The sequence below is a fragment of the Pinus tabuliformis genome, chromosome X (assembly GCF_031772625.1).
Source record: "Pinus tabuliformis cultivar Carrire ecotype Pingquan chromosome X, CPIR1, whole genome shotgun sequence".
Classification (NCBI taxonomy): Eukaryota; Viridiplantae; Streptophyta; class Pinopsida; order Pinales; family Pinaceae; genus Pinus; species Pinus tabuliformis.
In genome coordinates, this window is record NC_142308.1 from 1,280,582,310 (window position 1) to 1,281,735,742 (window position 1,153,433).

The window sequence follows — 1,153,433 nt, forward strand, 5'->3', positions numbered from 1 at the left end:
ATGAGAAATATGTAGGTATATTGACAATTTCATCATACAAGAATTATAATGTAAAATTCATAAGAACAATTTCCTTTTGCATCCATTTGATAACCAACATCGAGCCTTCAAAAATTTGTAATTGGGTTACACCACACTCTCTTGCTAGTTTTAGAATTAGCTTTAAAGACATCATTTCGTTAAAATTATTGGTTTCTTCACCACTTCCAACTGTAAAAGAAAGATTGAGATATGAAGTGTTAAAATTTGGCAACTCAGGGAGAAATTCCCTCCATTGGGGATGCTTCCTCACCCTTTGGAGACCCTACTAGCACTTGGAAGAATTTAATTTGCACAAGGAAAAATATTATTTTTAATATGAAACCCACAACTACACAAAAGTACAAGTCTCCCTTGGCAAGGAAATTCGGCCTCCTCAACCTCATATAAATAGACCACATGTCACATCACTTGGAGGCATCTCATCACCCATCCATTCATCTTCTGTTGGTTCTACTTCTAAAAAATGTAGGTCCAAGATCACACACATGAAGAGGAGAGAGAAAGAATTTGTTGACTGCGTTGACTTTATGTTTTGTGCCTTTGACCAACATTGACTTTTGGGATTTTTGGCATGGTTTGACTTGGGATTTTGGATCTATTTTGGAGGTTGAATTCATGTGCAATGAGGATGAATTTTTTTGGGCACTTAGACCAAATTCGACTGCAGACTTGTGGCAATCTTTGACCATAGGGTTGACTCTGATGTTGATTGATTTTGAGGCAGAATTTTGGGACTGTTTTGACCGGGTTTGACTAAGGGAAAGAGGTTGAATTCTTTGTTGCCTTGACCAAAACTTTTGGAGCACTTTGGCCGTTGACTGTTGGCTGGTTAGGGCAGAATTGACTATTGTTCACTTTGACCAGAAATTTCAGATTTGGCTTTTGACCAGAGTTGACTTTTTGAGCTTATCTTTGATTGGATATTGGATGGTTGATTTGACTAGTCAAGGCTTTGACCTTTGACTCATTATTGATGTACTTGGACATTATATCTCTTTGATGAACATTTAATGACAATCTAATAGAAGAAGAATTTGGAAAGGGTTTTGCCCCTTGTGGGGTTTTTCCCTAGTCTTTGACCAAATTGTTGTGTCTCTATTGTTCTTGGTTGTCTTTTATTATGCATTTGGTTTACTATTCTATCTACAATTTCTTGTTGTTGCTAGAAGATTAAATTATATTGGAAATTGATTACTAATTGAAGAAGAATTGATATAAGTGATTATGTTAAGCATATAAAACTAGAAAATTAACATTGTATCAGAGCTAAGGTGAAGACAAGCCCAAGGAGACAAGAGCAGCCACCTTTGAAGGAATCTAATTTGAAGGAGCTTATTTGACTTGGTCAAGATGTCTACCCCATACTTCAAGATTGAAGAGAAGTTGAATGATTCATCTAACTATGTTATTTGGAGAACCAGGGTGGATGTGACTTTAGATGAAAATGATGTCTTGGAATATGTTGAAGGCAAGGTACCTGAACCTCTAGAGAATTTTTTGTTGCTAACAAGGCCAAGTACAAGAAAGGTGATATCAACGCTCAGAAGATTATTATTGATTCATTAAGAGATCATTTGATGATTTATATTTCAAAGTTAAAGAAGTCCAAGGAAATGTATGATAAGTTGGTTGGGATGTACGAAGTCAACAACTTGAGCCACATTGTTTCTTTGAAGAAACAATTCAAGGACAATAAAATGAATAAGGGGGAAATTGTGCAGTGATACTTCATGAGGATATCCCAACTCAAGGATCAATTATTATCTTTTAGAGAAGTTAATTATGATAGAGAGTTGATACTCATTTCCCTTGGAGCTCTTCCACCTATTTGGGCGACATTTGATGAGCTCATTGGCAAGTGCACTCAAGAAGAGACTAGGATGATTTATAAAGGAAGGATTCAAAAGCATGAAGAAGGAGAACCCTTTGCATTTACTACTCAAGCTAAGAAGAAGAAAGGAAGAGGAGGTCCATCTAATTCAAGAAAGTACGTTCCAACAATTGGCAGGGATTCTACTAGAAGAACGAAAAGGGACAAGGAATTGTTACATATTCAATGCTTCATTTTCCATAAGCGAGGCGTTATGCCCAAGATTTCCTAGAGAAGAATGATGCTCCTAGATCATACAACAACAATTGTGGCTACAACAACAACAGGTTCAGAGATAGAAGAAGAAGAAATGCTCATGTTGTCATGAGGAAAACCATTGTCCTCAAAAGAGATCAAGGAACTCAAGGTATGATTATAATGCAACTGCTGCTAAATCTAAATATTTTCTTATTTATGCTCTTTCTAGTTTGTCTCCTCCGGATTTTCTTAATAGTCAGTTCATAGATAGTGGGGCCTCTAGACACTTCATTGGTTATTGTGAAGTTCTCTCAAATTTGGATGAAAGGGAGACAAATTTGAAGATCATTATTGGGGATAATTCTACTTATCCTGTGGAGGGCTTTAGTTCTATTTCATTTCATTTGAACTATGGGGAAACTATACATCTACATGATGTTCTATATTTTTTGGGGTTGAAGAAGAATATGGTGTCTATATCTACCTTGGAGGACCAAAAAAATGAGGGTTTCCTTTATAAGAGGAAATGTCCTCACCCTGCCTATGGAATATTGCAAGAGAGATGCGTTCACTTTGGGATCAAGAATTGAAGGACTCTATAAGGTCAATGGAAGACTAATCTGAGCATTGGTTCATGATAGTAATCATCAATGTGAGTTGTGAAACTGAAGATTTTCTCACCTTGATTATGATGCCCTACCGAAGGTGAGAAGGATTGTTTCTGGTATGCCTGAGGTTCAAGCAAATCATGATGGGGTTTGTCCGGGATGTGCTAGTGGAAAGAAGACGAAGGGACCGTTCTCGTCTAGCAGGAGCAGGATTATTGGAATTCTACAACATATTCATTATGATCTATGTGGACCCATGTCGGTGACTACTCTTAGGGGATACTTGTGTGAAAAATCCTACACTCAAAGGAACCCCTACTGCAGCAAATCTAAATCTACTTCACCTACTTGATTTTTTAACATACATTAACCAAGTTATTCTTATGAATGCTAAAGCAAATTACTTCTGCAACCTACACTAATTAAATATTTGATCTCATGAAACAAAAAATAGAGCAAAGAACAAGATACATAGGACACACTTATTTTTGGACACAATAGTCCCCGAAAAACCCAATGTGGGAAAATCGATGCAGCAACTCTGAGGGTTTATTATTATGCAAGAGAAATATCTGAATACAAATCTAGGATGCTTATCTAGCAATCCTTTACAAAGAAAATATACTGGCGGAAAATCCGAGTGAGTTTTATCTCACTTCAACTGGCAAAATTCTGGTTGATCCGGCACAAGATTGGCTAACCCCGACTATTTCTACGTTGGCTCTACGTCAACCCTGCGTCACCTTCTTTTCCCTCTGCGTCAGCTCTCCCGGATGTTTTGGCAGCTCCCGGCATTTCCCCGCAGTTCTGGTAGTTCCTGAAAGTTCTGGTTGTTTTGGATTCTGTGTGACATGCAGCTTTTCTGCTCTGGGCTAACCCTTCTAGCTCTGTGTCAGGACTGCGTGGGCCCAGACTGGCCCAGCGTCAGCCTTTTTTCGGCTACTATTTTTCCTCTCTACAAGCTCTCTCCGCCTCTCTGTTTGTATTCTCTGGAAAGTCCTTCTCCCAAATTCTGTCTACCCCTCAGCTGCAAGATCTCCCCAATCGATTTTCCTCCTGAGAACTTCTCACCTCAGAAAATCGATTTCCTCAATCTCTCTGTGTGTGTTTCCAAATGAACCCCAAGCCTCCATTTTATACTTTTCCTGTTGAGTCTTCAACGACCGAGATTAAGTCTCTAATCAATGGCTAAGATTAAAACATGACTTGATCTGCCTTCTAGATCATTCTCACCCATATTTTGATTAATACCCATTAATATTTTAATTTCCCTAAGTTTAGACTTAGGAACCCCATTAAAAATATTAATTATTTTAATAAAATACAATTCGAGTGGAATTTCACCAAATGGTTTCTAGGTTCTTTAGAACTCATGTGCCTTAGCCTCTCCACCAATTTCAAGGCTAGATCACTTCCGATGCTACCAAAAACTAACACTCCCTCTTCACGAGGAAAGTGCTCTAGCAACAATGTCCACCTGCATGTTGCTCTGTCTCTGAAGCATCTCCTTTCTATATTGTTGTTGCCACCAACACTATGATGTTGTTGCTACTGTATTGTTGCCCATGACACTACCACTGATACTATTGCATATGTAATACAACTCCCTCTCAAACGCTGCATCTGCTATGCTGCTAGCACTACCACTTCTAACATTGCATTCGTACCGCAACTCAGTTTTTGAGAGAAGAAACTGAAAAGCATCCAAATTTTGAACTTAACTGTGTTCATCATAATACAATGAATGTTGGAATCTGGCTACTACTGACCCTCTGAATCTTCTGCACTGTTGTTGACTTCTGCACTGTGCCATCTGCACTACTGCCAACCTTGCTTTATGTTGATCAGTCTCTGGTCCCAAGCTACTTCATCTGTCCTCCAAACAATCCACTGCATCATCTGACACTAATTCCATCTCTCTACTATTGAATCTCGGGCTCCCGTAGAAAGGAATTGATCCAAGAGGTGGACTCCTCAAGGATCCTGCCCACAGGTAGTCCTCCCGACTACAACTCAATATCACCCCATCTCCCTCCTAGAGATGTGTGGGCACTTATGGCAAACTCATCCTCGTCAATATTTGCTGAAGCAGCCTTAGGATCATGTTTCTCATCCTTATCCTTTTTCTTCAAAGGACAGTGGGATGCATAGTGGCCCATCTCGCCACAACTGAAACATTTCATCTTCAAAATATCCTTCTTTCCTTTCGGCTTTTGTTGTCCCTTTGATGCTAGAGTTGTGTTCTCCTCCTCCTCCTTCGTCTTTGTTCCACTCGCACTGCTACCATTGAGGTTGACTTTCACTAAGTCCCTCCTTAACTCCTCTTGTTGAAGAACCACCCACATATCCTCCCATGAAGGTAGTTTTTCTCTGCCCAATATGCTTTGGACGAAAACTTGCCATTCATCTGAGACTCCATTCACGGCTATCCTCACCATCGTGGTTGGCTGAGGAGTGGAACCCACTGCAACAAGTTGGTCAAGTTGGGAAAATACCATGGTTATGTTAATACCAAGACTATATGCACCAAGGTAATATCACGTGCCAACCTACTCCACACACACATACTAATACCATGGTAATGCCAATAACAAGAATACCTATACCATGGTAATATTCCTGCAACATCATCATCAATCCAACACAAGGCAACGCAAGGAAACACAATACTACCATCAAGCTACATCATCAAAGATTGACATCAATGCCAACTCAACTAGATGCAACCATGCTACAAGGAAGGCATTCACACATCAACTAGGCTACATAGGGTTGACATCAATGCCAACATGAGCTAGCTTCCATCATGAACCAATGCCAACATCAACTAGTTGGAACCATGCACACCATAATGCCAACAATCTTCTTCCTTCATTTCTTATTTGGAATCCAAACTTCCTTCTTCCTGCAGTCTTCCTGAAACATGCTGCATATGCTTGAAAATCACCTTCATCGGATCTTTCAATATTTCCTTTTGACATGAGCCTTGATTCTTCTTGAGTACATGTTGTCCATAGTTTTTCAAACTTTTGGAATTCCTTTCTAGCACATATGCTTGATGCAAATGAGTTCCATGAACCTGGTAGACCATTGACTATTGTAGATACTAGTTCCTTTTCATAAATGATCTCATAAGTTACTTGTAATCGGTCTCTTAATTGAGAAACCATCATGAAATATGATATTATGGTATAATTTTTTGTCATCTTCACATTACAAATATAATTCTTCAAAATTATTGCTTGACCAATGTTGTTTATAGAGTATCATCCAACTAGGGCATCATACATATTCTTCAAGGAATCAAGATTTGTGACATAAGGAATCAAGTGATCTCTAATGGAGTCTGCAATGATACTTCTAGATGTAATATCATCTTTCTCAAATTTTAATTTTTCTTCATTTTTTTGGGTTCATTGACTTTTCCCGTCACATTACTAAAGAGTTCATTCTTTTCAAGAAGAAGATTAATCCTCGTTTTCCAAGCTCTAAAGTTTGTGGCTTCTTCCAATTTGTTTTTTGCCTTCATGTGGGAACCCACAGTCATAGACAAGTAAATAGATCTCAGATAAGGTCTTATTTAATGCTCTTCCTTTTACCAAAGCTTTCCAGGAGTGATCTCAATGCCCTTTCCTTCACCAAAGCTCTGATACCATGATGATTTTCCTAGTGCAATAGATACAAGCATAAATTTCTAAAATATTGATAATTGCTTCTAATGATATAGATATTCTTTTAATAAGTCCAATTTATCATTAAGCAATTACACTTCAAAAATTCAACGATACAACCATAAGCACATTAGAGATCACAATGCACAAAGATAACACAAGATTTACCCAGGGAAAACCTACTTAGTGGATAAACCCAACAAAATTTTCCTTAGAAAAATATTTAATTCAACAAAGAGATACATCTAATGTTGCTAGTCAATTATGAGGTCAAGCTAGCCAACAATGCTTGGGTCAAACCTGGTCAACAACCCTCATGTCAAGCCTCCAACCTGCTCAATAAATCAGCTTGATCTAATCTGCCCTAGGCCAAAATTCGACCTCCCAAAACATTCTAGAAACCTAGTAATTTGGCCTGCCGAGAATATGTCACCCAAAAAACTGCCCAGAAACACACATGTGAGCTAGAAGAGAGAGAGATAGTTGACGAAGATGAATCTATCCTTCTTGTCCTTCTTCTCCTTCACTTGGTTGCCTAGAAACTATCTTTCTTGTGTGTGATCGAATGGTGCCTTTTTGGAGGAGGTCAAATGCTTTTATATAGTGATATGCCTATCCATAATGGATGTGTCTCTTCACTGGGGAAACTTGACTTGAGGGAGGGCTGACTTGACTAGTTTGGAGCCAAAAATTCAAAATTCAAAATTCACTTTTTTCTCTTTTAAATCCAACATGAAGAACATGTCTTACAACAATTCTTTTAAGGGACAATCAAGGAAAATGACATGAAGAAAATGTCTAACAAATTCTTTATACATTATAAGGGCTAAAATATAAATTATGAAGATTGACCATACCTACAAAATTGAACACAACTTAACTGCTATAGGATAGTGGATTCAACCAATAATCTTAGCTACTACAGGAAGTTGGCTTGACCTCCATTCTAGCTAATTCGAACCTTATCCATCAACTGCTACATGAGAACTATGATGATGCAGAAATTTCACCCCCCAACAAATGATTTGATCCCCCTTTTAAAATTAATTGCAATGTTTAATTAACTCGACCTTCCACAAATCCAAATCGTCCCACTTCAGAATTTGATTCGCCACTAAGGGAATGCATCCCTCCTTACCAATTCGACTTTCTTCTAAACTGTATTCACCCTCATTCAAATGACTAGCTATACAAGGTATATGGTCTCCCGAAAAGTGCTACTCATATAACTTCTCTAAGACCACTTGAAGTAACTTGGTCCTTACAAATAAGAATTTCATGTAACAAGGGGCTCAACCCACACAAGTTATTCAACCTTGCTAATTTAATTCTCCTCTAAGAATATAGGCTACCCTTCTCAATTAATTCAACCTATTTAATGATGGATCAATCTGCCTCTAGAGATAAGAAAATTGACCTACACAAGGAGTAAACTTGTCCCCTTGCTTGACACCTTTTTAACTTCCAAAAATTGGATTTATAAGCTACAAACATGTGAGGAATTTGTATAACCCATCCTCTAGACTAGCTAGGGTGGTTGATTCTCATCATTGAACTAGTTTTGATTAGTTAGGGTGTATGATCTCAACACAAAAATTGATCTATGCCAAAATTCTCAATGAGCTCTCAAATTAGAATATAAGACAAATCACTAGTCCTCCCCATGAGTGAAATCCAATCTTTCTTTTAATGTCATGGGAAGTCAGAATGCCATGGGTGATTACCATGGGTTTCCTTAATAAAGTGACTTGATAAGTTTTTATTCCTTAATTAATCAAAAGTCACTTAATAATATCTTTTTAATTTAGTTACTCAACGTCACCTCAAAGATGGCATTAACTGATTAATTGATGCCCTTTTTTTTACTATAGCCTACGGGAATATGATAGGATAATGAGTCATTCTGCTATGATGATCACTTGGAAAAGGACATGAAAATCTTCCCTTCCTGAGATTGCTTGTCCTTAAGCAATTACAAAGTAGTGCGCTGCAAAATATGCTCTCCTTACCATGTGGCATCCACCTCCAACAAGTCTCTCCACTTGATAAGATATTCCCTTCTTACCCTACTCCTCAACCTTTTCTCTCTAGTTTCCTAGATCTTCTTAAGAATCAAGACTAGTAGTCCCTCTTCATCTAGTGATGGCAAGATATGACTTGTTGCCTCAATGCTCTTTTTAGGCAAGATACATGAAATACAGTATGGATTCAACTCCCTTATGGTAGTTTGAGCTCATAAGCCACCTATCTAATCCTTTGTATCACTTTATAGGGACCATAGAAATTAGGCTTCAATTTATCTGGCCTACTTTTTTTCCAGTGTGGTCTGTCTATATGGCTGCAATATCAGAAAAACCATGTCTCCTACTTCAAAGTTTCACTTAACCTTGTGTTTGTCTGCATACGTCTTCTGTTGATTCTAGGCCATATACAAATTCTCCTTAAGAGTCCTGAGAATGTCTTGACTCTCTTCTATCTAATATTTGGCCTTGACGGCTCTGTTGTCCCTTAAATCCAAGTCCACTAATGAAGGAGAATCATAGCCAGACAATGCTCATAACAGAGTCATAGTGATGGACATGTGGTAGATGGTGTTGTGGTAGTGGTATCCTAAGTGCAACCATTTGATCCAAGATCATTGTTTTGCAGTCACATAGTTGCGTAGATATTCCTTGAGCTATTTGTTTGCAATCTCTGTCAGACCACTAGTTTGAGGGTGATAGTTGGTGCTCAGAGTTAGTTTTGCGCCAACCAACATAAATAGGTCCTACCAAAGTACACTGAGAAACCTACAATCCCAATCATTGATAATGTTCTTAGATAACCCATGGAGCCTAAACACCTCTCAAAAAAATAATTCTACCATCTATACTGCCTTGATTTCTAAGGGAATGGCGAAAAAGAGCACAAGATTGATCTACCATTCAACAACCACAAAGATGCATTCTTTACCCTGTAACAACCCCAAGTTAAAAGCTCATGTAATGAAGTTAATAAAGTTAAAATAATACCAAGGTCATGGCACACTTATTCCAAGATGAATGTTGGGAAAAACATCCTAGTGGGTGTTCATTTGGTTTATTATGGCTGAAGGGAAATTGGGAAAGGCAATGATAAAGGCTTTGAAAAGGAAAAGAGGCATTAATTAAAATTTTATTTGTGAAAATAAAGGAAATTAGGAGAAAAGTAAGGTGAAAGGTCACATGTTGCATGCGAGGAGGAAATTGAAGAAAATAGAGGCTTCATTAATAAAAAGCCTTCTAAGGATCAATTCACAGCCTTTTGAAAATTTTGGGTTGGATTCTCTCTCTATTCTATACTATCTCATACTCTTGCACACTTAGAGCTTTCTTGGAGCACTCTACCATTGGAGAAAGGAAGGCAAAGGAAGGACAAGGAGGAAAAGGGAAGCAAAGACCAAGTAAGGAAGAGTTGGATCAAGTGAATACAATGAGATTACTTGCAAATATTGAGTTGCATGTATGATTTCCTTACTAGTTTTGGCATGCATGGTAGATGTATGTGTGTATTTTGTTCTTTTGCTATCATTGGTATGGGTTTTTCCAGGTGTGACAATGGTTTCGGTTTTGCTGTGCCATTTCTGGATAGCCATGGTGTGATGGGGTTCTTTTACTTGGTTGAGTTGGATTGTTGAATGGTTTCGAAACTAAGTGGGGTGGTCTTAGGAAAATTCCCAAAGGCCTAGGAATCCCTTGACTGATAAATGGAAGGATACACTATAAAACCTAAGGGTGGAGATAGGCAAATTCCTCGCAGTTTAGGTGGAGATATTCAGAGGTATCCATGTTTGCTTAGGGCCTAGTGATCCCTTGACTGGTATATGGCAATTGTGGTAAAGAATGTAGTGTATGTTTATTTGTTTGGGCTTAGGAATCCCTTGAATGGTAATGACAGGATACACGGTAAAGCATGGTTGTATAGATGAGGGTTTTAGGCCTAGGAATCTCTTGACTGGTAATGGAGGGATACATGGTAAAGCCTGATAATCCCTGGTTGGTTTTGTTGTGAGTCCCATATTCATGCTTGGAATATGGCACGAGGGTGATTAGTTGAAAGAAATATTTGGTTCACCCCAATCTATGGTCAAGTGGTACGTGGAAGTCCATGACTTGGTTGGATTTTCATATGTTAATACGAGTTCTTTTTCCCATGTATTTCATGAGTAAATGTACTTGCTATTATGTGGCTTTGATGGCTATTCTATCATTTTATTATTTAGGTTATATGTTGGTTATAAGCATGGTTTTATGACAAACTTTAGTTATGGCTCTCATCATGTTTTGGTTAGTAAATGTATGCTTAATTAATTTATGACCTAATAGATGATAATGCAACTATTTTGAGAGGGCATCAGGCCTTCTTAAAGAATCTCAGATAAGTATGAGGCCCCTATGTTTAGAGGTGTATTTATGACCTGTACATTACATGTTCATGATGCGTTTGACGAAATTCCTGTCATGGTTAGGATGGGTCAGGTTAGTTCCTTGTTCAATTTTTGCATTAGAGGCATTGTTTCCTTATTATTTATCATCTCTGATAGTTTCATTAAGTTATGGGCAGAGGCTTGGGTCCTAACCCTAAAAAAGTGGCTTAGATCTCGAGGTTGCTGGCACAAAACTAAATGAAAAAGGCTACAGTTTATGGGATGCAGGCTCATCAAAGGAATGGGGGGTCTCAGCCGCTGGTTTTCCTTGTCAAGGAGTGACTGAGAGCCCACGTTAGTGAACATATATGTTAACTCAGGGGTTGGGCGCCTGGGGCGGTTGATTAGCTCTTGGGGGTCCTGTAGCACTTAAGGGAGGTCTGTAAAGTTTTGTATCATTGGTTCCACTTCCTTAACTATACTTAGGGAGTTGAATCATATCATAGTAACCCTTCATCACATATTTACCCCAGTGGACCGGTAAGCTTTGGTAAGTGTGGGACGAGGGTGTTACAGATTGGTATAAGAGCATGCTTCAACCCTTGGACTGTATGGGTAGAATGTGTTGTCATGCATGCATGTAGGTTGTATATGTGCTTGTTATGTATGCATGGTGGTGGTCATTGTTACGGTTGTGCTGTCATGTAGAAGTTGATGATGTTGTTGTTGGGATGCATTTTTCATGAATGCATGTCTGTTGTATATGCATTTGTTATGCATGTCGATGTCTATATGTTGTTATCTATTGTTATGGGCATGGTTGTCATGCATGACGTCATGGTATGCAGTTGGTATTATCATGTAGGATGTTTATATTGTTATGATTATGATTATACATGTATTGTGCTAATCTGGTTGATCTTGTAGACGAGATATCCTCCCCTGAACTATACTAAGGTATATTGGTTATGTTTATATTTTGGTTTAGCTAACATGATATACTTGCAGGAAGAAGAAGATCAAATATGACTATCAAAATGGTGGATTATAGTTCACAAGATTCTATCTATATATCAGATGAGAAGCATGGTGATGAGTACTCCCCTCACATAGGAGACACTTTGAGAAGTTTGAAGGCAAAGATAAGAAGTATTAAAGCAAATAATGACAGAATCATTCAGTCACAAAAGAGACTTGCCAGGGCATAGGAGAAACAAGCAGAGGTCAATGTAGTTATTCTTCAAAGTTTTTCAGACTTGCAGAGACAGGGACCACTTAGTATCAGTCATGGATAGGAAGACATGACTAATGGAGCCTATGGTAGTATATCTCATGATGGGCATAGGTCGGACATGGATGATACCATCAAGGATGGAAAATTATTGGACACACCTAATAGGAGAGGTAGTGGACATGGGATTTATTCTTGTTCTAGTTCGGACAGGTACCATGGTCACCATCGCTATCATCCTTACAGGAGGAGTGATAAGGGATATTTTCTGGATGAGTTCAAGAAAGGTAAACTACCTACATTTGATGGAGAAATGAAGAAGTCACAGGATGCAAAAGCTTGGTTGCTTGGGATGAATAAGTTCTTCAGATTGCATGACTATTTAAAGAACATGAAATCCAGGATAACTACCTTTAGTCTTAAACGTAAAGAAGGCATTTGGTGGGAAGACATGAAGAATGTCAAAGGCATTCGGGAAGAGTAGTTGACTTCGAGGGAATTTGAAAGAATTTTCAAGAAGAAGTGTCTATCTGAGAGATACTATGATGATAGGGCGAAGGAGTTCTATGAGTTGAAGATGATTTCTACGACCAATGAGGAGTATACTAGCATATTCTTGGAGTTGTTGAGGTATGTGCCTTATATTAAGGAGGAGAAAGAAAATATTTAGAGATTCATCTGTGGGTTACTGGTAATGTTCAAAGACATGATTGAGTTTGATGACCCTAGATCGTTGCAGGATGCCATCACAAAGTTGAAACAATGTTATGAGAAATCAAAGAATAAGACAGAGTCTCAACAAGGTTGGAAAGGGAAAGACAAAGCTAAGGGAAGGTGGCCACCGAAGTGAACAAGACCTCAGGATGCAGGTGAGAAAGAGAATGTGGTTCCTTACAATAAGTTTAATGTAGTTGGAAATGGACATGGGTCACAACTTTGAGGGAAGCAGAATAAAGGTGAGGGTAAGGGACAATTGTAGCGTTGGATATGTGGCAAGGAGAATCTCAAGAAGGATTGTCTGTCATATTAGGGTGGCAGGCCTCATATATACAATGCATAGGAAGCAAAAACAGTTGGGGATGTTGGATAGAGCATTCCTCGGATCTATGCAGCATTAGACAACACGCAGGCGGATTACCAAACATTTATGATCGATATGGACGATAAGCTTTGTGATTAAGTTTCTTGAATTTTGATTGAACCTAGATATAATTATAGTTATGTGAACCCTGACCTGGTGGATAAGTGCGGTTTGAATAAAGAAGTGCATGTAGAGTCTAGGTTAGTGCATTTGGATACATGTACTAAGAAGAGATTTCATCACTGGGTAAGAGCTTGTGCATTTGAGTTGAGTGGTATGCCTACATCAGCGCATCTGAATGTACTTCCATTGGAATCATACAATATGCTTCTAGGTATGGATTCGTTGTATCTTCACAGGACCAAAGTAGATTGTTATGACAAGTCTATTGAGTGCTTGGATGATAATGGAGAACAAATAATCTTGTAGGGTAAGAAGAAGGCAACATCAGTTAGAATGGTTACACATTTGCAGGCCAAGTGTAGTCGCAAAAAAGGATGTGTATTGTTTGCAGTACATATTTCTAGTGACAAAGGTAACGAAGTTGAGGATGCAAATGTCTTGAAAAAGTATCCGCTTCTGCGTAGTTCCAAGAATCATTCCTAATAGAGATTTCATATTTTTAGCCTCACAAGGAAGTGGTGTTTTCTATTGAGTTGGTACCAGGGGAAGCACCAACATCAAAGACACCATATTGGATGAGCACTCCAGAGTTAGTAGAATTGAAGTTGCAGTTGAAGGAAATGCTTGACAAAGGATACATCAGGCCAAGTGTATCGCCGTGGGGTGCATCAATGTTGTTCGTGAAGAAGAAGGATGGTACTCTTATACTGTGCATTGATTGCATGTAGTTGAACAAGGTAACCATCAAGAACATGTATCCCTTTCCGAGGACCGATAATTTGTTTGACCAGTTGAAGGGAGCAGTGGTGTTCTCGAATATTGATTTGAGATCAGGATACCATCAGGTATGCATTAAAGAAGAGGACATCTACAAGACTTCTTTCTAGACCAGGTATGGGCATTAGGAGTTTGTTATAGTTCCTTTTGGTTTGACTAGTGATCTAACGACTTTCATGTGCTTGATGAATAGTGTGTTTGCGTCCTTATCTGGAAAAGTTTTTTATTGTATTCATTGATGATATATTGATATATTCTAAGAATGAGGAAGAGCATGTTGAACACTTAGAAACAATATTGATACTGCTAAGAGAGAATCAATTGTATGCCAAGATTAGTAAATGGATTTTCTTTCAGAAAAAAAGGTACTTATTTGGGACATGTGGTTTCCAAGGAAGGCATAACAGTGGATCTGGAAAAGATAAGAGCTATCATGGAATGGGAAACTCCTAGGAATCTGGATGAGGTTAGATCATTCATGGGGTTGGAAGGTTACTACAGGAGGTTCATCGGGAACTTCTCACGAATTTCCAATCCTATCACCTCATTGCAGAAGAAAAGAAAAAAATTGAATGGACAGAGGAATGTGTAGCAAGTTTTGAACAGTTGAAGCAATTGTTAACAAATTCTCTAGTTCTCAAGATTGCAGATCCGGATAAAGAGTTTGTGGTGTGTACACATGCTTGCAAGAGAGGACTTGGTGGAGTCCTGATGAAAGAGGGACATGTGGCATGCTATGAGTCAAGGAAACTGAATGAGCATGAGTAGAACTATGTAACGCATGATCTTGAGTTGGCAGCAATCATTAATGCATTGAAGATGTGGAGGCATTATCTTCTTGGTAGGAGGTCCATATTAATGAGTGATCACAGTGGGTTGAGATATTTATTTTACCAACCTAATATGAATGCTAAGAAAGCTAGATGGTTGGCCACGATCATCAAGTTTGACTTCGAGATAGTGTACATCAAGGGTAAGGAGAACAGGGTTGTAGATGCTCTTAGCAAAAGAGTAAATGTAACTCACATAACAACTATGAAATCATATGGGATATGTTTATGGATTGTCTATTACAGGCAGGAAAACAGGATGACAGGTATAGGGAGCTTAGGAACAAGTTATAGAAGCAGGGTACAAATGATCAGGACGTGGACTATCGTCTCACAACGGATGGTTTGGTCAGATTTAGTGACATGATCTATGTGTTAGATAACAGTGAGCTCAAGAAGCTTATATTGCGAGAATTTCATGTTAAGTCGTATTTAGGTCATCTTGGATATCATAAGACATTAACAGTGGTGAAGAAGTTCTACTATTGGCTGAATATGAAGAAGGAAGTGGCAAATTTTATGGCTAGATGTTTGGATTGTCAACAAGTAAAAGCAAAGTCTAAGCATCCAAATGGTCTACTACAACCAATTATGATTCCAAAGTGGAAATGGGAGGTTATTTCCATGGATTTCATTACAGGTTTGTCAAGGACATCTAGACGACATGATTCTATTATGGCTATGGTTGACGGGCAGACCAAGATAGCACACTTCATTTCAGTGAAGTCTAGTTATTCAACTAGTGACGTAGCACAGGTCTTCATCACACAGATAGTGAGGTTGCATGGTGTTCTGAAGAAAATTGCATGAGACAAAGATGCCAAGTTCACTTCCAGGTTTTGGAAGGAGTTATTTGTAGGATTGGGTACAAAGTTGGCCTTTAGCACAACTTATCATCCATAGATGGATGGACAGATAGAGAGGGTCAACAAAATTATGGAGGACTTGTTGAGAATGTACGTCATGCATCAACAACGGAAGTGGGAAGAGTATCTTCCACTGGTCAATTTTGTGTATACCAATGGGTATCAGGAGTCACTAACGATGAGTCCATTTGAGGCACTCTATGGGCAAAGTTGTAATACTCCCATCAGTTGGAGTGATATAATGAACATGGTATTGATTGGACCAAACATGTTGATAGATATGGAAGAAGAAATTCAGGTTATTAAGAAGAACCTAAAGGCAACACAAGATAGACAAAAGAGTTATGCAGATCAACACAGGGAATTTAAGGATTTTTAGGTTGGGGAACATGTGTACTTGCGCATCAAGCCTAAGAAGAGCTCCTTGAGGATTGGGTCATGTGCGAAGCTGGCACCTCGGCATTGCGGGCCTTTCGAGATCCTTGAAAGGATTGGATGAGTGGCCTATAGACTGCACTACCTCCGGTAGTGAAAGTCCATGATGTTTTCCATGTTTCATTTCTTAAAAGATATGTAAAGGATGTTGATCATGTTATTGATTGGTATGTATTGCAAGTGGAGCCAGAAGGAGAATTCTAGCTGGAACCTCAGTGCATATTGCAACAAAAGATGCTCATGCTATGGAATTGAGCAATTGAGCAAGTTAAAGTGTAGTGGACGCACTTTGGGCCTCATGAAACTAAATGGGAGATGGATTCTCAGATGCGAGCTATGTCTCCTTCATCTTTTTCCAATGAAGGCAAATGAGTTCTGGTACATGTACATATTTATGTATGGTTGTTATTGTAAATACCGTAACGAGATGTGTTATAAAGCTCCAATAAGTTGTATGGGTGTCATGTTGGTTTTGTTTTTAGCATGTTGATATTGTAATATTGCATCGAGCTAAGTTATAAAGCTCCATGGGCAGTATGTTTTTCTTTTCAACGGTCTTTCTAGTTGTAGGTGTCATAGAACACCGAGGACGGTGTTCCCCTAAGGGGGAGGGGTCTGTAACAACCCTAGGTTAAAATTTCATGTCATAAATTTAATAAAGTTAAAATAAGACCAAGGTCATGGGACAATTATTCCAAGCTGAACATTGGGCAAAACATCCTAGCGGGTGTTCATTTGGTTTATTATGGTTAAGGGGAAATTGGCAAAGGCAATGGAAAAGGCTTTGAAAAAGAAAAGAGATATTAATTAGCATTTTATTTATGAAAATAAAGGAAATTAGCAGAAAAAAAGGTGAAAGGTCACAGGTTGCATGTGAGGAGGAAATTGAAGGAAAATAATGGAAATTAAAGAAAATAGAGGCCTCATTAATAAAAAGGCTTATGAGGATCAGTTCACAACCTTTTGACAGTTTTGGATTGGAGCTCTCTCTCTATTCTGTACTCTCTCATACTCTTGCACACTTAGAGTATTCTCGGAGCACTCTAGCATTGGAGAAAGGAAGGAAAAGGAAGGAAAATGAAGCAAAGGGAAGCAAAGAGAAAGTAAGAAAGAGTTGGATCAAGTGGCTACAATGGGATTACTTGCAAGTATTGAGTTGCATGTATGATTTCCTTGTTATTTTTGGCATGCATGGTACATGCATGTGTGTATTTAGTTCTCTTTATGTCATTGGCATGGGTTTTTCCAAGTGTGACAGTGGTTTCAACCTTGCCTTTCCATTTTCAGATAGCCATGGTGTGATGGGGTTCTTTTATTTGGTTGAGCTAGATTTCCGGATGGTTTTGAAGCTGAGTGGGGTGGTCTTAGGAAAATTCCGAAAGGCCTATGAATCCCTTGATCGATAAATGGTGGGATACATGGTAAAGCCTGAGGGTGGAGACAGGAAAATTCCTTACGGTTTAGGTGGAGATATTTGGAGGCATCCATGCTTGTTTAGGGACTAGTGATCCCTTGAACGCTATATGGAGAGATTGTGGTAAAGCTGGTAGTGTATGTTTCTTTTCTTGGGCCTAGGAATCCCTTGACCGGTAATGGCGGGATACATGGTAAACCCTAGTTTTATAGATGAGAGTTTCAGGCCTAGGAATCCCTTGACTAGTAATGGCATGATACATGGTAAATCCTGAGAATCCCTCGTTGGTTTTGTTGTGAGTCCGACATTGATGCTTGGAATATGGCATGGGGGTGATTAACTGAAAGAAAGATTTGGTTCAGACTAATCTATGATCAGGTGGTATGTGGAAGTCCCTGACTTGGTTGGATTTGCATATGTTAATAAGAGCTCTTTTCCCCTTATATTTCATGAGTAAATGTAGTTGTTATTATGTGGCTTTGATGGCTATTCTATCATTGTTATTATTCTAGTTATATGTTGGTTATAAGCATGGTTTTATGACAAACTTTAGTTATGTCTCTCACCATGTTTGGGTTAGTAAATGAATGGTTAATGAATGTATGACATAATAGATGATAATGCTGCTATTATGAGAGGGGGTCAAATATTCTTGACAAATCAAAAATAAGTATGAGGCCCCTATGTTCATAGTTGTATTTATGACCTGTACATTACATGTCCATGATGTGTTTGACAAATTTCCTTTCATGGTTAGGATGGTTCAGGTTAGTTCCTTGTTCAAATGTTGCATTAGAGGCCTTGTTTCCTTATTATTTATGATCTCTGAGAGTTTCATTAAGTTTTGGGCAAAGGCCTTGGTCCTAGCCTTGAAAAAGTGGCTCAGATCTCGGGGTCACTGGCACAGAACTGAGTGTAAAAGGCTATAGTCATTGGGATGTAGGCTCATGAGAGTGACTCACGGTTTGAACTACTGCCTTTCCTTTTCAAGGGAGCGATTGAGAGCCCAAGTCATTAAAAAACTAAGTTAACTTAGGGGTCGGGCACTTGGGGTGGTTGGTTAGCTCTTGGGGGTCCTGTAGCACCTGAGGGAAGGTTGTAAAGTTTTCGTTCATCTATTCCACTTCCTTAAGTGTACTTAGGGAGTTGAATCATATCATAGTAAATCTTCATCACATATTTACCTCGATGGACCGGTAAGCTTGCATAAGCGTGGGAGGAGGGTGTTACATACCCTATACTCTCAGTAGTTTTGTAATAAAATTCATCGATATGCTATCCCAATTCTGCTTTGTAAATGTAGTGGTTGTAACAATCATGCAGGGTGGGTCTGATCTGACTTGTTTTGCTGGAAAGTCATGCAATCCCTCACATGTCTAAGTACGTCCTTCTTGAGGCGCTTCCAGGAGAACCTCTCCCTAATCTATCTATAAGTTTTTGGAATATTCTACCAACATAAGTGATTCCCAATCTGCAGATATCTACATAAGGAAGCAAGCCATTAGTTTCCTACAGAGAGCATCAACAACAATATTCTTCTTTCCCTTTACAAACTTAATGTTGAAATCATATGCTTGTATCTTACTCATCCATTTATATTATCTCTCATTCAAATCCTTCTGCTCTAGGAAGTACCTCAAACTATTGTGATCACTCTTGACTATAAATCTACCTCCCACCAAATATTTTCTAAATTTTTCCAAGGCATGCATGATGACAAGAATATCCTTGTCATATATGGAATATAACCTTTTAGGTTCCCTAAGTTTCCAAATTTCAAATGTGATTCGATGCCTATTTTGCATCAATATCACTCTAACCCCTTCCCTCGAGGCATCACATTCTAGTACAAATGGTTGAGAAAAATATTGAAGTGCCAATAATGGGAAAGTACTCATCACCTCATTGAGTTTGTTTAATGTTTGTTGAGCTTCCTCTAACCATTTGAAGGCTCCTTTATTCGTGAGGTCTGTCAAGGGTGCACTTAGCTATAAGAATCTGTTAACAAATTTCCTAGAATAGCTACATAGACCCATGAATCCTCTCAATTCTATAAGGTACCCAGGCATTGGCCAGTATATTATGACATGAATCTTCTCCTTATGGATTTGCACTCCTTGTGCACCGATCACATGCCCCATGTATAAGATCTATGTCATTCCAAATTCACATTTTTATTCTTTAACATACAAGAATTGATCATCCATGATCCCTAATATCTCCTCCTAATGCTTCACATGCTCCTCCCAAGTCTTGTTATATATAAGCAGATCATAAAATAAGATTAGCAAGAAGTTCCTCAATTGTTTTTTAAAGATATGATTCATGCAAGACTGAAAAAGTAGCAGGTGCATTAGTCAACTCCGATCACATGACCAAAAAATCATAGTGACCATAATGACATCTAAAGGTGGTCTTGTGCACATCCTCTTCCCTAACCCTGATCTAAGGTCAATCTTTGAGAAGTAAACTATGCCATGTTTCCCATCCAACAACTCATCGATCCTAAGAATGAGATACCTATTTTTTATGGTCTTCTTATTGAGGTCCATGTAGTCGATACATATCCTCATGGTCCCATCCTTCTTTTTAACCAAAATAAATAAGGAAGAGAACGGTCTAGAACTGGGGCTAATGTGCTCCATCTCCAACAATTCCTTGATTTCCTTTCTATTTCATCCTTAAAATTCTTGGGATGCATGTAAGGTGTGGTTATGACTGGCTTGTCTCCCTCCTACAACTCAATGGTGTGCTTGAAACCCATGTCAAGAGGTCTTCCTAACGAAATATTCTCAAATACCTTGCTATACTTGTTTAATAATGACTAGATGTCTATATAGAATTGTCTAGTATCCTTTGGAGCCTTTAGTGTGGTGACTAAACACATTATTTCCCATGATATGTTGCCATGCCTGAATATACTCTCCACATTTTTGTTAGAGACAAACCTGGGGTACCATTGTTCATCCCTCTCAACACTACCTTGTTTCCTTCCACTGTAGTGAATTCCATTGTTGGTATCTTGTAGTCACATGTGTGTTTACCAATAGTAACCAACCACTGAACTCCTAATACAAGATTGGCATATGATAGGTTAACCATATATAAATCACCAGTCGTCATTTTGTTACCTATTTTAAGTTGTAGTTGTGGAACCCTCTTTGTGCACACCATCTTATACCTGTCAACTACCTCAAAACCAAACCATTCAACATCTTCCATGGGTAGACCTTTTTTGGAAACCAATGTTGCATAAATGAAGTTGTGGGTTGCCCCACCATTGATTAGAATAATGACTTGCTGACCCTTTAACGCGCCTCTGATTATGAAAGTATTATATATAGGAACACATGATATCCTTGTTATGCCACCTTTAATCTCTTCACGTGGTTGATCCTTCTTTGGTCTGTCCTGTTCTTCATCATCTTCTTCATTACTATTAGAGTAAACCTCTATGTAGTGTATATTTCCTTTTTCCAAGCACCTATGACCTAATTCCCAAGGCTCCCTGCAGTTAAAGCATAAATTCTTCTTCCTCAACTCCCTCCTCCCTGCAGTTAAAGCATAACTTCTTTCTGAACTCCCTCCTCTCTTCATTAAATTTATCCTTTCCGGGCCATTCTTTTTGGTAATAATTCTTGTCTTTGTTCTTCTAAGGAATGATGGATTTGGAAGAACCCTTAGTTTTGAGTACTACATTTTCCATGTCTCGAGCCCTACTAATTTCATCAAGTAATGAACCTAGTTTGAAGGCTTTAACCCAGCCTTTTATGGGTTTGGAAAGTCCTTCAAAAAATAGTATGACCAATTTGTGCTGACACATTTAACACCATAACAACCAACCTCTAGAATTCTGGAAGATAGGTATTTATTGTCCCTGTTTGCTCGAGTTGAGTCAAATCTTTGAGATTTTCTTTACAATCCTTTTTGTCAAACCTATCAATCAAAATTTGAGTGAATTATATGTAGGAGGTGATATTAGCATGTCCTAGTGTGATTAACCCATGGCACCACCATTCGCGAGCTTCTCCCTTCAAGTGTAGTGTAGAAATTTTGTGGCATCTAATCCGGTCATGGGTTTGAGTGTAAAAACGTATCAAACTTTTGTAACCATGCTATGGAGGTGCATTTGGCTGACCCATCAAAAGCGGGAATTATAGCTTCCCAATCTTCTTTAGACGCTCATAATTTTGTGACCCTCTCTTCTAGTCCCTTGTTTTGTTCCAGAGTTTTATGGAGTAGAAATCTTGTAGGGGCATAACTACCTTAAACTCTTCTCCTAAAGATTGATATTCCCTTAAAGAATCCATGAAACTTTCTCCTTGTCCTCGCTGATTTTGATTTCCCATGGTGGGCTTATCCACAAATTTAGGTAGTAGCAGTCTTAAAGAAGACTTACCTGCTGATTGAGGGATTTCTTAGGTGTGATTATTAGTGTTGTTTCATTCAACATGGTTTCCATTATTATTCTCATGTCTATTTGGACCAACATCCTATTGGTTCCCTAATTTTTTTTTCCAAGGATTGTGACATGGATTGCACCATTTGCTTCTACCCCCATATCCATCAATTATTGTTGTGTTCTATCTAATGCCTTCAATACTTCCTCCATATCTTTAATTTCATTATGAACCCCCATGGTTTCTTCTTCTTATGAGTTTGAAGGGAGGGTGTTGTCTCTTCTTCTTTTCCTTTGATAGGTGACATGCCCCATACCCTTATGTTGATGATGTTGGATCTGCCAACATTCAGGGGGTCTCCCCAATATGAAGTCCCAATTAGACCTCACATCGTTTGGAGTAGGAGCCCCATCTGAAATACGACCTGGTTTCCGAAGCAGTGGGTTTTAATGATGTGCCTTGGCTGCAATAACACATAGAGTGGTGTATTTATGACTTTGGTGGAACAAGTGTGTGACTTTGTGGAGGGTCAAGTGCATTGCACGAAAGGTTTTAACACAATGAGGGAAAATGAGTGATCCCCTTAGAAGCCTGTAATAGTACGCAACTTGAAAGGAACACACGAGCATAAAATACATCACAAGTTAGCCTGCAAAATAGTTCACAAGTTAACTGTGATGGAAATATACAATACAACACATTCAACAAGATTCATACTAATGCAAACTGAATATTTCATAAGCGTTAGCGTAAGTGAAATAACATATATTGAAAACATAACAAGAATAGTCCTACTATATTCACAACATATGCATGAAACGTGTCAACTCTGAGCTTTTTATTAAAGTGAAAGTTCCAAGCATACATATACCATTGACAAACCACTAGCCCCAATAGTGGAACAAGAATTCCACACCTGATCCTCCGAAGAAAGATACTCCCTCTATGCTACTGAGAAGCCAAGGCTCTTAACGAACTCCCAAGCTCTTCATTCTAAGCCTAAGCCTAGCCAAAAGCTAGGCTCCCAAAAGCCGTTTACATGAGTTATGAGGATATATTTATAAAAAAAGGGGTGACTTTTCATCTCCCTTTGTGACTCTTGGAATTCCCTCATGACCCTTCAACTTCTTTACAAGATGACTCTTCAACTTCATTACAACACGACTCTTCACATTCCACAATTGACACTTGAATTTCACTTACAAATTAATTACAGAAGAATATTACAATACAATTGTACCAATATAGGACAAAATTAGGTAGAGCCAACTAGATAGCCTAATAAGACAAAACAAGTTAAGCTTGAGTTTGGGGAAAATCTAGCTCAACAACTTCCACTTGTTGTTTCTCGGTCACATAACGGTGCCAAGCCTTGTACTGCGTGATGACTTCCTGAAACTATGCGATGGTGTCAGTCTGGAAGAAAATTATAGCCTCTATGGCATCTGGGTACACTAATTTGGAACCGATATGAGTTTCCTTCTTGAGGAGGAGCAACATCGTGTTGATTTGGACAAGCCATTAATGAACTTGTGCATATTCTGCCTGTTCACTTCTTGATCTTCGCTGGTAGTGATCTTTCTAAACTGCTCCAAGTATTCTTCAATCTCTTTCCTAACCAAATTCTTGTGTTTGACCTTAGTGAGTGAGCCAACTGATGGGATCCTGTGTGATTTAACCATGAAATCCACGTTGTTATACAATCATGCACATGAGGCTTGAATGTTGGCAATGCATGAGGAAATTTGTTTGTTATTCTGGATAGGCATCTGAACCTTTGCTTTCTCAAACTTTGCCTCTTGCTTTATTTTATTTCCTAATTCGAGTGGTGCCCCTTTGGATTGCATTGACCATTCATGCATGACAGTAATAACTGCTTGCACAACCTTGAGAGTTTTGACATGATCTTTACAATTCTCTTGTAGGCCATGCAAGTGGAAAACTACCTTATGCACGGTGACAAGCTCCTCATAAATATTCCGCATGGTCTCTCCCAATTCCGATACTTTGACGAGTATGGATGACTTAAGTTCTTCCAGACAGACCTATGCAGGAATTGTGTTCTAGATTTCCGTGTGGAGATGTTCAACTTCTTACCTCGTAGCCTGTATATTGTTTTACATCTGCTTGTTCTCGACCATCAAATACTCGGTGTTTTAATTTTCTACTCTAGTGAAGGCCAAGTTAGTTGTGACAATGGAATTTGGATTCCTTCTAGTGTCTATCACAATCACCCTTTCTCTAATGAATGTAGGTGCGAGGTCGTCTGGAAAATGTTTCTTCCTCACTTATACAATATTCTTCTAAAGCTTGTCATAAGTCAGATTGTACGTGTCCATAACCGGACCATCTTCAAGAGGAACAATTTCATCTTCCTCGCGTGGAGCTTGCTCTACTGTTAAAGGAGGGGGACATTAAATGGTGACCTACTGAGTGTTCAACATCAGAACAACATCTTTGTTCTGCGGCTCCAATTCCACCTCCACGTCTTGGATCACAATCAACTCCCTAATCTCTTGAGAGAGCTCCTTGTCCTGCAACTGTCTTCTTTCCTCCTCTAGTTTTCATTTCTACTCTTGTTCTTCGGTTTGTCTTCATGTTGCTTCTTCTTCTTCTCCTCTTCGCCTTTCTTCTTCTTCTTACTTCTACTTTTCTTATTCCAACCTCCTATGCTCTTGTTCTTCCCTCTTATTTTTTTTTGCTTCCTGCATCCTCTGTTTCCTCTTCTTCTCTGCTGCTATGGCCGCTTTTAGAGTGAATAGATCTGATTTCATCTTGCGGCTTCGCTCTCCCCTTGGGCTATGTGCAACTTTCCTCTTACCCTTTTCGTGCACTGGGTTGTGCGTCTTTGCTGGTACTACCTGTGGAGTGTCTTCCTTCTGCGGAGTAACCTACTATGTTCCTACAAAGCTGACTGGATCATGGGACTTGGAGGCATTGTAACAATTCTTCATATCTTCCTCCTCAGGCCTGCGAAACGTCCTACTTGGCCACTAGAAATGAATTCTCGTACTGTGGTATTTACAAACTTTCCTTGGATTGTACAGATTGAATTCCAAAAGATCGAATGTGAATTTCTCTATCACCTTGCCTTCAATGTCTGCAACTTTCAGATTCTTGATTTTGTACAATTCGATTTGTATAAGAAGAGTGGGCCAAGACCCTTTCTTCTTCCTGTGCAAAACTACTGACAACCCTATGGAGAGATGGTAGGCAATTTCTTTCATGACCAACTTACCGATGGAATACCTCAGTAAAAGATGCAGAGACTTCTGTCTGCCAAACACTCTAAGGAAAGTGCCATCCGGTGAGGCAAACCAATCTGCTATCTCTAAGATTGCTTGCATTGCCCCATGTGACATGCAAGGTGGATCTTCCTCAAAGATAAACTTGTACAAAGAAATGAGGAAGTGATTAGTCAACTTTTCCATTACTCCTTTGTGGTTGCACTCCGAAAGAAACTTGTAGTAAATATGCATGGCAGGCTCTCTTAGTGTCCAGGTCCAATTCATGCCAGGGAATGAATATGCACATAGATTGCATCCAGTAAGTAGGCAGGCATGCAGAATCTAGCTTGCTTTCCCTGGGGAGGATTCCGAGCATTCTCTACATGGATCTTCAGCGGTTGAGCCAACAAATATGACCAATTGAATGGTTTTCCTTCATTCAAAACCTGGTTTAGCAAAAAATTCCAACCCTTCGGGGAAAGGTCTCAGTACTTTGCTGATCGTAGATTCTGCAACATATAATTATCAAGAACTGATATGTTGGGTGTGTGTTATATTCTTTCCATGATAGCCCCCCCTATTCGTTCTGTCGTGCACAACAGGGGGGGTTTCAAGGGGGTAGATAACCCCCCCTCCCCTGTTTTTTTGGAGCCTATGTTAGGTGGGTGGACCTACCTATGGTTTTGTGCATGGGTTTTACACATGGTTTTGGGCATGATGGTTTTTTTCCCATGGTATTTTGTCGATCCGATCAAGGGAACTATGATTATGTTCTAATCGAGGGTTATGTATTGGGGTTTATGAATGCTTCAACATGTATATATATGTATTGTAACATTGAAAGGAACATAATGAAAAATCAATTTGGTAGTCCCGATTTTGGGATCCAAGGGAAATATCTGTGTATTTGTTTTGTGTTTCTCGCCATTGTATATTTTTTATTTTTTAAGAATTCATTTGCAGGTAATTTTTGTATAGGGTTAAAACTTACATTTGGTATCAGTGTTGTTTCGACTTCAAGGGGACGCCTTTGCTGCTGAGGGGTTTTGCTTGGGCCTATGGTAGACCCTGTTCAGTGGGATATTTGTGGGATTGATTCTTGCGGTAAAAGAAGATGGCGAGCAGTGGAAATATAGAGATCGAGAAAATTAATGGTCAGAGTTTTGAGTTGTGGAAGCTCAAGATGGAGGACCTGATAGTGGATAAATATCAATGGATAACGGTAGGCCCAGGTACTAAACCAATGAAAATATCAGCTGAAGACTGGGCGAAGTTGGATCGGAAAGCAAAGAGAACAATACTTAATGATCAAAGTTTTGAGTTGTGGAAACTGAGGATGGAGGATCTGCTGCTGGATAAAGATCAATGGATCGCGGTAGAACCAGGTACTAAACCAATGACAATATCAGCTGAAGACTGGGCGAAGTTGGATCAGAAAGAAAAGAGCACAATATAGTTGTGTATCTCATATTCAATATTATTGAATGTATTAGGGGAAGCTACGACAAAGGATTTGTGGGACAAGTTAGGGAATTTGTACCAATCTAAGTCTCTGGTGAACAAATTGTTCCTATTGAAAAAGTTGTATAACCTGAGGATGAAGGATGGAGACTCGGTGACAAAACATCTGAACACCTGTAATATTGTGGTAAAATAGTTCTTATCTGTTGATATTAAAATTTAAGATGAAGATAAGTGCATCATTTTTTTGTGTTCTCTACCAGATTCATGGGATAGTCTGGTTGTTGCAATAGGTAGTAATACAACTACCTTGAAGTTTGATGAAATAGTCTCATCCTTGTTGTAGGAGGATATGAGACGAAAAAATATAGAGGGCCAAAAAGGATATGCCTTGCCTGTATGAGGATGGTCCCAGAAGAGAAATAAAAATAAGTCCTCGAGTGGGAGATCTAAATCTAGAGGAAGATCTAAATCTCTAAAAAAACCCGTAAAGGTATGTTGGAAATGCGGGAAGGAAGGGCACTACAAAAAGGACTCTGGATCTAAATCTCCTGAGAAAGGAAAGGGATATGATGATGCTCCTTCTGTAGAGGTAAAAACCACTTTATATGAAGGTGGGGATGTGTACTTGGCTTCTTCTTCAAGTACACATGTAGATCATGAGGCATGGTTGATTGACTCAGGTGCATCCTTTCACTTCACTACCCATAGGGAGTGGTGTTGCTAGTATGAGAAATATGATGGTGGTGATGTCTTATTAGGGGACGATAGGAAGGCTAGAATCGTCGAACACAAAAAATTCAAGCTGAAGTTGCAAGGTGGAAGGATTAGAACACTTCCGAGTGTTCTGCATATTCCTTCATTTACCAGAAATCTGACTTCTGTAATGAATATGGATGATGCAAGTGTAAAAACAATGTTCAAGAACTATACTTGCAAGATGGTTCAAGGAGGCCTGGTGTTGATGCGGGGAGTTTGGATTGGAACTCTCTACAAGCTTCTGGGTAGTACTTTTATTGATGGGTGCAATAGTTTTGTGGTTTCTGAAAGTGGACATATTGGAGAGAAGGGCCTTCAAATACTTCACATGTGGTAATGTTATGGTAGAAGGTATGTCTAATTTGTATCTGGATTTTGATTTCTGTGAACATTGTGTATATGGGAAACAAAATCAGGTGAGTTTCCCCTATGGTGCTAAGAGGGCGAAAGGGATATTAGAGCTTGTGCACAATGATGTGTTTGGACCTGTGTCAGTTCCATCACTGGGTAAGTCTGTGTACTATGTATCCTTTATAGATGACTTCTCAAGGAATACATTGATATATTTCCTCGGGAATAAATCTGAAGTCTTTGACAGGTTTAAAGAATTTAAGGCTCTGGTGTAAAACCAGATAGAGAAAAAGATAACAATGTCAAGGACAGGCAATGGTGGAGAGTTGTGCAAGAAGGAATTTGAAGAGTTCTATAATAAGTGTGTTATAACACGGTATAATACTACTCTATACACACCTCAACAAAACATAGTTGCATAAATAATGAACGAGACATTGATGGAAAAGGCAAGAAGCATGCTCAGTGGTGCCGGGTTAGGACAAGGATTCTGGGCAGAGGCAATGGAGACTACATGTTACCTAGTTAATAGATCACCTTCATCAGCGTTGGAGGATAAGACTCCACATGAGGTATGGATTGGTAAGAAACCCTCTCTTTCACATCTGGGGGTATTTAGCTATGATGCATATGTACATGTTCCAAAGGAGAAAATAATCAAGTTGGATAGTAAATTTGAAAGATGCATCTTTATTGGGTATAAGGATGGTTTAAAAGGTTATAAACTTTGGAACCCAGAAACAAGGAAGGTTGTGTACAACTGAGATTTGGTATTTAGAGAGATGAAAGATGTTATTAAACATGAAGTCCTACCAAAGGAACCTGAGGAGATAGAGTTTGAGCTAAAGGAGGAAGAATCAAACTCTACAACAAAACGAGAATCAGAAGATGAAGAAACACAAACTCCAGTTGTGAGAAGACCAGTTCGAGAAAGAAGAAAACCAGAAAGGTATAGTTCATTTGCTTTCTGTTCAAATTTTTCTTTATCTATTACTAATGATGATCCTAGAACTGTTAGGGAGGTAGTAGATTCAGAGGATGGAAAACTTTGGAAAGATGCCATGGTTGATGAAATGGCATCTTTGGACAAAAATAAGGCTTGGGATCTGGTGGAGTTGCCAGCGAAAACGAAACCCATTGGAAGCAAATGGGTGTTTAAGAAGAAGATGAAGGTGGAGAAATACAAAGCTTGGTTGGTAGCAAAAGGTTATTCCCAGGTGTCGGGAATTAATTTTGGTGATATTTTTTCTCCTGTTGCCAAGGTAGCTTCTATTAGATTACTTTTATCTGTTACTTCTGCTTTTGATTTTGAGCTACAACAAATGGATATGAAGACAACATTTCTTCACGGGGATCTGGAAGAAGAGATCTACATGAAGCAACCTGAAGGGTTTGCAATGAAGGGAAAGAAAGAACTGGAATGCAGGTTAAAAAAGTTTTTGTATGGGTTAAAACAATCACCAAGGATGTGGTATCAGAAATTTTATACATTTATACGGGGTCTTGGCTTCACCAGAAGCAAAGCAGATCACTATGTGTATTTTAAATTAATGTCTTGTATGTGGATGATATGTTGCTTATTGGAAATAACAAATAAATTATACAGGATTTGAAGACCCAATTTTCCTCCAAATTCGACATGAAGGATCTTGGTGCTGCAAACTATATGTTGGGCATTAAAATTAAACAAGATCGGGCAAAGAGGAAGATCTGGTTAAACCAGAGGAAGTATGTTGAGACAATACTGCAGAGGTTTAATATGCAGGATACTGAACTAATGAAGGTTCCTATTCCCATAGGTGTAAATTTATCTACTGAACAGTGTCCCAAGACACAAGAAGAGGAAGAGGACATGTCCTGTGTTCCATACACAAGTGCAGTCGATAGCATGATGAATGCAATAGTTTGGACTAGACCAGACATTGCACATGTAGTGGGAGTATTGAGCAGGTTTATGTCAAGACCAGGGAAGGAGCATTGGACAACAGTGAAGTGGGTTTTCAGGTATTTGTGTGGCACTAGTGATTATGGTCTGTGATACCAAGGAAGACCAGGATTGGACAGAGTTTTGGACATCTGTGGATTTTTTTATGCAGGCAGAGCTGGAGATTTAGATCAAAGAAGATATACAAGTGGGTATGTGTTTAACCTATTTGGAGGAGCAGTCAGTTTGATGAGCAAGAGAGAGTCTCTAGTGTCACTTTCAACTATAGAGGTAGAATACATGGCAACCACTCAAGCAAGCAAGGAAGCAATTTGTTTGCATAGATTGCATTCAAGTATGAGGTTAGTAAAACGAGCTATAATGATAGATTATGACAACCAAAGTGCAATTTTCTTGGCAAAGAACCTTGCTTATCATTCAAAGACAAAGCATATTGATGTTTAGTATCACTTTGTGAGGGATATGGTTGAAGACAAAAAGGTGTTGTTGGTAAAGGTGGACACTTTGAAGAATGCTGTAGATGCATTGACGACGTTTGTGAGCACTGAGAATTTTTCTTGGTGTAGAGAAACAATGGGCATTTTAGGGTTGGACCAATGATTAAGCTCACTTGTGACCCCTTGTGTGGAAAAGAAAACAACAAGTGGGAGAATGCTGGTTGTATTTTATACTCTTTCCATGACTAGTCACATGCGCGGGGGGGATAGGGGGCGAGAGCCCCACTTGTTCGTTGTGCCGAGCGCAACAGGAGGGTCACAAGGGGGGTGCAACCTCCTCTGTCAGGGGGTTTAAGGGGGACGGTAGCCCCCCTATACGAGGTCCAGGGCATCGACCTAGGAAAATTGTTTTGGACCCTATATTAGGTGGGTGAACCTACCTATGGTTTTGTGCATGATGGTTTTCTACCCTTGGTATTTTGTAGATCCAGTCAAGGGAACTACAGTTATGTTCTAATCCAGGGTTAATGGATTGGGGTTTATGAATGCTTAGATATGTATATATATGTATAGTAACATTGAAAGGAACATAATGAAAGATCAATTTGGTAGTCTTGGTTTTTGGATCCAAGGGAAATCTCTATGTATTTGTTTTGTGTTTCTTGCCATTGTATATTTTCTATTTTTTAAGAATTCGTTTGCATGTAATTTCTGTATAAGGTTAAAACCTATATGATAGGCCCTACTAAGAGATTTTGTCTTGTAGGTGTTGGTGGGTGTATGAAGGAACTTTGCTAGCTCTTTCACCCAACTTTTGACAATATCCTTTGTGCTCAAGTAGTTGGTGGTTGCATAGAAGTAAGAATCCATGAGTGATTACGACTTTGACAAATGATACATGAGATGTTAATCCGGGGCTAGGAAAGAGGCAAACCTTTGTCTGCTAGAATTCCTGAGAGTCATAATCTTTGCATCTGTATGAGACAATATCTCGCTGACAATGTCTACACATGGGAAGGTAGGGTGCCTACATGTAACCATGTGTAACCCTGACCTTCGGACATTGATATACACCTGCCGGTCTTCAAGGTCTGCTTTGAAGCTTCTTGCTAAGAATGCTTCATTCACTTTCTGCGATGTGATGTATGATTCTTTTTATATGAATAGTTGAGAATTTGAGAAAATTGGCAAGTTCACTAGAGTACTCTCAACTCCCTCCCCGGTGCTGCTTTCAGTAGTGTCCTTTGAAGCAGATCCCTTTGGTGCCATGATGTCAGTGTCTGATGAAGAGAGGTGCTCAAGAACTGCAATATTTGTAGGAGGAAAATGAACTCATGGAAAACACTAATTAATTTCAACAAAATTACTCACAAAGAAAGATCAAGGCAACAAGCACATGATTGAGGAAGAAAATTGCGCAATTCCTGTGCCAGGGAAAGGGACTGACTTCCTAAACTGCACATTGCACAGTCTCAACAGCCAAGGGAACAACTTGAGGCTTGAGACTGTGCAATGTGCAGTCCCAACCTAGGAAGGCTGAGGGAGAGATTGCGCATTGTGCAGTCCCAACCTGGGAAGGCTGAAGGAGAGACTGCGCATTGTGCAGTCTCAATGACGAAGGGTCGGGCTTGAGTCCTGTAACTGCACAATGCACATTTGGGCTAACCAGGTACTACACATTGCGCAGTCTCAGAGGCCAAGCATACATCTTGAGCCTTGGACATCTTGAGGCCAAGCATACATCTAGTCAATCACAACACATCCACTTAGATGCAAAATATGTAAGTTTTAATCTTTTCAACTAGTTTAGTTTTTCTGTAAGACAATTTTGTTTTCTCAAGGATTCTTTTATTTTGATTTGAATTGATATTAATGAATTTATTTAATGTATAATGGCTGTTCATGACTATGAAGCTACCATGTTATTCAACGGGAAAGTTGTAGCCAAAGGAGCAGAGAGTATGATGAGGAGCACCATAAATTGTACTTGTGAGTTAATTTGAATTTATTTAATTCTAAAGTCACGTTTATTCATAAAATTTTAATGGTTGCATAACACTGAAAGTTCAATAATCAAAACTAAATCATAATTTTATTTTTTATTATTATTTAATTGATCAAAATAATTAACCGCTCTAGTCTCATACTAAATGTTCAGATTATACAACCAATCTTTCTTAGGGGTCTCATAACTTACCCCAAAAAAATTCCACTCATAATTTAATTTATTTATTTCTAAAGTCATGTTTATTCATAAAATTTTAATAGTTGCTTAAGACTAAAAGCTGTAAAATCATAGTAAATGAGTTTTCATTGTTTATTTCTAAATCACATTTATCCATAAAAAAATAATGTTTGAGTAAGTATGCTTTAATAATGAGAATTAAATCATAATTTTAATTTGCTATTATTATTTAATTAATACAAATAATTAGTCTGTTATATAGAATTTTATTTTAATTAATAAAAATAACTAGTTCATGTAACATAAAATTAACTCCTCACAATTTAAGAAATTAAATACATAATTAAAAAAACTCTCTCTAATTAAAAAAAATAACTTATTTGATATTTTTAAAATAATATAAAATATTTTATACAGTAAAACCATAATTAAAAAAGTTACAAACAAAAAACAGAAATATTATACTACTAAAAATTTGTTTTTATACTTTTACCTAGGTGGAAAAACCTATCAACTCAGGTGTCAAAACCAACAGTGAGGACAGCCATCTCTGGCTGCTATCCGCGAATGTCGGTTTGACTCATCACAGTTAGATAGGAAAACCACGCCACCTGAAATAACCCGCTGGTGGTCCGTAAGGGAGCAGGCTCATCACTCCTGCGAGATGCCTCTGGGTCTTGGGCCATTAACCTGTTTCCTTACGTCCGAGGAAGACGAGCTCTTAGCCAAGCAGAAGCAGTTTTACGGCATACTCCAGGCCGAATTTGTTTTTATACTTACAATAAAAAGTAATAAACATTTATATGATACCAAAAATTTGTTTTTATAATCACAAAAAAAATAAACAGGGTAATATATGATATTTAAATAAATAATAAAAATGAAACTCAAACCCTATGTGAATTCATAGATATGAGTGCCCTTCAAATTTACCCTGCCTCCCGGTCAAAAGCAGATGCATGATGTCACTGACTCACAACTGAAAATTATAATTTATGCTCCCTGGTATCACCACATTAGGAAAAAGAAAAGAAAAAGAATTATGATTTGCAATGACAGGATGTTGGGAATACTGTCCTTCTACTCCGTCATTGGAGCGAACAGCATTTAAACAACGCCGTACCATATGATCACCGTAACTTCAAGTATGTGCCAAGTCGGCCGCCGCCAAACGAACCATATGCACTTTCACTGGAGTTGTGGAGTTGTGTCTAGCATAATATTTTGATGGTTTATTTAGGTTTAATTTTTTTAAAATTTGTAAAGAATTTATTAAAATCACAAGTTTGATAAATAATTCCTATAGAATCTAAGTGTTTTAAATTTTTTTGAGATGTTGAATTTATATACACAGCGGAAAAACCAATTTAAATAACACAAACCAAAATTTCACCTCAATTTAAAATCAAAAAATCTAAAAAATCACACTAAAAACAAATCAGATATATAATATGAAAATGTTTAAAAAAAATTAAATGTGTAACTCGGGTTAAGGTTGACACAGTAGCCGATGCATATCCTTCCGATATATAATATGTGGATGTTTAAAAAAGAATTCAATGTGTAACTCGGGTGAAGGTTGACACAGTAGCCGGTGCATATCCTTCTTAAATCACCATTTTCATGTATGTACTTCTCGCGTAAAGTTGACATAGTAACCGGCCCACGGATGCATATACTCCTTAAATTACCATTATGATGTGAGTACCTGAAAATTAATTCCATCCTCTTCCCAAAGGCATCGTCATTAGAAGAAAATGGAATGGCAAAGGAGTCGTCTGCTCTTGTGCAGTTGTAACTTCTTTCATTCCTGCATCTTCTTTTGTCTTCATTTTCCCTCTATTCATTCACCTTTACCATTGTTGTATTTGCAAATTGTCATCATGTCGGCAGCTCCGGATATACTTTCTACACTTCCAGATCCATTGCTTGCTATCATCCTTTCTAAAATTCCAGTTAGAGAGACTGTCAGATGCTCTGTTCTATCGAAGAGATGGAGATTTCTTTACGCTCAAAGTCCCCGACTCACGCTTTCTCCCTTTCTTCTTTTGGGCAGTGTCTACCCAGATCCATACTCTTTTGCAACGGTGGAGGAAATAATCTCCAACCTTCTGCTGTTGCATTCGTCAAATCTGGAGGCTTTTCATTTGTTCAACTACATTTCCGAATTTGGCCCCAACGAAATCAACGATTGCTATTTTACTCCTCAAAGCGTATGGCAATGGGTGCGTTATGCAGCATCTAAGAACGTTCAAAGTTTGTCAATCTGTGTTTCCTCTTTGATATTCCCGGTAGAGGAAATCGTACCACCTGCCTTTTTCCATTGTACTCGGCTCACTGCGCTCACACTCCATAATTACATTCTCACCTGTATTCCAACCCATTTCTCCGGATTCAACCATCTCATTACTTGCTCCTTCGTGGGAATGGAATTCACAGATGACTCTCTATCTTGCTTTCTCTCTCATACCCCATTTCTTGAGGATCTTAGCGTACTCCAGTGCGTTGGCCTAACGAAGCCTATCATCTCCGCTCCCAACCTTCAACATTTATGTATAGGTGGAGAGGAGGTGGAAGTGTTTACGATCAACTGTCCGAAGCTTAGAACTCTCAAGTGTGCTATTTTTACGGAGCAGTTCAGCGACCAATTGATTATGATACATGACCTGCGAGTAAATGGGCTGTTGTTTCATGAACTTTCATATTCGGTCTTTGGAATTGCAAATCTGGATGATGGTAATATGGAATTGCAGTTGAATTTGCGTGGGAAGCCATTTTCGGCGCACAGGTTTCTTGAGATAGTAGGGCGTTTGAAAACATTGAAGACTCTCTTCATCGCGAAGTGGCCGCCGTTTGAAAGCGATAATCAGTTGGTTGATCTCCTACACAAGCTGCTCGAGAGGCTTCCTGCACTTGAGCAACTAGAACTGTGCGCCATGTTTGACCTGGTAAGAAAAACAAAATGTACTATTTCACTTGCACTTTTAAGCTCGCTTCCCTGCTGCAATGTATCTTTCGATGATCATTTTATATTCACTTTATGTTGCCGGCTTGTTAGGTGAACACAAAGATAGACATCTTCCTCTTAAACAGAAAATCCGTCGGGATGAAAATTAATCATAATGATAATGTTGGGATAAATGTCAAACTATTTATTTGCGAAAATCTTGCTTTTGCAGTAATTAATAAAAATTTATTTTATAGTTTTGTCAGTATGAATAAGTCATTAATGTTTTAAATAGATAAATTTAAATATTTTTTTTTTCTTTTCGAGGAAAATCATTCTCTCTCAGCTTGAGAGTGAGAGCAAGGCACATGATTCAAATCAAATCTAGGTTGTGGTATTGTATAAGTGAAAGGTAATTAAATAATATTTAGATAGAAGTTAATTATCATAATCTTGCTTTGATAGAGAGTAATCAACAAATTATTATAAGTTTTCTGAGTGAATATTAATAACTGATTAATATTTTAAATAGATACATTTAAATATTTTTTTAAGGGAAATAATCTTATTTCTCAACTCAAAACTTAAGGGTGAGAAGACAGAGGAAATAGAACCTAGGTGGTGTATTGTATCAATAAATTATTATTAAATAGATATATTTATTTTTATTTTTTCAAAAGTTTTTTTTGTTGGTTTTTAGTTTGGGAGAGAGAGCTAGGCACAAGGAATCAAACCTAGGTGGCGAAATAACAACTAATCTTCCAACCACCCAAGATAACTACTATTGACAAATAATTACATTTAAAGATATTTATATAATTATTAATATAGATCTATTTAAAGATATTTATATAATTATTAATATAGATCTATTTTAAGGATGGATAGAAGTGCCTAGAGATCAAATTTCTTCATGTGCAAATTTCTTTTATAGTGCAAAATTTAAAAGAGATTAGCACTTATAGAGATTTGATACCTTGGGATGTTTGCAAGATAAACAAAAGTTGGATCTATGGTGATTATACACATACATACTTTAAAAATAGCCAAAATACAAAAAGATTACTTGAAATATTTTAACCATAAGAATTTATTATTTTCAATTGTTATATCTATATTTATTATATATATATATATATAATTGGAAAAAATAATTTTTTTCTCCAAAGGTGGCAAAACCTATCAAACTCAGGTGTCAAACCAACAGTGAGGACAGCCATCTCTGGCTGCTATCTGCGAATGTCGATTTGACTCATCACCGTTATCAAGGAAAACCACGCCACCTGTAATAACCCGCTGGTGGTCCGTAAGGGAGCAGGCTATCACTCCTGCCAGATGCCTCTGGGTCTTGGGCCGTTAACCTGTTTCCTTACGTCCGAGGAAGACGAGCTCTTAGCCAAGCAGAAGCAGTTTTACGGCATACTCCAGGCCGTGGAAAAAATAAATTTTATGACTCATATTTATTATTATTATTTTAAATCCTATATATTAATTTTATAATAAAAATTAAATAAAATGTGTTTTTCAAATTAAATAAAATGTGTTTTTCCTTTTTATTATTCTAATAGTAATTGCATTTTTTACTTTAATAATTTCTTCTATTTTTGTTTTAATGATTTCATCTATTTTGATATTAAAATATTTTATTAAGATTAATATTAAAATAAATTATTTATGTTTAATATTTGAATAAATAAATTAATATAAATACTTAAATAATTTATTTAATTATTATAGTGAAATATATATATATATATATATATATTAAGGGTGGGCATTTTTTTTATTTTAATAATTTTTTCTATTTTGATAGTAAAATGTTTTATTAGGATTAATATTAAAATAAATTATTTATGTTTGATATTTGAATAAATAAATTAATATAGATATTCAAATAATTGATTTAATTATCATATATATATATATATTAAGGGTGGTTCACGGATATTGAGTGATAGTGAAATATATATATATTTTAAGGGCAGTTCACTGATATTGAGTGATATATATATATATATTAAGGGCAGTTCACGGATATTGAGTGATAGTGAAATATATATATGGCATTTTTTTACTTCAATAATTTCATTTATTTTGATATTAAAATATTTTATTATGGTTAATATTAAAATAAATTATTTATGTTTGATATTTGAATAAATAAAATAATATAAATATTCAAATAATTTATTTAATTATCATATATATATATATAAAGGGTGGGCATTTTTTTACTTTAATAATTTCTTCTATTTTGATATTAAAATATTTTATTATGGCTAATAATAAAATAAATTATTTAGGTTTGATATTTGAATAAGTAATAATAATTTATATATATATATATATATATATAGTAAGGGTGGTTCACGGATATTGGGTGGCATTTGCTACATCCACGACTGGAAGGGATGGGAAGCACGACCTAACCTCAAGGGTGTCCAGGAGATTTGACCTCGTGACCTCCCAAGTGAGCTAACCTTTGGGATTATTTTAAAAATATTTTATTTATTTAGTCCATAGATATATAAAATATTTTCTATTGAGACAAATTAATTGATATGCATATTTAAATAATTTATTTAGTTAACATATATATTCAAATAATTTATTTAATAGTGACTTATTATAAAAAAAATAAGAATTATACATCTAAACACATTTAAAAATAAAAGTAAAAGTATAAATATAAAATTTCGTTTACTTGTCTTATTTTAAAGTTAATATAGGCATCAAAATATTTTATTTATGTAAAGAGTGATTGCTAAACATTTTTTTTACATTTACAAGACCCGAGCACATTGAGAGTGAGATTATTGATATTTTATAACATTTTTAATTAAAATTAACAAAATATGTGTATTTATTTTTACTATAGCAAATATTGTTTTTTTATTTAGAGCCTATTTTATTTTTATTTGAAAAATGATACTGGTTAATGCATCGATATAATCACATATTGCCCTTATATGACTGTAGAATGTGCCTCTCTGCCCAATGAAAGTTTTTAGTCCATTACAAGGATGGAAGTTTAAAGTTACTTTGGTTGATCTTACTAATCCCTAATATGTAAATTATAAAACCTCTAACAATATTTTGGTAAATATATTTATATTTCTAATTATATTATATTAGTCTATATAAAATATTGCCAATTTTTAATGTAAAATAATTTTGTGGCTAATTATTTTTAGGAAAAATACAAATTTGTCTTTTTTTTTAAACATGGAAAATTAGGCCACTTGCAAATATTAGGCCATACAATTTTCAATTTGCATGATTTTATGTTAGAAAACTAAAAACTAATAATTATTTCCTTTGGGAAATTACGATACAATATAAAATGTAATGAAAATAATTTTATTTTAATATAATTAATTATTTTAAAATATAAATTAAATTGTTAAAAATTAGATTTTTTTCTTCAATGGAATGTGTATGAGAATTTTATTAAAAAAGAGAATTGGGATCCAATCCAAAACCCTTACATAATTACGATACAATATAAAATGTAATGAAAATAATTTTATTTTAATATAATTAATTATTTTAAAATATAAATTAAATTGTTAAAAATTAGATTTTTTTCTTCAATGGAATGTGTATGAGAATTTTATTAAAAAAGAGAATTGGGATCCAATCCAAAACCCTTACATTTCTTCCATAGTATCAATATTCCTTGCTGGTTTGAGATTGACCACAAAAAACTCTTAAAATCAATATGCATTTACACTCCATTTTAAATATTTTAATTTAGACCGACTTTTAATTTTTCCTAATAAAATAAATTTTTTCCTTCCCACTTTAATCCAATCTCTCGTTTCTATTACATCCTATAAATTCTATAAATTCTATGATACATTAACCTTATTATTTTCCATATCCCATATCTTATTTACCATGGCTAAGCCTCACAATATCTTATTTACCGTGGCTAAGACTCACAATCATGTCAAGTACATATCACTCATAAATCCTGTAAAGTACGATACAAAGTTAACAATTAAGAAATCGCTAGGCCATACATAAATTTTCCTTCTAAGATTAAATCATGTCAAATATCTATCACTCATAGATTCCTTAATTTTTCACCAAAGTCAACAATTAAGAGATCGCCATACATACATTTTCCATATTAAGATTATTGACATTGATTTTGATATACATATGATACACGACGATATATTTAAAGTTAAAAAGATGCCTTCAAAAATGTGAGAGATAAAGGCTGAGTAAGTATGGATGATCCCATCAAAATGATTTAACAAGTAATTGGATGAAAATCTCTGCAAACCACACATTACGGAAAAACTAAACTAACAACTCAAGGATGATATATTTAATATAAATTATTAAAAATAGAGTAAGTATTGATGTGATTGAAATCTCATTATGAATATTTAATAATAAATTATAACAATTAAATTAATATTTACAGATGTAATTGAAAACCCATTATAGCTCACAAATGCATGTTTGAAAAAAGCTAACAACTTTATTTTAAAGACTGTTTTTAATTTTTAATTTTAAAGGAAAAGTAAAACTAAATATTAAGAAAAATACAAAGAAATATTGATGATAGTGTTTAAAAGATATATGATTAAATTTTTTATAATAATTATACTCTATTAAAAAATTAACGATCTTTAATGATATGAATTAAATAATTTATAATAATTATAATTTAAAAAAGTTAATTAAAGATAATTAATTTTAAAGATAGTTTTTTTAATGGAAAAATTATGTTTTAAAATGTGAAAATTAAAAATATATGAAATTAGCTAAGTTATAATATATATAATGTTTCAAATCAAGAGTTCAGATGACAAATTTTTTTAATTAGCCATGGCTTCCATTTTGCCAAATAATCATAGTTTTCTACTTTAATTGAGCTACATTTAAACTAGGGAGCAAGTATTCACTACTATGTAGTTTGTTTAATAGAGTTTTAGCTTTGGCTGATATTTGACATATTTTTATGGGGTAGCATTGGATCATATCGGAATTGATGGCCTCCTAAGTTGCATAATATAAATAAATTATTATAGATTTATTCAATTTTGAATTAATTTTTTTGAAGTGTAATTGAAAATTGAAAAAAGAAAAAGATTTATATTTTTAAGAATGTGATTCCTTTTAGTGTATGGTAGATTCAGAGTTAAGAGATCTAAATTGGTTTTGAACATAAGTATGGATGTAAAAAATTTAGATCATTGAATTATGGACATGTCCATTGAACTTTAGATCATCATCGATATGTGTATGGTTTAGATGAATTTGATCTTTTTATTTTTTATTTTTTAAGGAAAATTCTATGAAAGAATTCTTTAGTTACTTACCCATAATTCATGGATGATAAAGGGGGAAAATAGTCATATTTGATTACTAAACCTAACTTATAGTGTTCAAACTAGTCCACTTGTTCACATTGCCAACTTTGGGGGAGTGATAAGAGGTTTGTGTTACCACTTAAACTGATCCCAAGGTTGATTAAGGTGAAGAATAATAAAGCAACAAGTAAGAAGGTAATAGTATCTCTATAATAAATACTAGATCGATTATATAGTGATCAACCTTAATATGTTTTCTTTAGTTTCTTATTTTATTTTTTCTAATCCACACTTTAACTTGAGATATATTTTAATGAAGATCATACTCTAAATCTCTTGCTTTTCAATGTTGCATTTTATTACATCTTTTGGTTTTATTGCATTGTACATGTTAATGCATTATACATTTTTTAATATTCTATATACATTAATATTATCATTGGTTTAATGTGCAAATACTACTATAGGAATCATCTAAATAATGGACTTCAACTTATAATATGTATTTTGAAATTAGTTTTATTTTAGAGAGAAAAAATTAAAGAACCTCTAGGGATTTGATCACTTTTAGTGCATGATAGATTTGTAGTTAAGAGATATCTATGCTGATTTCAAACATGGGCTAGACTATCAAAATTTTAGATCATTCAATTATAGACATGTGCTTTGAAACTTTAGATAATCATCCGATATGTATATGTTTTAGATGAATTTGATCCTTTTTTTTTTGTTAGGAAAACCATATTAGAAAATCCTTTGAGCACTTCCCCATGATCCATGGATGGTAAATAGGGTAAATAGATGACCTCGATTACAATTCCTTGTTGGTATTGTGATGACAATGGAGAAATAATAACAAGAATGAGAATAACATACAACATGTGAAATTTACATAGTAAAACTCTGACAATTTATTAGAGAAACATTCATAGGGAAAGATAAGTTATTTTCTTAATCAAGATGGATTTTACAATCAGACTTACAACCCTCTTTAACTATTTGGATTCATATATATATGGAAGTAGACATGGTTACATTCATTATGAAAACTATCACTAGTTTTGTGGAGGAACACCATTAGAGTAACCATACAAATTTATTTAATTTAGTCTCTTCCATTTTCTTTTAACTAATTTTTGTCACATTCTAACAACTTCCACCTTAAATTTTTTCCCCAATACCTTGCCCAAGCCCATTCATCACCTCTTTTATAAGCTAAGAGAAAGCAAATACTACCACAACTTCTCAAACAACATTGATTTGTAAACATGTCTACATAGTTTTCTTGAGTGTGGACTTTTTAAAGATCCACCCCACCTCCATTAATTACATGTCTTACAAAATGATATTATATTAATATGCTTAGTATCACTGTGGTAAGATTTATTTGTAGCTAAATGAATAACTCTTTAACTATCAAAAAATATAATTAGATTATTTTCTGCTCTTCCAAGCTCACCCAAAAAAACCTTAAACCACATTTCCTTCTTGCAAGCATGTGAGACAATGATATATTTCATCACTATAATGGATAAAGCCACTATTTCTCTAGTAAGACCAAAGACAACTTGAATTAGACTTCATCTTGTTTAGATTACTTGCAAAATTTGAATCAATATAATCACACATAGAATCACTACTATTGTTAAAGGTGATGCAATAATCACTTGTGCTTCTAATATATCGAAGCACCCATTTCATTTCATTCCAATGTTTTATTCCTAAATATGCCATGTACCTATTGAAAACACCCATTACATGTGAAATATCTGGTTCGGTACATACAATTGCATAAATTAGACTCCCTATTGTATTAACATCAAGTACATGAGGCATATAATCCTTTTCTTCCTCACTACTTGGACATAAATCTAAAGAATTATTAAAATAAGAAACAAAAGGCATATTTGTAGCTTTCACATTAATCATCCCCAATTTTACAAGTATTTTCTCAACATGCTTCTATTGTGAAAATTTGAGCTTGCGCTCACCATTTTTTTGTCTCTATGTGTTTTAATACCCAAGATTTGTTTTGTTGCTCCTAGATCCTTCATATAATCAAAGTTCCGTGCCATCTGGGCCTTCAACTTCTAAAACTCATCCATGCTTTTATTTGTAACAAGTATTGTGAGCATATAACACCAAACTAATGAATATAACATTCAAACTTTTGAAGTAAACACAATGGTCATGCTCACTTATAGTATAAATATGGCTCAACATGAAGGAATCAAGCTTCTTGGACCATTTCCCGGGAGACTACTTAAGACCCTACAATAATTTCTTGACCTTGCAGATGAAACTTCTTTTGCAATGTTGAACTAAACCTTATGGATGTCCCACATAAATATCCTCATCCAAAGTTTGTTTTATTTAACATCTAATTGTTCTGATACCGAATTAAGCAAAGCAACTAGTGCTAACACGATATGAGTAGATACAAGCTTAACAATTGGGAAAGAAAAATCATAGATATCTGTACATTCAATTTGAGAGTAAACCTTTGTGGCCGATCTAGATTTATACCTCTTGATGTCATCATCAACACTTTTCTTTAATTTGTAGACCCATTTACATCCAACAAACTTTCTAGTTTAGAAAGTTCTACGAGGTCCTAAGTTTTTTTTTTCCTTGAGGCATCCATATTTTCTTTCATTGTTTCCTTCCATTTGATATTATTGATATCATATATGACTTCCTAATAACTAGAAGGTTCCCCATCATCAATAACCAAAGTATTATATTAAATAAAATTGATATACCTCTTAGGAATATTTCACTCCCTTGTAGATCTTCTCAGCATGTTGGTTATAAAATTTCTACATTTTCCTGAATATCTTTAGCATTCATGACTTTTTTATCATAAGAATCTTCTTTTTACTTCCTTGTGTCTTTAAATGATTGGGCATCTAATTGAATTTGTTAATGTTACATGTTCTTGTTTCAAATCAGTTTCTACCCTATTTAATCTAATAAGAAGAGGTTCATCAAATATTACATCTTTGTGAATAATTATTTTGGGGAAAGTAAGATCCCACATTATATATCCCTTATGGATATCGATATGGTGTCTAACTTAGAATCTTAATTCTTAAGAGTAAGAACTTAAGCTTCACAATATATATCTAAAATAAATTTAAATATGTTTAAATCTTAAATTTTTTAATAAAATATCAAGTATTGTTAAATATGTTATTTATTTTTTTAATTATTATTTTAAAAATTAACAACATTATTATTTTTTTATTATTATTTCAAAAATTAACAGTATTATTATTTCAAAAATTAATTATAGTTTGCTATTCGAAGGTCTAAATCAGTGATGGTCTGATTTATATTTGCAGCCATTTGTAGTGCTTTGCAATAAAATATAAAATATTTATGAACGACATGACCAGTTTTTGCTCGGCTTGCCATGTGATTGCAGAAGCTAGAAAGAGATCCGATGTTACCTTGTACCACCTCTCTACTCGATAATCTTCGCAACGTAAAGCTACGGATGATCGAATTTGATATGGGCGAAATAGCTGTAATTGGTAAGCTGCTTGAGAGCGCTTCTGCTCTTGAAATAATAGAAGTGGAACTGCCACCATATTTAACCAGCTACGAAAGGGCAACACGAGTAGTTACCTTCTTGAAAAGTCTATTATATCTGAGTAGAGCATCCACTATGATTTGATAGCTGTGAAGGACCGTTATAGCTGTCTATGATTTGATCGAAAGACACAAACTCCAAAATAAGCTTGCTGCTGTCTTTTAGTCTCTTTTCTGGTGAGCAATACATGTTGCTGTTTCCAAGTAATATACATTGCTGTTCAATGGCTGTCAAAACATTTTTAAGTTAGGTTGTTGTTCATATCATCTGTCAAAACATTTTTAAGTAAGTTATATTATTGTTTAGTTATATTTTATTGTTATTTTAAAATTAAAATTAAAAACTGTGTTTTAAATAGAAAAATAATGTAGGTTATAATAAATAAAAAAATGGATATGTCCGGCCTGGAGTATGCCGTAAAACTGCTTCTGCTTGGCTAAGAGCTCGTCTTCCTCGGACGTAAGGAAACAGGTTAACGGCCCAAGACCCAGAGGCATCTGGCAGGAGTGATGAGCCTGCTCCCTTACGGACCACCCAGAGGCATCTGGCAGGAGTGATGAGCCTGCTCCCTTACGGACCACCAGCGGGTTATTTCAGGTGGCGTGGTTTTCCTATCTAACTGTGATGAGTCAAACCGACATTCGCGGATAGCAGCCAGAGATGGCTGTCCTCACTGTTGGTTTTGACACCTGAGTTGATAGGTTTTTCCACCTAGCTGAAAAAAAAATAAAAATGGATATGTCATAAAGTAATTATTAGTAAAAAAAAATTATGTAAATCAGATACTTTTCAAAAATATTTCAACAAAAAATTTAAATAAATTATTTGAAGATCTACGTTAAAATATCAACTTTATATATATTTATATATACATTTTTTTTATAATTTTTATGGTTAAAATTTTTATTTGATCATATATATACTCTATTTAGCATTAAAAAAAGAAAAATAACACATTCTATTTTAAATTCTAAAAAAATTTATGCATGAATAAATTTAATTTCTAGACTCATATTAAAACTATACTTAAGATAAATCTATACATACTATTGATAGATAATTTCACTCTTCCTTTTTATTGTAATGTTTCATGCAATTACTTGGGTTTTGCTAAATAGACACATTGCTAGATTTAAGCACATGTCACGAAACACACGGGGAACATTGGATTATCTTGCCCAACAATCTCCCCCTACAACGCAAGCCAGGGGTGTTTCAAACTCGAAACCTTTGGCTCCGATACCACTTGTTGGAGAACATGATTGCCGTTACACCAAAACACGCAAGTATTAGTAAACAGAGACATTAAGCACATGCCACGAAACACAAAAAAATCGTTAAATTATCTTTCTACACCACCATTAAATTAATCAAAGAATACATTAAATTAATCAAAGAATACATATTGTTCTTGTCTGAGATTTTTATCCAACAATATCGCTTTCTTCGTTCGTTGTTTTTCGTCTCAAAATTTTCATTACTAATTATTTTGTAAATTAGAAACGTTTTAATGTTTCCCCAAACAATTGTTCCTTTTTGAATTTGCTTCTAGTAATATTATTGTAAAAGGCATAATGTCGTAGCAATCTAGAGTAAGATTAAATGAACAAACACGTAACATTTATGGCAGGTAAAGCCAAAATCTCACAGGTGTAACATTTTATTCGCAAATTAAAAATAAAATAAATGCAAATTTAAATTTACATTTATCGCGGCAAGCCAAAATTTTACAGCTATACCATTTTATTCACAAATTAAAAAATAAAAATAAAAATAAACGCAAATCTAAATTATTAAAAGAACAAAAAAATCTAGTGTCATTGAAAAGGAAAAAAAACTAAAATTCAGTAACGTTATTGTTTAAATAATTAATTAATAAATAAATTATTAATTAAATATAAAAATTTAAGAATTTCCAAATTATTTATAATAAGTATTTTTATTACTGTTTTTGGGGTCAACCAATGTGGCTTATTTTCAAGACAGAAATAAAGATGTAAGTAATTTTTTTTTTTAAACATAATTGTTTTTCTAGCAAAAACCTTCCATTTGAAATTATAACCCTAAACCGTAATTGAATTTATTGCAGATAATTAGTAGAAAATGTTGATATCAAATTCACTTAAATTCATTTTATTTTATTTTTTAATTTATTATTAATTAATATTTATTATAAAATAAATTATTAATCTTTAACAATAACGTTAGTTAGTTTGAGAATGTGTTATATTTATTATTTTAATAACAAAGGTAGATGTTTTTAATTATTTTTTTAGTTTTTATATATATAAAAAACTTAGTTTTTTTTTATGAGTATTATTTATATATTTAAAAATAATTATATTAATATATTATTATTATTAGTATTTTTTTAAATTTAAAATATTTTGTATATATTATTATTATTATTTTTTAAATTTAAAATATTTTGTGTATGGTATGTTGGATAAATGGTGATTGGGTGTCTTGTTAAGGGTACTCTTTAATGTGAAGTTATTAGTTCAATTCTTTGTCATGATAAAGATGAAGTCCCACCAAACTTAAAAAAAAAGAATCATATCAATTTTTTTTCCCTTTGGAAAAATCGTAATTTTCATTAGTAAAGGAAAATTACATGTTGTATATGCGAAGTGCATATATTGTTGTATGTGAGGTAGAGTGCCTGTCGAAAATAGAACTATCCATTTTAACAAAAATAGTGTAGTGCATCCATGTAGGGAGGCACTGTTCTACGAAGATTGTTTAGCAGAGAAAAACAAAATAACTCTACATAGAGAGTGTATGTCTGCTAAATATACATTTGATAATTTAAAAGAATAAAATATTTACATATGCAAGAAAATGAAAAAATAGGCTCCAGCTGAGCCATTTAGTTTGTAATGTCCATAAAAGGTTGATAGTAAAACTGGTAGTGAGTACCATCCCTCTGTTCTCGAATCAGCCATGTGCCGAAAGCCTTGACCGCGACTTCTTTGGATAATAGATGAATAGTTGTGTTTCGTTCCCTGTAAATATGACGACATGCAAATGAGTCAAAATGAGTAATGAGTCGGTGTGCCTCATCCAATATATGTCTCAGAGAATATGCAAAGTAGTTTGATGTTTTGTTTATCCAGTTACAAACAATTTTTGAGTCACCAAACAATTGTAGATTACTACAGTGTTTTTCCAAGGCAAATTGGATGAGGTATTTTGTTGTGATTAGTTCGGCGAAATTGTTTGAGCCTCTCCCCAGTCCCATTTGAATATGAAAATGATGGGATTCAAATAAGTACAGTATGGCACCTCCCCCACAGCCAACTTCCTGTGCTGAACCGTAAAAAAAAATCCCATGGTTGAGAGTAATTTATGGCTTCAGGGACAATGATTCTGGGCGGAGAGGTTTCCTCATCTTCAGGGATGATGTTGTAGTCTGTTAGGATACGAGCTGTGATGGAGGGCCAGTGGGGAGCAATATCCTGAAAAATGTATCTATTGCGAGCTATCCAAATTGCCCAACAAATGAGGAGGGGAAGATTTCTGGCCTTTGTCGGGGCTGCATTAGTCCACCATGTAGACCATGCATCCTTTATAGTCAAGCCCTGCCAACTGTTCTGGGAGGGAAAGGTCAATAGGATCGAGTTCCAGAGATCCTTTGCAGCCTGGCAAGCGAGGAAAAGGTGGTCTACATCTTCGGTGTTGTTCTTGCACAAGCAACACCAAAAGGGTCCGTGTTGTGCATGTTTGATGAGGTTGTCACTTGTGGGGATCTTATATTTGAGGATTGTCCACATGAGAAGTCGGGTCCTGGGGGGCGCTTTGAGCTTCCACATGTGCTTCCACCAGAGTTTGATAGCTTGTGGTCGATGAGCCTCGGCTAATACAAGATAGTCATCCTTAGGGGAGTATCTCCCTCTGATTTAGCAAGCGCCCAGGTTATCTCGTTCTCCGCTTCGACAATTCTAATATGAGATTCGGTTAAGGCCGCAGTGTATTCAACCCATTGTTGTTCCCAGTGCTGTGGTATGTGCAGGTTGCGGGCGGATTTCCAAGCTTGTAGAAATAAGGTGGTATGTTGAGAGTCCACAATATGACAGATATGTGTGATGCCTGCATTGCTTAGGTGGATTTTAAGCTCAATAGGCAGATTGTGAGCGTTCCCACAGCCAATCTAAGGATCTTCACCTATACGCACAGATGTGCCAGATTGAATTCTCCAGGTAAGACCCGCTCGGATAATGGTCAGTGAATTTAGCACTGCCTTCCAGATGATTGATATCCCTATGTTGTTCCATTGTGGTTGTCGTAGCCAGTGCATCAAATTTAGAGGGGCAATGTATTTTGAAAAGGCCACCATACTCCACAGGCTGTTCGTAGTGATTAATTGCCAACCAAGCTTTGCTGCTAGCAAATTGGATGAGGTATTTTCCTGTGATTAATTAATATTTATTATAAAATAAATGATTAATCTTTAACAATAACGTTAGTTAATTTGAGAATGTGTTATATTTATTATTTTAGTAACAAATGTAGATGTTTTTAATTATTTTTTAGTTTATATATATAGAGAGAACTTAGTTTTTATTATTATTATATATTTTGTATATTTATTTGAGTATTATTTATATATTTAAAAATAATTATATTAATATATTATTATTATTATTTTCTAAATTTAAAATATTTTGTATATATAATTATTATTATTTTTTAATTTTAAAATATTTTGTGCATGGTATGTTGGATAGATGGTGATTGGGTCAAGGGTAATCTTTAATGTGAAGTTATTAGTTCAATTCTTTGTCATGATAAAGATGTAGTCCCACCAAACATAAAAAAAAAAAGAATCATATCAAAATTTTTTTCCCCTTGGAAAAATCGTAATTTTCATTAGTAAAGGAAAATTACATGTTGTATATGTGAAGTGTATATGTTGTATGTGAGGCAGAGTGCCTGTCGAAAATAGAAATATCCATTTTAACAAAAATAGTGCAGTGCATCCATGTAGGGAGGCATTGTTCTACGGAGATTGTGCAGCGAAGAAAAACAAAATAACTCTACATAGAGAGTGTATGTCTGCTAAATATACATATGATAATTTAAAAGAATAAAATATTTACATATGCAAGAAAATGAAAAAACAGGCTCCAACGGAGCCATTTAGTTTGTAATGTCCATATAAGTTCGATGGTAAAACTGGTAGTGGGTACCATCCCTTTGTTCTCGAATCAGCCATGTGCCGAAAGGCCTGACCGCGACTTCTTTGGATAATAGATCAACAATTGTGTTTCGTTCCCTGTAAATATGACGACATGCAAATGAGTAAAAATGAGTAATGAGTCGGTGAGCCTCATCCAGTATATGTCTTAGAGAATATGCAGAGCAGTTTGATATTTTTCTTATCCAGTTACAAACAATTGTAGATTACTACAATGTTTTTCCAAGGCAAATTGGATGAGGTATTTTCTTGTGATTAGTTCGGCGAAATTGTTTGAGTCTCTCCCCAGTCCCATTTGAATATGAAAATGATGGGATTCAGATAAGTACAGTATGGCACCTCCCCCACAGCGAACTTCCTGTGCTGAACCGTCGAAAAAAGCCCATGGTTGAGAGTAATTTATGGCTTCGGGGACAATGATCCTATGCGGATAGGTTTCCTCATCTTCAGGGATGATGTTGTAGTCTGTCAGGATCTGAGCTGTGATGGAGGGCCAGTGGGGAGCAATATCCTGAAAAATGTATCTATTACGGGCTATCCAAATTGCCCAGCAAATGAGGACGGGAAGATTTCTGGCCTTTGTCAGAGTTGCATTAGTCCACCATGTAGACCATGCATCATTTATAGTCATGCCTTGCCAACTGTTCTGGGAGGGAAAGGTCAATAGAATCGAGCTTCAGAGATCCTTTGCAGCCTGGCAAGCAAGGAATAGCTGGTCTACATCTTCGGTGTTGTTCTTGCACAAGCAATGCCAAAAGGGTCTGTGATGTGCACGTTTGATTAAGTTGTCACCTGTGGGGATCTTATATTTGAGGATTGTCCACATGAGAAGTCGGGTCTTGGGGGGCGCTTTGAGCTTCCACATGTGCTTCCACCAGAGTTTGATAGCTTGTGGTCGATGAGCCTCGGCTAATACAAGATAGCCCTCCTTAGGGGAGTATCTCCCTGATTTTGCAAGCGCCCAGGTTATCTCGTCCTCCCCTTCGACAATTCTAATATGAGATTCGGTTAAGGCCGTAGTGTATTCAGCCCATTGTTGTTCCCAGTGCTGTGGTATGTGCAGGTTGTGGGCGGATTTCCAAGCTTGTTGAAATAAGGTGGTATGTTCAGAGTCCACAATATGACAGATATGTGTGATGCCTGCATTGCTGAGGTGGTTTTTAAGCTCAATAGGCAGCCTGTGAGCGTTCCCACAGCCAATCCAAGGATCTTCACCTATACGCACAGATGTGCCAGATTGAATTCTCCAGGTAAGACCCGCTCGGATAATGGTTAGTGAATTCAGCACTGCCTTCCAGATGACTGATATCCCTATGTTGTTCCAGTGTGGTTGTCACAGTGAGTCCATCAAATTTAGAGGGGCAATGTATTTTGACAAGGCCACCATACTCCACAGGCTGTTCGTAGTGATTAATTGCCAACCAAGCTTTGCTGCCAGCGAATTGGGTGAGGTATTTTCTTGTGATTAATTAATATTTATTATAAAATAAATTATTAATCTTTAACAATAATGTTAGTTAGTTTGTGAATGTGTTATATTTATTATTTTAATAACAAAGGTAGATGTTTTTAATTATTTTTTTAGTTTATATATATATAGAAAACTTAGTTTATTATTATTATATATTTTGTATATTTATTTGAGTATTTTTTTTATTTATTTATTTATTTATTTTTATTATTTATTTATTTATTTATTTTTTATTTTTATTTTTTTTATTTTAATTTTTTTTTTTTTGCGTAAAGACTATTTCTATTAAAAAAGAGAAAAAATATGTACAAAGAGGTCAAGACCTCAGAGGGGGGCTGAAGCCAGCCCTCAACCAGAGATTCTGATACATACAGATCCTTTTAACCGCCCTTCCAGGATTGAGAGACCTTGAAACATGATTTATAAGTCCCTGACAGACAAGAAAGTAAACCAGTTCTGTGTCTAACACTACAGTACTATCGCCGACTATGGCTTTGCTGATAAACATTCTGTCATAACCGCCATATACAAAATTAAAGCAAAAACAAGGCTTGCTGAGCCATGACTTGTTACTGTTCATAAGACTATATTGGCTCGCACCGATACAAAAACAAGAACTGAAGCAAGAACAGAGTTGACAATATCCAGAGACGCATAACATAAAAAGAAACAGAACAGAGGCGAGAATGCCATCAGTAGGCATTGAACCAAATTCATTAAACATGTTTAGGAGAGTCGAGAGCATCCTTATCCACCTGGCTAGGAGAGCCAATCCACGTGACGACCGCATTATCTGCATCTCCCGTGACACCACCATCTGGAGGAATCACCAAATTCAAAATGCTGCCTGGAGGATGTACCGGCTCACATGCAAGCACATTGCGCTGAGTAGAGTCTGCCGGAGGTTGAGGAGCTTCAGGCACATTGCCTTCTTCCTGCATGTTGTCACCGTTGAACACGACCCCAGCCACCTCCCCCTGAAGGACACTATCATCCTGAGACTGAGACGTGGTGGTGTGGGCTGAGCTGTTGGGCTTATCCTCCTCCTCAGCAAGGATTACAGTGATACTGGCTGACAGAACGGGCTTATTGAGCCTGCTATGGAATTTGAAGCGGGTTGTTTGAAAGGAGTTGTGCGGGAGAGGCCTGGCATGACCAGAAGGCGGAGAGGACGGGGAGGCAGAAGCGAGAGGGACAATGTTCTGGGGAGTAGATTGAGAGGCACAACCTTGATTGCCAGAGGTGCCTCCACGGCGAGAGACTCCACGACGACGAACCATTTCCAAATTAACAGAGAGACCAGGGAAGGGAAATTGGCAGAACCAAAGGGGAAAGGGCCGAGCACAGGCGGACCAGGCCAGACTTAGAAACCAGATGAGCTTCCAAGCAGCCTGAACGAAGCAGGGGTGCGGGAAGAATAGCGGGCGGAAGTAGAAAGAGCCGAGGAGGGCAATTGCATAAACCAGAGACCAGGCCATGGATAAATCGCCGCGCACAGTCTCTCGAGCCGAGCGCGCATTCAATACCAAATGCGTGACCATTATTCTGTACCCTGGCGAATTCATATCGAATGCTGTGGGATTGTGGGATCCGCGTCCGCGAGCCAAGTGCAGGGACAACTGCCGGCGAGGAGTAAATCCTCATAAATGTTCTGCAGTGACACCTGCATCCGGGTGTATATTTATTTGAGTATTATTTATATATTTAAAAATAATTATATTAATATATTATTATTATTATTATTATTTTCTAAATTTAAAATATTTTGTATATATAATTATATCAATATATTCTTATTCTTATTCTTATGTTTTAAATTTAAAAGATTTTGTGCATGGTATGTTGGATAGATGGTGATTGGGTGTCTTGTTAAGGGTACTTTTTAATGTGAAGTTATTAGTTCAATTCTTTGTCACGATAAAGATGTAGTCCCACCAAATATAAAAAAAAAGAATCATATCAAAAATTTTTTCCCCTTGGAAAAATCGTAATTTTCATTAGTAAAGGAAAATTACATGTTGTATATGCGAAGTGCATATGCTGTATGTGAGGCAGAGTGCTTGTCGAAAATAGAAGTATCCATTTTAACAAAAATAGTGCAGTGCATCCATGTAGGGAGACACTGTTATATGGAGATTGTTCAACAAACAAAAACAAAATAACTCTAGAAAGAGAGTGTATGTCTGCTAAATATACATCTGATAATTTAAAAGAATAAAATATTTACATATGCAAGAAAATGAAAAAACAGGCTCCAGTTGAGCCATTTAGTTTGTAATGTCCATAAAAGGTCGATGGTAAAACTGGTAGTGAGTACCATCCCTCTGTTCTCGAATCAGCCATGTGCCGAAAGGCTTGACCGTGACTTCTTTGGATAATAGATCAACAGCTGTGTTTCGTTCCCTGTAAATATGACGACATGCAAATGAGTCAAAATGAGTAATGAGTCAGTGCACCTCATCCAGTATATGTCTAAGAGAATATGCAAAGCAATTTGATATTTTGCTTACAATTTTTGAGTCACCAAACAATTGTAGATTAGTACAGTGTTTTTCCAAGGCAAATTGGATGAGGTGTTTTCCTGTGATTAGTTCGGAAAAATTGTTTGAGTCTCTCCCCAGTCCCATTTGAATATGAAAATGATGGGATTCAAATAAGTACAGTATGGTACCTCCCCCATAGCCAACTTCTTGTGCTGAACCGTCGAAAAGATCCCATGGTTGAGAGTAATTTATGGCTTCGGGGACAATGATCCTGGGCGGAGAGGTTTCCTCATCTTCAGGGATGATGTTGTAGTCTGTCAGGATATGAGCTGTGATGGAGGGCCAGAGGGGAGCAATATCCTGAAAAATGTATCTATTACAGGCTATCCAAATTTCCCAGCAAATGAGGAGGGGAAGATTTCTGGCCTTTGTCAGAGCTGCATTAGTCCACCATGTAGACCATGCATCATTTATAGTCATGCCCTGCCAATTGTTTTGGGAGGGAAAGGTCAATAGAATCGAGCTTCAAAGATCCTTTGCAGCCTGGCAAGCGAGGAAAAGCTAGTCTACATCTTCGATGTTGTTCTTGCACAAGCAACACCAAAAGGGTCCATGATGTGCACGTTTGATTAAGTTGTCACCTGTGGGGATCTTATATTTGAGGATTGTCCACATGAGAAGTCGAGTCCTGGGGGGCGCTTTGAGCTTCCACATGTGCTTCCACCAGAGTTTGATAGCTTGTGGTTTATGAGCCTCGGCTAATACAAGATAGCCCTCCTTAGGGGAGTATCTCCCTGATTTAACAAGCACCCATGTTATCTTGTCCTCCGCTTTGACAATTCTAATATGAGATTCGGTTAAGGCCACAGTGTATTCAACCCATTGTTGTTCTCAGTGCTGTGGTATGTGCAGGTTGCGGGTGGATTTCCAAGCTTGCTGAAATAAGGTGGTATGTTGAGAGTCCACAATATGACAGATATGTGTGATGCCTACATTGCTTAGGTGGATTTTAAGCTCAATAGGCAGCTTGTGAGCATTCTCACAGCGAATCGAAGGATCTTCACCTATACACACATATGTGCCATATTGAATTCTCCAGGTAAGACCCGATCGAATAATGGTCAGTGAATTTAGCACTGCCTTCCAGATGACTGATATCCTTATGTTGTTCCAGTGTGGTTGTCGTAGCCAGTCCATCAAATTTAGAGGGGCAATGTATTTTGAAAAGGCCACCATACTCCACAGGCTATTCGTAGTGATTAATTGCCAACCAAGCTTTGCTGCCAGCACTGAGGAGAAGTCCTCCAACTTCTTTATGCCCCACCCTCCCCATTTCTTTGGTAGGGTAAGTGCCTCCCATTTGACCCAGGCAAAGATTCTCCCTGACTGTTTACCCTTCCAAAGAAACCTGCAGCATAGATTTTGTATTCTAGAGAGGATACCTCTGGGTATCCATGCTAAAGACATCCAATATACCGGAGTGGCCTCAAGAACTACTTTTATAAGTACTAATCTGCCTGCCCTGGATAGGTACTTGTGGTACCAGATGTTGAGCCTCCTTTCCATTTTGGAGATAAGCCATGTCCAATCTGCTATCTTATATCCCTGGGGCTTTAGCCTGTATCCCAGATATCTAAGGCCATCCTCCATTCGCAGAAGGGTAAAAGGGAATCTATGGAGTGCAAATTGTATCTCATGGGGGGAGCATCCAGTAGCTGTAATGGTGGATTTGATGTAGTTAATAACCATGCCAGTGGCAGTTTGAAATAAAGAGAAAGTATTCTTCATTATAGTCAGGTCCCCTATGCCACCATTGAGGAATATCAACACATCATCCACAAATAATAAGTGAGTCAGGATGCATCTGTCAGTGATTCTGATTCCTTTGAGCCTTCCCCTATTATGTTCCTCTTTTATAAGTCTACTAAGCCCTTCCATGATGAGTAGAAATAGTAAAGGAGACAGAGGGCATCCCTACCTGAGGCCTCTTTCTGAATGAAAGAAAGGCGATGCTGCTCCATTTACAAGGACACTGAAAGATATATTTGTTATACAACACATGATCCATTTAATAAACTCATAAGGGAAACCTAGGTGAGTTAGGAGCATTCTGATGTACAACCAACTTACTCTATCAAATGCTTTGGAGAGATCTACCTTTAAGATCATACCTTTCATCTTCTTCGTCTATAGAGAGTGCAATACTTCTTGTGCTGTTCCGACCGCCTCATGGATCTGACGATCTTGCAAGAAAGCAAATTGCTCAGGAGAAATATGAGTGGATAGGATGGGGCAGAGACGATTGGCAATGATTTTGGCAATGATTTTATAAATGCAGTTGCACAGGGATATGGGGCAGAAATCATCAAAGGAGGTCAGGTTGTCAGATTTGGGAATGAGGGCTATGAAAGTGGTATTGAAAGCTTCATACATCTTGCCATTGAGCCGACAGTCTTCAACGACCTTAAGGAGATCTGCTCCAAGAGTCTCAAAAAAAGCCAAGTAGAACTCCACCGACCATCCATCTGGCCCTGGGATTTTGTCGCGCTTGAACCATTTTAATGTGGCCTCAAGTTCCCCTAGAGTGACTTCCCTATTCAGTTCCATGGCAGTCTCCTGATCCACAAATTGGGGAAATAGTTGTGCCACTCGAATGACTTCAGCAAGAGTGGCATTTGGAGGTGCCCTGTATATCTGCTTAAAATGGGATGTGGCCATGGTTGCTAGATGCAGAAAGGTGTTGACTATGTTCCCCTGCTCATTTGTGAGCTGCCATATGGAGTTAATGGCTTTTCGACCATTTGCAAATTTGTGATAAAATTTTGTATTATCGTCTCCCTCTAGCAACCAGATTTCCCTGCTTCGCAATCTCCAGGACTCTTCTTGATCCTTTAGGATTTTTCATCTCTTAGATAATAAGGATGTGAGATTTTCCTTTTGTTCATTTGAGGTGTAGACCCCCCCTTGATCATTTTTTAAAGCAGCAATCTCTGCTTCAGTATCCCTTAGGGTTTGTTCATCCTGCACTCTCTTTTTGTGTGCCCAGATTTTAGAGAGTCTCTTCAGCTCTTTTAGGTTATGTGCAAAGCCTTCTGCTATATGCCCTCCAACAGCAGGGGGGTGGGACTTCTAGAAATCATTAACCATGTGAGCATAAGATGCATCCTTTAGCCAATAAGAGTTGAATTTGAAAGGGACTTTAGGCTTATTGAATCCCCAAAACTATTTCAAGTTATATTAGCAAATGGTTTGAGATACCTCCCGATCCCACCCATTGTCAATAGTTATAACCCATGTTCAGTAGGCGCTCCTTGATAAGGAAGCGGTCAAGTCTTCTGGCGAGACTATCATCACCAACCCTGTTGTTCCTCCAGGTGGGCTGCAGTTTTGCTGATGGGATGTCCATAAGACTGTGGTTTTCCAGGATGTTCTCAAAGTATGCTGATAGGGGATCAATCTGGGCGTGATGTCCCCATGATTCAGAGAGGCCGATAGAGAAATTTAAATCCCCTCCAAGGATTAAGTAGTCCTTTTGCAAGATATCAGTACTCAGTAAATGGTCCCAGAAGTCTGCACGGTGATGGCACGGCCCGTACACATTTATCAGTCTAATCTCAATGCCCAGATCAGATGAGAATATGTCCACCCCAATATGCCCAATGCCTCCCCAACTGTTACAGAGCTTGATGGTTCGAGAGTTATAACCCAGGGAAATGCCTCCCGAGCATCCATTTACATCAAGAGCTAGAAAGGACTAGCCCGGGAGCATAGATTCAAGTAGGTGGGTGATGACTTCAGCTAAGCCCAAGGTTTCTTGTAGGAAAATGACATCGATTAATTCAGAGTTGAGCAGTCTGCGAAAAGCTAGTTTTTTATCAGGGCTAGCTAACCCTCAATAATTGAAAGAGAACAACTTCATGGAGGGGGAGCGTCCAGGGTGTTCAGAGCTTTAAGTACCCTATTGATGGTGTTTTGTTTCCCAAATGATATCTCCTCTCCGGCCTACACCTTAGCTTTGGAAAGGGAGGAAGGACATCCTCGGGGTGGCTTTGGGGGAATGGGAGGAGTATCCAGGCCAATACCAATAGCGTCAGGGGCCTGTGATCGCACCCGGGATCGAAGCGGGTATCTGGGGGATAGGGGCCCATGTTCAGAGGCAGAGGATATGGGAGGGGCTCCCTCCGGGAAGGATGGTGGAGTGAAAGAGAATGTGGGGGAGGGGGGGTGGAGGGGGCATGCCAGGGAAATGGGGGGCTAAGAGATGAAGGTCGAGACCTGATTAATTACAGTAGAAAAAGCTATGCTTTCAGAAGGAGAAAAGATATTAATAGAGCAGGGAATAGAAGTGTTCATACCCGAAGATAGCACAACCGCCCTTGCCCTGGTTAGAGGAGGAGAGGGAGGCCGATATGGTGCCTTGCCACGCTTCTTCGGAGCCTCCTTGACTGGTGCTTCCTTTGCTGCTTCAGGGTCGTTATGAGTCGTTGCGGCTTCAGGAGGGGGTTGATCCACATGTGCTTGAGAGTCTTTGGTAGGTATAGCCTTGTCGTTTTCCCCTGCTCTTGCTTTGTTGTTGAGGGGACAGTCCCTAAAGAGATGACCCACCTTATGGCACCTCCTACACCGAAAAGGCACCCCTTCGTAGTCAAGAATCTGCTGCCGAGAGAAATTCCTCCATTGGAGGGTAATGTGTTCCTGTAAACCCTCCCTGGTATCTAAGTGAACCAAAATCCTCGCGTATGCCATTATGCCAGTGGAGAGGTATGATTTGTCATGTTCTAGATATGTGCCCAAAGAGTTCCCAATGCACCGAAAGATGTCTTCAGACCAAAATTACAGGGGTAGTCCTGGTAGACGGACCCATAGAGGGCCAGCACCAAGTTGCTCCCTCTTTGGATTGAAAAGGGGGTTCCATCGACTTAGGAGGATGGGGGCCTGTTCAATGTGCCAAAACGATGACAAGACACAATTTGTATGCTCGGCTCTGGCGAACTGCAGTGCGAACCATCCCCTGACGAAAGTTTGGACGAAAGGTAGCTCGGCCAGGTGTTGTCCCCAAACTTCTGCCATCCATTGCTTCAGCCGGGCCACAGTGTAATTTCGTCCCCGAACCCTACCAACCAGGACTCTGTCCGCTGTGTCCATAGTGTCTCCCCACTGAATATCCTCTCCCAAGCGGATGATGATGTCTTGTGCCTTGGATTTTACACACCTTTGTTTTTTGCTTGGTTTGTGCCCTGCGTCGGTGGAGTCTTGCTGGGTTCCGCTCGAAGGAGGGTTAGGTTGAGGGTTTGCAGGGTTTAAACCCGGCCTAGAGGGGAAGGCACCTGAAATAGGAGGAATGTCAGTGAAACTGCCGGATAGGGGGGTCGATATAGTCACCGCAGGAGGATACCCTTGTGTTGTGGCCAAGGGTTCGCTAGAGGGAGAAATTGAAGGATTGTGAGAACCAGCAGATGGAGGGAAAGATGGGTAGCCTGAGGAGCAGGTAGCTAGGTTAGGGCCTATGGAACGGGCCGCAAAATGTAGGGTGGACGACGACGGGGGCGGGGTAGCAAAAGCTGGCCAGGAGGGGGTGGCCTCTGGGAGGGTAACGACCGAGCATGAGGGCCCCAAGATCGAGGGCAACGTCGCGATGGTGTCTGACAATTCACTGCAGAAAGGGAGCAGGCCTTCCGTGTTTGCATGGGGGGTTGTCCAGATGGAGGCACCCTCTAGTGGGTCTTCTGAATAGTCCACAAAGTCCATGTCCATAACTGCTCCGAAAGTCCCGCGCCAGCTGCCACCGTGAAAGTGTGAAGGCTCGTTGCTGTTGAGATCGAGTGCAGGTAAGGGAGGTCGGTGTGAGAACGACGAATTCACGGAGGGGGTAAAAACGAAACCGCAACGGGGAAACAACGGATGGAGAACGACGTCAGGCAGGTACGGTTTCAGTAAGGAACAGAACGGATCGGGTGCAGGAGGGTAACCGCATCAGGAGCTGCAGCAGTCGAACCCTAACCCTTGTCGGGCCTCCACAACAGGAAAATCGCCATCCTTCCATGAAAACCTAAACCATAAAAATTTTCATGTATATATATATATATCAAAATTCCAATGTTATATTTATTTTATTAAATTATTTAATTTGGAAACAATTTCAGGAGAAATCACATTGGTATATTTAGGCCGACGCATTTCGAACCAACTAGTGTGGTTCATCATCAGGACAAGATGAAAAATCAGATCGTAGCAGAAAGTTAAATAGGGAGTCAGGACCTCCAAACAGCTAAGGGAAAAAATGGCTAGATAACGGCTATATTTAACTGAATGGGAAAAAATAATTTATTTAGAATTACTAATCGATTTATTATTATTATTAATATTTATTTATATATTTAAACATTTATTTATTCTAATTTATTTTTATAATTGGATCATTATGGGATAATATCTAACTAACCTAACCCCTAAGATAGAAATAATTACTATTTATCCATTTCTAACTAACCTAATATTATAATATAATCTAACTAGCTTAACCATAAGAATAGAAATAATTATTAATTATTTATTTAATAATAATATTAGTATTTAAAAATAAAAATAAAATAAATAAATAAAAATAAAAATGTATGAAAATTGAGTTTAAATGAAATATGAATGAAATAATTAGTAATAGAAAGGACGAAAATAATTAAATTGGTTGTAATGTGAATAATCAAATATAAATATTAATTTTACTTGTTTATTATTATTATATTATTTTAGTTTCTATTTATTCAATATATATATATATATATATATATATATATATAACAAACAAACAAACTTTAAGGTGAATTAAGAAAAAAATATAAAAACCAAAGGGAGGAGAAGGATAAACGAAGGGAAGAAAGCTAAGAGGAAAGCGCTGGAATCCAACAACTACTAATTTTCCACCCGTCGTCCCTATTGAGATTATTAGGCCGCCTTTCAATTTCTATGGCTTCCCTGAATTTACGGTGATGAAAGTGAGGAATTTTCGCAATGACCTTCACCTCCTCAATGCAAATATGATGATTGGTCTTCTAGCTACCCGTGATATGAGGGTTTCTGATGACGACCATTTTTCTAAAGAGAAATCCCATCTCTTGGAGGTTTTTGTCAATAATGGCTACAGTAAGAAACAATCCAAGGGACAACCGATAGGATTGCTAGAATCCTCAGGAAACACAACGTTACCTCAACCTTTCGACCCCTTAACACCTTAAGAAGTTCCTTAAAACCAGCGAAATACCCTGTGGACCCTAAGGATTTGAAAGGAGTTTATGTCATCCCATGCTCATGTGGAACATCGTACATTGGTGAAACAGGTCGATCCATTAATCAGAGGATTAAGGAACATGCTGCCGATATCAAGCATGGTAGGACTTGTTCTTCGGCCTTAGCAGAGCATGCTGAGAAGAACAATCATCATATTTGCATTGAGGAGGCGAAGGTCATTGCGAAAATTCCTCACTTTCATCACCGTAAATTCAAGGAAGCCATAGAAATTGAAAAGCTGCCTAATAATCTTAATAGGGACGAGGGGTAGAAAATTAGTAGTTGTTGGATTCCAGCGCTTTCCTCTTAGCTTTCTTCCCTTCGTTTCTTCTTCTCCTCCCTTCAGTTTTTATATTTTTTTCTCAATTCGCCCCTAAGGTTTCCCTGTTTATATATATATATATATATAGTAAATAGAAACTAAAATAATATAATAATAATAAACAAGTAAAATTAATATTTATATTTGATTATTCACATTACAACCAATTTAATTATTTCCGTCCTTTCTATTACTAATTATTTCTTTTAAACTCAATTTTCATACATTTTTTTTAAATACTAATACTATTATTAAATAATTAAATAATAATTGTTTCTATTTTTATAGTTAAGTTAGTTAGATTATATTATAATATTAGGTTAGTTAGAAATGGATAAATAGTAATTATTTCTATCTTAGGGGTTAGGTTAGTTAGATATTATCCCATAATGATCCAATTATAAAAATAAATTAGAATAAATAAATGTTTAAATATATAAATAAATATTATTAATAATAATAAATTAATTAGTAATTCTAAATAAATTACTTTTTCCCATCCAGTCAAATATAGCCGTTATCTAGCCATTTTTCCCTTAGCTGTTTGGAGGTCCTGACTCCCTATTTAACTTTCTGCTATGATCTGATTTTTCATCTTGTCCTGATGATGAACCACACTGGTTGGTTCGAAATGCGTTGGCCTAAATCTACCAATGTGATTTCTCCTGAAATTGTTTCCAAATTAAATTATGGATCACAGAAGCTTGAATTCGATTATTAAATTATTATTTATTAATTATATTTTATATTATTAAATTATGTTATTGTATAAGTAATAATAAAAATGGTTTTATATTAAAAGGAACAAGTATATTATTACTTAGGGAAGAATAATTAGATTATTACTTGTGGTTTTGTCATATTTTTTCATGAAATTTTGTTTTTATAAATAATCAATGACTCATATTAAATATAACTTATAAAAAAAATTCATATAATAAAAATAAATGGAAATTAAAATTGTTTTCTTCCTTTTCTACTTTAATTTATTATTATTATTTAAATTAAGTTATTGCTATTAATATTTATTATAAAATAAATTATTAATCTTTAACAATTTTAGTAACAATGGTAAATGTTTATAGTTGTTGTATATATATAATTTTTTTTTTCAAAGAAAAATGCGTAATTTCCATTAAGTTTTTAAGAAAATTACAAGTTGTATGCCAACATTTGTGCAATGCTTTCACTACTATTAGGTGGTGGATCAGTTCTGTTGTTCAGTTATGTTGTTTGAGCAAAAATATTTACATATTCCTTCATTAAACTTGAAGGATCAAAAAATAAACCGTTACTATTTTTGCAAAGTTCTGTAGAAGTAAAAAACAAAAGTACAGTGAACATTAACTAGGATGATTGTATCGATCAGTCCTGTGGATGTATTGCCTCGTCGATGTAAGGCCTGTGGTAGATCTGGAAAAATTCTCCATCCCTGTATTCCTGGATTATCCACTGTCCTCTAGTCAGTTGCGCGACCTCTTTGGAAAGAAGATCAACGACTTCATTCCTTTCCCTGTAAATATGAGAGCAGAAAAAAGACTCAAACTGTGATTTTAATGCAATAGCTTCTTCCACCAGGTCTCTGAGTGTTGGGTCTCTATAATACTAGTGATTACCCCATTACTATTGTAGTTATACCCCTTATTTATATTGTTGTGCCTCCATTGCCCCCATATTGTTATTAATGTGCCCATAGAATCCCTCTATTGTTATTTTTGTGGCTTTATATTATTATTGTTAGGTCGGTTGGATTATATTGTGACTCCTTAGACTCCTATATATAGAAAGGAGGTTTTGTCATTTGAATCATCGAAGAATTGTTCATTTATGTAATGTAAAGGAGGTTTCCCCCTCGAAGAGGCTGAATTCTAAGGCGTTGATCTATCTTTTCTATCTTTTTTTGAGCTGGTTTCATAACATTTGGTATCAGAGCTTTGGATTCTAGGGTTTCGCTGCTCCAAACAGGTCATCGTGGCATTTTCGCTATAAATTTTTTCTGTGACGTTTCAGAAGTCGCAAAAAAAAACCCATTTGAGAAGAAATCGCGCTGAACCTTGGGTCCGAATTTCAGAGCTTTTCCGCGATATTTTCGGAGATATGATCTGAGGAAGTTGGTTTTTTTGCAGACTCCTGAATTACATTCAAAACAAGTGACCTGGGGAAAATCATCATAACTTTCTCTCTGAGGATCGGATTGAAATTTCGTAAGAAGGTACAGAAAGAGGACGGACTTTAGTTTCTTGTATGCGTTTTTCAGATCCATAGGTCGAAACAATGACTCGTGGCACGTCGTACAAGTTTGCTCTACTGAACTAGTCTATAAGCAAGTCACTGTGGGAGATTTCATATAACTGTTCCTTGAAGAAACCAATTTGGGTCAGACTTGTGGCATTGGAAAGAGGACTCAGAAGGCTACTACAGATCAAAATTTCAAACTGGATGATCCAAAATTACAGAGATACATCAGATTCAATATCAGGCTTCTACAAAGTGAAAAAAGGTGTGTAGTTTTTTTTTTAAATTTTTGCATAGGCTTGGTTTGAAGGAATTCAAAGGGCATAGTAAAGCATTATTATCGGTAACTGATGCCCTGAGGAAAGAAAATGCAAACACCTAGTAAGGAACCTGAAAGCTCTAGCATGACTCATGAAGAAGAGGAAGAAATGCTACATGATATATCAAAATTACAAGAACAAGTGCAACAAATGTCACGCTCACAAAAGCTAACAGAAGCTAAGATAAATGGCGTGGAATCTAAGATAAAGGGCATGGAAGCTAAGATGGATGATTTGAAGACAGATTTGAAGACAAACATGGCAGATTTGAAGACAGATTTGACAAATTTTCTACAAGAAATACTTACTAATGGTGAAAAGGTTGTAAAGGAAACTCATGATGTGAACAAAAGAAATGTTAATCATGATTCCATAGACTCTAATGTTGGATCAAAGACCCACCATATTCCAAAAATCGATATGAGGAAGTTTGATGGCAAGGATCCCGCCACATGGATATTACAGATGGAGCAATTCTTCGATCTCAATAATGTGCAAAACACACAAAAGGTACGTATGGCAACTTTATATTTGGAACCAAATCAGTTTGTATGGTATCAATGGCTTTGCTCTCGTAAACAATTTATCACTTGGGCAATTTTTACGGAAGAATTGATAGCACATTATGAGGATACAAAAAGCAACACTTTTTTTAGCCAATTGATAAGTCTCAAACAAAAGGGTTCAATAATGGAGCACATTGAGGAGTTCCAAAAATTGAACATAAGGGTAAAAGATATTCCAGAGGAGCATAGGATTGATGTGTTCATAGGGTCTTTAAAGGATAATATCCAACATGATGTTCGCCTTTGGGAACCTGATTCATTAGAGAAGGCATTCAGGTTAGCAAGAAAAATGGAAAGCAAAATTATGGCAACCAGGAAGCATACCACTCACAACTATAAAGACGGAAGTGTTGTTGCCCCTAGTCTTCCACAACCTATAAGGTTGACACCACAACAATTGGAAGAAAAAAGAGCAAAAGGGCTTTGTTACAGTTGTGATAGCAAATACACTAAAGGTCATAAGTGTGCTGAGAAGAAATTATTCTACATAGATTGTGAAGAGGAAGAAGAAAAGGAGCAAGAAAGGTCAAAAGAAGAGGATATACTCCAGAACAAAGCCTAGATGAAGAACAAATAAATCCGACCATATCTTGTAATGCATTGGCGGGAATTACCACTCCTCAAACCATCAAGATAGAAGGACAAATCAAGAAGAAAAAGGTAATAGTGTTGATTGATTCAGGAAGCACCCACAATTTTATTCATTGTAGGGTAGCAAAAGAATTGAATTGCTTCCTATATCCAGCACCAGAGTGTCAAGTGATGATTGCAAATGGAGGAACAATAAATTGCTCTGGAAAGTGCCATAATATCAAGCTATCCATGGGAGAATATGTATTGACTAGCCCAATGCTTTCCATTCCAATGGGAGGTGCTGATGTTGTACTAGGAGTCCAATGGCTACAATCCTTGGGTACAATAGCTTTTAATTTTCAAGAACTTTTCATCAAATTTTCTACGGAAGGAAAGGAAGTTGAATTAAGGGGTATTGCAGGGAAACCAGGAAAGATAATCAGCTCTAATGGTATGACAAAGCTTCTAAAAAAGGAGCAAAGAGGTGTAATTGCACAATTATGTTCGCTAGATGTTTCCACATTAGAATCATCTATTTCTCCAGATCTCCAAAAAGTCTTGGACAATCATTCCAAGGTATTTGAGACTCCCAAAGGTCTCCCACCTATGCGTGATCATGATCATGCTATTCATCTGATTCCAGGAAGTGTTCCTCCAAACATCAGGCCGTACAGATATCCCTATGTCCAAAAAAGTGAAATTGAACGTATGGTTGCAGAAATGCTAGAGGCTGGTATAATTCAACCGAGTCAAAGTTCTTTCTCTGCTCCAGTAGTATTGGTGCACAAGAAGGATGGATCATGGCGCATGTGTCCAGATTATAGGGAGCTCAACAAGCTCACTATTAAAGATAAGTTCCCCATTCCTGTCATTGATGAATTACTGGATGAATTGCATGGATCAATTTACTTCACCAAGTTGGATCTTCGTTCAGGATATCATCAAATCAGAATGAAGATTGAAGACATTCCGAAAATGGCATTTAGAACTCATGAGGGTCATTATGAATTTTTGGTCATGCCTTTTGGCCTTACCAATGCACCTTCAACATTTCAAGGTTTGATGAATTCAATTTTCAAACCATTCCTTAGAAAATTTGTGTTAGTATTTTTTGATGATATACTAATCTACAATAAGTCTTGGAAGGATCATGTTGAACATGTTGACAGGGTGCTACAACTATTGGAGGAGAAACAATTATATGCAAAAAGATCCAAATGTTTCTTTGGAGTCCAGGAGGTGGAATATTTGGGTCATATTGTATCTCATGAAGGAGTTAAGGTAGACCCTAGCAAAATTAAAGCCATTAAGGAATGGAAAATCCCCACATCCATAAAGCATCTGCGAGGATTTCTTGGGTTGACAGGGTATTATCGCAAGTTTGTTAAGAATTATGGGAGAATAGCAGCACCTCTAACAACATTATTGAAGAAAGATGCATTTTCATGGACTCTGGAAGCAACAAAGGCCTTTGAACATCTTAAAGAGGCAATGTGCCAAGCACCGGTCTTAGCTACACCGGACTTCACAAAAACCTTTATTGTGGAATGTGATGCTTCAGGAAATGGAATTGGTGCTGTTCTAATGCAAGATGAAAGACCCATTGCTTTTGAAAGTCGTCCAATCAAGGGAAAGTTTTTAAGAAAAGCTATTTATGAGAAGGAAATGTTGGCAATACTCCATGCACTTAAGAAATGGCGACCCTACCTAATGGGAAGACACTTCAAGGTAAAAACGGATCATGATAGCCTTAAATACTTTTTAGAACAAAGATTATCCTCTGAAGAGCAACAAAAGTGGGTCACAAAGATGTTGGGTTATGACTTTGAAATCATCTACAAAAAAGGGAAGCAAAATGTGGTGGCAGATGCACTCTCAAGAAAGGATGAGGATGTGGAAGCATTGTTGTGTGCTATTTCTATCATCCAACCAGATTGGATAAATGAAGCAAGGGAGGAATGGAAGAATGACGAAGAAGTGTGGGCACTTATTCGAAAGCTACAACAAGATTCCAGTACGTCTGATACATTTAGCTGGCAAAATGATTCGTTATGGTACAAAGATCGCTTATACCTCTGTAAGAATTCCCAGCTAAAACAAAAGATTCTTATGGAATTGCACACTTCTCCCTTAGGAGGGCACTCAGGATTTTTAAAAACTTACCACAGGGTTAAGAAGGAATTTTTTTGGGATGGCCTTAAATCAGATATTCAAAAGTTTGTGGCAGAATGTTTGGTTTGCCAACAAAATAAAGTTGAAACAATTAAGACACCGGGTCTATTACAACCTTTATCCATTCCAAGCCAACGTTGGGAGGAGGTTTCAATGGATTTTATCACAGGTTTACCCAAGTCTGAGGGAAAGAGTGTCATCATGGTGGTAGTTGACAGACTTACCAAGTATGCACACTTTTGTGCATTATCACATCCATTTAAAGCCAGTACAGTTTCTACTGCATTTATGGAAACAATTCAAAAGCTACATGGAAACCCAAAGATTATTGTAAGTGACAGAGATCCCATTTTCACTGGAAATTTTTGGACAGAATTATTTTCTTGTCTTGGTACTCAGTTAGCTCATAGCTCATCTTATCATCCTCAATCTGATGGGCAAACTGAGATAGTAAACAAATGTTTGGAAGGATATCTTCGTTGCTTTGTATCTGATAAACAGACACAATGGGTCAAATGGTTGCCTCTGGCTGAATGGTGGTATAACACTTCCTTCCATACAACAACAAAAATGACCCCATTTATGGCACTTTATGGGTATCAACCACCATCCATCACATCATATTTAAGAGAAAATTCTAAGGTTCAGGCAGTGGAACATCACATCGAACATCAACAACAAGTCCTCCAACTCTTAAAGGATAACCTCGTGTTGGCACAGAATAGAATGAAACAACAGGCATATCAACATCGCAGTGAAAGAAGTTTTGATGTAGGTGATTGGGTATTCCTACGGCTACAACCATATAAGCAAATGTTCCTCAAGCAAGCTAAGAAGGATAATAAGTGTTATGGTCCGTACAAGGTGTTGCAAAAGATTGGTACTATGGCATACAAATTGGAGCTTCCTGCAGCTTCTCGATTGCACCCAGTTTTCCATGTTTCATTCTTAAAGAAGGTTATAGGCGACAAGCTCTCAGTTCAAAAAATATTGCCAGAACTTGACGAGGAAGGAAAAATTATATTGGAACCGGAAGCAGTTATAGAAACAAGAACTCGACAGCTACGAAATCGATCAATTTCAGAGTACCTTATCAAGTGGAAGAACTTATCCGCTGAAGATTCCACATGGGAGGATGAGAATTTTATGCAGAAGTATCCAGAACTACTTAAGCGTTGAGGACAACACATTTTTTGAAGGCGAGGGGCATGTTGGGTCCCTATACTAGTGATTACCCCATTACTATTATTATACCCCTTATTTATATTGTTGTGCCCCCATTGCCCCCATATTGTTATTAATGTGCCCATAGTATCCCTCTATTGTTATTTTTGTGGCTTTATATTATTATTGTTAGGTCGGCTGGATTATATTGTGACTCCTTAGACTCCTATATATAGAAAGGAGGTTTTGTCATTTGAATCATTGAAGAATTGTTCATTTATGTAATGTAAAGGAGGTTGCCCCCTCGAAGAGGTTGAATTCTAAGGCATTGATCTATCTTTTCTATCTTTTCTTGAGCTGGTTTCATAACACTGAGTGTGTGCACGTGACAATTATAAGTCCCATTTAGCCAATTTATGATGAGCTGTGAGTCCCCAAAAATTTGTATATTGTGGCAGTGTTTTTCCTTGGCAAAGAGGAGTATATGTCTGAGACTGTTTAGTTCTACGAAGTAGTTGGTGCCTCTCCCTAGTCCCACTTTTATTTTATAGCTCATTGACTCGGACAGGTGAAGGACTGCTCCACCACCACATCCCTCCGGTTGGGTTGAACCATCAAAATATGCCCAAGGTTGGCCCTTGTCTATAGTTTCTGGGATTATTGTCCAAAGGGGATGTGGTGCTTGGTCTTCGGGGATGGAATTGTAGATGGCCTGGATGTTGTTGCATATTGCCGCTCCCAGAATGTCTTTGTCCTGGAAGATTTTATGGTTCCTGATAATCTAGATGCCCCAACAGATGATGGGAGGTAGATTTTTTTGCTTCTGGCTGTCAGTCTTGGACCACTAGTTTTCCCATGCCTCCCTTATATTATTGTCAATCCAGCGACAAGGAACATTTAGCCCTGTGGTAATTATATTCCAGATGTCCACCGAGACAGGGCAGTGGAGAAATAGGTGGTCGGTATCCTCCATCACCAGATTGCAGAGGCTGCATCTTGAAGGCCCATGTATGCTCTGTTTTGTCAGGTTGAGGTCTGTGGGGATTTTGTTTGAAAGGATAGACCAGAGGAGGAGTCACGCTTTGTGGGGGGCTTTCAACTTCCATATGGAACGCCACCACCAGCATAGTGGGCCGATTGCTCGAGCTTCCATGATGGCCGCAAACCCGGATTTGGGGGTGTAGTTGCCGTTGGGTGCCTTTGCCCAGATTAGCTTGTCTTCTCTTGTTGTAATCTTGATGTTTGCCTCTTCCAGGCCTCCCACGAAATGTGACCAGTCCATGCTCCATCTATCTCTGATGCCCAAATTTCCAAATGCCCGCCATTGTCTGTAAGGAATCTCGGCCCGCCCCTCCTCTTTGATATGGGCTAGGTGTGTGTATCCGGCCGCGCTGAGTTCCTGTCTCATTTCCTATGGTAGAATGTGGGCATTTCCACTACCTTCCCAGGCATCGGCCCCAATTCTGATTTGTGAGCCGTTTCCCACCTTCCAGGCCAGTCCTAGTTTGATGATATTGATAGAGTATATGACTGCCTTCCAGATATTTGAGACCCCCACTTGGTGGTGATTTGTGCTACGTAGCCAATCTGTGGTTGATTGTGGATAGATGTATTTGTTGTAGATCACTTCAGTCCAGAGACTATTTGTGGTGATGATTTGCCAGGCCAATTTTGCTCCCAAAGCCTTGGCAAAATCTTGGGGTTCCTTTAATCCCCAACCTCCCCACTTCTTTGGTTTTGCTATCCTCTCCCACTTGACCCAGGCGAAAGTTTTACTAGCTGTTTGTCCCCTCCAAAGGAATCTGCAATAGATCTGTTGGATTCTACGATGGATGCCTTTAGGGATCCAAGCCAGGGACATCCAGTATACCGGTATGGCCTCAAGGACTGATTTGATGAGAGTGAGTCTCCCTGCCCTGGTGAGCCACCTCTGTTGCCAGATGTTTATGCGGGTTTCAATCTTAGCTATCATCCATGCCCAATCTGCAATGCGGTACCCATTTGGCTTGAGTCTGAATCCCAGGTATTTTAGGCCGTCTTCCAGCTCCTGTCTCAGAAAGCCGAAATGTTGGGAGGCGAATCTTTGTTCATTCCCTAGGCAGGAGCTGAATATGATTGTTGATTTTATATAGTTCGGCTCCATTCCTGTAGCTTTACAAAAGAGAGTTAAGATTGCCTTGAAACTAGTGGTATCCTTGTAGGTTCCATTTAGAAAAATTAGAATATCATCAACAAAGAAAAGGTGAGGGATGGTGGTCCTGTCATTGATTTCCACTCCTCCCAGAGTGCCATTGTTCCTTGTTGATGTTATGAGTCTGCTGAGTCCTTCCATTATTAGAAGGAAGAGCATAGGGGAGAGAGGGAAGCCTTGTCTGAGGCCCCTTTCTGCATGGAAGAAATTTGAAGCTGCTCCATTGATCAGGACGCTGAAGGAAACTGACGTGAAGCAACACCCCATCCACTTGATGAATTGGTAGGGGAAACCAATGTGTGTGAGCATGAGCTGTAGATAGGTCCAGTTGACTCTGTCGAAGGCTTTGGACAAGTCAATTTTGAGGATGGCTGCTTTTTTTGAAGTGATTTTTATGGAATGGAGCATTTCTTGAGCAATTCCTATAGCCTCCTAGATGTGGCGGTGCTTGAGGAAAGCGAATTGTTCCTTAGAGATCATCCTAGAGAGAATGGGTTTAATACAGAGTGCGATTATCTTGGAGATGATCTTGTAGATACAGTTGCAAAGGGAGATAGGTCTGTAGTCATCAAAGGATTGTGGTTTGTCCACTTTGGGAATGAGGGCTATGAAGGTGGAGTTGAAGGCTTCAGACATTTTTCCTGAGGTTTGGCAGTCTTCGGCAGCTAGCAGGAGGTCCTGGCCGATGAGCTCAAGGAAGGTGATGTAGAATTCAATGGGCCAGCCGTCCGGCCCAGGACTCTTGTCTTTGCCCAGGCTTTTGAGGGTAGCCTCCAACTCATCCATGGTGATGGGCGAGTTCAGCATCTCCTTTTCTTCTTCTTCGACAAAAAGAGGGACCGCTTCGGCAACCCGGAGGATTTCTGCTATGTTTGCTACTCTTGGGTTCTTATAGATATTCGAGTAATGTCGAACCCCTAGATCTGCCAGCTGTGCGAAAGTATTGGCTTCTCTTCCATGTTGGTCCCTTAGAGCCCAGATGGTGTTGATGTTTTGCCTTCCTCTGGTGTATTGTTGGAAGAACTTTGTATTTTTGTCGCCAGCTTTTAACCAAGTTGCTCTGCTCTTTAGTCGCCATGTCTCTTCAGCTCATCTTAGGAGTTTTATTTTTTTCTTTTCTAGGTTAACGAGCTGTTCCCTTGTGTCGAGAGTAGAGTAGCTTGTCAGCCCCAGGGAATCGAGTTGGGCCAGTTCTGCCTCAATCTTGACCAGTTCCTCCTCTTCTTTTTGTTTTCTAGTCTTCACCCAGGCGATTGTTTTCTGTTTGAGACAAATTAGGTTTTTTGTGATGGCAGATCTGGGAGACAGCCCGTCCTCCCTGTTATAATGGGTCCAATTCCTTTTTACCAGATCCTGGAACCCTTCTTCCCCAATCCAAGCGGCATTGAATTTGAAGGGGGATCCTGGCTTTCTGGCTTCATCTTCAAGTTCTAGAAAAATTGGAGAGTGATCTGAGCTGCCCCCAGAGCTGACCCAATGCCTGATTCGGCCAAGACTGTTTAGGAGAGGAGTTCTGATAAGGAAACGATCTAAGCGACGGGCAAGGGCATGCTCCCCAATGCGACGATTCCTCCAGGTGGGCATTTTGCAGGCTAAGTCTATGCTTATGAGGTGATAGCCATCCAATAATTTTTCAAAGAAGCCAGTTAGGGCATCAGATTGTGCCCTGTGCCCCCAAGATTCTGCCAGCCCCAGGGAGAAATTTAGATCTCCCCCAATAATTATATTCTCTCTCTGCATGAATTCCGACTGTAGTAAGCTTTCCCAGAAGACCTCTCTGTGATGGCAAGGGCCGTAGATGTTGAAGATTCTCAGAGTGAGGTGGGGAGAGTTGGAGATGATGTCCGCTCCCAGAAAACCCTGCCTCCCCAAGCATTGATAATTTTGACCGAGGAGATGTTAAAACCCAGGGCTAGTCCTCCTGAGCGACCTCTCGCATCCAGGAAGAAGAACTCCCAGTTGGGAAGGAAAGATTTAAGTGTTTTAAGGACCAGTGGACCATCGCTAAGAGTTTCTTGTAGCATTAGGAAATCCAATTTTTCTTATAGACAAAGCCTCTTTAGAGCCAACTTTTTATTGGGGCTGGCTAATCCCCTACAGTTAAAGGAGAGGCATTTCATGGGTTCAAAGAGGCAGGGTTCCACTTTTCTCTAAGGACCTGATCTATGGGAGTTTGTATGCCAGAAGCCACCTCCAAGCTGGCTCTTTTAATGGCTTTGGAGATGTGGGATTGTCTGCCCCGTGGAGCTTTGGGGGGGAGGGGTGGGATTGGGTCTTCCTCCAATCCGAAGGCATGGAGGGGTGGAGGGATGGAGCGCAGGTTATAGCAGTGGGAGGATCCGGATATCGAATCCTTGAGGGGCTCGCTATGCGGGGTGTGATGGCTAGTGGTGCAGGGGGTGTTTGGGACTGGGGTAGGAGCGGGAGTCACAGGGCAGCATATTTGGCTCAACTTGGGGGGGGGGGACTATATTCAAATTTAACTGTAAAGAACTAGAAACAATATTGATACATTCAGTCGGAGAAATAGAGTTAGGGGGAGAGGAGGTACCCGTGAAGCCTGTGCCTTCTCTGGAGCGTGCCCTGGTGCTTGGTGCCTCGGGGTTCCAATTTGCCATTCCTGGGAGGCCTGGAGAAAACGGGGGCTGTCTTTCCGGTCCCTTAGACTGTCTAGATTGTAGATTAGTAAGCTCTGCCATTCCCAAGTCCGTCTGTGTGTTGGCCACTGCAAAACTTCTCGGGGGAGATGGTCTTTGTCCTGTAACTAGTGGGCAGGTCTTGTAGAGATGGCCAACTTCATGGCATCTCCTGCATCTAAATGGTATGCCCTCATAGTCCAATTCCTGCCAGTGGGTTGTGGCTCCCAGTTGGAATTGATAACTTTCCACCAAGCCATCTCTAGTGTCCAGGTAGACTAGGATTCGAGCCATCGCTAGGATGCCAGTGTCCATGTACGTTCTGTCATGGTCTAGATAAGTGCCGAGGTCATCCCCAATGATTTTGAATATGTCCTCGGACCAGAATTGCAGTGGGAGGCTTGGTAGGCGAACCCATATTGGCCCTGCTCCCATGCTCTCCTTCTCCGGGTCAAAGAGCGTAGACCATCGCTTGAGAAGCACTGGAGTCATCTCTATGTGCCAATATCGGGTTAATATCCAGTTCACATCTTCTGGCTCAGCGAAGATTAGGGCAAACCATCCTCTTGACATAGCCAACACCACCGGAAGTTGTGGCAGGACGTTCCCCCAGACCTCCATCGTCCATCGTTTCAGGCGACCTGGCGAGTAGTTTCTTCCTCGCACTCTCCCCACTAGGACCGTGCTCTCTGTTAGGGCTGCTTTGTCCATTCCAATACCTTCACCAAAAACTAGTTTTCTACCCCTTTCCCTTGTCTTGGATAGCTTGGATTGTTTGGCCTTCTTTGCCTTGAGAATCTGTTGCTCAGTCTGGCTGCTTCCTTTTCTCGTCGGGCTATTCTTTGGGTCTGAGTCCCTTGGCTCTTCCCTGTTAGGCTCGTTGTTTACCAAGCCCTCGAAATAGCCGGAGGGTTGTACCTTGTTCCTTGGGTCGAGCTGCGTGTAGACATCCTGTGGGTGCTCAGGCCTGTTGGGCTCATTGTTTGTTGTCCGGTGGGCTATGTTTAACTCTATGATACCGAAGTCCAGGTCTTCAGAGGTCCCAGTCGTGAAACCCTCGCTTCCTTGTAGATCCTCGGGGAGCTGTTGTTGTCTGCTCCAATCTAAGAAATCAGACGGGGATGGAATAGTGAGAAAAGGGGAGTTGGAGCCCTCTACGAGGTTGATGAAACCCTCAGTGACTGCCACTCTCGGTTGGGTAATTTCCAGCCCTTGTAAAGAAGTTTCCATGTCTTCCATCCCACAGGTGCCATAGTTTACCTGTTCGTCCGGTGCGTTGTCAGTAGCCGGTCTGACCCCTGCTTGTGTTAATGGACGGGAAGCCACGAAGATCTCGGATTCTGGGTAATTGTCCGAGGTGTAGTCAACGAGCTCCTCCTCGTAACCCTCTTCCATCCTCAACAGAATAGTTAACTGGTGGGGTTGGGTCAAGAAACCTCAGAGCAACTGGCTCGAGGAGCAAGTGGGGTTCAGGTTTGGAAATCGCGAAGCGTTCACACCTCCTATCCCTTAAACCGCGGCGGGTTAGCTTCCGGAGTCTTGTTCCCTTGAGGTTTGGGCACCCGAAACCACAACGCTATCTGCGATGGTGGAAGAAACCGGGGTTGTCCGGGGACTGTGCGTCGAGTTGTGGGGCAGGCCGACAGACTACAAGAATGTTAGCTGACACCTACTGTGCGACGTTGTGACTGTTCTAACCGGCGCACTGTTGGAGTGCTCCCTCGCCCTTATCAGAGAAACTATCGCGGAGTATTGGAAAACTGTGATGATACCAGACCTGGCTTCAAAACTCCTCCCCTTTGCTCCATTGCTTTGGCCAGAGTACTCACCCAATAATTATTTTCAAAGAAGAAACTTTTGAAGAATGTTTTAAAAAAAAGAAAAAAAAAGTAAATATTTCATTGTTTTATTTTTTTTAAAATTATATATATATATATATAATTCAATTATTATTTATTATAGATTTATAAATTCCAATGTTATATTTTTTTACTAAATTATTATTTATTATTTATATTTTAAATTTTTATTATTATTATTTAAATTAAGTTATTGTTATTAATATTTATTATAAAATAAATTATTAATATTTAACAATTTTAATAACAAAGGTAAATGTTTGTAGTTTATATATATATAGATATAAATTTTTAATTTTTTTGTATATAGCTTGTATATTTATTTGAATATTATCTCTATATTTAAAAGTAACTATATCAATGTTTTAATTTTTTTAAGTTATATATATCATCATAAGCTCAACTGGAACTCTAACATTGAGAAAAGGATTAATGGGTGGAAAGCTTATTTTGGTCTTGAAAATAATTGTAAAACATCAAACCTTGTAATGTGGGATAGAAAGAAGTTCCTCTTTGAAAATTTAGTCACTCCTGTTATCTTATAAGGATGTGAGATTTGGGGTTGCAACATCTCTAGAGAATCCTGGAGAAAGATTGAGCAAATCCATAAGCGTTTTATAACGTATAACCTCAAAGCAGTACACCCTATCCTATTCTCCTTATAGAAGTGGGTCTTTCCCCTATCGAGAGCCTAGCTATGACTAGGCTTCTGTTGTACAAGCACAGACTCAATAACATAGGAGACCATATACTTCCTAAGCTAGATTTAAATTCCAACCAAAACCACCTAAGGCTCAAACGAGGTTGGTATAAAGACACCAGGGCCTGGTTAAACCATTGGGAGATCGACGAGAATGTTGCATTACAAAGCATTAATAACATTAAAAATATTGTTACTTCTAAATCCAAAGAAAAAATGTGGTGTGAGAAAGATTTAGCAGCTAAAAGAAAATTAAGATATTATAAAGAGGTCATCAACCCCGCCCAAAAAGATCAAAAGTATCTCTCTGTTTTAACTAGCTCAAAGAAGAAAATTAATATAGCCAAGATTAGAACGAACTCTCATGAGGTCCATAGTGAAACGAGCTGTTGGGAAGTTCCTAAAACACCATGGATGGAAAGGATCTGCCATCTTTGTGAGAATATGAACATCTAGGATGAAAATCACTTCCTCTTAGAGTGCCCCGCGTACAACCACATTAGATCTCAGTTTCATAATCTTTGTTGCAATACTGACCTTCCTAGTTTTTTAAGATGTCAAAATTATAGTGAGCTCCAGAGGCTTCTCTCCAAGCTTTTTGAGCATAGGAATAAAATCTTAAATCAAACTAAATAATAATTTGTTTCTTTAGGTCTGATAAAACAAAGTTTGGTCTCAGTAGACGTTAACCATCATCATCATCATCATCATATTTATAAATTCCAATGTTATAATTTTTTACTAAATTATTATTTATTATTAAATTATATTTATTATTTGTATTTTATATTATTTACTTATGTTATTGTATTGATAATAACAAAAATGATTTTGTATTAAAAGGAATAAGTAGATTGTTTTGTAGTAAGAATTGTTAATATCTTTTTTACCCAAATTCATTTTTCATAAATAATAAATAACTCATATTAAATATAATCTATCAAAATTTTTCATATAATAAAGAAAATGGAAAGTTAAAATTGTTTTTTTTTCTTTTTTCTCTTTCTTTTCTATTATAATTTATTATTATTATTATTATTGTGTTTTTTGGTAGGTCAAATATTTCTATTAATTCTTGAAAAGATTACGTCGTGCGAGAACTTCTTCCAGATAACTAAGGCCTCGCCCCTATTGTATTTGTTGGCCATCAAGTACAAACAAAAGAACTTCGATATTAATAAGACAAAGCTATAAGACCACATGTCGATGACCCAAAAGGCCCAGAACTATGCAAAAACCAAAGTGTGCCCCACTCACCTCGTTACACATCAACATTAGTTGGATCCGAAACAACATTACCCCCCTCATCAAGGTGGTGGAAAGCCTCGTGAATGCGTGATTCCATATGTTCCATGCAACCCTTGAAGATGCACATTTGATCTTGGAGCCTCTTTGGGCTGCAATGAAGTGAGTCTTGACATTCAAGGATATGCCATTGATTATGCTGGATATCATTGAGAAAGCTGATAATTCTGTTCATGTCATTGTGGTGATCCCAAGCGTGTTGACTGATTGATGCCCAAAAAAGGTAAATTTTAGTTTCTATCGAGCCAAAAGGAGGGGGAAATTCCACTCGCCCAAGGGAATCACCGAGTAGTTGGTCCAACTCGCCTTTGTCAACTAGTGGCACCGCATGAAGACACCCTCCCTGTCCTCTCTAACCTCGACCAAGTCACGACCTGCCTCTTTGGTGTTGAAAGGGTTGGCCTCACACACAACTACATAGCCTCCAAACATGTGACCAAACTACAACACCATTGGCTATACTCCTGTCACCAACACACTAAATCTGTGATACTACCAAAAGCCTTCCAGTAAGCCCCGCTCCTCTCATACAGATAACAAAAAATACTAAATTCAACACTCGAATTAATGGAGGCTAGATTAGTTCAATGACCACTCCTCTGAGTATGCAACTCATAACCACCAGTTTGGCCTCAATTATGACTTCCACAAAAATTTAGCCTCCAACTTTTACACAAATGCACTGCTTAGGGGGTCTCCTGACTCGTCTATCGAAGCTCACAAACTTACAAACCTCCACTAGGCTTAAGGATCTATGAAGTCGTCAATGACTGAAACAAAAGAAGCAAAGAAAGAGCACCCGCTAGGGCCACCCATAGGGGGAAATAACCCATTTTCCAACTGTTTGGGCTGCCAATTGGGCCACACGAATTGAGAATTCTACACATTGATCACAATAGAAAGAAAAAAAGCATAATTACTTGAGACAAAGCTCCAACCCTTGCTACATCACCCTTTGCTCTATAATGCCCTAATCCCAAGTCAAACCTTGTGCCAAAATTACCAGAGCAATGCACTAGGCTCTCTGAGAGGGCCAAAAATAAAGAGTAAATCAAACCAGGCTCCCACATTACATTTTGGTTTGTGAAAATAGACCATGTGCCTACAAATTTTAATTCAATATCCACAGGTATTATAACGTCCACTATGTAGGTTTTAACCCCGTACAAAAGTTACCTGCATACGAATTCCAAAACACAGAAATAAACAATGCGAGAGCATAACACATAAAACACATATACATAGAGATTTTCCCCTGGATCCCAAAACCGGGACTACCAGCTTGATTTTTCATTATATTCCTTTCAATGTTTCAATACATATGTATACATGCCGAAGCATCCAATACCATGGACCGAAAACTATCGCGTCCAAAAAACATGTGCGAAATCATGCACAAAACCATAGGTGGGTCCGCCCAACCTAACATAGGTTCCAAAACCAAAATTTTCCGGGGCGCTGCCCTGGACCCCATAAAGTGGGGTTACGGGTATGCCTCAAACCCCATGTGACCCCCCCTCTAACCCCCTGGTTAACTACGTGGGCTAGTCGTGGAAAGAATATAACACAACCCAACATTCTCCCACTTGTTGTTTTCTTTCCACAGGGGGCCACAAGAGAGCTTAGTCATTTTTCCAGCCCTGAAACGCCCATTGTCTCTCTACACCAAGAGAACTTCTCAGAGCTCACAGATTTTGTCAATGCATCTGCAGTATTCTTCAAAGTGTCCACCTTTATGAGCAACACCTTTTTGTCTTCTATCATATCCCTCACAAAGTGATACTAAACATCAATGTGCTTTGTCTTTGAATGATATGCAGGGTTCTTTGCCAAGAAAATTGCACTTTGGCTGTCACAGTCAATCCGTATAGCTTCCTATACTAACCCCATACTTGAACAGAATCTCTGCAACCAAACTGCTTCCTTGCTTGCATGAGTGGCTGCCATGTATTATGCCTCTGTGGTTGATAGTGCCATTACAGATTGTTTCTTACTCATCCAACTGACTTCACCTCCAAATAGGTTAAACACATACCCACTTGTAGATCTTCTCTGATCTAGATCTCCAGCGCAGTATGCATCAACAAAGCCACGAATATCCAACACTCTGTACAATCTTGGTCTTCCTTGGTAGCACAAACCATAATCACTAGTGCTACGCAAATACCTGAAAATCCGCTTCACTGCTGTCCAATGCTCCTTCCCCGGTTTTGACATAAACCTGCTCAATACTCCCACTGCATGTGCAATGTCTAGTCTAGGACAGACCATTGCATACATCAGGCTACCGACTACACTTGCATATGGAACACGGGACACGTCCTCTTCCTCTTCTTGTGTCTTGGGACACTATTCAGTAGATAACCTCACACCTACAGGAATGGGAACCTTCACCGGTTTACTATCCTGCATATTAAACCTCTGCAGTATTGTCTCGACATACTTCCTCTGGTTTAACCAGAGCTTCCTCTTTTCCTGGTCTATTTTAATTTCCATGCCCAAAATATAGTTTGCAGCACCAAGATCTTTCATGTCGAATTTGGAGGACAATTGGGTCTTCAAATCCTGGATAATTTCTTTGTCATTTCCAACCAGCAACATATCATCCACATACAAGACTAGATAAATAACACGGTCACCAATTAATTTAAAATACACACAGTGATTTGATTTTCTTCTGGTGAAGCCAAGTCCCTGTATAAATGTATCAAATTTTTGATACCACATCCTTGGTGACTGTTTTAACCCATACAGAGACTTCTTTAACTTGCATACTAGTTCTTTCTTACCCTTCACCACAAAGCCTTCAGGTTGCTTCATATAGATCTCCTCTTCTAGATCCTTGTGAAGAAATGTTGTCTTCACATCCATCTGTTTTACCTCAAAATCAAAAGCAGCAGCAACAGATAAAAGTAATCTAATAGAAACTACCTTGGTAATAGGAGAAAAAATATCACCAAAATTAATTCCCGGCACTTGGGAATAACCTTTTGTTACCAATCAAGCTTTGTATTTCTCCACTTTTCCTTCTGCATTTGTCTTCTTCTTGAACACCCATTTGCTGCCAATGGGTTTCCTTCCAGCTGGCAACTCCACCAGATCCCAAGCCTCATTTTTGTGCAACAAAGCCATTTCATCAGCCATGGCCTTTTTCTAGAGTTTTCCATCCTTTGAATCTATTGCTTCCTTCACAGTTCTGGGATCATCATCCATAATAGATAAAGCAAAATTTGAACAGAAAGCAGATGGACTATACCTTTCTGGCTGCCTTCTTTCTCGAACTGATCTTCTCATAGCTGGAGTTTGTGGCTCTTCATCTTTTGATTCCTCCTTTGCTGTAGAGTCTGATTCTTCCTCCTTTAGCTCAAACTCTATCTTCTCAAGTTCCTTTGGTTGGACTTCATGTTTAATAATATCTTTCACCTCTCTGAACACCACATCTTGGCTGTACATAACCTTCCTTGTTACTGGGTTCCAAAGCTTATAACCCTTTAAACCATCCTTATACCCAATAAAGATGCACTTTTCAGATTTACTATTCAACTTTGTTCTTTTCTCCTTTGGAACATGTACATATGCATCACATCCAAATACCCTCAGATGTGAAAGAGAGGGTTTCTTACCAGTCCATACCTCTTGTGGAGTCTTATCCTCCAACGCTGATGAAAGTGACCTGTTGACCAGGTAACACGCCGTATCCACCGCCTCTGCCCAGGTAACTTCAGATTTCTTCTTAAGGAAATATATCCATGTATTCCTTGAGAAGTCATCTATAAATGATACATAGTACACAGACTTACCCAGTGATGGAACCTTCACAGGTCCAAACACATCACTATGCACAAGCTCTAATATCTGTTTCGCCCTCTTACCACTAGAGGAGAAACTCACCCGCTTCTACTTCCCATATACACAATTTCACAGAAATCAAAATCCAGAGAGCTATTACTCATACCTTCTACCATACCTTTACCATGAAGTATTCGAAGGCCTTTCTCTCCAATATGTCCAAGCCTTTGATGCCACAACATGGTCTTCTCTCCAGAGATCACTAGATTTTCTGCTCCACTTTCAGGAACCACAGAACTGTTGCACCCATCAATAACCGTGCTACCTTGTAGCTTGTACAGAGTTCCAATCCGAACTCCCCACATCAATACCAGTGCTCCCCGAACCATCTTGCAGGTATCCTTCTTGAACACTGTTTTTACACTTGCATCATTCAACTTGCTTACAGAAATTAGATTTCTGGCCAATGTAGGAATATGTAGAACACCCAGAAGTGTTCTAACTCTTCCACCTTGCAACTTAAACTTTACCTTTCTGTGACCAATGATTTTAGCCTTCCTGTCATCCCCCAAGAAGACATCACCACCATCATATTTCTCATATTCGCAGAACCACTCTCTATGGGGAGTGAAGTGAAAGAATGCACCTGAGTCAATCAACCATGCCTCATGATCTACATGTGTACTTGAAGAAGCCAAGTACACATCCCCACCTTCATCTGAGGTGGTTTTCACCTCTGCAGAAGGAGCCTTATCAGATCCCTTTCCGCATTTCCAGTACACCACCTTTATAGGTTTTCCTGGAGATTTAGATCTCCCTATAGATTGAGATCTCCCACTCGATGACTTATTTTTGTTTATGTTCTGGGATCGTCATCGTATATACAAGGCATCACCATTCTGGCTCCCCATATTTTTCCGTCTCATCTCCTCCGTTAGCAAGGCTGAGACTATTTCATTAAACTGCAAGGCAGTTGCATTGCTACCTATTGCAATAACCAGACTATCCCATGAATCTGGTAGAGAACAAAACAAACTGATGCACTTATCTTCATCTGAATTTTAATATCAACAGATGCTAACTGACTTACCACAATATTAAATGCATTCAGATGCTCTGTCACCGAGTCTCCATCTTTCATCCTCAGGTTATATAGCTTTTTCCGCAAGAACAGTTTATTCACCAGAGACTTAGATTGGTACAAAGTCCCTAACTTATCCCACAAAGCCTTCACTGTAGCTTCCCCTGATACACTCAACAATACTGAATCTGAGACACACAATCATATTGTGCTCTTTGCCTTCCGATCCAACTTCTTCCATTCTTCATCGGACACTCGTGTTGGTTTAGTACCTGGATCTACTGTGATCCACTGATCTTTATCCACCAACAGATCCTCCATTTTGAGTTTCCACAACTCAAAACTCTGGCCATTAAATTTCTCGATCTCTATCTTTCCACTGCTTGCCATCTTCTTTCACCACCAAAATCAATCTCACAGATCTCCCACTGAACAGGGTCTACCATAAGCCCGAGCGAAACTCCTCAGCAACAAAGGCGTCCCCTTGAAGCCAAAACAACTCTGATACCAAATGTAGGTTTTAACCCCATACAAAAATTACCTACGTACGAATTCTAAAACACATAAAATAAACACTGCAAGAGCATAACACATAAAACACATATACACAGAGATTTTCCCCTGGATCCCAAAATCGGAACTACCAGCTTGATTTTTCATTATATTCCTTTCAATGTTACAATACATATTTATACATGCCAAAGCATCCAATTCCATGGACCGAAAACCATCGCGTCCAATACCATGGACCGAAAACCATCGCGTCCAAAAAACATGTGCGAAAATCATGCACAAAACCATAGGTGGGTCTGCCCAACCTAACATAGGTTCCAAAACCAAAATTTTCTGGGGCGTTGCCCCAGAATCCATAAAGTGGGGTTACGGGTATGTCTCAAATGCCATGTGACCCCCCCTCTAACCCCCCGATTAACTACGTGGGCTAGTTGTGGAAAGAATATAACACAACCCAACACACTATCTGAAGAACATTTGTTTGCAACGCTGCTAACCCTGCTTTTCGAACACACTTCCTCATCCTAATTATAAGGACCTGCGGTCCGGGTCATCTTCACCATGCGAAGGATGGGCGAGGAGATCATGCGAAATGTGAAGTGAACGAGCCAAGGGTGGATTTATACGAAGTTGGGTGAGTTGAGAGGGCGGTCCCACAAGTTGGGCGGGCCGACCCTCCACTCGGGCGAAGGCAACATGTTGAATGAGTCGGCTTAGGCATTGGGTGTGGGTTGGCTGGGTGACATAACCTGCCACCCACCCGTATATATTGGTGGAGCGTTTGAGGAGACAAGCCATCATCATTCAGCCAACATGAGTTCAATTGAGGAGTTCTGCGGTGCATGGATGAGCTCGCATGACGGGCAGAACTAGGGTGAAAAACTTGTGCAGAAAAGTTGGGTGAGAAACTCGGGCGAAAAACTCGTGTAGGGAACTCGTGTATAAAACTTGGGCGAGGTCGTCGGGAAGAACTCGGGCGAGGTCGTTCAGGTAGAACTTGAGCGAGATCGTCGGGTAGGAAACTCGGGCGAGGTCGTTTGGGCGACCCGGGTGAAGTCGTTCGGGCGAGTCGGGGAGGTCGTCGGGCGACCTGGGTGAGGTCGTTCGGGCGAAGTCGTGTGGCGTCCTGTGTGAAGTCGTGTGGCGACTCAGGTGAAGTTGTTCGGGTGAAGGCGTTTTGGCAGACTAGGGTGAGTCGTGCGAAGGCGTGGGTGAACGTGCAGACGGGCGGCCGGGTGAGGGCGCACTGTGCATGTCGAAACGAAGGTTGGAATTGGAGTTCGTGAACGAAGAGTTGGGCAGGTAGGACTGCGTGTGGTCCATCGAACGGAGGTTGGGTAGGATAGCATGATTTGGACGTTTGCTGACCAAACGAAGAGTGAGTCGGGTGAAGACGTGCGATGAGGTGAACGAAGGGTTGGTGAGTTGTGCGGCGACTGTGTAGAGGTGCCGACGAGCTAGGAAACATAGTTTATCGAAGTTGGAAATTTGGCTAAGTGTAAATTTGGGGTTTCCCAAGATTTAACTTGTACTTATGAAAGAAGATTATATATATTGATTCGGGCAGACTCATATTGCAGGGAGTTGCCCCTCCCTTTATACTGTTGTGCATTTCTATTGTATAATGCTGTTTATGTGAATGTTATGGGCTTTCACTGTATAAAGGACAAAGATAATAGTTAGTAACGAAAAATAAACTAAGTATGGAATGTTAGGCGTAGTCTACAATCGTAAGTATTGGTGAAAAGAAAACGGTTGGTAGTGCTACACCTCGCTATAGTGCGGTTGGAAGAGTACCGCCAGTGTAGGGGCGTGACAGGTGGTATCAGAGCTGATGATCAGGAAGCTGATCGGGTTGACGATGAAGTGCTGATCCCACTGCACTATCGTGACAGGTGGTATCAGAGCTGGTGAACTGAATCAAGGAGCTGATTCTATGAAGACCAAAGACTTGGAAGGAAGTTCAAGTTTTGCAGGTGACAGGTGGAATATCAGGGTAATTCAGGTGAATGGTGAAACATGTTTAGTAGAGGTGAAGCTTAGTGCTTGGACCAAGCTGAACGACAAGGCATGGCAGATTTGGAAGAATGCGAAGGGAAGATCTTTCTTACCTTATACAGGTTGAAGCGGATGAAAGAAGAGAACCCCCAGATTCGAAAGGAACTTGAAGTCTTAGAAAAGAATGTTGAAGACGAACTTCTTCAGCTTGGTTGGAAAATGGAGCAGAATGAAGTTGCAGATTGTGCTGACAAGGAAGAGGAAGCCGTGATGTTTGAGGATGTTGCAGATGTGACAACGATGGAGGATGAACTTGAGATTGATCAAGTTGGACCAGGATCGTGCAGTTTGCAGACATGGATGGATGAGGATACTCACATGGAGGAGCCTCATGATGATGATGTAAGTACTATTGATACTTGTGTTTCATTTGAGCTTTTGGGAGATGAACCGTATGCAGGGAAGGGCAAAATTAGTTTGCCGATGTAGGGGAGCATCTTACCATGGATGTCTACGATGAGACCTTGTATGGAGAGGCAAGGATTGTTGATTGTTGCAGGACTTGTTGGGGTTGTTTGTGACCTTATGATAGAAGGTACAAAAGCCCATGACAAGGGAGGAACATGATGATCATTGCGGAGGAATGGGTCATGCTTTAGCCACATGGAGAATTGGCTAAGTGCCCGGCATGACTCATGGACAGATTGGAGGAGGGAACACACTTGGGTATGATGATACTTGGGCGGACTTCTCATGGCCGAGACCAAGAGGAAGTCTTGGTGAGACCTTTAGTGGGGGAGCTATGATGGAAGGGACTCATGATGATGATGATATGGTTGGGTGACTGAGTTCACTAAACCGACGATTGCAGACTTGGATGAGGATGAACGATTGTTGTGATGGGTCTACTTGGTTGGACTACATGGGCAACTTAGTCATGGGCATCAGGTTGGAGACATGGAGCATGGCAGTCTTATGCAGGGACATTATGTAGGAGCACTTGTAGAGGTGTCACTTATGGGCATCCAATGAGGAGTGCCAAGCAGGAATGTTGTGCAGGTGGATTTGCTGGTGTGACATGGGGATGTTTTACTTATGAGCCGATGGAGATGTTGTGCACTCTTATACAACAAGGACATGAACTTGGATGGAGTTGTGAGCAGACTATGGAGCATTCCTACTACATGGAGAGCTGAGGCATCTTGCAGAGACCTTTGGGCCAAGAATTGTATGCTTGCTAAGATGTTGGTTGGAGATGACTCATGGAGCTCATGATGACATGAGGTTGTGACTTTTGGGGACTTCATATATAGTGGCTTGATGAGGAGGATCGATATGAGACACTTTGGAGTGATGGAGTTACAACGATGATGATGCCTTGGTGGCAACACTTGGGCATGGGTTGAGCCGAGACTTAACCAACTTTGACACATGGGAGCTGATTGATCTATGATCATGGGTAGCACATGGGAGATGAGACAGGTGTATACTTGTTTCTATGGCAGACTTAAGGGATGGCACATACATATATGATGGAGGTTGCTTCATGGACCTGGATGTGGCACATCGAGAGTCGGGGGGATGATGAGATGATCTCTTCACTTTGAGGAGATGGATGTTTTTCAGATGGATGATGATGTTGGGATAGATGTGGCTGATTTCATGCAGCACATTGACACCAAACATCATGGACAACATGTTGCAGATGAGATGAGGAATACTTATGGACCTGAGCATGGCTTATACCTGTATGGAGATGGATTCTTGATCGAGTTGAGGATGTGACAGGATGTTCAGAGAAATGACTGATGGTGGCATGAGGATGTGCATTCTCATGGTTTGGGCGTGACAGTTGGATTAGCTACCCAACTAGTTCGAGTCATGAGGGGATCCAGTGTACAAAGATGTGTTAGCATTATGTTGGAGTATCATGGCAATAGTTCACACGATGATGATACATGATGAGGTCGACATGATATGTTGCAGTGGGCATGTAGCTTGAGATGGAGGGGCCAGCCTTCCACGATGAGAGCAGCATGTGGAGATTGTGACAGGGTGGTTGATGATCATGGATTGAGATGATTTTCCGATGTATGACATACCGATGGAGTATATACCTTGGTATGGATATCTTGGTGACAGATGGTTGCCGGGATGAGATATTGTCGAGGATGACAATGACTTCAGGTGGGGGAGGATGTAAGGACCTGCAGTCCGGGTCACCTTCACCGTGCGAAGGACGGGCAAGGAGCTCGTGCGAAATGCGAAGTGAACGAGCCAAGGGCGAGTTTATACGATGTTGGGTGAGTTGAGAGGGCGGTCCCATGAGTTGGGCGGGCTGACCCTCCACTTAGGCGAAGGCAACATGTTGAATGAGTCGGCTTGGGTGTTGGGCATGGGTTGGCTGGGTGACATAACCCTCCACCCACCCATATATATGGTGGACCGTTTGAGGAGACGAGCCATCATCATTCAGCGAACACGAGTTCGATTGAGGAGTTCTGCGGTGCATGGATGAGCCCGCACGACGGGCAGAACTCGGGTGAAAAACTCGTGCAGAAAAGTCAGGTGAGAAACTCGGGCGAAAAACTCGTGCAGGAAACTTGGGTGAGGTTGTCGGGCAGAACTCGGGCGAGGTCGTTCAGGTAGAACTCGGGCGAGGTCGTCAGGCAGGAAACTTGGGTGAGGTCGTTCAGGCGAGCTGGGTGAGGTCGTCGAGTGACCCGGGTGAAGTCGTTCGGGCAAGCCAGGTGAGGTCGTTTGGGCGACCCAGGTGAGGTCGGTCGGGCGAACCAGGTGAAGTCGTGTGGCGCCTCGGGTGAAGTCGTGTGGCGACTCAGGTGAAGTTGTTTGGGTGAAGGCATTCGGGTGGAATAGGGTGAGTCGTGCGAAGGTGCGAGTGAACGTGCGGACGGGCGACCGGGTGAGGGCACGCCGAAACGGAGGTTGGAACCGGAGGTCATGAACGAAGAGTTGGGCAGGCAGGACTGCGTGTGGTCCACCGAACGAAGGTCAGGTAGGATAGCACGATTTGGATGTTTGCTGACCAAACGAAGAGCGAGTCAGGTGAAGACGTGTGACGAGGTGAACGAAGGGTTGGTGAGTCGTGCGGCGACCGTGCAGAGGTGCCGACGAGCTGGGCAACTGAGTTTGCCAAAGTTGGAAATTTAGCTAAGTGTAAATTTGGGGTTTCCCAAGATTTAACTTGTACTTATAAAAGAAGATTATATATATTGATTCGGGCAGACTCATATTGCAGGGAGTTGCCCCTCCCTTTATATTGTTGTGCATTTCTATTGTATAATGCTGTTTATGTGAATGTTATGGGCTTTCACTGTATTCATAAATTCCAATGTTATATTTATTTTACTAAATTATTATTTATTAGCTATATTTATATTATTAACTTATATTATTGCATTGATAATAATAAGAATGATTTTGTATTGAAGGGAACACCTAGATTGTTATCCATGGTTTTGTAACAAGAAGATTAAAGAAATGGTCAATAACATTTATTTAGTTAACTAACTCAAGTAATAATATTTTTTTGAGTTAATTAATAAAAATGAGTGAAATAATTAATAGACAAAATCATTTTATTAATTATTTTTAAGTGAAACAGTGAAATGGGTTAGAAATATTATTAAATAATGATTTAATAAACTATTCCCAAAAGAATGTTGCAAATATTAAGGAATAATAAATAACAAATAATTTGTTTAATTATTCTAATGGAAAAAGGGAATGTTAGTGGAAACAATTTAATTATTTTCACATTAATGGGTAAAAATATGAAAATATCATAAAGTTAAATGAATTTATGGGTCATTTTCATGTGGGGAAATTATTTAAATGGAAATAACTTAGGAAAAGTGGCTCCCTAAATTATTTCCTATGGTAAAAGTGGGTTTTAATGTGTAAAACTCATACTACATGGTGTATTTCAATCAACCTAGTAAAAATTGGCTACATTGTCACTTTTTAAGTGATAACAATGAAGGAATTGAGTATTGAAATAACTCTTTTGAATATTTATAGCCCGTACACTCAAAGAGTTTACTTTTGGTATGGGCTCGTGACTGGTAGTATCCTCTCGAGCCCAAATCTTATTATTGGTGACTAACTTCATTTTACTAACTCTCTTAGGGAGGTGGGGTGAAAATATTTATTTGGACAACCTATGCAACTATTTTTATACTTTCATTGAAAAAAATCATTTGGTGAACCCAAAGCCTATTAAACTTGTTCTGACATGATGAAATTTCTAAGTGAACGGAGATGTTGTCATAAAAAAATTAGATTAGTTTTTTATTTCAAATGAGCTTATTAGCTTTCCTTTCACCATTCTATCCTAGGCTTCTTATAAGGGATTCTTTGACTACCTTCCCATTCTTCTCCAAATGGTTATGGATTGTGATAAACCACGCTTTCCTATTGCGATATAGTTAATTTTGGTTTATGGAGAAATATTTCAAAACTTTTCTCCCAAATACTTAGTTACATCTGGATTCTTCTTCCTCATACTATGTATGGTCCAACTTGCAGATAATATTTCTAGGCTAAAGGAAATTATCCAATGGAGTTCAAAAGTAATATGCAAGCCTAACTAAATAATGTGGAACTTTAGATTGAATCTATTCTTGAATCCTTATCAAATGGTGTCTTCATTAAACATTCCCTCTCAAGGCTTCAATCCCTAGATTGACTAGACACTCAATCCTAGAAAAAGAGGAAGTGGAATGACATCTTGAAGCTCGCACCATATGGATTAAAGAGGGCAATAATAACACCAAATTATTCCACCACTTTGTCTCTAAGAGGAGGAACATGAACACTATTTATGATATCAAAAGTGCTAATGGGTCATCGACTTTATCCAACAAAGACAAGGCTATAGAAGGCGTGAAACACTTTCAATCCTTGTTTAACGATCCTTAAAGATGATTGATTAAGAAAATCCTAGGACTCCCTTTCTTCCATACTATTTTCATTAATGATCAAAACCAATCACTTGAGGAAGAGGAATTCAAAGATGAAGTTAAATCAACTATCTTCTCCACGCAGAAAGGTAAGAGACTAGGGCCTGAGAGACTTTCGGTTGAATATTACATGGTTTTCTATAAATTTCTAAATATGATATTTTAAAATTGGTTCAAGAATCTTAAAGATCTGACAAGGTTTTAGGGGCCTTGAATTCCACCTTTCTCACTCTCATACCAAAAAAGAAAGACAATATTTATTTTGATGAATTCTAGTCAATATCCTATTGCAACATGATCTACAAGATCATTTCCAAGATAATATCTGAATGCATTGAGCCTATCTTTAGTGATTTAATCTTCGAGGAATAACATGGGCTTATTCATGGATAAAAAATTCATGATGTTGTTTCCTTGGTGCAGGAAGCCATCTATTCTATCAAATCTATCAATAGTTAAACAATGGATCTCAAGTTAGATTTATCAAAACCTTTCAACTAGGTTAAATAAACCTTTGTTGGTAGGTACTAATCAAGCTAGGAGTGGGATTTCACATTTTCAATTGGATTATGGGTTTCCTCTAATCAAAATCCTTTGCAATCGTAATAAATGGTGTCTGATTCAGGAAATCCTTAGAGTCCTTCCTTTCTTTCATAGTATTTTCATTGAGGGTCAAAACCAATCACTTAAGGAAGAAGTATTCGAATATGAAGTTAAATAAACTATCTTCTCCATGCAAAAAGGTAAGAGACTAGGTCCAGATAGAATTTCAGTTGAATACTACATGGTTTTCTATGAATTTCTTAAATATGATATTCTAAAAGTGATTCTATAATCTCAAAGGCATGACAAGGTTTTAGGGACATTCAATGCCACATTTCTCACTTTCATACCAAAAAAGGAAGAAAATATTTCTTTTGATGACTTCTAGTTAATATCCTATTGCAATGTGATCTACAAGATCATTTCCAAGATAATGTCCCAATGAATTAAGCCTATCTTTAGTGATTTCATCTCTAAGGAATATGATGGGTTTCTTCATGGAAAAAAAATTCATGATGTTGTTTCCTTGACACAATAAGCCATCTATTCTATCAAATTTCTCAATAGTTCAATAATGTCTCTTAAGTTAGATTTATCAAAACCTTTCGATTGGGTTAATTGGAACTTTCTTGGTTGGTACTAATAAAGTTTGGAGTGGGGTTTCACATTTTCAATTGGATTATGGGTTTCCTCTCGTCAAAATCCTTTGCAATCCTAATAAATGGTGCTCCATTGTCCTTATTTAAAGCCTCTTGGGGTCTCTTCCATGGATTCCCCCTTTCTCCCCCTTTTTCCCTCTCATATGATGTCTTAAGAGGAGTTGAGATTTTATTTCCCTTTCCCCAAAGTCTACTGATGATGGTTTCAAATATCTATGCTTATTTTTAAAACCTAGTAATTGTCATTTTGGGGATTGGATATGGCCTTACAAAAATATATAATCTAGGATTTCATGTTGGGTAAATAGATTACTCTCAAGGGGAAGTTATCTGGCTCTTCTCAATGTTGTCATTAAAATTATCCTGATACACTAGTTATTGATTGATCATATTCCCAAAGGCATTATGACCAAAACCTGTAAGTTCAATTTTAACTTCCTCTAGATTGAAGGTTGCAATTAAGGTGGAATGCCTTTAGTTAAATGAGATAGGATTGCACTCCCAAATAAATTTTTAAGTTGGGTCATCAAAAAAAAATTTCATTTTGCTAAAGCTCCAATAGCTTGTAGCCTCTGGCGCCTTGCTGAAAACATCTCTCTATGGGGAAGAATTTTGAAGAAAAAATATCTTCCAAATATGTCTTTTAAAGAATGGTTCAAACAACCTGGAAATATACAAAGGGATCAATAGTCTAGAAAGCCTTAATTCTTGATTCCCCTTTAATTGGATCCTGGATAGATTAACACATTAGTAATAGTCACAAGGTTCGTCTTGGTGTGGATCCTTGGGTAAGGATGGTAATGATTTCAAACTCTAAGATGTTATTATAGCTCATCGCCAATAAGCAAGGATCTTATATCTATCTAATATTAAGTAACAATCACCCCAATTATGGGGATGCGGGGGATGTAAATCTACATCATTTTTGGGGGTTTTCTGGTCCTAAAGCTTTAGAATGGGAGTCCTTTAGTGGCCTCTTCACATAAAATTACACTAGGCTTTGAGATGAAGTTGAATATGATCTTTCTTGTTTGAAAAAAAAGCCCAAATAATGACAACTTCACAAATCTAGTCTATTTAACATATGTAGAATCCCTTTTCTCAAGATAGATGAAATAGTAGTGGAGCATAATGTGGAAGCTTTATGCCCCTTTTAAATTATAAATTACATTTTCATTAAAATTGGAAAAAAAACTCCTAACTTGGGACAATGGATTGAAGAGGGGCTACAATTGGCCCAAATAATTGTCCTTTATGCAAGATTTCGAATGAAAGTGTCACTCATCTCCATCTCTTATTCCTATTTACTGCAAGTTGCAGTTAACGGGGTGTTTGAACTTGGTATCTAAATCAATTGGTCATAGTCGTGTTTATCAAGATGCTTAAAGGAATAGATAAAGGAATGTGTTGTTGAACAATTTTATGGATTTCCTTGTCTATTTGCTTACATGTTAGGTCTCTATAATACTAGTTTATCCCCCATATTGTTATTGTTGTTCTCCATAGAAGTCCACTATTGTTATTATTGTTCCCTTACATTATTATTGTTATGTTGACCCTAATTGTATTTTGACCCTTTAGACTCCTATATATATACCAAGGAAGTTTTTTCATTTGGATCATCCAAGAATTGTTGATTTATTTGATGAAAAGGGAGGTTTCCCCCTCAAAGTGGCTTATTATCTAGTCATTGATCTATGTTTTCCTTTGTTTCTGTGTTATTTTTTGTTGTTGTGAAGCCTCAGACTGTGAAATTGATACCATGTGAAGTAGAAATCTTGATGAACATCTGGTTACAATTTCAATCTTTGATTCACTATATTTTCAGAGATATTGTCCAAGTTAGGGTTTCTGCATGCTCTAGAATTCAATCTCAACCCATAACACTTGGTATTTTATACAAAAGCATATAGAACTACTCAAGCGTTGAGGAGAAAGCATTTTTTAAGGAGAGAGGCATGTTAGGTCCCTATAATACTATTTTAACCCCCATATTGTTATTGTTGTGCCTCATAGAAGCCCACTATATCATTGTGCCATTATATTATTATTATCATGTAGGTCCTAATTATATTTTGACCCTTTAGACTCCTATATATACCAAGGAGTTTTTTTCATTTGAATAATCAAAAAATTGTTCATTTATGTGATGTAAAGGGAGGTTTCCCCCTCGAAGTGGTTTATTAACTAGTCGTTGATCTATCTTTTCTTATGTTTCTGTATTATTTCTAATCTAGATATATAACATTGCATGACATGGTAGGCTCGAAACCATAGTTATTTAAGATATAAAGACATTAAAATCAACATCATGATAGGACCGATTACAAAAATCCACATGGAATTCAAGACTTATCTCAAGCGAAAGAACAGTAGAAGGCTAGTTCCATTGATTATTTATTAGGGAACTCCATAACTTCGATGGAGAAATTAAATTCACCTCCCTTTATATAGAGACTGGGTTGACCTATACATAAATGACACTCACTATTTTCATGTTATATATGCACCTAGTAATGGCACCACCAATTGTGCTAAATTTATCACCCTGTGAACTCATTTCTTGGTTCCTTTCCTCAAAACTATCACAAAATTGTAGGAATTAGGAGACTCCAACTTAGTATTTGACTTGACCAATAAGAAAATTGAGGTGGAAAACATTTTCATTCAGTCTATGTTCTTAGATATTTAGTTCCTATAATTGTTGTCTTTCAACCACATTATTAGAGAGCTTAACACTGAAGTAGATGAACTTTCAAAAGAGACAATGGAGCTTCCCATTAGCTAATTTGGGATCATTGAATTTTTGGATGGAGTTGAACATGAATCTATGGAATTCCATATTTAGAGATCCAAGATCATGGGGTGCCTAGGATGGTACCTCTACAATAGGGAGATTAATGAGCTTGGGTGATCTAAGGTCGAAGATATTGCAATGTAAGGCATGAGTTCTTATGGAGCTTAATGCGACGATTAGATTATCTACTTGATTAGTCGACTGACATGAGGGGATCCAACATATCGTTATATGCATAGGTGATTTCTAGAGATGCAGTTAGAGACTTCGTCTAGAAAATCTATACATCATGATGTTAATACCCAGTGGGAGATTACTGGAGGGTTATGGCTGGACTATTGCTAGGATGGAAATAATTTTGAGTGGGAGAGAATGTTAGACCCTAGATTTGGACATGCCTTTAACCAAGGTGCATGCCATGGGTGACATCCCTATAACATTATTTGTAATGAAGATACCACAAAAAATGAGACGAAATTGGAGGTTGGGCAATGTTGGGAAATCAAAAGGTAAACAATTAGGGTGACTTCTCTTTACTTGATAATTGCTTTTGAAGTTATGTCGGCTTCTTATTACTTTTATTATATTCTTTTCATCAAACAATTACCAAAACCATAAACCATGAAGATCACAAAAAGATAATGAACACAAGATGTAGGCTCCAAAGTCATGGCAAAACCCCTCCAAGGGGAAAACCTAGGAAAATATTCTCTTCTTATAGAATCATATCAAATGATAAATCCAATACCCAAAATCCAAGACCAATACCTCCCACAAGACCCAAGTCAGTGCTCCTTCCAAGCTCCTCCAACAAGTCAAAGTCAATTCAAGTCAAAGCCTTCCAAATTTGATCAAATCTGAAATATTCGATCCCTGCTACAAAATTTAGGGCATAAATTTCGATTCTTATTCCTTAGTAATTTTCTCTCTCAATCCCTTGACTTCTTGCTCTTCTTCACTTGTATTATACTCTTCTTGGCATAAAAATCGAAACATATTGCTTGAGATTCTCAAAATGAGGAGGAGTTGAACTATATTTATACACATCTAGGAGGTCGAATGGGTCCCTTCCAGGGCTGACTTGTCTAGGTAGGTCCGACTTAGTCTTGCGTGGACAAAAATGATATTTTAGACTCAAATACAATTCTTTTTACGCTTCTTTTAAAAAGTACAAATAAGAATTGACTCAAGCACAATAATTTAACTCATGACAAATATTATTTCGACTCAGAAACCTTAGAAGCAGGAAGAACATGCTTGACCTAGTTGAAAAATTAACTTGAGCATGAAATCCATGCCTCTAAAATAATTTTTTTTTTTTTTTTTGGCTCTTTACATGAAATATACAATAACATAAGTACAATAGAAATTATGAAGATCGAACCTAGTTACATTTTCCAACACTCCCTCCTAATTAGCGAGGTATTCATAATTATACAACTAGTAGAAGGATACTCTCAAATTGAAATATTCTCATAGGAAGATTCAAATTGATAAGCCATTATTAAGCATCAATATCATGACCAACATTGTAAAATTGCAACATAACAAGTCCTTGACTTTATTAGCTCTAAATATCCACAAGAGTAGAGCACAATGCTAGGAGGCATACATATGGAAACCAACACCACATCCTCTTAGGGAACATACCTCATCTAGATGTTCACCAAGTATGTCCTTCTAGGACTATTCTTATCTTGGATTCCCAATCCTCAAATAATATCAGTCCTCTTCGACTACTCTTATCTTGGATACCTTGTCAGATCCTCAAAGAGTATTGGTCCATGAGATTACTTCCTATCTTGGATTCCCAATACTCAAGGAGTACCTGTCGCAAATTCTTATTCAATCCTCCATTCCCTGTCTTAGTTCCTTCACTAGATGTATGACTATTAGTCCTAGCATAGTGCATGACACATGGAAAATACGGTATCCCACATTACTCCATCTCAATTAGGGATGTAATCCTCATTCCCTCTCAAACAAGGAGTAGATCTTAGCTCCCTATCAACTAGGGAGATACAACCATACGATTCATATTTATCTCATTCATTAGCTACATGTTCTTATGTGGATATCATAGTAGTATCTTCAAAGGCTCTCACTCTCACATCATTACATCTTACCTGATATTTGACCTTCTTGGATGTTATGGAGCCAAACTCTCTTGTAATATATCTTTTTGACAGGGTCCTCGTCATCAACCTTTAACATCGTTTTCCATCAACTATCATTAGTATCCTTGTCATCAACAACATATTTTCCAACCAATCAATGTAGAGCTAATCATAGCTCCCTTTTTTCATCTTGGAATGTGAATATCATCAGATCCAACATGACCAACATGTTATCTCATGACTTTCTACCTTTTCTTCTTTTAGGGTTTGCACATTTTCACCATATGTACTTCTAAGTCCTTTACCAATGTTGTCTAGTCAATCCATGTGCTCTTGAATTGAGTTTAAACTATACAGTTGTAGATATATTATCTCAACAACTATCTTTCCAGTCTGTACTTCTGCAACATGTTCTTTTAGGTAGCCAAATCATATCTCAATAAAATCATCAATATCAAAGTTACCAAGTCATGACAACCTCTTGCCAAGATGTCATGTTTTGCTACTTGCTCTCTCCAAGGTCAACATCCCTTTGCATGGTATATATTCATACTAGAATCCTTCTTCATTCTATTTTCCTTTCAAACATCAATAAATGTGTTAAGGAATGAACCAATCAACACGATTTAATATTGTATCCATCAGGTCTTTACAACCCCCTCTCAATTTGCCATTACCAACTTCCTCATTTTATTTGGGAGACCATATAAGATGTTGATCAATATCACCAAGTTTTGTACCCATATGTCATGCTACTATATATTGAATAATCATATGAAAGAGTCCTCTACCTTCCATATAGCCATCCCTTCATCTTTATTTTTAATGATCTGCTTCTTTCCTTGAAGAAGAAACTCCTTTCTCAAGATGAGAAATGGTTCCAATATACCTTCATGCTGCAACTCGACTACATGCATGCAAGCTTCTTCGATGCTTTCTTTCATAGTCTTCTAGTAGAAATATATTTTTTCCATGTTATAATGAATCTTGAGTAACCTTCTCATAATGATGGTTCTATTTCTATAGGAGATCCTCATGATTCTTTTATGCTAGAAGACTATTTCTATAACAACATGATGCCAAATAGTTGCTACATGTACTATGAAGTGCTAGATGGTCCAAATTGTTTTATCCTTGCACTTCTAGATGACTGCTCCCAATGAGATGCAACTGACGGTGTAGAATTTGATCCTTCCAATATTTCTATCCATAATGCCATACTTTGAAAAATCCAAGATTCTTCATTGAATGTAACTACATATGCTACTATAACTGCCAATTTCAAATAAAAGAGAAAACATAATGTAAATAAACATGGTAGTTGATTTCTTCAATAATAGAGATCCTTAGGATATTTATTCTTTGGCTTCTTCTTAGATTCTTCATTTTCTTCAACTATGTGAGCTTCACTCCTTTCCTTTCTCTTATTGTCTTTTGTTTTGAGGATCTTTAGGACAATATCTTTTAAAATTTCCATATTCCTTACATCCAAAGCATTGTACTTTGGACATATCTTGTCTTCCTTGTGGTTGATTGTTGTTATTTTGATGAGGTTCAAACTTTCCAAAATTCCCTTTCTTCTTCTTCAATCTAGCAGAAAAATATTGAGATATTTCATTGTTGGATTTGGTATCGTCCTTTGCCTTCAATCTTGTCTCTTCTAGAATACACAAAGACCATAGCTCATCAAAGTTTGGAGTATCTTTTCTTAAATAGATGCTTGTCGCAAAACTACTCCATTCTGAAGGTAATGCATTGAGTATACATGTTGTTGATTCAGAATCGAAAACCACTTCTCCAAGCCCTTGTACTTAATCCTTCAACTATGAGACCTTTATGAGATATGAGGTCAACTCTTCATCGTTTGATAACCTTGTCTTGTAACGTTGATTCGTCAAAGATATTTTCTGACATGTCGTACTAAGAAAATATAGTTTCACCAACTTGTCATAAATTGCTTTGGATGTGCCCAAATCTGTAACAAAGGGGATGAGATGATCCTTGATGGATTCAATAAGAATCATTTGAGTCCTAAATTATCCTTTAGTTTACTTGGCCCATTCTTGAGCTTAATCATCCTCTAGTTTTATAACTTTGCGTAGAACACAGTACATGACTTCATTTTCGATGAGCACCAAATATATTCTCTTCTTCCAGCTTAGATGTTTGTTGATCCACTGAGCTTATTTCCTTCCTTACAAAATGAATTCATTTTATTTGAATATTGAGACATAGAGAATAATATAATACTTATCACAATATTGACTTGTTTGATGATAATATCTTCTTGATGCTTCCAAATATTTTGATGATCCCAATATTTCTTCAAAGATGTCCTTGAATGATGACTCCTGGCATGGATGACACAATGGTGTATTCAAGCTGCTTCAAAGATGAATGATGATGCCTTCTAGGATTCTTGATACTTCTTTAAAGATGTCTTCCAATAAAAAAGCTTCCAGGAGAGATTGATGTCCTACTTCAAGATGATGATGTGTAATCAAGAGATTGTCAATGATGGAAAGAGAGAGATGATAGTTTAATGTAGTATCCTTCATTCATGATTAATGATGAACTCATTAGAGGAAATTTTAGCTTAAAAGTGGCCTCCTAAGGAAAAATAATAAAATAATAGGAAAATAATAAACTAAGAGTTATGAATTTTGGAGGGAAAAGAAGAAAACTATTTTTTTCTTTAAATGCATTTTTGGCTTGTCTCCTTATAAGTTTACTCAAATTTCAAGTGTAGAAACTCATTAGATGCGGAATTAAATTTTGCATCCAATCAGTACCCATTATGCATACTTTTGAGAAGACACATATTAATAAAGAATTGAAGATAAATTAAAAAAGCTTGTTGAACATGTTTTTTAATATACAATTTTTATCAATGTGGGTCTTCTCAAAAGTATGCATAATGAGTACTTATTGGATGAAAAATTTATTTTCACATCCAATGAGTGTATACACTTGAAGTTTTAGTAAATCTATTAGGAGATAAGCAAAAGATACATTTAAAAAAATAGTTTTTTTTTTTTTTTTTTTTCCAAAATATTTACATGTACCTTTTTTTAAATTCAAAGTATTTTGATTGGTTTACATATTATGTACATGAAAACTTCATGGGAATTTTTATGTTGATATTTCCTCTAATGTTGACTCTTATTCCTTGTGCCCTTCTTAGTGTCCTTTCTTATAACATCTGCAAATAATATCCTCCAAAGTATTTCTGATGATTATCTTACACTTATGCCAACACTGAGTGATCTTCAGGCTACCTTCTTTTCACTTTAGCTCTCATACCATGTTGAGAAATGAAAAAGGAAACAATTAGGTTGATTTATTTTGACTTGATAATTTCTTGCGAAGTTATGTTGGCTTCTTATTACTTTTATTATGTTTTGTTCATCAAGCAATTAACAAAACCATAAACCATGAAGATCACAAAAATACAATGAACACAAGATGTAGGCTCCAAGCCAGGGAAAAACCCCTCCAAGGGGAAAACCTAGTAGAATCTTCTCTTATTATAGAATCAAAGCAAATGAGAAATCCAAGATCCAAAATTCAAGACCAAGTTATCCCTCCTTCCAAGCTCCTCCAACAAGTCAAAGTCAAATCAAGTCAAAACCTTCTAAATCTAGTCAATTTTGAAAATTTTGGCCCATGCAACAGAGATTTGGACCTTTAGTAGGTCTGCAACTTTTGCCTCTGCAATTACTCTACAAATTTGTACATGTGAGAGATTTAGGGCATAAAGTTCGATTCTTCTTCCTTCTTGATTTTCACTCTCTCTCCCCTGACTTCTTTCTCTTCTTCACTTGTATTTCGCTCTTCTTGGCACAAAAATTGAAACTTGATTGAGATGCTCGAATGAGGATGAGTTGCATTGTATTTATACACATCTAAGAGGTTGAATGGGTCCCTTCTAGGGTCGACTTGTCTAGGCAAGGCCAACTTGGTCTTGTGGGGACAAAATTGATATTTTAGACTAAAAAAAAATAAAAATTCCACTTCTTTTCAAAAGTCCAAATAAAACTTGACTCAAGTACAATAATTTGACTCAGAAAACCCAGAAGCATGAAGAACATGCTTAACCTAGATGAAAAATTAACTTGAGCATGAAAACCATGCTTGTAAACCAATATTTTTTCATTTTTATTTATTTATTTAATTTATTTTTTTTACATGAAATATAAAATTACATAAGTACAATAGCAATTATGAAGACCAAACCTAGTTACACTTTTTAACAAGCGAGAGCACACCAACATGGTTGTCGAAAAACTAAAGTTGGGGTTTCTTGCATATGGGATTGGTGGAATGAGCACCACAAGGGTGCATCATGACCAAGATATACGACCCCTAGACAAGTTGACCAAGTGTCATTTAACCAAGTTCTTGTGTCAGCTTGAGGTACCATGGGTTTGAGCGACAAGCAAGCGAGTATGGTGGGATGAGCAATGGGAAAGCATGTGAGTGATGGCTGAGTGATGGATGGGTGAGAGAAGGATGGATGGGATGGTGGGAGGTCAGATCCACCTGATATTACATGGTGAAGCAACAATCTAACCCCAAATTGGAATGGTAGGGCCGAGGAGGAGAATCACACCATAAACCAAAGTTGTATTTTATGAATGATGGATCTGACCTTACCATAAGAAAAGGGTTGTGAGGAGGAGTTGTATGATGTAATGTAAGTGACATATACATTAGGGGAATTTTGAGGTTGAAAATGGGCCTCCTAAGGAAATTACAAAATAATAGTTGAAATAATAAAATAAGATTAGATTACATCATCAAATTTTAGAGGGAAAAAAGTAAATATTGTTTTTTAAACTCACATTTTCAACTTATCTCCCTATGGATTTACTCAAATTTTGAGCAGGAACACTCATTGGATGAAGAATTTGATTCCTCATCCAAGGAGTACCCATATTGGATACTTTCGGTGGAATCCACTACACGAAAAATGAGAAATACATGAAAAATGTGATTGCAATAACGTTTTTTCATGTATTTCTTATTATTCATGTAGCAGGGTCCATCGAAAGTATGAAACATGGGTACTCCTTGGATGAAGAATTAAATTTGCATTCAATAAGTAATCCAACTTGAAATTTGAGTAAAACCTTAAGGAGATAAGTTGAAAATATAAGTCAAACAAGTAGTTTTATTATTTTATTATTTTTTAATCTTTTTACTTTTTTACGCCAAAAATGGTGAATCATCCCCCATGGTTGACATCGTCATCTTGAATCCTATTGGTTCTTATAAATTTTATTTTGGTTGTACATTTTTCTTAGGAGACCCATTTTAGACCTCAAAAGTTCTCTAATGATTATAAGCACACAAAGGGAATAAATGAGACACAAGTTAAAGGACACATCACATAAAAGGAAGTTGAAAGGCATAACGGAGAAATGAGTCGAGGTCATAAGACATAGAGCAATGTGTGAGGACTAGGGCAAAATACGAGAGAAGGAAAAGTAGCTCGATGGGGCTGCGGTCATGTAGACCCCAAGTGAAGGAGAAGACCAAACCGAAACATTCCAATTTTGGTGAAGGGTGACTTGTGTGGGGTGGAATTGAGTGAACAAGTTCCTTTTTAGGTTGCTTCTGGTTTTTGGCATTATACTTTGTGAGACCAAGCCATTGTCTCTAGTGTTGATGTAAATTTGTGATCTCTTATAAAAGAAGATAGTTGGATGGTCGTTTCATATAAATTTGTGCATGTGTGATTGTATTGATAATGATGTGATATATTTACATATTGCTCATGAATGCTTGATGATGGAAGTTAACTGAAGTAGAGTGACAATAAGAATTAGTTGCACTATATTGAAGGGTTATAATATTATGCTAAGTAATCAATAATATAGAGATTAAATAAGTAAGCTTATTTTGAGGCATAGTCTAGGTGGAGTAACTCTATACTACATTAGGTAGTTGCGAAACACATTGGTGTCACACGCTAGAGGGGTTGCAGCGCACCCATCAAAGTGCCATTAACTGTGGGAGCCCCTATGGTTGTGAAAATGTGTTAGCTTTGGATATTACATGGGTTGTTGGGGCATGTGCAAGGGAAGGTGGATGTGTTAGGGGTGATTCCCTTCATTACCCCAATTCATTACTTTTTTTTCTTCTTCTTCTTCCTTTTTTAATATTTTTTAAAGTAAAGCTAAAAAAAATTAATATAATATTTTTAAGCTTTTTTAATATATATGAAATTTTATTTGTTTTGTTTTTTTAACAATATATATATTTTAATTATTTTTTGGGTTTTTTTTTTGTAAGTCAAAGAGTTTCTATTAATAAAAAAGCATATATAAAGATGACAAAATGCATGTGGTCTCACCCTGACCAGGTTTGTTGACTAATGCGGTAAACATACAACATATACAAAGCAAAATGCCCAGCTAAGAGGTCCATAGCCTTAGAGGCCTAACATACTAGAAAACTAGAAGAACAAGAAAGACACTAGTGATCATAATAAGTCGTCTGAGGTAATTGAAGCAGGATTATTTGGCCCTGTACCTAGAGGAGGAGGAGGGTGATACAAGAAATTGACATGATGCTCAAAGTGAGCAAGCCAAGCTTCCAACTTTTCAACTTTCTCTGTCAGTAGATTTTTCCCACGTCAGACAACCACAACTCTTTCGTGAACATGGAACTGGAAGTATTGGAGTTGTTCAAGTTTTTCCATGACAACCTCATGCTCTTCATTCAGGCTCTATCGAGATCTTCTAACCGATAAATGATAGATTGAACCAACTCCTGAATCTTGTGGAATTCCCAGAACTCATGGAAGGAGCATGACCTGCTGACCTTGCATGACCTTGAGTGTTGCGTCGACCACGAAAGGCCATAGCACAACCACGACCCTGCCCTCTTCCACCTCCTCTAGCTCCACGACCACTCTAAATTAACATATTCTTGCTTCTACTTGCCATGGAGATGGTCGGAGACTTGCGCGCCCCATGATATCAACAACCCCCATGCCCAACACCATGCATTGTAGCCGTGCCCCGCCTGGAGTTTCAACCTCCTACATTTGATGCACCACCCAAACTACCTACAGGAGTAGATGAGCCTTCCACCTTTTCCCGGGCTAGGACACAGAAGGAGCGAGGACCAAGCTTCATGATGAAGTCCAGAAGGAAGCCGAGTCCCTGAAGGCAATATCCAAACTAGACCAAAGGCCACCAGAATGAACCAAGAAGAACACAGACAAGAATCGAGAGCCCCATTGAACAACCACCTTCCACCATAGGCCAAACAGACCCTGCCGCAGACTGAGAGGGGGAGAGAATCCAACTCAGCAAATTTCTCCCACAGGAAATTCACCACAATACAAGAACCAAGCGAGACCAGAACAATAAGTCACAATAATAATAATAATAATTCTTTTCTTTATTCTTTTGACAAGTACATTACATAATGACTCAATTACATTATTGAAGACCGAACATAGTAACATTTTCCAACACCCCCTCTTAACTAGGGAGTGATTCATAATGTACATATACAATGGAAGATCTCAAACTATATGAACCATGAATAACTTTAGGCACCGCAATGCCATGGACTAGATTCCTGACTAGGGCAATCTATCCAAACAGTCACTCAGCAGTTTAGGCACCGCAATGCCATGGACTAGATTCCTGACCAAGGCAATCTATCTAGGTAGGACTAAGATGGAATCAATATTTCATCCCCTCCAGGTACCATCAAGTTTAATTGCTAACCATCAACCCAAAAATCCATGTGCGTATCCAAAACAGAGCTCAGTAATCAACATCACCTTTCCAACTTCGAGACTCGGACATCAACACAAAGTGTCAGCCAAATGTCTTCCCAGACAATGCTTTACTCACAAAGCCTCAACACCCCTTGATTTAGAAAATCAATAATGACCAATCTCTCACAATCAAACTAATTGGTAACCAACATGCTATAAAAATCCTTTGAGAGATTAACCTGTACAATCACAACCCCAATCAATAATATACTTTCACATGTACATAATCAAATACAAACCTCTGGGGTCTTACAGACAACAGATGTTGCTTCTCAACTTTCCATAGTAGGACTATCAAATGAATATTTGACATAATATTCCTAAATCATATGTTTTCCTTCCTACTTTTCTTGCAACAACATATCCTCTGAAATTCATTCTTCAATCAATACCAAGCTATGCCCTCCCTCTCAATTAGGAAGAATTTCTTCATCCAGACTCCCTCTTAAACTTAGGGAGATCTCTTCTATTCATCTTTCCTCCAGGAGATACACTTCTTCTTTTCGACATTGGAGAATATTTCGTGGATTCCAACCATTTCATCAGATTTATCATAAACCCCATCGTGCTTATCACATCAATGAACATATTTACCAAGTTGAATATTGTGTACTTGCACAACTTCAATAGAAAGTACAACCAAAACTATAGAAGCATGATTTTAGCCATATTAGAATCACAAAAGCATTTCATATATATATCAGATACCCATGCTTAATTATAAACAAGAGACATATACTCTTCAACATCTTGCTAGGGGCTTTGTCATACACCCTAGACTACTTCAACTTTCATTCCATCTAGAGTTTCAATGTTACTTCCAAAGGTATGACATACCTTCCTTCAACATATAAAAATCCCTAGAAACAATTTCACAAAAATATAGATCTACAAAGCATCTAACAACCTTTCAAAATACATATGTTAGAATTCTCACTAGGGATTCATACAAATTTTAGACTTCTTATTAATCAAATTCAATCATAGCTTAGTCATTAACCTGACCAGCTTCCACTAGGGTTAGTTCCAAACCCCTATATTTTTTCAATCAACCATCAATTAGTCACTGAAATGACCAACTACTACTAGGGTTAGTTGAAAACCCTATATTTATGAGAAATCATTAATCTTAACCAATAGTTCAAATTTCAACAAATCTCTCACACATCTCAAGTTATCATATAGTTAACATTCATCAACTATTTCTACTTCAACTCCAAAACCATAGAATTCACAAATACAAATCTCAAATCATCATATTCAAGATATTTTACTTTGACTAAGGTTTAATTCCAAAACCTTAGAATTCCATTTTCACAATCTCAACAATCATTACATACATAAATCTCAGATTGTTACATTTCACACTAGACAATGTCACTACTAGGATTTAACTGTTAAATCCTATATTTTCATATCTCATCATCCTAGAAACTCAGATAAGGACTTCCATTAAACCCTAAAGCTTATGACCATTAATAACCAGGTCAACACACATATTTAGGAATTCATAATCATTCATATATGTCCAACAACGTTAATACATCTGACCTAGACCAAGCTAGGGTTTACAACTGAAAGGACGTATCTGTACATGCCTAAATTTCATCATCATGTAAATATATTTCATTTCATGTGTTAGTCAAACCCAAATTCACAAATATTAATAAGAGTTAGACACACAATCATCTTGGTTACACTTAAGGTTTGATCAGACAAACATACACATACCAAAGGAAACGTTACTAAGAGAATATAAGGGTATTTTTTTACACATTTCACCAAACCCTAATGAGCTAGGGTTCCAATGTAGAACACACATTCCACCAAGACCCAATGAGATAGGGTTCCAATACGGAAACATATATTCCACCAAACCTTAATTTGCTAAGGTTTGAATGAAGAAACATAACCAACCCTATATTACCAAAACTTCAAGAGTTTCATGATTTTAGACCTTATCACTCAACCCTAACAAGTTAAGATTTCCTGATCATACCAAAATCCCAAACATGAAATCATCATTAAAACTTCAACTAGCATTTCACAATATCCCTAAGCAGTTTAAGGTTTCAAACATTCATACTAGAAAACCCTTCGGTTAGGGTTTTTCAAAATCTGTTTAGGGTTCTACAAAATCAGATAAGAGTGGGGTCGGTAGATTTATCAAGAGATGAATCACCCAAACAATAATCACTAAGATTCAATATAACTAGTCATAACAAAGTTAGTAATAGATCATCAAATGAGTAATCCTTTAAATCAATGTATTCATAGCATACCTTTGCTTCTTGACTAACCCTGTCTTGAGAGATCCTCCTTCTTTCAGATGTTTTCCTAATTAAGACAACAAAGGGAGAAAAGGTGATTAGTATTTAATATAATCAAAACTAAATGAGTGCATGAACCCAAAACTGAAAAGACGTGAGATACTTATCTTTGAAAGTTGTTGGGAGCTCCATCCATAGCTTGAGGGAAACCTACAAACTTAAAGCAATACAAAATTTATTTTCCAAAGATATGTTAAAAACCTATAAATTCTAAAACATATAAAAAAAGTTATGTAAAGAAAATGACTTAATATTTTAAGTCCCTAATGTTAGATTCTTCAGGCTTGACTTTCTTTGAGTCTCCTTCTTCAGCAAAGTTGGCTTGATCTCTTCCTCTCTTCTTATTCCTTGGATTCTCGGGATAGTCAATCTTGTAGTGACCTTTCTTATAACATTGATAGCACTCTATCTTAGACATGTCAACTTCCTTCCTTGAACCCTTCGATCTCTTTCATTTATGATGAGAAACATAAGCATTTGATACTCCTTAAGAATTCACAACCATTGAGATCCTTAATTCTTCTTGACTATAGGTGGTCCATAATTATTCAAAGGTTGGAGCTACCTTCCAACTGTTGAGACCTGCAGCAAATGCACCCCAAGAGGGTGGAAATTCTAATAGAGAAGCGATCACTAGTTCTTTGTTCGAAACAATCTCATCAATGGCCAAGAGATCATCCTCGTGTCTAACTATCTTCACAAAGAAGGTTTCCACATTATCTTACTTAGTCATGTTGGTAGTCCTCAGCTCATTCTTTGAACTTGCTACTTGACCAATGTTCTTAATAGTGAATAGCTTCGACAAGGCTTCATACATCTCCTGAGCATGGTCGATGTTAGTTATGAATGGGACAAGATTGTATTTTATCGCTTCTATCATTAGAGTCATAGCCACCAATTCTAAATCCCTGAACTTCGCTTTGTCGACACCACTAGCTTCTTTTGTAGGCTTCTTTACATTTCCTTTTACCAAATTCAACACCTTGTTCTCCTAGTGGATTAGATCAATCCTCTTTTTCCAGGATCTGAAGTTGGATGCTCCTTCAAGTTTGTTCTCACCCTTGATTGAGTTAGACATCTTCTTTGAATATAATAAACTCTTTCCTTGAGATAGTTGTTGATTTCTAGTAGCATCAAATGTGCTCTAAGTCTCAAATTTTGCAGGGAGGCTTAGGAACATGTATTCCAAAGAACCCATAAATCATTTTGGGAAATTCCACCCAAAAATGATTTTATTAAAATAATTAATATTTTTTAATGGGACCCTAAGTCTAAACTTAGAAAATAAAATATATTAATGGGTATTAATCTAATTGTGGGTGTAAATTCTAGAAGAAGATGAGGATCAAGCTAAATGATATTATCAACTGATTAACTTTTAATCTGGGCCGTTGAATGTCAATGAGAATATTATTTAAGGGAGCTTGAGGGTCATTTGGAAAACACACCGAGAGATCAAGAGATCAACTTTCTGAAGTGAGTTCTTTGGAGGAAATTCTTATCAAGTAGATTTATTGCAGTTGAGGGGAAAAGATTACATTCGGAGAGAGAGATATTTTCTCAGCTGGAGAATCATTAGAAGACAGAGGCAGAGAGTGATCCAATAGCCCAAGCGCAGAGGCTAAGCAGGGCCATGAAGGGCCACACAGAGGCAGTGTAGAAGGTGAGAGAGAGTCCGACCTTTTGTTGGGGAGAGTCAGTTTCAGAAGTCAGGAGTCGGGGTGTGAGACTAGGAGGATGAGAGTAGAGACTCCGGGAAGAAAATCATTCAGAAGACTAGGTGACGCAGTGCCTAGGGAGGTTGACGTAGGGACTATGTGAGGACTGCGCAAAGGCAACATAGGGCCTGTCAGAGGCACTTCATTCAGTATCTCGATTATCCGGGATTTTCTCAATGATTATGTGAGGTAATCTCACAAATATTTCTGCAAGTATTTATCTCTCTGTAACCGAATAACCCAAGAGATATTCAAAGATGTATTCAAAATTTGCTACTGCTTAATAACAATAAACACTCAATACTGCTACACCGATTTTCCCGCATTGGGTTTTTCCAGAGACATTTGTCCAAAAATAACGGTGTCTATTGTGTTGTATTTTATTTCTTTCTCAATATCTTGTTTCCACATAATATTTAATTAAGTGAAGGCTATAGTGAATGTATTACGATATTTGCCATAGGAAACTGCAAGTAATTTGTTTAAAGGAATTTAACAAATAGGAATAATATCATCAGTCGCTGCAGTAAGGGTTCCTGTTGTGGAATTTTCACATGGTATCATAGCTGCAGGTGAAGCAAGAAGAGAAAAGCTAGTAGATCCAGCGTTGATCAGTAGAGGGAGTTCAAAAAAGCTGCAGGAAGTAGTAGTTTGAAACCCCTAGTGGGTTGATGCAGTTCTAAGCCGGGAGGGTAGATTTTCGAGGCAATCTCTCTTCGAGTGAGTCGATAGATAGAAGGACTCCCAGTTCAATTTTTTTTCGGGGTAGAGGGAGCAACGCTGAAGCCTTAGTGTGAGGGGAGATGGTGGGATGTATATTTTTCTGTAGGCAGTTTGTTGGGTAGAAGATCGTAAGAAGAAAGAGGAGAAGCACGATTGAGGGAATTTCTTCCTTAGATAATTCCTAGCCAAGGAATTCGAATTCTCTAGAGTCGAGTAGTAGCAAGGGGCAACAATTTTACTAGCTTCAGCAGGGAGTACGTAGGCTAGCCCAGCACAGTGTAGAAGAGAGAGGATACTTTCGACATTTGTGGAAGAAATGGAAACCAATGACTTGAGGGACCAGGACAGGTTGAACGAAGCATCCAACTACGTCATCTGAAAGGCTAGAATGTCATTCCTTCTAGATGAGCATGCCCTCAAGACATATGTCGACAATGTGGTGACTGAACGAGCAGATCCAGATCAGTTGAATAAGTACAATCCTGAGATGGCGAAGGCCAACATGATGATCCTGGATGGAGTCAAGGATCATGTGGTGTGTCACATTGCTAGCAGAGGGACTACTAAGGAGATGTGGGATTGCTTGGCCATGTTATATCAAGGATCTTCCAAGTAGTGGAAGATGTACTTACAACAGAAGCTGAGATCTTCTTAGACGCAGAAGGGAGAGCGTGTGGATCCATCCCTCATGAAGTTGAAGGAAACCCGTGATGAGTTGTCTGCTGTGGGGAATACACCTAAGGATTCAGAGTTGGTTAGACTGGACCTAAATTTTGTCTCGATGAGTGGAAAGTCTTTGTCTAGGGTATCCTAGGCAGAGCAGCATTGCCGAATTGGGATGCGATGTGGGTAGCTCTAAAACAAGAGGGGTTGAGAAGAGACTTGGACAAGGTCAAACTTGACGGAAGCAGCAACAACAGTGGGTCAAATCTCAAGGAGGAGGAGGATAATGCAGCCCTTGCATCGAAGGGACAATAGGAGCAGTAGATACGTAAGACATATTGAATATTAAGTTTTTCAAGCGTGGTGAGATGGGTCACTATGCTACTCAGTGTCCTCTAAAGAAGAAGGATAAAGACGAGACACACGATCCGAAGGCTGCGCCCATGAAGATCGAAGAGGAGGAGTTTTCCATGACAGTCGAGATAGATCCAAGAGGGAGGTGGGCTGATTTGGAGTTGTAGTTCAAAAGAGCTACAGATGGGCAGGATCCTTGAGGATGCCACCTCTTGGATCAATACCTTGCTACGAGAACCCAGTTTTGTAGTAGCAAGATGGACTAGTGTCGGATGGTGTCGAGGAGCATTGGGGAGACAATTGCAGTGGTTAGGAGCGCCAGAGACTGAACATCATAGAGTAGAGTTGGTAGCATTACAGATGGCACAGAGTAGAGGTCAGAAGCACATATTCATAGGGTCGATGCAGAGACTAGAAGTAGTCAAGCTCCAACATTCATGTGGTATCATGTTGAACACAATTAGTTCACTATTTTGGGATTTTTTCGTTGTTGATAGAGTAGCAGAAACAGTTTGTAGTGCAGTGATAGTTGGCAGTGGCAGTGTCAGCGACAAAAAAGATGTAGAATTTTAGAGAGAATTGTAGTATGGATGTAGTGTTAACAGTGGTAGGATTAGCAGTAGTACATATCCAACATTTGCATGGTGGTTGGTGGATAACATGTCATACATCAACATCGTAGGAGGAGATGCTACAAAACAGGGTGATGCTCTAGCAGGGTGCATTGCTAGAGCACATTCCTCGCTAAGAGGGAGTGTTGATATCTGGTAGCATTGGATGTGATCTAAGTCTCAAATTTTACAAGGGGGCTTAGGCACATGTATTCCAAAGAACCCAGAAAGCGTTTTGGGAAATTCCACCCATAAACGATTTTGTTAAAATAATTAATATTTTTTAATGGGACCCTAAGTCTAAACTTAGGAAATTGAAAATATTAATGGGTATTAATCTAATTGTGGGTTAAATTCTAGAAGAAGACGAGGATCAAGCTAAAATTATCTTAGCCATTGATTAGCTTTTATTCTAGGCCATTGAAATTCAACGAGAAGATTATTTAAGGGAGCTTGAGGGTCATTTGGAAAAAACACTGAGGGATCAAGAGATCGAATTTCTAAAGTGAGAAGTTCTCAGGAGGAAATTCTGATCGAGTAGATTTCTTACAGTTGAGGGGCAGAGATAGCATCCAAAGATAGCTGGAGAATCATCAGCAGAGAGAGGTAGAGAGTGATCCGGTACCCCAAACGCAGAGGCTAACACAGGGCCATGCAGAGGCAACGTAGAGGGTGAGAGAGAGTCCAATATTTTTCTAGGAAGAGTCAATTTCAAAAGTCGGGAGCTGGGGTGTGAGACCGCGAGACACATTGCCTAGAGCGGTTGACGTAGGGACTGCGTGAGGAATACACAGAGGCAATTTAGGGCTTGCCAAAGGCACTTCATTGAGTATCTGTATCAGGGAGGATTTTCTCAGTGATTGTGTGAGGTCATCTCACAAATCGTTCTGCCAATATTTCTTTCTCTGTAACTGAATAACCCGAAAGGTATTCAAAGATATATTCACAATTTTCTATTGCTTAATAATAATAAACCCTCGTAACTGTTGCACCGATTTTCGCATTGGGTTTTTTCCGGGAACATTTGTCCAAAAATAACAATGTCTATTGTGTTGTATTTTCTTTCTTGCTCAGTATGTTGTTTTTGCATAATATTTAATTAAGTGAAGGCTGTAGTGAATGTATTACGATTTTTTCCATAGGAAACCAAAAGTAATTTGTTTAAAGGAATTTAACAAATAGGAGTAATATCATCAATTGCTGTAGTAGGGATTCCTGTTGTGGAATTTTCACAATAGTGCCTATGAATGGATCTGCCTTTTTTTCTTCTTTCTTCACCCAAGCTCTGAAACCATGTTGGAAATCAGAAAGGCATAAAATATTTTCTTGATCTTGATAAATATTAGTTGTGATGTTTCTTATTATTAAGATTAGTTATATCTTCTTTCTTTAGTTTATGAAGCAATTACTAAAAGTAGCAGCACATAAAACAATGGACACAAGATGTAGACACATGCTAGGGAAAACCCCCTTCAAGGGGAAATCCCAGTCAAAGTAATTCTTCCTTTCAATAGTATTATTTGAGACTCTTCACCCTAGACCAAGACCAGACCTTCCCTTCACACGAAGTCAACCTACAGAAGTTCGACCTCTTCCCAGCAACTTCGAATATGCAACAACTTACGACAAATGGCAGCTTCTGTCAATAGTCTAACTTGGAAGACTTTGATATGCCAATCTAGAGCATGAAACAATGAGAGACCACCACCAAAATTTCGATTTTCCTTGTATCCTTAGACTCCCCCAAACTTGCATTCACTTCGGCTTCCCGACAACAGACTTTCCCAACAATAAGAGAACTTTGCACTTCTGCCCAACAACAATATTTTCACACTTTTTCCCAGTAGAGAGAATTCGAACTTGATAAGAAGTGATGATCCAAATGAATTCAATGACCTTCCTTTTATAGGCTTCTTGTGGGGTCGAATAGGGTCTTAGGCCGACATGGTGTGGAGGTTCCTTAATTCATATTTGACTCAATACTAAACCTTTTTACATGATTCAAAAGCCCAAGAAGGGTCTATTTAAATGTACAATAATTCTATAGACTCAGAATAAATCCTAGAAGTCCTCAATGGGGACTTTGACCTAAAACATGGTGACCCAAGCATGAAACCCATGCTTTAATAAGTCACAATAATAATAATATTTTTTTTCTTTATTCTTTTGAAAAGTACATTACATAAAAACTTGAGTACATTATTGAAGATCGAACATAGTTACATTTTTTAACATTTTCTACAAAACTTGGGAATGAAACTTTTTCTAGAATGCAGTGATTGAAAAGTAATGGATTGTGACAAATCTTAAATGTGAAAGCCTTCAATGATTACTAATGTGTGTGTATATAATCATAACTAATCATAGTATCCAATATAAATATGAGACTAAGCATAGAATAAATATTTTTGGATTTTTTGTTTTATTTTCAAGCGCTCAACCTGTCATGAACCAAATACAAATAATAAAAAATGGAACAAAAAATGCAGCATTTGAAACATCTAACTAATTTAAAGAACTGGATTGAAGAAAACATTAATCTACTTGTAAAGTGTAAGAAATGGAATCAAAATTATGAAAATAACAACTATATTATTTCTCACAACTGCATAGGGGGCCCACTTGATGTGCGTGAGAAGCTAGGAAGTCAGATCACAAGACTTAGAATTATTACGCGGTTATAATTATGCCATGAAACAAAGTATTTGCATTACTGTAAAAAGAAAGTCTTTTTCTCCAGAGAATAATAACAATAATTCAAAATTAACACAGATTGTATTTTGCTTCTAGATTGAAGCATTTTATAATGTCTTCTTGGATTAACAACTTAAGAAATTAATTCCAAGAGATAAGTTTTAAATTCGACATCTATGTTTTGAAAGCACATTAGGAAATTTGCTCTCATGATTTGTTATTGAAGGAGAAAATCATGAAAGGGATCTTATTGACACTTCATCAGTTAAGATTCTAGATTCCATATCTCACTCGCTTGATATCTCCCATGCCTGCTTGATGATAAAGTCGATTCCTTGACATTCTACATGAAAGGAATGTTCCATAGCCACATTTGAATTTTAGTTTGACCAATAATATTCACATATTCTGTGAGCTTCCAATTGCGCCTAATAGATGGATGTCCATGTGGCTGACACCTGACAATTGTTCATGTGTCCTGTTTGTTGTCTAACACGTGCGAACCTATAACACCTATGATTTTGCTGTAGAAATGCCTGTTAGCTGCAGAATGTGCATCTTACAGTAGGTATAGCATAATTTAAATCAATTTCACAAAGAAAACATAGACTATGACCTGAGAGTGGATGATTACCTTTTTATTATAGTTTTGCACGACTTGGATGACCTATAATTCATAGATGAAGTGAAAAAGTGAATAAAATAGATGAAAAGGAAAAGGGTTTGTCAAAAGGAGGACAACTCAGAGGTTCAACAAATACCATGATTTAAAAAGTTGGAATTTTTAGGTTTTTAGTAATCATGATATTCGGTTTTCAATGGCATGTTTGAAAAATGTTAGAATTTTAAGTGTTTTCATAGTCATGGTTGAAAAATGTTTGAATTTTAACTCTAGAAAAAGGGTGCTAGCGACAACACAACTTTTTTATTAGGGGCGTTTTTACATGTATTTTATGCAAAAATATGGAATTTTGAAGGCGAGAGCTCTCATTTTTAAGGTCATTGTTCTCTTTAAGGTGTTAACTTTGTTATTAACTTGTTGAAGGTGAAATAAGGTTCTTAATAGTTTATTTTGAAAGTGTATTGCTAATAATTAAGCTTTAAATTTTGTCAAAAAAATTTAGGAACTTAAAAATTCCTAACATAGTGGGGTATAAAATGAAATGGATCTTGATAATGAAGGAAATTTGATAGATAAAAAGGACATGGTTTGGGATTATGCATAGTCTTGAAAATTTGAGTAGTCAAGTATGATAAGTTTAAACTAAAGTCTCAGGTGCTCAAATAAATGAAATAGATAGATAATTGACTGAGGATACAACTATTTGCGTCACTCGATTGAGCATAATAAAAATGGATGAACATATTGGTGGTAAATATGTGGGATCTTGAATGAATGCTAATAGAGTGCATTGGTAGAATACCTAGTATGCTCTAGTAATTGTTGTCATTTAACTTTGATGAACTATGGTGAATAAGTAGTTAGAAGATGAAGAGCTAAGTAAAGTGTGCTGGTTATTCAATTAGCTCACAGGTTTAAAGAAGTGATTGATCTTAGTGTTTTCATAAATGATGCATAAGTTAACCTCTATGGAATGAACAAGAGGTCAACAAATAACTAATAAAAAGTAGCACACACATGTCACATCAATAGTAACTATCAAATCAAGTCATTGAATTTAGGCAATCAATAACGAATGAAATGTGGAAGCCAAATCAATTTTTAACTAACAAGTAATGAAGAGGACCAATTGTAATTGTCTTATTGTCCCACAAGAAGGTGATCTATGATAGTTTGAGAGTTGGTATAAGTTATACAACAAGGATGTTGTACATATGTTGTAGTTATTGGTTGATTTCAATAGTAAATAGAACTTGAGACATTTTCAATTAAAAAAACATCGCTTTGGTTAGTTTAAGCAATCCATGGATAGGCCAATAAAAGAAGATATAAATAAGGTTAGAGGTTAAACCATCAAACAATGAAGTTTGATTAAAAGATCATAATTGAATAGGATTTTGGTTGTGTAAATAATTATTCTTAAAGATTATGAACATCAACTTATGTGTTAGAAGCTATAATAGGTAGGAAAATTTCTCAAACAATTGAATTAAAGAATTTATCTGTAAGATTATAACCTACATTTAATTTGTATATATGACCATGTAAATGTGAATATCTAAAGTCAATGTAAGTTTGCATTAGTAAATAAATAAAATATACATATTGATATTGTTTCTTTTTATTCCACATATTAGTGATTCAAAGTTGATTAAGTGATATAATGACATATCTACGAAGATTTATAAAACCAATGCTTTTAGCTACTTATAGCCACATTTACAATATAATTTATAATTGAAGTTTTCCCATTTGAAATAATGGTATTGCATTCATGAGTATCTTAAGAAATGTTTTTCCTAATACACATCCATCATTTAATTAATTAGTCTTCTAGCCCTTTCTTTCTCAACTTTCCTCTTTCTATTTTTCTTTATGATGACTTTAGAGAGATTGAGAGCCAAAGATTGAAGAAGAGAATTGATTTCAAAAGCATTAAGAAGAACTATGTTGAGATAAAGAACATGTTGATCAAGGTTGTGGAAGATTTCATGAAGCCTTAATGGATTTAGTACATCCACTAATTATAAATGGATGATTAATGCCACTATGAATTGATATGAATATTTAGTTTCTAAAAAAAGTTAACGTATCTAAAATTACAAAGGGCATTAGGCCTATCTATATTTGTATTTTCAATAATGCATCATGGGAAAACATTATTAACTTGCACTCATTTTATATTGTTGAGATATCATGCATAAAATTATTTAAACCTATAAAAACCAATAAACCACATTTTATAGATAAAACAACCATTAAATACAAAATTAGGTGGAAACCATGAAATGTTAAAATATAACAAAAGCATCATCAAAAAAAAATCCATGGGTGAATAGAACTGAAAGTATGAAGTTATTTAATCTTGTTGAAAACTTTTGTCTAATTATTGAGTAAGCTATTATCTAAGGGCATTGTACCACTATGCATAAATTTTTGATACTAGAGGTATGTGGTAAATCTTCCATATGTTGGAAAACTTCTAACTCTTAACACCCAGGTTTATTAAACAATGGATTAAATCTATTTTTAAATTCAACTAATTTCATTATTTTTGGAAACATTGTTAAAATTCAATTTATAAAAATGTAGATTACATGATATTATTAATTTGACAAATACATTTGTCAATAAGCAAGTAATAATTTATTCAAGGAGAAATATATTTTTAATAATTTAAAATATTTATATACTCAATATTTTTTTTGAAATATAGATTATATATTATTTTAAAATTTGACTATTTTATTATTTATAATTTGAATATAAAATTATTTTTAAATTAATAATCTAAAATGATATACAAAATCAATTTACCATATAATAATAATAATCTAATTTATGGCACACCTAAGTTAGACATTGTTCGTGGTATAAGGAAATGACTACTAAAGTCTATGAAAACATATATACTCTATAACCTATGGACCTTACCTATAATATTTCAAGAGAAAATATATACTCTTAACTTTTTCCCGGGGAAAATAGAGTTCGTAATTTCTATTAAAAAAGTGATAATAGAGATTACATGCTGTTGATGCCAAGGCATATGCAGAAGTGTGGTATAACCACTTACAATAACCAATACTTCAGAGAAGTATGCAGATAAAGCCCTCGGTCAGGGCATCCAGAAACAGGGTATGTAAACCCCAACAGGAGTGTACGCCAACCCAACAAGCTATTAGCTAATAATAACAGTAAATAAACGATGACTCAAAAACCCTCCAAACAGGGCAACAAGAAAAATGGATCAGTAAACCTCAAACAGGAGGATACCACAACCCATCACTATCTAAAAACAGAAAAATAACAAAGGCTCCTGTAGATAGAGCAGAAAGTTCGAATGACTGCCAAGTCAAAGAGGAGAGGCACGAAATGGAAAAGGGCAGCCAGATAGCCCCACCCCCCACCCCCTCAACTCTCCTGCTGAGAGAAGCCAGAGGAAGATACCGCCCATGTCCAAAGAAGCCCTGAGACATGGCTGACCAGTACAAGTCATTGAAGAGACGGCACGAATCGGTGTAGACAGATCCACACCACAATCCCTCAACGCATCCAATAACTGTCCAGGTAGCCAGCGAAAATCCAAAAATAGTACCCCATGGCTCAGCAAGAGAACCCATCAGGGCCCAGCAGGAGCCATGGAGAATCGGTTCCGGGGGCAGAGGCGGCTAGGGCAGCCACCTCGCCCCCATAAAGCCAAGCAAGCCCCCGCTCCCGCTCCAAGAAGAAACACGGTTAGGAAAGCCCTCAAAATAGAGGTCCGAAGAGAGTCGAGAACCCCGAAGACCCGAAGGGGATGAAAGCAGCTCCGCCGCCGCCCAAAAGCAGAGCACTAATAACCGGAGTTCTGTTTTATAATATGCAAAAACAGAAACTCAGAGGATGCGCCGATAGCCGCCGAGGTTGTCTCACTCCGCCGCCGCCCAAGTGCCGAGCTCCAGGCAAAACCGTGACCGAAGATGCGCTGTCCCCTGGATAAGCGGTGACCAAAGATTGAAACCCTGTCACAAGATACAGGACCCGCAGAAGCTACAGGTACCCCACCAGGTGCAGAGCCCGTCGGAGCACCAAGCAGAGTCGGGGCGGCCTGATGCCCAAGGAAACCTTGCCGCCGCAGGCGCTTTCAGCAACCAGAGCCGAAAGGCGAAGACCTCAAAATGTTTTTGGTCGGATGGGGAATCGAAACCTATACTCTTAACTATTAACCAACAAAACCAATTTATCAAAAGATCACTTATCACTAAATAAATACATTTCCATATTATTTTATAAGAGTAAACATATCATCTCTTAAGTATATAAAGATATCTAAAAGCTATAACTTATAAAAACTATTGAATATATTACATATTGGAATGGTTTATATCTTTTTATTATATTTTATATTTTTATATAAGAATAAATATTAAGAGTTAAAATTTTAAATGTTAAAAAATATATTTTTATAGTTTACTTTTTTATTTTTATTTTTATTATTTATATTAGAAGGGAAATTAGTAATCAGAACCATACAATCATAGTTATCACCTAGGAACACATTGCATTCTTGCCAATAAAACTCTTTTTGGCGTAGTTTAATAGCCCGCAAACCATATCGAATAAGATAAGTCAGAGTTACCCTTGATGAGCTCACCCACGGGGTTTAAACTAGTGACCTTTAGAAATGAGTGCCTTAGCAGAACACTCAATCACCAACAAGCCTCGCCTCGTGGGATTTTTTAAGTATAAATTTAAATTTAAGATTATCATTTTAATAAAAAATAATTTAATATTTATTTTGCTTTAATAATTGTTTAATTTCTAAAATTATTTATTTTAATATATTTTATTATTTTTAGGGGTGGCAGGAGCGGGAGGGGCATCTTCCCCCCCGATGAGCAAATAGAAACACAATATGATTGGGATTTGGGTGATGCATCTAACAATCAAGCTGAATATCTTGCACTATGACATGGTTTAGAATTAGCTATAGTAAGGAAAATATCCAAGATCTCAGTGTTCAAAGATTCAATGATTGTAATTCAACAGGTGTGGAAAGAAAATGGGTCACAAAACTATGCTCTTTCCCCTACATTGCAAACCTGAATAGTTTTACAAATTCAACACTTTGAACAAATAGAATTTTTTCATGTGTATAGACAATGAAATGCAATAGCTGATTCATTAGCAAACAAAGGAAAAATTCCAGAATAGGGATCCTTAGAATTGGATCAGGTTGATAATAAATACACCTTTACCCTGTCATCAATGATCAAGTTTTATGACCAAAATAATGCACATAAAGGCTCTTATACCTGAATAAATGATCAAGCATGCCAAGATGAAGACATTCATTCAATTGAGACCCCAATTGAAAATACTTTGGTACTTAATCTGATGCTAGTAAGAATGGAATGTCGACCTCTATTAATTCTTCACACTTGAATACAAACAAAGGCATACCCTTATCCATATTATTGTAACATCCAGCGAAAGGAACAAGTCACATGCGTCCATAGGTGGGCATAAGTTTCAATAATTGAAAGAGGCAACATGTATACAATGATGAGGGAGCTTCTACTATGTCAATTCGTTCTTGTTCAGTCTAGAGTTAATTATATTCTCCCTCCGCATCATCTGACTGTCATTTTGGGGAAGAAACTATGATTCAGACATGGATTTGGAAACCTTACAATTTAATGCTCCAAGGTGGTGCAACAAAAGTAATGGAAAATATATGTGGATTAACGTTGTTCACTTTTGAGCTCGATCTACATTTCTGATGAGTGTTTATAGTCGTGAGAATTGGAGGATAGCCAATACAAAAGACCAAATCATGGAGCATAACCTATCTCTTATGGTAGATCCAGAGACATCAACATGTGGAAGCAAGAAAGAAAAAATGAATTTTCTCTTGGAAAGATTGTTGGAGTCACTAGAAGGGTTGCTGAATACCATGAAATAAAGTAGTGTTGTAGAGGCAAAGGAGAAGAGGACACACCATCCATTAAGGGACACCAAGTATGAATTGTTGTAGAGAAAATTGGAAAATTTCCACCAAGGTCAGAATGGAACTAGCAGCCATGGACATCCAAATTACATAGGTTGAGGAATCCTTTAGCAACGAAGTAAAGTTTTCCTTGGAAGAGGTTGAGGCTAGCGAAGGACTCGTGAAGAAAAATGATAAATTGTTGAGGGGAAAAGAATGGTAGAACAAGGCTGAAGATACTATGCTACAAGGAGAAGCTGTCGAAGCAGGATCATCAACTGACATATAAATTACCATGCTCTGAAAACTTTTGATGTTATGTAGGTACAATTTGTCATTAGGAGTATATTGTAAGGAATATAACAGACACTTATTTATAATAGTTAGTAAAAATTGTCATAAGCATAGATTAGAAATATTTTGGACTTATGAATGTGGTTTAATTGTGGAACATGAAGAAGTATGTACCGGTTTGTGGCTTGGGAACCGGATTTTTATTATAATACCAATATCCTATAGGTTGTTTTGATATATATATATAGTTTTAGTTTACTATATTGATTTAATTTAATTTATTTATGTGTTAATTTATTGATAACAAGAAAATAAATATGGTTAAAATAAGAAAAAATTCTCGTGAACTCCATGGGAAGGTGGACTTTGGTCATTTCCCAAAACACGATCTATGGGGAAGGTGGACGTTGGCCAATTCCCAAAACACCATAGGATGAAAGATTGGTCACCTTTGTGACACTAAGAATGTTAAACATGAAAAGTAATTTTTCATAAACTATCCAACTTATATTCATAAAATATTTAAATATCAAAATATTTATCATACTACCAATCTTTTTTACCTCTTAACTAAACAAAACTATAGTGATCTTGGAACCCTTCTCTTAATGCATTTCCAGTATAAAAATAAAAAAAGAATTATGAGTAATCTCTTAGATTATTAAGGTTAGATAAATCATTTGGGTATTAATGGAAGTTAATAATCAATATTATAACCATAATGATAATTAGTTTATTTTTATTTATATAAAAATATGTTAAATATAATTAACATATTTTTAAAAATTATATATATATATATATATATATATATATATATATATATATATATATATATATATATATATATATATATATATATTAAAAAATATATATATTAATATTTGATCTAATAAACAAATAATAAAAATAAAAGGAAGATAAATATAAGATTAAATTTTAATATAAACAATAAATAATATATTCTTTAAAGTGGTCGTATATATGCAAAATTTAGTCATCATTTGTAATCACAAATTTATCATCTGCAGTAGTGATTTATCTTTTTTTGGTACTTCCATTTCACTATATAAATGATTGATTTAGTAATTTCTATTCATTTAATTTAATTTCATTCATAATTGTTATAAATGACTAATTTATTCATATATTCATTTTGTTCGTGTTCACCATTAATCAATATAAACTACTAATTTAGTAGTTTTAGATTGATTTTATGTGTTCATTATTAATCAAAATAGATTAATTTGTACGATTTTGCGACTAAATAAAAAAAAAATGTCATTATACAATGTGCATGTTCATCTAATATGATAAAGAAAAGTTACATATGTTAATTACAAGAGTAAGTGCAAATAAAAATAATTTCAACCACATAAATTTTATTATATAAAATGTCAAGTATTACAATATGAGTTTCCAACTTAATATTGGTTAGACTACAATTTACACATGAAATATTGTTTCATCATTTCAAAACATTATCACTGTGTTGCTAATGCTTTGCAAACGAATTCACCAACTCTCAAGACTTGACCATCAATTTCTATGTATGTGTCTTATGCAAGATATTTATGCTAAGGGTGTCACTAGACCGGTTCTCTTCTCTTTCTCATTTTGCATTTGTCGCTCTAGTGTTATTATTCTCCTATTTCTTCAATTCATGCTTCTTACGATCAATATTTAGTTCCTTTCCTAAAAATGAAAGAAGATACAATGCAGAGCGTAAGACATGAAAGACGATGAATACTTGAATATAAACTAAAGTAGACTATGAAAGATTTATATGACATATACCTCAACATCAGCATTGTCAATGTAATTTCCCCCATAAGAGCAAGAAACTTGAACCAATTTTCTTTAGTTGGGGATAGTGCCCATTATGTGGCCATATGACATGTATAAACAAAGCAAATAAAACATCACCATAGAAAAGAACACCTTAGTAACTCAATTATATTCAACCTTAAGAGAAAGCTTAGGCATAGTCATGCCAACTAAGTTACATGTTAAAAATCTTAGGTTGTAGATAACGTGTTAAAAAAAATCTGAGGTGTGATGTTTAACCCTTGTCGCTTTATTCACAACAACATTTCATTATCTAATGCATGAATTTGGTCAAGTATATAGACAACCTATGCTCAAATAACAACATGAAAGGTTTTTTTTTTAATAATCATGAAAATACGTTAACACAACAACTAAAAGGATTTCAATTAATATCGTGTAATACTAAACTCATCTTTAAGCTTTGGATGTTTTTTAAATGGACATGATACCTAGTATTTTCAATTCCATAGTTAACAGACAGAACAAAATCAAAAGAAACATTCAAAATACAATCAAACAATAAAGAGAGGGTATGATGGAATTAACATTGCAATTATAAGAAATATGTTTACATGTCCACCAGTGCCTTGTCTAGCATTCCTAAAACATTTTCTTGCCCAAAATAACCATGAGGTGAAAGAATCACAACATTAAAAACCATAGGAATCCCTACTAGAAACATTTCTAAAGTTGATGGCCTTGGTGCCTGAAGGATCTTCAATTAAAAATGAATCATATCCAAGACATGCCCTGCATTGTCTCCCCATCCCTTTTCTAATCCCATTTCCTGTAACCTGCCCACACCAGAGTCAAGTAACAACCAAATGAAGACATTGACATTTTTTATATCTTTTATATGTATAAAATTTGAATCTGATTTGTTTCAGGAAAATACTAATTCATATTTAAACCCTTCCTGTCATGAGAAGGTATCAATCAAGTAGGACATCAGAAAAAATTGACCTTAATGAGGTCCTCAAACAATTCCTACAATATTAATATTTTCTTGTTGTGATATTTTGGGTAGAAAATATAACATATCTACAAAAGAAAAATCCATATATTACTTGTGTTCAAACTCTGTATGTGGTGTATTCATAGGCAACTTTTTAAGATGTTCTTCTGTCTTTACCAAAGCAAACTATAGCTTGGTTAAACTCGACAACCTTTCATTCAACACCCATTTCTGCAAGATAAATGTCACACATTATTCTTTTCCATTTCTCAACATGCTACAAATGATAAATTGAAAGTCACATAAAACTAAGAGAAAATCGTTTTTTTCTAACCAAAACAAACAAACAAATGGTGCCTCTAATTGAACTTCACACCTCAGAAATTACTCTACCATGTGCATGGGCTAAATCTGAGATTCTTTGAACCATATTTAGGTAATACTTAATGGGATATTCGTATGTTTACCATGATGTCAATTTAGTGTTAAAATAAATATATAGATCTAGGTTATTATTAGTGAAATTCAAGTATAATTCAAAAAACATAATGTCATTGCAAGGTTGTGGAGAGAGAAACATCTTCATAATTAGGCTTCTCTATTTTAGTTTGATTTGAATTGAGTTTGTTTTTTAATATATAATTTTCTCCAAAGAAGTGAAATAGAAATATGAGATTCAAAACAACCCAGAAAATCCCAAACCTTCCTTTCCTGGTTACCCATACATATTTCCTAACCTTGCTAAAATATTGTGCTTTAAATTATTCAAAGAGTAGAACAAATTTGCTACAAAAAAAAAATTGTGGTCATCATGATATTAATTATAAGCTCCACAAATAAAGTTGTCAATTGGATTTATCTCTAGTGGTTATGAAGAATGATTGTTATCCTTCCCACCTAGTTTCAATTCCCATAAGTGATGTGTTGAGCTCATAACAAGCATATTTGTGTAATGACATTGTGTTGAGAAATCTAGGGCATCAATAATTAGGTGATTTCTCTTTCTTTAATAACTTCTTGTGAGTTCTTTTTACAAATTTATATTAGGGTCTTCTTTAATTAAGTTATTAATGTTATTCTTCATCAAAAAGCTACCAATGCATGAACATAAATAGATAAGAGACACAGAATGTAGGCTATGAGCCAGGGCCAAAACCTCTCACTCTTTGAGAGAAAAACCCGCACAAATCCTTCTTATCGAGATTCCAATTGACGAATACCAAGACCAAGAAACTTTACCTATTTTCCTCTCCAAGACCAAGACACTAGTTTGCTTGATTGTCAACCTTCTGGTCTTTTTCCTCTTCTCGATTCCTCTTCCGCTTTGACCTTCTTAGAACTGAGATCATCTCCCATTTGAGCATAGCGAACTATAGACACACTTGAGATGACACCAAAACACATCACTGTAATGTCACCAAAATATCATCACTATAGCAGATCCAAAACACTGTGATATATCACTGAACAATAGCTCCTTCATAGCTCTGAATTGTAGCTAATATAAAGCACTGAACTTTAATATATACTTGTTTGAACTATGTAGCACTGGGACCTTCTTTCAGAGATCCAAAATTTTGTTTCTTTGATTAGCCTAGAAAATATTCTCGCTTCCCCTTTATCTAAGTTCTTTCTATACCTTAACATCTGAACTTGTCTCTTATCTCTTCACTGTCTCTGTGATCTGAATTCCCTTGAATTCTCATTGAACTGTAGCCTTCACTGAACTGCGTGGCACCGAAACTTCCTCCTAAAATGGTCATCCAAATTTTAGAAGTGATATGAACTTCTTCACTGTAATTGTCACCCAAAATATTAGAGATATATGCGAACTTCATTATGGAAATGTGAAGACCCTGCCCATGTATATATAGTAGTTTGTCTTATATAAATAAGTTGACATGTTCATCCGAATATGTGTGTCTTCATTTATGTGAGCTAACATGAATCCTTCTTTTTTTCTTGAGGATGACTTGAAGAAGGATACCGTGTGCTTGTCTTGGAGTGCTACTAGACCATTCTATTGACTCATATACATTAGTAACATTCCCAAGAAGGGTTGTTCATACATCACATTGACTCTATATGACTTTTATGACAAATCATAAAGGTTATTAAAGGGAAACATCTAAAAATAAAATCTCTTGCTCATGAAACCCATGAAGCAAGGCAATAATAATTTTATTTTCTTCTTTACATCATTTACAAAAATCACAAGTACATGTCATTATGAAGACCAAACCTAGTTACACTTTTCAACACATTGAACCTTGTTGTTGATGGACATTCAACAAGGTAAGTCTTTTGGTCTCCATTCTTTCTAATTCAATCCAAAAACAATTGGCCAGTTGCCACATAAGTGATGTCATAGTTGCAATTTGTGAATTGTTTCCTAGCATATGGCTTGTTTCATCCTAGAATTCATTTGCCTTACTAAAACATTCGACTTATTTATTTCCCGTATTCAATAAAAAACATATGTGGGATTGACAGAGTCAGTTCAACTAAATCACCCATTTTATGCTTATGACAAGGATCACTAAAGATTTTGTGATTCATTTTTGGTCTCAACTCCTCCTGTATTGGAAAACCATTAGATGTAAAAAGTGAATTGCCATAAGTTATTTTGTCTAGAAAATCCTTCACAATCGAATTTGGAGGTAGTTCTTGCACAATAATCTATTTAACAACAATAAGAAATCCTTTATTCATGAAATTGATATGATGGTAGAAATTTCAAACAACATACATAAAAAATTATGTAAAATATTAGCAAATGAATTTTAAAACAAGTAGATTGCAAAACAACTACATCATAATACGGTGTTTTTAGGAATACCATACTCACTTTATCATATTACATAATTAGAAGGAGACTATCATCCACATGGTGGGCTACATAATTCATCCATATGTGGGCAACCATATTTATGGGAAGGGAAAGGGAAAGGTGGTCTCATGTTTGCATCCTGGGGAGATAACCGTAGTTTAGTGTCCATAATCTCAATGTTCCACATTAGCATCCATCATGCCCACTCGACCATATGAACAATGAAGGAAGAGTGTGTTTCTTAACCCTCCTTGTACCTCCAATGTGCAACAATTCCAAACCCAACTTCTTGATGCATTTCTTTAGTCTATATTTGTATTTATAGTGGAAGACCATCATCCCCAAAAACAACAGCATGCAAAAACTGATACCTAAAGAATTTGGACCACAACAAGTGTTAGGTGAGTAACCCAAATAATCCCTTTGGTTTGTGCCTAACCTAATATACAAATGATGTAAATTCAATAGAGCGGAATGATGTATATCCCAAGCCAAGGAAATCATAAAATATATATGCTTTGCATATGAAAATGTAGTGCTAAATTAAAATTCTTATATTTGGGGAGTGGTAGAAATGCAAAATATTTTCAAAGGGGATATTGATGAATGATGTAAGTACGAGCATTTGTTATCCAACATATCCAATTGAATTTAAAAAAAAAATAACAATATCTTATCAAGAAATAGTGCAAATTATGACACCGCCACCATGCAAAACATGTCGATATGCCACCATGAAAAAATTTCTGATATGATTGGTGATATGCCATTTAAGTTGTACATTATCCTATAATACCTCAAAAATGTCATCCACAAATTTGCAACAATCGATTTGAATTCCCTCTTTCACGAGAGATTTCAACATATGATTTGATACTTCAGAATGTATGATGACCATCAAGAAGGTGTTTGTTAAAAGAACCTTCCTCTCATATACTACAACTATATGATCTCCCTTTTCATAATTTATCGACCTCCTCGAAGCTCAGGCCTTTCATCTCAGGAACAAAATCAAGGAAAAAGAGGAATGCAACCCCATCAATAGAAACAAATACTATAAATGTTTTGGATGTTCCCAACACATCAATCAAAGATAGGAATCTCTCTGAAACAATCAGATTAAATATCCAACAAATTGTTGCAGCAATGCCTCCACACATACTTCTATATTTTGAAGGATAAATTTCAGAATTGATTTTCCATGGAACTGGTCCCATGCCAGGTGAGAAGAAAGCTATATATAAAACCAAGCCATGAACAACAAGCCAACCATAGCTAATTGGACCCACATCATTGTACCAAGAGAGAAAATGATGGGAATAGTATTGCTTGGATGTTGGCCTTTTTATTAATGAGGTCTGAGGGCATTAGTTCTGCTAGAGCCCCCAATACGACACCCAACCTTATCCTTTTTTCGACATGACATATGGGTTGGGAAAACCCAAGTGAAAATGGGACCTTGGTAGGGAAGACCTCATACTCCATTGAACTCAATAGTGAACCAAGGCCCTGTTGGCTATATAAACATGCTAAAATAATGAGTTTTAAATGCTATATGATCTTTAAATCCCTAGCACTTGCAACAGTACCCTTACTACGAAGGCTTGAAATTCGAAATAGTTTAGGGATATGGCAAGGGTTTCATGCCATAAGGACATAATATTTTGATCATAGGACTAATTATTATCTTTATCGTGCTACCAAAACAATATATTTCAATAGAGGTAGTATTGCGGAAGCTCGACACTGAAATTTTTGAACAACAAAAACAATATGTTTACACTCGGGAAGTTAATTCTAGTAATATTTCTACTATCTATAATTTGTTTAAGGGACATCATTGGGATATGCTCGAGGAATTGTCATCTGAAATGATTCCATCTGTTGTAATTCAAGTATTGCTTGGAATCTAGGATATGCTAGATTGGCATTGCAATTCTTCAGCTTGTTAGAAAAACAACATATTCAACAAATTATACAAGTTCACTTAAATCTGATTCATATATTGATAAGGCAAAGATGTCCAGTGATGCACAGGCTGTAATGGATCGTTATGTTATTGCTTGCAAGGATAAAATCTCAATTTCGGGCATTTTTAGGGCATTAATTTCTACATATTCAGGCTATTAGGCACCTATAGTCCTTAACAAGATGAACAAGACTTGTGCACAACCTCAAATGATTCTAGAAGACGTTGACATATTACAAGACTTTGAAAGTGACGTTGATTGTTGCAATATGGTTTTTTAAGATTTAGATCATATGGAACAACTTGAATTAGTGACGGAAATATTTAAAGAATTGCAAGAAAGGGCATTTTGTCCTACTAATACTTGGAATTATGTTATTGAAACTTTTTATGGGTAAGCTACCAGAAGCCCCCAAAATTATATAAGCCATCCATCAAATAGGCTGTGCTCCTAACTTTTGTACCTATCATTTACTTATTGATGGATATTGCAAGGAAAGTAGAGTGTCAGAGGCTCTTGACCTTGTGAATGATCTCATTTCACAAGGAGGCTTTGTGCCTCAAATTAAAACTTAGAATGCACTTATCAAAGGTCTCTGCAGGATAGGTAATTTGAAGGATGTCAACTGCCTCCTGCAACAAATTCATCAAAGGAGATTAAAACTAAGTTTTGAAATTTATACATTTTTAATTGAAACTCATTTACAAAAGGGAAGCATTAGACATATTACAGAGCTACACAATCAGATGCTAGAACATGGTCTTCTTCTTAACATGGATAGTTGTAGTTCATTCATTAGCATACTTTTTCAGCTTGGAATGGTAGAGGAAGTGAATAATCTTATCTTTCAAATGTTAGACTAGGGATTGGTTCCTAGATCAACGATTTTTTCTGTAGTTGTGGAGATCAACTGTCTCAAGGGCAATGTTGAACAGCTAAACAAAATCCATGGTGACATTATTAGAAAATGTATGGTATTGAATGTCGCAACTTGTACTACACTGATTGAAGGGTTGTATAAAGTAGGACAACTAGAAGAAGCAAATGAATGGTTTAATGAAATGCAGGAAAGGGGTTTGACTCCCAAAAATAGTAGTTATGTCAAGCTTATACACAACCATTTCTAGAGTGGGAATGCAAGGACGGCATTGAAGTTGTTGGAGAAAGTGATTCACAAAGGTTTTCTTCCTCCTGCCATATTTGTCTACGAAAAGGTTGTTGGTGGGATTTGGGAGGATGGAGAGATTTAGGAAGCTCATAATCTTGTTATTCAAATACTAAAGAAAGGTCTTGTACTCTAAAAAAATTATTTATGCCACACTAATTCATAGGCACTTGCAAGAAGGAAATATTTAGGAGGCTTCAGTTCTAATGGACAAAATGCTCTCAAAATGAATTGTTTCAGAATCAGTCATATGCATATTGTTCATTACTTGACTTTGCATGCAAAGAGAAACATATGCAGTTGATAAACTTTTTCACTGCATGATCGATAATGGGTTGCAGCTCACTGTTTCATACTATAACCTATTAATTGATGGTTATTGCAAGGAAGATAGAATACAAGAGGCTTTAAAAGTGTAGGAGAATATGGTCAAAAAGGGCATGGATTCTAACATTGATGCTTTCAAGATACTCATTAGTGGGTTATGTGTAAAAGGAGAGTTGGAGGCAGCTAAACGACTCTTGGATAATATGTTGGATAGGGGGTTGACTCCAGTTGTTTCTATTTACAATGATCTTATCCATGGCTATTGTAGGAGTGGAAAATTAGAAGTGACATTTAGAATTAGGGATAACATGTCAGTTAAAAGCATAGAACCTGATGTGGACACTTACAATGCACTTATCTGCGGAATTTTACACTTCTGACAAAAACAGTTAATGGGAGAGGAGGGAACTCAAATCAGCTACCAGTGATAAGTTACTGATGGCACATACAAGTTAAGATATCTCCTTGACGACTCCAACTTCTAGATGTTGAGTTCTATGTTTGCAATGATGCCATTAAATATGTTCTGGCAAAGTATTTTCATGTTTTCCAGACAAAGGACATTATGAAAAAATAATATATCTCTGGATAACATTCATGAAATATGACAGTATATTTTATTCAGAAATCATGAGAAAATTATATTTTGTTAAAAAATGTATGGAAATGGCTACCTAAACGTGACCTCAATCACAAGTGTGTCTCATGAGTGGGATATTCATTAAGTGTTGTAGTATTTCAAGCAAAAATTTCAACATTTACTAGTTTTCCACTAAAATCTTTCCTAAAAAACAACAAGGATATGCCTTACTTTCGACATAGTCTATCTAATAGACAAAATAGACTTCTTGCCTACCCTTTTTTTTCCGCCTCTGAAAATTTGACACCCTCAAAAACATTTACATCCTGACCCTTCTGCCATATTTGTTCCGTCTTCATCTTCATTTACAACCCATATTCAACGTCCTTACATTAATGTTGTGATGTGACATATTGCCAAGTAATCTCCTGGAATTCAAATGGGAAGTAGAGGCTTTCCCCTCTTACTCCCCTGTTTCTTTCATTTCCTCCCCTGTCTACAGCTTGGATCGTCTTTGCTCTGTGCCTTCTTCATATCCAATGGTTTCATGGTTTCGCAGATGAAAAGGTGTAGCAACATTGCTCCAAAATAATTTATTTCTTCCAATATGTACCAGGACATGTTGATATGTATCAGGATAAAGCGGGACCTGTTCACTTTAGGCAGTTTTTTAGTTGTGTGTGCTGAACATGCAGCTCTATAGCAAGGTAAGGAGGTCCATGCCCACTTTATTCCTAGATTTGGATCAGGTGTTATCATGGGGAGTGCCCTTATTGAAATGTATGAAAAATGTGGGGATGTAGAGGATTCAATAAAGGTTTTTGAGAAAATGCTTGAAAGAAATGTGGTTTCATGAAATGAAACAATTTTTGGAAGTGCTCAACATGGCTGAGGTATAGGGGTTCTCAAATTGTTTGGGTAGATGATGCAAGTAGGAATATGTCACCTTTATAGGTGTGCTCTGTGCTTGCGGGCATGCTGGTCTAGTGGACAAAGGTTGTAAATATTTCAATTTTATAAGTGCAAAGTATGGTGTCATTACTGGAGTAGAGAAATTTGGTTTCATGGTCCACCTTCTTGGCCATGTTGGGTGATTGGATGAGGTGGAAGACTTTATCAACAAAATTCCAGTTGAAATTGATCCTCTTATGTGGGGAGCATTGTTAGGTGGGTGAAGAATTCATGGAAATATGTATATAGGTAGATGTGTAGAAGATGGACTTCTGGCATTGCAACTATAGAACCACGGAACATATGTCCTCATATGAAATCCATTTTTTTCTAGTGGCATGTGGATTTTGAGGTTGGATTTATTTTGTAGGACTCTCAAACAATATTTAACTTTAGATGCCACACCCAATAGATGCACTGCTCTATTCCAAACACAAAACTACATGAAGCAAACAAACTATTATATAATTATTTGAAAAGAGGGCTTGGCCTTTGATAAGTTCCCTTATCTCCATAAAACCATGGAGATAATATACCCTTCCATGGCTATTTGTGGACATTAACTAGAAAATATTACCTTATCTGATATTATTTGTCTATACTTAGTAGGCTTTATTAGCACTGAGTTACATTTACTAAAGCTTGTGTGAGAAGAGTTATCTTTGATAAGTCATTTTATTTTGGCTAGATCCATGAAAAGCGAAATATCTGTTTGCATATTCAATCTCCAATTATGATATGATTTTGTAGTCCATGTTATTATTCAATGCTAATATTGTGAACTCAAATGAGTTAGCTCTCCAAATTCCTCATTTTCTTTGTGGGCTCATATTAATCTAGATACAAAATAGTCTTGATGACTCAAATTTGGCACAATTAGAATTATCAGGTAAACTAGTCTTTCAACACTAATGTATGGGCATTACAAAGGTGTCAATTATAACGTAAATTGTTATGATGGATAAAGAAATCATGCATCCTATCAGATATGGGCAGCATGTAAGATCATATAATGTGATGCCTCTGCATATGACAAAGTAATGTAATTAGGTTCCACAAAAGTCACTCATTAATGGCTAGATAAGCAGTACAATTTCTTTCAGTTATAGGAAAATCTTAAACAAGAAAGCTGATATGTGGTGACTCGTAGTCTCAACTTTTTTTCTTTTCTTGTTAAACATAAAGAGGAAGCTCAGAAGTATAGAAAGTGATGTCAAATAAACCAAACTTCAGACCTACTTAGCTCCAAGGAGGTATATTTTATGCACATGGAGGCACCCAAAAACATACACCTACATTTATGATAGTGTGAGGATAATACTTTGTTCATTTTGGCTTAGTTTGAATTTTTATTGTCAGCCAGACATGGTACGATTGTTGGGAAGACTTAGGGACCTCACATACGGTTCAGTAGGTAATGGAATAAATAGTTTGTCAAAAATTTTTATTCCTAGATGAAGTAAATATTGGATGCATAGAATGTAATATGTACATGCCCTTCAATCAAGGGTTGGCCTAAAACTTGTAGAGTCTTTAGGTCATTGGACCAAGGATTTGGCGTTAGATTTATGGAATGAGAATACAACGAAGTTGACTCAAAAATTTATCATATAAAACAACATCATTTCGTTGAGTGTTCTTGGCATTAACAATCATTACATGAATAATAATTATAGTAAAAGAAATATTTTTATATCAGCACATGTAGCGTTAGGTTTTTGGAGTGAAAATACAACAACAACATCGTTTGGTTGACTGTACTTGGCATCAACAATCATTACATGAAACAAAATTATATTAAAATAAATACTTTCATAATAGCACCTTATACCTAGCAAGGTGACACCTTGTAAGTATGCAGGAAGTGTAATTGGAGGCCACAGAGACTGTTTACAAACTGATGTTTGCATAAAGAGGAAACCAATCATGAGTACATTAATTAATTTATTGCCATCTTGTTTTCTTTGTGTGAAGCAGAAACTCACATATATGTCTAGAATTCAACATTGAGAGCATACCAACCAAAACTTCCGCTCGGAACCTCCCAAGGAGAAGGTTATGGTAACTCCATTTTTTCTGCTACTCAATGAATTGAGGTTGCCTAGTTAAGATAGTTGAAGATAAGATGGCTTGCAGGTCAATATGCCTCATTCTAACCTCTAGGCATGCTTAAATCAGGTTTTTAACCCAATAAGTACCAGGATAAGTAATGGTCCCTTAACAAAATTATACCATACTTCCTATGGGCTTAGAATTTGAGGCTCTCATAAATCCTCACATGTCCTTTTTTCATGGTTGCATTATGCAGTGTTTCTTCTCTACCATACATCTCTCTCTCACACAAATATATCATTATGTTTGGATAAATTACACACTTTGAATAATACATCATGTGGCTCTCCTTTCTCTACAAGTGTTCTGCATAGTTGCCAGTGAAAGTTTGATATGGCAATGATGCCAAGCTACAAAGTTAGCATCTAGGAGGTCAAATCCCTAACTAAGAATTGAGATAAAAATAAGGACCCTGAGTCACCAAGAAGAGTTGCACACTAATGAAGTTTTCCTTGAAGAAGCACAAAATGTAAGTCTAGTACCAACCACCAACATGACCTAACAAAACTGCACTGGTAGATACTAAGTACTTTTGAGTTACAAGCATTTATGAAGTGATTTAAGCATTTAATTCACATTTCTTTTCTTTATGGCTGCATTTTCCAGTGGAACTGGTCTACCTTACATATCTCTCTCACAAAGATATCGTTTTGTATTGATAATTAAACATTGAATACTATATCAAATGTCCCTCCTCTCATTACAAGTGTTATGAATATGTTCATATGAAACTTTAATATGGTATTGATTCTAAGCTATATATCAAATGTCCCTCCTCTCATTACAAGTGTTATGAATATGTTCATGTGATACTTTAATATGGTATTGATTCTAAGCTACAAAATCATCATCTATCACATAACAATAGAGGAAGTATATAAATGTTGAAAAGTAAGTGCCAGGGACTAGAAGCTTTGGTGACAGGTAAAATAATTATATCAAATCAAATCAAGAAACAATAATATTATGGAAAATTTTATAATAGGTTCGTGACTAAGATCAAGGATCACCAAACTCTGCACTGCATGTTGAAGGGAGATATGCACCTCTCATAAAAATATTGAGCATTTCAGGACAACCTGACTTCCCATTCCACTAATAAAGGAATATGGTTTATCTTTTAATAGAAAATTTTTTGCACTAGACTTTTAGACTTTCTTCCACTGAGGCTCCTCCCCACATACCAAAATTCCAACAATTACCATAATAGAATCGTATTTGTTTAATGAGTATTCAAATGCAAATCCAAGCACTTGATCTTTGCATATTAGGTGAACCCAGTCCCACACTAGGAATCTTCCCAAATGAATCTAAAGCAACAGTAAGCAGTTTCCCTCTAGCTCTCAAAAGTATGCCACTGACATATCTGGTCGAAAAAACTTCAAAGTCATGGCATTGTCTTGTAGCTCTAAGGCCTCCAACATTGATGCCAATAATAATTTTAGAAACTCACTTTGAAGCATGCAAGAAATCATATCAAAGTAGATCCCAAAAGATTCCTAACTGTTTTTTGAGTCCTTAAAACACAGTGAGGCCAGCCCTACAACTTTACTGAACCCAATCCCACCATAGCAGAATTCCTATGGAAACTAAATACTTCAATTCTTGTTATAAATTAAGATAATTATTTGAAATAGTTATTTCATTTCTTTGATAAACCCTTCACTGAATCCTCAACAAAAATTTCCACAGAAACTTCAATACCATATCTTGAAGGTCCTATATAACCCCTAATTTCCATTGATTTGATGCAACGGTCCCTAGAGTCTTCCTTATGAGAGGTAAATTTGTGTCTCCTATAGATGCTTTTAGAAAATAAAATTAGAAATCAATTACCAGCTAAGATTCAACCTGTAATATGTTTCTTTGATACTCAAATATATATTCAATGTTGACTACCAACTACAAACCCCCCTTTGAAATCTCATTTGCATATATAGTAAGTTCCCCTATCAATGTGAAGGAATGATATGTTAGAGAAACTATGTTCCATGAGCTTAACTTGTTCTAGAATTGACTACAGTTTCAGGTTCTTGTCCTATAGCTTCCTTTTATACATTTTTGTATCATCTCAGAATCCTCATATATCTCAATCTTAGGGATCCCTTTGTCTGCTGCCAATTTTAGTAGGAACTTCAATGCAGGCAGATCAACATAATTGTTTTTTCCCATGACTAGACCTGCTTTAAAGACCAAAAGATGTTTATCAATGATATACAAACAAATTCTAACATGACAAACAAAGACTTTTCCTTGACTCACTTAATCAAAGAAGCCCAAGGACATTGACAAAACTAGGGAAAAGGTTTTGCCATTTGCACCACTTCTGCAATAGTCACCATTTGCTATTCTTCATAAATATGTGTGAAATGATCAGTGCCCTAAGTGTTTCCATGGAAGAAAATAATCATGCCATCTACCTTTGTAATTTTCCAAATAGTGTTAATGTTCTTGGAATGATTCATAAATTGGTGGAACATACTAATGTTGTTATGTTGTTGATCTAGGTAGATTTCTTGGCTCTCAGGTCTCCAATCCTTAATCTCAGTCATGAAGCTATCCTTTACTAAGGAGGTCTCAAAGGCTATTCTTCCACTAGCTTGAGGTCAAGAATCTTGGCAATAGGCATCCTAGTTAGACTATAAAAATAAATGGTTTGAAGATAAATATATCAAAACATAGTTCTCTTGATCTGATTGCACTTAGAGCCATTTGGCCAGAAATGAAATCTAGCATCTTCTAGGAGGAGTTTCCTCCATTCCATGGTCAACAACAAATCAAATACCTCTATGATGGAATTAAATATAATCAAATACCTCTATGATGGAATTAAATATATCACAAAGCCACAAGTTTGTCTCCACGGAATGGGCCATCCTCACCATGAAGATTCTCAAATCCATTCCCATCTTTTGTATTTTCAATAGACACCATCATTAAAAGATGGAAGAATAAAACATATACCCAACATGTGTCTTGATAGAAACATGCAACAAAATGAAGGAAAAGGAATGAGAAGAGTATGAAAATAGAGCATTCAACACAAAGGGAAAAAAATACAAGTAAGAGTAGACATAGACCTTGCCTCTCATATATTCAACAATAATGATTATGGTATCCTTTAAACTCCCCTTCAAGCTCTCCATAAACCATAGCCATGAGTTGCAGGGCTATTAAGACCCTCCCTTAGGCCTCTCATGAAAAAACCCTACAAATGTGAAATTTTGTAAAAGAAATTTCACTAAGCACAAGAATTATTCATGAGCATTTTTTTAATGGTGAGAGCACTCTCAGTCACCCAAGGAAACCTCTAGGCTCACTTAGGGAGTGCTTTAAGTTCCTCATGTTCATTCCAAAAGCACTAGAGAAGTGCACTTCTGAGAGTACCTCCCATGGAGGCATGGAACACTCCTTCATACCCTAAAGAGTGCTCCCAAACAGGTTTGTCACAAGAGTGTGCTATCAAAGGTTCTTCCAAGACTCTTGCACTCAAAACACTCAAAGAGGTCAAGAATCAACAATTGTGGGAACAATTCATTTAAGAAAAAATACAAAATTTAAACTAAGCAAATAGCATGAGGTAGCAACAAAAGAGAGTTACTCACTATCGTGATTCAAATGTATACATGCAAAATGAAGGAAGACCATAACATATTATAAGGTCAATGCATCTCAATTATTCTACCTTGGGCCCAGATAATCAAAATCAATAAAAAAATCTATATGAATAAGGTCAATGTATCTCAATTATTCTACCTTGGGCCCAGATAATCAAAATTAAGAAAAAATCTATATGACTAGAACCAAATGGTCACAAGGCTATTAAGACACATGCACAACAACCACCAATAGTAATCAATCTCAATGAATTGAAAAAGAACCTCAATTTATTGACTATGAACTCTATGCTAACTTCAGAATCCCTTACTTTCAAATCTACAAATCATGCAAAGCCACGAGGCCTTCAAACTTTGCAAGATTTTTAAAGAAATCTTTTACAAAAAAGACTTGGGAGCGAAGCATTCCCAGAGACATTATATACACATATATTTACATTTTATATATTATAATGCATATATTTTCAATTAAAATGGGCTTGTACAATAGGACCTAAATCATTGGTAAAGCAAGGCTAGTGATATTCCCCCACCCCACCTACTCTAATTACCAAAAAAAATAAAATAACATGTTAGCCCCTTATAATCCACCATGGTTGTGCAAATGGAATGAATATTATGATAAATAGAGTTTCTAGCATTTATTCCAAGTTGCCAATACCTTCAAAAAAAATGCATAGAATTCTAAATTAGTTGTGGATAATGTAGACTTTAATGCTAATAATAGGCAATACGATATTCTTAAGAGCTTAGAAATGTCATTCATAGTAGATTAGAATATCAAGGATTTAGTATAAGTCTCAAGAATGTATAACCAATGGTAAACTATTTAGAATTTACAAATTCAAAAGAAATAACATGAAGTAGAATTGGAAATGAAATTTAACCAAATAACATCAGCCATCTAGCAATTACAACAGTTATGAACCATATTGGAAGGTGTAGAATATGAAATGTAATAGGCCATCATCACCAAAGAGTTATAGCATGTATAGAATAATGTTTACAAGATAGGCCATGTGCCTAATTTATAAAATAGATACTAGAAACTAAAAAACTAAATAGAGTTGAAGTCTATGACAAGTAATGAAATAAAAAATAAAAATAAAAACATAAACAATTCTACTATCTATTCTTGATTTTTCTTGCCATGAGAAATTCTCAAAACCCTAATAACCAATGAATGAAATGAGTCGATGACAATTGGAATAAGCAAAGAAGATGGATTGGAGTTTTTATAAGCTCTAAACCATCCTCCATAGTGTTTGGGGCCTACTAGGGCCTTCACATAGTCCACAATATTTTTAGAAAAAGGAAAATAATTAGTCATCTTTCAACCATATGGGGAGTGTTCCCATGAGTGCTAGGAACATTCTTGGGAGCACTTGGATGTGTAGCTGCCCAAGTCAATCACACACTCCTACAACACCATATGTATCACAAGAATGAGAGGGGCAAATGAACTCCTATGTAATATAGGTTTCTACTAAGCCCTCCACATTTTCCACTGACAATTTGTTTTTGAAAGCTCCAATGAATCTAAGCCTCAAAAGCCGACTTTCACGCTTTCTCCAAAGGGATTAAAGAACAACACATGATAAATATCCAATAATACTCCCATGAATAGATTATTGTATTACATCTGAATTGCTAGGGTTGGAATCTGGAATGATGTCCTAGAGGTTTTGAAGATGAACAAAAAAGCTAGATTTTAGCATTTAGATATCTAAGTGGACAAAAAAACAAAATCACTGTAAGTAGCAAATGTTTTCCTTACAACTATTTTGGACGGGGGAAATAGTGAACAATTTGATTGGACAAAAAGAAATCATTTTGAGCTTTATATGTTTTTCAATCGACAAAAAGAAAGAATTCTGAGATTTATATGTTTTTCAAAATTCAAAACCATGTTCTTATTGTTTACTGCCTTGATTATTATTTCCATGACACAAATTCCATTAAACAAGAAGTTTTCCATGTGATTTATCCTTTTTTTTTTTGTTGCAAATCCACTTGTTGAAGTTGCTTATGCATTGATGCATGTTGTAGTCACTAGGACATCTGAGTAGGAAGAGCCAAATCTACATGTTTTTCTTTTGCAATGTGGCCTTTTGGAAAGAAGATACTAACATGGATTCCACAAATTTTATGGTACTATGAATGTTGAAAAGTATCAAAGGAATGGATTCCTTGATCTGTGCCTTGATTCAAGGAATCGATTTGGAGATCTTCTTATTCATGTATGAATTCCAATGATCAGGACAAATTCAAGAAGCAGTTTGACTAGTGCAAGTTTGTGGAGGATGAGTTATATGTACTCTAGTGTGCGTTAAATTGGGAACTGAGTCATCAAGTGGAGTGATCCTCCTAAATTTGAGGAGGGTCTAGTTAAAGTATGTTGAATTTTTTTAACTAGAAAAGTTCCAGTTCAATTCCTAATTTATAAAACTCACTAAAAATAGCCTAATCGAAAAGCTTATAAGAAGATCAAAGGCACAAACTTAATTAATAAATTCTTGAGAGAACGAGTTTGTGAGAAAGAGAGCTTGTGGAGGAATGAGCCAAGTGTTCCTCATATGAATTATTGAGGAAGGCAATTTTCTCTTTGGAGTGCACAGAGAAATAGGGGAAATCCCTATTTAATAGGAGCTCAACTAGTGCTAGGAAATATGAGATTATTTCCTAAGGTTTTGTATTGGAAAATTAGAGCCTTTAGTGTGTATAGGAGGAGGAAGTAGGTTAGTTATCAGGCATAGGTTTCAGGCATGGCAAGAAAATTCTTGTATTTTTAGATTGGAACCAACTTGTATGCGTATCAGATATGTTGCTCAATTTTCCTTAATAAAAATTTGAAGCAAGTGAGGGTTTTCCCTGTTGGGTTCCCTAGAAAAATTGTGTGTTTTATTGTGTGAATTTTGTGAAATTATTTATGTTCTATTCCATTTCTATTTGGTAGAGAAATCTTGTGTCTGTGTGAAAAGAAAATTTGTTTTCAAATTGTTCATAACATCATATCAGAATTTCGTTGAAAATCTACATGGTATCAGAGCTGTGAACAAGAATTGATCAGCATAAGAGTCTTCAAGTTTGCAAGATGACAACTCACACAGGATTGGGATTGAGAGAGAAGGATAGATTGGATGGCTCCTCAAAAATTGGTGTTTGGAAGGTCTGCATATAGTTCATGTTGGATGAGTTTGGGTTGAAGGAATTCACTGAGAAAGGTGTTGGAGAACCTTTAGATCTAGATGAGTTGAGGCTCTTCCAAAAGTAGATGGCCAAGGCCAAGAGAATGATACTGGATGGACTTCGGGATCATGTCATCCCTCATGTTGCAGTAAAAAATATAGCTAAGGAAATGTGGGATGCCTTAGTCTAGCTCTACCAAAATTCTTTTGAGAATCTAAAGATGGTCCTCAAAGATAATATGAGGACAATCAAGATGAGTGTCACTTCCAATCTCACTAGAGTTCAGGAAGTATGTGATGAGATAGAATCTATTGAAGAGAAGGCTATAGACACAAAGCTAATGCGTGTGGCTTTGAATGGGTTTACCAAATATTGGCATACTTTTTTTCGGAGCATCATTGGACGAGATACATTGTAAAATTGGGAATACCTATGGAGTGACTTCATACAGGAGGAGCTAAGGCTCAGTCTAGTTGAAACTTCTAGTAATAATGACAAGGGTTCAAAGGTCAAGAAGGATGAGTATAATCTTGTTCTTGCAGGTAAAGTCAAAGGCAAGAAAGGCAAAGAGAAGAGAGAAAATATTCAAAAGGGTGACAAGAAGAAGACAGATCCGAGTAAGATCAAATGCTTCCATTGCCATAATTTTGGACAATATGCTTCCAAGTGTCCTAATTGGAAGAAGAATGGGTCAAATAAGGAGCATGTAGTTGCATCAGCTAAGGTAGATGAGTTTGCCTCTCAATTTGAGAAGGAATTATCAATGATAACTTGCATGGAAAGCCCAATAGGGAGCAATATGTGGTATATTGATTTAGGAGCCTCTTTCCATAGCATTGGAAATCAATAGTATTTTAGCCAACTAGATGAGAAGGATATGAAAGTAAATATAAATCTTGGAGATAATGGAAAGTATGTTACTAAGGGAATTGGTACTATCATCTTTGAAAGGGAGTTAGGTAGTACTCTTCATCTCAAAGTTGTTCTCTATATTCCATGGTTGAAGAAGAACTTGGTTTCCGTAGCTATCCTTCCAGATAAAGGATCTGATGTCACCTTCAACAAAGGTAAGTCTTACCTCCAGCACTTAGCTTATGGATGTAAGAAACAAATAGGTGTAAGGGTGAAAAATATCTACAGTTTTCATGTAGAGACTGGTGCAACCTTGAGCAGCAAGGCCGAATGTGCAGATGTAGGTGAATTTTGGCACAGGTGCATGGGACATTTGCATGATGGGGCGCTGAAGATTTTTCAACAAATTGCCACAAGATTACCAACAAGAGGCTTTGACAAGAGTGGAGTGTGCAGGGGCTGTGCATGCGATTCACACTTTGCAAGTATGCCAACTCTTCCTTCCATGGTCAAGACAATAGGGCCAAACGTATTTTGGAGCTGGTGCATTCAAATGTGTGTGGGCCCATCTCTTCTCCATCACTGATGAGACACATGTATTATGTTACTTTAATTGATGTTTTTTCTTGGAAAACTTGGATATATTTTGTGAAAAGGAAATATGAGATCTTAGACAAGTTCATGGAGTTTAAGGCTTTGGTAGAGGAGAAAACGAGGAAGAAATCCAAGGTAGTGAGAAGTGACAAAGGTGGAGAAAATATCTCCAATTCCTTCAGTGATTTTTGTGCCAAGGAAGGAATTAGGAGATAGTTGATAGCATCTCATAACCCTCAATAGAATGAGGTGGTTGAGAGGAAGAACAACAGTATTTTTGGAACAACTAGAGCTATGTTGCATGATTGAGATCTGCCTAGCTTCTTGTGGGCAGAAGCATGCAACACTGCAGTGTTTCTACAGAACATGAGTCCACACAGGGTGCTTGGACGAGCTACACAGAGGAGGTCTTCACAGGCAAGAAGCCTGATGTTTCACACTTTCGAATCTTTGGCATAAAGGTCTACTGTCATGTGTCCAAAGATAACAGGAAGAAGTTGGATGCCACAACAAAGAAGGGTACCTTTGTGGGGTATAGGGATACATCTAAGTCATATAGGGTGTATCTTCTAGGATCTAGGACAATAGTTCTCAAGAGAGATGTGAGATTTTAGGAGGATCAAGCTCTGAGAGTTTCCTTAAAGCATGAGCATATTGTAGTACCTAAGGAGGAGCTACTCACTCTCAAATAGGAGGCACAAAAAACACCTTAAATTTAGCCACAACCACATTCTAGTGGAAAGAGGGTAGCGCAGTAGGATGAGGAGGAAAAACCAGGCTGAGAACAAATTGATCAGATAAATCTAGCCACCACAGGGATTAAGAAGGCCAATTGGGTTGAGGGGCTGATCCAAGAGGCTCAAGAACATGTTGAGGCTCATAGCACCATGTTTAGGCAGAGTAAACAACCACATAGGTACACAAGTTATATGGAACTGATGAAAAATTTGGTGGACACTGAGCCTTCTTCTTATGAGGAGGAAACTTCTCAACAGGTTTGACAGGATGCCATGGTGGAGGAGTATTCCTATATCATGAAGAATGATGTCTGGGAGGTTGTTCCATGACCTGAGGGGAAAATCGTAGTTGGATCTAGATGGGTGTACAAGTTGAAGCATGGAGTAGATGGGAGTGTGGAGAAGTTCAATGCCAAGTTTGTGGCCAAAGGCTTCTCACAGATTAAGGGCATAGACTGTGAGGAGACCTTTGCCCCAGTAGCATAGTATTCATCCATCAGGACTATTCTATAACTTGTAGCATAGATGGCATGGAAGATCCACTAGATGGATGTGAAGACAACATTCCTCAATGGAGTTGTTGAGGAGGAGATCTATATAGAGAAACCAAAGGGGTTTGAATAGTTCAACAGAGACACACATGTGTGCAGGTTGAAGAGAGCTATTTATGGGCTCAAGTAAGCTCCAAGAGCACGGTACACTAAAATTGACAACTACCTTTGAGGATTGGGCTTCACTAATAATGAGGTAGATGCCAACCTATACTACATCATGGTTGGGGTCTTCTGTGCATTCTAGTTCTCCATGTCAACGATATTATAGAGACTGGAGATGAGAGCTTGATCCATGATTACAAGGAGGACCATGAAGGATATGGGGTTTGTACACTATTTCCTTGGCTTGGAGGTTTGGCAGGGTGATGGTGAGATATTTGTGCAACAGGACAAGTACACAACAAAGATTCTCTAGAAATTTCATATGCAACATTACAGGCCCATGCCTACACCTCTAGTCAAAAACTGGATGAAGGTGAGTGCTACTACAACAGAGTGAGTGGGTCTTAGAGTATACAGGAAACTTAGTGGATTCTTGATGTACTTGTTCAACACATGACTTGATATTTGTTTTGCAGTCAACTAGCTAAGTCAATTCATGGTTGAATCGACTAGAGTGCATTGGGTTGTTGAAAATCATGTGTTGAGATATCTCAGAGGCACAACAGACTCTAGATTATGGTACAAACAGGTTGATTGAGTGAGGCTTGAGGGCTTCACTGATGTAGATTGGGCAGGGAGCTCCACAAACAAAAAGAGTACTTTAGGTTGCATATTCAGCATTGAGTCAGCTGCAGTTTCTTGGTACAACAGGAAGCAGAGATCAATTGCACTCAGTTCAATAGAGGTCGAGCACATGGATGCTAGTCAGACAGCTTGCGAGGCTATTTGGATGAGGAAGTTACTTGTGGGACTTTTTAGACAGAGGATGGAGCCTACCATGATATATTGTGATAATCAGAGTTGCATTAAACTCTCTAAGAATCCAATGTTTCATGATCGCCCAAAGCATATCAATATCCCGTATCACAATCTTAGAGATTGTGTGCAGAAGGGGATAGTCAAGCTACAATACATTCCAATATTTGAGTAGACGACAAACATATTAACCAAGGAATTGGCAAGAGGTAGTTTTGTTCAAAAAAAAGATTAGTTGGGAGTCGTACAAAATCCCTTCCTCGCTAAGAGGGAGTGTTGAAAAGTAGCATAGGAATGGATTCCTTAATCTATGCCTTAATTCAAGGAATCAATTTGGAGATCTTCTTAGACATATATGAATTCCAGTGATGAGTACGAGTTCAAGAAGCAATTTGACTAGTGCGAGTTTGTGGAGGATGAGTTATCTATCCTCTAGTTTGAGTTAAATTGGGAATTGAGTGAATACGTGGAGTTAGCCTCCTAAATTTTAGGAGGATCCAGTTAACTAAGAGTGTTGACTTTTGTTAAATATAAAAGCTCTAGTTCAACTTCTAATTTATAAAATTCACTAACAATATCCTAATCGAAAAGGTTATAAGGATATCAAAGGCACACAATTAATAAATCAATTCTTGAGCACGAGTTTGTGAGAAAGAGAGCTTGTGGAGGAAAGAGCCAAGTGTTCCTTGCGTGAATTATTGAGGAAGGAAATTTTATGTTTGGAGTGTGCATAGAAATACAAAAAAACCCTATTTAATAGGAGCTTAGCCAACGATAGGAAATAAGAGATTATTTCCTAATGTTTTGTGTTGGAAAATCAAAGCCTCTATTGCATATAGGGGAAGGAAGCAAGTTAGTAATTAAGAAGAAGTTTCAAGCCCAGGACAAGCAGTAAAATTCTTGTATTTTCTTATTAGAACCAACTTATATGCGTATCAGATTTGTTGCTCAATTTTCCTTAATAAAATTATGAAGCAAGAGAGGGTTTCCCTGTTGGGTTCCCTAGAAAAATTGTGTTTTATTGTGTAAATTTTGTGAAATTATTTTTGTTCTACTCTATTGCTATTTGGTAGAGAAATTTTGTGTCTATGTGAAAAGAAAATTGTTTTTAGACTGTTCATAATAGCATATCAAAATTTCGTGGAAAATCTACAATGAATGGCACATTAAAGAAATAAATATGATAATCTTCCAAGAAAATGAATTCAATGTGATATATTGGTTAAAGAGGGTATATGTTTATCCCTTAAACAAAGTCATTCATTTGGGCAGTTCTAAAACGTATCAATACTTTACAAAAAATTTCGTTGTCTGAAATAACCCAGACTGTGAATGTTGTCAGGATGTCATGCCAAAGACTCAAGAGTGCCTATTTGATGAAAGGGCACCAAGTTCAAAATCCTATGAGTCATGTTCTAGGTTTCTTTGGAGCATACAATTGTAGAAGTGTGATCCTATGAGTTAGTAGATGCCCATGCCATGTCATAAGCATTGATTGATATGATAATAGGTAGGTATTCATTAAAAAGGCTTGGTGCATTAACAATAAATTTTTGAAAATTTGACATTGGTGACACTTCATAGGTCTAATGGTGCCATCCCAAAAATTGTGTCAATGGAATGTATAAGGACTGACATGGTTTTTTTTTTCAAAATGAGCTCATGTGATTTTCACATTTCTATATTAATTCCATGGTTACTGTAGATATATTTTGGTTATCCTAGTAATATTAAAATGCTTTCGATTTCAAAATACAAAATAAAAAACCTACTACTACAAAGAATCTTGAACAAACAAGTAACACAAAAAAATAAGTACATAAAAGAAAAAAACCACAAATAGTGTTAGATGTGAGAAAAAAACCTCTACTGCATCTAGCAAATTCCCTTCATCTTTGTACAAAACTCCACAGTACGTGAGGGCACAAACATTCTGGGGATCAAGTGAAAGAGCTTCTACAAAGCATTCAAATGCATTTGGAATGAGACCTTGTATAGGGACACAAATTCCATTTCTAATGTGAGACACGACATTGATAGGCCCTGTTTCCAGAACACATTCATAGAGAAAAAGTGCACCTGCAAAAGTATTCCTCGATTACAGTATATTAACATATGAAAATGCATGCTTCCCTTGAAATATTCTTAGCAACGAGGATGAAGGGGAGGAGAAACGAAGAAGAGAATAAGTAGAAGTAGGGATGTTACTAGAAGTGTTTCTCATTGAATGATGGTTCATTGAATAATGACTCACTGCTCCATTGATTTTCGAAGGTAATGGCCTCTGTGAGTGCTCATTGTTGCCTAGAATATCCCCCACTCTCTTCCAACATTCACTATCTGAGACTGAGTAGACTTAGTGAATTGAGGTTTTGTCCCTACCATAGCTGGACCCATTCCACCATTCAATGCCCCCATTTTTCCATACTGCTCCACTTCACAATCCTACTTTACCAAAATGAGAAAACAAGCGCATGGTTACAAACTTATTTCAAAAATTCAATCATATAGTAACCCCATTGAAATCCATTACCAACGATGGATTAAATCCTCCAGGAACCTCACGCAAAATTTATTAGAACAAACTACATTCAAAATAAAGTCCCTAATCGAAATCTAACAAATGCATTTAGCATTTGGGATTCAACATTTGGGATGATTACCTTACGGCCAAGCAGGACAAAGTCTGAATGGCTACCATTTCAACCATGGAACAACAATAGTCAAAATAGACTTTGAAATCATGAAATGTTAAACTCCCACCATATTAATAAATGCGTAGAGGGAAATATAAAAGCAACAAGCAAAGTCGAGATCACTTTAAAAAAATGAAGAGGGAAACAAAGAGGGCTCTCTTAACATTGGATGACTTATAAATAATCTTTCTTTTCTTTATTCACTTTTCTAGTCTTTTGCCTTGAAGAGGGTGGCCTAAGTTGTTAGAAGGAAGAGATCATGCACATTATATTTCTTTTAAATAGTCTTTCTATTTTTTATTCATTCTTTTTAGTCTTTTTCCTTTTTTCTATATTTTTTTATATGTTTTTTATTGACTTTTATAATTCTTTTTATTTTCTATGTTGCTAGGAAAATTTAAGCAAATAGTCAAAAAATTATCCCTAAACTAAAATGATTAAAAAACAAAAGACTAATAGATGTTGATATAGAGGCATGGAAATAAATTCTTAGACAATTACAAGAGGAGGAAAAGATCACAAGTGAGAGTGTAACATGGGGAAGGAACCTTAAGATACTAGCATGCATGGTGGAAGATTTATATCCCTTGCACGTTGTAAATTGTTAATTTCATATAAGTAGATGGAATTATTTGATTAATTTAATTTAATTTTATTATTTTCTTTTATATTAATAAATGCTAACTGCGAAAACGGACCACTTCCCTACGTTCAAGTCTTTATTATGCATTAATACACATCTCTTCTCATTTTATGTATACTTATATATTCAATTGTTAAAAACTAAATTAGGGTGAAAATGTGGTGGTGGTGATAGTCGTTAAGAAGAATCGTGTGTTTGTATCTCTCTCTCTCTCTCTCTCTCTCTCTCTCTCTCTCTCTCTCTCTCTATATATATATATATATATATATCACTTTTTCTATTTACGACAAGGATATTGACCATGTTAATATGTTTTGAGGTTAATCATTTTATTAAAATGATGGGCAACTTCTATGTTGGTTTAGTAGTGTTTTTCTTTGTTTTTTAAGATTCGAACATATGACCTTTTAAAGTCAATATTAGTCCATAGAACATTGAAGCTCAACTACAAAGTTAGCCTATAAAAAAAAAGTGTTTAAGGAAGTATAATCTTTCAGCCAATCTATAACAACCTTTGAATCCCCTATCACTTGTAAGTTTAGATTGTTGAAGTGACACAATTAAAATGACTAACATAAATGACTAAATCATATTATTGTAGTTCTTGTTAGGTAATCATATTTTGTTCGTAGACTAAATTAGTCATTCATATTAGTCATTTTTAGTTGTATTACTTATTAACTAGTCATATATTTTTAACCCTGGACTATATTAGTCGTTTATGTAGTTATTTTTAGTTGGGTCACTAAGTATTTGATAATTTTTGGTAGTATTTCACTTTGAAAAGTTGCATTGACTAACGTTTTTAGTCACCTAGTCACTAATTTCTCATTTTTAACTAGTGATTTGAGATATGAAATCTAGAAACCCTAGCATGGTCAATGTGAAGATGTTCAATCACTTGTGTTAGAATTGATGAAGCCCTAGATGGGATAGTCTCTAATAGTCCAATTTGTTGATAAAGTTGGTCGAAATAGTGAAGGTAATATTTTCATATGGACAATAGACAGTGGTGGCTCTTGAAAGCTAGTTCAAGAGAGAGATGACCACTTCTCATTCAAGATAATTACTTTTCGATTTATGATGTTCCTTTATGTTTTTACTTTTGACTTATGGATTTAATTTAATTTTTTATTATTATTACTTATACTCCCTGCATGTATACTTGAATATTTGGATGATTCTAACCTCCTTATGAGTTTTCATAAGTGGATACTTCTTGAGCACCATGGATAGTTCAGGAAGAGAAGAACTAGCATTGGAAAAAAGGGACCTAATGAAAAGGTTACAAAGTGCTACAACTGCCGATATAAAATAAGAAGGTGTACAGGTATCTAAACACTACAAGGTATGTATGGTGGTATGTTTCAGCTGCAATATTGATGGCAAGGTAAGCCCTAAGGTATGATGAGAATGTCTCTTTCACAAATGGCTCATGCATATGAAAGTGATTTGGATTCATGGTTCTTATGATGAAATGGTGTACTTGGTATTGAACAAGTATCTTACTTGATGATCTTTGATATATTGGTATACTTGATGTTTGGCTAACATCTATCATTTTTGATATCTTGATGCCATAAAGAAGATTAACAACTTGATTATAGTATAGAGTAACTTGATACTATTGATAATGTTTGTGAAAAACATGGTGGCCATGATGATAGAAGTGTAATAATGAGATTGATATTCCAGATCTTTTGTTGACCATGGTTATGTTTGATAGTAATTATAGCACAAGGAAAAATTGAATGACTTGATTTGATGGATTGAGTTATGTGGAAAAGAAGTAATGGTGTGATCATGATTCTTTAAGTATACTCCTATTCGCTGTTTGACAGTAACCCTTGATGAAATATTGATGTCATGATGTTATGATGATATGACCATGAGAATATGTGATATAGTTGTTTGGTAAATTAATTGTCTTTCATTAAATGTCAACCAGGATTCGTGTACTTTTGAAATGTATGTTCACTATATATGTTAGGGTTCCTTCTATAAATTAAGTGATCTAAGAATGAAACTAATTCCAAATACGAATGAATGATTTTTATACAATTTGGAGAGAATCAATGCACATGTTCTTTCAATCTAGAGTTCTATCTAAGATGATATTTTGAAAATAAAATATCTTATCTATTTTGCAGAAATCCACACTTAATTATAACTGTAAAAAAGAAATGCTTGAAGACTGATCATAAAATAAAATGATTTAACTCTGCTACTACGGAATTGAAATTATTCTTCCTAGTTGCTGAAAATAAATCTTTAAGCTATTTTACAACTACTGGAAGTAAATAACAATGAAATATAAATTGCAAAAGATAAAGTTGATTCAAAAGAGAACGACAATGAAATCTAAAATGTGAAACTTTAACTCAAGCCTGGTTGCTAATGTGTGCATCAACCTCTAAAGTGTACTTTGTTTATCATATCAAAAGTTAAAAGTGAACATGGAAATGACTAAGAGCAATTGAAATTGAATGCTAAAACAATCTAAACAATGATATAAAAAATGCATAGCATACGTGAACTCTTTTTGGTATTTTTGGTTTATGAGTACCTTTTAAAAATGATTGAAACGAAGTTACTGTGAAGAAAATTAAAGCTACAAATAAAACCTAAAAAACTTAATGTAAAACTAAAACAAAACCTCACAACTCACAGTGGGCCTCCCAAAGTGCAGGGTAAATTTAACAATCAATGATTCTTCACGCATGCATTTAGAGAGTAATAGGAACTCGTATTAAGAGAAAAAAGTATCAATTTGTCCACAAAAGGCTTATAAACTTAATAAAAATAATCTCCACTACTACTGTGTTCTTTGTCTCCTTACTATTACTTATACAAATGATAAAAACAACTCGAAAGAGTTTTAAGCCGATAATTTGTAAGCAAATCTGACACCTATGAGATTGATATCTAAGAGTCCAATCTCTTTATGAATTTCTATTGAAAAATCAAGTCATAGGATATTTCATGTTTTAACAGCTAAGTGCCTCGCTCCCTTGACTATCTTCTTCCCCCGTTTAACTCTAACACGCAGTTTCCAAGTTTGACTCAACCTTTGACTTCAAGATCTCTGATTTCGCTTGGCTTGCCAAGCAATGTCAGTAGGTGGTTATCCATCTGGGAACCAAATGTCATATTTTGACAATCTTATTTCTTCTTTTCAGATGTTTCAACCTATCTAACAATGGATTCTGCTGCGGAAACGGATAGCAGTTGCAGAATATACAAAATTCGATAATTGCAAAATACTTTTGTCATAATTTCACTAATAATGGGAATTTAAATATGGATGATTAATACCTTGTAGGTATTGATCTTGACCTTAATATGTTGAGGCTTTTGTATAAAAATAACAAAATTGTGAAATGTGATGGGAAAAGGGATGGTAAAAAAGAGACATTGCTAGCCTTCAACATTCCCCCACACCAAAGGGTTTGTATGTCCTCATGCACCAAAATTTCAAAAACTGGTTCTTTCTTCCTTCTTTAGTGAATGATCGTTGAGGCCTGTGCAAGTACATCCAAGCTAGTATTCTCTTTCTTCTATTTAATGGAAAACATGGTCCTTGGTTTCTTCATCCAAATTTTACTTTGTAATCCTTTAACCCCGTTTTTAAGAAGCTTATTTTCAACTTTAATTTTCTTATTCTTTTTGCACCAATGACAAAGGTGTAGAAGTATGTTGTCATTATGAGTTCTGAGTATCTCATTTTGAACCTTAGCTACTTCCCTTTCCTGAATTACATGTTTATTCAGGATTTCCAATTCATAAATATATTGCTTCAGATTCTCTTCAATGTTGTATCCTTGTTTTGTTCTTGGTTTGGTTGCTGAGGTCTCACATATTTCAAACTAAGATGACTTTTATTTTTGTTGTGTATTTTTCTCTAGAGATTCTATGTAATCGTAGATGTCTTGTTGAATTGGATCGATTTCTGGGGCCAACCTTGTTGGAATGCCTACTGGACTACCTGTTGGAAAGACTGTATGAGGAGGTGTGTGAAATCCTTCATCTTCAAGATTTATCATTTCCGTTGATTGAGTGTTTGACAATTTTGAAATTATTTTACTCCTTAAAATTATTCCTGAGCTTCCAATGTTCTAATTTTCTACTCTTTTGTCCTATGTTTTCTTCTTTTGTTCAGGTACTGGCTAACTCGGGCTAGCTTTCTTCCTTCTAAGGTCTTTCTTATCACGTTTATGTTTATAATTTTCAAGTGTATTGACACAGTGGAGTATTTTCTTCAAATGGGTCCTCATTTCAGTCATATTTGGCTCTTGGATTTCTTCTTCGACTCTCTCCTTTTTAGGGTTAGGGTTTCTTCTACTTCGTTTAACCCTACGGTTTGGTTCTTTTTCTGGAGCTTCTATAAAATGATTTCTTACTAAGAAATCTTTCCAATTATCCCCTTTTGCTTGTAAATGTGCTTCTATCAAATTTTTAACAAGTCCATGATGGTACAAAGAGTTATCTATGGACCTAGATTCTCTTTGGATATTAAATGTCATTTTCTTTAAACTCTGAAGTAGAAAGTAAGGTAGATTGATTTCAAACCCATCAACAAAGTGAATCATAAGACTAGCATGATAGAAAAATATTATTCCAAATATCCCTTCACATGTTATAACATTTTGAATTATGAGCAAGAGATTTCACCATTTTCATTTTAATGTTGTCACTGGAATGCCTTTCTTGAAAATAGAAAAGCCCATACCTAGTTCCCTTAAGAAGTGAACCCACTCATTTTCTTTAATTCTTCTATTTTTTAACCAACTCTGTCCATTCCTTGGTAAAAATTTTGCTTCAGCTACAATTTATTTATTTATTATTTTTTTTTTTTTTTCTGAGTAAAGACTATTCTATTAAGTAAAAGAAAAGAGAAAAATATTTACAAAGAGGTGGCAATCTCTGAGGGGGCTAAAGCCAGCCCTCTGTCTGAAAAATTCCGGCCCTCGGCGCTTGACTGTTTGTTTACATAAATAAAACCGAGAGCCCAAGACTCAATATCCCTATACCTCACCACCAAAAAGCACAAACAAGAGGAAGATAGAGCATTACAATGACAAAAGGCTGACGAGGACATCAGCGGCAACACAAAACCGCGTAACAAAAACCACCATTTTATCGGACCGCCGTCGACCAACAAGCGGTTTCCATAAGGACAAGCCCGATAAAGCCTCCTGTTGACGCGTGGCTTTCGCCTGACGTCATCAAGTCTGACTTTTCGGGGCGTAAAGTTCCGCCAAAAAAGGCCTTCCGAAATCCTCCTCCGCCGTCCGATCTTCTCCATCAATCCTCGCCGTTGATTGATTCTGCCCGAGGTGGTAACTCTGCATCATCGCTGTTGGCCTTGCCCGGAGAACTGACCCACTCAATCATTACATTGTCTTCAACGTTCGTAATACTGCGCCCAGGAGGCATCACCGGATACAGAACAGTGCTGGAGAACTGCGCCGGTACACAGAAAATGACCTCCTCGTGTGAGGAAGTTTGCTGAAGACCTTCATCCTCTTCATGACCTTCATCTTGCTGCATCTCTGGAAGATTGGGGGTGACCTCTACCCTGCCTCCTTGAGTGTCCTTGGAATTCTGGGAGAGATTTCGATCAATTGAATGTTCGGCAGAGCCAGGAAGGTCATCTTCTTCCTCTGAGAAGATGACCGTGATAGTGGCAGAGATAGTAGGCTTGTGAAGCTTGCTCTTGAAAGTGTAGCGGGAGGTGTGGAGAGAACTGGAGTGGGATGGACCAGAGTGGTCGGAAGGTGGAGAAGCAGGTGAGGCTGAGACAAGCCGGGAGCTGCGTCGAGGAGCAGGACCTCCCCTTCCTCTAACCCTCCCCCGTGTGCCTGAATTTCTTCCCCTTCGGGAACCACCGCGAGGTCGAGCCATACTAGCAAGAAGAGGTAAGCAGATGAGGCCGACCTGTTGCAGGTTTCGGTGGAGCGCTGATGGCCTCCAAATGCTTGGCTCTGTACCTAACTCCTGTGAACCAATACGACCTGGGATATCTCTGCTAGAATGAGTCAGAGAGAGTGCCGGGCTCTGGGCAATTGATATAGATCTAGATTTTATCATCCTGAAGTACTTACCGCCCTTGCTATTTACCCAATTCCTCATTAATGGGACTTGATGCTCTGACAAAAGTCGCCTACTTGCTTTACGATGGCGTCCCACGTCGGCGTCGCTCGTACTGATCTCCTCCCTCAGCGTAGCTTGATAGCGTGCCGGTATTAATAAACCATAAATGCCCACCTTATGCCACTTGCGCCAGCCTATCACCTCGCCCGCTACCATCTGCTCATGTGGTGACATTAACTTCTCATGTTGACACCCGCATTCGGGTGTGGTTCTTGTCCTGACTGCATATCTCTTGTTAATATGGAATGGAAGGTAGAAAGTTGGTTCTCCGAGGCTATGTCTTGTAGTGATCCTGCAAAGAATTCTTTCCCACTGTCCACGCCAATATTGGCAAGAAAATCTGCAAGTTTGTTCCCTTCTCTTCGGATATGCTTGAATGAGATAGCTTGGTTGTTGTTGAGCCATTGTTGAAGACGCTCCAATCTAGTGGCCATTCTCCAGCTACTGCTGACCTTCTGTACCGAGGATCCCTGTTGAATTTTTAATGCCATATTGATAAGAATTTGGGAGTCCCCTTCAACTATCAGAGGGAAGAGCTTTTGCTCCTGTGCTAGAGTTAGTCCTCTCCATAGGCCTTCCAATTCCGCTACGTTATTGGTATTCCAACCTATTGAACCAAAGAATGATATGAGGGGCTTACCCTGGTAATCTCTGATGACTCCGCGATATCCTGTTTGACCAGGATTTCCTTTCGACGCTCCATCAAAATTAAGTTGAAACACATTGATTGGTGGCGGGGACCAGCTCGCGGAGTTCCCTTGATGATTAGGTGTATTTCCATTGGCAGAAGTTGGATCTTGTAATATTATCTGCCAATTGTCCCATATCGCTTGTTCCTGCGGATGCGATGGGATGTCCTCCTTAGACCAGCCTTTAATAAATAAGGTTTCTCTGATGTTATGGTGTATCCCATTCCATATCTGCTCCAATGTCATTGATTGATTTTTGAAAATCCTTCTGTTTCTCTCCTTCCAAATGTTCCACATCAGTAGTCCCAGTATGATTTGCCAAAGAGTGTTTAGAACCTTGCTTTGATATGGCTCTTGAGTCCAGTTGCGGAGGGTACCAGTGATATCCCCCATCACTCTTCCATCCCTCTGACATCGGAATATTACCTTTTCCCACAATTTCCTTCCGAGCTGACAGTTTTGCATGAGGTGTAAAGCTGATTCTTCTTCCTGATTACAGTTGAGACATATAGATGGCCCATAGAAATTTCTTTTCCTGAGGTTGTCCCATGTTAGAACTCTGTTGTGTGAAAGAAGCCACAGAAAGGTTGAAACCTTCGGCCAAATAGGAGGATTCCAAATTCTGTCCCATATTTTGTCTTTGACTACTCTGTCTTTAATGATGATTTTGTAAGCTTCCTTGGTTGTGAAGATCCCCTTTTCCTCATATCCCCATCTAAGAGTATCCATACCTGCTAGCTTTAGAATTTTTCGTTTTTGAAGCTCTGAGGATAGAGAAAGTTGAATCTGCTCCGAGCTATAAGGTAAGATATGACAAGCTTCTTTCCATTCTCTATATTCTTGGGTGGTTTGTGATTTCCAAAAGTAGCTTACCTTGTCAAGCTGGTTGATTTCTCGTTCTTCAATTCCCTGTATGCTGTCTTTGAGATTTGGAAGCTGCTGCCATGAGTCTTCCCAAAACTGTGCTGAAAGGCCATCTTTCACTTCCCAGAAGCTGTGTTTTTGAATTAAGTCTCGATGTTGGATTGCTGAATTCCAGATGATCGAGCCTTTACTAACTTCCGACATTCTAATTCTCTCCTCTAAGGGCAAGTTTCTAGCATATTTCGTTGTCCATAAGACTACCCAGGGGGTATTTGAGTTTGAGAGCCACCTCCACCAGATTTTTGCCCCCATAGTTTTGTTGCTTTGTTCAGGATCTCTTAGCCCAATCCCTCCTGCTTTTTTAGGTAAGCAAGCCTTCTCCCACTTGACTAACGCCCACTTTCTATTTGGCCCCGAGCTTCCCCATAGGAAGTTACGCTGCAGCTGCTTGATGGCTTTGAGAACCCATTTCGGTGCTGCCAGGATAGAGAAAAGGTAGAGAGGCATAGATTGCAGAACCGCTTTAATTAGCACTGTCCTACTGGCTAGATTTAAAGCTCTGTGTGTCCAGAGGAATAGTCTGGCCTCCAATTTTTCTAAAAGGCTGGTCCAAGAAGAATGCTTGAGAGCTGAACCAATTAGAGGAGCTCCTAAGTATTTAGAAGGAAGGGACGCTATGGTGAAACCGAGAATGCGTGCTATAGCTCGTTGGGTAGAGGGAGGAGTGTTAAAAAAGAAAATCTGAGATTTGACATTATTAATGAGGGCTCCTAAGGCGTTCGAAAAATTATCAAGAATGGCTTTAAAAGAGTGCGCTTCTTGCACAGAGGGGTGACTGAATAGCATATTATCGTCAACAAATTGTTGGTGCGAGACAGCGGGGGCTTGGTGGAGGGCTAGACCTTTTAGATTGCGGGAGAGAATGGCCGATTTTATGCTGCGTCCTAGGCCTTCTGCTAAGATGACAAACAAAAAGGGCGATAAAGGGTCCCCTTGTCTAATGCCCCTAGAGGGACGAAAGGTGGGGGACGGAAGGCCATTGATGAGAATGGAAAAGAATGAGGAAGATAGAAGATTGCTGATCCATCTGATCCAGGGGGGGGCGAAGCCAAAAGCTTTGAGGATTTTTTGCAAATAATCCCAGCAGATGCTGTCAAAAGCTTTAGATAAGTCAATTTTTAGAAGCATACCTGGTTGTTTTGATTGCTTGAGGGAATGTATTATTTCATGGGTTAAAATAATCCCATCCGTGATCTGTCTTCCTTCTACGTAACCAGATTGTTCTGGAGATATAATGAGCGGAAGCATGGGCTTCAGTCTCAATGCTATGACCTTGGAGACAATCTTGTATATGATGTTTCATAAAGCGATAGGTCTGTACTTATATGGAGTATTGGATTCCTCTGCTTTAGGAATTAAGGCGATGAAAGTTGCGTTCAGGGCTGGATACATCCATCTGAGCGTACGCGATTCTTCCACCACCTACCAGACTTCCCATTTGATTAGTTCCCAGAAGTGCTGAAAAAAATTAGAAGTAAACCCATCTGGTCCTGGCGCTTTCCCTGCTTTGAGTTGATTCACCGCTGTTTCGACCTCTTGAAGACTAACAGGTTTGAGAAGGAGAGTGTTGTGATCTTCAGTGATTAATCTTGGTATCTGCCCGATGATGGTGTCAATGGCATCTGTTCTATCTATATTGGGTTCTTGATTCATCTTCTTGAAATAGTTGATAAACTCCTGTTCTATTCCTTCATGGGTTTCAATTTTGGTTCCCTGTTCATTGTAGACATAGGAGATTTGGTTGACCATTCTTCTTTGGACGGTGGTTTTGTGAAAGAATTTCGTATTCTTTTCACCTTCCTTCAACCATCTGACTCTCGATTTCTGCTTCCAGAGAGTTTCCTCCTGGAGGTCTCGTTCGAGGATTTTATTCTCTATAACCTGCTCCTTCTGGACTAATTCTTCAGAACGTCCTTCAGAGATCATTTTTTGCTGAATATCTTTCATTTCTTGGGTGAGGAGTTCCTTTGATTTGAATATGTTGCCAAAAATGGATTTGTTCCAGCGCTTTATTTGCTCTTTGAGGTGCTTCAACTTCCTGTGGAATATAGACATTTTTGTCCCATCCGTTGGATTGAAATTTTGCCAAGTTGATCTGATAAATTCATGGAATTCCGGATGTGTCAACCAGAAAGCCTCAAACCGAAATGGCCGTCGTGTGCTACTACCCGGTCGGTTCCAGTGTAGGGCTATGGGCCAATGGTCCGAACCTGAGTAAGGGAGGATGGAGGCTGTAAATTCTCCCCCTATATGCACTGCATTGTCGGAAATCAGAAATCGATCTAGGCGCGAGGCTACTTGCATAGGTGCTGCTCTTTTGTTATTCCAAGTGTGGAGGCCGTTGTTTGTAGGAATATCTATTAACCAGTTATTTTGAATGAAATCTTTTAATATTGAGCCGTCCCTGTTTGTTCTGCATCTCCCTCCCTTCTTTTCCTCTATAGAAGCGATCATGTTAAAATCTCCGCCTGAGACCCATAGCGGATAAGTCCTTTCTGCATTAAGCTGCATTAAGGCTTCCAGGATTTCTATCTTGTGCTGGCTTTCTTGAGGGAAGTACACATTTGTTATGTGGCCATGGATATTAGTCCCCAAAATATGAAAAATAGCCTGTATGAAGTTTTTTTTAGCATGTATGTTACTTAATTGGATCATTCTTGCATCCCAGAGCACTGCAAGTCCTCCTGAGGCTCCCTGAGCATCTACAGCTGTGACTAGCCCCCCCGGCCAGGCTTTTGCTGCAACTTTTTCCAAGACTGCCAAGTTACATTTTGTCTCCTACAAAAAAAGGATTGCTGGTTTTTCTTCCATAAGCATATTTTTTAAAAGTCTTCCTTTCTTTGGGCCATTGAGCCCTCTTATATTCCAAGAAATCATCTTCATTGGGAAGGTTTGGGGTTGTTTTTGTAGTACTTTGTTAGCTTGGCATATCTGCCTGATTCAACCAAGACTTCACCGATCCTGATGGTTCTTTCTAAAGCCGTTTTTCTTCCTCGCTTTTTGTTGTCTTTGGTGATGAATTTCCCATCCCATTGACTGCCGATTTGAACCCCTAAGGAGTATTTCTTTTGGGCTTTGTTAAGAACTTCCACTAGGTTATCCACCTGTCTATCAGGTATTTTGTCGAAATTCCCTGTTTTGCATGCTTGTTCTAGACCCAGAATATCGAGCTCGCCAATATCTATTGATTCCGTGTCCTCATCCATGATCTGAGGTTCTTGATGACTTCCTTCTCCCTCCTTCTCTTTTCCTGTAACTGGGTCCGTATTATCTATCTCCATTTCCGGGAGGTTCCAGGTTTTTGACGCGGTCTTGGTAGTATTGCCATCTTGTTCCGCCTTCTTTTCCCCCGTTTGAGATTGGGTTCCTTCAGTTTTGTCCTGGGTAGATATTTTTCCTTTGGAGGTCAAGAGATCCGGATCCTGCACCTCTTCATTTGCCAAGACTTCAAAGCTGTTGCTTGTGGAGGGCTTTGATGGGTCCTTTTGAGCTGCCTTTGTCTGGACTGCAGGTTTTTTATGTCCTCTTCTTCGATTTGTCACCTTTGTAAAACCGTCCAATGGCTGGTTTTCCTGGTCAACTTGCGCTGGAGGATTGCTGTTTAACGGGCAATCTCTATAAAGGTGGCCTAGATCATGACATTTTCTACACCTAAAGGGTACATGCTCATAATCAATTAACTGGATCCATTCCGTATCTTCATGATCGAGACTTACCGTATCAGGCAGGGGTTGCTTCAGATCCATGTAGACGCAGATCCGTGCGTAAGAGGTGTATCTCTGCGTTTTTGTGTCTTCCGCTACCTTCACAAAATCTCCCAATACCTTGCCAATAGCTTTGAGCGAGTCTTCTTCCCAGTACTCCCATGGCAATCCATACAGCCTGATCCATACCGGTGCCCAGCTTAGATCTTCCTTATCTGGATTGAATCGTGCGACCCATTCTCTGAGAAATAGCCCAACAGAGTTGAAGAAGTACGACCCTCCCTCAAATACTCTGTTTCTGTCTTCCAAGCAGTTAAAGACTGCGGTAAAGAACCCCTTCGGCCCAAGATGCAAGGATATGTGTCCTTTTGGGTGCCATTTAACAGTGATCCAGGCTCTCAAGGCTTTCTCATTTGGCCAAAAACCTATAAATTTACCTATGAGGGCATGATCTCTCATATATTGAATTCTGGCGTTGATTCAATGACTGGGTAGCTCCACTTTTGGCCTTATCGTGGCTACTGGCTTACATGTAGATGAGCTTACTTTTGGCTTGTCCGGCTGTGCCTGTTCTGTCTGCTTCTGCTGACTATTGTCGTTATTCCTTTCAGTACGCCCCTGTTCCTTTTCTGGACCTTCACTATGCCCTGGCTGCATGTCGTTTACTGGAGGAGGCATCCCTCCTTCCCCCTGGCGGGGGTTCATCATTGCCGTCTGCCCAAAGGCTGCAGCCTGTGAGCTGCTGTGCTGCCGCTATCAGATCTGGTGGCTTTCGTCCAAATGTCCTGCCGTTGCAGGTCTTCGCAGAAACCCTAGCGTCGAATCGCCGCACCAGAACTAGTTAGGAACTAGTTGTTCTCGAAAGCGTAATCATTTTTAATGTCCATTGTTGATATGTATTACAGAATTGCTTCAGCTACAATTGACTCTATAAGGATGAGTTTAATATATCCTATTTCGGCTTCCACTCCATCAAATGCTCGGACAAAGGATTTAGTAATCTTTGTTTCATGTCCATCGAATTTTTCGAAGTACTGGACCCAACACACATGCTATAGTTGCTCCTTAACCCTTGGATAAGCCTGGAGGAATTTCACACCATTTGGTTCATAGCGTACAAGTGTACCCATAGTGTGTAGAAATTTTAGGTCTAAAATGATCTTTTCGACTGAGAAATGGAAGAGAATGAGGAGAATGAAATGATTTGGAACGAGTACAATGAATATAGAGCGGGTTTGAAATGATGAAAGGGTAAGATACTGATGGAGGAATTCATGTTGCGTCCAACTTGTACTTGAACAACTTCCCATATCTGATTTCAAAGGACTGGTGTTATGTGTGTGATCTTATTAATAAGATCTTTATGTGACAAGAAATGAAATGATGAGGGGTTATGGTCATAATAGTTAACACGTCTATAAGGTCCTCAATCTTTTGATATTTCATCCATGATTTAAAATCTAAGTTCTTAAATGAAAATATAACTCAACTAATCTTGCATACCTTAATGTTTCTTTTGATATCCTTCTTGATGTTGAATTTGATTTTGATTGCAGAACTATGAATTGGCTGCAAAATGATAAGAATTTTACCTCTGCTCTTTATTCACAGACTTCCATTATTGATTAGAAGAAGGCTTCCTTATTTTTTTTGCTGCTGATGATGATGACCCATAAAAATACTGATCATGAATTTAGTTTTGGCCCCTGAAAGGAAAGAGAAGGAAAAAATAAATAGGGACTAGAAAGAGGGGTTTTGAAAATCTAAACTGCTAAGAAATCTTGGTTTTCAGTTAAGATTTTCTACATAAATATGCCAACATAGTTGTTTTTCATATTTATACTTTATTGTCCACAGGGTCTTGGATTGATGGTGGTCGGGTTCTATGTTAAGGCGCTCCTTGATGTGAAGTCAGCGGTTCAATTCCCCAGCCCGATCGGGGTGATATATTGGACATGATGAAGATGTAGTTCTACCAAGCTTACAAAAAAAAAATATATTTATACTACTTTTATTATTATTATTATATATATATATTAAAAAATTACAATGAAGTTGGAGGGAGAGGAGAAGAATCCTCTTCCTTAACCAACTTGAATTTAGAATTCTCTTGCAAATATTTGACAAATTTTTCCCTTGTTAGTGGTTTATGATACAATCTTAATCTATGACCATTAACAAGGAAAGTAATTTGTTCATCATCAATAGTTTTGATTTTCACTGCTCCATTATAAAAAAAGTGTCAATCTCATAAGGACTGAGCCAATGAGTTTGAAATTTTCCTGGAAAATATTTAAACTTGGAATCAAAGAGAAGAACCCAATCACCTTGCTTGAAATTTTTAACTTTGATAAGCTTGTCACGCCACTTAAATCTTTGTTGCTGAACTATGTTGGTTCTTTGGATATCATCTTGTTAGATCTCATCTAGCTCATTTAATTGAGCTAACCTTTGTTTCTGAGCTTCTGAGAGATCAAGACCCAATCAAATTATTATTCTCAAGGTGTCTACTTGGAATTCAATTGGAAGAAACACTTTCTTCCCATAGACAAGCTCATAAGGAGTATGCCCAGTTGTGTTTCTCCATGTGGTTTGATATGCCCATAATGCTTCTGGAAGCTTTTATGCCCAATACTTTCTATGAAAATAGACAATTTTGGTAAGAATTGTTTCAAGAACTTTGTTTGTATATTCCACTTGCCCATAGGCTTGTGGATGATATGGAGTAGACTTCCGATATTTTATTTTTTATTTCTCCATGATCTTTTGCACCAACTTTGATGTGAATTGAGTACCTTGATCTGTTACAATTTCTCTTGGAACACCAAAACGAGTGAAGATATCCTCAAAAAGAAATGTAACTACAACATTTTCAGTTGCAAATAAAAGAGGTTTATCTTCTACCCATTTTGTAACATAATCCGTGCAAACAAGTATATACCTTTTCTGTTTAGATGGAGGATTTATTGGTCCAACAAAATCTAGAGTCCATTTTTCAAAGGGTTCTACAAGTACCCGTGGTTGTAGAGGCATCTCATCTGATGGAATGATTTTTCCCATTCTTTGACGACTATCACACGCTTTAACATATTCTTTGCCATCCTTAAAAATGGATGGCCAATAATATCCCAAAAGAAGGATTTTGTAAGCAATTATTTTATCGGAAAAATGTCCTCCACATGGTTCATCATGACAAACTTTTAAGATTTTAGGTACTTTAGATTCTTGAACACATCTTCGCATAATCAAATCAGGTCCAATTTTCTACAATTCTCCTTCTATCCAGGAATAAGGTGCACTGGTTTTGATCACTTTTTGTTTTTCTCTCGCTGATTTTTGTGGAGGTAACTTTCTTGTAGCCAAATAATTAGCAATATCTGCAAACCAAGGTGTCTTAGTAGATATTGAAAAAATATATTCATCAGGAAAGTTATCTTTTACAAGAACATCCTCATTATTATTCTTCAATGTAGAAAGAAAATCAACAACTATATTTTCTTTTCCTAGTCTATCAAGAATAGTAATGTTGAATTCTTGTAGTAATAACAACCATATCGTAATTATACCATTAGAAATTGGTTTATTCATTAGATATATAATGGAAGAATGATATGTATGAATAAAAGTTTCATAACCAGTAATATAATGATGAAATTTATTAATGGCATGAACAACAACTAAAAACTCCTTTTCTGTTACAGTATAATTTAACTCTGCAGGAGTAAAATTTTTACTTGTATAGTAAATGGCATAAGGAGTTAAATGTTTTTGTCCAAAGACAACCCCTAGAGCTATATCTGAAGCATAGTATAGATATGGAAAGGAAGAGCCCAATTAGGTCCTCTTAAAATTGGTGCTTCAATAATCTTTTGTTTCAATGTCGCAAATGCTTTCTAATAGTCAGACTTCCAAGAAAATTCTCAATATTTTGTATGGAGTTTGAAAAGTGGAGAGGCTATTTTCGTGAACTTTTCTATGGATCTCCTATAATATCCACTAAATCATAGAAAACTTTATTATAACCTATAATAAAGGAATTTTAATGAAAATATTCTTAAGTTCATCTAGCATATCATAATCCAGTAAAACAATTTTCCTTTCTATTCCTTTATTAATTTTAAGCCTTTCAGGAAAAGCTAGATCTTGTAAAGAAACAGAAGCTTGTTCTACTAGAGGAATTGTAGGAGCTTTCTTTATTTGTTAATCCTTTGATAATATAAGAACATATTCCTTTAGGGGAATATTTTCTTGATCACGATTTACATCTTTCTCAGAAACTTTATTCCCTTTAGATTTTTGGATGACAGTCGTTGGTGACTTCTTTGGTAAAACCCTACTAGATCTAAGTTGAACACCATTTAGACCTAATGGGGTAATCATACAAGCTTGAACATTTTGTCCTTCGACTTTATAAATAGATTGTCGATTTTTATTGTTTGGATTCAGAAGTGGTTGGGCAGGTAGTTGATTGGGTTTTTGAGGAAATGGTAATGAAAGTTGTTGGTTTTGATTTTGAAATTGAGGAAGTTGAGTTCGTTAATGAGGATAATATTGTGGAGGAAAAGAAGGATATGGCTACTGGAACTGAGGATATTGAGGATATTTTCCATAGGGATTTTTCCAAACTTGAGCCCAAGATGGATTTTGAGATTGTGGGGGCCAAGGTTGCCATGGCATGGGTGTAATCCAATTGTTCTGTGGTTGTGCATATGATTGAGTATTGAAACCTTGAGTCATATTTGTTTATTGATATTTCCATGGTATTTTAGCAATAAAACAAAGAGATTCAACTTGGGTTACCCCAACTTCATCTTGAAAAATAAATTTAAGGCTAGGTATTGAAGGACATTCCTTTGTATTATGATTTTCAACACATATGACATAAATTTCTATACTATCAAGGGGACATTCTCTTTGGGCATGTTTCTTTCTACACTTGGGACAGAAAATAGATAATGCAACATTCTCAACTTTTTGCTTGTTTTGTATCTTAAGGGTATCTAGTTGTTCACTAAGACTCCCTAAGATATTTGTTTTGAAATTATCAAGAAAATTGCCTATTTCAGCTCTACTTACCATTCTAGTTGTAGATTTATTAGTTCTGGACATAACATGATCTCTTGGATTTTTTCCTGTCCTAGCCTTACCCCTAGAGATATGTTTACATAAATCACAGATTTCTCCAAATGAAAGTTGTGACACATATCCCTTGCCCATTAAATTCAGAAGATCAATCCATTCATCTTTAATGGCTTTTAACAAAAAAGCTTTTAGTGTTTCATTATCCAAATTATACATTTTAACTCTTTTGATGTTATAAGAAAATATTTCAACTAAATCTTCAAGGCTTTCATCATCTTTTTGCATCATATTAAAGACTTCATCTTTGAGGTTAAGGGGCATACAATAATCCTTGTATTTTTCTAAGAACACATTTTTAATGTCATCCCATGTTTTAATTGCATGTGTTCCTAATCCCATAAACCATTTAAGTGATCCATCTTTAAGAGTTACCAGAAACAATTTCAACTTTTGAGGATCAAGTAAATAATCATAAGTTCTACATAGAACTTCAAACTCACGGGGGCTTCATTAGGGAAGCAATAAATACCATGTGGGTTCATATTGGGGGATATATAGGGGGTAAAGGGCTTTTGTATTGGCAGGTATAAAAATGGTGCTGAAATTTAATGAAAAAATATAAAGGGGTATTAAAAATGTTAGTAAAAAAATAGACACCTGCAATATCTATTATCTAGTGGAAAGTGGAGTTTTTTAAATTGGGAACATGTATTGAGTTTGTATTGGTAGGGGGTTAAATAATGTGATTTTTAGGGGTATTTTCCAATATGTAGTCAAATTAAGGGTATTGTTTAATATTCCACGAACACACGTGATAGGTCAGAGGTTCATTGAGTGAAGCCCCTATATTCAAACTCAAAAAGAAATGTTTCGGGATCCTCATGTCTTAAACCATGGAAATTAGAGAGAATGGAGGGTGACATGTTCTTCATCGTAGCAGTGGTATCTTCATCAAAGATGGGAAATCCATAAGAATTTGGTTCTCCCCTACCACCTCTACCACCACCTCGACCTCCACCCCCTCCTCTATTCCCTCCTCTACCTCTTCAGGCTTCAACCCTAAATTCACCACCATATACATTATGCACTTCTCCTTCTCCTTCCCTTGCCATTGTAGATTCTTCAGAGCTAATATAAGGTTCTATGATAGCATTATTAATCTCTTCTTCTGGTTCCTCTACTAATGGTATGTTAAAATAAGGTTCGTCTTGTTTTTCACTAGGCACCTCCAATTCTTGTCCTAGAAGTGGTTCTCATGTTGAAAATAGGAAAATTACTGCTTCTTTTGGGGATGTGGGTTCGTCAACTACAATTTTTGTAGAAGAAGTTGGTGAATCTCTAGATTGGATTTATGATCTATGCACCTCAGGAATTATATGTCTACCCGTCAATGATGAGATGTGAGTGTGATTGGATGGTGTGGCACTGCGAGGTGTAGTTGGAGTGAGTGGTGATTTTGGAATTTAACTTCTACCTCTACTTATGAATCTACCCCTAGAATCCCTTTCTCTATGCATAAATGTTTTTTATCATTTTCCATTTTGTAAAATTAAAACTTCCTAAAATGAAATGCAAGAATGAAATCTTATATACACTTCGTTGGAGACAACGTGAGAATGTATGGTAAATTAGTTGTCTTTAATTTACTTCATTAAATGTCAACCAGGATTTGTGTACTTGTGAAATGTATGTGCACTATATATGCTAGGGTTCCTTCTATAAATTAAGTGATCTAAGAATGAAACTAATTGCAAAGATGAATGAATGTTTTTTATACAATTTGGAGAGAATAAACACACATGTTCTTTCAATCTAGAGTCCTATATAAGTTGAGATTTTGAAAATAAAAGATCTTATCTATTTTTGATAAATCCACACTTAATTCTAACTGTGAAAAATAAATGCTTGAAAACTGATCATAAAATAAAATGATTTAACTCTGTTGCTAAGGAATTGAACTCATTCTGTGCTAGTTGCTGAAAATAAATCTTTAAGCTATTTTACAAATACTCGAAGTAAATAATAATGAAATATAAATTGCAAAAGATAAAGTTTCTTCAAAAGAGAATGAAAATGAAATCTAAAATGTGAAACTTTAACTAAAGACTGGTTACAAATGTGCACATCAACCTCTAAAGTGTACTCTGTTTATCATATCAAAAGTTAAAAGTGAACGAGGAAATAACTAAGAGCAATTGCAATTGAATGCTAAAATAATCTAAACAATGATATAAAAAATGCATAGCATAAGTGAACTCTTTTTGGTATTTTTTGGTTTATGAGTACCTTTTAAAAATGACTAAAACGAAATTACTGTGATGAAAATCAAAGCTAAAAATAAAATCTAAAAATGTTAATGTAAAAATAAAACAAAACCTCACAACTCACAGGGGGCCCTCTCGGAGTGCTGGCTACAATCAATGATTCTTCATGCATGCATTTAGAGAGTAACAAGAACTTGTATTAAGAGAACATAGTATCAATTTGTCCACAAAAGTATTATAAACTTAATAACAATAATCACCACTACTACTGTGTTCTTTGTCTTCTTACTATTATTTATACAAGTGATAAAAACAACTTGTAAGAGTTTTAAGATGATAATCTGTAAGAAAATTTGACACATATGAGATCGATATCTAAGATTCCAATCTCTTTATGACTTTCTATTGAAAAAGAAAGTCATAGGAGATTTCGTGTTTTAACAGCTAAGTGCCTCGCTCGCTTGATTATCTTCTTCCTATGCTTAATTGCAACATGCAGTTTCCAAGTTTGACTCAGCCTTTGACTTCAATATCTCTGATTTCGCTTAGCTTACCAAGCAATGTCAGTAGGTGGTTATCCATCTGGGAGCCAAATTTCATATTTTGATAGTATTATTTCTTCTTTAGGAATGTTGCAACCTATATAACAATGGGTTCTTCTATGGAAATGGGTATCAATTGCAGAATATACAAAATTCGATAATTGCAAGATACTTTTGTCATAATTTCACTAAAAACAAATAATCTAAATATGGATGATTAATACCTTGTAGGTATTGATCTTGATCTTAATATGTGATGGAAAAAGGATGGTCAAAAAGAGACATTTCTAGACTTAATAATAGTCTGACTTTCGGATATAAGAGATTTGCTAATGCATGACAATATTATAGACAAGTTGGTGACTTGAATGAAGATGATTGAAGTGGATTCCCATTCATAGGGAGAATCTCTCCATAAAATCCTTACTCCTATTATCATTTGCATTATATGTATATTCTTTATTGTTGAAATAAGATTTATGGACATGAATAGACAAAAATATGATATTGTTGGTATGCTGCAAAGTTCTGATATGAGAAGAGAGAGTTTTCCCATACTCTAAGCTTCATTCACACAGAAGAAATATTACAAGTGTGACTGTAGCCTCTCAACCACACAAAAGTAAGGTCAAGGGTGCAACTATAGCCTCTCAACCGCACAAAAGTAAGGTCAAGGGTGCGACTTTAGCCTCTCAAATGCATAGAAGAAGGCCTATGGGTGCAGTTATGTCTATAGGACACAAATATGAAGCTTTGTGCATGAAATCAAATTTTAGACCTAAAGGATGATAGCCCTACAGACATGAAGCTGAAAATAGAAAGTTCTATGAGTAGGGATGTTTGAAGTTTTACTATAATATGAATATGTTAACTGAACTTGTGTTTGCAGGTGATCGGGATATGCATATTAATATGTCATTAAGATTTAACCATTGTGGCTTGTGTATGATAGTATTTGATAACAATTGTAAGGGTTTGACTAGATTTGGTTGATTAATATAGATGAGTAGTGTTTGAAGTTTTGACATGATGCTTGATAGTGATTTAGAACTCTGACTTGATGATTGAGATATGTTTTGGGCTATAGATTTCACAGTGATAGAAAATTTGGATTTTGACTTGATGACTAATGATTTGATTTGACGATTGATTATTTTCCTTAATAAAAATGTTTTATATTAGTATTTTGTGTTTCCATCATTATCTTTGACACATTGGTTGAAGTATAAAAAGTTTTGATTCAATATGAAGCAATCTCACAATAAATGGATGGAACATGCATGACTTATTCTTGGTGTATGCAGTTGCATCTAGTGACTTATATTATGATCATGAGTGTGACTTGATGATGTTTGATTTGATATTACTTGGGAATGACAACTTGTTGGCATAGGTGAAGCCATAACTTGATATTTGTATGAAGAGCTCCACCTGTCACCTAGTCTAAAGAATTTGATACTATGATCTTGATGATTTTTCTATTAGTTATGATCTGGCATCTAAAATTTGATCAGCTTACGTAGTTGATTTGATTGCACAATATTGATTTGTGTAAGGTTAAACATATTGCTTTGGTCAAGTGTGATGATCGCAGAAGGCATTGTATGAAGAAAGATCCTTGATCATGATATGTCTGTATTGACAGTTATTTGGAGAAGCCAAGATGATGTGTTGATTCAAACCTCTACATCAAAAGTGGTCCAAGGTACAACTTTGATTCTGGTTTTACATACTGATTGTCTACTCTTGACATGTAATGAGCTTCTGATGATCAATGTAAGAGGGAATTGGCTTCTGAAGCTCTAAATAATGAATCATGGCATGATGAATCAATTTCTGAAGTTGGAAAAATAAAATATATTGAAGAATTGTTGGAAAGTGGAAATGAAAATCCTTGGACACTCCGATTGAATTTCAAGAAGTTGTGAAGAGATATTGTTTAACTCAACATGGAAACCGATAGTTGATTGAAGCATTAATGTTCTGTTTGAACACCCATCTGTATACATATATGTTGTGCATAGAACCTGAGTCGATTCATGATTTAGCCACTTCATACACATTAAGTTTCCACTGAGCACCCTTCAAGATGTTTGCATGGGTCGATCAATTTTTGATCTGAGATATTCATTCTATGATATGTGACTGCATGGATGTATTGATGATATTTGGGATTATTATTGATGAGCACATCTGGGTACTACCTTATTATGAGATTTTCCATGATATGAGAGGTATGTATCTTTAAGCACAACTGAGGCTAAGTACGAGGTTTCTAGCATGGCTAGAAATGAGGTAGGATGAAGAAGATTTTTGGAGAGATGTTTGAGAAAATTCTGAATATAACAAAGATACATTACGATGACAGAGTGGGATCTGATTAAAAGAGAATCCCATATATAGCTGGGATTGAGTTACCATCATATATTGATACAATGTTGTTGTACGAGACAAGATTAGGCTTGTGGTTGGCACCTCCTTGAGAGGGAGGATGAATAAGTTATCATTTTTGTGATATATATATATATATAGATATATATATATATATATATATATATATATATATATATATATATATATATATATATATATATATATGTTCTAATATGATATTTGATTTGATGTCCTGTATGAATGGGAGACAATTTCTATTAAATTCATGATGATTACCATATATGAGAATGATGATATGTTGCTGATCTATAGAGAGAATCGTTGATCGAGGACACTGAGCCAACTCTTCCACCCTATTTGAAATCCTAGGGTGTGGAATTGATATAGAGGACTCACGGGGTTGAGGGATCTCTGGACAATAGGGTATCACCCCTATCTGTTACCCGTAAGGTTGGAGTAGTAGCTCCCCTATCTTTTTCTTTGCAGAGTATAACCCAGTTGGAATCATAAGTTGGGCTTGTTGGGATTGTCCCTCCCTGTCTAGCCAATGGGTTAAGGAGGTTCAGGGGCATGTGATACTTATCTTTGGTAAGTTACGTATCTAGTCGAAGCTCATATTATGATGCAAGTTTTCTACCACATGACACTTGAGGGTCATTGATGGGAAGATCGGTAGGAAATAGAATGGGCTGAGTAGTAGCTCCCCTATATCACGTATTGCTTGATATGGGGTCATAGCTTTTTAGCTCCCCCCCTGAGATTCCAGGTTGAGACTAAGCTCCCCGACATAGAGATGTGTTATCCAATGTTGTTCCGGATTGAGCTAATCTCTTTCAGGTTCATGCGGGTCATAGATACAACTCCCCGCTGACGTTCTAGGGTGGTAGCATTGGGCTCCCCACTAGCAACAGTTTTGGGTGCTAGCAATGGCTCCCTGATGAATAGAGGGTGGTAGCTTAGGCTCCCCTCTGATGGCAAATTCTTCTTCTTTTAGATTCGAAAATATTCAACATATGAGCAGGGACAACCAAGAGATAAGCAAGAATAAACAAGACATGAATCAATATGAACAACGATGAGACGAGATGATGAGATACTTGAGATTGGATATAATCTTATGACAAGATACACATGGCATGATGTAGGTGGAATTATCCCTAGTTGAGAGGGAGTGTTAAAATATTCAAATGTGGTCAAATTCCACTTTGGACAACTCATTTGATGGAGATAATGATTGCATTGAATTCCTATTTTCTAGAGGACCAAAATCAGCCTAAATATCACTCAAATCGGATAACGGAAAGTGTACTTATGAAGAAAATCCTACATGTGGATATTTGATAAGGAAGGCTATAAATATAAGTGACCTCTACCTCATTTGAACATCATCATGAAACATTATTCTATTATATTTCTTGGTTTTCGCTTGCATAGGTTTGAGGCATGTCTATGGAGGAATGGGTTCACTTGAAGATGAAATTGCAGGATCTGGAGCTCGCATCTATGTTTTAGGGTTTTGGACATCATGCTTCAAAATCAGAGTTGAGTATAAGCATTTTTGGGTTCATTTCTGTTGGGTGTGGAGCCTGATTATCTTCTGTATTCAAAGGTATCTCCGCATTGGACCCCAGTTCGTAATGGGGCGGCAACACCGACCATAAAATATTCGTTGCAGGGGGGTCCAGGAGGGGGCAACTGCGACCTTTGGGAGCTCCCCCCTAGCAGGGGGATCGGGGGAAACGCCCCCGAAGCTAAGAATAGATGTAAAATTGCCTTGTAAAATGTTGTAATTTCGTAGTCAATCTGGGTTGTTCATTAGGCAAAGATCTGACGGTAGAAGTTATGTTTAATTTAGGGTTTTTTTCCATAGAAGAAAACCCCTCATTATATATGAGGGAATTGTATTGCATCTATGTAGATCTGTATTCTGAGTGAGGAAGAGAGAGGAGATTGAGAGCAAAGAGGGAATTACAGCGGAGTTGTTGTAGGTTGTATTTCTTCAGTTTGTTGGATAATATAAAAGGAAGGACTGACTGTTTCTCCGTGGACGTAGCCCAAATTGGGTGAACCACGTATATATGTGTCTCTCTTGTTTTATGCATTTTCTGTGTTTATATTTCTGCAATATTTTATTTGTTCCATTGCTCTGTAATATATAATTTTCTAACAATTTCATGAATCTTGTGTAGTTGTTTTAGATGGATAGTTATATGGATGAAGATATGGATCATTGTACTCTCTTTTTCTAAATCATTTGATGAAAATTTAATAAGAATAAGAATATTAAAGGGTTTTCCCCATAGTGGGTTTTCTCCTAGTCTCTAACCAATCCTGGTGTCTCTATGTGTGAATGATTTTATTCTATTATGTTCCACTGCATCGATGATGATGATATTGTTCTTTCTATATAGTTGCATATGCTTCTAAATAATGATGTAAATCTAAATAATGTTATGGTGTTATGGGGTGAATGTAATCTGCTAATGAAGAAATTGAATTATTAAAGCAAAGAAAAATATAGTTGTAGAGTCTCCAAAATGTATTCAAAATATCATCCATTTTCACATTTATCGCCACCATTTCACTACATGTCGCAACTCCATAGCCATAAAATCTTTCATTAGCCTCCATTTCATAATTATATGGGTTACCTTTGTGTTTTCCAAAAGATAATGACTTCTAGTATTATAAGTGAATTAAATGGTTAAAACTCAGAAAAATGACATATACTTGCTAATACTTAAAAGTGGCTTGAGTTTCATGACACATGTAGGTCATTTGGAAGCTTCCAAGGCACCCTTATGTGGCCTCCAATGCTCAAATTCGAATTTTGTTGAAGATATGGAAGAAGATTTCGATAAAGGTCAAAGAGGATATGTGTCTCATCATTACCTATTTGAGTTGTAACTCTATGAGATTTTCTAGGGATCCAGGGAGAGAATAATGGACCTCCATTAATGAAGTAGCTTCTTATATTTTTGTATAAATAGGAGAGCCTTCTCCTTTCAAAGGCATGTGTAAAGCTGGGGAAATGCTCATGTTTTGAATATAGAATTTGGATTTGGCACCATGCTCATGAGTGATATTCACCTTGATTGGTTATGCTTGCATTTGGAGCCTCTCAACTTGCCATCTCTCATACTTTGGGATTGGCCTCCTACAATGTGTGAGATTTATTGTTTTTCATAGATTAAGATTTATTGTTTTCATAGATTAAGATTTATTTCTTTCATATCTTTTCCTGTGTGAGAGGTCAAGAGTGATTGTTTTTATTTGCTTTCTACCTAGAAGTTAAGAGCAATTGTTTTTATTTTCTTTTATATCTTTTCCTATGTGAGAGGTTAAGAGTGATTGTTTTTATTTGCTTTCTACCTAAAAGTTAAGAGCAATTGTTTTTATTTTATTTCATAAATTTTCCTATGTGAGAGGTAAAGAGTGATTGTTTTTATTTGCTTTCTACCTAAAAGTTAAGAGCAATTGTTTTTATTTTATTTCATAAATTTTCCTATGTGAGAGGTTAAGAGTGATTGTTTTTATTTGCTTTCTACCCAACGGTTAAGAGCGATTGTTTTTATTTGATTTCTACCTAGAAGTTAAGAGCAATTGTTTTTATTTGTTTTCGTATCTTTTCCTGTGTGAGAGGTTAGGAATGATTGTTTTTGCTTTCATTTATGAAAGAGGTGTGCTTTTCAATTCCTACAAGATTTAAAGATTAAGATTTCAATTCCGCCAGTTGTACTATAATTGTACTATAATTTCTTTTGAGTTGATTGTTGGATTAGAATAGGTGAATTTGGTTTGTCATTATCTGGTTTCGTAGTTAGATTGATCTAATTTGAAAGTTAATTTCTAGCATATATAGTGCATGCATGCTTCACAAGTTTTACGAAACCCCCGGGTTGATAATTAAATGATAGGTAATTAATTTGCGTCAACATTTTGGCGTCATTGCCGGGGAAGTGTGCATAGGAACTAGCTTTCAGTCTAGAGTTCATATTCTCCAGTTTTTTCCTAGATGCATGATTAAAGCATGTAGATGCATAAATCATTTAGTTGCATATAAGTTTTATAAAAAAGTATAATAAAAAATCGATATTAACCATTTATGGATGAAAGGATCTAGAATGCAGATTAAACATTCTTTGGAGCACAAAGACTACATTGAGGAATTGTGTCGAAACGCGATTGCACCACGACATTCATCCGTTCTTTAAGAGATCTTTGCAGCGAATCTAAAGGTCAAAATGATTTTTCATGTCCTCATGCAAAATCAGGTACATTTCGCAAATTTGGATATGAACATTTCAGAGATTCTATTCTGTAAATGGCTCCACTGGAAACATTTATATACTTAAAAATAATATATATATATATTTCAAGTAGATAAGTTAGGAAATAAAATCAAGCTTGATTGCATATTTTTTTTTTTAATTCTTGGTTGCATTTTTCTAAGTTGTTAGACTTTAAAATCTTTTAGAATTTTATTTATTTTCTTGCATTTTTTTCATTAACGTCACAAATATTTTCAATAAAAAATTCATGTTTTGATTTTAAATAACTAAAAAAAAAAATCATGTTAGATTTTCATTAAAAAAGGAAAAAAAAATCATTTTTATTTTTATTTTTTATTTTTTATTTTTTCTTATTTTCAAAAAAAAAATTCATGTTTTTGAATAAGGAAAATGAAAATTATGAAATCAATTCTCTTCTCTCTTTTCATTTCCAAAAGAATTGACAATTTAAGTTCTCATGCGACCTGTAAAGAAAAAAAAAATTATATTAGCTTAAAAATCAAAATCCAAAATTCATCATTAAAAAAAAAGAATAAAAAGAAATAAAATTAGATCTTGCTTTAAATTGTTGCATATCTATTCCATTTTGAGGAGCTGCAGAAACGACTCATTTCTGCAGCCGAACCTGATTTAATTCCAGCGCATCCATCACGATCTTGGATCTTTCCCAAAGTGAACTCCTCGCTTTAAGGATCTCTTCTTCCCATGGCTTTAGAATAAAAAAAAATGGATCTCTTGTCAAAGAAGCGATGAAAGAGAGACATGCCTGCAAAGAATATCCACTCTACCATAATCAAGAATTGGAAAATTAATAATGCAAGTATCAGATAAGGGTTTCTTCTTAGTTTTGAATAATGAAGGGATCTGATGGATGTGTTGCAACTGAATCTAATTAATCCTCAAAATAATGTAGGCACGCTCCATTCACAACATGTTTAGTGTTAGCAAGCAAAGAAAATCTACTTTTTCATGTCTCTGGTTGCTACCATTGTGTCATTCACTTCCGAGAGATTCATTAATATCTTCAATACAATTCCTTTCAACCATTGGCCTCAAATTCTTGAAGGACCACTTTGCTGTGCCAAATCATTTACAAGCTATTGTGGTCGATAATACTTGAGCAGGCTATTACTTGAGTCAATATTGACAACATCATGATGATCAAATTCATTGCCAGGAATGGTACCTTCACTGGAATAGGCCATTCATGTAAGCCAATAGCCTCCATGTTCCACTAAGAATTCTCCCTTGTTTTAAGATCTTCATTCAACTCAGCAACCCATTTTCCTAACATTGTAACCTGTCTCTCATCTAGCTCTGTCAAAAACTATGAAAATCATGCTTCACTCGCATCTGTTGAAGCTTGAACTTTGGACAGTTTCAACCTAACATCTTCCAACTCCTCAATGTACTGCTTCCCAGTAGAGGAAACCGAGCTTTGTGCTTCAGAGCAGCTTGAGATTGGCAGGAGAAGCAACAACCATTATTTAATTTCAAGACCCAGTAGTTACCTGAGCATTTTCCAGAAATACATAGCAGCTTAAAAACATAAGTTTTAAAACATGATTTCTGGCCAAATGAAAACGAATTTCAAAAAAATAAAACGTGGGTTTTTCTCAGAACGGGGTCAGTTATAAATTGACGAATGATTTTCTCAAATTCATAACCAATGGAGAGATATTTGGGGTTCTCTAGAGCCTTACTTGGAAAATTGCGTGAGAAAAAATGGTTTGCAATTAATACACAGACAACAATTGCGGCGGACCTGATCTGTTTTTCCTAATCTACAGGAGGTAGATCCACCATGGAGATACTCATATGTTGTTGGATCAACTCTTGATACACATCACGGTTTTGTGGTCAAGTATAGTGAGGATCGAGATTGTCGAGAATGGATCAACCCTAAGGTCCTCCGCCTTAAGAACATATGCCTAATATTCCTGCAACTGTTCTAGCTTCTCAAATGAGGGATCTTAATATCAGTACTCAAGATCCTTCTAAGGTACCTTATATCCCTCCAACAGAGGCTCCTGCTACAACTGAAGCCAACTGTTCTACATCTATGGCTTCTACGAAGAAGTCCGTTGAGGGATTTAGTAGTGTCCAGATTCCTTCGAGCTCGGTTTCATTTGGATCCATTAAGTTAGAAAGCAAGTTGGAGAGTGGACAGAGATCTAAGACCACTCTTGTTCCTATTAATCGACCAGAAGGTGGAGGCAAGAGAGCCATTGGCCCTATCAAACTTTATGCCAATCACTTCCGCGTTAGTTTTAATTCGAGAGTGAAAATTTTCCACTATGATTTTGATAAAACGGTTTTCATGGCGATTTGGTTTTCTTTTTATTACGTTGTTGTGTTATATTTTGTTACATTGTATTCTTTTAAGAATGTTATATGATATTTATGTTATATGTTACATTTTTTTTAATGTGTTTTAATGTTTAGTGTATAATGTTATGTTTTTTTTAGTATATATTTTAATGTTATGTCTTTTTGTTATGTATGTTATGTTTTAATATGTTATGTTTTAGATTGTACATTTCTGTTATAGGATTTTTTTTTTGTTAAATTTATTTGTATATATATATATATATTTTAGTTTGTACATGTTCTTTTTTCTTATGTTTTACTTTTATGTACATTTATTTTATATTTTAAGTTTTGTAAATATTTCATTACTTTTTTTTTAGATTGTATATTTTATTGTTTTTCAAGAAAATTGCCATGAGAAAAATTGTCTAAAATTTTTGATGCGAAATTTGGAGCAAATTGAGAAAAAAAATTATTGTGATGGTCCACTCAAACACACCTGTCAAAGCAAGCCAAAAAAAAAAATGCATAGCTGTGTGTACTTAGCTGTATGTTCAAGATTTTAGCTACAGTAATTGCACAATTCTGCAGCTATGTATTTAACTCAATGATCTATTTGTCAACAATGCATTCTAATCAGAAAATCATGATCAAAATTTATTGGTTTTGTCTAATGATGATATTTTCAAGGATGATGCATTTATCTGCAAGATCGATTGATGAATTTTGATTGAGGAAATTGTTTTCTTTTAGAAATTGGATTTATTATCACAATTGTGAAATTGGACTAACTATTTGAAATAAAAACATGTCATGAACCTGTCAATTATGCAAATTTTTGCGTATGTACCTAGAGAAATTGATCACTTCTCTTTGAACAAACTTATGTTTGTTGCAATGTTAGTGCCATGTTTGTTTTCAGGTTCCAAGACAATCGAAGAATTGAAGGAAGCTAATTATGCATGATTGGTTTTCTACGACCAATTTCAAGAGATATGAACCAATTGAATCCATATTCATAAATGCCATCATTTTTCCTCTCCAATCTCACAATTTATCGAAGCATTTTTGCTAAGCATCGTCATCACCATTTTCCTTGCAAAGAGTCGCATGTTTCCTCCACATTTTCCATTTACTTTTTTTTTTTTTTTTGCTTAAGCAAGAGTCGTGCCTTCTTTTTCATTAAATCAAACATAATTTACAATACTTACATAATTCCATCAATAGTAAGGTGTTCTAAAGTCTCTAAGCTCTCTAACCCCTAAGAGTTCCCACCACTCACATTCGGGTACCGAATAAAATAAGTTCCGGGCCAAAACCCTGTGCCGACCCGCTCTCTAACTGCTATAGGAACCCTGCCTCCCAAAATTCTTGAATAAACCTATGCTGGAGAAAACAAACGCTTCAAAATGAAGCATAAAGTCAACCCTCCGACCCCACCGAACCCTCGCACATTCCTGAGCGTTGATCTGACGAGAAATAATCAGACGGTGGAGCAGAATATCGCACGCTCGAAATTGATTGAAGTTTAATGTGCGATGAGGGTGGTTTCCCGACCCTTCCCTCATCCACGTGTCGAGCGATGAAAGGTATCGCTGCCCAAAAAACAAAACCACCTTCGGCTTGAAAGCGGTGCGATCGCACCAAAATCGCCCGAGAGGTGGTTTAGCAGCCCTGCCATGAGAGGAATAGGAAATGATGCCGCAAGAATGTTTAATGTTCTCAACCCATCTCCTGACAGTGAAAACCCAACACTCACCTTCAGGGCTTTTTGGCGAACTGATGATCAAAGCTGCAGAGTCCTCCTCTGTTGTGCTATCTTCCGTTGATCTGTCTGACCAGCCATGTGAATCCTCCAAAAAACTGCTCATTGCGTCTTGGCTTCCTTAGTTCTGTTCTGATACACTCTTTTGCCCTCTTCCGCTTGGGTGTGGAAAAGAGATTTTAGCTGGCTTTGCGGCATTTCTCGCCATCTCATCGAATTTCTGCTGTCTTTACAGGTGACCCCTTGGTTGGCTAGGATCTGCCAATTTGTTGGCCTTTCCACGCAGATGGTTGAATCTAAGAGTACGAAGTCCCTGAAGATGGATTTGAATTTTTTGGAGCACCCTTATTAACCGCCAATGTTTTGTTACTTTTTCTGGTCCTGTGCCATGACTAAGTTTCTTGGCTACGTTGATGACTAACTTTGAATCAGCTTCTATCATCACCTTGTGGCAGTTGTCCTGTTTCAAAAAGTCTAAGCATTGCTCCAAAGCCATTAGCTCCGCCATGTTGTTGGTAGCTTTACCTAAATGACAGTGGAAGAGGGAGATGATGTTTCCTGTTTCATCCCTTAGAGCTCCTCCAAAACCAGCCATTCCAGGGTTATTTTTTGAAGCTCCATCAATGTTAAACTTTAAAAGGCCTTCCGGGGTGGGGGGGGGGGTGTCCAGAAATCCTCACTTAGTTCCCTTAAGATTATTTTCCTATTTAAACCTTGAGGAGTAAGCCCCTGCATGTCTAACTGTCTGAGTATTCTCAGCTCTATTTCTGAGGGAGGATTTTTGGGGAGATCCCTAACTGTTGTGCCCACTGTCTCTTTTAGCTGTTTCAAGATCTGCTCCAACAGGTGGAGAGAAGAGTTATTTTCTTCTTTTACAGTTCTTTTATTTCATTCTTTCCAAACATTCCATATTATGAAACTTGGCAGGAGAGCCCAGGCAGAGTTAAGAACCTCATGGTCCGAAAAATTATCCCTCTAATTGTTTATGGTGTTTGTGATACTATCTCTGTCTCTATCAGATTGATTGAAGATGGAGGCAAAAAAATACCATATCCTTGAGGTGAAAATGCAGCTATTGAGAAGATGTTCCATTGTCTCCTCTTGTGCTTCATAGAGTTGGCAACGGGAGGGTCCTAGCATACCCCTCTTTCTAATATTGTCCCAGGTTAAGATTTTCCTATGGTGAACTAGCCACATAAAGAGATTGATTTTCATCCAGCCTTTGTTCCTCCATAGCTTCTGCCAAGATCTGATCGGAGCTTGTGGTTCCAGCCCTAGGAGAATGCCTTTTGCTTCCTTAATATTAAAGTTTCCCTCCTTGTTGTTACCCCATCTTAGTTGATCCTGCCCTTCAGTGGCTAAAATCATCCTTTGACCAACATCTTTTTTAGGGTCTCTGCTTTGCCGTTGAGGGTTCTATCCTCTTTGCCATCTATTATTTTCCATGTTCTCCATTTTTCGGTATTGCGAGCTTGTTGGCAAAAGTCCTTTACCTTTACTAGTCCTTGGTTATTTGTCTCTTGCTTGAGTCCTGCAAAATCCTCTATCAAAAGTTTTGGTTCTTGCTGCCATTTGTCCTCCCAGAAAAGTGTGTGATCTCCATTTCTTATTTCCCAGAAGTTGTTATTTTGCACCACTCCTTTGTTCTCCCAGGCTTTGTTCCATATAGGGGAGCCCTTCCTGTTTCCTGTCATTCTTATTAGCTCAGAGGAGTGCTAGGAGCTTGCATATTTTTACTTCCAGATGCTTGCCCATTAAGCCTCAGGATCCTTGACCCATCGCCACCAGAGTTTGGCTCACAGAGCCTTACTGAGAATCTCTGGATCATCTAGTCCTAGGCCTCCTTGGTTCTTAGGGTTGCAGATCTTTTCCCAAGAAACTAAAGCCCATTTTTTCCTAGTTTCCTCCTTGCCCCAAAGAAAATCTCTTTGGATATTTCTAAATTGCTGTAGGACTCCTTTTGGGGCAGGAAGAGCTGAAAGCATAAAGACTGGGATAGCTTGGAGCACTACCTTTGCAAGAACTAGTCTACTAGCCAGATTTAAAGACTTGATTATCCACTTTTTGACTTTGTCTTGCATATTGCTGATTAATGGCTCCCAAATGCTCTTATGCAAAGGTTTAACTGTTAGAGGAACTCCAAAATATTTCGAGGGGAGGGAATCTCTTTGAAAGCCTAGAATCCTGGAAACATTTCTCTGGATGGCAATGTGAGTGTTAAAGAAAAAAATTTGATTTGGAAAGATTGACCGCCATACTTGATGCCATTGCAAAGTCGCTTATAATTTTTTTGTAAGCAAGCGCTTCCTTGACTGTGGGAATTCCCTGTAGCATTGTGTCATCTACAAATTGTTGGTGGGTCAGAGCCTGCCCATTCTCCGATAGTTGGAGTCCTTGAATTTTTCCTGTTTCTTTAGCATGCTTAATGGACCACCCCAGCCCTTCCATCATTAGGATGAAGAGAAAAGGCGAGAGCGGATCACCTTGCCTAAGTCCTCTAGAAGGAAGAAAAATATCTGAGGGAGAGCCATTAACTAAAATTGAGAAGCTGGTAGAAGTCACTAGGGCCATCACCCATCTGATCCAATTGTGATCAAAACCAAATGCAGAAATCACTTTCCTGATATATGTCCAGCTTACTTTATCATAAGCTTTGGCTATGTCCAATTGCATTATCATCCCCGCTTTTTTTTGCTAGTCAATGAGTGAACCACCTCGTGAGCTTGAATGATGTTATCAAGAATTTGTTTGCCTTCCACATACCTAGATTGTTCACCCAAAATAATCGTAGGCAGCAAGGGTTTGAGTCTTTTGGCCACTACCTTGGAAATAATCTTGTAAACAACATTGCATAAGGCGATGGGTCTATACTTCTCTGGTGTTTGGGCATTATCCTGTTTTGGAATAAGGGCGATGAAGGAGGTGTTGAGAGCTTTCAAAATAGTTCTGTTCAACCTAGAATCTTCCACTACCCTTACAATATCCTTTTTGACAGTGTGTACAACAAAATTTGAAAAAATCCACATTGAATCCATCCGGACCAGGGGCTTTTCCATTTTGCATTTCCTTGAGTACCTCGCTTACCTCCTTTTCAGTAACAGGTTTGTTGAGATTATCGTTGTCCTCTCTGGTTACCAACTTAGGGATGTGATTGGTGAAGTCTTTGATGAAAGGCTCCCTTACTAAAATGTCTTCCTGGGCTATACCACTGAAGTGTTTAACTAACATTGCTTCAATTTCCTCATGGGATTGCTGGATCTGCCCATCCTCATTCTTGATCGAAGAGATCCTGTTGTGAGCCCGATTAGAAATGGTAGATCTATGGAAAAATTTTGTGTTGCGTTCTCCTTTAGCCATTGCACTGTTGATTTTTGTTTCCAGAAAATTTCCTCTTGTTTACACAACTTTTCCCATTCTAGATGGTATTTTTCTACCTATTCATTTTTGTTCTTATCAAATCCTTCCTTGATCAGAGTTTGGTTGAGCTCCAGAATTTTGTTTTCCATCGATTTCTTACCTGCAAAAATATTTCTGAAATTATCCTTGTTCCAAACTTTTAGCTTCATCTTGATGTGCTTTAATCTTTTGTGTAGCAAGAACATTGACGATCCCTGAATCTGCAGATCTTCCACCCACTAGTTTTCAATGTTGCTGATAAAATCTGGATGTGATAACCATATGTTTTCAAATCTGAAAGGTCTATTTCTTGGGGTGCCTATGCTCTTGAACTCCATTAGCACCGGCTAGTGATCTAAGCCACTAAAAGGGAGAATTATTGCAATTATTTCCTTGTCTAAAAGCATGAGATCCTCCGAGATCATGAATCTATCTAACTTAGAGGCTACCTCGGAATTCCCTCCTCTTTTATTATTCCAAGTGCAGAGGCCATTGTTTGTCTCAATATCAACTAGCTTCATGTCTTCTGAAAATTTTTGAAAGGCTGCGGCATCCTTGTTTAGAGCTCTTGTACCCCCTTTTTTCTCTGAGAGAGATCTTATCGTGTTGAAGTCTCCTCCTATGACCCAAGGTAACCCTGCATACCTGACCCAGAGATCTACCAAGGAATCTAAAAACCTAATTTTGTCATCCAACCTTTGAGGGCCATATACATTCGTGACTAGATAGGTGTTCCTGTCACCTACAGGCTGTATGATCACTGATAAATAGTTCCTTGATGCCTCCGCATTGATTATTCCAATCTTTAGGGGATTCCAGAGCGTGAGGATACCTCCTGCTGATTTTTCAGCTTTAACTTCTAGAAACTCAAATCTGCTGAGCCATTTACTATGGAGCTTTAATTTTTGTATAGAACATTTTGTTTCTTGGACAAAAATTATGTCCAGAGCTGCTTGTTTCATTCTATTATTCAACATTCTTTGTTTTCTCCTACTGCCTAGACGTCTAATATTCCAAGTTGTGAACTTCATAATTAAAGATCGGTAAAAGAGTAACTGGTTAGATCTTTCATCTTACCCGAGTCTACCACGAGCTTTCCACATTCCATCAGTAGCTCGTTCTGCTTTTTTCTGCCTCTTTTTCTTCCGGGATTTTTGGGTGCTAGCCCCAGAGTTGCTTTTACTGCTTTCCCTCCTTCGTTACTCTGTCTTTCAATGTTATTTACTTCCTTCAGACCCTTTGCCTGCGTTTTCCATAGGAATAGCTGCTGTATTCTATTGATCTTTTCTTGTGGTAGTGATTCTACCCCTCCCATAGTTCCCTGATTCAGGAATCCTTCTAGATTTAGGTTTTCTTTGTCAAGAATCTCATGTAACTCATTGTCCTCTGTTTCCATCTCACTCTGGTTCATTTCTTGATCCATTTCTAGTTTTGAATAACTCATCATGTTCCTTTTCTGCTTTTCATATTCCCGTGTCAGATCCTTATCTTCTTCCTCCTCCGTCTTCTCATAACCCTCCTTCATTACTTGATCTTCTACTGCTGTTTCTTCATCCACTTCGAGAACTTGGTATTGATTATGATTGTCCTTTTGTCCTTCCGCTTGATGTTGCTTTGGCCCTTTCTTGCCACTTTTTCCTTTATGGACAACTCTATCAAAGCTGTCTATATCTTTCATTGTGTTGTTTTTGTTTTTGTTTTCTACTTTACTGAGAGGGTAGTCTCTCAGAAGGTGTCCATGTTCATGGCATCTATGACATCTGAATGGTATGTGTTCATAGTCTACTGTCTGCACCCATTCCTCATAAAAAACCTCCAAGATGACTTCATCCGGAAGAGCTCCAGATAGATCCATCTCCACATAGATCCTAGCAAAGGAAGTATATTTTCCCCTTTTTGTGGCTTCAGACGCTTTGATAAACCTCCCTAACTTATTGGCTATGGAAACTAGGGATTCTAGTTGCCGATAATCCAGATGTAGAGAATAGAGTCTTACCCAAACCGGGATTGAGGTAAAAGTTTCCCTCTCCGGAACGAAGTTCATCTTCCATGGCCTCATGTAGAGCCCTACCGTAGCATAGAAGTAGGGCCCACCTTCAAACACCCTGTCTTTGTCCTCGATGTTGGTGAACACCACAGGGAAGAAACCTTTGGATCCCAAATGAAGATCAATTCTCCCTTTGGGCTTCCAGTGGTATTGGATCCAAGATTGTAATGCTTTTTTAGTGGGCCATAACCCCATAAATTTTCATATGATAGCGTACGTCTGCATGTGCTCCCTATATGCCTACAGCTCTGGATTATTTAAAACTACTCTAGGCATGATTTCAGCCTTGGGCTTACATGGTCCCTTCTAATTTTTGTCTATTGTTCCCTGTTTTTTGTCAGTTTTCTCCTTGTCTTTTGTGCCCTCATTCTCCTCCAATTTGGAGCCTTCTGCTTCCTCTTCCCTGTTTCTCCTTCCTTCCTCCGCTTTCCCTCTGCCTCTATCCGTGGTATTTTGCTCTTGTTGGCTACCGCTTCCTTGTAGGAGGGAGTGAAGCTCCCTCCTCTGCTCCCCTCCATGGTTAAACCTTCCACCACAACCTGTAACCCTTCCGCGCCTCAACTTTTTGCTCCCGCGTCTCCTCCCTAAAATATAATGTTGATATCAATAAGTCTGTCTCATCTCCACATTTTCCATTTACATTTTCCATTCACATTTTTCTTAATTTCCATTCATAGAGACATTCAACTCACTTACATGTTGATTTGTCCTTTTTCTTTCCGTTCGCTTGTTTACCCTCTTTTCATTTTCCTTTCCATTAAATAAACCTTGATCCACTGCAAAATTTTCCATCCATAGTCCTTCCAAAATCATTATTCCATACTCGTGTTAGATGATGGGGGATTCATAATGCCTCCCTTCTAACAAGTCTTGGCCTATCGACATCATCACATTATCTAGATTGAGGGCTAGAGTCTTTATTGGTACCTTGAGGCTTGTATGCATCAATGACAAGTTCTCTTGCCGACAATCATGGGAATACATCAATGTCCCTTCAGCATTGGATCTTGCAAGTGGCTCGACATCAACTCATCTATTCGCACTTCGCAAGATGTACTTAGGTACCTTGGCACTCATTGACATTAATGGCGAGTTTGCCTCGCATTAGTTAACGAAATTAATCAATGGCCGGTAATCCAACGACTTATCTTCATGCTCGACAACAACACATTTATTCGCATGATTAGAATTGTACCATCGGGTTTTGTAGCAGGTGAACACTGTATCATTTCAACATTTTGCAGCAAATACAACAGATTTAGCAACATCAATAAAGGCTCCACTTTCACCACCTCATCCACCATTTATGAAACCAAGAAGCAGATGAAATTATACATCCTATTCCATGATCCAGCAGCAGCTACAACTTCTCTACGTATGCATAGTTTGTCCACTTCCTACATAATTAAAGGTATGTTCTTTTCTAGCTTTTAATCATAGAATTCCTTGAATACTAAAATTATAATTTTTGGAAAATACTTCACCATATTTCCTTTCTCATTTGAAAAAAAACTGTAAACACCTTTAGTTGGGGTGGGGGTGGGAGTGGGGGGTGGAGGGACATCCATTTATGATTACTCTTCATAGTCACTTCATTTCATTTCACTTAATTTCATCCTAACATACTTTTCCTAATCACTATGATTGCATTATGTTTCAAAAGTTATGTGATTTGCAAATAATGCCTAAATGATGAGCATATTATATGGTTGATTTAAAGATGCATTCTTAAATATGTTCAGTAAATATTGTTGCAACAAAAAGAAACAAGGTATTGATACACAAGAACCAATACCAATTAAGATTTGGTTGTCACATAAGAACCAACCAAACATGTTGCAATTCAATGTATGACAAGGAATACTTTGAAAAATAAATGAAATTGTCAAATGCAAAGTTTAAGGACAATTGATATAAGCCAAGCTCATTCAAAAGAAAATCATGATTAAGAAATGTAGTAGATTGCATGAGGACATGCAATAACGTCAGTTGGGGGGTATGTAGAGTCTCCAAAATGTATTCAAAATATCATCCACTTTCACCTTTATTGCCACCATTTCACTCACATGTCGTAACTCCATAGCCATATAATCTTTCATTAGCCTCCATTTTCATATTTATATGGGTTACCTTTGTGTTTTCCAAAATATAATGATTTCTAGTATTATAAGTGAATTAAATGGTTAAAACTTAGAAAAATGACATATACTTGCTAATACTTAAAAGTATCTTGAGTTTCATGACATGTGTAGGTCATTTGGAAGCTTCCAAGGCACCCTTATGTGGCCTCCAATGCTCAAATTCGAATTTCCTTGAAGATATGGTAGAAGATTTGGATAAAGTTCAAAGAGGATATGTGTCTCATCATTACCTATTTGAGTTGTAACTCTATGAGATTTTCTAGGGATCTAGGGAGAGAATAATGGACCTCCATTAATGAGGTATCTTCTTATGTTTTTGTATAAATAAGAGAGCCTTCTCCTTTCAAAGGCATGTGTAAAGTTGGGGAAATTGTCATGTTTTGAATATAGAATGTGGATTTGGAACCATGCTCATGAGTGATGTTCACCATGATTTGGTTATGCTTGCATTTGGAGCCTCTCAACTTGCCATCTCTCATGCTTTTGGATTGGCCACCTACAATGTGTGAGATTTATTGTTTTTCATAGATTAAGATTTATTGTTTTCATAGATTAAGATTTATTTCTTTCATATCTTTTCCTGTGTGAGAGGTTAAGAGTGATTGTTTTTATTTGTTTTCTACCTAGAAGTTAAGAGAAATTGTTTTTATTTTCTTTCATATCTTTTCTTGTGTGAGAGGTTAAGAGTTATTGTTTTTATTTGCTTTCTAACTAGAAGTTAAGAGCAATTGTTTTTATTTTCTTTCATAGCTTTTCCTGCGTGAGAGGTTAAGAGTGTTTATTTTTATTTGCTTTCTATCTAGAGATTAAGAGCGATTGTTTTTATTTGCTTTCTACCTAGAAGTTAAGAGAATTTGTTTTTATTTGCTTTCATATCTTTTCCTATGTGAGAGGTTAAGAATGATTGTTTTTGCTTTCATTTATGAAAGAGTGGTGTGATTTTCAATTCCTGCAAGATTTAAAGATTAAGATTTCAATTCCACGTGCTGTACTATAATTGTACTATAATTTCTTTTGAGTTGATTGTTGAATTAGAATAGGTGAATTTGGTTTGTCATTATTTGGTTTCGTGGTTAGATTGATGTAAATTGAAAGTTAATTTTTATCATATATAGTGCATGCACACTTCACAAGTTTTACGAAACCCCCGGGTTGACAATTAAACGATAGGTAATTAATTTGCCTCAACAATAGCCCTAAGGAAAATTAACACTATCCACTCTTTCCCGATTCTCTCCTTCGCACAAAACTCGTGAAGGATTTATTTGTGTACTCGCTTCCATTATCCATATGGAGCACCTTGATATATTTACCTCTCACATCCTCCACAAGAACCTTGAAATATCAAAAGTGACTGAATACTTCATCCTTTGTCTCCGAGAAATAAATCTAGGTTTTCCTGGGAAAGCCAACGATGAAGGTCACGAAATATTCATAACCCCTGAGAGATCTGGTAGACAATGAGACACAAATATCTGAGTGTATTAACTGAAACACACCACTAGCTCTATTGTCACTCCTTGGGAATGTTTCCTTTGCATATTTTCCAAGTACACATCCTATTCACACATCATCATATTCCATGCTTAATTTCGGAACCCCTATCATGGTCTCCCTGAGAAAATTCAGTGCTCCATGATGTAAGTGTCTCATCCTTCTATGCCATAGCTCTCCCAAGACTTTACCACTACTATTGCTACTTCTGATAAGTGCCTTTGGAGAATCAAAATGAAACTTGTACAACTTGGTGCTTCGAACCCTAATTTGTTTGACATTCTTCCAACTCTAGTGTTTGATGTACACCTTCTACCCGATGAAGTAGACATTGTACCCCTTATCCTGTAGTGCAAAAATTAAAATAAGGTTCATGCCTAGACCTGGCACATACAACACATCTGTAACACTATTTCTCTTGCTTGAATCCATCTGAATGTTGATGGTACCTCTCTCAACTGGAGTACAATGAAGATATGGATAATTGTCCTCTCCTTTGTTGAATCATTCAATGACAATCTAATGAGAAGAAGAATTTGAAATGGTTTTCCCCATAGTGGGTTTTTCCTTGGTCTGCGACCAATCCTAGTGTCTCTATGTGTGAATGATTTTCTTCTATTATGTTCCATTACATCGAGGATGATGATATTTTTCTTTCTATATAGTTGCATATGCTTCTGAATAATGATGTAAATCTAAATAATGTTATGATGTTATCAAAGAAAAGAACAATATAGCCCTAAGGAAAATTAACATTATCCACTCTCTCCTAATTCTCTCCTTCACACAAAACTCGTGAAGGATTTATTTGTGTACTCATATCCATTATCCATATGGAGCACCTTGCTATTTTTACCTATCACATCCTCCACAATGGCCTTGAAATATTTGAAGTGACTGAAGACTTCATCCTTTGTCTTCGAGAAATAAATCTAGGTTTTCCTGGAAAGTTCAATGATGAAGGTCACGAAATATTCATAACCCCTGAGAGATATGGTAGACAACAAGACACAGGTATTCGAGTGTATTAAATGAAACACACCACTAGCTCTACGGTCACTCCTTAGGAATGATGCCTTTGCAAATTGTCCAAGTATGCATCCTCTCCACACATCATCATGTTCCATGCTTAATTTTGGAACTCCAATCATGGTCTCCCTAAGAAAATTCAGTGCTCTATGATGTAAGTGTCCCATCCTTCTATGCCATATCCCTCCCAAGTCTCTGCCACTACTACTGTTGTTTCTAATAAGTGCCTTTGGAGAATCAAAATGCAACTTGTACAACTTGTTGCTTCTAACCCTAATATGTTTGACCTTCTTCCAACTCTAGTGTTTGATGTACACCTTCTACCCCACAAAGTAGACATTGTAACCCTTATCCTGTAGTGAAAAAACCAAAATAATGTTCATGCCTACACTTGGCACATGCAACACATTTGTAACATTATTTCTCTTGCTTGACTCCCTTTGAATTTTGACGGGACCTCTCTCAACCGGAGTACAATTTGTCTTGTTTCCATCTATATCTGGAATTCCATCTCCCATTCTTTGTAACTAGAGAAATAGTCTCTAACCCACGTTATATGTATTGAATCTCCATTGTCAGTATACCAGACTCTTATGGACATGGAGCTAGAGAGACAAACTATGAGAGTGAATTCATCTTCCAACCTAGAAGAGAAATCCTAAAAGTCAACTAAAGTTGTTGTATGCTTCCCCTTATTTTCCTTATTTCAGTTAGGATGTTGGCTGACATAGTCTCCATGTTGACCGCAACCAAAACACTTGACCTTGCTAAGGTATTTCTTCTTCTTATCTCCTTTTGATCCTTGTCCCTTATTGGAGCCCTTCTTTGCCTTCCCTTTTCTTTCTAGGGCTACATTTTCTTACTCCTTCTCCACCTTCAGTGCTTTACCACTGCTACTGGTGCCATTGACCAAGTCGATCCTAAGCTCCTCCTAAGTGAAATATCTCCATAGGCAATCCCAACCTAGAATTTTATCTCACCCATTGATCACTTGGATGAACATGCTCCATTCCTTGGAAAACCCATTCTCTGTTATACACACTAGCTCGTCGTCACTTGACTTGTCTCATAATGTAGTCAATTCATCTTTGGTGAGTCAAACTTTGGTGATATAGGATACCATTCCCTCACCCTTATGCATAATGATGGTTCTCAAATTCTCTTGGAGAATCAACTTCCTATTCTATGTAGGATTCTGGTATAGATTTATAATTGCGTTCCACATCTTCATCATTATGTCTAGCTCTCCGATATGCAAAACAATATGATCCTTAACTCCATCAAGGATAATCCTCTTTGCTTTGACATTATCCTTTTTGTAAGTGGCCAACTGTTGTGGATATGTTGGTACAATAATAACATTCTTCACATACTCCTTCAATCCATACTCATCCAATAGGAATGACATTCTGGCCTTCCACATGCCAAAGTTGGAGGCTCCATCCAACCTGTCCTGATCTCTCAAACCTGCTGCAACCATATCTAGAAATCTGGAAATATAGTGAAACCCAAATAAATCTGGAGAAAAAAAATGGGTTATAAACCCTTGAATTTCTCTTACTATGCTCTGTGTTGATTTAATCGTGCAAACCCTCTATGCTTAGATATGCGTTGATACCATGTGAAATTTACTTAATTGCAACAAATTGGAATTTAATATTCTATCTATTGGAGATTAGTTGTACTCATAAATTTAATTATGACAAATAACAATTAATTCACTAAACTGCAATCTTCACAAATAAATACAGGAACTAAGAAATAATGTACACACACAAATAATTGATACTGGTATTTTTGGACAAATTGTCCCTAGAAAAACCCAGTGTGGGGAAAACAACTAGTTATGCAGATGAGGGTTTATATTATTAATAATTATTCAGAAAATTTGAGAAATAAAATTAGCTTGCCTCTCACTGGAAAAGCTATGGCATATAATATCTCCACCAAGAAAAATCATTTCAGAAACCCAAGTTTCCTTCTGTAGAATTAACTTGACCTCCTCATGGCATTTCACACTCCCTGCCTACTACATGCATTTTTTGAACTAGAAATGCATAGGGACTTAACTCGAACTCGCATTGCCTTTGGAAATAAGCTCTGACAATGATCTATACTTCCTGTAAATCTTCTGAGCAACTCACACCTCCTCCAACACCTGTGTCTGGCAACTTGAAATCAATATACTACCTAGCTCCATGCACTGGCTAATTCACATTACTTTGTACGACCCCACTGCAACATAATTCAGCCTCCCTTCCTCTCCTAGAATGCTAGAATCATTGTGGAGAATTTCTCCATAAATTTTCTTCTCAATCTCTCTGCTAAAAACCTGCTATTGGTGTCTCCCTTCGTGCCCTTGCTATCACTGCATTTCGTTATCTTTGAGTGATCTCCAAATCCCCATTAGCTTGCTCTTATAATATCTCATTAAGCAAGATATGATCATGATATAATTTCAATCAGTGGCTAAGATCATCTTGACCCCATCAAATGACTTCTCCATAAGTTTGTAGAGCAAAATCTATTTTCCTCAATAATTTGATTTAATTAACCAATTTTCCTAAGTTAGACTTAGGAAAATATTTAATAATTGGCTAATTAATCTAATTAAGGCATTTCTTGTGAAACCTTTTCTTGGTATTGGAGAAAATGTGTTCCTTAGCCTCATAGACGCCATACATATTAGAACACTTGTCCGCTACTATTAGAAACTAACACTCCCACATTAGGGGATGAGTTGGAGGAAGCATCATCATGAGATAAGGTAATTTGATCATCATTTATTATGGTTGATTGGATAGAGGGGAGGATAAACCCCTATTCCTAAATTCTTAGACATAATATATTAATAACCTTCCATTCACCTTCTTCCCCATGGTCAAGTAACTTAGGGTCTTTTAAAGGGAAAATCTAGCTACAATAACTTGCCTTGCTACCATTTTGATATCTTGTCAAGGAAATGTCTCACATGTTCAAATCTGTATTCCTTGAAGCAAATTAATACATGTTTGTTTTGAGTTATTTTACTTGTTTTTGTGAAGATTGTGAATCTTTCCCTTTATGTGGTCACTTATAACTTTCAAATCACATTCTAGGATGGTTTTCTTGATTTTGTCATTTCCAAAATCAATACTTTAAAGTTTGATTAATTGTTGTCTTTAGGTCAAGAAACCAAAAATGACAATTAAAAATGGACCATTTGAACTCTAAATAGGCAAAGGATGCTCACTTATAATTCTTCAAAAATTGTTGAAATAAATTATTTTGAAATTGTTTATTAATTTTAGAAAAAAAATCTATAAACAATTATATTTAATCATAATATTTACATCCATACAAGAATTAATTAGATCTTAAACAAATTATTTAAATTTTTTTAACACATCAACAAAAACTTAATTAGATTTTAAACAAATTATTTAAAAACATTTTTTTTTTTGCTAAGTAAATTTAATCTATTATATACAAAAAAGAGAGTAATTACATCCTTGGATAACAGAGAGCCATCAAGCCTGTGGATTAGGCCGTTTGTTCATGACAGATTCAGAAACAGAGAGATTGAACCTTACTTCCCGCGCAGGGGCGACAGAGTGATACACATAACCGACACTAGACATTCCCTGTGAAGGGTATACAGACACAAGTAACATCGCCACATCAGACACTAGATAGTAGAAAACAGTACAGAAAACATGAAGAAATATTTACAGACAGAACCATATATAACCAGAAAAAAGGTGAGAGCTGGAGCCTGGATTACTCATCGGGCTCCTCCTCTACGATCCTACACCAACCCATTTCCGGTTCTTGCATGTCTGGCTGCACATGGGCCTCCATCATGGAGCTGATGGCGTTGGCTGGCTGGGGCTGCTCCTTTTGCATTTCTGAGGTGGGCTTTGGAGAGCTGGGATTATGGACCTCCTCAGAATGAGGAATTGGAGTGCTGGATTCTCCCTCGTGTTGAGCTTCCTCGATGAAGAGAACAGAGACATGAGTCGTTATTCGAGGGCGCGTTAGAGAGCAGTTGAACGAGAAAGTGGCTGAACCAAATGAAGACGAATTGGCCGAGTCTGGAGAATTTGGGTCCAGGAAGTTGCTAGGGGTCAGAATGCGCTCTATTCCCCGATGATGAGAAGGAATCCCCAAGGAACCTGAATCAGCAGGGGGCCGTGAGGGGGTTCCTCTTCCAGAGCCTCTGCGACTCAGCATACGCTGGCGTGGTCTCGGCATCACGCAATGACGAACACAAACAGCAGCAAGAAAGTTTCCAAAAGCCGAGCTGCCTTGACCAGTAGTGACACAGGGGCTGTTGCTTGACTCTGTGAGAGAGTTACACCGCCAGAGCGTAGCCTCAGGCTCAAATCGAAACCAGCCTCCGACGTCAGACCTTCCCTAGACCCATTCTTTCTCACAGCTCCGAATCTTGTCGAATTGAATGAAACACAGATGCAGATTACTGGCATTGAGGTCACTTAAAACGCGGGTGCCCTTCCCTCAATCCTCACCCGCCATTACTATGGAAATTAAGTTCGCTGCAGACCGATATTCTCCTGAGCAGGCGCGAATGGACAGTGTTGTAATTCCAATGCCGAACATCCGAGCTCCCGTATTGTTAATCAACCTTGCATTTATGGCCGCCCACCTGAAGTTCTGTCCGGCGCGCATGCTGGACATGTGCCAGCCATGCTCCGCCCTCCTCCATCCCATCGTGGGTATTGCGCTACAGGTCACCCGCATTCGGGGTTTTAAAAACATTTTAACACAACATAACAAAATTAATTATATTTTAAACAAATTATTTAAAAAAAATTATCACAACTTAAAGAAAATGTGCGAAGTCTACTTAAATTAAATTAAAATAAGAAGCTTTGGCCACCAAGTGAGAAACTTGGCTCTGCATATTGATAAACCATTACATAATAAATTTACTAGTTATACATTGTGGGCAACTTGGATGGGAACACTATGCACCATGTTGACATGCATAAGTCTATGGAAAAAATATTGTCGTCACCATTCAAGTTCAAGAATACACACATTTGTTAATCATGATCCTGAGAGCATGAAATTTATAGATTCTAATAGGTACTGGAAATATCACAAGGTAACTAATGAAAAATGGAAGAAATATTATCATAAAATTCATCTCTAATTTATATTATAACAAAAATACTGAAGCAAGACATGTATTTAGAAAGTACCACAGTAATCAGAATTAGCACACAAAAACACTATCAAAAGATGCTACAGTCATTTAAAGTTGGATTACATTAAAAACAAAAATTTTGATTCTGTAATATCTTTGATTTACTATTATGTTTTTGGGAACGGTTATTGCTCAAACTAGTAGGGGATCTAAAGGGGATTCCTAAAGGGTCACATGCTAAGCCAAGGACAACAAATGGAGACTTAGCCCACTATCACCTCAATTAAGGCTCCCTACTATTTACGAAATTTCACCGATCGGAGGAGACCTTGTATATATGGAGTAACAAATGAAGGATAAATCAACAAATGGATATAAAGTGATCCAAACAATCCCTTTCCAGAAGAGGGTCAAGAATGGAGCTTGATTTCTTTCTAAGCAAGGTACATTGTCTTCTAGGAGAAGGATGTGGGGAGTTGAGGGTTAGGTTTAGGTAATATGACTTGTGAAAGAGTTTCCCAACCCATAAAATCCTTATTGAAATTGGTATCCCAGATGGTTCTTGAAGAATTGTCTTTTCAAAGGAGTGGGACCACTTGGGACTAAGTGGACCTAGCCCAGGCAAAGAGGCAAGAATTTAGCAACCAATGATGTTCTTAACCCAGAAAAGGAAGAGGAAAGGATCAAATCAAGAATTTTTACTTAAAGGTGTCAAATTGATCATATGAGGCACTAGCCTTGGGGATACCATGGAAAAGTTTGATCTTGGAGATAGGGCTTTGGTTATCTCAAAACGCCACCATTGGAATGGCTTCAAAATCGGAGGAGGCCTTGAGGAAACACCAACGCAATAGAGGCTAGGAGATCAAATTTTTTGGAGGGCTACTTTATCGGTAAAATGATGCCCTAGGTGACCCAACTTGGCTAGACCTAGAAGAAGGTGAAAAAGAGTTGATTTTTTGAGTGACCACCTCTTAATGGTAGATCAAGGCCTTAGTCTTGGGAGAATGGAGTGTAGGATAAATATAAATGAGGACCTTGTTTCTTAGTCAATGAGGCCTTAAGACTACCTCGCTTGCCTTCTAGGGAAAAGGGAAGCAACCTTACCACTTTATACTTCGACTTGTAAAAGGTGATGTCTTATCAAGATGAATTCATTGATAGAATTATCCCTAGGAAATTTCATTCAAAATTATATGTCCCATACATTTAGAGATTCTATGTAAAGATAAAATTCCACAATTTAAGTAGTAAATGCATGCAACAATTAGCCCTAAAAATAGCGAAATTCTCAATCCAATGAGTATGAAAAAGTAAAATAAGAATAACATTAAAAGAATCCACTTACATGTAATAGAACATATCCAACCATCCAAAATTTGACAATAGATAAACTCCAAGATAAGATAAACCAAATCCAAACATCAAAATTCATCCATAAATCTCCAATTCATCCTCCAAGAAAAAGTGTGAGATTCTCAAGAGAGAGAAGAGATCCAATAAAAAGAGATGATGAGAAAATGAACTCTCACTTGTATTTATACACTAATGAGGAGTTTGAATTAGTCTCCTTGGCCTACATAAGCCCCAAAAATAAAATAATGTCCTAATAACCTAACTTTTGGTGATAAGCCCACCAAACTAGCTCACAAATGAAATAATAAGCCTCTTAAGAGGTCATATGTTAAATAATACATGTCCTAGGGCCCTCCAATAGGCCTGATGAGATCCATTGGTTTCATAATGAAGAATAGGATCCTCAAAAGTGATGGACAAGGGGTTGGCCCCTTGTTCTCCAGACAATAAACCTATGGTGCTCCGAGTGGGTGTGGGGGCACAATAATAACCTCATGGGTCTCCAAATGAGTCGAAGATGCCTGTAGATCATCTATAAGGGCTCTGATGATGGTGTAGGTGATGCAACATCATCCTACAAGTATTGGGTCAACTGCCAAGCGTATGGTATATTTGTGGGGCTAGCTGGGCAAAGGTGAACTAGGTGCATCTTCCTCGTCCAATAAATGAATATAGAGAAATATCTTAACATCCTCGGGGATCCATGGAGTGTTTTCTACTATTGTGGGGGCCCATGGCTCTCAACACACACCCTACATGTGCCAATGTAGCCCTATGAAGGGTTAGGACCTTGTATAGGGAGACCAAACCCAAGATGGAGACCATCTGCAATCCAGCATAAGATCCAATGCGTCCCCTAGCCTTCCAGTACAACAAGTCATTAGGAAAATCACATAAATGAGCCTACCAACCATGGACCACAGGTGTGGACTTCATAATGGCCTACACTTCAATAATGGGCTTTGAGATGTGCCAATGTCTCCCAAACTTCAAATGGGGTTAACCTAGTATCCTATTAGGTGGTTTCTACTTCTAAAGGGGATATATGTTCAAGGTACATCCTTTAAAAGGTGGTGGTATGTGATAGAGAGGTGAATGAAGTAGGGGATGAGAAGGGGAAACCTTAGGCCACATGCTGGGGTGCAAGGGTAGCTAATAAAAGGGAAGCCCACACTTGGGTTTGTATTGTATATAAGGGAGCAATCATGGTACATGAGGTGCCCCAACCTTGATTTTTCCACCCTTCTTTATATGCCTTTTTCCTTTTTATGTTTTTTCTTTAATTATTTTCTCGGTGCTCAAGGGGTAAGAACATGATGTGTGAGATATATCAGTCGATACCCGCCTTAAGGTGTTAAAAATATGTAACTACGGTCAAATTCCACTTTGGACTACTATTTGGTGGAAATGATGATGACATTGAATTCTTCTTTTATAGAGGACCAAAATCGACCTAAAGATCACCTCGTTCAGACATTGAGCACAAATTCATTTTTTATTTTGTGCGCCTTCTTATAGTTATTGGACCAGGTTAGCTTTACTCTCATGCACACTTGGACAAGTCGGCCTCAACATCAAATGGACATTTTTTAACACCCCTAAAAACCTATAAATACAAGTTCCCTAGAATCTCATTTGGACATCACAAAATCAAACATCTTCTTCCCTTCTATCTGATTTGGTTCGACACATTGGTGAAGGAAAAGTTCGTACGGAGGTCCGAAGTCTCAGATTTGAAGCTTGCACAAAATCAGGGTTTCTGTTCCAGACGCTGACAAAGAATTGGGAAATTTCATCCCTGGAGGCACACATGCTATGGTTAAGACAACATCCAAGAAGCTACAGACACACGCATGCTAACCTGAAGGGAGTGTCTAGGGGTTTCACTACAATTGATCATCATCGGAAGTTTTCTGAAGCTATCTGAAGTCTAAATCAATTTTACTCTGATACATTTTTCCACTATAAACTAGTTTCTGAAGTTGTTGGGTTGTATTGTTGATCATATTGTATTGGGCTCATTGTACTCTCTACTGAACATTTTATGAGAATCTAATAGAAGAATAATTTCAAAGGGTTTCCCCCCTAGTGGGGATTTTCCTTGGTCTTTGACCAAATCTGGTGTCTCTAGTTGACGTGTTGATTGTTTTCTTTGTCATTGTATATATTGTTTTATCTTCAATTAGTGTTGATGAATGGAAAGACTAATTGTAATTGGAAATATTGCTAATTGAATATTGGAATTGGGCTAAAGTAATTGATATATCATAGAACAATCTGAAAAATTAACATGGTATAAGAGCTAAGGTGAAGGACAAGCCCAAAAGGAGACAAGCCTTGAAGCACTCATATTTGGAAACTTGAAAGAACCAATCTAGTCAAAGTCAAGATGACTTCCTATTTCAAGAGTGATGAGAAGCTCGGTAACTCATCTAATTTTGTTGTATGGAAAGTTAGGTTGGAGATCATAGTTGATAACAATGATGTTTTGGACTACATTCAAGGAAAGGTACCGGAGCCTCCGGAGAATGCATTCGATGTTGTCAAGAATTATGTTATGCAATGACTTGAATGACTTGAAATTAGCCTCTTCGAGGGGGCAACCTCCTTTACATTACATAAATGAACAATTATTGGATGATACAAATGAAAAGACCTCCTTTCTATATATATGAGTCTAAGGGGTCCTAAATATAATTAGAGCCTACATAACAATAATATTGTAATGGCACAACAATACAATAAGGGGGTTGCACTAATAACAATAAGGGCTACACTAGTAGTATAGGGACCTAACATGCCCCTCTCCTTCAAAAAAGAGTTGTCCTCAACGCCTGAGTAGTTTTGTATTATTCTTTATAAAATTCTCATCCTTCCATGTGGAATCTTCAACGAGTAAGTTATTCCACTTCATGATATACTCTCAAATTGATCGATTTCGTTGCTTTCAGTTTCTTTTTTCCGTGACTGCTTTAGGTTCCAATATGATTTTTCCTTCCTTGTTAAATTCCGGTAATATTTTTTGAACTGGGAACTTGTCACCTATAACCTTCTTTAAACATATAACATGGAAAACTTTGTGCACTCAGGAAGATGCAAGAAGCTCCAATTTGTATGCCATAGTACCAATCTTTTGCAACACCTTATAAGGACCATAGTACTTTGGTGATAATTTATTATCCTTCTTAGCTTGCTTGAGGGACATTTGTTTGTATGGTTGTAGCTGTAAAATACCCAGTCACCTACATCAAAACTTCTTTTGTTGCATTGTTGATATGTCTATTGTTTCATTCGATTATGTGCCAAAGTGAGGCTATCATTTAAGAATTGGAGAACATGTTGTTGATGCTCGATGTGATCTTCAGATGCTTGAACCTTAGAATTTTCTCTTAAATATGATGTGATGGATGGTGGATGATATCCATAAAGTGCCATAAATGGGGTCTTTTTTGCTACAGTATGGAAGGAAGTGTTATACCACCATTCAACCAGAGGTAACCACTTGACCCATTGTGTTTTCTTATCAGATACAAAGCAATCAAGATATCCTTCCAAATATTTTTTCATTATCTCAGTTTATCCATCAGATTGAAGATGATAAGATGAGCTATGAGTTAATTGAGTACCCAGACAAGAAAATAATTTTGTCCAAAAAATTCTAGTGAAAATGGTCTCTCTATCACTTACAATAATCTTTGGGTTCCATGTAGCTTTTGAATTGTTTCCATAAATGCAGTAGCAATGGTACTAGATTTAAATGGATGAGATAATGCACAAAAATGTGCATACTTAGTAAGTCTATCAACTACCACCATGATGACACTCTTTCCTTCGGACTTGGGTAAACTTGTGATAAAATTCATTGAGACCTCCTCCCAACGTTCACTTGGAATGACTAAAGGTTGAGACCTGGGGTCTTAATTGTTTCAACTTTATTTTTTTGGCAAACCAAACATTTTGCCACAAACTTTTGAACATCAGATTTAAGGCCTTCCCAAAAAAAATCCTTCTTGAAGTGCCCTCCTAAGGGAGAGGTGTGCAATTCCAAAAGAATATTTTGTTTGATTTGGGAATTCTTACAAAGATATAAGTTCTCTTTGTACCATAATGAATCATTTTTCCAACTAAATGTATAAGATATACTTTGATCTTGCTGCAAATTTTGAATGAGTTTCCACACTTCTTCATCATTTTTCCATTCATTCCTTTCTTCGTTTATCCAATCTGGTTGGATAATAGAAATGACACAAAGAAATGTTTCCACATCCTTTCTTGAGAGTGCATCTGCAACAACATTTTTCTTCTCTTTTTTGTAGATGATTTCAAAGTCATAACCCAACATCTTTGTGACCCATTTTTTCTGCTCTTCTGAAGATAATCTTTGTTCCAAAAAGTATTTAAGACTATTATGATCTATTTTTACCTTGAAGTGGCTTACCATTGGGTAAGGTCTCCATTGCTTTAGTGCATGTATTATTTCCAACATTTTCTTATCATAAATAGGTTTGTGTAAATACTTTCCTTTGATTGGACAACTTTCAAAAGCAATGGGTCTTCCTTCTTGCATTAAAACAACACCAATTCCATTTCCTAAGGCATCGAATTCCACAATAAATGTTTTTGTGAAGTCTAAGTAGCTAAGACTGGTGCTTGGCACATTGCCTCTTTAAGATGTTAAAAGGCCTTAGTTGCTTTTGGATTCCAAGAAAATGCATCTTTCTTCAATAATGATGTTAGAGGTGCCACTATTCTCCCATAATTCTTAATAAACTTGTGATAATACCCTGTCAACCCGAGAAATCCTCGAAGATGCTTTATGGTTGTGGGGATTTTCCATTCCTTAATGACTTTAATTTTGTTAGGGTCTACCTTAACACCCTCATGAGATACAATATGACCCAAATATTCCACCTCTTGTACTCCAAAGAAACATTTGGAGGTTTTTTCATATAATTGTTTCTCCTCCAACGATTTGAATACCCTGTCAATATGTTGAACATGATCCTTCCAAGACTTGTTGTAGATTAGTATATCATCAAAGAATACTAACACAAATTTTCTAAGGAGGAGTTTGAAAATGGAATTCATCAAAACTTGAATGTTGAAGGTGCATTAGTAAGGCCAAAAGGCATGACAAAAAATTCATAATGACCCTCATGAGTCCTGAATGCTATTTTTTTAATGTCTTCATTCTTCATTTTAATTTGATGATATTCGGAACGAACATCCAACTTGGTGAAGTAAATTTCTCCATGCAATTCATCCAGCAATTCATCAATAACAAGAATGATAAATTTATCTTTAATAGTGAGCTTGTTGATCTCCCTATAATATGGACACATGCACCATGATCCATCCTTCTTCTTCACCAATACTACTGGAGCAAAGAAAGAACTTTGACTAGGTTGAAATATACTAGCCTCTAGCATTTCTGCAACCATACATTCAATTTCACTCTTTTGGGCATACAAATATCTGTAAGGCCTAATTTTTGGGGGAACACTTCTTGGAATCAAATGAATATCATGATCATGATCACGAATAGGTGGGACACCTTTGGGAGTCTCAAATACCTTGGAATGATTGTCCTAGACTTTTTGGAGATATGGAGAAATAGATGATTTCAATGTTTGAACATCTAGTGAGAAAAATTGTGCAATTACGCCTCGTTTTTCTTTATTTAGAATATTTTTCATGCCATTAGGCCTGATGATATTTCCTGGTTTCCCTACGATACCCCTTAATTCAACTTCCTTTCCTTTCGAAAAAAAATTCAAGAAAAGTTCTTGAAAATTAAAAGCTATCGTCCCCAAAGATTTTAACCATTGGAATCTTAGTACAACATCATCACCACCCATTGGAATGGAAAGCATTAGACTATTCAATACATATTCCACCATGGATAGCTTGATATTATGACACTTTCGAGAGCAATTTATAGTTCTTCCATTTGCAACCATTACTTGACACTCTCGTGTTGGATATATGAAACAATTCAATTCCTTGGCTATCTTACTATGAATAAAATTATGGGTACTCCCTGAATCACTCAATACTATTACCTTTTTATTCTTGATATGTTCTTCTATCTTGAGAGTTTCAGGAGAGGTAATTCCTACCAATGCATTACAAGATATGGTTGATTCATTTCTTCTTTCTTTGAGGTTGGTTCCTGGTGTATATCCTCTTCTTTTGATGTTTCTTGATCCTTTTCTTCCTCCTCTTCACAATCTATGTAAAATAATTTCTTCTCAGCACACTTATGACCTTTAGTGTATTTGCTATCACAACTGTAACAAAGTACTTTTTCCCTTTTCCCTCCAACTATTGTGGTGTCAACCTTGTAGGTTATGGAAGGCTATGAGCAGCAACACTTCTATCTTTATAGTTGTGAGTGGTAGACTTCCGTATTGCCATAATTTTGCTTTCCACTTTTTTGGCCACCCTGAATGCCTTCTCCAATGAATCAGGTTCACAAAGGTGAACCTCATGTTGGATGTTATCCTTTAAAGACCCTATGAAGACATCAATTCTATGCTCCTCTGGAATATCATTTACCCTAATATTCAATTTTTGGAAGTCCTCAATGTGCTTTGCCATTGAACCCTTTTGTTTGAGATTTATCAATTGGCTAAATAAGGTGTTTCTCTTTGTATCCTCATAATTTTCTATCATTTTCTTTGTAAAAATTGACCAAGTGACAAGTGTTTTACGAGAAAAAAAACCATTGATACCATACAAACTGATTCGATTCTAAATGTAAAAATGCAATGCATACCTTTTGTGTGTGTTGCACATTATGGAGATCAAAATATTGCTCCATCTGTAATATCCATGTTACTGGATCCTTGCCATCAAACTTCCTCATATTGATCTTTGGAATATGGTGGGTCTTCAATCCCAAGTTAGAGTCTATTAAATCATGATTAACATTCCTTTTTTTCTCAGCATGAGTTTCATCTAATCCCTTTTCGCCATTAGGAAGAATTTCTTGTAGCAAATTTGTCAAGCCTTCTTTCAACCTTCCATGTCTGATTTTAAAACATTCTTCAAATCTTCCATGTCTACTTTTAAACCATTATTCAAACCATCCATCCTAGCTTCCATTTCATTTTTGGTTACTCTTTGTGAGAGCGAAATTTGTTGCACGTGGTCGCGTAATTTTAATATATCATGTTGCATTTCTTCCTCTTCTTCTTGCGTCATAGTAGAAATTTCACGTTTCTTACTAGGTGTTTCCATTTTATTTCTTTCGGCCATCAATTAATAATATTTATGCTTCATTATTCCCTTTAAATCACTTCAAAATAATTTTTCAAACAAAACTTATGCAATTTAAAAAAAAAAATACACACTTATTTCTTGCTTTGTAGGAGCTTGATATTGAATTTAATTTATCTCTGTAATCTCAGATCTACAAGGTCTAAAATTTCGTCTTATGGTAGCCCTATGAGTCCTCTTTCCAACCCCACAAGTCGGATCGATATTGGATTCTTCAAGAAAGAGTTATGTCCAATCTCCCACGATGACTTGATTATAGACCAATTCAGTAGAGCAAACTTGTACGGTGTGCCACGTGTGATGGTTTCGACTTTAGGACCTTAAAACGATACCCAAACAATTAAAGCTTGTCTTGTTTCTATCACCTTTTACAAAATTCAAATCTGATACTCAGAGAGAAAGTTATGATAATTTTACCAAGGTCACATGTTTGAGATTGAATTGTGGAGCCTGCAAAAACCCTAACTTCCTCTGATCATATCTCCGAAAATACAGTGGGCCAAGATCTTAATTAGTACTTGAGATTCACCAAGATTTTGGCTCCACGTGGCTTTAATTTCAGCTTCTGAAGCCGAGTATAAAAAAATTTATAGTGAAAATTCCATGATGACTTGTTTGAAGTAGCAAAACCCTAGAATCCAAAGCTCTGATACTAAATGTTATGCAATCAACTCACAAAATAGAAGAAGAAATAGATCAATGACTTCAATATTAGCCTCTTTGAGGGGGAAACCTCCTTTACATTAAATAAATGAACAATTCTTGGATGATACACATGACAAGACCTCCTTTCTATATATAGGAGTCTAAGGGGTCACAATTATAATGAGAGCCTACATAACAATAATATTGTAAGGGCACAAAAATAACAATAGTGGGATTCTATGGGGCACAATAATAACAATATGGGGAATACATGGGCACAATGATAGAATAAGGGGGTTGCACTAATAACAATAAGGGATACACTAGCAGTATAGGGACCTAACAAGGAAAGGTACCTGAGCCTCCGGAAAATGAATTCGTTGTTGTCAAGAACAAGCACAAGAAAAGCGAGTTGAAAGAAAAATGAATTATAGCTAATGGATTTCAAGATAATATACTTGCATATGTTGGGAACTTGAGAAGGTCTAAAGACATGTATGATAAGGTAGCTGGCATGTATGAGGTCAACAATTTGAATGAAATCCTCACCTTGAAAGATCAACTCAAAGACACCAAGATGAAAAAAGGAGAGTCCATACAATCCTACATAATGAGGATCTCTCATATTAGAGATCAATTGCTAAGAGTTGGAGAAGTTGTGCCTGACATGGAACTAGTGGTCGTGACTCTAAGAGGTCTCCCTCCTATTTGGGAAACATTCATCACTACTATAAGCAACACAAATGTCCTCCTTTCATTTGATGAAATTGTTGGAAAGCTCACTCAAGAAGAGTCAATGATGATAGGAAGAGGAAGGATTCAAAAGCACGAAGAAGGAGAACCCGCTGCATACAACGCTCATGACAAGAAGAATAAGAAAGGGAAATGAGGTCCATCAAATTCAAGAAATTCTCCTCCTAGAAATTTTGGTGGAAGAAAGGAATATGTGAACATTGAATGCTACAATTGTCATAAGAAAGGGAATTATGCTCGAGATTTCCTCGAGAAGAACAATGGACCACATTATAATACTAGAAGAAAACACAATAGGTTCAATGATCAAAGAAAGAGAGATGATTGAAGGAATGACTAGAATGGAAGAAATGACAGAAGAAGAAAAGATGCTCCGAGTGACCATGAAGAAGATCGTCATCCACAAAAGAAGTCAAAATTATCCATGTATGAAAATAATGTTGCGAATAAATCTGAATATATTCTTATTTTTGCTCTTACTAGTTCATCTCCTCCTAATTTGTGGGATAATTGGTTGGTTGATAGTGGGGCCACTCATCACTTCTCTAGTTAAAAGGAAGTTCTCTCTAATTTCGTAGAGAGGGAGTCAAATTTGAAAATCATTCTTGGAGACAACTCCACTCATCCCGTTAAAGGTTTTGGATCATCAAATTTAATTTGAATTCTATGGAATCTATTGTAGTACATGATGTAATGTATGTGGCTGGGTTAAAGAAGGATTTGGTATCAATATCTTCTTTGGAATACAAAGGAATGACTGTTTCTTTCATTAAAGGAAAGGTTCTTACTTGGCCTGTTGGATCACTTATGAGAGATGCATTCACTTTGGGAATAAGATATGAACGACTCTACATGGTCACTATAAGACCACTACTAGCATTGGTTCATAATACAAATCATCTAAGTGAATTATGGCACCGAAGGTTGGCTCATCTTCATTATGATGCTCTTCTGAAATTGGAGAACTTGGTCTCAGGGATTCCAAAGGTTCAAGCTCAACGTGATGGAGTATGTTCAAGATGCACTAGTGGAAAAATTACAAGAGGACCATTCCCCTCTAGTGAAAGCAAGACCACTCACATCCTCCATCTCATTCATTCTGATATATGTGGATCGATGCCCATGCACTCTATTAGTGGATATCTCTATTACATCACATTCATATATGACATTTCAAGGAAGACATGGATATACTATTTGAAGCATAAGGATATATCCTTTGAAACATTTAAGGAGTTCAAAGCATTGGTTGAAAATAAAACAGGGAAGAAGATAAAAATATTCATGTACGATAATGGTGGAGAATACATGTCAAATGAATTCATTGACTTTTGAAAAAAGGAAGGTGTCAAGAAGGAAGCAATTGTGCCATATACTCTCGAACAAAATGATCTAGCTGAAAGGAAGCATAGCTTTATAGTAGAATCCACTCGAGCAATTCTACTTGATCAAAAGTTGCCTAAATTTCTTTGGGTCGAAGATTCACATGCTTTCCTATATGTTCAAAACTGGGTGCCTCATTAAGCTTTGAAAACAAAACTCCTGAAGAAGTATTTACAAGTGTGAAGCCCAACATTAGTCATCTCCACATATTTGGATGTCCCACATATTTCCATGTGCCGAAGGGGAAAAGGAACAAATTGGAAGCTACAGAAAGAAAAGGTATGTTTGCTGGGTATTGTGAAAATTCTAAAGAATTTAGAATATATATTCTTGGTCAAATGAAGGTTGAAATTAGCAGGGGTGTTACATTCGATGAAGATGCCACTCTTTGAAAAGAAAGATACCTTCCTCTGCCTCCTCCTCCAGAGAATAATGGTGCTATGGATATCTTGGATGGCCCATCCATGCCTGAATCTGAGACTAATATTGCTGATGATCCGTGGAGCCCATGGATCCCTTAGATTCTCTTCCTAGTAATCCTCCTACTAGGAAGAGACCACTTTGGCTCCGTGGCACTCTTCAGGATGTTGATAGTCATGTTCCCGTTTGAGGATAGTTTAGAGAAGTGAAGAAGCCATGGGATATGTTGCAGCCATGAGAACTATGATTCAAGCCGAACCTTCCACATTCGAGGAAGCCGTAAAAGAACAAGTTTGGAAATATTCTATGGCCAAGGAATATGAATCTATTATGAAGAATGATGTATGGGATGTTTTGCCAAGACTAAAGGGAAAATATGTGGTAACTTTGAAGTGGATATTCAAGATCAAGCATGGAATTGATGGAAGCATTGAAAAAAACAAGGCAAGGTTTGTGGCTTGAGGATTCTCCCAGAAAGAGGGAGAACATTATGATGATATATTTGCAATTTTGGCTCGATATACAACCATTCATTCAATAGTTTCACTTGCCACAAGTCAAGGATGGACCCTTCATCAGATGGACGTAAAGACTGCATTCCTCCATGGCATGCTATAAGAAGAACTATACGTTGAGAAACCACTGAGATTTGAAGTAGAAGGTCGAAAGACACACATTTGTAGATTGAAGAAGGTAGTATATGGTTTGAAGCAAGCCCCAAGAGCATGGTACGCCTGCATAGACAGTTATTTGGTGAAGCTCAAATTCACAAGAAGCAATGTTGATCCCAACCTCTACTCCAAGGTAATCCAAGGTATGTCGTTGATTTTGGTTTTATATGTTGATGATCTATTCTTGATAGGTAGTGAGCCCCTGATGATCGAGTGTAAGAGGGAGCTATCCTCTAAATTTGAGATGAAAGACCTTAGGCACATGCACTACTTTCTAGGCCTTGAGGTGTGTCAAAGGCCTGGTGAGATTTTCCTTTCACAAGGAAAATATGTTGTGAAGTTGTTAGAAATATTTGGAATGATAGAATGCAAGTCCCTATCCACACCGATGGAAATGAACTTCAAGAAGTTATGTGGAGAAGTTGTAGGACTTGATTTGGTGAATCCATCTGAATATAGATAGTTGGTTGGGGCTTTGATGTTCCTTGTCAACACTTGTCCAAACATATGCTATGAAGTGAACACGTTGATTCAATTCATGAACGAGCCTCTCCATGCACATTGGACCGGTTCCAAACAAATTTTGAGATATTTGCAGGGAACGATTACACTTGGTCTGAGATACTCTACCAGTGATGTTTGACTTCATGGATACATTGATGCCGACTGGGCGGAAAATTTTATCGACAGGAAGAGTATGTCAGGACGTTGTTTTACTCTTAGACCTGCCATGATATCTTAGTTGATCGGGAATCATAAGTCTATAGCATTGAGTACCGCCAAGGCAGAGTATATTGCCGCTAGCATGGATATTTGTGAAGCGGTTTGGTTGAGGAAGCTATTTGGAGAACTATTTGAGCAGGTCCTAAAAACTACAGTTATATATTGTGAAAATGAGTGGGATCTGTCTGGAAGAGAATCTTGTGTTTCATGACAAGTCTAAGAACACAGAGATCTGATATCACTTCATCTGTGATATGGTACCGAGAGGAGTCGTTCAACTCCATCACATATCGACAGATGAACATATTGCACATATTCTCACCAAGGCTTTGTCGAAAGGGAGGTTCTTGGTCTTCAGAGAGAAGCTTGGACTAATGGATGTGACCAATCCTGATAAGTGGCACCAATGATCGAGGAAACTGAGCCATACTCTTCCCCCCAGTCTGAGCTCATAGAGTGAGTAATTGAGATAGAGGGCTCTTGGGGTTGAGGGAACTCTGGACAATAGGGTTTCACCCTTATCTGTTACCCATAGGGTTGTAGTAGTAGCTCACCTTATCTTGGTCTTTGCAGAGGATACACCAGTTGGCATCATACCCACAAGTTGGGCTTGTTGGGATTATCCCTCCCCATCTGGCCAATGAATGAGGAACCTTGGGGGCATGAGATCCTTACCTTTGGTAACTCAGGTATCTCACCCAACCTAGGATTATGATGCAAGTGTTCTACCACATTACTCATAAGGGTCACTTTTGGGAAGATCAATGGGAAATATGATGGGTTGAGTAGTAGCTCCCCTACATCACCTATTGCTCGATATGGGTTGAGTTGTAGCTCCCCCATGATATTCCGGGTAGTATCCCGATGACATATTTTTGGGTAGTAGCCTGATGAAATATTTCCGGATTGTAGCCCGATGACATATTGCTGGGTATTAGCTCGATGACCTATTTCCGGATAGTAGCCTGATGACATATCTCCAGGTAGTAGCTCGCTTACAAATATCTGGGTTGTAGCCCGTTGATAGAGGGTGGTAGCTTTTTCTCCTCATGGTTCTTCTTCTTTAGATTTAGAATGTTTCAACAGATAGACTTGAGAATATTTGTACACATGATGACAGGATGACGCATTGATCGATGGAAAGGTTTTACCAGTGGAATTCTTCCAAGTTGAGAGGGAGTGTTAAAAATAAGCTATTGCGGTAAAATTCCACTTTGGACTACTCATTTGATGGAGATGATGATGGCATTGAATTCCTATTTTCAAGAGGAATAAAATTGACCTAAAGATCACCTCGTTCGGACAAGGATAAGTTGATTTTTGATTTTATACACCCACTTATGGATATTGGATCTGGTCGGCTTCACTCTCATGCAAACTTGGATAGGTCGGCCTCAACATCAATGGACATGGTTGAACACCCCTAGAAGCCTATAAATAGAAGTGCCCTAGAAACACATTTGAAGATCACAACATGAAGCATCTTATTCTCTTCTATTTGATTTGGTTCGGCACATTGGTGAAGGAAAAGGTTGTATGAAGGTCCAAAGTCTCAGATCCGAAGCTCACTCAAAATTAGGGTTTCTATTCTAAACGCTGACACAAAATTGGGAAATTTTGTCCCTGGACACATGCATTTTATGGTCAAGACAATGTCCAAGAGCTACAGACGAGCACACGCTAGCCTAAAGGGAGTGGCTAAGGGTTTGACTATAGTTGACCATCATATGAAGTTTTTTGAAGTTGTCTGAAGTTTGAATCAAGTTGTCTTTCATATATTTTGCCACTGTAAACTGGTTTATGAAGTTTTTGGGTTGTATTTATGATCATATTGTATTGGGCTCATTGTACTCTCTACTAAACATTTTATGACAATCTAATAGAAGAAGAATTTCAAAGGGTTTCCCCCCTAGTGGGGTTTTTCCCTAGTCTTTAACCAAATCTGGTGTCTCTTGTTGATGTGCTGATTGTCTTCTTTGTCATTGTATATATTGTTATATCTTCAATTATTGTTGATGAATGGAAAGAGTAATTGTAATTGGAAATATTTCTAATTGAAGTTTGGAATTAGGATAAAGTAATTGATACAACATAGAACAATCTGAAAAATTAACACAAGGTACGACGATTCATTGCCCATCAGGGGTTGGGACAATCATGGGTTCCTAAATGATAAAGGAGGCTCATCTGGGGCCTGTAGGAACTAAGGTGATGGCCATGATTATGGGGTAGAGCTCATGGATTGGATTTTTCCCATGTACTAAATGTGTTTGTCCCAACCATATTTTTCATTTTGTGGTACATTTTCCTGATGAATGTGGCCAATTATGCTTTTTCTTTTCTTTTTAGTTGCATTAACCTCTGGGGCATCATTCTAGGCCTCACCCAAGGTGTGAGCAAAGGGAAGGGGAAAAATAGCCCCATGTGGACCCAGGTGGGAGAAATGATGATTGGGGTAATAATGAGTGGAAATAGGGTAATATATGTAAATGAGGGAGCAGGAACACAATCAAAATTAGGGTCTCCCATGAAATACCATCCCTAAAGCCAAATGGTCATTCAAAGAGACCCCATTATACTAGAATCCAAGGTTAATATCCAAAAGGGGTATAGGGGACAAGAGCACAGACTTGACCCATTCTTTCTACCGAATCCCCCCATTAATCCATTCCCAAAAGTGTCTGTAATAAGCAAACCAAAGTACTCAATTACCAAATGACAAGGCATACCTTTAGGTGTGGGAGGCCCATCTTCAAACATATGATCATTGCAAATGGGTGAGGGACCACATGAATGGCTTAGGTGGCAGAGAAATGACACAATGAGCTAGTTGGTGGCTGCAAGGAGTTGTTGGGTGCCAGCTGAGGACCATCTTGGAGAAAAAAAATTATCCTAGGGATATCATCCACAAAATGGTGGGTAACATTTGGCTCCAACTTGGACATGATCTCTCGAAGAAGTGGACGAAGCTACTCGAATGAGAGGTCATGAGAATGTGAAAATTCCTACACTAAAGGAACCCCTACTGTAGCAAATATGAATCTACTTCACCTACTTGATTTTTAATATACATTAGCCAAGTTATTCTTCTGAATACTGAAGAAAATTGCTTCTGCAGCCTACACTAATTAAATATTTGATCTCATGAAATAGAAAACAGAGCAAAGAACAAGATACATAGGACACACTCATTTTTTGACACAATAGTCCCCAGAAAAAACCAATGCAGGAAAACTAGTGTAGCAGTTTTGAGGGTTTATTGTTATGAAGGAGAAATATCTGAACACAAATCTAGGATGCTCATATAGAAATCCTTTACAAAGAAAATATTGGTGTAAAATCTGAGTGAGTTTTACCTCACGTCACCTGGCAGAATTTTGGTTGATCTGGCACAAGACTGGCTAACCCCGACTATTTATGCATTGGCTCTGTGTTAGCCATGCCTCACCTTCTCTTCCCTTTGCGTCAACTCTCTTGGCTGTTTCAATAGTTCTGGCAGTTCTAGATTCTGCGTGATAGATAGATTTTATCTGTCAGCTCTCCTCGCTGCTGCACTGACTCTATGTCAGCTTTCCTGGTTGTTCTAGCAGTTCCGACAGTTCTTGGCAGTTTCGATTATTTCGACAGTTCTATATTCTGCGTGACAGACAAATTTTCTGCGTCAACTCTCCCAGCTACTGCAATGCCTCTCTGTAAGCTCTCTCCTCCTCTTTGTTTTTTATTTTCCTGAAATTCCTTCTCCCAGATTCTCTCTGCTCCTCAGTGGCAAGATCCCCCCAATCGATTTTCCTCCTGAGAACTTCTCACCTCAGAAAATTGATTTCCTCAATCTCTTTGTGTGTATTTCCAAATGAACCCCAAGCCTCCATTTTATACTTTTCCTATTGAGTCTTCAATGGCCGAGATTAAGTCTCTAATCAATGGCTAAGATTAAAAGATGACTTAATCCGCCTTCTAGATTATTCTCACCCATATTTTGATTAAAACCCATTAATATTTTAATTTCCCTATGTTTAGACTTAGGAACCCCATTAAAAATATTAATTATTTTAATAAAATACAATCTGGGTGGAATTTCACCAAACGGTTTCTGGGTTCTTTAGAACTCATGTGCCTTAGCCTCTCCACCAATTTTCAAGGATAGATCACTTCTGATGCTACCAAAAAATAACACTCCCTCTTAGCGAGGAAAGTGCTCTAGCAACAATGTCCACGTGCATGGTGCTATGTTTTTGAAGCACCTCCTTTCTGCACTACTACTGCCACCAACACTGTGCTATTGATGCTAGTGTACTGTTTCCCATGACACTACCACTACTGCATCTATACTACAACCCCCTCTCAAACGATTCATATGTACTACAACTCCCTCTCAAACGCTGCAACTGTTATGCTGCTAGTAATGCCACTGCTAACAGTGCATCCGTACTACAACTCCGTTGCTGAGAGAAGCAACTGAAAAACATCCAAAATTAGTTGAACTTAATTGTGTTCAACATAATACAATGAATGTTGGAATCTGACTGCTGTTGATTCTGACCCTTTGAATCTCCTATGCCACTATTGACTCCTGCACTGTGCCAACTGCACTGCTGCCAACCTTGCTCTGCGCTAATCAGTCTCTGGTCCCCAGCTATTGCATCTATCCTCCAAACACTCCACTGCATCATCTAACACTAAGTCCATCTCATTATTATTGAATCTTGGGCTACTGTAGTAGGGAATTGATCTAAGAGGTGGACTCCTCAAGGATCCTACCCATATGTAGTCCTCCCGACTACAACTCAATATTGCCCCATTTCCCTCCTGGAGATGTGTGGGCACTCATGGTAAAATCATCCTCACCAATCTTTGCTGAAATAACCTTAGGATCATGTTTCTCATCCTTATCCTTTCTCTTCAAAGGACATTGGGATGCATAGTGGCCCATCTCGCCATAATTGAAACATTTCACCTTCGAAATGTCCTTCTTTCGTTTCGGCTTCAGATTTCCCTTCGATGCTAGAGTTGCGTTATTGTCCTCCTCCTTCGTTTTTGTGCCACTCCCACTGCTGCCATTGAGGTTGACCTTCACTAGGTCCCTCCTTAACTCATCTTGTTGAAGAGTCACCCACATCTCCTCCCACAAAGGTATTTTTTCTCTGCCTAATATGCTTTGGACGAAAACTTGCCATTCATCCGAGACTCCATTCAGGGCTCTCCTCACCATTGCGATTGGCTGAGGAGTGGACCCCACGGAAACAAGTTGGTCTCTAATGTCCTTAAGACATTGAAGATAGAGGTTCACCCCTTCATACAGTGACGACAAGGCTTCCCACATCTCCCGGGTTGTATCCTTTCCCTGCAAGTGTGAGACCACATGATTTCAAACTCCATTGGGAATGAGCCTCTTCGCCTTCCCCTGCTCGGCTTTGTACTTCTTCTTTTGATCGTTGTCAGTAGGAACAATTACAACACTATTGATGTAGGCCTCGAGATCATATTACTCTAGAACAACTAAGATTATGGTCTTCCATATGACATAGTTGGAGGCTTCGTCCAACCTGTCCTGATCTCTGAGCCCATGCGATGCCATCTCACCCAACTGTCGAACTAACTCCTCCAGTCACTGCTTAGCATTGCTCAGTTGCTTAGCAAGTGAGAAATTCTAACTTCCTGGTGGAAAGTTCTCTTAGGACACAATTCTCCTTCTACGCGTCTTTGTTCTTTTCCAGCAGATTTATGCCCCAGCAGAAACTGTGCCCTTCAAGCACTGCGTTGAGGCTCTGCATCACTCCCTCTACCTTTGCAAACTCACAAACTGGAAATTGTATCTCTCTGTCGTCTCACTCAGAGAGATATTTCCTTGGATCTACTTCCTGACAAGGAAAACTCAATCCCTTCAAGGGGATTCAAATTGCTGCCAAGTGCGGCTTTCGGCCTCACTGCTCAGCACTGGATCTGCTCTTCCTGTTTCAAAATAAATGCTATGATACAATGTGAAAATTCCTACATTGAAGGAACCCCTACTTCAGCAAATCTGAATCTACTTCACCTACTTGATTCTTAATATACATTAACCAAGTTATTCTTCTGAATACTGAAGCAAATTACTTCTGCAACCTACACTAGTTAAATATTTGATCTCATGAAACAGAAAATAGAGAAAAGAAAAAGATACATAGGAAACATTTATGTTTGGACACAATAGTCCCCGGAAAAACCCAATGCGGGAAAACCAGTGTAACAGTTCTGAGGGTTTATTATTATGTAGGAGAAATATCTAAATACAAATCTAGGATGCCCATCTAGCAATCCTTTACAGATAAAATATTGGCTGAAAATATGAGTGAGTTTTACCTCACTTCACTCGACAGAATTCCGACTAATTCGGCACATGACTTGCTAACCCCGTCTATTTTTGCGTTGGCTCTACGTCTTCCTTGTGTCACCTTCTTTGCCCTTTGCATCAACTCTCCCTGCTGTTCTGGCAGTTCCCAATAGTTGACGTAGTTCCCGACAGTTCTTGAAGTTCTGATAGTTCCGAAAATTCTGGATTCTGCGTGACAGCTAGTTTTTCTGCGTCAGCTCTCCTGGCTACTGCGCTTCCTCTGCGTCAATTCTCCCGGTTGTTCCAAGAGTTCCCAACAGTTTTGGTTGTTCCGGAAGTTTCGGATTTTGCGTGAAAGGCAACTTTTCTACATAGCTCTCCTTACTACTGTGTTGCCTCTTTGCAAGCTCTCTCCGCGTCTTTGTTCTATATTTTCTAGCAAGTCCTTCTCTAGGATTTTCTCTGCCCCTCAGCTACAAGATCTCCCCAATCGATTTTCCTCCTGAGAACTTCTCACCTTAGAAAATCGATTTCCTCAATCTCTCTGTGTGTATTTCCAAATGAAACCCAAGCCTCCATTTTATACTTTTCTTATTCAGTCTTTGATGACTGAGATTAAGTCTCTAATCAATGGCTAAGATTAAAACATGACTTGATATGCCTTCTAGATCATTCTCACCCATATTTTGATTAATACCCATTAATATTTTAATTTCTCTAAGTTTAGAATTAGGAACCCCATTAAAAATATTAATTATTTTAATAAAATGCAATCCGTGTGGAATTTCACCAAACGGTTTATGGGTTCTTTAAAACCCATGTGCCTTAGCCTCTCCACCAATTTTCAAGGCTAGAGCACTTCTGATACTACCAAAAACTAGCAAAGAACTCCAACAATCCCTTGATTACCGTAGACCTGTTACCTGCACATATAATAGATGAAGAAAATGTGGCAGCATGCTTTCGCAGTGTCTCATGATCTCACATGCTTAGTGTTAGGCCATAAAACCAACAGAACAATAAAATATGCAAATTTTAATTTAAATGAAATTACTCTACCACGAGGAATATCATATGATGTTAGTTCTAATGCGAAAATCAAAATGAAATGCATCATACCCTAACATGCATATAGTAAGAGCAATACTAAGTGTAATCATAAAGCTAGTGCAACTAACATATCATCATGTCACTGTACATATGATTGCCAGTATGATTACTCATGAAAAAAAACCCAAAGCGGATGTAGATCACACAATCACATGGAGGGTGAAGTGGGTGAGAGGTGGGAAAATATTATCTCCATTTGATGTAAAAGGAAACCCTAAGAGAAGTAGAATAGGTCGATCTAGAAGTGCAAGACTTTCCCTCTAAGTACACAATGATGGAACGAAGGATCACTCCCAAGAACTCCCTATCACAATAATTGCTTATAATATTATGCTTTGTAGAGGCCACAAGGTCATGATGAGAGGGGAATGAAGGGTGAGGGACAGAAGGAGCGCAACAAATAGGTCACCCATGGTGATGGCCACATTGGAGAGGGAGGCTATGGAGTGGTTATAATCATGAGGGTGTGTCTAAGGAGACAAAGAATAGTCAATGAGGGGATCTTCCTTGAAATTATACCCAAAAAGGGGGAAGGGCTCATGCTCGCTTGAGATCACATGAAAAGGGGTGAGGGAATCACTAGAAGAATACTCAAAGTGATAAATGAGAGGAAAAGGCAAAGGGTATGGAGAAGTGTCATATTCAACGAGTTTTTCTTCCCCAAAATAAGGCTCAAGTGATTTGAATATAGAATCATAGGTAGCAGCTTAACGATTTCCTCCTTATTAGTATCAAAGATTGGGTTTTCCCTAAAAGGAAAATCGATTACTTTTGACCACCCCTCTTCATGCAAGGGAAAACAATAATTCTCCTTCCCAAGGGTATCAATGGATATGTCATCATAAATCATGCCCGAGAGATAGGGAAAGCCAATATCAGTCTCTTCCTTGTCGGTATCCTAAATGGGAGCACAATCAAGTTGAGGACCAATGATTTCCCACTTATCCTTCTCAATGTGGAAGTAATCTCCATTGTTATCTTCCAATGGGCCAATGGGATCAGATTCCTCAAGGTTTTCAAAAGAAGTGTCATCAGAAGTAATATCGTTGAGAAAGGTTTCAACTTCACTTTCCATAAACTCATCCTTCCCAACACCTGTGTTTCCAAAGTCATCTTGTTCATCATGTCGACCTAATGAGGACTCATCTTCTTGCTCATCACCGAGATGCTCAAGGTTATCTTCATCTTGGTTGTTTAACCAGAAAGATCTCTCTTCTTCCCTATTCTCTTAAAGAACAATGGATAAGGTATTTGTTACATGATTTTGGTAATATGCTTTCAGGAGGAGAGAATTAGTAGGGTTCTCTTTATATTCAGATTCCATCTTATGAAGCTTTAGCTCTTCTTAATGTAAACATAAGAATACTTCATTAGAATTACATTCACTTACTAACCCCTTGAACGTCCTACTGTATTCATCCATTCTCTCTTGCATGATTTGGAGGCTCATAGGATCCAACTCTTTGTCATCCTAGAGGAGGTATTCCCTTTCTCATTTTTATTGGTTAGCCAGAATATTTACATCACAGGTTATGTGAGAAAGGTCAAGGAGACAACTAGGATCAATTTCATAAGCACACCTTACTATGTTGAGTTGTGCTTCTTGCGACCTATAAAACCTGAGCATGAATTCCATATCCATACCTACCAATATATTTTGATAAGATTTTGCATATTTCACTACTTTCTTTTGCAATTCCTGAAACTCTTGGTTATTGAGTTTTGTAAATATAGTGTTATCACTTGAAATTTCACCTCAGGCTGAGAAAGGTAAACCTCAAGGCAACATAAAACCATTTAGCCTCGTAGCTAGCCCTACGGGGCAGGAGAAGGCTCTCTCCGGTCTATCTCTGTAAAATCTTCAATGGATGAGATGACCAACAAGGTAACACTGATATTAGGCTAGTAAACTGATCAAAGAGTTTGATTTGGGGTTTTTTTTGGGTTTTTGGTGGCAAATTGAGGAGAGGGCAATTTCGGGTGCGGGGATTGGACACAGTTTCTGCAGGGGGTTCCTTGGGGCGAGGTAGGAGACAGTGTTGATGCCTTTAACTGAGGTGGATGGTCAGGAATGAAAGATGAAGAGCTAAAGAGAGCAAACAATAACTTTGAATTCTCTTCAGACAGAAGAAAACATTGAAATTAAACAAACTTAAAAGCAGAGCATGGCAGGCATGAATTCTTACTTTATCACTTCATTTGTTTAATGTGCAGAAGTAAAAGAAAGGAAATGAATCACATAACAAGCTTACAAGTACATTGAGAAACACACCATCAACACATGAGTCCACAAGAATCCCAAAGAGGACTGCAAAACCCTGGTCTTCCTTAGCCAAAAATTGCAGAGATACAGTGAATAATACAATGATAGCTTCTCCCTCAAGAGTCCAACCATGAAAATGAGCAAAAAAGTACATAATATAGATGATCTAACCTCTTTCCCTGCCTCCATGGGTCGAGCTCACTATCCTAGGAGTTGTTTCAACCACTTCTAAACTAAGCACTACAAACTAGGCAGTCAAAACAACTTGCCTCTATAAACTTGGAAACCAATTCATTCATTTAATATTTACCCTTTTCATGAATGAATGTTCTAGAAGTGTTACATAAGAGTAAAAGTGTCTAAAAAGTACAATAATTACATCCAAGAGAATCACATTTCATCCCAAAAAGTCAAACTGAGTCAAATCTGCGTTTTCTGGGCTGTACAGTGCATTTCTGGACAAAACTGCCTGACAGGTCGCGCGCCCCTGCCTGACGGGTCGCGCGCCTTTGGGACCACTTTTGGGGCACTTCCAGGTGTCCAAATTGAGCAAGAGTAGGCTTGTTGGAAAGGTCTATGAGTCTACTTTCCAACCCAACTAGAATTTCTGAATTTGGTGGTCATTTGCCCCTCCAAAATTGCAATCTCCCAAGACTACTTTCTGTGTCTCAAAAATGTGGCAGAAAGTCATTTTTTGCTTGTTTTTTGACTTTCTGGAGGCCTAAAACTTCGTAAAATCTCTTGTCCATGGATGAGCATATGTAACTTCTCATGAAAAATCTAGAAATGCTGAGTTTTTGCAAAATGGAGTTGCCAGGATGAAGGGTCGCGTGGGGGGTGAGACCCGTTAATGGAGAAAACCTGTGTTTGGCATAAAAAATTCACAAATGACAAAATTTTCTCCAAATTTCTTGAAATTTGGGCTGGGAGTCCCCAATCAAGTACCATGCTCTGTAAAAGAGGCTTTGGCCAAAATTTGGAGTGGATCGGGCGTTTTCCTTCGTTTTTGTGCTTTGGCCAACCGTCCTTGGAGCACCTTCGTTCTCGCCGGTATTTTTGACATTTCTTTAAAACCATGACACCTGTGCAAAACGTGAAGGAGGTTTTTCTTCCTTGGAATGTTATGGATAAAAACCTCTCTCATTTTTCCAAAATTCATCTTTTATTGCTCTGGAACATCATTTGAGTGCGACTTGTCCCGATGTGTGAAACAAGGAATTTTGTTGAAATGGAGCGAAATGAAGGGAATAGGGGGCTTCTAAATTCTTGGGGAAATTTTTGGAAGTAGGGAGGGATGTTAGGAAGTAGGGGAAAGTGGAATCTCAGAGATTGAGTGAGGGGAAGGGGTCCAAAAGGGCAAAACACAGGCCCAACCTAGAAAATTGTCAGGTTGTAGCTAGAAACTAGGGTTTGTGCAAAAATGAGGAATTTGGCGGATCTAAGGGATGGGAAGTGTTTGATAAGGTACTTTAAGGATAGGGGAAGGTGTATGAACATCAGGAAACAAGTTTTGCCGGTGATTTGATCATCCAAGAGAAATTGCCTTCAAAACCCTAGGAGAGGGAAATGACCTTGCCTAGGCACAACTGAAGCATGAATAAGGTGTAACATGACCCAATGGAACCTAATATGATGATAGCAACCCTCTGAATGATGATAGGCTCAACTGAATGATGACATGGACTGACATTTGGACAACTTTGAAAAGTGTGAAAGCAAACCCTAGACCTAATGCCTAGTGACCAAATTTTGCTTGAAGACTCACTGAAATGACAAAATTTGACCTTGACACTTCAAAATCACTTTGTAAGAGCATATTTGATCACTGGAGGAAGGCTGGAAAGACTGACACTAACATATAGGACCAAGAGAAATATCCATTTTCTATGATTTTACATATTAGGATTATAATAGAACCGCCAGGGTGAATTAAAGTGCCTTGATAAATGCCTGCTTCACCCTATAAGCATTAATTTTGAAGCTCAATGAAGAACTAGGGCTTTGTTCTTCCAATGGAGTCACCAATAATGATATGTCAATATGTCATATAGGTAACTAAAAAAACATTTTGTGTCTCTGACAATGGTGCCAAAATGTTACCGTTCAAACTAGCAGGGGACCTAAAGGGGATTCCTAAAGGGTCACATGCTAAGCCAAGGGAAACAAATGGATACTTAGCCCACTGTCACCTCAGCTAAGGCTCCCTACTATTTATGAACTTTAACTGATGGTAGGAGACCCGATATATATGGAGTCACAAATGAAGGCTAAATCAACAAATGAATATAAAGTGATCCAAAGAACCCTTTCCATAAGAGGGTCAAGAATGGAGCTTGCTTGTTTTCTAAGCAAGGTACAATGTCTTCTAGGAGAAGGGTGTGGGGATTTGAGGGTTAGGTTTAGGGAATATGACTTGTGAAAGAGTTTTCCAATCCCTAAAATACTTATTGAAATTTGTATCCCCGATGGTTCTTGAAGAATTGTCTTTTCAAAGGAGTGGGGCCACACGGGACCAAGTGGACCCAGCCCAGGCTAAGAGGCAATAATTTAGCAACCAATCATGTTGTTAACCCAGAGTGGGAAGGGGAAAGGATCAAATCAAGAATTTTTACTTAAAGGTGTCAAATTGATCCTATGAGGCACTAGCCTCCAGATACTAGGGAAAAGTTTGATCTTGGAGCTAGGGCTTGGGTTATCTCACGAAGTCCACCATCAAAATAGATACAAAATTGGAGGAGGTCTTGAGGACATACCAGCGCAGGAGAGGCTAGGAGATTGAACGTTTTGGAGGGCTAATTTGTTGGGAAAATGATGCCCTAGGTGACCCAACTTGGCTAGACCTAGAAGAAGGTGAAAAAGAGTTGATTTTTTGAGTGACCACCTCTTGGTAGATAAGTTCCCTAGTCTTGGGAGAATAGAGTCTAGGATAAATATGAATGAGGACCTTATTTCTTATTTAAGGAGGCCTTAAGACTACCTCACTTGCCTTCTAGGGCAAAGGGAAGCAACCTTACAAATTTATACTTCGACTTGCAAAATGAGATGGCTTATCAAGATGAATTCATTAACAGAATTATCGCTAGGAAATTTCTTTCAAAATTACATAGCCCATACATTGAGAGATACTATATAGAGACAAAATTCCATAATTTAAGCAGTAAATGCATGTAATAATTAGCCCTAAAAATAGTGAAATTCCCAATCCAATATATATGAAAAAATAAAATAATAATATCATTAAAAGCATGTACTTACATGTAATAGAACATATCCAACCATCCACATTTTGACAATAGAGAAGCTCCAAGATAAGATAAACTAAATCCAAACATCAAAATTCATCCATAAAGCTCCAATTCATCCTCCAAGAAAAAGCGTGAAATTCTCAAGAGAGAAGAGTTCCAATCCAAAGTGATTATGAGAAAATGGACTCACCTCACTTGTATTTATACACTAATGAGGAGTTCGAATTAGTCTCCTAGGTCTACATAAGCCCCAAAAATAAAATAATGTGCTAATAACTTAACTTTTGGTGACATGCCCACCAAACTAGCTTACAAATGAAATAATAAGCCTCTTAAGAGGGCATATGATAAATAATACATGTTGTAGGGCCCTCCAAAAGGCCTAATGAGGTCCATAGGTTCCATAATGAAGAATATGACCCTCAAAAGTGATGGACAAGGGTTTGGCCCCTTGTTCTCCAAACAATAAACCTGTGGTGCTCCCGGTGGGCGTGGGGGCACAATAATAACCTCATGAGTCTCCAAATGAGTCGAAGATGCATGTAGATCACTTATAAGGGCTTTGATAATGTTGTAGGTGATGCCACATCATCCTACAAGTCCTAGGTCAGCTGCCAAGCATATGGCACATTTATGGGGCCAGCCGGGCAAAGGTGAACCAAGTGCATCTTCCTTGTCCAATAAGTGAATCTCGAGAAATCTCTTAACATCCTTGGGGATCCATGGAGTGATTTCTACTTCTGTGGGGGCCCATGGCTCTCAACACATGCCCTACATGTCCGAATGTATCCCTTTGGAGGATTGGGACCCCGTATAGGGAGCCCAAACCCAAGATGGAGACCATTTGCAATCTTGCATAAGATCCAATGTGTCCCCTGACTTTCCTGTACGACAATTCATTAGGGAAATTGAGTAAATGAGCTTACCAAACATGGACCATAGATGGGGACTTCATAATGGCCTGCCCTTTCATAATGGGCCTTGAGATGTACCAATGTCTCCCAAACTTCAAATGGGGTTAACCAAGTACCCTATTAGGTGGTTTATACTTCTAAAGGGGATAATATGTTCAAGGTACATCATTTAAAAGGTGGTGGTATGTGATAAAGAGGTGAATGAAGTGGGGTATGAAAAGTGGAAACTTTGAGCCACAAGTTGGGGTGCAAGGTAGCTAATAAAAGGGAAGCCCACACATGGGTTTATAATGTATAGGAGGGAAAAATCATGGTACATGAGGTGCCCTAACCTTGATTTTCTACCCTTTTTTATATGCCTTTTTCCTTTTTATGATATTTTTTAATTAACTGCTCGGGGCTCAAGGGGTAGAGCATCATGTGTGAGATATAACAGTGGATACGCCCTTTAAGGTAGGGTGTTTCATTGCCCACTAGGGGTTGGGATAATCATGGGTTCTTAAATGATAAAGGAGGCTCATCTAGGGCTTGTAGGAACCAAGGTGATGGTCATGATGATGGGGTAGAGATCATGTTTTGGCTTTTTCCCATGTACTAAATGTGTGTCTTGACCATATTTTTCATTTTGTGGTACATTTTCCTGTTGAATGTGCCCAATTATGGTGTGGGAAAGGGGAAGGGGAAAACTAGGCTTATGTGGACCCAGTGGAGGAATATGGACTCAGGTGGGAGAAATTATGAATGGGGTAATAATGAGTAGACAGGGGGTAATATATGCGAATGAGGGAGTGGGACCACGCAACCAAAATTAGGGTTTCCCATGAAATACCATCCCTAAAGCCAAATGGCCAGTAAAAGAGATCCCACAGGACTAGAATCCAAAGTTAATATCTAAAAGGGGTCTAGGGGACAAGAGCACAGACCTAACCCATTCTTTATGTTGAATCCCCCCATTAATCCATGCCCATATGTGTTATGAGTAAACTACAATACTCAATTACCAAATGACAAGACATGCCTTTAGGTTCGGGAGGCCCACCTTCAAACATATGATCATGGCATATGGATGAAGGACCACATGGCTGGGTCAGGTGGTGAAAAAATGAAATAATGAGCTAGTTGGTGTGTGCAAGGGGTTGTTGGTTGCCAGTTGATGACCATCTTGGAGGAAAAAAATTCTCCTAGGGATATCACCCACAAAATGGTGGGTAACAGGAACTAAAGTAAAATTTAGTATTATATTTTTGTGAATTAGAGTAAAAAATAATAAAAATGATATTAATGCTGAAAATACAGGGATTAAATCCCAAAAAGTGGAAAGCAATTATAAAAAAAATTATCCTAAATCTTTTTCCTCAGCACAAAACACCGCGAATGATACATTGAACTTTAAACTATGGATGTTGCACAACTTTGTCAATGGAGCTGATATTTATAGTTTTATGGATTATTAATTAAACCCCAATTTAATTTCCAAACATTGCCAATCATATAGATGTCACTTGGATTGAATCCCTAAAATTGCATGACAATTATAAAAAGTTTAGCCTAATCCTTTGTCTCGCTATGAAACACAACAAATGATACATTGAACTTTACACTATGGATGTTGCAAAGTGCATCACAATTATAAAAATTATAGCCTAAATCCTTTGCCTCTCACCATGAAGCACAACTAATGATACATTGAACTTTACACCATGGATGTTGCACAACATTGACAATGTAGATGATATTTATAATTTTATGGATTATTAATTAAAACCCAATTTAATTTCCAAAAAATGCCAATCATAAAGATGTCACTTGTCCATAGAAATCATTGTAACTCATGACTCAATATCAAAAAACAAATCCATGTATTTCTAAACATATATTGATAAGAGTAAATATGCTAGTATAAATTTATCTTGACTCTGAGGTTTAGTGGGGTGAAAATCTCTCAAAATGTAAATTTATTTTTTTACTACAAAACTTCAAAAAATGTTTGTACCTGGACATATTTGATTCTTCTCATTTCTTGATAGATCAAAAGTTAATATGGATCTACATTGGTTTTGAGCAACACACTAATAAAATAGTTTAATTATAAGTTGATGGAATAATGAATCATTTGTTAAATATTAAATGTTAAAGTTGTTATTTTGTGTGCGAGAGATTTATGGAGAGATTGATGGAATAATTTATGGAATGATTGTTGAGAGATTATAGGAAATTGTTGAGATATTTATGGAAATGGCATATTTCGGAAGACCCTCATGTATAAATACATGATTTTGATAATGAAATATGTTGAGAGTTAGTGTGTTATTGTTAAATTATTTTTTCTCTCTAATTTCTTTTTCACTGTGTTTTCTTTATTTGGTATCAGAGCCATTGCCCAAAGCCAATAAACTGAAATTGGTTTTTAACTGAATTTGGTGAGAAGTTTGCTGCTTGCGTTGGAGCAAAGGTTGTGTCCAAGTATTGGAGTTTACACTAGTTCAAATGGTTTTGAGTGAAGAACCTGCGTGCATGCCTATTTGAAGGAGCAAGAATATGCTTGTGCCTGGTATGAGATATTTGTTTATTAAGGAGCCTGTGTGCTTATTAAATATTTATGACTGTGTTACGAAGGAGAACGCAACGAGAGAGCCAATGTATAACCTAGATCCATAAGCCATGGAGTGTTTATATGTGTAAGGAGTGAACATGTGGAGTGAGCAACCATTGTGGGGTAAGGAGTCAAACATATTTGCGGATTTGTGAGGAGTTGTTGGGGAGACTTGCGTACAAAACCTGTGGAGTCTTATTTCATTCACGTAGTGGAGTGAACATGTTTCAAAGTGTGGAATTTGGAATCAACATAAGTTAATGATTAAAAATATTTTAAAGAATTTATCAGATGCAAATGTTTTTTTGTATAAGAGAAAAAATGATATTTTTTTTAATATTGTACGAGGGAGGCTTAGTGTGAAAATTCGCTTGAAATGCAGTAATTGGAAATTATTTTTTGAATTGATAAAATTATTGTTCTATTTATTTTGTTACTAATAAAATAATGAATAATTCACACTGCAATTTCTTCACAAATAAAACGTTGTAGAAAATAAACTGGAAACTAAGAAATAATATGCACACACAAAATAAAATTAGACACGGTTATTTTTCGACAATTGTCCCCAAAAAAAACCTAATGCGAGAAAAATGGTGCAACAGATGAGGGTTTTATTATTATGCAATAGTGAAATTATGAGTACAACCTATGGTTTCCCAAACTAGCAATCCAATCTGAGAGAAATACATACAAAATCAATTAAGGGAAATTTACTCTCCTCCATAGCTAATCTCGGCTTAGTATGACAACTTGAACCTAGTTATCCAAGCCATCTGCACAAGATTTTGCGTTGCCTCTAGGAACCCTGTAATTCGCATTGCCCAGATCTTTTGTTTCTCAAGTCGTTTTGCTTGCTGTTGACTCAAGAAGTGTCTCTCCTTCCCTACGGGAAATCTTCTCGACCTCTGGAATTTGAAACGACCTCCTCCCAAGCAAAATCGAACTGCTCTGCTGAAGCTACTGCATAGTCCTTGTGCAACTTCTTGGATAAATAACTTGACCTCCTCTCACCGATTCACCAAAATTGGAAATCTTCCTTCGGCTCCATTGTCTCTGCATCCCCTCTCTGGCTCAAACTTATCTCTACTGAATCACTACAGCTGGGAAGCTCGATCTCTGCCAAGGAACTCAACCTCTAGTGTGTTTTTTTCTCCAACCCCATCGACCTCCTCTTATAATCTCCATTTGGATCTCCGATAACCACGATTAAATCTTTATCGAAGGTTGAGATCATCTCTAAGTCGATCCATGTGATTGTCTAGAGAATTCTCACCTTTCTCAATTAATTCTCATTAATTAATCGATTTCCCTAAGTTAGACTCAAGCATTTTTTAATTATTGATTGGTTAATTTAATTGAGCTCACTCTAGGTGGAATTTTCATAAACGATACTTGGGTTCTAGAGATCTCATGTGTTTTGGCCTCTCCACAAAGTTTGAGACTAGAACACTATCCAATGCTACAAAAACTAACACTCCCTCTTAGCGAGGAAGGTGTTACCTCCCATAACATCCTCCATACACGCTGTTGATGACTGCTATTTGTGACTAATTCCAATGCCCACCAACTACTATGCAACGCTGATTTTTTGGCACTCTCTAGATGAACCACTCTGCAACTGCACTTCTACTAATATTGCACCGTACAACTTGTACTACTGCCAACTCTTCCATTGCACTGCAACCGATCTCATGTTGTTAATACTGCTAGAACCACTACAACTAAAATCCAAAAAATGATGGGAGGAATGGTGATGGAGCTAGGGTTTCTGAACTAGTTTTCGCTGCGGTTTACTGGACTGGCCGACCTCTCTCTTCGCCTGCCCCTGTAACTATCTCCCTAACCTCCGCTGCCGCCGACTGACCGCCTTCCTACCACTTTCCCTGATGTTACCCTCCCCGGGTTGTTACTTACCCTCAGCAGTTTCCGGTGGCGCATTACACTGGACGGTTTTTTCCCTTCACCGTTTCATCTCTTCTCCGACCACCCTTCTGTTTCCGCAGGCAGCTGTCAGCAAAAGGCTATGACAGTTATGGAGGATAACCTAGACTATTCCGCTGACCCGTCGGAAGGAGAGCCCATTTGGACGGAAGCCAGGACCACCCTCGAAGGTTTCTTCTCATTTGATAACGAGCTCACCGAGGAAATTGGTGCACTCCCTCCCATTTCCAGCCCTCGGTTTAAGTCTGTCTCGCTGCCCGAAGACACCCCTGTCGACCCGGAGCTCGTCTCACAGCCATTTCCCCCTCGTACCTTGGTTTTTGCTGGGCTTCAGGCTGCCCCTGTTAGCATACCTCCTGGTGCGGCCACAACTTCGCTCCCCTCCTCATCTGGTTCTGTCAAACCCTTGCCTGATCCTCCTTTGACCCTGGCCTCTTTGATTTCCGCCTGTTCCTCCTTTGACCCCGGCCTCTCTGACTTCCGCCTGTTCCTCTTTTCTTACCCCGGCGGCCCCCATACAAGGCAATTTCATAGGCATTGGTACCTTTCCGGGGTTTTTTGCATCCACTCCGACTGACCCTGCTAGGGTACCATCTTCTCTGGCACAACAGACTTCAGTATTACCGGCTGCGGGGACCACCGGGCTTAGTCAAGGGGCTAAGAGGAAGCGGAGCTTCAAGCTCAAGCAGTGTGAAGTCTTCTTGAACTTCTCAGAGGACACCCCATTACTGGATTCAATGGAGTCGTCGGAGCGTGTTCTGGTGGGTCGAGTCCGAGGTAGACAATATAGCGTGGAGCGCCTACAAAAATGGACCATGGAGGTCTGGGGACAACATCTCAGCGACCCCCCCAGAGTACAGACTTTTGTAAAAGGCTGGTTTGCGATGTGTTTCAATTGCTTGGCACACACCAACTGGGTCCTATCGACAGTCTGGCATATCGATCAAGCCCCTGTCTTGCTTAGGTGGTGGACTCCGTTATTCGACCCAGAGCAAGAAAGAGTGGATGCTGGACCTATTTGGGTTCGTCTCCCGGTCTCCCTTTCCATTTCTGGATGGAGGACATCTTCAGGAGGATTGGGAACGCTCTTGGAGACTACCTCACATATGATGCCTCTTTCGTGACTACGGGGCGCATGGCATTTGCTCGGATCCTGGTGCATATGGACCTTTCGGACGGTGTTCTGGAGCACATTAATATTCAATGGAGGAATATTACCAGACGGCAGATCCTGGATTACGAGGGCATCCCTTTCCGGTGCCAGAGGTGCCACAAAGTCGGGCATGTTTTCAAAGATTGCCCTCTCAATGGCACCAGGAAAATACAGGAGCAGAATACAAACAACAAAGAGGGTTCCGACCAAGTGGAACAGCCACAATTCTCGAAGGAATTTCCTCGGCAATCCGCCTCGCCTGTCAGAAGGATTGGATCTCACTCGGCCCCTCTGGCATCGACTGCACCTCATGCAAAGCCCTCTCAAAAGAAGCGGGGAGCACCTCCTCTTAGACCTCCTCCTCCGTCTTCTGATCCTGCCCGGTCTGCCTCTGGAGACTCCTTCGACTCGGGTATGAGCACCCCTCTTTCATCTCCTTCACATTGTTGTACTTTTGTTAGTAGTTTTTTTACTTCGGGAATCTCAATTAATTTGGGTCATGGGTCGGTTACACCCGCTCCCCCTGCTCAGGTCTCTTGTGATTTCTCTCCCTCCCTACCCATCATCGCCCCCACCCTCCCCTCATTGCTAACCCCTTCCCCTTGTCCTCCCCCCTACTGCTATCATCTCTGTTCCGACGGGGTATCAGACCCGCTCTAAGGCCAAGAAACTTGTTGCGGATTTCATTGGCCTGGACCTTATCTCTCCCTCCCCTTCGCAGAAGCTCCACTGTGGTCGTCCCTCTTCCATTTCTAGAGCACAATCTCAAGCGGGCGATGAGATTGCTGCTGGTAAACAGTCCACTATCCCTGGGGTCCTTAGAGCTAGAGACACCCCCTCAGATCCCCCTCCATGAAATTACTCTCCTTCAACTGTCGTGGGCTTGCTAGGCCTGAGAAAAAACTAGCACTTCGTCGGTTAGTACAATCCGACCATCTAGATATCATTTTCCTCCAAGAGACTCTTGGCCCCGTATTTGACATTTCTAGACTCCTGGAGAACATGCTCCCGGGGTGGAAGTTCACTGGTCTTGATGCTATGCGGAGATCAGGAGGTATTGCCTTCGGTTATAATACCAGGTCAATAAAACTGATCAATTGTTGGGGTGGAGCCGGACATATTGGTGCTGATATCCTTTCAGCAGACCTTGGTATGATGTTTAGAATATATAATATCTATGGGCCATGTCACAACAGGCCGGATTTTTGGGAAAACCTCCTTGGGTCAGAATCCTTCTCTGCTGACCACCTGATTTTGGGTGGTGACCTCAATTTTTCTATCGGTCACTCGGAGTCCTGGGGCCACCGTGCACAGAGAGATATACTCTTGGATTATTTTTCTTCCACACTGGACACTCACCAGCTGATTGACATTCCCTTGGCCAGAATTCAAGCTACCTGGCGGAACAATAGGACTGGGGAGGACAACCTTGCTCGCAGATTGGATCGCTTCCTTGTTAAAGAAAAACTACTAGACTTGGGACTTGGTCTTAGACAATGGGTCGGATCTGGAGGGATCTTAGATCATCTCCCCATCTATATGGAAATCGATGGTGGAAGAGCCAAGCCCAATGGACCTTTTAAGTTCTGTTCAGCTTGGCTAAAAGAAGCTTCCTATATTAGCATGGTCTCTGACTACTGGAAAGCCAATCCTCCGAGCGCTGAGGGCAACTATACTAAGGGATTCCTGCACAACCTCTCAAGCCTGAAGAGACTGTCCAAGCAATGGGCACACCAAAAGAGGACACAGGATGACCTATCTCTGAGACAGATCGAAAATGATCTGTCGCTTTTCGAAAATGAACAGGGAGGCCTTTACACCTCTGCTGATCATAAGGACAAGATATCTTCCCTATATACCGCTAGAGATAACATACTCAAAGCCCGTGAGGAAGTCTGGCGGCTCAGGAGCAGGGCGATTTGGCTACAAGAAGGGGATGCAAACACAAAATTCTATCATAAGTTTGCAAATGGCAGAAAGGCTATCAATACTATTTGGCAACTCCCGAACGAAGATGGATCTACGGCTACCACTTTTCCTCAGTTGGCCTCTCTTGCATCTTCTCACTTCAAAAGAACTTTCAAGGCCCCTCGAGAAGTAAATCTAGCAGAAATTATCAGGGTGGCCCAGAATTTTCCTCGGTTCGTACAACAAGAGGAGCTTATCAAGGAAATTACCCTGGAAGAACTGGAGGCTACATTGAAGTGGTTCAAGAAGGACAAAAGTCCTGGGCCGGATGGCTGGACCATAGAGTTCTACTTGGCCTTTTTTGATGTCCTGGGTACAGATCTATTACATGTTGTTGAAGAATCCAGAACCACTAGTAGGATGGAGCCATCCATCACTTCGACCTTTATTGCCCTCATTCCTAAGGCCGATAATCCCTCCTCATTTGATGAGTATCGCCCTATCTCTCTCTGTAACTGCCTTTACAAGATAGTAGCCAAAATTATTGCCAATCGAATGCGACCCGTTCTCTCTAAGCACATCTCCTCTGAGCAATTTGCCTTCCTTCAAGATAGACAAATTCACGAAGCTGTTGGAACTACCCAGGAAGTTTTACACTCGCTCCACACCAAGAAAAGGAAAGGCATGATCCTTAAAGTGGACCTTGCCAAAGCTTTTGACCGAGTAAATTGGCTTTATATCAGGATGCTTCTAACTCATCTGGGGTTCCCCTATAATTTCATTAAGTGGATCATGAGCTGTATCTCTAACATATCTTATAGTGTACTGGTCAATGGCAGTGCTTCCCCATTTTTCATCTCGGAACGGGGTCTTAGACAAGGCTGCCCTCTATCACCCCTTCTCTTCCTCCTTGTCATGGAAGGTCTCAGCCGGAATATAATGGTGGAATACAGAAATGGCAAACTACAAGGTATCAAGATCACAGACGACTGTCGGCTCACACATCTTTTCTTTGTGGATGATATACTGATCTTTCTAAATGGTAGTATTGGGGACCTGACCTGTATTGGCAACTGGTATGGAACTAAATGAGCACAAATCCACTCTGACCGCGACTGCCTGCACACAGCATGAGATACACTTTGCTCTCCAACGTTTCAGATTCACACTGCTGAGTCTTGCTGAAGGCCTTAAATATCTGGGATATAAGTTAAAGCCACTGGGGTACAGAATTGCTGATTGGGTTTGGCTCATTGCCAAATTGGAAAAAAGGCTCAATATTTGGTATCTCAAATACCTCTCATGTGCTGGTCGCCTCACCCTCATTAAGAGCGTATTGGAAGCCACTCCAGTGTACTGGATGTCCCTGGCCTGGATCCCCCGTGGTATCCTCTCCAGAATTCAATCTATTTGCTGCAGATTCCTTTGGAGGGGCTGCCAAACTGGCCGGACTTTTGCCTGGGTAAATTGGGAAGCTTTGATTTTGCCCAAAAAATGGGGCGGCTGGGGACTCAAAAAACTCGAGGACTTCTCTATTGCCCTAGCTGCAAAACTTGGTTGGCACCTGCTCACAGGTAATAGCCTCTGGGCCAAGGTGACTATATCTAAATATATCGCCCCACTACAGACTCTGGACTGGATCAGGAATCCTACCAGGCATCCTACAGGCATTTCGACTATTTGGAAGGCTGTTATCAAGGCCCTGGGTCCCATCAGGACAGGACTCACTTGGCGTATTCATTCAGGTCACAATGTTCGGGTTGGTATCGACCCGTGGATTGGTTGTGGGAACATGCATAGCCTACCGGCAAACCTTATCCAGCTGCTCCATGATCAGAATATCACTCACATAGCTCATATAGCTGATAGGGAAAACTCCTCATTCCTACACCAGGCCTGGAGATCGGCACAACAGCTCAACATTCCCCCACATTGGCACAATCTGTGGGTGGAGTACACTCAAACCCTTTTTGAAGCCCATATCCGCATAACTGAAGAAGAAGATGAGATTGTTTGGGCCTGCTCGAAATCTGGTAGATACTCTCCAAAAGCAGGATACCTGGTGCTTGCTGAGTCGAGGAAGCCACAAAATCTGGAAGGCTGGTGGCAACATCTCTGGAAACTGAAGGCCCCCCCACGATCCAGACTACTTATGTGGTGCATCCTTCAGAATAAAATACCAACTGGGGACAATCTTATTAAGAGGGCGCAATATGGTCCCCACTGGTGTCACTTATGTAAAAGAGACAATGAATCTGTCATTCACCTCTTCCTAGAATGCTTAGAAGCTCGCCGTCTATGGGATCTTGTTATACCGTCTGTTGCCCCTACCAGCTCCTGGACTGCTGCATCTGTCACCGAAGCGTGGTACTCTTGGTTTTCCTCTTCTACCTCTCTCAAACAGTGCAACCTCCCGCTCCTGACCTGCTGGGCTATATGGATCGCCCGCAACGCCCTCATTTTCCAGAACCTCTCACCTCGATGGTCTATTATTGCAGCTAGAGTTCTAGCTGATTACGCTCTCATCCCCGACGACCCTCCTCCTCAGAGACCCCGTGTCATTACCCCCGAACTTATAGATGACAGAAAGCCATGGGCATATTTTGATGGGGCTGCCCAGGATATGGGATGTGGGGGGGGGGGTATTTTGCACATCACAACACAACACTCATTTAGTCTACTGATAGGACTCAGGAGGGGCACCAATAACTTTGCTGAGCTATCAGCAGCAAAATATCTCATACAATTTGCATTGGAGAAAAATTGCAGAGACCTTCAACTATTTGGAGACTCCAAAATAGTTTGTGACTGGTTAAATAGGAATACAAGATGCTCTACATACACTCTAAGTCACATTCTGGAGGAGGCCTTGAGACTGATTACATATTTTGACTCTTTTACTTGTAATCATATTTACAAGGAGCGGAACACAGCAGCTGATGGCCTTTCCAAAGAAGCTGCGCTCAGGGAGCCGGGCACTATGATGATTCGGGAACAGCTCAATGATGGCCATTATCAGTATTATCACAGGCCATTTATGGACCTACAAGCATAACTTATAGGATTTTTGAATTTTGTTTATTTATGTATATATAAAACTGGACTGCTATGGCATTACAATATTTGCTTTTTCTTGTTTATCTCTGGTTGTTACCTCCCTGCGCGGATCAAGGTAATCAACATATCAGAACTCAGATCACTTGTTGATGATTCTTGACATGTATGTTCAGCATATGCATATGCATCTACAAAATGTAATTTCTCTATATAATTGAAATTACGATTTTTCCTAGGGTAAAAAAAAACTAAAATCCAATATTTGAATCAATTGTATCTATAGAATTCATCTGTCTCCTGAGTCTCTGACTGCTACTAGCCTCTGGACTATCCACTGGGAAATTTGTGTTGTTGAATCTGCATTGTGCCTCCTATATTACTATCAACACTACTCTACGCCCCTCAGCATTTGACTGCAACTGTCACTCTGGAACTGACTGCACCAACTGACACTGATCCTCCTACTACTGAATACTATGGGCCCTTGTAGCAAAGGTATGGTCCTGTTGGAACAATCTGGAACTGATATCGTTGTTTCATCTGCACTAGACCTTGCCCAGATCTCTGCAAATCAGGCACTAGAGCTCTACATCACCCCATCTCTCTCCTGGAGGTATATTTGTACACATGTGAAATCTTCCTCTAGCCTAGATGAAATACTATCGATCTTTACAGATGTTGTTGCCTAATCTTATTTCTCCTTGTTGTCCTTCTTCCTCTAAGGACAATAGGTACTGTAGTGGCCAAACTTGCCACAACTAAAGCACTTGATCTTGGACAAATCCTTCTTCTTCTTCTTCTCTCCCTGCGAGCCTTGTCCCTAATTGGGGCCTTTGCTTTCCCTTTCGATGCAAGGGCCACATTTTCTTCCTCCTTCATACCTTTTGATCCTTTTCTTCTACTACTATTGATGGAGCTATTTACTGGAGCTCACCTCATCTCCTCTTTTGTGACATCTTCCCACATATGGTCCCATCCAGGAAACTAATATTGTCCCAAAATTCCCTAGATGGAGGTCTCCCACTCCTTGGTGACATTGTTGAGAGCCAAACACACAAGTTTTGTAAGTGTAGGCCACTCTCCTACGATTGCAAGCTCATACCTGATATCCTAAATTCTAGTGAGAAATGAGTTGATGCCTTCACCCTTCTGCATTAGAACATTCCTCAACTTTTCCTTCAGGAACATCTTCCACTGCACGAAAGGATTTTGATATAGTGTGGCAATAACATCCCACATTTCTTTGGCCATATTCTTGGCCGCAATGTGTGAGACTATATGATCTCGAACTCCATAGAGAATCAACCTCTTCGCCTTAGCCATCTCCTTATTATAATTCAATAGCTGATCTGGATCTGTAGGTATGACAACAACATTTTCCATGTACTGATTTAGACCATACTTGTCTAGTAGGAATGTCATCGTGGTCTTCCAGATACAATAGTTCGATGCACCCTCTAATCTGTCTTGATGTCGGAGTCCTACTGAATCCATCACTACAAAAACTCGACCTGGGATGTAAACCTCCCTCTTTCGCCTGCTCGATTGCTAGCACTGCTAGTCACACTCCCTCCTAGAAGCGCAAATATGGCTGCTAATTTTTCCATTGGCAAATGGAAAAAAATGGGGTTTCTTCCAATGACTTCAATCAAGAAACCCTCTAATAAAATCTCTCAGTGTGTTCACTTTCTCTTTCGCCCAGAACTAATATGCTACTGCAATTACTGCTACAAATTATTTGTGCCCAGATCAAGAATCTACTCTGCGAAAAATATCAATCCGCTCACCTCTTCTTGTTGGAATCACTTCATGGACAAATCAACCCTTCTACACTCTACGAATGGAAATTCGACCCCCTGTCCAACAAATCTTACTACTTGTCTAGGCCCTACACAGACCCTAGAGAAATCGTGTTGTTGCTACCTCTGAACAACAAATGTTTCCCTCCTTGTCTATGAGTTACTGATCCGATCAAAATTTCTTTGATACCATGTGAAAATTCACTTGAAATCCAAAAACTACAAATTATTATTCTAAATGAAAAAATTATTATTTAGTTTATTTTGTTTCTATAAAAATAATGAATAATTCTCACTACAATTTCTTCACCAATAAAAGGTTGCAGAAAATAAACTGGAAACTCAGAAATAATATGCACACACATAATAAAATTTGACACAGTTATTTTTGGACAATTGTCCCCAAAAAAACTTAGTGTGGGGAAAATGGTGTAGAAGAAGAGGGTTTTATTATTATGCAACAATGAAATTCTGAGTACAATCTATGGATGCCGAAACTGGAAATCCAATCAGAGAGAAATACTAACAAAATCAACTGAGGGAAATATACCCTCCTCCATAACCAATCTTGGCTCAGTTTGACAACTTGAACCCAGCTATCCAAGCACCCTACGCAGGGATTTGTGATTCTTCTATGCAACTTGTAACTCACACTGCTCGGATATTTTGCTGCTCAAGTTGTTCTGCATGTTGCTGACTGAACAAGTGTCTCTCCTTCCCCCTGGGAAATCTTCCCGACCTATGGAATTTGAAACGACCTCCTCTTCATCCAAATCGAACCGCTTTACTGAAGCTACTACGTAGTCCTTGTGAAACTTTCCGGAGAAATAAATCAGTGTCCTCTCACTGACTCACTGGAACTGGTAATCTTCCTTTAGTGTTACTATCTCTACCCCTCACTATCTCAACGTCCCCTCTCTGGCTCGAACTTCTCTCTACTGAATCACTGCAGTTGGGAAACTTGATCTCTTCCAAGGAACTCGACCTCAAGTGTGTCTTCTTCTCCAACCCTATCAACCTCCTTTTATAATCCCCAGTTGGATCACCTACAACCACAATTAAATCTTCATTGATGGTTGAGATCATATCTAAGTCGATCCATGTGAGAATATCCATGTGAGTTTCTAGAGAATTCTCACATTTCTCAATTAATTCCCATTAATTAATCGATTTCCATAAGTTAGACTTAGGCATTTTTTAATTATCAATCAATTAATTTAATTGAGCTGACTCTAAGTGGAGTTTCCTGAAATGATTTTTGATTTATGGAGATCTCATGTGTTTTAGCCTCTCCACAAACATTGAGAGTAGAACACCATCTGATTCTACAAAAACTAACATTTAGTGCCCATGAATAAGAGCACATACATTAAATATTTTCTCACCAATTATGGAAGACGTATATTTGTCTCTTATTAAGTATGTATGGAGAGAGGATTAGTGTTTTGTCCTTATAAGAGAGAATTAGTGTTTGAGATAAAATAAGAATTTGAGTTTGTATATGAGACAAAGTTTAAAAGAGATTATTATCTCTTTTTTTGTGAAATAGTTTTGGGCACAAATATTTTTGTAAACGGTATGTCCCTTTTTGAATTGCGTTGAGACGCATTATTCTACTCAAACATTAATAAAAAGGATATTTTGTGGTGGTGGTTGAATCCCAGTTTTTGGGACATTGGTTCTTGTCCCGGGTCAGAGTGGGACACATTGTGTTCTTTTGTGCACTTTATCTCTCTCTCTCTCTCTCTGTCACTCCTCATGGCGACAAGAACTATTGTGTTGCCTCAACTTGTTGGCACAAACAACGTTTATTGGAGCAAACGTATGCAACTTATATTCATCTCTTATGATTTATGGGAACTTGTAACTAATGGATATACTATTCCTTCTCCTAATGAATTCAAAACATTAAGCGATGATGATAAGAAATCTCTTAGATAACTTATTAAGAAAGATAATGAATCACTTTCACTTATCATTAGAGGAAATTTCAACCTATAAGTGCCCATGAAATTTTCATGTAATTTCCATGTCATAATATGTAAACCAATCAAAATCATTTAAATTTAAAAAGAGGTACATGTAAATATTTTGCAAGGAAAAGAAGAAAAACTACTTTTTTTTTTAATTGTATTTTTGACTTTTCCCCTTATAGGTTTACTCAAATTTCAAGTGTAGACACTCGTTGGATGCAAAATTAAATTCTACATGCAACGAGTACCCATTATGAATACTTTTGAGAAGACCCACATTGAAAAAAATGAAGATATATTAGAAAAACATGTTGACACACTTTTTTAATGTATCTTCGAATTTTATCAATGTGGGTCTTCTCAAAAATATGCATAATGGGTATTTGTTGGATGCGAAATTTAATTCTGTGTCAGTGAATGTATACGCTTGAAATTTGAGTAAACCTATAAGGAGATAAACCAAAAGTACAATTAACAAAAATGGTTTTGTTCTTTTCCCTCCAAATTTCTAATTCTTATTTTATTATTTTAATTATTATTTTATTATTTTTCCTTAGGAGGCCACTTTTAGGCTAAAATTTCCTCTAATAAGGGAGTGTTGTTGAAGAATCTATATTTCCAAAAATCAGTGGTGCAATATCATCTAAGGAAGCAAGAGATATCTTAAAGAGCACATATGAAGGTGTGGCTATAGCTAATTTACAAACATCAATGAGGAATTTTGAAAATGCCCATATGCTAAGTAATGAATCTATTCATCGTTACATCACAAAATGCAATATCTTGATAATCAGATGAGGCATTAGGTGAAGATGTTCTAGAAATAAGGTTCATTGAGAAGATTTTAAGAAGTGTTTTGCCTATATTTCAAATGGTCACCACCAGTGTTATGGTCTCCAAAGATTTAAATAGCATGAAAATTGATGAATTAAGTGGATTATTGTTAACTGTTGAAGAAAATCAACCATCTAAGCAAGTGGAACATGCCTTTTTTGCAAAGCATAGAGGAAGAGAAAGGAGCAAGGGTCAATATCATAATAAGAATCAAAATTGAAATCAAAAAATTTCACAAGGAAATGCATCTTGTTTGATAGGCAGAGGAAGGAATCCCAATCAGTTCAGAGGAAGAGGCAGGGATGGATCTCGCGGAAGAGGACAAGGAAGACATGGAGGCATAAATGTTAGGATATTCCGACACATAGGAAATAGTTAAGTACAACTTGGTCTAGTATAGAGTTAGGTAAAGTGTGTTTCTTTACTGTTGTACATTTCGTAACTTACAATCCGACGGTCACGATATGTAGTGATCCGACGGTTCATTCTCTCCTCGGTATTACCGACACTTGATCCGTGGCTTGACACCCGATTGGTCCATGAATTCTATTTAAAGCGCATGGAGGGTCATTTGTAGGGTAATCCGTGCATGAGAGAAACATATGTAAATTTGCATTCTTTTATTAATAAATTGCCTGAAGTGGCCGCGTTGGCTCAGGCCGTGGACTGTTTCCCTCTTTGAGGGTTTTAACCACGTCAAAATACTGGTGTATTGATCTGCGATCTGGTTGTGAGCGGTGTCCTTTTGGTGTTATGTCTGAGGAACTTACCCTGTAAATTCCTACATGGTATCAGAGCTATTTGAGGGCCGCGTCCGTTGGTGATCCAAATCTGAAGCCGGTAAAACTGCATCCGACTGCCGTTTCCTAGATCTGCTGTTTCTGACTGCTTTTAGGCCGAGAGGACTGCTCTGTTGTGTTGGGAGCATCTGTTCCAGTGACGAACCCCTTTCGTTTCACGCGAAAAGGTTTCCGGTAGCCCTAGCTGCGTCATTTTTAAGATCTGGAGGTATACAGTGTTTATTTGCAGTTTACTGTTATTTTCTCTCTATTTATTTCAGTTTCGGTTTATTTAGCTTTTTTTATTACCGGATCTATACCTTTCATTTATGCGTATGCTCTTTGCCCTGCGACTCTGTGCGATCTGGGCAAATCAGAAACAGAAAGGAAGGATTTTTCTCATGCGTATGCTCTTTTCCCTGCGCCTTAGGGTGATCTCGGAAAATCAGAAACATTAAGGAAAATATTTAGTTTCCGGCCAAAGCTAACTTTGAGCCGCAAGGTTCATTTTTGAAAATATTTAGTTTTTCGGCTAAAGCTAACTTCGAGCCATAAGGTTCGTTTTCTTTGCATGTCCGTGTTGGGTTTTGTGTTTTTTGTTTTGTAGGGAAAAAGAGCTTTCTCAAAGCAAGCACGCAACCCAAAGCACCCCCCCCTCTCTCTCTCTCTCAAATATTTTGTATAGATCAATTGGTTCAAAGCTATTTTAAGAGAGTAGAGGTCTTGGGTTCAAGTCTCCATTTTGTGGGGGCGGACTATTTCATTTCCGCACATTCCCGCACTTCGTCGGCAACTTCAACAACTTTTTTTCAAAAAGCCATAACTTCTTCATCCGGAAGCCGTTTTCAGAGCCGTTTTTTTAAACCAACCTAATTTTTCGAGATCTATCCATTGGAACACTTATTTTCAGCATCTTTAGCTTTAGTTTCCATTGAAATGGAAAGTCAATACCAAGTTACCCTTGACAACACCAACTACTTCCAATGGTTGGCTTACATTGAGGATTTACTTAGAAGTAAAGGTCTCTACAGAATAGCCTCAGGCCAAGAAAAGAAACCGAAGGATGAAGATAAGGCTGCTAAATGGGAAAATAGGCAAGATCAAGCACGTGGATTGATAGGGATGTCTATTTCTCCAGATCTTAGATTCCATATTGCAGAAATTGATACTCCTGATGAAGCAATGAAACAAATCAATAAAGTTTTTGGGATTAAAAATGAAATTAGAGCCCATCAACTTGAAAATGAGTTGCTTACATTGGACCCTAATAATTTTTCTTGCATTGAAGATTTCTTGTCCAAGTTCAAGACCCTTAGATATCTTTTGGAAGGTGTTAAAGTTAAGAAAGAAGATAGTAACCTTATCTATTCCATTCTTACAAAGTTGGGACCAGCCTACTCTGTGTTTGTTTCCACCTTCCATTCTACAAGAGAAGCCTTCATTTCTCAAGGAACAGACTACAAGCCCCCTTCCTTTGACTCTTTTTGTGATTCTTTAATAAGAGAACAAGAAAAACTCTTACACCTTGGTCTTCTTAATCTTGGAAACTCTTTCAAGAAAGCGTTAGCCGCCCAGCAGCAACCAAATTCAAAGAATCCTAAGAAGTCATATCCTAAAAAGAATGGTCCTAAACCAAACAAGGGTCCTAAGCAATTTCAGCCCCAAAATGAAAAATCATTTCAACAAAATGATAAGACAAATAAAAACAAAGGGAAGAAGACTGATAGACATTGCAATTTTTGTAATCGAGATGGCCACTTAGAATCAAAATGCTTTAAGAAGATGGAAGCCTTGGAAGCAACAATGAAGAAGCATAACATCCATTTGGGGCAATCTTCAACTTCAACTTCATCTTCAGGAATGGCACTTTCTGCATGTGGTTGTCAAGCATCTCGGTCTGGCTATGCATTAAATGTATCTTCTTCTTCTCATTCTCATGAGTGGCTCATTGATTCTAGAGCTTCTTATCACATGGCCAAAAACAAAGCCATGTTTTCTTCTTTAAATGATTGTAACACCAAAAATATATATGTTGGTGATGATAGATCTCTTAGTGTTGTAGGGACTGGAACTGTTCATCTAGACAATGGTCAGTTTAATGATGTATTATGTGTTCCAACCTTATCCTGCAACCTTCTATCTGTATATCAGATAACTCATTCAGGTGAAGGTAAAATCGTTGAATTTTCACCTCATGATGTTGTAATCAAGGACTTAAGAGATCCTAAACAGATTTTGGCTACTGGCATTGCTGATGATTCTACAAGGTTGTATAAGTTTCACAACTTTGGGTCATCAAATCTTCCCTCAGTATTTGTTGCTCATAACGATGAAGTGAGCAAACTTTGGCATGAGCGATTTGGTCACTTAAACTATCGCTCCCTTCAGCATCTATGTAAAGAAAATATGGTGACAGGTCTTCCTATGGTATCTTGCAGAGATGGTGTTTGTTCCGGATGTGTACTCGGAAAACATCATCGGAACAGTTTTGAAAAACGTGCCTCTTGGCACGCCTCAGCCCCTTTACAGCTTGTGCATAGTGATTTATGTGGTCCACTTCCAGTTGTGTCATTCTCTGGCTGCAAGTATTTCTTAACTTTCATTGATGATTTCTCCAGACGCACTTGGGTATACTTCTTAAAACTCAAGAGTGAAGTATTTAACACTTTTTTGGCCTTCAAGGCCTTTGTTGAAAAACAATCTGGACATCAAATTCTTAAGTTAAGATCTGATAATGGCGGAGAATATGTTAAAAACACATTCATCAACTATTGCACTGAGAATGGAATTCAAATGCAACATACTGTTCCATATACTCCACAACAAAATGGTGTAGCTGAAAGGAAGAATCGCACCTTAAAGGAAATGGCTAATTGTATGCTACAATCTAAAGGACTTGGTCTTAGTTTTTGGGCAGAAGCAATTAACTATGAAAATTACATAATAAATCGCACTCCTACTAAGGCTTTAAAGAATATCACTCCAGAAGAAGCATGGAGCTCAATCAAACCAGATGTAAGTCACTTTCGTGTTTTTGGAAGTGAAGCGTGGGCCCATATTCCAGATGAAAAGCATAAAGCTTTAGAACCTAAGAGTGAAAAATGTACTTTTGTTGGATATTCTGAAGATGTCAAAGGCTATAGACTTATTCCATTTAAGTCCAAAAATGTTATCATTAGAAGACATGTAAAATTTGATGAAAATATATCGGCCTGCTAGCCTAGTCCGGCGGTTGTGCCACCTCTCCCTATCTCTTCTACTTTTGAAAACATTTCTTCTTCAGATGATGAAAGTCAGGATGACAATCCTCCCCCACCATCTCAGGATCTTCCTTCAGCTCCTCAGCTTCCAAAATGGGTTCGTGCCACTCGAGATGCAACAGGTGATCTTGCCGGTGATCCTACAGATCAACGACGTACACGTTCTCAGTTCGAGAGAGCCTCTTCTTTACTGGCTCAAGCTCCAGTAAATTATGATCCTGACACCTTTGCAGAAGCTTCAGGCCATCCAGATTGGGAAGCAGCTATGAATGAAGAATATCATTCATTGTTCGCAAATGATACATGGGATCTTGTTCCTCTACCAAAGGGACGAAAACTTGTTAGATGCAAATGGGTTTACAGAACCAAGTATGGACCAGATGGGAAAGTTGATAAACATAAAGCTCGTCTTGTTGCTAAGGGTTTTTCACAGGTTGAAGGCATTGACTACACTGAAACCTTCTCCCCTGTTGCCAAAATGAACTCTATCCGCCTTGTTCTTTCCCTTGCTGCCTCTTTCAAATGGGAAGTCCATCAGATGGATATTAAATCTGCCTTCTTGCATGGGGACTTACATGAAGAAATCTATATGGAACAACCAATTGGCTTCATACAAACAGACTCCAGCCTTGTATGTCGACTTAAGAAATCCCTTTATGGTCTAAAGCAAGCTCCTCGAGCTTGGTATGCCAAAATGGATAGCTTTCTTTTAGAATCTGGCTTTTCTAGGTGTCATTCTGACAATACTGTCTACACCAAGAAAGTGGGAAACTCCCTTATCATCCTTCTTCTTTATGTTGATGATCTTGTCCTTACTAGTAGTGATCCCAACCTTATAAACCATGTGAAGTCTAGCCTTAAAAGGAAATTTGAAATGACAGACTTAGGACACTTACACTATTTTCTCGATCTTCAAGTCTTGCAATCCAAGGAGGGTATTTCCCTTTCCCAGTCCAAGTATGCTTGTGATATTCTACGTCATTTTCACATGGAAGACTGTAAGCCAGCCCCTTCTCCCTTTCAGTTTGGAGTCAAACTTTCAGTCACTTGCACTTCTCCTGAAGTTGATGCTACCTTATACCGTCAACTTGTAGGAAAACTTTTGTATCTAACCCATACTCGTCCTGACCTTTCCTTTGCTGTTGGCCTTGTTGCTCGGTTCATGCAAAACCCCCGTGAAAGTCATTGGAAAGCAGCTAAAAGAATACTTCGTTATGTTCGAGGTACAATTCAGTTTGGGATTCATTACAGTGCCGAAGCATCTCCTCTATTGGTTGGTTTCACTGATTCCGATTGGGCTGGTGACCCTGATGATCGGAAGTCTACTGCCGGTTATGTGTTCACGCTTGGTTCAGGACCTATTACATGGGCTTGCAAGAAACAAGGTGCCATTTCTCTTTCATTAGCAGAAGCAGAGTATCGTGGTGCCATAGAAGCTAGTAAGGAAGCCTTGTGGCTTCGTCAGATCCTATCAGAGTTTGGCTTTGAGCAGCAGCATCCGACTACACTTTGGTGTGATAATCAAAGTGCCATTCAGCTATGCAAAGATCCAGTTCAACATCAGCGCAGCAAACACATTGAACTGCACATGCACTTCATCAGAAAGCTCATTCATGACCATGTTCTTGAAGTGCAATATTGTTCAACAGATGATCAAGTTGCAGACATCTTCACAAAGGCTCTCACAGAGGCGAAGTTCACTAAACTTCGATTTATGGTTGGAGTTCAGGAAGTTTTCACTAAGGGGGCATAGGCTCTAGTGCCTCCTTCCTTCTCCTATTGTGTCACATTTGTAAATCCTTCAATCCTATCCCAAGTTGTTCTTAAGGGGGGATGTTAGGATATTCCGACACATAGGAAATAGTTAAGTACAACTTGGTCTAGTATAGAGTTAGGTATAGTGTGTTTCTTTACCGTTGTACATTTTGTAACTTACAATCCGACGGTCACGATATGTAGTGATCCGACGGTTCATTCTCTCCTCGGTATTACCGACACTTGATCCGTGGCTTGACACCCGATTGGTCCATGAATTCTATTTAAAGCGCATGGAGGGTCATTTGTAGGGTAATCCGTGCATGAGAGAAACATATGTAAATTTTCATTCTTTTATTAATAAATTGCCTGAAGTGGCCGCGTTGGCTCAGGCCGTGGACTGTTTCCCTCTTTGAGGGTTTTAACCACGTCAAAATACTGGTGTATTGATCTGCGATCTGGTTGTAAGCGGTGTCCTTTTGGTGTTCTGTCTGAGGAACTTACCCTGTAAATTCCTACAATAAATGGAGGAAGAAGTCGAGGACTACAATGTTATTATTGCCAAAAGTTTGGCCATCTTGAAAGAGATTATTATGCAAAAATGCGAGATACGAAGCATAAGGGTGCCAATACAGTTGTTGTAGAAACTAGAAATGAAAAGCTATGCATCTCAAGTTTGAAGGTACATAGTGAAGGAAGTGAGGCATGGTATATAGATTTGGAATGTTCAACTCATATGACATCTCAAGAGGAGTTGTTTACCAAAATTAATGATAATTATTCTAGTAAAGTCATATTTGGTGATGATAGTGTTTGGGAAGTGAAAGGGAGAGGCATAGTTGCAATACCATCATTGCATGGCAAGAAGAAGTTAATTGAAGACACTTTGTTGACACCAACATTGAAGAAGAACCTACTTTCTATAGGACACATGTTGGAACAACACTTCAAGTTAGTGTTTGACAATAAAGAATGCTCAATCATGGATAAGTTGAATCAAAATGCAATTGTAGCAAGAGGTGAAATGACTAAAGGAAAAATTTTCAAGCTCTTTGATTCAAGTAATTCACAGAGTTTGAATACAATAGAGCAAGGAAATAGTAAGCTTTGGCATTATAAGATGGGATATCTGAATTTTTAGAGTTTGGTGCTGCTAAGAAATCAGAACATGGTGAAAGGTCTTCTTTATATCAAGTTGGATGATAGAGTATGTGAAGGGTGTATTTTTGGGAAACGACACATGAAAAGTTTCTCAAATAAAACATGGAAGGCTAAGAACATATAGCGTTGGTGCATTCATATTTGTGTGGGCCAATGGACACTGTTTCTTTTGGAAAGACACACTATTTTCTCACTTTCATTAATGATTATTCTAGGAAGACATGGGTGTATTTTTTGCAAGAGAAGTTTGATGCATTCTCTAAATTTCTTGAGTTTAAAGATTTAGTTGTAAAACAAAGTAGTTTGAAAATTCTCACCCTAAGAACAGATAATGGGGGAGAATACAAGTCAAATGAGTTTTTGAGTTATTGCAGGAAGAATGGAATAAAGTGAGAGCTTACCATTTTATACTCTCCTCAACAAAATGGTGTTGCAGAAATGAAAAAGAGGACCATAGTTGAAATGGATAGAAGCATGTTAAAAACTAAGTCTCTTGGAAATGATTTTTGGGTTGAAGCAATACACACAACAATATATACTCTTAACTGATGTCCTACAAAGGTAGTGTTGAATTGATTCTAGAAGAAACATGGTCAGGGTACAAACCAAGTATTGCACATATGAAAGTTTTTGGTTGTATTGCATCTGCACATGTTCCTAAGGAAAAGAAGAAGAATTTGGATGATAAAAGTGTGAAGTGTATATTTATTGGATACAGTACTGAAACAAGAAGTAGGGAATCTATCAGCCATAACATGTAGAATTTGAATTGAGGAAAGATGCATTGAATGTTGGTGTTGAATGAAATTCCAAGTTAGTAAAGATAGATGAAGTTAAGAAGCAATATAAGTGGCTTGAAAGGGATAATTATGAAAGAAGTATGTTGGATAGAAATTTTGAAAGAATGATTACTAGATCCCAAAGTTATTTAATATATTATGTACTTATGGTACATGTAATAAAAATGGATGAGCCATGGAATTACGCACAAGCATCAAGAAAGAAAGAATGGAATGAAGCTATAAAAACAGAATTAAATGCTTTGGTGATGATTGATACATGGGACTTACTCAGTTTACCAAAGGGAAAAGATGTAATTGGGACTAAATGGGTTTATAAAACCAAGTATAAATCAGATGGCATAATTGATAAGTACAAGGCTCGTTTAGTTGCAAATGGATATGCACAAAAATAAGGCATTGATTACACTGAGACATTTTCTCCAATGGCAAAGTTGGATACAATCAGGATGGTTCTTTCATTAGTTGCACAGTACAAATGTCCAATTTTTCAAATGGATGTTAAATCATTTTTTTTGAATGGTTATGTGGATGAAGAAATTTATGTGGAGCAACCTGAGAGTTTTGAATTGTCAGGAAAATAAGATTATGTTTATAAGTTTAAGAAAGCATTATATGGTCTTAAGCAAGTGCCAAGGGCATGTTATTCAAGAATTGATAAGTATTTTCAGGACCACGCCTTAGCTAAAAGTTTATTTGAGCTCAATCTCTATATATTTCAGTCAGGACAAGACATTTTGATAGTTATCTTATATGTTGATGATTTGATCTACACATGGAACAATGATGAACTATTTCAAAAATTTAAGTCACATATGATTGTTGAGTTTGAGATGATAGATCTTGGTGAGTTGCATTATTTCTTGGGTATTGAAGTTTGACAGAAGGAAGATGGTATTTCATATCACAAGCAAAGTATACTCAGAACATTTTGAAGAGGTTTAGAATGTTGGGGTGCAAGCCAGTGACAACTCCTTTGGAAGCTGGGTTGAAGTTATACAGACATGATGACTCCAATTCAATTGATGTTACTTTGTATTGCTAATTGATTGGAAGTTTGATCTACTTAACTACAACTTGACCATATATATTTTTTGTAGTCAGTATGGTATCGAGATCTATGGCAGAACCCGAGGAATTGCATTGAAATGTTGCTAAGAGGATTTTAATATATTTGTGTGGAACAATTGGATATGGTTTGGTATACATATCTATAGAAGATTTCAGGTTGATTGGTTATACATATTCATATTGGGTTGGATGCATGGATGACAGGAAATCAACTTCAGGGTATTCATTTAGCATGGTTACAACAACAATTGCTTAAAGTATTAACAAGAAACCATAATACAGCAGAAGCAGAGTATAAAGTGGCAGCGACAACAACATGTGAAGCAGTTTGGTTGAGAAGAATTCTAGAGGATCTACATGAGAAGCAAGAGCAACCCACTCAATTGATATGTGATAATCAAAGTGCTATTCAGATGACCAAGAATCCAATTTTTCATAAGAAGACCAAGCATATTGATATTTAGTATCATTTTGTTCAGGCTTTGGTTCAACAAGGAGTGATTGAGATGGAGTACTACATAACAGATGGACAGGTAGTTGATATATTCTCTAAAGCATTATCTAAGGAAAAGTTTTGAAAACTCATAGATGATATTTAATATTTCTAAATAATCATTATGAGGGAGAAATGATGGAATAATGAGTCATTTATTAAATATTAAAAGTTAAAGTTGTTATTTAGTGTGAGAGAGATTTATGGAGAGATTGGTGGAGTGATTTATGGAATGATTGTTGAGAGATTATAAGAAATGGCTGAGAGATTTGTGGAGATGGCATATTCCCGAAGGCCTCTATTCATGTTTTGATAATGAAATATGTTGAGAGCTAGTGTGTTATTGTTGAACCATGTTTCCTCTATAATTTATGTTTTACCGTGTTTTCTTCATAAGTTTTTATTTTCACTTGTTCTATATAATATATACATAGTTTGCATTGAAATATTTTATTTATAATTTTCATTCTCCACACGAAAATGTTAATACACACCCTCTTATATTTGGAAGTAGAAAGCACATATCCACAAGATATCATATTTCACTCTCTCTCCATTTTTATTAATAATATTTTTTAAAATGTTACATGTGAACTTTATATTACATATCGAAAGAATTGCAACATTAATTTTCATTAATAACCTTTTTTTGTTATTAATATTTTTATCAAATCCATGTTAAGAATAGGATGAATTATATCTCTTTCATAATGGAAAATGAAGATATATAGGAAATGAATATATATGTGTGTGTGTGTGTGTGATGGACATTTAAGTATTTTATTTATGATCAACATTAATTTTTTTGTCATTATTATTTTTTTATTTAGTAATGTAATTATTATTTCATTATTTTTAAATGTAAATTTACAAAACGTTGTAAAACGACTCTATGCACAATTACAAATATATATAGAGCAAAATGTACAATACAAATGGACTATCCAAATCATATATTAATAACCATATAATTCTTGATTTGCAAGTAGAGAAAAATTTAAATACTCTTTCAACGTAAATCTTTCATTAGCGCCCTTTGCATTGAAGCTAAAGGCCATCCATGAGCTCACCGTTACTAAGACCACACTCTTCTATGATTGGTCATAGTGTTTTTTCAAAATAGTTGTCGTATTGTCACCTTCCCATACATAGAGACAATTTCTATTCACCTCATATCAGTGGTTGTCATCATCTTTGGAATTGCCAATTAAAAAAAAAAAAATCACACTTACTTTCATTAATTAAAAGAAGTTACATTTCCCCAGTTCTTGTCCATTTCTACATTATCTATGAGATACTCCAAGTATGGAATCATCCATTATGTGTGCTATCACCATACAAAACTTTCATCCCTATCTAACATAGAAATGATGCATACTTGCTTTGTGAAATATACATTGCTTGTTCTTCTATTTGTTCCTATATAATATGTTTCCACATATTGTTGTTTTTCAACTTATACAAAATGGTACAAAAAGCATGAGGGGAGCTATATGATTCTACAAATTATTGAGCATCTGCATATACAAAAAGATACAAAATGCATAAGGATAGCTGACCAATCAAATCACTATACTTTGATGTATCCAAAATGAAGGAGGGAACCATGTTCCATAGCAAACTATTTGATCGAGTCTGGAATGCAGTTGCATCCCTCTTTTGTAGGACATTAGCTAAAAGATTTTTCTCTCTAAAAATATGGGAGAAGGAGGGTCTCTTAAAAGAAACGATCAACATTCTAATCCTCTTCATCTAGTTTGTCAACACTGGACACTCCAATGATGATTTCAAATTAACCCAATCAATGATCAATTTTGAATCTCTAAAGATGTCAATCTCCTTAATAGCTAGCCAATTAGCACAAAATAATACTCCTCATAGTGCTAATAACTCAAATTTGTTGTTAGTCCCCATTCATTGAACCAACAAAACTAAAAGAGCCCTCCATACTTCAAAGCAATGTCTGCCCCACTGCCACAAATATTGAAGGATGAAGCCCCATCAAAGAAACCAACTTGATATTTTACCCACACATCCTTCATCTAATATCAATGATAAGAAAGCTTTTCCTTTGCAGGGCCAATCTCCCGGAAATATGAAGCAACCTTTAGACAAGTACCCTTCAAATTTGGCATCTCATGTTCAAATACCCAAGTATTCCTGGATCGCCAGATACCCCATATTACATAGAATAGTAAAGCGCGATAATCATAAAAATCCATAAGAGAGACGCAGTCCCCTATGTTGGATCAACCCCAATTGGCATTAATATTTAAGAGTTGTAGGACCACTATCCAAACAGAGACTGCATATGGACATCTGAGGAAGAGGTAAGTAAGATCCTCAAAGTTATTATAGCATAAAAAACATTAACCAAGTCCACAAAATCCTTTTTCTAGCAAAGTATCCCAAGTTAAAATCTTATTAAGGGCCGCCAACTAGACAAATCACTTCAATTTTAATGGGATATCCCATATCTAGGATTTATGAAACCGAGAGGTAATAGGGACCTGACTTCTCCACTGTGAAATGAAGGTGTAAACGTCTTTGACCTATAGCTAACCATTTTTGTAACAATCCTTCTATGTCAACACATCCTCCTTTGTTGACAGATAAATGTCTATTAGACGTAGCTGCAAAGTGTATTCCTCCCATTCTATTGTTAGTGTTCCTAACAGGTTGATATCCCTGGCATCCAGCCAAGACGGTGAAACCAAATTAGGACCAAGTTCCACACATATGTGATTTAGAGAATGTAATCCAAAATGTGCAAATGATTAAGTAGTGAAATAGACAGAGTATGTGTGTCATTCAAACAAAGACTGCATAGGGACATATGAGGAAGAGATGAGTCAGATCTTCAGATTTATTATAGGATAAACAACATCACCCAGGTCCCCAAAATCCTTTTTTCTAATAAAATATCCCAAGTTAAAATCTTATTAGGGGCCGCCAACTAGTCAAATCATTCCAATTTTAATGGAATATCCCATTTCTAGGATTTATGAAACCGAGAGGTGATAGGACCCTGACTTCTCCACTCTGAAATGAAGGTTTAAACATATTTGACCTGTGGCTAACCATTTTTGTAACAGTCCTTCCATGTCAATACATCCTCCTTTATCGACAGATAAATACCTATTAGACATAACTGCAAAGTATATTCCTTCCATTATGTTGTTAGTGTTCTTGATAGGTCGATATCCCTGGCATCCAACCAAGATGATGACACTGAATTAGGACCAAGTTCCACACATATGTGATTTCGAGAATGTAATCCAAAATGTGAAAATGATTAAGTAGTGAAATAGACAGAGTATGTGTGTCATTCAAATAGAGACTGCATAGGGACATGTGAGGAAGAGGTGAGTCATATCTTCAGAGTTATTATAGCATAAACAACATCACCCAAGTCCACAAAATCCATTTTCTAGCAAAATATCACAAGTTAAAATCTTGTTAGGGGTCACCAACTAGACAAAACACTTCAATTTTAATGGGATATCCCATTTCTAGGATTTATGAAACCGAGAGGTGATAGGGCCCTAACTTCTCCATTGTGAAATGAAGGTGTAAACATCTTTGACCTGCAGATAACCATTTTTGTAACAGTCGTGCCATGTCAACACATCCTCCTTTGTCAACAAATAAATGCCTATTAGATGTAACTGCAAAGTATATTCCTCCCATTTTGTTGCTAGTGTTCTTGATAGGCCGATATCCCTAGCAACCAACCAAGATGGTGAAATCGAATTATGACCAAGTTCCACACATATGTGATTTAGAGAATGCAATCCAGAATGTGCAAATGATTAAGTAGTGGAACAGACAGAGTATGTGTGTCATTCAATCCTTTAATTGAATTTAGCCCAATCTCCACTCTCAACCCTATTTCAACTTCCCATCTCAAATTACCTAGCAACCAATTTTTTACCCTCATCATACTTCTCCAAGTAAGAGACACCACCTTTTTTTCCCGTATCCCGCCACCAATCGATCTTAACATCCAATTTTTCTTGAGGTATTTCTACCATTTACCAGAGCCAATTTGTTTAGAGAATACAATCTTCAAACAAAACCCTAACCTATACTAAATCCGAAGGAAAACACTTGGAAAATTGTGATCCAAGGTGAATTACAGTGCTTTTAGTAAGTGAAAATTGCTTGCAAACTAGAAAAGCAAATTTCCATTACCATAGTCAAGTTGTCTAGAGAATACAATCTTCAAACAAAACCCTAAACTATACTAAATCCTAAGGACAACACTTGGAAAATTGTGATCCAAGGTGAATTGTAGTGCTTTTAGTAAGTGAAAATTGCTCACAAACTAGAAAATCTAACTTAGAGACAAATTCTTGAGCTGTGATTCCTAGTTCCCACGATGCCTTATGATGGGTGTGTTGTGGTGTGGATTTAAGGCATATGGGTCACTTCCATTTAGCATGGGATTATACATGGGATTGCACCCACTCAATGAAAAATAAAATGAAGAAACTAGAAGCCCGTGCCCAATTACCATTGACAATATACACAGTATCAGTGAGTCCACAACATACGACATGTCTATGAGGCAGTTATATAAATGGAATTTCATTTTGGAGAACGACATGAAGATTATAAACTCATAAACTTAACGTTCAATGTAATTTTAAAAATGTAATTTTTTATTGTATTAAAAAACAAACATTTTTATTCATAAGAAAGTGAAATATTGTTCTAAAACAAATTAATATTTTTATTTGCCATGATTGTAATTAACAATGAAACAACCTTAAAGTAACCTTAGACAATGCAACAACCTTTGAGGGGTGATTTACTAAGGGAAGCCATGTTAGGCTCTTGGCATTATTCATTCCCCAATAACTCAGCGTCATTTCTTAGCCTTATCCTTTCCAATAAACTTTCTTTCACAAATAAATTGATTCTATTTAGATAATAAAACATTTTAGAGATTGATCGAGTGATCAGACACTAGAGACAATTCATAACTACAAGAGAACCAATACTTAATACATCTATAAAAATTTAATGAAAACTTTAAAAATAATTGTTTGGAGCTGAATCAATTAAAATTTGCAATAAACACATCTAATTTAAAAAAATATAATTTCCAAAAAAAATTATAATTTCCCATAAAAAACTTCATTTGAAGATTGCAAACTTTTAGACTAATAAGATGGAGAGAAAAAAAACCGAGAGAACAAGGTTTAATAGCTTTAGCATAATAGAATTCAAACATTAAACCTTAAAAATGAAAAATGAACAACACAAGCCGCAGAAAAATTATGAGTGAACTTCTGGAAAGGCGAAGCACCCATTAAGGAAACATATGGTCAAATCATAGGTACTATTTGCTACAAACAATGACTTCAGTAATCTATAATTTTGATCCAAGTTAATTCGGTTGCTCGTACACTTTTCTCAGCATATGATAATGTAAATGAAAAAGCAAAACATAAGAAAATATATACTGCGATTCTTGATAATGATTTTCAATTAATTTGATTCTTGAGAAATCTAACACAATACATTTTATTTTTTGAAATCCAGATTCTCCCCTCCTCAAAATCACTGTTTTTCACTTTTATTTAAAACAAAATAAATGAAAATGAAAATGAAAATTTTAAAATATCTTATATATTTTATTTTATAAAAGAAAGATAACGAAATTAAGGAATTACCTAAACAGTTAAAATTGACTGAAATCTGAACAAAAAAATTTCAAAAAAGAATGCATAGACATGTTTGAACCATGTTTTTGATGGTGAAAATAGATTAAAATTTTTCAAAAATATTGCATAGACATATTTGAATTATGTTTTTGATGGTGTATATAGATTTAGCACCATCAAAAACCTATAAAACACCCAAAATTTTGAAGTTTGAAAGCTATAACTTAGATTTACAAAAATCCCTACCAAATTTTATCCAATCTTACCAAAATTTCTGAAATTATGTGAAAGTGTGTTTAGAATAAAGCTATTTTATATCTGCCATTTAATTACAACTAAACCTCGTCAGTTTTGCAATATATGTATCTTAGCGTTTTAATACAAACCATGCATATAAAAAAACAATATTCAACTGAGGTAGTGGTTTTTGTGGGTCGATGTCTTTGTCATGCATACGTCATAAACCATAAATGGTTTTGGCAAAACCATACACAACTTCCGACGGGTCCTTTGGCAATTTCTGCAAATGATGGGGCACTGTCGGAATAAATCCTCACCGTAGATCTTATGCTAAGCTTTTTCACCAGTCAGCTTTCCGACAGGTGCCCCTCTGTTTAAACTCCAATTCTTTTGAGCCATCGGAATTGCGTTGATCTGAACAAGAATGCTATCCACCGTTGATTATTATGGCACCTTGACTTCAGAGGAATGCCCATAAAAATGTATGGAATTCTCCAGCATCAACTGTGTCGTATGACGTCCCTCGTGATAAGCTGTCAAGCGTCTGGATTCATCTGAAATTACAGCGGATTTGCGTTCACTTCCCATCATAATCTTGTCTTTTGCATACTCATGGTCAGCCATGCTGACAACCGACCATTGCTGCTTTAAGAGCGGAAACATTCACTAAATTTGCAAGATCAGCACTTGAAAATCCTGGAGTTCCTCTCCCAATAATCATCAAATCTACATCATCTGCCTTTAAGACCTTTGACATGTGACATTCTAGGATCTGCCTGCGACCTTCAACGTCAAGGTTGGGTACTACAACATGACGATCAAAGCGACCAGGTCTAACGACGTAGGGAAATTAGTAGCAGCAATAATTATGGTTGGAAGTTTGACAATAAATTATGTAAATTTGGGTAAAAATGTAACTAGTTAGTTTTATATCGAAATAGCAGTTATGTAACGGAGGAGGCTTGTATAAAACTAGTGAATGCCCGAGAAATATAATCGTGGAGAATTATTGTTGAATTAATAAAGATTCCAATCCTTTGCCGCGTGGATGTTTCCTTGACACCTTGTCAAAGTTTTACCACGTAAATCCTGTGTGTTTATTTGTGTGTTTGGTTTCACTTTTCCAGTTAGTTATGAATCTTTCTTGGTCAATGTATAACTGAATGTTTATTTTCTTTATTCATTTCCCCTATTCGAACTACAAATGGTATCAAAGCGAGTGAGTTGAGTTTGGAGTCCAGGAGTGCTGTCCAGAGGTCTCTCCAACACCGAAGCCGTCATGGAGCGCTGAAACACAAATGTTGATGACTGCTACATATTAAAAAAAGGGACAGAGCCATTGCTGTGTGAAAGGGAGGAAGTCGAGAAAGCTCTCAGCGTAAAGGCTGTGTGTTTGTATTCTCAGAGTGAAGTCTGCGTGTCTCTGCGTGAAAGTGAGCAGATCTCTGCGTGCTGTTCGGAGTCCCCTCTGCGTGTTGGTTGGGTGAGAAGCGTGGAACAGTTGCAGAAGCGTGGAGCAGTTGCAGCCGCCAAACCCTCTGCATGCTGTTGTCCAAAGGCTTCCGTGTGCCAAACCCTCTACGTGCTGTTGTCCCGAGGCTTGCGTGGAGTAGTTACAGCCGCCAAACCCTCTGTGTAAGGACCTGCGGTTCTTACTACCACCGAGCGACGAGTTACGACTAGCACGCGCGAGGAAACATAAGGTTGAAGTGCATAGATGGGATGAGCGACCACGTTTATACGATGGTTAAGCGTGGGCGCCCGTGAAGTGAAGCCGACAGTTGAAGTAATGCTTGAGGGTGTTGGTCGACGGGCCGACCAGCCACAAGCATAGACAAAACGCGTTGGTTGAGGAATTGAACAGGTCGGCCAAGGAGGATAACACGACCGCTTGTGAAGTGTATAAACTATACGCTTGGTGGATTCATTTGGCATCAATCAATCACTCGCTCATCGCTCAAACGTGTAGAAGAAGTGCGCAGAATGAAGAGTAGCCGCAACAAGTAAAAGGAGGTCGCATAACATTAATGCGCCCAACCTTGGGCGAGGCTACACGAAGAAACGCATTGTCTTGTTTTGGATGAAGGGCACGGGCAGGGTCGCTCACCGGTTGGAGTGAGGTGTGCATGGGTGTGTGGCACCCGGTTTGTGCAACGACTTGGCATGGGTTCCTGGGTAGCTCGGGTGAGCGCCCGCCCGTCGTGCAAGTGTGCACGGTGACTTGGTGGAGTGTTGAGATTGTGAATGGAGGTGTGTCTCGGGCAGAGGCGCCCATGTGTGGCAACTTGGAGGCACGCCTAAGTTGGGTAAACAACACGATCGTGCGACAAGGTGAACGAAGGGTTGGTGAGTCGTGCGGCGACCGTGCGGAGGCGCCGACGAGCTGGGCAACCGAGTTTGCTGAAGATTGTAAATTTGGCTAAGTATGAAACTTGGGGTTTCCAAGTATACTTGTAAAGCTTGTAACTTGTAAAAGATTGTATAATATATTGATTCGGGCAGACTCATATTGTAGAGAGTTGCCCCTCCCTTTATATTGTTGTGCATTTCTATTGTATAATGTTGTTTATGTGAATGTTATGGGCTTTCACTTGTATAAAGGAACACATTAATAATATTTGGTTGCGAAAAACAAACTAAGTAGGATAAGTGGAATGTTAGGCGTAGTCTACAATCGTAAGTATTGGTGAAAAGAAAACGATTGGTAGTGCCGCACCTCGCTATAAGCGGTTGAAAGACTACCGCAGGGGTAGGGGCGTGACAGTTGGTATTAGAGCTGGTGAACAGAATCAAGGAGCTGATTCTACGAAGACCGAAGACTTGAGAAGGTGTTCAAGCTTTGCAGGTGGCAGGTGGAATATCAGGGTGATTTAGGTGAATGGTGAAACATGATTAGCAGAGGAGAAGCTTTGTGCTTAGGCCAAGCTGAACGACAAGGCATGGCAAGTTTGGAAGAATGCGAAGGGAAGCTCTTGCTTACCTTATACAGGTTGAAGTGGATGAAAGAGGAGAATCCCCAGATTCAAAAGGAGCTTGAAGTCTTGGGAAAGAATGTTGAAAACGAACTTCTTCAACTTGGTTGGACAATGGAGCAAGATGAAGTTGCAGATTGTGCTGACAAGGAAGAGGAAGCCGTGATGACCAAGGTTGTTGCAGACGTGATAACAATGGAGGATGAACTTGAGATTGATCAAGTTGGACCGAGATCGTGCCGTTTGCAGACATGGATGGATGAAGATACTCACATGGAGGAACCTCATGATAATGAAGTAAGTATAGTTGATACTTGTGTTTCATTTGAGCATTTGGTGGATGGACCATATGCAGGGAAGGGCAAGATCAGTTTGCCGATACTAGGGAGGATCTTACCATGGATGTCTATGATGAAACCTTGTATGGAGAAGCAAGGATTGTTCACTGTTGCAGGACTTGTTGGGGTTGTTTGTGACCTTATGATAGAAGGTACAAAGGCTCGTGACAAGGGAGGAACATGATGATCGTTGCGGAGGAATGGGTCATGCTTTAGCCATATGGAAGATTGGCTAAGTGCCCGGCATGACTCGTGGACAAATTGGAGAGCACACACTTGAGGTATGATGATACTTGGGTGGACTTCTCATGGCCGAGACCAAGAGCAAGTCTTGGTGGAACCTTCAGTGGGGGAGCTATGATGGAGAGACTCATGTGATGATGATATGGTTGGGTGACTAAGTTCACTAGACCGAAGATTGCAGACTTGGATGAGGATGATTGATTGTTGTGAGGGTCTACTTGGTTGGACTACATGGGCAACTTAGTCATGGACATCAGGTTGGAGACATGGAGCATGGCAGTCTTATGCAGGGACATTGTGCAGGAGCACTTGTAGAGGTGACACTTATGGACATCCAATGAGGAGTGCTAAGGCAGGGACGCTGTGCAGGTAGATTTGCTGGTGTGACATGGAGATGTTTTACTTATGAGCCGATGGAGAGGTTGTGTACTCTTGTACAACAAGGCCATAGACTTAGATGAAGTTGTGAGCATACTATGGAGCATTCCTACTACATGGAGAGCTGAGGCATCTTGTAGAGACCTTTGGGTCGAGACTTGTATGCTTGCTGGATGTTGGTTGGAGATGACTCATGGAGCTCATGATGACATGAGATTGTTGTGACTTTTGGGGACTTCATATATGGTGGACTTGGAGGATCTGATGCATTGAGGAGCTGAGGTCAGAGACTTTGATGCAAAATGGGATGCATACTTTCAAGTACATGTATGGGAATGGCTTGAAAGAGTGACTTGATGTGGAAGATCGATATGAGACACTTTGGAGTGATGGAGTTACAACGATGATGATGCCTTGGTGACAACACTTGGGCATGGGTTGAGCCGAGACTCAACCACCTTTTGGCACATGGGAGTTGATTGATCTATGATCCTGGGTAGCATATGGATAGATGAGACAGGGGTATACTTGTTTCTATGGCAGACTTGAGGGATGGCACATTGCTAATATGATGAAGGTTGCTTCATGGACCTGGATGTGGCACATTGAGAGTCGGAGTTTGATGAGATGGTCTCTTCATATTGAGGAGGCACACATATGGATGATGATGTTGGGGTAGATGTGGCTGATTTCAGGCAGCACATTGGTACCAGACATCACGGACAGCATGTTCCAGATGAGATGAGGACTACTTCATGGACCTGAGCATGGCTTACTTATATGAAGATGGATTCTTGATCGAGTTGAGGATGTGATGGGATGTTTTGAGAAACAATTGATGGTGGCATGAGGATGTGCATTCTCATGGTTTGAGCGTGACAGTTGGATTAGCTACCCAACTAGTTCAAACATGGGGGAGCTCAATGTGTAGAGATGTGTTAGCATTGTGTTGGAGTATCATGGCAGCAGTTCACACGAGGACGACACATGATGAGGTCGACACGGGAGGTTGCATGAAGCATGTAGCTTGAGATGGAAGGGCCAGCCTTCCACGATGGAGAGTAGCATGTGGAGATTGCGACGAGATGGTCGATGGTCATGGATTGAGATGATTTCCGATGTATGACATACCGATGGGGCGTATACCTTGGTATGGTGATCTTGGTGACAGATGGTTGCTGAGACGAGACATGGTGGAGACAATGGTTCTACATATGATGCAGAGATGTTTGCAGTATGTGGAGGGCTTGACATCATGGGTGAGACAGTTACTGTTGATCTTGGTGGATGGCTACCAGGATGGTATGTTGTCGAGGACGACGACTTCAGGTGGAGGAGGATGTAAGGACCTGCGGTTCTTACTACCACCGAGCGACGAGTTACGACCAGCACGCGCGAGGAAACATAAGGTTGAAGTGCGTAGATGGGATGAGCGACCACGTTTATATGATGGTTAAGCGTGGGCGCCCGTGAAGTGAAGCCGACGGTTGAAGTAATGCTTGAGGGCGTTGGTCGACGGGCCGACCAACCACAAGCATAGACAAAACGTGTTGGTTGAGGAATTGAACAGGTCGGCCAAGGAGGATAACACGACCGCTTGTGAAGTGTATAAACTATACGCTTGGTGGATTCATTTGGCATCAATCAATCACTCGCTCATCGCTCAAACGTGTAGAAGAAGTGCGCAGAATGAAGAGTAGCCACAGCAAGTAAAAGGAGGTCGCATAACGGTGATGCGCCTAACCTTGGGTGAGGCTACACGAAGGAACGCGCTGTCTTGTTTTGGGTGAAGGGCACGGGCAGGGTCGCTCGCCGGTTGGAGTGAGGCGTGCACGGGTGTGTGGCACCCAGTTTGTGCGACGACTTGGCATGGGTTCTTGGGTGGCTCGGGTGAGCGCCCGCCCATCGTGCAAGTGTGCACGGTGACTTGATGGAGTGTTGAGATTGTGAACGGAGATGTGTCTTGGGCAGAGGCGCCCATGTGTGGCGACTTGGAGGCGCGCCTAAGTTGGGTAAACAACACGATCGTGCGACAAGGTGAACGAAGGGTTGGTGAGTCGTATGGCGACTGTGCGGAGGCGCCGACGAGCTGGGCAACCGAGTTTGCCGAAGATTGTAAATTTGGCTAAGTATAAAACTTGGGGTTTCCAAGTATACTTGTAAAGCTTGTAACTTGTAAAAGATTATATAATATATTGATTCGGGCAAACTCATATTGTAGGGAGTTGCCCCTCCCTTTATACTGTTGTGCATTTCTATTGTATAATGCTATTTATGTGAATGTTATGGGCTTTCATTTGTATAAAGGAACACATTAATAATACTTGGTTGCGAAACACAAACTAAGTAGGATAAGTGGAATGTTAGGTGTAGTCTACAATCGTAAGTATTGGTGAAAAGAAAACGATTGGTAGTGCTGCACCTCGCTATAAGCGGTTGAAAGACTACCACAGGGGTAGGGGCGTGACACTCTGTGTGCTGTTGTCCAGAAGCTTGGAAGCTGCTCACTGCCCCCGTCAAGTAGAACCGGAGTGCCCTCGTGTTGGTTGGTCGAGGAAGAAGGAGGAGTGTGGAATGACATAGGCGTTTGCTGCCTGAACCTCAGTTCTATGCTACCAGAGCCGTTTTCTCTTTGCGTGGCAGTCTCTCTGCTCTCTGCGTTGACCAGAGCGAGGAAACCAGAACGTGCTGGACCTGTGTGTGAAGGTAGCCCTGCGTGGCTGTAAAGAAGCGCATTCTCAGCATACTGGCCACCTTCGTGTGAAGGAGCATATGAAGGCTGCCCCTGTGTGAAGAGCAACAATGCTTTGGTGGAGGAGCCTACTTGCTGCTAGAGGCCTGGCTTGTGGATCCGGGTAATTTTTTCTTAAATTTTTGAGAGATTTTTTTTCTAGATGTTTTCCAGAAATTTGTAAAGGGTGGATTTATTTAAATTGAAGGAAAAAACAAAGGGTTTGAAATGAAAGAAAGGGTTTGCAAATAAAAAAAATTTGGTGGAGGGTTATTTTTGGGGTAATTATTTTCTTTACACAAAAGTTTTTTTTTGAAGAAAAATATAAACCCTAGTTGAAAGACTGAATATCGAAACCCTAGGAGGAAAGAAATGGCCAAGATGTCGAATGCAAAATTCGAGATGGAGAAATTCACCGGCAAAAGAAATTTTTCTCTTTGGAAACTGAAGGTTAGGAATCTGCTTGTGCAACAAGGGTTGCACAAGGCATTGGATGGGGCAACTAAGAAACCTGCAACCATGACTGATTCACACTGAGAGGACTTGGATGCCCGAGCTCTCAGTACCATCAAGTTATGCTTGGCGGATGAGGTTCTCTTCAATATTGTTGAAGAGAGTACAACTTCACGATTGTGGGAAAAACTGGAAAAACTCTATATGACAAATCATTAACCAATAGAATTTATTTGAAAAGGTAGTTGTACAGTCTTCGAATGAAAGAAGGTTAAAAAATTGCAGAACATTTGAATGTTTTAAATACACTTATATGCCAATTAACAGATATGGAAGTTAAAATTCAGGAAGAAGATAAAGCCATAACCTTGTTGTGTTCTCTGCCCGAATCATGGGATCACTTCGTAACTTCAATCAGCTTGAGCACTGCTGATTCTTTGAAGTTTGAATCAGTTGTGGGAGCTCTCATGTTTGAAGAATTACGAAGGAAATCCAGTACTGAAACAGTTACATCAGAAGCCATGGTGGCTAGAGGACGCTCAAAGGAAAGAGGAGAAAAACCAAGGGGGTCTTCTAGATCTAAATCAAAGGGAAAGAAGTGTAAGGTAAAATGTTGGCACTACAATAAAATTGGACACTTGAAGAAAGACTATTGGAAACGAAAAGAATCCAATAACCCGAAGAAGGAAGCGAATAAGGTCGATTTAGGTATGATAGACGAAGTTTTATCTGCTGAAGAATTATGTATGATAGATGAAACTTCACCTGAATGTAATGTGTCTCAGGGTTTAGAAAGTTGGTTGTTAGACTCTGATGCTTCTCATCACATGTGTCCACATAGAAATTGGTTTACTTCATGTGAAAATGTAAATGGTAGTTCTGTGTTTATGGGTAATAATGTGTCATGTCAGACTGTTGGGATGGGGAATATTAGAATTAAGATGTACGATAACACAGTTAGAACATTAACTAGTGTTAGACATGTACCTGATTTGAAGAAAATTTTGATTTCTTTGGGAGTGTTGGATTCGGATGGTTATAAGTTTGTAGGTCAGAATGGCGTGCTGAAAGTCTTTAAAGGCGCCATAGTGGTTATGAAAGCAGAAAAGTTCGGAAATCTTTACAGATTAAAAGGAAGTACTCAGGTCAGTGAAGCAGCGGTTGCGTCAGAAAAGGAAGAAGCAAGGACTCGTCTATGGCATCAGCGATTGAGTCACATGAGTGAAAAAAGTCTTTAAATACTGATGAAACGTAAATCTCTTCCCGATCTGAAATCCTTGAAGTTAGATTTCTGTAAACATTGTGTGTATGGAAAACAGTGTAAACAGAGACTTAAAGTTGGAAATCATAATAGTAAAGATATTTTAGACTATATTCATTCTGATTTGTGGGGACCATCCCTTATTGTGTCATATGGAGGTGCTCTATATTTTTCAACGTTTATTGATGATTTCTCCCGTAAAGTTTGGGTCTTTATGCTAAAAAGAAAGCTGATGTATTCAATGTCTTTAAACAATTTAAAGCAATGGTAGATAAAAGAATAGGCAAATCTATTAAATGTTTAAGAACTAACAATGGTGGTGAGTTCACTTCAATTGAATTTGAACAATACTGTAAGGATGAGAGAATTATTAGACACAAAACTGTTGTTTATACTCCTCAGCAAAATGGTGTTGTTAAGCGTATGAATCAGACTCTTATGGAAAGAGCCAGAAGCATGATCAACAATGCTAACTTGCAAAAAGAGTTGTGGGCAGAAGCAGTATCTACTGCTTGTTATTTAGTTAACAGATCACCTTTAGTAGCAATTAATTGTAAAATTCCTGAAGAAGTTTGGACAAGTCAGTCTTGTGATTATTCACATTTGAGGATATTTGGTTGTGATGCTTATTCTCTTATTCCTAAAAATTAGCATTCAAAATTAGATCCAAAATCGAAATGTTATGTCTTTGTTGGGTATGACTATGTAGTGAAAAGATATAGGTTGTGGGATCCTACATTGTGGAAGATAGTTATTAGTAGAGATGTAACATTTGATGAATTTTCTCTTTTAAAATCAAATGTTAAAAGAATTGAACAAGAACAGGTATCGCCAAATCAACGAGTTCAGTTGGAAAATGGCGATGGAAAAAGAAATGGATTCCTTAGCCAAGAACAATACTTGAGATCTTGTAGAGCTTCCTAAAGGGAGAAGTGTTGTTGGATGCAAGTGGGTCTTCAAACTAAAACGGAAAGTTGATGGAAGTATCAAAAGGTATAAGGCGAGACTGATAGCAAAAGGGTATTCTCGGGTTGAAGGTATAGACTTTCATGAGATTTTTTCTCCAGTTGTAAAACTTGTTTTTATTCGTACTGTGTTGGCACTAACTGCGTTACTTAATCTTGAGTTAGAACAGTTAGATGTTAAAACAACTTTTCTACATGGTGATTTGAATGAAGAGATATATATGGAATAGCCAGAAGGTTTTGTACAAGGTCGCAGCAGAAGATTAGTTTGCAAGCTCAGGGAATCATTGTATGGTTTGAGGCAGTCTCCCAGACAATGGTACAAGAAGTTTGATTCCTTCATGGTGAGCCAAAACTTTATAAGAAGTGAGTATGATCATTGTGTATACTTCAAAATTTTCAATGGCATATTCATTATCTTAGCTTTGTATGTTGACGATATGCATATTGCAAGAAAAAGCGTGAAAGAGATCAACAGGTTAAAGGCTCAGCTCTCTAGGACGTTTGATATGAAGGATCTTGGAGCAGCAAAACATATCTTGGGCATGGAGATACATAGAGACAGGAAAAATGGTAAGCTTTGGTTATCACAGCAGAAGTATGTGGAAAAAGTACTTGAAAAGTTTTCTATGAACAATGTGAAACTTGTTAATGTTCCATTAGCTTCCCATTTTAAGCTTTCTTCGGTTTTGAGTCCTAGAACTGATGAAGAAAAGTAGTATATGTCTCATGTACCATATGCACATGTTGTAGGCAACTTAATGTATGCGATGGTATCTACAAGACCTGACACTTCACATGCAGTTGGAGTTGTCAGTAGGTTCATGGCAAATCCAGGTAAAGAACATTAGAAAGCAGTGAAATGGGTGCTTCGATATCTAAGAGGCACAAGTGACCATTGTGTCGTCTTTAATGGTAATGAAGGATCAGTCTGCGGATATGTAGATGCTGACTATGCATGTGATTTGGACAAAAGAAGATCTACTACAGGTTATGTCTTTACTCTTGCAGGTGGAACAATTAGTTGGATGTCAAAGCTTCAAGAAACAGTTGCATTGTCCACTACCGAAGTTGAATATATAGCTGCTTCAGATGCCAGTAAAGAAGCAATCTGGTTAAAGGGTCTGCTCGATGAGATTGAAAGGACGCAGGAGAAAGTGAATGTACTTTGTGACAGTCAAAGTGCTATTCACTGGCTACAAATCTTGCTTATCACAACAGAACCAAGCACATTGATGTAAGGTATCATTTTCTGAGACATGTGATCAATGGTGGAAAAGTAGCTCTTCAAAAGGTCCATACGCGAGAGAATTGTGTAGACATATACACAAAACCAGTTACAGTAGAGAAGCTGTGATGGTGCTTAGGTTCTGTGGGCTTGCAGAAAAGATGATGAATGGGCATGGGCAAGAGATTAGGGAAATTGTTGTCAAGGGGGAGATTGTTGGAAGTTTGACAACGAATTAAGTAAATTTGGGTAAAAATGTAACAAGTTAGTTTTATATCGAAATAGCAGTTATGTAACGGAGGAGGCTTGTATAAAACTAGTGAATGCTCGAGAAATGTAATCGTGGAGAATCATTGTTGAATTAATAGAGATTCCAATCCCTTGCCCCGTGGATGTTTCCTTGACACCCTGTCAATGTATAACTGAATGTTTATTTTCTTTATTCATTTCCCCTATTCGAACTACAACTGTTATTCCTTCATTTTGCTTAAAACCATCCAGCCCCACCAATAGTTGATTTAGAGTCATTTTCATATATTGTTGATCTTTAGGATTGCAGCTTCCACCAATTTAGTCAATAAATATGATACAAGGTGACCGCTTCTTTGCAGCTGCAAAATGATCCCGTACCCTTCGTGCTCCAACACCCACAAAGATTTCTTTAAATTCACTTCCACTGCAAGAAAAGAAAGGAACTCCAGCTTCACCGGCAATGGCCCTAGCCAACATAGTTTTCCTTGTTCCAGGTTGCCCAACAAGCAAAACTCCTTTTGGCGAGTTGCCACCAAGCCTCGTAAATCGCTCTGGATATAGTAAATAATGAACAATTTCCTCTAATTCTGCCTTGGCCCTTCACATCGCTAAATTTAGTGTTTGACTCCATGCTTGGCTGCACCTCTTCATTTAGACCAAGATCTTTACTAATTCCCCGATCCTCAATAAGGGCTCCAACTCCGGAAATCAAAACGAATGCAAGCGCAATTGTTCGAAATGCACACCATAGTTCTTCTTTGAAATGGCCACCTTAAGCTGCTACCATGTGGAGTGGAGCATTTGCTCACCCCAAAATACCATCCTCGTTGCAGTGCCAACATTGCCCAAGGGCGATACGGCACCAATGCCTTTCTGTTCTGTTGTCTCCTTCGGCAGTAACAAAATCATGCGACAACAATGTAGCAAACAAGCTGCATATGTGCTTTGGCTTTTTTGTTTTTGTTTTGCTGCATTGGGAATAGTCCCACGTTGTTAAACCAGGCACACTTTTTGCTATTTTATATACATCACTGTTTGTAACTTAAACCACCGCGTTGTGCAAACACATTAAATGTCGATTTGGCGCTTGGCTTGGCAAAGAATACCCAGTTTTTCTTTTACATTCTGACGTTGGCTGTCGATTAGTGGACGCTCGGCGCTTGGCTTGTGAGTTGGCAAAGTTGACTTGTGGAGTTTAGGGCTAAGACCCATTTTTTCTGAAAAATAACTCACCTTTTTCTTTTACATTCTAACGTTGTAACAAATAACTCTGACATTTCTCTTTTACATTCTGACGTTGTAACACAGTCCACTTCTGCGGCAAGAATTTGTATTTGTTTGTCTGCAAACTGTCAAGAGCTTATTTATGCTAATTGTCAGATATTGATTTCACACCCAGCCGATAATACCTTTTTGCGATGCATTTGGACTCGTCCAGCATTACTGCTAATATTATTTCACATTACGACCTTTTCTTCAAGTGACTTTAACATAATTAACACAGAATCAATAGCAGATTCGACAATGTACAATGCCATAGGTCTGATGGATGATGTCAATAATTTAAGAGCATTCCAAAGTCAGCTACAGTACACCCTTAAAACTGCTAATGCATAAAAGCTTCAGTAAGATGTCTTCCAGCTTTTGACAAGATCAGAGAGAGGGTGGATAAGGTGTTCCCAACAGCGCGTCCAATTATTCTCATACAATCATTGACTCATCTTTTTGCTTATGCGATGAATCGACCTTCTTTATAAATTCATCAGTCACTTTCTGCAAATCGCCTGATAAGTTTTATACATCGTCTTCGGAAAGCTTTCTTCATCCTTTCTTTAGCATCTTCTTCAATCAATTGTTTTTTGGCTTCTATTTCTTCAATGATAGCGCATCTACAAATATCTGCTTTCACATACCTTTATTTGTGGGAAAATGTGACACTACGAGATTTTCTAAAAAAATTATCCCCGGATGTCAAGGATTTTATGACACGAGGGACCTTCCTTCAAAAATATTTGCTTGCAAATAATGAATTCTCCTGAACATTTTGTCTCATATGCTCTTCCAAAGGAAGTTGAGTTGAAAATAACTAGCATTTGCACCAGACGTTGCAAAGAAAATGCCGTAAGGCAATGGATAACATATAACACTATGTAAAGCCATCAATAACATATGACACTAATTAACGCTTCTTTGACCCACCACCTCCGAGCTCGCACCCGCTGCGCTGGCAACCAACACCTGTGCAATTTCAAACGAGCCCTCGCGCCAAACATTCATTTGCTCCATTTGCACAACCAGAACAGGTCCTCTCGAGCATTCGTTTCTCCCGCTCACGGTGCTTGCTCATTTGCTCCATTCGCACAACCGGAACAGGTCCTCTCGAGCATTCGTTTCTCCCGCTCACGGTGCTTGCTCACCTCGCAGGTCCGCAACATTGAAAATTGGAGATATTCCAATGTCGGGGGGTAATTCAATTTCATATGCATTTGCAGAAAACTTCCTAAAGACTCTGCATGGTCCAAATTTCTTAGATTTTAACTTGTTATACTCCCTTTTTGGAAATCTTTACTTCCTTAGGTGTGCTAAAACCAAATCTCCAACCTCAAAATTAACTTCTCCCTTCTTCAAATCTGCTCTGCTCTTGTACTTTATGTTGCTATCAAGTAACTGTTGTTTTACCTCTTCATGCATTGCTTGAATCTCTGAAGCAAAATTTTCTCCTTTAGCACTTCTCATTTCAGCTTTTCCCAAGTCTCTTAATTCAGACACTCCTCTTGGGTGCATTCCATAAACTATATGGAATGGACTCTAACCTGTACTCCTGTTAGGAGAATCATTATAAACATATTTAGCCTGTGCCAAAATTTGATCCCACTGTTTTGGATGTTCACCTGCAAGACTGACTCCTCAGAAGATTACCCAAGCTTCTGTTTACAACTTCAGTCTGTCCATCAGTTTAAGGATGACAAGTTGAACTGAAACTCAGTTTAGCATCAAGTTTTTTCCACAAGGTCCTCCAGAAATGACCAACAAATCTGGTATCTCTGTTTGAAACAATGCTCTTAGGTAACCCATGCAACCTTACAATCTCCTTAAAAAATAGATTAGCAATGTCAGTAGCATCACTAGTTCTATAACATGGAATAAAATGTGCCATTTTAGAAAATATGTCAACCACAACATAAATTGAATCATTTCTTCTTTGAGTTTTTGGTAAACCCAAAACAAAATCCATACTTACTATATCCCAAGGTCTATCTGGAATAGGTAATGGAACATACAAACCTGTGTTTTGGCTCCTTCCCTTTGCGTACATACAAACTTTACATTTTTTTACATACTTCTCCACTCCATATCTCATCTTCGGCCAGAAATAAAACCGATTCAACTGTTCATAAGTCTTGTCTGCACCAAAATGTCCTCCAAGTCCACCACTATGTTTCTCATTGATTAAATTTTCTCTCATAGAGCAATTTGATATGCACAATTGATTTCTTTTAAACAACAATCCTTCTTGCAAGAAAAAATCCAGCCACTTACTTCTGTCTAACAAAACAGGATTTTTACAAGCTTCAAATGCCTCTTTAAAATCTAAATCTTTCTCATATAATTCTTTAAGAAAATCAAAACCCAACACTTGAATTTGACTTTCTTGAACTAAAATGCTTTTTCTACTTAAGGCATCTGCTACCTTGTTTGATTGGCCATTTATATGTTTTAATACAAAATTAAAACTTTGAAGATATTCTACCCATTTTGCATGTTTCTAACTAAGCTTTGGTTGTTGCATAATGTACTGCAATGCATGATTGTCTGAATAAAGTATAAACTCCTTAGACATCAAGTAATGTCTCCACTTTTTCAATGACTATACAACTGCATAAAATTCCTTATCATAAGAAGAATATTTCTTCTTCGATTCATTCAGTTTTTCACTGAAATAAGCTACAGGTCTGTCCTCCTAACTTAAAACAGCGCCAATAGCTTCTCCACTAGCATCACATTTCACTTGAAAAGGTTTATTAAAATCAGGCAAAATTAAAATAGGTTTTTCAATGATCTTTCTTTTCAACAACTGGAAGTTCTTTTTTGCGTCAACAGTCCATTTAAATGGATGTTTATCCTTCTTTATAGTGTCAATAATAGAAGCATTGATCTTACTAAAATTCCTTATGAATTTTCTATAAAAACTAGCAAGACCATGAAAACTTCTTACCTCAAAAACACTTTTCGATGAAGGCCACTCTATGATTGCCTTTATCTTCTCTGGATCCATCTTTAATCCATCAGCAAAAACAACAAAGTCCAAATATACCAACTCTTCCTTCATGAATGAACATTTCTTTAAATTTAGTAGTATCTTTTCTTGTTGCAGTTTCTTTAAGACATAATTCAGATGTCTCATATGTTCCTCTTTAGATTTGTTGTAAACTAATATATCATCTAGATATACTATTACAAATTTACAAGTAAATTCTTTCAGTACTTCATTCATAAGCCTCATAAAAGTACTAGGCGCATTTGATAACCCAAAAGGCATTACCATCCATTCATACAGTCCTTCATTTGTTCTAAAAGCACTTTTCCATTCATCTCCTTCTCCAATCCTTATTTGATGATACCCACTTTTTAAATCCAGCTTTGTAAAATATCTTGCTCCACTTAAACAATCCATCAAATCTTCAATTCTAGGTAAAGGAAATCTGTACCTAATTGTTATTTTGTTGATTTCTCTTGAATCAATGCACATTCTCCAGCCTCCATCTTTCTTTGGACTCAACACTATTGGCACTGCACAAGGACTCAAACTTTCTCTAAGCAGTCCTTTATCTAACAATTCCTGAACCTATTTTCTCATTTTGTCATTTTTTGTGGGAGTCATCATGTAAGCTGCTTTATTTGGCAGATTCGCCCCTGGAATCAAATCTATATGATGACTGATTTTTCTAATGGGTGGTAACTCATTAGGCAAATCATCTACAATGATATCACAATAATTTTCCAGCATCTCTTGAATTTCAATTGGCAAATCAGAAATTTTAGTAAAGTAGTTATTACCTTGGGTTTGCAAATCAATACAAAATTTACCTCATTCTCTTCAATCTACTACAAGTATTCTTTTTCCACTCAGCAATAGAATTTTTGGATCATATTTTCTTGAAGCATCCTCTTCTTCCATAGGCAGCAATGTATGATTAACACCACCTTTACCAAATTTGTATGTGTTCTTTTTCCCATCATGCATAGCTCCTATGTCATACTGCCAACGTCTTCCTAGCAATATGTGACACACATCCATAAGCATCACATCACACATAATTTTGTCTTTGTAGCTGCCCAACTACAACTCCACTTCACACTGTTCATTCACTAACAACTGATGTCCTTTTTGAAGCCATGACACCTTGTAAGGTGTTGGATGTTTCTTTGTCTTTAATTTCAACTTTTCCACCACTTCTGTAGAGACCAAATTATCGATGCTGCCACTATCAATTACCATTTGGCAGCATTTTCCTTGAACCTTGCACACAGTCCTAAACAAAGTCTTTCTCTGTGCTGGTTCAACAACTTCCTTTGTTGGCTTTAACAAAACTTTGTTAACTACCAAAGATTCCCCTTTCTCTAGTACATTTTCTTCTTCTAGCACCTTTGTTGCTTCCTCTTCAATCTGAGCAACAATTACATTTCTCTTATTTGTCCCTGCGTTTTCTGGGCACTCATAGGCTCTGTGTCCCAACTTGTTACATTTGTAACATATGATTTGTCTTCCTCTGCTTCTACCTCCTCTTCCTCTGGAAAAACTCCTTACGCCACTTGCATCACCTTCTGTGGTTGTATGTTGATTCGAGCTACTGCTAGCTCCATCTCTAGGTGTTGTAAATCTTCCTCTACCACCTTGACTTCCTCTTCCTCGGAAAGTACTTCTACTTTTGGCAAATTGCTTCCTCATGAGTTTTTCTTTAGCCTTAAATACCATCTGATAAGTCTCTTCTACTATTTTAGGAGACAACACACTTATCTCATCTTGGATCTCCATTCTGAGACCATTTATATATCTTGCAACCTTCTCGTCTGTATCTTGAATTTGTCCAGCTCTTATGCTCACTTTGTAAAATTCCTCTGTGTATTCTTTCACTGTCAGAGACGTCTGCCTAAGATTCTGCATCTGTCTAAATAATCACTGTTGACAATCACTTGGCAAAAACTTACCTCTTAACTTTGCCACCATCCTGTTCCAATTTTTAATTGGTTGCTTACCAAGTCTCCTTCTTTCTGCCTGCACTCCATCCCACCAAAGTGTTGCATGTCCTTTCAATTTTGTGACAGCAAATTTCACTCTCTTTCCTTCTTCCATTTCTTCATAATCAAAGAATTTATCCATGTCATTAATCCAGTCTATCAACTCCTCAGGGTTTAAACCTCTTGTATAAACTGAAACCTCAAGTCTGGGTTTAAATGTGGATCCCAACACTGATTTAAAGAATCTCATTTCAGGAGTAACTTCTGCAGCTTCAACTTCAAGCTCACTGACATCTCCAGCACCTGCATCTCTTTGATTTCCCATTTCCACTACTTCTAATCTAGCTTGCATCTGTTGCATAGCTTCCAACACTTCAACATTTGCAACTGGTCTTCCTCTTCTTTGACCACCACCACGTCTTCTTCCAACTCTAAAAGCCATGTTGGATTTCTTTTTCTGATCTTTGAGATCCTGTTCAGTGTCAATAAGCTGCTCTGATACCACTAATGGTGGGCTGGTTGCAGGTGTTAAGGATAATCGTTCAAAACGAGAAACTATTCCTTCAAGTTTGGGTGGAACTTCTTCTCGGTTTTCCTTTGGAGTATCAGTCATCAACCTCCAAATTTAGCTCTTCTACTAAAATAGCAGACTTATTTAATTTACCCTGTATATGGCAAAACTTCAAATTTTCCATGGAACCAAAAGGAATTAAAACCCCAGTTCATAACCTTATCGCATCCGAAATTTAAATTAACTCACGTGCATCTTCCGACGCGATCACCGTCAGATCTGACCCCTTTAAGCAAATGATCACGATTAACTGAACTATTAACTCAGTTTTATAAATTATTGTGTCCGATTTTGGAAATAACATATGCGCTTGTTGGCACACGATGACCATTAGATCTTTTGGATCTGTTCGATTGAACGATTTTGATTTTCTTTTGGGTTTCTCGCGAATTTGTCAGGTTTCCTCGTTCCGCCAGACTTAGCACTTCCGCCAAGTTTATTTCTCATTTGTCAGATTCAAGATATTGCTAACTAACTCTGTGATTTCGAAATACATCCAAGTTATTTCAATGCACAATGAGTGAAGATTTAGATGCGACGACACAAGATTATACAAAATCTAATTCTCAAGGGCTCAAACTAGAAATCAACAAAACTCAAAAATATTTATAAGGAAATTAAAACCTTCGGGATTCGACCATTCATGCACAGTGTTCACGGAGATACAGAAAGATTCCAAATTTTATATTCCAATCCTCAGCCAAAATCCCATTCTACTAATTCAAAACTTACATAAATACCTGTAAATACAACAACTAGATCCTAAATCAATGGATTGAATTTGCCTAATCCTAGATAATATCTAATCTGCATGATATTCTCTTCAAGAATCTCAACTAAGCCTAAATACTTGAATTAATTACTAGATAATTCAAATCGTTGAATTCTAGCTCAAATCCTATCTAGAAAGCTTTGTAAAGTGACAGCTAAAGGATCCCACTCCTTTGCTTGTAAACTTTTTTTGTATTTTTAGAATAAAATTCGAAGTCTTTTGTCTTCAAGCCTCATGCTCCAGCATCAGAATACAACCTTCCTCAATGGTGTGGTTGAGGAAGAGATTTACATTGAGCAGCGGAAGGGCTTTTAGGTGCATGGGAGGGATTCCCATGTGTGCAAATTGAAGAGAGCACTTTATGGATTCAAGCAAACTCCCAAGGCATGGTATGCCAAGATTGACAACTGCTTGCAAGGCATGGACTTCACCAAGAGTGGGAGACCCAAACTTGTATTGCATTCAGGTCAAGTGTGAGCCTCTCATTTTGGTGCTATATCTAGATGACTATCTCTCACAGGTTGCGAAAAGCTCATAGTAGAATTCAAGAGGGACCTAGCAGCAAAGTTTGAGATGAAATGTTTGGAGTTGATGGACTGCTTTTTGGGTTTAGAGTTGTGGCAAAGTGATGGAGAACTCTTCCTCAGACAAGGGAAATATACAGTTGAAATTATGAAGCAATTTAGGATACAGGACTGCAGACCCATGTCTACACCACTAGTGACCAACTGGAAGAAGATTGATGCTTTCAGATCAGAGACAATGGACCCTACATTATATAGATAACTACTTTGTTTTGCAGTTAATACACTTAATCAATCATGGTAGAGCCAAAGCGAGTTCACTAGGTGGCTGCAAAACATGTGTTGAGATACCTTCAAGACACAATTGAATATGAGCTGAAATATACTCAGATGGAGTGAAGTTAGAGGGGTACACCAATGCTGATTGGGCAAGCAGTACAGCTGATAGGAATAGCACTTATGGGTGTTGTTTCAGCTTGGATTAAGAGCAGTTACTTGATTCAGCAGAAAGCAAACCTCAGTTGCGTTGAGTTCTACTAAAGCCAAATACATGGTTGCCAGTTTGGCAGCTTGTGAGGCAATCTGGCTTCAGAAGCTTCTCATGGGGCTATTTGACCAAGAAATGGAGCCAACTATGATTTACTATGACAATCGGGGCTGTATCAAGCTCAAGTCGAAACACATTCAGATCAGGCACCACTTCATTCAAGACTGGGTTCAGAAGGGGACAATAAAGCTACATTATGTACCAACAAATGAGCAGTTAGCAGACATTCTAACCAAGGCTTTGATGAAGGGAATATTTGTATTCTTCAGAGATATAAGCTAGGGGTGGTGCAAAACACCTTCCTCACTAAGAGAGAGTGTTGAAAATGTAACTTGGAAGGTGATTTTGCATTGGTCAAGTGCCATGACATGCAGTGAATCACCAAAATTCTCTCACAGCAAAATTAATTAAATATTTCCTAAGTTTGGACCTTAGGCATAGAATCAATAATTTAATTTTTTTATTTTATTGGCTACATATTTTTATAAAGTTAAGAGGTCAACGAAAGATTATATCGTGACAGTTGATCTCAAGTATGGAGGTGCAATCTCAATTCTCCTTCACTTTGGAGATTAGGTCAGAAAATTATAAAAGAGGGAAACAGGTTGTTGGAGAGTTTAGTTCAATTTGGCACAAGAGTTGAGCATTCAGCAGAGACAGGAAGTCAAAGCTACAGCAAAGTGTGATCTGCACAAAGGCAAATTTCAGAGGCAATGAGTAGGCTTGGGGAGGCCAAACTATCCAGGCTGTACAGATCGATTTAGAGAAGCAGAAACAGAAGGATTTGGCAGGGCTAATTTGGGCAAATCGATTGGGTTGAAGGGGGCCAAGTTACTAGGCCAATTCAACCGGGCCATACAAACCAATTTCCAGTGAGTTGTACAGATTTAATTGGCTGGGCCATACAGGCCAATTTCCAGTGAGTTGTACAGATTTAATTGGCTGGGCCATACAGGCCAATTTCCAGTAGGCCATACTGCTAATTTACTGGGTCAAAGGGCTGAAACTTTCTGGGTAGATTGCCAATGTAAATTCCTCAAATAATATTTGTTGTAATCAATTTTCTGAAACAAAATCCCAAGTTTGCTGGTTTCCCCACATTGGGATTTCCAGAGTAAAAATGTGTCAAGAATTTTCTTTATATGCCTGGTTTGCTGATAATATATTTCTGCTGTGCATACTGAATTAGGAACCCAGTGCATCTTTTGTCATGAATTTCAGATCTGAAGAAGTCATTTTATTTCTGTTCTGAGAAAATTTATTGGACATTAAATGTGAACTGGGTTCTAGAAAACTAACACATCTAAATCATATTTGGAATCTGCTGACCCTTTGAATTGAATGTTATGGATGAATTTCTGAGAGTCAAACTCTTTCTAGTGCATGTCAATTATACATCTATAGTAACATGAAAAAGGCCATTGAAGCCAAACATTTGAAACTGGACACATGCACTTTACTCTGATGAAAAACAGATAGTTGCTGAGCAGGTTGCTGATATAGACACAAACATATCTTTGAAACCTGTTCTAAACAACTTCGGCTGCACTTCTTGATGTCTGGACTCTGGACACACCACACCCTTTTGCAAATTTCAAATCACATTTCAACAGGTTGTCCAAGAGCAACCCCGGTAGGGAAGGCATTACAGGAGTTATTACAAATCACCAAGGTGAACCCATCTTCATAATGGAGACTCCATAAATAATGTGGCTATAACTTCAGCCATCAACACTTTACACTCACAGTGACTATCCTTCGACTTGTTCTTCAAGTGGTTTCCCAAATCATTACAAAATCTGTTCAGCGTAGTCTTTAGCCCTTTTACAACCAGCCCAAGCAATTAAGCTGGAAATTGGAACCTGTGTTGAAAGAAAATTCATGATCTGATGGAATTCTTCAGTCACGTACATGTAATGGATACAAACCTCTAATGCATGCGATGGTGTTACAGATCAACTTGCCAACTGGGATGCTAGGTCTCCAAGAACTGAAAGATCCATCCAAGGGTATTGAGACTCGAGAGAATGAAATTCCAGACAATGTCAATAGTGGTCTTTTTTGTTTGTTCATTCCAGCCTGTCCACCTGATTCACCTCACACAAATCTGAATCATGATCTTACCAGCTCCCTGGATTAATGCCAACACTTTCCATTTTGTTGGCAGTTCTCACATATAGCCAAGCTGCTGTTAACAGTTCTTATGTAATGACATGTTGCTCTATCTTGTGTATTTGCCTCTGTTTAGGAGAGTGGACTCTAAAGTTGTTACAACGCGATATTTTCTGGCATTCATGTAATACGCAGATAGTTGTGTATTGTTTGCAGGGCTTCAGATTTAATGATCTCTGCTTTTTTGTGATCTGCTTGTAATCATGTGTTGTTCTATCCATAAACAAAAATTTTCGTTCATTGCTCCTCAAAGTAAATTGCCAAAAGTTTTGCGTAATCACTTTAAATTATGAATGTAACATCAAAAGACATTGACAAATTTCTCTAAATTTCAGCATCTAACACATGCAGAGTTTTTTCATTTACATTTAATCATATAAATATCCGAATTAAATGGCAATATAATTCAATTTTAGCAAGGCCTTAACATTCAGCTTATAAATAAAATACGTCTTTAAACTTCAAATTTTGATCAGAAAACATGGGCAAAACGCTGAAAAGATTAACATTCTGTGTCTAAATAAATAAACGGAAAAGCTTCTTCAGCTTTGACAATCTGATCAGAAAGCATAGGCAATATTCTGAAAATTTTAGCATTCTGCTTATAAACAAAATAGGCATGGCCAATTTTCTTTAAATTTCGAAGTTTAATCAGAAAGCACGAGCAATGGGAAGTTCAACATTCTGCCTACAAATAAAATAGTAGACAAGTTCATTAAATTTCAAAATCTAATCAGAAAACATAGGCAATATTCTGAGAAATTTGACAATCTGCTCATAAATAAAAAAGACAGAGACAATTTCCTTTAAATGTCGAAATAATCGGAAAGTATAGGCAATATTCTGTGAATTCTAATAATCGGAAAGTATAGGCAACATTATGTGAATTCTAATATTCTGATTATAAATGAGATATTCACGGACAATTGTGATTAAATTTCAAAATTTAATCAGAAGAAAGGAACAGTATACATCATAAATAAATTATCGACAATTTTCATTGAAGTTCGAAATTTAATCAGAAAGCACTGGCAATATTCTGTGAATTCTCGGGGGTGGCAAGAGGGGGAGAGGCCCTTGTGAACCCGATGAATCAATAAGCCAAACTGCTAATTTACTGGGTCAAAGGGCTGAAACTTTCTGGGTAGATTGCCAATGTAAATTCCTCAAATAATATTTGTTGTAATCAATTTTCTGAAACAAAATCCCAAGTTTGCTGGTTTCCCCACATTGGGATTTCCAGAGTAAAAATGTGTCAAGAATTTTCTTTATATGCCTGGTTTGCTGATTATATATTTCTGCTGTGCATACTGAATTAGGAACCCAGTGCATCTTTTGTCATGAATTTCAGATCTGAAGAAGTCATTTTATTTCTGTTCTGAGAAAATTTATTGGACATTAAATGTGAACTGGGTTCTAGAAAACTAACACATCTAAATCATATTTGGAATCTGCTGACCCTTTGAATTGAATGTTATGGATGAATTTCTGAGAGTCAAACTCTTTCTAGTGCATGTCAATTATACATCTATAGTAACATGAAAAAGGCCATTGAAGCCAAATATTTGAAGCTGGACACATGCACTTTACTCTGATGAAAAACAGATAGTTGCTGAGTAGGTTGCTGATATAGACACAAACATATCTTTGAAACCTGTTCTAAACAACTTCGGCTGCACTTCTTGATGTCTGGACTCTGGACACACCACACCCTTTTGCAAATTTCAAATCACATTTCAACAGGTTGTCCAAGAGCAACCCCGGTAGGGAAGGCATTACAGGAGTTATTACAAATCACCAAGGTGAACCCATCTTCATAATGGAGACTCCATAAATAATGTGGCTATAACTTCAGCCATCAACACTTTACACTCACAGTGACTATCCTTCAACTTGTTCTTCAAGTGGTTTCCCAAATCATTACAAAATCTGTTCAGCGTAGTCTTTAGCCCTTTTACAACCAGCCCAAGCAATTAAACTGGAAATTGGAACCTGTGTTGAAAGAAAATTCATGATCTGATGGAATTCTTCAGTCACGTACATGTAATGGATGCAAACCTCTAATGCATGCAATGGTGTTACAGATCAACTTGCCAACTGGGATGCTAGGTCTCCAAGAACTGAAAGATCCATCCAAGGGTATTGAGACTCGAGAGAATGAAATTCCAGACAATGTCAATAGTGGTCTTTTTTATTTGTTCATTCCAGCCTGTCCACCTGATTCACCTCACACAAATCTGAATCATGATCTTACCAGCTCCCTGGATTAATGCCAACACTTTCCATTTTGTTGGCAGTTCTCACATATAGCCAAGCTGCTGTTAACAGTTCTTATGTAATGACATGTTGCTCTATCTTGTGTATTTGCCTCTGTTTAGGAGAGTGGACTCTAAAGTTGTTACAACGCGATATTTTCTGGCATTCATGTAATACGCAGATAGTTGTGTATTGTTTGCAGGGCTTCAGATTTAATGACCTCTGCTTTTTCGTGATCTGCTTGTAATCATGTGTTGTTCTATCCATAAATAAAAATTATCGTTCATTGCTCCTCAAAGTAAATCGACAAAAGTTTTGCGTAATCACTTTAAATTATGAATGTAACATCAAAAGACATTGACAAATTTCTTTAAATTTCAGCATCTAACACGTGCAGAGTTTTTTCATTTACATTTAATCATATAAATATCCGAATTAAATGGCAATATAATTCAATTTTAGCAAGGCCTTAACATTCAGCTTATAAATAAAATACGTCTTTAAACTTCAAATTTTGATCAGAAAACATGGGCAAAATGCTGAAAAGATGAACATTCTACTTATAAATACAGTAGGTAATATCCTGAGAAGTTCAACATTCTGTGTCTAAATAAATAAACGGAAAAGCTTCTTCAGCTTTGACAATCTGATCAGAAAGCATAGGCAATATTCTGAAAATTTTAGCATTCTGCTTATAAACAAAATAGGCATGGCCAATTTTCTTTAAATTTCGAAGTTTAATCAGAAAGCACGAGCAATGGGAAGTTCAACATTCTGCCTACAAATAAAATAGTAGACAAGTTCATTAAATTTCAAAATCTAATAAGAAAACATAGGCAATATTCTGAGAAATTTGACAATCTGCTCATAAATAAAAAAGACAGAGACAATTTCCTTTAAATGTCGAAATAATCGGAAAGTATAGGCAATATTCTGTGAATTCTAATAATCGGAAAGTATAGGCAACATTCTGTGAATTCTAATATTCTGATTATAAATGAGATATTCACGGACAATTGTGATTAAATTTCAAAATTTAATCAGAAGAAAGGAACAGTATACGTCATAAATAGATTATCGACAATTTTCATTGAAGTTCGAAATTTAATCAGAAAGCACTGGCAATATTCTGTGAATTCTCGGGGGTGGCAAGAGGGGGGAGAGGCCCTTGTGAACCCGATGAATCAATAAGCCAAACTGCTAATTTACTGGGTCAAAGGGCTGAAACTTTCTGGGTAGATTGCCAATGTAAATTCCTCAAATAATATTTGTTGTAATCAATTTTCTGAAACAAAATCCCAAGTTTGCTGGTTTCCCCACATTGGGATTTCCAGAGTAAAAATGTGTCAAGAATTTTCTTTATATGCCTGGTTTGCTGATTATATATTTCTGCTGTGCATACTGAATTAGGAACCCAGTGCATCTTTTGTCATGAATTTCAGATCTGAAGAAGTCATTTTATTTCTGTTCTGAGAAAATTTATTGGACATTAAATGTGAACTGGGTTCTAGAAAACTAAAACATCTAAATCATATTTGGAATCTGCTGACCCTTTGAATTGAATGTTATGGATGAATTTCTGAGAGTCAAACTCTTTCTAGCGCATGTCAATTATACATCTATAGTAACATGAAAAAGGCCATTGAAGCCAAACATTTGAAGCTGGACACATGCACTTTACTCTGATGAAAAACAGATAGTTGCTGAGCAGGTTGCTGATATAGACACAAACATATCTTTGAAACCTGTTCTAAACAACTTCGGCTGCACTTCTTGATGTCTGGACTCTGGACACACCACACCCTTTTGCAAATTTCAAATCACATTTCAACAGGTTGTCCAAGAGCAACCCCGGTAGGGAAGGTATTACAGGAGTTATTACAAATCACCAAGGTGAACCCATCTTCATAATGGAGACTCCATAAATAATGTGACTATAACTTCAGCCATCAACACTTTACACTCACAGTGACTATCCTTCAACTTGTTCTTCAAGTGGTTTCCCAAATCATTACAAAATCTGTTCAGCGTAGTCTTTAGCCCTTTTACAACCAGCCCAAGCAATTAAACTGGAAATTGGAACCTGTGTTGAAAGAAAATTCATGATCTGATGGAATTCTTCAGTCACGTACATGTAATGGATACAAACCTCTAATGCATGCAATGGTGTTACAGATCAACTTGCCAACTGGGATGCTAGGTCTCCAAGAACTGAAAGATCCATCCAAGGGTATTGAGACTCAAGAGAATGAAATTCCAGACAATGTCAATAGTGGTCTTTTTTGTTTGTTCATTCCAGCCTGTCCACCTGATTCACCTCACACAAATCTGAATCATGATCTTACCAGCTCCCTGGATTAATGCCAACACTTTCCATTTTGTTGGCAGTTCTCACATATAGCCAAGCTGCTGTTAACAGTTCTTATGTAATGACATGTTGCTCTATCTTGTGTATTTGCCTCTGTTTAGGAGAGTGGACTCTAAAGTTGTTACAACGCGATATTTTCTGGCATTCATGTAATACGCAGATAGTTGTGTATTGTTTGCAGGGCTTCAGATTTAATGATCTCTGCTTTTTTGTGATCTACTTGTAATCATGTGTTGTTCTATCCATAAACAAAAATTTTCGTTCCTTGCTCCTCAAAGTAAATTGCTAAAAGTTTTGTGTAATCACTTTAAATTATGAATGTAACATCAAAAGACATTGACAAATTTTTCTAAATTTCAGCGTCTAACACGTGCAGAGTTTTTTCATTTACATTTAATCATATAAATATCCGAATTAAATGGCAATATAATTCAATTTTAGCAAGGCCTTAACATTCATCTTATAAATAAAATACGTCTTTAAACTTCAAATTTTGATCAGAAAACATGGGCAAAACGCTGAAAAGATCAACATTCTACTTATAAATACAGTAGGTAATATCCTGAGAAGTTCAACATTCTGTGTCTAAATAAATAAACGGAAAAGCTTCTTCAGCTTTGACAATCTGATCAGAAAGCATAGGCAATATTCTGAAAATTTTAGCATTCTGCTTATAAACAAAATAGGCATGGCCAATTTTCTTTAAATTTCGAAGTTTAATCAGAAAGCACGAGCAATGGGAAGTTCAACATTCTGCCTACAAATAAAATAGTAGACAAGTTCATTAAATTTCAAAATCTAATCAGAAAACATAGGCAATATTCTGAGAAATTTGACAATCTGCTCATAAATAAAAAAGACAGAGACAATTTCCTTTAAATGTCGAAATAATCGGAAAGTATAGGCAATATTCTGTGAATTCTAATAATCGGAAGGTATAGGCAACATTCTGTGAATTCTAATATTCTGATTATAAATGAGATATTCACGAACAATTGTGATTAAATTTCAAAATTTAATCAGAAGAAAGGAACAGTATACATCATAAATAAATTATCGACAATTTTCATTGAAGTTCGAAATTTAATCAAAAAGCACTGGCAATATTCTGTGAATTCTCGGGGGTGGCAAGAGGGGGAGAGGCCCTTGTGAACCCGATGAATCAATAAGCCAAAGCTATGCTTGGGGATTAGGGCTGTCAACTAATAATCAGGCTGAATTATATGCTCTCTGGATGGGTTTGTCAATTGCTAAGGAGACCCATATAAGAAATCTTCTAGTGCTGGGAGACTCAGAATTAATGATAAAAAACTTTGAAACCTATATAAAAAAGCTTCCAGTGCTGAGAGACTCGGAATTAATAATCAAAAAGCTTCGAGACCTATTAGACAACAAGTTTGATCCAAAAGCCTGACTCTGGCTTAGGATTAAGGTTCTGATAAAAAAAAATTGAATTAATTGGGCCTCATCACATTATTAGGCACTTAAACAGCCAGGCTGATGCCAAAGCCAACGAAGGGGCACGCATTAATGATCAAAAAGCTTCGGGACCAATTAGACAACAAGTTTGATCCAAAAGTTTGACTCTGGCTTAGGATTAAGGGTCTGATAAAAAAAATTGAATTAATTAGGCCTCATCACATTCTTAGGCACTTAAACAGCCAGGCTGATGCCAAAGCCAACGAAGGGGCACGAATGCGCAAGGGGCAGATTAACAGAGGGACAAATTACACCTTTTTAGTATCACCGTGAGAACGTCGGTGAGAAGATGGGTGGATAGTTATTCGGCTACTCCATATGCAATGAAGAGCTTGGACGCAAGAATGTCCACATTGGAGCTGAATTTTCAAGACGTGAAAAATGAGGTGGCTGAGCTGAAGATGAAATTGGGGGATCTGTTGGCGGATAGGAAGGCAAGGGGCGGCCCTCCGACTCTACTAAATCTACTAGAGGAGAGCAAAAGCAATGCAACAAAGAGACAGAACCGGTCGACTGGAAGAAACTCAGCTGTGGACCGTGGTTTGGAGGAGAATGAGAACCAATTGGAGTACTTTCGTCCCCTGACTGATTGACAGATGATATGTTTTTTTATATGCATACTTAGTATTTTCCATAGGGTATATAGTTGTAGTGTGGGATTTCTGGGAAGTTTTGTTATGTCGTTTTATGGTCTGAATGATTTTGTAAACAGGTTTGGTTTGAATCTGGGGAATGTTAAAACTACCACGGCTGAACTCTCTGTATGTAGCTGGGCAGAGCCAGCGTTTTGATAATAATTAATATAAATATATCCGTTACTGTGAAAAAAAAATCTATGAATTCTGACATCAAACTTGTACATGAAAAATCCAAGGACACCTTTATTTAAATTTCAAAATATAATCATCAAGCAAGGGCAATATTCTCAGAATTTCGACATCCCGCCCATAAATGGTATAGGCCTGGACAATCTCCTTTAAATTTCGAAATTTAATCACTAAGTATGAGCAGTGTCAATTAAACTTAAGCAATCATTTCCATTGGACATGAACATGAAGATTTGAACACTCAACATTTGATCAAGAACACGCACTATGAGCAGTGTCAATTAAACTTGAGCAATCATTTCCATTGGACATGAACATGAAGATTTGAACTCTCAACATTTGATCAAGAACACACACTGTAAGGAAACCAGACGCAATTCCGGTATTTTGACAAAAGGAACTTCTGATTTTAAACAAATGTCACCTGAGGGGCCGAAGTCTAACGGTGACGGTAACACTCTCCTTAGCTTTGATGTAATCCGTCCTGTCGGTCGCGAGAACCTCCGGATATCCATACTGTGGCCTGGGCTGAGCAAACGGGCTAGGCGACAAGTTTCGTCCAATGCGGGGAGTGGCAGGCAAGCTTCGTCCCGTAGACCTGGACGCGGAGCTGAAGCCGAAGCTAGAGGCATGCGAAGACGAATTTGAGGAAGCTGGCGACGTCGGAGACTTGGGAACCAATGGCGACGTCTTCCTGTACTTTGCACTGGACTTGGACGCCATTAAGGAAAGATTGAAAATGCTCGAAAATACTCTATTGGGAGCAGAGGAACCCTGAATGCAAGTTCAGAATCTGCAAACTCGGAAGAGATTGGGTATAAAAGGATGTGCATTCGGTTGCTTTGCTTAGAAGAAGGTCCCACGCCACCTGCATCGTGCAGAGGGGCGTAGATTGGGCCCGATCAATCCATCTCTGCTTTCTCCTTTTCCTTCGCACGCTCGCCTGCTCGGAAAGAAAACAATCAGTGATGAACGATCGAAAGAGAAATTTTAACCGTAGCCGTGACCTGATCACGACTGCCCGCCTCTCTCTCTGCCCTCGCCTCGCCCGCTCGCTCACTCAGCTCGCTGACTCCCGGATCACTTACAGCGGCCTTGCTCTTCATTACAATTTACGATCTCGGTCGCATGCGATCCAAGGTCACATGGAAACTAGCGGGAAGAAGCGCGGGGAAAACGTTGTACCCAGGGAGGGGAACGGGTTTCTTGAGGCCTATTTCATCCAATTCAAATCACAGTGACCACTCCATTCCGCCCGTGTCTCTTCCCCTTGCCATTGATCTAACGCTTGAAATTTGTGTAATCGTCTAACATTTAATCGTATGGTGCACAAAATGACACGTAAGCAAGGAGGAGAGTTGATTTCAGAGGGAAACGCCTTACGGCGTAATTAATATTATTTTGTATTAATGGAGAAATGGTTACATAGTTGTAACCAATTTTACCAGACTCAGAATCAGCAATAAATCGGCGAGGCAAAAGAGCAAAGAGTTTTAATCGGATCGGAAAAAAATCGGTAAAAATCGTTGAATTCATTAAATAAAAATATACACATATATTGAATTAAAAGAACCATTTTTTATTAATATTGGGTAAAGGCATGTCCAAACAATGCATAATATCAATAGATGTCCAAAATATCATGAATAAATAAGTATCTCATATATGTTATGATTCCAAACATGATCCAAAGCACTGAGTCTTGAGTCCTTAGAAGCATATGCTTCTAAAAGTTTACAAAAAAATTAAAAACTGCATACTAATCAGAAAAAAATCAGCAACTAAGAGTCTAAGACTCTTAAGAGTGAGAACTAGAAGCGATTCCTTCCACTTCTTCGCTTGCTTGACTCTCAAAGTTCTCCAAGTCATGAAGGCTTAAAAGAGGAGGCTCATCTAATTGAACCCAGTCTGCCGCATTTGTAGCTTGCAAATCTCTCTCTTCAAGGTCGATTGGTGAATGATCCATACCTGTCATTATCATGAGACATTGAAATGTGAATTAAAATTTCACTTTGAAGTTTGAACTTTAAAGTACGAACTAGATTATGAAACCTTCAAATTCAAGCTCTCAAATCTCACCTTGTATTTGTTTGTTGCGAAGTCGTAGATTGTAATGGACAAATACAAGGTCATTCAAGCGTTTTTGTGTCACTCGGTTGCGCTTTTTAGAACGTATTTTCTCATACATGCTGCAGTTGCTTTCACAACCTGAAGCACTACATGCTTGGTTTAAGATTCGAATGGCAAATCTCTTCAAATCTGGCGTATCACTACCAAAGTTTTGCCACCAAAGACCTAGCAAGTGATAAGGGTTTGTGAGTAGAAGACTAGAAGTACTAAATTAGTAAATAGTAAAAACTTAAAAAGAAAAGAAAATTTAATAAAACATTTAACATACAAAATAAAGTTTAAACAAATTTAATGAATTGATGAAGCCTTCAAGTTGGGTACCTAGCAACATCTTAGACCTTTGTCTTATAGCACTGGTACAGACAAACAATTTAGATGGTGCCCTATAATCTTGTAGTTGGGAAAAGACATGACTTTGTTGTTCTGGATCAGGGAAGCACCTTTCCATGCATGTCATAAGTCCTCTGCCAACCTCCCCATCCTCATTAAATTTGCTCTTATCATAAAAATATTGTGGGTTTAAGAAGTACCCAGCAGCATGTAAGGGGGAATGCAATTGCCTATCTCAACGTGCATCTATAATGTCCCAAAGAGGCATATACTTTGTCTCATCATCCCCATATCTTCTTTTGATGGCCTCCTTTGCGAGATCCATCGCCTCATAAATGTAACCCATAGCGAGTTTGTCATCATCAACCATCCTGAAAGTTCAAGCATTCAAATTTAAAGAAATATGAAACATTGTAAATAAAAAGAAGCTTGAAATGAAATTTAAAAAATGAAAAAGTTAAAAGACTTGAAGTACCTGAGAACTCTAACAAGGGACTCCGTCACAACGATAATCTCTTCGACATCTTTCCAGAAGCCATCATTAAACACAAGTGCAACAATTTCGATGCCTTCAGGGGTCTTGGAATGTTTAGATCCCATCCACTCAGGTCCCAAGAACATCCTCTTCAGATTTATCTTTTGCTCACTGCAGGTCGAACAATTTCTTTATCTTCAGTGTATATTCTCATAGTGTTTAGGACAATAGTGTGGTTGTATAGCTATTTGGTTATGGATTTTGCCTTCTCCACAACCTCATGTATCCAATGAAGCTTACCAATGTCCTCAAGCATTAAATCTATGCAATGGGCAGCACAAGAGGTCCAAAAAATAGTGGGGTGCCTCATCTCAAAAAGTCTACCAGCAGCCATATAATTAGCTGCATTATCAGTGACAATTTGTACAACATGTTCTTCTCCCACTTCTTGAACGACTTCCTCCATCATTTCATAGATAAGTTGGGCAGTTTTAACCTTGTCTGAAGCATCCACTGATTTGAGAAACATTATGCCTGCGGGACAAGATACAAGGAAATTTATTGAATTTCTATTCCTCTGATCTGTCCATCCATCACTCATGATGGTGCACCCTGTTTCTACCCATGATGAACGAAACTCAGCTAGCACAAGCATGACATCTTCAACACTCTCTAACAACATATCTGTCCTGAGGCTCTCTGATGTAGGGGCTTTGAACCCTGGACCTACAACAACAATTGCATCAACCATAGCTTGCCAATAAGGACTTCTGGCACAGTGGAAAGGTATGTCAGAATAGTACCAAAAGTTAGCAATGGCCTTCCTTGCCTGACTATAGATATTTTTTTTCCAACTAGTGCCATCCAAGATAGGTTGGGAACCGGGTTTTGTGCGGGGAGCAAAAAAGGTGTTTATGTTTCCACCTCCAGTGTTGAAGGAAGGAGTTGAAGGACTCGCATGGCTTTGAGTTTGACTTGGCCTTGGAGGCATGTGTGGAAAACTTGGGAATGGCATTGAGGATTCAACAGATTGAGGTGACATGGGGCTAGTGGCAGAAAAAGTATCAACTCCAACAGTTCCTATTTCAGTATTTTGCTTTGCTTTCTTGGCATTATGCTGCTCTAACATCTCAAGGGCCAAGGCTGCTTGGTATTTGACATTATCGTCAACGTCGCCGCAAATACCTATATCATGGCCAGGTATTTGTGCAAGGTGGAACTTGAATCTATAAATGCCCCCACTACATTCCTTTTTGCAAAATTTACAAAGGAGCTTGGATTTTTCGGGAATCTTGTCACAAAAAGCCCAAGCAAAGTCCAACTCTCTCGGCATTGTTGTTGCTTTGAACTTGTGTTTGATTTGTGACTTCTGTTAAGATTTGGAGTCGTGGCTTCTATTTAATTTGTGGCTCCTGTGAAAGACAACAAAAAATCAAATTTAAAAATGATCCAAAAATTTAAAATATGTTAGAAATTTAAAAAATTAAATGAAGACAGATGTCAGTAAAGTTGTAAACATATAGAAATGTTGCCTTTCAATAAAAGTAGAACCCTGTGCTTGGAATCTGGATTATTTCTCTCTCTCTAGTGTACTTGTGCTGGGGTTTATTTTTCTCTGTAGGGCTGCACCTCTTTTGGCTGCCCTACTGTTGTTTAACAGTTAACTCTTTCTTCGGTCATGGATGAGAGCATTAGAATTTAGTAGTTCAAATATAAGGCAGATTCAAGAAGACATGGTCAACAAAAGGACCAGACCATGATTTATGTGAAGATGAAGGGACTTCTGCTGAACATACTGAGTTCCAACTTCCAACTGTCAACCTGAACAGAGAGTGTTTACCTAGGAAAGTAGGGCACCTCCAATCCAGAGAAGGAATTTTGATAATATTAAGTTCTCAGCTCTGAGATCCAATTTCTGTTGTTTTGATAGTTTTTTATTAAGGAGGATGGGAAGGTTGTTGAGGAGTGCAAGCTCAGGGTGGTTTATGCTCCTCCACCCCAACCTCCTTCTCCAGTTCCTGAAGGATCAGAAGAGGGCCTATCTCCAAGGGCATCTGACAGTGGAAAACAGAATACTGGCTTGTTTGAAGCGGTGAGTGTTATGTTTATACAATCTTGTTTCTAGTTAGTCACGCTTCTATCAGTATGTACAGATGTGGGTGTTTGCTTAGTTGTCTAAACATTGTGGTTTCTCCTTATAAGAAATAACATGCTGTTCAATATGGTCAAGATTGACTTTATCGTAAAGGTGGCCTTCTTATGTAACATACGCTCATTTTTTTACATTCACATATCAACAGGCGCCCAAAGAACTTGGTGAATTGACGACAAAACTTACTGAGGTCAGCAAAACCCTGCTTTTTATTATCAGTAGTGCAATTAATATATGGTGAATGTTTGGTTATTTTATAATAACTGGTACAATGATGAAAAGACATCGTGGCAAAAAAGGTCAGAGATTTGGTGCATGATTGGAATGTGATTTTTTTTCACAAATTGGATAGCTTTGCTTATTCATACAATGTCAAGAGTATTGCTTGGACCAAACTTTTTCGACATAGGAACGTCTTCCACATAAGCAGACCATATGGTCATGTATCCAGGTGTAAGGTGCATTCACTTGTTGGACAAGAACAGTTAGATATGATGCCAATTTATCGAGTTGTGGCTTGATAATCCAGTGCCTTACTTTAGGATATGCGCAAGTCATTTCGAATTCGATGGTAGTGGGATGAGGGTGCTAATGCAATTGCAGTGTGATGATAAATTCAATGCACCCGTCTAATGGTAGCTGGCCAGCAATCGTCTTGGAACCAAGGTAAATTTTCTTTCGGATGCAGCTTTATAATATATATGTTAAAAGTTAAAAGTTAAAACTTAATATGTCAAGTCACTGTCAATACCGAATACGTAACCGTTCAAACTTCACGCAGGTTACCTCAGTCCTCAAGGCTGAAAGCGGCTCACGCAGGTACTTAGCAATCCGGCTCTGCGGAATACGTAACCATTCAAACTTCACGCAGGTTACCTTGGTCCTCAAGGCTGAAGGCGGCTCACGCAGGTACTCAGCAATCCGGCTCTGCGGCGTCGAATGCAGCTCTGCGGACTCAGCGCCAATCGATAGTGAGAAAGTCAGAAACAATGAAACAACGCTATCATGTAACTGAGATAGTTATAAACGCCTTACCGCCATAATCCGAAACCCAAAACCTGATAAAAAAACTGGCGGGACTCACCAAAAAAACGTAAAATCAGCTAAATCGCCAGACTCGCGATTAATCGCCAAAGTCGGCGATTCCTGTTTCACTCGTTGTAACGTATCTCCTTAGTTTAGGATTTGTTCCTAGAGTTTAGGAGTGTGGTTGCAACTTCCTGATTTCCAGAGTTGTATTTAATGATGTAATCTTTTCATTGATGGTAATAGAGTGTACGAGAGTGATCTCTCTGTTTTGTGAGTGTAGTCTCCAGGTGCAGGCCACACCTGTGAGCTACATCTCCTCCTTTTCAATTCTGTTCAAATTTTATCTTGGTATCAGAGCTCAGATTGGGTGAGCTTGATCTTTTATCACCTTTGTGGCTGAAGTGCCTTTGTAGCTAGCTTGCCTGTGTGGTAGAATTGCCTGTGTGGCTTGAAGTGCCTCTGTGGCCGCGTGTACACAAGAGCTCTGTGCTCAATTGAGCAGGTGGACTGCAGAACACCTGGCTCGGACTCGGAATTTTTTTCCTTGAGTAGAAGGGGGTTGGCGCGGGTTTCTGGCTCGGGAGCGCGCCAGAATTCTAGATTAGCGCGTCTGTTCGGTTATTAAGTGCGCCACCGCACCAGAATACTGGATTGGCGCAGAATTTAAGGGGGAAATCGCGCCAGACATTTTAACTCGCATCGATTTTATCTTGGCGCGGGATTTTCGCTCGGGAGAGCGCCAACTCACCTTCAAGGGGATCTGCGGGAAGCCTCATCTTCGTTTGGTGATTTGCGAGGGGTGCAAATCGGCGAAGTTGCAGATCTATCTGGGAGAGGCAGATCAGATCAATTTTGATCAGATCAATTCTTTGGCTGTATTGAAAACGCTGAATTTGCTCATCGGAGCGGGATTGCCAGACACTGTAGATCGGTGGCAGAGGTGACAGATCGATCTGACAGGTATCATTTTTTGTTGTTTGGTAGATTCATTTTATAGATCTGATCAGAATGAGTAATACGATGGAATCTTACCTTCACGAGTCTGGTAAACTTGATGGATCTAACTTCACGAATTGGAAGTTTAAGATCCAGACCTTGCTTGAGGGTGCAAATGCTTGGTCCATAGTTACAGGCGATGAGTAGAAGCCGAACGCAGGGCCACAGGAGCAAGATTGGGAAAAACGAGAGAACAAGGCCAAAGTCTTGTTGAAGATGTCCGTGAAGGACAATGTTATCCCCCACATCAGAGACTGTAGAACGTTCGCGGAGATCTGGACAACCATCAAAAGCCTGTATCAGACCCAGAACACCAGTCGAATTATGGCGCTTAAAATCAAGCTATTTTCAATGAGGATGGACGAAAGGGAGTCTGCTACTGCATTTTTTGCACGAATTAAAGATGTGAAAGACAGATTGGGGGCCATCGGAGAGACAGTGTCTGACTCTGATCTCGTCTCAATCACACTGAGCGGAATGCGTGATGAATTTCAAATGTTTGTTACTGGATTGGCGGCAAGGGAGAAAGCGCTCACATTTGAATATCTGACAGGGATCTTGCTGCAAGAGGAGGAGCGGCGGCAGAACCTGAACCCCCAGAATGATGATCTTGCGCTGATGGTGAAACGACGATCATTCAGAGGAAAGCAGTCACAGCAGCAATCAAAGCAGAAAGGAGGAACATCACATAAGAATTCACATTCACATAAAGGTATGCTTGCAAATCACTCTGAAAAGAAATGTTATTATTGTGGAAAGAAGGGTCATATACAGAGTGAATGTTATAAGAAGCAGGCTGATGATGCAAAGAGGAAGCAGGCAAATGCAAAGCACAGAGGATACTTTGTTGAAGAAGATAAAGACTTCAGTCATGAATTTCGACTATTCATAGTCGACTATGCCCTTTCAGCATCTAATGAGGACGATATTTGGTATGTCGATTCTGGAGCATCCTCTCACATGACAGGTAAAAAGGAATTTTTTGATAGTCTTGAAGAAAGTATAAATGGATCAAAAATATACCTAGGAGATGATAGTGGATATGCGATTAAAAGTTATGGGGTGATTTCAGTCAAGTTACCAAATGGAAAAATTAGTCACCTTAAAAATGTTTTATATGTACCCGGAATTAAGAAAAATCTGATATCTGTATCCATGATGGCTGATCAAGATATGCAAGTCGAGTTCTTCAAGACTCATTGTGTGATAAAGGATTGCAGGAATGAAATAGTTGCAACAGGCATGCGAGTTGGAAGCCTATACAGACTGGATGCAAAAAGTATACCAAAGCAAGCCATGGTTGCAGGAGGATCGACAGCCGAACAACTCTAGCATCAGAGGTTCGGTCACTTGAATTTGTAGGACCTCATGTTATTGCAGAAGAAAGGTATGGTTGAGGGGCTCCCTATCTTTCGTAATATTCAGTTAAATTGTGATGGTTGTGCCTTAGGAAAAATGCATAGAGAACAATTTCCTGTGCATGATAGGAGGAAGGAAACAGATATTTTAGAACTAGTGCACACTGATGTATGTGGACCTATGCAGACAAGGTCGCTAGGAGGAGCATATTATTTTCTGTTATTTACTGATGACTACACTAGATATTCATGGGTTTATTTTTTGAATAAGAAAAGTCAGACTTTCCAGTGCTTTATAGAATTTAAAACCTTGGTGGAAAAACAGTTTGGTAAGAGTATAAAAATTCTCCGATTTGATCAAGGGGGAGAATACAAGCTAAGGGAATTCATGAAATTCTGCAAATCTCACGGGATTGTTCAACAGTATACAGTGCCACACACACCACAGCAGAATGGAGTTGCAGAGCGCAAAAACAGAACCTTGGTGGAGTGCGCAAGGAGCATGTTACAAGGTAAGGGTCTGTCTAATAGTTTTTGGGCAGAGGCTATTAACACTGCTGTATATTTGAAGAACAGAAGTCCTACCAGGTATCTTGGCTTCAAAACCCTTTTGAAGCTCTATATGGATTTAAACCAGCAGTAAACCATCTAAGAGTATTTGGGTCAAAAGCATTTGCCCATATACCCAAAGCTGATAGGAAGAAATTAGACCCTAAAGCAATTAGATGCATCTTTGTTGGTTATGGCACAGAATTTAAAGCATATAAATTATTCAATCCCGAGTCTCGTAATACATTTGCAAGCAGGGATGTAGTGTTTCATGAATAGGTACAGGAAGGGAAAGATGACGGTGGTGGTGATTGGCACATTCCATTGTTGTTGGAGGAAAGTAGCGAGGATGAAAGAGAGCAGGAGCAGAAAGAAGAGCAAAAAGAAGAACAACAAGAAGGTGATAATGCAAGCCCAGTTATAGCAGAAGAAAACAAATTTGAGGTAAGTCCCCTACCAAGGAGATCAGGTAGGAAGACTCAAAAGCCATTAAAATTGAGAGACTATGCTTTGATGTCAAAGGTTTTGAACATTGTAGAGCCCACTAATTACAAAGAAGCTAGTCAATTTAAGGAGTGGAGGGCTGCAATGAATGAAGAGATGGAATCAATTCTTAGAAATGATACTTGGGATTTAGTTGAGCTGCCTAAGAATAAAACACCCATAGGATGTAAATGGTTGTTTAAACCAAAAATGAATGTAGACGGAAGTATAGAGAAATTAAAAGCTAGGCTGGTTGCAAAAGGATATTCACAGCAAGAAGGTATAGATTTTGATGATACTTTTGCACCTGTAGCAAAGTTAAATACAATCAGAATGCTTATTGCTTTAGCTACTAAATGTAATTGGGAATTACACTAGCTTGATGTTAAATCTGCATTTTTAAATGGTGATTTAAAAGAGGAAATTTACTTAGTACAGCCAGAAGGATTTGTAATGCAGGGGCAGGAACATCTTGTTTGCAGATTGAAAAAGGCTTTATATGGTTTAAAGCAAGCACCCAGGTCTTGGTACGAAAAGGTTGATTCTTTCTTTTTAGAGCATGGCTTTAATAGAAGTTTAAATGACCTGAATTTGTATACCAAGTACAATAATCAGGGGCAGATTATTTTGATTTCTTTGTATGTGGATGACATGACTATAACAGGAGATGCAGATGATTTAATCAGAGGAATCAAAAGGCTTATGGCACAAGTTTTTGAGATGAAAGATCTCGGAAGCCTTCATTACTGTCTGGGATTAGAAGTATGCAGAGATACTCGGCAAACTTTTCTTACCCAAGGGAAGTATGCCAGAAACCTGTTGGAAAAGTTTGGTATGGATCAGTGTAGAACAGCAGCGACACCTTTGCAGCAGAATCTGAAGTTGAGCAATGACAATGGCATTAAAGAGGTTGATGCTACAATGTACAGACAGCTGGTTGGCAGCTTGATATATCTTACAACAACCAGAACTGACTTCGAATACTCTGTTAGTGTGTTGAGCCAATTCATGTCGAAACCGCTTGAAAGTCACTAGGTAGCAGCAAAAAGCGTGTTGAGGTATCTTTGTGGTACTGTTAATTATGGTATTTTATACACTGACGCATCTGATGTTACTCTAGCAGGTTTTTCAGACTCAGACTGGGCAGGTAACTTGGATGATCGGAGGTCCATCACAGGTTACGCATTCAACATAGGATCTGGGGTCATAGCATGGAGCAGTAAGAAGCAAAGTACTGTAGCCTTGTCATCGTGTGAAGCTGAGTATCAAGCATTGTGTGCAGCGACGTGTGAAGCGATCTGGTTGAGAAGGCTTCTTAATGATGCAGGAAAAGAACAGAAGAATTCTACTTCCATCAAAAGCGACAACCAGAGCACCATTAAATTGGCACACAATCCAGTGTTCCATAAAAACACCAAACATATAGACACTCAGCTCCATTTTATCAGAGAGAAAGTACAGTCAAAAGAAATTGTTATTGAATATTGTAAAACTTGTGACAATATGGCTGATATTTTTACAAAGCCTCTTGCACGAGTGAAATTTGAATTGTTTAGAGGGATGTTAGGAGTTCAGGAGAACCCTTTCTCCATTAAGGGGGGGAGTCGAAAATAATTAATATTATTTTGTATTAATGGAGAAATGGTTACATAGTTGTGACGTATCTCCTTAGTTTAGGATTTGTTCCTAGAGTTTAGGAGTGTGGTTGCAACTCCCTGATTTCTAGAGTTGTATTTAATGATGTAATCTTTTCATTGATGGTAATAGAGTGTACGAGAGTGATCTCTCTGTTTTGTGAGTGTAGTCTCCAGGTGCAGGCCACCTGTGAGCTACATCTCCTTCTTTTCAATTCTGTTCACATTTTATCTAGCTTCAATGCATCTCCTTACTGATGCAATCGTGGAGCAACTTAGGCACACAAAAACGTGGTTGCCATTCTAACCCTTTATACCTAGGATGAGAATTTTGAAGGTTAATCTTAATACACTGACTTCCTACAACGGTGTAAACACATCCACCTCTTGGCAATTCTGAAATTGATGCGACTAGCTTTGTGGCAACAGCAAAGCTACCTAAAGTTGCATATCCCAAAATTGTTCTGGCAGGTACAGTGGTTTTATAAAGCCAATGTGATCCAGCTGTTACAAAACGCAGGGCTTCATCTTCAGAAAAGAAAATGTCAAATCCCTTCCTTGCTGCGTATTAAGGGGCCCTAGCTATTGAGTCAACGTATATAACTTGTGTATCTCTTGTAGTTAATAAACTCACTATTATAAAATACATCATTAGGTTCTAATTCCATAAATTTCACAGAAGTGTCCCTCAAAGTATGAGTTCATGAAAGTAACCATCCAGAGCAACAAAATTCTCTGAACTACTTCTTCTAGTTTGAAAGTCTTGTTTAAATAGATCCCTGACATAAGAGCACGCATGGCAAGAAAGAGAAACCCTCAGTAATGAAGATGACCACACTGCCACTCTAGATGCACCAGAATTTCACAAGGACAAAGAAAATAAATTTTAGTTTGATATATCTATCACACTAGTTCCACTTTGTCACAATGCCCTTCAATTTCAATCCTCGCTGGAGCAGGTCTGAGAAATTCTTTGGCACTTAACGTATGCAAAATTGAGCTACAACACTACCCAAGAAAGAAGGTATAACCTAAGGAATTGATTTCTGGCGTAGGTCATTGTAAAGACTGAACAAGCTTTTTCAGAAAGGGAACCCACAATGCATAAGGATAAGGACATGCAATATCCAAATTCATAGCGGACGTAGGGACTAGGTTTGTTGGTGGCTTTCCCCCAAGAACTTAGGCTCATGAACTTCTTGAGCCAACAATATCGAATTTACCAATTTCCAGTTGTGTCAATTTATCGAATGGCCAACCTATATCGAATTGTACCGTCGAACTATCAATTTTTCATATTTTTTGCCCCGATTCGGGCGAATTCAATAACTACAATCATGTTCCTACCCTTCAGATTGCAATGGAATCATTTTCAGAAATGCTAATCAAACTTGAAATATATTGGGAACTAACCATACAAGAGCTTGTGACTGCATTAATGTAATGTAAAAAGTATTTGTATCTTACACCTTAATAAGTGGAGTTATATGTGAGGAGCAGACGGTTATAAGGTGTTTTGTTAAGGCATTTAACGATGAAAAGGTTACTGATTCCAAAATTCATGAGCAAAAGTCCAGCCATGATAAAAACCTAGTTACCAGAAACGGGACGATGTCCGCCGTTTTTGGCAGAAACCTTCGGAGAAACCCAACCATGCTAGAAACGCCGTCTGCAACGGCCGTTTTCGTTTCCACTGGCAAGAAACAGTTTCCCGCGAAACGAAACAGTTTCTTCTCGCCGTTTCCGGATAGACTTGCAGTTAAATTTATTTTTTCGGACTCGGGTTAAATGTAATTTTTTCAAACCGTCGGTTAAATCGAGTTTAATTAGCAATTGATTGTTAGTTTTCTGGATACAGAGGGTTGAGTCCAGTTTAATTCGCAGTTGACTGTTAGTCTGCTGCAGTGGACTGTTAGTTTTCTTTAATTCGCAGTTGACTGTTAGTCTGCTGCAGTGGACTGTTAGTTTTCTGGAAATTAAACATAAGCACTCCAGGGTATTGTGAGCGAGTAGCTGAAGAAAGAACTTGAGAGAACGCAGGGTATTGTGAGAGCGCTGCCAAAGAAAAACACCAGTTGTCAAGGATTTAAGCAGAAGATGAGAGCAAACCCATCACTACTCAGATGCAAGCAAGGCACAGATCAGAGCCAAGCAGCTTCATGCCCCCATCGAGTTATCTTCAACAACATTGTCAGTTCTATTGTCAAAAGGTACTGCCTACGAACTTCAATCTCTGGTTTTTTTTAATGAATGCTCATTCCAGGCCACATAATTCTCTCAAGATTTGGGTAGGTGAGGTTCGCTGGGATCAACTGTTCATATCGTAATGCGCTATACCTGTGTTCAGTCCTGTAATATCCTCTTTTAGCCTAATTTAATGAAACCTCTGTTCTATGATAGCATCCATATCAATGCATGTATATGTATTCCGTTAAAATGATTCTGACTGCTGTGAGATTTTCTGTAACTCATACCACTTCAGTGATATTTTAATCGTAAAAGCAACAGACAGATCATGCAAAAAAAAATGATTTTCCATGTGCATCCTTACGGGGGAGTAAGGGAGTCCATGGCCTGCTATTGCTGCTCGAGCAGATTCACAATGGTAGTGAAATTAAGAGATGATTTCCTCGTAATACACAATGAGTCTCTGACTTAAATAGAAATGCTTGCATACAAAAAGGAAGGAGCTTGGCAATATCCGGGAAACAGGAAACAAACGAAAGAAAACTCCAAGAGCATTAGGTATGGAGTTGATGGGAAATTGTCAACGAATCTGACTTTACATAGGAAAATGGAGAAGCTATCCGGGAAACAGAAAACAAATAGAAAGAAAATCGTAGAAATCTAAGTCGGAACAGGATTGCAAGTGAACTTCTCCATACCTGATATAAATTTGACGGGGAATTTTGACTATGAAGTAAATTTTCTATGATAGTTTTTTTTTAAGATTGGGATTTGTGTGATGTTCCATATTTATTTTTACTTGTATTTTTGTTATTGTTGTTTGGAAGTGTCACTGAATATGTCTTTTCACAATTTTTGGGAAAAATATTACTATATTTACAGTAAATAAAATATAAAACAAAATAATGGATTGCATTGTGATCCGTTAATCGTAAGGCAGTGAAAATTAACCAAAATTATCAAACCTTACTATGGCGGATTCATTCTTTGTAACTCAGTGAGAAGTTAATGAAAAAACTGTAGATTGCATCCATTAAGTCGAAGACCAAAATCGTGAAAGCTTACTCTAAGCATAGTAAGTTAGTAAAGATCAATAGTCACAATTACCAAATAATTTATTTATAAGATTGTGGGCTATTTTTGACCATTTTGCCCCAACACTTTTTTGGCTATCCTTAAAATTCCACTAGGATAGAGATTTTTTCCAATTATGTTTTTTTTAATGGTATTTTATAATTGAAGAATTTTCACAAATGTTGTGAAGATTTAGGAATTTTGTAAATAGATTTCTAATTTGGAAAACTTAAAATAAATATAATTAAATAAAGTGATGAGAATTATTATTAGGAATTTTACTTTGAAATTATATAATATCCATTATTTTAATATAATACCCAACTCGTATTTGAGTAAAAAGGAAAAATCAATAGGAGAACTCAATGTTACCAATCAACATACCTAATTATTGCTAGTGCGTAGCCCCACACACACATATATTTAGAGAGAGAGAGAGTGAGTGTTATGGAACAAGTAGTTATAAGTTATTAAAATATCACTGAAGCCATGTATCATGGGATTTTGTAAAATGAATGAGATTAGGAGCTAGTCCTTTTCTCTGGAGCTAGTCCCTCCGATGCTCGAAGTAAGGTGATTTAGATGTTTGAAAATTTGAAAAAAGATAAATAATTTTATTTTGTTTAAGTTTTCCAAAATTTTCTTTGATTTTCTCTTCAAATTTTTAGTTAATTATATTTTTCTAATTAGGTGTCAATTTTTTTTATTTTATTTTCTGTAACTAATTTTCAAATATAAATTGTGCAGATTAAAATTGGTTGCAGAGGAGAATCATTTATTTTTTATTCCACTCATTTCTCATTGCAATGGAAGAAAGTTCATCAATGTCACAAAGTAGACCGCCCCTTTCCCAACAGAAATCTTCCATAGAGGCATCCAAAAAAATCCGAAGCAAAGAATATCAAGAAGCAAAAAAAGCCTTTGAGGCAAGGTTATGGGCAGCTGTGAAATGCATTCAATCTTATAGCGGAGGATCAAGTGGATCATCTGGTTCAAAGGTTTGGGTGTGCCCTTATTGTAAAAAACAAAAATCGGGGAATGTAGGAGTTCGATGGCATTTACTTGGAATGGGGAAAAAAGAACAATCAGCTTTATGTGACAGTGTACCTAAAACAGAAAAAGCTTCTCTAATTAAGCAATTTAATGAACTTGAAAAGATTAGACATATTGTTGAAGGTTTAGTTCAAGCTAACAACAATCCTAGTGGATTGACAATTGGTGGTCCACACTCTTGTTCTCAACATCAAGTTTCTGTTTCTCACCTTCAAAACTTATGGGATGTAAAAGGGAGGGGAAATCTCGATGCATCCATTGGACGATTTTTTTTTCGCAAATGGCATATCTTTTAATGTTTGTAGGTCTCCTTATTGGAAAGAAATGGTAAAGGATCTAGTTAACAATGCTCCTAAAGGTTACAGGCCTCCTAGTTGTGAAAAGATGAGGACAATCGTGTTATCTGAAGAGAGGGCTTGGGTTGAAGCTAGACTTCAAGACATTAAAGATAGTTGGAAGGAATTTGAGGTCTCCATTGTCTCAGATGGTTGGACAGATGTTAACCATCGTCCCCTTATCAATATTTTGGTTTCTAGCCCAAAAGGAGTTTTGTTTTTAAAATCCTATGATACTACAAGAAAGACAAAAGATGGTCCATATCTAGCAGGTCTCCTCAAAGAGGCAATAGAGGAGGTTGGTAGAGAAAAAGTGGTCCAAATTGTTACAGATAGTGCCTCAAACAATATCCTTGCTGGTGGGTTGATTGAGGATGAATATCCAACAATTTTTTGGATTCCTTGCTCTGTGCATTGCTTGAATTTGCTCCTGAAAGATATTAATAACATTGCATGGGTTGATAAAACTATAACTGAAGCAAAGATGCTACAACACTTTATTATTAATCATGCAGCATCCATAGAAATTTATAGGAAATATGCAAAACTTCAGCTTCTTCGATGTGTCGAGACTAGATTTGCATCTGCTTTCATTATGATTCAACGCCTTATTAAAATGCATCAATCTTTGAGAGAGATTGTGGTATCAATGGATTGACAAAGGTGGAAGGGTTCTCATACTGAGGATGGCCTAAAAGTTGAGGACATTATTATTGGTCTTTCTTCAGAAATTTTTTGGAGGAGAGTGGAGGATATTGTCACCCTTATTACACCTATTGTTTCCACCCTTCGCATATTTGATAGTGATCAACCATGCTTAGGGGATGTCTTTGAGAGCATGGATCAAATGAGAGAGAAGATTCATGACATAATGGAAGATGAAAATTCTAGGATTGACAAAGACATCAGAAATGAAGTGTGGGAACTTAGTCTGACAAGGTGGAAAATGCTTCATAGCCCTCTTCATTCAATTGCATTTTTACTCAATCCTAAATGGTTTCATAAGAAACCATCGTTAGATGTAGAGGTTATGCAAAACTGGAACACTTTTATAAGTAGGTGTTACGATCGTCAAGATCGCACTGCTTTACGGTTTGAGTTAGGAAAGTATTTGAGATCAGAAGACCACTTTGCAAATAAAGATTGTGCATACAACAGACAACTTGGACCCATCGACTTCTGGATACAATATGGTACAGGGACCCCCTTGCTTCATCGTTTGGCTATCCGTTTGCTTTCACAGATAATCTTAATAACAAATACCTTTAATGTATTGATTTATTGTTTAAACAATTAATTCTAAAGCTCATTTTGGATTATTTATCTTATAAGATTTATTGATTGACTATGACTAACATAATTTTAATTTTATTTTACAGGTGACTAGTTCCTCTGCATGTGAAAGAAATTGGAGTGAATATGCTTTCATCCATTCAACGAAGAGGAATCGCCTAGGCACAAAAATGGCACAAGATTTGGTGTTTGTACACTCAAATCTGCGTTTGTTATCTCGACAACAACTAGAATACACAACTAGATCCACGAGAATGTGGGATTATGGTGGTTCACAAGATGACGAAAATGATGAGCTTTCACTTGAGGTGCTACAAGACAATGCTGAAGACATGCTTGATGATACCATGAAGTCTATTGACCAAAATAATTCTTTTGGAATTGGCTCAAGCTCAACAACTATTCCAGAAAATGAGCTTCAAAATTTAGATTATTAGGTTTACTTGCACTTTGATATGAATTGTTGGAAGTGACTTTAGAGATACATATATATTCAAAAGAACAAATTTAATTATTTATATTTCAAATCTCTTATTCTTATCAATGTTTGCTATTTTCTTGGAATTAATGATGGCTAAATTTTTGGATCTACAAAATTATCACTTCCTTCTTAAAACTAAATTAGTATTTACAATTGTTTTTTTACAATTTCATGAGCAGAAACATTGCAGGTTTATAATTAATGCTTTGTTTATATTGTTCACCTTTAATATGGTGTTTTTCTCTCTCCTCGTTTCTTATATGCGAAACCTCCAAACTTCGTTTCTCGTACCATTCTCGTTTCCCATTTCTCGTTTCTGATAACATAGAATAAAAACACAGATATTATATATATATATATAAATATATATATGGAAACACCCATATTGCATGCACTCTTACGGGGCTGACCATCCTTTTTTGAGTTACACTGATCGAACATTTTTGCTGCAGTTTCTAACAATATAAAACACATTATCACTTCTGCTGTACACAAAACATGGATTTCCAGCCAAAGGAAAATTTAATCCGCCCGTTGAATACAAAGATCAGGAGCAGATCAGGAGCTTTGTCTTTGAGAATATCAAGTACAGTCGACATGTAATCACGACAAAGTAAACACATTTTATACAAGAGAATGAATCTGCTAGAAAAGGCCATCAAAATGAAACACAATGTGCATCCTTTCATATTGAAAGTATACTCAAGCCACTATCAATAGAGCAAAAGTAGAAACCCTGCCTAAATCCATTGACAAGCCTATCCACATGCTTTCCAATTCTAAGATGCCATTCAAAAAGTAACGCAACTCAATAAAAACATATAATTTAAGCATGTAATCAATTGGAATTTTTTTATCATATCATATGGTATCCTTTTTCCTTGGGAAATTTGTATATAACAATCTCTGTGCAGTCTTCTATGGTATTTTTCTACCCAGAATGCCCTTATTAGAATACTCGATATGAGTTTTCAATTGACTACCATGAAGGCTCGATTGTGGTGAAATACCAAAATAACCACTCATATACCAATATTTCAGAAACGACTTGCAATTTTCACAGTATTTTAGTATCTCAAACTCGTCCAATTACTTTTTCAATTCAACAGTGTTGAAGGAAAGAATCTGACATGATTACTCATTATGAAACTAAAGAAAAAACAGTCAGAATCAAGATGGTATGAACTTAGATTGGGGGAGGGAAAATTATAAAAAATTACTTTCTTCCAAAGTTAAAATTTGTCATTAGCTATAAAGTTTGGATTACACTTGAGTTGGTGAAGCTCTCATCATCATGTTCTCATACTGAGGTAATAATCTCCAACCGACAGATACAAATGCTCACGGAGTTTAATATCAAGAGGTGGTTGATCTTCAATGCAGGCTATCTTTACCTGCGAAATTCCAGCACAATATCATTATCTCAATATCGTAAAACATAGATGATGTCAGCATATCGACTTGAACTATGTTATCTACCCAGAAAAATATTTGATTAGTTGGCACTGGACTTGGTCCAAGAACCATTTTATTACGTACCAGGCATTCACATCCTTCAGACTTTGAAGAAACCCCAAAGGGTTGGTTCTCAATACTGAAGAATTTCACATGTAATACATTATACTACTTAATCCATTCTAGATTAGGATAATGAGAGGAAGAAAGTACGCCCTTCTCTAAATTTGCATACTTCCATAGAGACAAAGGAAAATACACTCTTCTCTGAATTTGCATTATTTTGCAGAAACAAAGTAATTCCTCATCTTAATTTAAGTTTCCTTTTAAGATGTTGATTATAGGGAACTCAAATCGTCACATTTTAGTTCGGTGAGTCAAAATTCCATGTTGATCGTTTTAAAAAAATAAATCGATAGATTTGGATTATTTTGAAATTGGTTGAAACCTTCTTATGTACAAAGTTCCATTACAGAAGTGGAATTCTGACTTAACTTCTCACTTACTTCCAAGCCAGCCATATTTAAAGCTAAATATAATTGAAGAAACAAGATGGTTGAGTGCCCCCCATCCCATTCTTCTTCTTAATAGTAGAAATGACATTGTCAAATGTTCTGAAGAATTCTAGAAGCTAAGATTGCAAAGGTTTCTCTGAATCAATTTCTGTAACTGCTGTTGTAAAATTTTATAATATCGAAGGCATACTTAGAGATGTAACTGCCAATAAAAAAGCTCCTAGCTTGTTAAAATGCCTCTTCCATAAATGCTAAAAAGATCATAAATTTTGTAAATTTTAACTTTGAGATAAAATAGCTGAATTGTCCGACGTGAAGCAAGATATTATGATGAAATAAAGATATTGTTTACTGAGGTGTCTCACAAAAGCATTTTGGAACGTACTGTTTCCTCTCGTATAACATGAAAAAAAGAAAAAATGAAAAAAGTCGCTCAGCGCTTCCATAAAATTTTCATAAAACTTTATTGTGCCTACCTTGTATACGTAGGGACTTTGCAATATATATCTACATACGTGTATGTGCGTAATTTCATTATTTAGTAAAGTCGCAATGCATATCCGATGCCAACAGTAACGAGAGATTCATGGGTATTAGAGAATTTATCAATTACCTATAATAAAGCGATGCTTATGAGTTATCATAAGCAACTATTATAAACAGAAAATACAGCAATGAAATATAGCTAAAATTATTTAGGGGCCATCAAATCAGTGTTGTTAAAATCGTGATATTATCGTTTTATCATGATAATTTCTCGCTGCCGATATTATCACAAGTAATATCGGAAATTATCGCCAGTTTTTTTTATACACGATGGCGATTTTTTGAAAAAATCATCGCGATTTTTTCTGTTTTTATTGTGGGCAATCAGGCAGCGAGGTTTTATAAGAGATGCTAAATGTTCGAAATACAATTTAAAAAAAAAAAAACAAATAATTTTTTAGTGGGGCAGCTTAATGATCAAGTCTAGGCCCTAGTATTGATATGCTATTCATGGTAATGTTTAGTAAAAGTGACATTCTCCTTAATCTTCATTTTCATCCTTTTACTTAAATTTTCAACATTACCATGAAATGACTCAGGATGTTTGAGAGTGGTTCCGGCCTCATTGGATTTCATATGGAGGAAGTAGAATTTTAGATTTCATGGCCTCATTGGATTTCATATGGAGGAAGTAGAATTTTAGATTTCATTCAAAATCCAACAGACTTATCAGTTTTTCAAGATTTCAGGATTAGGAGATTGTAATGTTTCCAGGGGACACCACTTGCCCGGGCTACCCCTGCCACCAGTGGAGGACGTGGTCTACCTCCTATAGCTCCTACTTCTAGTTCTTCAGCTTCTAGAGCATCGCAGACTCCACTGCCAACTCCACCAGCACCAGCATCTACATCTAGAGGGAAAGGGAAAGCTATGGCATTTTCTGGCAAGAGGGGCAAAGGAAATCAATAGGATTAGACTTTAGTTATTTTCTTCATTTTATTGTATATGACATTATGACATGATGAGATACATTATTATATTTTTCGTTGATATTTTGAGGCTGAGTTGGGACTCAGGAGTTAGGACTTACTATTCAGGACATGATTCAATGTTATGTGTGATTTTAGCACTAGAAATGATATTAAACATCTTATATATTAGTTTTTTTATAATATTTATGTGACAATGTATTTATTTTATGTTGTAGATGGTTTACATATTAAAAAAATAAAAAAAAAAAGAATATTTTTGTACCAAATTATTATTTCCCGATAATTCTGAATTTTTTCCTCGCGCCGATATTATCCCGATAACAATTAATGCAACATTCACCACATTATTATACAAGATTGACTCAAGTTTCCATTGTGTTCTCGTACTTTTAAGTATGATGTATTTTCGTGGCAAATCCATTCTGGACCCATCACAGTTGTAACAACGATCCGGTAAATTTCTTTCTAAAGATATTTGAGGCCAGAGACAACAAAATTTATAAGCCAAGGTTAACGAAGTTCAAAATTAGTTGCCCATAATTATCTTGCGTGCAAATAAATTTTACAAGAACATTCCTCCGGTTAATTTGAGTGTTATGAGTTAAAATTGCGTGCCTAAAGTGTACAAGAAGTGAATTTGGAAAAATCAGCAGGAAGAGAAAAACCCTAAATTCAGTATAAAATGGAAAAGGAATCTGGAAATGCTTATAACTTTTTTTTTTTTTTTTTTAACAGAAAAATGTATTTTTGTTATTTATAAAAATCAAGGATACAATGTCCATTCCTTTTACAGCAGATTTTGGAAACTACATCTTGATTCTAGCTAATATCCAAGGATACTAAAGAAAAATAAAGAGAGGCAGAGTATCAAAACAGAAAAACAGAGTAATGGGATACCACTTGATTATCCCTATTTCTGAAATCTCGGCAAACCCATTCCCTAACAAAATTTCCTGTTTTGAAGTGATCAGCCGAACCATTGGATTCTCTGAAAATGTGATAAATTTGGGCTTCATCAAATTCTTCTTGAAAAGCTCAAATTTTACACTACCAAGCTTCAAGAGGTAGACAATGAAACTGGAATCTTTTATTTGCCCATTCCATGGTTGTTTTGAATCACCATAAACTTTCATCCTCTTTATATTTTTCAATAAGGCGAAAAGAAGTAGCCCCCAAAGATTAATCAGCTCTGCCTTTTGGTTAGTTCCATTCCTTAAATCCAACTTTAAACCAAAAATGTGAGAATATGATAGGTGAAGAACCATCCCTGTTCCACAATGACCCTTTGCTTACATGCTTTGTCAAAAAAACCAAAAGGAGTATTTTCTTCAAAATGAAGTTCTTGGATCTGATCCTTTCTCTTTATTAAGACAATTTGCTCCAAGAAAGCACTACTAATTCTATGAGCTGCCAAAGAAAAGTCAGTACAATCATCTTGGAATAAAATTTTATTTCTCAACAATCAAATTCCCCACAAAACAAAAAATGAAGGAATTTAAAACTAGAATTGGAGAAGATTTTAATCCAAAACCATAAGCTTTCTTCCACTGAAATCCCCTTCCAAACTCCCCAACAATTTAAATCATTTTTCACTTGTCGCCAAATGCATTGTGCGATAGGACAATGTATAAACAAATGGGGAATAGATTCTTCCTCTTTCATATAAAGCATATGAATGCTAGGCCCTTTCCAACCTTTCTCTCTGATAACATCCCATGTCAAATATTTGTTTGATAGAACTACCCAGGAAAAAAGCCTTACTTTAAATTGCCTTTGACTTTTCGATATATAATTGTTCCACCAAAGAGCTCTTTGCTGATTAAAATTCATTAAAACTTAGTATGCCAATTTAGCTCTAAGATCTTCTGACAGTAAGTTATATGACAATATCAATCTATCAGTCTCATACTCCCTCAATAAAATGTTAAAGTATTTGATAAAATAGATGAAATTCTCCCATTTTTCATCAAGACGTAAATTCTTCATTAAAACTTAGTATACCAATTTAGTAGTGTTCCACGGGGACGCGCCCCCCAGGGTCGGGTGCGCGCACCCCTCGCACCCCACGCACCCGGGACGGGGAGTCTCTTGGGGGTGCGTTTCCCCACGCACCCTTTTTGGGGAGTCTTGGGGAGACGCAAGGGGGTGCGTTTCCCCAGTGTGGGAGTCTAGACTCCCCAAGACTCCCCAAAAAGGGTGCTTCTGGGCGTCCCCCTTCAGTGTGGGAGTCTAGATTCTCCAAAAAGGGTGCGCCTGGGCATCCCCCGTAAATTTGTCTAATAAGACTTAAAAATTAAAAATCAAAAATTCAAAAATCAAAACCATTAATTTTTTTTTTTAAACTAAATAACTAAAACTTAAAAGTCTAAGCTGAGGGACGGTGAACTGAGTCATTGCCGTTGAGAGACACTGAGCCGAGACAGCGTGCTGCGTCCCCTTGCAGGCTTGCTGTTGGCAGTTGCTCCAGCCGCTGTTGTTTAAAATTTTGACCACGACTTTCAAGTTTCAGCCGCAGCCCAGCATCCTCGGACCTCCTGAGTCCTTTGCCGTCAACCCTCTGTCCCTGACGCTGTGCGGCTCCACCTCCAGGTAGACATTAAAGCTTGAAATCTGAACTGTTTTAATGTTGTAGTTTAAAAAAAAAATGTTGTAACAGTGAACATACAGCCTGCGGCCCTGCTGTAATTTTTAAAATTTTTAAATTTGATATCATTTGTTTAAACTATAATTATAATGTTTTAAATTTTAATAATTTTTAAATATAAATTTTAATGAAAACTTCAAAATGCTTCCAAAGAGAGTCACTTGAATTTAATTTTTATTTTTTGCTTATTTTTTGTTTTTAAATTTTAATAATTTAAATTTAATTCTACTATATTTGCATTGTAAATTTTAATTTACATAATGAATTTTTTTTTTTTTTTTTAAACTCTTTGTGCAGGGCAGAAAAACAAAAAAAATTTGCAAAATAAATTAAAACAGTGACACAACAAGCTGCAACCCTGCAAGTGTAAAATCGTTGATTACAACATGAGCATTATTTGAATATTTTATTATTGATTTTTATTTTTGTTTTTCGAATCTCATGGTATGTATGAGTAATAATTAATTCAATAATGAGACTTGTCACTTGAGAATGTCATATGAATGATGTATGTATCAAAATGAATGATGAGGATGGATCAATGATTCAAATTTCAATTGTCTACTTAATATTTTTATGCTTTCATTATTTAACAATGAACAATGAATATGAATTTGAATTATATATATATATATATATACCTCGACGACTCCCCGCACCCCCGAAATTTCCCTAAAATTTGAGGGTACTCCCACACGTCCCCCTGTGCGTCTCCCCGCACCCGCGTCTCCCCGCACCGGAGTCTTGGTGGAACATTGCAACTTAGCTGTAAGATCTTCTGACAGTAAGTTATATGACAATATCAATCTATCAGTCTCATACTCCCTCGATAAAATGCTAAAGTATTTGATAAAATAGATGAAATTCTCCCATTTTCATCCAGACCTAAAAGAATAGCATCAATCATTCTCATCATAAACAAGCATCGACAAGAGTAAACAATCCTTTTTGGTGAAGTGCTACCAATAATCCTTTAGAAAGTCAGAACTGAACTTCAATGCCCAACCAAGAATCCATGCCAAAGTAACACAGGCGTCCCAAACCAACCCGCCACGCAATCCAATTGTTTAACTTACTCAGAGCTTGAACCGAATTTGACTAAATACTTGAAGCGCCGTTGACACATTTATGCTCTATCCTGAGCCAATCCACCACAGAAATCTGTTCTATATATTTTGAGAATATGATTGCATTCCACAAACCAGGAAAGAAAATAACTTGCCAGCAGCTTTTTGCTGCCAGAGCATCACCAAAGATAGTTAGATCCCGAAAACCCCATCCTCCAAAACTCTTGGGAGTTGAGTTGAAAATGCGTATAACTGCAAAGCTGTAGATATCTTTCACAGTTTCCAGTGCTACAAAGAATATGAAAACCATGGCTCCTATGAGGAAGTTACGGCCAGAATACTTTGAAGTGAGCAAAAGTGAGTTGATTACCAATTTTTCAAACCCCAAACAATAATGTATGATGTGTTGGACATTTCTTAATGAAATCTTGACTCCAACATATACGTAAATGGACAATATCCGTACTTCTCAGTGATATCGGCTTCACGAACAAATTCCAGGCCGTTTGGGTGAAGTAACCGCCAAAAGATGAAAGGTTACTGTTGGGGTGTCCTAAGTTCTATCGCAAATTGGACGATTAGCCGGAAAATATTCTATTGCACATTGGACGATGAGCCGGAAAATATGGACGATCTAGATAACCTTAGAGAGGATGTCACGAAAAATGAGATATAGATATTAAAACATAAAAGCAGTTGTCTATAATGAGATTTTTTGGAAGCCTTTCCGGTGGGTTTTTCTGGTCAAAATCCGGCAGCAATTTATTGGAATCGCAAGTTTGATAGCTAGTTTCTGCACAATCAAGGCGTACTAAGGGTTTTTCAGGGTTTTTTCTGGTCAAAATCCGGCAGCAATTTATTGGAATCGCAAGTTTGATAGCTAGTTTCTGCACAATCAAGGCGTACTAAGGGTTTTTCAGGGTGCTGAATCCAAATATGCAGTTAAAAAACCATTTTAACTGCAACAAATCAAGATTTAACCTCAATTTCTTCCGCCGGATTCCGTCACCAGAATCTCCAAAAAGTCGCATTATAGACAACTCCAAACATAAAATGGGTAGCTAGGTAACAGGCATTAGTGTATTCCGTGAAAAGCTGACTATCTGAAAATGTGCGCACACGGTCTGCTATCTCATATATGACAGCCTACTTTTGAAGAACCACTTGAGATTTTACCTCCTTTCCACGACGGGAGAACTTCTGCCTTTCACTTTAGTGTTTATAGTTTGTTGGTATCAATTTTCAATGAATTTTATGAAAATTGGAGATATCAATACCATGTAAAATGTTTGGTGAGTAAAAAGTTCTAAGCTAATGGGCGAATGGGTGATGCACTTTAATAGTGATATCACTATATGGAGTGAATCTTTTGTGCCACAAAGAACAGAGTTGTAATTGGTATCTGTCCATGTCATTTTAAAAATTATTATTATTAAAATGATATTGAAATTTGATATTTATTTTTACTATTTAAATAAAAGTTTATAATATTTTTTTTACAAAATGGAATAATTAAAATTTGAAATGAAATGTTATATTAATATTATTTAATTCAATTATGTTAATAATTAATATGATATTAACATTTTTTTAAGTTGTTTGTGATCTTTCATGCTTGAATTGTGACTTGAGGTATTGTGATCTAGGGGCATCTAAGTCGTCAAAGTTACCCAGGGATCACACCCATCCCCCAGCGTAGGCCACACCAGTGCTTAGCTAACTAAATTTTTTAGTATGTCTCCTCCCCCTAGCACAAGACACAATCACCACCATGAAATTTGATCCTGAGTTGCCTTGCCCATCTTCAACCGTGCCAATGAGACTTAACAACATGACATTAACATTATTAATTTTAACTATTTTATTTAAATTCATAAAAAATTATAAACTATAAATTTTCTAAATAAAATATTAATAATCATTTTTAAAATAAAACATATTTTCAATATATTAAAATCAACTTTATTTAATATTAAAAATTCAACATAACTTTATAACACATGATGATGAATCCTTAAATGAAATAAAATAAATAAAACATATTTTCAACATGATGATGAATCCTTAGTTCAAGTCAGCCCTATATAGCCGAAGGGATCACAATGTTGCATCTCTTCGCCGGAAGCCAGGGAGAATGGCTGTCTGTATAATAGAGATTTGCATATCGGCGACGTCGAGGTATAGATTAACGATGGTCGTCAACCATTCGAACGAAAATAGCAGAGTCGCAGGGTCACGTGGGACCAGGGAAGATTAGGCACATTAAGTCGTCGCACACCAAAAAATCAAACAGAAGAACAAAACGATGACGGATCCTACTTTTTGAATAAATTTCTTGTTCATTTAAGTGTGAGCCGAGCAGTGTTAGTGAATGCAGCGTGTAGTGAACAGTGAGCAGTGTGAGAGTAGGGAGGTTTTATGCAGCAGAAGTATCTAGCAGCGAGCAAGGAGCAATGATACCCTGGACAACAGGGAGCAATGCGAAGTAATCTTTGCATTTTATAAAACTATATGTTTCTCGAAATAGGTTGGACGACAAATGCATTCAAACATGACAAAGGGACAAGAAATTTCAGAATATGTGGAAACAAATGATTTAGAACAAGTGAAAATTGCCTCATCTGCCAAAGCGGAGAAGTGGTTTTGGGTCAACGCCAAACTATATCAGGGCATTTTAAAATGAACAATAGACCGTCTAAAATGGGAGAAAACAAAGAAGAAACAGTCTAAAAAGAAAAGTACTTGAGCCCTTCGCAAAAAGCACTCAAACAAGTCTCCTCTACAAGCACATCGCAACAAGAAATCCAGAGGAAAAGTCATTGATGATTCTGTCTTATATAGTTCCACATCCACACCTCTCACTTGGTCATCTGATCTTTATGTGAAAGAATTGTTAAATGCAAAACAAAAGTTGGAGGTTTTAGAAGCTAAAGCGCAGGAAAGAGATCATAAAATTCATATAATAACAGCGGAGAACAAGGCTTTAGCAGAAAGCAATAAAGTTTTAAAAGAACAAGTGGCATTGCTATAGGAAGCTCCCCTGATAGGGATCACAGAATGACAATGCATGAAGGCGGATGTGCAAAACATAAAGAAATCTGTAGTGGAAAGTATAGAGGTGGTGAATGTGAAATCGTCCCAAGATAAAGGGAAAATGATTGCCCAAATAAACAATCATAAAGAGAACACAAAAGAAAAACGAAAGGAGATTCCACCAAAGTTTCCAAAACTTGGGCTCAAGTTATTAGCAATTCTGCTAATAAGGAAGGAGAAACAAATATTCAGGTTAACAACATACATGATAGTGAAGGCAAGGGAAAACAAAATAGGGCAGAAACATAATTATTAAAGGGTTGAAAGACTATGAGAAAAATGAATGTACTCTTAACCTTGCAAGAGACTTCTTGAAAGACAAGTTGCTATGGCAAGGACAAATATGCGAAGCATGGAGGGTGGGTAAGTTTAACGGGGAGAGAGCCAAGCCCATAAAAGTCATTATGCCTAGCTTGCGTGATAAATATATCATTCTAAGCAAGAAACATCTCTTGAGGGGTTCTTGTTTTTTTCCTAGAAGAAGATTTAACTATAAAACAATAGGAGGAAAAAAAGGAGGAAATTTTAAAGGTTAGGGCAGCAAGAGATGAAGGCAAGAGAGCATGGATTTATAAAGGCAAGGTTGTGATAACGCGATTTGGACCTCCTTCCAAAACAGAGCAGCAAGATGGTAATAAAGAAATGGCAACAAACTCTTCAACAAGAAATCAAAAAGCAAGGTCAGTATGGGAAAGCAAGGACAAAGACTCAAATATGAGTTTTGCATGTCAAAATAAATAACAATAAAGTCATACCCAAGTTTCCTTAAAATTAGTTTGTTTGAATTGTAGAGGTTACCTATGGAGACGAGGACTTGGGTTAGGGCCTATTGCGGAAGATAGAGACATAATTTGCCTCATAGAAACACATGAGCATGAAGGGTGCAAGACACCTCTGTTTGAAGGACACTGGAAGATGACAGTGTGGAACAAGGCAGCAGGGAATGACAAAGGGCACGGGGGTATCATGGTTTTAGTAAGGGAGAAAGAAAGTCGTCTCATTTAGTGAGAAAAAGAAGATTCAAATAAGCAATTCATTTCATTTAAAATATCAGAAAATGGAAACCACATCAGAATTGCAGCATGCTATTTTGCGTTGCAGGTTTTAAAAATCTACGAAGGTAGAGGAATTGACCACAAAGATCCATTTGCAGCCTTAAAAGCGGATATTGCAACATATTCGCAGCTAGGTGAAGTCTTTATAGTGGGTGATTTCAATGCTAGGATTGCAAGTGAGGAAGCTAGCATTCTTTGTTGTAAAGATGATTGCGACCCTATTTGGCTTGCAGAAGAAAGTAATCATCAGTGGAAAAGAATTTCAGAGGACAAGGGCTACAATCTCTTTGGTGAACAATTGCTTAGTCTATGTGGAGCCTTTGATTTAGTCATTTGTAATGGCTTGACAAGATGGGCAAAGTTTGGTAATTTCACTTGCAATACTTACAATGGAGCAAGTGTGGTACACTATGTAATTTGCTTGCATGGTTTGTGTGAGAAAATGGAAGAAGTTTTGATTGGAGCTCAGCTGTGGGACTTGAAATCAGATCACAAGCCAATTTATTTATGTTTCTCTTGGATTGGAAAGAACCAATTAGAGTAAAAAATTCAGCATGTCCAACAAAATCTCCCACATGGCAGAATTCTTTTGACCCCAGTAAATTGTAATACCTTCAAAATGACACTAGAGAGGCTATTCGAGAAGGAGAAAATTACAATTCACAGCGTTCATAGCCATGAATTAACACATTTAATTCAATGCGCATTTGCAAAGTGTAAAAGAGAAATAATTAAGAAGTCTGAAACAAATTGCTTTCCAGTTAATGCTTGGTTTGACGAGGAATGCAAAAAGGCAAGGAGAATGTGGAAAGAGTTAAACAAGGATAACATAAAGCTCAAAGCTTACAAGTAGTTATTAAGAAAGAAAAAAGCTGATTTCATGGTTTCAAGGAGGGAAGAACTAATCTTCCTTGGGAAAAATAATCCCAAATTATTTTGGAAGGAGTTCCAATCGAAAAAGATACAAATTGGAAATAATATTATAGCTTCTAAGTGGTTTGACTATGCAAGACAACTCTATGAGCAGGTTCCCAAGGTTGACCCTCCCCCCTTGGTCAACACTGATATTGAACTCTTCACGGTACAAGAGGTAGAGATGAGTACCAAGAAACTGGGTGTTGGAAAAGAAAAAAACATAGCTAAGCTCCAAGTAGAATATCTAAAGTGGGGCTCAAAGATTCTTACACTTCACATTACAAAAATCTTCAACAACATCATACAACAAGGGCTCCCCATAGATTGGATAACTAGTCTGGAAATACCTCTTTTCAAGAGCAGTGACGTCAATAATCCTCGCAATTATAGGACCATCATGATAAACTCTTTGTTTGCAAAGCTATTTGGAAGCATGCTAGAAAACAAAATTAGCAAGTGGGCAGAAGAAAGAGATAATCGTGCTAAAGGGAAAATAGATTTTAGACCTAAACATTCCACAGTTGATCATTGTATAACTTTAAGGCACATCATTGAAAAAGTTTGGGAGAAAAAGGAAGAAGCCTTTTGTTGCTTTGTTGATTTCAGAAAAGTGTTTGAATCAGTTCCTAGGGATAAGCTTTGGCACAAAATGGAGGAACTTGGGGTTCCTAAACATTTGAGAGCAGCTGTGCATAGGCTGTATGAAGAGGTGAAAGTCATAATTAGAAATTTAGTAGTCATTTTTGAAAGTTTTAGAAGCGATATCGGGGTCGAGCAAGGTTGCCCATTGTCTCCTACCCTTTTTGGTTTATATATCGACAAGCTTGAGGAGTGGTTAAATTCACAAGGGGGTGATGGTATCTATTTGGGCAAGTTTGTTATAAGGCTTCTTTTGTATGCAGATGACCTTATTCTGATTGCTAAATCGGCTCTTGGTTTGCAAAAACACTTACTATTCCTTGAGCATTTTTGTAGAACTGTGGGGATGTAAGTCAATATTAACAAAACGAAATTAGTGGTTTTCTCTAAGAAAAGAAAACATAACCATCATAAGTTCTACTTTGAAGGCAACAGTCTGGAAGAAGTTGCGGATTACAAATACCTCGGAATTGACTTCAACAAAAATCTACGATGGAATGGTTGTAGAAAGAAAAGAACTTTGGGGGATTGGAAAGCATTTTATGCTTTTCAAAATAGGTGTAGAGAGGCAGAGTTATGGGACTGGAAAACCACTCAAACTCTTTTTGGGCTTCCAGTGATTCCGGTGATTCTCTATCGCTGTGAACTATGGGCCAGCAGTACATCCAACATGCAGTGGAGACAAATTGAGAAAATTCAGAAGCGTTTGATTACAAACAAGTTTAAGATTAAAAAGTGCAGTTCCTTATGATATCTTGTTAAGTGAAACATGCACTGCTCCTATTGAAGCAATTGCTATGGTGCGAATCATAAGGTATTTAAAAAAAATTGAGCAAATGGAAGATGGTAGATAGCCTAAGGTTGTCTTTAATGATAGATTGTGAAAGAGCAAAAAAACTTGGATGCAGCAAAATAACAAATGGTTTAGTAAATGGGGTATTTGCATGAACGTGTGTCCCATAAACAACAAAGAGATAAAAACTTTTGTTATGGAAAAGTTCCACAAACGTACTTGAGATAAGGAGCCAGGAGAAAAAAAAAATTACTATATTGAAGTGTTTAATCCCACTCATAGTCATCAACCAAAAGCATACATAAAGACCAATATCTCTTGGAGAGCCAAAATTCTTATTGCTCAGTTAAGGACTAATTCTCATCAACTCCGTTGTGAAACAACGCTCTAGAAAAGGCCAAAGGAACTGTGGGAGGAAAGAGTATGCATTTTTTGTTCTCCCAAAAAATTGGAAACAGAAAACATTTCGTTTTAATATGTGGGGCCTTCAAAGACAACATGGAATGTTATATAGATATGCTGGAGCTAACTCTTGGGATAATCTATTTAGCGAAGGGTTTGTCGAGAAGCTGAGAGCATTCATTTCGAAGCTTCAAAGAAAAATGATTGAATACATGAAACAGATGAAAAAGCAATCTATCCCATAGGCTATTTTTAACCTCGTGGATGTTAAAATAATTTCTTTCTTTTTTCTTCTTTCTTAATCAAAATATTATTTATATTTATAATTTAAATCTAAATAAAATAATATATATATATATATATATAAATTTTGTTTTTAAAATGTTTATTTGAATCCATTCTTCACATAAAAAGTAATCTAAAAGAACATAAATATTAGTATATTTAATCTAAACATAAATATTAGTATATTTATATTTTGTTTTGGGTTGTATATATTAAGAAATTTAGATCTGAATAATTAGTTGAAAATAATGAATTGAGATAGACCATTTCAATTTTAATAAACAAATTTGAATTAATAAATAAAAATTATAAATAAAGATATCGAAAATAAGATGTTTTTTGGTTTTTTTTAACCAATGTAAAATTAAATTATTAGAAAATAATTATTTAAAAGATGTGAAAATTAAATCGGATGTTTATTTTATAATTATTTATTAAAATGTATTAAAGTTTTTCTATATTTTATTTACATTTTATTTTTATGAAATTTTAAATCTTTAACATCAATTTAGATTCATTTTAATCTCAAATATATCGAGTGTTGAGAGGGATCAAATCTCTTGAGGTGCAAATGCCTTTTTCCAGTGCAAAATTTGAAGAAAGGTTTGCACCTCAGGAGATTTGATTCGTCTCAGAGCTTAATAGATCTAGGGTTAAGATGGATCTAGGTTGGTTTCAGTTGTGCATAGTCACACAAAATTTGTTGAACATCTAATTATTCTAATCATTTTAAATATCTTAAATATGTCTATGATTAATTTGGTCATTTTAATTTAGAATTTAATTAGTTACCTCGTTTTTTTGAGATGATAGAGACTGTAAATAACTTGAATGATGGAATAAAAATTTTGAATGCAAAATGCCTATGTAACAATGTTTAATGATAGAAAATGTGAATAACAAGAATATATTCAATTACATATAGTCTTCATTATAATCATTCTCAAACTATTTTCTTCTACTGGTCTTATTGTCACACCTACTATTTTCATCTTTTCATATTGATCATATGAGAAGGGTGGTTGAAATCATAGACCATTCAAATCTTTAACTCGAGATATTGTAGTAAACGTCATGCCTTGTCTCTCTTGCTCTCTAATATTAATATTAGCTCTCTCCAATGTTAAACCCCAAGTAAGTTTACATGATAGTTGTTTTCTATTACCTTGTTTGAATTCAATGTGACTAACAATGTTGAATGATGAAAATGAAAATGAGAATAATAATAATGTAGTCAATTACAAATAGTCTACCATTTCAAGAAGTGAACATTTTATTTAAGATGAAAATTCAAATATTTATTTATGTTTGAATTATTGTAACATAGAAATCAATGCAAGTCGTCAATATTTTTTTGTACATACATTGAAATCAATGAACATTATTAATCTAGTTACTTTGAAATTAATATACATCATACATCTAGTTACATCAAATTAGAAATCAACATCTACAATGAATGCAACTAGTGCAAGCAATCAAATAGGATTAGAAATCAACATATACACTGAAATCAATGCATCTAGTGCAAGCAATCAAATATGGTTAGAAATCAACAATTACATTGAATCAATGCATCTAGTGTGATCAATCAAATATGATTAAAAATCAACATCTACACTAAAATCAATACATCTATTTCAGTGAAAAACTAAAATATTCATGACTTTCTAAATCCAACTTGTTTTACCTTTTGTAAAAGCCTTACTTCCTCTTCATCTATGGTTAATAATGTTCAATGTTATATAATATTATATAATATCTATATTTGTCTTTGTGCGTCTTTTTCTTCTTCCCTCTTTCTCTCCCATCCCTCTCCTTCTCTCTCCCCCCTCCATCCTTCTCATATATATATATCTCTCTCTCTGCCCACACCATCTATATTTATATCTCCCTCCATATCTCCTTTGTCTCTCTATTTCGCCCCACCAAACACACACACACACACACACACTCTCCATATATATCTATCTCTCCCTCCCTCCATATCTCATTTGTCTCTCTATCTCACCCCACCAAACACACACACACACACTCTCCATATATATCTATCTCTCCCTCCCTCCATCTCTCTGTATCTCTCTTCTTCCCACTTTTCCCCTTCATCTATATATTTATCTCCCTTTACCTCTCCTTCTTTGTCTCTCTATCTCACCCCCAAAATATACACATTCTCTCCCCTTCTCCATGTCTTCCCTCCCGCTCTCCTCTCTTTCTCTCTTTCTTCTTCCATTCCTGTCTCCTTTTCTCTCTCAAGTGCTCTCCCTCCCGCCGTGCCCCCGCCCCCCCAATCACCCTCTATCTCTGCCCTCCAAATCTGTCACTATCTCCCTCCCAATCTCCTTAACTCCACCCTCCATCTCTGTCTCCCTTTCTCTCCACCTTTGTCTCTCTATGTATTTGTTCTTCCCCCTCTCTTCCCATCTAACTCCATCTCTCCTTCTCTCTCTCAATTCCTCTTTCTTTTCCTTCCTTTCTCTCCCACCCCCCTGTCTTTTTCCCCTATTACTCTATCTCTATCACTATCTCCCTCGCTCTCTCGTCTCTCTCCCCCTGTCTCTATGTCTCCTTCTCTTTGTCTTCCCTCCTCTCCTCCCTCCCTCACTCTCTCTCCATCTCTTTCTTATCACTCCCTCTCTATCTACCTTTATCTCTCTATGTCTTTGTTCTTCCCTCTCTCTCTCTCTCCCCTCCAACTCCATCTATCTCTATGTCCCTCTCTCCTTTTCTTTTTGTGCCCTCTAGTTCTATCACTATCTCACTCCCCCCCCCCCTCTCCATCCATATCATCGAGAATTGTCACTTTGTGTAATCAATGATATATGCAAGATCTAATATATTGTACATTTTAATTTTTAATTGTGAAATGAATTATGGTTTTTGGGCATGTGGTATTGATAAGCCATAGTATTTTCCCATGGTATTGTAACAAAACTTATTTACAAGTTAAAACTTGTTAATTTTTGTAGCATCAATTGTGTTCTAGCTTTGAAGTTTTGTGGAGAGACTAGAATGCATGAGATCTCCAGAACCCAAAAATCATTTCTCGAAATTCTGCCAAGAAATGACTTAATTAGATTATTAGTCAATTTTTAAATATGCAATATTCCTAATGAAAATATACAATGTTAAACAAAGCAAACATAGCAGAAACACATACAAAAATTTACAACACATTTAACAACCAAAAATCTCCATGAACTGCATTGATCTAATCCATTTTATAATAAATAAAAGGGGTACAATGTGGTGTTGGAAAGAGTGCACCTAGGCTTGCTCAAGGCAAGCTAGCTAAACCCAAATGAACAATAAGAAATCCCTCTCAAATCTGTTGTTGCTCTCTCCTGGCTCTGCGCTGAAACTACCCAAAAAATATGCCGCTGGCTGCAAAGCACTGTTGTTAGGGTCTCCTCGGATGCTCAGAAAATTCCTAGAAATTAACCTCGAGCTCTCCACCAATATACCACAAAAACCCATGAAGGAATTGGCCAAATGTTGACCTTGGAATTTTGGCCCAATTTTCCCCTAGCTCCTCTCGCTGCTGGCTAAGCTAGGGCCCCTGTTTGGCCCCTCAAATCTGCCTAGAAAATTTTGCCAAATTAATCTTGGTCTCTCCTCAATAAACCCAAAAAAACCCAGAAAGGGTTTGTCCTAGTTTTGACGTTCCAAAATTGAACCCCAAATGCTTGGCCCTCCTGCACAAGCATAAGATGTAACCTGTAGCAAATATTGCGTTTGCTGCTTCGAAAAAATGTTGGAAAAGCCTCCACAACACTTTCCTGGACTCCACCTTAAGTTTCAGCCCCTAACTCCCTTCACTCCTCAACCTCCAAGTGTGCCTCCTCCAAGAACTACGCAGTCCCTATACTGTTGCTACCAATCCTCTCCACAAACTCGCACTCCCTGCTCTTGGTACAAACTGGTATAAGTGGGACTCTCTCCCTGGGTTGCCACTAGAAGTCCACTGAAATAAGGGTTGAGATCTCCGTTAGAAGACACTCGTGCTCTAAACAACATTGCAAACTTGGCTTCAGCTAAAGCGTGTTACGTTGTTCTGAATAGATGAATGAATGACCAAAATGAGTGTCTTTTTCTCTATTTATCAAAGAGTCTCCAAGATGCCCATGTGGGCCCAACGCGACATTCCCCGCCAACTTCGCTCCAATGAGAGTATCTTCCACATGTGGGTCATAATTCTATATGGGGTGGCCCGCAAGCTCCACTAGAGCCACAATATTTTATTTCCTTCCTAATATTTGGGCCCCCACTTAATCCCAAAATTCATGTGAGACTTTTGAACCCACATCTCCTAAGTGCAAATAAGAAATAAGACAAAATTGCGCAAGATTGATATTTCTCTTAGCAATATTGCTAAGTGGGAATATCACATTCCTCCCCGCCAAAACGTTGCTTGTCCTCAAGCAACAGTCGAACAATGCTCTCTCTAGTTGCTTCTCCCCATTGTCACTACAAAAATGTGCCAACGTCTGTAATATTCCTAATTAGCCATGGCTAATTGGAATATTCGATTTTGCTCAATTTTTGCCTTCTATAATTATTCATAAATACAAAAGTGAGGAAGGGGGACATAACTCACTTATAGAATAAAAGTCACTTCCTGGTAGCACAACGTAGTGACTTAAAGGGGAGCCAAGGGGGCCAAAGGGGGATGCAAAGATGGAGCCCATGCAAACACATTGAGGGACTACGCAGAAGGGAAGAGACACATGGCAAGAAGGGAATTACGTTGGAGAATGTGAGCCTTGGGATTGAGAGAGACAAAGGCTATAAAAGAGAGAAGCCCCCTCATTTTGATCATTCAGTTATGAACATTTGTGATAGTCATTTCGACTTACAGCACGCTGGTTGTTTAGCTAGTCTGCAGCACTGTTTAGTGCATTGAGTGTCTCCGTTCAGAGATCTCACCCTTAGCCCCGGGGGACTTCGAGTGCCTGCTGGGCAAGGTATTTCCATTAGCATTTTAGCAGTAGTTCCATCAGCAGTTTCATCTGCGTTTTGGAGGACTGCGCAACACTGAGAGGGGGGCGCAGTTCTTTCTTGCAGGAGTCTGGGTTGAGGGTTTGCAGTAGGATTTGTGCTGAGAGATTGAGCAGGGGCTCAACCCTTGCATATTGGTGAGTTTTGGAAAAGGTTCCACGCAGATTTCTGGAGGGTTTCATTCAGTGGCAGCGCAGAGCATTGAGGGACTGCGCAGAACCCCAAGGGGGTGATTTTCGGAGGTTGGCTATTTTAGAAAAGCTTTCTAGGTTTTTCTGGGTTTCTTGAGTAGAGTCCAATTCTAGAGTTTCAGCCTTTTCTGAGGAGGGGAACAGCCCCAAATCTTCATTTGATTTCTAGCAGCAGCAGTAGCACAACAGTTCTCCAGCAGCTTGGACGTAGTTCAGAGAGGGGCCATTCCTTTGCTATTCTAAGTGTATTTCTTCACTTTCCTCGTGCAAGTCGAGGTGCCATCTTTCTGATCACCTCCTGTACTCATTCTATTACTCAGTATAATAAAATGGCTTAGCATTTCTCTCTGCATTTCTTGAGTATCTGCTTATGGTTATATTGTTATATGTTGCACCATTGTTATTCTATATCTTTGAGCTTCTCGGCTATTATACCGCTTGTGTGTTTTCTCCTATACTCTTAGACAGAGTCTGGAAAGGGCCAGGTAGCCTCCGGATCTCGTCCTCTTTTCAGAGGTGACATATTTGGTAAATTCCCTCCCAATCCATCTCTGGTTGGAGTTTGCTTGTGTTTGAGGATTATTCCTGATAAGGGATATTACAAGGTCCTAGATGCACCATTGATTCGTCCTTGACATGAAAGAATCCCTTAGTACCAGGATCCCAAGCCATCCTGTCCCACCTGAAGCTCCCCTCTCTCCACTCACTATCCTAACCGGTATAAGTATCAGAATCTCCTTGTATAACATCAATGGATAGGGGATCATGATAACGTGACTCTATGCCCAACTCCTCATGAAGTTGTTGTTGATTTCTGGTAGCATCAGATGTGATCTAAGTGTCAAATTTTGTAGGGAGGCTTGGGCACATGTATTCCAAAAAACCCAAAAAGCATTTTGAGAAATTCCACCCGAAAACAGTTTTATTAAAATAATTAATTATTTCTAATGGGCCCCTAAGTCTAAACTTAGGAAATTAAAATAATTAATGAGTATTAATCTAACTATGGGTGTAACTTCTAGAAAAAGACGAGGATCAAGCATAAATGATCTTAGCCATTGATTAGCTTCTAATCTGGGTCGGTGAATGTCAACGAGGAGATTATTTAAGGAGGCTTGAGGGTCATTTGAAAGACACACAGAGAGTTGATCAGTGAGATCGAATTGTTGAAGCTAGAGGCAACGCAATGATTTGTAGTGATCACACAGAGAGGGGCAGAGGGAGTTTTCACTGGAGGATCTTCTTCGGAGCCAAGAATACTCAGCAGAGAGGTAGAGAGACACACAGAGGAGGCAGCACAAAGGCCAGAGAGGATGACGCAGAGACAGGAAGCATTCACACAAGCCCCAAGCAGAGTAGCGTAGAAACCTTAATGCAAAAGTATGAATTTCTTGAGGAGGCTGACGATTCTGAGTTGGGAGGGCTGGAATCAACTCCAGAAGGCAAATTGATTCCCAGCAGAGGTGACACATTGCCTTAGAGTCTAACACAGACCCACGCAGGGGCAACGCAGAATTAGTCGAGGAACTCATTGGTTCAGCTGCCGGATCAGTGGGGACTTGTAGTGTAGAGTGAGGTAATCTCACTAATTTCTTCTATTGAGTGATATTCTGTGTACTGTATTGTCAACAAGGCATCTAGAGATTGTATTCAGAAATAACTTTAGCTTAATAATAAAAACCCTCAGATCTATTGCATTGGTTTTCGCGCACTGGTTTTTTCCGGGGACATTTATCCAAAAACAACTGTGTCATTCGTGTTGTATCTTTCTCTATTGTTCAGTTTCTTGTTTCAACATATTATTTAATTGGTGTAGGCTGCAGTGTATGTATTTCGATGTTTGTCGTAGGAAACTACAAATAACTTGTTTATGTAAATCTAACAAGTAGAAGAAATATCATCAGTTTTGCAGTAGGAATTCTCAGGTTTAAGGAATTTTCACAATCGTCCTACCACATAGGCCATCCCATGCACTCTAGGAGTATATTCTCGAAGATACCACCCAATCCCCGAAGAGACGTCTCGCTCACATGAGCTTCTCCTGATATCATCCTGCTGGCCCACCTGCCATGCTAATGAAGTCCCCCATGCCATCAGCGAGTCACCAAAGCCCAATGGAAGATCTGAATGATCTTCCCCTGTAGAAATCAGCTCATCCCCAAGGGTAGTTGTACTGCCAAGTCCTATGATGCCCGGATCCCACGCTAGTCTAAAAAGGGTGCCACTATGTTGTTGTTGCGCAACTCTGATCATGACAGTTTGCCCCTCATGCTCAAGTTGTATCCACCTCTCTTGGGACTTGATGGAAAAACATCTATGGAGTCCCAATGCATCTAGACCAAGCACCTCCATGATGTCACCTCCTACCCATCCAACACTCACCCTGATCCATAGCGATAACAAGGAAAACCAACCTTGCCATACGATTAAGGCCTCAACGCTCCCCCACATGTCAAACCAAGGGTGAGCTAGGTCATCCCTCATCCTAATCCCACTCACCACGAAGCAAAGTGTCCAATAAACCAACCAAATCACTGAATTCCACAACCAAAATGACTGTGGCATAGTCCTAACAGCTGATAGAACCAACTAGTACCACGTCTTAGGTCACTGCATGTAATCAATATATGAACTCCATACATCACGAAAAATTTTGGTGTGTGCCAGACAACCCTGCGCTGGCCATACCACACAGTGGGATCTGTCGTCTTGCCTCCTAAAAGTGCTCCCAAATACTGCCTGGAGTCTAAACATACGCCTGTAAGCAAGGTCCACCAACTGTTGTAGATGCTTCAGAGACACCTCGGAATGTCTCACCAAAAGGGGATCATGTATCACCTTGAGTGTGGGCTCAAGGGTGGTGCAAGTGCTACCTCTACAGGAGATTAGACTACGCCCAAGCCTGCATCCACCAACTTGCGTCCTAACCATATGCCACAACTAGAAACCCTCTCTCGCAATGCAGTGTGTCTTGTCCGACTGTCTCAGATGAACCTCATGGGTCATGTTGCTTGTGATGAAAGCATCAAGAGATGATATCCAAGTCCCCTGTGTCAATGTCAAAAGTTGGAGAGTGATCAATGGAAGTTCACGGTCGGCCCTGTGATCAACTTGCTCTCCAAATATGAGTGTGCCAAAATCAATGGTGTGCCTGATGCCCTCATCAGGATATCTCTCTGGCGGCAACACTCTGACAACCTGTTGTGCATCATCTTGCTCGACTGCACACAAGTACGTACCCCTACACTCCTTTGCACAACATTAAACTCTGTGGCACAACTCCATGCACCCTTGGATACCAACGCTCAATCCCATGCCCCCATGTACAATAAGGAAACCCATATGTGCCCATGCAACCACCACGCTGCTAGTACACCTGCCAGAAAGTCATATACACCTCCTCATCTGCCTTGGTAATCCTGAGAGGCCTAACTCCACACCTACTAGAGGGGATATCTCTGTTGTGCTGATCCTCGACGACTCTTGTTCCCAATACCCCAGTGGGAGAACATCGTATCCATACCATGCCTGGTTTGGTGGCCTACCCATGCTACCTCATCCCACTAGCTCCCGCCAGAGAATGCTAATCATCTTGCGTTGTCATGCGCAACCAACATGCCAATACAATCCATGGAGCCTGCTCACAAACCACCTGTTTGATAACGCCAATTGGAATTCCCCTAGGGAATGTATGTGCTAGTCACTGGGTCGACTACCTCATCAATGCCATAGCCATCCCACATGTCTGATATCAGATAGGGAGCTCCACCTGGATCCTAATGCCAACCTAGGTCTCCAATGCCCTCAGTGTCTAAGAGCTCCCATTGAGCTTTACTCCATACTATAACCATCTCCATGAGTCCAGTCTAGTCCACCGGGTACTAGTTCAGAATCTCTCGCCATCCAACCCCAAGAGAGGGATCGAATGCATGAACTCCTGAAGATAGAACAACCTCGACATGCGATGTTGCACCTTGTGCAACTCTGGCCATCTCATCCCGCTATCCAAGTCAACACATGAGATTTGACTGGGTAGTTATGTCTCCCTCTCTCCAATGGGAAAAGGTAACCTAATAGTGTTGCTAACCTGGTCATCCCCTCTGGTATGTCTATACAACTCCGTCTCTCTCAATCCACTGCGTAGGGGTGGGCTAATAATGTTGTAGATCCTGTCAGTGCGCCTCTGAAGTGAAATGTATTAGAATCTTAATGTGTGGTCTCTAAGATGCCCCTCATCAATGGCTAGCCCAAAGGATGGTTGCACATCCTCCTCCATCATGGGCTTGACATGAGCCTCCAACTACTCCTCCATAGACAACCCAACATGCGAGACATGCTCATCAATCAGACGTAGGTGGTTGTCGTTCTGAAGCTTTGTCATAGATCGGGATACCTCATCAATGGATGTGTGCTCAACCACCTCCTCCAATTTGTCTACTGGGGCTACCAAAGTAAACTCCAACAAGGGTGATTCCTACGTCACACTAGGTGTATCCTCGTACTCCTCTTACGTGCCATTAGCCTCATGCTCAACTGATTGGAACATACCTAGATGAACTCCCTCCTCCATGGGTATGTTCTTTCTCATCTCGTCACTACCTTCGCCTCCCATCTTCGTCTTTGCAGTATTACTACTAATGTTTTGTTCAACAATCATGCTCCTCTTATTTTCTTCATCTGCGGGTCGACAACTACTGTTTCTTCTTGTTTCCCTTGCTAACAACCACTCTTCGAGAAGCCCCGCCAGTCTCTCGATGCTCCTAGTAACATTTTCAAATTTCTCCTGCTGAGACATTTTTGGGCATAAGTTCAATCTGGAGAATAATGTGGGACTAGTGTTTTAGCCTCTAGAATTCTAGTCCACAATAGCACTTGAGCATTTGTGTGATTTAGACCCATAGTTGGCCAAAATCATGCTCTGATACCACTGTAATATTCCTAATGGAAATATACAATGTTAAACAAAGCAAACATAGCAGAAACACATACAAAAATTTACAGCACATTTAACAACCAGAAATCTCCATGAACTACGTTGATCTGAGCCATTTTATTAATAAATAAGAGGGTACAATGTGGTGTTGGAAAGAGTGCACTTGGGCTTTCTCAAGGCAAGCTAGCTAAGCCCAAATGAACAATAAGAAATCCCTCTCAAATCTGTTGCTGCTCTCTCCTAGCTCTGTGTTGAAACTACCCAAAAAATATGTTGCTGGCTACAAAGAACTGTTGTTAGGGCCTCCTCGGATGCTCAAAAATTTCTGAGAAATTAACCCTGGGCTCTCCACCAATAACTAACAAAAACCCATGAAGGAATTTGTTGCTGCTCTCCCCTGCCTCTGTGTTGAAACTACCCAAAAAATACGCTGCTGGCTACAAAGAACTGTTGTTAGGGCCTCCTCGGATGCTTAGAAATTTTTGGGAAATTAACCCCGGGCTCTCCACCAATAACTAACAAAAACCCATGAAAGAATTGGCCAAATGTTGACCTTGGAATTTCGGTCCAATTTTCCCCTAGCTCCTCTAGTTGCTCGCTGAGTTGGGGCCCCTGTTTGACCCCTCAAATTTGCTCAGAGAATTTTTCCAAATTAATCTTGGCCTCTCCTCAATAAGCGTAAAAAAACCTAGAAAGGGTTTGTCCTCGTTTTGATGCTCCAAAATTGAACCCTAAATGCTTGGCCCTCCTCCACAAGCAGAAGATGTAAATTGTAGCAAATGATGCGTTTGCTGCTCCGCCAAAATGCTAGAAAAGCATCCACAACACTTTCCATCCCCTAACTCCCTTCATTCCTCAACCTCCAAGCATGCATCCTCCAATAACTGCGTAGTCCCTATACTGTTGCTGCCAATCCTCTCCACAAACTCGCACTCCCTGCTCTTGGTACAAACCGGTATAGGTAGGACTCCCTCCTTGGGATGAAACTCGAAGTCCACCGAAACAAAAGTTGAAATCTCCACTTAGAGACACTCGTGTGCTAAACAACACTACAGATTTGGTTTCAACTCAAGCGTGCTATGTCAAAGACAATTTCTGAATAAATGAATGAATGACCAAAATGAGTGCCTCTTGCTCTATTTATCAAAGAGCCTCCAAGATGCCCATGTGAGCCCAACTTGACTTTCCCCACCAACTTCGCTCTAATAAGAGTGTCTTCCACATGTGGATTGTAATTCTCCATGGGGTGGTCCCCACGCTCCATTAGAGCCGCAATATTTTCCTTCCTTCCTAATGTTTGGGCTCCCACCTAATTACAAAATTCATGTGGGACCTCTAAATCCACATCTCGTAAGTGCAAACATGAAATAATACAAACTTGGGCAAGATTGATATTTCCCTTAGCAATATTGTTAAGTGTGAATATCACAAAATATTTCCTAAGTCTAAACTTAGGGAATATGACTAATTAATCAAAATTAATTAAGTCAAGGTGTGAATGTTCTAGAAATTCACACGAATTGACTTCAAGTTAATCCTAGCCATTGATTAAGATCTAATCTTGGTTGTTGATGTCTCAACAGAGGATTACAAGAAAAAGTCGATGGGGCTTGGATAAATCACTTGAGCAATTCAAGTTCATGAGCAAATCAATTTCCAGAGTAGCAATAGTTAGTTTCCAGAGAGAGAGCTAGTGATATCAAAGCAGTGAGAGAGGGGCATAGACAATGAAGTTAGAGGAAGGATTCTGTTTCCGGTGAGTGCATTTGCAGAGAGGAAGAGGAGCCACAGTGAAGTTGATGCATAGCTGTGTGGTAGCCTCTAGAGGCAAAGTCGATTTGTTGAGGAAGATTGGTGTTTTAAGTCCCAGAGTGTCGAAGAAGAGTCTTTCCGGTCAGCAGAAGGAAAAACGACTTCATCAGAATCCAGTAGAACACAAGACGTTCAACAAGTTACAAAGAGCAGTGGAGAGGTTGATGCAATGCCTTAGAAGGTTGAAATTCTGAAGTGAAGTGGTGCCGGGAAATTGCCTGTGGAGTGAGGAAATACCTCACTAGATTTTTCTTGCCAGTGTTTCTCTATAGGATTCCCAGTTTCGGCATCTAGTTGTACTCAGATTATTTCACTGCTGAATAATAATAAAACCCTCAGCTGATGCATTGGTTTTCCCAAGTTGGGTTTTTTCGGGGACATTGGTAAAAAAATAACTGTCATTTTATGTGTGTGTGCTAGTATTTCTTCCGCATGTTGATTTCCAGTAGCATTGTATGTGCTTTAAGCCTCAAAATTTGGAGGGAGGATTAGACACATGCATTCTCCAATCTTTAGAAATAATTTAGGGAAATTCCACCCAGAGATAGTTTTATTAAAATAATTATTTTTAATGGGTGCCTAAGTCTAAACTTAGGAAATTAAAATAATTAAAGGGTATTAATCTAACTGTGAGTGAAACTTCTAGAATAAGACGGAGATCGAGTCCAAATGATCTGAGCCATTGATTAGAATCTAACCTGGGCCATTGGTTCTCAACTAGAGGATTATAAGAAGGACATCGATGGGCACATGGAGAACACATCGAGCAGAGATCAGAAGATCGAATTTCTGAATCACAACAGTTGTCGGGAGAGAAACTCAAAGTGATATTTTGTAGTGAGGGGCAGGTTTAGTTCTGATTAGAGATTTCTCCTGATCCAGGAATACTCAACAGAGAAGGCAAAGAGAGATCCAGGAGAGGCAGCGTTATGGCTAAGCTGGCTAGTGTAGGCTGACGCAGAGGCAGTGTTGTGGCTAAGCTGGCCAGCATAGGCTGACGTAGAGGCAATGCGGAGCCTTGAGGATGTCCGAAAATTTGCTAGAGGAATCAATATCAAAAGACGGAAGGGGAAGGGAAATAGCAGTAGGAGAAAGGAGAAGGAAATAAGAATAAGAGAAAGGAAATAAGAATAAGACTTTCTCCTACTGCTATTTCCCTTCCCCTCCCTTATACCCTCCCCTGCCCTTTGGGGGTGTGAGACTGGGAGGTGAAATTCGAAGTTCTTAGGTAGAAAATCGATCAGCAGAAGGGGTGACACTGTCCCTAGAGGCTGTGACGCTGGGCTGACGTAGTGACTGCACAGAAGCAACAAGGGTTAGTCCATTCAATGGCTAGATCAGCCAGGATCTCCAGTGATAGTGTGAGGTAATCTCACTTATCTCTCTGTCAGTGATATTATCTGTATTGGGTAGCCAGTAGGGCATTGAGAGGTTGTATTCAAAATTAGTACTGCATAATAATAAAACCCTCAGCTGCTGCACCGATTTTCCTGCATTGGGTTTTTACGAGGACATTTGTCCAAAAATAACTGTGTAAATGTGTTGTGTATTTCTTTCTTGTTCAGTTTCTTGTTTTCGAATTTTATTTAAATGGTGAAGGCTGTAGTATATTAGTTTCGATGTTTATTGAAGGAAACAATAAATAATTTTGTTGAGTAATTAAAAAATAGAAGAAATTTAATCAGTTGCTACAGTAGAAATTTGGGCTTCCAAATTTTCACATCGTATCAGAGGTGCAGGTGAAACAAGCAAACAGAGCCGGAAGAGCCCAACGCTAAAGGAAAAAGTGAAGTCGAAGTGTTGCATAGGCAACAAATCAAATCCCTAGAGGGATTGCGCAACCCAGGCCAGAAGGGCAAGATTTTCGTGGAAAATTTCTCTGAGTGAGTTGACAGAGAGGTAGGATTTCCAGATCGAAATCTATCAGCGGCAAAGGGAGCAACGCAACAGTAGCTTCAGTGAAGAGGCGATTTTCTAGTGTGACACAGTTTGCGCAAGCAGTTGCTGGGAAGAAAGGCGTCAAAAGGAAGAATAGGGACACCTGAGGGAATTTCTTCCTCAGAGAATTCCTAGCCAGGGAATTCGAATTCTCATTTGCTGAGCAGCAACAAGGGGCAGCAGATCTACTGACTCCAATAGGGAGTGTGTAGGCTAGCCCAGCAACAACGTAGAAGAGAGAGGAGGTCATTCGATTTTTTTGATTGGCAGAGATGGAAACCAGTGGATTTCCAGATAAGGATCAGTTGGATGGTGCATCCAACTATGTGATCTGGAAGGTGAGGATGTCATGCCTTCTAGATGAACATTTTCTCAAGATCTACATTGACAATGTGGTAGCTGAGCCTGCGAATCCAGATTGGCTCAAAAAGTACAAGGGAGAATGGCGAAGGCCAAGCGGATGATCCTTGATGGAGTGAAGGATCATGTAGTTTGTCACATCTCAAGCAAAGGGACAACCAAGGAGATGTAGGATGCCTTGTTCATGGTATATCAGGGATCTTCCAAGCAGCAGAAGATGTACTTGGAGCAGAAGATGAGATCCACGCAGATGAAGAAGGGGGAACGCATTGATCCGTTCCTTGCAAAGCTTCAAGAGACCCAAGACGAGTTGGAAGTTGTGTGGTCAACACCTCAACCTACCGAGATGGTGCGGCTGGATCTAAATTCAGTTTCAGAAGAGTGGCAAGTATTTGTCCAGAGCATCTTGGGCTGGGAGAAATTGCCATACTGGGAAGGAATGTGGGCCGCACTTCAACAGGAAGAGATGAGAAGAGACTTAGTCAAGTGCAAGCTTGACAGTAGCAGCAGCAGCAGTGGGTCGAAGCCCAAGGAGGAGGATGAGAATGCAACCCCCACATCTAAGGGGCAGCAGGAGCAATGAAAGAAAACTCAAAGATATTTTGAAGATCAAGTGCTTCCGGTGTGGTGAACTTGGTCATTACGCTACATAATGTCCTCTCAAGAAGAAGGATAAGGATGAGGAGCATGATGAGAAAGCTGCATTTGCACAGATCGAGGAGGGGGATTTTGCCATGATCACCCAGAGGTGGGGTGATATATAACTGTAGTTCGAAAGAACTGCAGTTGGGAAGGATCCTTGAGGAGTCCACCTCTCGGATCAATACCTTGCTACGGGAGCCCATATCAAAAGTAGCAGGATGGACCAGGATCAATTGATGTAGAGGAGTGTCAAAGTGACAGATGCAGTGGCTAGGAGTGCCAGAGATTGAGTAGCGCAGAGTTGGCAACAATGCAGAGGCTTTAGAGGGTCATCCCAGAGACTAGCAGCTGTCAGAACTACAACAACATATGCATCATACTGAACACCAGTTCAGTAATTTGGGATGCTTTTTCGTTGCTCATGTAGTAGCAGCAATAGTTGGAGAATGTTGCAGTGCAGATGCACTGTTGGCAGTGACAGGGCCAACAATAACACGAATTCAAAATTTGAGAGGGAGTTGCAGTACGAATGCAGTGTTGGCAGTGGCAGTGTTAGCAGCAGTACAGATGCAGCATTTGCGCAGTAGCTGGTGGGAAACGATGTCAGACATCAACAACACAGAGGGAGATGTTACAAAGAAGGGTGATGCTTCAGTAGGTTGCATTATTAGAGAACATTCCTCGCTAAGAGGGAGTGCTGATTTGTGGTAGCATCAGATGTGCTCTAAGCCTCAAAATTTACAGGGAGGCATGGACACATGCATTTTCCAATACCCAGAAATCATTTTTGGGAAATTCCACATAGAAACAACTTTATTAAAATACTTAATTATTTTCAATGGGTGCCTAAGTCTAAACTTAGGAAATTAAAATAATTAAAGGGTAATAATCTAACTGTGGGTGAAAATTCTAGAAGAAGACAGAGATCGAGTCCAAATGATCTGAACCATTGATTAGAATCTAATCTGGGCCATTGGTTCTCAACTAGAGGATTATAAGAAGGACATCGATGGGCACATGGAGAACACATTGAGTGGAGACTAGAAGATAGAATTTCTGAAGCACAACAGTTGCTGGGAGAGAAATTCAAAGTGATCTTTTGCAGTGAGGGGTAGGGATAGTTCCTATTGGAGATTTCTCCTAAGCAAGGAATACACAACGGAGAAGGCAGAAAGAGTTCTGGGAGAGGCAGTGCTTGACTAAGCTGGCCAGCGTAGGCTGATGCAAAGGTATCGAAAATCCTTGAGGAGGTCTGAAAATTTGCTAGAGGAATTGATATCAGAAGCCAAAAGTCGGGGTGTGAGACTGGGAGGTGAAATTCGAAGTTCCTAGGTAGAAAATTGATCAGCAGAAAGGGTGACGTTGTCCCTAGAGGCTATGATGTTGGGTTGACGTAGTGAATGCACAGAGGCAACTAGGGGCAGTCCATTTAGTTGTTGGATGGGTGAGGATCTCCATTGATAGTGTGAGGTAATCTCACTTATCTCTTTTTCAGTGATATTCTCTGTATTGGATAGCTAGTAGGGCATCTAGAGATTGTATTCAAAATTACTAGTGCATAATAATAAAACCCTCACCTGCTACACCAGTTTTCCCGCATTGGGTTTTTCTAGGGACATGAGTCCAAAAATAACTGTGTAGATGTGTTGTGTATTTCTTTCTTGTTCAGTTTCTTGTTTCCGCATTTTATTTAAATGCAAAGGTTGTTGTGTATTAGTTTTGGTGTTTATTGTAAGAAACCGTAAATAATTTTGTTTAGTAATTAACAAATAGAAGAAACATAATAAGCTGTTGCAGTAAAAATTTGGGCTTCCAAATTTTCACACCGCAGTGTATCTGTGTAGGTTGCAGTGTGATTGATTCAGTAATTGTTGTAGCATATAGTAAATAAATTGTTGAAAATTAATTTAACAATTAGGAGAATTATTTCCACTTGCTGCAATAGGATTCAGGTTTCCAAATTTTCACATGGTATCAAAGCGCAGATGATTAGCCGAAGAGCTCAGTAGCAAAGGAAGAGGGGGTTTCATTGTTCATTGAGGGGCAACAGATCGAAACCCCAGAGGCAGCATAGTCACCTTGGCCAAGAAGTTGAAGTCCTTGAGGAGAATCGACTTTACTAAGAGAGGGACAGAAAAAATTGATCTCTCTAGATCGAGGGGTTCCAGAGGCAAAGGGAGCACCCAATATTTTTTCGCAGAGAAGATCTCTACCTGGACGCAATATTTTTGCAGAAGTTTGCTAGAGAAGAACTAGCATCGGGTGGAAGAAGAGCACACACTGTGAAAATTCGGAAACCTTGAATCCTATTTCAGCGACTGATAATGTTTCTTCTATTTGTTAAATTAATTAACCAAATTATTTGTAGTTTCCTATGGAAAATATCGAAACATATACATTGCAGCCTTCACAAAATAAATACTGTGGAAAAAATAAAAACATTGGAAGAATAGATGCACACACACAATAAAACATCGTTATTTTTGGACAAATGTCCCCAGAAAAACCCAACTTGGGAAAACCGGTGTAGTAGCTGAGGGTTTGATTATCATGCAATAGTAATCTGAGTACAAATCATTGGATGCCCAAACTGGCTATCCGATACAGAGAATAAATTGCCAAAGAGGTAGTGAGAAAATATAGCACACTGTCACTAGAGATCCGACACTGATCCGGGCTCTGGATGAGTTGCCCTATGCTATCTCTGTGCAGTCTCTGTGTGGGCTCACACAGTCACTACGTCACAACTCAAGGGACTGTGTCACCCTCTCCTTCTGATCTTCTGCCCACTGGAAACTCGACTCCCTGGCCTTCCGGACTCACACCTTGATTTTCAGCACTGGATGTTGACTGCTCCCTAGCAAAATTGTGGATTCCCCCTAAAGCACTGCGTTGCGTTTGCGTGGCACTGCGTTGCCTCACTAGACCTCTCGATGCCTTCTCTACCTTGCATTCACTGGGTCTAGAAAAATCCCCTCCGGTCTACTATCCCTGCTCCTCACTACAAGAAGATCACTCGATCTCTCTCCGGCAACTCAACGTTGCTACTCTTGAGAATTCGATCTCTAGATCTAACTATCGTGGTGTGTTCTCCAAGTGCCCATCAAGCCCCTTCTTATAATCTCTCGTTGGAGCACCAATGGCCAAGATTAAAACATAATCAAAGACTAAGATTAACTGGGAGTTGATCCTCGTCTTTATTTAGAATATTCACACCAGATTTAATTAATACCCTTTAATTAATCACATTTCCTAAGTTTAGACTTAGGAATAAATTAAAAATTAATTATTTTAATTAAACCATCTTTAGGTGGATTTTTACCAAACGATTTTTGGGTCTTGGAGAATGCATGTGTCTTAGCCTCTCTGCGGAATCTTGAGGCTAGATCACATCCGATGCTACAAAAATCAACACTCCCTCTTAGCGAGGAATGTGCTCTGGTGCTGCAACCCACTAAAGCATCACTCTGTCTCTGCAACATCTCCTGCTGTGCCGCTGATGTCTGGCTCTGTTGCCAATCAACTACTGTGCAACTCTGATTGCTACATCCGTGTTGCTATTGGCCCTGCTAAATTTCTGCCAACACTGCATCTGCACTGCAACCTTCTCCAACTGCTGTTGCTACAATTGCAACAACTGCAATGGAAAAGCATCCAAAACACTGAACCAACTGTGGCCAGTATGATGCATTTGTCACTTGAGTCCCGACTACTGCTAGACTTTGTGATGTCATTGAAGCCTCTACATTGCTTCTGACTATGCTTTGTGCCAACTACATTGCTGCCAACTCTGCTCTGCATTGCTCAGTCTTTGAACGCTACTAGCTACTGCATTTGTCACTCTGGAACCTGACTACACCAATTGCCACTGATCTATCCTGCTATTGCATGTCTTGGGCTCACGTAGCAAGGTAGTGATTTATGAGGCGGACCTCCTCAAGAATCCTGCCCATCATGTAGCTGTCTAGGGCTATAACTCCAAATCACCCCACCTTTACCATGGAGGTAACTCAGTGATCATGGAAAACTCTTCCTCCAGTCTGGAGGACAGCCTGCCGATCTCTGCGAATGCAACCTGCTGATCCTGCTTATCCTCCTTGTCCTTCTTTCTAAGAGGACATTTAGTGCTATAGTGACCAAGCTCATCACACTTGATGCTCTTGATCTTGGAAATGTCCTTCCCCCTGCATTGCTCCCGCCGCCCCTTAGATGCGAGGGCCACGTCTTCCTCCTCCTTTACTTGCTTCGTCCCACTATTGCTGCTACCACCACTGATGGTGCTCTTCACCAAATCTCGCCTCATCTCCTCCTGTTGCAGATCAGCCCACATACGTTCCCAATCTGGTAGTTTTTCTCTGCCCAAGATACTCTGGATGAAAACTTGCCATTCTTCGAAAACTTGTTCAGAGCTAATCGTATAAATTCTGTAGGTTAGGGCGTTGACCCTACTGAAGCCAACTGGTCTCGGACATCCTGAAGCCTAATAAGGAAGGGGTTTATATGCTCCCCTTTCTGCAACTTAGTGCATCTCAACTTCTCCTCAAGATACATCTTCTGTTGCTCAAAAGATCCTTCGTACAACGTAGATATTACTTCCCACATCTGTTGGGTAGTATCTTTGCCAGCTATGTGAGATATCACGTGATCTCGAACCTCATCGAGAATCAGCCTCTTAGCTTTCGCCATCTCCTTGTATTTCTTAAGCGGATCTGCATTTGCAGGTACAACTACCACACTATCAATGTAAGTCTTGAGATCATGTTCATCTAGAAGGCAGGAAATTGAAGCCTTCCAAATCACATAGTTGGAGGCTCCGTCCAACCGATCTTGATCTCTCAACCCTGTTGATGCCATCTTTTTGAAAATGTCTAACTCCTCCTCTTCTCCTCTGCACGACTACTACCCAGATATTTGCACTCCCTTCTAGAGTGAGAAATCCTGCACAAAACCACTATTGCTCAGCTAGGAAAATTCGAACTTCTTGGCTAGAAGTACCCCGAGGAAAGAATTCCCTCAGTGTATGCTCTTCCTTTCACCTGACACTATTTGCACTAGCAAACTGCTGCAAAATCCGTGTCCCATCTGAAGATCTGTTTTGCAAGGAAACGGCTGCTACTCCTCTGCCTTTGGTACTCTTCGATCTAGAAAATTTTATTCTCTGTCGACTCACTCAGAGAAGTAAAATTTCCACGAAAAAATTGACCCTTCTAGCCAAGTAAATACGCTGCCCCTGATGGTTTTGAATTGTTATCTACGCAAAAATTCAACCGTCCTTCTCCCTTTCTGCTCTGAGCTCTTCGGTTTACGAACTGTGCTCTGATACCATGTGAAAATTCGAAAACCCCGAATCCTACTACAACAACTGATAATGTTTCTTCTATTTGTTAAATTAATCAACCAAATTATTTGTAGTTTCCTATAGAAAATATCAAAACATATACACTTTAGCCTTCACAAAATAAATACTGCGGAAGAAATAAAAACACTGGAAGAATAGATGCACACACACAATAAAACACCATTATTTTTAGACAAACGTCCCCGAAAAAAATCAACTTGGGAAAACCACTGCAGCAGCTAAGGGTTTGATTATTATGCAGTAGTAATATGAGTAAAAATCATTGGATTCCCAAACTTTCTATCTGATACAGAGAATAAACTGGCAAAGAGGTAGTGAGAAAATATCTCACACTGTCACTAGAGATCCAACATTGATTCGGGCTCTGGATGAGCTACCATACACTATCTCTGTGTAGTCTTTGCGTTGGCTCACACAGTCACAACTCAAGGGACTGCGTGACACTCTCCTTTTGATCTGCTGCCCACTATAAACTCAACTCCCTGGCCTTCCAGACTCACACCTCAACTTCTGAAACTGGATCTCGACTGCTCCCCAGCAAAATTGCAGACTCCCTCTGAAAGACAGCGCTACCTCACTGGACCTCTCGATGCCTTCTCTGCCTTACACTCACCGGGACTAGAAAAGTCCCCTTCGATCTACTATCCTTGCCCCTCGCTACAAGAAGATCACTTGATCTCTCTCCGGCAACTCAGCGCTGCTACACTTGAGAATTCATTATCTAGATCTCACTATCTTGGTGTGTTCTCCAAGTGCCCATTAAGCTCCTTCTTATAATCTCTTGTTGGAGCACTAACGACCAAGATTAAAACATAATCAAAGGCTAAGATTAACTGGGAGTTGATCCTCGTCTTTATCTAGAAGATTCCCACCAAGTTTAATTAATACCCTTTAATTAATCACCTTTCCTAGGTTTAGACTTAGGAATACATTAAAAATGATTAATTATTTTAATTAAACCATCTCTAGGTGGAATTTTCCCAAACAATTTCTGGGTCCTGGAGAATGCATGTGTCTTAGCATCTTTGCAAAATCTCAATGCTAGAGCACATTTGATGCTACAAAAATCAACACACACTGAGGGAAAATTTTCCTCATGGAACTTCTACTATCAAGAAGTTCGATTTCCCTTGTAGATCAACAATTGTTGTGTGCAGAGTTTCTGTTAAGTTTAGGTATGTTCTATGCTTGGAGCAATTTATTTCAATTTTCACAGTTAGCTCAATATCTTTTCCAGATTAGCAAACAGATCAGCATAATAGTAAATTGTAGATAGAACATAAACATAAATCGTAGAAGACAAGCCAAGACAAGAGGACACAAGATGTGGCACTAGCCAGGGACAAACCCCAATGTGGGAAAACCCTTGATCAATTCTTCTTATATATTTCTTCAATAGTTCAACAGAGAGAGAGATAGTACATATACAACAGAAGTCAACACTTTGACTTGACAAGATAAGAGCATAGATCTTCTCTAAGAAGATGTCTCATGAGGTAACTGATATGGACTCAGGTGATTCCATCACCTTGCTATACCTATCATAGTGCTGCACCATCATACCATGTCCATCATCACTGAGCTGCACCAGGCTTCACCACAGTTGAGTTGTACCTCATCATGCTGTACCCAAAAGGTTGCTCTTCACCATCATGTTGCACATATCATACTGCTACACCACTTCATCATGCTATACTTCCATGTGTTGCATCTTCAAATTGTACCTTACGGTGTCCATCATGTTACATCTCCTTGTGGTGCATCTTGATACAATTGTGCTGCACACCCTTGACTTCACTTAGCAGTCCTAGCTATGGTGCTATGGCTTGCGGCCTAGCACATAGCATCCCTCGTAGCAAACGTATCCTAGATGTACAATCATCATTAAAGATGCAACATTTAATCTATAGAAATGTCAACACTTGAACTACTGCACTGCTGCAATTCTAGGACTGGTTAGGGTACTAACCACAGTCCCTAACAGCCCATCAAAACTGGCCTAGAATTGCTCTTAATGACTGTTGTTGTCCTCCACAGAGATGCTACCCTCCATGCTGCCCCTTGAGGTAGTTTCAAGCCCAACGCTTTTACCTATCTCCCTAACACAGCTGCGGCATCCAAATGCCTAACTAACAGCACATGCCAGCACCCAAACACATTCATTCTTCACGCTGTCATAGGGTCCCTTCTGCTATGGCTAGGGCTCTTCTCTTGCTGCGGCTAGGTCTTCTAGATCTGTGGCTAGGGCTCCTTTAAGGCCTCCTCAAGTCTGCGGATGAGGGTTGCCTTGCTGCGTATAGATTAGGGGAGTGTATAGGTGCAGGTATGGGCAGCGTATAGGAGCCTCGTTAAGCTGTGTATAGGAGCTTCTTTACTACGGCCAGGGCATCCCTTTTGCTGTGTCTAAGGGTTGTCTCAAACCCTTCCAAAACAGCGTATAGATTAGGGCATGACTGCATTTAGCTAGGGCATGATATGACCTGCGGCTAGGGCATGATAGGACTACGTTAGGGTCAGCTGTTAGGTTTCCTTCACCATGCTAGATCTCCCTTCTTGGACTATGGCTAGGCTTCATTATAATAGCGGCTGGGGCATCCTTCTTTTGCTGCGAATAGGGTCTCCTAGACCTGCATTTAGGGTTTCATCCTCTTAGATCTCTCTTCCACTAAAACCCAAAACAAGTGGAGAGAAATCAAGAGTGAAGTGTATGTCCAAATGACTATCAAGCCACCTCTTTTTATACTAAAACGTTGAGCACACATGGGGGTTATGTGGTCGCTGGCCGACCTTGACGAATTGTCCCATAACACAAATAAATTCATATCTCCATGAATACTTATCGGAATCAGATGATCTTTAGATCAATCCTACACCTCTCGATGAGAGGAAGCCAAAACAAATATCAGCTACCATAAATAAGATGACCCACATGGAGTTTTTCCCTAGTTTCCAATTTTAACAATTTCTCACTCTAAAAGGGAGTGCGAATAGTTGAGTGGCAGCTAAGCAGAAGGGAAGAGAAGATTTTCGACATTGTTTGAGATGGTCACTGCTGGACTTCGAGATCAAGATAGGTTGGATGGTGCTTCCAACTATGTCATCTGAAAGGCAAGGATGTCCTTCCTTCTAGATGAATATGGCTTGAAGCCTTTCATAGATGCAATGGTAGCTATCCCCACGAATGCAGATCAATTGAAGGAGTACAAAAAGGAGATGGCACAGGCGAAGAGGTTGATCCTTAATGTTGTTCGAGATCACATTGTTTCACACATATCTAGCAAAGGGACTGCTAGAGAAATGTGGGATACACTCTCCACGTTGTACCAGGGCACTTCCGAGCAACGAAAGATGCACTTAGAGCAGAAGCTGAGATGCACCACGTTGCAGAAAGGGGAACGCATAGACCCCTTCCTCACAAGGATTCAGGAGATCTGGGACCAGCTTGTAGCTGTTCGGGCAATGCCTCAACCCACAAAACTAGTGCAATTGACACTCAACAATGTCTCAGAGGAGTGACAGGTATTTGTCCAAAGTATCTTGAGCAGAGACACCTTGCCAAGGTGGGACAGGATGTGGGCCAATTTGTAGGAGGAGGAGTTGAGACGAGACCTAATGAAGAGCTCCATCAGTGGCAACAGCAACAATAGCGGATTGAAGCAGGTGAAGGAGGGGGAGAATGTGGCCCTCGCATTGAATGGTCCCAGTCAGGGACAGGGGGAGTAGCAAAAGAAGAAGGACCTGTCACACGTCAATTGTTTCAGATGTGGTGAGCTTGGTCATTACAACACCCAATGTCGTCTTAGGAAGAAGAACAAAGAGGAGAAGCAGGACTAGCAGGTAGCATCAACAGAGATCGATAGGTTGTCCTCTAGGTTGGAGGAAGACTTCACGATGTTTGCTAATATACCCACGGGAGTCAAGTGGGGTGACTTTGTTTTGTAGCCCCAGAGTGCTACAGATGGGAAAGATTATTTAGAAGGTCCACCTCTTGGATCAGAGCCTTGCTACGGGGGCCCACAATTTTCAGGGGCAGGATGGGTCAGTCGCAGTAAATGCAGTCAGATGCCAGAGTGACAGATGGAGAGTCTAGTAGCAGACAGATGCTGGAGAACGCAGTGCAAAGTTAGCAGCAGTGCAGGTGGCACAGTGCAAAGTCAGCGACAACGTAGATTCCTCAGTGACAGTGCAAATACTAGTAGCAATCAGAGACTCGAGAGACAGATGCATCATACTGATTAGAGTTGATTCAGTATTTAGGATGCTTTTTAGTTGTGGATGTTGCAGTTGCAGCAACAACAGATGGAGAGGGAGTTGCAGTGTAGATGCAGTGTTGACAACAGTTCAGCAGGGTCAGCGGCAGCACAGATGCAACACATCAAAGTTTCACAGTAGTTAGTGGGCAGCGGGAACCAAACATTAGTAGTGTGACAGGAGATGATGTAGAGATAGGGTGTCACTATAGGAGACAACAACTCTAGAACACGTTCCTCGCTAAGAGGGAGTGTTAGTTTTTGTAGCATCGGATGTGTTCTAGCCTTGCAATTTTGTGGAGAGGCTAGAATGCATGAGATCTCCAAAACCCAGAAATCGTTTCTGGAAATTCCACCTAGAAATGACTGAAATAGGTTATTAGTCAGTTTTTAAATATTTGCTAAGTCTAAACTTAGGAAATATCACTAATTAATCATAACTAATCAAGTCAATGTGTGAATGCTCTAGAAATTCACACAGATCGACTTCAAGTTAATCCTAGCCATCGATTAAGATCCAATCATGGTCATTGAAGTCTCAACAGAGGATTATAAGAAGTCGATGGGGCTTGGAGAAATCACTTGAGTATTTTGATTTCACGAGTAGATCGATTTCTAGAGTAGCAGCAGTCAATTGTCGGAGATAGAGCTAGTGAGATCGAAGTAGTGAGAGAGGGACAACGATAGTGAAGTCGGAGGAAGGATTCCAGTTCCGATGAGTGCATTTGCAGAGAGGCAAAGGAGCCATAGTGAGGCTGACGCAGAGCTACGCAGTAGCCTCTAAAGGCAAAGTCAATTTGTTGAGGAAGATTAACGTTTTCAGTTCCAAAGGCCGGGAAGCAGTCCCAGAGTGCCAAAGAAGTGTCTTTCTAGTCAGTAGAAGGAAAAACGACTTCATTAGAATCCAGTAGAAGGCAAGACGTCCAACCAACTATGCAGAGCAACACAAAGGCCGACGCAATGACTCAGAAAGCCGAAATTCTGAAGTGAAGTGGTGTTGGGAAATTGCCTATGGAGTGAGGAAATTCCTCACTAGATTTTTCTTGCCAGTTTTTCTCTTAGGATTTCCAGTTTCAGCATCCAGTTGTACTCAGATTATTTCACTGCTGCATAATAATAAAAACTCCGCTGCTGCACCAGTTTTCCCAAGTTGCGTTTTTCGGGGACATTGGTCTAAAAATGACTGTCATTTTATATGTGTATGCTGGTATTTCTTCCAGCGTTTATTTCTTCCACAATGTATTTGTGTAGGTTGTAGTGTGATTGATTCAGTGTTTGTTGTAGCATACAGTAGATAAATTGTTAAAAATTAATTTAACAATTAGGAGAATTATTTCCAGTTGCTGCAATAGGATTCGGGTTTCCGAATTTTCACAAAAATATCCATGGTAAAGTGGGGGTGAATATCTATGGCTAAGAATCTTGTTGTATTGTATGTATTAAGTTTTATGTGCTTATTAATTAAATTTAAATATCGTTATGGAATCATTATTAGTTCCTGCGAAGGTAGAAACCAATAATGTTTAACTTTGAAAAATAATTATTTATTTTTCAATATTATTAAAAAACCCAATTTTCAAACATTTTATTGGATGATAATTTGAAGCTCTTATTGCAACTTTTGCACAATACAATGGCATGTGGATAACTTACATATTTTATGTCATAATTTAATGATATGCTTGCAATATTCATGCATGATTTTTAGATATTTGCGTAGTGATTTTTTATTCCTAAGCTTCGCAGGAAAGCCATCCAAAAATAAAATCTTTGAAAATAGTTTATACTCATGTAAATAACATATTTACCATGAATTACTTCCTACCATAATTTAAGCAAATCTTTGCATAAAAAATGGATAGGAATAAGATGTAAATAAATACACTTACCAGGAGTTACTTCCCACCATTTTTTATGTTTTCCTCAACACTTATGTAGGAGTAGAACTGTAAATGTGTAGACATGCTACTGGTTAATACCTACCAAAATTTATGCGAACAATTTACTTATCCACTTTGCATCTCAATTATAGGATGATTTGAGACCACTATTAATTCAACATTGACCAATGTAAGTTATAATTTATGCACTTTTTCCCAAAACATAATTTCTAACTTGAGTTGAACGGACTAAGCTATGTTGCAAAACAAAATTACAATATAACAAATTGAATTTTATTATTCTTATTACTTTTAGCTTTTTATTATTAATTGAGCAAAAAATTAAATGTTTATACTCATTCACTAACACTACAACATGTCCCCTATACTGGGTTCTATATTAATTTTTGACCTTTCATTATTTTTTAATTCAATTGACGTATAAATGTTAAATGTGAAATGTTTATGTTTACAAACATTTACGCCTACACATATTTCTCCTATACTGGGTTGCAAGCAATCCTCTCGGCACAACAAATCATTTCCATATAGTGAATAGAATTATGTATTCATCACCATCTTTTAACCACCATTATTATTATTATTATAAAAATCATTTCAATGGAATTAATAAAATGGTATGTTCTATATTTAATGTGATCGCAAATCCTTTTATGTACTAAGTTATTCATAAAAGTTAAAATGTATTTATTTAACACGAGACAATTTCGAAAGATCACTACTTTTGAAGGATATCTTCAATCTATTTTATGATTTTTCTTGTCTTTTATTTGTTGAATTATTATATTTTTTTGTAAGCTAGGCAAGACTACATCTTCATCATGTCCAATATATCACCCCGGATCGGGGCAGGAAATTGAATTGATGACTTCACATCAAGGAGTTCCTTAACAGAGCACTCGATCACTGTCTATCCAAAACCCAATGGACTTGTTGAATTGTTATATTGTTAAAATGTTAATACAACATTTATTTAACTAGAAAGAGAGCCATGAGATCATAGTAAGAATTGCATGAAGAGCATATTGAAGAAAAAATAGTCAAAAAACAAAGACATTTCTAAACCTGTCAAAAGGGAAAAGAGAGTTGCTCTTCATAGCTCACAACCTTATGATAGAAAAGCACACCTCCCGTATATTTCTGATGTGATCGACAAAATTGCAGGTATTAAGAAAGAACATTGGTGCCATATTCAAGTAATAGAATCCGTTAGATAGAAAATGAAATCAATAAAAGACAATATTGATCAACACCAATTGAAAGGAGTTTACAATATTGATTGTTCATGTGGGAAGTGCTACATCAGGGAAACTGGATGATCCTTCCCAGTATGGATGAACGAACATGGATTAGACATTAGGAATGAGTGAATATGCACCTCAACATTTGTAGAACACTCTAGTATTTGTAAACATCATATTTGTTTGGAGGACGTTAAGATCATCAAGAAAGAAAATGATTACATAAAGAGAAGATTTAAAGAGATTTGGAAATAATGAGATATCCTAATAATCTCAATAGAGATGAAAGACTAGAAGTTAGCAGAAACTAGATTCCTTTGGTTTCTCATTATATATCTCATGGTGACCATACTTAATAGTTCCCCCTCTCCTTGTTTTCTTTTTGTTCTCCTTCTTTGTCCCCTGATCATCTCCTTCACCTTGTCTCTTGTCCCTATGATTGCTTCTTTCTTTTTATTAGAACTCTATATTAATAACTTAGTATTAACATTTATTGCAATATCTATTAATTATTTATTAGTAGTTATTATTACTGTAGGTATTAATATTTATTATAAGGTTTTTATTTCAATATTGTTATAATATTTAATCTATGTTTTTGTTTGTATCTAATATAAGTTTTAACATCCTTTCAATATTATCAATGAAAGTCATTACTTGGAACATTAGGGATCTAATAACTGGTAAATCCAGTGTTACTTGGGAGCGGGAGCGAAAGGGGGGAGCAAGAGCGAAAACGGGAGTGGGAGCGAATCCCGGAGCATTTTTTATATACTATATATATTTTTTATATTTTGATACATATATGTCAACAAAAACATGTAGAATAATGAATTAGATATAAAAAACATAAAAAAACATAGATTGAACCATATAACAACAATCATCTAGAAGTTATAATCTTCATCAACCACGTCTACAAGTTAGTAACATAGTAACATACAACATATTGAGTCTCATGATTCATCAATCTTAAAGTTTCAAGCTTTCAAAATTCAATATATAACATTTATCATCATTGATCACCAAAGTTGTACTCGTATGCTAAGTGTAACTATTACAACAAATAATATCTAACATGAAATGAAATGTTATAAAATGAAATGAAATGAAACAACTTTCAACTTTCATGAAACATCATATTCATAATTCATTACTAATGAGTTATAATTGCCAACTTCAAACTTAAATTGTCATATATTGTTTAAAAAAATATCATAATAAATATGAAAGAGTCAATAGTTATAAAAGCTACTAGAAATTAGAAAAGAGAAGTAAATCTATTATCTATTTCTTATGCTTGGGCCTCTTGCCACCACGAGAAATGTCTAATTTTTAGTCTTGTTGGAAAATTAGGATCTTTGTCATTAATATCACCCTCTAAACATTAATATCTAGAGGTATCTTTGTCATTACCTCTGTATCTATATAGGGATCTTTGTCATTAATATCACCCTTTAATGCATAAGATAGAAAAAGCATAGCATCTCAAGTCAAGATGTTGTTTGAGTGATGCGTACATTTTTAGGAGGGTCATGATAGAGGAGTTCGACAACCAATGTCACTAACATCAAGGTACATATAGGGATTGACGCTCTTGATTAAATATGAGTTCCATACCCTAATACATGACAAAATTCAATGGAAACATTGTAATCCCCCAATCATGAAATCCTGAAAAACTGATAAGTCTGCTGGATTTTGAATGAAATCTAAAATTCTACTTTCTCCATATGAAATGCAATGAGGCCGAAACCACTCTCAAACATCCTGAGTCATTTCATGGTAATGTTAAAAATTTAAGTAAAAGGATGAAAATGAAAGTGACATTTCATTTTCATCCTTTTACTTTAAGAATTTAACATTACCATGAATTGCATATCAATACTAGGGCCTTGACTTGATCATTAAGCTACCCCACTCAAAAATTATTTGTTTTTTTCAAAAAAATTGTATTTCGAAAATTACTACAAAAAAAAAAAATTGCAAAAAAGGCAAAACGCTCCCGAAAAGGGAGCGGGATCGGGGGGGGCACTCCCCCGCAACACTGGGTAAATCCAAACATAGACTCTTGAAAAACAAAATCTATCAAGAACGTTTTCATATCATAATGATCCAAGAAACAAAATGCTCGTCTAACTCCATAACTTTCTCAAGATCATATGGAGAAATTGTGACTCTTTCCCAAGATGCCTAAGGAGCATCAGAAGGTATAACAATTGCCTTGAACCCTTCGTTAGTTACCTTTTGGGACTCCTTTTTCCTTCCCAGAGCCCTGATTGCCAGCTCTGAACTTATTGGATTCACCAACACAAGCTTTATATCCAATGTGTATGGTCCTAGAACTTCCATGGAAAAAAAATCTTCCTTCAAAACCTCTAGAAAGCCTCTAAAATCATAGAGGAAAATTTTTGGATTATAGGGGAGACTTCAATATGATTAAGAATCTCAAAGAAAAAAAGGGAGGAATCCAGAGACTTGATGAAGAAAGTTCCTTATTTATAGAGTTCATCAACTCCAAACTTGTCGACCTAAGCACTAACAATGGCTTGCACACTTTGAACAATAAGAGAGGAGGCTCTTCACAAATAGCTTCTAGAATTGACAGATTTCACATTGTTGAATAACTATTCATCTCGGGCATAAATTTTGAAGCCTCTATCTTGCCTTGTCGTGGTTTGGCCTCTGCAGATAAATCGATCTCCCTCTGTGTATAGATAATGATTTGAAAGAACATATGTAGATGGAGTTGTCTATAATGCGACTTTTTGGAGATTCCGGTGACGGAATCCGGCGGAAGAAATTGAGGTTAAATCTTGATTTGTTGCAGTTAAAATGGTTTTTTAACTGCATATTTGGATTCAGCACCCTCGAAAACCCCTGGGACGCTTTCATTGTGCAGAAACTAGCTATCAAACTTGCGATTCCAATAAATTCCTGCCGGATTTCGACCGGAAAAACCCGCCGGAAAGACTTTCAAAAAGTCGCGTTATAGACTATTTCTATGTAGATAGGCATTAAAGTGGACCAAAAAATAATAAGAGGATCAGCAATAAAAATTCTACTTTTCGTTGCCCATAGTATATTATAATATTTTATCAAATTCCACACAATAAACTTCAAACAATTCTGTGCAGCTCCATCTTTTGCAAGAGAAACAAGACAGCAATTCGTCAAACATGACGTCGGTTTTATTAAAATTCAAAATTAGTTTGATTAGCTTAGTCCTCATTCTCTGAATTTCGAAAATGTTCAGTTTACGACTAAATGTATTAATTAGCATTGAGGTTGACTGAACCAAAAATTATATACATTTTACTGTGTGTGTATACAGTAATGCGCAAAGCTTTGAAATACAGTCTATCGTTTGGTCTACTTTGGCAAAAGCTAAGTCTACTACAAGATTTATAAATTAGTATTGAGGTTGACTAAATCAAAAGTTATATAAATTTTGCCATGTATACACACACAGAGCAATAAGTATAGCTCAGAAATACAATCTACACATTGCCCTATTTTGTCCAACTGTTTTGCAGAGTGAGTAAACAATTTTATAAATATTTTGCAAAAGTAAACTTGGAAAATTTTGTGAAAGTGTCCAAATCTGTTTCTTGCAACCATAAATCCAAATGGTAAAATAAATTAATATCCATACCTTGCCGTTGGCAGATAGAAACTGTAGCTTCAGGTTTGAATGATCCCTAGAAAGCAGATACACCTTTAAAGCGTCGACGTGTTTATCGTCACCTGTGTTTAATCACAGCAGCAAGCCAGAAAAAAGTGAATTGATTCCTTAATATTATTTCTTTTTTTGTAAATAGTCAATAAGCAGTCCAGTGTCAGTTTTTCATACGATATTACAGGGTTACGTAACATGCCTGAACACAACACGCTAAGTGCATTGTTGATGAACGCTAAAGTTGGCCTTGATAGTTTTAATGTAAATGACATGCCAGCCACACCAATAAAATTTTCTGATGCTAGGATTACCTGCAGAAAGAATCACAATATCTATTGACTACTAGATTGGAAAATAAACCATGCGACAAATTAATCAGCTAAGAAAAGATTAGATCTCTACAAGATGAACATAACCATGGATAAACTACATTCCCAATGTTTGTTAGATAGAAGACAAGGGCAAGAAGACACAATGTGAAGCAGGAAGGTAATATTATAAAAGAGATTAGGGCTAGTCAATGGATCAAAAGAATAAAAGGTCTATTCATTTTCAAATTAACTTGATTAGGACTGTTACCCACAAAAAGTGGGTAAACCATATGAGAACATTTTTCTCCTCATTAGACAGCCAGCTAGCCAGCAGCCCTATGATGATCTTCAGATAGCTTTGTGTCAAGGCCCTCTCCCATCTAGCATTCTTCTTGAAGGACGGTGGGTCATCTTTCAATAGGTACTTTAACCATGTTAGTAATCATGTGCTTTCATTTAATGTTACAGGCATATCAATATGAATCATGGGGCAAACTGGATGATTGATTGCTCTTGATTGTACCCTTGTTCCCACACCTCACCTTGGAGGTTAGCCTTTGACTAAAGTCTAGTAGGACCTCCTCTAAGGCCATATGGTTTAGGTAGGGCATTGATTGATATAGCGTGTCCATGGTAATCCATACTTACCACTTTCCATCCTTCCTTGTCATTCATCTCCATTCTTTGGGTTCATTGTCATTGGTCACTGAGATTGAGAGCCTATATCCACATCCTTGAGTTAGGGCTTAGAAACTTGGCCTCAATGTTTGATGTAGTTGAAAAAATTATAAAAGCCACAATAGAAAGAAAATGTAAAATAGAAAAGATGTCTAGGACTTGTTTGGCACATGGCAAAAAGCCTAGCATGAGCTCTACCCCCTATTTAGCCATCACCTAGTGATGATTTCTAGTAGCATTAGATGTGCTCTAGCCTCAAGATTTTGCAAGGAGGCTAGGACACATGCATTTCACAATACTAAAAAATCGTTTTGGGAAATTCACCCTGGAAGAGGTTTAATTAAAATTATTAATTATTTTTAATGGATTCCTAAGTCTAAACTTGGGAAATTAAAATAATTAAAGTGTATTAATTAAACTTGGTGTGAATCTTCTAAAAAAAGATGAGGATCAAGTCAAGATGATTTGAGCCGTTGATTAAAATCTAACCCGGGCCGTTGATTGATCAATGAGAAAATTATAAGAAAAAGCTTGATGGGCATTTGGAATACACATCAAGTGAGATCAAGAGATCGATTTCTCAAGAGAGCAGCGCAATAGTTGCAGGAGATGTCATCAAGGAGATTTTTTGCAGTGAGGGGTAGGGATAGTTTTCTGGTTGGAGAGCTTCCTAATCCAGGAATACATTTCAGCGATGTTGCAGTAATCGTTATCGGGATATTATCAGCGAGGGAAAAAAATCGGGAAAAAATCTTAACATACAAAAATATTCTTTTTTTTTTCAATTGTTTTAATATCTAAAGCATCTACAACATAAAATAAATACATTGACACATAAATATGATAAAAGAACTAATATATAAGATGTTTAATATAATTTCTAGTGCTACATCACACATAATAGTGAATCATGTCCTGAATAGTAAGTCCTGACTCATGACTCTCAACTCAGCGTCAAAATATCAACAAAAAATATAATAATGTATCTCATGAGTCATATCATGAGTCATAATGTCATATACAATTAAATGAACCAAATAACTAAAGTCTAATACTATTGATTTCCTCTGCCCTTCTTGCAAGAAAATGCAATAGCTTTCCCCTTCCCTCTAGATGTAGATGCCAGTGGAGTTGGCAGTGGACTCTGCTGTGCTCTAGAAGCTGAAGAATTAGGAGCTATAAGAGGTAGATCACGTCCTCTACTGGTGGCAGGGGTAACTTGGGTAGGTGGTGTCACCTCCTCCTCCTGTTGTTCTACCTCCTCCTCCTTCTCCCCCTCCACTACCTCCTGCTCTAACCATTCATCGGTAGACTCCATGAGAGGCCTCTTGGCCTCAACCCTCCATGCAGTAGTGGTGTCAATCCCATCCAATGAGATGGCCTCCATATCAGGTATTCTCTCAAGTTGCCTCACCCACAATCAAAGATTGTAGTAGACGTAGACCATGTCATTAAGTCGCTAGAGCCTGGGACTCCAACCTGTACAAAGATCATGAAATAATAATTATAAAAAAAATAAATATTGTTTAATGAATTCAAAAAATTATTTGGAAATTTGCAATATTTTAAGTGTTAACTTGTTGCGTTTCTTATTGTGTATTTTTTCAAATACACTCCAGTTGCGCTCGCATCTTGAGGAGCTACATGTTTGGCTGAAGATTCGAATGGCAAGCTTTTGCAGAAGGGGTACCTTGGCACCATACATTTTCCACCATGCATCTACAACAAAATTACAAATAAAATTTTAAATAAACATAAGAAAAAAATGAAATTTGAAAGTTGAAGCAAAGTATCAAGTTATGAACTTGAAGAGTATGAAATTTGAAACAAACTAAAAAATACCTGGCATTTTAGTCATCCTATTAGTCATAGCAATGCCAAAGCCAAATGTGCCACCTGCCATCCTGTATGTCTCAATTTTTTTGGAGATTTCTGTACGTTCTGCTGGAGATCGCACCATCCTCTGAACACAGGTTAAGAATCCATCCATGATCTCAGCATCAAATACGAACCCACATGGGTAAGAAAATGCGGGGTTTAGGTAGATCCCTGCAGCATGAATGGGACGATGGAGTGTGTTGTTCCATCGTTCATCAATCACTTCCTATAGGAGGAGTTGTCTCTGAAACCCTTCATCTCCCTTATCATCATAGTAGGCCCAAAGGGATTCTTTTGCCCTGTCCATGGCCTCATACAAATAGTCCATTGCGAGCTTCTCACCATCAACTAATCGAAGAACCTTTACCAAAGGTTCAGTAACAGTACACACCTCTTACACTCCCACCCAAAATTCTTCCTGGTATGAAACTAGTCTGCATATGGCCTTTCCCTCTGGTTTGCGGCTCATTGTCAAAGCACGTCACTCCTCTAAAAGAAACATTCTCTTCACATCCCACATAGAATTCAAGAGGGATTGAAGAGATATGAAACAGGTGGCAAACCGTGTAATGGCGGGGCGCACCAACTCTTTGTTGTTGGTGAATTTTCTCATCAAGCTAAGCACAAATGTATGATTATATATAAATTTTGTAATGCTTTTTGATGACTCAACAATATCTTTGACAAAAGAATTTTTCCCTATGTCCTCCAACATCAAATCAATACAATGTGCAGCACAATGTGTCCAAAATAAAGTAGGATGCCTGTCCATAAGCATCCTGCCAGCAGCAACATAATTTGCAGCATTGTCCGTTATGACTTGAACAACATGTTTTGCACCCACCTCCAAAATAAACACATCTAGCAAATCACATAAAGTTTTTGCATTTTTGATATGTGAAGATGCATCAACAGATTTCATAAACATTGTCCCCTTGGGAAAACTAACCGAGAAGTTTATAAGGGTTCTCCCCTTTTGGTCGGTCCAACCATCTGACATCACAGTGCATCCTGTTTGTGCCCATGATGCCCTAAACTCTTCCAATCTTTTGGTGCAATAAACCTTTTGATTTTGAAGAATCCGGCTTATAAAGTCATCATAAGAAGGGATTTTGTACCCTGGGCCAATAGTTGCAATAGCATCAACCGCAAGCTGAAAAAATGGATTATTCTTTGCAACGCTGAAAGGAATATCACTCCAAAGGAAAAAATTGGCCAACAACTTGTCAAATTGTTCTTTCTCAGTTTTTTAAGCATTGAAGTGATAGATGGTTGTGAACCAGGCGTGGTTCTAGGAACAAAAAATGATGAGGCAGCTACTAGGTTGGTTGTAGATATTGATGCTGAAGTAGAACCAGTGCCACTTCCTTGTTCACCTGAGCCTAACACAGTCTTTGTTAGTTGCTTCTTCATTTCTGCTTTGGCCTCTCTATTGTGCTCTAAATTTTCCAATTATCTCATGGCTTTTCGGATGATTTCCGGATTTGTATTTTTGCAAGGATTTGTGCAAGGTGATACTTCAATCTATAAACCCCCTTGACATATGCTACCCACACAACTTGCAAGATAAGTTTGTTCTATCAAACCCTCCATCAGGTTCACCAAATTTCCACAGAGGGTCCAATTTCCTTGGCATGTTTGTAACTTGGTTGAACTCTTGACTCTTGAGTTTTAAATTTGTAAGATGAAGTTTGAAGTTTGAAGTTGAATGGTAAACCTATGGCAAAATAAGGATTACAGGTTACAAAAAAAAATTACATACATGAGTAATATGACAAAACACATGCAATTTTTGACAATTTATGTTTTTAACAAACAAAAACCCCATTAAATCAATTCAAAAATATTTGATAACCAATTGAAACATTTGATAAACAATGGGTTATCCAGATTCCAAACCCAACCAAAAACATAAAAAAAAAACCAAAACAAAGTTACAAAACACAAAATTTTGGTGCCCATACCGGTTTGCTGGAGAAAATTCCTCTCCTCCTAGCTCTCAATTTGTTTTTCTTCTCCAATCAACTCTGAAATGACCAAGCTTTTCCTCCTAAGTCACTCCAAAACCACGTCGCTATCGCTGTCTGTCCAAATGATTAACAAAAAATCATTTTTTGGTCTTATAATAACGCTATCCGCCGGCCCAACGATTACTACCAATCGAATCGCAATTTTTTGGAGGTTATCATGAGTTTTTGAAAAAATCGCGGAAAAAAAACTGGTTTAAAAATCGTGCAATTTTATCATTGAAATGTGGAAATCGCGATTTTTGCATCACTGCATTTTAGAGGAGGCAGAGAGAGATCCAAAAAAGGAACGTAGAGCCACGGTGGGCAACGTAAAGCCACGTTGAGGCATCACAGAGGCCTTGAAGAGATTCACAAATTTGCTGAGGAGCAGGTCAAATCCAGTGCTAGGAACCAGGGTGTGAGACCAGAGGGCAAGAGGATAGAGTATCTAGCCAACAGATCGATCAGCCAGAAGGAGTGATGCAGTCCCTATCAATTGTGATGCAGAGTAGCACAATGACTGCGTAGAGGCAATTTGGGGCTAGCCATTCAGTGGTTGGATCAGTGTCGGATCTCCAGTGATAGTGTGAGGTATTTCTCACTAATTCTTTGCCAGTCAGATTCTTTGTATCAGATAGCCAGTAAGGCATCCAAATATTGTATTCAGAAACTATTGCATAATAATTAAAATCCTCAGCCACTACACCGGTTTTCCCACATTTGGTTTTTCTGGGGACATTATCCAAAAACAACAGGGTCAGTTATGTGTGCATTATTTCCTTCTTGCTCAGTACTTGTTTCCACAGTATTTTATGTTGTGAAGGCCGTAGTAGATTTTATTTCGATGTTTATTGTGTAACACTGTAAATAACTTGATTAAGGAATTAACAAGTATGAGAAATCTTATCAGTTCCTACAGTAGGGAATTGGGTAACCGATTTTTCAAATGGTATCAGAGCAAGGTTAAGCAGGAGAGCAGAGTCGAAAGAGCCCAACACTGATATGAATAGGGAGATTGAAGAGTTGCGTAGACAACAAATCGAATCCCCAGAAGGATTGTGCAGTCCAGTGCCAGGAGGGCAAGATTCTCAAGGAAAAATCTCTCTCCGAGTGAGTCGACAGAGAAAGATTTTCCAGATTGAGATTTGTCAGCGGTAGAGGGAACAATGCAGCAGCAACTTCAGTGAAGAGCAATCTTCAGGTGGGATGCAATTTTTCTGCAATAGTCACTGGGGCAGAAAAGCGTCAGGAAAAGAAGAAGGCACATTGAGGGAATTTCTTTCTCAGAGGAATTCCAACCAAGAAGCTTGAATTTTCCAAGCAGAGCAGCAGTGGTTGTGTGCAGGATTTCTCACTCCAAAAGGGAGTGCAAATAGCTGGGCAGCAGCTGCGCAGAGGAGAAGAGAGAGCAGTTCGACTTTTTCAGGAGAAATGGCATCAACAAGATTGAGAGATCAAGATCGGTTCAAAGCCTCCAACTATATGATCTGAAATGCTAGGATCTCCTGCCTTCTAGATGAGCATGATCTCAAGATGTATATCAATAGTGTGATAGTTGTGCCTACCGATGCAGATCCACTCAAGAAGTACAAGGTTGATATGGCAAATACTAAGAGGATCATTCTCGATGGAGTTTGAGATCATGTAGTATCCCGTATAGCCAGCAAGGGCACTACCCGACAGATGTGGGAAGCCTTAGCCACGCTATATGAAGTCTCTTCAGAGCAGCGGAAGATGTACCTGGAGGAGAAGTTGAGATGCACAGGGATGCGGAAAGGGGAGTGAATAGACCCCCTCCTTAAGAGGGTTTAGGAAGTCCGACATCAACTGGCTTTAGTAAGGTCAGGGCCCCAACCTACAGAGTTTGTTCGATTAGTGTTGAATAGCGTTTCTGAAGATTGGCAAGTGTTTGTCCAAAGACTCTTGGGCAGAGAACACTTGCCAAATTGGGAATGTGTATGGGCTGATTTGTAGCAAGAGGAGATGAGGCGTGATTTGGTGAAGGCCATAATCAATGGCAGTAGCAGCAGTGGGATGAAGGCTGTGAAGGAAGAGGAAGACGTGGCCCTTGCCTCAAAGGGGCGATAGGAGCAACGCGAGAGGAAGAAGGGCATTTCGAAGATCAAGTGCTTCAAGTGTGGCAAGATGGGCCACTAGAACACTTAGTTTCCTCTTAGAAAGAGGGACAAGGAGAAGAAGAAGGATCAACAAGCTGCACCAGCTGATATTGACAGGCTTTCCTCTAGGCTGGAGGAAGAGTTTGCCATGATTTCCGAGATGCGTCTAGGGGTGAGGTGGGGTGATCTAGAGTTGTAGCTACAAAGAGCTACAGGATGGGCAAGATCCTTGAGGAGTCCACCTCTTGGATCAATACCTTGCTACGGAGCCCATAGTTAGCAGTAGCAGGATGGACCAGTGTCAGGTGGTGTAGTCAAGTGTCAGAGTGACAAATACAGTGGCTAGTAGTGGTAAGATACTGAGCAACATAGACCTAGTGTTGGCAACAGTGCAGTTGGCACAGAGCAGAGTCAGCAACAGCGCAAAAGCTTCAGTGACAGCGCAAAATCTAGCAACAATAAGAACTCGGATGACAGATGCATCATACTAAACATAGTTAGTTCAATATTTTGGATGTTTTTCCGTTGCAGATGTTGCAGTGGCAGCAACAACAGAGTTGCAGTGCAGATGCAGTAGTTGACAATGGTTCAACAGAGTCAGCAGCAGCACGGATGCAGTACAAATCAGAGTTGTGTAGTAGTTGGTGGGCAGTAGAGCCAAACATCAGCAGTGCAACATGAGGTGTTGCAGAATCAAAGTGATGCTTCAGTGGGCTACAGAACTAGAGCACTTTCCTTGTTAAGAGGGAGTGTTCATTTCTGGTAGAATCAAATGTGCACTAGCCTCAAGATTTTGTAAGGAGGCTAAGACACATGCATTTCACAATAACCATAAATCGTTTTGGGAAATTCCACCTGGAAGAGGTTTAATTAAAATCATTAATTATTTTTAATGGATGTTTAAGTCTAAACTTAGGAAATTAAAATAATTAAAGTGTATTAATTAAACTGTTAATTTTTGGTAGCATCGAATGTGATCTAGCCATGAAAATTGGTGGAGAGGCTAAAGCATATGAGATCTCCAAGACCCATAAATGGTTTGGGGAAATTCCACCTGATTAGAGAGATATTAAAATAATTAATATTTTTAATGGGGTTCCTAAGTCTAAATTTAGGAAAATTAAAATATTAATGGGTATTAATATAAAATTAGGTGAGAATGTTCTAAATGACATGGATCAAGCCAAATCTAATCTTAGTCATTGATTAGAGACTTAATCTTGGTTGTTGAAGACTCAACAGGAAAAGTATAAGAGGAGGCTTGAGGGTTAGTTGGAGATACACCAAGATTGATCAATCAGTTTGATTTTCTGGAGCAGGGTTTGCTGAGAAAATTCGAACAAGTGATATGTTGCAGCGAGGGGCAGAGAGGCAGAGATAGTGCCTAAGGGTCAGCGTAGTGACTGAAGAGGCTAACGCAGAGGCTGCCAGAGCTACGCAGAGGCAACAAGAGCCATGCAGAGGCAGCTAGAGACAGCGCAGAGGCTGAGGGGCCTGCATGGGTGACGCAGAAGGCTAGAGAGCTGATGCAGAGAGGCAGAAGGTTGACACAGAGGGTTCAGGAGCTACGTTGAGGCTAGCAGGGCTGACGTAGAGCCAAGTGGAAGTGCCGGAAGGATTTTCGTGGGGCAGACTAGAGCTGAGAGGCTGAATATCTGTCTTCGAGAAGAGGTATTACTGTCATGTAACAATATTTGGTGGGTGAGCCAGTTCGGCACCCTAGTTGTACTCAAGAAATCTGCATAATAATAAAACCCTCAGAACTACTGCACCGGTTTTTCCGAGGACGATTGTCCAAAAATAACAGTGTCCCTTGTGTGTTTGTCTAGCATTTCAGTTGTTGATTTGTATATGAGTTAAGGCTACATTTGTGTTTATTTTCAGTATTTATATGTATAAATAACTTGTTAATGGAATAAACAAGTAGGTGAAATAAACCAGATAATGCAGTAGGGATTTCTAATGTGCCAGACTTATGAATTTCAACATGGTATCAGAGCATTGCAGATCATAGGAGGAATGAAGGCATCAATGATATCGGATTTGCAGTAGTAGCAGCTGTCCCGAGAGACAGAGCTGCTCCTAAGCAAAAGGCAACAGAGAAGGAGTGACGCAGAGGAGTTACGACAACTCCCTCTGCATCCCCTTCTCCTCATGCTACATCATGCTATTGCATAATGCTATTGCATTGCAACCCAGTTACTGAGAAGTAAGTAACTGATCCACCCAACTCTGACATCCCTGTCAAGCTGGAGACACTCTCGATGTTGAAGCTCCCTCTGTCGCTAACAAGTGCTCCCTCTACTGACCTTTGTGTTACTGCAACAACTCCCTGCATCTCACATCGTTGCACACTTCTATTTGCCATGTTGCACTGGTGCAACACTCCCGTGCCTCTTGCACTGTTGCAGCCTGCTAGCCTCGCATTGTCTGAGGACTCCTGCACTGTAGCACTCTCTACCGCTCCATATGCATTCGTCTCTACTGACATCCGCCAGTCCTGCTACCTCTTCGGGGCTCCCGTAGCAAGGTATAATCCAAGAGGTTGGGTACCTCGAGGATCCTGCCCCTCATGGCCTATAGTCTATTTGACTACAGCTCGATGTCTCCCCACTTCTTCTCAAGTGGCACATGAGCACTCATGGCACAATCATCATCCTCCTCGACTTCTTTCTTTGCCCTCGCTGGTGCTGCCTTGGTCTCAGAAGCCTCTCCCTTGCTCTTCTTCCTCAGACACTAGTTCACAAAATGACCCAGTTCCCCACAATGGAAGCATTTGACCTTGGAGAGGTCCTTCTTCTTTCGCTTCTCCTGCTTTCCCGCAGATGCTAGAGCCATATCCTCTTCTTCCTCCTTCCTAATTCTGACCCCTTTACCGCTACTCCCCGCCTTGGTCAGTCGTATGATCTCTTCTTGATGAAGAGCCACCCACAATTCTTCCCAATCTGGAAGCTTCGACCTGCCCAGTATGCTCTAGACAAATACTTCCTAATCCTCGGAAACTGCGTTCAATGCGGTCCTCACCAAAATCTCATCTGGTGTGGCCCCTGTGGAAGTCAGCTGGTCCCGGATCTCCTTCAATCGATCAAGGAAGATATCTATCTGCTCTCCCTTCTGCATCTGGTATGACCGCAGATGATTTCAAGTAACATCTTCCTCTGCATGGAAGTATGCTGGTACAATTTCTTTAGGGCCTCCCACATCTCATTTGTCATATCCTTTTTGGCAATATGCGGTACCACATGATCCTTGATCCCATCAAGGATGATGCACTTTGCCTTGGCCATTACCTCCTCGTACTTCTCATTTTCAGCTAGGTCAATTGGGATCGCTATCGTTTTCAAGGCGAAGTCCTTGATGCGATATCTATCTAGAATGGACAAGATCCCGACCTTCCAGACGACAAAGTTGGACGCTTCGTCCAGCTTGTCCTGATCTCTCAGCCCATTCACGATCATCTCGCTGCTCTTTTGTCGACTCCTTCGAGTCTCTCTATTTCCCTCCCGGAAGTCCTCTGTTCGACTCTTGCTAAGTCTCTCAACTTCCTATCTGGAAGTTCTCGGTTTGACTCCCTCTGAGTCTCGATTTCCCTTTTGGAAGCCCCTTTGCCAATGTTGAGTTGCCCCACTTCGATCCTCTGTGCAACTGCACCACTGATCCGGATTCCTTGGCTAGAAATCTGCCTCGATAGGAACTCCTTCTACCTTGGTTTTGTCTCGTTAGGTACTGTTCTGCAACAACAACAACAACACCCCACCAGCTTCCTATGCCCCAACAACTGAAGGACTGAGCCTCTAGGCTCTACGCAATCCCAACACCAACAAAATCTGCACCTTCTGGCCATAGCGTTATACTTCCTGACTGAGAAAGATGACCAGGCATTGCGTAGGTCAAATCTGCTCCTCTTTGCATCTGTGTTGATCCTCCTCTTGGCTCGAGCTGATGACGCAGGTCCTCTGCATCACCCCTTCCTTATTGCTTTCTGCTAGGAACAACTTCTGTCACTCTGGATAGCTATCTCTACTGCTACTGCTTTGCTAGCTGATGCCTTCAGTTATCCTATGCTCTGCAACCACGCTTTGATACCATGTTGGAATTTCTAAGTTTGACTCGTTAGAAATTCTCCCTGTACTGTTTGGTTTATTTCTTCCTACTTGTTTAATTACTTCAGAAGTTATTTACCATGTAAATACTGAAAATAAATACAAGTACAATATCAACATCTACAGATCATCAATTGAAAGAAAACAAGAACCAAGTGACACCGTTATTTTTGGACTAATGTCCCCGGAAAAACCCAATGCGGGAAAATCGGTGCAGCGATTCAAAGGGTTTTATTACTATGCAGTTTTCAAAATACAACTAGGGTGCTAGAAATGGCTCACCCAACAAAGAATGCCCTTGACAGTAGTACCTCTCCTCGGAGATAGATATTATGGCTGAATAATCACCGGATGAACAATCCCACAACAACAATTGCAGCTCCCACTGCTCTGCGTCACTCTAATAGGGACTGTGTCACCCTACCTGGCTCACCAACGCCTAGTTTGTCCCACGAAATCCTCCTAGCGCTGCCTCTTAGCCCTGCGTCAGCTCTGCTAGCCTCTGCATCAGCTTCTATTGCTTCTATGCCAGTCCCTAGACCCTCTGTGTCTCACACACTGGCCTCTCCTGGTTGCCTCTGCATAGCACCCAGCTTCCTCTGCGTCAACCTCTCCTAGCTCTGCGTTGTCTCTCTGGTACCAACTCTGCCTCTCTGCTATGTATTCGCTGCCCCTCACTGCTAATCACTGATTCTATCTCTCTTAGCAAACCCCACTCTAGAGAATAGAATCACTGATTACTATGGTGTGTCCTCCAATTGACCCTCAAGCCTCCTCTTATACTTTTTTCGTTGGTCCATCAACGACCGAGATTAAATCTCTAATCAACGGCTAAGATTAGATTTGGCTTGATCCATGACTTTTGGAACCTTCTAACCCAGTTTTATACTAATACCCATTAATATATTAAGAACTCCATTAAAAATATTAATTATTTTAATATCTCCCAAACCAGGTACAATTTGTCCAAACCATTTATGGGTCTTGGAGATCTCATGTGCTTTAGCCTCTCCACCAATTTTCATGGCTAGAGCACATATGATGCTGCCCCAAATCAACAGATAGTTTTGCGTTTGGAGAGTTTCCTGATCCAGGGATACATTTCAAAGGAGGTAGAGAGAGATCTAGAAGAGGCAGCCTAGAGCCACGCTGGGTAGCGTAAAGCCACATTGAGGCAGCGCAGAGGCCTTGAGGAGATTTGCAAATTTGTTGAGGAGCAGATCAGATCTAGTGCCAAGAACCGAGCTGTAAGACCGGAGTACCAAAGGATAGAGCATCCAACTAGCAGATTGATCAGCCAGAGGGAGTGACGCAGTCCCTATCAGTTGTGACACAGAGCAGCGCAGTGACTACGTAGAGGCAACTTGGGGCTATCCATTCAGTGGGTGGATCAATGTCGAATCTCCAGTGATAGTGTGACGTATTTCTCACTAATTCTCTACCAGTCGAATTCTCTATATCGGATAGCCACTAAGGCATCCAAAGATTGTATTCAAAAACTACTGCATAATAATTAAAACCCTCAGTTGTTGCACCGGTTTTCCCACATTGGGTTTTTCCGGGGACATTGTCCAAAAACAACGGTGCTAATTGTGTGACAGCTAATTCCTTCTTGCTCAGTAGTTGTTTCCACAGTGTTTTATGTTGTGAAGGCTGCAATAGATTTTATTTCAATGTTTACTCTGTAACACTGTAAATAACTTGATTCAAAAATTAACTAGGAGAAATCTAATCAGTTGCTGCAGTAGGGAATCGGGTAACTGATTTTTCACATGGTATCAGAGCACGATTAAGAAGGAGAGCAGAGCTAAAAGATCCCAATGCTGAGCTGAAGAGGGAGATCGAAGAGCTGCGTAGACAACAGATCGAATCCCCAGAATGATTGTGCAGTCCAGTGCTAGGAGGACAAGATTCTCAACGAAAAATCTCTCTCTGAGCGAGTCGATAGAGAGAGATTTTCCAGATCGAGATTTGTCAGTGACAGAGGGAGCAAAGAAGAAGCAACTTTAGCAAAGAGCAGTGTTCAGGTGGGACGCAATTTTTCTATAACAGTTGCTAGGGCAGAAAGGTGTTAGAAAAAGAAGAAGGCACACTAAGGGAATTTCTTCCTCAGAGGACTTCCAGCCAATAAGTCTGAATTTTCCAAGCAGAGCAGCAGTAGTTGTGTGCAGGATTTCTCACTCCAGAAGGGAGTGAATAACTGGGCAACAACTGCGCAAAGAAGAGGGAGAAGTTTGACTTTTTCAGGAGAAATGGCACCAACATGATTGAGAGATGAAGATCGGTTGGACGGAGCCTCCAACTATGTGATCTGGAAGGCTAGGATCTCCTGCCTTCTAGATGAGCATGATCTCAAGATGTATGTCAATAGTGTGGTAGTTGTGCCCGCCGATGCAGATCCACTCAAGAAGTACAACGCTGATGTGGAAAAGACTAGGAGGATCATTCTAGATGGAGTTCGAGATCATGTAGTATTCCAAATAGCCGGCAAGGACATTGCCCGACAAATGTGGGAAGCTTTAGCCACACTATATGAAGGCTCTTCTGAGCAGTGGAAGATGTACTTGGAGGAGAAGTTGAGGTGCATAAAGATGCAGAAAGGGGAGCAAATAGACCCATTTCTTAAGAGGCTTCAGGAAGTCCGAGATCAACTGGCTTCAATAGGGTCAGGGCCCCGACCTACAGAGTTTGTTTGATTAGTGCTGTAGCGTTTCTAAAGATTGGCAAGTGTTTGTCTAGAGCATGTTGGGCAAAGAACACCTGCCAGATGGGGAACATGTATGGGCTGATCTGCAGCAAGAGGAGATGAGGCGTGATCTGGTGAAGGCCACAATCAGTGGCAGTAGCAGCAGTGGGACAAAGGCTGTGAAGGAAGAGGAAGACATGGCCCTTGCATCAAAGGGGCAACAGGAGCAAAGCAGGAGGAAGAATGACTTTCAAAGATCAAGTGCTTCAGGTCTGGCGAGATGGGCCACTACAACACTCAGTGTCCTCTCAGAAAGAGGGGCAAGGAGGAGAACCAGGATCAACAAGTTGCGTTCGCTAATATTGACAAGCTTTCCTCTAGGCTGGAGGAAGAGTTTTCCATGATTTCTGAGATGCTTCAAGGGGTGCGGTGGGTTGATCTAGAGTTGTAGCTACAGAGAGCTAAAGGATGGATAGGATCCTTGAGGAGTCCACCTCTTGGATCAAGACCTTGCTACAGGACCCATAATCAGTGGTAGCAGGATGGACCAGTGTCAGGTGGTGCAGTCAAGTGCCAGAGTGACAGATGCATAGGCTAGTAGCGGTCAGATACTAAGCAGCGCGGAGCTAGTGTTGGCAATAGTGCAGTTGGCATAGAGTAGAGTCAACAACAGTGCATAAGCTTTAGTGATAGTGCAAAGTCTAGCGACAGCCAGAACTCGGATGACAAATGCATCATACTGAACACAATTAGTTCAGAATTTTGGATGTTTTTTCGTTGCAGTGGTAGCAACAACAAAGTTGCAATGCAGATGCAGTAGTGGACATCAGTTCAACAAAGTTAGCTATAGAACGGATGTAGCGAAAATTAGAGTTGCGCATTAGTTGGTCGGCAGTAGAGCCAGACATCAGCAATGCAGCAGGAGATGTTGCAAAATCAGAGTGATGCTTCAGTGGGTTGCAACACTAGAGCACTTTCCTCGCTAAGAGGGAGTGTTGATTTTTGGGTAGCATCGGATGTGCTCTAGCCTTGAGATTTTGCAGGGAGGCTAGGACATGCATTTCACAATACCCAGCAATCATTTTAGGAAATTCCACCTGGAAGATGTTTAATTAAAATTATCAATTATTTTTAATGGATGCCTAAGTCTAAACTTGGGAAATTAAAATAATTAAAGTGTATTAATGAAGCTGTGTGTGAATCTTCTAGAAAAAGAGGAGGTTAAACTCAAGATGATTTAAGCCATTGATTAGAAACGAAGTACAATGCTTTTTTAAAAGAGATTTAAATTTAGAAGTCCCTGCCTTATGTACAAGCTATGTGCCAAAACCCCTGCAAAACCACCTTGTAAGATAAGACTACGAAGGCTCAAAGAACAAATGAGAGATCCTTTAAGAATGTATCAAGAGTGGGTTGGTTTCTCCAAAGACTTCCACTCACACTTGATTCTGTGATCCCAACAAGATGTTCCTTCTACAAAACTTCAATCAAGAATTAGTTCCATATATATTTAACAATAAACAATGATAAGAAACTTTAGAGATTTATTTAAAACCAACTAAAGCATTCTATACCTAGAGCATACTTCTAAATCAAATGTCAATGCAAGATAGCTCTACATTAACAAATCTACAAGAGCATATGGAAACAAATTAGATCAAAGCACGAGTAAAAGGAATTATACCAATGATCAACAATTCATCACACTCCCAAAGGAGGAACACCTCATGAATGAAACCCCAAAGTATTTATTGATATTTCTCAAAGTGTACAAGGCAACAACGCTTCCGCAAGCACAATAGCTGGTAATGATATTATACAAATGAGAGCTCAAGGCTCTATTACATAGAACTATGGGAGCCAATCCCAATGTAGAAGTGATTAAACAAGTGGCATGAGGTGACAATCCCAAAGAAAAATTTGAATTTGTTGAATGGAGCTCCAATGCCAAGTGTAAAATTCGAATTCTGGCAAGTGGACATCATTTTTTTCTTCCCTTATGTGCCAAATTCGAATTTTATGATGGAATGACAAGTGTATATGGGCGATAACCTATGTGGGGACAATTTCCCACAAAAAAGTCCACCAAATATTCTCCCAAATCCTCTCAAATTTGAATTAACTTTACAAATTCGAATTTCCAAGTAAGCAACTTTCTCATTTAATGCCAGAAATTCAATTTTATTTGAGCACATGTCCTTTCCTTGATTTTAGGAGTCCACATCACCTTGGGACTTCACTTTAACTCCCCCATAACTTTCCACCTCATTTCTACAACATTTAGCATGTGTGGATATTTATTTTTCACCATTTATTTAATTTATGGCTTAATTAATTGTCAAATTTCCCACTAAACTTAGGAAAAGTGGGCTTTGAGGCTTTAAAACACATTTTTAACCCCTCAAAGTGTGTCATAGTAGAAATTTGAGGGTGAGAGGTGCAAATTTCATTACTCATACACCATACAACTTCTCTACACATCACTTATTACATTACAAGAACAATTTTTATTGTAATTTCCGCAGTACGTAAAATCTAAAAATTAAAAAAATGACTACCTAGACCTAGCCAAATTCCACTAAATTTTTTGTGTGATATAGTATGGTAATATACATCGACTCTAGATACTAAGATGTGTTAGGGGCTCAACCTTCAAACTGTCACTCTGACTTTGGGTTAAAATGTGAGTGAAAAACCAAGAAAATTATCCGCTTGAAAAAAAGAAGGGATAACTAACCAAATAAAAAAAACACTCCAAGGTGTACTCGTTTGTTGATCGAGTACCAACATCCTAGGCCTGTTACAGACTCAAAACTAATCATTACTAGTATCACTTATTACAATTACCTGCAGGGTGTAGAATCTGGGTACAAGAAAGATGATGAGAAAATAGAAATAGAGTTTAAAAACTTTGTTGATAGATGATATCTGATGGTACAAGTGTCCATTGGTACATCCTTGGGCATGGAGTCTTCATATAATCATCAGGTGCCACTCTAGTGGTCAACATTTGGCTCCATATGGGGATGCATGCTAGATATGAAGTGATAGTGTGCAAGAACCTGAAATCTGCATCCATCGACAAAAGACATATATTAGCTGTATCCATTCTAAATATCATCAAATGAAATAAAGTACAAAAATGAAGAAATGAATGACAATTTATTCACGAAATAAAATTAATTAAACAAAAATGACAAGGGATAAGGTTACAAATATGATACAAAAAGATGTCCCATAGCATTCGATGTCCTCAATGAAGTTCATGCTGAGAACCTGCTTACTTTCGGGCAGATCCATGGGTGGTTTTTCTGATGTGCCTTATCCAATTTTGAATATTTTAGGACTTTGATCTGTCCCAATGCTGTGTTGTACATGGTCATTAGATTTACCAGTCCTTTTTGCTTTTTTTTTTTCTTCTTAATCAATTGTGATGTTGATATTGTTGTGATCAAAGTAGACCTTTCTGCCCGATCTTGAAGATGCTCTGATGGAAAATTCAAAGTGTCCAAGACTTCTTTGACTTGCCTTTGTCCATTCTGCGTCTGCTCTGACATGGGTGATGGATCAATCTCATAAGTATAAATCAGATTCCCCTTAGTTTCCTTGCTATTTAAGTCTCCATCAATTAGCCATTTTTCAATGGAGTAAATGACCTCCTCATAATGAGATGAAGATTGCTTCAGTGGATCATGGGGCTTATGATTTGTTTCTTTGTTCTTTTCCCATTCATCATTTAACATAAGCTGGAATTTTTGTACCTGTAACCTTTGCATTTCCTCCAGCCTATTCTAAAAATTGATCTAATTAGCCTTTATAGCACTTATTTCCTTGGCATGATTTGTTTCCATGGTGTTGATTAATTGCACTTGTTTTTCTTCCATGGCGAGCAACCTATTTTGAATAGAGGTCTTCTGATTAGAATGATTTATTTCCATGGCCTTTATTGCTTGTGCATGATTTTCCTCCATGGTCTTAATGAGTTGAGCTTGGTTGAGATGCATATCCTTAATCATTCGAGTCAACCCCTTGATGAGATCTTTATCATTCTCATTTGCTTTCACTTTGATCTTTCTTTCATTTCCATATTTTTCTTCAAAGGCATCAATTATTGATTCTAGAGAGTCGAAACTGTTAGTAGGTAAGTTTATAAACCAATCCATAACATCGCCATCTAATGAAAAGATGAAAAGTCTCATTTTAAAATCCTCATGGTTAATATCATGGCACCATTTGCTCACACAAAGGTGGTAATTCCTAAGGTGAGTTTCAGTACTGATGGCATTGTTACCTAGAAAACTAGGCAACTCTTCAATAGCCTCAATGGCTTCATCTAGAATGAAATTCGGATAGCCTGAAATGCTAGTAAAATCACAAGGGGCGAACAAATCATTCATGATGTCATGCTCGCTTGACCCTGAAAGAGCAAATGGATACCAAAGAGGCTTCTGTCCAAGATTAGCAAGAAATCTACAAGAAGTAAGCTTCAAGCAAAAATCCTTGCAGAAAATGAAATAAGTGGAGTCGCCACTTGAACAGGAATCTGACTCTAAAATCCAACATGCAAAAACCAAAAGTTAGTCGTAAGTCCCAGGTACAAGAAAACTTGTCCCTGACAACAGCACCAAAAATCTTGACCCTACCACCCAAAGTAAAGTGTAAGCTTGTAGCTTCAAGCAACAATGAGATAGAGAATGCAAAGCTCAAATGAAATTGTAACAAACTTTAACATAATGAAATGTGATAATGAGGTTGTGTTAATTCCCAATTAAATCATGCATGTAAGTGAATGAAGTATGAAAGCTTAAACCATGCAAATGTCAATCCACCCAAGAGAAGACTCCCTTTAAATGGGGAGACAGGATACCATGGGAGAAATCCCAAGCTCCCACAAACAAATTAGATCTTTTATTAATATTACAATGAGAAGAGGGCCCTTCAAAGTCCTCAACTAAACTTCAAGGAGAGTTCCATAATAATTGCTTGAAACTTGCACACTAGACCTCCTTTCTTGAGAAAGTAGTGACAAGAACTCACAAAACTTATGCAAGGGAAATAAGGTGTGAGTTTCTTCCAAATGCCCACGGCTTAGAGAGGAAAATGGGCAACTCTCTAGTGAACTCGACTTGGCCGAAATAAGCCTCAAAAAGGCTCATGACATCCTTGGAAATTGAGCCCCCAACATTTGCCAAAGGTCTTGCAAACACTTGCTAGATGTTGCAGGGGGTTGCTCTTCAAAATCTGCCACACAAGAGTTAGCAAACAATCCAAACAATGACTGCAAAATAAGTTAAGTATTAATGGCAAAATCAACAAGATAAAATGTATATGTACAATTATAATTTACAAAAGGCTAAGCTAAAGAGTGAGAGTAAACTCTCACTCTTTTCTTAGCCATATCCAAGCTCTTAGATAGCAAATGAAAGAAACGAAGTACAATGTTTTTTTAAAAGAGATTTAAATTTAGAAGTGCCTGCCTTGTGTACAAGCTATGTGCCAAAACCCTTGCAAAACCACTTTGTAAGATAAGACTAGGAAGGCTCAAAGAACAAATGAAAGATCCTTTAAGAATGTATCAAGAGTGGGTTGGTCTCTCCAAAGACTTCCCCTCATGCTTGATTTTGTGATCCCAACAAGATGTTCCCTCTACAAAACTTCAATCAAGAATTAGTTCACAATAAACAATGATAAGAAACTCTAGAGATTTATTTAAAACCAACTAGAGCATTCTATACCTAGAGCACACTTCTAAATCAAATGTCAATGCAAGATAGCTCTACATTAACAAATCTACAAGAGCATATGGAAACAAATTAGATCAAAGCATGAATAAAAGGAATTATACCAATGATCAACAATTCATCACACTCTTAAAGGAGGAACACCTCATAAATGAAACCTCAAAGTATTTATTGATATTTCTGAAAGTGTACAAGGCTGCAGCGCTTCCGCAAGCATAGTAGCTGGCAACAATATTATACAAATGAGACCTCAAGGCTCTATTATATAAAACTTTGGGAGCCAATCCCAATGTAGAAGTGATTAAACAAGTGGCATGAGGTGACAATCTCAAAGAAAAATTCGAATTTGTTGAATGAAGCTCCAATGCCAAGTGTAAGAATCGAATTCTGGCAAGTGGACATCATTTTTTTGCTTCCCTTTTGTGCCAAATTCAAATTTTATGATGGAATGACAAGTGTATATGTGTGGTAACCCATGTGGAGACAATTTCCCACAAAAATCTCCACCAAATATTCTTCGAAATCCTCTCAAATTTGCATTAACTTTACAAATTTGAATTTCCAAGTAAGCAACTTTCTCATTTAATGCCAGAAATTCAATTTTATTTGAGCACATGTCCTTTCCTTGATTTTAGGAGTCCACATCACCTTGGGACTTCACTTTAACTCCCCCATAATTTTCCACCTCATTTCCACAACATTTAGCATGTGTGGATATTTATTTTTGGCCATTTATTTAATTTCTGGCTTAATTAATTGTCAGATTTCCCACTAAACATAGGAAAAGTGGGTTTTGAGGGTTTAAAACGCATTTTAAACCCCTCAAAGTGTGTCATAGTAGAAATTTGCGGGTGAGAGGTGCAAATTTCATTACTCATACACCATACAACTTCTCTACATATCACTTATTACATTATAAATACAATTTTTATTGTAATTTCCGCAGTACGGAAAATCTAAAAATTTAAAAAATGACTACCTAGACCTAGTCAAATTCCACTAAATTTTTTGTGTGATATAGTATGGTAATATACATCGACTCTAGACACTAAGATGTGTTAGGGGCTCAACCTTCAAACCTTCACCTCGACTTTGGGTTAAAATGTGAGTGAAAAACTGAGAAAATTATCTGCTTGAGAAAGAAATGGATAATTAACCAAATAAAAAGAACACTCCAAGGTGTACTCATTTGTTGATCGAGTCCCAACATCCTAAGCTTATTACAGATTCAAAATTTATCACTACTAGTATCACTTATTACAATTTTCTACAGGGTGTGGAATCTAGGTAGAAGAAAGATGATAAGAAAATAGAAGTAGAGTTTAAAAACTTTGTTGACTGATGATATCTAATAGTACAAGTGTCCATTGGTACATCCTTGGGCATGGAGTCTTCATATAATCATTAGGTGCCACTCCAGTGGCCAACATTTGGCTCCATATGGGGATGTATCCTAGATACGAAGTGATAGTGTGCAAGAACCTGGAATCTGCATCCATCGACAAAAGACATATATTAGCAGTATCCATTCTAAATATCATCAAATGAAATCAGGTACAAAAATGAAGAAATGAAAATTTATTTTAAGAGCATCAATGACAATTTATTCACGAAATAAAACTAATTAAACAAAAATGACAAGGGATAAGGTTAGAAATATGATACAAAAAGATGTCCCATAGCATCTGATGTGCTCAATGAAGTTCATGCTGAGAACCTGCTTACTTTCGGGCAAATCCATGGGTGGTTTTTCTGATGTGCCCTATCTAATTCTGAATATTTTAGGACTTTGATCTGTCTCAACACTGTGTTGTACCAATGTTTTTAAAACCGGAACCGGTGACCGGACCGGTCCACCTAATGAACCGGTTTACCGACCGGAACCGGTCTAACTGGGACTGGTTTGGTCTAAACGAACCGGTTTTAGAAAAATACATTAAATAATTATTTTTTAATGAAAAAAACTATTTTTAAGATTTAAAAGCATGATTCCAAGCCAATAGAGACAAAATATGCAAAGATTGCTCATTTATATACCATGTAAAGGTGAATATATCAAAATGGCACCGAGTGCAATACATATCATCGACAAAATACATAAAGCAATGAGGCTCTAAATGGCCTCTAGAGTGCAAAAACAAAGCCTACAAACTATGGGGCCAGTGGCCTACTACAAGACTTCAGTCTAGACTTTACATATATGATAATAGTAATACTATAATAGTGATCAACATTATCACTTGAAGTTGAAACTTCTCATGAGTCTCAGTCATCATGATCAAACTCAGTTGGTTGAGTCTCGACTCCCAAACTTTGCAGTCACAAACTTCTCTATTGGTTCAGTGACTTGAGTCTCAAACTTCTGAAGGTATTCTGCCCTAATATGCCCTATTATTTCATTTGGTGCTCCACATGGCTTTACATGGCCTCCTATCCCAGCCAAGTGTTGCTTGAACCTGTTAATACCCCCTCCTTGAATGGATTTTTGGCAATATTTGCAGATCATTTTTCCATCAATCATATCACAATGAGCCCATGCAGTATCTCTGGCTTTTGGAGGCATGATGACTCCCTGGATGGTAGATCATAGAAGTGAGAAGTTTATAACACATAAAAAAGAATTAATTCACGGACAACAGTCAAATAAGGAATTTTCAAGTGCAAATCCTTACCTGGAAATGCAAACTAGCTTCCTTAGCCTCCTCTTGAAGATGGCAACTCCACTGAGAGCTACACACTATCTCCAGAATAGCTCCAACTCCAACTCCAAGATGACTACTTCAGCAAATGCCAAAAACTCAACACTCTCCAAGCTCACAAACACTCACAAACACTCCAAAACAGTTGTGTGAGACAAATGAGAGTGAGAGGGGCCTCTTAAAGGCTTGGAGAGGGTGTTTTTGGAGGGAAAACACCCTTAGTTTCCCCCCGAAACCCCTAAAACACAGTGCGCATACACTTTTTGCATTACACGGTGGGCATGCCTCTAACCGGCCGGTTTAGGACAGAACCGGCCGGTTAGCACCGGTTTAGGGCAAATTTTAGTGAAATGGGCGATTGAACCGGGTTTTTTTGCCGGTTTAGACCGGCGCCCTTGCTAATTGGCCGGTTAGACCGGTAACCGGTTTTCAAAAACGGTTTTGAAAACAGTGTGTTGTACATGGTCATTAGATTTACCAAATCCTTTCTGCTTTTTCCTTTTCTTCTTAATCGATTGTGATGTTGATATTGTTGTGATCAAAGTAGACCTTTCTGCCCGATCTTGATGATGCTCTGATGGAAAATTCAAAGTATCCAAAACTTCTTTGACCTGCCTTTGTCCATTCTGCTTCTACTCTGACATGGGTGATGGATCAATCTCATAAGTATAAACCTGATTCCCCTCAGTTTCCTTGCTATCCAAGTCTCCATCAATTAGCCATTTTTCAATGGAGTAAATGACCTCCTCATAATGAGATGAAGATTGCTTCAGTGGATTGGGAGGCTTATGATTTGTTTCTTTGTTCTTTTCCCATTCATCATTTGACCTAAGTTGGAATTTTTGTACTTGTAGCCTTTCCATTTTCTCCAGCCTATTCTGAAAAGTGATTTGATTAGCCTTATAACACTTATTTCCTTGCCATGATTTGTTTCAATGGTGTTGATTAATTGCACTTGTTTTTCTTCCATGGCGAGCAACCTATTTTGAATAGAGGTCTTCTGATTAGAATGATTTACTTCCATGGCCTTTATTGCTCATGCATGATTTTCCTCCATGGTCTTAATGAGTTTGAGCTTGGTTGAGATGCATATCCTTAATCATTCGAGTCAACCCCTTGATGAGATCCTTATCATTCTCATTTGCTTTCACTTTGATCTTTCTTTCATTTCCATGTTTTTTTTCAAAGGCATCATTTATTGATTCTAGATTCGAAACTGTTAGCAGGTAAGTCTATGAACCAATCCATAGCATCGCCATTTAATGAAAAGATGAAAAGCCTCATTTTAACATCCTCATGGTTAATATCATGGCACCATTTGGTCACACAAAGGTGGAAATTCCTAAGGTGAGTTTCAGTATGATGGCATTGTTACCTTGAAAACTAGGCAACTCTTCAATAGCCTCAATGGCTTCATCTAGAATGAAATTCGGATACCCTGAAATGTTAGTAAAATCACAAGGGGCAAACAAATCATTCATGATGTCATGCTTGCTTGACCCTGAAAGAGCAAATGGATACCAGAGAGAGGCTCCTATCCAAGATTAGCAAGAAATCTACAAGAAGTAAGGTTCAAGAAAAAATCCTTGCAGAAAATGAAATAAGTGGAGTTGCCACTTGAACAGGAATTTGACTCTAATATCCAACATGCAAAAACCAAAAGTTAGTCGTATTTCTCAGGTACAAGAAAACTTGTCCACGGCAACGACGCCAAAAATGTTGACCCTGCCGCCTACACCTACCTACAAGTTAGAGAGAAAAGCCTTCAACCCTACAAGGTGTGGTTAGTGGTAGGGAACTCAGAGAAGGGGCTATCACACTAATCCCGACTCTCTCCATTTGAGATATCTCCTAGGTTAACTAAGCGGGGTGGTCCCTAATGAAAAGTTAAGTTAAAAGTTGTGAGTTTCCAGGAGAGTGTTATAGTGAAAATGGATTACTTTTAAGGATTTATGAGCAAATATGAAGTGAGCAACTTGAAATAACAATGTCAATCATTAATATGATTAAAAACCATAAAACCAGTGCCTTATAAGAAATTTTCTCAACAATTTAAAGATATATTTGCTCAAAGTAAAATGCAATGCTCTCAAAAGAAAAAGAAAAGTAGCCCTGAAATGTAAATAAGAATTGTTAGCACAAGATATGTAAGATACAAAATGCTTTTGAGATAATCAACTTTATAAATCAAAACATGTGAAACATATATTGCCAAAACCCAAAAATTATTAATTAACTTGGAAATGTAAAAGAAACGACATGCTAAACCAAGACATCAATATGCAATTAGACTTGAAGCATGAAAAGAAAGCACTTGTTTTACATGATTACAATACTTGCTTTGGAATAGACTTTGCATATGTAAAATCAAACCATCAAGAGACAAGTAAAGTAAATGTAATGGATAGTGCTCTTGCTTAATTTTATTAATTATCTTTACAACAAGATTACAATTTAACTCTTCAATGCGAGACCTCACCCTCGCCCAAAGCTATGGATTTCACAGTTAGGAGTCAATAAAGGAGTATAAGATTCTTAAGATGTCTACTTCAACCAACTTATGTTGGAGGTAAAATTTTAATGAGGCTTGGGGCCTTCTTACACTAGATGAAATGCAAATTGTATTAATTCCCCAAATTAAAATAATGCTACATGCAAATGCTTCAAAGAGATTGATTTGCAATGCTTGAAAATTAATTAGTGTTCAACATAAGTTGTCATTATAACTTCAATTGGAGGAATAAAATTAGCTTACAAGTGTTGCATGTGTTTCATAAATGAATTAAAATGATACAAGTAAAATTTGTTTCAAATAGACAACGACAATAAATTGCTCCAATATTCAAGATAACAATGTAGCATAAAATTGAAGCATGTATTCAAGTGCTCATGAAACAATTTACCAAGGTAAATGGAAACGAATCAAAGTTTGTTAAGAATATAAAATGCTTGCATGTAAAGGATGAATTGGCTAAAGTAAAGTGTAAGCTTGTAGCTTCAAGCAACAATGAGATAGAGAATGTAAAGCTCAAATGAAATCGTAACAAACTTTAACTTAATGAAATGTGATAATGAGGTTGTGTTAATTCCCAATTAAAACATGCAAGTGAATGAAGTATGAAAACTTAAACCATGCAAATGTCAATCCACCCAAGAGAAGACTCCCTCTAAATTGGGAGATAGGATACCATGGGAGAAATCCCAAGCTCCCACAAACAATTAGATATTTTATTAATATTACAATGAGAAGAGGGCCCTTCAAAGTCCTCAACTAAACTTCAAGGAGAGTTCCATAATAATTGCTTGAAACTTGCACACTAGACATCCTTTCTTGAGAAAGTAGTGACAAGATCTCACAAAACTTATGCAAGTGATACAAGGTGTGAGTTTCCTCCAAATGCCCATGGCTTAGAGAGGAAAATGGGCAGCCCTATAGTGAACTCGACTTGGCCAAAATAAGCCTCAAAAGGGCTCATGACATCCTTGGAAATCAAACCCCCAACATTTGTCAAAGGTCCTGCAAACACTTGCTAGATGTTGCGGGAAGTTTCTCTTCAAAATCCGCCACACAAGAGTTAGCAAACAATCCAAACAATTATTCCAAAATAAGTTAAGTATTAGTGAAAAAATCAACAAGATAAAATGTATATGTACAATTATAATTTACAAAACGCTAAGCTAAAGAGTGAGAGTGAACTCTCGCTCTTTTCTTAGCCATCTTCAAGCTCTTAGATAGCAAATGAAAGAAACGAAGTACACTGTTTTTGTAAAAGAGATTTAAATTTAGAAGTGTTCGGCTTGTGTACAAGCTATGTGCCAAAACCCCTGCAAAACCACTTTGTAAGATAAGACTACAGAGGTTCAAAGAACAAATGAGAACTCCTTTAAGAGTGTATCAAGAGTGGGTTGGTCTTTCTGAAGACTTCCCCTCACGCTTGATTCTGTGATCCCAACAAGATGTTCCCTCTACAAAACTTCAATCAAGAATTAGTTTCATATAGATTTAACAATAAACAATGATAAGAAACTCTAGAGATTAATTTAAAACCAGCTAGAGCATACTTCTAAATCAAATGTCAATGCAAGATCAAATCTTGAGTAAAAATAATTATACCAATGATCAACAATTCATCACACTCCCAAAGGAGGAACACTTCATGAATGAAACTCCAAAGTCTTTATTGATATTTTTGAAAGTATACAAGGCAACAATGCTTTAGCAAGTACAATAACTGGTAACAATATTATACAAATGAGAGCTCAAGGCTCTATTATATAGAACTGTGGGAGTCAATTCCAATGTAGAAGTGATTAAACAAGTGGCATGAGGTGACAATCCCAAAGAAAAATTCAAATTTGTTGAATGTAGCTCCAATTCCAAGTGTAAAAGTCGAATTCTGGCAAGTGGACATCATTTTTTTCTTCCCTTCTGTGCCAAATTCAAATTTTATGATGGAATGACAAGTGTATATGGGTGGTAACTCATGTGGGGACAATTTTGCACAAAAAACTCCACCAACTATTCTCCTAAATCCTCTCAAATGTGCATTAACATCACAAATTCGAATTTCCAAGTAAGCAACTTTCTCATTTAATGCTAGAAATTCAATTTTATTTTAGCACATGTCCTTTCCTTGATTTTAGGAGTCCACATCACCTTGGGACTTCACTTTAACTCCCCCATAGTTTTCCACCTCATTTCCACAACATTTAGCACGTGTGGATATTTATTTTTCACCATTTATTTAATTTTTGGCTTAATTAATTGTCAGATTTCCCACTAAACTTAGGAAAAGTGGGTTTTGAGGGTTTAAAACGCATTCTTAACCCCTCAAAGAGTGTCATCTTAGAAAGTTGAGGGTGAGAAGTGCAAATTTCATTACTCATACCCCATAGAACTTTTCTAAACATCACTTATTACATTACAAATACAATTTTTATTGTAATTTCCGCAGTACGAAAAATCTAAAAATTTAAAAAATGACTACCTAGACCTAGCCAAATTCCACTAAATTTTTTGTGTCATATAGTATGGTAATATACATCGACTCTAGACACTAAGATGTGTTAGGGGCTCAACCTTCAAACCGTCACCTCGACTTTGGTGTAAAATGTGAGTGAAAAAACCCAGAAAAGTATCCGCTCGAGAAAAAAAGGGGTAATTAACCAAATAAAAAAAACACTTCAAGGCGTACTCATTTGCTGATCGAGTCCCAACATCCTAGGCCTGTTACAGACTCAAAACTCATCATTACTAGTATCACTTATTACAATTCTCTGTAGGGTGTGGAATCTGGGTACAAAAAAGATGTTGAGAAAATAGAAGTAGAGTTTAAAAACTCTATTGACTGATAATATCTGATGGTACAAGTGTCCATTGGTAAATCCTTGGGCATGGAGTTTTCATATAATCATCAGCTACCACTCCAGTGGTCAACAAGCGAAAGAGGGAGGAGAACCTGTTTGACACTCATTTGAGCAGAGATGGCAGTTAATGATATGAGGGATTAGGTGTTGATTTTTTATAGCATCAGATGTTCTCTAGCCATGAAAATTGGTGGAGAGGCTAAGGCACATAAAATCTTCAAGACCCATAAATGGTTTGGGGAAATTCAACCTGGTTGGAGAAATATTAAATAAGTAATATTTTTAATGGGGTTCCTAAGTCTAAACTTATGGAAATTAAAATATTAATGGGTATTAATATAAAACTGGGTGAGGGTTGCTTCGAGGAACAATGGCAGCGGAGAAGGTTTCTGTAGTCATCTTTCACGCAACTTTCCAGTCCAGCATTCGGGGCAACCTCAGCAAGCACAGTTCGGGATCCTTTTGCCTTCACAACAGATCTGCATTCGCCATTGTGGTCTCGGCCGGACAGTTACCTGTGCGCTTTTGCCATGAACCAGTGTATGAGATCTCAGCATTCGCATGGCCTTTGTTTGGATCTGGGGCGATCACTCGCTCTCCGAAACGCAGTCGTATCTTCAGATCGGACAAAGATCTGACAGATTCGGTCACCCAGAAGACAGAAAGGCCCACGCTCTAGCCAGATCTAGAGATCTGTATACATCTTGGCTCTGTCCTATTCCGAACCGCAGTCTCAAATCGCAGAGAAGGATTTGCATGGAAAATATGGACAGTGCTACCTGGAGCCTGGAAATCCCAAATTATTTTGCCGCCCCTACCAGATGAAGTTCAAACAATTACAGAGAATCGGGGTTCGCATCGCTGTCAGCGAAGGACTCGCAACCCATTTCACGGATCTGCTACCTCCGCCCCTGGGAGAACGATGCAAGGAGCCGGGACGTTCACTTCAAGCATAAGAAGGTATAAAATCCCCAGATCCGCCGCTGATCAATCAGATCGGGCTCTCATCAAACAGATCGGCCAAGATCTTGCAGGTCCGATCCCCCGGATGGGAAATAGCCACGACAGATCTGCTCTAGGAAGCACAAGAAGCCCTGGCATGGGGTCAAGGCCCTTCTCTGACTCCTTTCAGATCCAAATTTCTCAGCCTACAGGTAGAACCATCATGCAATGGGTCAGTCCTTCAGATCTGGTGCAGGAACTCAAACTGAATCTAGAACGCAGGATGGGGATCCCATCAAGCCTTCAGCGACTTCTCTTTCAAGGTAAACAACTTGAAGACCCTCTTCCCCTCTCTTCTTACAGCATTTCCAGGAACAACTCTGTGGTGGTCACTGGTAACCCTTCGTTTAAGAGGAGGTGCTGCGGGACAGTCATCCTCTACTCGGCCCTTCTCATACAAAGACGCAGTTCACTCTGAGAACCCCAAACCCCCGGAAGCCCTTAAATCTAAGGCCTTCTTGGTTGACAAGATTGAAGAAGTTCCCTCTGCTGAACTCATCCATGAAGATCTGGCAACCCAACTTCAAGAATTTGCAGAAAGAGCCATCATTTGCAAATTTAATGGACTGTGGCCACGATCTCAGGATCTCTATGCATGGATCCATGCAAACTGGACACATCATTGTAAGATCTTTTTTTGTTCAAAAGGTTACTTCATTGTTCTATTTGATAACAGTAAGCATTATGAAAAGGCCTTAGCAGAGGGCCCTTGGTTCATGGGAACTGCAGGGCTCTTCTTGACTCCTTGGTTCCCAGATTTTGATCCAGCCACTGCAGTCATTACCAAGACACCTGTATGGATCAGGCTTCCAAACTTACCTGCCCACCTATGGAGTACTCGTGTCTTTAGAGCTATAGGCGACACCTTGGGCAGCTTCATTAGGGGAGATTTATGGCGGGAATCCAAAGGTCTCTACTCATATGCAAGAGAATGTGTGGAGTTAGACCTGAGCAAAGGGCTTCCAGAACAAATCAATCTCAAGATAAACGACTTTGTCTGGACCCAAACACTGGATTACGAGAATACTGCTTTTCGGTGCCGCCATTGCCACCAATCTGGGCATTTGCAGAATACATGCCCATCTCGCCCGGCAAAAAAGAATAAGGCCAACGTCTCCAAGCCCAAGTCCAAACGATGGGCTCCTTGCTCTCCTCCTCCAGTCGTGGATTCTGATTCCTCCAGCTCTGAAGATGAAGATAGCGATGAAGAATTGAATTAGGCCCCTCATTTCGTGGTCCCTTCCACCAATGGTCTGGTGCCTTCCTCTGACTCAGCCACTGCTCAGAAACGCGTCCATTTGTCCTCCTCCTCTGATTCAGAAAAGGAGGGCTCCCCTGTGGAGGACCCCAATCTTCAAGTTGTTATCGCTCATCCACCCCAAAATGGTTGGGTTGAAGTCAAAAAAAGGAAAGGGAAAAAGCTTCGTGTTGAGGCCTCTACCCTTTCAGGGTAGGAATCAATGCTTCTTTAGGCTCCCAGCGACTTGTTGTAGCTCCTTGTTTGTTTAACTCCTTCTCCGGAACCGAGGTTGATAGTCCTATCATTTCCGGTTGCCGGTTTCCTGTCTCTCTTGAATGTATCCTCTTGTACAATATTTTTGCTTAATAGAATTAGTCTAAATTCAGAAAAAAAAAATATAAAACTGGGTGAGAATGTTCTAAATGACATGGATCAAGCCAAATATAATCTTAGCCGTTGATTAGGGACTTAATCTCGGTCGTTGAAGACTCAACAAGTAAAGTATAAGAGGAGGTTTGAGGGTCAATTGGAGATATGCCATATTGATCAGTCAGTTCGATTTTTCGGAGCAGGGTTTTGCTGAAAGAATCAAACTAGTGATCTGTTGCGGCGAGGGGAAGTTCAGCTCGAGGCTGAGAATACATAGTAGAGAAGCAAAGATAGTGTTAGAGAGACAGTGCAGAGCTTAGAGAAGCTGACGCAGAGGCAGTTGGGTGCTACGCAAAGGCAGCTCAGAGCTACGCAGAGGCTGAAAAGGCTAGCGTGGGTGACACAGAGGGTCTGAGAGTTGATGCAGAGGCTAGCAGAGTTGATGCAAGGCCAAGAGGCAATGCTAAAAGAATTTTCGTGGAGCAGACTGAGTGCTGGTGATCCGGAAGGGTGACGCAGTCCCTGCAGAGTGACGCAGAGTAGTCGAAGCTACAATTGTTGTTGTGGATGGTTCATCTGGTGACTGATCAGCCGGAATATGTCTCTGAGGAGAGGTACTACTACTGAGGGAATTCTCTGTTGGGTGAGCCATTTCTAGCACCCTAGTTTGTATTAAAAAATTGCATAATAATAAAATCCTCATATCTGCTGCACCGATTTTCCCGCATTGGGTTTTTACGGGGATGATTGTCCAAAAATAACGGTCTCCCTTTTGTGTTTGTCTTAGTTATTTTAGTTGTTGATCTGTATATGAGTTAAGGTTGCATTTGTGTTATTTCAATATTTATATTTATAAATAATTTGTTAATGGAATAAACATGTAGGAGAAATTAAACCAGATAATGCAGTAAGGATTTCTAACATGTCAGACTTAGAAATTTCAATATGGTATCAGGGCATTGCAGATCACAGGAAAACTGAAGGCACTAGCAGTAATCTGGAGAATTTGTAGAAGTAGCAGCTGTCCTGAGAGATAACGATGTTCTAAAGCAGAAGCAACATAGAAGGAGTGACGCAGAGGGCCTTCTTATCATTTCAAGCCAGGAGGAGGATCAGCGCAGAGGCATAAAGGGGTAGATCAGACCTACGCAGTGCCCGATCATCTTTCTCAGCCAGGAAGGATCGACACTGTGGTTAGGAGGAGCAGATTTTGCCATTGCTGGGATTGCGTAAAGCTTGAAAGGCTCAATTTCTTCAGTTGTTGGGGCTTGGAAAGTTGTGGGCAGATTGTGATTGAGAAGCTGGTGGGGTGTTGTTTCTATTGGTGTAGAACAGTACCTAAGGGGACAAAACCAACGTAGAGGGAGTCTACCTTGATGGATTTCTAGCCAAGAAATCCAGATCTGAGTTGCAGCTGCAGGAAGGATTGGAGAGGAGCAGTTCGACAATTGGCGGGAGGATTTCTAGTAGGGAAATCAGGACTTAGAGGGAGATTTCCAGGAGGGAATTCAAAACTCAGAGGGAGTCCAGAAGAGGAGTTGAAATGGTAGTGAATGAACTATGGGATCATGATAGGTTGGATGGGGCTTCCAACTTTGTTATTTGGAAGGCCAGGATCCTGTCAGTCCTAGATTGACATCGCATCAAGGACTTTGGCTTGAGAACCGTGGCTATCCGGGTTGACCCAGCGGAAAATGAGAAGTATGAGGATACAATGGCGAGGGCGAAGTGCATGATCCTTGATGAGGTCAAAGACCATGTTGTACCACATATTGCTGAGAAGAACACAACAAAGGAAATGTGGGATACTTTGATGACTTTATATCAGGGCACTTCCGTGCAGCGGAAGATGCTATTGGAGAATCAGCTGCAGTCGTATGAGATGCAGAAGGGAGAGCAGATAGATCCGTTCCTCCTCAGATTGCAGAAGATTCGTGACCAACTTATTTCCATAGGGTCTACATTGGATCCAGAGTTCATGGTGAAGACTACCTTGAATGCAGTCTCCGAGGAGTGCGAGACATTTGTACAAGGCATTTTGGGTAGAGTTACTCTTCTAGGATGGGAGGAGATGTGCGCAACTCTTCGCCAAGAAGAGATCAAGAAGTTGACCAAAGCGGGGAGTAGTGGCAAGGGAAGTCGAATCAAGGAAGAGGAGGAGGATGCGACTCTAACATTTGCGGGACAACAAGGGAAGAGGAAGAAGAAGGACATCTCCAAGGTGAAGTGCTTCCATTGTGGGGAGTTGGGACATTATGCATCCTAGTGTCCATGGAAGAAAAACAAGGGAGAGGCTTCTGACTCCAAGACAGCTCCAGCTAAGGCAAAGAAAGAAGTCGAGAGTAATGGCGACTATGCCATGAGTGCTCATGCACCTCTAGAGAAGAGGTGGGGAGACATCAAGTTGTAGTCAGGAGGACTACAAATTAGGGGTAGGATCCTTGAGGTGCCCAAACTCTTGGATCATATCTGGTTACAAGAGCCCTTAACAATAGTAGCAGAATGATAGATGTTGAGTCGAGCAAAGTGTAGTGGAGCAGCAAGGCAGTGCTTGGGTGCAAAAATCTGAGTCAGCGCAATGAAGGGTGCAACAGTGCGAGAAACAAAGAGATGTATGCAACAACGCAGTGGCAGTAGAGGGAGCACAGGATAGCAGCAAAGGCATCTTCAATTTCACGTGGCTTCTAGACTGACTGGGATGTCAATATTTGGGAGAAGTCAGTTACGTGCTTCTTGATAACTGAGTTGCAGTGCAGCAGTTAGTAGTTACAGTGCTAGGGGCAGCATGGGCAACATGTTGAGAGGGAGTTGTAGTATAGATGTAGCAGTGGCAGTAGTAGTGTCATGGGCAGCGGTACAGGAAGCAGTAGTGCGGATGATGTGAGGTAGCAGGCCAAGCATCAACACAGGTACCGATGCGGAGAATCAGTGTGATGTTTCCATGGTAAAGCATTACTAGAGCACATTCCTCACTAAGAGGGAGTGTTGATTTGTGGTAGCATCGGATGTGCTGTAGCCATGAAAATTGGTGGAGAGGCTAAGGCACATAAGATCTTCAAGACCCAGAAATTGGAGAAATTCCACCCAGTTGGAGAGATATTAAAATAATTAATATTTTTAATGAGGTTTCTAAGTTTAAACTTAGGAAAATTAAAATATTAATGGGTATTAATATAAAATTGTGTGAAAATGTTCTAAATGACATGGATCAAGCCAAATATAATCTTCGTCATTGATTAGGGACTTAATCTCGGTGGTTGAAGACTCAACAGAAAAAGTATAAGAGGAGGCTTGAGGGTTAGTTGGAGATGCACCATATTGATCAGTCAGTTTGATTTTCTGGAGCATGCTTTTGCTGGGAGAATCAAACCAGTGATCTATTGAAGCGAGGGGCAGTTCGGCACGAGGCCGAGAATACATAGCAGAGAGGCAAAGATAATGCCAGAGAGACAGCACAGAGCCTAGAGAGGCTGACGTAGAGGCAGTTGGGTGCTACGTAGAGGCAGTTGGGAGCTATGGAGAGGCTGAAGAGGCAAGCGTGGGTGACCCAGAGGGTCTGAGAGCTGACGCAGAGGCTTTTGTAGATGTGTAGACAATCATCCACGGAAAAACCCAACCTGGGAAAATGGGTGCAACAGATCTGAGGGTTTTATTATTAAGCAGCTTTCTTGAGTACAACGAGGGTGCCAAACTGGCCGCCCAACAGAGATTTCTATACGGTACTAATACCTCTTCTCGGAAGCATACATTCAGCTTCTCAACACTAGTTTGCCCCATGAAAATCCTTCGAGCGCTTCTCCAAGGCTTTGCGTCAGCCTTGCTAGCCTCAACATAGCTCTCGAACCCCCTGCGTCAGCCCTCTACCTCTTTGCATCAGTTCTCTGACCTTTTGTGCCACCCACGCAGGCCCCTCAGCCTTTGCGAAGTCTCTGGCGGACTTTGTGTGGTTCTTGTTGGCTTTATGTAGCCTCCTCAATCACTGTACTGGCTCTCTGGCACTATCTTTGCCTCTCTGCTATGTACTCACTGCCCCTCACTGCAACTCAGATCACTTGTTCGATTTCTCTTAGCAAACCCTGCTCCAAAAAATCGAACTGACTGATCAATCTTGGTGTATCTCCAACTGACCCTCAAGCCTCTTCTTATACTTTACTGTTGAGTCTTCAACGACTGAGATTAAGTCTCTAATCAACGCCTAAGATTAGATTTGGCTTGATCCATGTCATTTAGAACCTTCTCACCCAGTTTTATATTAATACCCATTAATATTTTAATTTTCCTAAGTTTAGACTTAGGAACTCCATTAAAAATATTAATTATTTTAATATCTCTCTATCTGGGCATAATTTCCCCAAACTATTTTTGGATCTTGGAGATCTCATGTGCTTTAGCCTCTCCACCAATTTTCATGGCTAGAGCACAGTCGTTGCTACCAAAAATAAACACTCCCTCTTAGCGAGGAATGTGCTCTAGTAATGCTCCACCACTGAACATGACACTGATCCTTTTGCATCGGTACCTGTGCTGATGTTGGGCGTGCTGCCCTACATCCACTGCAATGTTGCATCCTGTACTGCTTCCCATGGCTTTGCCACTGCCACTGCTACATCTGTATTGCAACTTCCTCTTAACATGTTGCATCATGCTGCCCATAACACTACCACTACTAACTGCTGCATTGCAACTCAGTTACCGAGAAGTAAGTAACTGATCTAGCCAACTACTGACATCCTTGTTAGTCTGGAAGCCTCCCAATGGTGAAGCTACCTCTGTTGCTTTCCAGTGCTCCCTCTGTTGCCTCTACGCTGTTGTAAGCACCTCTGTGCCTCTCGCATTATTGCAACCATCTTTCTGCCTCTCTACACTTCTGCAACCGCCTATATGCCTCTTACACTGCTGTGGTCAGAGCTTGGGCTCCCATAGCCGTATGTGATCCAAGAGTTTGGGCACCTCAAGGATCTTACCCTTTACTTCACTGTAGCTCCAACTACAGTTCTATATCGCCCCACTTCTTTTCTAGAGGTGTATGAGCACTCATGGCACAATCATCATTGTCCTCTTTATCAGCTTGCATTGGAGCAGCCTTTGAGTCAAAATTCTCTTCTTTGCCCTTCTTCATTTGAGGGCACTGCGTGGCGAAATGACCCATTTCTCCACATCTTAATTATCTGACTTTGGATATCTCCTTCTTTTGTTTCTGTTGCCCTTGCTATCCCATTGATAAGAGAACTGCATCCTCCTCTTCCTCCTTGATTTTGATCGCTTTACTGCTGCTACCCACCTTGGTCCATCGGTTGATCTCTTCCTATCGAAGAGCTACCCACATCTCCCAACTGGGAAGAGAAGCCTTGCCCAAGATGCTTTGGACAAAGGTTTCCCAGTCTTTAGTGACTGCATTTAGTGCAGTCTTGACCATAAATTCAACATCTGGTGTAGCCCCTATGGAAGTTAGCTAATCATAGATCCTTTGCAACCTGAGAAGGAAGGGATCGATTTCTTCTCCCTTCTGCATCTGAAACTGTCTTAGCTGACTCTCAAGCAACATCTTCCATTGAACGGAAGTTCCCTCCTACAATGTGGTCAAGGCCTCCCACATTTCCCTTGCTATGTCTTTCTCAGCAATATGTGGGATCACATGATCCTTGACCCTATCCAAGATCACGCACTTTGCTTTTGCCTGAGCGTCCTCATACTTTTTGAGAGGATCAACATCAACCGGAACAACAACCGTCTTCAAGGCATAATCCTTGATGCGATGTTTATCTGAAATAGCCAGATCCTGGCCTTCCAGATGACGAAGTTGGATGCTCCATCCAACCTATCTTGATCCCTCAGTCCGTTAACGGCCATCTCTGCTCAAATGAATGTCGAACTGGTTCTCTTCTCCCTCTTTCGTTGTTGCCCCAACAAAACTCGGATCTGGATTTCTTTGGCGCTAGAAATCCTCTAAGGAACAAGCTCCCTCTGAATTTCGATTTCCTTCACGAAAATCCTTCTGCCAACCACTGTCGAACCACCCCTCTCTGATCTTTCTTTGTTGCTGCTCAGCACTGGATCTAAATTTCTTGGCAAGAAATCTTCTAAGGAACTAATTCCCTCTACTTTGCTTCTAACCCACTAGGTATTGTTTTGCACCAACAGAATCAGCACCTGACCAACAACTCCAAATAAAATCTGCGCTGCACCCCTAGCCATAGCGACTGGAAAACCGAGACTCAACAGTATCTGTGCTTGCCAAGTAACCACTGCGTTGCCCTATGCAGCAACATCGTCACCCAATCAGGCTGACGCAGGTTCTGCATGAGCCTCACTTGGTGACTGCGTCACCCCTCCTCTGCTCTTTTGGCCTAAAACTGTGCTATCTCTGGGGACAACTGTCTTCATGCACAAATTTTTCCTCTGTCCTTTCATTGATGGCTTCAGTACTCCTTGATCTACAATCGCTCTGATACGATGTGAAAATTTCTGAATCTAACAAATCAGAAATCCTACTGTGGTAAATTGATTTGCATTACCTACTTGAGTTCTTCATTTTAACAAGTTATTTTCATAATTATTCAGAAAATATTAATGCAAATACACTACAGATCACGTACTGAAAAAATAAATGATACAACCACACCACACAAAGGACACACTTATTTTTGGACTACACGTCCCCGAAAAAACCCAGTGTGGGAAAACCAGTGCACCAGATATGAGGGTTTTATTATTATGCAGATTTCTGAATACAATTAGGGTGCCAACTCCGACTCACCCAACAGAGAATAAACTTGGCAAAAGTACCTCTATTTGGAGATAGATAGTTTGGACGGAGTCACCTACTCTAGGAGCTGTGTCACCCTCTCGGTGAGTCTTCCCAACTCAGAAATCGATCTGCTGAATTGATGCCTAATTTGCCTCATAGAAACCCTAGCACTGCCTCTGTGTGACTGCGTCATCCCTCCAGCTTTTGCGTCACCCTCCTGGAGTTTCATTGTCTCTCCCTAGTGCTGCACTACCTCTCTGTTATGTATTCTCAGCCTTGGACGAAAGTCTCGCCACTGAATTGCCCCTCCCTGCACTAGAAGCTTACTCTGAAATTCTCAGCAAACCACGCCCCAGAATTGCGATCTAGCTCAAGTGCTGCTCTCCTTGTGTGTGTTTTCCAATTGACCCCAAGCCTTCCTTTATACTTTTCCTATTGAGAAATCAATGGTCGTGATCTAATCTCTAATCAATGGCTAAGATTAAATTAGACTTGATCCTTGTCACTTAGAAGCTTCTGACCCATATTTACATTAATTCACTTTAATTATTTTAATTAGGCACCATTAAAAATAATTAATTATTTGAATATCATGCACTCCATGTGGAATTTCTCCAAACGATTTCTGGGTCTTGGATATCTCATGTGTTCTAGCCCCTCCACAAAATTTCAGAGCTAGAGCACATCCGATGCTACCCAAAAATCAACAACTAACTCCTTGTGGAAGCCCCAAAATGGACTCCCCAATTATGATACTGGAAGTTCACCAAAACTGGTGTGGATTTGGCTTGAAATCCCTTGTGCTCAACAAAACTCCAACCCTTGTGCTGAACAACTTCAAGAGAGGTAAAATTCTGAAGTGTGATAGTCAAAGATAGCTGGAAATGCCTCCCTTTTTGCCTTATATACCCCTAGCCCATGCGTACCCCCTTGGTGGCACCCACTTTCCACTAATTCACATTCTCTCCCTCAAGGGGTGCACATTGCCTCCTTTTCATGAGTGTGGGACCCATTCACCCACTTTTCTTAATTCCAAAATGTCAAAATTGCCTCCAATGCCAGAAATTACAAAATTTGTTGCAATTAGCAACTTTATGGGATAGGGGATATTATAGTGATTGATGAATCCACTAAAGCATTATCCTCTTCTTGGTCCCCGCATTCTGCTTCTAGGTCCGATGTAACTTTAGATGCTCTTTTGTTCCTTTTGTTTAGCTGGATACTGTTGATTTGGGGTAGCATCGGATGTGCTCTAGCCACGAAAATTGGTGGAGAGGCTAAGGCACATGAGATCTCGAATACCCAGAAAGAGTTTGGGTAGATTCCAAATAGTTTGTGAGATATTAAAATAATTAATATTTTTAATGGAGTCCTTAAGTCTAAACTTGGGGAAAATAAATATTAATGTGTATTAATATAAAACTGTGTTAAAATGGTCCAAAGTCATGGATCAAGCCAGATCTAATCTTAGCCGTTGATAAGTGACTTAATCTCGGCCATTGATTTGTCAACGAGAAAAGTATAAGAGGAGACTTGAGGGTCACTTGGAGAACACAGTGAGGGAGACCAGTCAATTCAATTTCTAGAGCGGCTGCACAGAGGCAGAAAAGACAGACGCAGGGCCAGAGGGAGCCACGCAGAGGCAATAGAGACTACGCAGAGCCAGCAGGGCCTGCGTCATCCACGCAAAGGCTGCAGGAGGGACGCAGAAGGCCAGAGAGGCTGTGCAGAGTCTCAACAGACTGATGCAGAGGGTTTTAGTTCAAGCATAGGTCAGTAGGGTTGACGCTGGGTTCAGAGGAAATGCTGGAAAATTTGTCTATCTGTGGGTAAGCCAGTTTGGCACCTTGTTGTACTAGAAAATTGCTGAATAATAAAATCCTCCCTTGCTACACCGGTTTTCCCACATTGGGTTTTTCCGGGGACATTAGTCCAAAATAACTGTGTCAACGTGTTGATTCTTGTGCATATGTTTGTTTCTGTATTACGGTGTGATATCTGCAGCAGTATTTATTTTAATGTTTATTGAAGTAATTTCATGAATAACTTATGGTGAAGTAAGCAGGATAAGTAAATAAGTTGCTACAGTGATAGAATTTTCACATGGTATCAGAGCAAGTAATCAGAAACAAAAGGGGAAAAGCAGTTATGGGTCAAGACCATGATGCAGAGGCATCCACCTCAGGGGACTCACGCAGATTTTCAGAAGATTGCATAAGGGAAAGAGATTTCGATTTCTCTATGTTGGCTTCCAGGCTGAAAGAAGTGGCGCGCATGACTAGTGCTGCATCATCAGAAGTATGGTATATAGATAGTGGAGCCTCGTGGCATATGACGGGAATCAGGGAGTGTTTCTCAGAATATTGAGAAGAGAAGATGAAATTTCATATCACCATGGGGAACAAGGCAAAGTGTACTCCAGTAGGGAAGGGTACCATAGTTTTTCAAACAGAATTAGGAGAGCGGTTCCGTGCCACAAATGTGCTGCATGTACTAAGATTGGGAATGAACTTACTTTCCGCGTCACAACTACAAGGCAAGGGCTATGACATCTACTTCATCAAGGAAAAGGTATACGTCAAACACCCAAGTTAAAAAAAGAAAGTGCAGTTCGGGATCAAAAGTAATCGGTTGTATAGATTACAACTAGAATCATCAGTGGCACTAATAGGCAGTCATGGGGACAAGGACTTGAATGAACTATGGCACAGAAGGATGGGTCACTTGCACCATGGAGCTCTGAGAATTCTTAGGAGCACTATAACAGGAGTTTTGGATTTGAGTACGGAAGGAGATGATGTATGCAGGGGTTGCACTCTAGGAAAGTATGCCAAGGCGGCATTTCCTAGGAGCAAACACAGGGCCAAGAATGTAATAGGATTGATACACTGAGATATCTACGGACCTATGTCCATCAAAGCTCTCAGTGGTGCCGAGTATTTCCTTACCTTCATTGATGACCACTCGAGGAAAACTTGGATTTATTTTCTGAAAACCAAGGATGAGCTTTTCTGTCGATTCAAGGAGTTCAAGGCTCTGGTGGAGAATTTGACTGGGAAGAAAATAAAAGTTTTGTGCTCAAATAATGGTGGAGAGTATGTCGATAAGGACTTCACTGATTATTGGGCTAAGGAGGGCATCAAAAGAGAGTGGACAACTCCCTACAATCTGGAGCAGAATGGGGTGGCTGAAAGGAAAAACAAGACTATTGTAGAAGCAGCTAGGGCCATGCTGTATGATGAGGATATGTCAAAATTTCTGCGAAGCATGCAACATAGTTGTCTATGTTCAAAACAGGACTCCTCATCGGGCATTGGGCAAGATTACTCTAGAGAAAGTCTTCACTGGGAAGACGCCTGAAGTAGATCATTTCAGGATATTTGGGAGTTTAGCATATTGCCGCATACCTGAAGAAAAGAGGAAGAAGCTGGATCAGACTGCAGAAAAGGGATATCTAGTGGGATATAGCGAGAATGCTAAGGCATACATAATCTATCTTCTAGGGAGCAGGAAGGTAGTAGTACGACGAGATGTAAAGTTCATGGAGGACAGAGCTTTCAAAAGATCTCGCAAAATGCCTTCCAAGGAGCGGTCGAAAGAGGATGCATTGGTCATGCCTCTTCAACCAACAGAAGTGAAGAATTCTTCCTCAGGTCAGGAAGATTCTTAGGATGAGGAGGAGGAGCGAACAAAAGCACCTGCAGGCAGAGGAAGAACTAGCAGGGAACTTCATCAGATTCTGCATGATGCAGAGAACTTCATCCGTGAACCAAGGAACAGTAAGAGGGAGCGAAAGCATCCAGACAGATATCAGATGTTAGTAGCTCAAGATGGAGAGCCTGCCAGTTTCAAAGAGGCAGCTCAGCATCAGGTCTGGACAGATGCAATGGTAGAGGAGTATAACTCCATAATGGTGAACGATGTCTGGGAGGTGGTGTCAAGGCCTTAAGACAAATTTGTGGTAGGTTCAAGATGGATCTACAAGATCAAATATGCTGCGTACGACAGTGTTGAGAAATACAAGGCTAGGTTTGTGGCTAAGGGGTATGCTCAAAAGGAAGGGATTGACTATGAGAAAATCTTCGCCCCGGTAGCCAGGTATACATCTATTAGGACTGTGATATCTCTTGTAGCCCAGATGGGATGGGAAATCCATCAGATGGATGTCAAGACGGCATTTCTGAATGAGGTAATAGAAGAAGAGGTATACATTGAACAACTAGAGGGCTTTGAAACTCATGAGAAGAAGTCACATGCATGCAGATTGAAGAAAGCCTTGTATGGGCTGAACCAGGCACCGAGAGCGTGGTATGGTCGAATAGATGGCTACTTGCAGAAGATGGGGTTTGTCAAGAGTGACATGAATCCGAATCTCTACTATCTGGTCGTAGAGAACGAGCCACTTATCTTAGTATTATATGTGGATGATCTCTTTCTGACAAGATCATCCAAACTCATCGAGGACTGCAAGAAGAATCTAGCCATAGAGTTCGATATGAAGGATCTGGGACGAATGCACTACTTCCTAGGGTTGGAAGTTTGGCAGCAGAAAGGAGAAATCTTCCTTGGGTAAGGAAGGTATGCTACAGAAATCCTAAAAAGGTTTGGGATGGGAGACTATAGACCTATGGCTATGCCAATGATCACCAACTGGAAGAAGATTGATGCATCAGAAGACAAGGATGTAGATCCCGCCCTATACCAGTAGCTCATAGGGTCCCTGATGTATCTGGTCAATACCAAGCCAGATATTTGCTACGCTGTCAACACCCTCAGTGAGTTCATGATGGAACCAAAGAGGGCACACTGGGCAGCAGCCAAACACGTTCTCAGGTATTTACAGGGAATAGTTGATTATAGGCTCCTATACACCAAGGGGAAGGATATCAGGTTGAGTGGATTTACTGATGCAGATCAGGTAGGAAGTTCAGTGTATCGGAAAAGTACCTCTGGGTACTGTTTCAACATTGGATCAGGAATGACCTCCTGGTGCAGTACGAAACAGAAGTCCTTGGCCCTGAGCTCATCTGAGGTTGAATATATGGCAACAAGCACAGCTTCATGTGAGGCCATATGGCTTAGAAAACTGTTGGTGAACCTATTCAAAAGAAATATGGAGGTGACCAGGATCATATGTGATAATTAGAGTTGCATTAAACTCTCTGAGAATCCAGTGTTTCATGATAGGTCGAAGCATATTGATATCTGGTCTCACTTTATCAGCGACTGTGTCCAACAAGGATCTGTATAGTTGAGCTACACTCCTATAGGAGAACAGGTGGCAGATATCCTCACCAAGGCCCTTGGAATGTCAAAATTTGACTACTTCAGGGAAAAGATGGAGATGGTAAAGAACCCCTTTCAGAAGTAGAAATGAGTGTTAGCAGCACGAACGAAGAGGGAGTTGCAGTGCAGATGCAGTGTTGGGAGAAAGGACCAGCAGCAGCACAGATGCAGAGCAAGTTGCAGTGCGGATGCAGTGTTGGGAGAAAGGACCAAAAACAACATGGATGCAGAGGGAGTTGTCGTACAGATGCAGCAGTGGTAGTAGCAGAGTCATGGGCAGCAGTACAGGATGCAGCAGTGCAGAGGATGTTGGGTAGGGAAGCTTTGCATCAGCATAGGGATCGATGCCGGGTGATCAGAGTGATACTAAGTGAGGAGTATTACTAGAGCACAGTCCTCACTAAGAGGGAGTGTTGATTTGGGGTAGCATCAAATGTGCTCTAGCCACAAAAATTGGTGGGGAGGCTAAGGCACATGAGATCTCCAATACCCAGAAAGAGTTTGGGCAGATTCTAAACAGTTTGGGAGATATTAAAATATATAATATTTTTAATGGAGTCCCTAAGTCTAAACTTAGGGAAAATAAAATATTAATGTGTATTAATATAAAATTGTGTTAGAATGGTCCAAAAGTCATGAATCAAGCCAAATCTAATCTTAGCCGTTGATTAGGGACTTAATCTTGGCTGTTGATTTGTCAACGAGAAAAGTATACGAGGAGGCTTGAGGGTCACTTGGAGAACACACTGAGGGAGACCAGTCAATTCAATTTCTGGAGCAGGGTTAGCTGAGAAATTGAACCAGTGGTCTGGAGAGTAGTCAAGGGGCAGCAAGTATGGAACAGAGAGATAGGAGATTAGCACAGAGGAAAAAAAGGCAGACGCAGGGCCAGAGGGAGCCACACAGAGGCAGTAGAGACTGTGCAGAGCTAGCAGGGTCTGCATCATCCAAGCAGAGGCTGCAAGAGTGACGTAGAAGGCTAGAGAGGCTGCGCAGAGTCTCAACAGGTTGACGCAGAGGGTTTCATGTTGCGCATAGGTCAGTAGGGCTAACGCTGGGTTCAAAAGAAGTGCTGGAAAATTTGTCTATCTGTGGGTAAGCTAGTTTGGCACCCTGTTGTACTAGAAAATTGCTGAATAATAAAATCCTCCCTCGCTGCACCGGTTTTCCCACATTGGGTTTTTCCGGGGACATTAGTCCAAAATAACTGTGTCCATGTGTTGATTCTTGTGCATATGTTTGTTGCTGTATTACAGTGTGATATCTGCAGCATTGTTTATTTTAATGTTTATTGAAGTAATTTCATGAATAACTTATGGTGAAGTAAGTAGGAAAAGTAAATCAGTTGCTGCAATGATAGAATTTTCACATATACATGTAGCTGTTTTGTTTTCTTATCAAACATATTATATTTGACATTGACATTGCATGCATACTGATTCAAATTTGTTGTTTAGCACTTCAAGTATTATATTTTTTGTAGATTACCAATAGGAGTTGCTTTTGCATTCCCATTATGTACTTGCACTAAATTGTACTTCTGAGTCCTATTGGCCCACTATAGTGGTCACTAATTGAGCATTAATAAAATCAGCTTATCTTACTGGATTCAGTTCTTTTTATTTCCAAGTCCCTTGCTATAGGCTAGCTCACTTGACATCATCGGCTTCCAGCCTTGGACTTATTCACTTAGCCTTCTACATGATCCAGTTATATACATGTTTAAGAGGCTGTTCTATAATTCTATTATTGTATCATTCTTTACTTCATTTTATCGCAGATTTAGCTTTGGCATTTTCTAGGAGTTGCATTTCCACTCCGACATTGTACTCATACTGGTTGTATCCTTCTGTCCTATTGACCAATTTATGATCATTCGTTGGACATTAATAAAATTATTGTATCTTATCTTATGGGCAATTCCATGTCAAGCAAAATGAAGGTTTTCTTGAGAAAGTCTAGATGGACATGTTGAATAAGTTTACTCACCACATAAGTTGGACAGAGACTAGAAGGAAGTAATGGCGAGCCAATAACATCCTCTATATAAGAACCCTGCAAAACAATGTGTCAAAAATAGTCAACCCTGATAAACCAACCACACATATAACTCTCATTGATATCTCACATACCTGTGACTCAATAACTCGTTCCAAGACAAGTCTGTCTCCTTCACATGGCTCAAAGAAGACTTCAACGCTGTCCATTGGTTCTAATCCAGCTTTCTTACGGAGCTTCTGAACTCGATTGATAATCTGTCAAAAAGAAGGAAAGTAATGAAGCAGACATTTCATGTTAGCCAGATTCTAGTGATTAGTCATATATTGACTGTAATAAACAACCATCTTATAGGCTACAGCTTTAAAAGGCTTGGTGGTGGGCATTTCCAAAACAAAGATTTCCACCTAAAATTAATTGTTTTTAGGACTATCTCTTACATGTATGGCATTAAATACCAAAGATTGATTCTTCAAGAAAAGCAGAAACTGACGGATATGGATATCTAGTTTGTGATCGTTACTGTCTAATTTAGAAGGTTCGTTAAACCTGATTCTAACTGATTTTCAATTATCTGATAGACTATAACATTTAAAAAGCTCTAAACATAGCATATTCATAAATTTCACAACGCTGAGCCCTACAGGAAAACAGAAGTGGATTGAAGTAGAAAACTTGAATATATATATATATAAAAAGTAGAATTTTCCATTGTTTGATTTTAACAACAGCTAATACAACCCTGTTTGAAAGTAAATAATGTCACGTACAGCAAGCATTTCACCTCACCCGAACAAAGAAATAACAAGCATAATAAACCCCTCTCTCTCTATATATATATTTCAAGTAGAATTTTCCATTGTTTGCTTTGGACAACAGCGAATACAACCCTGTTTGAAAGTAAATGATGTCACATACAGCAAACATTTCACCTCACACTAACAAAGAAATAACAAGCCCAATAACCATCCACTCGAAATTTAACTGCTAAGATTAACATTCACTCCATAAACTGGTGATCTACCATACAGGCATTCCGCATGAAAATTAACGCTACTTTTTCTAGAGGAAATTTTCAAACGATTTAAATAGTTGTGTCTTAAAATACATTGGTGAAATGACAAAGTGCCACTAAATTGCAAGGTTTTAAGTGTGAGAGTAGTAACACATAGTAAAAGAAAAAACATTTTTACATGAAAAGTGAAAAACATGAAGAGATATGTAAGTTCGCACATAGTCTCAGACATAAATAACGAAATAAAATCCGAGAAAACTGACTGGCCAATTGTGGAAAAAATAATAAAATAATGTTGTTTTAGGAGTTCCAAAGATTCTAGCTAACGCAAAAGTATGTTAAATGTAATTATTATGTCAGTGAGAATATATGCTAACCAACAACACAAATGGATGATATATTGAAATACGAAACACCTATAGAATACACGTAAAACAAATAAACTAATCTCTAACACTTGGAAGTCAGTGCAAAAGGTCAAAGATCATTCAAGGCATCTTCTTAAGCTATGTTTCTGACTGAAAATTCTACAAAACTCTAAATCCATTAGGCCTACGCAAATACACAGAAGAGATATTGCATGCAATTCAACATAGGTTGCTTTCAAAATTTGAAGGTTTAAAGCCTCTGTGTTATGGCTTAAGTTGAATTATTCGGTGTAAACGTTAAGGATGAAGGAGACATGGCGTAGATCAAATCACATTTAGAAAACAGTAGTTTTACCAGATAAACCTGTATTTGGTTTTAATTTCCTAGTCTAGCTAGGACCAAGCCTTAACCATGAAAATGAAAATATGTGGAACAGCATGAATCACAACTTTTAAGATAACATACAACTCTCTGTGAATATATTCCAAAGAGAAAACCATTCTGTAAAAAATCATAACAGTAAACAAGCATTACCTCACGAGCAACTCCTGCTTCAAACAGAGTTTCATCAGGACGCAAATCCAAGACTACAAGAACATCACCTGTATGAATAGAGAAGTATATCAACACCTGATGTAGTGACAAAACAATTAGATGAAACCAAAATGCAATTTTCAGTTGCAATTACCATCACCAGCTGCATCCACATCTTCTTTCTCTAGATCTTTAGGCAAATTCAACTGGCGAATGATCTGAAAGTTGAGGAAATCAGTCATCACACATTGAAAGCAAAACAAACTGGCATTCAGCATCAATGCAAATGCCTTCGACAAGAAGGTTGGATATGATAGGTATCACAACATGCATTTATGTGAAACGACAAGAGACCTATGAATTATGCATCAGATAAGATAAAATAAGTCTTTTCCCCTTTAAGGTAAAGTCCAATCTTTCAACAAATGACGACAAATGTGCCAGTGGACTAAGATAGAACATCCAGTGTTGGTATAAAGTGGGAGTGTGAAATTATCTCCTAGATCAATGCTAAAATCAGAAAGATATTAAGAACTAAGAACAATCTGGACACTAGATGCCAAATGTCTAGCTAAGACACAGTATAAGACAAGTAACAAAAGAGAGAGAGGATATCAAGGCTGGTTAGAGATGGCAATCAAGGGCGAGTGAGGGGACTGAAATGCAAGCTCAGTGCCAGAGTCATCATGCAATGTGAAATACCAATGTGTATCCTTTAGGGGTTGACCAGGATTTTTCTTTGAGATGGTACAAGATAAGGTGCAGGTAAAATAGAAATGATAGAAAATGAAAATCTCAGTAGTAACAAAGCAGACAGAGGATGTCATGTAGGAATTTACAAGGTAAGTTCCTCAGACAGAACACCAAAGGACGCCATTCACAAACAGATCACAGATCAATACACCAGTATTGTTGATGTGGTTAAAACCCTCAAAGAGGGAAACAGTTCACAGCCTGAGCCAACGCGGCCACTTCAGGCAATTTATTAATAAAAGAATGAAAATTTACATAAGCTTCTCTCATGAACGGTTACCCTACAAATGACCCTCCATGCTCTTTAAATAGAAATCATGGACCAATTGGGTGTTACGCCAGATCAAGTGTCGGTAATACCGAGGAGAGAGTGAACCATCAGACCACTACATATCGTGACCGTCAGATTGTAAGTTACAAAAGTACATAGTAAAGAAACACACTTTATCTAACTCTACACTAGGCCAAGTTATACTTAACTATTTCCTATGTGTTGGAATATCCTAACATCCCCCATGAAGAACAACTTGGGATAGGATTGAAGGATGTACAAATATGAGAAAATAAGAGAAGGAAGGAGGCATTAGAGCCTATCCCCCCTTAGTGACAACTTCTTGAACACCAACCATAAATTGTGAGAGCCTTTGTAAAGATGTCTGCAACTTGATCATCTGTTGAACAATATTGCACTTCAAGAACATGGTCATGAATGAGCTTTCTAATGAAGTGCATATGGAGTTCAACGTGTTTGCTGCGTTGATGTTGGACTAGATCTTTGCATAGTTGAATGGCACTTTGATTATCACACCAAAGTGTAGTCGAATGCTGCTGCTAAAAGCCAAACTCTGATAGGATCTGATGAAGCCACAAGGCTTCCTCACTAGCTTCTACGACACCACGATACTCTGCTTCTGCTAAAGAAAGAGAAATGGCACTTTGTTTCTTGCAAGCCCATGTAATAGCTCCTGAACCAAGAGTGAACACATAACCTACAGTAGACTTCTGATCATCAGGGTCACCAGCCCAATCGGAATCAATGAAACCAACCAATAGAGGAGATGCTTCGGCACTGTAATGAATCCCAAACTGAACTGTACCTAAAACATAATGAAGTATTCTTTTAGCTGCTTTCCAATGACTTTCATGTGGGTTTTGCATAAACCCAGCAATAAGGCCAACAGTGAAGGAAAGGTCAGGATGAGTATGGGTCAGTTACAAAAGTTTTCCTACAAGTTGACAGTATAAGGTAGCATCAACTTCAGGTGAAGTACAAGTGACTGAAAGTATGGCTCCAGACTGAAAGGGAGAAGGGGCTGGCTTACAGTCTTCCACAGTGTTACTTGGGAGCGGGAGCGGGAGCGGGGAGCGGGAGCGGAAGCGGGAGCGGGAGCGACCATTTTCAGAAGCTCCCGGTTTGGGAGCGAATCCCGGAGCGATTTTTTAAAAATATATATATTTTTTATATTTTTTAATTTTTGATACATATATGTCAACAAAAACATGTAGAATGATGAAATAGACATAAAAAACATAAAAAAACATAAATTGATCATTGAACCATATCACATCAATCATCTAGAAATTATAATCGTCATCAACCTTAGTAAAATAATAAATTAAAATAACATTCAATTCAATAACATTTATCATCATTGATCACCAAAGTAACAAGTTGTACTTGTAAGCCAAGTTTAACCATTACAAGAAGTAATATCGAAGATATTTCTAAGTCCTAACTTCTAACTGTTAACATGATATGAAATGTTAAAAATTTATAAAATGAAACATGAATAATGAGATGAAATGAAACAACTTTAGTCTTTCACAAAGCATCATATTCATAATTCACAATCATTACCAATGAGTTATAATTGCCAAGGCCCAACTTCAAACTTCAAATTTTCATTGTCACAGTGATATAATGTTTACAAAAAATATCATAATGTCATAATGATATGAAAGAGTCAAGAGTCAAGAGTCAAGGACTCAAAACTCAACACTGAACAGTTATGAAAACTAAAGTGACAAGTCTAATAGAAACTAAAAAAGACAAGTAAACTGTAAATCTACAAGTGGCCCTTGCCACGAGAGTCTCCAGGAGTATAAGTAGGTCTTGGCGGTCTTCTAGGAGTCTCCCTCCCAGACCGACGACCAGAACTCGAGCCTCCACGCGAGGGTGTCGATGGAGGTGGCGACAGCAATGGAACAAGACTCGGGCCCCGAGAACTGCTACTGGATGGTGGAGGTGGCATGGCTGCTGCAGCTGCTTCAGCTTCATCCCGTACAAGCTCATCTTCTAGTTCTTCCATATGTACAATGCCATCCTCTAAATTGTCGTCCTCAGGGTGACTGTCCCAAATTTTATATGTGGGATCTTCATTGGCCCGATCACAGTAATGGCTCAACAACCTCAAATTGTAGTGCACATAAACCAAGCTTTCTGCTCGGTTTTCGTTGAGCCTGTTTCTTTTCACATTATGTATATAACTGTAGGTGCTCCAACACCTCTCTGCAGAAGAAGAATTTACAACCTGTGCAAGAACTTTCAATGCCAATTTTCGCAAAAGTCCGTCGCCGCCATATGTTTCCCACCATGTGAGAGAATCAAATTTATCTTTGTCGTCCATTGCATGGAAGTTACCATACAAACCACTGCCAGTGAAGTATCTGCCTATTTCAAGGCGCACAGCTGCACATTCCTCCCTGTCAGGCACCAACTTTTCTAATGCATCCAGATATCCTTTAGTTACCTCTCGATCTAAATGGGGTTTGGTCCTAACACCACCCCCTGCTGCAGGTTTGCCCAACCAAGAATCTGAGTAGTATTTTGGCGTAAGGATATACGCCAAGCAATGTAGTGGAAGGTTAAGCTTTTTCCACCGTTCACACACACAATCGTGAATCAGATTGTACAAGTCGGGATCTCTGTTATTAACAATGTCTTTTATTTCCCCCAACATGGTATCCATTTGCTCATACACCTCGCCAATCACCGGTTTGTCTGTATCTGCAAACCGAATCATGTTATAAATTGGCTTGGTGAAATCCAATACCTGTCTCACAGCTGTCCAAAACTGCCCATCAAGAGCGGCCTCCTCCACCGTATCAAAACCTGCAATGTCAGCTACATTTGTAGCCCTTTCCTTTAACACCTGCCAATTTGGACTTAATACCATGCTAGCTAAACCCTCTCTTACCTTCAAAAGGCGCCTGAAGGTGAGGTAATAGCTACCAAATCTAGTCCTCGCAATCTTCAGCAACTCCAATCTCGAGTGACTGCGGAAAAGGCCATGGGTATTGCTATGATTTGTAATAAATTTTATCATTTTTTTTCCTCTCTTGTACAAATCCCCAATCCATTGGTATTGTTCATTTTTGTTTTTGACAATATCATGCAACAGAAGGTTCAATGTGTGAACCAAACATCCAGACCAAAATATGTTCGGGTATCTATCCTCAATAATTGCTCCCGCTGCCTTACAATTAGGAGCATTATCAGTGATGACTTGGATGACATTGTATGGGCCAATACGCTCAATTGTTTCAAGCAATGCTTCTGCAATGTTGATAGCGGTCTTGAACTTGTCTGAGTAATCATGTGCAGCTAGAAAAATGGGACCACTTCGGGACACAGCAAGAACACTTATCAATGGCTTGCCTTTTACATTTGTCCATCCATCAGATACAATGGACACCCCATTGTCAGTCCAAGAACTTGTCATTTTATTCAAAGAATGTGATATTTTTGCTTTTTCATGATCAAGGCCAACTGTTCTTGCCTTGTCATACCCAGGGCTCTTGTATCCTTTAGGGGCATCATTTATGGCAGAAACCATTTCGTGCCAATAAGGTGAGCGTAGAACATTGAATGGTATCCCATTTGCATAGAGGAACCTGTAAATTTTTGAATCCACATCATTCCTACACCCCTCATCAAGGAAATCTGATATGCTTCTACGGCGTAAAGATGATGACCCTGAGCCTCCATGTCCATATCCACTGCCTTGGGAGGATGCTGAAGGAGTTCTTTGTGAGCTTGGTTCAAAGAAACCCCTTGATCTTTTTGTTTTGTATTGGGCGTCCTCCTCTTCCTTTATGTATTTGGCTCTATCAACTGTTGACACCCCGTTGCAAGTTCTGATTCCTATTTGTTTCTCTCCATCCCATGCCCTTTTCCCGCAAAGGTGTCTTCTCAAACGGGTGTATGAGCCTGTGAAATCAGTGTTGCAATGGGGGCAATGAAATTTAGTGGTTCCACCCCCTCTCCCTGTTTCAGGCCTCTGAACATATTTCCACAATGGAGTTTGGTCTTGTTTAGTTTTTTCACCCTCATGTTCACCCTCCACATCGTCCTCACTGGGGTTTTCATCTATTTGACTTCCTCCGGCTTCTTCATCCACCTCTTCAGGGTCAGGCCCCCTCCGTTTCCTACTCTCCACCACCATAATAACCAGAAAGGGGACCAGGAAGAGGAAAATGCCAATAAAAATGCTCAGGTCCATCGTGTTTGATGTTTGTAGGGTTTGAGTCTTGAATCTGCAAATTAATTTAGTTTATTGGGATTAATTCATTTAATTTATTAATTTAATTTAAATTAATGATCTTTAAACTCAAACAGGTAAATGAAACTAACCAAATTAACTACCTAACCAGCTAAACTAACTAAATGATTAAGTTACATACCTCTGCAAGCTTGCTCCTCGCTCCTTGGCACTTGCTCCTCGCTCCTCAGCTCTGGCTCCTTGCTCCTCAGCTCTTGCTCCAGCTCTCAATCTCTTGCTCAAGCTCTCAATCACTTGCTCAACAAAGTTGTAATGACAAGTTTTTGGCCCATTGGGCTTATAAAACAAAAAAAATTAGCTAAATTTTTTTAATTTTTCGGGTCCGGCGGAATTTTTTTCCGCCGAACCGCTCCCGGCCGGTTAAAAATCGCTCCCGGAGCGTTTTTTAATGCCCGGGAGCGATTAGGGAGCAATCGGGGAGCGATCGCTCCCGGGCATTAAAAAACGCTCCGGGAGCTCGGGAGCGATCGCTCCCTGAAACGCTCCCTATCAGAGCAGGGAGCATAAATTTTTTTAAGGGAGCGCGCTCCCGAAAATCGCTCCCGTCCGGGAGCGATTTTGGGAGCGCGCTCCCGACCCGCTCCCGCCCGGAGCGCGCTTCGGGAGCGGGTTCGAAGGGGGGGGGGGCGCTCCCCCGCAACACTGGTCTTCCATGTGAAAATGGCGTAGAAGATCACAGGCATACTTGGACTGGGAAAGGGAAATACCTTCCTTGGATTGCAAGACTTGAAGACTAAGAAAATAATGCAAGTGTCCTAAGTTTGTCATTTCAAACTTATTTTTAAGGCTGGACTTCACATGGTTTATAAGGTTGGGATCACTACCAGTATGGATAAGATCATCAACATAAAGAACAAGAATGATAAGGTACTTGCCCACTTTCTTGGTGTAGACAGTATTGTCAGAATGACACTTAGAAAAGCCAGTTTCTAAAAGAAAACTATCCATTTTGGCATACCAAGCTCGAGGGGCTTGCTTGAGACCATAAAGGGATTTCTTAAGCCGACATACAAGGCTGGAGTCTATTTGTATAAATCCAGTAGGTTGTTCCATATAGATTTCTTCGTGCAAGTCCCTATGTAAGAAGGCAGATTTAACATCCATCTGATGGACTTCCCATTTGAAAGAGGTAACAAGGGAAAGAACAAGGTGGATGGAGTTCATTTTGGTAACAGGGGAGAAGGTTTCGGTATAGTCAATGCCTTCTACTTGTGAAAAACCCTTAGCAACAAGACAAGCTTTATGTTTATCAACTTTTCCATCTAGTCCATACTTGGTTCTGTAAACCCATTTGCATCTAACAAGTTTTCGTCCCTTTGGTAGAGGAACAAGATCCCATGTATCACTTTCCAATAATGAACGATATTCTTCATTCATAGCTACGTCCCAATTTGGATGGCCTAAAGCTTCTGTAAAGTTGTCAGGATCATAATTAGCTGAAGCTTGAGCCAGTAAAGAAGAGGCTCTATCGAACCGAGAACGTGTACGTCGCTAATCTGTAGGATCACCGACAAGAGCACTTGCTGCATCCCAAGTAGCACGGACCCATTTTGGAAGCTGAGGCGCCGAAAGAGGATCCTGAGAAGGTGGGGGAGGATTGTCATCCTCGCTGTCATCATCTGAAGAAGAAATATTTTCAGAAGTAGAAGGGATAGAGAGAGGTGGCACATCCACCAAGCTAGGCTCGCAGGCGAATATATTTTCAGAAAACTTTACATCTCTTCTAATGATAACATTTTTGGACTTAGTGGAATAAGTCTGTATCCTTTGACATCTTAAGAATATCCAACAAAAATACATTTTTCAGTCTTCCGTTCTAAAGCTTTATGTTTCTCATCTAGAATATGGGCCCATGCTTCACTTCCAAAAACACGAAATTGACTTACATCTGGTTTAATTGAACTCCATGCTTCTTCTGGAGTGATATTCTTTAAAACCTTTGTAGGGGTGCGATTTATTATGTAATTTGCACAGTAAATTGTTTGCCCAAAAATTAAGACTCAGTCCTTTGGATTGAAGCATACAATTAGCCATTTCCTTTAAGGTGCAATTCTTCCTTTCAGCTACACCATTTTGTTGTGGAGTATAAGGAACAGTTTGTTGCATTTGAATTCCATTCTCAGTGCAAAAGTTGATGAATTTGTTGTTAACATATTCTGTTAAAATTGGCAACTAGGGCAAAACTTCATGTGGGTCATCTTATTTATGGCTAATAATATTTTTATTAGATTCCTCTCGTCGAGAGGTGTAAGATTGATATAAAGATCATCCGATTTCGATAAGTATTTATGGAGATATGAATTTATTTTGATTATGGATCTATTATCAAGCCGACCTACAACTCATGTAGGGTCAGAAGCCCAACAGTCGCATCTATTCAAACATCATCAGTTGTGTATAAATACAAGAGGACTTTTCCTTATTTGCACTCACTCAACTCATCACATCTCTCTCTCTCTACTGCGCAGAAAATAGTCTCTTCTCTACTGCGCAGAAAAGGGTCTCTCCCTCACACGTGAAGCCGGAAGCTGCTAAAATTGAAGCTGCAACTGCAGAAGTAAAGTTTGACCTGTGTGGACTAGAATATCTCCTCATCTGAACTGCGCTGTAGGTTCATCTGAACCTCCTCTGAAAGCCGTAACTTTTGGTGGTGGAATCAAGTCAATCCGACAGACGGTTTGCAAGATATCGACTGCCCTAGTTTGAAGGAAGCTGCTGAAACTGAAGCTGCAACTGCAGAAGTGAAGTTTGACCTGCGTGGACTAGAAGTTCTCCTCATCTAAACTGTGTTGTAGGTTCATTTGAACCTCCTCTGGAAGCTGCAACTTTTGGTGGTGGAATCAAGCCGCTCTGACAGTCGGTTTGTGAGAAATCCTCTACCCTAGTTTGATGATGACGCCGCTAATGCTGATGCTGCTGATCTAGGGTTTTCTACTACTGACATAAATCAGATTTATTGTATTGTTTCTCTTTGTTGAATTATTGAAGATAAAAGAAGATTTGATCAAAGGGTTTCCCCACACATTGTGGGGTTTGTCTCTGGCTAGCCGCCACATCTTGTGTCTTTTGTCTTGGCTTGTTTTCTATCAATCGTTTAATGTTCTATCTGCACTTTACTTTATGAACATGTGATTGCTAATCTGTGGAATATAATTAGAAAAAGAAGTAAACTGTTATAAGCATAGAACATACCATATCTTAACATATTCTCCACCATTATCAGATCTTAGATTAAGAATTTGATGTCAGATTATTTTTCAACAAAGGCCTTAAAGGCCAAGAACATGTTAAATACTTCACTCTTGAGTTTTAAGAAGTATACCCAAGTGCGTCTGGAGAAATCATCAATGAAAGTTAAGAAAAACTTGTAGCCAGAAAATGAAACAACTGGAAGTGGACCACATAAATCACTATGCACAAGCTGTAAAGGGGCTGAGGCGTGCACTTCGTACAAGTTCGCTCTACTGAAAAAGTGTATAATCAGGTCATCTTGAGAGATTGGACATAATGCTTTCTTGGAGAATCCAATTTCGATATGACTAGTGGCGTTTGAAAGAGAACTGAGAGGGCTACCACAGTTTGTAATTTCAAACCTTGGAGATCCGAAATTTCAGAGATACATCAGATACAATATCGAGCTCCTACAAAGTGAAAAAATGTGTGTAGTTTTTTTAAAATTTTGCATAAGTTTGGATTGAAAAATTAGTTTGAAGGAATTCAAAGGGCATAGTGAAGCATAATTATCCTTAATTGATGCTCCAAAAAAATAAAATGGAAACATGTTGAATTTCCTAAGTCTATCCGTTAGAAAATTAATCTGTATTTTGCTGGTTTATTTCTTCTACTTGTTTAAAATCGAACAAGTTATTTAATACATTAAATACCGAAATAAACAAAATACAATCACAACATCTACAGATCATTAATTGAAGGAAAACAAGCACACTAGTGACACCGTTATTTTTGGACAAATGTCCCCAGAAAAACCCATTGCTGGAAAACGATGCAGTTATTCAAAAGGTTATATTATTATGTAGTCTGTCTGAGTACAACTGGGTGCCTAACCAGCTCACTTGACAGAGAAAAATACACGGCAGAAATACCTCTATATCCGGAAATAGGTATTCAGAAAACTTGTCCCACGAAATCCTCTCCAGCACAACTGAAGCTTCGCGCTGGCCCTTATGGCCTCTGCGTCAGCCTCTTGCTGACCTGTGTCAGCCCCAAGACCCTTTGCATCAGCCCTTTGGGGCACTGCGCAGGCTTTGGGAGCCTCTGCTTCACTCCCTCTGCCCTCTGCATGGATGACACAGTCTCTCTGGGCTCTGCGTAGCCTGGACTGACTGCTGCTCTCGCTCTCTCTGCTTCTGTGTTGGTCTCCCAATATTGTTGCTGCCTCTCTACCTCATACTCACTGCCCCTCGCTGCTGATCACTGATTCAACTTTTCTTAGCAACCCCGCTCTAAAAAAATGAATGATTGATCACTCTGGTGTGTTCTCCAGCTGACCCTCAAGCCTCTTCTTATACTTTTCTCGTTGGGCCATCAACGGTCGAGATTAAATCTCTAATCAATGGCTAAGATTAGATTTGGCTTGATCCATGACTTGTGGACCCTTCTAACCCAATTTTATATTAATACCTATTAATATTTTATTTTTTCTATGCTTAGACTTAGGAACTCCATTAAAAATATTAATTATTTTAATATCTCCCAAACCGGGTACAATCTGTCCAAACCATTTCTGGGTCTTGGAGATCTCACGTGCTTTAGCCTCTCCACCAATTTTCATGGCTGGAGCACATCCGATGCTATCCCAAATCAACACTCTCTCTTAGCAAGGACTGTGCTCTAGTCATACTCCCCACTGAGTATTACCCTGATTATCTGGCACCAGTCCTTGTGTTGATGCTAGGCCTCCCTGGCCAACATCCTCTGCACTGCTGCCCATGCCCCTGCCACTGCGACTGTTACATCTGTACGACAGCTCCCTCTACATTCGTGCTGTTGCTGGTCCATCCTCCCAGCACTGCATCCCCTCTCATCATGCTACTACACTGCAACTCAGTTACTGAGAAGTAAGTAACTAATCCACCCATCTATGACATCCCTGTCAGGCTAGAAACACTCCCGATGCTGAAACTCTCTCTGCCGCTAACAAGTGCTCCCTCTACTGACCTATGTGCAGCTGCAACAACTCCCTGCATCTCGCACCGTTGCAAACCTCTTTGTGCCATCCTGCATGTTGCAACACTCTCGTGCCTGTCGCACTGTTGCAACCTGCTAGCCTCGCATTGTCTGGGGACTCTTGCACTGTAGCACTCTTTATCGCTTTATCTGCATCCGTCTCTACCTACATCTGCCAGTCTTGCTACTCCTCTTCGAGGCTCCCATAGCAAGGTATAATCCAAGAGGTTGGGTATCTCAATGATCTTGCCCCTCATCGACTGTAGTCCTCCTGACTAGAGCTCGATGTCTCCCCATTTCTTCCTAAGTGGAACATGAGCACTCATGGCACAATCGTCATCCTCCTCGCCTTCTTTCTCCGCCCTCGTTGGTGCGGCCTTGGACTCAGAAGCCTCTCCCTTGTTCTTCTTCCTCGGACACTAGTTCGCAAAATGACCCAGTTCCCCACAATGGTAGAACTTGACCTTGGAGAGGTCCTTCTTCTTCCTCTTCTCCTGCTTTCTCGCATATGCTAGAGCCGCATCCTCTTCTTCCTCCTCCTTGATCCTGACCCCTTTGCCCCTACTCCCCGCCTTGGTCAGCCATCTGATCTCTTATTGATGAAGAGCCGCCCACAGTTCTTCCCAATCTGGAAGCTTCGTCCTGCCCAGTATGCTCTGGACAAATACCTCCCAATCCTCGGAGACTACATTAAGTGCGGTCCTCACCATCAATTCCTCATCCGGCGTGGCCCCTATGGAAGTTAGCTGGTCATGGATCTCCTTCAACCGACCGAGGAAGACATCTATCTGCTCACCCTTTTGCATCTGGTATGCCCTTAGCTGATTCTCTAGGAGCATCTTCCTCTACACGGAAGTATGCTAGTACAATGTCTTCAAAGTGTCCCACATTTCCTTTGCATTTCCTTCTTGACAATATGTGGTACCACATGATCCTTGACCCCGTCAAGGATGATGCACTTTTCCTTAGCCATTGCCTCCTCGTACTTATCATTTGCTACTGGGTCAATTGGGATAGCCATCGTTCTCAAGGCAAAGCCCTTGATGTGATGTCTATCTAGAATGGACAAGATCCTGGCCTTCCAGACCACAAAGTTGGACGCTCTGTCCAGCTTGTCTTGATCTCTCATCCCATTCACAACCATCTCGTTGCTCTTATGTCGACTCCTTCGAGTCTTTCTACTTCCCTCCTAGAAGTCCTCCGTTCAACTCCTGCTAAGTCTCTCTACTTCCCATCTGGAAGTTCTCGGTTCGACTCCTGCTGAGTTTCTCTACTTCCCATCTAGAAGTTCTCCTCTGGACTCCCTCTGAGTCCCAATTTCCCTTCTGGAAATCCTTCTGCCAACGTCAAGTTTCCCCACTCCGATCGTTTGTGCAACTGCAACACTGATCCAGATTCCTTGGCTAGAAATCCACCTCGGCAACAACTACCTCCAACTTGGTCTTTCCCTGTTAGGTACTGTTCTGACCACAGTACCCCACTACCTTCGCTCTGCAAATTACTCACAGCCTCCTATGCCCCAGCAACTAAAGGATTGAGTCACTTCGCTCTACGCAATCCCAACATCGACAAATCAACTCCCTCAGCCAACTGCGTCAGCCCTCCTCGCCTCTGTGTGGCTCTGCGTGAGCTTGATTCTGCGTCCCTTAGCCTCTACGCTGGCATCTCTATGGCCCAGACTAATGACGCAGTTCCTCTGCATCACTCCTTCTTTTGTCGCTTTCTGCAAGGATTAGCTCTGTCACTCTGGACAACTGAATTTGTTGCAAATGCTCTGCTTAGTTGATGCCTTCAGTTTTCCTGTGATCTGCAACCATGCTGTGATACCATGTTGAATTTTTTAAGTCTATCCGTTAGAAAATTAATATGTATTCTGCTGGTTTATTTCTTCTACTAGTTTAAAATCGAACAAGTTATTTAATACATTAAATACCGAAATAAACACAATACAGTCACAACATCTACAAATCATCAACTAAAGGAAAACAAGCACACAAGTGACACCGTTATTTTTGGACCAATGTCCCCGGAAAAACCCAATGCGGGAAAATTGGTGCAACTATTCAGAGGGTTATATTATTATGCAGTCTATCTGGGTACAACTGGGTGCCTAACCGACTCATTCGACAGAATAAAATACACTGCAGCAATACCTCTATATCCAGAAACAGGTATTCAAAAAACCTATCCCACAAAACCCTCTCAAACACAATTGAAGCTCAACGCTGGCCCTTCTAGCCTCTATGTCTACCTCCTGCTAACCTACGTCAGCCCCAGGGTCCTCCTCGTCAACCCTACGAGGCACTGCGTAGCCTCTGTGTCACTCCCTCTACCCTCTGCGTGGATGACGCAGTCTCTCTGAGCTCTGCGCTGCCTCTGTTGGGCTCTATGTAGGCTGGACTGACTGCTGTTCTCGCTCTCTCTGCTTCTGTGCTGGTCTCCCAGTATTGTCCTTGCCTCTCTGCCTCGTACTCACTGCCCCTCGCTGCTGATCACTGATTCAACTTTTCTTAGCAACCCTGCTCTAGCAAAATGAATGACTGATCACTCTGGTGTGTTCTCCAACTGACCCTCAAGTCTCTTCTTATACTTTTCTCGTTGGTCCGTCAACGACCGAGATTAAATTTCTAATCAATGGCTAAGATTATATTTGGCTTGATCCATGACTTTTGGACCCTTCTAACCCAGTTTTATATTAATACTCATTAATATTTTATTTTTCCTAAGTTTAGACTTAGGAACTCCATTAAAAATATTAATTATTTTAATATCTCCCAAGTCAGATACAATCTGTTCAAACCATTTATGGATCTTGGAGATCTCATGTGCTTTAGCCTCTCCACCAATTTTCATGGATAGAGCACATCTGATGCTACCCCAAATCAACAAAACACCTAGTAAGCAACTTGAAATCTCTAGCATGACTCACGAAGAACAGGAAGAAATGCAACATGATGTATCAAAATTAAGAGACCAAGGGCAACAAAATTCACTCTCACAAAAAGTAACGAAAGCTAAGACGGATAGTTTAAAGAAAAGCGTAGAAGCTAAGATGAATGACGTGGAAGCTAAGATGGATGGTTTAAAGAAAGGCGTGGAAACTAAAATGGATGGTTTAGAAGAAAAACTTAAAGGCAACATGGAAGAATTGAAGACAGATTTGACAAAGTTTCTACAAGAAATGCTTACTAATGGCGAAAGGGTAGTAAAGGAAACTTATGATGAGAACAAAATAAATGTTAATCATGATTTCATAGACTCTAATGTTGGATAGAAGACCCATTATGTTCCAAAGATCGATATGAGGAAGTTTGATGGCACGGATCCCGTAACATGGATACTACAAATGGAACAATATTTCGATGTCCAGAATGTGCAAAACACACAAAAGGTACGCATTGCAACTTTATATTTGGAACCAAATCAGCTTGTATGGTATCGATGGCTTTGCTCTTGTAAACAAATTATCACTTGAGCAATTTTTATGGATGAAATGATAGCACATCATGAAGATACAAAAAGCAACACATTTTTTAGCCAATTGATAAATCTCAAACAAAAGGGTTCAATGATGGAGCACATTAAGGACTTCCAAAAATTGAATATAAGGGTAAAAGATATTCCAGAGGAGCATAGGATTGATGTGTTCATAGGGACTTTAAAGGATAACATCCAACATGAGGTTCACCTTTGGGAACCTAATTCATTGGAGAAGGCATTCAGGTTAGCAAGAAAAATTATGGCAACAAGGAAGCATACCACTCACAATTATAGAGATGGAAGTGTTGTTGCTCCTAGCCTTCTACAACCTACAAGGTTGACACCACAAAAATTGGAAGAAAAAAGAGCAACAGGGCTTTATTACAGTTGTGATAGAAAATACACTAAAAGTCATAAGTGTGCTGAGAAGAAATTATTTTACATAGATTGTGAAGAGGAGGAAGAAAATGAATAGGAAACATCAAAAGAAGAGGATATACACCAGGAACAAACCCTAGAGAAAGAAGAAATGAACTTGACCATATCTTGTAATGCATTGATTAGAATTACCACTTCTCAAACTATCAAGATAGAAGGACATATCAAGAAGAAAAAGATAATAATGTTGATTGATTTGGGCAGTACCCATAATTTTATTCATTGTAAGATAGCTAAGGAATTGAATTGCTTCCTATATCTAGCACTAGAGTGTCAAGTGATGGTTGCAAGTGGAGGAACCATAAATTGCTCTGGAAAGTGCCATAATATCAAGCTATCCATGGGAGAATATGTATTGAATAGCCCAATGCTTTCCATTCCAATGGGTGGTTATGATGTTGTATTAGGAGTCCAATGGCTACAATCCTTGGGTACAATAGCTTTTAATTTTCAGGAACTTTTCATGAAATTTTCTTCAGAAGGAAAGGAAGTTGAATTAAGGGGTATCGCAGGGAAACTGGGAAAGATAATCAACTCTAATGGAATGAAAAAACTTCTAAAGAAACAACAACAAGGCATAATTGCACAATTATGTTCGCTAGAGGTTCCCACATGGAAATCATCTATTTCTCCATATCTCCAAAAAGTCTTGGACAATCATTCCAAGGTATTTGAGACTCCCAAAGGCCTCCCACCTATTCGTGATCATGATCATGTTATTCATTTGATTCTAGGAAATGTTCCTCCAAACATCAAGCCTTACAGATATCCCTATGCCCAAAAGAGTGAAATTGAATGTATGGTTGTAGAAATACTAGAGGCTGGTATAATTCAACCTAGTCAAAGTTCTTTCTCTGCTCCAGTAGTATTGGTTCACAAGAAGGATGGATCATGGCACGTGTCCGGATTACAGGGAGCTCAACAAGCTCACTATTAAAGATAAATTTCCCATTCCCGTCATTCATGAATTATTGGATGAATTGCATGGATCAATTTACTTCACCAAGTTGGATTTTCGTTTAGGATATCATCAAATCAAAATGAAGATTGAAGACATTTCGAAAACAACACTTAGAACTCATGAGGGTCATTATGAATTTCTGGTCATGCCTTTGTTGAAGTTTCTAAGTCTACCAGTTAGAAACCCTTCATGCACTTTATCTGACTTATTCCTATCTACTTGTTCCATTACTTAACAAGTTATTTACAATGTAAATACTGAAGATAAATGCTAGTGCATGTTCAACATATTACAGATCAACAACTCAAGGAAAAAGAAGCAATCACACCAAACGACACCGTTATTTTTGGACAATGTCCCCGGAAAAACCTAATGTGGGAAAACCGGTGCAGCTATCTGAGGGTTTTCTTATTAAGCAATATCATAGTACAATATGGGTGCCAAATCCAGCCTACCCAACAGAGAGTTTCCTTGGCAGTAATACCTCTCAGTTTGAGACAAATGCGAATAAACCTTTCGATAGCTCTTCAGCTCCAATCTGCCCCAGAAACCTCAGCGTTTGCCTTTTTGGACTGCATTAGCCTCTCTCTACCTAGCGCTAGCCCTGCGTCACCCTAAAAGGGTTTGTGTCAGCCTCAGGAGGCCCTGTGTCAGCCTTCTGGCCCTTTGCGTCAGCAACGCTGGCCTCTCTGAAGCACTGCGCAGCTCCCAGTAGCCTCTGCGTGGCCCTACGTGAGCCCTGGCTGCGCTACTGCATCACTCTCCATGGCTACTGCGCTATTCTCCCGGCACTATCTCTGCCTCTATGTCTCTTTGTACTCAATGCCCCTCAGCTGCAACTTCGATCACTGATTCTATCTCTCTTAGCAAACCCCGCTCTAGAGAATAGAATCACTGATCACTTTGGTGTACTCTCCAAGTGACCCTCAAGCCCCCTCTTATACTTTTCTCGTTGACATATCAACGGCCGAGATTAAGTCCCTAATCAATGGCTAAGATTAGATCTGACTTGATCCATGTCTTTTGGACCATTCTAACACAATTTTATATTTATCCACATTAATATTTTAATTTCCCTAAGTTTAGACTTAGGTACTCCATTAAAAATATTAATTATTTTAATATCTCCTGAAATGTTTAGAATCTGCCCAAACCATTTCTGGGTATTAGAGATCTCATGTGCCCCAACCTCTCCACCAAATTTCGTGGCTAGAGCACATCCACTGCTACCACAAATCAACAGCCTTTTGGCCTTACCAATGAACCTTCTACATTTCAAGGTTTGATGAATTCCATTTTCAAACCCTTAAAAAATTTGTGTTAGTATTTTTTTATGATATAGTAATCTACAACAAGTCTTGGAAGGATCATGTTCAACATGTTGATAGGGTGCTCAAACTATTGGAGGAGAAACAATTATATGAAAAAAGCTCCAAATGTTTCTTTGGAGTACAAGAGGTGGAATATTTGGGTCATATTGTATCTCATGAAGGTGTAAATGTTTCTTTGGAGTACAAGAGGTGGAATATTTGGGTCATATTGTATCTCATGAAGGTGTTAAGGTAGATGCTAGCAAAATTAAAACCATTAAGGAATGGAAAACCCCCACATCCATAAAGCATCTGTGAGGATTTCTTGGGTTGACAGGGTATTATTGCAAGTTTGATAAAAATTATGGGAGAATAGCAACACCTCTAACAACATTATTGAAGAAAGATGCATTTTCATGGACTCCAGAAGCAACGAAGGCCTTTGAATATCTTAAAGAGGCAATGTGCCAAGCACTGGTCTTAGCTATGCCGGACTTCACAAAAACCTTTCTTGTGGAATGTGATGCCTCAGGAAATGGAATTGTTTTAATGCAATAAGAAAAACCCATTGCTTTCGAAAGTCGTCGAATCAAAGGAAAGTATTTACACAAAGCTATTTATGAGAAGGAAATGTTGGCAATACTACATGCACTTAAGAAATAGCGACCCTACCTAATGGGAAGACACTTCAAGGTAAAAACGGATCTTGATAGTCTTAAATACTTTTTAGAACAAAGATTATTTTCAGAAGAGAAACAAAAATGGATCACAAAGAGGTTGGGTTGTGACTTTGAAATCATCTACTAAGAAGGGAAGCAAAATGTTGTGGCAGATGCATTCTCACGAAAGGATGAGGATGTGGAAACATTTCTTTGCACCATTTCTATTATCCAACTAGATTAGATAAACGAAGCAAGGGATGAATGGAAGAATGACGAAGAAGTGTGGGCACTTATTCAAAAGTTACAACAAGATATCAGTACATCTGATACATTTAGCTGGAAAAGTGATTCATTCTGGTACAAAGATCGCTTATACCTATGTAAGAATTCCCAACTCAAACAAAAGATTCTTATGGAATTGCACACCTCTCCCTTATTAGGGCACTCAATATTTCTAAAAACTTACCACAGGGTTAAGAAGAAATTTTTTTGGGATGGCCTTAAATCAGATATTCAAAAGTTTGTGGCAGAATTTTTGGTTTGCCAACAAATAAAGTTGAAAAAATCAAGACCCTAGATCTATTACAACCTTTATCCATTCCAAGCCAACGCTGGGAAGAGGTTTCAATGGATTTTATCATGAGTTTACCCAAATCCGAAGGAAAGAATGTTATCATGGTGGTAGTTGACGGACTTACCAAGTATGCACACTTTTGTGCATTATCTCATCCATTTAAAGTGAGTTCAGTTTCTACTGCATTTATGGAAACAATTCAAAAGCTACATGCAAACCCAAAGATTATTGTAAGTGACAGAGATCCCATTTTCACTAGAAATTTTTGGACAATATTATTTTCTTGTCTTGGTACTCAGTTAGCTCATAGCTCATCTTATCATCCTCAATCTGATGGGAAAACTGAGATAGTAAACAAATGTTTGGAAGGATATCTTCGTTGCTTTGTATCTGATAAACAAACACAATGGGTCAAATGGTTGCCTCTGGTTGAATGGTGGTATAACACTTCCTTCCACACTGCAACAAAAATGACCCCATTTATGGCACTTTATGGATATCATTCACCATCCATCACATCATATTTAAGAGAAAATTCCACGGTTCAAGCAGTGGAAGATCACATCGAGCGTCAACAACAAGTTCTCCAACTCTTAAAGGATAACCTCACTTTAGCACAGAATAGAATGAAACAATAGGAAGATCAACATCGCAGTGAAAGAAGTTTTGATGTACGTGAATGGCTAAGTCACATGACACGAGGACACGAGACACGGAGGACACGTAAATACGAGTATTCAATATGAAACGTAGCAACCTGGAAACAGGACACAGGGGACACGTTTTATATATATTTAATAAATATAAATATATATATATATACACCGAAATATAGTTTTTTATCCATATTAAATTGCAGGTTGCAGCTTATCTAATCAAATTAAAATATAATTACTTCTCAAAGTTCATAGTTCACTTTAAAAAAATAAATAGAATCAAAATTTACTATTTAGAAATTAGAATGTGATATGCTTGGTCTTGATTCTTGAATATTCAATGTTCATTGTTCATGTACAACTTACAAGCACATAAGAAAATAACTAAAGTCTAATCCTATTGATTTCCTCTACCCCTCTTGCGAGAAAATGCCACAGCTTTCCCTTTCCCTCTAGATGTAGATGCTGGTGCTGGTGGAGTTCGCAGTCGAGTTTGCTATGCTTTAGAAGCTAAAGAACTAGAAGTAGGAGCTATAGGAGGTAGACCACGTCCTCTACTGGTGGCAGGGGTAGCCCGAGCAGGTGGTGTCACCTGGAAACATTACAATCTCCCAACCCTGAAATCCTGAAAAATTGATAAGTCTGTTGCATTTTGAATGAAATCTAAAATTCTACTTTCTCCATATGAAATCCAATGAGGCCGGAACCACTCTCAAACATCCTGAATCATTTCATGGTAATGTTAAAAATTTAAGTAAAAGGATGAAAATGAAGATTAAGGAGAATGTCATTTTTACTTTAAGAATTTAACATTACCATGAATAACATATCAATACTAGGGCCTAGACTTGATCATTAAGCTGCCCCACTCAAAAATTATTTGTTTCTTTCAAAAAAAATTGCAGCTTATGTAGGCAACGTTTTCTATCAATGGAATACGCGTTTTCTAGATGGAGGACACGACGAAAACTGGCGAATACGTTTTACATTTTACAAGACACGATGAAAAACGTTTTTGACACATTTTAGGGTCGTTTTCGTGTCCGATACGTAAAATACGGGACATGGGACCTTGGAGGACGTGTCCTGTGACTTAGGTGAATGGGTATTCCTACAACTACAACCATATAAACAAATGTCCCTCAACCAAGCTAAGAAGGATAATAAATTATCACCAAAGTATTATGGTCTGTACAAGGTGTTGCAAAATATAGGTACTATTACATACAATTTGGAGCTTCCTGCAGCTTCCCGAGTGCACCCAGTTTTCCATGTTTCATGCTTAAAGAAGGTTATAGGTGACAAGCTCCCAGTTTAAACAATATTGCCAGAACTTGATGAGGAAGGAAAAATCATATTGGAACCTGAAGCAGTCACATAAACAAGAACTTGACAGCTATGAAATCGATCAATTTCAGAGTATCTCATCAAGTGGAAGAACTTACCCGCTGAAGATTCCACATGGGAGGATGATAATTTTATACAGAAGCATCCAAAACTACTCAAGTGTTGAGGACAACACTTTTTTGAAGGAAAGGGGCATGTTAGGTCCCTATAATACTAGTGATTCCCCCATTACTATAGTCATTGTAGCCGTTATTGTTATTGTTGTGCCATTATTGTCCCCATATTGTTATTATTGTGCTCCATAGAAACCCACTATTGTTATTTTTGTGCCCTTATATTATTATTGTTATGTTGGCTTTGATTATATTGTAACGCCTTAGACTCCTATATATAGAAAGGAGGTTTTGTCATTTGTATCATTCAAGAATTGTTCATTTGTGTAATGTAAAGGGGGTTTCCCCCTCGAAGAGGCTGATTCCTAAGTTGTTGATCTATCTTTTCTATCTTTTTGTGAGCTAGTTTCATAACACCTAAAGAGGAAGTCCTAACTACCCCTTCAAGCATTTACTCTCTTTAATCCTAGTTAATGGAGTTTCATGGATTAAATATGATCATTATCCACTAGGAACATTCTTTTGACATTATCAATTAGTAACAAATGCAAAATTTCTCAAGATTACAATTCTAGAACAACATTCAATAACTAGGGCACAAATTTCATCAAGAGACAATATTCCATACATTAGACATTAGCGAAAATCAGAAATACACCATTAAAGAGCACTTACAAGATAATGTGAAGTATATCCATCCATTAGCAAGACAAAAGAGGATCCAAGAAAGATAGCGAAAAAGATCCAAACATCAAAATTCATCCATAAGCATCCAAAATCCTCTCCAAATTGTAGGTCCGAAATCTCTAATGAGGTATGTGAAAATCCCAAGTGTGATGGTTTGAGATGAGACTAGGTCTCATCAATTTATACAAGGTCTATAAAGTCATATAACAAATCATAAAGCCCCTCTAGCATGTCTAATGCGCTAAGTAACCCACCCATGGTTATGTTGTAGCTGCTACAACCACCCTCTTAAATTTTTCCTATGCTTCGATTTTGGAACCTACCTTTGTCTATAAGAACTGGCCTTTTCACTATTGTCAAGTGTTCCTCGTAATTGTTTAGTGTTGCAATGACTTATCCTCTCATGTAAGGCTTGTGATGTCTTAACTATGTTGTCATGATGACGACTTAGCCTTGTCGACAACACTTGCCCAACTTCTGAAGACAAGCAAACTCCCCCCAAACAAAAGCTAAGTCCTATCTTGTCACTGGGAATTGCGCAATCCTCAGTCACTGGAGACTGCACAACTCCTTGGGCAATTGAACTATGCAATCTTATGAGACAGGCAGTCATCAAGCCAACAAATTATTCAATCTCTTACTGTGAATCAAAACTATGCAATCCCCTATCACTGGCAATTGTGCAGTCTCTTCTGCCAATAGACTATGCAACCCTCTGGATCAACCAAGTGCGCATCCCTAGAAAATAGGGAGTGCACATTCCTTTCTGACAGTATGGCACAAATTTCCATTTCAGATTTGAAGATAAGTGTCGGTTACTCCTTGATTTTAGGCATGCGCATCAGAAACCCTAACCTTAATCTCATGAGAGAAAATCTATATAATAGAGGTTTGTAGAGCTCATTTTCACATTCGATATTGGAGCTCTAGCCATTCTCATGAGTTCAAGGAGTTTTGGATTTGATTTGCGACACTTTTCCGAGTAAGTTTCTCAAATGTCACTTTTTGCTTCTTTTTCTGTCGCATTTGTGTTTGCAATTGTCGTTGTGTCTGATTCTTCTTGTAGTAAGTGGAATTTCGGTTATTATTAGCTTGTACAAATGTCGTTTTAGTCTTTTGAGTTCCTTTTAAAAGTGTCGCATCCCTTTCTAGTCTTTTCACCTACCAGCAGTTATTGCTCTTGAGGCTATTTATGCATGCATGTTCTTCCCTTTGCATTATCTTATCTGGTCGATGCTGGTGATTGATATAGCTGATTCCAGGACCAATCTACACGCACCCCTTCTTGAGTCCTAGATCTAGTGTTTGCCTCTCTCGGGCTCAACTGCGCAATCCTTAGGTCTTGCTGGCTTCTCTCATTGCTCATTGTGCAATCAAAAGTAGCAAGACCCCTCCCTTGCCAGCTGCAATTGTGCATTGCGTAGTCACTAGCCTTTCCAGCTACACATTACGCAATCCTAGCCAGCAGAGGCCCTACCTAGCCACTGAAACTGCGCATTGTGCAATCCCTGTCTCTTTGTTAGCTGAGACTGCACATTGTGCAGTTCCAGTCCACAAGCTAGTCTCCGGCCAACTTGAACTACGCAATCTCCCTCCACAACTACATAGTGCACAATTTCAGAGCCTAATTTGCCTCCTTGCAGCCCAACATTGTGTAATCTTTTCCCTTAGTCATTATTTTGTTGCTTTAGAGTTGATTGTTGAACTGATCATTTTAAGCTAACTTGTCACACCATGAGTGCATCTCTTGCAATAGGTATTGTAGATCCTGAACACATTACACTCTCATCATCAGGTAGCACCATAACTCCTAAAAAATCAACATCAAAGGAGGCCACAGAGAGCAATATTGAGGAAGTAATTGGCAGTTCCTTAATATCAGTGCCTGTTCTGTCAGATACACAATGTTACATTGAGAAGGATTCCTCTGTCGCTTGGCATACCATCAAGGATGCATTCACTGCAACAGAGTACAAAGAAGATCTGAAGGATAGGCTAGTTTACATCAACATTCAATGATCAAGGTTCTACAGGGTCTCTTGTAGATTCCTGTTAGTTTCTGTAGCATCGGCGCTGTTCTAGTCTCGAAACTTTTTGGAGAGGCTAAAACATAGGGGTCTTCCATAACCCAGAAATTGTTTCTGAAAATTCCACCTAGAAGCATCTCAATTAGATTATTAGCCTATTTTTAATTATTTCCTAAGTCTAAACTTAGGAAAAGGGGTTAATTAATTAGAATTAATTGAGATAAGGTGTGAATCATCTAGAAACTCGCACGGATCGATAGGGAATTAATTTGGGCCCTTGATTAAGTTTTAATCTTGACCGTTAGAGGTCCAACAAAAGATTATAAGAATAAGTCAATGGGTAGATGGAGAACACACTTGTGAGAACCACGGAGAGTTCAATTTTCCAGAGAGCCAGCAGTGCTAGAAGAATTCAAGCTTCAGTAGTGAACCAGAGATAGAGGGGCAAGGATAGTGAGTCCGAAGGAAAGATTTTCCAGATCCAGAGACTCAACTACAAGAGGCTGAGTTCCTTAGAGAGGTTGTGTAGTGGTGGAGCGGAAGTTTTAGAGGTTGAGTTCGATTTAGCCAGACAGAGGGTTGATTCAGTTGCTGGAGGCTAGGAAGATTTCCAGAAAGGGCCAATGAGTCATTCTCAGAGCCTGGATTGGGAAGACGGCTTGATGAGTTGCAGTTCCAAGAAGAGCATTCTAGAGCCTGCGCAGACTTGACGCAGGGATTTCGTGGAGCCCATTTAGAGCCAGTTTCAGAGCTGGATTATTGTCGAGTGAGACAAATTTGTCTCACTGATTTTTTGTGGCCAATTTTCCTATAGTGGATTGCCAATTTCGGCATCTAGATTGTACTCAAAATTTCTCACTACTACATAATAAATAAAACCCTCAGCTGCTGCACTGGTTTTCCCAAGTTGGGTTTTTCTAGGGGCTTTAGTCCAAAAATAATTGTGCCAATTTTTTTGTGTGTGTGCTAAGTATATTTCTCATTTTCCAATTTATCTTCCGCATAATTTAATTTGGTGAAAATTGCACTAGAATATCATTCGTTGTTTGTGTGGGCAAATAAATTGTTAAATTAATTAACAATTATAAGAATAATTTCCAGTTACTGCAATAGAGTTAAAATTTTCACAATTCCAAATCTTACCATGCGCAGATGTTATTACATGGATTTTGCAGGGCCTGGATACCAATTAAACAGTGCTAAGTCGGCAACAACTTTCCTCCTACCGACCACATGACATTGTAATATTCTAAGTAGCGAAGTGCAGTAAAATATCAAAACATGAACTAGCTACAACAAACAAGTAAGCATGCAATCTGAAATCTCCACAAGAACAACAAATTTAGAACACTATTGAGCAAAAACAATAGAGCTGAGCCATTTTATTGAATATCCAGTGATAATCTGAGTATAAGATGTAGTGGAATGAGTGCACCTAGGATTGCTAAGAAAACATGCAAAACCCGAGTGAGAATGAAGGAAAATCCATGCTGAAAATAGGCCCACTAGTTGTATGCTCTGCCCAGAAATTTACTACTATAGCTGTTGGAGGCAAACTGATATTTTAGGCCTCAAACCTGCTCCAAAAATTCTGAAAATTAATAAAATGATCTCCAACCCCGGACCGACCCAGAAAGCTTTTGGGCTAATTCCAACCTCCTAGAATTACCCAAAATTATGTGAAATCACCCATTGCCCAGCTTTGCATCCAACCAAAAAATATACAACTGCTCCACCAAAAACCCTCCACCAAAATAACAATGAAACTTTTGAGAAAATCATGCTGAAATAATAGTGTGAGATTTCAGCGATTTCCCGACACATGGCCGCTAACAACTGCCTCAGCGAAATAACCTAGTAAAACCCCTACAGAGGCCCTAGAGTGAAAATTTCGGCCCTCACAAATGGAATCATTTCCAACTCCGAAAATCCTCAAGGGAATTCATCCTCCTCCCAGCGAAATTCCTGCAAATTCTTGAGGTAAATATTCCCAACAATTTCCACCTCCAAGCAACTCTATTTTTGTTACTACGTCTTCCTAGAAAAAATCATACCACCTGTTGCATAGATGAAACGATTCACAAAATTCAGGAAAATAAATCTCCAATCAGCGTCAAATTTCTCTCCTAGGGTGACACTCTTGGTTCACAGAAAGAGAGTTGGGATTTTCTGCTTGGAAATCCTTGTGCTAAGCAACATTGGTTGACTTGGCTCAATAGCTCAAGCAAACCCTCCAAGATCAAAAATGAAATGCCAAAATATAATGATCAAAATGAAGCTCTAGCCTTCCTTTTACAATTGTTGCTCAACCTTTCTTGTGGGCTCCACGAATTCGACCACCTTATTTTTCCCTCTTCATGTGGTTTGATTTTCTTCTAGGGGGTTCGATTTCCCCTTTGGTGGCCCGGACAACTTATTTCCTCCTTAATTTTCTTCTTTTCCTAAGTTGCAACCTTATCCTTTTCTTCAAAAAGTTATTTAATATCTCCACAACTTATTTCTCCTAAATTTTATTTATCTAATAATATATTAATCGCTAAAATTGCAAAATTGGAAATTTCCTTGACAATTTTTGTAATTGGGGACATGGTAGTCATCCCCCCTGAAAGGTTGCTTGTCTTCAAGAAACTGTAGTGTTGGATGTTGTAGATTTTGGGTAGCATCGAATATGCTTTAGCCACAAAAATTGGTGGAGAGGCTAAAGCACATGAGATTTCCAATACCCAGAAATGGTTTGGGCAGATTCTAAACAATTTGGGAGATATTAAAATAATTAATATTTTTAATGGAGTCCCTAAGTATAAACTTAGGGAAAATAAAATATTGATGTGAATTAATATAAAACTGTGTTAGAAGAATCCAAAAGTCATGGATCAAGCCAGAGTTAATCTTAGCTGTTGATTAGGGACTTAATCTCGGTCATTGAATTGTCAACGAGAAAAGTATAAGAGGAGGCTTGAGGGTCACTTGGAGAACACATCAAGTTGATCAAGATTTCGATTTTTAGGGACAAGGTGTGCTGAGGAAGTCAAAAGAGTGATCAAAGTTGCAACTGAGGGGCAGTGAATACAAAAGCAGAGAGGCAGAGATAGTACCAGGAGGATCAACATAGAATCCAAGAGAGAGGGATGCAGAGCCAACCAGAGGTTCACGCAGAGGTAGTCAGGGCTCACGCAGAGGCAACCAGGAGTTGCGCAGTGCCTCAGATAGCTAGTGTGGGTGACGCAGAGGCTCTAAGGGCTGATGAAGTGCCTCCAGAGGCTAACGCAGGGCAAGCTAGGGTGACGCTGGGGAGGCACTGGGCCAGAAAGGGCTGACACAGTCCCTAGAGGCTGACACTAGGGTTTTCGTGGGGCAAATTGGAGCTGGGAGCTGTCGGAGTGTTTATCCGAGGTTTCAGCCGGAACATCTATCTCCGACTAAGAGGTACTATTGCCGAGATTATTCTCTATTGGGTGAGCTGGTTTTGGCACCCAGTTTGTATTCTGAATCTGCTTAATAATTAAAACCCTCAGGTAGTTGCACCAGTTTTCCCGCATTGGGCTTTTCGGGGACATTGGTCTAGAAACAACGATGTCACTTGTGTGCTTGTTTTGTTTCCTTCAATTGATGATCTGTAATGTGTTGAGCATGTACATGTATTTATTTTCAGTATTTACATGGTAAATAACTTGTTAATTAATCAAAACAAGTAGGAAAAAATAAATCAGAAAAGTACATGAAGGGTTTCTAACAGTTAGACTTAGAAATTCCAACATGGTATCGGAGCATGGTTGCAGATCATAGGAGAACTGAGGACATCAGCCGAGCAGAGCAACAACAGCACAAAACAACTGTACCGAGTGGCAAAAGTTGTTCCTAGCAGAGAAGCAACAAGGAAGAGGTGATGCAGTGCCTGCGTCATCAAGTTTGAGCTGGAAAGAGGATCAGTGCAGTGGTAGAGTGGAGCAGACTTGACCTATGCAGTGCCCAGTTATCTTTGTCGGTCAAAAAGGATTGACGCCCGTGGCCAGGAGGTGCGATTTTGCTAGTGTTGGGATTACGCAGAGCCTAGAAGCTCTAACCTTCAGTTTGCTGGGGCTTAAGAGGTTGTGGGTAAATTGCAGAGTGAAGTTGGTGGGGTAATGTAGTCAGAACAATACCTAGCAGGGCAAGACCAAGGAGGAAGGAGTTGCTACAAAGGATTTCTAGCCAAGAAATCCAGATTAGTGGTGCAGCTGCACTAATGATCGGAGTGGGGGCATTTTGACATTGGCAGAAGGATTTCTAGGAGGGAAATTGAGGCTCAGAGGGAGTCACACCAAGAATTTCTAGGAGGGAAGTAAAGGAGTAGTGAGATGGTAGTGAACGGGGTAAGAGACTAGGATAGATTGGACGGAGCCTCAAACTTCATAGTCTGGAAGGCTAGAATCTTATATGTTCTAGACAGGAACCATCTCAAGCAATTCGCCTTGAGGACAATAGTAGTCCCAGTTGACCAGGCTGATAACAATACGTACGAGGATGCAATAGCGAGGGCCAAGAGCATCATCCTTGACAGGGTCAAGGACCATGTAGTACCACATATTGCCGAGAAGAATACGTCACATGAAATGCGGGAGGCCCTAACAAAGTCGTATCAGCATACTTCTGTGCAGAGGAAGATGCTACTAGAAAATCAGTTGCGGTCATACCAGATGTAGAAAGGAGAACAGATCGACACCTTCTTCAATCGATTAAAGCAGATAAGGGATCAGCTGACTTCCATAGGGGCCACACCGGATCAAGAATTGATGGTGAGAACAGCCCTGAACGCAGTCTCTGAAGACTGGGAGGTGTTTGTCTAGAGCATACTGGGTAGGGCGACCCTTCCAGATTGGGAGGAAATGTGGGCGACTCTTCGCCAAGAAGAGATCAGAAGGCTGACTAAGGGAGGAAGCAGCAGCAACGGGGTCAGAATCAAGAAGGAGGAGGTGGTGGATGTTGCCTTAGCATCTGAGAGAAAGCAGGAGAAACGGAAGAAGAAGGACCTCTCCAAGGTCAAATGCTTCCACTGTGGGGAACTAGGTCATTATGCAACCCAGTGTCCAAGGAAGAAGAGCAAGGGAGAGGCTTCCAAGACCAAGGCTACGCCAGCAAGGGCGGAGAAGGAAGTGGAGACAGATGATGACTGTGCCATGAGTGCTCACATGCCACTTGAGCGGAAGTGGGGAGACATCGAGCTGTAGTCAGACGGACTACAGGCGATGAGGGGTAGGATCCTTGAGGTACCCAACCTCTTGGATTATACCTGGCTATAGGAGCCCCGAAGAGGAGTAGCAGTGCTGGTGGATGTCCATAGAGACGGATGCGGATGGAGTGACAAAGGGAGATACAGTGCAGAATTCCCAAGACAACGTCAGGCAGTAGTGCGAGATGCATGGAGTTGTTGCAGCAACGCAAAGGTCAGAGAAGGGGCACTTGTCAGTGACAGAGGGAGTTTCAGCATCATGGGTGTCTCTGGCCTGACAGAGATGTCAGAGTTGGGAGACTAGTTACTTACTTCTCAGTCACTGAGTTGCAGTGCAATAGTTAGCAGTGGCAGTGCTATGGGCAACATGATGAGAGGGGCTGTCATATAGATGCAACAATGGCAGTGGCAGGGCCATGGGTAGCAGTACATGATGCAGAAGTGCAGAGGATGTTGGGCAGCAAGCCTAGCATCAGCATAGGGACCGATGCCGGATGATCAGGGTGATGCTCAGTGAGGGGTATTACTAGAGCACAGTCCTCGCTAAGAGGAAGTTTTGATTTGGGGTAGCATCGAATGTGCTCTAGCCATGAAAATTGGTCAAGGGACTAAAGCACATGAGATCTCCAATACCCAGAAATGGTTTGGGAAGATTCTAAACAGTTTGGGAGATATTAAAATAATTAATATTTTTAATAGGGAAAATAAAATATTAATGTGAATTAATATAAAACTATGTTAGAAGGGTCCAAAAGTCATGGATCAAGCCAGAGTTAATCTTAGCCATTGATTAGGGACTTAATCTTGGCCGTTTAATTGTCAACGAGAAATGTATAAGAGGAGGCTTAAGGATCACTTGGAGAACACACGGAGTTGATCAAGATTTCGATTTTCTGGGGCAGGGTGTGCTGAGGAAGTTGAAAGAGTTATCAGAGTTGTCGCTGAGGGGCAGTGAATACAGAAGCAGAAAGGCAAAGATAGTACCAGGAGGATCAGTGTAGAAGCCAAGAGAGGGACGCAAAGCTAGCTAGAGGTTCACGCAGAGCCAGCCAGGGCTCACGCAGAGGTAGCCAGGAGCTGTGCAATGCCTCAGAGAGCTAGCGTGGGTGACGCAGAGGCTCTAAGGGCTGATGCAGTGCCTCCAGAGGCTGACGCAGGGCAAGCTAGGGTGATGATGGGTCAGAAAGGGCTAACACAGTCGCTAGAGGTTAATGTTGGGGTTTTTGTGGGGCAGATTGGAGCTGGGAGTGTCGGAGTGTTTATCCAGGGTTTCAGCCGGAACATCTGTCTCCGACTAAGAGGTACTACTGCCGAGATTTTGCTCTGTTGGGTGAGCCGATTTTGGCACCCAGATTGTATTCTGAAACTGCTTAATAATTAAAACCCTCAGATAGCTGGACCGGTTTTCCCACATTGGGTTTTTCCAGGGACACTGGTCCAAAAACAACAGTGTCACTTGTGTCTTGTTTTGTTTCCTTCAGTTGATGATCTATAATGTGTTGAGCATGTACTTGTATTTATTTTAAGTATTTACATGGTAAATAACTTGTTAATTAATCAGAACAAGTAGGCGGAAATAAATCAGAAAAGTACATGAATGGTTTCTAACAGTTAGACTTAGAGATTCCAACAGATGTTGCAAAATCTACTCTCCCTCCTAGGTGGCATCCTCTTCAGGCAAATCCTTTGACCTGACAAGGAATTCTCTAATAGTCCTGCTCAACTTTCGCTCCCTCTCCTGTAAAATAGCCTTTGTGTTAAAATTGGCAACTAGGGCCAAACTCCATGTGGTTCATATTATTAATGGCAATTGATATTTTTATTGGATCCCTATCATCGAGAGGTGTAGGATTGATCTAAAGATAATCCGATTCCGATAAGTATTTATGAAGTTATGAATTTATTTATGTTATAAAATAAATTGTCAAGTCGGCCAGCAACTTGAGTAGGCTTAGAAGCCCAATAGTCATGTCTACTCATCATCTACATTTTAGTATAAATAGAAGAGGATTTGAAGTCATTTGTCACACACTTACTCTTCAAGTGATCTCCTCCTCTCCACGTCTTTGGGTTTTTGGTGAAGGAGAGAGACATTAAGAGAATGCTGGGCTAAGTAGCTGATGCCTTAGCCGCAGGTAATCCTAGACGCAGTAACGCCCTAGCCGCAGTAAGCAACAGTGTTATGAAGAAATATAAACGCAGTCAATGGGTCAATAAGACGTAGTGAGTCAACAAGACTTGTTCATGCATTCCTCTCTGCCATTCTATACATATATACGCTATACAGGTATGGCCATTCTACGTGAAGTCTGGAACAGGTATGGCCATTCTACGGTTTAGAACAGGTATGGCCATTCTACGTGAAGTCTGGAACAAGTATGGCCATTCTACGGTTTAGAACAAGTATGGCCATTCTACGTGATACATATATACGCTATTTATGGCAATTATAATCGTGACAGTCGCAGTCAAGGAAAGGGTAGCAGCAGTTGAGGAATAACGAAGCCGTAGGAAATGAAGTAGCTGCAGTCAAGTGAAAATGACGAAGGCGCTGGAAATGAAGAAGCTGTAGTCATGTATATGAAGTCGCAGTCAAGACATAGACAACCACAGTCAAGGAAGGGGTAGCCGCAGTAATAAGGAAGAGCTGCAGGGAATTGTAGGTGGCACAGTAAGGTAATGAGGCCACTGGAATGAACTGTTGTAGCCGCAATCAATCAATATAAATCTCGGTGGTATCCCTATAACAGTTTAGATGCAATGAACAACATAACTCAGATTGCACAATGAAAATTACGTTGGGTATCATCTCAATCTCACAGATGTATATGTTAATCTCTCGACATAACCATAATAATGAAGCAGGTTTCAGTATTGATCAAGAGATTCTAAGCATACCCGTAAAAGGAGACATACAATGGCAATAGTCATCACAGTATTCAGATCTAGTATTCTTGATATGAATAAGTATCTCAGAGGTGCAGCAAGGATAATAATCCCAACAACATTATGATGAACGAGATCATGGACATAAAGGGCAGCATGATGATGAATAAGATCATGGACATGGGCAGCATGATGATAATCATGATTAGTGTAGCATGGTGCAGTATGCAGTGGTGCAACAAGTGGACCAGATGGAACATGATGATAGGTGAAGGAGTCACCTTGGAGAATTAGTTGAAGCAACATGTCTTCAACTGATCTCATATAGATATAGAAAGTCAAAGTGTTGACTTCTGTTGTAAATGTACTATCTCTCTCTCTCTTTCTCTTCTGAACTTTGAAGAACATAAAAGAAGAATTGATCAAGGGTTTCCCCACATTGGGGTTTGTCCCTGGCTAGCACCACATCTTGTGTCCTCTTGTCTTGGCTTGTCTTCTGCGATTTATATTTATGTTCTATTTGCAGTTTACTTTAATGCCAATGTGATTGCTAACTGTGAAAATTTAAATAAAATTGCTCTAGCATAGAACATACCTAAAATTAACATGGAATCAGAGCTAAGGTGAAGACAATGCCTAAGTAAGAGTGAAAGAGCAATCACCAAAGATAGTTGGGACAAGACAAAAGGATCAATGGGTTCGTCATAATTCACCCAGGGTGAAGTCGAAGTAGAGAATATTATCAGAATGGCGCAGCGGAAGGTTCTGATGGCCTACCTAAAGATCACTTCATTGGGAAGTTTGGATCTAAGGGTGGAAGGAAAGACAGATGCCTTGGTTACAATAAGTTCGGCCATTATGCGAAGGAGTGTCTGAATGGCAGAGACACTTCTCTTGATGAAGATAAACAATCATTCCAGGGTTAAGGGAATGACAGGTAATACAGTTCATCAAGGAGAAATGGTCGACTCTTCCAAGAAAGCAAGGAACCCCAGGCACTTCATCGGATAGTTAATCGTGGGATTATACTTGGAGCTGATACCACCTATCCCGAAAAGGGTGCAGGGAATGTTACCCCTCAATTGAATGAGGGTAACTCGATTCATTTACAGAATCTCTTTTATGTACCTGATTGCAAGAAGAACCTGATGTCCATGTCAGCAATGGAAGTCAAAGGTTAGAGGGTGGCACTCATTGATGGAAAGGTACGTGTTTGAAAATAGACTCTTCAAAGATGTTTTTGAGATCAGGGTTGTATCAAGTTGCAGGAAGTCCACTGGGAACCATGTCCATTGACACAACACTGGAGGTCTGTGAGTCAGATGGTGACAGGGATTCCTGAATTCAAAAAGAGCATGAAGGTACATGTCTGAGATGTACCAAAGGAAAATCTTATAAGGGGACCGTTCCCCTTATGCCACAGGTTTAGAACAACTCGAGGAGTTTGAGACTCATGATCGCGAATCTCATGTATGCAGGTGGTAGAAAGCCCTCTATGGCTTGAAGCAAATCACCCCGAGCATAGTATGAGAGGATCAACAGCTGTCTAATGAAGTTGACGTTCACTAGGAGTGAAATCGATCCAAACCATTACTCGAAAGTTGTGGATGATAGACCTCTCATACAAGCACCTATGTTTGACAGGTGCAGACCCTCTCATTTGTAGGAGACAGAGAGAGTTGGATTCCGAATGTGGAAAGATAAACTGCAAGCCTATGACTACCTCGAGGATCTTAACTTTCAAGAAGTTATATGGTAGTGATGTCGGACCAGATTTGGGAAATGCCTCTAAGTTTCATAAACTCATTCGCGTTGATGTTCTTGGAGAACCTCCGTCCAAACATATGTGTTGCAGTTAGCATGGTGAGCTCATATTTGGTTGATCTTTACTGGATTGGTGCCTAGAATCTTCTGAGATATCTTCAGGGCACAATCTCTCATGGATTGAGATACATTGCCTGGAATATTTCAAATGCTGAGTGGGCAGGAAATGTGAAGGATCACTAGAGCACTTCTCAGTGCTGGTTCTCCTTGGGATCTGCTTCGATATCTTGGATGAGCAAGAAGCAGAAGTCGGTGGCTATGAGCACTGCCAAGGCAGAGTATATTGCTGCTAGCATGGCTACCTGAGAGGCAGTCTGGTTACGAAAGATCTTCAGTGAGCTGTTTGGATACCACTATGTAGCAGGATGATTAGCTCTCTTGTGAGGTTTGGATGATGTGTTCTCCATGATGACTATGTAGCAGGATGATTAGTTCTCCTGTGAGGTCTGGATGATGTGTTCTCCATGACGACTATGTAGCAAGATGATTAGTTCTCCTGTGAGGTCTGGATGATATGTTCTCCATGACTATTATATAGCAGGATGATTAGCTCTCCTGTGAGGCCTAGATGATGTGTTCTCCATGGCGATTGTGTAGCAGGATGATAAGTTCTCCTGTGAGGACAGGATTGATTAGTTCTCCTGTCGAGGCATCCTACCCATGCAGTCTGGGACTAATGGGAAGTACCTCTCATCTGATCAATAAGCAGGGAAATGAGGATAGGGACCATAGTATTACCAATGGACGCATCGCTGTATCTACCGTACTCCCTATGCTAAGATGACCTTCATTGACCTAGGATCAATGATACTGGTCTGGGACCAGTTGTAGGATTTGTACCTACTATGATGCTGATTTCGAGTCAGTTGAGACTGGTCTGGGACCAGTGGTACATACTCTGACACTGACTTCGGGTCAATGTAGGATTGGTCTGGAACCAGTGAGAGTGGTACATACTATGACGCCGACTTCGGGTCAGTTGAGACTGGTCTGGGACAAGTGGTACACACTCTAAGACTTATGATACTGGTCTAGGACCAGTGGTAGGAGTTTTATCCCCTATGACGCTGACTTTGGGTCGGTTGAGACTGGTCTAGGACCAGCGGTACGCACTCTGAGACTGACTTCGGGTCAGTGGAGAATGGTATGACACATTCTCGATCAATTCTTCTTCTTCATGGTTCAACAAAGTAGAGCCAGCAGAGTTGAGCAGAGATGAGCAAAGCAAAGCCAGTAGAGCTGAGCAAAGCAGAGCAGAGCTAGCAGAGTTGAGTAGAGAAGAGTAGAGCCAGCAGAGCTGAGCAGAGTAGAGCAGAGCCAGCAGAGCTGAGCAGAGCCAACAGAGTTGACCAGGGCTGAGCAGAGCAGAGCTGAGTAGAGTCAGTAGAGCTGAGCAGAGCAGTGCAGGGCACTGATGGCAGAGATAGTACAGTCGGACATATGGATCAGCGGATGGAGTTCCCCCTAGTTGAAAGAGAGTGTTAAAATTGGAAACTAGGGCCAAACTCCATGTGGTTCATCTTATTTATGGTAGCTGATATTTTTATTGAATCCCTCTCATCAAGAGGTGTAGGATTGATCTAAAGATCATCCGATTCCGATAAGTATTTATGAAGTTATGAATTTATTTATGTTATAAAATAAATTGTCAAGTCGGCCAACAACTTGAGTAGGCTCAGAAGCCCAATAGTCATGTCTACTCATCATCTACGTTTTAGTATAAATAGAAGAGGATTTGAAGTCATTTGTCACACACTTACTCTTCAAGTGATCTCCTCCTCTCCACGTCTTTGGGTTTTTGGTGAAAGAGAGAGACACTAAGAGTATGCTGGGCTAAGTAGCTGATGCCCTAGCCGCAGGTAATACCCTAGACGCAGTAATGCCCTAGCTGCAGTAAGCAACAGGCTTATGAAGAAATATAAACGCAGTCAATGGGTCAATAAGACGCAGTGAGTCAACAAGACCTGTTCACGCATTCCTCTTTGCCATTCTATACATATATACACTATATATATACTTTATACAGGTATGGCCATTCTATGTGAAGTCTGGAACACGTATGGCCATTCTACGTGAAGATTGGATAAATATATACGCTATATATATACACTATACAAGTATGGCCATTCTACGGTTTGGAACAGGTATGGCCATTCTACGTGATACATATATACGCTATTTATGGCAATTATAACCGTGACAGCCGTAGTCAAGGAAAGGGTAGCCGCAGTTGAGGAATAACGAAGCCGCAGGAAATGAAGTAGCCGCAGTCAAGTGAAAATGATGAAGCCACTGGAAATGAAGAAGCCGCAGTCATGTATATGAAGTCGCAGTCAAGACATAGACAACCACAGTCAAGGAAAGGGTAGCCGCAGTAATAAGGAAGAGCTGCAGGGAGCTGTAGGTGGCCGCAGTAAGGTAATGAGGCCGCTGGAACGAACTGCTGTAGCCGCAATCAATCAATATAAATCTCGGTGGTATCCCTGTGACAGTTTAGATGCAATGAACAACATAACTCAGATTGCACAATGAAAATTACATTGGGTATCATCTCAGTCTCACAGATGTATATGTTACTGTCTCGACATAACCATAATGATGAAGCAGGTTTCAGTATTGATCAAGAGCTTCTCAGCATACCTGTAAAAGGAGACATACAGTGGCAATAGTCATCACAGTATTCAGATCTAGTATTCTTGATATGAACAAGTATCTCAGAGGTGCAGCAAGGATGATAATCCCAACAACATGATGATGAATGAGATCATGGACATAAAGGGCAGCATGATGATGAATAAGATCATGGACATGGGCAACATGATGATAATCATGATTAGTGCAGCATGGTGCAGTATGCAGTGGTGCAGCAAGTGGACCAGATGCAACACGATGATAGGTGAAGGAGTCACCTTGGAGAATCAGTTGAAGCAACATGTCTTCAACTGATCTCATATAGATATAGAAAGTCAAAGTGTTGACTTCTGTTGTAAATGTACTATCTCTCTCTCTCTCTCTCTTTCTTTGCTGAACTTTGAAGAACATAAAAGAAGAATTGATCAAGGGTTTCCCCACATTGGGGTTTGTCCCTGGCTAGCACCACATCTTGTGTCCTCTTGTCTTGGCTTGTCTTCTGCGATTTATATTTATGTTCTATTTGCAGTTTACTTTAATGCCAATGTGATTGCTAACTGTGAAAATTTAAATAAAATTGCTTTAGCATAGAACATACCTAAAATTAACACTCTGTTGTCAAAATCAAGTGCCCCTTATCATCCAATGGTGGTAACTCAGTGGAAGTCGTCACTTGCTGTCCCAAAGCCTTTTTTAGGCAAGAGACATGAAACACATTATGCACCCTGCTTCCTGGTGGAAGCTCCAACTCGTCGGATCACCTTGAATGGCCCATAGAAGTGAGGCTGGAGCTTTTCAACCCCCTTCTGCTTTAGTGTGGACTTCTTGTATGGCTGCAATCTCAGGAAAACCAAATCTCCCACCTCAAAATGTCGCTCTACTATGCCCCTATTTGCATATAACTTCTGCTAGTTTTGTGCCATTTGCAAGTTATCCTTGAGTGCTCTAAGGATATCTTGGCTCTCAAGTCTCCTGTATCCAATCTTTGGCCCTCGGAGCCCTGCTATCTCCAAAAATCATATCAACAAAAGTCAGTGCATCATAACCATATAAAGCACGAAAGGGTGTCATACCTATGGACATATGATATGTGGTGTTGTAGCAATACTCCCCAAGGTGCAACCACTTCACCCATGCTCTCTATTGCCCAATCACATAGTTGCGCAGATATCCCTCCAACCACTTATTCACTATCTCCATTTGCCCATCTATCTGAGGGTTGTAGCTAGTGCTGGAAGTCAGCTTCATGCCCACAAGGCAAAATAACTCTTGCCAAAATCCTCCCATAAATCTGGTATCCCGGTCACTGACAATCATCTTAGAAAACTCATATAGTCTAAACACCTCCTAGAAAAACAACTCAGCCACTTGTGAGGCGAGTATAGAGCTAGAATGGCAAAAAAGTGTGCAAACTTTGTCAGCATGTCAACAACCACATTGTTGATTTGGGGTAGCATCGGATGTGCTCTAGCCACGAAAATTGGTGGAGGCTAAAGCACATAAGATCTCCAATACCCATAAATGGTTTGGGCAGATTCTAAACAGTTTGGGAGATATTAAAATAATTAATATTTTTAATGAAGTCCCTAAGTCTAAACTTAGGGAAAATAAAATATTAATGTGAATTAATATAAAATTGTGTTAGAAGGGTCCAAAAGTAATGGATCAAGCCAGAGTTAATCTTAACCGTTGATTAGGGACTTAATTTCGACCTTTGAATTGTCAACGAGAAAAGTATAAGAGGAGGCTTGAGGGTCACTTGGAGAACACGTCGAGTTGATCAAGAATTCAATTTTTTGGGGCAGGGCTTGCTAAGGAAATCGAAGGAGTGATAAGAGTTGCAGCTGAGGGACAGTGAATACAGAAGCAGAGAGGCAGAGAGCGTACCGAGAGCATCAACACAGAAGCCGGGAGAGAGGGACACAGAGCCAACTAGAGGCCATGCAGAGCTAGTTAGGGCCCACGCAAAGGCAACCAGGAGATGCGCAGTGCCAGAGAGAGCAAGCGTGGGTGATGCAAAGGCTCTAGAGGCTGATGCAGTGCCTGCAGATGCTGATGCAGGGCAAGTTGGGGTGACGCTGGGCCAGAGAGGCTAACGCAGTCCCTAGAGGTAGACGATAGAGATTTCATGGGGCAGATTGGAACTGAGAGCTGTGGGATTGTTCATCCAGGGTTTAGCTGAAATATCTGTCTCCGACTAAGAGGTACTACTGCTGAGATCATTCTTTGTTGAGTGAGCCGGTTTGGCATCTAGATTGTATTTTGAAACTACTTGATGATAAAACCCTTAGATAGCTGCACCGGTTTTTCCGCATTTGGGTTTTTCCGGGGACATTAGTCCAAAAATAACGATGTCACTTGTGCTCTTGTTTTTCCTTCAGTTGATGATCTGTAATATGTTGAGCATGTACTTGTATTTATTTTCAGTGTTTACATGGTAAATAACTTGTTAATTAAACAAAACAAGTAGGCAGAAATAAATCAGAAAGTACATGAAGGATTTCTAACAGTTAGAAATTCCAACATGGTATCAGATGCAAGTTGCAGATCACAGAAGAACTGACGGCATCAGCCGAGCAGAGCAGCAGTAGCAGAAACAACTGTCACGAGTGACAAAAGCTGTTCCTAGCGGAGAAGTAGCAAGGAAGGGGTGACACAGTGCATGCGTCATCAAGTTTGAGCCGGGAGGAGGATCAACGTAGTGCTAGAAGGGAGCAAACCTGAGTTACACAGTGCACAGTCATCTTTCTCAGTCAGGAAGGATTGACGCTCATGGCTAGGAGGTGCGATTTTGCTGGTGCCGGGATTGTGTAAAGCCTAGAAGCTCTAACCTTCAGTTTGCTGAGGCATAGGAGGCTGTGGGTAAGTTGCAGAGTGAAGCTGGTGGGGTACTGTGGTCAGAAAAATACCTAACAAGGCAAGACCAAGGAGAAGGGAGTTGCTGCCGAGGATTTCTAGCCAAGAAATCTGGATTAGTAGTGTAGCTGCACTAACAATCGGAGTGGGAGCATCTCGACATTGGCAGAGGGGTTTCCAGGAGGGAAATTGAGGCTCAGAGGGAGTCACACCGAGAACATCCAGGAGGGAAGTACAGGAGCAGCAAAATGGCAATGAACGTGGTAAGGGACCAAGACAGACTGGACGGAGCCTCAAACTTTATAGTTTGGAAGGCCAGAGTCTTGTCCATTCTAGACAAGAATCGTCTCAAGGACTTCGCCTTGAAAACAATAGTGATCCCAGTTGACCCGGTTGAGAACGATAAGTACGAGGAAGCAATGGCGAGGGACAAAACCATCATTCTTGACGGGGTCAAGGATCATGTAGTACCGCATATTGTCGAAAAGGAAATGACAAATGCAATGTGGGAGGCCCTGACGAAATTGTATCAGCATACTTCCGTGCAGAGGAAGATGCTACTAGAAAATCAGTTGCGGTCATACCAAATGCAGAAGGGAGAACAGATCGACACCTTCCTCAGTCAATTGAAGGAGATCCGGGATCAGCTGACTTCCACAGGGGCCACGCCGGTTCAAGAATTGATGGTGAGAACAACCCTGAACGCAATCTTAGAAGATTGGGAGGTGTTTGTCCAGAGCATACTGGGCAGGTTGACCCTTCCAGATTGGGAGGAACTGTAGGGGGCTCTTCGCCAAGAAGAGATCAGAGGGTTGACCAAGGCGGGTCGCAGCGGCAAGGGGGTCAGAATCAAGAAGGAGGAAGAGGAGGATGCTGCCCTAGCATCTGAGGAAAAGCAAGAGAAACAGAAGGAGAAGGACCTCTCCAAGGTCAAATGCTTCCACTATGGGGAATTGGGTCACTATGCGAGCCAATGTCCGAGGAAGAAGAGCAAGGGAGAGGCTTCCAAGACCAAGGCTGTGCCAGCAAGGGCGGAGAAGGAAGTGGAGGCAGATGATCACTGTGCCATGAGTGCTCACACGCCACTTGAGAGGAAGTGGGGAGACATCGAGCTGTAGTCAGATGGACTGCAGGCGATGAGGGGCAAGATCCTCGAGGTACCCAGCCTCTTGGATTATACCTTGCTACGGGAGCCCCGAAGAGGAGTTACAGAGCAGGATTCCCAAGATAGCCTAAGGCAGTAGTGCGAGATGCATGGAGTTGTTGCAGCAGCGCAGAGGTCAGAGAAGGGGCACTTGTCAGCGACAGAGGGAGTTTCAGCATTGAGGGTGTCTCTAGCCTGACAAAGATGTCAAAGTTGGGAGATCAATTACTTACTTCTCAGTAACTGAGTTGCAGTGCAACAATTAGCAGTGGCAGTGCTATGGGCAGCACGATGCAACATGATGAGAGGGGCTGTCGTAGGGATGCAACAGTGGCAGTGGCAGGGCCATGGGTAGCAATACATGATGCAGCAGTACAGAGGATGTTGGGCAATAGGCCTATCACCAACACCAGGACCGATGCTGGATGATCAGGGTTTAGCTCAGTGAAGAATATTACTAGAGCACAGTCCTCGTTGAGAGGGAGTGTTGATTTGGGGTAGCATCGAATATGCTCTAGCCACGAAAATTGGTGGAGAGGCTAAAGCACATGATATCTCCAATAGCCAGAAATGGTTTGGGCAGATTCTAAATAGTTTGGGAAATATTAAAATAATTAATATTTTTAATGGAGTCCCTAATCTAAACTTAGGGAAAATAAAATATTAATGTGAGTTAATATAAAACTGTGTTAGAAGGGTCCAAAATTCATGGATCAAGCCACAGTTAATCTTAGTCGTTGATTAGGGACTTAATCTCGGCTGTTGAATTGTCAATGAGAAAAGTATAAGAGGAGGCTTCAGGGTCACTTGGAGAACACACCGAGTTGATTAAGAATTCGATTTTCTGGGGCAGGCTTGCTGAGGAAATCGAAGGAACGATAAGAGTTGTGGTTGAGGGGCAGTGAATACAGAAGCAGAGAGGCAAAGAGGGTACTGGGAGCATCAACGCAGAAGCCGGAAGAGAGGGACGCAGAGCCAGCTAGAGGCCACGCAGAGCCAGTCAGGGCCCACACAGAGCATCCAGGAGCTGCGCATTGCTAAAGAGAGCTAGCGTTTGTGACGCTGAGGCTCTAGAGGCTGACACAATGCCTCCAGAGGCTGACGCAGGGCGAGTTGGGGTGACAGTGGGTCAGAGAGGCAGACGCAGTCCCTAGAGGTAGACGTTGGAGATTTCATGGGGCAGATTGGAGCTGAGAGCTGTGGGATTGTTCATCCGGGGTTTTAGAAGGAATATCTATCTTCGACTGAGAGGTACTACCGCTGAGATCATTCCCTGTTGGGTGAGCCAGTTTGGCACCCAGATTGTATTCTGAAACTGCTTAATAATAAAACCCTTAGATAGCTGCACTGGTTTTCCCGCATTGGGTTTTTCCGGGGACATTAGTCCAAAAATAACACTGTCCCTTGTGCTCTTGTTTTTCCTTTAGTTGATGATCTGTAATATGTTGAGCATGTACTTGTATTTATTTTCAGTATTTACATGGTAAATAACTTGTTAATTAAACAGAACAAGTAGGGAAAAATAAATCAGAAAGTACATGAAGAATTTCTAACAGTTGGACTTAGAAATTCCAACATACATAGATGCAATCTCTCCCATGTACTACCGGCAACCCTGTGATATGTTAGTTTTTGGTAGCATCGAATGTGCTCTAGCCATGAAAATTGGTGGAGAGGCTGAGGCACATGAGTTCTAAAGAACCTAGAAATCATTTGGTGAAATTCCACTCAGATGGTATTTCATTAAAATAATTAATATTTTTAATGGCGTTCCTAAGTCTAAACTTAGGAAAATTAAATTACTAATGGGTATTAATCAAAATATGGGTGAGAATGTTCTAGAAAGCGGATCAAATCAAGTTTTAATCTTACCCGTTGATTAGAGACTTAATCTTAGTTGCTGAAGTCTCAACGAGAAAAATATACGGAGGCTTTGGGTTCATTTAGAAACACACACGGAGAGAACAATTGACTTGGAGTTCGATTTCTGGGGCTAGGAAGTTGAGAATTCAAATTGAGTGATCATTTTGTAGCAGAGCGGCAGGGATAGTTTGGGAATACTTTACAAAGAGGCAGAGAGACACTAGTGGAGGCAGCGCAACAGCTAGAGGGACTGACATTGGGCCAATCTGGGCCCATGCAAGCCTGACGCAGAGCCAGAAGGGCTAGCGCAGACGCAGACGCTGCCCTCACGCAAAGCCGGAACTGTCGGGTAGCTGTTGGAACAACCAAGAAAGGTTGACGCAGAATTTCCAGAGGCAAAAGAGACATCGCAGAGTTGACGCAGAGCTTGTAAGGCTGACGTAGGGCCAGCGTAGAGATAGTCGAGGTTAGCCAATTTTGCTGCTGGATCAACCAAAATCTGCCAGGTGAAGTGAGGTAAAACTCACTCAGTTTTCTGCGATTATATTTTCCCTGTCACTAGATTGTTGGGAGGGCATCTAGCATTGTATTCAAAATTATTGCTTAATAATAGAAAACCCTCAATTGCTACACCGGTTTTCCCGCATTGGGTTATTCCGGAGACTATTTTGTCCAAAAATAACGTCCTATGTATCTTGTTGTTTGCTCAATTTTTTGTTTCATGTAATCAAATTTAAAGTAGTGTAGATTGTAGAAATAATTTACTTAAGTATTCAGAAGATAACTTGATAATGTATATTAAAATCAAGTAGGAGAAGTAAATTCAGTTTTGCTGTAGTAGGGTTCCTTGAGAGTAGGAATTTTCACATGGTATCAAATGATTGATTTTGAAACAGGAAGAGCAGATCTAGCGTTGAGTAGAGAGGCCAATAACTGCATTTGGTTGAAATTCGAATCCCCTTGAAGGGATTGCGCAGTCCTTGCCCCAGAAGCAGAGATTTCAAGGAAATCTCTCTCTGAGAGATTCGACAGAGAGGTACAATTTCGAGTTCGTGAGTTTGCAGAAGCAGAGGAAGTGATGTAGAGCCTTAGCGTAGTGCTTGAAGGACGCAATTTTTGCCGGGGCAGAAATTCGTCAAAAAAGAGTGAAGACACATAGAAGGGGAATTTTCTCCTTAGAGGACTTTTCTCGCCAAAAGTTTGAATTTTTCACTTGCCAGGCAGCAGACCAGTGTTGAGCAATGACTAGAGGAGTCAATTCGACAGTTTGGGTGAAATGGCATCACATGGGCTCAGAGATTAGGACAGGTTGGAAGGAGCTTCCAACTATATCATATGGAAGACCAAAATTTTAGTTGTTCTAGAGGAGTACGATCTCGGAGCTTATGTCAAGAGCGTTGTGGTTGTTCCCGCAAACGATGATCAGAAGAAGACGTACAATGCCGAGCAGGGGAAGGCAAAGAGGTTCATTCTCAATGGAGTTCGAGATCATCTGGTCTCACACTTGCAGGGCAAAGACACAGCCCTGGAGATGTGGGAAGCTTTGTCTTCACTGTATGAAGGCTCTTTCGAACAATGGAAGATGTACTTAGAACAAAAGTTGCAGCGGAAATTGATGCAGAACGGAGAATGGGTTAACTCCTATTTTCAACGTCTTCAGGACACCAAAGACCAGCTTGTTGTAGTGGGGTCTACTCAGTCTACCACGATGGTAAGGACGACCCTGAATGGAGTCTCGGATGAATGGAAAGTCTTTGTCCAAAGTATATTGGGCAGAGAAAGACTACCTTCATGGGAGGAGATGTGGGCAGCCCTTCAACAGGAGGAATTAAGGAGGGGTATGGTTAAGGTCAACCTCAATGGCAGAAGTGGGAGTGGCATGAAGACCAAGGAGGAGGAGGAGAACGCGACTCTGGCATTGAAGGGACAACATAAGCAAAAGCGAAAGAAGGACATTTCGAAGGTGAAATGTTTCAGATGTGGCGAGATGGGTCACTTTGCATCTCGGTGTCCTTTGAAGCAAAAGGATAAGGATGAGAAACATGATCCTAAGGTTGCTCCAAGAAAAATTGATGAAGATGAGTTTGCCATGAGTGCCCATGCATCTCCAGCAGGGAAATGGGGTGATATAGAATTGTAGTCAGGAGGACTACATGTGGGCAAGATCCTTGAAGAACCCACCTCTTGGATCAATTCCTTGCTACGGGAGCCTGAGATTCAGCAGTAGCGAGATGGACTTAGTACCAGATGATTCAGTGGGTTGTTTGGAGACACAAATGCAGTAGCCTAACACCAAAGACTGATCAACGCAGAGCAAGGTTGGTAACAGTGCAGATGGCACAATGTAGAAGTCAGCAGCAACGCAAAAGATTTAGAGGGTCCGAGACTAGTAGCAGTGAGATTCCTACCTTCACATGGTATTATGTTGAACACAGTTAATTCAGAAGTTTTGGATGCTTTTACATTGTTGAGCAACAACAAATGGAGTATGACGCAGTGCAGAGCTAGCAGTGGCAGTGTTAGCAGCAGATGCAGAGGGAGTTGTAGTATAGATGCAGCAGTGGCAGTGGCAGTGTCATGGGTAGCAATATAGTAGCAACAACAACACAGTGTTGGTGGTAGCAACAGTGCGGAAACGAGATGCTTCAGAGATAGAGCAGCGTGCGGGTGGACATTGTTGCTAGAGCACTTTCCTCGCTAAGAGGGAGTGTTATTTTTTGGTAGCATCGGATGTGCTCTAGCTATGAAAATTGGTGGAGAGGTTAACATACATGAGTTCTAAAGAACCCAGAAATTTTTTGGTGAAATTCCACCTGGATTGTATTTTATTAAAATAATTAATATTTTTAATGGGGTTCCTAAGTCTAAACTTAGGAAAATTAAAGTATTAATGGGTATTAATCAAAATATGGGTGAGAATGTTCTAGAGAGCAGATCAAGTCAAGTTTTAATCTTAGCCGTTGATTAGATACTTAATCTCAGTCATTGAAGTCTCAACGAGAAAAGTATAAGAAGGAGGCTTGGGGTTCATTTGGAAACACACATAGAGAGAACAAATTGATCTCGAGTTTGATTTCTAGAGCTAGGAAGCTGAGAATTCGAACTGAGTGATCATTCTGCAGCAGAGCGGCAGGGATAGTTCGGGAATACTGGACAAAGAGGCGGAGACACACTAGTGGAGGCAGCGCAGCAGCTAGAAGGATTGACGCGAGGCCAATCTGGGTCCACGCAGGCATGATGTAGAGCCAAAAGGGCCAGCGCAGACGCAGAAGTTGCCCTCATGCAGAGAGCTGGAACTGTCGAGGCATTGCCGGAATAGCTGGGAGAGGTTGACGTCGAAGTTCCAGAGGTAGAAGAGACAATGCAGAAGATGACGCAGGGCCTGTAAGGGTGACGCAAGGCCAGTGCAGAGATAGCTGGGGTTAGCCAGTTCTGTTGTCGGATCAGCTGGAATCTACTGGGTGAAGTGAGGTAAAACTCACTCCGTTTTCTGCCATTATATTTTCTCTATCACTGGATTGCCAGGAGGGCATCCAACATTGTATTCAGAATTACTAATTAATAATAAAAAACCCTCAGAGCTACTACACCAGTTTTCTCACATTGGGTTTTTCCGGGGACTATTTTGTCCAAAAATAATTGTCCTATGTATCTTGTTCTTTGCTCAATTTTTTGTTTCATGTAATAAAATTTAAAGTAGTGTAGGTTGTAGAAGTAATTTACTTCAGCATTCAGAAGATAACTTGATAACGTATATTAAAATCAAGTAGGTGAAGTAAATTCAGTTTTGCTGCAATAGGGGTTCCTTGAGGGTAGGAATTTTCACATGAAGAGGTTGTAATAATCCAGTCGGATGTGTGTGTTCCCCCTTGTTCCTTTGGCATGTATCACACTCCCTAACATGCTTCAGAACATCCTCCTTAAGACCTTGCCAAGTGAAGTGCTCCCTAATGGCCCTGTAAGTCTTGTAGAATCCCCGATGCCCTGCCAAAGGTAAGTCATGAGTTGCATGTAGGATCTTCTCCCTCAAATGGTAACCTGAAACCAAATAAATTTAGCCTTTGTAGTAGATAACATCATCCATCACCCTGTACCTACCATCCCCATGAGTACCATCCAACACCTTACATGCCTGTTGATCCTTGGATTACTCCACCAAAAGTTGTGCCTTCCAATCTTGTGTGATATCCATCTCAATATTATATGCTTCGATCTTACTAGTCCATTTCTGTTGTCTCTCCTGCAGGTTTTGTTGCTCCAAGAAAAATTGAAGACTGTTGTGATCAGTCTTAACCTTGAACCTGTTCCCCACTAAGTATTGCCGAAACGTAGCCAATGCATGCATGACTGCTAGCATCTCTTTATCATATATGGGATACAACTGCGAAAATTCGAGAATCCCACCCAAATCTACTACTGCAGCAACTGATTAAACTTCTATTTGTTAACTACTGAAACAAATTCTTTACTGCTTCCTACAACAAATATCGAAGCTAAAACAATTATAACCTTCACTTAATTAATTAATTTTCCCAAAACAAGAACAGAACAATAGAGAAAGATACACACAAGTGACACAATATTTTTTGGACAAATGTCCCCGGAAAAATCCAATGCCAGAAAACCAGTGCAGCAAATCTGAGGGTTTTTTTTATTGTGCATAAGTATTCTAAATACAATCTCTGGATGCCCTCCCAACAATCTAGTTAAAGAGAAAATCACTTGGCAAGAAAGACTAGTGAGATTACCTCACTCAACATTGCTGATCCTGACTGATCCAGCGATTGAACTGCGAGTTCCCCGGCTACTTTTGCGCTGCCCCTGTGTCAACCGCTAAGTCACTACGTCAGCTCAACTGAGAATCAATCTACCTTCAGGAGCCTTTTCCAGCCCTCCTGGCTCAAAATCGTTAGCTCCTTCAACGAATTTGGACCTCTGTGATTGAAGTTTTTGTGTTGCTCAGTGTGGGGCCTGTGTGAGCCCTTCCTAGCTCTGCGTCACCCTCTCTTCCCTCTGCACTGCCTCCTTTGTGTGTCTTTCTGCCTCTCTACTGAGTATTCTTGGTTCCGGAGAAGATTCTCCAGCCAAAACTCTCTTTGCCCCTCTCTGCAATAGTTCATTATCGAAATTCTCTTGGCAGTTTCTCTACTTCAGGAAATCGAACTTCTAAACTCTATGTGTCTTTCCAAGTGACCCTCAAGCCTCAAATAATATCCTTGTTGATATTCAAGAGCCCAGATTAGAAGCTAATCAATGACTAAGATCATTTATGCTTGATCCTGGTCTTCTTCTAGAAGTTACACCCACAATTTATATTACTACCCTTTAATTATTTTATTTTCCTAAGTTTAGACTTAGGGTCCCTTTAAAAATAATCAATTATTTTAATACAACTGTTTTTGGGTGGAATTTCCCAAAACGCTTTCTAGGTTCTTTGGAATACATGTGCCCAAGCCTCCCCACAAAATTGAGAATTAGAGCACATCCGATGCTACTAGAAATCAACACTCCCTCTTAGCGATGAATGTGCTCTAGCAATGCAACCTGCTGAAGCATCACTATGTTCTGTAACGTCTCCCTCTACGATACTAATGTTAGACATGTTGTCCACCAACCACTACGCAAATGCTACATCTATACTGTTGCTGACCGTGCCACTATCAACACTGCATCCGTACTGCAACTCCCTCTGAATTTTTGCATCTGTGTTCCTGTTGCTATTGCATCAGCGACGGAAAAACATCCCAAATTACTAAACTAACTGTGTTCAGTATGATACCATGTGAATGTTGGAGCCTGACTACATCTAGTCTCTGCATTGACCCTTTGAATCTTCTACATTGTTGTTGACCTCTGCTCTATGCCATCTGCACTGCTGCCAACTCTGCTCTGCATTTTTCAGTGTCTAGTGCTCCTAGCCATTGTAACTGTCTCTCTGACACTCCTCGGCACCATCTGACACTAGTCCACCCCGCTACATCTGATCTAGGCTCCCGTAGCAAGGAATTGATCCAAGAGGCAGGTTCCGCAAGGATCTTGCCCATCTGTAGCTCCTTCGAACTACAACTTCAAATCAGCCCACCTCCCTCCTGAAAGTATCTCGGTTGTCATGGTGAACTCCTCTTCGATCTTCGCAGGTGCAACCTTTGGATCATGCTTCTTATCTTTGTCCTTCTTCCTAAGAGGACACTGTGTTGCGTAGTGACCCATCTCACCACACCTGAAGTACTTTATCTTTGAGATGTCCTTCTTACGTCTCCGCTGCTCCTGTTGCCCCTTCGATGCAAGGGCTGCATTATCCTCCTCCTCCTTGGGCTTCGGCCCATTGTTGCTACTTCCATCAAGCTTACACTTGACTAGATCTCTCCTCAGCGCCTCTTGCTTAAGAGCTACCCACATCTCATCCCAATTCGACAAACTCACCCTGCCCAGGATACTCTGGACAAAGACTTGCCACTCATCTGAGACAGAATTGAGGGCCAGTCTAACCAACTCTGAGTCTTGAGGTGTAGACCCCATAGTAGACAACTCATCGCGAGTCTCCTGAAGCTTCGTGAGGAATGGATCCACACGCTCCCCCTTCTGCATCTAAGTAGACCTCAGTTTCTGCTCAAGGTACATCTTCCGTTGCTCGGAAGATCCTTGATCCAGAGTAGAAAACGCATCCTACATCTCCTTAGCAGTCCCTCTGCTAGCGATGTGACAGAAAACATGCTCTTTCACTTCGTCAAGGATCATTCTTTTTGCTTTCGCCATCTCGACCTAGTATTTCTTCAATGGATCTGCATCTACAGGCACAACCACCACGTTGTTGACACATAGTTGGATGCTCCGTCCAACCTATCCTGATCTCTCAAGCCACTGGTCGCCATTTCTACCACAAGAGTTGTTGAATGACCTCCTCTCTTCTTAGCGCAACACTAGACTAGCCTATGCACTCCCTGCTAGAGCTGGTAGATGTTGTTTTTTGGTAGCATCGAAAGTTCTCTAGCCTTGAAAATTGGTGGAGAGGCTAAGGCAAATGAGTTCTAAAGAACCTACAAACTGTTTGTTGAAATTCCACCCGGATTGTATTTTATTAAAATAATTAATATTTTTAATTGAGTTTCTAAATCTAAACTTAGGGAAATTAAAATATTAATGGATATTAATCAAAATATGGGTGAGAATGATCTAGAAGGCAGATCAAGTCATGTTTTAATCTTAGACGTTGATTAGAGACTTAATCTCGGTCATTGAAGACTCAACAAGGAAACTATAAAATGTAGGCTTGGGGTTCATTTGGAAATACACACAGAGAGATGGAGGAAATCGATTTTCTGAGGTGAGAAGCTCTTAGGAGGAAAATCAATTGGGGAGATCTTGCAGCTGAGGGGCATAGAGAATCCGAGAGAACTTTCCGGAAAATATAGAACAGAGAGGCGAAGAGAGCTTGCAGAGAGGCAGCGCAGTAGCCAGGAGAGCTGACGCAAAAATGTTGTCTGTCATGCAGAATCCATAACTGTCGGAACAAACGAAACTGTCGGGAACTTTTGGAACTGCTGAAACAACCAAGAGAGCTGACGTAGAGGCAATGCAGTAGCCGGGAGATCTGATGTAGAAAAGTTTCCTTTCACGTAGAATCCAGAACTGTCAAAACAACCAAAACTGTCGGCAACTGCTGGAACTGCCAGAACAACCGAGAGAGCTGACACAAAGGGCAGAGAAGGTGACACAGGGCTGACGCAGAAATAACCGGGGTTAGCCAGTCTTTTGTCGGATCAACCAGAATTCTGCCGGGTGAAGTGAGGTAAAACTCACTCAAATTTTCCGCCAGTATTTTCTCTGTAAAGAATTGCTAGATGAGTATCTTAGATTTGTATTCAGGTATTTCTCCTGCATAATAATAAACCCTCAGAATTGTTGCACCGGTTTTCCCCCATTGGGTTTTTCTGGGGACTATTGTGTCCAAAAATAAGTATGTCCTATGTATCTTGTTCTTTGCTTTGTTTTCTGTTTCATGAGATCAAAAATTTAATTAGTGTAGGTTGCGAAAGCAATTTGCTTTAGTATTCAGAAGAATAACTTAATGAATGTTATTTAAAAATCAAGTAGGTGAAGTAGATTCAGATTTGCTGCAGTAGGGTTTCCTTCAGAATATAGGAATTTTCACATGGTATCAGAGGGTTGATTTTGAAACAGGAAGAGCAGATCAAGTGCTAAGCAGTGAGGTGAAAGCTGCACTTGGCAGCGATTCGAATCCCCTTGAAGGGATTGTGCAGTCCTTCCTAGGAAGTAGAGATTCTGAAGAAATATCTCTCTGAGAGATTCGACAGAGGTACAATTTTCAAATTGTGAGCTTGCAGAGGCAGAGGAAGTGACGCAAAGCCTCAATGCAGTGCTTGAAGGATGCATTTTCTAACAGGCAGAAATCCGTCGGAAAAGAGCGAAGACACATAGAAGGGAAATTTTCTCCTCAAAGGACTTCCAACCAAGGAGTATGAATCTTCACTTGCTGAACAACAGCGGAGAGGGGCAGATCTACAAGCTCCAGCAGGGAGTGCGTAGGCCGATCTAGTGTTGTGCAGAGGAGAGAGGAGGTCATTCAACATTTGACAGAGATGGCAGCCACATTTCCAGGAGGGAGGTGGGAAGATTTAGAGTTGTAGTTCGAAAGAGCTACAGATGGGCAGGATCCTTGAGGAGTCCGCCTCTTGGATCAATTCCTTGCTACAGGAGCCCGAGATTTAGTAGTAGTGAGATGGACTTAGTGTCAAATGACACACTGGATTATTTGGAGGACAGATGCAGTAGCCAGAGACCATATACTAATCAGCACAAAGCAAGGTTGGCAACAGTGCAGATGGCACAGTGCAGAAGTCAATAGCAACGCAGAAGATTCAGAGGGTCAGAGACTAGTAGCAGTCGGATTCCAACACTCATAGTATCATGTTGGACATAGTTCAGTTAAGTTAATGTTGGATGTTTTTCAGTTGCTTCTCTCAGCGGCTGAGTTGTAGTACAGATGCAGTGTTAGCAGTGGTAGTGCTAGCAACAGAGCAGATGTAGCGTTTGAGAGGGAGTTGTAGTACAGATGCAGCAGTGGTTGTGGCAATGTCATGAGAAGCAGTGCAGTAGCAACAACAACATAGTGTTGGTGGCAGCAACAATGCAGAAAGGAGGTGCTTCAGAAACAAAGCAACATGCAGATGGACATTGTTGCTAGAGCACTTTCCTCGCTAAGAGGGAGTGTTAGTTTTTGGTAGCATCAGAAGTTCTCTAGCCTTGAAAATTGGTGGAGAGGCTAAAGCAAATGAGTTCTAAAGAACCTAGAAACCGTTTGGTGAAATTCCACCCGGATTGTATTTTATTAAAATAATTAATATTTTTAATGGAGTTCCTAAGTCTAAACTTAGGGAAATTAAAATATTAATGGGTATTAATCAAAATATGGGTGAGAATAATTTAGAAGGCGGATCAAGTCATGTTTTAATCTTAGTCGTTGATTGGAGACTTAATCTCGGTCATTGAAGACTCAAGAGGAAAAGTATAAAATGGAGGCTTGGGGTTCATTTGGAAATACACACGAAGAGATTGAGGAAATCGATTTTTTGAGGTGAGAAGTTCTCAAGAGGAAAATCAATTGGGGAGATCTTGCAATTAACGGGTAGAGAGAATCTGGGAGGAGAACTTTCTGGAAAATACAAAACAGAGAGGCGGAGAGAGCTTGCAGAAAAGCAGCGCAGTAGCCCGGAGAGCTGACACAAAAAGTTACCTATCACGCAGAATCCAAAACTGCCAGAATTGCCGAAACTGCCGGGAACAACCGAAACTGTCGGGAACTGTTGAAACTGTCAGGAACTACTGGAATAGCTGGGAGAGCTAACGCAAAGGCAACGTAGTAGCACAAAGAGCTGACGTAGAAAAGTTGCCTGTCACACAGAATCCAAAACTGTCGGAACAGCCGAAACTGCCACGAACTACCGGAACTGTTGAGAACTATCGGAACAACTGGGAGAGCTTAGGCAGAGAGCAGAGAAAGTGACACTGGGGTTAGCCAATCTTGTGTCGGATCAATAGGAATTCTGCCAAGTGAAGTGAGGTAAAACTCACTTAGATTTTCCGCCAGTATTTTCTCTGTAAAGGATTGCTAGATGAGCATCCTAGATTTGTATTCAGATATTTCTCCTGCATAATAATAAACCCTCAAAAATACTACACCGGTTTTCCTGCATTGGGTTTTTCCGAGGACTATTGTGTACAAAAATAAGTCTTATGTATCTTGTTCTTTTCTCTATTTTCTGTTTCATGAGATCAAATATTTAATTAGTGTAGACTGTAGAAGTAATTTGCTTAAGAAATCAAGTAGGTGAAGTAGATTCAAATTCGCTGCAGTAGGGGTTCCTTCAGAGTATAGGAATTTTCACAGTAGATCTGCCCCTCCGATGCTACTCAACAAATGAGAATTCACACTTCTTGGTTGGAAGTCCTCTAAGGAAGAAATTCCCTCAACTGTGCTTCTTCCTTCTCTTTTGACGTCTTTCTACCAGCGAAACGGTCTGCACAAAAGATTATGTCCCACTAGCTTCTCCTCACGCTGAGGGTTCAGCGCTGCTCCCTCTCAGGGCTAGGTTCTCTGGCACTGTTCTTCTTGCTTCACCTAAACTGCTCTGATACCATGTGAAAATTCGAGAATCCCACCTGAATCTACTACTGCAACAACTGATTAAACTTCTCCTATTTGTTAATTATTGAAACAAATTCTTTACTGCTTCCTACAGCGAATATCGAAGCTAATACAATTGCAAACTTCACTTAATTAATTAATTTGCCCAAAACAAGAACAAAACAATGGAGAAATATACACACAAGTGACAGTATTTTTTGGACAAATGTCCCCGGAAAAACCCAATGCGGGAAAACCAGTGCAGCAAATTTGAGGTTTTTTATTATTATGCAGAAGTATTTTGAATACAATCTCTGGATGCCCTCCCGACAATCCAGTTATAGAGAAAATCACTTGGCAAGAAAGATTGGTGAGATTACCTCACTCAACACTGTTGATCTTGGCTCATCCAGTAGCTGAACTGCGAGTTCCCTGGCTACTTCTGCGTTGCCCCTACATGGGCTCTGCGTCAGCTTCTAAGTCGCTGCGTCAACTCAACTGAGAATCAATTTACCTTCAGGAGCCTTTTCTAGCCCTCCCGGCTCAGAAACGTCATCTCCTTTAGTGAATTTGGACCTCTGCGCTAGAAGTTATTGCGCTGCTCTGTGTGGAGCCTGCATGAGCCCTTCCTGGTTCTGCGTCACCATTTCTGCCTTTTGACTTGCCTCCTCTGTGTGTCTTTCTGGCTCTCTGCTGAGTATTCTTGGCTTCGGAGAAGATCCTCTAGCCATAATTCTCTTTGCCCCTCTCTGCAACAGCTCACTATCAAAATTCTCTCAGCAGTTGCTCTACTTCAGAAAATCGAACTTCTGAACTCTATGTGTGTCTTTCCAAGTGACCCTCAAGCCTCCTTAAATAATCTCCTCATTGACATTCAACGGCCCAGATTAGAAGCTAATCAATGGCTAATATCATTTCTTCTTGATCCTCATCTTCTTCTAGAAGTTACACCCACAATTTATATTACTACCCTTTAATTATTTTCTTTTCCTAAGTTTAGACTTAGGGTCCCTTTAAAAATAATTAATTATTTTAATACAATTGTTTTTGGGTGGAATTTCCCAAAATGCTTTCTGGGTTCTTTGGAATACATGTGCCCAAGCCTCCCTGCAAAATTTGAGACTTAGAGCACATCTGATGCTACTAGAAATCAACAACAACCTCTCATATGGCTGAAGTTTCCGACTTTCAAATGCTATGGGGTGACCTCCCTATGACAAAATTGCTCCAATGGCCTCCCCTAATGCATCGCACTCCAAAACAAATGGGAGTGAAAAAGCTGGAAGGGCCAAAACAGGACAACTACTAGCTGTCGCACAAAGTGTCCAGGCAGCGCGACAACGCTCAGAGTAAGGGCTATCACTCTTGATCCTTACTCACTCCGTTTAGACTCTCTCTTAGGCAAGTCAAGGGGGGTAGTCCCTAAGGTAAATGGATGAGAAAGCCTGTGGATCACGGGCTCTAGGAGATTTTAATGATGGACAACTTGATGAATCTAAACGATTAATTCAGATTGATAGATAAAACGCCAATGTAAACAAGAGACAACCACAAGATAGAAACAATTATAGACCAGTGCCTTCGATATTTGAATTAACCATCAATAAAACAAGCTATCTAGATCAATTTTCAATATGTGATAAAAAAGTGTCAATAACATTGCGGCATGCAAAGAATTCCAGATCTAAAATGATTATCGTTAATGAACAAGAACTAATCAATCTTTTCCAAAAGCCAATATGATTTATCGTACTAGACTATAGAAGAATCATGAGAATTGCATTTAATAACATTAAGGAACTTTAAATTTAAATTTTAACTATTCCTTACGCAATAATGTTTAATGGTAACTGAAAAATCTTTTAATGCGACAGAAAAATGAAAAGGGGCTCAAAATAAAAAATTTAATGGGCCATAGGCCACATTTAAATTTTCTTAACGTTAAAGCACAAATCCTTTTTATTTTATTTCAAAATCCTTAGTCACCAAAGTTTTAAAATTTTTATGATATTTTAAATGTTTAGGATTTTAAATATTTTAGATTTTTTTAGACTTTTGAAATTTTATATTTTTTAGATTTAAAATTTTTAATGTTCAGGATTTTTATAAATTTTTTGATTTTTTAATTTTTAGGATTTTTTTTTTTTTTTTTAATGAAAATAAATAAAAATCGGAATCGAAATAAAAAATTAAAAGGAAGAATCAAATCACTAATAAAGAAAAATGTTAAAAAAAAACAAAGGTCTAAACAAAAAATCTAATGGTGGAATGAAATGAAATTAAAATAAAAAAAGGTCAAAAAATCAAAAATAAAAATCAGAACAAAAATTGAATTAAATTCTTTATTTTTTTTTATCTAACTAATCAAACCTAAACTAAATAGAAATAAGAACATACATAAAAAGAAAATGAAATCGAATTTATCAAACCCTAATGCATTCATAAAATACAAATGGATGAAAGAAAAGTCGAAAGGCTTGAATCCTTTGCTTTGCTTGCCGTCGACAGAAGGTAGGAACGACATCATTGAATGAGGTTTGCTATGTGCGTGTAGGCCTTTGATGGTTGAAGAGCAACGACGTATAGACAGTGTGAGGGGCTTGAAGCTACTAGCAGGTTTGAATACCATGGGTGTTACACAAAAATATCATCACCATGATTATTTGCAGTTAGTATGGGTCTATAATCACTTGTACTGTCCTCCTAAGCAAGTCTCAGACCTCAGCTCTTCAAGTCAAGCTTTGAAAATGGGAGAAAGACATTAAAAATCAATGAAACTCTGGTTCCGCACTTTCTCTCACTGTCACCTGCGGTCCCGCACCTTCTGTTTACAAAAACTGCGGACTTGCCCGCTCTGTCCCTAAAGGTGTGGGTGCGGACCCCTGTGAAAGTCAAAAAGGCGCAAGTTTATTCTAAAAAACTCACTTTGGGTTAATTCTAGATGATTCTAGAAGGAATTTTGACGTGGATTTGCCGCTCTTAGGTGGTTCATGCATCCCAAAAGAGAAGGAGCTAATCCTTTGATGAGAGGAGCTATCCCTTTGAAGGAGGGCTTTATCCCTTTGAAGGAGGACCTAGTAACCTCCCTCCATTGCACTATAAATTCGGGCATTGGGCTGGTTGCTAAGGAGGTTAGAAGCTGAACATTTTTTAGGGTAAATGCTGGTGAAATTAAGACTTCCTAGTTGAGCTTAAGAGGAGAGATCACATACCTTTTTGGCTTCATTGGGAAGTGAGTGAAACTTGTCAAAGTAGAGGAGACTTCTTGCTGGACCCTGGGAGAAGTTTGTATAGCGTCAAGGCACAGGTTGTAAAGTTCTTCTTCTTTTGAATTAATACAATCAAACTCATTTTTCTCAACAAGTATTGTTAAATTATGGTATGTTCTATGCTTATAACAGTTTACTTCTTTTTCTTATTATATTCCACCGATTAGCAATCACATGTACATAAAGTAAAGTGCAGATAGAACATTAAACGATCGACAGAAAACAAGCCAAGACAAGAGACACAAGATGTGGCGGCTAGCCAGGGACAAACCCCACAATGTGTGGGGAAACCCTTTGATCAAATCTTCTTTTATCTTCAATAATTCAGCAGAGAGAAATAGTACAATAAATCTGATTCATATCAACAGTAGCAAACCCTAGATCAGTAGCATCAGCATTAGCGGCTTCATTATCAAATTAGGGCAGACCATATCTCACATACCGACAGTCGGATTGACTTCATTCCACCACCAAAAGTTTCGGCTTCCAAAGGAGGTTCAGATGAACCTACAGCGCAGTTCAGATGAGGAGATCTTCTAGGCCACGCAAGTCAATCTTTACTTCTGCAGTTGCAGCTTCAGTTTCAGCAGTTTCCGGCTTCAAACTAGGGCAATCGATATCTTGCAAACCGTTCGTCGGATTGACTTCATTCCACCACCAAAAGTTTCGGCTTCCAGAGGAGGTTCAGATGAACCTACAACGCAGTTCAGACGAGGAGATCTTCTAGGCCACGCAAGTCAATCTTTACTTCTGCAGCTTCAAATTCAACAACTTCCGGCTTTACATGTGCGAGAGAGAGAGACCCATTTCAGCGCAGTAGAGAAGAGACTCATATCTGCGCAGTAGAGAGAGAGAGATGTGATGAGTTGAGTGAGTCCAAATGAGGAAAAGTCCTCTTATATTTATACACAACGTTGGTGGGTGAATAGGTGCGACTGTTGGGCTTCTGAGCCTACATGAGTTGTAGGTCGGCTTGACAATAATTCCATAATCAAAATAAATTCATATCTCCATGAATACTTATCGGAATTGGATGATCTTTATATCAATCCTACACCTCTCGACGAGAGGAATCTAATAAAAATATTATTAGCCATGAATAAGATGACCCACATGAAGTTTTGCCCTGGTTGCCAATTTTAACACTCCCTCTCAACCATGGAAAACTTCATCTACAATCTGTCTATCGGTCGTTACTATTCATTCATCAAATGCACTACCTTGTACAGCCTGACCCTTGCCCTGCTCTGCTCTATTTTGCCTGTTCTGCTTTGTCTTGTTCTACCCTGCACTGATCTGTACTGTTTTGTTCTGTTCTGCTCTGCTCTTGCATTGTTCTGTTCTACTCTGCTTTTGTCCGAATTATGAAGAAGAAGAAATGATCGAGGATGTATCATACTGACTCAAAGTCAGTCTCAGAGTATGTACCACTGGTCCCAGACCAGTCTCAACCAACCCAAAGTCAGCGTCATAGTGAGTACAACTCCAATGGTCCCAGACCAATATCATCCTCCACTGACTCAAAGTCAGTCTCAGAGTATGTACCACTGATCCCAGACCAGTCTCAACCGACCCAAAGTCAGCGTCATAGTATGGTACAACTCCTACCACTGGTCCCAAACCAGTATCATTGATCCCAGATCAATGGAGGTCATCCTAGCGTAGAGAGTACGGTAGTTACAATGATGCGTCCATCGGTACTACTATGGTCCCTAACTTCATTTCCCTGCTCATTGATCAGATGAGAGGTACTTCCCATGAGTCCCAGACTGCATGGGTAGGATGCCTCGACAGGAGAACTAATCAATCCTGTCCTCACAGGAGAACACATCAATCCTGCTACAATCGCCATGGAGAACACATCAATCCAGGCCTCACAGGAGAACACATCAATCCTACTACAATTGCCATGGAGAACACATCAATCCAGGCCTCACAGGGGAACACATCAATCCTGCTACAATCGTCGTGGAGAACACATCAATCCTGCTACAATCGCCGTGGAGAACACATCAATCCAGGCCTCACAGGAGAACTAATCATCCTGCTACACAGGAGAGCGAATCATCCTGTTCCACAAGAGAGCGAATCATCTTGTCCCACAAGAGAGCGAATCATCTTGTTCCAGTGTGCACCACCAGGGGAGGGTGAGTCACCCTGTGGTCATATGTTGCTCCAGTAGGAACCGCAAGCCCTCAGAGCTCCCAAAGCTCAATGTATGCAACATGCAGGACCCTTGTACAAGGGTTTCTTGCCGACTCCAAGTCGTTTGGGAAAATCACAGATTAGATCTTTTCTCGGGGCTTTGACAAGGTGTGTCAACCTGTACATCATCTTAATGTGATGGAGCTTCCTTGCTCATTGACTTACCATATCCCATATGATGTCTATCTGCTGGAGCAATTGACGAATACGGGATTCCTCAATAATCGAATCCCACCTCTGGTTGTTACAGAGAATCACAGTGGTATCCAATGTAAATCCAAACAGCTCACTAAAGAGCTTTCGCAACCAGACTGCCTCACACGAGGTTATGCTAGCAACAATATATCTTGCTTCGGCGGTGCTCAAAGCCACCGACTTCTGCTTCCTGCTCATCCAGGATATCGAAGCAGATCCCAAGGTGAAACAGTACCCGAAAGTGCTCTTACGGTCCACTACACTGCTTGCCCAATCAACATCAATATATCCAAGTAGTCTCACATCTCCGGCAGTGTATCTTAATCCATGAGAGATTGTGTCCTGAAGACATCTTAGAAGATTCCTGGCATCAATCCAGTGAGGCTCAACCAAATATGAGCTCACAATGCTAACTGCAAAACATATGTTCGGACAGAGGTTCACCAAGAACATCAATGCGAATGAGTTTTTGAAACTCAGAGGCATTTCCCAAGTCTGGTTCGACATCACTACCATATAACTTCTAAAAGTTAAGATCCTCGAGGTAGTCACAGGCTTGCAGTCCATCATACCGAATCTTTCCAATATATTTACCACATATTTTCCTTGAGATAGGAAAATTTCCCTTGGCTTCTGCCACACTTCAAGTCCTTGGTCCTTCATTTCAAATTCAGAAGCCATCTCCCTCTTACATTTGTGAATGAGAGGGTTTTCACCTGTTAGAAAGAGGTCATCCACATACAACACCAGTATGAGAGGCTTGTCATCTTCAACCTTAAAGTAAAGGTTAGGATCAGCTTCACTTCTAGTGAATCCCAGCTTCATCAAGTAGCTATCGATCCTCTCATACCATGCTCAGGGTGCTTGCTTCAGCCCATAGAGAGCCTTCTTCAACCTGCATACATGAGATTTTTAATCATAAATCTCAAATCCTTCAGGTTGCTCCACATAGACCTCTTCTTTGATAGAACCATGCAAGAACGCGGTCTTAACATCCATCTGATGTAGGTTCCATCCTTGTGAAGCCACGAGGGCTATGATCAAGCGGATGGTCGTATATCTGGCAACAGGTGCAAATATCATAGTCTATACCTCCCTTTTGGGATAAACCACGAGAAACAAAATGAACCTTATACTTTTCCATACTTCCATTTGCTGCATGCTTTATCTTGTAAAGCCATTTTGAAGTAACAATTGTCTTGTCCAGGGTCTGGGAACTACTTCCCAGACATCATTCTCCATAATAGACTCATATTCTATGGTCATAACATCCTTCCATAGTTAATGCTCGATGACATCTGAGAATGATGAAGGTTCATTTTGTATGATCGCGCTCATGATGGACAGGTATCCCTGATACCTGTTAAGTTTCTTACTTTCACGAAAGGTTCCTCGGGGTGCAGCATGTCCTTCAGCATCATCAAGTAACCCCTTAAGCCATGAAGGCCTCTTCCTAGAAGAGGAAGGCTCATATGGAGGAGGATCAATCGGATCCATGGGTTCTTCTACATCAGGCATTGATTCATCATCCTTTTCTTTCGGTTCCCTGGTGTCGGCTTCTTGAGAGCTCCTCAAAGTCGGAAGATTGATCACCTTGCTGAGAGCCATATCTTCGTCAAAGGTGACATCATGACTAATCACGACTTCCCTTTGACTGGTGGTGAACATTTCTTCAGGAGTTTAGGAACCCAATGCTTGATGAGGGCATCGATTTTGTACATATACGGCGGTGATTGTAGTTTCAGCCCATAGAAACTTTAGAAGTCTTTGATCATGTAGCATGGCCCGGACAGCTTCCATAATTGTGCGGTTCTTCCTTTCTGCCACACCATTTTGTTCAGGAGTATATGGTGTAGTAGTCTCCCTCTTGATGCCAGCCTCTTTACAAAAATCATGGAACTCATTAGATTCATATTCAGTCCCATTGTCAGTTCTTAAGATCTTGATCTTCTTTTCGGTTTGATTCTCGATTAGGGCTTTGAAGTGTCGGAACCAAGGGAACACTTCATCCTTCTTTTTCAAGAAGTATATCTAGGTCTTTCGAGAATGGTCATCTGTAAAAGTGAGATAATATGAGTATCCTCCCAAGGAGTTCACAGGCATCATCCCTGATATGTCTGAGTGAACTAGTTGTAATATATCGGAGGTCTTGCTTTGACTTGAGGGGAATGGTCCCCTTTTGAGCTTTCCTTTGGCACATCCCGGACATACACCTTCTTTCTCTACTTGGAATTCGGGCATCCCTGTTACCATCTGTCTTACATCGGGTAGAGCTTTGTAATAAAGGTGGGCAAACCTCCGATGCCAAAGTTCGGACTAAAGAGTTGTGTCACAAGACATGAAACCTAGCGGACTTCCATCGACCTGATATAATGAATCAACACTAAACCCAAGAGTAAAGGCATCTTTAACATTATTTTTCCATATACATACCTTGCCATTGCTGAAGGTTACCTTGTAGCCTCTGTCTTCCATTGCCAAGATGGACACTAGGTTCCTTTTGAGGTCAGGTGCATTTAATACATCCTAGAATTTCTAGCCTTCTTGAATGCTTGTCCTCTTCCTTGATTCCCAGCTCTCCTCTTACCTTTGCTGTTGAATTTTCCATTCCTTCGATTACCATGAGAGGGATTTTGATCATCGTCACGGTGAGAGTCCTTTCTATCAGGGCATTCCCTTGCATAGTGACCTGCTTTATTGCAAATGAAACATCGTCCTTTTCTTCCACCCTTAAATCCAGCCTTTCTTTTCGATTTAGACCCAGAATTATTTCTTTTCTTAGCATGAGAAGAAAAAGCAGCAGGAGGACCTTTAGGCAAGGGCATTTCCTGCTCTTCTACCCTTGTTTGTTCTTGAATGCATCTAGCCATTAATTCCTCGAAACTAGGAATTACATTATTGTTCAGAAGAGTAGTCCTGAACACATACCATTCAAATGGTAATCCTCCAAGAGTTGTGAGTGCCATTTCTCTGTCAGTAATGGTTTCACCAATAGATAGGAGATCGTTCTTGATCTCGGTGATTCTTAAGAAGTATGCTTGCATACTTTCATCTTTACCCTTCTTGATTTCCCTCAACTTATTTCTAAGAAACAAAACTTGATTTGCATCATTAACTTCAAATAAACTCACCAGTCTGTCGTACATTTCCTTGGAGGTGTCTAGATCAGAGATGTAGGCCACCAAGTTCTTGTCGATAGAGTCCCGGATGATCTTCTTTGTTTTGACTTCTCCATTTTTCCATTTGTTCCAGGCAGCAGCAGATGCATTTCATGAAGGCTCAACAATATTGCCTCTTACATGGTCCAGCACTCCTTGATTTTCAAGGGTTAGATCGATAGACATCTTCCATCCGTGATAGTCAGCTTTCTCATGGAGCTTGTCTTCGGCAGGAAAGAGTGTTGACGACCCCATAGTTATTTTAGGATAGCCTTGCCAATCTTCTCTTCAATGATTGCTCTTGCTCTTGCTCGGGCTTTGTCTTCACCTCAGCTCTGATACCATGTTAAATTATGGTATGTTCTATGCTTATAACAGTTTACTTCTTTTTCTTATTATATTCCACCGATTAGCAATCACATGTACATAAAGTAAAGTGCAGATAGAACATTAAACGATCGACAGAAAACAAGCCAAGACAAGAGACACAAGATGTGGCGGCTAGCCAGGGACAAACCCCACAATGTGTGGGGAAACCCTTTGATCAAATCTTCTTTTATCTTCAATAATTCAGCAGAGAGAAATAGTACAATAAATCTGATTCATATCAACAGTAGCAAACCCTAGATCAGTAGCATCAGCATTAGCGGCTTCATTATCAAATTAGGGCAGACCATATCTCACATACCGACAGTCGGATTGACTTCATTCCACCACCAAAAGTTTCGGCTTCCAAAGGAGGTTCAGATGAACCTACAGCGCAGTTCAGATGAGGAGATCTTCTAGGCCACGCAAGTCAATCTTTACTTCTGCAATTGCAGCTTCAGTTTCAGCAGTTTCCGGCTTCAAACTAGGGCAATCGATATCTTGCAAACCGTTCGTCGGATTGACTTCATTCCACCACCAAAAGTTTCGGCTTCCAGAGGAGGTTCAGATGAACCTACAACGCAGTTCAGACGAGGAGATCTTCTAGGCCACGCAAGTCAATCTTTACTTCTGCAGCTTCAAATTCAACAACTTCCGGCTTTACATGTGCGAGAGAGAGAGACCCATTTCAGCGCAGTAGAGAAGAGACTCATATCTGCGCAGTAGAGAGAGAGAGATGTGATGAGTTGAGTGAGTCCAAATGAGGAAAAGTCCTCTTATATTTATACACAACGTTGGTGGGTGAATAGGTGCGACTGTTGGGCTTCTGAGCCTACATGAGTTGTAGGTCGGCTTGACAATAATTCCATAATCAAAATAAATTCATATCTCCATGAATACTTATCGGAATTGGATGATCTTTATATCAATCCTACACCTCTCGACGAGAGGAATCTAATAAAAATATTATTAGCCATGAATAAGATGACCCACATGAAGTTTTGCCCCGGTTGCCAATTTTAACAAGTATCTCATGTTATTTGTTTCATGGACTCCTTGACTTTCATGTTAAATATGTTTTATGATATTGGCTTTTCAGGTGCTATTTAATTTGTTTGCTTGTTTGTGTTTGCAGATTCGCGACAAAGGAGCTCATTTGGATCGAAGGAGCGAGGGCATCCACAAATTTGCGTTGGACCTAAGGTAGGCCCTAAAAAACACTTGTTTGCCTTTGTCTATTTAGAGAAAGATAGTGTCTGGTTGGTTTGCTTGTCATTAGGTCTTCTTTAGATTCTAGGAAGGTCTATCTTGTCCGCAAGATTGACTTATTCCGTGTGACAAAATGGCGACTCCACTAGGGACTTGATTTTTTCCTTGTTTTTGCTTTGACCTGAGAAACTGTGTTTTTGTTTCTGTTTTTGGCTTGTTGTGTGTAAAATTGGGTAGAGTTTGTAGATCCAGGGTTATTTTTAGTTTTTCATAGCTTTGGGAGAGGACCGCACCCTAACCTTTTGACACAGTGCGTACCTATCCGCACCTTTGCTTTTAGCACAGAGCAGGACCGCACCTGTGTTAACTATGGGCCTGCGGACCCTGTCAAAATTTTGAAAAACCTAAGATTTCCTCTGTTAATCAGCTTAGTTTTTGTTTAGAAATTGTTATCCACTGCCCAGACCTGCATATAACTTGTCAGAAGCTTTCCTTAAGTTGATTTCATTAGTGTTAGGGTTTTAGGTGAAATTCCTAGGAGTTTTGCTTGTTGGGCTTATTTTTCATTTTGGTTGTGTAGTGGCTCTGAGCTTAGAAGCTGTAGGGACCTCAGATCACCTTGGTGTCTACCAGCCTTCTTATGAGTCTGACCATTTATGAAATCTCCCTTTGTTGAGGAATCCGCTTTGAGTTTTCTCTTTACAAAACTTCGAAAAGCTTGTGTTTAAAAGTTTGGATTTTCATTTTCAAAAGGAAAACAAAATTGGTTATTCTTGACTGATTTGTGATTCTGCATAAATTGGTCCTTAGCTTACATCTAGCTAAGTAAAACATCCTTAAAAAAGACATCTTGTAGGCTTTGACTTCAAATAGGTTTTATAGTTTATAAATCTCAAAGTTAGTCATTTCCATAGTTTTGAGTGTTTTATAAAAGATAAAAAAAATCTCTTTTGGAAAAAAGTTTGTTTTTGTAGTGGTGGAGTGCTTTGAAATGGAAAAGGGAAATTTTTGTGAAATAACTAGTTGTCTCGTTTTGAGTGCATTGGAAAGGACAAAAGCTCTTCTTTTAATTTGTTTGATTAAGAAAGATTTGTGTTTACAAAAGTATTTGCATTCTCAAACTCTCTCTTAGTTTAGAAGTTCATCGAAGAGAAAAGATTGTTTAAATCATCTTAGGTGCATTTTTAGTGATTTTGAGTCGAGTCTTCATACCACGAGTTTCATCTCCGCACCTTTTAACTTAAACAAAAACCAATAAAAAATAACGCTTAAAGTAAAATTCATCTAGTAACATTTTTATTTCTAGGGCTTTGATACACCAACTTAGCTTAGGCTAGTGTCTTGGAGTAGGAGAGTAATTAACTCTCCAAGACAGTAAAAACAAACAAATAGTTGTATCTTGCGGTAGGGAAGAAATCCAATTGTTTCATTTATGCTCTGGGAAAGCTCCTCTTAAAGGAGAAGCACGAGATCGTGTCCGAACTAGTGTGGAAATCAATCCTTCCTCACTGGGAACGACGCCAGATATTCACGTATTAAAAACGGTGAACCTCGGATTAACCATTGTCGAGGAGCCTGGGGTCACTTGTTGGTAAACCTTGGATTATGTCAAGGAGCCTTCAAGGGGATTGAGCTTGCTACTCTGCCCTTGCGTGCGTATCGGATCGTACACTGTTCCCCCAGGTATATTTGTTTTAGTTGGTAACCTTAGTGGCCATATTCTTTAGGATTCTTCCTGAGGTGACAGTGGTGGGAAGATCCCACTGTACCTGGAGCAGACGTCGGCTAGACTCACTTGGATTTTCTGGGGGGTTCTCTTCACTCGAGACGGTTAAGTGGAGGAACTTGTGCCAATCTATTCATTAAGCAGGTTGCCGGGGTAACTGTTTCAACTGCCATTTCTGTATTGAACTCTGCGACGTTGGATTTCATCACCAATTAGTGTTTTCAGTACGGAAAGTTACTGTTTGTGTGTTTGATCTCCTAGATTCTTTAGGCGTGTGATTCAAATTTGTTTGGTTCTTTAGAGGCTTTAGGTGGTTTTCATTGAGATTTTACTTTGTTTGCGTGTGAAGTAGTTAAAAGTTTTTAACCGTGGCTGAATTACCGAGGAAGTCCCGTAGACTTCGGGGCCAACCTCCTGAGTTTTCACCGAGCCAGCTTGAAGGCTTGAAAGTCCTCGTAACTCCTAGAGACAGTAGAGTTGGGTCACCTGAAGAAGGAGAATCTTCTTTGATAGTACATCCTGATTTTCAAGCGTTAGTAGCAGATTATAATCCACAGTGAGTGTTTGTTTCCGAAGTTACTGGTAGCTTTTCATCTACTAGTGATATAGGTGAGGAACCTGAAATATCCGAGCCTGAAAGTGAATTTGCTGCTACTCCGACATCGGGGTTTGCTTCTCCAGCTTCTAGTGGTCCTGGTTCACCTAGGGTAGAAAGAGTAATCACCCAAGATCTTCCTTCTGGACTTATTGCTATTGAAGAACTTGCTACTCCGGAAAAAGAAGTAGGCATCTCTATCCCTGAAAATCAACCTGTTATTGAGCTAAGGGAGCGTGAATCAATTTTTTACAGTCCACCTAGGAGCAGTACTTGGTATCTTTCTTTGACTAATTTCTTAGAAAACCCAGGGTTAAGTTTTTCACCACCAAGCGTTCCTTATCACCCAACACCTAGAGGTTATTATCCTCTGTTAAATATGTCAAGGCAGTCGTCCATGTTTACTCAATCGCCCGAATCCTTATTGTACGGCGGTCCTTCTGTTCCCTCTGGGTATCAGTCACTTTCTGGTACTTTTTCGGGAGCATCTCCTCAACCCATTGAGCAAGGGTTATTAACTGGAAGCAATGGTACAAAGCCGTTGAGTGTAGAAGACATTCTTATGATGTCAGGTTCTATTCCCAATCCTCAACCTCAAGGTGGCTAGTTACTGCCTGGGGGGCAGCCTCAATTATCGCCTGGGGGGCAACCTCAAAGTACCCAATTTGCATCTGGGGGGCAACCTCAAGGACAGTACATACCTACGGGACAGTACGTTCCTCAAGGTCAACCCCAGACTCACTATGTACCCCAAGGTCAACCCCAGTATCAATTTATACCTCAAGGTCAACCCCAGTATCAGTACGTGCCTCAAGGGTATCAACCCCAAAGTCAGTACTCGAACCAAGGTTTCCAACCACCCTCCGGTCAAACGTATGTGCAAGGAACAGTAAATGTACCTTTAAATTATCAATCCTACCCTCAACTCGATTATGGTCTTCAATATTCTCAACCTGTTATGGGTCAGTACCCCGGAATGACTATAGTGTGGGATCCATCGCAAACTCAACAGGTGTTGTAGCCAAATGTACAGTTGTCATCTCAAACTGGACAACCCTTAGTTTCTGGTACACCCCAACAACCAGTCCAATCTAACATTCAAACTTCTGTACCTCCGTAGTTTCTCAGCCTGGGCCTAGTACGCCTCGTACTCCGCCTCAAACGACTGCTACAACTGCCGCAACATCTGTTCAATCTACCCCACCTACTTCCGGAGTATCGACACCTTCGGTTTCTACTGTTCCTGTATCTACTCCTCAGACATCTTTACCACCGTCTGGATCTACGATTCAAACTTCGGTTCAGATGCCTGTAGGACAACCTGGTTCAAGTACGGTTGTCACAAGTCAACCACAATTTACTTATCAACCGTACCAGGGACAGTACCAATTCGGTCCTGCTGTGCAGCAACCAGTCTATCAGTATCAACCGTACCCTGGGTACACTTATCAACAACCTCAGCAACCCCAGTACGGTCCGGTTAATCCTGGTTTTCCGGGAGGATACAATATCCCAAATGCAATTCCTATTCCTAGTTATCCTGGATATCCTCCTCCTGGGGCTAGTCTCATGACCCAGAGTTTTAGGGACCCTAATCGTCAGTTACCGTTTATCGCAACTTTGGACTTACCTGACTTGTCGCGCCTAACGAACGATCCCATTAATTATCTTCCGTTTTGGCCGCCAATGCCGAATAAGTTGCCTAGTGACATTCCTAAGTTCGAAGGTAAATCAGGAGAGGACCCGTCAAACCATGTGATGACTTAGCACCTCTGGTGTGCGTCTAACTCCATTTCAGATGATTCAATCCGTCTTAGACTTTTCCAGCGCACTCTAATTGGTCTCGCGGCCAAGTGGTACATTGAGTTACCGGAGGCACTTTTTATAATTTTAGTCAGTTAGCTACCTCGTTTTTAACTCATTTTCAGTTGCCAGTCCGATATGACAATGGCACGGAATTGTTAACTTCGTTAAAACAATCGACATCCACTTACATTTCAGATCATATTCATGAGTGGAGACATTGACGGCGTTTAGTGAAGGTTTTTATTCCGGATCAGATCTTGGCCGAGTGGTTTGTAAAATCTTTGTTGCCAAAGATCACTGAAGATGTAGCTAAAGCCAGAGTTGTTACTGAGGAGCAAGTAATTGCTCAAGCACAGTACCTTGACTTGGTCTATACTCAGTCAGGTACGTCACACGAGAAAATCCCCGATCTTCCCAAGCAAAATCAAATCGTTGCAGCTCCTTCGGGATCTCATGCTGCCAATGGTATGATTGGTACGGTTAACACTAAAAGTAAGAAGAAGTCTTCCAAGAATTCTTCTCCTATCATAACCTTGCCTGATTCCCCAATAGGAGATTCTTCTACAGAGATTTCCGCCGATATTAACGTTGTAGAGTCATCTACAGCCAAATCAAAATCCGGCGGGAAGAAGAAAGGAAAGAAGAAGAATAAAACGGACAAAAATTCAAAGGAGAAACCTGAAAAATTGGAATCCAATGATGAAAAGCGCAAACCTCGTTATCCTTGTCTCATTTGTGACGATGAACATTTTACAAGAGACTGCCCTCATCGTGCAGAGGTTGCGAAGATTGTCAAAGGTTCCCAAACTCCTGCTGTTTTGAAGGATCCTTTTCCAGCTCAAGACAGTAAGATGATAGGTTCATCCTCGAGTACCAATGAAGAACCCATACTAATGATGTCCCATGTTCGGATTGCGACTCGATCGCAAGATTATGGTAGTAAAAGTCCTGTTGATGGTAAAGAAGCAGAATCTTCTCATTCTAATCCATCAACCTCAACTCCCGGTTCCGATTCACTACAGATCGAGAAACCTAATCCAGACTTGGTAATCAAACCGCCCGCCAAGGGTATACTTCGAAAGTCAGCTTTCAATCCACATGCGAGAGCGGCTCAGAACTATAACATTGTTGAGGATTTAGCTGTTTCACCCTCAGCAATGTCAGCTTTGGAAGTGCTGCAATCATGTCCAGTACAATGTAAATTACTTTTGTCGGCTATAGGAGCTGTTGATGTTCAGGACTCGAACCTAATAATTTTCGATCTAGAAAATAGTACACCGCGTTTGCCTCATCAAATGGCTTTCCATATCCCAGTGATAGTAAAAAACAGGCCTATTCATCGAACTGCGATTGATGAGGGAGCCTCAACGTGTATTATGTCGATACAGTGTTGGAGATCGCTTGGTTCTCCTTCGCTAAATCAATCTCCGACGATTCTAAAGGCTTTTGATGGCCGTGGGTTTCATCCTTTTGGCATTCTACAAGATTTGCCTATAGGGGTTGAAGGCAAAACCGTTAATCTAGATGTGGAGGTGGTTGATGCCCCTCTAGATTACAACCTTCTCTTGGGTCGAAGTTGGTCTTACTCTATGACAGCGGTCGTTTCATCGGTCTTTCGGGTTATAAAGTTTCCTCATAATGGAAAGATCGTAACAATAGACCAGCTGGCTTAATTTTCATCCGACCCAGCCTCTTTTGAAAGCATTCAGCATGTCGGTAAAACGACTATCCCGTATAAGGATGTTGGAGTAGGATTAGTTAAAGATGCCGGTTTACTGGGAACTTTTCCTTTTCCTTCAATCAACGCATCGTCTTCATTTGCAACTATTCATATGATTACGTCAGACACCATTGTTTATGATGATCCTTGGATCATTCCTTCTGAATCTGAGATAGACTCATTTGGTGATGTCATGCCTTTGAGTCCATATGAAATTGCGTATGAGGCCGTGCAATCGTTTACCGACCCATCTTCAACCGAAATTGACTTCATGAATGTGGTCCGTGAGGAATCACTTTTCACATCAAGCTCGGATTTAATCACGTTTTCTGAACTTGTTCACTCTGATGAGCAAATTCGTGAAATCCTGTGTAAATGATTTACCATGGGAAGATCTCCATCACAGATCTTCGTTTTTACCCGAAAATGATTGTTTTGAAAATGATTTTTCATCAATTTTTACGACTGAATATGTCAAGGAACCTCAGAATCCAATGAAACATCCCGATTCAGAGATAAATTTGGGAAACATCTCTTGAACTATTCCTATTGACATTTCGGTTAAGCCTGGAATTGTTGAGAACATTCATATAGGTGCTGTTAGCGCTTGAAATTTCACCTCAGGCTGAGAAAGGTAAACTCCAAGGCAACATCAAACCACTTAGCCTCGTAGCTAGCCCTACGGGGCAGGAGAGGGCTCTCTCCGGTATATCTCGGTAGGGATCTTCAACGGGCGAGATAACCAATGAGGAAACACTGATTTTAGGCTAGTAAACTGATAAAAGGTTTGATTTGGGATTTTTAGGATTTTGGTGGAAAGTTGGAGAAAGGCAATTTTGGGTGCGGGGATTGGACACAGTTTTTGCAGGGGGTTCTTTGGGGCAAGGTAGGAGACTGTACTGATGCCTTTGAATTAAGTGAATGGATAGGAATGACCGGTGAGGAACTAAAGAGAGCAAGAAACCTTCAAGGGTTCTCTTTAGACAGATGAAAACATAAATATTAAGCAAACTTAAAAGCAGAGCATGGCAATCATGAATTCTACTTTAACACTTCATTTGCCTAATTTGCAGAAGGAAAAGTAAGAAGATGAATCACATAACAAACTTACAAGTACAAAGAGAAACACACCATCAATACATGTAACCACAGGAATCCCAAAAATGACTGCAAAACCCTGGTCTTTATTCCTTTGCCAAAATTGCAGAGATACAATGAGTAATACAATAGAGCTTTCTCCCTCAAGAGTCCAACCATCAAAATGACCAAGAAAGTACATAATATAGGCAATCTAACATCTTTCCTTGCCTCTAGGGGTCGAGCTCACTATCCTAGGAGCTGTTTCAACCAATTCTAAACTGAGCACTAAAAACTAGGCAGTCAAAACAACTTGCCTCTATAAACTAGGAAACCAATTCATTCATTAAATTTTTGCCTATCACATGAATGAATCTTCTAGAAGAGATAAATAAGTGTCAAAATATCATAAAGTTACATCATTTACAACAAGGAGGATCAAAATTCACTCAAAAAAGTCAAATCCAGTCAAAACTGCGTTTTGCTGAGCTGTAGGTGGATTTCTGTGAAAAACTGCCCAACAGGTCGCGCCCTAATCCTGAACAGGTCGCGCTACTTTGGAGCTGCTTTTGAGGCACTTCCAGGTGTCCAAATGAGGCAAAAGTGGGCTTGTTGGAAAGGTCTGGATGTCTACTTTCCAACCCAAGTGGAATTTCTGAATTTGGTGGCCATTTGCCCCTCCAAAATTGCAATCTCCCAAGACTGCTTCCTGTGTGTCAAAAAGGTGGCAGAAAGTCATTTTTTGCTTGTTTTTTGACCTTCTGGAGGCTCAAAACTTGATGAAATCTCTTGGTAATTGCTGAGCAGGTGTATCTTTGCATGACAAATCCAAAAATGTTGAGTTTTCCCGAAATGGAGTTGCCCATCGAATAGGTCGCGCGCGGCGCGCGACCTGTTGGGGAGGAAAACCTGTTTTTTGCCCAAAAATTCACAAGTGACCAAAAATGCTCAATTTTTTTTGAAATTTGTGCTGAAGTTAAGTCATTTAGTATCATGCTCCTTCAAGGAAGCCTCAGCCAAGATGTGGAGGGGATCGGGCCTTTTCCGTCGTTTTAGTGCCTTGGCCAACCGCCCTTGGATCACCTTCATTTTTGCCTTGCATACGTGCATTCGGGCCCAATAGTGGTTTTTCATGTTCCGGAGCAGGTCCTTATCTTTGTTGGCCTTGGCCAGCAGCCTCTCCAAATGAGCATTGACCCGGAGAAGCATAGCCTCTCGCTCAACGGGTACCAAGTCACCGGGTCTCTTGCGCGCCAAGTTGCGGTCTTCATGGATCCTCCGCAACTCATCAAGAGTGTGCTCCTCTTCAAGTTGCTTGTTGCGCTGCTCCAAGTAGGTGATTGTCCAATTTGCCATTTCCAATCTTTGCTGTAATGAATCATTTTCAGCTCTTAGGTGCTGAATGATCTCCTTTGACTCTAGGCTAGGAGAACTGATATCAAGGTCAACAACCTCTATGCCTGGAACACCTGATGGCCCCTCATCAATCTTGGGCTGCTTGCCTCTCTCTGGTACCTGTGCTGCTGTCGGAGACGAGGCCCCTTCCACCTGGTGTGGAGATAACACTCGTGGTGCTGATGAAGAAGGCGAGACCCCTTCCACCTGGTGTGGAGATAATACTCGCCTAGCTGATGCAAATAAGGCCCTGTGGCCTCTCTGATATGTGACCAATGGAGGGGAGCTGACATGTCTGGTCTCAGGAATATCATGCTGCTGTGAAGGTCCTCCCTCCTCATGAACAACCTCAGGGGGTGATGATGCTGATGCTGTGAAAAAATCTCGAGAGATAAAATCCTCCCATGGGATACCCTGCTGAGCCAACTGATGTATGACCACAAGCTGGATCAAACCATAATGATAGATGCTCCTGTGTTGCTGTGCTGGGCTCCTTCTCTGCACCAAGGGCACCATCTTCTCAATATTCCGGCACATGAAAAATGGTATGTTCATCATCCGTACCCGTGTGAAATGCATCAACAAGCGAATATGGTACGAATACAAATATGCAAACCTGCCCTCACAGGTGAAATAGCACATGACGAGCCTCATCAAGGGAGCATACTCATCCCTCAAAAATCTGAAGGGAAACATACCAGTTATGTACCTCATGTAGGCAGGTTTAATGTGGGGCTCATACTGAAATCTGTCCAACAGTTTGCGCTTGTTCCACTCTTCTCCCACATTGGGTATCCCTGTTGCTTGAGCAATAATTTCAGATGACAATATAAAATCCACCCCTGCAAGATTTACATGCCCATCATGCAGATGCAAAACAAACAAGCGGGCCAATTCCCTATGGTGCTGAATTTGAGAAATCCTCTCGTAAAATTCATAACATGAGAGGTAGCGGAAACATGTGACTGCAAGTGGACAAGCTTGCAAATAGGTCAAAGAGGTGGGCTCCTCTCTCAAATGGTGACCACTCTTACCACCCCTGTGAGGCCTCCTTTGTATCTCAACTTCTGGTGTTGACTCACGGTCATCACTTTGCTCATAGTCGGTTTCGGTTTCTAACATGGTTTCAAGAGCAAAATGGCTGAAATGTACTGCTGCTTCTGCTCAAATGACCTACTGTTTTACCCTGTTTGAAATGCTGCTTCAAGGGGACAAATAACACAAGGGAGATGTCAGGGAAGGGAGACTTCTAAGGGGAATTAGGGAAAATACATGGAAAGGGAATTAAGGGAAGGAATCATGACATATACAACATCATACCATTATCATTTGCAAGGATTTTATGGGAAGTAGGGTTTAAGGTTATATTATTGGATTTTAGGGATATGCGTAGGGTGTTGGGCTTTTGATATTTTTTTGGTAGGGAGAATAGGTAAAAATGATAAGGGAGATGGTTGGGATGTGGGGAAAAAATGGGAGTGAAAGGGATGACCTTGAGAGCAGCAAAACAAAACCCTATCTCTACTTGCATTTTGACATTTTTAAGGCAAATATACATGAACCTCTCATTTCAACTTGATGGCATTAAAACACATTTCCCATGCTCATTTTTCTTTATCAAGCAAAATACTTTGATGATCAGAGGCCTACCTGCAATCTTGAAAAATTTTGGGGTCGTTTGGCAGTTTACAGGCGATTTTTTGTGGATGAATTCCCAACAGGTCGCGCGCAGGTCTTGACAGGTCGCGCGCACCCAATAGGTCGCGCCAGTGTAGTTTCTCAACTGGTAAGACCCCCTTGACAAGTCGCGTGCGGACTCTGTCTGCAATTTCACCCAATTTCTCTCCAAATCGCTTTTCACTATTGCTTTGAGGCAAATGATGATCAAATGGAGGGAGAGAGGGGCTTTATAGGCTTGATTTAAATTAATTTCCCCTCAAACCCTCTTTCTAATGTTTTTAACTTGACACTTTTTCAAAATTTAAATGCTGCTGACTTTATGGTTTCCTTTTGTCCTGAAATTGGTTGAACTGATGCTTTTTCTTGAAAATTTTTGTAGGGATAGCTTCTGAGGAATCTTGGCAAAGGGGACCAGGGCTGCATGCTGACTTTCAAAGAATTTTGAATTTTTACAACTTTTTACAAAAATGAGAAAATTACCTTGTCTTTAAAAATAGGGTTTTTAAATCCAAGGTAAAAATTAGCTGTACAAGATGAAATCTTTTGAAGAAAAACTTTGATAATCATCCCTCTGGCCTGTTGGGCATTTATTGACTTTTAAAGACATGACTTCAAAGACAAATTGGACCTAAACCCTAGACCTAGGACTTTTGACCTCAAGACAAGACAAGAAACCTTGAAAGAGTTTATTGACTGAAACAACTTGATCCAGCAGTGCCAAGAGGGGAATAAAGACACCAGCTCCTCCATCAGGGTTATGGCATGCCTAATGGAATGCAATGAGATGACACTGATGAGACACCTACTTATGCAAATGCAAAGAGCTTTGATCACTGATGGAGGGCTACTAGACCGACTCTAACAGGTGCCTCGTGTACAGATGACGAAATTCAAATATATAAGGCCCTATTTCAAGAATTTCGCGACGTGTTTGCCTGATCCTATGAGGAAATGCCAGGAATTGATCCCGCGATTGTTGTTCATGAGATCAAGACTTACCCGGACGCTAAACCCGTCCGACAACGTTTGCGTCAGATTCACCCAAGAAAAGCTGCTGCAATTAAAGCAGAAGTTGAAAAATTACTCAAAGCAGGTTTCATTTATCCGATCCCGTTAACGGATTGGGTATCGAATATTGTTCCGGTTAACAAAAAGCAGGGAACAATAAGAATATGTATCGATTATAGGGATATTAATCGAGCCTGTCCAAAGAACAATTACCCAACTCCCTATATCGATCAAATCGTTGATGATTGTGCCGGCAGCGAAATATTCTCCTTCATGGATGGTTTTTCCGGATACAATCAAATCAATATTCTACCTGCCGATCAACCAAAAACGGCTTTCATTTGTCCATGGGGGACATTTGCTTATTGCAAGTTACCTTTTGAGCTCAAGAATGCCGGAGCAACTTTTCAAATGGCCATGTCTTATGCGTTTCATGACATCAAGCACATTGTGCAACCGTATCTCGATGACTTGCCTGCTCATTCATTACATCGAGCTGATCACCTCGTCCATTTACGAGCAATCTTTATGAGGTGTAGGCATTATCGGATTCGGTTGAACCCACACAAATGTGTCTTCTGTATAGAAACAGGTCGATTGCTGGGGTTTGTAGTTTCGAAAGCCGGCATTCGCATCGATCCCTCGAAGGTCGAAGCTATCGTCAAATTGCCTCCTCCTTCGAGTCTTCGCCAACTCCAAAGTTTGCAAGGGAAAGCAAATTTTTTATGACGATTCATTCCTAACTACGTCGAGGTTACAAAGGGTTTTACCCGGTTGTTGAAACAGAATACTCCATTCTATTGGGACGAGATAGCTCAGAAATCTTTTGATGCACTCAAACACGCGTTGACCCATGCACCGTTATTGCATCCTCCCAACTACAACCAGGATTACTTCTTGTATCTCGCCGCCTCTCATTCCACGATTAGAATGGTCTTAGTTCAAGAAGATGAATTCGGAACTGAGCATGTGATATATTACCTTAGTCGAACTTTAAATCCAACTGAGCTAAAATACTCACATGTGGAGAAATTGGCATTGGCAGCCGTTCAAGCTGTCCAACGTTTTCGTCACTACATTTTACTACGTAAAACTACAGTAATTTCGGATTGCAACCCTATGATCTACATTTTGACCAAGCAATTGCTAGGGGGCAAGTACTCTAAATGGATTGTTATCCTGCAGGAGTTCAACTTGGAATTTGAGAAATCTAAGTCTAAGAAATCTTTAGTCTTTGCGGAGTTAATGTGTGATTTCCCGCGTACTGATACGGAAACTGTGGCGAAGGAGCCCATTGCGGACGAATCCTTGTTTCTAATAAGTACTTTAGATCCGTGGTATGGGGATATCATCGTTTATCTCCAGACCCAAACCTTTCGGCCAGAAATTTCAAGGTCAGAACGTCGGAAAATACGATTCCAGTCCCAACAATATAGGATTATTGGAGATACTCTTTATCGCCGTGGGGCGAACTCTATTTTTCGACGTTGCTTAACTCACGAAGAAGCTGAAAGGGTTCTAAATGACTGTCACTCTGGAGCATGTGGCGGTCATATGTCTGGGTATGCCATAGCCCAAAAGATATTGCGCGCTAACTAGTTCTGGCTGTCTTTATTTAAAGATTGTATTATGGCGGTCCGAAAATGCCACAACTGCCAAATTTTTGATCGAAAGATGCGCGCTCCACCTGCTCCTCTCCACCCTATAATTGCCGTTGGTCCTTTTGCCAAATGGGGTATCGATTTTATATCATCCTTGTGGTAGATTATTTTACCAAGTGGGCCGAGGCGATGCCTACATTTGAGGCAGACGGCAAGACAGCTGCAATTTTCGTATTCAATCATATAATTGCTAGGTTTGGTGTCCAACAAGCAATAATCACTGATCATGGACATCATTTTCGAAACGTTATGATGACCGAATTTACAGGCCAACTTGGTTTGCGTCATGATAGTTCAACCCCTTATTATCCACAAGCTAATGGTCTGGTTGAATCCATCAACAAAGTTTTAGTCATCATGATCCGACGAATCATTGGGATTCATCGGTCGAATTGGCATAACATGCTATTTTCAGCGCTTTGGGCGTACCAAACTTCAGTAAAAACATCAACAGGGTTCACTCCTTTCCAACTAATCTATGGTTTGGAAGCTGTGTTACCCATTGAATGTGAAATCCCGTCACTACAAATGGCCATCGAGTTACTTCCAGCCACTTCCAAAGAGGAAAAACGTTTGTTATACTTGACTCAATTAGATGAGAATCGACGTGACGCTGCATTGGCGATCGAAACTCACGCAAAACGCATGAAAGCTCAGTATGATCGAAATGTGACCCCTCGAAATTTTTCGGAAGGAGATCTAGTCTTAGTTTACGATCAAACTAATGATAAATTAGGCGCTGGAAAATTCGTTCCTATGTGGCATGGTCCCTATGATGTCAAGCGAAAGCTAGCAAAAGGGGCCTATGAATTGGTAGACTTTGATGGGGACTCTTTGGGTAAACCCAGAAATGGTCTTTACTTGAAGAGGTATTACGCTTAAAGAATGGGTATGGGGATTTTTAGTTAGGATAGTTTTTCTTTCTAGCTGGTGTGTTTTAGTTTAAACAGTGTGCTTAGCTTAGAGAGTGTTTTTTCGTCATTATTCCTGCTTATCTTGGTTTTACTCTTGATATTGCGGATGTCAATGCCTCTCCAAACATACATTGATTTCGCTGATGGTGCTTGTCGTAATACACGGAACATTTCTTCCACAGCTTGGGTTATCTATTCGCCCTCTGACGAGTTAGTATCTATGCATGGGGTAAGCCTCGGTCAAACAACGAACAACATTGCCGAGTATAGTGCAGTGATTGAGTTATTATCTGAATCTATTTCATTTGGAATTCGGAGTTTGATAGTGAGATTAGATTCTGAACTCGTTGTATTACAACTTAATAGAGTGTATGCCATTAGAAATCCAATGTTATTAAGATTATTTTTGAGAGTGTGTCTCTTGGAATGTGAATTTGATTATATTGAATATCAGCATATTCCAAGATCTTTAAATACATTAGCAGATGCAATTGCTTCTCGAATGTTAAATAGACATTTGCAATAATCTTACATGTAAATTTAAAGCCATTCCATAACATGATTTACAAGGTAAGCCAGTAATAGTGATATATATATATAGGAGTGTGTCAAAAAATACATCGTCCTCGATCATAGGTTGAAAAACACCTTATGATCGGCAAAAATGATAAGTACAAAAAACAAAAATGTCATATGTGCCCACAATAGGCGATCATCCTATCACTGGTGATGATCTCGATAAGAAACCATTGCACGGGCCACCTTACAAAGGAACCTCCTAAAAGGTCCTGGGACCCCAATCACATAGCGCTGAAGTCGACGAGGAATGTCATCTATAGTGGTCTCCGGAATATCTCCTGTCAAGCGCTCCAGATGACCCTCCAACTCGGCCAAAACCTCTGTTGATTCGTCCTATGGGGTTGGCGCGGCTGCAACTGGTTGTTTCCTCTCATAAGGCCGGAGAGCGGCTGGTCGCTGTGGACGCACATCTGCATTTGAAACTTTTGCTATCAGTTTTGAGACGATGAAAAATAATAAAAAAATTAAAAATAAGGAAAATGTTGAAAATGATTTTACCTGAGTCATCCCACTGCTCTCCTGGTGGAAGAGCCATGTCTGGGTCACCATGAAAATCTACCCCAGCGTAAGAGAAGTCCTGAATAGAAAAGACCTGGTTTTTCAACCATTGGAAATACTCAGGTTTGAATCGAGCAACCTCTGTCCTCTCGTCCGGGTGACGGGCCATAACTGCGACCCATCGCATCAGTTTGGGCTCTCGAGGAAGCCCAGCTCCAACAGTAAGGTGCTGCGGGATCAACATGGGAACCCTCTCCAGGCCAAAACTCACAACCAAAGCCCCATAACCAAAGGTCTTTAGTTGTCCGTTTTTGGCCCTAGTCAGTTGGCCTTTCAGATTGGCCAACACAGCATCGCACCAGTTGAAGATGGTGCCTCGAAAGCAATCAACTGCCATACGCATCTGGGATCCGGTGGCAATATGTAATGCAGCAGCCCCGCAAAGTCTGGTGACAGTAAACGCAATCACCATGAGTTCAGGACAGGATATGGTCTTTATGTCTATCCCTTTGTCTCTAGCCTGGCTGTTGCAGAACTCTAGCCGGAGGTTATCAACGAACTGGCCACCTGGCCTAGCCCCAAACAGAGTCAAGTCTTCGCCTCTCTTAGGCAAACCAGTCAAGAAATATATGTCCGCGGGCTCGATTTCGAGCTGGTGGCCACCAATGAAGAAGCACTGGTCCTGTATGCTCCATCTGTCAACCATCCACTGTAAGAAATCCACCTGAGCCCTCATGCCAGGAATGGCCCAAAATTTGTACAAGTCGCACGCCCTCAAAGCATCAAGTGAAGGTTGATGGTTCCATGCGACAGCATCCACGTCCTCATGCTCTCGTTCACGCCAATCTAGCATGATGTACTCTCTGCAACAAGTATAAAGATAAATTAAAATGCTAGAAATTATTTTGTTTGGTCCAATTTTGAGAATTTTTGGGTTAAAAACCCTTGCGGCGGGGACCGCACCCTCCGGGTTAGACACAGTGCGTGGGACCGCACTTTGTCCACATGGAAGGTGCGGACCCCTGACTTTTTTCCAATGGAGAAAAAGTCGGGGTCCGCAGGCCAGCAGTGGTACACCTGCGGGCCCCCGCGCACGGGTTTTAAGCCTAAAAACCCTCCAAAAAATGAAATGAATAATTAAAACAAAAATTGAAACGATTAAAAATGAAGAGTAGGATCATGCGGATTACCTGGAGAAGACGGCATTTGATTCCGACGGTTGGATTTTCCGCAATCTTCACGGGAAGTTTTCTGAACAAAAGCACTATTTTCTCACCCAAAACTTAAACGGTAAAAATGAATTGACAAAGGCCCTTTTTATAAGTTTTTTGAGTAAATAAATTGCAAATTTGTTTATGTTTCACTTTGAAAAGGTATTTTTGCGACTTTTTTATCCATTTCAAACAGGTATGAGTAATGTTTGCGTTTTGTTCAGGATAACGGATTATTCAGGCGAAATCTATCATTTTCGACAAAAAACATTTAGAGTCACCTTTAAGCTCTTTTCTGACTCCTAAAACATGAAAAGATCGTCGAGTTTTTCTTTTAAACTCGTTAAAACGGAATTAAAAGACGGTCCACTTACAGCTCTCTTCTGACCGTAAAAACATGAAAAGATTGTCGGATTTTTGTCGTTTCAAATTCGATATTGGTTATAAAACGACGTGTCGTTGATCGCTTTTTTACTTTTTCGGATCAAGGGCACTAATGACGAAAAGTACTCCTTGGTCGTAAAAGATCAAGCGGTTCTCTCAAGTATTATTTTATACTTTTTCGGGCTTGGGAGACACAAATTTACGAAAAAGGTCAACCCTAGAGTTTTCTTAAGTTTTTTCAGACTCTCTAAAATTGAAAAACGCCGAGTTTCTCCTATACTGGACTCGTTAAAATTTTACAGTAAAGGACCTATTCAATTACAAACGGGAACGAACCACTCCTTAGGGTTCGAATTTAAACTAAGTTGGACTCATCCGAAGGATGAGCTTATAATCAAGCAAATGTTATCCTCCTCAAGCTTGTCAAAAATAAAGAGGTACTTGCTAGAAATGGTGGGGGAAAAGAGAGAAAAATGAGCCTATTTGTCATACTTTGTAACCACTCTTGAACACGACACTTTTATTCACCTGGGTTGGGAAATCCTTTGCCTAACAGTTGATCAAACCACATTGAAAGTCTTCAGCCGGTTTCTGGGTATTAACTTTGGGTCAATTGTCACCAAGCCATCTGTCGTGTCGTTATGTGTTCAAGAGGTCACTGCCAATAAGCCATTCATCTGCAAAATATCTGTCATCCATCTTGACCATCCCTGAGTCAGTCCTTGCAACTAAATCTCTTCAACTTGATCTATGATTTCGTGTTGTGGGCTTGCTTGCGATGGATCGCTTTCTATCGACTTCAACTCATTATCTAGAAAGATGATCTAGAAATCGTCAGTACCTTAAGATCTGCATGCCTCAATGGCAGGTTTCTCGCCTTTGACGACAGGTTGCATCATTGACCTTCGATCAAAGGATTCTGTGACATGTTCGACATCAACACATTTATTCGCATCTCATGGATTGTACTGGGTACTTTGAGAGCCATTGACATCACTGATGGTTTCTCTCGCACTTGTTAACAATTTACATCATTGACTGGTAATCAAGTGGTTTCTACCATGTTCGACATCAACACATTCATTCGCATGGATAGAATCGTATTGTTTCGGAAAGTAGAAATGAAGACCCTGGATCTAGTTTCCACAATCCAGGCTGCGAGGAATTTGTATTCATTATATAATGGACTATTCATAAACAGATGGTTGCGTCTATACTGTGTCCACATGAGTCTATACTTGTGATGTTTTACAAGATCATTCCTGTATCAGAGCAGTAGTTAGTTTTCTAAGTTAGTTTTGATCTGAGTATGGAAATGCCTACCTCAGCGATGATATGATCTCATATATATATCTTGCATTAAATGTTTTTACAGGTTCCAACCGGGCTCTCCACAAGATGATCCTCGAAATGATAAAGTACTTCACTCTTCCTAAATGATAAATGAAATCCTCATCTACTACAGACTTCGCACTTTAGGGGGCAATCTGTTACACAAAAATATCGTCACCATGATTATTTGCAGTTAGTATGGGTCTATCATCACTTGTACTGTCCTCCTAAGCAAGTCTCAGACCTCAGCTCTCCAAGTCAAGCTTTGAAAATGGGAGAAAGACATTAAAAATCAATGAAACTCTGGTTCCGCACTTTCTCTCACTGTCACCTGCGGTCCCGCACCTTTTGTTTACAAAAACTGCGGACCTGCCCACTCTATCCCTAAAGGTGTGGGTGCAGACCCCTGTGAAAGTCAAAAAGGCGCAAGTTTATTCTAAAAAACTCACTATGGGTTAATTCTAGATGATTCTAGAAGGAATTTTGACGTGGATTTGCCGCTCTTAGGTGGTTCATGCATCCCAAAAGAGAAGGAGCTAATCCCTTGATGAGAGGAGCTATCCCTTTGAAGGAGGGCTTTATCCCTTTGAAGGAGGACCTAGTAACCTCCCTCCATTGCACTATAAATTCAGGCATTGGACTGGTTACTAAGGAGGTTAGAAACTGAACATTTTTTAGGGTAAATGCTGGTGAAATTAAGACTTCCTAGTTGAGCTTAAGAGGAGAGATCACATACCTTTTTGGCTTCATTGGGGAGTGAGTGAAACTTTTCAAAGTAGAGGAGAATTCTTGTTGGACCCTGGGAGGAGCTTGTACAACGTCAAGGCATAGGTTGTAAAGTTCTTCTTCTTTTGAATTAATACAATCAAACTCATTTTTCTCAACAAGTATCTCATGTTATTTGTTTCATGGACTCCTTGACTTTCATGTTAAATATGTTTTATGATTTTGGCTTTTCAGGTGCTATTTAATTTGTTTGCAGATTCGCGGCAAAGGAGCTCATTTGGATCAAAGGAGCGAGGGCATCCACAAATTTGCGTTGGACCTAAGGTAGGCCCTAAAAAACGCTTGTTTGCCTTTGTTTATAAAAGCATATTTAGAGAAAGATAGTGTCTGGTTGGTTTGCTTGTCATTAGGTCTTCTTTAGATTCTAGGAAGGTCTATCTTGTCCGCAAGATCGACTTATTCCGTGTGACAACGGGAAGAGAAGGAAGGGAGAACGCAGGTAGTACGTAGGGCAGAGAGGAGGGCAGTAGCCCAATGGAGCTGTGGGTTCGAGGAATCATAGAGAAGGAGGGTTCGAAGACAACAAAGAATGGGGTTGTGTGAGAGTTGGCAATGCATGAAGGAGATGCGTGGAAATGGAGCAGCTAGGTTGCGTAGGGAGAAAAAAGGGTTGCATAGATATGGCAATAGCCTTAGAGCTGCGCAGATTCTGGACGGTGGCAGCAAGGTTTAGGCAGCGATGAGAGAATAGAGCTGCAGCGCTGAGGAGATGAGAGAAAAAGAACAGCGAAAATGGAGGACAGCAAGGGTGAAAGTCTGAGGGTGGAGAGGATGGCCAGCATTTGAAAGAACAGTGGAAGAAAAGGCAAGGGATCAATGGTAATGAAGAGCTTGAGAGCAGCGTGAGGGTTAAAGAAAGGGAAATGGTGGGAGCTGAGGGATGGACACAGGGTAAAGCAGTAAATAAAAATCACGTGAGGGGAATGAGGAGCTACGGGGTTAGAAGGCTAGAGCAGCAATGAAACAACCACAGAGGGGAGCGCAAGGGAAAGATGGATTGCCCATAGAAAAATTCAAACTTTTCCTGCAATAAAAATAAAACCCCAAGCAACAGCCAGGTAGCCAAAAACTGGAGAAGTAATTACAAATTGAAAAGTTATACTTATGCTTAAAATTTATCAATGAAACTCTTATAGAAAATTCTCCAGATTTAATTAAAATATTTAATCCACTTCTTTCAGATTTGACCCTGAAACCTTCGTTAAATTTCCAGATCTAAAACTATATTTAAACCCTTGCCAAAAAAATGATGCTGATGAACCTCCAGAGATCCAGACCTTACCCTCCAAGGCCTAGATCTGAACTCTGCACAACATTCAGCTTCAGATCTGCAGCTGCAATACAATAGAAAACAACCAAACGATGTACACAATGACTGCAAAAAACACTGAAAACCAAAGTCAGAAAACCAAAATTAATTACAAATCTATGTACAAAAATGGCAGATCTATCAGATCTAGGGAGTGTGAGTCCAACTCCGCTCCCAGATCTGATGATCTGTAGCTCTCAACAACCAGATCTAACGATATAACACAGATTTTTTTTTTTTTTTTTTAAATTTTAGAGGAGGTACTAAGCTTGAAACCCTTCCTGCATCACCCAATAAAAATTTCTTGTGATAAGCCTGGGATCAAATTCAAACTGCGCTCTTCAGAAAACATGGATCAGGAGTTGGTTGGTTCAGCCGAGAACTTCCCCAAATGCCCGATGATCTAATAATCAAGGATTTTCCTGCAAAACTCAATTCAGTTGTCGATCATAGAGCGAGAGAACGATAATAAAATTCAGATCTAATAGAGATACCTGTTATTATATTCAAAACTTAAATTACCATTCAAACCCCAACGATTGAGCAAGATACCTGTACTCAAATTGCTCTTCAGAAAGCTATATCAATGGCCAAAAAGAAATATATGCATGAAAATAATACATCTTATAGCATTTCCATGAAGAGTAACACCAGCAGAAGTTAAACCCAAAGTCTTTCTTTATTGCTCATAAAAAAAAGATTACAAGAGAGAGCTTTTCGCTTAGTACAAGATCAAAAGATTGGATCCATTTGACTGACAAAATGACCTCCTATTTAAAGATAAATCTTCCAATGGCTTGTTCGAGTGATCCTTGTCAAAATGATCTTGACCGTCGATGAGGATCAAAATTTCTTTTAATCTCATCCGTCGAATTTTTAAATATTGAGGAAATTTTGAAATTTTCAATTAAATGCATTTTAATAAATTAAAAATTAAAAATTTTGCATTTATTTCCTCAAAACTTTGACTTTGAATTAACTCCAGGGACCTAAGACATAAAATTTAGCAAAACAATCAATTAATCTTAGTCCCTGGACCAGTTAAGATTTAACTTTTTAAAGGATCCACAAATTTTACCTCAGGAAAATTTAAATTTACCTAGAACCTAGGACCTATGAGGGGATAAGTTATTTTTCTATCCCTCAAGACATTTTACATCATGATTTTTTTACATTTTTTACATCTCAAGGGGGAAAACCCATTTGAACAAGACCCTCACAGACTACCCAGTTTGTGACACAAATATAATCTAGCAGATCAAGCAATTTGTAATAAAATAACCTAACAAAATAGTTAGAATTATTCCCAAATCACTTTTACATAGACTCAATCTAGCACACTAGGACTCCCCTAACATTCTGGTGACAAAATCCATTCCGGCTTTAGGGTAAAGGTGAAGGAAAACTCTGCCATCATTAATCGGTAAGACAAAAACCTTTCAGAATGTAGATCGTCATCAAAAAATTAGGTTTACGTAGACAATTACATACATGACATGGATCTGCTAAAATTATTTACAATTATACACATGCAGACTGGGTTTACATTATAAGATGATCCTCAGGCTGACGCTGATAGTTGGATGGCAGGAACATGTCGATTAGGCGCTATCCCTTTTGCAAAATGGGGGTGTACTGCTATGGGTCGTTGACACGTAGTGGTCAACACTACTCATCACCCTCTTAAGGTGCTCAAAAGCCTCTTGTGCCCCATTAGTCCACTTGAAAGCTCATTTTTTCGTCAAATCCATGAGGAGTGCTGCTAGCTGGGAAACTCCCTTCATGAATCTCCTGTAATATGTACAAATTCCCACGAATCCCCTCAACTCTGTCACATTCCTGGGCGTAGGCCAATCCAAGATGGCCCTAATCTTCTCCTGGTGCACCCGTTCTCCATCCTCCCCAATCACATGCCCAAGCTATAACATCTTTGTCAATCTAAACTCAAACCTGGACAATTTGGCATACATTTGTTGCTCCTCTAGTATGCACAGGACCTCCTCCAAGTGTTGGAGGTGCTCTTCCCAAGTCCTGCTATATATTAAGATGTCATCAAAGAATACCAAGACATACTGTCACAACTACTTGTAGGACACATGGGTCATGCAATACTAAAACATGGCTGGTGCATTGTTTAGCCCGAAGGGCATTACCAAGAACTCAAAGTGTCCGCAGTGGAAATGGAAGACGGTCTTGGGAATGTCCTGTTCTCTTAGTAGGAATTGGTAGTACCCCGAACTCATATCTATCTTAGACAAGTACTTGGCTCCTCTAAGATTGTCCATCAACTCATCAATGCGTGTAATGAGATACCTATTTTTCAAAGTCTTCTTGTTGAGGGCCTTGTAGCTTATGCACATGCGAAGTGTCCCATCCTTCTTCTTCACCAACACTACAAAAGAAGTGAAAGGACTCAAGCTAGGCCTGATATGCCCCAACCTCAACGACTCCTATATACCTCTCTCAATCTCATCTTGATATGCCTTGAGATATCTATAGGGAGTGGTGATGACTGTGTACCACATCCTCTAGCTCAATGGTGTTCTTGAACCCTCTGTCAAGTGGCCTGCTTGGTGGAATCTCTCCAAATATTGCCTGATGTCTCTACAAGAGAGCCAGTATGTCTAGATGTGTCTATTTCTTCGCCCCCCTTCTCTCTGAAATCCTCAACTCTACAACCCACTCTATGTCACCACACCTCCATCTTGTGTGCTAATATTGTCTGAGGTGGGTATGAATGCATGCCTCTCAGACTAATGAACTCCATCTCCAACTTCTTCAAGTCTGTAGTAGCACACCCCAAAGAATACAACCACTACACTCCCAACACTACATTGGTGTCCGGAACCTCCACCATGAAGAAGTGATCTGTCATTGAGTAGTTCCCCATGGTCAACATCATGTTGGGAACATACCTCATACACTGCATAGTCCTATCACCAGGCACCAAAACTGAAAATCCCTCAAAAGCCTTTGTCTGTATGCCTCTCCTCTCCACCAGTTGTGCATCAATAAAATTGTGGGTTGCCCCACTGTCCACCAATACTGACACTCGCTGTCCTTGTACGGTGCCCCGAATCTGTAGTGTCAAATACTTCAGAACTCCCCGAAGTGAAGCAATAACTCCTCCAGTAGGCAAGAAAGCTCCTCCACTAGGTGGGGGCAGTGGGCCACCTCCTCCCAAGCTCTGAGGTCCACCCTCACCTATCTCTATCTCCTGATCTGCATCCTCCTCCTCTGGCTCACTATCTGAAAATACCTCTATATAGGGGGCCTTGCCCTTGGTACACCGATGTTCTGTGCCCATGGCTCCTAACGAGTAAAGCATAATTTCATCCTTCAGAGATCCCTCCTGGTCTCATCATCCAACTACCCTCTCACAGTCTACTCCTTCTGAGGAGGTCTGGTGTCTTTTCACCTCTGAGAGAAAGAAGGTCTAGTAGGTGTTGGAGCCCTTGTCTTTGGGACAATGTCTAGCATTACTCATGCTCTGCTAATGGCATCCTACAATGATGCTAGTCTATAAGCTCGCACCCAACCTCACAGTGGCTCGACCAAGCCCTCAATAAACAGCATGATCAATCTCGCCTTCGAAATATTTAATGCCATCACCACTAGTATTGAAACTCTGCTATGTGAGCCTTTGCATTGCCTGTCTGTTGTGAAAAGTTCTGAATCTACACATCAGACATTCTACTGCAATCACTGGTTTATCATCTCCTACTTGTTCTTTACATTCAACAAGCTATTTAATTATTTAAACAATGATGAAAACACTATTGCAGAATACACATACATACAGATCATGAACCGAAATAAAATGAGACAATCACACAAGGGACACTGTTATTTTTGGAAAACCAATGCAACATAAATAGGGTTTGTATTATTAAGTAGATTTCTGAATACAAATAGGGTGCCAATTCTGGCTCACCCAACAGAGAATAAACCTGGTAGAAGTACCTCTATCTAGAGACAGATATTTTGGTGAATCCAACAACTGGATGATCAAACCCCACAGATGACAATGTTGTCCCCAGTGCTGGGTAGTGATGGCTGCTCCAAGCTCTGTGCTAGAACTGCATGACCTCCTCTTGGAGCTGCATCACCCTCCCAGTGAGCCTTCCTTGCTCAGAAATCGATATCCTGAGTTGCTGCTCTCTCTGCCTCATAGAAACCCTAGCACTACCTCTAAATGATTGCGTCAGCCCCTTTGGCTTCTGTGTCACCCTCTCTGGAGCTGCGTTGTCTCTCTTGGTGCTGCTCTGCCTCTCTGCTTTGTATTCTCGGCCTTGGACTGAAGTCCCTCTGCCTCTCTGCCCCTCTCACTGGAACTTAGATCACTAGCTCGACTTTCTCAGCAAACCTCGCCCCGGAAAAATCAAACTCTTTGATATATCTCCAACTGACCCTCAAGCCTCCTCTTATACTTTTCCTATTGATGAATCAACGACCGAGATTAAGTCCCTAATTGACGGCTAAGATTAAAACAGACTTGATCCTCATCACTTAGAAGTTTCTCACCCATATTCTTATTAATGCCCGTTAATATTTTTAATTTCCTAAGTTTAGATTTAGGACCTATTAAAAAAATTAATTATTTTAATAACTCCTCATCCAGGTGGAATTTCTCCAAATGATTGTTGGGTTCTGGATATCTCATGTGTTCTAGCCCTTGCACAAAATTTCGGAGCTAGAGCACATCCGATGCTACCCAAAATCAACACAACAAAAGTACTACAGTGATCCACTGCATCGGTCCTTTGTGCTTGTTGATCCTTGGCCTGATGCCCTTCATCCACTGCACTATTGCTTCCTGTAATGTTGCCCATGACTCAGCCACTGCCACTGCTACATCTGTACTACAACTCCCTCTCAAAATGCTGCCTCATGTTGCCCATAACACTGCCATTGCTAACTGTTGCATTGTAACTCAGTTGCTGAGAAGTAAGCAACTGAAACTTCACCCAAAAACTGACATGCTGGTCAGTATGGATGCCTTGTGATGCGGAAGCTACCTCCGCTGCTAATCTATGCTGACCCTCTGCTGCTACTGCAAACTGCTTTGTGCCTCTTGCACTATTACAACATCCACTGCGCTGCCTCAAACTTTGGCACTCTAGCTCTGCAACTGTCGTTCCATCACACCTCGCTCCAACTGACACCCGTCATTTTGCTACTGTCATTAAGGGCTCCCGTAGTTGTATGTGATCCAAGAGTTTGCGCACCTCAAGGAACCTGCCCCTTCATGTAGTCCTCTCGACTACAACTCCATGTTGCCCCACCTCTTCTTCGAAGGCGCATGAGCACTCATGGCACAATCGTCATCGTCTCTTTCCTTGTCAGCTTTCGCTGCAGCAGCCTTTGAGACAAAAGCCTCCCCCTTGCCCTTCTTTCAGGGGCACTAAGTGGCATAATGTCCCAGTTCCCCACATATGAAGCATCTAACCTTGGTTATGTCCTTCTTTCTCTTCTGTTGCCCTTGTTGTCCCAATGATGCGAGAGCTGCATCCTCCTCCTCCTTCACCTAGGCTCCCTTGCCCCTACTCCCTGTCTTGGTCAACCTCCTAAGCTCTTCTTGTCGAAAAGCTGCCCACATCTCCTCCCAACTGGGGAGAGTCGCTTTGCACAAGATACTTTGGACAAAAGTCTCCCAATCCTCAGTGACTACATTTAAAGCAGTCCTGAACATCAACTTCAGATCTGGTGTAAACCTCACGGAAGTCAACTAGCCGCGAATCCCTTGCAACCAGAGAAGGAAGGGACCAATCTCCTCTCCCTTCTACATCTGATACTGTCTCAGCTGATTTTCTAATAGTATCTTCCGTTGGACGGAAGAGCCCTGGTACAAGTTGGTCAGCGACTCCCACATCTCCCTTGTTGTTTCCTTCTCAACAATGTGTGGAACTACATGATCTTTGACCCCGTCTAGGATCATGCACTTGGCCTTCGATTAGGCCTCCTCGTACTTCATTAACGGATCAACATCAACCGAAACAACAACTACTTTCAAGGCATAGTCCTTGATGCAATGTTTGTCTAGGATTGCCAGGATCTTGGCCTTCCAGATGACAAAATTGGATGCTCCATCCAATTTGTCCTAATCCTTCAACCCATTTACTGCCATCTCTGCTAAAAAAAGGGACTGGTTCTCTTCTCCCTCTTCTGCTGTCAATGTAGCAAGACTTGGATCTAGATTTCTTTGGTGCAAGAAACCATCTAAGGAACAAGATTCTCTAGACTCCTTCTGAGTCCTGATTTCCCTCACGGAAATCCTCTAGCCAAATGTCAAATCAGTCCTCTCCAATCCTCCTTTGTTGTTGCAACCCAGATCTAGATTTCTTTGGCTAGAAATATCTCAAGGCAGTGATTCCCTCTACCTCGGCTCTATCTCCACAGACATTGTTCTGCACCAAAAGAAACAGCGCCCCACCAACTCCTCAGATCGAATCTGCTCTACTCCTCTAGCCCCAACAACTGGCTAATTCGAACCTCTCAAGCTCTGCGCTGGCCCATAGAGCTGATGCAGTCACTACGTGGGCTCCTCTCTGGCTCTACATCTCCCTCTACACGCTCGAAATACTAACGCAAGCACTACATGAGCCTCGGCGCCACTTCTCTGGCTCTGCGTCACTCCTAAAGTTGCTCCTCTGCTTCTAAAACAACGTTGTCACTCGGGAAAGCTGCTTCTCTGCAGCAAATTCTCTAGATCTCGCGGTTGGTGTCTTCAGTCTCCTATGATCTGCAATGCTTTGATACCATGTGAAAATTTATGAATCTACACATCAAAAATCCTATTGCAATCACTGGTTTATCATCTCCTAATTGTTATTTACATTCAACGAATTATTTAATTATTTAAACAACAATGAAAACACTATTGTAGACTACACATACATATAGATCGTGAACTGAAATAAAATGAGACAATCACGCAAGGGACACTGTTATTTTTGGACAATTGTCCCCGGAAAAACCCAATTCGGGAAAATTGGTGCAGCATATAGAGGGTTTGTATTATTAAGCAGATTTCTGAATACAACTAGGGTGTGAATTCTAGCTCACCCAAAAGATAATAAACCTGGCAGAAGTACCTCTATCCGGAGACATAGTTTGGAAAATCCAGCAACTGGATGATCAAACCCACAAATGACAATGTTGTCCCCAGTGCTGGGTAGCAATGGCTGCTCCAAGCTCTGCACTGGAACTGCGTCACCTCCTCTAGGAGCTGCGTCACCCTCCCAGTAAGCCTTCCTTGATCAGAAATCGTTATGTTGAACTGTTGCTCTCTCTGCCTCACAGAAACCCCAGCACTGCCTCTAAATGACTGCGTCAGCTCCTCTGGCTTCTATGTCACCCTCTTTGGAGCTATGTTATCTCTCTTGGTGCTGCTTTGCCTCTTTGCTTTGTATTCTCGGCCTTGGACTAAATTCCGTCTACCGAACTGCCCCTCTCACTACAACTCAGATCACTAGCTCGACTTTCTCAGCAAACCTCGCCCCAAAAAATCAGACTCTTTGATCTCTCAAATGTATCTCCAACTGACCCTCAAGCTTCCTCTTATATTTTTCCTGTTGATGAATCAACAGCCGAGATTAAGTCCCTAATTGACAACTAAGATTAAAACAGACTTGATCCTCGCCACTTAGAAGTTTCTCGCCCATATTCTTATTAATACCCATTAATATTTTTATTTTCCTAAGCTTAGACTTAGGAACCCATTAAAAATATTAATTATTTTAATAACTCCTCATCCGGGTGGAATTTCTCCAAATGATTTTTGGGTTCTGGAGGCCTCATGTGTTCTAGCATCTACACAAAATTTTGGAGCTAGAGCACATCCGGTGCTACCCAAAATCAACATATGTTTCATGGTTATCCAGCTCCTTGAAGTGCGACTCCAGATCCTTCCTATCAAATCTCTCCATCAGCCTACGAGTGAACTCACTATAGGATGTGATGGACGCATGTCCAAGTGTAACTAATCCATGAATACCAACACTCCTGAGCATCACCCTCCAATTGCAATGTAGAAAATCTAATGGCATTTGTCTCCCGCATGGGGTTCAGATTAAGGTAAGTATCTATTTTCTAAACCCATGACCTCGTAGAACTCCAAGCTAACCCACCAAAGCTAAGCAATGTCACCTTTCTTGCCAACTTCTAATTATCCCAGTTTTGATTTTGTTGTTCTCCTCTGGTGGAAGTCCCTACTTCAGGTTGATATTTCTCCTTTAGATGGAAATAGTTTGCAAGAGTAAGTATCCTCCTGACTCTAGGATCCAATGCTTCATACTCATCGATGCCATCTATGAATGATCTGGTAAACTAGGTGAATGCATCTGTTCTCTATCTTGCTCCAGTTCCTTTGTACATCGAGGCATAGTAGGCCTAGGGGTTTTACCATACATGTGGTTTTCCCGTGGAGGTACATGGCTCCTTTCTCCTATTCTTGAACCTCCTCCTCCTTCATTGTTTCCTCCTCTACCACCTTGAGGTACTCCTTGCATATTCTTCATTTATAGTGCCATCATCTGCCTCATCATCTCCATCATTTGTTGGTTCGACCTTGCCAACTCCTCCAGTAGTGGGTCACGTCCACCCTACCTAGGTTGCTCATCACCATTGGCCCCGATGTAGTCTCTAGCGTTCTCGAACTTTGTATCAAAAAACTGCTCAGGCTCGTCTTCTATATCATGACCTCTTCCTCTGCCTCTGCCTCTAGGACGATAAACGACTCCACCAAACAATCTTGTCATGAAATGTTCTCGAGCCCACATTTGGCCAAGAGCATGCTCTGATACCATGGTAATATTCTAACTAGAGAAATACAGTGAAATATCAAAACATGAACTCGCTACAACAAACAAATAAGCATGCAATCTAAAATCTCCACAAGAACATTTAGAACACTGCTGAGTAGAAACAATAGAGCTGAGCCATTTTATTGAATATCCAATGAGAATGTGAGTACATGATGTAGTGGAATGAGTGCACTTGGGCTTGCTAAGCAAGCACGCAAAACCCAGGTGAGAATGAAGGAAACTCCATGTTGAAAATAGGCTCACTGGTTGTACGCTCTGCCCAAAAATTCACAGTTGTTGGTGCTGAAGGAAAACTGATATTTGAGGCCTCCAAAAATTCTGAAAAATTAGGACAATGGTCTCCAACCCCAGACCAAAAAAACCCATAAAGCTTTTGGGCTAATTGCAACCTCCTAGAATTACACAAAATTATGTGAAATCACCCATTGCCCAGCTCTACATCCCACCAGAAAATCTATAGTTGCTCCACCCAAAATCCTCCACCAAAATAACTAGAGTGGGATTTCAGCGATTTCTCGACACAAGGATGCTAACAATTGCTTCAACAAAACAACCCAATAAAACCTCTGCGCGGGCCCTAGAGAGAATCTCGGCCCTCACAAATGCAATCGCTTCTAGCTCCGAAACTCTTCAAGGGAATTCGTCCTCCTCAAAGAAAATTTCTTGCAAATTCTTGAGGCAAATATTCAATTTTGTTGGAGAGAAGCTGGATTTCAGTTCCAGAGGCCAGGAAAGTGCTTCAAAAGGTCGAAGAGACAGTTTTTCAGCCAGTGGCAGACGAGGACTACAAGAGTAGCTAATTCAAGCAAAGCATGGAAGGGACTACGCAAGGGTGACGCAAGCCTGCGCAGAGGCTGTTTGGACAACTGACTTAGAGCTGCAGTTAGAGCTCAGATTTGCCTGTGGGCCTCACTAGACTTTTGCCAGTATTTTCTTTGCAGGTTTACTAGTTTTCGACATCCAAGTTGTACTCAGAATTTCTCATTGTTGCATAATAATATAAAACCCTTGGCAATTGCACCAGTTTTCCCAAGTTGGGTTTTCCCAGGGACATTTGTCAAAAAATAACTGTGTTAATTTTTATGTGTGTGTGCTAGCATTTCTCAGTTTCTAGCGCTATTTTCTTCCGCGGTTTATTTGTGAAGGTTGCAGTATGAATTATTTGGTATTTGTCATTGCAGATAAATTGTTAAATTAATTAACAATTAGAAAAATAATTTCTAGCAGTTGCAATATGATTTCAGAGTTGAAATTTTCACATGGTATCAAAGCAGTGCGATTGATCAGCTGGGAAGCTCAAAAGTGGAAGAAAGAATATTTCGCTGTTTAGAGGGAGAAGCAAACTAGAATTTTCTAGTGTTGCGGAGTGCCTAGCCAGACAGTATGAAATGATGGGCAAGGGTCTGATTTTCCAGTTGTAGTTGCAGGAAAATTCGATTTATCCAGAAAAGCAATTCCAACAAGCAGAGAGAGCAACAACAACTTAGTATTTTCGCTGAGCAGATTCCTTGGTTGGAAGTAAAGGGTTTTGCAACAGTTTGCAGTAGCAAAATCAACGTCAGGTGGAAAAGGAAAGCACACAAGGCAAATATCTCTCATAGGGTTTCTAGCCAAGAAATCTGATTTTCCAGTTGAAGGTGGTAGTAGTAGCTAGCAGGATTGCACATTCCAAAAGGGAGTGTAAGAAGTAGAGCAAGAACTGAGCAGAGGAAGAGGGATTTTCTAGACCAGATTTGAGATGGCCACAGCTGGCTTAGGGATCAAGATAGGCTAGAGAGAGCTTCCAATTATGTCATCTGGAAGGCCAAAATGTCATTCATTCTAGACAAATATGGCCTGAAAGCCTATGTGGACAATGTTGTAGCAGTACCCCAGGATGCTGACCAGTTGGAATACTGAAGAGAAATGGCGAAAGCGAAGTGGATGATATTGGACGGAGTCTGAGATCATATAGTCTGACATGTAGCTGGCCAAGGGACGACCAAGGAAATGTAGGATGTTCTCTCCACGTTATGTTAGAGCTCTTCTGAGTAGCGGAAGATGCTTCTCTAAGAAAAGTTGAGAAGCATAAGGATGCAGAAGGGCGAGAACATAGATGGCTTCCTCACTAGGATGGCAACGGTTGGGGAAGTGCCCCAACGCATAGAGCTTGTACGACCGACACTAAACAGTGTGTCGAAGGATTGGCAGGTGTTTGTCCAAAGTATCTTGGGCAGAAACACATTGCCAAGATAGGACAAGATGTGGGATGATCTACAACATGAGGAGTTGAGCGTGCTCTATTGAAGAGTACCATCAGCGGAAGCAACAGTAAGGGCGTGAAGAATGAGAAGGAAGAAGAAAATGTGGCCCTAATATCCAATGGTCCTAGTCAAGGACAGGGGGAGAAGAAGAAAAAGAAGGACCTGTCAAAGGTCAAGCGCTTCAGATGTGGTGAGTTCGGTCACAATACGCAGTGTCCTCTCAGGAAGAACAAGCAGAAGAAGCAGGACAAGGCGCCAGCGTCAGCCGAGATAAACAAATTGTCCTCCAGGTTGGAAGAAGACTTCGCTATGATGGCAGCCATACCTCCAGGAGTGAGGTGGAACAACATGGAGTTGTAGTCCATAACTGTAAAGATTGGGCAGGATCCTTACGGTGTCCTCTTCATGGATCATCACCTTTCTATAGGGGCCAACAGTATTCAGTAGCAGGATGGATTAGTGTCAGTGATGCAGTCAGATTTTGGAGTGATAGTTGCAGACTAGTAACAGTCAGGTGCTGAGGAGTGCAGTGTAGTGTTGGCAGTAGTGTAGAGTGGCACAGTGCAGAGTCAACAACAACGCAAATTCTTCAATGGACAATGCAATAGCTAGTAGTAGTCAGAGACTCGGGAGACAAATGCATCATACTGAACACAGTTGATTCAGTATTTAGGATACTTCTCAGTTGCAGTTGCAACAATAACAGTTGAGACTCGAGAGGGAGTTGTAGTGCAGATGCAGAGTTGGTAGCAGTATGGCAGTGTTAGCAGCAGCACAGATGCAACATTAGAGTTGCACAGTGGTTGGTGGGCAGTAGCTAAACATCAACAACGTGACAGAGGGTGGTACGGAGACAGGGCGTTGTGGCATCATGTGCAACACTAGAGAGAACACCTTCATCGCTAAGAGTGAGTGTTATTTTCTATAGCATCGAAGGTGTTCTAGTCTCGAAACTTTGTGGAGAGGATAAAACACAGGAGTTCTCCATAACCCAGAAATCGTTTCTGGAAATTCCACCTAGAAGTGTCTCAATTAGATTATTATCCTATTTTTAATTATTTCGTAAGTCTAAACTTAGGAAAAGGGGTTAATTAATCATAATTAATTGAGATAAGTTGTAAATCATCTAGAAACTCACAAGGATCAACTTTGATATGATCTTGGTCCTTGATTAAGTTTTAATATTAGACGTTGGAGGTCCAACAGAACATTATAAGAAGTCGATGGGTAGATGGAGATGATACAACAGTAGTGCGTATTCCTTGGCAGATCGAGCTAGCAGCAGCAAATTTCGAGCCAGAAAGGGATGCAGGTGTCAAAGGGGTAGGGACAGTGAGTCGGAGGAAGTTTTCCAGATCTGGTGAAGTGCATTGCGGAGAGGCAGAAAGAGCCACAGTGATGTTGATGCAGGGGCTGCGCAGAAGCCTCTAGAGGCAATTTGATTTTTGCTAGAGATAAGCTAGATTTCAATTCTTGAGGCTAGGAAAGTGTTCCAGAAGGTCGGGGAGACAGTTTCTCAGCTAATGGCAGACAGGATGGCTACAAGAGCAACTGATTTAGGGACAGCATGGAAAGGACTATGTAAGGGTGACGCGGGCCTGTGTAGAGGCAGTTTGGACGACTCACCTGGAGCTACAGTTAGAGCTGGAATTTGCCTGTGGGGTGAGGAAAATTCCTCACTAGATTTTTGCTAGTATTTTCTTTGCAGGATTACCAGTTTTCGGCATCCAGATTGTACTCAGAGTTTCTTACTACTGCATAATAATATAAAACCCTCAGTTGTTGCACCAGTTTTCCCAAGTTGGGTTTTTTCAAGGACATTTGTCCAAAAATAACTATGGTAATATTTATTTGTGTGTGCTAGCATTTCTGAGTTTCCAATGCTATTTTCTTCCACAATTTATTTGTGAAGGTTGTAGTGTGAATTATTTGGTATTTTCCATAGCAGATAAATTGTTAAATTAATTAACAATTAGAAAAATAATTTCCAGTTGCTACAATAGGATTTTAGAGTTGAAATTTTCACATTGGATTCCTTGCTTAGGACCCATAAGATCCCTTCAATTGGGCCATTTGCAGAGACAAAGGGTAGAAACATTGTCAGGAAGGAGATTGAGGAATACTTGAGCAGTCTGAAGTAGGTCACTACCAAAGAAGATTTGGAGGTCAATATACAGAACATGCAAAAGTATATAGTTGGGCCTGCTAAAGTTAATATGAAATTGTTCTTATTACAGAATGAGGTGCAAAATGGTTCCAAAACCATTTAACCAGGTGCTATGGAGGCTAGAGTCAAATATCAGCCAAACCTTCCTGCAAAGTTTGAAGCCACAATTACATAATATAAATCTTGGTATCAATATGTAACTACAAAATTACAAGTTGAATTTGTTGAGCTAGAGTTTCCTCAAACTCAAGCTTAATGTATTTAGTTTGTCTTATTAGGCTCTAGCCATTTTTATCTTATATGGGGTTTTGTCATATTGTATTTGAAAATTAAGTGTAAATGTAAGGGGAAGTTCAAGAGTTAAAAGTGGAATGTGAAAAGTCATTAGTTAGAGTTAAGACAAAGGAAGTCCAAGAGTCATGAGGGAAACTCAAAGGTCACAAAGGGAGATGAAGGGTCATCTCATTTGTTATAAATAAACCCTCATAACTCAAACAAAGGGCTTGGAACCAAATATTTGGAGCCTTGGCTTCTCTAGTCTAGCATAGGAAGAGTATCATTCTTTGGAGAAGCAAGTGATGGCTTCATGTTCCACTATTGGGGCTAGTGTCATATCAATGTAATTGTATGCTCGGAACTTTCACTTAATAATAAGAAGCTCTGAGAGTCGGCATGCTTTCATGTATACGCCGTGAATGTTGTAAGACTACTCTTTATATGTTCGCGATGAATGTTGTTTCATTTACGCTAAGGTTAATGAACTAATTCTTTTTCCTTGTATCTTCTTGAATGTGGGTTGTTTATGTTATTATGATAGTTGTTATCTTGTAAACTATTTTACCGGTTAACTAACGATTCTTTACATTGCTCGTGTGTCTCTTCTAAGATAGTACTATTACTTTCTTCCAAGGTTCTCACCCTTTTCTCTTTTGATGTGAAAGAACATTTAATACATTGCATTTGATATCTCACAAAGTTCATACACTTGGTATCACCAAATTTATGCATATATCATCTTATGTGTTCATTGCAGCCAAGGCACATCTTTGAGACCACAGATTTGGCAACTGACCATATTCTTGTTGGGTTTCCTATTCCAAACGGTGTGGGTGTAAGTGGGACTTCACATCGAGGAGACCCCTTTCCCTGTTCTCAGCTTCATGCACCATCAATAGGTTTTGGCGCTAGAAGGAGGCCCAGATGACAAGCTAAGTCTATGAAGCCTGGTTTCAATTTTTCATCTTGAATGACTTCTTCCCATATCATAACCCCGACATGTTTTTCTAAAGTTGCAAATCTGAATTCCCACGCGGATAATTCATGCCTTGTCAAATCTGAAATTTGATGGCGAGGGTGAAACAACCATTTTTTAGCACACCCTTTGCTTTCTTGAATTTTAAAAATCCTATGAAATTAATTGTGAGGATGTCGCTTGTAGGTTGTTTGTTCTCGTATTCGAGGGTCACGTTAAACAATGGTGTTATACATCGTCGAATGCTTCTATCCACTCTTTCCAACAACTTGTCATCGAACTTCACCAAGCCTTTGACAGGTATGATTACCAAATTACAAGAAGAATAAGGTATGATTACCAAAGTGTTTACCAGAAGATTATTCTTCTCAAAATGAAATATGATGAATCCGTTGAAGATTTTCATGATCGCTTCCTTCACTTTTGCTATAAGTTTTCAAAGGAAGACATAGATGGAATTTTATGAAAGAGAAATTTCAATATCTTGTTCAGCTCTCTTTGAATCCGCCTGAACCCAAATCCTTTTCAAGTCTCCCTGCTATCCTTGGTCTTGGAGCCCTCAAAGTTTCAAAGCAAGACCTTGAATTTTCATGTGACTTTTCGTCTTCTTTCAGTTCTTCACCAAATAAAGCAACTCCATACACCTAGGTTAACACTGGAGAACTTGAAGGCCAGTTTGTCGATCCAATCCCATGTTCTCCTTCCTCTCATATCTAAGATTTGAACTCAAGTTTCAACCTTGAACCTGATTTGATAAATGATATTGCTTCTTCCCGATATACCTCTTACTTTTCGTTAGTCATTCCCTTTGATCCTCTTTATCATGATTCACCAGGTCAACCCGTTATATCAGTCTCTATTGAATCTCATGAAGGTCAAGTTCAATATCATGTTAATGCAGATCAAGAGATTCAAGATATCCTCCACGATGATTATGTGTGGGCTTTCGATTATGAACAAGAACCTGCTATAAAAGATAATTTCTCACTTGACCTACCTAATTTTTCTTCATCATTTACCCCCTCTCCTGACATATTTTATGAATCCGTCACACCTGTCACCTCAATGGATGATTCAGATCTTAATGATAGTGATTTTGATTGCAGTCAAGAGTGGTGGAATATTGATTTTAGATCAAAAGAAGATACAAAAGAACCTACTGTCCATAATCTATCTCATTCCATATTTGGTGAATGTGAAGAGGCTGAGAATGCAACTCCATGTTTTCAACTAATCCCCTCTTTAGATTCATCAGATCATGAAGACCCCTTTCACTTGAATGAAAAATCAAATCCTGCTCATGGCTTTCTTAATGTATGCATTGACTCATCGAATGATGACTATATGTCTTCAATTGTCGATTTCTCCAAGCCACCAGTTTTTTGATGATTTACCTTCAAACACTTTGGAGCTATGTCAAGAAGTCAAGACACTTTAACCTATGCTGATGGTTATGTCAGGATCTTGCAATTTTGATTAGAGTTCCAAACATGATTAGACTGATACTCTCTCACGGGAAAACCTTCATGAATTTATTACAAATGTTGAAAATGAATCTACCTTTCGGTTATAAGATACTTCACCCGGTTATCATGACCCCATTGTTGAATGGTTGGAGGAATCCTACTTGGCAAGCTTGATGCCTAGGAATAAGCTTTTATCTTTCTTGATGTTTTCTAACATTGAAAATTGGAATGGATGTTTTGATATAAAGGTTGTCACAATGTGTATCATAACACAGTAACAAAATGTTTAGTACATGCCTTCTTGTCATACTTTTCTGCTAGTGTTTCGTTTCTTCAAATTTTGGAGCATGTCACAATCTATCTTTCTTTCCTCTTGCTTTACTTGATGATCTTTCTTGTTGCTTATTCCGTCGTTAGTATAGGTCAGGAATTACCTCATTGGTTGCATTGGAAATTCCATTTCAGGTAAGCCTGGCCTGTGTTTTGTTAGTTTAGGAGTAGGTTTCGTGTAGTGTAGTTAGTTTTATTTAGATTTTTGTTTCTTTGTTTTGTCTTTCATCTTAAGCTTTTATTTTAAGTTTCTTTGCAATAATCCTTGTATGAAAGTGGCACTTTGGTTCTAAATAAGCATGGCAAAGTTTGAAAGGACATTGTACGACTACCAATGCTTGGTTAACTATCTATTATTTTTCTTTGCATGGGCCTTGTATCTTTTGGTCTGTGATGTTAGGATGGAAAATACACTCTTTCTCACAAAAAACCTTAGTGGAACTATGATGCTCGAATCTATGAATAGGATCTTCTTCTGAATCAACTTTTATGTTTAACTGGTTTAGCTTGTCAACTCGGTCAAGTAGAGAAGGTAGAGAAGGAAGCTTAAGCAAGCAAACTTTAATTCAAAGGTATATACTCCCATCTCTAAAGGAACAACTTCTCTTGCTCTCAAAAAGTCAGGATCCCTCTTCCACCGTGGTAAATAAATAAGTGCTTAAGCACATACAAATAAAGGGTGAAAAAAGAGAAAGACTTCCTGCAAAGAGAGGTGAAGCAAGTAACTTCGTTGGGGCACTGAACAGGTCTGCTAGCAGCGAAGCAATGCTTGTGCTCCTATAGTGACTCCGCTGGGGTATTGAACAGGGTTGCTGGAAGCAGAGAAACACCAAAGATGACAAAAACTAAGACTGACATCATTCACTCGCATATTCTTATGGTTGTCCTCTCCTAATCAAAACAACCGAGGTTTGACTTGCTTTTGTAAGTGTGTCGCCGATGAAGGGAATGAAAGAAACTATGTCTTTAAATCGAGCTAAGTAAAGAAACTATGGTGATCAATGGGATGGAACAATACTTCCTGAAAAGCTAGACTTATTTTATAAAGTTAGACCCATACAAAGAACTAGAGTTCTACCAATGTGTCACCAAGTGTTTTCGCTGCTACAACCCCCCTCCAAAATTTTGCCTACACTTAGATTTTGGAGCCTACTTTTGTCTATAAGAACTGGTCTTTTCACTGTCGTCAAGTGTTCCTCTTAATTGTTTGGTGTCACAATGACTTATCCTCTCATGTAAGGCTTGTGATGTCTTAACTATGTTGTCGTGATGACTTCTCAACCTTGTCGACAACAGTTTCCCAACTTCTGGGTGTAAGGCCCATGACACACTTGACATGTACAAGGCATGGTTGGTTGCAAAAAAGTCTTCTCAATGAGAGGGCATTGATTATGAGGATATTTTATATTAAATTTATAGCCTTTTGTCCCTTTTTTATGTGATGACTTAGTTAATGAGCCATTAGGTTCATTACATATATGCAACTCACTCGTTCTATTCACAATCATATAATCAGGTCTAATTGCCTACAAAATGGAAATTGGCTGTAAATTAACTGCATTACTTTCTACAGGACCAGCAAACAACAGAACAAGAAATGTTTTAATATTCCAAAGAAGACTTAAATAACAGCCACAAATCCTGGCTGAGAGAAGTACAAAAGAAACCATGATTAATTTGATCATCCACTCTTGGGTGACGTCTTAACTTACAAACCTTGCACACTGGACAAGGTGTTTGAATAAAATAAACAAATATTTCCCCTATTTATCGCTAAGAAAATAAGTTCTTTTAGCAAAAACCAAATTGATAAATGTAGCCTGAAAGCATAGATAAGTTATTTCCCTAGCTGAAAAATGTTTCAATTTTTTTTATATAAGGTTTAAAAACCTGGTACTCTATTTGGGGAGTATGTCACTATTGTTCATTTATAACTGGCTGTACCTTTATGTCACTAAGTTTCAAACTATGTCCCGCAAGTGTTACTTCTCCAGACTTCTCAAATGCTAGAATTTTAGCATGTCCCATAGACTTCACTTCCTTGGCAACAATGCCCATTTCCTTGCCTAATCGCTTACCCAACACACTGCAATGGCAAAGTACATGAGAGTGAGACTCTTTTCTCAAAAAAATTCCATAGTGGAAATTCTTTTTCAATTAACAAGGAAAAACACAAAAGAAAAAGCTACACCATACCTAAAATCCGGTTCTGCCCGCAGAGATGCATATTTCAGAGGATCATTGCAGGGAACTACTGATCTCACATTTAGCTCCTCCTTCACATACTAAGAGGTCAAAATAAGGAGAATAAGATCCCATAATGCTTGTATTTGATTACAGTAGAAGAAAATACAACTTTTGCATAAGTGCCACTCTAAAAAAGAAACAGATCATCCGTGATCTACTGCCCTCATCAAATGATCTTGTACTATACTGAGCATCAAAGAGCTGCAATTTCCCAATATTATATCTAATTACAGATATTGTTAAATATAACAGACAACAGCACCCAGCATAAACTATAGATTTATCAGTACAGAAACGTTACACGCACTGCCTTCACAGCATAATCATATTAGTATATCTTATACCTGACCTCTTATCTAATTAAAAGTTAAGTGACCTCTTATCTAGCTAATTTTCCTCATATTCTTCTATGTTTAGAATATTATACATATAATTCCTATCTACATTTTGTTTTCTACCTGTTCAGCGTCTCTAACCATCAAAAGTACCGCTGACAGAAGAGAGGCAAATAGATTTTTAAATTTTAACTGAACCATCAATGGTGGCTTGCTGGTTTGGTAAAGACACATAGCTTATGTAGTACCCACCAGGACTTAGGTCTTACCAAATGGCATGCTAGTTTGTGTTCATGCTTGTTTGTTTGTGTTCATGCTTGTGGATGTGCACCAGCGTATCAACAGCAGTTGGGACTGGAAGCAACTCTTGGGTGACATTGGCATTATACATGCCCACCGCTTGCAGTTCCTTAGACAAAGACAACCAAACTGAATGAAGCTAATGGTTTGACTGCAGTGCCAAATCTGGGTAAATTAACCTCGTCATAATAAGAAGGTAGTCCAATAAAAAATCGACTAAATGGTACAGAACATTTTCCCCCATAATTGAGCACTAGTCATTCATTTCTCGCATGCAGCTACGAGCACAGGTTAAAACTTCTGACCATACTAGCATAATTACACAACATTAAAACAAATGTTCCACCAAGTTTCGGGAAGTGAGGATGTGAGAGTGGGGAAACGTGACAGAGGGACATGTTGAGATGGCCCCCAAATTTTAGGAAGCATCGTGGGGTATGTGTTGAAATTTCTAAGTCTATCCATTAGAAATTTTATCTATATTCTTCTGGTTTATTTCTCCTACTTGTTAATTACAAAAAAGTTATTAAAACATATAAACATTGAGATAAACACAATACAGTCTCAACCATCTATAGATCAACAGCTGAAAGAAATAAAAACACACAAGTGATGCTGTTATTTTTGGACAACTCGTCCCCAGAAAAACCCAATGTGGGAAAACCGGTGCAGCAATTCTGAGGGTTTATTTTATTATGCAGTCTATCCTCGAGTACAACTGGGTGTCAAACTAGCTCACCCGATAGAGAAAAATAACCGGCAGTAATACCTCTCTATTCGGAAGTAGATATCCAGAAACTCTGCCCCACAAAACCCTCTCCAGCACAACTAAAGCACTGCATTAGCCCTACTAGCCTCTGTGTCAACCTCAAAACCCTCTGCGTCAACGCTCTGAGGAATCGCACAACCTCTACGACCTTCTGTGTCACTCCTGCTGCCCTCTGGGTGGATGACGCAAGCCCTCTAGCCTCTGCGCTGTCCCAACTAGCCTCTGCATAGCTTGCTCTGGATTCTGCATCTGCCTCTACGCTAGTCTCTCGGCACTATCTCTACCTCTCTATCCAATACTCACTGCCCCTCGTTGCCAACTGATCACTGTTTCAACTTTACTTAGCAAACCCTGCTCTTGTAAATCGAATGACTGATCACTCTGGTGTATTCTCCAACTGACCCTCAAGCCTCCTCTTATATTTTTCTTGTTGGTCCTTCAACAACCGAGATTACATCTCTAATCAACGGCTAAGATTAGATTTGGCTTGATCCATGTCATTTGGAACCTTCTAACCCATTTTTATATTAATACCCATTAATATTTTATTTTTTCCTAAGTTTAGACTTAGGAACTCCATTAAAAATATTAATTATTTTATATCTCCTAACCGGGTAGAATCTACCCAAACCATTTCTGGGTCTTGGAGATCTCATATGCTTTAGCCTCTCCACCAATTTTCATGGCTAGAGCACATCCGATGCTACCCCAAATCAATAGTATGTGGGAGTCCCTGGCTTTGGGAAACTTGCATATAAAATCATAAATTAAAAATTAAAAAAATTAACAAATTGAAAATATGAAAACATAAATCATAAATGATACATATAAAGACTAATTGTATTTCATCAATCACCATAAATTATAGATAACACGATTGATCAATCATCAGTGTACTTCAAATTTCTTATTGAACTTATAAATTATAACCATCAAAATATGTTAATCAGTGATATGTGAATATCAAATAAGTTATAACAAACTGAGATAAAATGATTCACATTCTAAATAGTACTTAGTAAACACTAAAATAGAAAATAGTAAAGAGACAAAGACTAGATCATCAATATCTAGATTATAAAGAGTCATAGTCTATCATGATCCATGACAAAAACTTAAAGTACATGAAAAAAATTCAAGATCAAATAATCATCAAGGAGTCAATGGTTGGTCCTCTTCATCCATTTACTATATGAAGTCATCAACATCTATGGGATGGTTACTATCTAAATCAAAGTCATTCTCATGAATGATCAATGGCACACCAACCAAACATTCATGCGCTTCATCCAGTCGTTTGTACTCATCTATTTGTGCAGCCTCTTCAAGATCCACATCCCATCATGGCGTTGGTTCTCTCTAAATTTGAAGTGTCTTCCTATTGATTTGTGTAGCTTGGGAAGTACTCCACAACCTTGGGTATTGGGTTTGTCTGAGTTTGCACCACGAAAGGATTTTGTGGGTGAGGTACCCAAGCGATGGGGTTTTGCACCCAAGGTGTGGGCGTGAAACCAAATCAACAATATATTTGTTTATTCATTGTTGCAAGTGAAGCTCCCTTAAAGGACCATGGAGGACCTAAGGCAACAATGAGGCGGCGAAATCAAATGTAAGGAACCTTTGTCTAATGATAGTTGGGGTTATTGTTGAAAACGTTACGTCAGCTAGGCTTAAAAGGACACCCCTTGAGCGCTAGAAGTTGCCCTCATAGCTATAAGAAGGCAAGAGTTGTGGCTTATTTGAACACATCCAAGTAGCATCTCTCTCTCAATCGATCTGCTCAATAACAGTGTGAGTACTTGAAGAGGATGTAGAACTCCAGGAGGCCAAAATCTAAGCAAGTGTGGTCAGTCACAATGTTGTTGATTGGCTGAGTTTTGCCTAGGTTGGAGAAGGATATCTCTGTGATTTTCAACCTCATGTATGTTATTTTTTGTAGCATCGGATGTGTTCTAGCCATGAAATTTGATGGAGAGGCTAGAATACATGAAATCTCCAAAACCCAGAAATCGTTTTAGGAAATTCCGCGTATAAGTGTAGATTATTAACTGATTTTTAAATATTTCCTAAGTCTAAACTTAGGGAATATTGTTAATTAACCAGTATTAATTGAGATAAGGTGAGAATCATCTAGAGATGATCCTAGCCATTTATTAACATTTAATCTTGGCTGTTGGTGTTCGAACGGTGGATTATACGAGGAAATCGATGCAGTGATGGAGAATACACTAGTGCAGATACTCAGTTTCCCAAGCAGTTCGATTTTCTCAGTAGCAGTAGCTCAATAGAGAAGATAGAGCCAGAGGGTGAGTAGCAGGTGGAAGAGGAGGGCAGCAGTATTCTGGGAGGAAGGTTTCTAGTCTCCGAAAGAGGCGAACGAAGGCAGGCCGAAGTTTTCAAGGGCCAGTGTAAGCTCTGCGCAGAGGGTGATGCAGGAGGCTCAGTGCAGAGGCCGGAAAGGTAATTTTTGAGGCAGAAAATAGTTGTGGGGTGAGAAAAAATTGCTCACTAGATTTTGTCTATATTTTGCTCAGATTAGATCGCCAGTTGGGCATCTAAATAATTATAATTAGAATTGTTGTTGAAGAATAATAATAAAACCCTCATCTGTTGCACCGATTTTTCCGCATTGGGTTTGGGGACAATTGTCCAAAAATAACTATGTCAAAATTCTTGTGTGCTAGAATTTCTCAATTTCCAGTATCCTTATTTTTTGATGTATTTTTTACGCTGAAAATTGCAATTGTGATTTTATTCATTGTTTGTCGTTGCAAATAACCTGCATAATTAAATTTTCAGTTACAAGAATAATTTCTAATAGCTGCAATAAATAAAATTTCACATGGTATCAAAGCACAATTGATCAGCCAGTGAGCTCAGAAGCGAAAAGAAGGAATTTCGCTACTTAGTGTGGGCAGCAGGTCGAAATTCCCAAGGAGCAGGAAAATCTTTTTGCCAAGAGGCCGATTTGCTTGAGGAAGATCGATTTTTCTAAGGGGTAGAAAAATTCGATCCTTCCAAAGCAAGTGATTCCAAAGGCAGAGGGAGCAACTCAGATTTTCTCATTGAGCAGATCTCTCGCTGGACGCAGAAGGTTTTTGCAGTAGTTCGCTAGAGAAGAGCCAACGTTGGGGTGGAAAAGAGGAATAGCACACTATAAATTCTTCAACATATCCATGGACATAAGTCACATTCAGGAGACTTCAGATTTGTCTTCTAGATTGGAGGATGAATTTGCTTGCTTATCAGGATCAACTTCACAAGGTGTCTGGTATATAGACAGTGGGGCATAAACTCACATGATAGGGGTTAGAGAATATTTCTCTAGCTACAAGGAGGAGTACATAGACTTCCAGATTACTATGGGAAACAGAATAAAATGTACTCCAGTAGGGAGAGGTACCATAGATTTTGAGAGGGAGTTAGGAGCAAGCACTAGCGCTACAAATATATTGCATGTGCCGCAATTAGGTATGAACCTGATTTCAATATCCCAGTTATAGGATAAGGGGTATGATATTCACTTCGTAGGGAAGAAAGTGTATGTTAAACACCCGATCTGGAAAAAAGTAACGCATATTGGAGTTCGAAGTAACAGATTGTACCGATTACAGATTGATTCTCCAATGGCACTAATAGGCAGTGATAGTAGTAGTGGGAAGGAGTTGAATGAGTTTTGGCATAGGAGAATGGGACATCTTCACCATGGAGCACTCAGGATGCTCTGATAAACAATGACAGGTGTTCTAGAACTTAGCACAAAACACGATGATGTGTGCAGAGGATGCGTACTTGGGAAGTATGCTAAGGCAACATTTCCGATAAGTGACAACAGAGTTGATGGCATGTTAGGACTTACACATTCAGATATTTGCGACCCGACGTCCACTAGAGCTCTCAACGGTGCCAAATATTTTGTCACCTTTATTGATGACCATTCAAGGAAAACCTAGATCTATTTCTTGAAGACTAAAGATGAGGTCTTCAGTCATTTCAAAGATTTTAAAGCTCTCGTGGAGAATGCGACAGGGAAGAAGATCAATGTGCTTCGCTCAGATAATGGTGGATATATTAATAAAGAATTCCCAGATTTTTGTGCGAAGGAAGACATCAAGGGAGAATGGACAAATCCATATAATCCACAATAGAATGGTGTCATGGAGTGAAAAAACAAAACTATTGCTGGAGCTGCAAAGGCTATGTTATATGACCAGGATCTACCCATATTTCTATGGGCAGAGGCATGTAACACGACAGTATATATCCAAAACAGGACTCCTCATAGAGCATTGGGGAAGAAAATGCCAGAAGGAGTCTTCACAGGGAAGAAACCAGAAGTTAGCCACTTCAGAATTTTTCGCAGCATTGCTTATTGCCACGTGCCAGATGATAAATGTACCAAACTGGATCAGACTGCAAAGAGGGGGTTCTTCGTTGGGTACAGCGAAACCTTAAAGGCATACAAAATCTACACTTTTAGCAATAGGAAGATTGTAGTAAGGTGAGACATAAAGTTCATGGAGGACCGAGCTTTCAGGAGATCTCGTGAGATGTCTGCAGGTGATCAGAATGTGAGGTCCTCATTTACATAATATATATATATATATATATATATATCTTAACAATTATATCAGCATTCTTGATTTACCTTGAGTTTATCATGAATCAGACATAGAATTTGAAAATTAAGTGCAAAGGAATACCTGGAAATTAGCTTGAAAACAATTCCAATTTGCTCCTGCTCCCATTACCAAAAGACCAAAACCACCCAGCCAAGTTGAGCACAGCCTTGGTACTCAGCTCCAAAATACTTCCCAATTGGGGTATTTTAGTCCCCTGTGCCCAAAAGCTTCAAGAATAATGGAATCCCAGCTCTAATTCAGATCTCTAACTCTCATTCCCATCCTCCTCTTCCAGCAAAAATCCTCCCCCTCTGCCTCTGTGTGCTTGGAATAAGTAACCGCCTTCTTCCACTGCCCTCCTTAGATTTGATTTGGAAGACTAATTTTTATGTGTAGAGTGAGGTGAGGTGAGTATATAAATTTTAAGGTCTTTGTCATGTTTTAACTTTAATGATTTATTTTATTATTATTATTTTTATAAAGTTATATAAAATTTTAGAAAATTTTATCTTTTATAAATTTTTAATTATAATAACAAATTTAATAGTTAACAAATGTTTATGATATTAATAATAAAAAAACTTGACTTATATAAATATATGTTTATATACACATATATTAATCAATATTTAACTTTTAACTTTAAACTCTATAATGATCAATATTTATCTTAGAATGATTAGAATTATAAATTTTATTTAACACCTTATAAGTACAAAGTGTTTCATACGTATCTTTTGAATGTCAAATTTTAGGTAATATCTCTCTTCTTGATAATTTAGGTGTTTTAGTCCCTTTTCATTCATTTAACCTTTTTCCCAATTATTTAATAAGTATACTAGTGCAAGGCATGCGATGTGTGCATATGTAGCTATCACATATATTGTATGCATGCTAATACTCTTTTGCTTATAGATTGAAATGGGTCCTCACACAGAATCAATCAGTAGAAGCTCCTTTGGTCTAGAAGCAAGGGCAGCGAGTGGGACAAGCAGGAAGACAATCACAAGGATCGAGTACTATGACCAGTACCAATATTTCCTAAAGTGTAGGAAATCCAGGGAGTTCTCAACAGATAAAGAAACCAAGGTAGGATGAGGAGGAGATGACTGAACCTCCCATGACTAGTGGTTGAGTTAGCAGAGAGGTTCGTCAAACATTGAGAGATGCAGAGGAGTTTATTGAATCTCCTAGGACGAACAAAAGACAACGTAGATAGCCTGATAGGTACCAAGGATTGGTAGCTCAGGTTGCAGAACCTTCCAACTTTCAAGAGGCAGCGCAACATCAGGTATGGGTAGATGCCATGGTAGAAAAGTATAGTTCTATCATGATTAATGACGTTTGGGAGGTAGTGCCAAGTTCGGAAGACGGATCAGTTGTAGGTTCTAGATGGATCTACAAGATCAAATATGTTGCAGACGACAATGTGGAGAAATACAAGGCTAGGTTCGTGGCAAAGGGTTATGCACAGAAAGAAGGGATAGATTATGAGGAGACCTTCGCCCCAGTTGCTAGATACACTTCTATCCAGTCAGTTATATCCCTAGCAGCTTAGATGGGATGGCAGATTCACAAGATGGACGTCAAAACAACCTTCTTAAACAAGGTGATAGAGGAATAAGTGTACATAGAACAACCAAAGGGCTTTAAGACACATGAGAGGCACACTCATGTGTGCAAATTGAACAAAGCTCTATACAGACTCAAGCAAACTCCCAGGGCATGGTATGGTAGGATTGACAACTGTTTGCAGCAGATGGAATTAGTTAAGAGTGACACAGATCCCAACCTTTACTATTTGATGATAGAGGTTGAGCCTCTTGTTGACCCTACCGCCTACACCTACCTACAAGTCAGTGAGAAAAGGCTTCAACCCCACAAAGTGTGGTTGGTAGCAGGGAACTAAGAGAAGGGGTTGTCGCACTAAATTCCCTCTCTCTTCGCTTAAGCTATCTCCTCGGTTAGCTGTGGGGGGTGGTCCGTAATATGGAAAACTAAGATAAAAGAAATTTGACGCTCTAGGAGAGATGTTAAAGTGAAAGTGGATTACTTTTAAAAATTATGAGAAAAATATGATATGAGAAATTAAAATCATTAACATACTAAAACCATAAAACCAGTACCTTAAAATAAATTGCTCAACAAGAATGAAAGATATATTTGCTCAAAACAAAAGTAGAATGCTTCAAAAAATGAAAGCAAAGTAATCCTAAAATGGAGACAAAGATGTTAGCACGATAATCGATACAAGATATAAAATGTTTTTAAAATATAATCAATGCCTAAATCAAAGCATATAGAGATATCTTGCAAAAGGAAAATCAATTAGTGTTCTACTTGAAAAAGGAAAATGAAACATGTGAAAAATCCTAATCCTGAAGGAACCCCTACTGCAACAAATATGAATCTACTTCACCTACTTGATTTTAAATTACATCCATCAAGTTATTCTTCTGAATACTTAAGCAAATTACTTCTACAAACTACACTAATTAAATATTTGAGCTCATGAAATAGAAAATAGAGCAAAGAACAAGATACATAGAACACACTTATTTTTTGACACAATAGTCCCCGGAAAAACCCAATGCAGGAAAACTGGTGCAGCAGTTCTAAGGGTTTATTATTATGTAAGAGAAATATCTGAATACAAAACTAGGATGCTCATCTAGCAATCCTTTACAGAGAAAATACTGGCGGAAAGTCTGAGTGAGTTTTACCTCACTTCACCTGGCAGAATTCTAGCTAATCCGACACAAGACTGGCTAACCTCGACTATTTTTGTGTTGGCTCTGCGTCAGCCTTGCATCACCTTCTCTGCCCTCTGCATCAGTTCTCTCGGCTATTCCGGTAGTTCCTGACAGTTTCGGTAGTTCCTAGCAGTTATGACAATTCCCGGCAGTTTTGGTTGTTCCGGCAATTTCGGTTGTTCCGGTAGTTCTGGATTCTGGGTGACAGGCAACTTTTCTGCGTCAGCTCTCGTGGCTACTACGTTGCCTTTGCGTCAGCTCTCCCGGCTGTTCCAGCAATTCCCAGTAGTTTCGTCCATTCCCGACAGTTCCAATAGTTCCTGGTAGTTTCTGTTATTCTAGTAGTTCTGGATTCTGCAGGACAGGCAGCTTTTCTGTGTCATCTCTCCCGGCTACTGAGCTGCCTCTGCGTCAGCTATCCCGGCTGTTCTGGCAGTTCTCGATAGTTCCGGCTATTCTAGGCAGTTCCGGTAGTTCCCACAGTTTCAGCTATTCTGGCAATTTTGGATTTTGCGTGACAAATATCTTTTCTGCATCAACTCTCCCTGGCTACTGCGCTGCCTCTATGTCAACTCTCTCCGTCTCTATGTCAGTATTCTCCGGAAAGTCCTCCCGGATTCTCACTGCCCCTTTGTTGTAAAATGACCACTTAGTTCAAATTTCTCAGCTTCCTAGCCCCAAAAATCGAACTCTAGATCAATTCTCTCTCTCTCTGTGTATATTCAAATGGACCCCAAGCCTCCATTTTATACTTTTCTTGTTGAGTCTTCAACGGCCGAGATAAGTCTCTAATCAACGACTAAGATTAAAACATGACATGATCCGCCTTCTATATCATTTCCATCCATATTTTGATTAATATCCAATAATATTTTAATTTCCCTAAGTTTAGACTTAGGAACCCCATTAAAAATATTAACTATTTTAATAAAATACAATCCGTGTGGAATTTCACCAAACGCTTTCTGGGTTCTTTAGAACTCACGTACCTTAGCCTCTCCACCAATTTTCAAAACTAGAGCACTTTCGATGCTACCAAAAACTAACACTTTCTCTTAGCAAGGAAAATGCTCTAGCAACAATGTCCACCTGCATGTTGCTTTGTTTCTGAAGCACCTCCTTTCTGCACTGCTGCTGCCACCAACACTGTGCTACTGCTGCCCATGACACTGTCACTGCCACTGCCGCATTTGTACTACACCTCCCTCACAAACGTTGCATCTGCTATGCTACTAGCACTGCCACTGCTAACACTGCATCCGTACTGCAACTCAATTGCTGAGAGAAGCAACTAAAAAACATCCAAAATTAGCCGAACTTAACTGTGTTCAACATAATACAATGAATGTTGGAATCTGACTACTTTTGATTCTGACCCTCTGAATCTTTTGCGTTGTTGTTGACTCCTGCACTGTTGCCAACCTTGCTCTACGCTGATCAATCTCTATTTCCTAGCTACTGCATATGTCCTCCAAACACTACATTACATCATCTGACACTAAGTCCATCTCGCTACCACTGAATCTTGGGTTCCTGTAGCAAGGAATTGATCCAAGAGGTGGACTCCTCAAGGATCCTGCCCACATGCAATCCTCCCGACTACAACTCAATATTGCACCATCTCCCTCCTGGAGATGCGTGGGCACTCATGGCAAACTCATCCTCATCAATCTTTGTTGAAACAACCTTAGGATCATGTTTCTCATCCTTATCCTTTTTCTTCAAAGGAAATTGGAATGCATAGTGGCCCATCTCGCCACAACTGAAACATTTCACCTTCCAAATGTCCTCCTTTATCTTCGGCTTCTGTTGTCCTTTCGATGCCAGAGCTGTGTTTTCCTCCTCTTCCTTCGTCTTTGTGCCACCCCCACTGTTGCCACTGAGGTTGACCTTCACTAGGTCCCTCCTTAACTCCTCCTGTTGAAGATCCACCCACATCTCCTCCCATGAAGGTAGCTTTCCTCTACCCAATATGCTTTGGATGAAAACTTGTCATTCATCCAAAACTTCATTCAGGGCTATCCTCACCATTGCGGCTCGCTGAGGAGTGGACCCCACTGCAGCAAGCTAGTCTCTAGTGTCCCGAAGACGTTGAAGATAGAGGTTCACCCCTTCTCCTTTCTGCATCAAAGTCCTCTGCAACTTCTACTCCAAATACATCTTCCGCTGTTCGGAAGAGCCTTCATACAGAGAAGACAAGGCTTCCCACATCTCTTGGGTTGTATCCTTGCCCTACAAGTGTGAGATCACATGATCTCGAACTCCATCGAGAATGAGCCTCTTTGCCTTCCCCTGCTCGGCCTTGTACTTCTTCTTTTGACTATTGTTAGCGGGAACAGCTACAGTACTCTTGACGTAGGCCTCGAGATCATATTCTTCCAGAACAGCTAAGATTTTGGTCTTCCATATGACATAGTTGGAAGCACCTTCCAACCTGTCCTGATCTCTAAACCCATGCAATGCCATCTCACCCAACTGTCAAACTAACTCCTCTAGTCACTACTTAGCACTGCTCATCTTCTTAGCAAGTGAGGAATTCAAACTTTTTGACAGAAAGTTCTATGAGGAGAAAATTCCCCTTCTACGTGTCTTCATTCTTTACAGCGGATTTCTGCCTCCGCAAAAAATGCACCCTTCAAGCACTGCACTGAGGCTCTGTGTCACTCTCTCTGCCTCTACAAACTCATGAACTGGAAATCGTACCTCTGCCGTCTCACTCAGAGAGAGATTTCCTCAGATCTGATTCCCAGCAAGGATTGCGCAATCCCTTCAAGGGGATTCGAGTTGCTGCCAAATGCAGCTTTCGGCCTCACTGCTCAACACTAGATCTGCTCTTCCTGTTTCAAAATCAATCCTTTGATACCATGTGAAAATTCCTAATCCTGAAGGAACCCCTACTGCAGCAAATCTGAATCTACTTCACCTACTTGATTTTAAATTACATTCATCAAGTTATTCTTCTAAATACTGAAGCAAATTACTTCTGCAGCTTACACTAATTAAATATTTGATCTCATGAAATAGAAAACAAGATACATAGGACACACTTATTTTTGGATGCAATAGTCCTCGGAAAACCCAATGCAGGAAAACCAGTGCAGCAGTTTTGAGGGTTTATTATTATGCAGGAGAAATATCTGAATACAAATCTAGGATGCTCATATAGCAATCCTTTACAGAGAAAATACAGGGGGAAAATCTGAGTGAGTTTTACCTCACTTCACTCGGCAGAATTTCAGTTGATCTGGCACAAGACTGGCTAACCCCGACAATTTCTGTGTTGGCTCTATGTCTGCCCTACATCACTTTCTCTGCCCTCTGCGTCAGTTCTCCTAGCTATTCCGAAAGTTCTAGTGATTCCCAACAATTTTAACTATTCTAGCAGTTTTGGATTCTGCGTGACAGGCAACTTTTCTACATTAGCTCTCCTGGCTACTGCGTTGCCTCTGCGTCAACTCTCCCGGCTACTGCGCTACCTCTGCGTCAGGTCTCCCGGCTATTCTTGCAATTCCCTACAATTCCGGTTGTTCCCAGCAATTTCGACTGTTCCCGTGTTCTGGATTCTGCATGACAGGCAACTTTTCTGCGTCAGCTCTCCCAGCTACTACGTTGCCTCTGTGTCAGCTCTCTCGACTATTCTGGCAGTTTCGGTTGTTCCGGGCAGTTCCCAGCTGTTCCGGGCAGTTCCGGTAGTTCCCGACAGTTTCAGTTGTTTCGATAGTTTTGGATTCTGCGTGACAGATAGTTTTTCTATGTCAACTCTCCCACTACTGCGCTGCCTCTACGTCATCTCTTTCCGCCTCTCTGTCAGTATTCTTCAGAAAGTCCTCCTGGATTCTCACTACCCCTCTGCTACAAAATGATCACTTAGTTCGAATTTCTAAAAATGCATGTGTTGTAGTAGATTTCCCAATACAAGTATTCAAGAAATGGAAATGACAAACATAAATCAATCTCAAATGTATGTTAAAATGAGAATGGATGTGAGTGTTATGTTAAGAAATTAATCATGCACGAATGAGCTTAGCAATTAGATTAACAAAGAAAATTGGCATAACTAAACTAAGAGATTAGTCCACCCACAAGCAATGATCCTCCCTCTAAATGGGGAGAAATCCCAAGCTCCTTCACAAGAAAAAATAATATTTTTATCAGATATTGGTTACAAAGAGAGAAGAGAAAAGCCTTTTGAGAAGACTTCCCAAGGAAACCAAAGGAGTCTTTCACAACATGCCACTTCCAAGGGCTATATCTCTTCAAGTAACAACTATAGGAGAGTATTTGACAAAATCTAAAAGTACAATAAACAAATTTGCAGCAATCAAATCAGCCAAAAAGAGAGTTGTATTCAACACTAAGGAGAGAGGCTAAGCCTGCTCGAGTCCACAGCCTACTGAAAGAAGGATGTTGCCCTCAAAGTAGAACTCGGCCTTTCAATAAATGATGCCTAAAATGATCACAAGCTCCTTGAAGTTTCGTCTCAAATCTGCTCAAAAGGGGCTGCAAAACAGATCCAAAATGAGTGGAAAGATGACATGAAAAAGTCAAAATGATAATCTACAATTAGTGTACAAGAACTAGATCAAGACATGCAAGTAGACCTCCATATTTGTCTAGTTAACACCATGCTCTAGGTAGAAAATAAAATCCTTGAAACCACAAGATATTGCTCAAGAAAAATATTGAATTTAAATTTATGTGATCTTAGTAGGCTAGAGAAAGGAAACTCCCTCTTTCAAAATCGTTTGATGAAATCCTTGAGGCAAACCAATTGGGTCCTTCTATTCTTGAGATTGGGAGTTAGTTCATCTATTGGAGAGTTTACCCCACGCCCAAGTAAATCCTTCAACCAAATCTAAAGATCTCTACACACTTGGAAAAAGATGTCAACAATCATAAAGGGATTAGATTATACAATGGAGGAGAAGACTAGAAATTTCACCAAAAATCTTCTAGTGCTCCTCTTCCTAAAGTATTTCTCTAACCCAAAACCATACTGTTGAAGTTTCTAAGTTTACATAGTTAGAAACCCTCCATGCACTTTATCTAATTTATTCCTACCTACTTGTTATTTTCCTTAACAAGTTATTTACAATGTAAATACTAAAAATAAACACTAGTGCATGCTCAACATATTACAAATCAGCGACTAAAAGAAACAGAAACAAACACACCATATGATGCCATTATTTTTGGACTAATGTTCCCGTAAAAACCCAATGTGGGAAAATTGGTGCAGCGATCTAAGGGTTTTCTTATTAAGCAATATCAGAGTACAATCTGGGTGCCGAAACTGGCCTACCCAACAGAGAATTTCCTTGGCAATAATACCTGTCAGTTTCTGACAAATCTCCTGGCCAAAACCTCGGATAATCCTTCCAGCAACTACTCAGCACCAATCTTGTGCAACCGCACCACTAATCCGGGTTCCTCGGCTAGAAACCCTCGATAGCAACTCCTCTGGGCTTGCTCTGTCAGGAACTGTTCTCACTACAGTGCCTCACCAGCTCCACTCTGCAATGTTCCCACAGCCTTCTAAACCCCAGCAACCTGAAGGTGAGAGCTCCTAGGCTCTGTGCAATCCCGGCACCACCAACCCGGCCTCCTCAGCTAACTTCGTCAACCTTCCCAACTACTGCGTGGCTCTGCATGAGGCTCCCTTTGCCTCCTTAGCTTCTGCGCTGCCTCTTCTCGGCTCACCCTTGATGACACAGGCACTGCGTCACCCTTCCCTTGTTGCTTCTCTGCTAGAAACAACTTTTGTCAACTCAGGATAGTTGTTTTCTGCTGCTATTGCTCCACTCCGCCGATGCCCTTAGTCCTCCTATGATCTGCAATCTCCCTTTGATACCATGTTGAAGTTTCTAAGTTTACTTAGTTAGAAACCCTCCATGCACTTTATCTGATTTATTCCTACCTACTTGTTATTTTCTTTAACAAGTTATTTACAATGTGAATACTGAAAATAAACACTAGTACATGCTCAACATATTACAGATCAACAACTAAATGAAACAAAAACAAACACACCATATGACACCATTATTTTTGGACTAATGTCCCCGGAAAAACCCAATGTGGGAAAACCAGTGCAGCTATCTGAGGGTTTTCTTATTAAGCAATATCAGAGTACAATCTGGGTGCTGAAACTAACCTACACAACAGAGAATTTCCTTGGCAGTAATACCTCTCAGTTTTTGACAAATCTCCTGGCTGAAACCCCGGATAATCCTTCCGGCAGCTACTCAGCACCAATCTACCCAAGAAACCCCAACGTCAACCTCTCTCTAGACTGCATCAGCCCCTCTCTACCTCACGCTGGCCCTGTGTCACCTCGAATGGGTCTGCGCCAGCCCTAGGAGGCCCTGTGTCAGCCCTCTGGCCCTCTGCGTTAGCAACGCTGGCCTCTCTGAGGCTCTTCACAGCTCCTGGTTGCCTCTGTGTGGCCCTACGTGAGCCCTGGCTGGCTCTGTGTCACTCTCCTTGGCTACTGCACTGCTCTCTCGGCATTATTTCTGTCTCTCTGTCTCTCTATACTCAAATGCCCCTCAGTTGCATCCAGTGTTACACGGGGTCGCGTCCCCCACCTGGGGGTCGAGTTTCCTAGCTCCCTCGCACTCCGGGGACTTGGGGACGAGAGGGGGACGTTTCCCCACACTCCCAAAAAACAAGGTACGCGAGGAAACTTGAAAGAGGTCGTTTCCTTCATTTTTGGGGTCGCTTCCTCCAATTGGGGTTGTTTCCTAGGCGAAAGGGGTCTTAAGGGGTCTCGAGGGGTCGTTTCCTTGGAAAATATTTGCAATTTTTTTATGAAACAAAAAAATTGTAATTTTTAATATTTATTGACTGACTGGGAAGGGTTTACGTTATGTGCATTTCACATTTCATTTTCTGTTTTCTCCTTCGTTGAACTGAACACTACTGCCATCACCAAGCAACCTTTTGTCTGCTCCTTCGTTGAACGGAACACTGCCGTTGATGTATCAGACTTGACTTTTATATTATTCAGTATTCAATGTTCATGGTTGGAAGTGGAACATCAATATGGTTTAAAGTTTAAAGTTTAAAACTTTAAACATTTATAATTTTAGAATTTATTTTGATTGTGCATTGCTAGTCCCAATCACTAATTCTATCTCTCTTAGCAAACCCCGCTCTAGAGAATAGAATGACTGATCACTCTGGTGTATCCTCCAAGTGACCCTCAAGCCTCCTCTTATACTTTTCCTGTTGACATATCAACGGCCGAGATTAAGTCCCTAATCAACGGCTAAGATTAGATCTGACTTGATCCACGTCTTTTGGACCATTTTAACACAGATTCATATTAATACACATTAAAATTTTATTTTCCCTAAGTTTAGACTTAGGGACTCCATTAAAAATATTAATTATTTTAATATCTCCTTATTTGTTTAGAATCTGCCCAAACCCTTTCTGGGTATTGGAGATTTTTTGTGCCCCAGCCTCTCCACCAAATTTCATGGCTATAGCACATACAATGCTACCCCAAATCAACACGTACAAGATAGTTTGCATATGTTAATCCAAACAAGTGGCAAAATGATAACTAGCATAATCCAACATACATGTAGAATGTAAAACACAACAATTGAAATAACATCACCTCAAGAAATGGAAGGAGAACACCAACACAATAGTACCCCAAAGTCTTTTTATTATATGAAAATGAATACAAAATCCAATAGTCTTCGTAAGCCCAATAGCTCATTCTAAAGATACAATATGAGAGCCAAAGACTCATTTAAATAGAACTATGGGAGCCAATCCCAATGAAAGATGAAATGACAAGTGTAGCAATGGAGATAATCCCAATGATAAACTGAGTTTCCAAGTGGCCACATGACTGAGATCCCAATGAAGATGAGAAATGGCAAGTGGCATGTTGATGATGATCCAAAGGAAATTCGAATTTTCTTAGTAGTTGTGATATTTGACCAAGTGTCCAATGAATCTCTGATTGTAGTAGTGAAAATCTCCTCTCTAGCTAAGCATAGATCCCTATGGAACAACTATGTAACAAGTGTGAAGAAACTAAAGTAAATTGGAGACAAATCATCCACCAAATCTGGAAATAACAACCACTCAAATTTGTGAACAAATTGTTGTGCATGTTCCTTCTTATTGGCTATATGTATCTCTTTAACTACTGGTGGGTATGATAGTTGTCAACTGTTGTGTGTAACTCCCAAATAGATCTGCGTATTTGGCTTTATTATTGGCTGCTAGTGGGACATAAGTGGAAGCTGCCAAACATGTGTTGCGTACATATGATTGTGTTTGGGTGAGTGGGGACAAGCCTCCAGTAATTTTTCCATTAGATCTTTCAAAATAGACTTCATTTCACTTGCTGATTTGTACCTATGACAGATGTGTTGAAATTGGACCTGCGTGGAGCTTGTTTGTTGTTGTGCGTATATCTTTGGGACTGGCTGGCAGCATATGGACTATTTGCATGGAGTCACGTGTATCCAAGTGGCCAACCAAATCTTCAACAAACAAATCATTTAACCCTCAGCAAACTCGTGCTCATTTCTACTGGCAGCGTAACTCCCTGTGACATATGCATTGAACTTTAAGTGGGCCAGCATGGACCTTTGAATTTAGCATGTGCCTTTTGTCTCTTTGAGTTATACGTAAATCATATATAGTGAGGTGGGGTCCCTTCCCACTCACTTAGTTTACCTTTGCACTTTTAATTCCAAACTTGATTTAAATTAAATCAAAAGTGAACTTTAATAATTCGATGTGCCTTATGAACTTCAATGTGGAACTTTGTTAACTGCATTTAACTACCCTTTGACTTTGATTTGAAACTTTGACTTGAGTTGTGGCTTGCTTGGTGGGCCCCACATGATTTCCATGTCACCTTTGATCTTCACTGGAACTTCTATGTCACTTGGTTGACTTTCTTTGACTTTGGAAAAATTTAGAAATTTTTCAATTATTGAATTTTTTTCATTTTTTCTCATTTTTTGCCACTATCACTAGGAAAATCGGCATTTGAGGGACTATAAGACATTTTTTGACCCACAAAGTGGGTACTAGGATAATGTTGGGCCTTTAAAGATGAATTTTGAGTATTCACATGCCCCAGACATTGACTAAGGCCACTTATTTACATCATTACATAAAAAATAATTAAAAAATCTCGTTTTGTAAGAAATTTTTAATTATTAAAAAATCATACGTAGACCTAGCCAAATTCCACGAAATTTTTTGTATGATCTACTATGGTAATATACATAGAATCTAGACACTAAGATGTGTTAGGGGCTCAACCTTCAAACCGCCACCCCGACTTTGGGGTAAAAAGTGAGTAAAAAACCCTAGAAAATTATCTGCCTCTGAAAAAGGGATAATTAACTAGATAAAAAACACTCCAAGGTGTACTCGTTTGTTGATTGAGTCCCAACATCCTAGGCCTATTACAGACTCAAAAACTCATCATTGCTAATATCACTTATTACAATTCCCCGCAGGGTGTGGAATCTAGGGACAAGAAAGATGATGAGAAGATAGAAATAGAGTTAAAAAACTATGTTGACTAATGACACCTGATGGTACAAGTGTCCTTTGGATTATCCTTGGGCATGGAGTCTTTCATTCAATCATCAGGTGCCACTCCAGTGTTGATTTGTGGTAGCATTGGATGTGCTTTGGCTATGAAAATTGGTGGAGAGACTAAAGCACATGAGATCTCTAAGACCCAAAAATCGTTTGGGGAAATTCCACCTGGTTAGAGAGATATTAAAATAATTAATATTTTTAATCGAGTTCCTAAGTCTAAACTTAGGAAAAATAGAAAAATTAATGGGTATTAATATAAAACTAGGTGAGAATGTTCTAAAATACATGAATCAAGCCAAATCTAATCTTAGTTGTTGAATAGAGACTTAATCTCAGTCGTTGAAGACTCGGTAGGAAAAGTATAAGAGGAGGCTTGAGGGTCAATTAGAGATACACCAAGATTGATCAATCAGTTTGATTTTCTAGAGCGGGGTTTGCTAAGAGAATCCAACAAGTGATCTGAGTTGCAGCAAGGGGCAGTGAGTACATAGTGGAGAGGAAGAGATAGTGCTAGAGGGTCAACACAGTGACTGAGGAGGCAATGCAAAGGTAACAGGAGCCACGCAGAGGCAGCTAGATACTGTGCAGATGCTGAGGGGCTTGCGTCGATGACGCAGAAAGCCAGAGAGATGACGTAGACAGGAAGAAGGCTGACACAAGGGTTCCAGAGCTACGTAGAGGCTAGCAAGGATGACGTAGAGCATTGGAGAAGCACCGAAAGGATTTTCATGGGGCAGACTAGTGCTAAGAAGCTGAATATCTGCTTTCGAGAAGAGGTATTACTGCCATATAAAAATCTCTGTTGGGTAAGCCGGTTTGGCACCCTAGATGTACTCAAGGAATCCGCATAATAATAAAACCCTCAGAACTGCTGCACTAGTTTTCTCGCATTAGGTTTTTCCAAGGATGATTGTCCAAAAATAACGGTGTCCCTTGTATGTTTTGTCTATTATTTCAGTTGATTTGTATATGAGTTGAAGTTGCATTTGTGTTTATTTTCAGTATTTATACGTATAAATAACTTGTTAAGGAATAAACAAGTAGGTGAAATAAACCAGATAATGCAGTAGGAATGTCTGACGTGTCAGACTTAGAAATTTCAACATGGTATCAGAGCGTTGCAAATCACATGAGGACTGAAGGCACCAACATAATTAATAGTATTTGCAGCATTAGCAGCTATCTTGAGAGACAGAGTTGCTCCTAAGCAAAAAGCAGCAGAGAAGGAGTGACACAGACAATCTGCATCATCATTTCGAGCCGAAGAGAGGGCCAACGCAGAGGCAAAGAGAGGCAAAAGAGCCTCACAAAGAGCCACATCATCCTACTCAGTTAGGTAGGCTTGACACAATTGGCCAAAGGAGTGATTCAGCCTTTGCCGGGATTGCACAAAGCTGGAAGGCTCAATTTCTTTAGTTGCTAGAGCATAGGGAGCTGTGGGCAAATTGTGGATTAGGACGCTGGTGGGGCGTTGTTGCTATCGAAGCAGAACAGTACCTAACAGGACAAAACCAAGGTAGAGGGAGTCGCTGCCTTGATAGATTTTAGCCAAGAAATCCATATATGAGTTGCAGTTGCAAAGAGGATCGGAGAGGAGCAGATCGACAATTGGCGGGAAGATTTCTAGCAAGGAAATCGAGACTCAGAGGGAGTCTAGGAGAGAAATTCCAGGAGGGAAGTCGAGACTTAGAGGGAGTCCAAAAGAGGAGCGGAGATGGAAATGAACGGACTGAGAGATCAGGGCAGGTTGGATGGGGCCTCCAACTTTGTCATCTGGAAGGCCAGGATCTTGCCTATTCTGGATAGACATCGCATAAGGGGCTTCCCCTTGAGAACCATGGCCATCCAAGTAGACCCAGTTGATAATGAGAAGTATGAAGATGCAATGGCGAAGGCAAAGTGCATAATCGTTGATGGGGTCAAGGATCATTTCGTACCACATATTGCCAAGAAGAACACGGTAAAAAAGATGTGGAATACTTTGACAACATTGTATCAGGGCACTTCCGTGCAAAGGAAGATGCTATTGGAGAATTAGTTGCGGTCGTATCAGATGCAAAAGGGGGAGAAGATAGATCTATACCTCCTCAGATTGTAGGAGATTCGGGACCAACTTACTTCCATAGGGGCCATGCCAGATCAGGAGTTCATGGTGAGGCTCGCCCTAAATGCAGTCTCCAAGGAGTGGGAGACATTTGTCCAAGGCATTTTGGGCAAAGCTATTCTTCCAAGATGGGAAGAGATGTGGGCAGCGCTTCACTAAGAAGAGATCAGACGGCTGACCAAAGCGGGAAGTAGCAGCAAAGGAGGTTGAATCAAGAAAGAGGAGGAGGAGGATGCGACTCTGGCATCTGCGAGACAACAGGGGAAGAGGAAGAAGAAGGACATCTCCAAAGTGAAGTGCTTCCATTGTGGGGAGCTCGGTCATTACGCAACCCAGTGTCCCAAGAAGAAGAATAAGGGAGAGAATTATGACTCTAAGGCAGCTCCGACTAAGGTGGAGAAAGAAGTCGAAACGGATGACGACTGTGCCATGAGTGCTCATGCACCTCTAGAGAAGAGGTGCAGAGTCATCGAGCTGTAGTCAAGAGGACTATAGAAGATGAGGGGCAGGATCCTTGAGGTACCCAAACTCTTGGATCATATCTGACTACGGGAGCCCCGAGTGACAGTAGCAGGATGCCGGTAGAAGCAAGATGCGAAGAAGCGACAAGGCAGTGCTAGAGCATAGGGGTCTATAGCAGCGTAGAGGGAATTGCAGCAGTGTTTGCAGCAATGCAAGATGCACAGAGGTGGTTGCAGCAATGCGAGAGGCACAAAGGTGTTTGTAGCAACGCAGAGGCAGCAGAGGGAGCACAGGATAGTAAAAGAGGTAGCTTTAGCATCAGAAGGCTTCCGGGCTGACAAGGATGTTAGTCTTTGGGTAGATCAGTTACTTAATTCTCGGTAACTGAGTTGCAATGCAGCATTTAGCAGTGGTAGTGCTATGGACAACATGATGTAGCATTTGAGAGAGAGTTGCAGTGCAGATGCAGTGTTGGGAGGAAGGACTAGCAGCAACACAGATGCAGAGGGAGCTGCAATACAGATGTAGCAGTGGCAATGGCAGAGCCATGGGCAACAGTATAGGAAGCAGCAGTGCAATGGATGTAGGGCAGCACGCCCAGCATCAGCGCAGGTACTGGTGCTCGAGGATCAATGTGATGTTCAGTGGTGGAGCATTACTAGAGCACATTCCTCGCTAAGAGGGAGTGTTGATTGGTTGTAGCATCAGATGTGCTCTATCCATGAAAATTAGTGGAGAGGCTAAAACACATGAGATCTCCAAGACCCAGAAATGGTTTGGGGAAATTCCACTCAGTTAGAGAGATATTAAATTAATTAATATTTTTAATGGAGTTCCTAAGTCTAAACTTAGGAAAATTAGAAAAATTAATGGGTATTAATATAAAACTGGGTAAAAATGTTCTAAATGACATGGATCAAGCCAAATCTAATCTTAGCCGTTGATTAGAGACTTAATCTCGGTCGTTGAAGACTCAACAGGAAAAGTATAAGAGGAGGCTTGAGGGTCAGTTGGAGATACACCAAGATTTATCAATCAATTCAATTTTCTGGAGCGAGGCTTGCTAAGAGAATCGAACAAGTGATCTGATTTGAAGCGAGGGGCAGTGAGTACATAGTAGAAAGGCAGAGATAGTGCTAGAGGGTCAGTGCAGTGATTGAGGAGGCTATGCAGAGGTAGCAGGAGCCACACAGAGGCAGCTAGAGACTACGCAGAGACAACTAGAGACTGCGTAGAGGCTGAGGGGCCTACGTGGCTAACGCAGAAGGCCAAAGAGCTGACGCAGAGAGGAAAAAGGCTGACGCAGGGGGTTCCAGAGCTATGCAGAGGCTAGCAAGGCTGATGCAGAGCTTTGGAGAAGCGCCAGAAGGATTGTCATGGGGCAGACTAGTGTTGAGAAGTTGAATATCTACTTCTGAGAAGAGGTATTATTGTCGTGTAAAAATCTTTATTGGGTGAGCTAGTTTGGCACCCTAGTTGTACTCAAGAAATCTGCATAATAATAAAACCCTCAGAACTGCTGCACCGGTTTTCCCGCATTGGGTTTTTCGAGGACGATTGTCCAAAAATAATGGTGTCCCTTGTGTGTTTTGTCTATTATTTCAGTTGATGATCTGTATATGAGTTGAGGCTGCATTTGTGTTTATTTTCAGTATTTATACATATAAATAACTTGTTAAGGAATAAACAAGTAGGTGAAATAAACCAGATAATGCAATAGGAGTTTCTAACACGTCATACTTAGAAATTTCAACATTCAGTGGTCAACACCACTCATTCTAGTTTTGCATGTGGATGTTCTCCTTTTGACAGGATCATTGGGGCTCCTAGAGGACTACAAGAGGAACCTGGCACAAAATTTGACATGAAGGATTTGGGGTTGATGCACTATTTCCTAAGATTGGAAGTATGGCAGAAGGAAGGGGAGATCTTTGTTGGGCAAGGAAGATACGCTACAAATATTTTGAAGAGATTCAGAATGCAGGATTGCAGACCCATGTCTACGCCCATGACCAACAACTGGAAGAAGATAGATGCATCAGATGACAAGGATGTCGACCCCACCTTGTATAGACAACTTATTGGATCTTTCATGTATCTAGTCAATACAAGGCCAAATATTTGCTTCGCGGTCAACACCCTCAATCAGTTCATGGTAGAACCGAAGAGGTACATTGGGCAGCAGCAAGAGACATTTTGAGGTATGTGTGTGGCATAGTTGAGTATGGGTTAAAACTTAAGATATACCTGAGGAGATGATGCCATATTATGTGGATTTACAGATGCAGATTGGGCAAGTAGTTTAGTGGACAGAAAAGGTTACCTTTGGGTACTGCTTTAGTGTTGGATTAGGAATGGTTTCTTGGTGTAGCAGGAAGCAGAAGTCAGTAGCATTGAGCTCTGCAAAAGCAGAGTATATGGTAGATTCCAGAGGCAGAGGGAGCAACCCAATATTTTCGCAGAGCAGATCTCTAGTTGGACGCAATAGTTTTGCAACAGTTTGCTAGAGCAGAGCTACCGTCGGGTGGAAGGAAGAAGAGCACACACTGAGGGAAAATTTTCCTCAGGGAACTTCTAGTCTCAAAAAGTTCGATTTTCCTTGGATATCAGCGGTCATTGTGACCAAAGTTTCTCACTCCAGAAGGGAGTGCGAATAGCTGAGCAGCGACTGCGCAGAAGGGAAGAACAAATTTTCGACATTTATTGAGATGGCCACTACAGGACTTCATGATCAGGATAGGTTGGATGGTGCATCCAACTATGTCATCTGGAAGGCAAGGATGTCCTTCCTTCTAGATGAATATGGCCAGAAGTCATATATTGATGCAGTGGTAACAATGCCCCAGGACACAGACTAGTTGAAGGAGTACAAAAAGGAGATGGCGCAAGCAAAGAGATTGATCCTAAATGGTGTCCGAGATCATGTTGTATCACATATAGTGGCCAAGGGAATGGCCAAAGAGATGTGGGATACACTTTCCATATTGTACCAGGGAACTTCTGAGTGGCAGAAGATGTACTTAGAGGAGAAGTTGAGGCCCATTCAGATGCTGAATGGGTAAGGCATAGATTCCTTCCTCACCAGAATTTAGGAGGTCCAAGACCAGTTGCCAATTGTTGGGGCAGTGCCTCAATCCACAGAGCTAGTGCAATTGGCACTAAACAGTGTCTCTGAGGAGTGGCAGATATTCGTCCAAAGTATTTTAGGCAGAGATACCTTGCCAAGGTGGGACAAGACATGGGCCGATTTGCAGCATGAGGAGTTGAGATGAGCTCTTTTAAAGAGCTCCATCAGTGGCAGCAGCAGCGGACAAAAATAGGTGAAGGAGGAGGGGAATGTGGCCCTTGCATCGAAGGGTCCCAATCAAGGACAGGGGGAGCAGTGGAAGAAGAAGGACCTGTCAAAGGTCAAGTGCTTCAGGTGTGGCGAGTTTGGCCACTACAGTACTTAGTGTCTTCTTAGGAAGAAGGACAAAGAGGAGAAGCAGGACCAGGTGGCAATTCATGCCGAGATTGATAGGTTGTCCTCCAAGCTGGAGGAAGACTTCACTATGTTTGTTAATATACCTCCAAGAGTGAGGTGCAGTGACTTGGTTTTGTATCCCCAGATGCTACAGATTAGCAGGATCCTTGAGGAGTCCACCTCATGGATCAATACCTTGCTACAGGGGCCCACAGTATTCAGTAGCACGATGGATCAGTGGCAGTAAATGCAGTCAGAGGCCGAGTGACAGTCGCATAATAGTAGCAGTCAGATGCTACGGAGCGCAGTGCAAATGGCACAATGTAGAGTCAACAACAATGCAGATTCTTCAGAGACAGTAAATATACTAGCAGCAATCAGAGATTCGGATGATAGATGCATTATACTGATCACAGCTAATTCAGTATTTAGGATGTTTCTCAATTGCAGTTGTTGCAACAAAAGATGAGAGGGAGTTGCAGTGCAAATGCAGTGTTGGCAGCAGTTCAGCAAGGTTAGCAGCAACATAAATATAGCACATATCAGAGTTGTGCAGTGGTTGGTGGGCATCATGGCCAGAAATTAGCAGCGTGACAAGAGATGGTGCAAAGACAGGGTGTTAGCACAGGAAGCGCAGTAGAGTGCTAGAACACATTCCTCACTAAGAGGGAGTGTTAGTTTTTGTAGCATCAGATGTGTTCTAGCCACGAAATATTGTGGAGAGGCTAAAATACAGGAGATCTCCAAAACCCAGAAATTGTTTCTGGAAATTCCACCTTGAAATGACTTAATTAGACTATTAGCCAGTTTTTAAATATTTCCTAAGTCTAAACTTAGGGAATATGGTTAATTAATCAAAATTAATTAAGTCAAGGTGTCAATGTTCTAGAAACTCATACGGATCAACTTCAAGTTAATCTTAGCCATCGATTAAGATTTAATCTTGGTCGTTGGAGTCCCAACAGAGAATTATAAGAAGAAGCCAATGGGCACTTCGAGAAGACATTTGAGAAGTTTGATTTCATGAGCAATACGATTTCCAGAGTAGCAGCAATCAGTTGCCAAGGAGAGAGCCAGTGAGATCGAAGCAGTGAGAGAGGGGCAAGGGCAGTGAAGTTGGAGGAAGGATTCCAATTCCAGTGAGTGTATTTGCAGAAAGTCAAGTGAGCCACAGTGAGGTTGACACAGAGCAACGCAGTAGCCTCTAGAGGTAGTTTCGATTCTGCTGGGGAAAGACGCGTTTCAGTGCCAAAAGCTAGACAAAGGTTCTGGAGGCCAAGAGAGACATTTTCCCAAACAACAGCAAACCAGACGGCTTGAGGAGAGGCTGATTTGAACTGGGTGCAAAGGGAATTGCGTTAGGGTGACGCGGTAGCTACACAAAGCCAATTTGGACGACTCACTTGGAGCTGAAGTCAAAGCCCTGATTTTCTCGTGAAGTGAGGAAATTTCCTCACTACATTTTTCTTGCCTGTATTTATCTGTAGGATTGCTAGTTTCGGCATCCAATTGTACTCAGATTATTTCACTGCTACATAATAATAAAACCCTCAGCTGCTGCACTAGTTTTCCCAAGTTGGGCTTTCTTGGGGACATTTGTGTAAGTGCTGAACTAATTTAAGGAACCATTTCTGCAACTATAAAGATTAATATTGTCAAGAGATTTTATAGAGCTATCTATCCTGAACAGGGTGTGAAACCTTAAAAAAATTTATGTTCTAAATTTATAAAAAATTTCATATAACTAATTGATTGATTCGCTGAGAAGTACTTACTTGGTCTGCTGCGGATGAAGATGTTTCAGAATTTCTCCAGTTCGCTCCCGTTTACCAAAATACCAAAACCACCTAGCCAAACTGAGCATAACCTCGCTACTCAGTCCAATAAGCTTGTCAGTTGAAGCAAATTGTTCCCCCATGCCCAGAAACCTCAGAATAACCAGCTCTCCTTTTGTTGGTAACTCAAGTTTATAAAGTTCCGCCCTTCTTCAGTATCCCCTTCGTTCTTTCTCCTTCTTCCCCGATGTTCTTCCAAAACTGTTCTCTCTGGTTTATAAATTGTTTCTTGGCAGTGGCCGCCCTTCCACCAGCAACCCACCGCTTCATCTCCTCGTGACACCCTTCCATGTCACGTCATATATATTTCTTTTAAACAGTATATTGATTTTTTTGATTTAATATCCTTTGTTTGATTTTAATATAAAGGTTTAGACTTATATTAAAATACTTTATCATTAATTTATTTTATTATTTTATTAATTGATTATTATAATTTATTAATATAATTTGTTTAATGTTTATTTTATAGATATGTCATTACATACACCCGCCCTTCAGAAAACTTCATCCCGAAGTTAGAGTTTTTATCTTATATGAATATTTATGATAGCGATTAGTACATTCTTCTTAAGATTGTGTATTGAGGTTAAATTCTTACTTAATGTGCAGGCACTATAAAATTTTCATTAGGTTCCCCAGCTATTACAACATCATCCTATCCTTCATAATCTCTTCCGCTCCCGTCCTATCCGTCCTCTACTGGAGTATGTCATGGCGTCAGTTATACTGGCCTAACCATTTATAAACTCCAAGGATGATAGCGTCAGCTATATTGACCTGATCCCTAGTAGGCATCTGGTAGTCATCATCATACGTCTAGGGGAGCGTGACTTGCACAGTCCTCCCATGATTCCAGGGTTCGGAGGATACACAATGGGCAACACCTCCACCCCTCCCAGTAGAATCAGGGTTAATACCCTATCATGGAATCTCTTTGAGCCTTAATTGTTCTGAGGTTTCTGTCATCACGCGGTCATTTGGTAACAAATATTATCTACAATCATAAACACTTGTCCATGCATTTATAAAATGTGCATTAACATATTCAAAATAATAGCTTATGTATAATCCACACATGTCAATTGCAGTATATAACATACTTTGCCTTATTCTATTCATGTCATTAACTTTCATATTAAAATGTAATCATTCTTTAATTTCTATCTCATCAATAATATTGATATACATAAATGAAACAAAATTATAATATCTTAATTCTCATCAGAAGCAAAATTACTCAAATATTATACTTTACTTTGATAACTATAATTTAGTAAGATCAATAACATATTCCGTCTTGGTATCCATGTACTAGTAGAATTAAACAGATATTATGTCATAAAAATTCACGTTTATATATAATCATTTCAAAATGGTTCTGAGTCTCTGATTTAAAGTAAAGCAAATATATATAAAACATGGTTTAAAGTTCTTCAAAATTGACACAAGTTGGGGTATTTTTGACATATGATTTCTGTATCTTCCCAAGTAGCTGATCCAGGACTATACTTGTCCCACTGGACCTTAACTTGGTCTACCAGACGATTCCTGAGCTGTCGAACTCTACGTTCCAGTATACGTAATGGTTTGACCGATATGGTTCCTTCGTCCAATACCTGTAGTTCCTTCCATTGAAGGTTATGAGATTGGTCAACTATGTAATGCCTTAATACAGATACATGAAATACATTATGAACTTTATGCAAGTGAGGTGGCAGTGCAGAACGATAGGCAACAGGTCCAACTCCTTCCATGACTTTAAATGGTCCAATAATTCGGGGTGATAATTTTGTCCCTTTTCCGAATCAAATAGTACTTTTATTCGGTTTGATGCGGATGAAAACCTGATCCCCTACTTCATACTTCCTATCAGTTTTGTGGGCATCAGCATAACTCTTTTGTCTATCATGTGCTTCCTTTAACCGTTGCCTAATTTGTTTTACTTTCTCTTCCATTTCTTAGATTAATTCTGGTCCTATTATCACTCGATCTTCTAACATGTCCCAACTTAACGATGTTCTGCAAGGTTTGCCGTATAATGCTTCAAATGGAGACATTCCGATTGAACTGTGGTAACTGTTATTGTATGCAAATTCGACTAAGGATAAGTATTTTTCCTAGTGTGATTGCTGATCCATAACATACATCCTCAACATATCTTCAAGTATTTGATTTACCCTTTCTGTTTGCCCATCAGTTTCAAGATGATAAGTTGTGCTTAAATTTAATTGAGTTCCTAAGGCTGACTACATACAAGTCCAGAATCTTGAAGTAAATCGTGAATCTCTATCTGATATAATCTTCTTAGGTACTCCATGAAATCTGATAATTTCATTTATGAATACTCGAGCTACGTCAGCAACTTCGTAAGTATCTCTTACGGGAATGAAATGGGCGCTTTTCGTTAATTTATCCACTACTACCAGAATGGCATTGTGTCTTTGAGAAGTCAGAGGTAGTCCAATGATGAAATCCATAGAAATAATCTCCCATTTGGTCATAGGAATGTCGTGAGGTTGTAAGAAGCCCGTTGGATGACAATGATCTATTTTTACTTGTTGACATTCTAAATATCTTGCAACAAATTGAACGATATTATGTTTCATGCCCGACAAGAAGAAGAGTTTCTTAGTATCCGTATACATCTTCTTTACTCCAGGATGTGCACAATATATTGCTCTGTGGGCTTCCTTAAGGATGGTGTCTCGAAGATTCCTATTATCAAGAATATACATCCTTCCAAGCCCCGAAGCGCGTCCCGTACGGAAGCGCCTAGGAAGCTTGGCCGGAAGCGCGCTTCTGAAATTCGGAAGCGCCACTTCCGAATTTTTTTCCGCTTCCTGGAAATTCGAAAGCATGGTACGGAAGCGCCGAAGTGCGCTTCGTACAGCGTTTCGGGAGTCGGAAGCGTAGCGCTTCGGAGGAGGAAGCGTACGCTTCCGGAAAAGCGTTTAGAAAATCGTTTTTTTTTTCAATTTTTTTTTTAATTTTAGGTGAGTTTGCTTGTTGGGGGTGGGTCCACCTTGGGTTAGGGTGACAAATGAAGGCAAAAAAAAATATAAATATAGCAGATGCTCCCTCATGGTAATGTTAAATTCTTAAAGTAAAAGTGACATTCTCCTTTATTTTTCATTTTCATCCTTTTACTTAAATTTTTAACATTACCATGAAATGACTCAGGATGTTTGAGAGTGGTTCCAGCCTCATTGGACTTCATATGGAGAAAATAGAATTTCATATCCTATTCAAAATGCAGCAGACTTAACAGTTTTTCAGGAATTCAGGATCAATGGGATTGTGGCATTTCATTAGATTATATCAAGTATGAAGGTACGCGATTAGCATTTAATCAAGAGCACCAAGCCCTATATGTACCCTAGTGTTGGTGGTGTTAATTGTTGAACTCCTTTGTCACGCAACATGCCCTTAGCAAAAAATTACCTTTCAATCAAGTCAAAATCATCGATCAAGCATGTTAAGCTTTTTCTACCATATTTTAAGTCTTGAATTAGGTAGTTTGATCAAAATTGGGCAATGTTGACTAATATCCCTAGACAATCGAGGTAGAGGCAAAGGCTAGACAAGAGGAGAAGAATCTAGATTCTAAATGGTTGATGCATCTAGATGGTTGATGCATCTAAATGGTTGATGCTCAAATAATTAATCATTAATGTACAATGGATGTTATATCTATCTTGATTTATGCAAAAATATGCATGTTTTCATGTCTTTTACAATTAATTTCGTATTTGGGATGTTTGTTTTGAGTATAAATGCAAAAAAATATAAATATATATATAGCAAACGCTTCTGCAGATGCTTCGCTTCCTAGATTTTTGGAAAATGACGGTTCCGCGTCCCTGCTTCCAAAAAACACTTCCGCTTTGCCCCCGCTTCGTGCAACATTGCTTCAAACTTAGATTTTTTCGGCTTTATACTATCAAGACTAGATCTTACCTTTAAATACCAGCTATCTTTTATGAGATGTTCTAGTACTCGTTGCCTTAAGTCTATTTTGATAGGTATGAGAGAGAATATCCAGGGTCTTCTGCTTAAAGCATCTGCCACTACATTTTCTTTTCCTTTAATATATGATATTCCAAAGTCATATTCACTTAGGAATTCACTCCATCATCTTTGTCTGGCATTTAAGTCTCTTTGAGTGAACAGATATTGTAGACTTTGATGGTCACTTCTAAGTGTAAAACTTCGTCCCACTAAATAGTGTCTCCAAATCTTTAAAGCTAGTACTACAGCAGCTAACTCTAAATCGTGAGTAGCGTAGAGTTCTTCATGAGGCTTTAACTTTCTTGAAACATACGCTATTACTCCTCTATCTTGCATTAATACTGAACCTAACCCATGTTTGGATGCATCAGTACATACCATAAATTCTTTGTCCATATCAGGGACTCTTAAGATTGGTGCACTGGTCAGTAGTCTTTTGAGTTCAGAAAATGCTTTGTTACATTCCTCAATCCATTCATACTTAATACCTTTACGCTAAAGGGTTGTAATCGGCTTTGCAATTTTGGAGAACCCTTCCACAAATCTTCAGTAATAACCAGCTAAACCCATAAAGCTCCGTACTTCATGTGCGTTTTTCGGTATTGGCCATTCCATGATTTCTTTTACCTTCTCAGGGTCTACTAAGATCCTTTCACCTAATATGATATGACCTATGTAATGAATCTTTTCCTGAAAGAACAAACACTTGGATAATTTTCCATATAACTGATGTTTTCTGAGGCAGGATAACACTATCCGTAAATGATCTTCATGCTCTTTCTCATTCTTGGAATAGATGAGTATGTCATCTAAAAAGACTTGTACAAATTGATCAAGATATTTGCGGAAAACACTGTCCATAAGATTCATGAACACTGCTGGTGTATTTTTTAATCCAAATGGTATCACAGTAAATTCATAATGTCCAAAATGTGTCCGGAATGCAGTCTTAGAAATATCACTTTTAAAAATCCTTAGCTGATGATAGCCTGATTGAAGATCAATTTTTGAAAGGACAGCAGCTCCTTTCATTTGATCGAAAAGATCATCAATTTGAGGCATAGCACATCGATTCTTTATTGTAGTTCGATTTAAGTCTCGATAATCTATGCATAATCTTAAGGATCCATCTTTCTTCTTGACAAAAATTACAGGAGCACCCCAAGGTGATATACTGGGTCGAATATGTCCTATATCCAATAGTTCCTTCGATTGAATTTGTAATTCTTGAAGTTCTGGAGCTGTCATTCTATAAGGTGTTTTAGAGATTGGTTGAGTATCAGGTTTCAATTCTATGGTGAGGTCTAGCTCTCGTTCGGGAGGTAATCCTGGTAGTTCCTTTGGAAATACATCTGGAAATTCGCTAACACCAGATATTGTTCTAAGGATGGTCCTTTTCCTTTACTTATTTCTTGAATTATATATGTCTGACAACCTTTTCTTAAGCAACACTTCATTTTCATTGCTGATATGTAGCGTAAAGATACTTTTCTCTTGATTCCTTGAATTTGGATCGCTTTTCCTTCATCAATTATACCTAGAATTCTTTTCCCATAACAGTCTACCCAAGCTTGATGAGCTTCTAGCCAATCCATACCTATGACAAGATCATAAGTTCCTAAGGCTGTGACATAAACTTTCAATTTAGTCGAACAGACTCCTAGGTCAATTTTGCATTGATCCACACTTAAGTCTATGGATTGGAGTTTTCCTGAGGCCATTTCTACCAGTCTGAAATCATTTTGTCTGCGAGCTGCCAACCCACATTTGTTTAATGCATATGACGAAATGAAACTATCTGTGGCACTAGTATCAAATAAGATTTTGAGTTTTATACCATTAATAGTACCTAAAGATTCCACTACAATGGATTGATGTGCTGCTTGGTCGTTGTTGACTAAAGCATGAATCCTATGATTGCCTTGATTATTTGATATTGGTTCCTTTCCAGTCCTATGCAATATACTTGATGAAGCTTCTGGACAATCACGTTGAAAATGCGGTCCTCCACATCCCCAACAATTACCTTGTGTTGGTCCTCTTGAATCAGGACATGAATTTCTAGATAAAGAACTTCGTCCTCTCATGTTTCTTCCTCTTGAATTCCTTCCTCTATTAGCAGTTCCACGAGATTTCCATGGACTTGTGTTTGATGATTCAGCAGCTATAGTATTAACTGCCATGGGAGCTCTTGTTCCCACATTTCTTGGGATAAATCTATTACCATAAGGTGGTCTTGAGCTACCTCCCCTGAAGAAATTTCAGGGAGTCTTTCCTGAAAACCCTGATTGTAAAGGTTCTGCTGGCCCGGTATCCTTTTTGATTCCTAGATGTTCTTTTGCATAACGGCCACATTCTACCGCTCCAGCTACTGATGATGGTTTTCACATCCTCACCAAGGCCTTGATGCGAGGATTTAACCCAAATATGAAGCGTTCAGCCTAACGTTCATTAGAATCTAAGTAATGAATTTATTTTACAAGCTAAACCTTATCTCATATTCCTCCACTGTTTTATTACCTTGAACCTAGATAACCGGATTCGTCCTATAGGCCCCATGAATCCCGAATCCAGCATGTCCGACGCGATTCTGCCCTGACTCGTGCCCAAAAACCATGACATGTCGTGTCCTTTCCTGACTCGTCGAATCCGAGGTTGTATCACAATTTTGGCAGCATGTCCTATTTTCCAGGACTCGTCAGGCGGCAAAAGTGACCTGCACGGGTATGAAAAGGTCACATTTGGTGATTACAGCCACACATATTTTCATTTGGCAAGCGTTTTGGCAGCTTAATGATCAAGTCTAGGCCCTAGTATTGATATGCTATTCATGGCAATGTTAAATTCTTAAAGTGACATCTAAGTTGCACGAAACGGGGAAACAGGTACGAGTTTCCGAAACAGGAAGCGATACGAAACGCGACCTCCCCAAATTTTGGAAATGGGAAAACACGAATATATATATATATATATATATTGAAAATATATATATATATATATATGTGCAATCATAAAGCATAAATGATACATTATAATTTATTACACTTAAACATTAAGATTTAATTTACATCACATTTACTCATGAATGATCACATAATGAAAATAAAAATATCGGAATATCCAAAAGCAACCTTTATTATATATCCAAATCTCAAAATCAGCCTTTATTTATATTAATATATGAGGTTGCAAGTACAATAAAGACTATAAGGCTGCAAGAGAGAGATCCAAATCAAGATTTTCTGCACCCACATCCCATTCTTTAGAATGACCACTGTTGTATTGGGAGTCTCCTCCTACATAGTCGAACGACCTTAGTGCTCTTGATTAAATACACGTTTCATACCCTAGTACCCTACATGATCTTGATTATTGGGAGTTTCCCCTGCATAGAGGGCTTGGTTCTCTTGATTAAATACAAGTTCCATACCCTAGTACATGATAAAATCCAATGGAAACATTGCAATCCCTCCAATCCTGAAATCCTGAAAAACAAATAACTCTGTTGGATTTTGAGTGAGATCTAAAATTCCACTTTCTCCATATGAAATCCAATGAGAGTGAAACCACTTTCAAACATCCTGAGTCATTTCATGGTAATGTTAAAAATTTAAGTAAAAGGATGAAAATGAAAAATAAAGGAGAATATCACTTTTACTTTAAGAATTTAACATTACCATGAACTGCATATCAACACTAGGGAAAAATTCACTTTTATAACTTTAGACACTCATCTAGAAGCGACAAGAAGTCACTAACATACCCTAAAAGTAAACTAAAAAACAAATTAAAAAAAACACAAGTTAATGAGGAAATGTGGGTCGTACGGCCCTGAAATGCGTTTCCAGCCGTACTAGCCACGTTTCCGTTTCGGGAAACGTGGCAGTACGGCCGGAAACGCGTTTCACGGCCGTACCAAACGCGTTTCCACGTTTCGTACCCGTTTTCGTCTGGAAACGGACCTCTATACCACGTTTCCTGCAACATAGAGTGACATTCTCCTTAATCTTCATTTTCATCCTTTTACTTAAATTTTTAACATTACCATGAAATGACTTAGGATGTTTGAGAGTGGTTCCGGCCTCATTGGATTTCATATGGAGAAAGTAGAATTTTAGATTTCATTCAAAATCCAACAGACTTATCAGTTTTTCAGGATTTTAGGATTGGGGAATTGCAATGTTTCCATTGAATTTTGTCATGTATTAGGGTATGGAACTCGTATTTAATCAAGAGCACCAATCCCTCAATGTACCTTGATGTTAGTGACATTGGTTGTCAAACTCTTGTATCATGACCCTCCTAAAAATGTATGCATCACTCAAACAAAATCTTGACTTGACATGTTATGCTTGTTTTATCTTATGTTAATGCTTAAAGGGTGATATTAATGACAAAGATCCCTATACAGATACAGAGGTAATGACAAAAATACCTCTGGATATTAATGCTTAGAGGGTGATATTAATGACAAAGATCCTGATTTTCCAACAAGACTAAAAAATTAGACATTTCTCGTGGTGGCAAGAGGGCCAAGCATAAGAAATAGATAATAGATTGACATGTATTTGAATTTTGTATGTACTATGCATGCTAATAGCTATAGATGAAGATCTATATTTGAAATCAATAAATTTGTATCATTAATTAAAATTTGTGTAAGAAATATCTAATTTTTAATATATATATATATATATATTAATAAAATAATATATAACGAATCCTACGTGTCTTATTCCGGGGGGTCAATGTGTCTGAATCCGACACCACGAATCTTGAATCCTACGTCTCCCGAATCCCCGTGTCAGGTGACTTAGCCTTGAACTAATGTATGGAAGGCTCTAGCTACTTGTTCTTGAAAATATGGAGGTAAATACTTCGCACGAAATCTTTCCTCGAATAATTCCCAAGGAACATTGTCCGTTGTGAGGTGTAGTTGTTTTTCCAGATTTCCCCACCAAATCAAAGCACTCTCCTTTAATTGAAATACGACAATTTTTGTTTTTGCAAAAGAAGAATATTCTCTTAACTTAAAACATCCGTTCATTCCTTCTAACCATGCCTCGGTACGTTCTCCTGCTCAACCTCCTGAAAATTCTGGGAGTTTAATTTTCTAAAGCTCCCTAGAAATATCTTCCTTTGATCTTTTATACTCAAAATTCTTTGGTTCTGCTAAATTTGTTGCTAAGGGTTGAAGTTCTTCTTTGGTCTTAGCCATGGTTGACCCTTTTAATGTTTCCAATAATGCTTCCAATGAGTTCATTATCACATTCAACTCCGGTGCTGGAGCGATCGGTATTGATGATGGTCTCGCTGGAGACGATGATGATGGTCTCGCTGGAGACGATGATCACGACGGTGGTGGCATTAATGACAGTGATGCTGCCCGATCATGTCGTCGTCGCTCATATGTCCTTACCATTGTAATGCTTCCTGTATACATAATAAAATTTGTAAAAATTTTGAGGTATACATTTGGATTTAACATATAGTTTTTGCAACTTCACATTTAAAAACGGGTATAGTTTTTTTTTGCTATTTTTATCTGCTAGGCAGATCTTACTAGTACCGAGGTCAAGGAGGGTGGTTTCACGACCTCCTTGTCCTAATGCAGGGAATCCTATCCTAATGCGTAATAATACTTATTTTTTCTAAGCTTCATTAGTAACATTCATTCTCTTAGTAAACATTCTCCACTAACTCGCATATCATTACCAAAGCTGATGATAAAATATTTTAATATACATGTATTTTTAAAATAAATTTTTTTTTTCTCTTATCTTCTTATTGCTTTATTTTTCTTATATCTTATTTCATCTATTTTTTTATATATATTTTCTATTATCTTGACTTTCTCACATTCTCTATTTAATTTTCTTATTTTATTATCTCTTTTTTTTTATTATATATATTTTCTATTTATCTTACCCTCTTTACCTTCCTTTTCCTATATCCATTCCTCTATTTATATTCTATATACTATACTACTTCCTATATTACTCCTCTCTATTTTATCATCTACATTTATCTCTCTTCTCTCTTTTACTCTTATATATATATATATATTAAATAAATCATCTTAAAATAATTATATAGTATTTAAAACATTAAATTTTTAATTCATTTAGTCCCCACCGTAACTATGATGCATTATATATAAAATTAAGTATTCAAAAATTTATGAGCTCATATATAAAATTAAGACTTGGCGGTGACATGGCTCACGGGCTCGAAACCCTCGCCTACCGATTTCGGCAATATATATAAAATTTAATTTGATACAACATAGTAGTGGGGAGGTCAGTTGATCGAAACCCCGACCAACGCTCTGGTCCGAATGGCACAATGGAAATTCCGTATGCGGTGACGGTGAATGAGCGGGTTGTCTGCGCTGAGGTCTTATGATCAAATCTCGTTCAGTTCGTTGGCCCGTAGCAAAGTTTTATATGTTTGGGAGGTCGATGGGTCGAATTCCCCACCCTACGCTCCAGCATTACATGGTTAAATAAACTGCCTACGTCCCTGTATTTTATATGCTATATATATATATATATATATATATATATATATCTATATATATATATATATATATCTATATATATATATATATATAAAATATGGCCCATATTAAAAACAGTTAATAATTTAATAAATTATATTATGGTAATGATTATGACGAATCACCCAGCGAATATATATATGATCCATTTATAACATATAGTTTTAACCACGTTTTATACCATTGGACCCCGCGGCTCACATTCGATGGGTACTGAAGGTTTTAACTATATGCCATGGGTTCTAACTATGTGCCGCCGTCGGTCTATGGTTCAAACATTACACTGGTGTTGACATATATCGCATATCATATAGTTTAATACATAGTTACGAGATAATTTAAACATTAATTCATAGCTTGACACCTAAAAATAAAATTATTTCCTTGGCGCGTCTTCACAGTAACACGCCTGCATACTCCACGGAGGTAATTGGCGTGAGGACAGCTATTGACGTCTGGTCCTGAAGAAGCTAACGCACAACGCTGTTATATAAGAAATTTTTTTTTTAGCACTGTCGTTCATCCTTTTTGCTTCCAGAACAAAGCAGATGAAGCGGGCATGGTTTTGTAACCATGATACGGTGAGGGACTTAATTTTCGAAGAATTTGGAAGTTTGTTCAAAGTTTACTCGAATGAAAATGAAGATGCCATTAGAAGCATGGTCTTCTCAAAACTGAAGCCTCTGTGCGTTAGATTATCCCATTTGCGCGATCCAAGCCACAGTAGGCCTCAGCTGCTGTGTTTATTGACTGTATAAGTTCGAGAGGCTCCAAGGTTAGCTCTAGGAATATGTAGTTTCCATTATTTAGGCTGCAATATATATATCATTCGTTCAACTTGACAGCAGCTCTAAATAAAATTTTATAATGCATTTAAACATGTCTATTTTTTTTTTTTGATGCGAATTGGATTTTCTCTTAAGATTTTTACAGCTTCTGAACAAGATGAAACCTTTGTTTGCAGATCAATCCAAAGACATGGATTGTATAAATAACTCAAGAAGAGATGGTGCACTAAAGTTGTTTTACTGTATCTAGAGTAACTACTGCAGCGATGTACATCAACAACAATAGATCAGATGTCAATGATAATAAGGAAATAATCCTTTGGGGCTTTGCTGTCACCTTGAGGCTTCTAGAGAATTTCGTCATGGGTAGTCGAGTATTTAAGGAAAGTACCGCTTAGCCCCAAGCCATGCTTGGGTAAAGCATGCACATATAAACTAATCACCTTTCTTCTTTTCGGATACAGAGTTCCCTTTCCAGGATAAGAGCTCTTTTCTAAGCCATTAGAAAAGAGAAGTATTTAATAACGAAGGGGTTTTAGTTGCATTTCTTCAGTCAGAAGATGCATCTGCGATAGTGGAGCACTTGCTATAACTACTTCTTCAAGCAGAGTTTATTATGCTTCCATTTGCTATCACTACTTCTTCAGACAGAATTCATTATGCTTGTAATGAAAGGCTTTTCTATAATATACAGTCACAGACTTTCAACTTTTGACTCGTTATTCTTTGTTTTAAGCAAGGTTATTTTAACAAACTTAAGAGATCCAAGAGTTTGAACCTACTCTGATACCAGATGTAAGGGCTGAACTAATTTAAGGAACCATTTCTGCAACTATAAAGATTCACTGAACTTTAAATATTGTAAAGAGATTTTATAGAGCTATCTATCCTGAACAGAGTATGAAACCTTAAAAAAAAAAATTGTTCTAAATTTATACAAAAATTTCATATAACTAATTGATTGATTCACTGAGAAGTACTTACTTGGTCTGCTGCAGATGTCTACTGCAGATGAAGATGTTTCAGAATTTCTCCAGTTCGCTCTTGTTTACCAAAAGACCAAAACCGCCCAACCAAACTGAGCAGAACCTCGCTACTCAGTCCAGTAAGCTTGTTAGTTGAAGCAGACTGTTCCCCCATGCCCAGAAACCTTAGAATAACCGGCTCTCCTTTTTGTCGGTAACTCAAGTTTATAAAATTCTGCCCTTCTTCAGTATCCCCTTCATTCTTTCTCCTTTTTCCCGATGTTTTTCCCAAATAGTTCTCTTTGGTTTATAAATTGTTTCTTGGCAGTGGCCGCCCTTCCACCAACAACCCACCACTTCATCTCCTCGTGACACCCTTCCATGTCACGTCATATATATTTCTTTTAAAAGGTATATTGATTTTTTTGATTTAATATCCTTTGTTTGATTTTAATATAAAGGTTTGGACTTATATTAAAATACTTTATCATTAATTTATTTTTATTATTTTATTAATTGATTAATATAATTTCTTTAATGTTTATTTTATAGATAGGTCGTTACAATTTGTCCAAAAATAATTGTGTTATTTTATGTGTGCACTAGCATTTCTTCCAGCGTTTATTCTTCCACAGTTTTATTTGTGTAGGTTGCAGTGTGATTTATTCAGTATTTGTTGTAGAAAACAGTAAATAAATTGTTAAATTAAATTAACAGTTAGGAGAATAATTTACAGTTGCTGCAATAGGATTCCCTTTTCGGAATTTTCATTGTTTTTCCAAGTCATGGCAAAACTTCACTGACGCTATGAGTGTTAGAGAAAAGCTTCCAATTACGAGTGGTTGTGGGGTGACTACGTTCAAGAGGAGATCGGAGGCAGGCCAAAGTTTGGTCTCACATGAAGATGGAGGAGGAGGAGAACTTTGCCCTAGCTGGCAAAGGGGGCGAGGCCAAAGGAAAGAAAGGCACAAGAGGGGCCAAGGCTAGCACTAGAGGAGAGAAGAAGAAGAAGAAGGATCTGAGCCAGATAAAGTGCTTCTCATGCCACTAGTTCGGGGACTACACCACCAAGTGACCAAATAGGAAGAAGGGATCCAGCAAGGACCAAGTAGTAGCATTAGTAGAGGTGGATGAGTTCTCTTCTCACTTTGAGAAGGAGTTCTCACTTATAGCTGCAATGGCAAGCTCAACGGCTAGCAGTGTGTGGTATATTAAAAGTGGAGCTTCTTGTCCTATGACCAAGGATAAGGGGTATTTCAGCGAGTTGATTGAGGACATGCAGTTTCACGTAGAGCTAGGAGATGACGGCAGGTACCTAGCCAACGATGTGGGTATTGTCAAGTTTGAGAGGGAGTAATGGAATCCACTCTACTTTAGAGATGTCCTCTATGTCCCAAGATTGAAGAAAAATATTGTTTCAGTCTCAGCCCTAGAAGACAAGGGTTATGAGGTTATCTTCAGTGGAGGAAAGGCCTTCATAAAGCCTTCCAACTCCGAAGCAACCAAGAAGATTGGATTTAGGGTGAAGAACCTCTATAGGCTTCAATTTGAGATAGTTGCGGCCTTGAGCAACAGTGGAGGCAATAGCAGGGTCGTGAACTTGGGGAGCTTTGGCATAAGCATATGGGACATGTAAAAATTCGGAAACCCTGAATCTTAATTGTGAACTGATTTAGTTTCTTCTATTTGTTAAATAAATTAAACAAATTATTTACTGCATCCTACAGTAAATATCAAAACTAATACACTACAACCTTCACATATACAATACTGTGGAAGAAAAAAATAATGCGGGGAGAATAAATGCACACACACACAAATAACACTGTTTATTTTTGGACCAATGTCCACAGAAAAACCTAACTTGGGAAAACTGGTGCAGTAGCTAAGGGTTTTATTATTATGCAGTAGTAAATCTAAGTACAAAACTATCGATGTTCAAATCTAGCAATCCACATAGAGAAATGACCGACAGAAGATCTAGTGAGAAAAATCTCACTTTGATCAATGATCCAACACTGACCTTGGCTCAAAATGAGCTGCTCTCTATTGCCTCTGCACAGTCCTTGCGTCAAACTATGTAGTTCTGCGTCACACAACTCAGACTAGCATCTCTCTTGCTAGCTAATTAGTTGCTATCTGGGAAATGGACTCTTCTGGCCTTCGGGCTCCCACTCTGACTTCTAGCACTGAATCACTACTTCTTCCCAGCAAAATACAACTTCCCCTCTGAAGAATTGCGCTGCTTCTCTACTCTGCATTTCCTCTCTATGGAACTCTTTGTCTCTCTGCTATGCACTCACCAGACTGGAAAATCTTCCTCCCCACCTTACTATCCCTACCCCTCTCTCATCGCTTCGATCTTACTGAATCACCTCTAGCAACATAGATACTACTCTGAAGATTGCTTTCCTAGCAAAATCGAATTCCTTGGTGTCTTAAGTGTGTTCTCCAACCCCCATCCAGTTTCTGCTTATAATCTCTCGCTGAGACATCAACAGCCAAGATTAAAACATAATTGATGGCTAAGATTAACTAGAACTCAATCCATGTCGTCTTCTAGAAGATTCTCACCATGACTTAATTAATACCCTTTAATTAATTAGTTTTCCTAAGTTTAGACTTAGGCACCATTAAAAAAAGATTAATTATTTTAATTAAGTCATCTCTAGGTGGAATTTCCATAAACGATTTATGGGTTTTGGAGAATACATGTATTCTAGCCTCTCCACCAAATTTCGTGGCTAGAACACAACCGATGCTACAAAAACTAACACTCCCTCTTAGCGAGGAATGTGTTCTAGTGATGCAACCCACTGAAGCAACACCCTGTCTCTGCACCACCTCCTATCACACTGTTGATGTCTAGCTGCTGCTACCCATCAACTACTGCGCAACTCTAATAAACACTGCATCCATGCTGCTGCTGGCCTTGCTGAACCGTTGCCAAGACTACATCTGCACTGCAACTCCCTCTCCATCTGTTGCTGCTACAACTGCAACTAAAAAGCACCCAAAATATTAAATCAACTATGAACAGTATGATGCATTTGTCACCTGAGTCCTGACTACTGCTAGACTTTGCGCTATCACTTAAGCCTTTGCGCTGTTGCTGACTCTACACTGCTACCAACTGCACTACTGCCAGCTCTGTACAGCGCTGCCCAATATTTGACCCGCTACTAGCTACTACATCTGTCACTCTGGCACCTGAATGCACCAATTGTCGATGATCCATCCTGCTACTACATGTTTTGGGCTCCCATAACAAGGTATTGATTCATGAGGTGTACCTCCTCAAGAATCCTGCCCATCTTGTAGCTCTCTGGGGCTACAAAACCAAGTCACCCCACCTCCCTCCTAGAGATATCTCGGTGATCATGGCAAATTCTTCCTCCAATCTGGAGGACATTCTATTGATCTCTATAGATGCAGCCTATTGATCCTGCTTCTCCTCTTTGTCCTTCTTTATGACAGGACATTAAGTGTTGTAGTGGCCAAGCTCACCACATCTGAAGCATTTCACCTTGGAAATGTCCTTCTTCCTCCTGTGTTGCTCCTACTGCCCCTTTGATGCTAGGGCCACATTCTCCTCTTCCTTTACTTGCTTCGTCCCACTGCTGCTGCTGTTGCCAGTGATGGTGGTCTTCACCAAATCTCGCCTCATCTCCTCCTGTTGCAGATCAGCCCACATACATCCCAGTCTCGCAACTTTTCTCTGCCCAGAATGCTCTAGACAAAGACCTTCCATTCTTCAGAAATGTTGTTGAGAGCAAATTGCACTAATTCTGTAGGATGCGCTCCCCTTTCTGCATCCTTGTGCATCTCAGCTTCTCCTCAAGGTACATCCTTCGTTGCTCGAAAGATCCCTCGTATAACATAGCAAGAACCTCCCACATCTGTCGAGTAGTATCTTTGCCAACTATGTGAGACACCATGTGATCTCAAACCCCATCGAGAATCAACCTCTTTGTTGTCGCCATCTCCTTCTTGTAAGCCTTCAATGGATCTACATCTACGGCTACAGCTACCACACTATCGATGCAAGATTTGAAATCATACTCATTTAGAAGACAGGAAATTCTTGCCTTCTAGATCACATAGTTGGAGACTCCCTCCAATCAATCCTGATCTCTCATCCCTGTTAATGCCATCTCTGCAAAAAATGTCAAATTCCTCCTCTTCTACTTTGCGCAGCTGCTTCCTAGTTTTTCGCACTCCCTGCTGGAGTCGGCAAATTTGCTCACAACTACCGCTGCTCTGCTAGGAAAATTTGAACTTCTGGACTAGAAATCCCTTGAGAAAAGAATTCCCTCAATGTGTGCTCTTCCTTCCTCCTGACGCTATTTTGCACTAGCAAACTGCTCCAAAATCACTGCATCCCAACTGAAGATCTACTCTGCAAGGAAAATTTTGTCTCCCTCTGCCTCTAGTAAGCTTCGATCTGGGAAATCTAATTTCTCTATTAACTCTCTCAGAGGAATAAATTTTCCTCAAAAACTGCCTTCCTGGCCCAGGGATTGCACTGCCTCTTAGGGGTTTTGAATTGTTGCCTCTAGAGAGATTCGAAAATCCTCTTCCCTTTTCCTACTAAGCTCTCCAGCTTCTATCTGTCCTTTGATACCATGTGAAAAATTGAAAACCCCGAATCCTACCAAAGCAACTAATTAAGTTTCTTCTATTTGTTAAATAGATTGAACAAATTATTTACTGCATCCTATGGTAAATATCAAAATTAATATACTGCAGCCTTCACAAATAAAATACTGTGGAAGAAAAAAATAATGTTGGAAGAATAAATCCACACACATACAAACAACATTGTTTGTTTTTGGACCAATGTCCCCAGAAAAAACCCAACTTGGGAACACTGGTGCCACAGCTGAGGGTTTTATTATTATGCAGTAGTAAATCTGAGTACAAAACTATGGTTGCTCAAATCTAGCAATCCATACAAAGAAATGACTGACAAAAGATCTAGTGAGAAAAATCTCACTTCCACGAGTGATCTGACACTGACCTTGGCTCAAAATGAGCTTATCTCTACTGCCTCTGCATAGTGTCTGCTTCATCCTACGTAGTTTTGCGTCACACAACTCGGACCAGCGTCTCTCTCGCTAACAAATCAGTTGTTGTCTGGGAAATGGGCACTCTTTGCCTCCGAGCTCCCACTCTGGCTTCTGGCACTGAATCACTGCTTCTCCCCAGCAAAATATGACTTCCCCTCTGAAGCACTGTGCTGCCTCTCTGCTTTGCGCTGCCTCTTTGTTGAACTCTTTGTCTCTTTGCTATGCACTCACCAGACTGGAAAATCTTCCTCCAGCCCTTACTATCCCTACCCCTCTCTCACTGCTTCGATCTTCCTGAATCACATCTGGCAACACAACTGCTACTTTGAAGATCAACTTCCCAACAAATCGAATTCCATGGTGTCTCAAGTGTGTTCGCCAATCCCCATCGAATTTCTTCTTATAATCTCTCGTTGAGACATCAACGACCAATATTAAAACATAATTGATGGCTAAGATTAAATAGAACTCAACCCATGTCTTTTTCTAGAAGATTCTCACCATGACTTAATTTAATACCTTTTAATTAATCAATTTTCTTAAGTTTAGACTTAGATACCATTAAAAAAATATTAATTATTTTAATTAAGTCATCTCTAGGTGGAATTTCCAGAAACGTTTTCTAAGTTTTGGAGAATACATGTATTCTAGCCTCTCCACCAAATTTCGTTGCTAGAGCACAATCGATGTTAGAAAAACTAACAAGTCACTTACACCATGGAGCGCTAAAAATTCTAAGGGAGATAGCCACAAGACTTCCACAGTGTACTGTTGACCAACATGATGTGTGCAAAGGTTGCACACTTGGCAAGTATTCCAAGACATCCTATTAGTTTATGTAGCATCGAATGTGTTCTAGCCACGAAATTTAGTGGAGAGGCTAAAATACATGAGATCGCTAAAACCCATAAATAATTTATGGAAATTCCACCTGCAAATGACTTAATTAGATTATTAACCAATTTTTTAATGTTTCCTAAGTCTAAACTTTGGAAAATTGGTTAATTAATCAGAATTAATTAAGTCAATGTGATAATTCTCTAGAAACTCACATAGATCGATCTAGAAATGATCTAAGCCATTGATTAAAATTTAATCTTAGTCATTGGAGTCCCAACATGAGATATAAGGGATCAATGTGGTGATGGAGAATACACCAGTCACTTGTAGAATTCGATTTTCCAGAGTAGCAATAGCCAATTGCCGGAGATTTCGAGCTTTAGTGAGGAAGCAAAGATAGTGAGCGGTAGGGGCAATGAGGCTCAAGGAAGATTTCTAGATCCAATGAGTGCATTTGCAAAGAGGCAGAAGATCCACAGTGACGCTAACATAAGGACTGCGCAATAGCCTCTAAAGGCAGTTTGATTTGCAGATTTGGGTAGTCGTTTTAGTGTTCTGATGGCAAAAGAATTTTTGCAGAGGCTGGGAGAAGTGTTTCCAGAGTCAATGGAAAACAGAAGAAGCAACTCAAATTGAGATCCTGGACATACGAATTAGAGCCTGCGCAGAGCCCACGCAGAGGGTGATGCAAGGCAATTCATAGAGGGTTTTAGAGGCTAGTATTCAATGCTAGATTTGCCTGTAGAGTGAGGAAAATTCTTCACTAGATTTTTGCCAGTATTTTCCTCTGTAGGATTGTCAGGTTTAGCATCCAGATTATTGTACTCAAATTTCACTGCTACTTAATAATATAAAACCCTCGGCTGTTGCACTGGTTTTCCCAAGTTGGGTTTTTCCGAGGAAGACCTCAAATAACGATGTCATTTTAATGTGTGCGTGCTAGGTTTTCTCAGATTCCAACGTTATTATTTCCGTAGTATTTTATTTGTTTAAGTTGCAGTGTGATTTGTTCAATATTTGTCGTAGAAAATAAATTGTTAAAAGTAATTAACAATTAAAAGAATAATTTCCAGTTGCTGCAATAGGATTTCAGTTTTGGAATTTTCACACATCCTTCCCCAGCAGAGACAATAAGGCCAAGACCATCTTGGAGCTAGTTCATTTTGATGTTTGTGGCCCATTTTCCTCTCCATCCCTCATGGGATATGTTACCTCTCAAACAAGCAGGGGAGCTAAACCGGATCACTAAAGGGCAAATGCTAGACCAAGAGCAACAAATGGAGACTCAACCCATTGTCACCTCAGCTAAAGCTCCCTACTATTTACAAACTTTCACCGATGGGAGGAGACCCAGTATATATAGAGTCACAAATGAAGGATAAATCAACAAGTGGATATAGAGTGACCCAAATAATCTCTTTCGAAAAGAGGTTGAAGAATAGGGCTTGCTTACTTTCTAAGCAAGGTACAATGTCTTCTAGGAGAAGGATAGGAGGATTTGAGGGTTAGGTTTTAGGGAATATGACTTGTGAAAGAGATTCCCAATCCCTAAAATCCTAATTGAAATTGGTATCCCAGATGGTTCTTGAAGAATTGCTTTTTCAAAGGAATGGGACCACATGGGACCAAGTGGACCTAGCTTGGGTTAGGAGGGAAGAGTTTAGCAACCAATTATGTTCTTAACCTAGACAAGGAGGAGGAAAGGATCAAAGAAAGAATATTCACTTAGACGTGTTGAATTGATCTTGTGAGGAACTAGCCTTGGGGATACTAGGGCAAAGTTTGATTTCAAAGCTAGGGCTTGGCTTTTATCACAACTCCATTGTCAGAATGGCTTCAAAATTGGAGGCCTTGAGGAAGCACCAACGCAGGAGAGGCTAGTAGATCGAACTTTTTGGAGGGCTATTTTTTTCGGGAAAATGATGTTCTAGGTGACCCAACCTAGCTAGGCCTAGGAAAAGGTGAAAAATAATTGATTTTAGGTGACCACCTCTTAGTAGATCAGTGCCTTAGCCTTGGTAGAATAGAGTCTATGATAAATATGAATTAGGACCTTTGGTTCTTAGTCAAGGAGGCCTCAAGACAACTTTGCTAGCCTTCTAGGTCAAGGAGAAGCAATCTTGCAGCTTTTATACTTCAATGTGCAAAAGGTGATGGCTTATCAAGATGAATTCGTAGATAGAATTACCCCTAGGATATTTCATTCAAATTACATGGCCTGTACATTGAGAGATGCTATATAGAGACAAAATTCCACAATTTAAGCAGTAAATGCATGCAGCAATTAACCCTAAAAATAGCGAAAATCCCAATCCAATGTATCTGAAAAAGTAAATCAAGAATAACATTAAAATAATGTACTTACATGTAATAGAACATATCTAACGATCCACAATTTGACAATAGAGAAGCTCCAAGATAAGATAAACCAAATCCACACATCAAAATTCATCCATAAAGCTCCAATTCATCCTCCAAGAAAAAGTGCGAAATTCTCAAGAGAGAGAAAAGATCCAATCCAAAGTGATGATGAGAAAATGAACTCATCTCACTTGTATTTATACACTAATGAGGAGTTTGAATTAGTCTCCTTGGCCTACATAAGCCCCAAAAATATTTTGGTGACAAGCCCACCAAACTAGCTCACAAATGAAAGAATATGCCTCTTAAGAGGTCAAATGATGAATAATGCACGTCGTAGGGCCCTCTAAAAGGCCTGATGAGGTCCATGGGTGCCATAATGAAGAGTAGGACCCTCAAAAGCGATGGAAAAGGGGTTGGCCCCTTGTTCTCCAAACAATAAATCTGTGGTGCTCCCAATGGGTGTGGGGACACAATAATAACCTCATTGGTCTCCAAATGAATCGAAGATGCTTGTAGATCGTTTGCAACAGCTTTGATGATGGTCTAGGGGATGCCACATCATCCTACAAGTCCTGGGTCAGCTGCCAAGTGGATATAGAGTGACCCAAATAATTCCTTTCTAGAAGAGGTTGAAGAATAGGGCTTGCTTGCTTTCTAAGCAACGTACAATGTCTTCTAGGAGAAGGATAGGAGGATTTGAGGGTTAGGTTTTAGGGAATATGCCTTGTGAAAAAGCTTCCCAATCCCTAAAATCCTTCTTGAAATTGGTATCCTAGATGGTTCTTGAAGAATTGTCTTTTCAAAGGAATGGGACCACACGAGACAAAGTGGAACTGGCCTGGGTTAGGAGGTAAGAGTTTACCAACCAATGATGTTCTTAACCCACACAACGAGGGGGAAAGGATCAAAAAACAAATTGCTTAAAGGTGTTGAATTGATCCTATGAGGCACTAGCCTTGGGGATACTAGGGAAAAGTTTGATCTCGGAGCTAGGGCTTGGCTTTTCTCACCCATTATTTATGTTTAATGGGTGCCTAAGCCTAAACTTATGGAATTAAAATAATTGAAGGGTAGTAATCAAACTATGGGTGAAACTTCTAGAAGAAGACGAGGATAAAGCCAAAATGATTTGAGCCATTAATTAGCATCTAATCTGGGTCATTGATTCTCAACTGAAAGATTATAAGAGGAGGCTTGATGGGCATTTGGAAATCACATCGAGTGAGAGATCAAGAGATCGAATTTCTTAGAGAGGGCAACGCAACAATTGCTAGAGAATCGATTGAAGAGATTTCTTGCAGTGAGGGGCAAGGATAGTTCCGGTTGGAGAATTTCCTAATTCGAGAATACTTCGCAGAGGATGCAAAGAGAGATCTGGAAGAGGCAGCACAGAGGCTACGCTGGGTAGCATAGGCTGACCTAGAAGCAGCGCAGAACATGAGAGGAGATCCGTATTTTTCTGGAGAGGTCGAGTTTTGAAGCCGAAAGTCGGGGTGTGAGACCGGGAGGACAAAAGTCGAAGTTCCAGAAGCAAAACAATCAACAGAAGGAGTGACACAATCCCCGGAAGCTGTGATGTAGGGCCTACACAGTGATTGCGCAGAGGCAGCAAGGGACTAGCCATTCTGTGGTTGGATCAGTCAGGATCACCAGTGATAGTGTGAGGTATATCTCACTCATCTCCCTGTCAGTCATATTCTCTGTATTGGATAGCCAACAAGGCATCCAAAGATTGTATTCAACAATTACTGCATAATAATACAAACCCTCAACTGTTGCACTGGTTTTCCTGCATTGGGTTTTTCCGGGCACATTTGTACAAAAATAACGGTGTAATGTGTTGTGTATTTCTGTCTTGCTAAGTTTCTTGTTTCCGCATATAATTTTAATTGGTGAAGGTTGTAGTGTATTAGTTTCGGTATTTGCTGTAGGAAGCAGTGAGTAATTTGTTCAGTAATTAACAAATAGAAGGAACTTAATCAGTTGTTGCAATAGTGATTCAGGGTTTCTTGAATTTTCACACATTTGGCTAGTTCTATGCCCATAAATTCTTTGCTCAAATCTCCCTAGGTGAAGTGCACTAAAAATAGATAAAATAAAATAATTTTGAATGCAAAGCACCATAAATTAAAACAAAGCATCTAGTAATACTCAACTCGAGCCGACTAGATAATGGCAGAGCCCATCGAACAATAATCTTAATAGTTTCCTTGTAATTGCCAAAAAAGAATTCTATTGCACAATTAGATGCAAAAAGAACCAAGGAAATATAAATCTAATACCCGGTCCTTCATTTACTAAGATCAATTCTGTAATTTCCATTAAAGAAGCTACATCGGTTAAGCAAGATTGAGTGAGATGGGTTTTCCATCTATTAGTTAATGAGAACATTTCTGACAGACCTATTGAGTCAAATATATATATATATATATATATATATATATATATATGTTCAAGTGCATAGAATCTGGGGATTTGGAAAGTAGTGTCAACAAAGAATGACACACCTACTAAGTCAAACTTTTAATTAATTGTGTGTATAAAATTTGGGGTTTTGGAAAATAGTGGCAAGCGAGTGATATGTACATGAATATGGACCTAGTCATGAAAAAGGGAGCCACCTTTTGCTAGTGATTTTGTCTAAAACTCAGGGATGATGAAGAGCAAACACAAATCGACTAATTCAAATAAAAGAAAGGAACTAGTCCCTTTGACCAAGTCAAAGGAAGCAAGGCAATTGGCATGACTGGAGCCTCTATATGATAAAAATTTGAAAGAGAGAGAAGAGAGAGCAATTGCACACAACACAAATCACCCTTTGATGTCTTTATTGATCACAAGAGTTATAAGTATATAGGACATAAATCACTGACTTCGACACATCTAGATCACAACTACAACTCATACATAGGAAGCAACAACTTCTAAATTGACTCCTCCTAACTCATAATGACAACTATACATGACATGGAAGCACTACTTCCAACACCCTCCCTTAATGCTTACATGGAAAACATTGAAAACACATATTACAACAAAAAATAAATCTGTCATATTTTTCTCATATGGTCATCACTAGCACTCATATCCACTTTGAAATCTCACGGTTTCCGCTCTTTTCTTCACCACACTTTTGAGCTTCACACTTGATCCATTTTAGTCACAACTGCTTCAGACCATCGTTGACGTGCTTTGCAGAATTAATGCTTCTCAACCTCCCGGAGCGCAACGGGTCAGCATCGATACTGAACCATCCTATGGAACTGCGACCATCTGTTGAATATATGGTCTTCCGCTATATTCAACAGTTATCTAGGATAGCATTTTGGGTGCAGAATGTCTTCAACACACAATTCCACAACTTAACCTTGTATAAAATAGCCTGTACAAATGCTCCTAGAGCACGACAAGTCACACTAGCTTGACCTTATTAAGAACTACCTATGACTAATGCTCCCGGAGCACGACAGGTCACATTAGTCTATTTAAGAATTGGGTTGTTCTTTGTGATTCTACATCATTTTATTTTCGTACAATATAATAATATACTACAACTCAAACCATTGAACACATGAACCAAGAAAAAACATTTTAACTCTTCCTTTTAGAAGAGCTGCCCTTTATAATTGAAGAATTCATTATAGTTCTTGCAAGGAAAGATGACAAATAGGCACTCCCAATTAAAATATTCCAAGTTAAATCTCTTTCCTTAACTCCCACAATGAAGGCAACGAATGACGAGAGCTTAGAATATGTCTCAAAATTGGGATTCTGGAAAGCATGGGCCAGCCGCTGATGGAGTAGGTGACGTCGTTGAACCAGAGCAGGGCGACTCAAGCTGCCTAAAGAGAACCGATAAGACAGGTAAAGGAACAAAAAATTTACAAATTCAAACCGCAGACAAGTAGCTGGATTTGTGTGCACAAAGTAGCAGCGTGAATGGAATTTTCAGCCTCTTTCACATAATGTTGAATGTACACAACCACCATCACCGTCCATACAACGACGACACATAGAAATTTGAAAGAGAGCAAAGAGAGATTATACACACAACAAATCATCCACACTGCAATTTCCAGAATTGCCCCAATGACAGCTACTATTACATACAAAAATAAAACAAAATTTCTTAACAATAAACAGTCCACACAATACAATCCCCTAACCTAATCTATTTATAAAGCAATAAAATTAAGCCTCTCTCACATCTTCCTGGCCCTCCCTTAAGGGAGTCAAGGCAGTACTTTCTTTGATACCATGATAGAAATTTGAAAGAGAGAGCAAGGAGCTATTGCACACAACACAAATCACCTTTCGATGTCTTTATTGATCACAAGGGTTACAAATATATAGGGCATAAATTACTGACTTCGACACATCTAGATCACAACTACAACTCATACATAGGAAACAACAACTCCTAGATTGACTCCTCCTAACTCATAATCACAACTATACATGACATGGAAGCATTACTTCAAACACTATCATCTATAGAAATTAGAAAGAAAAAGGCAAATGGAGTGAATCTTGTCAGCATACATGTCATTGGTGAAAGGATGCCTATAGAAGTTGTAAAGCAACCAAGCTGGTATTGGCCACTACATGGATGATGTATAATTAATCTTCCAGAGAGACAGAAGATTGAAAGTTAAATATCTTGCCCTCTCTCTAAACTTAGGTAAGCGTAGGTAGCAGTTACATGTTGAATATCTGACCCTATCAATCAAGCATGTAACTGTAAATTTCTCTATTGACAGTAAAAAATAATTCACTTAGGAAAAATAGCATGGAGCAAAAGGAGTATTCACGTCTAGTTTACACTGCACCAATGGCACGATTTGCAAACAGCAAACATTTCGAATTGGGAGAAAGAACCACATAGGCTGTTCCAATCACCATATCCAGCAAATCAACACATCACACCCGCAAAACTGAAGTCCACCTGGACTGATATTATGATTAGTATATTGTTCATATTATAAAGCACTTTACTGTATATACTATATATCATAATACTCTCAAGGTAGTGATTAAAATAAGATACAACGGATAAATTAATAAAGACACGTGTTTTGAGGTAAAGTTTGTTGCGATCAAAATCAATCTCAAGGGTCATACAACAACTATTTCTCTTTTCATATTATGGAATATGCAATCATCTATTTTCTCTTATATTCTATATGGTATCAGAGCCAGGTTCACTGGAAAGCATAGGCAACCCATGGGAAAACTGATACAATTAAAAGGAGGGCACAATCGTGGTTGGTGGCTAGAGAGGGAAGACGTCAGCATGTCGGGGCTCAGAACAGAAATTAGTAGCTGCATGACAGCCAGCACAATATCAACACGCAGTACCAGGAGTCAGAAGAAGGGTGGCTTTGTGGACGTCCACGACCCTAAAAGGGTTGTATATATGTATAGAAAAGAGAGAATAAACAAATTTATAATTCTTGTATTATTTGAAATGCCACGTCTTTCTAAAATTTTAGAACCATGATCCATGATTATGTTTACTTTCAGAATATATATTTTTGGCACTTTGAAAAGGACATCACATAGACTTAAGCGATTCGTCGTAAATGAAATTCAAATATTTTTTTAACAAATTTAAAGAAAGTTTCCTTGTACATTCATCATAGAATATATTCAAAATTCAAATCCCAATATACCCAATGACAGAAACTGTCAAAAAGCACAAATCACACTTCCATAACTCCAGAGTGGAATAGGTTTCCATCCATCCAGAAGCAGATATCGATATTACTAAGCAAACTCAGGGAAATCTGTAAAAGTTATTTTGGCCATATCACTAACCTCTAGTAATTTCCCAGTTATATCCTCAAGGAAGTCAGCGTCTGGATGAACTATAAACATCTCCCTGCCAAGACAGATACAGGTATTGAGGAAAAATGAAAAAGCAAACTGACGTTTCTTTCACTGGAAATTACCTTAAAGGTGTTTTTAGAGGCTTATTGCGCCGCTCCCGGATATTTCGAGCCAAATCAATAAGCGTCATCATCCTTGTGACACTTAGTTCAATGCGCTGCTCTATCTGTACAAACAATAAAGAAATCAAACAATTGCCACCGAAAATATCGACAAGTGAAATCTCTGTGGGAGCAAATTAGCTTCAACGAATGTGTGACTACTGAATTTATAGAATTATTCACATAAGTTTTAACAAAGAAGCTCCACCTTTCCTCCAACTTCTGGAAAACTGCAGTAATGGATACTTTCCTCTGCTCCAGCATCAAGAACGTTACGCAAATTTTGATATAAAACTTCTGCAAAGAATGGAGTAAACGGAGACATTGCTTTGCAGGTAATCAAAAGGACCTGCATGGCATTCATTGATGTCAAATATTAATTTTCTCAATTCAAATATTTCCGACCACTGTAGATCCTTCAATCAAAGCCGAATCTTTATATTTATGCGTTTTATAGTCTTTATCCAATAATGGGCAATAATATATAAATTAAAAATGTTGGAAGGCCATTGGACATAGGTCATTACTCCTTCAAAATCCCCTTCTTAAAGTCATCAACAAATAGGCACTACGTCTGCCACACGTCCCTACCAATGGAAACAATAAGCATAGTTTTACATTGGTTGTTTTAACAAATACCCCTTGATTTATGATTAGAAAGATAGTAACATCCATGACATCGATGTTAATCATTTAATGTCGCTATTCCACAAAGCTATGGTAATGGCATTCAAATTATAAGGTGTTAGTTTTTGTAGCATTGGATGTGTTCTAGCCTTTAAATTTTGTGGAAAGGCTAGAATGCGTGAAATCTCCAAAATCCAAAAATCAATTCCACCTAAAAATGGCTTAATTAGATTATTAGTCAATTTTTAAATATTTCTTAAGTCTAAACTTAGAGAATATGACTAATTAATCAGAATTAATTAAGTCAAAGTGTGAATGTTCTAGAAACTCACACAGATTGACTTCAAGTTAATCCTAGCCATTGATTAAGATATAATCGTGCTTGTTGGAGTCTCAACAAAAGATTATAAGAAGTCTATGGGGTTTGGAAAAATAACTTTAGTAGTTCGATTTCATGAGCAGATCGATTTCCAGAGTAGCACCAGTCAGCAGCCGGAGAGAGAGCCAGTGAGATCGAAGTAGTGAGAGAGGGGCAGGGACAGTGAATTTGGAGGAAGGATTCCAGTTCCGGTGACTGCATTTGCAGAGAGGCATAGGAGCCACATTGAGGCTGACACAGAGCAGCACAGTAGCCTGTAGAGGCAATTTCGTATCTACTAGGGCTAGCCAAGTTTCAGTGCTAGAAGTTGGAAAAAGGTTCTGGAGGCCAAAGAGAAATATTTTCCCAGACAACAAATGATCAAACGACTTGAGGAGATGTTGGTTCGAGTTGAGTGCAAAAGTGACTGCGCTAGGGTGATGCAGTCGCTGCATAGAGCCAGTTTGGACGACTCAATTTGAGCTAAGGTCAGAGCTTGAAGTTTCCTGTGGAGTGAAGAAATTCCTCACTAGATTTTTCTTGCCAGTTTTCTCTGTAGGATTGTTAGTTTCGGCATCCAATTGTACTCAGATTAATTCACTACTACATAATAATAAAACCCACAACTGCTGCTCCAGTTTTCCCAAGTTGGGTTTTTTAGGGGACTTTAATAAAAAAATAACTATGTAAATTTATGTGTGTGCTAGCATTTCTTCCAGCGTTTATTCTTCCGCGGTTTTATTTGTGTAGGTTGTAGTGTGAGTTATTCAGTATTTGCTATAGGAAACAGTGAATAAATTGTTAATTAAAAATAACAATTATGTGAATAATTTCCAGTTGCTGCAATAGGATTCAGGTTTCCGAATTTTCACATGGTATCAGAGCATAGATGATCAGCCGAAGAGCTCAGTAGCAAAGGAAGAGGGAGATCCGTTGTTCAGTGAGGGCAGCAGATCGAATCCCCAGAGGAAGTGCAATCACCTTGGCTAATAGGTCGAATTTCTTGAGGAGAAACGACTTTTCTGAGAAAGGGACATTCCACTATTTTCGCATAGCAGATTTCTAGTTGGACGCAGTGGTTTTGCTGCAGTTTCCTAGCGCAGAGCCAATGTCGAGTGGAAGGAAGAAGAGCATACATAGAGGGAAATTTTTCCTCAGGGAACTTCTAGTCTCAAGAAGTTCGATTTTTCCTTGTAGATCAGCGGTCCTTGTGTTTTATCACTCCAAAAGGGAGTGCGAATAACAAAGCAGCAACCGAGCAGAAGGAAAGAGAGAGTTTTCAGCATATCTTTGAAGTTTATTTTCTCTAGTTTTGATTTTTCAAATTTTGCAGCTCTGCAGGGATGATCATACGAGATTGCCAGATGAGGTCGTGCGACTTAGCTAGAACGCAGATCTGGGCAACAGATCAACTTCCAGTTGCCAGAGGCAGATGCCGGAGGAAGTGCGAGTTGCAAAGAGAGGAAAGGTCCCAGTAAGGGACAAGGCTCAAAAGGAGATAGTCGGGCACTAGATCTAGGTGGAGGAGGAGTATGAAACTCCAGTGTGCCAGATGGGCAGGGTCCAACACAGTCGCAACAAGGAGATCAGTCTGATCAATTCCATATTGTTGCAGCAAGACCATCACCTTTGCTATAGGATCCCAAAGTATGATAGTAGCAGATTCAGTATTAGCAGGCGATGCCAATCATTTAGATGACAGTGGCAGATCTAGTTGCAGTCAATACCTGATATACAGTAGCAGAGCTAGATGCAGTGACATAGGTAGTGTGAATTTCCCAGTTGCAGTATACAGGTGCAGTTCCAGCCAGAATATTCCTAGTGCAGAGCTACGCAGTCCAATTTCTAGTACAGGAGGACAGTGCGTGTTGCCAGGAGGGAGTAGAGAGATTTCCCCTGGGGTGATCGAGACTCAGAAGGAGTCCAGGTTCAGAGGGAGCATCCCTACAGAATCTAGTGCTTTAGAATTTCAAAGATCAGACTCATTATTGTAGTAGTTGCAGCAACAACAATATGAGTAGATCAGCATCCCAAAACTATAGAGATTGGGCAAGACCCTTGAGGAGTCCACCTCATGGATCAATACCTTGCTACGGGGGCCCACAGTGTTTTTGTAGCAAGATGGATCAGTGACAATTGACGCAGTCAGATGCCAAAGCGATAGTTGCAGAGTTTAGTTGCAGTGAGATGCTGAGGAGCGCAGTGTAGAATTGGCAGCAGTGCAGAGTCAGCAGCAACGCAGATTCCTCAGTGACAACGCAAATTCCTCAGTGACAACGTAGCTACTAGTGGCAATCAGAAACTCGGGTGACAGATGCATCATACTGATCATAGTTGATTCAGTATTTAGGATGCTTTTCAGTTGCAGCAACAACAGATGGAGAGGGAGCTGCAGTGTAGATGTAGTGTTGGCAGCGATTCAGCAGAGTCAGCAACAACACAAATGCAACACATATCAGAGTTGCGCAGTGGTTGGTAGGCAGTAGCTGCCAGACATTACCAATTTGACGGAGATGATGCAGAGACAGCGTGTTGCTACAGGGGGCAACAACTCTAGAACACATTCCTCGCTAAAAGGGAGTGTTAGTTTCTGTAGCATCGGATGTGTTCTAGATTTGAAATTTTGTGGAGAGGCTAGAGTGCATAAGATCTCCAAAATATAGAAATCGTTTATGGAAATTCCGTCTAGAAATGGCTTAATTAGATTATTAGTCAGTTTTTAAATATTTATCAAGTCTAAACTTAGGGAATATGACTAATTAATCATAATTAATTAAGTCAAGGTGTGAATGTTCTAGAAACTCACACAGATTAGAATTCAAGTTAATCTTAACCATTGATTAGGATATAATCTTGGTCGTTGAAGTCTCAACAGAGGATTATAAGAAGAAGTCGATGGGGCTTGGAGAAATAACTTGAGCATTTCGATTTCATGAGTAGATCAATTTCCAGAGTAGCGGCAGTCAGTTGCTACAAAGAGAGCCAGTGAGATCGAAGCAGTGAGAGAGGGGCAGGGACACTGAATCCAGAGTAAGGATTCCAGTTCCAGTGAGTGGATTTGTAGAGAGGCAGAGGAGCCACAGTGAGGCTGACGCAGAGCAGCGCAGTAGCCTCTAGAGGCAATTTCATATCTGTTGGGGAAAGCCGAGTTTCAGTGCCAGAAATTAGACAAAGGTTTCGGAGGCTGAGAGAGACATTTTCCCAGATAACAGCTAATCAGATGACTTCAGGAGAAGTTGGTTCAAGCTGAGTGCAGAAGTGACTGCGCTAGGGTGACGCAGTAGCTATGCAGAGCCAGTTTGGAGGGCTCAATTTGAGCTGAGGTCAGAGCCTGGATTTTCCAATGGAGTGAGCAAATTCCTCACTAGATTTTTCTTGCTAGTTTTCTCTGTAAGATTGCCAGTTTCAGCATCCAGTTGTACTCATATTATTTCACTGTTGCTTAATAATAAAACCCTTAGCTACTGCACCAATTTTCCCAAGTTGGGTTTTTCTGGGGAATTTAGTCCAAAATTAACTATGTAAATGTATGTGTGTGCTAGCATTTCTTTCAGTGTTTATTCTTCCGTAGTTTTATTTGTGTAGATTGCAGTGTGAGTTATTCAATGTTTACTATAGGAAACAACAAATAAATTGTTAATTAAAAATAACGATTAGGTGAATAATTTCCAGTTGCTACAATAGGATTTGGGTTTCCGAATTTTCACATAATGGATACAACCAAAAGGTTCTAACTATTGCAATCCTAATGGTACATAGTACATACCTTGGCACACAAAATAAATAAAAAAATTCATATTGGACCTATTACCGCTCAAACTATTAGGTTTGGGAAGGTTCAACTAAGTATGCCAAGTGGTTAGCACTATTAAGAATACGCCGCAGTGTATTCCTTTCACTTTAGGCTAACTCCTATGAAACACCAAGGGTGGTATCCCTACAAATGCACTAAACTAAAGTATAAGTAGACCAGTGCCAAAATAAAAGTATATGGAAGAAGTAGGAGTTAAAGCAATAACAAAATTTAATCTGACTAAAGATATAACAATAGAACAAAATTGTAGACTAGTGAAAAAATACTCAATAGATCAAGGAGATAAGCTTGAAATTGCCACAAATTGGGTATAGAAACTTCTTACCACAATTGGAAATAAATTCGAGATGTTATACCTATTCTACCTGGTTGTAAGAAGAAGATAAACTTGATGTTTAAATGTGTAACCTCTGTAATTTTGAAGATTGTACTAGGACAACAAGAAAAACGCCACTTCAGTGAGCCTAAACTAGCTCTTGGGGGACCTTAATGAAGAAATTTCAACCTCCACTCTGGTTATCAGTGTTCCTTATCACTCCATGCATTTACTTTTAAATCCAAACATGATAAAAATTATAAAATCTAGAACTGACAATAATTTTCTGGAAACACAAATTTAGAGATTTCACAGCTGCTGAAATTGCAGAAATAAAACACAGTAAGATTATGACAGCCACACAGAAAATAACACAGTGATTTTTGGTCAATGTGACCCTGGAAAAACCCCCTACAACTCTTGGGGAAAACCAGTTTGAGAGCTCTTCTTTATTTCTGAAAATGCTTTTACAGAGAAACTGAAATACACAGTAAAAATTTCAGCAACCACAAATTACAACTTATCTCATTTTTTGTGCTTGTACTCCACCTCGAAAATTGTGCCAATCAGCGAACAGCCAAAACAAAATTTTTTCCAACAATAAAACAATGTTAAATGTTGTACAACCTACCTCGAAAAATGTGTCTAAAATTTGTTGTACGGAATGTACGAATTTCAACAGTATGACTGCCTCGAAATTCGTGCCCAAATTTGCCTCGAAATTCATGTCCTTTCTGCTATCCCTCTTTCTCGATTTCTGTGCTGCCCCTTTTCCTTGATTTCTATGCCTTTCTCCTACTATACAGTTTTTCCTTGGATGCATGCCAATAAATGTTGTTGCCCAGATTTGTTGAAAATGTCTTTTTGCTATTCTCCTTCACTTCCTCATTGCTAAGAAATTTTCTCCTTGCTCTCTCTTCTCTTTCTCTCAAATGCTCATGAAAGAATGAGTTGATCTTTTCCTCTTCTCTTCTCCTTTTATTCTCTAAATGACCTTTTGGGTTACTCTAAGATCTAATGGCCGAGATTCATTTAGATCAAGGGATGAGAATAAATGTGCATTTAATTCTCACTTTCTATTTTTTAACTCAACTACTTAAATAAAGTCCCACTTAGACTTTTATTTCCATAGTCACTTTTTCACTTTCTAATTCTTCATTGACTTTAATAAAGTCACTTTTAAATTAGAATGTAAATTTACCACTTATAAAGTCACTTTTAAATTAGCATGTACCTTTACCACTTATAAAGTCACTTTAGGAGAAAAGTGAAATTTTTAATATTGTTGTAGTTCACTGGTTATTATTCACCTATTTGAAATAGATTATTTGGCTTCTGCAATTTATATACAAAAAATATTGAATAAAACATGACTACAACTTCACGGAAATTAAATCGCAGGAACTGAGAAATATTACACACAAAATAATAGGCATCAATATTTTGGACAAACGTCCCTAGAAAAACCCTAGTGTGGGGAAAACCAGTTCCGCAGATGAGTATTTTTATCAGTGTTGCACTAATCGCGATAAAATCGTAAAAAATCGCGATTTTTTAACTTTGCGATTTAATAGGCCAATTAAAACGAAATTTATTTTTTCACCGATTTTTATGGTAAAAATCGTGCCCCTTGCAGACAGCGCGATTTATAACTAAAAAACACGATTTTGTTTTCTCATTTGGACAGCAGACAGGTGCGCAACAAGCGTTTGGAGTCTTGGAGTGAGCTCTTGGTCATTTGGGAGCTGAATCCGCTAACTAGAGAAGAAAAACGAAGTGTGAGCTAAGAAGGAGACAAATTTTCTCCATAAAACCGGTATGGGCACCAACATTTTGTGTTTTGTAACTTTGTTTTGATTTTTTTCTATATTTTTGGTTGGGTTTGGAATCTGGATAACCCATTGTTTATCAAAAGAATTCAATGGGTTATCAAATATTTTTGAATTGATTTGAATCTTGATAGGGTTTTTGACATTTGTCCAATGTCATTTGATTTTTCATTTTGTTTGTTAAAACTTAAAATTTCTTAAATTGTATGTAATTTTTTTTAGTTTTTGTACAATGTAAATTGTAAGTTTGTAACTTGTAAATTGTAATCCTTATTTTGCCATAGGTTCACCGAATCACCATTCAAGTTTTCAACTTCAAGTTCAAAGTTCAAAGTTCAAAGTCAAACATGCCAAGGAAATTGGACCCTCTGTGGGAATTTGGTGACCCTGATGGAGGGATTGATAGAATGAACTTGTCTTGCAAGTTGTGTGGGCACCATATGTCCGGGGGGGTGTACAGATTGAAGTATCACCTTGCACAAATCCCTGGATTTGATGTAGGGCCTTGCACAAATACAAATCCTGAAATCATCCGAAAAGCCATGAGATCATTGGAAAATTTAGACCACAATAGAGAGGCCAAAGCAGAAATGAAGAAGCAACTAACAAAGTCAGCTGAATAAGGAAGTGGCACTGGTTCTACTGCAGCATCAACCAACCCGATCGCTGCCTCATCATTTTTTGTTCCTCGAACCACACCTGGTTCACAACCATCTATCACTTCAATGCTTAAAAAAACTGAGAAAGAACAAGTTGACAAGTTGTTGGCCAAATTTCTCCTTTGGAGTGATATTCCTTTCAGCATTGTAAGGAATAATCCATTTTTCCAGCTTGTTGTTGATGCTATTGCAACTGTTGGCCCTGGGTACAAAATCCTTTCTTATCATGACATTAGAGGCCGGATTCTTCAAAATGAAAAGCTTGACTGCACCAAAAGATTGGAGGAGTTTAGGGAATCATGGGCACAAACAGGATGCACTGTGATGTCAGATAGTTGGACTGACCAAAAGGAGATAACCCTTACAAACATCTTGGTTAGTTGTCCCAAGGGGACTATGTTTATCAAATCTATTGATGCATCTGCACATATCAAAGATGCAAAAACTTTATGTGATTTGCTGGATGTGTTTATTTTGGAGGTGGGTGCAGAACATGTTGTCCAAGTCATAACGGACAATGCTACAAATTATGTTGCTGCTGGCACAATGCTTATGGAGAGGCATCCTACTTTATTTTGGACACCTTGTGCTGCACATTGTATTGATTTGATGTTGGAGCACATAGGGAAAATTTCCTTTGTCAAAGATATTGTTGAGTCATCAAAAAGCATTACAAAATTTATATATAATCATACATTTGTGCTTAGCTTGATGAGAAAATTCACCAACAACGAAGAGTTGGTGCGCCCAATGTTGCACGAAGCGCCCCCCCCCCGCTCCGAAGCTCCGAAGCGCGCCCCGTACGGAAGCGCAGTACGAAGCGCCTTTCGAAGCGCGATTCGTAAAAAAAATTGCGCTTCCTGGAATTTCCGAAGCGCCGCTCTGAAGCGCACTTCGTACGGCACTTCGGGCCGCCGAAGCGTGGCGCTTCGGAGCAGGAAGCGTGCGCTTCACGCACGCTTCCGTACGCTTCGGCGGAAAGGGGCGCGCCCAAGGGAGAAAAACATTTTTATTTTTTATTTTTTTTTAAAGTTAAGTTAACTCAACCTTAAGGGGGTGGGTTAGGGTGAGGTTAAGGTGAGGAATGAAAAGAATAAAGCCCCCATTCATTCCTCATTTTCTCACTTTGAGTTTATGAGAGTTGGAGAAGAGAAGAGAGGAGAGGAGAAGAGAAGAGAGAAAAGGAGAGGAGAAGAGAGGAGAGCTTGGAGGAGTGAAGAAGGAGGAGCTAGGAGAAGGAGGAGGAGCTTGGAGCAAGAGCTTGGAGGATTTCATCTACAAGAGCTAAAGAGGTAAGTTCAAACCCCAAACTCCCTTGTTTTTTTGAAAAAAAATTTGTATTTTTCTCCTCCCTCTCCTACTCTTTTCCATTGTTTCTACTTGCTCCTTTATTTACAGGTTGCCGTTGTCCACCACCTATATCCATATTCCAAGATGGTGTTCTTTTGGCTTCTATGTATCATTCCACTCTTGGTTTTAATGATGGCAAGGGTGAGGAATAGAAGGGAAGAAACAGAAGAGGACATTGGTGATGGTCCTAATAGTAGTGACCCAATGTATGATGAGGAGGAAGGGTTTGAAGAGGAAGGGGATGAACTTGAAGGGGACACTGAAACACAAGATGGGAAAGCTACATCAACACCCTTGTGGAACTATGTGACCAAACTTGATGGGGGAAAGGGTGGTGGATCTTACAAATTTGTGTGCCCTCATGGTTGTCATGGAGGAAAACCATATTGTGGTTCATATACCCGTCTGAGGAGGCATCTTTGTGGGGTGCTAGACAGTGATGAAAAAAAGGGTTCTGTGGGGGTACAAATTTGCCCAAACATTTCAACTGAAGAAAGATGCTCTATGTTTTATGTTTTATAATATGCTTAAATGTTTTATGTTCTATAATATGCTTAAAAATTTGATGTATGTTTGTAATAGCTAGAATATAGGTGATTGTTGTACATACTAGTAACTACAATGGAATCATGGATGCCATATCTATCTTGATTTATGCAAAAATATGCATGTTTTCATGTCTTCTACAATTAATTTGGTATTTGGGATGTTTGTTTTTAGTATAAATGCAAAAAAATATAAAAATATATATATATATATATATAGCAGACGCTTCCGCGGACGCTTTGCTTCCTAGATTTTTGGAAAATGACGCTTCCGCGCTTCGCTTCGCTTCGCTTCGTTCCCGCTTCGTGCAACATTGGGTGCGCCCCACCATTACACGGTTTGCCACCAGTTTCATATCTCTTCAATCCCTCTTGAATTCTATGTGGGATGTGAAGAGAATGTTTCTTTCAGAGGAGTGGCATGCTTTGACAATGAGCTGCAAACCAAAGGGAGAGGCCATATGCAGACTAGTTTCATACCAAGAAGACTTTTGGGCGGGAGTGCAGGAGGTTTGCACCATTACTGAACCTTTGGTAAAGGTTCTTCGATTAGTTGATGTTGAGAAGCCAGTAATGGGCTAATTGTATGAGGCCATGGAGAAGGAGGAGCAGGAGGAGGCAGAGCAACAGGAGGAGGAGGTGACACCACCTGCCCGGGCTACCCCTGCCACCAGTAAAAGATGTGGTCTACCTCCTATAGCTCCTAGTTCTTCAGCTTCTAGAGCACAACAGAGTCACTGCAAACTCCACCAGCATCTACATCTAGAGGGAAAGGGAAAGCTATGGCATTTTCTCACAAGAGGGGCAGAGGAAATCAATAGTATTAGACTTTAGTTATTTGGTTCATTTCATTATATATGACATTATGACTCATGAGATACATTATTATATTTTTTGTTGATATTTTGAGGCTGAGTTGGGACTCAGGAGTCAGGACTTACTATTCAGGACATGATTCACTGTTATGTGTGATGTAGCACTAGAAATGAAATTAAACATCTTATATATTAGTTCTTTTATCATATTTATGTGTCAATGTATTTATTTTATGTTGTAGATGGTTTAGATATTAAAAAAATTGAAAAAAAATGAATATTTTTGTATGTTACAATTTTTTCCCGATTATTACCGATTTTTTCTTGATTTTTACGATTTTTTCCAATCTTTTCCCCATGCCGAATTAATCCCGATAACAATTAGTGCAACATTCATTTTTATTATTCTTTAGCAATTTTGTAATTGAAAATGTTATATATGTTTGTCGTAAATTAGCAAACCTCTAGAAAATTATTTTCTTCACTTCCACTAGTCAATTTGACTTCCTAGAAGCAACTTGACGCAACTGATTCAATTCGGCCATCCTATGGCTCACTGAATTGATCCACATGTGTGGCCCTGGCTAACTCGACCTTCTAGCAAACTTGCACTGCCTGGGAAATTAACATAGCCTCCTCTGAAAATTTGACTTCTACTAGAAAACTTGACTTCTCTTGTGCAAATTGTTCACTCTTGCAAATTCCTTCTTGCTATGGAAACTCAACCTCTCTGAGTCAATTCGCACTGTTGGCAAACTTGATCTCTCTGCAAATAAAATCGATCTTTCTCTGTCACTGAGAAAGTGGAAATCGCTGTGAAGAATTTTCTCCGGAAACTTTGTCTTTAATCACAACTGAACCGATCTGCTGGTGTTGTCACACTATCATTGCGCCCTTTGTTCTCACTGAAAAATTTTTGTTTGGAATGTGATATCCAAATGCCCATCAACCTCCTAATATATTCTCTTGTTGACAAATCAACGACCACAATCTAAATCCAATTGATGGCTAAGATCATCTTGACTTCTAAAAATGACTTTTCTAGAAGGCGTTAGAAGAAAATCGATTTGCCTAAGTTAATCCTGATTAATTAAGCCATTTCCCTAAGTTAGACTTAAAAAATTAATAAAAAGTATAATTAATTCTAATTAAGGCATTTTTTTCCTTGGAAATTTTCTGGGTATTGGAGATAATTAATTCATTGTGTTCCTTAGCCTCATAGATACTATCTGAGATAAACACCTTTCTGAGCTACACAAACTAACAATCATCTCCTTCCAATCAGCAACTAGCTGCCACTTTGTAGCCGATGTGATGTGTCATTTTATCTTTGCCACCTACATCAGCCATATGTCTCCTCGCCCATTTGTCAATAGTACATGTTAGAAGGTGCGAAATTTGATCCAAAAGGTATGTTAGTCATTGTGCAATCAAGTGCTTATGCTTATTTTTCATTTGGGCATCTAGCATGGATTATTAAGTGACTTGGAAAAAGGAAGGGTTTTGACTATGGTTTTGTTCCCTCACCTTAAATGGAGGCTTAATCTTCAATCTTAGTCCAATGGGACCTCCCCTAATAGCCCATGGCTTAAGAAAGAGAAGTACTTGGGAAAGCCCAATTAAGATAGAGCAGTCCCATTTTCCCCATTCCATACTTATCATTTCCCTCCATACATTACGAGCCTTATACTCTACCTCCCATCTCCAAGTCCACATGACCATGGTTCCACTAGGTTCTAGCACACCCCTTCCCCTTGTCCACATATCTAGGTTGGATCCGGAAACTTTGCCCCACAAGGTTGATGCAACTAAAATAAAAGTAAAAAGCATATCATAGCCACAAGAAAAAAGAAAGAGAAAAATTATAAAATGTAAAAGATAGTTGGGGCATTAAAATTAGCACATGTGCAAAAGCCAAGCATGAACTCTACCCCTTATCATCATCGCCATCACCTGGTTCGTTGGGCCAATGCTTGCCCCTACCACATCATAAAGGAACCCTTGCATATCCCAACCCCTAGTAGATGATGAATTTCTTCACCTTTAAGGGGGAGATCCACTGCTACACATCATTCATAGCATGCTCTCATTTCCTATCACTTTGAGTATTAATACAAAGAAAAATCAAGAAAAGGTAGAAGGCAATAAGTGGGGTGGAAAAACAAAAGCCATATTAACTCATGCATCCATGATTGCTCCCTTCTCACATTTGTATGCCCAAAATGTGGATTTCCTCATCATTGCTACCCATGAGGCCATGTGAGAGCCTTCTCACAGAGTTGCAGTTACTAGAAGTGCACAGTCAAAACAGAGGATATCCCTTATGCTAGGAGGCCAAATATCTTGCTGTGTGGGATAGGGTGCTAAGGGTGTTGTGAGGAGGTTCCTCAAGCCCTTAAGGAATGATTTGGATGCCTAATAGGATAACAAAGGGAGGCAACAAGCTGGACAAGGAAACACGGTGGTGAGAGCAAGTTTTAGGGCTATTGGTGTGCCCTAACCATAGCTCTAGTAGCACAGATTCCAAGGGAAAGAGGACAACAACAGTGTGTTGGAGTTTGTTCTCTTGTTGATGGTTTATTGCTAGTGGATGTAGAGATCTAGGTTGGACAGTTTGATTGTAGTTGGATTGAACTCTCATGGACTGTTGGAGGGCAGCATGAGAGTGGATCAAGTTGGCCCTAATTGCAGTGACCTAAGAAGGATTTTAGGCCTTCTAAAAGTGGTCGAGTTGGAGAAACCTCAAGAACAATTTGTAGAGGATTGTAAAGGCTTGCTTTAAGCCCTATGGAACAAGTCTCTTGAAGGACTAAGGGTTTGTTAGAAGTGGCAGAAGAAGAGCTCAAAGGTCTTATTAGCCAGGAGCAGTTTGTAGCCCTAGACTTGATTTGTGGAGAAGAACATCTACAAAAAAGTTGGGCAGTCCTCCATGCCCTAGGTTCATTGCTGGAGAAGGATATTCAACAGTGATAGTGGGAATCCCTCCAACCCTAAGTGTGGTTTCATTGGGCAACACAAGAAGGCACTAGTGGGAAGAAAGTCCCAAAAGCGCTGAGGAGAAGTAGTGGGTAGTTGAGAATTGTTCACAAACGGAATTGTGAACAACTCGACAAGAGTCTTGATGTGTTGAAGGACGGATGGCCAGCTAGAGAGCAGGTAAAGTTGAGTTTAATGACCTAATGCAGTTGGTTCATTGATAGAGGAAAATTAGAGTTGTTGTAGATCAGGAGTCGAAGGACCAGGCAAATGTGTTCAGGGTACGACCGAGAGGAGCTGAGAGAGTACGCTACATTAGCCAGATTGTCAGTGTATCTTGTTTAGGGTAAACTGGTTGTCGAAGTGACCGACACCAAACCCTAGTTGTTTATCTTTGTATCAGTGGATGTATGAGGGCCATTTCTCTGATACGAGAGCCTAGACTGTTGTCTTATCAGTTTTTTGATATAATGAAGTTGGGTTGTAAAAATTTGTCTATATAGGTTCACATGTTGATTTACTGCATTTTATATTCCACTATGCAAAGTAGTTTGTTGTGATACTTGGATTGGTAGCATCAGCGATTATAAGATTCTAACCTAGACTCCAGTATCATGGAAAAACAACATGGCATCAGAACTACTTTTAAGGGCCAATGAATAAGAGTGTGCACAGCGAAGCAACTTATAGGAAGTTGGGATTGTCTAGATCATGGAGCAAAGGGTTCAGCTAAAGACATGGAGATGCGGTCTTGACTGGCTTGGAAGTGAGATTGGCTGGGACTTTTGGTGGATTGGTGGTGACCCTGGTGACCAACAGTTTGATGTGGGGCAGGTTGTTGATCGTGGACTTCCTATGACTTGCCATGGATCGTTGGGATAACTCGAGGATTGCTTCATGTGATGGACTGTAGATTGCCAGGCTAGTTCCTTCATTGGATCGTGATGTTGTGTATTCAAGATTGGAAGGATGTGCACAAATTGTATTTGATCCAGAAGGATGAGTGCTTGTAATATGCCTATTGCTAGTTTCCGATGAGCAAAAATGAAACTTCCCCAACTTGTTCCAATGGAGGCCATAAATTCAATATCCTAGAAGTGCCATGGAGATTAGAGAGCCTAACCCACATTGGTGCAGAAGTTAGCAATCCAATTTGATGAAAGGAGACAATCGTTTCATATATAAGCCTGCATGTCCCATAAAGCAAGGCCCATGATAGCAGATGTTGTCACCACCTTTAGCAGAGTTAAATTCCCCTATCAAGAATCAATGAGCACATGAACATATAAAATCTTTGTCATGGAGAAGGGGATCAACCCACAAGCTTGTAAGAATATTGCCCGATCCATGGCTTCTTGGCCAAGGGAGACGATCACAAACAATTCTGCCGTTTCAAAGATGAAGTGCCCTGAGGAGTGGGAGACTCCTGCAACACAAGAGGGAGAAAACACTTCTATGAATGATTTTTCCAAGCCATGTGAGGGTTCTGCCTAGACACAGGAACTTCATTCCCTAATAGGGGGGAAAAAACAGGTAGACACAAGGGCCTTCAAACCAACATCCATGCTCATCTTATAGCTAGCAGGGTCACAGCCAAAGGAAGAGAGGGGTACTGTGCACACAAAAGAATGGTTTGTGCGGATCCACAACAAATGATAAACAAGAAGAGGGTAAACATCCCAGAGTTGAGGAAGAGTGAAGACACCATGGTGGCTAGGGGAAGGCCTCAAACGTGTAGGTAGAGCTCCTTGATTCCATATATTTTAGAGTTGTTAATACTATTAGGAAATAAGACGATAAAGTTTCGCAGATGATTATATTCTATTTTATGAAAACTACTTACAACCAAAGAAGCACACGTTAACAAAGCATGCTTTACAGGTCAAGGTAGTTGTCATGGAATTCCATGGTTGTGGTGTGTACAGCTGCAACCATATTTCAAATGGTTTAACAAAGGCCTACAATATAGATTAAATGACTTAGCTAGCTTTTAGCATTCCAGCTCCCCGAAGTATATTATTAAAGAACAAAGTACAATGACAGATTTCTTAAAACTGGACCCGCTAAACTGTTTATAAATTGACAATGAAATTCAGTTATCGATAAATATAGCATAGAAATACATGTTCAAGTATATCATTTACGTAATGTAACTGGCAAAAGAACACAGGATTGATAATTTTATTCTCACATGGTAAAGAGTTGAAAGAGCCATTCTACAATCTTCTTCTCCTGTTCGTCCTTTTAGTCTTTTCCGATTAAATCGTACATATATATTAGTAAGATTGTCGATGAACTTTAGAAGAAAAGGTACCACCTGTGAAGAGATGAAAATGGATTACTAAATACCATAACACACTTCAAAGTTAAAGATCAACTGCCAGAACTTAAACTAGTAACTCCATTTAAATTGTTTCAAATATGTGACAGTACTAAGAGGACACACTCTTTCAGAAGTATATCCACAAATTCGAGAGAAAAATCTTACCGTGGACAGACGATATGCATCCATTTCTTTTCGCACAAATTGGACAAGACTCTCACAAGCAGAACTAATCCACTGATCAAGTACATTTGTTGATCTCTGCAATTCATTGAACGCAATAGGTCTAAAAGGACTCAGGCCTTCCACCTCAAGCCTTTGTGCATTCTGAACCATGAATCTATATGCATTGTACCATGGAAGAAAAACATCTTTGACCTGGATATGGGATATCATAAAAGTATAGTCATCTCTTCTAAACAAACAGTAAGGCACATAGCATAGTGCTATGAACCTGAAAGATTGGGCTTGTTGAAAGATAAAAATTGCAAAGCATTATCTCGAAAAAACATTGACAGAACATAAGACCTTAAAGGGCAAGAAAGCACATTATATGTTAGTATGATATAAGTTTACAAAATCATTACCACAGCATAAAGTCCTTCCTTTTTAAAACGCAAGGGTTCTGCCCGTACAACCGGTGAGTTAATAAGATATAACCGGAGTGCATCCTGCAAATTAAACAAAAATCCAGACAACAAAAGGTAAATTCCCAGAGTCGTTACATTTGACTAGAGGGAATTGATGACCACCAAGATGAAATAAGCAACAAGCGTAATTTCCAGGCATCATGATTCATTATCTGACTTCAACCTGTGATCCTAACTTAAATGCCTATTACATAAATGCAAACACTTTGTATGAAACAATAACTAATGTAACTCATGTTTGTTGAACCACCATCATTGCATGAGTATGTTGATCAGGTAAGTGTGTTGAGCATGATATATAGGAGGCATTTGGGGGGTTGCTATCTATGGAGAATGTTGGTCACCATCTCTGGAACCACTAACTACAATGTGTATCATGGAAGAATATTCTCCTCAAGTTACCCCTAGGTGAGAGGGGGTAGCAGGGAGGAATAGAAGAAGGGCAATGGTTCAAGCTGAGATTTCTCTTTATTCTTTCATGTATTATTAGACCTTCCCAAGAATTACCAATATTTTGCTTCTAGAATTATCTATGTAGAATGGCAGATTTATCCCAGAAGAAGAGATTAAGGTTGAATTTCTTAAACTCTTCCTAACACTTAATGTAACCTTGAATTATTAAAGGATCTTGGTATTGTTGTTTCTTTTATTTGAAGAGGTTATTACTGCCTTCTTTATTTATTTTTTGTGCAATGTTATTCACCACTATTTCATGGTTGTGACCATGCAACTTGCTAAAAGGCTCTCACCTTCTTCAAACCCTATTGTTCTAAATCTCATCTAACTCCATAGCCCTATTGGATAAGCACTAGTCTTGGTAAATTCTACCATCATCATATTCTAAAAGCACCTTTTCTAAAGTTATTCCACTTGTGTCGAAAAAGAACCAGCCTAAGGAGAGAGGGAGTATTGCTAAAGTGACATTGGGAAATCTTCCCAAGTGCAGCTGGTGTTGAACTCTGTTAAAGGACTTTGTATAACATTTGAATTGCAGGTTTGGGAGGTAAAAATCCTCTTTATGGGTTTCTCCAAGGACATTTGTCCAAAAATATTGGTGTCCAATTTTTGTGCGTGTGCATAATTTTCTCAGTTCCTTTGGTTAATTATTTTCCTGGGAAGTTGCAATAGTGTTTTATTCAGTATTTGTTGCAAGTATTTTGCAGAAGACATAATCTAATTAGATAGGAGAATAATGACCAGTAATTGCAATAGAATTAAAATTTCACATTGTATCAAAGCAAATCTAAGGGCAGAAGAAGGATATACGCAAAACACAAGAAGAGAATGTCGAGGGTTTTAACCCAGTTCGAATTCTTCAATTATTTCTCCAGTTTATTTGTGTTCACTACATTTCCAAATTTTCCAGAGATGACTGCAGCAGGTTTGGGAGATCAAGACAGGTTGGATGGAGCCTCTAATTTTGGCATGTGGAAAGCTAGAATGTCATTCCTTTTGGATGATTATGGATTGAAGGAGTATGTGGAGAATGTTGTTTCCATACCAACAAATCCACAACAACTAGCAACCTAGAGGAAAGAAAATGCCAAAACAAAGAGGATTATACTTGATGGATTCAAGGACCATATTCTCTCGCATATCACAAAGATAAACACAACGAAGAAGATGTGGGACTATCAGTTTCTACAGCATCGGATGTGTTCTAGCCACGAAATTTGGTCGAGAGGTTAGAATGCAAGAAATCTCCAAAACCCAAAAATTGTTTCTAGAAATTCCACCTAGAGATGACTTAATTAGGTTATTAACCATTTTTTTCATGTTTCCTAAGTCTAAACTTAGAAAAACTAGTTAATTAATCAGAATTAATTAAGTCAAGGTGAGAATTCTATAGAAACTCACATGGATCGATCCATAAATTATCTGAGTCATCGATTACGATTTAATCTTGGTCATTGGAGTCCCAACTGGAAGATATAAGAAGGGATTGATGTGGTGATGGAGAGTACACTAGTGCAGATACTTTGTTGCCCAGCAGCAGAGACTCAACAGACAAGATAGAGCCAGAGGGTGAGTAGCAGGTGCTAGAGGAGATCAACAACATTTCAGGAGGAAGTATTCCACTTCCGGGAGAGGAAATTAGAGGAACACTGAAATTCCCAAAGGTTATGCACAAGCACTGTGCAGAAGGATCTGCGTGTGGCTAGGTAGGCAATTTCGAGGGCAGAAATTAGTTGTGGGGTGAGAAAAAATTCTCACAATAATTTTACCAGTGTTTTTCCTCAAGTTAGATTGCCAGTAGAGCATCTAAAATATTGTACTCAGAATTGCCGCTAAAGAATAATAATAAAACCCTCATCTATTGCATTGGCTTTCCCAAGTTGGGTTTTTCCCGAGACAATTGTCCAAAAACAACAGTGTTAAATTTTTGTGTGTGCTAGAATTTCTCAGTTTCCAGTATTTTATTTTTCCGCAGTATTTTTATGGTGAAAACTACAGTAGAGAATTATTCGTTGTTTGTTAGTGCAAATAAATTGTGAAATTAAATTAACAATTAGGAGAATAATTTCCAGTTACTGCAATAGATGAAAATTTGACTTGGTATCAAAGCGTGTGTGAAAAACTAAGAAGCCCGGAAGTGGAGGAAAGAATTTCGCTACTCAGAGGGAGTAACAAGCCGAAATTCTTAGAGGCAGCGCAGTGCTCAGACAAGTAGGCCAAATTGCTGGGGTAGGAATTTGATTTTTAGTTGTAGGGTTGCAAAAAAGTCGAGTTGCCCGGATTAATGATTCCAGCAATCAAAGGGAGTAGTAGCAGCTCAAATTTTCGCTAAGCAGATCCCTTGCTTGGATGCAGAGGGTTTTTGCAGTAGTTTGGAGTTGCAGAATCAACGTCGAGTGAAAAGAGGAATATCACATAGTGAATTCTTCAGTATGACCATGGACATAATTGACATCAAGGAGGCTTAAGATTTATCTTCCAGGTTGGAGGACGAATTTGCTTGCTTGTCAATTATAGCTTCACAGGGTGTCTCGTATATAGACAATAGAGTATCAACTCATATGTTAGAGGTTAGAAAATATTTCTCTAGCTACAAGGAGGAGAAGATTGTTGATATCTGGTAGCATTGAATGTGCTCTAAGTCTCAAATTTTGTAAGGAGACTTGGGCACATGTATTCCAAATAACCCAGAAAGCATTTTGGGAAATTCCACCCAGAAATAGTTTTATTAAAATAATCAATTATTTTTAAAGGGACCCTAAGTCTAAACTTAGGAAAATAAAATAATTAAAGGGTATTAATATAAATTGTGGATGTAACTTCTAGAAGAAGACGAGGATCAAGCATAAATGATCTTATCCATAGATTAGCTTCTAATATAGGTCGTTGAATGTCAACGAGGAGATTATTTAAGGAAGCTTGAGGGTCACTTGGAAATACACACAAAGAGTTCAAAGAATCGATTTTCTGAAGCAAAGCAGAGGAGCTGCCAGGAGAATTTCGATAGTGAGTTGTTGCAGTGAGGGGCAAGGATAGTTGGGTTGGAGTATCTTCTCAAGGACCCAGGATATGCAGTAGAGAGAGGCAGAGAGACACCATAAGGGTTGACGTTGGGCCAGAAAGGTCCACGCAAAGCTTGACGTTGAGCCAGAAGGGTCCACACAGAGCTTGACGTTGCGCCAGAAGGGCTCATGCAAAGACAAAGCAGTCATCCAGAGCAGAAATCCGAGTTTTGCAGAGGAGATGATATTTCTGAGCTAGAAACTGCTCGAGAAGGCAAGGCATTTCCCAGTTGAGGTGACGTAGATCCTTTTTACGCTGACGCAGGGCCAGCGCAGAGATAGCCGGGGACAGTTGGTTCAACTGCCGGAACCACCAAGAATTGCCGGGTAGAGTGAGGTAATCTCACTAAGTTTTTCTGCCAGTTTATTTTCTCTGTAACTAGATTGCTAGAAGGGCATCCAAAGTTGTATTCAAAAACTACTGCTTAATAATATAAAACCTTCAAAGTTGTTGCACCAGTTTTCCCGCATTGGGTTTTTTCGGGGACATTTGTCCAAAAAATATTGTCACTTGTGTGGATTTTTTTCTCTATTGTTCTTCTCTTGTTTTGGGCAAATTAATTAATTAAGTGAAGGTTGCAGTCGTATTAGCTTCGATATTTGTTGTAGAAAGCAATAGATAATTTGTTTCAGTAATTAACAAATAGGAGAAGTTTAATTACTTGCTGCAGTAGTTGATTCGGGTGGGATTCCTGAATTTTCACATGGTATCAAAGCTAGTGTAGGTGAAGCAAGAAGAACAGTGCCAGAGAACCCAACGCTGAGAAAAAGAGGGAGATCGAAAAAGATGCAAGAGGCAGCAGTTTGAAACCCCAAAGGGTTTGCAGAGTCCTAGCCAGAGGGCTGAATTTAGAGGCAGTCTCTCTCTGAGTGAATCGATAGAGAGAAGGGCTACCAGATCAAGATCTGGCTGTGGCAGAAAGTGCAACGTTGAAGCCTCAGTGTGAGGAGAAGCTGGTGGGATCCAGTCTTTTCTGCATGTCGTTTTGTTGTGCAGAAAGATGTCAGAAGAGAAGAGAAGCACAGTGAGGGAACTTTTCCTCAGTAAGACTTCCCGCCAAGAAGTCTATTTTCTCATTGGCTGAGCAGTAGCAATGAGAAGCAGAAAGGATATTTTTGACATTTGTGGCAGAGATGGCAACAAGTGGATTGAGGGATCAGGATATATTGGACGGAGCATCCAACTATGTCATCTGGAAGGCAAGAATGTCATTCCTTCTAGATGAGCATGCCCTCAAGACATATGTCGACAGTGTGGTGGCTATGCTTGCGGATGTAGATCCATTGAAAAGTACAAAGCAGAAATGGCGAAGGAAAAGCAAATGATCCTTGATGGAGTGAAGGATCATGTTGTCTGTCACATTGCTAGTAGAGGGACTGCTAAGGAGATGTGGGATTCATTGTCTACGTTGTATCTGGGATCTGCCGAGCAGCAAAAGATGTACTTGGAGAAGAAGTTAAGATCTGCTCAGATGCAGAAGGGGGAGCATGTGGATCATTCCTCACGAAGCTTCAGGAGACCCGTGATGAGTTATCTGAGGTGGGGTCTACACCTCAAGACTCGGTTGGTTGGACTGGACCTAAATTTTGTCTCAGATGAGTGGCAAGTCTTTGTACAAAGTATCCTGGCAAGGCGACTTTACCGAATTGGGATGAGATGTGGGCAGTTCTCAAACAAGAGGAGCTGAGGAGAGACTTGGTCAAGTGCAAGCTTGACGAAAGCAGCAATAGTGGGTCGAAGCCCAAGGAGGAGGAGGATAATGTAGCCCCTGCATCGATAGGGCAGCAAGAGCAGCGGAGACATAAGAAGGGCGTCTCGAAGATAAAGTGCTTCAGGTGTGGTGAGAGGGTCACTATGCAACTCAGTGTCCTCTCAGGAAGAAGGACAAAGATGAGAAGCACGATCCCAAGGTTGCACCCGCAAAGATCGTGGAAAACGAGTTCACCATGACAACCATAATACCTCCAGGAGGGAGGTGGGCTGATTCGGATTTGTAGTTCGAAAGATCTACAAATGGGCAAGATACTTGGGGAGCCCACCTCTAGGATCATCTCCTTGCTACGGGAGCCCAAATTAGAAGTAGCAGGACGGACTAGTGTCGAATGGTGTCGAGGAGTGTTGGAGAGACAGTTGCAGTAGCTAGGAGCGTTAGAGACTGAACAACGCATAGCAGACTTGGCAGTAATGAAGATGGCACAAAACAGAGGTCAACAGCAGCGCAGTAGATTCAGAGGGTCGGCATAGAGACTAGCAGCAGTCAGGCTCCAACACTCACATGGTATCATACTGAACACAATTAGTTCAGTAATTTGGGATGTTTTTCTGTTGCTAATGGAGTAGCAGCAACAGTTTGCAATGCAGTGGCAGTGGCAGTGCCAGCAGCAGCACGGATGCAGAATTTCAAAGGGAGTTGCACTACGGATGCAATGTTGACAATGGCAGGGTTAGTAATAGTACAGATGCAGCGTTTTCCCAGTAGTTGGTGGACAACATGTCATACATCAACAGCGCAGAGGAAGATGTTACAGAACAGAGTGATGCTTCAACAGGTTGCGTTGCTAGAGCACATTCCTCACTAAGAGGGAGTGTTGATTTTTGGTGGCATCGGACGTGCTCTATGTCTCAAATTTTGTAGAGAGGCTTGGGCACATGTATTCCAAAGAACCTAGAAAGTTTTTTCGGAAATTCTACCCAGAAATAGTTTTATTAAAATAATTAATTATTTTTAAAGGGCCCTAAGTCTAAACTTAGGAGAATAAAATAATTAAAGAGTGTAATATAAACTGTAGTTGTAACTTATAGAAGAAGACGAGGATCAAGCAGAAATGATCTTAGCCATTGATTAGCTTCTAATCTCGGTCATTGAACGTCAACAAGGAGATTATTTAAGGAAGCTTGAAGATCACTTGAAAAGACACATAGAGTTCAGAGAATCGATTTTCTGAAGCAGAGTAGAGGAGCTGCCCGGAGAATTTCGATAGTGAGCTATTGCAGTAAGGGGCAAGGATAGTTGGGTTGGAGTATCTTCTCTAGGACCCAGGATACGTAGAAGAGAGAGGCAGAGAGACACCAGAAAGGTTGACACTAGGCCAAAGGGCCCACGCAGAGCTTGACGCTAAGGCAGAAGGGCTCACGCAAAGATAACGCAGTCATCTAGAGAAGAAGTCTGATTTTTGTAGAGGAGTTAACATTTCTAAGCCGAGAGGGCTGGAAACTGCCATAGAAGGCAAGACGTTTCCCAGTTGAGCTGACACAAAGCCTTTTTAGGTTTGCGCAGGGCTAACACAAAGATAGCCGGGGATAGTTGGTTCAGCTGCCAGAACAGTTGAGAATTTCCGGGTAGAGTGAGGTAATCTCACTAAGTTTTTCTACAAGTTATTTTATCTGTAAATGGATTGTCGGAAGGACATCCAGAGTTGTATTAAGAAACTACTACTTAATAATATAAAACCCTCATAGCTGCTACACTGGTTTTCCTGCATTGGGTTCTTCCGGGGACATTTGTCAAAAAAATACTCTGTCACTTGTGTGGATTTTTTTCTCTATTGTTCTGTTCTTGTTTTAGGCAAATTAATTAATTAAATGAATGTTGCAGTTGTATTAGCTTCGATATTTGTTGTAGGAAGCAATAGATAATTTGTTTCAATAATTAAAAAAAAGGAGAAGTTTAATCAATTGTTGTAGTAGTTGATTCGGGTGGGATTCTCGAATTTTCACACAGATGGACTTCCATATTACAATGGAAAATAGAATGAAGTGACCTCCTGTGTGAAAATTCAAGAATCCCACCCGAATCTACTACTGCAACAATTGATTAAACTTCTTCTATTTGTTAATTTCTGAACAACATTATCTACTGCTTCCTACAACAAATATCGAAGCTAATACAACTGCAGCCTTCACTTTAATTAATTAATTTGCCCAAAACAGGAACATAACAATACAGAAAAATCCACACAAGTGAGTATTTTTTGGACAAATGTCCCTTGAAAAACCCAATTCAGAAAAACTGATGCAGTAACTCTGAGGGTTTTATATTATTAAGCAGTAGTTTCTGAATACAACTCTGGATGCCCTTCCAGCAATCCAATTATAGAGAAAATAAACTGACAAAAACACTTAGTGAGATTACCTCACTCTACCCGGCAAGTCTCGGTTGTTCGAGCAGTTGAACCAACTGTCCCTGGCTATCTCTGTGCTGACCCTGCATAAGCCCTGCATCAGCCTCAAAAGGCTTTGCGTCAACTCAACTAGGAAACGTCTTGCCTTCTAGAGCAGTTTCCAACCCTCCAAACTTAGAAATGTCAGCTCCTTTGCAAAACTTGGACTTCTGCTCTGGATGACTGCATTGTCTCTACCTAAGCCCTTCTAGCTGAATGTCAAGCTCTGTGTGGGCCCTTTTGGCCCAGCGTCAACCATTCTGGTGTCTCTCTACCTCCCTCTGCTGCGTATCCTAGGTCCTAGAGAAGATACTCCAACCCAACTATCCCTAGCCCTCACTGCAACAACTCACTATCAAAATTCTCCCGGCAGGTCCTCTGCTCTGCTTCAGAAAATCGAACTTTGAACTCTCTGTTTGTCTTTCCAAGTGACCCTGAAGCATCCTTAAATAATATCTTCGTTGACATTCAACGACCCAGATTAGAAGCTAATCAATGGCTAAGATCATTTATGCCTGATCCTCGTCTTCTTCTAGAATTTACACCCACAGTTTATATTAATAACCTTTAATTATTTTATTTTCCTAAGTTTAGACTTAGAGTCCCTTTAAAAATAAATAATTATTTTAATAAAATTGTTTCTGGGTGGAATTTCCCAAAATGCTTTTTGGGTTCTTTGGAATACATGTGCCCAAGCCTCCCTGCAAAAAATTTGAGAATTAGAGCACATCCGATGCTACTAAAAATTGACATCCCGTAGGGAGAGGTACCATCGATTTTTAGAGGGAGTCAGGAGCAAGCACCCGTGCTACAGATGTATTTCATGTTCCAAGATTGGGTATGAACCTAATTTCAGTATCCCAACTACAGGAGAAGGGATATGATATCCACTTCATAAGGAAGAAAGTGTTTGTCAAACACTCAATCTGGAAGAGGGTAAGACAAATTGGAGTTAGAAGCAATAGATTATACAAATTGCATCTCGACTCTCCAACAGCTCTAATTGGCAGTGATAGTAGCAATGGAAAGAAACTGAATGAGTTATGGCATAGGAGAGTGGGACATCCATACCATGGAGCACTCAAGATGTTCATAGAAATAGTAACAAGGGTTCTAGAACTTGGCGCGGAACACGATGATGTGTGCAGAGGATGCATACTCGAGAAGTATGCTAAGGCAACATTCCCAAGAAGTAACAGCAAAGCAGATGGCGTTTTAGGACTTATACATTCAGATATTTGTGGCCCAATGTCCACTAGAGCTCTCAGTGATGTCGAATACTTCGTCAACTTTATTGATGACCATTCCAAAAAAACCTGGATCTACTTCTTGAAGACCAAAGATGAGGTCTTCGATCGTTTCAAAGAGTTTAATGCTCTTGTGGAGAATGTGGCAAGGAAGAAGATCAAGGTACTTCGCTCAAATAATGGTGGAGAATATATTGATAAAGACTACACATATTTTTGCGTGGAGGAAAGCATCAAAAGAGAATGGATAACTCCATATAATCCACAGCAGAATGGGTAGCAAAGCACAAAACAAAACCATAGTTGGGGTTGCAATAGCTATGTTATATGATGAGCATTTGCCCAGGTTTCTATGGGAAAAAGAATGTAACATGACAGTGTATATTTAGAACAGGACACCTCATAGAGCATTGGGGAAGAGAACGCTAGAAGGGGTCTTCATAGGGAAGAAGCTAGGAGTGTGTCACTTTAAGATCTTTGGCAGCATAGCTTATTGCCACGTGCCAAATGAGAAGTCCACCAAATTGGATCAGACTACAGAGAAGGGGTTTCTCGTTGTGTATAGCGAGACTTCCAAGGCATATAGGATCTACATTCCTAGCAATAGGAAGATTGTAGGAAGACGAGATGTAAAGTTCATGGAAGATCGATCTTTCAAGAAATCTCATGAGATGCCTAAAAGTAATCGGATTCAGCTAGCTAAAGCTCCATTGATCCAGTAACAAGGACAACAATAGGGGCAACCAATGGGACCACAAGTGGGATAGTCACAAGGATCTAACACAATAACCAGTACTAGCAGTTCTTCAGGAGAAGGAAATCCAGTGAGATCTCAGGAAACGGAGTAGCAGGGGCAAGATGAGGAGGAGCTGGTAGAACCTCCCACTACTAGTGGTCGAGCCAACAGAGAGGTTCATCAAACATTGAGAGATGCAAAGGATTTTGTTGGAGCTCCTAGGACGAGAAAAAGAGAGCGCAAACAACCTGACAGATATCAAGCATTGGTATCTCAGGTTGCAGAACCTTATGACTTTCAGGAAGCTGCACAACATCAAGTATGGGTAGATGCCATGGTAGAAGAAGACAACTCTATCATGACAAATGATGTTTGGGAGGTGGTGTCGAGACCTGAGGACAGGTCAATTGTAGGTTCTTGATGGATCTACAAGATCAAGTATGCTACAGATGGTAGTGTGGAGAAGTACAAGGCTAAGTTTGTGGAAAAGGGCTATGCATAGAAAGAAGGGATAGATTATGAGGAGACCTTTGCTCCAGTTGCTAGATACACCTCTATTCAATCAGTTATATCCCTAGCAGCTCAGATGGGATGGGAGATTCACCAGATGGACGTCAAGACAACATTCTTGAATGGGGTGATAGAGGAAGAGGTGTACATTGAACAACCAAAGGGCTTCGAAACTCATGAGAGGCGCACTTACATGTGCAGATTGAAGAAAGATTTATACGGACTCAAGCAGGCTCCCAAGGCATGGTATGGTCGGATCGACAACTACTTGCAACAGATGGGATTCGTCAAGAGTGACACAGATCCCAACCTTTACTATTTGATGGTAGAGGGTGAGCCACTCATCCTAGTATTGTATGTGGATGATCTCTTCTTGACAAGATCATCAAGGCTCATAGAGGACTAGAGGTACCTGGCAGCAAAGTTTGATATGAAGGATTTGGGGTTGATGCACTATTTCCTAGGATTGGAAGTGTGGCAAAAGGACAAGGAGATCTTCCTTGGGCAAGGAAGATACACTACAGACATTCTAAAGAGATTCAAAATGTAAGATTGTAGGCCCTTGTCTACGCCCATGATCACTAACTGGAAGAAGATAGATGCATTAGTTGACAAGGATGTCAACCCCACCTTGTATAGACAGCGTATCAGTTCTCCCATGTATCTGGTCAACACTAGGCCAAATATTTTCTTCCCAGTCAATACCCTTAGCCAGTTTATGGTAGAGCCTAAGAGGGTACATTGGGTAGCAGCAAGGCATATTTTGAGGTATGTGTGTGGTACAGTCAAGTATGGGTTGAGATATACCCGAGGGGATGATGTCAAACTATGTGGATTCACAGATACAGAATGGGCAAGCAGTTCAAGGGACAGGGAAAGTACCTCTGGATACTACTTCAACATTGGATCAGGGATGGTTTCTTAGTGCAGCAGGAAGTAGAAGTCAGTAGCACTGAGCTCTGTAGAAGCAGAGTATATGGCAACAAGCACAGCCACGTGCGAAGCTATATGGCTTCAGAAGCTACTAGTAAGCTTGTTCAGGCAGAGGATGGAAGCAACTAGTGTCTATTGTGATAATCAAAGTTGCATTAAGCTCTTTGAGAATCCGGTGTTTCATGACAAATCGAAACACATAGATATTCGGTGTCATTTCATCAAAGATTGTGTACATCTTGGAGCGGTCCAGCTACAGTATGTTCCCATAGAAGAGCAGGTTGCAAATATACTCACAAAAGCTCTAGGGAGACCTAAGTTCGTCTATTTCAGAGACCAGATGGGTATGGTGGAGAACCTGTTTCAGTCATAAGGACAGATTATTTCAGATGTTTCATAGTTGCAGTAGTTGTAGTTGCAGCAACAACAGATGAGAGGGAGTTGCAGTGCAGAAGAAAAGTTGGCAACAGTATGGCAGTGTCAGCAGCAACACAAATGCAACATCAGAGTTGCAGGTAGTTGGTGGGCAGCAACAGCGTGACAGGAGTTGATACAGAGATAGGGTATTGTGACAGGATGTGCAACACTAGAGAGAACACAGCCCTTGCTAAGTGGGAGTGTTAGTTTTTGTAGCATCGGATGTGTTCTAGCCACAAAATTTGGTGGAGAGGCTAGGATGCATGAGATCTGCAAAACCCAGAAATCATTTCTGGTAATTCCACCTAGAGATGACTTAATTAGATTATTAACCAAATTTTTAATGTTTCCTATGTCTAAACTTAGGAAAACTGGTTAATTAATCAAAATTAATTAATCAAGGTGAGAATTTTCTACAAACTCACACGAATCGATCTAGAAATGATATGATCCATCGATTAAGATTTAATCTTGGTCGTTGGAGTCCCAACAGGAAGGTATAAGAAGGGATCGATGTGGTGATGGAGAATACACCAGTGCAGATACTCAATTGCCCAGGCAGCTAGTATCAGAGACTTAGCAGAGAAGATAGAGCCAGAGGGTGAGTAGCAGATGCTATAGGAGGTCAACAACATTTTAGGAGGAAGTCTTCACTTCCGGGGGAGGTAGTGAGAGGAAGACCAAAATACCTAGAGGTTCTGCGCAAGCATTGCACAGAGGTTGACGCAGAAGTATTAAAAAAAATTAACAATTAGGAGAATGACTTCCAGTTGCTACAATAGGATTCCAGATTGGAAATTTCACATGGTCTCAGAGTGCAGTTCATCAACCAAAGAGTTTAGAGGTGAAAAGAAGGAATTTCGTTGCTCAATGTGGGCAACAGGCCGAAATTCCCAACGGCAGTGCAGTCTCTTGCCAAGAGGTTGAGTTGCTTGAGGAGGGATGATTTTTCTGAGTGGGGCAAAAAAATTCGATCTTCCCAGATCGAGTGATTCCAGAGGCAAAGGGAGCAGCTCAAATTTTTCGTTGAGTAGATCTCTAGTTGGACGCAGTGGTGTTTGTTGTAATTTGCTACATCAGAGCTAGCGTCGGGTGGAAGGAAGAAGAGAACACACAGAGAAAATTTTCCTCAGGGAACTTCTAGTTTCAAGAAGTTTGATTTTTCTTTGCAGATCAGTAGTTGTTGTGAGCAGATCTTCTCACTCCAAAAGGGAGTGCAAATAGTAGAGCAACAACTAAGCACAAAAAAGAGGAATTTTTCGACAGTTCATTGAGATGACCACTGTTGGGCTTTGTGATCAAGACAGGTTGGATGGAGCTTCCAACTACTTCACCTGTGTTGATTTGGGGTAGCATGGGATGTGCTCTAGCCATGAAAACTGGCAGAGAGGCTAAAGCACATGAGATCTCCAAGACCCAGACATGGTTTGGGCAGATTTTAACCAGTTTGGGAGATATTAAAATAATTAATATTTTTAATAGAGTTCCTAAGTCTAAACTTAGGAAAAATAAAATATTAATGGGTATTAATATAAAACTTGGTTAGAAGGGTCCAAAAGTCATGGATCAAGCCAAATTTAATCTTAGCCATTGACTAGAGATTTAATCTCGGTCGTTGATGGACCAACGAGAAAAGTATAAGAGGAGGCTTGAGGGTGAGTTGGAGAACACACCGAGAGAGATCAAGAACTCGATTTTCTGGGGCAGGGTTTGCTAAGGAAATTGAGTGAGTGATCAGAGTTGCAGCTGAGGGGCAGTGAATACATAACAGAGAGGCAGAGTTAGTACCAGAAGGATCAGCGCAAAAGCCAAGTGAAGTTGACGCAGAGCCAACTAGAGGCCACGCAGAGCCAGCTAGAGGCAGCCAGGAGCTGCGCAGAGCTAGAGAGGGCCAGCGTGTGAGACACAGAGGCTCCAGAAGCTGACGTAGAGCCCAGAGAGGCTGACACTAGGCCAAAGACACTGACGTTGGGCCAGAGAGGCTGACGCAGGGCCTAGAGGCAACACCGGGAGATTTTTCGTGGGACAGACTGGAGCTGGAGAGCTAGATAAGGTGATGCAGTCCCTATCAGAGTGATGCAGAGTAGCAGAAGCTGCATTGTTGCTGTGGGATCATTCATCTGGTGATTTAGCCAGAATATTTGTCTTCGACTGAGAGGTACTATTGCTGAGGGCATTCTCTGTTGGGTGAGCCATTTCTAGCACCTAGGTTGTATTATAAAACTGCATAATAATAAAAACCCTCTGAATAGCTGCACCGATTTTCCCGCATGGGGTTTTTCCGAGGACATTAGTCCAAAAACAACGGTTTCACTTATGTTTTTGTTTACTTTCAGTTGATGATCTGTATATGTTGGTACTGTACTTGTATTTATTTTCACTATTTACATGGTAAATAACTTGTTAAGTAATTGAACAAGTAGGAAGAAATAAATCAGATAGTACAGGAAGAATTTCTAACGGGTTAAACTTAGAACTTTCAACATGGTATCAGAGCATGGTTGCAGATCACAGGATAACTGAAGGCATCAGCAGAGCAGAGCAGTAGAAGTAGAAAACAGCTGTCTCGAGTGACAGAAGTTGTTCCTAGCAGAAAGTAGCAAGGAAGGGCTGATGTGGAGTGCTTGCGTCATCAGTTCGAGCGAGGAGGAGTAACAGCGCAGTGGCAGAGAGGAGCAGACCTGACCTATGCAGTGCCGATTCATCTTTCTCAGCTAGGAAGGATTGACGTTGTGGCTAGAAGGTGCAGATTTTGCCGGTGTCGGGATTGCGCAGAGCCTAGAGGCACAGTTCTTCAAGTTGCTAATGTATAGAGGGCTGCGAATAATTTGCGAAGCGAAGCTGGTGGGATACTGTGGTCAGAATAGTACCAAACAAGGCAAGACCAAGGAGGAGGGATATCCAGAAAGAAAATCGAGACTTAGAGGGAGTCGAACCAAGGACTTCCAGGAGGGAAGTAAAGAGACTCAGAGGAGTCGGAAGAAGAGCAACAAGATGGCAGTGAATGGGCTGAGAGATCAGGATAGACTAGACAAAGCTTCCAACTTTGTAGTCTAGAAGGCCAGGATCTTGTCCATTCTAGACAGGTATCGCATCAAGCACTTCGCCTTGAAAACGATAGCGATCCCAGTTGACCCAACTGAAAATGAGAAGTACGAGGAGGCAATGGCCAGGGAAAAGTGCATCATCCTTGATGGGGTCAAGGATCATGTGGTGCCACATATTACCGAGAAGGAGACGACAAATGAGATGTGGCAGGCCTTGAAGAAATTGTATCAACATAATTCCGTGCAGAGGAAGATGTTACTTGAAAATTAGTTGTGGTCATACCAGATGCAGAAGGGAGAGCAGATAGATGTCTTCCTCAGTGGATTGAAGGAGATCCGTGATTAGCTAACTTCCATAAGGGCCACGCTGGATCAGGAACTGATGGTGAGGACCGTATTGAACACAGTCTCAGAGGATTGGGAGGTATTTGTCCAAAGCATACTGGGCAGGACGAGCCTTCCAGATTGGGAGGAACTGTGGGCAGCTCTTCGTCAAGAAGAGATCAGAAGGGTGACCAAGGCAGAGAGTAGCAGAAAAGGGGTCAAAATCAAGAAGGAGGAAGAAGAAGATGCAGCTCTCGCATCTGCGGAAAACCAGGAGAAGAGAAAGAAGAAGGACTTCCCCAAGGTCAAATGCTTCCATTGTGGGGAACTGGGTCACTATGCGAACCAGTGTCCTAGGAAGAAGAGCAAGGGAGAGGCTTCTGAGACCAAGGCAGCACCAGTGAGGGTGGAGAAAGAAGTGGGGACAGATGACGATTGTGCCATGAGTTCTCATGCGCCACCTGAGAGGAAGTGGGGAGACATCGAGCTGTAGTCAGACAGACTAAAGACGATGAGCGGCAAGAATCCTTGAGGTACCCAACCTCTTGGATTATACCTTGCTACGGGAGCCCTAAAGAGAAGTAGCAGCACTGGCAGATGTCGGGAAAGACGGATGCAGATGGAGTGACAGAGGGTGCTATAGTGCAGGAGTCTCGGGATAGCATGAGGCAATAGTGCGAGATGCATGGAGTTGTTGTAGCAGCGCAGAGGTCAGTAAAGGGAGCACTTGTCAGCGATAGAGGGAGCTTCAACATCAGGAGAGTCTCCAACCTAATAGGGATGTTAGAGTTGGGTGGATTAGTTACTTCCTTCTCAGTAACTGGGTTGCAGTGCAGCAGTTAGCAATGGCAATGCTATGGGCAGCACGATGCAGCATTAGGAGAAGGGGATGTAGTGCAGATGCAGCAGTGGCAGTGGCAGGGCCATGGGCAGCAACACAAATGCAAAGGGAGTTGCAGTACAGATACAACAGTGGCAGTGGTAGAGTCATGGGCAGCAGTACATGATGCAGCAGTGCAGAGGATGTTGGGCGGGGAGGCTTAGCATCAGCACAGGGACCGATGCTGGATGATCAGGGTGATACTCAGTGAGGAGTATTACTAGAGCATAGTCCTCGCTAAGAGGGAGTGTTGATTTGGGGTAGCATCGGATGTGCTCTAGCCATGAAAATTGGCAAAGAGGCTAAAGCACATGAGATCTCCAAGACCCAGAAATGGTTTGGGCAGATTCTAACCGATTTGGGAGATATTAAAATAATTAATATTTTTAATGGAGTTCCTAAGTCTAAACTTAGGAAAAATAAAATATTAATGGGTATTAATATAAAACTGGGTTAGAAGGGTCCAAAAGTCATGGATCAAGCCAAATCTAATCTTAGCCGTTGATTAGAGATTTTATCTCGGACATTGATGAACCAACAAGAAAATTTTAAGAGGAGGCTTGAGGGTCAGTTGGAGAACACACTGAGAGAGATCAAGAACTTGATTTTCTGGGGCAGGGTTTGCTGAGGAAATTGAGTGAGTGATCATAGTTGCAGTTGAGAGGTAGTGAAAACATAGCAAAGAGGCAAAGTTAGTACCAGGAGGATCAGCGCAGACGCTGGGTGAGGTTGACGCAGAGCCAGCTAGAGCCATGCAGAGCCAGCCAGAGGCCACGCAGAGGCAACCAGGAGTTGCGCAAAGCGAGAGAGGACCAGTCTGTGAAATGCAGAGGCTGATGCAGAGCCCAGAGAGGCTGATGCTGGGCCAAAGAGACTGATGTTGGGCCAAAGAGGCTGACGCAAGGCCTAGAGGCAATGCTAGGAGATTTTTCGTGGGACAGACCGGCGCTGGAGAGCTGGATAGGGTGACGCAGTCCCTATCAGAGTGACGCGGAGAAGCAGAAGCTGCATTGTTGTTGTGGGATCATTCATCCGGTGATTGAGCCGGAATATCTGTCTCCGACTAAGAGGTACTATTGCCGAGGGCATTCTTTGTTGGGTGAGCCATTTTTGGCACCCAGGTTGTATTCTGAAACTGCATAATAATAAAAACCCTCTGAATAGTTGCACCGGTTTTCCCACATTGGGTTTTTCTGGGGACATTATTCCAAAAACAATGGTGTCACTTATGTGCTTGTTTACTTTCAGTTGATGATCTATATATGTTGATAATGTACTTGTATTTATTTTCAGTATTTACATAGTAAATAACTTGTTAAGTAATTGAACAAGTAGGAAGAAATAAATCAGATAGTACAAGAAGAATTTCTAACGGGTTAAACTTAGAAATTCCAACAAGAAAGAATTTCTAACGGGTTAAACTTAGAAAATTCCAACAATCTGGAAGGCAAGGATGCCCTTTCTTCTAGAAGAATTTGGCCTGAAAACATATATTGATGCAGTGGTAGCAATTCCCACAGATGCAAATCGGCTGAAAGAGTATAGAAAGGAGATGGCACGGGCGAAACAATTGATCCTAGATGGAGTTTGGGATCATGTTGTTTCACATATAGCTAGCAAAGACACTGCCAAGTAGATGTGGGATACTCTCGCCACGTTGTATCAAGGTACTTTCGAGTAGCGGAAGATGTACCTCGAGGAGAAGTTGAGGCTCATCCAGATGCAGAAGGGGGAAGGCATAGACCCCTTCCTCACCAGGATTCAGGAGGTCCAGGACCAGTTGCCAGCTGTTGGGGCAACGCCTCAACCCACATCGCTTTTGAGATTGTTACTCGATAATGTGTCTGTGGATTGGTAGGTCTTTGTCCAAAGCATATTGGGAAGAGACAAGTTACCAGATTGGGACAAGATGTGGGGCGACTTGCAATAGGAGGAATTGAAGTGAGCTCTTCTAAAGAGCTCCATCAGTGGTAGCAACAACAAATCAAAGCTCCCCCTGGCCATAGCGTCAATCCTTCCTGGCTGAGAAAGATGACTGGGCATTGTGTAGGTCTGATCTGCCCCTCTCTGCCTCTACGCTGACCCTCCTCCTGACTCGAAATGATGATGCAGGCTTTGCGTCACTTCCTCTCTTCCTGCTTTTGCTCTGGAACAACGTTCTCTCTCGGGGCAGCTGCTTCTACTGCAAATTCTTCAGATTTCTCTTGCTGGTGTCTTCAGTTCTCCCGTGATTTGCAACACTCTGATACCATGTTGAAATTTCTAAGTTTGACACATCAAAAATCCCTAGTGCATTATCTGGTTTATTATCTCCTACTTTTTCTTTCCATTAACAAGTTATTTATGAATATAAATACCGAAATAAACACAAATGCAGCCTTAACACATATACAGATCAGAAATTGAAATAACCGAGACAATCACACAAGGGACACCATTATTTTTGGACAATCGTCCTCGGAAAAACCCAATTTGGGAAAACCAGTGTAGCAGATATGAGGGTTTTATTATTATGCAGTTTGCTGAATACAAGTAGGGTGCCCCTCTGATATATATTCTCGGCCTTCTGTTGAACTGCCCCTCGTTGCAACAGATCACTAACTCGATTTCTCAACAAACCCTGCCCCAAAAAATCGAATTCTTGATCAATTTAGTGTATCTCCAACTGACCCTCAAGCCTCCTCTTATACTTTTTCTGTGGACGATTCAACAGCCGAGATTAAGTCCTAATCAACGGCTAAGCTTATATTTGGCTTGACCCTCGTCATCTAGAACTTTCTCACCCATTTTATATTAATACACATTAATATTTTAATTTTCCTAAGATTAGACTTAGGAACCCATTAAAAATATTAATTATTTTAATATCTCTCCATCCGGGAGGAATTTCCCTAAACGATTTCTAGGTCTTGAAGATCTCATGTGCCTTAGCCTCTCAACAAATTTTCATGGCTATAGCACACCTGATGCTACCAATAGTAAATGCTCGGTAACTAAGTTGCAGTGCAGCAGTTAGCAGTGGCAGTGCTATGGGCAGCATGATGCAGCATGTTGAGAGGGAGTTGCAGGACAGATGTAGCAGTGGCAGTGGCAGTGTCACGGGAAGTAGTTTAGGAAGAAACATTGCAGTAGATGTGGGGCAACAGGCCAAGCATTAGCACAGAGGACCGATGCGGAGGATCAATATGATGCTTCTATGGTGAAGCATTGCTAGAGCACATTCCTCGCTAAGAGGGAGTGTTGATTTTGGGTAGCATCGGATGTTCTCTAGCCATGAAATTTGGTGGAGAGGCTAAGGCACATGAGATCTCCAAGACCCAGAAATCATTTGGAGAAATTCCACCCGGATGAAGAGTTATTAAAATAATTAATATTTTTAATGAGTTCCTAAGTCTAAACTTAGGAAAATAAAAATATTAATGTGTATTAATAAAATATGGGTGAGAAAGTTCTAAGTGACGAGGATCAAGCCAATTCTAATCTTAGTCGTTGATTAGGGAATTAATCTCGGTCGTTGAAGACTCAACAGGAAAAATATAAGAGGAAGCTTGAGGGTCAGTGGGAGACACACCAAGAGAGATCAAGAATTCGATTTTCTAGGTTGAGGTTTGCTGAGGAAATTGAGTTAGTGATCAGTTGCAACGAGGGGCAGTTCAGCAAGGGATTTTCATCCAAGGCTTAAGAATACATAGCAGAGAGGCAGTGAAGTGTCGGGAGAGACAACGCAAGCCCAAGAAAGGCTGACGCAGAGGGCGAAGGAGGCAACTCAGAGGATACAGAGGGTTGTAGAGGCTGATGCAAAAGTCGTAGAGGCTGATGCAAAAGTCGTAGAGGGCCTCAAAGGCAGCGCTAGGAGATTCTGTGGAGCAGATTGAGAGCAGATCAATGGATTCTAAGTCGGGATAGGGTGACGCAGCTCTTGAGCTGTGTGTGGAGCAGCTTTCGTTGTCCAGCATAGGGAACCATCAGAGTCGTTGTGGAATTTGATCATCCGATCACTGATTTGCCAGAATATCTGTCTCCGAATAGAGGTACTACTGCCAAGGATATTCTCTGTTGGGTGAGCCATTTTTGACACCCTAGTTGTATTCACGAAATCTGCTTAATAATACAAACCCTCTATATGTTGCACCGGTTTTCCCGAATTGGGTATTTCCGGGGATGATTGTCCAAAAATAATGGTGTCCTTTGTGTTATTGTTTCTGTTTGCTTCAGTGCATGATCTGTATATCAGTGAACGTTGCATTTGTGTTTACTTCGATATTTATGCAATTAACTAACTTGTTAATGTAAAGAACAAGTAGGAGATAGTAAACCAGAAATTGCAGTAGGGGTTTCTGATGTGTTAGATTCAGGAATTTTCACATGATATCAGAGGCCACTGAAAACATTAGCCAAGAAAATCTGAGAATTTGCAGCAAAGAAGCAGTTGTCCCAAGAGATAGCGTTGTTCCAGAGCTAGAGACGCAGAAGGAGGAGAGACGTAGTGCAAAAGAAGATGACGCAGAGGCTCACGCAATGCCTGCATCAATACTCTGAGCCAAGTGAAGGTGACGCAGTAGCTTGGAGGAGCCCACGCAGTAATTTCGTCAGCTATCCAGGCCAACGCAAAGGCAGAGGGGGGCCAGATTAGACCTACACAGCACTAAGTCATCTTTCTCAGCCAGGAAGGATTGACGAATGGCCAGGAGGAGTTGATCCAGCTCTCATTGTGATTGCGCAGAGCCTAAAGGGCTCAGATTCTTCAGTTGCCGGGGATAAGGAAGCTTAGCAGATTTTGATTTGTGGAGCTGTTGGGACGCTATTTCTATGAGTGCAGAACAGTGTCTAAGGAGACTGAACCAAGGTAGAGGGAAGCACTACCTTGACAGATTTCTAGCCAAGAAATCTGGATCCAGGTTGCAGCGACAAAGGAGGATTGGAGAGGATTGATCTAACAGTTGGCCAAAGGATTTCAGAGAAGGAAATCAAGACTCAGACAGAGTCTAGAGAAGAGGAGCAGAGATGGCAATAAACGGATTGAGGGATCGGGATAGATTGGACAGGGCTTCCAATTTTTTCATCTGGAAGGCCATGATCCTGGCAATCCTGGATAAACATCGCATCAAGGACTATGCCTTGAAAACCGTAGTTTTCCTAGTTGACCCTAATTAAAATGAGAAGTATGAGGAGGCTGAGGCAAAGACGAAATGCATGATTCCAGACGGGGTCAAGGATCATGTCATACCACATATTGCTGAAAAGAACACAGGAAGGGAGATGTGGCAGAGGCTGACCACCTTATACCAGGGCTTTTCTGTGCAACGGAAGATGTTATTAGAGAATTCGCTGAGGTCATATCAAATGCAGAAAGGAGAGGAGATAGATCCGTTCCTTTTCAGGTTGTAAGGAATTCGTGACCAACTTACTTCTGTGGGGTCTACACTAGATCCACAGTTTATGGTCAAGACTGCTTTAAATGCAGTCTCCGATGATTGGGAGACGTTTGTCCCAATCATTTTGGGCAGAGTGACTCTCCCCAGTTGGGAGGAGATGTGGGCAGCTCTTCGACAGGAAGAGATCAGGAGGTTGACTAAGGCAGGGAGTAGTGGTAAGGGAGTTCGAATAAAGAAAAAGGAGGATGCAACTCTAGCATCTGTGAGATAGCAAGGGGTTCAAAAGAGGAAGAAGAAAGACATCTCCAAGGTCAAGTGCTTCAATTGTGGGGAGCTGGGACATTATGCCTCTTAGCGCCCCAGGAAGAAAGGCAAGGGATAAGCTTCCGACTCAAAAGCTGCTCCAGCAAAGGCGGAGAAGGATGTCGAGATTGATGACGATTGTACCATGAGTGCTCATGTGCCTCTAGAGAAGAGGTGGGGAGACTTGGAGCTGTAGTCGAGAGGACTACAGAAGCGGGGCAGGATTCTTGAGGTGCCCAAACTCTTGGATCACATACGGCTACGGGAGCCCTTAAAGACAATAGAGTACCATGGTGACAGGTTTCAAGTGGAGCAAGGTGTGATGGAGCAGAAAGGTAGTGCTAGAGTGCAAAAGTCTGTAGTAGCGCAGTGGAGGTTACAGCAGTGCGAGAGGTACAAAAGAGGTTACAGCAGTGCAATGGCAGCAGAGGGAGCACAGGATAGCAGCAAAGGTAGCTTCAACATCACGAGGCTTCCAGATTGACCAGGATGTCACTGTTTGGGTGAAGTCAGTTGCTTACTTCTCAATAACTGAGTTGCAGTGCAACTATTAGCAGTGGCAATGTTATGGGCAATATGATGCAATATGTTGAGAGGGAGTTGCAGTACAGATGTAGCAATGGTAGTGGCAGTGTCATGGGCAGCAGTACAGGAAGCAGCAATGCAGTGGGTGTGGGGCAACAGTCCAAGCATCAGCACAAAGGACCGATGCGGAGGATCAGTGTGATGCTTCTATGGTGAAGCATTTCTAGAGCACATTCCTCGCTAAGAGGGAGTGTTGATTTTGGGTAGTGTTGACCACTAGAGTGGCACCTAATGATTACATTAAGACCCCATGCCTAAGGATGATCCAGAGGACACTTGTACCATCAGATATCGTCACTCAACAGAGTTTTTTAACTCTACTTCTATCTTCTCATCATCTTTCTTGTACCCAAATTCCAACCCTACGGGGAATTGTAATAAGTGATACTAGTAATGATGAGCTTTGAATTTGTAACAAGCCTAGGATGTTGGGACTCGATCAGCAAACGAGTACACCTTGGAGTGTTATTTTTATCTAGTTAATTATCCCTTTTTTTTCAGAGACGGATAATTTTCTCGGTTTTTTCACTCACTTTTTACCCCAAAGCCGGGGTGATGGTTTGAAGGTTGAACTTCTAACACATATTAGGGTCTAAAGTCGATGTATATTACCATATTAGATCACACAAAAAAATTCGTGGAGTTTGGTTAAGTCTAAGTAGTCATTTTTTAATTTTTTAGATTTCCCGCAAGTCAAAAATTGCAATTAAAATTGTATTTAAATTGTAATAAGTGTAGTCTAGAGAAGTTGTATGGGGTATGAGTAATAAAAATCACACCTATTACCCTCAACTTTCTACTATGACACACTTTGAGGGGTTAATAATGTGTTTTGGACCCTCAAAACCCACTTTTCCTAAGTTTAGTGGGAAATCTGGTAATTAATTAAGCTGGAAATTAAACAAATGGAGAAAAATAAATATCCACACATGCTAAATGTTGTGGAAATGAGGTGGAAAATTATGGGGGAGTTAAAGTGAAGTCCCACGGTGATGTGGACTCCTAAAATCAAGGAAAGGACATGTGCTCAAATAAAATTGAATTTCTGACATTAAATGAAAACGCTGATTGGAAATTCGAATTTGTAAAGTTAATGCACATTTGGGAGGATTTGGGAAAATATTTGGTGGAGATTTTTGTGGGAAATTGTCCCCACATGGGTTACCACCCATATACACTTGTCATTCCACCATAAAATTCGAATTTGGCACATAAGGGAAGAAGAAAATGATGTCCACTTACTAGAATTTGATTTTTACATTTGGCATTGGAGCTCCATTCAACAAATTCAAATTTCTCTTTGGGATTGTCACCTCATGCCACTTGTTTAATCACTTCTACATTGGAATTGGCTGCAATGCCATTTGTCATTGTCATTCTTCATTGGGATTTGCTCATAGACTCATGGGCTCTTACACTGATAATATTTTTACTAGCTATTGTGCTTGCGGAAGCGCTACTGCCTTGTACACTTTCAAAAATATAAATAAATACTTTGGGGTTTCATTCATGGGTATTCCTCCTTTTCGAGTGTAATGAATTGTTGAGCATTGGTATAATTCCTTTTACTCATGCTTTGATCTAATTTGCTTCCATATGCTCTTGTAGATTTATTAATGTAGAGCTATCTTGCATTAACATTTGATTTAGAAGTATGTTCTAGGTATAGAATGCTCCAGTAGGTTTTAAATAAATCTCTAGAGTTTCTTATCATTGTTTATTGCTAAATCTATATGGAACTAATTCTTGATTAAAATTTGCAGAGGGAACATCTTGTTGGGATTACAGAATCAAGCATGAGGGGAAGTCTTTGGAGAGACCAACCCACTCTTGATACATTCTTAAAGGAGCTCTCATTTGTTCTTTGAACCTTCATAGTCTTATCTTACAAAGTGGTTTTGCAGGGATTTCGACACATAGCTTGTACACAAGCCGAGAACTTCTAAATTTAAATCTCTTTTAAAAAAACATTGTACTTCATTTCTTTCATTTGCTATCTAAGAGCTTGAAGATGGCTAAGCAAAAACGAGGGTTTACTCTCAATCTTTATCTTAGCCTTTTGTACATTATAATTGTACATATACATTTTATCTTGTTGATTTTTCCATTAATACTTAGCTTATTTTGCAGCCATAGTTTGGATTGTTTGCTAACTCTTGTGTGGCAGATTTTGAAGAGCAACTTCCCGCAACATCTAACAAGTGTTTACAGCACCTTTGGCAAGTGTTGGGGGTTCAATTTCCAAGGATGTCGTGAGCCCTTTTGAAGCTTATTTTGGCCAAGTCGAGTTCAATAGAGGGCTTTCCATTTTCCTCTTTAAGCCGTGGGCATTTGGAGGAAACTCACACCTTGTTTCCCTTGCATAAGTTTTGTGAGATCTTGTCACTACTTTCTCAAGAAAGGAGGTCTAGTGTCCAAGTTTCAAGCAATTATTGTGAGGACTCTCCTTGAAGTATAGTTGAGAACTTTGAAGGGCCCTCTTCTCATTGTAATATTAATAAAAGATCTTTCTTGTGGAAGCTTGGGATTTCTCCCATGGTATCCTATTTGGAGCTACAAGCTTACACTTTACTTTGGGCAATTCATCCTTTACATGCAAGCATTTTATATTCTTAACAAACTTTGATTCATTTCCATTTACCTTGGTAAATTGTTTCATGAGCACTTGAATACATGCTTCAATTTTATGCTACATTGTTATCTTGAACATTGGAGCAATTTAATGTCATTGTCTATTTGAAACAAATTTTACTTTCAAGCAAATTACTTGTATCATTTTAATTCATTGATGAAACACATGCAACACTTGCAAGCTAATATTATTCCTCCAATTGAAGTTATAATTGCAACTTATGTTGAACACTATTTCATTTTCAAGCATTGCAAATCAATCCCTTTGAAGCATTTGCATATATCATTATTTTAATTTGGGGAATTAACACAGTTTGCAATTCATCTAGACATTTTAGTGTACGAAGGCCCCAAGTCTCATTAAAATTTTACTTCCAACATAAGTTGGTTTAAATAGACATCTTAGGGATCCTCTACTCCTCTATTGACTCCTCACTGTGAAATCCATATCATTAGGCGAGGGTGAGGTCTAAGGATTGAAGAGTCAAATTGTAATCTTGTTGTAGAGCTAATTAATAAAATTAACCAAGAGCACTTTCCACTACATTTACTTTACTTGTCTCTTGATGGTTTGAGTTTTCATATGCAAAGTCTATTCCAAAAGCAAGTATTGTAATCATTTCAAACAAGTGTTTTCTTTTCATGTTTCAAGTCTAATTGCATATTGATGTCTTGGTTTAGCACTTCCTTTCTTTTACATTTTCAAGTTAATTACTAATTTTTGGGTTTTGGCAAGATATGTTTCACATGCTTTGATTTATAAAGTTGATTATCTCAAAAGCATTTTGTATCTTACATATCGTGTGCTAACAATTCTTATTTACATTTCAAGGTTACTTTGGTTTCTCTTTTGAGAGCATTGCATTTTACTTTGAGCAAATATATCTTTCAATTGTTGAGCAAATTCCTTATAAGGCATTGATTTTATGGTTTTTAATCATATTAATGATTGTCATTGTTATTTCAAGTTGCTCACTTCATATTTGCCCATAAATCCTTAAAAGTAATCCATTTTCACTATAACACTCTCCTAGAAACTCACATCTTTCAACTTAACTTTTCATTAGGGACCATCCCCTTAGCTAACTTAGGAGATAGCTCAAACGGAGAGAGTCAGGATTAGTGTGACAGCTCCTTCTCTAAGTTCTCTACCACCAACCACACCTTGTGGGATTGAAGCCTTTTCTCACTGACTTGTAGGTAGGTGTAGGCGGCAAGGTCAAATCTTTGGCGTCGTTGCCAAGGACAAGCTTTCTTGCACCTAGTAAATTGACTAACCTTTTGGTTTTAGCATTTTTAAACTTTAGATTTAGATTCTTGCTCAAGTAGCGACTCCACTCAATCCAAATTTTGCAAGAGTCTCTACTAGGAGAACTTCAAGTGGTCTAGTTAGCCCCTCTCATGATCCTGAAAGGGTTTTTAGAGAGAGGTTGAATAGACTTTCTCGTAGTAGATCTCTTGCTAGTCCTAGGCAAGAGGCTATTTATGATATTCATTTGCTTTTTCAAGAACAAGTAGAGACTAACATCATGAATGATCTTTTTGCTCCTTGTGACTTCACTAACATAAATGACTATTCTCACAATATCCCTAACAAGGCTATTGAAAAGTTGCCTTCCTTTCAAAGTAACAATGGCATTAGTGCTACATGGCTAATGTTTGTATCTTTAAATGGTGTAATACTGCTAATTATGAGGATGTGAAGATGAGACTTTTTGTTTTATCTTTAGAAGAGGATGCTCTTGATTGGCTCACTAAGCAACCTACTAACTCATATAACTCTTTACAAGCCATTCTAACTTCGTTTTTAGATAAGTTTGGAGAGAAGAAGGAAAATAGGCATTTGATCAACGTCATTAGCAACATGAAGAAAAATGAGAATGAAACCATGGAGGAGTTTAACAAGAGATTCAATGAATTAATAAAAAGAATGTATGCTACTGTTAAACCTCTTGATGAATTTCTTTTATGCTCATATCTATATGCTTTTGGGGTTGACACTGCCTATGATTTGAGGAGGAAGGAGCCTACGAATCTGAGTGTAGCTCAATCTAAAGCCTTGAAAATAGAAAGGGCTAGAAAGCAATTAGGAAAATCTGAAATTCTTGGTTTCAATAGAGGGCCATCGAAACTGAATGATTCCAAAGGCAAGGCCAAAGAAGAGACTACACATGAACCTATTAAGGAGTTAACCCAACTCATCAAGAGTATGGAGGCAAATCACACCAATCAAATGAATGCTATCCAAAATCGATTAGTGGCCATTGAAAGAAATCAAGGTGGGAGATTCCCAAATAGAGGAAATAATGGATGGCAAAAGAGAGGACCTCCCAATGACCATAGGCCACCTAATCCACTTGATTCTACAAACTTAGTTGATGATTCCATGCCTTATTCTAGACCTTGCAATGACATACATGATGAACTCACTTGTCCTTATGCAAGAAGGATCCTAGAAGGACATATGATGGGAACAAGTGAAAAAATCAATGTAGTTGGAAAAGAGCATCATTTGTCCTTGGAAAATTGGATGGGAGTTATGGAGAGTAGTCAGAAGGTAAATAAAAAGTCTCCACCCTCCTATAGTATAAATAATTTTAAAGATTTGGATAAGATCACTGAATTATATGGAGAGAAGCCTTCATCAACTCAGATTTTAGAGATAGCCAAGGAAAGGAAAGGGGAAAGAATAAAGAAAGAAATCATAGTAAAACTTTCAATCCACCCACATCGAAGTTGAATATTGACTTGGGAGGATGGATTAATAATGTTAAGATTTTAGTTCTTGTCACTGAAATCATGAAGATTCCCTCCCAAAGATATAAATTGTTGAAAGCCATTGATGCTCCCAATGGAAAAGAAATGTCTAATTTTTCTAAGGATAGGTATGAGGATGCCCCTATCACTCTGCAAAGTAGTGATATGTGTAGAGATAACAGAGACCACCAACCTTTTTTCATAACTATGTTAGTCAATGGAATGCTTTTACACAATTGTATGTTTGACTCTGGGGCATCATCTTGTGTCATGACTATGAAAGTCATGAATCAGTTAAATTTGAGGATTTCTAGACCCTACCACAACATTTGTGCAATGGATTCAAAGATCATTGAAGTGTGTGGTTTGATAAAAGATCTTCAAGTCCACTTAGTCGTACATCCTGACATTATGATCACCATAGATATTGTGGTGATTGATGTGCCTGATGCTTGGGGGATGTTATTGTCTAGAAAGTGGGGAGGTGATATTGGGGGTAGTTTACAAATGGATTTAAGTTATGCTACCATCCCTAATAGTGAGGGCATCATGGTTAGATTGGATAGGGAATTGGAGAGAGTTTCATATAGAAAATTCCAAGGAGCCTCATATTGAAATTGTGTATGAATCTGATAACTTGGGAAACTATGCTATCCTGGCTAATTCTTTTCCTCCTTTGGCGAAGGAGGTTGATTGTAAGAAAGATGGAGTTTGGCACATGAATTTTGATGGTGCCCATTCTAGGTATGGTAAGGGTGTTGGAATTGTCCTTACCTCCCCTCTTGGTCACATATTCAAGTTTTTCCTATAGATTGGAATTCGATGCAACCAACAATGTAGCAGAGTATGAGGCTCTATTGTTGGGTCTTGAGTTGGCAAAAGACTTGAGGATAAAGTTGCTTAGCATCAAGGAGGATTCTGATCTAGTCATTCTTCAAACTAAGAATCAATTTGCATGCAAGAATGATAGATTAAAGAAGTATCGAAATGTTGTTTGGGATAATATGGAATATTTTGATGCATTAGACCTTCAAGCAATTCCTAGGGAAGGAAATAAACAAGCTAATGAGCTGACTGTTGCTGCATCTACATTACAGCTTGGAGAGAACTTGGTGGATGATAAAATTAAGATGGAAATTATCTTTAGGCCATCAGTTCCTGATAATCTAGAGCATTGGCAAATCTTTAATGATGAAAGCCAGGTGGTTCGTTTTTTAAATAACATGGAGGAATTTTCTGAATTTAAGGCTGGCTACAAAGAGGAAGGATGTGATTATGAGGAGTGTAATGTGGTGACAAATCCCACTCCTAGGGAACGTGTAGCCTTGGAGCAAGTGTTTGACAGACATGATGCATCAAAGAGAAAAGATGATAAGAAAATTGGCCTAGGGGAATTCATTGAAGTGAATATTGGTACCCCTCATGACCCAAAGGTTATTAAAATAGGCAAGGGTGCCGATGAGCAAGAAAGGAAGAATTTGATAAATTTACTTCATGAATATAGAGATGTTTTGGATTTTTCATATGATGAGTTGAAAGGTTATAGGGAAGATGTTATGGAACATACTATCCCTCTTAAGGATGAAAATGCCAAACCCTTTTGGCAGAAACTTAGGCAAATCAATCCTAAGTTAGCCCCCTTGGTACAAAAGGAATTGCCAAAGATGCTTCAGGCTGGTATTATTGCTCACACTACGCATTCCACATGGTGTTCAAACTTGGTTATTGTGAGGAAGAAGAATGGATCAATCAGGCTATGTGTAGACTTTCAAAATCTTAATTTAGCCTGTAAAAAAGATAATTACCCTTTACCTAATATGGAAACATTATTGCAAAGGGTAACAGGATCTGGAATGATGTCTTTGTTAGATGGATTTTCAAGATACAACCAAGTCTTGGTGAAGAAGGAGGATAGACATAAGACAACATTCACCACACCATGGGGTACTTTTGAATATTTGAGGATGCCTTTTGGATTAACGAATGCTGGAGCAAATTTTCAAAGGGCTATGGACTATACCTTTAAGGGTTTAATTGGGAAATTTATTGAGATCTATCAAGATGATTTAACTGTTCTTTCTAAAAATGGAATTCCCATATAAGCCACCGAAGGCAAATTTTTGATAGGTGTAGAGAGTATGGAATATCCTTAAATCCTGCTAAATCTATTATTGGAGTGACAGAAAGGAAGTTCCTTGGTCACATTATTTCAAAGGATGGGATCAAGATTGACCCTAAAAGAGTTGAGACTATTCAAAAGATTCCTTTTCCTCATAATATTAAAACCCTTCAATCCTTCTTAGGAAAGATTAATTTTCTTAGAAGGTTCATTCCAAATTATGCTGAGATTGTCAAACCCATCCAAACCCTCTTAAAGAAAGATGTTAAGTTTGCTTGGGAGAATGAGGGTAGAAACGTTTTCGGGAAATAAAGGATTCTATTGTCAAAGCACCTGTTCTAATAATCCCTGATTATTCAAAGGAGTTTTTGATTTTCTCTTTTGCATCCGAAGATACTATTGTTGGGGTGTTGCTTCAAAAGAATAATGAAGGGCATGAGCGGCCTATTGCTTTTATGAGTAGGTCCCTCCAAGGGTCTGAGTTGAAGTATAGCACCATGGAGAAGCAAGCTTATGCTTTAGTCAAGCTTCTTAAACAATTCAAAGTTTATGTGGAGTATTCTAGGATAATTGCATTTGTTCCCCACTCTACTGTAAAGGACATTTTAGTCCAAGCTAATTGCTTAGGAACTCGAGCTAGGTGGGTCTCGAAGATTCAAGGGTACGATTTGGATATTAGACCTACCAAGCTTGTGAAAGGCCAGGGATTGGCCAAAATCTTGACTGGAGGAAATGAGTAAGTGATAGGAATGATTTGGAATTAACTTCATCAGAACTTCAAAAATTGGGTCAACTTGAATGGTATAAAGACATTATTTACTATTTGCAAAATTTGTCATGTCCTAACCATTTAGTTGGCCATATGAGAAAAGCATTAAGGCTTAGAGCAACTAAATATTGCATTATGAAGGATGTTCTGGGTTGGAGAAATCCGGAGGGGGTAATACTTAGGTGTGTTGATAAAGTTGAAGCAAAAAAGCTTCTATCTGAGTTTCATTCAAGATTTTGTGGAGGGCATTATGCTGCTAAAGACTATTACCCACAAAATCTTGAGGACTGGTTATTTTTGGCCTTCTATTTTTGCTGATGTGCACAAGCATGTTATAGGTTGCCAAGCTTGTCAACTATTCACTGGGAAGCAGAAGTTAGCCTCTTCAGCCTGTGGTCGTGGAGGCTCCCTTTCAACATTGGGGCTAGATTTTATAGGGAAATTTAATGAAAATTCGAGTAATGGCCACTCTTGGATTATAACTGCCACTGATTATTTTACTAAATGGGTAAAGGCCATCCCTACAAAACATGCCACCATAAAAGTAGTGATAGATTTTCTTGAAGATAAGATTATCACACGTTTTAGTGTCCCTACCAAAATAACCACCGACAATGCCAAGACTTTTAGCTCTGCTGAATTCTCATCATTTTTCTTTAAGTATGGCATTGTTTTATCCCATTCATCAAACTACTATCCTCAGGGTAATGGCTTAGCAGAGTCTAGTAATAAGAATTTGATACCCATAATCATGAAGATAGTAGGGGATAACAAATGGGCATGGGATATTAAAATTAAATATGCTTTGTGGGTTGATAGGATTACAAAGAAGAGTTCTACTAGGAAGAGTCCCTTTGAGTTAGTTTATGGCTTGGTTGTTACCCTTCCTGTGCATTTGAGGTTACTGGCTTACCAATTGCTACAAAGTTTTACATCTGATAAAGATGTTGTGCAATGTAGGATTGACCAAATTGTAGAATTGGATGAAACCAGAAAAAGAGCCTTTGAGCATTGTTGCAAAAATCAATCTAAGGTAAGAAGAAATTTTGACAAATCATATAGGAATAGAATGTTTTCTAACAATGATATGGTTTTGCTATGGGATCGCAGGAATGAAAAGCCAGGAAATCACGGTAAGTTTCACAGTTTGTGGCTTGGACCATACATTATCAGGGAAGCAGCCGGACAGAATTCTTACCATTTGAGCACTTTGGATGGATACTCGAGTTACCTATGAACGGCCAACTGCTCAAATTGTTCTATAAAGAAAATATCTAATGCCATGGGGCATCCTTTTGTATCATATTTCTAACCCTATCTCGTGTCATTTTTGCTTAGTTAGTTTTATTTCATGAATAAATTGTCATTTATGCTCTTAGAATAAACTTCCATTTCTTCATTTCTGTACTTTATTTCATTTGATGATACTTTGAATGGATACTGTTGATATATGTCTTTTGTCGGTTGATGCAGATTCCAGGTTCTCGCACACTATCACTTTGTATCTAGCATGCGTCCCCATATGGAGCCAAACGTTGACCACTGGAGTGGCACCTGATGATTACATGAAGACCCCATGCCCAAGGATGATCCAGAGGACACTTGTACCATCAAATATCATCACTCAATAGAGTTTTTAACTCTACTTCTATCTTTTCATCATCTTTCTTGTACCTAGATTTCACACCCTACGGGGAATTGTAATAAGTGATACTAGTAATGATGAGTTTTGAATCTGTAATAGGCCTAGGATGTTGGGACTCGATCAACAAACGAGTACACCTTGGAGTGTTTTTTTTATCTAGTTAATTATCCCTTCTTTTTCAAAGGCGGATAATTTTCTAGGTTTTTTCATTCACTTTTTACCCCAAAGCCGGGGTGACGGTTTGAAAGTTGAGCCCCTAATACATATTAGTGTCTAAAGTCGATGTATATTACCATATTAGATCACACAAAAAATTCGTGGAATTTGGTTAGGTCTAGGTAGTCATTTTTTAATTTTTTAGATTTCCCGCAAGTCAAAAATTGCAAATAAAATTGTATTTAAATTGTAATAAGTGTATTCTAGAGAAGTTGTATGGGGTATGAGTAATCAAAATTACACTTCTCACACAAAACTTTCCACTATGACACACTTTGAGGGGTTAATAATGTGTTTTGGACCCTCAAAACCCACTTTTCCTAAATTTAGTGGGAAATCTGTTAATTAATTAAGCCAGAAATTAAATAAATGGAGAAAAATAAATATCCACACATGCTAAATGTTGTGGAAATGAGGTGGAAAATTATGGGAGAGTTAAAGTGAAGTCCCAAGGTGATATGGACTCCTAAAATCAAGGAAAGGACATGTGCTCAAATAAAATTGAATTTCTGGCATTAAATGAAAAAACTGCTTGGAAAATCGAATTTGTGAAGTTAATACACATTTGGGAGGATTTGGGAAAATATTTGGTGGAGATTATTGTGGGAAATTGTTCCCACATGGGTTACCACCCATATACACTTGTCGTTTCACCATAAAATTCGAATTTGGCACATAAGGGAAGAAGAAAATGATGTCCACTTACTAGAATTTGATTTTGACATTTGGCATTGGAGCTCCATTCAACAAATTCGAATTTCTCTTTGGGATTGTCACCTCATGCCACTTGTTTAATCACTTCTACATTGGGATTAGCTCCAATGCCATTTGTCATTGTCATTCTTCATTGGGATTAGTTCCCAACTCTCTATATAATAGAGTCATGGGCTCTCACATTGATAATATTGTTACTAGCTATTGTGCTTATGGAAGCACTACTGCCTTGTACACTTTCAGAAATATCAATAAAGACTTTGGGGTTTCATTCATGGGTGTTCTTCCTTTTCGATTGTGATGAATTGTTAAGCATTGGTATAATTCCTTTTACTCTTGCTTTGATCTAATTTGCTTCCATATGCTCTTGTAGATTTCTTAATGTAGAGTTGTCTTGGATTGACATTTGATTTAGAAGTATGTTCTAGGTATAGAATGCTCTAGTTGGTTTTAAATAAATCTCTAGAGTTTCTTATCATTGTTTATTGCTAAATCTATATGGAACTAATTCTTGATTGAAATTTGTAGAGGGAACATCTTGTTGGGATTACAGAATCAAGCGTGAGGGGAAATCTTTGGAGAGACTAACCCACTCTTGATACATTCTTAAAGGAGCTCTCATTTGTTCTTTGAACCTTCATAGTCTTATCTTACAAAGTGGTTTTGCAGGGATTTCTATATGTAGCTTGTACACAAGCTGAGAACTTCTAAATTTAAATCTCTTTTAAAAAAAATTGTACTTCATTTCTTTCATTTGCTATCAAAGAGCTTGAAGATAGCTAAGCAAAAACGAGGGTTTACTCTCACTCTTTAGCTTAGCCTTTTGTAAATTATAAATGTACATATACATTTTATCTTGCTGATTTTTCCATTAATACTTAACTTATTTTGCAGCCATTGTTTGGATTGTTTGCTAACTCTTGTGTCGCAGATTTTGAAGAGCAACTTCCCACAACATCTAACAAGTGTTTGCAGCACCTTTGGCAAGTGTTGGGGGTTCGATTTTCAAGGATGTCGTGAGCCCTTTTGAGGCTTATTTTGGCCAAGTTGAGTTCAATAGAGGGTTGTCCATTTTCCTCTTTAAGCCATGGGCATTTGGAGGAAACTCACACCTTGTTTCCCTTGCATAAGTTTTGTGAGATCTTGTCACTACTTTCTCAAGAAAGGAGGTCTAGTTTCCAAGTTTCAAGAAATTATTTTGAGGACTCTCCTTGAAGTATAGTTGAGAACTTTGAAGGGTCCTCTTCTCATTGGAATATTAATAAAAGATCTAACTTGCTTGTGGGAGTTTGGGATTTCTCCCATGGTATCCTATCTCCCCATTTAGAGGGAGTCTTTTCTTAGGTGGATTGACATTTGCATGGTTTAAGCTTTCATACTTCATTCACTTGCATGCTTTAATTGGGAATTAACACAACCTCACTATCACATTTCATTAAGTTAAAGTTTGTTACAATTTCATTTTAGCTTTGCATTTTCTTTCTCATTGTTGCTTGGAGCTACAAGCTTACACTTTACTTTGGGCAATTCATCCTTTACATGCAAGCATTTTATATTCTTAATAAACTTTGATTCGTTTCCATTTACCTTGGTAAATTGTTTCATGAGCACTTGAATACATGCTTCAATTTTATGCTACATTGTTATCTTGAATATTGGAGCAATTTATTGTCATTGTCTACTTGAAACAAATTTTACTTTCAAGCAAATTACTTGTATCATTTTAATTCATTGATGAAACACATGCAACACTTGCAAGCTAATTTTATTCCTCCAATTGAAGTTATAGTTGCAACTTATGTTGAATACTATTTCATTTTCAAGCATTGCAAATCAATCTCTTTGAAGCATTTGCATATATCATTATTTTACTTTGGGGAATTAACATAATTTGCATTTCATCTAGGCATTTTAGTGTAGGAAGGCCCCAAGTCTCATTAAAATTTTACCTCCAACATAAATTGGTTTAAGTAGACATCTTAGAGATCCTCTATTCCTCTATTGACTCCTCACTGTGAGATCCATATCATTGGGCGAGGGTGAGGTCTGAGGATTGAAGAGTCAAATTGTAATCTTGTTGTAGAGCTATTAATAAAATTAACCAAGAGCACTTTCCATTACATTTACTTTACTTGTCTCTTAATGGTTTGAGTTTTCATATGCAAAGTCTATTCCAAAAGCAAGTATTGTAATCATTTCAAACAAGTGTTTTCTTTTCATGTTTCAAGTCTAGTTGCATATTGATGTCTTGGTTTAGCACTTCCTTTCTTTTACATTTCCAAGTTAATTACTAATTTTTGGGTTTTGACAAGATATGTTTCACATGTTTTGATTTATAAAGCTGATTATCTCAAAAGCATTTTGTATCTTACATATCTTGTGCTAACAATTCTTATTTACATTTCAAGGTTACTTTGGTTTCTCTTTTGAGAGCATTGCATTTTACTTTGAGCAAATATATCTTTAAATTGTTGAGTAAATTCCTTATAAGGCACTAGTTTTATGGTTTTTAATCATATTAATGATTGGCATTGTTATTTCAAGTTGCTCACTTCATATTTGCCTATAAATCTTTAAAAGTAATCCATTTTCACTATAACACTCTCCTAGAAACTCACATCTTTCAACTTAACTTTTCATTAAGGACCACCTCCCTTAGCTAACCTAGGAGATAGCTCAAACGAAGAGTCGGGATTAGTGCGACAGCCCCTTCTCTAAGTTCCCTACCACCAACCACACCTTGTGGGGTTGAAGGCTTTTCTTACTGACTTGTAGGTAGGTGTAGGCGGCAAGGTCAACAGGTAGCATCAGATGTGCTCTAGCCATGAAATTTCGTGGAGAGGCTAAGGCACATGAGATCTCCAAGACCAAGAAATCATTTGGATGAATTCCACATGGATGAAGAGTTATTAAAATAATAATATTTTTAATGAGTTCCTAAGTCTAAACTTAGGAAAATAAAAATATTAATGTGTATTAATAAAATATGGGTGAGAAAGTTCTAAGTGACAAGGATCAAGCCAGTTCTAATCTTAGTCATTGATTAGGGATTTAATCTCGGCCATTGAAGACTCAACAAGAAAATTATAAGAGGAGGATTGAGGGTCAGTTGGAGACACACCAAGAGAGATCAAGAATTCGATTTTTTGGGGAGAGGTTTGATGATGAAATCGAGTCAGTGATCAATTGCAGTGAGGGGCAGTTTAGCAAGGGATTTTCATCCAAGGCTAAAGAATACATAACAGAGAGGCAATGAAATGTCGGGAAAGACAGTACAGGCCCAAGAAGGGCTGACACAGAGGCCGAAGGAGGCAGCGCAAAGGATGCAAGGGACTTAGAGGCTAACGCAGAAGTTGTAGATGGCTTCAGAGGCAGCGCTAAGAGATTATGTGGGGGAGAGTGAGAGAAGATCAGCAGATTCTGAGCCGGGATAGGGTGACGCAGCTCCTGGAGGAGTGACAGTTCCTGAGCAGTGTGTGGAGCAACTTTCGTTGTCTAGCATAGGGAACAGTCGGAGTCTCTGTGGTGTTTTATCATCCGGTTGTTGATTTGCCGGAATATATGTCTCCGGATAGAGGTACTACTGCGAAGGATATTCTCTATTGGGTGAGCCATTTCTGACACCCTAGTTATATTCACAAAATCTGCTTAATAATACAAACCCTCTATATGCTGCATCGGTTTTCCCGAATTGGGATTTTTCTAAAACGATTGTCCAAAAATAACGATGTCCCTTGTGTTATTGTTTCTATTTACTTCAGCGCATGATCTGTATATCGATGAAGGCTACATTTTTGTTTACTTCAATATTTATGCAAATAAATAACTTGTTAATGTAAAGAACAAGTAGGAGATAGTAAACCAGAAATTGCAATAGGGGTTTATGATGTGTTAGATTCAGGAATTTTCATAGAAAGGAAATTCGCTTCAGTATTTTGCCTAGATTCCCTTGTGGATTGCCAATTTCAGGATCGAGATTGTACTCAGATTTTCACTGTTGCATAATATTAAAACCCTCATCTGTTGCACTGGTTTTCCCAAGTTGGATTTTTCCAAGTACCTTTCTCCAAAAATAACTGTTATTTTTATGTGTGTGTGTTAGCATTTCTTCCAGTGTTTATTCTTCCAAAGTTTTATTTGTGTAGGTTGAGTGTGATTTATTCAGTAATTTTCGTAGCAAACAACGAATAAATTGTTAAATAAAATTAACAGTTAGGAGAATAATTTCCAATTGCTGCAATAGGATTCTAGTTTGAAATTTTCACATGTGAGACGGTGACAGGTGTTTTGGAGCATAGCACAGAGCACAACGATGTTTGCGGAGGATCTTTTTTGGAGAAGTTTATGAAAGCAGCTTTTCCAAGGAGTGACAGTAGATGGCAAGGGATACATGACCTTGTGCATTCAAATATTTGTGCGTCCATGTCGATGAAATCCCTCAGGGGATATGAGTACTTTGCTACTTTTATCGACAATCTCTCCAAGAAGACCTGGATCTATTTCTTGAAGACCAAGGATGACGTATTTAGTCACTTTCCGAAGTATAAGGCTCTAGTGGAGAATGGGACAGGCAGAAATATCCAGACTCTTGGTCAAACAACGGAGGTGAATACACTAGCAAGGAATTCCAGGAGTTTTGTACCAGGGCAAGAATTAGAAGAGAATGGATGGTTCCTTACAACGCACAAGATGTTGAAGTTTCTAAGTCTACTAGTTAGAAACCCTCCATGCACTTTACTGATTTATTCTTAACTACTTATTCCGTTACTTAACAAGTTATTTACAATGTAAATACTAAAAATAAACACTAGTGCATGCTCAACATACTACAGAACAACAACTGAAGGAAACAAAAACAATCACACCAAATGACACCGTTATTTTTGGACCAATGTCCCCAGAAAAACCGATGCATCTATCTGAGGGTTTTCTTATTAAGCAATTTCAGAGTACAATTTGGGTGCCAAATCCGACTTACCCAACAGAGAATTTCCTTAGCAGTAGTACCCCTCAGTCTGAGACAAATGTCCCGACTGAAACCCCAGATAAACCCTCCGGCAGCTCCTCAGCTCCAATCTGCCCCAGAAACCCCAGCGTCTGCCTTTCTAGCCTACATCAGACTCTCTCTACCCAGCGCTGGCCCTGTGTCACCCTGAATGGGTTTGTGTCAGCAACGTTGGCCTCTCTGAAGCACTGCGCAGTGCCTGGTTGCCTCTGCGTGGCCTTGTGTGAACCCTGGCTACTACTGCGTCACTCTCTCTGGCTTCTGCACTGCTCTCTCGTCACTATCTCTGCCTCTCTGTCTCTCTGTACTCAATGCCCCTCAATTGCAACTCCGATCACTGATTCTATCTCTCTTAGCAAACCCCGCTCTAGAGAATAGAATGATTGATCATCTGGTGTGTTCTCCAAGTGACCCTCAAGCCTCCTCTTATACTTTTCTCGTTGACATATCAACGGCCGAGATTAAGTCCCTAATCAATGGCTAACATTAGGTTTGGTTTGATCCATGTCTTTTGGACCATTCTAACACAATTTTATATTAATCCACATTAATATTTTAATTTCCCTAAGTTTAGACATAGGGCCTCCATGAAAAATATTAATTATTTTAATATCTCCCTAACTGTTTAGAATCTGCCCAAACCCTTTCTGGGTATTGAAGATCTCATGTGCCTTAGCTTCTCCACAAAATTTCGTGGCTGGAGCACATCCGATGCCACCCCAAATCAACACTCCCTCTTAGCGAGGATTATGCTCTAGCAATACTCCTCACTGAGTATTACTCTGATCATCTGGCATCTGTCCCTAATGCTAGGCCTGCTACCCATCATCGGTACTGCTACATCCCGTACTACCACCCATAGCTCTGCCACTGCCACTGCTACATCTGTACGACAGCTCCCTCTGCATCCGTGTTGCTGCCCATGGCCCTGCCACTACCACTATTGCATCTGCATTGCATTCCCTCTCATCATGCTGCATCGTGCTTCCCATAGCACCACCACTGCTAACCGCTGCACTGCAACTCAGTTACTGAGAAGTAAGTAACTGATCTCCCAACTCTGACATCTCTGTCAGACTAGAGACACTCCCGATGCTGAAGCTCCCTCTATCACTGACAAGTGCTCCCTCTCTGACCTCTGCACTGCTACAGCAACTCACTGCATCTCGCACCATTGCACACCTCTCTGTGTCATCCTGCACTGGTGCAACACTCTCGTGCCTCTCGCACCGTTGCAACCTGCCCTGTCGTGGGAATCCTGCACTATAGCTCCCTTTGTTGCTCCAGCCTCATCTGTCTCTACTGACATCTGCCAGTACTACTACTCCTCATCGGGGCTCCCGTAGCAAGGTGTAATCCAAGAGGCTGGGTACCTTGAGGATCCTACCCCTCATCGCCTGTAGTCCTTGTGACTACAGCTCGATGTCTCCCCACTTTCACTCAAGTGGCGTGTGAACACTCATGGGACAGTCATCGTTTGTCTCCACTTCCTTCTCTATCCTTGCTAGCACTGCCTTAGTCTCATAAGACTCTCCCTTACTCTTCTTCCTTGGACACCAGGTTGCATAATGACCCAGCTCCCCATAGTGGAAGCACTTGATCTTGGAGAGATCCTTCTTCTTCCGCTTTTCTTGCTTTCCCTCAGATGCTAGGGCAATATCTTCCTCCTCCTGCTTGACTCTAATCCCCTTGCCGCTGCTTCCCATCTTTGACTGTTGTCCGATCTCTTCTTGGCGAAAAGTCACCCACATCTCATCCCAAGGTGGAAGTGTCCCTCTACCCAGTATACTCTGGACAAATACCTGCCAGTCTTCTGAGACAGCATTCAGAGTTGTCCTCGCCATCAATTCCTGATCCGGCATGGCTTCTATAGCAGTCAACTGATCTCGGATCTCATTCAGTGGTTTGAGGAAGGTGTCAATCGATTCTCCCTTCTTCATCTGGTATGAACCCAGTTGATTCTCTAGTAACATCATTCTCTGCACAGAAGTATGCTGGTACAATTTCCTTAGGGCCTCCCACATCTCACTTGTCGTTTCCTTCTCGACAATGTGTGGTACTACATGGTCCTTCACCCTGTCAAAGACGCTGATCTTGGCCCTCGCCATCGCCTCCTCATACTTGTCGTTCTCAGCTGGGTCGACTGGGATAGCTATCGTCTTCAAGGTGAAGTGCTTGACACGATTTTTGTCAAGTACGGATAAGATTATGGCCTTCCAGACTGCGAAATTTGACGCTCCGTCCAACCTGTCCTAGTCTCTTACTCTATGTAGTGCCATGATGCTCTTCTACTTCCCTCCTGGAAGTTCTCGATGAGACTCCCTCTGAGTCTCGATTTCCCTCCTGGAAATCCTCTTGCCGATGTCGAGATGCCCCCTACTCTAATCATCTGTGCAACCACACCACTGATCCGAATTTCTCGCCTAGAAACCCTCGGTAACAACTCCCTCCTCTTGGCCTTGCCCTGTCAGGTACTATTCTAACTACAGTACCTCACCAGCTCCACTATGCAACTTTCCCGCAGCCTCCTAACCCCAACAACCTGAAGGTGAGAGCTCCTACGCTCTGCGCAATCCCAGCACCAGCAACCCAGCCTCCTCAGCCAACTGAGCCAACCCTCCTAGCTTCTGCGTGGCTTTGCGTGAGTCTTCGTTTTCCTCCCTTAGCCTCAGCACTGCCTCTTCCTGGCTCACCCTTGATGACGCAGGCACTACAGCACCCTTCCCTTGTTGCCGCTCTGCTAGAAACAGCTTCCATCACTCGGGACAACTGTTTTCTGTTGCTATTGCTCCGCTCAGTCGATGTTCTCAGTTCTTCTATGCTCTGCAACCACACTCCAATACCATGTTGAAGTTTCTAAGTCTACCGGTTAGAAACCCTCCATGCACTTTACTGATTTATTCCTACCTACTTGTTCCATTACTTAACAAGTTATTTACAATGTAAATACTAAAAATAAACACTAGTGCATGCTCAACATATTACAGATCAACAACTGAAGGAAACAGAAGCAATCACACCAAATGACACCGTTATTTTTGGCCCAATGTCCCAAGAAAAACCCAATGTAGGAAAATCGGTGCAGCTATCTGAGGGTTTTCTTATTAAGAAATTTCAGAGTACAATTTGGGTGCCAAATCTGGCTTACCCAATAGAGAATTTCCTTGGCAATAGTACCTCTCAGTCTGAGACAAATGTCCCAGTTGAAACCCCAGATAAACCCTCCAGCAGCTCCTCAGCTACAATCTGCCCCAAAAACCCCAGCGTCTACCCTGCGTCACCCTGAATGGGTCTGCATCAACCTCAGGAGGCCCTGCATCAGCTTTCTAGCCCTCTGCATTAGCAACGCTGGCCTCTCTAAAGCACTGTGCAACTCCTGGCTGCCTCTGTGTGGCCCTGCGTGAGCCCTGGCTGCTACTGTGTCACTCTCTTTGGCTCCTATGCTGCTCTCCCGGCACTATCTCTGCCTCTCTGTCTCTCTGTACTCAATGCCCTTCAGCTACAACTCCGACCACTGATTGTATCTCTCTTAGCAAACCCCACTCTAGATAATAGAATGACCGATCATCTGGTGTGTTCTCCAAGTGACCCTCAAGCCTCCTCTTATACTTTTCTCGTTGACATATCAATGGCCGAGATTAAGTCCCTAATCAACTGCTAAGATTAGATCTGGCATGATCCATGTCTTTTGGACCATTCTAACACATTTTTATATTAATCCACATTAATATTTTAATTTCCCTAAGTTTAGACTTAGGGACTCCATTAAAAATATTAATTATTTTAATATCTCCCTAATTGTTTAGAATCTGCCCAAATCCTTTCTGGGTATTGGAGATCTCATGTGCCTTAGCCTCTCCACCAAATTTCGTGGCTAGAGCACATCCGATGCTACCCCAAATCAACACAACCAAATGGGGTTGTTGAGAGGAAGAAACACTCTATTTCAAAGAAAGCTAGAGTGATGTTGTATGACAAAGATCTCCCACGGTATCTATAAGAAGAGGCATGCAATATGACAGTTTATATTCAAAACCGAGTCCCACATAGAGCACTTGGAAATATGACACCCGAGGAGGCATTCACAAGAAAGAAGCCAGAAGTCAATCACTTCAGAACATTTGACTGCCTAACATACTATCACATTCCAACAGAGACATGTTTGATGCTAGATCATAATGCAAAGCGAGGTAACTTCGTTGGTTACAACAAAACCTCGAAGGCATACGTGATCTTCATCCCAGGAGCCAGGAGGATTATAGTCATGCGGGATGTCAAATTCATGGAGGATCAGGTGTACAAAAGGTCTAGATAGTTTCTAGCAACTAAAGATCAAAGTGAGCAACCCATAGAAGCTCCTAAATTTGAGCAACAAAATTAGGGGCAGCAACAGAGCACGAGTATAGTGACTAGTATGAGCATGAGTTCAAGGGCGAGTGTTGTTGAGGCTTTGCACAACATGGAGCAGCAGATGCAGCAGATTAGGGAGAGGCATCAAGAGGATATGGAAGTGGATATTCCAAGCTCCACTATTGGCAGGAGGAACCAAGAGGTTCGGCAAACACTCAGAGATGCTCAAGAGTTTGTGGGGACTCCTAGGATAGGTAGGAGAGAACAGAGACAACCAGAGAGCTACACTAGTTACATGGCGTTGATCATTCAGTTGGTAGATAGCGATCCTTCCAGCTATCAAGAAGTCGCACAACAATAGGTGTGGTGGGATGCAATGGTATAGGAATATTCCATAACCATGCAAAATGATGTATGGGAGGTTATGCTGAGACTAACAGATAGGGCAGTGGTTGGATCATGTTGGATTTATAAGATCAAGCACGGTGCTAATGGCAACATCGAGAAATACAAAGCTATGTTCGTGGCCAAGGGGTTCTCTCGGGAGGAGGGAATATATTATGAGGAGGCATTCACCCTTGTGGCCATGTACACTTCTATACGAGCCGTGATCTCATTAGCAACACAAATGGGATGGAATATCCATCAGATGGATGTCAAGACGATGTTCTTGAATGGTGAACCAGAGGAGGAGGTGTATATTGAACAACTAAAGGGCTTTGTAGCACACAACAGAGAGACTCACGTGTGCAGGTTAAAGAGAGCCTTGTACGAGCTCAAGCAATCTCCTAGGGCATGGCATGAGCACATCGATAGATACTTGCAGGGCATAGGCTTTGTCAGGAGTGAGGCAGATTCAAACCTCTACTACTTGGTGGTTGGGGGAGATGTTCTCATTCTTGTCCTATATGTGGATGACTTGTTCTTGATAGGTTCACTGGGGCTCATCAAGGAGTGCAAGAGAGACCTTGTAGCAAAGTCCAAGATGAAGCACTGGGGGTCATGCACTATTTTCTAGGAAAGGAGGTATGGCAAACCGATGGCAAGATTGTCCTTGGTCAAGGGAAATGTTGCATCAAGATCCTAAGGAGATTCAGGATGGAGGATTGCAAAGCCATGTCTACTCCCATGTTCACCAATTGGGGGAAGACAGATGCATCCAAAGAGAAGGATGTGGACCCCACCTTGTACAGGTAGTTGATAGGCTCTCTCATATATCTGGCCAACACCAGGCTAGACATATCCTATGCAGTAAAATCTTTCAATCAGTTCATGGTGGATCCAAAGAGAATGCATTGGACAACAACAAAACATGTGTGTAGGTATTTGCGTGGCACAGTCGAGTATGGGATCAAATATGCTCGAAGTGATGGTGTCAAGTTGGTGGGCTATACCAATGTTGCACGAAGCAGGGACAAAGCGGGGATGCGGAAGCGTTATTTTCCAAAAATCTAGGAACCGAAGCGTTTGCTATATATATATATATATATTTGCATTTATACTCAAAACAAACATCCCAAATACCAAATTAGTTGTAGAAGACATGAAAACATGCATATTTTTGCATAAATCAAGATAGATATAACATCCATTGTACATTAATGATTAATTATTCGAGCATCAACCATTTAGATGCATCAACCATCTAGAATCTAGATTCTTCTCTCTTGTCTAGCCTTTGCCTCTACCTCGATTGTCTAGGGATATTAGTCAACATTGCCCAATTTTGATCAAACTACCTAATTCAAGACTTAAAATATGGTAGAAAAAGCTTAACATGCTTGATTGATGACTTTGACTTGATTGAAAGGTAATTTTTTGCTAAGGGCGTGCTGCATGACAAAGGAGTTCAACAATTAACACCACCAACACTAGGGTACATATAGGGCTTCATGCTCTTAATTAAATGCTAATCGCATACCTTCATACTTGATATAATCTAATGAAATGCCACAATCCCATTGATCCTGAATTCCTGAAAACTATTAAGTCTGCTGAATTTTGAATAGGATATGAAATTCTATTTTCTCCATAGGAAGTCCAATGAGGCTGGAACCACTCTCAAACATCCTGAGTCATTTCATGGTAATGTTAAAAATTTAAGTAAAAGGATGAAAATGAAAAATAAAGGAGAATGTCACTTTTACTTTAAGAATTTAACATTACCATGAGGGAGCATCTACTATATTTATATTTTTTTAATATTTTTTTTGCCTTCATTCCTCACCCTAACCCAAGGTGGACCCACCCCCAACAAGCAAACTCACCTAAAATTAAAAAAAAAAATTGAAAAAAAAAACGATTTTCTAAACAGCGCAGCGCTTTTCCGGAAGCGTACGCTTCGCCCTTTGAAGCGCCACGCTTCGTACTCTGAAGCGCCGTATGAACTTCGGAGGAAAGCTTCTGAAATTTCCAGGAAGCGTCCAAAACAGGCGGAAGCGCGCTTCCGGGGACGCTTCCTGGACGCATCTGCACGGGACGCGCTTCGGGCCTTGGAACTGCAGGGGGACGCTTCCTGCAACATTGGGCTATACTAATGTAGACTAGGCAAGGAACATAGTGGATCGAAAAGCACTTTAGGGTGTTGCTTCAACAAGGGATCATGAGTTGTTTCTTGGAACAATAGGAAGCAGAAGTCCATGGCACTGGATTTTGCAGAGGCAAAGTACGTAGTAGCAAGCATGGCTACGTGCGAAGTCATATGGCTTCGTAAGCTACTACTATCCTTGTTTGGTTAGAGGATAGAGACGACGGTGATACACTGCGACAATCAGAGTTGCATCAGGCTGTCAGAGAATCTATTGTTTCACAACAGGTCCAACCATATAGATATCAAATACCACTTCATCAGGGATTGTGTGCAGTGCAAGATTGTCCAGCTACAATATATACCTATAGATGAGCAAGTAGCAGATATAATGACGAAGGCTTTGGTGAAGACTAGATTCATCTTCTTCAGAGACAAGTTGGGTGTTATGCAGAACACCTGCCTTGCTAAGAGAGAGTGTTAGTTTGTGCAGCCCGGACAGGTGTTCTAGTCTCAGATTGTGTCAATGAGGATAGGGAACACATTTTCTCTAATACCCAGAAAAGGTTTCGCAAGAAAAGGCCTTGATTATATTTAATTAAGAAATTAATTAATTTTCCTAAGTCTAACTTAGGGAAATAAACTTAATTAATCAGTATTAATTGGGGTAAATCGATTTTCCTCTAGAGACATCCAGAAAAGTCACTTGATGTGTCCAAGATGATCTTAGCCATCTATTGTGATTAGATCATGGTCGTTGATTCGTCAACGAGAGATTATAAGAGGAAATCGATGAGTCATTTGGAGAACATATTGAGACACATAATTGCAGTGATAGCAAGGGCACAGACGTGGCGCGGGGGCATCAACATCAAGGGTTTCAACAAAGATTATCGGAGAGCTTCTTCACAACGATTTCCAGGGAGATTTGGAGATCAATTGTCTGAAAAGAGAGGCCAATTTTCCAATGGTGCGATTTTCTCCAATAGGGGGTGCAAATAACCCTAGTAGGAAGTGTGAATTGCTCAGAGGGAGAAATTCCAGAGCAAGGAAATTCACAAGAGAGATCAATTTGCCTTGTTGACCACTACGTGTCAACTACCCATGGAGTACACCCCCTTTTTCGCAAAAGGGATAGCGTTTGATCGATATGTCCGTGCCATTCGACTATCATCATCAACCCGATCATATTATGTTGTAAACCGAGTCTGCATGTGTAAATTGTAAATAAACTTAGTAAATCTATGTCATGTATGTATTTGCCTAGGTAAACCAAATCTTCTAGTGATGATCTATGTTCCAGAAGGTTTTTTGTCTCACCGACCCATGGTCGGCAGAGTTTTCCTTCAACCTAGCCCCAAAGCCGAAACGGATTTTGTCATTAGAATCTTAGGGGAATCCTAGTGTGCTTCGAGTTTATGTAAAAGTAATTTGGAAATAATCCTAACTATTTGGTTAGGTTATTACAAATTGCTTGATCTGCTAGATTATATTTGTGTTGCAGAACTGGGTGGTCTATGAGGGTCTATGTCAAATGGGTTTTCCCCCTTGAGATGTAAAATTGTAAAAGTCATGATGTAAAGTGTCTTGAGGGTTAGAAAATGTTTATCCCCTCATAAGTCCTAGGTCCTAAGTGGTTTTTTTCCAAAGGCTAAGTTCGAGAGTTCAGTAAAAATAAAATAAAAATAATATAATAATAAATAAAAAATAACAATAAAAAATTAAAAAATATGAAATTAAAAAATAAAATAAAATAAAATTTAAAAATAAATTAAAAACTGAGAAATAAAATAAAATAATAATAAGTCAAAGGTTTGAGGAAATAAATGCAAAATTTTAATTTTTTAATATATTAAAATGCATTTAAAATTTCGACAGATGAGATTAAAAGAGATTTTGATCTTCATCAACGATCGAGATCACTTTGACATGGATCACTCGAACTAACCGTTGGGAAGTTTTCCTTTAAATAGGGTGTCAAGGGTCATTTGAGATCATTCGATCTTAGAGTCGTATAATGATCATATATTGTAGATCTCCTCAGTATAATCATGAAGATGTCAAAATGTGTTTATTTTTCCTTTCTGTAGAGGATGATGCTTTGAATTCGTTTAATAATTGTCCTGAAGATTCTTTCACTTCTTTACAAGACATTATCAATGCTTTTAAAGATAGATATGGTTATCCAGATAGCTCGCCTTGTGCCCCTAAAATTGTGCAGCAGAATGAAAGTAATCTTATGAAAGGTCCAGCTGTCGATGAAAGATTTCAAGACAATTCTTCATATCAGAATGTGCCATCCAACTCTACCATTGCAGATCAAATCCATGATAGTGGAAAAGCAGAGACAAATTGTAAAATCAGTGTCGACAATGAAAAGGAAAATCATAACCAAATTATAGAAGAACTAATGTGGCTGGTAAAAAATATGGAGATCAATCAAACTAATTATGCTAATGATATGAGAAATCTATGCACCCACCTGGAAAAACGTGATAAGGAGATGGAAAACATGAAAATTAAACACTCTGATCACGTAACCGACATGCAAGGTCAGCATGCTAAGGAAATTGAGACCATGAAAGCTAATCATGATAGGGAAATTAATTATATACAAAACAAGTTATTAACTATGGATGAAGAAATGACTATTATGACATTCGATCATAATAATCAGTTGGCTACCATGCAAGAAAATCATAAGAAAGAGATAAACTTTATGCAACATAGCTGGATGACCATAAAGGCAAAGGACGACAAAGTAATAAAAGATATGGAAGCCAGTCAAATACGTCTTCAGAATAAGTTACCAGTGTTCCACGGGGACTCGCCCCCCCCCTACGGGTCTAGTTTCCTCGCTCCCCTGCGCTCCGGGGACTTGGGGACGAGTAGGGGACGTTTCCCCATGCTCCCAAAATGGAGAAAACTCGAGGGGACGTGCCAGGGAAACGTTTCCCTTCTCTGAGGGGACGTTTCCCCACGCTCCCAAAAAAATGGCCTTGCTTATAGTTTATGATTTAATAGACCTAAAGTGGTACAAAGCTACTCATGTTCTGTATGGGGATTACGTCTTGTGTTGTCTTTTGGTTTCAACAAGCGTTATTTTAGAGGGTCAGTATCATGGAAATTTGCTGGACCATATAGCACGTACATGAATTTTCCATTTTAAAACTTCTCCTTTTTTTCTCAAGTGATGGCTGGATTACAGTGGGGAGATAACTGGAGTGACAGACAAAGAATATGAGACATTCAGTTGGTGTTTTTAATTTGCATGACATTTGACATACAAACTATGGAAGCAGCACCTATGTCATGTGGGAAATAATTGGGTGGACTATAGACTAACATGCGTTTACTGCAAGCATGACAAAATACTATGGGCAACAAGAAATCTCAGGAACTGTCGTTATATATGAATTTATACAGTTACAAAATTTACACAGAGCACAGTGGCTCAGCTTGAATTCTCAGGTCTGAAAATTATTTTCACCCCTAAAATGCACTGCTAGTTTGAAGTTTGAACTGCATGGCATTGCTCTAATAAGGTAGACAAATTATCCATGCCATCGTTGGTCACCCAAGTTGGTTCGCAGATGGTCATCCTGCAGTCAATGTCATTTGATAGTAAACTGTCAGAAACTCTTTCATGTGATCTTCTCATCTCTCCTGGAACTAAAACTCTTCTTTCAGCATATGGTGTACTATCTATATTATATATAATATAACAAACTTTCTAGCTGTTGGATCCAATACAGCTGGACAACCCATTGTAGTTGCCCCTTCTACTGCCAATGTAGTGTTCCTGATCTGTTCATTTACCTTTTCACAGAATTCAGTGGCTACCTTATCAAGCTGAAGCTCTCCCTCTGTCTGACCAAAATCTAAATTAGAATTTGACCAAGCTGAATTAGAATTTTAAATTTATTATTTTATATGATATTATAAATTTGGATAATGTCAAATGATATTCATATCAATGATCATGCTTTGCAACTTTTCAATTCAAACCAAATTGTCATAGTGGACTCAATTAATAAATTATATTTTATATTTATAAATTTTTAAGACCCTGACACTCCCCCACGTTTCCTAAAAAATGGTAGGGAGCTTTTGCATAGGCCGCTTCCGCGCCCCCTCGCTCCCTCGCCCCCTCGTCCCGGAACCTTGGTGGAACATTGTAAGTTACTGACCATGGAAGAAGACCATGCCAAGAAAATCACTGCTATGAAGGTTGAACACTCTAGTCAGATGAATGCCATTAAAATATAGGTTCAGAAATTTCAACAGCGGTCAGAGGATGAAAGAAACCAAGGAACGTCAATAGATCAAAAGCCTCCTTATCTGTTGCAGCAAGCTCCATCTTATTATGAGGTCCTTTGTTCCATTGAAAAGTGGATAAATGAAGGTGACCTGGATAAAAGGGAAATTAATAATCAGGTTGATGCTCACATAGCTAATCCACGAGTCTTAGAAGATCAAGTTATAACTCATGACACCTGTGAGATTGATCCATCATCCTTGACAGAGCAGATGCAGAATGAAGAAAGACATGTCATGCATATCTTACATACTTCATCTCAGAGATTTGAAGCGGAAAGTTCCACGTCATCAGTTATACAACCTGCCACAAAAAAAACGCAAGAGAAAGAGAACGAGAAGAAGATTTGATGTATCAGATGGCCGCGAGCAACTTGATTTTCGAATAGGAAAAAGTCCTGCCGTATGTAGAATTGGACATGGCACATCCGAGAAGTAGCCGACAGATTTGCCTGAAAGCAGGCAATGCTCAGTATACACTATATTGAACACATCTGATGCCATGGGGCATCCTCTGTATTTCTAACCCTACTCCTTGTTTTTTCAGCATTTTCATTTCTATTTTAGGATTAGATTTACTTTTCATGTTACTAGATAGTTAATAAATTAAGAGCTTATATCTTTCCTGTGCTTAATGTTATATGATGATTTTTGGATGGACGCTACCTATGTTTTATTGTGTGTTGCGTGGATGCAGATTCTAGATTCTCACATTCCTATAGTGCAGCAACGTGTCCCCAAGTAGAGCCAGATGTTGACCACTACGTGTCAACTACCCATAGCAGTACATCCCCTTTTTCACAAAAGCTTGATCGATATGTCCATGCCATTCGACTATCATCATCAGCCCAATCGTGTTATGTTGTAAACCCAGTCTGCATGTGTACATTGTAAATAATCTTAGCAGATCTGTGCCATGTATGTATTTGCCTAAGTAAACCTAATATTCTAGTGATGATCTACGTTCCGGAAGGTTTTTTGTCTCACCGACCCATGGTCGGCAGAGTTTTCCTTCAGCCTAACCCCAAAGTCGGAATGGATTTTGTCATTAGAATCTTAGAGGAATCCTAGTGTGCTTCGAGTCTATGTAAAAGTAATTTGGAAATAATCCTAACTATTTGGTTAGGTTATTACAAATTGCTTGATCTGCTAGATTATATTTGTGTTGCAGAACTGGGTGGTCTATGAGGGTCTATGTCAAATGGGTTTTCCCCCTTGAGATATAAAATTGTAAAAGTCATGATGTAAAGTGTCTTGAGGGTTAGAAAATGTTTTATCCCCTCATAAGTCCTAGGTCCTAGGTGTTTTTTCCAAAGGCTAAGTTCGAGGGTCCAGTAAAAATGAAATAAAAATAAAAACTAAAAAATAATATAATAATAAATAATAAATAATAATAAAAAATATAAAAATATAAAATTAAAAAATAATAAAAGAATAAAATAAAATAAAATTTAAAAATAAATTAAAAAATAAATAAATAAATTAGAAATAAGATAAAATAATAATAAGTCAATGTTTTGAGGAAATAAATGCAAGATTTTAATTTTTTAATATATTAAAATGCATTTAAAATTTCAACGGATGAGATTAAAAAAAAAATGATCCTCATCGACAGTCGAGATCACTTTGACATGGATCACTCAAACTAGCCGTTGGGAAGTTTTCCTTTAAATAGGGTGTCAGGGGTCATTTGAAATCATTCGATCTTAGAGTCGTGTGCTAAAGAAAGCTCTCTTGTAGTCATTTTTTATGTGCAATAAAACAAGACTTTGGGGTTGAAATCTTGCTGGTGTTACTCTTCCAGAAATGCTGTAAGATGTTTTATTTCTGTGCATGATTTTTAATTTCAGCCATTGATGATAGCTTTATGAAGAGTGATTTAAACACAGGTATCTTGTTTAGTCGCTAGGGTTTGAATGGTAGTTAAATTTCTGAATATGATGGCAGGTATCTCCATTAGATCTGGATTTTAGTATCATTTTCTCCCTCTTTGTTAATGGTTGAATTAAGCTGTGCAGGAAATCTTTTTTTTTAGATTACCTGGCGTTTGGGGAAGTTCTTAGCTGAACTAGCCAACTCCCGAATTGCATTTTCTGAAGAGCCCAGCTGGTTTTAATTCTGGGCTTATCATTAGAATTTCTGTTACGGATGCATGAAGAGTTTTCTAAAGCACCTCATCTTAAATTCAAAATCTTAAAAAATATTTCTGTGGCATACTGACAAATCTGGCTATCTAGAGCCTTTAAACTGTGAATATTGTAATTATTTAGCTGGTTTTAGGGTTTTTTTTAGTTTTGTTTCTTGCGCATTTTATTCCTCGGTGCTTGTTTTTTGTCATTGCAGGTTGCAGATCTGAAGGTGAGGTTCAATCTCGAAGCCAGATCTAGGCCCTGGAGGGTAAGATCTGGCCTCAAAACTAGCTTTTGCAGGTGCATCGTTTTGCAGTCCAGGGTTTCAGATCTTGTCCAAATCTGGAGAAATTTTTTGGGGTTTACTAATAAATCCTGAAGCAGAATATAACATTTTAATCTGGAAATTTCAGGGTTTTATTTGGCAGCGATTTTCCATTTTGTTTACTGTCCAGCAGAATTATTTTCAAAATTCATTAAGGGTTTTGCTGCTGTGTGTTTCATTTCTCACCCTTGCTGCTCGAAATTGTCTATCTCTCTACTACACGCTGCTACAAATACCTCTGTCTGTTGCCCATTGCTGCCTTCCTACACCCTTCCTTATGCAGCTCTACGCTGGCCATCATTTCTACCCATGCTAGCAAAGATATCCATCACCTATCCTGCGTCCCCTCATCCTTGCTTTCATCTAGCTCCCTGCTAGCCACACTTCACACCTGCAAACACCAGATCAAAGCGGCATTTTGCCCCACGCATTTTTTCTTCACAGCTCTCATCCTCACCACCATCGTTGCTACTCCCTTCCACGCCGCTGTATCCACGCTATCCATTGAGCTGCTTCATTCCCATGTTTCTGTCGGCTTTCATTCCATTTCGCTGTCCAGCTGCCCTCGTTGTCTATTCGCATCCCTCTTCTCCTCGCGATTTCTCTTCAACACTGTCTGCAGCTCCATTCAGCAGATCCATAGTTCCTCTTTTTGCTGCCATAGATTTGTACCCATCTGCTGTCCATCTCACCTATATGCCAGCTCCACACAAGTTGCCCTCCACAGACCTCCATTTTCTCTTCCGCCGTCAGTGTATACCTGCATTCACACAACCAAAGCATTCGAATTTTTTTTTTTATTTTTACTTTCTATGCTATGCAGCTAGGGTTTTTGGCATGTTCAATTTCAATTTGTTTTATTTTGTTTAGATTTTCATTTGGTTATTATGTTTATAGCTAAGGTTTTTTTTTTTTTTTTTAATGCAGTGTGTTTTAATATATAAAAACTAAAAAAATCAAAAATCAAAATCAATTTTTATTATTGTACATTTGATACTACCAGGTCTTAGTTTAGGAATTAGATTTTGATTTTATTTTAGTTTATTTTCTATTTTATCTAGTTAGGTTTCATAAAAAAAAAAAAAAAAATTCAAATTTTTGTTTTCTTTTAGATTTAGATTATTTTGATTTTAATAAAATTAAATAAAAAAATCTAAAAATCAAAAATCAAAAAAATAATATAAAATCAGTTTTGATTTCTTTTTAACTTTTAGTTTTAGTTTAGTTTTGATTTTATATTAATTCAAAAAAAACAAATAAAAGAAAAAAGTAATAACAATAAAAAAATATAAAAAATCCCAAAAGCATAAAAAATTAATCCTTAGGCTTTTATTTAGAATTTTGTTTTATAGTTTAGATTTTTACATTCATTTAAATTTAAATTTTATTTTAGACTTTAATTTTGTTTTATTTTAATCTTAGAATTTTATAAAAATATTAAAATTAATTTTTTTTGAAAAGATTAACTAAAAATTGAAAATTCATTTTGGTGTCTTTTGTGGTATTTATGTTCCACTTCTCTATAGTTAAATGCGCTTAAATATTTATTTAAAGATTAGCTATTGAAAAGTGTTGAACTATTTTGTGAGCTGGTTAGCATTTAAAATTTCATGGTTTCTTGAAGGTATTTATGTTCCACTTCTCTATAGTTAAATGCGCTTAAATATTTATTTAAAGATTAGCTATTGAAAAGTGTTGAACTATTTTGTGAGCTGGTTAGCATTTAAAATTTCATGGTTTCTTGAAGTTATTTGATCTTTTGAAATTTATTTGCTAGAACATTGTGCATCTATTGAATATTTTGTATCTGGTGAAATTAATCATTGCTTGGATTATATAATGCTCGTGACATGTTTGATATTTTGTAAATATTTTCAAGCAATCATTAAATTACTTCATAAGCAACAACAACTAATTAATTACTTGGTTTTCATTAACTCCATAAGGCACTGGTCTTAAGCATTTAAAGATCTAATCAAATTCTAAAATCGATCAAGTGTTGGTTTTCCCCTGCTATGTCTCCCAAGCCAACTGATTCTCAGTTGGTCTTCATTTATCCCATAGGGTCTACCCCCCTTAGCCCGCTTCAGGGAGACGGCTTAAATGGAGGGATTGGGGATCAGGGTGACAGCCCTCGGTCTGAGCATTGTCACGCTACCTGGACAATCTGTGCGACAACATGCCTGTAGAAGTCAAGATTTTCTAGTGGAAGCCAAGTTAATTTTCCTAGCTAGTACGAGTTGCCAAGAGCGTCAAGTTTATCTGCCAGGCTGCACGCATGACCGAGCGCAAGCTTCAGAGGGAGGTCGACTTTGTTCTAGTGAGACAAATAGCTTCCAAGAGGTCAGAGAGACTTGCAGAAGTGATCCAAATAATTTTTCATAGGTTTTCCATTTTACGACAACCACTTGTAAAATTTTTGCTGAAGAATTTAATAATTAAAACCCTCATCTCTACAGAATTGGTTTTCCCTTCGGAGTATTTCCAGGGACATTTGTCCAAAAATATTGGTGTCCATATTTTGTGTGTGTGCATAATTTTCTCAGTTCCTGTGGTTAATTATTTTTTGCGAAGTTGCAGTAGTATTTTATTCAGTATTTGCTACAAGTATTTTGTAGAAGACAAGTAATCTAATTGGATAGGAGAGTAATAACCAGTAACTACAACAGGATTAAAATTTCACACAATGGAATTCCACACAACATGGCAATGGATAATAAATGATATCTGATATAACTAAAGGAAAACAAGCTTTCACAAATGCACAACACGAAGATTACCTAGCAAGTTGGTTCCCTAATTTGTGCCCATCTGTAACTACAGATTTAGATGCAAGCATGCAACATGGAAATGGAGGTGTTGGATCTACATGCACTAATGGATTATTGGATGAATACATCATGTACCATGAATAAAGTGTGTTTTGAAGGGCAATCACCTACTGTCTACAATTTCAAGCAGTCATCGACCTTAGCATAGGGCAAGTCTAGAAGTAAGAGAGCATCAAGAAAAGTGAGGGTGTTGGCCCCTTATCAATGCCCTGAAGGTCTCTCAGTTTGACAAGTTTTTGAGTATCCCTCTAGCCATCTTTGAGCCAGAGTGCCTTGAGGGGTCTATGGAGGGAAATAATGGATGGGAACCCATTGAGGCTGATCCTAACCCCACATCTAATGGATGGGGGCCTCTTCTTGAAGACAAAGACCCCCTCCCACAACAGGTTTGGTTTCAACATCTTATTGATCTACTTATTTTCTCTAGCATGTTGACCTATTTACTTTTGTTTAATTTGTTTTGCCTCAGGCACTATGGACTATGATAAGTCTGTATTTTGGTGACCTCTGTAAAAAAATTTGAGAGGCTAGAGGGCCCTTATGGCCTTAACTCATAATGGTTGTTTTCACCACCTTTTTCTGTATAAAATGCATGTACTTTCATTCTATATATTAATAGAATTTTGAATCAATTTATTAAAGAAAAAGTATACTGGCTTTTTCTCAGATGGGCCTAAATTTAAAATTGGTTTCAAAACATGATAGTCAATCATTAGTTGTAGATCCTTTATTTCATACAAAGTTTTTCCCTAACTTGGTTGTTTTATTATAGTTGGCTCAGAGATTTGTAATTGATTGGCCGGCCCGATATTAATGTAGCTATGGATTTTGATATTTATCCCAAATGCAATGATTATATGTCCTCTAATAGTCCCTGTAAATCTTATAGTTTAGTTACAACACCTTTTCTAAAATAGCTGTAAAAAAATATTATTATTTTGTCATTATTAGACCACAATTTTGCTATCATTGATGGTTTTCCAAATGGCTTGGTTATATGTGCTCCTTTGTTTTATGTGACGTTAAACTTGGGCTTAGTTGTTTGATCACACTTGGCACAAGGATTTGTAATTGATTGGCCAATTCAATATTAATGTAATTGTGACTTTTATATAGGTCAATTGCAATGATTATATGTTCTTCTTCAGTACTCCCTTTAAATCTTGATTTAGCTGAAACTCATTTTCTAAACAGAGTCGTAACAAAATATTATTCTTTTGTCATCGTTGGAACCCATTTTTGCTAGCATAGATATTTTTCTTAATGGCTTTAAAGTAATGCTATATATATCAAAAATTTGAATACAATAACATGCAAGCTTTAATATTAGATAGATGTGTGTGCTTCTATGTGTGAGCGAGAGAGAGATCTTTTCTTAATTTATTTTTATGCTGAGGTTCTAAATCAATACTTAAAATGTTTGTATTTAAGATTCTAGTGGTTCTAAACTTCTATTTATATACTTGGATAAACAATATATCTAGGATTTTCTTGAAATATAAATGTACTTAAATTTAAAAATGGGAAAACAAATATTATCCAAAAATTGTCAAAACACAAATAAGAGTGGGCTCAAAAAAGCCTAAAAGGTTAGCTTAAATAGTTGTTGCCAATGTTTTAAGCAAATGCCTAGTGCCATACAGTAGGATCCCAGTTTGAATACCCTGCATGAGGCACACTAGTCTATGTCGATGGGTTTGCTAGTGGTGCCATCCATGAATGTAGTGAAAGCATCCCCGGGGTTTCCCTACAAGACTTTGCTCGAGGAAAAAAGAGGGGGCTTGATGCATGTTAAATCATAATTGCATTTTTTGCATGTACCAATGATATAATATTTATCAATTCCGTGGTAGAAACCATATCAAATAGAAATCCAACACAATGAAGATCAAACAATTCATAACTCACTGCTCCATAAGTGTCAATAACTTCCATTGGTTGGGGAAAGTTCTTTAGTCTTTTGCTCAGTTTCTTGCCATCCTCGGCCAAAACAAGGCCATTGCAAATCAGATGCTTGAACGCTGGTTTACCAAACAGAGCAGTTGATAGCACCATAAGACTATAGAACCTGCCACAACATCAAAGATTAATTAAGAAAAAGATAGATGAGACACAGAAAAGGAACTAAAGGTGAGATCACGACGCATGCAGCAAAACCTTATTCAAATTAATCTATAAAGAAGACAAAAAATGAAATTAATAAAAAAGTTAACATAAAATTGTTCACTTCCAAATGCCAGAAAAAATAGTCTCAAGTTCAATTTCTTCATCAAAATGGTTGATTAAACTACTAATAGAAGTAAGTTAAGAAGCTAATAAAAATCAGGGCATTCATTTTCTCTTCAATAGAAGCTTCACCGAGAATATTTCACCCTTGGAAAAATTGAGTGGTTGAAATTTAATTCTCAATCTATAGTTACAAAGGTTCACGAGTACAACTTTGGAAGACTGTATAAGATGACATTTTTAGATGGGGAGTTGGTCAGATGCAAATGTAACATCAAAGTTTTAAAAATGGTATTTTCTAATTGTTACATCTTGAACTTTCACTTATATGTGTAAAATTCCTGAACACAAAGCAAAAACCCAAGGGCAACTTAGAGGGGCTATTGACTGTCACCACAATAACTCCCTTTGTCATTTTAGGTTGCCTCTTATCCAACACAAGCGGATATCCCTAAGTAAGATTGTTAAGGCTATAACAAGGGGGCTCAAGGTGATCTAAATAGATAGCGTAGAAAAGTATTGATCTTTATATTAGTTTTTGTAGCATCGGATGGTGTTCTAGTCTCAAAACTTTTTAGAGAGCCTAAAACACATGAGTTCTTCAAAACTCAGAAATCGTTTCTGGAAACTCCACCTAGAGATGGCTCAATTAAATTAATTGACCATAATTAAAAATTTCCAAAGTCTAATTTAGGAAAAGTGGTTAATTAATAGGAATTAATTGAGAAATGTGAGAATTCTCTAGAAACTCACATGGATCGACTTGGAGATGATCTCAACCATCGATTAAGTTTTAATCGTAGCCATTGGAATTCCAACTGGAGATTATAAGAAGAGGTCGATGGGTAGATGGAGACACACCAATGCAGATACTCAGTTGCCTAGGCAGTTTGAATTCTTAAGTGCAGGAGTGATCAATAGTGGCGATCGAGCTAGGAGGCAAATAGCAAGTGGCAGGAGAGGTCACCAGTGATCTGTGTGAAAATTTGGCTACCCCTAAATCCTATTGCAACAACTGATGTTCTTTCTTCTATTTGTTAATTTAATTAAACAAATTATTTGTTTTGTGCTATGGCAAATATCGAAACAAATACACTGCAACCTTCACAAAACAAATACTACAGAAGAAATAAAAACACTGGAAGAAATAGATGCACACACACAATATGACACCATTATTTTTGGACTAAGTCCCCGGAAAAACCCAACTCGGGAAAACCGGTGCAACAGCTGAGGGTTTTAATATTATGCAGTAGTGAAAATTTGAGTACAATCTATGGATGCTTAATCTAGCAATCCAAACAGAGAAATAACTGGCAATAATAACTAGTGAGAAAAATTTCTCACTCCACAGGCAATCCCACACTGACCTCAGCTCGAATTGAGCTGCTCCTTGCTCCCTCTGCGCAGTCACTGCATCAACCTACACAGTTACTGCATCCCACAAGCTTGGAACTGTGTCTCCTCTCACTGTCTCACTAGTTGTTGTTTGGGAAACTAATGCTCTTTGCCTCTGGACCCTCTGCCCAGCTACTGGCTCAGAGTATTGACTTCTCCATAGAAAAACGAAAATCTCCTCAAGAGGGATTTGCATTGCCTCTCTGCGACAATCACTGCTTTTCTGCAATGTACTCACCGGAACTAGAAAAGCTTCCTCTCACCTCACTATCTCTGCCCCTCTCCCACTACTTCGACCTCATTGAATCACTTTCGACAATGCACAACTGCTACTCAAGAAATCGATTTGTGAAAATTCCTGAATCTAGCAATCTCAGGAATCCTACTGCAACCAATTGAATCTACTTCACCTAGATTGTAAATTACATTACAAGCTTATTTTAGATTTCTTCTTGAAACATTGAAGTAAATTACTGAAGCAGCCTACACCAAATTAAATATGATTCTGAAACATAGAAACTGAGCAAGGAAAATAGAAACACATAGGACATAGTTATTTTTGGACAATAGTCCCCGGAAAAACCCAATGCGGGAAAACCGGTGTAGCAGCTCTGAGGGTTTTATTATTATGTAGGAGAAAATATGAGTACAATTCTAGGATGCTCAACTAGCAATCCAATACAGAGAGAATACTGAACAAAAGACTGGTGAAATGATCTCACCCTGTCACTAGGAGAATCAATGACTGATCCTGCTAAACTAGAGGCTCTGTGTCACCCTCTGCGTGGTCTCTGCACAGCACTGCATCACTCACGACAGTTTCTGCGTCACCCCTCCAGGGTATTAAGATGCCCCTCTTCCAGATTCTTTACTGGGTGAGAAAATCGAACTTCTGCCTCCCAGACTCACACCCCGACTTCCGACAACTGAAGCTCAACTTCCCTTAGCAGGAAACTCGACTCCACCTCAAGGACTGCGCTGGCTCTGCGTCAGCACTGCGTGGGCCAATGTCAACCTTGCTCTAGACATCTTTCTATTCTCCCTCTCCCTTGTACTCTTTGGAAATTCCTTGTTCCGGATTCTCACTGCCCCTCTGCTGCAAGAAATTTCTTCAATCAATTTTTCCTCCTGAAAACTTCTCACTTCAGAAAATTGATTTCCTTGATCTCTTTGTGTGTTTTCCAAATGACCCTCAAGCCTCTTCTTATATCTTCCTGTTGGACAACCGATGACCTAGATTAAATCATAATCAAAGGCTCAGATCGTTTTGGCTTGATCGATGTCTTTTTCTAGAAGTTTCACCCCTAATTAGATTAATACCCATTAATATTTTAATGTTCCTAAGTTTAGACTTAGGAACCCCATTAAAAATATCAATTATTTTAATAAAATCACTTCTGGGTGGAATTTACCAAAACATTTTATGGGTTCTTTGGAATACATGTGCTTAAGCATCCCTGCAAAATTTGAAGCCTAAATCACATTTGAAGCTACCCCAAATCAACACGATTTCCCAGCAAAATCGAACCCTGCAAGTGTGTTCTCCAAGCCCCATCGACTTTCTTCTTATAACCCTTTGTTGAGACTTCAATGGCCAAGATTAAATCTTAATCTATGGCTCGATTTAACTAGAAGTCGAACTGTGTGAGTTTCTAGAAGATTCACACCATAACTTAATTAATTCTGATTAATTAGTCATATTCCCTAAGTTTAGACTTAAGAAATATTAAAAAACTAACTAATAATCTAAGCCATTTCTAGACAGAATTTCCAGAAACGATTTTTGGGTTTTGTAGATCTCATGTATTCTAGCCTCTCCACACAATTTCAAGACTAGAACACATTGGATGATACAAAAACAAATAATGCGAACGAAGCTTTCCAATTCCGAAGAGTCACAAAGAGGAGGTCAATATTTTCTCCAGGAAGTAGCGCAAGGACTACGCAGTTGCCTCAGCAAAGCAATTCAATTTAGTTGAATGGGAGAACGTTTCAGTTCCAAAGGTTAGGAAGGTTTTCCAAAGGGTCAGAGAAGCATTTTCCCAGTCAGCAGCAAGCAGGGTGGATAGATTAGCAGTGATTCCAAGCCAAGCGTGTGAGGGTTTGCGCTAGGGTGACGCAGGTCTTGCACAAAGAAGGTGGACGACTTGCTTTTCAAAGGAAGTTAGGTGCCGGGAAAGTTCGGAGAGAGGGTAAAATCCCTTAGTATCTTTTTTCCACTATTTCTCTTGGGTAGAATCGCCAGTTTGGAGACATTTTATTGTAGTCAGAATTTCTGTTGCATAATAATAATATAAACTCTCAACTGCTACAACTAGTTTTCCCACATTGGGTTTTTTCGGGGACTTTTGTCCAAAAACAACAATGTCATTTTTATGTGTGCTAACCTATGTTGCACGGGTTCCCGCACCCGAGGGTGGGGTTCTCGAACCCATCCCGGGTTCCCGCACCCAAGTACCGGATTCGGGTAAAGGTTCTTCCCAGAAGAACCGGGTTCTTAAAGAAAAAAATTTGGGTTCTTTTCCTTTAATGGGTTCTTGGGTTCTTCGGGTTCTTCGGGTTGGCTTCTTTGGGTTCTTTTAAAGGCTTGCCGGAATGAATGTCACAATTTCTTTCCGTTTCAGACTGTCTGCAACATGAGCCACAACTGTCAGTCCACTTTTATACACTCAATTTGCCTCCTACAGCTGCGGCATAGTCCCTCCTCCTTGTTGTTGTCAAACGCTAAGCTGTAGGGCTTGATTCATGCCACTGTTTACACAAAACAGCTCACTGTTCACTAAGGAACAGACCTCGGCCTCCCCATGCAAACTCCTGTACCCAATCAAAGCCCTAAACAAAGATGACAATGCCACAAACTTACCTCTACTCAGCCCAGACTTGTTAAATTTTTAATTTTTTATACTATATACTATAATATGAGAAGTATACGTTTCAGTTCTTTTAACCTGAAATAGTTGCAATTAGATTAATAAAGCGCAGAAAATCTTCACCATTTTTTGCATTAATGAATGGCATTACACAAATGCATTCATACACTGAATATAGCTCTATGCTATTCTTTACAATATAAACTGTTCAGTGAGAATGTATTTCAACTCAATCATCTACACAACATTCAAGCCAGTTCATTATCTACCCTCTAACAATGGTGTTGCTTGCCCTTGCAATGTAATTTCACCATGGATCAACAAAATCCAATTAAATGGTTCAGAATTTGTTCAGGAAAAAGTAAAACAGTGCATAGTATATATATTTAATTTTTGAAAAATTGAATCATTACATTAACATATAAATTATGTGGTTTTTTTTAGGCTTGTGGCTACATTAAAGTATAAATTATGGCTGCTGGCCGCATATATTTCACTGCTGTCCCACCAAACACACAAGGCAGCCCAATAAAATAAAGTTTAAAATGTTGAATCTTTGAGAACTCGGAATACTTTAGGATTTTTGAGCGTACTCCTGAGTTTGTAGGAAACTCGGCTAGTGTATCTCAGTCAGCTGTGTGTGACAAAATGTCCCATATCATGATTCATGTTAATATGTAAACAATGAACAGGTTTTTGGTGATAAATTTTGAAATTTCAATGTCAATGTTGAATGTTCAATGATGTGCATGTGCATGTTTGAATGTTCAATGATGTGCATGTTTAAATGATTATCATTAAAGTTTTCTTGTTTAAAGTTGAAAAAATATACAAATTCAAATTTCATATATATTAATAATTATAAATTTATAATTTATAAAATTTAATTATTAAAATTTAATATTATTATATTACCCGACGAACCCACGCACCCTGTTTCCAAAAATGTCGTCCCCGTCTCCATTCCCGTCCCCGTCCCTGAACCCGAACCCACGTTTCCTGGCAACATAGGTGCTAACATTTCTCAGTTTCCAATGCTTTTATTTATGGTTGTTTTTATTTGTGAAGATTGCAGTGTGATTAATTTGTTGTTGTTGTAGCAATAAACTGCATAATTAATTTACAGTTAGAAGAATTAATTACAGTTGCTACAACTGAAATTTCGTAGAAATTTTCACACTTGTAGCATACAAAAAAATGGGATGATGGAGAACAAAGGACTAGTGCCTATCCAATGTTGGGGAAAATGGAGTCAAAGGTCAAACTAAAGAGATTAAGTTTATGATGGTTAAGACAAATAAGCCATGACACAATAAGCCTTAACTTATTATTTGAATGATGTAGAAATAAACTTGGAAGGGACCTTAATGATGTAGAAATAAACTTGGAGGGGACCTTAAAGGTGCCATGCTCAAACAACACTATGAAAGGTACATCCTACACATTAACTCTTAGAAGATGATAGATATAGGAAAACACATTCAGAAAAAAAATAAATAAATAAATAAATAAAAATAAATAAATAAATAAATAAAATTAAAAAATTAAAAAAATAAAAATAAATAAATAAATAAATATATAAATAAAATTAAATAAAATTAAAATAAAAATAAAAAAAAACCATCAAAGGATATTAAAAGAGAAAGAACCCTCACATTAAACCCTTCCAACCTTTGTCATGAAAGCAATAAATGTTGGTAAGATCTTATACATTTTTTAATTGTAATAGTCTAATTATTTTGCCTCATGCAATAGGGGGGGCATAAATGTCCTTAGAAAAGTGTGTCATCGCTTAGGATTAATTGTACTACTTGTGATCTAATTGAGTAGCATATACATATCCTAACCATATATAAATATTTTCCACCTATTCTCTTTAACTACCATCTTGTCCAACAAAATATATAATCCTCTCTCATGTTAAACTTATAAAAACTCATCTAGTAGGGTCTAAGTGAAGAAATTAAAGGAAAATATAAGCCAAAGTCAAAATAACGCCAAAAAAGGCTAGAGGTGAAGAGCATCTAATGCTAAAAGTTGAGAAAAATAATGAAATCGCCTCATTAAAAACGCCTAGCCACAAGGTCCTATGCTAAAAATGCATATTTAAGGAACAAGAACAAGAAAAATAATTAAAAAAAATGCAAAAGGGGTAATAACATGGTGCTAAGGTAGTAAATTTAAGAAAATCTCCCTTAAAGTCTTACAAGGACAAGAATGAGTATTACTAGCTCGAGAAGGCTAGTTGGACCAGCGAAAGACCTTATGTATCATTAAAAATGAATTTGGTTGAAACATAAGATTTCCATCAGTAATTCATTAAATTTACCAATATCCAACCAATGAATTTGGTTGAAACATAAGATTTCCATCAATAATTCATTAAATTTACCAATATCCAACCAAAGTACCTAAGAAATAACCTTTTTTCCTATGTAACTGACACATGTAATGAGGGTGAATGTGTCCTACTCTAGGAAACTTAGGAAATTTATAAATTAACCTATGTTAATTTGTTGTTAGAGGATATTACTTGGTGCTTTCTACCTAATGAGTTGTTCAAAACTTGATGCAACCTTATATGTGAGCGTCCCCACATTGAGATCCATGCCCCATGCCTTGAAATTTGTGTATCAGCATTGGGATCCATGTACCTTGATCAACCTACATTGGGATCCATGCCACTTTTCTTAGGATCTATGTCAATACAAAGGGATACATGTTAGCACAGTGGACGATGACAAGGATGCCACATCATCACTTCGTACATTGGTGAGCATAAGGAGCTTACATGAGCCACTTGAATAGAAATTCTCACATGTGCGGGTGGTTTGGGGTGGTTATTGGATAATTTTAACATGTATTATGTGTTGAAGAATGTAGCTAGTGTCGTTCTTCATAATTGTATTTGTCAAAAGAAAGAAAACGGAATTTTTATTGTAAAAGAAATTGACTTATTAAAGCAAGGGTTTCATGCTTGGGTCAATGGTCAATAGATCAAATCACCCATTGTGTGCTAATCTATTAGCCTAAGGCAAGCCGAGTATCTTGGTAAAGAAAGCAAAGGTCTAAAACAAGTCCACAAGGCTTGAAAATTGTTATCAAGATCCTAATTAAATGCTACCACAATGATCCAAATTGTTCAATCTTTGTGTGGAATTAAAAGCCAACATAAGAAAAGCATCAAAAACCTAATTGTTAGCAACTTAAGTCACCTTAAAAGAGAAGCCAAGACTTCCCCATAAACCTGGTCATGAGTATGGATTAGGTATAAATTGAAGCCACAATTACTTTCAAAAGGGGTCAAAACCTGAGCTAATAATAAACTGAAGATCGAACCAATTGTTTATTGACCTATCACCTATATATAGGTTCGATACTTAAAGAAAATTCATAGTCCTATATAGTAGTAGAGAAGCTGAGATGTTTGAGGCTAATGTTGGAAGATTTGTAAACATATACACATATATATTGCAAGCTTAACAATCACGTTTGAAGACAATCTTGTGATCCCTATTTTGAATGTGTGTGTGTATATATATATATCTAAAGTCTGAACAATGGAGTTAGAATTCGATTTTGACAGTCTCCTCATCTACAAAATTGGAGCAAAAGGCATCCAACATCTAAGGGACCAGCATGAAGAAATCAAGTATTGTTATTGTTCCTTTTCTAACAAATGTGTATGCAGTTTGCAAGAAATAGCAACAAATCCAATGGAACACCACTCTCTTAGCAAACCCAGCTCTAGAGAATAGAATGATTGATCACTTTGGTGTGTTCTCCAACTGACCCTCAAGCCTCCTCTTATACTTTTCTCGTTGGTCCATCAACGGCCGAGATCAAATCTCTAATCAACAACTAAAATTAGATTTGGCTTGATCCATGACTTTTGGAACATTCTAACCCAGTTTTATATTAATACCCATTAATATCTTATTTTTCCTAAGTTTAGACTTAGAAACTCCATTAAAAATATTAATTATTTTAATATCTCCCAAACCGGTTAGAGTCTGCCCAAACCATTTCTGGGCCTTGGAGATCTCATGTGCTTTAGCCTCTCCACCAATTTTCATGGCTAGAGCACATCCGATGCTACCCAAATCAACACTCCCTCTTAGCGAGGACTGTGCTCTAGTAATACTCCACAGTGAGCATCACCCTGATTATCCAACATCGATCCCTGTGCTGATGCTAGGCCTCCCTGCCCAACATCCTTTACACTGCTACATCCTGTACTGCTGCCCAGGGCCCTGCCACTCCCACTGCTACATCTGTATGGCAACTCCCTCTGCATCCGTGTTGTTGCTGGTCCATCCTCCCAGCACTGCATCCCCTCTAATCATGCTACATCGTGCTGCACTGCAACTCAATTACTGAGAAGTAACTGATCCACCCAACTCTGACATCCCTGTCAGGCTAGAGACACTCCCAATGTTGAAGCTCTCTCTGCCACTAACAAGTGCTCCCTCTCCTGACCTCTGCATTGCTGCAACAACTCCCTGCATCTCGCACCATTGCACACCTCTCTGTGCCATCATGCACTGGTGCAACACTCCCATGCCTCTTGTCTTGTTGTAGCTTGCTAGCCTCTCGCTGTCCGGGGACTCCTACACTATAGCACTGTTTGTCGCTTCATCCGCATCCGTCTCTACCAACATCCGCCAGTCTTGCTACTCCTCTTCGGGGCTCCTGTAGCAAGGTATAATCCAAGAGGTTGGGTACCTCAAGGATCTTGCCCCTCATCGCTTGTAGTCCGTCTAGACTCTGCCTGCAGCTTGATGTCTCTCCACTTCTTCTCAAGTGGTACATGGGCACTCATGGCACAATCACCATCCTCCTCGACTTCTTTCTCCGCCCTTGCTACCGCTACCTTGGTCTCAAAAGCCTCTCCCTTACTCTTCTTCCTAGGACACTGGTTCACAAAATGACCTAGTTCCCCACAATGGAAGCATTTGACCTTAAAGAGGTCCTTCTTCTTCCTCTTTTTGTGCTTCCTCGCAGATACTAGAGCCGCATCCTCGTCTTCCTCCTTCTTGATTCTAACCCCTTTGCCGCTATTCCCTGCCTTGGTTACCCGTCTGATCTCTTCTTGACGAAGAGCCACCCACAATTCCTCCCAATCCGGAAGGCTCGTCCTACCCAGTATACTCTGGACAAATACCTCCCAATCCTCTAAGTCTGTGTTCAATGCGGTCCTCACCATCAATTCCTGATCCAGCGTGGCCCCTATGGAAGTTAGTTGGTCACAGATCTCCTTCAATCGACCGAGGAAGACATCTATTTGCTCTCCCTTCTGCATCTAGTATGACCGCAGCTGATTTTCAAGTAACATCTTCCTCTGCACAGAAGTATGTTGGTACAATTTCTTCAGGGCCTCCCACATCTCATTTGTCATATCCTTTTCGGCAATATGTGGCACCACATGATCCTTGACCCCATCAAGGATGATGCACTTCGCCCTAACCATTTCCTCCTCGTACTTCTCATTTTAAGTTGGGTCAACTGCGATCACTATTGTTTTCAAGGCGAAGTCTTTGATGCGATATCTGTTTAGAATGGCCAAGATCCTGGCCTTCCAGACCACGAAGTTGGATGCTCTGTCCAACCTATCCTGATCTCTCAGTCCATTCACAGCCATTATGTTGCTCTTCTTTCAACTCCTCCGAGTCTCTATACTTCCCTCCTGGAAGTTCTCTGTTTGACTCCTGCTGAGTCTCTCAACTTCCGTCTGGAAGTTCTCGTTTCGACTCCCTCTGAGTCTTGATTTCCCTTTTGGAAATCCCTCCTCCTTGGTCTTGCCATTTTAGTTACTAATCTGACCACAGTACCCCACCAACTTCGCTCCGCAAATTACTCGTAGCCTCCTATACCCCAGCAACTGAAGGATTGAACCACTTGGCTCTGCGCAATCCCGACATCGAAAAATTAGCTCCCCTACACAACTACGTCAGCCCTCCTGGCCTCTGTGTGGCTCTGTGTGAGCCTGATTCTGCCACCCTTAGTCTCTGCGCTGCCTTTCTCTGGCCCAGAATGATGACGCAGTCTCTCTGCGTCACTCCTTCCTTTGTTGCCTTTTGCAGGAATCAACTCTGTCACTCGGGACAGCTAAATCTGTTGCTATTGCTCTGCTAGCCGATGCCTTCAGTTATCCTATGATCTATAGCCATGCTCTAATACCATGTTGGGATTTCTAAGTTTAACCCGTTAGATTTCCTTCCTGTACTATCTGGTTTATTTCTTCCTACTTGTTTAATTACTTAACAAGTTATTTACCATGTAAATACTGAAAATAAACACAAGTATAGTATCAACATCTACAGATCCTCAACTGAAAGAAAACAAACACACAAGTGAAACCGTTATTTTTGGACCAATGTCCCCAGAAAAACCCAATGTGGGAAAATCTGTGCAGTTATTCAGAGGGTTTTATTATTATGCAGTTTTCATAATACAACTAGCGTGCCAGAAATGGCTCACCCACCAGAGAATGCCCTTGGCAGTAGTACCTCTCCTCGATAATCACCGAATGAACGATCCGACAGCAACAATTGCAGCTTCCACTGCTCTGTGTCACTCTGATAGGGACTGCGTCACCCTACCTGGCTCACCAACACCCAATCTGTCCCACAAAATCCTCCCAGTGTTGCCTCTTGGCACTACGTCAGCTCTGCTAGCCTCTGCGCAGCTTTTGGAGCTTCTGCGTCAGCCCATAGACCCTCTGCGTCACACACGCTTGCCTCTCCTGGCTCTGTGTAGCTCCTAGCTGCCTTTACGTAGCACCCAGCTGCCTCTGCATCAACCTCTCCTAGCTCTGCGTTGTCTCTCTGGTACCAACTCTGCCTCTTTGCTATGTATTCACTGCCCCTCGTTGTTGATCACTGATTCTATTTCTCTTAGCAAACCCCGCTCTAGAGAATAGAATGATTGAGCACTCTGGTGTGTTCTCCAACTGACCCTCAAGCCTCCTCTTATACTTTTCTCGTTGGTCCATCAACAGTCGAGATTAAATCTCTAATCAACGGCTAAGATTAGATTTGGCTTGATCCATGACTTTTGGAACATTCAAACCCAATTTTATATTAATATCCATTAATATTTTATTTTTTCTAAGTTTAGTCTTAGGAACTCCATTAACAATATTAATTATTTTAATATCTCGCAAATCGATTAGAATCTGCCCAAACCATTTCTGGGTCTTGGAGATCTCATGTGCTTTAGCCTCTCCACCAATTTTCATGGCTAGAGCACATTCGATGCTACCCCAAATCAACAATAGGATACTTGGTTAAGTCCATTTGGAGTTTGGGAGACATTAGCACATCCCGAAGCCCATTATGGAATGGCAAGCCATTATGAAGTCTCCACCTGTGGTCCATACTTGGTAAGCTCATTTACTTGATTTCTATAATGACTTGCACTAGAAGGCTAGAAGACGCATTGGATCTTATGCAATATTGCAAATGGTCTCCATCTTGGGTTTGGTCTCCCTATACAGGGTCCTAACCCTCCAGAGGGCCACATTGGCACATGTATGGTGTGTGTAGAGAGCCATAGGCCTCCACAGTAGTAGAAAATACTCCATGGATCCCTGAAGATGTTCAGAGATTGCTCTAGATTCACCTATTGGACGAGGAAGATGCATCTGGTTCATCTCTGCCAAGCCCGCCCCACAGATGTACAATGCACTTGGCAGCTGACCCAAGACTTGTAGGATGATGTGGCATCACCTACACCATCATCAGAGCCCTTACAGATGATCTACAGGCATCTTCGACTCATTTGGAGACCCATGAGGTTATTATTGTGCCCCCACACCCACTGGGAGCACCACTGGTTTATTGTTTGGAGAACAAGAGGTCACCCCCTTGTCCATCACTTTTGAGGGTCCTATTCTTCATTATGGCACTTACGGACCTCATTAGGCCTCTTGGAGGGCCCTATGACATGTATTATTTATCATCTGACCTCTTAAGAGGCTTATTATTTCATTTGTGAGTTAGTTTGGTGGGCTTGTCACCAAAAGTTAGGTTATTAGCACATTATTTTATTTTTGGGGCTTATGTAGGCCTAGGAGACTAATTCAAACTCCTCATTAGTGTATAAATACAAGTGAGATGAGTTCATTTTCTCATCATCACTTTGGATTGGATCTCTTCTCTCTCTTGAGAATTTCGCACTTTTTCTTGGAGGATGAATTGGAGTTTTATGGATAAATTTTGATGTTTGGATTTGGTTTATATTATCTTGTAGCTTCTCTATGGTCAAATTGTAGATGGTTGGATATGTTCTATTACATGTAAGTACATGCTTTTAATACTCATTAAAACTCCAGAAGTAAGAACCAGCTGAGCCATTTTATTAATCCAATGGAGCAAGTACAATAGTATGGAGAAATTCACCTGGGCTTGCTTCAATGGAAAGCGTGATAGAACCCAAGTGATAAGAAAATGATCTCAATGATGATAATGGCTGCTCCTCTAATGCTCTACGCTGCCTAGAAAACTACACTGCTACCTGGAAAGGAACTATTAGAAACCCCACCTCCACTGCTCAGAAAATGCTACAAAATTAACCCCAAGCTCCTTGACCAAAACCCAGAAAGGGTTTGGTCAGAATTCCAACCTCCCAAAATCGACCTCCAAGAGGCCCTATGCCCTCCAAGACTGTTGAAGCACACTGCCTGCAAAGATACCAACAAAATGCTCCTCCAAGGCTCTGGAAAAGTAGCAATCTCCTCCACAAGTGCTTCCCTTAACTCTCCCAACAAAGATCAGCCTCAATAGCTGAGACTCCACCTCCCACATGTGCACAATATGCTTCCTTTGCGCTGGCCCAGGAAGTGCGAAAGTCACACTAAATAGGAGCTCTCTCCTCCAACTTCAAAACTCACCAAAGTGGCAACGAAACACCTTTGCCTCCTTTCCGGAATTTCTCCCGGCCAAAACTCCTCTGGAAGATGTCACAATCACAACTCGGCCTCCCTTCATTATGTCCTGCAGAAATACGCACCACCTGGAGATGATGGATGCAACTGCTGGAAATCACAATGAAAACATCCTCTGAAATAATGTAGATGAACCTCTCTAGGGTGGCACTCGAAGTCCCTCGAAGAAAGGGTGAGCTCTTCACTTGAAGAACTCTTGCTAAACAACAAATGACTCAGCTAAGCAACTCAAGCAACTAAAGAGAAATTCGATATGCCAAAAGATGATGAAATGAAGAGAGTTGCCTTCCTTTTATTGATTTCGTGGAGCACGTTTCCCTCCATTTTCTTCCATCTTGGGCTCCTCACTTAACCATTGACTTCTCCTCTCATGCAATTCGAACTAGGGAATGAGTATTCTCTTAGTGTGGGTGGCCCCCACGTGTAACTTAACCACACCAAAATAACTTCTACGAAGGTCTAAGCCTCCTAATAAAATCGAATGGGCCCCATCACCTCCAAAATTGGCCCCAAAATGTAGTGATTAATTCTATTCCAAATTAATTTAGGAAGGGACATTACATCGAACCCCTTAGGAAGGATATATATTGACGTGATGATCATTTAATTTGATCATCACTTGGATTTGGATCATTGTTTCTTCTGGGATTTTCGCTTAGCCTTTTGATGGACGAATTGGTTTTTTAATGCATTTCGATGTTTGGAAGAGCTTAATTCTTGTCTTGGAGCTTCGATTTTCTTGCACTTTGATGATTGGAATAATTTCGCTATACTTGTGAGTACTCTTTTTCATGTTTTATCTTGTACTTTGTCTCATGTAATGGTCTATGAAATATTTTCATTCATGAAGTTGGTGTAGTTGCCCTAATGCTAATGTGAAGTTGCTAATCTTGTCTTTGTGAGGGATTTTTCATATGATTATTGTGAAGTATGGTGAATTATTGTCCTAGGGGTACATGATTGTTCATGATTTTCCTTGATAAGTCATCAATTGCAGCATAAAGAAGTATAAATTTCCCTAAGTGACCTAGTTGTTGCTAAGGCCATACGAAGTTGTTAGGGAACTCCTTGGTTGGGAATAAGCATCTCTAAACATTGATTTCTTTAGACTCCATTCTCCCAATAGGCTAGGCGCTGGTCTAGTCCTATGTGATCATCAAAATAATACTATTTTTCACCTCTTCTTCTTTTCTAAGGTCCAACCCAAGTTGTTGGGGAACTCCTTGGTTGGGAAAAAGCATCTCTAAACATTGATTTCTTTAGACTCGATTCTCCCTTCATAGCACTGACTTCCTTGGCATTGTTAGGCCCCTATACTACTAGTGTAACCCCTTATTGTTATTAGTACAACCCACTTATTATATCGATGTACCCATGTAGTGCACATATTGTAACTATTGTGCCCCATAGAAGCCCACTACTATTATTATTATGCCCTTACATTATTATTGTTATGTCGGTTCTGATTATGTTATGAACCCTTAGACTCCTATATATAGAAAGGAGGTCTTTTCATTTGTATCATCCAAGAATTTCTCATTTATGTAATGTAAAGGAGGTTGCCCCCTCGAAGAGGCTGAATTCTAAGGCGTGGATCTCTCTTTTCTATCTTTTTGTGAGCTGGTTTCATAACAATTGGGATCAAAGCTTTGGATTCTAGGGTTTCGCTACTCCAAACAGGTCATCGTGGCATTTTCACTATAACCTTTTTTTTGCGAGGTTTCATAAGCTAAAAAAAAAACCCATTTGAGAATACATCGGACTAAATCTCGGGTCCGAATTTTAGAGCTTTTTGCGCTATACTTCCAGAGATATGATCTGAGGAATTTGGTATTTTTGCAGACTCCTGAATTACATTCCAAACAGATGACCTTAAAAAAATCGTCATAACTTTTTCTCTGAGCATTGGATTGAAATTTCGTAAGAAGTTATAGAAAGAGGACGGATTGTAGTTTCTTATATATCTTTTTCATATCCATAGGTTGAAACAGTGACTCGTGGCACGTCGTACAAGTTCGCTCTACTGAACTAGTCTATAATTAGGTCACTGTGGGAGATTTCGCATAACTCTTCCTTGGAGAATCCAATTTGGATCAGACTGGTGGCATTGGAAAGAGGACGCAGTGGGCTACTACAGGTCACAATTTTAGAACTTAAAGAGCTGAAAGTATAGAGTTACAGTCGTTTCAGGATTGAGCTCCTAAAATCAAGAAAAATCAAGATGAAGAAGTTTGATGGCAAGGATCCGGTAAATTGGATACTTCAGATGGAGCAATCTTTTGATCTACATGGTGTACCACTGTTACAAAAGGTATGTATTGCATCTTCATATTTAGAACCAGATCAATTTTTATGGTATGAAGGGCTTTGTTCTCGTAAACAACTTGATACGTGGACAATTTTCACGGAGGAAATGATAGCACAAAGAGAAATACCTTCTTTAGAGCAACACCACAACAATTGGAAAGAGTAAAAGGGCTTTGTGACATAGTGGAAAGCAAAATTATGGAAACCAGGAAGCATACCCCTCACAACTATAAAGATGGAAGTGTTGTTTCTCCCAGCCTTCTACAACCTGCAAGGGTTACACCACAACAATTGGAAGAAAAAAGAGAAAAAAGGCTTTGTTACAATTGTGATAGCAAATGCACTAAAGGTCATAAGTGTTCTGAGAAGAAATTATTTTACATAGAATATGAAGAGGAGGAAGAAAAGGATCAAGAAACATCAAAAGAAGAAGATATACGTGAGGACCCCACCCTCGAGAAAGAAGAAATGAATCAGACCACATCTCGTAAAGCATTGGCAAGAATTACCACTCCTCAAACTCTCAAGATAGAAGGACATATCAAGAAGAAAAAGGTGCAAGAAGTGAAAGATCACATCGAGAAAGAAGAAATGAATCCAACCATATCTTGTAATTCATTAGTCGAAATTACCACTCCTCAAACTATCAAGATAGAAGGACATATCAAGAAGAAAAATGTTCAAGAAGTGAAAGATCACATCGAGCATCAAAAAATGAATCTGACCATACCTTGTAAAGGATTGGAAGAAATTACCACTCCTCAAACTCTAGAGATAGAAGGACATATCAAGAAGAAAAAGGTTCAAGCAGAGAAAGATCACATCGAGCATCAACAAAAAGTTCTCCAACTTTTAAAGGATAACGCCACTTCGGTGCAAAATCAAACGAAACAACAGGTAGATCAACATCGTAGTGAAAAATGTTTTGATGTAGGTGATTGGGTATTTTTACTGCTACATCTCAAGCAAGCTATTAATGAGAAGGAAATGTTGGCAATACTATATGCAATTAAAAAATGGCGACCTTACCGAATGGGAAGACTCTTCAAGGATGAGGATGTGGAAGCATTGTTTTGTGGTATTTCTATTATTCAACCAGATTGGATAAATGAAGCAAGGGATGAATGGAAGAAGGACGAAGAAGTATGGCCACTTATTCAAAAGTTGCAAAAGATCGCAATTCAAATAATATTGCCTGAAATTAAAGAGGAAGGAAAAATCATATTGGAACCTGGAGCAGTCACAGAAACAAGAACCTGACAGCTACGAAATCGATCAATTTTAGAGTATCTCATCAAGTGGAAGAACTTACCCGCAGAAGATTCCACATGGGAGGACAAGAATTTTATACAGAAGCATCAAGAACTACTCAAGCGTTGAGGACAACACTTTTTGAAGGAGAGGGGCATGTTAGGCCCCTATACTACTAGTGTAACCCCTTATTGTTATTAGTACAACCCACTTATTATATCGATGTACCCATGTAGTGCACATATTGTAACTATTGTGCCCCATAGAAGCCCACTATTGTTATTATTGTGCCCTTACATTATTATCGTTATGTCGATTCTGATTATGTTATGACCCCTTAGACTCCTATATATAGATAGGAGGTCTTTTCATTTGTATCATCAGAGAATTTCTCATTTATGTAATGTAAAGGAGGTTGCCCCCTTGAAGAGGCTGAATTCTAAGGTGGATCTCTCTTTTCTATCTTTTTGTGAGCTAGTTTCATAACAGGCATGGTTTTCCTCCATGGTCAATAACTTATTCTGAAGACATATCTGACCAGCTTCCATATCTTTTATTACTTTTTCATTATCTACTTTTATGGTCATCAAGAAATTTTGCATAGAGCTCATTTCTTTGTCATCATTAGCTTTCATGGTTTCCATTTCCTTAGCATGTTTTTCTCTCATGACAAGTAAATAGTTTTGCATGGAAGTCCTTTCTTTGTCATGACCTTCTTCCATGACCTCCATCATTGTGTTATGATTTACTTGAATAGTACTCATTTCTTTCTCATGATGACTCTGCATGTCGGTCCTCATAGCCTTCATATTCTGAGCACACTTTTCTACTACGATGGCTACGTGATCAGAGTGTTTAATTTTCATGATTTCCATCTCCTCATCACGTTTTTCCAGTTGAGTGTACAAAGTTCTCATATCCTTGGCGTAATCAACTATCAATTTTTCTTGATTAAGCTCCATATTTTTTACGAACTGCGTTTCACTGAACTACATGTCTTTAACCAACTGCTTTAGTTCTTCTATAAGATGCTTATCATTTTCCCTTTCATTGTCAACACTGATTTGACAACTTGTTCCTGTTTTTCCACTATCATGGATTCATCTTGCAATCGTACAAGTGGATGGCACATTTTGATATGGAGAATTGTCTTGAAATATTTCATTGACAGTTGGATCCTTTACAAGATTATTTTCATCATGTTGCATAGTACTAAGGGCACAAGGCGAGCCACCTTGATCTCCATATCTATCTTTAAAAGCATTGATGATGTCTTGTAAAGAAGCGAAATAATCTTCAGGACAATTATGAAACCAATTCAAAGCGTTACCCTCTAAAGAAAAGGCAAATAGACGCATCTTGACATCTTCATGTTTATATTGGGAAGAACGACAATATCTGATTATTATATGAGTAACCCTAGATAGATGCTTTCTAGCAGCAGCTGAATCACCACCCGAGAACAAAGGTAATTTATGAATGGCCTCTTCCGGCATATCATGGAGAAAGTTAGTAAAATGACACGGTGCAAAAAAGTCATCCATGACGACTTTATTAAAGGGATAAGGAGGGACCAAATGGATGCTAGAGAGAGACCCCTACTCAAGAAAATCAAGAGATCCACAAGAAGCGAGTTTCTAGTAGAAATTCTTTTAAGAAATGAAAGAAGTGGAGTCGCCACTTGAACATGAATCTAGGTCTAGGATCCAAAAGGCAAAAACAGCTGGATATAAGGGAGGGCTTCTTGCTTGAGAAATAATGGATGAATAAGTGGAGTCGCCACCCAAACAAGAAACGAACCAAAATGTCCAGGTGCTAAAAGTGCGGATGAAACGATTAATAAGATGACAAAAGATAAGGCGATGAAAAGATCAAATGATGCCAGGAAATGTTGTGTTGATGGGATACGAAAAGATGAAAGATGAGATGATTAGAAAAATGTCGTAAGGACCAAGGACAGAAAAACTCTATCCCCGGCAATGTCGCTAAAAAATGTTGTCACACAAAGTGCCTAGGCACCGCAACAATGCTCAAAGTAAGGGCTGTCACTCTAATCCTTACTCACTCCATTTAGACTCTCCTAGACAAATCATGGGGGGTAGTCCCTAAGGTAAATGGATGGGGATAGCCTGTGAAACACGGGCTCTAGGAGATTTTAAGGATGAACAACTTGATGAATTTAAAGCAAGTCTCGGTCAATTAAGATAGGTAAATGAATGAGGATAGCCTGTGAAACATGGGCTCTAGGAGATTTTAAGGATGAACAACTTGATGAATTTAAAGCAAGTCTCGGTCAATTAAGATAGATAGATTAAAATAAGACACAATCACAAGATATAAATGACTACAGATCAATGCCTTTAATATTTCAATTAATCATAGACTAAATAAAACAAGTTATCCAAAGAAAACTTATAAATGTGGCAAAGCGATGATCATGAACAATTAAATGTAAAATGCTCAAAATTTTAGCATGCAAGATGATCTAGCAAAATTAATATTTCTCCAGCAGTCAGTATGATTTTAAAAAAAATTATCGCACCTTGACCAGAGAAAAATCACAAAAAATTAAGATTTTGCACTTAATCACCAAAGACACCAAGGAACTTTAAATTAGCATTTCAATTATTCCTTAGGCAACTATTTTAATGTGAAAAGTGAGGAAGCAAAACAAATCAAAGGGTCAATAAAATAAAGTTTTAATGGGCCATAGGCCACATTAAACTTATTATATGTGAAAGCACAAATACACCTTTAATTAATTTCATTTTCAAATTTTAGATTTTTTAGTTTTTAGTTTTTAAAATTTTAGAATTTTTAGAAATTTTTAAAGTTTTTTCAATGAAAATAAAATAAAAATCACAAGTTTAAAAATAAATAAATAAAAAAAAATCACAAGTTCTTAAAAAAAAAAAAAAAAAAAACAACGAAAGGTGAAAAAAAAATTGAAATAAAAAAAAATAATAAAAAATAAAAGTCAAAAACAAAGATCAAATTTTTAAAAGAAAATGAATCTAAACTAAGCTTAAAAACAAAAAGGAAATCGTATTATAATAAAAAGGGAACCAACTAAACCCTAGCCGTGAACACCAAAAAAAACGAAGACAAAACAAAAGTCAAAAAAGGAAATCGCAATGTTTTATTTTTTGAAATGTTTGAGCTTATGCAGGTTGGACAGGGGGCAGAAAGAGCTCGATAGCAGCGAGAGGAGGTCGGAGTGTTTGTTGCAGGTCGGCGAAGATGGAAGGGGCCACGAATAGCAGCAGATGAGGGCAACGTTTGAGATATGACGTAGCAGAAGTGTGAAGGAGCTTGCAGGTTTAGACATATGGATCAGTTGCAGGGACGGCAGAGCGAATGAGGACTTATGCAGATGGAGAGGACGGCGAGCTCAAGCCTGTTTGGAACTGTGGGATGGGTGGAAAAGCAAGGGTATTCAAAGAGGCAGCATAATTATGGAGGGTTTTCGAAGGGTTGCAAGCAGAACGCGCGGAGGGAGGAAGGGACGCGGGTTGAGGAAAGGCATTTGCAAGTAGAGCAATAGATAGGGCCACGTGAAGGAAGGGAGCACGAATCAATGCAGAGAGAGATATGGCTGCGAGAAGGCTAAGGCAGCGAAGGCAGAATCGAGGGTTGCAAGCAGAAAAGGGACGAGGCAGTAGCACGAAGGGAGAACAAACAAACCAGGCCGCGAATTTGAGGGTTAAGAAGGGTTGCGGACAAGTAGATGGTAGCAAGGAGGAGCTGCATTTGGAGCTACAAATGGGTTTCCGTGTAATGGAGGTAGGAACAGTAGACGTCAGGCAGCAAACAAATCCAAAAATTTTTGTTGGAAAACCCCAAGCAGTGGAGACACTGTAGCCCAAACTCAAGATTAGCCTAGAAAAACAAATTTCACACCAATGTATGTTAATGCTTTATATTTATCAATGAAAACCCTGTAAAATTATTTCCAGATTAAAAAAAATTAAAACCCTTCGATTGCAAAAATAATGCTCCTGCAAAAAATGATTTTGAGGCTAGATCTTACCCTCCAGAGCCTAGATTTGGCTTTGAATCAAAATCCACCTTCAGATCTGCAACCTATACCTGTAAACAAAAACACCCAGAATCGAGATATTCGAAAAATAAATAAAACCCAAGAAACTCAAGTCAGAAAACCCAAAACATTTTACAGATCTATGCACAGAAATGGCAGATCTATCAGATTTGGGAAGTGTGAGTCCCACTCCACTCCCAGATCTAATAATCTAAGGCTCTCAACAACCAGATTTATCAATTTCGTTCATAAAAATTAAATTTTTTAAATTTTAAAGGAGGTGCTTAGCTTCATGACAGGTCAAATCATATTGAGATCAAGTATCACTTCATTAGAGACTATGTCCAAAAGGGAGTTGTCAAACTTGAGTACATTTCCACAAATGAGCAGGTAGCGAACATTTTCACTGAAGCCCTACTACAAGGCAAGCATGTCTACTTCAGAAACAAGATGGGAGTGGTGAGGAACACTTTCCTCAGTAAGAGGGAGTGTTAAAACATGGGTACCAGAGGACAAGTGGTTCCCTAAGGCTTTGATCTTTGGCCTAGGGAAAAGTGTCCAAATTTATTTTTTACTTTTCTCCTAAAGTGACTTTATAAGTGGTGAAGTCAATTTAATTTAAAAGTGACTTTATAAGTGGTAAAGTTACATTCTAATTTAAAAGTGACTTTATAAGTGGTAAACTTACATTCTAATTTGAAGGCGACTTTATTAAAGTGAATGAAGAATAGAAAGTGAAAAAGTCACTATGGAAATAAAAGGCTAAGTGGGTCTTTATTTAAGTGGGTGAGTTAAAAAATAGAAAGTGAGAATTAAATGCACATTTATTGTCATCCCCAGATCTAAATGAATCTTAGCCATTAGATCTTAGGGTAACCCAAAAGGTCATTTAGAAAATAAAAGGAAAAAAGAAGAGGAAAAGATCAATTCATTCTTTCATGAGCATTTGAGAGAAAGAGAAGAGAGAGTAAGGAGAAAATTTATGACTAGTGAGGAAGTAAAGGAGAGCAGCAAGAAGACATTTCAGCAAATTTGGGCAACAACATTTACTGGCACACATCCCAAGGCAAAACCGTACAGCAGGAGAAATGCACACATATCGAGGAAGAGGGATAGCACTGAAATCAAGGAAGAGGGAGAGCAGCAAGGGCATGAATTTCTAGGAATATTTGGGCACAAATTTCAAAGCATTCGTACTGCTGAAATCCATACAGTCCATACAACAAGTTCTGGGCACATTTTTCGAGGCTGGCCATACAACATTTAATGTTGTTTTATTGCTGGAAAAAATTAATTTTGGCATTTGCTGATGGGCACGATTTTCGAGGTGGAGTTCAAGCACGAAAATCGAGATAAGTTGTAATTTGTGGTTGCTGGAATTTTTACTATTTATTTCAGTTTCTTTGTAAAAGCATTTTCAGAAATAAAGAAAAGCTCTCAAACTGGTTTTCCCCAAGAGTTGTAGGGTTTTTCCAGGGTCACATTGACCAAAATCATTGCGTTATTTTCTGTGTGGCTGTCATAATTTTGCTGTGTTTTATTTCTACATTTTCAGCAGTTGTGAAATCTCTAAATTTGTGTTTTCAGAAAATTATTGTCATTTCCAGATTTTAGAATTCTTATCATGTTTGGATTTAAAACTAAATGCATGGAGTGATAAGGAAAACTGATAACCGGAGTGGGGGTTGAAATTTCTTCAAGTTATGCAGAGAAATTCCAGCGAGCTAAAATTTAGATCTAGGCTAGATATGCAAATACCCACGTAGCCAAAATTTTAAATATTTTTTATTTTGCAATTTAGGAGTATTTTGACCAATTAGATGTATTTTTAGGGCACTTATATCACTGTTATGAATCAGAATTTACAGTTGTAATAAAATAGTGAGAAAATAGGGTTTAGAGAGCAAACCCTAAGCCCAAGGCCTTGAAAATCACTTTGCCCAAACTTGTCAAAATTTTGCAATGAAGTTGCCACCCGTGAATCAAATTTTTTTGAGCCAAATTTCTGCAAAACCCACCAAGTATTCAGTCCTGAAAACTTCAAAAAATGGCTAAGGGTCAAGTTAGGGCTAAGAGAGGGCTAGAGGCTCAAGAAAAGCTAGCGGCTAGGGAGAAGAAGCTGGAGAGGACTGAAAGGGGGTCAAAAAATGCCCAGGAAGGGAGAGCGAAGAGCAAAGGAAGCCCAAAAGGGCTTGAAGCTAGGGGACAGGGAAAATTAGGGCCTTAAAAGGCCACATCTAGCCTTTGAGGCAACTGTCTTGGGCTTAGAAGGGGGTCCGAGTGGCCTAGGGCCCATGACTAGGCCTTAGAAGGCCTAAAACCCCTAACACTAGGGATAAGGAGGGAGGCCGAGACCTCTAGGGCTTACAAGTTTACAACCTCACCTAAAAAGGGCAAAAATGATGACGCAAAGGGCTTTAAGTCTGACATAGGGGGGATAGAGGCCAACGCTAGCCTTGGAGAGGCTGAATTTGGGCTTGAGAGGGCTGAAACTCAAAACCCCAGCTTCAAAAAAAATTATTTGCTTCAGATCTGAATTTTTTCTGCAAATTCTTCAATGGTTGGCCCTGCAAAAAATTGTAGAGGCTAGATCTTACCCTCAAGGGCCTAGATCTAGCTCTATTCCAGTTTTCTCCACTTGATCTCACCTGCACAAATAGATTTACAAATACCCAAAACCCCAAATATATACAAAATCTCAAAACCCCAAAATCCCAATTAGCAAAAATAATTTACAAATTATTTACAAAATTTACAAATATACAAGGGTTTTAAAATAAATTTTGAGAAATAATTTTTTTTTATGGAGATTTTCTTTGATAAATGGCTAATAATACTTTGGAAAATTAATGCACACTATAGCCTTAGCGAAGTTAAATCAACCACATAAATATTTGGAGTCCAAACAAAGTCAGTTCATGCCCACAGTTTGTGAACTTGGAGACCAAGGATTGGGGAACCTGCAAACACTATATATATTTCTCAAGAAAAATTGTCAGAGATATAGCGAATCAAATCATCTCAGACAAACCCAAAATCTATCAATAGAATTACTTTATCCCCATCTAATGAAAAACAAATTTTAACATTAATCAACACAATATAGGAAATCTCATACCGACACATACCACAAATCAAGGAACATTGAACACCTTGAACTGCACCCAAAAGTCTTTATTATGATTCAAATAAACATTCCCAACAGGACAATAGTGTTTTTTTCCTCAGGAAAAATCATAATTTTATTAATGAAATCAAAATTACATGTTGTAGATGCTTACAAAGCATTCCAACAAGCCAGTCAAGACTGGTGATCACATAGCCAATAAATAAAATACTTTAACATGAAGAGAAACAGGTTACCCTTTTCTCCATTTCTTCTTTTCTACTTTCTACCATTCTCCTTGAGATGGAGTGGTTGCTACAAGTGCTAGTTGATTCTCAACATCTTTTCTTGGATTTTCCTTATCTGAGTCTGAGCTTTCAGATGCATGATGATGTTTGTTACCCCCTAGCTCCTTTACTTCTGGAATCCTCTCCGTCTGCACTGATGGTTCTAGGAGTTCTAATACTTCATGATTTGATTCCTCCTTTCCTGTACTTTCATGTGGATGTTGGACTTCTTCATTGGTAAAGGGTTCCATTTCTTCTTCATCCTCTTCATCATCGGGCAAATGCTGAGGAAATTGCCATCCTTTGGGTTTCTTTCCCAATTTCTTCTTCCTTCGTGGCTCTTTCTTGGCGTCGAGGCATGTAGAATGAGGATGACATGTTTGTCGACATATTTGGCATCTAAATGCCATGTTTTCAAAATCAATAAACTATGTCCAGCACTAGTTGGTGTGATTCAACAAGATGCGATCTAGCAATCCTTTGTAGAGATCCACTTCCACACAAATTCTAGCAAAAGTGTAGATCCTTTCTTCGACTCTTTGTGTATCTATCTTGATGTATCACCCTAAGAGGTTCCCAATGCCTTCCAGTACTTTATGAAGCCAGAAGTGTAGTGTGAAAATTCCTAATCCTCAAGGAACCCCTGCTGCAACAAATCTGAATCTACTTCACCTACTTGATTTTTAAATTACAATCATCAAGTTATTCTTCTGAATACTGAAGCAAATTACTTTTGCAGCCTACACTAATTAAATATTTGATCTCATGAAATATAAAACTGAGCAAGGAACATGATACATAAGACACACTTATTTTTGGACACAATAGTCCCCAAAAAACACAATGTGGGAAACCCGATACAACAGTTCTAAGGGTTTATTATTATGCAGGAGAAATATCTGAATACAAATCTAGGATGCTCATCTAGCCATCCTTTACAGAAAAGAATACTAGCGGAAAATCTGAGTGAGTTTTACCTCACTTCTCCTAGCAAAATTCCAGTTGATCCGACACAAGACTGCCTAACCCTGGTTATTTCTACGTTGGCCTTCTGTAGGCCCTACATCAGCCTTTCAGGCTCTACGTTAGCCCTGCGTCAGCTTTTCTTCCCTCTACATCAGATCTTCCAGCAGTTTTGGCAATTCTGGATTCTGCATGACAGGCAACTTTTCTACTTTGCAAAGGCCCTTCTAGGTCTGCATGAGCCCAGACTGGCCCAGCGTCAGTCTTTCCCAGCTATTGCACTGCCTCTCTGCAAGCTCTCTCCGACTCTCTATCAGTATTCTTCGGAAAGTCCTCCCGAATTCTCTCTGCCCCTCTACTGCTGAATGATCACTTAGTTCGAATTTCTCAGCTTCCTAGCCCGAAAAATCGAACTCTAGATCAATTCTCTCTCTCTCTCTCTCTCTCTCTCTCTCTCTCTCTAAATGAACCCCAAGCCTCCATTTTATACTTTTCTTGTTGAGTCTTCAACAGCCGAGATTAAGTTTCTAATCAACGGCTAAGATTAAAACATGACTTGATCTTCCTTCTAGATAATTCTCACCCATATTTTGATTAATACCCATTAAAATTTTAATTTCCCTAAGTTTAGACTTAGGAAGTCCATTAAAAATATTAATTATTTTAATAAAATACAATCAGGGTGGAATTTCACCAAACGGTTTCTGGATTCTTTAGAACTCATGTTCCTTGGCCTCTCCACAAATTTTCAAGGATAGAGCACTTCCGATGCTACCAAAAACTAACACTCGCTCTTAGCGAGGAAAGTGCTCTAGCAACAATGTCCACCTGTATGCTGCTCTGTTTCTGAAGCATCTCTTTTCTGCACTGCTACTGCCACCAACACTGTGCTACTGGTACTACGGTATTGTTGGCCATGACACTGCCACTGCCACTGTTGCATCTGTACTACAACTCCCTCTCAAACGTTGCATCTGCTATGCTGCTAGCACTGCCACTGCTAACATTGCATCTGTACTGCAACTCTATTGCTAAGAGAAGCAACTGAAAAAAATCCAAATTTAGCTGAACTTAACTGTGTTCAACATAATACAATGAATGTTGGAATTTGACTATTGTTGATTCTGACCCTCTGAATCTTCTGCATTGATGTTGATTCTTGCACTGTGCTAACTGCACTATTGGCAACCTTGCTCTGCGTTGATCAGTCTCTGGTCCCCAGCTACTGCATTTGTCATCCAAACACTCCACTGCATCATCTGACACTAAGTCCATTTCGCTACTGCTTAATCATGGGCTCCTGTAGCAAGGAATTGATCCAAGAGGTGGACTCCTCAAGGATCCTGCCCACATGTAGTCCTCCCAACTACAACTCAATATTGCCCCATCTCCCTCCTAGAGATGCGTGGGCACTCATGACAAACTCATCCTCATCAATCTTTGCTAAAGCAGCCTTAGGATCATCTTTCTCATCCTTATCCTTTTTCTTCAAAGGACATTGGGATAAATAGTGGCCCATCTCGCCACAACTGAAACATTTCACCTTTGAAATGTCCTTCTTTCACTTCGGCTTCTATTGTCCCTTCGATGCTAGAGCTGTGTTCTCCTCCTCCTCCTTCATCTTTGTGCCACTCCCACTGCTGCCATTGAGGTTTACCTTTACTAGGTCCCTCCTTAACTCCTCATGTTGAAGAGTTGCCCACATCTCCTCCCATGAAAGTAGTTTTTCTCTGCCCAATATGCTTTGGACGAAAACTTGCCATTCATCTGAGACTCCATTCAAGGCTATCCTCACCATCGCAGTTGGCTAAGGAGTGGACCCCACTGCAGGAAGCTGGTCTCTAGTGTCTTGAAGACATTGAAGATAGAGTTTCACGCCTTCTCCTTTCTGCATCAAAGTCCGCTGCAGCTTCTACTCTAAATACATCTTCCGCTGTTTGGAAGAGCCTTCATACAGAGAAAACAAGGCTTCCCACATCTCTCGGGTTGTATCCTTGCCCTGCAAGTGTGAGACCACATGATCTCGAACTCCATTGAGAATGAGCCTCTTTGCCTTCCCCTGCTCGGCCTTGTACTTCTTCTTTTGATCGTTGTCAGCAGGAACAACTACAACACTTTTGACGTAGGCCTCGAGATCATATTCCTCCAGAACAGCTAAGATTTTGGTCTTCCATATGACATAGTTGGAGGCATTGTCCAACCTGTCCTGATCTCGGAGCCCATGAGATGCCATCTCACCCAACTGTCAAACTGACTGCTCTAGTCACTGCTTAACACTTTTAAGCAAGTGAGGAATTCGAACTTTCTGACGGAAAGTTCTCTAAGGGAAAAGTCCCCTTCTATGTGTCTTTGTTATTTTCCAGTGGATTTCTGCCACGGCAGAAACTGAGCCCTTCAAGCACTACGCTGAGGCTCTACGTCACTGTAAGCTCACGATTTGGAAATCATACCTCTCTGTTGACTCTGTCAAAGAGAGATTTCCTCGGAATCTCTACTTCCCAGCAAGGACTACGCAATCCCTTCAAGGGGATTCAAATTGCTGCCGAGTGCAGCTTTTGGCCTCTCTACTCAACGCTGGATCTGTCCTTCCTGTTTCAAAAGCAATGCTCTGATAACATGTGAAAATTCTTAATCCTCAAGGAACCCCTACATTAACAAATCTGAATCTACTTCACCTACTTGATTTTTAAATTACATTCATCAAGTTATTCTCCTGAATACTGAAGCAAATTACTTCTGCAACCTACACTAATTAAATATTTGATCTCATGAAACAGAAAACTAAGCAAAGAACAAGATACATAGGACACACTTATTTTTGGACACAATAGTCCCCAGAAAAACCCAATGTGGGAAAACAGGTGCAGCAGTTTAGAGGGTTTATTATTATGCAGGAGAAATATCTGAATACAAATCTAGGATGCTCGTCTAGCAATCCTTTACTAAGAAAAATACTCACAGAAAATATGAGTGATTTTTACCTCACTTCACCCAGTAGAATTCCGGCCAATCTGGCACAAGACTGGCTAACCCCGTTATTTCTATGTAGGCCTTGTGTCAGCCTTTCAGGTTCTACGTCAGCTCTCCCAGCTATTCCGGCAATTCTCGGCAGTTCTGGATTTTGCGTGACAGGCAGCTTTTCTGCTCTACGCAGGCCCTTCTGGCTCTGGCTTAGGACTGCGTGGGCCCAAAATGGCCCAACATCAACCTTTCCCAGCTACTGCACTGCCTCTCTGCAAGCTCTCTCCACCTCTCTATTACTATTCTCTGGAAAGTCCTTCTCCCAGATTCTCTCTGCCCCTCTACTGCTAAATGATCACTTAGTTTGAATTTCTCAGCTTCCTAGCCCCAGAAATCGAATTCCAGATCAATTTTCTCTGTGTGTGTGTGTTTCCAAATGAACCCCAAACCTTTATTTTATACTTTTCTTGTTGAGTCTTCAACGATCGACATTAAGTCTCTAATCAACGACAAAGATTAAAACATGACTTGATATGACTTTTGTTGGAATTTCTAAGTTTAACTCGATAGAAATTCTTCCGGTAATATCTGATTTATTTCTTCCTACTTGTTCAATTACTTAACAAGTTATTTACCAAGTAAATACTGAAAATAAATACAAGTACAGTATCAACATCTACAGATCATCAACTGAAAGTAAACAAGCACACAAGTGACACCATTATTTTTGGACCATTGTCCCCGGAAAAACCCAATGCGGGAAAACTGGTGCTTCTATTCAGAGGGTTTTATTATTATTCAGTTTTCATAATACAACCAAGGTGCCAGAAATGGCTCACCCAACAGAGAATTCCCTCGGCAGTAGTACCTCTCACTCGAAGACAAATATTCCAACTGATAAATCACTGGATGAACGATCCCACAGCCACAATTGCAGCTTCTGCTGCTCTGCGTCACTCTAATAGGGACTGTGTCACCTTATCTAGCTCACTAGCTCCCAGTCTGTCCCACGAAATCCTCCCAGCGCTATCTCTACGCCCTGCGTCAGCTCTGCTAGCCTCTACGTCAGCTTCCAGAGCCTTTGCGTCAGCCCCTCTACCCTCTGCGTCTCACACGCTGGCCTCTTTGGCTCTACGCAGCTCTTGCGTGCCTCTGCATAGCCTCCAACTGCCTCTGCATCAACCTCTCTAGGCTATGCGCTACCTCTCTGGTACCAACTCTGCCTCTCTGCAATGTATTCACTTCCCCTCAGCTACAACTCAGATCACTTGTTCGATTTTCTCAGCAAACCTCACCCCAGAAAAATCGAACTGACTGATCAATTTGGTGTGTCCTCCAACTGACCCTCAAGCCTCCTCTTATACTTTTCTCGTTGGTCCATCAATGACCGAGATTAAATCTCTAATCAACGGCTAAGTTTAGATTTGGCTTGATCCATGACTTTTGGACCCTTCTAACCCAGTTTTATATTAATACCCATTAATATTTTATTTTTCCTAAGTTTAGACTTAGGAACTCCATTAAAAATATTAATTATTTTAATATCTCCTAAACCGGGTATAATCGGTCCAAATTATTTTTGGTTCTTGGAGATCTCATGTGCCTTAGCCTCTCCACCAATTTTCATGGTTAGAGCACATCTGATGCTACCCCAAATCAACACTCCCTCTTAGCGAGGACTGTGCTCTAGTAATACTGCTCATTGAGTATCACCCTGATCATCATCCAACATTGGTCCCTGTGCTGATGCTAGGCCTCCCTGCCCAACATTCTCTGCACTACTGCATCATGTACTGTTGCCCATGGCCCTGCCACTTCTAACTGCTGCACTGCAACCTAAGTCACCTGACACGGGGATTCGGGACACGTAGGATTCGAGATTCGTGGTGTCGGATTCGGACACGCTAACCCCCCGAAACAAGACACGTTATATATTATTTTATTAAAAAAAAATATATATATATATATTAAAAATTAGATATTATCATATTTCTTACACAAATTTTAATTAATGATACAAATTTATTGATTTCAAACATAGATCTTCATCTATAGCTATTAGCATGCATAGTACATACAAAATTCAAATAAATGTCAGTGGTACTAGTCACATAAATGATAAATCTATTAAAAATTTAAATCATGATTCATAATTCATAACTGAAAGACAACTTACAACTACAAGATAGTAAGATAAACACACTGACAATTGTAGTTTTCTCATTAAGTCATCATATCAAAATGTGTTATATAGGTAGTGTTGGTGCAATGCCAATGGCAAATAGAAATAGAAAATATAAAACAACTACAAGTATACAAGCCTCAAGGCATCAATCAGCATCAGAATCAGCATCACTGTCCCCATCATCATGGTCCCCACTGCTCTCCTCTGCATCCTCCTCCTCCCCGGTATCCATAGTCACCTCTGCATCTGCTGGTATGGAGGTTGACCCCTCTAAGCCATCAAATCTAACAGGCTCTAGCACTGGATCATTGAGATCCATGTTGGCCAATGCCAACTCAACAATGGTGTCCAGACCCACATCATCAGGAACAGTGTTACTTGGGAGCGGGAGCGAAAGTGAGGAGCGGGAGCGAAAACGGGAGCCGGAGTGACATATTCAGAAGCTCTTGGTTTGGTGCTCTTGATTAAATACGAGTTCCATACCCTAATACATGACAAAATTCAATGGAAACATTGCAATCCCCCAATCCTAAAATCCTGAAAAACTGATAACTCTGCTGGATTTTGAATGAAATCTAAAATTCTACTTTCTCCATATGAAATCCAATGAGGCCGGAACCACTCTCAAACATCCTGAGTCATTTCATGGTAATGTTAAAAATTTAAGTAAAAGGATGAAAATGAAGATTAAGGAGAATGTCACTTTTACTTTAAGAATTTAACATTACCATGAATAGCATATCAATACTAGGGCCTAGACTTGATCATGAAGCTGCCAAATGCTCTACTCTTTGCTGCAACAGCACAAATCACTTGCCAACAGCACAAATCACTTGCCAAATGAAAATATTAATGAGCAAACATGCCCTTTTCTTTCCCGCACTAAGCTTAGCGAGTCCTGGAAACAGGACACGTGTCCCAAAATCGCGACACGCTTTTGAAAATCGTGACACGACCTCGGATTCGACGTGTCGGAAACGGACACGACGTGTCATATGATTTGGACACGAATCCGGACCGAATCGTGTCGGATTCGCTGGATTCGGGATTCGTAGGGGGTTTAGGACGAATCCGGTGACTTAGACTGCAACCCAGTTACTGAGAAGGAAGTAATGTTGAAGCTCCCTCTGCCACTAACAAGTGCTCCCTCTACTGACCTCTACGCTACTGCAACAACTCCATGCATCTCCCACCGTTGCACACCTCTTTGTGCCATCCTGCACTAGTGGAATACTCCCATTCTCTGTGCACTGTTACATCTTGCTAGCCTCTGCGTTGTCCCGAGACTCCTGCACTATAGCACTCTCTATTGCTCCATCTGCATCCGTCTCTACCGACATCTTCTAGTCCTGCTACTCCTCTTTGGGGCTCCCGTAGCAAGGTATAATCCAAGAGGTTGGGTACCTTGAGGATCCTACCCCTCATCGCCTGTAGTCCATCTAACTACAGCGCGATGTCTTCCCACTTCCTCTCAAGTGGCACATGAGCACTCATGGCGCAATCGCCATCCTCCTCGACTTCTTTCTCCGCCTTTGCTAGTGTTTTCTTGGTCTCGAAAGCCTCTCCCTTGCTCTTTTTCCTAGGGCACTGATTCGCAAAATGACCCAGCTCCCCACAATGGAAGCATTTGACCTTGGAGAGGTCCTTCTTTTTCCTCTTTTCCTGCTTTTCTACAGATGCTAGTGCTGCATCCTCTTCTTCCTCCTTCTTGATTCTAACCCCTTTGCCGCTACTCCCCGCCTTGGTCAGTCGTCTGATCTCTTCTTGATGAAGAGCCGCCCAAAGTTCCTCCCAATCCGGAAGGCTCGTTCTGCCCAGTATGCTCTCGACAAATACCTCCCGATCCTCTGAGACTGTGTTCAATGTGATCCTTACCAACATCTCCTCATCTGATGTGGCCCCTATGGAAGTCAGCTGGTCACGGATCTCCTTCAATCGACCGAGGAAGACATCTATCTGCTCTCCCTTCTACATCTGGTATGACCGCGCTGATTTTCAAGTAACATCTTCCTTTGCACGGAAGTATGTTGGTACAATTTCTTCAGGGCCTCCCACATCTCATTTGTCGTATTCTTCTTGGCAACATGTGCCACATGATTCTTGACCCCATCAAGGATGATGCACTTCGCCTTGGCCATTGCCTCCTCGTACTTCTCATTTTCAGCTTGGTCAATTGGGATCACTATAATTTTCAAGGCAAAGTCCTTGATGCGATACTTGTCCAGAATGGACAAGATCCTGGCCTTCCAGACCACGAAGTTGGACGCTCCGTCCAGTCTATCCTAATCTCTCAGCCCATTCACTGCCATCTCACTGCTCTGTTGCCGACTCCTCCGAGTCTCTCTACTTCCCTCCTGGAAGTCCTCTATTCGACCCCTGCTGAGTCTCTCAACTTCCCATTTGGAAGTTCTCGGTTCGACTCCCTCTAAGTCTCGATTTCCCTTTTGGAAATCCTTCTGCCAAAGTCGAGTTCCTCCACTCTGATCGTCTGTGCAACTACACTACTAATCCAGATTCCTTGGCCAGAAATCCACCTCAACAACAACTCCCTCCTCCTTGGTCTTGCCCTGTTAGTTATTGTTCTGACCACAGTACCCCACCAACTTCGCTCCGCAACTTACCCACAGCCTCCTATGCCTCAACAATCTGAAGGACTGAGCCTCTAGGCTCTGCGAAAGCCCGGCACCGGCAAAATCCGCACCTCCCGGCCACAACGTCTATCTTTCGTGACTGAGAAAGACGACCAGGAACTGCGTAGGTCAGGTCTGCTCCTCTCTGCCTCTGTGCTGATCTTCCTCCTGTCTTGAACTGATGACGTAGGCTCTCTGCGTCACCCCTTCCTTGCTGCTTTCTACTAGGAACAACTTTTGTCACTCGCGACAGTTGTTTCTACTGCTGCTGCTCTACTCGGCTGATGCCTTCGTTATCTTGTGATCTGCAACCGGGCTCTGATACCATGTTGGAATTTCTAAGTTTAACTCGTTAGAAATTCTTCCAGTACTATTGATTTATTTCTTCCTACTTGTTCAATTACTTAACAAGTTATTTACCATGTAAACACTGAAAATAAATACAAGTACAGTATCAACATCTACAGATCATCAACTGAAAGTAAACAAGCACACAAATGACATTGTTATTTTTGGACCAATGTCCCCGGAAAAACCCAATGCGGGAAACCCGGTGGAGCTATTTAGAGGATTTTATTATTATGCAGTTTTCAGAATACAACCAGGGTGCCAGAAATGGCTCACCCAACAGAGAATTCCCTCGGCAGTAGTACCTCTCACTCGGAGACAGATATTTCGGCTGATAAATCACTAGATGAACGATTCCACAGCCACAATTGCATCTTCTGCTACTCTGCATCACTCTGATAGGGACTACATCACCCTATCTAGCTCACCAGCTCCCAGTCTATCCCACGAAATCCTCCCAGCACTGCCTCTAGGCCCTACGTCAACTCTGCTAGCCTCTACGTCAGCTTCTAGAGCCGCTGCCTCTAGGCCCTGCGTCAACTCTGCTAGCCTCTACGTTAGCTTCTAGAGCCTCTGCATTAGCCCCTGGACCCTCTGCGTCTCACACACTAGCCTCTCTGGCTCTGCGCAGCTCCTGGTTGCCTCTGCATAGCCTCTAGTTGCATCTGCGTCAACCTCTCTGGGTTCTGCACTGACTCTCTAGTACCAACTCTGCCTCTCTGCAACGTATTCACTTCCCCTCAACTGTAACTCAGATCACTTGTTCGATTTTCTCAGCAAACCTCGCCCCAGAAAAATCGAACTGACTGATCAATTTGGTGTGTCCTCCAACTGACCCTCAAACCTCCTCTTATACTTTTCTCGTTGGTCCATCAACAGCTGAGATTAAATCTCTAATCGACAACTAAGATTAGATTTGGCTTGATCCATGACTTTTGGACCCTTCTAACCTAGTTTTATATTAATATCCATTAATATTTGATTTTTCCTAAGTTTAGACTTAGGAACTCCATTAAAAACATTAATTATTTTCATATCTCCCAAACCGGGTATAATTTGTCCAAACCATTTCTGGGTCTTGGAGATCTCATATGCCTTAGCCTCTCCACCAATTTTCATGGCTAGAGCACATCCGATGCTACCTCAAATAAACACCTTTTAGATCATTCTCACCCATATTTTGATTAATACCCATTAATATTTTAATTTCCCTAAGTTTAGACTTAGAACTCCATTAAAAATACTAATTATTTTAATAAAATACAATCTGGGTGGAATTTCACCAAATGGTTTCTGGGTTCTTTAGAACTCATGTGCCTTAGCCTCTTCACAAATTTTCAAGGTTAGAGCACTTCCGATGCTACCAAAAACTAACAGGTAGGGGAATATTACGCAACCGGACACATACCGACATTCTTGAGACTACCATTGTATTTGCATCAAATTGTGCGAACCAAGGGGTAACAAAAAGTCCCATAGATCCTCAGAACCAAGGGCCTTCTCGCAAAATATATTCTCGTTCTTCGAATGATGCAAACTTTACTATGAAAAAACCTTTGGAGCAAAGGTGGATCTCACAGTTTATTGTCCAAGTTGTGAAGATCCAGTGAAAGAGATCCATCGGCTTTGGCCAGAAACTGTTAAATCTGCATATAACGGCTTGGGCTTCATATATTGAGCGCAGATCGTTTGTTTCTGTTAGATCTACAGTCAATGTTGGAACTTGATTCAGCTACTCCACAATATAGGGGCTAGGAATGTTGTGTGTCTGAACAGGATTTGCGGGGGCAACCAATTTTCCTTTAAGGATGTCTTTGAATGAAGGGCCTCCATTGTTCTGTCCTTGATTTAATTTTGTTCCCTTTGGAAGACTGGATCCAGACACATCCCCTGCTCCCTTTGATTTGCTCGATCCAGCAGATCCTCCCCGCAATCTCAGATTCAAAATGATGGTAGATGACCGAGAGGCATATTCTTGTATGCTCTGATCGTCCTGCATTGTTTTGCCTCTACAGATCATATTTTGTAGGCACGTCAGGAAACCTAGGTTATGAAGGATATTTTGCTTCAACTTTGATACCCATTCAGAAGCTAGGACCCATATGAGATGTGATTTTCCATCTGGGGATTTAATAAAAACTTGAAAGGGTGTCTTTGATTTTGGATCTGGTCTCCTTCGTGGACAGATTTGTATGTCAAGAACCGGATTTATGTTGTAAGGTTGTTCTGGGAGGCATAGCGGAGGATGCGACATCATAAGAAGGAGGCGAGCCTTATTTACCCTCCGATCTATTGAAACAAAGAACCGATCCATTAGAAAATTGATCAAGTGGCTCAGTTCCGACCGCAATCCGCAATATCGACTGTACAGGGTCCTATGTGGGAGGATATACACCCAATTCGATGATTTTAGCCATGGTTCTTTTGTTGGGTCCTCTCCAGAGGAATAAACCTTGATGGTAGTCGCGAGCCGACTCCCTGAACTGAGCAATGCTTCTCCTGCAATGAAGGGCGGACGGGGTAACTTCTTCAAATCAAGATAGGCTGCAGATCTAGGAGGATCCCGACCCTGCACAGTACGATGATGCCCTTAACCTCAGTTTGATCCATCCGGCGAGAGAGGAATCAAAGCCTCTGCGGCACCGCACATTGAAACCCTGGTCGTCGCTTCCATCTCTTTCCCTCCCAAGGCTAGAGAAAGTATGTATGACATTGATTCCAAAAATTTCTTTCAACGGGACAATAGTGTTACATCAATGCTTCTACAGCAATTTCTTAGCCAAACATCAGATGCCTTTTGACATACAAATGACTCCCTATATATAGATAAATCCTTGTCAAAATAATCTTGGCCGTTGATAAATCCTTGATGATATTTTAATCTTAACCATTGAAAATATTTATTTTGAGGAATTTTCGAATTTCTCATTAAATCCATTTTTTATTAGAACTCAAAATTAATTATTTTGAGCTAATTTCCTCAAAAATTTGATTTTGACTTAACCACCAAGGTCCAAGGGTCCAATTTTTTTTGAAATTTCCAATATTCCCTTGGTGGGGGACCTCCAAAAATTAATTATTTTGATACCCACGAATTTTTCCACTTGGAGAATTTAATTTCTCTAGACTTTTAATTTTGACTCTAATTAATTAAATTTCTGGCTTAAGATTTTAATTTAATTTTGCTAGAAAATTTAATTAATTGACACTTGAGGAGATTAAATATATTTTTCCACCCTCTAATATTTTACCCATGGTGTCTAAGTATGAGAGACCATGCACTAAAATATTTTTTACATAATATTTTTACAAATTCAACCCTCAAAGAGGGAATATGTTCGGCTTAGACCCTCAAATTACATACCCAATTCTGCGAGACCATACGATCTAGTAAGCTAAGAGATTTGTAATAAAATAATTTAGCCAATTAGCTTAAACTATTCCCAAATCACTTTTACATAAGACTCGACTAGAACACTAAGACTCACCTAAGACTTTGATGACAAATTTCACTCTAGCTTTGGGGTGAGGTTGGAGGGAAAAGCTCTACCAACCATCTGTTTTTAGAAACACAAATGAGTCAGTGAGACAAAAAAACCTCCTAGGACGAAATTATCGCCAAAATAATAGGCCTACCTGGTTGTTACATACATTCATGGTCTTACTAGCATCATTTACATTAAAAATTTGCAGAATGGGTTTACAATGGCATAGTGTTGATGGTTGATGATCTCGATCCTTTGAAGAAAAATATAGTCAATCTGCTTCCTCGGAACTTCGATAAAATGAGTGCAACAAAGTCATTTTCCACTTAGTGACTTTTGCCACCATTCTCCAATAAAATATTATTTGTCGTCTTTCTCCAAAATAGTATTTGCCACTTTTTAATTAATATTACCAAAATTGGACAAACTCCTTTAACAATTTTTGCACTCACAAAATTGGGAATATTACACAAATCAATATTTAATAAAGAATGATTCATACAAATTACAATGATGTGCGATAAGTAGTCATGTGCATCTTTTATTTCCTAGCTTTTTAGCAACTAGGAATGTTATAGGACCATGGGTTGTATTTTCTAGTCCAGTTCTTTAGTTCCATTGACGTAGTTCTTGGTCATTTATTGGAAATTAATAAAATTTTCTTATATTATGTTATGTGTTATCTAAGAGATATGACTATACTAATAAGCACAACCCTATAAAATCATTAACTATTAATATTATTTAGGTACTTTATGTTCATTATAATCTATACATATCAAACTGAATTCTCAATCAATACGTTCCCCTGAATATCATTAAAATACTAATAGGCACATTCCTATACTAAAACAACCAATCTTAATATAATTAATGTGATTGATGTTCATTAAAAACTTTGAATACGTTCCACTGAATATCATTAAAATACTAATAGGCACATCCCTATACTAAAACAACCAATCTTAATATAATTAATGTGATTTCTGTTATTAAAAACTTTAAAGTCTACATAGTAAACTGAACTCTCAATGGACACTTTCTCCTGAACATCATTAGAATATTAGCCATTCACAAATATCATTGAAACACTAACCATCCACGAGTTTGATCAAGGCCTTCTGCAATAAAATCCCCTGGGAAATTTTTCTCAAAGAGTTCTCTATTCTCAAATGGATAGTGAATGTAAGCATAAGGCATTGACCCACTCTCGAACCAGCAATCGAATACCTGCATATACATATCTGCCCCTTGTCACAATTCCACTCCATATATTCAAAGTAGAAAAAGAAGTTCTATAATGCCAAAACTCAGCATTTTACCCTGGTGTAGAATCTGCTGACATTAAACGAGAATGTAAGAAGAAAACATAAGACATACACCAGTGTAGAAAAGAAGCAAAATTATGAATATTTTATAATATTTTCAAGCAAAGAACAAAGGCCTGGAAGACATCCTAGTTGAAACTGATTCAAAAGCACAATATTACTAGCGTACTTCCATTAAACTTCCCCTAATCAATAATCTCATCTGAATTAGCCCTTACATGTTTATCATCAAAATGAATGCACACTGATAGAATATATCTATTTCTACATTGCACACATGCACTAGATGAAATAGGGCCACGTTTAGAGAAGATACGTAATAAAAGTCACTTATATTTTATTTAAAATTTTCGGGACTTACATCATCAACACGCCTAAGAACTCCATAGTTAGGACCTCTTCTAGATGGAATTGTGATGTGATCAATTTTTTCCCGATGCAAATCAGTCACCTGCAATAATGAACAGATACAGGAATTGTAAGTAGATTATCCACTATGACAAGCACTGATGTGATCCCAGCTTAATATAAAATAGAATTCAACTGATGAGAACAGCCTTTCCTCAGAAAGAAAACATTGATTTCAAGTCAAAAAATATCATGTTCTCCAAACTAAACATCAATTGAAAATTGACAGAAACAGAAGTTAAAGCTGCAATGACTGTCAATGATCCCTGGTGGGAGTTGGGACCTGCCTGCTTCACTATTTTTATGTAAAGTTGATCTTTACTCTCATTCCTGGTGAGTATAAAACTAAAAAAGCTTGTGCAATACAATATATGCGTTGCACCATTACACAGTTGCAATTATAAAAGTAGTTATCTCACCTATACTCTTGGTCATCTCGATTCTGGAGGCATATATAAGGAAATAAAGCAAGCTTAATAGCTTCATCTTCTCCATATTATTTTCAACAAAGGAATTCTGACTAAAATAGGCAACATATATTTTATTCAAGTAGCATCTGACCCATTGAAAAGAACCCATGGTAGAATACAAATAGTGGTATAGACACAAATAAGAATACAAAGAACATGGTGTTTAGACTAGTGTAACATGGAAGCAGTTACCATTGTCACCTAAGAAACAAAGTCCCTCTCTTTAGTGAAGAACATATCATACACAATGGACGCTTCCCTAGTAGCTTCTAGGGTTCCTAAGGCAAGAAAGGATAGAGTTTAAGGACACCTATCTAACTATTCAAAATACCACCAAAAAAGATATAATATTCGAGGTAAGGATAGGGTGGTTAATTATTGGAATTTCCAGTTTTCAATAAATGAGGAACTAGGTCAATTTCGAAGGCTTAGCAAGTTAATATTTATCAAAGGAAGACCCCCAAACATTACAAAAGAAGAAAATGTTATTTTCTGTTGTAAAACTTGCATAAAAGATGATGTATTACAGCAATAGTTCAAGTGATGGCAGCAGCAATAAAATCAACCCTTAAACAAATGATTAATAAATGAAGCTAGGGCTGAAATAGTAAGTTAAACAAGGGCTTAGTTCACTAGCTAAAGCCAAAAATTCAAATGAATATAACATCCCTAGGAAACAAGACATATAGCCCCATAAGGGCTATAAAATAAATAAGCAATGTAAAATATGAGGATAGGATCAATTCTAAGCCAATCATATGAACAGTTACTCTAGACATATAGTTTAAATATGGATGAAACTATGTGTAGCTGTAATAAACCATAATTCAACCCTAAAACAATAAAACAAAAGTTAAATTTTGGATCTTATGATTGACTATTGGAATATGAATAGTGCCTACTTATTATTGGGGGCATATGGAGTCAACTAAGGTCTCCCTTGGGAGAAAGTAAATGAATCTACAGTGATCCACCTAGCTTTACACTAATAACCCCAGAAGATCCACCTAGCATCTTCCAAAATCCAAGAAATTCAAGGGAAGAATCTCCACTAGCAATCTTCCTAGGGTTTTTATGAAGGGCTTTATCCAAAAAGAAACAAAGACAATGCATCCTCTCCACTAAAGAAGTACAGATACACTCAATAATCACACAAATAAATCAAACAAGATGTAGAAAAATACTTAATAAATTATTTGCATTCATAAACCCTAGCCCTAAAAAATCAAGTTGAAAGATCATCCATAATACTATCTCCACAAGAAGTCACTCTAGTCATCCTTCCATAGCGTTTTAGATAAAACAAAAGAAAAGTGGACAAGTAATTAAATATCTCTAGAAGTAACAATGATTTACTAGTGAGAAGTGTTGGAGAATGTAACTAGTTTTGGTCTTCATAATTTGTACTATTATGTATTTTACGTAAAAAAAAGCAAAAGAAAAGAAAAAGAAAAATCATTATTATTTTTCTAGACAAACTTGTTCTTCATGCTTCTAGGTTTTTGAGTCCAAAGAGTCAAAGTACTATTTGGACCTATTGTAAAGAAAAAGGAAAAAGAATTTTTAAATATGTAATTTCAGGTCAGAAACCCCTCTAGGTGCCAAGTTAGCCTACATATTAAGTCAGCCTTGCCCCAATGGACATGTCTATTCACACCCCCCTCTGGACAGTATAAATAGAAGGAAAATGGAGCTCATTTGGACACATACACTTGATGGATTGTGGTCTGAAATATCGCAAAAAGGACAGAGAAGATGTGGAGGACCAAAGTATAAAAGAAAAGATTCCTTCTTGAGCTATGATTTGTGGCAAATGTGCCTTGATACATCTCTTGTTGTTGGTCTCTTGTTAATGGATCTGCTGGAAAGAAGGAAGGCTTGACTTGGCATCTAGAGGTGGAAGTTTTTTGTGGTTATGGGTCTTGGATATCTCATTTGATCTGATTATATTAGAAGAGAATTTTCAGGATTTTCCCCTTGGAGGGGTTTTGCCTTGGCTTAGAGCCTATATCTTGTGTTTTTTGTTTCTGTGATCTTCATGTAATGGTAATTGTTTGATGAAAGAATCAAAATAAAGATTAATGAAGAACCAAATTATATTCAGAAGCGATTACTATGAAAAGGAAAGTCTAAATTAAATTATAGGCCTCACAATTTTCCAACATGGTATCAGAGAAAAGGTGGCTTGAAAATGGAAGCCTGGAGATCACACACGAATGGTGTTTAAATCAAATGAGAATGACTCTATGGAAATCCTAGAATATCTGATTCGGTGGACTCTACATCTCAGAAGCTCATGTAAAGAGACTCGTTGTGGCTCAATTACATCAAATTGAGTGACTCGCATCCCTGTGGTGGAGAGTGTCTGGCTCGTTGAGGATGGCCCGCACTAGTTAAGCACGACTCTGATTCTTTTTTCAGAATGATTCGAAGTTGTGTAAATGATGGTATGCTTGTTTGACTTGAATACATTATTGATGGACCTATGGCTTATACCTTTATTTAATATGGCCCATAAGTGACTCGCTCTACATTATGGATCTTGCTTTACATTGTAGTGGTATTGTTGTACAAAAATTTGCACTTCGAGCTCGCTTTTTCTGTGAACTCATATGTGATCTAAAGTTCGATCATATTGTAACTCGAAGACTATACATAGAAGGACCCTTCAGTATATTGAAGCCGACCTACATGCTAGAAAATTAAAAAGGAAGAAAGATTTCCTTATGTTGATAATTACTTAAGTTATTCTTGTGTTCTTATTATCTTCTTTATGTTCTTCTTTTATCTTTGTATCACCAAGCAATTATCAAAAAAAAACATGAAGATCAACGACACCATATGTAGGCACTTATCCAGGGCTAAAACCCCTTTCTAGGGGAAAACCTAGTCAAACTCTTCCACTAATCAAATTGAGATAGACCAAGACCTTAGACCAGACCAAGTGACCTTCCTCCTCAACCAAGTCAACCTTCCAATATGATTCAAAAACATTCAGTAGTGTCTTCTTGTCTAGTAGCTACAACCCAGCAATAATCCATAACTTTGACCCCCAAAAACTCTAGAATTTCAGCCCAACAACAATCAGAATTTTGACCCCCAACTACTCCAGAACCACAGCCTAGCAACAATCCAGTGACTTTGCACATGTGAGACAAGGAGAGAGAAAATTTGACTTCTTTTTGCTTGACAAAGCCTTCCTTCTTCTTCTCAAACTCTCTTTTTCTCATCACTATTTTCGCTACTACTTATATGCATCTACAATAAGGCTAGAGGACACATAACAGTGGCATGAAAAGTAATTAGCAGTCATCTTATCTCTTTGCATCCCTTGCATCTTTGGTAACTGTCATGTTGTTGATTGGGTTGCTTCTCTTACTACTGTGATCATTGGTCTTTAGAATTCCTTGTTGCCTCATATCATTCTTGCATTGCATTTTCTAGCTCTTGCATTCATCTATTGAACTTTTGCATCCATAAGTAGTTCTTAGCATTCTCATCTAATTGACAAGATATATATAATGCTCTAAATAATTGGTATACTTGGACTAATTTGGTATTCCTCACACAAGATAGGCTTGCTTCTCTCATAAGTTTGCTCTTGCTCTTCTAATGTTATTAGCATCTATTAAAGAGTAATATTTTTGAGTAATTCTAATTGCTATTAGCGAATGTTATGCTCTCTTCCTTGAAAAGAATTAGTACATTGTGCTAACATTATTGCGACATTGGTTCCAAAGAAATATTTTTTGTCATTGCTTCCTAAGGAAATTGGCTATTGGATAAGTTGATAAATTGATTTTAATTATCTTATTGAAATAAGTGTTTTTTGAGAATAAGTGCACTAACGTATTGTTTTGCAAGTGAGCATCATATCTAAGAATCATAATATTGCAACATTGAAATTAATTCTCTCAAAGCGCTTGATTGATCACCATATTGTTGTTATGATAAGAGTAATCTTGAAGTCATCTAAGTAATCTCAAGAATTTCTAATTGTGTTGATATCTTTTTGGAGGATCGGAATTGTCTAATTGGCACATTAACATAGTTAAGAGGGAACTAGACTTGTGCGCTTTTACATTTATCAAGTAATTGTCCATTGTGAAATTGTTAACCTTGAATTGCTTTACACTCTTTACTTGTCATTGGATAATCTAATTCATAATCAAAGAGTTCATCGAGCACTGTTTTTGGTGAATACTGTCTTTGCAATCGTTAAGTACTTTCCTTTATTGCTCTAAATCGAATATTGTCTCAAAGTACTTGAAACATTTCAATGATCTCACCTAAAGCTAATCGCTCATTTTGCACTTGCATTTTAGGACTAATAGTGCATTAATTAACTTACCTCCAAGCATAAGCTTGGTTGAAAGAAAATAGGACCACCTTTCTCACCCAGCTTGCGAAGTTTAGACCCTCACTTGTGGTTAACACGGTGACCTTGCAGTCGTCAAATCCATAGTATCTATAGCGCGAGAGGCATTCGAGTAGTTAGAATTCTAGGCGAGGTATCGTTAATATAGCCATTGCTATATTCCCCCAGGTTTCTTTCCACGACCTACACTTGAGACTAACTTCAAAACAATTGAAAGAAAGGACTCACCTAGATAGGCATCTAATCTAAAATTAATCAAGAGTTTGCAATTCACTTAGTTCTAGTTATCGCATCTCATATAGGATAGTGTGCATCCTAAGAAGCAAATGTTCATCCGGTAACTTGGTAACTAATTTATATTGTGCAAGTGATTTGACTCCATAAGGCACTAGTCTCTCAATAATCTAATTAAATCGTGCTAATAATTAAGCTTGCCATTCATCATTAGCCAAGTTCCTAGGCCATTCAGTGGTGTCTCCCGAACTTGTTGATTCCTGACAAGTCTTTCATCGTCACATTTCATAGAGATTACCCCCCATAGTCTGTTGTAGGGAGATAGCTAAAACAGAGAGGGCAGTGATCAAAGTGATGACCCCTACCCTGAGTCATTGTCACATTTACTTGTACAATTCGGGCGACAACAGGACCCAATGGAAAAATGTGGACCATGATGGGAAAGGTGTGAAAGGGAGTTATAATGAACAAAGGAGAGTGAGATATATGGTGTATAGAAGCAAGACCACACAACCAAAATGAGGATTTCCCATGTAGTGCCACTCCTTATTCTAGTAGCCAATATAGGAGATCCCACGGGACTAGGATACAAGATTAACCACAAAGTTGGGACAAGGAAACAAGAATACAGTGCAAGCACATTCTTTCCACCGAATCCCCCCACTAAGCCATGTCCAAATGTGCCCAAGAAAAGCAAGCATAAACACCCAATCACATAATGAAAAGTTATACCTTCGGGGTTGGAAAACCCACATTCAAACATGCGATCATAACAGATGGGCGAGGGCACACAATGGTTGGCTTAAGTAGCGGAGAATGGTGGCACATCAAGCTATCTGGTGGCTGCAAGGGACTGCTGGCTGCCGGCTGAAGACAAATCTAGGAGAAAATTTTCTCCTATTGAGGTCACCCACTGGTGGTGGGTAACACACCTCATTGGAAAAAATTTGAAGTGGCATTTTAATGCCCCCATAGTATTGCTTTACTATAATTCTCAGCAATGTTAAGTTCTTCTTGTGACATACATACTGTAGCCCTTGTAGTCTTAATCCTTCCTTGTGCTTGCCCTCTTGGATCAATCCCTTGGCTCCCTTTTGCCCTTCTTGGATTGGCAGTAGCCTCTTGATCTATCCATTGTTCTTTAGTTCTTTATACTACAAAAAATATTGTGTCACTAGAGCTATCCCTTCATGTCACCTTTGACCTTCATTGTCAAAGCTCTAGAAATCCTAACCACAAGAGATAATAACCCCCTTCAGTTGGAGAAAAGCCAACAAAAGCGAGAGAATTGATTGGTTAGATGACAACGGTGACCATCTTATTAGTTCCCCCTGGGGTTGCACCTTGTGGGTTAGGACTTTTACCATTAAGTGAAAATTGAAGAGGTAATACAGTCTAAACGATATTAATAGGACTTCTTAAAACTGACCAAACTTAATACAAAATAAATTTTAATGATCAGACTGGTTTTGTATATAAAGGAAACACTGATTTCAAGTCATAAAAGATCATGTTCTCCAAACTGCATATCATTTGACAGGCCTGGGATCTCAAAGCGGGCATGACTGAATAGTTACTAATCCACTGGGACGTGCCTGCTTGACCTCTTATGTGAAGCTAGTTGATGTTTACTCTGATTCCCAGTGAGTATAAAACTAAATAGGTTGTGCAATGTTGCATATACATTGCATTATTATGCAGTTGCAATTACGGTAGTTTTAACTTTTCATCATCTGTGCTCTTGGTCATCTGGAGTCGTCTATAACTAAATATAGCAAGCTTAATAGCCTAATTTTCTCCGGAATTTTTTTCAAATTAGGAATTCTGACTCAAATAATCAGCATATTTGTGAATCAAGTAGCATTTAAACCATTGAAAACAACCCATCAAAATAAAGAAAACAGTGTGGATGTAAACAGGAATACAAAAGACAATTACTTGTACATTTCAAAATTAGAATATTTGAATGCGCTCAGTATAAAGGATATTAATGGAATGTCTTCAAAAAGAGTCAAAACAAAGAGTCAATCAACCTTGATGCCTGAAAGCTCCTCTAGTTTCTCAATTGACCCCACCACCACTTTTTCCTCTCCATCATCACTAATCCAGATAGGAAGAGGTGTTCCCCAAAATCTAGTTCTACTTATTGCCCAATCCCTAGCATTCTCCAGCCAATTGTGAAAGCGTTTTTCCTGCAACAAAAGTAAAGATTCATAAGATATTGAATCCAATTAAATTCAAAATGTCTGTAGAGCTAAATCAGGTAACTCATCCCATCCTACAAGGGGCCTGGCCAGATAAAATTCCATTTTTTCATTAAATCCCTAAGAAGAGTAAGTCAGAAAACTGTGATATGTACGGAGTAGGGATGATTTCAATCCATATTACAAAACAATTTGATCAGAATCAGGTCTTCAGTGCAAAACTATAATAGTAGTAAATAAATAATATGAGATGAGAGCACAAGTATCCACCATTAAATGACCAGACCACAACAAACCCAGGTATTGAATTAAAAAGTAAATATAGAAATATCAAGATCGACTGCTTAGACGAATGAACATGCAGTTCAGCGTTAGTCTTTCCTAACTTCAGGTTTAGCTTCTAATGCAATGCTCCCATAATATCAAATTATAATAAATAAATAAGATAATAAATAATAAAAAGGAGATTAATAAATAATAAAGTTCAGTTCATAATAAGTAAATAAACTATTTACTTATTATGAACTTCACTTTATTATTTATTATTTTTTTATTAATCTTACTTTTATTATTTATTATTTTATTTATTTAGTTATTATTATTATTTTGATGATATGGGGGCATTACATCTAATATCAGAAATAGTCAACTCGACATAACAAATTGCCCATCTCTTCATAGCTATTAAATCTGGTTTAAGTAATTTCTAACTTCCAAATGCTTAGCGGAATAAATTGCAAAGAGAGGATTAAAAGTTGTGCTAGAATGTAACAGAAATCTCAATGTGAATCAAGAAGCATCCCTTCACTGCGAAACTCCAACTATCGATAGGGGTCTCATTCTATCCACTGGTATGGATGTTCAAAATCCAAAAAAGTCCGTATTGTTTTAGGTTCTATATGCTTTCCTATATTCCTTGGTTTCTATATTTCCTTTACAAAACTTCAACCCTAACTATACTGGCAGTAATAGCATATTGAAAGAATGGAAACACATCCCTGGGAGAAAAGCAATAAATTTTTAGCAGCACTTAGGTTAAAAAGCAAGTAGATTAGGAACACATATAAGGAAGTTCTCTTACATCTATCTAAATCACTTGTTATATGAATCATAGTACACGATGTTGATCAAACTACAACCACAGTATTTGGGAAGTGTCTCAACAAAGTTCAAATGAAATTCTATGATTTTACGTGGATAATCTTGAGATTAACAAGAAATATAGGGAAAATTAAATGGAACCAACACAAGCCCAAATTCTGCACCAAAGACAAGAATAAACCAGCACTAGGGAAGCATAGTACAAGAAGAGAAATCAGCCAAAATCAGCCAAGTGTGACCCTAGAGAGAGAGTGAACCCAAGAACATGTGCACTAGAGACATTACTAAACCCAAGAACAAGTGTGCTAGAGGGCAAATAAACCAAGAACAAGAGAGTGCAACACTTGATATATGTCCCTTGTGCAATTGTGCCTTTAGGAAAATCACTTTATTAAAAATGAAAAAGAATCACATGATGATCAATTACAAATGAGATTTTTGTATATATATACAACTCAAGAGGTTGCGCATGTTGATTTTTAGTAGTTGAGAAAAGTATTCCCCAGCTACATAAGTTAAAATCAAAAGAAAGAGAAATTTAATTTAATTTAATTTTAAATTAAATTAAATTAAATTAAAAGAAGGAAAATTAAAGTTAATTTTACATTTAATTTACAAAGAGACATGTCTTTTTGGGGCAACCTAATATCACTATGAAAAGACACTCAATATAATCATAACACACACATCACTCACATATTCTTCTCTCTCTCTCAGGTAGAAGCAGATCAAAGGAAGAGGCCAAAGCTTTTCTAAGTTGAAGTTTCTGTGTGTAATTAATTAATGATGTTCATATATCATTGGAAGTAATTACCAAATGCAGAAATTTGTGCCTGTCTATTTAGCGCTAGAAAAGCAACATGGTATCAGAGCTTTGGTGGAGAAAGGCCTCAATGGAGTGTTAAATTTTTGGGGTTGTTACAATCTTTACATACAACATATTTACTTTTTACTCCTACCAATGAACATAAATTATGGTGGGCAGTAATTTTTGGTAAATACGTCTAATTACTGAAAAATAAAGAATGTAAAGAATTCCATGAATTATGGTGGGCAGTAATTCCTGGTAAATATGTCTAATTATCGAAAAATAAAGTATGTATCTGTTAATAGTAATTCTTGTTCAGAGATTTGTCTTCCGGATCTATCACATAAATCATTTAGATTGCTGACGTGTTTCGAACCAGCTAATGTGGTTCATCCTTGGGACGATTAGATGAAGAGAATCTGATCCAATAGGGGGGGTGGGGGGGGAGGAGAGAGAATTCCTACAAGCTCAAATATTAGGTCAAAGGTCAGAGAAAATAGTCGCTAGGAAATAAGTAATTTTTGTTTGAACACTCTTGAAGACGATATTTGTCAAATATGGAATAATGCATAATTGAAAGTCTATGATTAAAGCATATGTCCTTTGAAGTCAGTGTGCTCAAATAAGAATGGTGAAGGCACTTTTTCATAAACCTTAAGTGGTGTTGTCACCTAAGATGTACACCTAAGTGTGGGAAAAGTTTTCAACCCCACAAGGTATAGTCTTTAAGGTGCAATGCTCAGAGAAGGGGTTGTCACCTATTCCCAACTCTCTCCATTTAAGCTCTCTCCTAGGTAAGCTATTGGGGGGTAGTCCCTAAAGATGATTAGAAAAGGAAAACTTGTTGAAACAAGTTCTAGGAGACTAAGGGCAAGGAAACTGCCTCTCAAAGTAACTTGATTATAGATTAACTAGCAAGTATGATTACTATCAAGCAATGTAGATATCAAAAGATAGATTTCAATTAGATCAATATGACATCAACAAGGTAAATATGATAGACCAGTGCCTTATGACAATGCTCAAATACTTGCAAAACAAGAAATGATACTTCAAGTTACACATTCGAAAATGTTGCAAGATGAGTGTTAGTACAAGAGAGCAAAATATTATATGCAATTAGAAATATGAGTAATAAGACTTGAGAAACAACTTGCAAGGAAAGAAAGCTTGTACTTCAAGTAAAGATGATATGATATTCATTGGCAATAAGCACGAAATTGACAAGTACAAGAATATAAGGAAAAACTTGCAAGGGAATAATTGGCCCGCAATTCCAATTACAAATAACCAATTGGAAGATGATGATAGATGAAAGAATGCAAGACTAATCTATGTGAGATGCAAGGTCTTAGTTAATTTTAATTATGTGCCTAGACTATGGGAGAATGCCTCCTCCTCAACTATCAAAACTTGTCTTAGAACAAGGTTGTTTGAAGAAGTGTTGGGGAAGGAAGTTATGGCCTCATTAATGATACCTACCCAGGACTTCTAGTAACTCAAGTGCCTCCATTCCTACAAGAGACTAGGCCATAAGAGAACTGCAACGTCGCTTGTTTTAACCGTTGTTTAAGGGTCAAGATTCTCAAATTAAACACTGGAGAAAGTTGCCTTAAAATTTCCATTTAACCAAGCTTATGCTTGGAGGTAAATTTTAAGGATGAAAGTCTAGATCTAGAATGCAAATGAAATGCAAATGTTAGTGCAAATGCATCAATGAGATGAAAGATACACCAATCCACTTATGATAAGCTTATGATAAATACTTAGAGCACAAAATCACAATGAGATCAGCTTGCACAAATGATTCAATGAAGCAAGTAAAGAGCTACTCAATGAAACAAAATGAGTTAGAGAAATAACACAAGTGATTTAAATAGAAGTTGCTCTTTATGTGTGAGTGAATTATTGATTAGATTTAGATTATCACTTCACTTATAAGGTGTCTTAAGAATGTTTAGGAGCAAATTATGGATTACAAAGCACAAGTAGTTACTTCAAAGATGGCAATGAGATTGCTAAAGAATCTAATTACTAGATATAATACTTAAATTTAAAACACAAGTGAGGCAAGATAAGAATTTCTCAAGTGTATATTAGACCACAATGAAGAATAGGACCCTCAAGAGCAGTGGAGAAGGGGTTGGCCCCTTGTAATAACCTGTGGTGCTCCAAATGACATGTGGGGGCACACAAGTGTTCTCACGGGTCTCCAAACAAATCGAAGATGCATGTAGATCACCTGCAAGGGCTAGGATGATGGTGTAGGTGGTGCCACATCATTGTGCAAGTCCTGGATCATATGCCAAGTGTATGGTGCTGATCTGGGGCCAGTGGGGCATGATGGATCAGGTGCATCCTCCTCGTCCAATAAGTGAACCACGAGCAATCTCTAAATGGTTGTGGGGATCCATGGAGTGCAATTTGTTGCTGTGGAAGCCCATGGCTCTCAACGCTCACCCTCCATGTGCTAACGTAACTCTCTAAAGGATTAGGACCCCGTATAAGGAGACCAAACCCAAGATGGAAACCACCTGCAATCTTGCATAAGATCCAATGCGTCCCCTAGCCTTTCAATACAACAAGTCATTAGAGAAATCGAGTAAATGAGCTTACCTAATCATGGATCATAGGTGGGGGCTTCATAATGGCATGCCCTTCCATAATGGGCTTCGGGATGTGCCAATGTCTCCTAAACTCCAAGTGGGGTTAACCAATAATCCTATTAGGTGGTTTCTACTTCTAAAAGGGATAATATAGTCAAGGTACATCCTTCAAAAGGTTGTGGCATGTGACAAATAGGTGAATGGAGTAGGGCATGAGAAGGGGCAGCCCTGGGTCACATACTGGGGTACAAGGGTAGCTAATAAGAGGGAAGCCCACACTTGGGTTTATAATGTGTAGGAGGGAGCAATCATGGTACATGAGGTGCTCCGACATTGATTTTTTCACCCTTCTTTATATCCCTTTTGCCTTTTTATGATTTTCTTTGATTAACAACTCGAGGCTCAAAGGGAGAAGACCATGATGTATATGATATAGCAGTGAATATCCCCCTTTAAGGTGGGGCAGTTCATTTCCCACTGAGGTTTGGGACAATCATGGGTTCCTATATGATGAGGGAGGCTCATAGGACCTGCAGGAACTAGGGTGATGGCCATGATAATTGGGGTAGAGCTCATGTATTGGCTTTTGCCCACATGCTAAATGCGTTTGTCCCATCCATCTTTTGCATTTTGTGATACATTTTCCTGTTGAATGTGGCCATATATACTTTTATCTTTATTTTTATCTGCATCAACCTCTAGGCTTCATTCCGGGACATGACCCAAGGTGTGGGCAAGGGGAAGGGGCATGATAACCCTATGTGGACCCAGTGGAGGAATGTGAACCCAGGTGGGAGAAATGATGAATGGAGTAAAAATGAATGGAAAGAGGGTAATATAAGCAGATAAGGGAGCGGGACCACGCAACTTCCCATGAAAATACCATCCCTAGAGCCAAATGGTCAGTAAAAGAGATCCCTTGGGACTAGAATTCAAGGTTAATACCTAAAATGGGTCTTGGGACAAGAGCACAGACCTAGCCCATTCTTTCCGCCGAATCCCTCCATTAATCCATGCCCAAAAGTGTCCATGATAAGCAAACTACAATACTTAATTTCCAAATGACAAGGCATACCTTTAGGTTTGGAAGGTCCACCTTCAAACATACGATCATGGCAAATGGGCAAGGGACCACATGACTAGCTCAGGTGGCGGAGAAATGGCACAATGAGCTAGTTGGTGGCTGCAAGGGGTTGCTCCCTGCCGATTGAGGACCATCTTGGAGAAAACATTTCTCCTAGGGGTATTAACCACAAAATGGTGGGTAGCAGAGCCAAGATAAAATCTGTGATTTAGAGGATCTACACCCAATCAAGGAGCCTCCTAGACAACTTCGCATGGCAACGAGGGCATAAGAGCAGCTGCTAGAAGAGCTTGTACTTCAACTTGCAATAATTTCATGACTTATCGAAATGTGTTCAATAGAAACAATCTCTAGGAACATTCACCCCTTTACACATGATACATAAGATGATGCAATGCTATAAAGACTAAATTTCCACAACTTCGCATAAGAAAAGTAGTAAATTTCAGATCTAGTATAGCCAAAATCCTAGCAACATCAATGTGACAAAATAAATAACAAGAATAAACATCAAAAAGAGTACTTACATGTGCAAAAGATTATATCCAATCATCATATCATGTCAATAATGAAGCTCCAATTCAAGAGGGAGATATCCAAACATCACAATTCATCCATTACAACCAAAATTGTCCTCCGAAACGTGTAGCGAAAATCTCACAAGAAATAGAAATCCAATCCAAGTGATGATGATCAACATCAAAGTGAATCATCTTATTTCTATTTATACACTCTAATGAATTCGATTTCGCTAAATTGGCCTAATTGAGCCCATAAAATAAAATAATGTGCATAATAACAATATTTTTGGTGACAAGCCCACCAAATATCTCAATAATGTAAAGCTAAGCCTCTCGAGAGAGTCGAATGATCAACACAGTGAGCTGTTGGGCCTTCGAGGAGGCCTAATGAAGTCCCCAAGGGGTGCCATGATATAGAAATGGACTCCAAACATAGTGGACAAGGGGTTGGCCCCTTGTTTTCCAAACAAGAACCTGTGGTGCTCCCAGTGAAACAGGAATCGTCGTTTAATCGGCAAAATCGCGAGTTTAAATCGGCTCGACGGCTAAACGATCCGATCCAAAACGTTCCGAGTCAACTCGCTATGTTGTTGATGAAACGATATTGCTCTAACTTTGGATGAAACGATATTGCCGGTTCTGCGTTTTTTTGGCGAGTCCCGCCAGTTCTATTTTTTTTCGGGTTTCGGATTATTGCGGGTAAATCGTATTTCGGGTTTTATCCGAGCAGCGTAGTTACAGGAGTCAGAACAGTAAAGAAGATATTGATCGCCAAAAAAAAATGTAAGCAATTTTTTTTATTTATAGAGATCTGTAAATGCCGTGGCAGCCGATGGGTAGAAGGCATTTCGACCATATAATATACACAACAAACCAACGGGTAAACGAGAGGGAAAGAGATGGTCGGCTGGAAAGTATTCTGATCAATAGATATTGTAGTCCGACCTTCCGAAATTTGAACTCAGAGTTTATAGTCCGAGCTTTAGGCAAAGTCTGTTTCTTGAAATTGAATGATAATGTTTTGTTTTGGTTTTTTTTTTTGGGATGGGGGCGGGTTAATTTTAATTAATATTAAATATTAATTATCAAAAATATATAATTTAAGTTTATAACCAATATAAATATTTCTAAAATTTAAAAACTATATATATAAATAATAATTTAATTAAAGTTATTGTTAGATTAAATATTAAATTAGTATATGAGATTTTTTGAGATAAAAACTCACTTCACAACAATTTGATTATCAAAAATTTACAGATTTATTCTAATTTTAATACTGTAAACTGAAAATATTATTAAAAATCACAAACTGGTATAAAGTTTAGTGTTGTTTTTTTTTCTCTGGAAAATATTATAAAATCACAAACTAATATAAAATTCAGTGTATTTTCTTATGAAACAAAAAAATTAAAGAATCATGAAGCACACCCACAACTCGGAAGCTATTCAATCTCTGGAAGATAATTAAAATTCTTCTAATGCAACCTAGGATTTCCATCACGATATGACGAATCAGGCGCCTAAAGGCTTAGATATAGAAAAATGTTACGGAAAAGTCATTTAAAAATAGTTAAAACCTAAGAAAAAGTTGCATTGTAAATAACATTTGCTTGGTGAGGGCAGCCTAGGCCCCTCACACCGAACAAACTTTTGGAATACGAAAAACATAAGCGTAAAAGTAGTTTTACCAATTTTCTAGAGCCAGCCTTCATGACTTGGAGAACTTTGAGAGTCAAGCAAGCGAAGGAGCGGGAGGAATCGCTTCTAGTTCTCACTCTTAAGAGTCTTAGACTCTTAGTTGCTGATTTTTTTCTGATTAGTATGCAGTTTTTAACTTTTTTGTAAACTTTTAGAAGCATATGCTTCTAAGGACTCAAGACTCAGTGCTTTGGATCATGTGTGGACTCATAACATATATGAGATACTTATTTATTCATGATATTTTGGACATCTATTGATATTATGCATTGTTTGGACATACCTTTACCCAATATTAATGAAAAATGGTTTTTTTAATTCAATATATGTGTATATTTTTATTTAATGAATTTGCCGATTTTTTCCCGATTTTTTCCCGATCCGATTAAAACTTTCGCTCTTTTGCCTCGCCGATTTATTGCCGATTCCGTGTCTGGTAACATTGGGTGCTCCCAAGTGGGTATGGGGGCACAAGGACATGCTCATGGGTCTCCAACTGTATCAAAAAAGTTTGTAGACAAAATGTGAGGGCTAGAATGATGACATAAGCCCTCCCACTGCAACGGGAGATATTCTCTGGACCCTAGAACATATGCCAAGTGTATGGTGCAACTGTGGAGCCAATTGGGCATGGTGGACGAGGTGCATCATCCTCATCCAAAAGGTGGAACACGAGCATTCAATGAACATTGTTGGGGATCCATGAAGTAAAATCTGCTATGGTGGAGGCCCATGGCTCTCAACACTCACCCTACAAGTGGCCATGTGGACCTCTAGAGGGAAAAGACCCCATATAGGGAGACCAAGCCCCAAATGAAAACCCACCTGCAATTTTGCATAAGATCCAATGCATCTCCTTGCCCTCCAAAACAACAAATCATTATTATAATCAAGTAAAAGAGCTTACAAATCATGGGATCAATGGGGCACTTCATGGTGGCATGCGCTTCCGTAGTGGGCTTTGGCATGTACAAGTGTCTCCAAGCTCAATAGGGGGTTAACCAAGCACCCTAGTAGGTGGTTTCAACCTCTAAAGGGGGGGACATGTCCATGTACATCACTCAAGTGGTAGGTGGCAAGTGATATAATAATGGAATGGAGTGGGGATCAGGGGAATCATTCAGACCACATGTCAAAGTGTAAGGGTAGCTATAATAAGGGAAGCCCACACCTGGGTATGAGTGTAGGAGGGAGAAAATCACCGTACAAGAGTTACCCCAACCTTTGTTTTCCCAACCTTCTTCATATGCCTTTTGCCTTTGATTGATTTTTCTTCATAACTGCTCGGGGCTCCAGGGGATGGACAGCATGAAGTGTAATATGTAGCAGTGGATACCCCCTTGATGTGAGGCAGTTCATCGCCCACCAAGGGTTGGGCAATCATGGGTTCCTTAATGATGGAGGAGAATCATCTAGGGCCCATAGGAACCAGGGTGATGACCATGGATAAGGGGTAGAGCTCATGTTTGGCTTTTGCCCACGTGCTAGATTTGTGTGTCCCGGCCATTTTTTGAATTTTGTGTTACATTTCTTGTTGAGAGTGCCCAAATTATGCTTTTTACTTTCTTTTCAGCTACATCAACCTTTGGGGCATTGTTCCAAGCCCGATCCAAGGTGTGGACAAGTGAAGGGGTATGTTAACCCTATGTGGACCCAGTGGACACATGTGAACCCAGATGGGAAGAAAGATGAATAGAGCTAAAATGAGTGGAAGGGGAGTAATGTAGGTGGCATCGGGAAGCGGTACCATGCAACCAAAATCGATATTTCCCATGCAGTGTCATCCCTAAAGCTAATGGCCAGTAAAGGAGATCCCACAGGACTAGGATACAAGCGTAACCACGAAATCGGGCAATGCATACAAGAATACAGACCTAACCCACAGTTTCCTCCAATGCCCCCCACCAATCCATGCCCAAAAGTACCCATGAAAAGAAAAAATACTCAACTATACGAATAAAAAGTCATACCTTTGGGGTTGGGAGGCCCACCTTCAAACATACATTCATAACAGATGGGCGAGGGACCACATGGATGGCATAGGTGGAATCCCTTGTTCATGACCTTTTCAATCTTCAACCTTTCGTAAGTGAAGATGAAGATTCTGCATCTCAAAAAACTCACGGAACCCAGTGGTTGATCCATCGTCATTCTTAATCCTTCAGGAGTCTCATGTGTCAGAAGCTAAATCTGATCAAATCAGTGGCTTTGATGACTATCACCCAATCAATAATGTCTTCATTGTTATTGTTGATGATAGTTGTCCATGTTCACTTGTTGACCTCACTAAGCCACCGAGATTTGATGATCAACCTTTTGAGGGTTCAAGGACTCGTCAGAAAGTTGAGGCACTTCAGCTTTTGCGGATAGTTATGTCGAGTTCTCACGATCGTGACGAGATCCTTGAACTACGTCAAATTAGGGTTTCTAAAATTAGGGTTTCCTTGCATGATTCCCATCTAAGCACCATCTTGCTCAATGAAGGCTCATTTTTTAAAGATTCTGAGATGCATCTCTCCTTGTACTCTAATTTATTTGTTGAAGAAAGTACAACAACCATTATTTCAAAGATTTTCATCAAGTACAAGATGGTGTTGTCTTGCATTCCATTGTATGCGAGCAAGGAAACCACATTACTTAGTTCTTTCATGAAATTCATCCCATTGATTCATCTCCATGTGATCTTTTGGAAAACCAGTCGATCCATACTAGGACATCTAAAACCAAAAATATATTCACTGATGATTTTCCTGTCAAGTTAATGATGCCCATATGCATTCAACTGTTGATCTTATGAAACCACCATTATTCGATGATCCACCATTTGGGGATTCAGAAGTTTGTTAGGATGACGAGGCATTTCGGCTCTCGCTGATGGTTATTCTTACGTTGCACTAGGATGTACATGAATTTCCAAAAGATCAACTCTCCATTTTAATAGCGTAAAGTAACAGGATATTTTCGAGCACCCTATTGCTATGTAGTGTGATACTTGAGCTTGAGAGAACCACTCATTCAAAGGGAAATCCATTTTAAGATGCAGATCAAGGCCAAGGCAGAGGACAAAGAAGAGAACCACCCATACTGGCAAGAATAATAATTACTTAAGCTATTTCCCCAAGTTAGACTTCAGAAAATTTAATTAACTGTTTAATTAAATCTAATCAGGGCCTTTTCTCGCGAAACCAATTATGGGTATTGGAGAATATGTGTTCCCTAGCCTCATAGACACCATAGAGACTAGAACACCTGTCCGAGCTACACAAACTAACATTTTATGAGTTAAAATATGAGTGTATTTTATTCAGTAATTATAGAAAATAATTTACTGGGTTATAAAAATTGCTTGAAATACAAATCAGATCTGGTATTTAAAACTTAACATGAATGTCTCGCTGGTTTGACATATGTTAAGGGTGAATGTGCTAAGTGACTTAACATTATAATTGAAGAACACAAGGGTGGATTTACAACTGCCATAAGCATTTTCAGATCTGTTACGTCCATGATAAAATTGCCCTAGAGGGCTCAAACTTATTGGAACACATAGGTATCTTACCTCTTGAAATGGCTGGTGGATTGGATTTCTTTATGATTGGAATATAGTTTGTTGTTGCTTCTGTTCTATTTATATTTCATAATGGCCCTAAGGCTGAAAATTCACAGCATTGAGATCCAGGAAACCTATAGTTAAGAGGTGAGATTTTTGTTTTGCATTAATTTCCCTAGATTCTTAAATTTCTACAAATGAACACTAGAAAGATCATAAGACGACATGGATAAGAGAGCCTAAGGAGTCAAGGAAGACATCCTAATATTAAGAGAATATAACATTTCAAGACCTTCTAAACATATTCTCAATGTCAAGAATACAACCTTAACATAATTGGGAACCCATGTTGTTTGTTTGTTATTCTCCAATAGCTGGTCTTTTATCTTCTCGACAGCAACAAACCTGCAAAAGAGCAAAAATTAGAAAACTCAAGCAGGACACGAACTTTAATAAATTCACCACGAAACTAAGCAAATGTCAAGACATTTCCATCATTAACCTTGTATAAACACCAAACCTACCTTTGAATAAGCTATCTAAATGAACACTACGTTGCAGCAAAATATAATGTACATAAATATCTTGGAGGCGTAAGTGTGTCAAAAAATAGTGTTGAAACCTCTATATGTGGATTTTACCAAAACCATGGAAAAATCCCTTCAAGTTTGATCGGTTGTTGAATGGGCATCAAGAATCTGGAACAAAAAATCTCTAATGGGATGAATTGAAAGTTAAAGCATGGTGATGGGGTGCAATTAAGCAATATGTTGCATTTTTTTCACCCACATGGCAATTGTCTTTGCAAAGCTCATTCAGGCAAACAATGACAATAGAGACAAAAATTTAAAGATAGACAAAGAAATTTCTAGATTATGGAAAATTTTCCCTGTAATCAATGAATGAATTGAATTGATTTACATGAGCAAATGAAGCTCAATAAGTAATACAGAGATATTTACAGAAATAGAAACATCAAGTTTCTATTAGGAAATAGAAACAACCAGTTTCTTCTAAGAAACTACTAAAATGATAAAAATAGAAACAGCCAATAAGAATGAGCATTAAACACTAAATAACATTATTCTAATACCCTCCCTTAATGCTCAATCTATTTACAACACTGATAGACCCTCTGAATTTTACAAACTTATCAGGACCAAGGGGCTTAGTGAAGATGTCGGCGAGCTGTTCCGTTGTGGGAACATATCGCAACTGAATGGATCCTTCTTCAACAAGCTGGCGAGAGTAGTGACAATGGGTTTCTACATGCTTTGTTCGTTCATGAAAGACTGGATTCTTGGCAAGTTTGAGCACTCCCTGATTATCACAGAACAAGGGAGTAGGACCTGTCTAGAAAACATGCATATCCGCAAGCATACGTCGAAGCCAAACTGCCTCACAAGATGCCTTAACTGCTCCCTGATACTCTGCTTCTGTTGAGGAGAGAGCCATTGCCTGTTGCTTCTTACTAGTCCAAGTGACAACACTGGATCCTAGACTAAACACATACCCAGCTGTAGATTTATGATCATCAACCGAACCACCCTAGTCAGAATCTGTGTAACCACCGAATATAGGATCGGAACTTCGAGTGTACAGAAGTCCATAATCAGGAGTGCCACGCACATAAGGCAGCACATGTTTCGTTGTTATCCAATGATCAGCGTTAGGAGCTGACATGAAGTGGGAAATGTAGCTCACTACAAAACTGATGTCAGGTCTAGTGGCAGTAAGGTAGATGAGACTGCCTACTAATTGCCTGAATAAAGTTTCATCCACAAGGGGTGAGGAAGACTGAGCTGAAAGTTTGAGCCCTGGTTCCATAGAAGCCGTGGCGGTTTGCAATCCTGCATTCTGAACCTGTCCACAAGATTTTTGGCATACTTGGACTGAGAGAGGAAGATGTTGTTCTCAGTTTGCTAGACTTCAACCCCCAGACAGTAATGAAGAAGTCCCAAATCTGTCATATCAAAGGTGCTGCACAAATCTTGTTTGATCCCATGGATCAAATGTGCTGAACTTCCAGTAATGATAAGGTCATCCACATAGACAACCACAAACAAAATATCATCACCAATATGCTTGATATACAAGTTTGCATCAGATGGGCTCCGCTGAAAGTCATGATCTGTTAGATACTGATCAATTTTCATGTACCAAGCTCGATGAGCTTGTTTCAATCCATAGAGTGCTTTAACTAATCTACACACTTTCTGTTCTTGACTGGCAACCTTGAATCCTGGAGGCTGTGTCATGTAGACTTCTTCCTGTAAGTCACCATTTAGGAAAGCACTCTTTACATCCATCTGATGAACTTTCCAATTGAACTGAGCTGCGAGGGCAAGGACAAGCCGTATGGTACTCATCTTGGCTGTAGGAGCAAAGGTCTCCTCATAGTCGATGCCTTCCTTCTATGAGAACCCTCGAGCAACAAGACGAGCTTTATATTTGTCTAGGGTTCCATCAGCTTTGTATTTCACTTTATACACCCATTTGCAGCTAATGGGCTTTTTCCCTGCAGGAAGATCAGAATGGGTCCACGTGTGATTCTTCTGAAGACTCTGAAATTCAACTTCCATAGCCTGTTCCCACTCAGATGTACCCTTAGCCTCTGAATAGGTTTGAGGCTAAAAAACACTGTGCAGGTTAGCAATAAGAGCAAAATTTACTGTAGACTATTGTTTGCTCTTATGTCTAGAAGTTCTACCTTCAAGGAGCTCATTATCCCGTAGATCACCAATGGTTTTAGCCCACCATTTAGGCTGGAGAGTAGAGGAACCAATATCAGAAGGAGGTGGAGAAGGGCTCAGGAACAATAGGAGCAGCAAGAGGAGGGTTATTTTCTGGAGGAACATGACATTTCTGCTGGATGCTCAGGAGAAAACAACATCATTCATCTTCGTTTATCAGCAGGGGTATAATAATGTAGTGGCAGATTTTCAGAGACAGTACAATCTCAAAAACCGGAATGTCCCTATGAAGACTCTGCCACAAAAGGTAGCAGTTGAACAACAAGATGAACCTAGAAAAAAGATATTGAAGAAACCAGAGAAGCCTAAGAAGGAGAATCCAAGAAAAGCAGAAGAAGCAAAAAAGGAGAGCAAGGATTCAAAAAAAACACAACCAACATTTAATCTGGAACCTGAAATCAGTAAGTTGAAAGTATCCATTCCTTTTGCTGAACTTTTGAGAAATGAACAGTATATGAAAATAATTTTTACTATGGTTAAAAGTTCAAGAACTAATCAAGTCAACATAAATTCACAAGATTCTTTAAACCTAGATGATGATGCTCCTGAATTTGTTTTTGGTCCACATGTCACTAGTTTAAACGATGATGTTCCCCCATTTTATGTAAGTCTGAATATACATGATATGATCCTTCACAACGCCATGTTAGACTCTAGAGCTTCACATAACCTTATGCCTAAGTCAGTCATGGACCATCTAGATCTCCAAATTACCAGACCCTACAAAGATTTGTTCTCATTTGATTCCAGAAAAGTAAAATGTTTAGGGCTGATAAAGGATTTAGTTGTCACCTTAGCTCAGCTTCCTGCTAAGAGTGTATTGATGGATATAGTGGTAGCAGACATTCCTGCTAGATTTGGCATGTTATTATCTCGATCTTGGGCAGCAAGATTGGAAAGAACTTTACAAATGGGCATGTCTTATGCTTCAATCCCATTATTTGGTGAATTGAAAAGATTATACCGAGAGGTCCAAATGGCCTATATGGTGAGCAGTAGAACACAGCCGGATAATCATCCCATCTATGCAGTAGATACGGAATTGGGGTCACAAATTTTCTTTAATGATTGTTGTTTTGAGGGAGAAATATCAGCGAAAGATGAGACTAATGTTCAGCAAAAACAGGTTCAGAAATTTTGAGATGAGGTCTGGAAATTGTACTTTGATGGCTCCACTTGTGAGAAGGGTTATGGAGCAGGAATATGGATTGTTCCAACAAATTGTACAAGCCAATTACATTCATTTAAATTGTATTTTCACTGTACAAATAACATGGCAGAATACAAAGCTCTCATTATTAGGCTAAATCTGTTAAGAGAGCAAACGGAAAAAAAAATTCGCATTTTTGGAGATTCGGAGTTGATTGTGAACCAAGTCAAAGGTACTTATCAAACCAAGCATCCGAGGATGAGAGCCTATAGAAATGAGGTATGGGATTTATTTTCTAACTTCTTTTTTGAACATGAAATCTCGCTGGTACCAAGAGAGGAGAATGGAATTGCAGACTCTTTAGCAACAACTACTAGTGCATTTAGGATTCCAATTTATCCCAATGAAAAGTATGAGATCAATGTTAGACACAGGCTTTCTATTCCAGATAATACTAGGCACTGGCACGTGTTTGAAGACGATCAGAAAATTAAAATATTTCTTGAAAGAACAAATGAATTTCTCAGCACTCCAATAGACAAGCATGAAGATGAAACTACAGATAAAAATTCTGAATCAACATCTTTTTGAACACTGTGGCTAGATAGGAAATTATTCAATTAAGTAACAATCTAATCCCTAGAGGCTTGGTTCCTTTAGAAAGGTTGTTTGATTCTAATGATGTGGCAGTTAAGCCAAGAATCCTGCCAAGCGATGGTGAGATGGAAGATTACAATTTGGGAACTGACAATGACCCAAAGATAGTCAAAGTTTCTAATACTTTGAAAAAGGAGCAGAAACCAAAATATGCAGAATTGTTGAAAGCATTTGCTGATATATTCGCTTGGAGATATGAAGATTTGAATATTTATGACCAGACCATCATCCAACATACTATACCACTTAAGGAAGATGAGAAACCTTTTAAACGAAAGTTAAGAAGGATCAATCCGAAGCTACTGACACTGATTAAGAAGGAAGTAAAAAGACGGTTAGCTGCAAAAATCATCATTCCTCTCAGATTTTCAAATTGGGTAGCAAACTTGGTGCCAATGAGAAAGAAGAGCAGAGAAATTCGCATGTGTGTCGATTTCAGAAATTTAAATAAAGTCTCACTAAAAGATAATTATCCTTTACCGAAAATGGATCACTTTCTACAGAAGGTGGTGGGTTCAAATACGATTTCTATGTTGGATGGGTTTTCAGGGTATAATCAGATCTTGGTTGACCCAAAAGATTAGGAAAAGATTGCTTTCACCACGCCATAGGGTACATTCATGTATTCCAAGATGCCATTCAAACTCATGAATGTTAGAGCTACCTTCCAGCATGGATATAAATTTCGCCGACGAAGGAGATAAGTTCATGGTAATTTATCTAGATTACATTATTGTTTTCCCAAAATCTGCATTTGCCCATTTGAAACATTTCACGACAGTTTTTAATAAGTGCAAGAAATTCAAAGTTACTCTAAATCTGAAAAAAATCCCATTTCGCCATGAAGGAATGCAAGTTGTTGGGACACATAGTGTCAAAGGAGGGCATCCAGATAGACCCCAACAAGGTGACAACAATCCAAAACGGTGTTGAAAATATCGAGCTAAAAACGCATTTTCCTCAAGTGGTTTATATCTCTGCGTCATAATGACCCTGAATTATGTATTTTATGCCTATATAATGCACATTGTTGGCGACATTTCCAAGTGAGATGCTCTCGCCATTGACATTGTTTTCTCTAATCCAAAAGATTGAGCAGCCAAGAAACAGGAAGGAGGTGCAATCTTTCTTAGGTAAAGTAATATTTTTTGTGGTGTTTTATTCCAAATTTTGCATAAATTTTAAAAGTAATGTTGAATATGCTTAAGAAAGGGAGCTAGATTAAGTGGACTGAGCAAGCAAAGAATTCTTTTAATGATATCAAAAGAGCTTTAGGCCAAGCACCTCTACTCATTAGTCCAGATTTTTCAAAGGATTTCATGATTTTCTCTTCCGCCTCCGAGCACACTATCTCTAGTGTGTTACTTCAAAAGAATGAGGTCGGTCAAGAACAGTCCATTTCCTTTTTCAGCAAGGCATTGAGGGATGTTGAACTGAAGCACAACATTATAGGACAAACAGGCATATGCGTTAAGCAAAGCACTTAAAGATTTTAGAGTTTTTATTCTGCATTCTCATGTGATTGCATATGTGTCAGATGCTGCAATAAAGAGTATTTTAGTACAACCAAACAGTGATGGCAGAAGAGGGACATGGATTGCTAAGATGTTAGAGTTTGACTTGGAAATCAAGCCTACCAAGTTAATTAAAGGACAGGGTTTGGCCAGACTAATGACTGAAACAAATCTTGATACTTTTGGTATAAATTTAATTTTTGAATTATCAGATCTGCCAGGTGAAGAATCAGTGGTTAAAGCAGAAGATTGTTTCAAAGAATGTCCATGGTATGCTGATGTTGTTTACATTCTGCAAAATTTACAAGTACCACCAGGAATAGATAAGACTCAAGCTAGATTTTTGAGACTGAAATCTGTTAAGTATTGTCTTTTAAATGGTTATTTATATTGGAAAGACCCTCAGGGTATCTTATTGAACTGCCTATTAGAATATGAAGCCAAGAAAATGAGTAAAGACTTTCATGAAGGAGCCTATGGAGGACATCATTACTAGAAGGCCACAACAGATAAAATCTTGAGAGTTGGATTTTACTGGCCTACTTTATTTTCTGATATTAGAAAAGAAGTAGCAGCCTATCATAAATGTCAGTTGTTTGAGGGTAAGTCAAAATTAATGTCTTTGCCTTTGAAACCTATCTCTGTGGAGGCACCTTTTCAGCAATGGGGCCTTGACTTCATAGGTGAAATTCATCTAGCATCATCAGCACAACACAAATGGATCTTAACAGGGACAGATTACTTCACAAAATGGATTGAGGCACTTCCAAGCAGGCAAGCTACTGATCTCGTGGTTATTCAATTCTTAGAAAATATTCTTTCTAGGTTTGGTTGTCCAAAGAGAATTATTACTGATAATGCACAGTGTTTCAAATCTAAGAGACTAGTAAAATTCTGTGAAGACTACCATATCAAGCTTAGCCATTCCACAACCTATTACCCTCAAGGTAATGGACTGGCAGAGTCCTCAAATAAAAGTTTGATCAGAATTATTAAAAAACTGTTAGAAGACAACAAGAAGGCTTAGCATACAAAACTCAAGTTTGCCTTATGGGCAGATAGAGTTAGTACTAAGAGGTCAATCAACACTACTCCTTTCCAATTAGTATATGGTGTCGACGCAATGTTTCCTGTTTCAATTGGAATTCCTGTTATGAAATATTTACAAGAATTAGGAGAAGAACCAAATCATTTGCAAAGGAGGATAAATCAGTTAATTGAAGTACAAGAAACTAGAGAGAGTGTGTATGAAAAATCTCAGAAAGTACAAGATCAAATCAAGAAAGTTTTTGACAAGAAAATTAAGGAGGATGACTTTAAATGCCAAGAATTAGTTTTAAAATGGGATGCTCGTATTGAGGATAAGGGTAAGCATGGGAAGTTTGACAACATTTGGAAATGACCATACAGAATAGCAGCTTTCCGGGGTAAGAATAGTTTCATTCTAGAAAATCTACAAGGAGAAGTGTTGTCAGGAGGTCTAGTGGACGATTCCTAAAACATTACATTTCCTAAAGATGAAGGATAATTTTCAGAGTTCATTGTACATATCATATATTTTATTTGAAAAAGCTTGCAGGTGTGGATGAGCATTTTGAGGAACTTGAAGCCCAAAGAGAAGGCCCTGAGGTTCTGATAGTGTTTATCAAAAGAATAAGTTGTTTTACAACCAGTTATATTTTTCAAAAAAATTCAATCTGTAAAAAGAACATCTTTTAAGAGATGAAGGTTTTTAGTTTTGAGTCAGCAAAGTTTTTGTTTTGAACAAGTCTTTTGTAATAAATAGGAAACTGGTCTATGTTGATTTTTGGTAGCATCGGATGTGCTATAGCCATGAAAATTGATGGAGAGGCTAAGGCACATGAGATCTCCAAGACCCAAAAATCGTTTGGAGAAATTCCACCAGATGAAGAGATATTAAAATAATTAATATTTTTAATGGGGTTCCTAAGTCTAGACTCTAAACTTAGGAAAATTAAAATATTAATGTGTATTAATATAAAATAGGTGATAAAGTTCTACGAGACGTGGATCAAGCCAGATCTAATCTTATTCGTTGATTAGGGAATTAATCTCGGTCATTGAATCGTTAACAGGAAAAGTATAAGAGGAGGCTTGAGGGTTAGTTGGAGACACACCAAGAGAGATCAAGAATTCGATTTTCTGGGGCTGGGTTTGCTGGGGAAATCGAATTAGAGATCAGTTGCAGCGAGGGGCAGTTTAGCAAGGGATTTCAATCCAAGGCTGAAGAATACATATCAAAGAGGGAGCAAAGTGTCGGAAGAGGCAGTACAAAGCCTAGGAGGTCTGACGCAGAGGCTAAGGAGGTCAACGCAGAAGACGCAAAAGCCATAGAGGCAGATGCAGAGGACGTAGAGGCTGACGTAGAAAGCCGCAAAGGCTTACGCAGATAGTGCAGAGGGTTGTAGAGGCTGACGTTGAGCAAAAGAAGCTGCACTGAGGAGGTTCCATGGGGCAGACTGAGAAAAAATCAGTCGGGAGAGGGTGATGCAGTTCCAGAGAGGGTGACGCAGTTCTAGAGGCGTGATTGGAGCAGATTTCACTGTCCAGCACAAGGAACAATCATAGTCACTGTGGGGTTGATCATCCGGTTACTGATTTGTCGGAGTATCGGTCTCCGGAGAGAGGTACCACTGCCAATGATATTCTCTAAAGGGTGAGCCATTTCTGGCACCCTAGTTGTATTCATAAATTTGCTTAATAATAAAAACCTCATATATGTTGCACCAGTTTTCCCGAATTGGGTTTCTCTGGGGACGATTGTCAAAAAATAACAGTGTCCCTTGTATTGTCTCAGTTTATTTCAGTGTTTGATCTGTTTATTTGTGAAGGCTACAATTGTGTTTACTTCGATGTTTATGTTATTAAATAACTTGTTAATGTAAAGAACATGTAGGAGATAGTAAACCAGATATTGCAGTAGGGTTTTCTGATGTGTTAGATTCAGAAATCTTCACATGGTATCAGAGCGATTGCAGATCAAAGAGGACTGAAGACACCAGCTGAAGAAATCTGAAAATTTGTAGCAGAGAAGCAACTATCCCGAGAGACAGTGTTGTTCCAGAGCTGAAGAGGCAAGAGGAGGAGTGACGCAGTGCAAAGAGGTTAACGCAGAGCTTACGTCAGCATTTGAGCCAGGAGAAAGGCCAGCGCAAAAGCAAAGAGGGGCAAAACAGGCTCACGAAAAGCCACTTCATTCTTCTCAGCCAGGAAGGAGCGACGCAGTTGACCGAGAGGAGCATATTCAGCCCAAGCCGTGATTGCGCAGAGCCTGAAGGGCTCAGATTCTTTAGTTGTCGGGGCTAAGGGAGCTGTGTAGATTGTGATTTGAGGAGCTGGTGGGACGTTGTTTCTGTCTGTGCAAAACAGTGTCTAAGGGGACTAAACCAAGGTAGAGGGAAGCACTACCTCGACAGATTTCTAGCCAAGAAATCTAGATCTGAGTTGCAGGGGCAAAGGAGGATTGGAGAGGAGTGATTCGACAGTTGGCCGGAGGATTTCCAAGAGGGAAGTCGAGACTCAGAGGGAGTCTAGAAGAGGAGCGGAGAGGGCAATAAACAGATTAAGGGACCAGGACAGGTTGGACGGGGCTTCCAATTTTGTCATCTAGAAGGCTAGGATCCTGGCAATCCTGGATAAACAACGCATCAAGAACTATGCCTTGAAAACCATAGTTGTCCCAGTTGACCCTGATGTAAATGAGAAGTATGAGGAGGCCATGGCGAAGGCGAAATGGATGATCCTAGACAGGGTCAAGGATCATGTAATACCACATATTGCTAAGAAGTCAACAACAAGGGAGATGTGGGAGACCCTGACCATCTTATACCAAGGCTCTTCCGTGCAGCAGAAGATGTTATTGGAAAATCAGCTAAGGTCATATCAGATGCAGAAATGAGAGGAGATAGATCCGTTCCTTCTCAGGTTGCAAGAAATTCGTGACCAGCTTACTTCCGTGGGGTCTACACCAGATCCAGAGTTTATGGTTAGGACTGCTCTGAATGCAGTGTTCGAGGGCTGGGAGACGTTTGTCCAAAGCATTTTGGGCAGAGCAGCTCTCCCCAGTTGGGAGGAGACGTGGGCAGCTCTTCGACAGGACAGGAGGTTGACTAAGGCGGGGAGTAGCAGTAAGGGAGTTCGAATCAAGAAAGAGGAGGAGGAGGATGCAGCTCTGGCATCTGCGGGACAGCAGGGGGTTCAGAAGAGGAAGATGAAAGACATCTCCAAGGTCAAGTGCTTCAACTATGGGGAGATGGGACATTATGCGCCTCAGTGCCCAAGAAGAAAGGCAATGGAGAAGCTTCTGACTCAAAGGAAGCTACAGCAAAGTCAGAGAAGGATGTCGAGACTGATGACGATTGTGCCATGAGCTCTCATGCGCCTCTAGAGAAGAGGTGGGGAGACATCGAGTTGTAGTCAACAGGACTACATGCTGGGGCAGGATCCTTGAGGTGCCCAAACTCTTGGACACATCCAGATACCGGAGCCTTTAATGACAGTAGCATGATGACAGGTGTGAGGTGGAGCAAGGTGTGGTGGAGCATAAAGGCAGTGCTAGAGTGCAAAATTTTGTAGCAGCGCAGTAGAGGTTGCAGCAGTGCGAGAGGCACAGAAGAGGTTGCAGCAGCACAGTGGCAGTAGAGGGAGCACAGGGTAGTAACAGAGGTGGCTTCAACATCACGAGGATTCCAGACTGACCAAGATGTCAGTGTTTGGGTGAAGTCATTTACTTACTTCTCGGTAACTGAATTGTAGTGCAATAGTTAGCAGTGGCAGTGCTATGGGCAGCATGTTGAGAGGGAGCTGCAGTACATATGTGGCAGTGGCAGTGGCAATGTCATGGGAAGCAATATAGGAAGCAGCAGTGCAGGGGATGTGAGGTAGCAGGCCAAGCATCAACACAGGTACCGATGTGGAGGATCAGTGTGATGTTTCTATGGTGAAGCATTACTAGAGCACATTCCTCGCTAAGAGGGAGTATTGAATTTTGGTAGCATCGGATGTGCTCTAGCCATGAAAATTAGTGGAGAGGCTAAGGCACATGAGATCCCTAAGACCCAGAAATCGTTTGGAGAAATTCCACTCGGATGAAGAGATATTAAAATAATTAATATTTTTAAGGGGCTTCCTAAGTCTAAACTTAGGAAAGTTAAAATATTAATGTGTATTAATATAAAACGAGTGAGAAAGTTCTAAGAGACGAGGATCAAGCCAAATCTAATCTTAGCCGTTGATTAGGGACTTAATATTGTCCGTTGAATCGTCAACAGGAAAAGTATAAGAGGAGGCTTGAGGGTCAGTTAGAGACACACCAAGAGAGATCAAGAATTCGATTTTCTGGGGCTAAGTTTGCTGAGGAAATCGAGTTAGAGATGAGTTGCAGTGAGGGGCAGTTTAGCAAGGGATTTTGATCCAAGGCTGAAGAATACATACCAGAGAGGCAGCAAAGTTTCAGAAGAGGCAACGGAGAGCCTAAGAGGGTTGATGAAGAGGCTAAGGAGGTCAGCGCAAAGGACGCAAAAGTCGTAGAGGCAGACACAAAGGCAGATGTAGAAAGCCGCAGACGTTGACGCATACAACACAGAGGGCTATAGAGGCTAACGCTGAGCTAGAGAGGCTTCGTTGAGGAAGTTTGTGGGGAAGATTGAGAGCAGATCAGCCAGGAGAGGGTGACGTAATTCCAGAGATGGTGACGCAGTTCCAGAGGAGTGCTTGGAGCAGCTTTCGTTGTCCAGCACAAGGAACAGTCAGAGTCACTGTGGGGTTGATCATCTGGTTGCTGATTTGCCGAAATATCTGTCTCCGGAGAGAGGTATTACTGCCAAGGATATTCTCTGAAGGGTGAGCCATTTATGGCACCCTAGTTGTATTCAAAAATCTGCTTAATAATAAAACCCTCATATATGTTGCACCAGTTTTCCCGAATTGGGTTTTTCCGGGGACGATTGTCCAAAAATAACGGTGGCCCTTTTGTTCTCTCAGTTTATTTCAATTTTTGATCTGTATATTTGTGAAGGTTGCAATTATGTTTACATCGATGTTTATGTTATTAAATAACTTGTTAATGTAAAGAGCAAGGAGGAGATAGTAAACCAAATATTGTAGTAGGGGTTTTTGATGTGTTAGATTAAGAAATTTTAACAGTCTATGGGGTTCTTGCTACCATCATTGATCGACAGCATCCCCATGGAGCCAGCTATTATCACATAATTTTTTTTTTTAATTTCAGAAAATGCCTATAGTTTCAGTGTCAGCATTTTAGTTGTAATAAACAGGGAAATCACTAATAGCAGGGCTATCAACACTTTAAGTGTTCCGGTTATATTTTCTGAAGGAATTCACTGACAATAAGCTTATCAGCATTTTTGATAAAGTTGGCAGGTCGACTGTTAGTGCCAAAAAAAAAAATCAAATTTAAAATATGAAATTACGATGACCACGTCAGCGTCAATGATGAGCTCTGCAAAGCATGCCACGAGTAAGTGTGAGGTTAAATCATAAATATTTCGCTGCCATCGGTGTATGGTTCGTTGAATAATCATGGGTTAAAATGTGTTTCCTCCAAATCGTAATCATTTTTCCAAATCGGAATGATTTCCCTTATCCGTCATTAAACTCATTGCATTTTGTAAATTCATCTTTTCATTTGTAAGTTTCGTTACTGTGTTGTTTATTTGTTAATGATTGGCAAGATATCGTCCGATTTCTCCCACAAGGATCTAGGATCAAATCTCAAGGCTTTCAATTTCTAGCTAAAGACTACGATGGGGAAAGGTGGCAAAGCTAACCGGGTTGAGCCCAAAGCACCAGATTTGTTGGACATATATCCCGATATCCAACAGCAATTTCAGCAAGCTGGTTGGAGTGAGTTTTTCCACCACTGCACCAACTACCACGATGTCGTGGCTTGTTCATTCGCTCAAAATTTCAATGGGAACCAGGTGGAAGTCGGTGGGATCTCCTTCCTAGTTACAGAGCAACTAATCTCAGAGGCCACAACCTTGCCAACAGATGGAGAACGAATTTTTAGAAGCCATGTGTTGGCAGGGGTCGATGTGCCCTTCTTTATGAAGGAAGAATTCAAGAATCACAATTGGAGAATCGGGGTTCAGAGGGACTGGCTACAAGACAAATGGCACGGCCTGCTTCGCATCTCTCAGCAATATTTCACATGCGAAGGAAGATTCAATCGGGTAAACCTCTATCATTTCCATTTTCTTGCACATTTGGCTGGTCAGGTTAGAATGAATGCCTGTTTCTATTTACTGGAGAGTCTCAAGCATATGGTAGCTCGTTTCAGAGTCAAAATCAACCCTTATCCCTGTGAAAATTCCTAATCCTCAAGGAACCCCTACTGTAGCAAATCTGAATCGACTTCACCTACTTGATTTTAATTTCATTCATCAAGTTATTCTTCTGAATACTGAAGTAAACTACTTCTGCAACCTACACTATTTTAAATTTGATTACATGAAACAGAAAACTGAGCAAAGAACAAGATACATACGACACAGTTATTTTTGGACAAAATAGTCCCCGGAAAAACCCAATGCGGGAAAACTGTTGCAGCAGCTCTAAGGGTTTATTATTATGCAGGAGAAAATTTTGAATACAAATCTAGGATGCTCAACTAGCAATCCTTTATAGAGAAAATACTAGACAAAAGATGGGTGAAATAATCTCACCCTGTCACTGGAGAATCAGTGATTGATCCTCAGCTCTAGGAGGCTCTGCGTCACCTTCTGATAGCCTCTGCGTCAAGTTGCGTCACCCCTTCTGGCTATTGCGCCGCCTCTCTGCTCTGGATCTTCTGTTGGCTGAGAATTTGACTTTCTTGCCTCCAGTCTCACACCCTGGCTTCTGACACCTGAACTTTGAATTCCCTTTGCAGAAACTCAACTTCCCCTCACTGACTACACTGCGTTTGTGTTAGCACTGCGTAGGCCAGCGTCAACCCTCCTCTGGATGTCTCTGTCCTTTCTCTGCCTTGTATTCTCCGGAAAGTCCTTCTCCTGGAATCTCACTTCCCCTTTGCTGTAAGATCTCCCCAATCAATTTTGCTCCTGAGAACTTCTCACCTCAGAAAATCAATTTCCTCAATCCCTTTGTGTGTCTCTAACTGAACCAGACTCCTTATACTTTTCCTGTTGAGACTTCAACGGCCGAGATTAAGTCTCTAAACAACGAATACGATTAAAACATGACTTGATCCTCCTTATAAATCATTCTCACCCATATTTTGATTAATACCCATTAATACCTTAATTTCCCTAAGTTTAGGCTTAGGAACTGCATTAAAAATATTATTTTAATCAAATACAATCTGTGTGGAAAATCAAAAAACAGTTTATGGGTTCTTTAGAACTCATGTGCCTTAGCCTCTCCATCGATTTTCAAGGCTAGAGCACTTTTGATGTTACCAAAAACTAACACTCCCTCTTAGCAAGGAAAGTGATCTAGCAACAATGTCCACCTGCATGTTGCTCTGTCTCTAAAGCACCTCCTTTCTGCACTGTTGTTGCCACCAACACTATGTTGTTGTTGCTAATGTACTGCTACCCATGACACTGCCATTGCCACTGATGCATCTATACTACAGCTCCCTCTCAAATGTTGCATCTACTATGCTACTAGCACTACCACTGCTAACACTACATTCATACTGCAACTCAATTGCTGAGAGAAGCAACTAAAAAACATCCAAAATTAACTGAACTTAACTATGTTCAGCATAATACCATGAATGTTGGAATCTGACTGCTACTAGTCTCTGACCCTCTGAATCTTTTGCGCTGTTGCTGACTTCTGCATTGTGCCATCTGCACTACTACCAACCTTGCTCTGCGCTAATCAGTCTCTGGTCTTCGGCTATTGCATCTGTCCTTCAAACAATCCACTGCATCATCTGACACTAAGTCCATCTTGCTACTGCTGAATCTTGGGCTCTTGTAGCAAGGAATTGATCCAAGAGGTGGACCTCTCAAGGATCCTGCCCACATGTAGTCCCCCTGACTACAGCTCAATATCGCCCCATCTCCCTTCTAGAGATGTGTGGGCACTCATGGAAAACTCATCTTCGTCAATCTTTGCTGGAGCAACCTTAGGATCATGTTTTTCATCTTTATCATTTTTTTCAAAGCACACTGGGATGCAAAGTGGCCCATCTCACCACATCTGAAACATTTCACCTTCGAAATGTCCTCCTTTCGCTTCTACTTCTGCTATCACTTTGATGCTAGAGCTGCGTTCTCCTCCTCCTCCTTCATCTTCATGCCACTCCCACTGCTACGAATGAGGTTGACCTTAACTAGGTCCCTCCTTAATTCTTCCTGTTGAAGAGCTGCCCACATGTCCTCCCATGAAGCCAGTCTTTCCCTACCCAATATGCTTTGGATGAAGACTTTCCATTCATCCGAGACTCCATTCAGGGCTATCCTCGCCATCGCGGTTGACTAAGGAGTGGACCCCACTGCAGCAAGTTGGTCTCTGGTATCCTGAAGACGTTGAAGATAGGAGTTAACCCCTTCTCCCTTCTGCATCAAAGTCCCCTGCAACTTCTGTTCTAGGTACACCTTCCATTGTTCGGAAAAGCCTTCATACAGTCAAGACAAGGCTTCCCACATCTCTCGGGATGTATCCTTGCCCTGCAAGTGTGAGACCACATGATCTCGAACTCCATCGAGAATGAGCCTCTTCGCCTTTCTCTGCTCGGCCTTGTACTTCTTCCATTGATCATTGTCAGCAGGAACAACTACGACACGTTTAACATAGGCTTCGAGATCATATTCTTCCAGGACAATGAAGATTATGGTCTTCCATATGACATAGTTGGAAGCTCCTTCCAACCTGTCCTGATCTCTGAGCCCATGCGATGCCATCTCACCCAATTGTCGAACTAACTCCTCTAGTCAATGCTCAGCAAGTGAGAAATCCAATCTTTTTGGCAAAAAGTTGTCTGAGGAGAAAATTCCCCTTCTATGTGTCTTCACTCTTTTCTGACAGATTTCTGCCCCAGCAAAAACTACGCCCTTCAAGCACTGTGCTGAGGCTTTGCGTCACTCTCTCTGCCTCTGCAAGTTCACGATTTGTAAATCATACCTCTTTGTCGACTCTCTCAGGGAGATATTTCCTCGGAATCTCTGCTTCCCAGCAAGGACTACGCAATCCCTTCAAGGGGATTCGAATTGCTACCAAGTGCAGCTTTTGGCCTCTCTGCTCAGCGTTGGATTTGCTCTTCCAGTTTCAAAATCAATGCTATGATACCATGTGAAAATTCCTAATCCTCAAGGAACCCCTATTGCAGCAAATCTGAATCTACTTCACCTACTTGATTTTAATTTCATTCATCAAGTTCTTGTTCTGAGTACTGAAGTAAACTACTTCTGCAACCTACACTATTTTAAATTTGATTACATGAAATAGAAAACTAAGCAAAGAATAAGATACATAGGATACAGTTATTTTTGGACAAAATAGTCCCCGGAAAAACCCATTGCGGGAAAACTGGTGCAGCAGCTCTGAGGGTTTATTATTATGCAGTGGAAAATTCTGAATACAAATCTAGGATGCTCAACTAGCAATCCTTTACAGAGAAAATATTGGACAAAAGACTGGTGAAATAATCTCACCCTGTCACTGGAGAATCAGTGACTGATCCTCAACTCTGGGAGGCTCTGCGTCACCTTCTGATGACCTCTGCATCAAATTGCGTCACCCTGGGCAGCTTCTATGTCACCCCTTCTGGGTATTACGCTGCCTCTCTGCGCTGGATCTTCTACTGGCTGAGAATTTGAATTTATTGCCTCCAGTCTCACACCCTGGCTTCGGGCACCTAAACTTTGAATTCCCTCTGCAGAAACTCGACTTCCCCTCACTAACTGCATTGCCTCTGCATCAGCACTGCGTAGGCCAGCATTAGCCCCCCTTTGGACATCTTCTGTCCTTTCTCTGCCTTGTATTCTCCAGAAAGTCCTTCTCCTGGAATCTCACTGCCCTTATGTTGCAAGATCTCCCCAATCGATTTTCCTGAACTTATCACCTTAGAAAATCGATTTCCTCAATCTCTCTATGTGTCTCTAACTGAACCCCAAGCCTCCTTATACTTTTCCTATTGAGACTTCAATGACCGAGATTAAGTCTCTAATCAACAGCTAAGATTAAAACATGACTTGATCCGCCTTCTAGATCATTCTCACCCATATTTTGATTAATACCCATTAATATTTTATTTTCCCTAAGTTTAGACTTAGGAACCCCATTAAAAATATTAATTAGTTTAATAAAATACAATCCGGACGGCATTTCACCAAACGGTTTCTAGGTTCTTTAGAACTCATGTGCCTTAGCCTCTCCACCAATTTTCAAGGCTAGAGCACTTCCGATGCTGCCAAAAACTAACACTCCCCATTTTATCCACCATAAAGCCCTCATTAAATTGCTGATTGAAAACCAGTTGGCCAAGGCAGGGAGAACCTGGAGCCACTCCCTATTTTGGGGAGGTTTTCAACCTCAACCCCCTAAAAATCAAAGAGGAAGGCCAATGACTGCTAAAAGGGGGAAAAGGACTAAAGAAATAGCCCCAATTGAGCCAACTCCTAGCCAAAAAAACACAGATGTCCCTTCTATATCCTCTAGCCCTAAAATCCCCAAAGTCTACCAAAGAAAGAGTGTTAGGCTTAGTAAACTAGACCCTGCATCTCCTATAAACTTACCTTCTGCTATCAGTTCTCCCCAGGTCCTGAGTTCACCTGTTGCAGCCTCCCCTGCAGACACAACTACACTAGAAATTATTAAAGGCAAGGAGGTCAAAGTTGAGACCCAAGATGAGGAAACATTGTTTGAAACTTTCAAAGGAGGCAAAAGACCCCATACAAGGCCAACAAATAAATTAAGGTATAAAATTAAGCTGAGAAGCAACCCAAATTTAGCCAAGGAGGTAATTGATGTAGATAATGTGCCATTGAAGGACCTTATCATCAATAGAAAGAAGACTGCAGGCTCTAAGAAGAGCAGGGACAAAGAAATTATAAGAAAAGGTCCTATGGAGACAAGACAAAGCAAGAAACAAAGGTTGGAGAAGGTGGATGTGCTTCTTAAAGTAGCCAGCACCCTTGGCTAGGAGGCTTGGGGTCATTTTGAAATTTTTGGTTATGAACTTAAGAAACAATGTTTTTGCTTTTATCACTGACAATATGCTTAACAACATTTTTATATACAATAGAGCAGGAAGGAGTTGACATTCCCACTATCAGCGATTTTGAAAGAAGCAGGGAGCACTGACATCTCCATTGTCAGCGAAATTTTGACAAGTGATAATGTTGAGATTCCCACCGTCAGCAAATTTTAAACACAGGCAGAAAAGGGAACGCTCACAGTTAGTCTGTCAGCGAAAGCTTAAATTTAGAAAGACAGAAAAGCTGACAACGACAATATCAGCGAATTTCACCAGGAGGTCTGATGGATAAGAATGATAACAGAAAAATAGTTTTGGTGAAGATTGAACCTATTTGCAGAGGGACCTATTTGCCAACAAGGATTTGGTTCTATCAGTCAGGGACCTATTTCTATTTTCGAGGAAGATATTCTAAAGATACTTTTCTTTGCCTATATGATAACATATATTCCAGCAGATATTTTATTTTTAGAAAAACTTTATGTAATTAAAAATATTTTCCACATGCATGAACTTAGAATATTTTGATATTTTTGGATTATTGTAATTAAGATTGAAACTATAATCATGTGATAGTTGATGTAATGTCTATAAAGACAATTTCTTAAGAAGGGAAAAAGATTGCCTTTTATTGTAAAAACATTAGCATTCTGGTGTATTTGAGCAGATATTAAATATATTATTGTTTGATGAGCATTTGCAGAAAACCCATGTCTTGTTGTCTGTTATTTCTCTGTTATGAAAAATCTTCTTCATGTCTGGAAAGTGTTAGTATCTGAGATTGGAATTCATTAATGCTCCTTTCTCGTATTTCTCAATCATTAGTACTTGTTGTTCCTATCAGCTATATTGATGTTTTTTTTTCAGTCTTCATCTAAATTTCTCAAATTGTCAAAGGAGTTATTGCTATCCTACTTTTTGTTTCCCTCTCATTAGATATGTAGCATCATTTGATAAAACTGAACTCCATTCCCAATGGTGTGTTTTATATACAGCCCAACCAAATTTTCATCCTACAAACTAAATTTGGCCACAAAACTCAATTGCAAAACCTACTACTACAGTGACCTAGAGTAGTTGAGTTTTGGGAGAGATCCCTTTGAAGGTTGAAGGGCCAGCTTTCAACCTAAAAGAGGTTTGAGGTTACCTTGGAGGTGTTCCCGCAGCCAAGTTTCCACCAAGTGATAACACCTTGACCCCCTTCTTCTCCCTGATTAGGTCAAGGACATCATTGGTTGCTCAACCCCATTCCCTTTACCTAACCTTGGGTCCACTTGGTCCCGTGTGGTCCCTCAACTTATAGAAGCCAATTTCACAAAGACCACTTGGAAGCCAAGTTTCCAAAAGGATTTTAGGAGCTAAGAATCTTCTTGACAAGTGATATACTCAAACCCTAGCTCTTAGAATTCCCCTAATCCCTTCCTAGAGAGCCTTTCATCTTGTTTTCAAAGCAAGCAAGCCATATATCTGAACCTCTCTTGTGAATAGGCTTTTAGGATCACCTCTCATCCTATCATTGATCCATTCAATTTTGTGATCCTTATTATAACAGGTCTCCTCCCATCGGTGAAATTTTGTAAAGAGTAGGGAGCCATAGCCGAGGTGACAGTGGGCCATTGCACCATTGTTGCCCTTGACCTAGTGGTAGCCCTTCAAGGATTCCCTTTTAGGACCCCTGCTAGTTGGAGCAGTAACATGCCTGACCTGCTACAGAGGTGGCACGTACTCCACCCTTGAGCTCACACTTAGGGAGATGCATGGCATGTTTCGAACACGACATTCCAGGGTGTCCCAGAAGTGGGTGGAGAACCTTTCTCACAAGCAGATGTTTAGACTCTAAACAATATAAAGGTGCACCCTCAGGAGACACGATAGAAAAACTCACGGGGTGGTATGGCAGCCGCAAGGAAGTTTTGCATGCATCCGATTGGTTCATGACATGTGGAGTCTATGTATTGAATGAATGCAAAGACTAGAGACAAGGCACAGATGGATTCCAGCAGCAATCAGGATTCAGCCACAACAGATCTAGCTATGGGATCCGGGGATTCAGTTGGTTGATAGGGCGCGCCATTCTGTGATGAGAAGAAGCATGGAAGAGGGTGATCTAGTTCACCTTGGGTTTGATACATGGGGGATCACTGAGACCTCCATTGTATGGTGAGACAAATTTATCTTGTTGTTGCTCAAGACCGAGATTAACAGTGGATGGGTAGACATTGACATCATGGAGATGCCTGGGAAGGATGAGCTTGGCATTCACAGATTTTTCGTGACCATGTACCAGGAGAGGATACAATCCACACACGATGAGCAGTCTATAATAGTCAAAGTGGCACAGTTTCAGAATGGTGGTCCCCTTCTGAGACTGGCATGGGATCCGAGCATCACAAGATTTGGGGGTTCAACTACCCTCAGGGGTGATATGGTTTCTAGAGGGGGAGATCATTCAGATCTTCCATTGGGGTCTAGTGATTCATAGATGACATGGGGAACCTCACCAGTATGGCAGGATATTCCGCAGAAGGAGATCAAGGTGGTATGGGACCCGAGAGACATAGGATTTGTTCATGTGATGGTGGCGTGGCAGCAAGGAGTGGTTCGGTGTCACATTTGGGACCTCGACATTAGTTCAGCTAGCATACGGATCAGAAGGATAGGGTGATATTGCTTGAGGACAAGCAATTTTTGGTGGGGAGGACCGTGATGTTCCCAGTTTTTGTGCATGCAAAAATCACTTAGGAGTTTTGCAAAATATTGGAAATATTAAAAAGGGGAAATATTATTTTGTGAAAGAAAGGAGAAATTATTATTTTAATGGGATGGCAGAAAAATAATATTTTATTAAAGGAAGGCAACATATTATTTTAATGGAAAATGGCGACAAACTAATATTTTATTGGATGATGGAGGAAAATTATTATTTATTGAGAATGGTGGAGAAATAATATTTTATTGAAAAAGGAAGCAAATTACGATTTTATTTAAAATGGCAGCAAAAAGTCTCCTAGTGGAAAATGGGCTCCACCAATAAAATAATAGAGAATCTAGAAGCTAGAAGGAAACTCAATGGAGAATTATAAATAGAGGATTGGACTCAATCGGATGGCATTCTATTCTATCATTTCTAATTGACATTGTGAAAAAGCTCAAGTGAGTTTCAAGAGTTTCAAGTGAAACTCACGCTAATTTCGGTGGACTTCGAGTGCCACCCTAGTTAGCTATTTGAGAAGATCACTTCAGATCTTCCATTGTGCTTAATGTTGAGAATCTTACAATCTAATTATTGTTGTTTGCAGGCAGCTCCAGCAGTGTGAATTTGATTTGATTGCAGAGAAACATAGTCCCCTAGATGTCGAGTGTGATTATTTTCTAGGAGGGCCGAATACAAGACCTTGGACACCAAAATTTGGAGCTTGTTTCTTGTACCAAATTCCAAATTTTCAAGGCCGAATATCATCTCCAAAACAGGGACAAGTTGCAGAGGTCTAGGGGCCAAGTATGCTATCTTGAAGCCAAGGAAGATGCATATAGAGAGGCCACACATTTATTCTCTTCTTAGAACTAGAGGCCGAATTCGCTAGCCTTCCCAGAGATCATTTGTTTCAGTTTGAAACCAGAATACTTCTTCACATGAGATGAGGGTTTTAAGTGCCATTCCTTCACAATTTCTCCAAGAGTCCATCCACAAGAGATCAAGCTATACACAAGAGGAAATGCCAAATTAATTGATGCACCAGCTTCGAATTTATGAGGCCTAATTGTTGTGAGACTGATATTTATTCCAGATCTGATATCTCATTCTAGAATTGATATTTCAGTGGGTTGCATGCATCACTATTGTTAGTCAATTCCTCTGCAAATCAGATTGCAATCTTTCCTAGAACAACGAGGCCGAATTAAACATATATTAGGCAGAGATCGAACCACAAGGAGGCCATTACAAATCTGTTAAAATTGAACAGCACCAAAGTCATATGTCGGCAGAGGTCGAATTGTTTGTGTTGGTGTTGTTAGTTTTTGTTGCATCAGATGTGTTCTAACCTTGAAATTTTGTGGAGAGGCTAGAATACATGAGATCTCCAAAACCAAGAAATCGTTTCTAGAAATTCCGCCCATAAATGACTTAATTAGATTATTACCCGGTTTTTAAATATTTCCTAAGTCTAGAACTTAGTGAATATGGTTAATTAATCAATATTAATTAAGTCAATGTGAGAATCATCTAGAAACTTACGCGAATTGATCCAGAGATAATCCTAGCCATCGATTATGTTTTAATCTTGGCCATTGGTGGACCAACAAAGGATTATAAGAAGAGATCGATGTGGTGATGGAGAATACACTTGACCAGTTCGATTTCTTGGCAGATCAATTTCCAGAGTAGCAGCAGTCAATTGTCGAAGTGAGCTAGAGACCGAAATAGTGTATGAGGGGCAGAGATAGTGAGGCTGGAGGAAGTATTCCAGATCCAGTGAGTGCATTTGCAAAAAGGAAGAAGAGCATCAGAGAAGCTAACACAAGGGTTGCGCAATATCTTCTAAAGGCAAGTTCGATTTGCTGAGAGGTAAAGGCGTCTTCAGTTCCAGAGGCCGGGAAAGAGTCCCAGAGTGTCAGATGTGAAAATTCCACACTCAGAATCTTATTACAACAACTAGAAATTATTCTCCTAATTGTTAACTTAATTTAACAATTTATTACTGTTTGCTACAACAAATACTGAATAAATCACAATGCAACCTACACAAATAAAATTGCGGAAAATTAAACGCTGGAAGAAATGCTAGCACACACACATAAAATAACACAGTTATTTTTGGACAAATGTCCCTGGAAAAACCCAACTTTGGAAAACCGGTGCAACAATGAGCGTTTTATTTTATTATGCAATAGTGAAATCTAAGTACATATATGGATGCCCAACTAGCAATCCAAACAACAAGAAAATATAGGCAAAATACTAAAGGGAATTACCCTTCTCCCACAAGCATCTCTGACTCGGCTTTCCCTACCAAAACTCGGCCCCCTGGAGCTCTGCGTCAGTCTCTGCGCTGCTCTACGTAGCTGGCTAGATAGCTTGCCTCAGACTGGGCTTTGATGAAGTCATTTTGCCTTAGGATGCTGAGGAAATCGTCTTTCCGGCCCTCTGGGACTTCTTCCCAACCTTTGAAACTAAGAACAATTTTTCCTTCCTCCAAATCGAACTACCTGGTTGACGCTACTGCGTTGTCCCTCAGCATTGCCTCTCAGGGATAATTCAGCCCTCTTGTTGCTGCCTCTCTAGGTCTGGAAAAACTTTCCTATGGATCATTGTCGTTGCCCCTCAGAATGCTTCGATCTCACTAGCCCTCTCTCCGAAAACTGACTATTGCTACTCTAGAAATTGATCTACTCATGAAAATCGAACTTCTCAAGTGTCTTCTCCATCACCACATCGACCTCTTATAATCCTTTGTTGGAGCACCAACGGCCAAGATTAAAACATAATCAATGACTAGGGTCATCTTGGAGTCTAACCGTGTGAGTTTCTAGATGATTCACGCTTGGACTTAATTAATACTGATTAATTAACCATATTCTCTAAGTTTAGACTTAGGAAATATTTATAAACTGGTTAATAATCTAATTAAGTCATTTCTAGGCGGAATTTCCAGAAATGATTTCTGGTTTTGTAGATACCATGTATTCTAGCCTCTCCACAAAATTTCAAGGCTAGAACCCATCTGATGCTACAAAAATTAACACCGGAGAAGCATTTTTCCAGCCAACAAAGAGCAGAACGACTTCATCAGAGACCAGTCAGAGGCTTGACATCAAGCAGACTATGCAAAGCAACGAATAAGCTAACACAGAGGGTCAAAGGGACGAGTTTCTGAAGGCAAGTTGTGTCAGGATTTGCTTGTGGGGTGAGGAAGTTCCTCACTAGATTTTTGCTACTATTTTTCTCTATAGGATTGCTAGATTTCGACATCCAATTGTACTCATAATTTCTCACTACTGCATAATAATAAAACCCTCAGCTCCTGCACCGGTTTTCCCACATTGGATTTTTCCAGGGACATTTGTTCAAAAATAATTGTCTCATATTTTATGTGTGTGTATGCTAACATTTCTCAGTTTTCAACGCTATTTATTTTCCGTAGTTTTATTTGTGAAGGTTGCAGTGTGTTTATTTCAAAGTTCTCGTAGCGATAAACTAAATAATTAATTTATCAGTTACGAGAAATAATACCAATTGTTGCAATAGGATTCCATATTGGAATTTTCACACAGTATCAAGGCACAATTGATCAGTTAAAGAGCTCGAAAATGAAGGAAAGGAATTCCGCTGCTTAACAAAGGCAACAGGCCGAAATTCCCAAGACCAACATAGTTTTTTGCCACGAGGCCGAGTTGCTTTAGGAGGTTCAATTTTTCTAAGAGGGGCAGAAAAATTCGATCCTTCCAAATCGAGTGATTCCAAAGGCAGAGGGAGAAGCTCCTTCATTTCGTTGGGCAGATCTCTATCTAGACGCAGGGGTTTTGCAGTAGTACGCTGAAGCAGAACCAACGTCGGGGTGAAAGAGAGAAGAACACACATAGAGGGAAAAGTTTCCTCAAGGAACTTCTAGTCTAAAGAAGTTTGATTTTCCTTGCAGATCGACAGTAGTTATGAACAAAATTTCTCACTCCAGAAAGGAGTGTGAGTAACAGAGCAGCAGCCGAGCAAAAGGAAAGAGAAAGTTTTCGACAATTCGTTGAGATGGCCACTGTTGGGCTTCGTGACGAGGACAGGTTGGATGGAGCTTCCAACTACGTCATCTGGAAGGCAAGGATATCCCTCCTTCTAGATGAATATGGCCTGAAAGCCTACACTAATGTTGTAGTGGCAGTTCCACAGGATGCAGATTAGCAGAAAGAATACAAGAAAGAGATGGCGCAGGCGAAGCGGTTGATCTTGGATGGAGTCCAGGATCATATATTCTCACACATTGTTGGCAAAGATACTGCCAAACAGATGCGGGGTGCTACCTCCACGTTATACCAGGGAACTTCCAAGCAACGAAAGATGTTTCTTGAGGAGAAGCTGCTCTTCTTGTCAACTCCTCTGAGTCTCTCTACTGCCCTCTGGAAGTTCTCTCTTTGACTCCCACTGAGTCCCTCTACTTCCCGCCTGGAAGTTCTCTGCTAGACTCCCTTTGAGTCTCGATTTCCCTCCTGGAAATCCTCCTGCCAATCATCAAGTCGCACCTCTCTGATCTCCCATGCAACTGCAATACTGATCCGGATTCCTTGGCTAGAAATCCACCTCGATAGCGACTCCCTCTACCTTGGTTTTGTCTCAACAGCAACAACACCCCACCAGCTTCACTCATTGCAATCTTCCCACATCTTCCTAAGCCCCAGCAACCTAAGTATTGAGCCTCTAGGCTCTGCACAATCCCGACACAGGCTTAAATGCTCCACTAGCCAACTATGTCAACCCTCCCGGTCTCTGTGTGGCTCTTCGTGAGCCTTTTTAGCCCTCCTCAGCCTCTGCGCTAACCTCTCTCTGGCCCCAAACTGATGATGCAGTCCCTTTGCATCAACCCTTCTCTGCTGCTTTCTGCAAGGAATAGCTCCTGTCACTTGGGACATCTGTTTCTGCAGCAAATTCTCTGATTCAGCTGATGCCTTCAGCTCTCCTATGATCTGCAATGCTCTGATACCATGTTGAAATTTCTAAGTCTAACCATTAGAAATTTTATTTGTATGCTTCTGGTTTATTTCTCCTACTTGTTAATTACAAACAAGTTATTTAAGCATATAAACATCGAAATAAACACAATAAAGTCTCAACCATCTACAGATCAACAACTAAAAGAAATAGCAAACACACAAGTGACACCATTATTTTTGGACAACTCGTCCCCGGAAAAACCCAACTTGGGAAAATTGGTGCAGCAATTCTAAGGGTTATTTATTATGCAATATATCTTTGAGTACAATTGGGTGCCAAACTGGCTCACCCGACAGAGAAAAATAATTGGTAGTAATACCTCTCTATTCGGAAGAAAATATTCAGAAAATTTGCCCCACGAAACCCTCTCCAGCACAACTGAAGCACTGCGTCAGCCCTCCTGGCCTCTGCGTCAGCCTCTAAACCCTCCGCATCATCCCTTTGAGGCACTGCGCAACTTCTACAGCCTTTTGCGTCACTCCTGCTGCCCTCTGCGTGGATGACACAGGCCCTCTGGCCTCTGCACTGTCTCAACTAGCCTTTGTGTGGCCTGCTCTGGCTTCTGTGTCTGCCTCTCTGCCTCTGCGTTGGTCTCTCGGCACTATCTCTGCCTCTTTGTCCAGTACTCACTGCCCCTTGCTGCAAACTAATCACTGATTCGACTTTTCTTAGCAAACCCCACTCTAGAAAATCAAATGACTAATCACTCTAGTGTGTTCTCCAACTGACCCTCAAGCCTCCTCTTATACTTTTCATGTTGGTCCTTCAACGAGCGAGATTAAATCTCTAACCAACAACTAAGATTAGATTTGGCTTGATCCATGTCTTTTAGAACCTTCTAACCTAGTTTTATATTAATACCCATTAATATTTTATTCTTCCTCAGTTTAGACTTAAGAACTCCATTAAAAATATTAATTATTTTAATATCTCTTAAATTAGGTAGAATCTACCCAAACCATTTCTGGGTCTTGGAGATCTCATGTGCTTTAGCCTCTCCCAATGTTGCACGAAGCGGGAGCGAAGCGGAAGCGCGGAGCGCGGAAGCGTCATTTTCCAAAAATCTAGGAAGCGAAGCGTCCGCAAAAGCGTCTGCTATATATATATATATTTTTTTATATTTTTTTGCATTTATACTCAAAACAAACATCCCAAATACCAAATTAATTGTAGAAGACATGAAAACATGCATATTTTTGCATAAATCAAGATAGATATGGCATCCATGATTCCATTGTAGTTACTAGTATGTACAACAATCATCTATATTCTAGCTATTACAAACATACATCAAATTTTTAAGCATATTATAAAACATAAAACATTTAAGCATATTATAAAACATAAACCATAGAGCATATTATGATTTATCTAGCAAGTGAGCAACTGTCAACATTTGTCATGTCCAAAATTTATTTATTTATTAGCAAGTAGTTTTAATTTTAGATTTTTTTGTTGACATGTTATAGAGCTAATTTTGCTCTAAATCTAATAAAGATTTGTTGGAATTATAAATTTTAGTTCTATAATTTGCAAATTTCAAATGTGTAGAAGTTATTTAGAAGGTTAAATTTATTTATGAATTTAAAAACACAAAAAAAAAAAAAAATTAAACTTAAAACATTTACAAAAATTATTTAACTAGAATTCTAAAGTTTTAGAAATAGAAATTTTTCAAAATATTGAATCTATTTAAATATTAATAGGTCATATTGTATTTATAATTCAATAGAATGGGGTGTCTAAAAGTGGAGAAAAAACCTTCTTGAGTTTTTTAATAAATCCTATTGTATTTATAATTCAATAGAATAAGGCATCCAAGAATTGAGAAAAAACCTTCTTGAATTTCTCAAAACTTTATTAAGTTTCTTAATAGATTCTATTATATTTATAATTCAATAAAATGAGGTGTCCAATAGTTGAGAAAAAACCTTGTTGAGTTTCTCAAACCTTTATTATGTTTCTCAATAATTTATAAACTTATTATGTTTCTCAATAATTTATACACTGATGATCATGGATCGATCAAAATACAAGAATAAAAAAAATTAAAATTAAAAAGATAAAGAAAAAAGTAAAGAAAAACGCCTAACTTCTAAAATAGTAGTAAAAATAATTTTGACGATACACTTCATGTTAATACGATGTTTGCAGTACATTTAACCGCGCCCACCCTATTTAACCTCGACAAATCGCAGTCCCCAAATTAGATTCATAAAATATTTGCGATGCTTTTTTCACAGGCTTTTAGGTTTATGAACGTTACAGCGCAAATTTGAGAGAAAGCCATGAAAGTTTTGACCAGATATTTGTCCTTATCGTCGTTGAAATCTGTGAGCTTTGGTCTCGGATCTGGTAGAGACAGACAGGGAGTTACAAATATCAAGCAACCATGAAGGCATGATGTCTTTAAAAAATAACAAAAAGGTCGATCCTGAAAAGATATATAACCAGTAATAAAATAGATTTCAGGTGAACAAAACAAGTTTGCTTCATTTCATTTCGATTCCATTCCAGACAAATAAAATGTGTACATTTACAGGAATTTTGAGCCTCGGGTTGCGTGCGCTTCCGGGCCCGAAGCGTGGCACTTTCGGATGCCCGAAGCGCCCTCCGAATTGCGGATCCGGGGCAACGCAACCCAATTTCCAGGAATCGTTTCAAAATTTAGGAATCGCGCTTCAGAAAAACCGGAATCGCGCTTCGCCTGGAGGTTCCGGAACGCTTCCGTACGGGACGCGATTCCGGCTTAGGATCCGGGGGGGGGGGGGGGGCGATTCCTGCAACTATGGCCTCTCCACCAATTTTGATGGCTAGATCACATCCGACGCTACCCCAAATCAACACTAGGAATATAGATCATGTATGCCTTGGATGTTTAGTTGTATCCAACGAAATATCCTTTCTCTATAGTCCGATCCAACTTGGTGCATTTGTCATCCGACACATGACAATAAGCTATACTGTCAAAGTTTCTGAAGTGTCCAACCTCTGGCTTCTTTCCTGTAAAAGCCTCCTCGAGGGTTATCTTCCCCAGCACCTTGTGAGGAACTCTGTTATGAATATACACTACTATATTACATGCCTCTGCCCTAAGAAATCTAAGCATGTCCTAGTCATATAGCATCGCCGTTGCTGCTCCAACTATCGATCTGTTATTTCGCTCTGTGACCATGTTCTATTGTGGGTTAGAACACCTTCAAACGAAATCCCATGAAGACCTTACCTATGTACTCGCCTCCATTATTTGTACAAAGAACCTTTATCTTTCTTCCTAACATGTTCTCCACAAGAGCCATAAACTCTTGGAACCGACTAAATACTTCGTCCTTTGTCTTCCAGAAATAGATCCAGGTTTTCTTGGAGAAGTTATAAATGAAGGTTATGAAATAACCATAACCCCTCGGCAATCTCGTACAAAACAAGCCACATCTATCAGATTGTATCAGCTCAAACACACCCTTGGCTCTACTATCACTCCTTGGGAATGTTGTTTTCACGATTTTCCCAAGCACACCCCTGTTGACCACTATAATTGCACTTAAATTTATTTTTTTTGAAGACTCCATTGCAGAAAGCATGTCGAAGAGCATTTCAGAACATCCAAAACTCCAAAAGTTAACAAGGCTTTTCAACCCCTTCTCTCTTCTCTCTCTTCATTTTGTTCTCAGATTCTATAGCCCCATGGGGATATTGTAAACATGATACTAGCATGATGAATAAAGCTATATAACAAGCCTAGGTAGCTTGGGACTTTACTATAACGAGTTTTTTTCACTTAACTAATTATTTGTGTTTTTCAACATTGAATAACTAGTTGAGTTTTTTCTCCCAGATATATCCCCAAAGCTGCAGTGCAATTTGATGGTAGAGAGTTATGTGAGTCCTAGTGTCTAGAGTCAATGTATATAACCATGTTAGATCATTTGTAAATTTTCGTGGAAATTGATTAGGCCTAGGGGCATTTTTTAATTATTAAAAATTTCCCACAAGACAAGTTTTTTAATAAAATTTTAATGTAAATTGTAATAAGTGATGTCTAGAGAAGTTGTAGGGGGTATGAGTAATCAAAATTAGACCTCTACACCTCAACTTTCTTCTAAGACACACTTTGGGGGTCATAAAATGTGTTTTCACCCCTCAAAACCCACTTTTCCTAAGGGTGGGGAAACTATGGCAATAAAATAGCCCAAAAAATTTAAAAAAATGGAGAAAATGATAAATTATTCCACTTGACAAGTGAGGTGGAAATGACTTGGAAATTAATCTCAAGTCAATGTCAAGACAAAAAGAAAGTGGAGAAGTGAGTTGGAAACTGTTAGCGCTTGAAATTTCACCTCAGGCTGAGAAAGGCAAACTCCAAGGCAACATCAAACCACTTAGCCTCGTAGCTAGCCCTACGGGGCAGGAGAGGGCTCTCTCCGGTATATCTCGGCAAAGATCTTCAAAGGGCGGAGATAACCAATAAAGAACACTGATTTTAGGCTAGTAAACTGATAAAAGGTTTGACTTGAGATTTTTAGGATTTTGGTGGAAAATCGGGAAAAGGCAATTTTGGGTGCAGAGATTGGACACAGTTTTCGCAGGGGGGCTCTTTGGGGCAAGATAGGAGACTGTATTGATGCCTTTGAAAGAGTTGGATGGATGAGAATGACTGGTGAGGAGCTAAGGAGAGCAAGCAATCACCTTGAATTCCCTTTAAACAAATGAAAACATTGATATTAAGCAAACTTAAAAGCAGAGCATGGCAATTATGAATTCTACTTTAACACTTCATTTGCCTAATTTGCAGAAGGAAAAGTAAGAAGATGATTCACATAACAAACTTACAAGTACAAAGAGAAACACACCATCAATACATGTAACCACAGGAATCCCAAAAAAGACTGCAAAACCCTGGTCTTTCTTCCTTTGCCAAAATTGCAGAGATGCAATGAGTAATACAATAGAAGCTTTCTCCCTCAAGAGTCCAACCATGAAAATGACCAAGAAAGTACATAATATAGGCAATCTAACATCTTTCCTTGCCTCTAGGAGTCGAGCTCACTATTCTAGGAGCTGTTTCAACCAATTCCAAACTGAGCACTAGAATCTAGGCAGTCAAAACAACTTGCCTCTATAAGCTAGGAAACCAATTCATTCATTAAATTTTTGCCTATTTCATGAATGAATCTTCTAGAAGAGATAAATAAGTGTCAAAGTATCATAAAATTACATCATTTACATCAAGGAGGATCAAAACCCACTCCAAAAAGTCAAACCTAATCAAAACTGCGTTTTGTTGAGCTGTAGGTGCATTTCTGTGAAAATAGCCTGATGCGTAGCGCCCTGAATCTCAACGCGTAGCGTGCCTTTGGGCCTGCTTTTGAGGCACTTCCCGGAATCCAAATGAGGCAAAAGTGGGCTTGTTGGAAAGGTCTGGATGTCTACTTTCCAACCCAAGTGGAATTTCTGAATTTGGTGACCATTTGCCCCTCCAAAATTGCAATCTCCCAAGACTTCTTCCTGTGTGTCAAAAGAGTGGCAGAAAGTCATTTTTTACATGTTTTTTGACCTTTTGGAGGCTCAAAACTTGGTGAAATTTCTTGGCAATTGCTGAGCAAATGTGTTTTTGCATGACAAATCCAAAAATGCTGAGTTTTCATGAAAAGGAGTTGCCCATCTTCAGGGTAGCGCGCGGCGCGCTACGCGTTGGGGAAGAAAACCTGTTTTTTGCCCAAAAAATTCACAAATGACCAAAAATGCTCAAAATTTTTTGAAATTTGTGCAGAAGGTAAGTCATTTAGCACCATGCTCCTTCAAGGAAGCCTCAGCCAAGATGTGGAGGGGATCGGGCCTTTTTCTTCGTTTTAGTGCCTTGGCCAACCGTCCTTTGAAGCTGATGCAAATAAGGCCCTGTGGCCTCTCTGATATGTGACCAATGGAGGGGAGCTGACATGTCTGGGCTCAGGGATGTCATACTGCTGTGAAGGTCCTCCCTCCTCATGAACAACCTCAGGGGGTGGTGGCGCTGTGAAGAAATCTCGAGAGATGAAATCCTCCCATGGAATACCCTGCTGGGCCAACTGATGCATGACCACAATCTTGATCAAAGCATAATGGTAGATGCTCATGTGTTGCTGTGCTGGGCCCTTTCTCTGCACCAAGGGCACCATCCTCTCAATATTCCGGCACATGAAGAAAGGAATGTTCATCATTCGTACCCGTGTGAAATGCATCAACAAGCGGATATGATACGAATACAAACGTGAAAATCTGCCCTCACAGGTGAAATAGCGAATGATGAGCCTCATCAAGGGCGCATACTCATCCCTCAAGAATCTGAAAGGAAACACACCAGTTAGGTGCCTCACATATACAGGTTTAATGTAGGGCTCATACTGGAATCTGTCCAACAGCTGGCGCTTGTTCCACTCTTCTCCAACATTGGGTATCCCTGTTGCTTGAGCAACAATCTCAGGTGACAATGTAAAATCCACCCATGCAAGATTCACAAGCCCGTTGTGCAAATGCAAAACAAACAAGCGGACCAATTCCCTATGGTGCTGAATTTGGGAAATTCTCTCGCAATATCCATAGCATGATTGATGACGGAAACATGTGACTGCAAGTGGACAAGCTTGCAAATAGGCCAAAGAGGTGGGCTCCTCTCTCACATGCTGACCACCCTTACCACCCCTGTGAGGCCTCCTTGGCACCTCAACCTCCGATGTTGACTCACGGTCATCACTTTGCTCATAGTCTGTTTCAGTTTCTGACATGGTTTCAAGAGCAAAATGGCTGAAATGTACTGCTGCTTCTGCACAAATGACCTGCTGTTTTGACTGTTTAAATGCTGCTCCAAGGGGACAAAAAACACAAGGGAGATGTTAGGGAGGGGGACTTTTGAGGGGATTTAGGGAAAATATATAAAAAAGGGAATTTAGGGAAGGAATTATGACACATACATCATCACATAATCATAATTTGTAGGGGTTTGATAGGAGGTAGGATTTAGGGAAATTTTATTGAATTTTAGGGATAGGGGTAGGGTTTTGGGGCTTTTGATATTTTTGTTAGGGAAATTGTGTGAAAGTGACAAGGGAAGTGATAATGGGAATGTGGGGAAATGAGGGAGTGAAAAAGATGACCTTGGGCAGCGAACTCAAAACCCTAGCTTTACTTGCAATTTGAAATTTTTAAACATAATATATATGAATTTCATGCTTCACACTTGATGGCATTTGACACATTTTCCATGCTCATTTTTCTTTAGCAAGCAAAAAACATTGATGATTTGAGGCCTACCTGTAAAACTTAAGAGATTTGAGGTCGTTTTGAAGCTTGTTGGCAATTTGCTGTAGGTGAAACCCAACGCGTAGCGCGCGGGCCCTGACGCGTAGCGCGCGCCCAACGCGTAGCGCCCGACCAATTCTTCCACTGCAGAGTGTGCCCTGACGCGTAGCGCGCGGGCTCTGATGCGTAGCGCGCAGGCTCTGTTTCTCAATTCGCCCAGTTTCACACTAAATCGCCTTTCACACTTGCTCTTGGAGTCTTGGAGGCAAATGAATGACAAAATGAAGAGAGAGGGGCTTTTATAAGCTTGATTTAAATTTATTTCCCCTCAAACTCACTTTATAATGTTTACAAAATGACACTTTTTGAAACTAATTGTTGTTGACTTGTGGTTTCCTTTTTGACATGAAATTGGTTGAAATGATGCTTTTTCTTGCAAATTTTTGCAGGGATAGCTTCTGAAGAGTCTTGGCAAAGGAGACCAAGGTTGCATGCCAACTTCTGGAGAGTTTGAATTTTTTACACATTTTACAAAAAATGAGAAAATGACCTTGCTTTCAAAAACAGGGTTTTTGAACTCAAGGTAAAAATTAGCTGTACAATATGAAATCATTTGAAGTGATGCTTTGCTGGACATCCCTCTGGCCTGTTGGGCATTTATTGACCTCAAAAGACATGACCTCAAAAGACAAAATTGGACTAAACCCTAGACCTAGGACCTTGATTTCAAGACAAGACCAATGACCCTGTAAGGAATTTATTGACTGAAACAAACTTGATCCAGTAATGCCAGGAGGGGAATAAATGACACAAGCCCCTCCATCAGGGTTATGGCATGCCTAATGGAATGCAATAAGATGACACTGATGAGACACCTACTTATGCAAATGCAAAGAGCTTTGATCGCTGATGGAGGGCTACTAGACCGACTCTAACAGAAACCACATCATCAAGGTAATAAACGCACGTGGGAAAATCAAAGTTTGTGGGCCAGATTGGGAAGCTCGAATCTCTTAGAGAAGATCAAGGCATAAGTGAAGATATTATGAAATATTTAGTTGAGAAAACTATGGAGATATGTCTCCATTATATTTCACCAAACTTTACACTTGTACACGGCACATAAGGGCAGCCCGTATGCACTTCACTTCAGATATACGCTCCAGCTTCCACGCAGTTCAAAGATAGCCACACACACAACCTAGATGCAGCAATTTGGAGAGGTGTCAATCCCTTAGGTTGTTGGTTGAGAAATTTGTGAGAGAGGGTTCCCATCTCGTCCACTATACTCCACACATGGCACAACTTTGAGGCAGCTCAAATTTTGCACATGGAAGGAAAGGGAATATATTGTCCAACACGACAGAGTTTGATCTACACTTGGTTGAGAGCTCTCTACATAGAAATTCGACTTGGCCGCTTGAGATTTCCTCCTTCTCCACTTTTCAGTGGGGTCATTGGTATCTTCTCCCATTTTTCTATTTAAATGAGCCTTGGGCTCCTCATTGTATCATTCCTAGACGAGCTATTGCGCTAGCGAACCTCTGGCGAAATTTGTACTCACTATTTTCATATGATTAATAAATCAAATACTTTGAAGTTTACTTTTGATGTGATGTTGTTCTTCTTCCTTTGAGGTAATATTGTTCCATTTATGTGTTGGAAACACTGAGAAGGGGGGGAGGTGAATCAGTATTACTTAGTGTTAAGCTATGGTATGTTCTATGCTTATAACAGTTTACTTCTTTTCCTTAGTATATTCCACAGATTAGCAATCACATGTACATAAAGTAAAGTGCAGATAGAACATTAAACGATCGACAGAAAACAAGCCAAGACAAGAGACACAAGATGTGGCGACTAGCCAGGGACAAACCCCACAATGTGTGGGGAAACCCTTTGATCAAATCTTCTTTTATCTTCAATAATTCAGCAGAGAGAAATAGTACAATAAATCTGATCCATATCAACAGTAGCAAACCCTAGATCAGCGGCATCAGCAGTAGCGACTTCATCACCAAACTAGGGTAGACGATATCTCACAAACCAATCGTCGAATCGGCTTGATTCCACCACCAAAAGTTGCGGCTTCCAGAGGAGGTTCAGATGAACCTACAGCGCAATTCAGATGAGAAGATCTTCTAGTCCACACAGGTCAAACTTTACTTCTGCAGTTGCAGTTTCAGTTTCGGCAGCTTCCAGCTTCAAACTAGGGTAGTCAATATCTTGCAAACCATCCGTCAGATTGACTTGATTCCACCACCAAAAGTTGCGACTTCTAGAGGAGGTTCAGATGAACCTACAGCGCAGTTCAGATGAGGAGATCTTCTAGTCCACGCAGGTCAATCTTTACTTCTGCAGTTGCAGCTTCAGTTTCAGCAACTTCCGATTCACATGTGTGAGGGAGAGACCCTTTTCTGCGCAGTAGAGAAGAGACTCTTTTCTGCGCAGTAGAGAGAGAGATGTGATGAGATGAGCGAGTCCAAATGAGGAAAAGTCCTCCTGTATTTATACACAACGTTGGTGTTTGAATAGATTCGACTGTTGGGCTTCTGAGCCTACATGAGTTGTAGGTCGGCTTGATAATAATTCCATAATCAAAATAAATTCATATCTCCATGAATACTTATCGGAATCGGATGATCTGTATATCAATCCTACACCTCTCGGCAAGAGGAATCTAATAAAAATATTATCAGCCATGAATAAGATGACCCACATGAAGTTTTTCCCTAGTTGCCAATTTTAACACTCCCTTTCAACTAGGGAGAACTTCATCTATAATCTGTCTATCGGTCATTACTATTCATCCATCAAATGCACTGCCCTGTACAGCCTCACCCTTGCCCTGCTCTACTTTATTCTGCCTGTTCTGCTTTGTCTTGTTCTGCCCTGTACTAATCTGTACGACTCTACTCTGTTACGCGCTGCTCTGCTTTGTTCTGTTCTGCTTTGCTTTTGTCCGAATTATGAAGAAGAAATGATCGAGTATGTATCATACTGACTCAAAGTCAATCTCAGAGTATGTACCACTGATCCCAGACCAGTCTCAACCAACCCGAAGTCAGCGTCATAGTGAGTACAACTCCACTGGTCCCAGACCAGTATCATCCTCCACTGACTCAAAGTCAGTCTCAGAGTGCGTAACACTAGTCCCAGACCAGTGTAAACCGACCCGAAGTCAGCTTCATAGTAAGTACCACTCCTACCACTGGTCCCAAACCAGTATCGCAGTCTCAGAGAGTGTACCACTGGTCCTAGACCAGTCTCAACCAACCCAAAGTCAGCGTCATAGTATGTACCACTCTCAGTGGTCCCAGACCAGTACTGCACTGACACGAAGTCAGTCTCAGAGTATGTACCACTGGTCCCAGACCAGTCTCAACCGACCTGAAGTCAGTGTCATAGTATGATACAACTCCTACCAGTGGTCCCAAACCAGTCTCAACCGACCTGAAGTCAGTGTCATAGTATGGTACAACTCTTACCACTGGTCCCAGACCAGTATCATTGATCCCAAATCAATGGAGGTCATCCTAGCGTAGGGAGTACGGTAGATACAACGATGCGTCTATCGGTACTATTATGGTCCCTAACTTCATTTCCCTACTCATTGATCAGATGAGAGGTACTTCCCATGAGTCCCAAACTACATGGGTAGGATGCCTCGACAAGAGAACTAATCAATCCTGTCCTCACAGTAGAACACATCAATCCTGCTACAATCGCCATAGAGAACACATCAATCCAGGCCGCCATGGAGAACACATCAATCCAGGCCTCACAAGAGAACACATCAATCCTGCTACAATTACCATGGATAACACATCAATCCAGGCCTCACAGGAGAACACATCAATCTAGGCCTCACAAGAAAACTAATCATCCTGCTACACAGGAGAGCGAATCATCCTGTTGCGCAAGAGAGCGAATCATCTTGTCCCACAAGAGATCAAATCATCTTGTTGCAGTGCGCGCCACCAGGGGAGGGTGAGTCACCCTGTGGTCGTATGTTGCTCCAGTAAGAACCGCAAGCCCTCAAAGCTCCCAAAGCTCAGTGTATGCAACATGCAAGACCCTTGTACAAGGGTTTCTTGACGACTCCAAGTCGTTTGGGAAAATCACAGATTAGATCTTTCTTCGGGGCTTTGACAATGTGTATCGACCTGTACATCATCTTAATGCGATGGAGCCTCCTTGCTCATCGACTTGCCATATCCCAGATGATGTCTATCTACTGGAGCAATTGACAAACACGGGATTCCTCAATAATCGAATCCCACCTCTGGTTGTTACAGAGAATCACAGTGGTATCCAATGTAAATCCAAACAGCTCACTAAAGAGCTTTCGCAACCAGACTGCCTCACAGGAGGCCATGCTAGCAGCAATATATTCTGCTTTGGCAGTGCTCAAAGCCACCGACTTCTGCTTCCTGCTCATCCAGGATATCGAAGCAGATCCCAAGGTGAAACAGCACCCGAAAGTGCTCTTACGGTCCACCACACTGCCTGCCCAATCAGCATCAGTATATCCAAGTAGTCTCACATCTCCGGCAGTGTATCTTAACCCATTAGTAATTGTGCCACGAAGATATCTCAGAAAATTCTTGGCATCAATCCAGTGAGGCTCAACCAAATATGAGCTCACAATGTTAACTGCAAAACATATGTTCGGACGGAGGTTCACCAAGAACATCAATGCGAATGAGTTTATGAAACTCAGAGACATTTCCCAAACCTGGTCCAACATCACTACCATATAACTTCTAAAAGTTAAGATCCTCTAGGTAGTCACAGGCTTGCAGTCCATCATACCGAATCTTTTCAATACCTTTACCACATATTTTCCTTGAGATAGGAAAATTTCCCTTGGCTTCTGCCACACTTCAAGTCCTTGGTCCTTCGTTTCAAATTCAAAAGCCAACTCCCTCTTACATTTGTGAATGAGAGGGTATGCACCTGTTAGAAAGAGGTAATCCACATACAACACCAGTATGAGAGGCTTGTCATCTTCAACCTTAAAGTAAAGGCTAGGACCAGCTTCACTCCTAGTGAATCCCAACTTCATCAAGTAGCTATCAATCCTCTCATACCATGCTCGGGGTGCTTGCTTCAGCCCATAAAGAGCCTTCTTCAACCTACATACATGAGATTTTCAATCATAAATCTCAAATCCTTCGGGTTGCTCCACATAGACCTCTTCTTTGATCGAACCGTGCAAGAACGCAGTCTTGACATCCATCTGATGTAGGTTCCATCCTTGTGAAGCCACAAGGGCTATGATCAAGCGGATGGTCATATATCTGGCAACAGGTGCAAATATCACATCATAGTCTATACCTTCCTTCTGGGAGAAACCACGAGCAACAAAATGAGCCTTATACTATTCCGTACTTCCATCTGCTACAACTTTATCTTGTAAATCCAGTTTGAAGTAACAATTGTCTTGTCCTAGGGTCTGGGAACTACTTCCCAGACATCATTCTCCATAATGGTCATAGCATCCTTCCATACTTGATGCTTGACGACATCTGAGAATGATGAAGGCTCATTTTGTATGATTGTGCTCATACTGGTCAGGTATCCCTGATACCTGTTGGGTTTCTTACTTTCACGGAAGGTTCCTCAGGGTGCAGCATTTCCTTCAGCATCATCAAGTAGCCCCCTAAGCCATGAAGGCCTCTTCCTGGAAGAGGAAGGCTCAAGTGGATAAATAGGATCCATCAGTTCTTCCACATCAGGCATTGTTACATCATCTACCCATAGAGACAACTTCCACAATCGTACAGTGCCACACCATTCTGCTCTAGAGTATGTGGTGTAGTAGTCTCCCTCTTAATGCCAGCCTCAGATATGCCTGAGTGAACCAACTGTAATATATCGAAGGTTTTGCTTAGGCTTGGGGGGAATGATCCCCTTTTGAGCTTTCCTTCGGCACATCCTAGACATACACCTTCTTTCTCTACTCGGAATTCGGGGATCCCTGTCACCATTTGTCTTACACCAAGTACAGCTTTATAATGAAGGGGGGAAACCTCCGATGCCAAAGTTCGGACTGAAGAGATGTGTCATAAGACATGACACCTAGCGGACTTCCATCGACCTGATATAATGAATCAACACGAAACCCAAGAGTAAAGGCATCGTTAACATTATTTTTCCATATGCGTACCTTGCCATCGCTAAAGGTTACCTTGTAGCCTTTGTCTTCCATTGTCGAGATGGACACCAGGTTCCTTTTGAGGTCATGTGCATTTAATACATCCTGGAATTTCTAGCCTTCTTGAATGGTTGTCCTCTTCCTTGATTCCCAGCTCTCCTCTTACCTTTGCTATTGAATTTGTCATTCCTTTGATTGCCATCAGAGGGATTTTGATCATTGTCCCGGTGTGAGTCTTTTCTATCAAGGCACTCCCTTGCATAGTGACCTGCTTTATTGCAGATGTAACATCATCCTTTTCTTCCATCCTTAGGTCCAGCCTTTCCTTTTGATTTAGTCCCGGAATTATTTATTTTCTTAGCATGAGAAGAAAAGGCAGCAAGAGGACCTTTAGGCATGGGCATTTCTTGCTCTTCTACCCGTGTTTCTTCTTGAATGCATCTAGCCATTAATTCCGCGAAACCATAAATTACATTATTGTTCAGAAGAGTAGTCCTAAACACGTACCATTCGGATGGTAATCCTCCAAGAGTTGTGAGTGCCATTTCTCTGTCAGTAATAGTCTCCCCAATAGATAGGAGATCGTTCTTGATCTCGGTGATTCTTAAGAAGTATGCTTGCATACTCTCATCTTTACCCTTCTTGATTTCCCTCAGCTTATTTCTAAGAAACAAAACTTGATTTGCATCATTAACTTTAAATAAACTCACCAGTCTATCGTAGATTTCCTTGGAGGTGTCTAGTTCAGAGATGTAGGCCACCAAGCGCTTGTCGATAGAGTCCCGGATGATCTTCTTCGCTTTAATTTCTTCGTTCTTCCATTTGTTCCTGGCAGCAAGAGGTGCATTTGATGGAGGCTCAACAATATTGCCTCTCACATGATCCAACACTTTTGATCCTCAAGGGTTAAATCGATAGACATCTTCCATCCGTGATAGTCAGCTTTCTCACGGAGCTTGTCTTCGGTAGGAAAGAGTGTTGAGGACCCCATCGTTCTTTTAGGATAGCCTTGCCAATCTTCTCTTCGGTGATTGCTCTTGCTCTTGCTCGGGCTTTGTCTTCACCTCAGCTCCGATTCCATGTTAAGTTATGGTATGTTATATGCTTATAACAGTTTACTTCTTTTCCTTATTATATTCCACAAATTAGCAATCACATGTACATAAAGTAAAGTGCAGATAGAACATTAAACGATCGACAGAAAACAAGCCAAGACAAGAGACACAAGATGTGGCGGCTAGCCAGGGACAAACCCCACAATGTGTGGGGAAACCCTTTGATCAAATCTTCTTTTATCTTCAATAATTCAGCTGAGAGAAATAGTACAATAAATCTGATTCATATCAACAGTAGCCAACCCTAGATCAGCGGCATCAACATTAGCGGCTTCATCATCAAACTAGGGCAGACGATATCTCACAAACCGACCGTCGGATCGGCTTGATTCCACCACCAAAAGTTGCGGCTTCCAGAGGAGGTTCAGATGAACCTACAGCGCAATTCAGATGAGAAGATCTTCTAGTCCACGCAGGTCAAACTTTACTTCTGCAGTTGCAGTTTCAGTTTCGGCAGCTTCTGGCTTCAAACTAGGGCAGTAGATATCTTGCAAACCATCCGTCGGATTGACTTGATTCCACCACCAAAAGTTGTGGCTTCTAGAGGAGGTTCAGATGAACCTACAACGCAGTTCAGATGAGGAGATCCTCTAGTCCACGTAGGTCAATCTTTACTTCTGCAGTTGCAACTTTAGTTTCAGCAGCTTCCGGCTTCACATGTGTGAGGCAGAGACCCTTTTCTGCGCAATAGAGAAGAGACTCTTTTTTGCGCAGTAGAGAGAGAGATGTGATGAGATGAGTGAGTCCAAATGAGGAAAAGTCTTCCTGTATTTATACACAACGTTGGTGTTTGAATAGATGCGACTGTCGGGCTTCTGAGCCTACATGAGTTGTAGGTCAGCTTGATAATAATTCCATAATCAAAATAAATTCATATCTCCATGAATACTTATCGGAATCGGATGATCTTTATATCAATCCTACACCTTTCGACGAGAGGAATCTAATAAAAACATTATCAGCCATGAATAAGATGACCCACATGAATTTTTTCCCTAGTTGCCAATTTTAACACTTAGCAATTAGCACTTTTTAATCTTTTTCAAAGCATTAGTTAAACTTCAATTATTATTATTGTTCTTCTTCAAATAATCATAAACAATAATCCATAGTAGACAACACCATACAACAATGCAGAAAGATAAAATAGTAGACACAGATTTTTAAGTGGAAAACCCACTCCGAGTCAAAAACCACCTAACGCTTATTTAGTAATTGTCTTCTCCCTATTAAAATAAAATTGATTATATCAAGATTTCAGCTACAGCTGATGGAGGCATCAACCCCTTAATTCACAGGCTACAACCTATAGGATGCTACTACACCCTAATAACCTATTGCAACCAGAAGGATGACCCAACGCCTTGTGAGTCAGTCCACAACTTGACGAGTACCCCAACACCCTGTTTACTAGTGTTGTCGGAAGGATGCTTCGTCGCCCTGTTAGTTTATCAGCCACAACTAAATGGGCGCCACAATGCCCTGTGCAAGCCACAACTTTCCCTAGCACCACCCTGCGACTCTGAAGTGTTCTCAAGCCACAACCTGAAGGTGACTCCAATCACCTAGAAGAGTTGGTAGATCACATTTCACAATTTTCACACTGGATCCCCTATACTCTGAATCAATGTAGAATAGTTGTAAGAAATATGTAGAATAAATGTTGAATCCTAGTAACCGTTGATCATTGTTCCCACAAACTGATCACTGCACAATGCTACACATCAAGCTATCATTGTTCAACTGCACATCACTGTCACTACACACTGTATATCATTGTCACTACAAATCACTGCACAATTGTTGGCTATCACTGCATGTCACTGCTCATGAATGAATAGTCATCAATGCACAACCATTGTCATCATCGTATCAGGCTGCACTCAATGCTACAACCATTTGGTACTGCTATCAAATAATGGCACAAACCAAGGTGCCTCAGGTCATCCCTATGACTTGCCTAAAATGCTCTAATACTTGGCTCAAGTAGGGCTACCAGCATATGTGTACACACCGCTGCTCAAATAGTCAATGCCTTGGAGCCATCATCACCCACTTCAATCACTGTCCAAGAAGTTTGTCACAAACCCACTGTAACATTGTTACATAAATGTTGTCACATCACATCAATTAGGCAAGCTACAACCATTTGGTACTGCTATCAAATAATGGCACAAACCAAGGTGCCTCAGGTCATCCCTATGACTTGCCTGCAATTATCTAATACTTGGCTCAAGTAGGGCTACCAGCATATGTGTACACACTGCTGCTCAAATAGTCAATGCCTTGGAGCCATCACCCACTTCAATCACTGTCCAAGAATTCTGTCACAAACCCACTATAACATTGTTACATAAATGTTGTTGCATCACATCAATTAGGCATGCTACAACATGCTTGTCAAGACAGGAATCTTGGTCATCACAAGTACATTCCCAAAAGACATAAGTCACTGTTTCACTGTTGTCAAGGTCAAGATATCATATCAATGGCTAAGTGTCAACTTCTTGTCCTAAATGTCAGGTCAAAGTCAATACATCATGTCAATGTCAATATATATCATTCTATGACATTTTATATCATTGTCAAGTCATATGTCAACTCACTGTCATAAACCATTTGGTGGATTCAATTCAAGAGACCAAAGGAAAGCTAAAGTTAAGATACTAAGGTTAATATTCTTTTTTCATGTGCATAGGATCACTATAATGCTATAGGTGTCATTGTCACATGTTAAGCCAATATGTTCTGTCATAGTCAATGTCCTTGTCTTCTATTGCAGTCTGAGGAAACTCTTGCTACACACATAAGGTTAGTGTATCATTAGTTCTCTATATCAATCCCAAATCATATTGTAATGCATTGTTGTCAAGTCAAATAATCTCATCAACGTACTGTACATGTATCAAGGTTACTACTATGCCAAAGTCAAGACATTAAAAGGTCTATGTCGAGTATATTGTCATTTTAAACAATAGGTTAGGGCTTGTATTTTCAATTCCACTAAAATCTGAAGTCAACGATTGGCTTAGTGCATATATTTCTTGAAAATACTCACTGATACACAATGAGATTACAGTGAGAATTGTTGTCATATATTGACAACCATAGGTAATCACTGTTTCAAATTAAGGTCATACTATGTCACAATTGCATCACATAAAAGCTAACAGTCAATCATGTTATTGTCTTTGTCAATGAAGAATGTCACACAAAGGCCCAGAAAGCTGACACAAGGCCTCCTGGGGCTGACACAGGCCAATAAAGGCTGACGCAGGGCCAGCGTGAGACAAAGAGGGGCTAACGCAATCTAGATTGGGCAGACACTGTGGTTGCAGAGCAGTTTTGTGCTAAGGAGCTGTGGGAAGGATTTTCTAGGGTTTCAGCCAAGAGACTTCTCTCAAACTCTGAGATATAGCTGCTAAGGAAATTCTACGTTGGGTAGGCTAGTTTCGGCACCCAGATTGTACTCTGATATTGCTTCATAAGAAAACCCTCAGATAGCTGCACCGGTTTTCCCTCATTTGGTTTTTCCGGGGACATTGGTCCAAAAATAATGGTGTCATGTGGTGTGTTTGTTCTTGTTTCTTTTAGTTGCTGATCTGTAATATGTTGAGCATGCACTGGTCTTTATTTTCAATATTTACTTTGTAAATAACTTGTTAAAGAAAAATAACAAGTAGGTAGGAATAAATCAGAAAAAGTGCATGAAGGGTTTCTAAACTAAGTAAACTTAGAAACTTCAACATGGTATCAAAGCATGATTGCAGATCACATGAGGACTAAAAGACATCAGCTGAGCGGAGCAATAGCAGCAGAAAACAGTGATCCCGAGGTGACAAAAGTTATTTCTAACAGTTCAAAATCCAAGAAGTGTGACGCAGAGCCAACCAGAGCCACGCAGAAGAAGCCGGGAGCTATGCAGAGCCTCAGAGAGGCCAGCGTTGCTGATGCAGAGAGCCACAGGGTTGATGCAGGGCATCCCAGGGCTGATGCAGACCCATCTGGGGTGACGCAACGCCAACATAAGGCAAAGGGGGGCTGACGCAGTTCACAGAGAGGCAATTGCTGGAGTCTAGAAGGCTGCAAAAATATTGCAGAGTGGAGCTAGTGAGGTACTGTAGTCAGAACAGTACCTGATAGAACAAGGCCAAAGGAGTTGTTACCGAGGGTTTCTAGCCGAGGAACCTGGATCAGCAGTGCAGTTGCACAAGATGATCAAAGTAGGGGGCATCTCAACAAGCGGTAGAAGGATTTCCAAGAGGGAAATCAGGACTTGGAGGGAGTCCAGAAGAGAACTTCCAAATAGGAAGTAGAGACTCAAAGGAGTCGAACAGAGAACTTCCAGGAGGGAAGTAGAGGAGCGTCATGGCACTACACGGGGTAAGAAAACAGGATAGACTAGACGAAGCATCGAACTTCGTAGTCTGGAAGGCCAGAATCTTATCAGTGCTTGACAGGAATCGTGTCAAGAACTTTGCCTTGAAGGTTATAGCTATCCCAGTCGACCCCAATGATAACGACAAGTACGAAGAGGCGATGGCGAGGGCCAAGTGCATTATCCTTGACGGGGTCAAGGATCATGTGGTACCACATATAGCCGAGAAGGAAACGACAGTTGAGATGTGGGAGGCTCTCAAGAACCTGTACCAGCATACTTCTGTGCAGAGAAGAATGCTGCTCGAGAACCAAATGAGGTCATATCAGATGAAGAAGGGTCAATCGATTAACACCTTCCTCGGAGGACTGAATGAGATCCGAGACCAGTTGATTGCTATAGGAGCGACACCGAATCAGGAGCTTATGGTGAGGACAGCCCTAAATGCTGTCTCAGAAGATTGGGAAGTGTTTGTCCAGAGTATCCTGGGCAGAGGGACTCTCCCACCTTGGGACGAGATGTGGGCAGCTCTTCGCCAGGAAGAGATTAGATGGTAGTCGAAGACAGGTAGCAACAACAAAGGGATCAAGGTCAAGCAGGAGGAGGAGGATGTGGCCCTAACATCTGAGGGAAAGCAGGAGAAGCAGAAGAAGAAAGATCTCTCCAAGATCAAGTGCTTCCACTGTGGGGAGATGGGTCATTATGCAACCCAGTGCCCAAGGAAGAAGAGTAAGGGAGAGTCTTCCGAGACTAAGGCAGCACCAGCATGGGCAGAGAAGGAAGTTTTGACAGACGATGACTGTGCCATGAGTGCACACGCACCACTTGAGAAGAAGTGGGGAGACATCGAGCTGTAGTTAGACGGACTACAGGCGATGAGGGGCAGGATCCTCGAGGTACCCAGCCTCTTGGATTAGACCTTGCTACGGGAGCCCCATCGAGGAGTAGCAGGACTGGCTGAGCGGGTAAAGACGGATGCAAATGGAGCGGCAGAGGGAGGTACAGTGCAGGAGTCCCGAGACAAGCAGAGCTAGCAGGCTGCAACAGTGCGAGAGGCACAAAAGTGTTGCACCAGTGTAGGAAGGCACAAAGAGGTGTGGAACGGTGCGAGATGCATGGAGTTGTTGCAGCAACGCAGAGGTCAGAGAGGGAGCACTTGTCCGCGACAGAGGGAGTTTTAGCATCAATGGGTCTCTCTAGCCCTACAGGGAGATCAGTTACTTACTTCTCAGAAACTGAGTTGCAGTGCAGCAGTGGGCAACACGATGCAACATGATGAGAAGAGGTGCAGTGCGGATGCAGTGCTGGGAGAAAGGACCAGCAACAGCACAGATTCAGAAGGAGCTGTCGTACAAATGCAGCAGTGGTAGTGGCAGAACCATGGGAAAAATTACAGGATACAGCACTGCAGAGGATGTTGGGCAGGAAGGCCTAGCATCAGCACAGATACCAATGCCGGATGATCAGAGTAATACTCAGTGAGGAGTATTACTAAAGCACACTCCTCGCTAAAAGGGAGTGTTGATTTGGGGTAGCATCGGATGTGCTCTAGCCACGAAATTTGGTGGAGAGGTTGGGGCACATGAGATCTCCAATACCCAGAAAGGGTTTGGGCAGATTCTAAACAGATCAGGAGATATTAAAATAATTAATATTTTTAATGGAGTCCCTAAGTCTAAACTAGGGAAAATAAAATATTAATGTGTATTAATATGAACCTGTGTTACAGTGGTCAAAAAGACATGGATCAAGCTAGATCTAATCTTAGCCATTGATTAGGGACTTAATCTCGGCCGTTGAGATGTCAACAGGAAAAATATAAGAGGAGGCTTGACAGTCACTTCGAGAGTACACCAAAGTGATTAGTCATTCTATTCTCTATAGCGGGGTTTGCTAAGAGGGATAGAATCAGTGATCGAGAGAGCAGTTGAGGGGCATTGAGTACAGAGAAACAGAGAAGTTAGAGATTATGCCGGGAGAGCAGCGCAACAACCAAGGAGAGTGATGCAGAGCTAGCAAGGGCTCACACAGGGCCATGCAAAGGCAGCCAAGTGTTGCGTAGAGCACCAGAGAGGCCAGCGTGTCTGACACAGAGGCCCAGAAAGCTGACACAAGGCCTCCTGGGGTTGACGCAGGCCAAGAAAGGCTGACGCAGGGCCAGCGTGAGACAGAGAGGGGTTGACGCAGTCCAGATTGGGCAGACGCTGGGGTTGCAAAGCAGTTTTGTGCTGAGGAGCTGCCGGAAGGATTTTCCAGGGTTTCAGCCAAGAGATTTCTCTCAAACTGTGAGGTATAGCTGCTAAGGAAATTCTCTGTTGGGTAGGCCAGTTTCAACACCCATATTGTACTCTAATATTGCTTAATAAGAAAACCCTCAGATAGCTGCACCGGTTTTCCCTCATTGGGTTTTTCCGGGGACAGTGGTCCAAAAATAATGGTGTCATGTGGTGTGTTTGTTCTTGTTTCTTTTAATTGTTGATCTGTAATATGTTGAGCATGCACTGGTGTTTATTTTTAGTATTTACTTTGTAAAACACTTGTTAAAGAAAAATAACAAATAGGTAGGAATAAATCAGAAAAAGTGCATGAAGGATTTCTAAACTAAGTAAACTTAGAAACTTCAACTCTATATAGAAAGAATGTTTTGTAATTTGAATTATCCAAGAATTGTTCATTTGTGTAATGTAAAGGAGGTTGCCCCCTCGAAGAGGCTAAGTTTGAAGTTGTTAATCTATCTCTTCTTTTATTTTGTGCGCTGGTTGCATAACACTAAGGTTAATACTCTTTGTTCATGTGCATAGGATCAATGTAATGTTGTAGGTGTCACTGAGGTTAATACTCTTTGTTCATGTGCATAGGATCAATGTAATGTTGCAGGTGTCACTGTAACATGTTAAGCCAAGATGTTTTGTCATAGTCAAAGTCATTGTCTACTATTGTAGTCTAAGGAAACTCTTGCTACACACATAAGGTTAGGGTATCATTAGTTCTAGATATCAATCCCAAATCATATTGTAATGCATTGTTGTCAAGTCAAAGAATCTCATCAACGTAGTGTACATGTATCAAGGTTACTACTATGCTAAAGTCAAGAAAAAATAAGGTCTATGTCAAGTATAATGTCATTTTAAACAGTAGGTCAGGTCTTGTATTTTCAATTCCACTAAAATTTGAAGTCAATGATTCGCTTAGAGCATATATTTCTTGAAAATACTCACTAATACACAATAAGATTACAATGAGAATAGTTGTAATATATTGACAACAATAGGTGATCATTGTTTCAAGCTAAGGTCATACTATGTCACTGTTGCATCAAATAAAAGCTAACAATCAATCATGTTATTGTCCTTGTCAGTGAAGAATGTAACACAAAGTTACAGGTTATATGTATTTTGTACTGCTACTTGTACCCAAGACAAATTCTTCTTGGAATCAAAAGTTTAGGCCAGAAATGTTTTACCTTCCCAACTATTTATGATGCAGAGAATTAGGACTGATTGTTCTAAATTATTTATTCAGAGAGACGTCCCTTCAAGCTTCGGATAAGATGTATCCTAATGCACAGGTTTGCAACCTTGGGAGAGTGCCCTAATGAAAACGCTGAGAGTCACAAGAAAAAGTTCTATAATTTGGTAATCAAGACAAACCTATACCCAATAAAACACAATTAAAAAACTTTGTTTTATGCTCGGAATACTTACTGGATAGAGGACTGAGGTCCTGTATTGGCTTAAGGTTAGGATGATGTCAATGAAAAAGATCAAACCTTAGAGAGGAGGCTTGCAGCCTAGCATTAATCCTGCAAGCCAAACAAATCCCAAGTTCTGTGAAAATTCCTGAATCTAACACATCAGAAACCCCTACTGCAATTACTGGTTTACAATCTCCTACTTGCTCTTTGCATTTACAAGTTATTTAATTGCATAAACATCGAAGTAAACACTATTGCATCCTTCACAAATATACAGATCATGCACTGAAATAAACTGAGACAATAACACAAGGGACACCATTATTTTTGGACAATTGTCCCCGAAAAAACCCAATTCGGGAAAACCGGTGTAGCATATAGAGGGTTTTATTATTAAGCAAATTTTGTGAATACAACTAGGGTGCCAGAAATGGCTCACCCAACAGAGAATATCCTCGGCAGTAGTACCTCTATCCGGAGACAGATATTCTAGCAAATCAGCAAATGGATGATCAAACCCCACAATGACTCCGGCTGTTCCCTACGCTAGATAGCAAAAGTTGCTCCAAGCACTGCTGTGGAACTGCGTCACTCCTCCAAGAGCTACGTCACCCTCTCTCGGCTCAGAATCTGTTGATCTACTCCTAGTCTAGCCCACAGAATCTCCCCAGTACTGCCTTTGATGCCTAGCATCAGCCTCTACGGCTTTTGCGTCACCTACGTCAACCTTCTGTGTCCTCTGCGTCAACTCTTCGACCTCTACGTCAACCCTTATAGAGCATGTGTTGTCTCTCCCGGCACTGCGTTGCCTCTCTGCTATGTATTCTTTAGCCTCAGATAAAAATTCATTGCTGAACTGCCCCTCACTGCAACTCTGATCACTAACTCGATTTCCTCAGCAAACCTCGCCCCAGAAAATCGAATTCTTTCATCACTTGGTGTATCTTCAACTGACCCTCAAGCCTCCTCTTATACTTTCCCTGTTGACGAATCAACAGCCAAGATTAAGTCCCTAAGCAATGGCTAAGATTAGAACTAGCTTTATCCTCGTCACTTAGAACTTTCTCACCCATATTTTATTAATACCCATTAATATTTTTATTTTCCTACGTTAGACATAGGAACCCTTAAAAAATATTAATTATTTTAATAACACCTCATCCGGGTGGAATTTCTCCAAACGATTTCTGGGTCTTGGATATCTCATGTATTCTAGCCCCTCCACAAAATTTTGGAGCTAGAGCACATCTGATGCTACCCAAAATCAACACTCCCTCTTAGCGAGGAATGTGCTCTAGCAATGCTTCACCATAAAAGCATCACACTGATTCTCCGCATCAGTCCTCTGTGTTGATGTTTGGTATGCTGCCCCACATCCACTGCACTATTGCTTCCTGTACTGTTGCCCATGACACTGCCACTGCCACTGCTACATCTGTACTGCAGCTCCCTCTCAAAATGTTACATCATGCTACCCATAGCACTGCCACTACTAACTGTTGCACTGTAACTCAGTTACCGAGAAGTAAGTAACTGACTTCACCCAAACACTGACATCCTGGTCAGTCTGGAAGCCTCGTGATGTTGAAGCTACCTCTGTTGCTATCCTGTGCTCCCTCTACTGCCACTATGCTGCTGCAACCTCTTTTGTGCCTCTCGCATTGCTGCAACCTCCACTACGCTGCTACAGACTTCTGCACTCTAGCACTGCCTTGCCATTCCATCCCACCTTCCTCCATCCGACACCCGTCATAATTCTACTGTCGTTAAGGGCTCCCATAGCTATATGTGATCCAAGAGTTTGGGCACCTCAAGGATCCTGCCCACCTTTTGTGGTCCTCTCGACTACAGCTCCAAGTCTTCCCACCTCTTCTCTAGAGGCGCATGAGCACTCATGGCACAATCGTCATCAGTCTCGACTCTCGACATCCTTCTCCGCCTTTGCTGGAGCAGCCTTTGAGGTAGAAGCTTCTCCCTTGCCTTTCTTCCTGGGGCACTGAGAGGCATAATGTCCCAACTCGCCACAGTTGAAGCACTTGACCTTGAAGATGTCTTTCTTCTTCCTTTTCTGTAGCCCCTGCTATACCGCTGATACGAGAGCTACATCCTTCTCCTCCTTCTTCTTGATTCGAACTCCCTTAATGCTACTCCTTGCGTTGGTCAATCTCCTGAGCTCTTCCTGTCAAAGAGCTGCCCACATCTCCTCCCAACTGGGGAGAGTTGCTCTGCCCAAAATGCTTTGGACAAATGTCTCCCACTCCTCGGATACTGCATTCAGGGCAGTCTTGACTAAGAACTCTAGATCTGGAGTAGACCCCACAAAAGTAAGCTGGTCGCGAATCCCCTGCAATCTGAGAAGGAAGGGATCTATCTCCTCTCCTTTCTACATCTGATATGACCTTAGCTGATTCTCCAATAACATCTTTCGTTGCACGGAAGATCCTTGGTATAAGGTGGTCAGGGTGTCCCACATCTCCTTTGTTGTTTTCTTCTCAATAATATGTGGTATGACATGATCCTTGACCCCGTCTAAGATCATGCATTTCGCCTTTGCCTGGGCCTCCTCATACTTCTCAGCTGCATTAGCGTCAACTGGGATAGCTACTACTTTCAAGGCATAGTCCTTGATGCAATGTTTATCCAGGATTGTCAGGATCCTAGCCTTCCAGATGACAAAATTGGAATCACCATCCAATCTGTCCTAATCCCTCAATCCGTTCACTTCCATCTCTGCTCCTCTTCTCTAGACTCCCTCTAAGTCCTGATTTCCCTCTCGGAAATCCTCCGACCAACTGTCGAATCACTCCTCTCCAATCCTCCTTTGCCACTGCAACCCGAATCTAGATTTCTTGGCTAGAAATTTGTCGAGATAGTGCTTCCCTCTACCTTGGTTCAGTCTCCTTAGATATTGTTCTGCACCGACAGAAACAGCATCCCACCAGCTCTTCAAAAAAAGATCTGCACAGCTCCCTTAGCCCTGGCAACTCGAAGAATCTGAGCCCTTCAAGATCTGTGCAATCTCTGCGTGGGCTGAATCTGCTCCTCTCGACCAACTGCGCTGGCCCTTCTCCTAGCTCAGAGTAATGACGCAGGCACTACGTGAGCCTCTACGTCACACTCTCTGCAATGCGTCACTCCTCTTGCCTCTTCAGCTCTGGAACAGTACTATCTCTCAGGAGAGCTACTTCTCTACTGCAAATTATTAGATTTCTCAATTGGTGTCTTCAGTCGCCTATGATCTACAATCGCTTGATACCATGTGAAAATTCCTGAATCTAACACATCAGAAACCCCTACTGCAATTACTGGTTTACAATCTCCTACTTGTTCTTTGCATTAACAAGTTATTTAATTGCATAAACATTGAAGTAAACACTATTGCAGCCTTCACAAATATACAGATCATGCACTGAAATAAACTGAGACAATAACACAAGGGAAACAGTTATTTTTGAACAATTGTCCCCAGAAAAAACCAATTCAAGAAAACCCGTGCAGCATATAGAGGGTTTGTATTATTAAGCAGATTTCATGAATACAACTAGGGTGCCAGAAATGGCTCACCCAACAGAGAATATCCTTGGCAGTAGTACCTCTATCCGGAGACAAATATTCTGGAAAATCAGCAAACGGATGATCAAACCCCACAGTGACTCCAGTTGTTCCCTATGCTGGACAGCGAAAGCTACTCCAAGCACTGCTCTGGAACTGTGTCACTCCTCCAGGAGCTGCATCACCCTCTCCCGGCTCAAAATCTGCTGATCTGCTCCCAGTCTGCCCCACAGAATCTCCCCAACATTGCCTCTAAGGCCCAGCGTCAACCTCTACGGCTTCAGCGTCACTTGCGTCAGCATTCTACGTCAGCTCTTCGACCTCTGTGTCAGCCCTTGTAGGGCATGCGCTGTCTCTCCCAGCACTGCGCTGCCTCTCTGCTATGTATTCTTCAGCCTCGGATAAAAATCCCTTGCTGAACTGCCCCTCGCTACAACTCTGATCACTAACTCGATTTCCTCAGCAAACCTTGCCCCAGGAAATCAAATTCTTTGATCACTTGGTGTATCTTCAACTAACCCTCAAGCCTCCTCTTATACTTTTCTTGTTGATGAATCAACGACCAAGATTAAGTCCCTAATCAACGACTAAGATTAGAACTAGCTTGATCCTCGTCAAGCATATAGAGGGTTTGTATTATTAAGAAGATTTCATGAATACAACTAGGGTGCCAGAAATGGCTCACCCAACAGAGAATATCCTCGGCAGTAGTACCTCTATCCAGAGACAGATATTCCGGCAAATCAACAAACGGATGATCAAACCCCACAGTGACTCTGGTTGTTCCCTATGCTGGACAGCGAAAGCTGCTCCAAGCATTGCTCTGGAATTGCGTCACCCTCTCCCAGCTCAAAATCTGTTGATCTGCTCCCAGTCTGCCCCACAAAATCTCCCCAGCGCTGCCTCTAAGGCCCAGCGTCAACCTCTACGGCTTCTACGTCACCTACATCAGCCTTCTGCGTCCTCTGCGTCAGCTCTTCGGCCTCTGCGTCAACCCTTTTAGGGCCTGCGTTGTCTCTCCCGGCACTGCGCTGCCTCTCTGCTATGTATTCTTCAACCTCGGATAAAAATCCCTCGCTGAACTGCCCCTCATTGCAACTCTAATCACTAACTCGATTTCCTCATCAAACCTTTCCCTAGAAAATCGAATTCTTTGATCACTTGGTGTATCTTCAACTGACCCTCAAGCCACCTCTTATACTTTTCCTATTGACGAATCAACGGCCGAGATTAAGTCCCTAATCAATGGCTAAGATTAGAACTAACTTGATCCTCGTCACTTAGAAATTTCTCACCCATATTAATTATTAAAAATATTAATTATTACACCAACGTTTCGAATCCCAAATGGGATCCATCATCAGGGTAAGAGAAAGATCGCATTTGGGATTCGAAACGTTGGTGTAAAAATTCTATTACTGTGGATTCTCCGGACAAAAATTCAAAAAGCTCAAACCACAGATCTCTGAAATCCAATATTAATTATTTTAATAACTCCTCATCTGGATGGAATTTCTCCAAACGATTTCTGGGTCTTGGAGATCTCATGTATTCTAGCCCCTCCACAAAATTTTGGAGCTAAAGCACATCCGATGCGACCCAAAATCAACAAGTTCCAATCAAGAAATAACAAAATAAACCAAATACCATCCCACTGTAATTCCTTTGTTGTCTTCCTCAAACATCTGAAAATTTCAAAGTGTAATCATAAGAATAATTCATGTGAAATTGGATACGTTGAGGTAAGGTAAGGTCACCCTTTATAGACCAATGTTAAGGGCTTCCTAGAAGCTAACCATTTGAGGAATAGAGGGGCTCCATGAGAGCTAAAATATAAAATTCTAACTAATTTGCATCTTGTGAACTAAGGAAAAGAGTCGTTGCCCTTATTGTGAGTAGATTGGGCATTAGGATTTAGTGAGTATAGGAATTGTTTCTATAGATTAGGAAGGACTCCCTAATGTAAACTAATGAAATTTCTAAGTCTAACCGTTAGAAATTTTCCTACACTATCTAGTTTATTTCACCTACTTCTTTAATTACTAAACAAGTTATTTAACCATATAAAGACTGAAATAAACACAATGTAGTCTCAACCATCTATAGATCAAGAGCTAAAAGAAATAGATAAACACACATGGGACACCATTATTTTTGGACAATCGTCCCCAGAAAAACCCAACTTGGGAAAACCGATGCAGCAGTTCTGAGGGTTTTATTATAAAGCAAACTTTTCTTGAGTATACTGGGTGCCAAACTGGCTCACCCAACAGAGAAAATAATCGGGTACTAATACCTCTTTTCAGAAGCAGATATTCTGAAAGTCTTCTCCACGAAACTCTCTCCAACACCTCTCTGAAGCACAACGTCAACCCTCTTGGCCTTTGCGTCAACCTGAAAACCTCAACGTTAGCTCTATGAGGCTCTGTGTAGCCTCTGTTACCCTCTGTGTCACTTTTGCAGCCTTTGCGTCACTCACGCAGATGCTCTGGGCCTCTGCGAAGTCACTGCTAGCCTCTGTGTGGTTCCTGCTAGCTCTGCAACTGCCTCTCTGCTTTTGCGTTGGTCTTTTGGCACTATCTATGCCTCTCTGCCTTGCAATCACTGCCCCTCGTTGCAACTCTGACCACTGGTTCGATTTCTCTTAGCAAACCCTGCTCTAGAAAATCGAACTGAGTGATCTCTTGGGGTGTATCTCCCACTGACCCTCAAGCCTCCTCTTATACTTTTTCTGTTGAGTCTTCAACGGTCGTGATTACATCTCTAATCAACGGTTAATATTAGATTTGGCTTGATCCATGTCATTTAGAACCAACTAACCCAGTTTTATATTAATACCCATTAATATTTTTATTTTCCTAAGTTTAGACTTAGGAACCCATTAAAAATATTAATTATTTTAATATCTCCTTCACCAGGTAGAATTTCCCCAAACCATTTATGGGTCTTGGAGATCTCATGTGTTTTAGCCTCTACACCAATTTTCATGACTAGATCACATCCAATGCTACCCCAAATCAACACTCCCTCTTAGTGAGGAATGTGCTCTAATAACACTCCACCACTGAGCATCACCCTGATCATCCGGCATCAGTACATGTGTTAATGTTTGGCCTTGCTGCCCAACATCCTCTACATTGTTGCATCATGTACTGCTGCTGATGGCTCTACCACTTCCACTGCTACATCTGTACGGTAGCTCCCTCTGCATTTGTGCTGCTGCTAGTCCTTCCTCCCAACAGTGCATTTGCACTGCAGCCCTCTCTCCTCATGCTGCATTGTGCTGCCCATAGCACTACCGTTGCTACTGTTGCACTGCAACTCAGTTACTGAGACGATGGTAACTGATCTACCCAAATACTGACATCCTTGTCAGGCTAGAGACCCTCCTGATGTTGAAGCTCCCTCTATCGCTATCCTGTGCTCTCTCTACTGCCTCTGCGCTGTCACAACAACTATGTGCCTCTCGCACTGCTGCAAGCACCTCTATGCCTTCCTGTACTGCTGCAATCCCCTCTATGCCTCTCGCACTGCTACAACCCCACAGTGCTGCTACAAATCCCTGCACTCTAGCACTCTTTGCCGCTTCTACCGACATCTGCCATCCTGCTACTGTCACTTCGGGGTTCTCATAGCTGGATATGATCCAAAAGTTTGGGTACCTCAAGGATCTTGCCCCTCATCTCCTGTAATCCTCTTGACTACAGCTCGATGTCACCCCACCTCTTCTCTAGAGGTACATGAGCACTCATGACACAATCGTCATCATTCGCTACCTCCTTTTCTGCCTTTGCTGGTGCTGCCTTAGAGTCAAATGCCTCCCTTATTCTTCTTCCTAGGACATTGGGTTGCATAATGGCCCAGCTCCCCACAATTGAAGCACTGAATCTTGGAGAGGTCCCTTTTCTTCCTGTTCCCTTGCTATCCTAGAGATGCTAGAGCCGCATCCTCTTCCTCCTCTTTCTTGACCCGGGCTCCTTTGCCACTACTTCCCGCCTTGGTCAGTCGTCTGATCTCTTCTTGGTGAAGAATTGCCCACAGTTCTTCCCAATCTAGAAGATTTTCTCTGCCCAACATGCTTTGGACGAATGTCTCCCACTCCTCAGAGACTACGTTCAAGGCGATCCTCACCATTAACTCTTGATCCGGCGTGGCCCCTATGGAAGTCAGTTGGTCCCGAATCTCCTGCAACCTACTGAGGAAGTGATTTATCTGCTCCCCCTTCTGCATTTGATACGACCACAATTGATTCTCAGTAGCATCTTCCTCTGCATGGAAGTGCCCTGATACAATGTTGTCAAGGTGTCCCACATCTCCTTTGTCATATTCTTCTCAGCAATATGTTGAACCACATGATCCTTGACCCCATCAAGGATTATGCACTTTCCCTTGGCCACCACATCCTCATACTTTTCGTTATCAACTGCGTCGACTGGGATAGCCACAGTTCTCAAGGCGAAGGCCTTGATGCGATGCAGTGTTGCGGGGGAGCGCCCCCCCCCCCTTCGAACCCGCTCCCGAAGCGCGCTCCGGGCGGGAGCGGGTCGGGAGCGCGCTCCCAAAATCGCTCCCGGACGGGAGCGATTTTCGGGAGCGCGCTCCCGTAAAAAAATTTACGCTCCCTAGTCTGTTAGGGAGCGACTCAGGGAGCGATCACTCCCGCGCTCCCGGAGCGATTTTTAATGCCCGGGAGCGATCGGGGAGCGATCACTTCCTGATCGCTCCCGGGCATTAAAAAACGCTCCGGGAGCGAATCGAACTGGGCCGGGAGCAGTTCGGCGGAAAAAAAAATCCGCCGGACACGAAAAAAAAAAAAAAAAAAAAAAAAAATTAGAAATTTTTTTTTGTTTTATAAGGCCATTGGGCCAAAAAACATTCATTATAACTTCATTGAGCAAGTTTGGAGCTGGAGCAAGAGCATTGGAGCGAAGAGCAAGTGCTGAGGAGCGAGGAGCAACTGCCGAGGAGCGAGGAGCAAGCCTGCAGAGGTAAATAACTTAGTAATCTAGTTAGTTTAGCTGGTTAGGTAGTTAATTTAGTTGATTTAATTTAGTTGTTTGAGTTTAACTGTTTAAAAATCATGTATTTAAATTAAATTAATTAATCCCAATAAATTAAATTAATTTGCAGATTCAAGACTCAAAACCCTACAAACATCAAACACCATGGACCTGGCGATATTTATTGGCATTTTCCTCTTCCTGGTCCCTTTTATGGTTATTATGGTGGTGGAGAGTAGGAAACGGAGGGGGCCCCAAACTGAAGAGGGGGATGAAGAAGCCGGAGAAAGTCAAATGGGTGAAAACCCCAGTGAGGAGGATGTGGAGGAGGGTGAACATGACCCTCAAAAAACTAAACAAGACCAAACTCCATTTTGGAAATATGTTCACAGGGCTGAAACAGGGAGAGGGGGTGGAACCACTAAATTTCATTGCCCCCATTGCAACACTGATTACACAGGTTCATACACCCGTGCTAGAAGACACCTCTGCGGGAAAAGGCCATGGGATGGAGAGAAACAAATAGGAATCAAAACTTGTGCAGCGGTGTCAACAGCAGATAGAGCCAAATACATAAAGGAAGAGGAGGACGCCCAATACAGAACAAAAAGATCAAGGGGTTTCTTTGAACCAAGCTCACAATCACAAAGAACTCCTTCAGCATCCTCCCAAGGCAGTGGATATGGACATGGAGGCACAGGGTTATCATCTTTAAGGCATAGAACCATATCAGATTTCCTTGATGAGGGGTGTAGGAATGATGTGGATTCAAAAGTTTACAGGTTCCTCTATGCATGTGGGATACCATTCAATGTTCTACGCTCACCTTATTGGCACGAAATGGTTTCTGCCATAAATGATGCCCCTAAAGGATACAAGAGCCCTGGGTATGACAAGGCAAGAACTGTTGGCCTTGATCATGAAAAAGCAAAAATATCACATTCTTTGAATAAAATGACAAGTTCTTGGACTGACAATGGGGTGTCCATTGTATCTGATGGATGGACAAATGTAAAAGACAAGCCATTGATAAGTGTTCTTGCTGTGTCTGTTAGTGGTCCCATCTTTTTAGCTGCACATGATTACTCAGACAAGTTCAAGACCGCTATCAACATTGCAGAAGCATTACTTGAAACAATTGAGCGTATTGGCCCATACAATGTCATCCAAGTCATCACTGATAATGCTCCTAATTGTAAGGCAGCGGGAGCAATTATTGAGGATAAATACCCGAACATATTTTGTTCTGGATGTTTGGTTCACACATTGAACCTTCTGTTGCATGATATTGTCAAAAACAAAAATGAACAATACCAATGGATTGGTGATTTGTACAAGAAAGGAAAACAAATGATAAAATTTATTACAAATCATAGCAATACCCATGGCCTTTTCCGCAGTCACTCGAGATTGGAGTTGCTGAAGATTGCGAGGACTAGATTTGGTAGTTATTACCTCACCTTCAGGCGCCTTTTGAAGGTAAGAGAGGCATTAGCTAGCATGGTATCAAGTCCACATTGGCAGGTGTTAAAGGAAAGGGCTACAAATGTAGCTGACATTGCAGGTTTTGAAACGGTGGAGGAGGCCGCTCTTGATGGGCAGTTTTGGACAACTGTGAGGCAGGTATTGGATTTCACCAAGCCAATTTATCACATGATTCGGTTTGCAGATACAGACAAACCAGTGATTGGCGAGGTGTATGAGCAAATGGATACCATGTTGGGGGAAATAAAAGACATTGTTCATAATAGAGATCCCAACTTGTACAAACTAATTCATGATTGTGTGTGAACGGTGGAATAGGCTTAACCTTCCACTACATTGCTTGGCGTATATCCTTACGCCAAAATACTACTCTACATCTTGGTTGGGCCAACCTGCAGCAGGGGGTGGGGTTAGGACCAAACCCCATTTAGATCAAGAGGTAACTAAAGGATATCTGGAAGCATTAGAAAAGTTGGTGCCTGACAAGGAGGAATGTGCCGCTGTGCGCCTTGAAATAGGCAGATACTTCAGTGGCACTGGTTTGTATGGTAACTTCCATGCAATGGACGACAAAGATAAATTTGATTCTCTCACATGGTGGGAAACATATGGCGGCCACGGACTTTTGCCAAAATTGGCAAAAAAAGTTCTTTCACAAGTTGTAAATTCTTCTTCTGCAGAGAGGTGTTGGAGCACCTACAGTTATATACATAATGTGAAAAGAAACAGACTCAACGAAAACCGAGCAGAAAGCTTGGTTTATGTGCACTACAACTTGAGGTTGTTGAGTCATTACTGTGATCGAGCTAATGAGGATCCCACATATAAAATTTGGGACAATCACCCAGAGGACGACAATTTGGAGGATGGCATTGTACATATTGAAGAACTAGAAGAGGAACTTGTAAGGGATGAAAATGAAGCAGCTGCAGCAGCCATGCCACCTCCACCTCCACCATCCAGTAGCAGTGCTCGAGGCCCGAGTCTTGTTCCATTGCTGTCGCCACCTCCATCGACACCCTCGCGTGGAGGTTCTAGTTCTGGTCGTCGGTCTGTGCGGGAGACTCCTAGAAGACCACCACGACCTGCTTATACTTCGGAGACTCTCGTGGCAAGGGCCACATGTAGATTTACAGTTTACTTGTCTTTTTTAGTTTCTATTAGACTTTAGTTTTCATAACTATTGAGTTTTGAGTCCTTGACTCTTGACTCTTGACTCTTTCATATCATTATGATATTTTTTGTAAACATTATATCACTGTGACAATGAAAATTTGAAGTTTGAAGTTGGGCCTTGGCAATTATAACTCATTGGTAATGATTGTGAATTATGAATATGATGCTTTGTGAAAGACTAAAGTTGTTTCATTTCATCTCATTATTCATGTTTCATTTTATAAATTTTTAACATTTCATATCATGTTAACAGTTAGAAGTTAGGACTTAGAAATATCTTCGATATTACTTCTTGTAATGGTTAAACTTGGCTTACAAGTACAACTTTGGTGATCAATGATGATAAATGTTATTGAATTTTCAATTCTGAAAGCTTGAAGTTGAAACTTTAATATTGAATTTGATGAATCATGATTTATAAGACTCAATATGTTGCAGTTGTAATATGTATTTTACTAACTTCTGGACATGGTTGATGACGATTATAATTTCTAGATGATTGATGTGATATGGTTCAATGATCAATTTATGATTTTTTTATGTTTTTTATGTCTATTTCATCATTCTACATGTTTTTGTTGACATATATGTATCAAAAATTAAAAAATATAAAAAATATATATATTTTTAAAAAATCGCTCCCGGATTCACTCCCAAACCGGGAGCTTCTGAAAATGGTCGCTCCCGCTCCCGCTCCCGCTCCCAAGTAACATTGATGCGATGTCTATCTAGAACAGACAAGATCCTGGCCTTCGAGATGACAAAGTTGGACGCCCCATCCAGCCTATCTTGATCCCTTAGTCCGTTCATGGCCATCTCTGCTTTTCTTTTTGACTCCTCTAAGTCTCTACTTCCCTCCTGGAAATTCTTTCTTCGAATCCCTCTGAGTCTCTACTTCCCTCCTAGAAGTTCTCTGCTAGACTCCCTCTGAGTCTCGATTTCCCTCCTGGAAATCCTCCTGCCAACAGTCGAATCGCACCTCTCCGATCTCCTGTGCTCCTGTAATACTAATCTAGATTTCTTGGCTAGAAATCCGCCTAGGTAGTGACTCCCTCTACCTTGGTTCTGTCCCGTTAGGTATTGTTCTACCTCGATAGCAACAACACCCCACCAGCTTCACTTTCTGCAATCTGCCCACAACTTCCTATGCCCCAACAACTGAAGAAACTGAACCTCTTGGCTCTGCGCAATCCCAGCAAGGCTAATTTGCTCCCCTGGCCAACTGCGCCATTCCTCCCAGGCTGAGTAGGATGGCATGGCTCCTCGTGAGCCTCTTTTGCCTTCCTCTACCTCTGCATTGGCCTCTTTCTGGCTCGAACTGATGACGCAGGCCCTCTGCGTCACCACTTCTCTACTACCTTTTGCTTAGGAACAACTTTTGTCACTCGGGCAGTGGTTTCTGTTGCAAATTCTTCGACTCAGCTGGTGCCTTCAACTCTCCTGTGATCTACAATGCTCTGATACTATGTTGAAATTTCTAAGTCTAACCCATTAGAAATTTTCCAGCACTATCTGGTTTATTTCACCTACTTGATTAATTACTGAACAAATTATTTAACCATATAAGGACTAAAATAAACGCAATGCAGTCTCAACCATCTAGAAATCAACAGTTGAAAGAAATAGACAAACACACAAGGGACACCGTTATTTTTGGACAATCGTACCTAGAAAAACCCAACTTGGGAAAACTAGTGCAGCAGTTCTGAGGGTTTTATTATTAAGCAGCTTTTCTTGAGTACGTTGGGTGCCAAACTGGCTCACCCGACAGAGAAAATAATCTGGCAGTAATACCTCTCTTTGAAAGCAGATATTTTGAAAGTCTACTCCATAAAACTCTATCCAACACCTCTTTGAAGCACTGCGTCAACCTTCCTAGCCTCTGCGTCAACCTGAAACTCTCAATGTCAGCTCTCTAAGGCTCTACGCAGCCTCTCTAACCCTCTGCGTTACTTCTGCAGCCTTTGCGTCACTCACGCATGCCTTCTGGGCCTTTGCACAGTCATTGCTAGCCTCTACATGGCTCCTGCTGACTTTGTGCCTGCCTCTTTGCTTCTGTGCTAGTCTTTCGGCACTATCTCTGCCTCTCTGCCTTGCACTCACTACCCCTCGCTGCAACTCTAATCACTAATTTGATTTCTCTTAGCAAACCCTGCTCTAGAAAATTGAACTGACTGATCTCTCTAGTGTATCTCCAACTGACCCTCAAGCCTCCTCTTATACTTTTTCTGTTGAGTCTTCAATGGCCGAGCTTACATCTCTAATCAACGACTCAGATTGGATTTGGCTTGATCCATGTCATTTAGAACCTTCTAACCCAGTTTTATATTAATACCCATTAACATTTTTATTTTCCTAAGTTTAGACTTAGGAACCCATTAAAAGTATTAATTATTTTAATATCTCCTTCACCGGGTAGAATTTCCCCAAACCATTTCTGGGTCTTGGAGATCTCATGTGCTTTAGCCTCTCCACCAATTTTCATGGCTAGAGCACATCCAATGCTACCCCAAATCAACATAAATGTTGGAGGCGAATTTAGGATTTTAAAACATTATTAATTATTAACTTCTTTTTAAATGGAATTTTCAATTACCATCTTGAACTTTAAGTGAAACCCACTTAGCCTTTAAAATGAGGAATTACTCCTTACCTAAGTCCATGGGTGTGAAATATGTGTGATACCTTTTCATAGAGCGATTCCCACACAAACTAGGACAGTTAACCGCAATTGCTTAATTTTAGACGCCCACTATCAATTAGAATGTGCCAAGTTACCACCCCTTGGGATTATAGCCTAGAAAGTGGGGTATTTGACCTCAAACACATTTATCTCTCAAACCAGGAGGAACTATGTGGCGTACCACATATCAACAGAAACATATTTTCGAGGAGAATCTAATGACATATATATCCGACCTAAACTCAATGATTTGATCTACCAAAAATCCTTGACAAAGTTGGCGTACATCCTCAGTCCAAGGAACCAAAACCCTAGGAATTATGTTTTCAACCATCCAACAATATAACTGCCATCTTGATGTAATCCGACAATTACTAAGAATTATTCATTAACCATTTGACATCAATGGCTATTGTTTTTGTTCAAAGTCAAACCCAGTCAACTCATTAGGTTGACATCAATGACAACACCATCCAACATTATGTTCTTCATGTTCTACATTTCTTAAATTCGAAATTGTTAGCTCATTTTCCATATTTGTGGATTAATTTGTGTAAGCTATCTTGCATTGATTATTGCTCTAGACAGATGCTCTAGATTGAAGAGCACTAGAATGTTCTCGGTTGAACATCTAGCCTCTTCTCTCATTGCTCAATCTAGTCCCTTGTAACGCTAATATTTCCTTCAAGTGTGTAGAAGTTATTTTGTGTGTTGGAAAGAAGCTTGAGCATGGGGCAAGTTCTCAGTTGAATGAACTCACTCTCAAGGCGAAGGTTGTAAGAACTCACATCAAGCAAGCTTGCTCTCAAAGTCTCATCAAGCAAAGTTGAAAGGGGGTTTCTCACCCTAGCTCTCTAACATATTTTATCCTCAAATCAAATTCTATTTACAACCTATGTGCTATCATTGATTGTATCTAGCTTTGAGGGCTTGTTGAAGGACTTAGTCCTTCTTGCTTGCGCAAGGGACGAATGTGAGTTCCCCTCTTGTCCCTTGTCAGTTGCACTCTAGTTGTATATTCTCTTATTGTGACTTATATTCATCTCTTGATCTAATTCTCTTATGCCTTCTGTTTGCGCAGTCCTAATGGAGACTTGAAGACGTGGTTTGAGGCATCATTTGAAGGGACTTGTAGGCAACGGATTGAAGGACTAAAGAGCTAAGCATTTGACTCTTTTTCACCTACCAAAGCTTGTGCTCAAAACTACACTCTTAGCCTCTTCCATTGTGCAAGGATTCCTTTAGAAGTTTGAGAAGTTGAGCCATCAAGTTTGATCTCCTTGAGGAATGCTAGTTGCCTATTTGAGGCACGCTTGAGTTGTAATTTTGCAATAAAATTGTAGTTTTTTTCATTCTTTGTATTTTGAATTTGATTTTGAGGAAGAGTAGTTTGCTCTCTTGAGCTTGTTGTAAACTCTCTTCAAGCATCAAACTCCCTCATTTCTCTATAAGAGGGCTTCTTGTCTAAATAATAAAAGTAGATCTTTCGTTTTCAGGGAGCTTGGGGATTTCCCCTTGGCATTCCAATCTCCTCATTTAGTAGGAGGTAGCATTGGTGTTGAAATTTATATGTCTAACACGTTAGAAATCCCTACTGCATTATCTGGTTTAATTTCTCCTACTTGTTCATTCCATTAACAAGTTATTTATAAATATAAATACTAAAATAAACACAAATGCAACCTTAACTCATATACAGATCAACAACTGAAATAACTAAGACAAACACACGAGGGAAACCGTTATTATTGGACAATTGTCCCCGGAAAAACCCAATGTGGGAAAACCGGTGCAGCAGATATGAGGGTTTTATTATTATGTAATTTTTGAATACAACTAGGGTGCTAGAATTGGCTCACCCAACAAAGAATGCCCTCGGCGGTAGTACCTCTCCTCCGAGACAGATATTCTGGTTGATCAATCATCGGATGAACAATCCCACAACAACTACGGTAGCTCCTTAATTAGATAGCAAAAGTTGCTCAAAGCTTCTCTACTGCTCTGCATCACCCTTCCCAACTCACCAGCACTCAGTCTACCCCACAAAAATCACCCAGCGTTGTATTTGAACCCCTGCGTCAGCTCTGATAGCCTCTACGCAACTACTGAAGCCTCTGCATCAGTGCCTTGGCTCTCTGCGTCAGTCCTCAGACTCTCTGCGTCACCCACGCTGGCCTCCTCAGCTTTTGTGTATCTCCCAGCTGCCTCTGCCTTAGCCACTCTAGGCTCTGTGCTATCTCACTGGTACTATTTCCAGCTCTCTACTATGTATTCTCAGCCTCGTGTAGAACTGCCCCTCGCTGCAACAAATCAATAGCTCGATTCTCACAGCAAAACTTCGCTTCAAAAAATCAAACTGACTGATCAATTTGGTGTGTCCCCAACTGACCATCTAGCCTCCTCTTATACTTTTCCTGTTGAGTCTTCAACGGCCGAGATTAAGTCCCTAATCAACGGCTAATATTAGATTTGGATAGATCCATGTCATTTAGAACATTCTCACCCAGTTTTATATTAATACCCATTAATATTTTAATTTTCCTAAGTTTGGACTTAGGAACCCCATTAAAAATATTAATTATTTTAATATCTCTCCAACCGAGTGGAATTTCCCCAAATCATTTATGAGTCTTTGAGATCTTATCTACCTTAGACTCTCCACCAATTTTCATGGATAGAGCACATCCGATGCTACCACAAATCAACACTCCCTCTTAGCGAGGAATGTACTCTAATAATGTTTCACCATGGAAACATCATACTGATCCTCGGCACCAGTACCTGTGCTGATGCTTGGCCTGCTGCCTCACATCATCTGCACTGTTTCTCCATGTACCGCTGCCCATGGCATTGCCACTGTCACTGCCACATCTCTACTGCAGCTCCCTCTCAATATACTGCCCATGGCATTGCCACTGTCACTGCCACATCTGTACTGCAGCTCCCTCTCAATATACTGCCCATGCTGCCTCTAGCACTGCCATTGCTAACTGTTGCATTGTAACTCAGTTACCGAGAAGTAGGTAATTGACTTCTCCCAAATGCTGACATCCCAGTCAGTCTGGAAGCCTCGTGAAACTGAAGCTGCCTCTGTTGTTGTTGCGCTCCTACATACACCTCTATGCCTCTCGCACTGCTGCAACCTCCACTGCGTTGCCTCAGATTTCTACTCCCAAGCACTACCTTGCTTCTCCACTACACTTTGCTCCACCCGACATCTGTCATTCTACCACTGTCGTTAAGGGCTCCCGTAGCCGGATATGATCCAAGAGTTTGGGCACCTCAAGGATCTTGTCCCTAGTTTGTAGTCCTCCTAACTACAACTCGATGTCTCCCCACCTCTTCTCTAGAGGTGCATGAGAACTCATGGCACAGTCGTCTTCATTCTCGACCTCTTTTCTGCCTTAACGGGAGATGCCTTAGACTCGGATGCCTCTCCCTTACTTTTATTCCTGGGACACTGAGATGCATAATGTCCCAGCTCCCCACAATGGAAGCACTTCACCTTGGAGATATCCTTCTTCTTCCTCTTCCCTTGTTGTCCCGTAGATGCTAGAGCTGCATCCTCCTCCTCTTTCTTGATTAGACTTCCCTTGCAACTACTCCCCGCCTTGGTCATCCTCCTGATCTCTTCTTGGCGAAGAGATGCCCGCATCTCCTCCCATCCTGGAAGAGTAGCCCTACCCAAAATACTTTGGACAAATGTCTTCCACTCCTCGGAGACTGCATTTAGGGTGGTCCTCACCATGACCTCCGAATCCGGTGTAAACCCCACGAAAGTAGGTCACAAATCTCCTCCAATCTGAGGGCGAATGGATCTATCTGCTCTCCCTTCTGCATATGATACGACTGCAGCTGATTCTCTAATAGCATCTTCCGTTGCACTGAAGTGCCCTGATACAAAGTTGTCAAAGTATCCCACATCTCCTTTGTTGTGTTCTTTTCAGCAATATGTGGTATGACATGATTTTTTACCCCGTCTAGGATCATGCACTTTGCCCTCGCCATTGCATCCTCATACTTCTCATTCTCAACTTGGTCGATTGGGATAGCCACAGCTCTCAAGGCAAATTCCTTGATGCGATGTCGATCCAGGACTGCCAGAATCCTGCCCTTCCAGATGACAAAGTTGGAAGCCCCGTCCAACCTGTCGTGATCCCTCAGTCCATTCACTGCCATTTCAACTCCTCTTCTAGATTCCCTCTAAAATTCGACTTCCCTCTTGAAAATCTCCAAGTCCGGATTTCCCTCCTGGAAATCCTCCTACCAAATGTCGAACCGCTCCTCTCCAATCCTCCTTGCAACTGCAACTCGGATCTCAATTTCTTGGCTAGAAATCCATCAAGGTAGCGACTCCCTCTACCTTGGTTTTGTCCCCTTAGGTATTGTTCCGCACCGACAGAAACAACACCCCACCAGCTTCTTAATCACAATCTACCCACAACTCCCAAAGCCTAGCAACTGAAGAAACCGAGCCTTTCAGGCTCTACACAATCTCGGCAATGGTAGAATCTGCTCCTCCTGGCCACAGCGTCGATCCTTCTTGGTTGAGAAAGATAACCGGGCACTACGTAGGTCTAATATGGCCCTCTCTAGCTCTGCGTTGACTCTCCCTCTAGCTCGAAATGATGACGCAAGCCCTCTGTGTCACTTCTTCTCTGCTGCTTTTGCTCTGGAACAACGTTGTCTCTCAAGACCACTGCTATTGCTGCAAATTCAACAGATTACTGCTGGTACCTTCAATTCTCCTGTGATCTACAACTCTCTGATACCATGTTGAAATTTCTAAGACTGACACGTTAGAAATCCCTACTGCATTATCTAGTTTAATTTTTCCTACTTGTTCATTCCATTAACAAGATATTTATAAATATAAATATTGAAATAAACACAAATGCAACCTTAACTCATATACAGATCAACAACTGAAATAATTGAGATAAACACACAAGCGACACCGTTATTTTTGGACAATCATCCCCGGAAAAACCCAATGCAGGAAAACCGGTGCAACAAATATGAGGGTTTATTGTTATGCAGTTTCTGAATACAACTAGGGTACCAGAAATGGCTCACCCAACAGAGAATGCCCTCGGCAGTAGTACCTCCCCTCGGAGATAGATATTCCGGCTGATCAATCCCCAGATGAACGATCCCACAGCAACTATGACAGCTCCTTAGTTAGACAGCGAAGGCTGCTCCAAGCTTCTATACTGCTCTACGTCACCCTTCCCAGCTCACCAGCACTCAATCTGCCACACGAGAATCACCCAGCGCTGCCTCTTGGCCCTACGTCAGCTCTATTAGCCTCTCCGCAGCTATTGAAGCCTCTACGTCAGCCCCTTGGCTCTCTGCGTCAGCCCCTTGGCTCTCTGCGTCAGCCCTTAGACCCTCTGCGTCAGCCCTTAGACCCTCTTCAGCCTTTGCGTAGCTCCCAGCTGCCTCTGTGATAGCCTCTCCAGGCTCTGTGCTATCTCACTGGCACTATCTCTGCCTCGAATTGCACTTCGCTACAACAGATCACTAGCTCGATTCTCTCAGCAAAACCCCGCTCCAAAAAATCGAACTGACTGATCAATTTGGTGTGTCTCCAACTGACCCTCAAGCCTCCTCTTATACTTTTCCTGTTGAGTCTTCAACGGCTGAGATTAAGTCCCTAATCAATGGCTAAGATTATATTTGGCTTGATCCATGTCATTTAGAACATTCTCACCCAGTTTTATATTAATACCCATTAATATTTTAATTTTCTTAAGTTTAGACTTAGGAACCCCATTAAAAATATTAATTATTTTAATATCTCTCCAACTGGGTGGAATTTCCCCAAACCATTTATGGGTCTTGGAGATCTTATGTGCCTTAGCCTCTCCACCAATTTTCATGGCTAGAGCACATCTAATGCTACCACAAATCAACACTCCCTCTTAGCGAGGAATGTGCTCTAGTAATGTTTCATCATGGAAATATCACACTAATCCTCCACACTAGTACCTGTGTTGATGCTTGGCCTGCTGCCTCACATCGTCTGCACTGCTGCTCCCTATACTGTTGCCCTTGACACTGCCATTGTCACTACCACATCTGTACTGCAACTCCCTCTCAATATACTGCCCATGCTACCACTAGCACTGCCACTGCTAATTGCAACTCAGTTACCGAGAAGTAGGTAACTGACTTCTCCCAAATGCTGACATTCCAGTCACTCTGGAAGCCTCATTAAACTGAAGCTACCTTTGCTGCTATCCTGTGCTCCCTCTGTTGCCACTGCGCTCCTGCATGCACCTCTATGCCTCTCGCACTGCTGCAACCTCCACTACGCTGTCTGAGATTTCTACACCCAAGCACTACCTTGCTGCTCCAATACACTTTTCTCCACCCGACATCTGTCATTCTGCTACTGTCGTTAAGGACTCCCATAGCCAGATATGATCCAAGAGTTTGGGCACCTCAAGGATCTTGTCCCTAGTTTGTAGTCCTCTTGACTACAACTCGATGTCTCCCCACCTCTTCTCTAGAGATGCATGAGCACTCATGTCATAGTCGTCATCAGTCTCGACTTCTTTCTCCGCCTTAGCGGGAGAAGCCTTGGAGTCGGAAGCCTCTCCCTTGTTTTTCTTCCTGGGACATTGGGATGTATAATGTCCTAGCTCCCCACAATGGAAGCACTTCACCTTAGAGATTTCCTTCTTCTTCCTCTTCCCTTATTGTCCCGCAAATGCTAGAGCCGCATCCTCCTCCTATTTCTTGATTCGACTTCCCTTGCCACTACTCCCCACCTTGGTCAACCTCCTGATCTCTTCTTGGCGAAGAGTTGCCAGCATCTCCTCCCATCCTGGAAGAGTAGCCTTGCCCAAAATACTTTGGACAAATGTCTCCCACTCCTCGGAGACTGCATTTAGGGCGGTCCTCACCATGAATTCTGGATCCAGTGTAGACCTCACGGAAGTAAGTTGGTCACTAATCTCCTGCAATCCAAGGAGGAACGGATCTATCTGCTCTCCCTTTTGCATCTGATACGACCGTAGTTGATTCTCCAATAGCATCTTCCGTTGCACGGAAGTGCCCTAATACAAGGTCGTCAAAGTATCCCGCATCTACTTTGTTGTGTTCTTTTCAGCGATATGTGGTATGACATGATATTTGACACCGTCTAGGATCATGCACTTCGCGCTCGCCATTGCATCCTCATACTTCTTATTCTCAGCTGGGTCGACTAGGATAGCCACAACTCTTGTAAGGCGATTTAATTGTATGCTAAATCCCTGTCATTTAAGCTGTCAACCTGGGGGTTTCGTAATCTTAGAAGCAAACCACAATATATGAGACCTCAAATCATATTGTTGTAGGAAGTTTGTTTAGAATGGAAATGCATATTACAGATCTAAACTATTTTGAAAGGAAAAGATTCAGATCTATTTTATGAAAGCATATAAATGATTGGTCAATGAGATTAGTCTATTTTAGAAGACGGAGAAGAGGCTCTTGTTCAACGGTCCTGGTTGTCCTTCCACATTCCTTCTATAATAACATCTCCAGACATCTAAGAAAGCATGATGAAATGTAACTATAAAAGCATATAAATTTAGTCTAGGAAAGCATATAAGAAAGTGAATCTTGATTCCGTCCAGTCCTAGTTCACGGAGAAGAGGCTCTTTTTTAAGAGCCTTGGTTGTCATTCCACATCCAAACTAGTTACTGAAACGAAATCAATCTTCACACAAAAAAACATGGCCATAACATGAATTCATACTAAAATTATCTACAAGTATTTACAACAAAGAAATAAGATGAACATCCAGAATTAAAACTAGTATATTCACAACTATGAACATTACTCTACAACAAAGTGTACTTAGCTTGGTATGGGGATCCTTCCATTCCTCAATGAGCACACATGAACAACTATCACACCTTAAGAATCAAACAACACTCATAACTCATAATTTTGGAGAAAATGATATTATTCATGCTGAATGAACAATCATAAATCTGATGCTAATGAATAACTGATAACTGTTGGCTTCCTTTGAAGGATGCTCCTCTTATTTATACATGAATTAAGGATATCTACTCAATAAATGTAGATCCCTTAAATATCTACTAGATACATACTTGTCTCAGCTTATCCCTAAGTACTAGATACAAGTCCTATGACACATCAAGATATCCATGATATTTCTCCTTGGAATATGGTCCACCTCTTGAGTTGAAATTCGAATTTGTGCTTGGGAGGACAAGCAAGACCCTTCTAGAACCTCCAAATAAGCCTACACATGTCACAAAACTCATAACACGTGTATGTATATATGAAACCATGTTAATTACCTAGTTTTTAATTAAAAATTCACTTAAAATACATAAAATAAATCACTTTGGAAAATAATGATATTAACCCATATAATCATGAAAATGGTTGCTTGATGTAGGGTTATGGGGCTATAAAGTTATGGAATGAGGGTAAAGTGATGGAAAAGTAGGTGATAATGAATGATCTTTTGGAGGCCCAACACACTCCCCAATTGAAGTTGTTGCATGTCCTCATGCAACCATTCCATTGATTCTTGAAATGCTTTACTTCTGTATAAGCTTTGGCTTGTATTGATTCTCTTCAAACTTTGTTTGATCATAACATTGATAACTTATTCTCTTTTTCCAAAGTGTATTATGAGCAACATATATTTTTTATGATTGGTTCTTGTGTGACAACCAAAAGAATTTTTTTTAATTTATTTTTTTTATTGAGTATTGGTTCTTGTGTAACAATACTTCTATTTTTGTTGCATCAAAATACATGAGAATATTGAGAATTTTTTTTCAAGTCTTATAGTATCTATCAATCTTTTAACGTGCTCATGAATTGATGATTTCAAAACACATAATCTTTTCAGAATCAAACTGCAATAATAGTTTATTGGGAAGAATATGCTAGGTAGAATGAAATAAAAATGTGTTATGGTTTATGAAATGTAAATGTGAATGGATGTCCCTTCCCCCAACTAAAGGTGTTTTTGGTTTTGACAATATGAATATGATGAGGGACTTTTCCAAAATAATAATTTTAGCATTTAAGGAATTGCATGATTAAAAATTAGAAAACAACATACCTTCACTTACCTTCAATGTAGATGAGTTGTGTATACTGAAGAATGTGGCTACTGATGATGTTGGATCATGGAGTATGTAAACAAAGGAATTTGATCTACTTCTTTGTTCTCTTTGTGCTGATGACAAGATTGGGATCTTTATTGCTATTGTTACAAATTGATTTCTGTTGTAAACTGCTGAAATGATGTAGTCTTCAATCGTTACAAAACCTGATGGTACAATTCTAGTCATGCGAATAAATGTGTTGATGTCGAACATGAAAAGAAATCACTGGATTACCAACCATTGATGAATTTCGTTAACCAATGCGAGGCAAACTCACCATTAATGTCAATGAGTGACAAGGTACTTAAGTACATCTTGCGAAGTGCGAATAGATGAGCTGATGTCAAGCCACTTGAAAGATCCAACAATCAAGAGACATTGATATATTCCCATAATTGTCAGTGAGAGAAATTGTCCCTAAGGGATAGAAGCCTGAAGGTACTTGAAAGAGAACTCTAGCCTTGAACCTAGATAATGTGCTGATGTCGATAAATCAAGACTTGTTAGAAGGGAGGCCTTAATGAATCCTCCATCATCTAACATGAGCATACAACAATAATTTTGAAGGACTAAGGTTAATGTTTTTTGCAATCGATCAAGGTTTATTTGAAAGAAATGAAAAGGAAATGGAATGAATCAGCTTTGTAGGGGAGTTGAATGGTTTTATTGTTGGGTTACAGGTTAGTGAAAGCAAGGCAAGAAAATGTTTGTGAAGGAAAATGAGATGAAGATTTTATTGAATAAGTAGGAATGCAATGGTAGAACTGGTATCCGAGAGGTTTTCAATTATGTGATGGATATAATGACATTCTCCCCCTTTGCTTACCCAAAAGCATGTCCTCATGCTTGAAGTCTGATTTTTGTCCTCGTTTCATAGTTATTTATGAAATGTGGTCTTTGAAAGACACTGTTTGCTTGTAGTCATTTGTTTATCATCCTGGAACCTGCAAAAACTTAGTACTTTTTCTGCAATGAAATGTAAATTTATCATAAAAGAGAGGTGATCAATCTCTCTATTTATGACATCTACACAAAAAAACTAAGAATTGGTACTAATAAAACAAATTCATGAAAGAAAATCAAATGAATTTTTACCTGTCTTGAAAATATTGCCTTTGATTACCTGCCATGTCTTGTCATCAATTTCTTCGTTGTTTTACTGTTTCAAATTCTGATGGAAGCTTTCTCATTGTGTATATCTTGTCGAGATCTTTTCAATGGCGTTTGAATCGTCGAAATCTGATGTCGGATGAGAAAGTTATGTTTATTTGAAGTTTTTGTGAAACTGTGAAAATAGTCATGTGTGTTTGACAAGAGAACATGGTGTTGATGATGATATTGCATGCTGATCACGAAGTTGTGATTAGTATGTAATTGCTTTTCAGCTACAGAATTGCGCATTTCCTGTAGCTAAAAATCCTTTGTAGTTCTATAAACTCAACGCCTATATCTTTATAGTTCTTCTCAAGATCCTTACGTGCTTCAGAAAACTTACCTTCTTCCATTCCATCACACATATATGAATGAAGAAATACTTTGATCGAATCTGGGGAATATTTCTGAAACATTGGTAGAATTGGAAATCATGAGCAGTGTTAGTAACAATGCAAGAGTTTTTATGTATGTCATAGATAGTCCATTTCGTCTAGTTGATGGATGACTTATTCTTTCCAGAGAAGAATTCGTGTTTTATGATTGATTTTTTTTTCCTGCTTCGACGGGTGTATTTAAGTGGATCATCACAACAAATTTTTTCAATTTGCTTCAATCACACAATGAATTCTACATCAAAAAAAAAATTCAAAAACTTTTTCGACAATTTTCCATGGCAATTTTCTTAAAAACAATAAAACTAATAAAATATTTACAAAATTAAAAAAATAAAATATACAAAACAAAACATTAAACACATTAATCACAAAACATAACATTAAAATATATATAAAAAAAACATAACATTATACATAAAACATTAAAACACTTTTAAAAAAAATAAAAATAAAAATCTAACTAAAGATATATTAATCACAAAACCTAACATTAAAATATATATGAAAAAATATAACATTATACATAAAACATTAAAACACATTTAAAAAAAATAAAAATAAAAATCTAACGAAACATATAAATAACAAAAAGAAATTTTATATAAAAATCAAACACTCGATTATAAAACATAACAACAACAACAAAAAAAACCAAATATTATAAAAACATTAAAAAAAACAACATTAAAACAACTTGACATCAAAATATAAATACATAAAAAACAACTTAACATCAAAACAATACATACGCGATGCAATATCAAAAACAAATCTTGCCACCTTTAAAAATGAAAAGTAATATCAAAAACGAATCTTGCCACGTTTAAAAATCAAAAGTCAAAACTTGTGAAATAAACAAAATGTGTGAAATGTTATCAAAAACAAATCTTGCCACGTTTAAAAATCAAAAGTAATATCAAAAATGAATCTTGCCACGTTTAAAAATCAAAAGTCAAAACTTGTGAAATAAACAAAATGTGTGAAATGTTGAAGCATGTGAAAAAGTGTGGTTTGTGCGGCTTTGAAGAATGATGGAGGAAGCGTTGCCGGAGTTCAATTCCTTTCGCGGTATAGCTTGGAGGTATGAAGGTGTTTGTGCGTCCATGGAATGAATTCACAGTTGGGCTTAATTTTTCGTCCAAACACAAGAAACCCACATGCCAACGTAGTCGCTAGAAACGCCTTCACAACTGGAGGGCTAGCCACTTTGTATTCATGATGATTCCACATGCACTGGATTCCTCCTGGATTTCTTCCGTAGTATCCAAACAACCGTCGATTTAAACCATCGCATTAGAGTTCAATGGTTTGTCAAATATCGCAGTCAGGATTGCAGGTTAATGAAGCCTGAACAGCGAAGGATTAGATTTGAAATTTCTATGGGATTTCGCAGGATTTCGACTTACGAAGTCAACCATTTAATCAATACACCACAGGCATCAAACCTTTAGCTGTCCACCGATGCTTTTTATTTCATCTTGAATTGTTCCACCGCCTGAAACACATATCCGTTCTCCGAATTAAATGTCAATTTACCAGATTGAGATATGATGAGCACAGAGTTAGACGGAATATGGTTAAATTTTTTATTTGCAGGTTTTATATGAGATCGAAGCCCGGATGATAAAATTCTTATTTTATTTGCAGGTTGGAACAATGCCGAGGCATTTGATTGAGCATTGAACTCGTCATCTTTTCCAAAAAAAATGATTTTGTACACTCACCATTTTATAAATGATCAAATCAGTTTTTAGAGCTTAATAAAATGTGCATAGTAGTTTTATTTGCAAAATTAGCAAGGTCGAAGCCTGAGATGTGAATAGATCCAGATTCAAGACTGCGCCTCGCTAGCGTTTGGCCATTGCTGCATAAACCATTAGCGTCGTTAGATTTTTCTGTTCAACAAATTGAATCCCTCGTTTTTCTTTGGTATATACGAAGGGTTTTTGTTTTACTTATTAAAGTTTTGTGAAATGATTGGTCAATTATTTGTTTTGTTGGTTTTTTATTTATTTATTATTATTTGTATTTTATTTGTGTTTTAATTTTTTATGTTGTATTTTGTTGTTTCCTTTATTTTGTTTTGTGTGTTTTTTTAATTGTATTTTCTTTTTAATTTTTATGTTTCATTTTTAATTGTTATTTATTTATTTTTATTTTTTATGTTTTTGTTTGAATTGTTTTATTTTTAATTTGGAATTATATGTGCTTTTTGTGTTTTTCATTAAAATAATAAAAATATTAGTAATTTGAAGAGTTAAGGGATTTATTTTTTATTTTTTATTTTTATAGAAAATCTACTTTAGAAATTTGAGAGAAAATTAACTAAAAGTTGGAGACCAAAATTTAAACAAATTTTTACAATAAGTAGTAAATTTAGGTCTCTAGATCTATGAATTTTTATTACGAAATTTCAAAGCTAACTTATCCAAATTTTCTTTTCTGATCTTCCAGGTCGCATAAGGCACAAGGAGACAGCATACTCAAGTTTACTTCTCCTACTTGTTAATTACGAACAAGTTATTTAAACATATAAATATCGAAATAAACACAATACAGCATCAACCATCTACAGATCAATCGCTGAAAGAAATAGCAAACACACAAGTGACACTGTTATTTATTTTTAGACAACTCGTCCCTAAAAAAACCCAACTTGGGAAAACGGTGCAGCAATTCTAAGAGTTATTTTATTATGCAGTCTATTTGAGCACAACTGGGTACCAAACTGGCTCACCTAACAGAGAAAATAATCCAACAATAACACCTGTCTATTTGAAAGCAGATATTCAGAAAATCTACCACACGAAACCCTCTCCAACACCACTAAAGCACTGCGTCAGCCCTCCTGGCCTCTGCGTCAGCCTCAAAACCCCTTGTGTCAGCTCTCTGAGGCTCTGCGCAGCCTCTCTGGCTCTCTGCGTCACTCCTGCAGCCTCTATGTAGATGACGCGGGCCCTCCTGACCTCTGCGTGGCTCCCTCTGGCTTCTACATCTGCCTCTGTGCTGGTCTTCTGGCACTATTTCTGTCTCATACTCACTGACCCTCGCTGCAAACTGATCACTGATTTGATTTCTCTTAGCAAACCCTACTCTAGAAAATCGAATGACTGATCACTCTGGTGTGTTCTCCAACTGACCATCAAGCCTCCTCTTATATTTTTCTTGTTGGTCCTTCAACAGCCAAAATTAAATATCTAATCAATGGCTAAGATTAGATATCGCTTGATCCATGTCTTTTGGAACTTTCTAACCTAGTTTTATATCAATACCCATTAATATTTTATTTTTCCTAAGTTTAGACTTAGGAACTCCATTAAAAATATTACTTATTTTAATATCTCCTTAACCAGGTAGAATCTGCGCAAACCATTTCTGGGTCTTGGATATCTCATGTGCTTTAGCCTCTCCACCAATTTTCATGGCTAAATCACATCCGATGCTACCCCAAATCAACACTCCCTCTTAGCGAGGACTGTGCTCTAGTAATACTCCATACTGAGCATCACCCTGATTATACGGCACCAATACTTGTGTTGATTGTAGGCCTCCATGCCCAACATCCTCTTCATTGCCGCATCCTGTACAGCTGCCCATGGCCCTACCACTGCCACTGCTGCATCCGTAAGGTAGCTCCCTCTACATCCATGCTGCTGCTGGTCCTTTCTCCCAACACTGCATCTGCACTGCAACCCCTTCTCATCATGCTGCATCGTGTTACTGCTTACTGCTACTGCACTGCAACTCAGTTACTGATTTTATTTATTTATCTTATTTTATTTTATTTTTATTTTTATTTTTATTTTTATTTTTATTTATTTATTATTATTATTTTATTTTTTTTATTTTTTATTTTTAGTGTTAATTTTCTCATTTCTTTTTAACTTATAGGTCCTTTGGTACTAACTTTCTTTTAATTTTATAAATGTTCCCCCCTTTACAATTATATATATATATATATATATATATATATATATATATATATATTATTATAAGGTCCTTTACATAACTAATTTTCCAATCAACTTATACTTTTTAAATATTTTTCTAACTAACCTAGCATCCTTTTGATATTATTTTATTTTATTCTGATATTATAATGCCCTTTATATAACTAATTAACTTATAATAATTATTTTAAGTAAAATTATTTTATATTTATTCAATTTATTCATATATTATAAGGTCCTTTATTTAACTAGATTTCCTTTAAATACTAATTAACTTATAAAATTTTTATAATTTTTAACTAAATACCCATTAGAATTTTATATATTTATATATTGATCCCAGAGATTACTTATTAAATTAATAAAATAATTTTGACCCCCGTCCTAGAGTCAAACTAGCTGTTGGTCAAGTTAGCCGTTGGAGGCTCTGCTCAGACTATTTAACTTGCTAGGCTGGATCTGTTTCTTCAACTTGTCCTGACGATGAACCACACTAGTTGGTTCGAAACGCGTCGACAAATGATATTCCATGTGATTTTCGCCGAAAAATCTCTCACATACTAACATCCCTGTCAAGCTAGAAACACTCTCGATGTTGAAGCTTTCTCTGTCGCTATCAAGTGCTCCCTCTACTACCTCTGCGCTGTTGCAACAACTCCCTACCTCTCGCACTACTGCAAACCTCTTTGTGCCATCCTGCACTATTGCAACCTCCTCTGTGCCATCCTGCACTATTGCAACCTCCTTTGTGCCTTTCGCACTGCTGCAGTCTGCTAGCTCTACGTTCCCCGAGACTACTGCACTATAGCACTCTCTACCGCTTCATCTGCATCTGTTCCTATCGACATCCGTTAGTTCTGCTACTCTCACTTCGGGGCTCCTGTAGCAAAGTATAATCCAAGAGTTTAAGTACCTCAAGGATCCTGCCCCTCATCGCCTATAGTCCTCCTAACTGCAGCTCGATGTCTCCCCACCTCTTCTCTAGAGGTACATGACCACTCATGGCACAATCGTCATCCTTATCTACCTCCTTTTCCGCCTTCGCTAGCGCTGCCTTGGAGTTAGACGCCTCTCACTTAGTCTTCTTCCTCGGACACTGGTTCGCATAATGCCCCAGTTCCCCACAGTTGAAGCACATAATCTTGGAAAGGTACTTTTTCTTCCACTTCTCCTGCTTCCCCGCAGATACCAGAGCTGCATCCTCTTCTTCTTCCTTCTTGATCCGAACTCTTTTGTTGCTACTTCCCATCTTGGACAGCCATCTGATCTCTTCTTGGCGAAGAGCCACCCACAATTCTTCCCAATCTGGAAGATTCGCCCTGCCCAGAATGCTCTGGACGAATGTCTCCCACACCTCGGAGACTGCGTTTAGAGCAGTCCTCACCATCAACTCTTGATCTGGGATGGCCCCTATGGAAGCCATTTTGTCTCAGATCTCCTTCAATCTACCGAGGAAGTGATCTATATGCTCCCCCTTCTGCATTTAGTATGACCGCAGCTGATTCTCAAGTAACATCTTCCTCTGCACAGAAGTATGTTGGTACAACATCTTCAAGGTGTCCCACATTTCCTTTGTCATCTCCTCGGCAATATGTTGGACCACATGATCCTTGACCCCATCAAGGATGATGCATTTCGCCTTGGCCATTGCCTCCTCGTACTTTTCATTATCAACAAGGCCAACTGGGATAGCCATTGTTCTCAAGGCGAAAGCCTTGATGCGATGTCTATCTAGAATGGACAGGATCCTGGCCTTCCAAACCACAAAGTTGGACGCCCCGTTCAGCCTGTCTTGATCCCTCAATCCATTCATGGCCATCTCTTTGCTCTAGCCTTCGACTCCTCCGAGTCTCTACTTCCCTCTGGAAGTTCTCTCTTCAACTCCCTCTGAGTCTCTACATTCTGTCTAGAAGTTCTCTGCTAGACTCCCTCTGAGTCTCGATTTCCCTCCTGGAAATCTGTTTGCCAATCGTCAAGTCACACCTCTCCGATCTCCTATGCATCTGCAACACTGATTTGGATTTCTTGGCTAGAATTCCGCCTAGGTAGCAACTCTCTCTGCTTGGTTTTTCCCCATTAGGTACTGTTCTATGTCAGCAGCAACAACACCCCACCAGCTTCACTCCTTGCACGTTGCCCACAGCTTCCTAAGCCCCAACAACCAAAGGACTGGGCCTCTAAGCTCTGCGCAATCGTAACACTGGTTGAAATGCTCCTCAAGCCAACTGCGTCAACCCTCCTGGTCTCTGCGTGGCTCTTCATGAGCCCTTTTCTGCCCTCCTCAGCCTCTGCACTGGCCTCTCTCTGGCCTGAACTGATGACGCAGTCCCTCTGCATCAACCCTTCTCCGTTGCTTTCTGCTAGGAACAACTTTTGTCACTCGGGACAGTTGTTTCTGCTGCAAATGCTCTGCTTCAGCTAGTGCCTTCAACTCTCCTGTGATCTGCAACCACCCTCTGATACCATGTTGAAATTTCTAAGTATTACCCATTAGAAATTTTATCTGTATTCTCTGGTTTATTTCTCCTACTTGTTAATTACGAACAAGTTATTTAAACATATAAATATCGAAATAAACACAATACAGTCTCAACCATCTATAGATCAACAACTGAAAGAAATAGCAAACACACAAGTGACACCGTTATTTTTAGACAATTCGTCCCCGGAAAAACCCAACTTGGGAAAACCAATGCAGCAACTATGAGGGTTATTTTATTATGTAGTCTCTTTAAGTACAACAAGGTGCCAAACTGGCTCACCCAACAGAGAAAATAATCTGGCAATAATATCTCTCTATTCGGAAGCAAATATTCAAAAAAATTGCCCCACGAAACCCTCTCCAACACAACTAAAGCACTACGTCAGCCCTCCTAGCCTCTGCGTCAACCTCAAAACCCCCTACGTCAGCCACAAAACCCCTTGCGTCAGCTCTCTAAGGCTCTGCACAGCCTCTCTAGCTCTCTGCATCACTCTTGCAGCCTCTACGTAGATGACGCAGGCCCTCCTAACCTTTGCGTTGTCTTTGCTAGTCTCTGTGTGGCTCCCTCTGGCTTCTGCGTTTGCCTCTCTGCCTCTCCGCTGGTCTTCTAGCACTATCTCTGCCTCTCTGTCTCGTACTCACTGCCCCTCACTGCAAACTGATCACTGATTTGATTTCTCTTAGCAAACCCCGCTCTAGAAAATCGAATGACTGATCACTCTAGTGTGTTCTCCAATTGACCCTCAAGCCTCCTCTTATACTTTTCTTGTTGGTCTTTCAATAGTGGAAATTACATCTCTAAACAACGGCTAAGATTAAATTTGGCTTGATCCATGTCTTTTGGAACTTTCTAACCCAGTTTTATATCAATACCCATTAATATTTTATTTTTCCTAAGTTTAGACTTAGGAACTCCATTAAAAATATTAATTATTTTAATATCTCCTTAATCGGGTAGAATCTGCCCAAGCCATTTATGGGTCTTGGAGAACTCATGTGCTTTAGCCATTGTTGCGAACATCGCGATTTAATCCTGAATAAACTTAGGAACTCCATTAAAAATATTAATTATTTTAATATCTCCTTAATCGGGTAGAATCTGCCCAAACCATTTATGGGTCTTGGAGAACTCATGTGCTTTAGCCATTGTTGCGAACATCGCGATTTAATCCCGATGTTTTCAAAAAATCGCGACTTTTTCGACTTGCCAATAAAATCGGACGATTTTTAAGGCGTTTTTTTTTTTTTTTTTTTTTCGAAAAAATTATGAAAATATCGCGATTTTTTCCAAAAAATCACGATTCGACGGGAAAACATCGTGCGGCTCCACAACAACGCGTTTTAAAAGCGAATTCTTGGTTTTTATTTGTCATTTTTTTGCAGACAGCAGAGTTGTTTGAGAGCTGAGGAGGAAAGGAAGGCAACTAATAGGGCATATGAGGAAAAAAACGAAAGATTTTAGCATCCGAAGCAAGAGAAATTCGTGTTTGGACCAAATTTCTTCGGTAAACCGTGGTTTCTAGGTATGGGCACCAAATTTGGCCATTTTTTTGTTTTTTTCTTGTTTTTGCTTGGATTTCTATAACCCATTGATTATCAATAAATTTTTAGTGGATTTGATCGTATTTTTTTTCATTTTTGTTGCATAGAGTAGAGAGGGTTCATTTTGGTCAAAAATGCAAAAACTTGATTGTTAGATTTATTAGTTTAATTTCTTGTGCTCTATTTTTTTGCATCATTTTTGTTTGGGTTTGAATGTGCATTTTTTCAATTCTTGTTGGATTGAGTTGAGGTTTTTTTTGTCAAAAATTCAATGTGTTGTGTCATGTATGTAATTTTATTTTTTTTATATTTTTAACTTGTAATTCTTCTTGTGCCATAGGTTCAAGTTTCAACTTCAAACTTCATCTTACATTAAAACTCAAGAATTCAACCAAGTTACAAACATGTCAAGGAAATTGGACCCTCTGTGGGAATTTGGTGAATCAGATGGAGGGTTTGATAGATCAAACTTGTCTTGCAAGTTGTGTGGGCATCATATAACAGAGGGGTTTATAGATTGAAGTATCACCTTGCAAAAATCCCTATACATGAGGTAGGTCCTTACAAAAATACAACTCCAGAAATCATCCAAAGGGCCCTCAGATGATTGGAAAAATTAGAGCAAGCCAAACTGTCCAAGTCAGATCTAAGTAACTAGCAGGGAGAGTGTTAGGAGGTGAATATGAAAGTGGCACTGGTTCTACTTCAGCATCAATATCTACAACCAACCCTGTAGCTACCTCATCATATTTTGTTCCTAGAATCACGACTAGTTCACAACCATTTATCTCTTCAATGCTTAAAAAAAAAGAGAAAGAAGAAGCTGACAAGTTGTTGGGCAAGTTTCTCTTTTGGAGTGATATTCCTTTCAGCGTTGCAAGGAATAATCCATTTTTCCAGCTTCTTGTTAATGCTATTGCAATTGTTGGCCTAGGGTACAATGTCCCTTCTTATGATGACTTTAGAAGCCGCATTCTTCAAGATGAAAAGGTTGACTGCACCAAAAGATCGGAGGAGTTTAGGGCATCATGGCACACACAGGATGCAATGTGATGTCAGATGGTTGGACCAATCAAAAGGGGAGAAGCCTTATAAAAGTCTTGGTTAATTGTCCCAAGGGGACAATGTTTATGAAATCTGTTGATGCATCTGCACATATCAAAGATGCAAAATTATTATATGATTTGTTGGATGTGTTTATTTTAGAGGTGGGTGCAAAACATGTTGTCCAAGTCATAACGGAGAATGCTACAAATTATGTTGTTGTTGGCAAGATACCTATGGAGAGGCATCCTACTTTATTTTGGACACCTTGTGCTACATATTACATTGATTTGATGTTGGAAGACATAGGAAAAATTTATTTTGTCAAAGATATTGTTGACTCATCAAAAAACATTACAAAATTTATATATAATCATGCATTTGTGCTTCATTTGATGAGAAAATTCATCAACAACAAGGAGTTGGTGTGCCTCGCCATTACATGGTTTGCCACCAGTGTCATATCTCTTCAATCCCTTTTGAATTCTATGTGGGATGTGAAGAGAATGTTTCTTTCAGATGAGTGGCGTGCTTTGACATTTAGCCGCAAACCAGAGGGAGAGGCCATATGCAGATTAGTTTCATACCAGGAAAACTTCTGGGCGGGAGTGCAGGAGGTGTGCAGCATTATTGAACCTCTGTTAAAGGTTCTTCAATTAGTTGATAGTGACAAGCCCACAATGGGCTACTTGTATGAGGCCCATGGACAAGGCTAAAGAATCCATTCGGGCCTACTATGATGATAAGGGAGATGAGGGGTTTCAGAAACAACTCCTCCTATGGGAAGTGATTAATGAATTATGGAACAACACACTCCATTGCCCCATTCATGCTGCAGAGATCTACCTGAACCCCGCATTTTCTTACTCCTGTGGGTTCTTATTTGATGTTGAGATCATGGATGGATTCTTCACCTGTGTTCAGAGGATGGTGCCATCTCCAGCAGAACGTGCAGAAAACATGGATATATACAGGATGGTAGGTGGCACATTTAAATTTGAGATGGTTGTGGTTGATAGGAAGACTAAAATGCCAGGTATTTTTTAGTTTGTTTCAAATTTCATTGTCTCTTCAAGTTCATAACTTCATACTTTGCTTCAACTTTCAAATTTCATTTTTTTCTTGTATTTATCTTATTTCTAATTTTGTTGTAGATGCATGGTGGAGAAGCTATGGTGCCAAAGTACCCCATCTGCGAAAACTTGCCATTCGAGTCCTCAGCCAAACATGTAGCTCCTCAGGATGCGAGCGCAACTGGAATGTATTTGAAAAAATACACAACAAGAAGTGCAAGAAGTTAAACTTAAAACTCAAAATATTCCAAATTTCCAATTAATTTTTTGAATTCATTAAATAATATTTTTTTTATAATTATTATTTTATGATCTTTATACAGGTTGGAGTCCCAGTGACTTAATGACATGGCCTACGTCTACTATAATCTTCGATTGTGGGTGAAGCAACTTGAGAGGACACCTGATATGGAGGCCATCTCATTGGATGGGATTGACACCATTGCTGCATGGAGGGTTGAGGTCGAGAGGCCTCTCATGGAGTCTGTCAATGATTGGTTAGAGCAAGAGGTAGTGGAAAGCGTAGAGGGGGCCGAGGAGGAAGAGGAGGAGCAACAGGAGGAGGAGGTGACACCACCTACCCAGGCTACCCCTGCCACCAGTAGAGGAAGTGGTCTACCTCCTGTAGCTCCTAGTTCTTCAGCTTTTAGAACACAACAAAGTCCACTACCAACTCCACCGGCATCTACATCTAGAGGGAAAGGGAAAGCTATTGCATTTTCTTACAAGAGGGGAAGAGGAAATCAGTAGTATTAGTTATTTGGTTCATTTAATTGTATATGACATTACAACTCATGATATGAGATACATTATTATATTTTTTGTTGATATTTTGAGGCTGAGTTGGGACTCAGGAGTCAGGACTTACTATTCAGGACATGATTCGTTGTTATGTGTGATGTAGCACTAGAAATGATATTACACATCATATATATTAGTTATTTTATCATATTTATGTGTCAATGTATTTATTTTATGTTGTAAATGTTGTAGATATTAAAAAAATTGAAAAAAAATGAATATTTTTGTATTTTCCAAATTTTTCCCGATTTGTACCAATTTTTTCCTAATTTTTATGATTTTTTCTCTCACCGATTTAATTCTAATCGCGATGTTCGCAACACTGTTAGCCTCTCCACCAATTTTCATGGCTAGAGCACATTCGATGCTACCTAAAATCAACAAATCGTTTCCTCCTTTTTTTTAAATTTAGATTCAGAAAATAAATGAGAAGAATTGATCCCACCTCTGAAATTATCACTCTTTAATCTTCGTTTGTGTTCCTTGTTCATAATCATTTGTTTTATTGCAATTTTCCTACTAAGGGTTTGTAAATGGGTGGCTCTTACTGCACCACAAAATTGTGAATTTATCATAAAAATCACAAAAACTTGTTTTTATTTGTTAGTTTTATTCTACTAAAGAAATGAAACATTCTCTTAAGTATAAGAAAATTTCCAATGCATCCATTTGCGTAACAAGATCATGAGTAAACTCATATCCAAGTTTGAAAAATAAATCCTAGTGAATTCTTGGACATGATCATGAAGATTTGATGTTAAAAATTGTAGCCTAATGACTAATTGAGACCAAATTTGAATGTGATCTTTAGGTTTTTTATCTTCTTCAACTGTCATAGCACAAAGCTCTTCAGATCTTGTTGTTGTAACTGGATTTTTATTATGTTTTTGTTTTTATTTTTTATTTTTTAGTGAATGGGGGTTTTTGATTTGTGGATGTTTTATTTTATTTCTATGTTTTCCATATGTAAATGCAAATAAACTTAAATGAAAAATGCCTAAATGCAGTTAATGAAAATGACCCTAAATGAAAATGTTTCCTAAACAATCCTCTTAACTAGCTTACATCTAAGTTTGTTTCCCCAGCAACAACGCCAAAATGTAGGGCGATTTAATTGTATGCTAAATCCCAGTCATTTAATTTGTCAACCCGGGGGTTTCGTAAACTTAGAAGCAAACCGAAATATATGGGACCTCAGATGAAACTATTGTAGGAAATTTGTTTATAACAGAAATGCAAATTACAAATCTAAACTATTTTGAAAATAAAAGATTCAGATCTATTTTATGAAAGCATATAAATGATTGGTCAATGAGATTAGTCTATTTTAGAAGACGGAGAAGAGGCTCTTGTTCAACAGTCCTGGTTGTCCTTCCGCATTCCTTCTACAATAACATTGCCAAACATCTAAGAAAGCATGATGAAATGTAACTATGAAAGCATATAAATTTAAGCTAGGAAAGCATATAAGAAAGTGAATTTTGATTCCATCCAATGCTAGTTCACAAAGAAGAGGCTCTTTTCTAAGAGTCCTAGTTGTCCTTCCACATCCAAACTAATTACTGAAAGGAGATCAATCTTCACACAACAAAACATCGCCATAACATAAATTCATACTAAAATTATCTACAAATATTTACAACAAAAAAATAAGATGAACATCCAGAATTAAAACTAGTATATTCACAACTATGAACATTACCCTACAACAAAGTGTACTTAGCTTGGTATGGGGATCCTTCAATTCCTCAATGAGCACACATGAACAACTATCACACCTTAAGAATCAAACAACACTCATAATTTTGGGGAAAATGATATTATTCACACTGAACGAACAATCATAAATTTGATGCTAATGAATAACTGATAATTGTTGGCTTCCTTCGAAGGATGTTCCTCTTATTTATACATGAATTAATGATATCTACTCAATAAATGTAGATCCCTTAAATATCTACTAAATCCATACTTGTCTCAACTTATCCCTAAATACTAGATACAAATCCTATGTCACATCAAGATATCCATGATCTTTCTCCTTGGAATATGGTCCACCTCTTGAGTTGAAATTCGAATTTGTGCTTGGGAGGACAAGTAAGACCCTTCTAGAACCTCCAAATAACCCTACACGTCACAAAACTCATAACACATTTATGTATATATGAAACCATGTTAATTTCCTAGTTTTTAATCCAAAATTCACTTAAAATACATAAAATAAATCACTTTGGAAAATAATGATATTAACCCATATAATCATGAAAATGGTTGCTTGATGTAGGGTTACAGGGCTATAAAGTTATGGAATGAGGGTAAAGTGATGGAAATGTAGGTGATAATGAATGATCTTTGGAGGCCCAATAGCCCTCAAGGCAAAGTCCTTGATGCGATGTCGATCCAGGACTGCCAGAATCCTGGACTTCCAGATGACAAAGTTGGAAGCCCCGTCCAACCTGTCATGATCCCTCAATCCATTCACTGCCATTTCAGCTCCTCTTTTGGACTCCCTCTGAGATTCGACTTCCCTCCTGGAAATCTCCCTCTAAGTCCTGATTTCCCTCCTGAAAATCCTCCTGCCAAATGTCGAACCACTCCTCTCTAATCCTCCTTGCAACTGCAACTCGTATCTGGATTTCTTGGCTAGAAATCCGTCAAGGTAGCAACTCCCTCTACCTTGGTTTTGTCCCCTTAGGTACTTTTCTGCACTGACAGAAACGGCACCCCACCAACTTCTTAATCATAATTGCCCACAGCTCCCCAAGCCCGGCAACTAAAGAAACTGAGCCTTTCAGGCTCTGCACAATCCCGGCAATGGCAGAATATGCTCCTCCTGGCCACATCGTCGATCCTTCTTGGCCGAGAAAGATGACTGGGCACTGCGTAGGTCTGATCTGCCTCTGCGCTGACTCTCCTTCTGGCTCGAAATGATGACGCAAGCCCTCCGCGTCACTTCTTCTTTGTTGCTTCTGCTCCAAAACAACGTTGTCTCTCGGGACAACTGCTACTGCTACAAATTCTCTAGATTACTGCTAGTGCCTTCAGTTCTCCTGTGATCTACAACTCTCTGATACCATGTTGAAATATCTAAGCCTGACACGTTAGAAATTCCTACTGCATTATCTGGTTTAATTTCTCCTACTTGCTCATTTGCTTAACAAGTTATTTATAAATATAAATACTGAAATAAACACAAATGCAGCGTTAACTCATATACAGATCAACAACTGAATTAACTGAGACAAACACAAAAGGGACACCGTTATTTTTGGACAATCGGCCCCGGAAAAACCCAACACAGGAACACCGATGCAGCAGATATGAGGGTTTTATTATTATGCAGTTTCTGAATACAACTAGGATGCCAGAAATGGCTCACCCAACAAAGAATGCCCTCGGCAGTAGTACCTCTCTTCGAAGACAAAGATTCCAGTTGATCAAATACCAAATGAACGATCCCACAACTACAATAGCTCCTTAGCTGGACAGTGAAAGCTGCTCCAAGCTTCTCTACTACTCTGCGTCACTCTGCAAGGACTGCATCACCCTTCCTAGTTCACTAGCACTCAGTCTGCGCCACGAAAATCACTCAGTGCTGCCTCTTGGCCCTGTGTCAGCTCTGTTAGCCTCTGCGCAGCTACTGAAGCCTCTGCGTCAGCCCCTTGGCTCTCTGCATCAGCCCTCAGACCCTTTGCATCACCCACGTTGGCTTCTTCAGCCTCTGCGTAGCTCCTAGCTACCTCTGTGTTAGCCTCTCCAGGATCTCCACTGTCTCACTGGCACTATCTATGCCTCTCTGCTATGTATTCTCGGCCTCATGCCGAACTACCCCTCGCTGCAACAGATCACTAGCTCGATTCTCTCAGCAAAACCCCGCTCCAAAACATCGAACTCACTGATCAATTTGGCGTGTCTCCAACTGACCCTGAAGCTTCCTCTTATACTTTTCCTTTTGAGTCTTCAACAACCGAAATTAAGTCCCTAATCAACGGCTAAGATTATATTTGGCTTGATCCATGTCATTTAAAACATTCTCACCCAGTTTTATATTAATACCCATTAATATTTTAATTTTCCTAAGTTTGGACTTAGGAACCCCATTAAAAATATTAATTATTTTAATATCTATCCAACCGGGTGGAATTTCCCCAAACCATTTCTGGGTCTTGGAAATCTTATGTGTCTTAGTCTCTCCACCAATTTTCATGGCTAGAGAACATCTAATGCTACTACAAATCAACAATTGGTGACTGGTTTCTTGCTCTGCACTTTCAAGTTCTCTTTTCACTCTTGCAAGTAGCCTAGATCCATTTAATTTCACTCATTTACATGCTTAAGTTCCTCACTAATTTGCACTTTTATTAGGCTAATTTAGCACTTGCAAATTGCACTTTACATTACTCATCTACTCGTTGCAAATCTGATTTATTTTCCACTGATCTAGTTCATTTAAGTGTTGTTAACAGTGATATTTGATTTGCTCATTTCATAGCTCTCATTTGTAGTTCTTTCTATTGAAATGCAAAGTCATTTTACATGCTAATGTGGTTTCCATTTTGATATAATTTTATGATTTTGTCATTTAGTTTCATAAGTATTTTTCATCATTAATTCATTTCATCTTCATGCAAGTATAGTGTAATCATTTGTGGATTGGTATCTTTATGAAGTTATTTTGAGCCATCTTGAAATACTATTTTGCTTGCAATCAACTTTGATCATTTACATCTCACTTACACTTGAAATTTTGCAATCCTTCTAAAATTACCTCCAAGACATAAGTCTTGGTTGAATAGACTTTAGGAAATCTTCTTCAATTTTACCAGATCTAAGCTTGGAGAAAAGGTTAAAATGCATGACCACACAGTTCAGGTGCTGCCATTGTTCTACATTGGAACAATGGCATGCGGGTTGACTTGAAGGACTAGGTGGGTACTCATTAATGAAGCTAAGCTTCTCCACTTAAGGCCTCTTGCGACAACCTCTATTCTTACAAAGGTGAAGGACTTGAGAAGGAGTAACACCTTAGGTAGGATTAAATAAAATTTACCAAGAACACTTACTTCACCCACTCACTTCTACAACTTTGGGCTACCTTGCATGCAATCGTGATCATTTCTTTTGAGCTCTTTCTCAAATACATACAAATTGAATTGTGAGCACTTACATTTATTTCAATTGCAAGTACTTCATTTACATTCTTGTATCTTGTTAATTCATGCTCATGTGCTTATCTTGAATTTCCATTGGATGCTATATCATTTACATCATATGTGAGCATATTCATTTCCAAGTACAAGCCTTATTTTACTTGCAAGTTCCATTTTCATTTAAATTGCTCATCTTTTCAAAGTTGCATCTAATATCTTGTAATTGTAGTCTTTATTTGATTTACTAACACTTGTCTTGCAGCTTCTCATTTCATGGTAATTGTGTATCTTGAAAATATTTCCATTATTGCAAGTATTGTCATTTACCTTTGAGTGTATTTGAAATTATTTCTTGCAAGATTATATTGGCACTAGTCTACCTAAATCAATTTTCCTTTCAGGATATATTGTTGAACCATTTTGATCTATTTACACGTTGATGTCAGTTATATGCTCATGATTTATTTATACTTGCTAGTTTAATTCCCCGCTTCAAGTTACATTTCAAGTCTTTGAATAGTTGATGCTTTTCGTTAACTAGTAATCTCTTAGAACTTGGATTTCAGAGATCTGTGGCTTGAATCTTTTGAATCATTGACCGGAGAATCCACAGTTTTAACATTTTTGCACCAACGTTTCAAATCCCAAATGGGATCCATCATCAGGATATGAGAATGATGATAACAGAAGAGCAACAAAGAAGAAATAAATAGAGAAGAGGATAAATTTTTAGATCAACATACTGTCGGCTGCAATAATCCTTAATTAATTTGATCTTATTTGATCTTATATAATTTTATTAATTTGTTTTAATAAATTATTATTATTTTATTATTTTAATTTTTGGAAAAGTTCATAAAATAATACCAAGCCTAAAGATTAAATATGGACTAAACCAAGACTAGAGAAATTAATATATTAATAATATATAAATGTATTAATATAATAATAATAATGTATTAATATAATAATTAATATATTAATATAATATAATACTACTAATATATTAATACAATATAATATATTAATATAATAATTAACATATTAATATAATACAATATAATACAATATATTAATTAATATATTAATACAATATAATAATTAATATATTAATATAATATAATAATACTAATATATTAATACAATATATTAATATAATATAATAATACTAATATATTAATATATAATATAATAATTAATATATTAATACAATATGATATAATACAGTATATTAATTAATGTAGTATTAATGTATTATTAATATAATATATTAATATCATAATTAATATATTAATTAATTGTTAAATAGAAATTATTTTAAGGAAATAGATGCTAACTAATAGACTTTAAGGGCTATAACTAAAACACAAAAAGGTTGATGAAACTAAAAACACTAAAACACTAAATACTAGGTAAAAATATTAATTCTTATATAATTATAATCAAAATATTAATCAAATTATATTAACTATTATAAATAATTAATATTTATAAATAATTAATATAATGATTAATATATTAATTAATGGCAATATAGGAATTAATATATCCTAGAATTTAATGGAAATTTTATACCTATATCTGAATAAAAACATAGACTAATGACACGAGAAGGGAGAGGGGGATAACTTACCTGCTGAGGCTTTTACCTGGGGATGTGCTTACGCTTTTTATTTCCCTGATCAAGGGAAGCCAGCTCCCGCTAATTTCCACACCATTATCCCTGTTCAGATTATTAGGATGTTTGATGATTTCAAGCGCTTCTCTGATCTTTCGTCTCTGATGTTGCTCTTCCCTTGCGATAATTGATGCGCTTTCCAAACAGATATGGTGCTTAGTCTTTAAGGAGTGCTCTGCCAGGGCTGAAGTACGAGATCTTCCGTTCTTAATATCGGCGCCATGTTCCTTGAGTCTTGTCTGGAGGGAGCGACCTGTTTCACCAATGTAGCTTTTCCCACAGGAACACTCTATTTTATATACTCCTTTAAGCTGATGATTGTCGATATCATCTTTAACAGACTTCAAACTTTGTCTGATAGTACCTGGGGCTGAGAAATGGGTGATAATGTTTTTCTTCTTTAGGATCTTAGCGATTTTGTCTGTAATTCCATGGATATATGGTAGAAAAACAATACCACAATTAGGCTGGTCCTGAGCCTTAGGCTCATGAGACAACATCTTTCTTTCAGCTTTCTCAATGGCCTTTTTAATTTCCTGCTCCTTGTAGCCTATACTTTTAAAAGTTAAAATTAGATGCTTCTTCTCTTCGTCCAGGTGCTCTGAGTCGGAAATTCGAAGGGCTCTGATGGCCAGCGTGTTTAGAACACCAAACTTCTGTGCTGGGTGATGGTGGGAATCAGCATGGAGGTAACTTTCTGTGTGGGTTGATTTCCTGAAAACCTTATGTCCCAAAGAGCCATCCTCTTTTCTGATGATTAGGACGTCTAAAAAAGGAATGCTCTTGTTTTCTTCAAGTTCCATCGTAAACTTTATATCTGGAGAGATTGAATTCAAGTGAGTGAAAAACTTTTCGAGCTCTGCTTTACCATGAGTCCACTTTATATTGGTGTCATCGACAAATCGCTTCCACCAGGCTGGTTTCAAAGGATATGAATTCAGGGCCTTCTTTTCAAAGTATTCCATGTATAGGTTGGCCACGATTGGCGAAAGGGGGGACCCCATTGCCACACCGGAACTTATTGAGTCTAACAAGCCTTCCTTAATATCCTCCTTAGGGTCCACCCCACTTGGCTTTAGCTAGGATAGAACCTAGACAAAGAGAATTGGGATTAGTTGATGTTGGAATTTCTAAGTCTAACTCTTAGAAATCCTTCCTGCACTTTCTGATTTATTTCTTCCTACTTGTTATGTTAATTAACAAGTTATTTACCATGTAAATACTGAAAATAAATACAAGTACAGTCTCAACACATACAGATCATCAACTTAAGGAAAAACAAGCACACAAGTGACACTGTTATTTTTGGACTAATGTCCCCGGAAAAACCCAATGCGGAAAAATCGGTGCAGCTATCTGAGGGTTTTATTATTAAGCAGTTTCAGAATACAATATGGGTGCCAAAAATAGCTCACCCAACAGAGAATGCCCTCGGCAGTAGTACCTCTTAGTCGGAGACAGATATCAGCCCAATCTGCCCCACGAAATCTCCAACGTCAACCTCTAGGGTCTGCGTCAGCCTCTGTGGCCCAGCGTCTGCATAGCGTTAGCGTCTCTGGCCCAACGTCAACCTCTCTGGTGTTGGGCCATGCAATAGGTATAAATTTACCCTTGATTACACTATCTTTTTCCTCCTTTTTATGCATTTGTGCCATGACGTAATAAGGTTTTGATAAGATTTCAATAGAAAATGAATGAAACTGCTTTTGATGCGATTTGACTAACAAAACTAACTTTTGTTGTTTATTATGTAGAAATTGGCGAAGGGAACAGCTGTTGTTCAAAATATTGAACAACAAAGGCTAAACAGAGGAAACAGCGTGCGTCTTGTGCGGTCAAATCGAGAAGCAAATCAGGAGGATCAGCGCAAGATAGAAAGATTGTCTGATAATAGCATTTAGTTGTGAATTCCTCAAGATCTCCTGATCCTGAGGAATCGCATTTATCTCTTTTCCTCTTTGACTATAAGAAGGGAAAGACGAATAGAATAGAGAAGAGAGAACTTTTTGCCTTTTTACTTCAGTTGTAATTTTAATATACAAAGCGTTATTCTGAAAGACCTTGTGCTGTAATGACATTTGGATTCGATGAATAATATATAATTTGTGTTGTTGTTCATTCGCGATATCCTAGAGTAGTTAAGCAGTATTCGTTGGCGGCTTGGGCCCGGTCACTGGTGGATTTCACTGTTGTTCCCTATTTTATAGTTTACCTTTCTGCAGTTTAATTACTCTATTTTATAGTTTTATGATTGATTCACTTTCACTAGTGTGGAGTTTGTGTGTTCATTGCATTGGTTCTTATTTCTGTTGATTGTTTCATTTATTTAATATCGTGGATTGAGTTGATTAAGAATCATTTCTTGTTAATTGAATGCTAGAGTTTTATTGATTATATCAGATGTATTCCTTTTATGTAGAAGCCTAGATTCAGCTGAAAGAGCTCTGTTATCACTACGGTGCACTCAGTTGATGTAATTGCAGTTAGAACTTTCGGTTAAGATTGGATTGTGATCTCGCTTAAGATTGAGTTTTGATGTTTGAATAAGTTAATTTCCTTGAAGTTACAAATTGGTAGTTTATGGTTTGATCCGTTTACTCTTGTATTGAAATCAATAAGTTATTTTAAAGCAGTACTCTCTGTAGATTCAACGATTTCCATCACTTGCACATATTGTGTACACTCTTGAAACAAAAAGACTTACCCAGGTTGATACTTAATGTGAGGCAATTAGGACTTCTAGAAGACACCTTATTTGCACCCAACATCTGGGCTCTATGTCAGCCTCTAGAGCCTCTACGTCTCCCAAGCTGACCCTCCTCAGGGTCTACGCAGCTCTTGGCTGCCTCTGCATGGCCCTGCGTGAGCCCTGGCTGGCTCTGCGTCACTCTCCCTGGCTACTGCGCTGCTCTCACAGCACTATCTCTGCCTCTCTGTCTCTCTGTACTCAATGCCCCTCAGCTGCAACTCTCGATCACTAATTCTATCTCTCTTAGCAAACCCCGCTCTAGAAAATCGAATTCTTGATCAACTCGGTGTGTCCTTCTAGTGACCCTCAAGCCTCCTCTTATACTTTTCTCTTAACAATTCAACGACCGAGATTAAGTCCTTAATCAAAGGCGAAGATTAGATCTGGCTTGATCCATGACTTTTGGACTATTCTAACTCAGTTTTATATTAATTCACATTAATATTTTATTTTCCCTAGGTTTAGACTTAGGGACTCCATTAAAAATATTAATTATTTTAATATCTCCCAAGCTGGTTAGATTCTGCCCAAACCATTTCTGGGTATTGGAGATCTCATGTGCTTTAGCCTCTCCACCAATTTTTGTGGCTAGATCACATCCGATGCTACCCCAAATCAACACTCCCTCTTAGCGAGGACTGTGCTCTAGTAATACTCCTCACTAAGCATCACCCTGATCATCCGACATCAGTCCCTATGCTGATGCTAGGCCTGCTGCCCAACATCCTCTGCATTGTTGCATCATGTACTGCTACCCATGGCCCTGCCACTGCCACTATTGCATCTGTACGGCAGCTCCCTCTGCATCCGTGTTGTTGCCCATGGCCCTGCCACTACCACTGTTGCATCTGCACTGCAACCCCTCTCATCATGTTGCATCGTGTTGTCGATAGCACTGCCACTGCTAAATGTTGCACTACAACTCAGTTGCTGAGAAGTAAGTCACTGATCTCCCAACTCTGACATCTCTATCAGGCTAGAAACACTCCCGATGTTGAAGCTCCCTCTGTCACTAACAAGTGCTCCCTCTCTGACCGCTGCGTTGTTGCAACAACTTTGTACATCTCGCACTGCTGCCTCACGCTGTCCTAGGACTCCTGTACTATACCTCCCTCTGTCGCTCTATCCGCATCTGTCTCTACCGACATCTGCTAGTCCTGCTACTCCTCTTCGAGGCTCCCATAGCAAGGTATAATCCACGAGGTTGGGTACCTCAAGGATCCTGCCCCTCGTCGCCTGTAGTCCATCTGACTACAGCTTGATGTCTCCCCACTTTCTCTCAAGTGGCGTATGAGCACTCATGGCACAGTCATCATCTGTCTCCACTTCTTTCTCCGCCCTTGCTGGCGCAACCTTGGTCTCAGAAGCCTCTCCCTTGCTCTTCTTCTTCGGACACTGGCTCGCATAGTGGCTCAGTTCCCCACAGTGGAAGCATTTGACCTTGGAGAGGTCCTTCTTCTTCCGTTTCTTCTACTTTCCCTCAGATGCTAGGGCAGGATCTTCCTCTTCCTCCTTGATTCTAACCCCCTTGTCGTTGCTTCCCGCCTTGGTTAGCCTTCTGATCTCTTCTTGACGAAGAGCTACCCACAGTTCCTCCCAATCTGGAAGGGTCGACCTGCCCAGTATGCTCTAGACAAATACCTCCCAATCCTCTGAGACTGCATTCAATGCGGTCCTCACCATCATCTCCTCATCCGGTGTGGCCCCTATGGAAGTTAGCTGATCCTGGATCTCCTTCAATAGTCCGAGGAAGGTGTCTATATGTTCTCCCTTTTACATCTGGTATGACTGCAACTGATTTTCTAGTAGCATCTTCCTCTGCAAGGAAGTATGTTGATACAATTTCGTCAGGGCCCTCCCACATCGCATTTGCCATGTCCTTTTCGGCAATATGTGGTACTACTTGGTTCTTGACCCCATCAAGGATGATGCTTTTGGCCCTCGCCATTGCCTCCTGGTACTTTTCGTTCTCATCTAGGTCAACTGGGATCGCTATCGTGTTCAAGGCGAAGTGCTTGAGACGATTCCTGTCTAGAAAAGACAAGATCCTGGCCTTCCAGACTACGAATTTTGAGGCTCTGTCCAGTCTGTCTGTAGAGGAACAGTACGATCCTGGACTGGCCTCTTTCGCATGACCTGGAGAGGCATAGGTCCGTGCTACTAGAAGGCCTCTGAACTCCTCCCTCAAGACACTGGTTGCCATGGGGACGGGGTAGCCCCGACTTCCACAGGTCCTTGGTTCAACCTCCTAATGGGAATTTAGGTCCTTGCGCGAGCGTGTGTGAATTTGCGTTTCCAATACCGGCAGCAGCTCCCGCTAAAGCAATTGTAGCTGCTCCAGCACCTATTAATTTCGCACCTTCCAGCATATTGAGAAGGAGGTTTCTGTCTTGTCAGTTCTTTTCCTCTTTCCTGATCTCTTACCCCATTCACTGCCATTTCGCTGCTCCTCTTTCGACTTTTCCAAGTCTCTCTACTTCCCTCCTGGAAGTTCTCAATGTGACTCCCTCTAAGCCTCGATTTCCCTCCTGGAAACCCCTCTGCGAATGTCGAGATGCCCCCACTCCGATCGTTAGTGCAGCTGCACCACTGATCTGGATTTCTTGGCTAAAAATCCTCGGCAGCAACTCCCTCCTCCTTGGTCTTGCCATGTTAGGTATTGTTCTGACCACAGTACCCCACCAGCTTCACTCCGCAACTTACCCACAGCCTCCTATGCACCAGAAAAATCTACACCTCCTGGCCACGGGCATCAATCCTTGCTCACTGAGAAAGATGACCGGGCACTACATAGGTCAGGTTTGCTCCTCTCTGCCATTGCACTGATCCTCTTCCTGGCTCGAACTGATGATGCAGGCACTGCATCACCCCTTCCTTGCTGCTTTTCCGCTAGGAACAACTTCTGTCACTCGGGATAGTTGTTTCTACTGCTATTGCTCTGCTCGGCTGATGCCCTCAGTTATCCTGTGATCTGCAACCATGCTCTGATACCATGTTGGAATTTCTAAGTCTAACTGTTAGAAATCCTTCCTGTACTTTCTGATTTATTTCTTCCTACTTGTTTTGTTAATTAACAAGTTATTTACCATGTAAATACTGAAAATAAATACAAGTACGGTCTCATCACATACAAATCATCAACTGAAGGAAAAACAAGCACACAAGTGACACCGTTATTTTTGGACTAATGTCCCCGGAAAAACCCAATGCGGGAAAACCGGTGCAGCTATCTAAGGGTTTTATTATTAAGCAGTTTTAGAATACAATCTGGGTTCCAGAAATGGCTCACCCAACAGTGAATGCCCTCAGCAGTAGTACCTCTCAGTCGGAGACAGATATCAGCCCCAATCTGCCCCACAAAATCTCTAGCGTCAACCTCTAAGGTCTGGACTCTGCATCAACTTCTCTGGCCTTGTGTCTGCCCAGTGTCAGCCTCTCTGGGCTCTGTGTCAGCCTCTAGGGCCTCTATGTCTCCCACGTTGGCCCTCCACAGGCTCTACGCAGCTCCTGGCTGCCTCTGCATGGCCCTGTGTGAGCCCTGGTTGGCTCTGTGTCACTCTCTCTGGCTACTACGTTGTTCTCCCGGCACTATCTCTGCCTCTCTGTCTCTCTGTACTCAATACCCCTTAGCGGCAACTCCCGATCACTAATTCTACCTCTCTTAGCAAACCCCGCTATAGAGAATAGAATGACTAATCACTCTGGTGTATTCTCCAAGTGACCCTCAAGCCTCCTCTTATACGTTTCTCGTTGACAATTCAACGGTCGAGCTTAAGTCCTTAATCAACGGCTAAGATAGATCTAGCTTTATCCATGACTTTTGGACCATTTTAACTCAGTTTTATATTTATTCACATTAATATTTTATTTTTCCTAGGTTTAGACTTAGGGACTCTATTAAAATATTAATTATTTTAATATCTCTCACTGATTAGATTCTGCCCAAACCATTTCTGGGTATTGGAGATCTCATGTGCTTTAGCCTCTCCACCAATTTTCGTGGCTAGAGTACATCCGATGCTACCCCAAATCAATAGTTGATGACCGCAATTTTAAGCTTTGCCACCATGGCCACACCTAGTGGGGTTGAGGTTTTTTCTCACATTAACTTAGGTGTGTAAGCAAGGCGGCAACAACACTCTTTGCACACATCATCATGTTCCGTGATAATTTTTGGAACTCCTATTATGGTCTCCTTGAGCAACCTAAGTGCTCTATGTGTATGTGTCCTGTTGTCGCACAGATTGTCACGACAATGCTCAGACCAGGGGCTGTCACCCTGATCCCCGATCTCTCCGTTTAAGCCTGTCTCCTGCTGCTAAAGGGGGTAGACCCTATGGGACAATGGATGACCAACTGTGGACCAGTTGGGTTGGGAGACACGAGGGAAAACAAGCACTTATTTGATTTTATTAAATCGATAGACCAGTGCCTTATGGAGTTAATGACTGAATGATTATTTATCAAACGCTTGCAGAAATATCAGCTCATTAACAATCATTTACCATCGAATAACTCAAACAAAGGTTAACTTTTGCCAAATGCGAGATAATCGATAAATGCTCAATGGCTTGACAATATTCCAGCAATTAAAATTCGAAAGATTAAGTGCTTAAATAACCACGTAATTTTAAATGCTAACCAGAGATCACATTCACATAGCTACTCTTTAAGTGATCATTCAAGCATGTTTAACCACATGAAAATGATAAACATTAATCCCACATCAAAAATCTATTAGCCTTAGCGAAATATAGCAAAATTTAGAAACGTGACAAAATATGCTAAGGCTAAATGTGACACAAAAAATATTTCAGGAAAAACAACTTTTTGCGATTTATATATATATATATATATATATATATATATATATAGATATTTTTTATTATTTTTTATTTTTTTATTTTTTTTTAATTTTGAGTCTAAAAATTAAACAAAATTAAGATCCTAAATAAAATCTAATCTAAAACTAATACCTAATCTGTGAAACAATCTAAAATCTAAACCAAGCTAAGAGCAACATTTTATGCCTTTTATGAAATTTTATATATATATATATATATATATATTTTGAATTTTGAGAATAAAATTAAAACAAAACTAAAGTTCTAATAAAACTAAGATCTAATCTAACTTAAATCTAAAGGGACCTTTTATGTTTTTTTCATATTATTTTTAAACTGAAAATTAAAACAAAACTAAAAAAATAAAGACTAAACTATACTAAACCTAAACCAAAATATAACTGCTGATTTTATAAAGTTAGAAACTAAGTAAAAGGGAAAATCAAATTTATATATATATATATATATATATTTAAAAAGAAACAAAAAAAACTTAAATTAAAATTTTAAAAAATCTAAAACTAAACAAAAATTTAATAAATCTCAAACTAATGTATAACGAAAAAAAAAAAAAAAACTAAGACTAAGAATTTTAAATTTTTAACTAAAACGAAACATAAAAAAGGAAATACGTTACCTTGAAAAATCTATGAAACCGAAATATGCTGATACGACTACCAAAAATCGAATTTTCATTTGTTGTTTTGGAGTCTTTGCAGGCACGCGTGAGGAACTGAAAACCTGATCGGCGGAGGATGACAGCGTGGGTGCAGCGTTTGCGTGGAAATGAAAAGGCAGAAAACGTGGAAGCTGGAATAATTTCGTGAGGGTTTTTGCAGGCTTGGACGTTGGAAAAGAAACGCGCAGAGAAGGAGAAGGGATGGCTCACGATGGGCAGCAAATGGATGAAGGAAAAATGCGTGAAGGGGCTGCGGATGCGTTGTCGCTGGGTAAATGGAACACGCAAGATGAAGAAGGGATTTGTTGGTAAAGCGTGGAGATGAAGGTACGAATGCAATATAACAGCAACAGAGAATGAAGGGACTGCGTGGTGTGGAAAATAATGTGGAGAATGCAGCGAATGGCATCAGCGCAATGCAAGGAAAGCTGGAAGGAGATCACAAAAATGCAATGATCACCGGTTTTGAAGGGAGAAAAGACATAGAGAATCGCCAGGAGGGGAAATGCGACGATGTAAGAACGCTGACGCTACCAGAGGGTTTTGCTAGCAGCAATGAAGCAATCACGCCCAGGTGCGTGGATATGAACACGATTTGCCTTAAAAAAAATTAACTTCCCAGCCACCAAATTGGAAGCCCAAAATTCAGAAAATCGCACCAAAATTTACAGATCTGAAGTAAATATGTCTACGAAAATGATGCTGAGGCCAGATCTTGCCCCCCAGGGCCTAGATCTGGCTTCAAGACAAGATTATATCCTCAGCTCCAAAACCTGTAACAGCGAAAGCAAAAAATATCCAAAAATAATATATGCAAGAATTAAAACTAAAACCCTACAAACCAGTCAAACAATTACAATATTTTAGATTTACAACTCTAAGTAGCCAAATTTGTCAATAATCCACAGAAATATTTTCAGAACTTTAGATTTACTATGAGATACTTCAGAAATCGCTCATGCAATTCAAAAAAAATAAACTTTAAATGTCAGACCCAAAATCGAAACTGGCTAGGCTCTACAAGAAAATGCTTTGCGGGAGTTCGCTGGTTCAGCCGAGAACTTCCCCAAACGCCCACTGATTTTCTCAATAAGGGTTTCCTGCACAGCTCACTTCAACCATCAATAAAGAGGGAAAAAACAGTATTAAATTCCAGATGCAATGGAGATACCTGCCATTATTTCAGAAATTTTATTACCATTCAAACCCTAGTAAGTGAACAAGATACCTGTGTTCAACAATACTCTACATCAAGCTATTACTAATGGCTAAAAATAAAATTATGCAGAAAATAAAGCAGCTCATTGCACTTCAGGAGAATAACACCAGCAAGATTTCAACCCCAAAGTCTTTCTTTATTTGCACCAGAAAAAGTTTACAAGAGAGCTTTCTCCAGCACAAGACTCACAGATCGAATGATCTCAAATGACCCCTAGCACCCTACTTCAAGGAAAAATTCCCAATGGCTAGTTCGAGTGATCCATGTCAAAATGATCTCGACCGTCGATGAGGATCAAGATATCTTTTAATCTCATCCGTCCAATTTTTAAATGCATTTTAATATATTAAAAAATTGAAATTCTACATTTATTTACTCAAAAATTTGACTTATTATTATTTTTTCTTTTTCTTTTTACTTTTTTTAATTTTTATTTTTAAATGGATCCTCGAACTTAGCCTTTGGAAAAATCACCTAAGACCTAGGACTTAGGACTTAGGACCTATGAGGGGATTAAAACATTTCCTAACCCTCAAGACACTTTACATCATGACTTTTACAATTTTACATCTCAAGGGGGGAAAACCCATTTGACATAGACCACCCAGTCTTGCGACACAGATATAATCTAGCAGATCAACGCACTAGGATTCCCCTAAGATTCTAATGACAAAATTCATTCTGGATTTGGGGTTAGGCTGAAGGAAAACTCTGCCGATCATGGATCAGTGAGACAAAAAACCTTCCGGAACGTAGATTATCACTAGAAAATTAGGTCCACCTAGGCAATTTACATACATGACTCAGCTCTGCTAAGATTATTTACAATTCACACATGCAGACTGGGTTTACAACATAATATGATCAAGTTGACAATGATTTTCGAATGGCACGGACATGTCAATCAAGCGCTATCTCGTTTGCGAAGAAAAGGGGTTGTACTGCTATGGGAAGTTGACACGTAGTGGTCAACATGTCCCATCCTCATATGCCATAATTCTCCCATGTCCTTGCTACTGTTGTTGCTAATCAGTGCCTTTGAGTGTCGAAATGCAACTTATATAGCTTGTTGCTTCATACCCTAATCTGTTTCACGGTTTTCCAACTCTGGTGTTTAATGTACACCTTTTGCCCTCGAAAGTAGACATCGTATCCCTTGTCCTAAAGTGCAGAAATTGAAATTAGGTTCATTCCTAAACCTGGCATGTGCAACACATCTGTAGCACTAGTATTCCTGCTAGACTCCCTCTAAATGTTGACAATCCCTCCCCCAACTGGAGTACACTTGGACTTGTTCCCCATCTGAATATGGAAGCCTGTCTCCTCTTCTTGATAATTGGAAAATAATTCTCTAACTCTCATCATGTGACATGATGCTCTGTTGTCAATATACTCGACACTTGTAGATGTAGAGCTAGAGAGGAAAGCTATGAGAGCAAACTCATCCTCTAGCCTCAAAGACATATCCTCAATGTCTATTAAAGTTATTGTCTTCTGCTTCCCCTTCTTCTTTTCTCCCTTCTTCCTGTTTAGACAATGGCTAACACAGTGACCTTACTGGCCGCAACCAAAGCACTTGATTTTACTCAAGTCCTTTTTCTTCTTCTCTCCCTTGGACCCTTTATTCAAGCCCTTCTTGGCTTTTCCCTTTCTTGCTAGGGCCACATTCTCATCATCTTCACACTTCTGAGTTTTACCACTGCTGCTACCACTGACAAGGCTCAACCTAAGCTCCTCTTGAGTGAAACTACTCCAAAAGTGATCCCAACTCCGTAATGCGTCCCGTCCATTAGTAACTCGAACAAACATGTCCCATTGATTTTAGAATCCATTCAATGCGATCCTCACGAGCTCATCATCATATGGTTTATCGCCGACAGTTGCTAACCCATCTTTCACTGCTCTAGCTCTGGTGAGATAACTTACAACGCTTTCCCCTTTGTTCATATTTGTGTTTCTCAGCTTCTCTCTGAGGATCAACTTCCTATTCGTGGTAGCATCCTAGAACAGTTTAGAATTGCATCCCACATCTTCTTTAGTGTATCAAGTTCAGCGATATGCAGAACTATATGGTCCTTGACTCCATCAAGGATAATCCTCCTAGCTTTGACATCTTCCTTCTTGTAAGTTGAGAGCTGTGATGGATCCGCTAGCACGGCTATCACATTGGTCGCATATTCCTTAAGACCATTCTCCTCCAACAACAAGATAATTTTGGCTTTCCAAACGCCAAAATTAGAGGTTGCATCTAACTTGTCTTGATCTCTCAAACCTACTGAGGCCATCTCTTGAAACTCTTTGGAAACTGGACAAAAATAAATCTGGAGAGATTCAAACTGGGTTTTAAACCCTTGACTTTTCTCTTCCTGTACCCTATGCTGATTTACACCTACAAACCCCTACACTTTAGATCTGCTCTAACACCATGTGAAACTTCCTTAATTGCAACTACTAGAAATTATTCTTCTACCTTATGCAGATTATTTGTCTTCAGAAATCAATCACGACAAATAATGAATAAAATCACTACTACAATTTTCACCAATAATGACAGGAACTGAGAAAATAATGCACACACATAAAATTTAGACACCAACATTTTTGGACAATAATCCCTTGAAAAACCCCAATGTGGGGAAATCAATGTTGTAGATATGGGTTTATATTATTAATAAATCTTCACCAATTGAGAATTACAACCACTGCTTGCCTGACACTGGCAAAGCTCCGGCAAATAGTTTTCTCCACTCCTACTGACAAAATCGAACTGGGAAAACAAAAGTCTCCCTTTGCAAATCCACACGACCTCTCCTAGGCTATCCGCACCTCCTCCAGAAATTCGCACTGGCATACTGAAAAGTCCAAACTGGCTACCTGGAAACATGCACTGCCTCCGAGAAAAATTAATCTCATATATAATCCTACCTCTAGCAACCTGATAAACCCACTTGCTCTTCCTTTAGAAAGATATCCAGCAACTAGAAACTGAATTGAGCCTCTGGCTATGCACATTAGCCAAACTGGCTACACGCACTACCTAATTCAGCCTTCTCCCTGCAAAATAATTCAGCCTCCTTTCCCTTCTTAGAATATTGGAATCTCGGTGGAGAATTTCTCGAGAAATTCTCTCCTCAATTTCTCTGCTGAAAACCCTTTGTTGGTATCCTCCACGCTATCACTGTGCCCTTGCTATTACTGCAATTTTGTGTCTCGAATACGATCTCCAAGTGCCCCATTGATTTGCTCTTATAATCTCTCATTCACGAATCAATGGCCACGATCTAACTCCAATCGATGGCTAAGATCATCTTGACCACTTCTCATGACTTTTTTATAAGTCACTAGAGCAAAATCGATTTGTCTCAATTAATCTAATTTAATTAACCACTTTTTCTAAGTTAGACTTAAGAAAATAATTAAAAACTATCTAATTAATCTAATTAAGACATTTTCCTTAGAAATGTTTTCTAGGTCTTGGAGATAATTATTCTCTTGTGTTCCTTAGCCTCATAGACACCAATAGAGACTAGAATACCTATCCAAGCTACAAAAACTAACAGATCACTCACCACCGAAACTAACCCTCTTCATATGGGCTCTCACCCAAACAAGCTCCAAGAGCTCAATCTCAATAAGAAGACCGTAATCCAAATGCATGCCTAAGAAGTGACCTCTCATCTCATTTTGATGTTAGGGGCTGTCAGAATACCACAGGTTATTGAATACCACCCGATGTCTTTAATAATTAATCTAATTTTTTAATTATTCATTACACTTTATAATTTTCCTTTATTTCCTAAGCAATAATGATAATTAACTGGACCTCCTCAAAAAAGGACATTACAACCTCATACAGTAGTAACTGCATTAATTGGCAAATTTATGGAAGATAGAAATAAAAACTCAAATCCTCATAAAGTTTACCTACAAGCAACATACAACAGAGGAGCCTTACAAGATGAAAATAAAAAATGTTACAAACCGACATTTCTACCACCCCGGGTCACCTTAAACACAAGTACTAAACGGATCATTGTACAAATCCAAACATGTAATGCATTATTTGCACAAACACATGATCGGAGTATGGTCATAAAACACAGCATTTCAAGCAACTAAAGTCAGAAACAAAAGCAAATGAAGTCAATGAATGGAGAAATTTTTATGGTTTTGTGAAATAAGTTCCAGAATCAGGAATTCATACCAACTTGGCAAAGCCCTATAAATCAAAGGTGTCTCTGATCTCCAGCAGAATGGATATGAGTGCATAATGCTGCCTGAACTAACCAATCTTCCCTTAGCCTGTCCAATATTTTCACATAGAAAATGAACTCTAGAAATTAGGAACAAGGACAATACAATAAATCTGTCAAATATCACGACCTATAGAAAACTACCTCTTTAATCAGAAGAGAATGGACAGTAGGAAAATTAAACTACAAACATAGATAAGAGACTGTCCTGCTGAAATACAAACAACAGTACACAGGGTCCCAGACATAATGAAGTTCAGTAAAAGAGTCATGCCTTCACAGCAGATATGATATCCTTATCAGCATCTTTTACATATTTCCCTTTGAAATCCGCAATAGTTTCAGTAAAGCATCCATTTGCATCAACTGGGACCCGAAAATCCTCACCCTACAAAAACATAAATTTCACAAAATAAATGTCAGGATACATATTTCTTTGTCTAGTTAGCCTCAAACTTTTAACAAGACTGCATTACCTGTAGAACATCAAGTGCTTAAACATAGCAAAGTGCATATACACAATTTTGACTATGCTCTCTATTACCACCCAAATCCTTACTTCTTCAGATGAAATGCCTAAAGCTCAAGTAAGACCCTAGGGGAACTTGGAGAGGTTGTCCAGCGTCACCACCAGAACACCCTCCCACTCTTTAGGCCAGCTCTCCTCTGGCAGAAGGGGGGAAACCCAAAAAACTCTCAGTCAAATAGAAGATAAAGAATTTTTTTTGGCATAGGGGCCCACGGGGCTTTGGATTGATGGTGAATAGGCACATTGTTAAGGCACTCCTTATGATAGCTCACCAGTTCAAATCCCCAGTGGGTGGTCCCAACTGCCTAGTTTTTGAAAAAAAATGGCTTAGGGAAAACAAATCTGGTTTCTGGCTTTTATGTATGTAATTTTCAGATTTGTGGACAGCAAAAAGGAATGTTAATTTATTAAAGTTTTTGGGTTGGTTGACAGCAAGATTAGGGCATAAAGCACTGTTGAGCATATGAAGTCTATAAGGCAGAAAATACTAATGATTTTCTTGTGATGATATGGCAGCACATAGTCCGAATTAAGAATTGACAGCAAACACATCAAGCTGGCAACTAAGAACAGATTTTACTTGAGAGGAATCCAGATAAAGGAAAACATCTAAACATGCATGAAGGGTATGTCTATTATAAGATAATGCACATTACAGCTAATTCAAATTAAGAAAGAGACATGTGATAACATGTTCCATCAATAGATACAAATATTTCAAAATGGCAATTACCACAAACATAAGTGTTCTTACTAGAAACAGAGGTAGCACATTTACAGCCCTTCATAAGCAATTTTGATGCAAGAAATCTGAACATTAACATTCAGCAATAGGGTTCCAAGCATATGCTTCAAGCTCCAGCAAACAACTAGCAATAGCCTCTAGTAATTACCCAAACTTTCAACAACAATACAAGAGGAGGAACCTCTCTGATGTGGAGTCCAAGCTCAAAACCTCGTCAAATAAAATAATAATATTCAAGAGTGAGATCTTACATCTCTCATAGGAAAGCATAAAAAAACATATCTCCTAACCAACTCCCAATGGACAAGTCAACAATGAATAATAAAATGCTAAATGATGGGTGGGCATGCCACATGTCTTCATCCTCAAGCATCATGATCATGCAAGCCCATGCAAGGTGTCATTTGTCCTCTTCTCCTTTGGAACACTAAAAAATATTCTTCAACAACCCTCTCCAATAAAATATGAACACATGCTACGTCAAAGAGATGGAGCATGCTCTTCAAGATAAGCTGCAAGGTGTCAAGTGTCCTCATATTGATTAGGGCACTCTTCAAGAAACCTCCTCAATAGCCACCCATCATAAAATAATGCATTTGCCAAGTCAGAAGGAAAAGGGTGCTTTTTAATAGGCTCCTTGTTCAAGAAATAAAGTAGAATAATCTCATCAAGAGGTGCATCCTAGAAAGATGTGCAATAATAGATGGTTATGCCTCCTTGGATCTAGAGCCAAATCAGTTAAATAATTCTCATCGAAAGCAATGTGATCAATGCCCTTACCAAACAGAGATGATAACTATGAAAGTACCTTAAGTAGAATGCTGAAATTGACAGCTGAGCTGCTGTCCAGCACTTTCCAACCTGTAAAATGTGTTAATACAGAGAAAAATGGGGTGGAGAGAGGAATAGTTGGTTTCACCTGCTGCTTACAAACTAGTCGAAAGGTTGGTTGAGCAGAACATAAAACTGTTCAGAAGACAGTTGACCAGGGAGGCGTTGTGGAGGATTTTTGGTGACCAACCATGTAGCAAGAATGAGCTAAGGGCAAAGGATCTTTACTTCATCTACAAGGAACCTTGGGGACCTGACTACTCATGCTCAGTGACATGGAGGAGATGGCAGAGGTGGATCAGGAGGAGGTTCCTTTTAACTTCCCGGATGAGGATTCTTCTTTTATAGTTGATTTCATGGGTTCTTACAAGGATATCTCTGAGGAGCATGAGAAGTTATATAGAGTTGATGAAAGCTGCCCAGATATGCATCCATGTGTGGTAGAGGAGTATGATGAGCAGCAGATTGTCCCCATGAGGGAAGGAGATTAGGGAGCAGATGAGTGACTGATGATTCAGCATGGTGAGCACATAGAGGAGCATGAGTCATCCGAAGAGGATGATATGCACAATCTGCATGATGAGACGATTGTGGAGAGCTAGTTGGAGGTTCATGTTGAGCCCATGATAGAGGAGGATGAACAGCCATCTTTTAGACCAGCCCTTGATGAGGAGCAGACAGATGCACAGGCAGCTAGCAAAGTTGCAGTACCTTTAGGCAGCAGCCCTCTCCAGGAGTACATAGACGGGGCTTGCAACACAGCTTGCCGACTTTTACACATTATCGAGAGAGGGGCGGGATTTCTTAGATAGATCTAGGTTATTGACTAGGCAGAGTTGCGTGGTTTGGACAAAATGCAACATAGGGGACTTATCCCATATACAGGTGCCTATCCATTCGATCCTTCCCACAGATTGGATTGGCAAGAGATCAAGAGTAAGTATCCTATTGATGGTGCGATATTCTTAGTTAGCGGCGTAGTACAGTGGGGACCCTTAGACATGAAGGATATTACATGCTCCAATTGGCAGTGGGATGCAAGCCGGCAACTCCTCAACATTCCATCCCAGCATCAGCAGAGTGGGATTGGCATTGGTTTGTGTCGGGGGTTGGATTGGAGAGAAGTGATGAGTTGGTATTCTGTTGGTAGCGCAATGTTTATAGCCAGAAACAGAACATAGTTAGAGCCATGGGATAGGAGTGTTGATGATTGGCTATGGTGGCATTGGGATCCAGGAGGATCTATTGATGACAGAACGAGTTAGAGTTGATGATGGAACAGAGGCATGGTACCACCTAGTGGTTTGTATGGGATCCATGTTTTGGTTCTCAGTTGCACTGGACCACCAGATTGGTGGACAAATATGGATTGCTTGAGTGCGAGGAATCTTGGGGAGGGAGGAACTGTCATGTTCCTTTTTCTTGTTTCCCTTATGGCGTGGTCAGGATGGACTTCCAGGATTGGAGGCAGCTAGGTCACATAAGCGATTATCAATTTAGCTTTATTTTGGAGGTCGGTGCAGTATTGTTACAGATTTCTTGAGAGGTCATTCTAGGTCACAGGAATAGGTTTACTCCATCAGCGGGCCTAGGGCCTTCTGGAGGGGCTTTATGGGGTTTTGAGGAGTTTCTATGGGATCCAATGGCATTCGCTTGGCATATTCCATCATCCACACGACTTGCCTTTTGTTCCATTGCATTCTGACAAATTTCGGAAAACGGTGTTATTATTGAGCCTAACTTACTTAATTATGCTTAAGGTGGCATTTTGAAAGGAATACTTTATGGAACACCTTGAGGTAATAGCTCGTTGGAACCAAAACGAGAAGATCTATAGGATGAGATGGTGGGAAGTGACTTTCAATCGCCTGAGGACGGATGGTGGCCGATTTACCATTTCCCGAATTAAAAAAGGTATTTTAATTAAAATGAAGGAGGGAAAAAGTGCCAAGTGATTAAAATAATAATAAAATAAGGCTTTTGCTAGTTTTTGTCACATCGGATGTGTTCTAGCCTTGAAGTTTTGTGGAGAGGCTAGAATACATGAGACCTCCAAAACCCAGAAATCGTTTCTGGAAATTTCGTGTAAAAATGACTTAATGAGATTATTAACCAGTTTTTAAATAGTTTCTAAGTCTAAACTTAGGGAATATGGTTAATTAGTCAATATAATTAAGTCAAGGTGAGAATCATCTAAAAACTCACACGAATCGATCCGGAGATGATCCTAGCCATCGATTATGTTTCAATCTTGGTCATTGGTGTTCCAACAGAAGATGATAAGAGGAGGTCGATGTGGTGATGGAGAAGACAATTGAGCAGTTTGATTTCTGAGCAGATTGATTTCCTAAGTAGCAACAGTCAATTTCCAAAGAGAAGAGTTAGAGATCGAAGCAGTGATTGAGGGGCAGGGACAGTAAGTCCGGAGGAAAGATTTCCAGATCCGAAGAGGAATACTTTATGGAACACCTTAAGGTAATAGCTCGTTGGAACCAAAACAAGAAGATCTATAGGATGAGATGGTGGGAAGTGACTTTCAATGGCCTGAGGAGGGATGGTGGCCGGTTTACCATTTTCCCGAATTAAAAAGGTATTTTAATTAAAATTAAGGAGGGAAAAATTACTAAGTGATTAAAATAATAATAAAATAAGGCTTTTGCTAGTTTTTGTAGCATCGGATCTGTTCTAGCCTTGAAGTTTTGTGTAGAGGCTGGAATACATGAGATCTCCAAAACCCAGAAATCGTTTCTAAAAAATCCGCCTAGAAATGACTTAATCAAATTATTAACCAGTTTTTAAATATTTCCTAAATCTAAACTTAGGGAATATGGTTAATTGGTGAGTATTAATTAAATCAAGGCGAGAATCATCTAGAAACTCACACGGATCAATCCACAAATGATCCTAACCATCAATTATGTTTCAATCTTGGTCGTTGGTGTTCCAACACAGGATTATAAGAGGAGGTCGATGTGGTGATGGAGAAGACAATTGAGCAGTTCGATTTCTAAGCAGATCAATTTCCTAAGTAGCAGCAGTAAGTTGCCGAAGAGAGAGATAGAGATCGAAGCAATGATTGAGGGGCAGGGACAGTGAGTTTGGAGGAAAGATTTCCAGATCCGGAGAGGCAGCAGCAAGAGGGTCGAGTTATCCCAAAGAGGCAGTGCAGAGGCTTTGCAAATTAGCTTCAGCAAGGCAGATCAATTTTCTGGTGAGAAAAATCATTCTCAGTTCCAGAAGGTCAAAGAAACGATTTCCTCGGCAGCTGGAGGTAGAACGACTTCATCAGAGGCTGGTTGGAGGCTTGACATCCAGTAGTCTACGTAGTACAACACAAAGGCTGATGCAGAGGGCCGAGTTTTCTAAAGGCAAAGTCGTGCCAGAGATTGCTTGTGGGAGAAGAGAAATTCCCTTCAGTGTTTTGCCCAAATTTTCTTGTTGTGGATTGCCAGTTTCATGCATCCAGACTGTACTTAGATTTTTCACTGTTGCATAATAATAAAACCCTCATCTGCTGCACTAGTTTTCCCAAGTTGGGTTTTTCCGCGGACTTTTTGTCCAAAAAGAATTATGTTATTTCTATGTGTGTGTGCTAGCATTTCTTCCAATGTTTTATTCTTTTGTAGTTTTATTTATGTAGATTGCAGTGTGATTTATTCAGTATTTTCCATAGCAAACAACAAATAAATTGTCAAATTAAATTAACAATTAGGAGAATAATTTCCAGTTGTACGATTCCAGTTTGGAATTTTCACATGGTATTAGAGCACAGTTGATCAACCAGAGAGCTCACAGGGGAAAAGAGAAGGAATTTTGTTGCTCAGTGTGGGCAGAAGGTAGAAATTCCCAAGGGCGGCGCAGTCATTTTGCCAAGAGGACGAATTACTTGTGGAGGTTTGATTTTTCTGAGTGAGGGACAAAAAAAATTGATCCTACCAGATTGAGTGATTCCAGAGGCAGAGGGAGCAACTCAGATTTTTCATTGGGCAAATCTCTGGATGGACGCAGTGGTTTTTGCAGTAGTACGCTAGAGCAGACCAACATCGGGTCGAAGGAAGAAGAGCACACACGGAGGGAAAATTTTCCTCAGGGAACTTCTAGTCTCAAGAAGTTCGATTTTTCCTTGCAGATCAGCAGTTGTTGTGAGCAGATCTTCTCACTCCAGAAGGGAGTGTGAATAGTAGAGCAACAGTTGAGCAGAAGGAAAGAGTAAGTTTTTGATAGATCATTTGAGATGGCCTCTGTTGGGCTTCGTGATCAAGACAGGTTGGATGGAGCTTCCAACTACATCATCTAGAAGGAAAGGATGTCCTTCCTTCTAAATGAGTTTGGCCTGAAAGCATATATTGATGCAGGTGGCAGTTCCTAAGGATGCAGATCAACAGAAAGAGTACAAGAAGAAGATGGCATGGGCGAAATGGTTGATCCTAGATGGAGTCTGGGATCATGTTGTTTCACATATAGTTGGCAAAGACACTGCCAAGCAGATGTTGGATGCTCTCTCCACATTGTATCAAGGTACTTCCAAGCAGCGGAAGATGTACCTATAGGAGAAACTGAGACTCATTCGGATGCAGAAAGGGGAAGGCATAGACCCCTTCCTTACTAGGACTCAGGAGGTCTGAGACCAATTGTTAGTTGTTGGGGCAGAGCCTCAACCCACGGAGCTAGTGTGATTGGCACTCAACAGTGTCTCAAAGGAGTGGCAGGTCTTTTTCCAAAGAATATTGGGCAGAGATAGGCTACCAGACTGGGATAGAATGTGGGTTGAGTTGCAACAGGAGGAATTGAGGCGAGCTCTTCTAAAGAGCTCCATTAATGGCAGTAGTAGCGGATCGAAGAAGGTGAAGGAGGACGAGAATGTGGCCCTTGCATCTAAGGGTCCTAGTTAAGGACAGGGGGTGCAAAGGAAGACGAAGGACCTGTCGAAGGTCAAGTGCTTTAGGTGTGGTGAACGGTCCCTACAGTTTCCAGTGTCCTCTCAGGAAGAAGGACAAGGAGGAGAAGCAGGACCAGCAAGCAACTTCTGCAGAGATTGATAGGCTTTTCTCCAGGCTGGAGGAAGACTTCGCGATGTTTGTCGATATACCTCCAGGAGTGAGGTGGGGTGACTTGGTGTTGTAGCCCCAGAGCACTATAGATGGGCGAGATCCTTGAGGAGTCCACCTCTTGGATCAATACCTTGCTACAAGGGCCCACAGTATTCAGTAGTAGGATGGATCAATGACAGTTGATGCAGTCAGATGCCAAAGTGACAGTTGTGGAGACTAGTAGCAGTCAATGCTGGGGAGCACAGTGCAGTTGGCTCAGTGTAGAGTCGGCAGCAGCACAGATTCTTCAGTGACAGTGCAGATACTAGCTGCAGTCAAAGATTCAGGTGACAGATGCATTATACTAATCACAGATGATTCAGTATTTTGGATGTTTTCAGTTGCAGACGTTGCAGTTGCAACAACAACATATGAGAGAGAGTTGCAGTGCTGGCAGAAGTGTGGCAGTGTTAAATGCAGCATAGATGCAGCGTATATCATAGTTGCGCAATGGTTGGTGGGCAGTATGGCCAGACATCAGCAACATGACAGGAGATGATGCAGAGACAGGTTGTTGCTACAGGGTGTGCAGTAGCACTAGAACACATTGCTCGCTAAGAGGGAGTGTTTGTTTTTGTAGCATCGGATGTGTTCTAGCCTCGAAATTCTCTGGAGAGGCTAAAATACATGAGATCTCCAAAACCAAGAAATCGTTTCTGGAAATTCCACCTAGAAATGACTTAATTAGATTATTAACCAGTTTTTAAATATTTCATAAGTCAACTTAGGGAATATGGTTAATTAATCAGTATTAATTAAGTCAAGGTGAGAGTCATCTAGAAACTCACACGAATTGATCCAGAGATGATCCTAGCCATCGATTGTGTTTTAATCTTGGTCATTAGTGCTCCAACAGAGGATTATATGAGGAGGTCGATGTGGTGATGGATAAGACACTAGATCAGTTCAATTACTGAGCAGATCGATTTCCTGAGGAGCAGCAGTCAGTGGTCGAAGAGAGAGCTAGAGATCAAAGTAGTGATTGAGGGGCAGGGACAGTGAGTTCGGAGGAAAGATTTTCAAATCTGGAGAGGCAACAGCAAGACGGCTGGGTTATCTCAGAGAGGAAGCGTAGAGGCTCTGCGCAGTAGCTTCAGCAAGGCATATGGATTTGATGGTGAGAAAAATCGTTCTCAGTTCTAGAGGCCAGGCAGAGGTTCCAAAAGGTCAGAGAGACGATTTCCTCAGCAGCTGGAGGAAAAACGACTTCATCAGAGGCTGGTTGGAGGCTTGATGTCTAGCAGTCTACACAATACAACATAGAGGTTGATGCAGAGGGTCAGAGGGCTGAGTTTTCTGAAGGCAAAGTCGTGCCAGAGATTACCTGTGGGAGAAGGGAAATTCCCTTCCGTATTTTGCCCAGATTTTCTTGTTGTGGATTGCAAGTTTCAGGCATCCAGATTGTACTCAAATTTTTCACTGTTGCATAATAATAAAACCCTCATCTGCTACACCGTTTTTCCCAAGTTGGGCTTTTCCGAGGAATTTTGGTCCAAAAATAATTGTGTTATTTCTATGTGTGTGTGCTAGCATTTCTTCCAGTGTTTTATTCTTCCGCAATTTTATTTGTGTAGATTGCAGTGCGATTTATTCAGTATTTGATGTAGCAAACAACAAATAAATTGTTAAATTAAATTAAAAATTAGGAGAATAATTTCCAGTTGCTGCAATAGGATTCCAGTTTGGAATTTTCACAGCTTCTAGAGGGGTCCATCAAATCTATAAAAGAGGAGGAGGAGACCATTTGAAGACATCTTAGAGTTGAGCATTTCTTTTCTTATGGAGAGGTTTGGAGAACCAAGAGTTCCCAGCTTCAGTGTAGCCCCAAGACGAAAACCCTTGGGTGATTCAGCGACAATGGGAGAGTCCCATCTCTCCCCTTGGTGAATTCATCCAAAATTCATAGGAGAGCTTAGCAGTTGCATCTCATTTCAGTTTTGGAGGGCGAGTGCAGCATTGGAGCAAATTCTTGAGGCCAACTTTTCCATCGCACCTATATTAGTTGTATCAGCATGTAAACCCCAATTATCTATTATAATCTATGTTACCGGATCCGTCAGGTCTAGTGGCTGGATCCACAGATCGGATATGGATTCGGATCCAGATCTTGTATGATCCACTCAAGATTCGTTTGTAAGCCTACAAAATCAAAATGTCACGGGTGCATATTCATGTCTGCATCAACCTGCTTTTAAAGGTTAGAAAATACTTTGTGTCTACGTCATGTTGTGCTTTGGGAATTGTGGTTACGCCAAGTCTTTGGCATCATTGGTTGAACGTCCCAAAAACGATAGACATTCTCAAAACAATAGATTTGGAGGAATTTGTAGTGCCCTAATTATGAATTTACAGTAACCAGATAAACTCTTATATGAATTTGAAAACAGTAATGCATAAATTATAATCTGTACCTACCTGAGCTGCTGGAAGACTCCCGATTCCACTGCAGAACTGGTAATCCTGAACTGCTGGCTGATTTGATTCAATTTCGAGACGGCCAATTCCACCCGACCAGACAGAGCAACTGGTTGCTCAATCCAGAGAAGCTCTCCACCGAGGCTCTCTGTCCCTCCGTGCCCAGAACTCAGATCACTCAAAGCTCTTCTACTGTAAAATCTCTTCTCCGGGTTTCCTGCTAATGAGTCTTTCCTTCTCTGCTTTCTCCCCCTCCTCCCGGGTCAGGCTTCTGCTATATATCCCCCTCGCCTGGCGGTGGCCGCCCTCCCACTTGCAGCCACCGCCTCTCAGCATTGAAGTCTCTCTGCGATATTTCTTGCAATAAATTTTCAGTAGATGGGTAGTCTTTATGAGTTTAGATATTATATGTGATATATATATAGTTGATCGATATCCATGCTGGCACGCTATTTTGCATAAGTTCATAACTTTCTTATATATATTCGTGACCTTCCTTTAATACATGGTATGACTTTACTGATATTTCTTATAACCTTTATTTAATATATTTTATAAATATTAAATGATCATTTTATCAAATATATGTTATAAATATTTAATGTTATATATATACTTATAACATTTCAAAATATGTTATAATCATTTAATGATATATATATATCTTTTTAAATTATAATTGTAAAGTCTAACTATATGTCATAAAGGTTAATGTATATATATAGATATCTTCATATATTATAAAGTTTAACATTTTTATTAATGGTTCAATTAGATGGGTTGTTACAGAATTGAAAAAATTAAAAACTGGAACCTAGGGGCACTCGACTGACGTAGCTCTCTTTGCACAACATCTCACACGTTTATTGCTTGGGTTTCCAACACAAAGAGGCAAGCTCTAATAAGATGTCCGCTATCCCATTAATTTTGACGTGATTGTTACGTTATGTGGTCATCCCAATTGGAAACAAAGAAAAATGTGTCGCTCTACATTGGACAAGTGCCCGTACAAGGTGGTGCTAGCGTAGAGTCTCATTTAGTCAAGAGAGTAGCATTATATATATATATATATATATATATACAAAGTTATTCATTAATTAAGTTACATATATTATTGGTATTATAAATATTATATAAAGTTATATATTTGAAAGTTTGTATAATTTTTTATTTTTATATAATTTTCATTTTTTTAAATTATAAAAATATATTTACAAGTTGGATAATTTTTTATTTTTATATAATTTTTATTTTTAAAAATTCTAAAAATATATTTATATTATTTGTACTTGTCGTTTCTATATCGTATCTGGATCCCCGCTTTTCCAAAAACTAGTGGATCTGTATCCGGATCCATATCCATATCTGAATCCTGGTAACTTAGATTATAATAAAAGCTGGAAATGCTTTTGTTCATCGTGTTATTGAATTGCAATGCTCTATTTGTTATGTTTTAAATGGCAAGCTTCTGTTAAATAAATGAAATTTTTATATGAAGCATTTTTGTTGAGTAAACCCTGAGCCGAATTCTTAAATTTGGGATATTACACTCTTAACCTTGTCGGGTTTCCTCTCCAAGGCCTGCTAAATTCCGTGGTAACAATTCCCATTTGCATTAATTTTCCATGATTGTTTTAGTTGCCCATTATATATCTAAAAGTCACTCCTAACTATGATATAATTACAATTCACTATCATGATCTAAGAAATCACCCCACTGTGAGATCCTATACTAGCATTTTTTGTATATGATAATTAATTTAAGATAACATATATTGTTAGTCATGAAACTTTATTTAGCATGTAACAATGAAAGAGAATTACAAGTACAAACATCACCAAGTAAAACAGTTGTTCTTGTTTTAGAAGGTCAAGGAACATGTTCATAAACAACTATGGGAAAAAATTCTGAAATAGCCTCCTAGAAGGAGGCAACGGAACAAATTTCCAAATAACTATGAACTTGCAAATTTTATATTTTGTATATGATATTGTTGATTTCCTGTTTCAACCATACTCATTTCAGAACACCTTGTCATTCCCCAGTTCAAGTAAAGTGGTTCCATCTTTACTGACACAATTTGATTTTTCTAATAACAAAAACACAGATGCTACCCAACTTTTTCTATAGATTTTGAGAGCCACAAACTTTGATTTAATTTTTATAAATATCCAATTGTGGCTAAAGATGGCCAATAGGACAGAAAACAGTACAACGATTAGTGTGCATTGGTAGTACATGATGCATCTCCAACAAAGAGTACCTGTAGAATGAAGAAAAGATCTATCATAGCAAGTTGTACAAGAAATACAATGTAACAAAAGTAAGTTGGATGGGTAGAAAAGACCAAGGACCAGTAAGGCACCAAGACAGAAGCCCTAGGACATGAATAGTTGACAAAGATGTTCTAGCTTCAGCAACAACCAGGAGCTATCCTAACATTCAAGGCCAGGAGAAACTTGGCTATGAGATTCAAAATGGATTGTGAACAGTGAAACAGTAAAATGGAAATGAGACTTCAAACAAAATTTACAACCAACATCTACTTTTAAATAGACAAGAAAAAGTCCAATCAACAAAATAAGAAACTCTCAAGCCAAAGAAAAAACAAAAAACAACCAAAATTGAAAGAGTCAGCTTTCAAGATGAGACCTAATATTTGCAGTCATACATGTTAGCAGCCAATGTAGAAAAATGCTAACCAAACAGCCAATTTCAGGAAAAAATAGTTTGATTCCTGAACAGTGAAACTATGCTAGGATACAATTTCATAAATAGTAAACTACAGATATCTCAAGTAATACGAGCTTTAAGGTAAAGGTCATAAAAACAAAACCTTCTTCACAATATTAGCATCTGAACAAACACGATAATCATCTTCTCCAAAGGCAGGAGCACAGTGCACAACACCAGTACCACCATCATCTGTTACAAAATTGTCAGCAACAACTACAAAAGCAACATCTGAGAGCTCCAAGAAGTAGTCAAACAATGGCCAGTACCTGCATTAAAAGTTTAGTACATTATTAGTATTAACATAGTTCATCTCAACCAACTTAAATCCAAATGAATTTTCAGAAAACACAGCACATTGCTACAACCAAAGATATCATGTTAGTCAAGGATGAAACTTAGTCCAGTGAACATGTGTGAACATGTTTTATATGTTTTCCTTCCAAATTTTTTATTTAGTGCACTTTATACTTCATTCTTCTCTCTTTTGGGCAACTTAGTTTAAATTGAACACTCACCCACTTTATTGTGTTTTATGGGAGACCTGGTCAACTTTGATCACACTCTCTACAATCTTGTACTATAGATGTGTACAATTCTGGCAATCTCCTCTCATACTTACATACTTACTCCATTGTGTTTTTTTTTGTGTGAGTATCTTCAAGCATTTTACTTGAAACATAAGAGCTACTCTACCATTTAATTTTCATCAACTGATACAAGAGAATTCCAAGCACAGACACGAATTTAACACACTTATTTTTGGTCAACTTGACCCTGGAAAAACCCACAAGGGGAAAACTAGTTCTTCTAGGAAGATTTTTACTTGCTTCTTAGAAATTTTATACAACAAAAATTCAGCAAGAGATTAACTTACCTTTTTCCTTTGAAGAAGCATTTATGAGGTTGTCTTTGAGCAGAGATCTGGACTGATAAATTTGAGCCCGCAGTCAGGGCTCCTCCAGCAAAAATACGGCCTCTCTCACAGCTCCTTCACTACTGTAATGGACCCACTGTACAGTCACCTTATCAGCCTTAAGATCCCAAGTTTCCTCACTCAAAAATGACTTAAAAGCAAGCTGCTCCAACTTGGAAAAAGCAGGCCTAAGATTTTCACTCCACAAGCCCGAATTCTTCACTGAGAATACACAGGAAACACAGCCCAAAAATTTCACTGAGCTGGCCCAAAAATTTTACCGAGTATACACAGCAAACTAAAGCCCGAGATTTTCACAGTACTGACCCGAAAAGACTTTTCTGTTGCCTGAACGCTGATACAAACAGACTTCAAACCTGAAGCATGCCCAGAACAAGCAGCAAATAGATTCTCTTCCTTGCTCCTTGAGATTCGAGCTCCCAAACAGGCTTGAACTCGGACTTCTAGAGATTCAAACCTTGTAGCTCTATCCTTGCTCTCTCTACTGCAGAATTTCCAAGCTCTCCTCCTCCTATATCCTTGCTCCCCTCCTCAATAACACTCATGAGAATAATAAGTTCTAATCTCCTTTTTCCTCTTTGTCTTCTCAATAAGATGAGAACCCTAACTCTTAGATCTAATGGCTGAGATTAAATCTCAGCTCATTAGATCAAGGGTGGAGATCATTTCCTCTTGACCCCCTTTTTAATGTGGTCCCCCTTTCTATTAATGAGACTCCCTAGTACTTTTTAATGTTTTAGTACCATAGTCAATTTTTCTTAATAAAGTCACTTTAATAATATAAATTGTACTTAGTACCTTTTTCACATAAAGTGACTTTTAAAACACATGTGACTTTAATAACTTAAAGTACCTAGCACATCTCCACATGAAAAGTACTTTAACCCTTTTGATATTAATAAACTCATAATATCATTTAGACAAAAGGTGATTAATGTGTCTCCCTAAACCAAAATTAGAAATGCCTAGGAAACAACTCCTTGGTACCCTATTTTCAACACTCCCTCTTACCGAGGAAGGTCTTTCTCACCACTTTCATTTTGTCTCTGAAGAATACATGTTTGCCCCTTGGCAATGACTTGGTGAGAATGTTTGCTACCTGTTCATAAGTGGATATATACTCAAGCTTCACAGCTCCCCTCTGAACCCAATCTCTAATACAGTGATATCTGATCTCAATATGCTTTGACCGGTCATGAAATACTGGATTCTCAAAGAGTTTAATACAACTCTGATTATCACAGTATATCATCGTTGGTCTCAGCCTCTGACCAAATAAGCCAAAATGCCTCGCAACCTGTCTGACTAGTTGCCATATACTCTAACTCTGTGCTGCTCAATGCCACCGACCTTTGTTTCCTGCTGAACATTGACACAACAAATGAGCCCAATGAGAAACAACACCCGGAAGTACTCTTCCTGTCACTAGCACTGCCAGCCCAATTTGAGTCTGTGCAACCAATCAATCTGACTCCATCACACCTAACATAGTCCAGACTCTAGACCATAGTCCATTGTGCCCTGTAGGTATCTCAACATATGTTTCGCAGCCACCCAATGCACTCTCCCGAGCTCCATCATAAACTAACTCAATGTGTTGACTGCAAAACAAATATCCGATCTAGTGTTGACCAAATACATCAAAGAACTGATCAACTGACGATACAAGGTGGGGTTCACCAACTTGGAATCTGAAGCATGCAGCTTCTTCCAGTTGGTGATCATAGGAGTAGCCATAGGCCTGCAACCCTCCATATGGAATCTCCTCAAGATATCACCTGCATACCTGCCCTGGCCAATGAAGATATGCCCATCCTCCTACCAAACCTCCAACCCCAAAAAGTAATGCATCAATCCCATATCGGTCATATCAAACTCTGAAGAAAGATCTCTCTTGCAGTGTTGGATGAGTTTTTCCTCTCCTGTAATAAACAAGTCATCCACATACAGAACCAAAATGAGTGGATCATCACTAACCATAATAAAATAGAGGTTCGGATCGACATCACTCTTCTAGAAACTCAACTACTGCAAGTAGGCATTTATTCTCTCGTACCATGCCCTCGATACCTGCTTCGTGCCATACAAGGCTCTCTTAAGCCTACACACATGAGACTCCCTCCCATGCACCTCAAAGCCTTGTGGCTGCTCAATGTACACCTCTGTTGATCATTGGTTGTCATTGATGTCAAGCCAAGCAGCACCAGGGGCTACCCCAATATTGCAAGGGCATTTCAACTTGACAAATTACTCTATTTTGAGTCAAGGCTCTTCTAGATGGATTCTACTCGTCGAGATGTTGATATATGGCACGCCAAGTAACTCTTCACGGTTTGAGAGATATTCTCTCATGTTTGAAGTTAGTAACCCCAATTAGTGAGCTAAAACCCTATGGGGTTGTGGCATGGCACTCATAATTGCTTGTGGTCATTGAATAGTCAATAATTAATAAATCTTTTTGCTCCTAAAATCCCTCCAATGTTCACTTGTTGAGGACCCTCTCAACTCAAGACATTCATATAAATAGTGACCCTCATATCCTCCTGTAGTAGGGATTTTGTGGCTTCAAACAGGTCATCGTGGCATTTTCGCTATAACTCTTTTTCTGTGAAGCTTCAGAAGCTGAAATTAAAACCCATTCGAGTCGACATCTTAATGAACCTCGTGACCGAATTTCCAATCTTGGTTCGCTATATCTTCGGAGATATGATCTGAGGAAGGTAGGCTTTTTGCAGAATCCTAAATTCCATGTCAAACAGGTGACGTTGGGAAACTCATCATAACTCTCTCTCTGAGCATTGGAATCAGATTGCGTAAATATTCACAAAAAGAGAACGGACTGTAGTTTTTTTAGTAGTGTTTTCAGGGCCGAAGGTCGCAACAATGACACGTGGCACTTCGTACAAGTTCGCTCTACTGAACCAGTCTATAATCAGGTCATCGTGGTAGATTGGGCATAACTCTTTCTTACAGAATCCAATCTTGATCAGACCTATGGGGTTGGCAGGAGGACTCAAAGGGCTACCATAGGACGAAATTTCAAACCCTGGAGATCTGAAATTACATAGATAGAACAGATTCAATATCAAGTTCCTAGAAGACAAGAAAAAACATGCATTCAAGGATCACTGCAGTAAGGACCACACATCAACAGTCAAGGGTAAGTATCCTACAGCAAGGTATGTATGATTAGTGTTTACATTTGAATTTTGAGTATCATCTCTGACATATGTTTTTGCAGGACAACGTAAGTATATACAGTGTCTCAGTTATATCTCTATGTTTCTATATGTCACAATTAGTTTTTTTCAAATGTCTTATTCTTGATACTACACATTTTATGCTACATATTCTTGATGCTACACCAAGTTTGCTAAATCTATATGATGTTGTAAGTTCATGTTACTTGTATTGTCATAGTTTATAGAATGGTCTCTGTTGTTGTACTTAGAACTTGGTCCATCACAAGTCTACAGTCTGTTATCAGTTTTTATTGTATATATCTTTAGGTCAGTTTTGGATATATCCCTACATAGAGTCCAGGCCTATATCAAGAGTGGGAGTCTTTGTCTACTGCTGCAGCAAGTCAACAAAATAAGTGACAAGCACACTTCAGGTACACATTGTAATTTTTAATTTGTATCTATTCATTATTATGCACTTACATGTGTTTTGCAGGCAGAGGTAAGTTGAAGGGTATTTTGTTTTTTTGGATTGATTTCGCCAGGCAAATTTTGCATGCAAGTAGAAGAAGATTCAAGTACAACTTCAAGCAAGAATTCAAGAGTAGAAGTATCAAATCAAAGGAAGCATTGTAGCGGGACATCCTCTGAAGACATGACAGCCATCTGTATATTGTGAAGAAGTGTCAAGGCCAAGAGTCATCATTGTAAAGTTGTGAAAGAGTCATTTGTAAAAGCGCATCATTGGAAGAGTCATTATTGTAAAAGAGTCAATCTGCCTAGAGTCGAAGAGGCAGTGTTGGGAGGTATAGGAGTCACTGTTGGGATGATGTCATGGTTGGGTTGCAGATCATGGAGTGATTGGGTATTTGGTCAAGAACATGAAAATCATTGTACATCTTATTGTATCATGGATTGTTGTCCGTGGTTTGGGAATCCACAGTCTTGTCTTATTTCAGACATTATAGGGTGGAAGGGAGGTGTTAGGTAGGTGTATGAAGTCGCCTACATGTTGGGGCCTGTGAACACTTCAGGGTGGTAGGGTGGTGCTACGGCGAGTTGTGGCTCGCTAGGGTGTTGGGGCGTCCTTCCAATGGGAACTGGAGAAAAATGCTTTTCTAGAATTCTAGGAAGTTGCTGCTTTCATTTCAGCTAGGGTTGAAGATTAAAGGATTTATTAGAAAAGCATTCAATGGTTTTTGACCCGAAGGGGGTTTTCCACCTAAAATTATTGTGCCTACCTGTTCTTTTATTTACTGTTATTACTGCATAAACATTAATAATAATTGAAGATTAACTAATGCTCTGAAAAGATTTAAAAGTGCTAATTGCTAAGGAATACTGATTCACCCCCCTCTCAGTATTTCCAACAATTGGTATCAGAGCTTGGTTCCTTCAATAGCAGTGTAACAACTGGAAGGAGATCATGGAGTATACTAAGAATAGAGTTCCTTTGTTCAGTGGAAATAGCTATGCACTTTGGAGTGGAAGAATGCAGGTTCATTTGTTGGCGCAAGGATACAAAGTATGAGAAATTGTTGACAAATGCTTCACATTGACCCAAGATGAACAAGGTAAGAAAAATATGGTATATGATGCAAAGGCTAAAGATATTATTATCAGTGGGCTTATCGAATCTGTTTATCTTAAGGTATTGAGTTGCAAAACTGCTAAAGAGGTATGGGGCAAGCTTGAAAATATATATGCAGGTGACTCAACGGTGAAAGAAGCAAAGCTTCAAATTTTCAGGGCAAAATTTGAGCAACTCAAAATGAGGGAAGATGAAGATATTGCTACATACTTGCAGCGTGTTGATGAAACAACAAATGCATTGGAAAGTTTGGGAGAACCTGTTGAAATGAAAATTGTTGTCCGAAAGATCCTCAGAGCCTTGCCAGCAAGGTTTAACCCTAAGGTATTTGTCTTGGAAGATAGATTGAATCTCACCAATCTTAGCATAGATGAATTGCATGGAATTCTTACAGCATATGAAATGAGGATTGAAGAAGAGGATGGCACTTCTAACTTAGAAACAACATTTTCCGCATCCAAGAAGAATAGTAAGGACAAGTAGCCTTCGAAAGCAAAAATCTGCAGTTGTAAGGATGAGGAAAAGGAAGAAGATGAAGAAGAATTCTCAGATAAAAAATTTCCCTACTTCACGTGGAAAATGAGAACAGGTACGTGAAAATTAAAAGGTAAACTTCCATTAATATGTTTTGATTATGGTGAGGTTGGGCATTTTGCAGCCAAATGTCCTCACAAAAATGAGGTTGTTACGAATGGAAAGAAAGATCTTAGGAAGTTCAACAATCAAGGCAAGAAGAAATGGTTTAAGAAAAGTTTCTTCACCAAAGAAGATAGTTCCTCATCAGAAGAAGACAGTGATAACGAAGAAGAATTCAACAGAAGAGTATTGTTTATGGCTAAGCACAATAAGCAAGAGGCACCTGACGAAGAAGAAGAAATGACTGAGGTTGAATTTCAAAAAGAAGTGATCAAGGTTATCGTGGAGCTCAAAGTCGAGAATAAGCATTTCAACACTCTTGAAGATGAATTGAAGACAAAAAGAGAACATGTCCTCAAGCTTAAAATCAAGGTTGAAGAATACAAGTGAATTGAAGAATATCTCAGGAAAGAATTAAAGGAAAACAACAAGGAAAGAGAAGCATTGGAAGCTGAAATAGTTGTTCTACGAAAGGAAGTAAAAAATGGAAGAACATTTAAAAACTACACCAATAGTTCAAAGACTTTGGACGAACTCATCATCAACCAACGATCATACAGCGACAATACTGGTCTTGGTTGCAAAGAAAAATTCGAAAAGAAGTCGAGTCCTTTTATGACAATTAACGAAGATGGATATGCAAAATCTACCAAGCAGATAGATCTCTCAGCTAAATCAAGAGATCAAGACTCGTAGGAAGAACCTTGGAAGACAATTCCTCAAAGAAGATTTCCTCCCAGGTACCAACCTATCTTTTATGGTCATTGTTATTCATGTGGAAGGTTTGGACATAGAGCTGCAAAATGTCGCATGTATGTTTGGAATGAATATAATTCCAGGAGATCCTTCAGAAATGGATATTCCAGAACTTAGCATAATATCAACAAATTTGATCATTTGAGAGATGATGTCAAATGTTACAAATGTAACAATTTTGGACATAAGGCTAGGGATTGTGAAGTTCCAGACAAGTACAACTATTATTGGAAAAACCCTAGAAGCAAATTTGCAAGATCACCAGATAAACACCAAACGAAAACTTCTATGAATAACATCAAATGTTACAAATGTCATAACTATGAACACATAGCTCGTAACTGCAGGCACAAGATGGAATCGACCATGAATGAGAGGCTTTACAACAATAATAAGAAGGTTTGGATAGGAAAATAGTTACACGATGAACAAGTACAAGATGAGCAAGAAAAGAAAGAAGGAAATAAGGTCCCAACAGTTATGCTTTCACGATTCGTAACAGATTGTGAGGAATCAGCCACTGCTTCGGTTAATGACTCGAGTCAAGACAGTACGTTAAATGACACACTATTCTGAACAATTCAGCTTATTGACTCCTAGAAATTTGAAGATGAGGAGTCTATGCAACAGTATATGACACAAGTCTACAATTGACAGACAGGTAGTTTGAACAAGATGGCAATTTCATTACATGTTGAGGGGGATAAGAATAGTTGAAGTATTACACATTCAAGAAACGAAGCACTGACAAGCAATCTCTATGTGAAACTGAATCGAGATAACCTAACAATTATCGAAGTATATGTGGATGATATAATCTTTGGAAGCAGTGATGACAGATTAAGTAAAGACTTTGCCACAGAAATTCAAAGTGAGTTTAAAATGTCTATGCTTGGCGAACTAACATACTTTTTAGGGCTTCAGATTTCTTAGTAGGATAAAGGAATATTCATATATCAAACCAAGTACATCAAATAAATGCTCAAGAAATTCCAGATGGAAGATTGCAAGCCATTCCTTACCCCCATGGTAATAGGTTGCAAGTTAAACTTAGAAGATTCGTCAAAGGATGTGGACCAAAGGTTGTATAGATCCATGATTGGTAGTCCCCAATATGTGATAGCCTCCCGGCCAGATGTGATGCAGGCAATTGGACAAGTAGCACGATTCCAAGCAGCACCAAAATAATCTCATATTATTAGCATCAAAAGAATTCTTCAATACCTTAAGGGTACAATGGAATATGGTTTATGGTACCCCAAAGGAAATGATCTGGTTATCCAAGCTTATACAGATGCAGATTGGGCAGGAAGTGTTGATGATCGTAAGAGTACCAGTGGAGCAACATTCTATCTAGGTGGTTGCCTTGTTTCATGGTTAAGTAAAAAGCAATCTTCAATCTCGTTATCCACAACAGAAGCAGAATACATCGTGGTAGCAACTTGTTGTAATCAAGTTCTCTGGATGAAGCAAACCTTGCAAGATCTTCAAGTTAAGTTTAATGAGCCTATTCCCATCTTCTGTGGTAACGCCAGTGCCATCAGTATCTCCAAAAATCCTATGATGCATTCCAAAACAAAGAACATTCCGATCAAATATCATTTTCTTAGAGAGCAGGTCGCCGAAAAGAATATCAAGCTTGAATATGTTGGCACAAATGAACAAATTGTTGACATCTTTACCAAACCACTACCTCGTGAAGCATTTGAGTATCTTCGCCAAAAGCTTGGGATTCTCCCAAGTTCTCATTACAATCTTTCTCTTATCTAACTAAGTAGAAAGGGGGAGTGGAGGTGTGTACAGGTCCGTAGCATGATAGTTTGTCAGGGGGAGTTACCCTTTGCCATTGATGAAAAACGGGGAGAGAAGCCAATAAGAAGAGGTGTCATGATCGCAGGGAGAGTACTTGTGTTGCCATCAACGCCAAAGGGGGAGATTGTTGATCAGTGGTTGTCATTGATGTCAACCCAAGCAGCACCAGGGGCTACCCCGATCTTGCAAGGGAATTTTGACTTGACAAATTACTCTATTTTGAGTCAAGGCTCTTCTAGATGGATTCTACTCATCGAGATGTTGATATATGGCACGCCAAGTAACTCTTCACGATTTGAGAGATATTCTCTCATGTTTGAAGTTAGTAACCCCAGTTAGTGGGCTAAAACCCTATGCGGTTGTGGCATGGCACTCATAATTGCTTGTGGTCATTGAATAGTCAATATTTAACAAATATTTTTGCTCCTAAAATCCCTCCAACGTTTACTTGTTGAGAACTCTCTCAAATCAAGACATTCATATAAATAGTGACCCTCATATCCTCCTCTAGTAGGGATTTTGTGGCTTCAAAAAAGTCATCGTGGCATTTGCGCTATAAAAAAATTTCTGTGAAGCTTCAGAAGCTGAAATTAAAACCCATTTGAGCCGAAATCTTGATGAACCTCTTGACCGAATTTCCAATCTTGATTCGCTATATTTTCAGAGATATGATCTGAGGAAGGTATGATTTTTGCAGGCTCCCAAATTCCATGTCAAACAGGTGACATTGGGAAACTCGTCATAACTTTCTCTCTGAGAATTGGATTCAAATTTCGTAAATAGCCACAGAAAGAGGACGGACTGTAGTTTGTTGAGTAGTGTTTTCAGGGCTGAAGGTCGCAACAGTGACACGTGGCACTTCGTACAAATTCGCTCTAGTGAACCAGTCTATAATCAGGTCATCATGGGAGATTGGGAATAACTCTTTCTTGCAGAATCCAATCTTGATCAGACTTGTGGGGTTGGAAAGAGGACTCATAAGGCTAACACAGGACACAATTTCAGACCCTGGAGATCCGAAATTACGTAGATACAACAGATTCAATATCGAGCTCCTAGAAGGCAAAAAAAAGCATGCATTCAAGGATCACTGCAATAAGGCCCACACATCAACAATCAAGGGTAAGTCTCCTATAGCAAGGTATGTATGATTAGTGTTTACATTTGAATTTTGAGCATCATCTTTGACATATGTTTTTGCAGAACAACGTAAGTATATACAGTGTCTCAATTATATCTCTATGTCTCTATATGTCACAATTAGTTTTTCGGATGTCCTATTCTTGATACTACACATTTTATGCTACATATTCTTGATGCTACACCAAGTTTGCTAAATCTATATGATGTTGTAAGTTCATGTTACTTGTCTTGTCATAGTTGATAGAATGGTCTCTGTTGTTGTACTTAGAACTTGGTCCATCACAATTCCAGAGTATGTCATCAATGTTTATTGTATATATCTTTAGGTCAGTTTTGGATATAGTCTTGCATAGAGTCCAGGCCTATATCAAGCGTGGAGTCTTTGTCTACTGCTACAGCAAGTCAACAACAAAAGTGACAAGCACAATTCAGGTACGCATTGTAATTTTTAATTTGTATTTATTCATTATTATGCACTTACATGTGTTTTGCAGGCAGAGGTAAGTTGAAGGGTATTTTGTTTTGTTTTGGGATTGGTTTCGCCAAGCAAATTTTTCATGCAGGTAGAAGAAGATTCAAGTACAACTTCAAGGAAGAATTCAAGAGCATAAGTATCAAATCAAAGGAAGCATTGCAACGTGACATCCTTTGAAGACATGAGAGTCATTCGTATATTGTGAAGAGGTGTCAAGGCCAAGAGTCATCATTGTAAAGTTGTAAAAGAGTCATTTGTGAAAGTGTCATCATTGGAAGAGTCGTTATTGTAAAAGAGCCAATTTGCCTAGAGTCGAAGAGGCAGTGTTGGGAGGTATAGCAGTCACTATTGGGATGATGTCATGGTTGGGTTTCAGATCATAGAGTGATTGGGTATTTGGTCAAGTACACGAAAATAATTGTACATCTTATTGTAACGTGGATTGTTGTCCTTGGTTTGGGAATCCACAGTCTTGTCTTATTTCAATCATTATAGGGTGGAAGGGAGGTGCTAGGTAGGTGTATGAAGTCGCCTACAGGTTGGGGCCTGTGAACACTTCAGAGTGGTAGGGTGGTGCTAGGCTAAGTTGTGGCTCGCTAGGGTGTTAGGCATCCATTCAGTTGATTACTGAAGAAACCAAGGCATTGGGGCGTCCTTCCAGTGGGAGCTGGAGAAGAATGATTTTCTAGAATTCTAGGAAGTTGTTGCTTTCATTTCAGTTGGGGCTGAAGATTAAAGAATTTATTAGAAAAGCGTTCGGTGGTTTTTGACCCGGAGGGGGTTTTCCACCTAAAATTCTTGTGCCTACTGTGTTCTTTTATTTACTGTTATTACTGCATAAACATTAATAATAATTGAAGATTAACTAATGCTCTGAAAAGATTTAAAAGTGCTAATTGCTAAGGAATATTGATTCACCCCCCCTCTGTATTTCCAACAATTGGTATCAGAGCTTGGTTCCTCAATAGCAGTCTAACAATAGGAAGGAGATCATGGAGTATACTAAGAATAGAGTTCCTTTGTTCAATGGAAATAACTATGCACTTTGGAGTGGAAGAATGCAGGTTCATTTGCTGGCACAAGGATATGAAGTATGGGAAATTGTTGACAAAGGCTTCACACTGACCCAGGATGAACAAGGTAAGAAAAATATGGTATATGATGCAAAGGCTAAAGATCTTATTACGAGTGGGCTTATCAAATCTGTTTATCTTAAGGTATTGAGTTGCAAAACTGCTAAAGAGTTATGGGGCAAGCTTGAAAATATATATGCAGGTGACTCAAAGGTGAAAGAAGCAAAGCTTCAAATTTTCAAGGCAAAATTTGAGCAACTCAAAATGAGGGAAGATGAAGATATTGCTGCATACTTTCAGCGTGTTGATGAAACAACAAATACATTGGAAGGTTTGGGAGAACCTGTTGAAATGAAAATTGTTGTCCGAAAGATCCTCAGAACCTTGCCAGCAAGATTTAACCCTAAGGTATCTGTCTTGGAAGATAGATCGAATCTCACCAATCTCAGCATAGATGAATTGCATGGAATTCTTACGGCATATGAAATGAGGATTGAAGAAGAGGATGGCACTTCTCACTTAGAAACAACATTTTCCACATCCAAGAAGAATAGTAAGGACAAGCAGACTCCGAAAGCAAAAATTTGCAATTGTAAGGAAGTAAAAAAGGACGAAGATGAAGAAGCATTCTCAGATAAAGAATTTTCCTACTTCACATGGAAAATGAGAACAGGTACAGGAAAATTCAAAGGTAAACTTCCATTAATATGTTTTGATTGTGGTGAGGTTGGGCATTTTGTAGCCAAATGTCCTCACAAAAATGAGGTTGTTATGAATGGAAAGAAAGGTCCTCGGAAGTTCAACAAGCAAGGCAAGAAGAAATGGTTTAAGAAAAGTTTCTTCACCAAAGAAGATAGTTCCTCATCCGAAGAAGACAGTGATAACGAAGAAGAATTTAACGGAAGAGTATTGTTTATGGCCAAGCACAATAAGCAAGAGACAGTTGACGAAGAAGGAGACGAAGAAGAAGAAATGACTGAGGTTGAATTTCAAAACAAAGTGATCAGGGTTATCAAAGAGCTCAAAGTTGAGAAGAAGCATGTCAACACTTTTGAATATGAATTGAAGACAAAAAGAGAACATGTCCTCAACCTTAAAATCAAGGTTGAATAATACAAGCAAATTGAAGAATCTCTCAAGAATGAATTAAAGGAAAACAAGGAAAGAGAAGCACTGGAAGCTGAAATAGTTGCTCTAAGAAAGGAAGTAAAAAATGGAAAAACATTTCAAAACTACGCCAATAGTTCAAATACTTTGGACGAACTCATCAGCAACCAACGATCATATAGCGACTAGTGTTGGTTACAAAGAAAAATTTGAAAAGAAGTCAAGTCCTTCTATGACAATTAAAGAAGATGGATACGAAAAATCTACCAAACAAATAGATCTCTTAGCTAAATAAAAAGATCAAGACTCACAAGAAGAACCTTGGAAGACAATTCCTCGAAGAAGATTTCCTCCCAGGTACCAACCTATCTTTTATGGTCATCGTTATTCATGTGGAAGGTTTGGACATAGAGCTGCAGAATGCCGCATGTATGTTTGGAATGAATATAATTCCAGGAGATCCTTCAAAAATGGATATTCTAGAACTCAGCATAATATCAACAAATTGATCATTTGAGAGATGATGTCAAATGTTACAAATGTAACAATTTTGGACATAAGTCTAGGGATTGTGAAGTTACAGACAGTTACAACTATTATCGGCAAAACCCTAGAAGCAAATTTGCAGGATCACGAGATAGACACCAAACAAAATCTTCTATGAATAACATCAAATGTTACAAATGTCATAACTATGGACACATAGTTCGTAACTGCAGGCACAAGATGGAATCAACCATGAATGAAAGGCTTGACGATGAGAATAAGAAGGTTTGGAAAGGAAAACAGGTACACGATGAAGAAGTACAAGATGAGCAAGAAAAGCAAGAAGGCAATAAAGTCCCAACAGTTATGCTTTCACGATTCGTAACGAGGAATCAGAAGATGCTTCAGTTAATGACTCGAGTCAAGACAGTCCGTTAAATGACACAATATTCCGAACAATTCAACATATCGACTCCTAGAAATTTGTAGATGAGAAGTCTATGCAACAGTATATGACACAAGTCTATGATTGACAGACAAGTAGTTTGAACAAGATGGTAGTTTCATTACATGTTGAGGGGGAAAAGAATAGTTGAAGTATTACACATTCAAGAAAGGAAGCGCTGACAAGTAATCTCTATGTGAAAGTAGATCGAGATAACCTAACAATTATCGAAGTATATGTGGATGATATAATATTTGGAAGTAGTGATGACAGATTAAGTAAAGACTTTGCCACAAAAATTCAAAGTGAGTTTAAAATGTCTATGCTTGGCGAACTGACATACTTTTTAGGGCTTCAAATTTCTTAGTAGGATAAAGGAATATTCATATATCAAACCAAGAACATCAAAGAAATGCTCAAGGAATTCCAGATTGAAGATTGCAAGCCAGTCCTTACCCCCATGGTAACAGGTTGCAAGTTAAGCTTAGAAGATTCGTCAAAGGATGTGGACCAAAGGTTGTATAGATCTATGATTGGTAGTCTCCGATATGTGACAGCTCCCCAGCCAGATGTAATGCAAGTAGTTGGACAAATAGCACAATTCCAAGCAGCACCAAAAGAATCTCATATTATTGCGTCAAAAGAATTATTCAATACCTTAAAGGTACAACGAAATATGGTCTATGGTACCCCAAAGGAAATGATCTGGTTATCCAAGCTTATATAGATGCAGATTGGGCAGGAAGTGTTGATGATCGTAAGAGTACCAGTGGAGCAACGTTCTATCTAGGTGGTTGCCTTGTCTCATGGTTAAGTAAAAAGCAATCTTCAATCTCGTTATCCATAGTGGAAGCAGAATACATCGTGGTCGCAGCTTGTTGTAATCAAGTTCTCTGGATGAAGCAAACCTTGCAAGATCTTCAAGTTAAGTTTGATGAGCCTATTCCCATCTTCTGTGATAACACCAGTTCCATCAGTATCTCCAAAAATCTTGTGATGCATTCCAATACAAAGAACATTCCGATCAAATATAATTTCGTTAGAGAGTAGGTCGTCGAAAAAATATCAAGCTTGAATATGTTGGCACAAAGGAACAAATTGTTGACATCTTTACCAAACCATTACCTCGTGAAGCATTTGAGTATCTTCTCCAAAAGCTTGGGATTCTCCCAAGTTCTCATTAGAATCTTTTTCTTATCTAACTAAGTAGAAAGGGGGAGTGGAGGTGTGTACAGATCCGCAGGATGACAGTTTGTTAGGGGGAGTTACCCTTTGCCATTGATGACAAAGGGGGAGAGAAGGCAGTATGAAGAGGTGTCATAATCGCAAGGGGAGTACTTGTTTTGCCATCAATGCCAAAGGGGGATATTGTTGATCAGTGGTTGTCATTGATGTCATCCCAAGCAGCACCAGGGGCTACGCCAATCTTGCAAGGGCATTTTGGCTTGACAACTTACTCTATTTTGAGTCAAGGCTCTTCTAGATGGATTCTACTCATTGATATGATTCCGTTGATATATGGCACGCCAAGTAATTCTTCACGGTTTGAGAGATATTGATGTTTGAAGTTAGTAACCCCAGTTAGTGGGCTAAAAACCTATGGGGTTGTGGCATGGCACTCATAATTGGTTGTGGTCATTGAATAGTCAATAATTAATAAATCCTTTTGCTCCTAAAATCCCTCCAACGTTCACTTGTTGAGGACCCTCTCAACTCAAGCCATTCATATAAATAGTGACCCTTATATCCTCCTCTAGTAGGGATTTTGTGGCTTCAAACAGGTCATTGTGGCATTTCCGCTAGTTTTTTCTGTGAATCGTCAGAAGATGAAATTAAAACCCATTTGATATGCAATCTTGATGAACCTCACGACCGAATTTCCGATCTTGGTTCGCTATATTTTCGGAGATATGATATGAGGAATGTATGGTTTTTGCAGGCTCCCGAATTCCATGTCAAACAGGTGACGTTGGGAAACTCGTCATAACTTTCTCTCTGAGCATTGGATTCAAATTGCGTAAATAGTCACAGAAAGAGGACGGACTGTAGTTTGTTGAGTAACGTTTTCAGGGCCGAAGGTCACAACAGTGGCACATGGCACTTCATACAAGTTTGCTCTACTGAACCAGTCTATAATCAGGTCATCGTGGGAGATTGAGCATAACTCTTTCTTGCAGAATCCAATCTTGATCAAACCTGTGGGGTTGGTAAGAGGACTCAAAGGGCTACCACATGGCGAAATTTCAGACCCTGGAGATCCGAAATTAATAGATACAACAGATTCAATATTGAACTCCTAGAAGGCAAGAAAAAGCATGCATTCAAGGATCACTGCAGTAAGGACCACACATAAACAATCAAGGGTAAGTCTCCTACAACAAGGTATGTATGATTAGTGTTTACATTTGAATTTTGAGTATCATCTCTAACATATGTTTTTGCAGGACAACGTAAGTATATACAGTGTCTCAGTTATATCTCTATGTCTCTATATGTCACAATTAGTTTTTTTCGAATGTCCTATTCTTGATACTACACATTTTAGGCTACATATTCTTGATGCTACACCAAGTTTTCTAAATCTATATGACGTTGTAAGTTCATGTTACTTGTCTTGTCATAGTTGATAGAATGGTCTCTATTGTTGTACTTAGAACTTGGTCCATCACAAGTCTAGGGTCTGTTATCAATTTTTATTGTATATATCTTTAGGTCAGTTTTGGATATATTCTTGCATAGAGTCTAGGCCTATATCAAGAGTGGCAGCCTTTGTCAACTGCTGCAGCAAGTCAACAACAAAATTGACAAGCACAATTCAAGTACGCATTGTAATTTTCACTTTGTATTTATTCTTTATTATGCACTTACATGTGTTTTGCAGGAAAAGGTAAGTTGAAGGGTATTTTGTTTTGTTTTGGTATTGGTTTCGCCGGGCAAATTTTGCATGCAGGTAGAAGAAGATTCAAGTACAACTTCAAGGAAGAATTCAAGAGCAAAAGTATCAAATCAAAGGAAGCATTGCAGTGGGACATCCTTTTAAGACATGATGGCCATCCGTATATTGTGAAGAAGTGTCAAGGCCAAGAGTCATCATTGTAAAGTTGTAAAAGTGTCATCATTGGAAGGGTCATTATTGTAAAAGAGTCAATATGCCTAGAGTCGAAGAGGAAGTGGTAGGAGGTATAGGAGTCACTGTTGGGATGATGTCATGGTTGGGTTGCAGGTCATAGAGTGATTGGGTATTTAGTCAAGTACACGAAAATCATTGTACATCTTATTGTACCGTGGATTGTTGTCCCTGCTTTGGGAATCCACAGTCTTGTCTTATTTCAGTCATTATAGGGTGGCAGGGATGTGCTAGGTAGGTGTATGAAGTCGCCTACAGGTTGGGGCCTATGAACACTTCAGGGTTGTAGGCTGGTGCTAGGGCGAGTTGTGGCTCGCCAGGGTGTTGGGGCATCCATTCAGTTGATTACTGAAGAAACCAGGGCATTGGGGTGTCCTTCCAGTGGGAGCTGGAGAAGAATGATTTTCTAGAATTCTAGGAAGTTTTTGCTTCATTTCAGTTGGGGTTGAAGATTAAAGAATTTATTAGAAAAGCGTTCGATGGTTTTTGACCCGGAGGGGGTTTTCCACCTAAAATTCTTGTGCCTACTGTGTTATTTTATTTACTGTTATCATTGCATAAACATTAATAATAATTGAAGATTAAATAATGCTTTGAAAAGATTTAAAAGTGCTAATTGCTAAGGAATATTGATTCACCCCCCCTCTCAGTATTTCCAACACACCTCCTTTTGTATAATGCCATTGAGAAAGGTGATCTTCACATCTATTTGGTGAATCCTCCAACCCACCTCATCTGCTATAGATATCACTACACTAATGGAAGTGTAACGAGCAACACGTGCGAATGTTTCCTCTTAATCAACTCCCTCTACTTGTGAGAAACCCCACGCCAAAAAACAATCTTTGAACTTCTCCACACTACCATCCGTAGCATGTTCAATCTTGTATAGCTACCTGGAAGTCACCACGAACTTCCCTTTAGGTCTCAGCACTACCTCCCAAACATCATTCTTCATTATGGAGGTATACTACACCATGGCATCCCTCCAGATCTGTTGACCGTTGGCCTCCTCAAAACTAGCTGGCTCTGTCTCCACAACATCAGCCACAAAGCCACTCAACCTCTCTGGTGGTATGTTCTCCTTCACTAACCACTTGGGTTTCCCCACTACCTCTTAGGCTTCCTTCAAGGTCTCTCGAAGCCATCTTAGCTTCATCTTCCCTGTAGTAGCCTCTATTGAGAAATATAGGACAGAAAGATGAGATGATTTCTTTAGCAATGATAATTGCTTGTGAAGAATTTTTACTTTTCTTAATCAGGTTCTTATTATTATGTGTTCTTCTTCATCAACCAGCTAGCAAACCATAAAGAACAATGAGACAAAGGACACAAGATATAGGCTATCTGCCAGGGCCAAAACCTCTCCAAGCTTGAGAGGAAAACCCACCAAATTCTTCTTCTTATAGAATCTTCAATTGATGAATTCCAAGACTAAGACCCTTGACTAACAACCCCTCCAAGACCAAGTCAACCCTTACTTGTAGATGTTGCAACTTCTCCTTCTTTCTTCACCCTCGATCCTGCAACTCAAGTCTGAAGTTTTTGGCCTCTATCTCTGCAATTTTCGGCTACCTGTAGATGACTGCAATTCCCAGTGTGTCACTGAATTAGGGCTACTTAAGCCCTCCTTCTCCTTTGCTTGACTAGGGCTGGCTTCTTTATGAATTCGACCTTCAGTATGGATCTCTTTCTTGCCTTGATTCGACCCTCCTGTGATGACTGTAATTCAGTCTTATTGCAGAGATACAAACCCTGATCTCCTCGCACGTGTGAACAAAAAGTGGCCCAAAACAGATCTGTAATTGCTTCGCTCTTCCTTCGACCTTGATCTACTCTTCTTCGCTTGCATGAAAGGCTTCTTCTCCGCCCTAGTACTAGAATTGGTTGTGTGTGAGATCATATCTCTTGAATGAGGTTGAGTGCCCTATATATAGACTTCTTCCTCATGCTTGTAGGCTGACTTGACTTGATCCTAGGCCAACATGATTACTTGGAGTAAGCTTATTGCTCCATTTGGAAGCCGACTTGCTAGTAGTTCTTGGAATTGGTCTTGGAGGGTCATTTGACTCTTACAATGACTCAAATAATTTCTCTTTACAAAATGTAACATGCCCAAATGGGTCTTCAATACATGACAAAGACTCAATTGACTTTATGACTCAATGACCAATCCTAAGAGCTCACAATGGGAGCTTGATCTATAAAAATAAAATTCCTTGAGCATGAAACCCATGTCTCAAGCATAACAAAAATAACTTTATTTTATTTCTTTACATTAATTACATAAAATCTGTTGAAAATAGCAACATGGAATGATAAAAATAGAATCCATAAATTCCAGTGTAGTTTGTCCTTGAATTAAACTGAGAATTAAAATCGAATTTTATTCTCATAACAACTTGTAATAGTTAAATAGAGTGAGTTGACTTAGTTAACTTAGGAATTTCAAGTTGGAAATCTTTCTGAAGTCATGTATATGTTCTTCCATATTATAGGGGTCCAGGATGAGTTAAGTATGAGTGGTAATTAGTTAACTCAGTTTACTGAGTTAAGTCCAGTTAAATTAGTTCCAAACTATTTGAGGAACTAATAGTGAGTTAACATTCAGTTGATGCATTAGTGCACTTAACTAGTGCTACTCCAATTAACTTAAGATTCCCTCATTAGAAACTCATGCATGTCGATTATGAGAAAGACCCGGTTGAGACTAGAGTGCAAGGACAGTGTACTATTTGTTGTATAATTTTCTGAGTTGTAAAGATGGTGCATGCAATCAGGAAGTGAACCTAGAAGGGATTGTGCGGTTATGGATGAGGAATTTCCCTTTAAATACGGGTTAATTCTCTCAGGAATTGTGCAAAGAATTAGAAGCTTAGATGCTTGGGAATTTGGCTAAGTACTGGCCAAAGGAAGTCATCAGGCGGAGGATAGGAAATACTTGTGCAAGTTAAGCTCAAGGTTGAGTAGATCATATTGTATTTATCCAAATTCTTTGACCAAGGGCGCAAGGAAATAGGGAGCTTGGAGAGCAGAGAAGAGGCCTGGATTTGGCTTGAGCTTGCTTGTGAGCTGGGAGATTGATTTTACTGAGTGCTAGGATTGTTCTTGTGAGAACAAGCATTGTATTATCATCTTGGATTTCTGATTAATGCAATACAAATAGTGGGGTTTTGAGTTGTGGCTTTCCTCGGATATTTATTGTGTTATGTGCCATTGATTTGTCTTCCTCTTGTCGATTATTGTTTTGCTCAATCTTTATGTGTTTCCGCTGTAAAGAGTAGAAGTAGATTCTTGCCTCTTGTTTTAGTAGATTATATGAGATTTTGAATCTACGGGATTTTCTACATGGTATCAGAGCTTAAGAGAGTATAGAAGAGAAGATTTCGAAGTTTTGAGTTTTGGGTAGCGAATTCGCAAAGCAGATCTGAAAATTTTTGTGCAAAAAAAAAAAAAAGATCTGGATTCCTTGCGAAAAATACCCAAATTCAACAAAAAAATCGGTCGAATTGGAGTTCGGATGAGAGAGATATCACTGATTCAAAATCAGCGCTTTTTCCAGAAAATTTTGTGACGGCGGGATAGATGAAACAAATTGGTGTGCTAGCCAAGAACCTGTATGCACTAGAGGTAAGGTAAAGCCTTAAGGAGTAAGGCAAAGGTTAAAGACTTGGAGGTTGAGAGGGAGAGTAAATTACCTCTCAACATGCAACCCCAAAAGAAGCCTCGAAAACAGCATCAGGAAGTTGTGGAGCAGCCACAACTAGAGAAGCTGAGAGGAGACCGAGCGGAGAGATCCACTCAAATAGTATCAGACAATTGTGGAGAAACCACAATTGGAGAAGCCGAGAGGAGACTGATTGGAGGCGTCCACTCATGTAGAGACCTCCAGTAGGGGAGAATTTCGAGCCGAGTGGGCAAAGGGAGCACATGCAGCCATACCTCTAGGTGTGAGGTGGAGTGGTGTGAAGTGTTAGTCCCAAGAGAGATGAAATTGGGCAGGGTCCATTGAGTGGTTTTATCTCATGGATCATACCTTTCTACGAGAGCCCAAAGTACATAGTAGCGGGAGGAAACAATGGGATTGATGCAGTGAGAGATCAAAGTGACAGAGGCTAGAGTAATTAGATAATGAAGAAGCGTAGAGAAGGGTTGACAACAGTGCAAAAAGGAAAAGTCAACAGAAGCGCAGAGTTTTCAGTCGACAGAGACAATGGCAGTCAAAGACTTTAATGACAGAGGCATCATTCTGATTCAGGTTGGATTTTTTTTGTTTCTAGAGTTACTGGAGAAACAACACTAGAGAGAAGTGTTGCATGCAGAACATTCAAAAGGTTCAGGGTCGAGATCGAGTTGAATTCCTTTCTTGTTGAGAGGGAGTATTGAAAATAACAACAAGAAATAATAAAAATAGAATCCAGAAATTCCAGTTTAATTTGTCCTTGAATTAAACTGAGAATTAAAATCAAATTTTATTCTCATAACAACTTGTAATAGTTAACTAGAGCGAGATGACTTAGTTAACTTAGGAATTTCGAGTTGGAAGTCTTTCTGAAGTCATGTATATGTTCTCCCTATATTATAGGGGTCCAGGATGAGTTAAATATGAGTGGTAATTAGTTAACTCAGTTTGTTAAGTTAAGTCTAGTTAAATTAGTTCCAAACTGTTTGAGGAACTGTAATATCCCTTATCAGGAATATACCTCAAACACAAGCAAACTCCAACCAGAGATGGACTGGGAGGGCATTTACCAGATATGTTGCCTCTGAAAAGAGGACGAGATCCGGAGGCTACCTGGCCCTTTCCAGACTCTGTCTAATATAAGAGAAACACACAAGTGGTATAATAGCCAGAAGTGCTCAAGAGATACAAATAACAATGATGCAACATATAACAATAAAACCATAAGCAGATACTCAAGAAATGCAAAGAGAATGCTAAGCCATTTTATTATACTGAGTAATAAAATGAGTACAGGAGGTAATCAGGAAGATGGCACCTCGACTTGCACAAGGCAAGTGAAGAAATACACTCAGAATAGCAAAGGAATGGCCCCTCTCTGAACTGCGTCCAAGCTGCTGGAGAACCGTTGTGCTGTTACTGCTGCTAGAAATCAAATGAGGATTTGGGGTTGCTCCCCTCCTCAGAAAAGGCTAAAACTCTGGAATCAGATTCTACTCAAGAAACCCAGAAAAGCCCAAAAAGCTTTTTTGAAATGGCCGACCCCCGAAAATCACACCCTTGGGGTTCTACGCAGTCCCTCAATGCTCTGCGCTGCCACTGAATGAAACACTCCAGAAACCTGCCTGAAACCCCTGCCAAAACTCTCCAATATGCAAGGGCTGATCCCCTGCTCTACCTCTCAACACAAATCCTCCTGCAAACCCTCAACCCAGACTCCTGCCAGAAAGAACTGCGTCCTCCTCCCAGTGCTGCGTAGTCCTCCAAAACGCCGATGCAACTACTGCTGAAATGCTGATGAAACGACTGCTGGAATGCTAATGGAAATACCTTGCCCGAGCAGGCACTCGAAGTCCCCCGGGGCTAAGGGTGATATCTCTGAACGAAGACACTCAATGCACTAAACAATGCTAGAGACTAGCTAAACAGCCAGCATGCTCTAAGTCGAAATGACTATCACAAATGCTCATAACAGAATGATCAAAATGAGGGGGCTCCTCTCTCCTTTACACCCTTTGCCTCTCTCAATCCCAAGGCTCACCTCCTCCTGCATGATTCCTTTCTTGCCACGTGTTTCTTCCCTCCTGCGCAGTCCCTCCATGTGTCTATGTGGGCTCCATTTCTGCGTCCCCCTTTGGCCCCCTTAGCTCCCCTTTAAGTCAAAACGTTGTGCTACTAGGAAGCGACTTTTTATTCTAAAAGTGAGTTATGTCCCCCTTCCTCACTTTTTTATTTACAAATAACTATAGAAGGAAAAAATTGAACAAAATCGAATATTCCAATTAACGATGGCTAATTAGGAATATTACAGTCTCCCCTAGCAAAATGTTGCTTGTCCTCAAGCAACTGAAGTGATGAATGTTGCAAGATCTTCTCACTCTCCCAAGTGGCATCCTCATCTGGCAAATTCTTCCACCTCACCAAGAATTCCCGGACCATCCTACTCCGCAGCTGCCTCTCCCTGGTATCAATGATAGCCTTCGACTGCAATACCAAATGCCCCTCATCATCCATGGGTGGTAGCTCATCTATCACTGTCACCTGCTGCCCCAATGCCTTTTTCAGGCATGATACATGAAAAACGTTATGAATCTTGCTGCCTTGGGGCAGCTCCAACTCATATGCAACCTGTCCAATCCTGCGTATCACCCTATATGGCCCATAAAAGCGGGGCTTGAGCTTCTCAACCCCCTTCTGCTTCAGTGACGACTGTCGGTATGGCTGTAATCGTAGGTAGACCATGTCCCCTACCTTGAACTGTCTCTCCACCCGACCCCTGTCGGCATATAGCTTCTGTTGGTTCTGCGCTGTAGCCATGTTATCCTTGAGAGCTCGGAGGATATCCTGACTCTCTTGGATCCAAATATTGGCTCTAGGAGCCCTGCTATCACCAAACATCACGTCAACAAAAGATAAAGGATGATACCCATACAAGGCATAGAATGATGACATACCAATGGACATGTGATGTGAAGTATTGTAGCAGTACTTCCCCAGATGCAGCCACTTCAGCCATGCTCGCTGCTGCCCACTGACATAGTTACGCAAGTAGCCCTCCAGCCACTTGTTAACTATCTTTGTCTGCCCATCCGTCTATGGGTGATAACTGGTACTCGGTGTCAACTCCGTCCCCACCAACCGAAAAAGCTCCTGCCAAAACCCGCCCATGAAACGACTGTCCCTATCACTGACGATGGTCTTAGGAAGACCATGTAGCCTGAAGATCTCTCTAAAGAACAGCTCGGCCACTTGTGCTACTGTATAGTGTGCAGATATGGCAAAAAAAGTGCGTACTTCGTCAGTCGATCAACGATGACAAAGATACAATCCTTGCCCTGTACCATGGGCAACCCTGTGATGAAGTCCATCGAAATAATCTCCCATTTCACCTCCGGAATGGGAAGAGGCTGCAATAAACCCGCGGAATGGCTCATCTCTCCCTTGTTCCTCTGGCAAACATCGCACTCCCGGATGTGGTGGAGTACGTCCTCCTTGAAGCCCTTCCATGAGAACATCTCTCTAATGGCCTTGTAGGTTTTGGTAAACCCCTGATGTCCTGCCAATGGTGAATCATGTGATGCCTGGAGTATCTTCTTCTTGCACTGAGACCTCTCAGTCAAGAAGATCCGGTCCCTGTAATAGATGATCTCATCGACCACCCTGTACCTATCATCTGCCACCTGCCCATCCAGAACCTCACATGCAAACCTGTCCTTGGAGTACTCTACTAAGAGTCGAGCCCTCCAGTCTGTATCCAAGCTCATAAGAGACAACGTGGCTGGTCTACGTGAAAGGGCATCTGCTACCACGTTGTTCTTACCCTTGACATACTCAATGTCAAAGTCATATGCTTGGATCTTGTTGACCACTACGGGTCAACTACCCATAGCAGTACGCCCCCTTTTTCGCAAAAGGGATAGCGCTTGATCGACATGTCCGTGCCATTCAACAGCTTGATCAATTTATGTTGTAAACCCAGTCTACATGTATAAATTGTAAATAATCTTAGTAGATATGAGTTATGTATGTAAATTGCCTAGGTGGACCTAATTTTCTAAGTGATAATCTATGTTCCGGAAGGTTTTTTGTCTCACCGATCCATGATCGGCAGAGTTTTCCTTCAGCCTAACCCCAAAGCCGGAATGGATTTTGTCATTAGAATCTTAGGAGAATCCTAGTGTGTTAAAACTTAATCTGCTAGATTATAGTTGTGTCGCAGAACTAGGTGGTTTATGAGGGTCTATGTCAAATGGGTTTTCCCCCCTTTGGATGTAAAGTTGTAAAAGTCATGATGTAAAGTGTCTTGAGGGTTAAGAAATGTTTTAATCCCCTCATAAGTCCTAAGTCCTAGGTCCTAGGTGATTTTTCCAAAAGCTAAGTTCGAGGATCCATTTAAAAATAAATTTAAAAATTTAAAAAAAAAAAAAAAATAATAATAATAATAATAATAATAATTAATTAAAAAATTAAGAAAAAAAAATATAAATATTAATAAAATAAAGTAAAAAACCTAAAAATAATAAAATAATAATATTTTGAGTAAATAAATGCAGAATTTCAATTTTTTAATACATTAGAAATTCGACGAATGAGATCAAGAGATATCTTGATCCTCATCGACGGTCGAGATCATTTTGACATGGATCACTCGAACTAGCTGTTGGGAATTTTTCCTTTAAATAGGGTGCTAGGGGTCATTTGAGAGCATTGGATCTGTGAGTCTTGTGCTGAAGAAGCTCTCTTGTAAACTTTTTCTGGTGCTAATAAAGAAAGACTTTGGGGTTGAAATCTTGCTGGTGTTACTCTTTGGAAGTGCTGTGAGCTATTTTATTTTCTGCATGTTTTAATTTTCAGCCGTTAGTAACAGCTTATTGAAGAGTATTGTTGAGCACAGGGATCTTGTTCACTTGCTAGGGTTTGAATGGTATTAGGTTTTCAGAAGTAATGGCAGGTATCTCCATTGTTGTTGAGATCTAGTATTGTTTTTCTCTCTTTATTGACGGTTGAAATGAGCTATGCAGGAAACCCTTATTGAAGAAAACCAGTGGGCGTTTGGGGAAGTTCTCGGCTGAACCAGCCAACTCCCGCAAGCATTTTCTTGCAGAGCCCAGCTAGTTTTGATCCTGGGTTAATCATTTAGTTTGTTTTCTGATTTGCACGAAAGATTTCTGAAGTATTTCATAATAAATCTGGAATCTTGATAATATTACTGCTGATTATTGATAAATTTGGCTGTTGTAGAGCTATAATTTTGTAATTTTTGACCGGTTTGTAGGGTTTCATTTTAAATATTTGCATTTACTTTCCGGATTTTTGTTTTCCATTTGCAAGTCTGAGATAAAATTCTTGTGGAAAATTAAGTTCTGCAGGATCGCTGTTCTCACTGTCATATCATACATTTGCTCATTTCCATCAAACCCGCAGTTCTTTCTCTGCACGCTGCTATTCTTTCCAAAGCTGCCCATCCCTTGTCTGCGCCGGCTTGCTGTCTCTCTCTGTCAATTTACAACCTGCGTGGGCCTCCTCTCTTTCACGCTGCTGCCTCACCTATCCGCCCAGCCTTCCAGCTTTGCTGCGTTCAGTTCCACGCAGCCTTGGGAACTCGTGAGAACCTGCAAGCAAGAAAGGAAAGACACGCTGCTCCTACCACGCCTGGTCCTCACTGCGTCCTGCACAGAAAACTCCACTCTGCCTGTACGCCGCCACTGAGCCGTCGTTCCTCCCTCAGCAAATCCCCGCAGTCTGAAATTCGACTTCCCATCCTGCTTGCGTCTTTTCATCTGCCGTCTATGCATTGACTTCAAGCTCAGTTAGCTGGTTCTTCACCTGCGCTTACAAAAAAAAGAACGGTGAACAAAACACGTAAGGTAAACAATGAACTGTATGCGTGGGTAAAGAAATCACGTTTTACTTTTACGGACCAAGCAATTGTCACAGCGTGGGCGTCAGGGAAGTTTCTCAGTTTTAAATACGATCCTGGGTTCAAGATCTGCGCCATTAAAAATCGCTGCAAACTGCAAAACCGTTTCCTGTCCGCCGTCAAAGAAGATATGCAAGCCGCACTGTAATGGATCACGTTTTTTTTCTTGACGGGCCAGATAAATTTTGTTGTACGTAAACTCTTCTCCCTACCTGCGTATGAACAAGACGCCTTTGGTTTTCAGCGTAAGTGCAAATTTAAACTTTGATTTCTTAGATTACAGTGTATGGTACAGCGTAAATCGTTTTTTGTTTAGGTTTTACAAAGAAAAAAAAAATCAAAGTCGATTTTCATTTTTCCTCTAGTTTAGATTTCGGTTTTTTTTTTTTCAGATTCAAATCATAGTTTAGGGTTATCGTAAGTCTGTTTTTTTTGGATCTGATTTAGGTATATAAAAAGTTAAAATCAAAAAATTCAATTTTTTTTATTTTTATTTGTGTTTGATTTCTTACTGTAGACGTAAATTTTTATTTAGGCTTTGTTCTATTTTCATTAGATTAATTTTGATTTAGTTTTGAATTTATGATTTAGTTTTAAATTTATTTAAATATAAAAAATCAAAAAAAAAAAATTCCTTTAGATTAGTTTTAGATTTATTAAATTGTTTAGTTTTGTTTAGATTTACTTTTCTTTTAGATTTAGCTTTTGATTAGATTTTAATTTAAAGTTTTGTTTTGTTTTATTTATAAATAAAAAATTCATAATTTTTTATTTTTTTTAGACTTTAGTTAGCATTTTAGTTCTGTTTAATTTTAGATTTTAATAATATAAAAAATATATATATATATAAATATTTTGGGAAATATTTTTCAGTCTTGGCTCAGGGATTTATCGCGTTTCATCTTTTATGCTGAGGCTAAATTTGATGTAGGAATGAATGTTTAACACGCTTTAACGTTTATCTGAATGAATGTGATCTCTGGTTAGCATTTTACGTGGTTGTTTAATGCACTTTATCTTTCGAAATTTTAATTGCTGGAGTTAAACAATTATTGATTATCTCGCATGTGGTAAAAAGTTAATCTTTTTTTTGTTTGATGGTAAACGATTGTTAATGAGATCATTTTCCTGCAGCATCTGACAATTAGTCGTTTAATCATTCATTTCATAAGGCACTGGTCCATTAAACTTCATAAAATCAATTTAGTGTTGGTTTCCCTTCGTGTCTCCCAACCCAACTGGTTCACAGTTGGTCATCCATTTTCCTACAGGGTCTACCCCCCTTAGCTGCGGGAGACATGCTTAAACGGAGAGATCGGGGATCAGGGTGACAGCCCCCGGTCTGAGCGTTGTCGTGACAATCTGTGCGACAACATTTTTTGGCGTCGTTGCCGGGGATAGAGTTTTTCTGTCCTTGGTTCTTTCATTTCGAGCTTTTCGTGTTTCACTTCTTGTTCAGGTGGCGACTCCACTTCATATATTATCTTCAAGAGTGTATACTAGAAGACATCCAAACAGTCTGTGCAATCCTACTCCTGATCCTGAAAAAGTCCTCAGGGTATGATTACACAAACTCTCTTCTCGTACACTTCTTGTTAACCTTGGACAAGAAGCCCTCTCTGACATTCATTTGCTTTTTAAAGGTCAAGTTAGGCACAGCATCATGGATATGTATGCCCCTTGCAATTTTTCTAACATTCCAGGGTATCCCAATGCTATTCCATCAATTGGGATAGATAAATTGCCTAGCTTTCAGGGAGATAATGCTATTAGTGCAAATTCGCATCTAAGAGACTTTAGTATATGGATGGCTAAATATGCAAGATCTCCTGATTTCGATCATGAAGATGTTAGAATGACTCTTTTCATTTTAACCTTGGGGGGTGATGCTCATGAATGGTTTACTGAAAAGCCCCAGAATTCATTTGATTCCTTAGAATCGATCATTAATGCATTTAAAGAAAAATATGGAGATAAGAGAGAAGGAAGACACCTCGTAAAAGCTATTAGCCTAATAAAAAAGAGAGGGGTGAAACTGTTGAAGAATTTAATAAAAGGTTTAATGGTATTGTTAGAGAATTACCTCAAGACTATAAACCTACAGACAAAACTCTCCAAGATTTTTACATTGATGCCTTTAGTCCTGAGCCATCTTATGAATTAAGGCGTGCTAAACTTAATGATTATAGAGATTTCCAAGCCTTAGCTATAGAGCTTGAAAAGGACAAGGCCGCGTCTGGTAAGTCTGAGATCCTAGGTTTCGATAGGGCTGCTACGAAACTAAAGGAACCTAAAGGAAAAGCAATTCAAGAACCTGAGAGCGAGCTTGTTCTCAAATTGCTTCAAAAAATTGAAACCATGGAAATTAATCATAATAAGGAGATAACCACTTTGCAGAATAGGTTGATCCAAATGGAAAGAGCGCAAACGCAGAATTTTCAACCTCGAAATAATAATAATAGAAATAACAATTGGCAAAGGAAGGGTCAATCTAGTGAGCAGAGACCTCCTAATCCGCTAACTAATTTGGTTGATAATGCTCCTCCTTACTGTCGGGTTTGTGATGCTCTTCATGAAGAGGCCACTTGTCCCATCGTTAGAAGAATTTTAGATAATGGAATGTTTGGAACAGGTGATCAAATAAATGTAGTAGGCAGCAAGTTTCCTTTGTCTATGGATGATTGGATAGAGGTCAAGGAAAAGAGTCGTGATGTTATGAATCCTTCATCAACTTTTAGTATAAATAACCTTGAAAATGAAGATGACATTTTGGCTAGGTTATATGGTGAAAAACCCTCTCCCGAGCAAATCTTGGAAATTGCTAGAGATAAGGGTTTGACCTATCAGAGAAGGGATAAAGATCAAAGTGGGAATCAAATTCCCCCTCGAACTTTTAACCCTGGTGTAAACTCTGGATTAGATGTCGATTTGGGAAGTTGGTTTAACAATGCAAAAATCTGGGTTCCTGTCTCCGAGATTGCTAAAATCCCTTCCCAAAGAGACAAGTTACTAAAAGCTATTCAAGGTCCTCAAGTAAATACTTCTCAACAGAAGACTCGGGAAGTTGACTATCACGATGCTCCCATATATCTGCAAAGCTTAGATGCTGATAACAAAGATCACCAGCCTTTCTTTATCACCTTATTAGTTAATGGATATAAATTGAATAATTGCATGTTGGATTCTGGTGCATCAGCTTGTGTAATGACTAAAAGGGTCATGGAACAGCTTAATTTAAGAGTTTCTAGACCCTACTATAACATATGCACCATGGATTCTAAGAAAATCGAAGTACATGGTTTAATCAAAGATTTGCAAGTTCATCTTTCAGTTTACCCAGACATCATGGTTGTCATGGATATTGTTGTTGTGGATGTGCCTGATGCCTGGGGTATGTTGTTATCTAGAAAGTGGGCCTCTGATCTAGGAGGAAGTATTCAAATGAATTGGTCATATGCTATGATTCCTTCTCCTAGGGGTGATGGTTTCGTAAGACTAAATAGAGAGCCCGAAAGAAAATTTCATGTTGAAAATCCTAAGAGACCTCACAACGAAATAATCAAAGAGCAATCTGACATTGGGAACTATGCCATCATGTCTAATTTTATAATTCCTCCCAATGATAAGATTAGGGATCTCAAGGGTAAAGTTTGGTATATGTACTTCGATGGTGCATCGTCTAGGCATGGTAAAGGTGCTGGAGTAGTGCTTAAATCTCCCCTTGGTCACATTTTCAAGTTTGCCTATCGATTAGAATTTGAAGCAACCAACAATGTCGCTGAATATGAGGCTATATTGTTGGGGCTTGAGTTGGCCAAGTCTTTGAAGGTTAAATTGCTTAGCATTAAGGGGGATTCTGATTTAGTTATCATGCAGCTTAAAAATAAATTCACATGCAGAAATCAAAGATTAAGAAATTATCGAAATGCTGTGTGGGATACTATGGAGCATTTTGATGCCCTTGACCTCGAAGCAATTCCAAGAGAGCAAAATAGTTTGGCAGATGAACTTGCCGTAGCTGCTACTACTTTCCAGTTATCTGATGAGCTAATTAAAGATAAGATCAAAATGGAAGTAATATTCAAACCATCTGTTCCAGATAACTCAGAGCATTGGCAGGTCTTCAATGATGAAAAGCAAGTCATTCGTTTTCTTAATAGTTTGGATGAGTTTGAGGATTTCCGGATAGTTTCTGAGGAGGATGGATCTTTAAATCATGAGCATATCATAAATCCTACTCCTAGGAATGTGGTTGCCTTAGAGCAACATTTTGATCGGCATGATGCCACGAAGCTGAGAGAAGAAAATAAGATGGACCCAGGCGAATATCTCGAGATAAACATTGGTACTTCTAAAAACCCAAAGATCGTTAAAATTGGTAGAGGTACTAGTGTGGAGGAAAGAAAAAGGTTAACTGATTTACTTCGTGAATATCGAGATGTTTTAGCTTTTTCTTATGATGAATTAAAGGGCTATAGGGAAGATGTCATGGAACATACTATCCCCTTAAAAGATGAAAATGCTAAACCCTTTCGTTAGAAACTTAGGCAAATTAATCCTAAATTAGCCCCCTTGGTTCAGAAAGAACTTGCGAAAATGCTTGCAGCAGGGATTATCGCCCAAACAAGGCATTCAACATGGTGTTCGAATCTGGTGATTGTTAGGAAAAAGAATGGTACAATAAGGCTGTGTGTCGATTTTCGAAACCTTAATCTAGCATGCAAGAAAGATAATTACCCTTTGCCAAACATGGAGACTTTGTTGCAAAGAGTAACCGGTTCTGGAATGATGTCGCTACTAGATGGTTTTTCCGGGTACAATCAGGCTTGGGTTAAGAAGGAAGATCGTCATAAAACCACATTCACAATGCCATGGGGTACTTTTGAATACATCAGAATGTCGTTTGGATTAACAAACATTGGGGCTACTTTCCAAAGGGCTATGGATTATGCCTTCAAGGGGTTAATCGGGAAATTTATTGAAATTTACCAAGATGATCTTACTGTTTTTTCTAAAGATGGTATCAGTCATGTAAATCATCTTAGGCAGGTTTTCGATAGATGTAGAGAATACAGGATTTCTTTGAATCCAACTAAGTCTGTTTTTGGAGTAACGGAAGGGAAATTACTCGGCCATATCATTTCTAAGGAAGGAATCAAGATTGATCCTGAAAGAATTGAAGCAATCCAAAAGATTCCTCTCCCTCATAATCTTAAATCCCTTCAATTTTTCCTTGGAAAGATAAATTTATTAGAAGATTTATTCCAAATTACGCAAAAATAGCGAAGCCTATTCAAAGTCTTCTAAAGAAAGATGCAAAATTTGTTTGGCAAGAAGACAGCAAAAAGGCTTTCCAAGAAATCAAATGTGCTATCGCAAGAGCTCCTGTCTTAGTTAGTCCCGATTATTCCAAGGATTTCATGATTTTTTCTTTCGCTTCCAAAGATACCATCGCTGGTGTCCTGCTTCAAAAGAATAAAGATGGTCATGAGCAGCCTATTGCTTTCATGAGTAGAGCACTTCAAAATTCCGAATTGAAGTACAATACCATGGAAAAGCAGGCTTATGCCCTGGTCAAGTCTCTTAAGCACTTTAAAACTTATGTGGGTTATTCTAAAATCATTGCTTTCGTCCCACATTCTGCTGTTAAGGATATATTAACTCAAACCGATTGCTTAGGGACTCGCGCTAGGTGGGTTACTAAAATACAAGAGTATGATTTAGAAATTAGACCCACCAAGCTGGTCAAAGGCCAAGGTTTAGCTCAGATGTTAACTGAAGGTAACGAAAAGACTCTTGGTTTGTTCTATCTTAGCGATCTATCTTCGCCGGAACTGCAAAGATTAGCAGAGCATGAGTGGTACAAGGACATAGTTTATTACTTGATGAATCTTGCATGTCCTAACCATTTAGTTGCTCATAAGAGAAGGGCTCTTAGACTAAAAGCCACTAAGTATTGCCTTATGAAGGAGGGCCTTGGGTGGAGAAATCCTGAGGGCATAGTGCTTAGGTGTGTTGATGACGTTGAGTCCAAGAAATTAATCTCTGAGTTTCATTCAGGATTTTGTGGTGGTCATTATGCTGCTAGAACTACCGCCCACAAAATCCTAAGAGCTGGCTATTATTGGCCTTCAATCTTTTCTAATGTGCACAAGTTTGTTAGAGCTTGTCAAGCATGTCAACTATTCACTGGAAAACAGAAGCTTGCTGCCTTGCCCCTACAACCTGTCATTGTAGAGGCACCTTTTCAGCATTGGAGACTGGACTTCATAGGGAAGTTCCATGAAAATTCTAGCAATGGCTACTCATGGATTTTGACTGCTACGGATTATTTCACTAAATGGGTTGAAGCCATTCCTGCTAAGAATGCCACTGAAAAGGTTATTATGGATTTCATTGAAAATAACATCATTACTAGATTTGGTGTCCCCGCTAAGATCACTACTGACAATGCCAAAGCTTTTAGTTCCTTAGAGTTTTCATCTTTTTGTTTCAAGTATGGCATTGTCTTATCTCATTCGTCAAATTACTATCCTCAGGGTAATGGTTTGGCTGAATCAAGTAACAAAAATCTCATAACCATTATCAAGAAGATAGTAGGAGATAATAAGAGATCATGGGACAGCAAAATCAAATATGCTTTATGGGCAGATAGAATCACTAAGAAGAAAGCTACTGGTAAATCTCCCTTTGAATTAGTTTATGGCTTGGATGTAACTTTACCTATGCATCTCAAATTGCCAGCTTATCAGCTCCTCCAGAATTTTTCAACTAATAAAGATGTTGTTCAGAATAGAATAGATCATATTGTGGAGTTAGATGAAGCTCGTAGGACAGCTTTTGATGCTATATGTAAAAATCAATCTAACATTAAGAAAAGCTTTGATAAATTCTCTCGATCTAGATCTTTGCAGGTGGGAGATATGGTATTGCTTTGGGACCGCAAGAATGAGAAACCAGGAAAACATAAGAAGTTTGACAGTTTGTCGCTGGGACCTTACATCATTCGAGATATAGCTGGACCAAACTCATTCCACTTGAGCAGACTGGATGGCAAACTACTTGATCTACCAGCGAATGGCCAAATGCTCAAGCTGTTCTTCAAAGATGATATCTGATGCCATGGGGCATCCTTTGTATTGTATTTCTATCCCTACTCCTTGTTTCAGCATTTTATTTCTGATTTAGGATTAGATTTACTTTCCTTGTTAATAAATGAAGAGCTTCTATCTTTTATGTGCTTAGATGTTATATGATGCTGTTTGAATCAGTGTTGCACACATCGCGATTTAATCGCGATAAAATCGGAAAATCGCGATTTTTTCAAAATGCCGATTCAAATCGCGATTTTTATCCAAAAAATCGGCGGAAATTTTTTTTAACGATTTTTATCGAAAAAATCGCGATTTTTTAAAAAATCGCGATTTTTTCGAAAAAATCGCGGGAGGCGCGGGCAGCGGGGGTTTTATATGTAAAATCGATTTTTTGTTTATTCATTCAGCAGTCCGCCGCGGAGGAGAAGGAGGAGAAGGAGAAGAAGGGAGGGAGAGGGTTGCCGTCGCTTGTGGGAGCCGATTTTAGGAGGAATCCAAGCCAAGATCGCGAATTTGTCCATAAACCAGGTATGTAGATTAATTTTTTTTTGTTTTGGTTCTCTAAAAACTTTGTTTTTCATTGCTTTTAAAGAATTTTTAGAAATTTTTCATTGATTTGGGATGGGTTATTTGTTATGACTATGAGAACCAATTTTTGATTTTTATTTTCTCATTTTCTTTAAACATTGTTTATTTTTTTTTATTTTTCATTGTTTTTTGGGTTTAGAAATTCAAATTGGGATTTTGGAAATAATTAGCTTGTAATTTTGCAAATGCTAAATTGTAATTTGTATTTACTATTTACTATTATCATTTATGTAATCCTAAATTCCTATTTCCTAATCCTTATTTTTCCATAGGTTTGCAAATTCAAAATTCAAAAACAAACATGCCAAGGAAATTGGATCCTTTCTGGGAATATGGTGACCCTAAAACTCCGAATGATAGACAAAACTTGATTTGCAAGTTGTGTGGAAAGGAAATATTCGGGGGGGTGTACAGGTTGAAGTTCCACCTTGCACAAATCCCTGGACGTGATGTGGGGCCCTGTCTAAAGACAAATGCTGAAATTATCCAAAAAGCCATGAGAGCATTGGGAGAATTAGAGCACACTAGAGACGCCAAAGAAGAACTCAAAAGGCAACTAAGAAGGTCAGTTGAAGGAAGTGGGCCAAGTGGCACAGGTTCTACTGCAGCGTCAGTCAATCCGTTTGCTGCATCATCATATTTTGTTCCTCGAACCACACCTGGTTCACAACCAACTATCGGTTCAATGATGAAAAGAACTGAAAAAGAAAAAGCTGACAAGTTGATGACAAAATTTCTCCTCTGGAGTGATATTCCTTTCAGCATTATAAGGAATAATCCATTTTTCCAACCTACTCTTGATGCTGTTGCCAGTGTTGGCCCGGGGTACAAACTCCCTTCTCTTCATGATTTCAGAGGCCGGCTTCTTCAAGATGAAAAGCGTGACTGCACCCAAAGATTGGAGGATTTTAGGGCATCATGGGCACAAACAGGATGCACTGTTATGTCAGATGGTTGGACTGACCAAAAGGGGAGAACCCTTATAAACTTCTTGGTTAGTTGTCCCTTGGGGACTATGTTTATCAAATCTGTTGATGCAACTCATCAAATCAAAGATGCAAAAAATTTATGTGATTTGCTGGATGTGTTTATTTTGGAGGTGGGTGCAGAAAATGTTGTCCAAGTCATAACGGACAACGCTGCAAATTATGTTGCTGCTGGTAGATTGCTTATGGACAGGCATCCTACTTTATTTTGGACACCTTGTGCTGCCCATTGTATTGATTTGATGTTAGAGGACATAGGGAAAATTCCCTTTGTCAAAGAGGCTGTTGACTCATCAAAAACCATCACAAAATTTATTTACAATCACACATCTGTGCTTAGCTTGATGAGAAAATGCACCAACAACAAAGAGTTGGTGCGCCCCGCCATTACACGGTTTGCGACGAGTTTCATATCTCTTCAATCCCTCTTGAATTCTATGTGGGATTTGAAGAGAATGTTTGTTTCAGAGGAGTGGCGTTCTTCGCCAATGAGCCGCAAACCAGAAGGAGAGGCCGTCTGCAGACTTGTTTCATACCAAGAAGACTTCTGGGCGGGAGTGCAGGAGGTGTGCGCTGTCACAGAACCTTTGGTAAAGGTTCTTCGGTTGGTAGATGGTGAGAAGCCCGCAATGGGCTATTTGTATGAAGCCATGGATAGGGCCAAAGAAGCCATTCGGTCCTACTATGATGACAAGGGAGATGATGGGTTCCAGAGACAACTCCTTCTATGGAAGGTCATTGATGAGCGATGGAACAACACACTCCATCGTCCCATTCATGCTGCTGGCCTTTTCCTGAACCCTGCATTTTCTTATGCATGTGGGTTTAATTTTGATGTTGAGGTCGTGGAAGGATTATTAACCTGTGTCCAGAAGATGGTGAAAACTCCAGAAGAACGTATGGAGGTCTCTAGACAAATTGAGCAATATAAGTTGTCAGGTGGCACATTTGGCTTTGAGATGGCTATCAATGATAGGACGGTTAAAATCCCAGGTATTTTTTAGTTTGTAGTATGTACTTTGTAACTTTGTTTCAAATTTCATTGTTTCTTCAAATTCCATTTTTTTCTTATGTTTATTTAAAATTTTCTTTGTAATTTTGTTGTAGACGCATGGTGGAAGATGTATGGTGGCAGAGTACCCCTTTTGCAAAATCTTGCCGTGCGCATCCTCAGCCAAACATGCAGCTCCTCGGGATGTGAGCGCAATTGGAGTGTATTTGAAAAAATACACAACAAGAAGCGCAATAGGTTAACACTTAAACATTTAAAATATTGCAAATTTCCAAATAAATTTTTGAATTCATTAAAGTTTTAAACAATATTTTTTTTATAATATTAATTATTAATTTATTATTTCATGAACTTTGTACAGGTTGGAGTCCCATAGACTTAATGACATGGTCTATGTCTACTACAATCTTCGATTGTGGGTGAAACAACTAGAGAAGACACCTGATACGGAAGCCATCTCATTGGATGGGATTGACACCACTGCTGAATGGAGGGTTGAGACCGAGAGGCCTCTCATGGATCCCACTGAGGATTGGTTAGTGCAGGATGAGGGGGAGGAGGAGGGGGAGGAGGAGGAGGAGGAGGAGGAGCAGGAGCAGGAGCAGGAGCAGGAGCAGGAGGAGGAGGAGTTGGAGGAGCAGGAGGAGGAGGTGACACCGCCTACCCGGGCTACCCGGGCTACCACTACCACCAGTAGAGGACGTGGTCTCCGTCCACCTCAGCCTCTTGTAGCTGCTACTACTAGTTCTTCAGCTTCTAGAGCACGTCAGACTCCACTGCCATTTCCACCACCACAGGCACCAGCTTCTACATCTAGAGGGAAAGAGAAAGCTGTGCCATATTCTCGCAAGAGGGGCAGAGGAAATCAATAGGATTAGACTTTCATTTTATTGTATATGACATTATGACATGATGAGATACATTATCATATTTTTTGTTGATATTTTGAGGCTGAGTTGGACTTGGGACTCAGGACTTACTATTCAGGACATGATTCAATGTTATGTGTGATTTTAGCGCTAGAAATGATATTGAACATCTTATATATTAGTTTTTTTATCATATTTATGTGTCAATGTATTTATTTTATGTTGTAGATGGTTTAGATATTAAAAAAATTGAAAAAAAATGAAAAAAAATGAATATTTTTGTGCCAAACGATTTTTTCCGATTTTTTCCCGATTTTTTCCCGATTTTAACGATTTTTCCGATTTTTTCCCGGCGCCGATTAAATCCCGATCGCGATGTGTGCAACATTGGTTTGAATGGACGCTACTTATTTCTGTTGTGTGTTGCGTGGATGCAGATTCTGGATTCTCACATTCCTACAGTGCAGCAACGTGTCCCCAAGTAGAGCCGGATGTTGACCACTACAAGTCAACTACCCATAGCAGTACGCCCCCTTTTTCGCAAAAGGGATAGCGCTTGATCGACATGTCTGTGCCATTCGACAGCTTGATCAATTTATGTTGTAAACTCAGTCTACATGTATAAATTGTAAATAATCTTAGCAGATATGAGTCATGTATGTAAATTGCCTAGGTGGACCTAATTTTCTAAGTGATAATCTACGTTCTGGAAGGTTTTTCATCTCACCGATCCATGATCGGCAGAGTTTTCCTTCAGCCTAACCCCAAAGCCGGAATGGATTTTGTCATTAGAATCTTAGGAGAATCCTAGTGTGTTAATCTGCTAGATTATAGTTGTGTCGCAGAACTGGGTGGTTTATGAGGGTCTATGTCAAATGGGTTTTCCCCCCTTTGGATGTAAAGTTGTAAAAGTCATGATGTAAAGTGTCTTGAGGGTTAAGAAATGTTTTAATCCCCTCATAAGTCCTAAGTCCTAGGTCCTAGGTGATTTTTCCAAAAGCTAAGTTCGAGGATCCATTTAAAAATAAATTAAAAAAATAATAATAATAATAATAATAATAATTAAAAAATTAAGAAAAAATAAAAAATAATAAAATAAATATAAATAATAATAAAATAAAGTAAAAACCCTAAAAATAATAAAATAATAATGTTTTGAGTAAATAAATGCAGAATTTCAATTTTTTAATACATTAAAAATTCGATGGATGAGATCAAGAGATATCTTGATCTTCATCGACGGTCGAGATCATTTTGACGTGGATCACTCGAACTAGCTGTTGGGAATTTTTTCTTTAAATAGGGTGCTAGGGGTCATTTGAGAGCATTGGATCGTGAGTCTTGTGCTGAAAAAGCTCTCTTGTAAACTTTTTCTGGTGCTAATAAAGAAAGACTTTGGGGTTGAAATCTTGCTGGTGTTACTCTCTGGAAGTGCTGTGAGCTATTTTATTTTCTGCATGTTTTAATTTTCAGCCATTAGTAACAGCTTATTGAAGAGTATTGTTGAGCACAAGTATCTTGTTCACTTGCTAGGGTTTGAATGGTATTAGGTTTTCTGAAGTAATGACAGGTATTTCCATTGTTGTTGAGATCTAGTATTGTTTTTTCTCTCTTTATTGACGGTTGAAATGAGCTGTGCAGGAAACCCTTATTGAAGAAAACCAGTGGGCGTTTGGGGAAGTTCTCGGCTGAACCAGCCAACTCCCGCAAGCATTTTCTTGCAGAGCCCAGCCAGTTTTGATCCTGGGTTAATCATTTAGTTTGTTTTCTGATTTGCATGAGAGATTTCTGAAGTATTTCATAATAAATCTGGAATCTTGATAATATTACTGCTGATTATTGATAAATCTGGCTGTTGTAGATCTATAATTTTGTAATTTTGGACCGGTTTGTAGGGTTTCATTTTAAATCTTTGCATTTACTTTCCGGATTTTTGTTTTCCATTTGCAGGTCTGACATAAGATTCTTGTGGAAAATTAAGTTCTGCAGGATCGCTGTTCTCACTGTCATATCATACATTTGCTCATTTCCATCAAACCCGCAGTTCTTTCTCTGCACGCTGCTATTCTTTCCAAAGCTGCCCATCCCTTGTCTGCGCCGGCTTACTGTCTCTCTCTGTCAATTTACAACCTACGTGGGCCTCCTCTCTTTCACGCTGCTGCCTCACCTATCCGCCCAGCCTTCCAGCTTTGCTGCGTTCAGCTCCACGCAGCCTTGGGAACTCGTGAGAACCTGCAAGCAAGAAAGGAAAGACACGCTGCTCCTACCACACCTGGTCCTCACTGCGTCCTGCACAAAAAACTCCACTCTGCTTGTACGCCGCCACTGAGCCGTCGTTCCTCCCTCAGAAAATCCCCGCAGTCTGAAATTCGACTTCCCATCCTGCTTGCGTCTTTTCATCTGCCGTCTATGCATTGACTTCAAGCTCAGTTAGTTGGTTCTTCACCTGCGCTTACAAAAAAAAAGAACGGTGAACAAAACACGTAAGATAAACAATGAACTGTATGCGTGGGTAAATAAATCACGTTTTACTTTTACAGACCAAGCAATTGTCACAGTGTGGGCGTCAGGGAAGTTTCTCAGTTTTAAATACGATCCTGGGTTCAAGATCTGCGCCATTAAAAATCACTGCAAACTGCAAAACCGTTCCCTGTCCGCCGTCAAAGAAGATATGCAAGCCGCACTGTAAGGGATCACGTTTTTTTCTTGACGGGCCAGATAAATTTTGTTGTACATAAACTCTTCTCCCTGCCTGCGTATGAACAAGACGCCTTTGGTTTTTAGCGTAAGTGCAAATTTAAACTTTGATTTCTTAGATTACAGTGTATGGTACAGCGTAAATCGTTTTTTGTTTAGGTTTTACAAAGAAAAAAAAAATCAAAGTCGATTTTCATTCTTCTTCTAGTTTAGATTTCGGTTTTTTTTTTTCAGATTCAAATCATAGTTTAGGGTTATCGTAAGTCTGTTTTTTTGGATCTGATTTAGGTATATAAAAAGTTAAAATCAAAAAATTCAATTTTTTTTTATTTTTATTTGTGTTTGATTTCTTACTGTAGGCGTAAATTTTTATTTAGGCTTTGTTCTATTTTCATTAGATTAATTTTGATTTAGTTTTGAATTTATGATTTAGTTTTAAATTTATTTGAATAAAAAAAAAAAAATCCTATAGGTTAGTTTTAGATTTATTAAATTGTTTAGTTTTGTTTAGATTTACTTTTCTTTTAGATTTAGCTTTTGATTAGATTTTAATTTAAAGTTTTGTTTTGTTTTATTTATAAATAAAAAATTCATAAATTTTTTTTTTTTTTTTAGACTTTAGTTAGCATTTTAGTTCTGTTTAATTTTTAGATTTTAATAATATAAAAAAATATATATAAAAATATTTTGGGAAATATTTTTCAGTCTTGGCTCAGGGATTTATCGCGTTTCATCTTTTATGCTGAGGCTAAATTTGATGTAGGAATGAATGTTTAACACGCTCTAACGTTTATCTAAATGAATGTGATCTCTGGTTAGCATTTTACGTGGTTGTTTAATGCACTTTATCTTTCGAAATTTTAATTGTTGGAGTCAAACAATTATTGATTATCTCGCATGTGGTAAAAAGTTAATCTTTTTTTTGTTTGATGGTAAATGATTGTTAATGAGATCATTTTCCTGCAGCATCTGACAATTAGTCGTTTAATCATTCATTTCATAAGGCACTGGTCCATTAAACTTCATAAAATCAATTTAGTGCTGGTTTCCCTTCGTGTCTCCCAACCCAACTGGTTCACAGTTGGTCATCCATTTTCCTATAGGGTCTACCCCCCTCAGCCGCGGGAGACAGGCTTAAACGGAGAGATCGGGGATCAGGGTGACAGCCCCCGGTCTGAGCGTTGTCGTGACAATCTGTGTGACAACAGATCTTACTGATCCATTTCTGCTGCCTCTCCTGTAGCTGCTTCTTCTCCAAAAAAAACTTGAGGTTGTTGTGATCAGTCCTCACCCTGAACCTATTACCCACCAAATACTGTCGGTACTTAGCCAATGCATGCATGATGGCCAGCATCTCCTTGTCGTATATAGAATACAACCTCTCATGCGGAAGGAGCTTCCGGCTCTCAAAGGCTATAGGGTGACCTCCCTGCATCAACACTGCGTCGATCCCCTCTCCCGACGCATCACACTCCAAAACAAATGGCTGCGTAAAATCTGGCAATGCAAGCACTGGGCAGCTGCTCATAACCTCCTTGAGCCTGTCAAAGGCTCGCTGCGCTGTATCCGACCAACTGAATGCCCCCTTCCTCGTCAAATCTGTCAGGGGTGCAGCAAGCTGTGAGAAACCTTTGATGAACTTCCGGTAGTAAGTACAAATGCCAATGAATCCTCGAAGTTCCGTCACGTTTCTCGGCTCTGGCCATTCTCTAATGGCCCTGATCTTCTCCTCGTGGACTCTCACTCCGTCCACTCCTATGATGTGTCCCAGATACAACATCTCCGTCAACCCAAACTCACACTTGGAGAGTTTGGCATAGAACTACTACTCCCGTAAGATACGCAATATTGTCTCAATGCACTGGAGATGCTCCTCCCAAGTCCTGCTGTAAATGAGAATATCATCAAAGAATACCAACACAAACTTCCTCAAGTGACTACGGAAGATGTGATTCATGCAGGACTGAAATGTATCAGGGGCGATGGTTAGCCCAAAAGGCATCACCAAGAACTCAAAGTGCCCATAGTGACACCTGAAGGTGGTCTTGGGAATGTCCTGCTCCCTCACGCGAATCTGATGGTACCCAGATCTCAAATCAATCTTTGAGAAGAACCGTGCTCCTCTCAACTCGTCCATCAACTCATCGATCTTGGGTATGGGGTACCTGTTCTTTAGGGTCTTCTTGTTCAGGGCCCAGTAGTCAATGCACATCCTCAATGTACCGTCCTTCTTCTTCACCAACACCACAGAAGAAGCAAAAGGGCTCGTGCTCGGTCGAATGTGCCCAAGAGCTAGCAACTCCTGGATAGCCCGCTCAATCTCATCCTGATAGGCCTTGGGGTGCCTATAGGGGGCTGGTGATCACTGCCTGTATGCCCTGCTCAAGCTCGATGGTGTGCTCAAACCCCCGATCCGGTGGTTGTCCAGGTGGAATCTCCCCAAACACCATGGCATACTGATCAAGGATGGACTATATCTCTGGATGTATCGTCTGCCCTATGGTCCCTGCCTCTGATGCACGCAGCTCCACTGCCCACTCTATGTCTCCCTCCGAAAGACTGCCTCCATCCGATGAGCCGAAACAGATTGAGGCGGATATGTCTGTTGTCCCCATATCTTCTCATGCCTCCCTGTCTTCTCATCATCCCACTCCATCTCTAGGGTCTTCCAATCCATCGTGACCTTCCCTAGAGTGATAAGCCACTGAACACCCAGTATCATGTTGGTGTCCGGAATATCGACCACGAAAAAGTGGTCAGTCAATGTGTAGGTGCCCATCGTCACTAAAAGCTCTGGAACATAACGAGCACACATCATGGTCTGATCTCCTGGGACCAAGACTGAAAACCCATCGAAGCTCTCTGTCTGTATACCTCTCCGCTCAACCATCTGTGCATCGATGAAGTTGTGGGTCGCCCCACTGTCAACCAAAACTAATACTCGCTGGCCACGTACTATCCCTCGTACGCGTAGCGTCAGATACTTGGGAACTCCTCGCAAGGCTGCAAGGGCCCCTCCGGTGGGTGCAAAAGATGCACCACCCACTGCTAGTGGTGGAGGTGGCAAAGGTCCCTGTATGGCATGGCTATCTCCTGCCTCCACATCATCCTCGTCATCCTCTTCTCCAATGCTCTCGAAGAAGACCTCAATAAAATGTGCCTTGCCAGCAGCACATCTATGTCCTGGTGCCCACGACTCTTGACATGTGAAGCACAACCGCTTCTTCTTCAACTCCCTCCTGACATCGTCATCAATCTGCACTTGGATTCCCCTTTGGAGGTGGAATCCTCACATCCTTCCCCTTAGACTGGAAAGTTTGTCTCTGGGGGTAACATGTCCGGGTCCTGGGTAAGACATCTTGTAAGTCCCGGGTCCTGCTGATAGCGTCCTGGAGTGTCGCTGGTCTAGCGGATCGGACTAGACCCCGAAGTGGCTCTGCTAACCCCTCAACATACATATAGACCCTCTGCGCCGTGGATAGGTCTAGCACCATCACGGAGACCCTCAAGAAATCTGCAATGTAGGTCTCTGGGCTCCCTGTCTGTTTGAGCCTCGTCAGCTCAACAAAATGTTGCCCCGGATCCCTATGATCAAATCGCTCCATTAATCTCCTGGTAAACTCAGCATATGTCGTCATTGTAGAGTACCTGAGTGTAACCATCCCATGAAACCACCAATCCTGGGCCTCACCGTCCAAATGCAATGTTTCCACCTTGATGGCCTCTGTCTCCGACATCTGGTTAAGTTGGAAATAAATGTCCAGCTTCTCCACCGAAGACTTTGTCGAACTGTTTGATGAACCATCAAACGTGGGCAAGTGGAATCTACTCGCTGCACAGTGGGTCTCTCACTCCAGTCATATGGCAGGATGCTCCATTGTCAGCAAACCATGCACGAGAAGATGTAACATGAGTGGATAAACTCACCACCAAGGCAAACTCATCCACCTCTACTGATAAGGCGAACTCTGTGTCAAATCTGGAAGTGAACTCGTCCACTTCTACTAAAGCTACAACTTTCTGCTTCTTCTTGTTCTTCTTGTTGGGACACTGAACAACATAGTGACCCATCTTTCCACAAGCAAAGCATTTCACTCTGCTCATGTCCTTCTCCTTCGCTTTCTGCTTCCCCTTCTCCTGCTTTGCTCCACTATAAGACCCCTTCTTGGCCTTCTCCTTATTGCCCTTTGCACAAGAGAAACATTCTCCTCACCTCCCCACCACTCTGACTTCCTGCCTTGGCACTCCTGGACGAAATCATCCCACATCCTCCTCTAATCTGGAAAGTGCTCTCTGGACACAATGCCATGTATGAATCCATCCCATTTCTCAGTGAAACAATCTAAAGCAATCCTGACGAACTGGTTCTCTGGGATAGCCTCTCCCACAGCAGTGAACTCCTCTTTCACCTGTAAGATCCTGGTGAGGTATGAGGTCACACTATTGGTCTTGGTCATCATGGTGTTTCTTATCTTTTGCCTCAACACCATCTTCATGTTCTCATTAGAACTCTAGTGTAATGTGACAAGGGACTCCCACATCTCATAGGCAAACTTGATTCCTATCACATGAGGGAATAGGTGATCTTTAATGGCATCAAGGATGATCCTCTTTGCCTTTACATTCTTCTTGTTGAATTTTGTCAACTGTGTTTGGTCAATAGGAGGTTGCACTGCATTCTCTACAATGTCCCATACCTCCAACTCCTCAAACAAAAGTGTCATCCTCTCCTTCCAGGGGCCAAAATTATCAACCCCACTCAATCTTTCCTCTACCCTCAACCCAATAGCCACAACCCTCACAACCAACAATTGGAGCAAATCTGATACTAGACAGTCTCCTCCGTCTTAACCAACAACTCTTTGGGTTTCTAACTGAGGTTTATTGATTGTTGTTCACTGAGATGGTAGAATTTTTGTTTGCTGGACTTTATATCAGCTGATGAAGATTCTCATGTCTGACTGCTCTCATGCTCTGATACCATGTAGACAAATCAAGAGTGTTGTAGCCCAACCCAATTTTCAAGTTTTGCTTGGTTTAATGCCCAAACCCATCATAAAACATGTGATTGATAATTATATCATATTAGCATTTACTTGAAACGTAAGAGCTACTCTACCATTTACTTTTCATCAACTGATACAAGAGAAAATTTCAAGCACACACATGAATTTAACAAACTTATTTTTGGTCAACTTGACCCTAGAAAAACCCACAAGGGGAAAGCCAGTTCTTCTAGGAGGATTTTTATTTGCTTCTTAGAAATTTTATACAATAAAAAATCAACAAGAGATTAACTTATCTCTTTCCTTTGAAGAAGACTTTATGAGGTTCTCTTTGCATAGAGATTTGGACTGATAAATTTAAGCCCACAATTTCGTCTCCTCCAATAAAAATACGACCTCTCTCACAACTCATTCACTGTTGTAGTGGACCCACTATACAGTCACCTTATCAGCCTTTTGAACCCGAGTTTCCTCACTCAAAAATGCCTTAAAAACAAGTAGTCTAGCTTGGAAAAGCGGGCTTGAGATTTTCACTCCACAAGCCAAAATTTTCGCTGAGAATACATAGGAAACATAGCCCGAAATTTTTGATGAGATGGTATGAAAATTTCACTGAGTATACACAGGAAACTAAGGCCCGAGATTTTCGTTGTACTAGCCTAAAAATCTTGGGATTCGAGTGGTTGAGAGAAAAAATACTTTTTTGTTGCCTGAGCAATGATACAAATAGACTTCAAACCTAAAGCATGCCCAGAACATGCAAAAAATAGATTCTATGCCTTCCTCCTTGAGATTTGAGCTCCCACACAGACTTGAACTCAGCCTTCTAGAGATTTGAACCCTATAGCTTGATCCTTGCTCTCTCCGCTGTAGAATTTCCAAGCTCTCCTCCTCCTATCTCCTTGCTCCTCTCAATAACTCTCATGAGAATAATAAACTGTAATCTCCTTTTTCCTCCTTTTTGTCTTCTCAATAAGATGAGAACCCGAACCCTTAGATCTAATGGCTGAGATTAAATCTTAGCTCATTAGATCAAGGGTGGAGATCATTTCCTCTTAACCCCCTTTTTAATGTGGTCCCCCTTTCTATTCATGAGCCTCCCTAGTACTATTTAATGTTTTAGTACCATGGTCACTTTTTCCTCATAAAGTCATTTTTAGAATAAGTCACTTTAATAATATAAAATTTACTTAGTACTTGTTTCACATAAAGTGACTTAAAACACATGTGACTTTAATAACTTAAAGTACCTAGTACATCTCCACATAAAAAGTATTTTAGCCCCCTTGATATTAATAAACTCATAATATCGTTTAGACAAAAGGTGATTAATGTGTCTCCCTAGTCCAAAAGGAGAAATGCCTAGGAAACACCTTCTTGATACCCTGTTTTCAACATTTTTGGTATTATGCTCATATTAATTAGTATTCGAGGCTTGAGATAAATGCTTCTTAACAGCTCCATGTTACCTATCTCCTTTGGAATTTTCTTCCTACATAGAATCTCTTTCTTCAAGCTCTTGGCCATAGGACCACAGCAGTAAAGTCAAACTTTTAGTCACTGAGTTTTTTATTTTTTTATATAACCCATGTATCCCTATTCTTGGTTGTGAAACCCTCTTTTTCCCACATCTCCTAAATCCCATGGCTCCCTGTAAAAACCCCAAGGAATTAGGAGGCTCCCAAGGCTTTAGCGTAGCCCAAGACTTAACAAATGCAAGACCAACAAGCCTAGTGTTGGGACCCTCGTTACTCAACAACAATGACAAGCCTAGTGTTGGAACACTCGTTACTCAACAATAGCAACAAGCCCAAAACAATGTGTGTTCTAGACTGGAATGATGTGTGTTCTAATGAAAAAGTTCCAACAACTCAACAACATGCCCAACCACAATTTCAACTGCAACCCACCATTGATATGGTGGTTTCCATGTTGAAAAGTGGGGCAGCTATGGGAGGAATTTCCCATAGAAGCCCTAAGTCCCCAAGACCAAACCCTCGAGCCCCAAAGAAGATTTATATTGGTCATAAGGAAAATTCATTTGGACTAAAATGAAATATTATTATTACCAATTTGATGACAATATGAGAAAGGAATTATTTGAAAAAAAAAAAAAAAAAAAATTGAATTTGAAATTCCCTCCACAAGTTGGCCTCAAACTTAAAGTCGGTCTCACAAACCCCATCGATTTGTATATAAAGAGGAACTATGTGACTCGTTTGAATATATCTCTCGCATTCACAAATTATTCTAAGGTTCTGTTTATTGGTTCACAATATGTTTAGCATATCTCTGAGGCAAGTCAATGGGATGGAGATAGACACAATTACAAGAGCAAGAGCAAGGCAGATCGAAATCCCCAGTGCGCAAAGATTCAGCGAGGGAAGAGTTCGAGCTAGAGGGAAAGCATCGAAGAGAGGGAGCAATAGAGAGAATTTATGGAGGAGTTTCCCAACAGTTTTCCAGTGTCGGAGAGGCAAGAAAAGGGAGGCTGAATTATTCTGTAGAGAGAGCCGTCTAATTTGTGCGAGTTAGCCAGCTCAGTTGAGCGAATTGTCGGGAAGGGTTTGTATCAGTTGTCAGAGGCCAGAAAGATCATCCTGAAGGCAATGTGATTTTTTTCCAAAGGCAGGAGGAGGCTAGACGGCCCAGTTTGAGGTTGATTTAGGGGTCGTCCAGACTTGTGCAGGCCAGCAGTGCAAGCAACCAAAGAGGCAGTGCAAGTAGGCCAGAGGGAGGCTGAGTTGTTTGGCAGAGGGAGAATTTTCTTCCTAATTATTTTGGCCAGAGTATTTGCCGGAGGATTGTCAGTTGGGCATCCAGATATTGTACTCAGATTTTTACTGTTGCATAATAATAAAATAAACCCTCATCTGCTGCACCAATTTTCCCTTCGGGGTTTTTTTGGGGACTTTTAGTCCAAAAATATTGGTGTCATTTTTATTGTATGTGCATATTTTCTCAGCTTCTAATTTATTTGCCGCAGCGTATTTATTTTGTGAAGAATTGCAGTGTGATTGATTCGTTAATTGCTGTAAACAATTAAACTGCTAATCAGTGAGGAGAATAAATTCCAATGCTGCAATTTCAAGAAATTTTCACATTAATTGCTTAATACTTGAAATTTCAACAATCTCCTACACAATAATAGTATAAAAAGGTACTGGTGTAATTGAAGTAGTGTCAACGGAGCAGGAAAGATGATAAAGAATGAAAACCCTGCAAATAAAACCTCTGTTACATCCTCCTGGAAAGGAGGTTTGGTCACAGCTCTAGGAACAAACTGGAGATGAGGCTGGACAACAATATAAAGAAAATATGTAGAACACAAGGCTTTAATGACACTTTTCAATTTTGGGAAAGTAAACATCCACAGAAGCTACAGGGTTGGTGAGACAGTGTGAGTAGCACATATAAGACTGACAAGGCAGCAACATAAGCAGATATACGGTTGGCCCAGGTTCCAAACATCAGCATTGAAATGCTAGTTATTATCGTCATTTTATGGTTCTAGCTTGCGAGACTGCAGACTTGAGTGCTCATTAAATATATATAAATTTATATAAAGAACAACTATATTTCAAAAAGCATATTGACAAGCAAAAAGAAACTTGAACATCTGCAGAAGCTACAAGGTTGATGAGACAGCATCAGTAGCACATATAGGACTGACAAAGCAACAACATAAGCAGATATATGGTTGGCCCAGGTTCCAAACATCAGAAGTGCAATGCTAGTTATTATAGTCATTTATGGTTCTAGCTTTGCCAGACTGCAGACGTAAGTGCCCACAGACACAGACACACACTAGCTATATATATATATATATAGAACAAATATATTTCAAAGAACATTTAACACACAAAAAGATGCTTCAATTTACCAAGCCCAGATCAGACAAATATGTTTCAAAGAACATATTAACACACAAAAATAAGCCTCAGTTTACTCCACCCAGAAGAGTTGCAACAATGTGATTTTCAACCAAATTGTAGCTTATCCCTTGGAACAGGGGTCACGTTTAACAAGAACTAGAATGTATATAACTTCTATGATTCTATCTAGACCTTATGATCTTCCAAGAGCCTAGCAAGACTAATAGAAATGTAAACTCCAAATAGAAAATAATGAAACCTCTATGAAGCATCAACTTGATTCTTTCCAGCATCCTAATGGAATTTATACAATCGTTTTAGGAGAGGAATTCCATATACGCATTCTGAGTTCTTTTTGACTTGCAATAAATAACTAAAGATGAAAAGTCCCAGCTGAGGTACTTGCAAGACTCACTTTTTACCAACCAGAGAAGAGCCCTTGAATGTCCCCAGCACTTCATAAGAACTACCATCCAAAGGAGTTGCAATCTTTTCCACAGGAATACTTTTTTGCTTGCTTCCTGCTTTTGTCCCCAAATCTTTTGTTTTTGGAACAGCATCTGCCTTTGTCTTGTTCATTGGCAGCTGACATAGTCGAGACTCTGCAACAATGTATATTGCTCCAGTTGTCTTACATCTAACCTGATGATACACATATAAATTTAATATATAGAAATCAGAGAACATATGAAAAATGACACAACTCTTACAAACTTTAAGCCTTGTTGATTTCTAATACTTTTCTGTGTCTTACTCTTAGTTTAGAAGGTTACAGCCATTTACCAAACAATGTTAAAGATCAGGATCATTGGTTGATGCATGGACCTTATTTTAGAAATAGACTTAAGAATCTTAGAATATGAGGTCAAATCAGCAACCCTTTCTTACAATTCTAAAATATGAAAAGTGCTGAATATTTTACACCAATTTCCAATTGAGAGTTTTTACTCCTATAATCTAGTTCAGAAATAAATTTTCAATTCATGCAAAGTCCATCTTGCAATGGATGAAAGATATACATATTCCATTGTATCTCATCCATTTTCCATGTTTAACCTGTAGGATTGAGTATGATGAATGTAAAATGCTAGATTCCTATGCTAGAGCCCAGAGCCAAACCAAAACCTAGCTCCCCAGTGAGTTGTGATTATGGTCATGTTCCCCAACACTTGTGAGTAGTATGCATAGGAGAAAAATTTTATCCTATATGGTCCTCAGTCTGCAGCCAGAAGCCCCTTGCAGCCACCAGATAGCACAATGTGCCATTATCTCTGCCACCTAAGCCGGCCATGTGGTCCCTTGCCCATTTGTTATGACTGTATGTTTAAAGGTGGGCCTCCCGACTCCAAAGGTATGGCTTTTAATTGGTATAGTTGAGTAATTTTTCCTTACTTATCATGGACACTTTTGGGCATGGATTGGTGGGGGATTCGGTGGAAAGAGTGGGCTAGGTCTGTACTCTTGTCTCCTCCGCTCGATTTGGCAGTTACCCTTGTATCCTAGTCCCGTGGGATCTCCTTTACTAGCCAATAGCTTTAGGGTTGGCACTACATGGGAAATCCTAATTTTGGTTGCGTGGTCTCGTTTCCCGACACCATATACATCACTCCCTTCTGTTCATTCTAACCCATTCATCATTTTTCCCATCTGGATCCACATTGGGTCAGCCTCCCCCTCCCCTTGTCCACACCTTGGGTTGGGACTAGAACAATGCCCCAGAGGTTGATGCAGCTAAAAAGAAAAGAAAAAACATAATTTGGCTACTCTCAACAAGAAATGTACCACAGAATGCAAAAGATGGTCGGGACATGCAAATTTAGCACGTGGGCAAAAGTCGAACATGAGCTCTACCCCTTATTTATGGCCATCAGCCTAGTTCCTATGGGCCTTAGATGAGCCCCCTCACATTAAAGAACCCATGATTGTCCCAACCCCTGGTGGGGAATGAAAAGCCCCACCTTAAAAGGGGGTACCTACTGCTATATCTTATGCATCATGCTCTCATCCCTTGGAGCCCTGAGCAGTTATGAAGAAAAATCAATCAAAGGCATAAGGCATATGAAGAAGGGTGGAAAAACAAAGATTGGGGTAACTCATGTACCAAAATTTTCTCCCTCCTACACTCATATACCCAAGGGTGGGCTTCCCTCATTATAGCTACCCTTGTACCATGACATGTGGCCTGGGTCCTTCCCCCCTTTGTTCCATCACTTTATCACTTGCCACCTACCACTTGATGGATGTACCATGAACATATCACCCTCTTTAAAGATTGAAACCACCTAATAGGGTCCTCAGTTACCCCCTTATTAAGCTTGGAGACACTTGTACATGCCAAAACCCACTATGGAAGGGCATGCCACCATGAAGTGCCCCATTGATTCCATGATTTGTAAGCTCTTTTACTTGATTATTCTAATGATTTGTTGTATTGGAGGGCAAGGGGACGCATTGGATCTTATGCAGGATTGTAGGTGGGTCTCCATTTGGGGTTTGATCTCCCTATATGGGGTCCAAGCCCTCCAGAGGACCACATTGGCACTTGTAGGGTGAGTGTTGAGATCCATGGGCCTCCACTATAGCAGAGAGAACTTCATGGATCCCCCCACTCAGTGTTTGATCATGTTCCACCTTTTTGGATGAGGATGATGCACCTGGTTCACCATGCCCAGTCGGCTCCACACTTGCACCATACACTTAGCAGATGTTCTAGGGTCCAAATGAGGATGTGTCTCATTGCAAGAGACAAAGGAAGGGCTTATGTCATCATCCTAGCCCTTCCGAATGGTTTACAGGCATCATCGATCCACTTGGAGACCCATGAGGATGTCCTTGTGCTCCCACACCGACTTGGGAGCACCACATGTGATTTACTTGGGAAACAAGGGGCCGACCCCTTGTCCACTATGATTGGAGTTCATTCTCTCACCATGGCATGCTTTGGACTTCATTAGGCCTTCTCAATGGCCCAACGACTCATTATATTGATTATTTTTCCCTCTTGAGAGGCTTATTTATGTTATTGAGCTATCTTGGTGGGCTTGTCACCAAGGGATGTTAATATTGCACATTATTTTAATACTTGGGGATTAATTAGGCCTAATTAGGAAAATTGAACTCTTTAGAGATCATATAAATTGATGAGAGGTGATTCATTTCTCTCATCATCACTTGTTTGGGTTTAGTAGCTACTTGGAGAATTTTGCATTCCCTTTTGGAGGTGGTTTCATGGATGAATTTTGATGTTTGGATACTATTCTCTTGGTCTTGGAGCTTCATTCTTGTCATGATTTGATGATTAGATATACTCATTGTACATGTAAGTGATTTATTTTTCATGTTTATTCTTGTATTTATCATATCACATGAATGTTGCTGGGATTTTCGCTATCTAGGTCTGAAATTTACTGCTACTCTATGCGAAATGGTGGAATTTTTTATCTATTGAAGCGTTGCATACATTGCATGTGTCATGTATGAATGAGTGAATGTTCCTAGAGGTTATGTTTATTGAATATACCTTGATAAGTCATCAAACATTGCACATCGAAGTATAAAGTCCTTGGGTAGTTGCTCTCATGCCCTAATTGCCATGTGAAGTTGCCTAGAGGCCTCCTTGATTGGGTTAATTCTCTTCAAATCACAAATTCACCTTGACTCCATCTCTCCCAAAGGCAAGGCACTGATCCAACTTCTGGTGGTCACTTAAACAATATTTTTTACACCTTCTCCTTCTCTTTCTAGGCCTAGCCCTAATAGGTCTCCTAGGGCATAAATCAAATTATTCTAGCCATCCAATCACCTCGATATTTGGTCCACTACTGTGTTGGAATTTTGTCTAGAGGTCCTCCAAGTTTGAAGCAAATCCGACAGTGGAATCACAAGATCTAGCAAGCCCTAGCCACAAGACCAATTCTTTCCCTAGATTGGCTTGGGTTAGCGTCCTCATTGGGATCATTGCATTCAAATCTCAAAAGAAGATTAGTCCGTTGATCCTATTCCCTACCCTAATTAGGTCAAACCCCTCATTGGTTGATCAACTCCATACCCTTGACTTGGTTTTGGGTCCACTTGGCTCTGTGTGGTCCTGCAACTTTGTAACTCCATTTCCACAAGGATTACATAAAATCCTCTTATCCATAAGGATTCTTAGGTTTGGGAAGCCCTTGGTTAAGGCATATCCTCCAAACCTAGGCCCAAGAATCCTCTTAGCCCTTCCTAGAGAGCCCATCACCTTGCTTTTGAAGCAAGCAAGCCATCTAGTTGAGCCTCTCTTATGAATAGGCCTTAGGAATCACTCTCTATCCATTCATAGATCCATCCTTCCTGGTGATTCCCCTTATACTGGGTCTCCTCCCATCGGTGAAAGTCTGTAAAGAGCAAGGAGCCTTAGCTGATGTGTATAACAGCCCATCTTGAATCATGAGCTTCATAGGAATATTAGCATGCATACGACACATGTAGATGATAGCTACATATGCATGTATCACATGCACTGCACTAGTATATGTAATGAATAAGTATGAAATTTCTAAGTAGAGGGTAATGAATTAACTATTAAAGTACTGAGTGAATACCTAACCCATAAGAAGGTATGAATATATTGTGAGGTACCTATTATATATGCCACCATCATAATATATAACTAGTATATTGTTCAAAAAATAAATAATAAATGCAATGGCTTATGCAAATAAAAGAGAATAATAATATGATATATTATTTATTATTTTAACTAAGACAGGCTATATATTAACTAAAAAGAAACATGATATATATTATATTAACTAAAAGGGAATATATATATAAAAGGACGAAGGATAAAAACTTCAATAAGTTATATAAATTTATAAGCTTTTAATTAGGTTAATAAACTTTAACAAAAGGGTATAAATTAATAAATTAGTATCAAATATCTCATGGATTGTAAATTATTTAAGTTAGTTGTCACTTGAACTAAAATCAAAATTATGACGGTCAAATCTTAAATGTGACCACCTCGAGAATTCATAAAAGACCCTTCTGGGTGCCAAGGATCGATGGAGAGAACACTGGAAACCCTATTATATTGAGAAACGCTGAGACGGTGGAAAGGAGAAGGCGGTGATTTTGAACATATAAGGAGAAGGGTTACAACATAGAAGGGGAGGAACAGTGAAGGAAATTGGGAACTGAAGACTAAGTTGTTGAACTGAGAGATTAGAATTGAGAAACAGAGATTTGAGCAATTGTTCTTGAAACTTTTGGGCACGGGGGTCAGAGTACTTCGATTACGAAGTATTTTGGAGCTGGGTAGGGGGGATTGTACCCAGTTTGGTTGGGAGGTTTCAGTCATTTGGTAACAAGAGCAAAATTGGGAACGAGGACAGCCTGGGATCGACATCAAATTCAAAGAAAAACAAACAAATATTTCCCAGTGGGCTATCGCTCCATTGTTGCCCCTTGACCTAGTGGTTGTTCTCTAGGATCCCCTCCTAGGACCCCTGCTAGCTTGAGCGGTAACCAATGTTGCGAAAATCGCGATATTATCGCAATAAAATCAAAAAATCGCAGTTTTTTCACTTAACCGATAATATCGCGTGATTTTTACGAAAGTTTTTTTCTGATAAAATAGCTGAAAAAATCGCGATTTTTTTCCAATGGGAAAAAATCGTGGAAGGAATTGTGGACTGTTACAAACAAATCTGAGATCCATTACTTGGTTTGAAGAGTCTAGTGTGTCTTCTGAAAATCGATGGCATGATGTGACAACCAGAACTTGTGGAACAAATGTATCAACGCCAGACTGCCATTTTTGTATTCTCTACATTGTCTGCAATTCAATCTCTGCGTTGCTTGTTTGTACGCCCAAAAATCAGTTTTAATGTGTCAAATTGAACCTGCGTGGAGCTTGTTTGATTCGTGTTAATCGTGGAAGGAATGAGAATGCCCAGCAGTGTTGGCTCTTGTCTATTAGTGAAACACCCAGACAATGCACCCAGAAAGCGTTGTAGCATCAAGGCACTGAAAGTTGGATACGAACCTTTGCAGCATTGAGAATACAGTTATGTGTGTTTGAGGGATATTGTAAAAAGGTGGCTTCATCAGCATTGAATGGTATTGGCCCAAGGAATATATACCTAGAGCTGCAACGGTTATTATTTTTGTATTTTCCGATTTTTCCTGATTTTTACTGATTTTTACGATTTTTTCAGATTTTTTCCCCTCGCCGATATTATCCCGATTACGATTTTCGCAACACTGGCGGTAACAAGTCATACTTATTAAAAAAATGCACCACCGAAGAAAAAAAGCATGAAAGAAATCCATATGTTAACAAGTAAAACAAGATACTCTATAAAACTTTCAAGGTTGAGTCTTTCAAACTGCAACACCTTGAATGAAAAACTTTGTTGATTATTAATATAGAATGCAAAGCAGTCTATCACCATATCACATACTAAGGATAAAATACCTGATCATTCTACAGACAGAGTAAAATTCACAACAAGTTCACCATTACAAACCTTTGCATAGTCAAAATTTGCATTGACACATAAAGCAAGATTACTAGGAAGAGTCCATGGTGTAGTTGTCCATGCTACCAGGGCTCCACCATTTGGTTCATCTTTTAATGGAAAAGACACCATTATTGCAGGATCTGACACATCCTACAAAATGAAAAGTTTCATTTAGAGAGACTTCATCGACATTACAATATTAACAAGTTTGCCACATATATTTATCCTAGGTTATAATAGTTACTGTAGATATATCAAATTAATCAACTTATTGGAGCTGATAGCATACTCTGTAATTCTGTCCCGCTTCAAAATTTGATAGAGAAGTCTTGCAGCCTGTGCTGTATGGCATAACCTGTGATGAGAAGAATACATGTCAACATTTTATAGGCCTCATGTCCAGAAACTCTTTCTTTAAATGTGTACTAGACGAAATATAAGGAATTCCAATCAAGAAGTAAATGGTGTGAGTTTATAAATACAAACATTCTGACAACTGTGCATGCACATGACAAGATTATATGGGATTTCAAAACTTCCACAAACACAGCTTGAGCACTTCCAGGGACATACATACTTGACCTGCTTAAAAACGAACAACAGCTTGTATAGCCCTTAGTGATTAGGCCTCAACTAACGATTATCATCTACAAACAAATCATGCGTGCCAGACACTGGAACAGACTAAAATTGGCACTACCAGTAGAGGGAAACAAACAGCTTTCTCATCAAACTTATGAACAGCGTAGCCTTAAATGGTTCACTTTGGGTTCATAGAAAAGCACAGTTCCTATTTATCAGCTCTTTCTGAAGAAATCTACCATAAAAGAATTAGCAATCCATTATCGGCCCTATCTGCCTTCTGGTTGTTATTTATGTGAAGTATTACAAGCTATTTATACAGTGGCATATCCCTAGGGTGGGATTTCGTTCCACATTAATAATTAATCTACTCTACTGTCAATGAGTTAAAAGAGCCTTAACATCAACCTTAAAAAGATCCTTGTAAACTCAGCTCTTCATCTTATCTTCATGGAACTCTGCATGTGGCTCAACTGGTACAACTACCAATTCATGATCATCTAAACTTAAGTAATCTTTATCCTTTCAAAAGTTCATCAATAAGGTTTCCAAAAGATGAGTAAATAATCCCATCAATTAGTGGTCTATTGTTAGAGAATTGTATATGTGAGTAAAAGGATGATCAGGAAGAATACAAAACATTGCAACAAGTCTTGATTAGATTTCCTCTCCCTTGTGATCGAGTGGCTCCACACCTCTACTAACATTGGGGAAAAAGTAAACAATCCAGTAAACAGATTGATGCACCACTGATTTGCCCCAAGGAAGGGGTAAATATCAAAATCAAATGGTAGATTGAAATATTCCCTTCACTTATTTATTTAAATTTCCAGAATTTTCTTTTGAATTGCCTTCAGAAAAACACACAATGATTTTTTGCCAAGAATTTTCATAATGTAAACAGAATTATAGAAACAGCAACCACAAAGATTGTAAACAATTCTATTGCAAAACCCCAACTATTTTATTTATAATTCTGAGAGGAAAATTACATCAATTTAATTTGAGGAAAATCTGATGTAAAAATCGTCTGTAAATACTTGGCTGGATATTCCCTCAGCAAATTCACTGGCTCTTCTACAACTCAATCTCCCAGCAATTAGCAATTCGGCCCTCCTAGAGTTATTAATTCAGCCCACCTAGAAGTAACAAGTCGGCCCTACTGAGACTATTAATTTGGTCCTCCTGGAATGTCAATTTGGCCCCTCCTAGAAACAATAATTCAGCCCTCCTTAGATTAGCAATTTGGCCCTCCTAGAATTATCAATTTGGCCTCCTGAAGATGAAAATTTGGCCTCTTGGAATTATCAATTCGACCTCCTCCCAAAGATGACAATTTGTCCTCCTGGAATTATCAATTTGGCCTCGTCTTGAAGCTAGCAATTCGGCCTCCCAAATTTATCTATTCGGCCTGTTCCCGCAAAATGTAATATTCCAAACTGAAAATTTTGGCTAATTTAACTCAACAAAATGCATATGTAAAAAGTTCATTCATTTAATAGAAGTTTGTCATGTAAAACATAACAGATAGAGCACTGCAATCCAATAACACGATAAACAGAAAAATCCTCAGCTTATTATATTAGATAAAATGGGGATTTACATGTTGATACAACCCAAATAGCTGAGATGAGAAACTGGCCTCAAGGATCTGCTCCAATGCTGCACTGGCCCTCCAAAACTGAACTGAAATGCAACTGCTAGGCTCTCCTGTGAATTCTGGATGAATTCACCAAGGGGAGAGTTGGGTACTCGCCCACTCTCACTAAATCACCTGAGGGTTTCCGTCCTAGGGCTACTATGGTAGAGAACTGAATTCTCCAACCCACACCAAAGACAAATGCTCAAATCCAAGATATCCTCAAATGGTCTCCTCCTCCTCTTTTATAGATCTGATGGACCCTCTAGAAGCCTTATTTTATTATTATTTTAATCACTTGGTACTTTTTCCCTACTTTAATTTTAATTAAGATACCTTTTTAATTTAGGAAAATGGTAAATCGGCCACCATCCCTCCTCAGACCACTGAAAGTCACTTCCCACCATCTCATCTTGTAGATCTTCTCGTTCCAGTTCCAACAAGCTATTACACTAAGGTGTTACGTCAAATATTCCTCTCGGAATGCCACCTTAAGTGTAATTAATTGAGTTAGGCCCAATAATAACCTTGTTTTTCAAAAAAAATCGAGATGCAACAAAACGAAAGGCAAGTTGTGCAGACGATGGAATATGCCAAGCAAATGCCATCGGATCCCATAGAAAATCCTCCATGAAACCCCTTCAAAATCCCCTGGGCCCACTAATGGAGTAAACCTGCTCTTGTGACCTAGCTGCCTTTGACCCTGGAAGTCTACCCTAACCACACCATAAGGGAAACCAGAAAATGAGCATGACACAAAATCTAGTAGGCCTAACAATGGGACACTCTACAAGGCTAACACTAGACAAACAGAAAACAATGTGGTAGTGGCCTACTATCACCATAGCTAAAACCCCCTGCTCTTTATGGACTCTCACCAATGGGAGGAGTCCCGATATGATAGAGGTCACTTGAAATAGGTATTCTAATGCTGATGAGTAAGGTGACCTAAATAGGATCTCACAAGAAAGGCTCAATGTAGGTTCAAGGGTCCATTAGCAGGCAATTCGCTTTCTACAAAGAGACCTATAATACAAGACATAAAACCTAGGGTTTGATAGATTTGATGTGTGTTGGAGTAACCCAAGATCAAGGCTATGGGAAAGTATTTACAATGTGTATTTGCAAATTCAAGGCTCGTGAAGCCCTCAACAAGCCCCCAAGTTGAAGCAATACTAGCCTAGGGTTCCCTCTTAGGGAAAACAACTCAGGCAAAGAAATTTATGGACAAGATTGAAGTTGATGCCCACCAAAAGGATAGATTTTGTGGCAAATACAATCCTCTTGATGTTTAGGCTCTCCAATCCCGAAAATTTGCTTTTCCTAGATATTCGCACCAAGCCCTAGTTAGCAAGGTTGGCCTTAAAGGGGTTGAATTGAGAGGAAGAGAAATAATGGACTAAAAGAGAGTTTGATCACCAACCAAATGGACCAGTCCCTTATCCCTTGGGAGTATGGAGTAAATGATGTTTCAAATCAGCCAACTAATCTTTAAGGAGGCTGAAATTTTGATGCCCTAGCAGCAAAATTCCAACAATTACCTATGCAATGGAGGATAGATTTTTCATGGGAGAGCTACCAAGAGTTAACCACTAAGGACATTCATTCACATGTTATGTATGAGTAATGCATGCAATAGATCATCTAGCTTAGCATCCAAATATGTTTTCAATAAATTAGGAGACAATTGCAGTACTAGAATCAACAAAATTCCATACATTAAACATGAAAAAGATAGATATTCAACATTTATATACACTTACAAGATAACATCAAAGATTCCATTCCATCATCCAAACAATAGCACCAGAGCACAATGATTTAGCTCCAAATATCAAAATGCATCAAAGGTCTGACTTTCTCCACAAGTTCGAGAGGTCGAACTATACAAGAAGGCCAAATATCCAAGTGTAATGTGATGATGAGATACAAATGAAAGGTTCCTCTACTTATATGAGGAATTTGAATCCTATTTTAGCTTATTAGCCCCACAAAACAATAAACTAATGTGCAAGTAATAATATGGGTCATAAGTCGATCTAGTAGTAGCTCATAAAAACAAACTCAAACAACCCACACGTGTCAGCCAAAATAGTGATAATGTTGACATCATGCTAGTGTAGGCCTCTTCTAAGCAAGCATTGCAGATCAAAGGTGCCATGAAATGTGTAGAAGCCCTCTAAAATCATCCTCTTGGGGTTGACCCGAAGATCTCTCCCAATCTCCCTCTGTGGACCCCAGTTTTGGCTTTGGGTCACAAAGGTGGTCTCATGGGTCTCCAAGTGGCCAAAATGCTTGTATTTGCTCCAATGTTGAGACCTCCCAAGGTGCTCCTAGCTCTCCCATGTCTCAATGTGTGCGACCATCCTCATCTGGGCCATGGATTAGATGCCATCCCATCTTATTAGTGCTAAGCCTGTTGGGGGCATGTTGGTCTAGGTGCATCATCCCATAAAGTCAACAATGTGGGGCAAAGTGATAAAACGTTGTGGCTGTCGGAGGTGTCCAAGGATGCAAGTGATGCTCTACAACTATTTGGAGTCCCATGGCTCTCAACGCCTCACTTATGGGTGTCAATATGCCCCTTTGCAGGACTTGGACCCCAATTAAGTTGCCCAGACCTATAGATGGAGCCACCTGCTAATCACACAAAATATCAAGTGTTGCAACTTTCACCATTAGGTTACATTTAATCATTATTACATCTAAGTGAACCAAGCTTGAAAGGAATGGACAAATTAACACTTCATAGAAGGCTTCCCTTCCAAAATTATGGCTCTAGTAATGTAATGGTGTTACCTCACTAGGTAAGAGTGGTTAATAGATGACCCTATTAAGTGTTCTCAACCCCCAAGGGGGAGTGACATGTCCCTGGTCTACCCTTCAATCAATAAGTGCCATGTGAATAATAATGGAACAGAGAGTAAAAGACTTCATGGCCAAGTGCCATGGTCAAAGGGACCAGCCTGATGGGGATCCTCATCATGGGTGTATAGATGTGAGGGGGGAGCAATCATGGATGCATGAGATACCAACTCAGCCTTTGTTTTCCACCCCTCTTTTGTGCCTTTTACTTTTTCTTGATTTTATTTATATTATTGCTTGTACCTCAAGGGTTATAGCTTGATTTGCATGATGTATAGTATGAAATTTCCACAAACTGCAACAACTGAAAATTGTTGAAATTTCTAAGTCTAACCCGTTAGAAATTTTCCTGCACTACCTGGTTTATTCCACCTGCTTGTTTAATTACTAACAAGTTATTTAACCATATAAATACTAAAATAAACACAATGCGGTCTCAACCATTTACAAATCAACAACTGAAAGAAATAGACAAACACACAAGGGACGCCGTTACTTTTGGACAATCGTCCCCAGAAAAACCCAACTTGGGAAAATCGATGTAGCAGTTCTGAGGGTTTTATTATTAAGCAAATTTTCTTGAGTACATTGGGTACCAAACTGGCTAACTCGACAGAGAAAATAATCTGGCAATAATACCTCTCTTCGGAAGCAGATATTCTGAAAGTCTGCTCCACGAAACCCTCTCCAGCACCTCTCTGAGGCACTGTGTCAGCCCTCCTGGCCTTTGCATCAGCCTGAAACCCTTTGTGTCACTTATGCAACCTCTACGTCACTCATGCAGGCCCTTCTGGCCTCTGCGCAGTCACTGTTGGCCTCTGCAGGGCTCCTGCTGGCTCTGCGTCTACCTCTCTACCTCTACGCTGGTCTTCTGGCACTATTTCTTCCTCTCTGCCTTGCACTCACTGCCCCTCGCTGCAACTACGATCACTTGTTCAATTTCTCCTAGCAAACCCTGCTCTAGAAAATCGAACTGACTGATCACTCTTGACGTATCTCCAACTGACCCTCAAGCCTCCTCTTATACTTTTTTCTGTTGAGTCTTCAAAGGTCGAGATTACATCTCTAATCAACGGCTAAGATTAGATTTGGCTTAATCCATGTCATTTAGAACCTTCTAAACCAGTTTTATATTAATACCCATTAATATTTTTATTTTCCTAAGTTTAGACTTAGAAATCCATTAAAAATATTAACTATTTTAATATCTCTTTCACCGGGCAGAATTTCCCCAAACCATTTCTGGGTCTTGGAGATCTCATGTGCTTTAGCCTCTCCACCAATTTTCATGGCTAGAGCACATCTGATGCTACCCCAAATCAACACTCCCTCTTAGCGAGGAATGTGCTCTAGTAATGCTCCATCACTGAGCATCACCCTGATCATCCAGCACCGGTACCTGTGCTAATGCTTGGCCTTCCTACCCAACATCCTCTGCACTGCTGCATCCTATACTGCTGCCCATGGCTCTACCACTGCCATTGCTACATATGTACGGTAGCTCCTCTGCATTTGTGCTGCTGCTGGTCCTTCCTCCCAACTTTGCATCTGCACTGCAGCCCTCTCTCCTCATGCTGCATCGTGCTACCTATAGCACTACCACTGCTACTGTTGCACTGCAACGAAATTACTGAGACGATGGTAACTAATCTACCCAATTACTGACATCCTTGTCAGGCTAGAAACCCTCTTGATGTTGAAGCTCTCTCTACTGCTATCATGTGCTCCCCCTGTTGCCTCTACGCTGCTGCAACACCTTTGTGCCTCTCGCACCGCTGCAAACCTCTTTGTGCCTTCTTGCACTGCTGCAACCTCCTCTGTGCCTCTCGCACTGCTGCAATCCCCACTGCACTACTACAAATCCCTGCACTCTAGCACTCTTTGCCGCTTCATCCGCATTTGCTTCTACCGTCATCCGTCATCCTACTACTGTCTCTCGAGGCTCTTGTAGCCGGATATGATCCAAGAGTTTGGGTACCTCAAGGATCCTGCCCCTACATCTCCTGTAGTCCTCCTGACTACAACTCGATGTCTCTCCATCTTCTCTCTAGAGGTACATGAGCACTCATGGCACAATCATCATCATCCTCTACCTCCTTTTCTTCCTTCGTTGGCGCTGCCTTGGAGTTAGACACTGGGTTGCATAATGGCCCAACTCCCCACAGTTGAAACACATAATCTTGGAGAGGTCCTTTTTCTTCCTCTTCCCTTGTTGCCCTGTAGATGCCAGAGTCACATCCTCTTCCTCCTCTTTCTTGACCCAAGCTCCTTTGCACTACTTCCCGCCTTGGTTAGTCGTCTGATCTCTTCTTGGCGAAGAGCTACCCACAGTTCTTCCCAATCTAGAAGATTCGATATGCCCAAAATGCTTTGGACGGATGTCTCCCACTCCTCGGAGACTGCGTTCAGGGAGGTCCTCACCATTAATTCCTGATCCGGCGTGGCCCCTATGGAAGTCAGTTGGTCCTGAATCTCCTGCAACCTACTGAGGAATTGATCTATCTGCTCCCCCTTCTGCATCTGATACGACCACAACTGATTCTCCAGTAGCATCTTCCTCTACACGGAAGTGCCTTGATACAACGTCATCAAGGTATCCCACATTTCCTTTGTCGTATTCTTCTCGACAATATGTTGGACTACATGATCCTTGACCCCATCAAGGATTATGCATTTCGCCTTGGCCATCGCATCCTCATACCTTTCGTTATCAGCTAGGTCGACTGGGATAGCCACGGTTCTCAAGGCGAAGGCCTTGATGCGATGTCTATCCAGAATAGACAGGATCCTGGCCTTCCAGATGACAAAGTTGGACGCCCCGTCCAGCCTGTCCTGATCCCTCAGTCCGTTCATGGCCATCTCTCTGCTCTTCTTTTCAACTCCTCTGAGTCTCTACTTCCCTCCTGGAAGTTCTCTCTTCGACTCCCTCTGAGTCTCTACTTCCCTCCTGGAAGTTCTCTCTTCGACTCCCTCTGAGTCTTTACTTCCCTCCTGGAAGTTCTCTGCTAGACTCCCTCTGAGTCTCGATTTCCCTCCTCGAAATACTCTTGCCAACAGTCGCACCTCTTCGATCTCCTATGCTCCTGCAACACTGATCTCGATTTCTTGGCTAGAAACCTGCCTAGGTAGCGACTCCCTCTACCTTGGTCTGTCCCGTTAAGTACTGTTCTACCTCGACAGCAACAGCACCCCACCAACTTCACTCTCCACAATCTTCCAACAGCTTCCTATGCCCCAGCAACTGAAGAACTGAGCCTCTAGGTTCTGCACAATCCCGACAGTGGTTGAATCGCTTCACTAGCCAATTGCGTCACTCCTACTTGGGTAAGCAGGATGATGTAGCTCTTTGAGATCCTCTCACTGCTTCTACATTGGCGCCTTCTCTGGCTCAAACTGAGGACACAGGCCCTCTATGTCACCCCTTCTCTGATGCTTTTTGCTTACGAACATCTTTTGTCACTCGAGACAGTTGTTTCGGCTGCAAATTCTCTGATTCAGCAGGTGCATTCAGCTCTCCAATGATCTGCAATGCTCTGATACCATGTTGAAATTTCTAAGTCTAACCCGTTAGAAATTTTCCTGCACTATCTGGTTTATTCCACCTATTTGTTTAATTACTAACAAGTTATTTAACCATATAAATACTTAAATAAACACAATGCAGTCTCAACCATGTAATATTCCTAATTAGCCATGGCTAATTGGAATATTCGATTTTGTCCAAATTTTACCTTCTATAGTTATTTTGTAAATAAAAAGTGAGGAAGGGGGACATAACTCACTTTTAGAATAAAAAGTCACTTCCTAGTAGCACAACGTTGTGACTTAAAGGGGAGCCAAGGGGGCCTAAGGGGGACGCAGAAATGGAGCCCACGCAGACACATGGAGGGACTGCGCAGGAGGGAAGACACACGTGGCAAGAGGAAAATCACATAGGAGGAGGTGAGCCTTAGGATTGAGAGAGGCAAACGCTATAAATGAGAGAGGAGCCCCCTCATTTTGATCATTTAGACTTGGAGCACGCTGGCTATTTAGCTAGTCTGCAGCACTGTTTAGTGCATTGAGTGTCTCCGTTTGGAGATCTCACCCTTAGCCCCGGGGGACTTCGAGTGCCTGCTCGGGCAAGGTATTTCCATTGGCATTTCAGCAGTAGATACATCAGCATTTCAGCAGCAGTAGTGGCAGCGTTTTGGAGGACTGTGCAACACTAGGAGAGGGACGCAGTTCTGAAGGACTGCGCAGTACTGTGAGAGGGACGCAGTTCTGGTTTGGGGGTTTGCAGTGGGTGTTGTGCTGAGAGATAGATCAGGGGATCAGCGCTTGCAGCTGGAGAGTTTTTGGCAGGGGTTTCAGACATATTTTTGGAGGGTTGCATTGAGTGGCATCGCAGAGCACTGAGAGACTGCACAGAACCCCAAGGGGGTGATTTTCGAGGGTCGACCATTCCAGTAGAGCTTTCTGGGTTTTTCTAGGTTTCTTGAGTAGAGTCTGATTCCAGAGTTTCAGCCTTTTCTGAGGAGGAGAGCAGCTCCAAATCCTCATTTGATTTCTAGCAGCAACAGCAGCATAGCAGTTTCCCAGCAACTTGGATGCAGATCAGAGAGGGCCATTCCTTCGCTATTCTGAGTATATTTCTTCACTTGCCTAGTGCAAGTAGAGGTGCCACCTTCCTGATCACCTACTGTACTCATTTTATTACTCAGTATAATAAAATGGCTTAGCATTCTCTCTGCATTTCTTGTGTATCTGCTTATGGTTTATTCGATATATATGTATCATTGTTATTTGTATCTCTTGGAGCATTCTCGACTATTATACCACTTGTGTGTTTCTATTATACTCTTAGACAGAGTCTGGAAAGGGCCAGGTAGTCTCCGGATCTCGTCCTCTTTTTAGAGGCGACATATCTGGTAAATTCCCTCCCAGTCCATCTTTGGTTGGAGTTTGCTCGTGTTTGTGGTATATTCCTGATAAGGGATATTACAAAGCATTTACAAATCAACAACTGAAAGAAATAGACAAACACACAAGGGACACCGTTATTCTTGGACAATCGTCCCCAAAAAAAACAAACTTGGGAAAACCTTTGCAGCAATTTTGAGGGTTTTATTATTAAGCAACTTTTCTTGAGTACACTAGGTGCCAAGCTGGCTCACCCGACAGAGAAAATAATCTGGCAGTAACACCTCTCTCCGGAAGCAGATATTCTGAAAGTCTGCTCCACGAAGCCCTCTCCAGCACCTCTCTGAGGCACTGCGTCAGCCCTCCTGGCTTCTGTGTCAGCCCTAAACCCTCTGCATCAACCCTCTGAGGCTCTACGCAGCCTCTCTAGCCCTCTGCGTCGCTTTTGCACCCTCTGCATCACTCACATAGGCCCTTCTGGCCTCTGTGCAGTCACTGCTGGCCTCTGCGTGGCTCCTGCTGGCTCGGTGTCTGCCTCCCTGCCTCTACGCTGGTTTTCCGACACTATCTCTGCCTCTCTGCCTTACACCCACTGCCCCTTGCTGCAACTCTGATCACTTGTTCGATTTCTCTTAGCAAACCCCGCTCTAGAAAATCGAACTGACTGATCACTCTTGGTGTATCTCCAACTGACCCTCAAGCCTCCTCTTATACTTTTTCTGTTGAGTCTTCAACGACCAAGATTACATCTCTAATCAACGGCTCAGATTAGATTTGGCTTGATCCATGTCATTTAGAACTTCTAACCCAGTTTTATATTAATACCCATTAATATTTTTATCTTCCTAAGTTTAGACTTAGGAACCCATTAAAAATATTAATTATTTTAATATCTCCTTCACCGGGAAAAATTTCCCCAAACCATTTTTGGGTCTTGGAGATCTCATGTGCTTTAGCCTCTCCACCAATTTTCATGGCTAGAGCACATCCGATGCTACTCCAAATCAACACAAAATTATCTCCTAACTTATGCAATTTATTTGTCTTATGTTAATTATTAACGACAAATATTGATAAACTCACACTGCAATTCTTCATAAATAAAATACATTGCGAAAATAAATATTAGAACTGAGAAAATAATGCACACACACAATAATTTTGACACTGTTATTTTTGGACAATCGCTCTCGGAAAAACCCCGAAAGGAAAACCAGTGCAGCAACTGAGGGTTTTATTATTATCTTCAGCAAAATAGAGAATCACAACTTATTTCCTTTCCATCTAAGCTCCGACAATTTTATCTCATTGGAAAATAACTGGGAAAACCATTTTCCCTCCAGCAAATCGATCTGGCCTCCTCTTGGCCACTCGCACTCCTCTCTGGCACTCACACTGTCTGCCAAAAATGCACACTGCAGCCTCTGGGAAATTCGCACAGCCTCCAATACTCCTCCCTACAAGTCATTCTGCCTCCCTTTGCCTCCTGAAGCTACTTGCACCTCCTTTCAACAACTCTCCCGGCAACTGGAAGTGATATATTGCTCCTGCGAGTCGCACTAGGGAACTGGCTACTTGCACTAGCTGAATATGACCTCCCGCTAGAAAACTCATTCTTCCTTTCCTGACTCTGGAAAACTGGAAACCCCCTGGGAGTTTCTCTGGAAATTCTCACTATTGAATACCTCGTTGCTAGTGTCTCCCTAGCTTCAACTATGCCCTTGCTGAATCCCTGCAACTGGGTAGTCGAACTACTCAAAAGTTTTTTGTGTGTGTTGTATATCTTCTCCAAACCCCGTCGACTTGCTCTTATAATCTTTTGTTGGACTCTCAACAGCCATGATCACATCTCAATCAATGGCTAAGATCATTTTGACTCCATCAATTCACTTTTCCGGAAGTCTCTAGAGAAAAATCGATTTCCCTCAATTAATCTGATTTAATTAACCAGATTTCCTAAGTTAGACTTAGGAAATATTTAATTATTAGCTCATTAATCTAATTGAGGTGTTTTTTGCAAAACCTTTTCTGGGTCTTGGAAATCTCGTGTTCCTTAGCCTCTTAGACACCATAGAGACTAGAACACTTGTCCACTGCTACCAAAAACTAACACTCCCTCTTAGCGAGGAAGGTGTTCCGCACTACTCCCAATTTATCGTTGAAGAAAACAAACTTTGTCTCACCCAAGGCCTTCGTGAGAATATCTGCAACCTGCTAATCTGTGGGAACATGTTGTAGCCGAACTGATCTACACGGCTAGTGTCCACCATCTGTGATTGCAAAATATTACAATTGGTTGCTATAAATTATCAAACCTCTGGTAAATTTCATTTCTTCACTGCTACTAGTTGATATGACATCCTAGAAGCAACTTGGCCCCTCTAAATCAATTTCGCCTCCCTCTAAGACCCTAAATCGACCTCTGAAGTTGTGTACCAACAAACTCGCACTACTGGGAAAATAACTTAGCCTCCACTAGAAATCAAACCATCAAACTGAGAACTACTTCTCCTCTGCAAATCAATCTAACTAGCAAAGTACCTTGTTGCCCCGACAACTCCCTCTGCCTCAGTCAACTCGCACTCCCGGAGAGATTGCATCCTCCCTCTGCAATAGATCTCCCTCTACCACTGAGAAGCTGGAAATCTTTGCAAAGAAAATACTCCAGCAATCACTCTCCACCATGTTATCACTGCCTACTCTGATTCACCTACTACATGTTGTCGCTGAACCAATCTACGTTTTCGTTGCACTACTCGGATCTCACACTATTGATGCCCTTGCTCTGCCGCTATCATTGCAATAGTGAGTCTCAATTTCCTACAAAAATAACTTACATGTCCTTCCCTTTAGGGGCTAGGAACACCTAATAGGGTGGTTTGTTAACTACTCCTACCAAGAGAGGTAACACCATAACATGTTCAAAGCCCCAAATCCGAAAGAGAAGCCAAATATGAAGTATCCATTTCTGCCCTTGATTAACAAGCTTATTCACTCAATTGCACTAATGATTATTGTATCCTAAGGTGAGGAGACACATTGGATCTTATACAAGATTGGCAAATGGTTTCACTCTGGGCTTGGCCTCCCTATACGAGATCCAAGCCCACCAAGGGATCATATTGACACTTGTAGGGGAAGCGTTGAGAGCCATGGGTTTCCATCATGTGACATAGCATTATCTCATGCCATGGGCAGCCTTAGTGCCTTCAGCAGCTTGTTCATTGCCCACATTATATGAGAGATGATGCACTTGGACTAGCACTACCCGCAACTAGCTTAGCACTGTATACAGGGTTTGGCAGATGATCTGAGGCCCAAAGGAGGTTTGTCTCATTCTTGAGACATGGGAGGGTGAGCACCATCTTCCATGCCCTCATTTGGAGCAGTCTACAGGCTTATTTTACACTAGTAGACCCATGAGACCACTACTTATGCCCCAGAGCCACTTTGGAGCACCACATGATGTTTTCCATGGAGATCAAGGAGCCACCCCCTTGACTATCATTTATGGAGCACTCTTCTTCATCATGGCACCTTGAGGACTTGATTAGGCCTTCCAACGACCCTCCTACACCATTGCTACATCATTTCAGCTTCATTTGGATGGCTTAACTTAAACCTTATGGCTATTTGGTGGGCTTGTCACCAAAGTTATTGTTATTTTGCACATTAAAGTGAATTTCGTGGCATCTTAGGATAATTTGAACTCTTAGAGGCTCATATAAATAAAGGAGAGCCTCATTTGCATTGAACATCATCATCACTTCTTGGATCACTCTCTTGAGAATTTCACACTTTTTCCTTGGAATGTCTATTGAAGCTCTTTTGATGCATTTCAATATATTTGGGAGCTGAAATTTTGTTCTCTCTTGGAGCCGCTATCTTGATCAATGTTTTAAAACTCTGACTCGGCCGAGGGTCGACTCTGACTCCGACTCGGCCGGCTCGATTTCAATGTCTCGGTCGTTGTAAAAAATACATTAAATATTTATTTTTTATAAAAACACATAATTTTAAAGATTTTCATTCATGTTTCCAAACACACAGCATTAGAATATAGATAGAAGACAACATATGATCAAAGTAGGCACATGAATATATCCATTATATCAAAATGGCACCCAGTGCACTGTCCAATACATACACGATGTTGATATAGAGATCAAAACAAAAACACATAACCAAGGAGGCTATAAATGGCCTCTACAACAAAAGTCTGTGACCAGTACTACTGGCAACTGCTAGAGTTGCCAACATCATCTGGCTCAGTGTTACTTGGAAGCAGGAGCGAAAGTGGGGAGCGAGAGCGAAAACGCGAGTGGGAGCGACATTTTCAGAAGCTCCTGGTTTGGGAGCGAATCCCGGAGGAGTTCAACAACCAATGTCACTAACATCAAGGTACATAGAGGGATTGGTGCTCTTGATTAAATACGAGTTCCATACCCTAATACATGACAAAATTCAATGGAAACATTGCAATCCTCCAATCCTGAAATCCTGAAAAACTGATAAGTCTGCTGGATTTTGAATGAAATCTAAAATTCTACTTTCTCCATATGAAATCCAATGAGGCCGGAACCACTCTCAAACATCCTGAGTCATTTCATGGTAATGTTAAAAATTTAAGTAAAATGATGAAATTTAACATCCTGAGTCACTTTTACTTTAAGAATTTAACATTACCATGAAATTTGAATAGCATATCAATACTAGGAGAGGGGAATGGACCCCAAATAGCACTTAACCAATTTAGAAAACACCTTGGAGTCCCCAACAATCAGCTAAATGTTAAAAAGTTAAAAAAAAAATCAGAAAAATCCTTGTTTTTTTTGGGTGACTGGCCGAATTTAATGACTCGGCCGAGTAAATGTGGAAACGGCCAAGTTGGCCGAGTCACCGAACCGTTTCCTCCACCGAGTCATATTTCTGGGCAATGAAACGGATCAACTCGGTCGTTTCCGTTTCGAATCGGCCGAATTTTAAAACTATGATCTTGACCTTGGATTGGATATATCTCTTGTTATTTAGTGCTTTTATGTTGAAAATTTTCCATGTAATAATGTCTAATGTGCGAAAATCTTGCAATTAACTAGTTTCTTTTTATGCCCTAATTATTGAATATCATTGAAAAGATTGTTAAATTACAAATCTGTGCATGTTACTCATTGAATGGCAAGTAGATGAATGTTCCTAGTGGAATTAAACTTGTTTTTCTTCCATAAAAGTCCATTGATCTTGGGTGGGTAAATGCTAAAGAGTGATAGCTAGGGCATCACAATTTAGCCTCCTTGAAGACAAATTTTAGCTGAATATCAAATCACATAGACTCCAGAGCCCAAGGGTAAGACACAAATCCAAGAAAAATTGGTGATCACCTTTATCTTACCTTTCTTTTTCTCCAAAATTTTCGGCCTCCAAACCTAGACGGCCTTGCTAGGGCTTGTTGTGAATTCCTTTAGGGGAGGAAATTTTCAATTCTACTTGGATAAAGTACCGCACAGGTGTCTCCCCTAGGGTTCCTCAAAGTTTCACAGAATTCCCATGGTACATTTGTGAGAAAATGGAAGCCCTAGCTCTAACTTTGGAAGCTCATCTTGAACGTTTAGGTGTGTTGCCTTTCTTGAGGGTTTTGGCACATAGTATTCAGTGGACTAAATCATTCAAACCCTTTCTCTCATCCCACCTTGACATTGAAAGCACTTTGGACAGCCTTCTCCCACAATTATACATAAACCCTAGGTCTCATGTGGTCCCATTCTAAGTCCTTCTCAAGAATAGTGAAAGCTTATATAAAGGCATATAATCATCTTACAAAGCTTCTTGAGAGGTCCTTATCATCTCTAGAGCCTTGACCTTAGGCATCCTTCTCATTATTGAATATCATAAACCCTAGGTCCAGGTTTCTTCCTCATAGGTCTTTCCTGGAGAACCATTAGCTTCTCTGGAAGCATTGAGCCCTTATTTTGAGCCTCTCCTTGAATGGGCCTTGGAAATCACTTCATACCTTGTCATTGATCCTATCATTTCAGGTGATTCCCTTCATGTCGAGACTCCTCCAATCAGTGAAAGTCCATAGAAAGCAGGGGACACTAACTGAGGTGACAGTGGGTATTTGTCCCATTGTTGTCATTTGGTCTAGTTTTTTTGTCCCTTAGGTACTCCTCCTAGGACCCTTGCTAGATTGTGTGCCAACAAGTACTCCGCACAATTATGTTTTTGCCATTACTTCACAAACAAATAACAAAAGCATAGCAGAAACTTGGCATGTTGAAGAAACAATTGGAGCAAGTCATAACTGCCCCCCATTATCGAAATCTTGGTGGCAGTTGATAAAATTCCAGGAAGAGGGGTAATGACTAGGCAGAGAGTCAACTACCGGCAGAAGGTTACCAAACAGCAGCAGCAACAAAAGAGAAAGAGTTGATTGGTTTCTCCATTTCTCGACTGAGTACTGTCCTTCTGTCTTCCTGCCAATTTTATGGTAATTTTTAACATCTTCCAATCACTCTCTTCCCAGTGACAGTTCCCCTGTTCCAGGCTGAATTCTTTCCACGTCCTGTTATTGTAATGTTTCCATATCTGCACCAGGAGCCACATTCAAAATCTTGGCCAACCGAGAAGCCATCAGTCTTATATGTTTTGCAGTCGTAATCTTTAATATTTAGACTCCTCCAGAATGACGAATGCAAATATATTATCAAATTTCATTCATGAAATCCTCCTTTTCCTCCATGTTTCGGAGTTGTAATGTTACATCACTTTCACCTTCATTTTATTTACTCTCTCTAATTGCCACCCAAATTCTTCTGAAACTTATTGAATGGCAAATGGTTGAACATTTTGATTTGATATGAGGCTTTTCCTTTCACTCTGATAGGGAGGTTCTATTTAGTAAGTTTATTTTCTTGTTTCTACAGTTTATATTTCTTTCTTTGAAGCACGGACACAGAATCAATAAGGTAAAGTAGAATAGGATCTGAATTACATTCTGTTTATGGGTTGTATTTTAAGGGAGCTCCACCTTGTTTATGAGTTGTATTTTAAGGGAGCCCACCTTGTTGTGCCAAGAGGCGTTTTAACTTTTTACAACTCAGTATGGTAGAGGTGTTGCCACGTGAGTTATATGTACATCATTCATCATTATATGTTAATTTCAAAAATATATAAATAGCCCTTGCAACAAATAATAATAATATTAAATGTTCCTCACATGTAAATACAAGCATAAATAAAAAATCTCTCTATGAAAAAGAGAGAATGGATATATACACATAATATAAACACGGTTGTATGGAGAAATTAAAAACAGAGATACCAGATTTGCATATAGACAGAAATACTATAGATATTAGATATTATATTTACATAGAAAGATTGTGAGAGTGTAAATATAAAGATATCCAAAAATTTAGGGATTTGATCTCTGGACATTTGAAAGATCCGCAGTTAAGTCGACACTTGAAAGATCCACAAAGATCCATGGTTAAGTCGACACTGGAAAGATCCACGATTAAAATGGATCTGCATTGGTATAAAAACAAAGAGGATTTCTTTCAGCTTCCTAGATCCATTGATGACTTTTTGATCTGGGGCAAGAGTCCAGAGGATTTCTACATAAAAGCTTAAGCAATAAAAAATCTGTCAACGGGCATTGGGTGTGCCATTTTGTCTGTAGTAGAGAATAGCAGTCAGAGTAGAATGACGGCAAGCATAGTAAACTCAAGTTTAGAAATTATTATGGTTTATGTGTATGTATGGACAAATGATTAGCAATTCTGTCAAATACTAGAAAAGGTCATAAAAATACAATCCAGGGCCCTGTTTTGCTGATATGTAATTCCTCCTCCTAGAGAAGAGGGTAAAAATGTACCTTTCGGTACCCCATTTTCCTGATATGTAATTCTATAGATGTGGAACAAAATCCTAACAAAGAGAGTAAGAGAGTAGAGATAGTATCTAACATCGTATCAGTAACAACCACAAGTCAATGACAACCCTCAAGGCATTATGCCAAAACTACCAGCAATGTTAATATCAAAGTGAGGGGAAATGATATCAAATTGGCCAAGAGAATTGCACCTGATTGTCAGCTTTTAGATTGACAAAGCTTTTAGTTTAGGTAATAATTTATAAACCATCTCTATCTCACAATTCTATTCACGTCAAATTATATTATTATTCACAACACACAACCAATAGGAATGTTAACACACATATCAATATAAATATAATGCCACTGAAGAGTTTTATCAGATAGATAACCACCAAAAAAAACACAAAAACATGACACCAAAACCATTGGTGATGTCAGCACCAAAGAAAAAAAAATGCTATCACATCAACCCTGGACTTCCATCCAAAACCAACTTTCAAATTGGCGAAGGTTAATTTTAAAACAAAAATAAGTGTGTTTCCATGATCTAAAAGACTGGATATCGGATATGAAAACATCTTCCAATTTGAAATAGTAATAAAAATATTGATGAGGACCTTGAAGCCTTGGTATACTAAATCCTTGTGCCAGAGCTGCTCGAACACCCACCACACACTCTCCATAAACTGAGGATCGAGCGTCTTATAGTCATTCTGAAAATCGATCCACCGGCCGACCCTGGTAACAATTTTCTCCCATTCCTTTCTATACTGCATAACGATACTCCGACATTCTTCGTTATACTTGCCGATGCCCATGGCTAAGACCTCATCTCTGCTATTGATGCCTAATTTAGTGTCAATTTGGAATTCCACGGGCAAGCCGTGGCAATCCCATCCAAACCTCCTAGTCACATGGTGTCCTCTAGCAGTCTGATAGCGAGTGACTATGTCCTTTATTGTGCCGGCCAGAAGGGTACCGTAATGAGGCAGACCGGTGGCAAAAGGAGGCCCATCGTAGAACACATATTCTGGTTTTCCTTCAGTTCTCTTGAGCTGAGTATGGAAGGCGTCCATCGCCTCCCACATTTCGAGTATTTTTTCTTCCTGCTTTGGGAAGTTGAAATATTTGCCTTCGCAGACATCCTCCATGAATCCGCTTCCAGTTTTGTTTAACAGACCCAAATGATTGAACGACTGCAATAATAATAGTATTTCTCTCCTCTGAGATGCACAGGGAGTGACTCTCGCGTTGACTTCAGTCTATGATATTCAATGTGAAGATATTTGGTCTTGACGTATTTCGTGAGTGAATTTCAATGGGTATTTTATCAGCAGAGGTCGAATTAATGGTAAGGGCCGCTATTTGAACGGAGGTAGCTTGAAAAACCAGGAATGGCCACCGGCTGGAGACTGGGGATTCCTTTGCCGTGGCCTCCAAGAGAACTGTATGTTCGTTTGAAATTCCGCTTGTCCCGACACTGTTGTCGACGTCAATTGTTAAATATTGGTATACTTATTTCAAAATTCTGGTATCTTATCTCTGCCATTTTAATATACAAATTTATTTTATTTTATATATTTTAGTTTCATTTTATGCGAGGCAATCAAATCTTATTTATTTTTTTATTATTTAGGTGTGCTTGATATATAAAAGGATATGAAATGTTTTAATGGTATTGGAGTAATTTTATTATCATATTTATAATTAATTTGTATAGTTTTATTTTAATTTTGATTTTTTTAAATGGAAGGTAAAATTTAAGGAAATATTTATATTTTGAAAGATTTGTTTTTTTAGATAGTAGATTTGAAGTTAAAATAGATATATGTTATCTTTAAGAAAAATGCTAATAAAATGTTTTAATTATAAGATTTTGTTTTGCTTTTCCACTTGTTTTATATAATATATACATAGTTCACATTAAAACATTTTATTTATAATTCACATTTTCCACATTCAAATGTTAATATAATAGAATATATCTATGAGTTATAATCTCTCTACACATATATACATTGAATTATTTTTGTTATTAATAATTTTTTAATTGTTGCATGTCTATCTACTTATCTACCTATATTGTTTGTATTAGTTTTGTTTTTAATATTTTTTAAAATTTTAATTTTGTTATTAATATTTTTTAAAATTTTAAGTTGATATAAAATTGTGATATTTGATATGAATTTTGAAAATGCCATATTTTTTTATTAGTAATACATTTTTTTTAATATTACATTTTGTTTAATTTTACGTTGATATAAAATTGTGATATTTGATATTTGTTAGTAACATATTTTCAGTTAAATATTATATGTCAGCTAAACATAAAATGAATTACACATCATATAATATTAATAAGATTATTTTTATATGCCAAATACATATTATTTTATTGTTCTCTGTTGATATAAAATTAGGATGAAAATTGTCCATGAGATTTTAGATAGACGTGATCGGGTGTTATGTTAAGACACTCCTTGATCTGAAGTCATCAGTTCAATTACCTGTCTGATCAGGGTGATATAGACACTCCTTGATGTGAAGTCATCAGTTCAATTACCTACCCGATCAGAGTGATATATTGGACATGATGAAGATGTAATCCTACCAAACTTACAAAAAAAATTAAGATGAAAATTAAATTATTTTATTTATAAATAATATTAATATTTTTATTATTAATATTTTTAATTTGTTATTATAAATAATATTTTTTATTTTTAAATGTAATTTTACAATACAACACTTATAAAAAGAGTATGTTTGCTTTTAAATTATTATCCTAAAATTTATATGATATTGAAAATTATATGACTAAAAAATATTGAAAAAACATGTTTGTTTTCGAATGGTTATCATAAAAATTAGAGCATATTGGAAATTTTCAAATGGTTATCATAAAAATTAGAGCATATTGGAAATTATATAATATTGTTGATTAGAGTTTATAATTAATATTCAAAATCATTGTAAGATGCAAATATATTTTATGAAAGTTACGTATTTTTCTTTAATTTGTAATTAATTAAACATTAATTAATCAATCAGTATATCAATAAAAACATTATTATTTTTGTTGATAAAAAATAGTTAGATTTATTTTAATTATAAATTTATTAAATATTGATGGGTTTGATAACAATATATTAAAATAAATTTTATAAATGCATATATTAAAAAAAAAATACAATTATGTTTTTTTAAAGGTTATAAATAAGTTTTAAGATAAATTTATATTTATATTTTTTATTAATTTAAAAATAAAAAAATTGTGAATTTTACCATATATCAATAATAATAATAGCAAAAATTTCCTTGTCACTTTGAGTTGGTTTTGGAAATTAAAAAAAAAAACATCTACTTAATCAATTTGCAATAAGAAAAATAATGGTTTTTTATTTGTGTTTAATTAAATTATAATAAGAAAAATAATGGATATTTGTTCATATTGATGAGTCATTAATGAAATTTAAAGAATGTTGTTTTTTATTTGTTGACAATAAACAAAAATATTACTCTATTCATAATTTATTATGCCACAAGATGCTCTATAGCCGAGAATGGGGCAACAAATCCATGCAAATAAGAATCAATAGAATATGCAATATCCAATAGAACTTACAAACACAATAGAAGAATAATAAAACAATTATAGAGTAATTTAGGGCAAGAGATCAATTTTTATTGCTTAAGATTTGTGGAATTTTCATTGTACATAAGTTTACTCAACCATAGAATACATATAGGCACAGGTTCTAGAGAATTTGAACATCCAAAGGTCATAATTGTCCACTGGCAAACGAAATGAATCGTGTTGTCATCGTCGCTCAACAGTCTCCTCATTGACAACAACTTTTTGATGCCTTGCCCACACCCATTCATCACATTTCCTATAAGCCAAGGGAAATGCACTTTTCACAACTTTCTTTTGAGTAAGAATCTTCTCAAGATCTACTCCTCCTCCATCAAAGATGATGAAATGAACATTTTTGTCTTTAAGATACCAAAGCACCTATTTCATTGCAATTCAATGATCTATACTTGGATTTCCCATGTATCTACTAACAACACCAATTGTATATGAAATATTACATTGCATACTTTAAGCATCCTACTTTTCTCACATATGGCACACAAGGCATATAACCCTTTTCTTCTTTACTACTAGGACATAACCTTGAAGAAAGTTAAAATCATAAGCACAAGGAATATTTATAGGTTTCGCATTCCACATTCTTCTATTGTGATAACCAAGGCTTCATGTCTCTATGTATTTCAATGCCTAGAATTTGCTTTGCTACTCCTAGATCCTTCATAACAAAATTCCCAGTCAACTGAGACTTTAACCATTGATCTCAAACATGCTTGTAACAAGTATATATAGCAACAAGATAATAAATATGCTATGAAACTTTTGAAACATAATCATACTCCCTTCTAGTAAGATTTTGGCTCATCATGAAGGAATCAAACTCCTTGTACAATTGCCCGAGACACTGTTTCAAGCCATATAATGACCTTTTGTGCTGGTAAACAATATTCTCTCGTGATATTGAATAATTTCTTCTACTTTTTCTACATATATTTCCATTAATGCCACAAGTTATTCATTTATTTGGGTGTTTCCTTCTAACTTGTAAAGGTTCCCTATCTATTTAGCCTTTGTAACCACTAGGATTCCCTTGGACACATTCAATGCTCCACCTTAAACTATAAACCTATAACCTCCAGAACCCAAAGCTCCCAAAGAAATTAAATTCTTTTCAAGTCAAGTACATGTTCTTACCAATAAATCTTGCATTTGAGCTTCCATGGCTCGAAACTACTCTTCCTAGTGAATTTCTCCACCTCAATCTTTGTATTCATTATCTTTTCCATTCTCTACAGACATGCTCCCTCCAAATAGGTCAATTTGAAAAAAAAAATCGAATATATATATATATATATATGCACACACCCGTCTCATACCAAACTGTGTGGCCTCCAAATCTCGACTTGGTTTTTTATTTCACAAGAATATGCTCTATTATATTATGAGAACGATTGCATCAAAAGTAATGATTTAGTGGGAAATCACTTTGGAATTGAATTGTGGCATTTAGTTCACTACTTAATCAAGGGTTAAGATGGATTCATGCAAGGTAACCTAGAAGAATTTCTTCTCCACTTGCAGGTTGAATCCCATGGTTAATTCCATGGACGGCTTTGGAATTGCACGATCCCCTAAAGTTGCTAGCCTATATGGGAAACCATTATAATCCAAGTAACGATTATCTTTTGTGATTTTAAGGTATAATGCCTATTTGTTCCATGATGTCATTCAATGGCATCAAACCCACGACATTGACACTCTATTGACATGCTATAAAGTATAATATAATGGTAGTGGAAATATTGCAAATGTAACAGCCGTGGTGAAAATTCCATGTAATAAAAGTTAAAAACAATAATCACGGTTGATGGGACACTTATTCCAAGCTGAATGTTGGGCAATACATCCTAGGGGGTCTTCATTTGGTTGTTTATGGCTAAGGAAATTGGAAAAGAAATGGCTAGGGCTTTGTAAAGGCAAAATGGCATTTTGGCACATTTATTTATGAAAATAATGGAAATTAGGAGAAAAGGGAGGTGAAAGGTCACAGGTTGCATGTGAGGAGGAAAATGAAGAAAATAGAGGCCTCATTCATAAAAAGGCTTCTGAGGATCAGTGGGAAAGCTTTTCCTAACCTTTTGTCAGCTGAGTTTTGGAGCTCTCTCATTATTCTCTCTCTCTCTCTCATACTCTTGGACACTTAGAGTTTCTTGGAGCACTTTGGCATTGGAACAAGAAAAGCAAAGAAGGCAAGAGGAAGCAAATATCAAGCAGGGAAAGGCAAGATCAAACAACTACATCAGGCTTCATTGCAGGTATCAACTTGCATGTGTATTTTCCTTGCTAGATTTGGCATGCATGGGATTGCATGTGGTTATTTTCTACTGTGGCATGGGTTTTGCCAGGTGTGACAGTATTTTTAGCCTAGTCTTTCCATTTCCATATAACTTTGATTATATGGGTTCTCTTATACGATTTATGTGGGATGGTTGGATTGGATTTGAAGCTGAGTGGGGTGGATCTTTGAATTGACAAACACATGGTCTGAGTGGTCCCTGAACCGAATTGAGGATCACGAAGCCACTGGCCTAGTAAGCCCTGAATCAGACTGTGGGTTGTGGTAAATCCATATTGTGTGCCTCGGTGGGCCTAGGAATCCTTGTCGGTGAATGGCAGGATATATGGTAAAGCCAAGAGGTGGATTTTATCTCCGTTGGTCCTAGTCATCCCGGGCTGGGATGCATAGTAAATCCTGAAGAGTATGTCTCAGTGTAGGGCCTAGTAATCCTTGGATCAGACTGTGGATGCACGATAAAGCCTAAGAGACTAGGAAGCACTCAAATTCCTCATGGTGTAGGCAGAGAACTCTGGTGGCATCCATGTTGATTGGTGTTTTTGATGTGTTCTATGAGTCCCATATTCATGCTTGGAATATGGCACAGGGATGATTGGTTGAAGAGAGACTTGGCTCAGCCAATCTATGGTCGGGTGGAACATGGTAGTCCCATCTTCGGTTGGTTTATTGCATTCATTAATGACAAAATTCATTCCCTTGATTTTCATGTGTAAATGTATTGATGTATATGTGGATTTTGATGGCTGATATGTTTATGGTATTTATGTTCCTATTATGTTGGTTATATGTATATTTTATGCCAGCAACTATGTATGCCTCTTAGCATGTTTTTACTTGTATATGAATGGATAATGTGTCTATAACCTAATAAAGGATAATGAAACAATTGACATGAGGGAACAATGGTCCATAATGATTCTCAGTATAGATCCCTACGCTTAATTTTTTTGTTTACACCTTTAGGTTACATGTTGATGATGTGTTTACACCTGTAGGTTACATGTTGATGATGTGTTTAACGAAATGCCTATCATGGCTAGTAGGGGTTTGGTTATGGCCTTGTTCAGTTTATTGCTTTTGCATCATTGTTTCCCTGTATTTTTACTGGTTCTAAGCTATCACTCAATTATGGGTAGTTACCTAGGCTCTGAACCTAAAAAAGTGGCTTAAATCCCGGGGTCATTGGCACAGACCTAGCAATTTTGGTCCCTAGTCACTGGCAGGCAAGCCTGTGAGAGCGACTTTAGGTTGTTTATCGCTCCCTTGCCCATAGCATGAGAGCGATTATGGCCTAAGAGATCCAGAACAACAGTGGGACCCAGGGACAGGTTGTCTGAGTGGCTGACTTGTCTCCTGAGGGTTCTATTGATGATGTTGGATGACTGTGTGTGATGTGTCATCGATTCCACTTCCTTAAGGTCCTATAGGAGGTTGAATCTGATCATAGTAGCCTCTCATCTCATGTTTACCACGGCTGGCATGGTTACTTGAGTGGATGTGGGAGGACGGTGTTATAGAGTGGTACCAGAGCATGGTTCAACTCTCAGACTCAATGGGCGATGTGTGTTGGTCATGCGTGCATGTTAGTTTCATGTGTGTCTTTTACGCTTGCATTCCATGTGCTTGTTGCATTGGCTTGATGATTGATTATGGTTGTAGTACGGTCGTTATGGAAAATTTGATATTGATTTCATGAAATGTATTTGTCATGAGTATATGAATGGTTATATACTATTATATGTCGCTTACATGTTGATTTTATGTCATCTACTTACATCCTTGTATGTTAGGTTACATTCTTGTAAATTTGATTACACATATAAGTCTTGTAGGTTGATTACAAGAATTGATTGCTTATGTTCAACTACATGCATTTATGCATATGTGTAGTTGATTATGCATGTTGATGGTTGCATGTGGAAATGTGTACAATGGAGTAATGGTTTTTGTCATGCATGAGGTCATAGCATGCAACGTTGATATGGCCTTGCATTGATGAATGAACCCTAGTCAAAATGATGTTTATATGTTGATACATTTATTTGTGTATGTCTATATGTGGTTATGATTATGTTATACATGTATCACGTTGATTTGGTGATCTTACAGTCAAGGTATCCTCCCCGATGTTGGAATATCTAATTCCTACTTGTCTCTAGTTGTGATTCTCGCTAAGTAAAGGAGTCCGTTCCTAGTAGTTAGGATCCATTTCCTAGTTTGGTGTGTGGTTGAGAGATTTCCTCAACCAACAGCTTTGTGTCTAAAATAGTCTCTCTATCTTGAGACAACACCTTATATATATGTAATTGTATTTGATTAATAATATGAATCTGGATTCTCAGTTTTTAAGTTGGTATCAGAGCCTTGAGGGCCTGGCCCCTCGTGGGCTTGGCCTCTCTTGGGCCGACGAAATAAATGACTTGGTTTGCCAATCCATTTTTTTTTGTGTTTTTCCATCATTTTTTATTTGATTTGTTTAAATGCGGTTCACTGAAATCATTCCCAGCAAAGAAAATTATTTTCTTTAACGTCTCCAGGGCCATCACATGAACTTGTAGAATGCAATGTATTCTGGGTTCTATGGACAAGGCGGTTTCATAAGTCATTGAAATCATTGAGCGTGGAGAGCAATAGCAGCTGCAACATGGTGAGCAGCTGAATGTGCAGGAGAGTGGCCGGTTCTATTGATGACCTGTGCTGCGTGCTGGTGAGGAGACCGGATCAGAACAGAGGAACTGTGGGTAGTAGATCTGAGGAGCAACATCGTTTGACTTGCTAGCTGACAGAGGCCGCACAAAGGAGAAGCATGGAGCAGTGTCTAAAGATTTGAATGTGCGAGAAACATAGTAATGTTGTGGATCCAGATTGTGTGTTCGATTCAACGTCTGGGTCTTCCTTTAACTCGAGTTGTGATGAAAGGGAATTTCAGAATTTGGCAGATGATGAGAAGGAGGAAGATGTGCTTGTTGCATAATTGATTGGTGACTTGAATTTCACGATTGATTCTCTGCCTTCAAACATAGTTAATCTGCTAAGAGAAATTGCAGAGTGAGTTCGGCGACTATGGACTTTATTTCTATATATAATTGAGTTCTTTGAGGTGCGGGAGGATCGAGCTGCTCTAGAGAAGGATTATGAAGAGGTGGGTGTTGATTCTGCGGACGCTGATACAAGGATGAATACTGATTTTATGTTTGGTCATGCATTCAAGACTGACCATACCATTAGAATTGAATTGCGGTTTTCAAATCCTTTGACGAAAAGGTAAAGGTCAGTGTATTGGATTTCATCTATTTTGAAATTTATATTTCTCCAAAGCTAGAAATGAACTTCTGGTTTTGACTTTCGTTATTATTGAGTTTAAGTGGGACGTCAAGCATGGCCTCGGATACTACCACTTCTGAAATGGTGATACTTATGACGGAGAGTGTTTTTCAGATGAACGTTAATGGCGTTGAACGCTGTGGAAAATCGTTGTTTGCTGTCAACATTTGAGTTTGATTGTTTCCAATTCGAATCTTGTGGTTAGTGGTTCTTCCCTCTGCAAAACAAGCGTAGGTACGAATGGCATACAGTCCAGCAGTTATATTAGAGAGGATATCTAGTTTCAAAGGCATGATATTTCTGAAGGAAAAATTAGGAAAAGCCATTTTTATTCACTCATATTATGTGTTGGTTATTTTGTATTAATACATAGTCAATTTTAGATCATGGTTTGTGCTTTTGTTCCATATTATTTTGAAGGAGAATATCTCTTGGAAGTTTGTATACATATTGAGATTAGTGACCTAAATATGCAGTCATGTTGTTAGAATTCACTACTCTAACTGATGACAGGTAAAGCATAGAGATCCAAGACCAGTATATCCAAGATTCAAAAGTACAAAGTCCATGATGGAAATATTCAAATGAGAAAGTAGTCCAACATATGAATAGTCTGGTATATTCAGCATAAGCAATTAAAGGATGATGGATACTCAAATTTGCTCAAATTTGCTTGAGTAGTTTGTTCGTGTTTGTGGAAAAGACTCTATTATGTTGTAATGTGAATCACAGTTGTAATGTAAGCAAATCTAGGATGTTTTATTATGATCTTTGTAAACTATGTACCTAGTAACTCCAGAATTGGAGTGTGTTGTAAGCCTTCTAATGCATGTGTATCCCCATACAGTTCGTGGTAATCTAAAAACCACTAACAAATCCCTTCGTGGCATGGTTGGGGGTGATCCGTTAAAACCTAGAACATGGTTACGAGTAATCCGACAAAACCTGGGTTAACAATGATGGAGGGGGATTTACAAGTACAGGTACAGGTGTGCAGTTATAATGGTTGGAATAACCATGTATGCGAAGGATATCCTACAAGACTGGCGGTTAGTACCCATGCATTCTGGTGGATGGTTGCTCCTTTATATGGACATCAACATATTCCTTTTGGTATATTTGACCACAACTAGATTTTGCAATTGATATCGAGACAGGTACTCATTAAGGGGGAGTGTTGGAATATCTAATTCCTACTTGTCTCTAGTTGTGATTCTCACCAAGTAAAGAAGTCTATTCCTAGTAGTTAGGATCCATTTCCTAGTTTGGTGTGTGGTTGAGAGATTTCCTCAACCAACAGCTTGTGTGTCTAAAATAGTCTCTTTATCTTGAGACAACACCTTGTATATATGTAACTGTATTTGATTAATAATATGAATCTGGATTCTCAGTTTTTAAGTCCTGAGCTATACTAAGGTACGTTGATTTATTGTGATTTGGTTTATTTGACATATTATGCATTGCAGGAAAGATATCAAATGGCTAGCAAGATGGTTGACTACAAAGACTCTCCCTATGAATTCGAAGAGCAGCATAGTGTTGGGAACTCTTCTAATTTGTCAGTTACATTGAGAAGTTTGAAGAAAGAGATAAGGAGTTGTAAGGTGGATAATGACCAGATCATATAGGCACAAGATAAGCAAGTAGAGGTTAATGTTATACTTCTTCAGAGTTTGTCAGAATTACAGCAACAAGGGCTACTTCAGATCAACCATCGACATGAGGATAGAACTAATGGGGCATATGGCAGTAGGTCTCCTTGTAGACATAGGTCAGATAGATCTGATACGGTGAGAGATGGCAGGTTGTTGGACATTCCAGATAGAAGGGGTGATGAGCACAAGTACTATTCTAGTTCTAGTTCTGATAGACATCATGATTGTCATCGGTATCATCCTTACAAGAGGAGTGATAAGGGATACTTCTCGAATAAATTCCAGAAAGAAAAACCACCTACTTTTGATGGAGATGTGAATAAGTCAGAAGATGCAGAGGCTTGGATACTTGGGATGAACAAATTCTTTAAGTTGCATGAGTACATAGAAAACATGAAGGTCAGAATAGCTATCTTCAGATTGAAAGGTAAAGCAAACATCTGGTGGGAAGATGTTAAGCGGGTCAGAGACATCAGGACAAATGACTTGAGTTGGTGGGAGTTCAAGAGGCTTTTCAGGAAGAAGTACTTTTCAGAGAGGTACCACAAAAATAAGGCTAAATAATTCTATGAGCTAAAGATGGGATTAATGACAGATGAAGAGTATACGACCAAGTTTCTGGAGCTATTGAGATATGTATTGTATCTTACTAATGAGAAGGCTAAATTTCATAGATTTGTCAGTGGTTTTCCATTAGAATTTAGAGATAGGATTGAGTGCCTCAGTCACTTGAGGAATTCATTGGGAAACTAAAGCATTTCTATGAGCAGTGAAAGTGTAAGAATGGATCTCAACATGGATGGAAGGTAAAAGACAAAGGTAGAGGTAAATGGCAGCCTAAGAGAACAAGGCCTCAGAATGCAGATGGGAATGAAAATATGGCACCGCAAAAGAAGTTTAATGCGGCTATATATGGACATGGGTCACAACAACAACATCATAGAGGTGAGGATGGTGGCCTGGGTGCAGGGGATATAGACAACCTCTCAAATCTGGCTACAACTTCTTCAATATCTGGCTGAATTCTTCTTTCTCTTTCTACAGGTGTATCAATCATCTATTATTATCCTGACTGCTTCATGGGTTTTCCCTCTGATCACCCCAACCCTGGTTATTGTCCACAATTAACAAATCGAGCCTTTGTTCCTATCGGAACTGTAAATCCATAGGATTTACACAACACACTATCGGCGGGCTTTTAAAATGGGATTAATGTAATACACTATCAGTGCGTTTAAACGTGAGAAAACTACATTTTCACGCAAAATACACAACCGCGGAGATTTCGTTCCAAAGGAACAAAATACGCTATCGACGCTTTTCAACACTATCGCGGCTTTCAAATGGTCTTAGTGTAATTCCAAAGGAATTACACTATCGACACTTAATTTCCAAGACTTTTCATTAACCAAAAATAACACTATCGATGCTTTAATAATCAGCCCTTTCAACACCCTTTTTCCCTATGTGATAATCGGCAATCGCTATCAGTGATTCCACAATTCCAAAGGCCTAGCTCCTCCCACTCTGACTTTGCGATGTGATAACAAAAGCAGACCCGACAACTTATCCACTCCACTTTATGGCATTTTGGGTCCGAGCTATCGAAGTTCGGACTTCGACGATTCCAATGGTATTCCACTCCACTTGTGCTTCTGCAACGCGATATTGGTTCGGACTCGATACAGGTATGAACCAAATCTAATAAATTTTCAGGTCCGGAATTATGCTCCGGCTAAGGAAATTTTGCGATTTCTCTGTGTAAACAGAGTTTGGCCACGGAACTCTATAAAATGATTTAAGAAGCTTGCGCTCGCCGATATGAAGGGAAAACTCCCCAATAGGTCTAATATTAAGAGTTAATTGAAAAACAAAGGTTGAATCACCATTTATAAGCTCAGAAAATAACAGAACCACACTGATATATGCATAAAATACCAATTTACATGGAACCATAAAACCAGATGAACAGAGAGAGGTTTTTGCAGATGATAATGCTTCCGGGCTCTACCCTCTGAGAGTCTCGTTGTTTCTTATTTATAAATAATAGATAAGCCCTCTCGGTCCTTATCCATACAAAAGCATGCCTTTTACATAGAGTGATTTAAAGCCATAAAGCTACTACAGCTTATCATAAAGCGACTATTACAACATGGTTTTATTCTTAATTCTATCTTTATCTTAAACTAGAAAAGCATGAAACTTGCTGGCTAAAGGACCCCACTCCCTTGCCTGTAGATTTTTTTGGATTTTTGGAATATGTTTGAAGATTTTTTTCCTCTAAGTCACATGCTCCTGCATCAGACTCTTGAGGACAAAATTCTTCATGGGCTCCTGTCCATGAGTTCATATATAGAATTGCCCAATTTCTGTAGCATGTCTTCTGTAACCCCAATAGATTCAACGGTTGGCTATCCCTTCAATTTTACCAAATACTGGAAGTACTCTCGTCCCCTTGTCTTCTTAAACACCTTCTTGTCCAGAATTATTTCTGGCTGCAACTCCTTTGCTGTGGGTAACTGTTTTAATCTCTTGGGTCTCTTGATCTTGTGTTGTAGCATTTGTAGTTTCACCTTCATATTTGTACAAGTCTGCAACATTAAAAATTGGTGATATCCCAACATCAGGGGGTAACTCAATTTCATAGGAATTTGCAGAGAATTTCCTCAGTACTTTGCACGGTCCAATTTTCTTGAACTTCAATTTATTATACTCCCTCTTTGGAAACCTCTCCTTTCTGAGATGCGCTAAAACCAAATCCACAACTTCAAAGTTCACCTCTCTTCTCCTCATATCTGCTCTAGTTTTGTACTTGATGTTGCTATCTTGCAGCTGTTGTTTCACTTGTTCATGTATTATTTGCATTTCTGAAGCAAAATCTTCACCCTCTGCACTTCTCATCTCTTCTTTTCCCAAATTTCTTAATTCAGATATTCCTCTTGGATGCATTCCATAAACAATATGGAATGGACTCTGTCTTGTACTCCTGTTAGGTGTGTCATTATGTGCATACTCATCTTGTGCTAACACTTGATCCCATTGCTTTGGATGTTCTGTAGTAAGGCTCCTTAAAAGATTGCCTAAATTCCTGTTCACCACTTCCATCTGTCCATCAGTTTTTGGATGATAGGCAGAACTGAAACTTAATTTAGCTCCGAGCTTCTTCCATAGTGTCCTCTAGAAACGTCCAACAAATTTGGAATCCCTGTCCGAGACAATACTTTTGGGCAACCCATGCAATCTTACAATCTCCTTAAAAAATAAATTATCAATGTGAGAAGCATCACTAGTTTTATAACATGGAATAAAGTGTGCCATTTTTGAAAATCTGTCCACTACAACAAAAATTGAATCATTACCTCTTTGAGTCTTTGGTAAGCCCAAAACAAAATCCATACTTACCATATCCCAAGGCCTATCTGGAATTGGTAATGGAATATACAAACCTGTGTTTTGGCTTCTTCCCTTTGCATATTGACAGACTTTGCAAGTTTTCACATAATTCTCCACTTCAGATTTCATTTTCGGCCAGAAATAAAATCTGTTCAACTGTTCAAAAGTCTTCTCTATGCCAAAATGTCCTACAAGTCCTCCACTATGTTTTTATTTGATTAAATTCTCCCTCATAGAACAGTTTGGTATGCACAACTGATTTTTCTTAAATAACAGCCCCTCTTGTAAGAAGTAATCCAACCATTTACTCCTATCCACCAAAACAGGATTTTTACAAGCCTCAAATGTCTCTTTAAAATCTGAATAGGTCTCATATAATTCCTTAAGAAATGTGCATGGCAAAACATATCATTCATTTTGCAATTCAAAAACACTGCAGACACTTACAGCTATTTGGAGATTCTAAAATTGTTTGCAACTGGCTGAATGATGCATCTCATTGTTATGCATTTTCATTGAGGCATATATTAGATGAAGCTAAAAGACTGATTACTTCTTTTGAATCATTTGTCTGTTGACACATCTACAGGGAACTTAACACAGTCGCAGACCAGCTATCCAAAGAGGCAGCGCACAGACAAGGAAATGAATGGTTGATACAGGAGGAGATAGACGGAACTTTCTACCAGCATTACCACAGACCCTTTGATGATCTGATAGGAAATGGGCTATAAGGCCCTCATACAACAGTACTGTTTTTTGTTATTAAGCATGTATATATATCTACTGTTTAAACATGAGTATCAACTCTTTTTATGGTAGCATACAGTTTATATGACGCTCTCTGCGTAGAGCGGGACTTAACTTTTTGATCACTGCTAGTTACAGATTTTGTAGGCTCCCTGTGTGGAGACTTCTAGACTCTTTTCTTCAGATCTATAGACTGTGAACTCGACAGGCTCAACAGCCTCCATATGAATATGCTTCGGCATCTACAAAATGTAATTTCTTAATATTAATAGAAATTATGACTTTTTCCCAGGGGAAAAAAAAAATTCCTTAAGAAAATCCAACACTTGGATTTGACTCTCTTGAAGCAATACATTTCTCCTACTTAAGGCATCTGCAACTTTATTTGATTGGTCATTTATATGTTTCAAAAAAAAAATGGAAACCTTGATGATATTCCACCCATTTGGCATGTTTTTGGCTGAGCTTTGGCTGCTACAAAATAAACTGTAGTGCGTGGTTATCTGAATAAAGGATGAATTCCTTTGACATTAGATAATGCCTCCATTTCTTCAATGACTGCACAACTGTGTAGAACTCCTTATCATAAGAAGAATACTTCTTTTTGGAATCATTTAGCTTTTCACTAAAATAAGCTATTGGTCGGTCTTCCTGACTTAAAACACCTCCAATTGCTTCTCCACTGGCATCACACTTCACTTGAAAAGGTTTGTTAAAATCAGGCAGAACCAAAATAGGCTTTTCAATGATTTTTTTCTTTAACAACTGAAAATTCTTTTCTGCTTCAGCAGTCCATCTAAATGGTTGTTTATCCTTCTTTATGGTCTCAATAATAGGTGCATTAATCTTACTAAAATTCTTGATGAATTTTCTATAAAAGCTAGCAAGACCATGAAAACTCCTTACCTCAAAAACACTCTTGGGTGAAGGCCACTCCATAATTGCCTTGATCTTCTCTGGATCCATCTTCAACCCTTCAACAGAAATAACAAAACCCAAGTAAACTAGCTCTTCTTTCATGAATGAACACTTTTTCAAATTCAGCAATTATTTCTCTTGCTGCAGCCTTTGTAAGACATAATTCAGAGGTCTCACGTGCTCCTCCTTAGACCTGTTGTAAACTAATATATCGTCCAGATATACTATTACAAACTTATCAATGAACTCTTTAATAACTTCATTCATAAGTCTCATAAATGTACTTGGCACATTTGACAACCCAAAAAGCATTGCTTTCCACTCATACAGTCCCTCATTTGTCTTAAAAGCGGTTTTCCACTCATCCCCTTCTCTTATTCTTATCTGATGATACCCACTTTTAAGATCTAGTTTTGAAAAATACTTTGCTCCACTCAAGCAATCCATTAAATCTTCAATTCTAGGCAAAGGAAATCTGTACCTGATTGTGATTTTATTGATGGCTCTTGAATCTATACACATTCTCCAGCCTCCATCTTTCTTTGGACTCAACACTGTTGGCACTACACAAGGACTCAAGCTTTCTCTGATCAGCCCTTTGTCAAGCAATTCTTGCACCTGCTTCCTAACCTCTTCATTTTCTATAGGAGTCATTCTGTAAGCTTCTTTGTTAGGTAGACTTGCTCCAGGTATCAAATCTATATGATGGCTGATTCTTCTAATGGGTGGTAATTCATTAGGAAAATCATCAACAATAATATCACAATATTTCTCCAACATTTCTTGAATTTCAATGGGTAAATCAGAAACTTTAGTAGAATTCATTATTACCTTGGGCTTGCAAATTACAGCAAAATTTACCTCATTCTCTTCAATCTGCTTCAAGTATTCCTTTCCTCCTAAAAACAAAGTTTTGGATCAGTCTTATTTCCTAGTACATCTTCTTCTTGCAGAGGAAGCAACGTATGATTGACACCATCCTTTCCAAACTTATAGGTGTTTCTTTTCCCATCATGCATGGCTCCTCTGTCATATTGCCAAGGTCTTCCAAGCAATATGTGACACACATCCATTGCCATCACATCACATACAATTTTATCTTTATACTTGCCCACCTGAAATTCCACTTCACATTGTTCATTCACTAATAGTTGATGTCCCTTTTGTAACCATGACACCTTGTAAGGTGTTGGATGTTTCATTGTCTTCAGCTTCCATTTCTCCATCACTTCTGTAGAGACCAAATTATCAGTGTTGCCACTATTAATGATCATCTGACAACATTTACCTTGGACTTTACACACTATCCTCAATAAAGTCTTTCTCTGTGATGGTTCCACTATCTCCTTTGCTAGCTTGAGAAAAACTTTATTAACTACTAAAGATTCTCCTCTCTTTGGTATATTTTCTTCTTTTGTCACTGCTGCTACTGTTGCTTCTCCCTCAGCTTGAGCAACAATGGCATTCCTTTTATTTTTTTATGCATCTCTAGGCACTCAAAAGCTTTGTCTCCTAGCTTGTTACATCTGTAACATCTTATTTCTCTGCCTCTTCCTCTGCGTCCTCTTCCTCTTGAAAAACTCCCTCTGCCTCTTGCATCACCTCCTGTGGGTGCATGCTGGGTTGAGCTGCTGCTAGCTCCATCTTTAAGTGTTGTAGATCTTCCTCCACCACCTTGACTTCCCCTTCCTCAGAAAGTACCTCTCCCTCTGGCAGACTGCTTCTTCATGAGTTTTTCTTCAGCTTTCAGTGTTATTTGATAAGCTTCCTCTACTGTTTTAGGAGACAATAGACTTATCTCATCTTGAATGTCCATCTTGAGACCATTCATATATCTAGCCACCTTCTCATATGTATCCTGGGCTTCTCCAGCTCTTATGCTTACCTTGTAGAATTCCTCTGTGTATTCTTTCACTGTCATAGACCTCTGTCTAAGATTCTGCATCTGTCTGAACAAGGTTTGCTGATAATTACTTGGCAGAAACTTACCTCTTAGCTTTGCTACCATCCTGCTCCAATTCTTGATTGGTTGCTTGCCAAGTCTCTTCCTTTCTGCCTGCACACCATCCCACCAAAGCGTTGCATGGCCTTTTAGCTTGGTGACAGCAAACTTCACTTTCTTCTCATCTTCTATTTCTTCATAGTCGAAGAATTTCTCCATGCCATTAATCCAGTCTATTAATTCTTCTGGATTCAGTCCTCCTTCATATATTGATACCTCGGTCTTTGGCCTGGTTGTGGATCTCAACACTGACTGGAAGAACCTCATCTCAGGAGTAACTGCTACAGCTTCCTCCTCTGCAGCTTCAATCTCAGGTTCACTAACATCTCCATCATCTATATTTCTTCCTATGGCTAATGCATCCAATCTAGCTTGCATCTGTTGCACAGCTTCCATCACTTCAGCATTTGCAACAGGCTGTCCTCTTCCACCACGTCCTCGTCCTCTTCCAACTCTGAAAGCCATAGTAACTTTCCTTCTCCTGCTTCTGAGATTCAATCCAATGTCAGTTGGCTGCTCTGATACCACTAATGGTGGCCTGGGTGCAGGCAATATAGACAACCTCTCAAATCTAGCTACAATTTCTTCAATATCTGGCTGAATTCTTCTTTCTCTTTCTACAGGTGTATCAGTCATCTATTATTAGCCTGACTGCTTCATGGGTTTTCCCTCTGATCACCCCAACCCTGGTTATTGTCCACAATTAACAAACTGAGCCTCTGTTCCTATCGGAATTGTAAATCCATAGGATTTACACAACACACTATCGGCGGGCTTTTAAAATGGGATTAATGCAATACACTATCGGCGCGTTTAAACATGAGAAAACTGCATTTTCATGCAAAATACACAACCGGCGGAGATTTCGTTCCAAAGGAACAAAATACACTATCGGCGCTTTTCAACACTGTCGCGGCTTTCAAATGGTCTTGGTGTAATTCCAAAGGAATTACACTATCGACACTTAATTTCCAAGACTTTGCATTAACCAAAAATAACACTATCGACGCTTTAATAATCGGCCCTTTCAACACCCTTTTTCCCAATGCGATAATCGGCAATCACTATTGGTGATTCCACAGTTCCAAAGGCTTGGCTCCTCCCGCTCCGACTTTGTGATGCGATAACAAACGCGGACCCGACAACTTATCCACTCCACTTTATGGCATTTTGGGTCCGAGCTATCGGAGTTCGGACTTTGGCGATTCCAATGGTCTTCCACTCCACTTGTGGTTCTGCGACGCGATATTGGTTTGGACCCGATATGGGTATGAACCAAATCTAATAAATTTTCAGGTCCGGAATTATGCTCCGGCTAAGGAAATTTCACGATTTCTCTGTGTAAACAGAGTTTGGCCACGGAACTCTATAAAATGATTTAAGAAGCCTGCGCTTGCCGATATGAAGGGAAAACTCCCCAACAGGTCTAATATTAAGAGTTAATTGAAAAACAAAGGCTGAATCACCATTTATAAACTCAGAAAATAACAGAACCACACTGATATATGCATAAAATACCAATTTACATGGAACCATAAAACCAGATGAACAGAGAGAGGTTTTTGCAGATGATAATTCTTCCGGGCTCTACCCTCTAAGAGTCTCGTTGTTTCTTATTTATAAATAATAGATAAGCCCTCTCGGTCCTTATCGATAAAAAAGCATGCCTTTTACATAGAGTGATTTAAAGCCACAAAGCTACTACAACTTATCATAAAGTGACTATTACAACAAGGTTTTATTCTTAATTCTATCTTTATCTTAAACTAGAAAAGCATGAAACTTGTTGGCTAAAGGACCCCAGTCCCTTGGCTGTAGATTTTTTTGGATTTTTGGAATATGTTTGAAGATTTTTTTCTCTAAGTCACATACTCCTGCATCAGAGGACACTGGTCAGTTGGAGTGTTGAACATGTGCTGAGGAGCACCTTAGGAGAGATTGTCTACAGCATCAGGGTGGAAGACCTAAGATATACATTTCACAGGAGGCGCAGACTGTTGGGGATGTTGGTCATAGTATTCCACGTATCTATGCAGCAGTGGAAAACATGAAGGCTGAACACCAGACATCTATCATTGAGATGGATGGTAAGCTTTGTGATCAAGTTATTCTATTTTGATTGACCCTGTATCTAATTATAGCTATGTTAGTCCTGACTTGGTGGATAAGTTTGGTTTGGGTAAGGAATTGCATGTAAAGTCTTGGTTAATGCAGTTGGATATAGGTACAAAGAAGCAAGTTCATCATTGGGTAGATATTGCACATTTGATTTGAATGGTATGCCTACTGCAGCACATCCAAATGGGTTACCGTTGGGATCATACAATATGTTGTTGGGCATGGATTGGTTGTATCTTCATAGAACCAAGGTAGACTGCTATGACAAAGTTATCGAGTGCGTTGATGAAAATGGGAACCAAGAGTCATGCAAGGTAAGAAGAAATCCACATCAGTTAGGATGGTGACATGTATGCAAGCAAAACGTAGGCGCAAGAAGGGGTGTAAGCTATTTGCAGTACACATTTCTAGTGATAAGGGTAAGGAGGTTGAGGATGCAGATGTGTTGAACAAGTATCCAATTTTACAATACTTCAAAGATATATTTCCTGAGGATATTATAGATTTTCCACCTCACAGGGAGGTAGACTTTTCTATTGAGTTAGTTCGAGGGGCAGCTCCAGCGACAAAAGCCCCTTACAAGATGAGCACACCTGAGTTGGTTGAGCTAAAGTTGCAGTTGAAGGAAATGTAGGACAAGGGATATATTAGGCCAAGTGTATCACCTTGAGGCGCATCGGTCTTGTTCGTGAATAATAAATATGGTACTCTTAGATTGTGCATTGACTACAAGCGGTTGAAAAAAGTGACTATCAAGAACAATCACCCTTTACTGAGGATTGATGACTTGTTCGATCACCTAAAGGGAGCATCAATATTATCAAAGATTGAATTGAGATACGTATACCATCATGTACGCATCAAAGAGGAAGACATTTACAAGACTGCGTTCAGGACCAGGTATGGGCATTACGAGTTTGTTGTTGTTCCATTTAGATTAATTAACGCTCTAGCTACATTCATGTGTTTGATGAATAGTGTGTTACGTCCATATTTGGATAGTTTTGTTATTGTGTTCATTGATGATATACTAGTATATTCTAAAAATGAGGAAGAGCATGTTGAGCATTTAGTAGCAGTTTTGAGGTTGTTGAGGGAGCATCAATTGTATGTTAAGCTCAACAAGTGTAGTTTCTTTTAGACTAAGGTACACTACTTGGTACATGTTGTCTCCAAGGAGGGAATTGCAGTAAATCCAAAGAAGATAAGGGTCATGATGGCGTGGGTATTTCCTAAGAGTGTGGATGAGGTGAGACCTTTCATGGGTTTGAAGGCTATTATAGGAGGTTCATCAAGAACTTCTTGTTGAAATTTCTAAGTCTAACTCGTTAGAAATCCCTATTGCATTTTCTGGTTTAAATTCTCCTATTTATTTATTACATTAAAAATTTATTTATAAATATAAATACTGAAAATAAACAGAGATGCAACCTTAACTCATATACAGATCAACAACTAAAATACTGAGACAAACACACAAGGGACACCATTATTTTTGGACAATCGTCCCCGGAAAAACCAAATGTGGGAAAATCGATGCAACAGTTCTAAGGGTTTTATTATTATGCAGATTTCTTGAGTACAACTAGGGTGTTGAAATGGCTCAGCCAATAGAGATTGTTACATGACAATAATACCTCTTCTCGAAGACAGATATTCAGCTAGTCTACCCCACGATAATCCGCTTCCTCTCAGCTCTGCGTCAACCCCGCTAGCCTGAGCGTCTCTCCTGAAGCCCCTGCTTCAGCCTTCTAGCTCTCTGGCCTTTTGTGTCACCCACACAAGCCCCTGAGCCTCTGTGCAGTCTCTAGCTGCCTCTGCATAGCTCTAGCTGCCTCTGCGTAGCTCTATCTGCCTTTGTGTCAGCCTCTTTGGTCACTGCGCTAACCCTCAAGCACTATCTATACTTCTTTGCTATGTAATCACTGCCTCTCGCTGCAACAGATCACTTGTTTGAATTTTCTCAGCAAGCCCCAATCCAAACAATCGAACTAGCTGATTAATCTTGGTGTATCTCTAACTGACCCTCAAGCCTCGTCTTATACTTTTCCTGTTGAGTCTTCAACGGCCGAGATTAAGTTTCTAATCAATGACTAATATTATATTTGGCTTGATCCATTTCATTTAGAACCTTCTCACCTAGTTTTATATTAATACCCATTAATATTTTAATTTTCCTAAGTTTAGACTTGTATGAACTCCATTAAAAATATTAATTATTTTAATATCTCTCTAACCAGGTGGAATTTCCTCAAACCATTTCTGGGTCTTGAAGATATCATATGCTTTAGCCTCTCCACTAATTTTCATGGCTAGAGCACATCCGATGCTACCATAAATCAATACTCCCTCTTAGCGAGGAATGTGCTCTAGTAATGCTCCACCATTGAACATCACACTGATCCTTCCACACCGGTACCTATGCTGATGATTGGCTTTCTGCCCCACATCCCTTACACTGCGGCTTCCTGTACTCCTGCCCATGACACTGCCACTGCCATTGTTACACCTGTATTACATCTCCCTCTCAACATGTTGTCCATGTTGCCCACAACACTGCCACTGCTAATTTTTGCACTACAACTCAGTTATAGAGAAGTAAGTAATTTATCTACCTAAATTTTGACATCCTTGTCAATCTGGAAGCCTCCTGATGGTGAGCCTACCTCTGCTACTATCTTGTGCTCCCTCTGCTACCTTTGTGCTGCTGCAAACACCTCTGTGCCTCTCACACTGCTGCAACCACCTTTGTGCCTCTTGCACTACTGCAAACACCTTTGTTCCTCTCTCAATGCTACAACCCCCATTGTGCTGCTACAGACCTATACACTCTAGCACTACCTTGTCGCTCCGTCGTATCTTGCTTCTACCCGACATCCGTCATCCTCCTACTGTCGTTAAGGGCTCCTGTAGCCGAATACGATCCGAGAGTTTGGGCACTTCAAGGATCCTTCCCCTCATCTTCTGTAGTCCTCTTGGCTATAGCTTGATGTCACCCCACCTCTTCTCTAGAGGTGCATAAGCACTCATGGCACAGTCGTCATCAGTCTCGACTTCTTTCTCTGCCTTAGCCGGAGCTACCTTAGAGTCGAAAGCCTCTCCCTTGTTCTTCTTCCAGGGACACTGGGATGAATAATGACCTAACTCCCCACAATGGAATCACTTTACCTTGGAGATTTCCTTCTTCTTCCTCTTCCCTTGATGTCCCGTAGATGCCAAAGCCGCATCCTCCTCCTCCTCTTTCTTACTTCCCTTCCCACTACTCCCCGCCTTGGTCAACTGTCTGATCTCTTCTTGACTAAGAGCTGCCCACATCTCTTCCCATCCTAGAAGAGTAGCTCTACCCAAAATACCTTGGACAAATGTCTCCCACTCCTCAGAGACTGCATTCAGGGCAGTCCTCACCATGAACTTCTAATCTGATGTGGCTCCTATGGAAGTGAGTTGGTCAGGAATCTCCTACAATCTGAGGAGGTATAGATCTATCTGCTCCCCCTTCTGCATCTGATATGACCGCAACTAATTCTCTAATAGCATCTTCTGCTGCACGGAATTGACCTGATAAAATGTTGTCAAAGTATCCCACATCTCTTTTGTTGTGTTCTTTTCAGCAATATGTGGTACGACATGATCCTTGACCCCATCAAGGATTATGAACTTTTCCCTCACCATTGCATCCTCATACTTCTCATTATCAGTTGGATCTACTGGGATAGCCATGGTTCTCAAGGCTAAGCCCTTGATGTGATGTCTATCCAGGACTACCAGGATCTTGGCCTTCCAGATGACAAATTTGGAAGCTCCGTCCAACCTATCCTGATCCCTCAGTTTGTTCACTGCCATATCCGCTCCTCTTCTAGACTCCCTCTGAGTTTCGACTTCCCTCCTGGAAATCTCCCTCTAAGTCCTGATTTCCCTGCTAGAAATTTTCCCGCCAAATGTTGAACCACTTCTCTCCAATCCTCTTTGCTACTGCAACTCGGATATGGATTTCTTAGCTAGAAACTCGTCAAGGTAGCGACTCCCTCTACCTTGGTTCTGTCCCGTTAGGTACTGTTTTGTTTTGACAAACACAACACCCCACCATCTTTCCAATCCACAATCTTCTCACAGCTCCCTAGGCCCTGGCAACTGAAGAAACTAAGCCTTCCAGCTTTGCACAATCTTGGCAAAGGTTGTATCACTCTTCTGGCCAATTGTGTCAAGCCTACCTGGTTGAGTAGGATGACGTGGCTCTTCGTGAGCCTCTTCTACCTCTCTCTGGCTCGAAATGATGACACAGGCCCTCTGCGTCACTCCTTCTCTGTTGCCTTCTACTTAGGAGTAGCTTTGTCTCTTGGGACAACTACTACTACTGCAGATTTTGATATCGTTGATGCCTTCACTCCTCCTGTGATCTGTGACCCTCTGATATCATGTTGAAATTTCTAAGTGTAACCTGTTAGAAATCGCTACTGCATCTTTTGGTTTAAGTTCTCCTACTTGTTTATTACATTAAGAAGTTATTTATAAATATAAATACTAAAAATAAACATAGATGCAACCTTAACTCATATACAGATCAACAACTGAAATACTGAGACAAACACACAAGGGACACTGTTATTTTTGGACAATCGTCCCCGGAAAAACCCAATGCGGTAAAACTGGTGCAACAAATCTGAGGGTTTTATTATTATGCATATTTCTTGAGTACAAGTAGGGTGCCAAAATGGCTCACCCAACAAATATTGTTACATGACAGTAATACCTCTTCTCGGAGACAAATATTCAGCTAGTCTACCCCACGAAAATCCTTTCGGTGCTTCTTATCGGCTCTGCGTCAGCCCTGCTAGCTTCAACGTCACTCCTGAAGCCCCTATGTCAGCCTTCTAGCTATCTGCGTCAGCTCTCTGGCCTTGTGTGTCACCCACGTAGGCCCCTCAACCTTTGCGTTGTCTCTAGCTGCCTCTGTGTAGCTTTTGTTGCCTTTGGGTAGCTCTAGCTGCCTCTGCGTTAGCCTATTTGGTCACTGCGCTGACCCTCAGGCACTATCTCTGCCTCTCTACTATGTACTCACTGCCCCTCACTGCAATAGATCACTTGTTCTAATTTTCTCAGCAAGCCCCACACCAAAAAATCAAAATGACTGATCAATCTTGGTGTATCTCCAACTGTCTCTCAAGCCTCCTCTTATACTTTCCTGTTGAGTCTTCAATGACCGAGATTAAGTCTCTAATCAACGGCTAAGATTAGATTTGGCTTGATCCATGTCATTTAGAACCTTCTCACCTAGTTTTGTATTAATACTCATTAATATTTTAATTTTCCTAAGTTTAGACTTAGGAACTCCATTAAAAATATTAATTATTTTAATATCTCTCGAACTGGGTGGAATTTCCTCAAACCATTTCTCGTTCTTGGAGATCTCATGTGCTTTAGGCTCTCCACCAATTTTCATGGCTAGAGAACATCCGATGCTACCACAAATAAACACTTCTCACATATTTCTTATCCCATCACATCATTGCAAAGGAAAGGTAAGAAGTTCAAATGGACAGAGGAGTGCAAGGCTAGATTTTAGCAACTTCAGAAGTTGTTGACACATGCACCAGTGCTATAAAATGTGGATCCGGACAAAGCGTTTTTGGTATGCATAGATGCTTGGAAGAGAGGGCTTATTGGAGTCCTTATGCAGGATGAACATGTGGTATGTTATGAGTCTCGAAAACTAAACAAACATGAGCAGAACTACCTGACACATGATCTTGAGTTAACAACGATCATACATGCATTGAAGATGTGGAGACACTATCTTCATGGCAAGAGGTTTATACTTATGAGTGATCACATTGGGTTGAGGTATTTGTTTGACTAGCCGAATCTGAATGCCAAGTAGGCTAGATGGTTGGCCACAATCAGTGAATTTGATTTCGAGATCAGTTGGTACATCAAATGTAAAGAGAATAGGGCGGCAGATGCCCTCATTATACAGGTACAAGTAAATCACTTAGCAGCTATGAGCTCCTATGGGACAGACTTACAGGATAGGATCCTGCAGGCAGGACAACAGAATTTCAGGTATATGGAGATTGTGCACAGGTTGCAGTAGGGTATAGGTACAGGCCTAGGTGCAGGTGCATAGGGTATGGATTATCATCTTACAGCAGATGTTTTGGTCAGGTTCTGAGACAGGATATATGTACCTGATAACTGTGAGCTCAATAAGGTGATCTTGAGGGAGTTTCATGTGAGACCTTATTTAGGTCACCCAGGCTATTAAAAGACACTGACAAAAGTGAAGATATATTATTATTGGTCGAATTTGAAGAGGGTTGTAGCAGATTTTGTGGCAAGGTGTTTCGACTATCAACGAGTGAAAGCAGAGTGTAAACATATAGGTGGACTGCTACAACTAATTTCGATTCCAGAATGTAAATGGGAGGTTATTTCCATGGATTTCATCACAAGGTTGTCGAAGGCAGTGAAACAACATGATTCCATCATGGTCATTGTGGACAGGCTAACAAAAGCTGCACACTTCATTCTGGTAAAGTCTACGTTCTCAGCTAGTGATGTGGCACAGTGTCGACTGGATAAATTGTTCTTGCGAACAAGACCGATCTGCCTAGTATCTACAGATATCTAGCGACAAGCAAGACAAGCAATCGATCGTGTCACAATCCTAACATGGGACATCATCATTATGGGTTCTTTTGAGGCATTTGAGGAAGAACCTATCATCTTACTGTCTTGACTAGGAAAAGGATCCTTCAAGACAACAAGCGTTTGAGAACCTTTGACGATTTTCGCAACCTCAATGCGATGAGGGCAGTCTCTTGTAAAATGCTCTTCGTCACAAATGAGACAAGGATAACGAGGTTTACGTTTCTCATCAGTAGATTCCGTTTTATCTGATTTCTCTTTCAAATTTTGCTTATTTTTCTTCTCCTTCTTTTTATTGCCGGTTTTTTATTTGGCCGTAGATGATTCTACGACATGAATATCGGCAGGAATTTCTACAGAAGAGTCTCCTGTTGGGGAATCTGGTAAAGTTATGATAGGAGAAGAATTATTTGAAGATTTCTTCTTACTTTTGGTGTTAACTGAACCAATCATACCGTTAGCGGCATGAGACCTTGAAGGAGCTGCAGTTATTTGATTTTGTTTCGGAAGGTCGAGGATTTTCTCGTGTAAAGTACCCGACTACGTATAAACGAGGTCAAGGTACTGAGCTTGAGCAATTACTTGCTCTTCAGTAACAACTCCTGCCTTAGCTACATCCTCAGTGATTTTAGGTAATAATGATTTAACAAACCATTCTGCTAAGATTTGATCCGGAATAAAAACTTTCACTAAACACCGTCGACATCTCCATTCATGAATGTGATCTGAAATATAAGTGGACGTTGATTGTTTTAATGAAGTTAATAATTCCGTGCCATTGTCATATTTGACAGGCAACTGAAAATGAGTTAAGAATGAAGTAGCTAGCTAACTAAAATTATAAAAAGTGGCTCACTGTAACTCAATGTAGCACTTGGTCGCAAGACCAATCAGAGTGTGTTGAAAAAGACGTAAACGAATTGAATCATCTGAAATGGAGTTAGATGCACACCAGAGGTGATAAGTCATCACATGGTTTGATGGATCCTCTCCTGATTTACCTTCAAACTTTGGGATATCACTGGGCAACTTATTCGGCATTGGTGGCCAAAACGGAAGATAATTAATCGGATCGTTCGTAAGGCGCGACAAATCAGGCAAGTCCAAAGTTGCAATGAACGGTAACTAACGATTAGGGTCTCGAAAACCCTGGGTCATGAGACCAGCCCCGGGAGGAGGATATTCAGGATAACTTGGGATTGGAATTGCATTTGGGATATTATATCCTCCCGGAAAACAAAGATTAACCAGACCATACTGGGGTTGTTGAGGTTGTTGATAAGTATATCCAGGGTACGGTTGATACTGATAGACTGGGTTCTGCACAGCAGGACCAAATTGGTACTGTCCCTGGTATGGTTGATAAGTAAATTGAGGTTGACTTGTGACAACCGTACTTGGACCAGGTTGTCCTGCAGGCATTTGAACCGAAGTCTGAATTGTAGGTCCAGACTGAGGTAAAGATGCTTGAGGAATTGATGCAGGAACAATAGAAACTGGAGCTGCCGATACTCCAGAAGTAGGTGGGGTAGATTGAACAGATGTTGCAGTAGTTGCAGCAGTCGTTTGAGGCGGAGTTCGAGGCGAACTAGGCCCAGGCTGAGAAACTACACCAGGTGCAGAAGTTTGAATAGTAGGCTGGATAGGTTGCTGGGTTGAACCAGAAACCAAGGGTTGTCCAGATTGAGATGACAACTGCACATTCGGTTGCAAGATCTGTTGAGATTGAGATGGATCCCACACTACGTTCATTCCGGGGTATGGACCCATAGAAGGTTGAGCATATTGAGGACCATAATCGGGTTGAGGGTAGGGTTGATAATTCAAAGGTACATTTCCAGCTCCTTGGACAAATGATTGACCTGAAGGTGGTTGGAAACCTTGGGTTGGGTACTGACCTTGAGGTTGATAACCTTGAGGCACGTACTGAAACTGGGGTTGACCTTGAGGTACATATTGGTACTGGGGTTGACCTTGAGGTACGTACTAAGTCTGGGGTTGACCTTGAGGAATGTACTGTCCCGAAGGTATGTACTATCCTTGAGGTTGCCCCCCAGGCGGTAACTGAGTACCTTGAGGTAGGCGATAATTGAGGACCTTGAGGTTGCCCCCCAGGCAGTAACTGACTACCTTGAGGCTGCGGATTTGGAATGGTACCTGACATCATAAGAATGTCTTCTACACTTAATGGTTTAGTTCCGTTATTACAAGTTAATAACCCTTGTTCAACAGGTTGAGGAGATGCTATCGAAAAAGTACTAGTAAGTGACTGATACCCAGAAGGAACAGTAGGACCGCCATATAAAAATGTTTCTGGAGATTGAGAAAACATGGATGACTGTCTCGACATATTCAAAGGAGGATAATAACCTCTAGGTGTTGGATGAAAAGGAATGTGAGGTGGTGAAAAACTTAGTCCTGGGTTTTCTAGAAAATTGGTCAATGAAAGATACCAAGCGTCCCTCCTAGGTGGGCTGTAAAAGATCGATTCACGCTCCCTAAGTTCTATAGTTGGTTTAATTTTAGGGATAGATATACCTTCTTCTGGAGTGACAAGTTCTTCAATAGCAATAAGTCCAGAAGGAAGATTTTGGGTAATGATTCTTCCTACCTCTGGGTGAACCAGAACCACTGGAAGTTGGAGAAGCAAATCTTGATGATGGAGTAGTAGCAGGTTCAGTTTCAGGTTCAGAAATTTCAGGTTCCTCGGCTAACTTACTAGTAGAAGAAAAACTACCAGTAACTTCGGAAAATGAAATTGGTTTAGTAATATACTCTGTTGCTTGAACTTGATAATCAGGATGCACAACTAAAGAAGATTCTCCTTCTTCAGGTGACCCAACTCTATTGTCACTAGGAGTTACAAGAGCTCGTAGCCCTTCAAGCTGGCTTGGTGAATACTCGAGAGGTTGCCCCCGAAGTCTACGGGATTGTCTTGGTAATTCAGCCACGATTAAATATTTTAATTACTTCACACGCAAACAAAGAAAAATCTCAATGAAAACCACCTAAAGTCTCTAAAGAAGCAAACAATTTGAATCACACGCCTAAAGAATCTAGGAGTTTGAACCACACACAAACAATAACTTTCCGTAGTGAAAACACTAATTGGTGATGAAATCCAACGTCGCAGAATTCAATACAGAAATGGCGGTTGGAACAGTTACCCCGACAACCTGCTTAATGAAACAGACTGGCACAAGTTTCTCCACTAAACCGTCTCGAGTGAAGAGAACCCCCAGAGAGTCCAAGTGAGTCTAGTCGATGTCTACTCTAGGTACAGTGGGATCTTCCCCCCACTGTCACCTTAGGAAAGAATTCTATAGATTATGGTCACTATGGTTACCAACAAAAACAAATATATCTGGGGGAACAGTGTGTGATCCGATACACACGCAAGGGCAGAGTAGCAAAGCTCAATCCCCTTGAAGGCTCCTTGACATAATCCAAGGTTTACCAACAAGTGACCCCAGGCTCCTCGACAATGGTTAATCCGAGGTTTACCGTTTTTTATACGTGTATATCTTCTATCGTTCCCAATGAGGAAGGATTGATTACCCCACTGGTTTGAATATGATCTCGTGCTTGACTCCTATAAGAGGAGCTTCCCAGAGCATAGATGTAACAATTGGAATTTATCTCCTACCGCAAGATATAGCTACTTGTTTGTTTTAACGATCTTGGAGAGTTAATTACTCCCTACTCCAAGATACTAACCTAAGCTATGTTGGTGATAAAGAGCCCTAGAAATAAAAAGATTGCTAGATAGATTTTACTTTAAGCGTTATTTTTATTGGTTGTTTCTTAAGTCAAAAGGTGTGGAGATGAAACTTTATGGTGTGAATACTCAACTCCATAACACTAAAAATGCACCTAAGATGATAACCAATCCTTTTTCTTCAATGAATTTCTAGCTAAAGAAAGAGTTGAGAATGCAATTGCTTGAAAAATAAATCTTTCCTTAACAAACAAATCAAAAGAATTTTTTTTTGTCTTTTTCAATAAACTAAAAAACGAGACTACTAATTATGCTCACGAAAAATATCCCTTTCTTTTCAACACTCAAACACTACAAATCAAGTTCTTTTCAAAAGAGATTTAAAAAATTCCTAGAAAACACTCAAAACTATTAAAACTCTAATCTTGAGATCTATAACTTCTAAAAATCTAATTGAAGTAAAAGCTTACAAAATTTCTTTCCGAGGATGTTTTACTTAGTTATTAAGCAAACTAAGGACCAATTTGTTCAGAATAACAAATTAATCAAAAAACACCCATCTTATGTTTTCCTTTTTAAAAAAATGAAATTCAAAACTCAAACAAGTTCTTTCAAAGCTTTGCAAAGAGAAAACGAGATGTATTCCTCACCAAAGGCAGATTTTACAAATCGGTCAGACTCATAAAGAAGACCAACAAAAACCAGGGTGATCTGAGGTTTCTTAGGTTTTTAAGCTCTGAGTTACTACAAAGACCAAACGAAAATCAAGCCAGGCACACAAAACTTCTAGAAATTCACCTAAAACCAAAATGCCAATGGAATTCACCTACAAAAAGTTTCTGACAAGACACATGCAGATCTGGGCAGAGGCTAAAACACATAAACAAATCCTAAGCTTAACTGAATGAAAAGATTTTAGGTTTTTTCAAAATTTTGACAGGGTCCGCAGGCTCCCAGTATAACCAGGTGCGGTACTGCTCTGTGTAGTAAAGCAACAATGCGGGGATGTCTGCACTGTGTTACAAATAGAACGTGCGGTCCTCTTTCAAAAGCGTGAAAAACAAAAACAATTCAAAATCTAAAGAAACTACCCAATCCCACACACATCAAGCAAAAACCAGAAACAGAGAAAAAGTTTCTCAAGTCAAAGTAAAAGTAAAGGCAAAAAACCAAAATTCAATTCCCTAGCGGAGTCGCTATTTTGTTAGCCGGATAAATCGTTCTTGCGGACAAGACTGATCTCCCTAGTATCTACAGATATCTAGCGACAAGCAAGACAAGCAAATTCTATCTTTCTCTAAATATTGCGATTTATAAATAAAAGCCAAGAGGTGTTTTAGACCCTACCTCAAGTCCAACGCTAGTTTGTGGCAGCCACGCTCCGACCGTCCAAATGAGTTTCCTTTTAAAGAACCTGCAAACACAAACAAGCACACATCAAATAACACCTGCATAGCCAATATAATAAACCATATTTATCATGATGATCAAGGAATTCATGAAATAAACCATAGAAGATAGCTTATTGACAAAAATGAACTTGATTTTTTTTAACTTTAAACAAAGAAAAACTTTACAACCTTGGTGCCTTGATGCTGTACAAGCTCCTCCCAGGGTCTAGCAAGAATCTCCTCTACTTTGACAAGCTTCACACTCTTCCTAATGAGATCAAAAGGTATGTAATCTCTCCTCTCAAGCTCAATTAGGAAGTCTAAATTCCAACAGCATTTACCCTAAAAATATTCAGCTTTCAACCTGCCTAGCAACCAGCCCAATGCCTCATTTTATAGTGCAGAGGAAGGAAGTTACTAGGCTCACCTTCAAAGGGATAAGCTCCTCACATCAAGGGGTTAGCTCCTTTAGTTATGGGATGCATGAACCACCTAGGAGCGAACTTGCCACCTCAAGTTTCCTTCTAGAAGCGTCTAGAATTAAACCAAAGTGAGTTTTTAATAATAAACTTGCGCCTTTTTTACTTTTACAGGGGTCCACACCCTTTCCTTTAGAGACAGAGCGGGCAGGTCCGCAAGGGACATGACCAGGGGGTGCGGGACCGCAGGTAATGCTAAGAGAAAGTGCGGAACCAGAGTTTTATAGATTTTCAAGGGCTTTCTCTCATTTTTAAGGCTTGACATGAAGAGCTGAGGTTTAAGACTTGCAAAGGAGGACAGTATGAGTGGTGATAGACTCACATTGACTGCAGAAAGTCATGGTGACAATGTTTTGTGTAACAGATTGCCCCCTAAAGTGCGAAGTCTATAATAGATAGTATTTGTCATCTAAGAAGAGTGAAGTAATTTATCATTTCGAGGATCATCTTGTGGAGAGCCTGGTTGAAACCTGTAAAAACATTCAATACAAAATATATATATGAGATCATATCATCGTTGAGGTAGGCATTCCCATACTCAGATCAAAAGTGACTAGAAAACTAACTAAACTGCTCTGATATAAGAATGATCTTGCAATACATCACAAGTATAGACATATGTAGACACAGTATGGGTGCAACCATCTGTTTATGAATAGTCCATTGTATAAATAATAACAAAATTCCTCGCAGCCTGGATGGTGGAAACTAGATCTAGGGTCTTGATTTCTACTTCCTAAAATAGTACGATTCTATCCATGTGAATGAATGTGTCGAAGTCGAACATGGTAGAAACCACTTGATTACTAGTCATTGATGTAAATTGTTAACAAGTGTGAGAGAAACCACCAGTAATGTCAATGGCTCTCAAAGTACTCAGTACAATCCATGAAATGTGAATAGATGAGTTGATGTCGAACATGTCATGGAATCCTTTGATCGAAGGTCAATGATGCAACCTGTCATCGAAGGCGAGAAACCTGCCATTGAGGCATGCAGATCCCAAGGTACTGACGATTTCTAGATCATCTTTCTAGATAATGAGCTGAAGTCGATAGAAAGCGATCTGTCGTAGGCAAGCCCACAACACGAAATCATAGATCAAGTCTGAAGAAATATAGTTGCAAGGACTAACTTAAGGATGGTCAAGATGGATGACAGATATTTTGCAGATGAATGGTTTATTTTCACTGACCTCTTGAACACATAACGACACTGAAGATGGTTTGGTGACAATTAACCCAAAGCTAATACCCAGAAACCGGCTGAAGACTTTCAATATGGTTTGATTAACTGTTAGGCAAAGGATTTCCCAACCCAGGTGAACAAAAAGTGTCATGTTCAAGAGTGGTTAAATGTTTTTCTGAGACACACAGTATAACAAACAGGTTCATTTTCTCTCTTTTCCCCCACCATTTCTGGCAAGTACCTCTCTATTTTTGACAAGCTTGAGGAGGATAACATTTTCTTGATTATAAGCTCATCCTTCGGATGAGTCCAACTTAGTTTAAATTCGAACCCTAAGAAGGAGTGGTCTGTTCCTGTTTGTAATTGAACAGGTTCTTTACTGTTAAATTTTAACGAGTCTAGTATAGGAGAAACTCGGCGTTTTTCAATTTTAGGGAGTCAGAAGAAAAACTTAAGAAAACTCCATGGTTGTCCTTTTTCGTAAATTTGTGTCTCCCAAGCCCGAAAAAGTATAAAATAATACTTGAGAGAACTGCTTGACCCTTACGATCAAGGAATACTTTTCATAATTAGTGTCTCCGATCCAAAAAAGTAAAAAAGCGATCAACGACACGTCGTTTTATAACCAATATCAAATTTGAAACGACAAAAATCCGGCAATATTTTCATGTTTATACGGTCAGAAAAGAGCTGTAAGTGGACCGTCCTTTTAATTCCGTTTTAATAAGCTTAAAAAGAAAAACTCGACAATCTTTTCATATTTTAGGAGTCAGAAAAGAGATTAAAGATGACTCTAATGTTTTTTGTTGAAAATGATCAATTTTTCCTGAAAAATCCGATATTCTGCACAAAAACTCAAACATTACTCATACCTGTTTAAAAATAAATAAAAATGCATCGAAAAGTTACCTCTTTAAAGTGAAAAATAAACAAATTAAAAATTCATTTATTCAAAAAAGCTTATAAAAAGGGCTTTTGTAAATTCATTTTTACCGTTTGACTTCAGAGTGAGAAAATAGAGCTTTTGGGTAAGAAACTTTCCGTGAAGATTGCGGAAAATCTGTCCGTTGGAATCGAACACCGGCACCTCCAGGTAATCCACATCACTTTACTCTTGCATTTCAACCGTTTGAATTTTGTTTTTATGTTTCTATTTTGATTTTTAGGAAGAATTTTGTTTAAAAGTCCGCTCGCGGGGGTTCGCAGGTGCATCATGCGAAACTTGTGGACCTCGAATTTTTCCTACACAGGAAAGAGCCAGGGGCCGGCACCTGCTATTCAGGCAAAGTGCGAACCTACGCACTGTCTCTAACTGGAGAGTGCGGTCCCCGCGACATAGGTTTTACAATTTCAAATTCTTCAATCTCCGCCCAAAAACATTGATTTAAAATGTTCTAATTCGCCTTTTCTTTCAATGTAGGATATATACCATGCTTAGTTGGCGGGAACGGGAGCACGAAGATGTGGACCTCGCCGCAATTAATCATCAACCTTTGATAGATGCATTGAAGGCATGTGGGTTATTTAAATTCTGGGCCATACCTGGCATGAGGGCCCAGGTAGACTTTCTGCAGTGGCTGGTGGACAGATGGAATATACAGGACCAGTGTTTCATTATTGGTGGCCACCAGCTCGAAATGGAGCCAGAGGACATTTACTTTTTGACTGGTTTGCCCAAGAGAGGTGAACAATTGACTCTATTCGGGACTAGGCCAGGTGGCCAGTCTGTCGATAGCCTCCTTTGTAACGACCAAACCAAAGACAAGGGGATTGATATCAAAACCATCTCCCGTCCTGAACTCAAAGTGATTGCATTTACTGTCACCAGACTATGCGGAAGCGCAGCACTGCATATGGCCACCGGATCCCAAATGCGGATGGCAGTAGACTGTTATCGAGGCACCATCTTCAACTGGTGCGAAGCTGTGTTGGCTAATGTAAAAGGCCAACTGACTAGAGCAAAGAATGGACAACTAAAAAACTTCGAATATGGTTTCTTAGTTGTGAGCTTTGGTCTAGAGAGGGTCCCAATGTTGGTCCCACAACATCTTTTTGTTGAAGCTGGACTTCCCCGAGAGCCCAAGCTGATGCGTTGGGTTGCAGTTATGGCCCATCATCCTGAGGAGGGTTCAGAGGTTGTTCGATTACCCCCGGACTATTTTCGTTGGTTGGAGAACCAAGTTTTTGTGATTCAGGATTTTGCTTATGCTGGGATGGATTATCGTGGAGACCCAGACATGGCTCTTCCACCAGGAGAGAAATGGGATGACTCAGGTAAAATCATTTTTTTTTAATTGTCCCAAAACTGATAGTAAAAAGTTTCAAATGCAGATGTAGGTCCATGGTGACCAGCCACTCTTCGGCCCTATGAGAGGAAACACCCAGCTGCAGCAGTACCAGCCCCACGAGACGAATCTACAGAGACCCTGACTGAATTGGAAAACCATCAAGAGCCCTTGACAACAGATATTCCAGAGACTAGCATAGATGACATTCCTCTTAGGCTACAACGCTATGTGATTGGGGTCCCAGGACCTTTCAAGAGGTTCCTTTGTAGGGTGGCCCGAGCAGTGGTTTCTTATCGTGATCATCACCAGTGATAGGATGATCGCCTGTTGTAGACTCGTATGACATTTTTGCTTTTTGTATTGTCATTTTTGCCGATCATAAGGTGTTTTTCAACCTATGATCGAAGACGATGTATATTTGACACACTTCTATGCTATGCTATATCACTATTACTGGCTATCTTGTAAAACATGTTATGAAATGTTTTTAAATTTACTGTTTGATTATTGCAAATGTCTACTTAACATTCGAGAAGCAATTGCATCTGCTAATGTATTTAAATATCTTGGAATATGCTGATATTCAATATAGTCAAATTCACGTTCCAAAAGACGAACTCTAAAAAATAATCTTAATAACACTAGATTTCTAATGGCATAAACTCTATTAAGCTGCAATACAACGAGTTCAGAATCTAACCCAACAATCAAATTCCGAATCCCAAATGAGATGGATTCAGATAATAACTCAATCACTGCACAATACTCTGTAATGTTGTTCGTTGTTTGACCGAGGCTTACCCCATGGATAGATACCAACTCATCAGAGGGTGAATAGATAACCCAAGATGCGGAAGAAATGTTCTGTGTATTACGACAAGCACCATCAGCAAAACCAATGTATGTTTGAAGAGACGTCGACATATGCAATATCAAGAGTAAAACCAAGATAAGCAGGAATAATGACAAAAACACTCTTTAAACTAAGCACACTTTTCTAATCTAAAACACACCAGCTAGAAAGAAAACTAATCTAACTAAAATCTCCACACCCAGATTTAAGCATAATCTCTCTTCAGATAAATACCATTTCTGGGCTTACCTAAAGAGACACCGTCAAAATCTACCAATTCATAGGCCCCTTTTGCCAGCGTTCGCTTAACAACATAAGGACCATGCCACATAGGTACGAATTTTCCGGTCGCTAGCTTATCGTTTGCTTGATCGTATAGTAAGACTAGGTCTCCTTCTGAAAAATTACGAGGTGTAACATTTCGATCGTACTGAGCTTTAATAAGTTTGGCATGAGTTTCGATTGCTAGTGCAACATCACGTTGATTCTCATCTAGGTGAGCCAAGTACAACAAACGTTTCTCCTCTTCAGAAGTGGCTGGAAGTAATTCTATGGCTATTTGCAATGTTGGGATTTCGCATTCAATGGGTAACACAGCTTCCAAACCGTAAGCTAGTTGGAAAGGAGTGAAACCAGTTGATGTTTTTACCGAGGTTCGATACGTCCAAAGCGTTGAAAATAACATGTTATGCCAATTCGACCTATGAATCCCAATGATTCGTCAGATCATAATGACTAGAACTTTGTTGATGGCTTCAACCAGACCATTAGCCTGTGGGTAATATGGAGTAGAACTATCGTGACGCAGGCCAAGTTGATCTGTTAGTTTAGTCATCATGATGTTTCGAAAATGACGCCCATGATCAGTGATAATTGCTTGTGGAACACCGAATCTAGTAATTATATGATTGAAAATGAAAATCGCAGCAGTTTTTCCGTCTGCCGAAAATGTAGGCATCGCCTCGGCCCACTTGGTAAAATAATCTACCGCAAGGATGATATACGCATGCCCCCAGCCGAGTGAGGGTTACATGTAATAAAATCGATACCCCATTTCGCAAAAGGACCGACGGCAATTATAGGGTGGAGAGGAGCAGGTGGAGCACGCATCTTTCGATCAAAAATTTGGTAGTTGTGGCACTTTCAGACCGCGTTAATACAATCTTTAAACAAAGACGGCCAGAAATAGCCAGCGCGCAATATCTTTTGGGTTGTGGCAAACCCAGACATATGACCGCCACACGCTCCAGAGTGACAATCATTTAGAACCCTTTCAGCTTCCTCATGAGTTAAACAACGTCGGAAAACAGAGTTCGCTCCGCGACGATAAAGTGTATCTCCAAAAATTTTGTATTGTTGGGATTGGAATCGTTTTTTCCGACGATGAGATCTTGAAATTTCAGGCTGAAAGGATTGGGTTTGGAGATAAACTATGATATCTCCATACCATGGATCAAGAGTGCTGATAAGAAACAAGGATTTGTCCACAATGGGCTCTTCCGCCACAGTTTCAGTATCAGCACACGGGAAGTCACACATTAACTCTGCAAAAACTAAAGATTTCTTTGACTTAGATTTTTCAAACTCCAAGTCAAATTCCTGCAGGATAACAATCCATTTGGAATACTTGCCCCCTAGCAATTATTTTGTCAAAATATAGATCATAGGGTTGCAGTTGGAAATTACAGTAGTTTTGCGTAGTAAAATGTAATGACGAAAACGTTGGACAACTTGAATAGCTTCCAAGGCCAATTTCTCCACATGTGAATATTTTAGCTCAGTCGGATTCAAGGTTTGACTAAGGTAGTAAATCACATGTTCACTACTGAATTCATCTTCCTGAACTAACACCATCCCAATGGTGGAATGAGAGGCGATGAGATACAAGAAGTAATCCTGGTTGTAGTTAGGAGGATGCAATAACGGTGCATGGATCAACGCGTGTTTAAGTGCATCAAAAGATTTGTCAGCTATCTCATCCCAAAAGAATGGAGTATTCTGTTTCAACAATCTGGTAAAACCCTTCGTTATCTCGGCGTAGTTAGGAATGAATCGACGTAAAAAGTTTGCTTTCCCTTGCAAACTTTGGAGTTGGCGCAGAGTCGAAGGAGGACGCAATTTGACAATAGCTTCAACCTTTGAGGGAACCACACGAATGCCGGCTTTCGAAACAACAAATCCCAGTAAATGACCCGTTTCTATACAGAAAACACATTTGTGTGGATTCAACCTAATTCGATAATGCCTACATCTCATAAAGATTGCTCATAAATGAATAAGATGATCGGCTCTACGTAATGAATGAGTAGGTAAATCATCGAGATAAGGTTGCACAATGTGCTTGATGTCATGAAACGCGTAAGACATAGCTCTTTGAAAAGTTGCTCCGGCGTTCTTCAGCCCAAAAGGTAATTTTCAATAAGCAAACATTGCCCATGGACAAATGAAAGCTGTTTTTGGTTGATCAGCAGGTAGAATGTTGATTTGATTGTAACCGGAAAAACCATCCATAAAGGAGAATATTTCACTGCCGGCACAATCATCGATAATTTGATCGATATAGGGAGTCGGATAATTGTCTTTGGGACAGGCTCGATTAATATCCCTATAATCGATACATATTCTTATCGTCCCTTGATTTTTATTAATAGGAACAATATTCGATACCCAATCCGTTAAGGGAATTGGATAAATGAAACCTGCTTTAAGTAATTTTTCAACCTCTGCTTTAATAGCAGCAACTTTTCGCCGGTGGATCTTGACGCAAACGTTGTCGGATGGGTTTAGCATCCAGGTAAGTTTTGATTTCATGAACAAAAATTGCTGGATCAATTCCTAGCATTTCTTCATATGACCAGGCAAACACATCGCGAAATTCTTGAAATAGGGCCTTATATGTTTGAAATTTGTCTTCTGTATAGGAGGCACCTATATGAATGTTTTCAACAATTCCAGGTTTAACTGAAATGTCAATAGGAACTGTTCGAGAAATATTTCCCAAATTTAACTCAGAATCAAGATTTTGCAATGGATTCTGTGGTTCCTTGACATAATCAGTCGTAAAAATAGATGAAAAGTCATTTTCAAAATGATCAATCTCAGGTAAGAACGAAGATCTATGATGAAGATCTTCCCATGGTAAATCATCAACAGACAAAATTTCTCGAATTTGCTCATCAGTATGAACAAGTTCAGAAAAAGTTGTTGAATTTGAGTTTGATGTTGAAAATGATTCTCCATGGACCACATTCATTAGGTCAATTTCGGTTGAAGAAGGGTTGGAAAACGACTGTACGGCTTGATACGCAATTTCATAGGGACTCAAAGGCATAGCATCACCAAATGAATCCATCTCAGATTCGGAAGGTACGATCCAAGGATCATCATAAACAATAGTGTCTGATGAAATCATATGAATGGTTGCAGTAGAAGGTGATACGTTAGGAGGAGGAAAGGAAAAAGTTCCTAGTAAACCAGAATCTTTAACCAATCCTACCCCAACATCCTTATAAGGGATAGTTGTTTTGCCGACATGCTGGATACTTTCAGAAGAGGCTGGGTCGGATGAAAAGTAAGTTAGCTGGTCTATAGTTACGATCTTTCCATTATGAGGAAACTTTATAAGCTGAAAGACCGATGAAACAACAACAGTCATAGCGTAAGACCAACTACGACCCAAGAGAAGGTTGTAATCTAGAGGGGCATCAACCACTTCCACATCTAGATTAACAATTTTACCTTCAACCCCTATAGGTAAATCCTGTAGAATGCCAAAAGGATGGAACCCACGGCCATCGAAAGCCTTTAGAATCGTCGGAGATTGATTGAGTGTAGGAGAACCAAGTGATCTCCAACACTGGATCGACATAATACACGTTGAAGCTCCCTCATCAATTACAGTCCTATAGCAAGGTTTGTTTTTGACTAACACTGGAATCTGGAAAGCCATTTGATGAGGTAAGCGAGGTGTACTATTTTCTAAATCGAAGATTATAAGGTTCGAGTCCTGAATATCAACAGCTCCTATAGCTGACAATAGCAATTTACGCTGTGCTGGACATGATTGCAGCACCTCCAAAGCCGACATTGCTGAAGGTGAAATAGCTAAATCTTCAACAATGTTATAGTTCTGAGCAGCTCTCGCATGTGGATTGAAAGCTGACTTTCGAAGTATACCTTTAGCAGGTGGTTTGATTACTAAGTCTGGGTTAGGTTTCTCGATCTGTAGCAGATCAGAACCAGGAGTTGAAGTTGATGGGTTCGAATTAGAAGATTCTGCTTCCTTACCACCAACAGGACTTTTACTTCCATAATCTTGCGATCGTGTCGCAATCCTAACATGGGACATCATCATTATGGGTTCTTCTGAGGCATTTGAGGAAGAACCTATCATCTTACTGTCTTGACTAGGAAAAGGATCCTTCAAGACAACAGGTGTTTGAGAACCTTTGACGATTTTCGCAACCTCAGCGCGATGAGGGCAGTCTCTTGTAAAATGCTCTTAGTCACAAATGAGACAAGGATAACAAGGTTTATGTTTCTCATTAGTAGATTCCATTTTATCTGATTTCTCTTTCGAATTTTGCTTATTTTTCTTCTTCCCCTTATTTTTACCGCCGGTTTTTGATTTGGCCGTAGATGATTCTACGACATGAATATCGGCAGGAATTTCCACGTAAGAGTCTCCTGTTGGGGAATCTGGTAAAGTTATGATAGGAGAAGAATTCTTTGAAGATTTCTTCTTACTTTTGGTGTTAACTGAACCAATCATACCGTCAGCGGCATGAGACCCTGAAGGAGCTGCAGTTATTTGATTTTGTTTCGGAAGGTCGAGGATTTTCTCGTGTAAAGTACCCGACTGAGTATAAATGAGGTCAAGGTACTGAGCTTGAGAAATTACTTACACTTCAGTAACAACTCCTGCCTTAGCTACATCCTCAGTGATTTTAGGTAATAATGATTTAACAAACCATTCTGCTAAGATTTGATCCGGAATAAAAACTTTCACTAAACGCCGTCGACGTCTCCATTCCTAAATGTGATCTGAAATATAAGTGGATGTTGACTTTTTTAATGAAGTTAATAATTCCGTGCCATTGTCATATCTGACAGGCAACTGAAAATGAGTTAAGAATGAAGTAGCTAGCTGACTAAAATTATAAAAAGTGGCTCGCGATAACTCAATGTAGCACTTGGCCGCAAGACCAATCAGAGTGTGTTGAAAAAGACGTAAACGAATTGAATCATCTGAAATGGAGTTAGATGCACAGCAGAGGTGATAAGTCATCACATGGTTTGACGGATCCTCTCCTGATTTACCTTCAAACTTTGGGATATCACTGGGCAACTTATTCGGCACTGGCGGCCAAAACGGAAGATAATTAATCAGATAGTTTGTAAGGCACGACAAATCAGGCAAGTCCAAAGTTGCAATGAACGGTAACTGATGATTAGGGTCTCGAAAACCCTGGGTCATGAGACCAACCCCAAGAGGAGGATATCTAGGATAACTTGGGATAGGAATTGCATTTGGGATATTATATCCTCCCGGAAAACCAGGATTAACCGGACCATACTGGGGTTGTTGAGGTTGCTAATAAGTATATCCAGGGTACGGTTGATACTGATAGATTGGGTTCTGCACAGCAGGACTGAATTGGTATTGTCCCTGGTACGGTTTATAAGTAAATTGAGGTTGACTTGTGACAACCGTACTTGGACCAGGTTGTCCTGCAGGCATTTGAACCGAAGTCTGAATTGTAGGTCCAGACTGAGGTAAATATGCTTGAGGAATTGATGTAGGAACAGTGGAAACTGGAGCTGCCGATACTCCAGAAGTAGGTGGGGTAGATTGAACAAATGTTGCAGCAGTCGTTTGAGGCGGAGTTCGAGGCGAACTAGGCCCAGGCTGAGAAACTACACCAGGTGCAAAAGTTTGAATAGTGGGCTGGATAGGTTGCTGGGTTGAACCAGAAACCAAGGGTTGTCCAAATTGAGATGACAACTGCACATTCGGTTGCCAGATCTGTTGAGATTGAGATGGATCCCACACTACGTTCATTTTGGGGTATGGACCCATAGAAGGTTGAGCATATTGAGGACCATAACCGGGTTGAGGGTAAGGTTGATAATTCAAAGGTACATTTCCAGCTCCTTGGACAAATGATTGACCTGAAGGTGGTTGGAAACCTTGGGTTGGGTACTGACCTTGATGTTGATAACCTTGAGGCACGTACTGAAACTGGGGTTGACCTTGAGGTACATATTGATACTGGGGTTGACCTTGAGGTACGTACTAAGTCTGGGGTTGACCTTGATAAATGTACTGTCCTGAAGGTATATACTGTCCTTGAGGTTGCCCCCCAGGTGATAACTGAGTACCTTGAGGTTGCCTCCCAGGCGATAATTGAGGACCTTGAGGTCGCCCCCCAGGCGGTAACTGACTACCTTGAGGCTGCGGATTTGGAATGGTACCTGACATCATAAGAATGTCTTCTACACTCAACGGTTTAGTTCCGTTATTACCAGTTAATAACCCTTGTTCAACAGGTTGAGGAGATGCTGCCGAAAAAGTACCAGTAAGTGACTGATACGCAGAAGGAACAGAAGGACCGCCATATAAAAATGTTTCTGGAGATTGAGAAAACATGGATGACTGTCTCAACATATTCAAAGGAGGATAATAACCTCTAGGTGTTGAATGAAAAGGAATGCGAGGTGGTGAAAAACTTAGTCCTGGGTTTTCTAGAAAATTGGTCAATGAAAGATACCAAGCGTCCCTCCTAGGTGGACTGTAAAAGACCGATTCACGCTCCGTAAGTTCTATAGTTGGTTGATTTTCAGGGACAGATATACCTTCTTCTGGAGTGACAAGTACTTCAATAGCAATAAGTCCAGAAGGAAGGTTTTGGGTAATGATTCTTCCTACCCTGGGTGAACCAGGACCACTGGAAGTTGGAGAAGCAAATCCTGATGATGGAGTAGTAGCAGGTTCAGTTTCAGGTTCAGAAATTTCAGGTTCCTCGGCTAACTCACTAGTAGAATAAAAACTACCAGTAACTTCGGAAAATGAAATTGGTTCAGTAATATACTCTGTTGCTTGAACTTGATAATCAGGATGCACAACTAAAGAAGATTCTCCTTCTTTAGGTGACCCAACTCTACTGTCACTAGGAGTTACAAGAGCTCGTAGCCCTTCAAGCTGGCTTGGTGAATACTTGGGAGGTTGCCCCCGAAGTCTACGGGATTGTCTCGGTAATTCAGCCACGATTAAATATTTTAATTACTTCACACGCAAATAAAGAAAAATCTCAATGAAAACCACCTAAAGTCTCTGAAGAACCAAACAATTTGAATCAGATGCCTAAACAATCTAGGAGTTCAAACCACACACAAACAGTAACTTTCCGTACCGAAAACACTAGTTGGTGATGAAATCCAACGTCGCAGAATTCAATACAGAAATGGCGGTTGGAACATTTACCCCGACAACCTACTTAATGAAACAGACTAGCACAAGTTTCTCCACTAAACCGTCTCGAGTGAAGAGAACCCCCCAGAGAGTCCAAGTGAGTCTAGTCGACGTTTGCTCCAGGTACAGTGGGCTCTTGCCTCCACCGTCACCTTAGGAAAGAATCCTATAGATTATGGTCACTATGGTTACCAACAGAAACAAATATACTTGGGGGAACAGTTTGTGATTCGATACACACGCAAGGGCAGAGTAGCAAAACTCAATCCCCTTGAAGGCTCCTTGACATAATCCAAGGTTTACCAACAAGTTACCCCAGGCTCCTCGAGAATGGTTAATCCGAGGTTTACCGTTTTTAATACGTGTATATCTTCTATTGTTCCCAATGAGGAAGGATTGATTACCCCACTGGTTTGAATATGATCTCGTGCTTGACTCCTATAAGAGGAGCTTCCTAGAGCATAGATGTAACAATTGGAATTTATCTCCTACCGCAAGATATAGCTACTTGTTTGTTTTAACTATCTTGGAGAGTTAATTACTCCCTACTCCAAGATACTAGCCTAAGCTATGTTGGTGATAAAGAGCCCTAGAAATAAAAAGATTGCTAGATAGATTTTATTTTAAGCGTTATTTTTATTGGTTGTTTCTTAAGTCAAAAGGTGTGGAGATGAAACTTTATGGTGTGAAGACTCGACTCCAAAACACTAAAAATGCACCTAAGATGATAACCAATCCTTTTTCTTCAATGAATTTCTAGCTAAAGAAAGAGTTGAGAATGTAATTGCTTGAAAAACAAATCTTTCCTTAACAAACAAATCAAAAGAAAAACTTTTTGTCTTTTTTAATAAACTAAAAAACGAGACTACTAATTATGCTCACAAAAAATATCCCTTTCTTTTCAACACTCAAACACTACAAAAACAAGTTTTTTTCAAAAGAGATTTAAAAAATTCCTAGAAAACACTCAAAACTATTAAAAATCTAATCTTGAGATCTATAACTTCTAAAAATATAATTGAAGTAAACACATAAACAAATCCTAAGCTTAACTGAATGAAAATATTTTAGGTTTTTTCAAAATTTTGACAGGGTCCGCAAGCTCCCAGTATAACAAGGTGCGGTATTGCTCTGTGTAGTAAAGCAACAATGCAGGGATGTCCGCACTGTGTTACAAACAGAACGTGCGGTCCTCTTTCAAAAGCATGAAAAACAAAAAAATTCAAAATCTAAAGAAACTACCCAATCCCACACACATCAAGCAAAAACCATAAACAGAGAAAACGTTTCTCAAGTCAAAGTAAAAGTAAAGGCAAAAAACCAAAATTCAATTCCCCAGCGGAGTCGCCATTTTGTCAGCCGGATAAATCGTTCTTGCAGACAAGACTGATCTCCCTATTATCTACAGATATCTAGCGACAAGCAAGACAAGCAAATTCTATCTTTCTCTAAATATTGCGATTTATAAATAAAAGCCAATAGGTGTTTTAGACCCTACCTCAAGTCCAACGCTAGTTTGTGGCAGCCACGCTCCGACCGTCCAAATGAGTTTCCTTTTAAAGAACCTGCAAACACAAACAAGCACACATCAAATAACACCTGCATAGCCAATATAATAAACCATATTTATCATGATGATCAAGGAATTCATGAAATAAACCATAGAAGACAGCTTATTGAGAAAAATGAACTTGATTGTATTAACTTTAAACAAAGAAGAAATTTACAGCCTTGGTGCCTTGATGCTGTACAAGCTCCTCCCAGGGTCCAGCAAGAATCTCCTGTACTTTGACAAGCTTCACACTCTTCCCAATGAGATCAAAAGGTATGTAATCTCTCCTCTCAAGCTCAATTAGGAAGTCTAAATTCCAACAGCATTTACCCTAAAAAATATTTAGCTTTCAACCTCCCTAGCAACCAGCCCAATGCCTCATTTTATAGTGCAGAGGAAGGAAGTTACCAGGTCCACCTTCAAAGGGATAGAGTCCTCCTTCAAAGGGATAAGCTCCTCACATCAAGGGGTTAGCTCCTTTAGTTATGGGATGCATGAACCACCTAGGAGCGAACTTGCCACCTCAAGATTCCTTCTAGAAGCGTCCAGAATTAACCCAAAGTGAGTTTTTAATAATAAACTTGCACCTTTTTGACTTTTACAGGGGTCCACACCCTTTCCTTTAGAGACAGAGTGGGCAGGTCCGCAAGGGACATGACCAGGGGGTGCGGGACCGTAGGTAATGCTAAGAGAAAGTGCGGAACCAGAGTTTTAGAGATTTTCAAGGACTTTCTCTCATTTTTAAGGCTTGACATGAAGAGCTGAGGTTTAAGACTTGCAAAGGAGGACAATATGAGTGGTGATAGACTCACACTGACTGCAGAAAGTCATGGTGACAAGATTTTGTGTAACACACAGGTATTCATAAGAGATGTGGTTAGACTACACAGTGTTCCAAAGAAGATTGTGTCTAATAGGGATGCAAAGTTCACTTCCAAGTTTTGGAAGGAGTTATTTGCAGGTTTGGGTATAAAGTTGGCCTTCAGCAAAACTTATCATATGTAGACAGATGGACTGTAACAGTCCAAAAAAAATATCTAATTTAACATTAATTTAAATGAGAGTGGCACTTACCTAGTCCAATAAACATGTAATTAATTAACTAAATTCAAATTGAATGAATAGTGCTTACCTGTTTACCTGTGGTCGAAGTAGGCTTACCGCAACAAGGTTTTGGGGACGACTCTCCACCCAACCGTAGGCTCAATTGTGCAACGTCTTGCTACAACTGGCCACCCCCGAGCCCTCAATCAATGTACTACTGCCAGTGACTCCTAGGTCTTAGTATACCATTCTCCCAAGAGAATGAAAGACAGAATCTCGGAAAGATGGAATGCATGAATGCCTCTCATCTTCCTCGCCATCTATTAAATAGAACAAACATTGGAAGAGGAACCACATGCACACACTCCATGTGTCTCATGCAACTTTCTTTTGATTTCTTTCTTTTTGATAGTTTCCTTTTCTTGTTTTATTTCCTTCTTTTTGATAGTTTCCTTATTCTTATCTAGAGCTTTAGTATGGTTATTACTATTTTTATCTTTATTATTTTTATTTATTTTCTTGTATTTTAAATATCATTTATTATTTAACATTTATGATTTATTAATTTTATTATTTATTATTTTTTTTTTTTGGACAATAACGGTTATATTGAAATGGGCGGTAAACCAGCTACCGCATGCTTTACAAGTCTGAAGAGTCCATTACAGAGAACAGAGGAATATGTGAAAATGCAGATCCAATCCGAGAGAAATGCAGGTCAAATCGAGGTTCTGAGCTGATGAGATAAACTACTTCTGCGTGTTGAAGGCTGTAGATGAGATGACGCTTCCTGCAAAGTCCTCAAGCGGATCATGAGCTAACTGTGTATCAATTTTCGCTTCAGAAGGGCTGCCTGCGAATCTGTGATGAACCGTATCAGCAGACTTCCTTGGCACAAGACTTCCACAACTGGAATTGCCAACGCAGAGTGCTGTTTCCCGGGGAAGACCGGCTCTGAAGTTTCTGGTCCAATCCGGCAGAAGAGATAGACAGAGGAAAATCGAAACTGAGCTTGGATACGCCCATTTGGAATCTTTAAATTCGCTGGGGAGACAGAGACAAATCAAATAACAGAGAGCATACTCGGAAACTGGATTCAGCTTTGGGTGGTCTGGTTACAAGATTGATTTAACAGAGAGCTCCTATTTCAATTAGGAATGGAGGGTCGAGCTGGAATTTTAAGGAATTGAGCAAGATGATTCAGTTGAGTTTATTACCAGGGATCTTCGAGAGCAGAGGACACCAAGGTTTGCCTCATTATCAGCTAGGGAATTGAGGTTCCTTAAGATATGAAAGAAAGATATTTTGTTGAATTTAGGGAGCAGAAGTCTGATTTTCCTAATGATAGAGGCTAACTGAACCTGGTGAGAGTTCTTAGGACGAAGCATGGCCTGGATGATGAGTCTTGAGTCTCCGAAGACTGCTAGAGAAAGGATATTTCTTTTGATCGCCTGTGTCAGCCCTTGCCACAATGCCAATGCCTCCGCTCTGTTGTTAGTTTCAATACCTAGACCCCAATGGAATCTCAGTTCCGGAAAGCCTCCAGGACTCAATAGAACACCCCCACTGCCAGTGACCCCAGGGTTTCCTTTAGAAGCCCCATCGAAGAATAAACAATGCTCTTCCAAGGCCGATCTCCACTTGATAAACTCTTGTTCTTCCAGCCTGATCTCCCAGCTGGAATGAGCGGGGACAGATTGAGGGGGCCTTTCCTTTAGCTTTGGAACTAATTCTTTAAACCAATTCTCTTCTTCTATGAGCAATCTTGTTTCATTCCTTGGTGTAGCGTTGACTTCCAGGGCTTCTCCCAACAAAGCCTTTATTTTAGAGATAACTTTTATTGTAGTGCAACTTTCTTCTCGAAAAATTCTGTTGTTTCTTTCCAACCATAATTTCCAAGAAATAAACTTAGGGATCCACATCCAGCTGGTTTTGAGAAGACTTTTGTTTTTAAGACAGAAGGGAGATAAGCTGGCCCAAGTTCTGAACAAGGCAGGAATGTTGTCTGGGAGAGCGAGGATAGTGGGCTCTAACAGTAGCACCCCCCTCCAGACTTCTTGGGCAAAGGGGCATAGCAGCAACAGATGATTGGTAGTTTCTTCATCAGATCTACAGAGGGGACATCTGGAAGGTCCTTCCATTCCTCTTCTTCTCAAATTATCTCTGGTGAGGATGCTTTGATGTGCCACGGTCCAACAGAAGAAGTCTATTTTTGGTAGAGCTGGAAAGTCCCATATAAATTTCCATTGGGCCGGATTTGGAGGAGCATGGGGAGCAGCCATAATTCTTTTGTAACCTTCAGCAACAGTATAATGGCCAGATATGGACCCCCAGCCTCTTTTGTCTTTAGCATTGGCCTTGGAAGGAGATTTTCCTTGGAGCATATCTAGAAGTAAAGAGGCTTCCCCCTGCAGCATTATGGGGATCTCCCCTAGATTCCACCCATCCCAGGTTCTGTCAGGAGCTTCTTTCCAGTTCGAAATGTCCCACAATGTGTGCAGATTACGAGACTGAAGCCAATCTTTAATGTTTGCAAGACCATTCACCTGCTTCATTGGTTGGTCACCCAAGATCGAATCATCCCACATATTGATTTTCCTTCCATTGCCAGGGATCCAATATAGGTGTTGGCTGAATTGCTCCCTTGCCGCATTGCAAAGATTGAATATTGGTGAACCTTTTAGAGTTCTTGGGGGATTATCCAGGCATCTCAATCGCTGCCCATGGAAGTATTTCTTCCAAATAACTCTTTTACTCCAGCTAGTTTTTCCAGAGACTAAATTCCATAGGATCTTGGCTCCCAAAGCAAAATTTTGAGCAGCCAAATTGCGCAGCTGGAGGCCTCCTTCCTGAAATGGACTCTTGAGAATTTCCCAGCTCACTAAATGGATTCTTCTGTCATTGTTATTCCCAGCTTCCCACAGAAATCTTCTCAACAGGCTATCTAACTTACTAAGAAAGGTTTTTGGGGCAAGGAGGATTGAGTTTTGGAATAGAGGCATGCTTATTAGGACCGATTTCATGACGATGAGTTTCCCTGCGTTGTTCAACCAAGAGGCACCCCAGGCTTGGATTCTATTCTTTATTTTGTCAAGAAGCGGCAGCCAGTGAGCAACTTTAGGCTTAATTTTGAAGATTGGTATCCCGAGATATTTAAATGATTCCCAATTTCGGATTCCTTCCATTTCTAAAAGTCTTGCTATGTTAGACAGTTCTTTAGTCGAGCAGTTCCAGCCATAGATGGAGCATTTTCTATAATTGATCTTGCTGCCCGAGATCAGCCTGTAAATGTCTAGTTCCCTCTTGAAATGTCTGGTAGAAATCAAGCTGGCTCCTCCAAGCAGCAGAGTGTCGTCAGCAAATTGGGCATGATTAATGTCTTTCACCTTGTGAGTAGTTATGATGCCAGGAAGTGTTTGAATTTGCTGATTATGATCTAGTTGGAAGCTTAACACTGAGGCTTGGACAGCATATAGGAGCGGAGACAAAGGGCATCCCTGTCTCAGGCCCCTAGAAGCTTGGAAGAAATCAATAGAATGGCCATTAACCAAGGGCGCAATCCAAGGCGAGGCAATACAGGCTTTCACCCAGTTGATGAAGTTTGTTGAAAAGCCTAGCTTCTTCATCACTGCAAACAGAAATTCATGTCTCATCCTGTCAAATGCGTTAGCCAAATCGAGCTTAATCACCATGCCTTTCTCCTTTCTTTGGCAGCTAGAGTGGACGGCTTCTTGGACCAGCACAATATTATCCAAAATCTTTCTGCCTTTTATGAATCCGCCTTGATTTTCAGGAATGATGTCTGGCAAGATGTTTTTCAGCCTGTTGGCTATTATTTTGGAGACCAATTTATAGCTGGAATTACACAAAGATATTGGCCTAAATCTGCTAAAGTCAGAGGCGCCTTTCTCTTTTGGGATCAGAGCAAGGAAGGCTGAGTTGATGCCACCACCTATCTTTACACAATTCTGGGATTTTCTGACCATCCTCAGAAGATCTTTTTTTATTATTGGCCAGCAAGTTAGAAAGAACCTGACAGAGAACCCATCTGGCCTTGGGGCTTTATTGGGCTCCATATCATTCAGTGCCTCCTCAAGCTCTTCCATACTGATCGGGGCTGTCAGCATATCGTTATCCGATTCCTTGACACAATTGGGAATTAAATTGATCGGATAAGATTGGGGATCAATATCTGGATCTTCAGGAGCCGAATACAGGTCTTGGAAGAAGGAGTATGCAGCTCTCTTGATGCCTTTGAAATCCTTGATCACAGTATTTTGGTGTTGGATCTCTGAGACTGATTTGAAGTTCTTTCGGGCTTCCGCTTGCTTATGAAAAAAGCTGGTGTTCTTATCGCCGGATTTCAGCCAGAGCATCCTAGACTTCTGCCGCCAAAACTCTTCCTCCTCCCTGCTTGAACTATGAACCTCTTTTTGGAGCTCAACTTCTTTTAGTAGCATACCTTGAGAAACAGGGTTTTGCTCCATTTCTATTTGATGAGCAGCAAGCTTATTTGTATTTTCTTTTCTTTTGGATGTGGGGGTTTGCAGTCTTTTAGCCCAATCTTTTAGATTTCTTTTTAGAATCCTGATTTTCTCTTCCCACACAAAGAAAGGAGAGCCATGGACGGGCCTATTCCAAGAGTCAGAGACCACATCTTGAAAGCCTTCTTGCTGGATCCACAAAGGGCTGAACCGAAAAGGGATGGGGCCAAGATTGCAGTCAAGAGAAAGTTCGAGAAGAATTGGCTTATGATCAGAAGTGAGATTTGGGAGAATTTTAGAGGATGCCATAAGACCGCTGGTTAGGAAGGAAGAATGGACAAGAAATCTGTCCAGACGGGCAGCAATATGATTGGGGCCTGTTCTTTTATTGGACCAAGTGAATTTTCCTGAAGAAGGTTTAATATCCTCCAGGTCCCAGCCCAGCATTATGTCTTCAACCCATTCTCTGGCAGGATCCCTGACAATGGAACCTCCCTTTTTCTCATCCATATCAAGGGTGACATTGAGGTCACCTGCAATTATGATATTCTCGGGGTTTTGCTCTAAAAGAAATGAATGAAGCGAATTCCGGCAGATTTTTTTCTCACTTGACAAAACAGGAGCATAAACATTAAACATACTTACTTGCTGACCAGAACCCTTGTGAAGTAGCTGAGTGAAGAGCCAGTGAGGGCTGCTTTTTTCTTGAATAAAGTCATATATGGTGCTGTTCCAGAAGGTGGCTATTCCACCAGAGGCACCTCTTGCGCTAACTGCTTTTCCATGGCCTTTGTTCCAAAAAGTTTTACTAGATTTGAGGAGGGAAAGATCCTCCAACTTTGTCTCCTGGATTAGGAGGATTTCAGGCGAGTATATTCTCACTAAATCTTTCAGGGCTTCCTCTTTCGACCTGCTGCCTAAACCTCTGCAGTTCCAGGAGACGTATTTCATTATTTACTTTTGTGGGGAGAGGAGGCTCCCATTGGAGCCTTGTTGCTTTTGCGTCCAGATCTGGTATTCATCATTGATTTGAGAGTTTTTTGGGATCCCTGGAGGACATCTTTGTAAGTTTCTTCCTCCCTCTGTTTCTTCTTGGATTTCCGTCCTCTAGTCGTCTTGATTGGAGTGGCCAACGAATTGTCAGATTCAGAATCTCTCTCTTCTGAATCGCCTTCAGAGTCTGAGCCTAGGCTAATGTGTTCTTCATTGCCTTCGTTTCCTCTCTGATACTCCTCAGGTGAGGGAACTGTTGATTCTACTGCATTGGTTTTTCCTTGTTTCTCCATATTTCCGGTTTCTTCTTGGTTCTCCTTATCACCCATCTTTTCTCCAGATGGAAATCCGTCTTTGGCAGCAACGGATTTTGGGTTGATGTGAGGATTTCCCAATGGGGCGGAAGGTTTCTGTCCGGAAGGTTTTGGGATAGCTTTTCCCTTTCTGATTTCTTTCCAACCTTCTTCTTCAACTGTGTTCCCTGATGGGGCTTTTGGGCAGTTTCTCTGGAAGTGTCCATGCTCATGACAAGTTCGACATTTGAAAGGCAGTTGCTCGTAGTCCAACTTCTGGTAGTGCTGCCATTCTCCAACTTTGAGTTTAATCGCTTCTGGTAGCCCGGCTTCCAGATCAACTTCTACGCAGATTCTAGCGCAAGTATATTGACCCTTATGATCAGCTTTGTCAATAAATCGACCCAGCCCATTACCGATCTTCTGCAGAGATTGATAGCTCCAACAGTGGAGAGGGAGATTGGGTAAACGAACCCAGACCGGCGCCTCCTTGGGGACATCAACAGATGGATCAAAATCAGGACTCCATTTATTGAGATACAGTCCCTGATTTCCCATAAAGTACGGCCCGTTTCTGAAAACCAGGTCGCGATCTTCCTTGGTGGTAAATTCAAAAATGAAATAGCCTCGCCCTACAGCATAACAAATCACATTATTTTCCAGCTGCGGTCTCCAGTTTCGTTGTATCCAATCGTCCGTGGTATTAGTGGACGGCCAACGGCCCATAAACTGCCCTACCAGGCCTCTGTCAGACAACGCAAGAGCTATTTTAATCGATTGCTCCTCTGGGAGTGCTATCTCTGGGATTTCGTCAAGCTTTTTAATGAATTTTGGGATTTCAATATGGTGATGCTGCTTCCCTTTCTGTGTTAACAGCCTTCTGAAGGCATCTGCAGAGGAATGAGGAGGGGTGGGAGCAGATTCCCCACCCCCGGGACCGCTCATTGCAGCGTCCAAGAACTTGTCAGCGGCAACCTACAGGCGTTCAGCAGCAGCGCGCGCACAATGTTTATTTATGTAGGGTTATTATTTATTATTAAGTGATTTATTATTTATTATTTATATTATTATTATTTATTTTGTATTATTTATTTATTTATTATTTATTATTTATTGTTTATTATTATTTATTATTTATTATTAAGGGGAGGGATATTACATACTCTCCCACTTTAAGGAACTTCGTCCCGAAGTTATGTTGAATTATGTATTATTGATTATTTTTATTATTTATTATTTTATTTACTTCATGTTGCCAACACCCTCTGCTGAACTAGTATAACCAGCAGGCATCGAAAGTCCCCAACACCCCGGGAAATCTCAAGGAATCTCTATCCTTTTTCCCACTTTCGGCACCAGGCTAAGCCTGACCCAGTCTGTATCCTAGTCCAAGGCTAGCCCCAAGGCTCGCGCCTGACTCAGACCTCATCTGCCCCAAGGCAGGCATCCGATCTGGTACTCAATGACCCCGGGCATCTCGCAAGGCTGGCCCACTCCCTCCACAACTACTAAGGTGCACAGCCCCAGGCATCGAAGTCCTTTACATCCCTTCCAGACTTCGGCATCCCAATCCAATACTAGGCACCTAGCCTAGAACATCAGGCACGTGGCCTCCTCAAGATGGTCTCATAGTTCTTCTAGAGCTATCCATCAAGAGCTATACACAAGACAAAGGAACCACTGGCATATGTAGTGTTGATTGAGTTTGTCCCCAGCCCATATGGTGTTACTTATTCTCTCTCATGCGTATGGGCTCACACGAGATCATCGAATAAACCGACCCTTTCGGCTCATTTGTGGAGTCCTGTGAATCATCACACCTCAACATGCAACCAATGCATTAGCTATACCATCATAGTATCATAGAAAATAATCCACATGCCAAGTCTTGCATGTCATCATGAGAACATTCATCATTGTTAATCGCAAAAATAACGAACTGCATGCTCATGCATGTCATAAATTTGTATGCAACTATCACATGCTTCACCTCATGAAATACCATCATAAGTTATAACATCAACATATTTGCATCAAAGATATATCATGACTTCACGTAATAAATGAAACACATGTCAGTATACATCTTATCATAACATCATGATCTCTATGAATATCATACCCATTATGAGCATTCAACATCGTTATAATAACAGATAAATAAAGAAGCATCACATATGCCCTCATACCATCACATCATGAAACATCATTAATATGATAACCATCTCAATACTTATCAAATATAGAACAACAATGCACTTTAAGCATTATTATCATGAACTGATTTCATTTAATTATATAAACAATGAATACTAACTATGAATTAAGATTATTCAACATCCTTCTAAGATCTATGTTATCTCATGAATACTATTATTGTCATGTTTTCATCAAGATACCAATTTCTTTCCAATATTCATTTTCACTTCTTTCAACTAGGAAGTTGACAATTCATTAAGTACATCGTGAGCCTCATCAGCTTTGAAATTTAATCTCTCGTCATATTTTCTTCCTTCCTCAATATATTACTAGCCTTACAACATTCCTTAAATTATTAATATTGGATTTTACATCTATTTACACCTTTGCCTTACTGTCTCATTATATTCATCCTTAGTTAATCATTGGAAGCCCCAAGCCACTATCATCCACAAAAAGGTTTCATATGCTTGGTAACTCCTTCCATCTCCCATGGTAAAAACTTGATAAATTCTTTTGCAAAAGCCTCAGTATCATGAATCCAGTACATCCTCTATTAATTGATTTTCTCTTCTCTTGTCAATTTATGTGTAGTCCTTCTCAAGGTTTCATTATATAATTCTTTTTCCTAGGCTTCATGTTTGGTGTTTAATATTAGTCTGCATAGTCTATATCATTTTCCCACAATTAATCATCATTTTCATCCTAGTTTATCACTTAACATTTTCATCAATTACAAGTATTCTCAACTTCCAATTTAGACACCTTTAAATCTACCAATTTTGCATCTACTTGTAAAGTTATCCAATTCCCATCATACAAATATTCATGCAGTTATTACTTCTATAACCCAATGTTACCATAATTTCAAAAAAAATTTGTGCATGCTATAGGGAGCAAAAAAAAAAATGTCATCATTCCTTGGCTTCTTCTTAACATATGGAATTTCTTAATGACATGAATTGCGTATTATAACTTTTTGATCTAACCACTAGGATGCCTACAAACTCTAACAAAAGATATTGAAAGAATTGTTTACAACCTTTGACCAATACAAAAAAAAAGACGCAACCATAACTATCATTATACACAAATTGGACAAGAAAATAATCTTCACCAAGTCAAGAACTTGCATCCACTACAACTTAAACCACATTTCACCAATTTCATTATTAATGATTCTTATGAGATTTATGTATAACTTGTTTTTTTTTTTTTTTGTTCTTTTTTGTTTTTACCATATCCATATAAAGTGTATTCAAATTCTGAAATAATACTTATTTGTAACCATATTGAATATCGTAATTTCACTACTAAAATATAATACCTTATGGAATTTGACAAAATATTATGATTAATAACAAAATGCATGATTGGATTTTAAAACAGATCATTCAAAAATCACTTAGTTTAGAAAATATGGCTACTATTAAATTCCCTAACATTAAATATATATATATAATATAAACCATAATTAAAATATTATAATTTCTTATTAACTTATAATTCAAGTTCACCATATATATATAAAGTTATATATTGAATAAATCAGCGTTCTCAAAGGAGAATCAAAATAATAAGAGCCGTCAATAACTCATTGTTGTTTGTCATTTCTTAAAGAAGATTTTATTTATTTATTGTGCAAGTTTGTTAATGGAAAAGAATTCAAATTTATAGTGGGATGAAATGTAAGTATTTATATGCCTCTTCTCCCAGTTATATTGGAATTGATTTTTTTTTAAGTTGTATCAAATTTACATAAGTTCTATGTCTAACATTGACATTACAGTCAATCCTAATATAATGTTATGATGATACTCATCCTTTCATTGTTGCCACTAACCAGCGTATGGTCATTGTATAGTTTAAGGAATACCTTCATACTCATACTCCTATTTTTATACATTCTAATTCATTAGCGTCATTTTAAACACCTAATTTGGAATATGAACAGTGTGCACAAATTGCAGATTTGACATTATAGGTTGGTTTAAAAATTAATAAATCAAATTTGAAGGAATAAAAATGTAATCTCGCTCAGGCAGAATTTGAGTTTGCAAATTCCAACCGGTTAAAATTTAAGAGTTTGGATAATTTCCTATAATTGAAAACACCAAGTTTTCCTATATACTTTCTCCAGGGCAAAATCCTACTCATCATGAGCCAAAGCAAATAGTTTGATCGACTTCTTGAACAAGAGACAAAAAGAGTACAACAAAGCTATCAGCAAGACGCAAAGGAACCCTGACAAGAAATAGAGCAAAGATGATAGCATTCCAGCACATGACAACTAAGCATTATTCAGTCTATGTCCAACACTGTTTTTTTTTTTTTGAGAAGATCAAGACATTATGTATGCTACACCAAAAGCTGCAAGGCTTACATCAGAGATAGACCTAACAGATTTTATATTCAGTCAAAATGAAATCGATGCGAGTAGATGACCCAATGGAAAGCATAGAAATCCATGAAACCTCTATGGAGATTATTAAAGATAAATTAAAAGACCATGTACAAGACATAAAAGGCTACATAAAGAGATAGAGGTGTTGAACATTAGGTTAAAAAAATTGACACTACCCTTGTCTCACTTAGCACATCCAAATCTACAAAAGGGATTGCACCTACTTCGGTAAAAGAAATCCTGGAGCAAGTTTATTTTTCCACTGCTTCAAACAAATTTTTTTTTTTGAGATATTCTCCTATACATTTAAGATGAAGGGAATTCACTTTTCCTTTAAGCAATTTAGCCTAGAAGATTCATGCTTATGACAATGCTTTCTAGAAACACCTATCTAAATTCAAAACTTTTAAAGACAAAGAAATGACAAAAATTTTGGACCGACTTACCAGTATCCTGAGATGACATTGCCTGAAGTTGAACTGCCTCATATTGTAAAGGTTAAGGAATGGTCATTATATGTGTTGAAAATTGCAGTTCCTTTAGATTCTTAAATGATGTAAGGGGCCCTTAAAATTATTAGTTTATATCACCAGATCAACAAGACATGACCAAATAAGTTTTTCGAGTGAACCAAACAGTCAAGGTGAGGAGGGATTTCATCGCGAAGCATGCTATGGCCTGGATCAAGAATCTCCAACTGCTTGCAATTTCCAATCTTGGGTGATATTTCCCCAAGCAGATTGTTTCCAGAAATATTCAAGTCCTTCAAGGCAGTCAACTTTCCAATACCAGATGGTATGTAGCCTGACAGATTCTTGAGAATAAGAGACCATACCCGGTGATATTTTGGAACAAAGGCTGCTTCACGACGGCAGATCACAGCTATTGCATGCTATTCCGAGTTAAAGAAATCCGAAATGTCTATGATATTGTTAGGGCCACTCTTCAAAGATGTTATAACAGATGTATTGAGATGAACTCTCTTTGGGAAGATAGTTAAAATAGGAGCGTGGAAGTTAGTTGGGAGGTACTTGAAGTGTGTTTAATGTTGGTGCCTAAATTTTCTCTGAACAAATAGAATTTAACAAACTGCTGTTAAAAACATTATTGCCTTGGTAATTTTGCTTTGCAAAGCAACCATTCATATATTCCCATTAGTTCCGAGATGACACGCTTTTATGAACTAGGAATACATGAGAAAACCTGTAAATGTGAAGCAAGAGAGCGCTACATTCTGTAGTCCAGACGATTTGATTATGCTGGCTGAAATGAAATGCTGGTAATTGTTAATTAAGTTAAAATTCAGAACATTTTTCCTTCATAAAACCGACAAAAGCTTGATAGTGAAAGAAGACACTTTTGATGGAATATCTGTTCAATTTATGTTTTTCTAAAAGTATTTACAGTACAAAACTCTGAATGCCAGTTTAATTGATTTTAAGTTAGTCCATCGCAGTTGTGATCCTTTAACAAAATGTCTGAAGGTGAGAGTATGCTCGTGAAGGGATAAGTAAATTTATCTTAAATATTTTCTCGAATTATAGTAGCCCTTGCTCCAACTCGCCACTCAGCAAACCCTTCTCCTTTGAACACAATTAGCAATTCCTAATCACAGCTATATTGCACAACCATGATTTAGTGGTTTCTTAAGGCCACTGTACACTGATTCATATGTTGGAAAAAGGGGACTTGGCACAATGATACAAGGAAATTCAAATTGACTGAAACAATCACAGTGAGGAAATTTGTTGAGTGTTCTCAGAGCAAAGGTGTGGTAATATAATAGATCTGAATATATGTGATCGATCTTGAGGAGATTTGGAACTGCACAGTACAGAAAACAAAGCATAATTGCAAGTGCCAAGGCTAAGAAATTTCACTGGAGACCTTACTTTAGAAATGGAGATTTTATCAAACAAGCTATCAGACAATGAGATCTGGGAAATTCAAAGAAATTCTGTGGCAAAATTGCTAATTATGAACCTGGTATTCCTTCTCGTATCTTTTATATCAAAAACTTTTTGTGGATGTAAAAGACACAGACCTACCAGCTTTATATATTCAGTTAAAAAGTCCTGGAAAGAAGTTACTCTTCCGAGTGGTTAAGGCGTGTGCCTGCTAAACCCGGCGAGAGTTCGAATCTCTCAGGCGACGCGTCAGACTTTTGTTACCTTTCCTGATACATAAACAACAACGCTATCTCTGCAGTTAACAATCGGTTTCAGATTCAAGGAAAAGCCAATGGTTATTCAGTACGGTCACGCGGTTAAGGAGAATGACAAGTCTACAGATTAGAAAAAAAAAAATGATCACGCAGGCTCAACATATGGAATATATAAATCATGTAAAATCATATGGCTAGATCTGCAAATTAAGGATGTGATCATCATAGCCTCAGAATTATATACGAAAACCTTAGTGTGTTGGTAAGACGGTAGAGTTAGGAGCGTGGAGGTCGGGGGATCAAATCCCAACCCTTCCAGAAGTATACACATTGTTTACCAAAACACTTAAGCTAAAATCCTTCCCACTAAGATCCATTGATGCAGCCATTGACTCATCGGATTGCATTCAACAAATTCCAAGTTGAAAAGTACAGGGAGCCTTGACAAAGTGATTGAAGGAAATATAGAAAGGAATTCTAATCATATAAAAGGATGGTTTCTCTCAAATGTTTTAGAAAGTTTTCCTCTGCAACGTTTAAAATATAAGAAAGTTTTCCTCTGCAACGTTTAAAATATAAGAAACCCCTTGAAATATTTGGATTTTGATTGGACATGTCAAACTCTAGACTCTGGATTGAAGTAAACATGTTATTGAGATTATTTTGATCGCAGTATCTCTTGAGAATTTTAATAAAAAATTCGAACGATGATGTATAGGTATAATAACCAGATACTCTATAGAGTTGAGATGCAAAAATGTTTTCCAACCAGACCAACTATAATAGAAAAGGTAATTTGTTATTCAACATCACTGATTATATCTGTAACTAAAGTCAAACCTTGAATGTAAAATACCCCCGCAATACCGTCTAAAATTCTACATGTTTTACATTGTAATAGACAGAGTTACAGGCAGCATGAAGGATCATGAAACAATGTCTATTTCTAATTTTCACTGAGAAAACTAATTTTTATTTTTATTTTTATTTTTATTTTTTTATTTTTAATTTTATAAATACGCTGAAATTATTCCAAACAAACAAAAGTAAACTCTTTTGACTACATTGAGCAATCACAACTTACAGAAAGTGCCCAGAAAAGCACCGATGCTCCCCTTCCCAAGGGGCTTCTTTCGAAGATTCTTCCAGCTTAAAAAATATTTTGTAAATGGAGCAAGACATGAAGCTGCCTTTCTAGAAAAAAAAAAAATTTCCAACAATTTTGGAACCAAAATCTCAAAATTTGTAAATTTTGTCAAGTTGTAATGTGCATCGCTAATATAGGGCGATCATACCGATCTCTACTGCATGTCATAGCAAAAACTTTCAGGGTAAACTACGACCTTCTTGCTCGGATTCTAGCCTAAGGTCTGAACCTACTCGGTAACAAAGGTGAAATCCTATTTGATAACTTTTGGCGGAATTGAGGATAAAGCCAAAGCTAAAGAGGAATAATGAGAAAATTTGTAGCCGCACTTGCAGAGCCACATTATTTAAAAAGAAAAAAAAAGGAGAGTTCTCAAGGATCTACTAGGACAGGATATACGCTCCCGCCTTAAACAGAACTAAGGTCACTTGCACACGGACGTAAATTAAAATATATGCAATCTGCGGTTTTTTTAAAGATGCCCATAGGACTTAAGAGTTGAACCCAAGCTCTGATACCATATGTAACAGTCCAAAAAAAAATATCTAATTTAACATTAATTTAAATGAGAGTGGCACTTACCTAGTCCAATAAACATGTAATTAATTAACTAAATTCAAATTGAATGAATAGTGCTTACCTGTTTACCTGTGGTCGAAGTAGGCTTACCGCAACAAGGTTTTGGGGACGACTCTCCACCCAACCGTAGGTTCAATTGTGCATCGTCTTACTACAACTGGCCACCCCCGAGCCCTCAATCAATGTACTACTGCCAATGACTCCTAGGTCTTAGTATACCATTCTCCCAAGGGAATGAAAGACAGAATCTTGGAAAGATGGAATGCAGGAATGCCTCTCATCTTCCTCGCCATCTATTAAATAGAACAAGCATTGGAAGAGGAACCACATGCACACACTCCATGTGTCTCATGCAACTTTCTTCTGATTTCTTTCTTTTGATAGTTTCCTTTTCTTGTTTTATTTCCTTCTTTTTGATAGTTTCCTTTTCTTGTTTTATTTCCTTCTTTTTGATAGTTTCCTTATTCTTATCTAGAGCTTTAGTATGGTTATTACTATTTTTATCTTTATTATTTTTATTTATTTTCTTGTATTTTAAATATCATTTATTATTTAACATTTATGATTTATTATTTTTATTATTTATTATTAAGTGATTTATTATTTATTATTTATATTATTATTATTTATTTTGTATTATTTATTTATTTATTATTTATTATTTTTATTATTTATTATTTATTATTAAGGGGAGGGATATTACATGGACAGACAGAGAGGGTCAACAGGATATGAGAGGACATGTTGAGGATGTATGTGATGCATCAGCAACGGAAGTGGGAAGAGTATCTCCATTTAGTAGAATTCGCGTACAACAACAGTTATCAAAAATCATTGAGAATGAGTCCTTTTGAGGCATCGTATGGGAAAGGTTGTAACACTTCTATCAGTTCTAGTTAACAGGGTGTTGATTGGACTAGATATGTTGGAAGACATGGAACAAAAAATGTAGGTAATCAAGAAGAATCTAAAGACAACACAGGATAGGCAGAAGAGTTATGTAGATAGGAACAGGTTGTTCAAGGAGTTTCAGGTTGGGGAACAAGTGTACTTGTGCATCAAACTGAAGAATATCTCCTTGCGGATTAGATCATGTGCCAAGCTAGCACTACAATTTGTGGACCCTTTAGTATCACTAAGAGGATTGGGCCAGTAGCCTATCAACTTCCACTGCCTCTGACAGTGAAAGTCCATGATTTTTTCCATGTATCTTTTCTTAAGAAGTATGTTAAGGATGTTGATCATGTGATTGACTGGTTTGTATTGGAAGTGGAACCAGATGGAGAATTCCAATCGAAGCCTCAATGTATATTGCAGAAAAAAGTGTTCATGCTTCATAACCGAGCAATTGAGCAAGTTAAAGTGCAATGGAAGCACTTTGGGCCTGATGAAGCTACATGGGAGATGATGGATCATATGCAAGCTATGTATCCTCCCTTGTTTTCCGGTTGAGGCAAAGGAACTTCAATATGGTGGTTGGGTATATGATTTATGGTGGTTTGGTATATTCTTTATGATTATATGCTATATGATGTTTTGATATATGATTAGATATGTTGTTTAGTATATGTTTCGATATATGCTTTGGTATATTATTTGGTATATGTTTTTGGTATATATTTTCATAATGTTGTTATGTGAACATATGTGTATGAATGTAAATACCGCCATGAGCTATGTTATAAAGCTCCATTATGCAGTATGGGTGTCATGTTATAATGATTATGTTGTCATGTTACTATGTTATCATGTGGTTATGTTATCATGATGTTATGACGTCATGTGGATTGGTACTTAGCAGGATGATCATTGTAAATGTTGTAATGAGTTGTGTTATAAACCTCCATTATGCAGAATGTTGTCATGTTGTCATGATGTTTTGTCTTGAGCAAGTCTTTCATTGTAAATACTGCAACGAGCTGTGTTATAAAGCTCCATGAGCAATATGTTATCTTTTAGCAGGTTGCTGAGGTATATGTGTGATTGAACACCGTGGACTGTGTCCCCCAAGGTGGAGGGTTCTGTAAGAGCCCTCGTGAAAATTCCATGTAATAAAGGATAAAAACAATAACCACGGTTGATGAGACAATTATTCCAAGCTGAATGTTTGGCACGACATTCTAGGGGGTGTTCATTTGGTTGTTTATGGCTAAGGAAATTGGCAAAGTCAATGGCTAAGGCTTTGGAAAAGAAAAATGGCATTTTGTTACATTTATTTATGAAAATAATGGAAATTAGGAGAAAAGGGAGGTGAAAGGTCACAGGTTGCATGTGAAGGGGAAAATGAAAGAAAATAATGGAAAATGAAGAAAATAGAGGCCTCGTTCATAAAATGACTTATGAGGATCAGTGGGCAAGCTTTTTCTAACCTTTTATTAGTTGAGTTTTGGAGCTCTCTCATTATTCTCTCTCTCTCTCTCATACTCTTGGACACTTAGAGTTTCTTGGAGCACTTTGGCATTAGAGCAAGAAAGACAAAGAAGGCAAGAGGAAGCAAAGATCAAGTAGGGAAAGGTAAGATCAAGCAACTACATCAAGCTTCATTGAAGGTATCAACTTGCATGTGTATTTTCCTTGATAGATTTGGCATGCATGGGATTGCATGTGGTTCTTTTCTACCATGGCATGGGTTTTTCTAGGTGTGACATTATTTTCAGCCTAGCCTTGCCATTTCCTAATAACTTTGATGAGATGGGTTCTCTCATATGGTTTATGTGGGATGGTCGGATTGGATTCAAAGTTGAGTGGGGTGGATCTCTGAATTGACAAACACATGGTCTGAGTGGTCCCTAAACCGGACTGAGGATCATGAAGCCACTGGCCCAGTAACCCCTGAACCGAAATGTGGGTTGTGGTAAAACCATATTTTGTGCCTCGGTGGGCCTAGGAATCCTTGTTGGTGAAAGACGAGATATACGACAAATCCAAGAGGTGGATTTTCCCTCCATTGGGCCTAGTGATTCCAGGATGGGATGCACGGTATAGGGTGGAGAGTATGTATCGGTGTGGGGCCTAGTGATCCGTAGATCGGATTGTGGATGCGCGGTAAAGCTCGAGAGACTGGGAGGCACTCAAATTACTCATGGTGGTGGAGAACTCCAGTGGCATTCATGTTGATTGATGTTTTCAATGTGTTATATGAGTCCCACATTCATGCTTGGAATATGGCACGGGGGTGATTGGATGAAGAGAGACTTGGCTTAGCCAATCTATGGTTGGGTGGAACGTGGTAGTCCCATCTCCGGTTGGTTTATTGCATTCATTAATGAGAAATTCATTCCCTTGATTTTCATGTGTAAATGTATTGATGTATATGTGGATTTTGATGGATGATATGTTTATGGTATTTTTGTTCCTATTATGCTGGTTATATGCATATTTTATGACAACAACTATGTATGGCTCTCAACATGTTTTTACTTGTATATGAATGGATAATGTGTCTATGACCTAATATAGGATAATGCAGCAAGTGACATGAGGGAACAATGTTCCATAGAGATTCTCAGATAAGTATGAGATCCCTACGCTTAATTATGTTGTTTACACCTATAGGTTACATGTTGATGATGTGTTTGATGAAATTTTTGTCATGGCTAGTAGGTGTCTGTTTATGGCCTTGTTCATTTTATTGCTTTTGCATCATTGTTTCCATGTATTTTTATTGATTCTAAGCTATCACTCCATTCTGGGTAGTGGCTTGGGCTTTGGGCCTAAAAAATGGCTTAAATCCCGAGGTCGCCACCATAGAAATGGCAATTTTGGTCCTTGGTCACTAGCAGGAAAGCCTGTGAGAGCGACTTTAAGTTGATGGTCGCTCCCTTACCCATAGAATGAGAATGACTATGGTGTATGAGATCCAAAACAAATCTGGGACCCAGGGATAGGCTGTCTAAGTGGCTGACTTGTCTCCTGAGGGTTTTGTTGATGATGTTGGATGACTATGTGTGATGTGTCATCGATTCCACTTCCTTAAGGTTAGATAGGAGGTCGAATATGATCATAGTAGCCTCTCGTCTCATGTTTACCCTGGTTGGCATGGTTACTTGGGTGGATGTGGGAGGAGGGTGTTACAGGAAACTAGATATGATTTTTTCTTCCCAAAAATTCGAACGTTGTAGACCTACTTTGACATTTTCTTCATGAATTCAACACAATCCACTATGGGCCTCCAATCCCTAATCTGGAAGGTCGATAGCCCTTTAATGGATTCTCTCACTTCTTCCACCTCCAACATAAGTTATGTCACTTTAAAACTATTATATGAGTTGTAGTACAAAAACCTACAAATGCCAACCCACATAATCAATAATATGTATGTCCAACAAAACTCAAAAACACAAAAAAAGAGCATAAAACAATTACATAATAATTGAGGGCAATAAATCAATTGTTATTGATTAAGATTTGTGAGATTTTTTGTTGTATAAAAGTTTACTCAACCACAAAATACATGTAGGCACAAGTTCTAGTGAATCTAGACAGTCAAAGGTTGTAACTGTGCATTAGAAAAGGAAACAAATCATCTGGACGATTCTACTTTTGATGTCACTTCTAAATAATCATTACATTATGTAACAACAATAATGAAAAGACTATGTATATGCATATCTACATGACAAAATAATACATGAAAAAAAATTTAACACCTTAGGAAATTGATCCTTTCGGTGCTCATAAATCCAAGTTTGTTTAAGACAGATTTACACTGGTAGGGATTGAATCCTTTGAAGTATGGAGACTTTTTATAATGTAAAAACTTAAGGAAATGTTTGCACTTCTAGATATTCAATCCCTCTTCATGCTTGATAGATGTAAGGTTAAGATGGATATAAAATAATATCATACAATTTTGATTAACATGCGTGTTTATATATACATATATATGGTACAACACAATTTAGATCCATCTTACCCATGAAGTGGATACTACATTGGTATAGATATAATGTTGGTGGGAGGACTGCTACCTATATGTGTAACAACCTCTGGTTGATTTCTTATGTAGATAAATAAAAATAATAGCCAAGGTCATGAGACACGTATTCCAAGCTAAATGTTGGGCAAAGACATAGTGATGGGGATCACTGCTGATTAATAAATGGCTATGGAAATCATCAAAGGAAAAGTGGCATCAATTGGCATTAATTTATGAAAATAAAGGAAAATATGAGAAAAGGAAGGTGAAAGGTCACATAATTGCATGTGAGGAAAATTTAAGAAAAAATAGAGGAAAATGAAGAAAACAGAGGCCTCAATGATAAAAAGGCTTCTGAGGATCAATTCACTTCTTTTTCTGGTTAACCTTTTGTCAGATCAATTTTGGAGCTCTTTTTATATTCTCTCAATCTCTCATATTCTTGCACATATAGAGAATTATTGGAGCACTCTACCATTGGAGGAAGGAAAGTAGAGGCAAGAAAAGAAGGAAAAGGAAAGTAAGGATCAAGTAAGGAAAAGTTGGATCAAGCAGTTTCATTGGGAATACTTGCATGTAACAGGTTGCATGTGTGATTTCCTAGTTGGTTTATGAATGCATGATACATGCATGTATGTATTTGGTTCTCTTACAATCATTGGTAGGGGTTTTTCTAGGTGTGACAGTGATTTCAGCCTTGCCTTGCCATTTCCAGATAACCATGTTATGATGGGGTTCTTTTATTTGCTTGAGCTTTGGATTGTCGGATGGTTTTGGAATCGGGTGAGGTGGTCTCAGGAAAAATCCCAAGGGCTAGGAATCCCTTGACCGGTTTTGATGGGATTATGATAAAGCCTAAGGTTGGAGATGGGAAATTTCCTCAAGGTATTGGTGAAGAAATTTTGAGGCATCCAAGCTTGTTTTGGGCCTAGTAATCCCTTGACCAGTTTTGGTGGGATTGCGGTAAATCTTGGTTGGTTATGTTCTTATTTTGGGCCTAGTGATCCCTTGACCGATTTTGGCAGGATTGCAGTAAAGCCTGAGGGTGGATATTGAGCTTTGGATTGTTGGATGGTTTTGGAAACGAGTGAGGTGGTCTCAGGAAAAATCCCAAAGGCCTAGGAATCCCTTGACCGATTTTGGTAGGGTTACGATAAAGCCTGAGGTTGGAGACGGGAAAATTCCTCAAGGTATTGGTGAAGAAATTTTGAGGCATACAAGCTTATTTTGGGCCTAGTAATCCCTTGACTAGTTTTGGCGGGATTGCAGTAAATCCTGCTTGGTTATGTTCTTGTTTTGGGCCTAGTGATCCCTCAACCAATTTTGGCGGGATTGCGTAAAGCCTAACATTGGAGGTGGTTTAATCTTTAGGAATCTCTGGTTGTTTTTTTCTTGAGTCCCACATTCATGCTTGGAATATGGTGTGGGGGTGATTAACTGAAAGAGAGATTTGGTTAAGCCCAATCTATGGTCGGGTAGTACGTGGAAGTCCCTGATTTGGTTGGCTTTTGCATATGATAATAAGAACTCTCTTCCTATTGTATTTATGAGTACTTGTACTTGATATTAAGTGGATTTGATGGTTGTTTTATCATGATTATTACTTTGGTTATATGTTGGTTATAAGTATGGTTTCATAACAGGTCCTAGTTATGGCTCCTAGCTTGTTTTGATTGGTAAATGAATGGTTATTGAAGGCATGACCTAATAGATTCTATTGCAACTATTATGAGAGGGAATTAGACCTTCTTGATTATTCCCAGATAAGTATCATACCCCTTTGTTCAAATATGCATTCATGACCTGTACATTTCATGTTCTCAATATGTTTGACGAAATGATTGTCATGGTAAGGCTTGGATAGGTGAATTTTTTTATTCAAGTTTGATTAAATGGATTTGTCATCATGTTATAAATGATTATGGAAAGTCTCACTGAGTTATGGGTAGTGGTCTTGAGGCTGACCTGGAAATTAGGCTTAGAATCCAAGACCGCATGATCTGAACTAGACATTTTGGGTTACAATCGTTTGGACGCAAGCTTGTGCATGTGATTAGAGGCTTCTAATTGCATGGAACCCTTGTTGTGGGAGCAGTTGAGGGCCTAGGGCAAATAAAAGGTGGTCCAACCCAGTATTTGGCCACCTGGGGTGATTGCTTAGCCTTTGAGTGACTTGTAGCTCATGTAGGATATGTTGAGTTTTCAGTTTGTCATTAATTATTGGCCCCACTTCCTTAATGTGACCTAGGAGGTTGGGTCATGTCATAGTAGCTCTCTATCTACTGCATGCTCTGAACTAGACATTTTGGGTTGCGACCGTTTGGATGCAAAATTGTGCATGTGATTGGAGGCTTCCAACTGCATGGAACCCTTGTTGTGGGAGCGGTTGAGGGCCAGGGCAAAGAAAAGGTGGTCCAACCCAGGATTTGGCCACCTGGGGTGGTTGCTCAACCTCTGAGTGACTTGTATCCCCTATAGGATATGTTGAGTTGTCAGTTTGTTGTCAATTATTATTCCCACTTCCTTAATGGGACCTACGAGGTTGGGTCATGTCATAGTAGCTCTCTATCTCATGTTTACCCCGACGGACAGGTGAAAGTGGGTAAATGTGGGAGGGGTGATTACAATGTGGATACTGCATATATATATATAGGCGGGCGACTACCTATATGGATGCTCCATTGGTATAAGTACCATTGTGAATACATCTTAACCCCAAACATATCAAGCTTCAATAGAGTTCAAATCATTATAAGCATGGAGCTTTTTTAGAATGCAAAATTTTAAGGAAACAATTGCATTTTCATATATTTGATCACTCTCCATATTTGGTAGTTTATAGAGCTAAGATGGTGTTATCACTCAAAGAAAACCATGGTTGCAGGGAAAAACCCTAAGGTAACCTTAGAGCCTCTTTTAGGTTGAATTTGGCCCTTCAACCTGGAGGGGGATCTCTCCATTTAAATTCAACTACCCTATGGTCACTGTAGTAAAAGGTTTTGTGCAATTGAGTTCAGGTGGCCAGATTTAGGTCTAGGGATAAATTGGTTGGGTGATCTTCAAAACCATTGGGCATGGAGTCCAACTATTAAACAAATGAGATCACAACTCCAATGAGAAGGTTTTTCAAAACATGAAGGTCACAAGTCCTTTGACTGTTTGGGAGATTTGGAAGAAAGATGACTGAAGGAAACATAGTTTACAGATGACTTGAATAACAAATATTAATGACTGTTAATTTAAGAGAGGAGCATCAATGAAATCCAATCTCATAAACTAACATTCTCTGATGTTGAAGAAAACAATTGTATAACAGAGAAAAATGACAGGGAGAAGTAACACATGAATTTGCTACTAACTGCTCATTAAACATTGTAAATATATTTAAGATTGCTCAAATATATTTAGGCTACAAGTGCTTTTCCAATAAAATCCAACCTCGTTTCAATATTTAGACACTGTTTATATAGTTAAATAATGAATCCATACAGGTGAGGATAGTTTTAAATAGAGGAGGAATGACCTGTTATAGAGTTTTATGAACCCAACGTTTCGGACTACCAAGTGAGTCCATCATCAGGGGTTGCGACAATAGATATTCTATAGATATTAATGATGTATCCATGAGCTATATTTAAGGTTATATATATAGGTTATGAAAGAAATTAATCTAAGAAATTAGATCGGCCAATCTCCAATTTTGTTAATTAATTTTTTTTACTTAATTAATTAAGTTGTTTAATTAATCAAATAATTTGTTTTAATTAATTAATTAATTGTTAAATTAATTAATTAATTGTTTAATTAATTAATTAATTTGTTAAATTAATTAATTAGTTTGTTTTCATTAATTACCTAATTAATTAGTTAGAGTAATTAATTAATTAAACCAATTAACTAATTAATTTGTTTAACTAATTAACTAATTGATTTAATAATTAATTTAATTAATTTGTTTAATTAATTAATTAATTAATTCGGTAAATTAATTAATTATTTTGTTTTAATTAATTAGTTAAACCAATTAACTAATTTATTTGTTTAACGAATTAATTAATTTGTTTAATTGATTAACTAACTTGTTTAATTAATTCACTATAATTTCATATATAATTCCTATTGATTATTTTCTAATTGTTTTAATATGAGACGACTATATGCTTAATTTAAATACAAGTGTTAACATGCTATTGTAACTAATAAGTTATGATTTTAATTTATTTTAATGTTATCAAATGATTAGTTATGAAATAACCAATTATTTGATTTATATGTTTATTTATGTTTATGTTTTATTGTTTAAGGAGGATGTTGGATAAAGCTTCCTTGATGAATTGATTTATATTTAATTAATCTTTAATGAGAGAGGAGGGATTAAATTATTAAATAGGATATGAGATGATTATTGATTCTTTAGGATCGCAAGTAAAGGTTTCCAGGTGTTCTTTAGTTTTAATCCATCGTCTCAGTTCAAGTTGTTCTTCCTTTTGTCTATCTCAATGGCTTCTTTGATTTTCCTTTTAAGATAGTGGTCTTCTTTTCTAACTAGTTTGACTTTTTCCATGCAGATGTAACGAGAGGAAGAGTGAACATGTTCAGCTAAGGCTGATTTTGAGGTTCTTTCTCTTCCTAAGTCGACAGTGTGTTCTTTAATTATGATGTTAAGAGACCTACCTGTTTCACCTATGTATTCTTTTCCGCATGAGCAAGGAATAACATAAACACCTTTTAGGTTAGGGTTTATGGGATCCTTGACTGAGTTGAATAATTGTATGATGGTGTTGGAAGGGTGAAGGCTACATTAATGTTGTGTTTATTAAGAATTTTAGTAAATTTATCAGTGGTGCCTTTTATGTGCGGAAGGGAGACCTTAGGAGTTGATGAATTTTGGGTTAGTGCTTACGTAACAATTTGCAAAATAATAGTCATCACATAATTATAGAAACTGAGATATTTTAAATATCTTTCAAGTTCATGTATGCAAAAGAAAAACTTAAAAATATTTTGTCTTTCCTTGAACAACTATAGGAAAATATGCTTGTATGTGGAAAAAAAATATATATATGGTCAACTACCTCCCTGGAAAATAGAACAAGTCCCTAAACTGTAGTTTAGCATTTCTGCTAGCATAACAGGTCTCTTTACAACAATCCATCAAAACTGCTCCTTTGTTCTTCTTCAATTTTGTTGGAAAATCTTTAGCCTTCAAATCTAGAAATTGGTTCATTAATGTTGATCCTCTGCCTTGGAATATGGAGTGGCTGAAGTTGTTTTGCAAAAACTTGTTGATGGTCCATTCAAACTACCAACCCCTATTTTCATGCGATTCAACAACTGCTGACTCATATTCCTTCAACTCTTTGTATGGTCTTATAGGAGACGTTTCCACCTTATTACTTCACTGATACTCCTTAGCCCCTTGTGCTTTGCTCCTTTGGCATTTGTTTTATTAAATGACCGGGCTAGTGATTATTGGATTAATGCCATATTGGAGCCCCTTTATAACATAACTTACCACGAAGTTCCGATTTTGTCCTCCCTCCTTTTGCTTTAGCCCTCACTGTATTTCTCACCATAAGACCAAGGGTTGTGACCTACCGCTTAGCCTTGAGGTGCTAGGGCATTTTTTTCGCTGTCAGGGGCTATTTTTCCTTTATTAAGCGCCTAGCGCCCGAGTTTCTTTAAACTCCTCTCGACCATGTGCCAGCCCCAATATCGAAGCCCCCTTATCTGAACTTTTTCAAGTGCCAACTGTTATAAAGCGTTGTCATCCTCAACCTCTGATATGCGATCTCCGATATGACGTCATCACTCCACGTGGAACCTCATGAGTGGTGACACATGGCACCCATATTTGTCCACTTAGGCCCCCTTGAAACGCCAAAATTTCCTGCCACGTGTCCCTCTGTACTGCCACATCATATTGACGTTAGATGCGACTGTAGCTTATCAGGACCAATAATATGCCACCACATGTCCTGCTAGAGGAGAGAGAAAAGGGCCCATCCACCTTTGGTTTTTCGATGAAATCCTTTGTTAACCTTTATCGAAGTTCCTCAACAGTTTTAACACTATCATTTTGAGGCTTCTGCGATTTGTATTCTATGTAGACTTTTCTTCCGTGATTATCGCATCCATAATTATTTGAATCGACGTTTCGAGCCATCCACCGTGGCTCATCATCAGGATCTATCCTGATGATGAGCCACAGTGGATGGCTTGAAACGTCGGTTCAAATAAGTATGGGTTTTAACACTATTGACACATTTTCATATCGCAACTTTTTAAAGGTTGTCACCTTAAGAAGTTCTGATTCATCAATGTGCCAATCACTGATATGATTTGGACCTCTGATATGTGATCACCGATCTACTCTGGACCTTCGATATGCGATCACCATTCTACTTTGGACATTCGATATGTAATCGTCGATATGCTCTAGAGCTTCTAAGGCTTCAATCCTTGAAACTTCAGCAAACCATATCTTTTGATCCTGGATCCATTTTTGGACTTCCACATACCATTGGAAAACATGTTCAAAGCACTTTCCAATGGAGAGGGTCTGTTGTAGGTTTTGAGTCCTTCTACTGCTTGGAATATGACTAAAAGCTTCTCTGCTTATTTACTCATATTTCCAAAAAATGTTGATATCCCTGCTATCAAGAAATTTTCCCTATTTATTACAATTTTAAATGTTGACACTACAACTATCAACATTTTCCAAAAAGATTTAAGAATGTGAAATGTTTATTGTGTTAACAAATGGATCTAGAATGGTATTATACCATATTGATTCACTTGATTTTTCCATGTGTGTCTATAGCATGCAGACACAATATCATCTTGATTCACATGATTGTTTATGTTTGTCTATGGTATGCTCATGTGTGTGTGAGAGAGAACATATTAAACCTTTTTCTTGTTTTTATAAAACTAATATTTAAACAACCTATGCCATATCATAGTTGTGTTATGTTACATATCTCTTCAATACTAGGTTACAAAGTACCTCTTAATACAATAACAATATGTTATGAGTTATATGTTATTGTGAACCATACCTCACAACTAATGTGCAATGGAACATAAAAGGAGAGGATATTTTAAAGTCATGTAGAAACTTTTCCAAGATGCCAAACACAACATATCTAAACTTATATTACCATTTATTATTATTATTTTGTTATTATCATGCATGCAACCTTACAACACATCCCACAAAACAAGAAGGAGAGGAGAAGCAAGTATGTATATTCATTACACAACCAATTGACCATTGTATTAGTATGTTATGGCCCTAATTCTAAATAGGTCATTATGGGTAATAAAATTATGGAATCGATGACATGTGACACTTAATAAGTCTCAATTAGTTTCCTATTTTTTCTATTTTATATATGTCAACCTAACTAGGGTTATGGGGTCATTGAACTTAAATATTTTTACAAATAGAGAGTAAATCTCTAAATTGTCAAATTCATTTAATGGTTAGTTTTATTAGAGGTTGCCCCAGTGAAATAGCTTGAATATATTACACTTTAGTCTTATTGTGTTCAATCATAGTTGTATAGTTGTTATTGGGTTGAAGCAACATAGAAATATCATTACAAATGGTATTGGAGTTGTGGTATAGGAAAGTGGGAATTTTATTTTTCGCAAATTTAGAGCCATTTTTTCTAGTGTCAAAATATTTTTTTTTTCTATATAATACTACCTAAGCACCCACGGGGGAATTTGAACCGGTGACCTATCGCAAGGAGTGCCTTAAAAATGCACCCATTCACCGTCAATCCAAAGCCCCATGGGATTCTAGTGTCAAAATATTATGACCATAATATATTTTTATTGATGTGGTTAGCTAAAATAGGAGCATTGTCATCAAAACATTTTAGATTCCATATATGAATTAAGTTTATAATAGAGATTCTAACCAATATTGAGGAAGATGTGGCCGTTTGAATTTGTGGCTTTGATACCCTAGCAAAAAAGAGGGACCTATTGACTATCGGTTTTATTATTTTTTGGCCCTTATATATTTGACTTAAATTGAATATTTTTCCATCATAAGTTGCACATCACAATGGTTTCCACCCAAAACTAATTAGCTACAAATGGGGAATAAATGAAGGGATCCAATTTTTTTATAGCAAGAATAAATACACTAAGGATACTTCAATCTTGTTATCAATGAGGTGCAATCAAGAATGGATAGCTAGGAACATCAAAGTGCATAATTATTTCAACAACTAGTCCAAGGGGTTAGAGATAAGTTCACAATACACATGTAGGGTTTGGAGAACCACTTCTCAAAAGCTAATGCTTACATTTCCACATAGCTTGCTGACTTTCAACGGTAGCTTTCAAAGATCATGAAAGAAATATAGTAAAACTTTATCAGTAACTCAAGCACATCCTTTGGTAATAAGCATAATTTAAGCTTTAATTCAAGGTCCAACAATACCAACTATAGTCTATGATTTACTTTGTCAAACATTGAAGCTGGGTGGTTTAGAAACAATGATGTATAATAACGGGTCAGCCAAATGGAACATTAATTTTGGATTTGTCAAGTTATCAAGATGCTTGTGTGACTCTTGCTTAGTTATATCTTGAACATAATGCCTATTAATGATATGATGGGTTCTCAAAAGCAGAGTACGAGGAACGAAATCATCATGGGATGATTTTATTAGTGACTTAATGGATAAGTATGAAATATATATGGACCAATGCTTATTTTAGGCAGCATACCAAGCTACATCATATGAGTCTTGTTATGGAATGAACTATGCAACATTATTAATTATCTACCCAAGGAAATAACTTGGTTAAGGATCAATTTCTAGGATTGTATATTAGAGTCTTGCATGATTTGATTCAACCAATTGTCAAAATTCAAGCACCTAAAACCATGATTGAAGCCACCCAAGTTATAAGAATGATAGTAGATTGGTATGTAAGTGAATATAATACCTACCTTAGGATGGCGACAACCAATGAAAGTGATGGGCCCACATAATGTAGGTCACAAAGCCCATATAAAACCCATTTTTGGCCCTCATTATTCTTAACAAACCTACCCTTTTGACCATAGATAATATAAAGTGTGGTTCTTTCATAGTTTAATATAAATTATTGGAAGTGGATTATTGGATGGGTATACTTGATTATATATGCATATGCTAAGATAACCTTTGCAAGTTGATTTCATGAGGAATATTTGCCCAACATCTATGAAACAAATCAATGATCCTATCCCACTCAAAAGCTAGCACATCTTCCAAGGCATCTCTAGTCCACTCATGTGCACTCCAAGAATTGGAAGACAAAATCCATTGAGGGTATTGGTTCCTAGAACCAAGGCACTACAATATTGGGACTGGAGCAAACCTCTTCAATCAAAGGTGATTGAAGGGGCTATGTTGATGACTATTCTGTATAAGAAGGAATTGGAGGCTTAGCCTCAAATAATATATTTTATAGTCACTTTTAGTACACTTGTTCATTTAAGCGAATGTGTTGGCATTTTACAAAACCAAATATTTTACTATGTTTTGATGATCTCTTAGTGAAAAAAAAAAATCTCAATTGATTATTGTTAGTTTTCTTATGTCCCTTAAGGACCTTGGGTAGGGCCCACTCAAGGACACTCTCATGAACCTCTTGTAATTTAATTTTATTTCATTTCCTATCATTTATATAGAAATTGTTCTTAGTTAGATTACCTAATTTCTTATAGTGTCTCTATAAAAACATTCTCATAACATGGTTATTTCATTTATGGTAGAAACATGTCTTATTTGGTTTGAACTAATGTATTTCATCAATATTGCATGAATAATAAGGTACTCTACCCTTCATGTAGTCCTTTCAATTTAGTGTGCACTTTCATGTAGTCCCTTAAGTTTTCTTGTAAGATTGTTACAAATCTTATAGAACAACATAGTTTCATATTTGTCTTGCACTGATGCCTTATAGGTGTCACAATGATGGTATCAGGATATGGTGCTTCATAAGGGGATGTGCGCTTAGTCATGAACCTTAATTCTTTCTACAATTATCTCAAATTTAATTTAGTGAGTTCTCTATTTTTATGTGAACGTTGAATTGTTGTATTTTCCTTATGCAATAGTATATACAACAAGTACTTTTTTCACAGTTCCTTTCTAAGTAGCTTACTTTCTTAGAATCAAATGGTTTACCACATTCAACGCCCAACTTCATTTTCAACCTTTATACTTTTAGTTATTGATTGCTTATATTTCTTATGGTTTCCCCCCTTATTGAAGTGCTCATAGTAAGACTTGGGATATCACAAGCCCCAACTAGTAGATAGGTTCATAAAGCATTAAATGGGTGCAAGGTAATGTATATAGTTGTATCTTGCATATACAATGCATAGCACCTCAAAAGTTTCTACAAAGTTTGGGTCAATAATTAAAGTAGGAAGTTGAAGAAGGGTATCATTCTTGTTGCTATTCCAAGGCCCACCATAAAATCTCCTTGTGTAGAACCTAGATTGGTACTAGACTAGATATTGCTTAGATAGGTGGCATATCAAACCATCCTCCATGGTTTTAACGATTTTTTAAGAAACGAACAAATAAAACCACATCTAACTATCGTATGTATATAGGATTGTATGACTAAAATTCTATCTTTATAAGAATATAAGACAAATCATTTAAATATTATAATTTTGCATAAGAAATGTTTAAAGGAATGACTAGAAGAAAATAGGAAATGTTTAAAGGAATGACTAAGAGAAGGCGGTATTCTACCACATTTTTCATGATGCAATCACTTGGCCATTTACTAATGATGAGAGGGAAGAGGAAGAACTAAATAGAAAAACATTGTATTTTGAAGAAGTGCAAGCTAGAATATAACAACAATATCAAGAAAAAGCACACAATAGAGGAAGAGATGAAGAGGAAGGATGGAAAGGAGCTAGCCAAGAAATGAAATATTGAATCTAAACCAAAGGTGAAGATTAAAATTGAAGTAGAGGTTAAGGATAAAATTGTAGCTAAATGAAAATAAACAATAGAATCAAAGGTAGAGAAAGCAAGGAAAATAATTGATTAAAATATATATATATATATATATATATATATATATATATATATATATATATATATATATATATATATATATATATATATATATTGGATAATCAAATTGAAGCTAAAGCCAAAGTAGAAGCTAAGGTTGAATAGGTGATTTGCAAACTATTTGAATATTACATTCAAATAATTCATCACAACAAATATTACAAGCTCTACAAATTCTTGTTATGCAGTGTTTTTCTTAATATTAAGATTTAATATTACTCACTGAGTACATGAAATACTAAAACAAATTGACTTAAATGAAATAATATAAAGAAACTAATATACCATCCACACAATAAACATAAGATGTGCATCAAGAAAACCAAATATGGGAAAAACCTAGCAAGAAGATGAGAATTATCCCTCACTCGCTCCTTCTCAATTTTGAATTGCAAATACCAAAACAATATGAACTATGGAGTTACCATGGACAATGTGGCTTGTTTGGATGCTACAAAGTCTTCTACTTCCTCTATTATAACCGAATATCCTACACATTTTCCCTACTCCACTACAAAACAATCATCAATACAATAAGAATGTAACCCCTTCCTTTCCTAATGGCCTATTATTTAACATGTTCAGGTAGTTATCTATGTTTAGAGTTATGATTTTTGCATGCCTCAAATCTTGATAGTATTAGTATTTTGGACTCCTAGACTCTCTATGAAATTCCACACATGACCCTTCCACATGTGAATTAAAAGAGCTAGCATGTCATATACTCATCACCATTGTGGTCAACATGATATGTGAACTTGTGAGGGGAGTATTGTAATATTCCTAAAGGAAATATTAAGTGATAATAGAAGAAAAATCATAGACACGCAACCAAAAAATAACACACACACACACACATACAGATGTAACACCCTCCTCCCACATCCACCCAAGTAACCATGCCAACTGGGGTAAACATGAGATGAGAGGCTACTATGATCAGATTCGATCTCCTATGTGACCTTAAGGAAGTGGAATCAACAGAACATCACACACAATCATCCAACATCACCAACAAAACCCTCAAGAGACAAGTCAACCACTCAAACAACCTGTACTTGGGTCCCACAACTATTCTGGATCTCTTAGGCAAAAGTCGCTCTCATGCTATGGGAAAGGGAGCGATAAACAACCTAAATTTGCTCTCACAGGCTTGCCTTCTAGTGACCAGATACCAAAATTGCCAATTCTGTGCCAGCGACCTCGAGATTTAAACCACTTTTTCAGGCCCAGAGCCTAGGCCACTACCCAAAATGGAGTGATAGCTTATAATCAGTGAAAATATAGGGAAACAATGATGCAAAAGCAATAAGCTGAACAAGACCATAACCAGACCCTGACTAGCCATAACAGACATTTTGTCAAACACATCATCAACATGTAACCTACAGGTGTAAACAACATAATTAAGTGTAGGGATCTCATACTTATCTGAGAAATGCTATGAACCATTGTTCCCTCATGTCAATTGCTGCACTATCATCTATTAGGTCATAGACACATGATTCATTCATGTACAAGTAAAAACATACTGAGAACCATACATAATTGATGTCATAAAATGTACATATAACCAACATAATAGGAACAAAAATACCATAAACATATTAGCCATCAAAATCCACATATACATCAATACATTTACACATGAAAATCAAGGGAATTAATTTCTCATTAATGAACCAACCGGAGATGGGACTGCCATGTTCCACCCAGCCATAGATTGGCTGAGCGAAATCTCTCTTCAGCCAATCACTCCCATGCCATATTCCAAGCATGAATGTGGGACTCATAGAACACATCAAAAACACCAATCAACATGGATTCCACCGGAGTTATCTACCTACACCGTGAGGAATTTGAGTGCCTACTAGTCTCTCAAGCTTTACGTGCATCCACATTTTGGTCCAAGGATCACTAGGCCCTACATTGAGACATACTCTCCAGGCTTTACCGTGCATCCCATCCCAGGATCACTAGGCCCAATGGAGATAAAATCCACCTCTTGTCTGTATTGTATATCCCGCCATTCACCAACAAGGATTCCTAGGCCCACCAAGGCACACAATATGACTTTACCGCAACCCACAATCTGGTTCAGGGGTTACTAGGCCAGTGGCTTCATGATCCTTAGTCCAGTTCAGGGACCACTCAGACCATGTGTTTGCCAATTTGGAGATCCACCCCACTCAGCTTCGAATCCAATCCGACCATCCCACATAAACCGAATGTGAGAACCCATCTCATCAAAGCTATCATGAAATGGAAAGGATAGGCTGAAAATATTATCACACCTGGAAAAATCCATGCCATGGTAGAAAAGAAACACATGCAATCCCATGCATGCCAAATATAGCAAGGAAAATACACATGCAAGTCAATACCTACAATGAAGTTTGTTGTAGTTGCTTGATCCTGCCTTTCCCTGCTTGATCTTTGCTTCCTCTTGCCTTCTTTGCATTTCTTGCTCCAATGCCAATATTTCTCCAAGAAACTCTATGTGTCCAAGAGTGAGAGAGAAAGAGAGAGAGAAGAATGAGAGAGCTCCAAAACTCAACTGACAAAAGGTTACCAATTGATCCTCAGAAGCCTTTTTATGAATGAGGCCTCTATTTTCTTCATTTTCAATTATTTTCCTTGATTTTCTTCCTCACATGAAACCTGCGACCTTTCGCCTTCCTTTTCTCCCAATTTCCATTATTTTCATAAATAAATGTGCCAAAAATGCCATTTTGTCTTTCCAAATCCTTAGCCATTTCCTTTCCTACTTTCCTTAGCCTTAAAAAACCAAATGAACACCCCTTAGGATGTATTGCCCAACATTCATCTTGGACTAAGTGTCCCATCGACTGTGGTTATTGTTTCTAACTTTTATTACATGGAATTTTCACGAAGGTTATTACAACAAAAATATCAGTTTACAGTAGTAATTGCACCAAAAATACTGAGCCATTTTTTTTTTTTAACAAGGTTGGGTAGTTGATATATTATCAAAAGCTTTGTTGGAGCAAGCTCCTATTACAAACGACTGTAAAATGATAAACATCTAAGCCATGAGATAGGAACATAGTCTCTTCTCCTAGGCTGGTGTTCAAGACTTCATGTATTTTTATGAGTATTCTAGTGTACTGCCTAACAAACTGACCTACCAGAAAGAGAAATTTACATGTCATGGATTCTCTAACAGCTTTTCATGGATTGTAGATTGTTTGCTCATGAGTTGGCTCGTTCTTCCTTTCATATTTGACCGCGTTCTCTCCTTAATTGCTTGTGCTATTGTTTTTGTAATATGCCACTGTGATTCATTTGATTTGTTTTCTTGTTCTTCCTTTGGCTTTGCGTTCTACTCCTTGTTTTGCTGTGCTTCCTTGAATTTGTATTACCTGAGGTACTTTTTCTTTTGCTAATGTTGACCACTTTCCTTTTGTCCAACACGGGAACCATTGGAATCAGCGAACGGGGTTATCAATTTAATAACGGCCAAGATTAAGTCACAAAGTTCAAAATCATGGGATGGATGGTGGAGATTAACCAGAGGCGCTGGTGGAAGATGAGTTTGGAGGAACCGTCGCAGCCGTCAATGATTAAAATCAACGGTCATCGAGCGCGAAAAAGTGCGAACAATAACCAAGGATAGAGTCGGATTTATAAATAGAGATGGTATTTCGGGCGGAGAAAAAACCGTGAGTGGTAAAAAGGGATGGGGTCACCCAATTCCACTGAGTGGGCGACACGTAGAAGCGGAGGAGAGAGAGAGAAAACCGCTTTTCAGGTGGGTAATCTCCAAGCTTATTGTCAGCCCGATATCGATGAGAACCGTCAGATCCAGTGAGGACAAATCGATGGTGGAGGAGAGTCGAACAAGTTTGGATGGACGGGTTGATCGACAATCGTCGGATCAAGCGCCAGATCAACGATCCAGATTTGATCGGAGATAGGAGAGAGAAGAGAAAAGCGCTGCGAAAAAGGCTTGGGAGAACAGACCCAGTGATAGAAATAGAAGCGAATGAATGCTTTTTTGTAGTCCGGATTAAGCGCTTGGTCAAGATTTTCCTTTGTATTTCGATAGAAATGAGGTCCCGGAGAACGACATAAATGAAGGAGGACCGAAATTTGGACATAACAGTGGCTTTACGCTGCAAAGGGTCGCTGAGTGGAGGGAGTGAAGGGAATGAAGGGATATGGGGTGAGCGAGCTGGGTAAGTAGAGGGGAGGGGGCTTAATATGAAGTCTGCATGCTTAGCAGAGGTAACACTATGGGCTATTATATAAGGCAGGAAGGGGCTTTGAAACCAAAGAAGCACTATACTAACATGGAAGGTGAATATTTCTTCACTGAGATTGCTTTTGCGATTTTTGTGAATGAACCCTCTGTTCTTATAGTGCTTTAACGTTGCCTGAATCCTACCTTCAATGAAATAGTTTGCAACGTGGTTCTTGTGACCATGGTTGTAGTCTCCCTTCTTGTTGTTTCTCATACTAGAGTTTGAAGTTTCATGGATTTTCCTTCGCATTTCCATGATATCCTAGCTGTTACTGCAATGATGTGTCCTTTGTTGCTTTTTGACTATTGTTTTTTGATTTATTGCTTTTATCCTTGTGGTTTTTCCTTGATTCTGGTGAGATTTATACTTATGCTTTTTGCTGCTTATTAAGGAACAGAGTTATGATATTCTTCCTAGTTTTCACGAACATGTTTTTCCACTGATTGGTTTGCAAAATAATCCACCTGTTGATTGTGAATTCTCAAGACATGTCTAATGATTACATTTCCAGAGCCTTCCAAGTTCTTCCTGATTCTTCTAAGAATTCTGTTCATGAACTCATTGCTTGTATTTTTGTTTCTTGCCATTGCCTCTATTATTATGGCCGAGTCTCCTATTATGATAGGATATTGAATTTCTCTTTTTTTGATTATTTTTGTTCCCATCAGCAAGTTGTATGCTTTTGCCTTATTATTTGAGATTTGTCCCAATCCCCATTCATATGTGACATTTTCTTTCCCATAAGGATCTAGGATTATTCCCCCTGCCCTTGCATTTCTCGGGTTATGCTTTGAGGCCCCATCAAAGTATAGACAATATCTATTCTGATTTTTCCTCCAGTTTGTTAGTTCCTCTTCACTCATTCTTATTTTCCATATATTTCCTGAGTTTATCTTCCTGTGTCCTTTTTGTCCATTATTATTTATTATGGCTTTGCTGAGCCAATCTCACTCTTCCTGCTGAAGAGTGTTATAATTTGTTGGTGCTGTTCCTTTGACATTGAGGATTTCAGAAGTTGAACCCCATGTTTTTGAGAGGGTCTTCCCTATCCTTGGAATTTGATTTTTGAAAATGCACTTATTTCGTGTCAACCAAATTTTCCAACATAGAACTACTGGAATGCACTTCCATATTATCTGAATTGTGACTTTCTTCTTTGTTGTGTATGGATAGGCCTTCTCAAGGGTCTGAAGAAAATCCGGTAAGGGCTTTTCAAAATTTATTCTTAGTCCTAATGGACTTATCAGCTGCTGCCAACATTCTTTGGCAAAGGTGCATTCTTGGAATAAGTGTTGAATATTTTCTTCAGCCTGCATGCATAATGGGCATCGTGTTGGGCCTTGAAAGCCTTTTTTTTAAGTTGTCACTGGTCAATATTCTCCCTTTTAAAAGAGTCCAGATGAACATTTTGATCTTAGGCAGACTTTCTAATTTCCATGCTATTTTCCAAGAATCCCAGTCTTGTTGATTTGGTTGTTCCTGAAGGATTTTATATCCAGTCCTAACTGTGTAATGTCCACCGCTTGGGTCCCAGAGATAAGCATCTTCCTCATCAAAGTGGATTGGCGCTGCCCCTTTTAGGAGCTGCCTGATTTTGCTCCATTGCCCTTCCAGATCTGTCGGAATTGCTAAGCTTTTCCAATCTTGCCACTCCTTTTGATTCCATAGAGAGATAGAGTGTAAAGTATTGAAACCTTTATCTTTCATCCACTCTTGTATGTCTTCAATTTTTGGATGAGTCTGTAGTGGTTCTTTTCCCATGATTCTATCCTCCCAAACTAAAATTGTTTTTCCATTGCTTGGGATTTTATATATATATCTACTCATTAATGGAATTGTTTTTTAACCAGCTTCCATACTTGGGTACATTGTCTTATTGGGATATTTCCATTAAGCATTCTTTTCTTGGTGCCATCCATATATTTTGTTATAAGAGTCTTTTTTCACCAGCTCCCTTTTCCTGTAATTAGTCTTCATACTATTTTCATTCTTAGTGCTGCATTCATAAGCCCAGGTATTCGTATTGAGAGGCCTCATTGTTCATAAGGTAGTACTACTTGCTCCCACCTGACCAGGCTAAATTTTTTGTTTTCTTGCTTCCCCCCTGCCACAGAAAGATTCTTAAGATTAGCTCCATTTGTTTGTGGGCACTTGCTGGGGCCATGATTATGGCATATTGGTAGATAGGTAGTGCTGCAAGGAACGCTTTGATTAGAATTACCGTTCCTGCCATATTCAGCCACATCATACCCTAGCTTTGTATTTTTTTTTCATTTTTTCAATTTGTTTAGTCCATATTTTTGCCTTCATGTTCTCTTTTGAGATTGGAAGTCCCAGATAAAAGAAGTGTGTCCATTTTTCTTGTACAGGGATGTCTAAGATTTGTGAGATCCTTTGCATAGTTCTGGGAGGGGTATTCCATCCATATATCCTGCATTTTGTATTATTTAATAGCCCACCTGAAACCTGTAAAAAATCATCCAGAACTTTTTTGAACCTCCTTGCTATTATTGTTGATGCCCCTCCCAACAGCAATGTGTCATCAGCAAAGAGTGAGTGGTTTATTGTTTTTACTCCTTTTGCTATTCTGATCCCTGTGATATTTCTTTCCTTTCTTTGATTTTCCAGAGCCCTGCTTAATGTTTCCACCATTATAATATATAGGAAGGGGGAGAGAGGACAACCTTGCCTAAGGCCTCTTGTGCTTTGAAAGAAATCACTGGGCCTTCCATTTATGAGCGGGGCAATCCATGGAGTAGAAATGCATGCCTGTATGACTTCCACTATTTCTCTTGAGAAACCAATTTTCTGGAGGACAACGATTAGATATGGATGACTGACCCTGTCAAATGCATTTGCCATATCTAGTTTGATTATGAGTCCTTTTTCTTGCCTTAGCATACTGGAGTGAACCGCTTCTTGTACAATAATTACATTATCTATGATTTGCCTGTTGGGCATGAATCCTCCTTGATTTTCAGATATGATTATTGGAAGTACTTCCTTGATTCTATTTTCAATTATTTTTTTATTATCTTATACGATGAATTGCAAAGAGAGATAGGGCGAAACCTGTTGAAAGTTGAGGGGTTTGCTTCCTTTGTGATTAGAGCAAGATAGGAGGATTTGGTGTTGCCTCCTATTTTTTTTTTTTTTTGAAAACATTCTTCGCCATTCTTAATAAATCCTTTCTGATGGGATACCAATGAAATCTGTAGAATGCTATTGTGAAGCCATCTGGCCCTGGGGCTTTGTCCGGATGCAGGCTCCATATGGTTGCCACTACCTCTTCTTTTGTGGGATCCTTGCACATTGTTGCATTTTGTTCTTTTTTTTGTGTGCTTTAAGAAATCTTCACTTTCAGCCATTTCTTCGTTGGGTGAAAGTAAGATTTTAAAGTGCTGATAGGCTACTTTTTTTAGTTCCTCCGCTCCTTTGACCTCTTGACTTTCGACTTGAATTTTTTCTATTTGGTTTCTTGCTCTTCTTGTCTTCATTGTGTTATGGAAAAATGATGTGTTTTTGTCCCTTGCCTTGAGCCACAAACTTTTGGATTTCAATCTTGCCTCTTCTTCTTCTTTCCTGTTTTCCCTATATATTTCCCAAAATATTTCCTTCTCTCTTAGATAATCTTGCTTGCTTTCTTCATTGTTTTCTTTTTCAGTTTGCATGCTGTCCATTTCTGCTGTTACTCTTTTTTTTTTTTTTTTTTTTTTGTATTTCATTTAATCTTGCCCATTCCTTTAATTTGATTCTTGCGGTTTTTAATTTTGTTTCCCAAATATACTGTGGTGATCCTATTACTCTTATCTCCCATGCTTCCTTGACTAATTCACTGATTTTTCCATTGCTGTCCCAAATTGCGCTGTATCTAAAATGGACCCTGGTTTTCCATTTTTCCGATGACTATTATCATTGGTTTATGGTCAGATGCTATGGTATGTAAAATTTTTGATTTTATGGAGCTGTGCACTGCTGCTATATTTTCTTGTATCAGAATTCTATCCAGCCTTTCTTTTATGTTACTTTTGCCCACTCTTTTATTGCTCCAAGTGTATTTCCCATTGTTTGGCGGGATATCTATCAAATTGTGTTGTTCCATTATTTCTTCTAGAATATCCTTGGATGGGTCTGTGTGATATGTTCCTCCAAACTTTTCTTCTATGCTTCTTACCAAATTTAAATCTCCTCCTAGTATTATTTTCCCAGCTTGCACTTCTTTTAGTGCTTCTTTTAAGGTGTCCCAACATTGCTCTTTTTCCTTGTAGTGATTTGGGGCGTATATATTTATGACACTGTACTTCTCTTTTGTATTGATTTGCATTAGATCCGTTTGGATCCAGTGTTGATCTTTTTTTTTTTATTTTATTAATTCCCAAGTTCATTTTTTCCATATTGTGCATATGCCTCCTAACGCTCTTGTTGCCTGTATTGCTTCCCCTTCATAATTTCTGAATTTTTTTATTTTTTATTTATTTATTTTTTTTTCAGTTTCTTGTCTGTTTGTTTTTGTCTCCTAAATCATAAGGATGTCTGGGTTTTCTTTTGCCAAAATGTCTCTTGTGGCATTTTCTTTGATGGACGATCCCATTCCTCTGGAATTCCAAGAGACTACTATCATTATTTGCTTGTTGGGTGGTGCATGGCTCCTTTCCCTCTTTGCTGGCTTTTTTCGTTGTTTCCTGTACTCCTTCCTAAGAAGGTTTCCATAGGTTGCTGTGTTCCTAATGCCATTTCCTTTGCTGCTACTTCATCCCTTATTTCTTTGTTTGTCTTTCTTCCTGATTTTTTTTGGTATTCTACATTTGGGGGTACTTCCTTTGACTGCTTTCTGGTTAGGATTCTGTCTATTGGGGGGGAGGGGTATGAATGTTTGAAACTAGAGGGGATGAGGGGGGATTGCGGGAATGTTGTGGGGATTTGGATTCGGATCTTGGTCCAGGTGATGGGGGGTTGAAGGATCCAGAGGCTCAAAAGGGTTAGGGCTAGCAAGAAGGTTATTAACTTTTGGTGATGGAGGATGGAGATCAGAGGATGTGGAGGGCTGTGAGGAAGATAGATTTGGTTGTTTGTGGACTGTATTATTTCTTTTAACTTGTTCCCATTTGTTTTCCGTTTCTTCACTGTTTTCATTTTTTTTTTGTACATCTATTTGTAAAATAATCGTATTTGTGACATACCTTGCATTTGAATGGGATTTGTTCATAATCTAGCTATTGTATGTGCATCCATTGGTCCACTTTGATTTTGATGGCTTCTGGTAGCCCTTTCCCAAGATCCACTTTTACATAGATTCTGGCGCATGCATGCATATTTTCCTTTGGCTTGCACCTGTCTATATATTTCCCAACTGCATTTCCTATTGCTTTGACTGAATCATCCCCCCAACAGTGAAGGGGAAGGTGTGGCAGTCTAACCCAAATGGGGATGACATTGGGAACATCCATTTCTGGGTTGAAATCCGGTGTCCATTTGTTTAGATACAAACCCCTAGTATCCATAAAATAAGGTCCATTCCTAAATATCAGATCTCGATCCTCCTTGGTTTCAAAGTGGAAGGTTTAGTAACCTCTTCCATAAAACTTGATTGAGATTTTCCCATATATTGACGTAGTCCAGTTCCTTTATACCCATTTTTGCACAGTTTTGGGCGATGGCCATAACCCAATGAACTGCCCCACTAATCCACGCTCCGCTAGAGAAGGTGCTGCTCTACGAGAAAGGGCAGGAGGGAGTGAGATTTTAGGAATATCTTCCAATATTTTAACAAACTTGGTGAATGATGGTCTGTTCTTTGCCGGGCCCATTGCAGAAATGAGAGAAGCAAAAGCTTTTGTTGTTCCTTCATTTTCTTGCTGTTGATTTGAAAGAGGTTCTTCATCCTCTAATGCGTCCATGGAGCTCAGGCCCTAGCAGCAGGAGCCCGCTGAGGGGTAGCTGCGAGCTACTACGTGCTTCTTGCTGTGTTTGCTGGCTAGGGTTGCACAGCTCCTTCAGCAAACATGAACACTAGTTTTACAAAACATTAATTCTCATAGAATGAATGGACTCTATACTGAGCCATTTTAGTATACTGAGAAAATGGAGTACAATATATGGGAATAGAAGAACTTGGGATTTCTACACCAAGCAAAGCCAAAACAAAGTTATAATCATGCTACCAAATTCTAGAAAGGCTCCTCTCCATGCTATTTGTTGACCTAGAATTTTATGTTGCTGCTTCTAGTAGGAAATGGTAATTCTACCCTCAAATGTGCTCAGAAAATTCTGAAATGTGCTCAAAAAAATCTGAAAATTTAGTTGCTGCACTTTCTCAATAGCCCAACAAAACACATAAATGGTTTTGGCTCCATCCAACCACCCCCTGGACCCCTCAAGAAATGTGAGCTCCTCCAAGACCTAGAAATTCACACCACCAAGAATGTTACTGCAAAAGGGCTCCCAAATCTCCCAAATCTCTCCAAAATTTCCCTTTAAAATTCCACTAATAATGACCCCAGTTTATCTGCCACAATACCACAATAGCTCAGCTCCACAAATGCCTGCGCAGGCCCAACCAATCAATGTTTTCACAGTTCTTAAAGATGAATAATTCAACCTGGTAATTGCCCCTAAAATCAACCTCGAAAATTACCACAAATATCTGGCAATATCATTGGACAATGCTCCTCTAAATCCCCGCATTCTAGAAAGCATTGTAGATGCTCCTTCCTCCCTCTTTTGCACCCACTCTGCATGTAGAGTAGGTTGAATTCCCCTAAAATCCATTTCGTAATAGCTCCAAGTTTCAACAAAACATCTCCTAGGGTGACACTCAAGGTTCACTGGAGAAGAGTTGGAAATATCTTCCTAGAAACTTCATTGTGCTAACAACACACGTTGACTTGGCTCAACAGCTCAAGAAAACAAAGAATTAAGTTTTAGATTGGTTAAAAGACCCCAAAATGAAGCTCCCCTCTTTTATTTATTCTTATTTCCCTTCTCTCTCCTTGTGGGCCCTCTCATTTGACCTTGTTCTCTCTCTCTTTCTTACCTCCAAATCAAATCCCCCAAGGGAGTTCAATTTTCTCCTTGGGTTGGTCCCCAGATTCCAATGTGCAAATAATTTTCCTTTTACTCTAATGTTTTGGAGCCTCCTTCTCACAAAATTAATTTAATGCCGGACACCCAATTTTCCTAAGTTTCATGACAAAAATTGTTCACCATCAAAATTACAAAAATTAAGAACCCTCTTTAGCATAAATTAATTAGAGGGAATATTACAGTGCTCGCCTCCAAAATGTTGCTTGTCTTTAATCAATTGTAATGTCGGGCATTGTAGTATTTGTTCTCCCTCCCATGTAGCTTCCTCCTCTGGTAGATCCTTCCACTGAACAAGAAAATCCTTGATTACCCTGCTTTGGATTTCTCTCTCTCTCACCTCCATATTTGTCCACACAAATGCCCCCTTCTTTATCAAATCTGTGAAGGGTGCTACCAACTGTGAAAATCCCCTGACAAACCTCATGTAATAAATACATATGCCCATGAATCCTCGTAAATCCATCACATTCTTGGGTGTAGGCCAAACCAATATTCACCTAATCTACTCTTGGTGAACTCACACCCCATCCTCCCAAATTATATGACCATGATACAACATAATTTTTAGTCCAAACTCACACTTGGTCATCTTGGCATACAATTGCTACTCCTCTAGGATGCGTAGTACCTCCTACAAGTGTTGTAAATTCTCCTCCCATGTCCTGCTATAAATGAAGATGTCATCAAATAAAATCAGTGCATATCTACATAGTTTCTTGTGGAACACATGGTTCATGCAAGACTGAAAGGCACCTAGAGCACTGGTTAGTTTGAAGGACATCACCAAGAACTCAAAGTGTCCATAGTGACACCTGAATGTCATCTTCAGGATATCCTTCTCCCTCACCCGAATCTAATGGTACCCTGAGCATAAATTTAACTTAGAGAAGTACTTGGCTCCTGTAAGCTCATCCATTAATTCGTCAATACATAGATTCAAGTACTAGTTCTTCAAGGCCTTCTTGTCCAAGGCCCTGTAGTCAATGCACATGCAAAGGGTCCCATCCTTCTTCTTCACCAATACTATAGATGAAGTGAATGTAACCACCCTTCCCACATTTACTCTTTTTTACAAGCTATCGAGGGTAAATGTGAGGTGAGTGCTACTATGACATGACCTGACATCCAAGTTCTAGTTATGGAAGTGGGGCGTGTAATCTAACAACAAACTAACATCTCTTAGAGACCACAAACCACTCAAGAGGCTTCAAACCACCCTAGGTGGTCAATCCTTGAGCTAGAACCCTTTTTAACTGACCTAACTCCATAACTGCACCCTTAACACACCCTTAATGCAGTTATGAGGCTATAGCCACACTGATAAGCCTTCTTCCAAGTGGTTATGACCTAATTTCCCCAATTTTGTTCCAGCAGTTCTGAGATCTGAGCCAATTTTCAAGGCTAGCCTTGAGACCACTGCCCATAACTGCTTGTAACTTTAAATATCATGATTAAGGTGATAACAATGCCAAACATTCAAACATGAAGCAAGAACTTGACCTAGACTTCCTAGTACACATTAGACATTTCGTCAAACATATGGTAAAAATGTAAGTTACAGGTCATGAATGCATATTTGATCTTAAATCTCTGAACTTCACGTGAGAATCACCAAGAAGGTCTATTGTCCTCTCAAGTAGATGCAACAACACTTGTTATCCCATGCATTCATCAACCATTCAAATACTTAACAAATCATGAACAAGAGTCATAGCTAGAGCACATAATAGAACCATGCTTATAACCAACATATAACCAAAATACTAACCATGACAAATAAACCATAGAATCAACATAATAACAAATATAAGTGCTCATATACAACAATAGGAAAATAACTCTTATTAACTTTCTTTCCTTTTCTTGTCCTTTTCCTTCCTTTGTTTCTATTTTGCATGCTTGCTCTCTCCTCTTTGAGCTCTCTCTTTGTTCCTCAAAACTGATCCAAGCCAAAACTGACAAAAGTTATGAATTGTTTCTCTGATGCCTTTTTATCATTGACGTCTCCTTTTTCTTCATTTTCCTTCATTTTCCCTCTAATTTCCCTTAGCATGCAAATTTGTGTCTCTTCATCTTCCTTTTCCCCTATTTTCCTTTATTTCTCATAATTAAATTGTCATTTATTGTCTCTTTGCCTTTGCCAATTTCCAAAGCCATTAATAAACCAAAAGTGATGCCCACTCTAATGTTTTCCAAATATTTAGCTTGGAATATGTGTCTGGTGACCTTAGTCTTCCTTTATTACCCTTTATTACATGAAACTTTAATCCAGAGTTGTTACAACCCCCTCCCTCTTAAGGGAACACCTTCCTCGGTGTTCTATGACACCTATGACCAACAAACCACTGAAAACAAAACAACTTCCTATGAAGCTTTATAACATATCTTGATGCAGTACTTACAATGACATCTTGTTGAAAGAAAAACAAACATACCGCTTATTGGAGCTTTATAACAAAGCTCATTGCGATATTTGCAACCATGCACATATATACATATACCAAAAACTCATTTTCTTGAACCAACAAATAATGAAGGATAGTAAACCCCACATTTGATCAACCATCTCCCATGTATCTTCATTGGACCCAAAGTTCTTCCACTGCACTTTAACTTGCTTGATTTCTCAGTTCCAGAGCATGATCTATTTCCACTGCAATATGCACTAAGGTTATGGCTGGAATTTCCCCTCTGGTTCCAACTACAATATGAACCAATAAATCACATGATCAACATCTTTCTCATATCTCTTAAGCAATGAAACATGGAAAACAATGTGGAATTTCATTGTTGGTGATAGTGCAAGTTTTTAGTCCACTCGTCCAATCCTCTCAAGGATCTCAAAAGGCTCACAATATCGAGATGCCAACTTGGCACATGTCTAATTCTCAAGGAGATCCTCTTTGGCTTGGTGTGCAATTACACATGCTTATTAACCTGAAACTCCTTGAATGTGTTATGATGATCTGCATAACTCTTTTGTTTGTCTTGTGTTTCCTTCAAATTCCTTTTGATAACTTAGATTTCCTGTTCCATCTCAGCCAACATGTTCGGTCCAATCATCACCCTGTTTATTGGATCACTCCAACTGATAGGGGTATTATAAATCCGCTCATAAAGAGCCTCAACTCATCCTCGAGGATTCCTAATACTCATTATTATAAGAAAACTATACTAATGGAAGATACTCTTCCCACTTCCTCTACTGATGCATGATATACATCATCAACATGTCATCAAGAACCATGTTAACCCTCTCTATCTATCCTTCTGTCTGCAAATTATAAGTTGTACTAAAAGCCAACTCTATCCCCAAGCCTGCAAAGAAGTCCTTCCAAAACCTGGAAGTGAACTTGGAATCTTTGTCTGGTATGTATTCTTGGGAACACCATGCAATCTCATTATCTCCCTAATAAATATCTGATCTACCTCACTAGATGAATTAGTAGACTTTACTACAATGAAGTGAACTACCTTACTTAACATGTCAACCACAACCATGATGGAAACATGTTGTCTCAATGTCCTCATCAAAAATATAATGAATTCCATGGAATGACCTCCCATTTCCACTCTGGAATTGGAATCAACTGTAAAAAAATAGCTAGATGCTTACACTCTGATTTTACCTACTGGCACTCCATACACCTAGCAACAATTCAACCACCTCTTTTTTCAATTTTGGCCAATGATAGAACTTCTTAACTGATGTCAATGTCTTATGATATCCCGGGTGACCTGAATATGACTTGGCATGAAACTCCCTCAAGATAAGATTCTTGAGCTCACTGTTATCCAACACATAAATCCTATTCCTGAATCTGAACAACCCATATGTAATGAGGTGATACTCCTCATACCTATCACATTCACCCTGCTGCTGCAACCTATTCTTCAGTTGTTGGTACATGTCATCATGTTGTCCTGCTTGTAAGATCCACTCTTTTAAATCTGTTCCATAAGAGCTAACAACTAAAATATGATTCACCTAGACTCTCCTACTGAGAACATCTACAACTCAATTCTCCTTGCCCTTGATGTATCTAATCTAAAATTCAAACTCATGAAGGGTAGCCAACCATCTATCTTGCTTGGCATTCAGATTAGGTTGGTCAAACAAGTACCTTAGTGATGGGCCCCATAATTGTCTATTTTATTAGGCCCATTTGATTATTTATAGACAATTAAAACATGTATTTGACCCCCTTACTTGCACATCATAGAGTTAATTCTTAGTATTAATGGGTCCTTAGGAATTTGGTTTATCCTTGCTTATTATGTGCTTAATAATATTTATTTATGTAGAATATTGTGAGAATATCGGGCAGATTATGAAGATTTGGAGGATGAGATAATCTAGTGACTTTCTCCCTACTACATGATGGACCAAGATTGGATAATAAATGAAAAAGATATTATGAAATTATTGCACAAATTCCGAAGCTCTAATGATTGATAAAATATAGGAAGGTGTGCCCTATCATTTAATGCAAATTCCTAGTGTTGGGAACTAGATCCACTTGTTAAGGGATTTTAGAAGCGAAAGATGCCTCCTTTAGAAGAGAATGCTTCCTCATCACATTGTATAAGTACCAATTCGAATTTTCCTCCAGGGGCATGTATTTCTTAGTCTTCTAGTGGAGAAAACTTGTTATTTAGCAACTCAACTTTCATTTCTAGCAGGGATGTACTTGGATTGATTCAAATAATGAAGTTTGGTGCCATTTTTAGCCTCTAAAGCTTGGTTTCCCCCATAAGACTATGAGTTTCCTTGGGCTTGGCCATCCCAGGAACCTTAAAGCCCTCTCGTATAATGATCTGGATTTAAACCAGAATGCAACAAATTACAGATATAACCATAAATACAGAGATGCAACAAAAGTAATACTTCATTTCATTAATGTAAAATACTGAAATATGCCTAGTAACAGAAATGGAAATAAACTAGCTCGGGTGATGGTAGCTTATCTCTGAGAAGAGATGTGGCGGCTACATGCCTCTGAACTGTCTTACAATGAGGCTCGAAGGCCTATTTATTATTGAGAAACAATGGAAAACCCTAAACATCCAAAAACCTAACCCTAGGAGGTGAAGCGCCAAACTATGGGCCTCTTTTGGGTAAATTGGTACATCAACTTCCTAGGGTTGTAACTTTAGCATACGATCTCCATTTGACGCGCACAATACCTCGTTAGAAATATTTATCCAAGGACTACAAATTTTGAGTGAGCAACATCAATCCATGGACCCATGTTGTTCCCAAGTTTCCCAAAAAACGTCGTTTAGGGCCTCAAAACGACTCGGGAAGTTCAGGACTCGAAAAACTACTAAAAATAGTAAACTGTGCTACAATTAAGGAAACTGAAAAAATGAAAGAAACAATGGTGGGGGTCCAAGTGGAATTGGCGGGTGGCTACCAATATCCACCTGGATCATATAATCTATTTATTTCCTTTGAATGTCTTTTTCACTTACAACTCTTATTTTTGCATTTACTATTCATGCTTCTTTTGTTGTAGGTCATATTAGTTAAATGATTAGAGTTGTTTTGCAGGATATTTACAGAGTCAGAAGCATGATGCATCCTTAGAACAATTTTGAAAATTCATATTCCTCATTGAACTACTTGGATTGGTTTACTAGTTCACAAATCTATAATTTTTGGAAGTCCCTTGTAGCAAAATAGTAGTAATTTTCTGCTATTTTTTAGAACGTGTTAATGAGATTCATTTGATTTGATTCCACTTGTATTGGGTCATAAAAACATTCAAGTTAATAACAACATTTACCCCATATATTTTTCACTTGATTAGGTTACGCATTTAATAGGTCAACTAGCTCACTAGTTCTCGAATTTTTGGTTTTTAGAGTAGTAATTTGCTGCTATTTTTTAGCACGTGTTAACAGAATTATTTTGGAGTGATTCCACTTGGAATTAAGTCCTAGGACATCCTACTTACTAAAAAAAAATCCTATCTCACTTTCATTTGATTTACTTAGGCATTCAACAATTTATCTCACTCCTATAGCAAAACAGGGCCTCCTGTAGCACATGTAAACTTGACCAGATCTAATCCAAAAGTTTGGGTTTTGTCTCTTAGTCTTGAATAATGAACCCTAGGGTCAAAAACCATGATTTAGTAAGACCAAAAACCTCTTAAGCTTTGCCTCTTTTCCTTTGTAATTCACCTCTGCAGTTATGGTTAATGGACAGGTTTATGATTTGAAGAGCATAATGATGACTTTCATTATTACTTTATCAAGTACCTTATGAACTTTGTTGACAAAATATATCTTCAATGTAGTGATTGAAGAATGATTTCATTTTGTTTCATACATATTAAGTTATGGTTTCCATTTCCAACATTGTTATTTTTATTGCATAGACTAGACTTCCTTTTGATGTACCATTTACACTCTCCAAATAGGTTAATATTTGCGTTTATGCAAAAATGATTAACATATACATTCATGCAAAGTAGAATAGTCTTTCCTTTTTGCACAAGTGACTAGGATTTCCTCTATGCAAAAGTAATTAGGTTTCCTTTCTACAAAATAGAGTAACATATCCATTTCTGCAGTTAGTTTAGGCTTGGATTTCATGGCATTCACTTCATTGCATTAGATCAACGAAAGAAGGACACATTGCATGTTGCACATATAGTGTTGACACCTCTTAAGTTTGTATGAACTCTAGGTTGATAATTTAATTTTGTACCCTTGGGAGTTGCAAAATTCTTGTGGCAATACTGGGGCTCATCACTCAATCCACTGTGATCACTCATTAGAATCAACCTCCTGCCAAGAAGATAACGCCTCCACATCTTCAAGGCATGAATGATAGCTGCCAACTCAATATCGTGAGTCACATAGTTCTGATCGTTCTCATTCAATTTCCTTGACTCATAGCATATCACCTATCATTCCTACATTAGGACTCCACCAAGTCCTCTCTTGCAAGCATCTGTACAGACTGTAGAAATTATTGTGTAGATCTGAAACTTCTCATGAAATTTACTAAAATACAAGACTTAAATATACTCTACTATTATGTGGAATTCAATTCACAATCGAGAACACAAATCATAAACATTCAAAAAGAATGATCACATATGCACATATATTTATCTAGGGGAAAGTGACTACTCAAAACCCCTTCCTATATGTATTGCATTAATCAAAGAATAGAGATTAAATACATATTCTTGCTTAAGGTTGAGCACAACCTGCAAGTGTATAGTATATCCCTCTGCCCGACTGACTGACTCTAGCCAACACTTAGCCAATTTTCAAGCCCTCTAAGCTCCTATTTCCTTGCATTGTTCCTTGAGGAAATTGTCCCCTGTTATTTAGGAAATTCCCTCAATCGCATTGTGCAATTAGTCTAGGTTCTTCCTTTGATTACATGCACCACCTGTACACATTGGAATAGTCTACAACTGGTAGTATACTAGCTTGGAATCTCCATCTCAATTGGGTAACTCGAATTGTCTGCATGCATCATTTATTTTGGGTTGATTGATAAGTTAACTGGTTTATCACTAAGTGTGGTTGAAGTTCCACTTCCACAATTTGACCTCCACTAGTTCCTCTAACAGTTATAACTAGTTTAATTGACCATAACTCAATTTAATTGAAATAGATTGCTACATATTATCAATCAATCATACTAAACTAACCTCAAGCTTCCCTAACTCGAATTAACTGAGTTAACTGAGTGATAAGTGCCATGTCACCTCAGTTAACTACCTCCAAGATTTGCATTGAAATGGAAATTCAAATTTTCTCTAGTTTGACCAAGGAAAAGTCAAAATGAGATTTTATTGCTACATTTTCAACACTCACACTCAACAAGAAAGGGATTATTATAGAGTTGAGACTTCTGTGATCCATAATATGTTTGAGAGAATAATTTCAGCAAAATCACATAAAATTCATTTGTCGATGCATTTTGAACCAACCAGTGTGGTTCATCGTCACGACAAGTTGAAGATCAAACCTGAGCGATATGTTAAATAGGGAATGCAGGTCATTCCAACAACTATATTTGACCGGGCAACGGATAAAAAAGACTTCTAACGGCTAGATTTGACCAAGGCCCAGGGGGGAGGGGTGAAGGTTGTTAAAAAATCTTTTAAATAAATTATTAAAATAAATTTATATTATTAATAATATTATTAATTTGAATTAATATTAAAAAGTATCAATATTATGGAATAATTATATTAAGAATAATATACTGATATTAAAATTCCTAATATCAGGGTAAATCCCATCTGGGAGGAGCGGGGTCTGGAGTGAGCTCTTGGTCTTGTCCAGGTCCTTAGGCACTTTGGCCTTCCCCTTTTTGCAGGGGGACATAGGCGGGCAGTTTTTTCGCAGAGTGCGTAGGCTGAGTATCCACCTCCATGCCTTCATCTTCTTCTTCTGTGATGATAAGATCCTGCAGATCTTCTTCTTCTTCGTCTGTTTCTATAGTGACGACTTTCCCCTTCTCCTCCATCGATAGTTTGTTGCGCAGCGGGTTCCACGGGGAGATGCGTACGGGAGCCATTGCTTGTTTGTCCTTCTTGGGCCTTGGCGTGCGCGGTGATTTCGAGATTTCTGCCACAATCCTGGTACCTTCTGGAACATCCCCCACAATTAGGGACTGCGTGGCCTCCTCGGTGGTCACTTCTGCTATCTCCATACCATCCTTAGTTGTTGCCATTGTATCTGTGCACCAATATATCACTCGCGAATTCAGGGGCTTAATCAATGCTCGGCTCACAATGTTTAGGGTTTTTCTCAACCACTTAATTCAAAAATGACCAAGTGTTGTTTGTTGGGCAACCCTTTGTATTTTATAGCGCTTTTGGAATTTGAATTCGGCCATTTCCACCAAATCCAGGTCATTAATGCTCCCTTGGCGGTAGATTTTCCCAGATTTTGCCCATATATTGCATCTTAAATGCCTGCCGCCCAATCCAGTTGGTCTCAAGTCGAGCATCCAATCGTGAATAGTGACTTCAACAGTCACTTTCTGGCCAACCCACGCAGCAGTGCACCCCCCCCGTGCGCAGTCGCGAACCTTGTGACTCTTTGCTTCTCCAAGCATCTCCAATATCGCGCAGCTCCTGGGTAGAATAGTTTATAGTCTTGCGCTGTCTTCCAACTACCTAGAGCGCTAAGGCTTTCCTTCCCTCAACTAGTCAGGTGGTCGCACCACCTGTGAAAAGTTTCATCCGATCATTCATCATGTTGCCTGGAGAATCTATACCTTTTATTATTATGGTCAGCATTGCGTACTTTATTACTTGCAACGCGCTACCCTGGTCATTATGCTTAGCAATATGTGGTCCAAGCCAAGGCATTAGACTGATCAATTCGCGGCAATAGGCCTTAACCCTGTCATCATGATCGCACGCACTTTGGCTTATCATTTTGGTCTTTTTTCCGAGAAAATATTTCTTTATTTCATCCTCCATCTTCTTGACTTCCACGTCCATCAAAGCGCTTTTCTTCCTTAACCGTACCCTTTCTTCTTCAAGTTTGTGGAGTCTAAGGTTTCCCTGTTGGATTTCTTCCTCAAGTCCCATGCGTTCTGTTTCTTGCAGCTGTGTGATCCCTTCTTTCTGGGCTTCGCGAACCATTGTATCTACTGGTGCTACTATGCGTGGACTAGGCTTTGCATGCTCCATAGGGATTACAACATTCGCTTCATACTTCAGCTTCGGAAGTGCCCGCGTAGTCAGGGTTTTGCACATGGTCCTATAAGCCTAGAGAACCACTGGTACGTGTAGGTCCCAGTCAGTTCGTTTCACATGGTGGACCGTGTTCAGTGCTTCACGTACTTTTTCAAAATATTCTGCGTGAATATGCTTCTGCGTGCTTGGTCTTACCATACTTCCTGGTCCCAACCAGAGGGGTTATTTGCGCCATTGTCTTACCTGCTCCTGCTTGTTGGTCGTGTTTCCTATTTCAAGGACAGTGTGCATTTGTGCAGGTTGCGCACCATACGCTTATACCCATCTGGAAAGGTGGAAGCGCGGGCTGTTTCATCTGTCATACTTGGCTTTCATCCGCATCTGAGGCTTTCCAAACTGCATGCGCATCATCCTTCTGCATTTGCGCCATTCCTCAAAACTTCTTTGATGCATACCCCACCATCTTGCGGGTGTAGCACATAGTACCCATTTCAAAGCGTCAAAATATTGTTGTTCCAGTACTTCTCTCTCAAATTTGTTCAGGAAATCATCCACCTCGCTCAACCTGTCGTACATAGGCATATCTCTTACCTCGATTTTTACGTAGTGCAATGACCTTGTCATCATGCTATAGTTGAGCGTGGTTACCTCGTGTAACCGGTTCTGCCATCGTTCTATTTCCTCGTCCGAATTTGAGGTGCAAGAGCTTTCGCGCTCCCACGAGAGTTTGCGATCCGCTGTTGGATTTACCCAATCCTGCTCCCACGTAGTTATCTTGTAGATACAGTCTAGATCATCGTCGCTTTCCTTCCGCAGGGTCTAAAGGTACCACTACGCGTAGTGACTTTTTCTCAAAAATCATCTTGCGCTTCTTTAGATTTATCACTCCATTCATGTCAGTGGCCTAATCTATTCCCAGTAGCGCGAGATAGGGATTGTTGTCATCAACAATCTCTATCACTTCAAAATCTGCTAGTGCACTCGTACCTTCAATATCTACCGTTATTCCCTTCAATATTCCCATAGGTAGGATCTTTTGCTGGTTCGCCATTTGCAATTGAATAGGAGACCATTGCAGTGCAGGCCTACCCATGTGCTCCCACGTCTGCTTTGGCAAGATGTTCGCGTCCGATCCTAGATCCAAAACCACATGATCCATTTCATATTCCCCAATCTACATAGTCAATCTCATATCTCTTCCTATTCACATTATGTTCTTCCTGAGCTTCCAGACTACGCGGGGTTCACCTGGCGTGGTTCCAGCACATCTAGTGATGAGTTCTTGCAGCCCCTTCACAACTTTTTTGTCACGCAGCAGCTTCATGCATGTCTCCAAAAATGTAGTGAGCATTGATGGGTCCATTTCTAGTTCCAGTTTGTCTTTACTTCCTGAAGTGGAGGCATCTGCGAAGCTCTTCTTAGCTTCCATGAATGTCTCCTTAGCGCGCTCTAAATCAAATTCTGGTTCCTTTGTTGGAGCCTTGCGAACCCAGGCACTCTCTTTGGGCTGCTTGCCTTTGTCATCTCTTATCGTGATACCACTTCGGAGCACGATATTTACATTCGGGTCTTCCTCGCGCGGCTCAGACCTCATCATTTGCAGGTTCTGAGTCAAGGGAGGTTGGAGTGCTCCTTTATCGCGCAACCTTGCTATCAGCGTGGGACAGTCCTCCATCTCATGATCAAACTGGGTACAATATAAGCATGATGGTCTCATTGGATTTGTACAATTGCGGGCATAATTCCCTGGCCCTCCGCAATTGTAACATATCAGTTGTCTGCGACCTCTTCTTGGTCCCATTCCACCTCGACCTCGTCTGCACCCCTGAAATCCAGTGTGTGCCATCCCTGCATTTTGATTGAGGGCCCATGTTTCGATCTGAACTCTGTAGGTAGGAGTCTGATCCATCATCAGTTCATAACTTCTACAGGTGCGCTCATCGTGGCCTACTGACCTGCAGAAATTACAGAACAACTGCTGGGAATTTTGCGTATACTTCTATAATAGATGGTAGTTATTTGTAGCATGCTTCCCTCCTATCTGAAAAATCGCACCATAATGCAGGCACCACACTTGGTCCTGCTTGTGCCTGTAGGTAGTTCATGAAGACAGGATAATGGTCCTTGTCATGTCCCTAGCCCTTGCATTTTACGCACCATACCTCCTCACGCGCTTCTAGGCGAGCCGTCCTATCTTGTTTCAAACTCTGCATCTCAAGGCACAAGTTTTTCAACTGCGCGTGGATCTGTTGAACTCCCAGGTTAAGATATTGTATTAGGGTCTCGTGCAGTCTCATCGCTATCTCCAAGGCCTCAGCCTGAGTGGTTAGCTTCTGCTGTGACAACGCGTTCCTTAGATGCGGCATTAGTGATGCTACAAACCATGCACGGTGTTGCCCATCCATCAAGGTCATATTAGCTTCACGAATTGTACACTTCAGTCTCTGATCCAGCTCCCAGGGGGTCTCGCCTAGAAGCATAGTGATTTCCTTAAATCCAATGATTGACTGTGTCTCTGATTTTGGCCTGCTAAATTCCTTGTTTAGCGCAACTTGGATATCTGTGATCCCTACGTTCGAATTTTCATTGGAATGCTTAATGTACCAAGTCAGTGCACGATCCTACAGAGTGCTGACCAGCGTTGCTTTCTTTATATTGTCATCCATGACTCCCTGCACTTCCCATACAGCCCTTACCACGAACCAAAACTGGTCCAAATCTTCATTCCCTACTCCTTTGAACACTGGCAACTTTATCGCGCTTGCCATGTTGAACTGTGGTGGTGGTGTGGACGAAGACGGGGGTGAAGATGGTGAAACTGGTGGTGGTGTAGGTGGGGGTGGTATGCACGGAATTCGCTTCTTTATCAAACTGATCGCACTTCTTGGTGAAACCTTCGCGAGCTCTTCCTTGCTTTCTTGCGGAGGTGAAATAAAGGGGATAGTTTCTAGTTCTGCGCTACCTTCGTTTCTATAGATCCTCCCACTTCGCGTAGCCCTAAACATGAATTTATTCACATAACCCACTTTTCATACAGTAGAATTTTAATCCAAGTGTTCAAAGATTTAACGTACTTACCTCGCGGTCCTTTGAGGAAGTGTCGTTCCGCCTCGCTATAGCTGACTGAAGTATCTACCGCGAACTCGGTGATAAATCCTATAATTCGATCAAGCCAATGATCCATAGCGCGCACGATCTTATCTTCCAATGCTTCCAGTCTGCGCACCAACTCTGGAGTCCACACAATAGGTTTGTCGAGCCTACACCTTCCTTGACTGTCTGCTAGCTTCGCGATCCACTCGTACAACTCAAAGGGGAAGGATGCAAAGAAAATTTCGTGGATTTCCATATATAAGTAGCAATCTAACCACTCTTCCTTTGATAATCGCGAATTCCTATTTTCCTGTGCCGCGAACTCGTGAATCTTTCTGTCCAACCACTCTTCAATTCCTTTCTTTGTCGGATTCCAGTGATACGACATCAAACATCTCTATGCAGATCCCGGTCCCGACAATAGAACCATTTGTTAGCTTATTGGGGCCTGACCTAAGTTCAAAGTTAAGTTAGGCAAACAAATCTCGGTACTACTGGCCCTTTCGGTAACAGTTCGTAGAGCGTGGACTGAGGTCTCACCCAAATTTGTATGGGAGGGTGCTAGAACTAGGTTTCCACACTCTGGAGATGTCTGAAGAGTTCAACTGGTTCGCGGTTTGACCCGGCGCACAGGTTCCTTCGTGCACTTTCCCGTACTTCGCAGCCTGATATAATGCCTTTGCGCAGCCCTACCCAGGCGCTGAACGATGCACTTTGCGTTCTTACCCAAGACCTTGTTGGTATTCCAACGTTAGTTAATTAGATTTTCCTACTTGAGTGCTTTAAGTATACTTAACAATATAAACCATTCATATAGGTGTGCGCAGTAAATAAATAGTATATTTGCAAATTATATCAATCATTCATTAACCCAAGAATAGACACACAGAATTATAACAAAACTTCTCTTTATTAATTCTTTCCTCGGTTACAGACTTGACTTCATCCTGCGCACTCAGCTGCAGGGGTCCGCGCACTCAACTGCGGACTACTAGGCCTCTGCGCACTCAGCTGCAGAGCCTTCTCCTACTCTACGACCCAAAGACACACTTTACTTGCGACTTAATCACTTAGACTTTTTCCTACTTCTGCCTCCTCTTACACTTAGAGCCTCGCTCTATTTATACAATCCCATGGTCTGCGGACCATGGGTAGGTCTATCTAGCCGACATTACATTACAAAACTAGGGTGGACAACCCTGTGACTCTATCATACTTTCACGCCCCGCGCCCACAATTCACGAAGCTTTACAACAAGATTCGGTCAAAACTTGGGCTTTGAGCCCCAAAACATGCCTTGGGGGGATTCCATGCCCAACACTTCCTATGGTCACTACTATTCTGGAACAAATATATCAGTGCTTTCCACATTTCATTTGAAGTCTCTTTCCCGTGGAGATTTGAGACAATATGTCTCATACTACCTCCAATATGATTCTTCTCACCTTGGCTACACACTTCTTCCATTTTGATAGATCTTGAGTATCAATTGTTGCTGGTTTTGGGATGTCATTATCGATGAATTCCTTCAATCCATTATTATCCGACACTTCCTCCATGTGATCCTTCCAAGTAACATAATTTGAGCTTCCCTCAAGGGCATACTTGAGTATTGGTCCATAGAAATCCATCCTTATAGCTCTGAAGAATTGATCCTATAGATCTGATCCTCCTGTAATAACAACTTTGAAATTTCTACTCTACTGTGATTCCTAATCTGATGCCATGTATAAATTATTGTGTATATCTGAAACTACTCATGAAATTTACTAAAACACAAGACTCAAATCTACTCTACTATTCTACAGACTTCAATTCACAATCGAGAACACAAATCCTAAACATGCAAGAATAATTATCACAAATGAAAAAATATTTATCTAGGGGAAAGTAAGAGCTCAAAACCCCTTCCTATCTGTATTGCATTAATCAAAGAATAGAGATGAAATACATATGCTTGATCAAGCCTGAGCACAACCTGCAAGTGTTAGTCTATCCCTCTGTCTAATTGAATTAATATGGCCAACACTTGTTGTTATCGGGAAAACTAGTGTCTATTCAGAGCTGCTAGTCCCACTAAGACGGGTAGCTATCTTAGAAACAAACAGATTAAAGTTACTTGCGTTTTCCTTTATGTGAGATAGATGAGAGAGAAGTAGAGAGTACCAACCTCAGTATTTCGCTTGGATCCTTTCTTGTTTCCTCCCTCCTTTGACAAAGATTCACCACTCCTTCCTTACTTGTCCCGCTTCAAAGAACACCTATAGAGTCAAAGCAGCATAATACCATCAAAGCATAGAGATCTATAACCATAAACAATATAGGATCAGATGTATATTAACCATACAAATGCATATATCAATACAAGATTCAGAGATATACAAGAATATGGAGGAAAACTCAAATAGCTTTATTGGTAGAAGTAGTAGAAGAGAGGATTACAACCCATTGGTCCGGCCCAACGCCATCCTCCCAGCATGAAAGCCCTCTTCACCTCATACAAAGCAAGATCACCCAACAATGTCTTCAAAGAGAAACCAACAACACTTCCTTGCAAATTACAAAATTCCAGCCTATGGATCTCTTGGATGAGGGTTCCATATATAGATGTTTACAGGAGAGTGAGTCAGCTTCTGGGATTTTGATTAGTTTCATTTCACTGATAGTTCCTGGTTCCACTTGGAGATTTCAGATCTCTTACTCATCCCTGGGCGATTTCAGAGAGGCAAGTGTCATATGAGCATTTTCTAGAAGATTCTCTGGGTTTCCACCTAGCAAAATACTTCTGCCATTTGTCTGTTCTCGCTCATCGCACCCTACAGAAGGGATTTCCAGTATGCATTGCACCCCCTGTGTGTAATAGGTGAGATGCATCGCACCCTATGCATGGAGCAGTCTGTATGGTCCTGTTTTGACCAGTTCTGAGTAGTTTTTCATGGAGAACTTCTGGGAGATGATGTAATCAGCTGACCTTGTTCCTTTAGGGTATGAAACAACACTTTTAGGGGTTTAGAAGCCCTTGGTTTATGGACATATGTGATTGGGGTTGCAGTGCCCAAATATGTCTATAACAGTTGCCCCCTAAAGCATGAGGTCGTAAATCCTTTTGATGTCGGGTGAAATGCTTTATAATGAGGATCCGAGGTTTTTCGAACTGGAAGGTGACCTATAATAAGATACAATACAATACGTTATCTTCACAATATTTTCATGATCTAGCTGAGGTGGGCATTCCCATGCTCAGCTTTATAAATTCATATTCATGTACATAAGACAAACAATCGTCTATGTGGCAGACTGATGATTCTGGTAGAGCCATCATCCTTTAGTTTGGATGATTATCTGTGCAGCTGTGATGTACATTTGATGTCTTTATTTTCCTGAATATATCGCAGCCCAAATGGATGAAACTAGATCCGGGGTCTTCAAACTCGTTCAATCTTCGCCTGAAGTACAAGTTGATCCATGTGAAAAGATGTTCTGATGTTGAACATGGAAATACATCACCTGATTACCAGCCAATGATGTAAGCTGTTAACAGGCGCGAGAGGAATCACCGATAATGATGATGACCCTCAAGGTACCGCAGTACAATTCACGTGGTGTGAATACATGAGTTGATGTCGAACACCATGTAAAATCTTTCGGTCGAAGGCCATTGATGTAAACCTATTGCCGGAAGTGAGAAACTTGCCATTGAGGCATGCAAACTTCAAAGTACTGAAAGGGTTGTCCCTAAGTCAACTTCTTGGATAATGAGCTAATGTCGACAAGAAGTGACCCATCGTAGGAGGGCCTTAATGAATCCCACATCTACGACATGGAATGGAGCAAATGATTTTGCAGAGGTGAAAACGATATGATGATACAAGGTTTAGGGTGGTGGTCATGAAAAATGGAGAGTGAAGGTATTACAGCGGATGAGACGTTGGCTAGGTTGGTGAATTCTCTGAGCGACTTCTTTTGAACATACCGGCGAAACTGAAATGGATTGGTAGCATTAACCCCAAGGTGGATGGTACGGTGGACCAATGGTCATATGACCGGTGAACAGAATAACCCAACCCGACTCAATCATGGTGACGGAGTGAAAGTGTCATGTTCAAGAGTGACCTGCTACCAATGAAGCTATTCAAGTTTTCTTCCCTTTTCCCCAGTCATTGCTGACCAATACATCTTTATTTTTGTCAAGCTTGAGGAGGATAACATATGCTTGTTCTATAATTTTCCCTTAGGGAAAACCTGTTGCTATGTTTTAACAAGCCTAGTGACAGTGAAACTCGATCTTGTCTGCATGGACAAGTTTGTCGCTATTGTTTTATCGAGTTTAACGACAAAGATAACTTGGTCCTTTTCAATTTTGAAGAGTCTATAAAGGGACGTAAAGGCAAGTCCAGTGGTCCTTTTTTGTAATGTAATCCCTTAAGTCCGAAAAAGTGTAAAATAATACGAAAGGGATGACTTTTCGATAGTTTTAACGAGCCGAACGAGACAAGCACATGATCTTTTTGTGTAATAATCCCTCAGGTCCAAAAAGATTAAAATCTAGAGGAGGGATAACACTTCTAGTTTCTTTAACGAGCTGGAGAGACCAATTGCTCGACAATCTTTTCATATTTTACGAGTCAGATGAAAAGAGCTTAAAGGAGACTCGTTTTTTGAGGAATGAGTGATGTTTTGGATAACAACTGGTTCCAGGTAAAGTTTGGAACATTCTAATCACGACAGTGGAAAGAGGGTGGCTAATAAAATCACTCGTCACAGCTGTTCCTCAAAAGGGTAAACAATAAAATGGAGGCGTATGATTGGCTAAAAAAGAGTGGAGGTGATGGTAAGAACATGACCAAGGTTCAAAAGCTGATAGTCATGCAAATGGTTATTTACCGAAACTGGGGTTCATTTTTTAATGAGCTTGAACTCTATGGAAACATTTGCTCATTGCTAGGTTTATTTTTTGACGAGCTTGAACTTCGCCTAAAACTGCTCATGGAAAGGTTTATTTTTTAATGAGCTTGAACTTTGCGTAAAAATGCTCATGCCGGTCGTATAATAAGGATGTCTCATCAGTAGGTTCATTTTTTAGGGAGCTTGCCCCATGCGCAACTTTTCTCCGGAGCCTTTTCACACGTGAGATAGGAACGACCAACTACTGTCCTAACGGTTAAAGAACTACTAAGGCTGGTAGGATAGTCTCTTGGCGAGAAACAATCTCCTTTGCTTTGCCATTTCCTTCGATCCTAGCAAAGGTGAATGGTGGATCAGACCAATCACCTAACTTAAGCAGTTGAAGTTAGTAAAACTACGGGGTTAGAGTTATGCTGGCCACTTTTCACTTGCGTACAAAAAGGTTTGCATGCCCCCAGGTATAAAGTAGAGTTTCCAGGTCACCATATGGAAGTTCTTGCATTAGCGACATTGTTCCATCTGCGTCGCAGACAAAACCTTCCTTGGCGATGTCCATCGAAATGGACAAAGGTGACTGTTGTCAGTCCTAATCACATAACCTTTGACAGGGGAATCTTTTTCCAGTCCAAATCCATTTTCCTAAACGGACAGGGGTATCAGACTAGTCATATTCCTATGCAGAAACCTATCTTATATTTGGGGTTTTCCTGCCGAAGCAGACCAGGGCGCATGCCTCCTGGTTTTCAATCACGATCACCGAATCACTCACGATCATCAGGTGGACGGACTAGAGATTGATTAGACATTCCTTGTTCAAAAAGACCAGTTAGGGATGGAATTTGACTAATAGCTGTGTTTGAACCAGGGAATGAAAGCTGGTCAACTAGGTGGACCACTCTGCCTTCATGTGGAAAACACATCACTCGGAAGAGTGAGGAAACGATAGCTCCCACACTATAAATGTAGTCACACCCAAGGAGTAGATTGTAATCTAGAGGTCCTTAGACTACCATCACGTTCAGATAAACGATTTTCCTTCTTAAAGTTATAGGCAAATTTGGAAGGATCCCTAATGGTCAACTAGTTCCTTTGTTGAAGCCTGTCAGATTTCGAATCTCAGGCAGAAGCGATGGCGAACCAAGCGCTTTCCAAGAAGTTGAGGAAAGGATACTCACAGAAGCCCCTTCATCTATAATAGTATCGACCATGATCATTCTGTAAGCTTGTACTATGATTCAGAATGGTACATTAGATGATAGGCGGGGTCTGCCTAGAAGATTCTAATCGAAGGAAACAACTAGATTGCTTGGAGGTGGGACCGAATAAATGGCTGGATACATCTCTAATGAACTTCCTTCCTGCGGTAAAGGAATGGGTAGATTGCCCCCATGTTCATTAGAGTTTGTGTTTACAAAAATAATTTGAACGGTGTCGTTCTCATTCTCTTTAGTGACAGTATCATCTGAAGGTGGACCCTCTGAAGGCAAGATTGGGTCGACTACTGTCTCAACCTGTTGACTTTGGTCTGGTGTGGACTCAGAGGGTTTATCTTCAATGATAGGTGCTTCGACCAACAACAATGGTGTGTTAGTCAGATTTTCAACTAGCGATGGACTCGGCAAGAGTTTCTTGTATCCAGGAGGAAGTCGCTGCGGTGATGCAGGACGGTTATCCAAGACTCTTTTAGCTTCGTCTAGGAAGGGACAATGGTGGAGGGCATGATCACCTTCACACAGTCTACAAGGAAATTTGGATCTTCCTTTTTGTCCATTGAATTCGCTTTCACTAGTTGATAGTGTACTCTCAACATGATCGTCAACGGTTGAAGACACCGGATTGTGCAAGCGGGGAGACCAGTCCCTTAAGATTTGTGGGATGCAAGGACAATCTTGATGATAGTGGTCTCCCTTGCAAATGACACATGGAGATTTAGGTTTGGAAGGTGTTGTGTGTGGATTTTTGCCAGATGATGCATGGTTGCCCCCTTTCGTGGTTGGATTCTTCTTCTTCTTCTCCTTCCCTTTCTTCTTCTTCTCAGTTACTTGGTTTTTAGTGTTACTAGCTTCACCAAGCGAAGAGGAAGAAGGAGAGGGAGAAACAAATGAAGTAGAAGGTGGGGGAGAAACTTCAGTATCATCTGGTTGCTGATTTGATTACTGAGGAATTGCGGTGTTTTGAACGACAGAGGTCGAGAAAAGCCATACGGGCAGGCCAATTGTGAGTCCTGGAAGGGACAATGTGGCCATGTGTGGAGCACCAACATCCCCCCAAGAGGAGAAGGGACTAGGATTTCCCCCAAGGGGAAATCCTTGATTGGTAGACTCCATTTCTCAACTTAAAGACCAACGAGGGAACAGTGACGTTATTCCGATTAAAATAAATTTTATGATGCTTTGACACAGCTTGCTTTTTCAATTTTTAAGAGTCGAGAAAAAGCTAAAGATGACTCTAGTCGCCTTCGATTTTTGTTGAGCCTGAAGTGACAAGTGCTCAGATGGACCTTTTCTTTTAAGGAGTCTAAAAAGGAACGAAAGTGACTACTCTGGAAATCTAGACAGAGGGATTACCAAACCAATCGCAAAACTGCAGAATACTTTTTACGGTACGGCAGTCAATCTTCCCGAATGTTGTGTTTAGTGCATTGCGATCGATATGGCGGAAGACATAGCTTCCTAAGGATAAAGGATGTAGCCTATTGTGGTCTCCCAATATATACTCGACGGTACGTGGGAGCACAAGTCCGTACTGGCACTTGTCGTCTCAAAGAGGAGGAATCACCAAACCTGTGATGAAAGCGATAGTTACCAGGCTTTACGACGCTAGAATACGTCTCTAGCCTAGACTTCTAGATGTTGTGCGTTAGGTTCCACAACGTTTTTATGTTCATTGAAGTTTATTTTACAGTTGATCTCTCTTAAGAAGTTTGCCTTTAAGGTTCACCGCGTGATGTATATATACAATTCCTAAATATGAAATCTAAGATGATAAACAATTGTTTACTTTCTTTTTGCAATGAAAATCCTAGCTACTAAGGAAAGAGAAATGGAATTCTTTCAACATAGAGCAGAGAGCACACATTAGATGCACTTTTCCTAAATCAATTTCAACATGCAGTCTTAATGCAAATGCACATGCATGTATTGTTTTTCAGTTTTCCTTAATGTGAGAATGAAAAAAAAGAAAACAAAGTATAGATCTGAACTATTCTCCTTCAAAGCGATAGTACTAACAATTTTCTTTTGAAAAAACGAAAGTAAAGCCAAGACAACACTTTGCGATTTTGAATTCAAACTGCTTTCGACACTTGAAATACTAATGATTCAAATCAAATACAATGGAAAAAGTGTAATCGACTGTTTAAAAGAGAAATTATTTGTAATACTCTTTTTCTTGACTGAAAACGACACTTGCGACACTTTCAAATCAAAAGACGACAGTTCGATTAAGCTACTATTTGCAAAGGAGAACTGTAAATGATGAAAAAAATACATAAAAAAAAATTCACAATTCCTTCTGATGGAGGCTGAATAATGCAAAGGAAGATGGTTTCAACAGAGATATACTGATCACAGACAACAAAACTACTGAATAAAGCTGAAGACAATGAAGAAAAAACCAAAATCTGGAGGCAGAAACAGTCTCATCTGATCATCGCACCTGTAACACAGGGAAACAGGGATGCATCTCACCTACAATGCACAGGGGGTGTGATGCATCCAGACTGCCAAGAAGAGATAGTGTGATGGTCCAGGGACGATACTGAGCTTGGTTTTTGCTCACGGTTTGCAGCTAAGTTCAGGGATTTAGGCTGAGCTAATGATTGTCAATAAACACAAAGTATAGGGGATGATCTAATGAGGTTATTTGACCTACCACTAGGGCACTTAGGATGTTTGCAAGTCAGTTGTTCAGTTCATAAACAAACCTAGAGATTGACTAAAGCAGCGTTGATCTGCGTTGCACTTGCATAGAAAATGCAGTTCGAAGGCTAGCTGGCTTAACTTCAGGCTCCGTTTGTAGTTTACGAAGCAAACAAATAGAGACAAGCAATCAAACTATTCGCTCCCCAGCGGAGTTGCCATTTTGTTATCGGGAAAATTAGTGTCTATTTAGAGCTGCTAGTCCCACTAAGACGGGTAGCTATCTTAGAAATAAACAGATTAAAGTTACTTGTGTTTTCCTTTATGAGAGATAGATGAGAGAGAAGCAGAGAGTACCAACCTCAGTCTTTCTCTTGGCTCCTTGCTTGTTTCCTCCCTCCTTTGACAGAGATTCACCACTCCTTCCTTACTTGTCCCACTTCAAAGAACACCTGTAGAGTCAAAGCAACATAATACCATCAAAGCATAGAGATCTATAACCATAAACAATATAGGATCAGATGTATATTAACCATACAAATGCATATATCAATACAAGATTCAGAGATATACAAGAATATGGAGGAAAACTCAAATAGCTTTATTGATAGAAGTAGTAGAAGAGAGGATTACAACCCATTGGTCTGACCCAGCGCCATCCTCCCAGCATGAAAGCCCTCTTCACCTCATACAAAGGAAGATCACCCAACAATGTCTTCAAAGAGAAACCAACAACACTTCCTTGCAAATTACAAAATTCTAGCCTTTGGATCTCTTGGATGAGGGATCCATATATATATATGTTTATAGGAGAGTGAGTCAGCTTCTGGGATTTTTGTTAGTGTCATTTCACTGATAGTTCTTGGTTCCACTTGGACATTTCAGATCCCTTACTCATCCTTGGGCGAATTCAGAGAGGCAAGTGTCATATGAGCATTTTCTAGAAGATTCTCTGGGTTTCCACCTAGAAAACTGCTTCTTCCATTTGTCTGTTCTCGCTCATCGCACCCTACAGAAGGGATTTCCAGTATGCATCACACCCCCCGTGTATAATAGGTGAGATGCATCGCACCCTATGCATGGAGCAGTCTGTATGGTCCTGTTTTGACCAGTTTTGAGTAGATTTTCATGGAGAACTCCTAGGAGATGATGTAATTAGCTGACCTTGTTCCTTTAGGGTATGAAACAACACTTTTAGGGGTTTAGAAGCCCTTGGTTTATGGACATATGTGATTGGGGTTGCAGTGCCCAAATATGTCTATAACACTTGTCCAGATAAGGATGCAACACATTGTTCATCAAACACACGAAAGTGGTTGGAGCATTAGTAAGACCAAAAGGAACCACCAGAAATGCATAATGCGCATAGCTAGTAAAGAATGAAGCCTTGTAAGTATCTTCTTCTTTGATGTGAACCTGATGATATCCTAATCTCAAATCAATCTTTGAGAACATTGCTGCTCCCTTCAACTGATCAAACAAATCATCAATCCACGACAACGGGTACTTGTTCTTGATATTCACCTTGTTCAACTGCCTATAATAAATGCACAATTTGAGAGTACCATCTTTCTTATGTATAAAAAACACTGGTGGAACCCAAGGTGACACACTTAGCCTTATGTATCCCTTATCAAGCATTTCCTTAAGCTACAACTTCAATTCCACCAACTCTGGAGTTCTCATCCTGTAAGGTTCCTTTTGTGTTGGTGTTTCTCCTAGTACCAACTCAATAGAGAAATCCACTTCCATATGAGGCAGTAACTTTGATATCTATGCAGGAAACACATTTTGAAACTACTGCAAACTAGGATATCTCTTCAATACTTCATCATCCTAAACATCCTTTCCTTTGTCACTGGAAACATGTGCTACAAATAAGACACACCCTTTCCTGCAACTACGCTTAGCTTGCATAGTTGTAACCATTCTCACCAATGTAGGCTTCCTCTTTCCCTGCAATATTCTCTTTTCTCCATTATCATCCAACCTAACTCAATAGCTTTCTCATAATAATCTACCTTAGTCCTATGAGTAAACAACCAATCCATACCAAAAAAATGCCATAGGACCCCAAAGGAAGCACACTTAGATGTGCTGATGTAGGAATACCATTTAGCGCAAATGCACAAGATCTCATCCAATGATGAATTTTTTTCTTGGTCCATGTAGCCAACTATACCAACCAAGACTCTCCATCCACTTATTTATTCAAGCCACACTTATCCACTAGGTCAAGACTAACATAACTATAATTAGGTTAGGGATCAATCAAAATGGAAAAAAATTGATCACATAGATTTCCTTCCATCTCAATAATGGATGTCTAATGATCTACCTTCCTATTATCAAGTGTTGAATAGATCCGAGGAATGTTATGACCAACATCCCCAACTATCTGTGCCTCCTATGAATTATAGATCTGAGGTCATCCACCCTGGTACATGGAAAATCCTTCTTATTATGATCTTTGCCAAAAATCCAACATGATAATGGTTCTCTGCCACTGCCTTTATTCTGATTCTCGCAAGGCTGAGATCCATGTCCCTTCTCAGTTACACTAAACTTCTTGTAAGGAGCCATAATATCCTTCTCACCTACATCCTGAGGTCTTCCCTACTTTTGATGCCATTTTCCTTTATCCTTCTCATTCCCTTTCCAATCGCACTTAGGCTTAGACTTATGCTTCCATCGCTCATAAAAATGCTTCAATTTCCCGATGGCTTGCTCCAATGACCGAGGCTCATCATACTCAATCCGATCCTTGAATTATAATGGAAGTCCACTGATGAATATTTGGACATTCATCTTCTCATCCTTGAGGTAAGGCACATACCTCAATAGGTCTAGAAACTTAGTCGTGTACTCTTTATATGTCATAGAACTCATCTTCATCTCATAAAATTCCTTGGCCTTTCCATCATAATATCTCTCGGACAAGTACTTCTTTTTGAAGAGTCTTTTTAACTCATGCCAAATCAACTCTTCTACCTTGATGCCTCTAACGCACTTCACGTCTTCCCACTAGATATATTCTTTTCTTTTGAGACTGGAAATAGCTATCCTGGCTTTAATATTCTTTGTGTAATCACGTAATTCGAAGAAATTCTTCATCCTAAGCAACCATGCCTTTACATATTCCAGTTTCTTCATCTCTCCATCAAATGTAAGAGGCTTGGCTTTCTTGAACTCATCTGGAAAGTAATGCTCCTCACTTCTCCTATAAGGATGATGGTGGTGATGACAATAATGTCTCTCTGAACTAGAACTAGAATAGAACCCATAAGAACTACCTCTCTTGTTAGGTTTATCCAACCATCTTCCACCTCTAACTATGTCATCCTTGTCCAACATGTTTACTGATTGAGACCTACTACCATATGCCCCATTAGTCCTCTCCTCTTGTCCATGATTGATCTGTGGGTTTCCCTGTCTCTGCAAATCTGATAAGCTCTGAAGTATCATTGCATTAAGCTCGACTTTCTATCCTAAGCTCTGGCAAGTCTTTCCTCTGACTCAATTATCTTTTCATTATCTGCCTTGCAACTTCTAACTTCTACCATCAAAATTTCCAGTTTATCTGCTATATCAGGAGAATACACATCTCCTTGTTTCTCTGTTGATCTAAAGGAAAGTTACGTGAGTTGCAATCCACCTTTCCGCTCATCATATTTGATATTCTTCTTCCTACAAACATACCATGTTATATAAACCAAATATAGACATAATCAAAATCATACCCTAGTGAAGTTTAGGGGAGGCTATCTCATTTGCACAAATTAGTCCAAATTAACATGATATACATGTATATATATAATGACACAAACTTATCAATCTATCGACATCATGAATGATAACTCAAAAAATGACACTGACTACATACATGACAATGATAGACACTGTAATGCATGCATACGATTGACATGCATGAATAAAAATCACATTTATCCCATCCAGTTGAAGTGTCTGAAACTAGAAGCTCTTATACAAATCTGTAACCACCCTTGCCATATTTACCCGCTTTTATAATTTCTCTAGGGTAAATGTAAGGTGAGTGCCACTATGCCATGACCCGACCTCCAAGTTTCAATTATGGAAGTGGGGCCTACAATCTGACCACAAACTAACATACCTCAGAGACCATAGACCACATAGGAGGCTGGAAACCACCCCAGGTGGTCAATCCCTGAGATGGAACCCTTTTTCACTAACCTAACTCAATAACTGCACCCTTAATTCACCCTGCATGCAGTTATGAGGCTATAGCCACACTCACAATCCTTCTTCCATGCGGTTATGACCTAATTTCCACAGTTTTCTGTGCTAGCGGTTTCGAGATCTGAGAAACTTTTCCAGGCTAGCTTCTAGACCACTGCACATAACTGATTGTAATTTTCTAGAACCATGATTAATGTGATAAAAATGCCAAACATTTAAACTTGAAGGAAGAACTTGACCTAGACTGCCTACTACACGTTAGACATTTCATCAAACATATGGTAAACATGTAAGTTACAGGTCATGAATGCATATATGATCTTAAATCTATGAACTTCATATAAGAATCACCAAGAAGGTCTAATGCCCTCTCAAGTAGTTGCAACCACACTTGTTAACGCATGCATTCATCAACCATTAAAATACTTAGCAAATCGTAAACAAGATCCATAGCTAGAACACATCATAAAACCATGCTTATAACCAACATATAACCAAAATATTAACCATGACAAATCAACCATAGAATCCACATAATAACAAATAAAAGTGTTCATAGATCGCAATAGGAAAACAACTCTTATTAACTTGTACAAAATCCAACCAAGTCAGGGACTTCCAGGTACCACCTAACCATAGATTATGCTGAACCAAATATTTCTTTCAGCCAATCACCCCTGTGCCATATTCCAAGCATGAATGTGGGATCTCATGGGATAAACCAACACATAATCAACCAAGGGATATAGAGGTTAAACCACCTCCACCCTCAAGGTACTGTGATCACACCTAAAACGGTCTCGAGATCACAAAATGAAACCAAGATTGGATGCCTTAGAATATCTTCACCATGCCTTGAGGAATTTTCCTTTCTCCACCCACCTGTTGAGGGATTCCCAGAGAAAACCATCTCTAACCCGAACCCTTGGGAATTTTCCTGAGATCACCTCACTTGGTTCCAAAAACTTCCGACAATCCAAAGGTCAAAAAATAAATAAATCCCATCACATCATGGCTATCTAGGAAATGGAAAAGCAAGACTGAAACCACTGTCAAACCAGAAAAAACACATGCTAATGACAACAAATGAACCAAATAAAAAAATGCATATACCATGCATTCACACCTCATCTAGAAAATCACACATGCAACCTATTACCTACAAAATATTCCTATTAACGTTAATGATCCAACCTTATCGTTTCTTTCCTTTGCTTTCCTTTTCTTGTCCTTTTCCTTCCTTTTCTTTCCTTTGCTTCTCTTTTTCTTGCTTGGTCTCTCCTCTTGTAGCTCTCTCTTTCTTTCTCAAAATTGATCCAAGCCAAAACTGACAAAAATAATGGACTATTTCTTTGATGCCTTTTTATCATTCAGGTCTCCCTTTTCTTCATTTTCCTTCAATTTCCCTTAGCATGCAAATTTGTGTCTCTTCATCTTCCTTTTCTCCTATTTTCCTTTATTTATCATAATTAAATTTCCATTTATTGCCTCTTTGCCTTTGCTAATTTCCATAGCCATTAATAAACCAAAAGTGACACCCAATACAATTTTTTCCCAACATTTAGCCCATGACCTTGGTCTTATTTTGCCTTTATTATGCTTTATTACATGAAACTTTAACCCAAAGATGTTATAGTGAAGGGACTAGATCTATTCCTGATATGTCCCAAAGCCAACAACTCTAGTATGGCTCACTTAATATCATCCCTATAAGCCTTGGGATGCTTGTATGATGTAGTGATAAAACCATGCATGCCCTCCTCTAACTCAATCGTGTGCTCAAGTCCTCTATACAGTGGATGACCTAGGGGAATGCCTCCAAAACATGTTAGATAATTATCCAATATCACTTTAATATCTAGATGTGGTGGTTATAGCTAAGTCCCTGTTTCTAAAACCCTGAGTGCCACAACCCATGCTATATCACCATTTCACAAGTCAACCTCCATCTAGTGTGTCAAAATTTTCTGTGGTGGGTATGAGTGCATGCTCCTCAAAACAACCAACTTCCCATAGGGACCTATTAACTCCATATCTAACCTCCTCCAATCTATTTTGACACGCTAGAAGGAGTAAAGCCATTGAACACCCATCAACACGTTGGTTTATAGAACATCAACCATGAATAAATGATCTATCATCGAGTAATTCATCATTGTCACAATCATACTAGGGACGTATCTGGTACGCTGCATAGTCCTATCTCCTGGAACTAGGATTGAAAATATCTCAGAGGTCTCCATGTGTATCCCTCTCTACTCCACCATTTGGGCATCGATGAAATTTTGGGTAACCCCATTGTCCACTAGCACTGATACACGTTGTCCTTGCACCGTGCCTCTAATCCTCAATGTCAGGTACTTTGGTACTCCCCAAAGTGAAGCAATAACTCTTCTTATGGGTAGAATAGGGCTTCCTCTATGTGGGGGAGGTAGACCTCCTCCCCCAAGAGCCTGTGGATCACTGTCACCTCCCTCTTCCTATTACTCGAAATCATCATCCGGTTCATTATCCGAGAACACCTCTATGTAATGGGCCTTACCCTTGGTGCACCTACGCCTTGGCGCCCATGGCTCCTGGCATGGGAAACACAACTTCCTACTTAATAGGTCTCTCCTAGTCTCATCATCCAACTGCACATTCCCTGAAATCTCCTGCTATGGCTAGGGTTTGGTATCTCTACCTCTCCACGGGAAGGAAGGTCTCGTGGGTATTGGTGCTTTAGTCTTGGGAAGTACTGAGCTCTGCTCACTACATCTTGGAGTGAAGTAGGCCTATTTGAGCTCACTAATTCATGCAAAGACTTAGCTAAACCCTCCAAAAATAGGAAGACTCTCCTAGCCTCTGGCGGATCTGGTACCATCACTGACAACCTCAAGAACTCTGCTATGTACTGCTCTGCACCTCATGTCTGCTTGAGCTGGGTCAACTATCTGAAATGTGTCCTAGGGTCTCTCAATTCAAAACACTCCAACACCCTCTTGGTAAAGTCTCCATAAGAGGTCACGTTAGCATGCCCCAATGTGGATCACCCATGAAAATACCAATCATGAGCATCTCCCTCCAAGTGCAAAGTGGCCATCTTAATCGCCTCTACTTTTGTAATTTGGTTAAGGTGAAAATAGGTGTTGATTTTTTCCACCCAGGCCCTAATGGTGCATTTAGAATAGGCATCAAAAGTGGAAGGGTACAACCTCCCAAACGTGCATTGTACATCTATGCCCTGCGCAGATGAGCCACTTGCCCCCCTACTTTTATTGCCATGCTTGAGATGGAAAAAATCCTTGAAAGTCAAGGAAGCTCAAAAATATTCCCCCTAATGAATAATATTCACGAAAATAGTCCCCCATAGGCATCTCATATGTTTCTGGTTGTTACCCAGTTCCTGCAGTCAAGAACATGGGAATGGTAGATCTGGGTGGTCCATTGTAAATGAGGTGTTGGCTTTGAGAAGTAGTATTACTCGTATGGTGGGATGCACCTAAAATCTCTCCTTCCATGAACTCTCTATGGTTGTCTCTAATGCGCTACTACCTCATCTCATCCATCACTTCCTTTTCCCTCCTTACCAGATCATTCAAGGCCTTCAGTATGCTCTGAAAAGTTGTGTCATCTTTGCCTTTGTTCCCCATGATTGTCTCTACTACTTAATGCTTAGAAACCTCTGAGTTTGGGGTAATCTCCAATTCCCTCTCTTTTCCCTGGTATCTATGCCTCTGGTATGTTATATTCTGCTTATCCCCCGGGGTCATAGAAAGGCTTTTTCCTCCACAGCTGGCCAGATCACAACTCTGATACCACTGTAATATTCCTCAAGGAAATTTTAAGTGATAACATAAGAAAAATCATATACATCTAACGAAAAATCAACACACACATAGAAATATCAATTTACACCCGTAATTACACCAAAAAAGTTGAGCCATTTTATTATTTTGAGCAAACGGAGTACAATATTATGAGCCTCAGTATTGCAACAAGAATGCTGCAGCTTCCAAGGATACCAACTTTAATTATCAACCCTTGGTTCATACAAAATTAAAAGGTATTAGGACTATATGTGCAACATACAATGTGTCTTTCCTTTGCTATCATGATGTAATGGAGTGCACGTAATGAAATCAAATCCTAACTAGTTGCAAAAATGGAAAGGCTCGAAATGGAAACCTTAACCTATTACAAGAAAGAAAATACAAGGAAGGAAAAACTATTCTAATTGCATAAAGTAAATATCATTAAATAAATATCAATCAATACATTTCAAAGAGTTTAGATCCATTGATAGAGTTCATTGGATGTGGCAATCAAGAAAATCATTATTGTATTATCCAATTCATAAATTTTTCCATTAACCCAATTTGCTGAGATGTTTTGCATGGGTAAAAAGGCAAGTCCTAAATGGTTTTTATTCCTCTTCAACCATTAATTTAGAGCATAAGGGTCATGATTCAACCCTAAGGTACAAAAACCAACCTTTTTGAGCAAATCTGGGCAAGTATATACATGTTGGAAGAGTGCTACAAGAATCTGCTACAAGAAACAGGTTTGCTACAAGAAGATATAATTCACTGAATGACCAAGAAAATCAAATCCAAATTGGATGGGAAAATTTTTGTTATTGAATAGGATGTCTTAGGTCTCGATTCAAAGTGGAACCACTCAAAAATACCCCTGTTAACATGTGCTAAAAAAACAGAAAATTAGTAGTCTAAAATCTAGAAATTCGAGAACTAGTGAGCTAGCTAATCTATCAAATGTCTAACCTAATCAAGTGCGAATTAAATGGGATAAATTTTGTTATTAAATGGAATTTTTTTTTGATCTAATGCAAGGGGCATCAACTCTATTGAATCTTGTTAGCATGTTCTTAAAAATAGTAGAAATTTTCTACTATTTTCCACAAGGGACATCCAAAAATTTAGATTTGCGAATAAGCAAACTAATACAAGTAGCTCAATGATTACTATGACCTTATAAAGTTGTTCCAAGGATTAAATGATGCTTGTGATCCTTCAAAATAACTTACTTCAATCATTTAACCCAATCCTACAACAATAAATCACCAACACTAAATGCATAAATAGGAAACAAACAAGAATAAGAGATGCATGTGAATAAGAAGTGAAATGAAGAAACGTAAATGATACAAAAGGGCTATGAGGCTCCGAGGATGGCCAAGCCCAAGGAAACTCAAAGCCCTATGAAGGAGACCAAGATTTAGAAGCTTAACATGGCACCAATCTTCATTATTTCCATCAATACAATTATATCCTTGCAAGAAATGACAATGGACCTGCAAAAATACGAGTTCTCTCCATAAGAAGACTAAGAAAAATAAACCCCTAGAGGAAAATTTGACTTGTTACTTATACAAAATGATTAGGATGAATTCCCCATGAAAGGAGGAAGCTTTCCCCTTCAAAATCCCTCAAATAGTGGATCTGGTTACCAACACTAAGAATTTGCATTAAATGACAGGGAACACATTCCTAGATTTTCTCAATCATTGAAGCTCTGAAATTTGTGCATTGTTTCATGATATTTTGTTGATTTATCATTAAATATTGATCCTCCTATAGTAGGGAGCAAGTCCCTAAATTATATCCTCCTCCAAACCTCCATAATCTTTCCAATATTCTACAAAAATAAATAATATTAGGCACAAATATGTAATTATCCATAAACCTTCCTAATGAACATATTAAAGCTAAAAAACATTATGAAGTGTAGAAGGAGAGGTTTAATAGCCTTTATGTGCCTAAGAAAGGTTAGATGGGCCTTCATTTATGTCTAGTTTGGAGGCCCATCATACCCCCCTGCTGAAACTATTGCTCATCCACTGAGCAACCTATTCCTATTGCTCGCCTTGTTTTTCTTCATGTATGATGACATGTTTCAAACTTTATTTTCTGGTCTATTTGATGCTTTTTTTGCTGCTCTTCTTGCTACTACATTTTTCTATCTTAGTTTCCCAAGGAAGCCATACTGTAGGTTGAGACTGCTTCTTTTCCTCAGGTGGTTCTTCAACTGTAATGATCTGCACATAACCTAAATCCTGTAGAAAGTAAATTTTGCATGCCAAGAGGTGGTGGGTCCACCTTTTTTTTTTTTTCATTTTTTCTATTCTATTTTTTTTTATCTTTTTTTTTTTTCAACTTTTCTCTATTTTTTTTATTGCATGCAAAATAAAATCAAAGTGCTTTGAGTTAACTGGTTTGGCCCTCACCTACCCCTTCACACTCCTTTTCTTTCATCATGACTAAATGATTACATCACACTTTCTCAAGTACTTTTCACTTTTGTCTTGTCCTCTCCCCTATGTGCAAGTGTCTTAGTGGAAGAGTGAAGCTAATTGCTAGATAAGGCCGAGGTTACTCTACTACCAATCTTGGATATAAAAACCTTTTCCTTCATACACTTGCAATGTTTTTCAAGCTAAAATAATTTCCTAAGAAAGGTTTAAAGGATTGCATACTTGAGCCTTACCCTTGATGTGTTTTTGCTGGTGACATTGAGGTTGTTGATATGAATGTTGAAGTTTCCTTTGGTGGTCCTGAAGATGATGTTAATGATCGCATGTGGTATTCTATTGGAGGTCTTATTGCTGATAGCCTTGAATCTAAAGGTCTCCTAGATTGTTGCTGTTGTTGTTGTTGCTTCTTCATATCCTGGGCTAAAATTTTGTTGCTGAGCTTCATAACATGATGATTTCAGAGGTGTTGACTTCCTTTGTTTGATGATGCATAGGTCTTCATAGCATGATGCTTTTTCTGACAGATGTAATCTTTTTTGTGTGCAGGCCTCTTTCTGGTGTTCAATATGCTATTGTTGGAGTTGATGGATACCAACCCATATTCTAAACCTCTGTCTTCCAGTTATTGTGAGCAAGTTATATTAGGAAAATCCAGCCTTCTTGGAGTGTTGGGCTTGGCCTTGGGTGATGTTCACCTCCCCTACACCTTCCACAACTGTCATGCACCCTTCCAACACTTCATCTCACCATTCTTGTTCTCCAAAACCCCTCAGCCAACTTCCTGTAGTAGTGCAGGACATCCTGTAGCAGTTCAGGACATCCTGTAGCAGTTCAGGACATCCTGTAGCAGTTTCACGTAGCAGTTCAGGACTTGTTTTGCCCATATATCCCAAATAGTACGCTGGACTGGCTTGAAATTTTCTGAGCATTTTTCCATCATCCTTATGCACCTCCCCATAAAAATTCTTGCCCAATGGATGCACGAATCTAGAGAAAAACTAAAAATGGATGTAGGTGATGGAGGTTGATTTCTTGAAAAATGTGCAATGGAATTTGCTAAAATTGCTTGGGCATATTACCATCATCCATATGCATCTCCCCATGAAACAACGTGGCAAATGGATGCATGAAAATCGAGAAAATTTAAAAATGGATGTAGGTGATGGAGGTCAATTTTTTGAAAATTTTGTACCTGAATTTGCTAAAATTGCTTGGGAATGTTACTATCATCCATATGAATCTCCCCATGAAACAACTTGGCAAATGGATGCACGATTTTCAAGATATGACAAAAATATTTTTCTTCTCTATGTATTTTTACTCATTGTAGCAAAACAGAGCCTTCCTGTAACATTTTAAGACAACAAGCAAAATGAGTGGTAAAAGCTTGGGAATGATGAGTGGATGGTGGAAATAGATGAGGGTGATGGATTGGCATGGCCTTGGTCCTTTTGTAGCATCTGAGAAAAGGAGGAGAAAGTCCAAGTTTGACTTCCTTTGACTAGGCTTTTGATCAACTTTTCTTTTGGTGGTTAACTTGTTTTTGTTGCTTGCAGAGGTTGGAGAGCGCCTGCAATCAGGAGAGAGAGATACATGGAGTAAAGATTTATTATTATTATTATTTTTTCTTCTTCTAGGCCTAGTAGTCGCCTCAATGAGTTTTTCAACTAGTAGTTCTGCCTAGGCCCTTGAAAGGAGGTTTTCACCTAGGATCTTTTTTTTCTTTCTCTTTTTTCCTTTTTCCCAACTCATTGACCGCCTCATTAAGGTTTTCAAACAATGAGCCAATCGCAAGAACCTCAAAGGAGTTTTTCACCTGAGATTTTGTTTTTTTCTCTTACTTTCCATTTTTTATTTTTTATATCCTACTCTACTTGAAAAACAAAATCTCTTTCAAGTATAAGAATATTTCTGTTGAACCTCAGAATTACCCTCTCCTTGACAACTTTTCTCACTTCTTTCCCTTGCTTTTCCATAAGAATACATATTCCCATCGATGATAAATGATAGATTTTGTCTTAAGGAGGACATTAAATGATTGACATGTTCTACTTTTATGTTTTTTCTATTTGAATAAGTTTTTGCAAATTAGCTACAAAACGTAGCCTATTTTGCAACTAACTGTGTGTTCCATAGCTACTTCCGTGGTTTGGCAGGTTCCAAGTGTCAACGAAGAAACTGGTCACATGGTCATCTTTGGAATCATCTCGACATGGATTCTATCCTAGTCACCCAACCCAGATCGATAAAAAAGCCAGCTCAAGACGACAGTCAAAAGTGGAGTCAAACATATGAAACCCGGAAGCAATAGGACTCTTTGTCTACTCTTTCGTGGTTAATTAATAAAATCCAACAGTTCTGTTGCAACATTAACTCGGATCAGCCACCTGTGTTAACGGTTCTGTGTAACCATCTTGCTTGAATTCATGTCACCTGTAGCTGATCAAACATTTACGCAGTTGTGTTGTGATACTTGTAGACCACCTGTAGCTAATTTTCCTCAAAAGACAATAATGAATATTTTCTTTTAAATAATAGTTGTACAAAACTGAGAGGGTTCAAAGTTTTTGATGTATTAAGCTCAGACTTGCAGCTCCATAATTTTGAACTTTTGTTCCTGTTTATAATATAAAGTCATGTGTTGACCAATGATCATTTGAATTAGTTAGCAGCTCAACCCAGTCAGTTGCAGAGGGCCCCTGCACTGAAGGAGGTTTTCTTTTGATTTGTTTTTTGTTCAGTTTTAATTTCATCATTTGCTTTTAGCAGTGTTTGTACCTTAGGTTGATTTCTTGTAGTTTGATTTCTTTTAGTTATGATCAGTAGCATAATGTTAGAATTCAATTGTGCAGTCTTGTTTCTCCAATCCAGTTCATAAAGGAAACGACTTTGTTTTTAAACAAAGTAAGGTTGAAATTAATGAGGATGCATTGTTGATTAGTTTACTCATTGTTTTTGTTATTTATTTCCTAGTTCAGATTGCCAATGCACCATGTGAATGAATGTTTTTGATCACCATTTCAAGCTGATGTCCATCCTAAACTAAATGGTTAAACATTCACTTTACATAAGGGTTGAAACCAATTAGTTACTTTCTGCATGATTTATTTAGTTCTTTAGACCATAAAGTACATAAAATTGCTTGTATTCCATCTCAAGAAAGCTATCTTTCAAAATTGAAGGTTGGGTAACTAGAAGTACTTCAGTTAATTTCATTTTCTGTATTTATTTCAACTTGCCTTACAACTTTACCTTTTAATTTTAAGAATTAGATTCATGACTTAGGATTAATGACAAGATAGGACAGATGCTCTGATTTTCCTTCTTTTAACTTAGATTTTAACTAAGTTTTAAGCTCTTGGTTCACCTTTAGGAAGTTTAGATTCATCTTCTCATGGTTTAAATTGTACATCATTAGGAATCAAGGAACAAAAATCCCCAAAAACAATAAAATACAAAACAACGAAGTAATAAGGGTTAACTAAGCACATACAGTGCACTACACTTCATCAGCTTACGAATCTCGGTTGATAATTTATGCAAGCAATTTAGGATACTAAATTGACTAAACATTTTGGCGCCGTTGTCACGGAAGTGTAATTAGGTAACCTTATCTCTTACATTAAAAAAAAAATGATATGCATAGAGAAAGAGACTCTAGGGGTAGCTTTATAGCTAGAGCAGGAGTTCAATTCCTACAACACCACCTACTCCACCAAGAACAAGAAGAGATACACCTCCATCTCAAGCTCATACTCCTAGCTATAGAACTCCTGAAATTCTAAGGTTAGAAATCGAATCAAAAGAATCTCCTACTTCATATACCGAGGCAGTCCTAGAGGAGAAAAATCTTGGGTCTCCAACAACAGGAGTAGCCTTTTTCACCTCCACAGGGGAACGCATTTTAATTGAAGAATTAGGAATACCTGGTGAGGAAGAAGAAGTAGAACCTCTCTCCCATATTCCATTAATAGAAGAACTAGAGGAAGAGAAAGTAACCTTGTAGGTTGAACCTTATACTGATTCTGAAGAAACTATAATGGCAGAAGAAGGAGAGGATGGAGAATTCACACTGTTTGGAGGAGGGGGTAGAGGAAGAGGTAGAGGAAATAATGGAGGAGGCAAAGGAAATAGGGAAATGGATAATTATTTTGGATTCCCTATAGTGGATGAAGAAACAAATGCCACAATGAAAAATATCTCACCTTCTGTCTTCCCAAATTTCCATGGGTTAAAAAGTGAGGATCCTGAAACATTTTTATTTGAGTTTGAAGTCTAGTGCATAACCTATGATTACTTAGAAGACTCTCAAAAACTTAATTTGTTTCCTTCAACATTGAAAGGAGCTGCTTTGAAGTGGTTCATGGGGTTAGTCACTCAATCCATTAGAACATGGAATGACATGAAGAAAGCGTTTTTGGATAGGTATTTAGATTATTGCATGCCTACCAATCACAAGGATGATTTGTTAAAAATGATACAAAGAGAGGACAAAAATTTGGAGGATTTAATTGAAATATTCAACTATAACTTGAAAAGAGCAAAGATGGACAATTTAGATGAAGATACCTTAAAATCTCTTTTATTAAAAGCCATTAGAGATGAGTGGATAGATATCCTTAACATGATGGGGAAGGGAGATATTTCTCAACTCCCATTAAGTGACATAGGAGAATATGTGTTCATCTCTTAAGAGGGAAATCCAAAACTAGGAAAGGTCCAAGAAATCCTTCTCTTGTTAGAGTGAATAAGTCTGCAATTGGATCAGTGAGTAGGGCAGAAATTGGGAATATGCTTGATGAATTCAAAATAGATATTCTAGGGAGCCTTAGTGAGCAAATAGACACCCTTAAGTTGCAAAATAAGCAAAAAACCAGGTTGATGCTTTAGCTATTTTCTGTCCAAAATGCAGAAAAAAACATGCTTTAAGAGAAAGTCCTTTGGATGCAAAAATTATAGAGACTTGTATGATTTGCTTAGAAAACCATGAGACCAAGGGCTGTCCTTTAATTCCAGGTCTTAAGGTTGTTTTTCAAGAAGAAACAATTCCAAATTCAACAGAATATCTTTGCTTTGTCTCTAGAAGACCTTGGAAGGGGCCACAAAATCAGGGATTTAACAATCAAATGTATCTTCAGCCCCCACCAAATTGGAATTCTTGGCAACAACCTTGGCCTCAACCTCAATCTCAATCTCAACCTTGGTCTCAAGGAGTACAAAATCCTTATGGGAGATTTTCTCAATATTATCAATATCCTTGATCATATCAGAATTATCCTTCCCCACACATGCCACAACAAAATTAGCAGCCACAACTTCAAAATCAGAACTCTCAACTTTCACTACCATTTCCACAACAAATTCCACAGCAAAACCAAAATCCTCAACTCTTACTACCATTTCAATAGAGACCAAATCAGCTACCTGCCCAACCATTACCAAACCCCAACAATAAAAATCCTCAGAATACTTACATGGTGGAAGGACAACAATTTCCAACTTATAAGATCACTCCTCTAGATCTCAATGATGTTCAACCAAGATCTGGTAGGATAGTAGAAAAGGAAAGGTCTTCTGTAGTTATTCAAGAACAAGACAATTCTAAGGAAGATTCTGTAGAGCCCAATAAAATTTTTGAAGGAACATCTCTCCAGAACCAAAATAAAAAAAATGAAAAATAGAAAGAACCAATGAACTCAACTCCTATCATTGAGCAACTAGTATCTGCACTTCCTTTTCCTGAAAGGTTACAAGTTGATAGAGGAGTAGAAAAGCATATTATGTTTCCTAATTATGATTTTCTAGATGAATTGAAAAATGTCTGTATCAAAATCCCTTTGTTACAAGCCATTAAAAAGATTCCAATCCTAGCTAAAAAAATAAAGGAGTTGAGCATAAAGAAACCAGGAAGAAAAGTAAAAGAAACAAAAAGAATTCACCTGGTAGGAAAAATAGCAGATATAATGATGGGAAAAATTGCCATACAAAGATATGTAGATCCAGGAAGTCCAATTGTGAAAACACATATCAATGGAGTTGCAATTCCAAATACATTAATTGATTTAGGAGCAACAATAAACATCATGAGAAAACAAACCATGGAACTACTCAAGCTTCCTAATCTTCTTTACACACCTGCATTACTGCAATTAACATACAGATTTGTGATCAAACCAGATGGTGTGTTAGAAGATATTTCAATATCCTTAGATTCTTGGGAATATCCCATTGATTTTATGATCTTAACCCCAAAGAACAATTTAGGAGGAAATCCACTCATATTAGGAAGACCTTGGCTGGCCACAACGGATGCTTTCATTAGCTGTAGATCTGGTGACATGTATATTTCTGATGGGAATTCAACAAAGAAATTCACTCTATATCCTCCAGCAAGAAAAATAACATAAATAGATGACAAAGAATGGATTGATGATGAAAATGACATTCAGCCTCTCTTTACTATTTCAGACATTAGTGAAGATAGTCAAATCTTAAATACAATGGAAAATTTTGAATCATCTTCAAAATATGAACATGATCAATTTCAAGAAAAATCCAATATTGAATATTTGTCATCTAGGCAGATGTCTCTTTATTCTATGGAAGAATTTGGTAGCTCTACAATTGAAATCTTTCCAGGGAGAACATTGAACATAAACAAAAACTTGGAGAAATTACAACAGGAAAAGCTAATCAAGACATTACAACAACATTCTGCTGCATATGCATGGGAATATACTGACATGAAAGGAATTAGTCCTAAGACTTGTATACATCACATCTACATTGAGGAAAATTGTAGACCTATCAGACAACCTCAAAGAAGGATGAATCCAAATCTTAGGGAAATTGTGAAAGAAGAGCTACAAAAACTGCTGAATGTAAACTTCATTTACCCAATTTCAGACAGCCAATGGGTTTCCCCTTTAGTGATTGTGCCTAAAAAGAATGGTAAATGGAGGATGTGCATTGATTATCGAGAATTGAATAAAGCTACCATTAAAGATCATTTTCTTTTGCCCTTTATAGATCAAGTGTTAGATACATTAGCAGGTAAGAAGTATTTCTCATTCTTGGATGGTTTTGGTGGTTATAATCAGATTCAGGTGGCACCTGAAAGTCAAGATAAAACCACATTTACTTGTCCATGTCGAACCTATGCCTACCGAGTACTTCCTTTTGGGTTATGTAATGCACCTGCGACATTCCAAAGAGCAGTACTAGGAATTTTTTCTGATCTAATACATGATTGTGTAGAGGTATATATGGATGACTTTACAATCTATGGGAATACATTTGAAGAAGCCTTGGAAAATTTGGAAAAAGTTCTTAAAAGATGTAAGGAAGCAAAACTTTCACTAAGCCATGAAAAATGTTTTATGATGTTTACAGAAGGGATTGTTTTAGGACATCACATTTCAGGAGATGGGATTAAAGTTGATAAATCTAAAGTTGAAGTCATTTCTAAATTGTCAATTCCAAATTGCCAAAAGGATGTTAGAAGTTTTCTAGGATTTACAGGATACTATAGATGATTTATAGAAAATTTCACTAAAATAGCATCCCCACTCTTCAAATTACTCACCAAGGATTGTGAATTCAATTGGAATCCTGATTGCCAGTTAGCATTTGAGGCTTTAAAAACAAAAATTTCTGAAGCACCCATCTTGAGAGGTAAGAATTTGACTCCCACTGAGTTGAATTATACTGTAACTGAAAATGAATTTTTAGCTGTTGTTCATGCAATCAACAAGTTTAGACATTATATAATAGGCTGTGAAACCTTTGTTCATACAGATCTCTATGCAAGTAGATACTTAATGAATAAACCTATTACTAATGGTAGAGTTACAAGATGGATTTTACTCTTGCAAGAATTCAATATTACTATGCTAGATAGACCTGGAAAACAAAACATAGTTGCTGTTTTCTTGTCCAGAATTCAAAATATCAAAGATGACACTCCGTTGAAGATAAGGTTCCTGATGAATATATTTTTGCATTGACTACTCAAACCCCTTGCCAATTACTTAGTCACAAGGAAATTGCCTTCACATTTGTTTCCTAGAGAGAAAATAAAAATCATTTAGATAAGTGAAAGATACTCATGGATCACTAATGAATTGTATAAAACAGGTCCAGATCTCATGATAAGAAGATGTGTTAGGGATGATGAAATGCCTGATATTCTTAAGGCGTGTCATGATGAGCCGTGTGGTGGACACTTTGCTGACAAAAGGACAGCCTATAAAATCCTTTCTTTAGGGTATTATTGGCCATCCATCTCCAAAGATGCCAAAGAATATGTCAAGAGGTGTGACAGCTGCCAAAGGGTAGGGAAACCTGCTCCTTCAAATGAAATGCCACTACAAATTCAGGTACTCATTGAACCTTTTGAAAAATGGCCCTTGGATTTTGTTGGACCAATTAATACTCCATCTAAGCAAAATAAGTATATATTGGTATGCACTGATTATGTCACTAAATGGGTAGAGGCCAAAGCATTACCTTTTGCTAATGAAAAATCTATAGTTAATTTTCTTTTTGATGACATCTTCACTCGTTTTGGTGTTCCAAGAGAAATTGTGACAGATCAGGGATCTCAATTTACATCTAAAATGGTGAAGGGCGTTGTGGAAGATTACAAGATCAAACATAGGAAAGCTACTCCATATCATCCACAAGCAAATGGTCAAGTTGAATCTACAAACAAGGTGATTGAAGGAATTCTCACTAACACTGTGCATCTAAATAGAAGAGGTTGGGCAGAAATGCTTCCCAAAGCCTTATGGGCTTATAGAACTACATGGAGGAACACAACGGGACATACACCCTATGAACTTGTTTATGGGAAACAAGTCCTATTCCTTATAGAGTTTCAAATCAAAACCTTCAAGATGACAGTCCAATTGGGACTGGATTTATCAGAGGCATAGAAACATAGATTGGAGCAACTCAATGAACTTGATGAAATCAGCAAGACGCATCTCAAAGAACCAATATAGTCCAACAATAGAGGGCTAAATGGCATGATAAATATATCAAGGAGAAGAAGTTTCAAGCAGGAGATTGGGCACTGTTGTTCGATTCAAAGTTCAAAGATTTTCAAGGGAAGTTTCAAACTCATTGGCTTGGGCCATATGAGATTGAAGAAGTCTTTAATAACAGAGCAGTAAGGATAAGTACAATAGATGGAAGCAAAATACTCCTTCTTGTGAATGGTCATCAGTTAAAGATATATCAAAAACTAATTTCGAGAGAGGAGTTTATTAATATTTTCCAGAATAACTCTGAAATGAAGCTAGTGAAGAAGAATTCTTCTTTTCCACTAACTTAGTCTTTATTTTTCATAAAAAAAAAATTGAATAAAAAAAAAAATTGTATGAGGTTGAAAACAATCATTGATTGGCATACTTATACAGAAAATACAGGGTGAAAATAAGAGATTTCTGACATCCTATATTTTCCATTTCCTTTCTGTAATAAGTAGTGACAAAAAAAGCTACATTCATTTGTAGTTTAGAGTATGCAAATTCATAGTCTCATTCCATCTCATTCTGTTTTCATTTTATTTTACAATTCCACTTCATCTCACTGTCATATTTCATTTACATTTTATTTTTACAGTTTTACTCCATTTCACCCTATTTCTCATTTTATCTTACACCTCATTCCATCTCACTGTCATAACTCATTTCCATTTCATTTTTACACTCATATTCCATAGCCATATTTCAATTTTCCTTCTTTTCACATTCCGCAGCTGATTCCATTCTGCAGCTAATCTGATTTTGCAACTACAACTTACTTATCAGCTCTAGCACAAATGTACAACTCACAAATAAATCATGAATGTAGGAAAATTGAAGAATCAAGTTTTGGAGATCATCCATGCTAAAAGTACCTATGGATCAACACCAAAAGAATTATCAAGCAAAAGGTTAATTTCTAAAGGTAAAATGCAAAATTTATTTCAAATAGCAAGTTACAAACATAAGTCATGTATAATATGAATGATCATATGTCTCCTTAACAAGTCATCATTTGATTTGACTACCACTTCATGATACCACATCTCCGCTACATTTTCCACATTCGGTACCAAATGGTCTATAATAATTTCATCATACCACACCTCCGCTACACTCTCCATACTCTGTACCTAAACAGTCCCTAATAACTCCATCTGTTAATGATCAAAACTACGATGTGACCAACGTATTCACGTCTCTAAAAACCCTCACCATCTACTTATTCCACGCAAACCCATAGTTCTTTTTCACAATACCCACAATTAGTCCATTTCATATACCAGGAGAGTAATTCTGAAGATTATAAAATTCTACGAAACAGAAGCCATGGGGACTCATTGTCAGGACAGAGCTAATAGGGGCAAAATATATGGAAGGATACCCACAACTCAAGGAGATGCTGCAGAAGGCTGGATGGCTCAATTTCATTGAAAAATTTGATGGCTATCACAAATAGATCACAAAATTTTTTCTAGAACATTCGATGGTACAAATGTAGAAATTGGAGACATTAAGTTTGTAGTAACATAATCTGACATAGCAGAGGCTACAAAACTGCTAAGACTTGGTGAGAGATGGTTCAAAAATAAGGAATTCACAGTGAATCAGGGAAGGTAATCCTCAGGAACCTAGGTATGGATGTCTCTGTGTTTAGAAAAGGAATTCCTATTTCATCACTTAAAAATAAATGGAGAAGCATGCTTTTGATATTACAAAAATTCATTACCTATGAGGGGAGATTCGGGTGCATGTATGTCTATCATATACGTTTATTTATGAACTTTCTAGAAAATGGAGACATCAACCTCTCTTTTTTCCTTCTAAATAGTTTAAGGAGGATGGCTTCAAATGTATAGAAGAAAATAGAATTCATAGACACAACTATGTACCATCATGGGTTGGTAAAAACACTGGTTGAGTTTCATTTGAAAAGAGTAGGAGATACTTGTGAAAACTTCCTGATAAGAAACTATTTCCAAGAGGCACCAGAATAACCTGAAGAGGGTAATATTAGAAGGAGTAGGAGGAAAAATACCAGTATGACCATTCAAAGCAAACTTGAGTCCTCCAGATAGAAAAATGATGAAGAGCTAGTCTCTGAAAAATTGACAGAGATCAGGGAGCAGATCAAGAAAAAAGGGAAGATGAAAAAGAAAGCTAGTGGAACTACTGGAAACATAACTAAATCTTCATTACAACAAGATGATGAAAAATTAATCTCTGAAAAATGGACAGAGATCAGTAAACACATCAAGAGAAAGGAAAAGATAGGAAAGGACAAAAATGGTATAAAGGAGGAGAACATAAGCCCCATACAACTTAGAAGGAGCTCTAGACTCCGAGGTATGATAAAGAAGGTATCATCAAAGGGAACAAATTTCATAAATCTAGAAGAAGAAACCCCAGTACCATCTCCTGATAATGTTCCATTTACACACAGTCCTCAAAACTCTCCTAAACAGTATTTCAAAGGCAGCCCCATCAGAGGATCTGCAGGCATAGACCCAGTGCAACAACAAATTTATGATTATATAGAATCACCGGAGAAGAAAAATGCCTCAATGGATCCAGAATCCTCAGCCAATCTAGAACCCCCTGTCAATCCACAAGAATCTCTAACTGACTCTCTCAAATAGGAAATCTATGAGTTAGAGATATTGAACAGGCATATCAAGAAAGAAAATGAAACCCTTAAGGAACAAAGTAAATTGGATAAAGCTATTCATGATAATACAATACTGTACCTAGGGCTATGGTGTAAGAAGAATAGGAAGTTGAAGAGGAAGAATAGAAACTTGAACAGAACAGTCATCAACCTTAAATACAGACTTCTCATGAAGAAACCCAGGATGGCAGTCACTTCAAAGAGGAGAAAGAGAAGAAAATTAGATGTACTAGCAGAAGTGTCTGAGTAGATGTAATAGGAAAGAAGAATTCACATTTTTGGAAAAATTGCATGGGGACATGCAATGATTTTGCAGTGGGGGTATGTTGAACCTCAGAATTACCCTCTCCTTGACAAATTTTCTCACTTCTTTCCCTTGCTTTTCCATAAGAATACAGATCCCCATCAATGATAAATGATAGATTTTGTCTTAAGGAGGACATTAAATTATTGACATGTTATACTTTTATGTTTTTGCTATTTGAATAAGTGTTTACAAATTAGCTATAGAACGCAACCTATTCTGCAGCTAACTGTGTGTTCTGTAGCTACTTCCATGGCTTGTCAGGTTCCAGGTGTCAAACAAAGAAACCAACCACATGGGCATCTTTGGAATCATCTCGACATGGATTCTATCCTAGTCACCCAGCCCAAATCGATAAAAAAGGCAGCTCAAACCACAGTCAAAGGTGGAGTCAAACATATGAAACCCATAAGCAATAGGACTCTTTGTCTACTCTTTCATTGTTAATTAATAAAATCCAACAGTTCTGTTGCAACATTAACTTGGATCATCCACCTGCGTTAACGGTTGTGTGCAACCATCTTGCTCGAATTCAAGTCACTTGTAGTTGATCAAACATTTACACAGTTCTGTTGTGATACGTGTAGACCACCTGTAGCTAATTTTCCTCAAAAGACAGTTATGAATATTTTCTTTTAAATACCAATTGTACAGAACCGAGAGGGGTTTGAAGTTTTTGATGTATTAAGCTCAGACTTGCAGCTCTGTAATTTTGAACTTTTGTTCCTATTTATAATATAAAGCCGTATGTTGACCAATGATCATTTGAAGGAGAATTTGAATTAGTTAGCAGCTCAACCTAGTCAGTTGCAGAGGGCCTCTGCACTGAAGGAGGTTTTCTTTTCATTTGTTTTCTGTTCAATTTTAATTTCATCATTTTCTTTTTGTAGTGTTTGTAACTTAGGTTGATTTCTTGTAGTTTGATTTCTTTTAGTTTTGATTAGTAGCATAATGTTAGAATTCAATTGTGCAGTCTTGTTTCTCCAATCCATTTCATAAAGGAGACGACTTTGTTTTTAAATAGAGTAAGGTTGAAAGTAATGAGGATACATTGTTGATTAGTTTACTCACTGTTTTTGTTATTTATTTCCTAGTTCAGATTGCCAATGCACTGTGGATATGAATGTTTTTGATCACCATTTCAAGATGATATCCATCCTAAACTAAATGGTTAAACATTCACTTTACACAAGGGTTGAAACCAATCAATTACTTCCTGCATGTTTTATTTAGTTCTTTATACCATAAAGTACAGAAAGTTGCTTGTATTCCATCTCAAGAAAGCTATCTTTCAAAATTGAAGGTTGGGTAACTAGAAGTACTTCAGTTAATTTCATTCTCTGTATTTATTTCAATTTGCCTTACAACTTTACCTTTTAATTTTAAGAATTAGATTCATGACTTAGGATTAATGACAAGATAGGACATATGCTCTGTTTTTTTCCTTCTTTTGACTAAGTTTTAAGCTCTTGGTTCACCTTTAGGAAGTTTAGATTCAACTTCTCATAGTTCAGTTTGTACATCATTAGGAATCAAAGAATAGAAACCCCCAAAAGCAATATAAAATACAAAACAACAAAGTAAGAAGGGTTAACTAAGCACATACAATGCACTACACTTCATCAGCTTACGAACCTCAGTTGATAATCTATGCAATAAATTTAGGACACTAAATTGACTAAACAATTTCCAATGGAGCCAAGTGCACATCGAGATGACAGATAAAATGATGTCTAGGCTTGAAATATATGCTTTGACATGTACCTGAATTTCAGAGACCAAATGCTTTTACTTTGATGATACCAAGCACAATTGATGAAGAGAGTGATGCTCCATCTTATTGATTTTTTGGAACTAGACCTCAACATAACTTTGATGCCCTTGGTTCACTTTCTTATCTGGATCATTCTTCATATATTCTTCTACCATGACATTCAAATATTATTCTTTTTGATGATTATTCTCTTGAACACATAGAGGATCTAATGGTAAACATGAGGATGCTTTCTCAATCTCTGATTCTGATGTCTGCTCTTCATCAAGTGCAACCCATGATTCTTTGGTCTTCTTATTTGAATCTTCTTTTTCTGCATGTTGTCCTTCATTGGCATCAAGATGATCTCTTTTTTGAAATACTCTTCCTGAGATAAGATGAATACCATTGAGATCAAGAGGGGATGTTAGGAAGTGTTGTACCTCAAAATTGTAAGTAGGTTGAGCTACTTCCTTGTGTGGGTTTGGAAATGGTGGTATATGTATTTGAGTGGGAGTGGGTGTTTGATATGGATGTGGTTGTGGTGGAGGTGGATGGTAGGGATAACATGGATTTGGGTAAGGAGGATATTGAGGATATTATGGATGGCTCCCATAATTTTCTTGCCAACCTTGTTGCCAAGATTGGTTTTGGGGTTGAGATGGCCAAGGTTGCCAAGGAAAGTGTGTGTTCTAATTACTTTGAGATGGATGTTCATAACATTGATATTCTGAATTAGATTCTTGCATCACTTCAGGTTGAATAGGATGCCATGGTCCTTTTGGAGAGACATAACACAGTTGCATTGGCAATTGACTTTCTCTATTGTCCTCTTGGTAAAATTCCTTCAGCCTTGGTAATGAAGGGAAATATTTAACATCATGTGATTCTGCATGGACAACAAAAATATAAACATCTTCTTTTTTCTCATTTTGTATTGTTAACATTTCTACTTGTTCACTTAGATTGCTAAGAATTTCTGTTTTAAATTTATCAAGCAAATTTCCGAGTTCAGCTTGACTTACCGATCTTGACGCTGATTGACTTACTCTTGCCCTTCCTCTTGATATGTGTTTGCATGTTTCACAAATTTCTTCAAATGATAATTGGTATACATCACCTCTATTGATGAGATCAAGGAGATCAATCCACTCATCTCTAATTGTTCTAAGTAAGAGGGTTTTTAGTGTGTCAAATCCCAAATGATGTAATTTTCCCCTCTTAACATTATACATGAACATATCTATTAGATCCTCAAGGCTCTCATCTTCTTTTTGATTTATTCTAAAGATTTATTCTTTAAGATCATCATCTTCATATTTTTCTAGAAATATCTTTTGCATATCATTCCATGATCTTATTGAATTAGTCCCTAAACTCATGAACCATTTAAGAGATTTGGCCTTCAATGTTGCCAAAAACAATTCAAATTTTGAGTGTTTAATAGGTAACCATAAGATCTACAAACAATTTCAAATTCAAAGAGAAAGGTTTCCGGATCCTCTAATCTTAGACCATGAAATTTTGGAAGAAAAGATGGAGGGATGTTCTTCATGTGCACACTAACATCAATATCTTGAATGGGAAATCCAAGAGGATATTCTTCATTGTCATAATCTCCATCCATTTCTTTTATATTCTCTGTCACCTAATCTTCTTCTACTTGCAAAAGTGGATGGTGATGTGGCTCTTACTGCACCATGTGATCAAATGGGTGGTTGGTGTTGGAGAAGTATTTTTTGTGTTTTTATAAAAATAAAATTGAATGAGAATGGAAATATAATGCAAATTTATGTTCTTGAAATGAATATACCTAATGATTTTTTTTTTATTTTTTTATTTTTATTTTTTATTTTTTTGCAGAAGGTAAAAATAAATGAATCAGCTAGGGAAGAAAACAATGCATACTCTGACACCTCCCCGACAATGATGGCAAAAAGTGACGAGCCTCAGTATTGCAACAAGAATGCTGCAATTCCCAAGGCTACCAACTTTAATTATCAACCTGAGGTTTGTACAAACTTTAGAGGTATCGGAAATATATGTGCAACATACAATGTGTCCTTCCTTTGCTGTCATGATGTAATGGAGTGCATATAATGAAATCAAATCCTAACTAGTTGCAGAAATGGAAATGCTCGAAATGGAAACCTTAACATATTGCAAGAAAGAAAATACAAGGAAGGAAAAACTATTCTAATTGCATAAAGTAAATATCATTAACTAAATATCAATCATTACATTTCAAAGAGTTTAGATCCATTGATAGATTTCACTGGATGTGGCAATCAAGAAAATCATTTTTGTATTATCCAATTCATAAATTTTTCCATTAACCCAATTCGTTGAGATGTATTGCATGTGTAAAAGGGAAAGTCCTAAGTGATTTTTATTCCTCCTCAACCATTGATTTAGAGCCTAGGGGTCATGATTCAACTCTAAGGGACAAAAACCAACCGTTTTGATCAAATCTGGGCAAGTATATACATGTTGGAAGAGTGCTACAAGAATCTGCTACAGGAAACAAGTTTGTTACAGGAAGATATAATTTACCGAATGACCAAGAAAATCAAATCCAAATTGGATGGGACAATTTTATTTATTGACTAGTATGTCTTAGGTCTCCATTCCAAGTGCAATCACTCAAAATTGCCTCTATTAACACATGCTAAAAAATAACAGAAAATTACTTGTCTAAAATCTAGAAATTCGAGAATTAGTGAGCTCGCTAATCTATCAGATGCCTAACCTAATAAAGTGCGAATGAAATGGGGTGAATTTTGTTATTAACTGGAATGTTTTTTTGATCTAATGCAAGTAGAATCAACTTGATTGAAGCTCATTAGTATGTTCTAAAAAACAACATAAATTTACTACTATTTGTCACAAGGGACTTCCAAAAATTTAGATTTGGGAATAAGCAAACTAATCCAAGTAGCTCAATGATTACTATGAGCTTTCAAAGTTGTTCCAAGGATGAAATGATGCTTTTGATCCTACAAAATAACTTGCTTCAACCATTTAACCCAATCTTACAACAAGAAATCATCAATACTAAATGCAGAAACAGGAAAAAAACAAGAACAAGAGATGCATGTGAATAAGAAGTGAAAAGAAGAAAAGTAAATGATACAAAAGGGCTGTGAGGCTCCTGGTATGGACAAGCCCAAGGAAAATTAGATTCCTACGAAGGAGAACAAGATTTAGAAGCTGAACATGACACCAATCTTCATTATTTCCATCAATAAAATTACATCCCTGCAAGAAATGACAGTGGACCTGCAAAAATACGAGTTCTCTCCACAAGAAGACTAAGAAAAATCAACCCTTAGAGGAAAATTTGACTTGGTACTTATAAAAAATTATTAGGAATAATTCCCTATGAAAGGAAGAATCTTTCCCCTCTAAAATCCCTCAAATAGTGGATCTTGTTCCCAACACTAGGAATCTGCATTAAATGACAGGGAACACATTCCTAGATTTTCTCAATCATTGGATCTCCAGAATTTGTGCATGATTTCATGATATATTGTTGATTTATTATTCAATATTGATCCTCTTGTAGTAGGGATCAAGTCTCTAAATTATCTCCTCCTCCAAATCTTCATAATTTGGCCAATATTATCACAATATTCTGCAAAAATAAATAATATTAGGCACAAATATGCAATTATCTATAAATCTTCCAAATGAACATACTAAAGCTAAAAAACAATATTAAGTGTATAAGGAGAGGTTTAATATATCATTCATGTGCCTAAGAAAGGTTAGACGGGCCTTAATTTATGTATAATATAGAGGCCCATCACAATAGATGAGAATAGAAGAACTTGGGCTTGCTATAGCAGGCAAAGGCAAACCCAAGTGATAATCAATTTTCCCAAATGCTAGAAAGGCTCCTCTCCATGCTCTACGTTGACCCAAATTTTATGTTGTTGCTGATAGATAGGAAATGGGAATTATGCCCTAAGATGTGCTCAATTGTTTTTGAAAATTTAGTTGGTGCACTTTCTATATTAGACCAACAAAACTCAGAAATGGTTTGGGCTCCATCCAACCACCCCCGTGACCCCTCAAGAAATGTGAGTTCCTCCAAGACCTATAAATTCACACCACCTATATTGTTACTGCAAAAGGGTTCCTAAATCTCCCATATCTCTCGAAAATTTCCCTTGTGGAATTCCACTAAATTTGGCCCCAATTTCTCTGCCACAACAACACAAAATATTAACTCCCCAAATGCCTAGGTAGGCCCAATGAGTCACCCTCTCCATACTACCTAAGTATGAATAATTTGGCCTGGTAATTTCCCACAGAATTAGCGTTATGAATTACCACAAATCTCCAGAAAAATCACTGACAATGCTCCACTAAATCCCCGAAGTATAGCAAGCACTATAGCTGCTACTTCAACGAATTGATACTCCCTCTTACGTGCCTAGTCTGCACACAAAGAAGGTCTAATTCCCTTGAAATCCACTCTGGAAAAACTCCATGTTTTAGTGGAATATCTCCTAGGGCAACACTCAAGGTTCATCGAAGAAGATTTGGAAATCTCTACTTTGAAACTTCCTTGTGCTAACAACACTCATTGACTTGGCTTAGCAGCTCAATTGAACAAGCAATTGAGTTTTCAGATTGGAAAAAAGAGCCCAAAATGAAGCTCCCCTCTTCTATTTATTCTTTCTTCCCTTCTCTCTCTCCTTGTGGGCCCTCCCATTCGACCTCCTTCTCTCTCTCTTTCTTCCCTCCAATCGAATCCCTCAAGGGAGTTCACATTTCTCCTTGGGGTGGTCCCCACATTCCACTATGAAAATAATTTTTCTTTTTCTCTAATGTTTTGGAGCCTCCCTTCTCACAAACTTGATTTAATGCCTCACACCCACATTTCCTAAGTTTCATGCCCAAAATTGTTCACCATCAAAATTGCAAAAATTAAGAAATATCTTTAGCATAAATTAACTAGAGGGAATACTACACATATATTCCTCATAAATATTTTGATTGAGGTTATATTCAACCTCTTTCTAGAGAAACATTTTGAGATTGGAAACTAAGTTCAAAAGGTTTTAATGACAAAAACAATTCAGTTGTGCTTCAACATGCTAAGGAGGTTTTAGGACCTTAATCCTAAAATGGGGCCAACAAAATAATAACTCTAATTTTTTCAGCCACTAAACATCAAAATGGAAGATAAATTATATGGTCATTCATTTTATAACACACCTTCTCTTTTATTGATTCTTTTGGTCCATAATGCTTTCATTAAAGGAAGTGAACAAAATTTTCCTTTACCTTTCCCTTAGAATACCATTTGGCCTTGCTTGAAATTTATCCTTTCATCCAACTTGTTGTTTTGGGAATAAGTACCCTAGGGCTTTAGGTTAGAACCCCAACAGAGAAGAAGCAAACTACAACAAGAAACACTCATACAACTCAGGCAAAATTATTATATAATCAAACTATGTAAGAGCGACCGTAACTGGATTTCCTTCGTTCGAGTAGGTCCCGCAGGGTTTAGACCCTCTGCAACTCGCGATGTTCTTCAGACCTGAAAATCATTCAATTCGAACATACATAGCTGTATAGAAGTAAAGAATATTCACAGAATTTAACTTTATATCATATAAACAAATGATTGATCATACATCAAAACAACATTCATATATGAATTACAACATAATTTGATGCATAAACAAAGTTAATTTTGGAACAAGACAACATTTCTTTTATTGTAGTAATCTATAAATAACATGGAGAGAATTCACCTGAGTCTTCTTCTTCCGGTTCCAACCAGAACCGTCCTCTAGATTTGTCCTATCCCAGCCTTCAACAATCTTCTTCCATAACTAACACCATGATATCTCAAGCAAGAGGGAGAATATCCATAATCAAGGAAACAAGGGTTTCCTGAAGCTTGGGGAAGTGCATGAGGTACAGGGATTCATAAGACTCAGTCAGGGATAATCTCAGTGTAATAACTCTATCTCCTCTCCTCCTTTAGGCCTTCCCATAGAAGTCTATTTATACTTCTCCCAATTAGTCTTTTAGTTGGGAAACAGTTGGGCCATGGGCAATAGGAGGTAATCAACAGGTAAAACCCGTGAACTCCGCCCATAATTAAGGAAATTTAATTTTTTAAGTGTTTTAACACATATACGCGGGTTGGGTATTGACTAACACGCGTGTACACGCTTTTATCTCAGGGAAAAGTAGTGTATAGGGAATAAAACACTGTTTCTAATATATTTGGATTAAGTCTGGAAGGAGGGGTTTCCCTAGGCCATAAACCAAGCATCACAAATACCAAGGGTGGTAAATGGTGCTATAACAGATGCCCCCTAATATATGAGGCAAGAAGGGGTACATGATGGCTGAAATGTATTAAGTGTATGGAAAGAATCTTATCGAGACTGAGAAGGACTTCACCAGAATTCATCGTACCAAGCCATCAAAAGAGACCAGAAAGAAAATGCTGTCTGAGGCGGGCATACCCATGCTCAAAGAAAGTAAAGCATGTCTGCATATCAAGTACAAGCGGATCCAATATGTATACAAGTATGAAGAACTGAAAGTACATGATGGATCATCTGATCATGATCGAAAAAAGTACATGTCTAAATATCACATATAAGAAGATGATCAATGATGCTGAAGGATGAAGCTGATCACTGATGTCAAAAACTGATCACAATAGTACCAAATGAACATGATGGAATAAAATGATACTACATCACAACTCGGATGCCAACATATAAGATGTTGCTGTGAATAACTGCAACATATACGGTGGATGGTGTCAACTAGCAGCAACAGGAGAAACTGATAAGTGAACCAAAACATGCTGATGCATCCCGAGGTCTTCACGGACCACCGTGGTACATTTCTACACAATGGGAGCAAATGATCTGAGATCGACCACATGAGAAATCGCTTGATTACCAGTCATTGATGTATACAGTTAACAAACGTGAGACTACTCATCGATAATGATAATGAGAGTCAAGGTACCCAGTACAATCTAACAAGTGCGAATATATGAGCTGAAGTCGAACACCTGGAAGAATCTATCAATCAGGGGACAATGATGGTTTCCCACTGTCGATAGCGAAGGAATCTGCCACTGATAACTACAAATCCCAAGGTACTGCCAAATGGAATCTAGATCTTTGTCCGAGAGCAAATGAGTTGTAGTCGATAGGAAAATATTCACTAGAAGGAAGGCATTAAGGCATCCTTCATCAATCTAGCGCGAGTGTAACCCATAGGCCAATAATGTGGAAGGAATCAGCTGAAAAAGATGTAGTAACCCAATCGAAGCACGTTTCCGGCGTACACAAGATGTAGCTAGCGCACAATAGAAACCCTCTGAACCAACCAATAATGAAAGCTAACACAGAGGCGAGGAATCCACCAATAGGGTCAAATGGAAACCAAGGCACTACACGAATCCCAATGTGTGATAATGAAAGCTAATGTTGAACACAAGGGAAACCACTCAGTCAAAGACCCATGATACTAATCGATGCTAAGCACAAGGTGACCTATCAATAATGAAAATAGGGCCAGGGTGTGGCTCTAGGCTTGCCCTTAGAGCAATATGTCGTAGTCGATAAGGACAAGACCCGCCAGCAAGAAGTCAATGGAGACCTTCTCAAACCGGCACGAGCAAAGGACCAATATAATTGATGTGATGACAAACATGACACTGACAACCAGGGATGGCCAACTAAAAAATAGGTCAAGAGACACCGCAGAGAGGCTGAATCAGGCTTACTTCCCTTGAACAAAATCACGACTCAATGATGACTATATCGCAGCATATGATAAATCTATATAAGTTCGTCACGTAGGAGGCATGAGCAAACTCTCCATATGATTGGAAGAAGTAACCAATTAGAGGAGTACTAACTCAATAACAAGGTTAAGGTGTACCTAAGTCAAACTAAATCCCGCCCAAATGGAGGAGAGATTTTCTTTTGAGTAATTTGTTCAAGGGTGACACGACTGACTCTAGCTGCCAACAAAATATGGAAATGTTTTCCTGTTCCCGCTCTTTTTGGAATATATAATTTTTTTGTCTTTTTCTTTAAGCTAGCAAAAGAATAAAAGAATTCTATAGTGCAGTGGAAAGAATGAGTGTCAGAGAAACAGATGATCTAGTTCCTGAGAGGGGAACATTCCTATGCTCAATGTAGGGAGGCGAAACTAGTCAAGGACACTCAAAGGGATGCTCTTTCCATGGGTAAAAGGATGCGTCAAGTTGCAGAAGCTAAGTGATTGCATGGTTGATTTTGCAGAAGACATGGTCAAATAAGTGGCTTAAACACGAGTCCAAGTGAAGCCAGCTCAAGGCCAAAAAGGTGCAAATAGTCAAAATGCAATGCAACAGTACAACTCAACACAAAGGAGCCTCTAGGGTATAAGGCCAGAAATCAGCGTGGAAGAAAGGAGAATGTGTCTTCAACGCATAAGTCATGGCGGGACTAAAGAGGACTCCCGAGCCTACTCAGTATAGTAGCATGGGCAACCAATGTCAGCGAGGTTCTAACTAAGATGCCCATGTAAAGGATGGCTCTACCATCGCATCATGATTTCAAAAATTAGCGAGTGAAAATGGCTTGTTAACCAAGATACGATGGGGTCGACCCTATGGCTAACGTATCGCTGAATGGAGGCTAGTATGCAAGATGCAATGGAAAAATGGTTTTCCCTAACCTAAATGCCAGTGAGTGAATGATACCTTCCATGACGGGTCAGCGGTCATGGGACCGAAACAAAATCTCGAAGATGGTCTCCAAATATCTTGAAAAAACAACCCAATCTCGACAATCCAAGCCCACAGGTCAAAAAATCCATGAGACAAAAATCAATTTTTGAAAAAATATTTTGCAATTTCAAAGTTATATAATGACTTTTGGACTCACAGTTTTTTCATTTCTATTTGGAGAAAAGAGTTGTGGAGCAAAAGGGAGCAAGCTTTCCTATGAACAATTGGACCGTTCAAATTGCCCCAAAGTTATCAGGTAAACCTAAAATCATGCTTGTAATGTTTTGTGATAGTTTTTATAAGTTTTCTTAAAGTTCTGAATGTGGGAAATTATGCCCAAAAACCCAAATCTACGTACATGCAGGTTGGATGTGATCAACCCGCGTATATGACGAACCTACACACGACTGTGTAAAGGGAACCCACATGTATGCGAGCTAAAGTTTAAACATAAAAACTAATGGTTGAATCTCAAATTTTTTGTAGGATGACCATCACATGGAGAGAAAGAGAGTATACTACAATTGATAATGAGGTAATGAATGACCAAAATGCACTAGATGCTCTGAGAGGCTGTGGCTTAATGAAATTCTTCAAAATTCCAAACATGAAAGCCAACACACGGTTGCTCGAACTACTAATCCACTTTTAGAGTGCAGAGGATGATGCCTTCATGATAGACCAGATGCCTCTACGGATTGAGGTTGAAGACATCTACTTTATTACAGGTCTCTCTCGAAGAGGGGAGGTCATGCATTTGACTGGCAGGACAAGAAGTAGTCTTTCAGTAGAAGACTATGTACATATATACTATCCTGGACACCCAGAGAAGATTGGAAGTCAAATTCCAATCAATCACGTGGAAAGTTTATCTTTGAGGATTCTACTATTTACCATTGCAAGGGTAAATGGATAAGCTTCGCTGCATTAGGCATCATGAGTGTGCATGAGCCTGGCAGTGGAGTGCCTTACCACGGTATTTGACTGGTGCACGCCTCTTCTGACTAACATGAAGAGCCAATTGACCTCTATTTAGAAGAGTCAGATAGAGAACTTTGGATATGGGACTATCTTATGCTCATTCTTCTTCGAGAAGGTACTTGGGCTACGTCCCAAAGTATTTGCATCCATTAGCAGCCCAAGAGATCCTCGAATGGGTAGATGGGCATACTTGATGAAACGCCTTGGAGGCGAAGACGTGCCTAGGACGACTTTTGATGATGAGTTTTTCACCTGGTGGGACCAACATATCATTGCAGTCGATGACTACTCGTATGTTGGTATGGATTTCCGAGGATATCCATACTTAGTGTTGCCACCAAACACAACATATGTTGGTATGGATTTCCGAGAATATCCATACTTAGTGTTGCCACCAAATGCAACATGGGGAGACATAGGTAACAATTTTTTTATTTTTTTGTAAATTTTAAAGATTTTTTGGATTTTTTAATATGAAATGAACTTAGAAATATTTTTGATGAGACAAAATACTGATAAAATGACCATGTTCCAGATGTGGGTCTAGTGAGACTAGATGGATTTCCGAGGCAAAGGCATTGCGGAAGAGGAGATGAAGAGGCAACAGCTGAGACAGAGAGAGTCCTATATGCAATTCAGAGAAACTTGGTGAGTCTAACTCACCAGGTACCTATGATATCCATAGAGGACCTACTTGAGGAGATGCAGCGTTGCGTGGTAGGGGTACTAGGGATTAGGTCTGGATACTTCGGCGTGTAGCCAATGCAGTAGTTAAATTTTTAGTTGCTCATCTTGAGCCGGATCAATAGACAGACCTATGTATGACTGTACATGATTATGGGCATGAACCCAAATTTTGATGGCATCTTGTCCCAATTTTGTATATTATTTTTTGAACACTTTATCTATATATAGGCGATTTTATGATATATATACAGATTTGACTTTTGATATTATTTAATTTGATGAATGATTAATATGCCAATCTAATGCTTGATTAGCAGTAGATTCTGCTAATGAATTCTCAGATCGTGGAATGTGAACATATGTAATATAAATAAATGATCGTTGCAACATCCTCACTCTAAAAAATGGGCGATATAAATAAGGATTGTTTGGTCAATTTAGAGTGTCCTAAATTGCTATATTAATTGTCAATCTGGGAGTCGTAAACTATTGAAGTGTGGCGCACTATATGTGCAAGATAACCTATTTCTTACTTTTTGTCGTTTTTGATTTTTTTATTTTGTTTTGGGGGTTTTTATCTTCGTTTATCTCCCAATGTGAAATGGAAATTCTATCCCTGAGTTTTAAGATTACTCTAAAAGACAAGTATGGATATAAATTTTCAAGGAAATTATGTCCTTTATAATGATTTCCAAAACTTCAAACTTCAGAGGGTCTTAGAACATACTAATGATGAAATTAATTCCTAAAAGAAAATGAAAATGTGCCACTATTCTAATCAAACAAACAGTGAACTATTGATCATGAAACCATTATCCCTGCTGCTGTCTAAATACAAAAGAAATGAATTAAGCTACTGCACTCAAAGAAATCCAAAAATTGCAAGTAAAGTAAAGCTAAAATCAAATTACATCAATTCATAGTCTGACCCCTCGCCAGTTAGTCCAGCTATGGCTTTCGGAGGTAATCATCAACAACTTGAGCAATCTGATATTTAATTGCAGAAAAGTAAAACTAAAATCAAATCACATCAATTCATAGTCTGACCCCTCGCCAGTTAGTCCAGCTATGGCTTTCGGAGGTAATCATCAACAACTTGAGCAATCTGATATCTAAACTGTCTAACGAATCAAATGAACTAAACTGAAATCAACAAAACAGAATTGGAATTAGAAGCTAAGAAAAGCAAGTCAGCAAAAAGACTGATTCCATGTCACTAGTTTTTGCAAAAGGAAATGTATGAAGATGCCCGGGCCTACTGTAATCTGGAACATGCACATTGATCAACGTTAATAGCAATGTACAAAGCATGTAAAATTATGAACAAGAATGAAGCGTTAGTACCATAGTAAATGAAATATACATAAGTGAATAACTATGGCATATTTGCAATAAACATAAAGAAACACAACATGAAACTGTACAACAATAAGAAACGAAACCTCGGCGTGTGCAGGGGCCCTCTACACAACCTCGGGAAACAACTATAAATCAAGAATTACGCTTCACATAATCATGTAGAAATAGAGTCTTCTAATATATTTCAAAACGCAATCACAACAATGAAACTAGTGTCACGGTACAGTGGGCTTTTTATCAGCAAAATTATATTCAAAAGACTAACTACTATGCGTATAGAAACGCATTATTTATAACAAAAGGTTACATAACTGTTTTCCTGTAAACTACGCTGACAGAGGACACGTAAACGACAGTGTCCATGGATTTAGCATCATGGCTGCCGAGATTATGCAATCTATTGAAAACGGCTTGTTGGATTCACATCATGGGCAGCCTATAGGTGTCAGCGTGCCTCTAGAGATCTAGAAACGGCCATGAAAATCTTTCACGTGCTTGGAAACTGAGTCCTGTTGCTGTAGGACTCTTCTGTTTGACCACCGCTTGACCACCGTTGAGCACGACCTCCCCTGATGAATCCGATTGAGCCAATAGGACTCGGTCCATGTCCAAGTCATTTCCAACTTGCCCATGTGGCTCGCTTTGCCTAATGACACCTGCAATGTAGACTTTAACAAAAACAACTGCGGAAAGTTGAAGCAGCTACAAAAAGTGACAGGATTCCGCAGCTCAATGAGCAAAAATCTAGTTCAAACAGCAGACACAAAACATAGTTAAAAAAACCACTTTAAATGCTATTTTATGATTAATATGCACTGATGTTGATAGCTTAGGAGGTCTAGGTGAATGGAAAGAGTCTAGGAAAGTGTATAGGAAAGATGCAAGTTTAGGGCTCAACAAGGATCATGAACCCGATAAATGTTATTTAACTGTGACACCACCAGCTATGAGTCTAGATAAACTACCGACTAATAAATCCCATAAGAATTTGCTTCGGATAGTAAATTAATAACAACAATATATTTGACAATGTTATTTGAAGCAGGGCCAATACATACTCCCCTCAACACCATAAAATGGGCAGATGGATAATAAATCACCCAAGCTGCGGAAGCAAGATTCCGAGTGTGCCGACTAGCACCATCGATGAATCCGAAATATATCGAATCATCCATCAACACTTGCCAAAGCAGATAAAAAAATGTCGATATTAAAAAATTCCAGACAAATACGTACACAGATACAATATATACAAACAAGAAATTGCTCGATCGAACCTAAGCAAAATACTTCTTAAGGTAGAGCCCATTTCGGGGCTCTGCCAGCTTGTTCCCTTCAAAATCAATTAATTCATAGGCCCCTTTTCCCAAAACTCGCTTGACTACAAAGGGAACATACCACATAGACTTGAATTTTCTTGCCCCCTGGGCGTCTTTGTCTTGGTCATAGACTAAGACAAGGTCACCTTCAGAAAAAACCTGAGGACGAACAACTTTATCATACTGAGTTTTAACCCTCTTCTTATGGGATTCATTTATTATGGTTGCATCTCGACGCTACTCATCAATATGTTCCAAATGAACGAGGTGTTATTTGAGTCTAGACATCTCTGAAATCGACAGTCTTCACTGAGGTTCGGTATGCCCAGAGTGCTGGGTACAACCGATGTGCCAATTGAATCAATTTTTATCAATTGTCCTTTACAAGATAGTCTTAAGGGACTTATTCACGGCTTCGACTTGCCCATTGGCCTAAGGATAATATGGAGATGAATGCTCCTGTCGGAAGCCCAACTTGAGAGCTAATTCGGTCATCAGTTGATTATGGAAGTGACTGCCATGGTCAGTGACAATATCTCCTGGGATACCAAATCATGAAATAACCTGGTTGAAGAGAAACAAGGTTGCTGTTTCACTATTGTTTTTGTAAGTAGGCATGGCCTCAGCCCACTTTGTAAATTAGTCTACGGCCACAATGATGTACTTGTGATTTTCTGCCGAAGGTGGATTACAAGTAGTAAAATCAATGCCCCACTTCGTAAATGGATTGATAGTAATGACAGGAAAAAGTAGAGCTGGATGCACGCACATTTTCCGAGTATAGATTTGACAAGGGTGGCAACGTTTGACCACTTTGATACAACCTTTGAAAATTGAAGGCCAAAAGTAGCCTGCATGCAAAATTTTCTGGTGTGCTGCAAGCCCTGATAGATGACCACCACAAGCTCCATTGTGGAAATCATTAAGAACAGACTCAACTTCTTCCAAATTTAAGTAACGCCTAAGTATTAAGTCAACTCCTCTGTGATATAATGTATCACCAATGATAACATAGTTTTTGGCAAGGTGACGTAACTTTCGACGCTCATCTTTGGAGAAAGCAGGTGGGAACTTCGAAGTCTGGAGATATATAATGATATCTCCGTACCAAGGATCTTGTGAAGAAATGAGGAATAAATGTTCGTCGGGAAAATTTTCCTCATAAACAATGGCTTCCTCACAAGGCAGCTCTGAAATTAATTTCACAAAAACCAATGACTTCTTAGATTTGGCTGACAAGAACTCAAGATCGAATTCTTGCAAAATAACAATCCATCGATTATACTTGCCCCCAATCACTCGCCTATTGAGGACAAACTGAAAAGGATTGACAGCCGCTAAGACGAACGTTTTGCGCAACAGAATATAATGACGAAGTTGCTGGACAGCATGGACAACTGCCAAGGCCAATTTCTCAATAGGAGTATAGCGTAGCTTAGGTTCTACTAAGCCTCAACTCAAGTAGTAGATTACATGCTCACTGAGAACATCATCCTCCTGAACCAGAACCATACCAATGGTTGATTCTGTCACAACGAGATACAAAAGGAAATCTCTGCCATAATCTGGTGGACTCAACAATGGAGCAGAGGTTAATTCCTTTTTCAAAGCATCAAAATATCATTACACGAAGTCATCCCATAAAAATGGAACTCCCTTCTTAAGCAAACATATAAATCCTTTGGTAATCTCAGTGTAATTTGCTATAAATCTCCTCAAGAAATTTGCCTTTCCTTGAAGACTTTGAAGTTGACGAATGGAAGACGGGGCAGGCAACTGAATTATTGCCTCAACCTTGAAAGGATCAACTCAAAAATCTTTAGTCTATACTATGAATCCTAATAGCCGACCAGATGTGACAGCGAAAACACACTTATTCAAATTCAACCGGATTTTACAAAAAAATATCTCTCAAAAACTAACTGAAGGTGGCTGGGATGATCATTTCTCTTGCGAGAATGAGCAGCTAAGTCATCCAAGTATGCTTCGATAACATGCTTGATGTCGTGGAAAGCATAAGACATGGCCCATTAAAAAGTAGCTCCAACATTTTTAAGACCAAAAGGCATCTTTTTGTATGCAAACGTGCCCCAAGGACAAATAAAGGCTGTCTTGTGTTGGTCCTCTTGATGGATAGTAATTTGATTATAACCAGATAATTCATCCATGAACGAAAAAATTTCATTACCCGCACATGCATCAACAATTTGATCAATAAAAGGTGTGGGGTAATTGTCTTTTGGACAAGCTTTATTCAAATCCCTAAAGTCGATACATACTTGGATCGTTCCTTGCTTTTTATCTACCAGGACTGGATTGGAAACCCACTCAGTTAGAGGAACAGGGTATATGAAACCCACCTTAAGAAACTTTTCAACTTCAGCTTTAATAGCTTTCGCTTTCCAAGGATTGACCGGTCGAAGTTTCTGACGAATAGGTTTGGCGTTTTCGTACGTCTTGATCTCATGTTGGACTATAGATGGATCAATTCCAGGCATTTCCTCATAAGACCAAGCGAACACATCTCAAAATTATTTAAAGAGGTCGGTGTAGATTTGAATTTCTTTAGGGGAACAATCAGCTCCGATGAAGACATTTTCAATCACGTTAGGATTCCTAGAGATGTTTACAGGTACAGTTCGTGAGATAACTGACATGTTACCTTCGGCAGAAAATTGTGCTGGAGCCAAAGGGTTTGAAACTGTACAAACATCACTAGTAAGAAAATTGGAGAACCTAGATTCAACTTCATGCAATGGAGGAAGAAAATATGAATGATGATGTAAATCTTCCCATGGTCGATCCAAACCCATCATTTCCTCCAAAATTGCTTCTTCAGATGGTAAGACTGTATCCAAGCAATCCAGAGCTAAAGTAGAATCGAGGGTCCAAGTCGGAGCCACATCGCCATCTAACTCCTCTTGTGAAAAAGGAGTGGGATGGTTGTCTATAGAGTTAACGATAGATTGATAGCTAAGTTCTACTGCACACATGGGAAATGCCATTCCACCTACTTGCCCTCCATCTAATGTGGTGGTAAATGAAGTTAAGGTCCAAGGGTCGGAAAAATAATGAGTTCGAAAGAACTCTTTTTGTGAAGGTCCCCTAGAGGATGAAATTGCATTAATTCTAGCTGTAGGAGCAAGAAGGTCAAATATACCCATTAATGACGAGTACATCCCAACTCCTAAATCCTCAATAGGTTGATGGGGATTATCCACCAATGGAACAGTAAAATCTGAAGTTGCGTGGGAGTCACCTGGAGAATAATCCAACTGGTCAATTTTAACAATCCTCCCCTCATGAGGAAAACAGAGGATGCAAAATAATGATGAAACTATGGCATCCATCTTGTAAATCTAATTCCTACCTAAGAGGAGGTTATAATCCAAGTTGGCATCAATGATTTCTACCTCAATATTTACGACATTTCCCCCAACACATATAGGAAAGGCCGGGATAATCCCATGTGGCCTATGAGAATGTCCATCAAATGCTATCAAGAGAGTTGGTGAAGGAAGCTCCCTCATCTATAACTGTCCGAAAAATATTGGTTTTTCGGTAAGTGGACTTTATCTGGAAAGCCATATGGTGAGGAAGTCTCTTTTTGACATTCAACATATCAAAAGTGAGAATTAAATAATTGTTTGGATCTACTGCACTGATTGCCGAAAGCAAAGCACTTCTCTGAGTAGGACATGATTGGAGTACCTCCAATGCAGGCATAGTAGAAGGACTTTGAGCCAGATCTTCTACAATTGAGTAGTTCTGGGCTGCCCTAGCATTAGGGTTAATAGTCAAGCACTTTGCGGAACTTTTCAGTATCCAAGGTATAGAATCAACAGAGGGTCGCTCAATATGAAGTGGGTCAGTGGCTTCAGGAATAGATTTAGCCTTAGATGTTTCCGTTTCACCATAATCACGTGCTCACATAGCAACGTCGACATGAGAGTTCATCATATAAACATTTGAGGAATTTTCCCCTTCCTGGTTGCCCCTTGCGGAGGTACCAACGTTTGAATTTGCACCAACAAGTAATTGCTGCCCTTGGGGAAAAGGGTTAGTCAGGACAGCTTGGGAGCTAGAGGACCCTTACTGCACTAATAGGCGTTGAGAATCTTATATCTTAGGGTAGAGGTGAGTCAGATGATCTCCATTGCATAACTTGCATGGAAAGTTTACCTTTTTCTTGGACTCTTTTCTACCCTCACCGGCACCATTGCCGAGTTTGTTTGCATTGCCTTTCCCTTCCTGGTTCTTCTTCTTACCTTGTCCCTTCCTCTTCCCATCAGATTGTTGATTTCCTTTGGGGTTAGAGGCCTGGATGACGTTTATAGAGGTAGGTTGGGAAGGTGTAGGTGTAGACGGTGCTGCCTGGTTAGAAGAAGCAGTTTGTAGAGACAAATTCTGCAATTGTTTCAAAAGGTTCACCGTATTAACGTGAATTGATCCGACTATACCATCAGCGTGGGGGCTTGGCTTTGGTTTGGCTAAATTGACCTTAGATCTAGGAGCATCAGGTAGAATTTTCTAAAGAGTCCCAGAATGAGAATATATCAATTCTAATTGTTGGGCTCGAAAAATAGCCTGCTCTTCCAAATAAACATTGGAAAGAGATACGTCCTTTGAGATCACAGGTTGTAAAGATTTGAGAAACCATTCGAGAAGGAACTTTCAGCTTTGATAAGCCTTTTTCTCCTTCTCCATTCCTGGATGTGATTCGAAATGTGAGTTGCGGTGTCTTGCTGAAAGTTAGCCAGAAGTTTAGTTTCGGATTCATAGCGGACATGCAACTGAAAATGGTTCAAGAAGATATTAGCCAAATCAAAGAAAGAAGTATAGGTGCCCCCTGGAAACTCTATATACCATTTGGCCACATTTCCGGTCAGGGTGCACTGAAATAACCTCAACCTGATGGAATCATCTATCAGGGAGTTGGATGAGCACCATAAGTGAAATGTGGTCACATGGTCTCTCGGGTCTTCACCACTCTTCCCTTCGAAATTTGGAATATCCAAGGGAAGTTTAGTTGGGATCGGAGGCCAAGCCAGATTGTACCTAATTGGATCATTAGTCAATTTAGTTAAGTCTAGAAAGTTAAGAGTGGCCAGAAAAGGAAGTCCTGGGGGACCTTGGGAATTCCATCTAGAGCGAGCGAGATTCCCAAAGGTCTGAAAAGAATGACCTGGATTTTGAAAGGAACTAGGTTGCCTGAAGTAACTTGTAGAGCCTATTGAAGCAAAAGCTGATCCAACAAGAGTTCATGACGCCCCTTGGTTGTTATGTACTTCTCCTTAAAAATGGTATCCTATACTAACTTTGCTATGCTTCTAGTGCTATGTACTCAATGATAAGTAATACTCGCCTATTAGGTTCCTCATCTAACATAAAAGGCTCACAAAGTTTCAAATTCTCCATATTCACTAAGTAAATGCACATATATGGGGTAGAACAAGTCTATAGGAATTGTCACTTGCTTCCTCTAAAAATTCAAAAAAACCATACCCACAAGGCCTTGATATTCTTACTAAGACCTTGTAGCCTTTCTTTATTTATATGCAACCAAAAGCTGCCTCCCACCTTGGATGTGTTCTCAATTCTTTGTCATCCATGTTGGGTGTTATAATTTTCCTATAATCTAATTAAAGAATTTTTCATCCTTAAATGGTTCTCTTGTGGTGTCTTCCCTCACTACTCCTTGGTACGCATATACAACACATTAGGGCTATTACTGCACAAATTATCACTTGTATGAAATTTTCAACGTAATGCTACAAGGGTAAGCACACTCGGGAAATGAATACTTTTCACCTTACTATGATTTCCCCTTCACTTTATGCTAGTTCCTTGAAGCCAAGGGGGATATCCTAATCTATGGAAGAAACCCTATCAAGTAGATTGTTGTAATTCCTTGTATGATTCACTTCAAAAAACACACACCTCAATATATAATTAGATAGATTGATGCCTTATAAGTGATTCAATGCCTTAAGAATATTCAATGAGAAATTTGGACGTAAACCACCAAAAAATAAATAATGGTTAGGAGATAATTAATAAGTGCTAGGTCTGAGCTAGAAGTAAGTTATAGGAAGTATCAACCAACACTTAGATATCACCTAATGAATTTAGTAATAAATTACCTTTTTATGCAAAAGAGTGAAATATGATTCCACAAACCATGCATAAGGGTTATGCTTGAGTTACCACTTGATAATATGGTAAAATAAGGACAACCTTACTATTGTTTACAAATTATAGATTAGATGTATGATTAAGAGCACATAGAAAATGTAGATTTGAAGTGAGGAAAAGGAACTCCAAAGTGCCAATATGCACTTTCAACCAAAGATATTGGTTTCTTTTGTAAGGGTAATGAATATAACATGTGCAATAAACCTAGAAATTATTAATTATAAGTCTAAATGATAAGTAACAATGAAGTTGGCATATACTTTTAAGGGGAGTGGTGAATCCCCCTAACATTTCAGCCCAATAACTTAGGATTTTAATTTCACCATTAGTTTGTGTTATATAAGCTTGAAAAACAATCTAAGAACTGAATATAAGCTAGATTAGGGTTAGAATCCACCTTTTAACGTCAAAACCTAGCTTTTAGGTGATTTGTAATGCCGCAATTTATTTTCCATAGTTGGTAAACACATTAAATTTGCCCACAAAATGTTATATAAGATCTTGAAGCTAAATAATATAAGGTTATTTTTCCTCTTTAGGCTTAGATATAATTAATTAAGCATAAACCCTTGGACAAATATGTATGGAAAATTAAATGTTAGTTTCCTTTAGATAGTGGATAATTTTTTTTATTTGGTTTAATATTTTATAACTTTTTGTATTTTTATTTTTATAAGATAATATCATGCTTAAGGAATAGCTCCATGGTTACAATTCTATTAATGAACAATCTTATTCAATACAATATGGTGAATGTTGGTTTCATTTGTAAGAGGTTTGTTGATCTTTCATATTCTCCTATTTCTCCTAATATTTATAATTCATTTACAAGGACGAAAAATCTCAAGGATTAAGTGTCCAACATCCCTCAACTTAAGCCGAAGTGGTGTTTGTGAATATAAGCATCATTCTAAGCTTTTAAAAATTTTATTTTCTAAATTCTTTGGTGAAGATGTCCACAATTTCATCATTTGTGGAACAATGTCTCATATGAATAGCCTTGGCCTATACATCATATCAAAACAAAAATATACTTTGTCTTGATGTGTTTAGTTCGATCATCGAATTTGGGATTCTTGGCCAACTTAATTGTAGAAGTATTGTCAACTACAAGACAAGAAAAATTCACTTGTTTCTCCTACAAATATTCAAGTATTTTCCTAAGTCACACAATCTCCTTCGTGGCTTCAGTGACTGCCAGATATTTTCCCTCTATTATGGAATCTACTAGAACTATTTATTTTGGTGACTTTCATGACACAACTATTTATTTAAGAATAATGCGATATCTCAAAGTTGGCACTCCATTTTCTTTGTACTTATCAAAATTTGAAATTAGAATATCCAATCAAACTAAATTCCTTCACCTTAGAATACTTGAGTCCAAAATATTGAGTTCCATTCAAGTATTTCAAAATCCATTTTGTAGCTACCCACTGTCCTTCAAAAAGATTTTGCATAAAGATGGAAATAATACCAATAACAAATGTATATTTGTTCTATTAATGGTGAGGTAGATAAGACTTCCCACAAACTCTCTGTACTTTATTACATCCTCACATTCATTTCCTTGTATTGATGCGAGTTTCAAAATTTGTTCAATTGGAGTAGAAAGAGGATCACATTTAGCTATGTGAAATGTATTCAACAATTATCCAATTTACTTATTTTTGGAGATGAATATGTATTTTTATGGATGCAATACAATTTATATTGTTTCTTATAATCAATAGGCCATTTACATACACCATAAGATATACAAAAAAAATCCCAACTTTCTTGACAAAAAGAGTTTCATGATCAAGATTAAAGTCTCTAAAATTCAATTTTAGAAGATGCTCCATTATTTTTTCATACCAAGCTCATCGTGCTTGTTTCAGGTCATATAAGGATTTGATTAGTTTAGATACTTTTTGTTCTTGTCCCTTCACAAAAAAACCTTCTGATTGATACATGAAGGCATTAGATTTTAGGTCTCCATTCAAGAAAGCAATCTTCACATCCATTTAATAGACTTTACATCCATTTTGTGTTGCCAAGGCAAAGAGAGCTATATGGTGGCCCATTTTGCTATGGATTCAGGGTCCTCAAACTACAACAAACTTCCATAATTTCACAACACAAAAAGACAACATATTTAACATCTTAAGATATATTTGTCACATCATATTGAAAGCATGTAAAAGAAATTGATTTATGGAAATTTACATAAAAAAACAACAACAAGAATAATTGGTTAAAATGGCTAGGTTGCAATTGTCTTGTTGGGACCACCCGATTGAATATGCCACCCTGCCAACTAGGAAATTTTATCCACTTCCTAGCCTAGGGAACCTCCACAAGTTCCATAGTCCTTAGAGCCCAAGTCAAAACCACAGTTGTAGTTTGTCTGAGATCCCCATGCCAACACCCCTCCAATGTCCAACACCAAATTCCACTCTCAATGATATCCAAGCCTTTGCACTCCCAAGTGCCAAATCCCCAAAACCATCCCAAAGTGCCAAAACCACTTCGACCCCAAAATTCTCCCAAATTTCCTCCAAAGTGTTGAGAAATCAATGTAGATGGAAATTAGGGTTTTGATTCCTCTTTTATTTATAATTACTTGTGATTATGTGTTGGATTTTTTAATTCTTTATTATTTCTTCTGTAATCAAGCAATTACCAACTCAAAATTGTATCACAAGAACAAGAAGACACAAGATATGGGCTCTAAACCAGGGAAAAACCCCTCTCTTAGGGGAAAACCAAGTAAAAAATGATACATCCAAGGCCCCATAAAAAAGACCAATAACTTCTCCAAGTACCAAGTCAGCCCTCCAAAATATTTCCTTCAAATGAGTCAAATTCCTTCCAATATGAAATAGTCAAATTTTTTGCCTCTTGCTTCAGGTTTAAAACTTGTCCTCCAATTGTTGGCCCTGCAACCTGCACAAATTCCCAGAAATTTCACACATGGGTGCTAGTTTAGGCTAGATTTCAGACTTGTCCTTCTTCGCTTGGATTTTTTCTTTGATTCCTTGCCTTCACCCTTGATTTTGCTTCTATTCTAGCTGTAGATCAAACTTTCTTGTGAATGGATTCCAAATAGGTCAAAGTCTCTTGCTATTTATACCTTCTTCAAGTGTCGACTGTGCCTATTCTAGGCCGACTTCATTAGAAATTCTGACTTGGTATTGGGAGTCTAAAATTGACACTTTAAACTCAATAATAATAATTCTTTCTTGATACAATTTTCCCATAAGGGTCTTATACATATGACAAAGACTGAAATTACTCAATGAACCCTAGAAGCATGAAGACCATTCTTGTCCTAGTTGAAAAATAAAAAGAGAATGAAACCCTTTCTTCAAAAAATAAATATATTTTTCTCTTTTTCATTTTTACAATAAATAATGATACAAATACAATAATAATTATGAATACCAAGCATAGTTACATTTCTCAACACTCCCTCTTAACTAGGGAGGTATTCATAATTGTACAAATGGTACAAGAATGACCTCAAGTTGAAATGTTCTAAGAAGAGTATCACAATCAACATATACAATGCTAGAGATCTTGATACCATCTAGGTTAACTGCCAAGGTATCAACCCATCAAGGGATCTAGGTACCATCTAGGCTACTTGCAAAGGTACCAACACAATAGGGATTCAGGTGTCATATAGGCTACCTACTAAGACACCAACTCAACAAGGATCTAGGTGTCATTTATGCTACTTGCCAAGACACCAAATCAACGAGTATCTAAGTATCATCTAGGCTACCTGCCAAGAAACCAACTCAATAAGGATCCAGGTGTCATATAGGCTACCTTCCAAGACACCAACTCAACAAGGATCCAAGTGTCATCTAGGCTACCTGCCAAGACACCAACTTAAAAGGATCCAGATGTCATCTAGGCTACCTGCCAAGAGACCAACTCAACAAGGATCCAAGTGTCATCTAGGATATTTTCCAAGACAACAACTCAACAAGGATCTAGGTGTCATCTAGGCTACCTGCCACAACACCAACTCAACAAGGATCTAGGTGTCATCTAGGCTACCTACCAAGACACCAACTCAACAAGGGATCTAGGTATCATCTAGGATACCTGCCAAGATACCAACCCTAAGTACTATCATATGAGCTTATATAGCCTAAGGTACTCATCATCTTTCGTTTTCAATCAAATAGGAAACATCAACCAATCCAAGTTTGATTCTAAAATACTCAAGTTTCTTATTGGGAAGAGATTTAGTCAAAATATCAACTACTTGTTCATCTATCGAGATATACTGTAGTTTTACGACCCCATCTTGTTCCAAAATCCTAATATAATGGTACTTATTAATAATTTTCTTTGTTCCAGCATGAAACACATGATCCTCAGTGAATCTTATGCTACCCTGGTTGTCACAAAATATCACGAAGAGATCCATTGGTCCTTCGAATAGATATGTAAGAAGCTTTATGATCCAAACAACTTCTTTTCCAACCTATCAAGTTGCAACATATTCAGCTTCAACACTACTCAAAGAAATAAAGTCTTGTTTTCAACTCATCTATTAGATCATAGTATATCCCCAACTAAAGAAACCACCGATAGGGCTTCTTCCATTTGTCTCACTTCCACCCCATTCAGAGTCTGTAAATCCTAGCAATAGAATCTCATTGCCATCATATTTTAGGCAATGATGAATTGTTCCACGTCGGGATCTCAAGATATGCTTGGCAGTTACCCAATGATCTTGATGTGGCTCCAACTGAAACTGACTGAGGACATTTACCGCATAATATATGTCAAGTCTATAATTCACCAAGTATATTATGGATCCAACCAACTGATGATAGCTTGTGGGATCCATAAGAATAAAATCTGAATTCTTTAACTTCTTGAAATTTGTGATCATGGGAGTTGTTATGGGATTACTATTGATAATGCCAAATTATTACAAGATATTGATCACATATTTTCCTTGACCAAGATATATTTTTCTTGGTTTCTGCCAAACTTCCAAGCCCAAATAATAATGCATAAGCCCAAGGTCCTTCATTCTGAACTTAGCTGCTAACATCTTCTTACAGTCTTCAATTCGATGTTCTACACCTGTAATAAGTAATTCATCCATATATAATAGTATAATGAAAGTTTGATTCTTGATAACTTTGTTGTAGAGATTTGGATCAACAAAGCTCTTGACAAATCCAATTCTTAATAAATAGGCATTGATTCTTGCATACAAAGCTCTAGGAGCTTGTTTCAAACCATATAATGCCTTCTTCAATATCCAAACGTGAGTTTCTTTGTTATGGATTTCAAATCCTTGAAGTTGCTCAATATATACTTCTTCATCTATAGTCCCATTCAAGAATGTCCTTTTGATGTCTATTTGATGGATATTCCATCCCACAGTGGCATCTAAGGATAATAAATATCTAATGGTAGTGTACTTGGCAGTAAGAGAAAAAGTTTCTTCATAACTGCTAAAAATAGTAAGTGCTTTAATAAACAAGGAAACAAATGAAACTGTCTGGAGGTGTAGGTGGGATAGGTGGGTGGCCACTAATATCCACCTCAATCATTCCTCCCCCCTTAGGAACCAATGGTCCCCATTGCATGCAAAGCCTCCATGAGGTGAGTAAATTTTTGTTGAACCTGGTCTTCGGTGAGCCACTTGCCTTGGTGCAAGAGTTGGCTAGCTTTGACAATCCGATATAGTTGGATCTTTTGTTGGTGAATGTTCTTGACCTGTGTGTCCATAATCCAATCAGTTGTGGCATGTTCCATGAAGTATGGGTTTAACTCTGTTGGTGTGAGTTGTTCTGCAATGTCTGATGTGTCCAACAATGGTGGGAACCATCGCCAAAGGCGGTCCACATTGAACACTGGGTGTAGGCTAAGGAATGGGGGAATGTTGAGATCAAAAGCATTGTCTCCCACAACCTTGGTAATGGTGTAAGGACCATATCGGAGTGGTTTGAGATTCTGATGGGCTTCGGTAAGGCGTTCTTTCTGCAAATGCAACCATACTTTGTCGCCCACTTGAAACTTGTGTCGCACCTGATGTTGATCATGTCACTGCTTGTACTTGGCACTTGACTTCTCTAGGATGTCATGAACCTGCTGGCGGATGTGTTGGATGCATTCAATAAATCTAGACGATTTATTAGCCTTAGGAAGTACATGTGTGCATTCTGTCCACATAGTCGCAGGAGGCATGGCGACATCAATTAGACACAATGGTTGAAATACTAGACCCAATTGAAAGGGACTACGACTAGTCCAGCTATGGAGATCTCTACTATAACTGTGTTGCACATATGGAAGACTCTCACCCCAGGTTCGAGGATGCTTAGAGTTGTACATGCGGAGTATAACACTATCGTCCTATTGACGACCTTCGTATGGCCATCAGTTTGGGGATGGAAGGTAGACGATTTGGTGAGCTTGGTGTCCAATAGTGTTTAGAGGCTTGACCAGAATGTGCTTAGGAACCTGCTATCCTGATTTGAGATAATGGTTTGTCGGATCCCAAAATGTACCCATACTCGTTCAAAGAAGAGTTTGGAAACGTCCTCTGTTTTGATACTCTTCTTGCAAGTCACCAATATAGCCATCTTAGAAAATCTCTGCACGACCACAAATACACAGTCATTACCATGCTTGGTAGAAGGGAGTTGAGACATATAGTCCATGGAGATGGATTCCCACGACTAACTGGGGGTAGGCAGAGGAGTGTACATGCCTTGATTCTTGATGGTTGGCTTGGTCATGGCGCATGTAGTGTAAGATCTAATATATTTCCCAACATCTAGTTAGAGTTTGGGCTAATAAAAGTACTTTTGTAGTACAACCACAATTTTCTCCACACCAAAGTGTCTTGCAACTCGACTGTAGCGTGCCTCCCAAATTAGCTTGACACGCTCGCTTGAAGGAACATAAAGGTAGCCTAGGTAGCATAATAATGTGTCCTGGAGGTGAAAATCAAGAACTTGCTTTCTAGCTACTAGCATCTGGTATGTCGAGGTGAAATCTAGATCATTTTTGTATAGTTGCAACTATCCAGAGGTCTTGTGACCATAAGAGTTGAGAATAGTGGTCAATGTTGCAACTGGGGGTTGACTGAGGCACTATGAAACATGATTGGTGTTGCCCTTTTGTATTTAATGTTCAAGTGGAATTGTTGCAGATATGTAGACCACTTCTGATGGCGATTGTTCTGCAACTTCCCCTGTGTCTATATAAACTGAAGAGGTTGGTGATCAACGTGGATGACTGTATCCCTCCCTAGAATGTAGTGCTTCCATTGTCGGCAAGCCTGCATGATGGAATACATCTCTTTATCATAAGTGGGGTACTTTTGAATTGTATCGTAAAATGTATCACTATGATAGGATACTGGATACCCGTGATGGGTAAGCACTGCATGAATAGCATAGTCTGAGGTGTTTTTCTTGATTTTAAATGGCTACTACAGGTCTAGCAGCGTGAGTACTGGTGCAGAGCAGAGGCAGTGCTTCAACTCAACGAACACTTTCTGTTGGGACTTAGAACAGGAAAACTTTTCTTTTGCTTCGCCCTTAGTAATTTGACTCAATGATCTGAATTTAAACATGAAAACAACAAATTATAGATATAACCATAAATACAAAGATGCAACATAAATCACACTTCATTTCATTAATATCAAATACTGAAATATGCATACAAACAGAATGGAAATAAGACTAGCTCAAGTGATGGTAGCTTATCTCTGAGAAGAGATGTGGCAGCTACATGCCTCTGAACTGTGTTAGAATGAGGCTCCAAGGCCTATTTATTATCGAGAAACAATGGAAAACCCTAAAAATCCATAAACATAACCCTAGGAGATGAATTGCCAAAACTGTGGGCCCCATTTGGGTAAATTGGTACATCAATTTCCTCGGGACGTAATTTTGGCATACGATCTCCATTTGGCTATCATAATACCTCATTTCTAAGGTCCTGAAGAGTAGGCTAAAAACAAATAGGTTCACCTATTTGGGACTTTTATAGTCTCTCAATTTTCCCTAAAAATGTCGTTTAGGGCCTCAAAACGGCACCGGAAATTCAAGACCCAAAAAATTGCCAAAAAGAGTAAAATGTGCTACAATTAAGGAAACTAAAAAACTGAACGAGACAATATTGGGGGTCCAAGTGGAATAGGAGGATGACCACCAATATCGTCCTGGAACACTAAAAGGCCAAGCGATATGGTAGAATCCCAACACGAACCTCTGATAAAAATTTGCAAGGCCCAAAAAGCTGTGAAGCTCCGTTAGAGTGGTTAGGGTTGGCCAATCCTAAATGAATTGGATCTTGGTTGGGTCCACATGCACGCCACACTCATCTATGATGTAACCCAAGTATTGGACCTAGCTTATGACAAAGGTGCATTTCTCCAAGTTGGCACATAGTTTGTGCTGCCGCTGCCAAAGGGTTTGAAGGACCTACCGAATGTGTTGTAGGTGTTCTTCCCAACTCTTGTTGAAGATGAGGATGTCATCTAGATAAACCAACATGAACGAGTTGGTGAAGGGATGCAATATTTCATCCATTAGCCTCATAAATGTAGCAAGGGCATTTGTCAACCCGAAGGGCATAACCAACCATTCAAAAAGGCATTCCTTAGATTTAAAGGCGGTCTTCCATACATTTGTGGGCTCTATTGGAACTTGGTGATAACCAAACTTCAGAATATCTTGCTAAAATACTTAGCCCCTTGAGTTGGTCCAATAAGTCATCAATATGTGGGATTGGATACCTATTCCTGACAGTGATTTTGTTTAGTGCCCAATTTTCAATCCAGAGCCTCCATGTCCCATCCTTCTTCTGTACAAGTATAATTGGGCTCCCACAAGGCGAGGAACTTGGTCGGATGTGCTCGTTTTGTAGCAAGTCCTGGATTTTACGCTTGATCTCGTCATTTTCTAGAATGGAGCGGAGATATATCGGCATGTTGGGTAGAGGTGCTTCGGGAGTCAGATCGATTGAATGATTGACCTGACAATGCAAGGGTACCCTTGTGGGTGAGGAGAAGATGTCCTTATATTATTCCACGAACATATACACATGATTTTCCTACTTGGAGGAACCCTTCCCGGGGGCCATGGATGTGGCTACGACCTTCCCCTTACTTTGAGAGTGGACCAGAAAGAAAACAAATTTCCCACTTTGGGAGATGACCTTACTGCATTTATTAGTAGAGATCAAAGAGATGGTGGTAGGTGGGGCTACCTTTGGTATTCTATATAACTTAGTACCTAAAGAAATAATAATAGAGCGAGGTCTAGACTCATATACAACATGCCGCTTCCATAAGTATGGTTGTCCTAATAATACATCAGAAACTTCAAGGGGAGTGTTGGCATTATGATTCTGGTTTGGCTCTATGGTTCAGGTGTTGTACTTGATGGCAACTCACTCAAGTGGCAAAACTCTGTTCAGGCTCTCAAAATGATGGAAAATAAGAGGTTCGCTGGTGCATCATTCAAAAGGTGCATACCCGCAGGTTCGTCGTTCAGGAAGTGCAGACATACTTGCAGGTTCACCGTTCATAAGGTGCGGTCCCCCAGTTCACTCGCTCCAATGCAGAGAAGCGCGCTCACGTGGGGTATCCTATGTTTGGCCCTTGGTATTTATCCCGTCTTTTACGATCCTATGGTTTTTGCCCATGGTATAGGATCTAATTTATTGAACCCTGGTTTGGATCCCTTGTATTGGTTTTTGATGGTTTTGTCCCATGGTGTGGATAAGGGTTTGACTATAAAAGGGGAAGGAGATCACTTGGCTGGACACTTGTGAAATTTGAATATCTTAAGATCTGAAATTTTGGGTGATTGGTTTTACAAAGCTAGATCTAAATCAAGGAGAAAACTTAAGGCGAATCTATTGATAAGTCGTGATCTCTCAGGTGCATGATCAGATCTGTGGATCTGACTGTCTGTGACACATTGGAGGACTGTTAATTTGGCCCTAATCAGAGGTTCGTAGGCGATCCACGGCGTAAGTGCGGGGGTTCGCAGCGCAGGAGAAGACGCAGTGCGGGGGTACGCAGCGCAGCAGAAGGCGCAGTGCGGGGTACGCAGTGCAGAAGAAAGCACATTGCAGAGGTACGCAGAGGCACAGAAGGACCAGTGCGGAGGTACGGTGTCAGACGGACAGTGAAGGTGTGAATCTGAGATGAGGTACGCAGTTCAGCAGAAGGAGTAAGTGCGGTGGTACGCAAAGTAGTAGAAGGATCCAGTGCAGATCTGCACAGTTCAGGCACAGAAAGGCTGCGGATATCCGCAGGTTTATATCAGTGAAGTTGCGGACCTGTCTTGAAACATTTGTTGGCTGTCTTTTATCTATTGCTGCAGAGTTCTGGGTTTAGATTTCTGGTATTACTTTTCTGTTTACAGCATTCTGAGAAGTTGGGTGATTCATTGGTTGATTGCATAAGGAGATTGGGTGATTTGCATGTACTTGATGATTATTTTATCTTCTTGGATCCAGTCTGAAAATTAATGAAACGTGGTCCTTAAAGAAGTAGAAGAGCAAAGGGGGTTGTAGCTCCCTTCCAGGAGAGACTGGAAAACGAGAGAGAGTTGTAGCTCTCTGCAGGTTGTAGCCTGCGTACTGGTAAAGGACTGCACCAGTACAAAATCCTTGTAAAAGAAGTTTCTAATTGAAAGAATATAGAGACATATTGCAGCAGGTGGTTTTCACCCACATTGGGTTTCCACCTTATATCTGGTGTTCTTTGGTGTGCTTATCTATTTTTCTTGTTCTTGTTCATTATTATATGGCACTGACATACAAATTAATGATCAATATCTGAAGAATAAATTAAAGTATAAATTTGGAAGGCATATTGAAAAGAATTTGATAATACTGATTCACCCCCTCTCAGTATTATTTCCAACAATTGGTATCAGAGCAGGTTCTTCAGAAGAAGCTTGATAGCTTGAAGAAAGATCTTTCATCATGCGAAACTACGAGAGGGAAGCATCAATCAGGCCACCGATTTTTGATGGGACAAACTTTATTTATTGGAAGGTAAGAGTTACTGCCTATCTTCAATCTCTTGGTACAGAAGTCTGGGATATCATAGATACAGGGTATACTTTTCCATCAGCAACCCCTACAGATCTGGCTGAGAAGAAGAAATATGAAACAAATGCAACGACGGTCAATACTCTATTAGGATGCCTATCTCAATCAGAATTTGTCAAGGTAATGCAGTTTAAATCTGCAAAAGAGATATGGGACAAGATTGTTCTGAGCTATGAAGGAGATGATCAGGTAAAAAGAGCAAAACTTCAAACCCTCAGGATTCAGTATGAAAATCTCAGGATGTATAATGATGAAAGTGTGGCTAACTATTTTCTTCGTGTAGATGAGATTGTTAATTGCATGAAAATTTTGGGTGAAGAAATAAAAGAGGTTGTTGTGGTTGAAAAGGTTCTAAGATCTTTGTCCCCTAGGTTTGAATCTAAAGTTTCTGCTATAGAAGAAAAGGAGAATCTACAAAGCCTTAAAATGTCACAGCTGCACGGAATTCTAACTGCTTATGAAATGAGGAAAGGAGGTCCATCAGACAGGAGAGAAGCTGCCTTCAAGGCTTCAGGCAAAGGCGAGTACTACGAGTTAGGACACGTGTCAGAAGAAGAAGAAGAATCAAATTTTGTCAGAAATCTTCAACGGGGTACTGGACGGTTCCGAGGTAAGTTACCTTTCAAATGCTTTGCTTGTGGAAGAGTCGGTCACTATGCTGCCAAATGTCCTCACAAGGATAAGATTGACAAAGGGAAGGAACCTGTTAGATGGAACAAGAAACAGAATGCAACTAAGAAAAGTTACTACACTCATGAAGACAGTGATGGCCTATCAAATAGTGACAAAGATGAATGAGGTAATGATTATAAACTTTTAATGGATTTTGAAGATGATGATTACATGGATGCTATAGATGTGGATGACTTTTATGAAGAGATTTATAGACTCAAGACATGTTTAGAAGAAAATAATGTGATCATTGATACTCTGCAATTTCAACTTGATGAAAAAGAAAAATCTCTTGAAAAGTTAGAATGTGAAATTGTTGGCCTTAGAAAAGAAATTGAGAAAACAAAGGTTCTTAATCTTAAGTTTGTTAAAGGATCTGAAACTCTGGATGAGATTATCAATGTATATCGTTCTCCTCTAATTAAGACATGCCTGGGTTATAATGGAGAAACATCTCAAGCATCCACCTCAAAAAGTTATTTTGATGCAGCAAGGAGGAATGAGCAAAAGCCCAATGGAGTTCATCAGGTAAAGCAGGGACGAATTACATCAAGAACAAACAGAGACTACTAGGTAAACCAGGGGCAATCCATCTTAAGGGTGAACAAAAGCTACAACCAGCCACAGGTAAAAACTTCTCAATTTGCTTCAAGAATGGATGACAGTAGAAATTACAATCATTTTGCTGGTAGATTTGATTATCGCAGAAGTTTCTTCAATGGCCAATGTTTCTCTTGCCATAACTTTGGTCACAAAGCAGCTCAATGTATTGCCTATAAGACAATCATGACTAGAGAAGCTCAAAAATAAAGAAGTATGACTGGGATTACGAAAAGGACCTATAACAACTTTTCGGCCCTTGAAAATGAAATTGAATGTTCTATTTGTAATAACTTTGGTCATGAAGATTCTGAATGCAGGAGCAGGTTTCGGCAGACAAAGGAACAAGCCTTAAGCACCCAAACATGGAGAATAAAGGAACCACAACTAGAAAGATGTGGGATAGCTTTTTATGCAGAAGGACAAGAAAATCTATGGTACATCGACAACGGATGTTCGAAGCATATGACAGGTGATAAAGAAAAACTTGAATCATATATTGCTTTAGAAAAGGGTAAGAAAGTCTCTTTTGGAAATGATACCCCTGCAGCCATAAAAGGAAAAGGCACTGCTCATTTGAAAGAAAAGGTCAAGGCTGGAAATGTTTTGTATGTTGATAGCTTGAAGCATAATCTACTGAGTGTCAGTCATATGTGCGATCAAGGAACCGAGGTAATATTTTGATCAAATGGATGTAGCATTCGTGATCTCGATACAGGAAAAACATTGATCAAAGGCAGAAGAACTCCAAATAATCTATACATATTTGAAGAAGGACAACAACAATGCTATTTGAGCAAGGATGATGAACATTAGTTATGGCAATGGAGGTTGGGGAATCTAAGCTTTTCACAAATAAGGAAAGCACGCAAATACCATGCAGTTCGTGGTCTTCCAGATATCAAAATTCCAGACAACACCATATGTAAATCATGTCAGTTTGGTAAGCAAACCAGAACTAACTTCCTTGAGAAGGAAGGATCAGCCAGCAGGCCTCTTGAACTAGTCCATAAAGATGTATGTGGTCCATTCAGGACAAGGTCACCTCGAGGAGAAGAATACTTTATATTATTCATTGACGACTTCTCCAGGATGGTTTGGTTGGGACTCATGAAACACAAGGATGAAGCATTCGAAAAATTCAAATCTTTCAAAGCCTTGGCTGAAAATGAATCAGATCACAAAATTAAGTACCTCAGGTCTGACAGAGGTGGGGAGTTTACCTCAAATGAATTTTTCGATTTCTGTGAAGAACATGGAATAAGAAGGGAATTCTCTACAGCTAGGACTCCTAAGCAAAATGGAGTGGTGGAAAGGATGAACATAACGATCCAACAAATGGCTCGTGCTATGCTTGATGAGTCTGGGACTCCCGCAACCTTCTGGGGTGAAGCTGCATTTGCTGCGGTTGTTATTCTCAACAAAACAAATGTTCGAGTGAACAACACTCAAACTCCTCATGAGCTCTGGTATGGTGAGACTCCTTCGGTAAAGCATTTCAAAATTTTTGGGAGCAAATGCTATATTAAGAACACTGATGAACAGCTTGGCACACTTGAACCTAGAGCAAATGAAGGCATTCTCCTTGGTTATTCTCCCCACAGCAAAGCATATAAGTGTTACAATAAAAGACTTGGAAGAATTTTTGACAGCATTGATGTTGTGGTTGACGAAAAAGGATACATCCCTAGGCAAGTAAATCATGAAAATATCGAAGAGGATGAAGAATACTCTCCAAATCAGACAAATGATGAAGAAGAACCTCAAGAGGCACCTGAGGAGCAAATAAGGATAGAAGAGAAGACTCCATCCAGGTACGTTCAAAAGAATCATCCAGAATCTCAGATTTTGGGGCAGAAAGAAGCATGTGTACAAACAAGAAGAACAATTGCAGAAGCCTCAAGCTATTTGGCATTGCTCTCCTCCACTGAACCACAAAATGTAAGAGAGGCATGCAAAGATGAATGCTGGGTCAAGGCGATGGATGAAGAACTTGAGCAGATCGAAAAGAACAACACTTGGGAATTGGTTCCTAGACCAAAAGATAAGAATGTCATAGGGACAAAATGGATCTTCAAAAATAAGTTGAATGAAAATGGAGAAGTAATTAGAAACAAGGCCAGACTTGTGTGTAAAGGGTATGCTCAACAAGAAGGAATAGACTTCGAAGAAACTTTTGCTCCCGTTGCTAGACTTGAGGCCATCTGAATGTTCCTTGCTCTCTCAAGCTTTCAGAAGTTCAAAGTTTTTCAAATGGACGTGAAATCAGCCTTTCTGAATGGGGACTTAGAAGAAGAAGTGTACATTGAGCAACCAGATGGTTTCATCCTTGGGAATGATCCAAATCTTGTATGCAGACTAAAGAAGGCTCTCTATGGTCTTAAACAAGCTCCAAGGGCTTGGTACTACTGTTTGGACAAATATCTTCATCAACAAGGTTTTTCAAAGGGATCAACAGATAGCAATCTTTACATAAAACTTGAAAATGACAAATTACTAATACTTGTTGTGTATGTAGATGATATTATCTTTGGTAGCAATGAAGAAGCTATGAGTCAAAGCTTTGCCTTGGTGATGCAGAAAGAATTCAAAATGTCTTTGATTGGAGGACTGACATATTTTCGTGGACTGCAAATCCAACAAAATGAAGGCGGGATCTTCTTGTCTCAAACCAAGTATCTCAAGCAGATTTTGAAGAAATATGGCATGGAAGATGCAAAACCAGTATGTACCCCCATGGTCACAGGATGTAGCCTCAGTACAAATGATGAATCAGTAGCAGTGCATCAACCAACCTACAGATCTATGATTGTAAGTCTACTTTATTTGACAGGTACCCGACCAGACATCATGCATGCAGTGGGAATAGTTGAAAGATTTCAGGCAAATCCAAAGGAAACACATCTTCAGGCAGTGAAGAGAATTTTAAAGTACCTTCAAGGAACTCAAAACTATGGCTTATGGTATCCTAGAGATACAGATCTCACACTTCATGCTTATACAAATGCAGATTGGGCTGGAAGCGTGGATGACAGGAAGAGAACAAGTGGTGGTACATTCTTTATGGGTTCCAGATTAGTATCTTGGTTAAGCAAGAAACAAAGTTCGATTGCTTTATCTATAGCTGAAGCGGAATATGTGGCTGCTGCATCTTGTTGCACTCAACTCCTTTGGATGATGCAGACCTTGCAAGATTTTCAAATCACTTGTACTCCACCTATCTCCATCTTATGTGATAATACAAGTGCAATCAACATTTCAAAGAACCCAGTCATGCATTCAAAGACCAAGCACATACCGATCAAGTATCACTTTCTCAGGGAACAAGTGCTTGAACAAAAGGTCAAGTTGGAGTATGTTCCTTCTAAGGAACAAGTTGTTGATATACTCACCAAACCATTGCCCAGGGAGACCTTTGAATACCTCAGGCAAAAGCTGGGGGTTGTTGATGCATCATCTTGATGTTGAATCTCATTTGTTTCAGAGATTGTTGGTTGTACGCAAGTTTCATATGGGGTATACGCATACATTGGTCGAAGATCGAATGGCACAGGTTCAGGGGGAGCATATATTCTTCTAATAATGCATTGTTCACATTATGGTAGAAGATCTTGGAGGAAGTACAAAAGCAGAACATGGATGTTGATCTGAATATTGCTGCAATATGTCTCTATCTCTTTCACAGTCATGTATGGTGTTTGGTGGATTATGGTTCTTCTTGAAGAAATTTCTTTCCTTTTGCCGATCTAGTTTATAGTCAGGGGGAGCATGTTCTCAGGGGGGAGCATCACCCTTTGCCCTTGATGTCAAAGGGGGAGAATGACGTTGAGGATCTTGAGGTTGCCATCAAGTCCAAAGGGGGAGATTGTTGGCATTATGATTCTGGTTTGGCTCTATGGTTCAGGTGTTGTACTTGATGGCAACTCACTCAAGTGGAAAAACTCTGTTCAGGCTCTCAAAATGATGGAAAATAAGAGGTTCGCTGGTGCATCATTCAAAAGGTGCATACCCGCAGGTTCGTCGTTCAGGAAGTGCGGACATACCCGTAGGTTCACCGTTCATAAGGTGCGGTCCCCCAGTTCACTCACTCCAATGCAGAGAAGCGCACTCACATGGGGTATCCTATGTTTGGCCCTTGGTATTTAGCCCGTCTTTTACGATCCTATGGTTTTGGCCCGTGGTATAGGATCTAATTTATTGAACCCCGGTTTGGATCCCTTGTATTGGTTTTTGATGGTTTTGTCCCATGGTGTGGATAAGGGTTTGACTATAAAAAGGGGAAGGAGATCACTTGGCTGGACACTTGTGAAATTTGAATATCTTAAGATCTGAAATTTTGGGTGATTGGTTTTACAAAGCTAGATCTAAATCAAGGAGAAAACTTAAGGCGAATCTATTGATAAGTCGTGATCTCTCGGGTGCATGATCAGATCTGTGGATCTGACTGTCTGTGACACATTGGAGGACTGTTAATTTGGCCCTAATCAGAGGTTCGCAGGCGATCCACGGCGTAAGTGCAGGGGTTCGCAGTGCAGGAGAAGACTCAGTGCGGGGGTACGCAACACAGCAGAAGGTGCAATGCGGGGTATGCAGTGCAGAAGAAAGCACATTGCGGAGGTACGTAGAGGCACAAAAGGACCAGTGCGGAGGTACGCTGTCAGACGGACAGTGAAGGTGCGAATCTGAGCTGAGGTACGCAGTTCAGCAGAAGGAGTAAGTGCGGTGGTACGCAAAGCAGCAGAAGGATCCAGTGCGGATCTGCACAGTTCAGGCACAGAAAGGCTGCGGATATCCGCAGGTTTATATCGGTGAAGTTGCGGACCTGTCTTGAAGCATTTTTTGGCTATCTTTTATCTATTGCTGCAGAGTTCTGGGTTTAGATTTCTGGTATTACTTTTCTGTTTACAGCATTATGAGAAGTTGGGTGATTCATTGGTTGATTGCATAAGGAGATTGGGTGATTTGCATGTACTTGATGATTATTTGATCTTCTTGGATCCAGTCTGAAAATTAATGAAACGTGGTCCTTAAAGAAGTAGAAGAGCAAAGGGGGTTGTAGCTCCCTTCCAGGAGAGACTAGAAAACGAGAGAGAGTTGTAGCTCTCTGTAGGTTGTAGCCTGTGTACTGGTAAAGGACTACACCAATACAAAATCCTTGTAAAAGAAGTTTCTAATTGAAAGAAGATAGAGACATATTGTAGCAGGTGGTTTTCACCCACATTGGGTTTCCACCTTATATCTGGTGTTCTTTGGTGTGCTTATCTATTCTTCTTGTTCTTGTTCATTATTATATGGCACTGACATACAAATTAATGATCAATATCTGAAGAATAAATTAAAGTATAAATTTGGAAGGCATATTGAAAAGAATTTGATAATACTGATTCACCCCCCCTCTCAGTATTATTTCCAACAGGGAGCAACAACACACAATACCTCATTCGTGAAGGGCTTGATGCTGTAGGGAGGTGGCATTGCTGGCTGACGTGAAGATCTCATCCTTGGTGAAGCCACCCGATGGTGTACAACTATGAATGTGCTGTAGTATATAGGACTAGTCACTTCATGACCTATGCTGAAATGAGGTTATTTTGGCTCCTGATGTTGACATGGAAATTATAGCGGAGAACCCTTCAACCACATTTGTGAGTGGAATAGGCATTCCCCATCTTCTAGATATTTAGGCTCAATATTTTGGATCTTGGTGGTGGCCACAGTGGCACTGGGATTTGCATCAATGATCTTCATCCCTTTGTCATTCCCCTTGTCATGTTCCGATTTAGAGTCAGAACATGCATCGGAATCAGAAGCCTTTAGCTGGACCACCAATGACTGCTTAGATTGACATTCACTTGTGTTGTGAGTGGAGATCTTATAGAACTCACACCACTTTCCCGTGTCCTTCTTTGTCTTCATGGTGTTTCTTTGCTTGTGGCTTCTGCAGGTTATCCTGGGTCGCCCCGCCTTGGATTTTCCCTTTGCTCTGTGTTTTGGGGACACCTTTCCCTTGCTTTGGATTCACAGATCCAAAGTCTTAGTTTTTCTATTTAAGTTTCTATTCAATCTTGACAACGTATCGGTACACCATGCCAAGCGAGGAGATGTCCAAGAAATCCATCTCATCCTAGATGTACGTGTGTAGGCAACCATGGTACTTGAGTATCAAATGTTTCTCAGAATCCTTGATACCCAACTTCATGCGAAGGGTATGAAAGACATTGGTAAACTCCAGCATGTCTTGGTCCCTTTTCTATCACATCATGGTCCACTTTATGTATTTATCCTCATAGCTCTCGACAGGGTAGTACTACTCCTTGATGGTGTCCCGAAACAAATCCCAAGTGGGTGCGGCCAAAAATAGTGAGGGAATACTTTCATCCTTCTTCTCATAGTAGGTTTCCCACCAGTCCCTGACATGGGGGGCGAATTTGAGAAGAGAAAAAGTAATATTTTCCCAGCTGGAAAAATCATGAAAAAAATATTGTTCTAGCAAATTAACCATTTATCTATGGCACCCGCATCTATATGACCCTCAAATATGGGAATGCCAAAGTTAACTTGAACCTTAAAGGGTGTGGCGCTTCTAGAGTAGCTACTAGAGGTAGATGCGCCGCCCTTGGGTAGCCGCTGAGGGATCTGGGCAAAGTTATCCATCATCGCGTTCCTTTGTCGCTCAAGGGCTTCTTCGAGCAATCTTTTGAAAGGATATCCTGTCCCCTCATCTTTGTTTTCTTCCACCATGGGAGGCTATTGGGATTTGCGAGGCTATTCTTGCAAAGGTTCAACGAGTTCAAGCCCTAACTCCTTATATCTTGACCTCGTTGAGGACATGAAAATAAAAATAGAGAAAGAGCAGACTGCTCTGATACCACTAATCTGAATTTAAACAGGAATGCAAAAAATTACAGATATAACAAAAAATATAGAGATGCAGTATAAATAACACTTCATTTCATTAATATCAAATACTGAAATATGCTTATAAACATAATGGAAATAAGACTAGCTCGGGCGATGGTAGCTTATCTTTGAGAAGAGATGTGGCAGCTACATGCCTTTGAACTATGTTACAATGAGGCTCAAGGGCCTATTTATTATTGAAAAACATGAGGAAACCATAAACGACCAAAACCCTAACCCTAAGAGATGTAACGCCAAGAGTTTGTGGGCCTCGCTGGGGTTAGTTGGGCAACCAACTTCTCGGGGTCATAACTTGGTCATATTATCTCTGTTTGGTGCATACGATACCTTGTTGGAAAGGTCTATCCAAGTACTAGAAGATTTGTCACAGTCCCTTTCCATTGACCATGGGCTTGCAACAACCATGGGCCTGCAATGGACCTTAGAAAACGCTGTTTAGGGTGTCAAAACTGCTCCAGAAGTTCAGGACCCAAAAAACTGCTAAAAATAGTAAATGCTTCAATAAACAAGGAAACAAATGAAACTAAATGGAGGTCTAGGTGGGATAGGTGGGTGGCAACCAATATCTACCTAGATCAAATAACATATAATATTCAAATTTAAATGTGGGAAGAAATATTTAACTTCTCTTTTTTTTCTTTCTTTTTTCTATCCATCCTGGTTTGGATCACGAAGGAACAAAGCCAGATCATGTCCTAGAGAAGATGTTGAAGGTTATTTTTTTGAATCCAAACTCTCATATACATGTGCTCATTTAGTGCCTCCCATACCATGATAAACTTGGATCTCAATTGTGTCGATGCACATCTAATTGTGGGCTACAACTTCATACCTATCCTTGGAACCTCCTTCTGCATGATTACCCTAGTGTGCCTGGACATCTGCTTCAACATGGATAGGTTGGCTAACCATAATTTCTTCTTCACCTTCTGAGAGGTGAGGATATGCTACCTTCCAGCCCTTTGACTTATGGATTGACCTTTCAAAATGCATCAATGTTACACAATGTTCATAAATAGCACATCATGAAAATACAAGTAGGGCGTTGACATAAGTAGCTATGTAGGTCAAAATTGGAAACACATATGGTCAAAAGGTGAGGGGTATTCTTGATGTATAGTATTTGCATCCTCCTAGGTTGTAGAGCCAAGGTCATACTTGTACCATTGGACCTTAACTTGGTCCTTCGGGCGACGCTTGAGTTGTTGAACTCTGTGGTCCAATATGTGTAATAGTTCGACCATAATGGTTTCCAAGTTTGATACATGCAATTCCCTCCAATTGAGTTTGTGAGATTCATCAGAAAAATATTGTCATAGAATAGATACATGAAAAATATCATTAGTTTTATGTAAGTGGGGTGGCAGTGCAAGACGTTAGGAATCTAGTCGAATTTTTTCTTTGATACTAAAATCTCCTATAAATTGAGGTAACAACTTCATCCATAAACATATCAGCCATCAAAATCCACATATACATCAATACATTTATGCATGAAAATAAAGGGAATGAATTTCTCATTAATAAATGCAATGAACCAACCGGAGATGGGACTACCATGTTCCACCCAACCATAGATTGGCTGATCTAAGTCTCTCTTTAGCCAATCACCCCCATGCCATATTCCAAGCATGAACGTGGGACTCATAGAACACATCAAAATCACCAATGAACATGGATTCCATTGGAGCTCTCTGCCTACACCGGGAGGTATTTGAGTGCCTCCTAGTCTCTCAAGCTTTACTGTGCATCCACATTTTGGTCCAAGGATCATTAGGCCCTACACCGAGACATACTCTCCAGGATTTACCATGCATCCCATCCCAGGATCGCTAGGCCCAATGGAGAAAAAATCCACCACTTGGCTTTACCGTATATCCCGCCATTCAATGACAAGGATTCCTAGGCCCACCGAGGCATACAATCTGACTTTACTGCAACCCATAGTTGGGTTCAGGGGTTACTAGGCTAGTGGCTTCATGATCCTCAGTCCATTTCAGGGACCACTCAGACCATGTATTTGTCAATTTGAAGATCCACCCCACTCAGCTTCGAATCCAATCCGCCATCCCACATAAACCGAACGAGAGAACCCATCTCATCAAATCTATCATGAAATGGAAAGGCTAGGTTTAAAATACTATCACACTTGGAAAAACCCATGCCATGGTAGAAAATAAACACATGCAATCCCATGTATGCCAAATATAGCAAGGAAAATACGCATGCAAGTCAATAACTACAAAGAAGCTTGTTGTAGTTGCTTGATCCTCCTTTCCCTGCTTGATCTTTGCTTCTTCTTGCCTTCTTTTCCTTTCTTTCTCCAATGCCGATATTTCTCCAAGAAACTCTATGTATCCAAGAGTGAGAGAGAGAGAGAGAGAGAGAGAGAGAGAGAGAGAGAGAGGAATGATAGAGCTCCAAAACTCAAATGAAAAAAGGTCACCAATTGATCCTCATAAGCCTTTTTATGAATGAGGCCTCTATTTTCTTCCTTTTCCATTATTTTCCTTCATTTTCCTCCTCACATGTAACCTGTGACCTTTCACTTTCCTTTTCTCCCAATTTCCATTATTTTCATAAATAAATGTGCCAAAATTGCCATTTTTCCTTTCCAAAGCCTTAGCCATTGCCTTTACCAATTTCCTTAGCCTTAAAAAACCAAATGAACACCCCTTAGGATGTATTTCCCAACATTCGTCTTGGAATAAGTGTCCCATCGACCATGGTTATTATTTTTAACTTTTATTACATGGAATTTTCACTAGGGATGTTACAACAAAAATATCATTTTACACTAGTAATTGCACCAAAAATGCTAAGCCATTTTATTATACTGAGAAAATGGAGTACAATATATGAAAATAAAAGAACCTTGGATTGCTATAGAAAGCAAATCCAAACCAGGGTTATAATCATGCTGCCAAATTCTAGAAAGGCTCCTCTCCATGCTCTGTGCTGACCTAGAATTTTTTGTTGCTGCTTCTAGATAGGAAATGGTAATACTACCCTCAAATGTGCTCAGAAAATTATGAAAATTTAGTTGTTTCACTTTCTCAACTAGCCCAACAAAACCCATAAATGGTTTGGGCTCCATCCAACCACCCCCAGGACCCCTCAAGAAATGTGAGCTCCTCCAAGACCTAGAAATTCGCACCAACTGAAATGTTACTGCAAAAGGGCTCCCTAATCTACCAAATCTCTCCAAAATTTCCCTTTTAGAATTCCACTAAATATGATCCCATTTTCTCTGCCACAATACCACAATAGCTCAGCTCCCTAAATGCCTGCGTAGGCCTAGCCAATCACCTTTTCACAGTTCTTAAAGATGAATAATTCAGCCTCGTAATTGCCCCTAAAATCAGCCTTGAAAATTACCACAAATCTTTGGCAATATCATTGGAAAATGCTCCTCTAAATCCGTACATTCTAGAAAGCACTTTAGATGCTCCTTCAACCAATTCATCCTCCCTCTTTTGCACCCAGTCTGCATGCAAAGCAGGTCAAATTCCCCTAGAATCCACTTCATAATAGCTCCAAGTTGCAACAAAATATCTCCTAGGGTTACACTCAAGGTTCATTGGAGAAGATTTGGAAATATCTTCCTAGAAACTTCATTGTGCTAACAAAACACGTTGACTTGGCTCAACAGCTCAAGAAAACAAACAATTAAGTTTTTAGATTGGCAAAAATACCCCAAAATGAAGCTCCCCTCTTTTATTTATTCTTATTTCCCTTCTCTCTCCTTGTGGGCCCTCACATTTTACCTCCTTATCTCTCCCTTTCTTCCCTCCAAATCAAATCCCTCAAGGGAGTTCAAATTTCTCCTTGGGTTGGTCCCCACATTCCACTGTGCAAATAATTTTCCTTTTTCTCTAATGTTTTGGAGCCTCCCTTCTCACAAAATTAATTTAATGCCTCACACCCAATTTTCCTAAGTTTCCTGACCAAAATTTTTCACCATCAAAATTGCAAAAATTAAGAACCCTCTTTAGCATAAATTAATTAGAGGGAATATTATAGTCCTCACCTCCAAAATGTTGTTTGTCTTTAAGAAATTGTAATGCCGGGTGTTGTAGTATTTGTTCTCCCTCCCATGTAGCTTCCTCCTCTGGTAGATACTTCCACCAAACAAGAAACTCCTCCATGACCCCGCTTTGGATTTTACTCTCTCTCACCTCCATATCTATCCACACAAACGCCCCCTTCTTTATCAAATCTTTGAAGGGTGCTACCATCTGTGAAAATCCCCTGATGAACCTCATGTAATAAGTACATATGCCTAGGAATCCTCGTAACTCCATCACATTCCTGGGTGTAGGTCGAATCAAGGTGCACCTAATCTTCTCCTGGTGAACTTGCATCCCATCCTCCCCAATGACATCACCATGATACAACATATCTATTAGTCCAAACTCACACTTGGTCATATTGGCATACAATTGCTACTCCTCTAGGATGCATAGTGCCTCCTGCAAGTGTTGTAAATTCTCCTCCCATGTCTTGATATAAATCAAGATGTCATCAAATAAAACTAGTACATATCTACATAGTTGCTTGTGGAACACATGGTTCATGCAAGACTAAAAGGTAGCTGGAGCATTGGTTAGTTTGAAGGTCATCACCAAGAACTCCAAGTGTCCATAGTGACACCTGAATGCCATCTTCAGGATATCATGCTCCCTCACCCAAATCTAATGGTACCCTGAGCATAACTTTATCTTAGAGAATTACTTGGCTCCTATAGGCTCATCCATAAACTCATCAATACATAGAATCAAGTACCATTTCTTCAAGGTCTTCTTGTTCAGGGCCCTGTAGTCAATGCACATGCATAGGGTCCCATCCTTCTTCTTCACCAACACTATAGATGAAGCGAATGTAACCACCCTCCCACATTTCCTCTTTTTTACAAGCTATCGAGGGTAAATGTGAGGTGAGTGCTACTATGACATGACCTGACCTCCAATTTCTAGTTATGGAAGTGGGGCCTGCAATCTAATAACAAACTAACATCCCTTAGAGCCCACAAACCACTCAGGAGGCTTCAAACCACCCTAGCTGGTCAATCCCTGAGCTAGAACCCTTTTTAACTGACCTAACTCCATAAATGCACCCTTAACACACCCTACATGTAGTTATGAGGCTATAACCACACTCATAAGCCTTCTTCCAAGTGGTTATGACCTAATTTCCCTAGTTTTGTGTTAGCGGTTGGGAGATCTGAGCCAATTTTCAAGGCTAGCCTCGAGAGCACTACCTAGAACTACTTGTAACTTTACATAATCATGATTACGGTGATAACAATGCCAAACATTCAAACGTGAAGCAAGAACTTGACCTAGACTTCCTAGTACACATTAGACATTTCGTCAAACATATGGTAAAAATGTAAGTTACATGTCATGATTGCATATCTGATCTTAAATCTCTGAACTTCATATGAGAATCACCAAGAAGTTATAATGCCCTCTCAAGTAGCTACAACAACAATTGTTATCCCATGCATTCATCAACCATTCCAATACTTAACAATTCATGAACAAGAGTCATAGCTAGAGAACATAATAGAACCATGCTTATAACCAACATATAACCAAAATATTAACCATGACATATCAACCATAGAATCAACATAATAACAAATATAAGTGCTCATATATAACAATAGGAAAATAACTCTTATTAACTTGTACAAAATCCAACCAAGTCAGGGACTTCCACATACCACTCGACCATAGATTAGGCTGAACCAAATATTTCTTTCATCCAATCACCCTTGTGCCATATTCCAATCATAAATGTGGGATGTCATGGGATAAATGAAGACATAATTAACCATGGGATCCAAAGGTTAACACACCTCCAGCCTCAAGCTACCATGATCTCACCTAAATCGGGCTCGAGATCACAAAACCAAACCAACCTTCGATGCCTTAGAATTTATTCACCATACCTTGAGAAATTTTCCTATCTCTACCCACCTGTCGAGGGATTCCTGAGAAAACTATATCCACCCCCAACCCTTGGGAATTTTCCTGAGACCACTTCACCTGGTTCGAAAACCTTCTAACAATCCAAAGCTCAACTAAAAATGAATCCCATCACACCATAGCTATCCAAGAAATGGCAAGGCAAGGCTGAAACCATTGTCAAACCAGGAAAAACCCAATCCAATGACAACAAATGAACCAAATAAACAAATGCATGTACCAAGCATTCACACCTCAGCTAGGAAATCGCACATGCAACCTATTACCTACAAATCCTCCTGTTGAAGCTATTGATCCAACCATATCCATCCATTCCTTTGCTTGACTTTTCTTGTCCTTTTCCTTCCTTTGTTTCTCTTTTGCATGCTTTCTCTCTCCTCTTTGAGCTCTCTCTTTATTTATCAAAACTGATAAGAGATGTGAATTATTTTTCTAATGCCTTTTTATCATTGAGGTCTCATTTTTCTTCATTTTCCTTCATTTTCTGATCTGGAATTGATCTAAGACAATTAATAAGGTATTACAGACTCATGTGCATGGATGTCCCTATGTTATTTTATGCAATGGATCGATAAGATTGCGAAATACACAGGCAATGAAGCAGTTAAAGAAAACATAACAGGCAAACATATAAACACGACAAGTTTAATAAGGAGTTCACCCAATAATCCTAGGCTACGTCTCTCGATCTAGCCTTCAGTGGTCGCCTCTCTATTATGTTTTCAAAGTAGAGTTTTTACAACAGTGAGCTCAATTTGAGTCTCACTTAGCAGATACAAATCAGTAAGACTGTACTTGGATTCCCAAGTCTCTGGAGTACACATACTCCTCTCACTGAACTCTTGACCTCTATTGGTCACAGTAGTATGAGCCCAATCTGAGACTCATATATGACAGGCATTACAGAGGAGTGCGCTTGAACCTCTCAAGCCTTCTCTAGAGTACATAGACTCTCTAACTCTCTCTGTCTCTGTCTTAACTTTGGCTCAATGCTACCTTTTCTTTTGTAGGTCAGCTCGACTTCTTCTCTCTGCTTTTGGCTGATTGCCTACTGCACTTCGCTTACTGCTTGCTTCTCTCTCTGTAAGTTTGTGGCTTTTAAGCCAATCTGCTTCCTGACTGTTCGTTTCTGCTTCCTGGCTTTTCGGTTCCCCTGCCTTTGTCCGTTTGAATCCCTCTGTCCTACATAATTAGTCACTGTATAATGCCTCACAGGGAGGTGGCCACCTAGTTCATAACAAATGAGTGTCAGTTCTATTGGACATATTTGAAATCACTGTTTTTTTGTTAACTCCAAGAATACCCGCGAAACACGACCTTTTGCCAACGCATCGTCCATATCAGACTTCAAATCCTATGTGACCTCGCTTCATAACCCTGTCAAATCCGGTCATCCATCGGAACGCGTCTCTACCATTGATCTAGGGGCCCCAGATCCTACGGTCATCGTTCATATTGGGCGGCTAAGTAGCATGATGTTTACCCGTCCGATGTGAGCTGTTCTCTCTCTCTTCCCCGGGACGCGTGGAACTCGCTGTATGGCATCGGGTGGAACTCGATTGAAACCGCTTATCGCTCGAAGCCCCTCCTATATCCTGCCAGTTTTATGGAATCCTGCTTCGACGGAATTGAAACAAAAGTTTTTGCGTTTTATAATTATTTCGGGTCCGGGTGCTCGGGGCTTCTCTTCACTGAGAGGTTTGCCCTGTGATATGCGATTAGCGACTTTTCGCTAATCACATATCAGAAACTACCTCTGCCGCTTAAATTTATCCCTGCATTTACTGGTTGGTGTCAGCGTGCGTTACCATGGTTCGCCGCTCTGTGCGCTAGATCGACGAACCTCATTGATCTGCGCTGATCGCCATTGCAACTGTCTGAGGATTCCTTCCGATAGCTTGATCTTTGTAAGACTTTGAATCTTTGGCATGATTTTTAGAGTTCATGAAAACTTAGAGAGTGTTCTAGGATCCATTTGGATCACGCCTTCCCACTGAAAAATCTTTTGGACCACCAAAAGTTGGTTTTTAAGCATCAATCAAGTGAGGATATAGATTCCTCGCTGGCCCAAATTCTATCCATCTTGCACTACTTGGTTTTGAACCTTTGAGCCCAATCTTGAGGTACTCAACATCCCCTATGTGCATAGTTCTCACCTTCTTGTCCAGAATTGTATCTTCATGCAATTCATTGAGATATTCAGGAAAGACTCTACTCTTCGAGATCTTCAATCAATGAAGGTTCAAACAGTCTCAAGCTTTCTGCATTAACTATTGAATAGATGTGCACGTAAGCTAGCAAATCAAGGCGAAAAGCATTCTCATCGATTTTCTCAAGTATCTTGAAAGGTCCATACCTTATTGGCTTCAGCTTCTTACCTTCACCTTGCATTATGTCTTTGGTGATATACAACCAGACTTGATCACCAACTTGGAAACTATGCTCAATCCGATGCTTATAATGCCTTGCCTTGTACTTGGCTTGGCTCTTTTCCAGCTGTTCCTGTATTGCCTGGTGAATCTCTTGGATTTGTTCAATGAACTTGGTTGCCTTGTCCACATCATTGTGTCCATCAACCGCTATGTCTTTACCAAAGACAAAATCCAAGGGAGACTTTGGTATGAAACCAAAATAGGTCTCAAAAGGAGATCTCTGTGTAGAAGAATGTTTATCTCGGTTGTAAGCATGTTGCACATAACACAAATTGTTCATCCCAAAGCTTGGGGTGCTTGTTGCAATAGCCTTTGAGCAACTAGATCACTGTCCTGTTGACCACCTCTGTTTGTCCATCTATTTATGGATGAAAGGCTGTGCTCTTCTTTAGTCTGATGTCCATCAATTGCCATAGACTTGACCAAAAGTTCCCAACAAATCGGGAATCTTGATCAGATACAATGGAAGTGGGTAATCCAAAATGAACCCATACATGTTCAAAGAACAACTTTGTTGTTTGTTCAACTGTAATATATTTTTTACAAGGTATTAAAATACACATTTTGTTGAACCTATCCACAATAACATATAAATAGTCATGACCTTTTCTAGATTTAGGCAGTCCCCCAACAAAGTCCATGGAAACACTTTCCAAAGGATGAGAAGGAACTGGTAGTGGAGTGTACAAGCCTAGTTTTCTATTGCTGGGCTTGCTTTTAGCACACATGGTACACCCTCTTATATATCTAGAAATTGTCTCATTCATTTTGGGCCAATAACAAAATCTTTGCAGTTGTGCAACTGTTTTACTTACACCAAAGTGACCTGATATTAGAGAAGTGTGTGCTTCTTGAATTATCTTTACTCTTTTGGTTTGAGGAATGCATAACTTTCGAAAATGATACAAGAGTTGGTCCTTAACATGATAATCCAATTCTTCTACTTGTTTGCCATGACTTAAAGTTGCATATACATCTTTAAAATCTATATCTTGAGCATACTGTTCAATGTAGCTTTCATGCAATACTCAATTATGCTTAAGTATAGTGGATTCATTTATGATTGGTCTGGACAACATATCTGCAACTTTATTGTGTATTCCATTTTTATATCTGATGACAAGATGAATTGTTGTAGAAAACCCATCCACCTGTAGTGTCTTGATTGCTCCAACTTAGTTTGTCAGTGTAAATATTGAAGTGGTTGATGATCAGTATGTATAACTGTCTCTTTGCCCATTAAATAATGTTTCCACTTTTTCACACTCTGTACTAATGCATACAATTCTTTATCATATGTGGGATAATTAACTACTGCAGAATTAAATGTCTCAGAATGATAACATATGGGTTTACCATGCTGCATCATCACTACTCCCATGGCATAATCACTGGCATTCGTTTCAATCTCAAAGGGTCTTTGAAGATTGGGCAATGCTAGTACTGGTGTTGTACTAATATTTTCTTTTAAGGTGTCGAAGGCTTTCTGTTGTTTGCCTCCCCACTGAAACACCTTGTTCAATCCTGTTAAAGCATGTAAGGGAGCTACAATCAAGGAAAAGTTAGCAATAAACTTTCTCCAATACTGTGCTACTCCTAGGAAGCTTCTAACTTCTGTAGTAGATTTGGGTTTAGGCCAGTTTACAATGACTGCAACCTTAGAGGGATCTATCTTCAATTCACCACCCCCTAGAATATGACCCAAATAATTCAAATATGTTTTTCCAAATTCACACTTTGATAGCTTAACATAAAGATTTTCTCTTTTCAAAACATCTAGAGTCTGCTTTACATGCTTCAAATGTTCTTCCCATGTTTTACTAAATACAAGAATGTCATCTAGATATACAATGACAAAATCATCAATAAAAGGCCTGAGTACATCATTCATTACTCTCATGAAAGTAGCAGGAGCATTAGTTAAGCCAAAAGGCATAACTAACCACTCATACAATCCCTGCTTTGTTTTGAAAGCAGTGTTCCATGCATCTTGCTCTGCAACTTTGACCTGATGGTAGCCACTATGCAAGTCCAACTTGGAAAAGTAAACAACTTCTTTCAACTGATCTAATAGATCATCTATGCGAGGAAGGGGATAACGATTTTTTATCATTATCTTATTTAGTGCTTGGTAATCAATGCACATTCTCCATGAGCCATCTTTCTTTCTCACCAAGACAATTGGAGGCCCACATGGCGATGTGCTAGGTCTTATGAACCCTTTCTCAAGTAGCTCTTGTACCTACTTCTTGATTTCTGCATTCTCTAAAGCGGATAACCTGTACATTCCGATGTTAGGCAATGGAGCATCTTGCTACAAATTAATATCATGTACTATTTCCTTTTTGGGTGGCAGACCTTTAGGTTCTTGAAATAGTATATCATATTCTGAAACAACTTTTTCTAAATCAGCTTGCTGTTTAGCATTACAGCGTTCAAATACATTGGTTTTATCAAGTTTATTTTCCTTTACAACCATCAATAAAAATTGTTTGCATGGATTTACAATTCTTTTCATCTGCCCTGAGTTTATGAGAATATAATTATTCTTGTGTTTATGAGCTCTTACAATATATTCAATTCCATCTTTAACGAGTTGATACTTGTTTTCAGCTCTATAGAAATGGATTTTCTATCATACAAGTAAGGACTTCCTAAAACAATTCCACATATATCCAAGGGAACAATATCTAACTCAACCTCATCTACAAATGCTGACCCAGAAGAAAACTTAAGTTTACATTGTCTAGTCACTTGTACCTTTGCTTTATCACATAAACAACCCAATGGATATGGCTTCTTGTGAGGTGTGGTTGGTAACCCCAGTTTCGTTACAATTGCTTCAGAAATTAAGTTTACTTGTGAGTCGCTATCAAACAAAGTATCAATCTTTTGATGCTTGGAAACAACTCTAATATGAAAAAGCTCATGTCTTTTCCTCTCATTTTCTTCATTATCAATAGATTGTGCAGAATTACTAGTAGATGCTTCAGAATTTTTACCTTTTATACCTATGGTTGTGATTGTTGTTTAATCCCCTGAGTCTGACCCCAAATCCTTCTGAATAGTTGCAGCAGTCTTCTTCTTTTTGCCACCGTACTTCTTGGGTTTCAACTCTAGATGCAGAATCCAACAGTTTTCATCATCATGCCCATCCTTCTTGCAATGAGTGCATGAAGGTTTGGTCTTTTGTACAACATTTGCCTTCCTCTCTTTCCATTTCTGCTTTCTCTTTTCCTTGTTCTTGTTTGCAGTGGGTTTTGATGATCCCCCAACTTCTGGGTTCACATTCTTACCTCTAGCCTCTAGATGTGTAGCTTGAATAGATACCTCATCTATGCTAGTGGGATTAAACATGAGAATAGTATGTCTCAAATAACTATGTAGACCACCTATATACTTCGGCAAAGTTTCAGGTGAGTCTAAAGAAATGCCTAGAATCAAAGCTCTTTTTCTAAATTCTTGGGTGTAACTTTGTACACTTTGCCCTTTCAATTGATGAAGAGTTTGCCAACTCATCATAGCTTGATGCATATAAGCTAGTGGATAGAATTGTTTTTTAATTGTAGAAACAAATTCGTTCTAGGTAGAAAGAATTTTACCATGCTTCTTCAAATCAGCTTGTGTCCTGCCTTCCCACCATACCAGGGCGGTGCCTCCGAGGCGTAGGCTGGCCAACTGAATCTTTCTCCTTTCTAAATCGATGTTCTGCACTCTGCAATATACATCAATCTGTCTAATCCAGTTATCTAGCTTTTCTGCATTCAATTCTCCGTCATAAACTGGCAAATCAAACTTCACATCTAATTTAATCAAAGAAGGTTTCTTCTTTTTCTTTTCAGGGCTTTCTTTATGTGAAGAAGATGATGATGAAGGTGATGATGGGGGAGATCGTGGAGAGGGCTTCTCTTCTTTTCATTTTCCTTCTCGGTGGGCAACTGGAAGAGGTTCTTCTACTCCTTTACCTTGTTTGTAGGTTGATGACTCTTCACCTCTACCTCTCTTAAATTATCTATATATTTCTTCTACCATGGCTCTCATGGTCATGAAACTATCCATGAACTAGGATTCTGATTCCAAGGGACTTTCTTCTGAAATTTTCCTCTTAGGATAGACTCTTCCAATTTCTGGGTTAGCTTCAACCAACTCTCCTTCTCCTAATTTAAGCTTTGATCTAGTTATCATTCAACAAAAAAGGGATCCAACACAAGCTTGTCTAACCTTAGCAACCTAGTGCTCTGATACCACTTGATCAGGAATTGATATAAGACAATTAATAAGGTATTACAGACTCATGTGCATGGATGTGCCTATGTTATTTTATGCAACGGATCGATAAGATTGCGAAATACACAGCCAATGAAGCAGTTAAAGAAAAAATAACAAGCAAACATATAAACACAACAAGTTTAATAAGGAGTTCACCCAATACTCCTGGGCTACGTCTCCCAGTCTAGCCTTTAGTGGTGGCCTCTCTATTATCTTTTCAAAGCAGAGTTTTTACAACAGTGAGCTCAATTTGAGTCTCACTCAGCAGATACAAATCAGTAAGATTGTACTTGGATTCCCCAAGTCTCTAGAGTACACAGACTCCCCTCACTGAACTCTTGACCTCTATTGGTCACAGTAGTATGAGCCCAATCTGAGATTGAGTCATATATGACAAGCATTATAGAGGAGTGTGCTTGAACCTCTCAAGCCTTCTCTAGAGTACACAGACTCTTTGACTCTCTCTATCTCTGTCTTAACTCTGGCTTGATGCTGCCTTTTCTTCTGTAGGTTAGCTTGGCTTCTTCTCTTTTCTTTCGGCTTACTGCCTACTGCTCTTCGCTTACTGCTTTCTGCTTGCTTCTTGCTTCTCTCTCTGTTAGTCTGTGGCTTTTAAGCCAATCTGCTTCCTGACTGTTCGTTTTCGTTTCTCGGCTTTCCGATTCCCCTGCCTCTGTCCATTTGAATCCCTCTGTCCTACGTAATCAATCATTGTATAACGCCTCATAGGGAGGTGGCCACCTAGTTCATAATGGATGAGTGTTAGTTCTCTTTGACATATTTGAAACAATCGTTTTTCCGTTAACTCCAGGAATGCTCGCGAAACATGACCTTCTGCCAACGCATCGTCCATATCGAACTTCAAATCCTATGTGACCTCGCTTCATAACCCTGTCAAATCCGGTCATCCATCGAAATGCGTCTCCACCATTGATCTGGGGGCCCCAGATCCTACGGTCATCGTTCATATTGGGCGGCTAAGTAGCATGATGTTTACTTGTCCGATGTGAGTGGTTCTCTCTCTCTTTCCCGGGATGCGTGGCACTTGCTGTATGGAATCGGGTGGAACTCAGTTGAAACCACTTACCGCTCAAAGCCCCTCTAATATCCTGCCGGTTTTGTGGAATCCCGCTCCGACGGAACCGAAACAAAATTTTCACATTTTATAATTATTTTGGGTCCAGGCTTCTCTTCATTAAGAGGTTTGCCCTACGATATGCGATTAGCGAATTGTCGTTAATCACATATCAGAAACTACCTCCACTGCTTAAATTTCTCCCTGCATTTGTTGGTTGGTGTCAGCGCACGTTACCATGGTTCGTCACTCTCTGCGCTAGAACGACGACCCTCATTGATCCGCACTGATCACCAATGCAACTGTTTGAGGATTCCTTCTGATAGCTTGATCTTTATAAGACTTTGAATCTTTGGCATGATTTTTAGAGTTCATGAAAACTTAGAGAGTATTCTAGGATCCATTTGAATCATTTTCCCTCTAATTTCCCTTAACATGAAAATTTGTGTCTGTTAAACACACATGGAAAACATAGAATAGGAAAGATAAATCAGTGAGTACATTTTTTTATTAACAATAGATATACATTTATAGTACAAATATGTGACTCTTGGGTTTCAGATCCCAAGGTCTCTTGGACTCCTTTTGTCCATTCGACTTCCACACTAACCCACTTAGGATTAGGTGTCCAACATTCCCCCCCTTAATCCGAAGGGTTATGTATGAGTCCAAGAAGAGAGCTGTAATACAAAATGTGCAAAAAATGCATAGCAGCACTAGGCTGAATGTGCTCTATGAAATGTTGGTATAAACGGGCAGTGGTTTAAGGATGACCACCAACACTGGAATGCTTAGTGCAGTTCCCGGAACTCTTCCAAAACTGGCAAGAAACTGAAGTTTTCTGCTAGAGGAAGTGATCCTATTGTTTTAAAGAGGGAAACCTTCAACTATAAAAGGGAGGTCTCACCCCGCATAAAAGGTAAAACTTCAACCTGAAAAGGGAAGTCTCAACCTGTGATGGTTTAAGGATAACCAACAACTCTGGAATGCTTAATGCAATTCCTGGAACTCTTCCAAAACTGGCAAGAAGATGGAGTCTTCTGCTAGAGGAAGTGTTCTCAATTGTGTTCCTGGAATGCTTCCGAAACTAGCAAGAAGCTGAAGTCTTCTGCTAGAGGAAGTGTGCCAGATTGCCCACTAAAGGCATGTTCAGGCATCTTTGTCTCTGGCTACAACTCTAAAACTGGTGTGGCAGGTTGTGGCTCAGGCTCGCTTGATGTGGCTTTGAAGCTTGTAGATGACCATCATTTCCCCCCCTGTCAGATACCAGGTGAGAAGATGGAGAAAACTCAACTGCAAGACTGTTCAATATTCTGGAACAAGTTCTGACATGTGTTTGGAATATCTTCTTGGCTGTTGATGCCCATTGCCAAGAAGCGATCCATCCAAGATGAATCTTTGTTCTTGCAGGATGTTTGTTTTTGAAGCATCTGTGTGAAGAATGGCTGGTTTTATGACAGTGCTTACATGGATGAAGATCAAAACAGTGATCTTTCAAATGGCCAACTCGGTCACAGTGTTGGCATTTCACAATCTGTTGTTGTTGTTGTTGTTGTTGCTGTCGCTGTGGAAGAGGGGCAGAGTCTGGAACAACTGAAGCTGAACTGTCATGAATGAATCCAGCACTCTGAAACTGAATGGGCTTGGCATAGTCTGGAATATGAAAGGACAAGTCCTTGTCATATCCAAGACCAGTTCTGTGCTTGTTGTGGAGAAGCTGTTCCCAAGGTCTAATGATGGGCTTGGGAAGTGCAGACTGAGTTTCTGCATCTGCATGTACAACTGCTGCTGGATATGAATGAACTGTACCATTATTAACATGCTGCTGATGGGTGGTTGTCTCAATGTTTTGAACAGAAACAGGTTCAGAGTGGTGTCTATTTTGATGTAGTTCTTCTTGCTGTAGCTGTGATTCAAGCTGCAAAAAATCGATCTTTTCCTGTGCATTTTGTAAACATGTCTGAATTTCTGAGAGAGATCCTTTGCTGATTTGTAATGTGTCATCAACAGTAGATAATATCAGAGTTTTAAGGAACTGTAATACTTCACTGGTTCTGGCCATTTTTTTTTTTTTCAATGTCTGATTTACACCTTAACAAACTGATCACAACTACTACTCAATGCAGAAAAGTAATATCTACTCACAGTACACAGCAATACCCTTTATAAATGTCAGCAAATGATCAGTGTGCAATATAAAAGATTACAATCAGTTCACCAGAATCTTTATGCAGCAGTGGAATCAAGGAATCAATGCACTATAATGAAATCTAAATACAAAGCCACACTGGGGCAGCAACAACTGCAAACTTGTTTGGATCCTTCAAGTACTCCTTCACTTTCAAATCAGCGTCAGCAACAAGTTCCCAGAATCCAGGTTCTTTAAAACGGACTAGTAACATGCATCTCAGCTTTTTTTTCCAAATCAAAAACCTCAATAGCTGGCAATTTCACAACTGTACCATTGCATGCGGAAGCTTATCTTTCATGTGATTCAAAATCATTCACCATTGATTTCTTACTTTCATTAAAAGCCATCATATATGGAATTATCTCAATTCCAATATCTACTCATCAATAGGAAAATTCATAACTTCTTAAACCCAATGACTCAAATCATTCAGATGCTCATCAACCAAATAAACACCATTCATATATGACCAAAATTCAATGAAACAATGTAACCATGTTTTAACATTATTTTAATTAATGAAAGGCTTGGACTTGTCCTTACTGAATGTGCCCTTGATCTTTTAGCAGTAGTACAAATGATCCCCAATAAATCTCAGCCTCCTAAAATGATGAGGAATTCGGTCTTCCAGGCATCCGGAACTCCTTTGCTCCTATTGTAATTAGCAATGTCTATATTGTGATTGTTGTCAGTAGCAATGCTAATGCAACCTGTGCCTTAAAGTTTGTGGTTGAGGCAGTGGCGCTGTTCAAATCCTACTTTGGTGGTGCATTCGATGAAGATGCCATCCGGAATAATTTTGTGCTAATTTACGAGCTTCTTGATGAGATCAAGAAGGGCGACAACACCCAACTCTTCAAAGAGGTCGCCCACAAGATCGGTGGGAAGTTGGGTTCTGATTACTCCCTCGACCAAAACTGGATTGACTCAGTCGAACGCCGGGATGGGTTGCTTGCAGACGCCTTCAAGAATTATGTCCGAACGCGTGACTACTGCACCACTTCGAAGCACATTATCCAAATGTGTTTGAATGTGATTCTGGTCAGCATTGAGATGGGTCAATTCATGCACGTTTCCAGTTATGTGACCAAGGCTGAACAAACCCCTGATGTCCAGGATCAACCTGTTGTGGTTGCCAAGCTAAAATGTGCTGCAGGTCTAGCTCACCTCGAAAGCAAGAAATACAAGCTAGCTGCTCGCAAGTTTGTTGAGACAAACTTTGACCTAGGGAACAACTATACAGAAGTTATTGCTCCGCAGGATGTTGCAACTTATGGAGGACTTTGTGCACTTGCGTCTTTTGATAGATCAGAACTTAAGAATAAAGTTATAGACAATATCAATTTTCGAAATTTCTTGGAACTAGTGCCTGAAGTAAGGGAACTTATTCATGACTTCTATGCAAGCCGATATGCTTCATGCATAGAGTATCTGCAGAATCTCAAGGCAAACCTACTGCTTGATATACATCTACATGATCATGTGGAAACACTGTATGATCAGATTCGGCACAAAGCAAAAAAAATGATATAACTGCAACAAACAGTTTTGCAATTGCCTCCGCAACATCGCTGTCATCAATCCAAAGATATATCCAAATGCAAATCTGAATAAAATAAATTACACCATTTATAATATAATAGGCAACGGCGCCAGGAAAGCTTCAGCAGAGGGAGTGAGCGACACGGCTTCGTTTCTTTCTTTGAAAATCGCAGAGAATAGAAAGGCATTCCAAGGAAGACTCAACGCACAAAGAATTCAACCAAGGGATAAACCATCGCACGAATTTGATTGTCCCAAGTCGGCTTCACCAGTGTACATTCAACGTTCATTGCAAATAGAACTGTATGCATTACTAAACGTAGAGGAAATGAACCAACGACTTGCTCAACATTGCATTCAAACTGTATTCAATGCAGAGATAATGTTTGAATGGAGAATGAACCCACAACTTCTGTTGGTTCGCAGGGACATATTTTAACAGAAAAAATGACAGTTGATAGGAGTTACGGGGTCGAATCGCAGCGGTCAAATACAAGAAAGCCCTCCGCAGCCTTTCAAACGCACATTCGCGCAGGAAGAAATAGAACCTCAGGCTTAAACTGTCCGTCCACCTGCTGTCTCAATAAGAAGCGCATAGCATACTTTGTCTTCCCAAAGGAGGATAATGAATTGCGTTTGGTACCTGGTGATGAGCTGCGTTTGCGTTACTCTGGGGATGCATTGCAGTCAGAGAAGAATATGAAACCGGCATGAAAACGCATTAAACACAGTTCTGTTCTGACAAATGCAGTCATATGGCAGCGTGGCCTGGGAGGAGAGGCATTCGAATATCAACAGACAATTCTCAGGAGGTAGCGCTGGGCAATACAGGAATAGTAATGAACAACAGATTATATGAAATAGCGTCAGGGCAGCGCAGGTGTGGACAATCAATGGAGGCCAGTGGCGTATATGGAAACCCAACAGTTTAAAATCACAGTTTTGTCAGGGAATAATGGTAAATCCCAGGTGGTGCAGCGCTTTTAAATGGAGCGTATATGGACAGAGAACGCAGGTCTCATAAATAGAATATGGAAGACAGACATCTCAGAACGGCTTGGACAGATGCGTTATATGGCAGAGGCAGCATGTCAGGAGCACTGGAAAAGAATATGGCATAGGGCCAGGACTGATATAACAGGCCACATAAAAACAAGCGGCTCTGATACCATGTTAAACACACATGGAAAACATAGAATAGGAAAGATAAATCAGTGAGTACATTTTTTTATTAACAATAGATATACATTTATAGTACAAATATGTGACTCTTGGGTTTCAGATCCCAAGGTCTCTTGGACTCCTTTTGTCCATTCGACTTCCACACTAACCCACTTAGGATTAGGTGTCCAACAGTGTCTTGTCATCTTCCTTTTCTCCTATTTTCCTTTATTTCTCATAATTAAATTATCATTTATTGTCTCTTTTCCTTTGCCAATTTCCATAGCCATTAATAAACCAAAATTGATGCCCACTATAATGTTTTCCAAACATTTATCTTGGAATATGTGTCTCGCGACCTTAGTCTTGTTTTCCCTTTATTATCCTATCTTACATGAAACCTTAACCCAAAGTTGTTACAACCCCCTCCCTCTTAGGGGAACACCTTCCTCGATGTTCTATGACACCTATGACTAACAAACCACTAAAAACAAAACATACTGCCTATGGAGCTTTATAACATATCTTGATGCAGTATTTACAATGACATCTTGCTGAAAGAAAAACAAACATACCACTTATTGGAGCTTTATAACAAAGATCATTACGGTATTTACAGCCATGCGTATATATACATATACCAAAAACTCATTTTCTTGAACCAACAAATAATGAAGGATATAAAGCCCACATCTGATCAACCATCTCCCATGTAGCTTCATCAGGCCCAAAGTTCTTTCACTGCACTTTAACTTTCTTGGTTTCTCAGTTCCAGAGCATGAGATATTTCCACTGCAATATGCACTAAGGTTCTGGCTGGAATTCTCCCTCTGGTTCCAACTGCAATATGAACCAATAAATCACATGATCAACATCCTACACATATATCTGAAGCAATGAAACATGGAAAACAACGTGGAATTTCATTGTTGGTGACAATGCAAGTTTATAGGCCACTCATACAATCCTCTAAAGGATCTCAAAAGGCTCACAATATCGAGGTGCCAGCTTGGTAGATGATCCAATTCTCAAGGAGATCCTCTTGGGCTTGATGCGCAATTACACATGCTCCCCAACCTGAAAATCCTTGAATGCGCTATGATTATCTGCATAACTCTTCTATCTGTCCTACGTTGCCTTCAAATTCCTTTTGATAACCTATATTTCCCCTTCCATATCAACCAACATGTTCGGTCCAATGATCACCTTGTTCACTAGATCACTCCAACTGATAGGAGTATTACAAATCCACCCATAAAGAGCCTCAAATGGACTCATCCTCAAGGATTCTTGATAACCATTATTATAAACAAAATCTACTAGTGGAAGGTACTCTTCCCACTTCCTCTATTGATGCATGACATACATCATCTACATGTCCTCAAGAATCATGTTAACCATCTCTATCTATCCTTCTATCTTCAGATGATAAGTTGTACTAAAAACCAACTCTATCCCCAAGCCTGCAAATAGCTCCTTCCAAAACCTGGAAGTGGAATTGGCATCTTTGTTTGGTATGATATTCTTGGGAACACCATGCAATCTCACTATCTCCCTGATAAATATTTGAACTACCTCACTAGCTGAATTAGTAGACTTTATTGCAATGAAGTGAACTACCTTACTTAACATGTCAACCACAAACATGATGGAATCATGTTGTCTCGATGTCCTCATCAAAAATATAATGAAGTCCATGGAAATGATTTCCCATTTCAACTTTGGAATTGGAATCAACTGTAAAAAACCATCTATATGCTTACACTCTTCTTTTACCTACTGGCACTCCATACATCTAGCAACAATTCAACCACCTCTTTTTTCAAGTTTGGCTAATGACAAAACTTCTTAACTGATGTCAATGTCTTTTGATATCCTGGGTGACCTGAATATGACTTGACATGAAACTCCCTCAAGCTAAGATTCTTGAGCTCACTGTTATCCAACACATAAATCCTATTCCTAAATATGAACAACGCATATTTAATGAGGTGATACTCCTTGTCCCTATCACATTCACCTTGCTGCTTGAACCTATGCTTCAGCTGCTGGTACATCTCATCATGTTGTTCTGCTTGCAAGATTTTCTGTTGTAAATATGTCCCATAAGAGCTAACAAATGAAATATGATTCACCTGCACTCTCCTACTGAGAAAATCTACAACCCAATTCTCCTTGCCCTTGATGTACCTTATCTAAAATTCAAACTCACTGAGGGTAGCCAACCATCTAGCTTGCTTAGCATTCAGATTAGGTTGGTCAAACAAGTACCTTAGTGATGGGACCCATAATTTCTATTTTATTAGGCCCATTTGATTATTTATAGACACTTAAAACATGTAGTTGACTCCCTTACTTGCACATCATAGAGTTAATTCTTAGTATTAATGGGTCCTTAGGATTTTGGTTTATCCTTGCTTATTATGTGCCTAATATTATTTATTCTAGTTGAATATTGTGAGAATATCGGGCATATTATGAAGAATTGGAGGATGAGATAATCTAGGGACTTTCTCCCTACTACATGATGGACCAATATTGGAAAATAAATGAAAAAGATATTATGAAATTATTGCACAAATTCCAGAGCTCTAATGATTGAGAAAATATAGGAAGGTGTGCCTTGTCATTTAATGCAAATTCCTAGAGTTGGGAACTAGATCCACTTGTTAAGGGATTTTAGAGGGGAAAGATGCATCCTTTCGAAGAGAATGCTTCCTCATCACTTTGTATAAGTACCAATTCGATTTTTCCTCTAGGGGCATGTATTTCTTAGTCTTCTAGTGGAGAAAACTTGTTATTTAGCAACTCCACTTTCATTTCCAACAGGGATGTACTTGGATTGATTCAAATAATGAAGTTTGGTGCCATTTTTAGCCTCTAAAGATTGGTTTCCTCCATAATACTATGAGTTTCCTTAGGTTTGGCCATCCCAAGAACCTTAGAGCCCTCTTGTATAATTTATTTATTTCCTTTGAATGTCTTTTTCACTTGCATCTCTTATTTTTGCATTTACTATTCATGCTTCTTTTGTTGTAGGTCATATTAGTTAAATGATTGGAGTTTTTTTGCAGGCTATTTATAGAGTCACAAGCATGATGCATCCTTAGAACAATTTTGAAAAGTCATATTCATCATTGAACCACTTGGATTGGTTTACTAGTTCACTAATCTAGAATTTTTGGAAGTCCCTTGTAACAAAATAGTAGTGATTTTTTGCTATTTTTTAGAACATTTTAATGAGATTAATTTGATTTGATTCCACTTGTATTGGGTCATAAAAAAATTAAAGTTAATAACAAATTTTACTCCATATAATTTTCACTTGATTACGTTACACATTTGATAGGTTAACTAGCTCAAAAGTTCTTGAATTTCTGATTTTTAGAGTAGTAATTTTCTGCTATTTTTTAGCACGTGTTAACATAGGTATTTTGGAGTGATTCCACTTGCAATTAAGTCCTAGGACATCCTACTTAATAAAAAATAAATTATATCTCATTTTCATTTGATTTAATTAGGTATTAAACAAGTTATCTCACTCCTATAGAAAAACAAGGCCTCTTGTAGCACTCATGTAGCACATGTAAACTTGACCAGATCTGATCCAAAAGTTTGGTTTTTGTCTCTTAGGCTTGAATAATGACCTTTAGGGTAGAAAACCATGATCTAGTAAGACCAAAAACCTCTTAATATTTTCCTCTTCTCGATTGTAATTCACCTCTGCAGTTATGGTTAGTGGACAGATTCATGATTTGAAGAGCATAATGATGATTTTCATTATTACTTTATGAAGCACCTTTTGAACTTTGTTGAAAAAATATATCTTAAATGTAGTGATTGAAGAATGATTTCATTTTGTTTCATACATCTTAAGTTATGGTTTCCATTTCCAACATTGCTATTTTTATTGCATAGACTAGACTTCCTTTTGATGTACCATTTACACTCTACAAATAGGTTAATATTTGCATTTCTACAAATAGGATTAACATTTACATTCATGAAAAGTAGAATAGTCTTTCGTTTTTGCACAAGTAACTAGGATTTCCTCTCTGCAAAAGTAATTAGGTTTCCTTTATGCAAAATAGAGTAACATTTCCATTTCTGCAATTAGTTTAGGCTTGGATTTCATGGCATTCGCTTCATTGCATCAGATCAACAAAAGAAGAACATGTTGCATGTTGCACATATAGTGTCGACTTCTCTTAAGTTTGTACGAACCCCAGGTTGATAATTTAAGTTTTTACCCTTGGGAGTTGCAACATTCTTGTGGAAATATTGGGGCTCATCAATCAATCCATTGTGATCACTCATTAGAAGCAACCTCCTGCTAAGAAGATAATGCCTCGACATCTTCAAGGCATGAATGATAGTTGCCAACTCAATATCATGAGTCACATAGTTTTGATCGTGCTCATTCAATTTCCTTGACTCATATCATACTACCCGTCATTCCTATATTAGGACTCCACCAAGTCCTCACTTGCAAGCATCTATACAGACTATAGAAATTACTGTGTAGATCTGAAACTTCTCATGAAATTTACTAAAATAGAAAACTCAAATCTACTCTACTATTATGTGGAATTCAATTCACGATTGAGAACAAAAATCATAAACATTCAAGAAGAATTATCACACATGCACAAAGATTTATCTAGGGGAAATTAACTAATCAAAACCCTTCCTATCTATATTGCAATAATCAAAGAATAGAGATTAAATACATATTCTTGCTTAAGGTTGAGCACAACCTGCAAGTGTATAGTCTATCCCTCTGCTCGACTCACTGACTCTGGCTAGCACTTAGCCAATTTTGAATCCCTCCAAGCTCCTATTTCCTTGCGTTGTTCCTTGCGGAAATTAGCCCCTATTATTAAGGAAATTCCCTCAATTGCATTGTGCAATTCGTCTAGGTTCTTCCTTTGATTACATGCACCATCTGTACATAATGGAATAGTCTACAACTGATAATACACTAGCTTGGAATCTCCATCTCAACTAGGTAACTCGAATTCTCTGCATGCATCATTTATTTTGGGTTGATTGATAAGTTAATTGGTTTATCACTGACTGTGATTGAAGTTCCACTTCCACAACTTGACCTCCACTAGTTCCTCTAACAGTTAGAACTAGTTTAACTAACCATAACTCAATTTAATTGAAATAGATTGCTACATATGATCAATCAATCATACTAAACTGAACTCAAGCTTCCAAAACTTGAATTAATTGAGTTAACTAAGTGTCAAGTGTCATGTCACCTCAGTTAACTACCTCCAAGATTTCCATTGAAATGGAAATTCGAATTTTCTCTAGTTTGACTAAGGCAAAGTCAAAATGAGTTTTTATTGCTGCATTTTCAACACTCCCACTCAACAAGAAAGGGATTATCAACCACACCTATCCTGCACCTGTGGAACTCTAACTTCCCTATTGATAAGGCCTTCGTCAAAATGTCAACATATTGTTCCTCTGTTAGAATGTACTGCAACAACATTATTTGCCTTTGCAACAATCCTGTAAATGGTGATATTAGATATCTATATGCTTGGATCGATCGTGAAAAACAGGATTTTCAGAGAGCTTGAAGTAAATCTGACTATCATAGTATATCATAGTTGGATCCATCATGTGACCAAATAATCTAATAAGTATATTTCTCATCGAGATCACCTCACATGCTACTTGACTGACAACCACGTATTCTGCTTCTTCTAAGTTGAGTGCCACAGGTATTTGCTTCCTATTGTATGAAGTAACTATTGTGGACTCAACATTGAAAATTCCACCTTATGTGCTCTTTTGGTTTGATGGAATCCCCTCCCAATCTGCATCTGTGAATCCATACAAATTCACTCCCTCTATCCATCTGTACCATAGTCCAAACTGGGTAGTGCCTCTGAGATACCATAGAACATGCTTAGCTTCCCTCCAAAATAGTTTGGTTGACCTAACCATAGCTTGGCTCAACTGGTTGATTGAATAGCACATATCTAGTCGTGTGTTCACAAGTTATATTACTAAACCCACTAGTCGTCGATAAATGGTAGCATCCACTTCCTCACTTGAAGTGGCATATTCCTTCCTCCAGTTGGTCGCTAGAGGTGTCTCCATGGGTTTTCAACTGTCCATGCAAAACCTTTGAAGTATCTCATTTTCATACTTGCCTTAAGAGACAAATAGTTCCCCATCGCCTTGCCATACTTCCAACCCGAGGAAGTAGTGCATGAGACCCATGTCCTTCATTTCAAACTCTATTTGAAGATCCTCCTTGCAAGATCATATTAGCTTCTCATCACTAGTTAAAATCAAGTCATCAACATATAAGGCAATAATCAACAATTTACCTTCTACCAATATATGATAGAGATTTGCATTTGCTTCACCTTTGGTGAAGCAAAAACCAGTGAGATAGTTATCGATTCTGGTGTACCAAGCATGAGGTGCTTGCTTGAGACCATACAATGCTTGCTTGAGTCTGCACACATGAAACTCCTAATAAAAAGTCTCGATCCCTTATGGTTGCTCAATATACACCTCCTCCTCAATAAGTCCATTAAGGAATGATGTTTTAGCATCCATCTGGTGGATCTTCCACCCCATCTGTGCAGTCAGAGAAAGGATCGATATGATGGATGAGTACCTTGCTATAGGAGCAAAGGCCTCCTCATAGTCAATCCACTCAACTTGAGAGTATGCCTTGGCCACAAACCTAGCCTTATACTCTTCTATGCTTCAATCTGCTGCATGCTTTACCTTGAAGATCCATATTGAACCCACGAATGATTTGTCTACTGGCCTTGGGACCACTTCCCAAACACTGTTGTTTACAATGGATTCATACTCCTCCACCATTGCATCAACCTATACAGGTTTCTCTACTTCTTCCTTGAAAGAGGATGGCTTAGTCTCTACAAGCTCAGTAATTAGAGCCATGTAGCTATGTATCGATTTGGTGACCTTCTCTGCCTGCGCTGATTTGAAGGAGCACCCACATTCTCCCTCACATCCCACACAAGTATCTCAACTTCCTTGGTCCTTTTCCTACCTTCTCTGGATGGTTCTACTTGAGTCGTTGTCTCCAATCTTTACTCCTCAATTTGTGGATGCTCCAAAACTTCTTGAGGTTCCTCCTTTGGAGCTAAAATCTCCTCTTTTGGTGGGATCTAAAGCTCCTCTCAAGAGAGCACCACATGGATTTGTCTTCATCAAATTTTACATCCCTTTGCACAAATGTAATTATGAGGGATGACAAGTACATATGGTAGTTGTGGGGAGTTTTTGTGTAACCCACATATACCCCCAATTATGTTGTCGACTCTAGCTTCTTCCTTGATTCTTTGGAGACATGGCAGTAAATAGAGGCTCCAAAAATCATGAAGTGTGACACATCTGCGTTTCTCCTCGAGAAGGCATCCTCCAGTGTAATCATACCCAAAGTCTAATGAGGAATCTAATTCTGCAAATAGATTATTGTGCTGCATGCCTCGACCCACAAATCTTGAGGTAAGTCTTGATCATGCAACATCGCCCTTGCTTCTCCCACAATGCTACGATTCTTCGTCTCAACCACCCCATTCTACTGTGAGTTGTGGGGTATTGCCAACTCTTGTCGAATGCCTTCTTTTGCACATAAATTTTTAAATTCATTCGACATGTACTCACCTCCATTATCATTCTTGAGAGCCTTCACCTTCTTCCCCGTTTCTTTCTCAACCAGTGCCTTGAATTATATGAACTTGGATAATGTCTCATCCTTCTTTTGCATGAAGATGATCCAACAATTCCATGAGAAGGCATTAACAAAAATGACAAAATATTTGTGCTTGGCAATGGAGGATGTTGAGAAAGGTCCATAGAAATTAGAGTGGATCCTTTCAAGGACTACATGTGCTTTGTTGTCATGATCATAGAAAGTGGATTTTGTGTACTTCCCCAAGGTACACCCTTTGAATGTATCCTACTACTCTAGTGCTCCTCTGGGGAGGTCCGTGATTATTTTCTGCATGATCTTCAAAGTGCCATGATGCAAATTGAAAATTCTTCTATGCCAGAGTTCACCAACATCGCGGCTATGTACCTTCTCCACCTTTATGCTCAATGCATCACAATCCTTTATATCTAGCTTGTACAGGTTCTTCACACGAACCTTGATCTGCTTCACCTATCCCATGGCTATGTGTCTTAGGAATTCTTTCCCTTTGTTGAAGATCACATCATAACCATGGTCTTCCAAAACTACAACGAAGACGAGTTTTTTTATTTAGACCCAGAACAAACATCACATCCTTGAGTCTGAGAGGGGAACCTGACTCCCTTTGAAAGGTGGTTTTACCAATCTCGGACGCATTGTACCTTCCATCATCTCCCATCTCAATGTGCATCTGGAGATCTTTCTCCTCCAAATCACTGAAAAAATCTCTATTCCTCGTAATGTGGAACAAGGCACCACTGTCCAAGTACCACACACTCCCCATCACTGTGCTGGCCATGCATGCAATGAGAGTAAATTAAAGCTTGAACTATGAAGCTAAAGCTTCACCTCGTGCTCCTCTTGATGTCTTCCTACTTTTCTTCTTGTGTGGACACTTCATGGCATAGTGCCTGGATTCATGATAGTGAAAGCACTTGAATTTGGACAAGTCTTTCTTCTTGTCCTCTTGACTAGATTCTAGTTTGGATTGGGATTTCTTCCCTTTTCCCTTCTTTGCCTTTCCATCCAAGGCATAATTTTCCTCATCCTCTCCCTTGGATGAATTCCTATCTCTGATATTCTTCCTTATTTCCTCATGTACCAAATCAGACCATAGGCGTTCCCAATTTGGTAATTTCTCCCTCCCATTCACCGAATCTTGGTAGCTATGTCAACTCTTTGGAAGGCCTAAAAGGGCTATTCATACTGAACCATATTCTGCAACAGTAACACCAACTTTACCAAGTTCATCACGACATTATTTGAACCTTCTAGGTACTGTGGAATATTCTCATTCTTCCGCATCTTGATATTTTAAAGTTTATCCTTGAGTACCATCTTCCTATGGTCACTGCTATTCTGGAACAAATATATTAGTGCTTTCCAAATTGAATATGAAGTCTCTTTCCTATGGAGATTTGAGACAATATGTCTCGTACTCCCTCCAATATGATTCTCCTCACCTTGGCTACACACTTCTTCCATTCTGCTAGATCTTGTGTATCAATTGCTATTGGTTTTGGGATGTCATTATCAATGAATTCCTTCAATCCATTATCTTCCAATACTTCCTCCATGCGATCCTTCCAAGCAACATAATTCGATCTTTCCTCAAGGGCATACTTGAGTCTTAGTCCATAGAAATCCATCCTTCTAGCTCTGAAGAATTGATCCTACAAATCTGATCCTCCTACAATAACAACTTCAAAATTTCTACTCTAATGTGAATCCTAATCTGATACCATGTAGAAATTATTGTGTATATCTGAAACTACTCATGAATTTTACTAAAACACAAGACTCAAATATACTCTACTATTCTATAGAAATTAATTCACGACCGAGAACACAAATCATAAACATGCAAGATGAATTATCACACATGCACAAATATTTATCTAGGGGAAAGAAAGAACTCAAAACCCCTTCCTATATGTGTTGCATTAATCAGAGAATATAGATGAAATACATATGCTTGCTCAAGCTTGAGCAAAACTTGCAAGTGTATAGTCTATCCCTCTGCCTGATTGACTTAATTTGGACAACACTTGTCTAGATAAGGATGCAACACATTGTTCATCAAACACACAAAAGTGGTTGGAGCATTAGTAAGACCAAAAGGAACCACCAGAAACTCATAATGCCCATACCAGGTAAAAAATGCAGCCTTGTAAGTATCTTCTTCTTTGATGTGAACTTGATGATATCTTAATCTCAAAGTAATCTTTGAGAACATTGTTTCTCCCTTCAACTGAACAAACAAATCATCAATCCACGACAACGAGTACTTGTTCTTGATATTCACCTTGTTCAATTGCCTATAATAACTGCACAATTTGAGAGTACCATCCTTCTTCTTTATAAACAACACTGGTGCAACCGAAGGTGACACACTTGGCCTTATGTATCCCTTATCAAGCATTTCCTTAAGTTGCAACTTCAATTCCACCAACTCTGGAGTTCTCATCCTATAAGGTTCCTTTTATGTTGGTGTTGCTCCTGGTACCAACTCAATATAGAAATCCACTTCCCTATGAGGCAGTAACTCTGATATCTATGCAGGAAACACATCTTGAAATTGCTGCAAAACACAATACCTCTTCAAGACTTCATCATCCTCAACATTCTTTCCTTTGTCACTAGAAACATGCACTACAAATAATACACACCCTTTCCTGCAACTACACTTAGCTAGCATAGCTGTAACCATTCTCATTGATGTAGGCTTATTCTTTCCCTGCAGTATTCTCTTTTCTCCATCATCATCCAACCTAACTCAACAGCTTTCTCATAATAATCTACCTTAGTCCTATGAGTAAACAACCAATATGTACCAAAAAACATATCATAGGAACCGAAAGGAAGCACATTTAGATGTGTTGATGTAGGAATACCATTCAAATCAAATGCATAGGCTCTCACCCAATGATGATTTTTTTTCTTAGTCCATGTAGCCAACTACACTAACCAAGACTCTGCATGCACTTCTTTATTCAAGCCACACTTATCCACAAGGTCAATACTAACATACCTATAATTAGATTAGGGATCAATCAAAATGGAAACAAATCGATCACGTAGATTACCTTCCATCTCAATAATGGATGTCTAATGATCTGCCTTCCTGTTATCAAGTGATGAATAGATCCGAGGAATGTTATGACCAACATCCCCAACTATTTGTGCCTCCTGAGCACTATAGATCTGAGGTCATCCACCCTAGTAGAATGGAAAATCCTTCTTATGATGATCTTTGCCACAAATACAACACGACAATGGTTCTTTGCCACTACCTTTATTCTGCTGCTCACCAGACTGAGATCCATGTCCCTTCTCAGTTGCACTAAACTTCTTGTAAGGAGCCATAATATCTTTCTCACTTGCATCTTGATGTCTTCCCCACTTTTGATGCCATTTTCCTTTAGCCTTCTCATTCCCTTTCCAATCATGCTTAGGCTTAGACTTATGATTCCATTGCTCATAACAATGCTTCAATTTCCCGATGGCTTCCTCCAATGACCAAGGCTCATCATACACAATCCAATCCTAGAATTCTAATGGAATTCCATTGATTAATCTTTGGACCTTCATCTTCTCATCCTTGATGTAAGCCACACACCTCAATAGGTCTAGAAACTTAGTCATGTACTCTTCATATGTCATAGAACCAATCTTTAGCTCATAGAATTCCTTAGCCTTTCCATCATAATATCTCTCAGACAAGTACTTCTTTCTAAAGAGTCTTTTACACTCATGCCAAATCAACTCTTCTACCTTGATGAATTTGACATGCTTCACGTCTTCCCACTAGAAATCTATTTTTATTTTGAGATTGAAAATAGCTATCCTGGCTTTCATATTCGTTGTGTAATCACGTAATTCGAAGAACTTCTTCATCTTAAGAAACCATGCTTCTACATATTCCAGTTTCTTCATCTCTCCATCAAATGTAAGAGGCTTGGCTTTCTTGAACTCATCTGGAAAGTAATGCTCCTCACTCCTCCTATAAGGATGATGGAGGTGATGAAAATAATATCTCTCTGAACTAGAACTAGAATATAACCCATAAGCACTACCTCCCTTGTTAGGTGTATCCAACCCTCTACTACCTCTGACTGTGTCATCCTTTTCTAACATGTTTCCTGATTGAGACCTACTACCATATGCCCCATTAGTCCTTTCCTCCTGTCCATGATTAATCTGCGGTTGTCCCTGTCTCTGCAAATATGATAAGCTCTGAAGCATCATTGCATTAACCTCAACTTTTTTTCCTGAGCTCTGGAAAGCCTTTCATGTGATTCAATTATATTATCATTATCTGCCTTGCAACTTCTAATTTTTGCCTTCAAAATTCTCAGTTTATCTGCTATATCAGGAGAATACTCATCTCCTTGTTTCTCAGTTGATCTATAAGGAGAGTTACATGAGTTTTAATCCACCATTCCGCTCGTCATCCCTGATATTTTTCTTCCTGCAAACATACCATGTTAGATAAACCAAATATATACATAACCAAAATCATACCCTAGTGAAGTTCAGGGTAGGCTATGTCATTTGCACAAATTAGTCCAAATTAACATGATATAGATGTTTATATATAATGATACAAACATATCAATCTATCGACATCATGAATGATAACTCAAATAGTAACACTGACTATATACATGACAACGATAGCCATTGTAATGCATGCATATGATTGACATGCATGAATAAAAGTCACATTTATCCCATCCAGTCGAAGTGTTTGAAATTGGAAGCTCTGATACAAATTTGTAACCACCCCTTCCATATTTACTCGCCTTTACAAGCTCTCTAGGGTAAATGTGAGGTGAGTGATACTATGACATGACTCGACCTCCATGTTCCAATTATGGAAGTGGGGCCTACAATCTGACCACAAACTAACATACATTAGAGACCACAGACCACTCAAGAGGCTGCAAACCACCCCATGTGGTCAATCCCTGAGATGAAACCCTTTTTCACTGACCTAACTCCATAATTGCACCCTTAATTCACCTTGCATGCAGTTATGAGGCTATAGCCGCACTCATAATCCTTCTTCCATGTGGTTATCACATAATTTCCATAGTTCTGTGCTAGCGATTCCGAGATCTGAGCAAATTTTCCAGCCTAGATTCTAGACCACTGCACATAGTTGCTTGTAATTTTCTAGAACCATGATTAAGGTGATAACAATGCCAAACATTCAAACTTGAAGCAAGAACTTGACCTATACTGCCTACTACACATTAGACATTTCATCAAACATATGGTAAACATGTAAGTTACAGGTCATGAATGCATCTGATCTTAAATCTATGAACTTCATTTAAGAATCACCAAGAAGGTTTAATGCCCTCTCAATTAGCCGCAACAACAATTTTTAACCCATGCATTCATCAACCATTCAAATACTTAGCAAATCGTGAACAAGATCCATAGCTAGAACACATCATAAAACCATGCTTACAACCAAAATAATAACCATGAAAAATCAACCATAGAATCCACATAATAACAAATAAAAGTGCTCATAGATCACAATAGGAAAACAAATCTTATTAACTTGTACAAAAGCCAACCAAGTCAGGGACTTCCAGGTACCACATGACCATAGATTACACTGAACCAAATATTTCTTTCAACCAATCACCCTCGTGCCATATTCCAAGCATGAATGTGGGATCTCATGGGATAAACCAACACATAATAAACCAAGGGATCTAGAGGATAAACCACCTCCACCCTCAAGGTACTGTGATCTCACCTAAAACAGTCTTGAGATCACAAAACCAAATCAAGATTGGATGCCTTAGAATTTCTTCACCATACTTTGAGGAATTTTCCTTTCTCCACCCACCTATCAAGGGATTCCTAGAGAAAACCATCTCTACCCCCAACCCTAGGGAATTTTCCTAAGACCACCTCACCAGGTTCCAAAAACTTTTGACAATCCAAAGCTCAACCAAAAATGAATCCCATCAGACCATGGCTACCCAGGAATGGAAAGGAAAGGCTGAAACAACTATCAAACTAGAAAAAACACATGCTAATGACAACAAATGAACCAAATAAAAAAATTCATGTGCCATGCATTCACAACTCATCTAGGAAATCACACATGCAACTTGTTACCTGCAAAATTCTCCTATTAAAGTTACTGATCCAACCTTCTCCTTTCTTTCCTTCACTTTCCTTTTCTTGTCCTTTTCCTTCCTTTGCTTTCCTTTGCTTCTCTTTTGCTTGCTTGGTCTCTCCTCTTGTAGCTCTCTCTTTCTTTGTCAAAATTGATCCAAGCCAAATCCGAAAAAAATAATGAACTATTTCTTTGATGCCTTTTTATCATTGAGGCCTCCCTTTTCTTCATTTTCCTTCAATTTCCCTAGCATGCAAATTTGTGTCTCTTCGTCTTCCTTTTCTCCTATTTTCCTTTATTTATCATAATTAAATTTCCATTTATTGCCTCTTTTCCTTTGCCAATTTCCATAGCCATTAATAAACCAAAAGTGATGCCCAATATAGTTTTTTCCCAAAATTTAGCTTGGAATAAATGTCCCATGACCTTGGTCTTATTTTTCCTTTATTATGCTTTATTAGATGAAACTTTAACCCAAAGATGTTATAATGAAGGGATTATATCTAGCCCTAATGTGTCCCAGAGCCAACAACTCTTGTATGGCTCGCTTAATCTCATCCCTATAAGCCTTGGGATGCTTGTATGGTGTAGTGGTAAAACCATGCATGCCCTCCTCTAATTCAACTGTGTGCTCAAATCCTCTATCTAGTGGACAACTTAAGGGAATACCTCCAAATCCTATTAGATACTTATCCAATATCGCCTGAATATCTGGATGTGGTGGTTGTGGCTAAGTCCCTGCTTCTAAAACCCTGAGTGTCACAACCCACTCTATATCACCATGTCACAAATCAACCTCCATCTGGTGTGGTGGTGAGAGCCAGTATTGCAGCAAGAATGCTACAACTCCTGGGCTACCAACTTTACTTTTATCAACTCGGTAGTTCGTAACAAACTTGGAAGCATTGGTGCTATATGCACAAGTACTAGTTCTCACTGCAGGTTGTCACTTGGTCAGCCGACATGAGATCACTAGGAGCTCAAGACAACTTCTATAGATTTCAGAAGAAGCTCTATGTGTGATGAAAGGAAAGAAGGATTACTCTATAGATGCTATTCTAACTGCAGAAAGGAGAAAGACTGGAATGTAAAGCAAAACCTAGTAAACCCTAATTAACAAGCTAATTCTACTTTTGCCAAAAATGCTATGAAAACCATGAAAGAAATTCCATTACCTACTCAAGAAAGTAAGCAACATCTAACCATGCTATTTTTGGAAGTAAATAACCAAAAAACATATTTCTGGATTTTTATGTGTCTTTATGTGAATTTAACATGCATATAATTTATTGTGTGTGAGTGTGGTAGCGAACAGGTGGCGTTAGAGGGCAGTTTTGGAGCTTGGGAGGATGTAGGATGGTGTGGATGGGTCCTAGGAGGTCTTAGGTGGCCTTCTAGAGGATTTTCCCACACTCGGCCTTCAAAAGAAAGCCTACAGAAAAAACTATAGGAGGACATAGGAAAACTACAGGAGGCCTACAAGAGGAGGCCGAGAGCAATTTTCGCTGTTTTGAGGGTGTGAGAGTGGGCGGAAAAGGTGGATGAAGGTTGGAATGAGGTGTTAGGGCGCCTAAGGTCTACCATGAATCATTAGGAGAGAGAAAGATGATTGGGTTTGCTCAAGGAGAGAGGAAGAAGTTCTATGTAAAATGAAGGAAACTAGGGCAGAATTGAGGTGAGGTTTGGGAGACCTATAGGGCATGGATCAGATGGAGGGTGTGATTTTTGGTAAGCTGGCCTACTATTGGAAGATATCTACAACATAGAAACTGACAGTCAACCAAGAAAATCAAGCAACCAATGAAATGAGTTCATCCTAGGAAAAACAGAGTTTTGCATTAAAATGCCCTAAACTATGATGTATAGAAGGAAATGCTGGGAAATGGTGTAAGAAAGGAAAGCATGCAAAAGGATATTGAAAATCAGGAAGTGAACATGATAAAGAAGATCTAAAGCAAAGAAAAACTGGACTATCAACCTACTAGAGAGCTGCAAACCCTAGAAGTCCTAGGAATGAGGAAAATATGAGTTTTTGGGGCAGCAAGAGAGTCTTTCCCTCAAATCATGGTCCCATAGGGAGGAAGAGAGGCCAAGGCATTGTTGCTAGCCTTTTGAATCTTCTCTGATCACTGCTTAACCTGCTACAGAAAGCACAAATGGAAGCAAGCTACTAAATCATCAAAAACAACCTATTCTTAACCATAAGAGAAATACATCTAACATCAAACTAATCTACAAACTGAAGTAAAGGAGACAAATACAAGTAAAGAGAAGCTTGGCTACTTGGATTGGGCCCTAACCCAAGAGCTTCAGCCCTCTGAGGTAACTCAGTGCTAGCTCAAAAAGGATTCCATCTTCATTATCAAAAAATAGCAAGATTACATAAAACTGTCATAAAGTAGTAAGCTCGAAATTTGAGCAGAGTCACAAGCAAAAAAAGACGACCCTAGTGAGGCCCTAGGCCTCTCTACTTATACATCTGAATCTACCAACAAATTACTTAAAACCAGGGAGGCTTGGCTCCCAAAACTCGAGATAACTATCAATCATCTTCCACTTGCTCAATTAGGTTGGGCGAACCTACCTATGGTTTTCAGTGCATGGTTTTGGACGCGATGGTTTTCGGTCCATGGTATTGGATGCTTCGGCATGTATAAATATGTATTGTAACATTGAAAGGAATATAATGAAAAATCAAGCTGGTAGTCTCAATTTTGGGATCCAGGGGAAAATCTCTGTGTATATGTGTTTTATGTGTTATGCTCTAGCATTCTTTATTTTCTGTGTTTTAGAATTCGTATGCAAGTAATTTCTGTACAGGGTTAAAACCTACATTTGGTATCAGAGATGTTTTGGCTTCAAGGGGACACCTTTTTTGCTGAGGGGTTTCGCTCGGGCTTGTGGTAGACCTTGTTCAGTGGGAGATCTGCGAGATCGATTCTGGCAGTTAAAGAAGATGGCGAGCAGTGGAAAGATAGAGATCAAGAAATTTAATGGTCAGAGTTTTGAGTTGTGGAAACTCAAGATGGAGGATTTTTTGGTGGATAAAGATTAGTGGATTATGGTAGATCTGGGTACTAAACCAACGGGAGTGTCCGATGAAGAATGGAAAAAGTTGGATCGAAAGGCAAAGAGCATAATACGATTGTGTGTCTCAGATTCAATGTTGCTGAATGTATCAGGGGAAGCTACAACGAAGGCTTTGTGGGACAAGTTAGGGACTTTGTACCAATCTAAGTCTCTGGTGAATAAACTGTTCTTGTGAAAAAAGCTATATAACCTGAGGATGAAAGATGGAGACTCGGTGACAGAGCATTTGAACGCATTTAATACTGTGGTAAGTCAGTTAGCATCTGTTGATATTAAAATTTCAGATGAAGATAAGTGCATCAGTTTGTTGTGTTCTCTACCAGATTCATGGGATAGTCTGGTTATTGCAATAGGTAGCAATGCAACTACCTTGCATTTTGATGAAATAGTCTCATCCTTGCTGACGAAGGAGATGAGACGGAAAAATATGGAGAGCCAGAATGGTGATGCCTTGTCTGTATGAGGATGGTCCCAGAACAGAAACAAAAATAAGTCATCGAGTGGGAGATCTAAATCTAGAGGGAGATCTAAATCTCCAAGAAAACCTGTAAAGGTGGTGTGCTGGAAATGCGGAAAGGAAGGGCACTTCAAAAGGGACTGTAAATCTAAAGCTCCTGATAAAGGAAATGGATTTGATGATGCTCCTTCTATAGAGGCGAAAACCACCTCAGATGAAGGTGGGGATGTGTACTTGGCTTCTTCAAGTACACATGTAGATCATGAGGCATGGTTGATTGACTCAGGTGCATCCTTTCACTTCACTCCCCATAGAGAGTGGTTCTGCGAGTATGAGAAATACAATCGTGGTGATGTCTTCTTGGGGGATGACAGGAAGGATAGAATCGTTGGTTGCGGAAAAGTAAAGTTGAAGTTGCAAGGTGGAAGGGTTAGAACACTTCCGGGTGTTCTGCATATTCCTGCATTGGCCAGAAATATGATTTTTGTAAGCAAGTTGGATGATGCAGGTGTAAAAACAATGTTTGAGAAGGATACCTGCAAGATGGTTCGGGGAGCACTGGTATTGATGCGGGGAGTTTAGACTGGAACTCTGTACAAACTGCAAGGTATCACTGTTGTTGATGGGTGCATCAGTTTTGTGGTTCCTAAAAGTGGAGTAGAAAATCTAGTGGTCTCTGGAGAGAAGACCATGTTGTGGCATCAAAGGCTTGGACATATTGGAGAGAAGGGCCTTTGAATACTTCATGATAAAGGTATGGTAGAAGGTATGAGTAATAGCTCTTTGGATTTTGATTTTTGTGAAAATTGTGTATATGGGAAGCAGAATCAGGTGAGTTTCCCCTTTGGTGGTAAGAGGGCAAAACATATATTAGAGCTTGTGCACAGTGATGTGTTTGGACCTGTGAAGGTTCCATCACTGGGTAAGTCTGTGTACTATGTATCATTTATATATGACTTCTCAAGGAATACATGGATATATTTCCTTAAGAAGAAATCTGAAGTCTTTGACAGGTTTAAATAATTTAAGGCTCTGGTGGAAAACCAGACAGAGAAGAGGATAAAGGTGTTGAGGACAGATAACGGTGGAGAGTTTTGCAGTAAGGAATTTGAAGAATTCTGTAAGAAGTGTGGTATAGCACAGAAGAAGACTACTCCATATACACCTCAACAAAATGGAATTGCAGAAAGAATGAACAAGAAGTTGATGGAAAGGGCAAGAAGCATGCTTAGTGGTGCCGGGTTAGGACATGAATTCTGGGCAGAGGCGGTGGAGACAACATGTTACCTGGTCAACAGATTACCTTCATCAGTGTTGGAGGATAAGACTCCACAAGAGGTATGGACTGGTAAGAAACCCTCTCTTTCACATCTGAGGGTATTTGGATGTGATGCATATGTACATGTTCCAAAGGAGAAACGAACCAAGTTGGATAGTAAATTTGAAAAGTGCATCTTTATTGGGTAGAAGGATGGTTTAAAGGGTTATAAGTTTTGGAACCCAGCAACAAGGAAGGTAGTGTATAGCCGAGATGTGGTGTTCAGAGAGGTGAAAGATGTTGTTAAACACAAATTCCAATGAAAGGAACCTGAGAAGATAAAGTTTGAGCTAAAGGAGGAAGAATCAGACTCTACAGCAGAGGAGGAATCAGAAGATGAAGAGCCACAAACTCCGGGTGTAAGAAGATCAGTTCGAGAAAGAAGGTAGCCAGAAAGGTATAGTCCATCTACTTTCTGTTCAAATTTTGCTTTATCTATTACTGATGATGATCCCAGAACTGTGAAGGAAGCAGTAGATTCAGAGGATGGAAAAATCTGGAAAGAGGCCACGGTTGATGAAATGGCATCTTTGCACAAAAATGAGGCTTGGGATCTGGTAGAGTTGCTGGCTGGAAGGAAACCCATTGGCAGCAAATGGATGTTCAAGAAGAAGATAAATGCAGGAGGAAAGGTGGAGAAATACAAAGCTTGGTTGGTAGCAAAAGGTTATTCCCAGGTGTTGGGAATTGATTTGGTGATATTTTTTCTCCTGTTGCCAAGGTAATTTCTATTAGGTTACTTTTATCTGTTGCTGCTGCTTTTGATTTTGAGGTAGAACAGATGGATGTGAAGACAACATTTCTTCATGAGGATCTGGAAGAGGAGATATACATGAAGCAACCTGAAGGCTTTACGGTGAAGGGTAAGAAAGAACTAGTATGCAAGTTAAAGAAGTATCTGTATGGGTTAAAACAGTCACCAAGGATGTGGTATCATAAATTTGATACCTTTATACGGGGACTTGGCTTCACCAGAAGCAAAGCATATGACTGTGTGTATTTTAAATTAATTGGTGACCATGTTATTTATCTGGTCTTGTATGTGGATGATATGTTGCTGGTTGGAAATGACAAAGAAATTATCCAGGATTTGAAGACCCAATTGTCCTCCAAATTTGACATGAAAGATCTTGGTGCTACAAACTATATTTTGGGCATGGAAATTAAAAGAGATCAGGAAAAGAGGAAGCTCTGGTTAAACTAGAGGAAGTATGTCGAGACAATACTGCAGAGGTTTAATATGCAGGATAGTAAACTAGTGAAGGTTCCTATTCATGTAGGTGTAAAGTTATCTGCTGAATAATGTCCCAATACACAAGAAGAGGAAGAGGATATGTCCCGTGTTCCATATGCAAGTGTAGTCGGTAGCCTGATGTATGCAATGGTCTGTACTAGACCAGACATTGCACATGCAGTGGGAGTATTGAGCAGGTTTATGTCAAAACTAGGGAGGGAGCACTAGACAGCAGTGAAGCGGGTTTTCAGGTATTTGCGTGGCACTAGTGATTATGGCTTGTGCTACCAAGGAAGACTAGGATTGGATAGAGTGTTGGATATTCGTGGCTTTTTTGATGCAAACTGGGCTGGAGATTTGGATCAGAGAAGATCTACAAGTGGGTATGTGTTTAACCTATTTGGAGGTGCAGTCAGTTGGATGAGTAAGAAACAATCTGTAGTGGCACTATCAACTACAGAGGAAAAATACATAGCAGCAACTCATGCAAGCAAGGAAGCAGTTTGGTTGCAAAGATTGTGTTCAAGTATGGGGTTAAGACAGGGAGCTATAAGGATAGAATGTGATAGCCAAAGTGCAATTTTCTTGGCAAAGAACCTTGCTTATCATTCAAAGACAAAGCACATTGATATTTAGTATCACTTTGTGAGGGATATGATAGAAGACAACAAGGTGTTGCTAGTAAAGGTGGACACTTTGAAGAATATTGTAGATGCATTGATGAAATCTGTGAGCTCTGAGAAGTTCTCCTGGTGTAGAGAAACAATAGGCATTTCAGGGTTGGAAAAATGACTAAACTCTCCTATGGCCCCATGTGGAAAGAAAACAACAAGTGGGAGAATGTTGGGTTGTGTTATATTCTTTCCACGACTAACCTACGTAGTGACCAGGGGGTTAGAGGGGGGGGCGGAGCCCCCCCTTCGTTGCACCGATTGTGTAGTGGGGGGGTCATAGGGGGGTTTGAGGGGGGGGGGGGAGGTAGTCCCTCTCTACGGGGTCTAGGGCAGTGCCCCAGGATTTTTTTTTTTGAACCCTATATTAGTTTGGGTGAACCTACCTATGGTTTTCGGTCCATGGTATTGGATGCTTTGACATGTATAAATATGTATTGTAACATTGAAAATAATATAATGAAAAATCAAGCTGGTAGTCCCGGTTTTGGGATCCAGGGGAAAATCTCTGTGTATATGTGTTTTATGTGTTATGCTCTAGCATTGTTTTTTTTCTTGTGTTTTAGAATTCATATGCAGGTAATTTCTGTATGGGGTTAAAACCTACAAAACTCAAGATAACTATCAATCATCTTCCACTTGCTCGACTGCCTTCTAGTGCATGATTCGGCTGCTTGTACTCCGAGTTGAATGAAGGGGAATTCAAAGTGAGGAGCAATAAATGAGAGGGATTCCCTCCTATAAGTCCTCTCCTCTGTCTACTTCGAGTTATTGCTGCATTTTGACCACTAGAACGTTGACTTTGACCTCAAAATCCATCAATAATCTACATTAAATACATGTTAGACCACATGGCATAATAACTAACTCAACTCACCCTATAAGCATAAATATAATAAGAAAATCATACAATAAGCTAAGAGAATGGTTGATTTGACTAGGTTAGGAGGTAAAATGAGCCCATATAATTACCCATTTATGAGGCTCATCATCACGCCCCTACTGAAGGTGTTGCTCATCCTCTGAGCAACCTAGTCAATCTCTTGGTCTTTCATGGCCCTGGTGGCCTCCTTAGCATTCCAGGCTTCTGATGTGGTTTGCTCATGTTCTCCATAAAATCCCACTTTTCTGTCTATGTCCTTGTCGTGGCGGAAAAAGTCGTTTGTGTGGGCACAACTGACCTCCCTAGGAGTCTAAACTCTCTAGCGACAAACAAGACAAAATGGAGCAATCTTTCTCTAAATACATCTTTTAAAATATGAAAACTACAAGTGTTTAGGCTTACCTTATTCCAAAACGCTGTTGTTGTAGTCCGTCCTTGCCGATCCGGATGAGCTCCTCCTTCACATCAATTCCTGCAACCACAAACAATCAAACAATTACCAAGCACTTGCATCTCATATAATAAAACATATATTCAACATGCAGACCAAGGAACACATGAAATAACTCATTAACACAAGCTATTGAGAAAAATGAACCAGTTTGTATTAATAACGAAACAAAGAAACTCTTACAACCTGGCCTTGGTGTTGTGCAAGTTCCTCCCAGGGTCCATCAAGGGTTTTCCTCTACTTTGACAAAGCTCACCCACTTCCAAGTAGAATCAAGCAAAGACAATCTCTCCTCACAAGGTTCTAAATGGGAGTCCTAATTCCTGTAGCATTTACCCAAAGAAAATGTATAGCTTCAACCTCCCCTCCCTCTGGCTCAATGCCTTTATTTATAGTGCTGTAAAGAGGTTATTCAGGTCCACCATCAATGGGATAATCCCCCTCTTTGGGTGGGATAGCTCCCTTATTGATGGGATAAGTTCCCCCTTAATAGAGATACATGAACCAACTGGAGGCGCATCCATTTCATCAAACCGACCTCTAGAAAGTTCTAGAAGTAACCACAAGTAACTTTTTTAAGATGAAACTTGCGCATTTTGCCTTTTACAGAAGGACGCACCTGTCCTTTGACATACAGAGCGTCCAAAGACGCAGACTTTGTGAACATTGTGAGCGTCCCCGCAGGTAAGGCTTGAGAGAACCTGCGACCCCAGAGATAAACACATTTTTTACAAGACTTTCTCTCTTCTTTGAGTTTGAGATGGATAGCAGAGGCATAAGACTTGCCTAAAAAGGGTAGTATGACTGTTGATTTGAGCCATACTAACTGTAAGTAGTCATGGTGACATTTTTTAGTGTAACAGATTGCCCCCTAAAGTGCGAAGCCTGGAATAGATTAGGGTTTTGTAATTCTAGGAAGGGTGAAGCGCTTTATCATTTCAAGGATTGTCTTGTGGATGACCTGGTTGGAACCTGCAATTTTCAACACAAAATACATGTATAAGATTATATCATCACTGAGGTAGGCATTCCCATACTCAGATTCAAAACTTTAACTAATGGACTAACTACTCTAATACAGGAATGATCTTGCAGTACATCATTTTTATAGACTTTTGTAGACACAGTATGGACGCAGCCATCTGTTTATGATTAGTCTACATAGATAATGAATACAAAACTCCTCGCAGCCTGGATGGTAAAAACTAGATCCAGGGTCTTCACTTCTACTTCCCGAATTGGTACGATTCTAGCCATGTGATTAAATGATTCGATGTCGAACATGTTAGAAACCACTTGATTACCAGTCGATGATGTAAACTGTTAACAAGCGTGAGAGAGACCACCAGTAATGTCAATGGTTCTCAAAGTACCAAGCACAACCCGTGAAATGTGAATAGATGTTTTGATGTCGAACACTTCACGGAATCCTTTGATCGAAAGTCAATGATGTAAACTGACGTCAAAGGCGAGAAACCTGCCATTGATGCATGCAGACTTCAAGGTACTGTCGATTCCTAAGTCATCTTTCTAGATAATGTGTCGATGTTGATAGAAAGCGACCCGTTGCAGGCAAGCCCGCAACACGAAATCATTGTTCAATGTTGAAGAAATGTTGCTGTAAGGACTGACTCAAGGATGGTCAAATGGATGACAAGTATTTTGCAGATGAAAGTTTTGCTTGCAGACCTCTTGAACACATAACGACACGACAGATGGCTTGGTGACGAATATCTCAAAGTTAATCCCCGGAACCCGGTTAAAGACTTTCAAAGTGGTTTGATCAACTGTGAGGTAAAAGATTTCCCAACCCAGGTGAATGAGACAGTGTCATGTTCAAGAGCGGTGATAAAGTTTCTTTCGAGACAAAAGGTAACAAACAGGTTCATTCTTCTCTCTTTTCCCCCACCATTTCTGGCAAGTACCTCTTTATTTTTAACAAGCTTGAGGAGGATAACATATGCTTGATTATAAGCTCATCCTTCGGACGAGTCCAACCTAGTTTAAATTCGAACCCTAGGAAGGAGTGGTTCGTTCCTGTTTGTAATTGAACAGGTCCTCTACTGTAAAAGTTTAACGAGCCCAGTATAGGAGAAACTCGGCGTTTTTCAATTTTAGAGAGTCTGAAAAAACTAAAGGAGACTCCACGTTGAACTTTTTCGTACATTTGTGTCCCTCAAGCCCGAAAAAGTATAAAATAATACATGGGGGAACCGCTTGATCTTGCGACCAAGGAGTACTTTCATAATAGTGTCGTTGACCTGAAAAGTAAAAAGCGATCAAGGACACGTCGTTTTATTTCCTTATCAAGTTTGAAACGACAAAAACCCGGCAATCTTTTCCTGATTTTGCGGTCAGAAAAGAGCTAAAAGGGGACCGTCTTTTAATTCCGTTTTAACGAGTGTAAAAGAAACGCTCGACGATCTTTTCATGTTTTAGGAGTCAGAAAAGGGCTTAAAAGATGACTCTGATATTTTTGTTTGTGAAAAAATTACAATTTCCCTCGAGATCCCTTTGTCCTGCACAAAAGCAACACATTACTCATACCTGTTTAAAATAGGCAAAAATACATCGAGAAATACCTTTTCATGGTAAAAAATGAACTAATTCATCCAAAAAACCTATAAAAAGACCTTTTACCATATCATTTTTACCGTTTCACTGTTGAGGTTGAAAAAAGGAGCTTTTGACAAGAAAATTTCCCGTGGTCGCTGCGGAAAATCTGACCGTCAGAATCGAACGCCGTCTTATCCAAGTATTTTACACATCCTACTCTGCATTTCTATCTGTTTAGAATTAAGTTTTAGGTCTTAGTTTCATTTTTTTGGGGGGGTTTTGGTTTTGGAATGCGCCTCTCGGCGGACGCGGGTGCCCTTCGGGTGACCCGCGTCCCCCGACTTTTTCTCATACGGGAAAATGGTCGGAAGACGCGGCCCACCTTCAGGTCATCCGCATCCGGGCGCCCTGTGCTACAAAGCTGGGGTGCGTCTTCCGAGAAGTGCGCATTTCAAAACCCCAACTCCCTCAAAAAACTACCAAAAATTCCCAAATCAATTTCTAATTGCTATTTTTGATGTGCAGGGTATTAACCATGTTAGATTGGAGAGAACGAGAGCATGTAGAGGATGATGAAGTTGCAATAAATCATCAACCTTCCCTGGATGCCCTAAGAGCATGCGGGTTATACAAATACTGGACCATACCGGGCATGAGGGGCCAGGTAAGATTCTTGGAATGGCTGGTTGAGCGATGGAACGTTCAAGAACAATGCTTTTACATAGGAGGGCACCAGCTCGAGATAGAGCCCTCGGATGTATACTTTCTCACTGGCTTGCCGAACAGAGGCGAGCAACTTAGTCTTGCGGGGACTAGGCCGGGTGGCCAATCCCTTGATAGTCTCCGCGACGAGTGGTGCACACCTGGGGCTCACCATTCGAAAGGCATAGAGATAAAACACATCACTCTGCATGAACTCAAAGTCATAGCGTTCACGGTTACCAGAATTTGCGGCGCGGCCGCTTTACACATTGCTTCCGGATCCCAAATGCGGATGGCAATTGACTGTTACCAAGGCACCATTTTCAACTGGTGTGAAGCTGTGTCGGCTCATATGAAGAGCCAACTGACCAAGGCAAAGAACGGACGACTAAAGACTTTTGGATATGGGCCTCTAGTCGTGAGCTTTGCCTTGGAGAGAGTTCCAATGCTGATCCCTCAGCAACTCACTGTTGATATCTTGGGTCCTCGGGAGCCAAAGCTGATACGATGGGTTGCGGTGATGGCCCGGCATCCTGACGAGGGCGCGGCGGTGGTTCGATTCTCAGATAGTTACTTTCACTGGTTAGAGGACCAGGTTTTTTCGATACAGGACTTTCCGTATGCCGGAGTGGATTTTAGAGGTGATCCGGACATGGTTCTTCCACCGGGAGAACAATGGGATGACAGAGGTACTTTATTTTTCACAAGTTTTCTAATTATGTATTTTTTATTTTTCATATATATCGTCTCAAAACTAACAGTAAAATTTTCAAAATGCAGATGTTGGTCCACAACGTCCAGCCAACCTCCGGCCTTTTGATAGACTACATCCAGCTGCACCGGTACCGGCCCCGCAGGATGCGGCTACAGAAGTACTAGCTGAGTTGGAGCATGATCTAGAGCGTCTCACGGCAGATATACCTGAGACTACTATGGACGACATTCCTACCAGACTTCAGCGCTTCGTAGTCGCGGTCCCTGGACCGTTTAGGAGATTTTTGCGTAAGGTAGCCCGTGCAGTGGTGTCATACAGAGAGCACCACCAGTGATTGACTAGTCACTTTTGTAGTCACATGTGACATTTTGACTTTTTGTACTTATCATTTTGCCGATCATAAGGTGTTTTTCAACCTATGATCGAAGACGATGTATATATTTTTTGACACATTCCTATCTATATATATCACTATTACCGGCTTATCTTGTTTAACATATGTGATGAAATGTTTTTAAATTTACTTGCATGATTATCGTAAATGTCTGTCCAACATTCGAGAAGCAATTGCATCTGCTAATGTATTTAAAGACCTTGGAATATGCTGATATTCAATGTAATCAAATTCACGTTCCAAGAGACGCACTCTCAAAAACAACCTTAATAACACAGGATTTCTAATGGCATAAACTCTATTAAGCTGTAATACAACAAGTTCAGAATCTAACCTCACTATCAAACGTCGAATTCCAAATGAAATAGATTCGGATAATAATTCAACCACTGCACTGTATTCTGCAATGTTATTCGTTGTTTGACCGAGGCTTACCCCATGCATAGAAGCTAACTCGTCAGAGGGCGAATAGATAACCCAAGCTGCGGAAGAGATATTCCGTGTACTACGACAAGCACCATCAGCAAATCCAATGTATGTTTGGAGAGGCGTCGACATCTGCAATATCAAGAGTAAAACCAAGATAAGCCAGAATAATGACGAAAAAACACACTCTCTAAGCTAAGCACACTGACTAAACTAACAAATACGCTAGCTAGAAAGAAAATCTAACCTATCTAAAAAATTCTCCACCCACCATTTAAGCATAATACCTCTTTAGGTAAAGTCCATTTCTGGGTTTTCCCAAAGAGTCCCCATCAAAATCAACCAGCTCATAAGCCCCTTTTGCTAGCTTTCGCTTTACAATGTAGGGTCCATGCCACATAGGAACGAATTTTCCAGCACCTAGCTTATCGTTAGCTTGATCATATAATAGCACTAGGTCTCCTTCTGAAAAACTTCGAGGGGTTACATTTCTATCATACTGAGCTTTCATTCGTTTCGCGTGAGTCTCGATTGCCAATGTAGCGTCACGTCGAGTCTCATCTAATTTAGCCAAGTACAATAAACGTTTCTCCTCTTCGGAAGTAGCTGGAAGTAATTCGACAGCCATTTGAAGTGATGGGATTTCGCATTCAATGGGTAACACAGCTTCCAAGCCATAAACTAGCTGGAAAGGAGTAAACCCTGTTGAATTTTTCACTGAGGTCGGTATGCCCATAGCGCTGAAAATAACATGTTGTGCCAATTCGACCGATGAACACCAATGGTTCGTCGGATCATGATAACCAGAACTTTGTTGATAGACTCAACCAAACCGTTGGCTTGCGGATAATAAGGAGTAGAGCTATCGTGGCGCAAACCAAGCTGGCTTGTAAGCTCAGTCATCATGATGTTTCGAAAATGGCTCCCATGGTCAGTAATGATTGCTTGTGGGACACCAAACCTAGTTATGATATGATTGAATACGAAAACTGCAGCTGTTTTGCCGCTTGCGTCGAATGTAGGCATCGCCTCGGCCCACTTAGTAAAATAATCAACCGCAAGGATGATATACGCATGCCCCCCGGCCGAGTGAGGGTTACAAGTAATAAAGTCGATACCCCATTTGGCGAATGGACCAGCGGCAATTATAGGGTGGAGAGGAGCAGGTGGAGCGCGCATCTTGCGATCAAACACTTGACAGTTGTGGCATTTCCTGACGGCAATGATACAATCCTTAAACATAGACGGCCAGAAATAGCCAGCGCGCAACACCTTCTGAGCTGTGGCATACCCAGACATATGACCGCCACATGCTCCAGAGTGACAATCATTCAAAACTCTCTCAGCCTCTTCGTGAGTTAAACAACGTCGAAAAACTAAGTCTGCCCCCCGGCGATAAAGTGTATCTCCAATAATTCTGTATGGCTGGGATTGAAACCGAATTTTTCGACGTTCCGCTTTGGAAGCTTCAGGCCGAAAGGTTTGGGTTTGGAGATAGATGATTATATCCCCGTACCACGGATCTACAGTACTGATAAGAAACAAAGATTCGTCCGCAATGGACTCTTCTGCCACAGTCTCTGTGTCAGCACTAGGGAAATCACACATCAATTCCGCGAAAACTAAGGATTTCTTAGACTTGGACTTCTCGAACTCCAAGTCGAACTCTTGCAGGATAACAATCCATTTAGAGTACTTGCCCCCTAGCAATTGTTTTGTCAAGATATAAATCATAGGGTTGCAATCCGAAATAACTGTAGTTTTACGGAGAAGAATGTAGTGACGAAAACGCTGGACAGCTTGAACGGCTGCCAGGGCCAATTTCTCCACATGCGAATATTTTAGCTCAGTGGGATTCAAGGTCCTACTAAGATAATATATCACATGCTCTGCTCCGAATTCATCTTCTTGAACTAACACCATTCCAATGGTGGAATGCGAAGCTGCGAGGTATAAGAAGTAGTCTTGGTTGTAGTTGGGAGGATGCAACAACGGTGCATGGGTCAACGCGTGTTTAAGTGCATCAAAAGATTGTTGGGCAATCTCGTCCCAAAAGAATTGTGCGTTCTGTTTCAACAACCGTGTAAAACCTTTAGTGACCTCGGCGTAGTTTGGGATGAATCGGCGTAAAAAGTTCGCTTTCCCTTGCAAACTTTGGAGTTGGCGCAAACTCGAAGGAGGAGGCAATTTGATGATAGCCTCGACTTTCGAGGGATCGACGCGAATGCCGGCTTTTGAAACAACAAATCCCAGCAATCGACCTGTTTCTATACAGAAAACACACTTGTGGGGATTCAACCGAATTCGATAATGCCTACACCTCATAAAGATTGCTCGTAGATGGACAAGGTGATCAGCTCGATGTAAAGAATGAGCAGGCAAATCATCGAGATAGGGTTGCACAATGTGCTTGATGTCGTGAAATGCATAAGACATCGCCCGTTGAAAAGTAGCCCCGGCATTCTTAAGCCCAAAAGGTAATTTGCAATAAGCAAATGTCCCCCATGGACAAATGAATGCCGTTTTTGGTTGGTCGGCAGGTAGAATATTGATTTGATTATAGCCCGAAAAACCATCCATAAAGAAAAACATTTCACTTCCGGCACAATCATCAATAATTTGATCGATATAAGGCGTAGGATAGTTGTCTTTTGGACAAGCTCGATTTATATCCCTATAGTCGATACAGATTCTTATTGTTCCTTGTTTCTTGTTGACTGGAACAATATTCGATACCCAATCCGTTAACGGGATCGGATAAATGAAACCTGCTTTCAACAGCTTTTCGACTTCTGCTTTAATCGCAGCCGCTTTTCGAGGGTGAATCTGACGCAACCGTTGCCGGACGGGTTTAGCATTCGGGTAGGTCTTTATTTCATGAACAACAATGGCAGGATCGATTCCCGGCATTTCCTCGTAAGACCAGGCAAACACATCGCGGAATTCTTGGAATAGGGCCTTGTAAATTTGGATTTCTTCTTCAGTACATGCGGCACCTATATGAATGTTTTCCTCAATTCCGGGCTTCACTGAAATATCAATGGGAATAGTACGAGAAATATTCCCTAAATTCAGCTCTGAATCAGAATGTTTCGTTGGATCCTGAGCGTCTTTGACATATTCAGCGGTAAAGATAGATGAAAAATCATTTTCAAATGCATCATCCTTAGGTAAAAACGAAGATCTGTGATGGAGATCCTCCCATGGTAGATCATCTACACTTAGGATTTCGCGAAGTTGTTCGTCAGATGACACGACTTCGGGAAACGCTATCCGTTCTAAGGATGAGGTGAAAAGTGATTCTTCACTGACCACATTCATTTGGTCGATTTCGGTTGAATGTGAGTCGGTAAAAGACATGACAGCTTCATAAGCAATTTCATATGGACTCAAAGGCATAGCATCACCGAATGAGTCTATCTCAGAGTCAGATGGGACAATCCAAGGATCGTCATAAATAATGTTTTCTGATGTAATCATATGAATTGTCGCAAATGAAGGGTCTACGTTTAGTGGAGGGAGAGGAAAAGTTCCCAGTAAACCGGAATCCTTAACTAAACCTACACCAACGTCCCTATAAGGGATTGTCGTCTTACCGACATGCTGGATACTCTCTGAAGAGGCTGGGTCGGATGAAAAGTATGTCAGCTGATCAATAGTCACGATCTTACCGTTATGTGGAAACTTGATTATTCTGAAGACCGATGAAACACCGCTGTCATAGCATATGACCAACTTCGACCCAAAAGAAGGTTGTAGTCTAGAGGGGCATCAACCACTTCCACATCCAGACTAACGGTTTTACCTTCTACCCCTATAGGCAATTCTTGTAGAATACCAAACGGACAAAACCCACGGCTGTCAAAGGCCTTAAGGATGGTGGGGGATTGGTTCAACGAAGGAGAACCAAGGGATCTCCAACATTGAATCGACATAATACACGTAGAAGCTCCCTCATCAATCACAGTCCGATGAATAGGTCTGTTTTTGACTATCACTGGAATTTGGAAAGCCATTTGATGGGGGAGACGCGGTGTACTATTTTCTAGATCGAAGATCATTAGATTTGGATCCTGAACATCAACAGCTCCGATAGCCGACAAAAGCAATTTTCGTTGTGCTGGGCATGATTGCAGCACTTCTAACGCCGACATTGCTGAGGGTGAAACAGCTAAGTCCTCAACAATGTTGTAATTCTGGGCTGCTCTCGCATGTGGATTGAAAGCAGACCTTCGAAGTACACCCTTGGCGGGCGGCTTAATCACTAAGTCTGGGTTAGGTTTTTTGATCTGTAGTGGATCGGAACCAGGAGCTGAGGTTGATGGGTTAGAGTGAGAAGATTCTGCTTCTTTACCATCAACAGGATTCTTACTACCATAATCTTGCGATCGAGTCGCAATCCTCACATGAGACATCATCAAAATGGGTTCTTCACTGGCATTCGAAGAAGAACCTATCATCTTATTCTCCTGCTCCGGAAATGGATTTTTTAACACAGCAGGAGTGGGAGCACCTTTGACTATTTTCACAACCTCGGCCCGATGAGGGCAATCTCTCGTAAAATGATCCTCTTCACAAATAAGACAAGGATATCGAGGTTTGCGCTTTTCGTCATTGGTTTCCAACTTTTCTGTTTTCTCCTTCGGAGCCTTGTCTGCTTTAGCCTTCTTCTTTCCTTTCTTCTTTCCACCGTTTTTTGATTTGGCCGTAGATGACTCTACAGCGTGAATATCGGCGGTAAGTTCAGGAGGAGAAGACTCTCCTGTCGGAGAATCAGGCAAAGTGATAATTGGAGTATTCGAAGCCTTGGAAGACTTCTTCTTGCTCTTCGTAGTCACGATACCAATCATACCATCAGCGGCATGAGATCCCGAAGGAGCAGCAGCGATTTGATTCGACTTTGGAAGATCCGGAATCTTCTCGTGTAATGTACCCGACTGAGTGTAAACTAAGTCAAGGTATTGTGCCTGAGCAATGACTTGCTCCTCAGTAACTACTCCGGCCTTAGCTACATCTTCAGTAATCTTCGGTAATAATGATTTGACAAACCATTCAGCTAAGATTTGGTCCGGGATAAAAACTTTCACTAACCTCCTACGACGTCTCCACTCATGAATGTGATCAGAAATATACGTGGACGTCGATTGTTTTAGTGAAGTTAATAACTCCGTGCCGTTATCGTATCTGACCGGCAACTGAAAGTGAGTTAAGAACGACGTAGCTAACTGACTAAAGTTGTAAAAAGAGGCCCGTGGTAACTCAATGTACCACTTGGCCGCGAGACCAATGAGTGTACGTTGAAAAAGACGTAAGCAGATGGAATCATCTGAGATAGAATTCGAAGCACACCAGAGGTGGTAAGTCATCACGTGATTGGACGGATCCTCTCCAGACTTACCTTCAAACTTGGGTATATCACTGGGCAACTTGTTTGGCATTGGCGGCCAGAACGGAAGATATTGAATTGGATCGTTCGTTAGGCGCGTCAAGTCTGGTAAATCCAAAGTTGCGATAAACGGTAACTGCCGGTTAGGATCTCTAAAACTTTGGGTCACAATACCAGCCCCAGGAGGAGGATATCCAGGATAACTAGGAACAGGAGTCGCATTTGGGATATTATATCCTCCTGGAAAACCAGGATTAACCGGACCGTACTGGGGTTGTTGAGGTTGTTGATAAGTATACCCAGGATACGGTTGATACTGGTAAACCGGTTGTTGGACAGCTTGCCCATGTTGGTACTGTCCCTGGTACGGAGGTTGAACAAATTGAGGTTGAGTAGTAACAACCGTACTTATACCAGGCTGACCTATAGGCATCTGGACCGTGGTTTGAATCGTAGATCCAGACAACGGTAAAGATGTCTGAGGTGTGGTAACAGGGACAGTAGAAACTGGAGCCGTCGATACTCCAGAAGTAAGTATGGTAGATGTAGCGGTAGTTGCAGCAGCCGTTTGGGATGGAGTGCTAGGTGCAATTGGCGGCTGAGTAACTACCGAAGTTACAGAAGTTTGAACATTTGGCTGGACAGGTTGCGGTTGCTGGGTTGGACCAGAAACTACGGGTTGTCCAGCTTGAGGAACCATCTGTACACTTGGCTGCAACACCTGTTGACCCTGTGATGGATCCCATACTAACATTCCAGGGTATTGACCCGTAACAGGTTGAGGATACTGAGATCCATAACCGGATTGAGGGTAGGATTGATAATTGTAAGGTGCAGTTCCCATACTTGGAACATATGACTGACCTTGAGGCGGTTGATAACCTTGACTCGAGTATTGACCTTGAGGTTGATAACCTTGAGGTAAATACTGATACTGGGGTTGACCTTGACCTTGAGGTTGGTACCCTTGAGGTTGATAACTTTGGGGTTGATACCCTTGAGGTTGCCACCCTTGAGGTTGCCATCCTTGAGGTTGATATTGATACTGGGGTTGACCCTGGGGTACATATTGAGGCTGGGGTTGACCTTGAGGCGCGTATTGCACCATAGGTGGATACTGACTTTGAGGTTGCCCCCCAGACACGATTTGTGTACCTTGAGGTTGCCCCCCAGGCGTTAACTGCGGTTGCCCCCCAGGCGGTAATTGGCCACCTTGAGGTTGAGAAACGGGAACTGAACCTGACATCATGTAAATGTCTCCTACACTCAATGGTACATTACCACTGTTTCCAATTAATAACCCACGATCAACGGGTTGAGGAGATGCCCCCGCAAAGGTACCAGAAAGAGATTGATACCCAGTGGGAACAGAAGGACCGCCGTGTAAAAAAGATTCAGGACTTTGAGTAAACACGGACGACTGACCAGTCATATTTACAGGAGTGTAAATACCTCTAGGTGGAAAAGGAGTACGAGGTGGAGAAAAACCTACCCCTGAGTTGTCCAAATAATTGGTTAACGAAAGGTACCAAGTAGTACTTCTAGGAGGACTGTAAAATATGGATTCACGCTCCCTTAGATCAATAGTAAGTTGACCTTCAAGGTTAGAGACACCTATATCCTCCTCTGGAGCAAGTTCTTCTATAGCAATCAAACCAGTAGGAAGATTTTCGGTAATAATTCTTTCTATTCTTGGTGAATCTGGAACACTAGAAGTTGGAGTAACAGGTTCAGATATTTCAGGTTCTTCGCCTGTATCACTAGCAGACGAAAAATTACCGACAAGCTTAGAAACTGAAACAGCTTCGGGATTATACCCTGTCTCTAAACTTTGGTAATCTGGGTGGACTACCAAGGAAGATTCTCCTTCTTCAGGTGAACCTACTCTACTGTCACTAGGAGGAGTTACAAGAACCTTTAAACCTTCTAAATTACCCGGGTCGTCTCGAGGAGGTGATCCCCTAAGTCTACGGGATCTTCTCAACAATTCGGCCACAGAAACAACTTCAGGAGACTGGCCCCGAAGTCTACGGGACTGTCTCGGTAATTCCGCCACAATTAAAGATTTTTAACTACAACACACGAAAACAAAGTAAAAATTTCAAATCAAACCACCTAAAGTCTTCTAAAGAAGCAAACAAATTTGAAGCACACGCCTAAAAAATCTAGAGCGTCAAACCAAACACAAACAGTAGTCTTCCGGACCAAAAGCGCTAGTTGGTGATGAAATCCAACCTCGCTGGATTCAGTACAGAAATGGCGGGTGAAACAGTTACCCCGGCAACTTGCTTAATGAATAGACCGGCACAAGTTCCTCCACTTTAACCGTCTCAAAGTGAAGTGAACCCCCCGGAAAATCCAAGTGAGTATAACCGACGTCTGTTCCAGGTACAGTGGGACCTTCCCTCCACCGTCACCTCGGTAGAACCCTAAAGATTATGGTCACTAAAGTTACCAATCACAACAATTACACCTGGGGGAACAGTCTAAACTCCGACAGCACGCAAGGGCAGAGTAACAAGCTCAATCCCCTTACCGGCTCCTTGACAGTAATCCAAGGTTTACCGATAAGTGACCCCTGGCTCCTCGACAATGGTTAATCCGAGGTTTACCGTTTGTAATACGTACTGTCTGGCGTCGTTCCCAACGAGGGGGGAATGATCCCCTCACTGGTTCGGACACGAGCTCGTGCTTCTCCTTTAAGAGGAGCTTTCCCAGAATGCAATTGAAACAATTGGATTTATTCTACTCAAGATAAACTATCTGTTTGGTTTTGTAGTCTTGGAAAGTTAAGTACTCACCTACTCCAAGACCCTAGCCTAAGCTATGTTGGTGTTTCAGAGCCCTAGAAAAATAAAAATTACTAGATTGATTTTAATTTAAGCGTTACTTTTAAGGTTGTTTCTTAAGTCAAAAGGTGATGGAAGTGAAACCAGTGGTGTGTTGACTCGACTCGAAACCACTACAAAATGCACCTAGGATGATTTACCCACTACTTTACTTTTTCGATGAATTGCTTAACTAAAAAGTTGAGAGAATGCACTTTTTATAAAAGCAACTTCTTAATTAAGGACAATCAAAGAAACAATTCGTTTGTCTTTTCCAAGCATAAAAACATGACCACTCTTTACTTGCACGAAAAAACTCTTTTTCTCTTTCAAAAACAAAAAGCTACTTGAAACAAGACTTTTAAAGAAGATGTTTTTGTATTTTTCCTATTTAACGAAAAACATAAATCTATTTTAATAAAAATCAATTGCAAACTATGAATTCTATGAAAATTCACTCAAAAAACAAAACAAATCAAAAGGAAATTACCCTAATTAATCCTAATGAGGCAAAGCCAACAATGATTATTCTAAGGTGTTTTACTTGATCACAATCAAATCAAGGACTAGCTTATTGCAGAACCAAAAACTAGTCAAAACAAAACTCTAATCTTTTTGTTCTTTTGTAAAATGGAAATCAACACTTTATAAACAAGTAATTCGAAATTTGACCCAAAAGACAACTTAAATGGCAAGCTGCTCACACAAGGAGACTTTACGACAGGCCCGACTTCTAAGAAGGCTGACAAACTAGAGAGATCTAAGGTTGGACAACTTTCTACTGTCAAAGTCACTACAAGACCTATTCAAAAATCAAACCCTAGGCCTAAACTTCGTTGAAATCCACTAAAACACTCAAAGCTCACAAAACAAGTTCAGGTGAAAATCTTTGACAGGGTACTAAAGGATCTGGGCAGAAAACACTGAGAAAAAACAAAATCTAAAAGCAATTAAAGCAAAAATGGAGTTTTCCTAAATTCTATAGGAAGACGCAGGCAACCCGTTAGAACAGGCGCGGGCCCGCTCTGTGCAAACGGCAACAGCGCGTCCAAAGACGCACTGTGCAGCACTCAGAGGGTGCGTCTTTCTGGAAAAGTTAAGAAAAACCAAATCTAACTAAAGCTAAAGCTAAGCCACCCAAATACTAATTCTCACAGTAAAAAACCAGAAAATAAAAATGAATTTCTCAGAGCAAAGTTCACACAAAGGAAAAGACTTTTCATTAATGGATTCCCCAGTGGAGTCGCCAATTTGTCGTGGCGGAAAAAGTCGTTTGTGCGGGCACAACTGACCTCCCTAGGAGTCTAAACTCTCTAGTGACAAACAAGACAAAATGGAGCAATCTTTCTCTAAATACATCTTTTAAAATATGAAAACTACAAGTGTTTAGGCTTACCTTATTCCAAAACGCTGTTGTTGTAGTCCGTCCTTGCCGATCCGGATGAGCTCCTCCTTCACATCAATTCCTGCAACCACAAACAATCAAACAATTACCAAGCACTTGCATCTCATATAATAAAACATATATTCAACATGCAGACCAAGGAACACATGAAATAACTCATTAACACAAGCTATTGAGAAAAATGAACCAGTTTGTATTAATAACGAAACAAAGAAACTCTTACAACCTGGCCTTGGTGTTGTGCAAGTTCCTCCCAGGGTCCATCAAGGGTTTTCCTCTACTTTGACAAAGCTCACCCACTTCCAAGTAGAATCAAGCAAAGACAATCTCTCCTCACAAGGTTCTAAATGGGAGTCCTAATTCCTGCAGCATTTACCCAAAGAAAATGTATAGCTTCAACCTCCCCTCCCTCTGGCTCAATGCCTTTATTTATAGTGCTGTAAAGAGGTTATTCAGGTCCACCATCAATGGGATAATCCCCCTCTTTGGGTGGGATAGCTCCCTTATTGATGGGATAAGTTCCCCCTTAATAGAGATACATGAACCAACTGGAGGCGCATCCATTTCATCAAACCGACCTCTAGAAAGTTCTAGAAGTAACCACAAGTAACTTTTTTAAGATGAAACTTGCGCATTTTTCCTTTTACAGAAGGACGCACCTGTCCTTTGACATACAGAGCGTCCAAAGACGCAAACTTTGTGAACATTGTGAGCGTCCCCGCAGGTAAGGCTTGAGAGAACCTGCGACCCCAGAGATAAACACATTTTTTACAAGACTTTCTCTCTTCTTTGAGTTTGAGATGGATAGCAGAGGCATAAGACTTGCCTAAAAAGGGTAGTATGACTGTTGATTTGAGCCATACTAACTGTAAGTAGTCATGGTGACATTTTTTAGTGTAACAATCCTTCCACTGCTCCTTCTCTTCTTCTTCTCTTCTACCTTCCAACATGCCTAATATGAGTGGAGGACTTAGTTTGAGGCCAATCCAGTTGACCTTCAGCCTTTGCATGGAGCGCTTGTACATTGGCACTCTTTTCAATGCCTCCTTCAGCCTCATGGGGGAATGGTATTCTCTGATCTGCAAGTTGTGGGGTAGGGTGTTCCATCTTCTCATGCATGCATGCACACAATCATCCCCAAGTAGCCTAAGAATATCTTCAAAGTGTGCAATGGATTGTTCCTGGTTGGCTAGATATTTAGGGGAAATCTGAGGGTCATTGGCAAGCAGTATGTGTGTGTTGATGAGTGCCATAGGATCTGATGGCTTAGCTCTTATCATCAATGGTTCATTATGCTTTTTTATTAACAATCTTTTCATTTCTACTGCCCTCAATTCTTCATGGTTCATCCATGACGCCATGGCCATTAATTGTAGATCCCCTAGCTTGGCATTGGGGTCCCACACATTCAGGTTTGTGAGGGCCATGTTGTGTAGATAGAACTCTGCCATCTTTGCTTTGTCCTCGGAGGTGCTTTGGTCACACAAATCCATGAACTTCCTGTAGTCTTGGAAAGGCATTATGCCTCTTTGTGCCAAAGTTTTTATTTGGAATTGAAGCCATTGATCCTTTAGATAGAAGCCATAAGATTTGGTTGGTGTTCTGCATTATAATGCTTCTATGGATAAGCTGTCCATGTATGCCAAATGAGTCTCTTTCTCCTGCAGCTACCTCCTTAGTAATTCATTCTCATTCTCAAGGTGGCTTCTTGTAATGGCTTCTCTGTCTCTGAGAGCACTCAATTCCCTACCCATTTCCCTGAGTTTGTCTTCCATGTGGCCAATATCCTCAACTCCTTTGGACTTGGCTATCTGCATCCACCTATGCATTCTCACTCGCTCTTTTTCCAATTCGAAAAACAGTGGAATTAAAAATTTCTGTGGGATTCTCTTGCCTCCCTCAAGTAGTCTGTAATAGGAGTCAAGATTAGGCTGGGGGTTAGGTTCTTGTAGCTCTTGTGCTTCCTCTTTCACCTCTGGATACCCTCCTGTCTTTTCTTCAAGTTTTTGTGTCTTCTGTAGTTTGGACAGTGTCTCCTGTAGGACTGTTTTAGCCTCCTATAGGTTTGGTTTGGGGTCCTGTGGAATTGCCTTTCCCTTCCATGTAGAAGATCTTGTAGTCCTCCTTTCATAGGTTATGGGTGTCTTGGAAGGAGATTCTTTCACCTTGGCAGATGTTGAATCTTCAATGTTAATGGGAGTCTTTGATGAGGGCCGAGGTTTGCCTGTTTTAATTCTGGTACTCTTCCTTGCCTTGAAATACATGGAGGTTTTTCTTTTCCTCTTCTGCTTCTGCTTGACTGGTGTACTGAGGGTAGTGAGGGTAGTTGCTACTTCTCTTTCAAAAGTTTCATGGGACTCTTCTCTTTTCTCTACTCTCTTTTCCTCCTTTTCTCCCTCTTCTGTCTCTTTTTCCTTCTCCTGCTCTATCTATTTTTCTACCTCCTGTTCTGTCTCTTCAACTCTCCCATCCTCTATTTCTTTTCTTTCCTACTTCCTCTCTTACTTTGCTATGTCACCACTGGTTTCATCTTCTCCTCCTTGCTGTTCTCCCTCCTCACTGACAACAGGACTGATATCATAGGTTAATGTCTTGATGTCATCCTCAGCTGTCATATTTCTGAAAACTTCCCATGCTATAGGGATTGTAAGGGTATGGAGGGCTTCTTCTACTAGGATCTTGATTAGGCCATGGTGAGCTAGCTACTGTGAATTTCCTTCTTGTACCTTGGTGCTGGAGTTAATGAGGGACTGAAGGAGAAAGTAAGGGATACTGAGTTTTTGATGTGTTGGGGTATCCATGCCATATCTCAATTCTTGGAGGATTCTGAAATGATATCCATAAACAATGCCGCACGTCCCCTTACAAGAAATGTATTTGATCACTTGGTAGCTAACCTCATCCCAGGGATATGGTACACTAGCCCTCCTAATTCCATTTTTGTCTTCAACAGGGGTTTCATTATCTTGGAAAAATTTCCTCTTGGCAGCCTGGCCAATTATTTTCTCATCTTTACTCCAAGGCAGCCCAAGAGGAAGGGTAGTGACCCTACTAATGAATTTAGGGGTTATTTCAATGGAGAGGCCTCTAATGGTTACAGTAGCATGAGTTATTGTGTGAGGGACCACAAAGAGAGCAAATTCACGGGAAATTTCATCATCAAACCCTCTAAACTTCTCAAAGAAATTCATCCAATTTTCCCTTTTAAATATTTCCACCACTTAAGGATGTGCATGGAGTCTAGTGGAGTTAGTGGGATCTTTTCTCATAAACCCCCCTATCATACTGCCTGTACTTCTTTTGAAAAACTAGATATGGAGGTGGAGACAAAGAATTTTGAGTGAAATAGAAAAATGGAGGGGACTATGTTTTTTTTTAATGTATTTCTACCCTCTTAAAGACTCATTTTATCTTCAATTTGAGACCAACTCTTTCACATTTTGATATTCAACAGAGGACATTCATGAACCCTATCTCTTTAGACTTAAATTTGTGCCAAAAATCATGTTTCCTTCCTTCAAAATGACTCACTGCCCCACCTGTAGAAGCCTGCTGTCCCTCCTGTAGATTTCCTATAGGTGATCCTGTAGAAAACCTGTAGGGCTCCAGTAGAAGATGATGAGAGAAAAAATATGGAGGAAATCGATGGAGGACAGTGGATACAAGGCTGTGGGGGAATAAGAACACTATTGCGTGGCTGAGTTATGAGGAGAAACTGAAGAAAAGGTGGTGAGAATGCGCGGGGAGGAGTGCTCATTACCTTTTATGGCTGTTTTCAGTTATGAGTGTTAAGCTAGCAAGGTGTACGTTGCCCAGATTAGGACCGTTGGTCCCCACCTTCTTGGTCATCATGACCCCCCTCGTAATCATCCCCTCATTACTGCATCGGAGTTAACTCTTCCTCCCACTACCCGTCCTTCGCATCTTTTGCTTGAGTTAACTGTGCGCACGTGTGGGTGATATCTCGGTTAAGTGGAGTCAACTAAATGAAGGTGGCCAAGTTAACTGGCCACCTTTCCCTCTTTTGATTTCAACCATCTCATTGCCTTCGTATGATTCCTAATTACACAAATGCAGATAGAGGAGTGACTTAGCTACTTACCTGTAATCCAAGTGTATTTGCTGCCATTGACTGTGAGGTGTTGTGGCTTTCTTTGCTGCATGCCTTCATTTTCCCTCATGCATGTTGTCTCTGCTTGCTGATGTGTTGTTGTGTGTTTTTGCAGGTTCTTTTGCTAGAGTTGAGCTGCATGTGCATTTTCAACCTTCAGATGTGTTGTCCCTTAGTGTTGGTGCTGGACTTCTATGGGATCAGCTGCTACAAGAATTCCTACAAGAGCTCCTGTAGCTGCTTCTCCCCTTGAAACTTCAGCTATTTCCCTGTGCTTGGAGCTCAAGAATGATGCCAGAGGTGGAGATGAATGATGGAGGGATAGTAGGTAAGCTTCAAGTAAAGTTAATGGTGCCTTTTCCTCCTTTTATTTTTGTTTTTTTTTTCAAAACTGAAAAACTGTTTTTCTGTGTTTTTTCTTGGAAAGGAAAAAAATAATAATGATGCTTGGAGTGTGATGCAGGCTTGGAAATGATGGCAAGGAGGTTTGAAAATGGTAATAGGGATTACAAGTTCCTCATGAAGCTTTTCTTGTCCCTCAAACTGCCTCCTGTAGACACTTTTGGCTCTCTGTAATTCCTACAGAAGCCTCCTATAGACACTTTGGCTCTCTGTAATTCCTACAGGAGCCTCCTGTAGAAAAAATAGAGCCTCCTGTAGAAAACATAGTTTTGGAAGAAGAGGTACAGTGGGGTGAAAGAGATGCCAAAATTGATGGAGGAAGGTGTGGGGAAGATGAGATGGATGCTGGTATGAATGTCAAGGTCCCCTTGGCACCTTCTTCTGCTCCTTGTAGTCCTCCTGCAAACCTGCAATGCAATAAAAATTCATTTTTTTTTTTTGAAAACAACTAGGGCGCCTCAAAGAGGTTTTCACCTTAATTGCCTGCCCTGGGCACCTCCAAGGGAGGTTTTCACCCAAGGATCTTATTCTTTTCCCTTTTTTTTACATCACTGGGCCGCCTCAGAAGAGGTTTTCAACCCAATGATGGGACTCAAGCGCCTCATGGAGGTTTTCACTTGAGCCCTTATTTTTTCTCTTTTTTCTTCAGCGAGTGGGTGAAGTGGAATCTAAGACATGCTCCATTACCATCATTTTTTTATTCAAATCTTCAATAAGCTCTCGCTTGGAGATGGGTTTCTTGTAGAATTTCAACCGATGTCCATTGACAAGCATGGGTATGGCTTCATCATCAATGGTTTTAATCAGAACTGAACCATTTTCATTGCATTTCTCCATAGTGTAGGGTCCTAGCCATCTTGTACTCAGCTTCCTTTTGAAATCCTTGTATCTTGAATCATAGAGTAGTGCCCAATCTCCCTCTTGGAATTTCTTCTCCTTGATATTTTCATCATGCCATATCTTTCTTTGAAGCTAAACTACCTCTGTATGGAGAAGGGCTTGCAATATGTATTCATCCAATCCATTGAGCTGAAGTAATCTCTCCTTCTGTGCATGGCTGAGGTCTAGGTCCAGTTGAGCTTCCATCCTTAGGGTATTGAATTCAAACTCTATTGACAACAAAGCCTTATTCCCCTATAGGTTCTTCAAATATGTCTGGATGTTCACCTAAGGGTTCTTCTTGATTGCAGCCATTGAAGAAGAGAGAAGGTTGGCTGTGTGAAGTAGTGGGGGTGTTGGGCAAAAAGTTTCCTAAGTTATCTCTACTCCTATGAGGCATGAAAGGAAATATTCTTGGTTGGTTTTTTGTTTCTTTTTCCTCACACTGAAGGAACCTGCAGAAACTAAAATTGTGATTGAACAAAATGAATTTCAACTAGCTGAAATGAACTTGCTGAATGGAAATTTGCAGAATTGAAAAGGAAAGCAAAGAAATGCAGAACTGAAAGAAAATAAATGACTAGTCTACTTTTGCTGAAATAAACTATTAGCAGAATGTTGTAGTAGGAAATAGAAGAAAGAGGTAATCACAGAATACTCTGATGCTTCCCTAGTAACGGCGCCAAAAAGTGGTGAGCGCCAGTATTGCAGCAATAATGTTGCAACTCCTGGGCTACCAACTTTAGTTTTATCAACCCGGTAGTTCATAACAAACTTGGAAGCGTCGATGCTATATGCACAAGTACTAGTTCTCACTGCAGGTTGTCACTTGGTTAGCCAACACGAGATCACTAGGAGCTCAAGCCAACTTCTATAGATTTTAGAAGAAGCTCTATGTGTGATGAAAGGAAATAAAGATTACTTTACAGATGCTATTCTAACTGCAGAAGGGAGAAAGACTAGAATGTAAAGCAAAACCTAGTAAACCCTAATTAACAAGCTAATTCTACTTTTGCCAAAAACACTATGAAAACCATGAAATAAAGGCCATTATATACTCAAGGAAGTAAACAACATCTAACCATGCTATTTCTGGAAGTAAATAAGCAAAAAACATATTTTTGGATTTTTATGTGTCATGTGAATTTAACATGCATCTAATTTATTGTGTGTGAGTGTGGCAGCGAAAAGGTGGCATTAGAGGGTAGTTTTGGAGCTTGGGACGATGTAGGATGGTGTGGATGGGTCCTAGGGGGTCTTAAGTGGCATTCTGGAGGCTTTTCCCACACTCGGCCTTCAAAAGAAAGCCTACAAGAAAAACTACAGGAGGACAGAGGAAAACTACAAGAGGCCTACAGGAGGAGGCAGAAAGCAATTTTCGCTGTTTTGAGGGTGTGAGAGTGGGCAGAAAAGGTGGATGAAGGTTGGAATGAGGTGTTAGGGTGCCTAAGGTCTACCATGAATCACCAGGAGAGAGAAAGATGATTGGGTTTTCTCAAGGAGAGAGGAAGAAGTTCCATGAAAAATGAAGGAAACTATGGTAGAATTGAGATGAGGTTTGGGAGACCTATAGGGCATGGATCAGATGGAGGGTGTGATTTTTGGTAAGCTAGCCTACTGCTAGAAGAGATATGTTGCATAGAAACTAACAGTCAACCAAGAAAATCAAGCAACTAATGAAATGAGTGCATCCTAGGAAAAATAGAGTTTTGCATTAAAATGGCCTAAACTATGATGTATAGAAGGAAATGCTATAAGAAAGGAAAGCATGAAAAATGACTATTGAAAATCAAGAAGTGAACATGATAAAGAAGATCTAAAGCAAAGAAAAACTGGACTATCAACCTACTAGAGAGCTGCAAACACTAGAAGTCCTAGGAATGAGGAAAATCTGTGTTTTTGGGGCAGCAAGAGAGTCTTTGCCTCAAATCATGGTCCCAGAGGGAGGAAGAGAGGCCAAGGCACTGTTGCTAGCCTTTTGAATCTTCTCTGATCACTACTTAACCTACTACAGAAAGCACAAATGGAAGCAAGCTACTAAATCATCAAAAGCAACTTATTCTTAACCATAAGAGAAATACATCTAACAACAAACTAATCTACAAATTGAAGTAAAGCATACAAATACAAGTAAAGAGAAGCTTGGCTACTTGGATTGGGCCCTAACCCAAGAGCTTTAGCCCTCTGAGGTAACTCAATGCTAGCTCAAAAAGGATTCAATCTTCATTATCAAAAAATAGCAAGATTACATAAAATTGTCATAAAATAGTAAGCTCGAAATTTGAGCAAGCTTTACACAAGCAAAAAAAGTCGACCCTAGTGAGGCCCTAGGCCTCTCTACTTATACATCTGAAGCTACCAACAAATTCCTTAAAATCAGGGAGGCTCCATGTGTATCCCTCTCCGCTCCACCATATGGGCATCAATGAAATTGTGGGTAACCGCATTGTCCACTAGCACTAATACACATTGTCCTTGCACCGTGCCTCTAATCCTCAATGTCAGGTACTTTGGTACTCCCTGAAGTGAAGTAATAACTCCTCTTATGGGTAGAAAAGGGCCTCCTCTATGTGGGGAAGGTAGAGCTCCTCCTCCAAGAGCCTGTGGCTCACTCTCACCTCCCTCTCCCTATTACTCGAAATCATCCTCAGGTTCACTATCCGAGAACACCTCTATGTAATGGGCCTTACCCTTGGTGCACCAATGCCCTAGTGCCCATGGCTCCTGTAATGGGAAGCTCAACTTCCTATTCCGTAGGTCTCTCCTAGTCTCATCATCCAATTTCCCATGCCCTGGCATCTCCCTATGTGGCCGGGGTTTGGTATCTCTACCTCTCTGCGGGAAGGAATGTCTCGTGGGTATTGGTGCTTTAGTCTTGGGAAGTCCTGAGCTTTGCTCACTGCATCTTGGAGTCCATTAGGCCTATTTTAGCTCACTAATTCATGAAAGGACTTAGCTAACCCTCCAAAAATAGTAAGGCTCTCCTACCCTCTGACAGATCCGGTACCAACACTGACAACCTGAAGAACTCTGCTATGTACTACTGTGCACCTCATGTCTGCTTGAGCTGGGTCAACTCTCCAAAATGTGTCCTAGGGTCTCTCAAGTCAAATCACTCCAATACCCTCTTGGTAAAGTCCTCATAAGAGGTCATGTTAGCATGCCCCAATGTAGATAACCCATGAAAATACCAATCATGAGCATCTCCCTCCAAGTGCAAAGTAGCCATCTTAATCGCCTCTACTTTTGTAACTTGGTTAAGTTGAAAATAGGTGTCGATTTTTTCCACCCATGTACTAATGGTGCATTTATAATAGGCATCAAAAGTGGAAGGGTACAACCTCCCAAACGTGCACTTGACATCTATGCCTTGCGTAGATGAGCCACTTGGCCCCCTCCTTTTATTGACATGCTTGAGCTGGAAAAAATCCTTGATAGTCAAGGAAGCTCAAAAATATTCCCCAAATGACTAATATTCACAAAAATAGTCCCCCATAGGCATCTCATATTGATCCGGATTTAAACAGGAACGCAATAAAATACAGAGATAACCATAAAGACAAATATGCAGCGGAAATAATACTTCATTTCATTACTGTAAAATACTGAAATATGCTTAGAAATAGAAATGGAAATAACCCAGCTAGGGCGATGGTAGCTTATCTCTGAGAAGAGATGTGTCGGCTACATGCCTTTGAACTGTTCTCCAAAAAATGTGTTACAATGAGGCTCGAGGGCCTATTTATTGTTGAGAAACAATGGAAGACCCTTCACATTCCAAAACCTAACCCTAGAAGATGAAACACCAAATTGTGGGCCCCGTTTTTGGGTAAGTTGGTACATCAACTTCTCGGGGTTGCGAATTGGTCGTACTATCTCCGTTTGACGCGCATGATAGCCCGTTGGAAAGATCTCTCTGAGGACTACGACGGAAAAGACGATTTTTAGGTAGAAATATCATTGGAGATGGATTTCCCAAAAAACATCGTTTAGGGCCTCAAAACGGCTCCGGAAGTTTAGGACCCGAAAAATTGCTAAAAATAGTAAACTGTGCTATAATTAAGGAAATAGAAAAACTGAAAGAGACAGTTGTGGGGGTCCAAATGGGATAGGTGGGTGGCCACCAACATCCACCTGGATCACATATGTTTCTGGTTGTTCCCCAGTTCCTGTAGTTAAGAATGTGGGAATGGTAGATCTGGGTGGTCCATTGTAAATGAGGTGTTGGCTTTGAGGAGTAGTATTGCCCATATGGTGGGATGAACCTAAACTCTCTCCTTCCATGAAATCTCTATGATTATATCTAATGCGCTTCTACCTCATCTCATCCATCACTTCCTTTTGCCTCATTACCAGGTCATTCAAGGCCTTGAATATGCTCTCAAAATTTGTGTCATATTTGCCTTTGTTCCCCATGATTGTCTTTGCTAATTACTACTTAGAAACCTTTGAGTATGGGGTTATCTCCAATTCTCTCTCTTTTCCCTGGTATCTATACCTCTGGTATGTTATATTCTGCTTGTCCCCTAGGGTCATAGAAAGGGTTTTCCCCCACAACTGGCTAGATCAGAACTCTGATACCACTATAATATTCGTAAAGGAATATCAATAACATAATAAAAATCATATACATGTAACCAAAAATCAATGCACACATAGAAATATCCGTTTACACCAGTAATTACACCAGAAATGCTGAGCCATTTTATTATTTTGAGCAAATGGAGTACAATATGATGAGCCTCAGTATTGCAACAAGAATGCTACAACTTCCAAGGATACCAAATTTAATTATCAACCCGTGGTTCATACAAAATTAAGAGGTATCGACACTATATGTGAAACATACAATGTGTCCTTCCTTTGCTATTGTGATGTAATGGAGTGCATCTAATGAAATCAAATCCTAACTAGTTGCAAAAATGGAAATGCTTGAAATGGAAACCTTAAACTATTGCAAGAAAGAAAATACAAGGAAGGAAAAAATATTATAATTGCATAAAGTAAAGATCATAAAAAAAATATCAATCATTACATTTCAAAGAGTTTAGATCCATTGATAGAGTTCATTGGATGCGGCAATCAAGAAAATCATTATTCTATTATCCAATTCATAATTTTTCCCATTAACCCAATTCGCTGAGATGTTTTTCATGGGTAAAAAGGCAAGTCCTAAGTGGTTTTTATTCCTCCTAAACCATTTATTTAGAGCCTAGGGGTCATGATTCAACCCTAAGGTACAAAAAACAACCTTTTTGAGCAAATATGGGCAAGTATATACATGTTGGAAGAGTGCTATAGGAATCTACTACAGGAAACAGGTTTCCTACAAGAAGATATAATTCACTGAATGACCAAGAAAATCAAATCCAAATTGTATGGGACAATTTATTTCATTGACTAGGATGTCTTAGGTCTCCATTCCAAGTGGAATCACTCAAAAATACCACTGTTAACACATGCTAAAAAAACAGAAAATTACTAGTCTAAAATCTATAAATTCGAGAACTAGTGAGCTAGCTAATTTATCAAATGCCTAACCTAATCAAGTGCGAATGAAATGGGGTAATTGTTTTTATTAACTGGAATTTTTTTTTGATCCAATGCAAGTGGAATCAACTCAATAGAAGCTTGTTAGCATGTTTTAAAAAATATCAGAAATTTACTACTATTTGCCACAAGGGACTTCTAGAAATTTAGATTTGGGAATAAGCAAACTAATCCAAGTAGATCAATAATTATATGACCTTATAAAGTTGTTCCAATGATGAAATGATGCTCGTGATCCTGAAAAATAACTTCAATCATTTAATCCAATCCTACAAGAATAAATCATCAATACTAAATGTCAAAATAGGAAAAAAACAAGAACAAGAGATGCATATGAATAAGAAGTGAAAAGAAGAAAAGTAAATGATACAAAAGGGCTCTGAGGCTCCTGGGGTGGCCAAGCCAAGGAAACTCAAATTCCTATGAAGGAGACCAAGATTTAGAAGATGAACGTGGCACCAATCTTCATTATTTCCATCAATACAATTATATCCTTGCAAGAAATGGCAGTGGACCTACAAAAATACGAGTTCTCTCCACAAGAAGACTAAGAAAAACAACCCCTAGAGGAAAATTTGAATTAGTACTTATAAAAAATTATTAGGATTAATTCCCCATGAAAGGAGGAAGTTTTCCCCTTCAAAATCCCTCGAATAGTGGATCTGGTTACCAACACTAGGAATATGCATTAAATGACAGGGAACACATTCCTAGATTTTCTCAATCATTGGAGCTCCAGAATTTGTGCATGATTTCATGATATTTTGTTGATTTATTATTCAATATTGATCCTCTTGTAGTAGGGATAAAGTCCATAAATTATCTCATCCTCCAAACATCCATAATCTGCCCAATATTCTCACAATATTCTACAAAAATAAATAATATTAGACACAAAGATGTAATTATCCATAAACCTTCCTAATGAACATATTAAAGCTAAAAAAAACTATTAGGTGTAGAAGGAGAGATTTAATATAGCCTTTATGTTCCTAAGAAATGCGAGATGGGCCTTAATTTATGTCTAATTTGGAGGCCCATCATACCCCCCCCCGCTGAAACTATAGCTCATCCTCGAGCAACCTATTCATCTTGCTCGCCTTGTTGTTCTTCATGTATGATGACATGTTTCATGCTTTGTTTTCTGGTCTATTTGATGCTCTTTCTACTGCTCTTCTTGGTACTAAAATTTTCTATCTCAGTTTCCCAAGGAAGCGATATTGTAGGTTGAGACTGCTTCTTTCCCTTAGGTGGTTCTTCAACTGTAATGAGATGCACATAACCTGAATCCTATAGAAAGTAAATTTTGCATGCCAAGAAGTGGTGGGTCCACCTTTTATTTATTATTATTATTATTATTTTCAACTTTTCTCCATTTTTTTGTTGCATGCAAAATAAAATCAAAGTGCTTTGAGTTAACTGGGTTGGTGCTCACTTACCCGTTCACATTCCTTTTCTTTCATCACGACTAAATGATTACATCCCACTTTCTCAAGTCCTTTTCACTTTTGTCTTGTCCTATCCCCCATGTGTGGGTGTCTTGGTGGAAGAGTGAAGTTAATTTATAGATAAGGCCGAGGTTTCTATGCTACCAATCTTGGCTATAAAAACCTTTTGCTTCATACATATGAAATGATTTTCAAGCTAAAATAAGTTCGTAAAAAATGTTTAAAGGATTTCATACCTGAGCCTTACCCTTGAGGTGTTTTTGCAAGTGGTAATTAGGCTGCTAATATGAATGTTGAAGTTTTCTTTGGTGGTTCTGAAGCTGTTGCTAATGATCTTGAAGCTACATGGGATAATTTGCTGGAGGTCCTATTGCCGATAGCCTTGAATCTGGAGGTCTCCTAGGTTTTTGTTGTTGTTGTTGTTGCTTCTTCACATCCTTGGCTAAAATTTTGCTGCTGAGCTTCATAACATGATTATTTCGGAGGTGTCAACTTCCTTTGTTTGTTGATGCATAAGTATTCATAGCATGATGCCTTTTCTGACAGATGTAATCTTTTTTGTGTGCAAGTCTCTTTCTGGTGTTCAATATGCTATTGTTGGAGTTGATGGATGCCAACCCATATTCTAAACCTCTGTCTTCTAGTTACTGTGAGCAAGCTATCTTAGGCAAATCCAGCTTTCTTGGAGTGTTTGGTTTGGCTTTGGGTGATGTTCACCTCCCCTACACCTTCCACAACTGTCATGCACCCTTCCAACACTTCATCTCACCATTCTTGTTCTCCAAAACCCCTCAGCCAACTTCCTGCAATAGTATAGAACATCCTATAGCAGTTCAAGACATCGTGTAGTAGTTTCCTGTAGCAAACCTGTAACAAACTTGTTTTGCCCATATCTCCCAAATGGTATGCTGGTTTGACCTGAAATTTTCTAAGCATGTTTCCATCATCCTTATGCACCTTCCCATAGCACAATCTTGGCCAATGGATGCATGAATCTAGATAAAACTAAAAATGGATGTAGGTGATGGAGGTTGATTTCTCGAAAAATGTGCACTAGAATTTATTGAAATTGCTTGGGCATGTCACCATCATCCATATGAATCCCTCCATGAAACAACTTGGCAAATGGATGCATGAATATTGAGAAAATTTAAAAATGGATGTAGGAGATGGAGGTCAATTTATCAAAAATTTTGTACCGGAATTTGCTTAAACTACTTGGGAATGTTACTATCATCCATATGCATCTCCCCCTGAAACAACTTGGCAAATGGACGCATAGTTTTCAAGATATGAAAAAAATTATTTTCTGCTCTATGTATTTTTACTTCCTGTAGCAAAACAAAGCCTTCCTGTAACATTTTAGGACATCAAGGAAAATGAGTGGTAAAAGCTTGGGAATGATAAGTGGATGGTGGAAATAGATGAGGGTGATGGATTGGCATGGCTTTAGTCCTTCTGTAGCATCTGAGAAAAGGGGGAGAAATTCCAAGTTTGACTTCCTTTGACTAGGCTTTTGATTAACTTTTCTTTTAGTAGCTAACTTGTTTTTGTTGCTTGCAAAGGTTGGAGAGTGCCTGCGTTCATGAGAGAGAGATAAATGGAGTAAAGATTTTATTATTATTATTATTATTAATATTTTTCTTCTAGGCCTAATGGTCACCTCAATGAGGTTTTCAACTAGTAGGTCTATCTAAGCACCTCAAAGGAGGTTTTCACCTAGGATATATATATATATATTTTTTTTCTTTCTTTTTTCCCAACCCATTGACTGCATCATAGAGGTTTTCAATCAATGAGCCAATCGCAGGCGCCTCAAAGGAGGTTTTATTCTGAGATTTTGTTTTTTCTCTTATTTTCCATTTTTTATTTATTTTTATCCTACTCTACTAGAAAAACAAAATCTCTTTCAAGTATAATAATACTTCCAATGGAGCGATGTGCACATCGAGATGACAGATAAACTAATGTCTAGGTTTGAAATATATGCTTTGACATGTACCTGAATTTCAGAGACCATATGCTTTGAGTTTGATGATACCAAACACAATTGAAGAAGAGAGTCATGCTCCATCTTGTTGATTTTCTGGAACTAGACCTCAATATAACTTTGATGCCCTTGGTTCGTGTTCTTATCTGGATCATTCTTAAGATATTATTCTACCATGACATTCAGATATTATTATTTTTGCTGATTATTCTCTTGAACACATAGGGGATTTGATGGTAAACATGAGGAGACTTTCTCAATCTTTGATTTTGTCGTCTTCTCTTCATCAAGTGCAACCCATGATTCTTTGTTCTTCTCATTTGAATCTTCTTTTTCTGCATGTTGTCCTTCAATGGCATCAAGAAGATCTATTTTTTGCAATACTCTTCCTAAGCTAAGATGAATACCATTGAGATCAAGAGGGGATGTTAAGAAGTGTTGTAACTCAACATTGTAAGTAGGCTTAGTTACTTCCTTGTGTGGGTTTGGAAATGGTGGTACATGTAGTTGAGTGGGAGTGGATGTGGTTGTGGTGGAGGTGGATGGTAGGGATAACATGGAGTTGGGTATGAAGGATATTGAGGAAAATATTGAGGATATTGTGGATGGATCCCATAAGTTCCTTGCCAACCTTGTTACCAAGATTGGTTTTAGGGTTGAGATGACCAAGGTTGCCAAGGAAAGTGTGTGTTCCAATTACTTTGAGCTGGATGTTCATAACCTTGAAATTCTGAATTAGATTCTTGCATCACTTCAAGTTGAATACACTGCCATGGTCCTTTTGGAGCTACATAACATAGCTTCATTGGAAATTGACTTGCTCCATTGTCCTCTTGGTAAAATTCCTTCAACCTTGGTAAGGAGGGGAAATATTTAACATCATGTGGTTCTACATGGACAACACAAATATCAACATCTTCTTTTTTCTCGTTTTGTATTGTTAACATTTCTACTTGTTCACTTAGGTTGCTAAGAATTTCTATTTTAAATTTATCAAGCAAATTTCCAAGTTTAGCTTGAATTACCGATCTTGACGCTGATTGACTTACTCTTGCCTTTCCTCTTGATATGTGTTTGCATGCTTCACAAATTTCTTCAAATGATAATTGGTATACATCACCTCTATTGATGAGATCAAGGAGATCAATCCACTAATCTCTAATTGTTCTAAGTAAGAGAGTTTTTAGTCTGTCAGATCCCAAATAATGTAATTTTCCTCTCTTAACATTATACATGAACCGCTCTATTGGATCCTCAAGGCTCTCATCTTATTTTTGATTCATTCTAAATATTTCTTCTTTAAGATCATGATTGTTATATTTTTCTAGAAATATATTTTGCATATAATTCCATGATCTTATTGAATTAGTCCCTAAACACATGAACCATTTAAGAGCTCTGTTCTTCAATGTTGCTGAAAACAATCTCAATTTTTGAGTGTTTAATAAGTAACCATAAGATCTACAAACAATTCAAATTCAAAGAGAAAGGTTTCCGGATCTTCTAACCTTAGACCATGAAATTTTGAAAGAAATAATGGAGGGATGTTCTTCATGTGCACACTAATATCAATATCTTGAATGGGAAATCCAAGAGGATATTATTCATTGTCATAATCTCCATTCACTTCTTTTATCTTCTTTGTCACCTAATCTTCTTCTATTTGCAAAATTGGATGGTGATGATGCTCTTATTGCACCACGTGATCAAATGTGGGGGGGGGGCTTGGTGTTGGAGAAGTATTTTTTATGTTTTTATAAAAATAAATTTGAATGAGAATGGCAATAGAATGCAAATTTATGTTATTGAAATGAAAGATTCCTAATTTTTTTTTTTTTTTTTTTTTTGCAAAAAGTAAAAAGAAATGAATCAACTAGGGAAGAAAACAATGCATACTCTGACACCTTGGCAACAACGACGCCAAAGAGTGATGAGCCTTAGTATTGCAACAAGAACGCTGCAACTCCCAAGGCTACCAACTTTATTTATCAATCCGAGGTTTGTACAAACTTAAGAGGTATCGACACATATGTGTAGCATAAAATGTGTCCTTCTTTTGCTGTCATGATGTAATGGAGTGCATGTAATGAAATCAAATCCTAACTAGTTGCAGAAATGGAAACCTTAACCTATTGCAAGAAAGAAAATACAAGGAAGAAAAAACTATTCTAATTGCATAAGGTAAATATCATTAACTAAATATCAATCATTAAATTTCAAAGAGTTTAGATCCTTTGATAGATTTCATTGGATGTGGAAATCAAGAAAATCATTATTGTAGTATCCAATTCATAAATTTGTCCATTAAACCAATTCACTGAGATGTTTTGCATGGGTAAAAAGGCAAGTCCTAAGTGGTTTTTATTCCTCCTCAACCATTTGTTTAAAGAATAGGGGTCATTATTCAACTCTAAGGGACAAAAACCAACCATTTTTATCAAATCTGGGCAAGCATATACATGTTGGAAGAGTGCTACAAGAATCTGCTACAAGAAACAGGTTTGTTACAAGAAGATATAATTTACCGAATGACCAAGAAAATCAAATCCAAATTGGACGGGATATATTTTTATTTATTTATTGAATAGGATTTCTTAGGTCTCCATTCCAAGTGGAATCACTCAAAATTACCTCTGTTAACACATGCTAAAAAATAGCAGAAAATTACTAGTCTAAAATCTAGAAATTCGAGAACTAGTGAGCTAGCTAATCTATCAAATGCCTAACCTAATCAAGTGCGAAAGAAATGGGGTAAATTTTGTTGTTAAATGGATTTTTTTTGTGATCTAATTCAATTAGAATCAACTCGATTGAAGCTCGTTAGCATGTTCTAAAAAGTAACAGAACTTTACTACTATTTGTCACAAGGGACTTCCAGAAATTTAGATTTGGGAATAAGAAAACTAATCCAAGTAGCTAAATGATTACTATGACCTTCAAAAGTTGTTCCAAGGTTGAAATGATTCTTGTGATCCTGAAAAATAACTTACTTCAACCATTTAACCCAATCCTACAACAAGAAATCATCAATACTAAATGCATAAATAAGAAAAAAACAAGAACAAGAGATCCATGTGAATAAGAAGTGAAAATAAGAAAAGTAAATGATACAAAAGGTCTCCGAGGCTCCTGGGATGGCCAAGCCCAGGGAAAATCAGAGTCCTATGAAGGAGACAATATTTAGAAGCTGAACATGGCACCAATCTCCATTATTTCCATCAATACAATTACATCCCTGCAAGAAATTATAGTGGACCTACAAAAATACGAGTTCTCTCCATAAGAAGACTAAGAAAAATCAACCCTTAGAGGAAAATTTGACTTGGTACTTATAAAAAATTTATTAGGAAGCATTCCCCATGAAAGGAGGAAGCTTTCCCCTCCAAAATCCCTCAAATAGTGGATCTTGTTCCCAACACTAGGAATCTGCATTAAATGACAGGAACACATTCCTAGATTTTCTCAATCATTGAATCTCCAGAATTTGTGCATGATTTCATGATATCTTGTTGATTTATTATTCAATATTGATCCTCTTATAGTAGGGATCAAGTCCCTAAATTATCTCCTACTCCAAATCTTCTTAATCTAGCCAATATTCTCACAATATTCTACAAAAATAAATAATATTAGGCACAAATATGCAATTATCTATATGTTAATTTGGGGTAGCATCGAATGTGCTCTAGCCTCAAAAATTGGTGGAGAGGATAAGGCACATGAGATCTCAAATACCTAGAAATGGTTTTGGCATATTCTAAACAATTTGAGAGATATTAAAATAATTATTTTTAATGGAGTCCCTAAGTCTAAACTTAAGGAAAATAAAATATTAATGTGAATTAATATAAAACTGTGTTAGAAGGGTCCAAAAGTCATGGATCAAGCGAGAGTTGATCTTACCCATTGATTAGGGACTTAATCTCGGCTGTTGAATTGTCAATGAGAAAAGTATAAGAAGAGGCTTGAGGGTCACTTGGAGAATACAACGAGTTGGTCAAGATTTCGATTTTCTGGGGCAGGGTTTGCTGAGGAAGTCGAAAGAGTGATTAGAGTTGTAGCTGAGGGGCAATGAATAGAGAAGCAGAGAGGCAGATATAGTACCAAGAGGACTATTGTAGAAGATGGGAGAGAGGGATGCAAAGCCAACTATAGGTTCACACAAAGCTAGCCAGAGGTTCACGCAGAGCCAGCCAGGGCTCACGCAGAGGCAGCCAGGAGCTGCGCAGCGACTCAAAGAGCTAGCATGGGTGACACAGAGGCTCTAAAGGCTGACACAGTGCCTCCAAAGGCTGAAGCTGGGAAAACACTAGGCCAGAAAGGGCTGATGCAATCCCTAGAGGCTGACGCTGGGGTTTTCGTGGGGCAAATTGGAGCTGGGAGTTGTCTGAGTGTTTATCCAGGGTTTCAGCCAAAATATCTAATTCTAAGTAGAGAGGTACTACTGCTGAGATTATTCTCGTTTGGGTGAGCTGGTTTTGGCACCTAGATTGTATTCTGAAACTGCTTAATAATTAAAACCCTCAGATAGCTACACTGGTTTTCTCGCATTGGGTTTTTCTTGGGACAATGGTCCAAAAACAATGTTGTCACTTGTGTGCTTGTTTTGTTTCCTTCAGTTGATGATCTGTAATGTGTTGAGCATGTACTTGTATTTATTTTCAGTATTTACATGGTAAATAACTTGTTAATTAATCATAACAAGTAGGCATAAATAAATTAGAAAATTACATGAAGGGTTTCTAACAGTTAGACTTAGAAATTCCAACAGTTAGACCTAAAAATTACAACATGGTATCAGAGCGTGGTGACAGATCACAGGAGAACCTAGGACATCATCCAAGTAGAGCAGTAGCATCAAAAAACAACTATCCCGAGTGACAAAATTTGTTCCTAACAGAGAAGCAACAAGGAAGGGGTGTCACAGTGCCCGCATCATCAAGTTTGAACCAGGAAGAGGATCAGTGCAGTGGCAGAGGGGAGCAGACTCGACGTATGCAGTGCTCGGTCATCTTTCTCAGTCAGGAAGGATTGACGCCTGTGGCCAGGAGGTGCAGATTTTGCTGGTGCCGGGATTGCGCATAGTCTAGAAGCTCTAACCTTCATTTTGCTAGGGCTTAGGAGGCTGTGGGTAAGATGCAGAGTGAAGGTGGTGGGGTATTGTAGTCAGAAAAATATTTAATAGGGCAAGACCAAGGAGGAGGGAGTTGCTACCGAGGATTTCTAGCCAAGAAATCCAGATCAGTGGTGCAACTTCACTAAGGATCGGAGTGGGGGCATCTTGACATTGGTAGAGGGGTTTCCAGGAGAGAAATCAAGGCTTAGAGGGAGTCACACCATGAAATTCCAGAAGGGAAGTAGAGGATCAGCGAGATGGTAGTGAACGGGGTAAGAGACTAGGACAGACTAGACGGAGCCTCAAACTTCGTAGTCTGGAAGGCCAAAATCTTATCCGTTTTAAACAGAAACTGTCTCCAGCACTTCACCTTGAGGGCAATAATGGTCCCAGTTGACCCGCCTGATAACGATAAGTACAAGGATGCAATGGCGAGGGCCAAGACCATCATCCTTGACGGGGTCAAGGACCATGTAGTACCACACATTGCCGAGAAGAATATGACAAATGAGATGTGGGAGGCCCCAAAGAAGTTGTATCAAAATACTTCCGTGCAGAGGAAGATGCTACTAGAAAATCAACTGCGGTCATACCAGATGCAGAATGGAGAACATATCGACACCTTCCTCGGTCGATTGAAGGAGATCCGGGATTAGATGACTTCCATAGGGGCCATGCCAGATCAAGAATTGATAGTGAGAACAGCCTTGAACTTAGTCTCAGAAGATTGGGAGGTGTTTGTCCAGAGCATACTAGGCAAGGCGACCCTTCCGGATTGGGAGGAAATGTGGGCAGTTCTTCTCCAAGAAGAGATCATAAGGCTGACCAAGGTAGGAAGCAGTGACAAGGGGGTCAGAATCAAGGAGGAGGAGGTGGATGTTACCCTAGCATCTGAGAGAAAGTAGGAGAAATGGAAGAAGGACCTCTCCAAGGTCAAATTCTTCCACTGTGGGGAATTGGTCATTATGCGACCCAGTGTCCAAGGAAGAAGAGCAAGGGAGAGGCTTCCGAGACTAGGGTTGTGCAAGCAAGGGCGGAGAAGGAAGTGGAGACAAATGATGATTGTGCCATGAGTGCTCACATGCCACTTGAGCGGAAGTGAGGATACATCGAGCTGTAGTCAAATGTACTATAGGCGATGAGGGGAAGGATCCTCGAGGTACCCAACCTCTTAGATTATACCTTGCTACGGGAGTCTCGAAGAGGAGTAGCAGTACTGGCAGATGTCAGTAGAGATAGATGCAGATTGAGCAATAGAGGGATCTATGATGCAGGAGTCCCAAGACAACGTGAGGCATTAGTGTGAGATGCACAGAGTTGATGTAGCAACATAGAGGTTAGAGAGGGAGCACTTATCAGTGACAGACGGAGCTTCAACATCGAGAGTGTTTCTAGCCCGACGAAGATGTCATAGTTGGGAGATCAGTTACTTACTTCTCAGTAATTGAGTTGGAATGCAACAGTTAGCAGTGGCAGTACTATGGGTAGCACGATGTAGCATGATGAGAGGGGTTGCAGTGCAGATGTAGCAGTGGCAGTGGCAGGGCCATGGGCAGCAACACGGATGCAGAGGGAGCTGCCGTACAGATGCAACAGTGGCAGTGGCAGGGCCATGGGTAGTAGTACATGATGTAGCAGTGCAGAGGATGTTGGGCAACAAGCCTAGTATCATCATAGGGACCGATGTCGGATGATCAGGGTGATGCTCAGTTAGGAGTATTACTAGAGCACAGTCCTTGCTAAGAGGGAGTGTTGATTTGGGGTAGCATTAGATGTGATCTAACCTCAAAAATTGGTGGAGAGTCTAAGGCACATGAGATATCCAATACCCATAAATGGTTTGGGCAGATTCTAAACAATTTGAGAGATATTAAATTAATTAATATTTTTATTGGAGTCCCTAAGTTTAAACTTGGGGAAAATAAAATATTAATGTGAATTAATATAAAACTGTGTTAGAAGGGTCCAAAAGTCATGGATCAAGCCAGAGTTAATCTTAGTCGTTCATTAGCGACTTAATCTTGACCATTGAATTGTCAACGAGAAAAATATAAGAAGAGGCTTAAGGGTCACTTGGAGAACACACCGAGTTGATCAAGATTTTGATTTTCTGGGGTAGGGTTTGCTGAGGAAGTCAAAAGAGTGATCAGAGTTGCAGCTGAGGGGTAGTGAATATAGAAATAAAGAGGCAGAGATAGTACCAGGAGGATCAGCGCAGAAGCTAGGAGAGAGGGATGCAGAGCCAGCCAGAGGTTCACGTAGAGCTAGCCAGGGCTCACGCATAGGTAGCCAGGAGCTGTGTAGTGCCTCAGAGAGCCAACATGGGTGACACAGAGGCTGTAAATGTTGACGCAGTGCCTCCAGAGGCTGACCCAAGGTAAGCCAAGGTGATTTTGGGCCGGAAAGAGTTGATGCAGTCCTTAGAGGCTGATGCTGGGGTTTTCATGGGGCAGATTGGAGCTGGGAGCAGTCGGAGTGTTTATCCGGGGTTTCCACCGGAATATATACCTACGAGTAGAGAGGTACTATTGCCGATATTATTCTTTGTTGGGTGAGTCAGTTTTGGCACCCAAATTGTATTATGAAACTGCTTAATAATTAAAACCCTCATATAGCTGCATTAGTTTTCTTGCATTGGGTTTTTCCGGGGACAATGGTCCAAAAACAACAGTGTCACTTGTGTGACAGTTTTGTTTCCTTCAGTTGATGATCTGTAATGTGTTGAGCATGTACTTGTATTTATTTTCAACATCTACATGGGAAATAACTTGTTAATTAATTAGAACAAGTAGGCATAAATAAATCAGTTAAAGTACATGAAGGGTTTCTAACAGTTAGACTTAGAAAGTCCAACACTATAAACCTTCCAAATGAACATATTAAATCTAAAAAACATTATTAAGTGTAGAAGGAGAGGTTTAATATAGCCTTCATGTGCCTACGAAAGGTTAGATGGGCCTTAATTTATGTCTAATTTGGAGGCCCATCACAATACATGAGAATAGAAGAACCTGGGCTTGCTATAGCAGGCAAAGCCAAACCAAGGTAATAATCAAGCTGCCCAAATGCTAGAAAGGCTCCTCTTCATGCTTTGCATTGACCTAAAATTTTATGTTGCTGCTGATAGATAGGAAATGGGAATTATTCCCTGAGATGCGCTTAGAAAAAATTTGAAAATTTAGCTAGTGCACTTTCTCAACCAACCCAACAAAACTCATATATGGTTTGGGCTCTGTCCAACCACCCCTTGTTATAGACATATTTGGGCACTTCAACCCCAATCTTACATGTCGATAAACTAGGGCTCATAAACCCCTAAAAGAGTTGTTTCATACCCTAAAAGAACATGGTCATCTGATTACATCATTCCCCAAAAGTTCCACCTGAAAAACCATCCAGAAATGGCCTAAACTGAACCATATTGACTGCTACACTGGCTAGGTGCGATGAATACTGAGTGATACACTGCTCAAATGTGATGCATACTGTTTGGGCCTTCTATAGGGTGCGATGGGCGAGGATGGACAAATGTCCGAGATAGTTTGCTAGGTGGTTGCTCATGGAATCTTCTAGAAACCTCTCCTATGACACTTGCCTCTCTGAATTCACCCAAGGATGAGTAAGAGATCTAAAATTCAGTTATCTCTTCTCGTGTGGAATCAAATGTAACAAGTGGAGTGACACTAATCAAACCCCAGAGATGACTCACACCCTTGCACACATCTATAAATGGATCCGCCATCTAAGAGATCTAGAGGCTGGAATGTTGTGAATTGCAAGTAAGTGCTGATAGTTTGTAATTGAGGAAAGAGCATTGTATTGTTTGTGTGATCTTGCTATTCCATGAGGCGAAGAGGGCTTGATGCTGGATTAGACAACTGGGTTGCAATTCTCCCTTCTATTTAATAAAGTTCTACAAGTTTTCTTCCATATGATTGTGCAATTGTGAATGTTATTATATGTTCATTATATATCTGATTCTGTAATGTTTATGCTGTAATAGATCAAGATGCTTTGCCGATTCTTTGTTATTGTGTTTCTATAGGTACTCTCCAAGTGGGATAAGTATGGGGAGGAGTTGCAAGCTCTGTCAAGGGGGAGAGAGATCAAGCAAGGGATTAAGTGGAAGTTCCAGGTTGGTCCTATTTTCTTTCTCTTATCCATTACACATAGAATAAATCATTGAATTACTTTAAACTGTTGTTTCTAGGGTAGCTGCCAAACCTAGAGGGCTAGTCGCTCGAAAAGACATTAGTTTTCCCAGAAACAAATTGGCGACTCCGCTGGGGAGTGAATAGATGTTTGTTTGTTGTTATTGTTTGTTTTATAAACTATAGACAGAGCCTGAAGTTAGCCAGGTAGCCTTCGAACTACTCTTGCTCTGAAATTGCATAGTAGATGAACACTGCTTCAGTCAATCTTGCTCTAAAATTTCATAGTAGATGAACACTGCTTCAGTCAATCTTGCTCTGAAATTGCATGGTAGATGAACAATGCTTCAGTCAATCTCTGGTTTAGTTTATGAATTAAACATTTGACTTACAAGAATTCTAGATTCCCTTTTGGTAGCTTAGTAACCCCTCAAGACATTCCTCTGTACTTTGCTCTTTATTGTCCATCATAGCTCAGCTTAACTCATTGAAAACAACTGCACATCTGAGCCAAAACCCACTTCAGTTGCACTCCCTAGCCCATCGCGCTGTTTGTCACTGTAAACTAGTATGAATCGCACCTCTTGTTGGAAATAATACTGAGAGGGGGGGTGAATCAGTATTATTAAGTCAAATATTTTTTATTTCACACCCAGATCATATACACTACTTCAGTTTGAGAAAACCGTGTATATACGCAACTTCAGATAAGAAAACTAGCGTATACCATGCAGACTTATAATTTAATGTGTTCTACAGATGTTGATCATTAATATGTGCATCAGAGTCATATAAACAGTAACCAGGAACAGAAAAAACAGAGCAGAAGACAATCACACACAAGAACACAAGATATAAGGTGGAAACCCAATGTGGGTGAAAACCACCTGCTGCAATTCATCTCTATCTTCTTTTAATTAGAAACTTCTTTTTACAATGATTCTGTACTGGTGCAGACTTATACCAGTACGCAGGCTGCAACCTACAGAGAGCTACAACCCTCTCTCGTTCTCCAGCTTCTCCTGGAAGGGAGCTACAACCCCCTTAGCTCTTGTACTAGTTGAGATACTAGTACGTAGGTGTTGACCTACAGAAGGCTACAACCTTCTCTTTTCTTCCAGGGACCACGTTTCATCAATTTTCAGACTGGATCCATGAATATCAAACAAACATCAAGTATATGTGCATCAACCAATCTCCTTTCCACAAACAACTACTGAATCAACCAATAACTTCTCAGAATGTTGTAACCAGAAAACAATACTAGTAACCAGACACCAATGCTGAACCCAGAATACTGCAGTAATCCACAGAAGCAACTAAAACATATTTCAAGAGATGTACGCTACTTCACTATGTATAAACCTGCGTACATACGCAACTGAATCAAGGTCAACCAGCGTATACACCTTCTTCTCTTGCTGAACACGCGTGTATACGCGTCTTTGCAGAGCGGAACCTGCGTATAGATCTATAAAAGACAATTCACCCTTTACACTTAAATAGACTTCAGTTATACTCAGATTATCAGATTTATAGATCTAATTATGTGCCGATTATAACAGATCAAATCACAAAAAGATATTACTATTCAAGCCTTGAGATCTCGACCCATCAATAGAACTTATCTATCTTGTAATGCTCAGGTTCCTCCTTGATTTAGATCCAGCCACACAAACCAATCACTTGCACGTCTTCAGATATTCAATACATCAGATGATCCTTGCCTAATGATCTCCTTCCTCTTTTATAGTCTTAGGCCTTTCATAATACCACGGTCCAAAACCATAACAAACCAATACCATGGACCCAATACTTGGGATCAACACATCTGATGAGATACTATGGTCCAAAACCATAGGTTCAAATACCAAGGACTAAATACCATGGACCAAACATAAGTTCTCCCACATGTACGCGCTTTTCCTTGCGTGAAAGTGCATGTATACGCATACGCGACTTTGGAACGTCTAACCCACGTGTATACGCGGATTGATCACGATGAACCTGCATATATATATTTTTCCTTCATTCTGAGAGCCTGAACTGAGATCTGTTACCAGAGTGAGTTTCCATCAAGGACAACACCTATGCCACACCTGTGCCATAGTGCCAAACCTGTGTCATAATGCCAACAATCTCCCCCTTTGGACTTGATGGCAACCTCAAAGTCATTCTCCCCCTTTGTCATCAAGGGAAAAGGGTTATGCTCCCCCTGAGTACATGCTGGAATCTCTGCTCTGCTGTGCTGACCATGCTCCCCCTGACTGTAGGCAAGATCTGCAAAATGATGTTCTTCAAGAACCATGACTTATACATCATAGAAGACCTTCCTATCACCAAAAGACTCTATACAAACATCCATCACCCAACCAAGTGGGGATCATCCACCCAAACAAGTGGGGATACATCAGAAGTTTACATATGACAACCAAGTACATTACATCATTCATCCCAGGCATAGTGGGGAAACCAAAATAGGTCGTTACATGACCTTGACAATAAAAGACATACATGACATAGAGACGAAAAATTTAGAGCAAGACTATGAAAGTCACCAATAACAAATATCAGCAGCATCATTATTCAGATCAGCAACCATGTTCTCCTTCTGCACCCCTTCTGCAGCTGATCCACCTGAACCCAAAACAGCTTGTGTACTCGAACCAAGAGCTTCTAATGTAATGCCAACAATGCATTATTAGAAGATTATCTGCTCCCCCTGAACCTGTGCCAGATGGTCTCTTGTCAGACCCATATCAGACTCTCTTCAATCAGAGTCTGTCCCCACTGATTTCCTTCAAACCACCATATACGTGACTGTATCTGCATAAATCGGCGTATGTACACGGATCCTCCTCATGCAACTCGCGTACAACCACATTTCTCTGAAACAGACAGGTTTCAACAACAAGATGATGCATCAACTACCCCCAGCTTTTGTCTGAGGTATTCAAATGTCTCCCTTGGTAGTGGTTTGGTGAGAATATCAACAACTTGTTCCTTAGAGGGAACATACTCCAACTTGACCTTTAGTTCAAGCACTTGTTCCTGAAGAAAATGGTATTTGATAGGTATGTGCTTGGTCTTTGAATGCATGACAAGATTCTTTGAAATGCTGATTGCACTTGTATTATCACAAAAAACAGAAATAGGTGGAGTATAAGTGATTTGAATATCTTGCAATGTTTGCATCATCCAAAGGAGTTGTGTGCAGCAAGATGCAACAGCTACATACTCTGCTTCAGCTGTAGATAATGCAATGGAACTTTGTTTCTTGCTGAACCATGATACTAATCTAGGACCCATGAAGAATGCACCACCACTAGTGCTTTTCCTGTCATCCATGCTACCTGCCAAATCTGCATCTGTATATGCATGAAGTGTGATATATGTATCTCTAGGATACCATAAACCATAGTTTTGAGTCCCTTGAAGGTATTTGAAAATTCTCTTGACTGCCTGAAGATGAGTTTCCTTTGGATTTGCCTAAAACCTTCCAACTATCCCTACTGCATGCATAATGTCTGGTCGGGTACCTGTTAGATAGAGTAGACTACCGACCATGGATCTATAGGTAGGTTGATGTACAACTGCTGATTCATCATTTGTGCTGAGACTGCGTCCTGTAACCATAGGAGTACATACAGGTTTCGAATCCTCCATCCCATATTTCTTCATGATCTACTTGAGATACTTGGTTTGTGATAAAAAAATGTCGTCTTTGTTTTGTTGGACTTGTAAACCAAGAAAATATGTGAGCTCACCAAGCATGGACATTTCAAACTCCTTTTGCGTTACCAAGGAAAAATTTTGACTCATGTCTTCTTCATTGCTGCCAAAGATGATATCATCAACATACACAACAAGTATTAGAAACTTTTCATTGTCAACCTTTATATATAGATTGTTGTCTGTTGATCCTTTTGCAAAACCTTGTTGATGAAGGTACTCATCCAATCGAAAATACCAAGCCCTTGGAGCTTGTTTCAGACCATAGAGAGCCTTTTTGAGTCTGCATACAAGATTTGGATCATTTCCAAGGATGAACCCATCTGGTTGTTCAATGTACACTTCTTCATTCAAGTCTCCATTCAGAAAGGCAGATTTTACGTCCATCTGAAATACTTTGAACTTTTGAAAGCTAGAGAGAGCAAGGAACATTCTTATAGCCTCAAGTCTAGCCACTGGTGCAAAGGTTTCTTCAAAGTCTATGCCTTCCTGTTGCGCATATCCTTTACAAACAAGTCTTGCCTTGTTTCTAACCACATCTCCATTTTAATTCAGCTTATTTTTGAAAATCCACTTTGTCCCTATGACATTCTTATCTTTTTGTCTAGGAACCAACTCCCAAGTGTTATTCCTTTCAATCTGCTCAAGTTCTTCATTCATTGCCTTGACTCAACATTCATCTTTGCATGCTTCTTGTACATTTTGTGGTTTGGTGGAGGACAGCAATGCTAGATAGCTTGAAGCTTCTGAAATGGTTCTCCTTGTTTGTACACCTGCCTCTTTCTGCCCCAAAATTTGAGATTCTGGATGATTCTTCTGAACGTATCTGGATGGAGTCTTTTCTTCTATTCTTATTTGTTCTTCTGGATCCTCATGGGTTTCTTCATCATGAATCTGATTTGACGTTGAGGGATAGTCCTCATCATCTTCGAAAACTTTAGATCTTTCCTGCCTAGAGGTATTTCCTTCTTCATCAATCACTACATCAATACTTTCAATAATTTTTCCAAGTCTTTTATTGTAACACTTATATGCTTTGCTATGGGGAGAGTAACCAAGGAGAATGCCTTCATCTTCTCTAGGTTCAAACTTGCCAAGATTTTCATCAGTCCTTTTAATGTAGCACTTGCTTCCAAAAATTTTGAAATATTTCACTGTGGCAGTCTTACCATACCAAAGTTCATGAGGAGTCTGAGTGCCGTTTACCCGGACATTTGTCTTGTTAAGAATAGTTACTGCAGCAAATGCGGCTTCACCCCAGAAGGTTGCGGGAGTTCCAAATTCATCGAGCATAGCACGAGCCATTTGTTGAACTGTTCTGTTCATCCTTTCCACTACATTTTGTTGAGGTGTCCTTGCAGTAGAAAATTCCCTTCTTATGCCATGTTCTTCACAAAAATCGAAAAATTCATCTGAGGTAAATTCTCCTCCTCGATCAGATCTGAGACATTTAATTCGTCGATATGATTCGTTTTCAACCAAGGCTTTGAATGATTTGAACTTTTTGAAAGCTTCATCTTTATACTTCATGAGTCCTAACCAACACATCCTCGAAAAGTTGTCAATAAACAATATGAAGTACTCTTCACCTCGAGGTGACTTCTTCCTAGTTGGACCACATATATCAGTATGGACAAGTTCAAGTGGCCTGCTAGCTGATCCTTCCTTCTCAGGGAAATTAGTTCTGGTTTGCTTATCAAACTGACATGATTTGCATATTGTATTGTCTGGAATTCTGATGTCAGGAAGATCACGAACCGCCTGATATTTGCATGCTTTCCTTATCTGAGAGAAGCTAAGATGTCCCAACCTTCTGTGCCATAGCCAGTGTTCATCATTCTTGCTTAGATAACATTGATGTTGTCCTTCTTTGAGTATGTATAAATTATTTGGAGTTCTTATGCCTTTGATCATTGTTTTTCCTGTATCAAGATCACGAACACTACATCCATTTGATCGAAATATTACCTCAGTTCCTTGATCGCACATTTGACTGACACTCAATAGATTATGCTTTAAGCCATCAACATACATAACATTTCCAGCTTTGACCTTTTCCTTCAACTGAACAGAACCTTTACCTTTTATGAACGCAGGGGTGTCATTTCCAAATGAGACCTTCTTTGCCTTTTCTAAGGCACTATATGATTGAATTTTTTCTTTATCACCTGTCATATGTTTCGAACATCCACTGTCGATATACCATTGATTTTCCTGTCCTTCTGCATATAAGGCTATCCCACATCTTTCTGGTTGCGGTTCTTTCATTCTCCATGTTTTGGCACTTGAGACTTGTTCCTTCTGAGTTGTCTGCCGAAACCTGCTCCTGCATTCAGAATCTTCATGACCGAAGTTGTTACAAATAGAACATTCTATTTCATTTTCAAGAGAAGAAAAGTTATTGTAGGTCCTTTTCATGATCCCAGTCATACTTCTTTGTTTTTGAGCTTCTCTAGTCATGATTGTCTTATAGGCCACACATTGAGCTGCTTTGTGACCAAAGTTATGACAAGAGAATCACTGCCCATTGAAGAAACTCCTGCGATTATCAAATCTACCAACCGAATGATTGTAGTTTCTATTGACATCCATTCTTAAGGCAAATTGAGAATGTTTTACCTGTGGCTGGTTGTAGCTTCTGTTCATCCTTAAGGTAGATTGCCCCCGATTTACCTGGTAGTCTCTGTTCATTCTTGAGGTAAATTGTCCCTGATTTACCTTGTGATCTCCATTGTGCCTTTGCTGTCGATTATCAATTTGTTCACTCCTCCTTGTTGCATCAAGATAACTTTTGGAGGTGGATGGCTCCTGTGCTTGAGACGCTTCTTCATTATATCCCAAACTTGTCTTGATTAGTGGAGAACGCTGCACTTTGATAATCTCATCTAAAGTTTCAGGTCCTTTAGCAAATCTGAGATTAAGGGCTTTTGTTTTCTCAATTTCTTTTCTAAGTCCCACAATTTCACATTCTAACTTTTCATTGTATTTATCTTTTTCGGCAATTTGGAATGTTAGAGTATCTATAATCATATTCTTTTCCTCTAAACAAACTTTAAGTCTAGAAATTTCTTCATAAATACTTTCTTCATTTATAGCATCCAAGAAATCATCATCTTCAAAAGCCATCAAAAGTCTATCATCATTACCTCGTTCATCTTCATCACTATTTGACAGTCCATCACTGTCTTCATGCATGTAATAGCTCTTCTTATTCTGCTTTCTGTTCCATCTGACAGGTTCCTTACCTTTGTCTAGTTTATCTTTATGAGGACGTTTTGCAGCATAATGACTGACTCTTCCACAAGCAAAGCATTTGAAAGGCAGCTTACCTCTGAATCTTCCAGTTCCCCGTTTGAGGTTCTTGACAAAATTTGATTCTTCCTCTTCTTCTGACATATGTCCTAACTCATAGTAATATCCTTTGCCTGAAGCCTTGAATGCAGCTTCTCTCCTGTCTGATGGTCCTCCTTTTCTCATTTCGTAAGCAGTTAGAATTCCGTGCAGCTGTGACATGGTAAGGCTATGTAGATTCTGCTTTTCTTCTATGGCAGAAACTTTGGATTCAAACTTAGAAGACAAGGATCTTATAACCTTTTCAACCAAAACAACCTCTTTTATTTCTTCACCCAAGTTTTTCATACAATTAACAATCTCATCTATACGAAGGAAATAGTTAGCCACACTTTCATTGTTGTGCATTCTGAGATTTTCATAGTGAATTCTGAGGGTTTGAAGTTTTGCTCATTTTACCTGTTCATCTCCTTCATAGCTCAGAACGATATTGTCCCATATTTCCTTTGTGGTTTTGAGTTGCATAACCTTGACGAATTATGTTTGAGATAGACTCCCTAATAGAGTATTGACAACCTTTGCATTTGTTTCATACTGCTTCTTCCCAGCCGGATCTGTAGGAGTAGCTGAAGGAAATGTGTATCCTGTATCTATGATATCCCAGGCTTCTGTACCAAGAGATTGAAGATAGGTTGTAATTCTTACCTTCTAATAGACGAAGTTGGTCCAATAAAAAATTGGTGGCCTGATCGAGGCTTCTCTCTTGTAGTTGCTCATGATGATAGATCTTCCTTCAAGCGATCAAGCTTCTTCTGAAGGACCTGCTTCGATACCAATTGTTGGAAATAATACTGAGAGGGGGGGTGAATCAGTATTATTAAGTCAAATATTTTTTATTTCACACCCAGATCATATATGCTACTTCGATTCGAGAAAACCGTGTATATACACAACTTCAGATAAGAAAACCAGCGTATACCATGCAGACTTATAATTTAATGTGTTCTACAGATGTTGATCATTAATCTGTGCATCAGAGTCATATAAACAGTAACCAGGAACAGTAAAAACAGAGCAAAAGACAATCACACACAAGAACACAAGATATAAGGTGGAAACCCAATGTGGGTGAAAACCACCTGCTGCAATTCGTCTCTATCTTCTTTTAATTAGAAACTTCCTTTTACAATGATTCTGTACTGGTGCAGACTTATACTAGTACGCAGGCTGCAACCTGCAGAGAGCTACAACCCTCTCTCGTTCTCTAGCTTCTCCTGGAAGGGAGCTACAACTCCCTTAGCTCTTGTACTAGCTGAGATACTAGTACATAGGTGCTAACCTACAAAAGGCTACAACCTTCTCTTTTCTTCCAAGGACCACGTTTCATCAATTTTTCAGATTGGATCCATGAATATTAAACAAACATCAAGTATATGTGCATCAACCAATCTCCTTTCCACAAACAACTACTGAATCAACCAATAACTTCTCAGAATGCTGTAACTAGAAAACAATACTAGTAACCAGACACCAATGCTGAACCCAGAATACTGCAGTAATCCATAGAAGCAGCTAAAACAAATTTCAAGAGATGTACGCTACTTCACTATGTATAAACCTACGTACATACGCAGCTGAATCAAGGTCAACTAGCGTATACGCCTTCTTCTCTTGCTGAACCTGCGTGTATACGCGTCTTTGCAGAGCGGAACCTGCGTATAGATCTATAAAAGACAATTCACCCTTTACACTTAAACGGACTTCAGTTATACTCAAATTATCAGATTTATAGATCTAATTATGTGCTGATTATAACAGATCAAATCACAAAAAGATATTACTATTCAAGCCTTGAGATCTTGACCCATCAATAGAACTTATCTATCTTGTAATGCTTAGGTTCCTCCTTGATTCAGATCCAGCCACACAAACCAATCACTTGCACGTCTTCAGATATTCAATACATCAGATGATCCTTGCCTAATGATCTCCTTCCTCTTTTATAATCTTAGGCCTTTCACAATACCACGGTCCAAAACCATAACAAACCAATACCATGGACCCAATACTTGGGATCAACACATCTGACGAGATACTATGGTCCAAAACCATAGGTTCAAATACCAAGGAATAAATACCACGGACCAAACATAAGTTCTCCCACATGTACGTGCTTTTCCTTGCATAAAATTGCATGTATACGCATACGCGACTTTGGAATGTCTAACCCTCGTGTATACGCGGATTGATCACGATGAACCTGTGCATATATATTTTTCCTTCATTCTGAGAGCCTGAATTGAGATCTGTTACCAGAGTGAGTTGCCATCAAGGACAACACCTGTGCCACACCTATGCCATAGCACCAAACCTGTGTCATAATGCCAACACCTCCTGAGTGTGTAAAGTGCGATGCATCCCTGTTTCTGTGAAGCCCAGGTGTGATGACTGACTGAACCTATTTCCATTCTAGAAATTGGGGGTTTTTGTCCTTGTTTTCAATATTGTTTAGTTGTTTTGCTGCTTATGAATAGTTCCTCCTTACTGAAGCCTGCTTGCATCACTTAGATCAGCCGCCATTGATTCAGATTAGTGAATGTTTTTTGTATTTGTTCATCATTTACAATCCTTTGTCGGAAAGTTGGTTAAATCGATTTGTCGCTTTGATGCAAAAAGTGTCGTAACTGTCGTTTTGTGTCGAAAGAGAAGTGTCGTGGATTCTTCCTTCTCTGGATAGTCGATTGAACTTTTCGTCATGTATTTGGTTTGATTTGTTGATATTCGAAGTGTCAAAAGCATTTTTTTTTTATTATTCAAAATTGAAAAGTGTCGTTTAGTCTTCCTTTCTATTTTGAAAAAGAAATTGTTGAAAATGTTGCTTTGAGTGAAATATTTCAGATCTTTGTTGCAAACTAGTTTTCCTTTTTGGCATTTTTCACATTAAGGGGAACGAAAAAAATACATGCATTTGCATTTGCATTTAGTTTGTGTGTGAAAAATAATTTAGGAAAATGCACTAGTGTGTGCTCTTTGCTCTTTGTTTGAAAGAATTGTAATCTTCTTTCCCTAGTAGCTAGGATTTTCATTGCTCAAAATAAACAAAGATTGTTTATCATTATAGATTGCATTTTAGAAATTTAAAATCATCATCATGGGGTGAACCATTGAGAGGCAAACTTTAAACAAGATCAACTTTAAAATAAATCTCAATTAACTTAACAATGCTTTGGAACTTAACGCAACACATCTAGAGGTCTAGGCTAGAGACGTGTTCCGGCGTCGTAAAAACTAGTAACTATCATTTTCATTGAAGGTTGGGTGATTCCTCCTCCTTGATACAACAAGTGCTAGCATGGACTTGTGCTCCCTGTACCATTGCGTATATATTGGGAGACCACAATAGGCTTATATTCTTTATCCATAGGAAACTGAGTCTGCCACCTTATTGATTGCAATGCACTGAACACAGTATTCGGGAAGATTGACTGCCGTACATAAGTCCTTGCTAATTTCTCTTTAATTTATTACCAAGGTGTATATTTCAGTTTTGCGATTGGTTTGGTAATCCCTCTGTCTAGATTTCCACAATAGTCACTTTCGTTCCTTTTTGTCTCTTTAAAAGAAAAGGTCCATCTGAGCACTTGTCACTTCAGGCTCATTAAAAATCGAAGGGGACTAGAGTCATCTTTAACTTTTTCTCGACTCTTAAAAACTGAAAAAGCAAAGTTGTGTCAAAGCGTCTTTAAAATTAATTGAATTCAGAATAACATCCCTGTTCCTTAGTTTATCTTAGGTTGATATATATGGAGTCCACCAATCAAGGAATCCATTTTGAGGGGAATCCTAGTTCTTTTACTTCTTGGGGAAATATTGGTGCTCCTCATATGGCCACATTGTTCCTCCCGAGACTTACCATTGGCCTGCCAATATGGCTGTTCTCAACCTATGTGGTTCAAAATACCATGATTCCTCAGCAATTGAATCAACATCCAGTTGATACTAAAGTTGACCCTTCACCTTCTTCTTCATTTGTTTCTCCCTCCCCTTCTTCCTCTTCGCTTGGTGAAAGTAGTGATGCTAGTAACCGGGTGGCTGAGGAGAAGAAGAAGGGGAAGGAGAAGAAGAAGAAGCCAATTTAGCAAGGGGGCAACCATGCTTCATTTGGTGAAAATATGCACATTAAAGCTCCTAAACCCAAATTTCCTTGCATAATTCGTAGAGGAGACCATTTTCATGAAGATTGTCCCTGCTTTCCTCGGATCTTGAGAGAATGGTCCCCCCGTTCACACCACCTGGTGTCATCAACCTCTGGTGATCATGTTGATAATACACCATCAACTAGTGATAGTGAAGTTCATGAATAGAAGGGAAAGGTCAAAGTTCCATGTAGGTTGTGTGAAGGTAATCATTCCCTTCATCGTTGTCCTTTTTTGGATGAAGCCAAAAGAGTGTTGGATAACCGTCCTGCTTCACCGCAGCGACTTCCATCTGGTTACCAAAAACTCTCCCCAAGTCCTTCACTAGTTGAAAAATTGACTGACTTAATTCAACCATCGGTCGAAATCAGTCTCTCTGAAAGTGAAACTTATGAGTCTATACCCGACCAAAATCAACAGGTCGAGGTGATGCTTGACCCAGTTTTACCTTCAGAAAATCGTACCCTTCCTGGAGAGAATGAGAACGATATTGTTCAAATTCATTTTGTTACTTCATAATCCAATGAACATGGGGGAAATCCACCCGTTCCTTCGGAATAGGAGGAAAATCCTCCCGTTCTTGAAACTCAAGGGGTTATTTCTCCCGTTTATTCGGTACCCCCTCCAAGTAGTCTAGTCACTTCCTTTGATTGGAATTGACTAGCAAGATCCCACCTTCCTTATCATGTACCTTTCCAGATCATAGTACAAGTTTACAAAATGATTGTATCTAGCACTATCATAGATGAAGGGGCATCAGTGAGTATCCTTTCCTCAACTGCTTGGAAAGCACTTGGTTCGCCATCGCTTATGCCTGTTACACAGAATCTGTTAGGATTTAACAAAGGAACCAATCAACCGTTAGGGATCCTTCCTAAGTTACCAATCACTTTGGGAAGGAAAACCATTCCTATGAACATGATGGTAGTCCCAGGACCTTAGATTAAAATCTACTCCTTGGACGTGACTATTTTTATAACATGGAAGCTATTGTTTCAACACTCTTCCGAATGATGTGTTTCCCACATGAAGGCAAAATTGTCACCATTGACCAACTTTCATTTCCCGGTTCAAGCATAGCTCCAAGTCAATCATCATCCCTAAATGGTCCTTTTTCATCAGCTGTATCTCTTAAACCTTCATTCCATCTGCCTTATTGCCATGAGTAGTCTGGTGAATGTAACGAAGCTTAGGGGGCATGCACCCTTGTCTATTCTGCGGACAAACCCAGCTGAAAAGATAAGTTTCCTTGTAGGTTATGTGATTGGTCTGACACACCATTCACCTTTGTCTATTTTGCGGATGAAGCCAAGGAAGTGTTTTGTCTATTCTGCAAACGAAACCATCCTTCCTAACCTCAGTAAGTTTCCATATGGCTACTGGAGACTCTCCTTTTCATCATGCTGGGGGCATGCAAACTTTTCATTCCCTTTTTCAATTTTCATTTTCTAGCTTTTTAGTTTTGACTTTTCTAGCTTTTTAGCTTTGTCGTTTCTAGCTTTTTAGTTTTGTCATTTCGAGCTTGCGTAGAAATAGAAACTAGTTCAAGCATATCTTTCCGTTTTAAGCTTGTAAAAAAATGAAACTGAAACCGAGCATAGTTCCCCCAGGGTTCAAGCTTGTTAAAAAATGAACCCACCTTCAGTAAATAACCTTTGTGATTGCCATGCTATCAACCTTTTGAGCCTTGGTTGTGTACCTCTCATCACCTCCATTCTTTTGGCCGATCATACGCTTCCACTTGGTTGTTTACCATTTTGAGGAACAGCTGCGACGAGTGGTCTTGTTAGCCAACCTCTTCCCAGAAACGACCATGTTTTGAGAAGTTCCAAGCTTACCCGGAACCAGTTGCTACCCTAGACACCACTCGTTCCTAAAAAATGAGTCTCCTTTAAACCCTTTTCAGACTCATTAAATATGAAAAGATTGCTGAGCACTGGCCTTTCTAGCTCGTTAAAGTGATTGGAAATGCCATCCCTCCTGTATATTTTAATATTTTTCGGACCCGAGGGATTATCTCACGAAAAATTTCGAGCGCTTGTTTTTTTCGGCTTGTTAAAGTGATCGGAAAAGTCATCCCTTTCTTATTATTTTATCCTTTTTTGGACCTAAGGGATTATTTTACGAAAAAGAACTTCTGGAGTTTCCTTTTCATCCCTTTTCAAACTCTCTAAACATGAAAAGGACCAAGTTATCCTTGTCGTTAAACTCGTTAAAACAATAGCGACAAACTTGTCCATTCTGGACGAGACAGAGTTCCCTTTTCGTGCCTTTTCAAACTCTCTAAACATGAAAAGGAAAGAGTTATCCTTGTCGTTAAACTCGTTAAAAAAATAGCGACAAACTTGTCCACCTAGACAAGAACGAGTTTCATTGTCGCTAGATTCTTTAAAACATAGTGACAAGTTTGCCCGAAGGGAAAATTATAGAACAAGCATATGTTATCCTCCTCAAGCTTGACAAAAATAAAGAGGTATTGGTCAGTAATGATTGGGGAAAAAGGGAAGAAAACTTGAAAACTTTATGGTAGCAGGTCGCTCTTGAACATGACACTTTCACTTCATCTCCGTGATTGAGTTGGGTTGGGTTATTCCATTCACCAGTCGTCTCACCACTGGTCTTTCACACCATCCATCTTTTGGGGTTAACGCTACCAATTAATCTCAGTGTCGTCGATATGTTCAAGAGAAGTCATTCAGTCGAGAATTCACCATCCAATTAATGTCTCATCCACTGCAATACCTTCAACCTTCATTTTTCATGACTGCCATTCCTAAACCTTGTGTCGTCAGATAATTTCCACCTCCAGGAAATCATTTGCTTAGTTTCATGTCGGAGATGTGGGATACATCAAGGCCCTCCTACAATGAGTCACTTCTTGTCGACATCAGCTCATTATCCAAGAAGTTGACTTAGAAACACCTCTTTCAGTACTTTGAAGCTTGCATGCCTCAATGGCAAGTTTCTCACTTCCGGGGACAAGTTGACATCAATGGCCTTCGATCGAAAGATTTTGCGTGGTGTTCCACACCGGATCATATATTCACACCACATGAATTGTACTGTAGTACCTTGAGTGTCATCATCATTATCGGTGATTCCTCTTGCGTCTATTAACAACTCACATTATTGGCTGGTAATCAGGCGATGTCTTTCCATGTTCGACTTGAGAACATCTTTTCACATGGATCGACTTGTACATCGGGCGAAGATTGAACAAGTTTGAAGACCCCGGATCTAGTTTCATCCATCCGGGCTGCCATATATTCAGGGATACAAAAACATCAAATGTACAATGATGCTACACAGATGGTCATCCTAACAAAATATGATGACTCTACATCTGAGGAATCACCAGTCTGCATCTACCGAGGGCTATCTGATCTATGTACATGAAATGAATTTATAAAGCTAAGCATGGGAATGCCCACCTCAGCTTTATCATGAAAATTATATTATGATGATGTATTGTATTGTATCTTATATAGGTCACCTTCCAGTTTCAAAACCTCGGATCCTCATGATAAAGCATTTCACCCGACATCAAGATTTATGACTTCATGCTTTAGGGGGCAACTGTTATAGACATATTTGGGCACTTCAACCCCAATCTTATATGTCGATAAACTAGGGCTCATAAACCCCTAAAAGATTTGTTTCATACCCTAAAAGAACATGGTCATCTGATTACATCATTCCCCAAAAGTTCCACCTGAAAAACCATCCAGAAATGGCCTAAACTGAACCATACTGACTGCTACACTGGCCAGGTGTGATGCATACTGAGTGATACACTGCTCAGGTGCAATGCATACTATTTGGGCCTTCTATAGGGTGTGATGGGCGAGGATGGAAAAATGTCCGAGACAGTTTGCTAGGTGGTTGCTCATGGAATCTTCTAGAAACCTCTCCTATGACACTTGCCTCTCTGAATTCACCCAAGGATGAGTAAGAGATCTAAAATTTAGTTATATCTTCTCTTGTGGAACCAAATGTAACAAGTGGAATGACACTAATCAAACCCCAGAGATGACTCACACCCTTGCACATCTATAAATGGATCCCCCATCTAAGAGATCCAGAGGCTGGAATGTTGTGAATTGCAAGTAAGTGCTAATAGTTTGTAATTGAGGAAAGAGCATTGTATTGTTGGTGTGATCTTGTTATTTCATGAGGTGAAGAGGGCTTGATGCTGGGAGGATGATGCTGGATCAGAAAACTGGGTTGTAATTCTCCCTTCTATTTAATAAAGTTCTTCAAATTTTCTTCCATATGATTGTGCAATTGTGAATGTTATCATTTGTGAATGCTATTATATGTTCATTATATATCTGATTCTGTAATATGTATGTTGTAATAGATCAAGATGATTTGACAATTATTTGTTACTGTGTTTCTACAGGTACTCTCCAAGCGAGATAAGTACGGGGAGGAGTTGTAAGCTCTGTCAAGGGGGAGAGAGATCAAGCAAGGGATTAAGTGGAAGTTCCAGGTTGGTCCTATTTTCTTTCTCTTATCCATTACACATAGAAGAAATCATTGAATTACTTTAAACTGTTGTTTCTAGGGTAGCTGCCAAACCTAGAGGGCTAGTCGCTTGAAAAGACACTAGTTTCCCAGAAACACCCCCGTGACCCCTCAAGGAATGTGAGTTCCTCCAAGACCTAGAAATTCACACCACCTGGAGTGTTACTACAAAAGGGTTCCCAAATCTCCCAAATCTCCCATATCTCTCCAAAATTTCCCTTCTGGAATTCCACTAAATCTGGCCCTAGTTTCTTTGCCACAACAACATAAAATATTTACTCCCTAAATGCATGTGTCGACCCAATGAGTAACCCTCTGCATAGTCCCTAAGTATGAATAATTTGGTCTGGAAATTGCCCCCAGAATTTGCCCTGCAAATAACCACAAATCTCTAGCAAAATCACTAGAAAATGCTTCACTAAATCCCTGAAGTATAGCAAGCACTATAACTGCTACTTTAACGAATTCATACTCCCTCTTATGTGCGTGTTCTACACATAGAGAAGGTTTAATGCCCCTTGTTACACAACAAAATGACCTCCTTATCAACTCAGAGGTGAAAGACATGATGACTGAAGCAAAGACCACAATTGGGAACCTTGATTCCACACTAACGCTGGTTGCACACTGAAAAGCTACTTTATAAAGCTTATTACCAAGCCTAAGGGTGTGTTAGTGACCCCACTAACTCAGGTTGTTAGACTAGGGGCAGAGTTAGTGAAATCAAGGGAAGTTCCAAGGGTCAAACCAATGAATTGTCTCACAAATATCTAGATATTTTTCCCTAAAATTTGCTCAAGAAAAGCAAGGAAACATCCAAAAATCAAACTATTTGGGGAAATTCCGATTTGAAAAAGGAGGCAAATGGGAAAGAGCTGAAAAGCAGGGCAAGTTCATTGCTTTTTCCCTAGTGAACTTTATGAGGAACTTGGCAACCCTAAACTGATTTCTATATAACTAATGAGAGGGTGATTGTGAAAGGGGTCAGAGCATTTGAAAGGATAGCCTACTAAGTTGTTGTGAACTGTCACATACTTGAAGAAGTGAGCTAGAAGAGAGAGAGAGAGAGAGAGAGAGAGAGAGAGAGAGAGAGAGAGAGAGAAGCGGAAGGGGAAAAGGAAGACTGATACAACAGATTGTTGTAATCACTCTTCCATTATTAATACAGAACTGTAGTTGTGTTCCCTACTCCATAGTGTCGGTAACATTGTTAATTAAGTTGTGCATTCGATACTTGTTTAGATCAGTAGTTAGTTGTATGCAAATATATGTTCATTGTGCATTCATATATTGGTTTCAAGGTTGTATGCGGTGATTGTGTTTTCCTTTCCTTTGTGTAGGAATTGATCTGGAGCCGACTTTGAAGGATTTCTTCTTGGCTACGTTGAGATCTCCAAACAAATCTAGAAGGAGATTTGAGGTAATCCTCTTTCCATACTTTGTTAATTGATATTAATAGATGAACATGTGTATAACTTGGTAGCATTTGCAGATAATCTTACAGTCTATCGAAGGTCCTTGGAAGGCCTTTGAGGATAGTTTTCATTCTCCATACACCGTGCATCTTACCCCATAGCAAAATTGGCGACTCCACTGGGGACTATACATCTAGTTCCTGGTTTACCCAGACTCTTCTCTATTCTCTCTTCCTTCTAAGAGCTCCCTACTCTTCTGCAATCCTTTTCTGATCCACTAAATATCTTGCTGCATCTTACTAGTATACATTCATCTCAGAAATTGATCTTGGAAACCCTCTTTTTGATAGATTTCCCACACTAACGCAGGTTAGCAGGCTACACAGAGCTTTATAAAGCACTGTGCTTGTTCATAGGGAGCGTTAGTGGGCCTACTAACTCTCTGTACCCACTATTATAGAGCGTTAGTCTCCCATTACTTTGATTTTCAGCAGTATCTGTGGACAAAAAGGGATAGGAAATATTCTCATGGGCTGAAATAAGATCTGTAACTGTATTATGTCAGCAAAATTGGTGTCCTAGAAATTTATTTTTAGGAGAAAAGTTTTGGTTTTTCTCTCTTAAAAACATTTTTTTGAAAGAAATATTGACAATTTGTATTCATCCTTCTATTTAAATAGTTATAAGTTGCTTCATTTTGGTTACAAGTAGTTATTATGGAACATTGGAAAAGAATATTTTGGTTATGCATGTGTTGAAAGACTATAGATGCATGGAAGAAACTATGAATATGTGGAAAATATGAATATGTATAATACAACCTGTTTGCATTAAATTGAAAAAAAAAACAGAGCATTGTTTTTGCATGATTGATTGAGTCAAGAGTCTCACCATATATCATACGTCAACTCCCTTACCGAAGACAATAATCAAGTACACACAAAATTTACATAAAAATCAATCAATAACTCTTTTGAGCAAACCAACATTATCTAGGCTAGGATCTTGGGATAAGCATGTGAGTGAATTGCCCAAGGTTGAAAACCAAACTAGTGTCACTAATGAGCGAAAAATTCCTTTCGCACTCATACTACTGGGACCACTCCAGTAAAAGCAGAGCGAAATACGAGACAATATCGGACTGTAATTGAAGGTAGCCCACCTTCTCTTACAAATCCTTTGGGTATTCTATGTATTGGGGGTCCCTTCAGGGATTTCAGAACTGAGTCGGGGACTCAAGTATCCTGCCCACACAACGTTCTGTCTACGACTATGTCCCCCTCGGTGGTGTATGTGATATGAGGTATCTATAGTGGCCAAACCTATAGGGACTTACACAAGGTGACTGAGACGTGTAGAAATTTTGAATAATAAACACTTATTCACAGAGATTATCCTGATTATACACTATTGTGGAATACATGCACAATACATAATCTCCTCTACGTTGATCATCAATTTAGCAGCATTAAAATCAATGAAACATCAATCGCATGCACACATTAACATAGTATGTAATCTGGGGAAAGCATACAGCTGAAAACCCCACACTATATGTATATTATAATGATTGAGAACATGTAAAAATACATAGTACAATACTCCTCACAAGTACTCAGTACTATCTCCACCTGTTACACACAAACCAGCTCAGGTTTGATCAATCACTGCTCAAATCGCCTCCACTGCTTTGCTGCCTCCACTGCACAATTTGCAAGAGAATGAATGAGAATGGCTGATCCAAACTCCTATTTACCTTGGCTGATCCAAAATCACGTGAGCACAAGCTATAATTGCCTTGGTATTGGCCCACACTGCGCAGTCCTCATTGGCATAACTCAATCCATGCATGTGCAAAATCTCATGCACAACTGATAGTCACAACTCACCCTTTCACTTACCTCTAACACCTGTCTCTGTTGAACTGTCCATGCACTGAGTTAACTGATGTATTCTTTAGTTGCTTTATGAGTTAATAATTAGTGAATTAATTAATAATCAATTCACACAACTCATCACTAGTGTATTCTTTAGTTAGACTAAATACAACTAGTTCAACTAAGTCAAACTGAACACAACTCCATCAACTCCACATCCAACTCCACAAAACTCACATGCATGAGTTCTAACTGATGTCCTCCATGCAATAGTTCAACTAACACATAAGAAACCACGTGATTCCTTTTGTCAGCTGCATGTGCCACATCCGTAGCTCGAACTGAAGTGCTCCAAGAGAATAAGATAATGTTTAGAGTCCAAATATTACTAAGGGCTAATAATATTTGACTGTTTCTATTTTTAGCTTGGCAGTCTAAAAATAGACTCTAATCACTCTGCTGTGAACCAAAAATAGAAGTCCATATATTTTTCCCAACATGACCAATCATCCATAAACAACATCCTGCAACTCATAGACCGTGATCCATATGTCTAAAAATAGACATAGTCTAAAAATAGACTTTGCGCCAAAACTTGCCTATGGGACCACTTAGTGAAGGCAACTCCTTTCCACTAAGCTCCATCATCTTGTTGCATTCTCAACAAGCATTTCTTGTTGCACACTTTTCAACACTCCCTCTCAACAAGAAAGGCTTCCTCTCAAACCCGATCCTGTAACTCTGGAATGTTCTACATGCAACACATCTGCCCGGTCCACTTGCTCCAACAACACTTGGAACAAAAACACTCCCAACTGACCACTCTGTTGGGTTAGGAACATACTCTGATGCTGAAGCTCTACCTGCTACTGACAAGTGCTCCCTCTCTGACATTTGCGCTACTGCAACATCTCCATGCATCTCCCACCATTGCACACCTCTCTGTGCCACCTAGCACTGTGTAAAACACTTGTGCCTCTCGCATTACTGCAGCCTGCATGCTATGCGCTGTCCTGGGATTGCCTGCACTATCACTCTCTCTACCGCTCCATCCACATCTGTCTCTATCCAATCAGTCAATTCCTGCTACTCCACATCGAGGCTCCTGTAGCAAGGTCGCATCCAAGAAGTTGGGTAGCTCAAGGATCCTGCCCCTCCTCCTTGGGACGATCAATCCACATCACCCCACCTCCTACCTGGAGGTATGACTGCATGTGATCCCTCAGCCCACCTAGCTCGAAGTTTCCCCCTACTGGAGGTCTCTACATGAGTAGATGTCTCTACTCAATCTCCTCTCAGCTTCCCTTGTTGTGGATGCTCCACAACCTCCTGAAGCTGCTGCACCAATCGTGGCTCCTCCACAATTGTCTGAGACTTCTTCTGGCTCTGCATGTTGAGAGGTAATATATGCTCCCTCTCAGCCACCAAAGTCTCCCTCAGTTGCCTTGCTACTCAAGGCTTTGCATGCATATTGAACCTCAAGAGCATACAGGTTCTTGACCCATGAACCAATCTGCTTCACCTGTCTAGTGATGATGTGTCTAAGGAAAACCTTTCCCTTACTGAAGACTACATCATAGCCTCTGTCTTCCAGCATCGCGATCGACACCAAGTTTCTCTTCAGTCCTGGTACATACTTGACATCGGTCAAGGTAAGGCGAGCTCCATGCTCCCTCTGAACAATAAGCATGCCTACACCCGAGACACTATACTTCTCATCATTATCCATCCCTATGAGTATCTGGAGATCTTTCTCCTCCAAAGTTCTGAACAAACTTTTGTCATCGGTCATGTGGAAAGAAGCTCCACTGTCAAGAAACCAACCACTTCCCACCATGGATGAAACCATGCATGTGAAGAGTGTGAAGTCCAACTCAAACTGTGAAGCAAGTGAGGCCGCCTCACCTTCAGATCCCTCCCCGGATCCCTTCTTGGACTTCTTCTTTGGGCAATTAGTAGCATAATGGCCCAACTCATGACAACGAAAGCATCGCACCTTCGACTTGTCAACCTTCTTCCCATCATTGGAAGAACTGGATTCGGAAAGAGAAACCTTCCCCTTCCCCTTCTTCACCTTACTCGCTAAGGCACAGTTCTCCTCATCATGCATAGATGAAGAACTGTCTCTGGTGCGCCGTCTAATCTCCTCTTGCACAAGATTCGACCAAAGTCTCTCCCATCCTAGCAATTTCTCCCTTCCATTCACCGAGTCCTGGTAGCTATGCCAACTCTTAGGAAGGCCAAGGAGTGCTAGACACACCATATCATCATCCTCAACAGTTACCCCCACACTTCCCAGCTCATCTCGTCATTGGGTGAACTTCGTGAGATACTGGGGCATACTTGTCTCCATTCTCACACCTAATGTTTCTGAGTTTATCCTTGAGCGCCAACTTCCTCTGGTTGCTCTTGCTTTGGAATAATTCTGTCAACGTTTTCCACATCAAATATGGAGAAGCCTTTCCATGGAGGCTGGACACAATGTGATCCCTCACGCCCTCCAACAGAATCCTTCGACACTTTGCTATCCTCTTTTGCCAAACCACAGCTTTAGCAGCATCAGTAGGTTTTGGGACCTCAGCCTCTATGAAATCCTTCAACCCATTATCATCTAACACTGCCTCCATCCTGTCTTTCCATGTAATATAATTCGAGCTGCCTTCAAGAGCATACTCCAATTGCAATCTCTTGAAAGACATTTCAACTTTGACACCAAGAAAACACTGCTGCAAATTCGAATTCCACCAGCTCAAAAAACTCAACCACTTCTGATCTAAAATTCGTGAGAAAAAAACATTTCTCGTACAGAGATTTACTGTATGGGATTTTACCGAATATCTCACCTTTCAAAAGAAGGATGAATCTAGAGGCTGCCTGGCCCGATTACAGACTCTGCCTGAAGAAATAAAATGTAAACACTTTCTGAATAGTAGATCTAATGATCAACAGCTCTGATATCATGTAGAAATTTTGAATAATAAACACTTATTCATAGATATTATCCCGATTATACACTATTGTGGAATACATGCACAATACACAATCTCCTCTACGTTGATCATCAATTTAGCAGCATTAAAATCAATGAAACATCAATCGCATGCCCACATTAACACAGTATGTAATTCGGGGAAAGCATACAGCTGAAAGCCCCACACTATCTGTATATTATAATGATTGAGAACATGTAACAATACATAGTACAATACTCCTCACAAGTACTCAGTACTATCTCCACCTGTTACACTCAAACCAGCTCAGATCTGATCAATCACTGCTCAAATCTCCTCCACTGCTTTGCCTGCCTCCACTGCACAATCTGCAAGAGAATGAATGAGAATGGCTGATCCAAACTCCTATTTACCTTGGCTGATCCAAAATCACGTGAGCACAAGCTATAATTGCCTTGGTATTGGCCCACACTACGCAGTCCACATTGGTATAACTCAATCCATGCATGTGCAAAATCTCATGCACAACTGATAGTCACAACTCACCCTTTCACTTACCTCTAACACCTGTCTCTGTTGAACTGTCCATGCACTGAGTTAACAAATGTATTCTTTAGTTGCTTTATGAGTTAATAATTAGTGAATTAATTAATAATCAATTCACACAACTCATCACTAGTGTATTCTTTAGTTAGACTAAATACAACTAGTTCAACTAAGTCAAACTGAACACAACTCCATCAACTCCACATCCAACTCCACAGAACTCACATGCATGAGTTCTAACTGAAGTCCTCCATGCAATAGCTCAACTAACACATAAGAAACCACGTGATTTCTTTTGTCAGCTGCATGTGCCATATCCGTAGCTCGAACTGAAGTGCTCCAAGAGAATAAGATAATGTTTAGAGTCCAAATATTACTAAGGGCTAATAATATTTGATTGTTTCTATTTTTAGCTTGGCAGTCTAAAAATAGACTCTGATCACTCCACTATGAACCAAAAATAGAAGTCCATCTATTTTTCCCAACATGACCGATCATCCATAAACAACATCCTGCAACTCATAGACCATGATCCATATGTCTAAAAATAGACATAGTCTAAAAATAGACTTTGCGCCAAAACTTGCCTGTGGGACCACTTAGTGAAGGCAACTCCTTTCCACTAAGCTCCATCATCTTGTTGCATTCTCAACAAGCATTTCTTGTTGCACACTTTTCAACAAGACGGGCTGTCTTGGTACCTAACATGGATGGATATACTCTGTCTTCAGTTTTTGGGAGGGTGCTCGTCTTCACGTGAGTACTTGGCCCCTCAATCTGAGGTTCGGGTGAAGCTCTAGAGTAACCGTAAATTTGGCCATCCTTCTCTGTTATTCATTGAGATACTGGGTTTCATCTCCAGCGATCGGTGCTTATTAGACGAGGTAATTTCCCTCTGTTTGCTGATTGATCCATTTAGTGTATTTTTTTATATTTTTTAGGTACCTGAGTGCTATCATTTGAAACTTTAAAGAATATCACGATAAAATTTATTGATAAAAATTAATGGTCACTGTGGCTACATCAGGCCCTCGTCGTCACTCCAAACGATTGTTAGGACTTCCTCCACTCATTATGGAAGATCCGCTGAGTTCCACTGAACCGAATTCCCCATCTTCAAGGATCAGTCTCCTAGATCTCACACGGGATCTGTTTGGACAACCGACGATTCAAGTTTGCTGGAGGATTTCTTTACTGAAGTATTTCTTCCTCCCTTTAACCCTCCGCTCACGAATCCGTTGGAACCTGTCTTGGCTCCCGTGGTACTTATACTTCCTACTTCGGTAGTTGGAACATTTCCATCCATTTAGTCGACGACTCACAGGTTGTGGAACTTTAGTGACACTTTTGGTCCTTCACCACTCCCCTAATCGACAGTCACCACAACACCGGTAATGGTGAATCCCGCTATCCCATTTGTCCCAGGTGTTATCACTCAGGTTGTCCCTTAGCTCCTTGAGGGATACGGCCGAGGTAACCACAAACCAATCTTTGGACTGTAGGTGCTAGCCCACCAGCAGTCAGAGAGGGCTCTCTCTTTAGGATTTAGCTTTGTTGATGATGATTTTAGGCTAGTTATTGGGTACAAGGGGTTTTGTTTTAGTTTTGGTGGGATGGATGATGCTTTCAAGTAAAGAGGCAGGGATAGCATGAAAGTTTTAGAACCATTGGGCGTGGAGTCAAGGAGTAGGACTGCTGGTGCGTTTTCTTGGTCACAAGAGGGAATATGGAGCAAGCTAGCTGCACATGAAACAATCATTCAAGCTAAAGGATGGAGTGAAGGCTAGGAATGAGAGGCAGTTAAGAATCTCTCGTTCAGCTTAGCAGAGGGAAGGTGAATGAGCTCTATCTAGGAGCAGTGAAGAATTCCTAGATAACTATCAAACATGAGTGAATTAGGGGAAATACGAGCCACAGGGAATTCATATTCATTTCTAATTCAGATGAAAACATATAGAAACAACAGAAATTGAGCATAGAGGGCAATTAAACCAATTCTAAACTATTCATTCTTTCTGCTATTTTGGATGGTACATCAATGGAAAAAAAGGTAAGAAACACTTATTGAGTCATGTTGCAGCACAAGAATTCCACATTCAATTCTTGAAAACATTCATACACAGCACACAGTCTTTCCTCCAAGCTTTTCAGCAGTCTTTGATTAAGTAAAACATCAGGTATACAGAGCGAGTCTCTCTTGGAGCTATACAACCAACCAACCCTTTAAACAGTGAGTTAGGGTGTTTTTTATAAGTAAAATATCTATAAAGATAAGATCTCAGACAGACCTATTGTAATAAGTGTCTTTAACCTAACACATGTCTGAAATAAATGCGGGAAAATATCCTCGAGCTGCGCTAGGTGCAGCTGTACCAAAAGGAGTTTAATGTGTTGTCTTTATGGCTCTGTGCTGATCACTTAGCCATAACTGTGCTTTGGGTTTTGATCCATGCTCTTGAGTGGTTCTGAGGAGCATTAACTGTGATGGGAGAGCCTTGATTGGCCTTTACTGCTTTCTTTGACTTTGTTGGAGGTCATTCAATGTTCACCTGCATTGGGAATAAAAGTTTTTCATTAAAAACATTCGACTGATACTCTTTGCCGCTTCCTTGATATGCTTTGGAACTGAATGTGCGCCTTTCTCACTTCTGATACTCTTTAAATTGTTGCATCGACCTTTCATGGCTACTATTCGACCCTCTGTTTGCTTTTAAAACTGTGTTTTCCCCTTTCTGAATGCTGCGCGAAGAAATTCATGTCATTCTGCGCCTTTCGGGCCTGCTGGAGGCTGAGCCACGAAAGGGATTTCCATTTTGGCCTATTTCCCGTGCGCTAATCGCACATCAAAAACTGCCTCAGATTTTGATTCCGGGCTTCCTAGGCTGCGATTTGCGCCTCTCGCGCTTTTTGACGGTGACGTCAGCGGCGGGACCCAGTACGGTGGGTGACGTGGCAGGGTGACGTCAGCAGTACGGCGGGTGATGTGGCAGTACGGTGGAGGAGGTTACGTGGCGGTGACATGGCAAGGACACGGCGGCAGGAGGCCGACGCAAGATGATGATGTCAGCATGACGTGGTGCTGACGCAGGAGGAGGAAAGGCGGTATCCGGTTTCAGGCACACCGCTTTTGTGCGCAGGCAGTATTGGAGGAGGGGGCTCCGCCACAGCCGAGAGGGTGACGATGGTGGGAGTACGACGGGAAAACTGCCCATCTCCCGGGCGTTAACCCTCGACACATCAGGGCACAAAAATTCCCGCCCATCGTAGATCTTGGGCGCGCCAGATCTGATGGTCGGCGGCATGAGTAAGGCGGCGGACGGTTAGGGACGGGGCCCGCGCGCAATTTTTTGTGTGTTTACATATGGCAGGGGGGGGGAACTTTAATAATGTGGATTTTTATGGGTTAATGCGGCATGGGTGTGATTCGAACCAACTTTATCACAAAATATGAACGCGGATGGGTTAAATATAGGTCCCAGATGGACTTAATATTTCCCCAGACTTGATAAATGTGGCTAAAAAATGCCAAGGGGTGGGAATATGTACGTAGGGGAGTTATTAACATATTTTTAGTAGGGGAAGGGGAGATAGATAGGGAGCTACATAGTAAAATTAGTAGTTAATATGACAAGTGATCAGAAAGCACTAAGTATGTGAATATTAGGCTATTTATGGGGAAAAATGATTCATAGAGGAAGTATGAACATGCCTTGAGCAAAGCAGATCTTTACCAAGGCAAATGATATGGAAAATGATGAAAGTAAGAGATATCAAGCAGATCTTGACCCCTTCAGGGAAGTTAGTGAGTGATTTGGGAAATGAGAAGAAGGGGGAGTTAGACATGCCTCACTTGAGCTCCTCCGAATGGAAAACTGCATCATAACTGTGATCTGTGAAGATATAACACCTAAAAACATGAAATGGATTACAGAGCATGATTCTGCAACCACAAAACTACTTACCCAGCCTACTTACCTAGCATTTTTTCTCCTTTTTGCATAGGTGCACTTGGACTTGTAGACCCAGATTATCCTTTTCTCTTTTTGCTGTCCCTCTATCTAAGTCTACACTTATTTCTTCCAAGGGCCCAGATTAAGCAGTTGGGCTCCTTTGTTTCTCTACCTATCTATAAATCTGCCAAGATTGAACTGTTTGGACAGATAATGACTCTCTATATTCTAAAACAAGAAATTGAAACCTAGGGAAGCCAAGATTAGGCTGTTTGGACTTCCCTTAACAGAAACTTCTTCAAAAATGGATAGCTCATCAAAATTAGGATACAGTAGTGGCATTTAGACTGGCACACTTTCATGGCCTCTTCTTTGGCCTCTTTTCAGGAAATATGGAGCATTGCAGTATGCAAAGTATGACATATTTGGCATGTAAAAATGTCAATCATGAAAGATGAACACCTGTTGCAACAGGAGGCTAACAGTGGCTCCACTTGGGGATGGCTTCTCCTTGTGAAAAGCCAAGAACAGCAGGTCAGACTGCCTTGATCTTCTATTGGTGCTTTGGACTGAAGAATTTCCTTGTGCAGGCTGCTAAAAATGTGAAACTCTGAAATAGGAGCAGCCATCTCCTTCATTGAAATATTGTGAAATACATAGCACTGCCTGCTTTCTTCTGCGTGCTTGCTATTATATACCATATTGCTTGAGCATTGCCTTTGAAATAGAACCAAACATGGATCAAAACTGATGTATTTCCCTTAGCTTCTGGTCTAGAAACAGTTGCTGATGTGAAACTAAACAATGCTCCTCTCTTATTGATACTTTTTGATTGGATACTGCAAACTGCAACCAGTTTCCTTTTATCATGAATTACTGTTATATGACAATGCTACTCCTGCTGTTTTGCTGAGACTAATGCAGAGATAGAGACTTGAAAATGGAGTACTTGTACTGGCTGTGTCTTAGCAAACTTTGCTGCTACTCCTCTAACACTCAGACTGTTAAAAAAATAAAACAAAGTGCTAATATATACAAATATTAATGTACAAAGAGATATGTACAGAGCTGCATTGTACCCCTTAATAGGGATCATGGTAATGTTTTAGCATTCGGCCATTAACAGGGCCTTCTTCAACAGTGCTGCCCTCTACAGATTTGAGGAAATATGTGTTATTTCCTTGAACAGCAGAAATAACAAATGGCCCTTTCCATAAAAAATCAAATTTTGCATGTTAGCCCTTGTCTTCTCTTCATGAGTCCCACCTTAGAACTTTGTTGCCAATGTAAAAATCCTCAGCCTTAGCTCTTTTATCAAACATCTTTTTGAGTTTCTCTTGTAATATTTGAGCTCTGTTATAAACTTACTCTCTGGTTTGTTGAAGATGAATGGTCTGATTGATTCTTCTTTGAATATCATTTGGTTCTGCTTGGATCTCTTGCAAAATTTTCATGATAGGAGTGCCCAAGGAGGATGGAAACGTGGCCTCCATGCCATACACCAGCTCATAAGGGCTCATCCCAATGGATTTTTTTGTTGAAAGTCTGTCTGCCCATAGGGCATTTGTGAGCTTTTTATGCCAGTTCTTCTTGTTTTCTTCTAAGACCTTCTTGATAATATTAATCAGGCTCTTGTTAGATGACTCGGCCAAGCCATTACCTTGGGGGTAGTAGGCTGTGGAGTGGCCCAAGGTAATGTGAAATTTATGGCAAAAACTGATCATCTTCTTGGATTTGAAAGCAACGGCGTTGTCAGTGATGATCTTCTCAGGGCAGCCAAATCTAGAAAGGATATTGCACTCAAGGAATTGGATAATGATGGAGTCATTGGCCTGTCTGCATGGGATGGCTTCAATCCATTTAGTGAAATAGTCGATGGCTGTTAAAATCCACTTGTGCTAGCCTGAGGAGGAGGGGTGGATCTCTCCAATGAAATCAAGACCCCATTGTTTAAAAGGTTTCTCGGTTGAGATGGGCTTAAGGGGCAAGGGTAACAGCTTTCTTTTGCCCTCAAAGATTTGGCATTTATGACATGAGATAGCAAATTTCTTTATATCTGCAAATAGAGAGGGCCAATAGAAACCAGCCCTTAAAATTTTATCAGCAGTGGACTTCCAATATAGATGTCCTCCACAGTCCCCTGCATGGAATTCTTTCATGACATTGTTAGTTTCATTCATGGTTAAACAATTAAGCAATATACGTTCATGATTTTTCCAAAATAATGCACCATCTATGACACAAAACTTTGAAGCCTTCATTTTTAAAAATCTTTTCTTGGTTCTGGACAATCCTGGGGGAGCAAACAGGTTTAACAATACAAAGCATATATCAGCATACCATGGGGATTGCAAAAAGGTTTCACTGATCTGTGGAGTCGCCAGCTCCTGTTCATTGTCCAGTTGGTTGATGTCTAAGGCTTGAAAGTTTGTTTCGGACATCAGTTTGGCTAAACCTTGTCCCTTTATGAGCTTGGTTGGTTTAATATCTATGTCATACTCAAGGATGTTAGCAATCCACTTGCCTCTTTTTCCTTCTAGCCCCTCTTGGGTTAATATGTCTTTTACAACAGCATTTGGGACATAGGCAATCACATGTGAATACAAAATGTAAACTCGGAAATCTTTGATTGCTTTAACAAGGGCATAGGCCTGCTTCTCCATGATTTGGTATTTCAAAGGGGCATCTCTTAAGGCTCGGCTGAAAAATGCAATTGGCTTTTCAGCTCCCTGATCATCCTTTTGCAAAAGGACTTCAACTATGGTGTGCTCAGATGCAAATGAAAATATGATGAAATCTTTGTCAAATTGTGGACTGGTGAGGACAGGGCTTGGGTTAAGGCAGTTTTGATACTCTCAAAGGCTTGCTTGGTCTCAAGAGACCATTTTACCTTAGCATCCTTTTTTAACATGTTGCTTAACAGTCTTATTAGCTCGGCTAGGTTTGGAATAAATCTTCTTAAGAAGTTGATTTTTCCAAGGAATGCTTGCAATTCTTTTATGCTTCTTGGATATGGGATTTGGAGGATGGCTTGGATCCATATATTCTAATACCGTCTTTTGAGATGATATGGCCAAGGAGTTTGCCTTCTTCAAGGCCAAAGAGGGATTTCTTGGGGTTCAAGGAAATGCTATATTTCCTACATGTCATGAATATTTGCCTCAAATGTTTTAGGTGCTCTTGATCGGATTTGGAGAAAGGGGTTAAGTCATCAAGGTAGACAACTAGGAAATCATGTATTTCCTTGGCAAATGCAATAACCATTGCCCTTTGAAAGGTAGCACCAACGTTTTTAAGTCCGAAAGGCATCTTGACATACTTAAACGTTCCCCACGGTGTGGTAAAGGCTGTCTTGTCTTGGTCATCCGGGTGAACCAGTATTTGATTAAAACCTGAAAAGCCATCTAGCAAAGAGATTCTAGATGACCCCACTACTCTTTGTAGGATGTGGTCCATTTTTGGCAAGGGGTAGTGGTCTTTTAGGGAGACTTGGTTTAAATTTCTTAGGTCTACACACAGCCTAATCTCACCTGTCTTTTTTCTTGTGGGAACAAGATTGGATACCCATTCAGAGAATCTGATGGGTGCTATGATACCTGCTTCAAACATCCTTTTCACTTCCTTTTCAATTAAGGGAAGGAGTACGGGATTGATTCTTCTAAGTTTTTGTTTGAAGGGCTTTTGGTTTGGTTTTAAGGGAATGGTGTGTTGGATCACTGAGGTGTCATAGGACTTCAAGTCCTCATAACTCCAAGCAAATACATCTTGGAATTCTTTGAACAAATCAATATATTTGGGTTTTTGATCGGGTGGTAAAGTTTGAGATATTTTGATCATTCTGGGCTTGTCTGCTGTCCCAATGTTGTGTTCTTCTATAGCAGTGTTTAGGGGCTGTATTTTTGGCTTTTTGGGAACATCATTTGCATCAAACATATCTTCTAATGGAGTGAGGCCAGCAGGGAGAAAGTTATCTTTCAGATCAACGATCTCGGCCTCTGTTTCTACTATATCCTCCAAATGCATCTGTTTCAGCTCTTCTATGTTTGCATTGTCAAAAATAGTTGGGTTTAGGATTTGCTTGGCTATTACAGCGGTTACAGCCTGCTGATTTTCATTTGTTTGCTGTTGTTCATCCGTCATAGCATCCATGTCAATGTTAATATTTGAAAACTCATGCTCAAGAGTGAGGAAGTTGTTAATCTGGGCATCACTTTCAAACACTTGCCAATCTTTAACATTATTTGGGATAGCAGGCCTATGTTTTATCTCAGCAGTAAAATGGTGATTTGGCTCAAAGGGAAGCTTGCATGTACTAGCAAAAGTGGCTAGGCTGTGTGCATGAATGTTATGATCCCTTGAAATCTTGGCAAGCTTGGATTCAGTGAATGCATTGAGTATATTAGTAGCAGCAGTCCTATAGGCCCTCATTCTATTGTCATTGGTGACAAAGTTGCCTTTCATTTGTTGTATGATTAAATCAGAGTCACCTAGAATAGACACTTTTGCAGCTCCTAGAGCTTTGAGCAGTTTAAGGCCTAAAAGGAGAGCCTTATACTCTGCCATGTTATTGGTGCATTTGAAATTTAGTCTGTAGGCATGACCTTCTGCATGATTGTTATGTGTATTGTGAATCCAGACACCTGCCCCTGCTCCTAACTTGTTAACAGAGCCATCAAACTCTAAATACCATGTGATTTCTTGCTTGTGGTTAGTATCCAGAGTTTCAGTCACTTTAGGATTGGGCAGATTTGAAATTTCTGTTTGGGGAGGTTTTTCTTGTATGCTGGTTGCCTTGATTGTTTTGACAGTTTCATCAGTATGGGCAACCAATTCTTCATCGGTGTGTATGTTCAGTTCTAAAGCCAAGGGCTTGTCATCAGTGAGAGTATTTGCTTCATCATTAAATAGAATAAAAGAATCCATATCAGAATGGATTGAGTGAATAGGAAAATTTTGGGGCTTATCCTCACTAGTTACCACATACTTCATCAGTGTTTCTCTATATAGTCTCTTTGGTTGCCCAAAGATAGATATAGTGGCATAAGAGAGGTCTAATTGGAGGGATCCTTGGAGTTTTTCTCCCCGAGATCTTGATAATAGCATGCCATACTTTGGTGGAATGTCAGCAACCACCACATCCATGAGGATAGTCTTGTTGGGATATTGGACTAAGGAGACACACAAGTCTTTGATAAGGCCTAAACACTTGACTTGACTTGAGTCAAAGGAGAATAGATCTTTGTAGGGTCTTGTGACATCAAGGTTGAGTTTTTCCATTACAGCTTTGGGCATAAGGTTGTGTGAGGCACCTGAGTCAAACATAGCATTGTGCAGGACTTTGTCATGTATGTGTAAACTGACATAAAAAGGTAGAACAGATCCATAAGTTGATTTTCCATTAACTTCAGGACCGAACAGCAGTTCAGGCTGATCATCAAGAACATTCACATCATCCTTAACCTCTGGCATTTGAAGTGATCTTTGAATTTGTTGCCTATATACTTCATGTTTGGCAAGTTCAGATAAGGGGATGGAAATCTTGAGTTTACCTATTTCTGCCTCTAAGTCAAATGATTTTTCAGATTGGGTTTTAGTATTTTGGGAGGCAGGCTTCCCTTTTTCTATTGGAGTATCAGCAGTTTGGTCTTGTTTGTTAGCGTTAAGGGAAGTAATTGCTTGCGGTTTTTCAGTTTTAGGAGGGCTTTTTGGAACGCTGTTCAAATTCTCTTTCGAGGAAGAAGGTGGCAGAGGCTGATCATTAGAAGATTGCATTTCTGTTATGTCCTCTATGGTGACATCTTTTGGATTAGGGACTATTTTACCAACGGTTTCCATGAAGGCAAACTTTTCTTTAATTTTCTTCGGCTGCTTGGTATCATTCGCCTTAACCTTTTCAGGCACATCTATGGTTCTTGTCCTCAGCTTATATTGTTTGTGTACCTCATACACAGCAGTATCATAGCCTTGTTTAAAATCAAAAGACTCACCAGACTTAGTCTGAAATTGATTAAGGTCATGTTCATCTTGGTCTTGTTGAGTGAGGAAAATTTGTTGCTCAGCCTTCAAATCCACCAAGTTCATGTGAGTATCTTCCGTCTGTTCATTAGATGTAGATGCTTCAGCATAATTTTCATGAAAAGGAGGCCTTACATCATGGTCTGGGCTAGACCTACCAACATTTGTATTCTGAGTTTTCTGGAAATTTGGGTTCCTTATGGTATTGGGTTGTTGTCCTTCCCATGATGATTTCCTCTCAACACTCTCTACTCTGTCTCCCAGCCTGTGCATGCCAGTGATAATAGCATCCAACTTTTGGTCTAAGGCTGAGGGTTCCTCTTTAAAGGTGGTTCTTCTCTTAGTTCTAGCTCTGTTTCGGATTTGCCTCTACGCTAACAACAACATTTTGCATGTCTGCAAGGGTTTGAGGGGCTCTTTCCCTTAACTGATAGGCCATGTCAGTGTCAAAACCATCAGGGAATTTATACAAAGCAATATCAGGTGGAGGTCTTAAGCTCTGTGGTATTGCATTATAAATATTATTAAATCTTGCACAATAGTCCAAGACAGATTCTTGAGGGCCTCTTTTGATGGTGTCGTATTCAGATAATATGTGCAAGGGGTCTTTCTTTTTCTCCCATCTGTTGATAAATGACTGGTATAAGGCTTCTGGGTCTGCTATGGAATTGGCTGTGAGTGCTCTAAACCAAGTTCTAACATCACCTGTCAAACTTTGGACGAAAATCTTCATTCTGACGCTATCGTCATCTATCTCGTAGTTCTCAAAATAGTCTTGCATCTTCTTTGTATGCTGAAGGGCTGTGCAAGAACCAGTTCCATCAAAGTATGTGATTTTATTTTAATAATCCTGAGGCATAGCCCCTGGATTAGCAGGTAACTGCAGGGGTGCATATCTATTAGCCATGTTTACGGGGATAAGTGGAACAATAGGAACAGCTGGAACAACTGTAACAACAACGGTCAGGGGAGTATGTGTAGCAAATGGAGGTGTGGAAGGAGTGCTTTGAGAGGTGGATGATGAACATGGGGAAGTGGGGGTTGAACGAAATAAAACCTTGACAGGGGTTGGAACACAGCTTGGCTGAACTGTTTCAGGGCTAAAATCAACAAAATCTTCTCTTTGCTCTAGCTTCCTGAGGTTCCTTGGGATTAAATTGGGATTTTCAAATATAGCTGAGGGGTTTGGGTCTGGAATTGACCTTGTATACCGTGAATTCCTTTTGGGAGCTAGATTCTAAACTTGTTTTGGTATTTTCCGTGAATGCTTTTTTAGAATTAGCAAGGAACTGATCAAATTTTGGAATAGCTATCTATAACTTAAAACTAGCACAAAGTTTGACTGAAGCAACATTTGCTTACTCCTGTAAATGCAAAGCAAGAACAATTTCAAAGGCTTCTTGGCTGACATTCAGGCTTCGTCTGTAGTTTTAAGGAATATGCAGCAATTGGAAAATTCATTGTTTTTCCCCAGTGGAGCTTTCCAACTTGATTTGTGAGATTTAACCGAGGATGTCCCCAGTGGAGTCTCCATTATGTTATCACTCAGGTTGTCCCTTAGCTCCTTGAGGGATACGGCCGAGGTAACCACAAACCAATCTTTGGACTGCAGGTGCTAGCCCACCAGCAGTCAGAGAGGGCTCTCTCTTTAGGATTTAGCTTTGTTGATGATGATTTTAGGCTAGTTATTGGGTACAAGGGGTTTTGTTTTAGTTTTGGTGGGATGGATGATGCTTTCAAGTAAAGAGGTAGGGATAGCATGAAAGTTTTAGAACCATTGGGCGTGGAGTCAAGGAGTAGGACTACTGGTGCGTTTTCTTGGTCACAAGAGGGAATATGGAGCAAGCTAGCTGCACATGAAACAATCATTCAAGCTAAAGGATGGAGTGAAGGCTAGGAATGAGAGGCAGTTAAGAATCTCTCGTTCAGCTTAGCAGAGGGAAGGTGAATGAGCTCTATCTAGGAGCAGTGAAGAATTCCTATATAACTATCAAACATGAGTGAATTAGGGGAAATACGAGCCACAGGGAATTCATATTCATTTCTAATTCAGATGAAAACATATAGAAACAGCAGAAATTGAGCATAGAGGGCAATTAAACCAATTCTAAACTATTCATTCTTTTTGCTATTTTGGATGGTACATCAATGGAAAACAAAGGTAAGAAACACTTATTGAGTCATGTTGCAGCACAAGAATTCCACATTCAATTCTTGAAAACATTCATACACATCACACAGTCTTTCCTCCAAGCTTTTCAACAGTCTTTGATTAAGTAAAACATCAGGTATACAGAGCGAGTCTCTCTTGGAGCTATACAACCAACCAACCCTTTAAACAGTGAATTAGGGTGGTTTTTATAAGTAAAATATCTATAAAGATCAGATCTCAGATAGATCTGCTGTAATAAGTGTCTTTAACCTAACACATGTTTGAAATAAATGCGGGAAAATATCCTCGAGTTGCGCTGGGTGCAGCTATACCAAAAGGAGTATAATGTGTTGTCTTTATGGCTCTGTGCTGATCACTTAGCCATAACTGTGCTTTGGGTTTTGATCCATGCCCTTGAGTGGTTCTGAGGAGCATTAACTGTGATGGGAGAGCCTTGATTGGCCTTTACTGCTTTCTTTGACTTTGTTGGAGGTCATTCAATGTTCACCTGCATTGGGAATAAAAGTTTTTCATTAAAAACATTTGACTGATACTCTTGGCCGCTTCCTTGATATGCTTTGGCACTGAATGTGCGTCTTTCTCACTTCTAATACTCTTTAAACTGTTTCATCGACCTTTCATGGCTACTGTTCGGCCCTCTGTTTGCTTTTAAAACTGTGTTTGCCCCTTTCTGAATGTTGTGCGAAGAAATTCATGTCATTCTGCGCCTTTCGGGCCTGCTGGAGGCTGAGCCACGAAAGGGATTTCCATTTTGGCCTATTTCCCATAGCAATGCGCAATTAGGTGTTAATCGCGCATCAAAAATTTCCTCAGATTTTGATTCCGGGCTTCCTAGGCTGCGATTTGCGCCTCTCGCGCTTTTTGACGGTGATGTCACCATGATGTCAGCGGTGGGACCCAGTATGGCGGGTGACATCAGTAGTACGGCAGGTGACGTGGCGGTACAGTGGAGGAGGTTACGTGGCAGTGACATGGCAAGGACATGGCGGCAGGAGGCCGACGCAGGATGATGACATCAGCATGATGTGGTGCTGATGCAGGAGGAGGAAAGGCGGTATCCGGTTTCGGGCGCACCGCTTTTGTGTGCAGGCGATATCGGAGGAGGGGGCTCCGCCACAGCCGAGAGGGTGACGCATGGTGGGAGTACGACGGGAAAATCGCCCATCTCCCGGGCGTTAACCCTCGGCACATTGGGGTGTGAAAAGGCCCGCCCACCGTAGATCTTGGGCGTGCCAGATCTGACGTTCGGCGGCATGAGTAAGGCGGCGGACGGTTACGGACGGGGCCCGCGCGCAATTTTTTGTGTGTTTTCATATGGCGGGGGGGGGGGGGGGACTTTAATAATGTGGATTTTTATGGGTTAATGTGGCATGGGTGTGATTCGAACCAACTTTATCACAAAATATGAACACGGATGGGTTAAATATAGGTCCCAGATGGACTTAATATTTCCCCAAACTTGATAAATGGGGATAAAAAATGCCAAGGGGTGGGAATATGTACGTAGGGGAGTTATTAACATATTTTTAGTAGGGGAAGGGGAGATAGATAGGGAGCTACATAGTAAAATTAGTAGTTAATATGACAAGTGATCAAAAAGCGCTCAGTATGTGAATATTAGGCTATTTATGGGGAAAAATGATTCATAGAGGAAGTATGAACATGCCTTGAGCAAAGCAGATCTTTACCAAGGCAAATGATATGGAAAATGATGAAAGTAAGAGATATCAAGCAGATCTTGACCCCTTCAGGAAAGTTAGTGAGTGATTTGGGAAATGAGAAGAAGGGGGAGTTAGACATGCCTCACTTGAGCTCCTCCGAATGGAAAATTGCATCATAACTGTGACCTGTGAAGATATAACACCTGAAAACATGAAATGGATTATAGAACATGATTCTGCAACCACAAAACTACTTACCCAGCCTACTTACCTAGCATTTTTTCTCCTTTTTGCATAGGTGCACTTGGACTTGCAGACCCAAATTATCCTTTTCTCTTTTTGCTGTCCCTCTATCTAAGTCTACACTTATTTCTTCCAAGGGCCCAGATTAAGCAGTTGGGCTACTTTGTTTCTCTACTTATCTATAAATCTGCCAAGATTGAACTGTTTGGACAGATAATGACTCCCTATATTCTAAAACAAGAAATTGAAACCTAGGGAATCCAAGATTAGTCTATTTGGACTTCCCTTAACAGAAACTTCTTCAAAAATGGATAGCTCATCAAAATTAGGATACAGTAGTGGCATGTAGACTGGCACACTTTCATGGCCTCTTCTTTGGCCTCTTTTCAGGAAATATGGAGCATTGCAGTATGCAAAGTATGACATATTTGGCATGTAAAAATGTCAATCATGAAAGATGAACACCTATTGCAACAGGAGGCTAACACCAGGTACAACCACTCACATGACACCCTCTATGAGTGGAACCTAGCAGATGTCATGTTCCACCCCTATGGTCCCAAACTGCATACCTTCGACAAGTGCCACATACAATGCTCCCTATAACACTCAATGTGGCACTATGGGCGTGGTTCCCATTTACCAACAACATGGTCAGCTGCCAATGTACAGTTCAAACCCCTAGATTCATATACCTGGGGGGTTCCCAATATGCACATGCCGGTAGGGAACGTAACAGTTCCCCCTCCGTTCTTAGGCATGCATGGTCAGTCGCTAATTGACATGAGCGTTCCCTCTGTCAATCAAGGACAAATGGTTAGTTCTATGTCGGGTGGGAATCCTCTAGGGGTTCCCAACTAGTCCATGGGGGCACCCTACTCACATATTCAAATGAGTCAAGGGGGCACCGCTTATACTGGGGGAAATTCCATACCCCAATATCAAAATCCTCATGGAAATCCACTCTACAACACCATACCTCAAAGTAATTGCTACACCATGCAACCCATGTATAATATGGGGAACCAAATGATGGGAGGAGTGCAAAGCTCCTGAAATCATCTGTCATCACCATGGTTCGAGTCAGGGGCACCTAACTCTTTGCCTTTCTTCGCAACGTTGGACATACCCGACTTATACAAGTTGAAAAATGACCCCATCAATCACAACCTAAAATGGTCGTCGATCCTGCATAAAATACCAATGGACATCCAAAATTTCGATGGAAAACAAGGGGAGGATCCGGGCAATATCACCACCTACCATATCTGGTGTGTTTCAAACTCTATAGTGGATGATGGTGTCCGATTACATCTTTTTCCCCGCACCTTCACTGGAAACACAACAAAATGGTATATTGAGTTACCACGTGCATCAGTAAACACCTTTGATGCTTTAGCGATGGAATTACTAAAGCAATTCCAGCTACCCATCTGCTATGAGACTAGGACAGAGCTCCTCACTTCATTTCGTCAGGATACCGCCACCCACATCTCTGATCATATTCATGAATGGAGACGTAGGCAGAGGTTAGTCAAAGCTCCCATCCTAGACTTTATCTTAACAGACTAGTTCTGCAAGTCCTTACTCCCGCAAATCGCTAGAGATGTCATTCTAGGTGGTGCGGTCATAGAATACCAATCCATACATTGTGCCCAGCAGTTAGATCTGATATATTCACAAGCTGACACTCTTTACAACATAATCCCCAATGCTCCTGGTAACCCCAATGCTTCCACCACTCAGCACCCTGGAGTGCACGCCAACGGGATTGTCGGTGCAACCTCTGGGGCTGCTGTAAAACAACTCAGTGGTCACATTGCCAAGCTGGAAGTGGACCCCTCTACCAATACGACTGCTCTTCCTGCCACTGCGATAAACTCTGTGCAGTCTACGCAAAAATCCGGTGGCAAGAACAAGAAGAATAATAAAAAACCCGCTCCTTCTGAAGAGCAGTCACCAAAGCATCCCAACCTAAAATAGAAGGTCGTTGCGCCTACTGACAAGGAAAAGGATAAACCCACCAGATATCCATGCAAACTCTGTGATGAAGACCACACGACTTGGCGTTATCCGTGGCTTCAGGAATGCATAGAATAACTTGCCAAAAGGGATTCTGGTAAGGCCCCCAATTGTCCTTAGAAATCCTTTTCGCACTCAATAGCAGCAAAATCTTATTACAAACCAACTGCAACCCCCACAAGGGGGCAACAATGGTTCGCAACATCCTTCGGCTGGTGAAGGATCTTCTACTGTTTACACATTCGAAACGGTAGAACTTGCCACAAGAGCCAAATGTTATGGAGCTCCTATTGCTCCTGTAGCAGAACCATCCTCAGGTCAAAACCCACTGTCGCCTAACAATTTTTGTATCGAAAGGCCAGTTGAGGACCTTGTAATTTGACCCCCAAAAGGGGCACTTCGATGCATAACGCACAATACATTTGCACGTGCCGCCCAACACTACAACATTGTAAAGGATTTGTCGCAAGCGCTGTCGGCTATGTCGGCGATCGAAGTATTACATACATGCCCAACACAACAGAAGTCTTTTCTTTCGGCTATTGGAGGTATTGACCCAACGGATTCCATGCTTGCTATTTTCAACATGGACAAGTGTAAACCTCCCGTTTCTCACCACCTTACATTCCAGGTGCATATAACTTCGAAAGGTAAAGGTATACACAGAACTGTCATCGACGAAGGTGCTTCGACTTCCGTCATGTCAACTTCATGTTGGCTCACCCAGGGTTCTCCAATCTTATCCTCGCCGTCGAACTCCCTTAAAGCTTTCGACGGCCACGCCTTTATCCCAAAAGGATACCTAGCCAGTTTTCCCATCACTTTGTATGGGAAAACCGTAATGGTGGACATAGAAGTCATAGACAAGAAACTTGACTATAATCTCTTGCTGGGTCATAGGTGGACATATGCCATGACGGTCGTCGTATCTACTGTCTTTTGCATCATCCTATTTCCATTGGATGGAAAGGTTATTACAGTAGATCAGTTGTCTTTTTGCACCCCTGATTATTCACCATTACCAAGTGGCTCCGTACCCCTAGTAGGAGGTGGAACTGACTGCTATGTCAGTTTAGGTATCGGTCTACTGAAGGCTTCTTCCCTCATGGGATGTTTTCCTCTTTAGCCACCCAAGGTTTCATAGATGGCCAACATGCTTTCATCTATTCCTCATGAATTGATTGATCCATGGATCCTGCCGGCTCCTTCCGACCTTGATACATTCGGAGACGAGATGTCACTGTCACCAGATGAATTGGCCTACCAAGCCACTCAATCTGCATCCGCATCTTCAGTCATGTTGGTTACTGCCGAAGGTATCACTGCCCTTCCCATAACCACTCCTCCTTTAGATCCATTCAATCAACTCCTTCCTACGGATGAAGCTATTCAGGAAATCATGAGTTTTGGAGAGAAACATTGGGAGGATTGGCACCATCATGTTTCGATATCTGATTCAGACATGATACCTCTCCGAATCCTGTCCCCTGACATACCAAAAATCATTTCCTCTCCATACATGACCATCCAAACTTTGGATGTGGAAGGAAACATGGGCGACACTTCCAGATCATTGCCCATTGATATTTTTGTCAAGACAAGCATCGTCGAAAACATCTAGATGAGAGCGGATTGCAATCCTGAGGAAATTGCGAGCTCCACCTACTATTTAAGGAATTCCATGATGTATTCAGTGGGTCTCATGAGGAAATACCCGGCATTAATCCGTTTACTGTCGCGCATGAGATCCAGTTTTACGACAAAGAAAAACCCATTGAGTGTTAGATTCCTTCCGTAGAAATCACCGTTGAACCCATGCCCGACACTACAACCAAAGAAGAATGCTTACTATACCTTAAACAGATGGATAAAACTCGTCGAGATGCCGATTTGGCACTTGAGGCTCACAAGTGCCAGGTAAAATCCCTCTTTGCAAAAGAGCTTAAGTTTCCTCCTTACCAAGAGGGTGACCTTGTGTTGCTCTATCATCCAAAAGATGACCTCTTGGAGGCATGCACGTTTCAACCTGGGTCCCTATGTCGTAACGAAAGTCCTCCCACAGGGGCATATGAATTGTAGGACCGGGAAGGAGTCCCACTCAAGGAGCCCAGATATGGGCTCTATCTGAAAAATTATTATGCCTAGTATTGCATTGGGCATGTGCTTTGTAATTTTATGTATTCATAATTTTTGCTTCCCTTTTTGGTGTGATTGGATTGTTTTGTTATTTAGTGGAGTACTTGTCTCATGCATTCTTCTCGCAATGTAGATGTCGTCGTTACCTTTAGCATACGTAGGATACGCGGATGGTGCCAGTTGTCACACACAACACATTGCATTAGCTGCTTGGGTCATTTACACACCCGAGTCGGAACTATTTTGCTCCGGGGGGGTCTTTCTTGGTACCGCCACCAACAATATTGCCGAGTACATGTCTGTCATTTCACTTCTCACAGAAGCATCATCAAGGGACATCTCCAATCTGGTGGTCAGGTTAGACTCCCAGCTAGTCATTATGCAATTGACAAACCATTATCACATTCGTAATCCAACCTTGTTATGTCATTATCTAAGGGTGCGACTCCTGGAACGTCGATTTGAAATAATCACATATGAACATGTTCCTCGAGAATTAAATATAGTTGCTGATTCATTAGCTAACTATGTATTAGATTGGCATTTGTCTCATTCTTTATAGAAGCATGCATGAAAAGTAAAACATTTACTGAGTTAAAAATTTGTTACAAAAAACATTAAAAAACACATTTACACCACCAAAATACCAAAAATGTTTGTATATATATATATATATATATATCGACATCCAGTCTTTTACATCAAAATATTCCAAAACTTGGATGTTTTAAGTACAAAATGGCTATAAAAGCCCAGCTACAAACACTCATGTGGCTATGCCAAAACACCTGCTAAAAAGAGCCTATTGCTCCAGAAATGCTAAAACTGCTCTAGCTACCCTCCAAAGAGGAACAAGAAAACGCTCAGGTACACCAACTATGTGCCGCTACATATGAGTGGGAATCTCCCTCATAGGAAAGGGGGGGGGACACCCATGGTCAAACCCTCCAGGTTCCTCAGAACCTCACGGAGACTGTTGGCATTGCCCCCTCTAGCAAGTAGTTGGCCTCCTCGTTGCACATGGTGAGGTTTGCCTGCAGGTCGTACTGGCGCCACATCTGTGTTAAGCATAAAAGTTTCATGTCAGTACTTATTTCGCCTATAAAAACAATACATAAACATTCAAAAGCTAAAAAATACTTAAAGTACTGTCAAAAATTATTTTCACCTTGAGGACCCCAGTTGGTCCCGGGCGATAGCATCAAGTTGGGGTCGCCGGTAAAGTCCATGCCCTCATAGGCGTAGTCATCAATAATCAAAATTTGGCTACGAAGCCACTAGAAAAAATCTTCGTCGAAGAATGCTGGATCGGTCCTCCTCTTGTGCAAGGATTGAGTGATGACCAACGACCCTACCTTGTCTCCCTCGGATCAAGGGGACCTAAGCTCATCATTAGGCGCATAACAGGTACCCTCTCAAGGAAGAATGAGACTATGATAGTACCGTACCCAAAACTGTGTTGGGTACGAGTCTTGCATGCTGTTAATTCTGCCTTCAACTAGCAAAGCACTGCTTCACACCAGTTGAACATTTGTGGCTAGACATAGTCAATTGCAAGCAACAGTTGGGCCTTTGTCGCAACGTGGGGACTATTTGACCCCGAAAATTGCATAATCAACCATAAAACTGCCCTCATAGACCGGGATCTTATCCTCTCTATATGGACTTTGTTGCTGACTAGTCCACTCTCAGGGATGCAGTAGGATTGCACCAGCTCTAAGGTAGATCATGAATCTGGCTTACCACCAGTGAGGTTTTCCTGTGCCCCATGGCACGACAAACTAGTCAAAGAATATATGTCATCATGGTCGATAGCCAGCACCTGATCTCCAATCCT

At 39.3% G+C, this 1,153,433-nt stretch overlaps 2 protein-coding genes and 1 pseudogene across 4 annotated transcripts; 2 read left to right on the forward strand and 1 right to left on the reverse strand.

The window, feature by feature from the left end:
* Window positions 1-121,370: 121,370 nt before the first annotated feature.
* On the reverse strand, window positions 121,371-860,927 carry LOC149144721 (isoleucine--tRNA ligase, cytoplasmic-like). Of its 3 annotated transcripts, none has more exons than XM_089449912.1 (27): window positions 860,047-860,927; window positions 841,855-841,920; window positions 841,572-841,715; window positions 835,481-835,707; window positions 786,670-786,835; window positions 774,497-774,610; window positions 774,174-774,271; window positions 669,901-669,979; window positions 658,033-658,191; window positions 650,871-650,960; window positions 650,278-650,411; window positions 612,087-612,246; window positions 555,745-555,828; window positions 555,323-555,535; window positions 555,026-555,151; window positions 539,754-539,894; window positions 539,507-539,610; window positions 539,373-539,436; window positions 486,675-486,763; window positions 486,423-486,564; window positions 386,452-386,515; window positions 386,298-386,365; window positions 384,514-384,636; window positions 384,371-384,436; window positions 340,347-340,458; window positions 340,124-340,215; window positions 121,371-121,529 (listed from the first exon to the last, which is right to left on the reverse strand). In XM_089449912.1, the coding sequence occupies exons 1-27, from the start codon at window positions 860,578-860,580 to the stop codon at window positions 121,386-121,388; spliced, it is 3,603 nt and encodes a 1,200-aa protein (XP_089306038.1). In that variant the 5' UTR covers window positions 860,581-860,927; the 3' UTR covers window positions 121,371-121,385. The 3 variants fall into 3 exon arrangements, 2 of the variants coding, with proteins under 2 accessions (XP_089306038.1, XP_089306039.1); XM_089449913.1 differs by lacking the exon at window positions 121,371-121,529 and adding an exon at window positions 295,328-295,896 and having other exon boundaries at window positions 860,047-860,926; XR_016264930.1 differs by lacking the exon at window positions 121,371-121,529 and adding an exon at window positions 356,777-356,998 and having other exon boundaries at window positions 340,131-340,215.
* LOC149144722 (uncharacterized) lies at window positions 792,457-823,680 on the forward strand. Its single transcript, XM_089448631.1, has 4 exons — window positions 792,457-792,600; window positions 821,720-822,599; window positions 822,714-822,855; window positions 822,980-823,680. Exons 1-4 carry the CDS (start codon window positions 792,457-792,459, stop codon window positions 823,488-823,490), a joined length of 1,677 nt encoding a protein of 558 aa, XP_089304757.1. The 3' UTR covers window positions 823,491-823,680.
* Window positions 860,928-1,003,504: 142,577 nt separating the features above from the next.
* Window positions 1,003,505-1,052,215, forward strand: LOC149144723 (COP9 signalosome complex subunit 1 pseudogene; annotated as a pseudogene).
* Window positions 1,052,216-1,153,433: the final 101,218 nt, after the last annotated feature.

Bases quoted from the DNA above. Each gene is read 5' to 3' on its own strand.
- LOC149144722 (XM_089448631.1), top strand. From the start codon at position 792,457: ATGAGGGAAGATGAAGATATTGCTACATACTTGCAGCGTGTTGATGAA. The intron at 792,601-821,719 runs GTATTTGTCTTG...TTTATTTTGGAG, and splicing joins CAGCAAGGTTTAACCCTAAG to GTGGGTGCAGAAAATGTTGT. The intron at 822,856-822,979 runs GTTAACACTTAA...AACTTTGTACAG, and splicing joins CACAACAAGAAGCGCAATAG to GTTGGAGTCCCATAGACTTA.
- LOC149144721 (XM_089449912.1), bottom strand. From the start codon at position 860,580: ATGGAGGATGTCTGCGAAGGCAAATATTTCAACTTCCCAAAGCAGGAA. The intron at 555,829-612,086 runs GTGAGTTATGAA...TTTAATTTGCAG, and splicing joins TTATTGACACTTATGGAGCA to GATGCACTCCGGTTATATCT. The intron at 386,366-386,451 runs GTAATTGCAACT...CTATTCATACAG, and splicing joins TGTGGATGCAGCTGGTGATG to GTGATGTTCTTGTAGTCTTG.